The sequence below is a fragment of the Eubalaena glacialis genome, chromosome 8 (genome assembly GCF_028564815.1).
Source record: "Eubalaena glacialis isolate mEubGla1 chromosome 8, mEubGla1.1.hap2.+ XY, whole genome shotgun sequence".
Classification (NCBI taxonomy): Eukaryota; Metazoa; Chordata; class Mammalia; order Artiodactyla; family Balaenidae; genus Eubalaena; species Eubalaena glacialis.
The window spans coordinates 52772524-53925956 of NC_083723.1; the positions used below are offsets into that span (position 1 = coordinate 52772524).

Genomic DNA, 1153433 nt, shown 5'->3' on the forward strand with positions numbered 1-1153433 from the left:
TGGTCATCTTTGTAAAATACAATCTGTATCACCACCTGAAGTACTTTTCTACTCCTCCTAACATGTGTCCAAGCCCTGAGGAGCTTTCTTTTATAATCTCTGACATCTAACCTCTCTCTCTTTCCACTGACCCCGCTCATTCAAACCCTCATCCCTTTGTAGCTAGGTGAAAGTCAGAGTTATCTTCCTGGTCTCCCATTTCCCCTCACTGCAAATAGCCAATAAAACTTGTGTTTTCTTAGCATAGGTATTTCCATAAACTTTAACCTTGATGATGTCATTCTCCTAAGTAAAAATCAGCTCTGATACTCCAGTGGTTTTGTTTGACCTGTGCAATGTTGGCATACATAGGATTTGCTTTTTTTTTTAACTTCCAACATTGCAAAATCAGGAGAGTTTATGTAAAAATCCAGATTAAGCTCCTTTTGAAAAACTGGGTCCTCATATGTGGTAAAATTCAGTTCTTCAACTAATATGTTCTAGATACGGAACAAAAGGAAAAAGACTTTCAAGCCCTTGTGGGACTTCTTATATTCTTGTTGTGGGGTGGCAGACAACAGAGAAAATGGATAAGTAAAATAGATAGAATGTTGGATGGCAACATTGGAGGGCTAGGAAAGAGAGCAGGAAAGGGTCAGATGGGAAGGGCTACAATTTAAAATCACATGGTCATGGATGGCCTCACTGAAATGGAGACATTTCAGTTAAAAAAAACTTAATGAGTAGAGGAAGGGTAACACTGAATTCTAGAACTATGCTTTCTAATAGAGTAGCCCAGAGCCATAAGTGGCTATCTCAATTTATATTAATTAAAATTAAATAAAATTAAAAATTCAGTTTTTCAGGCACACTAGTCACATTTCAGGTGCTCAAAAGCCACATGTGAGTAGTGGCTACAAAGCAGATATAGAACATTTCCACCATTGCAGAAAGTTCTACTGGACAGCATTTCAGAGGAAGAGTATTCCAGGCAGAGGGTACAGCAAGTACAAAGGTCCTGGGGTGGGGTATTGCTTGATTTGAGCTAAATAGTGGCATGGCTCTTCTGCTTACACATTCCTGCTATTCCCTACTGCCTGTCTTATACCATGGCTATATGGTAATTGTCATTTAGCAGCTTACCCCAAGCCAACTTTCCATATTGAGTTTTAGACCTTTGGTCAATGCCATAGACTCTATGGGATAAAGTCCAAACTCCCTGGTCTTGCACTGAGAAGCTCTGTGAAAGAGTGTGAAGACCAAGGATCTGGACTAGGAGTCAGAACACATGTGTTCTATTTTAGAGCAGAGGAGGTTCATGGTGTGATTCAAAGGGTATTATCAGGGGTGATATGGCACAAGCATCCCCTAATCAGAGTGATTATTGACCACAAGTGTCCTGGAGGGCCTCTACTGGACCAGGACTAAAGGTCTAGTGGACCTTTAGTTGGTGTTTCAGGAGGGAGTTGGGAGTATGGAGTATCACATAGGGGCTCAAGGCAATGCCGAACTACCAGTGGAAGCAGAAGTATTTCAACATTATATAAGCTGGTACACTCATATGGTACATACAAGTAGGATTTCAGCCTTCAGTATATGTGATAGGTATTTGGAAATTGTAATGGATGATAGAGTTTATTGTAGGGCCCTTTGCAGTAAACACACACAGCTTTAGGTGACAGGATTTAAGGCCTTCTCCAGTGTGTCACCAGCATCCATTCTGATATTTTCTCCTTCTTCTCTATCACGTGATCCCTCTCTCCCACCAGTATGACACATTCAGTGCCCAATATGTTCTGTGTCCTACCACCTTGGTGTTTTTCTCATATTTTTCCTTCTTACTCAAAGGACCAGCACCCTTCTTTCTGCCTGGTTGAATCTTCTGGACTCAGCTTGAAGGCACAGCTCAAGCTCCCTTCACTGACTTTTGCCTGTCCCAGACCAGAAGGATTTCCTCCCTCCTGTGGCCCTCAATGCCCATTATTCACACTCACTTGGCAATTCCCAAGAGTACAAGGCAATATCTTTGTTATTTGATATGTGTATCTAGTCCTGGGCCAAGTTTTAAGTTCCTTGAAGGCAGAGGTCACAGGTCATTCTTCTTTTTTCCTTATGTGGCCATATTTCCGTATATATTTGTCAAGCGTCTACCTTGTGAGGACTGAGGGTACAGTGGTAAACCAACCAAGGGCCCCAATCTCCTGTAATCCTCATTTGTCAATTTTATTTTTTTTAATGTGAATAAGCTTACTCCATTCTTACAAGTCTTAGGCAAAGATAGGGACCCCAGTGTCCTACTGATAAGGAGTAAAAGCCCTGGCTGGCCCTTGTTGAAGAGAGATTGATTTGGGAGGTGAAGTTTCACAGCTATCTGGACATTAAGGCCCTGCTGGAATAGTTTCACTCCCAGGGCTCCACTATTCCTACCTCCTGGAATGGTGTAAACAATGATTCACGCCACAGTAGGCCTTTACGCTTTACCAAGCACATTCATCATATGCATCAGGCTTTCAGGGAAGGTCAGGTTCCAACTTGTTAGCAGAGATTCACCTCCAGGTCACCAGACTTGAACCTATTTTGCTAAACACCTAGCATAACGAACAAAAGTCTTCTCCTCTTAGCCTTTAATGATGAATGTGCCAAAGAGGGGACAGCGGGGGGGGGGGGGCAATTCTACCTCACTGGTGTTTGACTTGTAGCAGAATACAGAGCCTATTTTGAAGTTCTCTGGCAAAAACCATTTTTGGGAATAGCGATTACGATTTTGAGCCAGGCTGTGGTGGGGACGGGGAAAAAAACCATTGCGCACACGGGGTGGGGTTGGTGTGTTCCAGACTTCCCAGCTCGCTTGGTCGAAGTTCAAGTCAACGCTGGCAGAGAGGAAAAGGGAGTGAAGCGGGACTTTTCAGACTAAAGGGAGTTGGGGGATGGGCCGGGCAGTAGAGTGGGTTTGGTGCTGGATTCTGGGGATCCCGCACCTGTGGAAGAGACGGTGCCCAAGGTCCGGGGAGGGGCTGCCGGGGTCCAGGTCCGCTGGCGGTGTGCCGCCGGAGAGGGCGGGGCGGGGCGGGGCCGGGCCGGGCGCACCTGGGCGGGGAGGGGGAGGTGCGCGGGGCAGAGCCTGGCGGGGGCCGCGGCGCGCGCCAATGGGCAGCGGCTGGCTGCGCGCCCCGCGCCCGAGCCGCAGTCGCGCCCTCTCACTGCCTGGCGAAGCCGTGGACGGCGCGCGGAGGCGAGCGTGGTGAAGAGGAGCCGCCGGCGCCGCAGCCTCAGCCGCAGCCGCAGCCGCCTTCAGGGCATGAGGATGGCCGTGGGCTCCGTCAAGATGCAGCCGCCGTGCGAGAGTCCGGCCCTGGCCGCCGCGGCGGCGGTGGCGGCGGCGGACGGCGCCTTTCGCCGCAGCCCCAGCGCCCGCGAGCCGGAGCGCGAGCCGCTGCAGGTGCCGCCGCGGCCGCGGCTGCGGGACCTGCCGGCGCTGCTGCGGAGCGGCCTCACTCTGCGGAGGAAGCGCAGCGCCGCCGGGGGCCGGGTGAGTGGCCGGGTCCTGCCGGCCGGGATGGGCGTGGGCGGCGCGCACGTGGAGCCCGCGCCCACCCTCGCGGGCGACCGAGGGGGGCGTCTGGAAGTTGGGGAGGTTCCGGGAGGGGCCCCCTTGTGAGGGACTGGGCAGAAGATTGGCCCGGGACGGCGGGGTCGTGGGGTTCCCCCAGGGGAGCGACGGTTTGCCCTTCCCCCAGATGCACCTGACTTAACCCAAGCGCACCTGGATTCAGGCTGCGGGACCGTGAGCATCGCCGGAAGAAGGGCCGTTTGCCTGTCCCCAGAGGGGGAGCTGCAGGTGTGCGATGCCTAACAGTCGGCCAGCCCTTTCCCGACAGCGAGCCTCAGGCCCCACGAGTGGGATCTCCGTTTGCAGGGAGCATGAGATGTGTGCGCTGGTGTTGGACGCCCCGTTGCAAGCTTTGGGCATCGTCACTGGCTCTGGCCGACGCTACGGACGAGGGGGAGACCCCGGAGTTGGAAGCTCCGGGGCGAGCTTTAGCTCCCGGGTTCCCGAGTCGCCAGCACTTAGTACTCGGCGACACCCCCAGAATCTTAAATATTGACTTCCTGCTGGTGTGTTCGATAGGATTTCCTGGTGGAGGACGGTGTCTCATTGGGTTCTAAGGGCATCTAATGGCCCGAGCAGGTCAGACGTGTTTTGCGGTTAAGAGAAGTGGGGCGGCCTGGGGTCTTTCATAAGTCACCCAGCAGGCCCTGCCGGGGCCTCTGGCCACGGGGCTGACTTGTCAGGTGTCCCTGCTCACCGGGGCCTTGGGCACCTTTTGGTGGGTTTTACTGAGCTTTTAAAAATTTGCCATCCTTAAGGAGACTTGACCGAGAAGCTACCACAGTGTAGATTTTTTGGACTGTAAGTTAAAAAAGAAGTCTTGGTTGTCTGTCTTAAAAGATCTTACTGGGGGATTTTCAGCTCTTGCAAGATAGGTTTGTGGAAACTTGAGAGTTAGGGGGAAACACTGGGGTTGGTATGGCTTCCTTTGGTCAGGGAAGGGTCTGAATTGATGGAGGTCTTCGGCCTTTCTAGGCTGTGTTCCTCCTTTCCTAAGAATTTTTCTTCCCGCGTAGGGATGACTGTACATGATCTACCTCAGAAGGATGTTTTGAGGATTAGCTGAGTGTAATAGGACATCTTTAAGTCCATGACCAGGGGAGTTTAGGAATTACCCACAAATGACCTTAACCTGTGGCGTACAGGATTGCCTGCAAAGAAAGCAAGGAAATGTGTCCCAAAGATGTGATAACTAAATAAACACAAGAACCAGAGTTATAGACCTTGCAGGCGTCTAGGGAAAAGTAGGTCAAATCATGTTCCTATTATCCTTGACAGTTACTTTTTCACTGCACAGAATACTGAAGATGTGAGGGCAGCCAGGCAATCTGTGAGCAGAATTGCTGAGGGTTTCTTTATAAATAGATCTGGAGTGTTCATCTGCATAGTGGCTTGTGTTTCCCTTGCCTGGGATGATGTTGTGGTGGACCTTGCCTATACACATATTTACTTAATTATTCTGAATGCGGTTACTTCAAATAGTGTATACTTTATTGGCCCTTCTTTAGTTCTAATACTGTATGACTTCTCTTTGGGACATTCCAAACACATTTCATAAGTGCATGGCCAGTTTTTTTATTGGAGGAAGATTGTCAAATTTTCCAACATTGGAAGCCCGTAATTTTCAACTATTTTCCCCTCCTTTGGCTCTGGAACCACCTTTGTGTTTTTGGAACCTTCCCATCAAAGGAGTTGGAAAGGGTTTGAAAGAAAGAGAAAAATAAGTGAAATATATACCCATATTAGTTTGTTCAGGCTGCTATAACAAAATACCATAGGCTGGGTGGCTTAAACAACAGAAACTTACTTTCTCACAGTTTTGGAGGCTGAGAAGTCCAAGATCAAGGTGCCAGCGGATTTGGTTTCTGGTGAGAACTCTCTTCCTGGCCTGTAGACAGCCACCTTCTTGCTGTGTCCTGACATGACCATTCCTTGGTGCACATGGAGGGAGAGAGATCTCTCTCTCTTTCCCTTTTCTTTTTTGTTTTTTAAATTGAAATATAGTTGACATACAATATTATGTTGGTTTCAGGTGTATTACATAGTGATTTGACGTTTGCGTACATAACAAAATGATCACCACAAGTCTAGTTACCATCTGTCTCCGTACAAAGTTATTGCAATATTATCGACCATATTCCTTATGCTGTATATGACATCCCCATGGCTTATGTATTTTGTAACTGGAGATTTGTACCTCTTCATCTTGTTCACCTATTTTGCCGCCCCCCACCACCCATGACCACCTGTTTATTCTCTGTATCTTTGAGCCTATTTTCGTTTTGTTTGTTTTTTAGATTCCACATATGAGCTCATACAGTATATGTCTTTCTCTAACTTATTTCACTTCGCAGAATACCCTCTAGATCCATCCATGTTGTCACAAATGGCAAAATTTCATTTTTTTAATGGCTGGGTAATCTTTCATTATATGTATATGCGCCATCTTCTTTATCCATTCATCTATCAGTGGACACTTAGCTTGTTTCGTATCTTGGCTATTGTAAATAATGCGGCAGTGAACGTAGGGGCACATATACCTTTTCCAATTAATGCTTTTGTTTACTTTGGGTAAATACCCAGATGTGAAATTGCTGGATCATGTGGTAGTTCTATTCTTAATTTTTTGAGGGACCTCCATACTGTTTTCCATATTGGCGGTGCCAATTATAACCTTAGCCAACAGGGCAGGAGAGTTCCCTTTTCTTCATATCCTCGCCAACACTTGTTGTTTGTTGTCTTTTTGATGATAGTCATTCTGACAGATGTGAGGTGATATCTTATTGTGGTTTTTGAATTGCGTTTCCCTGATGATTAGTGATGTTGAGCATCTTTTCATGTGCCTGTTGGCCATCTGCATGTCCTCTTTGGAAAAATGTCTCTTCAGGTCCTTTTTAAAATGGGGTTATTTTTGTTTTTGTTTTTGATGTTGAGTTTATGAGTTCTTTATATATTTTGGATTAACCCCTTGTTGGATATATTGTTTTCACATATCTTCTCCCATTCAGTAAGGTGCCTTTTCATTTTGTTGATTGTTTTCTTTCACGGTGAAAAAGCCTTTCAGTTTGATATAGTCCCATTTGTTTATTTTTTCTTTTGTTTCCTTTGCCTGAGGAGACAGATCCAAAAAAATATATATATATATTGCTAAGGCTGATATCAGAGTGTACTGCCTATGTTTTCTTCTAAGAGTTTTATGGTTTCAGGTCTTACATTTAAGTCCTTCAACCGTTTTGAGTTTATTTTTGTATATGTTGTGAGAAAATGGTCCAGTTTGATTCTTTTGCTGTAGCTCTCCAGTTTTCCCAGCACCATTTATTGAAAAGGTATATTCTTGCCTCCTTTGTCATAGATTAATGGACCATATAAGCGTGGGTTTATTTTTGGGCTCTCTATTCTGTTTTATTGATGTGTGTGTCTGTTTTTGTGCCAGTACCATACTGTTTTGATGACTGTAACTTTGTAGTATAGTTTGAAATCAGGGTGTGTGTGATACCTATAACTTTGTTCTCTTTCTTAAGACTGCTTTGACTACTTGGAGTCTTTTGTGTTTCCATACAAATTTTAGAATTTTTTGTTCTAATTCTTTGATCTCTCTCCCTTTTCTTATAAGGCCACTAATTCCATCTTGGAGACACCACGCTCATGACCTAGTCTAACCCTAAGTACCTCACAAAGCCCCTCCAAACACTATCATCTTGAGGCTTATGGCTTCAACATATGAATTTTGGGGGAACACAAACATTCAGTCCATAACAGAAGGGTTTGAAGGAAAGAGAAAAACATGAGAAATATGTGCCAAACCAGTGGATGACTTGTAAGCACCTGGGGTCATATGGTTAGCCCCTTGGTTAGGGCAGTGATACCAGTGCAAATAAATCATGGCTTAGATCTTTTTGTGGACCTTTAGTTTTGTATCTCATGGGCCGTACTTCCAGATTACAGCTGACTGATTATAGGGACAAGTTAGCACAAATTCATTACTACTGGTAAGAAAGTAGCTTTGTGCATTACACAAGTTGGTAAGAAAGTTTGCAACTTCTGTATTGACCAAGATCTGATTTAGGAATATGTGAGACTCTTGCTCATGCTGTCTTGGGCTCCCACAGATCTTGACAGTCTGACATCAACTGTCATCTAATAAGCTCTTTGTGGGTTGTGTTGCCCAACCCAGGCGCCTTGTAGGCTGTCTCTTATGAGTAAAAATTAAGCTGACATTTGTTACTACAAGAACTCCTGGTTCCTTGGTTCAGTCACTTCTAATCATATTGAATTCAGAATGCAAACTGATTAAGACTCTTTGCACTGCTTTAGGCTAAGTGGGGAATGACTAAATTTTTCTTTCGAGGAGGACCTCCTAAAAAAGTCAGTGGTAAGATAAGGCACAGATTGAATTTCCACCAAAACCATTTAATTGTTTGTTTCTTTTTTAAAACTTTGTGTTATGGAGATTATGAGAGAATAGTATAATTACTACCTACCTTCAGCAGCTATTAACATTTTGCCAATTTTGTTTCACTTATTTCTCCTTTCCCCACTTTTTTTTTAATGGGGGCTGGTATATTTTAAAGCAAAATCCTAAATATTATGTCATCTCATTCATAAGTGTTTCAGTTTATATCTCTGATAAGGGCTTTTTTCCTTAAAAAAAAAAAAGAAAAAAACATAAAAATTGTATGCCTTTCTCAAACCTAAAAATATTAACAAAATTCCTTAATGTAATTCCCATATTTAATTTTTCTCAAAGATGTCTTTTCACTTATGATTTGTTGCAGTCAGGAATTAAACAAGATCTACACATTGCATTTGGTTGTTAGGTTTTCAAATCTATTTTATTTTATAACAACCCCTCCCCCCCTTCTTTTTTCATGCCTTTGATTTGATGGAGATAGCGGGTAATTTGTCAGGTAGAATGTCCCGCTTCTGGGATGACTTCTTACTTGTGGTGTTGTCTAATTTGTACCTTTATTTTCCATGTTTCCTATAATCTGGCAGTGAGATGTAGAGGCTGGATTAGATTCAGACTTAAAGGCGAGCATCCTTGGTAGGTGTTACTGTGTAAAAGTGTTGCATCACATCACGAGACATGTGATGTCTGGATGTTTCTCTCTTTGAGATATCAAGAGTGATTAGTGGGTTCAGGTAGGGTCAGCTTACCCTTCTACCTTTCACCTAATGATTGTAGCATCAATCGTTGATGATTGTAACCTAGATCCATTTCATTAGAGGTTACAAAATGATGATGATGTAAATCTATCATTCCTCTTGCATTTATCAATTGGGATTCTGTCTATAAAGAATTTACCCTCATGAACTACTTAGGTCTCCTGAAAATCAGATCGTGTCAGAAAGACAGGGAAAAAGCTTAGTTTTTTTCCTTGTATCAATTTTCTGAGTTATGATTTAGTGCCCTAACAACCTCCCATGATAATCAATGAGTTTTTCTTTTTCAAGTATCAGTAAGATCTTGTGGATCTTAATGTATTTGTTTCAACCCACTGAAGTCAATATTCTTCTTTTTTTTTTTTTTTAAATTCTATTTATTTATTTATTTATGGCTGTGTTGGGTCTTCGTTTCTGTGCGAGGGCTTTCTCTAGTTGCGGCCACTCTTCATCGCGGTGCGCGGGCCTCTCACTATCGCGGCCTCTTGTTGCGGAGCACAGGCTCCAGATGCGCAGGCTCAGTAGTTGTGGCTCACGGGCTTAGCTGCTCCGCGGCATGTGGGATCTTCCCAGACCAGTACTCGAACCCGTGTTCCCTGCATTGGCAGGCAGATTCTCAACCACTGCGCCACAAGGGAAGCCCCCATCTCCTGTATACTTTTTACAAGGCCCTAGTAGTCTCTAATACCTTTCTTGCTTTCCAACACAAGGTATTCTAAGCTTATCTTGTCCATTTCCTGCTCCAGACCCCAAATCAGCCATTTTCCAAGGAGTACTGATTCTTTTTACTGAAAACCATTTGTTTCCCCCAACTTTTTCCTCTCTTAGTGGTTGCATTTTTTTTAACCTTTATTTTAAGCCTTTCATCTTAAGTTTTTGTTTCTTTTAAAATTCTTCTCATCAGATGTTTCTAAGACTGTCATTTGCTCCCTCTAATAAAATAACTGGTAACTACCATTCCCTCTTTCTATATATACTGTCAGACTGCTGGGACTGGCTTATTTTGGGCTTTGGCTGCTGTGATATTTTCTGCAGTGTTCTACCACTTTCTTCATCTCCTTGAAATCTGTTTCATTTACAGCAGCTAGAATGATTCACCAGTTGCGCCAGTTTGACTGTTCACCGAAGTCCTCCAGTGATGCGCAGCCTTTGCATTAGTCTTGTCTCCCCTGACCTCTTCCCTTTAGCCACCCTTCACTCAGGCAGGATCCCGATGACGTGACAAGTGCTCTTCAGACTTGAGAAACTGGAAGTTCTCACTTTTTCATTTATTACAATCTCTACCCCATGACTCCCTCTCAGAGAAGAACAGAGCTGCGCATTTCCTGTGGCCGAGCTGGAATGTTTTAGGTGTGACTCAACACCCTCCTCTGCTGGAAATAAGACTTTGTTGATTGGGAAGCACATTCTGTTCCAAATTTTACCAGTATGGCCAATTTATAGTCATTTTATACCCACTTCTTATAGGCAAAGCATGTAATTTTTTCCTTGTAGTTAAATTAAAATCAATGGCTAACCCTTCATAGCACTTAATTATGTGCCTTGCATGTTCTTATGTAAACTTTAACCCTCACTAGAAGCTTGTGTGTTCAATGCTATTATTTGTATTCTGCAGATGAGGAAACTGAAACCCAGAGGTAACTTGCCCAAGATCACTGAATGGGTAGGGGAAGGGAGGTTTGAATCCAGCCTCAAATGCACTGAGGGCAAAGGGTCTATTTATTCTGAATGCCCATAGCCTTATAGTACCTGGCCCTATGACCTTCCACTCTGGGAGTGGTCAGTTCATGCTGTTGATAATGCGACATGTTAACTTTTCTTTCATTGGAGCACAAAGAGGCTTGTGATCCACCTACTGGGATTGGGGTAGAGGGGTGGAGGGCTGGGGGGAAGGGAACTACTGTGGTTATAGGTGTACGGTAACTAATATTTACTAAGATTAAAAGTTGCATTCAGTGTGTCCTAAGCAAAAACACCCAGGCCCACCTTGATCAATCCAAAAAGCTTGTGAATTCATCCTGCTTACTTCTTTTCTTAATCTGCTTACGGTAGCCTGTCAGAAGATAAAGGCCATTGAGGGAGGCGTGCATCTTTCAAGAAAGGTGAGTCAGGTCAGATATGAGGGCACATGTTGGTTTTATTTGAGAAACATTGACTTCCTACCAGCTCGAACTTTGATATCATAGAACTATGTTGACCATGGCTATAAGTGAAGTAAAACTCCGTGAATGTCACCTCTAAAAATATTTGGGAAGAAGGAAAAGAAACTACAGATTCATTTATTCTATTTTAATTTCTTGTAATTCTAGCAAAGGACCTCAAGGGCAAGTTAATGCCATATTGACTTTCTTTCTCTCCCCTCCGACCCCCTCACACGGGCTTTGGTTACATAATTAGATCAGAGGAAAAGAGCTTGGGCCACAGCTTCAGAAACTGGGTTTGAGTCACAGGGCTATCACTTGCATGTTATTCTCTGCATGTATCCTTGCATGTTATTCTCTGAGCTCTCTAAGCCTCAGTTTCTTCCTCTGTAATGAGATACACTGTGGATCAGGTTTTTCTGAGAGACAATGTATGGGATGTTGTGGACACATTGGAGCTTAAATTTTTCCTTCCCCAGCTGGATGCTTATTCTAGGCAAGTGGACTTTCATAGACATATTTATGGAAATCTAGGCACAAAAAATTTTGCTTTCATATGCAATGTCAGTTTCCAAGTTTTTAAAAAACGCGATGTCCTAACATATAGTGAATATTTTAGATAGTGTCTAAATACTGGTACCATACAAAATAGTCTGAGTTTCACACTTGCACTGTTTCTCAAATTGACTTGGCAGTAATTGGTAACTTGTGCAGCTAAAAATAGATGGAAAGGTGGGAGAAAATTCATTGGGGATGACTTGGAGTACTTGTCATTTTTTTGCCTCAGTATTTCATAACAACCCTGGTTATGAATACTGATCTTTCCAGTAATGAATATGTTACCTAGGAGTAATTTGTGAGAGGTTATAAGATTTTATGGGAAGTTGAAATAGTTAAAATCAATGACTTTTTTCCATGACTAATTATTATTATGAGGTATCATTCATAAATGGGTATGGAAAAGGGAAAGTCCACAGACACCACTGTGGATTCTGGCATGTCTTTTATCAGATTGAAACTTCAATAGTCCCCTAAAGGGAGGAGGTATTTTCACCTGTGAGGAAACTACAGTCCAGAGAGGTTAAGTAGCCTTCCATGATCACCCAGCTAGGAAATAGTTTAGGTAGAATGGAGTCCAGGACCGTCTGATTCCAAAATCTGTGGCCTTTCCCCAAAACCATGTTGTCTAAGACATTGACAATAATTATAACGTGGTGTATTGAAACAGTGGGTGCCCCAGACATTTCAAGTTTAGTGCAAAACACAGCTTATTTTCTTTTCCATGTCTTTAGTAATGGCTTCCAGGATCGATCTTTAATTACTCTCAAGATTTGGCGATGGCTTGAGCAGCAGCTGTCCGTCATCTCCCAGCAATATCTGCCATTGTACAAGAAACGTGAAGGTTTGGGATGACTCATTCTGGAAGCCATTGCTCACGTGGTTTGGAAGCTGACTAGCTCCGTATTACAAATGGACTTGGAGATCTGTAAAGCAAGTAGGTTCCTTTTCAGGAAGACTGGCAGAGGAGGTAGAATGAGTTTCTGGTAACCCAGGAGTTACATTTCTGAAGGTGACTTGTTTGATAATTAAGAAACTTCAGATTATGAAGGGGGAAGTGTGCATACCTGTCAAAGTAAATGAACCCATTTATAAGTGAATCAAGTTATTGAGAATACACAAGTATCTTTTAATAAAGTTAAGCTTTGGGATATTTACCTTTTAATGTGTGATTACCTGAAGCAAATGGCTCTTAACTTTTTTTTTTTCCCCCCCGAACCCAAGCCTTTTCAGGAATCTGGGATAGCACCCTAGAAAAATGCACGGGCAGACATAATTTTGCATCTCATTTCAGAGGGCTTGTGGATGTTCTGAAGCCTGGGTCGCCACACACCCCTAGTTAAAAGGCCCTTCTAGAAGCAGCACTATGGTTCTGTAATTATGTTACTTTTTATCTTCCTCTAAAAATCTGGCATAGTATGAAGTGCTCGTTCAGTAAATATTTTCCCGAATTAAAGCATTTTATTGGCTTGTTGAACTGGAAATTGCTCACCTCTAAATGTAGCAGAAGCTTCAGTGAGCCCTGGGAGGTGGTGGCGTTGGTGGTGACAACTATTATTATTTAACAGATTCTTATATAACATTTATCATGTCCCGGTCGTTTGAGGTACTTTAAGAACATTAACCGATTGAATCCTCATAACAGCCTTGTGTGGCAGTTGCTCTCATTGTCTTCTTCTTGTCTAACATGGAAAATGAGGTACAGAGAGGCTAGGTAGGTTGCCTGAGATCACCTAATAAGTAGAGGAGCCAAGATTTGAACCCAGGAAATCTGGCTCCATGTTACAAGGTCTGCCTGTTCTGCTGTATCCTCTCTCCAAATACAAGAATGTATTTCCTTGATTGCAGTCTCTCTTTTTCATTTTAATACTTTTGAAATAGGGATGTGTGTTAAATTGATGTGGTCATTTAATGGGATATTACTTTTTTCCTTGTAAAACTATTATTAAATTGATAGTATACCTTAAAATTTTGGTGTCTTAGAATAAAACAACTATAGTAAGCCATGTTTTAGTTTTTAAATGTAGCTGAATAGTTTGTAGAAATATCAAAGTAAATCACAGCTTTAAAATGGTGCGTACAAATCACTCACTTCTGGGTCTCTCCCATGTATACATGTTATTAAACTTTTGTTTGATTTTCTCCTGTTAAAAAATAAATAAAATGGTGCATACAAACAAAACCCCTATTTGTGAAGTGTGAAAAATTGAATGAAGAGTATATTAACAATTTATCTGAGCACTGATAATTGGTTACGTAATGACTTAAATGACAGAGGAAAATACATTTAAATTTTTTCCTAAAAAAAGCATGAATATCCTTAAAGTAATGTTGAAGGTGAAATTATATATACATAGAAAGTTTATTATTGGTTCCCTCCAGATTTTTTTTTTAAGTAAAATTTAAAAGTTAAACTTCCCATATAAATTCCTTTTTTTTTTTAAAACTAAGAACCATGAGTATACCCAAATGCCAATAGATTTAGACTTGGCCTTTGAGTCACTGTACATTGTGTGGGGAGTTGGCAGATCTTATCTTTTGTGACTGAGTTAACCTTTTTTATGTTTTACCTGCTTTGTTGATGAGGCATTGGCTTCTCCCTCGTAAAATGCTTTTCTTTGCATTTTGCACCATTTGTGTTATCTGTAGAAAAAACATAATTCAGGATTTCTAATAAAGGCAAAACATACCTTTCTAAAGTTAAAGAGTCCAGAAAACCAGGGCTTCTGCAATGTAGCTGGTAGTCTTCCTGTATTTTTTTCTAACTTGTCTGGCAACTTACGCTCTAGCCCCATTGGTGGTTTTGCTGTTCAGTTCAGTCGAATTTGACCTTGTCAAATCATTTACCTGCAGCTGTTATGAGGTGTACATGCAAATACTTATGATTGCCCAACACTTTTGCCTTTGGTGCTGACTGTAAATTTGTTTTGCTCTCGCCTGTTACTGTTGAGGGAAGTGAACGGCTTATCACTTCTGTTTGGTGTAACACTCTAAATGTTGACTATAATGAACAAACACTACAAATGGTTCACTCCATCATATTGTGCTGTGAATTTATATATAGGTATGAAATCTTCTTTTGTAGGGGAAAACAAAAAAGAAGATGTGTGACGTTACCTTTTAGATATTAGGGGAAGTATGATGCCTGTTTGAATCCATGAAAATAGAATTTGGCTTTGGTATAGGAGAGAGGACATTTTTCTGTGTGTTTGTCATTTAACAACTGTGTGAATAAGTCACATAACGTTTTTGAGTCTCCGTCTCTAAAATGGCATACCAGTATTCTATCATGATGGAATTGATGGTGGGAGAGGGGACCAGTTTTCATTTCTTGGCCCTTATCTGCCCAACCAAGGTCAGAGCAGTGGTCTTTCTCCATTGAGATGCCAACTCAACCCCCAGAACACTTTGGGGCGTATCTTAGACAGAGGGAAAGATGGGTCTTTAATATTCACCTCATCTCTTGAGTTGAAGAGGAGCAAGATAACGCTTTAGTAGAAAGAGCATTTGAAGGAGCAGGAAGATTCTGATTAAATCGAGAATCTGTCATACCAAAAGAATAAAAAGGACATACCTATGAATCTGTTTCTAGAAGAGTAAATCATTTGTTTGGCCGTAAACAGAATTCTGGGAGAGGTGTCAGAAGAGAACTTGTGACAGCAGTCCTTTGTGTCTGGGGAGAGCTTACCAGGTGGTTTTATCTTTTAGATAAGAGGTTTTTTGCTATTTCTTGTCATCAATGAAAGCTATTTCTTAGCCTTACATTAGCACCAATATTTGTTTTCCTCTACTGTTTAAAATTTATGAAAAATCTTCAAATAGCACCCATTGAAACACTGAAATTTCCTACTCTTCTTGGCACATAACTTCTTTAAAAAAAAAAAAAAAAAGAAAGAAAAAAAAGAAGCCTCCTAGTCATATTCTAATCTACCTTGCATATCTCATGAAGTTAGAGCTTAAAACAACTCAGCACGTTCAGTTCATCAGTAGTTGGCTGTTCACTCTGCTGTCATTTATATAAGACTTTACCTTTGCAAAGTGCTTTCACTTTCTTATTTTACTGTTTTCATCGCTCTGGAGTAGGTATTCCTTTCACATATAGACAGAACAAGTTCCTGAGCTTTTACATAGGGCACAACCTCACTGGCTGTGAAACAAAGGTAGTGCCCACCTCCCAGGGTGGGCGTGGAAGTAAATTAATATGCACAGCACTTTTCAGACAGAACTGGTTGTGCTGAGAAGGCTTAGTGTGAGTTACTGCTGTTGTCCTTGCTGCCATCACCATCATTGCCTGAAATGACAAATCTGAGGGATTTCAGGATAAAGCCCTTTGAAAAGCTGAAATAGGTCATATTGGTTATGGTGATAGCAGTTAAGTAAGAGGCTCAGACATTGGTATCTTGCTAAAGGTCACAGCGAGGAAGTTAAGAGTCAAGGGCTCCTTAGGCTGGAAGGGTCTCTGATAGGATATCTATGGTCTGTTCTCCCTAAAGCTGTCAAAGATGGGGTCTAAAGGAGGACTTCTCAAACTGTAGCATACACATACCTGAGAATCTCTGAGAGCTTGTTAAAACACAGACTCTGGGGCCCCAATCTTAGAGACTTTGATTTCATAGGTCATGGATGGGGCCCAAGAATCTGCATTTCTGTCAAGTTCCAGGTGATGCTAATGCTGCTGGGTCATGGACTCGCACTGGTCTAAAGGGCCTTAAGAGCTTGGTCCCCTTCAACATCAGGAAATTACTGAGGCTAGGAGTCTACCTGGTTTTCTGTTTGCCGCCTCCATGATGGAAGGACAAGCCAAGATGGCAGTCTGTGACTATAAGAACTTGATGGAATTAATAATATTGGAAACTCCTTCTTATTGGTTTCCACAAAGTGACTGGCAGTTCAAAAAGCAATGAGCATTTGAAACATAAAGGGTCCGTGGCAGCTGAGTGAATTAATTGTTTGTCCATCCCCTGCACTCTCTTTTGTGTTCTGGTCTATACCGTGGAGTCCGCCCTCTGGATGTTCATCACTAGGGCTCGCGCCATGTGGCTTTGGTTTGGGTTCAGTCAGTGGAAGGCCAGGGGAGGAGAGGAGTCAGGGGTGGGTGTCTGCCCCTTTTGCTCCCTCTCTCTTTCAGTTTGGTAGTGGCAGTGACTGTGACCATCTGTTACTAGCTACAACAGGGCAGTCTCTCCTCCATCACTTCGGCTCTCTCCAGCCTCCAGTAAAGCTGTGTCTTCCCCTAGTCCCTCCTGCCTATGGCTGTTCAAGCCTTGTCATTACTAACCCCTGTGTTCTGTAGCCTCTCCTGCTGGGTCTCGGAACCTTGCCCACACATCTTTGATAGGCTGTCTTTTGAGAGGACCCTTGATTGATATAGGAGCCTAAGGAAGAGCAGTGCTGGGAAGAGTGACAATAGAAGGTGTAGCCTTGGGTGAGAAGAACCTTGTGAATGGAGTGGGCTTGGGCAGTGATTGGCCCAGCCCCTGAAGTTTAGGTGGGGGGTAGAGGTGAGGAGTGCAGGAAAGGGGCCTGGCCTCTAAACTGATGCTGGGTTAACCTCAGAAGGTCCTGGGAGGTTTCTGGTGAGAAGCTATAACTGCGCCAAAATGTGACCCGAGTGCCATTCCTGCATCATTCCTGAGCGTAAACTTGGATGGCTAGGGTTCAGAATCAGAGAAGCTTTTATATGAAGAATTTGCATTCTTCTTCTACAATTGCCAGACAGGTTTTTTGATTTTTGTTTTCCAGCCCCTGCCCTTTTCTCAGACACCCTTAGCATTGTTAGTCTATACACAGGAGTTATAAAGTCTTTTTGTGGTACTTTGATCTGGCTAAATTTTGTCACAGTATATTGAACATGTTCTGAAATGCCTGCCAGAACTACATTCACAAAGTAACAGATAGTTGAATAGAATAATTAGGCCTTCGGTTCCTTTGCCCATGGGTTCCAATGATGGGCGTGTCAATAAGGTGAAAAACGCTTTTCATGGTTTTGGCACTCAGCCACATCATCATCTACAGTAACCTCACCATGAAGCAGGACCACAGCACAAACTCGTACCAGTTCTGTGTGTTTATCAATTCTTTTATATTGAAATGTTATGCCCAGGTTGAAACTGTTTCACAGCTTTTAGAGATTTTTTTTGGGGGGGGGGATAGTGAAGGTTATCGTAATACTTTGTCTTAATAAATAAAATGTTTAAAGACAAAACAGGCCCTTGATCTCAAATTTTCTGTTGTTACAATTCTTTAGGAAGAAAAAAAATTCTCTATGAGGAAGAATGAATTCTGGAATTTTTTCCCTCTTTCTGGGTTTTCATATATTTATGTGTCAGAAAACATGGCTATGTGAGGGAGTTGGGGGTGTGACCTCATACAGTTGAGGCAAATCATGAATCACCTTGTGTAACCGTGGCACAGATTTAAGGCATATGAGCCCTTTGTTTTTGCTGAATTTTCCCTCCTTTCTGGTCATTTATCCAGTAGGACTTGGTGGCTGGGCACCCAGAGAAGACAAGCCACAGAGGAGAGGATCCCAAGTCTACCAGGAAGGGGATGGTGCCTTCCTAGATGGAGGCTGCCTTGAATCGGTGATGTGTGAGCATCACCTGTTAGTGGAAACTGACCAGAGGGAGTAAGAGGGGTTCTAGTGCAGATGATCCTGAGAGAGTTTGTATCCTGTCCAGGGAACAAAGAGGAGCTCAGCATAGAGGAGGGGGCATGGCTGGGCCCCCATCGTAGGCTTCCTTTCCAGTCTCAGACCCTGGGGTGAGGACGGTTGTTGCTGATCTACCTTGTTTCCACCTCCTAGAGTGGAAGACCTCCCCATCTCCCTACCTGGGGAAGGAGCCCTTCTCTTCTTAGTATCTCCGTCTCTGGTTAGGCCCTGAGAAATCTCTGGGAGCCTTTCCTGGTGTTTTGAGGACTCATCCCCTTACTCACTTCTCTTGGAATGAGGTATCCATCTTCATTTTGGGTTTGGTTTCCTTTGGCTCTACCCTTCTTGTTTTTCTCTCCTCCTCCTCCCCCAAGCTTTCTTCCCTAAGGCTTTTCTCGTGGACCGTTTTCCCAGCACGTCTTCTCTGAATCAGCTCATCCTATTGTTTGCTCTCCTTGTTTCCCTGCACAGCCCTCCTATTTCTTCATCCTTTTACCATTTACCTGGCTCCAGCTGAAGGCTGTTTGATATGGAAGGGGATGCTACATGCTCTTTTTAGAAGTTTGGGTGATTCAAGCCCACTTTTTCATGTTAAAGATCATTAAGACTCTCAGGGAAGCCCTTATCCAACCTCCCTTAATTTTTTTTTTTAAGATGATTTAAGCTCTTACAGCACTTATATCACCCTCTCCCCCTCCCTTCCTTAATTTCCCAAGACGAGAGGAACTTCTTCAAGAGCTTGAATAACCACTGTGTAACTGGTCTCCGTTGGGGGATGCAGAGTTTACAAACATTGATTCTGATTAACATTACATTTTCAAAACTACCTCCTTTAAATAGAGACTTCTGTCCTGGTCAGAGGATGTGTTCAAAAAGGTATTCCTCTGGTGAGAACTAAGATTGTGAAATTCAAAATCAGTTTCATTTCTTAATGACCGTAATAAATGTAGCACCTTCATTTAAGCAATGAGCTTTGGGAGTACAAGGCTAAACAGAACACAAAGTAAAGTGGATTAATGATTTTGTTAATCATTCTTTCTCTGCAGGCAGCTTCTTAATAACGTAGCACCTACCCCTTACATCCCAGACTGCTGTCCAGTGAGTCATCCTCACTTTTGCATTTCCTGGTATCTTTTCTTCCTTCTAAAAATCTGTATAAGGCACCTACCATCTGATTTGTCAGGATAGCCTAGGTTTTGCTGCAGTAACAAAAGTACCCCAAAATCTTTGTGGCTTAACACAGCAGAAGTTTATTTCTTATTCACAGAAAGACCATTTTGTGTCTGGGTGCTTGCCAGGGCAGCTGTCCTCCATGTCGTGGCTCTGCTTCCATCATGCATTTCCATGTCATCACCTTCCACGATGCCTGTGAAATGTGAAGAAAGAATGGAGAATTTCACGAGGGCATTTAAATGCACCTGCCTGAAGGGACTTTTGCTCTCATCTCATTGGCCAGAGCAAGTCACATGACCTCACTCATAGCCAGGCATCAGGGAAGTGTCCTCTTCCCAGGAGGTCTAAAGGAGAAAAGGGACACAGATATTAGGAATGCCTCCCTCAGGCTGCAGAAGCTGAGAAGTCAGAAATGAATAAAGGCATAATACCAGTCTTGTAGGTCCAGCTGGGGAGGTAAACATGTTTGTAGTGTTACAATATAGTCTTATAAAGCTGTACACATTGCAAAATACATAGCATGATAATGACTATGATAGAACAAAAAGCACCTAGAAGCACAAAGGGGGAACATCTACCTCCCTGGGCTGGAGACGAGAGGAAAACTTTAAGTGGAGGTGACATAAGGGCCGGGCTTTGTCTGTTTGCCAGGTTTAGGTCTATGTTACCTTGGTAAGGGTGGTATCTGGTCTTATCTTATGTGCTGCATCACAGTTAAACTAATCATTTGGGATACAGCTCTAAGAAATAGGCTTATCTCTTCTTTAAGACCTCAAGAAAGAAATGAAAGCACAAATGAAAGCAAGAGAACAGATCTGCCAGTTCCCATGAAATGTGACACACAGTATCCTAACGAAGACTTGCAAACACGACTTCTCCTGAGCAGTTATGCTCCTGACAGTTCTTTGATCTCAAAAATTAAACTCGCTGTTACAGTAGGAAAAGAACAAAGCAGGTGTAAAATAACAATCAAGGTTAGTTATTAGGCAGCAAAGGTTGTACATACTGCAGTTTGATTTGCCCAGAGATTCTGACATATTTTACGTTAGATATAAATGTGAGTGGTGTGTTAACAGTGCAAAGAATTTGCTTTATAGACAAAAGAAGACGGTCTTGTCCTCAGATCTAATAAAGCCACATTCTTACCCTCTTTCACTGCTGTAGCCCCAGTGGCCTTGTTGCTGGTCGTCCATCATGCTGGGCATTCTCCCACCTCAGGGCCTTTGCACCTGTTGTTTTCTTTATCTGAAAACTTCTTTCTCCAGATACCCACTCACCTACTTCAAGTCTTTGCACAAAGGCCATTCTCTTGATGAGATGCACTGGGCACCCTATTTAAGATTGTAACATTTACCTCCTTCCTGTGTCCTATTCCTATTCCACCTTCTAATAAATAATTGGTAATTAACTTATTTATTTTGTTTATGCTCAGTCTTTCCCCACTAGTATGTAAGCTACCCAAGGGCAAGGATTATTGTCTGTTTCATACGTGGTTGTAAATTAGACCAGTGCCTGGAGCATAGTAGGTTCTTAATAATGCTTGAACACATGGGGGATATTTTTCTCCATTAGACTTCCTCTAAACTCTACATGAAGTTGTATACTTACATTTATTTCCTTCCATAAAACTTCACCACTTTTTAATTCAATAAATATTATAGAGTACCAGCTACCATTCCCTAAGGGAGCTAGATTGGTGACCACTTAAGGAGCTCATAGTCTGGTGGAGAAACTTGTCTGATTCTGCTTGTAGTAATTAATTAAATTTAGCAAGTATTGGAGTGCCTAGTGTGTAAAAGAGGAAGTTTGTTCTTTTTGAGTGTGACATGCCAAGACTTAAGATTTGTCTCTATATGTCATGAACTTTCATGGAAAACCTCTTGCCCATTGCTGCTTGATCCATTCCAGTGGCTCTCAGCTTTTCCCTCTGTCATGAGACACAGGAAGCGTGGTCGTGGTGCTCATGTGCTTGACCATCCCAGGGTTATGTTGCATCCTCGGTCAACAAATGGTAGATTGTTTCTCCCATAAGAATTCCACCGATCTATTCAGTATATTGTTTTAAAAAACCAATCTGCTTTAATTAAAAAAAATTAAACCTCAATATTTCTCTTACTAATAATAAAGCTCTTGTGGCAAATAGCAACTAAATTAAGGATGTCACGATGGCCTATTTAAGAATAATTGGTTTAGACAATATATACTATGAGGAGAAAGGAGATTGGGCTTGATTAGCAGGATGGAAGGGAACTACTGGGCGGAGGTAGTATTTGAGAGCAGGACTTAACTTACTATACCACGCAGAGAAGACAGTAGACTAGGTCAGGGCAGAAGCGAGCATGGCATGGAGGAGGGACACTGAGAGATGGGCCTGGCTGGGGCAGGAGTACAGGGTAAAAGGGTTGGATCTGTAAATTGAGGGAAGGTGATGAACGATCTTGAGTTTGTCTTTGTGCTAACCTTGTTATCAGCAATGGACAGTGTCATTGGAAAACCTGTGTGCTGTAGAGGTTGCCGGACTTTGTATTTAATGCCCTAGTAAATTTTTTTTTAAAAGGGAGAACTAATATGTGACTTCACATTTCAGAACACAACCCCCTAATAAAGAACTGCTCTTCATAGTTCTATAGAAAAGTACTACATTGTTTTTATTCTTATTGTGCCTCACACTGACGTTTGAGAACCACTCCATGCAGTACATACATGGGTTTGGGGGACAGAATAATGTTGAGACTGTATGTGGACGGGATCTAACAGTTAAGGTTGCAGTCACCATCAGTTGACAAAAACATTTCTTAAAGTTTAGTCTAGGTGGGTGGGGTGCAGAATGGGGAAAGGAGAGGTTGAAGGCGGCAAAATCCCTTGGGAGGAGGTTGTCCAGGTGACAGGGGCCGAGGGTCTGGTGTGAGATGGAGGTGTTGGGAGTGAGAGGTCTGAGAACTGGGGAAGGTCAGGATGCCAGGATTTAGTGATTTCCTCTCTGTTTTCATGGGGAGCTTAAAATTAGCAAGAACTCAAAATAAGTTCCTGGTGTTGAAAGGAATATAACTATCAGAAATAGGACCAGAGGTGGTCTCCATACAGAAGGTCACTTAGATTCCTGAGACTCTTATTTAAGAAATTATGAGAAAAAAGAAATGAAATTGAGTTATTTGTAGTGAGGTGGATGGACCTAGAGTCTGTCATACAGAGTGAAGTAAGTCAGAAAGAGAAAAACAAATACAGTATGCTAACACACATATATGGAATCTAAGGGAAAAAAAAAAAGGTCATGAAGAACCTAGTGGTAAGACGGGAATAAAGACGCAGACCTACTAGAGAATGGACTTGAGGATATGGGGAGGGGGAGGGGTAAGATGTGACAAAGTGAGAGAGTGGCATGGACATATATACACTACCAAATGTAAAATAGATAGCTAGTGGGAAGCAGCCGCATAGCACAGGGAGATCAGCTCGGTGCTTTGTGACCACCTAGAGGGGTGGGATAGGGAGGGTGGGAGGGAGGGAGACGCAAGAGGGAAGAGATGTGGGAACATATGTATATGTATAACTGATTCACTTTGTTATAAAGCAGACACTAACACACCATTGTAAAGCAATTATACTCCAATAAAGATGTTAAAAAAAAAAAGAAATTAGAGTGTGTGTGTGTGTGTGCGTGTGTGTGTGTGTGTGTTGTGTTTGAATGAAAAATCGTGTGTAAGTCAGCTTATGTGAGGGGAAATAGAGGGAAAGGGGATGCTTTTTAAATGACTAAATGGTGGTATTTGTCTTTAGGACATTTTTTGAAGTTTCTGTGTTTTGGTTCCAGGAAGGAAAGATAAAGGGCAGTCTGCTCTCATTCTGGTGGGTCCCTCAGAGTTGGTCCTGCCTTGTGGCCTCAGGCAGATGGAAATGGAGGCCTCTCTCTCCCCTGCGCCTCCCCACTTCCTCCCCCTCCAACACCTTGTCCTCAGGCTGCATCTGCTCAGTGCCAGGTCTCCACCTTCAAGGCCGGCTAAGCATAGTGCCAGCTGCCCTCAAACTCAACCTTGGGTCAGGCAGAGGAAGATAACGTAGGAGATAGCCCATGTGGGAAGAGAGGCAGCTGACTGGATAAAAAGGAGAGTATTTCTTTTAATCCTGCCTGCCTTTTTCCAGTTCTTAAATTTCTCTGCATGTGAAGTCCAGGGAGTTGTGGCCTAGAGATACCCATAGCTGCTTGTCTCAGTAGACTCAGGTAGAAAATTGCAAAGTTTTTTTGAGGATGACCACTCAAAATCCACCTGCCTTCTGCTTGACATTGAGAAAAACAAAACCCGCTATTTCTTGCTTTCATAAATTTCCTGATAGCTCTTGCTTCCCACCCTATAGGATGAGGATTTGGCTCGTTTACGTGACAAATAATGTGCTCCCCCCAAAGCCTACCTCCCTCTTGCCGGTGTCCTTGGGTAATTGAGTTGTTACTGGGCCAGAGTTCAGAGGAGCCTTTTGTGTTCACCTAAGCTTGCCCCTGTAATTGGATTTGGGAGTGAGTCAGTCAGGGGTCTTGATTGCAACCTCGAGAAACCAACTCTGAAATTACTAGAAGGGTGTCGGAGGGCAGGTCGGCCTGCAGAACTATTGCAAGGCTGGAGAGGTAGGCTTCAGAAGGGGCAGGAACCGAGGATGTTTCCAGAGAAGAAGCCACAGAATGTAAGCATTAAGAGCACGAATGTTGAGAACAACCAGCCTGGCTTTCTCTGCCATTCACCAGCTGAACAAACTGTAGGCAAGTTACTTAACCGTTCTGTGGCTTCCAGGATAGAAGTGCATTCATATTTGTAAGAAGTGCTTAAAACAGTGACTGGCAAATAATAAGCAGTATCTCAGTGTTTGGTGAGTATGCATTTCTAGCTGAGGTTGTGCATATGTATACATATATTTCGGCTTTTAGCTGCTAAATATAATTCCAGGTCGCTCTCTGGGCTGCAGACTGCTTCCACGCCCACAACCTCTTCTTTGCCGGAACTAGCTTTTGCTTATCACGAATTGCCAACCTTTGTTCAAGGGCTTTGTTTCAGTTCTTCCTGGTTCCCTCAGAAACATCGATTCTGGAACTTTATTAGCAACAGAAGCACATAAAGGTCACAGTCTCTACAATTGGGGCTTTAGTTTTACTCTGTCACCCCGAGCGATAGTGTATCGTCAATTTTTTTCTGCCACTTAGTGTCTTCTTCTTTTTTTTTTTGATACTGTGTTTTCATGATCATTACTAACATCCCCCTTACTCTTTCCTCCTTTTGTTTTGTTCAAGGAGAAACAACCAGAATGGAAATTTTCATAGATCATAAATCATCCTACCTCTGTGAAGGGTTTTAGGAGCCACCCTCTTTTTAAAATGTAGCATTAATATTTTAACATATTAATATTTAATAATTAACATTATTGCTTATTAATGTTATTTAATTATTGTTAATATTAATAATTAATATTTTAAAGAGAACAGGAGTTTTTTTTTTTTTAATTTATTTTATGCCGCATTGGGTCTTCGTTGCTGCGTGCAGGCTTTATCTAGCTGTGGCGAGCGGGGGCTACTCTTCGATGCGGTGTGTGCACTTCTCATTGCGGTGGCTTCTCTTTGTTAGGGAGCACTTGCTGTAGGTGTGCGGGCTTCGGTAGTTGTGGCACACGGGCTTCAGTAGTTGTGGCTCGCGGGCTCAGTAGTTGTGGCTTGTGGGCTCTAGAGCGCAGGCTCAGTAGTTGTGGCGCACGGGCTTAGTTGCTCCGCGGCATGTGGGATTGTCCCGGACCAGGGATCAAACCCGTGTCCCCTGCATTGGCAGGTGGATTCTTAACCACTGCGCCACCAGGGAAGTCCAAGGAGATTTTTGTAATATGTATTCTTTTCCCTCTTCAATTTGGTTCAAAGACAATTACATCTATCCATTCTTTTATTGAAATAGTCTTTTTCTTAAGTAAGATTATTAAGAGTGTTGGTTATTCTGACAAACCAGGGCACAGTCCATTTATAGAGAAGCTTTACTTAAAAAAAAAAATCAATGACTAGGTGTAGCCCATGTGTTGAATCTGCTGTTTTGGGTCCCAGGTTTAGTTGGTTACTCTGTCTCTCTCTCCACACAAACACATATAATATCTTGGTGTATGGTCCTGCAGTTCAGCCTGATTTTGAATATGTAAATATGAATATTTAAATATCTATTGAATAATTTAAAGATTCAAGTAGCTTAAAAATTTTTTCATTGACTTTTAAAAAATTAATTTAATTAATTTTTTTATACAGCATGTTCTTATTATCTGTTTTGTACATATTAGTGCATACATGTCAATCCCAATCTCCCAATTCATCCCACCACCACCACTCCCCCACCCCCCGCTCTTCCCGCTTAGTGTCCATAGACTTGTTTTCTACATCTGTGTCTCTATTTCTGCCTTGCAAACCGGTTCATCTGTACCAGTTTTCTAGATTCCACATATATGCGTTAATATACGATATTTTTCTCTTTCTGACTTACTTTACTCTGTATGACAGTCTCTAGGTCCATCCACCTCACTACAAATGACCCAGTTTCGTTCCTTTTTTTCATTGACTCTTTAACATGAGAATTGTAGAATCATTATAATGAAATGTTAGCATTTAATATGAATATATATAAAATAACGATGGGCCCAGGTTTTATCTCATTTGGCAGGCTGTATAACGGGATGATTAAAAGCATTTTGTTTCAATTATATACATACATACGTTTGTGTGACCTGGGTCACCACATAAAATGTACTCCTTACTGTGGGTTGTAGTCAAAAAAGTTTAAAAAGCAATGATTTAAAAAAAACAAAAAGAAAACAGCCACAGCTTATTGCAGCTGTGTCTCTGCTCACCTAGTGGTGGGTTCCTCCCTCAGGCATAGGTGAGTGGGAGAGAGCCAGAGAGGTGGTTTAAAATTGAATGCATCACCCGGTGAGTAACAGGACCATGATTGTGGCGAAGTGTTTGTTGTTCAACTTGAGACACACAGGACTTAAGTGAGAGTTATGTGAAAGGAATAGCCTGCCATGAGTCATGGAATGAATTTTTAAATGGAAAGCTTTGAAAATGAAGTTCCCCTCTGTGTGTCAAATGTAGTCAGCAATAAGAAACAGGGATCGACTTTTGAAAACCTTCTGTTAGCATTGAATCTTGACTACGGAAATGTGGGTGAGAGTGGAGAAGGCCCAGTTCTGTTCTCTGCAGGTGGAACAGGACTCGTTTTCACCTTCCTATTTAAGGCTTTATTTACACTGGGTGACTCTGATGACTCTTGTGATGCATTTAAATATATTTATAAGGAGAAAACACGGGTACACAATTGTGGTAATTAACTCCTGGAGCTTTGTTTGCTCGTGATTACATTTCTAACATTGCTATTTAAAATCTCATTGAAATTAAGAAGTAGGTTTGACAAGGCATTGAATCGCCCCATGGCCTGGAGGCTCAGGCAATTCACAGGCAAAGTTGGAGCCCAGAAGAGCCTTTGACTGCATAGTATGGCTTTAGTTAAGTGTTTATTTACTTAGTTTTTGAGATGATCATTTTTAAGTCAATTTGGAATTTCAAAACCTATCAAATATGGTTTAAAATTTTTTAAAATTATTGTGATAAAATACATGTAACATGAAATTTACCATCGTAACCATTTTTAAGTATACATTCCATAGTGTTAAGCTCACTCACATTGCTATGCATCCAATCTCCAGAATCATATGTGGGTTTAAAGCCAGAACGGTATAAAAGCTTTATTATAGGTATGCTTTTACTCTAGGATTTTAATAATATTTTAGTATTCTAAGTTTTTCCATTAACTCAACCAGTGTCTTCTAATTCATGCTTCTGAAATATGTAATAGAAATAGAAGGAAATCCTTGGTTACTTGCTCACTGCTGTCCCCTCTGTGAACGTACTCCTTCTTTCTTGAAAGTTCTTGGTCAACTCAGTTTCTCTTATAACTATTTTTAAAGGAGTCTTGGCACTTTATTTCAAGGGACACGCATAACTGCAGACTCAAAATGGTGTAGAAATACTTGCATCTGCAGGACTCATACCCTGGAGAGGGGCATAACTTAGGAAATATGAAAAGGTTTCAATCTTGCATTCTTTTGCAAAAATTTTGGTCTAATTCAGTTTTATATGCGATCCATAAATGAGTTTTAAAATAGTTTTCATTCTAGCTTAGTAACTGCTTTAAAAACAACTCTCTTAATGGACTTGAGGACAAGGGGAGGGAGAAGGGTAAGCTGGGACAAAGTGAGAGAGTAGCACTGACATATATACACTACCAAATGTAAAATAGCTAGCCAGTGGGAAGCAGCTGCATGGCACAGGGAGATCAGCTTGGTGCTTTGTGACCACCTAGAGGGGTGGGATAAGGAGTGTGGGAGGGAGAGCAAGAGGGAGGGGATATGGGGATATACGTATACATACAGCTGATTCACTTTGTTATACAGCAGAAACTAACACAACACTGTAAAGCAATTATACTCCAATAAAGATGTTAAGAAAAAAAAAAAAACAACTCTCTTGGTGATTTACCTTCAGTGAAAGGTCTGTGTGGAAAAGTTGTTAATTGTTTATGTACTTAAAGTCTTTTTAGAACTCCTTTTTCTCTTACAGGTTGAGGATTTTGTCCCAATCTGCATGTTGAGGTCTGAGTACTGACATTTTTTTTGTATTGAACTGGAGAGTTGTCGCTCAGGACTCAGAAAGGGATGTGATGGACATTGAAGACCATGAGGCCAGGACCAAAACTTACATTCTTGCCGATGACTCTGATGAAGCCAGTGTCCTAAACACGAGGATCACAATTCATTAAAAAATTGATGTGCAGTTTGCATATCTGAGGGTAATGAATGCAGTACCTGTTCTCTGGGACAGAGGAGGGAGTTAGAATTTACTAGAAACTACATTGACCACGTGGCTTCATATCATGTATTAAGTGTAGCTGTCACATCATAATCTGTTGTGTATCTACATTCTTCCCCTGGAAGCTGGTATCTAACCGGGCTGTGTACAGACAATTAAATTCAAACATTGGGAACGCCCAAACTACTGGTATTTGACTTTGGGGTATTTACTTCCTGAATTGTTTTCTTTAGATGTTGTTAGCTCTGAGTATTCAGAGGTTAGTGGCATGAGAAAGTGATCCTAACACTTCAGCAAATTGGCCACAAAACAGACACTGACTGAGCACTGATGTTATTAGAATAGGAACTTTGGGCAGAACCCAGTCTATATCCTTTACCCACCAAGGGTCATTTAGAAATGGAAGGGCTGCCCCATCTCTTCTTGCTGTGTGTTTTTAGTTTCCCCGCTTTTCATTGTCTTCTGTCACCCTTCATCTCTCCATTGATCTTGTCCAGACCCATGTCTCTTTAGGGCAGGCGAGGAGGGTACGAAATGGACTCCATGGAGAAGAAAGGGGGAACGAGTGAAAACATCTTTCCTAGCAGTCTCTTTATAAACTGTCGTATCTTCTTGGCTCTTTACCTAGAGGTTTATCTCCCCCTCGCAAACCCATAAATATATTAGAGCTAATGTAAGTTTGGATTTCTTTCTGACTGTAGACATGTTCTTAATCCTGTATGCATAGAGAGTCACCATTTGTGTCTGTGTAACCTTGCCTTTCCGTTAGAGGGTTGGAGGTAGAGGATGGGGTATAAATGGGGGTTTTATCTTTTGTTTCTGGTTATAAAAGGAATATATGTAATGTAGAAAAATTGGAAGTTTGAAAAGATAGAAACAAATCTACCAGTAGCCAATCACACAAAGACCATTACTATTAGCATTTTGGTATATTCTTTTCTATTTTTTTTTAAGCGTCGTTGACCTTATACTGTCTCTTCAGTTTTACTTACTATTTTTTATTATTTTTTTTGACTGTTCACCAAGATACTTACATATATTACAAGTTCTTTAAAGTATTTGTAGTGGCTGCATAACATTTCATCAGGTGCCTGGGCTCGGAGGAGGGGGCGGAGGGGAGTGCCGGTGGCGGCAGAGTAACAGCAGTAGTGTTTTTAGAAAACCAAGGACTGTAAAACCCTTTCAGGTGGTAAAAAATACCCTAACAAAGTGTCTCCTCCTCTGTCATTCATATGGGTTGTGTCAGTTAATTCCGCAGTCACCTACTTTTGGAATGTAGGGCACTTTATTAACCTTGGGGGCTCTCGTCTAAAAACAGGTGATCAATGTTAACATACTTTGAATGGGGCCTCTTAAAAAATTAGGGTTGTGATTGACTCTAGCTCAGCTGAGTCAAGTTAGAGAAGATATTAAGTTTGTTACCTAGTTTCATGCAGATAAGGAGAAAGTGCAGTTGTAGGTGTTTAAAATGAAGTTTTAAAAAAAATTTGATTAAAACTAAAAATTGGGGAAGTTCTAAAAATGGAACTCCTTATGAAGTACCTCTTACAGTAATTATGCTTCAGGAGGAGGGGTGAACACAAAAAACTTGGAGTTGCTTTTGAATCTTATACAGCAGAACGCATGTAAATCGGCCTCTGAATGGCTTCCTCGTAGAAAGTTTGGGACAGTACAGGCTGCTTTAATCGAAGGGCTAGGTAGCTCTGGTGTTTGGCCTCTTTCCCTGGTTCGTCTTGGCTTTATAATGTCCTGCCTTTGGGGCCAAGGCTGCTCTCAGCTTGACCTCCCCAAGCAAGAAGGTAGGCGGCAACATCACATCTGAACTTGATCAGTAGATGTACTTAAGAGTCGTTGGTAAACAGGCCAACAGGAGAGCTTTGGAGAAGTCAGTGTGGTACTTTTTTTTTTTTTTTTTTTTTTTTAATTTTTTAAATTTATTTATGGCTGTGTTGGGTCTTCGTTTCTGTGCGAGGGCTTTCTCCAGTGTAGCAAGCGGGGGCCACTCTTCATCGCGGTGCGCGGGCCTCACTATCGCGGCCTCTCTTCTTGCAGAGCACAGGCTCCAGACGCGCAGGCTCAGTAATTGTGGCTCACGGGCCCAGTAACTCCGCAGCATGTGGGATCTTCCCAGACCAGGGCTCGAACCCGTGTCCCCTGCATTGGCAGGCAGATTCTCAACCACTGCGCCACCAGGGAAGCCCCAGTGTGGTACTTTGTAATTGTCGAATGGAGGTCCTTAGACTCTGGGACAGGCTTTTCAATTAACTCTTTTCTGTTAATACCAATAAATGTGCTTTGAGATGGTAGCAGATATTTATAAAAATAGATAAATTAAAATTCGTTGGCTGGTATGTTCAAGAAATGTTGGATTAAACAGCTGTATTTACTGCAGGAATTCTTTAACATCTTTAATTGACTTGGCATTTTTCAGCTTTAATGAGGGAGAATAAAGTAAGCAACATCTTCAAAACATTTTGCCTCATATAATCCTTTTCTAGGAGGACCTCTTTTGATATCTTGATGTAAAAACATTTGTAGCAGAAGTGGGATTTCGTATCTAGGTAGTATGGATGAATGCTTTTCAAACTTTACTGTGGTGTGATTCACCTGGGGATCTTGTTAAGCTTCACCTCCTGATTGAGTGCGTCTAAGGTGGCACCTGAGAATCTGCATTTCCTGGAAATGCTCAGGTGATGCTACGGCTGCTGCCACGCAGACCGCACTTGGAGAAAGGACGTAGTTAACTGTTGATTACTAGCCGCTGAGATGGGACCCGAGGAAGATTAATACTTGCCAGGTGGTTTTAGTAGCGTTCCAGAAGGCTCCCTCATAAGCTGGGAGAACTGATTGGAAGTTGCTGATGCTTCTTATGGTGAAAGGAGGATTTCCAGAGTGAAACCAGAGATCCCCTTGACCTCCAGGACTTATGAACACTGCTGGGTGACCTGCGGGGTTATGTGCTTTAGGTCTCGTTCTGGCTGAAGGGATCACCGGTTCTGTTTGCTGGGACTGTTGCGACCTTTGTGCTGGAGTAGAAAGTTGTCCGGGAGGAGACAAACCGTTTGAAGAAAGACTCTATGATGACTTGTTAGAGAAGAAAAAGGATGTCTAGACAGATGGGAAGAAATAATTTGGCGGGAAGACAAGAACGAAGGGGATTCAGTGGAGGGAGAAGGAGATCTAAATCAGTGTCAAGGAACAGAAAGAGTAAGCGTACAGTCAGGGCAAGAAACTTGTCGGCACCAACGCAGCACAAGGCTCATTGCCCGTTACAGAGAGGGAGCCTGGGGAGAAAGTGACCCTGTGTTGAACCCGGCCCGTGGTGGCATCTGATGTCAGCAAACAAAGAGAAGTGATAGTTAGGGTGTCGTTGCTGGAAATACTAAAGGAAATCCGTACAAGATGTGAATGAAGTTGTGGTTCCATCGTATGGCTGTTAGACTACAAGGAAGTGGAGACTGGTGCGGTTCTAAAGTGGGTTTTCAGGCTTAAAGAAAAGTTCACGAGAGGAAGGAGGATGTGTGACCCAGGATAAAGAAAGTCTCACGAACCTGTAGGACTCCAGGGCCAGCTCACTGAGGGCTTGGGAAGTAAGTGAAGGCCGACAGAGCTCGCGGTTTTGTGTGTGATCAGAGCCAGAAGAGGAGGAAGGCATAGGCCTGCTTCTTGTGGCAAGTGGCAAGATGAGAGGCCCCTATTCTTACGTCCAAAAAGAGGTGATGTTTCAAACGGGGATTGCACAACATAGGCAGCAGTGGAGTGCTGGCTCCTTTAAATAACTTCTGGGGAGTTAGAAAAATGGCCTTTTGTGATGCTGAAAGTCCACACGTGGGATCACAGCACCGCTGTTAGGATTGTTTGCCAAATTGCCAACTGAGGATCTGTGTCATCACCCTGGTATCATTGCACATGTCATGAATTTTATAAGTTGTGTATGTGAAATTGTAAACTGCCGTGGTTAATATTGATCCTGTCAAGTTCTAAAATGAATTCTTAACTGAAAGGTTTGGGAACGCTAAGGGAGATAAGTAGTAGTAACCAGGAGACAGGTTAAGTTGAAAGTGAATTACAGGATTTCTGCTTGGCAGTGTCCAGATCAAACATTTCTTTAAAACTCTAGGTACAGTCGATTCGTAGGTGAACAGTGGTGGTGGCGGGTTGTTCTCATTGACAGAAGCCCGTGGAAATTCTGCACCCGTTTGGGAAGGGACCATGGTCCCAAGAACCTGATGAAAGCTGATCGGTTCTGAGGTAGCTCCTCCAGACTCCTGAGTGTGGGAAACAGGACCTCACCCCCATGGGTCACGTGGATGAGTGAAATAGCCAATGTCCAAAAGATGCTTGCTGTGAGAATCCTGGGCATGTGGCCCATAGAAGAATTTTCTTTCTCTTCTGACCAGGAGGAACCTTGGGTGAGAGGCAGAGAATTCTGTCAGAGCTGCTCCAGCCTTGCTTTGTCACAGGTACTCTGCCATGTTCTAGGGATGTGGATGAAAAAGATACACCCCTGTCGCCGGAGAAACTTACAGTGTAGGAAGGGAGACCCACGTTCGTGTACGTAATAACAGTCAAGTTTGCTGAGTGCCCCAAAACAACAGTGAATGCTTACTGGGACTTCCCTGGCGACCCCGTGGTTAAGACTCTGTGCTTCCACTGCAGGGGGCACGGGTTTGATCCCTGGTGGGGGAACTAAGATCCCGCATGCCGTGCAGCTCGGCTGGAAAAAGAAAAAAAAAGGAGTGAACGCCTACTGAGCACGTATGATACAGTGAGCACCTTCGTAAGCTCTAATATTTTAAGTCAGTGGTTCTCAAAGGGTAGTCCATGATCATCAGCATCCTCTGGGAGCCTATTAGAAACAGATCCACAGCCTCGCCCCAGACCTAAGGCACGCAAAACCTCTAGGATGGGGCCCAGCAATCTGGTTTAATAAGCCCTCCAGGTGATTCTGATGCAAGCGATTTGAGCACCACTATTTTAAGTCATGTAACCCTGACAAGAACCTTATGAGCAGATTTCATTTCTCCCATTTAAAGAGATGGAAACAGAGGTACAAAGAAGTTAATTAGTCTACAGATGCCTGACTTTTAAGTGGTACAGAGAGGTTTCGAATCTAAGCAATGCAAATTTAGAGCTCTGCTCCTAACCGCCAGGCAAGGCTGCCTCCCGGGAGAATAAGGTGCAATGCACAGAGGAAGGAGCTGTAAACTCCAAAAGGTAAAATGAATTAAGGTATTAACAGCTGGATTTTTTTTTCCTTTACAAACATTTAATGAGAATTAATTGTATGCAATGAGTCATCTTACACACCGTGGACATTTATAAATATGAGCGGAATATAGACCCTATCTTTAAGATTCTTATAATGAATTAGGGAAAATCCAAATATATATAAGTAACTGGACTCTAAAGTGCTTTGAAGTAACTAAGAGAGAAATTCTAACGGGGCAGGGAGTGGGGATTTGAGCATATGAATACATTTTGACATAAACTGTACGGAAACTTACTTCTTAAATGTATGAGGAGAAAGGCATTCCAGACACAGAGTATTATGTGCAAGATTCAGATGTTTGAAACAACACGTGTTCCTGGATTTGCTAGTCTGCATTACGGTATAGATTGGAAATTCCTAGTTTAAAAGGAGTTCGTGAAACTAATTGCGTTTGTTTTCACCAACATATTTTGTTTTTGCTTTGGATGGCTGTGTGGCATGCGGGATCTCAGTTCCCTGACCAGGGATCAAACCCACGTCCCCTGTAGTGGAAGCGCAGAGTCTGGACCACCAGGGAAGCTCGTGTTTGTTTTAATCTTGGGAGCCAATAATTGTTCTGACCTTTCTTGCTTTTATGTAACATGTCAGTGAAGGTGGAAATGTGCCTTAAACAGTTTTGGAGGAAATAATCTTAAATGGCAGCGAGAGATCATTTGGTTCAAAATGAAAAAACTTCTTGCCGATAACTGGTTACTCACAGGAATATATTGCTAGGGAGATTACAGACCTCCTCCTGCTCTGTAAAATTTGATAACCTAGACCAGGATTGGTAACATTTTTCTGTAAAAGGCCAGAGAGTGAATCTTTTTGTCAGGAAGATGGCGAGAGGCCATATGTAAACACAGAAGCTTAACTGTGTTCCAAAAACACCATGAACCCAGTATGGCAGCTGGGTTTGGCCCGTGGCCCCCTAATCCAGGTTCCCACCTGTTTCACGTCGCTTAGATGAAGCCCGTGGAATGTGCCAGGAGACCTCGGGATGTCCTGTTTGGTGCTATTATTTCTGAGGTTCTCTGTATGGCTTAGTTGAGTAATTGAGAAATAAAAACCAGAACTAGTTTGTAAGTCTTCCTTCTGCCAGAAGACTGTATGTTATCACCTTTATTGTTTTGCAGGGTTAATCAATTTATGTACAAATTGACAAGAAACATCTAAGAGACTAATTTATTTCCAGAGCCAATGAAGGGAAGCAAGATACCTATTCCTGTGTTTCTTTTGCTCATTTCTGACTTGGCGTTAATATAGGAAAGGAAAAGAGAACATTATTTCCTCTTGAAGACCCTGCACAAAGTGACTTATTGAAATGTTTTCCATTACAAAGAAATAATTGGTATTCAAGTGGATCTTTAAGTTTTTAAACAAGCACATAAATTATTCAGTGTATAAAAATATACTCTGTATATACTCTTGCTTCATATGTGACCACTTAAGACAGAGTTGAGACACTAGAGAAAACAAGGGGGGAAGGGTGGCAGAGGTGTTGATGGGTTTCCTAGGTTTTGAGGGGGTGGTATCATACCTTACTACTTGGCCTGAGAGTCTGGATCACCAGGCGGTGTGGCAATGGGAAGAAGTTGCCATTGGCAGTTCAGCCCCTGCTGTATACTGTAGAAGGTCCTAGATTGACAGAAGGTTGAAGTCCCTCTGGGGGTTTACGAGGCTGGTTGAGGAGAGATGATCTACATGCAAATGGAGCCGGGAGGCATATTAGTGGCAAATACTGACAAGTATGGAGTGTTTAGGGGAAGAGATCGGTCACGGGAGGCTCAGGGCTTGGGTAGGCTTCATGTAGCATTTGTGTGGATGGAAGGAAGGGCAGGATGTGGAAATGTAAAGAAATACAGGGAGCAGAAGTCATGGCAAGGGCTTGGGTACAGAGGTCAGAATGCACACGGTTTGCAGAGTAAAAATCAGACCAGCTGCCTGGCTAGAGCGGGAAGTTTGCAGGAGAGATGTGCAGCCTGGATTATGTAGACATTGAGGGGACTGGCTGCTTGGGTCAAGTCTTGGGATATTGTCTGTGAGCACGTAGGGAGCATAAACTGTTTGTTTTTAAATAAATTTTATTTTTTAATAACAAGGTGATATGTAAGGAGAAGTTTTAGGGAGGTTAATCTGATTTGTGTGAAGGTGCTAGAGGCCAGAGTGGTCAAGGAGGCAAGGAGGGTCATTCTGTTGGGTAGCCAGCATGGTAATGTTACGGTGAGAGCAGCTTTTAGTGAAGAAACACATGCTGTATTTTGAAATAATATTTGAATTTTTTTTGAGGATTTATTTGTAGGGAGGAAGAAGGCTTTTATTTTTTTGAACTTTACGTTTTGAAATAATTTCAGACTTAAACGTACAGATAATACAGAGACTTGCCTTATAACCATCACCCAGCTTCCCCAAGTATTAACATTTTATATAACCGCAGTGCACTTGATACACAGTACCAGCATTGACACTCAAGTATCACTGACACTCAAGTAACTGAAATACAGACCTCATTCACTTGCTGCCAGCTGTCCTACTAAGGTCCTTATCCTAGTTCAGGGTCACACTCAGGATCACACTGCCTTTCCTTGTCAGTTTCCTTTGTTCTCCTCCAACCTGGGGACCCTCAGTTTTTCTTAGTCTTTCGTGACTTTGACAATTTTTGCAGAGTACGAGCTAGTTATATTGATGAATGTCCCTCAACTTGGAGTTGTCTCACGTTTCTCATTAAATTCAGGTATGCATTTTGACAAAAATACCCTAAAAGTGCCTTTCTCAGGGTATCATATCAGCAGGCAAGTGTTGTCAAGTCTCATGGTTGGTGATAAGTTTTATCACTTAGTTAAGGAGGTGTCTGCTAAGCTCCACTGAAAGGTTACTATTTTTTCCTCAGTATTCCTTAATAGCTTGTGGGGAGACACTTTGACACTATGCAGATATCCTGTATCTCGCCATACTTTTGTCCACTAATTTTGGCATCCATCGATGATTCTTGCCTGTAACATTTAGTACTGCGTTCTTTGCCTACTGGTGATACTCTTTTTGCCTCCTTTCGTTGCATTTAGTAATTGAAAGAATTCTATAAGGAAGAGCTGTCTCCCCACTCCTCCCCCCCACCCCATTTTTTTAATTCAATGATTTATATCAGTATGGACTCATGGGTATTTATCCTACTGGTTTAATGCAATACTTTCATTGTTTCACTGCTCAAATCGTCCCAGATTTGGCCAGTGGGAGCTTCTTCACATTGGCTGCTGTGGAAAGGGTTCATGCTGGAGTCCATGTGTGACCGGGCAGGTTGATGTTACTGCAAGTAGGGGATTCAGTGACACGTGGAGATAAGTAAGCTGCCAATTTAACTGTTGACCCAAAATCTTCAGTGACTTGATGCCTAAATTGTAAAGGTTTTTCTGTGATTGCATTAACCAAGGAAGCCCACCCCGTTAGGCAAAATCATTTTCTTGTTTATAAACACAGTGAGAAGAAAGATACTTGCCCAAGGAATGAATAAAATCATGTTGTTGACACTTTGGGGTTTGTTTCTGTGGTACCTATTGTGTATATTTTCCCAGAAGCTGCTGGTTCTTGCCGATTTGTCTCCCTAGGCAGGCAAGATGGTGAAACATTTATAAGTATTCCTAAGCCCCGCTTTAATTTTCTCCTTTAGCTTTTAAGTGGGGCAAACCTGTTTATACTAGAAGAGAGTCCTTTAGCAGTGGGAAGTAAAAATTAAGTCTAATGCTATGGATGCCGTTGAAAGGGGATGTCCTTTCAGAAGGTATGTAGGTACGATGCCGCTCTGCGGACGTGAGGTTCCTTGGTTTAGGGCTGCGTCTGGGATGGGGTGGATAGAAAACACACACCAAAGAACAGGTGCAAGGTGGGATTTCCTGAGACACTGGCTCTTTGTTCTACACAAGCCAGACTTAGAAGCTCAGACTCAGAGCCCAGGGCTGTTCGGATGGCTTGCACCTCTGCTGTGTTCAGATCTCTTGAGGAGTGCGTCAGGCTTCAGAGCGGAGGCGGATGATGAGAGGTTCAAATTGCCAATTCCCACCACTGGTTTTTACAGTTTTTCTCAGACTGGGGTGCACGTTAAAACTATATTGAAGAGCATGGAAAAAAACCACCCAGGTCCCTTTCCTATAGGTTCTAATTCTGTGGACCTGAGCTCCTGTTTGATTATTTCTTCAGCTTCTCAGATGGTTCTAATTTACATCCAGGGTTGAGAACTTCTGGATCTAGCAGAGACAGCTATCTGTGACATCTTCATGCAGTTATCTGCACTTGTTTGTCATGTGATTCTTAAATCAGTACATTCCATGTTATAAGATAAATGTATAGGGAAGTAACTAAAGACAGGCTTGGGTTGCAAACTCGGGTGAATTTCTTAACCTCTTTAAGTCTAGTTTTGTCATCTGTTAAATGGGATTAAAACCTCATAGTTTTTCAAAAATTAAGTAATATACTGCATGTAAAATATTCAGTACAATCTCTAGCACACAGTAGAAACTCATTTATTACTTAGTAGCATGCAGCGTGTTAACGGTAGAGTGGTGACTTCGGAATCAATCACAATATTCTTCCAGCCCTGGCTGTGTAACTTCCCAGCTCTGGGGCCTTAAGTGAATTCCTTAATTTCTCTGAACCTCAGGGCTCTTGTCTGTAGATGTATGAATAGGCGGGTGCAGCTTCTAATGTGGGAAAGTGCTTAAGACAAAGGAGGTGCTCAGTAAGCATTTCTGCCACCTTCCCTTTCATTCTGTTTTCTTAACACATCACAGGGCAGTGGAAAACTCTAATTTTGAGAACATCATTGACTCTGGTTTGGCCAGGCTGTGTTGAGAAGATATTGTTACAGTGGCCTTTGTGGCTGTGACTGACTTTGGGAGCACGTCCCTTGGAGCCTCAAGGAATGGTTGGGCCTGAACTGGCATCCGAGTTTGCAGAAAGAGTTGTGGTGCCCGGCCCTGTGCTTCCATGTCAGCACTTGACTCATGTCTCCAGTTTGCATTATGCCGAACTTGTGATGACCGTATCCTTCTCAAGCCAACTTCCTGGCTGGATGAGATTCTGTTCTTTTCACCTGGATCAACTTTTGATTGAGATACAAGGGTATGCTGGGGCTTAAAAAGGACCTCTCTCCCCGACCCAGGCCTTAGAACTCTACTGCACAGCCTACTGGATCACAGCCTTAATTGTTTTGGTGCATAGTCTCTTAACACATGTGCCCTCTAGTTACTTATGGAGATTTTTGGCTTCTTAGAATTATAAGAAATCTAAGTGCACTTATTCCACTTTAACATGTTCATTTCTACTTGGTCACCCAGAGTGGGTAAAGGACAATGGTTGAAGGTGACAGCAAGTTGTGTTGTGAACTGAATTCTCAAGTTATCAACAGATTTGATAGTTATTGTTGGTTCCTATTTTAACAGAGCAGGTCATACTTCTCTGGTGATTGAAGTGATTCATTCTTTTTCCTTTCCTTTCTCTCTCCCCTTGTAGCCTAAGTATTTTAATTCAATCCAAGGAGAGCATTAAGGCATGTCCTTTAAAAGCTGATTTAAAAATGTGCCTTAAGTCTACCATATAGTTTAGCACGATATTTCCAATGACTCTGAAATGAGTTCCATTTTTGGTTCAGACCCAGCCTCAGAGACTATTACCATCTAGCTTTAGTGGACACCTAACTTTAAAAAAAAATGAAAGTAATATATGATTGCTAACCAGTTATCTTTCTGAGTAAAGCCTTCTGAGTTTACTCTGAGTTATCCTTCTGAGTAAATAAAATTTATTATAAATTTTTTCTGGAAGTTCATTTGTGAATATTAAAGGGTTGCAATTTTCTAACACATGTTTAAAATATGAGGTTTGCACGGAATCATTTAGGGAATCATTTTCTATGGTTCATTAAATTGGAGAGGAGAAGAAATAAATTTGAATTAAAATCTAATTTCATTTGTATTGTTACTAGTCTTCTCTCTATGGTCCGTATAAGTCCTTCATGAAAGAATCATTGCATCTAGCTTAAGTAATTCTAGGAAATTGGAAATAAAGGGGGAAAAAGAATCATCTCATCTGGGCTTTATATTTGAGATATCATGGTGAGAGCCATTTAAAAGAGGACGCCTACATGAATTGGACCAGACATCCAAGATTATAGAGTAAATTGATAGGAAATTAGGAAGAAGAAATGTTCTTCCTGATTTATTTAAAATGTTCTTGAGATCCCGTGTCTTCTGATAAATGATTTCTAAGTTAGAGGATGGTATCTTGTTCACATGTATGTTTCTGGTGCTGCCACTGTGCCTGGCAAGGAGATCACTAGGTGCTTCATAAGGGAAATGAACGGAAGTTAGTTGCCACGGGAGTGATGAGATGAAGCCGTGAAATGCTGAGAGGAGAAACAAAACCGAGGTAGTCCAAGATGGGATGAAAACAGCTGAGTAATTGAATATCAGGGAAAGAATATTGAATGGAGAGGGGTGCATCTTCAAGGGTGTCCTTGTGCTACTCTTTCAGGGAAATGTTGGGAGAGCAGTTTGTGAGGTGCATTAGAGCAGTCATTCTCAGATTCCTGTAAGTTGGCCCATGGTGTTTCCCCAGTAAAATTACGTAACAATCCTTTCACAGTATCTATGAAAAATGAGGTAATGGATGGTCAGTTCCTCCATGTTCTTTTTTCTTTAGGTCTTTGGCACTTGCTATTTTTAGTCAATACTGACAGCTAACATAAAGTGGTCTAAAAAAAAATACAGTTATGGTAGTTACTTTAAGTTGAACAGATCAGTCCTTTCCGGAGTTGTACAGAGAACGCTTAGCTTCCCCGGCTCAGGTGAGTCTGAGAGCTGCTGTCCTGGAGCGTTCAGGAAACACAGCTCCCTCGGGGCCAGTTAAGAGAGGGCTTCGCAGGAGTTTCTGACAACAAATCTAGGTATTGTGTCCTGTAAAAGGCAGTTCCTGTTAGGTTGCTCTGGTCGATTCCCTGTGGGCTAGGAGCTTATCTAACACTGTTATCTAGTCGGCATGGAAGGACCCCATGGCTTTATTGACTCACCTTACCAATCTTTTGTAACTAGCCATCCACAGGGGGGAAGTTTCTGTGAAGTGGAATTGTGCGAGTGTAGCACTAGTGTCGAGACAGCCAGATTTGGGCTGGCGGCAGAGAGAAAGGAAACCTTTTTGCTTTCTTTTATGAAAGTGCCCCCGCCTAATTCTTTAGAGCTTGTTTCTACCTGGAAGCTTGCTTTTTAACTAGATTATGTGAAGTAGTTGCTTTTCTGAGCTGATTTAGGCAATTAGATGAGTAATAAAGATTGTCATTCTGGTCTGCCATATTGACTTTTTTTTTTTTTTTTTAGAAATTCACGTTCTTATTGATTGATTGATTGATTGATTGATTGATTGCTGTGTTGGGTCTTCGTTTCTGTGCGAGGGCCTTCTCTAGTTGCGGCAAGCGGGGGCCACTCTTCATCGCGGTGCGCGGGTCTCTCACTATCGCGGCCTCCCTTGTTGCGGAGCCCAGGCTCCAGACACGCAGGCTCAGTAATTGTGGCTCACGGGCCCAGCTGCTCCGTGGCATGTGGGATCTTCCCAGACCAGGGCTCGAACCCGTGTCCCCTGCATTGGCAGGCAGATTCTCAACCACTGCGCCACCAGGGAAGCCCCATATTGACTTTTAAAAGGCTGTTTAGGGGAAAAAAAAAATCACTTATCATGATGATTCATCTTCAAGTTATAAATCTGGTGTAGATGCAAATTTTAAACTGTTCAGTATTTCAGTAAGTGAATACAATGCCTAGGCTCAGACGACAGAAGGCCTAGGAAGGGCCGGTTGGGAATGTGTATAGACTAGACCAGAAGGGGTGAGAGGGTGTTTTATTTTAACACACAGCAATTAAAAATGGCCTATCTTAAACCTTTCTTTTTTTTCTTGGAAGCCATTGCAAATCTTTAGCAGCGTGTACCAATTGGCATTCCTGGATAAAGAGTCCGTATATTTATTTCAGTTTAATCAGAAGATAAGTAGTATGGGAGCTGTGTGGAGTGGGTAAGGGGCTGAGTGAGAATTCTGTCTTAGCTTAAAGTTTGGTAGAAGGTTCAGACGCTGGAAGGCAGTGAGTGGCAGGGTATGTTTTGTAAGTGATTCTAAGAAGTGGATGCGGTGGACTAAAAACTATGGGATCTCAAAAGACAGCAAGCTTTGGAATAGCGGTGTAAAGAGCTTTTAAACATAGGTTGGAAGCTCAGTAAATGTTCATTTCTCTGTTCCTTTTCCTAAACCGCAACGGGAAATGATAATAGTTTTCTATTGTGCTTAAACACATGTGGGTGATGGTGCTGCTTACTGGATTGTTAGGTAGGAAAAATAAGCTCCTACAATTCAAATCACTCAGCAAATACTCAGTTGATGCAGAGATATAAATATCTGTAATAAATGAATAGAAAAATAAACATTTTTTGTGTGTGAGGTTGTGTGCTAGAGGCTGTGAAAGCAAAGCAGGTTAAGCTGCCAGCACTCCCTAAAGGAGCGTGTGGGTTAGTTGGGGCAAATGCACACATAGAAAGATAGCCAGTACTGCAGAGTGCCCAGGAGCCGCCATATAAATAGTCAGAAAACACAGAGCTCCCAGAGGGACAAACCCCAGTGGACTGGGGTGGGTGGGCGGAGCTTCACCCAACAGGTGACTGCACAGACCTGGACTTCAGGGGGGTTCAGGGGTGTAGCAGGGAAGACGGAGGGCTTTCTGTTGTGGAGGACGGTGTGAGCAGAGGCAGGTATGAATCACAGCTTCTTCTGATGAGTAGATCTCATGTTGAGTCAAAGAAGCCATGCACGGAGGTAGAAGGAGAATAGAAATCTGTTGGAGGCAGACTGTGGTGGGCCCAGAAGGGCAGGCTGGGGGTTTGGACTGACAAGCAAGAAGGGACCTACTGTCAGTTGAGGGGCTATATAGGGACTTTTGTTCAGTTGAGGTTTGCAGGATGGCCTGAGGGGGGCGTGACTGGAGCCCCAGGAAATCCACTGAAAAGCCGAAACAGCAGTCCAGGTGTGCAGGGATGAGAGCTGGAGTTAGGGTTGCTGAGAGTGGAAATAGAAGGGAAAGGAGAAATGGGATCAAAATCACACTGAGAACAAAGTGATACGTATACAAACATCCCCGTTTTTCTATTGCACTTTTTAAAGTTGTGCTCTCTAGATTGGGGGCCGTTCCCATGGAATATCCTGTCCCATTGGGATGAATGTTGACCAGATATTTACACTGAGTGAGAATAAAGATGTTGATCCTCCATGGCCCATGACATTGTTTTGGCTTAGACAACTGCTGGGCCTGCCACGGTTGCATATATTGTGTCCTTATAGTACAAAGCTTTCTGTTTGGTTCTAATTTTCCCCTTTTCTTTCTTTTCAAATAGACTCTATCAAGAAGAATTTCCAATCCATACCTTGAACCTACTCCTTCCCAGGTATGATTCTTATCTCTCTTACAGCATTTTCTGAAACAGTGATTCTTCCCTTTGCTCCTGATTACGCCGTCTCCTTCACCTGGGATGACACGGCCGAAGGTGTTTGAAATGCTCTGATACTTGTGTCATGGAGCAAGATGTTCACTAGATAGGACAAAAATTTTCTCCCATTTTCCAAGTCCTCTACATGAATGCGTTATGAACATGGCAGAGTTCATATATAATATAAATATTTTCAATTTGCTGTATGATAGAAATGCTGTATTTTAAAAATACTGGATATTTTACTCTGAAAACGTTGTGTGAAAGGGGATTATTTATATTTATTGTTATCTAATAGTAGAATATCCCTGAATGCTCATTGAAACAAGGTGGGGATGCCTTCATTACGTTGTGTTAAAAAAAAAAAAAATCAGCTGACAGGGTTGCATATTTTAGAATAACAGGAGACTGTGAGCTTTGTGAGGGCAGGACCTTTTTGGCCTTGCTCACTACTGCATCCTCAGCATCTAGAATGGGACCTGATAGCTGCTTAGTGTTTTTTGAATGACTGAGTGAATGAATACTGATACATTGTCAGGACTAGTCAAGTGTCAGCTGACTCATACCTCTTTTATGGTAATACTTTCTGTTATCTGACTTAAGTTGTTTTTTTTTTTTAATAGATTTAACGTGTTAAAAATAAATCATTTCCTGTCCTTCTCATTTTCTTCTTAGGTTGTGTTTAGGAGGTGATTACAGGAAAATTAAGGGAGTATAAGGTTGGGGTTGAAGTGTTCTGGATCAGATTATAGTCAATATATTATCAATTTGTTTGCTTTGGGAGAAGATATAAAATATTTTGTAGGTGCAGAAAGAGTTCAGCAAGAAACAAGTAAACAGATGTAAGCATGCACCCTCAATATATCTTCACTTTCATGAGCCTTTACTTAGACAGTTCATTTTCTTTTAGCTTCCTTTGTGAAGCAACATTGCCTGTGGACGAAGCTGCCAATTATAGAAAAAGGAGGTAGTTTATAAAGTGGGACATAGACCTCTCCAGATCTAAGGAATACCCTGCTTCATCCTCCAAGAATCAGAGATGCATATGGGCAAATCAGAAGATTAAAAAAAGAAGCTATATGAAATTTTTATCTGCTAGATGGAATTGTGAAGTAGATGAAACCAGGATGCTTGGCGTTAACTATGAACTCTGCAGTTGAGTGAAGCTTAAAAGCAAAGCACACAGCAGCCTGCTATTAAATTGTGTCATGGTGCGAGATGCTTGCTAGATAGGAAAAAATTATTTTCCCAGCTTCCAAGACATTTACAAGTATGCATTTATCAATATGGCAGAGTTCATATATAAATATTCTTCAGTTTGCTGTATTGGTACAAACATTGTATCTAAAAAAACAGGTATTTTGCCCTGGAAACTCTGTGTAAAAGGAAATTATTTATAGTTAAAGCAGTTAAGTGTTTTAAGCTTAGGGACTTGGCCATAACTTTTTCTATATAGTATGTCATTGGCAGCTCACAAATTGTCACATCATTGTTCTGAATTCTCAGTGAGTCTTTGTCTTTTCCGTGTAGATTTATGGAGAGAATTCTTCTTGTGCAGGAAGAGCACTGAGGAATATTATCACCGTTCAGGCAGCTGACCTGATAAAGGACAGGGTGAACCTCAAGGGATTTTACAGGTAACACAGTTTCCTAACACCTTGTCAGAAATTCTCCTTGAGAAAAAAACCCAAAAACATGTTAAAGTCATAACCGTGATCACAGAGAGATGGGCAGTTATCCAGTAGTAGGAGGGTTGGTTTGTTTGAAGTGTCTATTTGGGATACTGGGGTGTGGTGACTCTTCTCTTAATTAAACTTAGCCGAGTGTTTCACAGTTGGACTCCTGGTCTGAAGATAGGGACGTTACAACTGGAAGATTACAATACCATAAAGAATAGGGAGAGTACTCAGAATAAATGATAACAAAAAAGGTAGGAAAGAGTCTCAGAATAAAGACATTTCTTTAAGTTAACTAAATTTAGCTTTATCACAAACTCATTACAGTCATTTTCTTTTTTTCCATTTGCCACAGATGGGAAAAATTCCATCATGGCCTGGCTTTTGGGGATAGTGGTTCCCAACCTATTTGAGTAAGATGACCCCCCCATCCTTTTTTTTGAGGCATAGTTTACATGCAGTAAAATGCACACATCTTAAGGGTACAGCTTGATGAATTTTTAATCATTACACACACTTATGTAACCACTATCCACATTAAGCTCTGGGGAGTTTTCACACCCTAGATAATTTCTTCGTGTCCCTTCCCTGTCAGCAACTATCTCATGCCAACAACTTCTTTCTGATAAAAAATTTGGCAAAATCGGTAATCTTGGCACCATTGACCAACTGTGTAGTGGAGATGAGAGAACTATAATGAATTAACACTTTAAAATCCCATGTTTAATTAATCACATTAGTATTTCCGTAGGTTTTGACACATTCGGCATAGGTTAGATATGATTTATTCTGTTGACAAACAATGCTTTTGTGTATATGGAATTGTGAACCTCTTGAGAAAGCCCAAAGGTCACTGCCACACCCTCCCATAAGGAATTCACAGCCCAGGGTCTGAAAACCACTGGTTTAGAGCCTAGGCCAAGCAGACGCAACAGGCTGGAAGACAGGCTGTGGTGATTGTTGGATTACTTTACGTAGAGCTCCCCCCGCCTTTTTTTAAAGTAGATGGTAGTATCAACTTTAGACAAGTCTAATTTTTTTCCCCCCTTTTTTTTTAAACTGAAACTGCATGTACAGGCATCCCTCAGAGATACTGCAGGTTTGGTTCCAGACCACTGCAGTAAAGCAAGTAGCACAATAAAGTGAGTCACATGAGTTATTTTGTTTCCCAGTGCATACAACAGTTATGTTGACACTCTAGTCTATTAAGTGTGCAATAGCATTATCTAAAAACAATATACATACCTTAGTTTTGAAAATATTCCTAAAAATTGCTAACCGTTATCTGAGCCTTCAGCAAGTCATCATCTTTTCTGTTGGTGGAGGGTTTGAAATATTGTGATAAGTACCAAAAATGTGACACAGAGACACAAAGTGAACAAATGCCATTGGAAAAATTGGCACCGATAGACACTAAATGCAGGGTTGCCACAAACCTTGAATTTGTAAACATAATATCTGTAAAGTACAGTAAATGAAAGTGCAATAAAATGACGTCTGCCTGTGTAAGTCTTTGGGTCTAGTTGTCAGCACGCTCATAGTATTCATTTCAGCTCCCACATGAGGCTGTATGTAGGATCTGTCCTTGTTCTCAGTTTTGTTTCTGATTGGATATAGATTGAAAAAGAATTGGGAGATGTACATTAATCAGGTTCATGGAAAAGAACCATCCATCCAAGTAAGAACATACCTAGGGTTTAGTGGGAGTAGAATGTGGAGAGAGCATGAGTTGTCCTATTTCAGATTCCAGATGATCAGGCCAGAACCTCCTTTCTTTTATAATCTAAGGAGTGATTAATGCTCTGGGTTTAGAGACAAAGTGCTAATATTATTGCCTAGGCTGGGTCATTTTCATTTATCTGGTAATAAATTGAGCAAAGTGCTCTCCATGTACCCCACGAGAATTACTTTCACAGCTTTGAAGTGTTTTCCATTTATTTGGTACTATAGGAAAAATCATACTAGTTTTTTGAGGCTTCATGTAAGTGTGTAAATACCACTGCCCCACTGCCATTTGAGATGAGGGTTCTCTCTGCACTCCTATGAATTGATTACTAAAAATGTAACCGGAGACAGAAGGAGGCCAAGAGAGATCGAATTTTCAACTTCAGAGATTAGTAACATTAATGTTTTGTTATGGCAATCACATTGGCCTTGGAGCCAGTCACCGCCATATCACAATGTTCCTGTCAAGTATCGCAACGCTAGTTAGATCTGCATGTACTCGGAACAGTTGCTGGATTCAGTACAAGACTGAAAATACACGGGGAGTAAGAACTGCCGTGGGTGTTCACATTCCTCCCTTCCAGGCATCTCTGATTTCTCCACCGCTCTCCCCTCGGTCCTGGAGGTTTAGGTATTTAAAATGGATTGTTGCTGACCTGGTCCACAAGTCAAGGGGGTGCGAGTTAATGGCAGCGGCAGCTTACCTCATTTTGTTTGCTTTGGTGGTGTTAGTGATGGTGTTCATCCTTCCCCCAGTGATGTTTTGCCTGGTGCAGATGGATTGTTGAAAGCGATTTGAAACATAGCTTGATAAATTGGAGGTGGGGGTAGAAAGAGATCGTGTGCCCCCGAAACAGTAGCTTGCTCTGAGCGCGGGAGCCTGATTATTCAGTAATAACTACACATGACAGCAGTCATGGCGGTGCCGTGTTTAAGCATATCCACTCTGCCCTGCACCTCCCCAAGACAGAGCCCTTCCCAGTGAGAAGGTGGGGCTGGGTCACCCCGTTAGAAATGAGGGCTCAGAGGCTGCACCCAGCCACACGGCATCAGAATCTGCACGTCAACAAGATGCCCCGGGCGACTCCTACTAAACACAGATTTGGGAAGCCCTGGTCTGAGGCACGTCTTCCTCATCAGCTATGAAGAAACAAGCCAACGCATCTGTCCAGTCACCATTTGCAATTTGACAGTTTTGTTTGTTTAGTAATTGCTTTGCAGGATCCAGTCACCATTTGCAATTTGACAGTTCAGTTCGTTTAGTAAATGCTTTGCTGTATCCTGCTGTGTTCCAGGTGGTGTCAGACACAGAGCAGGCTGAGGAGCTGTATGTATTGTTCTGAGAATAAGGATTAAGATGATCAAAGTGCTTTACAAGCCCAAAGATGCGGGCTAATTGACAGAGGTGTTGAGGAATTAACACTTGGAGCCTTTAATATGAAAGGTGTCCTGTAGAAGTTAAATTTGATGGTTTGGTCTAATTGCCTGTTTTGTTGCAATCTGTTTTCTTGTTTTGTTTCAAAAAACATCCATTTATTTGACTGTTAATCTTTCTTATGTCTTAATGCCAACCTGCAACTGGAATTGTACAGTTGGTACAATCTGGAATTGCCTTAATGGCCTCAGAGTATCTTTCAAATATTTACTCCCAAAAAGTGATACTTTATCTAAAGTAGAATATTTGTTCAGATATCTCAGCAGAAATGTTTACTACCTTATTTTTCCATCACTCAAGAAAATGTAGCATCTCATGGCATTTCTTCATACTGTTGGTTACTGTGTGATTTCTAGGTATTTATAACTATGCCAGTCACAAAAGATAGACAATATTTTTCTGTTTGAGGAATACAAATAAATGTTGGCATCTTTTGGTCCTTAAATACCAAATATAGGAGAAAGATAGCCTTTTACATGATACATCTCTTTAAAAACATTTTGGGTGACCTTTTTTTCCATACGGAAGAGTGGGTTTCAATGAAATTTCTGCAGATTAAAAAAACTTATTTCAGAAAGTTTTCTTCGTTTGGTTTTTCATCTGAAGCTGATAAAGATGGGAAAGTAGGCATGAAAGTACCGCTTGTGATGCCCAAATTGGGGCATTCTTTGAATACAGCTACGTATTTTAAGGATTCCAGAGAGTATTTCTTGCATGTGGTTAGTGGAATCCATCATCCAGGTTTATGGGTTTATGATCTAGGCTGCTTGGCGGATTGCTTAGATTATGTTAAAAAGATTAACAGTCAAATTTATTGTTCTTTGAGACAAATATTAGGGTTTGCTCTCCGTTTAAAGATCAGAAAACAAAACTTCATACTACTCACTGTGGTATAACCTTGTCTAACCCTGGAATTATTTTGTTCTCAAAGAGATGAGATAAAAATGTGTAATTGCTTGAACCAAAGCTGATCACCACCAACTCGAGGTACTTGTCTTACCAAGGCAGAAGCATTGTCTTCAGGTAAAGGGCTGCTAAATTTATTCCTTCATTTATTCTAATGTATATATTCAGAGACTTGACCGTGGGCCTGGACTGTTCTGATGTTGGCGTTTAATCATAAGTTACATACACATAGTCCCTGTTCTCCTGAAAATTATTCTCAAGGGAGGAAAGGAGATATTATTCATTTGGAAAGATGTATAATTGCTAAATGTTACATACACATCGTCCCTGTTCTCCTGAAAATTATTCTCAAGGGAGGAAAAGAAGTACTATTCATTTGGAAAGATGTATAATTGCTAAATGTTAGGTGATGCGAAGAAGAAGTATAAGAGGATATGATTCTAAGCTTTTATAAGGCAAGCGATATTTGAGCTGAAACCTGAAAGATGGATAAGAGGGCCGTGTCATTTATTCTTGAGTTGCTTGTTTAAAAGCACGTGAAAGCGACGGTATTAAATTTCATTTTTTTTGGCAAATGAGTGGCAACCATGTCTTACTGGGAATGGCTTTGCTTTTGTCCAGGAGAAGCTGCGTTGGGTCGGAACTGGTAGACTGGCTTCTAGAACACTGTCCTTTGGTCCAATGCAGATCTATGGCCATAGGGGTCTGGCAGCTCCTACTGGATATGGGAATTATGTCATCAGGTTAGTGTTACGTGTTTTGAAGGCACAGAATCATTATGTTGTTAAGCTACTTGACCAAAATGTGTTTGATTTCCTAGATGATATTATAATCTAGATGGAAATTGTGTTTGCTGGTAAATATTTGCATTCTCTTATAAATGAATGTGACAATTCATCTTTTGTTACTTCTCACACCTTTTGTAAAAATAGTTAGGTATTTGTTGTTTCATTAACTACTACCTGTAAGAGTCTTTCCCTTACCCCCTCCCTTCTCTACTTAAAATGATGCACACAATTTTTTAAAAAAATCAGTGACATCTTTAGTTGCTCTAAATGTGTGATTTGTCTTGCTGTACTTAGAATAATCATCAGAAACTGACTTTATGAGTAGAATGTGTATGCCATTTTAATTGTGTAAGTAGTCATAAACAGTTGGAAATACGATCTATGAAAATAAGCTGTTTAAACAGAACAAAATTGTGTTAACTAGAAACTAAAATAGATGGTGGATATCTCTTTTCTTTGTTGAGCCAGGGAATGGAAGAATTAGAAGTCAAGCACTTTGGATTCTTTATTTATCTCTATCACTCAGGTGCTGGTTTGTCACTGGGAAGCCCTTTTCTTCTACAGATGATAAATATTGAGGGTCAGAGAACATAGTTTCAGAAAGGCACACCCCAGGTCTCACTGTGGAAAAGTGGTACAGATGGGGATGTGGGTGTAATCTTAGTCGGTCACACCTAGCACCTGATGCTCTTCTTTAGAAAAACAGTTAACTGCCTTTGAGGAATATAATTATCAGCTTGCTTGTGAGGTTCACATTTCTGCTTAGCAAAACATTTTGTGTTAATATTTTTTGGAAAAGTCTCCACGTCTTGATTTCTTTTAAAATAGGGTTTCCCAACCTTGGTAGTGTTGACATTTTGTGCTAGATAATTCTTAGTTAATGGGGGGGGGGGCACTGTCTCGTACATTATAGGATGTTTAGTAGCATCCCTTCCTTCCACCCACCAGATGCCAGTAGCACCCCCTAGTTGTGGCAACTCAGAATGTCACCCGACATTGCTAAAGGCCCTCAGTGCTGGTTGAGAACCACTGATCTAAATCTTGCCATAGTGTTGTATTTGTGTACCACCACAGTAATTAAATGTACTGCTTTGGGACGGTAAAAAAAAAAAAGTTTCTTCTACTGCCTTTGAATTGCTGTTGATTTCACGTGTCCCTGAAGTAGAACAGTTGTAAAATACATGTGAATGTGCTGGCCAAAACTTAAAGTAATAAAAATAGGGCGGTCAGTAAGTCCTTTTTAATTCAATGGGACTGTGAAAATGAATGGACTTCATGATCGTCCTATCCCTGGCTTCTCCCTAATAATTAGTAGGCCTTTCAATTTATTATTCAGTTTATGGCTCTCTAAATGGTATACTTTACAAAACTGATCCACGCCTTTTTTGTTTCCAACAGTGGACCAGCATTTATGCTTTCAAGATACCTATGTTTTCTACCAGTTTTCGTCTGATGAGTGTAGCTACTTGTACTGTGAATTTGAAAGAGAAGAGGCGTGGCAAAATGGTGTCAAACTTTTACTGCAGCTTGTGCCTCTTGTTCCCACTAGAGCTGGCATCTGTGAACTGTAAGTAGATGCTGTTTTGTTCCATTGTAAAATTATTCCCACTTAGAGAGCCATGCCTGTGTCTGGGGACTGTGCTCTGCTTTGTAAGATCATCTCCTTTAAGAAGTAATTGTTTTATTCCCATTTCTCGGATGCAGGTTCAGAAAGGTAAAATGCTGAAAATTCAGTCCAGTTAATAAATGACTGAACTGGTATTCAAACTCCAGAAGTCCATGCCTCGCCGGCTGCACCACGCTGCTTCTAATTTAATCATTGCTATATGAGTGGATGATATAAGTTGGGAATAAACATGATTTAGCTTAAGTTGGAATAAAATAATAACTGACATCCTCTCTCCAAGTCGTGACTTTCCTAAGAAAGAGCTCAACAGACATTTCTGAAAATAATCTAGAAGCAACATTTGGCAAATTAAAACACATGAATCATTATCACATGAAGGTGCTGAGTCACCCTATGATTAAAATGAATTAAAATTAATTCATTAGAGGGGGTGTGGGAACAGGACTTGAGTCATGATATGATGATTCTGACATGCCTTTGTTTATCCACAGCATTAATGACAAGCTTATTTCAGTATAATGAATTGCAGATGAAAAATTTCAGTTAGCAACTTTTATGTATTCAATTTTTAGAATACGTTGAGATTAGCAGGGCAAGTGGTATTATCCTCATCTCATGGGTAAGAAAAATAGGTTCAGGGAGAAGCACCCACAACCGTAACAAACATGAGTTACTCTTGTTAAAAAAAGACAATACTGAACAGTTATTACAGGCTTTTAGAGAAGAAATAAAATGTCAGAATATTAATGAGACACTAATAGGTTGATTGTAGAGGATTCATTTTATGTCAGGAACTATGCTAAATGCTTTATATTCATCATTTCATCAGTTTCTACTATTTTAAAGTGAGGGAACTGAGGCATAGAGATCAGGTAACCTATCTATGGTCACACAAGTGGTGTGTGGTGCATTCCATGTCTGTCTGGCTTTAACACCCATGCTTTTAACAACTGCTAGAGTGTGCCCAAGAGTTATGGGGGTCATTCTAGCTTCCCTTTCTGAGACGTTATAACCAGAAGCTATAAAAATGTTAGACTGACTCTGAAATGGTTATGAATTCAGTGCCACTGGCACCACCACTGTTTATAGAGGACCTTGCCATGGTAGAGCAAATATAATGCATCATTTGATTGTCCAAGTAAGGAAAATGTTTCTTAATGTAACGTGGTCTTAATGTAGGTCAGAAGTTTCCCAGGAAAAGTCAAGGAGCATGTCAGTAAATTTTAAAAAGCTTTCTAAGAAGGAGTGGAATGCTTTTTAAGCTAGAGGTGGCTGTGACTCTGTGGGAATGGCACTCTCTGGCAGCTTTTCTTAACCATTTCCCATCCTGAAGTCGGAAGTGTGTGCAGTCCCAGGGGGTGTACCCAGATTAACGGGGTATGAGGGTGTCTGAAGTAAACTCGCAAGCAGTCCTCATGGTTTATCTCCTTTCTCTCCCACTGAGGAAGCAGTTTGGAATGCCAGTGAGATGACCTTTTTACAGGGAATCCCTGAGTCTACTGTAGGTTCTAAAGGTGAAGCTATTTAAAAAATTTGGTTCCTAATATTCCAGATTACTTGCAGGCTTTTGTCACACTGATCACTGTATACAGTGTCATGCCTCTGGGGTTGATAATCACTATAGCATGCCTTATCAGCACATTCTTTTTCTCTTGGTGTGAACTTGTACATTTGAGGGTGGTAGTTCCTCTGGGAAAATTGGCATTGGGGAGCTATAGACCTGTTTATCCCATATTATAAGTACAAACTATAAAAAGATAAAATTACTGAACCCACTGCAAGTCTCTTCTGGAGCAAAAATATATATGTGTGTGTGTGTGTATGTGTGTGTGTGTGTGTGTGTGTGTGTGTGTGTGTGTGTGTGTGTGTGTGTGTATTTATTTATTTATTTTCTCTATACTAGAGTTATAAGCAAGCTTCTAAGCTCTGATATAATGTTTTGGGCCAAATTTTTGAAAGCTAAAGTTTAGGTTATCCAGACTTGTAGTAAACTGTGGTCAGAGAAAAGATGTCTAGGGACATTGTCCTCTTCCAGTTGGGTTGTCACAGCCCTTCCTAAGGTTCAACACATACGATCCCATCATAACTTCTGCTCTAATCTGGTGATCTCCGTTCATTCTGGCCCATACCCGTTTATTCCCTCATGCCCTTGTGAAGTTCTGCTCTTTCCTTGTCAAGTTCTACCCACCCCTCAAGGGGGAGTCCAAGTCCTACCTTGACCACAGAACTTCTGTGATACGTGCAGTCTATGGACAGCCCTAACTTTTAGTAACCTACTGCTCTTGCTGTTTGTTTCAATTTTTTTTTCCACTCTTCTATGTCATTCTTAGTCCTACGGTATTCATTCCACTGTATTATCCATTCATTTTTAACCTATTCTACCGAAATGCCCTCTAAAATCCTCTTGACTCATTAACTTACATTGTCCGTTCACAAGCTGAAAACCCGGTCCTGTGGTTCTTTTAATAACCTTTTTGATATTTGAAGGCCATGAAGTCTGCCTGTGCGGTTCTACATTGGGGTCATTCTAATTTGCTGTCTTCTCTCTAAATCCCTTTAAAATTAGGTGAGGAAACTACTTCATGTCTCTATGTAAACACAGTTCTGTAAAGATTCATTTTTAAAAAGAAAAAAGAAACATAGATTTTTTTTCCCATTTAAAATAAAATGTTTAAAGCAGGAAGGGAAATGGAGCAAATGCAGGCTTCTAGGCTAACGTGAAGAAACAAAATTCCTATGCTATACAAAATAACTTTTCTATCCAAACTGAATAGATAATTTGAAAGAAGTGAGTGCATTGGTTGTCAAGGGTACTGTCTCTGGGGGAAGAAAGAACAATCGCGGTATCTTATTCAAACTGAAAGGCAAATCAAATCATCCAGAATGTCCTTTTTCCTAACTCTTTTTTATTGGGGTGGGGCGGTTAGGAACGCTGAAGTAACAGTGTAGGGAAAGGCAGCCTGATAATTCCTCCAGGACGAGTAAGACACGCTTCTGTCTAACACTGACTTGGAGAATTTAGGCTGTGCGAGAGCTTGGCTATTTTAATTCAACTGGCTGTATTACAGCCCTCCGGGCTTGCTCGGGGGTGGGGGTGGTGGTGCTCTGAATAACTGAGTTTGTGAACCTTGATACATAAAACTATATTCTACCAATTACAGGGCAGTTAACACTTATGCTGCTGTTAAAAGAGTCATAGAAGATTGCTAAAATGTAACTTATGCTGCAATCAGGCAGGTAAAGAAAAATGTAACTTCTTCATTTTTCTCTAAACGTTGTGTTGTCCACGTGAGCCTCTGTCCTGCTGGACAGCCAGAAAGAAGGAAAAGAGAAGCCCCATAATTTTAGCCTAATCCAGTAAAATGACTCTAATAAGGAAATTTAAAAGGTTTCCTTGTTAGCTGTTGAGCATATTTTGGTAAAAAGGTTCAGTCTGCGCCCTCTCCTTGCTCCTCAGCAAGACAGCCCCTGGGGGTGTGGTGAGTGGTGTGGGCCCTTGACCCTAGCAGACCAGGCTTGCCTGTCAGGTTGGCCCTTTCCCATCCGCACTGATCTTGCCTAGTGACCCCTGAAGTGTGACTGGGGTGCGCTGTTACTGGGGAGCCTAGTGTCAGTTGGGTCTCTGTCTCTCAGCTTGATCAGTGCCCGGTGGTCCTGGCTGATGTGTCCTCCTGGAATGTCAGCATTAGCTGACATTCTGATGCTCCTGAGGTCTGGCTGCGGCTTCCACAGACATCCCATTCAATCACCTGACCTCTGCTGAAACAGCTCCCTCTCATTGCATCCCACCCTGACCTTCCCTGACTCTAACCTATGTGTTAAACACACACACACACACACACACAAAACACAAAAAAACAAAAAACCCACACCTGTTCGTTGCTACTGTTAATGAGCAGAGTACTTAATTGGATGGTGTGGCTCACTTACCATTCCTCACTAACCAACTCTAGGAAAAGCTCAGCCCAGAGGATTCAGATGAATTTGTTAACATTCATGACTCCATGCTCTAGGTAGAGCAGCAGAAGGGCACTTGAGGTAGATGGTACAGTGTGTAGGGCAGGAAGTTAGGAAGATGGGTGGCGTGTTGAGAGGGTACAAGGCAGCTTGATGTGGCTGGAGCAGTGGGTCACAACCGGCGGGGGGGCGAGGCTCAGATTGATTACAGGGGTCTGCACATCTGTAGGGAAGCTAAGCATTGTCTTTGTATTGACTAGAAAGAATGACTTAACTGTATATAGATGCTGCCGAAATAAGTAAAATACAATTTATTTGAATTCACGGCAATGTTTTTGTCATATAATTGCTCAGCAGGTACAGAGTTTATGGGTCTGTGATGTATTTCTATGTTAAAGGGGTCCCCCACTTAAAAATGGGGAACAAATGGCTTGGTCACTTGGCCTAAGCTGCCCTGGCAGTGACAATAATACAAAAAAATAGCAGTAATAGTTAGCACTTATATGTACTTAACCACATGCAAAGCACTTCTCTGAGCGTTTTACATATGACTCATTTAATGCTCACAGCAGTGGTGTGGAGTTGTGATGCGGAAACTGAGGCAAGACAGGCTGTGTAACTTGCCATGAGGGCAGGCCTCTGTACTTGGTAGCAGGCAGCAACATGAACCGAAGGCAGAAGGTGAACTTGGAAGCGATCTTCATGGCACTGGTTCTCAACCATGATACTTTAAAAAATAAACAGGTATAACCTGAGACCTACTGAATCAGGATTGGAATAGAGACATGAGACATGGATATCGGTACTTTTTGTAAAGTTCTAAATGTGAGGCTAATGCATACCAAGGTTGAAATCTACTGTTCTATAAAGTTAGCCTTACAGAAAACTCCGTTAAGTGATAGGAAACGTGAAAGTTAATTAAATCCGAGTCTCAAAATACTACATAAAGAAGCCAGATTAATTTTTTCAGAACATGAAGATTTTATTGAGCATGGTACCTATTGCCACTTGGCTGACACTTCTGAAATTCTGTAAATTTAGCTTCATAAGCATTTATATCTGGAAGGGATTTCCTAGATAATTGAATTTGCTCCTCTTAATTTTCAGGAAAGGAAAAGGGTCTACTCTCTACTGAGTAACTTACTTAACAGCATTTACTGACGATCAGGTTTGTGTAAAGTGCTGTGCTTAGCCCTGTAAGAGATGTGACCATATGTAAGTCATGTAAGGCCTTTTATGAGGCCAGCTGTATTATGACAAAGTTCAGAAAAAGAAAATGAATGTAAACACAAAAGTCTTATCAAATTATTACTGAATTGGATCTGGCAATATATAAAAATGATAATACATCATAAAATGATATTTATCCCAGAAATACAAGGATGATTCAACATCTAAAAATCAGTCAATGTAATTCACCAGATTCAGTCCAAAAAAGAAAAACTATACGAGAAACTCCATAGATGCGGAAAAATCATTTGGAAAAAACTCAACATCCATTCATGATATAAATTCTCAGAAAAGTAGGACTATAAGGGAATTTCTTCAATCTGATAAAACCTTACATAAAACTTACAGCTTACATCATACTTAATAGCAAAAGACTGAATGTTTTTCCACTAAGATTGGGAACAAGGCTAATACATTGCCTCTTATCACTTCTTTTCAATACTAGCCAGTGCAAGTAAGGCAAGAAAAAGAAAGAAAGTGTATGCAGATTAGAAGGAAAAAAATAAAGCCATCTCTCTTTGCAGATGACATAATCATATACATAGAAAATCCCAAGGAATCTACAAAAAACCTACTAGGCCTGATAAGTGGGTTTAGCAAGATCACAGGCTACAAGGTCAATATAAAAAAATGTATTTCTCTGTGCTGGCACAAAAAAGCATTATGAAATACTTAGGTATAAATCCAAGAAAATGTGCAAAAGTTGTATGTCAGACACTTCATAAGCCTGATTTAAAAAATCAAATTGAAGTAGAGGATCTATCCATGTTCATGGATTGGAAGATTCAGTATTGCTAAGATGTTAATTCTCCCCATATTGACCTGTCTTTTCAGTGGCAGTCATCTCCTGATCTGTTGGCCTCACCACACATTCATAATAATAAAACCTACGTTTGGAAACATTAACCTCCAAGCAGAGAGTGTCTTGGAGCTCAGTCTTCAGACATCTTTTTCTCTTCTCACTCTGGATGTACCCTTACCCAGTCATGTATTTAATATCAACTCCACAGTGATGACTCCCAAAATTCAGGTTCCTGCCTTCTCTTAGGACCTTATATACAATAATAGTACCGCCACCAACTACCCTGTCACCTCTGCTTCCTTTATTCTCCTTATCCTGCCTAACTTGTCCTTTTCTACCTGACATGTATGAGCAACATGAGAAATCCATTGGCATCCTTAATTTCTGAAATCCATTGGCATTTCTTAATTTCTTAATTTCTGTGCTAGATTAACAGCCTCTAACTTGGGAGATCAACTTCAAGTTTGTCATTCCTGTGTCCCAAACCTACCCTTTGTATTCCTTACTTTTCCTAATTAGGTTCTCATTTTATGAATCTTGGAGAGGAGGAAAGACTGGATGAGTGAACAAACATTTTTTGAGTATTTCTCAAAAAACTTTTCATGATGGAACTTGGCATAAGTTTTGTATTAGAATCATAGGTGAAGAAAATTTTCATTTATCACTTTAAATTGTTTGTATAAAAAATGCTGTGAAACCAGCTTGTCTTAGTCTTTGTTATTACTCATCACCCCCTCTCCCAAGGAAACACTAAGTCCTCCAAAATTTCCATTGTTTACGGACCAGACTTATTCCAGGTGTGGGAACAGACAGCTTATCTTTATGAGAGTACATCAATTTAGGAACAGTACAGGAATTTTAACAACAATTGAACATTTAGGCATGCTTGTGCCAGCATTCGAAATGTAGCTGTTTAATTAAATATTAAGCATTAGTTCTCAAATCTTCAATATAAAATGTGAAAGAGATACTAGTAATAACTAATTTTATTCAATTTTAGCTGAATGTGTCACTGTATACCCTGGACCTTAATAAAACCTGTCACATTCGCAATTTACTACTGTTTGGTAAATTTCCTCTATAAGCATAACTGATAGCCTGATGCTATGAAAAATTATCTTCTCTTGAGAAGGTTGAACAGGTGTTTGTATTCATGATGTCAATGATCTCAAAAAAATCCAACTCTCATTCTTCTACCATCCCACTTTTTCTTTTTGTAATAGGAATTTGTTTTGTTAAGCAAAATAGATCTGTCCGGTTATAGATATTATGGGAAGATATAGGTGGGACAGTACTTGAGTGTCAGATATGACACCTTCTTATCCTCTTGGGGTCAGTAGGTGTTGGTTTCAGTAGAGATTGACTCTGAGTCCCTTGAGGAACATTCTCTTTTGTGGCAATGATTTCTTAGGGAAAAAATTTTTTTAAATCTGGCCCAGGAAATAATTCTGAAAGAGAAAGTCCCTAATACTTTTCCTTGCCTGACATTCAGCAAGTGTGGAATGGACTCTGGGTTGTCCAAGAAGAACGTGGATTCTGGCATTGTCAGCTGACTTATCATCATTTCTTCCCAGCATGGTGGAGGAAGAGTCCCTCCTTCTGTTCCAGACTCATTCTTCTGCCTGGGCTATGGGTCCTACCCCTCCTTGGACACTTCCCATGCCTGCTTTCTCAGTTCCTCACTCTCTGTTGGCTGTTCTCCTTTCTCAAACAAATGGTTCTCTCAATCGTAAGAGGAAGAAACCAAACCTACCTTTGATTTTATATCTTCTTCTAGGTACTTCTCCTTCCATCTTGTTCACTTTACAGCCAAAGTTCATGGCCTTCAGCATAAAACCAAAACTCTTTAGCAGCAATAGACAGGCCCTGACTGTTCTGTCCTTGGCTTTATGTCTTGGCGTTTCCCACTTCCCCTGTGCTGGTCATCCTGCTGAGTTTCAGGGCCACTCCTTTTCCATCAGAACCTCACCTTGGATATTACTTCTCCCAAGACGCCCCTGAATCACAGATCAGGCTAAGCGACTCTCACTTGTGTTGGCAGAGTATCTTAAAGATGGATTTTGCTAAGCCCACTAAGTATTATGTGCTTTTTTTTTTTTTTTCGTATATGTGTGTGCTGTGCATCTCCTATTTGTCTTGGGATCATGTTTGAAAGATTCCTGTAGAGTTTGTCTTGGTTCTGGTTTATTCCATGCCCTAGAATTTCACCAGCCTTTAGCAGGGGTAGTCTGAGGTTCACGCTAAAAATTGTGTTTTCCTCAGGTCCCTCCAGACCAAGCAGGGCGGGGCAGGGCAGCGTCAGCCTGGCTCAGGGTGGGAGGTGGTGGACAGGCCTGCCCCAAATTCCCCAGGAACATCCTCTTCCTGATTTGGGGACACGCGTGCTCCCCACCTTCATGAAGTCTCAGTCTAGAATATCTCTGTTTAAGGCGAAGGTTGATGTATAGGGTGTATGTAGGAAACACTCAGAAACAAATGACAGCCGCAGGGATGGCAGTGATCGCAACTTACATGAAAACTGATTGTTCGTGACCTCTGTCATGTGCAACGTGCCTGGGCCTGGGATCGTGCTGGCTCACGTGTGCCTGGAAGGTCATGTGTGACACCTCGACTGGCTTAGCACATGCCAGTTATGCATGGTCTACACCTCTTGAACCACTAGACTCCAAATGTTTGTCTATTTTATGGCTGTTGGATGCATTTAACACATTTTCCTGCAGGAACCATGTTATGTGTGGAGTGGTAGCTCTTGGCAACTCAGCGAATATGCCATTCAATATTGAGACGTAGATGTAGATAGATAGAACTTGTGTATTTTTAAAGTTACATCAATATACAAATGCAAAAGGATATTATTTAGATAATATTTCTGTAAGAAATGCTTCCAGCTTTCCATCCTGAAATCCCAGGAAACCTCTTCCACTGTTGAAAAGGAAGTAGGATTTTCCAATTACAAGATGATACTAGTTGCTTTTGAATCTTGAGGCACAAATATTTTGGTCAAAACCTGATTAAGCAGTGTGGGTTCTATCTCTCATATAGAAGATTTATGGTAAGCTGTATTTTGAAAAACATCATTGGAATAATCTCAAACTCATTACATAATTCTCATGAAGGAATTTTTGCTAAGAGAATTTTGGGAACCCCTGCAGGAATACCAGCTAAACCCAAGTTTCTAGAAATTATACTGGACCTGACTGGTATAAAATGAATTCTACCGCCCAGATAATGGCTCTTGTGTGCTGCTTCCTAAGGCGTTTTATTGGAACTCAACCCCACGTGACTGTTCGGCCCTCTCAGAGCTGAGAGTTTGTGTTGGGAGACCTTTTGCGGTGGGGAATTTCCTGCTTCTTTTCTGATGCAGTATGAATTGTGTAAATGATTGTCAAACAGCTGGCCAGGTTGGAAACTGTCACTAAGACTGTACTCATTATTTCTTAGGGGAAGATGAGAAAGTGGGGGTGACCATTGGTTGCTATTATTTTATTTAAGATATTTTCAAAGTTACCAGCTCTTTAGAGTTTGATATAAGAAAGCCATTCATGTTGGATTTTAGAGACAAGGAGGTCACTGAGAGGAGGGACTGCTGCAGGGAACTGGGAGGATGATGGAAGAGCTGAGGGAAATGGCTCGAGTAAAAGCAGGGTCCTTCAGTTGAACTGACTGCAGAGAACAAGCTAATGTCTTGTGCTGGGGTCGTCCGGGGATGGTGGCTGATAGCAGAGCATTCCCTGAAGTTTAAGGTCCTCAGTTAATGTATTCAGTGAAGATTTATTGAATGCTTCCTATGGACTGTGTTGTGTTCTAAGTGTTGGGGATGGAACCAAGAACAAAACGGACAGAAATCTCTACTCCCATGGAGCCTATAGTCTAGGAGGGGAGAGGACAGGCAATTTCATAAACAAACAGATTTATGTTAATGGTGGAAAACTTTATGCAGATAAATAAAGTAGGAAATGAGCGATAGAGATACGGGTCAGGAAAGGCCTCTTGAAGAGGTTGACAGAGATTGAAGGATGTGAGGGAAGAAGCAGTGTACAGTGTGAGGGAAGTGCTCTAGGATAAGGGGACCGTCAGGGCAAGGCCCAAGACAGAAGCATTAAGGCAAAGCAAGAGTGACTGGAATGGAGTAGAGAAGTGAGAGATGTCAGCCACTGTAGAGGCTTTGGCTTTATACTGAGAAAGATAGGGAGTCAGTTGAGGATTCTGAGCAGAGGGGGGACATGATCTAACTTACATGTGAACAAGACCACTCTGGCTCCTGGGTCGAGGTAAGAGATCCTGTGGCTGCAGCAACAGCGTTTGGAGTAGAGGGGGTGAGAAATGGTCAAAAGGGAGATAGATCTCCCTTGAAGGCAGAGCTGATAGGATTTGGGGATGGATACAGCGTAGACTGTAAGGCGGGCGGCGGGCGGTGGGGCTCAGGGATTACTTCCAACTGGAAGGATGGAGTTGCCTGTAGTTAAGCGGGGGAAGGCTGTAGGGAGGGCAGGGGTTTGTTTTGGTTTTGGTGGGGGTTGAGTAGAACGATAATGTGTCCTGTTTGATGGTTAGAGGGACAAGGGCAGAGGACCAGAGGCTTTTGCCATTCCTGTGTCCTCACAGCGGCACCCTTAGATATTGCAGACCTCGTGCACTTACAAAGACTAGGCATTAGGATTCGACACACTAGGATTCACAGCACTAGGGTCCGGCATTTGCCTTGGAGGGTTACGGGGTCAGGCTTGGGCTGTTGGCAAGCAGAGACCTTGAGAAGCAGCCGTGAGAATTCACAAAGGGGACACCCGTTGTGCCAGAGCTTCCTGCTGGCACAGACCCTCAAGGATGGGTCTTCCTTCCTGGGGCCACTTCCTTTTTCCTTCTCTTTCTTATGTCAACTTGTCACTGCCATTGGCGGCTGAGTCCAGCCAGGGTTTCTCTGTCCCCTTCTCTACCCAGAGTCTCTCTTCGTCTCTTCTTCACTGAGCAGCGCGGCCCCCTTTGGTAACAATGGGGCAAATATGCAAATACAGTCCTCCCTTGGTGTCCGTGGGGGATTGGTTCCAGGACCCCCATGGATACCAAAATCCACGGATGCTCGAGTCACTTATGTAAAATGGTGTACTACGTATTATAGCTGATTCTTTCCTGTATTCTCCCTTGCCCCATCTGTTTCATTACCTGTTTTGATCTGACATGTGAGGACTTTGTCTTCACTGAGTTGCACTGATGTGTATTTATATCATAAAATAATCAGAATTTATCTCATTTTGTAAAAATACATTTACTGGGGAAAGAGAGTCTGGTACTTCTGGGCCTTTTGGCATTAAGCTGGGGAGGGGCCGCAGTGGTGAGGAAGGAAGGGGAGTGAGGGAGCATCCCCTTCTCTCTTCCTTCCCCCCTTTCAGGCTCTCCCACTGTTTGCCTGTCCCCCTCAGTCCTGCTCCCACGTCCCTCCGCTACGCCAAGTGCCATGCAGGTACCTGCTGGTGCAGGGCAAACCTGGGACTCCCTAGCAGAAAGGAAGAGGCTTTCTGAATTCTCGAGCAGGCAGTGGGAGAATCCCTGAAGGTGTGAGTCTGGAGAAAAGCAGGACCAGATCTGGGTTTTAGAAGGAGAATCCTGGCATCTCTAGGAGATGGGGTACAGGAGGAGAGGCAGAGACAAGTTGGTTAGAAGGTGGTTAAAATAAGTTGTGGAGGTGAGGGCCTGTCAGCGCGGCTCATGGGGAGGAAAGTAGGAGAGCAGAGCAGAGGCGGATCTGGTGACTGGAAAGGGGGGAGTGCCGGAGGCGGGGAAGGGCCGCAGGGTGACATAAAGCTGAGTGGTGAGAGGCGCTGGCAGAACCGGTGAGGGCAGGAGGCAAGAGGATGTCAATGGAAGTTATGTCGAGTTTGAGGAGCCTGTGAGATTCCCATGTGGGTGAAAACGTTCTGGAATGGCCACTTAGAGCCACATTGAAGTTAGATGGAAACACAGGGTGAGCTCAGGGAAGATTCAGGGGCTAGAGAAGGACTTGGGAGTTCTGGGTATAAATTATGGTGATTGAGGGGATAAAAATGGGAGACGGGCTGTGGGACAGCTCTCGGGAGAGCATCCCTCTGTCTCTCTTACACGTATTTCCTTTAGAAACGTTTCTGCCAAGGCATGTTTTGTGCTGGAAGCGTGATGAAAGATAGTTTTGCTTGAACAGAGACAAATTATTTGTCACTGAGCTAGCAACAGCTTGGCCATTACTCATCAAATAGCCACGATCAGTGACGTACACAAGAGCTTCCCTTGGAGTTTTGAGTTCCTTTCAGCAGTTTGTTGAAAACACATTCATGACAGAATCTGTGCTAATGCAAAGTACGTCATGCACGTTAAGTCATCCTTCAGGTGCTGCTGGGGGCTGAGAGGCATGAGAGGGCACGACCAGCTTGCGCTTCAACACAGACACAGATGGGACGTTGAAGCCCTTGTTTGGTGCCCTTGTGTCTAATGCTCTTGGCTCCTAATTTCCTCTCAGATCTGTTTGTCACCTCAGCATAATCTTATAAACCTAGTTTGGTGGCTTATGTTATAAAGGGTTGCAAATCTCTTCTCAGTGTAACTTCGTGTGTATGGAAACCTTGTGAATAGATCATTTTAATAATAAAGCTCATTGTTTGAAATGTTCATTATCAAGGTCATGTTTCAGATGCTTTGCTGCACTAGGAATGAAATTATTTGACAACATGCCCACTGTTTCATATCTAGAACATGCAATTCTTGTAAAGGCGGTAGTTTGTAATTCATTGCTCTGACTTGAAGGGTGGGATTTTTTTTTCTTTTGAAAGGGTTTAATAACATTTACAGAAACAGGAAGCCAGTGCCAGAATTGATACGACTGGCTTTTCTTTTCTTAAAGAGCATCTTCCTAGCTGTCTTAGGAGCCAGGAGAAGCCCTCCTGCCCCGCGAGGCTCGCGCTCCAGCTGGCCCACTGCGGTTCCCGAGACTGAAACCAATCACTGGGCTGCCAGTGCCATACCGCCGCTCTGCAAGGCAATTACCACCAATCCCCCCCCAGTCCACAGGTGTTGAAAGGAATTGCTTGTGGAAGTAGATCTGGGAGACAATTACATATATTCAGTTGGCATTAGTCAATGTTTTTTTCCTTTGACCAAGTCAAGGAAAAAAATGTAATTTTATAAGATTTGTCTGAAGTAGATAATTTTTTATGTTAGCATGTACATTCGTGTGGTGAAAATTTTTCATGAATTACATTAGAAAGATGATTTTTCTAAACACACTGATCTTATACTGTGTATTATGTTGTATGTCTCCTTAGTTATTTAACACATGCATAATTTTCTTCTCAACTGGGCCGTGGTCTCGTAAAAAAGACCAAAGTGCTTCTGCTATTGTATTGAACGTAATTCCTATCACAGTATTAGGCTTATAATAGACCATTTCATAATAAATCTGTTTGGGCTGAAACTCAGATGTAGTGGAAAATTCATGTTTCATATTTTTGGAATCTGGATTTCATTTAGACTGAGCGGGAATGTCAGTACTTTACGTTATATTCGCCATCCACTTGTGCTCTGTGCATGCCCGTGTTTGTAAATCTGGTGTGTCAGGATTATTCTGTGGTATCATTTGGAGAGCAGTACGCAGCCCTCAGGATTTAATTGATGTATGGGAAAGACGTTCTTGCTAATTGATTTCGAAGGAACAGTTGGGCTGCAACAGAGCTGTGTTCCTATGGCATTATTGTCACCGTGTTACTCGCATGGGCACTTTCACTGATGTATTAAGCAATAATGCTATTATTTACCATGTATTCCCCATCACTTGGTGAATAAATTTGAGCAACCAAAGCTGAAGAGTAATTTATTCTTTGTTTTTCAAAGATCTCATCAGAAAATTGAAGACTCAGAAGAGAGCAGTGATGAAATTCTTTGTCGTCTAACGTCTGCGGTAAGGCCATGTGATTTCCCTGCCCAGGGGTGCAGAAATAATGAGGGGTCTTTGAAGGGCGGCAGTCTGGGTAGTGGTGTAGAGAGACACTTGCCCTATGGCTGCTCATCACTGTGGGAGGCCCAAGTCAAGGCAAAAGGAGTCAATGGCATTAAGTTGTTCTACTCTGATGCAGCCTCTCCTGCAAGATCATAGATGCTCTTGGTGGAAAGTTCCTGGAACCTTAGTGGAGGATTTTTTTTTTTTTTTTTTTAATACAGTATGACTTAACCTAGGGCAAGTTGTGACCTGCTGCACAAAGGAGAAAAGACTGTATGTTTCATTAGGAAAAAAAAGATCACCTCAACCAACAAAAGATCAAGTCCTCAGTTTTTAAATGTGGTAGATTGCAACATTTTCATTATGTCTTTTAAAGCCATTAATTAGAGTCGGTAATTGACTTGTTGGTTGAAGGAAAGCTTATCCCCTTCTTCCTAGAAAAAGGTGGCCATGGCCTCTAATCATGGAGCTCCGGTTTTTGACAGGCTCTAGCAGTCCTGTCTCACAAAATCTTTATCCATTGGCTGGGCTTTCTGGAAACTTTTCTAGCCTTCCCAAAGGTTCTTGAATTCTTCTTTAACTGCATTCTTTAAGCGGTGCTTGCTGCAAGTCATGCTGGCTTGGGTTATATATGTGGAATGAAACTGATCTTACACAGTGCATACACCGAGTCTTGGCATCTGGGCACAGCTTGAAAGTTAAAAGTTGTCTTTCCTACTCTTCTGGAATGTAGCTTAGAAAAGTAACTTTTGGCTAAATACAGTGCTCAGTGGTATAAAACTTCACATGAAATGAAATCTTGACAGCGTGTTATGAAAAAATATTTAACATGACCTTTGCAGTTTAAAATATTGACCAAAGAGGAGTGCCTGTTAATGTGCAAAATTGTTAGCAGCCATCTGTTTAAAAAAAACACTCACTACAGACCAAATACTATGTTAAACATTGTTTGTGTGTGTGTGTACATACGTACACACACACACACACGTTACACTTCACAACAGCCCTGTGAAATAAGTGACGTTATCTCTGTTTTACAGACATGAAAGCTTCTAGAGGTTAAGTAACTTGCCCAAAGTCACCCATTTAGAAAGGAACAAAGCCAGGATCTAAACGTAGAATTTTCTGCTTCCTAATCATGTTCTCTTAACTACTACACCTCATTTTTTGATAACGTAATACAGTTATTAGGTAAGTTTCAGAAGCAGCAGACAGGTAAGATGTGGTTCCTACAGCTGTACCAGGAAGATAGGCACATTAAAAAGTTAACCTATAAAACAGCTGGCAATTGAGCATCAAAAATCATGATGTATAGGTAGTAAGTCCAGGAACCGTAGCAGAGAGCTTCATTGAAGAGACGGGACTTGAACCATCATTGAAGGCAATCAGGATGTGAACAGGTGACAAAGGATGTGTACTCTAGCTGTAGGATTTATTGTGTGCAGGCAGAGGAATGGGAAAATACAGTGGGAAAATAGTAGACCCATCTGGTTACAGAGGAAGCACCTAATAGAGGAAAGTGAAAGACTTTTTGAACGACAGATTAACATGATGAAGCAGACATTTAAGAAACAAGAAGATGAGTTGGAGACGGGGAGACTGGTTGAGAGGCTGATGAAAACCTATTATAGTTTCTGGACGTTTCTGGGGGGAACCAAAAGAAAAATGAGTTCAAAAAGGAGCATAAAGAAGTTTTTAAAACTCAGTAGGACAGGTACATGTAGAGGAGGAGTCAGATAACCGAAGTTCTGAACTTGAATGGAAAAGCGATGATACTCTTAGGAAGCTGAGTAAAATGCGTGGAAGGAGAGAGGACATCATTTTGGACACACTGAGTTTGAGGACACAAGGATGTAAAAATATTCGGGAAACACCTGGAGACGCGAATCTGGAACTCAGAAAGGTCCGGGCTAGAGCTATGGGAACCAGTCCAGGTTGTCGATTGAAGAGCGTAGTGGAAGATGGCGTCTTGGGCAGCACCCACGATAAGAGGGCAGTAGGGAGATGAGAGGACAGTGAGAGGTGGAAATACTGAATGGTTTATACCATGAAAGTCAAATTCAAGAAAGCCTCTAAAAAGGAGGGTGGACAGCAAAGTGTCGGCTATGTATTTGGTTGAGGTAATCTTACTAGAAAAAATCTCCAAGCTAAAAGACTGAGTAAGCTGAGGTAAGGTGCTAGAGTAGGAATGAGAATAAAGGGCAGAGGAGAAAAATTCACGTCTTAATTGATGGCTGATCGGCCTGGAATAGTGAAACTGTCTTTGAACTGAGAACGTGGACCTTGATTCTTAGTTCTTCCAACACTATGACCTTGGCCAAATTGAGTGCTGAACTAGACAATATCTAAGTTCTAAAATTCCTCTGTTCATTGTATAAGCGTTTATGAAGGGACTGTTGTGCTTCACCGCTTCACAATGTAGTTATTCCTGTTGGCTTTGGTATGAAAACTTCGTTACCTAGCTGTTAACACCATGTAGGAAGGGAGATGTTTGCGTACATCAGTCAAGTAACAGTTGTCATCTAGCATGACCCTTAAATGCATTAAAGGAAAGCAAAAGTGACGTCAGTAATGCAGACTTGTTAAAGTGCTTTTCAAAAGGTTTGTGTACTTAGGGGGCACTGGAAAGGGGGCAGCAGTTTCCCGCAATAGAGTTTACTGTACTGCCCTGTATATTCACCTCTTTTTACTCAAACTTGAGGGTTTTGTATGTTGCTATCTTTTAAAAAAAAAAATCCTCATTTTTAAATAGTTTATTTCTTAGTCTCAGGTTCATCAAGAGAAAGGTCCTGTCATCTAAAAAAATAATACCTAAAATTCTATCCTGGAAGAAAACACTAGTGAGTTTTCATATTAAAGGAACATGAGAAGACAATGTGTATAGAAATAAAAACGTCTTGATAATTCAGTCAGATTTACAGCTATTAAATGTACACAAACATGGACAATAAAAATGTTCCAGCTACGTTTCTGGTGAGTTTCAGGAAAGAGCCACCCTCCCAAGCGCCTGACATCTGAAAACCTAAAGAAGAACACTTTGTAAGAAGTTTTCAGCTTAAGGAAAAAGGACATGGCTATAATAGACTCCTTCCATTATGTACAGTCTACAGAAACACTCTGGGCATTATTATCTGAAAATCGTCTGGCTTTCCCTGCAGTACATGTGGTTTCTGCCTTAACGTCTTAGCTTCCTTTTTAATATCTTCTGACCTTACACATTTTGTTAACTTGAAAATCTTCTCTTCTTCATTTCCTATGAGTCTCTGTTAGTCTGATAAAGCTGGCAGACCAAGAAGGGCCCTTGGATGACATAGTCTCCCAGTTCCTATCCTTGAAGTTCTGAGCATTATTTTATTTTATTTTTAAACATGAATTCTCCCAGTGTGTATGCCAAAAGGAGTGTTCAGAATTGATGACATAGATTTTATATACTTGTTTTACAATCCAGGATAAACTAGACATAGGGAAGAATTTATTGTGAATGAAATATTGCTTTCAAAGTCATAGTTCTTAGGATGTAAATTTAGGAAATAAGCTAAACTTTGAGGCATTTTAAAGAACTGAGAAGTACTTGGGCATCATCCAAAGACAGGAAGTGGAAACATGGACATCCTTAAATAGGAGATAAAAACTGATTCTGGACTTCTAGCTCATGCTTCCTTAAAATCAACATCCTAAACAAACCATGTTGGGCTATTTCTGTTACTTCGGGCTAAATTTTCTTGGTGGAAATTGTAGAGATAAGAAAACACAAACATCTGAGTGAAATTCATGATTTTTATTCACACGGTCAAACCGCTGAGTGATGTGAGTTAGGCTAAGTTGTGAATTTTACATATTAGATGCTTATTTGATGGCATGGTTATATGAGTGGCATTTATAAGGGGACGGGGGTAGGGCATGTGGCGTGGTCCTCTGTGCTACTTGGTCCAGCGAAGTCAGCCATCACTCGGATGGTAGAAGAGAACAGTGTTGAGTGTCTACAATAAACGTGAACCTGGCGGTGGTAGTGGCGAAGAGTTTGTGGCCATATCTTGAGAGATGAATTCAAATGACAAATCAAGTACCCAGAAGTTAGGAAGAGAGGTCAGTGTGGATGAGAACAGAATCTAATACTCGGGAACCATTTAACTAGACACTCTTACACCCTCACATTCCTTCTCAAAGCTGATGTAGTTGGTAATTTTCAGCAGTTTAGGTTTCTCTGTTCGTACGTTTCTGCTCTATCCTGTTGCTCATTTTCTTCAGCTCCTCAAACTTTAATGTAGAACCTCTGCGTTTGATGCTCCTAGTGGTATTTTCCAAATTCCTTCTCATAGGGTATATTATCACTCCTCTGAGAAATACCACTGAGCAATCAAACCCAAATTATAAATGGGGTGACTGCTGTAAGTTCTAGAAGATCTTGAAGCAGATGAAGCCCCAAGAAGCCAATAGCCATACGAAGATATATAACTTTTGGTGAAGGTGTTAGAGAAAAAGAGATCTGCTATGGAATTTTTTTTTTTTTTTTTGCACCTCTCTAGGGAAAAAAAAAAAGAGGTGGTTATAACTGCAGCACGTTGTCAACTTCGCAGAAAGGTTTTTCCCTGCTCAGTGTCCAGAAGTTGGACGTAACTCCATCAGTTTTCACATCAACCATGAACTCGTTCTCTCAGGCTTGCTAGCATTCTTTCTAGTAAAAGTCATCTTCTCATTTTTTCCCTATGTGGGATCCTGCTTTACAGGTAAAAAGGATCTGATTTTATTCTCATTAACTAAGACCTGCACTTACCCTGGGCCTCTGATTCTTCTCCCGTGTCATCTTTTCCTTAAATAGAATTCTCTTGGGAAATACTTTTCACGAAGGCCCAAGGAACTGAGTCTTAATGAACAACCAATTGTCTTGTATCACCAAAAGCATGATACTAGGAAACTCAAAGACCCCAACTTTCCAAGATTCTCTGTCTTGTCAACTATCTCATTCCTCTCACGTGCCTGTTCTCATATTTTGCTTTCACTCATTTAAAACTCCTCTCCTTTGCCATGTCTAATCATTCACCTGAACCTTCCACCATTTTCTTTAAGGTGTGCCTTTCACAGGACTCTGTCTACACCCTTTCTGGGTCAGGAAGCGTATAAGGTGGCTAGGATTCCTTTCGTTTGTTCTTCTTGATAAATCTACAAGTTGGGTTGATACATTGGAGAAATTCCTTGTTGAACAATAGTATCTGAAGATAACGGTGACAGCTTTGTTTGATTGGAAACTTTCACATTGGTACCAGTTCAGGAAGCAGAAATAGCATGGGATTTGAGTTTTGCCGAATCTTTAAAGAGTTAGAATTTTGGAGACTTATTTAAGAGGTGATACGTCAAGTTAGTTAGGTCTAGAAATAATTTTAGGGAAGGTGGGGAGAATCTGTCGCACTGAGTACCTGATGAGCAGAATCCAGTGATGAATTTTGCCACATTTAGAAATGTGGTTTTTTAAAATGCTGAAATACTAATTTCCACTCACCCTTTTTCCTGGCTATCTGCCTCTTCCTTTCTGAGGAATGGAGAAGCAGTGTAGTTAATCTCCATTTTCTAAGTCTATCACAGACTTGAGTGGGCATGTTTGTTAAGAGAATAAAAGTGACTCTGCCAGGGAATGCCTAACCTTCTCTCTGGCCGCCACAGGATTGTGAACATCTTATATTTCTTGTCTTTAGGGAACATAAAATTCTTACGTGGAATTGTAGCCTGGCTCCAGCCCTTCCAGTGGCTTCAGAGCTACTATGTGATTTGGGGAAGGGCTGCGTAGATTGAGTTTTGAGAAAGTGTCACGTGAGGCCCTGGAAGACAGCTCTGGTTTCAAAGAGCATTAAGAAGGCCCCAGAGGACTTGGAGCACATTCTTGGTGTAGTATTCCTTGTTCTTGGTATTCGTAAGAAGCCGTGGGGCTTGTTAGTACCTTCCCTCGTTGTGCTTTAGAACTACCCTGATCAGCTGTTACAGTGTTCAAGGTGCCTTTGGCCGTGGATTTTTAAGTCTCTAGGACCACTTGGAGAGCTGGTTAAAGCTCCTTCAGTTTCCCTCAGGGAGGATCTCACAGTAACATGCCACAAAGCCCATGATTGTCAACATGTGAACAGATAGCTGAATGGTATTTTTCTCTCCTTTGTCAATAAAAAAAGACTTAATATGTTCTATGTCTATCATACATCAAAGTGATTTTCTTCATCCTGGGAATAGATCCCTAAATACTGAAAGATACAGATGTACATGCACACAACTTTTTAAAAGTTATTAAGTTATTGTCTCTACTTCCAAAAAAACCATCTGCACATGCCCAGATCATGTGGTAACCTAATTTAACTGTAGCTTTGTCAAGTTGGTTTTGGTGAACAGCGTAGTACATGTCTTTTGCCTACTGCAGTGAACCCAGTGTAGGGGCATTTACTTAAAAGCATTAGTTCAGAAAGATGTCAGTGTGCAGAACCCATTCAAGAATGAAACGTGTCTTGATGAATCCCTTGTCAATAGGGGAAGAAGTGTGTGTGTGTGTGTGTGTGTGTGTGTGTGTATGTATGTGTGTATGTACATACACAGTATATTATAGTCTTTGGGTATCTGTTCCCAAGATGGAGATAATAATTTTTACCTGCAATACACATAGAAAACATAAGCATTTTTAATTGACAAGGAATAGAAATAGATCATTTAGCTATCAGTTTGTATATAAACAAGGGAAAAATCTGGAAAAAAAATATATAAAGTGAATCACTTTGCTATATACCTGAAACTAACACAACATTGTAAATCAACTATATTCAGTTTAAAAGATTAAAAAGTCAAAAAAAGTTGTATATTCGCAGTTATGGGTTTGTGAAGTGTTCCTGTGAAACCCTATCTGAGGGAAGTGGAAGGAGCTTTAAAAGGTGGTCCATGAATATTTCATGTTGGGTTTCTTCTTTGTGCATTTGTTTAAAATAGAACTTCTTATTACTGCTTAGATGAAATGTAATTTTGCATACCTAACTCAATGGCATAGCTTTAAATAGTATGTCCATATGTGAAGCAGGACCAGGAGGCATATAAAAAAGTGAAAACTACTTGAGTTTTTGGTGGTGATGGAATAAGGTAGATTTTAAATTAGTTTGTTATTTTATGTTGTTGTAAAAATCAGAATATAAGGAAATTTTATGTGGATGCTGGGTAGAAATTGGGTGAATTCTATTCCTATATTTGTAAGTGTGAAAAGGGTGGTAAATTTGGTAGTGAGTTGTCATTACTGTGGATTATACTTTGCAAATTTTAAAAATTTATCTGACATTTGGATTAACTTGAATATAAAGACTTAATAACTTTTTAAAATTCCAGAATAAAAAAGATGCCCAGAATGAAACCTCTTAGAAATAACTCATTATTAACACTTTAGTGTTTGTTACTTTCTAGGTTATTTTTCTTGCGTGTATATTTTTTGTAAAATGTGTAAAAAAAAATGACCCTTTTATTTGGTGGTCTGTACTTTTCACTTAATATATTTTCAGTGTTAACAGTACCTCCTACAACATTTGTAGGGGTTCATAGTACCCCATTCCGTGGATTTATCATCCCCTGATTCTTGAACATTGTGGTTATTTTCCATCTTTTCTATTGTAAACAACACAGAGATGAACTTTTTTTTTTTTGGCTGCGCTGGGTCTTCGTTGCTGCGTGCAGGCTTTCTCTAGTTGCGGCGAGGGGGGCTACTCTTTGTTGCGGTGCACGGGCTTCTCAGTGCAGTGACTTCTCTTGTTGTGGAGCACGGGCTCTAGGTGCGCAGGCTTCAGTTGTTGCAGCACACAGGCTCTGTAGTTGTGGCACGCGGGCCCTAGAGCGTGTGGGCTTCAGTAGTTGCGGTGCATGGGCTCAGCGGTTGGGGAGCACGGGCTCTAGGCCCATGGGCTTCAGTAGTTGTGGCGCATGGGCTCAGTAGTTGTGGCTCGAGGCCTCTAGAGCGCAGGCTCAGTAGTTGTGGCGCACAGGCTTAGTTGCTATGCGGCATGTGGGATCTTCCCAAGCCAGGGATCGAACCCATGTCCCCTGCGTTGGCAGGTGGATTCTTAATCAATGCGCCACCAGGGAAGTCCCAGAGGTGAACTTCTATGTGGGAAAATTATTGAGGAAACTTGCTCGCGGATGTTAATTTATTAGCTTGTTGTTAAGAAGACCAAGTGAGATCTGGGTAAAAGGCAAAGAATGGGTGATTTTTGTTGAGTTCTTACCTTGTGCAGGCATTCTGCTCATGCTTTTCATGCACTGTCACATTTCAGCCTCGATAGCAGAGTGTACTGTCATTTGCATTGGAGAGAGAAAGCATTTGAGACAGGAAGTATTAAGAATCCACATTAATTAAAAATAATAATTTAGGGTTCAAAAAGCAATTGTCTATATTATCTTCACTTAAAATACTTCATAGTTACTGAATAGGTCTCAACCGGTTTTGTTTGGGATTTGATTATAGCGTTCCCTTTTTTTTTTTTTAATTGGAATATAGTTGCTTTACAATGTTGTGTTAGTTTCTGCTGTACAGCAAAGTGAATCAGTTATACATATACATATATCCACTCTTTTTTAGATTTCCTTCCCATTTAGGTAACCACAGAGCATTGGGTTCCCTGTGCTACACAGTAGGTTCTCATTAGTTATCCATTTTATGTATAGTAGTATATAGAGTTCCCTTCTTATTTGAAGAATTTTACAAAATGAAGCCTATGAAGTTATATTAAACAGCATTTTAATTTTTAACCTGTTAGGAATCATTAAATAGTGTAAACATGGCTGCATGGTTTAGGAATTTAGAAATTTATTCAGACTGGTTCTCAAGTCTTCGGGTTCCATTGTGTGAACTCAGAGGTGTGCCCTGGGAAAGATAGTACACCAGTTAAATCATGTTCCAGGACTAGACTCTATTAACATGTTACTATAAAACCCTAAAAAAGGTGTTGAGGGCTAGTTTTTCAGGAGGGCTCTGAGGATCTGTGTTGTCATTCTGTGGTAGGTAGAATGGTCCCAAAGATGAATGTGCTGCTTGGCACCTGTAACTACTACATTACATGGTAAAAGGTACTTTGCAGATATAATTAAGGCTGCAGACCTGGATTGTCCGCATGGACCCAGTCTAATCCAAAGACCTTGCTCTGGTAGGCATCAAAGAGAAATGGCAAAAGAGAGAGTAAAGAAAAAGCCTAAGCACGAGAAGGACTCAGCGTGGTGTCACTGGCTCTGAGAAGTAGGAGTCCACGTGCAAAGATCAGAGAGAGGCCTCTAGGAGCCAAGGGCAGGTGCCAGGTGACAACCAGAAAGGAAATGGGTACCTCAGTCCTACAGAAGCAGGAGCCAGATTCTGCCAACAACCTGGATGCACTTGGAATTTAATTCTCTCCCAAAGCCTCCAGTAGGGAACACAGACCTGCCCATGCCTTGGTTTTTGGCCTCATGAGTCTCTAAGCAGAGGATCCAGTTGAGCCGTGCTGTCCCTTGACTCCTGACCTATGGAAATATGAGATGATAAATGGATGTCCTCTTTCTTAAGCTGCTAAACGGGTAGTGATTTGCTATGGCAGAAATACCAACTTAATACACACTCCTTGTTGAATACATATCTGCAATCCCTTGATTCATTAAACAGCAGTTATGTCTCAGATGTCAAAAGCTGCCAGGCCACAGCTAGTCAGTTGATCCCTCTGAAGTTTCAAATTTCTAAAACTAAAGTCTGTCTTTCACACATCTGTAAAAGCTTCGGAATTCTGTGGAAATCTAAAAGCTTATTTTTAAAGCTTTTAAAAGTACAAGCACTGTAGGCGCTGTTGACAACTTTTCGGTGAAACTTATCAGTCCCTTTTATGCCAGTTACAATGCAGGGGCCATGTAGGTGGAATATTATATGCAGAAGCATTACTGGTTGTCAGGGAGTTCACAGTTTAGGTGGGAAGAAGGGTCTTAAACATATGAAATATTAAAGCAACTAGAGATTGGACTTTGCTCTTATAATTTATTGTTAAGCTCAACTGTATTACTTACAGTAATGTGATGATGATAGCTAACACTCAGATAGTACTTACTGTTTCAGGCACCATTCCCAGATGTTTTATAGGTATTAACTCATTTAATGTTCACAGCAGTCCTATGCTGTGGGGTGGAGAGCTGTGATTCAGCCTCAACAACCAGAATCCCAGAATTTCTCTCAAGGTTGGCATAGGAGATTTCCTAGTCCTGTTTTAGGCTTTTGGATCTTGCGTTCTGAATCTTGTTCTTCCGGGAAGCCCTCCTATGTTAACAGTTTTTGTAGATAGACTTTCTAGTTGGAAAGGGTCTTAGTTGATCTGGATTCATGCCAATGCAAGAGTTTCTAATATAACATCCCTGCAAAGTTCTATAGGACCTACCCCTACAGATGGGAGATCCTTACCGTAGAAGATCCCTAGAATGTCTAGTGTTGAACTTATGCTCTTGGTACAGTTGAGAAACTTAGTTCCAAAGAGCGCGATGACTGAGGAAAGACACGTAAGGAATGACATATAATATGAAATAAAAGACATACTAAGACATGAGTTTGCAAATTATATTGTCTTTAAAGATACTTTGTTAAATAAATTATATCATGTAAATCTATTGAAGAATCATTTAAATGTGACATAGATTGAAAATACTCTAGTCTTACCAGAAAATGGAAAAAAATAACTTAAGACAAAAAATTTTAAAAAATTTAATGATGTACTCATAATCAATGTTTTATTTCATTGTTATAGCAAAACCCAGAATGTCCAATGTATACTTGTTTCCTTAAAACACATTTCATATATATGAAATTTTTATTTGTCAAAAAATTCATGTTGATCAGCAGTTAGGGCTTTGGGGAAATTGCTGTCTCAAGAATTGTAAGAGCAGCTTTGAAGGCTGAAGGAGCAGATATAGCTGCTCTTTTGAAAAGATGTCAGTGTCATTTGCTTGCTCTTTTCAGATTTCATTCAGCCAGTACATCTATAGCTTCTCCTGTTCTTTGTGCCATGAAATTTAGGAGATTTCCAGAGTAAGGAATGGACTCCAACAGTTATTTTTCATCTGTTTGTTAAGATTTGCACGCCCTCTATCTGTTGGGTAGATTAGATTGCTATAACATCACCAACTGTTCAACTGCAGGCTGACAGATATGGCTTCTCCCAGGAGGCTCATGCTTGTTCTCTTTTTATAGTGGATGATTTGGATAGGAGGCAGTCATAAAACAAATCTTTAGAACAAAGCCTTGGTCGGGGTGCTTCTGATATCTACCTTCCCTTATAAAGCATCTTCTGTTGAACCTCACATAGTAGACCATTTCCACTGTGACAGCTCTGATTATTTGAAAGTTTGTAGGGCTAAAACATGCCTTTCTGCAGCTTCTCTCCATTGTTCTGAATTTTAGCCTCAACCTTTCAAACATTTGAAGCTAATGATCATGCTCCCCCTAAGTCTTCTGTTCTCAGCAGCAACTGCAAACACTTGACTTGCATTCCTGATCACAAATACGTGTCAGGAGTGGTACTAGGAGTCATGGTCAGAATGATGAATAAAGGAGTGTATTTCAGTGGGCTTGCAGTCTACTGTTGGAGACCCTCAGCTAAAGAGGAGATTTCACTAGCATGTGATAGTGCTACAACTGAGGTACGTATAGAATGCTATCAGAGAATAAACAGGGAGGACTTCACTCCATTGGGGGAGGTGGGGGACTCATGAGAAGACGACAGCTAGGTTGGGACCTGAAGGACAAGTAAGTGACAGCCACACAAAGTGGGGAGGTGGGGAAGCATTCCAGACAGAAGAGCACGTGGAAAGTCTCAGAGCAAAGAAAGACCATGGCGCGTTCACAGAATTGCAAGTGTTCTATTTTACTAAGGCTGGAACATGGATTTTTTTTTTTTTTAAAGACATGGATTTTAAGAAGAGGTATGGAAATAGATGATACCGAAGACCAGATGAAAAGAATACTATATATGCAATATTAGACATTGGACTCTGTCATGGTGTCATGGGAAGTCTTTGAAGAGTTTTTTAGCGTGAGATACAAGATTATATCTTATATAATATATGATGTGGTATGAAGAGAGATAAATGAGAGACAGTGGTCTGAGCTGGGAGAAGATGGTGGGCTGAGCTAAAACAAGGATACCTCACTTCTTGGCTTGAGACCCTGGGTACATGGTGGTACCATTCACTGACTGGGGGTATGGGCCATGGAGCAGATTTATAGGGTGGAGGAAAGTGGTAAGACAGTGACTTCACATTTGGAAATGTTGAGTTTGAGCTGCTAGTGGGACATTTAGGTCTTGGAGGTGGATGGATATGAGACTTTCGGGCCCTGGAGGTACAGATATAATTGAAGCCCTGTGAGTAAATGAGGTTGCCTAGAGAGAATGAACAGAAAGAGAAGAAGGTCTAGAGGGCTAAGGATAGATCACTGAGGGTCATCAAAATCAAGACAGAGGAAAGGGAAGCCTTGGGAGAAGAGAAGTAGCAGTCCGAGACAAAAGAGAGAAGCCTGGAGCATATGGTGTCATGGAATCCCAGTGGTCAGGAAGAGGGGGATGGGTAACCTGCCACACCCTGCAGAGAGGACAAGGTAGATGAAGACTGCTACATCCATCTCACTGTCTACAAGGAGGTGACCACCCTGTGGTTGTCCTCCTTTGGATACTCTCGACTCCTCATAAACCTAAACACATGGTACTTCAAACCGAATACAATCCAGATGTTGATTGATTTCTCTGGAGTCCATCATTTTTTGCTGACCTGAATGTTATTTTAGCAATATTCCTAAAAACATTGTTATCCACTTCTAAATAATCACGTTTCCATTGTTAACTTATACCATGCTTATGATCAACTAAAAATTATCACATCTTTTTCATGTGAGAATCTGTCTCATAGTAGATGTGTGTATGTGTAGCAGACTTAAAAAACCTACGTGTAGGACTTCATTCCACTTTATTTTGTTAGTTTCAGGACACTTCTATATATGTATTAGTCTTTGAATGGTCAGCTATTGTCTAAGTTATAATAAAATGAATAGGCATATCTGTATGTATTCAACAATGTCTATATGAAATTTTAAAAATATCCCTAATAGCCTTGAAATAGATGAATAAGCATAAGCATATTTTATCATTCCAGCATGCTTAGCAAACACATCTTCGATATGGCGAGAGCAATTATTAGGAAAAGAACTATTTGTTAAGTAAACTATTAGATGGAGAGCAGTACTGTCTAGACAGATAAATAAATAACTTTCTTAATTTTCTAATTATTGGTTGACATTAACAGGTAATCACAAGATTATCCATGTGTCATTCTTGTGGCAATATTAACTCTTCAGAACAAAATAATGAACTTGGAAATAGGAAAACAGGCCTCCAAGGAACAAAGAAAATTGTCACTGAGCCCATGGTTATTCCTTCATAGGACAGAAGTCTAGCCACCATCACTGCTCAGTTTGTGTCTTATCCAAAAGTACGTTGATGGCGTTAAGCATATTTTTTTATTTTTCTAGAATTCTTCAAGTCCATACTATCTTAAGATTTTATAGTGCTTTAAAAGTAAGTATATTTGGGAATAAAACAGGGAAGAGTATTGGCTTATGTTTCTTCTTACATTTAATTTAGGTAATTGAGAAAATGGGTTCTGTGTTTTAAAAACATTTCTATCATAGTATCAACATTTAAATGTTTCTAAGATTAATAGATTTACTAAAAACCTTTAGGGAATTTGTGAATTCATGATCCTATTTAAAATTAGTTTTTAAGAATGGCCCTTTGGTTAGGTAAGACATTTGCCACTGTTGATCTGTCCTCCCACAATGACCTTTGCTGACTTTCCATCCAGCTTCACACTTGGTTTTCAAGGGTCTGTTCCTCCAGGAAGCCTGCCATGTCTTCTCAGTTAACCTCTCCCATGGACGTGATCCCTGGCACTCAGGGTTTGCATTTGACACTTTCTGTTGCCTCTTGAGTCTTGTACTGATGCAAAACAGCTTTTCGAGCATTTGTATTTTGAGGCTGAAGGCACTATAAAAAGACTAAATACTGGAACTAAGACTGGCTCTGATTCTTGTTGAATTTCAGGGCTATTTTGTGAACAGTCCTGCTGGTTATTGAAGACAGAAAGCCAAAACATTTCAGCATTTTAAAACATTTTAAAATTGCTGGTGGGTACCCAGAGGAGAGAGAAAAATTAGAGATGTATTTTATCAGTCCCTTAATTATCCTCTCTTTAAATATTCACAAGAGTAAATATACCCTAAGCTGCAGATGTGTTTTGAGTTACATGGTTCTTTTTATATTGAGTAAACTATGTTTTAAAGTTTAAGCTTCTTAAAAAGCTCCCTTGCAATTTTCCTTGTGCTTGAGTAGATCGTGTCTGTCAAACTGCTGATGTAGTAACTGAATCTTATCATTTGATTGGATTATATCATAATTTAATACCTAAAACACAGTGAAGGCCATGTTCCTTTACAAATGAATTAAATTAGAGGAGAACAAAATAAAAAGTAAAGATTGATTGTCAGTTGAAATGATTATAAGATTAAAAGGTTGAGTCTTGGGGAAACTAAGATATCTTATTAAATAGAGCAGTGCTTCTCAACCCTGGATACAACCTAGATAGAATCACTTAGAGAACATGGAAACAACAGCAGCAGCAAATACTGTTGGCTGGACCTCTTCCCCAGAGATTCTGATTTAGTTGGGGCCCAGGTATCAATTGTTTTTTTAAAGCTCCCCAAGTGATTTTCATGTGCAGTCACGTTTGAAATAGATGAAAATCCAAGCTATTTAAAGGAAGCATTTCTTGGTAGACAAAACGTACTGACTTCATAGGTATTTGACAAGAAGATACAGGAGAAAAAGAGGGAGAGAAACTTTTAGTGTAAAATTAATAGAGGTTTACAATCCATTATTGACAGCTCTGAAATATAAAAGCCCTGAAAAAGAATAGGGTTTCATAACTTACTTGGTGGCAAAAATCTAACCTAAACTGAATATATTTAGTAGAAAATCCTGACGCCTTTCCTAGTCTGTCTTTATCCCATTTGGTATGAATAATCATACATGTCATTGCAGAAATTTTGTTTTGGTGGGGGGTGAAATAGAAAAGGATAGCTTTATTACTTTGCCAGGCAAAGGGGGACACAGTGGGCTCCTGCCTTTAATGTGTCCCCGCAGAAATATTAATGTGTCTGATTTCTTATTATAAGTTACTGCCCAAGACCTCACTGAGGGTGTGCCCTAGATAGGGTACCTTTCTGAACTATATAAAATGTTGAATTCTGGAATACATCTAGCCTCAAGGGTTCAGATCATAGTAGGGAAGGCTTGTAATAGGGAAGACCAGTGTAATAATGTACTTCCTGTCAGATTAAGAACAATGCATTTCTTCTAATTTCCTAAGCAGTGGTTTAGCACCCGCATTAAATAAAAACAATGGCGAATGTCAGAACATGGCTCTTGGCTCTATATGTATACATTTTTTTTGAAACTGATCTGAGAAGAGGGTTCCATTTCTGTCATGTTGAGAGAAACTTATGTTAACCAACAACACAAGTAGATCAAGTAGAAAAAATAATCATTTCTAAAAGACTTTTCAGCGTGACAAACTACTGCCAAATTTAATGGTTTAAAGCAACACATATTTATTATCTTAATCAGTTCCTGAATGTTAGGAATTCAGGAGCATCTTAGCAGGATGGTTTTTGCTCTGGCTTGTTATCAAAATGTGGGCCAGAATTTCAGACACCTGAAGTCTTGACCGGTGCTGGAGTGTTATATTTCTTTTTCAGTGCCAACAGGTCCCTTATTAGTGCTTAAAGAAAATTCTAGTCCCTGTTTCTGCAGTTGTTCAAAGTTTTAGTTTTCAGTATAAACCTAACAATTATTTGCTAAAGGAGGCTTTGAGTCCTTCTAATATGTTCTAATATGTTCTGAAGATTTCTGCTGCAAGTCCCTTCTTACTGGGGAGTGCCTTCCCTTTGGATTTTCCTTGTCCTTCCTCAGGCAGCTTTTTCTCTCCTCTAGGTTCTATCTCTGTTCTCTTAAGGTTACCTCTGCATCCGCCTCCTGTGCGTCAGTGAATGGGTGTTGATGGCCCTGGATAGTGTGATGAAAAGCCTTGGAGGAGCTTCTGCCCAGAGGACAGGCATTAGTCACAATTGAAAATGATGAATTACATCATTGCTAGTGTGTTTTAAAAAAAAAAAGAAGTGCCGGGAAGATGCTATAGGAGCCTGTAATGGGATCTTACCCAGTTTGTGTTTTGCTTGGTCTGTTCTTCCCCCGTTGTGTTTTGGAGGAAGAATAAACCTACCCTTGGGGTTTTGGTCAGGAACAGTTTCCCTCGGGGGCAGAAACATAACATTTTTATGTCTTCCCTGACTGCAAATGTTCAGGGGATGTAGTGTACTCCAGTAGAGTAATCTCATTTACTTTATGTGGAAAAATATAATAAAAGAAAAAGCTTAGGTTCCTTGTAAATTTAACTGTGAAGTTCTTGTCTTTCTCACTGCTCGTCTCTCATCTTCTTGGCTCCCCCAAAAGTGCTATGTTGGTTTCTTTCTCATCCCCTTTCTCCCTTTCTTTCTGTACCAAATCTTTGAAAAGATGTAGTTTTATACAGTTTTGGGAATATAACAGTTTCCTTTTCTGAGCTGTTTCTATTTTGAGCCTTATTTCTAATTTGAGAAAGAAAAACTGAAGCTCTCATGATGAGAATATTAAGTATGGAAAACTGATGGAGGGTGGAGAAGACAGTCTTTGATCCTCTGTATGCAAATTAAGTGATCCACGTCCTGCATCCTTTTCCATCTGTGCTTTTTTCCTGTCTCTGAGCCACAGTGGAGTCTTCCCTAGAAGCTCATAAAATCAGGAAGCCATCCACAAGGTCCCAGTGAGTGTTTCTAATCTGCATCTTTGTCTACCCCCAAACATTTGTGACACTGTAACAGAGGAAAATTCTGAAGAGAGATGCTGTTACTACGATAAACCTTACACTTAATTTCAAATATATAAAATAGGCACTAATTTATATTTTATTTAGTTGCTGTTTTATTACTACACATACAAGTATTTATAAAGGCTTTCCTCTGATTAATCATCACTCCTATCTCCCCCAGCTCTCTTTTCCCCCATAAGTTCTTCAACTATAAATTCTTCTACCCATGAGCATTTTTGGATCTCAGACTCCCACGGTTAGAGCGGGACGGATTATCTTCTGATTACGATATAATTTTCCTGAGAAAGTCTTAAGGAATTGACGAATCAGTTAAATCAGGAGTATATATACCCTTTTGAATGGTATTCATACTAGCCAGCCAGGGAAAGCACGGCAGTAAAGCAGTATGGGGGGGAAGCTGCCTTCTTCAGGGATGATGATACCCTGGCCATTGTGAAATTGGTCCTAAACAGAGTCCCAGTGACTCACTGGGCTACTTTTGCCTTCACGTACATCAATGTAAATTAGATTGATTTCAATAGCAAATCTTCTTTAACCTTGATCTTTCATGCTCTGCCTTTAAAAATGTCATTAGTATAATATATTAAGCTGCAGGACCCTTCCAAACTCAGTATCACCACCCCTGCAAACACACACACACACACACAGATACACACACACACACACTCTCTCTCTCTCTCTCTCTCTCTCTCACACTCACTCACACTCTTCTAAGCTTAAAAGATTGTGTCCTGAAGAGGAATGAGCTTGCTTATTATGGAAATTTATTGCTATCAAACATAGATTTCCCAAAGATTATCCCCGTGTTATCTTTTTTTTTTCCATGTTATCTTTGAAAGTGACTGTGGTTATCTTTTTTGGTCTCTGTTTTATGTTCCTCTTTGAGAATGTTTGAGAAAGGATTTAAGCATATGTGTTGGGGGGAGAGAGAGAGAGAGAGAGAGTGAGCAAGCAAAAATCTGGACAAATAAGTGAGGTTTAAGGCACTTAGGGTATTAAAGGTCATCTTGCCTGTTCCCATTTCACCTGCCCTGTGTGTTGATAGCACTCGCTTTTACGCAGCATGATATCTGAAATGGTTGCTGTATACCTGTCAGGCCTCAAGTGATCCTTCATTGTATTCAAACAGAGGTCAAATTAAACTAGGATCACCTACCTCAATTTTTCTAGAATTTCTGTATAAACTAGAATCTTTGAGAGATAAAGAATATTTAATATCTTTGCCACAGTATTTTGCCTGTTTTAATAATTTATTTGCATTATTTCTGAATGTTACACAGTTATGTTTTTGAGGTACTTCTCATCATCATGGCATAAGTACCAATGTTTTCCAATGTGTACATTCTGGCAACTGTTTAATTTCTTTTTAAAGTAAGTCCATCAGATTCTTTGAGGATTGGCCTAAAATTCCTATGCAGAGGTTTTTCCATATTATTAAAAACAAATAAACAAAAACATGGCAGCAAACTTAATGCAACAGCTCTTAACTTTGGTTGCATATCTAAAAACAAAGCTACATTTTTCTTATTCTAATTTGGTTTTTCCCCCTAATATTTTATTAGGTGCAGAGAGAGCTAGCAGCTGTTATTGCTTTGAAAGCAAGGAAGTCTGGTGAGTAGTCTTTCCTGGGGCTGGAGGAAGGTTCTGATTCTTTGGGGATATTTCACATGTCCTGTGGTTGTGAGCAGTTGAATGTGTCTCAGGGAGCTTTGGTATAGGGTGCAGAAAAGTATCTCCATTTGTTTTAAAAATTATTTATTCTACCATCAAAATAGCACAGGTGTATATCTAGTTCTTTAAAACTAGATACACACTGCCTTGCTTTATTTCATACTTCAAGGAAAAGTGAAATTAAGAATTAAAAATATGTTTGTAGTCCACTGCAAGCATGGAAAAAGTCTACGTACCCGGCAAAGAAAGCAAACCACATTGCATTACCTATCATAATGACAGAGGAAACTAAATAACATAATGGTGGTCTCTTTTTTATATTTTTCATCTCAAAGTAGCTTCTTATAAAAATAATTGAATTGTCTAATATTTAATAGCAAGTGTTTTTCATAGGGACTGATTGTATGGATCTGATTCCTAATACCTTAGGAAACAATCTGTGGATGTAATAAGTGGAAAGGAAAAGGGAGCTTTCGGATACATCTTGAGGAGAGAAAGCCAGGCTCTGCTGAAATTCGATATGAAATAGAGACTCAATGTGGTAGAAAAAACTTGCTTTGAAAGGAGGAGTATCAGGAGGAGGCATCCTTTGCTGTTCAGAGGCAGGAGGTCGCTGCTAAATGGAGTGACAGATAGAAGGGAGGTGCTTCTTAGATAATGTTCAACTAGAATAAGACTTTTCAGGTGAAGACACTATGACAAAATCAAAGAGTTGCCAAAGTTTGAAGAAATAAGTGGAACAGAAATGTCTTCAGAACAGAAATCATACATTTTACATCTTCCTTTTTCTAGCTAGAAACTGTAAAAATTTGCTTTTCTCTCAGTGACCTTTGGAATCAAACACACCTTAGTATGAAGTAGCTTATTGTGTTTATACTATATCTTTGTTGATTTGGCTGATGTAGAGGATGCAGAGACTGGATGCTATAAGGGTGGTGGAGAAGAGACGCAAGGAACAGTAATCTGGACCCACAGAGCTCGGGCAGTGTGAAAAGGGCTCCTCCAAGAACAGGATTAGATCATGGGTATTTGCATAGGTGGAGGCCAAGATGGAGAAAGGACACCAGTATAAAGGTTGTAGGAGGGAAGTCTTAAAAATAACTTGTGCTAGAGCTGATGGTGGTTCCTGTAAACATAAAGAGACAAAACTTACAGTCTGTATGAGTTGGGATGACAGTGCCTTGGAGGATAGGGGTTTAAAAAAGTTTTTTTTAAGTTTCGGAAAAAGTTGGGGAAATAATCAAAAACATGTACTCTGTCATTGCTGGAGAAAAGCAGAGCAAGTAAATACAGATGGGGCTGGAGAAGGGGGTTGCTAATTTACACAGCGTGGGATGGGAAGGCCCCCAATAGGGCACATTTGAACAAAGACGTGAAGTCACTGAGGGGTGAGCCTTGTGGACATCCAGACAAGAGCACTGGGCAGAGGTGTGTGAAATGAGTTTGAGGAGCAGCAAGGTTGTGAGAGTGGCTGGAGCCAAGTGAATGAGGCAGAAAGAGGCAGGTTTCGGATGTCAGGCTAAGAAGTTTGAACTTTCTGGAGGTGAAGAGAAATGAAGAGGAGTAAGCAAGACCCGCACACAGTAGCTTGTGCAAAGTAAAAGACTGGTATGAAGATGACTTTATTACGCCATGACGTTAACATGTCTGTTTTCCTTACTCATTTCATCTGTGGAGCTTGGAATGTGAATACAACATTGGCAACCTCTCAGGGACAGAGTGAAACACAAATGCACCAAGGACGGGGACATAAATTCATAGTTTTTCAGAAAAGCCACTTTTCAGTGTGTTCTAGTATAGTTACTCTATAAGCCAGTAACTCCATGATTGGAGGTCTAGCTTTGGACGTAATCAGAGACGCATGTGAAGATTCAGGTAGAAGAAATCTATTTCATTGCTCTTTTTAACAGTAAGAAATTAGAAACAACCCTTAAGTTCCCATAATAGAGAAATGGTAAAATTGATAGATCAGTGTAATGGAATGTTAAATAGTTTTTTAAATGATATTTCAAAGAATTAATACACTAAGATGTTCAGTGGAAAAAAGTGTGTGCAATGAGCCTGTATTACTTGTCTTTTTCATAATGAAAATAGCTTCATTTTTTTCTTATTAGTATAGCATAGTCATTGAAAAACTTTGGTAATACATGAATGTATGAAGAAGAAATTGAAAAATCACCCATCATCTCACCAACAGAGATAACCAATAATACTCTTTTCTGTATGTATTTACAGATATTTCTCTATTACTATGTAGATATTATATATATAATATATGCAGTTTTATAAAAGTGATAATTCTTTACATGTGCTCTTTTATTTTGTGATAATTGTATATTCGTGTGCAGTTGTAATAATAATAAGGAATCACACGTTCCCTTTACCCAGCTCCCCCCAATGGTGACATCCTGTGAAACTCAAGTACAGTGTCACAATCAGGATATTGACATTGATACAAAACATTTACATCACCGTAAGGATCTTCCATGTTTGTCTTTTATAGCTACACTAACTTTCCTCCTACCTGTTTCCTCTTTAACCTCTGCAGTTACCAATCTGTTCTCTATTTCTATAATTTTGTCATTTCAAAAATATTAGATAAATGGAATCATACAGTATGTAACCCTGTAGGAGTGGCTCTTTTCACTTGCCATAGTTCTCTGGAGATTTATTCAGGTTGTTGTGTATATCAATGGTTATTCCTTTTTATAACTGAATAGTATTCCGTCATATGAATGTGCTACACTATATGTAACCATTCACCCATGAAGGGCATTGGGGTTGTTTCCAGTTTGGGTCATTATGAATAAAACTACATGTGTAAGTTTTTGTGTGAATGTTAAGTCTTTATTTCTCTGGACTAAATACCCAGGAGTACAGTTGCTGGATTGTTTGGTAATTGCATGTTTTGTTTTTTAAGAAACTGCCAAATTGTTTTCCAGAGTGGCTGTACCATTTTACATTCTCACTAGCAATGTATATGTGATGTAGGTTCTTGCATCCTTGCCAGCATTTGATGTTGTCACTATTTTAAAAAATTTTAACCATTCTAATAGGTGTGTAGTGACATCTCACTGTAGTTTTAGTATGCATTGCCCTAATGGCTAGTAATATTGAACATCTTTTCATGTGTTTATTTGCCATCTGAATGTCTTCTTTGTGAAATGTCTGTTCATGTCTTTTGCCCATTTTCGAATTGGATTGTTTGAGGGTTTTTTTTTACTGTTGAGTTTTGAGATTTCTTTATTCTAGATAGCAATCCTTAGGCAAATATTTTCTCCCAGTCTATAGCCTGTCTTTTCATTTTCTTATCAAAGTCTTTCACAGAGCAAAAGTTTCTAATTTTGGTGAAGTCCAATTTATTAATATTTTTTAATGGATCATGTCTTTGGGTTAAGTCTTTGTCTAGTCCCAGATGCCAAAGATTTTCTCCTGGGTCTTTTTTTTCCTTAAAAGTTTTTATAGTTTTATGTTTTACGTTTGAGTTCATGATCCATTTTGAGTTAGTCTTTATATAAGCTGTGAGACTTATGTCAAGATTCTTCTGTGTTTGTTTTGGCTTATGAATCTCTAATTTTTCTAGCACCATTTATTGAAAAGACCATCTTTTCTTCCATTGAATTGCTTTTGCACTTTTGTCAAAAATATGTTGGGCATATTTGTGTGGGTGTATTTCTGGATTCTCTGTTCTGTTCCACTGAATAGACTCCATTGGTATCCATCAATACAAGCCTTGATTACTTTTATCTATAAATCCACTTTTTATAGGATTCATTTTCATGCACTAATACAGCTCTGTATCATTTTTGTTAGCTGTTGTATGTTTATATTGATACCATACAACTTATTAACTAATTCTTTGTTGTATGTTTAAGTTTTTAATAGTTTTCCTATTATAAATGATAATAGAAGGGCTCGAAGATATATTCTTGTATATATCTTTTTGCCTTTTACCAATTAATTTCTCATAATAAGTTACTAAAAATGGATTGCTAGGTCAGTAGCTTGGTATGGACAGTGTTAAAGTTTTGTTTTTCATGTCTAATACTTTAAGTCATCTGGAATTTATTTTCGTATATGGTGTCAGGTAGAAATCCAGTTTTATGTTTTCCTTATGCTAAGCCAGTTACCTCAGTAGCGTTCATTGGATATGATCCTGACTCTATCGTATATAAAGTTTATATATATATGCTTGAATTTATTTCTGGTCTCTGTATTCCTTTGATCTATTTATTCCTTTGACTACACTTTCCTGTTTCAGTTACCAACACTTTATAAGAAGACTTTTGGGGGATTAAGGGGTAAAGCAAGTTTCTTCTTATTTTTCTGTTTTCTTCATAGTTTTATTTTGTCAAGTTCCATGAAAACCCCTATAGGGATTTCTTAAAGTGTATTGAATTTATAGGTCATCAGATAAATTTGACACTTTGGAGATAAGTATTTGCATTCATGAACCTAGGATATCGTTCCATTGTTTTCAGATCTTCAGTACTGTCTTAAAAATTTCTCCTTAAAGCTTTGTATATTTTTTTGCTTGCTGTATATTTTGGTATCTTGTAGTTTTGCTTACTATTATGAATTAACTTTTGTTTAAAAGTTATACCCGTCTTATTTTGTGAAGGTTTCTCATTCTTTGTCTTTCATGACACTGTATAAAAAATAAACTTTACATTTTAGAGCAGTTGAAAGGTCACAGAAAAATTGAGCAGAAAGTACACAGAGTTCCCATATCTCTCCTGCCCCAACATGCACAGCCCGCTTACTGCCATCATCTCAGAGGGGTACATTTGTTATAATCATTAACCTACATTGACACATCAGTATCACCCACAGTCCATAGTTTACTTTAGGGTTCACTCTTGGTATTGTACATTTTATGGGTTTGGACTAATGTATAATGACATGTATTTATCATTATAGTGTCACACAGAATAATTTCACTGCCCTAAAAATCCCCTCTCCTCTACCTGTTTGTGCCTCCCTACTCCCATCCCCTGGCAATCACTCATCTTGTTACTGTCTCCATAGTTTTTGCCTTTTCCAGAATGTCATATAGTTGGAATCATACAGTATGTAGCCTTTTCAGATTGGCTTTCTTCACTCAGTAATAGGCATTTAAGGTTCATCCATGTCTTTTAATGGCTTGATAGATCATTTCTTTTTAGCACTGAATAATATTCCATTGTCTAGATGTACCACGGTTTATGTATTTGTTCACCTCCTGAAGGACATCTTGGTTGCTTCCAAGTTTTGGCAATTATGACTAAAGCTGCTATAAACATCTGTGTGCAGGTTTCAACTACACACCCACGAACACACAGTTTTCAACTACTTTGGGTAAATAGCAAGGAGTGTGATTTCTGGATCGTATGGTAAGAATACGTTGAGTTTTGTAAGAAGTTGCCAAACTATCTTCTAAAGTGGCTCTACTATTCTGCATTCCCACCAGCAGTGAATGAGCATTCCTGTTGCTCCATATCTTCACCAGTGTTTGTTGTTGTCAGTGTTGCACATTTTGTTGTTTTACTTTGCATTTTCTTGATGACATATGCTATGGAACATCTTTTCATGTGCTTATTTATTATATTTATATCTTCTTTGGTGAGGTGTCTATTAAGGTCTTTGACCTATTTTTTAGTCAGGTAGCTTGTTTTCTTACTGCTGTTGAGTTTTAAGAGTTCTTTGTATATTTTAGATAACAGTCCTTTTTTCAGATATATTTTGCAAATGTTTTCTCCCAGTCTGTGGCTTGTATTCTCATTCTCTTCACATCGCCTTTGAAAGAGCAGAGTTTTTTATTTTAATGAAGTCAAGCTTACCTTTCTTCTTTCTTTCTTTGATCCTGCCTTTGATGTTATAGCTAAAAATTCATACCATACCTAAGGTCATCTAGGTTTTCTTCTATTACATTGTAGAAGTTGTATAGTTTTGCATTACATTAAGTCTGTGATCCATTTTGAGTTAATTTTTGTGAAAAGTGTAAGGTCTGTGTCTAGGTTCTTTTTATTGTGTGTGTGGATGTCCAGTTGTTCCAGCACCATTTGTTGAAAAGACTATCCTTGTTCCATTTTATTGCCTTTGCTTGTTTTTTAAAGATCACTTGACTGTATTTGTATGGGTTTATTTCTGGGCTCTGTATTCTGTTCCATTGACCTATTTGTCTATTCTTTCATCATTACCACACTGTCTATATTACTGTAACTTTATAGTAAGTGTTGATGTTGGGTAATGTCAGTCCTCCAACTTTTTCTCCTTCAACATTGTGTTGGCTATTCTGGGTCTTTTCCCTCTCCGTATATAGTTTTGAATCAGTTTGTTGATCCACATCTATTATCTTTTCTAATTGGTTACTTTTGCTGTATGAGAACTCATGCTTTTGTGGCTAGCAAAAGTGTTGAACTCAAATGAATTCCAATAGCTTGTTTTAAAATTATCTTGGGTTTTCTGTATGGGCAAATACAGCATCTGTCAATTATGACTATTTTATCTCTATCTTACCAATCCATATAACTCCTTTTTTTCCCTCATAGTATGTCATGAGCTAGGGTCCTATGATGTAAGTTGAATAATAAAAAGATAGTTGGCATTCTTATTTTGTCCCTGACAAAACTGAATATGTTTTCTGATTAGAAAAGTAGTATAAGCAAAGAAGATAGTTTTAGAGAAAAACAGACTTTTCTGTCATACATTCCCCAAACCAAAACAAGTTTGGGAAACAATCTAGGGGCAAAAATAACCAACAAGGTGATATTACAATATTCAGAGAATTCAAATATGGAAATAAGGAGATATCTACCTGATTCGCCCTACGCTCTCGCTGTTTGAGTTGGCATTGAGAGTGGATGAAAAATAAGTGGCAAAGTATGAGAGCCTAAGTCATAGGTTATTGCCTTCATTCCTTTATCGCATTCTAACTGAGCACCTATTGTATACCAGGTACACTGTAAGGCATGAGGGTACAATGGTGAGCAAGGACAAATATGGCTCTTGCTATTTTTAAACCACAATGTATGTTTCATAAATAAAAAACGTTAAGTCAATAGCTGTCTGAAAAAGGAACATGGATTACTGAGTAGTTAGGAGGTGATAAAATGAAGAACTATTAAGCACAGCCTTAATTAAACAGAATTTTAACTGTAGAATGGTACTTCCTATGTATACTCATTGCTGTTTTTTAAAACTATTTTGAGTTTTTTTTTTTTTTTTTTTTTAAGGAAGAAGAAAAAGAAGCTGGTATACTTCTAATAAAAAAAAGTATTAAAATGATAGTTGGCACATCTGGGGCTTGACAGAAGGAATTGATTACCCTAATATCTGTCTTGCAGTAAAACTGTTAATTAGGGCTCAGGTGGTCGTGCCAGATTTATGTCTCACTGTGAAGGGTTATTAAAACAAGAATTAGTATAAAGAAAAAGTTTTTGGTTTCAGCTCACCATACAAACAGAAATAAAAGTAACTGTCAGTCAATAGATTATATAAATGATTCAAGGCTCTAGCTTAGTAAAAAATCCATTTGGTTGTAATTTTCTAAGAGGCCATTAGGATGTGCCTTTAGTTTTCTCCTCTAAATGCTAACCTTAGTGAATGTGAATAGCATTTTAAGCCTTCACAAGATTTTAAAAAATTAGCACAGATATCTTTACACTTCTTTCTTTTTTGTTGAATTGCTTATTCTACTGCTAATTGTTCACCAGTTAGAGGCTCGGGAGATATGTTTCTTCCCCTTTTCAAGGGAATCCACAGCCAAAGCATGTTTAGCTCTCATTATCTTTAGATCATATGAAATTTGTGCCATGGTGGGCTTCTATTTCTGGAAAGCCAGAAATCTCATATTGGTAAACTCTCTTGGCAGTTTTTATATTTCACTCTCTCTGCCCAGCCCATATCTAGTTAAGTGTTGTAAAACTAAGTAGCAAGGATATTAATGTTTGGGAAAGAAAGAAGGGGTTCTAGGCTCTGTTTATACCATTAAATGTCATTGTGACTTTTGTAAAGTGATTCCAATTTGTATCGTGAGGGGGTAGGTGTAGAATGTGGGAACCTTAGAGTTTCCTTCCAGCTCCAGTGTTTAATGATAACAATGAGTATTTTCATTAATTTCCTTCATTATCCTTAATGGAGTCACAACCTTGGGAATATTTTATTCAGGACTCTTTTAGGTACAAGTGAGAGATAAACAAGCTGAAAACCACCAAGGGAATTTACTGGCTCAGGGAATCTGTGGAGTTAATCAGTCTCAGCAGAGAGAACCTCTTTCTGGTAGGTCCAACAGATGTCTTGGTGGGGACCTCGCTGGAAGGGTGGAATGCCCATCTCTGTAGCAGTGGACACATGGTTGGAGGGCAGGATAGAGAGGTTGCAGGATAGAGAGGTTAAGTCAGCTTCCCACGAGACCCACGGACTGAGGCTAGGGCAGGTGTGGCTCCCCAAAGAAAACCAGCAGAAGAGGGAATGGCTACTGGGCAGGGTACTCACCGCAGGAGGAATTGTTTGTATCGTCCCAGTCTCACGGTTTAGAGGTGAATTGTCGTGCCAGAGAGCCCACAGGCTAGAAATGCTGCAGCCAGAACGCAAGCCCAGGCTTTCCAGCACCCAGTCTCTGGTTTTCCCAACTACACAATGTCCCCTCCCTTGTTAGGAATTTTTTGGATTATGGGGAGTAAAGATGTGGTTTGTGAAAAGGAAAAGAATAGAGTGAAAACTGACATTTTTCAAGTAGTAGATAGCAGCAGTTTTTTTCTTCTTTCTCAAATCATCCAGGGATTCAGGTTATCGTGTTATTTTTGTGCCAAGATTTATTATTTCTTTGGGATATTTAAATATATATAACATAAAATTGTATAAAATGGTTTCACCTGTTGTGTTTAGTTTTAGATTTTAAGAAACTTTCCTATTTTTAATAGACCAGAAAGGATGAGAGGGAAGCCATTGTTTTACATTCATGTTAAATTGTTTCTCCTTGCCTTAGAAATCCTCTTGTTTGTTTAATCATCTTTGAATCCTATGCTGAAGCTTAAATAGGCATTTGAATGGGTATGTGATTTCTACAACCTGGTTATTACTATTTGCTATACACTGAACTATGTGTGTGTAAAACATTCAAGCAGGCGACCCCTGGATCTGGTAATCATGGTGGACCCATCAGACAAGCTGAGGGGCCTTTTAACACCCTGAGAGCCTGGCTAAATTCCCAGCTTTGAAGATCTCCTGTTGGTAACAATCACTGGTCACCAATAACACGTTGTAGGAACTTTAGCAGTTTTAGGCTCCCGCCCTTCCTTAGGCCCCCTATCTGTGGGATTGGGGGGAAGTCAATGTTGACAGGAAGCTCTGCAGTGAGGCTTGAGGTCTGACACAACTGAAGAGACATATTCTCCTTCAGGGCAGAGGCTTCCCAAAGAAAAACCATCCCTGTCGCTTTGTCACGAGAAATGAAATAGATTGACTGATTATTTTTAACAGCAGAGACAGGCTTTTCCTTTTGCACATTTAGAAGAAAAAAATAACCATTAAGCCTATGGAATTGCTCCAACTTTTATGGTCCTCTAACTTTTTACTTTTTATTTTCAGTTGATAGATTCTTCTTTTAATGTAGCGCAGTGTTTGACTTTATCTTTAATCCTCTCGTGAACACATTGCTCATATATAGGAGAATGCACAATAAAATGGGATTTAGAGTATAGATGGTAATAATAAAATTAAGGGGCAGCAAAGACAGGCTTACGTGCTGGTACGTTTATTGCTATCTCAAACTCCTACCTTTCTGGTTTCCTGTGATTAACTTGTTATTGAAAAAATTTAAATGCTCTTAAAAGTAAAAGCTGCAGTAGTCTTCTCTTGAATAGTTTTTTTCATCTAATCTCTAATAATGAATGTTCAAGCTAGAAAATACTAGTTTATAATGGCAGAAGTCTGTTAGCTGTATTTTAAGCAATTACGATATTATGCTTAATTTTTAGTGATATTTTCAATCACTTAAAATTTTCCAAGTCTTTCCCAGCCTGTCCTTATAGGACGCACCTTGTCCTCTCAGAATTGACATTTCCACACGGTTTGTGTTGTGTCCTTTCCTTCTCCTTTGCCGCCTCCCGGATGCTGTGGTGGCAGTGGCCATCACTCTCGTTCATGGCCAGCACAGACCCACACTGGTTGTCTTGTTAGCCCCACTAACAAATATGCTGTTTAGCATTTGTCAACCAAGAGGAAAGAAGTAGCATGTGTTTTCCCCTAGAATAATCAGCACAACATTCTGGTCTTCCTGATTGATTGATGATCTACGATGTTTTCCCAAGAAGAGAGAGCTTTGCCTAACACCACGCTGATTGCTGAAGTTTGCAAAACTCCCCCCCGTCTTTGGTGCTATAGTAACTCCTTGTTCTGACATTTCCGGAGACTGTTGTGCTTGCTGACGGATTTTGTACATTCACATCCCATCTCCACCAGTGCATATTCTTACCGAACAGTGATCAATTCAGCGGTTGACAAGTTGTATCTTCCTTTTTTATTTAATGGCATAAAACCATAATAAGAGTCTTGAGACAGTAACTCTCAAGGCAGTGCAAAGTTAAAGGTCACTTGAAAATGTAAAAATCTTACAATCCAGAAAATAATAACAATGGTAAAACCCAGGAACAATCGAAAATGCACGAAGCAGACGCTTTGTAAATTTTTCCTAACTCTCCCACTGGGATACCAAGAAAATTGCCTTTAAAAAAAAAATCCCATGACGCTGTCTTTTGTAATTAGAGCTATTAAGTCGAAATGATAAATAACCATTCAGTGACATACAATAAAAGAAAATAGCCCTTTGCCCTCCTTTCTCCTGAATAACAAGAGATCTGAGAGTATCCAGCATAGGAAGTTGGACTCCTCTAACCCTGAGGGTTGCTTAGAATTTAGGAAATTACAAAGCAAGGCAAGATGATTTTGCTTTTCATCCTTCTACATGGTCATGTCTATTAAGAGAGTGAAAATGGAACTGATTTGCCAAGGAGGTGAATAATTATAATAACCACAGCAGAGTGTACTCGGGAATGCAGGGTTTAGAGGCCTCTGTTTTAAAAAAAAATGCACTGCAGGGGCACTTCAGTGGCGGTAGGTAATGTTTATAAGGCTCCGCAGACAAAGGTATTTATCACTCTAAATGGGAGCTTGTTCGTGTTTTCGGGAATCAGATACTGGGAAGGAGAACTGAGCACTGATGCTGCTGAGCCTCGTGTGGTCCAGGACAATGATTTTACGTCATTCAGATTCCTACCTGTTATGGCCTGTGTTTTCTAAATGCGGCCAACCCTTGGGAAACGGTTTTCTGAGGTTTGGAGCAGAAAGGTGGGTGGAAGGTGGGTGAGAGGAATGAAAGGGAGACTCAAGTTTTCGATTCGAGTGTAGAAAAAATGGCTGCTAGCACTGCAGCTCCTGGGAACATGTTTTCTGTGAGGAAACTAGATGAGTATAATGAGTGTACCCCGTGCATAAATTCAATATTAATTCTACACCCAAGGTCAAATGAAAGTTAATGACCATTTGCACACCAGAGATCTGAAACCCACGTTTTCTTTCTTTCTCATAATGACAAAAAGGAGAGCAATTTATATTTAAATTGCTTTAAATTTCAAAGCATAAACACAGAAGTCTCCCTGGTACACTTTTTTCACCAGTGAAACTTCCTGGCAGGGCTCGACTTTCATAAAAAACGTGGTCCCAGTGTGGACCGTTTTTTGTTTTCTGTGCAACAGCCCTGTTCCCACCCTGCTGGGTTAGTGACACCAAATCAGAGCCCAGCAATGCAATCAGGGCCACTTTCTTTAATGATTTAGGTTTTGGATTTGTTGAGCTAATTAGCTGACTGAGGCAACTAATGGGTGTCTTTAATACACTGTTGACGGGGTAGCTTCTCCAGAGCCTGCCAGCTCCTTTGTTCTTGGTCTTCTGGGGTTTGGGAGCTGCTTCCCAGAAGAACATGTGATACATGCCACCCTGCATCTGGAGGCCAGCCTGAGAGGCTAGTATGCTAATTATGAAATGCCCCAAAAGGATGAGCATCCACTTAAAACCCTGTATCTGACTAATGCTGTGGGCTCGAATAAAGGTTTACATTGATGGGGGGCGGGGTGCATGGGTGAGGGCAGGGAGGGGGATTGACCTGTGATCCATTTTTACAATTTATAATGTTATGACTGCTTCTCTGTATACCCTTAAGGTACCAAATAAAAGCAGTTTGTAGATGTTTTAAAATATCAAATATTAGAATGGTTAAGGAAATATTAAAAGAAAAAGATGATCGGATAATTAAATGGAAAGCTATGGCTAATGGCTAAAATGATCTCTTAGGAACTAAAATATTCCTTAAGAAGAGAAATCCTTGCTATATGCTGTTTTTATAAAGTTTATAAAGTTATGAAATTCTGTGGTCTGGTGAACACAGTCTGCTACCAAATCTGGCAGGCCTGGGCATGTAGTCAGGAAATCTTTTGATTCTTACACTGGCCAGTGTTCACTCTGGCAAGTCACTGGCTTCCCTCAGCCTCAGTTTCCATTGTTTATAAAAGGAAGGGTTGGGCTTGGTTGATGCTAGGGGCCATGCTGGTCCTGCAGGTCAGGTCCTAAGTACCAAGTACTGGGCAGCTTTACTACTCTTAAGCATACATTGCTATTTAGTAAGAATGTAAGAATAACAACTGCTGATAACTTAATTTCTTTTCCAAACATTTTTTTATTTTTAGACTTTTTCCTTAGTGAAGATCTACACAAGGCCCTCTTTCTACCCCCCCATTCAGGGAATATTCTCTGCTGTCATTTGTATTGACAAGTAAGAGCTATCAAGGGAAATCTTTGTCTTGGCCACATAACCCAGGTATTGTCCATCATTCGTCACATTAAAAGACTAATTGTATAAACAGCCATGAAAATGGAGCTGTTCTCAGTAAAACTGAAAATGACACAGGCACAGCGTGTACGAATATAAGTTAAATAACGTGCTGTAGTACGTAGCGCAAAGCACGCAATTTGATTCAGCTGAATCCTACCAGAAAAAGTGATGCCCTGACAACAAAAAGTGAAATTTACTTAACGTACTATTCTTTCCATTTATGTGACCCATAAACACTTAACATTTGAGAATTTCTTACTAAGACATTGTCTTTGTAAGTGGCTAGATAATTGTGGTACTAGCTACTTGCGATTTTCAGATAGTTACAAAAATACTGCATTTTTAATACTGCAGTGATTGAAATCTGTTTTTGGAATGAGATTGGTGAAAGAAATTTTGACCCTGGAGACAATGAAGGCTTATATTATACAACTTCAGCTTCAGCATATACATTTTGACATAAGTCTTTTTGTTGGAGATGAGGAAACAGAGATGGATAGATATTTTAAAGAATAATCCTAGGTTTCCTTCTGACCAGTTGCATCAGAAATCCTCGTTAACTAAACGAAATTTTGTTTTTCTAAAGCAGGGTTCCTCAAATTTAATTTGCCTAGCAGTTACCTGCAGCACTTGTTAATACTGCTAATTCCTGCCCTGTCAGCACCCCTCCCCCACTGCAATTAAGTTTGGATGGAGACCCTGGTATCTGAATTTTAACCACTCTTCACTCCTAGGTGATATAGATGCCGTGTTTTGACAAACACGTTCCGAAGTCTGTGTGATCTGCAGTCTCAGAGAGCGAGTTGGTGTTTTATGAAGGGTGTTGGTCCCATGAACCAAGCATGGTAGAGGGAATCAAAATGTTACTTATGCTTTTGCCAGTAACTCATTTATTGGACACCTGCCCAACTTTTTAGTCTTTCTTGACCTGAATGGAAATTTTGTCATGGGAATGGTAACAGAATTAAAAGCTCTCATGGCACTGGCAGTAGAACCTTTGTAAATGAAGAGAATTATTACCAAGCTTTATTTGGTGGGCAGACTCAGGAATAAGCAAACATTCTCACTGAAGTTTCTATACGAAACTTACCAGGAAGACATTTGTGCGGGGGTGGGGTGTTCCACTAGTTTAAAGAGGAAGTGAATTTAACCTTGGCTTTAAATAAGCGCACCTGAACCAAAGCCATACCTCATAAATTCTCCAAGTTGACAGAACTAAAGAGATTGTTTGGTTCTCCTTTTGCCAAAAAGGGGCTAACTTCTGTCTATTAAAAATGCAAACAGGGCTTCCCTGGTGGCGCAGTGGTTGAGAATCTGCCTGCTAATGCAGGGGACACGGGTTCGAGCCCTGGTCTGGGAAGATCCCACATGCCGCGGCGCAAGTAGGCCCGTGAGCCACAACTACTGAGCCTGCGCGTCTGGAGCCTGTGCTCCGCAACAAGAGAGGCCACGATAGTGAGAGGCCCGCGCACCGCGATGAAGAGTGGCCCCCGCTTGCCGCAACTAGAGAAAGCCCTAGCACAGAAACGAAGACCCAACATAGCAATCAATCAATCAATCAATCAATAAATATTTAGGGCTTCCCTGGTGGCGCAGTGGTTGAGAATCTGCCTGCCAATGCGGGGGACATGGGTTCGAGCCCTGGTCTGGGAAGATCCCACATGCCGCGGAGCAACTAAGCCCGTGAGCCACAATTACTGAGCCTGCGCATCTGGAGCCTGTGCTCCGCAACAAGAGAGGCCGCGATAGTGAGAGGCCCGCGCACCGCGATGAAGAGTGGCCCCCGCTTGCCGCAACTAGAGAAAGCCCTCGCACAGAAATGAAGACCCAACACAGCCATAAATAAATAAATAAATAATATTTAGAAAAATAAATAAATAAATAAATATTTAAAAAAAACAAACATTTAATAGAAACAAAGCATTTGCTTTAAGACCTATTAAAATTAATGGAGGAAGTTTACACCTTATCATGTTATTGTTTTCTAGTAGAAAAATGACTGTGAGAAATTTGGGATTAATGTTATTTTTTTTTTCAGTAAACATTTGATCTTTTTAAGATGCATTCTAGGTATTCCATGTATAGGCATGTGGAGATAACAAGAAGGATACTGTATAATTATTAGCTCTTTAGATTTTACAATATGTTTTCATTGGTGTTATTATGGAATTAGAACCTAAATCCAGAAATTAATAAGCTATTTAAGATTTCTTCCTCAGTGATAGCTGTTATAGTGAGATTGTTATCTTTTTACCGTTAGGAACAGATGGAAGTTTTTAGAGGTGTTGCCCATTATCTTCCATTCTAACTGCAATAGAGAGAAAAGCATGACAGATAGAATTGCCATCTTAGTTTTATATGTTCCTATTTTCTTCATTTTGAATTTTAGTTTTGTTTTCATGTGTTTAAAAGGCCCATTTCTATATCATAGTTCTGAAGGTAGAGCTAAGTAAAGGTTCTTTTCCTCTGTCTGAGGGGGACCTTATAGAGCAAATACAAATTTGTCATATATTAGTAACAAAACAAACTTCCACCTTCAGGTGGGGGGCATTAGGGGAGATTGGAGATTGTCCGTAGGCCGTGGCTGGGAACCCCTCTTGCTGACAGTGGAGGTGGGTTGGTGGGCATTGTCCCAAGCAGCCTGTGGGCCCTGGGGAGTGTCTTGTCTACCTTGTCTGGTCAGGGAAGGAGCAGATTCCATCATCTGCTCTCATGGCATTAGAGCAGCACACCTAGGCTGTAGGCTTGGACACTGGGCACCTTGGACCCTTTGGTCCTCTCAGAGTCATCACTGAAACTAACTACAGGTGTGGAATTCAGGCTTATCATTTGTACCTAAATCCAAGTTGTTGAAACTGCTTCATTTTACTAGTAACATTAGGCCTAAATGAATCAAATAATTTCAGGGTTAGTCTTGTAACCAAATGGACAGTCTAGTAGTTTTATCAATTTTATATGTAAAGTCAAAATACATATACTTTTATTTGAGAGGAAATATGGCTGGCTTAGTGACTTCATCATGGATGTGAAAAGTAGTTTGGGTTGATAACCAATGCTGTATCAAAACTTTTTTCTTTCCACATATATCCTGGCTTGATTTTCTTATGTGGTAATCTTATGCAATTATTTTATTTTATGAGCCATTGGAGCATTTACACTAATACTCAAAAATGGTAATGTAACATTGTCAGAGTTATTCACTGCACTGAAATATAGGTGGGAAATGCTTTGTTCTTCATTTTCAACAACTATGCTATATGGTCCTATCTACTGCCAGTGAGCAATATTTCAGCTGTTTCTGATTTGAACTTTTTTTGTGGTAAATGGTCTGTTCAGGATGTTGGTCCTGCCTGGACCTAGTTTAAATTTCCTCTCTTGGACCACTTGATTTCTGGCATGTGAGGGTGGTTGGAGCCCCATGGTGCCCCTGGGCTCCTCTGGTCTCTGCAGAGGTGCCCATGCCAGTGGCTGCTGCCTTGTGGGATTTGCAGTGGCAGTTAGGGGCCCATCTTGGCTGGATCAGTGTCTGGACCTTCCTGGCTCTTCGGCTCCATATTGCCTCTTGCTGGAAATGTAATCCCCACTGCTTCCCTGCTACATGCTCCAACCAGCCCTTGGCCCTTTTTGAGGGCTGGCTCCATCACAGGCCTCTGTTCCCCAGGCCATGGAGACACTTCTGAGTCCTTGCAGACTTCCCAGTCAGGGAAAGAAGAGCAACTCAGAAAAGTAAGCTGTGCCCCTTGTTTGCCCCTAGCCTTACGATGCTCACTGCTGATCCAGTGTGTGTTTGCTGGCCCCTGCGTGGGGCTGGGGTAGACTTCAAGGCAGTCTCCCCTATGTGCCACGGCCCTGTCAGTGTATAAACCAGCACCCGCGGTCAGTGTCCCTTCAACCATCTACTGACCTCAGCCTCAGAGCCCAAGCCCACCTGGGGGAATCAGGACTGCTGCTCTGACCTTCTGTCTCTGCTACCTCTTTCCCCTGCCCCAGCCCACGGTCCACTTGCAGTAACACGGGGACAGCCTTGAGCTTTTCTAGCCCATTACTTCCTGACTGTCCCCTTGAGGGGAACAAAGCTGTGGCTTAGCCATCCCAGGAGAAAAGAGATCTGTCATCTGAGACTTCTAGAGTTGGTTCTTGATGTGCAAAGGAAGGTGATATTCTCTACAGATTTTGCCCTTTCAAGTCTGTTGTCTTGCTGCACAATTCTACCTTGGGTGTCGGAATACAAATGTTATTGGCTTCATTTTTTTTTATATTCAAGTTTTTAATTTTATTTTTTATTGAAGTATAGTTGAATTACACTGTTGTGTTAATTACTGCTGTACAACAAAGTGACTCAGTTATACATATATACATATTCTTTTTCATATTCTTTTCCATTGTGGTTTATCACAGGATATTAAATATAGTTCCCTGTGCTATACAGTAGGACCTTGTTGTTTATCCATATTGGCTTCATTTTTATGCTCCTTATCTCCCGCTCTACCCCAGCTGTAGGTGGGTCTGATTAGGAAAAAGTTTCCATCCAAGGATGAAAATTCGAAAGAAAAAAGCGCATTACACGTTTTGTACCATAAGTAGTAGCTACCCTGGATTAAGCCCTTGACCTCCATCCTTTCTTCCACACACACACCCACCCTGTGGGGTCATGGTTATTATCATCCTCTTTTGCAAGGAATGAGGTTGAAGGTTGGTGAGTTGATATAACTTGACAAAGGTCATATACTAGAAATAATGTAGGAATGATGCTGTATTTTTTTCCCAACTGTGTAATAAAAGGAAATTTCTTTAAATTTTAGCTTTCAATGAAGGTTAAGGAAATTTTTCAAATCTTCTTTCCTGGCCTCCTCTTGGCCTGTCTGCTCCCCCTCCTCGCCCCCCCCCCACCACACCCATTGATTGATTGATTGATTGATTGATCGATCTATTGTACTGTTTGGTGTCTTTGCTTGTATTTGCAAACACAAGGACTCTTAGGGGATTCTTGGTGGTTCCTCTGTATGTTTTAGAATTTCACTGTGATGTCAAGGGAAGCTTCAGCAGTATAATTGCTGACCTTTCAGGAACAACAACGAAATGAATGAGCATCATATGAGTAGCACAAAGTTGTCATAAACGTTATTTTTGAAATGTAGGTTTCTTGTCTACTGTAAAACCTTAGTTAACAAGAGTGTCCATGTAGATCTGACCTGTTGTGTTTTCTGGTTTACAGTCCCTGAGGCAGAATTTCTTAGCTGTGAAAAGGAAACTAAGAGACTCAGGTTCAGTTCTGGCTTAGTCCTTTACTGTGAAGTAGTGGCTTCCAGACGCTCATTTTCTTATTCTGTGAAATGGAGCAAAGGGCACCTGCCTCTGGGGCGCTTGGGGGTGGGAGAGAGTTAGATGGCCTAAAGCATGAAGCTTCTCACTGGCACGTAGTTAGGCTTAGAAATAATTTTCTTTTACTCCCTGAGAGAAATCTTTTAAAATTTTAATTGCTGAGCGAAACTGTACAGAGTAGTGGAGTACACTAGGATCTTTTTTGATGAATGAATGTCTTGCAGTGTCTGAGCATCATTGCTGCTCATATCTTTTATCATGTGATCAGCCTGAACCTGTCTTGTCACCAGAACACAGTCCTTGAAAGGCACTTAAAAAACGAAAACCTTTCTGTCTCCCGAGAAAAATGTTGAAGAAAATTTTTGCTAAGGTTAATTCGATTGTTTTTCATTGAGGTTTTCTTTTAGTTGGATTGTATACAAGCCATCTTTTCATTAAAATGAAACTTGTTCATTTCTGGTACATTTCCTCTTAAGAAGGGCAAGGGAACAGGCTGCTGGGCTCAGGTACTGATGAGCTCTTTATTACCCTTGCCAATGGAGCAAATATTTATGTTCTAATTAAAGGATACACTTTGCTCTGGTGACATTATCATTTTTCTCTGTTGAATAACTTTTCCGTTGGCTGGACATGTATTAAATGTTACTCAAAAAAAAAACACCTAATAGGTAAAAACCTGTGAAGAAGTGGAGGAAAGGAAGTTTGGAGGGCCGCCTCAACTATAAGGCAAAGGCCTAAGAGTTGAAATGGAATCCTCTGTGCCTGAGGGCAGGGATAAATCATGCAGTCAGTCAGGGGGCAGGGAAGCAGCCAGAGTCCCTCTCGGTGGCTTGAGGTGCTTCCAGCCAAGTGTGAGGGGTGTGGAGCGTCTGATGGGGGAGATGGCAGTGATTCTAGCCTCCACACTCTCGATTGATGATGATGTCTGGGTGCCGAGAATTTCCAGAATTATCAGCACACCTATATTCGCATGTTAGTAAACAGTAATACATTTCTTTTACGCAGCAAACATTTATCATCTGCTCTGTACAAATCCGTGGGTTGGGAGGCATGGCTAGAGTTGGAGGGGAGGGGATGTGTAGGAGAGCTTAAAAATAAGTATGTCATAAATCACAGCAAGATCCTTTTTGACCCAGCTCCTAGAGAAATGGAAATAAAAACACAAATAAACACATGGGACCTAATGAAACTTAAAAGCTTTTGCACAGCAAAGGAAACCATAAACAAGACCAAAAGACAACCCTCAGAACGGGAGAAAATATTTGCAAATGAAGCAACTGACAAAGGATTAATCTCCAAGATTTACAAGCAGCTCATGCAGCTCAATAACAAAAAAACAAACAACCCAATCCAAAAATGGGCTGAAGACCTAAATAGACATTTCTCCAAAGAAGATATACAGATTGCCAACAGACACATGAAAGAATGCTCAACATCATTAATCATTAGAGAAATGCAAATCAAAACTACAATGAGGTATCATCTCACACCGGTCAGAATGGCCATCATCAAAAAATCTAGAAACAATAAATGCTGGAGAGGGTGTGGAGAAAAGGGAACCCTCTTGCACTGCTGGTGGGAATGTAAATTGATACAGCCACTATGGAGAACAGTATGAAGGTTCCTTAAGAAACTAAAAATAGAACTACCATACGACCCAGCAATCCCACTACTGGGCATATACCCTGAGAAAACCATAATTCAGAAAGAGTCATGTACCAAAATGTTCATTGCAGCTCTATTTACAATAGCCAGGACATGGAAGCAACCTAAGTGTCCATCAACAGATGAATGGATAAAGAGGATGTGGCACATATATACAATGGAATATTACTCAGCCATAAAAAGAAATGAAATGGAGGTGTTTGTAATGAGGTGGATGGAGTTAGAGTCTGTCATACAGAGTGAAGTAAGTCAGAAAGAGAAAAACAAATACCGTATGCTAACACATATATATGGAATCTAAGGAAAAAAAAAAAAGGTCATGAAGAACCTAGTGGCAAGACGGGAATAAAGACACAGACCTACTAGAGAATGGACTTGACGATATGGGGAGGGGGAGGGGTGAGATGTGACAGGGTGAGAGAGTGTCATGGACATATATACACTACCAAATGTAAAATAGATAGCTAGTGGGAAGCAGCCACATAGCACAGGGAGATCAGCTCGGTGCTTTGTGACCACCTAGAGGGGTGGGATAGGGAGGGTGTAGGGAGGGTGGGAGGGAGGGAGATGCAAGAGGGAAGAGATATGCGAACATATGTATATGTATAACTGATTCACTTTGTTATAAAGCAGAAACTAACACACCATTGTAAAAAAAAAAAAAAAAAGTATGTCATTATGGCTCTAATTTTCAAAGAGACTGAAGTCCTAGTAGGAAATTCAAGTCAATTCTTGCTTAGATTGTTTGTAATAAACATCTCATTTTCATTGTTTTCTTACTCCGGTTCAATGCATTTTCAAACAATTTAAATCTTCATAGCATATTGGAGCAGATAAAGAGTCAGATCTGGGTACTTAACTATCTCCTCCCCTGACTGCCTGTGTACTTCTGGGCAAGCTATTTAGCATCTCTCAGCCTCAGTTTTCTCATCTGTAAAATGAGGATAATCATAATAGCACTTGGAATCTGATTAAGGAGAAGGCCTACCATATATCTGCCCTGTACCATCACTGGGATAACAGGCGTATTATCTCATTTAACTCAGATTTCTATATGAAATGAATTGAATAACTGTTAAAATGTAAATGGATTCTGCCTTGGCCTCGGCATTTGGTCATGTCTGCTAGAAATGTGTTCATGCTCCTTGCTGGGTCTGAGTATCACTGATGAGGACTCTGTCAGTGAACATAAACACATTGCTGAAGGCGCACCAAGGCAGCCCAGCAACCTGTAGATGTACTAGCTTTTGGTTGGTAATTAGTGATCATTGTGAAACCAAGTCTTGCATGGGGTGTGGCCGGATTTGGGCAGCAGGATTTTATCCATGTACACAATTTTCCTCTCTCCTTACTAAGTGTGTTGGCAAAATTATGTGTGGGAAAAATTAAGAATTAAGAGTGTCCAAAAAAATGACCAAATAAGACAGTTCAAAAGAAGTAAATTGCTAAATTCCAGGAAGTGGTATTCACCTTTTATTAAGAGAAACTAAGTTTCACACTAGCCCTACTGAGTAGATATTTAACAAATGTTGGCCTAAAGAAGTATTAAAGGGGCTTGCCTGGTGGCGCAGTGGTTGAGAATCCGCCTGCCAATGCAGGGGACACGGGTTCGAGCCCTGGTCCGGGAGGATCCCACATGCTGTGAAGCAGCTAAGCCTGTGCACCACAACTACTGAGCCTGTGCTCTAGAGCCCGCGAGCCACAACTACTGAGCCTGTGTGCTGCAACTGCTGAAGCCTGCGTGCCTAGAGCCCGTGCTCCGCAACAAGAGAAGCCACCGCAATGAGAAGCCCGTGCACCGCAATGAAGAGTAGCCCCCGCTCGCCGCAATTAGAGAAAGCCCGCGTGCAGCAACGAAGACCCAACGCAGCCAAAAAAAAAAAAAAAGTATTATTAACCTGCCCACAGTGGCCACATACTTCAGTCCATCCTTGCCACTACCTCTACCAGAGGGGTATGGAAAAGATTAAATGGGATAATCCACATTAAGAGCCTGTGTCTTGAATATAGGTAGAGCTCAAGAGCTGTACATGTGTAGCGTAATGATGGTGATGTTTCCTTTGCTCACATCGCCTCACTTGCTGCTAAATGACTTTCGAGTTCCTCAGCCTAACATCCAAGGCCAACTAACTCATCCAGCTTTGTTCTCTACTGTTTCCCAACACTGTCCTGTTCCCTGGTCCCATCCCGTGCTTTTCTACACCTTACGTCTGTTTATGCCGATTCTCTACGTAGACTGCCTTTCCTCACCACCTCGTTCATGTGTCAGAATCTACCTTTTCCTTGAAGTCTCTTTCATAATCTTACCCTCTCCCTCAAACTGGGTGTGACATTTTATTCTGTTTGTATCTGTTTGTTTCTGAATTGGTCACCTTTGTTCAGTTAAGTAGACCAATACTCAGCAGCACAGTTTCTAGAAGTTATTCTCTCCCCTTGAGGAATTCGTGATGTAGATTAGTAAAGACAGATGTTTGTGTAGCTAGTTATAAAATGCTGAGATGAAAAAGCATAATTGTATAGAAAAAGAGCTTTGGTAGGCCAGGAAGGAAGGACTCCGCATTTTGTCGAGGGCCAGGGGTACGCGGAAGGATTCTCACTAGAGGGATGGGGTTTGAGCTGCAGAGCCCAGTGGACAAGAATTTCACCTGGTGAAGGTGGCAACACGGGCATTCCAGGCTAGAAACAAAGAAATGTGGGGCGTGTCCTGGGAGAGTGTGAGACCCAAATGCCCAGCCTTCAAGGCCAGGTTGAGGCTTCAGCCTGAATGATGGCCAGTGTTTAATAGAGTAGGGATCCCAGGTGTCAAAGCTCTCAAACCTGCTCAAACTTGGGCGAAGCCCTACTGCATCAGAGACGCTGGGATCGGGCTGTGGAGTCTGAGTTGGTATTGAGCTCCCTGTGTGACTGTCATGTTCTCCAAGTGGTGAGAGACAGGAGTCTAAAGGGATTGGGGGGGCGTGGCAGGATCAGACTGGCGATTTGGAAGTGGAACATCTGGGTGGAGAATGTATTGAGGGAGAGGCTGGCTGATAAGCTGCGGCAGTGGCCCCAGTGAGAGGTGGCGGGGTCATGAGCTATGACAGTGGCAGGGAGGGAGAGGGATAGAAACGTTTCAGAGGTACAAGTGACAGGATCTAGTGAGAGATGGATGTGAGGGATGAGGGGAAGGAAGAATATGAAGAGGCCTGTTGGCGATCTGAACTAAAGAACAGGCCCCCGGAGGAGGAAGAGGCTTGTGGGATATAGTAAGGGTGATGCATGTGACTTCAGACCTTTGTGTCCTCACATCCTACTAAATAGATGACTCTTTCTTGAGGGTAGAGGTGGTACCACTACACCTATCGTAACAGCTTGTACGGAGCAGACACGTGACGGTCTGTGAAATGAACATCCTCAGTGTGTAACCAGAGATGTGGGCCTGGAATTCAGAGAAGAGGACAGAGATGTAGACACAGCTTTGGGAATAACCCGCATAACAGGGAAAGTTGAAACCATAGGAACAGATAAGATCACTGAGGAAAGAGGCAAAGAGAGAAAAGAGAGCCTGCAGAAAACTTGCATTTTCAGAGTTTCAACATGATAAGGACCCAGAAAAGAATTTTAAAACAACAGTCTCAAGTTCAGCTGACAGGCTGAACAGACTGGGACAAAGATATAGTGGTTATTGGTCAGCTTTCAAAGTGAAGTTCAAATGGCACTGGATGGGCCAGATTATAATAGTGAAGCGTAGTGGGATTGTAAATTGGTGCAGCCACTGTGGAAAACAGTATGGAGGATCCTCAAAAAATTAAAAATAGAACTACCATGTGATCTAGCAATTCCACTTCTGGGACTATATCCAGAGGAAGTGAAAACACTAACTTGAAAAGATATCTATACCCCCATTTCAGAGCAGCATTATTTACAATATCTAAGACATGGACACAGCCTAAGTGTCCATCAGTGGATGAATGGATATAGAAAAAACAAAACTCATAGAAAAAGACATCAGACTTATAGTTACCAGAGGCAGAGGGTTGGGGGAGGGGGAAATGGAGGAAGGTGGTCAAAAGACACAAACTTCCAGTTCGAAGATATCTAAGTACTAGGGATGTAACGTACAACATGATGACTATAGCTGACTCTGCTGTATGTTACATAGGAAAGTTGTTAAGAGAAAATCCTAAGAGTTCTCATCGCAAGGAGAATTTTTTTTTCCTTTTTCTTTTGTTTCTTTTCTTTTTAGTGTATCTATAAGAGAAGATGGGTGTTAGCTGAACTGATTATAGTAAACACTTCACAATATATGTAAATGAGACCATCATGCTGTACATGTTAAACTTATACAGTAATGTATGTCAATTATTTTTCAATAAAACTGGAAAAAAAAAACAGACAAAACTTTAAACAGTAAAAAAAAAATAATAAAAATACTGTATGGAATGACTCATTGGTGACTGCTGAACACTATTGTTCAAATTTTCCTGCAAAAACATATATAGTGATGCATTGAGGCTTGCAACTGCTTTTTCCCTTACTTTTTAAAGATTAGAAAAGATTGAGCGTTTGGAAGCATTTGTGATTGTATGTTGTTAACTAAAAATGAATGTACTCTAACAGTGTATCTTGCTGGCAGCTCATTTCCATGCCCTCTCACGGGGAATACACTCCTTGTTGAATGTGGATGGAGTCTTGTTGAGAGGCCTCCTAAAATAAACAAAATGACCTTTCTCCAGGAATGGTACCAAAAAATAGCTGGTTACTTGGATGGTGAGGAACTAGATTCTGCCTCTTGTGGCCTGAAAACACCTCTGTGTTTTCTTAACATTTTTATGTTCACAACCCACAGGACACACAAAAGAGCTTGACCTGGCACATACCTAATTCACATTTGTGAAAAATACTTTACTAGTTGCAATGCCTTTGACTTTTAATTTTTTTCCCTATTCTTTCTACTGTATTCTGTTCTATTTCATTAAAAAAGAAATGAAAAGAAATCCTGGTCAGGATCCGCATGAATGAATTTGCAGATGTGTAGTTTGACCAGCCTGTTCTGCTCCATCCTTGACCGAGGGTGACTTGAACTGCCACAGATACATACGTTGTATGTGGGAGGACCAGGACAGGTTCCTTCACCTCGTCTATAAGATGAGATTGATTTTACTTGCCCACCTATTCAGGTTGTGTGAACATCAGATGAGACCCTTCATGAAACAGCTTTCCCTCTGTAAAAAATACCACATAGGTGAAAGAGGACATTATTGCCAAAACTTAAATTCTTGGCAAGTTACTCAATGAATTATTTTTCTCAACTGTATTTGCTGATTTCTCACATTGGAACTTGAAGTGCTAAATTTCTGTCTGTAGTAATATTTTTGGTTGGTTTGTAAATTAAAAAAAAACAAAGTTTGGTTGATCCTTAAAGAACGCTCACAACTCTAGTCACATAGTGCATTACAGTCATTGTGTTTAATGACCTGCGGGTTTGGCTTCGACCTTTACACAATTGATCAGAAATTAAGTAAGCATCATTCTGAAAGAGTATCAGTCCCCTTTGTGTTTAAATAATAGTTTTGACAGAGTTATTAGGAGAGTTTTCTTAGCAACCATCCCAGTAAGTCGTGGGGAGAGAGAGCCTGTTGTCCCCAAGGCAGCAAGAAAGTGACATTCAGGCGAGCCCTGGCATCCTCCGAGGCTGTCACCAGTAACTCCTCTTGAATTGCTCTTGGCTAATTTACAAATAGATAAAATTAAACTAAGTACTTTTATGTGAATTAGTGCTAATTAATCCACATATATTCTTAGTTCTCTCGAGGGCTCTCATGTTTACCATTCAAAGCTTCCGTTTCAGAGCTTGTGCTGTAACTTTTGTTGTGGTAAGTTATTTTCAAAGGTCTTTTCTGGCTTTTGGACTCTGTGTGTTGAGAGATAAGGGGATGGATGGTTTGTGTTGGCAGAGTGCGGCTTCGAGCTTCCCTCGGTCCCAGCAGCAGTCATTCCTGCATCTGTGTTCCACTGGAGGGAACTGTCCCAGAATCAATATTTGCATAGGAAAGTTTCCCCCAACATATTCTTATTCTGATCAGATAAACGAACTCAGTTCATGAATCCAAGTAACTGCTTCCTCCTTGTTCTACCACGAGCCGCACTATGAGAAGGCACGAAGAGAGGCTGCCCCTTAACGTATTCCTACACATTAATCTCACATTAAAAGGTCAACAAGGCATTCCCTTTTAGGTGGCTAACTGTGTGGTCCATGAGACTTCATGGGGGTGATCATAAAATCCTCTGAAGGCCCCGATAAATAAGGTGTTTTCCCCAAGTGGTGTATGTGAAACCCTGGCTAAAATGCATTCTTGGAATCGTATTTTTTTCAGTATTTCCAATAAAATTATGTTACGTATCATAAGAGACCACACTCTTTTCTTCATTATCAAGGTGCTGAGGTTAAGAGTCTACTAGAACTTTTGAGTGTCTCTTCATTACCCACATTGCAATCAGTTGCTGAGTGACCTTTGCCACGTGCCTTTAACTTACTTGTGTTTCTAATTCTTGCTCTGTTTACCAACATGTAACTCTGGGCAGCACATTTTGAGGTCTTCAAATATGTGATAAGAAATGTAGCATTGTTGTTGAGGATAAGCTAGAAATACAGGCCTGAATTTTTATTTTATCCCAAGTATGCTTTTCTGTTAATCTCTTCTTCCTTTGGTTCTATTTATATGTACTAAGAATTATGCCTAAATCTCAAAAACTAGTGTGAACTCTCAATCATGAAATTGCTATTCACTGTCCTGCATATTGTATGCTGCAGTATAATAAGGTGAGAAAAAGAAGTGCATCGACACCAGAACATTGTTGTTTTAGAAACAAAAATATGAATGTAATAGGCAAAAATATTTCAAAATTTAATTTTCTTTATTTTCATCAAAACTGAAACTTTAAAGGGCAAAAGTTCAAATAAAGCATAAATTAAGTGCCAAGGTACGGTAGGTACTTCATGTGGGCCAAGTTGTCCCCTGTAGGTATATTACTGAATTGCCCTCCAAAAACATAATTCCCCATTACAGGATGAGGAAAGGCTTCTTATATTAGTTGTTAGTTTGCTTATTTCTACAGCCCATTGCATTTTTAAGTGGAATTTCAGATGTTATTTTGTATTTTATTTTCCCCTTTTCATTCCTGCCTCTAGTTTTTCAAAGAAAGCAGGAGTGTTTTTCTTTATTCTTAAAGTTCCTCCTAATTGGGCAACAGTAGCGTCAATGGAACATTTTGTTAAAAGTAGAAGAAAAGCTTCTGCCCGATTCCACTGTTCCTGCCTTGCCTTTAAATGCTCAGCTGGGCTTCCCTGGTGGCGCAGTGGTTGAGAATCTGCCTGCCAATGCAGGGGACACGGGTTCGAGCCTTGGTCTGGGAAGATCCCACATGCCACGGAGCAACTGGGCCCGTGAGCCACAACTACTGAGCCTGCGCGTCTGGAGCCTGTGCTCCGCAACAAGAGAGGCCGCAATAATGAGAGGCCCGCGCACCGCGATGAAGAGTGGCCCCCGCTCACCACAACTAGAGAAAGCCCTCGCACAGAAACGAAGACCCAACACAGTCAAAAATAAATAAATAAATAAATTAATTAATTAAAAAGAATAAAAAACAAAAAAAACCACAGTTCAAATCCTCCATGTTTCTTCAGCTCATTGCCGCTTCCCTGGTCCATGCCCTGGTTATCTCTAGGCCAGATGTTAAGCCACGGTCACCTAACTGGACTCCCTGCTTCCTTCTTGCTCCTCTTAAGTCTGGTCTCCACAAAGCAGGCAAAAAGTACCTTTGAAAGTAGACACATCATACAGTTCCCTATTTTAAAATTCCTTGGTGCCACCCCCCCACCACCATGTTCTTAGACTAACATCTGAATTGACCATGGTCCATGCTCTCTCCAGGCTTGTCTTGCATCACTCTTACCTGTCTCGGGCAGCTCCGTCTCAACCTTGGGTCTCAGCCCACATATCACTTCTTCAGAGAAGCGCCGTGCGTGGCCTGCTCTCCGCAATGACCTCCCCCAGTTGGTTTTCTGTCATTTCACCATTTATCATGATCTTTAATCCCATCTTATTTTTAAACATTATTATTGTAATAATTATGATTGTTACTAGTTGGAACGGTAGTTGTTAGCTATCTCCCCAGCTAGTATGTGTACTTCATGAGGTCAGGAGTTTACCTATCTTGTTCACAGGAATAACCCCAGGGCCAGGCACCTAGTAGGTACTAAGTACATATTTGTTAAAATGGAAGAGCAAGCTATACAAGGAGAAAAATAATGAAATCCTAGAGTTTGGATCAGAGCTGGGTATAATACATTCTGATGTTAAATGTCAGGGTGAAGTTGGAGATGAGGAGGAAGCTGGAGAATTCAAGGAAGACCTTCTGTGATGAACAGTGTTCAGACTTGGTGAGATAAGTGATACAGAGGCCAAAGCAGAGCACTTACTGTTATATTTTTTGAGACTGATTATTTAGCAGTTGTGCTCAAGCCCGATTTTATTAGGGAGAGGTTGGAATCAGGGGCTTTGTGGTAGGAGGTTATTGCACCGGTGCAGAAAGGGTGACAAGGACTTGGATAGGGAGATGCTGGGGAAGTATGAGAGAAGAGGTGGATTCAGGACTCCATAGTTAGGAATTTTGTGGTAACAGTGCTCTGTACAATCCACATATAAAATATTGTGCTTCCTCTAGCAATCCCACTCCTGGGTATATACCCAGAGAAAACTCTAACTCGAAAAGGTACATGCACCCCAATGTTCATAGCAGCACTGTTTGCAATAGTCAGGACATGGAAGCAACTTAAGTGTCCATCAACAGGTGAACGGATAAAGAAGATGTGGCACATATATGCAATGGAATACTACTCAGTAATAAAGAAGAATGAAATAATGTCATTTACAGCAACATGGGTGGACCTAGAGATTATCACACTAAGTGAAGTAAGTCAGATAGAGAAAGACAAATATCATATGATATCACTTATATGTGGAGTCTAAAAAAAATGATACAAATGAACTTATTTACAAAACAGAAACAGACTCACAGACATAGAAAACAAATTTATGGTTATCAAAGGGAAAAGGGGGGGGTGATGGATAAATTAGGAGTTTGGGATTAGCAGATACACACTACTATATATAAAATAGATAAATAGCAAGGTCCTACTGTATAGTACAAGGAGCTATATTCAGTGTCTTGTAATAACCTATAATGGAAAATAATCTGAAAAAGATTATTATATATATATGTATAACTGAATCACTTTGCTGTACACTTGAAACTAACACAACATTGTAAATCAACTATACTTCAGTTTGAAAAAATCATGCTTCCTTCATTATATAACAGTAAACTATTAGCCAAAAAAATCACATAAAAAAGAATATGATGTTCTCACATGAACTGGATAGAAGCCTTCACCTCTACCCCAGCTCCCCCATGGGTGAAGTACGAAACTGACATGATGATGTCTTGATGGGTTGAGGTGACGAGGAAAATTGAGATCAGATTGCTCCAATGCCACTGATTTAACAAATGAGATAATGTACGTGAAAAGTGCCCAGTGCTATTAGTTAAACTTTTCATCCAAATAATTAAAAAAGCAGTACTGATATTTACATTTTGGGACTCTACCTAACATTATTTTTTCCTGCCAAATTGCCATCTGAAAGGAAAATGACCTGAAACAATTCTCTTATGATGCTACATTTGTTTAATATTGTTCTTTTTCTTTTTTTTTATTTAAGCAATTGAACAAGATGAAGAAAACAGTGACAAACACGTAACTGTGACAGAGGCTGAAGGTGTGGCAGATCCTCAGGTGTGACAAGTTCTGTGACAGCCCCTCCTTACACCCTTCTTCTGTGGTGAGAGTGGTGAGATGGCACAGGTGTTTGCAGATGATACAGGTCTCACCTTTTGTGTTCTGTACAATAGTCATATTATGGGAATGAAACACTTATCTTTGATAAGAGATATTTCACAAGAAAAACCTAAATTGCTCTTCATGTTTATAGTTTGATTCATGGGGGAGGGGCAGATCCGGAGACATCCTTCACTTCCCAGAGACAGCAAGCAAAGTAAGTGAAGAACCAGGGGAGAACGCCCTAGGGTTAGACTGTCCCCTGGAGATGGCAGAGGAGAATCAGCCGGCTGACAGCATGACAGCCGGGGCGGGGCCAGACAGATCAGTGCGATGCCTCACCTGGCAAAGTTTGTGTGCCCGCCCCCAGCATTTACCTCATGGTATGGACATGCTTTTAGTAGCAGCTGACCTCCAAATACTATGGCAGCATAAAAACTTTGGGTACCCTACTGCTATCAACTGTTAACTTTATGTAAGTGCAGAGCATTTAGAGATTCTCTGTGGGGACAGCAGGGCGGGAAGCAGAACAGATGGCGTAAGGACATTCTTTTGCAAGCCCTCAACAATTCAACTCCACTCCTCAGAGTTCCACCCCCTTGACACCCAGCTATAGCCTTGTTTGACATGGCTGAATACCTAGCTACCATAAGCCAGTTTGTTAACCCTTTTGAGTTTTAGGTGACTCATCTCTAAACCTACCTGATAGGGGAGTTGTGAGGATTAAAAAGAGAAGTATGTTGAATAAATAAGCCATTGCATTTTATTATACATAAGAATGAGAAAGGAGTGGGTCCAGGGGAGTGTACTACTAAGAAATCGATCATGGTGTGTATAGAGCCATGGGTTGATTGATCTACCCAGGGAGAAGAATCGGAGCTACTCTACACTCAGGGGGAAAGGAGTGGAAAAACTCTGGAAACAGGCACGCCCGTTTGAGCCCTTACCCCATGCAGGGTGTTGCTCGGTTCTACTAGCTAGACCTACAGAGGAGATGGCCTCTCAGGATTGTGGTGATGGTATGCTGGTATCACGCGGGTCCAAACTCATCAAAATGGATACATTAAATGTGTGTGACTTTTTGTATATTAAGTATACCTCAGTAGGCCTGGAGAAAAAATGATTCTTAGTTTGGTTGACCCTGCACACTTCACCTTTAAAGTTGTAAGTCTGTGGATTCTGGTCAGAATAATCACATTAGCTTTCTCAGCCAGGGTTGCAGAGGTTGTCATGTTCTAGTAAGTTCATATAAGGACTTGTTTGGAATTGTTTTGCTGTGCTAATATTCAGAATGCTACAATCCACAGGCTCATACTGAAATTATACTTGAGGCTTCCAAGCAAACCTGGGCAAGGATAGCTTTCTCAAAGGTTTCTTAAGACATTAAGTTATTAGTAGGACAGTTTATTATTTAGTTTCTAAATTTAAACTGCTATTTTTAATTTATTTTGGACTTATTCTGTGGACAAAAGGCTGTTTTAATGCAGTTTTATTCCTCTATGTATCTCAAACGGATGCATAGACCTTGCTCTACGAGGTTTTGTGGTTTTTCTTCAGCAACGGTGACATCTCTGTGCATCTACAGAATGTACAGAGGAATGGAATTATGAAACCAATTGAAACCAGTGAATCGATAATTAGATCAGGAACAGATTCTCTTTAGGTTTGGAGAGTCATGAGTTAATTCACTGGGATGCATAATTATGTAGTCTTCAGAGTATATTTTAAACAAGTTAAGTGCACACTGATTTCTCATTCCTTCCCCATACATGATGAATTATGTCACTATGGGGAAAATGTCCCTTGGCTGTTGAAAACTTTGGGTGTGTAAAGGGTTAAGCCAGTCACTAACTCCAGAGAGACTGGGCCTTGCTGTACACAGGTTTACCACCTACCAGAAAACTCTAGTTCTCTCCTCGTATGTTGATTCCTTTCTTTCCTTTCTCTCTAAAAATATCTTTTCTGCCTAGAAAACTCCCTATTTCCATGCAGTGATGTGTAGGAAGAGTGAAGGGAGCATGTAGCCTGGGGTTTACATCCCAGCCCTTCTTCCTAATAGCTGGTGCCCAGATGCAAGTTCTTTATTGTCTCTAAACCAGTTCATTCCTGTAGGGTGACATCCGTGTCTTTGTCACCAAAGTGTCCCCACTGTGCTAGGCAGTGACTAGCATGCTTGGTTTTCATCTTTGTAAAGTAGAGATGTTTTAAAGTTGTCATGAGGTTGAAATGAAGCCACATAAAAATGGGTGCCACCCTGGCACATAAAAGAGTTTCCATGAATGTCAGGCAGCATCCATGAGGTTAAGAGTGTTGTCTCCTGGGCCAGGCTGCACTGTCACAGCAACCCTGGGCAAGTTACACTACTCTCTGGTGCCCCGTGCTCCTTTCTGTAAGAGTATTGAGAGTTAACACTTAGACAGTACTTCAAACGCACTCTTCTAAGCTCTTTGTTTTTATTAACGTACTTAAACCTCACAACAAACCCTATGAGGCAGATGATATACTTACCACCACTTCACCGATGAGCTGCTAAGTGGTGGGGATGGGAATCCAGCCAAGGTAGTCTGGCTCCGACACCCTTGCTTTTAACCCCTATGCTAAACTGCCTTTCTAACATCTGTAAAATGGAGACAATTATTTTGAAGATCAAATGAATATATGTGAAGCAGTTAGAACAGTGCCTGGCACACAGTAAGTATAGCCTGGAGTTATTATCATTGTCATGATCAGTATCACATTGCTTTTTGGTCTGAATATTTAAGGTATCTAACAAGACTGGGCTGCAGTGTTGCTCTGTCTGCCGTTATGGTATCTGCACTTACAGAAAACATTCTAGACCCTTCACTCGTTATAACCCTTTATTTAGGACTAAAGGATTAAAGAATCTTTTTCAAAATGTATAGAATTTTTGCAGGTTCTAGTGAGATATTCAATGAGTAATTTATAACATGCTGAACTTTGGAAATTCTTGCTTTTATTCAGGTGGCCATAGACCACTGGATTCAGTAATTATTTTGTCTCCTATTCCTCCATTGGAATCAATCATTTAAATATTAAGTGATAATAACTGTTAATTATACAAATTGATTGCCACATAGTTCATGATTGTTTTATCAGCAAAGTGTGATTTTTCAAAAAAAAAAGACTGAAGAAAGCTCTTATATAAGGTTGTGATAGCTATCATAGAAAACAGATGACCCTTTTAAATCCTTTGTGTTAGAGTTTATTAAATTTATTTATTCTCTCTTTTTTTAAACTACTTTATTATTTGCCAACTTTGCTGCTCTGCTTAGCAAAATGATCAGTAATGTATACAGATCTGAGCTGTAATTTCTGTCAGGTCAAAACAAGATAAAATACTGGTGACCTCCCTATTCTAGTCTGAAAATTCAAGGAATTAAATATATGTAATGAATGAACCCCTTACTTCATCGATTATGTGAATATGTAATGTATTTAGTCTCATCAGAAGAGATAATTATATAAGTATAATAGATTAAGAACATATTTAAGGGAAATAACAGTCATAAATTCCACGCAGCTACGGTTTCTGCCTCCTTCCCCGCCCCCGGCCCACTTTGGCAGGACACAGTATCACGCGGTGTTTGTAGAGGATGGGTCTGTGTGACCAGTGTGGTGTGTCAACACAAGTAATTCCACAAGGGAGGGGGACCGGAGCAGTGAACCCCCTGAACTTGCACTGCCTCACCTGTACAGTGAGGGACCGGGAATCACTGAACGCTTCCTAAGGCGCTATGATGCCCCAGCATGGTGTCTGAGGCCCGTCCTAGTGATGCCCTGGACATTAGTAAACCCGCCTTTACCATCACACTTTGTATCGCGTGTACTTTTCACTGTATGTTCTTTTCTTGATCCTTCCCGCAGTTATCAAAGGGTGTATTTTTCTATTCCAACCAGTAGGAAATTTGTCATAGTTTTCTTTCTCTGGAGAAATTTGAGAAAATGGATAATAAAATGAAATTTTTAAAATTATTCATTTATTATGAATTGTCTGCTGAATTTTCCTGGAAAGAATTCTACTTTCTGTGTTGGAAATAGGTAACTTATTACGCCATCTCCGTCCATCAGTGTTTTATTCTGTCACTTGGACTTTGTGTTTAAAGTAACAAAAAAAAAAATTTATGAATTTCTATTCAAGATTTAAGTTTTGAAGAAATGACTCTATTATGTAGTAATCAATACGCATTTACCCGAATACCCTGAATTTGTATTGAAAAGCATTCTGTTATTACAAAAGTGCTTTCATGAAAGGTGGATTCTTTCATCCTGGCTTTCCTTCCCTTGATAGCAATTTTTGCATGGTGTTTTAGAAAAGGTGATTTTTAAGGTTATGATAATGCAGAAAATGCTTCCATACATAGAACTGTGTGCTCTTTCACCTTATGTCATAAAGGCTGTTCATTTAGTCTGCAGTTTTTCCTAAGGAAATTCTGTCCAAGTTTCATTTCACCACTGAAAGAATGGGCCAAACATTTCGATGACTCCATTTATAAAGGAAACAGACTTTTCATTTACATTCATAACATTTGTCTTCTCAAATACTGAAAATGATATAAATAGCTTTAATTATGCGTTACAGAGATTTTTTTTTTTTCGAAGCAGACCTTGAAATAAGGCTCTTAAATAACTCTTCTGATGGTTACACCTTAATCTTTTATTTTTTTCTGGCCTAACAGTGTTAGGTAAACTGTTTATAATTAATTTCACGTAGATAAATTAAGTAGTCCATGAATGTGAAAGTCTAGATCAAGGGCTGTTAGTTATCTTGCTTCTCCTGCCATAACAAAGCTCTCAAAATATATTAATAAATTCATGGCTTTTTTGAATTAAATCACTAAATTACAGAACTGTGAAAGGAACCCCCAGAGAACATCTGGTTTAGTGTGGTATTTCCAAAGAGGACTGTCTTATAAAACTATCTAGGATGTACGGGCATCTCTCTGGGATTAAAGTTCTCTAGGGAATGAAGAAGCTTTCATAACCCTCCTTGAAAGCCTCTTTTGATAGTTATATGTAAGGAGTGCTATAGAATTGATTATCTTGTGAAAACGCATCTAGAAATTATGCAGAAACCAGAAAATCAAGATAGCAATATTCCTTTTTAAATTATAAGATGATTTAATTATAAATAAGAAATAATTGTCAATCTGAAACCCATTTTTTAAAGTAATAGCATTTTGTGTTTAAAATACATAATTTGTAAACCCAAGTTATCTGGTTCTATTAAAAATGTATTTCCTCAAGAAAGAAAAGTCTCTATTTAGGATCCTAAGCAGAAAACTCATGTTCACACAGAAACCAAAAAAATAATCGAGGTCTCTTAAATTTCCTGTACTCAGTTCTACCGTTTTTTTGCTGATGCTATTATCAGTTGTTTTTTAAAAATACATATGGCACCCACAGACAGAAGGAAAGACTCTCTCTCCAAATTGGAGTCTATGGAAGCTTAGCCCGGTTGCTTTGGAGCCTGTGCTGGTGAGAAAAGGTAACAGGCTCATTCTCACTCGCCAAATTAGTTAGCTCACGGTGCTTTCCTCCTGTGTGCCACCCCTGCCTGGCCCCATCCCACAAGTGCCCTCTATTACGCAGGGCTGCCACACCAGGGAGCAGAGAGAGATGGGGATCAATCCATCACACTACTGAATAAGCAGCCACGGAGCAGGTCCAGAGCTTGCAGTGTCGTTAACACCCTCTCTCCTCTAGCAGGACAATATATTAAACACCGTGAGGATGACAGGGATGGAGAGAGAAGAAATCCTAGTTGGTCAAGATAAATGAATTTTCTAGATAACAGAAACATATTCCTTTAAGCGTCAAAACATTTAAAGAATGTTAATAATTTTTGTGTAGAAATTTCCCTGAATAATTTCCTTGCCTTCATAGTTTAGAGGAGGATCCTTCACACTGCTTATCCTCTTTTGCTCTCTAGTATTGATTAAAAGAGCATCTTCAAGATTGACCCGTGTATTCAGCATTCTCTCAGATTATGGGCTCCATTAAAATCCTGACAAACCAATACACCCTAAGGAGGACGGCTAGGATGGTAAAAGGATCTAAAACCAAAATCAAGTGGGCCCTTATTAATGCTTGGCAATCTGATTCTACTTTCCTTGTCCGGTTGCCTCTTCTTTCAGGTCAGGAGTTGAGAAACCACAGCCTACTGCCTGTTTTTGTAAATAAAAGTGTTATTGGAACACAGCCATGCTCATTCATTTACATACCATCTCTTGCTGCTTTTGTGCTAAAACTGCACACTTGGGTAGTTGCACCAAAGACCACACGCCCCACTGAGCCTAGAATATTTACACTCTGGCCCTTTACAAAAAAAGTTTGCCAACCCTTGGAACTGAAAGGACCATTACATGCCTTCTTTTCTTATACTTCCAGGACCTTCTCACAGTCCTTACTCTCAGCTAATCACCTGACTTCTTATTTCTGAAATAGAGGCCTTCAGAAAAGAGTTTCCTCGTTCCCACCACCAGATATGCTAACCTACCGGCATGTTCCCCCCGTACTCCACCTCCCCTCCTATTACCGTGAGTGAAATACTCATATTCATGTTTCTGAGAGTAGGTGTTGATGCTCTTTCCTTCTCAAGGACATTTCTCCTAAAAATGCCCTCTCTCTTGCCCACATCATCAAATTTCCCTCTACACTGTATGATTTCTAATAAAGATAAATGTGCTGGAATATCCCTCACCCTAAACAAGCAAGCAAAGCCCCCTGCAACATCACTCTTTAACTAGTGCCCCATTTCTTTTTTTAAAAATTATTTATTTATTTAGGCTCTGCTGGGTCTTAGTTGCGGCACGCGGGATCTTTTTTTGTTTTAGTTGCGGCACGCGGTCTTCTTAGTTGCAGCATGCGAACTCTTAGTTGCGGCATAGATGTGGGAGTTCCCAGACTAGGGATGGAACCCGGGCCCCCTGCATTGGGAGCGAGGAGTCTTACCCGCTGGACCACCAGGGAAGTCCTAGTGCCCCATTTCTTGAAATAAAACTCCTCAAAAGAGTTGTCTTTCATTCTGTGTTAAAACCATGTGAATAGGCTTTTTTCCCCCCTACCACTTTTTTTCTCAAAAAAAAAAAAAAAGTTACTTTCAAAGTCACCAGTTACTTTTGTTAAATTCAGTGTCAGTTGTTTTGAACTCCTTATTTGATGTTTCAGCTGTGCTGGATACAGTTTTTCACTCCCTCCTCCTTGAAACACCGCCATCCCTACTCACTGGGTTCTCCTCCTAGAGCCCCTCCTCCTTATTCTCCTTTTCAGATTACTCCTCATCTTCCCAATATCTAAATATTAGACTCAGCTCATGGATTTCTTCTCTTCTCTGTTTACGTCACTCCACTGGTAACTTCAGTCCTTCCTCTGGTTTAAATACCATCTACATTATGATGACTCCCAAAGTCCTATCTCCAGCTTAGACTTCTCTGGACCTCCAGACGGCCAACCTGGCAGCTCCACTTGGATGTCTAATAGGCATATCCCTTACTAGATCTCCTCCCCAAGTCTCCCAGTCTCAGGAAATGACAACCCTACCCTTCCAGTGACTCAGGCCAAATATCTTAGAGGCCAATTCTGTTAGCCCTTCCTTTGAAACAGATCCAGATTCTAATCACTTCTCCCCATCTCCACTGCTACCACAAGTTCCAAGCCATTTCTTGTCTGAAGACTGATCTCCTAATTGGTCTTCTAGCTTCAGCTGCTTCCCCCCACTTAACAGTGTGTTCTCAACCCAGAAGACAGAACGATCCTGTTAAAATGTCAGATTATTCCAGTCCTGTGTTCAAAACATTCCTAAGTATTTCCATCTTGTTCAGAAAAAGAGTGTAAACCTCTTACACATCCTGTAAAGAAGCTGCATGTTCTGGTCGGCTTCACCTCTCTGAGCAGTCCCACCGGGCTCTCCCTTACCAGCTCTGCTCCAGCCCTGCTGTACTCTTTGCTCTCCCTTGAACATGCCAGACACACCCAAGCCTCAGGGCCCTTGCACTTCTGTTCCTCTGCCTGTAAAGTTCTTCACTTCCTTTATATCTCCACTCAAATGTCAACCAAAGAATCCTTCCCTGACATTTCTACTTTTTTAAAAAAATTAATTAATTAATTAATTATTTTTGGCTGTGTTGGGTCTTCGTCTCTGTGCGAGGGCTTTCTCTAGTTGTGGCGAGCGGGGGCCACTCTTCATCGCGGTGCGCGGGCCTCTCACTATCGCGGCCTCTCTTGTTGCGGAGCACAGGCTCCAGACGCGCAGGCTCAGTAGTTGTGGCTCACGGGCCCAGTTGCTCCGCGGCATGTGGGATCTTCCCAGACCAGGGCTCGAACCCGTGTCCCCTGCATTGGCAGGCGGATTCTCAACCACTGCGCCACCAGGGAAGCCCGACATTTCGATCTTAATAACATTTCTCTGTCCCTTACCCTGCTTTGTTTTCCTTCATGTCATATATTCCATCTGCTGTTTCATATCTGTATGTTATATAATCCACATCCCCTGGTGAATATAAGCTCCATGACATGTGGAACTTTGTTTTTATTGTTATTATTGACCACTGTATCCCTAGAACCTATAATAAATCTTGGCACATGGTTGTTGTTCAAATAAAATCAGTTGAGTGAGTGACTGAGTGAATGAACGAGTAAATAAAATAGGAGCTAGGGGAACGTACATGGGAAATGCAAAAAGGAGGATATCATAAATAGTGGTATTTAAATATTTGGAAGTTTGTCATATTGGATAAAAAATAGACATACTTTCAATTGCTTTAAAGACAATACTAGTACTCATGGGTTGAAGTTCAGTGGTTTCAGAGTTTTGTCTAGCATGATAAGGGACTTTCCAATAATTCTGGCTCTCCAGCACTGCACAGGCTGTCTTAAGATAAACTGAGATCCTTGTCCTTGGAAACCTTGGAGACAAACTGGAAGACTACTTGTGAAGGATGCTATAAACATAAATGTCTGACTTTGGTGGAGGAATTCCACTTGCTGTTCCATGGGAATCTGATTTGGGCCACGTCAATGATTTTTTTTGTTTGTTTGTTTCCTTCCTATTTGTTGGAGAAACTGCTAGTTAAGGTGATGTCCTTGCCCTTAGGAATAAATACTTAGTCATTGCTTTGAATGGATGGTTCCATTTTTCTGATGCCCACTCAACAAAATGTGTGTTTTTAAGTACAAACTGTTAAGACCCTGAAGCTGTGATCACTTGCTGCCCCCTTCTCCATATTTGGTCATGTTGCTGGGTCCGTTCGAATCCTATAGATTGTATAGGGTAAAACAAAGACTTGATAGTTTTGGCTGTTCCTGCCAAGAGTAACTTCTGATTTCCTTTTAGATCGTGTCCTGATATGTCAGTGTGAACCATTTCTGAAAGAATTTGAGCAGAAACAGTTCATAATGTGTGTGATATAACCATTTTTTCTTTCTGATCAAAGTCCTAGATTCTCCTTCTTCATATTATTATTATTTGGTACTTGGGTATAATAAAAAGTATGATGCTTTGTGGACCATTTCTAAACCCTGATGAAATTTGAAGCTTTCTTTTTGCAGTTTATTTTTAATAAACTTTTCCACCATATTTTATGCAACATTGGAGGTATTTTACTAATAATGCCCCATAGTAACTTTCCAGTTATGAAAAAAGAAGAATTATCTTGTGATCGTCTTGTGAACTGTGTATTTGTACATGGAATGAGCTGGTGGAGCTAAGGAATTAGGAGGTTATGTACTGTTATTTTTAGTACTCTATCACTTCACCCTTATTGCCAGAGTAGTTCCTGGCTAACTTTCCCATGAGTTTTTAACCTCTTGCTGGGCTTATGTAACAGGAAACAGGCTGTCAGGAACAAATAGTGGCAGATCAGGAGCACCCTTTAGTAACACATGATTTAGTTTGCTCTGCCTTTCACTCTCTTAAAGTAGACTGATAAATGATCTCACTTTAAGTCTTTTGGTGCGGCATTCCTAGGTTAAGATAATACAATTTCAATTTTGGAAAGGCAAAATATTTTACCAAGACCATGATTTAATCCAGGCGACAGAGAAGATGAGTTTGTTATAAGGTGAACTTTGCAGTGGTGTCATGTCCTGGGACTGTGGATTTAAGTATATCTTTGCTTTTTCTCCAACTCTTAAGGCCGGGGTGATATGCAAACTTCAGGAGAGAGATGATATCGGGCGAATTGAACTGGTCCAGAAGCTGGCAAGAGAAAACTGTCAATTTTTGCAGACGGACAAAAAAGAACAGGAGAAGTCTGAACATGTAAGCCCTTTTCCTCTTGGGGATGCAGGTTTGAAGGGGTGGAAAATGTTTCTGCCTGCTTGTATGTTTGAAGGAAAGAATATTTTATTTTAAGTTCTTTAGGTTTGGGGTTTTTTCCCTCCAAAAGCATGCTTTTTAGTAAAAAATGACAACTACTATAATTTTCTAAGCCAGTGGTTTTATAAGAGATCTCTTCACAGAAGTAAATCATGTAGAAATATAAGAATGCATGGGAGCAAATATGAATGCATGCCTATTTGATGGCTTTCAGGTTTGACTTGGGGAGTTTCACCCCAGCAGATAGTTTGTGGAATATGAGTTTTGAAAGAACATTGCGATGTACTTTTATATTTAGCACAGGGGGTGAATCTAGTTATCAAACAAATGCATCCTAAGTCACAAGAGACAGATAAGAATGGACGAACAGATTCTAGATGCTCACACTAAGTGAGCGAGTCAGAAGGGAGTTTTCCCAGTATCTTGTGAGCGTTCGTGTTCCAACAAGAGTTATATTGTTTGGATGTAGTTAAACTGGAGGAAAGGGACGCTCTGCTCAGTTCTCCTGAAAGCAGTTATTCAGATTGAACCTTAGAACTGAGAACGCTGCCGTCATGCTAGGGAGACAATGGGACCACTTTCTTCTGCTTTACATTGTTGTCTGTTGACTTCTTGTTGTTTGTAAGGCTTCACTCTCAGTGCTAAGCTCTCCAGGATTGCTCATGAAGGGGAAAATTCCTCAGTGTTTATGAATATGTCTTTTCTCTGACTTTAATTTTTCCTTGGAGTTTTATTTTCAACCCTTTCCAAGGGGGAAAAATATTGTTTCATGCTTTTTCTGCTGCAAGGCCATCAGTAGAAATGCCAGGGATTTACTGAGCTGGAGAGGAGGTGAGAAGTCCAAGGATGGCTCGCTGTTTAGTTTGATAATGTAACCCGTCTCTAACCATTCGGCAAGTCGTTAGCATCGGTGTCTCAAGGGGGAGAATAATTAGCAGTTTCAAAGCCTTGTGATCGCAGTTATCCTAGAGGTGACCATTGGCTTTAAGTGCGAGTGGAGGTCTCAGGAACCTTCACCTCGGTAGGTACTACTGAAAAGTTAAGGGACTTGTTTGAATTGTTAAAAAACACCCTGAAGGTTGACTGCATGTATATCTAAGACTGACTCCTAACTTCTTCTGCGTCCTTAGAATATTTGAATATCCTGGTTCATGTCCTAAATTTCTCAAAACAATATTCCTTTCGATTCATTTTAATTAGAAGAACAGTAGTTTTCATATGCTACATTTTATTGATTTCAAGGTGCACTTTCCCCGCACATCTTAGCATGTCTGAAATCAGGATGAGTCTTAAAGTTGATGATAGGAAAACATGTCCTAGTTTAACTGGGAACATTTTTCTTTCTTAGTGGTCCTTAAAATGGATGACATATTTTACAATGGATTGCATACTCAATTCAGTGGATCGGTGACAACCTGAGGGGAGGGTGAGATCTTTTAAAATCAAACCAATAGGAGATAGAGTACCACTTCACCAAGATTAGAAATCATCAGCCTTAGGCCACAGACAGCTTTATGCTTATTAAAAAGGTACCTGTGTTGCCTTTGCCTTATGAGTTGAATCCAGAATATTATAGTTACAGCTAATGAGAGTATAATACACTCCAAATACATAGTAACAGAAATCTGAAGTTGCTGCTCTTTATTATAAGGACTTTTACCATGAGACGGAAATTTAGTGGTGGAAGGTTTGCTTACGGTTTGCTTACGTAACTCTGCTGGCGGTTGTGTACTCACTATTCCCTTTAAACCTTCATTTTAAGATTGTAAAAGAGAACACTAAGGTTTTTTACTTCTTGCATGAATGTCATAATATTGATGCAATAACAGCTCTGAAGTGTGTACATTTCTGAGAGGAAAGATGATGTATAAATAAATATTGGAATGATGGCCTTTTCTGTGTAGACTTTTCCTACTGAAGCTGAAAGTCAGGAAAGGTGACTATTAAGGATCTTTCTTCCTTAGTGATAAATACAAACTTAGCCATTTTGTGGTCTCCCTCCTGCAGGGTGACACCGTCTGAACTGATCAACCCTCAAGGCTGAGACTTCCATAGTACTCTACCAAACAGAATATTTGATACTAGGTGCTTCTACTTTTTACAATAATTTATAAGGAATAAAAATCATCTGATAGCTTTTTTCACTCTTTTATGTCTTAAGCACTTGGTGTAAAGATACCTTTGCTTGCCCACTGAATTCACAGTGTCCATGAAATGATTGCAGCATTTTCACTTTTCCTGCCCTCATTTTCTCTTCAATAGCAGTCATCTGTTCTTGTTCATGAAAACTCAGTTATAACACACAGAACATACAGAGGAAATTGCAGTTTACTTTATGTAAACCCAGTCTGCAGTTTCCTATTCTTGTAACAATAACGACCAAACCCTAGAGTTACATACAGATTTCCTTTCTTTTGTGATTCTCAAATGCGTCAACTACCTCATCTACCATTCCTGGGCCAAAATTATTTAAGTGCACAGTGGTAAAATTTGTGTTAGAATCCCAGTTGCCCATTGAGTCATTCTTTTCACTAAATGACTTTGTTTCTCCAGTCCTAGAATGTCACACCCCCTTTTGTACATGTATGCCAAAATGAGACAACTACTTTGAGGTACTACTGCATAGAGATAGACATGAATTTGATGGAATAAAGCTTTTGTTGCTGGTACATCTTGTTACAAATTGAAGGGGCTTCGAGATTTCTGAGTGGGCATATCTAATATCTTTTTAAACTGGTAAATGCCATGATTAGGTTATAAATGGATGTAATTAGAGAAACACTTGACTCTGTGCTTTTGCCAAGGGGTTTCTGAAACTTAAAAAAAGTTAAATGTATAATTATCACAAGTTTCTCAGCAAGCACTTAGTTTTCCTATTTTATATTAACAAGCTGTAGGCAAAATTAGCCAGCACTCGTTCCTAAGTGTTGAAAATTATGTGAGAACTTTAAGAAGGGGACAGAAATGGCTATTTCTTATAAACATTATGAGAGTGAGATTAACATTTGGTCATTAATTCTCTAAAGAAATTGCCTCTTATGTGGACATCATATTTTCTAGGCTTAATTCTATGATTATATCCATAGAGGAAGGGGCACGTGTTACCAAATGGGGACTTTTGAGTTTGAGCTTCAAGAATGACTAATGGTCATAGAAGGGCAGGACAAGGGAGAACACTTAAGGCAGAGGGACCAGCAGGAAGGCACATGAGTTGAGCCCTGGGCAATTCTTAGGAAATGAGGTGGGGTGAGGTGGGCTGTAAGTTGTGAAAGACCTGGCAATCCACTTTAAGGAGTTTAGACTTGCCTTTCTGGTAAAGGAAAGCCATCAAAGAAGGGAAGTGGCATAATCAGATGTGGTCTTTTTAAGATCTCTCTGGCATTGGTTTAGAGGAAAAATTGAATGGGGAACAGGGACGTGTTGGAGAGAACCCTTAGAGAGCTATTGTTGTGAGTCAGGTGAGAGATGTAAGCCTGAAGCAGGGTGGCAGCTCTGGGAAATGAGAAGGCCAGAGATGTTGAGTCATTTAGATGGTAAAATTGGCAGAATTTGATAATTCTGCCAATTATCAATGGGGAATAATGGGGGAATGTGTGTGCTAATTTATACTAAGCAGTTTTTGAATTTGTTATTACGGTTTCCTGGTACAGACATGAGAAAGTTCTGTTTATCACCAGAATGGTTGGTCACCTTTGCCAAAAACTACATAGACATTTACCTTGTTTTGTTGTCCTGCAGTGTGTTTCAAGTGTCTGAGATTTATGCTACAGAACACTGTTTATCTCATTAACAAATTGTTTGATGGAGTTTCTGGCTAACAGTATGGAGACTACTTCTTCTGAGACCAGATACTTGGACAATACCTTAAGCACAGAGAGTCTCTGGTAACCTCAAAATGAACTAAATTATTTGGCCAAAGCTTTGGCATTGGCTGCAATGATGTGTGTGCCTCCTTCAGAACTAACTGTGATTTTAGAGATGCTCTCCTGACCCATAGTCTGAGTTGGTGTTTCTATACTGTTATTCTAGAATACTCTTGGTCATTTATTCATTCAGTACACCTTTCTTGAAGCTGATGTTGTTGGGGATCCAGAATAACTATGGTGGTTCCTACCTGAAGGAGTATAGTCAGGTTGTGGAGAAAAGATACTGACACAAATAACAGCAATACATGGAGGCAGTGGTGATAATCCCCAGAGAGATACATGGGTGTCAGAGGAAGAACTTACACCTGGGGAAACAGGATTCTTTCTCATGGCAGAGGTTGAGTTTGATGTGGACCTTAAAGTAGGTTTTAGGTTGGATTTAAACAATCCAAACTGAAGAAGAGCATTCCTGGAGGAAAGAATAGCATTAGAAAATGCACAGAAATATCTTAAAATACAAGGTATTTTTTGGAAATCAAAACGATTCTGTCACCAGGGTACCAAGAATGGGGGTAAGGGAGATGGTGACAAGGATTCAGGAGATGGAAGAGTTAGTGAGAAATGAGATTGGGACCAGACTGTGGAGGATTTTGAGGGCTGAGACGTTTCACTTCATTCTAGAAATAATGAAGAGGCATTGACTTGTTTTGTTAGTTTTCATAAGAAAGTAGGATGAGGGGGCCCTTCTGTGAGGTAGACGATATTATTTCAGTGTGATGAGTCAGAAAGCTGAGGCTGGTGAGTGATCAAGCAGAGATGGGCTAAGTGTGAACTCAAGTCTGACTACCCTTGGGTGGCATCTTCTCTCAGCTGTCATCACCGGAGGGAGGTCTGGTAGGAGGGCAGGAAGCTGAGATGACAAGAATCATGATAGTCCTGAGAAAGAGGGATCACTAGGAAGACAGCCCGGAAGGAAAGACAGACGGCTACATATTGAAGGGATGGTGGTGGTGAAGTGTGGGAAGGAAAAATGAAAAGGGAATGCTAAGCTACTAGCTTATTCTGAGTCCTGACTTTTTAAAGTGTATAAACTGTTCACGTTTAGAATCTGTGAAATAGCTGGATTAAAGTATACATCTAGATGTGGGTGCTGTTTAATGGCATACCACTGCACTGTTTACCAGAAAACCGAAACTCAGTTTTTGCTGAAATGTCATTTATGCTTTGTAGTGTATTAACCTGTAGAGTAGAAATACTAACAAGCAGCTCCTGAACTTGACTTCCTAATTTCCAAACTGCAGAAATGAAGGTCTATAAAACGTATGTGAGAGCCGTGCTAAGTGATGTTTTCCCTAGGGACCCTGTCTGTATCCCTCCCTCTCCCCACCCTGCTTTCTTCAATTCCTTTGTTATGTCTGGGGACCCACCCTACTTCCTTCCCCTTTTCCAATTCACTCATGAAATATGGGTGGGAAGGGGATTTTACACATTCTGAAAATGAATCTTGGCATAGTCTGCTGCCAGGGTAGGGTCCCTATCTCTCAACTTCAACCGGAATTTCCTTTCCCCTGTTTCCTGCAGCCTCATCCTGGACTCCTGCTTGCGTCAAAGGGTTTGCTGGTTGTGGATTACTAGGGCAGAAGTGGGTTGGAGTATTCTGGCTACTGCCAGTCTTATTGCACACACTAGAAGTTGGTCTCTGCATTTCATTTGGTCTATTGCTTAAAAAAAAAAAGCAGCTTAAAATAAAGTGAAAGCCCTCTTTATACTCTACATGAAATACTAAAAGGAAATGGTTTTATCATTCTGTATTCACACTTGCATTATACATCTAAGCGAGTAAAATTAAGACCAATCATGGCATTATTGGAAGTTCACCGGTAATTTAGTTTAACCAAGAAACTAAAGACAAATAGAATGTTATAACCTTATTACTTAGTATTGAAAGCCAGAATTCAAATGTATTAGGCAAGTCATAATATATTAAGTTGCCCACTGCTGAGAAATTCTGTGTAGAAACCATGTATTTTTCTTAATGACAAAATCCTGACTTTGTGTTGGTTTGGTACTAACATACATACCTTTTTAGAGGAAATTGGCTTCCTTGAGTGAGTTGTTTTAGTTCATTTTTAATCTGGATTAATTTGGTCACAGAGTAACCACGAAAGTGATAGAAGATAGGTCTTGCCTCCAAGAAGTTTACAGTCTAGCTGAAGAAACAAATTCACACTTGGAGAACAAGTGAACCATTCAAGACAGTATTTAACGAAGTGTTTAAACAATTTCCCAGGCCTTCAGGGAGAGGGAAATACCTCTGGTAGACCTATTCACAGTTGCAGCAATCCAAAAAGAAGTTCTTCTCAGTTTTCAAAAGCAAGGTTTACAAGTCTGGTTCACTTTAAATTCTGCTTTTGTTTCGTTTTTTTCCTTCCAGAAAAATGGCAGCCAGTGGACGTCAGTGCTGCGCTCCTGCTGTCTGGGGGGCCATCTGCCCATTAGCTGGATTTTTAGGTTCTCACAGAAAGCCCACTGCAAGTCTCAACATTTTTAAAATATTAGTTTCAGTTTTTAACGTTCTTAACACTTTAAGCAGAGAGGAACTTGTCATTATGATACTCATTTATTTTTTCTGAAAATATTCAAGTTTCTTTTTTAAAGGCCCAGTTAAGAAAATGGACACTGTCTCAGTTAGTTTGATTTATCAAAGCCATAGTCTCAATGGATCTTGGATTCCCTGTGGTACAAATGCTGCTCCCCAGGTTTATTAATTTCTTCTACTTGTAAAAATAAAATAGCCATATCATCTTTAGTATGTCTAAGAAATCATTAAGGTGAAATATTGGAAAATAGGTTATTTTTCTTTGACTTTTGTTCCTCTCGGTGGTGAACCTCACTCCAGACCCCTGGCAACCTTATATTCTTTTTTTCTCTACCCCTATCAAGGCCTGGTCTGCATTAATATAGCAATATTAATACCTTGTAGGTTGTTATCTGATCAGGTAACACTAGAAATCTTTGGTGGTTTGGTTTCATTTGAATTTATAATGGGTGCTTTAAGACAAAAGGGTAGAGAAAAGATGCACAGACAGATGGACAGTCCTTCACAGAGAGATAGACAGTACTTTATGACAACTGTGTACCACTGAGGCTCAGAGAAGTAAAACGTGGAGACATCAAGGAGTATGGAGACATAGGTACCAACATACGCTGTGCCTTGATTCCCCAAAGACTGCCCTGATACATCACTGCTTTTGGGGAGATAACATTGCAAGAAATTCAGAGGCTGAGTTCACAGTTACCTGCATGCTAAGTTCCAGGGTGCTATGGAAGCTTGTCACAGGGAGCTCAGCTGGTCTAGGGAGACAAGCATGTGTCCCTGAGGAAGAGAAAGAATCTGAAGAGTCAGAAGAGCTACTAGGAGAAGTGAGGAAGAATGGGCGTTCCAGGCAGAGGAGAGAGCATGGGTGAGGACCGGAAGGGCCTGATGCAGAGAGAGGATGGTGCAGCCCTGCAGGCAGAACTACTGGAGCCAAGAACTGCTGGAGCCAAGGGGTCAGAGGGCGGGGAGGGCCAGAGGATGCAAGGCATTACCTAAAGGCCTAGCCAAAAACTGCGTGCGATACAGAGTTTTGTGAAGAATGTAAACAAGAGAGAGAAAGATGATTAGATGTGAATTTTTGAGATTCCTCTGCTGCCGTGTGGGGATGGGTTTGCTAGCAAAGAATGGGTCACGCTCACTCCTTTCAAAGCTTTCTGACTCTCCTTTCCTCATAGTCCTCTCTTGGTTTTACTACATAAAACAGGAACCAGCATAAACATTAAAGCTTTGCTGTGAAGACAGAATGTCCAATGATAGCTCTACTCTTACTTATTTAAATATACTACATCATCATTTTTCTTTAAAAAGTTGACTTTGATTCAGTCCTGCTTTTATAGAAATGAATTTTGAACTTGCATGTAATGTGAATACTCTGTTAATTAACACCCCGCAGGCATGTATGTTCACATTAAATGTACTTACTCTGCTGCACGATATTTGCTGCAGATTGATTCAGCCAGAGTTTGGTGATTTCTGAGAGATTCAGATACTTCAGTTGATAAAGATGAGGAAAAGAAATTTATAAAAGATTTCCATGTGGGATGCAAAGAACCTTTTTTTTTCCTTTTGCATTGGGAAGTGGGTGGAAAGGAAAAATTCCATCTGGCATACAGCAGCACTAAATGTTGTTTTAAGATAGCAAAAATAGAAGATTGCTGAAAATATCATAACAGAACATAACAGACTGTGGGCAAATGTACAGTACATATTTTTCTAATAAATCATGTTAAATACCCATATTTTACTTAAAACATGACCATGTTCTTATTTGTCGTTACATAAGAATTTGTCTTTAATTTTTAAAAAATCACCCACTCCATTACTGAAGCAAAAAAAGACTCGTTGTTTGGGTCTGTAGAAGTTAATGCTGTCACACTTAGGTTTACCTGGGATAGGGTTTTGTGGCTTTTTTTCTTTCTTTCTTTTCCAATCTTTCCCTCCTGTATTTAAAAAAAAAAAAAGGAGAAATAAGATATGACATGTCTGTTCATTTATTGTACATTCGTACGTAACTAAGTGAACAAGGCTCAACAGTTTTAACGAAGCCTTGTAAGTGTCCTCTTTGTTCAGGTTCCAGGAATGGCTGGGCATGATTGAGGTGAGCTGAGTCAGAATAAAGGATCAAGGGCTCCTCAAGATCCAAGAAATAAAGAGAGGGAGTGAACAACAGTGATAATAAGACAATTAAGATGAGCAGGAAGTGGCTCGGGGGTAGGGATTTCTAAGGAAGGTCTCTTGAAAACTTAATGAGTCACAGAAGCATATCTTAGTGACCTCCCAGGTGGGGGTGGGGTGGAAGGTGTCCAGGTAAAATTTGACCCTGTGAGATCAAAATCACACGGATGACTCGTTAAACCTTGCTTGATCTTGCCTTGGGTAGGATTTATAGAGGCAAAACAAGCTTTATATTGATACTCTTGTGCATAAAGAATTCTAATGATCCCCAAATGGTACGATGCATAATAAAATCCCAAACTGAATTTTATGGTTGATGGATGCTATCACTTTCTCCCTGCTCAGTGAACTTACTGTTACTACAAGTCGGGGGATTGTGATGATGTGTTGTTTTTTGCAATCAATCTGAGTATCCTGGAGTTTTCCTCTGAGAATCATAGGCATTGGAAAGAACTTTTCTGTTGTGATGCGTCTTCATTGGGTAAGAAAAAGTTTCACCCAGAAACTGGCACCTGCTAGATAGTATTATAAAGAGTATCCTCTGAAATGAGCAATAAGTACTTTGCACTCCATTAATTCTGTCGGAAGTTCATTAATCACAAGAAGATGTTGAAGTATTTCCATTGATAATATTCTTCTAGTAAAATGTATACCTTTTAGCCTCTGTTACCAGAAGCAAAAGATCATGAATTAAAATAGTCATTATCGGAGATCCTTCAGGTTTGTTAGGGAAAGGTGTAATTCAGTCTTTGTGCTTTTAACTCTTAGTGTTTCTGAAGTCATATTTTGTGGGACTCTAATGGAGACTAGCCTGACTGAAATGACCCTTGCTCCAGTAAAGCATTTCTGCTGAACTACTTCTCTCCTACTAATTAACACTTATCCCGTCAGAAAATTAACACAGCAAGTCGTGAAAGCAGGCACAGTTTTGTCAACAAAAATAAATGGGAGCATTCAGTGCTTCTCATTAAACACTCATAGGGAAGCACAGATCTAAAAATGATCTCCGTGTTAACACAATACTCAGATATAACTCTAAAATCATGGGAACCGAGAGGGTAATTGAAGCCATGGAGATAGTACTGTCTCCTCTCGTAATTTGTATGACTGGAATTTTAAAAGATGTACATGAATAGAACTACAGGATATAGAATGGCAGGGACAGAGCACGCATGGCCCAAGTTGGTGCTGATTTCTACCTACAGGTTTGAGGTTAAGGGATACACCGAGGTGGAGAAAGGAAGCTTTTGAGCTTAGATGAGACAGAATTCTAACTAACCCTTAAAATCCAAGAGAAGAAACTTTGGAATAAAGTAGAGAGCCAATTTTATTCTGATTGTCTTTTAAGGAATATACCTGAATGCCAGATGCTTGCGGGCAGACACCTTTCCTGACTCGTTGAACTGTTAAATGCCATTTCCATTGTAATTTGTCAATCTAATCTGACCTGTATCCCAATTTTAAGTAGACCCCACTTCTGTCCCAAGTCAGTAAATCTCACATTCCTGTCCTTCAGTATTACTCATAATCTTGGCATATGGAGGAGATGTTCAGAGACCTGAGAAAAGTTCGCCACACCCTGGAAAAATCCTTCTTAATAAAGATCTGACTGGCCCTAGGTGTAGTCAACATCTGCAGCTGCTTATTCCCCTGGCCCCAGCCTCTGTGGTTTGCCATTTTTGCATCTTAGCTCTGACTTCTATTTTCATGTACCACACCTGGCTATGCCAGAATCTCTGGGGAAGAGTGTAGTGAGTTTTGTTGACCCCATTTTGGCCTAAACCTAAGTTTTGAGAGGGCTCCAATCCAGAATAAAAGCCAAGAATGGTCTTTTCCTTCTGAGTGATGGAGCATGGCAACTGCAGACCTCCCAGTCTGGGGGACCCTAGAAAGAAAAGAAAAGTTAGGTAGCACAGGCCTATAGAAGACTCAAGAGAGAATTAACTGTGCATTCCTTAGCTGGATATGGTGATCCACCGACTCTGGGGAATTCAGTCACTTACCTAACTGCAGTGAGGTCTTCAGACAGACACCAGCATCCCTCATCAATCAGACACTTAGCTTCTCCATCATTAGAAGTTTATTTCAGATTCCCGTGTTTGAGCTCGTAGAGATGATTGGAAAGAATCCTACTAGATGAAGATGGAGACAGCCAGATAACTGTTTAGCTTGCTGCTACCAGTAGTGGGTATTCAGCCATGGCACATAAAGTTGACTTTGTCTAGGGCCTAAATAATTTTTAATTTCAGTAGAACTTTCTCCTTTTCATATATAGAGCAGATTTTTAAAGTAGTTGGCTAAGATTTATTCTTGCCTATATTCATTGAGAAAAGCATTTGTTAAGCACTGATGAACCAGGCATCACACACAGTAGAACAGAGACATAAGTGAGCAAGATCTGATTTGAGCCCCCAAGCCACCCACTGTTAATGAGGGAGAAAGATGAGAAAACAAAGACTTGAGAGTAAAGAAGGGCGGTATGCAGACAGAAGAAAGTAAGGGGTGTACTCTGAATAAGGCGTTTGTTTCTAGAAAATTGTTTCTTTGCCTTCTGGTGAGGCATTTGCTAAATTAAACATCATCTCTTTTACTTCCTGGGTTCTGACCACTTAAGGACACAAATCATAAATGGCAAATATCACAAATCTCATATCTAAAGAGAGTTACATATTGTTGGTGTTTACCATTTTCCTCTCTCCCCATTTTCTAGTTACAAAATATATTTTAATTAGAATATTGTATATAGTTCTTGTCCTGTTTTACTGATTGAATCTGTTTTTGAAAACAAGCTTCATTCTTGAGGTTTATAGATGTTTGACAGTCGAGAACAAGGCATCAGGCAACTTGTAGGAATTTATAATGCATTTCTGTTAAAGACTGTTTAAAATTGTTCTACTAATAGTAAAGTAATACATGCCTTTTGTAGAGAATTTAGAAATCATAGAAAGCTACAAGGAAGAAAAGAAAAATTTAGTGAGAACTAACTACGATATCCTCTCGCCTTCCCAATTATATCAGTGTATACATTATGAGGCTTTCCTTACGTTACCATAACATACTTCACTTACTCTTCCCATTTGGGGGCAAATAGGTTTTCAAATTTTTGCTGTTATAAGTGATCTGAGATGCACATCTCTAAAAAAATCTTTATCTAAATTTATATTTCTTAAGGATAAGTTCCTAGCTGAGCAATTACTACTCACAGGTATGAACTGTGTTAATCTCTTTTATGTTTTTCGCTCAGTTACGCTCCATAAAGCTTGTTCCAGTTTTCCCATATAGTAGCACTACATTAAAGTCCTTATTTTGTAATACCCTCACCCACATTGATTATTATGATTCTTAGAAGGAGGAACTAAGTATTCTTGTCAGGCTGATGGGAAGGACTAGTATTATCTTGTTCAAATTTACATTTCTTTTCTAGTGAGGTTGAGTACTTGCAGTTTATATCAATCCAGTTATATTTCTTCTGTAAATAATCTATTCACCTCCTTTGCCCATTTTTCCATTGGGATTTTTCTTATTGATTTGAATAAGCTTTTTATATGTTAAGGACATTAATCTTTGTAATATTTGTTATATGTAGTTTTGCCAAGTTTGTTTCTTTCTTATTGTTTTTATACATATATGAGCAAAACTCTTGATTCATGTTTTTAAATTTTAAAAATCACCTTTAAAATCAGAGAGTTCTTCCCAATTCTGTGGCTAGATACTCAATTTTATTTTCTTCTATTTCTTCTAGAGTTGCACTTTTCACTCAGGTCTTTCATATAGCTGGGATTTATTTTTGTAATGTAAAAGTAAGGTTTCTTGATTAGTTATCACATGCGAATTTTTTTATATTTTCAAACTTTTACTATTTTGTTACCAGCATAAAAAAATCCATTTTATTCTTGATAAATTGAAATTCTGTTAACAAACTTCCTACAAATTAAATATATTGAGCACGAATTTAGTCAGTCATATTACCTGTCTGAGCTTCAGTTTTCTCATCTATAAGGGTAGTAGATTAGATATCTCCGATTTCTTCTAGCTCTAAAATTCCTGTCTTAAATTGAAGACCCGCCCCCCCCAAATTCAGCAGCATTCATACTTCTGAGTGTTGAACACTTTGGGGGGAAATATTGCCATTTTAAAGTGGATACCAGTTGATTATTCAGGAGGTTTTGAGTAGCCATCTTTTACTCTGATTGACTATGCCTATCAATGCCAATAATCATTCTGTTCTTTTATGTTCTAAAAATACTCCTGTGGCTAGAATTTCTAAAAATTTACTTTTTGAGAAATGCTGTTGATATGGACAGATGGTGATCTAGCATCCTGCTAGAAGTATCCCTGCTGTCAGGGTGTTAAAACCATATTTCAAATCATGTCATTAAATATTTGGAATTGTTTTTCTGAGTTCAGAATGTTCTGAGGAGGACTGAGATATAAAACTCCCAGATAATGACAAATTAAAAAAACCTCCAGATCTTACTGCCTTGAACTCCTAGAAATAAGAAGAAAGGGGTCTATTTATTTATACTGGCTAAATTCATTAACCACTATGCACAGCCTAGCTCCAAACCACTGTTTTTTAAATAATGCAAATTTATATCTCTCCCCTGTTTCTCTCTCATAAAGAATATTTCCTCTTTGAGGGTAATCGCCATGTTTTATTTGAACTTTTACCCCCAGTGTCTAGCACTAGGCTTTCAATCAATATTTGCGGGCCTGAATTCGGTCAAGAGGACAATTGTGAGTGATTTGAAATGTTTCCCAAGTTCAAGCACTCAAACCAAATCTGTGCAAATCCAAAGTTGTACCAGCTCCAGGATTCCGGTTCATTGGAGATTTAAAGTTTTAAATTGAAGGGTTTTGTACCATGGGGAGTTAACCTGGAAATGACAAGCAGAAAGGACGGGGAGGTTCATCACAATAGTCAGTTTGTAGCTACAGACAAGCTTTTGGGAGAATACATACTTGGTAAAGAGTAGACACAAACTTTCAAACTTCAGTGAGTCATAGTTTACAAAGCAAGGTTCTTACTGGGCAGGTTTGTATGTGAGGATTTCAATCCTCTTTGGCACCCCAAGTGTACATTAATATTCAGGAAAATAGAAGATTGTTTTGCTGTTCTTTATTATCAAAGTACTTCCATTTCTTTTCAATCCATTCCTCTCTTCCCGCACACCCATCCTTCCTTCACTCCAGAAAAAGAGGGAGAAACACCTACTCCATTGCAACCAAATTCATTTTTGTCTTATTTTAACCTTCTCTCTTCCTTTTTACCTTCTAATTTTGTTTGTCTCTCAAATAATTGTACCAATATTTCATTGCAGTTTAAATTCCCTTAACCTGTTTTAACACCAACTTTCTATGGCTGTGCAATAAACCAAGAGTGACACAGTCCTACCTTTCTCCCAATCTTGTTTCAAACTGTGAAATAAGTTTCTGAGATGGTTACTGCCGAGACCTAAGGCGTGCCTCTCTAAAAGCTCCAAGGAATGTGCAAAACATGAAAATACAAGAGTGTTTACTTAAGATGCTTTGTATCTCCTTGCTTCCATGCCATGTGATCTTGCAGTTGCTACGGTAACTAGGAATTTTTCATTCCATAACTTGTATAAGGACTGAGGCTGCCCTTTTTACTACTGCTCTGCCCTCTCTAAAGTTACACATGCACTCACGTGCACACACGCACACACACACACAAGCATATTCGCAAGCACGCACGTGTAAATGCACATTTATATACACACAAAAGAGATTTGGAAAGAGTTCCTTGACTTGAAGCATTCCCATTTTCTAAGTGTATTACTTTACACTTTATTTACTTTCAATTTAAAATTTTTTTCCAGCTTTATTGAGGTATGATTGACAAAAGTCATATATATTTAAGGTGTACAATATGATGTTTTGATATATGAATACATTGTAAAATGATTACTGCAATCAAGCTAATTAACATATCCATACCTCACGTGATTACGTTAGATTTTGTGTGTGTGTGTGTGTGTGTGTGTGTGTTTGTGTGTGGTGAGAACACTTAAGATGTACTCTCTTAGCAAATTTCATGGATCCAATACTTTTTAAATTTGAAGAATATTTCCACTGGGTCTGTTCACAGTTAAGAGCTAGCTTTCTCAAGTTATTTCAATTTATAAATTAGATCTTTACTTAATCAGGAGGCATTTCCAAACACAACTATGTTTCCTATAAGAGGAATTTGGGAGGAGAAGCCAACGCCATAGGAACTAGTCAGGGGTGGCTATCAAGGGCTGCTGTAAAAATCCATACTGTCCTCTTTTTACTCAGATTTTAAAGGCTTCTGTAAAACTGCTGCTGTGAATTAGTCAAACCCCAGGTGACAAGTATATCTGCAACTAGTATGTAGAAATTTTGTCCGAGTCATAATTTGCCATAGGTTTTCATCTCATCTTTAGGCTGCTTGAGGAAAGTGTCAATATTGATATTTTCCCTTCAGAATAACTTCGCAAGTGTGTCACACACATATACACATACACACACACACACACAATGATATAAGAATTCTTGGGAACTAGAAGGTATTTCTAAAATTTATATTTGTCATTTCTGTAAAATTTCCTAGGAAGCAAGATTTCAGATTTTTTGGTTGTTTTAAATCTCAAGTAACATATGTATTGTATTTTCAGGGCCATCAAGATATACCAATATGTATAGCTGATTCACTTTGTTATAAAGCAGAAACTAACACACCATTGTAAAACAATTATACTCCAATAAAGATGTTTAAAAAAAAAAAAAGATATACCAATAATGAGAAGTGGAAATAAGTGCTGTTCCCAGCACTAAGTTATCTCAGTTTTTTGCAAAGTGGCCGAATCTGTTGTGAACATATCGTGCAAACTGTCTGCATGAATGCTGTGGATTGATGGAATTCACAGGTTCAAAGTATTGATAGACAAAGTTTTTTTCCAGTGACCTCAGTCATGTTAGGAAATGCTTAATGATCTAACTTAGAATTTGAAGGCATCCTCATTTCTTCTGAATTACCTTCTAATAGGCCTCTGTCAGATCATATATGCACAAGGCAGTGCCCTCAGTTGCCCTTTGACCTAGGCTTTTTGAATCCAAGGGGTAAGTCTTAGTGACTTCCCAGCCCAGCCGAGCCTTTGCATATTCCCATGGACCCACTAACCAGGGAGAGTGTATGTAACTCTGAGTCTTAGCAGAATGAAATAACCACCATATCTGGGACCGAGAGGCTGCAGAAGTGATGGAGTGCAGCAGCCTCACCCCGTGACCACGGCTGACATCATGCCTTGCTTGTTGCTGTGGGTGTTTTATCTTGTTTATACTTTAGACTTGCTGATGCTGAAGGATGTTGACTGCTCCCTTGCAGATAATCAGGAACCCCACCACAAAACGAGGGCCTTGTAAGGCATTAACTAACTCTTGAAATTTCTCCTTTCTACCCTAGCCTACTCTCTGGACTGAGCCCCTTTGAATCTCTTCCTCCTTGCCTTTGCTGACCTCTCTGTCCTTGATCTTGGGCCATCCCAATGTCCACAATCTGTCTGCTCACCCACCATTCACCAGGCCATTCATTCATTTAACAGACAGTGTTGTTCTGGATGGAGGGATGGCACAGAGAACAAGACAGACCAAGCCCCTGTTCCCATGCAGCAGATATCAGAGTGGAACTTGTCCTGCCATTTCGCCTTTCTCTTCTCCCTTCTATCCCCACCCACAATCTTGTCATCAACCAAGAGCTTCCATACTGGATCTAGAGGACTTTCTGGGAAAGATTTAATAAAATTTAAGATTTTATGATAAAAAAACAATAACACCTATGTGGTTTAATAACTCTCAAGGGTCACATGGGGCGTGTCGAGTATGAAGCAAGTGTAGGATCTGAACTGTAGTAAACTGATGTAAATATTAGGCCAGAAAGAGTGTTAAGAAAATAAAACGTGCAGGAATTAGATTAAGTCAATTAGGGGGATGCTAATATAACCTACCCTAAAGCTATTAGGTTTTTGAGTTTTCCTGACAGCAAGATGATGGACTCCATGACCTATATGGTGGCATCTAACTTAGTGATAAGCTGACATAAGCTTCTCTGGAAACTGGAAGCTCAAGTTTGCTAGATCATGTACATTTGCATCCCCTCCTCCATTCTCACCTCTCCTCTGTGCTGGTTGGCAGTGAGACCTAAACCCCATGGACCTAACACGCCTGGATCTCTTGCCTTCCATCTCCAAATGGGGCTTGGGCAATGGGAGGGGTCATAGGAGATCAGAGTGTAGAAGGAGACGGGGTCAGGGTGTTTCTTCCTACCTTGTCCTGGTTTCTGCTGCAGTTATGGCAGTGACTGCACCCCTCTGGGACTGTAGCTTCTCCTTGCAAGCCTCTCAGTTACTTCTCCAGCTCCCTCCCAATGGGATCCAGTACTCACTCTGACTTCCTCTCGCCCCTTCAAGCCCAGGGGTGGTTAGTATCTCCCTTTGCTGGTCCATGGTTATCTCACCATATTTTGGTTAATTTTATCAAACCTACCCTTGCTGAGTGTGCCTCTTTTCTGCCAGTATCCAGGATAATCCATCAAGCTAATAGAGTATATCAAAATATACTTGTGATGGAAAAACAGTGCCTGTATTTCAAGATATTACATTCTATCCCCATCTCCTCTGCTCTCTGGTGCAATAAGTTTACTAGCTGAAGTTGGCTTCAGGATCAAATTCCTAGCCTTGCCCTAATTGTAGGGTTCTTAGAAAACTTCCTTTACATGATAATTATTAGAGGCAGTAAAATTTAATAAATACAGTTCTTTTCTAGCAGCCAGAACTTTCTATCCAGTCTTGTTTACTGATTTTCTGTGGGAGTTTAGTCACGTTCCATAACAACTTTGTGTTTGCTTTCACACTATGGAAGTCAGACTTGACCTAGATTTTGTAAGCTTGGGGATGATGAATTCTGTTAGTCCTATTTAGGCTTTAGTTTGAGTTATTAATCACAATATGTGTAGGATTTTTAAAAAGAACTAATTATCATTATTTAAATACTCTCTTTCTGCCAGAATCACCTATACAAAGGATGTGTTTGCCGGGCCAGAATTTTGTGATATGGTAAATCTAAACCACTACTCACCTTGACACATATCTGCTTACTTTGTCTTTCCCTTAGCTGCTCTCTTAATCAGGTCTATCTTGCCAGCAATATCCTTTTGACTTTTTTTTTTTTTAAAGATGTTTCCTTTTTTTTTTTTTTTTTCCCATGAGAAAAGAGAGTCATGAGATACATTGTCAGCAAATTCTGTGAAGGTTGTTCTCAGACAAAATTGTTTTTGGCCAGAGGAGATTTTTTTTTCAGATAAGTATTCCAGTTCTGCTGTACCCACATTTAACGGTACAAGAATAGATGCGGGCATTGGTGGTTTGGTTTGCTAAGCTGTGTGTGAATTTCCATAGGACAAGATGAGGAGAGATCCCTAACCACTAAATCACATGCCGCTTTCCTATTTAAGAGAGGCAGCACTTTGGGCTTCTGTGAGAAAAGTGGTGTCAAGAAAACTGAATTCTGTAGGATCTAAGGATGGGAAAAAGACGCCGAGGTCGTCTTGTCCAGCCTCACTCACGGAAGAACCATCTTCACTTGTCAGTAATGTTATTGACAAGCTCTGCTCCAGTTTGAGACAGAGCCCATTCTGCCTCTGCCAACAGTACTTCCTTAAATTGAGCCTCAATCTGCTTTCTTGATCTAGCCACCCATTAACGGAAGGTAACTTTTCTAGAGCATCACAAGTAATCCTATGGCACCCTGTCCCATAAGGTAGGGTAGCTCAGAGAGTGAAAATTTCCTGCTATGGTTTCATTCTCCCGATCTTTTTCTTCTTAGACATTCCAACTACCTGAACAGTACCTCAAAGGGTGTGTTTCCCAGACCCCCTTGTAGCTCCTTGGTGCAGAGTCCCCTGTATTTTGATCAGCAAAGTCCTGTGCCCAGAGGCTCATCACAGCCCCGTTTTGTTTTGTTGGAGGTAAAATTCGCATAGCATAAAATTTACTATTTTAAAGTGTACAATTCCATGCCTGCCCAGTGCTTGAGCCCATCAGGCCGAAGGCAGCTTATGCACTGGACGCCCTGCTAATCTTAGGCTGCATGTCTCTGGGTACCCAAGTTTTGTGGGCATCAGATCCCACTAATCCCTGCCATGTTTAACTCTGGTCCTGCCAGCACTTCATTTCCCCTTTGCCAGGGGTATTGAGCTCTGCCCTGGCTGAGCTGGTTTAGCTGTGTCCTGAGACCACGTTCAGTCCTTGGCAACCCTCTTCTCCTCTTGGAACTCGGCATGACGTAGACACACCTGTTGCCTCATCTGCCAAGCAGATTAGCCTGCTTTGGCTGCCAGCACCAGGGTAAACCAAGTCCCCTTCCATACTTGTAGTCTCTAACGTGTATTAGTGACCATCTTCTGGGGACATCTGTGGTTCTGGTTAAGGGCTCTCTTGTTGGGTCTGCCTGGGTTCAATCTCAGCTTTACCACACCCTCACACAAGATCTTGCTTGGCCAAGTTACTTTATCAAAATGGGAGTTTTAACAGTATTTACCTCATAGAATTGTTGTAATGATTAGATAAGATAATGGATGTTCAACTCTTAGCTTTGCTGATATATGGTAAACCCTCAATAAATGTGATAGATTTATCTGCCTGGTCATGGCTTGATCCCTCCCTTGTTGCCTGTTCCTAGTGGGTCTGTTGGTTGCATAGGCAGTGCTGTCTCCTTAGTTCTTGAGCTGTGGTTACCTCTACCAATATGAGATAAAATTATGTTCGCTTTTTTTAATCGTCTAGTAGCTAATGATTGCATGATGCTTTACACGTCACCAAACACTTACCATGTGTCCTCTTAAATATTGGCCAAGTTTTGGGGCTGCCTTAGTGATCTTCACATTAACCACCCTCAGGCCAAGATCCTGAATTAGAGCAGGTCGTTTTGATCTCATAACCCCTTGTCTGTCTATATCATTGTCTAGTGTGACGAGCACTCAGCTCTTCTTTTCAGTTTACCCATATCTGTTTGAGTGTGGCAAACACTCAAGTTGATGATCAAGATGCAGAAGAGCGCAGGCCATTGTTATCCACCACCCTAGTAGTTGGGTTACCCTTCCTTAGGAAGAGCACCTCTCAGCAAACTGTCCCCTGTATTAGCACCATCAGAGTTCACCACTTGAAATGTATCTTTTGAGAGTAAGCTGTTGTTCTCTAAACCTCTACTCAAAATTGCACATTTATCCATTCCTCTTTTTGTTTGTTCATTGATTCATTTGGGTAAGTTTCTTCAAGTATCTATGGAGTGCCAAGACCTGGCTGTTTGTTGGCAATTCAAAGTTGAAGGAGATACGGTGTCTGCCCACACGTGAGCTTATGCTTTAGAAGGGAGACAGAAAAGGTCATCAGTGTGTGCTTCTCGGAATGCTGAGTCCGAAGGATTCGTGTGGCACTGTGGGGTTGCAGAGGAGGGCCAGCCACATCAGACTGGAGGTAGAGGGAGCAGGTTTCCTGGAGGAGGTGATTCTTGAAGAGAATTTCGTAGGAGGAATGAAAGTTCGACCAAGGAGGTTGGGAAATGAAAGGAGTTATAATAAGCTATTGGCTCTAAATGCCATCTCAGTCCGTTCGGGCTGCTGTAACAAAACACCACAGACTGCGTGGCTTATAAACAGGAGAAACTTATTTCTTTTTTTTTTTTTTAAACATCTTTATTGAAGTATAATTGCTTTACAATGGTGTGTTACTTTCTGCTTTATAACAAAGTGAATCAGTTATACATATACATATGTTCCCATATCTCTTCCCTCTTGCATCTCCCTCCCTCCCACCCTCCCTATCCCACCCCTCTAGGAGGTCACAAAGCACCGAGCTGATCTCCCTGTGCTATGCGGCTGCTTCCCACTAGCTATCTGTTTTACATTTGGTAGTGTATATATGTCCATGACACTCTCTCACCCTGTCACATCTCACCCCTCCCCCTCCCCATATCCTCAAGTCCATTCTCTAGGAGGTCTGTGTCTTTATTCCCATCTTGCCACTAGGTTCTTCATGACCTTTTTTTTTTTTTTTTTTTCCCTTAGATTCCATATATATGTGTTAGCATACTGTATTTCTTTTTCTCTTTCTGACTTACTTCACTCTGTATGACAGACTCTAACTCCATCCACCTCATTACAAATACCTCCATTTCATTTCTTTTTATGGCTGAGTAATATTCCATTGTATATATGTGCCACATCTTCTTTATCCATTCATCCGATGATGGACACCTAGGTTGCTTCCATGTCCTGGCTATTGTAAACAGAGCTGCAATGAATATTTTGGTACATGACTCTTTCTGAGAAACTTATTTCTTACAGTTCTGATGGCTGAGAAATCCAAGATCAAGGTGCCAGCAGAGTCAATATATGATGAGAGCCCACTTTCTCGTTCATAGATAGCTGTCATTTTGCTGTGTCCTCACGTGGCAGAAGAGGCAAGGGGTCTCTCTGGGGCCCCTTTTATAAGGGCACTAATCCCATTCATGAGGGGTCCAAAGGCCCCACCTCCAGACACCATCACTTTGGGGGTTAGGTTTCAACATAGGAATTTGGGGTTGGGGGAGACACCAACATTCAGTCCATAGCAAATGCCTTCCTACAACTAAGTTAGCATCTTCAGTTACGGTGTTCACAAACTTGAGGGAAAGCAGCATTGCACCTGTGCTACTTGTATGACTTCTTGAGTGCCATGGCATCAAGCTAGATGATTCTGTGCATTCTCCATCTGAAAGTTTATCTGGTGCTGCCTGCTTCACACAGGTTTGATGATGGAACACTGGGTCACGTGAGGAGTGTTGAGGATCCTGGTTGGAACCGAAGGGGGCAGGAGGGGGGATTTTAGAAGGCACAAAATTCACATCTTGCCCAGTTCACACTTCAACCCACAGGGTGACCTGTTCATGCCCACACCCTTTTTTTCATGTGCCCTAGACTCAGGGACAGTACCATTTAGTGAATGCCTTCCCAGCGTTGTGTTCGTTATATGATCTCTTATATGTCAGTTGCACGGGAGCTTAGTTTGATAGAATTCTGACAGATGGAGCAAGTATAACGCTCAAGTACAAAACACAGTTATCTCATGTGATGAGCATTATAATAGAAAAGTGACTAAGTAGAGAGGGTAAAGGCAACCTCAGAGGAGAGTGACCACTGAACCACGTGAGATCGAATTCTGTCTTTTAAAGGTAATCCACTCGCTCACTCGCTCTCCTGCTTGCTCATGAACTTGCACGCTCAGTAAACCGTTACCAAGTTAATATCACGTGCCAGGCCCTGAGCTGTGTGTTAGGAAGAGAAATAGAAGTCACAGCCCCTGCCCTCAAGATGTCATCATTCCGTGGAGAGCACAGAGGGAGCAGATAATCAGAGGTCAGCGTGATGGATGTCATGACAGGGTTCTTTGGGCATCTTATCTGGATAGGCAGTGTTACCGGCAGGAGATTGTCAAAGAAGTTTCCTTAGATGCAGTGATAAATATGAGTTTCATCGTATGGAACGATTTGTACCTTTTGGGGTTCATAGACTTCAGTGAGACCTAGAACTCTGGACTCTACCTGGGAAAATGTGCCTACACATAAAAATTTTATATACTTTCAGAAGCTTCTCTGAGTCACTAAAGCCCATCCATGAACCCCCAGCTAAGCCCTCTTGTAAGAGTTGATACTCACAGAGCATCAGGGACACAATGCCATGGAGAATACCAGTGGCTGCCTTATATGAGTACTTGGGAGAGGAATATTTTCCATTATCAGAGATAATGGAAAATCAGGCAAGTAGTTGTGACAATTCCAGCAGGCCTGAGAAATCCCTTAGTAATGACTTTTTCTTGCTAGTGCTGGTGATAAGTGAAAATATAAATGCAGTCAGAAATTTGGTTCAGGACAGCGTAGACTTGCTAAACTGTCAACATCAGTTCTTCACCTTACATTTTTAAAAAAATCAGTATTTTTTTTACCCTATATGTATTTTCATCTTAAAAATAAATGTCTTTCATGTGAATAAATGAAAAAAGAAAAGTTGGATTTAGAAGTATAAAAGCTGATCTTGGTCAAGGAAGTTAATCTAAAGTAAGTCAAAGGTACGGGTTCTATCATTCATTCAGAATTTGCAGGCAGGGGAGCAGTGTAGCCATAAAAAGAAAAGAAATCAGAGCTAGTCACCAAAGAATGGAACAAAGATGAGGAGCAGAGAAAACCTGAAAACCCTCCTCTGTTTTCATATTTTTCGTGGCCTCTGTTCAAAAGGTCCTGTGAGTCTGTGATCAAACAGCTTTCCCTCCCCCACTGCCCCCTCCGCCCCGCTTTCAGCTGAGGGCACCTGTTTATTTTTTACACTTCCTCTCCTCCCTCATCTCCCAGCTCATCCCAGACTGCATCCCATAGGCAAAGCTGTGAAGAATCCATCTGGCCTGGTCCTTAGAGTTTCTTGTTCTTCCTACCATCCCTTCAAGAGAGTAGGGGAAAGACCTGGTTTGTGCAGATCTAGGAGCTAAAGTGTGTGTCAGGGAGCGGGGAGAATTCTCGCTGAGCCTGTACCAACCAGAGCTGAGCACCACCAGCCAAGGCATGGGGGCGGGGCGGGGGGTGGGAAGCATGGTGCCTTCTGGGAACACACCCCACTCCCCACTGCACCTTCCTCTTCAGTGTTGCACCTACAGAAGTCCCTTCTCCTAAGGTCTGTCTGTGCCCCTTGCACTGGCATTCTTTTTTTTTTTAATTAAAATTTTTTTTTTTAATTTTAATTTTTTGGCTGCGCTGCGCGGGATCCTAGTTCCCTGACCAGGGATCGAACCCGCGCCCCCTGCCTTGGCAGCACAGAGTCCTAACCGCTGGACCGCCAGGGAAGTCCTGGGGCATTCGTTCCTCACCTATCTTCTGATCACTTTCAGGAACATCCCTGGGTATGACTCTCTCATCCCCCTGACAAGGAAATGCATTTTATCTTTGACTCCAATAACCATCCTCTCCACACGGCACCATGCCAGCGGCAGGGCAGCATCTTATGACCCTTGTCCATGGTCACCGTCCTCTAGCCGGAGACCACCAGGAACACACCTGTAGTTGAGTAAGTTGGGTTTATTGCGTTGGTGTAGTGATGGAGCCCTCGCACCTGCGGAGCCTCGCAGCAGCTCAGTACAAGAAGGTGTTAGAAGAAAGGACATACCGGGCTTGGGTTTGTGTTTGGTGACTTTGGGGAGGATTTCAAGTAGCAGGGCTTAGCTCTAGATCAGGAAACTGGGCAACTCTGTGACGATATCTTAAATCTTATCTATAGGGAGGGCAGCAAAGCCAAAGCTGTCACTGGGAAAGAAGCAGCAGTCACTACTCACTCGCTGGGCTTTCTGGTATTTTCTGCCGTGATCAATGTTTATGCTTTGTCTGTGTTCAGATACAACTTCCGAGTGGCCATGTTTTTGTGTTGTCCCACCACAGTCACAGAGTGGCCTTATCTGATGTTGATTTTTCGCAGAATCAGTGACATTTAACAGGAGAACACGAGGCCCAGCCTGAGTGCCAGGCCGGCTCCCAGGTGTCAGGGGCTGCTTCTCCCTTGCTCCGTCTTCACTGCTCTGAACTGCCCCACTTCAGAGATCAGCCTCCTTGATCAAAGCCTCCATGGGCTTCCTCCTCGACCGCCTGCCTGCTCCCTTCACCCCTGTGAAGGCTTGTCCTCAGCCCCTCCGTGTTGCCCGCTTATCAGCTCCTGTCTTGGCGCACTCCTTTCCCTAACTAGACAGACGCCCTGTGGAGAAGGGCTGTTTGCGTGTGTGCTGCCCGGAACATCTCTCCTCCCTCCTTCCTGGTGTCTCCTATGCTGATCTCTTCCCCTGGTGGGTGGAGGGGGCGTCATTCACTGCTCCCCTCTCAAGTTTCTCTTCTTTTAATTAAAAAAATTATTTTTTAAATTTATGTTTTTAATTTAAAAATTAAAAAAAAATTTTTTTGGCTGCACTGCGCAGCATGTGGGGTTCCCAGTTCCCTGACCAGGGATCTAACCCACGGGCCACACCACACCACCCTCCCACCTCCCCACGGTGGCAGCGCGGAGTCCCAACCACCGGACCGCCAGGGAAGTCCCCCCGCTCTCAGATTTCTGAGCACTTTGGCAGGAAGGCCTAAAACCATAAACATATGTTTTTCTACCCTCAGCAGCACAAAGCTGCCTGGCAATTCCTCTTTTCATAACTTGTTTATTCCGTGTTGCTACCCCTAAAGCTATTTTTCCAACAGTTTTCTCTTCAGGCCGCCAAGGAACCTCCCCTTCCAGAAGATGGTCTGAATCCCCACTCTACAGAGATGATAGAAACCATGTCATTTTGTCTACCTCAGCTACCGTATTCTCCGTGCTCTAATTTTTTTCTAAATCTCCACCCATCTTCTTTCCCGTGATCCTCTCTGGAAGGAGGAAGTCTCGGTCCTGTTGTAGCCTAAACCCTCCATGCATGTTCCTGATCTCTCGCCCCTTCTCCATAGCCCCTCACCTTGCCGACTTCCCCAGCCAGGCAGCCTCTTCAGCCTGACTCCTTCCCTTCGTGGTGAAATTCCAAGGAGGCGGTCTTGCCTCTTTGTGCATGTCCTTCACATCCGCTCACACCTCAACACTCGCCTTCCCATCGTGGTCTCCTCATCACTTCCTCGTAGACTCTTCACCTTCGTGAATTTGACAACGTCAGACAGCCTTTGTCCTTGACTGAGTCAGTGCCCTCCACCTTCTCCTGGCTTGTCTTGGTTTCACTGCTTAGTCATCTCTTTGGTAGGTTTCCTCATGACTCTGATCCCCTCCCTCTTCCTCCTACTTTCTATGTTTTCTCTTCCTGGTTCCCTTTCTGTCCTGCTTCCCTTCAACAATCTCATCCACTCCCAAACTTGAGTAGTTCACACATTTATCTCTGTCCTTGGCCTTTGTCCAGAGCCCTAGTTCTTTATTTCTAACTGCTTGCTAAACATCTACAGCATGATGTATTATCAGTACTGAAACATCAGTTGTCTGAAAGCAGGTTCATCAGTCTCAGCAGAGCCAGTTTTTTTGTCCCATTTAATGGCATTTCCATTCTCTTCACCCACAGATCTGGGATTTGATCTGTCATCTTTGACAGTCAAATCACATGGGTTCTACCTTTGCTTTCTCTCTTGCATGTGGCCTCATCTTGGGGGAGCTCACCACGTTAGACTTATGCTGTTATGGAGCTATCACCTTGTCATTTAAGGGCAGGGCATCGGTCTTACTCACCGCTGCTTGCCCCTTAGTGTCTGCCACAGTGCCTTATCCAAAGCAGACCCTCACTATTGGTTGAGTGGTTGTCTATAAATTAAGCATTTTAATGCTTTACTTGCATTTCATGAACTATTTGTCATTGAACATATTTCTTGTCATTAGTTCTTTAAACACTTTTATTCTTAACCAAGCAAGCACCAGAATAAAGTTTCATACCCAGAACTTCAACTCTGGTACTTATGCTGTTTTTCAGGAAGAGCAGTTAGGTAAGGGTACATGGGTTGGTCAGGAGACATTGATTTCTCCTTCCTTCTTGAGAGCCAGGTATAATACATACGGTTATTATGTTTTCACGGCAATTTTAGATAACTTCCATCTCCTTTTATACATTGATTTCTCTGCTTTTTTGCTTCTTTATTTTTTAACAGCTTTTCAAAATGGAAACTATCACTGTGACATAAGATGCTATTGATAGTACATCAATATGGTTCAGCTATTCCCCTGCCCAGCGGAGTGTAGCTGCTCTGTGCACAGCCCTGTAATACATATTAGTTACACAGACATTAGAGAAGCCCTTCCCATCCATATGTATGTGCATGGCCCGCGGAAGTTAATAATGCCGTATATCACATGCACGTAGAATGTAAAATGTGCTTCAGAATGACAGCAGGCTCATATAACATGAATATTGGCTTACGATGAGAGGAAAGCTAGGGAAAGATTTTTGTCTTTTCACACCTACTCTTTACTGAATTATTTGTTTCTGTGTCTCAGTATCCCAGACTCACGTTCTGCCCTTTTTTTTTTTTTTGTCAATATTATGCTCCTCTCGCCAGCCACCTTGTTTCACTTCAGCCACATGGATAACAAAAGAACCCCTTTGGAGAAATGAAAGAGAGCAATTATACATTGGTATTCATGTTACAGGAGTCACACTGCCATCCTCAGGGAGTTTAACAATGAATATCCAGCATTAATTGCCACAGTAACTGCGTGTCTGACCTTGCTGAAGTGTAATACATCAGTTTTACACAGTAAAAGTATTTGCCACTAAGAGATTTAAAAAGAATGATCATAAAATTATATTGCTGTTTAGAATGACTAGTATTTTTTGTTTTTAAGAAGATCTTGGAAGACTCAAATGACTAGGTCACTACATTTTCTTAGGAATCAGCACACCAGGAGTTGAAATCATCATTTTCCCACTGATTTGGTTGGCAATTATGACAAGAACAGTGCCTTCCTATTCTTATGGGAGGTGAATAAATACATCAGCGTCTCTGATAAATCTATGGAACTGATAATAAGGCACGAGGACATAGTACTTTTTATCCATCGGGGGCGGGAAAATGTTCTTTTTGTGTGTTTGTACCTAATTTAGGTAGGGTTTTCTGCCAGGAGCAGAAACACAGAAGCATGCTAGGAACCCTAGGACGTGTTTCCCATTTTAAAGAGGCAACATAATTTTTAAGGTGAAGCCTCTTTGCTATCAACTTTTCTTGCTTCAATCCTTTGCTCAGATCCTCAGAAATACAGAAGGTAAATTTTTTTACATGTGTTTCTCCCTACCCCCTCCACCCCTACCTTCCTCTGGTTGGGTGCCGCCCATCAGGAGAATTTCACACTCCACACTCTGGAAGTGTTCGTCACTCAGGTCGGCTCCACACTGCTGGGTCAGCAGTGAGCCCGACTCGGACAGAGCCGCGTCAGCGGGCCATGTTGGGCTCTGGGCTGTGGAAGCTGTGTGTGCAGAAATGAATGATTGTTCAGCCTTCTCTCCGTGTTAAAAAGGACCGCGGTGAAGAAAGTCAGTGCATTCACCCGTGACATCCGAATTTCAGCCTAGATGAGATTCTAACTAGAGATCTGTTTTTGCTTGTATTCTGGCAAAACAAGTACATGATAAATGTGAAGACCATCTCAAGTTTGGGAGTAAAACATGAACTGAATGATGGAATGAGTAGTTTTTTTCCCACCTTTTAAAGTAAGGCTGTGATGTAAATGAATATGATATGTATCCGCTACATCTACTTAATATGGCTTGCTCATTGTTTTAGTGTTTAAATGATGTTTTATATGATTTTCTAATTTTAATATAGTGGCAGTTTAAGAAGTATTAACCAGGTAAAAGAGAGTATAGCACACATGCAATTAGTATATTGTGTTTTTGAGACTTTGAACTTTGGATTTCTTAATTCAGATCATTCAGGTACTTTTAAAAATGAACTCTGAATCCCATCCCCAGTTTATTTTTTTTCCAGTTTCCTTTAAAGTATTTATGTCTTTCTAATGCTTTATGTATCCGTACAACTTGAGCCTGGACCCTGTACCATTAGAGGGAGATTCTTGACCAGATTCCTAATTTGTTCTGAATCCGTAAAGATAGTAGGTGGGAAAGCAACTTGAGAAAGTGCAGCTTTAGTTAGCTCTTTTTTTTTTTTTTTTTTTTTTTGCCTTTTTAATTTTCTCTCTGTTTTTCCTTCTTCCATCCATCACTCCCATCCGCAACTAAAGCAGGATGATGAAGTGACAACCGTTCAGGTTAAAGAGCAGGACCGGGACGTCCTGGTGCTGAAGAAAGTGCAGAGCTGCGGCCCAGCCCCCCAAGCGGGGAGCGCGGAGAGCAATTGGAGGTCAGAGTTTCCACCCAGCCCCGTGCTCCCGTTTCCTTTCCCCTGCCTTCCTCCCCTTCTCCCGCTCCATCTCACTCGTTCTCTCTGCCTCCTCTTCCCCCCCGCCCCTCCCTCCCTTTTTTCTCCTCCTCTCGGAGCCGAGCGCGCTAGCTGACTGCAGAGCTCTTAGCAGCCAGATGGACTCAGTTCCCAGTGAAAGGACAGAGATGGCAAGATCTTTGAGCCTTTAGGGGATGCCTTTGTTAGTGGCCGTGCACAATGGGCAGCTCCCGGCTGAGAGTCTTTGACCCTCACTTAGAGAGGAAGGATTCTGCCGCGCTTTCAGGCCGAGAGCTGCCCTTGCCTACCTTCGATGTGCCTTATTTCAAATACATTGATGAGGAGGGTGAGGACGAGGAATGGAGCAGCCGTTCACAGTCCCCCGCTGAGGATGACTCCGTGGGCTCTCTGCTCTCTGACAGATACGTGGTCGTGTCCGGGACCCCGGAGAAGATCTTGGAGCACCTCCTGAATGACTTGCACCTGGAAGAAGTCCAGGACAAAGAAACAGGTAAGGCAGTGGGGGGTGTCTCCTGCTTCCAGACTCACAGCTGCGGCTGCCCTTGTCAGTTTCCGGAGGGGCAAGACGCCCTCTGTAGCTGAAACCAGAGTGGGCTGAACCAGCATATGCTTCTTGGGCCTCCCCCTTCGCCTCCTGCTGTTTTGTTTAAATCCAGTAAATGGACGCATGTAGATCCAAGCAGCCGCCTGGGAAGTAGCTGTACAAAGAAAATGACACGAAGGCAGATGTTCTTGTTTCATTGGCAATTTTTACCGAATCTCACCTAAAGGCTGCTGGCAAGAGGCCAGCATTTAAGAGCCAGTGTTCAGTGGGAAGGAATATGAGGGATGGGGTTGCCAGCTAGCGTTTACCTGGCTTGTGGGAAGCACTGAGCTGGGGGGAGTAGCCTCCCTGCCGAAAAGTCAACAATTAATGCAACTACTCAGCAACTATAAGCTTAGCAGCAACTTCTGCCTTTTTCCATGTGGTTTACAAACTGCTCAGAGCAAGCCCTGCTGTGCAGAATATGATACTCATAGCTTCTCAGACCAGAAACTGTAATTCACTGGAAGTCTTATTGATCAGGCTTCTTGTCCTTTCTATTTAATCTGGGAGCAAAATACCCACTTAGCTTTTTCATCCTTGCACTTCTGGAAACACTACCATTGCATGATCTACCCAAACTTCCTTTATCACACAAGGGCAGTACTTGCTTCTCTTAACCAAAATTTGTAATTTGTTCCAGCCTGGAGCAGTTATTCCAATGAATAGGCCTCTGGCTATAGCCTGAATTCTGTAACTTGATGCCCTGACTAAAATGCACTTTTTGCTGCCACCATAGCACCTGTGATGCCCGCAGTTTGCAATATATCGACTGCATCAATAAAAGGCATTTTTTGGTTGTATTAGTACAAGTAACTCCTTAGGTTTTTCCCATGCAGGAAGGGTTGTGAAATGACAACTTAGGTGGGAACAAGAGTTTCCTTGGGTCCCAGTAGTTTTGTCTGAACTTAATTGATGTATACTGGCTGTATACTGCATTATAAAGGACATTAAGAGAAACAAAGATGTGTGAAGTACATAATAGTGTTTTTAAAAAAAAGGCAAAAATGACTCAATCACGCATTCTACATTAGTGTTATTGTTTGATCTTGAAATTCAAATAAAAACTTTATTTTGCATATCTATATTTGGGGAAAAATAGTAATAGTTGTCATTTATACACAAACAAGCTAAAAGAGAAACGTATTCTCGTGTCATTTGCTGGGTGGTTTTTGTATGTCTGTCTATTAATATTTTGTGCATTTGAGCACTATTTCCGTGTTCTGCTTCATCAGAGATAGTCATCATGCAACTGACCATAATTTTCCACGTACTGATTAGCAGACTGCTTTACACAGGTGGTTTGGACTAGATTACAGGCAAGTTATCTGCCACGAAGAGGACACCTTTGAACATGTGTAGCAGTTTGGGGGACTGAATGTGTTCTTCTTAGTAGCACTGCAGTTCTATAACACAGGACTTTGTGTCTAAGTCATATTAATAAGAGTAGAAATTACTGAAGCCAGTAGTAGGTCTACTTGATTTCTTTTTTCTTTCATTCTCACTGTCATTAGTTTCTTGTGAAAGATGGCCTAGGTGCCCACTGACAAGTTAACACCGGGAATGAGAAATCACCCTAATTCCTGTTACTAATGCCAGGAGTTGCGTCCTGTTGGGAAACAGTGTTGTACCTGGTGTCTCGTGACTGGTATTCCCAGTTTCTTCTCGATTATACCAACACTGGGATCAGATGCATCCCTCTTGCCAGGTGCCGAGCAAAGCTAAAAGGACCATGACTCGGTGTGGCCAAAGCCGGGCAGGTAGAGCCCCGCAGGGGTCAGTCTGTCCTCACTTCTCCTCCTTTCTTTAGCGTTTGCAGAGGACACATGTAAAACTTTAGATGTTTGCAGGGACACCTGAGGGGGAAAACAGTAACAGCTTTTCCTCTGATCAAAGGAGAGTTTTATGAAAATGAAAAAGTCAACTTTGGAGAGAGATTGATGTGTAATATGATAGGGACACCTAAGTGGAAGTCACGTGCAGTTCTTCCACACTTCACGAACAGCGCTTGGAGAAAATACAACAGAAGAGCCACTGTGTGGCTTTTGTTGGTAACATTTTAAAAAATATAAATATAAAATCAGTTTCATGTACAAATTGAAGAAAAGTGGTTATGGGTTCGTTCTAGTTTGAGTACTAAATGAATCACTTATTTAAAGTAGTTGAGGCCCCTTGTCACTGACAGCGGTGAATGTTAGTTCTTTATCTTGGTCAGGCCGGCGACCCTCACTATAAAAGGTCTACGTGTGCAGGAGTCTGAGTCGCGTAAACATATGGAAAACAGATGGAGGAAAATGAGAAGGGGCTGCAATAAAAGTATACAGCAGCGTTTTTATGTTCTTGAGCGCCCCTTTTAGGGAGATGGAACCATATGGAGCCGGGTGGAGCCATATGGTGGTTGTCCACATGGCCGCAATGGCAATGAGGAAGAAAGCATACATGGGAAGAAATAAATGGTCCTGGAGGCTGGGGTGAGCCTCTTCTGGATTCTTACATTCCTGTACCCACCAGAGGCTGGGGAAGTTAACCAAGCAAGGGATGCAAGTTATTTCCATCTCTTCCCCACAAAAGTCACTTCATTGTGAAAATGTAGGTGCAAGGCCCGATAGGCTAAGAGACCTATACTCACAAAGGACGGGTTCAGGTGATTACTAATTGATGTTAACATGCAAGTGGAAAAAAAGTTTACTTAATTGAATGGAATAGAAATAAGAGATACTGTATTTTTGTTATTACCCAAATCTAAAGTAGAATAGAATAGAAAACAACAATTCATATAGTATTCTATCACCATATCAAACTGAGTTTTAAAAGCAAAAAAACATTATTAGAGATGCTTACAAGCAACCTACTAATGATTTTCCTAAACGGTTTGATCCACACAACACTTACCATGCTTATTTTCATAATCCCCTACGTGCCTACCTTTCCTCCCTGGTACTACCAGGCACAAACAGTCATTCTGGGAATATCTGTGGAATGAGTGGATGGATGGATGGATGGATGGATGAATGAATGAATGAACGAATGAATGAATAATTCTTTATTGTTTAAAATGGAAAAACTGTTTGAGTCTGGTAACTGGATACCTATGTGTGAACGTCGAAGGATTGAAGCTGTTTTCAAAGATTACCTTTTCTTTTGAGGTTCAGGGTCTGACTTGAAGCATTTGGAATGTTAGGGAAAAATCAAGCAGCTCTATCTTTCATCTTCCCAGAAATAGGGCAGACATCACTGGGCGTTCCCAGCCCAGGAGAATTACAAGGAAGGCAAGAAGCAAGAAAATGTGCTGTGAGTAGAGGAGCTGGAGGGGTGGAGGAGCGAGTCCCCAGCACCAGCCCTGGTCTGTAGGGTCTACAGTGCTTGCTGCTCCTATTTAACCCTTTCCCCTCTCTGGAAAGGATCAAATGTGTTTTGTCTAGAGATGCTTCTATTAGGAATAACGATTTCTGTTCTAAGGGGGGTGGCTGGGGACAACGCTATGATCAGATGAATTACACAGGGAAAATCCTTCTTATTGACTTTTCTTTCTACATCTGCATTACGATGAGTCTACCTTAGGGGAAACACAAGAGGAAATAACGTTATTTGCTCCCCTTTTTTTCCCCACGTCTTAGGTTTTTATTCATCTTTTTGAAGCAAATGTGCTTATGATTACAGGTTTTCAAGAAAAAACAAGCAGAGAATAAGATAGTGGGAACAGGTAGAGCCTATTAGCCGATTCTTATTAGGCTTGACCTGCTTTCTTCCAGGTATGGCTGTTTTTTACTTCATGAGGTTATCGTTCAGTATATTGTGTACTCAGTGTGGAAATGTCTGCTCATCCTGCTTTGACCACGGACGGCATGGATGCCTCCGTGTGGGTGGTGTACTTTCAACAGCACCTAGTAGACTGATTACATCATGGAGAAAGTGAGTCCCTTACCTTTGTAATGAGGCAACCACCCCCGTGAAAGTACCTGGTTTATATCATAGGAGTGTCTCACTTAATTGATAGGGTCCCAAAGCTATTCTCCATTGCCAGCTTAATGGCTTTTTTTGGAGCATTGCACTGATGGAACCTTGAGTGAAGCTAGGGCAGGCAAGCCATTTTTCATTTTCTTTTATCTTCTTTCCCGTTCCAGCACCAAACGTATCCTAAATACTTGATACATATTTCTTGTGAAGGAAAATTAAGAATGCCTTTTTTCCTGATCATTGAAAATATGGAAGACAATTTAGGTGAACTTCTTCCTTAATTTCCTTACCTTTTAGGATTTCTGGAAAGATGTTTGGTGCTTCTCTTCTAGGCTTTCTTTTGCAGGTGGCAAGACCTTTATAACCCTGTGGCTGCATGGCTTTTGCAGGACTAAAACTTTTGGCGGGTAGACACGGACGTTTTTAGATGGTGGTAAGCCTCTCCATGATTTTGTGCAATTAACATGCATGTAAAATTATCTTGGATTTATCTTTTTATTTTTGTGGTATCATGTAACACATAATAGACCAGTGGATCTTATCTGTGGCTGTGTCATTAGCAGCACATGGGGCATTTTTGAAAATATCAATGTCTGGGTCCCATCCCAGAGATCCTGGTTCAGTTGACCTGAGTCGGGACCTAAGAGTTATGGGCTTTGAAGGCTCCCCAGATGATGCTATACGTAACCAGGTGTGAGAGCCACAGAACTAGGACAATGACTTTGTCTCTCCACTTTTTTCAGAGACATATTCAAAGTGTCTAATAGTTATAAATTTGCCCCTGAGAGCTAGGGGCGTCATTTCTCCTTTCCTCCACCTCCCCTCCCCACTCCCTCTCCTGATCTCTGTGTCCAGCCTCATACCACTGGTCCCTGCCCTAGAGCCTCTGCAGCCTGAGTTCAGAATTCACAAACCTGCATTGCTGGTCCATCCACTGAAATGGTTTTGAAAAAAGGAAACAATCAGAGCAGACAGAGGTACTGGCCACACAGCTGTTAGCTCTCAGTTCTTGGAATGAGGAGGTGACGGAATAGTGAACAAAACCCATTTGGATTTTTGCCAGGGTTCTGTCACACTCCAGGGATCTCTGGGTGGTCCTTCAGTCTCACAGCCAAGAATGCTTACTTCTGTAAGAAATGATGTTCTAAGGAAGGAGAATATGCACGCAGCAGAGTAGAAAGGGTACTAAAATGAGATTCTGAAGCCTTGGGTCCCAGATCTGGGCTCCATTAATAGACCAGCCTGAGACCTTGAGCAAGTTATACATGAGATGAGTTCTGACATATCTTTCATCACTAAAATGCTTTGATCTAAAGAGATTTATATCAACCCCTTTCCTTTCAAAGTATGTCACAGAACCGTAGAATTCTAGATCTGGAGGAGACCTTAACCCTGCGGTCGTTTTATGCTGACCTCACCATCACTTAGGCTTTGCACAAGGACTTAGGCGGTTTGGCCTGACTTCATGTTGCCCTGTCTTACTGCTGTGTTTCTTCAGCCTCGCTCAGAGAGTAGTTAGAATGTTGATGGGGTAGCAGGCTTGGAATTCAAGGCTCAGTGGCCATACCTGGTGATGATTTAAGTGTGTTTGTATATAACCTTGTCCAATGGGAAACTTTTTAAGTTCCTTTGGGAAATTATGCTATAACATTTACAAAGAATAGCTTTGATTTATCACCTACCAGTAATATCCATTTGCAGAGAGTTTTACTACCAGGCCATTTTGGGATATTCAGAAACAGTCCGTTGCTAGAGAAGAGCAGCGGTTTTCCCCCAGTGATGAAATACTCTGCATCCTGGCTCTTATACTAGCCCTCCCCCTGTAATTCCTTTACTTTTAACTTTACACACTGCTTCTGTAATAAAATACAGCAGTGCATATTTGAGTGTTCAGTTTCTATATGCGGGTGAATGAATACCATAGAAAAATTTAATTCCTTCCTTCCACAGATATCTTCGACCTCTTATGTAGGCACTGTTCTAGCTGTGGGGCATACAGCTGTAAACAAAATACACACAAACTCCTTACCTTCGTGCGGCTTACATTTTAGTGGAGGGAGTCAGACAGAAGACAAATAGGGAAAGAGTGGTGGATGTTAGTGGTGCTAAATAACCAATCTCATTATAGACACAAATTTGGGAGAACTATATCCACATGTCTTTAAAAATGAAGAAGCTATAGGATATTTTAATGTATTTAAAGTAGTACAGAGAATGAATGTGAAATGTCTGGTCCTATTCAGCAAAGTTCAGAACCAAAGGAAATAGACTTAGTTGAAAAAATAAATAAAAGATGTAAAAGGAGTTGGAAGTAGGTATAAGTATCCCCAGATAGTACTGGCGACAGCTAGGAGCCATAGACTCTGCATCCGTGGAAATGGTTGATGTCAGCCTTTTACCTTCTTGACCTGTGAAAGTAGCTTTCTCAGAGACAAATAACTGGACGAGGTTGCCACTTGAGGTCTTTTTCGCTTTATGAAACTGTCAGTGTTAAATATTAGGTTAATTTTGTTTGCATACATGCTAATGAAAAAATCAACGAAAGACTAAATAAGTTCATGAGCACCGACTCCAGGTGCCCTGGGTGTGCCTCAGATGCAGATGAGAACCCCACTGTCCAGAGAAGGCTTGTTTTTTCAGATAAAGCGAAGGCTTGAAACAGCGATCCACGGTGACAATGAAAATCCCCGAAGTGCCATCGAGAGAGAACTAGGAGTAAAAGTGCTCATATTAGAATATGGTTTCTGTTCTGCTTTATAATCTTTGTGCTTTTGGTTTGGTTTGGTTTGGTTTTTTGGCAGTTCCCTTAGCTTCTCTCCTAATTGCTAATGTGGAGAATGTAATGTTTTTGCTGATTGTAATTGAAGCATTGGAAGACTTTATAAATTAATACTAAGTGATGAGATAATTAGAATTGTGTAGGAATTTCTTTCTCATTTGCCTCATTTATGAAATCAAAGAGTTTAGACCACATGACATCTGAGGCCCCTTCCAAATTTGAGAGCCAGGATTTGACACCACTCTGTTTATCCAGACATCCTCTCCATTAGATGGATGCTTGTACAGGATGATTATCTCCATCTAATGGACATAGATGCTAAAGCAGAAGTTAACTAAGCTGCTTCAGAGGTAGAGTGGTCATTTGAATCTGGAAGTGAACCCAGATATATTCCTAGCTTTGTCCTAGACATCATTTTTGTCTAGTGGCTAAAATCTTGGATGAAAGGCAGAACTGAAATAAAAAACCTACCATTCGACTCTAGCTATAAACCCCAAATCAGGCGCTTCAGTTGCCACTTAAGAGGGAGCTAATCTCCAGCACAAAGACCTGCTTCTTAGTTTCCACCTGTGAGCAAGGTGGCCACTGGGTGGCCTAACTGCTTCAAGAAGGTTACACAAGAAAGGAGGTGTGGGGGAAGAGGTCATAGTTGCAGCTGATGCTGTATCAGACCACTCATATGAGATAATATTAAAAATCGGATTACGACTGTGAATTTCATTTGAGGTGTTCATCTTCTGAACTAATCTATTCACACCACCTTTGAACATGTGATACTATATATGATAACAAGGGAATTGATGCTTTTACACTGCCAGTAGATTGTGGGTTAATTAATACTCTTGTTGGTAATGAAGTGAGACATAGATGAAGCATAAGGTCATTAATGTACACTGATTAATAATGAAAATGTGGAAGTTTTCATTACAGCATAACCAATGGGCAAAAGAAGATGTTTAATGGATAAAGATGTAAGGAGGAGTACAGCCTACTTTTCAGGGAAACAATCCCCATTTAGAATGAGACTGGATCATTGAAGTGCATTTATTAAATCGCATCATTTTCATGTTTACTCCACATGACCTCTTCCAATACTTAAAGTTCAACTATAAGTCTAGAGCAGCCTAGAAACAAACTGAAATATTGTAGGGCTGTGAGAAATTAATTTCAGGAGGATCTGAAGATAGGAAATGGAAAATGAAATACACAAGGGGCAAGAATTACCTCAGAAATTAGATCTTTAGTCTCCTGACTATAAGGATTTTGAAAAACTTGTGCATCTTAAGAAGAGTTTTTAGACTTTCTTCTTTGAATACTTTTAAGGAAAATATCAACAACTTTCTGATGGGCTAGAGGGAAGGCTGTGTCCTAGAGCTGGGAAGTGAGATAGAGGATCTTTGAAAGTTTCCTTCACACATTATGTTCTAGATGAAATACACATGTGACTTCTTGTTTCCGTGAAGTCTGTCCTGGTGGTGATGTCCTCAACCCCCCAAACCATGAGGGTTTTCCTATGTAAACTGTAGCCAGAGCAGAAGACTTAGAAATGAATGGACTTTCTCCTTTATTCACCTTTGCACATTTTATTTGCTTTATTCCCCTTATTTACATTTTCTTTGCTTCCCCTAAAATGCTTTTCCTCCAACTCAGGTGCTCAATTTGGTACTCATCTTTTTAGATAGACAACTGTGGGGAACCTTAGGTATTTCTTTCTTTGTAGTTCAGTAAATTTCTAATTTCCTAGAATGGCTGGTGGATAAATTATTACAAATAATAAAATACTCTGGTACACTGAGAGTTGCCATAAATATGTACATAAATTGTCAATTTTCGAAGAATCATAATAGATAAAATTACAGTCTGTTTTTAAATGTAAAATATGAAGGCCCTTTCTAATAAGTCACAAAGTTCATGTAGAATAGTCTTTGGTTTTATAATTACATGAATAAGATATTGGCTTAAATCCGTATAGTCTCTTTGACATAGGGTGAAGGTTCCCTTTTTTTTTTTTGTAATTTTAAAAAATATTTTATTTATTTATTTATTTTGGTTGCTCCGGGTCTCAGTTGCGGCAGGCGGGCTCCTCACTTGCGGCATGCATGTGGGATCTAGTTCCCCAACCAGGGATAGAACCCAGGCCCCCTGCACTGGGAGCACGGAGTCCTATCCACTGTGCCACCAGTGAAGTCCCTAAAGGTTGCTTTTTAAACACAAATCCAGTATAACTTGTAGTTTTTCTCATAAACATGCGTTTGAGAAAGATAATAGCTTTGTTTAGTTTTCCCTTTATATTTTGTCTCCCTAATATATACCCTTTAAGAACAAAGGCTGCTACTTCTATTTTTCTATCTATAGTTCTATAATCTATAATTTCTATAGCACAGTTTCTCAGTTTGGTGCTGATTTTTGTTCTTATAAATTTCTTCTTTTTTTTGTTCTTTTTAAAAGGAAAATGGATTTTTGTTTCTTTAAAAAGAAAATTCTGTTCTCAAGTCTTAAAGTTTTAAAAATGACCATATTTTCTCAGTGCATTTGGGGTCCACTGGCATATTTAATATTGTACTTTAGTAGAAACACTTGTGATTTTGCCAGCGTCCCGCTGTATTTCCAGAAACTTGTTTAAATGTGTGATGTGAGTCAGGTATTTTTGGAGCAGCGAATTGAAAGAAGCAACACATTCTGAAATTTCTGGAGACAAGATACTGTGTCAAAAGTGAGTTTGACAATTGAGTAATTTTAGCAGAATCATAGTTTTAATGTAACATCAGCACATGAAATTACTCGAGACTGTGTTTAAGACAATTCAAAGGATGAAAAAACTCTCTTTTCTCTCTCCCTCTGTTTCTCTCCCTCAGAGATCTTGTGTGTCATCTCTCCAGTTGATGGATTTAAAGTGAGATTATCAGATGTTCTTGTCTGTATTTTTTAATGCTGTGACATCGTCCTCGGTCAAAAATTTAACATCCTATCAGAAAATGGGGGAAAAAAGTGATTTTTCTATATAAGAGTATGTATTTCAGATAGTCTTATAAGTGTGAGGAAGGAATGCTAGTAAATGGCAATTTGTTGATTATAATCCCTGTATGTTAATCTCTCACAGCATGTTTCAATCAAATTATGGCTTCATGTAAAGGGTGCAGTGCCACAGAATTGCTGTAATTGACAAGCACATGTCTAAAAGGAATGTTCTTCAAGTGGGAGAATTTTTGCCTTTAACATACCTATAATTGAGCTTTTCCTCATTTCTTTTTGCAGTCCTTCTCATTATAACCTTCCCCTCCCATTTCCCATTATCCTCATTTTTTGCCCTTGGGGCTTTCTTGCTCTACAGTTGAAACCATTCTTCTCATTCTGTTTGCAGCTTTTTGCCTTGTGCTTAAGGCTGCTATTTGGCTGGCAGTCCTTCCCCCAAATCTCAGAAATAAATATGAAATTAGACAGAATTGGTAGGTATGTGTGAACGGAAAGTGTGGAAAACTAATATATCGTGTTGTAATCCTCAGAATATCTTGCTGTAATCTAAATAGTGACAGAAAATTACTTTCAGAGCCATCCTGTATCCTTTTCTGCTTCAGACTTATCCTTCTTTTCAGCATTCAGGATACTTGGTCAGTCTTCTAATTTTTAAATCTTTTAATCCTGTAAATGAGCTTCACTTAGTGTGAAGATGAAAAGCATCAGTTAAAATTGCCCATCTCATGCCTGGTTGGATATTTCTACTTAAATTCTCAGTCTAAAAATGAACAGGGTTTTAGGTGAGTGGCTGTATATATCAGGGCTCATGATAGCAGTTCTAATATTAAAGCATCTGGTGTTTTCCTTCTTGCTACATCCCTTTGAATGTGCCTTAAATAGACTTGTTATGAAGAAAGATTTACATAGTACATAGAGCAAGTTAGGTTTTCTCCCCAAATTTTCTTCCTGTCTTGCTTTATATCACATAGTTTGTTTTTGTGTAGCAGGCTTATAGATATCATAAATCCAGTGTCATGGTTTTGTTAAGAAAAAAAAAGAACAGGGTGAAGATATTTTCATCCTAATTTTGGATCTTTTCCCAAGAATTGAACATACGAAATGTGACTTCTTTTTTTTTTTTTTTTTTTTAAATCTTTCTTTTTTATTTATTTATGTATTTATTTATTTTTGGCTGCGTTGGGTCTTCGTTGCTGCGCGCGGGCTTTCTCTAGTTGTGGCGAGCGGGGGCCACTCTTTGTTGCGGTGCGCGGGCTTCTCATTGTCGTGGCTTCTCTTGTTGTGGAGCACGGGCTCTAGGCGCGCAGGCTTCAGTAGTTGTGGCACGTGGGCTCAGTAGTTGTGGCTCGCGGGCTCTAGAGCGCAGGCTCAGTAGTTGTGGCGTACCGGCTTAGTTGCTCCATGGCATGTGGGATCTTCCCGGGCCAGGGCTTGAACCCGTGTCCCTTGCATTGGCAGGCGGATTCTTAACCACTGCGCCACCAGGGAAGCCCTGACTTCTTGTGTCTTAGTTCAGTTTGATCTGAATTTGAAGGCATTGCAAAGTCATTTTCATTTACCACTGATGACTTTTGTAGAAAGATTTTAGTAAGCTCAAGTTCTGCCAGTGCTGATTGGCATATTGTGAGTGCATATCTCAGAATTATTATGACGGTTTACACTGTTTGACAGTCTTCTGGGGAGGTTGTTTGTTCTTTTAAAAAATAATCAAAAACATAAAAGGCAAACGTGTCTTCATCTGCACATTCTACAAATCCACAGTAATGAGATCAGGTTAAATTCACAACACTCCTCTCTCCTTAAATGTACTTTTCCTGCTTATGATAGCTGAGAAACTTGAGCACAAGACCACATTACTGATCATGTGTTTGAGTTCCTGAAAATTTTCTGTGTGTATATATTATTTGTGATTAGGCATGGCTGCATATAATTCAAGGCCAATAAAAAGACCAAGTTCCCGTATCTATGATGCTTTTCCCTGTCCAAACCCAGGATTCCATGACTTTCCTGTACTTCCTTTCTCCTCACCCCTGACATGGACGGTTTGTATCCACACCCTCAGGAAAACATTGTGCAGTGAGAGCCATTGCTGTGGCTCAGCACGCCTTGGGACCTAGGCCCCTTCCGACATTAACTCGGTGGTTATTCTCTGTACTTATCTCAGTCTCAGTGTCATCATCCCGCTAAAGATAAGACCTCCCTTCTAAGGTGGTTTTGAGGAACACAGATCATGTGGGTGACGCTTGTGGTACAGCCCACAATATGTGGTCCATAAAGGGTGGCTGGTATGGTTATTTTCATACAGACTAGCTACTGTCTTCCCTCCCACCAGCCGACATTTCCCCATCACCTACTGAAGCCACCGCTGGCTTCCTGGGGCACGGTAAGGAATAGGTGTGGTTCAAAGCATGGTTTGGGGCTCTCTGGGGCTAAAACATGTGTGCTGGGTGACAGTGGTGGGCAGCAGTGGGGTATGGAGGTTCGCTCAGACATTCACATGGATGGAATATTCATCAGGCTGGAGCTTGTAGACTGCCCGTTGTTGTCCTTTAACGATCTCAGCAGTCAAATTCCAAATCCTTGCAAAAGCTGAGACTTTATCTTACAACTTTGTCTTCACCAGAGCAGAGAGCCCTGTGCTCAGCCCTAAGTAATAGGTGTTTGGTCATCTGTTTCGACCAAACCTTTCTTTGTGACCCTAAACCACAAGTCTCCCTTTCACCTGTGTGAGAAAGATAGCAGCCATGTGATACTGGAAAGAAAGAATTCTAATGACTGTTCTGGAAACCAGACACAGAGGCATGTCTGCTGTCAGTCACTGGTTGAAATACTTTTCCTAGAAATGTTTTCAAACACAGGCAATACATTAAATTTTCTTGTATTGGAAGTGTTCAGTTTGTGTAAGATCTTGTGCCACATTGCTTAGAAAGAGCCTTAGTTGTGTCTCCTTTAAATGAGTAAGTTTGCAGAATAGATTTTTAATTCTTAGGTTTAAAATAGGCAGTTGACTATCCATTGCTAAACTTTATTTAAAATAACTTCTCTCTAGTGTCCATAAAATTTCTTTTAACCAGAAACAAAAGTAAATTAGTAAATAAATAAAATTTTACTTGTCTGAAATTGAGCACTAATGATTCACAGTGACCAAGGGAAAAAAAATTAACACTCAGAATGGTGATATATTTCAAGTTTTGAAAGAAAGCTGACAATAGAGATTCTTCTTAGTGCTCAGGAGATTAAAAATATCATACCTTGTTTTTAGTTGAGTCAAGTATTAGAGTTATTGCTTGGAATAACCATGCCTGAGACTTCTGATTTAAGATTTTTTTTTAAACATCTTTATTGGAGTATAGTTGCTTTACAATGTTGTGTTAGTTTCTGCTGTGTAACAAAGTGAATCAGCTATATGTGTGCATGTACCCCATATCCCCTCCCTCTTGTGTCTCCCTCCCACCCTCCCTATCCCACCCCTCTAGGTGGTCACAAAGCACAGAGCTGATCTCTCTGTGCAATGCAGCTGCTTCCCACTATCTATTTTACATTCTGTAGTGTGTATATGTCAATGCTACTCTCTCACTTCGTCACAGCTTACCCTTCCCCCTCCCCATGTCCTCAAGTCCATTCTCTATGTCTGTGTCTTTATTCCTGTCCTGCCCCTAGGTTCATCAGAACCAATTTTTTTTTTTTTTTATTCCATATATATGTGTTAGCATACGGTATTTGTTTTTCTCTTTCTGACTTACTTCACTCTGTATGACAGACTCTAGGTCCATCCATCCCACTACAAATAACTCAGTTTCATTTCTTTTTATGGCTGAGTAATATTCCATTGTATATATCTGCCACATCTTCTTTATCCATTCATCTGTCGATGGACACTTAGGTTGCTTCCATGTCCTGGCTATTGTAAATAGAGCTGCAATGAACATTTTGGTACATGACTCTTTTTGAATTATGGTTTTCTCGGGGTATATGCCCAGGAGTGGGATTGCTGGGCCATATGGTAATTCTATTTTTAGTTTTTTAAGGACCCTCCATACTGTTCTCCATAGTGGCTGTATCAGTTTACATTCCCACCAACAGTGCAAGAGGGTTCCCTTTTCTCCACACCCTCTCCAGCATTTATTGTTGTAGATTTATTGATGATGGCCATTCTGACCGGTGTGAGGTGATACCTCATTGTAGTTTTGATTTGTATTTCTCTAATGATTAGTGATGTTGAACATCCTTTCATGTGTTTGTTGGCATTCTGTATAGCTTCTTTGGAGAAATGTCTGTTTAGATCTTCTGCCCATTTTTAGATTGGGTGATTTAAGATTTAATGTTTAATTTTTCTCTGTTTCATGACATTTTGGAATATTTAATTGACAGGCACTTAGGAGCACAGTTTGTAGCTTAAGAATGCATGTGTAGTGTTAATCATACAAGATGCAGCAACTCAGGTCGATTATGTTAAACTGAGCGAATCTTCGAACCAGATATTAATTTTTATTGGTAGATGCTGGCAGATTGGTATTGAAAGCTTCATACCCATGACAATTCCCATGTTCTCATCTATACTGTTAAGTAAAATGATACTTGCATTGATCATGAAGAAATTTGTCTTCCTGGCTCATTTGTGAGAGCACCTGCTGTTACTGATCAATGAGCTACACAACCACAAGAAAAGTCTTTGGGGAGAAACAGCGTGCTAGATGGCATGAGAGCTGAGTGTCAAGAATATCCTTAGTTCTCTTCAGTCTATCTAGCGTATGCCTCTGCCACATAAGGGGCACCTCTCTAAAGCCAGCACACCAGGGACCATCACACACCACATCCAGTGGCCTTTGAATGCTCTGTCTCATGGACCTCCTTCCAGCAACTTTTGACTCTTATGATCTGCTCTCTTTTCCAGTCCTTGTTTCTTGTTGGCTTCTGTCACATTTATGTCTCCCAATTCTCCAATTTCTTCTCTTTTTAAACTCATCTTTCTCCCACCATTGCCCAAATATGAACATCCACCCTAGCTCAACCCTCAACCTCCTGCTTACATCTTCCTAGGATTGTCACTGAGAATTCATGTTGTTCCCAAGCACTCTCTTTATACAGTTGCTCCCATCTTCATCCAGCCTTCTTTAGCAAACTCTGGTTTTGGATAATTTTGCTCAATAGTTCCATTTAAAGTAACCTAGGGAACCCAAGCTCAATGCATTTAAAAGTAAACTCATCCTCCCTCCCCTTATTCTTCCTGTATCCCGTTGGACTTCCAGGATGCAGCAAGTGTAATCTGCATCTCTTGTCACTTCTCACCTTGAAAGTCTTCATTCACTTCCTTTTTCCTATAGAACGAGCCCCAGGCTCTAGCCTTAGTCTAGAGCTCCAAAACACTCCAGGAATTGGCTCCAACCTACTTTTCTACTTTTCAGTTACACCATGTGACCTCTTCCATTACTGTTTCACAACTGTACCATAGACTAAGACTTACATACTCGCGTGTCCCCAGACAGTTCATGTGAACGAATGAAGCCAACCAGAGCAGAACTGTGCTAAACTGGGGAGGGCACCCTGCGTAAAGAGCGCAGCTCAGGTCTAAACCACGGTTGCCATCTGAGATATGGATGTGGTGTTGCCAGATCTCTGATTTTTAAATATTGTCATCTAACAGAAAACATCTTTAAGGGCAAAACAAGGCTCAGAGGCCACAGGTTTGTGACTCAGCCACAGACACACACCCATACCCACTCCTTTGCTTACATCCTTCACCACTTTCTCCACCAATTCTGCTCAGAAGTTCGGAGGTCATCTCACACGCCACCTGTTTGGTGAAACCTTCCCTGGCATATGGAGTCTCTCCTTCATCCCCTGTGACATCTATGTTTGGTGTTGCTCAGTTGCCGTGTTACCTTACTTAGTTCATCCCATGGCGTTACACGTCTCAGCTCCCTTTCTCATTATGAGCCTGAAGCCATGGACCAGCGTTGTGCTTCCCCGTATCAACCCCCAGTGCCTCAACAAATGCCTTATGTATAGTCATTCCTCAATACACAGTTTTGGTTGGTTGACTGGTAGCACTTGGAGAACTGGGACAGGACAGACATAAATAATTTTATTTTAGGAAAATAAAGAACAGGTAGTATTTATTGCATGCTTGATATATGCCAGATTTTTTGCCAGATGCATTAGCTGTCCTATTTAACTCAGCTACAACTCTGCTAGGTGTGGATGTGACATCCACTTCACAGTGGATGATTTAACTAAGGCCCAGAGAGATTAGGTACTCTGCTCGAGGCTACCCAGGTAGGAATCCAGCTCTCTGACTCCCTTTGCACGCTTTACACTGTGTTCTGAGCTTCCCAGCAGACTTGGCAGATACATGAATTGTGCCTGGACACTGAGAGCAGCTGATTGGGGCTGGGACAGCAGGAGCTCCTGGGGCCCGTCCACTCTGTAACAACAGAGTGACCTGCAAACGTGACCCTTTCTCTGTGTGGAGAAGATAAAAGTGCTGCTGTTAATACTCCATGCTGCTTCTAGTGCCATTTTTAAAAGGCAGCATGTGCAATTACACGTAGCCAAGAACATAAAACCCGCTGTATTCAAATCACTCTTTCCTAAAGAAATGTGGTGGGATTCCAAAACCATATTTTTTTTTTACAAGTTAAAATGAAAACGGATTTCATTATTGGAAGAGTGCCACGCAATCCGTATCGTAAGTTCCTGTCGTTAAAGGGATGACTTTCCAGGTTTGATGTAGAAACAGCATTAAATGAATAAGCCTTTCTTGTGCAACCAATATCTAAAAATAAAACTAGATCAAGATTTGACAGTTTTAGAATGGCTAAGCAAGACTCTGGTGAAATTGTAAAAGTCTGCAGGAGTTGAGTGAATTTAAAAGCTGTGGGAAACAGCTGCATTTGAGGTCATGAATACGGCTTTTTGAAATGTAAAATACACTGAGCAAGAAGCAGAGCTTGTATTGGTGGCATAGCACTTTAACCTATGATTCATACATGAACATTAAGTTATTTTTGTTTGTGCTTAATCAAATTACATGGACATTTTGGCACTGCTTCTCAAAAAATAATGGTAAGTTGTAACATTCCAGGGCCAGAAATGGGTGCTTTCATGTACAAAGCTTTTCTTGGCTCCTTGGAATAGAGGTTAAGTAGAGCATGTTTTAGAGCACCTTAAATTTCATTGCATCTCAAGTAGAAATATGGATGAAGCATAACTACTAACTGCTTTAGGGGATATGAGTTAGTACAGAAATGTTGAATATTCACATTACCTTACTTAGATTAAATGGCTCCTATGGGCAGTTGTCTGTCAAAACTCTTTTCATTTGCTTTCTTGGTAATTCACTTTAACGGGTGAGTGGTTTCATTATGGCAGTGCATTTTGCTGGTGAGTGTTGAAAAATAACTGAGGTAGATTTCTCTAATTGTTTCTAAGTCACCCTATACGCATTATGATTTCTAGACTTCAGGGTTCGTTTTTATGTTTTTGTTTTTTCTTTTTTTACCTCCCCTCCCAAAAAAAAGGCATTAAGCTTAGACCTTTTGGAAACATTTAGACCATTTTCTTTAATTTGGTTAAATTTATATAACAGAAACCTATAAAAAGAGTGTACCAAACCAATTACTGTTCCACCTTGACACAGCTCTGGGATATTCTAGAAACACTTGTATTTTGCAGAAATAAAATGGAAATTTTTAGTGCTTGATACACTTAAAGTGATAGTGAGAAAATTTTTAAATTTATGCATATAAGAAAAATACATTCAAGTAAAATCAAATAAAAATAGATAATTCTTTTCTTATGTCTTAAAGTTAAAACAGTAGCAAATGATAGGGAAAAGTTCTGTATTAATTAACATTATGGCTAATTATAGACCTGAATTTTAGAGCCATTTCTATCCAGTCTTTAGATTTTGACAGCAGATGGATATATTTTATTTCAGGTTACATTGTTCTTAAAACTGTAATAGTATTTGCCCTCCAGTTTTGATAGTTATTAGCATGTTACTTTTATACTGCAAAGAGTAATGCCTGTATTTTAAAAAGCCACTACAAAATGTTATGTTATTTGGGGGAAGAAGAGGGGTATTCCCAAAAGGATGGCTGAGTACTTTTGTCAGTAATAAGCCAAGAATTTGGGATTAGATTTAGTGATTGATTTAAAGAATAGAATTTCAAAGAAAAGTTTTTTGTACATTAATACCTAGGTATTCATTAACCTAGAAATCAAAATGAATGCATCTTTTTATTCAGAGTGTTAGTCTGTATGACAATTATGAATGTGTTTAAATGAAAGATGTTTTTATACACAAAGGTGCTTTTCTACCTAGTCTTAAATTACTATTAATTAAGCAGTATATAATATAATAGATAATTATAGTGTTTTAATGTGGATGCCAGTGGATTTGCTAGTCTTTCTAAATGGCCATTGTTGGCTAATAGTCTTCAGGGGATCATTTATATAGCCATTGTGGTTCTAAAAATATCTCTAAACACCAGTGGGACAGCCTTTTTTGAAGCATGGATATTATAAAATGCACTTTTATTTGAAGTGTGTTGTTTTGATTATATCACTCAATTACTTTCATATGCGGCAAAAAAAAAATACCAATGTTGAAAAGGAATAAAGGAAAGCTCTTTGTGTACAGAAAAATTTCAGAACAATATGGTAGTTAGAGAAAGATTTGAGTTAGGAGTATTGGGAATCTGTTCTATTCATTGGATTTTTAGCTATTCATTAGGTTTTTAACTGGAGAGGTTTTTATGTAGCATCATTGTTTTTATTTTAATTAATATTTCTATGGCAGACAGATAATTAGATAAATGCTGTTGAATATTAAATATGGTAGTAGCTTAGGGGAAATAAGCATTTCTGGGTCAAAGCCCTCAACAAAATATTATCTTATGTGAGCTGATTAATTGAATTGAATGCCAAATGGTTTTGCCACCATCCAACCAAACTCTCACAGCCACTCAGTTCATTATCTAAGGCTCTTCCAGAATGGAATGAATGCTTTTGTCAAAGTTAATGGTGCTCTTTTTAATCTGAGCTATTCATGGAGGAAATCTTGATTAGAGAATACTTCCCACCTCACTAAATTAGCTACGTGTAAGAACATCCCAAAGAGTCTGAACCTGAGTGTCACACCAAGAATTTTACATGCTGAATTGTGTGAGGTTCTCAGTGCCGTCACCCAGTGGTTTCTGTATATTGTGAGTTCCAATCTGTAAGGGCCCATTGGAAAGCCTGAAGTCGATTCTAGGTTCTAGGCTGCTCTATGGTCCTTGCTGCCTGTATCTAACATTGAATGCAAAAAAGACTTAATTTCCAGTCAGACCAGAGAAGCTAAGGATTCTCATCAACCATGTTTAGTACAAAGATATGTTATAATTTGTGAACATAACTGTTCAGTAGCATCCCAGAGTGATAGTTTTCAAGTTGGATTCCAAAATATCCTAGGGGTTCAGACATTATGCCATTGTTGGATCTTAATTTCAACTATTTAAAACACTGTAATGAGGGGATTCCTGGTGGTCCAGTGGTTAGGACTCCGCAGTTCCACTGCAGGGGGCATGGGTTCGATCCCTGGCCAGGGAATTAAGATCCCACAAGCCTGGAGGTGTGGCCAAAAAAAAATTAAATAAAAAATAAAACACTGTAATGAAAGAGGCACAAAATTTCACATACACATTCCAAATTTTTCACTAGGATGCCAGTGATTAACTTGTGCTGCCAGGTTAACTAGTTTGGGGGTAGATTTTACAATAAAGCTTCTTCTGCCTTTTTGTGCATAGATTGGAAACTTTCGTGAACAGGGACTCCAGTAGAGAGCTCCTAGCTCTGCTGTGCATATCCACTCACATTCAGACTCCTGTGCATATCCACTCACATTCAGTTGTGTAACCAGCCACATTCCCAGTTTTCCTGTACTGGGCTTAATATATGCCCAGCAAGGCCCAGACACATCTGTTTGAGAACTTGCTTTTCCACAGAGTAATAGTGGGTTAGACCAGTGACTGTTCACATACTACAGTGTGATACAACATTATAAGTTTAGGCTTAATTTACATTTTAGGTGCCATTTGTCAAATTAATTTTTTTAGTGAGGAATACTGATACTTATCTATTATAAAAAAATAAATACCTTTGAAAAAAATTACCTAATACTCTTCATTAACACCTCTGGTTCATTTTAATTAAGGGCCTCTTGCAACTAGAAAGCAAGCTTTTTTGGTCAACCAAAACCAACATTTGCAGCCACTTACGTGTGTGGATCAGGCCTATCTTGATATTTTGCAGCATAAACAAACCATGGAAATAAATTAACCCCTGCAGTTGATATAGGACTGTAGGTGTCATTCACAGCCTCTTTTTATCAGAATTTTGTGTTATTCAACACGGCCTTTTGTTTTGCATTGATAACTTTTAAAGAAACGTTGCTGGTTATTTCTAAAATTCTGGAGTTTTTCTAATCTTCAGCGTAGAGCTATAGAATTCTGTATTGGGCAGTTCTTTCTCTTTCCACATTTGTAGTGTAAGAGAGCATCAATGCTATTTAGTATACAAGCTCACTATTCTTACAATTTTCTACTATTTCAAATAGCTAAAAATTTGATATCCAGAATGTAAATGATATGAGAATTAAAGAATATATTAAAATGAATTTCAAGGTAAGGAGATTGGATAAAGACTACTATGGCAAAAGGTCTACTTTGCATTCTGAGTGTAAATCTTTTCTATCATTTTTGAAATTTTATTGGAGGTCACTTTGCCTGTTTAACAGTTCCATATTATATGTAAGCTGGACTTTTCGAAGAACACTCAGGCAAAGAGGCAGTAACAGTGGAACCTGTTTTTGTTGGTTGAAGAGGTAGAAAAGGAATTAGGAGGGAGGATGTCATGATCCATTTTACCTGCTCTCTCTTTCCATTTTTAACTGGACTTAGTTCTGCCTCTCTTCACAACAGTAAGAAAGTCACTCACCACTTTCCCAGCTTCTTACAGATGCTTCGGAACCTGACGTGTGTACTCTGGGTTTTATTATCCATTGTTCTTGTCCTAGACTTAGGTAAATGGCTTTAGAAAGCCTTTATTTATTAGAACATATAAATGTCATTCCCTGTAGGTCTGGAGTGCATACTTCAGAAATCTTACAAAATTTATTTTTAAAAGCACTTTTTTTTATGCATTGGTTTTCCATAACGTCTATACCCAAAAATATAGGTGATGTTTTAGGGAAGGAAAAAAAGGTGACAAAATTGTATGTTTAGAGAGCCTTGTAATAAAAAAAAAAATCTCATTGCTTGAGGCGTTATGTATAAAGAGTTTTAAAAAATAACTTTGCTAAATAACGTATTTTGTGGCTAAAATTCTCCTAACCTCAGCCCTCCCACTGCCACCACCATTTGTCATATTTCTTCTGTGCACACTGTTCCAGGGCCTGGCTAAGCAGCTGCCCCTCTTATCACCGATTTGCTCACCTTGTGTTTGTTTTCCTTTCTTTGCAGAGACCCTCCTTGATGACTTCCTTCTCACGTACACGGTCTTCATGACAACTGACGACTTGTGCCAGGCGCTGTTGAGGCAATATCCTTCATTAACTTCAGGATGCTGTGTCGGCTTCCTCTCAGACAGATGTCTCACATTAGGAATTAACTGCCTTTCTTCATTTACTCAAACCCTCGGTAGAGTGTGGCTATGTTAAATATTCATGTCTTGATAGCCAAGGTGAAAGATGAAATGAGACAGACTAGGCAGGGGGAACTGGAAATGAATGCAGAGCTGCTGTTTTCACATTCTACGTCGTGGGTAAATTGTGCTGTCGATATTATGTTTTCTTCAAACCTACATCTCAAGACTTTAGAATCTGGAGATGAATTTGGCCTGCTGGGTAAACACCAGAGTCAAGAGGTTGAGTGGATTGGCAATAACTGAACTTAGAAGACAATCAGTCAGTTAGTGCCAGACCATGTGATGGGAAAACATACATATGTGATAGTGTGTTTCTGGGCAAGTATCCCGGGGGAGACAAGGATTCCCCACTTGGGAGGTCTTACCCCCGTAATCAACTGTCATCGTTTCAGAGCTTTGTCAGGGCACGCTGTCTTAGGATGATGGATGTGATTAGAAGGTTGATGACCAGTTAAGGAGGCTTTAGGATTGCATACACTAACTAGAAGAGATGCAACAGATCAAAGGCTGGAAAGCCATGCCAAGGAAAGGCACTCAGAGTTTCCGAACGAGTGTCTTGCCTCACAACGTTTAAGGAAGAGTTTTTTCTTTATCATTAGTCAAGCCATGATAGTTACAGGAAAAGAGGAAAAGAACATTTGCATAAGTGGAAATAATGTAAGATAAATCTTTATATTATGCCTTTCAAGAGAAAAACTAGAAGAAATAGATACTTCAGTAGATTCTTTTTGTGTTTGCTTGAGTTTGTTTCACAGGTAGAAATCAAAGAAATCAGATGTCCTTGATGTACTTTTTTTTTTTTTTTCCTGAGTTAGTTGCTTTAATTTCATGGTGACATAACAAGGATTATAAGTATTTTTTCTCCAGATATAGCCATTCTGAAATGTTCAGGGTTAGCTATTACTTTTCTCCTCTATTTTATTTTTTATTGAAGTATATTTGATTTACAATGTTGTGTTAATTTCTGCTGTACAGCAAAGTGATTCAGTTTTTTATATATATATAGTAGTATTCCATTGTATATATATGTACCACATCTTTTTTATCCGTTCAGTCCTTGATGTCCTTTTGCAGGTTGGGGAGACAGTGACTGAATTATGTTTTAAAATAGTTACAAAGCCTGATACAGAATTGATTCCTATTTTGCAATTATATATCAGCATTAAAGAATATAGAATCCTGTCCAGTAACCCCAAAACCTACCTGTGTTTGGTATCATAGCATTTTCTATTTCTAGTTAACTTTTCAGTGTGTCCAAGATACTCAGAATGATAATTTGGGGGGCAAAAATGCTAGGTTGTTTTGGAAAGCGCCAAGCTTCTGTCTCATTCCTAAGGCTTTAAGCATGTTGCCTTTGAGGTTGTTATTTTTATATAATTTTAAAATCATAGTTAACACATAGTCATTGTATACAAATTGGGAAATGCTTATAAGTACAATAAAAATAATTCATGTTCTCTGAAATCTCATTACCTTAAGAAGCAACTGTTAACTATCAGTATATGTCTTTCCAGGTAATGAATATATAAATAAGCATAGTTAATAGAAATAGATGATCCTAACGTATACTTTTCTTACTTGCTTTCCTACTTAACAGTATACTGTGAATGTCTTGTGTCAGTAGATATAGTGCTGGACCATCAGTTTTATGGCTATAGAAAAGCCCATTAAATGGATGTGCAGTAATTTATTTAACTGTCCTCAATGGTTGAAGCATTTAGGTTATTCCTATTTAATATTTTTTTATTCCAGTGAAAATGAAAATTAGCGGCCCTTTTTTACTTACATTTGCACATTTATCCATTTCTTTTTTTTTTTCACATAAATTCCTAGGGTGAGCATTTGAATCATATCACAAATTATGCTCCAGAAATCTGTGCTCATTTGGTGCTACTTTAGAATGTGAATTTCTGATGATCAAAGTATATCTGGCCTAGTTCTGATCTAACTTTTATGGAAACAGTGTCCACCTATGTAGTGAGGCCAGATCTCTTGGAGCCCATTAATCTCTTGTGACTAATGGGCCACCTAGGGTCTCTTGGAGGTGGCATTAACCCATGCTGCCTATGGAGCTATGTCAGCAGCTGTCAGTTCTATGGTCCAGTCCTTATCCTCACGGCCTGCCACCACGTTATGTAAATCGTATTCCTGGGCTTACCCTCTTCAGTGCACACCTTTTACTCTCCCTACACATATTCTTTTCTTCCTGCATATTCAGGTACTTGTAGATTTTTTGGAAAATGTGCTTTAGCGTATTTTGTGAAAGCAAGCATAAACGGATCTCTTCATATTTTTTACTTGCAACAATGTAATTTTCTTAACCATTTGCACCTATTCTGCTAAGAAGTATCAAGGCAAAGAAGAAAACTCAGATGTTCCTTGTCGGAAACGGAAGGTCTTGCATCTTGTTTCCCAGTGGATTGCTCTGTACAAAGACTGGTTACATGAAGATGAACATTCAAAAATGTTTTTAAAGGTAATGTAAAACATCCAGTTATTGAGTAATTCTTTTATGCCAAATGACTGATTTCAAAAATCTCATTCGTAGGTTGCAGTCATCTAACTTGTTTGTAATATTGAAGTTATGATTCAAAGTATTAATTTGTTTTGACCTCTGAAGCCTGATATTCCTTACATAGAAGAAGGCAGGTTTTATAGTCACTCATTTAAGGTTATTTATTTTATATAAGTCATGGGAATTTTGACTGCAAATTAAGGAACGTAAAATAAAACATACTTTAAAACTTGATACTGTTTAGTATGTTGAGATGTATTATAACTTTAAACTAACAATTCCCATATCTACAATAATGGGATAAAACATTTATCATTTAAAACCTATAGTGACAATGTATACATTATGAAACCTTTTCAGGACCTGGTATATTTTGAGACATTAAAGCAATAATAACTTATAAAATAGATACTAACCTAGATTTACATTTGAAATTGGATAAGCTGATAAATGTGTCTAATCATTAGTAGGCTGCAATATCTTTTCAATACCGATGATTCTCTGGAGATGGTTTGTAAACAGTTGGATTCTTTTGGCCACCAAAACCGTATTAGCTGTGCAAGTTAACACAGAGAAGGGGTACAGTGGAAATTGAGCAGGGAAGAGTTCTATTTCAGAATAGGCAAGTATCTAAACTGATTTTGCCTTTCGTGAAGGAAATCACTTTGAGTTCAAAATTCAGATATCACTTAGACATCCAGTTAAAAACTGGTTTAAATCAAGTCTCTGACTAAACTAATGTTATTTTCAAAACAACTAGGTAGTTTAATTCAATGGATTTTTTCACTCCCAAATGGTTATGTGGATATTATTTCTAACAATATAGAACAGGCATGGAAATTTTGAGTAGCCAGCCAGAGATCTCTTAAGTTTCCACCATTCTCTACCTATAGCCTGTAAAAGCTTCCACAGAGCCACACCAGTTGAGCGAGGGGCTAGGAGGCGGAGTCCCACTCAGGAGCTCATTGGTACCTGGTTTAACCCCCAGCGTTGTTCTGGATTCCACTTATTTCCCTGAGCAGGTTAACCACTCTGTGAATCTTAATCCTTACAAAATAGGCATCAAACCAATTAAGCTGAAATTTTCTTTTTCCCCCAGACCATATACAGAAATGTACTGGATGATGTATATGAATACCCAATACTTGAAAAAGAACTGAAAGAATTTCAAAAGATACTTGGAATGCACCGTCGTCAGTAAGTAATTTTCCTCATCACAGTTAGTAAAAGAAAGCAGCACAACATGTGATAGAATTGGGGATGTCTCATATATATCATTTTGAACATTTTGAATCTGAGATTTATCTTGATTCCTTAGGTTTTCTAGTAGTAAATATTTGTTTTTATATCTCAAGATGAATGAACACTAAATCAAGCTTATTGGCTATTTTTTTTTAACCCTGTTTGGTATGATAGAAACAAACTGAGCCATGACAGTCTGGGTACATAAGAACAATTATCTAATAAATTATTATTTAGTTTTAAAATTGTAAATATTTAACTTGTCATTTGGGAGAACTCATAGCTATCTCTAATGAATAGGAAAAAAGTTTTATAAATAGGTCCCAGCAAGTCATGGTGCATTTTTAAAGTTCAATTTTATGAGTTCCCTGAAGTTTCTTTATCAATTCAGAAAAATTAAAGGAAAGCATTTATTCAGTGACTTTTGTTATATCCAAGGTGTATCACTAAGGTATCTATCATTAGTCTTTCATATTGCTAATACCTGACTTTACTCTGATTTACCACTAACTCTTATTGATTTTGGTAAATGAAAACATCAAGTCATTATTCAGTTTTCAGATATAGCTGCAAAGTTAATCTGAAGGGAAAAATTGTTCTCTGATTTACAATGTAGTTTCTACTTTTTAAACGTAAAACACATCTGTTGTCAAGTTGTGAAAAACTTCTATTAAGATTTCAGCAGTCACAAATGCACTTCTCATAGGAAATGTTAATTCAGGCCTTTCAGATTATCGATTTGAGATTTAAAGCCTGACTTAATTTTAGTAAAGAGAGATCCTATGTAGTAAAGGGAGATCCTGACTTAATTTTAGTAAAGGGAGATCCTATTTAGTAAAGGCTATATAAAGAATTTTAGGGTGCAAACAAATTATGTATAAACCTTAGTCCCAATCAGGAAAAGCACACATTTAGGAATTCAGAAATGAGTTGCAGGGTGTTAGAAATGAATGTTGTGAATTTTGGTGGTCTTCTTTTATCACAGTCTACACTGTAATAAATTTCGATAGCCTAAGACCAGTATGAAAATATGAACAAACAAATGAAGCAAAAAAGAAAAAGAAAGAAACCTTTACATCAGAATAATCCCCTACATGGAAGTTGATCTACGCTGTAAGGCAGGCCTTCTTACAGTTGGGAAAATTTAATTCTGGTTTAGTACACATTTAAATGCATTAAATAAATTAATGGAATTTAATACATTCCATTTAAAAACTTACATAAAACTGAGAAATAAAAGATTTAAGTAAGAAGATTGTCTAAGACATGATTCTTGCCTCTTTGGTACAAGGTGATGAAATATGTCTAGATCCTGGAATAAGATTTGAGCTGGGGACCTGCAGAAGATCCCCCAGTTCCACCACACATAGAAACATCCTGGAAAAGATCTGCCTTGGCTGACTTATTTAGCTATCTAAAGAACAATAATTTCACCTAAAATCTAGCCAAATATGAGAAAACTTAGAGTTTCTGTGGAAATAAATCCAGTTATTTCCTCAATGCTCCGTTTCTATGGGTAGAAAGCAAAATATACCTGTTGAATAAATAGCTTCTTTTCTTCCTGGTTCACTGGAAATCCAGAGCCCAATGTCAAGTGTGTTATGCATAGTAAACTAATGAATACTGTGTGTTTTATCTTTTTGAAAAGCAAAAACCTCTGCCCACTGCCTGAAAAGGAGTCTCTGTGACAATCACTACATTATTCTGGGTTTGAGACAAAGACTGATGTCTTGTCCTTTTCCTTTCAGCACTGTAGATGAATATTCACCACAGAGGAAGGTAAGGCAGCCCCTTCTGTCTGAAACGGGGTGATCTGGTTTGGAGGCCTGGCCTTGGCCCACTTGGTATTTCTTCATAATTAATGAACGCTGCCTCTAGCAGAGGAGGGCCAGGTGGGGAGCCAGGGGCTGCACCTTGCCTCCCCGCTCCTACCTCACTTAGCTTTCCCTGTGCTTGTGCAGATTCAATTTCAGCCAGGTGCCCTTGACTTTATGACATTCTGAATTTTTGTGGTGCGTTTTGGAGTCTCAGAGCTTCCCCAACGTCCCCAGAATGATATAAATTTGATTTTTAGTCATTGATATAAAGATAGAAAACCATCTATGCAAGACTCTTGCGTGCAAGGAAGTCTTGTAAGAAAAAGGTTGGAACCCTTCAACCCAACAGAAAGAGAGATGGTAGCCAGAATGAATGTGTTTCCTCTTCAACTTGGGGCGGGGGAAATGCTAAATGAGATGTCAGGCACAAGTTTTGTAGGAGCTGATATATCAGGTGATGGATAATCATAATGAATCATGTACCTATTTCTCTTAAGCAAGTCATTGCACTACAGCAGAAGTAGGAAACTATCTCGACGTGGCTTTATCCAAAAGCAAGGTTGCTGTTGGGATGGGGAAACCATGTCTTTCTCAGGAGAAGAAGCTATGGGTGTTTGTAGTAGCCAGGGTTAAAAATCACGCCCATATTCTCCGGCATGTTGCAGAGAATCATTTTGGGGGCTTTTTCCCTTGGCCAAGGTCTATCATGTTGCTCAGACTCTCCACCTCCACATGCATTAATTGAGGCAACTCCCAGTTTATTCCTCTAAGATTAGATGGGTGGATTTCATATTAAAAAAAAAAAATTGGCACGCCCTTTTAGAACATGTTGCAAACAGCTCTAGTTTTCCAAAGGGCAGCAATACATTCATTCATTGTTCTTGTTCTCCCTTCTTGCAGAATAAAGCCCTTTTCCACCAATTCAGTCTTAAGGAGAACTGGCTCCAGCATAGAGGAACTGTGACGGAAACAGAGGAAAGTGAGTATGGTTTGAACAAGGGTCTGGGGCAGGTGGCGTAGCAGCTGATCACCATCGTTCTCTGACTTTAACACATCAGCCTGCCTTTAACCCTTTCCAGATGCCACACCCCTAAGACAAGCACGTTAGCATGCACAGTGATAGTTTTTCTTCTCTTGCTGTGGGCATTACAGTTTTCTTCATCACAGAGTACTGTCCCAGGTAAGGAAAGGAGACTGCAAAGAGCCCCCTGCGTTCTTGGGGAGAGGTGCAAAATGGACTGGAAAAGCAGCCTTTCCCCTTGGCTGCCTTCTCCCGTGCTGCCAGCCCATCGCCTGTGACTCACTGGAAAGTCCACTAAAGCCACCGCGCAGGGCTTTGGCTGAGTCAATCCCTGAGAGTTAGAGAAGAAAATCTTGGAGAAAATAATGAAAGGAAGGATGTGCAGTCGAAACTCCTCCAAGGCAAGGCTCTGCCGGGCAGTGCCACACATCCATTGTGTCCTCAATCAGTGCTGCTGGCAAAAGGGCTCGTGACCCACCCTGAAGAGGGCTGCTCCATCGGTGCAGGGGAAACACCTCTGTAGCACGCTGAGGGTGCTGATGTGCTTTTTTTTTTTTTAATTTAATTAATTAAGTTATTTATTTTTTGCTGTGTTGGGTCTTCGTTGCTGCATGCAGGCTTTTCTCTAGTTGCGACGAGCGGGGGCTAGTCTTTGTTGTGATGCGCGGGCTTCTCATTGCGGCGGCTTTTCTTGTTGTGGAGCACGGGCTCTAGGCGCACGGGCTTCAGTAGTTGCAGCAGGCAGGCTCAGTAGTTGTGGCTCATGGGCTCTAGAGCACAGGCTCAGTAGTTGTGGCGCACGGGCTTAGTTGCCCCGCGGCATGTAGGATCTTCCCAGACCAGGGATCGAACCCGTGTCCCCTGCATTGGCAGGCGGATTCTTAACCACTGCGCCACCAGGGAAGCCCCTGGCGTGCTTTTCTACATTACTGTTTTATAACGGAACCGGAAATGGTTTCCTCCTGTTTAGATAAGGGTTGAGTCAAGGGCAGAGCTGGGAAACACAGCAATTCAAATGTTCATGCTATTGTGACTTGGAGACTTTCTCTTTTAATTCGCCTTTCCTGACAGCACTGTGTGGACGTTGAATATTTATTAAACTTACTGAATGTTTAAACAACAAAATATCACAGGATACCTCTTCTGTTCCATTGTTTGTGTATAACCAAACATGATGGCACTCGTTGGGTCATAAGTGTCACCTGTACCAAGTGGAGGAACAAATGGAATGACCTTACCTCCTCATCTCTCAGTTGCTGACCTTCCTTTCCCATTTGTCTTACAATTAATTGTATAATTTTCCAAGCTGAGTTTCAAAGAGTCTGAGTATTTCAAGACCCCCCCAACTCCTCTTTTTGTTCATCATTTTACTGAGCAAGCTGTAAACTTTCCTCACATCTAGTAGTTTGTAGACTGCATCTTTGCCTTGCTCCAAAATTCCGTCTTTTTGTGGAAGGAAAAAAGCCTTTTGTCTCTCACAAGTCTGTTGACAACACATAAAACAGCTATTTGTTAGATGCTATGGTTTTAGTGACACACCCAACCAAACCCAAAACAAAATACTGTCAGTGCCTCTTGGTGGCATGTTTACTTTGAGGTTTGTACTAGTAAACCCATAGTTTGTCTTTTGCTTCATTTGCATTTCTGTGCAAACATTCCTGGGTTTATTTTTGTGGTGCCATTTAAATTGCATATGAAATTTCTCTAGGACCTGCACTCCCCATTTTTTTTTTTTTTTTTTTTTGCAATCTAGAAGAGAAGAATATCTAAGTATATTATTGTCCTTCTGTCTTCAGTAAAGAAGCTGGTGTTTTATACATTCAGAATGGCTGATACAAGAGACAAATAACGTGTCAGTTATTTCCATTGCTACAGTTTCTGCTATTAAATCATAAAGGAAAATTTTTTCCAGGGCCCATTCACCCTGATAGTGATAATGTCCTAGTAATAATGATTAGTACCACAGACAAGAAAAAGGAAATTAAAAAGGCTGGAAATGTGACCTCCATTTGAAAACTAAACTCACTACCACCTTGATACGGGCGGAGGGACGGCGCGCGGAGGTTCATTCTTACATGAGCAAGAAAGCTGAAGCCAAAACCCATAGCAAGTGACAGATTTTTTAGATAAGCTTATGAGAATTCAAATAACAAAATGTGGTGGTCTTTACTGAGCCACTGGGCCTGTCCAGAGGTGAAGTGTAAAACAAGAATGTTTGAATTAGACTCTTTAATAGACTGCTTTGGGAGATCACAGCAACCCTCAAAGAAGGGACTCCGAAGTCTACTCCCTGTTGCACAGATCCCACTGTGTTGTGGCCAGGCTGCCGCTACCCTGAGCAGACGCTTCTGCATGATGTGGGTCTCTCACTACAGTATGGGATGCTTAAGCACTACTCCACCTTGCTCAGCAGCTTTATCGCGTCTCCATCTCACGTGTGTGCAAGCTCGCATTGCTGTGCCCTCAGGCAGCCATGTGCACACATATATATGTAAATCTAGCTGTGTCTGCTCTGTGCTACAGGGAATAGTGTGGCGGGTGCCTTGATTTGGGTGAAAAGTCTGTACCTCATGGCCACAGTTGTTCTCTGTCTACTCACAGTTCTCTCACCTCATGCAGTTTTCTGTCACGTGTATATAACGGAGCACTCCTATGTCAGCGTGAAGGCAAAAGTTTCCAGTACAGCCCACGAGATCCTGAGAGTTGTGGCGGAAAAGATCCAGCATGCGGAAGAGGATCTGGCTCTGGTAGCCGTCACATTCTCTGGGGGTAAATTATTTTCTGTCTTTGAATATTAATCTTTCACTGGATTGCCTCCAGGAGGAGAGAGTTGACATTTTTATGGAGTAAACGTGCAGCGCGTCCCTTCTGGGTCTGCAGCTGGATGACCACTCTAACAATAAGAAGCCGCCTACCAGAGGTGTTTCCATGACAACAGTTGGGTACTGTTGGATACTGAATTTCCTCCCCAAGAACTGAACAGAGAAGAGCGCCAGTGTTTTGAAATATATTATAAAGCTTTACATATTTTGTACTCTAGATAAGCCTTCTGTTTTCATATTTAAATTAACTTGGGAAACTGCTAAAGGATGAAATTACTTTCCGAAGAAAAAAGAAAGGCAGCCTTGAACTAGTCATTTTGCTAGCTGACAGTTTAATACGTAGAGACTCCCTATTGAAGGAAATAAAAACTGTACAATAAGCCGAAAGCTCACAGGCAGTGTTCCTTCAGGCAGACATGGGGAGTGAGCCCTGGCTATAGTTTTTGCCTCTGTTGGGCCTTATTTATCCTCAGAGAATGGTTTATTGTCTGTTTTGAATAAGATCACACAGATTACAAGCTGATACTATTGATCTGTGTGACCTGAACAGACCCCTGCGTTTTCACTGGAGCCTGTCAGATCTCAGTGTCACTGGCCTCCTTTTTTGGCTTACGATCTTTATTTAATATCTCATTAACCCTGAGAAAAATACAAAGAAAGTGACTTAGTCCCAGTAGTTGAAAAATGGGAGTACTGTGTAAACTAATCAGCCAGAGATGGGGCGGGCCGGGGAGGGGGGAGCAGATAAAGGGCATTCCTGTTTACCCTTTGTTATCATTCTAGAGTCAGGAGAAGAAGATCAGAATGTATTGTACTTGATGCAAAAGCATCATGTGACGGAACATTGCCTCTTTCGCTTTGTTACTCAGAGGCAGGTAAAATGGTCCTACAAGCTAGTTGATTACATATTCAAACAAATACAGCCCACCTCCCCTGTCCTAGTAAGTGAGTCGCTCCTTCCTCTCCCTAGGCGTTGTGCATGCCATCAAAACATTCTCTAAAGAAAAAGAGCAAAAATTTCAGAAACGTGGGGACTACGTGAATTTTAATCAGGGAGCAGTTGAACGTTTAATAAAATATATTAGGTATTCCAGATAAATATGATATTTGTATATTAATTTTAAGTGACCAAAGATATTAAATGATTCTAAACAGTATTAAGCTTCATCAAAGTCAGCATTTGCCTCTCAAGGCAATACCATTACAGAAAGTAATCACTGGGTCCCCATGCAGACGGAAGGTGATGGAGAAAGAAGGACCCTGAGAGAACCTGGTGGCACAGCTGAGACCCACACCCCCTTGGAGGCTGACTCAGAGTCGGCCCAGGGCCACACGTGAAGCTGGGAATTAATGAGTGGGTCTTTTACTACCCAATATCTGTTTGATGGCTGTGAAATACGATTTTTACACTCTATTAGATTCATCTCTCGTTCTAATGTGTATAGACTTATAGCTAATCATCACTAGCAATATCAGTTTATCTCTTGAATTATCTCACAGGTTTGGAAATATGCCATCATTTTCCATCAATTAGTAGTTTTGTCTGTTAAGAACCTTTCTGCCTGCAGCTTCATATCCCCCAAGCAATAATGTTCTTATGAAGAAAAAAAAGCCCACAGAGCTTAATGTATTCCTTGCTCTGGTTACGTAATTTTTAATAAATGTTTTAAATGCTACATCAAAATGAAATGACAGTGAGATCTACAGTTATTTTCTTTTTGTTAAAAAAAGTTTAGAGATGTTGGCCCTGTTGTAGGTTTTGTGGATTTTTCTAAAAGGACTGGTACTATTACCCTCACAGCTTTCAGTAGGTTTCTAGCTGTTTTGTACCCAAGTTAAGTATATACGTATGTAGTAACAGAAACCTACCCAGTTACTCAGAGCTTAAAATCCTATCACTTTTCATCGTTCATGGTGTAGTGACAAATCTGAAAGTAAGAAAAACACTTCTTAGCAAATGGAAAAATTACTGTCTGAAAGCCATGGCATTTGCAGAATGCAAATTCCATAGCAAACACAGAATGGCTCTTATAAAGTCAGATTTAAGGTATATATGGGCACACAGAGGGTTGCTAAAGAGGGAGGAGATAGAAGAACGTCAGAGCCCGGCCATGTGGGACCATTTACTGCCGACGTCAACAGCCCGACATGACAATGCTACTGATCTTTGCAATGCTGGGCCATAAAGAATGTATTCGAGTATCATTTGTGTACTGTGTATCAAGCAGAAATGTTCAAAACAAAATCTGGCGCTTGAACTGATTAAGTTATCCAGAATAAGAGATGTGGCATATTGTATTTCCAACCATGCTGGGTAACTGGAGGGCTACCTTAGGAGAGGCTGATTATGTCACAGTGGAATAAAGTTGAGTATCACTTTGGTCGATTCCCGTCTGCATCTTGTAGGTGGGGGGAGGACATTTTTCTATGAGAAGCCTATTGTGTTATAAGGGTCCAACTATGGTAGAAAAATGGCCAAAGGACAGGAACAATAGGGGAATAAAATAGAAGAAGAATAGATGAAAATATTCACCTTGACTAGTAGTCAAGAAATACAAAGTAAACTGAGAATCTATTTTTGATTTTAGCAAAACAGTAAACTTATTCAAAGGAATGGTGAGCGTTGGTGGGTGTAAGAATTGGAAAGCAGTTTGGCAGCTTGTATCAAAAACTTTAAAAATGTTCCTTCGCTTTGACCTAGGAATTCCACTACTGGGAATCTATCTTAAGAAAATCATCTATAAGCAGCCAAAGATTTATGCACAAAGATGTTGACTTTGGCAATATATATATGGCTGCTGTAATAATAGATCCCATTTATCAAACCCCTGTTATGTGCTGGTCCCTGTGCTAGTATTTAGCATGGTTCTCGCTATCTAATTTATATGACCAAAAAAAACTGGAAACCATTAAATGTTCAACAATAGAGGAAAGATTAAATGATGGCGTAATAGACTGTTATATAACCAATTACACATGACGTGACATTATAAATAATTTTGACAAGTGGGTAAGTACTTAAAATAGGAATATAAAACCACATAAGGAATAATTACAAATACATATATCTATAGTGATTATTAATGCAAACATATAAATAATAGTTGTGACCATATGTACATGTGTGTACACACATATTTGCATAAAGATCAGGATGGAAATATACTCAACTGTTACCAATATTACTATCATATGGTTACTTTAGAGTGATGGGATTATGAATGAATTTTACTTTCTTCCCTAAGCTGTTCTGTGTAAAGAATGACTAAATATTATAAGAATGAATCACAAGAGGGTACCTCTTTATGGACAACGAGCATTGATTATCTGGTATCATTGTATCGCATATGCAGAACGGAATTAAATCTACTTCACATCCCATTTACTTTTAAATATTTTTCTTTGGCAAATTTCACTCTTTAGATGTACTGTGAATGCCTACTAGGTGTTCTTGTGTTTCTAATTACTCTTTTTTGTAAATAAAGAAAAGCATGAACTTCAGCCAAATGACTTGGCCATCTCCAAATCCCTTGAAGCATCTGGTCGGATATATGTCTACCGGAAAGACCTGGCTGACACTTTGGTGAGTACCTTTAGCCTTGTACTCGAAACACACAGACACACATGTCAGACTGAGAACATGTATTTGTATGTTTTAAAATGAATGTTAGAAAAATACATCAAGCTGTTTCCTCCTGTAGTCAACAATACACTTTTCAAACAACACTGCTTTTGCAAATCAAAGGCAGGCCCATCTTTAGGGACTCTCAACCCCTCCTAAGTCACAAACGCTATTTCTCTCTGAGTCCCTCTGAAACAAGGGATTTGAGAGATGTGACTCTTTCTCTGATGGAATCTTAATTCCATTCTTCTTTTTTGGTGGATATATAGGGGTTAGGCTGAGGAACGCATCCTGTGTGGATTTAAAGGGAAAGAGACTCTGTCCTTAGTACCTGTCCACTGGGTACACTTTGAGTGTGCCATTCCTTTGAAGAAAGGGTGGATGGTTAGCCTTCCCTGTGTAAAATGGCACATAACAGTGGAACATCAGATGCCACTGAAGCGTAAGCGTATAAAGAAATGTAGAACCCACACTGTATGTTATTTTCCGTCCTAAATTTAAGAACACTTACACCTAACTAGATGATTTGTTGTGGTTGTTGTTCCTATAAACCTCGGTCTCATGGTTGCTTTCTCAACGGTAGGGTCAGGCCTCAGATCCATCGCCCATAAAAAGTGGGCTGTACCAGATCGTGATTGTATCATCCAGACTCATGGTACTGGTCTGTTCCATGGAGTCATCACCAGGTTGGGTCTTTCCAGCTGGCTCCTGTTGTATATATAATGGAGGAATCTGTATACCATGTGGGTTAACCAAAACTGTTTATACTAAAAGTATCTTATGTAAAATTATCTGCAAGATATCAAGCTACCATAATGACATTAGTCACTCTTATCTTCACACTTTCTACCAGACATGTATGTACTAAGTAATTTACATACAGTATGTCATTTAACCTTCCTGCTAACCTTGTGAAGTTCAGAGAGGCTGAGTGACTTACTCTAGCTTCCCACAGCCAAGCCAGGGAGAGGGCTAGGATTTCAGTCCAGTTATATTTGACTCTGGAGCTCCTGCATCTTCCTCCTTGTACATGATGAGGGAGAAAAGGAGAGGGAAACCCTTTGTCTTACTTGGGATTTCCCGATTCTGAGCGTCCTTCTGCAGGTCACCAGGCCTGTGTCTATACACGATGTAATTCCACCAGTGAAACTTGACAGACAGGATGCTGCACAGCATCTTTGAGTAAATAATGAGATTGATGTGACTGCCCGCCACCCTCCCCCGCACCCTGTGAAGGAGAAGAATCTAATATGCAGTTGCCCTAGGCTCCTGGTGATGGAAGGACCCGCACTCTAATTGTCTCCCACCCCCCAGCCCTCACCCGCCACACCCAGACTTCTCATGTGGTTCCCTCGTGTGCGTTCCCAGAGCGCTCTTCTGCTGCGGTCGAGGGCCTCGGAAGAGTAGAGGGCAGGCCTGGGGCAGTGTCTTGTGGGATAAACAGGTGCTGTGAATTCCGGGTTGAGCCAGATGCTATGCTGTACTCGGATGCTTCCCCCACCAGCTTTTTGCACCACCTGAAAGTTTCCCATTGGAATCAAAGTTTAGGTGATTTCATCTCCAAAAGATTTCAGTTGAAATGGAACATTGTAAGGGAAGGATAACATGTGAAACCACTCATATCCTCTGTGCTTGTGCATAGATTAGCCTTCGTGGAAAGCAGGAATCATAGCCCTGAATGAATGGAATAGAGAAATAGAAAGTGTTTCTTGGAGAGGGCAGTAGACTACCTTGAGTAACCAGAGGGCAGTGCCAGGATAGGGGGCACATTTAGGGAGAAAGTAGGAGGGATAAAAAGCCAAGTGAAAATACCCTTACACCTCCAAATTACTAAGCAGAGATCTATGTTACTTCCCAAGTCGTGGCTCTTTGAATGTCTTCAGTGCAGCCCGGCGTCCATCTGGTCCCAATCTAGCCAGACCAATCCCTGAGAAACCTGGGCTTTCCCCCACCTCAGTGTTTGCATGCACATCATTCATTCAGCCCTTACAGAGCTCCACCCCATATCCACACTGGGGGTACAGGGACAATTTGTACCTAAACCTACTCTGAAGAGAATCAAGTCTGTGGAAAAGCTTGTGAAGGTCTTTTGTCATTTTTTTAAGTTAGGAAACCTTTACATAAATATAAGAATTCAAAAATGCTAATAATTTATTTTGCAGTTCAAAAAATAGAGACTAATATTTGGATTTTGAAATATTCCCTTTATCCTGCTATGGCATTTATTTTTGCAAAGTCCCCTTCTTTTTTTTCTCAAGTCATTAACTATTTTAACGTCCTTAACTATTCAAGTCAGATGGGAGAATTTATATCTTAATTAGAAAATATCAAGTATTTTAAAAAGATGCCAGATAATTTTAATACGTTTAACAGTGACAATAGATTTAAAATTGTGGTGGCATTTAATAATTTTATGTCAGATTTTAAGGAAATGCTATTATTACCAAACTCATATCCATTTGTGTAGGGAAAGCAATTGATACTTTAAAATAATCATCCACCATGGTATAAATGAAGTAACTTATTTTTTCTTTCCTGTTTAAAATTTTTTTTTTTTTTTTTTTTTGCTTTCCATGGGCATTTTAATAAAATTTGTAAATGTATGTCTGGGATGAGACTCGTCAAACATATTTTCTGTAAAAACCATGTCTGTCTTTATTGAAGTGCACTGTGACATTTCTTTTGTTTGTTTTTGTACTAACCCTGTTGGCACATTAATTCTTACCAGAAGCCAAAGTGACTTCAGGGCTTTCACTTTCATTATGTTGTCTGCCGGGGCAGTGTTTTATAATCAGATTTGTGTGTGTGTGTGTGTGTGTGTGTGTGTTTGTGTGTGTGTGTGTGTAGGGGGGAGGGGCAACTCAGTGAAGTATCATTGATCACATTCTACAGCTTCCAAGGCTGTTTGCTAAATTGGTTGTAACTCACTGAAAGTGAACGGATCAGGGAAAATATTAAGTGCGCTCAGATAAGATTTTTTTTCTAATGTGGGTTTCTAATGCCTTTTGATAGCCAGCCAATTCAGCCAAATATTTCGGAATTTACTGAGGATTCTTTTACTTTTGTCTGTCACCTTAGAATCCTTTTGCAGAAAATGAAGAATCACAGCAAAGGTCAATTAGGATTTTGGGAATGAACACTTGGGATATTGCTCTGGAATTAATGAATTTTGATTGGAGCCTCTTCAATTCAATTCACGAGGTAAGTAAGGAGGGAAATGATAAAATAAATGCTAGTGCCATTATAACTGTGAATTCTTTTTGAAGAATATTTGTGTGTGACTGGGTTTTAAGAAGATCCATCAACTGGTGATCTAGTTATGCTTTAGGATACCATGGCCCAAAAAAGATATTTGGGGACTTTAAATATATTAAAAGACTGACCCAAACCTAGGAAAATCAGAATACATGATCATGCTTTATTTGCACCTAATATTATACAATCGTATATTTGTGTTAATGTAGTATAAATATGCTATTTTTTGTTTGAAAACATGTATTCATATATATATATATATTATATATATATATAATATATATATATATATGAAGGTCTAATGGGGTGGAAGAGGCATTTTACATTTGATACCTTTGATATTGACATTTTTATTTTTCCATGAGCTTTACAGAGCTTTACAGTACTTATATGAGAAACACAGTTATGTATGTACCTACATGCACACACACACACACACATTCCCAAGAACATTCTATACATTTAGACTATGCTGCAAGACTTCAAGTACTCTATTGAAAATTTTGAGATATATTTCAAATTTTTATGTCCATCACCCTTTCCCTTGAGGACAGCTTAAACATTTATGAAACAGTAGATGAGGGGCAAAATGCTACTGACAGTTGATGAATAAATGTAGCCAGGGGAAAGGCTCACAGGAATCAGGAGATGAAAAATGAGGCAGCTCTGTGCTACAATATGTTGCATTTGCTTTGCTGTGTAGTGAAATGTTTCATTACAAGAAGGCCTTTCCTCCTGAAGAAGGAACTCGTGCCCAATATAGGGACCCCCAAGCTTCACTTTCACTTTGGAACGTTTTTTAAATGTCCTCATATTTTCTCACCGACAACATTCCAACCTGATGATCTAAATTTGAGCAAGTAGTGAACTCATTCAAGCTAAATGACTTGTGACTTTGCAAATGGTAGTAGAGTGGGATGCGTCCCTGCTTATGTGCTTATGCCATAGGAGAATGTGAATTACTCCTGTAAAATATACATGCACACCCCTCCGGTTAGAAACAGATCTCTTCCATTGCTTTGCATATGGTCAGTCTATGTCACTAGTTACTGGTCTGACTCGATTTTGTCAGTTTTGTACCTTGTCCTAATCTTGCTCTCCTTCTATGATTTGACAATGTCTTATGTCAGTGGTTCTCAAAGAGTGGGTACCCAGACCAGCATTATCAGCACACCTGGGGACTTGTTAGAAATGCAGATTTTGGCCAGACCACAGACCTACTGACCCAGAAAATTTGGAGGGTGGGGCCCAGCAATCTGTGCTTTACCAGGCCTCCAGGTGATATGGATTCACACTGAAATGTAAGAACCCTTGTCTAGAGAACCTACCTGTGAGAGTCTAACGTAATGATAGTCATTTGCACTTGAAGTTGCTTATAGAACAAGTTTGGGAAGTTTGGATTTGATTCAGCCTGTGACTTAAACTTTAGAATGTCTTAGGTTTTCACGAAAAGTGTCATCCTTGCATTCTAAAAAATTACATTTATGTAAGGCTTCTGCGTGAAGGCATTTCTGAAAGTCAAGATAAATTATCTTGAATTTAATATATTGTTATTTGTTATATCTAACATATTATGATATGACAGTGCCTACCTGAAGTAGCTCTTAAAAATGAATTGAATTTTGTATCAACTTGACTCTGTGCTACAACAATAAACACTTGTATGAATACATTGTCTTTCAGCAAGAGCTGATCTACTTCACGTTGAGCAGACAAGGAAGTGGGGAGCACACAGTGAACCTGAGCCTCCTGCTCCAGAGATGCAATGAGGTCCAGCTCTGGGTGGCCACGGAGATTCTGCTCTGCAGCCAACTGGGCAAGAGAGTGCAGCTGGTGAAAAAATTCATCAAAATTGCTGCTCAGTGAGTTTCTAGTGGTAAAAAATGCAATTCTTCTCCTCTCTTTGAGAGGGTACATTATTTTCCTTGTGACGATAAGAAGGGATGAGATGCAAAAGGGAACTATTGAGTTAAGTGACCAAATGATTGAAAAGGTCTGTTTTTGAATATTTCTGACTTCGCCTTTGAAGTATTTATATCTTAAAGTAAATGTCAAAATACTAGACCAAAGCACTCTGCTCTATGCTGTAGAAAAAAGCAGGCAGTGCACACTTGCCCCATCGTGCAGCTAAATTACCCTTGTAGCCAGGTGAGCTACAGTAGGTTAGGAAAATGGGGGAAGGTGATGTGAGGGGGGTGAGAACCATTGAAAGTCAGATGCATTTCACGATTCTGCTTTTGGCTCCTTGATGCCCAGAGTACGAACTTTGCAAACTCCTTAGCAGGCCCTGCAGTGTCTGGTCGCATCTGACCTCTGAGCCTCACCCCATGCTGCAGCCACTCTAAATGGCTCTTCCTTTCCCATGCACACCATCATCCAAGTCTGGACCTGTGTTGTTGGCTCTGCCAAGAATGGCCACTTCCACCCAGCAAATTGCTGTCATTCTTCAAGACCTAGGTCGTATGTTGCTTCCTTCCTAAGATCATTCCTGACTTTCAAATGCAGGGTCAACTCCTCCTTACCCTGACCTCCCCCTACCATGCACACATGTTTTTTTTTCCTTTTTTAAAAAACTTCTTTATTATATTGATTAAACTTACCTTTTTATATAGAATTCCTTCAGTGGACTGTGTTAGCTTCCAAAGGACAGGGACCATTTCTAATCAGTCACTGTACCTGGGGTGCCTGGTACTGAACTTGGTAAATAGCAGTGACTCAGTAAGGTCGGTTGAATGACATTCTAGTAACTTCCTGGGAACATCTCTTAAAATACCAGATTAATATCCTGAAACCACTCTTGGGACAGCTTCCCAACAGAAACAGGCAACATGAATCAAAATCTTTCCCAGTTCCTTCTACCTTCCAGTCTTCCCATTTTTTCTTTCTCCTTTGTTTTTCAAAGTAGTTTTTATATCACACCGTTTCTGAGTACATGTCAGTGTAATATATTTAGGAAATATGTATTGATCACTCATTAATGTTTGCACATCCATGCAGGGTATTGTGGGGAAATCAGAGTGAGCCTGCACTCAATCGGCTGGGGGGATACTTTCTATCACTCAAATGTCTAATTTGCAAAATAGAACCTGAGGGTGCCCTATGGTGAGATGAAATTCTTTCGGGGGCTTTAGAGGATGGGAAGCTTATATGCCAAGGGTGTGGGAAAGGAGGATTAGAAAAACATTTGGAAGAAAGTAGCATTCTGAATTTTGGGTAGGAATTCAAAAGAGCACACTGTCCGGGGAGGTCATACTCATGAGAGAGAAGCAGAGAAGTTCATCGGAGGCAGAGAGCATGTGGTCAGAGAAAGGAACCTCATCTAGTTTGGCGAGAGCAGAAGGTATTTGTAAGGAAGTTGTGGGAGACTGATCTAAAAAGGAAGATGGGACCAAATTGTAAAGGATGTTGAATTTCAAAATGAAAAGTTTAGACTGAATTGAGAAGGCGGTAGGGATTCTTTGAAAGTTTTTGTGCAGGAGATGGATGTGCTCCCAGTTGTCCCTCAGGAAGGTTGATCTGAAAGTAGCACATAGACTGAACTGTTGGTGAGGAGACCCCAGAAGCAGGATATTTTGTTTACTTAGGTGAGAGATAATGGCGGTTCCTGACCTGGTGTTTGATGTGACTGGTGATGGACGGAGAGATAGATAACAGATATGCCTAAATCTTGGACTGCTTTTATGATGAATGCTCCTTTTTTGTTTGTTTGGCCAGTACATTTTCTATAATAGCCTGTGACATTCTTAAATGTGAGGCTCTTTGGGATCAAAAACTTTCTTATAAATGCCAGTTACTTGGTGAAATGGGACATGAATGTCCTAAGGAGTAAAATGACACCACATAGCTTAGTTCCCAGTATAAGATTATATCTGTCCTCAGGGAAATGAAATATGTATATTCACATCTTCTCCATATGGCCCCATGCTCTTGAATTGTTTGCTGTACTGGTCTCTATCCCTGACCCATAGAATAGCATGCCAACAGAAACATAAAGTTAAATTCTTCATAATCACACTGGTAGGAATAGCCAAGGGAAAACAATCATTTCCGTGATCACGAAGTGTCTTCCCTGCCTAAGGCATCCTATTTGCATATTCATGTTTCCTTCCTTCTTACCAATCCCATCCCCCCACCTCTGTGGGTTGAGTGGATTTTATTTCCTTGCACAAAGGAGTGTTAGACTGACAATAAACTGGAATGTTTTAGTGTCAGTCTGTTCTTACCTTGAAATGAATGAACCTTGGTAAAGGAAGATTCCAGATGGGAATGGTAACCGATATTTGTACTGTATCAATTCATCTTATAGAGAAATCATTTCTATATTAATTTTTTTTTTTTTTTTTTTTTACAGATTCAGATGTTAAGTATATGTGGGTTTTTGTTTTTGTTTTTGTTTTTTTAATTTTAAGTATGACTAAAAAAGAGATCTGAACCAGGAAAATTGTTTATGGGGAGATAAAAGATAAAAAGATGAGACTTATATCTAAGATTTTGTGTGGATAAATGATTCTGAATACAAAGAAGAATAATAAACTTTTTATAATGACTAATAATAAAATGATTTCCCAAAAAGTCTTGTTTTCAGCTCCAGCAGTTGCTGTCTGAAAGACTTGCTGTATACTCTGCATTTGAGTGATGGGCAGAGTATAAAAATGTCTAGTGGGCCATGACAGAACCAGTGGGGCTCCCATCATGCAGTAAGGTGGGAGGACTGGGAGTAAGGGAGGGCATCCAGTGCCTCTGGCATAGGGATGGGGCACTTCTCGCTGACCTCAGCGTCTTGGCAGGGGAGCCTGGCATCATTGCATCAAGAGATGGAGCTGACTCAAGTCTATTCTGGCTGGTGTGAACCTGCCAGGGTGTGATGAGACAGAAAGGGTGGAATGAGGGAAGAGAGTGGCGGAAGGGAAGCAGAGTTGTAGTGTTGATGCCTTTAGGCACCCGTTTCTCAGAAACAGGAAGATTTCTAAACCATAGACCAGGGAAGTGTCCTCTTTGTTTGTTCATGGAATATACCAAGCAGGGTCTACCCAGGAGACAGTTGGCAGAAACCAGCTAAAGGGGCCAGTTAGACTGAATTTCAGGTCCTCTTGCCCACCGGGGAACTATAGGCAGAGTCCAAAGCTGGGCAGGAAGACTGAAAGGAACAGACCATGCCCAGTGGAGACTCCGCAGTGAGGGGCTTGCAGGACTGTGTTCACCCAGGTATTTTGGACACTAGGTGCATAGGCAGCAGTGCCTTTCCAGGTTCCCCTATTAATGGAGCTAGATTTCCAAAATGCTCCCAATGGGTGACCCCCACTGCCTTGATACCCACGCGCAGCTGTACTGGGCAGTGTCCAGTCCATGAGGCTGGCTCTGGGAGCAGGCAGGTTTAGGCAGGACCGGCCAGGGCACAGCCACCTCTGTATATTACCACTTTAAGGGCCCAAAACAGTTTCCTGGCTCTGAATCAATGCTCCTGTACACACCTGTGCGACTGGAAATCCGTATAGTTTTGAGAGGCAGAAGTTTTTAATATGTGTTGAGAACCTTTAAAGTCATGATAGCTTTTGATCAATCATGTAATGACTGGAAGTCTAACTTAATTTTAGAAAATCATAAATACAGGAAAAAGTTTTGTTCACAAAAGATATTTATTGTAGCATTTTACATTGATTTGAATTGTATTGAAGTGAAAATAGTTTAAATGTCTACAACAAGGGAATAAGTAAACAAATTATGAAATAGGTTTTTGATGAAGTGTTCTATAACCATTAATGATAACAGTGAAGAATCCATAATACATAACATGGTATAAAACTGAAAAATCGGGATACAGAGTTGTATATACACTGTTCCCAAATTCCATTTGAGACATTGATGGAGATGTCATGGAAGAGATGACATGTGAGGGCAGCTCGATCAACACACACTAGGTACTTGTTATGCCTCTGACTTACTGCTAAGCACTTTCATCTTTTTTCATATTTAATTATTAAGTCCGGGTAGTTTTAAAATTTTTAAATCTTTCCTCAGAGAAGTTGTTTTCTAATACAACCCAGATTAAGGAATATCTGGAATTCACAGGCTGTTCCAGCCAACCTGGAGGTCCACCCTCCCTCTGCTACATCAAGCCCCTCTGCTGGCTTTGAAAAGTAATGGAGTTTTTTGACTGATTAAGTTGAAGGGCAAGATTGACGTTCTGCAGAGCAGATAACCTTCCAGAGTGAATGGAGCTCAACATGGTCTTATTTTGCATTTTATTTCCTTTATTCCTTAAACGAGAAATGTGAGACAGCGTCCCCATAATATATGCCATATTTTAAATACATACATAACATAGTAGCTATTCTGTTGAGAGCAAAGAAAATATGTCTAAATGTAATGGGAGGGGGACCTGTGAGATAAGAGGGCCTTGTTTCTCAAAAAAGAAAGACAACATACAGATTAAAGATACAGAATCAGAAGCTGTTATAATGAGTATGGGATATATACAGAAATATGAATGTAAGAGCTTTCAGTTGAAATTGTCAGTGCATCCAAAATAGATTTTTAAAAGGGAGGAATCTTTTGAAGTATCCAGAGGGTATCAAGAACACAGATCTCTTCCTAAAGGTAAGGAAGCGTTTGGAATCCTTTCATTTGTGTTGAGGGGATACCGCCCCATTCCACAGGGACAGTCAAGACTGTGTAGGTCACAGAGCAGAGTTCAGCCCTGCCCTAGAGGTTGAACTCTGTGGCCTGGGAGAGTCTTGGCAGCTTTATCTTTTGTGATCATCTGGTGAAAGGATGTTGCCTCAGAGTGCCTTCTGCTTTCTTTTATTCCATAGCTGCAAGGCCCAGAGAAACCTGAATTCTTTCTTTGCTATTGTGATGGGTCTCAACACTGCCTCTGTCAGCCGGCTGTCCCAGACCTGGGAGGTGAGCCCTGGGGGTCTGTACGGAGGGTGGCGTTGGGGCCGGGTTGGGGACAAATAAAACTGAACGGGAAGTAGTCCAGCTTAACAGTCTTTATTTAAAATAAGTGGTTTAAATGAGATACGTAGCACTAGAAAAAAACGTTAAAAAATTAGTGTCTCAAGTCGTCAGGAACTATTTTCATCAAATGGTCTTCAAAATGGTTCTGTAATATATATGAAAGAAACACAACTTGTAAAATGCTTCCCAGCTAGAATTAGTTTTCTGCTTTTCTCCCGTGATGGCCTGGTTACAGTTCCATGTTGGTCATTTCAAAAGCTCACCTGTGTGTCCAGAAGCAGATTTGCAGAGATGCTAATGAATTCAAGCTACCAGTCCTCTCACTTGTGGGGCCTCTGGCAGGATGTTCATGTGGATGATGGATATCTTTACAAAATCTGCAAAAGTAATTTTATATTCTTTTTTCTTAAAGAGGGCCCACACAATGTTTTAAGTTTCAGGCCTCCCAAATCCTGGCTCTGCCTGTCAGGGTTGTGTGATGAAGGCTGTTTGGGTTCGAAGGGGGAGAGGGCCACTCAAGTTAGCGTACGTTCTGAAACGTGGACTCTGAGGGTCTACGTGGGAAGAATGGAAACTGGGGTGTCCCTAAATGTAGCCAGACACAGATGTAGGGCCCTCTGCCTCCCCCATGACCCCGACACCTTCTTTCTTTGGGCTTTCGTTTCTTTCTCTCTCCATTCCCTACTGACTGCGTACGTAATTCCCCGTACCATTTCTCTCTCTCATCCTTTCTCTCTGACCGTCAAGTCTTCTCCCTTACGGGTCCAGCCTGCTTGTGGCTCGCTGCGGCTCCCTCAGCCTCTCCCCACCCTCTCAGATTCAGCTCCTCTTGCTGCCTGCCCTGCCCTCTTCATGGTCCGCAGTTCACACTCCTGCAGGAGAGAAGCTGACAGGCCAACTCTTGTTTTTCTCACATTCCATCTCAGCGACGGTCTGTGGGCAGCTTTGGGGTTCACCTTCTTTGCATCAGGGGCCACACTCTGATGGAATGCGCAGTGGTGACCCGAGGGTCAGGGTCAGTGCTCCTTAAAGGGGTTCAAAAGAAAAGCAACAAAAGGCTTGCATCTCTGGTTAAGCAAACCAGATGCGCACACACTTCATGAGATTCAAGGAGGTGGGCAAAAAAAGCCACAATTGATCAGAGCAGGAGGAAAACAAGTGGCTAGCAAGGGTCCGGGGAGGAGAGTGGAATTTTAAATTACACCCGGAAAGAAGGCTTGATCTGCAAACATTGAAAGGAGAACACTTCAATTAAATTCACATGGTGTGTATTTCACGTGCACAGCGACTGCCTGCCATGTGCGCAGCTCTGCATCAATGCCGTGGCAGATGGAAGGTGGCCAGATTAGCACAGGGTGTGCTGTGGTCAAGGAGGTCTTGAACCGGTTCCAGGCGGGCCCCAGCAGAGCAATGGAGGAATCATGCTGTCTCAGGGTGGCTGAGAAGCCTTAAGCAGCAGGGCCTTGGAAGTTGAGTCGGGAGTTGCTGGGGGCATTGGGGTGGGCCTCCCTCACAGAGGTGAGCTCCGTGTCTCTAGGCCTGGAAAGTGATCACACTGTCCTAAATAGGCAATATAGGCAGAGAAGTCGGTTTGAGGAACTAGAACAGAGGTCAACAAACATTTTGGGGAAAGAGCCAGATAGTGAATATTTTTAGGCTGTGCAGGCCATGTAGTCTCCACTGCTGTGACTCAACTCTGTCATTGAGGTGCAAGAGCAGCCATGGTTAGTTGATAAAGGATGAGCATGGCAGTGCTCCAGTAAAGCTTATTTATTTGCAAAAGCAGATGGGCAGATTTGGCCCATGGCTGACCCCTGGAGTAGGTAAGTTTGGCTTTAGATATGTTGAGTTTGAGATGACACCGGGATATTCATGTGGAATATCCAACAGACTAAGATACGCAGCTCAGAAGAACAATTGCCATCAGTTGCAGATGTCTGCGTTTTATCTTTTCTCATTTGATTTGTCTTGCATTTATTAATACACGTGTATTGGTGTGTGTAACAGTAGCTGCCAGATCAAACAACCTGTGTGCTGTCCAGATGCAAAATTATCAATCTGATAATTTTGAATAATTTAAAAGTCTATTGTGGGGTTTACCTCATTATTTTGATTTGTTTTAGAAGCAGAAAATCTCACAAATCTTCTAGAACAGTCATAAGTGTTAATAGCTGGAATTTGCTGAGCGCCGACCACGGACCGTACACTTCCTATGAGTTATCTCCATTTCAATCAGACAACGTGGAGACTCACTGCAGACACACAGCTAGAAAGGGGCAGAATTCAAATTCAGAGTGACTTACTCTGGGGCATCTAGCTTTTCACTTCACCATGTTAAAGGCAGGCTGGGGCTTCCCTGGTGGCGCAGTGGTTAAGAATCTGCCTGCCAATGTAGGAGACACGGGTTCGACCCCTGGTCCGGGAAGATCCCACATGCCGCGGAGCAGCTAAGCCCGTGCGCCACAACTACTGAGCCTGCGCTCTAGAGCCCATGCTCTGCAACAAGAGAAGCCACTGCAATGAGAAGCCCGCGCACCACAATGAAGAGTAGCCCCTGCTCGCCGCGACCAGAGGAAGCCCGCACGCAGCAATGAAGACCCAACGCAGCCAAAAATAAATAAACAAATAAATAAATTTATTAATAAATAAACAAATAAATAAAGACAGACTGGAAAATTCCAGGTCCTTCTTCCTTAGGCCCAAATTTTTATTTGGGAAGATGACCTATGTTTCCATCCTCTGTCAGTCTTCATGCCACCAGTTGGTGTGGGTGATCTTTACAGTTCAGTGATTCTATCCATCAAAGTGCAGGCTTCACCATTTAGGGTTTTCATGGGCTTTCACTATTTAGCCCTCTGCTGTGAAACATAATTATATCATTTATACAAAAAACATCAGCCAACATTATTATTTCCCACTCAGCAAGACTGTTTAAGAAGGTGAGAGCAGGGCTTCCCTGGTGGCGCAGTGGTTAAGAATCCACCTGCCAGTGCAGGGGACACGGGTTCGATCCCTGGTCCGGGAAGATCCCACATGCCGTGGAGCAGCTAAGCCCATGGGCCACAACTACTGAGCCTGCGCTCTAGCGCCCACGAGCCACAACTACTGAGCCCACAAGCTGCAACTACTGAAGCCCACGTGCCTAGAGCCCGTGCTCCACAACAAGAGAAGCCACTGCCATGAGAAGCCCATGCACCGCAATGAAGAGTAGCCCCCGCTCTCCACAACTAGAGAAAGCCCACGTACAGCAACAGAGAACCAAAGCAGCCAAAAATAATAAGTAAAAAAAAAAAAAAAAAAAAAAAAAAAAGAGCATTTGTCAGAGGTAAGATACAGAACCAAAATCCAAGTTTTTATTAAAAGATCACCAGTGTGTGGAATGTTTAACCAGCTGGATTCCTGATCATGTGGCTGTTATTTATTTTAAACTGTCTTTAGCAACATTCCCAAGGAAGGTCGCATTAAGGAATGATGAAAATTGCATAATGAGAAGCAATCAGGGTAGAACCAGATGATAGAGCTATTTATGTTCAGAAATGTGACATATGTAACACAACTTAATGAACATTTCCCTTAGTGCCTCTCAAAATAACTGACTTCTTTTGACCTTTTCTTTTTTGTTTGTTTGTTTTTAGAAAATCCCTGGGAAGTTTAAGAAACTTTTTTCTGAACTTGAAAGTTTAACGGTAAGTAGTTGAGCCAAAGTAGACTTATTCTTCAAACTGATTGCTGGTGTCCAATTTCTTTCTAGGTTTCAGTAGTCAGTATCTGCACTCTACCATGTCAGGTAGCTTAGACTAGTTCACTTGTATATGAAAATGTAGCTTTGCATCTTACGGAGTGAAGCAAGTTAACAGTTAATGCTTCTTCCTCTCCATGGAAAACGGTAGTGAGAATGGTCCTCTTGGTATGATATTCAGAAGGCAGATTTTTAAGTATACTCAATTTTCAGTCTCTTTTCCGATCACAATAAAACTGTTCTCCTGTTTTCTCTGCATTATTTGTGCATTATGAGGGCAGTTTTTCTTTGCAATGCGCTTAACAAAAGGCTGTGGGGTTACCTCATGGTAGAAACTATGGAGAAGAAACTGTACTTAAGGAACCTATTTGAGGGAAGAATAATAGGGCAATCAAAAGGTGTCTGTCCTTTGCAGTCATTTCCCATTATTGTCAACCAATAACTTGACTTTCATTCATTGCCTAGATTTCCTGCCCTAATTTAGTGAGTTATTCTCCTAGGAAACCTTTATCTACTTTGTTCTTAGGAAGAACCACTCTATATCTAAATCATGTTCAAATTGTATAGTAAAAGTGGATTTAGAATTGTTTCTATAGCACATTGATTTTTCTTTCTCTTTGTAATCTTCTTGGTTCGGCAGGATCCTTCCCTGAATCACAAAGCTTACCGAGATGCATTCAAAAAGATGAAGCCACCCAAAATCCCTTTCATGCCCTTATTGCTTAAAGGTAACGGTTTTCTATCTTTTATGCTATGTAATTCCATCTTCCAGAAATTTATCACTCTACAGAGGGCAAGAAAAGGAATCTCAGTTTATTTCTTTAAAGTAATTTTGACATTCAGACCTAACTGTGTTGGCTTGTGATTGTTTTTCAAATGTTCAATTATTTCTGAAATGCTTAAAGTACTTAATTGTACTCAAGCAAACATCAAAGTGTTTTTGATTGACTCACAAAACTTGGCACTGGAAACGTTTGTGTTTTTACTTTACTCTGCTTTAAGCATTGTCTTATTTGAGTCTACAGTTCACTTAATTCAACCAAGAATAAGGCTGGCATAAAGAATCCAAACAGTGATCAGTCACGTTCTACGTTTGCAACTTAAATTTCAGAGATTCAACCCGTGGCCTGCTGCTGTGTGAGAAATACCTTTGGTCAACCCATGCAGTGTAGTGTATGAAGAGTTTTGGTAGGGAATGTACTTTCTTCTTTCCAGGAGTGAATCCAGTTGGGAAAGTATCTGATGGCTCCAAGTTCGTCGACTAACTTCTCTTCTGTAGAGCACCAGATCATTCATCATGAAACATGTTAGTTAAATTTACTGACGATCTCAGGGGTCTCTTTCAAACCCAGGGGATTAATGAAAGGGAAGTTCGTTTTCATCTGGCCTATGCTCCTGACATTTAGTATATATCCTACCTATGTGCTTTCCAGGAAAAGCGGGTTGGTCATTTTTCTTGGCTGTATTTTGATTCTTTCCAAGGGATTATAGGAATACTCTTTTATATTGCCTTCACCCTTCAGAGGCTTGTAAATTCTGCTGGCTCAGGCCCCGGTGCCTACACCCATAAGTGTGATTCTGGAAGTGAATTACCTGGGAACTGGATTGCTGGTTGGCCTGGCCGTCTCCTCCATCACCTCCCCCCATCGCCAGCCCCACTGGCAATAAAGCTGATACTCCCTTTTCGGCTTCTCTCAAGAACAACCAGAGCTTGGAGAAGTGTTGAGTTGCTATGCATCCCTGCAGCTATTTATTCAATCTTCATCTAGTGTAAAGCAAGAATTTCTGGGAAACAATAATGTATTAGGACAATTGAGAGTCACACAGAATGCTTCATTCGAGCTCAAAAGATTCTGCGAAATGTAAATGGATGAAATAAGGAGAGATTGTAAAGCCAGAATACCAACTTAAAAGTTCATTTAATTTTTCATGTTTATTTCTAAGATAAGTTTATTCAGACTTCTGATTTTTATTTAAAATAAAACACCAGCTGGAGAGCGGGGGTGGTGGCCTGTGGGAAGTGACACTTAGAATTATTTAGACACAAATAGGAAAAATAGGAAGCGAAGACAGATCTGGGAAAGGAATTGATTTTAGGAAGACAAAATTTTGAAACAGTGGATGTTTTTAAGGTAATGAGAAAACAGTCGACAATGTCCTGTTAACTTAATTAGATATGAGCTGAGCTTTGTGCTATATATTAGTGGTTTTTCCCCCAAAGTACTTAATGCAGTCAGGTGCCTCACACTTATGTCTTAGCTTGGATGCAATTTTCTGCTTTACTGAGTTTATCTAGACCTCTTTGTCGGCAGCAAAACAAATTTCCCTTTTTTCTTTGTGTGTGTGTGTGTGTGTGTGTGTGTTAACATTTTTTTTTAATAGGTTTTTTCTATTTTTTTTTTATACAGCAGGTTCTTATTAGTCATCAATTTTATACACGATCAGTGTATACATGTCAATCCCAATCTCCCAATTCATCCCACCACCACCCCACCCCCCCGCCACTTTCCCCCCTTGGTGTCCATATGTTTGTTCTCTACATCTGTATCTCTATTTCTGCCCTGCAAACCGGTTCATCTGTACCATTTTTCTAGGTTCCACATACATGCGTTAATATACGATATTTGTTTTTCTCTTTCTGACTTACTTCACTCTGTATGACAGTCTCTAGATCCATCCACGTCTCAACAAATGACCCAATTTCGTTCCTTTTTATGACTGAGTAATATTCTATTGTATATATGTACCACATCTTCTTTATCCATTCGTCTGTCGATGGGCATTTAGGTTGCTTCCATGACCTGGCTATTGTAAATAGTGCTGCAATGAACATTGAGGTGCATGTGTCTTTTTGAATTACGGTTTTCTCTGGATATATGCCCAGTAGTGGGATTGCTGGGTCATATGGTAATTCTATTTTTAGTTTTTTAAGGAACCTCCATATTGTTCTCCGTAGTGGCTGTATCAGTTTACATTCCCACCAACAGTGCAAGAGGGTTCCCTTTTCTCCATACCCTCTCCAGCATTTATTGTTTGTAGATTTTTTGATGATGGCCATTCTAACCGGTGTGAGGTGATGCCTCATTGTAGTTTTGATTTGCATTTCTCTAATAATTAGTGATGTTGAGCAGCTTTTCGAATTTCCCTTTTTTCTACTGAAAATACATTCTCTCATTCATGCTAGTAAATTAAACTTTTTTTTCATTAGAAGCTTGAGTTTAAAGAAGCACTTGTTTTTCCTTTATCTTAATTTTTTGTCATTATAAAACAACATTAGTACTCTCTTGCATTTAAAGTTACTATTTTTGTCTGAAATAATTTCCAAAGGAAAACAGGATGAAACTTTTAAATATGTGTATATCACGTCTGAGGTAAGACATTTTGGAAAACATAAATGACATTCTTAGCTTTCGTTAAATGCAAAATTATTTTAAAATTTGCTGTAAACTAGAGCAACCAACATTTTCATGAAAACTTCCCAGCCCTCTCCTCTTGTGCCTCCTGCTTTGGATTGCTTTTGGTTAGAGAAAGAGACCAAATTGAACTTCTTGGGTGTTAAGAAGGATTAGGGCTCCCATGTTTCATTTTTTGAGATAGTCAATTCCCAATACCATGCAGATTATCAAGTGAGCACGTAACCTAAAAATGCTTCCAGCCATCAGCTTTTCTATTTCCCAGTGAATTTCTTACTTCTGATATACTTTCCCCCCCTACTGTGGAATCCAGTTCAGAAAGTAGTGAGTGGGAAACCCTAAGTAAATGTTGGGGAAAGGATCCAGCTGAGCTAAAGGTCAAAAGCAGTTGAATAATCTGTATCACGGCGTTTTGGGAGATGGTAGTCCTTCCAGTAGAGTGAATAATCAACAGGTGTCTGAAGGTAAACTGAGGTCGTGTTTGTATCTTCGAGCGCAGATTATTATTGCACATTTGTGGGGGTGTTTAAATAAAAGGAATGTTGAGGTGCTTGTATGTTTTTTCCTTCTCTTTCACTTGCCATCTCTTCGAACGGAGTCCTTTCATCCCCCATCCTGTTATATGAAGTGTTAGGAGCGTGTTCAGATGTCTCCAGATAAAGGGGTCTGGCAGTTGCTCATTTCTAGCACTCTGAACCTGGTGGGTGCCCTGAACTGCTTCACAGCTCATGACTTAGGTTCTGAGACCCCCATTTTTGAGCTCAACCACCTGTATTGGTTTATCCCTCTCACGCCTGCCTCATCACACACCTGCCATTCATCTGCATCAAAACCTTCAGCCATTTGACCCCCTTCTCCTGGGCAGCAGCCCCTTCCAGCCCCTCGTGCCTCCCCACCTGGCCAGACACACCTTCCCTGCCTTATCCTCAGGCCAGCATCAGCCTAACAGCCCCCCACCCTCAGTAGAGCCGCCATCCTCATGCGCTGACCTCGACAAGTCCTTGAGAGTTGAGGTTAAACAAGATCACCCAGGCAGAGGAGAGGGAGGAGATAGAAAGAGGGACAAAGGAAACACTTTAAAAGTTGCAGAGGCCCCCAAAGAAGACGTACAGATGGCCAAGAAGCACATGAAAAGATGCTCAACATCACTAATTATTAGAGAAATGCAAATCAAAACCACAATGAGGTATCACCTCACACCAGTTAGAATGGGCATCATCAGAAAATCTACAAACAACAAATGCTGGAGAGGGTGTGGAGAAAACGGAACCCTCTTGCACTGTTGGTGGGAATGTAAATTGATACAGCCACTACGGAGAACAATATGGAGGTTCCTTAAAAAACTAAAAATAGAATTACCATATGATCCAGCAATCCCACTACTGGGCATATACCCAGAGAAAACCATAATTCAAAAAGACACGTGCACCCCAATGTTCATTGCAGCACTATTTACAATAGCCAGGTCATGGAAGCAACCTAAATGCCCATCGACAGACGAATGGATAAAGAAGATGTGGTACATATATACAATGGAATATTACTCAGCCATAAAAAGGAACGAAATTGAGTCATTTGTTGAGACGTGGATGGATCTAGAGACTGTCATACAGAGTGAAGTAAGTCAGAAAGAGAAAAACAAATATCGTATATTAACGCATGTATGTGGAACCTAGAAAAATGGTACAGATGAACCGGTTTGCAGGTCAGAAGTTGAGACATGGATGTAGAGAACAAACATATGGACACCAAGGGGGGAAAACCGCGGTGGGGTGGGGATGGTGGTGTGCTGAATTGGGAGATTGGGATTGACATGTATACACTGATGTGTATAAAATTGATGACTGATTAAAAAAAAAAAAAAGTTGCAGAGGCCCCCATCTCCCATGAATTCAGCAAGGTGGCTGTAACGGGTGGTCAGAAATGTCCAAGTCCTTTCAGGTACCAGAGAGGCACTGTGGAGAGAGCAAGCAGGCTGCCTGGGCTTGGGTCCTGGCTCTGAGTCTTAGAGCTGTGATCATGGGCCAGCTGTGCTTGTTCTTTGGACAATCGTTTCTTCACATTCTTTTCCTGCTAGCACTTTTACCTTATAGTCTTTCGTGAGGATTAAATGAGTTAATGCCATGTCTGACACTGTTAATAAATATAAGCTGCGTTATTATCATCATCTTTGGGAACATAGGGAGGGGATGACAAACCTTGGAACACTGGGGAAATGGACCAAGAAACTCTTGACAGGGCATTTGTAATCCGAATTCTCCGGGAGTGAGGAGTTACTAGGCTCGTAGGTGGTGTTTAATGTAGATAGAGTACGCACAGTGCTTTGCTTGCTGTACAAAAAAGATACAAGCTAACTGTGTTGGCTACTCTTTTTCTAAATATTGTGTCAGAGGTTGAAAGCTTGCAATTCTAGTCTGAAAGCAAAACAGTGAAAGAAAATAACCAGAGAGTTTGTCAGATGACTGTGTAGTTGTGAATTGCTTCCCTGCTAAGACATCAGTTTTAAAAAAAAAAATCAAGGGGAAAAAAGAAAGAAAAAAGGCTTAGGAAAACATTGCAGTCTGGTGGGGCTGGAAGCTGTGAATAAAGAATGCCATGAGAAAAGGGTCGTCATCAGTGTAGTCTGTAACTGTGTAACTGGTGTTGCCCCCTGGTGGGCAGTCAAAGCTCAGCGGCTGGGTGTATTGCAGGCCGATTTCCCAAGCACCTATCTCGTAACAGCCCCATAGGGACCAGCAGAATCAAAGTCTTGATTAAATGCAAATGCTTTCCCTTTCTATTTAGAGGAATTTTAATCTGTTCGTTTCCCTCTTTCATATCATGTTATTTTAACAAGATTTTTGAAAATGATGTTCATTTGGTTTGTCCTCCATGTCTGTGATATAACATGATTATTTGCATGTTCTTTAAATTGTAGTATATTTCTTACTTTGATTCTCCGCTGTGAGGATTCCCTAATGCTCAGTCACTGACCCTCTGATCTGAGTTTTTATAAGCCATCCCCTTTCAGAGCTTCAGTTGCTGTTATTATTGTAACTCATCCCTGTCTCTTGAAGAGACACTCCAGTAAGTTTTGCGACCAAAAGGAGATTTTTATTTGAATATCTTCTTTCACTTCAAATGCAGTGAGGCTCAAATCAAATTAACATTCCCGTCCTCTGAAAATGTATCTTCATCCTACTTGGCTTATGTTGTTTTCATCAGTGATGCTTGCTTTCCAGTGGTTGAATAGGCCCAGAAACCTTGCCTTTTCCAAACCTGTCCCATTCCTCATTCACTTCGGATACCCAGTCAGGCCCTGGCTTTGAAAACCAAAAATCTAAACATCCAAATCTAGACCTTAATGCTTTAAGTAAAGCAGATCCATATACTTTGCCAGGGATTGTTAAAAAGCAAACACATAAATATTAAAATCCTTTTTGTTTCTGGGGGTTCAGTTCTTTTCTGCTCAGTGTTCTGGCCTAAAAACATAATGGACCAGTTAAGTTATAGAATAGTGTTAGTGTATATTAAGCAGGTTGAAGTCAAAGCCTGCAATGTAAGAGCAAGATATATACTTGCATGAGTGTTATAATGTTTTCTCTCCACACGCATACATTATGCCCCCTCACGTCAAATACTATTCAGATTCAATTTCAAGTTGCCTGGTCAAATGCATGAAGTAATCCATAATGTTTAAGAAAAATTAATAAGCTGCATTGCATCTATACCTCTTCAACTCTGAGTCATGATCCGTTCCTAATGGTACATATATCTTTTTGTTTTTAATTTTCAGATGTAACATTCATTCATGAAGGAAATAAAACATTTTTGGATAATCTTGTCAATTTTGAAAAACTGGTATGTAAAACTTCACTATTTCTCTTTTTTCCCACTGTAAGGGAAGTGTGTGCTTTTCTTGCGCCAAGAAACAAATGGTTTAAGTGCTTTTCTCCACTGAATGTGGGGTGATTTATTTGCTGCATGTTGTACATTATCAATACAGTGCATTCCAATTAAAAATAAGTGTGCTGGCAAGTTCTGGGGCCAAATATGAAAATCTGCTTTTTATTTTTGAAAACGGAACTTCATTAGATTGACATCAGTGGTTGAGTGTATGTGTTTGAACTAGAATTAAACCTGTAAGGTTCCTGTCAGCAGGAGTTCACAGTCTTGAGGTTCAGCCTTGTTGCTGTAAAGGCATCTCCCTGTGTCTTGGCTCACGCTGATTCTGAGGCACGGGACAAAGCTCTCCTTCTGGGGAGATATGTCCATCTTGGAGATGAAGATGGAATTTGTAGGGTCTGCGTGGGAGGGCAAGGACCACCCCTCTGTCAGCCTGTGGACAAATGGTGCCACTGTGGAGAGACCACCTCATGCAAAGTGAGAAAGTGAGCTCATGAGAAAGGGCTCCCTGGCCAGTCCCTTCTTACAAGTTACTGAAATGCCTCTTTGAGAACTGTTGCCAGGACATTCCCAGGTGCTTTGTCATGCAGCGGGTTCCTCCTAGCCTTTCTCACCGGCTGTGGGCACAGGAGGAATTGCCTGTAACTGTGAAATAGGAGTGCCCCAAAGAGACCCTGGGGACCACAAGAATGGATTTGTCTGACAGCTGAACTTTAGTGTCATAGGTGAGCCTGCCATGCATGGTTAAAGATGGTATCAGGGACCCCTGTCCGTAGGCCCTGACCTTTGAGTGACCTTTTCAGTAATGGTAATGGATTTGTGTGAACTCTTTCAGGAATGGACCCCCGGTTCCCTGTGAGACTGGGTCAGGCATTTGAGAGAAGGTTGAGTGAGACGGGGGCCATAGACCATGACCAAAGAACAGTACCACCCGATGAGTCCAGACGAGGTTTGGCCTCTGACCTTTGCCTCAGAGGTGCCCCGCTCTAACTGTGAGGTTAACTCGCCACACACGGGATGAAGTGGCACAGAGCCAGTGCAGGCGGCTCTTGTACAACCTGAAAACCCAAGCAGCTGAATCTGGAAGACTGACATCTTGGGATAGCTTGCCTTAGCTCAATTTTAATGATTTGAGGGTGATCGCTTTCTGGCTCGTTAGTTTTGAAGTAGACATGTCCATAACTTTTCGAGTCTCTCTCTGCACTAAGTGCTTTGGAATCCAGTTCAGTTATTTTAGATACTGCAGTCAAACCAACACAGCCCGAAATAGATATTTAAAGTATTGGGTTTTCTTGTACTTATTCTTTAGAGATTTGTTCTGGTGTCACCCAGTAATGTTCTGAAGATCCCAGGGCCCCTCTTTGTAGCCAAAGACTGTAGGCCCTAACGTTCTAGTCTGTAGGCAGGTTAACCTTCAGTGTTTGGTACTAATGAAATGATTGCAGGAATAAGAAGCCTCTGGTCAATACTTATTTCAAATCTTGGCCAACACCTCTGCTTAAGAACGCCAAATAAGCTTTGGCGAGCATGTAAGAGATGTGGAATGAGCTGTGTCACACCAAGTGGAATTCCCTCTAAAGGTCTAGTACCCTTCCCTCTGACTAACCCAGAGGAAACGTGCGAGAGCCAGTGTACTCTTTGTACGCTGACTGTGGTCAGTTGTTAAGGGTACACTGGTGGTTGACCCCCTTCCCAAAGAGAACCAGTGATTTGGTTAAGTTCATTGTGTCATTTCCCCCCAGATGGAGCTCCCCAAGTGGGAGAACAATTCAGTAAAGGCAAGCATGGGAAAGAGCGATGGAAAGCTTCCTACACCCTCTCTCTTTCATTCTGACCAGCGTCTCTTTTTTTTTTTTCTTCCCCTGCTTTCTCCAGTGGTCCAGTGGTCCAGTGGAAGCCTTTTAATGCTGACTCATGTAGTCTAGGGTCTTGCTTTCATAGAGACAAGACTTCAAACTAACCGTGGGGACTGAAACAAAGTCTAACTAACAGTACTGCTCTTAGGGTCAATAATTGTATGTACCCTGAACCCTTTAATAAAGCTTAAGGAAATAACATGGCGTAAATAGGTAATCTTTTATTTTAAATTCCTGAAGAGAACTCTTATTAAAAAGACAGCTAGAAGATGAGTGCAGTTATACATGCATGCAGCAGGCCCACGGCACACAAGCGCACCCATCAGGCGCTTGCCATCACATCATTTCTAAAGAGAGCAGATTTTGTAGTGTCACTGGGTTCCTGGTCCTCAAAGCAGATGGCACTTAAGATACAGCCTGCCTCATGCTGACCGCCTCCTTGCACAGAGAAGACAGGGTGAAGTCAGAATTTTTTCTACAAGGACAAAACTGTATTTTACATTGTACATAGCCCTATGCTGTACTTGGATGCTGGAGAGTGAAACTGAATTTCCTAGTAGAGTCAGTAGTTTCAGCACGTTTCTTAGCAAAAGACAAGGTTTCACTTAAGCTGTTGATAAAATAGCATCATCTTTCACAGTAATGAACCAGTAGAACCTAACTGAATTAACTTGTGGGAAGCCAATTCCTCATGATGGATATTAGCCAGTGAGCAGATAATTCAGTGTATTATCTTTATCAGGCTGATCCAGGCCAACACATTAGGTCAGAGAACACGAAACCCAGAAGTGCTTATTGGACCTAATAAGTTTTCCACTGTTCCCCACACTGCCTCAGCAGCTCCAAATGTTTCAGCCTCAGACCATTAAATAACGAAGAAACAAATGCTTTCTCCTCTTCTTCTCTTTATCCCTCAGTGTTAAGGGCATCATCTTTTATCGTAGCTTCCCCCCCGCTCCCCTCAGAAAACCTAAAGATGAGATCAGGGCTCTGGTTTCAGTGCTGCCCTGAGCACCTCACCTTACATCAGCTGTGCAAGTGGCACGTGATAGAAATCAAGGTGACGCCATACCTTGAAACAACGACAGAACTGTCCTGGGAATAGTGGTAAAATTGGGGGAAGGAAATTTAACAATACACTCTCAGACATGAGTCAGGTCTCATTTCCTTTACAAACGCAACTGGAGCTGTTGGCTGTAATCACTGTCCTGTTTAATTTTTCACTATTGAGTAGAAATACAATAGAAATGCAGCCTGTGAGAACAATTTAATAAGTAGGTCATATTCAAATAATGTTTCTGGAGGTCTGCTGAATTTTAAGTAAATTTTTTTTAGTATTAACATTATTATTTTAGCAATAATTTGTTGAGCGTTTGCTGTATATAGACGATCCTATGTTCAGTGTGTGTAGGCAGGACATGAAAAACAATGGCCCAAGGTACAAACTACTATGTATAAAATAAATAATATACAAGGATATATTGTATAGCACAGTAATAATAGCCAGTATTTTATAATAACTTTAAATGGAGTATAATCTATAAATTTTGAATCACCTGAAACTAATGTTGTACACCTGAAACTAATATTGTAAATCAACTATACTTCAATTATTAAAAAAAAAATGATGGCCCATTTAGGAAGGTTTGGAGGACCAGATCATGAATAATGTTGATTCTTGAATTACAGGGTGATGTTTGGATTTTGTATGAAAGAAAGTATGGAGTCACTGTAGCCTTCCAGAGGACTAGATAGAACATGATGACAAGTGTTTGGAGATTATTCTGGCAACCGCACAGGAGGAAGTGTAGTGGAGATTGGTCTGGTCCTAAATGCCGTCTTTCATTTACCATGGTAGAGCTGGAAGGAGGTTGCAGGTACACAAGTATAAGACGAGGGGATCTTGTCCAAAGGAAGGAGCTGTGAGTTTAAGAAACCTTTGCCTGGAGATCAGTAAGAAGCTTAGAGAAATAAAGTGGAAAACTGAAGACTATAAAAGGGAATGTACATTATAAACAGAAAATGGTCTCTGTAAAGATATTGATGTTTTAGAAAATGTACCTCTTTCATAAATATCTCATCTCCTGTCACCGTTTGAGTTACTTGAGTCTTTGATTCCCCAAAACTTCCGGCCTCCATTCAGCAAGTATGTGTGAGGCCACGTGTGTGCCGTACGGTTGGTGCTGGGTACGCAAAGCCCTCTCGTGATACTTGGTCTAGAGGAGGAAGAAAGTTCCACAAAGTGATTACAGCAACACAAACCCAATAAACACTGTACACAGAGCAGTGGGAAGGTTGAGAATGGGGCTTCCCAAGTGCAGGCGAACTCACAAAGCCTTCATGGGGAGAAGGTGAAACATCTTCTGAAGTAAAAGCATATGCAAATGTGCACAGGTAGATTGAGGGTGGACACGCTGCATTTTTTTTAATATATATTTTTTAAATATTTCTTTTTTTTTTCTTTTAACTGAGGTATGTATTGATGTACAATATTATATGTTACAGGTATACAGCATTGTGATTCACAGTTTTTAAAGGTTATACCCCAGTTATAGTTATTATAAAATGCTGACCATATTCGCTGTGTTGTACTATCTTTGTAGCTTATTTATTTTATACACAATAGTTTGTACCTCTTTATCCCCTACCCCTGTCTTGGCCTTCCCTCCTTCTTTCTTCCCACTGGTAACCAACCACTAGTTTGTTCTCTATGTCTGTGAGTCGGTTTCATTTTGTTATATTCACTAGTTTGTTTTATTTTTTAGATTCCACATATAAGTGATATCATACAGTATTTGTCTTTCTCTGTCTGACTTATTTCACTTAGCCTAATACCCTCCAATCCCGTCCATGTTGTTGGGAATGGAAAAATTTCATTCTTTTTTATGGCTGAGTCGTATTCCATTGTACATATATACCACATCTTTATCCATTCATCTGTTGATGGACACTTAGGTTGCTTCCATATCTTGGCAATTGTAAATAATGCTGCTGTGAACATTGGGGTGCATATGTCTTTTGGAATTAGTGTCTTCATTTTCTTTGGATATATACCCAGGAGTGGAATTGCTGGGTCATATGGTAATTCTATTTTTAGTTTTTTGAGGAGCCTCCATATTGTTTTCCATAGTGGCTGCACCAATTTACATTCCTACCAACAGTATAGGAGGGTTCCCTTTTCTTCATGTCCTCACCAACATTTGTGGTCATTTTAATGTTAGCCATTCTGACAGGTGTGAGGTGATATCTCATTGTGGCTTTGATTTGCATTTCTCTGATGATTAACAGTATTGAGCATCTTTTCATATACCTGTCAGCCAAGTGTATGTCATCTTTGGAAAAATGTCTGTTCAGGTCTTCTGCCCATTTTTTAATCGAGTTGTTTTCTTGATGTTGAGTTGTATTAGCCCTTTATATATTTTGCATATTAACCCGTTATTGGTCATATCATTTGCAGATATTTTCTCCCATTCAGTAGGTTGTCTTGTACTGCATTTCTTAACAGTATGTTTTCCCATGGCTCAGTTAGAATCTGTGCAGCCGGGGTTGAGAGCCGCTGTTTCTGAAGACAAGGTCAAATTTTCTTTTGTAATTCAAACTCAATATATATTATCAATTAAAGTTAGGTCCCGCACCAAATATAGCTCCTCTATGTACACCCAAAGGTGTTAGACTATCCAACCAGCCTCACAGCACCGCTACTTCAGCAACACCCGAAATGACCCTTCCGCTGATGTGTTTCCTCTTCTGCCTTCCAGCATATGATTGCAGACACCGTCCGAACACTGAGACACTGCAGGACTAACCAGTTTGGTGAGTCATTGAAGTTGGCTATGGCATGTTAGTCTACCATACATTGGTACGGACTGTGGACATATCACAAGTATTTGGTGGTAAAAAAAAAAAATTGTAAAATATAATATGCACATCACATGCATATACTGTATTCTCTCTGTTTCATCACTGCATGTTTGGGAAACAGAGTAGGACAAGAAATGGCAGCTTTTTATCCTTTCCTGGCAGCAAGTTTACACTGTACAGAGTGACTTTAGACGATCAGAAGCTCCCGCTCCACCCCTCACCCAGAAAGTCTTGTTTGCTTGCCCGCTGGCTCAGAATTACCCGTGGGTTTATCAGGGGTGACCCTGTCCTTAACCTCCTTGCTTGGAGCCTTCCTGGAATAGGAATATAGTTTGTAAAAATGCCTAAAGCAGCCTTGCAGAATCTTTTCTCCTCTCCAATGAAAACTTCCTGTTTGGAGCTGCCTTTCACTGAAAAAGTATTTTTCTGAGCACTTCTGTTGACTCCCCACTGAGACTAATGTATGTAGGAATATTTATTCCTTTTTAAATCTCAAGAATAATTTACACTGTGTTTAAATGATGTTAAAACATTGCAGGAAGGAAGGAAATCAACTGTATTGAGTTCAAGGAGCTTTCACATGGGCAGTGGAATCCTGACCCTAGTGCTGGTGAATGGAGATTATAGACCCTGTGGGTGCAGAGCAGAAAACGCAGGCTCGGAGAGGCTAAGTTTCAGCCGTTACTCAGACTGAATACCTGACTGCCTAGCCCATACCGTTTCCTTCGCCTTGCGCAGACTTTATAAGTATAAAGGGCAATTAAAAAAACAGAGTTCAGTAATTATAAATCAATCAAAAGTGACCACTAAGTGAAACTTACTTTGTTAAGCAATACATCCTCGTTGTAAACCAATTTTTTTCAACAATACAGAAGTATCTTTAAAGTAGAACAATCAAAGTCCCACTTCCTAAGGAAAATATTCCTAACAATTTGGTACATATTCTTAAGAATTTTCATTCTGTTCATGCCCGTCTTGGGTAGTAATACTGTCCTCCAACAAAGCAACGGAACTTCTGTGTGGATTACAAAGTTTCTGTTTGAAAGAGAGAATTATAAATACAGGACCTAATTTTCTAAGTGTTCACATCAATGAATACCATTTGATACATGCTTATTTAATTGTCCATTAACTACCCAAGTACAATGCAGTTTCAATAGAAATAGCAATAACATTGTCATGGAGATTCATTCAAATGTACTATTGCTGATGAGTAAAGGATTTGTATCTCTTTCACCCTCCTTTGCTTCCCAAGTATTTACGGGTACTCAGCTAATTCTGAGACCTCAGTCTCACTTACCAAGGGATTCCGGTCTATATACACTGCAGGTGTGGGCAGGAAGGTTATACCAGTGGGGGTTATACCAGTGGGGCTGGCCTTGACCTTGCCAGCCTCCCATCTCCAGAGAGTAAGTCTGCATAGCAGAAGGCAAAGGAGGAATTTAAATAACTATCAGGCCAGTTTGTGTTTTGTATTTATATATCTTTAAAAATCAAGTTTGGAACTGAATGATCTAAATTCATTTTGACAGTTTATATAGGCAGAGTTAAGCAACGTCAGCACTTGGGATAAAATAACGTTAATCAAGCCACTTAGAGATTACAAAGTGCCATGCAGGGGTCACTTGTCATGGTTGGAAGCATTCCGCCTGCCGTCTTTTTAAGGCTGGAAAGTTAACAACAAAACTCTCTCGGTAGCATCATGTTTTCTAAACCAAACAAGGGGGAATGGTAAAACTTTAACTCCTGGTGCTTTTACTTGTTGAAACCAGGAAGCCTTGTTTCTATTTAACCTCAGAACTACAAGCCATCCATGACATACAAGCCCTAAATTATTTCCTCATAAAATGTATTTGTCACAGAGGAGGAAAAAATGGGTTTTCACCAAGAGATAAAATTTTTGAATTAAAATGCTCAGCCTCTTGGGGGCCCCTTGCTTCTGCTGCAGCTGAACTCCACCCTCAACCCCTGCTTCTCCCTCTGAAATCCCACAAAGCAAGAAGACTCACAGTTACATTGTCTCACTGGAGGGTAACTTAGCCCATCTCCCCAGGCCTTAATGCGTTTTTTGTTTGTTTGTTTCTGACCATGGGAAGTGGGCCTGCCCCGCTGTCCAGGCTACTTTATCTCTGGTTGCTTATCAGAGCCGTCAGCAGCATATGGCACACACGGGTTCTCCGTGCACCGAAGTCTCTTGTGGCCCTTTAACCGCCCTGCGTCTGGGAGTAGAAACTCCCTTGCTTTGTCCTTCGCTGAGTGGACGTTACCCCATCCACACACTTTCTGAACGCGCTTTGCCTGTAAGCCAAACCTTTAGTCCACTTCTGTGATATCCGTTCATTTGATTGTTCCCTTAATTTTTTTCCCCCAAAATAAGGACACCAAAAGATTTTCCTACCAAAATAAGGACATACAAAATCCAAAAAACAAAGAACTATTGTGTCCATGCAGTCACCAGGTTAGCAGTGATTTCTGACAGTTCCAGCCTGAGATAGAAGAGCCTGTGAAGGCCATTTAACGGGGCAGTCACTGTGACAGGCTGCATGGTGTGGGAGCCGAGACCATGGACTTGGGGGCCTCATGGCCTGGGTTCTGGTCCTGATCTGCCTCTTACCTGCTAGGTCTGTGCTGTCTCACGTTCTGTAGAGGGAGATAATAACAATCACTAAATACTATATAATGTTAGGAGAAATTGCTCTATCAATGTTGGTAGAACAAACATCTTGCCAGTCTAATTACCTGACCTGAGGCATCTGGTCTGAGCTGAAAGCATCTCTGGGATTAGAATAAAGACATCTCTTCTGGGATTCTGACCAATGCGAGTCTGCCTTCTGGATTTACTCTACGCCTTCAGGTGGGGTTTTACTGGTATTCAGAAACAGCATTACTGCTCTCATGAGATTGACTTTTTTTCCTTCCCCAAAATAGGAGGTGACATATCTCCAAAAGAGCACCCAGAGTTAAAATCCTACGTTCATCACCTGTGCGTCATTGACAGCCAGCAGGCCCTGTTTGCGCTCTCGCACAGGATCGAGCCACGGGTGTGAGCCCTCCCCACGCCTCGCCACCCCGGAATCACAGCCCCGGAGCTACGGGGATGGCAGCGCCGAGCACATTGCTTTCCTGAGAGAAAAGAAGTTGCTGAGTTTTATCAGCATATCACAAGACATCCACAGGAAAGCCAGCCTGAGCGTGCTCGCGAAGTGATGTCAGCTGCCAGAGATGCGGAGAGGCTGCTGTCGGAAGGAGGAGGCAGAAGCTTTCTCGAAATGGAGAAGTCTGGTTTCTTAGGATCACCTTGTTGAACCAATCCAATTTTCACTTTGAGATGCGCCAGCGTCAAGACGAGAGACCGTCTCGTGTCATACGGTGACCAGATATCTCAGTAAGAGCATGTGTGAGCCTGGGAGGAGTTTTACTTTGCCTGGCAGTAGATGACTGTTTCTAGGCTGTCAAAGCAGGAGCTCGTTTGAACACCTGAAGACAGTGATGGCATCTCTAGGTTTCCAGGGAGACGGACCGGTCTCTGTCTTTATGAACTATGACATCACCAAAAGCCACTTGTGTCTAGGGAGTTAGTGAGGACTGGCAACTGGCATCCCTGCTCTGATCTCCAGAAGAGAAATGTCAAGGCATGCATTTCTTGGCATCCACAGTCACTTAGTGATGTATGCTTGCAGGTGAAATTCGTTTCTGCGCAACTGATTCACAACTGTAGGCAAGTTAGACTAAGTTGCGTTGCCAACACGGAAGAACAGTCACCTTTAAGAAATCGACTCATTTAATTTCTGGGGATTTTCTTTCCACGTGCAAGCAGGCTCTCATCTCTTCTTGGGTACAATACGATTTTTGACAAAAGCTCAGTGCCTGACACATTGCAGGCACTCTTAACTGTTTCTGGAGGCGACAGTCACAAAGGCCCGCCTTCTTGTGCCTGGCGATGCCCTCGTGTGTTGCTTGCTTCCAGCAGCCTCATGCCCACACTCTGGAATGAGAACGGCCCGTACAGGGAGGTTAAGTGGGATTTGATGTGTGAAGCACTTAGCACTCCCTGGAGAAGAACAAGGGGTTAAAATAGTGGTGATTGCCCATCTTTCAGCAAATGAAAAGAACCCCAAAGATCCAAATGTCTGATGTATGTTGGACACTTGGAAGTCCTATAGTCCACCTCCCAACCAAGGCAGGGAGCCTTTCTATAATTTGCCTTTTTTTTTTTCTTTTTTTTTTCAAAGTCTCAGAGTCTTTTAAGTCTTTTTATTCCCATTTTTACAGGTTGGGGCTCCTACAGTAAATATGACCTCTTGCTGTTCTCAAGAACTGGTTAGAGGATTTCCCTCAACCTTCAAACGAACAAAAAAGCCTGTGGGATACAGTAACGAAATCCACCCCTGCCAGCTAGATCCTTGTCACTTTGCTAAAATACAAGGGCCCTGCTTTGCCTATTAGCTTCATTCATTTTCCACACATGTGATCCCGGTGCCCCTCTCACCACTCCTGCCTGGTCCTCTCCTTGGTGCCCGTACAGAATCGCTTCTTCTTGTCTCATCAGCACCTCATTACTGAGATGTGTCCAATGCTTTCTTACACCTTCATAGCAGTGCTGTTTCCTGGGCTCGGGAACCACACTGGGCTTGAGAGATCACTGGAAGGAACCACGTGGAGCAAATTTGGGGTAGGACTTTGAAAGAGAGTCTGTCCCAGCATGTCACACTTCAGTCCTGAACATTAACAGGGCTTTATAGAAAGGCGCCATCCAGGGCTAGTCCGCTCAGAGAAATGCCCCAGGCTACTGGGAATGGAATGAGACTCATTGGAGGAGATCAGAGCCATCAGAACCAGGGAAAAGAGACTTTTCTCGTGGCTGATCAAACACTGGAAAAGCTCTCCCCTTGGCAATTACTGAGGACGGTGTGGGCTTACAGCACCAGTGTGTGTTCTGGTCTTTTCTCTATGCTCGGGAGTAGCATTGGGCCATTCTAATCCTACGAGGCCATTTTGACATTGTCTCTGTGTTTTACAGTTTAAATGGTTATTCACATTAGATCTACATTGCTTCAACTAAAACTATTGCAGTTGCTCCAGCGGAGAACTATTTTAGCACAGCACCTGCTGCTTGGACCTCAACTCAGATGTGTGCATGGCCAAACGAATCCACACGTATATCACACCTAAACAGATTTTGAGGGTGTAGTCAGAGTACTCCACATGGTATGGGTGGAAACAGACTGGGAGAGAACGGCGCTTGCTCACTGTTTCCTCCAGCCATGGTCTTGTGGCTCTTGGGGCAGCAAAAGGAAAGGAGGATTTTGTTTTGTTTAGATGTGCTTTTCCATCCCTGTCTTCTGAAAGTCAAAATCTCTAAATCTGCCTGAAATTTAACAGCTATCTCCAGAGGTTTCCCAGGCAGCAGCTCTCAGAAATTTCAGAAGCAATGAGAAGACGTGAATCTGGAATCAATGAATTCAAGGCAGAATCATGGGAACCAGATGTAGTTCAACGTGAAGCTCTTTCTAATGAGTCTGGAGCTGTCCAAGTGAACAGGCTGCAGGGGACTTAAGCAGGGTCCCTGTTAATAGGGATGGGTCATATTCCCTCTGCATATATCTGCCAAGGCCTCTTTGGAATAGGTTTTGTTCTGGCCAGAAGGGTGGCCAGGAGGACCTGTAAGCTCCTTTCTAACTCTGTTAAATTTTCACAATCGCACGAAATCTCCATTCACTCTGAAAAATCTCCTATCATCTGAGACCTTCACCAGCGACGGGTGCGTGGGCACTTCTAAGGGGGTTCTTTTTGCTATGGCACAATTTTCAGACAGTCCTATGGGTCTTTGGATTTGTCAGCATTCCAGCAAACCAGCCGTGCTTAGAAGTTAGCACAGAGCAAGTTCCTATCGGCAAAATCACAACCACTCAAAAATTTTTTTTTAATTTTTCCATACACATTTGCAGATGCTCCAAAGACTACAGTGTTTTATAATAACTTCACTCTTCATTATAATCTGTATAATTGCCAAATGGTTGTAGTGATACATGTTATGGCCTGCGTTCACTTTATTCTAGTATCTCTTTAGAATAAATTCATTTTCCTAGACCCCTGTGCACAAGCAAGTTGGGTGGAGAATACCTTAAATTCAGAAGCATAGGGACAAAGTAAAAACCCGTACCTCCCAGCTTGTAGGGAGATGTTGCACTAATGCATACTCACCTCCAAGTAGGGAGACACAGTGGCATCAAAGAGAAGGTGCTGGTGACGTTTGATCCCTGGAGCTGGGCTTTCACTGCTGCCCCGATCCCTGCCCAGTGGTTTTGTTGCAGCCATCACACACACCACAGATTCCAAGTGTCCCTAGATGGCACAGCTAATCTGAGCTTCTCAGAAACTAGGCAAAAACATTAAAATGGGGAATATCAGGTCCACTGTGGTGATCTAACATGGATAGCATTTCTTTTAAATGCTTCAAAGACATGTCCTTAAATTTTCAGCCTGCTTATTAACGAGTGAGCCATTGTGCTTAAAACTAGTGCTGGAAAAAAGTTTTTAAAAATTGCCAAAAAGTTAGATGAAAATGTACTATATAAAGCAAAGCTGTATATACTAAACATTTTTTAGCAGAGTAATATTTATTTGCATAGCCTATTTATTGTATTCGTATTACACTGTTATCAAATACTGGGATGAAATCGATGACCAGAAGCAAGGACTTTTGCCTTTTAATGTATCATTAATTAGGACCGCTGTGACATTATCAGCTTTCATTAACAGAAGATAGAAAACCCACAATCAGGGCGTCTACCTAACTTCTCAGGGACTACACTTTGTAGTTTTCCACCATTAGAAGAGCTGGTAAATATGAAACATTTGTGGAATTACCAGAATTGCCATTAACAGTATTTTCTTTCTCATATTTCATGCTTTCTGCTTCTGTATATATGACTGTGCTGTGTATTTATCAAAGCTAGTAAGCAATAATTTATATGTAAAAATGGCCAAGCAATATAAGGTGAAAACTTATATATAAGTCACTGTTACCTTATCTTGTATTTTCAAGTGTTTTTTTTTAAAAACTGCTTTTCCAAATATAAGATTATGTTAAAGATACTATTCATGCCTCAGAGCTTCTTGCTTTGTGATGTTTGGGGGCTCTGTAGCCTGTGTTCCGGCAGCATGTTATGCTCAGATGTTTGGAACTCAGAAATCATTTACTTGCTGACAGCGCTACAAGTAGGTGAAGAGATTCTCAGGCGACCCATGGAAGCCTAAATCACTTGTGCTGCCATTGAGTTATTGTAGAACCTAAAGACCCTGGAAATCGCAGCATATTCTGGGATTTGGCGACTCCAACAACCCCTGTCGTTACCTCACCCCACTCAAGTGGGACCAGGTACTGTCCCTTCCTTACCAGCCCAGACACTGAGGCAAGCTCCAAGCCCTGGTGGTGATGCCCTAGGCCTGGATTAGCAACAGGACAAAAGCTATGGGTGGGACGATGAAGCAAAGGGGTGGTAGTGATGCTCTACTGAAATGGAAAGACGAGGGTCGTATACACTGGGGTAGACTTATCCTTCCAACTCTTCTCTCCCCCTCCCTCCGGAAGAATGATACATCCGACCCATTGATGCCAAGCTTGGCCTTTGGCACGTGCTGATCTCTCTCCCTGCAAGAGGATTATGTCGCTCACCACGTTGAGCTGAGAACTGGCTAAATGTCGTCCTCTGTCCAGTGAAAAACGGGGCGAAGCAACCCGTGTGGCTTGGAGACCGAGGCTTTGAGGTAACCTGTGGCTGCCATGTCTCCTCTGCTAGGAGACCCGCAGTGTCCAAGTAAAGGTGTCTCCATGCACTGGACTCTCCAGCTTGTGAAGGATGTGTCACTTGAGTGAGAAATAAAACATCATCCTTAGAAGCCACTGCAATTGGGTGGCAGGCCGGGGGTGGGTGGCTACCCGGGTGGAATTTCACCGAAGCTGACTAATACAGTCTCCAGGACACTGCTTTCTTGATAAACTGCCCTTTCCCTCAGTCCGCGTCGGGGCGGTAGTACTGACTTTGCACATTACCTAATGGATAAAACCACCGGCTGTCCTCTATCCATGTAACGGGCTAGTGTTTATGTGGGAAAAGGTAAAGACCAGATGATTTTCTTGGGTTCTTGATCACTAGGAAGGGGTACTCTGTGTAACAAGGGAAAATGGGAAGAGATTGCAGAAGGGGGGAATGGGCTCTCAGACAGACACTGGGGGCAGAGAGAGGAGGACCACTGAGCTTGACTGCTTCGTTCTGGCCCGTTGTCACTACATCTGTGGGCTCAGGCCTGGATCTGGAGCAATGCAGGAGACGAGGGGAGGATGGAAGCCCTAGGCTCCAGCTTCAGAAGGGAATTGGAGGGGAAAGGGAAATTCCCATGGCTCAGGATTCTCGGAGATTTTCTTCCCTGGGATTGTCCGTACTGGGAAGATGAAGGCTCCCACAGACTCAGAAGCTGGTTCTTGTTCTAGCAAACCTCAAAATGAACTCTCTGGTCCTGGTGCACTAGCTACAAAATCAGATTTTGGAGGATGAGAGCTCCAGGTCTGGTCCAGTTCTTCGAAGTCTTCTGGATCCCCAATGAGCCACTTGTGTATTTGTTTTCCATTTACGACTTTAAACGAATGAAAGTCCTAAAGCTTTAGACTTGCTGATGTCCTTCAATAAAGCATCCCTGCTCCCGAAGGTAGCAGGTGCGCCTTAATAGAGGAGACTCTAAGGCAGCCCCCCACCGTGGAGCCTTGCTTGCCTGAGATGCAACCCTGGGAAGTGGTATTGAGTCCACCTCTCCCGAAAGCCCCTTTCCTGCTCTGGGAAGTTTAGAGGTTCCCAAGTTGTCTGTGTGTGGTTAGAGGGTTAGAGGCTATAATCTCTAGTTAGAACTTGAGTGAAAATAGTTACCTTCTGAGAAAATCCGTGCAGTGGTCACCTCGGTCTTGAGAGTCCCGACCAAAAAAAAAAAAAAAACCAACAACAAGCAAACAAAAAAACCCAATGCAGCAGAGAGATTGAAGTCTCAAAACCAGTGAGCCCACATGCGAGAATTAAGACAGTGGCAAGATCTTTCTCAAGTTCTACAGCAATGGTGGCTCTTTGGTGTCTCATAACAGGTAAGTCCCTTTCTCCTGGAAAACCTTGTATGGCCAGTGATGGCCAACTTCAAAACATGGGAAAGAACTATCTTAATTCCTCACGTCCAACACCCCTTGCTCATCAAGTTCTCCACCAGCTGCTCTGTCCCCACTTTCCCTGCATGAGGTCAGGCCTTCACTATCCATTACTTAATCATTACAGTAACTGTCTACCGAGGCTTCCTCCCTTTAGTCTTAATTTCCCCCGTCAAATTTTTTTTTTTTTTTTCTAAAATACAGATCTGATCGTGTCTGTCCTAGCTCAAAATCCTTCAGCAGCACCTTCCAAGCTATAGAACTAAACCTCAATAGCATGCAAATTCACATTCTGGCCTCTACTTATCTGTCCAGGGCCAAAGAGATTGGGAAGATGCCTCCAGGAGACGAATAACTTGGCATCCCCTGGAAACTGCTATTCTACTCGGGGAGATTCATTGATTCATACCATTAAGAATGCCAGTTGAAAATAACATGCACCTGGGACTTCCCTGGTGGTCCAGTGGTTAAGACTCCACGCTTCCACTACAGAGGGCATGGGTTCAATCCCTGGTTGGGGAACTAAGGATCCCGCATGCTGCCTGGCAGCGGCCAAAAAAAACCCAAAAAACAAACAGAAAATAACATGCACCAAACATTTGCTAAATAAATAAGTGTATGTGAGACTTATTTGCTCCTTTTCAGATGTGAAATCTTGAAGCCAGGCTGGGAAGTATTCAGAGCTAGCTGGGGTTGGGGCAGGGGCTCTGACTGGCTTTGCCCAGGCCACCAGATTTGCCTTGAGGATCATGAGCTCTTTCCTACCAGAGATGTGCAGACAGACCTAAAACCAACTAGCAATTCAATCATCAGATGAAGGCTCTGACAGAAGACCTTTAAGATCCCTTCCAGCCCCTGGCTGTTAAGAAAACTGGTGCAGATCTGCGATTGCTAGAGATAATTGGTTTGGTTTTGTTGCAGGAAGTGACTTGGCTGATGTGGGAAGAAAGAACTGTTCATGATCCTTTGTATTCCGTTGACCTGGGCTGGGCCCCAGCTGGAAGGGAAAGGCAGTGGGACGAGGGCGAGGGCGGAAAGGAGCGCCTCACCCCTTCCCCGTCCTGTGCCTGGTGCTGACTCCACAGTCCTATCAGAGATCAAGGCCTGCAGTAAACAGCCAAATAAAGCCCTGGAGTCAACGCAGCAGGGCCTGCTACCGAGGACTAAGCTGGCTGCCGCCTCCCGAGGGGTAAGGAGGGTCCACAGTAAAGGCGAACCTCGTCCTTTCTGCTGTCACTGTGTTCCGGGCTCCCACAGCCTGGCCTCACCCTGCCTTCTCTCCCAGGCACCCCGCCTGGACCCGGCACTCAAGTCTGGCCAGGCTCTTCTCTCTTCCACCCCCCTTCCCTACCCCCCAAGGAAGGCGTGTCCACTCCCAAGCCCTCCTGGAGGACCCCATCCCCCGCTGAATTCCTACAGCAGGTCCCACAATGCAGTATCTCTCTGCCCATCCTACATGGGCTGCCTCGAGGGTGAGGAAAAGGGTTAACAGTGTAGCCTCTGAGGCCAGACTGCCAGGTTCAAATCAGACTCAGGCATTTTAGAGTTGGGAGAACTGGTGAAAGTTTCCACCTTGATCTTACCTGCTGTTTCTGCACCTCAGAAAATGGGGGTTCATATGCCTCCTCCCTTACAAGGTTGTATGAGAAATAAAATGAGGAAATGGATGTAAAGCCCTTAGTACAATGCCTGGTACATAGTAGACACTCAAATGAAAATTATCTGTGATAGCTATGATGAGGATGATGATGAATCCTGGATGCATGCCAGAAGATTTGCACCCACATTTCTACTCTGCTGTGGGCCCGTAACTTCTCATCCTCAGTTCTCTCGATTGTCCAACAAGATAATGAGCAGCATCTTTGCCGCCAGGCAGCTGTGCGAATGAAACAGACAATGCATGTGAGAGTCCTCTGTACGCGCTGAAGTGAGATACAAACGTGAGGTTGCCTTCTGAATCCCCACGTGCTTTGCTCAACACTGGGCCAAAGCAATGACTCCCTAAATGTTTGCCGATTGATCTGAAGGAAGATGTCTGATACAGCCTGCACAACTGGGGTAATGGTGGTGTTAGTCTTAACATTGTCATTAACATATTGACCCAGGAAGAAGAAAGGCTGAGCAGACCTGGAGCCTGTGCACATCTGATCAAGGGCCACGACCTCTCTGCGGGCTCCATGAAGCTCCCGGAAGGGCTTTTCCTTGGTCCCACTCCAACCCTTTCCCTGTTGTCCGTCTCCTCGGACCCCAGGCCCGGGAACTCCAGGACGGCAGCTCCCCTCACAAGCTTCAGGTTTCCTGGCAGCAACACAGAAGCATCCTAATTCTGACATGAAACTGAGAAGGACCAATGCTCGCTGTTCTGTACTTGTGTCCTCTGCAGTTGGGAAAACTTTCTCCGGTTTCATTTAGAGTCAGTTGGTGTGAGCACGAAAGGGCTGAGCCTAGACTCTGAGCCCTGGCTGGAGATGAAGTCCCCTTTGTAAGGCGGAAAAGCAGGGGAGGCCAATAGAAGAAGGGGCAGCTCACCCTGGGCCTGAGGTTACACTTGCCAATGTTTAACTTCCTTTAAATCAACCAGCAACCCCGCCCCCTGTCGTTCATTAGTAACCTATTAATCTGCAACAAACTTCATTAGCTCCATCTAATGTATATTTTTTGAGCACCTACTACGTGCCAGGTACTATTTTAGGTGATGGGAAAACAGCCACGAACATAACAAAGATCCCTGCCTTCATGGAGTTTCAATCCAGTTAGAGGCAATAAGACAGATAAGGAAAATATGTACTAGTACATCAGATGATAAGAAGTTCCTAAAGAAAAAAAGCTAAAGCAGGGAAGAGGATTGGAGAGTGCCAGGAAGAAGGCGGAAACGTTCGATAGGGTAGCCAGGAAAGGCCTTTGTTATGCGTTGAATTGGGTCCCTTCAAAACTCACGTGTTAAGGTCCTAACCCCCAGGATCTCAGAGTGTGCCTTTATTTGGAGACAGGGTCTTTACAGAGGTTATCAAGTTTAAATGAAGTCCTTTTGGTGTGAGCCATCAGGTTGGACCGGTGTCCTTATAAGAATGTTGAATTTGGAGATGCATACAAGGAGAACACCATCTCCAAGGCAAGGGAGAGGCCTGGAACAGACCCTTCCCTCAGAGCCCTCAGAAGGAACCAGCCCTGCCAACACCTTGCAGCCTCCAGAACCGCGAGACAATACACTTCTGTTGTTTTAGGCGCCCAGTTTGTGGGACTGTGTCATAGCTACGCCAGGACAGTAACACAGCCTTGCTGAGAAGACCTGAAAGGAGGGGGAACCAACCATGCGAACACCTGGGGGAGCCGCAGCCCGGGCAGAGGGGACAGCAGGTGCAGAGATCCTAAAGGTGCACCTGGAGTTTAAGGACCAACAGGGAGGCTGGCGTGTCAGGAATTTTTATCTACAAAGTGCTCAGCTCAGCAAACCGTGCACGTTTGACGCTTAATGACTACTTGTTGACTGACGGCCTGCGTCGCTGTCGGGACCAAAATGTGAGCCATTAGCGCCATCTGGTGGGCATGTGCTGATCCTGCCCAGCATTTGCGTCTCCGTTGTAAATGCGTGTTCTTGAGGCCCCGGTAAAATCAAAGGACACAATGAGGCACTGTTGTGAGTGAGAGGCAATGGCTTGGCTGCTCTGCCTTACTGGGCCACGGTCCAGTAGGTTCTTGTTTTCTGTTTTTACAATACAATGCAGAGTCTTTTTTTTTTTTTAAATCATACAGAAATCAAGGGAATGAGAAAGGAGCCGAGCTGGAAATGTTGAGGCTTGAAGGGGTCCAGCAGACACTGTCATCTGCTGTCTTCTAAGGGGATGAGGAGGGTGAGGGCCAGGGTGGGATGGATCAGGCAGGTCCTCACTCCACGCTCCCTGCCCTCGACCCTCAAGAGAAAGTGAACAGTCCCAAACAAGCCTACAGAACACCTCCCGATCTGAGCCCGGCTTCCTTCTCCAGCCTCTCCTCTGGGTACTGCTCCCCACCCTAACCTCCACCGCAGGAGACACACGTTCGCTCCGCTCCAGCCGAGCTCAACCTTTCAGGCAACCGGCTCCCAAGCTATTCATTCAACCAGCTGTTACCGAGCGGGCTCTCGGGGCACTAGAGGGCGCTGTGCTCCACACGGGGCTGCATCCGTGAACTAGACGCACGTTCCGCTCCTTACGCAGCGCACGGTGCCCCGGATGAGGCCGACGGCCTGCAGCTCTTCTCTGCTCCTCGCTAAGCGACTCCCCAACTGTCCCAGGCTCGGCATCTCCAGGGAAGCTGGCGCGGCCCCTCCAGCCTGCGTGGACTCCCCTCCACTGCGTGCCTCCGACGGCCCAGCTTTACCCTTCAGGTATCTGTCACAAACCCAGGTAGACGCAGTTCACGGCACAGTGATGCTGCAGCATCGGCGGGATTCTCAGCATCACAGGGCGAGCTCTGCCTGCTCCAGGTCCCCGTGGGTGACGAGGGATGGCTGACGATCTCCTGGAGCTGGGGTGGGCCAGGGAGGTCGTTTTGGCCCCTCCCAGTGTTGTGGTGTTTGCCTGTCCGTGGAGCTGGTAGTGATTCCAGCACATTCCTGAACACTGATTGCAGGGTAAATCCAAGTCCCTTGTCCCAGAGCAGGTTCCAGGTAAGCCACTCCTGAGGTCTGCGCCAGCAGCAATGAGTCCAGGGGCCCCGGGCCACCATTGTCACATTCTTCCTCGAGGCTCTGAACACTGTCCACAGTTCAGCGGAGACCAGGGGAGGCATTAGCTGAGCCCTGCTCACAACGACACTGTCGCTGATGGGGGTACTGAGAATCCTTGTCCTCTGCTGAGCCTTCGCCCCCGCATCGTCACCCCAACAATCCTGCCAGGGCTAAACTTTGACCCTCCCAGATGCCACGAGGGCTCAGCATTTCCCTCACTCTCGCAATGGCTGAGCAACCCTGCTTCCCCAGCCATACATAAGCAGCCGGAACATTACCAGGTGTGGCTTCAGTGGGCAGCCTGCCGCCCCAGTTTGGGGTCGGGGGGGACAGAATGCAAAGACAAAACTTCATTTCCTTCCCTCCCCTTCTTTCCCAGGAAAGAGCCTTAAGGGCAAACCCAGAAGGAACAGAAGGGCAAGTCCCCTCAGTCACTCGCATTGGCCCCAGTGGTCGCCACTGGGCTCCTTTTATTCTTTGGCACAGGCAGGGTTGGGACCACAACTTCTCTGGAAAGGCCAGGGTCAAGAGGCTGGGATCAGCCAGTGGCTCTAGAGGAACCCATGTTTTCCATTGTGCATTGAAATTCCCGTTTGCCCGGGGCTGAGCTTCCTCGGAGAATCAAAGAGGTCAATAAAGGCCAGGGACAAAGCACAAACACAGCCTGGAAGCCAAAAGACGCCCATAAGGATGGAGATAAATGGGCATTTCAGAGTGGTGCAGGAGGTGGGTGTGGGGCATTGCCCCTTCTCTGGCTGGCGGTGCCTGGCCACTGCTTCTCCAAATAGTCCTTCCACTTTGGAGATGCCAGGTTGTTGTGGACCCAAGGTTTGACTGTTTCTGGGTTACAGTGGGGAGGATTGACAAGAACAAAGGCTCCCTCTGGACGACAAATATGGCACTTCCTGTATTTCATGCTCTGGTACTCAGCCCTCCCGACGTGGAGGCACTCTTCTTGTTTGTTTGTTTTTAACTTTATTGAAGTATAGTTGATTTACAATATTGTGTTAATTTCTGCTTTACAGCAAAGTGATTCAGTTATACATATATACATTCTTTTTCATATTGTTTTCCATGCTGGTTTATCACAAGATATTGAATATAGTTCTCTGTGCTATACAGTAGGACCTTGTTGTTTATGCATTCTATATGTAATAGTTTGCATCTGCTAATCCCAAACTCCCAATCCATCCCTCCCCCACTGCCCCTCCCCCTTGGCAACCACAAGTCTGTTCTCTGTATCTGTGAGTCTGTTTCTGTTTCGTAGATAAGTTCATTTGGAGGCACTCTTTTTTGACAGGGTTATGTTTCTTTTCTTTTAAGAAAAGTTCCCAATCTTAGGGTTTTTTAAATGATGCAAATTCTGACAATTCAGAGCTGCTTAGCGTCTTCAGTTAGATGTTAAAAAATAGCCCAGTTTTCTCCCACTATTTCCTCTGCCCTTTGGTTTATTTCATTCAGTGTTCCAGGAGGAAGATCCCTGGAGTGTGAGTCAGGAAACCTGAGTTCTGGTCCCTGCCCCGCATTCTTCCAGGAACTGTGACCTTGGGCAAGTCATTTATGCTCTCTGAGCCCAATTCTCTTACATTCTGAGATGATGTAGAATCATAGGGAGGAGACACCGCTTGGTTAGTTCACTAGGTCACCATGTAACAGCTGTTTTGATTCTCTGTTGGAGAGTTCACTCAATCGTTCATTCATTCATTCACTCATCCATCAGCTATTTAGTATATGCAGGAATCATGACAGGCATGAAGACGCAAAGTTGAATAAGACGCGGTCCCTGCCCATGAAGAGGCAACATGCTATGGTGGAAAGAGTGCTGACTTTCTGAGGGACACAGCCAGGTCCCAGTGCTAATTAGCTTTGTGAGCTTAGCTAAGTTTTGATAACTTCTCTGAGCCTTAGTTTTCTCATTGGTATAATGGGATTATTTTGTTTGTTTTAAAATTTATTTATTTATTTTTGGCTGTGTTGGGTTTTCGTTTCTGTGTGAGGGCTTTCTCCAGTTGCGGCGAGTGGGGGCCACTCTTCATCGCGGTGCGCGGGCCTCTCACTGTCGCGGCCTCTCGTTGCGGAGCACAGGCTCCAGAAGTGCAGGCTCAGTAGTTGTGGCTCACGGGTCCAGTTGCTCCGCGGCATGTGGGATCCTCCCAGACCAGGGCTCGAACCCGTGTCCCCTGCATTGGCAGGCAGACTCTCAACCACTGCACCACCAGGGAAGCCCCTATAATGGGATTATTGTATAGGGTGACCAACCATCCCGGTTTGCCCTGAGACTGAGGAGTTTCCTAGGACACAGGACTTTCAGAGCTAAAACCTAGAAAGTTCCAGGCAAACTGGGAGAAGCTGGTCACCTACATGAGAGATGAATTGAAATGACACCTAGGTAGGGCCTAGCCCAGTGCCCAGCATCTAATAGCTGCTTTATCAACACAACCCTTTTGTGGATACATGCGCACACAGCCAGACACCCACCCACACAACTCATCACAAGATAAAGAAAGGAAAAAGAAAAAACGTAAACAAATAAATAGGTTATCGCTAAGGCAGCACACGGGAGAGCAGGGCTGCTGAGAGGAGCCAGGAGAGGAGGCGGCAGAGGGCAGGAGGCGGCAGAGGGCAGGAGCCGGGGGCTGGCTGCTGAAGGGGGAGGTGGACTTGGTCCGACGAGGATGCTGACTAGGGAGGTGCAGCCTATGCTTGAAATATTTGTAAATGCAGGAAAGCTTAAGAGCTTTGAGTGCTTAAGGGGTGTTCTGTGTGGCTAGAGCAAGCAGAGAAGATCCTAAAGGTTGGTCTGATTCATCTCGAAAAGGCCCTGTGTGCGATTCGGAAAGGCTTGGACATCATTTTGAAAGTTTCCGAACACTTTCAATGATGCATCCTTCTAGTGGAAAAAAAGGTTGAAAACCGACACCTTTCCCAATACATGTATACTTATGTATAAGTAACGCGCATGTGTTGTGTAAATAAATAAAGCATACAAAAAACCAGAAATGTCTAAAGAAGCAGATAAAAGGTAAATATAAGTAGAAGTTCTGTTTTCTCTCTATGCTCCAACAAGTTGTCTTGTCTGCTTCCTCGAGTACAACATACCCCGTTTGAGAGGCCACTACTATAGGCGGTGGAGAGTCATGGCAGGTTTTAGATGAGAGCAAAAAACCTGACATGATCAGATTTGATTTTTGGGAAATGACCCTGGCTGCTTAGAGAAGGGCCTGGAGGCAGGCCAGTAGGAAGCTGTTGTCAAAGTCCAAGAGAAGGTTCCAGTGCCCCGGACTAAGGTGGCAGCATAGGTGTACAGGGAAGGTGACAGATTGGGGAGGGATTTAGGAGGTAAAACCAAGAGGACATGTGACTGAGAACAAATCTGTTGAGTTAAATAAGTTTATGAAGTTTATGAAAGACGTCCACAAGGAGAGGTGTGCCCTGGAACTACATTCAATTTCAGTGACATTTTTGATCAATGCTCCAGATGTGATGCAGGGAAACAGGGCCATACTATGACTTTTGTGGGCCCTAGACACTTTGTCTTCATGAGCCCCTTCCTACATTAGAAATAATAATAATATGTGTATATATAAGTATTTATATATATGGAAGTATATTTAACAACTGCACTGCATAAAGTTGAATATAATCAGGGAGTATTCTATTCCTTGTTTTCTCATGATTTTAGAAGAAATTAAAATACTTCCGTGGGTTTCTAAAGGTATGGTGGGCCTTAGGCCTTGTGCCTGTGGTGCCCAAAGGATAAGCCAGTCCTGGAAGCCCTCCAGACTCTGGAGATGCTGAATTCTGGCAGATTCAGTATGAGCATGGAACGCCATCTAGTGGCTCGCATGCTTGCAAGGCAGCTGAGCCTCTTTTGCCCTACGGAAATAAATTAATCTGTAAAACTTTCTCTCAGCGTCCCAGACCAGACCCAATCCCTCTTGAGTAAGCATCTCCAAACTGCCCTGGATGCTGGGTTTTGAGGCTGTCTGATTGGCAGGCAGCCAAAGCAAGACCTCAAGAGCACGATGAGAGCCCAGCAGTGCCCCCAAATCACCTAAGAGCCAACCGTTTAATCTTTTCATCTAACAGGTCATTTAATGCAGCAGTAGTGTTCAATATTTTTGTGCCTGAGGCAGTACAGTGAATGGGGGTATAAGCAGACACCAGTTTAGGAGGGCAAGTTTTAAAATACTTTTAAAAATCAGTTTTGCAATATTCTCTCAGTATTTCTTGCGTTCTTCTCCGCTGGGATTCCTTCTGTATCTACAAGGCAGAGTTATCCAGCATTTGGTAAGTGACCAGTCTTTCTTTGTAGCCAATTTGAGATAACTTCATACAGACCATCACCCATTCTTTTCTGCAACTTGAGATTCACTCAACTGAGCACTTCATCTGCCATGTCACCAGAGTGGGTACGTCTTCAGGGAAAGGCAGAGAAAGACATCAGAGGAGGCTCAGTTGTGCATCCCGTTGTACAGAATGTGGTAGCACACTGGCCAGCAACCACTGGGGTAATGTCATCTGCTTCCTAAAGCTAGGATTCGGGAGATTTTCTTCTCAAAGACATGAAATTGTAAATTGATAATTGCTACCATACACATTTTATGGGTTTACTGTCACCTCCACAAATGCATATGTTGAAGTCCTAATCGTCAGTACCTCAGAATGTGATCTTATTTGGAAATAGGGTCATTGAAGATGTAATTCATTAAGACGAGGTCATATTGTAGCAGGATGGGGCCCCTAACTCAATATGACTGATATCCTTATAAGAAGGGGAAATTGGGACAAGTCTCATCTCATTTTTTATGCACCTCGATTCATAGAGGGAAGATGGTGTGAAGACACAGGGAGAAAACAGCCATTTACAAGTCAAGGAGAGAGGCCTGGAATAGATTCTTCACTCACAGACCTCAAAATTACATATATTATTTAAAAATAAATAAAACATACAGCCAGGATTGAGAACTATTGGCATAGAAGATTCTTTTATTTCTCTTCATCTATCTGGTCTGTATCCATCCTTTACATTTCTTCTTAGATTTCACTTTCTCTGGCAATCTATATCTGATCTGATCCCTCTCCCCTTGCTCCCTCCCTCTCCGTCCACTTGGAGCATGTGCCCATCTTTTGTATTTCCATTGCAATTTCAGCAAGCTCTTACAGTACTTTGACAATTGCTTTGGTCTATGTGTATATTAACGTGGTGTATCACATTTACTGATTTGCAGATGTTGAACCATCCTTGCATCCCAGGGATAGATCCCACTTGATCAGGGTATATGATCATTTTAATGTGCTTTTGAATTAGGTTTGCTAATATGCTAGTGAAAATTTTGCATCTATATTCATCAGGTATATTGGCCTGTAGTTTTCTTAACTTGTCTGGCCAGAGCAATACTGGCCTCATAAAAGGAACCTGGGAGTGTTCGCTCTTTTTCAGTCTTTTGGAAGAGTCTGAGAAGGACTGGTGTTAATTCTTCTTTAAACATTTGGTAGAATTCACTAGTGAAATCATCTCATTCTGGACTTTTCTTTGTTGGGAGGTTTTTGATTACTGATTCAATCTCTTTACTCATTATTGGTCTGTTCATATTTTCTATTCCTTCATAATTCAGTCTTGGTAGGTTGTAAATTTCTAGGAATTGACCCATTTCTTCTAGGTTATCTAATTTGCTGGCATATAATTATTCATCATTATCTCTTATGAGCCTTTGTATTTCTGTGGCGAATTAGTGGTAATATCTCCTCTTTTGTTTCAGATTTTATTTATTTGAGTCTTCTCTTTTTTTTTTTAGTTAGTCTAGCTAAAGGTTTGTCCGTGTGTGCAGCTCCTGACTTAGAGCTCTGGATGAAAAGAGCCTCTCTGGCAGCGTCCACACAGCTGGGGAATCCAGGCTCTCACTCACACACTCACTTTCTCCCACAGGAGAAATCACAGGCTGAGAAAGGCTCTCTGGCCCCCGAGCTCAGCTACCCGGGGGAGGCATGATGTAGGTCAAGTCAGCTGTTCCTCTTACCCTCTTTGATGTGTCCAATCTCAGAATTTTTTTTTTTTTCTCCAGTGATGTGCTGGAACTTCTCTGCTGGACTCCTGGACTTCCACAAAGTCTCTCTGACATGTGAATGATTGTCAGATTGGTGTTCTTTGGGGGGAATATAGTAGAAAACTTCTATTCTGCCATTTTGATGATGTCACTCCCCGACAAATACCTTTAAAAACATAAACTAACAAGGCTTACTCACGAAGACATAGATAAGGGACTTCCGTGGCGGTCCAGTGGTTGAGACTTCGCCTTCCAATAAAAGGGGTGCGGGTTCGATCCTTTGTCGGGGAGCAAGATCCAACATGCCTCACAGCCAAAAAACCAAAACATAAAACAGAAGCAATATTGTAACAAATTCAGTAAAGACTAAAAAAAAAAGACATAGGTAACATGATAGTTCTGTATCAACTGAAAAATTGAATTCATGGTTTAAAATCTGTATCAATTTGCTTGCATCCAATCTGGAGCTTAAAACCACACAGGAGGTTAAACAGGGAAAGTTTAAAACGAAGAATCATCAAACTCTGATAAAAGAGGACCTATAAGATAAAACCAGTGCTGGCAAGGATGTGGAGTAACTGGAACTCCCTTACATTGCTGGTGGGAATGCAACATGGTACAGCCAGTTTGGAAAACAGTTTGGCAGTTTCTTATAAAGTTTAACAGATCCTTACCATTCGATTCAGCACTGCCACTCATAGATATTTACTTAAGAGAAATAAAAAGATATGTCAAGACAAAGACTTGTCCTTAAATGTTTATAGGTGACTTAGTCATAAGAGCCAAAAACTGAAGCCACCCAAATGTTTACCAACTGGTAAATGGATAAACAAATTACAGTATATACATAGATTAGGAAATCATTCAGCAATAAAAAGTGACAAACTACTGAGAAGCACACTGTGGATGAATCTCAAAACATAAAGCTAAGTGAAAGACATTAGACCTAATGACTACATACGATATAATTTATATCCATTCTAGAAAAGGTACAGTTATAGAGACAGAAATTAGATCACTGTTAGGGGCCAGGGATTAGAGGAATGTATCGAAGGTACAGATGCACAAGAAAACTCCTGTGGTCTGAATGTGGCCTCCACCACCCCAGATTCATATGTTGAATCCTAACTCCCAAAGTTGGTGGTCTTAGGAGGTGGGGCCCTTGGGAGGTGATTAGGACATGAGGGCAGAGCCCGTATGAATGGGATTCCTGCTTTATAAAAGAGGCTCCAGAGAGATCCCTCGCCCCTTCCACTGTGTGAGGTTACAGAGAGAAGGTACCAGCTATGAACCAGGAAGCAGGCCTTTGCTAGAGCTTGACCATACTGGCACTTTGATCTTGGACCTCCCAGCCTCCAAAACTGGGAGAAATCAGTGTATGTTCTTTACCAGCTCCCCACTCTGTGGTATTTTGTTACAGCAGCCTAAACAGGCTAGACAGGAACATTTTGGGGAGATGGAAATATTCTACATAATAATTATGGTAGTGTTTTTAGTATGTACATTTCTCAGAGCTCAACAAATTGTGCATTTAAAACTGGTAATTTTTTTTTAAATTAATTAATTTATTTATTTTTGGCTGTGTTGGGTCTTCGTTTCTGTGCGAGGGCTTTCTCCAGTTGCGGCGAGTGGGGGCCACTCTTCATCGCGGTGCGCGGGCCTCTCACTGTCGCGGCCTCTCCCGTTGCGGAGCACAGACTCCAGACACGCAGGCTCAGTAGTTGTGGCTCACAGGCCTAGCCGCTCCGCGGCATGTGGGATCTTCCCAGACCGGGCCACGAACCCCTGTCCCCTGCATTGGCAGGCAGATTCCTAACCATTGCGCCACCAGGGAAGCCCTAAAACTGGTAATTTTATTGTTTGTAAATTATTTCTCAATAAAGCTAATTTAAAAAAAAATAGTAATGGCAACCCTCTAGACCACCCTAATTAAAATAGAATCCCTGCAGATAAGGCCCACATGCCTTAGGTGATTCTAAGTGCAGTCTGGGTTGAAAATAACTGCCCTATGCAGAAGGAACATTTGTGTGAAGGCCAGCTTCACTGAGGCATCTCAAATGGTATGGTATCAATATGAACCTTTTTTTCAACAACTCCTCCCACTGGCCTCTGTTAAAGCATCAGGCGGGCTCCCTCCACATCTCAGGCTGACTCTTACTTTCCAATCACGTTGTTATTCTAACAGTCTTCTGGTTACAAAAATTCCATGCTGTTTATTTCTAAAATTCCACTCTCCTGTCAGTATCACCCCTTTCAGGGCAGGGCAGGGTCCTGTGATCTGAGCCTGCAGAACTGGGAGGGGATGAGAATGCTCTGTGGCCCCCACCCTTTCTTTTCTCTGCAATTACCTGGTGAGGGGAACAAGAGACAGGCTGCAGTTCAGGAGATCCCCAAGACCACCCTCAAGTTCCACGATTCTCTAGAAGGTTCTGATTCACAGAACTCAGAAAAGTGATTATACTCACCATTATGACGTATTACAGCAAACGGAAGAGGTGTGTTGGGCAGAGTCCAAGAGCGACCAGTTGTGATTTTCCATTGGTCCTCTCCCAGTGGAGTCGTGGAACAGTGCTTACTTCTCCCAGCTGTGATGTGTGGCAACGTGCCCAGGTTATTGCTACCGGGGAAGCTCACCCAGGCCTTGGTATCCAAGGTTTTTGTTGGGGGTCAGTCATGTCAGCATGGCTGACCACACATATGACTGACTTCAGTCTCCAGCCCTTAGAGGTCAAGCTGATACCATATGGCCCAAGGCCTCCATCATAAATCACATTGTTGGCGTAGACTATTCGATGTGGTCCAAGGCAACCAGGTAAACAAAGACACTGATCTGGCAGGCTATTCCGCGGGCTCAGAGGTTAACTCTTAGGAGCCTCACCTAGGTCCAACCTTTCTTTGGGCAAGGTTAACCCTTTACTGTGCACTGGTTTACCTCTATGTGACTGCTGATAGCAGGAGTTGGTCCCCCTTGCAGGTCTGACTCATTGTCTACATAGATCCCATATGAATGCTGGTAGCCCCTCGGACTTGGAGAATCTGGGAAGTTGGTTCTTTACAGTGCCCTGTGTCTGTTGTTATCACAGCACCACTTTGTAACCTCGGGAGTCAGAAATGGATCTCAATCAGCATTTCGTACCATCCCATTAATATAGCAACACATACAATTTAACATTGAATTCAAGACATCCCTTATTAAAAAAAAAAATTATCGCTTGGCCATTTTTCCATAGTGCAAACTCCAGCTTCCTACTCAGTTCCTCTACCGCCTTCCTTTCAGGAGGAAAACCAGGTCCTTCCAATTTCAGCTCCTTACTGTCCCCACTACCAAAGTTTAGCTCCAAGCCAAACTCTGCAAATCCAAACCCATGTGGGAACTGGGCAGAATGAAAGAGCCTTTCATTTTTCCAGGATCCACCCCCAAAAAGGTACTTGTGATGGTAGATAGCAACTTCTATCCCTATGTTACAATTACTGTTGCATTATTAGTCATTAACCATGGATGATTGCCCTTTTCAGTTGACCCTCCACTGCTTCTAACACGCTGCATGAACTATGGTTTGGTGCCTAAATTCTGATGGCTGACAGAACACCCACTGGGACCAGGGCTTTGTTGAGTTTTTACTTATGTTCTCATGGCCATGAGTGTCTGTCGATGAGGCTGAGGCAATCCTCTTTGCAGTGAGATAATGTCGCCCATGTTTTACTGTTTGTCTTACTGAATAGCTTTGATTTGCTTTAAGTAAATATCTTATGAGAGTGTCTTTCGGTTGAATTGCTTCTGCAGATGACATGCAGCGTTTCATACATACTGTTTCCATCTGAAAACAGCTAAGCGTGCCTGCACTGAGGAGACATCCCTCAGTGTGTGATGGAGCATGGCAGATACATACACAGGACTGGGGGCTCTGTCCTGCAGCAGGACAGAGGGTTTGCCCTCAGGGCCAAGGCATGCATCTAGTGAGAAAGCACGTGGGCTACCACAGGCCTGCTGAGCTGCAGGTGGTACCAGGAACAGTACAGGCAGACCTCGTTTTATTGTACTTTGCTTTATTGTGCTTTGCAGATATTTTACAAAATTGAAGGTTTGTGACAACCCTGCGTGGAGCAAGTCTCTCAGTGCCGTTTTTCCAATAGCATTTGCTCATTTTGTGTTTCTGTATCACATTTTGGTAATTCTCAGAATATTTCAGACTTTTTCATTATTGTATTTGTTGTCATGATCTGTGATCAGTGATCTTTGATGTTACCACTACACCTTGCTGAAGGCTCAGATGGTGGTTAGCATTTTTTAGCATCAAGGTATTTTAAAATTAAGGTATGTACATTATGTTTTTAGATGTAATGCTGTTGCACACTGAACATAACTTTTATATGCACTGGGAAATCAAAAAATTTGTGACTTGCTTTGTTGTGACGTTCACTCCATGGTGATGGTCTGGAACCAAATCCACCATATCTCTGAGGTCTGCCTGTACTGTGATTTGAAGGAAAACACAGTTGATGAAGTAAGACCAACTGCTCAAAACTCCGTCCTTTCCAGAACTTAGTTCTCAGGCAGGATCTGAAGCAGACAGAGTTCAGCTGTGAATAACCGGAGTCACACTTGCTGACCAGACTGTGATTGGCATGCAGGCTGGCTTCACAGACGTGTGGCCTGCTTGGGCTGTAATGCTCTGTGGCTTCCGTCCTGAAATTCTGAATAATTTTAGTTTTGAATTTGTGTTTTGTAAGTGAAGTCTGATGGGACAATGAAACATGGGCCAGGGGGTTGGAGGCTCTTCAGATTGTGGTTTTTGTCTTTTAGCGTGCCTTATAATTTTTTGTCGTGAGCCGGGACATGAAGTACTGGGTACAAGGAACTGAAGGAAACAGGCCATTAGTGTGAGGTTTTGTGTTTATCTGGCTTGGGGTTGGGCTGTGTTTTCTGTTTGCTGGAGCTGTAGGTGTTAGAGCCTAAACTTTCCTCCAGTGTCCTTGTTTTTACCTCCCCTGTTGCCCTTGGATTTCCCCAGAGGCTTCTTAAATCTTCTGAGAGGCACAATTCTCCCAGGTGTATCCCCTAGTTGTTATAGGGAGCCCTAGTGATGTGGAAGGTGATACGGAGGGAAAGCGTCTATGGTCCTGTGATTAGATCACAGCCCTTTTAGTGAGCCTGGGCCCGGGCTGTGACCTTCACAAGAGCTTCTCAGTTTTGTTTTGTTTGCTTCCCTTTTCGGTGAGACAGGGAGGCTAGAGAGGGCTGAGTTGGGTATTTCCATTCCCCCAGGTTGGTTAGGATCTGGTAAAACCTCAGCAGGTTAGGCTCTGGTAAATTGGTTTCTTTTGAGGGCAGGCCTTGTTAATTAAGAAGAATGGAATTCTCCAGGTGTATTTAAGAAAGGCTATTTTCCCCCTCCCCTGCTCAGAAGTAGGAGGGGCTTTTTCTCAGATCTTCTGTGAGAACCTGGCAGGGCTCCTGCAGGTAACACTCGCAGAAGTGTGGGCGCCTCCCAGGAGGTTTAACTCTCCAGCAAGTCATCAATTACACTTCAGCCTTTCCTTCCCGGGCGCTGGTTTCCACGGACGTTTCTGCTCTGGTAAGTTGTGATTCTCTGCGTCTGCCTGTTGGTCTCTCCAGATTTGGGGGCAGTGGCTTGTCCTGTGACCTCAGTTCTCTGATGGACCTAAGAGGAGTTGTTGATTTTTGGTTTGTTCAGCTTTCTTGGTTATTTTGTGGATGGGAGAGAGAACTTTCAAGCCTCATTATGTGCAGAGCTAGAAACTGGAATTCTAATTTCTCGAATTTCTAGAAATTCTAATTTCTAGAAGTTATATGAGAAGCAGTATGGTTGTGGGAAAGAGCATGGGCTTTGGAGATATGGACTGTTCACTGCCCTACCTCTCCTGGCTGCTTCACTTAAAGCCTCACTACTTAGAGCATGGTCCATGAACTGGCCGTATCCTCCAAACTCAGGAGCTTGTTAGAAAAGCTGCCTCTCGGGGCCCCATTCGAGACCTGCTGAATCAGAACCCACAGTGTAACAAGACCCCCAGGGGATCCCTGTGCATGTTAACATTTGAAAAGCTCTGACTGGAAGTTACTTCACACCTTTGAGCATTCGTTTTTTACCTTAGTTCCCAAACTGTGCACTGAGGCACCCTAGTGAATTCACAGGGGGTTCTCTGGGATATTTTTACATTTCTTGGGAAACACAGCAACATTAGTCCAATGCTGTGTGAACCACTAGCTTGAGATAGTTCATTTTCAATCTTAAATCACTACGTGCCTTCTGTTGATGTCATGTTAATGACAAGCAAAAATTTCAGCTGTGATAAAATACTAGAACTGTATGAAAATGTGGAAGGAGAAATGAGTTGGCAGTTGTATCTGATTCTAAAATCTGTGAAGATGTGCAGGGCCCAACAGGTGCTAAGTTATTAGACTATCAATGTGGATTAAATTGTTTGAACCTGACTACATAATAAATAGAACAGTTAGGTATTTCCTTTCCTAGGGATGCTGACACGCTAGGAGGACCATGAACTGAGAAAGTTTGGGAACCTCTGGTTTAACATTTGGTTCATTGCTTTGTAACTGAACCAAACGGGTCCACTGGTCTGTGCAAAGTAAAGCTGGTCTACTGACACCAGGTCGTGGTGAAGGAAAGTGAGGTTTATTGCAAGGCACCAAGCAAGGAGTCCAGGAAGCTAGTGCTTAAAAGCCAGCATTGCTGGCTTTCAGGGGAAGGTTTTTAAAGACAGGGTAAGGGAGGGGGGTTGGGAATGCATGATCAGCTCGTGGTGAGGTAATTGGGAGTTAACAACATCAACCTTCTGGTTTCAGCTGGTCTGGGGTCGGTCTACGTGCTTGTGGGCAGCGTGCAGTTAACTTCTTCCACCTGGTGGGGTTTCAGTAGCTGCAAAACAGCTCAAAGGATTTGGCTCAGAATATTATCTACAGCCTTTGAGGAGGAACTAAAGGTCCTCGACTTTGTTTAATGGCTAAATTACCATTATTTTGTCTTGCTTGACTGTTTCCTTTGCTTCTGCGTCTTCTCATGTCTCTAATTAAATATGTTCTTTGGAACTCCGGGAAGGCCTAGGAGGCTAAAGCTTTTCTACAAACAAGAGGCAGACAAAGGACTTGAGGGGGTCTGTCCTCCAAAGACCCCGTAAGGTTCTACTCAGTTACAGCTTCTCTTTCACTTGATTTTTGAGTGAATTGAATGAGATAATGCCCATAGATGTTAGTTCTCTTCGGTCTGCCCTTATTCAATCTGCTACTTTCATGTTGAATTTCATCTGCATTCTTTAAAGACATATGCAAAGCCATTATACCCAGGTCAATGAACCCCACCCAACAAGCAGGATAGGATACGTTTACAATGCCATGATCCATTTCACTACTGTGCAGTGCTTACATGTGTATCACTCGTTATTGTTTACATACACAACCTCCTTGAATTTTAACGACCTTATGAGAAAAGCCAAAGAGGTATTATTAAATCCGTTTTACAGGAGAAAAACCAGAGCCCTGAAATTCAGAGAGGTTGCATAATTGCACAGGCTCACTCCGCAGAGTCTTACTAACTCAAGACTAGTGCCCCTTATTTCCCTTACTGCCTGGAGGGAAAAGAGGATATTCAAGAACTGGATGGGATGTCAGTAGGGAGTTTTAATTTAAACTCTACAGTTGGTTGGAATGCTAGCTTCCTGTTGGAACAGAAGGCCTCTCACTGTTAACTACTGAAGTCAGCTAACAGCAGGCCTAAGGGTCACACTTGTGATGATATGGCATGATTGAGCCAAGTTGCCATGAAATTGCGCAGGTCCTAGGGCAGTGGTGGAAGTCAGCCCAGCCTGCTGGGATGATTCCCTTTGTCACTGAGCAGCTGCCACTGGGGAGCACTATCCCTCAGATGATCTCTACCTCCTTGGTGAATTGGAAGAAGTGGTGCAGGCTTTAAAATGGAAAGCACCTTGGAAATTGCATAAGACCCCACTCCCTTGATAAACCTGGCTTGCCAGCTGCCTTGGGACAGACTGTTACAAAATGAGCTCCAATCACCAGTGCCAGGCATGGTGTAGAATGGGGCTGGCAGGAAAGAAGTGGATCCCCAATTGCTCAGGTAACATGCACAGAAGGAAGTCTGAAGCAGCCTGGCTCCTTCCTGCTCTCTGGTGAACAAATAGAAGCGAAAGAAGTTACTCTCTTACAGAGGTTGGGCACTGTCTAACCAGCAGCCAGATAACTACGCTGTGAGAGTGATGAAGGGAACTTTTATTCTGCTTCACTAATATTTCATTTCAGGTGATTGAATGAATCTCTCTCTCTCTCTCACTCTCTCTCATACACACACACACACACACACACACACACACACACACACAGTTTTGGAGGGCCTGAGTAGATCAGGGGACTGGTAATAGCCTCTGGTCCCCGGGACAGGGATGCTTTTGACCAGGAAGGGCTGGAACAATTCATGGAAGGCAGCTGAGGCCTCCACAGAGAGCTTTAGAGATGAGGACAGCTACATCAGAGCTGAACACGCCATTGCCCCTGGACCCCTCATTTGGTTCTTATCCAGATCGGGAGTGACCAGAAATGGTGACCATCTGTCCACTGTTTGTTAGCCTCCAGCCAGGGCCACGGAGGCTTGGCTCACACCACCACTGCCGCCCACCCCGGCCTCAGTCCACTGGGTGGAATGTTCGGCTTTGTTTCATTTCTTGATTCTCAGGTTTAACCCCTACTTAAGGAGACAGTGTACAGAATCACTTTCCCCCCTTCTTTTTAAATAACAAAATCTCCCATTTATTGGGAAACCACTAGTACAGGCATTGTGCTACGTGTCTCATCCCAAATGCCCCCAAATTAGTTTGCTAGCACTGCCGTCAAAAAGTACCACAGACAGAGTGGCTTAAACAGAAATGTATTGTCTCACAGTTCTTTGGGACCAGGGGTCCCAAATCAAGGTGTGGGCAGAGCCCTGCTCCCTCTGTGGTACTAGTGAAAGATTGATTCCAGGTCTCTCTTAGTTTCTGGTAGCTCCTTGGCTTGTGGCAATATAACACCTCTCTTCATGGAACATTCTCCCTGTGTGCTTGTCTGTCTCCAAGTTTCCCCATTTTATAAGGACACTAGTCATATCGGATTAGGAACCCACACTACTCCAGTAGGACCTCATCTTAATTAATTACATCTGCAATGACCCTATTTCCAAATAAGGTCACATTTTGAGGTATTGGGCGTGAGGGCTTCAGCATATGCATTTGGGAAAGCATAATTCAACCAATAACACCCCATACCCAACTAACAAATGAAGAAACTGAAGCACAGAGGAGTTAAATAAGCTTCCTAGGGTCACATGGCTAGCGAGTGACCAAGCTGGGATTCGAACCAGAGGCCCTTTATTCAGAGAAGTGGTTTGCAAACTGCGGCGGGCACCAAGATCACTGGAGCCGCATTGAACGCAGACTGCTGGACCGCATTCCCAGTTTCTGGTGCAGGAGGTCAGCGGTGGAGCCAATGCATTTGTATTTCTGACAGGTTCCAGGTGATGCTGCTACTGGTGGTCCATACTTTAAAAACAGCTGCCCTAGTAGTTCTCATACTCCAGTGAGCATGTAAATCTCTGGGAGCTTGTGTTTTGTTTCTTCTTTTGAGCAGATCCTGTGACCCACTCCAAGAGATTTTGATTCAGTTAATCTGGATGGGACCCAGAAATCTATACTGTTAACAAGCAAACCCAGTGATTCTGAATCAGTGATTAGTGGCCACAGTTTAAGAACAAGGTTCCTGTTTCCCAGCCAACTCCCCGTATCCTCAGCTTTACCTGCACGTTGGAGTCACCGGGGAAACTTTCGGAAGTACTGAAATGATGGCTGGGACTCAGCCTTAAAGATTCTGATTCAGTTAGTGTTGGGGGGTGGCCTGAGCCACTGGGTTCTTAAAAAAAGCTCTTGCAGGTGACTCCAATGTGCAGACCAAGTTGAGAACCATGGCCATAGCCACAAGCATAAGAAAGAGCCCCTAGGGGCTAGTTACTGTGGGTGAGGTTCCAGACATTCATCTAAGAGCCTAGAGACCCCAGGGCTCGGCTCCAGTTCTTCCCCAACATTAAGTCAGAAGGGTCCTCCTCATTACTAAGGCCTTTTGCAGCCCAAAAGCCTATATCTTTTTCCAGAAAACCTTATGAATTCATTCATAAGAGGCAGTGTGGTGCCCTGGTTAGCTGTGAGGACTCCATAGTGTGACCCCATGTACATTATTTATGGGATGACTGGCTTTCCTTATCTGTAAACCTTACCTCCTACAGTTGTAGTGAGGAATAAGTGGGTTACTATAGGTGAAGATCTTAAAACACTGCCTGGCACACAGTAAACTCCGAATTAGTGTGTTTTAGAATTGTCCATTGAACAAATATGTATTAAGCAGCTACTATATGCCAGGCACTGGTGTACAACAGGGACACAAAGTCTCATATCTCATAGAGCTGAGAGTGAAAGGAACACAAGGTGATAATATCTAATGTGACAGACTAAATTACTTCTTTCTCAGAATCCCCCAGATGTCTTGAGGGGCCCTTTTTATGGACTGCATTCCCCCCCACCCCAAAATCTCATAAGCCTTAATCCCCAAAGTGATAGTATTTGGCCTTTGGAACAAAATTAGGTCATGAGGGTGGAGCCCTGTGAATGGGATTAGTGCCCTCTTAAGTAGAGACAGAGCTTACTTCTTCCGTCTGCTATCCACCATGTGAGGACACTGCAAGATGTCCTTGGGCTGCAAACCAGGAAGAGGGTCTTACCAGAACCCAACCATACTGGCACCCTGATCTCTTTCCTCCCAGACTCCGGAACTGTGATACAAATTTCTAAGTCACCTAGTGACTATTGTATTTGTTACAGCAGCCCAAGCTACGATACCCAAGTGAGGGAGACTTCAATGTCAAGTCCTGTGCCTCCAGGCACCCCTCAGAAGCAAGGAGAGGAAGATGGAGTGGCTGTGGAAGGTGCGGAGGGAAGTGTCATGGGCTAGGATCCCATTCACTTCTGCCCTGCTCCTGTCCGATTAAACCTTTCTAAGAAAGCTCTCTTGATTTCTCTCCCTTTCCTCTACATCTGTCCCCTCTTTTGCTGCCTTCCTGCAATTGTTCCCAGGGACATTTCCCACTCTACCTAATTTTTTAGGTTCTCCTGTAGAGTTACCGCTTGGGGAATGGTGATGAGATGGGCGCAGAGACACACATAAACAGGGCGGAGTGGTAGCAGGAGCCTTGGCTCCAAGCCCTGACTGGCAGGGAGCGGCAAGCCGATTGCAGCATCTTTTTTCCTCCTGGACTACAGGATCGCATCCTTCCCTTTCTGTGAGGCTCATTTCACTCTAACGGAAACGCTAATCGGCTGGCGGGCGCTGGAGGGCGCTGGTCCTTCGATTTTCTAAAAAGACACTTGGTCCTCCAGCAAGATCTCGCGGGCCAGCGGGGCCCACTCCGAAATTCCCCCACGGCCCCCCCGGGCAGCTGCCCCGACGTTCCTTAGCCAGGCGACCGGCCTGCGTCCCTTGCCCTGTGCGGTCCCCCTGCCCCGCGCTCGGCCGCTGGGATGCTCCGCCCGCGGCACCATCTCCGCGTTGCACATGCACATACCGTGTTGCCTCAGCAGGTGTCGCTGTGGTCAGGAAAGTGAGAGCCTGCAAGGTGCGCGAAGGCTGTGCGCTGCCCGGCTTGGCCTGCGGTGGGAGTGGGGGGCTGCGGGAGGGGACACTAAACCAAGAGGTAAATAACTGCAACGACCAAAAGGACTGAGATGTTCCCCGAGATGAAAATTGTTCTCGTCGGCGGCGGAGCCTCCTGCGGCCGCCGCAGTGGAGACAGAGGGGGCTTTTTTTGCAAAGCATGGCAGAGCCCTGGCTCCAACGCTTCCATAGCCGTTGGGGTGTGTCCTGGGGCCCCTTCTCCCTGGACCTGCCTGGAGCTCGCAGGGGGATGGTTCTTGAAAGGCAGCACGACCCGTGAGGAGCCTTAAATGCAGATCCTGGCCCTCGCCGTAGAGTTTCTTGTTTGGAACTAATGGGACGCTGCCCAGGAATGTGCATTTTAACAAGCACCTCTGGTGTCACAATCGGTGCAGTCCCTACTTGGAAATACGCTAATTTAGAGAATTAGCCAGATTAAATCAATTTCCTGGAGACTTGCCAGGAATCTGGGTACTTTTCCAAAAGATGTTTCAGCAGGTAATTAGAAAATTGCAGAAGAAATTTTACCTCCAAAGTGCAGAAAGTGGCCGTTTTCACACTGATGTGGCTATATTTTGGATCCGATTTCTATCAAATGCCCTCCACTCTGCTAAACCCTTACTTACATAATTCTAATTTGTCTCTCTCACAACTTGATGGCAACAGTCTCTCCATTTCCACCCTGTGAAACGGAGACTCTGAGGTTAAGAACTTGCCCAGAGTTGCTCTGCTCTCCATAGCAGAGTATGGACTCCAGCCCGGGTCTGTCTGGCCCCAAAAACTTTGTCATCCACTCTGCAGTTTGTACAAATGAATAAGGGAAGCGTGGGCACTCGGTCTGTCAATCTAACCCCAGCTATGATGATATGCAAGTTGTGCAATCTTCAGTTTGGAGTTAGATGCAGAAAATGTATGGGAAATGTAACTCGGAGGCTTTGCAAATTCAGCAGGGGTTTTGGGTCCAGACTTGGTCAAACATTGCTCATTGCTGTGTATCAGTGAGCTCTCAGTTCTTTGTACTGACGCACAAAAGCGGATTCACAGGGATCTCCCTAGACCAAGCCGCCTTCAGCTCTCGCTTCTTTTTCCGACGACCTCTAAACAGAGCTCCTTGCCTCTGCGCGCCCCCTACAGTCTATTCTCAGTACAGCAGCCAGAGTGGGCCGTTTCAAATAACCAGATGATTTAACAAACTTCCCAATGGATTAGAATAAAATCCAAAGCCCTAACTGTGGCCCTCGAAGCTCTAGTGGCTGTGACCCAGGGTACTTCTCCCTCCTCATCTTCCACCATGCCCTACTGCCCACTAAGCTCTCGCTTCTCTCATTCCCAGCTTAGGGCCTCACTCATTAGAATGTCATGAGCATGAGGACGGGAGCCTTGCCCTGTGCACTGCTACGTCTTCCATGCTGGCATTTAACAAATATTTGTGAATGGATTTTTATGAATGAATTTGTGAATTGTGGTTTTTGATTCTTGGATGTTGTTTCGTTAGGGAAATTAGAGTGGGAGATAGCTGTGGGGAAAACAGCTCAGCAATGTCATATTTCACTTCTACACATCACTAGGTTTTTGAGCTTCTCCCTTCTACTCTCTAGGGTCAAAACATACAAAGAGCACAGTTTCAAAGAGGAAAGAACACACCCACTGAGCAAAGGAACACAGATCCCCCTCCACCACTGTTGATATCATGAAGATCCATCTTGGATCAGCCCATGTTCCCTAACCCGCTGTGGAAGAGTTTTCACTGGTTTCTTAGTGTGGAGACCCAGAAGATGGACATCAGAGCCCATTATAAAGGGGCGTGTCTAATCAAAATGGACTCCAAAGCAGAAGTTAAGGTGCCTTCCCATCCAGCAAAAGAACAAAAAGAACTCTCCTTTCTCCTGTCAGCTGGGTTAAGCATTTGACAAGGAAAGGAAGAGGGTTTGGGGTGAGATGGAAGAGGAAGAAAGGTTGATGTTTTCACTGATGTTTGGTTGGTTTGGTTTTGAAAGAAGTTGCTTGCCAAAGATGAGATGGTGATTCTCTCAATATCTTGGGTAACACTGGGGGCCCGAAGCAAGGCCAGAATTGCCTGGGGTCTGAATTGAAATGATTCCCAATTGCTCTGCTTCACCAGTTCCTTGGTTCAACAAGCCACCCTTCCCTTCACTGTCACCGTGTGCCTCTCATAATCTATGGGTCTGAAATTTTACTCAATAGCTGCATCTATACAGACAGCCACTGTACAAAAGTTATGATTTTTATCTGCTGAAATATGTAAAAGCAACTGAATTTAGTTCTCATTACAGAAGAAGTTTTCTGTTGTCCTGAAAGCTTTTTTCTATCTCTAAAAAAGCCCAAGTTGAATTAAGTCTATCGCAGAGGCAGATTCATAGTGAAGCGAGTAAAGCAGCAGGTTCAGAGTTATGCATTTGTATGTCTTCTTCCAAGGTCCTGAGCATGACCAGGAATGTGTTCACATGTCACGTGTTCTTGTAAAATCGGGAAAAAATAAGGTATTTTAACTGTAATCCATTAAAAACACTCTTTTTCCTCTTCAACTTGCCCTCTAATGACTTTTTGCATCTGGTGTCATCAGAGGTGGCGACCATCATTTTGGGGATCCAGCTAAGAGAAAGCTGAATTGCACAAACATTTGGTTTGGATTTCATGGGATATATTTATTTGGTTCCCATTTTTTTCCTGTAGAAATAAGTTAGGCTAATTGTCCCAGTGTGGGGAGGGCTTTTATGAATATCCCTATGGTCTACCATGCTTCCTCACCTGGCATTGTAAAACAAAGCTGCGCAACACCAAAGTATATCTGTAACGAAGAAGAAACTGGTTTGAAATGTACAAAGCCAGAAGCTAGTCTGTATAAAACTTGTGCAGTCATCAGAACTTTAGTATTGTAAGTAAAAGATTTAGTTCTCATTGCTGTTAGGTCAAAGTGGAGGTTTTATCCTGCCAGAGATCAAAAATTTTTTAAAAATCGTAATGGGCCACTACAAGGACATCTATGACAGACTGATTCATAAGTTACTTCAATTTACAGTATTTAAAATGATTAATACCTTGCAATCTTAAGACTTACTCCTGAAACAAAAACTTAGTGGTTTTCCTAAATTTGACAACAATCCAAAAAACTTATGTGACATTAAGAATAGTGAGTTGCTTGCTTCTATTTGATATTACAAAAATCATTTTTATGTAAAAGGTGTACAACCAAAAATGTAGGAAAAAATAATGGTGGATTGGTCAGTCAATACATTAATACATTATATAGATACATTCCATAAGTACATTATATACATTATATAATTTATATGTATATTTATATAATACATAATATAGATATTTATTACTTTAAGAATTATGTAATGCTATGTTTGGATTTTGTGATGTTTGTGATATTTGTCAGCTTTTAATTTATATTTTATTGAGATATAATTGACATATAACATAATATTAGTTTCAAGTGTACTATATATAATGATTCGATATTTGTATATACTGCGAGATGATCACCATGACAAGCCTAGTTAACATTTATCACCACACATAATTACACATTTCTTTTTCTTGTGATGAGAACTTTTAAGATCTACTCTCTCAGCAACTTTCAAATATACAATACAGTATTATTAGCTATAGTCACCATGCTGTACATTACATCCCCGGGACTTATTTATATTGTAACTGGAAGTTTGTCCCTTTTGACCCCTTCACCTATTTCACCCACCCCAATCCTTTTCTCTGGCAACCACCAATCTGTTCTCTGTATCTGTGAGTTCTTTTTTGTGTGTGTGTGTGATTCTAGCTCTAAGTGAGATCATATGGTATTGTCTTTCTCTGTCTGACTTATTTCACTTAGCGTAATGCGCTCAAGGTCCATCTGTGTTGTTTCAGATGGCAAGATTTCCCATTTTTATGGCTGAACAATATTCCATTGTACGTATGTATTTCTTTATTCATCCATCGGTGGACACTTAGGTTGTTTCTATGTCTTGGCTATTGTCAATAATGCTGCGATGAATATGTGGGTGTAGATATCTTTTTCATTTAGTGTTGTTTTCTTCAGATAAATACCCAGAAGTGGGATTGCTGGATCCTATGATAGTTCTATTTTATTTATTTATTTATTTATTTATTTATTTATTTATGTATGTATTTATTTATGGCTGTGTTGGGTCTTCGTTTCTGTGCGAGGGCTTTCTCCAGTTGCGGCAAGCGGGGCCACTCTTCATCACGGTGCGCGGGCCTCTCACTATCGCGGCCTCTCTTGTTGCGGAGCACAGGCTCCAGACGCGCAGGCTCAGTAGTTGTGGCTCACGGGCCTAGTTGCTCCGCGGCATGTGGGATCTTCCCAGACCAGGGCTCGAACCCGTGTCCCCTGCATTGGCAGGCAGATTCTCAACCACTGCGCCACCAGGGAAACCCGATAGTTCTATTTTTAATTTTTTGAGGAACCTCCATACTCTTTTCCTTAGTGGCTGCACCAATTCACGGTTCCTACCAACAGAGCACAGGGTTCCCCTTTCTCCATATTCTTCCCAACACTTACCATTTCTTGTCTTTTTGATGAGCACCATTCTGACAGGTGTGAAGTGATATCTCATTATGGTTTTGATTTACATCTCCCTGAAGATGAGTAGTATTGAGTCCTTTTCATGTACCTATTGGCCATCTGCATGTTTTCTTTGGAAAAATGTCTATTCAAATCCTCTGCCCATTTTTTAATCGAAATGTTTGCTTTTCTGCTATTGAGTTGTACGAGTTCTTAATATTTTTTGGCTATTAACCCCTTATCAGGTACATGATTTGCAAATATTTTCTCCCATTTAGTAGGTTGCCTTTTCATTTTGTTGATGATTTTCTTGGCTGTGCAGAAGCTTTTTTGTTAGATGTAGTCCCACTTGTTTTATTTTTGCTTCTGTTACCTTTGCTTTTGGTGTCTGTCAGCTTTTAAAAATTAGAAATAGGATGAGAAATGAAATCATAACCAGAGTTATCACTTTTGTCCCTCTCCTACCTACCGATGAAGATGTTGTTGCCCAGGATGATCAAAAACAGAAGCAACACTTCCTGCAGGAACCTTTCCTAATAAGCCTATGAGGATGTGTTGCACACTACATTAGCAGTCCATCAGAAGGGGAAGGCAGAAAAAATCAAAAGGAGGGAAACTGGAGAGAGAAGGAAGATGCACAGAAATTCAAACTAAACAGGTGAAAGTAGGCAAGGAGAAAATGAAGACTTAGTAATAGCTAACTAGAAAGAGGCACACAAAGCAAAATATTAGGAAAACGTAGAGTAAAACAGACTAAACGTTTTAGAGGGTTTTTCCACCTCTCTGCCAGGCCTTTCCCAGATGATAACTGAACCATTTGTTTAAATTAGGTCTTGCTTAAATTATAAGGAGCTGAGCTAATTTCCAATGTCAAGAATTCTTGGAACAGAACCATGGGAGGTGGGAGAACCTACAGAGCTGTAGGTTGGAGAAGCGGCTAAACATTAGCCAGCTCAGGACTTCTGGGATCGTTCTGGTATTCACTCATGTTTAAAACGATAGTCACCCTCCCAAAGCCTGCCACTTTATCCTGATTGCTGTGCTGAAGCCCTGTCCCGCGAAATATGCAGCATCTTTAGTGGGAAACTTCTTTTTAAAAAATTCCCTGAGGGATTGCCCTGGTGGCGCAGCGGTTAAGAATCCGCCTGCCAATGCAGGAGACATGGGTTGGAACCCTGGTCCGGGAAGATCCCACATGCCTCAGGGTGGCTAAACTCGTGTGCCACAACTACTGAGCCTGTGCTCTAGAGCCCGCGAGCCACAACTACTGAAGCCCACATGCCTAGAGCCCATGCTCCACCACAAGAGAAGCCACCACAATGAGAAGCCCGCGCACCGCAACGAAGAGTAGCCCCTGCTCGCCGCAACTAGAGAAAGCCCGCACGCAGCAACGAAGACCTAATGCAGCCAAAAATAAATAAATAAATTTTTAAAATAAATAAAATTAAAAATTCCCTGAAATGAGTGTATTGGAGGAAAAGTGAGCGCTAGGGTGGTAGCATGGCGGGTGGTTTCTCCCCCCACTTCCTTTTTTTCTTTTGATTATAGTTCTTATAAAGTTCTATGAATCAGAAATAATTTTTCAAACAAATAACCAACTTACAGGATTCAAAATTAAGATAAAGTTGACTTTCTTTCAGTTGGGGTGTCTGAAATGGTCACATGTAGCAATAAGAATTCCCTGACATTACAAAATAGAGTCCTAAATGTTTACATTGATGGCACCAGGTCTAAGATGCACTATTAAAGGAGAGGAAAGAAAACATGGCTGAAAAGGGCAGAGATCACAGGGTCTTATCTGTAAGAGAGAAGCACCCTCTGGATAAGCACAAATTTTCCACTTCCTCCTCTTAAAACTCCTAGCTCCTTTGCCCCCTGAAAAGGGCTCCTGGGGCTCTCCAGGTCCTCCCCCAACATCTCCAGCTAATCCAAGTTGTCGGTCAGATGGCTTCCTTCATACCCCACTGCCCCAGCTGGGTCTTTCAAAAACACTTAGAGGCTGCAGCCAAGCTAGTTTTCTTTTAACTTTCCATTTTTATTGAGAGGTAAATTAGGAGTTGGGAACTATCCCAACTTAACTTTCCTAATGCTGTCACTAAGTGGCCATGGGTAATTGCTTGAAAGCTGCAGCTGCCAGATGACAGTCTGAACAGAACAACCCACGGTGGCCGGCAAGCCTCAGAAGGGTCAGCCATTCAGCAGCACTCCAGGGCCAATTATTTATATGCTTTACTGTACCTTCGATGGAAAAACCAAGCCTCTTGGATCTGTGAAATTTGGATCAGAACTACCTGAACAGCTTCTCCATTGGCTTTTCCGGGCTAAAGGGATGAGAATTTTAATTGCTGAATGCTAATGATGATGATGTCTAACAGAAAATTACTTGCCCATGTACACATCAGATTGGATCAGTTACCAGGGACTGTTCACCTAATGCCAGTGACAGTTAGAGCATCTCAGTGCCGTAGGTGTGAGCATTTCCGCTCTTTCAATTCCTGCAGGGCATATAAAGGCAGTGAGGCACGTTGAAAGGGAACTGAACCCAGTTCCAGGCCTGCTTCAGTTTCCTCCCAGAAAACAGTGTAAAGGTCTATAAGGTACTCCATCTCTGGGATCCTCAATCTACCCGTCAGTGAAAGGAGGATGATGCCCTCTGCCGTATTTACTTGAAAGCGTGGTTACAGAGACCAAAGTGATTAATGCTGTGAAAGGATTTTGTAATTTTCTATACAAATGTAAATAGAGCATATTATACAAAATGAAAGATTCTCTCCCCCTTAGCACCACTCATTACGGTCTTGATCTCCAGACCCTGCTGAGGCTGCCATCGTTGGTCTCCCCAAGGGCATTTCAGCTCATCAGGAGTTCTGCTGTTGAATGCCTTAGGTTTTGTCGTTGATGAGATTCTTTCACTTAAGTAAAAGTCAGTCCAATCTGCAAAGTCTTTTAAGACTGGAAGAACTTCAGGAGTCTTTTATCTGCCACACGTTTGATCTGAATCTCAACCAGCCTCATACAAAGGCACTGTGGCTGACAAGCGTGTGGCAATAACATGAGTGATGGAATGAGTGGATACAAATTAACGCTCAGAAAACCTCAGCCAGCCTGCAAAGTTTTCATCAGTTCTCCCGGCTTTTACACCACAATGATAATGAAGTAAATGGCAGCTGAGCTCACTAACCTGATGAAATATTGTCATTTCCTACTCTGTGGACAGATTTTCCCGTTCTACTTACTTGGTCCTGTTTGGTTGTTAGCAAGCCCAGTTCTAGTTTTCTGTTACGTTCTATCTTTCTTAGTTGGTCTTAAGCTCTTCTAGCAAAAGGGCATCTTTTTCTCTCTAGAGTTGTACTCTCAATATTGGAAAAACATATTCCTTCATGGGATAAAATACAAAAGTAATTGCCAGCTATAGGAAAACAGACCTCAAAGTTTTCAGATGGGAAAAAACTGAAGAATTAGAAAACAAAAAGACCTTGTTTGTTTTTGTATTTATTTATTTTTTCAAGTTATAAAAGTAATACATGCTTATTGTAGAAAATTTGTACAAAGAATACAAAAAAGTCAAAAGAGACAGGAAAACACTATTAACACACAGGCACTTTCCTTCCAGTATTTTTTTTCCCAATGCATCTTCCATAGCTCAAATCATTTGTTTATTTGTTTAGTAAATAATTTTTGTGGCACCTATGTACCAGGCCACCATGCTGCAGCAGGTACTTTCTCAGAAGACACTGGTGAACAGCATAGTTTTACCCAATTTTGTATCTGCTTTCTTCACTTATCATAAAGCTTCTCCCAGAGATGTTTTCTTTACCCATTTGTAAGTATATCATGGGTCATGTCTGTAAAATTGTGTTCAACTGTCTTCCCATGTGGCTTGTTAACAATCATGTCGTTTTCTAAGTCACATGAAAATCTCTGTCCATTTGCTACTTATAATAAAACTATAATCATCCTAATGTAGCTGGTCAGTAACGGATGAGACCCATGAATTCTGACAATTATCATTGCCTTGGCCTATCAAATTTTTAAAAGAGATAAGTATCCCGCGATTCTATCCTAATCTTAGACATAGACCTTGGGGCTTGTCCTTTAAAGCTATGGGGTCCAGCAAAATGTTAGCAGGCCCAGCTCGTTCATCTTTTCTTACGGCTGGAAGAGAGGAGAGAGAGAGATAGAGGGGGAGAGGGAGAGAGAGAGAATGAACAACACCATTTGTATCCTTGCTTACATGGGCTGGAATTGTTTCAGCATCCCCTCAGCCCCCAAAGTCTCTGAAGTTTCGAGGGATCAGCTTTCCTATTAGAACATCCCTGCAGATGGTGAATCAAAGGAGAGAATGAAAGAGAAGTATTTTTCTTCTAAATTATTTAAATTTAAGAATACAGGTACAGATCAGACTGCAGCATCAGTAAAAAAATGTCTCTCCCTAGGATGTAGCAAGTACCCGCAGCCCCAGTCGAAAGTCAGTTAACTTCCTGCTGACTCAAGTGGCCTCCCCAGTCACAGAGGGGATCTCCCAGTTTTCCTTTGTACCCAGGCCTCCCTCCAACCCTTTAATGAAATGGTCTAAACATTTATATGTAGTCAAGCCCTGAGTACCATGTTCACAGTGGGAAGGGCTGTAAAGTGGGGAGATGGGGGGCACACAAAGATTTTGCAACCCATCCTGAGAAATTTCAGAAGCTTTCCCACTTTTTGGTAATATTTTCTAAGTTTCTCTCTCTTTTTTTCAGCACAAAGGCAAGTTTTCAGATCTGGTTGTCAAAAATGAGTTATATCTGATATTTTTCATACTTATAGAAGTCAATGAATGCATTTAAGTATTGAGATTAAAAGTTCCCTTGTGTAGATGATACCCTGCTAAGATTTTTAAGAGGTTTATTGGCTTCAGTCACTCATTTTAGTTCAAGGTGGTGCTTTTTAAATGCTCATAAGGCAAAGGTCTTTCTCCTTGAGAAGCAGTCATTGGCAATTAAAAGTGTGGCTCTATGTATACATACATACATAAGCACATACATACACATGTACATGTCAAAGAAAAACAAAGCTGGACAGTAGTTAAAGAGGTAAAAACAGATTTTATTCAGGGCTCTTCCAATAGAGGAGAAGAGACCTCGGTGTAAAACCAAGCTTAGTTCTGAATATAGCGTGGGCAAAAGGGGATTTATAGCCAAGGAGCAGGGCAGGGGTCACTGGATGGAAATTACTAAGAGAAAATATCAGGCGTAAGAGGATTTTTGGCTAAATTGACCTAACAGGATTCTTGCTGAAGACAGGCCAAGAGGATCAGACATCACCTGGGGGATGGTGGAGGCTGAGGAACCTGCTCAGATATGGAGGGTGATAAGATATGGAGGATGGAAGACCCACTAAACTGGCTTAGTTTTAGCTAGAACTGGACTTTATAAGAAAGGGCACAGATGGGCCTAGGAGGAGGTTCAGGAGCCGGACTAAAGTTTCGTCAAGCAAAGCATCTTTGTTAATACACACACACACACACACACACACACACACACACACACACACACACAACACACACAACACACACAACACACACACACATACACACACACATACATACACACACATATACACACATACACACACACATACACATACACACACATACACACACAATACACACACGTACATATACACACACAATACACACACGTACACATACACACATACACACACACACGTACACATACACACACACATACACACACACATATATATGTATATATACACATAAAATGTGTATGTGGTTATATGTGTGTATATATATATATATATACACACACATACATACTATATATTTTTTTTTCTTTCTAATAGCATATACTGGATTCTTAAAATTTCAGGTGTTTAATGAAAAATCTAGGGCAGTGCTTCCCTTGTGTGAGCCCATGGACCATCTGCCTCAGAATAATCTGGGGAGATTTCTTAAAATGTAGAATCAGGAGTTTTAGATTCCCAGATAATCTGACTTACTGGGGCCTGAGAATCTATATTTTAAACATGTTCATCAGATTCTTTTCATGCCCACATGCATTTGAGAACTATCTGATGCAGTGTATTTGACCCGTCTTGAAGAAAGCAAAGCCGTACACTGTGCTCTGTTTTCTAAAATAATAGTGACCATGGCTACCACGAAGTTACTTTTATGTTCCAGGTACTGGGCTAGGTGTTTCCCTTTATTATTTTGAATTAAACACAGATTTATTGAGAACTTTTTTTAGCTTTAGGAAAATGTTCTTTTAAAAATTAGACGGTAAATGAACAGTCTTTATTAAAGAGCGTGCCTCACTTTCTTTACCTCGTTTTCTTTCTTTTGGTGAGGTGCACAAAGTAGAGTTGTGGTAGACTAAAAAATATTCAAATACGTAGCCAAGAAGTAACACTGAAAATGATAGAAAGTGCATTGTTAAAACACAAAAGAATGGAGTGGAGTCCAGTTTTGACAGGTGAGCCAGTAGTCTATCTTTTCAGGCATAGCCTTATAGATTCCTTTTGTGATGCTGATAGTATGCACAATAAATGCCTCAATGTTTTTGCTTGTTCATTTCATTAATGAAACTATGCAACTGTGCTCATTTCTGTTGTTAGAACAGTATTTTTTTTATGTCTAAGGTAGAGTAATTTGCAAACTGATTCATTCTTAAATATAAGCTATGTTCCAGAGATCAATTTCAGGTTATGGTCTTTACCTTTTTTGGAGATAAACCAGCTTGCTCAAGGTCACATTAGTTGGTAGTGGACGCAGAATTAGAATCCTTAAGTCCATCCTTGACTCTTTTAGTCACGTTGATGCAAACAATGTGACTTTTAGGTCTAGGATATAGTTGCTACCCAATATCCTTATTGTGATGTCAAAGCATTTGAGAATATATGGAAATAATTGCCATACCCCAGTTTCCCCTGTGAACCACAATAATCCCTATGTAGAAATTACATTTAAAAGGTTTACAAGCTTTGGTTTTAAGAGTGTTTGATCTCATCACCTTCTGGGTTATAAAAGCGTGGACTTTTGAGTCTGTGTAGTTTTAATGGCTCTTTACATCTCCCTGCATAGTCTAATTTGTATTGAATACATCTTCTATGAATGTAGCTCAAAGGGAGACTGTCAAAGTGTACAGGTCCTAGACAGTTTCTCCCCACTGAAATGGAGGACTGGAATCTGTTTAATTATCAAAGTTTCCAAGGTTCTCAGCCAATAAAGCCACAACTAAATTTGAAGCATGAGAAAAACAGAACAATCTTCCTTTTATCTATCCAGACACCTAACCTCATGGTCACTGAGTTCTTTTCTGATAATAAATATGAAATGTCTCTGGGACATTGGCTAGTCATTCATTCAGCGAACATTTATTGAGTGCCTATCACGCACCAGCATCTGGTCCAGGCACTTGGGATGCATCAGAGAACAAACAAAGATCCCTTGTCTCACAGACCTTTTTATTCGGTTAAACTTTCAAGCATTCTAGGCTATTTGGACATACCAATGGCATATAGGTATTTTGTTGGTCTGTGAGTTGCAAACTGGTAACCAGAAGTTCAGTTCAGCTCACAGATCATCTCTTTGGTTAGCTAAGTGGATTTTTTAAAAATTTTGTTTATTTATTAATTTAGGCTGTGTTGGGACCTCATTGCTGCACGTGGGCTTTCTCTGGTTGTGGCGAGTGGGGGCTACTCTTCGCTGCAGTGCGCGGGCTTCTCATTGCGGTGGCTTCCCTTGTTGCGGAGCACGGGCTTCAGTAGTTGCAGCACTGGGGCTCAGTAGTTGCGGCACGTGGGCCCTAGGGTGCGTGGGCTTCAGTAGTTGTGGCTCACGGCCTCTAGAGCGCAGGCTCAGTAGTTGTGGTGCACGGGCTTTGTTGCTGTGCGGCACGTGGGATCTTCCCAGACCAGGGCTCAAACCCGTGTCCCCTGCATTGGCAGGCAGATTCTTAACCACTGCACCACCAGGGAAGTCCCAGCTAAGTGGATTTTAAAAGTTAGTTGGAATGCTTTAAAAGAGCTGCACACTCTCTAGAAGACACATGCCTATGCTATTTCTTACTGTTTTACATCTTGTCAGCTTCGCTCACACCTTACCTGCCTGGCCCCAGAAGGCATTTGAGTTTGTGGTCCCTGGCTCTTAGCATATCCATGCTTGGCATTGTTTCCTCATGTTCATCTGGAATTGTCAGAATAAACTCTCTTCTCTCACCTCAAAGAATTCAGAGGCTCTGAATGTGTTCAGAGCTATATCTAAAATGTCAGGCCTTTCATGGGAAGTCAACTCACATGAGTACTCACAGCTAAAGACTGTGAACTCAAAAAGGTAATGGCTTACATAACTAATAATAGCTGAGATGTTCCTAAAATTCACTATGTCACTCCTTTCCCTTACATTGGAAAGTAAAGTTGGTTTTTTTCTGTTGGCAAAATAGTATGTGGTGGTTACAGGGGAAATGAGCCCTTGCATCTATTTTTTTAGGACGCTCTCATTCCTCTCAACTGTCAGCTGGATGTGTCTGAACTCCTACACTCATGCTGTCCTTTTGAAATGAAATACTTCTCCGCAGTCCCCACCGCCGTAAATCCTCCCTATCTATTCAATCCAACTCATTCTTCCATGAGGGTTTCCATCTCGTCCATTAAAACAATCCATTCTGTGTTAACTCTTGGCGATTTCCCCTTCTCTGAACCCACAGTATGCTTAAGGTAGTTGATACACCCATTCATTTACTTGCTCAACATTTATTAATTGGCTACCCTGCTGTGCTCCAGGCACTAGAGCTGATATCTTCTGCTATGGTCTGAATATCTGTGTCCCCCAAAAATTCATTTGTTGAAATCCTAACCCTAAAGGTGGTGGTATTAGGAGGTGGAGCCTTTGGGAGGTGATTAGACCATGAGTGTAGAGCCCTCATGATTGGGATTAGTGTCTTTATGAAAGAGTTCCCAGCTCGAGGGTCTGACAGACATTGGGAGAAGGGGACAACCTACCTTCCAGGTCTGGGTCATCAGTAAGGACTGTAGCAGAGTTCATCCGTAATTAAAGTTTAGAGAGTTGAGTGGGCTTTGATAGGTCTAACTAGTCACCATGTTTTGACTACCCTGGCCCTAACACTAATCCTTCAGCATTAATACTGGGACTTTCCAAAATATGTCACCACCCCCATGAAGACTGTCCCCTTGCAAATCGTCCTCTGCGGCACCATTTTTTCATCACTGATTATTACCATCCACCACCATCATCTTTCAGCATCACAGCACTCACAGTAGGGTGGTTATAGCTCTCTGGAAAATAAACCTCAGTGAGGTCTGAAATGCCCTTTGATCAAAGAGGCAGAATGTTCAGTCCTTGGTAATCACTCGATAAATACTAATTGGATATCTGGCCGTGGAAAATAAGTTCTTTCCATCTTACACTGGAGGTGGGAGAGGACTAAAAGTGCAGGGACACAGATTTCTGTCTCCAAGGTACAGGAAGACGTTCCACCTTAAGATGTCATTAAAGAAGTTTGAGAAAGGAGAGGGTTAACTATTTCTTGGGACCTTCTTTAATCTCAAGATCAAGAAAGTTTCACTCACCTCTGGCTTGCTTAGAAACTTTCATGCTCTTCTTTTAGTCTTTCAAACATGAAGGACAAATGTTTAGTCTTTCAGGAGATTCCAATCCTATTTGAGGACACACCAAAATATTTCTGACCCTGAACCTTTTAAGTAGACTAAGAAGCTCACATGCAGTACACATGCACAAAATCCCCTATATTTATGCTTATATGTATAGCACATCTCTATACAAATAGACACACACAAATATCTTTTATCTTGATAAAGAAAGCACGTTCTATTCATAGGAAAATAGTTGGGTCAGGCTTTCTGGTTTTTTTGTTTGTGTGCCACAGGGTGCCTAATCGCACTGCAGGGGCAGGCATCCGATGTCACACCAGCCACCTACAGCAAGCAGGGGTGCTAGAGGCAGAGATACTAATTAGAGGGTGTCAGGAGACAAGGAGAGAAGGAAAGGGGGCAAAAAAAAGCATAGAACTTTCCATGAAGATGGCAAGTAAAGGAGGGTAGGTTTCTCCTTTTTATTTTGAGTGGGAATTCTCTTCTTTTGAACTGTACTTACTTGAAAATACTACTCTCTCCTTCATTCTGTAGTTTATAGCCAAGAGCTGGATTCATGGAAATAGCTGGATTATCTTTTGAAGGTTGCCCACATGTTTCTAATAAACATTTTTCAATCTGCTTTTGTCCACACTTCCATCCTGTTAACCCCTTTGCCCTGTACTAGCCATTGCTAACAGAATTCATATTCAAGAGTCTTCACGAAGGTTCCTCAGTTTTGTGAAATTAATTTTATTTAATCCAGCACTCCCTATCTTCCTAGGGGTGATTTGTAGTTTTGTGTTTTTCATGGACATGCCTTTTGTATTTAAGTGGGCCAAGCCCCCTCATCCTGGATGGTTATGTTGGCGAACAAAGCAGGTATTGCCTTATAAGAGAATTATTATAATATTACTAATAAGTTATAATGACTACCAATAACTAAAGATTTGGATGGTTTAAGCCATACACTTGGCATTTTTATGGATCTGATGTTTTCCTTTATCCCTGCTGCTTGTAGTTGTCTTCGTTTCTAAGTAAGACTTTTACAACCCTATCTGAATATTAAAATCATCTGGGAAAGTTGAAGAATACCAGGTTTTTGAGCCTTAGACCAGTGAAATCAGAACCTATGGAGGGGGACATCCAGGCCTTGGTTTCTTTTTTTTTTTTTTTTTTAGCATCTCTATTGGAGTATAATTGCTTTACAATCGTATGTTAGTTTCTGTTTTATAACAAAGTGAATCAGCTATACATATACATACACCCCCATATCTCCTCCCTCTTGCGTCTCCCTCCAATCCTCCCTATCCCACCCCTCTAGGTGGTCACAAAGCACTGAGCTGATCTCCCTGTGCTATGCGGCTGCTTCCCACTAGCTATCTGTTTTACATTTGGTAGTATATATAAGTACATGCCACTCTCTCACTTTGTCACAGCTTACACTTCCCGCTCCCCGTGTCCTCAAGTCCATTCTCTATATCTGCATCTTTATTCCTGTCCTACCCCTAGGTTCTTCAGAACCTTTTTTTTTTTTTTTTTTAGATTTCATATATATGTGTTAACATACAGTATTTGTTTTTCTCTTTCTGACTTACTTCACTCTGTATGACAGACTCTAGGTCCATCCACCTAACTGCAAATAACTCAATTTCGTTTCTTTTTATGGCTGAGTAACATTCCATTGTATATATGTGCCACATCTTCTTTATTCATTCATCTGTCGATGGACACTTAGGCTGCTTCCATGTCCTGGCTATTGTAAATAGAGCTGCAATGAACATCGTGGTACATGACTCTTTTTGAATTATGGTTTTCTCAGGGTATGTGCCCAGTAGTGGGATTGCTGGGTCGTATGGCAGTTCTATTTTTAGCCTTTTAAGGAACCTCCATACTGTTCTCCATAGTGGCTGCGTCAATTTACATTCCCACCAACAGTGCAAGAGGGTTCCCCTTTCTCCACACCCTCCCCAGCATTTATCGTTTGCAGATTTTTTGATGATGGCCATTCTGACCGGTGTGAGATGATATCTCATTGTAGTTTTGATTTGCATTTCTCTAATGATTAGTGATGTTGAGCATCCTTTCATGTGTTTGTTGGCAATCTGTATATCTTCTTTGGAGAAATGTCTATTAAGGTCTTCTTCTCATTTTTGGATTGGGTTGTTTGTTTTTTTGATATTGAGCTGCATGAGCTGCTTGCAAATTTTGGAGATCAGTCCTTTGTCACTTGCTTCATTGGCAAATATTTTCTCCCATTTGGAGGGTTGTCTTTTCATCTTGTTTATGGTTTCCTTTGCTGTGCAAAAGCTTTTAAGTTGCACTAGGTCCCATTTGTTTATTTTTGTTTTTATTTCCATTTCTCTAGGAGGTGGGTCAAAAAGGATCTTGCTGTGATTTATGTCATAGAATGTTCTGCCCATGTTTTCCTCTAAGAGTGTTATAGTGTCTGGCCTTACATTTAGGTCTCTAATCCATTTTGAGTTTATGTTTAGGTCTCTAATCCATTTTGAGTTTATTTTTGTGTATGGTGTTAGGGAGTGTTCTAATTTCATTCTTTTACATGTAGCTCTCCAGTTTTCCGAGCACCACTTATTCAAGAGGCTGTCTTTTCTCCATTTTATATTCTTGCCTCCTTTATCAAAAATAAGGTGACCATATGTGTGTGAGTTTATCTCTGGGCTTTCTGTCCTGTTCCATTGATCTATATTTCTATTTTTGTGCCAGTACCATACTGTCTTGATTACTGTAGCTTTGTAGTATAGTCTGAAGTCAGGGAGTCTGATTCCTCCAGCTCCGTTTTTCTTTCTCAAGATTGCTTTGGCTATTCGGGGTCTTTTGTGTTTCCATACAAATTGTGAAATTTTTTGTTCTAGTTCTGTGAAAAATGCCATTGGTAGTTTGATAGGGATTGCATTGAATCTGTAGATTGCTTTGGGTAGTAGAGTCATTTTCACAATGTTGATTCTTCCAATCCAAGAACATGGTATATCTCTCCATACGTTTGTATCATCTTTAATTTTTTTCATCAGTGTTTTATAGTTTTCTGCATACAGGTCTTTTGTCTCCTTAGGTAGGTTTATTCCTAGGTCTTTTATTCTTTTTGTTACAATGGTAAATGGGAGTGTCTCCTTAATTTCTCTTTCAGATTTTTCATCATTAGTGTATAGGAATGCAAGAGATTTCTGTGCATTAATTTTGTATCCTGCTACTTTACCAAATTCGTTGATTAGCTCTAGTAGTTTTCTGGTAGCATCTTTAGGATTCTCTATGTATAGTATCATGTCATCTGCAAACAGTGACAGCTTTGCTTCTTCTTTTCTGATTTGGATTCCTTTTATTTCTTTTTCTTCTCTGATTGCTGTGACTAACACTTCCAAAACTATGTTGAGTAAGAGTGGTGAGAGTGGGCAACCTTGTCTTGTTCCTGATCTGAGTTGAAATGGTTTCACTTTTTCACCATTGAGAACGATGTTGGTTGTGTGTTTGTCATATATGGCCTTTATTATGTTGAGATAAGTTCCCTCTATGCCTACTTTCTGGAGGGTTTTTATCATAAAGAGGTTTTGAATTTTGTCGAAAGCTTTTTCTGCATCTATTGAGATGATCATATGGTTTTTCTCCTTCAGTTTGTTAATATGGTTTATCACATTGATTGATTTGCATATATTGAAGAATCTTTGCATTCCTGGGATAAACCCCACTTGATCATGGTGTATGATCCTTTTAATGTGCTGTTGGATTCTGTTTGCTAGTATTTTGTTGAGGATTTTTGCATCTATGTTCATCAGTGATAGTGGCCTGTAGTTTTCTTTTTTTGTGATATCATTGTCTGGTTTTGGTATCAGGGTGATGCTGGCCTCATAGAATGAGTTTGGGAGTGTTCCTCCTTCTGCTATATTTTGGAAGAGTTTGAGAAGGATAGGTGTTGGCTCTTTTCTAAATGTTTCATAGAATTCACCTGTGAAGCCATCTGGTCTTGGGCTTTTGTTTGCTGGAAGATTTTAAATCACAGTTTCAATTTCAGTGCTTGTGATTGGTCTGTTTATATTTTCTATTTCTTCCTGGTTTGGTCTCGGAAGGTTGTGCTTTTCTAAGAATTTGTCCATTTCTTCCAGGTTGTCCATTTCATTGGCATATAGTTGCTTGTAGTAATCTCTCATGACCCTTTGTATTTCTGCAGTGTCAGTTGTTACTTCTCCTTTTTCATTTCTAATTCTATTGACTTGAATCTTCTCCCTCTTTTTCTTGATGAGTCTGGCTAATGGTTTATCAATTTTGTTTATCTTCTCAAAGAGCCAGCTTTCAGTTTTATTGATCTTTGCTACTGTTTCCTTCATTTCTTTTTCATTTATTTCTGATCTGATCTTTATGATTTCTTTCCTTCTGCTAACTTTGGGGTTTTTTTGTTCTTCTTTCTCTAATTGCTTTAGGTATAAGGTTAGGTTGTTTATTTGAGATGTTTCTTGTTTCTTGAGGTAGGATTGTATCCCTCTTAGAACTGCTTTTGCTGCATCCCATAGGTTTTGGGTCGTCGTGTTTTCATTGTCATTTGTTTCTAGGTATTTTTTTATTTCCTCTTTGATTCCTTCAGTGATCTCTTGGTTATTTAGTAGTGTATTGTTTAGCCTCCATATGTTTGTATTTTTTACAGATTTTTTTCCTGTAATTGATAGCTATTCTAATAGCATTGTGGTCGGAAAAGGTACTTGATACGATTTCAGTTTTCGTAAATTTACCAAGACTTGATTTGTGACCCAAGGTATGATCTATCCTGAAGAATGTTCCATGTGCACTTGAGAAGAAAGTGTATCCTGTTGTTTTTGGATGGAATATCCTATAAATATAAATTAAGTCCATCTTGTTTAATGTATCATTTAAAGCTTGTGTTTTCTTATTTATTTTCATTTAGGATGATCTGTCCATTGGTGAAAGTGGGGTGTTAAAGTCCCCTACTATGATTGTGTTACTGTCGATTTCCCCTTTTATGTCTGTTAGCATTTGCCTTATGTATTGAGGTGCTACTATGTTGGGTGAGTAAATATTTACAATTGTTATATCTTCTTCTTGGATTGATCCCTTGATCATTATGTAGTGTCCATCTTTGTCTCTTGTAATAGTCTTTATTTTAAAGTCTATTTTGTCTGATATGGAATTGCTACTCCAGCTTTCTTTTGATTTCCATTTGCATGGAATATCTTCTTCCATCCCCGCCCTTTCAATCTGTATTTGTCCGTAGGTCTGAAGTGAGTCTCTTGTAGACAGCGTATATATGGGTCTTGTTTTTGTATCCATTCAGCCAGTCTATGTCTTTTGGTTGGAACATTTAATCCATTTTCATTTAAGGTAATTATCAATACGTATGTCCCTATTACCATTTTCTTGATTGTTTTGGGTTTGTTATTGTAGGTCTTTTCCTTCTGTTGAGTGTCCTGCCTAGAGAAGTTCCTTTAGCATTTGTTGTAAAGCTGGTTTGATGCTGCTGAATTCTCTTAACTTTTGCTTGTCTGTAAAGCTTTTAATTTCTCCCTCTAATCTGATTGATATCCTTGCTGGGTAGAGTAATCTTGTCTGTAGGTTTTTCCCTTTCATCACTTTAAAAATATCCTGCCACTCCTTTCTGGCTTGCAGAGTTTCTGCTGAAAGATCAGCTGGTAACCTTATGGGGATTCCCTTGTGTGTTATTTGTTGTTTTTCCCTTGCTGCTTTTACTATTTTTTCTTTGTATTTAATATTTGAAAGTTTGATTAATATGTGTCTTGGCATGTTTCTCCTCGGATTTATCCTGTATGGGACTCTCTGCGCTTCCTGGACTTGATTGACTATTTCCTTTCCCATATTAGGGAAGTTTTCAACTATAATCTCTTCAAATATTTTCTCAGTCCCTTTCTTTTTCTCTTCTTCTTCTGGGACCCCTATAATTCGAATGTTCGTGTGTTTAATGTTGTCCCAGAGGTCTCTGAGACTGTCCTCAATTCTTTTCATTCTTTTTTCATTATTCTGCTCTCTGGTAGTTATTTCCACTATTTTATCTTCCAGGTCACTTATCCGTTCTTCTGCCTCAGTTATTCTGCTATTGATTCCTTCTAGAGAATTTTTAATTTCATTTATTGTGTCGTTCATCATTGTTTGTTTACTCTTTAGTTCTTCTAGTTCCTTTTTAAACGTTTCTTATATTTTCTCCATTCTGTTTCCAATATTTTGGATCGTCTTTACTATCATTACTCTGAATTCTTTTTCAGGTAGACTGCCTATTTCCTCTTCATTTGTTTGATCTGGTGGGTTTTTCCCTTGCTCCTTCATCTGCTGTGTGTTTCTCTGTCTTCTCATTTTGCTTAACTTACTGTGTTTAGGGTCTCCTTTTCACAGGCTGCAGGTTCATAGTTCCCATTGTTTTTGGTGTCTGCCCCCAGTGGCTAAGGTTGGTTCAGTGGGTTGTGTAGGCTTCCTGGTGTAAGGGACTAGTGCCTGTGTTCTGGTAGATGAGGCTGGATCTTGCCTTTCTGGTAGGCAGGACCACGTCTGGTGGTGTGTTTTGGGGTGTCTCTGACCTTATTATGATTTTAGGCAGCCTCTCTGCTAATGGGTGGGGTTGTGTTCCTGTCTTGCTAGTTGTTTGGCATAGGGAGTCCAGCACTGTAGCTTGCTGGTCATTGAGTGGAGCTGGGTCTTAGCGTTAAGATGGAGATCTCTGGGAGAGCTTTTGCTGTTTGATATTACATGGAGCTGGGATGTCTCTGGTGGACCAGTGTCCTGAACTGGGCTCTCCCACCTCAGAGGCACAGGCCTGACAACAGGCCAGGGCACCAAGACCCTGTCAGTCACATGGCTCAAAAGAAAAGTGAGAAGGAAAGAAAGGAAGGAAGGCAGGAAGGAAGAAAGAAAGGAAGAAAGAAAAAATAAAATAATATAAAGTTATTAAAATAAAAAATAATTATTAAAAATAAAACATTTAAAAGTAATTAAAAAAAGAAAGAAAAAAGGAAACAAATCCACCAATGATAACAAGTGCTAAAAACTATACTAAAAAAAAAAAACAGAACCCTAGTACAAATGGTAAAAGCAAAGCTATAGAGACAAAATCACACACAGAAGCATACACATACACACTCACAAAAAGAGAAAAATGAAAAAAATATATATATTTTTGCTCTCAAAGTGCACCGCATCAATTTTGGGATAATTCGTTGTCTGTTCAGGTATTCCACAGATACAGGGTACATCAAGTTGATTGTGGAGATTTAATCCGCTGCTCCTGAAGCTGCCGGGAGAGATTTCCCTTTCTCTTCTTTGTTCGCACAGCTCCTGGGGTTCAGCTTTGGCTCTGGAACCGCCTCTGCATGTAGGTCGCCTGAGGCCGTCTGTTCTTCGCTCAGAAAGGACGGGGTTAAAGGAGCAGCTGATTCAGGGGCTCTGGCTCACTCAGGCCGGGGGGAGGGAAGGGTACGGATGCGGGGTGAGCCTGCGGCGGCAGAGGCCGGCGTGACGTTGCACCAGCCGGAGGCGCGCCGTGTGTTCTCCCGGGGAAGTTGTCCCTGGATCACGGGACCCTGGCAGTGGCGGGCTGCACAGGCTCCCGGGAGGGGAGGTGTGGATAGTGACCTGTGCTTGCACACAGGCTTTTTGGTGGCTGCAGCAGCAGCCTTAGCGTCTCATGCCCATCTCTGGGGTCCGCGCTGATAGCCGCGGCTCGCGCCCGTCTTTGGGGCTCCTTTAAGCTGTGCTCTTAATCCCCTCCCCTCGCGCACCAGGAAGCAAAGAGGCAAGAAAAAGTCTCTTGCCTCTTCGGCAGCTCCAGACGTTTTCCCGGACTCCCTCCCGGCTAGCCGTGGCGCACTAGCCCCCTTCAGGCTGTGTTCACGCAGCCAACCCCAGTCCTCTCCCTGCGATCCGACCTCCGAAGATGGAGCCTCAGCTCCCAGCCCCCACCCGCCCCGGCGGGTGAGCAGACGAGCCTCTCGGGCTGGTGAGTGCTGGTCGGCACCGATACTCTGTGCAGGAATCTCTCCGCTTTGCCCTCCGCACCCCTGTTGCTGTGCTCTCCTCCGTGGCTCTGAAGCTCCCCCGTCCGCCACCCGCAGTCTCCGCCACCGAAGGGGCTTCCTAGTGTGTGGAAACCTTTCCTCCTTCACAGCTCCCTCCCACTGGTGCGGGTCCCGTCCCTATTCTTTTGTGTCTGTTTTTTCTTTTTTCTTTTGCCCTACCCAGGTACGTGGGGAGTTTCTTGCCTTTTGGGAGGTCTGAGGTCTTCTGCCAGCGTTCAGTGGGTGTTCTGTAGGAGCTGTTCCACATGTAGATGTATTTCTGATGTATTTGTGGGGAGGAAGGTGATCTCTGCATCTTACTCTTCCGCCATCTTGAAGGTCTCTAGGCATTGGTTTCGTTACAAGTTCTGCAGATGATTCCAGTGTTCAGGCAGGATTGAACCCCGGCGAGGTGCTCATCGTGTGACCCCAGGGCTTCAGGAATACCTGTGAGTGGCTCGGCTTGGCCCCAGCGCTCTCTCCTCCCCTGGCCTCAGTGCTGCCTACTGCTTACTCAGCCTCTGTACGATTCTCAATCCGATCACCAGGGTCAAGACCAGGTAGGGGTGAGTGAGGCATCTATGGCACAAAATGTAAGGAGACACTCACTCTCAGGGTCCCTCGGTACCTTTCTTGCCTCACCCTCATCCTGGGCCTGCAAATTGGTTGCTCTTCACAGAAACTTGCACTTGATTGGCCTGGAAATGAAACCACGGACTTATTTACTTTCCCTCTTCTCCATCTAAGCCTACCTGTTATCTACCACATTTGGCAATCCTATTTAGCAAATATCATTTTAAGGAAACAAGAGATGTCTTTCTAAATTGCCTTCAGAGCCAGCACAAAGTCATACTTAGAGACACTGTTTTCTTGCCTTTAGAGGTACAATTGCTCTTTTTTCTTTAACCAAAATGTCTTATCCTGAGTAATTTGCTTCATTGTTCCTTAACGCAAATCCCTCCTCAAAAGACCAAATTCCAGGGCTTCCCTGGTGGCGCAGTGGTTGAGAATCTGCCTGCCAATGCAGGGGACACGGGTTCGAGCCCTGGTCTGGGAAGATCCCACATGCCGCGGAGCAACTAGGCCCGTGAGCCACAATTACTGAGCCTGCGCGTCTGGAGCCTGTGCTCTGCAACAAGAGAGGCCGTGATAGTAAGAGGCCCGCGCACCGCGATGAAGAGTGGCCCCCACTTGCCGCAACTAGAGAAAGCCCTCGCACAGAAACGAAAACCCAACACAGCCATAAATAAATAATTAAAAAAAAAAAAAAAAAAAGACCAAATTCCAAAATTCCTGTTCTGTTTCTGAGGAAATGCCATCACAGAGTTCCAAAGGCTTTTTTACATTGACATCCCCAAACCACCTTCTAGGTGTGGAACTGTTTAACCTTGATGATGATTAAATGATATGATACATTCCAGACAACTATTCCAGACACTGAAAGTCACAATAGATGTCAGTTTTCTTACCTTTTGACCCTTACTTCCAATTGCCTACTGCATTCACCTCCACCAGGAGGCCCCGCACCTCCCTCAAGTAACTGTGTCTGAAACTCACCTCACTGGCCTTCCCTGTGGACTGCCCTCTTCTAAACCTTTATGCCTCCCAACCTTATCCTTGTGGCTCACCTGACTTTCTACCCTACTGCATCAGACCAGAATCCTGCCACCCTCCCGTTTACGTATGCTTCCAACCAACCCAATTCTAAGATCCTGTGAATCTCCCCTCTGTGCCGTTCCTCGTCTCCATGACCAACCCCAGCCGTTTCCTGACCCGCCGTGTCCTCTCACGCCTCTTTATCTTTGCAAATGTTGCCTTCCTGCCAGATGAGTTCTTCTGACTCCTGTCAGACCAGTGCACAGTCTTCCTGACCTAGTTATTGGCCACCTCCCATGGGAAGCCTACTTTGAACCCTCTAAAGAGTGAACTCCCAGTTTTGAGTCCCGACATCCCCTGGTGAGGACCTCCACTATAGCTTTTATCATAATCACTGCAATTGTCTATGGCTTTGATTCTTTTCTGTGAAACCCTATTTCCTTGAAGACAAGAGCCATTTCCCATCTATCTCTATAGCCCCAGGTTTTAACCCAGTTAAGGACGCTAACAGGTTAACAAGGGATGTCTGTTATGTATGAGAGAGTAGCATCGTGGAGGTCAAGAGTTAGGACTCTGAAGTTAAACTACCTGAAATCAAATACTTCGGTACTACTACTTGCTGGTTGTGTGAATCCAGGTAAGTTACTTGAACTCCCTCTGCTACAGTTTCCTTGTCTGTAAGTTGATATAATAAGAGGATCTACCTCATGGGATTATTGTGAAGAGTAAGTGAATTAATAACTTTAAGGCAATTCCCAGCTCTAACATTCTAAAATTCTATGAAAACACCCCCTTCCCCTCCTCCCTAAACAAGTGTGTAAATGAATTCAGAGATAATCTGTAATCTTGAAATCACCTGTAACACCTAACCCAGTGTAGTGGTTAAAATCAACTATTTCATAGGGTGTTTGTAAGGAAGAGTGAATGAACACATGTATAGGGCTTAGTGCCTGATACATAGGAAGTGCTCAATAAATGTAAGCTACTTGTTTTTATTATTATTATGATTGCCATCCCCTCCCAAATTCCTTCAATAGCTCTCCCATGTTAACTTAATGAAGTCCAAAATCTGTTGCCCAAGATTATGACAGATGTACCTGAATCTCATTCATGACCATTACTACCTTCACAAATGCTATTCAGTCAACCCCATACTCTGTGCCAATCTTACTCTCTTTTTCACTTGTTAGAATCTACTCAGTCTCTGAGGCCATCTCATATGTTAATTTAATAATATATTTTCTGGATTTTCTAACTACAAATGAGCTTTCTTCTTCTGAATGTTGTATGAACTTTCTTGGTATTTTTTTTATTTTATTTTTTACTACTACTATTACTACTGGCATTTATTGAGCACTTACTATGTGCCAGGATGCTGATAAGCATGAAACACATGTATTATGTTATTTAACTTCAACAAGAAGGAGGTTTAAATGGAAAAGGATTCAGACAGGGCCAGCAAGGGGGTAGGGTATGGCTGTAGTTATGTCTCCACCTGTGTCTAGGATATTACTTTCCTTGTTGCAGAATAGGACCATTTGTTTTTCTCTTGGTGGACAGGAATTGTGCCTTTACTCATCTTAGTAATACCTCTCATATGGAAGTAATATATTTTGCAGCCAGTCATTTTTCTTTCAAATTTAATAATGTATCCTGATGTGAAACCCACAGCAGTTTTACTAAATCTTCACATCAGAGAGAACATAATATACTTTTTCTTTGATGATCCAGACATCTCCTCTGTCAATAGGAAGATTGCTATCAATGCTCTACAAAACACAAAAGTACAAAAAAAAGACTTTTTTTTTGATGTCAGAAATCGGCTGTTATTACATCCACTTGAATTTGTTCTTATTTTATTACACTGTTGGTAAGTGCAAAACGTGTTGCCCCTTCCCATGATGAATCATCTTTATTTATACACTCAAAGCATAATATTGAGCCGGTTGATTATTCAGTCCCACTAGTGGAGTAGGTTGGGAATCAGAGTATCTCCAAATGATACGTAAATTGCCTGAGGAATTTGACTGCCCGAACCACCCAAATGGAGACTATCTTATCCTTGGAATAATTTCTAATGCATATTAGCCTATGTGGAATGTTCAACATGTAGACACCTAAGTGCATGTATAGACCTTTTCTGGGTAGGCTGGTGTGCTGGCTATCCACTCCACCTTTTAGCCCTACTCTCTGTTCAGGAAGGCTGACCTGAATCAATGAGTTTCTGTACCTTCTGGTTCCAGTTGGGTTATGGCCAATGGGAAGCACCAGTAAGAGAATGGAGGGAGGGAAGGAAGTGATTTGGGGTATTTATTTCCAAGCTTCTTCCCTGCAGTGGTGCCTTTGTCACATGTCTTGTCAGCTACCTGTTCCACTCACTTCTCTCTGGCTATAGATAACCACCCCCTCCTCGTTGCCTGTTGAAGCCTAGGGGTGGTAACAGGCCCAGGATCACTAGTCTTATGGTCTCCTTTACCCTGATGACATCTTTGTAAACAGTCCCTGTATCAAACTTTCCTGAAATCCCCAAATTTAGGTATGTCACCTGTTTTCTAGATTCTGACTGATAACCCATTGTTGCTGTAGGTACATCTCTAAAGGTAATTTAGCCTCCAAGGCCAGCGAGGCAACAAAAGACATCTAGGTGCAGCAAGGAGGTCTTCCCAAATCTATAACAAGTTCTAATTGGAGGTCCTACAAAAACTCCCAAGGAAAGCCCTGACTGAGGGAGAAATTTCTCATATGGTCCCCACTTCCTAGATGTGGATCCAGAGCAAAAATGCCGGTGAATTCTGGAGATGACCTGTCAACGCAAATCCACGTTTACTTAAGAGGCTGCAAATTCGTTGCAGCAGGTTTTGAGCAGAAAATATTTGTCTAAAGTGAAAAGCTGGAAGCCAACAATGTATGATTAGAAAACAGAAAATGTCATTTTTTAAATTGGGGAAGATGGATGTAAAGTGGAAGATTCTGTTCTGCCCTTAATTGTGGCTGGGTCTTCTTGGACTCTCAGTCTAATCCGTGTAGATACAAAAATTACACAGCAATCTAGAAGCTTACAAAGAAAGAAATAAAAGAAAAGAAAACAATGGCAGTAATTAAACGACAAAAAACGGTATTCAAATAAAATTAAGGGTTTGACTTAAAGCTATGGGGGGCATCTCCTTTTGTTTCTTCCTATGTAGCATTTAAAGGAGAATGAAACAAAAAGAGCTTTCTGGAAGAGTCTCAGCACTGACTTGTAGCCCTAGCCTGAGGAGCAGTTTGCTGGTCCAAAGTCCTCTGTGCGTCCAGCTCGTCCATTTTACGACTTTGGGTTCTATTCCTATGCTTCATGTAAAAGCCCCAGAGAAGAGTCCAAGACTAAACTCAGAGTTTAGTTGTTACATTTACCCCTCATGTCAAGAGGTTAAAGATCCATTCTTGATAAAACGGAAGTTATTATGATACTAATGATTCAAAAAAGAGACATATTGCAGATACACTAAAAGCACCCATATCTAGGCCCACCCATATATAATAAACGTAAACACCTTGCCATGTTGCTTCATTTTTTAAAGTAATGAAACCTTTTGGATACAGTTGAAGCTTCCATTGCAGCGGTCAGCCTTTCCATGTCTCCGTCCCACTCTCTCCAGAGGTGACCACAGTATCAGTGTCAGTGTTTCCCTTTTCTGCCTATGTTTTAATACTTTGACTACATAGGCGTGGGTTTATAAATAGTATACATAGTTGTGGTATTTTGTGTTGTGCTTTTAAAATCTAGATAAATTGTATTATATTCCATTGTTTTCAGGAATTATCCATATTGAGACAGGTACCTCTACATCATTCATTGTAAATGCTGTGGACTCTTCCATTGTATGAGTATATACCATGATTTATTTCTGTTTCCTATTGATAAATATTTAGAATGTTTGCCTTTCTTTCTACCATTACAATATTTTGATGAGCATCCTTGTAAACAATGTCTTGTGTACATCTACGAGACTTTCTCTAGGATATATACATTGGGATAAAATATTGGGCTGTATGTCAAGTATACCATCACCCTCCCTGCCCATTGGCGTATCGTCTCTAGAGTGGCTGGACAATGTACATCGTCCTGCTTACATGCAGGACCTGAGAATATTCATTTCCCCCTGCCCCCCATCCCCATATTTTATATGATCAAACTTTTAAATTTTTGCTAATCTCATAGGGTTTTATTTTCATTTCCCTGCTTACTAGTGAGGTTGTTTCCTCTCAGATGTTTATTGGTACTTCAAGTTTTCTCTTTTTCAATGATCCTTTCCTTTCCTCTTGCCCCTTTTTCTTTTGGATTGCTTGTCTTTTCCTAACTGATTTGTATGGGTCTTTTATGCCTGATTCTCATCCTTAGGCAGTTACTATGTATCAAATAGCCGTCTTAGTGGGAAGTTCCAGGTTCTGTACACTAAGCAGCAAGAATCATGTTTACCTATCGTAAATGACACATTATTCCAGGTTGACTCTCGGCTTTGTCAAAAGGAAGAAGCAGATGTGTCATGATATATATTAAGGTGAACATGATGATAAAGCAAGTCACAGCCCTTTGGGGATGAGGGCCTGAGTTATTGGGGTGAAAGCCTTGGAAGATACACAATGCAGGGAATTAGAAATCTGTTGGAGAATGGGTCAAAGCTCATACACCCGGGAGAAGCCTGGAAATTGACAGAAGGGCAGAAGCAGAGGGTTTTCTAAGAGAACGTGACTGGTGGGAGGTGCTGTGGGCTCTGGAATGAGGAGGATGACTACCTTGAAGGACGGCCTCTAATGGCTTTTGGGACTCAGAGAAAGGGGCATCCTAATCCCTGATGGTCAGCCCAGTTCACAACATGCCAATGTGGGTGGGTAGCAAGGAGCGAACGCAAAAGGGATACAGGAAGGAACTCGTCATAGTCAGCTGCCCTTCCCCACTATCAGAGCCCCTAAGGGCTTTACCGTGACCAGCCTGTGAGGATGGCGAAAGCCCCGGCCAGCCTACTCTCCTCCGCTACAGAGTATGATACCTAAGAAAGGGTAGGAAGCTAGAGCTCTGATCTGTCACCAAATTGTAACTTGACTTCTGAACGTCAAGCTTTATTTTATGCTGCCTCTAACCTCCAACCAGCAAATTGCAAAACTGAATGATTTGCATTTTACCTTCTTTGCTTTCCCTTGCTATCCACGTAATAGAGGTGGAGTGAGTGACAAAATGAGCCTCAAATTAAGTGGAGGCAGGTAAAAGGAAATCCTATGCATAGATGGCTGGCCACTGAATGAGGGATTGATGATAATCGATTAGGAATACTGCCCCTATCTTCTGCCCTGAGTGCACGGACTTGTGTGTTATCATCCAAGAAGACAGGTAAAGGCTGAAAAGCGGTTAAATGCTAAATTCCCCCATCTCTTAGGTTTCTAGCTGTTTCAGGCCCAAAGAAACAAAACTAAGTCTGTTTTCACTTGGGCAGTGAAACACTGTCTCAAAAATCAACCAAGTGAGGGAATTGAATCAACCCCAGTGTCTTGGGCACAATTAGCTATTGATACATTAGATAAGGAATTAAGAGGCACTCCTGTCTTGCCTATTTTACCTAAATGCAGCCTTTCCTTGTAAAGCCAGACATCAATCTTTGTTGTTGTCTCTGGTCTTCTTGCTAATACACGTGAGGGTTGGTGTTCTCACCTGAGTGTAGACTACATAGCAGTGAAATAGAATGTGCAGCAGACTTGGAAAGGCTTGCTGTAAGCATGTAAATAAGGATGCTAGTGCAGAAATAAGCAAACTAGTCCTGCAGTATTGATGAATTCTGCGGACTTGCTTCCTTTTGTTCCGTTTCATACAGCAAAGTCTGTATTCTCTAACTTCCACCTTCCTGGTCCATCAGTACCAACTCCACATGTCCTCGAAGCAGATTTGGAAAACAAACAAAGGCAGATCAGAAAATTCCCAGATTTCTTTTTCGGCAGCATCAAGGGGCTATTCTCCCAGAGCCAAGCAATGTTGCCAGAGATTATTTCAAAAAAAAAAATCAACAGATAAGGGAGAATCAAACCAATCAACTGTCACAGACTGCAGGGAGTGAATTAACATGCCAGAGGATGTCTCCTGCCTTTTCCAACAGCTAGAAATAAACAGACAAAAAAAATCGTGGGTTAACGTGAAATTTCAAACAAAGCAAATGCCTCACTCACCCTTGACATTCATCTTTACAATTCTATTAAAAGATTTTTCATAAGAATAGATTATTGGGTTTCCAGAAATGAACTGACAGTCATCACTGCGCAATTTCTTTTCTAAGGGTATCATTTGCGCCGTTTCTGGAGTTTCTCCTTCATTGCAACTTGAAGCAAAATTTACTTTCACACAGCACAGGGCTATGCTCCAAATTATAGTGGGCCCTTAAGCAATAGCCCATTGTAAGTTCTCTATATCCATTTTTCTCCCACCTGTTTTACTGTATTTTTTTTTAATTTATTTTATTGAGGTATAGTTCATTGAGAATGTCATGTTAATTTCTACTGTATAGCAAAGTGATTCAGTTTTATATACATTCTTTTTCATATTCTTTTCCATTATGGTTTATCAATATCCATTTTATAAGGGACCCAACTCTCTCTTTACTTATGCGTGTAAGCAAAAAAAAAAAAAAAGGTATGTTTTAAATTAGATTTTTCTTAACATTTCCAAATCTGTTCCCAATCATATCCTGATCACCTAATTATCTGTGTCCTTGGAAAATATTTGTATTCAACAAAGCCATTTTGCTGCTTTCTCTGGAACTGTGTAGTGAACCTTATCCCCTTAGGTAAAAAGTACTGACGATGTGAAGGAGACGGAGGACTGTCTCCTTCCTGTGTGGAAGAAAAATGCAGGCCATGTTGGTCAGGTGTGCATAGGGAAAGGCTTCTTGCCCTGCTCAGTGGTTCTCCAGCCTGGATGCACATTGAATCACCTCAGGAACTCTGAAAAATGAATAATACTCAAGTCACACCACGTACTAATTAAATCAAGAGCACAAAGTGAAGTCCCCGGACCAGCAGCACCCAGGAACTTGTCAGAACTGTATATTCTCAGGGCCCTGCCCCAGACCTGCTGAATCAGACACTCGGCAGGTGGGACCCGGGATCTGTGGTTTAACTCCCTAAACCAAAGCTCCAGGTGATTCTGAGCTCATCTAAGTTTGAGGGGAAGTGCCTCTGCAGTTCATATTTTAAATAGACCTCTAGATGACTCTGATGTGCAACCAGGGTTGAGAACTCTTAGGTCTTCCCTTCCAATTGTATTCGTTGTGCTATGACATTTTATATAAGGGGATTGAGCATCCTCGGATTTTGATATCCGTGGGCTCATCTGTGGATACCGAGGGACATTGTATTTACTTCTGTTTGGTTTCAACTATGAAAAGGCCAACTGCCTGTTTTGTTTCTGGTTCTTTAGATCAAACAGCCATAGCCAAGAGAATTCTGGTTTCCTATGCCATGGCTCTAAAAAGCTCAGTCTAAAATGTGTCTGGGAGAATCAATCTCCTGGACCAACCCTTTGACAGAAACGAAACCTCATCCCAGAGTACCAAGAAGTATTGCAAGATCACTGAAGAAATGCAGAAACACAATATTATTTGTTAGTCACTGTAATATTAATCACGACCTCTTTTTTTTTTTTTTTTTTTTCCCATTTTGACAGTGTTCAAAATCTCAAGACCTTTTAGGGTTTTTTGTTTGCAATGGATCTGAGTGACTTCCTGACGGCTATTCGCTTAATAAAATCTCAGACTCCATATCACTGAGCTTGAAGTCTGATTGATAAGCAGGCTTGCGGCTATAAATAGGAAGTGCTGTCCATGAAAGCATTTCCTCCTCTCAGCTCAGGTGTCTCACAATTTTCATCCTCTCCCTCTTCCTTTCCATTAACCCTCCCTACACTCCATTCTTCTCCCTTTTTTGGCAAACTTTTATCCCTGCGGGAGACAACAAATGACTCTTACCAGAAGGACAGTTCCCTTTCCGAAATGCTTAGAACCAGCTATGTTTTTTTAAAGTTCCTACTCTTCAATTTTATAAGAGTAATAGACTGTGCATCCCGTATGTTAAGGTCTGAAGCAAAAGGTAGATATTCGGACTAAAGAGAATAGAGACTATAAATAGCTTCATGATGGTTAGGTTTAGGTTTTACGAATTAAAAATCAGGCAAATGAAAAGCAAACCTTGTGGGCCTCCGGAGCTGTTTGCATTTCAGCGTGCTGAATACGAGACTGTGGGCAATAGTCCATTCTTGAACCAGGAGGCAAAACAGCCCCAGCAGGAATGAAAAGTCCCAGGATCTTAAAACAAGTTTAAAACATCTTGCTTATATTAAGTTTAGATCATTGGCATTTAAGGACAGAACTTATGAATATGTAGCTTTGAATATTAGTGCCTAGGTCTGCGATTAAAGCAGCCAGGCTTGAAACATACTTTTTTGTTTTTTAACATCTTTATTGGAGTATAATTGCTTTACAATGGTGTGTTAGTTTCTGCCCTATAACAAAGCGAATCAGCTATACATATACATACATTCACACGTCTCTTCCCTCTTGCATCTCCCTCCCTCCCACCCTCCCTATCCCACCCCTCCAGGCGGTCACAAAGCACGGAGCTGATATCCCTGTGTTATGCGGCTGCTTCCCACTAGCTATCTATTTTACGTTTGGTAGTGTATATATGTCCATGCCACTCTCTCACTTTGTCCCAGCTTACCCTTCCCCCTCCCCATATCCTCAAGTCCATTCTCTAGTAGGTCTGTGTCTTTATTCCCATCTTGCCCCTAGTTTCTTCATGACCTTTTTTTTTTTTCCTTCTTAGATTCCATATATATGTGTTAGCATACTGTATTTGTTTTTCTCTCTCTGAGTTACTTCACTCTGTATGACAGACTCTAGGTCCATCCACCTCACTACAAATAATTCCATTTCATTTCTTTTCATGGCTGAGTAATATTCCATTGTATATATGTGCCACATCTTCTTTATCCATTCATCTGTTGATGGACACTTAGGCTGCTTCCGTGTCCTGACTACTGTAAATAGAGCTGCAATGAACATTGTGGTACATGACTCTTTCTGAATCATGGTTTTCTCAGGGTATATGCCCAGTAGTGGGATTGCTGGGTTGTATGGCAGTTCTATTTTTAGCCTTTTAAGGAAACTCCATACTGTTCTCCATAGTGGCTGTATCAATTTACATTCCCACCAACAGTGCAAGAGGGTTCCCTTTTCTCCACACCCTCCCCAGCATTTATCGTTTGCAGATTTTTTGATGATGGCCATTCTGACTGGTGTGAGATGATATCTCATTGTAGTCTTGATTTGCATTTCTCTAATGATTAATGATGTTGAGCATTCTTTCATGTGTCCGTTGGCAATCTGTATATCTTCTTTGGAGAAATGTCTATTTAGGTCTTCTTCCCATTTCTGGATTGGGTTGTTTGTTTTTTTGATATTGAGCTGCATGAGGTGCTTGCAAATTTTGGAGATTAATCCTTTGTCAGTTGCTTCATTTACAAAACATACTTTTCTATGAGGTGACAGTCTGGAGAGGTCACATTGCCCCTGAGCAAATGGTGTTGGGACAGCGGCTATCCAGGTGGAAATGGAGTGAAGCTGGATCTCTCACTCCCTTAACTACAGTTCATCCCAGATGGAGCCATAAACATTCTAAAAAAATAAGAGTGAAGAGTTTTACAATACTAGAGTGGAGAGGACTCTTCAAACATAATGAAAATCCCCAAAGTCATAAGAGATAAGAGTCATAATGTTTGCTTAAATCCCAAGTATTTCTTTAGGACAAAAATCATTATAAAAAAGCCAAAAGTGACCACAAAAAGGATTTTGTAACACATGCTAGATAAACATGCATAAAAAAGTGTGTTTATAGATCACTAAAAAAGACCATCAACCTAACTGGAAAATGGGCATATAAGCAAGATGAAGAAAAAAAAGAATTGCAAACATCTTTGAAACAGGAAATGATTCTCAACCTCATATTCCATTAAATAAGACTGAATGTGAAAAACAATCAGTTGTCAGATTGGCAAGGATTGTACCATTTGTACCATGTACAAACAGATTGTACCATCTGTTTTTAGGACTACCTTACAAATTCTACTCACACAAATGTGTGAAGATATATGTACAAGAATTTTCAGTGCCACATCATTCTCAATAGATTAAGCGTTGGAAGCAACCCAATTGTCCTTCCGTAGAAGATTGGTTAAATAAAAGAATGTACCCACAGGCCACAGTATTCTGTGGATGTTAGAAGGAATGAGATGAATCTACATGTGCTGACATGGAAAGGTGGCCACTGCGTTGGTTGCAGAATAGGGTGTGGAGTGTGATTCCATCCACGTGAATGTTAGTATAAGCATAGAAAATGTGTGGGATCATGCACAACATCCCTTATAACAGTGGTTATACCCCAGTGAAGGCAAACACAGAAGAGTGTTTAATACAGTCTTCTGAACTGTTCAATTTATCTACAATAAGCATGTATGAATTCAATGATATTCTACTGAAAACTTTTAAAATCTGTGTACCCTTCTTGCAAATCAAAGACAGTCTGGCACCAGTCTTGTTTTGGTAAACTCATCTGTGGCTGGACGTAGATGGAGATGGGGTTGAAGGGATAATGTCCTTTGGCAAGGAGGCCTTATCATCCATTTACAAGAATACCTTGTTATATCGACTTACTGCAATAACTTTAGTTAGTGAGTCAGAGCCGTTTGCAAAGGTGTCCCAGACTGTGAACAGTGGCCTCACCCGAAAGAGACTTAACGGAGTTCAAGTTTTCTTTTTAATTTATTTAATTTATTTATTTATTTTATTTTTGGCTGTGTTGGGTCTTCGTTTCTGTGCGAGGGCTTTCTCTAGTTGCGGCGAGCAGGGGCCACTCCTCATCGCAGTGCGCAGGCCTCTCACTGTCGCGGCCTCTCTTGTTGCGGAGCACAGGCTCAGTAGTTATGGCTCACGGGCCCAGCTGCTCCACGGCATGTGGGATCTTCCCAGACCAGGGCTCAAACCCATGTCCCCTGCATTGGCAGGCAGATTCTCAACCACTGCGCCACCAGGGAAGCCCCCTCAAGTTTTCTTGACTGAGGAATATTCTTCCTTTCACTCCTTATAACACGTTCTGTGTTCCACAGTGTGTCAGGGCCAGAGGGAGGCTGTGGAGACACAGTGTTGTCTGAGTGTCTAAGGCCGATGCAAGCCCAGTCCTAGGTTGGGGGGGTCTGTGCGAGCACCTCACCTGCAGACTTCTGTCTTCCCTGCCCTGCCTAGCTTGTCAGTGTGCGCAGGCCGTGTGGGTTCCTGTCAAGCCACCTTGCCCAGGCCCTCTTCTGGGAACTTTCACAGGCTGCCTACAAGGACATGACGAGGAAGTCTGGAGCCAAAATTGAGATTACACAAGAGAGGAAAAATAGAGGTGCCAGCTACGAGGCCCTGTTAGTTTTGTCCCTGATGGTGTGGGAAGAACAGAGCCGACGGGCACTCATAATACCAGGCAGTCCTCCCACAGACCACACTGTAGCTATGACAGACTCAGAACACACTTTAAACCAAAACGCTACTGTTTCCTTACCTGCCAGGGCCTCGGCCCAAAGGGAGCCAGTGGGCTTGACCCTGGGAGTAAAACCTGAGTGGAGACCCCAGTCCCACAAAGAAAGCAGCCGCTCTCCCTGTCCCAGCTGGAGAGGAGTGGAGTCCAGTAGTCAGAGGCCCAAAGGTACAAAGTTTGGGACTACGCGGATTTTCTTGTCATCTTCTCTAATTTTACTTTTTTTTTTGTTGGGGGGGTGCTATTTGAACCTGTTTTAAGCTTTAGCACACAAGTTGGGTTTCTATTAGTAGAAGCCAGCTGCACTGTTCACAAAATAATCGATGAGTCAAAAGGGGGTCTACTGCGAAAATAAAAGCCATGAAGTTTTTTTTAATCACTGTGATTTGCATCACTCACTTCCTAGCAATCCATCTGATTTACTATGATGTCTTCACAACTCCAAATTTAGAATATTTATTTGGGAACTTTGCTTCAGTCTCTTAACAGCTACCTCCTGACAAGGCACAGAGAAGTGGATGCTGTCTGTTTTGGGTGTGCTCATGCAACAGTCATTTCTGAGATCCATACAAAGGAAAAACATAGCAATAAGACACGAAACCCTTAATTACTCTAATGTATATACGAAGCTCTCTCCTCATAGCACCTCCCTCCCTGTCTCCCTCCTCCCCAACCTTTGTTAACTCCTCCAGGCATGATCCACTAGTTGAAACCTCCAGCCCATCACCGCTCACTTAAACGGCTGCAGGAAATTTGTTTTACAAGGCTGGTTTTAACTGAACTACCTGCTGTGCGGCGCATTGCTACTGTTTGTGAAATGAATGATGGGAGAGGCAAGTCTGTGATTTCATTTGTTCAGACCGATGACTCACATGTTGCACACGGTATCATTTGCTTGTCACTTAATGACTGACCAGCCTGCCTGAATCATTAGTGCTGCGGCGCAGTGAAAGGGAGCCCTCGGCATAATGAGGAGCTGCAGGAAGTGGAGTGCTGCTTTACCTCAAAGAAATGGTGTGCAGAAATCCAGCACAGCTGCAGGTGTTCCGATGACAATGTGGGAAGCAGTTAGCTTCCAATTTAGCAGAAAATTAAGAGCGAAAAAACCGTTATTTGTGAGAGAAGATACTCACGGCAGGCAATCATCCTCGCTCTGTATCCACAAGATGAGCTTTCAGCTGTCTTTGTCGTGACTTAAAACAATTGGTATCTTGGGCTGCGTTCAACACCAGATTGGTGCTTATTATCTGCAGTTTATTCTTTCTTGGGATATTTTGTTTTTTTTCCCCCTCTATTTTATGGTTAATTTGCTTGCTTGAATGTAACGCCATTTAAGCTGAAAAATCTGGATTGTGGCTGATCATTGTGCCAGGGCTCTGAGCTGTATGGTACAAGATAATTGGCAATTTTCAAATTCATAATCCATTTTGTTTCACTCGTTTCCCCCCTCCCCCTTTGTCCCTCCTGCTAGCTTCTCTGCCCTGTTCTTTGGCATCATCTTTGAAACTGGTAACAGAGGGAAGGTGAGGGAAGGTGAGGGAATGTAAATTCCTCCACTCAAAACCTCAGACTCCTGAGACTCACCTTTGGGGAAAATAAAGAGCAAAACTCCATGATGCAAACCTGTCCACCTCTGGAAAAGCAGTCTCAAAACCAGACAAATACTTTCCCATGAAAAGATGCTATTCCATTTGGAACCAAAGCTCCAAGTTCTGTTGGTAGGATAATAAAAAGATTTTGTTTTCACTTGAGGGTTTGCTGTTCGAGGCAGACAAGAAAACCCAACATTCTATAAACCAACTGCCAGTTTCCCGTTTGGTGGTGGTCCAATGGCTAGATCTAACATAGCACATTCTAGCCCTGTTATCCCTTGCTATGTCAGTCAAGGTGATAATAGGTAAAGATGCCTAAATCTCTTTACTGGTTAGATAGCTCTAACATAGCATATCATATGCATGTTACCCCTTGCTCTGTCAGTCACAGGGATGATAGATAAAGATGCCCAAATCTGTGTCCATTGATATCCTTCTCTATTTTAAACAAGTCTAGCCCAGGGGATTTGATCCTAATAGTGTAATCTCTTCTTGTTTCATTTTCTGCCATTTTCCTGACAGAACAATATCATCAGAGTTGACTCATTTCAGTCAAGTTATTCCAGAGCAACAAAGTTTCCCCCAGGAGATGTCTTCAGAGATGAGGTAGCATGCTCTGGTTACTCTATCCTACCCTAAACTCAGGCCAGTGGGAGTACTCTGCGGACTTCTCCACGGAATTTGTAAGGGCGGTAACAGCAATATGTTAACGAGACAAGGGGAATGTGAACAACGGCCTTGCTGCTCCAGCTAAACAGAACAATCAGAGAGTCTCTCTCGTTAAGAGGAGACGCTTTTTGATGATACATAGTTTTTCATTCTTTGCAATGGCCAGACCTTCTTTCCTTGAAAGCAGGAGAGGAACACCCTTGCCACTTTCCTTCTATTTATTGATTACAAGGCATTTATTTTCCTATTCTGTCATTCTGATATTTCTATGGACATGCTTGCTAACAACACCGGTTAAAACTGTAAGACATTATGCTTCTCCATTTTGTAATGATTTTCCACTTGAATTGTAATGTTATTTTTCAAGTACATTTGTATAAACTCGCAGAAGGAAAATGCAAAAGAAAAAAATAGAGAGCACGAACGTGGTGACCAATCATAGACAAAACAAGCAACAAATTAGTAGCCAGAGGAGAAAAACAACCGGAGAGAGGGCATAAAAGGCTTTCTACCCTCAGATGCTATTTGGTGTTTATCTTTCATTACACTGTCTTTCTACTTTCACCTTCCTCCCCAACTCAGATACTCACATTCCCTTTTACCATAGCCATGTTTAGTTTTTGAAATGCTGGCAGGCCTAAATTTCCAATTTGTGCCCTGCTTTCTGCGGTAGAACTTGGATATCCAAGCACCCCCCATCCCATGTGTGGATTTTCATTTTACTACTTCCTCACGCGGACACTCCGCTGTCACCAGCTGGCCTGAGAAAATGCTCAGCCACGCTCTATTTTGGTGTCCACTAATAGTCACTCAGTCTTCTGTTCTGCCAATTAGGTGCATAATATTTTCATTTTCTCTATATTCATTTCCAATACTCCTGTCAGCTTGCAGCATCTACTTCATTAAGCTTCTCCTCTGGTTGAACAGCAATCAGCAGTGAAGGATCCTTTGTGAGGCCGAGGGGGAGTTGATCTTGTTTTCTCCCCACACTTGCGGACCTGCCAGAGCAGGAGGATTTACTGCCCGTCACCCAGATTGCTTGGAGGACGCTCTGTGTCCCCATTTGTCACGCAGCTTCCGTTGCTCACCAGGCGAACGGGCTTGTAAACTTATTTCAGAAAATGTGAAAGGATTATCCTCGCTCATAAAATGCAAAATTTGCTTAACTGCCTTAGAAGATTTAAGGCTGCTGCACTTGTTTTTCAAGAGAGGCTGATTTGAATTACAAAGTGAGATCACCGTGGTGTGGGAAAGAGGGAGGTGATGGCCACAGACCGGTCATCCTCTCCTTAGGGAGAAAGCCAGACAACAAGCAGCTCCATCAACGGCACAGAAAGGAAGCTAGCATGTTGCCTTATGTGTGATTCCACACTGCAGAACAAAGCAGTGGATAAAGGCATCTATTTCTTTTTAATTTAAGGATTCTTGGTCCAATCTGCCCAATTTTCCTAAAGGGCAAAGAAACTTCAATGCAAACAGAGCATTTGAAAAGAATTACACTCCAGTCGCTATTTCACTTTTATTAAGCTCCTAAGGAATTATAGATTCTAAGTAGAAGACACAAAGACCCGGACCAAGGATAGTATCGCCATATTCAGTAAGTCCAGTAACAACTTCCTAAATATGCATGTGAAAACTTTCTTGCCTTTCATCATTTGCTAAATCCCACAGTTAACCTATTTGTATACTCAACTAAGACATAAACCAACTCCTACAAACTAAGTTGGATGTGACATTTATAATGGACTCCAGACTGAACTATATTTTTGTAAAACCATCAATCAGCCAAAAAAAAGGAAGGCTGGTTCCCTTATTAAATCTAGATTCTTCAGAGAACACCCCTTTGCACTAGCAATAAAATAAAAATAGTCATGAGATAGGGCAGCTCTATCTCCTGATAATCCTTTCTTCAGGGCAAATTTAGAAAGGTTGACTCACTTATCCATCTCTCCCTGAAGATTCCTTGGCAACAGTGACTATGTCTTATTTGGAATCTGTATCCCAAGCACCTATATTGGTGATTGATACATTGTAGATGCTCAGTACCTGGCTGTCTGAATAAATGGATGAGGGGTGTGGTTTGGGGGTCATTTATTTCTTCTTCATTCTCAATGGTGATTTCAACTCAGTTCATTCAAGGTAATTAGTAAAATCATAAATTTATAAAAGGATAGGATAGATCTTCCAGTGAGGAGAAAACTTTTGTTGAGGGAGTATGAAAATGTGAAGTTAAAGATTTATACAAGGGGATATGGAAGAGAATTTTCAGGTGTAGTCTCATGGATGAAATAAATGATAGATATAGAGATGGAAGAAGGAAACAGAGGTGTTATGCAGTCAGTTGAGCTAAATGTCCATCCTCTTCAGAGGTGAGAGGAAGAAAACTGATTTTAGCAGCTGAAAGTGAGGCATTTCAGGACTGGGCATCAAACTTGTGAGTCAGGAATCCAGAGCCTCCTCTAAGCCCCATCTTGACTGTATTTGACCATTGATTTTTCTCTTTAGCTTCCATATTATGGGACTCAATTTTTGTCCCATCCCCTTCACTGGTTTCATTTTTTAAAATTCAATCTCCTTTTAAAAAATTTTTTTAGTTGATTTACAATGTTGTGTTAGTTTCAGGTGCACAGCAAAGTAAGCAGTTATACATTTACATATATTCATTCTTTTTCAGATTCTTTTCCCATATAGGTTATCACAGAGTATTGAGTAGAGTTCCCTGTGCTATACAGTAGGTCCTCGTTGGTTATTTATCATATATATAGTAGTGTGTGTATGTTAAGCCCAAACTCCTGATTTATCCCCCCCCCCTGCCAACTACATTTCCCCTTTGGTCACCATAAGTTTGTTTTCAACGTCTGTAAGTCTGTCTCTGTTTTGTAAATAAGTTCTCTTGTGTCATTTTTTAAAAATTAGATTCCACATATGAATGATATGATATTTGTCTTTCTCTGTCTGACTTCACTTAGTATAATCTCTGTGTCCATCCATGTTGCTGCAAATGGCATTATTTCTTTCCTTTTTACGGCTGAGTAATATTCCACTATATATATGCACCACATCTTCTTTATCCATACCTCTGTCAATGGACATTTAGGTTGCTTCCATGTCTTGGCTATTGTAAATAGTGCTGCTCTGAACAGTAGGGTGCATGTATCTTTTCGAATCATGGTTTTCTCTGGATATATGCCCAGGAGTGGGATTGCTGGATCATATGGTAGTTCTATTTTTAGTTTTTTAAGGAACCTCCATACTGTTCTCCTCTTCATTCTCCTTTGAGTGGCGCTCTCCTGACTATCAAATCAGCCCCGCCTCTCATTTGGAGATCTGGTGTTCTATATCCAGGCTCCCTTTGAGTTGTGCAGTTCTATGCTTTCCCGTTACTGTCAGTGGTGCCACCCTCATCCCAGTGCCCTACATTTGCAATTATGAAATTACCTGGACTCTTCTCACTCCTTTTTCCCCATCAACTAATCAGTCTCACCAAGTGATGTTGTCAGGTCACTGTAAAAGTCTTTTCCATTTTTCTCCATTCTTACTGTCACAACCCCGATCTAGACATTCATAGCTTTATACCTAAATTACTGTTTTTGCTGATGCTCTGTTCTCATCACCAACACTGCTCCCCCACAAACGTGCACACACCTTCACCTTCTCATGCATGCGACTTATAGTTGTCAGGTTAATAGTGCAAAAACACCATTTCCATTAAGCTTATCTCCTCCTTAACAGCCAAAAAGCTTCCCAATTGGGAGAACAGCATAGATTTTATTAACTATTATCCCTCAATATAAATTTAAATTTGACAATTTTTTTGTACCTTAATACCAAGAGTTTTACTCTCTATAGTTTGGAATGCAACTAAGAGAACTATCTATTGGTTCAAAAAATCACTTCTCTCCTTAGAATTCAAGGGTCTCCAAACTCCAATTACATTCATCTGAAAGATGCTTTTGTCCACACAATTCTTTCTGCATCCCTTCAAAGATAAAATTTTCTTTTATCCATGTAGATGGTTTTCAGTGGAAAGAAGAAGAGCATAGATATACTCAGAGGATACAGAAATTACCTAAAAATTGGTATGTGTTCCTTTTTACTTAGGACAAGCTTAAGTGAACTGGTTTTACTGACATCCATCTAGTTCGTTCTTGCCAAATTCTGCCAATTTCTGGAGAACCATGTGCTTCATAGAAACTTAACTCATTGAAAATTTGTTTTATGTAGGCTACCTAAGATTGTATTTAAGATTATATTTTCAGTGCCCTCAGTAATAGATTGAGATATTCAAGGTCATTGAATATCTTTTTATAAAAGGACAATGGATATTTCTCATTCTGATTATTTTAAAACACATTTGAAGAGAGGAATTTTTTAACTATGATTTTTTTCATAGTTTTCCGTGGGATGGCGGGGTACTAGGGAAGAAGTAGAGGGTCCCTTTGCTCAGCTGAGGTCTTGGATGGTTTTGTAACTATACAAAGTCAAGTTGGGACTTGTGTTTGAGAGAAGGGACAGAAGCGCTAAACAGCTGTGCTTAATAAGGAGAAAAGACTTTGGAGCTCCAGAAGGCCAGTCTGAGAGGAAGGGGATGAGGAAGCAAGTGGGCAGGGGAGAGATGAGTTAGACTGAGATGTGGAGTGATGTGTGGAATGGATCAGCCAATGAGAAATGCCTAGTGTCAAATGAAAGGTGAATGGAAGGACTTTCAACAACAGGAATGATGGAACACCCTAAAAGCCCATCAAAGGGATCAATATATTTGGGCATATTCATATAATGGAAGGCTCTCTAGCAGAAAAAATAAATGAATTAGAGCTACATAAATTAACATGAATCGTGTAAGCTTGATATAGAGTGAAGCCTTTTCAAAAGCAGGTGTCATATGGTGCAATTTAGACAAAAATTTAAAACATGCAAACTATGTCCTAAAGGTATTGATAAAGGCGTCGGAATAATAAATACCAAATTCAAGATAGTGGTTATCTCTGGAAGAAGGGAGTTGGGAGTATAAATGAGGAGGGATACACAGGGAACTTCAACTCTATTGGTTAGCATAATTTCTTGAGCTGGGAAATGGATACGTGGTGTTAATTTGATTTTTAACCTTTTTGGTATCTCATAAATACTTTATAACGTATTTTTTAGGATAAATTTTATTTCTTCAAATTTTGACTTCCAGAAAAATTGCAAAGAAACTAGAGAGTTCCCATATACCCAAACGCACCTAGTTTCTTCTATTTAGCATCTTACATTAGTGTGGTACATTTGTTACAATTGATGAACTGGTATTGATACAGTATTATGAATTAAAGTCTATACTTGATTCAGATTTCCTTAGTTTTTACCTAATATACTTTTTCCGTACCAGGATCCCATCCAGGATACCATATTACAATTAGTCATCGTACTTCCTTAGGCTCCTCTTGGCTCTGATTGTTTCTCAAACTTTCCTTGTTTTTGATGACTTTGAGAGTTTTGAGAGTATTGGTCAGGTATTTTGTAAAACGTCCCTCTATTAAGATTTGTCTGATGTTTGTCTCATGATTAGACTAGGATTATGTGTTTTGGGGAGGAAGAGGCGAAGTGCCATTTATATCACACCATATAAATGGTACATGACTTCTCACTATTAATGTTGACCTTGATCACCTGTCTGGGATGGTGTTTGTCACATTTCTCCACTGTAAAGTTATTCTTTCTTCCCTTTTTTTATATTTTACTCTTTGGAAGGAAGAGTATGCAGCCCCCACTTAAGAAGTAGTGTGTTACCATTTACTTATTTCTTCAAAAATTTATTTATATCAGTATGCATTCACAGATATTTATTCTATATTTTGGGTTATAATCCAATGTTTATTTATTTTGTTACTAAAATTTTTCCAGCTTTGGCATTGGAAATACTTTCAGTTGGCTCCTATGGTTGTGTCGTGCTGTGTTATTTGTTTTTAAAAACATGTCCTTACCTTATGGTACTACAATATGCTCCAGACTCACCTTGTATATTTCCTGTCCTGGTCCTAGAATCAGTCATTTCTCCAAGGAGCTTTGGTTACTTTTATTGATTAATGGTATTAGAAACCAAGGTCTAGGTGCTAGGTGTGCTCAGTGTTACTGAGATGTTGTTGCTTCTAGGCCCTGTCAACAGACAGAGCAAGATATAATATACCAGGCATAGACATATATCTATAAATATTTTCTATATATAGTCATCTGTATCTATATTAAGCTAAACATGAGTTCATACTGATGTCTCCAACTCTAACTCATTATCATATGGGTCATCCTCTTCTCTTCCCCTTGCTTATCTGTAAATTCTCACTCCAACAGTGAGAAACTTGGCTCCCACCATAATTCATTGTTAAGCCAGTCTAGAAATTAGAAGAAAAAAAAAAACTGTATGCATATGAGGAATGGGTATTAATAGTTGTTCTGCTACAGAAAGTTAATTCTGCTCATCCTCAGCCTATACAAGGAAATGAAAAACACAGTAACTGAACTGTCTTAAGACTGTAAATAGCCCAGAAGCAGAATATATGTACATCCTACTTAAACATACAAACTACACACAATTTTGACACAAGATTACTGAACTCTTATTTACAAAAGAATAAATTCATAAAACCTAGTAAACCTAAACACTTACAAACCAATTTTACAAATAATTAAATTAAAATTAAAACAGTAATATTATTTTGCCCTAAACAATTAAGATATATATTCACACAAGATATAGCAGAAGATTAGCAATAACCTAAACGTTCATCAAAGGGAACTGGATAAATAAATTACCATACATCCAATGACTAGCATGCACTGAGGCAGTTCTGTATGATTATATGTGATCTCAGAGATTCAGTGTTCAGTGAGAAAAGCAAATTGTGGTATGATATTTTCTTCTTTTTAAAAAAAGATAACATTTACATAATTTTTATACTCATAGGCTAGCTCTTAAGGATATACAAAAAACTAGTACGAGTAGTTACCTCTGGGGAGGGGAACTGGTAGCCTGGAACTGAGCCCAGAAGATCAGGGGTGGGAGGAAGAACTTTGACTTTTTTGTCTTTTGCATATTGTCAAATATATTGCTAAAGGTATGCATTGTCTTTTAAAATAAAATGTTTTAATTTTAAGTAAAAGAATCCGGTATATGTAGTAAATAATTTTAAGTGGTTTGCTGTGTTGCAGTCCTGTAAAAATCTCTCCCCCAAATCCCTCCCCCAAATCTCTCCCAGACATTCAAATTAAGGCTTCACTCAAGGGTCTTCTGGGAGTGGGATTTTTTTGGTTGTTGTTTGCTTGGCAATCAAGGAAAGCAGTTGAATTTCCCATGTAGGCTTAAACAATTAAGAAAGGGAAAGCAGTTTTAAGAGAGTAAAACATTCTCAGAATCAACTAAAGCCACAGAAGAAGCTCAAAGAGCTGGGGGTAGCCATAAAAGTGTAAGTCCCTCAGAATTAGATATCTTGGGGAGGGCATCAGAATTCACGCAAGACATGGAAATAGATGGAAGGGTGGCTGAGCTCATTTTGCCTAGAAGGGTGAGTGACACCATCTGGCGGGGGGTTGTGGGGAGAAGGTATGTCTATTTCTATCTGAAAACTGTTCACACCCTCATTGACAGTTTCTCAAGGAAAACTGACCATAGAAAAATAACCAGCAGGAACTATTATCAATCTTATGGATAATAAAACAATAGATTAAGCTGGGTTCAAAAGTTTTTCTTAAAATTCCAGGCAATGTTTGAGACTGACTCACTCATTGGAATTCTTCAGAACTTTTTTTTTAGCATATGAGAAAATTCCTTATGTGGATGGATGCATGGATCCTATTAGTGTACAAATCTGACAGAAGACTCACAAAATCTTATAAATCCATTAGAAACCCAACTAAAATATTTACATCTGTGGTAATTAAAAAAAAAAACTGGCTCTAAATGCAAACAAATAATTTAGCATGAATAGGCTGTTGGGAGCTAATGAAAGAACTTCAATGCACTACCGGTAATATTTACTAATTTTTTGATAGATTACTAATGGTTCATAGTAAAGGCCAATAATAGAAACTAGAAAAGGATAATTGATTGCCTATGGGGCCAATTACTTTTAAAATTTGGGATGTCAAGAAAACTTCCAAACAACTAACACTTTGCAATGAGACGTACAGCACACAAAATAATAAATGGTCGTATGCCTTTGGAATTTCCAAAGAATATCTACCAAGAATAAAGGAGACATATGACCTTTCCACCAGTCTTCTTTGCTCTTCTGTGGAACTACTAATAGTTGTGTAAGTGGCATAACATTATAGTTCCATACAGTCATCATGTTTGGTCAGGTCATGAAGGTATTACAGATGGTGTTAGATTACCACTGCTCTCAGACTAATAAACAATGCTCTGTTGTGTGTAAGATTTTGAAACTGTCAGAAGCTCTTATGTTTGTGACCACTGCAGAGAAGAACCAAAAGAAATCCTGTGGTTCCATTATAAGAACCACAGGAGAACATGTTGGAGAACATGGGGCTTAGTTTGAGGCAGAAAAAAATAACTGAACTGCAAATGAACTTCCTTTTATGCCTGAACTGATTAACAGTAAGTATAATTTGTGAATTATTACTATTTCCTACTCCAGGCAGGTTTTATGATTTTCCACAATTATCTGAAATGTATTTTACAAACTTTTGACAGCAATAAAAATATAAAGGTCTACAATTTAGGTGGGTAAAGACAAGCTCTGTAGTAAAACAATTTGACAAGCTTCCTCACCGACACAGAGAAGGGATTTACAATACAGTAACTGAAAAAAAAGTGACTTTTAGATCCATGGAGACTGCTTCATAGTTTCCCTTTAATTAGAAGTTGAATCCCTTCTTAAGTGGAGATTCATATTTCTGATATCATATTATATTTTCTAAAAGAGGGGATTTATATTATTTTTAACACACTATCAAATTTACTCTAAAAAATAATTTTTCTATCCACTGGCTGCAAATCTCAGATTATAAAATCAATGGTAACAACTCAGAATTTGTAGCAATGCACTTAGTTAATGATCTCCTTTGCTACTGCTAGTTATGAAAATTTGTGACTTTGGAAATCACTGAGAGTAAATATGTCCCTTTAAATCTCTAATTTGGTCAGCTTTTTTTTTTGTTGTTGTTAATTTTATTTTATTTTATTTTATTTTATTTTATTTTATTTTATTTATTTTTTTTTTAAACATCTTTATTGAAGTATAATTGCTTTACAATGGTGTGCTAGCTTCTGCTTTACAACAAAGTGAATCAGTTACACATATACATATGTTGCCATATCTCTTCCCTCTTGCATCTCCCTCCCTCCCACCCTCCCTATCCCACCCCTCTAGGTGGTCACAAAGCACGGAGCTGATATCCCTGTGCTATGCGGCTGCTTCCCACTAGTTATCTATTTTACATTTGGTAGTGTATATATGTCCATGACACTCTCTCACCCTGTCACATCTCACCCCTCCCCCTCCCCATATCCTCAAGTCCATTCTCTAGTAGGTCTGTGTCTTTATTCCCATCTTGCCACTAGGTTCTTCATGACCTCTTTTTTTTTTTTTCCCTTAGATTCCATATATATGTGTTAGCATACTGTATTTGTTTTTCTCTTTCTGACTTACTTCACTCTGTATGACAGACTCTAACTCCATCCACCTCATTACAAACACCTCCATTTCATTTCTTTTTATGGCTGAGTAATATTCCATTGTATATATGTGCCACATCTTCTTTATCCATTCATCCGATGATGTACACCTAGGTTGCTTCCATGTCCTGGCTATTGTAAACAGAGCTGCAATGAATATTTTGGTACATGACTCTTTCTGAATTATGGTTTTCTCAGGGTATATGCCCAGTAGTGGGATTGCTGGGTCATATGGTAGTTCTATTTTTAGTTTTTTAAGGAACCTCCATACTGTTCTCCATAGTGGCTGTATCAATTTACATTCCCACCAACAGTGCAAGAGTGTTCCCTTTTCTCCACACCCTCTCCAGCATTTATTGTTTCTAGATTTTTTGATGATGGCCATTCTGACCTGTGTGAGATGATACCTCATTGTAGTTTTGATTTGCATTTCTCTAATGATTAATGATGTTGAGCATTCTTTCATGTGTCTGTTGGCAATCTGTATCTCTTCTTTGGAGAAATGTCTATTTAGGTCTTCTGCCCATTTTTGGATTGGGTTGTTTGTTTTTTTGTTATTGAGCTGCATGAGCTGCTTGTAAATCTTGGAGATTAATCCTTTGTCCGTTGCTTCATTTGCAAATATTTTCTCCCATTCTGAGGGTTGTCTTTTGGTCTTGTTTATGGTTTCCTTTGCTGTGCAAAAGCTTTTAAGTTTCATTAGGTCCCATTTGTTTATTTGTGTTTTTATTTCCATTTCTCTAGGACCTGGGTCAAAAAGGATCTTGCTGTGACTTATGTCATACAGTGTTCTGCCTATGTTTTCCTCTAAGAGTTTGATAGTGTCTGGCCTTACACTTAGGTCTTTAATCCATTTTGAGTTTATTTTTGTGTATGGTGTTAGGGAGTGTTCTAATTTCATACTTTTACATGTACCTGTCCAATTTTCCCAGCACCACTTATTGAAGAGGCTGTCTTTTCTCCACTGTATATGCTTGCCTCCTTTATCAAAGATAAGGTGACCATATGTGCGTGGGCTTATCTCTGGGCTTTCTATCCTGTTCCATTGATCTATATTTCTGTTTTTGTGCCAGTACCAAACTGTCTTGATTACTGTAGCTTTGTAATATAGTCTGAAGTCAGGGAGCCTGATTCCTCCAGCTCCATTTTTCGTTCTCAAGATTGCTTTGGCTATTCGGGGTCTTTTGTGTTTCCATACAAATTGTGAAATTTTTTGTTCTAGTTCTGTGAAAAATGCCAGTGGTAGTTTGATAGGGATTGCATTGAATCTGTAGATTGCTTTGGGTAGCAGAGTCATTTTCACAATGTTGATTCTTCCAATCCAAGAACATGGTATATCTCTCCATCTATTTGTATCATCTTTAATTTCTTTCATCAGTGTCCTATAATTTTCTGCATACAGGTCTTTTGTCTCCTTAGGTAGGTTTATTCCTAGGTATTTTATTCTTTTTGTTGCAATGGTAAACGGGAGTGTTTTCTTAATTTCACTTTCAGATTTTTCATCATTAGTATACAGGAATGCAAGAGATTTCTGTGCATTAATTTTGTATCCTGCTACTTTACCAAATTCATTGATTAGCTCTAGTAGTTTTCTGGTAGCATCTTTTGGATTCTCTATGTATAGTATCATGTCATCTGCAAACAGTGACAGCTTTACTTCTTCTTTTCCGATTTGGATTCCTTTTATTTCTTTTTCTTCTCTGATTGCTGTGGCTAACACTTCCAAAACTATGTTGAATAATAGTGGTGAGAGTGGGCAACCTTGTCTTGTTCCTGATCTTAGTGGAAATGGTTTCAGTTTTTCACCATTGAGGACAATGTTGGCTGTGGGTTTGTCATATACGGCCTTTATTATGTTGAGGAAAGTTCCCTCTATGCCTACTTTCTGCAGGACTTTTATCATAAATGGGTGTTGAATTTTGTCGAAAGCTTTCTCTGCATCTATTGAGATGATCATATGGTTTTTCTCCTTCAGTTTGTTAATATGATGTATCACGTTGATTGATTTGCGTATATTGAAGAATCCTTGCATTCCTGGAATAAACCCCACTTGATCATGGTGTATGATCCTTTTAATGTGCTGTTGGATTCTGTTTGCTAGTATTTTGTTGAGGATTTTTGCATCTATGTTCATCAGTGATATTGGCCTGTAGTTTTCTTTCTTTGTGACATCTTTGCCTGGTTTTGGTATCAGGGTGATGGTGGCCTCGTAGAATGAGTTGGGGAGTGTTCCTCCCTCTGCAATATTTTGGAAGAGTTTGAGAAGGATAGGTGTTAGCTCTTCTCTAAATGTTTGATAGAATTCGCCTGTGAAGCCATCTGGTCCTGGGCTTTTGTGTGTTGGAAGATTTTTAATCACAGTTTCAATTTCAGTGCTTGTGATTGGTCTGTTCATATTTTCTATTTCTTCCTGGTTCAGTCTCGGCAGGTTGTGCATTTCTAAGAATCTGTCCATTTCTTCCAGGTTGTCCATTTTATTAGCATAGAGTTGCTTGTAGTAATCTCTTATGATCGTTTGTATTTCTGCAGTGTCAGTGGTTACTTCTCCTTTTTCATTTCTAATTCTATTAATTTGAGTCTTCTCCTTTTTTCTCTTGATGAGTCTGGCTAATGGTTTATCACTTTTGTTTATCTTCTCAAAGAACCAGCTTTTAGTTTCATTGATTTTTGCTATTGTTTCCTTCATTTCTTTTTCATTTATTTCTGATCTGATCTTTATGATTTCTTTCCTTCTGCTAGCTTTGGGGTTTTTTTGTTCTTCTTTCTCTAATTGCTTTAGGTGCAAGGTTAGGTTGTTTATTTGAGATGTTTCCTGTTTCTTGATGTAGGCTTGTATTGCTATAAACTTCCCTCTTAGAACTGCTTTTGCTGCATCCCATAGGTTTTGGATCGTCGTGTCTCCATTGTCATTTGTTTCTAGGTATTTTTTGATTTCCCCTTTGATTTCTTCAGTGATCACTTCGTTATTAAGTAGTGTATTGTGTAGCCTCCATGTGTTTGTATTTTTTACAGATCTTTTCCTGTAATTGATATCTAGTCTCATAGCGTTGTGGTCGGAAAAGATACTTGATACGATTTCAATTTTTTAAAATTTACCAAGGCTTGATTTGTGACCCAAGATATGATCTATCCTGGAGAATGTTCCATGAGCACTTGAGAAAAATGTGTATTCTGTTGTTTTTGGGTGGAATGTCCTATAAATATCAATTAAGTCCATCTTGTTTAATGTATCATTTAAAGCTTGTGTTTCCTTATTTATTTTCATTTTGGATGATCTGTCCATTGGTGAAAGTGGGGTGTTAAAGTCCCCTACTATGATTGTGTTACTGTCGATTTCCCCTTTTATGGCTGTTAGTATTTGCCTTATGTATTGAGGTGCTCCTATGTTGGGTGCATAAATATTTACAATTGTTATACCTTCCTCTTGGATCGATCCCTTGATCATTATATAGTGTCCGTCTTTGTCTCTTGTAATTGTCTTTATTTTAAAGTCTATTTTGTCTGATATGAGAATTGCTACTCCAGCTTTCTTTTGATTTCCATTTGCATGGAATATCTTTTTCCATCCCCTCACTTTCAGTCTGTATGTGTCTCTAGGTCTGAAGTGGGTCTCTTGTAGACAGCATATATATGGGTCTTGTTTTTGTATCCATTCAGCCAGTCTGTGTCTTTTGGTGGGAGCATTTAATCCATTTACATTTAAGGTAATTATCGATATGTATGTTCCTATTCCCATTTTCTTAAATGTTTTGGGTTTGTTATTGTAGGTGTTTTCCTTCTCTTGTGTTTCTTGCCTAGAGCAGTTCCTTTAGCATTTGTTGTAAAGCTGGTTTGGTGGTGCTGAACTCTCTCAGCTTTTGCTTGTCTGTAAAGGTTTTAATTTCTCCATCAAATCTGAATGAGATCCTTGCTGGGTAGAGTAATCTTGGTTGTAGGTTTTTCTCTTTCATCACTTTAAGTATACCCTGCCACTCCCTTCTGGCTTGCAGCGTTTCTGCTGAAAGATCAGCTGTTAACCTTATGGGGATGCCCGTGTGTGTTATTTGTTGTTTTTCCCTTGCTGCTTTTAATATGTTTTCTTTATATTTAATTTTTGATAGTTTGATTAATATGTGTCTTGGTGTGTTTCTCCTTGGATTTATCCTGTATGGGACTCTCTGTGCTTCCAGGACTTGATTAACTATTTCCTTTCCCATATTAGGGAAGTTTTCAACTATAATCTCTTCAAATATTTTCTCAGTCCCTTTCTTTTTCTCTTCTTCTTCTGGGACCCCTATAATTCGAATGTTGGTGCGTTTAATGTTGTCCCAGAGGTCTCTGAGACTGTCCTCAGTTCTTTTCATTCTTTTTTCTTTATTCTGGTCTGCAGTAGTTATTTCCACTATTTTATCTTCCAGGTCACTTATCCGTTCTTCTGCCTCAGTTATTCTGCTATTGATCCCATCTAGAGTATTTTTAATTTCATTTATTGTGCTTGTCATCGTTTCTTGGTTCCTCTTTAGTTCTTCTACGTCCTTGTTAAATGTTTCTTGCATTTTGTCTATTCTATTTCCAAGACTTTGGATCATCCTTACTATCATTATTCTGAATTCTTTTTCAGGTAGACTACCTATTTCCTCTTCATTTGTTAGGTCTGGTGTGTTTTGACCCTGCTCCTTCATCTGCTGTGTGTTTTTCTGTCTTCTCATTTTGCTTATCTTACTGTGTTTGGGGTCTCCTTTTCACAGGCTGCAGGTTCGTAGTTCCCGTTGTTTTTGGTATCTGTCCCCAGTGGCTAAGGTTGGTTCAGTGGGTTGTGTAGGTTTCCTGGTGGAGGGAACTAGTGCCTGTGTTCTGGTGGATGAGGCTGGATCTTGTCTTTCTGGTGGGTTCGTCCACGTCTGGTGGTGTGTTTTGGGGTGTCTGTGGCCTTATTATGATTTTAGGCAGCCTCTCTGTTAATGGATGGGGCTGTGTTCCTCTCTTGCTAGGTGTTTGGCATAGGGTGTCCAGCACTGTAGCTTGCTGGTAGTTGAGTGAAGCTGGGTCTTGATGTTGAGATGGAGATCTGTGAGAGATTTTCGCCGTTTGGTATTATGTGGAGCTGGGAGGTCTCTTGTGGACCAGTGTCCTGAAGTTGGCTCTCCCACCTCAGAGGCACAGCCCTGATGCCTGGCTGGAGCACCAAGAGCCTTTCATCCACACGGCTCAGAATAAAAGGGAGAAAAAATGGAAAGAAAGAAAAAAAGAGGATAAAATAAAATACAATAAAGCAATTATAATAAAATATAAGAAAAAAAATTATTAAGAGTAAATTTATTAAGAAAAAAATTTTTTTTTAATTTTTAAAAATAGATTTATTAATTTTTTATACTAAAAATAAGAAAAAAATTATTTAGAAAAAATTTATTAAGAAAAAAAATTTTTTAATTTTTTAAAATAAAAAATATGAAAAAACTTATTAAAAATTTTTTTAAAAATAGAAAATAAGGAAAAAATTATTAAGAAAACATTTATTAGGGAAAAAAAAAATTTTTAAGCCAAAAAAAAAAAAACAAAAAAAACGGACGGACCTAACCCTAGGACTAACGGTGAGAGCAAAGCTATACAGACAAAATCTCACCCAGAACCATACACATCTACACTCACAAAAAAAAGGAAAAGGGGAAAAGTTAATATATCCTGCTCCCAAAGTCCATCTCCTAAATTTGGGATGATTCGTTGTCTATTCAGGTATTCAACAGATGCAGGCACATCAAGTTGTTTGTGGAGCTTTAATCCGCTGCTTCTGAGGCTGCTGGGAGAGATTTCCCTTTCTCTTCTTTGTTCGTACAGCTCCCGGGGTTCAGCTTTGGATTTGGACCCGCCTCTGCATGTAGGTCCCCTGAGGGCGTCTGTTCCCCGCCCAGACAGAACGGGGTTAAAGGAGCAGCTGATTCGGGGGCTCTGGCTCAGTCAGGCCGGGGGGAGGGAGCGGTACGGAGGAGGCGGGGCGAGCCTGCGGCGGCAGAAGCCGGCGTGACGTTGCAGCAGCCTGAGGCGCGCCGTGCGCTCTCCCGGGGAAGTTGTCCCCAGATTACGGGAGCCTGGCCGTGGCGGGCTGCACAGGCTCCCGGGAGGGGCGGTGTGGAGAATGACCTGTGCTCGCCCACAGGCTGTTTGGTGGCGGCAGCAGCAGCCTTAGCGTCTCATGCCCGTCTCTGGGGTCCGCGCTGATAGCCGCGGCTCGTGCCCATCTCTGGAGTTCGTTTAAGTGGCGCTCTGAATCCCCTCTCCTTGCACGCCGCGAAACAAAGAGGCAAGAAAAAGTCTCCTGCCTCTTCGGCAGCTGCAGACTTTTTCTCGTGCACCCTCCCGGCTAGTTGTGGTGCGCTAGCCCCTTCAGGCTGTGTTCACGCAGCCAACCCCAGTCCTCTCCCTGGGATCCGACCGAAGCCCGCGCCTCAGCTCCCAGCCCCCGCCCGCCCCGGCGGGTGAGCAGACAAGCCTCTCGGGCTGGTGAGTGCTGCTCGGCGCCGAGCCTCTGTGCGGGAATCTCTCCGTTTTTCCCTCTGCGTCCCTGTTGCTGTGGGATCCGCGCTGATAGCCGCGGCTCGTGCCCGTCTCTGGAGCTCGTTTAGGCGGCACCCTGAATCCCCTCTCCTTGCGCGCCACGAAACAAAGAGGCAAGAAAAATTCTCTTGCCTCTTTGGCAGCTGCAGTCTTTTTCCCGGACTCCCTCCCGGCTAGCACCGAAGCCCGAGCCCCAGCTCCCAGGCCCCGCCCGCCCCGGCGGCTGAGCAGACAAGCCTCTCGGGCTGGTGAGTGCTGGTCGGCACCGCTCCTCTGTGCGGGAATCTCCGCTTTGCCCTCCGCACCAATGTGGCTGCGCTCTCCTCCGTGGCTCCGAAGCTTCCCCCCTCTGCTACCCGCAGTCTCTGCCCACGAAGGGGCTTCCTAGTGTGTGGAAACCTTTCCTCCTTCACAGCTCCCTCCCACTGGTGCAGGTCCCGTCCCTATTCTTTTGTCTCTGTTATTTCTTTTTTCTTTTGCCCTACCCAAGTACGTGGGGATTTTCTTGCCTTTTGGGAGGTCTGACGTCTTCTGCCAGCGTTCAGTGGGTGTTCTGTAGGAGCAGTTCCACGTGTAGATGTATTTCTCATGTATCTGTGGGGAGGAAGGTGATCTCCGCGTCTTACTCTTCCGCCATCTTGCCCCTCCCTCTCCCATCTTGCCCCTCCCTCTCACCTTGCCCCTCCCTCTCTGGTCAGCTTTTATACAAAATTATTTTCTTGAATCAAAGAGCCCTATTACATCGAACAATTCTCCAAACATCATTAGTTAGAAAGATAGTTATATAGCTTTAAATTTTATATTTTTATTTTTATTTTTATTTTATTTATTTATTTTTTGGCTGTGTTGGGTCTTCGTTGCTGCGCGCAGGCTTTCTCTAGTTGGGGCGAGGGGGGGCTACTCTTCGTTGTGGTGCGCAGGCTTCTCATTGTGGTGGCTTCTCTTGTTGCAGAGCACGGGTTCTAGGCAAGCAGGCTTCAGTAGTTGTGGCACGCAGGCTCAGTGATTGTGGCTTGCGGGCTCCAGAGTGCAGGCTCAGTAGTTGTGGCGCACGGGCTTAGTTGCTCCGCGGCATGTGGGATCTTCCCGGACCAGGGCTCGAACCCGTGTCCCCTGCATTAGCAGGCAGATTCTTATCCACTGTGTCACCAGGGAAGCCCTATTTATCTTTTAAAGTACCATGTAATGTATGTATTGCTGCCTAACAACGAACCCCCAGATTATTCTACCAGGCCCATGTGAGCTCACTCATTCAGCTGCATTCAACTGGTGGGGCAGCTTGGAGCTGAGCTTAGCAGGGACAGAATGGAGGGCCATTATCTCCATATCTGATAGTCTCCTGGAGGTGTCACCTGGGATACCTCAATTCTCCTTCACAGAGCCTCTCGTCCTCCAGTAGGTTGGACTGAACCACTTTAGAGAAGGGCTCCAAAAGGGCGAAGGCAGAAACCTACAGTCCTGAACTTGGACAACATCACTTCTACCACATTCTATTGGTCCAACGAAGTCCCAAGGCAGTCCAGATTCAAGAGATGTAGAAATAGACTGCATCTCTCTTGACTGGAATAGCTACAAAGTGTTCTGGCAGTCTTTCCCAGGCTACCACAGCCATATAGTCAGAGATGCCAAAATTCAGTCCCCACTGCAGATTATGGAGATTATGCAAAAGACACCTCAAGACGCTTTACTACCATCTTCTAGAAAATTGTAATAACTGCACAGATCTATCAGGAAGGATGCCAATAGGAATGATGTCTCCTGGAGCCATGCAAAGCACATATACACAATTGAAAATGGTTTTCCTGCCCAATTTCATACTGATGGGCGCTGCAGTGATGGTAATGAGGGCTAGAATATCAGTAGACACTTGAAGAGGACAATATAATAACAAGGGTTTGGACACCAGAAATCTTATTCTCAAGTATTGATGATGATAATAAATTGTAATGATCAAGAGCTCAGACCACAGAGTCAGACTGTCTGAAATGAAATTCTGGCTCTGTTGTTTATGAATTGTGTGATCTTAGGCAAAGTACTTCATGTCTCAGTTTCCTCATCTATAAAATGTGGGTAATAATGATACCCCACATCTACTTGTGGAAAGAATTGATTGACGTAAAGCACTTAGAAAGTGGCTGGCATCTAGGAAGTGCTGCATAAATATTTGCTGTTTTCATCACCATCACTGTCATCATTGTTGGTAGAGGAAGGACTCCAACTAACTGGGTACACTCTTGAAAAAGGGAGAGAGATTTCTTTTAAAACCAAAATAATCATTCTACAGCACATCAGATCCCATCTTCATATCCAAGCTAAATGTTTGGGACAAAGAACAAAAAGAAAGTTTTGAGTATTTCTGAGATAGAAAAAATTTTAACCAGGAATATATCTAGAAATCTTCAAAATCTGAAGAACTAGTCTGTTTCATCAAATAATTAGGAATGGCACAATGCTAAAAAAAATACATAGATCTAAACGGTGAAAAGCAGGAACTGTCCAAGACTTTGGTTTGGATATTTTATTCAAATATCTGAAGTTTGTAAGAAGTCTCTGAGTAATCTCTTAGCAGTTGAGGTATTCCTAGTGAATATCAGTGAGTTTCCACATGTATTTACATGTTACGTAGTAGTAATCTTCTCAGTCCCCTCCCCTCAAAGTTCTGTTCCATGAACATGGGTATGTGTGTGTTTGCTTACAATTGGTGAGAGTTCAGGAATCCATGTCTTTTTTTTTTTTTTTTAACATATATCTATTTTTTTTAATGCCTGTGGATTTTCTTTTATTTATTTTTTAATTTATCTTATTGAAGTATAGTTGATTTACAACATTGTGTTAATTTCTGCTGTAGAGCACAGTGATTGAGTTATACAGATTATATATATGTATGTATATATATATGTGTGTGTGTGTGTACATTCTTTTTTATATTCTTTTCCATTAAGTTTATCACAGGATACTGAATATAGTTCTCTGTGCTATACTGTAGGAAATTGTTGTTTATCCATCCTATATGTAATAGTTTGCATCTGCTAACTCCCAGTGCTTTTCCTTCCTCTGCCTTTTAAGAAACATTAAAAATTTCAGTACTTTAAAATTAATTCCCCTTTAATTATGTTGCTCAGGTGTATATCACTTCACTACTAAATAAAGTACCTTAGTGGGTAAGGCATAGTGTAATCTCTTTTTATGACTTTTTTCCCCATCTATCCATTCATTTATTCATTCATTCATTCATCTAACAAATTATTACTGAGTTCAACACGTTTCAGGCTTTATATTCATGCAAGAGATACAGAGGATAACAAAATACATTCTATGTCTTTGAGAACATCAATCTAATAGAAAAGACAGGTAAAGTCAGCAATCATAACTAGATTCAATAAGCAGTTCAATAGCACTTTAAGGGGTACAGAAGAGAGGCTTGAAACTGGGGAGCACTCAGGTAACACATAGAATGAAATGACCCATGAGCTGAGTCATAATAGATGAGCAGAGTTAACCAGGGGACATGGTGAGGAAGGGAGCTACAGACAGATGAGGCAAAACAAGTGATGGTGTGAAATAGCCTGATGTGTCTGGGGATTGGTTTAGTATGTTTTGGAGTAAAGTACATGCATTTGTTTAGGCGCGTCATTGAAAATGTTGGCAGAGGCTGGATTGTGAATGCCAGGCTAAAGAGTTTCAAAATTATCCTGATGGCAATAGCCAGCCATCAGAGGGTTTCTTTAGGGGTTTGAGATCATCAGAAGCTCAGTTTGGAAAGGTCACCCTGGCAGATGTGTGGAAGATAGAACTGAGACAATGGGAGCAGCATTGAATAAGTCTATGGGCTAGAGTAGGGGGCATAGGGAGGAGAAGACAAAATTAGAAGTGTAAAAAGCAAAATGGACATGGCTTAATGTGCAGTTGAGTTTAGGGATGCAGAAGAGAGCCATCCGACTCTAGGATGACTCCTCCTAGCTGGCGGAGGTCCTGTCAAATAGGAGCAGCCTCGGGAGGGGATAAGACATGCAGTTGGGAGCAGGTTGAGTCTGAAGAGTCTGCACCTTACCCACTGGAAGTGAGGGGTGCACAGATGGTCTAGGGCCCAAAGGAGAGGCGCCCATTTATTTACGGAGTGTCTACTGTGTGTGACTGACCAGGAATCATTCTAATTCTCACATATAACCATCTCAGCTATCACATGCTGGGAAGGGGCTTTCTTCCCCTTGCATACCATTTTCTTCTTTAAGCAAAGCTCTACTGCAGGAGTTCTGTTAGTTGACCTCCCTTTAAACAACATACAAAATTAGGCAAAACTCTCTGTTTTCTCTTGTAAATCATGAACATTGACCCCACTGAACACCCCCAGGTACAGGCACACCTCGTTTTACTGTTCTTCACTTTATTGCACTTCACAGATACTGCATTGTGGGTTTTTTTGTTTTGTTTTATTTTTGTTTTTGTTTTTTTACAAATTAAAATTTTGTGGCAACCCCGCGTCAAACAAGTTTGTGCCATTTTTCCAACAGCATTTGTTGACTTCATGTCTCTGTGTCACATTTTGGTAATTCTCACAATATTTCAAATTTTTTCGTTATTATTCTGTTTGTTATGGTGATCTGCGATCAGTGATCTTTGATGTCACTATGGCAAAAAGGTTATGACTTGCCGAAGGCTCAGATGATGGTCAGCATTTTTTAGCAGTAGAGTATTTTTAAATTGAGGTATTACATTTTTAAAAAGTCATACTGCTGTTGAACACTTAATAGACAACAGTACAGTGTAAACGTAACTTCTGTATGCACTGGGAAAACAAAAAATTCGTTTGACTCCCTCTCTTGCAATATTCGCTTTATTGGGGTGGCCTGGAACTGAACCCATAATATCTCTGAGGTCTGCCTGCAGTCGGTTTCTTTTAAATGTAACCTCCCACATCCTCTCCCACCAGTTGAGTTGAATATCTACCAAGAGTTAGCTGTATTTGTTCCCAAACCTATATATCCCAGTCGTAGTTGCTATTATAATTATATAGTGTAATTAAATATTACATAGAGCAATGAAATATGAATGTGAGAATAAAGAAGGTTGTGGTTTCTATGAAAACCAAAGCTGAAACTTTGAGAAGACTTAATAAAAATACATGTTCTTTCAAAACTGCTGTCAAATTAGTGATGAGACAAATATGATAGAGGAAATAATCAGTCTGGAGGTATTCAAGTATTCAGTTGCTTCGCCTGTGTATTAATTCTTCATTCCACTTTGAGGAAAGCAGGCTGGAAACTGCATGAAGGATCGTGTGTATGATTAATGCAAGAAAGATATTGAGGAACTCTCATCAGAAGACCCATTTTCAAAGACAAGGTCTTGGCCCTCCATCAAAAAACTGAATTAGCAAGTTAATGTTCATTTATAATTTTACATGAAAAATAAATTGTTTAAGCTATGAATGTAGCTTAATGCAAAACATTTTTAAACTTTTAAAAAATGTTTCCCCACTTTAATTGACTTTTTGGATTAAGTAACCAATACAGGTCCTGATCCCTGTGAAGAAAGAGTTTCTAGTATATATGGCATCTATGTCAGATACCATCTACAGCTTGAGCTTCTAAAGAAACAAAGTGGCCCCAAAGAACCTAACCTCAGGTCCTCACAAAGCCTAGGATCCTCTGGTTGACCTTTCATTATAAGTTTGGGCTCAGACAACTTTTTTCTACCCTCTACCCATTATTTCTCTTGAAAAATGGTAATTCTAAAGTAACTACGTTAAAAAAAAAAAAAGTGCCAGAGACACTGAAATGTGCCAGAGGCAGTGAAAATTTTGCTTTAACAAAACAAGGCAACAAATTGTACAAGCTCTTGCTCATAAGAGATGTCCTCATTTAATATCATTTAGAATTTTCTGCAGGCATATTGATGTTGGGAGCTAAAGATGCCCTAGAACATGATCGTGCTACCTTATTTGATCTCACTTTTTAAAAAATGTGCATACATATATGTATACACAATATGTATGTGTGTTTATGTATGTATACATAAATATATATACTGTTTGTTCCACTGAAAGCAATTAGGTGCATTTAAAGCCTGTCAGTCAACATTTCATGCATCACGCCACATTACATGTGCCTGCAATGAGGGACTAACGGGGCTTAAGTGACACCCCACTGGTTAATCCATTGGCTAAATTTGGAAACATGGGGAAAATACTGCAGCTGAACCTATCTGAAACTCAAGCATCTCTAGAAGGTATGCCCTCAATGATTATTAAGGAAATCAGCAAAGAAAATTTTTTCTTTCTTTTCTTTTGCTTTTTTCTTCTTCTTAAAAATCTTTTAGGACTTCCCTGGTGGCGCAGTGGTTAAGAATCTGCCTGCTGGTGCAGGGAACATGGGTTCGAGCCCTGGTCCGGGAAGATCCCACATGCCGCGGAGCAACTAAGCCCGTGTGCCACAACTACTGAGCCTGTGCTCTAGAGCCCGGAATCCACAACTATTGAGCCCACATGCCACAACTACTGAAGCCTGCGCGCCTAGAGCCCGTGCTCTGCAACAAGAGAAGCCACTGCAATGAGAAGCCCATGCACCGCAACAAAGAGTAGCCCCCACTCACCACAACTAGAGAAAGCCTACACACAGCAACGAAGACCCAATGCAGCCAAAAATAAATTAATTAATTAATTTTAAAAAATCTTTTAAATAATACATATTCTAACAAAAAGATTACAAACTAGTAGCTCATCGGTCAATGATTTTCCTTACATTGTTCTATAGGACTGAGTGCTTTTTATTTTTAAAAGTTGGGAAATTTCATACAAGAATGCAGATTTTTTTTTTTTAATGAAATCAAGACTGACAAGAAGCAGCTAGAGCTGAGCTATGTCTGCCCATTTTCTCAGAGGATATGCTCTTCCCAGTCAAGTGCCCACACACTTACCTGTCTGTTTGCTGTAGACGTTTCAGTTTGTCACTCTACCAGGTTTTAGAAAGTAATCATTTAAAATTAGCCCTCAATACAAAATTCTGCCCCAAACTTCACATTCCTTGTGCTCTTTCATTTCTTTCAATTCACCTCTATCAGTAATTGGGTTTTGTCTATATGTGCCATGTGTCAACTTGTACCTTTTCTAACGTAGATCTTTATTTTAATTGCTGTCTGTATTCACCTATTTAACTGCTACATTGCTGCCTGCTTCTAAGATGTTTTGAGGGCTTTTCTGTCTCTCATAGTTTTTTTTTTTTAATATCTTTTTTTTTTTAATTGCTAAGTTGAACTTTATTTATTTATTTATTTTTGGCTGTGTTGGGTCTTCGTTTCTGTGTGAGGGCTTTCTCTAGTTGCGGCGAGCGGGGGCCACTCTTCATCGCGGTGCGCGGGCCTTTCACTATCGCGGCCCCTCCCGTTGTGGGGCACAGGCTCCAGACGCGCAGGCTCAGTAGTTGTGGCTCACGGGCCCAGTTGCTCCGCGGCATGTGGGATCCTCCCAGACCAGGGCTCGAACCTGGGTCCCCTGCATTGGCGGGCAGATTCTCAACCACTGCGCCACCAGGGAAGCCCTTTTTAATATCTTTATTGGCGTATAACTGCTTTACAACGGTGTGTTAGTTTCTGCTTTATAACAAAGTGAATCAGTTATACATATACATATGTCCCCATATCTCTTCCCTCTTGCGTCTCTCTCCCTCCCACCCTCCCTATCCCATCCCTCCCCTCTAGGTGGTCACAAAGCACCGAGCTGATCTCCCTGTGCTATGCGGCTGCTTCCCACTAGCTATTATTGTACATTTGGTAGTGTTTATATGTCCATGCCACTCTCTCACGTTGTCCCAGCTTACCCTTCCCCTTCACCGTGTCCTCAAGTCTATTCTCTAGTAGGTCTGCATCTTTATTCCCGTCTTGCCCCTAGGTTCTTCATAGTTTTAGTCTCTAAATATGGTTTGGGAAGGTGGTCAGGCTACATCAGGGTCAGCAACCTTTTCTGTAAAGCACCAGTCAGTCAATTTTTTTGGTTTTATACCTCATACAGTTTCTATCCAACCACTCAATTCTGCCATAGCCCCAAAGCCGCCATAGACGAGGTCCGAGTCTGCTCAGGCTGCCATAACAAAATACCAGAGACTGGGAGGTTTAAACAACAGGCATTTATTTTCTCACAGGTTTGGAGGCTGGTAATCTGAGATCAGGGTGCTGGCATGGTCAGATTCTGGTGTGACCTCCCTTCCAGGCTTGCAGGTGGCTGTGCCCTCATATGACCTTCCTCTGTGTATGTTCCTGGAGAGAGAGAAATCTTCGTCTTCCTCTTCTTATAAGGCCACCAATCCTATCAGAGTAGAACCCTACCCTTAGGACCTCATTTAACCTTAATTACCTCCTCAAAGCCCTATCTCCAGTACAGTCACACTGGGGGTTAGGGCTTCAACATATGATTTGGGTGGAGAGAGAGTGAGGATGGGGAAATACAATTCAGCCCATAGCAGACAATATAATAACAATGAATGACCATGACAGTATTCCAAAAAAACCTTATTTATAAAAACAGGCAGCAGGCTAGATTTGGCCTGTGTGCTGTGTTTTGCTGACCCCTGTTGTAGATCACTTCTTGATTTCTTTTGAAACTTTACTTTTAGGTTAGCTTCTTTCCTTCCATCTTTTCTTGCTATTAAAATTGGTGTCTCTAACCTGCTACATGGAACATGGGCTATGAAAAATGAAATGTGGTTTTCCAATTGCAAAGACAGCTTAGTGTGTGCAATGTGTATTGATTAGCCTTGGAGAGAAGTGGATAAGGCCAAGAGGTGGGGCTGCTCCTTAGCCTAACTGGCCTAACTCTCCCATTCAGATAAGTTGCATATGAGGTCCCAAAGGACATAGGAATATCTGAAATGAACCTGAAGGTTACATCAAAAGCACTGACATCCAGATGCTTACAGCATTGGCAGGCAGTTTAACAGGGATTGTTCCTGCCCTCAAAGCTTGGTCTTTAAATGACTGTCAGTACCTTTAAAATGAGGCCTGAACAACAAATTAGCTGTACAAAGTAACAAAGCACATCTTAGCCTAATGTTCCCAAACAGGATCTTTTAATCTTGTGGGATGGTGGGGCTGGGAGAAGGAAGCGTTTCATTTCCAAGAAACCCAGAGTGCTTCACAAATTTCCGGAGATGCCAGGAGATGAGCTGGGAATATTTTTCAGCACTGGGCAACAGCGTCGCACCCTTGGCAAGGAGGGGGAGGGAAGAGACCCGTGGGGTTCCCCTATCCCCACCCCAGTCTGTTAGGCACCACGAAGAACGGGCGACCGCCCTGTGTCTCCTCCTCCCCTTTTTACATTCTACCCACACGAGCTTCAGCCATCGGCTCAGCAGTGTCACGGCAGCATTCGCTGTTGTTTTCATGGAAAGGACGTGTTGACACGAGCTACCTAGCTGCGAATGTAAACACGATGATGCTGACAACAGCCCGTGCACACAGGCTAGCAGGTCCCCGTGCTTATGCGGGCAGATGTTTAACCTTGACGTGAACAGTAATTAAGCAGAACCTCCGTAACCAGTGCCTCCCCAGGAGCCAATTAATAATTTGGTGGGGGGAGATGTTATATGCAAATTCCCCCCACAAACCACTGCGGTGTGCCTTTCCACCCTCCCTGCAGTGGACGGGGCTGGGCAATCATTTGTAACAAAGCCCCTGCGGGTGTGAACACAATGTAATTAGGCAAATTAAATGAACGTTGCATGTACATCAATTAATTTCTGGTCACAAGATATACAGCCATCAGTTGCAAAACAGAGGCTTCATCTTGAAGCCAGCGCTTACCCACCTCTGCCCGCCCCTCTCTCTTCTACACCCACCCCCAGGAAAAGCCTTGGCCCCCGCTTAATTCTCCTTGAGTTACTTTATCCCAGTTTACTTCTTCTTGACACCAATATACACACTCCAAGGAGTCTTCTGACTTTTAAAAGAAAAAAAAAATCCCTTAGCCTGCTTAAAAAGATGTTTAGAAAATGCTTGTATCTAGCATATACTGCTCTTTCTGGGTCCAACAGTGATAACATTCAATTCCCCTCCCTCTGAGGCAAAGAAAATAAGGCTTCTGTGAAAGGATAGGGGACACAAGTTGGGGACTTCCCCACAGAGTAAATTGTACAGGGAAGGCACATGATTCAATGTAATTGTCCCAAGTAGGTCCCCCTCCTGTGGGTTTCTGTGGGACTGAGTCATCCCACTAAGGAAAAAGCCTCACAGGGGATGGAGTTCAAGAAGCCACCTCTCAGTTCTTGCTGCTCAGCCAGATTGTGTGGCATCAGCCCCCCTCAGCGCTGTGGTTGCACCCCTGTAGAACTGCCTAAATTTGCACACTAACATTTTAAGGAAGAAAAACAAAATTTTTTTTTTTTTTTTTTTTTTTTTTTTTTTTTTTTTTACTATACAGGGCCTGGCAGGAACAGAATAAATAAAAGCAAAATTCAGGCCTGCACTATAATTTAGCCCTAGCGGTCCCTTCATCTTTGACAGAAGGTCCTGGATGCTAAACATTACTTCATGTGCTGATTCGTTTATTATTATAAACAAATTATTTCGTTTTCTTCAGGAGCTGTCATCTATTTTTTTTACTCTGGCAAAACTGACCATTCAAGAGTTGAGGGGTAGTTCTTCCGTCCTAAGGGGTTTGAAGCAGAGGGTGGTAGAGACCATGAGCAAAGGGACACAAGAACGACCTGCTCAGCACTCATAGCAGGACCAATGTTTCTCCCAAAATCAGAGCTGCAAACTTAGCAAAATGCCCAGCTTCAATTTAGGGATGCCCTTTACAGCTAAGCACCTTTTATTTATATGTATTACGTCAATATAATCTAAATAGGTTAGAACATAGGGATGAATGGATGGATGAGTATTCATTTATATCAAAGCCCTCCTTTTCTGCCTCCCATAGTGCTTCCCACCTGGCCTCCACTTGGTTCCACCATCCTACAGTAGACACTGCCGTCTCGCTGCGACCACAAGCTCCTCAAAGGCAGACTCCAGCCCTTTCCTTGCTTTGGCATCACTTCCCTGGCCCCGTAGCATCTAGTGCAGTGCTGAGTATAACATAGCAGGGGTGCTCAGAAAACACTCCTTGAATTGAATATAGCCAAGGAAAGTAAAATGCTGAGGAATTTGAGGAGTTAGGGAAGTAGAGTATCCTGGATACTTGGGATGAAGCCCCAGCTTTGGGGTGTGCCCTGCGTGGCTTCTGCCAGCATCATCAGTACCCCCTCTTCCTGCTCCCTCCCCTTACTTTCTCTCTTCTAGTCATACTGAGCTTGCTTTAGTTTTTCAAAAATTACCACGTGCTATCCTGATACTAGATCTTTTCTTTCCTGTTGTGCTTTATCCTTGTCACACCAACTGATGGACAGCTTCTAATTGTTCTCCACGTCTCAGCTTAAAATTTCTCTCCTCTAGAAGCCTTCATTGCTTTCTCAGGGAGGGGTTAAAGTCTCCTTTTAAAGGAGTGATCTGCTTTCCTCCTTTGTAACCCTCATTCCGTATGTAATGTTCAACAACTGTCCTTACTGATGTACTTTTTTTTTTAATTTTTATTTTATATTGGCCTATTGTTGATTTACAATGTTGTTAGTTTCAGGTGTACAGCAAAGTGATTCAGTTATACTGATGTACTTTGGATTTGATGAGCGGGAAGGGACGGTGGCTATCGTGTCCATTTTATTCCCAGATAAATAGTAGATGTATATGTTGGATGCCTGGATACATGGATGGGTAGATGGATGGAAGGATGAGTGGATGAAAGGATGAATGGATGTATGGGTGGTGCGATGGATGAGTGGATGGGTGGGTGGGTAGATGGATGGGTAGATTTGTCTGTTTTGACCCTCATCCCCCCCCCCCCTTTGGAGCTGGAGACCCAGGGCTCTGCTATGGGCTGAGCTCTCTGAAGCTGAGGAGGGATTTGGACTGTGGAGGCCATCCCTGCAGGGAGTAGATCAATGGGCAGAGCCAAAGATGTGGAGACAATATGAAAAACCAGAGGACTAAAGAGAAGACCAAGGTGGAGAGAGAGGTGTGTTCTGAGGATGAGGGACTGCAGCCAGCCTTCCCAAGGAGGAAGAGGAGTCTGAAAACTGCCTGGTGGTAGGGTGGCTATATTTAGTTTTAGGCCCTATTAAATAGAGGCTTCCTGGTTTCTTCTGATGATGAGAAAGGAGCTGTTGATCACACTGAGCTGTTTTAGACAAACACATAAACTTGGGGGAAGAGTCACCATTTAAAGTATTTTCTGCCAGAAGTTTAACACAGGGATATCCTCTGTTGTTCCACATTTCTGATTTCAATTATACTCCGTCATTAGTAGCCTAATGACGGAGTATAAATCTCTAATTTGTCACGCCCTAGCTAAGTGGTTCTCACACCTGGTTGGAGATTGGAGTCACTAGAGAGCTTTTAAAAAACATCAATGCCCAGGCCCCACCTACAAAGACCCTCATATTCACTTTGCAGAATTATCCCCAGTGATGCTTGTGTGAAGCAAGAATTGGGAGGCAGCTACTGTCTCTGCTCAAGAAGGCTACAGTCTTGCTACTCAAAGTATGATCTGTGGACCAGCAGCATCAGTGTCACCCAGGAGGTAGTTAGAAGTGCAGGATCTCAGGTCTCACCCAGACTTACTCTATCAGGATTGCATTTCAGCAAGATCCCCATGTGACTCATATAGAACATTGACGTTTGAGAGCAAGGCTCTAGTTAATCCAAAAGTTATGAGACTCCATGGAATATTCACTAAGGACTGGCCCAAGATACATGGGTATCTATTCTAGTTTGCTAAGGCTGTTTTAACAAAGTATCACAAACTGGGTGGCTTAAACAACAGAAATGTATTGTCTCACAGTTCTGGAGGCTAGAAGTCCAAAATCAAGGTAGTGGTAGGGTTAGTTCTTTCTGAGACCTGCGAGGCTGGGCCCTGTTCCAGGCCCCTCTCCTTGGCTTGTCGATGGCCATATGCATGTTCACATGTGTTCTTCCTGTTTGAGTGTCTGTGTCCAAATTTCTCCTTTTCATAAGGACACCAGTCATATTAGATTAGGGCCCCACCCTACTCCAATATGCCTCATCCTACCTTAACTAATTATATCTGCAATAAACCTATTGCCTCATAAGGTCATATGTGGAGGTACTGGGGACTCCTACATTTGAATTTTTGGAGGACACAATTCAACGCACAACAGTGCCCAAGACAAGGCTTATAATTTGTCATCCCTTTAAATACTCTTTAAATATTTTTTTGCAAACTAAAGTCTAATCTAAAGCAAATTTTCTAAGTCATGAAAAAAAGAAAGGAGGAAATGAGAATTTACTAGTTCTGCTTCCATGGGATAGGTGCATCCCACCTTTCATCTGCCTCTTCTCTTCCTGATTTCTTTATTTGCTTCCACCGCCAGCACTAAATAATTGCAAAATGCTATTCTCGTCTTAGCAGAGACTTAACTAAACCAGCAGGAAAATCCAAATTCCTACCTTCCCCAGGGGCACTCCTGAAAAGGTATGGATGCCACCTTTTGACCTCACCATTAAAAAAATTTTCTCCCCGAAATACCCTTTAAAGTACCCAGGCAGCATTAGTCCAATAAAGAAACAGCAGTATTTTCAGTGAAAAATAGCAAGCTAGGAATAAATTAGGAGTTTGGGATTAACAGATACACACTACTATATATAAAATAGATAAACAACAAGACCTACTATATAGCACAGGGAACTATATTCAGTATCTTGTAATAATCTATAATGGAAAAGAATCTGAAAAAGAATACATATATATGTATGTATATATATAAGTGAATCACTTTGCTCTACACCTGAAATACTGTAAATCAACTATACTTCAATTTTAAAAAAATACCAAGCGATTTACCCAGTGGGCAAAATAAACGGTTTGCAATCAACTCATTTTGTAAAAAATGGCTTTACAGGAAGTGATTTGTCTCTCATTTCTCTTCTACCAAACTGTGAAGGGGATGGGGAGGTGGGACTACAATGTGCCAATGTAACACCAGTTTCTCCTTTGTGATGGCCTCCTCAGGGTGTATTTTGAGGACAAAATCACGTGAGAGACTTTTAACCATAGGGAAAGATTTTGTAGCGTTAAACCAGGGTTTCTCAATCTCAGACTGTTAACACTGGGGGCAGGATAATTCTTTGCTGTGAAGGCTGTCTCGTGCATTGTAGGGTGTTTGGCAACATCCCTGGCCTCTGCCCACTAGATGCCAGGAGCGGCATTCTCAGTCATAACAAACATGTCTCCAGACATTGTCCAATTCCCCATGGAAGCCTATAGGGCAAAAATCACTCCTGGTTGAAAACCATTAAGTTAAACAAACAAAAAGAAGGACTTATCAGCTCTGTCCTGGAAATCTCATTCTTAATTCTCCTAATACACTGTGTTCTTATTTTTTCAGTTGTGTAATAAATTCCTACTTCAGTTACAATGAGATTTATGCTAGTGATAAAGGTAATTTTTTCCCTCCTTCCTTGTATCAATCACAGTTGTTCTGAACTTTAGAGAGTTAATAAGCAAAGGACAATATGATTGATAATTCTAAAACTACTGGCAAAAGATAAAGGCATCTTAAATTTGCCACAATTCACCTTAGTCTGATAATATCTCTTCTTCAGATTCAGCCAGCAAGTGTCCTTAAGCCCAAGTGAGTCTCATAGGAAACAAAAAAGAGTCAAGACAATCGTTTTTAAGTTTATTAATTTAATGAGTTCTAAATTTTATCTAAAGATAAGAGAAAGAGAGTCAATTTAAAAGCTGCATTAAAAGCAGCATAATTTCCGGATCCATATTTTGGGCTCCTTTGTTTGGGTCAGGGTGAACCAGGAAGAATGGGATTAGAAGAGTGAAAAAGGACTAGCCTTTGTTAAGCAGGGAAAGAAAAAATGATGTTCTTAACCAAAAATTCCTTTAGAAGAACAGTTCATAAAAAGCCTATAGCTTTGTTCCCTTGGAAGTTTCTTAAAACAAATTTTCCTACTAAGCTATCATGTCTTATCACAAATGATAGAGGGCATAGTTTTCTGCAGTTAAATATATATACGTATATCACATGTCATGTTTCATATGTATAGGAAAGAGATCCTTCTCTGATTCAATTTTGTGCTGCCTCAAATCCTATGGAATATGATGCTATAAAAATAAACGTGCAATTATGTCTATATCTATATCAAGATAGATACTTTTCAATTGTATATCTTCCCCATTGCACTGCACGTAAATAAATGGCCTCAGGAGAACAGAAGGAGGAGGTTGAATTCCCCAGCTGGCTGGACTGATGATGAAATTTAGAAATCAAGTCAGCTTAGAGAAAACACAGCATACGATATGCTTGTACATGTGAATCTATGGACTGAGAGTCATGCTAGCTACGTATACATAGTCTATGCTTCTGTGAGACGTAACAAAACCACAGAGAGTTGCCATTTGTCTATTTGGAAGCCTCTCACATGATGGTACATATGGAGTTTGTGGAGATAAGCTGGTCTAGGGAAGGCCAGTCCTATCAAGTGTGGCAGGCAGACAGGAGCTGCTTTGTGTAGCCTACAACATCATCAACGTCCAGCCAGTAATGCGGACCTGAATGAGCACATTACAGATCAGAGATGATGAAGACACAACCGCTGCCCTTGGGGAGCCCATAGTCTCAAAGGGGAGATGGATTTTAAAAATATCTATTCAGTGGTTGCATAGGGAAGTAAGTAGTAAATCGTTGATGAGGACCAAGGGAAGGTCAAGGAAGTTTTCCACACGAGACAACTTTTAGGGCTTCCCTGGTGGCGCAGTGGTTAAGAATCCACCTGCCAATGCAGGGGACCCAGGTTCGAGCCCTCGTCTGGGAAGATCCCACATGCCGCAGAGCAACTAAGCCCGTGCACTACAACTACTGAGCCTGCGCTCTAGAGCCCGCAGGCCACAACTACTGAGCCCAAGTGCCACAACTACTGAAGCCTGTGCGCCTAGAGCCCGTGCTCCGCAACAAGAGAAGCCACTGTGATGAGAAGCCCACACACCGCAATGAAGAGTAGCCCCCGCTCTCCGCAACTAGAGAAAGCCCGCGCGCAGCAACGAAGACCCAACGCAGCCAAAACTAAAATAAATTTATTTTAAAAAAAAGAGAGAGAGATGACTTTTATATCAAACCTTGCAAATGCAAACCCAGTGTTTACCTGGGTGGAAGGGGAAAGACAGAATATCAGGCAGAGGAAATCATGTGTGCGAAGACAGAGGGATGTAAAATAGCAGTCAAATTCAGGAAATGATTCAGTATTAGGTGGGATATGGCAAGAGGCAAGACTTAATACAAAGGAAATGGGCAGACAATGAAGGGCTTATAAGCCATATGAAGAAGTGTGGACGTTATTCTGAAGGCAGTAGGAAGCCACTAAAGGAAAGGAGAAAAGTAGTAAAACACTCATATTGATTTTATTATTTAGATTTTTAGATTTTTAGATTTTTAAGAAATTATTTTTTGAAATTTATTCAAGTATAGTTGATTTACAATGTTGTGTTAATTTCTCCTGTATAGCAAAGTGACTCAGTTATACATAGATATACATTCTTTTTCATATTGTTTTCCATTATGGTTTATCACAGGATATTGAGTATAGTTCTCTGTGCTATACAGTAGGACCTTGTTGTTTATCCATTCTATTTATAATAGTTTGCATCTGCTAACCCCAAACTCCTCATCCATCCCTCCCCCACTCTAATATTGATTTTAGAAGACAAGTCAGCAAAGAATCCATGGTCTAGTATAGCTGTCAGAAACCGTGAGAATGTTCATTTCCATGACAATGGTGGTAATGACATAACAGTTTTAGACCCAGGACAGATAACACAAAATGTATCTTCAAATCAGTAAGAGCACAGGTCAGGAAGAAGAGAGGCAGGAAGAGCAATCTGGGCTGGCATCTCCCAGCTCTTGATCTTGGATCACGAGTTGCCTCACGGACAGTCCGGGGGTCAAGGGAGAGTTGGAGACGAGAGTGGAGAGCAAGGTAGGGGGATGCTGCAGAGCAGCGGTTCCCAGCCTTTTTTGGCACCAGGGACCAGTTTTGTGGAAGACAGTTTTTCCCCAGTTACTAACAGGCCGAGGACCACTATTAGTCCGAGGCCCGGGGGATGGGGGGGGACCCCTGCTGTAGAGGACATCAGTGAGGTGGGTGCTCAGCTCCAGTGAGCACCCCTCCTCTGGGAAGCTCTGACACACAGCAGGGGGCTCTGTTGTCAGCCTGTGCTGTGTCCCTTGGTTACAGCTGACCGATGGGCAAGTGGGCACCTGGTCACAGCTGAGCCTGGACTGTGGGCATCATCTGAGACACTTGGAAACTGGAGTGTTTGGAGCCAGATCTCATTCATTTCAGGTCTTGAGGGAGAAAATCCACAAAGTCCATCCTGTAGCTGAGGTCCCAGAATCCTGGGGAAGGGGATCCCCCTACAGTTCTGGAAGCTGGAAGTCCAAGATCAAAGTGTCAGCAGGTTACTTCCTCCAAGGCCCCTCTCCTTGGCTTATAGATGGGTAACTTCTCCGTCTTCCCGTGGTCTTTCCTCTCCATGTGTCTGTGTCCTAATCTCCTCTCCTTATAAAAAGACCAGTCATATTACATTGGGGGCCACCCATATGACCTCATTTACCTGAATTACCTCTTAGAAGGCCCATCTCCCAATACTGTCACATTCTGAGGTATTGGGGGTTAAGGACTTCAACATATGAATTTTGAGGGGACACAGTTTGGCCCTGGCAAGCAATCAAAGTTGGTTTCAGCTGCTTGAAAAAACCAAACCAAAAAAGTAGTGCAGAGGATCCATATGTTGCAGACTCTTTAATCATTTTCCTTAAATTGTGGCTCTTCTAAAATTCAGAGCCATGGTTCCTAACAGTCCTCTCCTACTGGGAGGAGACCAGGTCTTGTGTAGCAACAGCCCTTTCAGCACCAACCCTGCATCTTAACAAGCCTGACCCAGTGTTTGGTGGACTAGGACCTCCAGGTGAGGACTGGGGTATGGTCTTCCAGGGTCCCCTCTTTTACTCTCACAGGGATCCCCAGTCCCTCGGAGAGAGCTGTGGTCACAGAGCTGATGTGGATACGAAGCCCTGTTTGTCAAAGCAGAGTGAATCCAGCTGCCAGCACCAGGGCACGGCTCTAGGCTTATATCTGTTCTTCTTCAGCACTTTGCACTCAGATTTCATAGAAACTGTCAAGTTGCTTTTCTGACCAGTTTCTCTGTTACTGATACTTGAGCAGCAAGAGAGAAAGACATGGAACAGGACAGACTAGCAAAAGGAGAAAATCTGAGGTGAATTTCTAGCTAGATGGGCTTTCCACATTCACGTGTAGCCTTAGTACCCATTACAAAATTTCCTATCAGGGAAAAGGCTGGGAGGTTGAGGGTACCCCTACTCTCCATTAATAATTTTTTTTATTTTTTTATTTTTTTGGCTGCATTGGGTCTTCGTTGCTGCTCGCGGGCTTTCTCTACTTGTGGCGAGCGGGGGCTACTCTTCATTGCAGTGCGCGGGCGTCTCATTGTGGTGGCGTCTCTTTTTGCAGAGTACGGGCTCTAGGCGCACGGGCTTCAGTAGCTGTGGCACACGGGCTCAGTAGTTGTGGCTCATGGGCTGTAGAGCGCAGGCTCAGTAGTTGCGGTGCACGGGCTTAGTTGCTCCGCGGCATGCGGGATCTTCCCAGACCAGGGATCGAACCTGTGTGCCCTGCATTGGCAGGTGGATTCTTAACCACTGCACCACCAGGGAAGTCCCTTTCCATTAATAATTTGTTTGAATTGTATAGCATTATGTTCAAAATCTGAATTTTAGATGAGTTCTTGTTTAATATGGATCCCATGATATGTAGAACCTAATTAAAATTCTTAATGTTAGTTAATGTATCTTCACATACATTTCTATAATGTGTAGGACTACTTAATTTAGCATAATTATCAAGATGAACCACATCTAACATTACAAGAAAATTACAACCTGTCATAAAATAAGAGGGACATATTATAGCAGAGTCCTCACCCTCTGAGATATCTTGTTAGAAAAGCCAAATAATGCAAATAAATCATCACTCCCCAATCTGATGCTGCTTTGGCAATTTGATTAATTATTGTGAAGTGAAACAGCTAACAAAGAAGGATAAATAAAAATAACTTCTTGCATCCAAAAAAGGGTGTAAATTTTAACTCCAATGCATGACAGCAAATGTAAGCAAGAATTATAAACAGTGGGGCTGGCTGAATGAATTAATATGCATCAGCCTTTATTGCTAGAAATAGGCCCCTGTATTGTACTGGTACACTGGTTTCACTCGACTGCAAATTTGGCTTTTCTTTTCCACTTCTCCTGGGAATTCAGAAACTGTGTTCTTATTAACGACAGTGGGGGAACACCGGGCAAAGGGGAGCCTGGAAGTGTGTAATGTCTCATTTCTCTGGGTGCTTTGCCCTTTTTCTGACATCCTGCTATTTTTATAAAGCATTTCTGGGTTTCATTTTGTTTTTGTTTTTTGTTTCTCTGCATTTCTTAATTTGGACCGGCTAACTCTGCAGACATTAACGTCCCACCACAAACCCCTGCTGTCCAGTTTCCACTAGGCAATCACTGATCTGTCTTTCGGTTCATTGTTTGTTAAAAGTCAAACCTTAACCCCCAAAGCTATTTCAAATGTTTTACCTTCCTTTAAACCTCTAACCCAAGCTGACCTCTAGGCACCTACTTTATCGATGGCTGCCAAGCAGAGACCCAGCACCTATTAGGCACTTAATAGGTATTTGTGGAGTGACAGATCACCCCAGTATATATCTATCCATGCCTAGACTTCCTTTAATGCTCTGCCCTAATCACATCCCTTTCTGGTTCCAGGGAGAACTTCCACGCACGTACTTGCATCTTCTATAGCTTCTCACCTGCTTTCTCCTAACTGCTTTCTTTCAGCCTCCAAACATGTTGCCAAGAAAAAATTGATTTGCAAAACAACCACAAAGCAACAACAACGACAAAAGCCAACCAACCAACCTACACGATAAACCAAAAAACATCGTAATCTTGCCACTAAGTCTCTCCATCCCCTTAAAGCTAGGCAACCTCATTGCATCACAGAATAGGCCAGCCCTACCTGTGGGTGCGTGTGTATCTACTCGCATCCCGAGCAGGGTGTACAGCTTCCTTTACTGAAAGTTTCAGCCCAGAAGAGGCCACTTTCCCCGAGTCTCTCCATCATTCCTTTCTTGCCTATCTGGTTATAGCAAGCGTTCCCTTTCTCACATTTCTTGGATACATGCTAGCAGTTCCCGTTTATCCCAGATTCTCACATTCAGCACCAACAGCCCTCTCCATTGCTGGTATGACTCACTTCTCACAGCATAGCATGGATGTGTGATGTTGCTAAAAGGCTCCCATCCCACAAAGCCGGATGCCAAAGGAGGATGATGGAGGAGAGGGACAGGTTCACCTGACCTGACTGCTCCTCTCATCTGCCTTTCCATTTCTCTTTATTTCTTGATAAATTTCTCTATATGGTCCCATTCCCTCATTATCCATGACCGGTTCTGGCCCAACTACCACTTCTCTCTTCCTTTCTGCCTGGGGCCATGCTCTAACACCTTTCTGAGTGTGCACTTTCCCTGGCTCCCACTTTGTCTGACCCCAGGGCACCCCTTCCACATCTGCTCTTGGCCCTTAGTCATCCCCTCTTCCTCACCCCATTAAACACGTCCAGTGCCCAAGACTTTAAAAGTTTCCCATCTCCCCTCCTCATCAAAACTTCCCTTCCCATTCCTTTGGCACAGAAATGGCTGGACTGCGTATTGTAACCCTTCACATTTAATAGCTCTGCCTGGTCTGCTAGGTGCAGAGGGCTTATGGATTGTGACTTCACCCAGACTCAAACCAGCTTGTCACAGAGTCATCAGACTCTGTCGCCTCTCCAAGAGAACAAGATGCCAACATTTTCCTTTGGCATTCTCTTTAGTGGGCATCTGGTCTTAGTACTGCTAAGCATCCAATTTCCCCAAGCCAGTCATGCATCCCCACATCATTCACTAAAGCCAGGAGTAGAGTAGGCATGCATGTATGTGAACGAACACACACGCACACGCGTGCACACACACACACACACACAGCTACTGTGGGAAACTAACCTTCTCAGATTGGAAGTCTTAATGCAATATGGAGAAAATGCAGCAATGGCATATTAAGGTGTCCAAAAACGTGATATGTTTTCATTTTTCCTACTATAACTGCAAAGTGAAAAAGCCACAGCTTCTATATTTAAATTTACTAACTATCCTGTGTCACTCAATTTCCATTAAGATTTTATTGTTGGCACCAACCTTACTTTTGTTAGGGTATTTTTAACCACCTCATGCTCAGGTGACAGCTACACCATGAGCCTTGTGCCAATGTCATCCTGTGGCCATCACCAATATCACATACATTTGGGAGTGCCATGGTGGCACACTATTGAAGAGCTTGCGTGCCAAGGTATATGAGGTGAGGATCTTGCCCTATAGGAGCTATAAATACATAAAATGATAAACGCGTACATAAAATAATAACTAAAAGCTCAAAGTATTATAGAAGTGGAGTGGTAGATGGGAGCAAAGCCATAAACCAGCACATATGGATCAGAGCAGACAGAAGGTGAGACAGAAAGGACTCCAGGGCTGAGTATGAAGGGATTATACCTGGTGGGTTATTAACATATCTAAAGAAATAAGCTGTTGGTCAAAAAGGAAGTAGGTTTACAAAGAGGACATGGCCCAGGCAGAGTTCAAGAGGTAATGGCTTGCAGGGTCCACTGGAAACTGCCAGGGAGAGAAACTAGTGTGAGTAGCCCATCTAGCATGAGGATGGAGGCAACAGGCTAGCAGAGCCAGATGCCGTGATGCACTAAGAGGTTCTGATTCTTTGCTCACTGAGTAACCCTCTGATAATTTGCACCCTACCCCCCATGACCTGCAGCTTACATACATGAAACAATTGTGTTTAAGACAACCCATCCATCCAGTCTCCTTGGAAGTAATATTTTTCATAGTAATTTTTATTACATTCTGATTTATACATCAGGTTCTCATGAGCTTTTCAATGTGAGTCAGCTTCCCAGAGCATGATCAACTATGGGACACTGAAAGGATCAGACTCCTCTGAACTTTCACAGCTGATGCCAAACTATATCTAGGGCAGAGATTTATATTTCTTTCCTAAAACTGATTTTCCCTTCTTGCGTTAGTAACAGAACTCCTGAATTTTATCTACATGGCCTCACAAAATACAGACCATATTTCTCAGCTTCCCTGTACCTTGTGGCTATATGATTAAGTTCTGACAAAAGAAATAAAGGTAGAAGTGATGTATACAAGTTCTAAGTTATGTCTTTAAAAATAAAGAATGTACCCATGTACCCTGTCCTGTCCTTTTTCTCCTTCCCACTTGCTGGAAGGTGGACTATCCACCTAAAATGAGATGAAAATGGCCTAAAGAATGGTGACTCCAGGAACCCAGGTCCCCAGTACCATGAAGTCAACTCATCCCTGCACTTCTTAATCTCAATGATTGCATGAGAAATAATTAATTCCTATGCGTTGAAGCTATCATTATTTAGTTGGGTCATTGTTACAGCAAGAGAAACTATATCTTAACTGTGTACCATAATCAGTTTCTCTCGTAGAGGACAGCCATTAAATCTTCTCCAGGCTATTTGCTTCCATTCATCTCATTGGGGGCCTTTCCACTGGAAACATCTACAGTAAGTCCAGCCAATAGTGTAATCAAACAAACAAAATAAAATGGTGAAAATGGAATAACAAAGTGCTAAAGGGAATTATGCACAGGGACAATTTGAAAGGGAAAACCAATTGCAACCACCATTATTTTTTTTAATTTTTATTGGAGTATAGTTGATTTACAGCAGAGTGATTCAGTTATACATATACATATATCCACTCTTTTTTTTAGATTCTTTTCCCATATAGGTCATTACAGAGTATTGAGTAGAGTTCCCTGTGCTATACAGTATGTCCTTATTAGTTATCTATTTTGTATATAGTAGTGTGTATATGTCAATCCCAATCTATCCCTCCCCACCTTTATCCCCTGGTAACTATAAAGTTGTTTTCTACATCTGTGACTCTATTTCTGTTTTGTAAATAAGTTCATTTGTACCATTTTTTTAAGATTCCACATATAGGAGATATATATATGTCTTCCTCTGTCTGACTTACTTCACTCAGTGTAACAATCTCTAGGTCCATCCATGTTTCTGCAAATGACATTGTTTCATTCTTTTTTATGGCTGAGTAATATTCCATTGAACATCTGTACCACATCTTCTTTATCCGTTCCTCTGCCGATGGACATTTAGGTTGCTTCCATGTCCTGGCTATTGTAAACAGTGCTGCAATCAACACTGGGGTGCATGTATCTTTTCAAAGTATGGTTTTCTCCAGATATATGCCCAGGGGTGGGATTGCTGGATCATATGGTAGTTCTGTGTTTAGTTTTTTAAGGAACCTCCATACTGATCTCCATAATGGCTGTACCAATTTACATTCCCACCGACTGTGTAGGAGGGCTCCCTTTTATCCATACCCTCTCCAGAATTTATTGTTTGTAGATTTTTTTTAAGATTTTTTTTGATGTAGACATTTCTTAAATCTTCATGGAATTTGTTACAGCTTCTGTTTTAAGTTTTGGTTTTTTCACTGTGAGGCATGTGGGGACTTAGCTCCCTGACCAGGGATCGAACCCACACCCACTGCATTGGAAGGCAAAGTCTTAACCACTAGTCTGCCAGGGAAGTCCCTGTTTACAGATTTTTTTGATGAGCAACCACCATTATTAAACAATCATTATGTGTCAAGTACATTAAAGGATTAGAATAGTTAATCTTCACAACAACCCAGTGTGGTAGATGTTATAATCTCTGTGCTTAAAAATAAGTAAAACAAGGCAGGGAGTTTAAAAAATTGCCCAAAGTAACAGAGCAAGAAAGTGGCAAACCTAGCATTCAAACCCAATTCTGTTTGAATCCAACCCATTATGCTGGGCAAATCATGCCCCATGAATGAATGAAATTGATAAACGGCAATGCTCATATCTTAGATATCAGCATCATGGCTGTAGACTGGGAAAAAGTCAAGACTATATACTTCAGAAAGATTTTTAAGTACACTCTTCAATCCCCCAACAAGGAGAGGAATCATTCAGGACATCAAATACAAAAATATTCATCAGGTCATTAACTTGTAGCACAACTAACACTTTAATTTAGAACTTCCTATGGAAAAACGCAGGCATCACGAGCAACCTGTGCCTGAAAGCTGTTGTTCAACTGTGTCATTAAATCTCATTGTGACCACCACATCCATCAGCTGCAATCGTTTTAACAAGCCCTCAGAAAGATAGTACATGGTTTGTTTGGGGTTTTTCTGCATCTTTATTGGAGTATAATTGCTTTACAATGTTGTGATAGTTTCTGCTGTATAACAAAGTGAATCAGCTATATGTACACATATATCCCCATACCCACTCCCTCTTGAGCCTCCCTCCCACCCTCCTTATCCCACCCCTCTAGGTGGTCACAAAGCACTGAGCTGATCTCCCTGTGCCATGCAGCTGCTTCCCACTAGCTATCTATTTTACATTTGGTAGTGTATATAAGTCCATGCCACTCTCTCACTTCGTCCCAGCTTCCTCTCCCCCACACCCTGTGTCCGCAAGTCCATTCTCTACGTCTGAGTCTTTATTCCTGTCCTGCCACTAGGTTCATCAGAACCTTTTTTTTTTTTTTAGATTCTATATATATGTGTTAGCATATGGTATTTGTTTTTCTCTTTCTGACTTCACTCTGTATGAGAGACTCTAGGTCCATCCACCTTGATACAAATAACTCAGTTTCATTTCTTTTTATGGCTGAGTAATATTCCATTGTATATATGTGCCACATCTTTATCCATCCATCTGTCAATGGACACTTAGGTTGCTTCCATGACCTGGCTATTGTAAATAGTGCTGCAGTGAACATTGTGGTACATGTCTCTTTTTGAATTATGATTTTCTCAGGGTATATGCCCAGCAGTGGGATTGCTGGGTCATATGGTAGTTCTATTTTTAATATTTTAAGGAACCTCCATACTGTTCTCCATAGTGGCTGTATCAGTTTACACTCCCACCAACAGTGCAAGAGGGTTCCCTTTTCTCCACACCCTCCCCAGCATTTATTGTTTGTAGATTTTTTGATGATGGCCATTCTGACTGGTGTGAGGTGATACCTCATTGTAGTTTTGATTTGCATTTCTCTAATGATTAGTGATGTTGAGCATCCTTTCATGTGTTTGTTGGCAATATGTATATCTTCTTTGGAGAAATGTCTATTTAGGTTTTCTGCCCATTTTTGGATTGGGTTGTTTGTTTGTTTGATATTGAGCTGCATGAGTTGCTTGTATGTTTTGGAGATTAATCCTTTGTCAGTTGCTTCATTTACAAATATTTTCTCTCATTCTGAGGGTTGTCTTTTCATCTTGTTTATGGTTTCCTTTGCTGTACAAAAGCTGTTAAGTTTCATTAGGTCCCATTTGTTTATTTTTGTTTTTATTTCCATTTCTCTAGGAGCGGGGTCAAAAAGAATCTTGCTGTGATTTATGTCATAGAATGTTCTGCCCATGTTTTCCTCTAAGAGTTTTATAGTGTCTGGCCTTACATTTAGGTCTCTAATCCATTTTGAGTTTATGTTTAGGTCTCTAATCCATTTTGAGTTTATTTTTGTGTATGGTGTTAGGGAGTGTTCTAATTTCATTCTTTTACATGTAGCTCTCCAGTTTTCCGAGCACCACTTTTTCAAGAGGCTGTCTTTTCTCCATTTTATATTCTTGCCTCTTTTATCAAAAATAAGGTGACCATATGTGTGTGAGTTTATCTCTGGGCTTTCTCTCCTGTTCCATTGATCTATATTTCTGTTTTTGTGCCAGTACCATACTGTCTTGATTACTGTAGTGTTGTAATATAGTCTGAAGTCAGGGAGTCTGATTCCTCCAGCTCCGTTTTTCTTTCTCAAGATTGCTTTGGCTATTTGGGGCCTTTTGTGTTTCCATACAAATTGTGAAATTTTTTGTTCTAGTTCTGTGAAAAATGCCAGTGGTAGTTTGATAGGGATTGCATTGAATCTGTAGATTGCTTTGGGTAGTAGAGTCATTTTCACAATGTTGATCCTTCCAATCCAAAAACATGGTATATCTCTCCATCTGTTGGTATCGTCTTTAATTTCTTTCATCAGTGTTTTATAGTTTTCTGCATACAGGTCTTTTGTCTCCTTAGGGGTAGGTGTATTCCTCGGTATTTTATTCTTTTTGTTAAAATGGTAAATGGGAGTATTTCCTTAATTTCTCTTTCAGATTTTTCATCATTAGTGTATAGGAATGCAAGATATTTCTGTGCATTAATTTTGTATCCTGCTACTTTACCAAATTCATTGATTAGCTCTAGTAGTTTTCTGGTAACATCTTTAGGATTCTCTATGTATAGTATCATGTTATCTGCAAACAGTGACAGCTTTACTTCTTCTTTTCCGATTTGGATTCCTTTTATTTCTTTTTCTTCTCTGATTACTGTGACTAAAACTTCCAAAACTATGTTGAATAAGAGTGGTGAGAGTGGGCAACCTTGTCTTGTTCCTGATCTGAGTTGAAATGGTTTCAGTTTTTCACCATTGAGAATGATGTTGGCTGTGTTTGTCATATATGGCCTTTATTATGTTGAGGTAGATTCTATGCCCACTTTCTGGAGAGTTTTTATCATAAATGGGTGTTGAATTTTGCCAAAGCTTTTTCTGCATCTTTTGAGATTATCATATGGTTTTTATCCTTCAATTTGTTAATATGGTGTATCACACTGATTGATTTGCATATATTGAAGAGCCCTTGCATTCCTGGGATAAACCCCACTTGATCATGGTGTATGATCCTTTTAATGTGTTGTTGGATTCTGTTTGCTAGTATTTTGTTGAGGATTTTTGCATCTATATTCATCAGTGATACTGGTCTGTAATTTTCCTTTTTTGTAGTATCTTTGTCTGGTTTTGGTATCAGGGTGATGGTGGCCTCATAGAATGAGTTTGAGAGTGTTCCTCCCTCTGCTATATTTTGGAAGATTTTGAGAAGGATGGGCGTTAGCTCTTCTCTAAATGTTTGATAGAATTCACCTGTGAAGTCATCTGGTCCTGGGCTTCTGTTTGTTGGAAGATTTTTAATCAGAGTTTCAATTTCAGTGCTCGTGATTGGTCTGTTCATATATTCTGTTTCTTCCTGGTTCAGTCTTGGAAGGTTGTACTTTTCTAAGAATTTGTCCATTTCTTCCAGGTTGTCCATTTTATTGGCATATAGTTGCTTATGGTAGTCTCTCATGATCCTTTGTATTTCTGCAGTGTCAGTTGTTTCTTCTCCTTTTTCATTTCTAATTTTGTTGATTTGAGTCTTCTTTTTTTTCTTGGTGAGGCTAGCTAATGGTTTATCAATTTTGTTTATCTTCTCAAAGAACCAGCTTTTAGTTTTATTCATCTTTGCCATTGTTTCCTTAACTTATTTTTCATTTATTTCTGATCTGATTTTATGATTTCTTTCCTTCTGCTAACTTTGGGGTTTTTCTGTTCTTCTTTCTCTAATTGCTTTAGGTGTAAGGTTAGATTGTTTATTTGAGATTTTTCTTGTTTCTTGAGGTAGGATTGCATTGTTATAAACTTCTCTCTTAGGACTGCTTTTGCTGCATCCCATAGGTTTTGGGTGGTTGTGTTTTCATTGTAATTGGTTTCTAGGTATTTTTTGATTCCTCTCTGATTTCTTCAGTGATCTCTTGGTTATTTAATAGTGTATTGTTTAGCCTCCATGTGTTTGTACTTTTTACAGTTTTTTCTTGTAATTGATATCTAGTCTCATAGCATTGTCAGAAAAGATACTTGATACGATTTCAATTTTCTTAAATTTACCAAGGCTTGATTTGTGACCCAAGATATGATCTATCCTGGAGAATGTTCCATGTGCACTTGAGAAGAAATTGTATTCTGTTGTTTTTCAATGGAATGTCCTATAAATATCAGTTAAGTCCATTGGATCTAATGTGTCATTTAAAGCTTCTGTTTCCTTACTTATTTTCATTTTGGATGATCTGTCCATTGGTGTAAGTGGGGTGTTAAAGTCCCCTACTAGTACTGTGTTACTGTTGATTTCCCCTTTTATGGTTGTTAGCATTTGCCTTATATATTGAGGTGCTCCTATGTTGGGAACATAAATATTTACAATTGTTATATCTTCTTCTTGGATTGATCCCTTGATCATTATGTAGTGTCCTTCTTTGTCTCTTGTAATAGTCTTTATTTTAAAGTCTGTTTTTTTATGATATGAGTATTGCTACTCCAGTTGTTTTTGATTTCCATTTGCATGGAATATCTTTTTCCATCCCCTCACTTTCAGTCTGTATGTGTCTCTAGGTCTGAAGTGGGTCTCTTGTAGACAGCATATATATGGGTCTTGTTTTTGCATCCATTCAGCCAGTCTGTGTCTTTTGGTTGGAGCATTTAATCCATTTACATTTAAGGTAATTATCGATATGTATGTTCCTATTACCATTTTCTTAATTGTTTTGGGTTTGTTTTTGTAGGTCTTTTCCTTCTCTTGTGTTTCCTGCCTAGAGAAGTTCCCTTAGCATTTGTTGTAAAGCTGGTTTGGTGGTGCCCAATTCTCTTAACTTTTGCTTGTCTGTAAAGGTTTTAATTTCTCCATCGATTGTGACTGAGGTCCTTGCTGGGTAGAGTAATCTTAGCTGTAGGTTTTTCCCTTTTATCACTTTAAATATTTCCTGCCACTCCCTTCTGGCTTGCAAAGTTTCTGCTGAAAGATCAGCTGTTAATCTTATGGGGATTCCCTTGTATGTTGTTTGTTGCTTTTCCCTTGTTGCTTTTAATATTTTTTCTGTGTATTTAATTTTGGTAGTTTAATTAATATGTGTCTTGGCATGTTTCTCCTTGGGTTTATCCTGTATGGGACTCTCTGCACTTCCTGGACTTGATTGACTATTTCTTTTCCCATGTTAGGGAAGTTTTCCACTATAATCACTTCAGATATTTTCTCAGGCCCTTTCTTTTTCTCATCTTCTTCTGGGACGCCTATAATTCGAATGTTGCTGTGTTTAATGTTGTTCCAGAGGTCTCTGAGACTTTCCTCAATTCTTTTCATTCTTTTTTTTTTATTCTGCTCTGCAGAAGTTATTTCCCTTATTCTGTCTTCCAGTTCACTTATCTGTTCTTCTGCCTCAGTTATTCTGCTATTGATTCCTTCTAGAGTATTTTTAATTTCATTTATTGTGTTGTTCATCATTGTTTGCTTGCTCTTTAGTTCTTTTAGGTTATTGTTAAACGTTTCTTGTATTTTCTCCATTCTATTTCCGAGATTTTGGATCATCTTTACTATCATTACTCTGAATTCTTTTTCAGGTAGACTGCCTATTTCCTCTTCATTTGTTGTTCCAGTGGGTTTTTACCTTGCTCCTTCATTTGCTGCATATTTCTCTGTCTTCTCATTTTGTTTAACTTACTGTGTTTGGGGTCTCCTTTTTGCAGGCTGCAGGTTCATAGTTCCCATTGTTTTTGGTGTCTGCCCCCAGTGGGTGAGGGTGCTTCAGTGGCTTGTGTAGGCTTCCTGGAGCCTGTGTTCGGGTGGGTGGGGCTGGATCTTTTTCCTCTGGTGGGCAGGGCTGCATCCAGTGTTGTGTTTTGGGGTGTGTGTGACCTTATTATGATTTTAGGCAGCCTCTCTGCTAATGGGTGTGGTTGTGTTCCTGTCTTGCTAGTTGTTTGACATGGGGCATCCAGCACAGGAGCTTGCTGGCTGTTGGGTGGAGTTGGGTCTTAGTGTTGAGACAGAGATCTCTGGGAGAGCTCTCGCCAATTACTATTACATGGGCCCAGGAGGTCTCTGGTGGTCCACTGTCCTGGGCTCAGCTCTCCCACCTTGGAGGCTCAGACCCGACAGCTGGCTGGAGCACCATGACCCTGCTGGCCACACAGCATGGAAGAAAAGGAAGAAAAAAAAGAAGAAAAAAAAAAAAGAAGAACAGACAGAACTGCAAGGCAAATGGTAAAAGCAAAACTAAACAGAGAAAATCACACAAAGAAACATACACACATTCACAAAAAGAGAAAAAATAAATAAAAGCAAGAGAGCAACCAAACCAATAAAGAAACCCACAAATGAAAACAAACATTAAAAGCTAAAGTAAGATAAATATAAAACCAAAAACAAATCAAAAGCAAACCTCAAGTCCACAGTTGCCCCCAAAGTCCACAGCCTCAGTTTTGGGAACACTCATTGTGTATTCAGGTATTCCACAGAGGTAGGGTTTACCAAGCTGATTGCAGGGATTTAATCTGCTGCTCCTCAGGCTGCATGGAGAGATTTCCCTTTCTCTTCTTTGTTCCCACACCTCCTGGGGTTCAGCTTCGGTTTTGGCCCTGCCTCTGTGTGTAGGCCACCCTCAGACATTTGTTCCCTGCCCAGACAAGAGGAGGTTAAAGCAGCAGCTGATTAGAGCTCTCTTAGTCACTCAGGCTGGGGGAGAGGGAGGGGTACAGCAGTCATAATTGGGATGTGGGGAGTCCCTGCAGTGGCAGAAGCCGGCGTGAAGTTGCAACAGTCTGAGGCACGCTGTGTGTTCTCCCGGGGAAGTTGGCCCTGGATCACAGGACCCTGGCAGTGATGTGCTGCTCAGGCTCCTGGGAGGGTGTGGGTAGTGACCTGTGCTTGTACAGAAGACCCTTGGTGGCAGTGGCAGCAGCAGTAGCGGTCTGTGCCCACCTCTGGGGTCGAGATGATAGCCACGGCTCATGCCCACCTGTGGAGCTTGCTAAGGCAGTGCTCTGCCATTTATGGGCACGCAGAGCAAGGAGCGCCTCTCCTTGCGCACCCCAAAACAATGGTCTCTTGCCTCTCTGGCAGGTCCAGACTTTTTCCTGGACTCCCTCCCGGCTAGCTGTGGTGCACTAGCCCCCTTCAGGCTGTCTTCACGCAGCCAACCCCAGTCTTCTCACTGGGGTCTGACCTCTGAAGCCCGAGCCTCAGCTCCCAGCCCCCGCCCGCCCCGGCGGGTGAGCAGACAAGCCTCTCCGGCTGGTGAGTGCTGGTCGGCACCGATCCTCTGTGCGGGAATCTCTCCGCTTTGCCCTCTGCACCCCTGTGGCTGCACTCTCCTCCGTGGCTCTGAAGCTTCCCCCCTCTGCCACCTGCAGTCTCTGCCCACGAAGGGGCTTCCTAGTGTGTGGAAACCTTTCCTCCTTCACAGGTCCCTCCCAGAGGTGCAGGTCCTGTCCCTATTCTTTTGTCTCTGTTTTTTCTTTTTTCTTTTTTCTTTTGCCCTACCCAGGTACGTGGGGAGTTTCTTGCCTTTGGGGAGGTCTGAGGTCTTCTGCCAGCATTCTGTAGGTGTTCTGTAGGAGCTGTTCCACGTGTAGATGTATTTCTGATGTATTTGTGGGGAGGAAGGTGATCTCCATGTCTTACTCCTCCTCCATCTTGAAGGTCCTCCTTAGACAGTACGTTTTTAACCAAATCATTTTAGTTAGTGATTACCTGAAATAACTCCCATATGTAAGGTGCTTTGATTTTTTTCAAGTAACTTTTTTTTTTTTTAAAGCTGCTAAGTTAGAGTCCTCTTTGTTTCCCCTATTGCTTCTTAGGACAAATGTTAAAATGGGGTGCTCAGCACGCCTGGTGTTCTGCTAGGCTTTGGGGACACAGGGATAAAAACAGCAGAGTCTTAACGTGGAGGGGTCATCAGAGTGGAAAACATTCATTCCTCTCAACAGAGAATCACAGTAAAATGAGAGAGGTAGAGTCACGGAAGTAAGGCGCAACCACACACGGGAGGCTTTCTTGGGCCCTTTCCCAAAGGAGTGAGGTCTTCAGGGCGGCCCAATCTTCTCTCCTCTTCTCCGTATCCAACTATTCTCTGTTCCATTCTCCCGAGTCTCTTGGGAGAGAACACCTGGAGAGAGAGTGACTGCAAGGCAGGTTGATAGTTCCTTATCAAACACATTGTAACAAGGCATATTTGTGCCAAGAAATTTAAAATTAAAATACAAGCAAACTGGTCAGTGTCTCTTTCTTCTGAACTATTGGCCCATCCTTGTTGTAGGAGAGGTGAACTTAGTTTCCTGAGAAAAATCTTTGAAGATCAATTACCTTAGTAGTTTTCAGAAAATATAATTTGCTTAATTAATTTTAAGACTGTTGCCAAAACTCAGCCTCTGTTCACTGGTGCTGAATAGAAATGCGGAGACAGAATTTTAGGTGAAGTAGAAAAGAATAGCTTTATTACTTTGCCAGGCAAAGGGGGCCACAGAGGGCTAAAGCCCTCAAGACTGTGTGTCCCACCGTTGAGGGGGTAGCGAGGAGTCTTACAGGGTTCAGGGAGCAGGGCGTGATCAGCTCATGCACAGTCTCAGATTGGTTGGCATCAAGGTGAAGTTTCAAACATCATCAACCTTCTGGTTTCAGCCAGTCTAGGATCTACGTTGTTGTGGTCAGCAGTTTTCATCTGGTGGGCTCTGCTTCCTGTAAAAACAACTTAGGAATGTGTGTCAGGCCTTTATCTATAGCTTTCAGGGAACTGGGAATTCGGTGATTCGGCTATGCGGCAGATTTATAGTATAAATTGTTACCAGTTCCCCAGCCCAACAGCTATTCTTTGTTTCTCCATCTTCACATTTCCTAATCTTTAACTCTTGAGTCAGCCTTTCACTTCAAAACACAAAGACACAGGGGCTTGTACACGGTTTCAGGACTAGCTTTGTGTATCATGCTGCTTATCTTTATTAAATACACCTATTGATACATGGTATTTGTTAGTAATTTGTTAAAAGCCTCACTAGGAAAGAGGAGGCAACTCAGAAAAATCAATATTAAATAGAGTAATCTTCAAAATTATTTTAATTTTAACTTTTTAACTGTAGAAAATTTGCCAAAGCAGTTAGGTGGCCAAGCCACCAAAAAGAATTGAATGTGAAGTACTAAAGGTAAGAGGTCTGTATTTGGAGAGTCATAGCATCAGTAAAGATTTTTGACAATATAACTATTTATGGGAAATATACAGTACACTGATTTTTGATAAGTTCTGTCAAAGTCATATTATAATCATAATCACAAGTATCACATAGTGGGGTGGTAGAATGAAAGTTGTGGCTCCAAATGACCAATAACCAATAGAATATCAAATGTTCAAACATAAAACCTCTTATTTTCAAAATGTGTATTAAACTTTTTATTTCCCGGGCAGGTAATAGCCTCATTTGTATGAGTATATTTGAATATTGAACCAATTCTGGTTTGTAAGCAATGTGAGATTTTATACTAAATACAATATAATTTCAAGTGCTAAATATGTTCCATACATGGTACTACTACCTTTTGAAAAATCACTGAAAGAGTAACACCTCAGAGGAGAAGAATATCTATTTCAAACAGTATATGAAAATAACCAGGAACTTACAGTAGGAAAATGGTTCAAGAAACAATGGTATTGCAATATATTCAATAGTATCTAGCCATTAAAAATGTTACTTTCAACAGTTTGAACTTGTGAAAGCACTGGCAGTAAAAGGTGAATTTTAAAGGCAGGAAACAAAGTTGAATACATATCGGTGTGATCTGAACTTTGTAAACAATGAAACAAAAAAGTAAACACAGAAAATGTCTGGAAGAGTACAGAGAACAAACCATTAACAAACGTTATTTCTCAGTGGGATTTTGAGAAATTGTTTTCTTTTTTGTACCTTTTTACGTTTTCCAAGTCTCTGTAATGAGCACATATTATTCCTTCCCTCCCTTTCTCTTTCTTCCCCCTCTTCCCCTTCCTCTCTCTCCTCTCCTCTCCTCTCCTCCTCCTTCCCGCTCCTGCTTTCTCTCTTTCCTTCACTTCTTCCCTCTTTTTATTAATTACCAACTAAGCACGAAGCACTATGCCAGATTGAGAGAATAGCCAGATATAAATAACAGAGTCCCTGATGATGTATCCACACAAACCTTAAAACTTTCAAACTGTAGCTATAGACAGATTAAAAGGACTCCTTTCCCAGTGTGGGGATATCAAGAATGGGGGCAGAGAGTGTTATTCCGAAATGTATAATAATAATTTTAGAAAACTCTTTAGATTTTCAAGTGAAATGTAGCCAGTGGTTATCCTCTTGTAAATTGCGGACACCTTAGGACCAATACAGACTACAGATTCTTCAATACAGAAATGCACTGACTAGAGAGACCCTGGCACCTCTTCCTGAAACCGGAGTTGGGAAGCACGATTCATTTTGTGTTCTCCCCAGAGGATCCTGGAGAAAGTCCGCTGCACTGAAGTCTCAGCAGGGGTGGGCAACCCCCATTAGGAACACTCAGCTTTGGTGCTCCCGCCACGTCACACCCAGCTTGACTGACTACCATGTGACCCAACTGCAGGGACTCAAAGGGGACAGCAGGGCATCAGGATCCTGCTCGGTTCTCCTAACCCTTTGCATCCTGGTGACCTCTGATGATTGAAAGCACCGTCTGTGGACTGTTCTCCTCCTCCACTCATAATGTCTGAGGGACAAACTCTCCAACGCTCTCACCAAGGCAGCCCTCAGCAAGGATGCTGAAGGCCCAGTGGTTGGCAAGACAAAAGCCATATATACCTGGTATCTGAACAGCTGAAATAAAAGCCTTTCTGTTTCTCAGATCTTACCATACAGCTTTCTTCTCCTTTCATACTGTTCTTTTTTTTTCTTCTTTTTTCTTTTTTTTGGGGGGTGGGGAGGGAGAGGGGGGTCTTAGAGGCTGTTTTCAAAGACCACCTGAATTGTAGCTCAGGAGAAAAAACAAATTGGAAAGACAAGTAAGCATCCAGAAATCTGGAAAGAAGAAAGAGAATCTCATGACTAAACTCTGACCTCAGCTGACTCAAATAAATTAGAACCACCTACACAGGACGAAGTGAATTTCTAATCAACAGGTAGTAATAGCAAAACCCCCTCAATAGCCAAGAAGCATTAGAGTGGATTATCCATGAAGAGAGGATTAGAAAAAGAGAGACCTGGAATCCAGCAAAGGAAACCCCAGCGGGCCAGCTGGCTAATGTTTGGGATAATAATTCCAAACGTATTAAAATAAATTGTAAGAAAGAAAAGGCTTAAGGCAATACAAGCAAGCTTCACACGATACCGTATATTGTGGATAAATCGTGCACATTTGCAGTAATCACTTCCCCAGGAGCAAGTGGTAAAGGCACCACCAGCAGAGACTGGTAGAATTTAAAGACACAAAGTCCTCTGTATGCGAACAAGAGTTACTAGAAGTGGGGGCAGTTATCGTGGAGTCTGCCTGATAGACACCATCCTGGTCTGTTTTTTTCTGTGGCCTGAGTACTGCTTCACAAACACGGTTGAAATGGTAAGGAAATAGGGTCGACAGCCTCACTCCCGCACAGTCTTAAATGCAATCTTGCTGAAGATCTTAAGCAGGGAGAGAAGTGCCTTTTCTTTTTTTCTCATTTATGAGAAAACACCAGCAACACAAATGTAGAGCATTGAAAACCCCGTTGGCCTCTCAGCTCTTGTCCGTCACGGGAAGGACTAGAATTCAGAAGCTGACAGAGTAGAATGGTCCATTTTTCTTTTACCATATCCAGAGCCTGCCATCATTTTTTAATCTTGAATATCTGCCATTTTCTTTTTAAGCTATTGTTGTTGTTTTGCCTATTTAAGGTGGCCTTGTTACTTCTAGGACATCTGCAAATGGTATTTAAATGCTCCTCATAATTTTTTCTATTTTTAGTCTGCATCAGTGAGATATAACAACTGGCCTGAACTGGGTGTGGGTGGGGAATCACTGGGCCAAAGGTTCCTGTAAGTATGGACTCCTTCTTAAATGTTTTCTTCTTGAAGCTGGAAATTCCTTTATCGTTAATTCTTGAGCAATTGATGGTGCTTTTCCTGAGGAGTTTCCTTCCTGAGTTGTTTTGAGAGTGTGTGGTGAGTCCTTGATTCAAGTTAATACCATCCATCCATCCATTCGATTGTTGAGTACCCAACCTGTAGTAGGCACTCTTCAAAATGAAGTGAGTTCAAGATGAATAGAATATGATTCTTGCCCTCCAGTCTGCATGGTTCATCAGGGAAGCAGACCTGCAGCAAGGAATTAGAGCAGTGGTATCAGGAAAGGAATAAAGGCTTTCAGAGGGCTGAGTGGAAAGTCCAAAGAGAAAGCTCCTGATTCTTTTAATGAGGACTCAAAGGAATCTCTGAAGAGGATCTTAATGGGAATTAACCTTGAGGAGAGAGTGACAAGCCAGAGGTCAAGGACATGTGCAGAAGGACATGCCAGGGAAAGAGCAAGAGGCAAATACTTGTGTAGTAGCTGGGAGGTCAGAAAGAGCCTGACTTGTGTAGGGGGAGCTGCAAGAGCCTTGTTGTGGATGGATTGCGAGTGGTGGTGATGTTTTGAGATGCGGGGAGGGGAGGGGAAGAAGGGGAGGTTGAAGAAGATGACAGAAGGAAGGGAGTCAGGGTCCAGACCTTGCCCACAATTATGCCCCAGAAGAGAATCTGGCCAGAGCAGTTGGCTGGTTATTGAATGTTGCACTCATCATGCTTTGCTCATATTCTACCTTCCAGCTAATCACATCTTGCTAAATATTCCAGCGTCCTCCTTTTTGGATAGCTGTTCATCTGGTTGGTCTTGATTCATGCTGACGTAAGAGGACATCATGAGGGCCTTAAGTAACTTACCTCCTTTTGCAGATTTCTCAAGGAATCAGACCAAGATTAGACCAGTCTGTTTTCCCATAACCTTGTGTTGCCTTGTACAACCTTCCAAATGAAAAGCTGCAAATCCATCAAACAGAACTTAGAATAGAAAACTGGGGATCTGGATCCACCAAGTCAATTCAAACCTGAAGGATCCTTTCCCAAGTTTTCCAACCTATTGTGCTGCATGGGAAACGATGCAAGAACTGTGTACCTTTGTAAGCGTTAGGAAAAGGCAGTGCACTGGGTTCAGCCTATTAACATAACAGTTATGAGTAAGAACTTTTCTTTTTGAATGAGAGTTGTTTATTTATGGAATAATGCTTGTTGAAACAAGTGAAACAGCAATCTACAGATGTGTATGAAGGCAAAGTTATAATTCAGATTCATCTACACCAAACACAATGAAACAATGTAAGCATGGAGGCAGTCCAATGGAGTGGTTAATGGCCTGGGCATATTGGTCAGACAGACCAGGTTTAAATCCTGGGCACACCACTTACCAGCTGGGTGACATTAGACAACTTACTCAGTTTCTCAAAGCATCAATTTTCTCACCTGCAAAATGGGAATAATAGTACTACCCCTAGAGAATTGTAGTGAGGATTAAATGAGATAACAGGTCTTAGGTGCATGCCTCATGATGATCAGGTCATGATCATGTGCTAGCTGGTGCTATTTTCAACCTGATGGGATAGGGAAAGTATTAGCTCATCTGTCCATTCCTCCAGAAAAATTGTTGATGTTCCCCACCCACCGTTTACCCCACAAGGCTGGGCTGGTGCCCCTCCTAAGAAATATATGCCCCTAGCATCTTAGTCTACAGTACTTGGGAGCCCTTTCCATTATGCACTACAATTTCCCATTAGTGGTCTGACTCCCCCTTCTCCCAAGCCTGTGAGCAACTTGAACTCAGGGACTGTGTCTTGTTCACCATGGACTCTCTAGGCCCTGGCACAAGGTCTGGCACTGGGTCCGCTCAAACACAAACACTCAGAGAATGACATAGCTTAAAATGAGCTATAGTTTAAAAAGAAATTTGTGGTACATCACAATCAGAAGTGCGTCTTTTGAACTCTGAGCCAAACTGTTGTTCTTGTATGAGATAAACAATGCAACAAGGTTAACTTCAGTTTGCTTTGCTGTCATCTAGCTTATGGCTGGAACGTCTGCAGGCCTTAGCAGTAGGGGAGCCTGGAGTTTCAGCCAGGCTTTGTCACTTGGTGGCTGTATGGGCTTAAGAAAGTTACTTAATTTTTCTGAGACTCTGGTTTGCCATCTCTAAAACAGGGATAAAAGAGCAAATAAGAGAAAATCTGTAATGTGTCTGGCATGTAGTAGGAACCCATCAAATGGAAATTGCTGACTTGATGACTGTCATTTAAATTGTGTTAATGCCTTTGCTGATGTTTTTGAGTACTTGAAATAACTATTAGTATATGATTCTATTGACCATGTAGATAATGATAGCTAATATTTATTGAGGGATTTTTTTTTTTATCTGCCAGGCACTGTTCTAAATACTATATTAGTTTATTTAATCATCATAACAATTCTATGAGATTATGTACCATTATTGTCATCATCCCTTCTTACTGATAATAGCACTGAGTACAGAGGGATCAACTTGCCCAATGCACCATTAAGGAAAGCACAGACTTTCAACAGACTCAAACCCAGGCATGCAGGTCCACACCCTTGACTATTACCCTGGTCGAGGACAGACCAAGAATATAACTTAAGAAAAATGCACTGTGGAAGGAAGATGGAGGGGTAGCCTCTGCTCCGTTTCTTGTGAGACAAAGTCCCTCATGCTCCGAGACTTCATTTGCCTTCTGTAATATATGAGGAATCATGTTTGTCTTCACAGAACTCTAACGACTGAAAAAAACGTGACGCTTGCGGGGCAAAATGAGGACTCTAGCTGGGAGACAGCCTCGCAGGGAGCTCCGAGGAGGTAGGTAGTGGAGGAGGGCAGTCTATGTGTGATTCTGGTGAAGGGGCTACGTGTAGTCAAGCACGCATTTTGGCAGAAGGTTGCTACTGGTCACGAGGAGCAGTTGTTTCCGTTAATGATTGTAGTGCTTTTCTAGGTACGAGAAGATGCAAGAAATTGGGTTCATAAAATTTTCTCCTGAAAATGTCTAACTATCTGAAGGCCTGTTCTGTCAGTTTTTCCCAGAGCACAGAGTGCCTCATTCCTGATCTCACACCCTGAACACTTTTCAGGGTGTGTTGAAGGTCAGTGACTGCAGCGGCTGATGACTTCATTCTAGTAGAAACAGATGGCAAGTGCCAATTTTTAGTTGGCAACTCCAAAATCAAGTACAGACACACTACCTTTTATTTCCACAATGGTCTCCTGGAAACCACTTTGTGAAGTAAATCATTGCTAAGTGTTGCATATTCTCCCAAAGGAATGGTATTCTAGTTGGGGGTTGTATTCCTGAACAAGGCCTCAGAATCAAATAAATCATTAATACGAGCCAAAATGTGTAAAAGAAGTAGATATAGAACAACCATAAACCTATAGCAGCCTTTTAAAAATGAAATTATCTTCAAAGATCTACAAAATAGGCACATATACTCCATACCCAGATCAAGCAAACACGTAGAGGAAAGGGCACCGCTAACCAATTGAACCCATAGGCACTGAGGATCTTTGCTTTAATATAATGTCTAACTGGTAATAATACTGCTGTTTTTAGAACTTTGAATAATTTTGGAGGAAATCATTCAATGGTTTGTGGATTATAAATTTCTTTATGAAAAGCAGAGCCATTCAAGATAATTCCAGAGACCTCCATGTTCCTCTTAAAAGTTGGAATTAGTCTTTTACAATGTACTCCTTCCCTACAGTTGCTAAATACTTAAGGAACCCCTGAGGACTCATAGTTCAGAAACTTTTTGAAACTGGTCTTTTCATTTATTTTCTGTTTTGTGATTCAGCCTCCCCACTTCCCCTCTTCCATGTGAAGGAGTCTGAAACAGGGGGGACCTAGAAAGGGGAGAAGTATTTACTTTCTTGCCGTCTTATTAATAGAAGATGTTTTAGGGCTGATTAAACAGATAAACACCTATGGGAGAATCAAGTCCTCACTTAAAGATGTCCTGAGACCCTGTTGTCCAAATGAACTGAAATGTAATAGTGATGTGCATTGACCTTAAACCATAAGAATTAACATTTTTGGAACAATGGTGAATATAAATAATAATTATAATGTTATTACTATTGCTAATGGAAGAAAGAGTTTATAGGACAACGTACAGTATGATACTACAATTGTAAATAATAAACGCCTAAAGAAATCTAAAGGGTAAGCTGTTAGTTACCAGAAGAATTATGGTGGCTATGTAGCCCTTTGGCCTCTCTAAATGTTCTTATCTTTCTACAAATAACAATTTCTTGACAATAATTTATTTTCAATTTCAAAAGAAAAAGAAACTCAGACTCCCAGATGCGCGTCTGTTTCTATTTGCTCCAATATGAAATCCTTGAGTAACATTTGTAGGCTGTTGTGTGGTTTTAGTGCACACCCAGGATTTGATTAGGGCTTTTCCCCCTACTGACGTATTTGTTAATAAGATGGAGCCGTGGGTAACAGTAACGGAGAATGGAGATCTTAACTTTTTAAGCTTGTTTTAAAAGTGAAGCAGAAAACAGACTGATAATTTCTATAGTGTCCTGTAATTCTGAGTCATTCCAGTAGATGGCACTGTTGTATAAAAACAGCCCATCAATTAGGGCTAAGGGACCGAAGAAAGATTTTTTGCTGTCTTTCTAGGAGAACCCTCCCTCCCCCAATAGACAAATAGGAAAAAGGTGAATAATGAAGAGAGTATTTTCTTCTATGGTACAATATGAATGGTGCTCTTGGGAAAGTCGTTTTATTTATTTGACTATGTATGTATTTGGTAATTCCGGGGGCCATGCGCTTTTATCTCTGTTATTAACGAAGCTGGCAAGTTTACCCCTCCTCCCTCCCTCCCCCCCATGTACCCTCCCTCCCTCCCTCCCTCTCTCTTTCCCTCTTTTTCTCTCTTCGTGCCCTACCTCCCAAGTTTAACAAAGTTTTGGTTTAAAAAAAGAGGGGTGAGAAACCTGAGCTGTATTTTCATTATTTCTCTCCCCATTATTATGACTGAGATAAAAATGTGGAGTGAGGAATTGACTTCTTTTTGGGTTGCTGCTGTTAACGTTTTCTTCAGCTTGTTTGTGTCTAGAATAGTGGGGTGGAAAGATCTTACGCTTTGTACCCTTTTTTCCACTTGCTTGATTCCTCTGAGCCCCTTGGTCCTTGTCTGGAAGAAATGGAGTCAGTAACAAGTTCCAACTGTGCGCCTCTAAGGGATTAGAGGTCTTCTTATATACAGCCTGGTGATGTACCCTGTTCAGGGCAGATTCTCAGTACCTGGTGGCTGTTGATATGAAAATGGATATTGCCGTAGGATGTGAGTAACTGATTAAATTGTTCAGTGATTAATTTCTGGTCTTATTCAATCTTCCAACCTTGACTTGAGCTGAGGTAAGAAAATGGCCAGCCTTTAGGAGGGATCTGGTTCATTTCTTAAAGAAACACTGACCCCAGCAACTACTTCAAAGTAATGTATGTACACTGGAGTGCGTCCTTCATCAGAAACAAAATACTTTTTTAGTAAATCAAGATGATCGTTATTGCTCAAGCACATGTTGACGGAAGAAGGGTGATGTTTGTTTAGCGTGGTGATTGGTGATTCATGATTTCACATCCAAAATAGAGCTTAGAAAACAGAAGGTGCAAACCACTCGTTTTTTTGATAAGGAACCTCAGGTCCAGCAAGGTTTTAAAAAACAAAACCCCTTTTTCTTTTGAAATAGTTTTACACTTGTAGAAAAGTTGCAGAATTGTACAGAGAATTCCTGTATATCCTTCACTCAGTCTCCCGAATTGAACCTCTTCCACAACCACAGTAGGTTATGTAAGGAAATTAAATATTAGCACAATACTGTAAACTAAAGCTACTCACCTTATTTGAATTTTCACTAACATACTCTTCTGTTCCAGGACCCAGTCTAAGATCCCACTTTGGATTTAGTTGTTGTTTCTCTTTAATCTCCTCCAGTCTGTGACAGTTGCTCAGTCTTTCCCTTGACTTTTGTGGCCTTGTCACTTTTGAAGAGTACTAACTATTTTGCACAATGTGCCTCATTCTACAAATCTGGGTTTATCTGATGTCTTCCCATGCTTAGATGAGGTTAGGCATTTTTAGCAGGAATACTATGAAAGTGATATTGGGCCCTTTCTGCATAGCATCAGGGAGTACATGATGTCCATGTCTTATTACTAGAGATGTTAACCTTAATTGCTGGTTAAGGTGGTATCTCCTAGCTTCTCCACAGTAAAATTACTGTTTTCCCATTTATCATCAATAAATATATTTGGGGAGAAATATTAAGACTATGTAAATATCCTGTTTCTTCTTAAACTTTCATCTACTGATTTTAGCATCCATTAATACCCACAACAATTATTGTTTCTGTGGAGTTTTTTCCTTATTCCCCCATTCCTTTTACACTTATTAATTGAATTTCTTCTGTAAGGAAGGGTTGTCTCTTCTACCCTGTTTGTTTACTAAATTGTTTATATCAGTGTAGACTCACTGATATTTATTTTATTCTATAGGTTATAATCCAATGGTATCTTTGTTTCTTTTCTTGCTCAAAATTATTCCAGCTTTGGCCACTGGGATCTCTTTCAGGTGGGTTCAATGTTCTGTTGACATGGCCCCATCCTTTCATGAGCATTTCTGTGTATTCTGGCATACCAAGATGTTCCAGGCTCATCTTGTATTTTGCCTACTCTGGTCCTGGAATCAACCACTTCTCCAAGGAGCCTGGTTCTTTTATTTGAGAATGGTATTTAGGAAACAGAATCTGAGCACTAGATGTGCTCATGGCTACTAAGGTATCATTGTTTCTAGGCTGTCCCAGCAGACGAGGAATGTTGTGTATGTATACTAATCCATACATATATCTATATTTTTGTATTTATCTATCTACACACACACACACACACACACACACACACACACACACACACACAAATGAGTTTATAGTGATACTTTTGACACTAATCCAATACCATAGGGGTCATTCTTTTGAAATTGTCTTTCCCCTTTCCTTATTTGTACCATCTTTCTGACAGTGAGAAACCTGGCTCATTTTATCTGTATGTGCTTATTTGTTCAATTCTAGTATACACATAAAATAGTTTCAGAATAGCTAGCCCACATCCCTGTTAGAAACAAATTTACTAGCAAGGGCATCTGTATACGGTATCTTTAGCTTTTAGCCTTAGAGTATGAGGTCAAAATCATGTCTTCCAAATTTACTTAGGTTAGTTCCTTTTTTCCTCACCCCTTCAATATACTTATATTATTCATTTGTTATACATTTAGGTTCATATTACTGTTTGTATTCCATTTCAGGTTCCCTCCATGTTCTGATTGATTTTTTTATATATATATTTTTTTATTGGAGTATAATTGCTTTACAGTGTTGTGTTAGTTTCTGCTGTACAGTGAAATGAATCAGCTATATGTATACATATATCCCGTCCCTTCCCAATCTCCCAGTTCATCCCACCCTCCCCTTCCCACCCTTTGTCCACATGTCCGTGCTCTACGTCTTTGTTTCTATTCCTGCCCTGCAAATAGGTTCATCTGTACCATTTTCTAGATTCCACATATATGCATTTTGCAGTTTGTGAAATATTACTTTGGTTCTGAGTCAGAGCTGTAAAAAACATATACTCAGAGAAAAGTTGCTTTCTCCCCATTCCCGCTACCTCATTCCCATTCTCCCATTTTTTCTGGTCCATTCCCACCCATTCTCTGTAGTAACCTACAGGGTTTAATTTCTGGTTTTATCAGTCCTATGTTTCTCTTTCACAAGTAAGCAGATATACATATATTTTCTTATATCCTTCTTTCTCATGTGAAAGGTAGCATACTATAAATAGGCTTTTGAACTTAGTTTTTTATACTTAATATATCCTGGAAATTATACCATATCAACTCACAGAGATCTTCCTCTTTTTTACAGTTGTATATTATTCCATTGAGTAGATGTACTATGTTTATTCAACCCACTCTCCTACATGTGAGCGTTAAAGTTGTTTCTCATATTGTCAGTTACAAACAGTATTGCAGCAAGTAACCTTGTGCCTATATATTTTTGTTTTGTTGGATGTGTGTCTTCAAGGTAGATTCCTAAAAGTAGAATTAGAATTGCTGGGTCAAAAGATAGCTGTGGAAAATAGTTTGGCAGTTCCTCGAAAAGCTGAACATACAATTCCTCTAGACCTAGCAGATCCACTCCAAAAGAGTTGCAAACAGGACCCAAAAAGGTACTTGGACACCTGTTTTCATAACAACATTATTCACAATAGTCAAAAGGTGAAAGCAACCCAAGTATCCATCAACAGATGAATGGACAAACAAAATGTGGTATGCACATAAAATGGAATAGTATTCAGCCATAAAAAAGAATGACGCAGACTCTGGGAGGGCTCACGCAAGGAGTACTTCCCAGAACTTCTGCTGCCAGCGTCCTTGTCCTCACGGTGAGACAGAGCCACCCCCTGCCTCTGCTGGAGACCCTCCAACATTAGCAGCTATTGTTTTGAAATATATAAATTTGTGGATAAAGTACCAGCACAGGAAAAGAATTCATAAGTAAAATCATGAGTGAAGAACTAAATTTCCCTTTGGACCAACTTATTTCAATCGTATTGAATCTTTAACATTTAAAAACTAATTTGAGACCATGCCATGCAGCTGACCTCACCCACACCTCCCACCAGGAAGGCTCTGCAACGTCCTTCTTCAACAAGCAGGGAACAAAAAACACATTCACAGAGATATAGACAAGATGAAGAGGCAGAGGGCTGGGCTATGCACCAGATGAAGGAACAAGGTAAAACCCCAGAAAAACAACTAAATGAAGTGGAGATAGGCAACCTTCCAGAAAAAGAATTCAGAATAATGATAGTGCAGATGATCCAGGTTCTCGGAAAAAGAATGGAGGCAAAGATCGAGAAGATGCAAGAAATGTTTAACAAAGACCTAGAGGAATTAACAAACAAACAGAGATGAACAATGCAATAACTGAAATGAAAACTACACTAGAAGGAATCAATAGCAGGATAACTGAGGCAGAAGAACGGATAAGTGACCTGGAAGACAGAATGGTGGAATTCACTGGTGCAGAACAGAATAAAGAAAAAAGAATGAAAAGAAATGAAGACAGCCTAAGAGACCTCTGGGACAACATTAAACGCAACAGCATTCGCATTATTGGGGTCCCAGAAGAAGAAGAGAGAGAGAAAGGACCAGAGAAAATATTTGAAGAGATTATAGTTGAAAACTTCCCTAACATGAGAAAAGAAATAGCCACCCAAGTCCAGGAAGCTCAGAGAGTCCCATACAGGATAAATCCAAGGAGAAACTCGCCAAGACACATAGTAATCAAATTGGCAAAAATTAAAGACAAAGAAAAACTATTGAAAGCAGCAAGGGAAAAACGGCAAATAACATACAAGGGAACTCCCATAAGGTTAACAGCTGATTTCTCAGCAGAAACTCTACAAGCCAGAAGGGAGTGGCATGATATACTTAAAGTGATGAAAGGGAAGAACCTACTACCAAGATTACTCTACCCAGCAAGGACCACATTCAGGTTCGATGGAGAAATCAAAAGCTTTACAGGCAAGCAAAAGCTAAGAGAATTCAGCACCACCAAACCAGCTTTACAACAAATGTTAAAGGAACTTCTCTTAGTGGGAAAGACAAGAGAAGAAAAGGACCTACAAAAACAAACCCAAAACAATTAAGAAAATGGTCATAGGAACATACATATCGATAATTACCTTAAACGTGAATGGATTAAATGCTCCAACCAAAAGACACAGGCTTGCTGAATAGATACAAAAACAAGACCCATATATATGCTGTCTACAAGAGACTCACTTCTGACCTACGGACAAGTACAGACTGAAAGTGCACAGATGGAAGAAGATATTCCATGCAAATGGAAATCAAAAGAAAGCTGGAGTAGCAATACTCATATCAGATAAAATAGACTTTAAAATAAAGAATGTTACAAGAGACAAGGAAGGATACTACATAATGATCAAGGGATCAATCCAAGAAGAAGATATAACAATTATAAATATATATGCACCCAACATAGGAGCACCTCAATACATAAGGCAACTGCTAACAGCTATAAAAGAGGAAATCGACAGGAACAGAATAATAGTGGGGGACTTTAACACCTCACTTACACCAATGGACAGATGATCCAAAATGAAAATAAATAAGGAAACAGAAGCTTTAAATGACACAATAGACCAGATAGATTTAATTGATATCTATAGGACATTCCATCCAAAAACAGAAGATTACACTTTCTTCTCCAGTGCGCACGGAACATTCTCCCGGACAGATCACATCTTGGGTCACAAATCAAGCCTCAGTAAATTTAAGAAAATTGAAAGCATATCAAGCATCTTTTCTGACCACAACGTTATGAGATTAGAAATGAATTACAGGGGAAAAAACGTAAAAAACACAAACATATGAAGGCTAAACAATACGTTACTAAATAACCAAGAGATCACTGAAGAAATCAAAGAGGAAATCAAAAAATACCTAGAGACAAATGACAACGAAAACACAATGATCCAAAACCTATGGGATGCAGCAAAAGCAGTTCTAAGAGGGAAGTTTATAGCTATACAAGCCTACCTCAAGAAACAAGAAAAATCTCAAATAAACTATCTAACCTTACACCTAAAGGAACTAGAGAAAGAAGAACAAACAAAAACAAGTTAGCAGAAGGAAAGAAGTAATAAAGATCAGAGCAGAAATAAATAGAAACAAAGAAAGCAATAGCAAAGATCAATAAAACTAAAAGCTGGTTCTTTGAGAAGATAAAATTGATAAACCATTAGCCAGACTCATCAAGAAAAAGAGGGAGAGGACTCAAATCAATAAAATTAGAAATGAAACAGGAGAAGTTACAACAGACGCCGCAGAAATACAAAGCATCCTAAGAGACTACTACAAGCAACTCTATGCCAATAAAATGGACAACCTGGAAGAAATGGACAAATTCTTAGAAAGGTATAAACTTCCAAGACTGAACCAGGAAGAAATAGAAAATATGAACAGATCAATCACAAGTAATGAAATTGAAACTGTGATTTAAAATCTTCCAACAAACAAAAGTCCAGGACCAGATGGCTTCACAGGTGAATTCTATCAAACATTTAAAGAAGAGCTAACAACCATCCTTCTCAAACTCTTCCAAACAATTGCAGAGGAAGGAAAACTCCAAGCTCATTCTACGAGGGCATCATCACCCTGATACCAAAACCAGACAAAGATACTACAAAAAAAGAAAATTACAGACGAATATCACTCATGAATATAGATGCAAAAATCCTCAACAAAATACTAGCAAACAGAATGCAACAACACATTAAAAGGATCATACACCATGATCAAGTGGGATTTATCCCAGGGATGCAAGGATTCTTCAATATATGCAAATCAATCAATGTGATAAACCATATTAACAAACTGAAGAAGAAAAACCATATGATCATCTCAATAGATGTAGAAAAAGCTTTTGACAAAATTCAACACCCATTTATGATAAAAAAAACTCTCCAGAAAGTGGGCATAGAGGGAACTTACCTCAACAAAATAAAGGCCATATACGACAAACCCACAGCAAACATTCTCAATGGTGAAAAACTGAAAGCACTCCCTGTAAGATCAGGAACAAGACAAGGATGTCCACTCTCACCACTATTATTCAACATAGTTTTGGAAGTCCTAGCCACAGCAATCAGAGAAGAAAAAGAAATAAAAGAATACAAATTGGAAAAGAAGAAGTAAAACTGTCACTGTTTGCAGATGACATGATACTATACATAGAGAATCCTAAAAATGCCACCAGAAAACTACTAGAGCTAATCAACGAATTTGGTAAAGTAGCAGGATACAAAATTAATGCACAGAAATCTCTTGCATTCCTATTCACTAACAATGAAAGATCAGAAAGAGAAATTAAGGAGACACTCCCATTTACCATTGCAACAAAAGAATAAAATACCTAGGAATAAACCTACCTAGGGAGACAAAAGACCTGTATGCAGAAAACTATAAGGCACTGATGAAAGAAATTAAAGATGATACTAACAGATGGAGAGATATACCATGTTCTTGGATTGGAAGAATCAATATTGTGAAAATGACTATACTACCCAAAGCAATCTACAGATTCAATGCAATCCCTATCAAATTACCAATGGCATTTTTTACGGAACTAGAAAAAATCATCTTAAAATTTGTATGGAGACACAAAAGACCCCGAATAGCCATAGCAGTCTTGAGGGAAAAAAAAAAAAACGGAGCTGGGGGAATCAGACTTCCTGACTTCAGACTATACTACAAAGCTACAGTAATCAAGACAATATGGTACTGGCACAAAAACAGAAACATAGATCAATGGAACAAGATGGAAAGCCAGAGATAAACCAACACACCTATGGTCAACTAATCTATGACAAAGGAGGCAAGGATATACAATGGAGAAAAGACAGTCTCTTCAATAAGTGGTGCTGGGAAAACTGGACAGCTACATGTAAAAGAATGAAATTAGAACACTCCCTAACACCATACACAAAAATAAACTCAAAATGGATTAGAGACCTAAATGTAAGACCGGACACTATAAAACTGTTAGAGGAAAACATAGGAAGAACACTCTTTGACATAAATCACAGCAAGATCTTTTTTGATCCACCTCCTAGAGTAATGGAAATAAAAACAAAAATAAACAAATGGGACCTAATGAAACTTCAAAGCTTTTGCACAGCAAAGGAAACCATAAACAAGACGAAAAGACAACCCTCAGAATGGGAGAAAATATTTGCAAACGAATCAATGGACAAAGGATTAATCTCCAAAATATATAAACAGCTCATGCAGCTCAATATTAAAAAAACAAACAACCCAATCCAAAAATGGACAGAAGACCTAAATAGACATTTCTCCAAAGAAGACATACAGATGGCCAAGAAGCACATGAAAAGCTGCTCAACATCACTAATTATTAGAGAAATGCAAATCAAAACTACAATGAGGTATCACCTCACACCAGTTAGAATGGGCATCATCAGAAAATCTACAAACAACATATGCTGGAGAGGGTGTGGAGGAAAGGGAACCCTCTTGCACTGTTGGTGGGAATGTAAATTGATATAGCCACTATGGAGAACAGTATGGAGGTTCCTTAAAAAACTAAAAATAAAATTACCATATGATCCAGCAATCCCACTACTGGGCATATACCCAGAGAAAACCATAATTCAAATACACACATGCACCCCAATGTTCATTGCAGCACTGTTTACAGTAGCCAGGTCATGGAAGCAACCTAAATGCCCATCGACAGATGAATGGGTAAAGAAGTTGTGGTACATATATACAGTGGAATATTACTCAGCCATAAAAAGGAACAAAATTGGATCATTTGTTGAGACGTGGATGGATCCAGAGACTGTCATACAGAGTGAAGTAAGTCAGAAAGAGAAAAACAAATATCGTATATTAACGCATATATGTGGAACCTAGAAAAATGGTATAGATGAACCAGTTTGCAGGGCAGAAAGAGACACAGATGTAGAGAACAAACATATGGACACCAAGGGGGGAAAGTGGTGGGGGTAGGGTGGGGATGGTGGTGTGATGAATTGGGAGATTGGGATTGACATGTATACACTGATGTGTATAAAATGGATGAACCTGCTGTATAAAAAAATAAATTCAAAAAAAAATTAATTAATTTAAAAAAAAGAGTGAGATTCTGATACATTATGTTTAATGAAATAAGCCATACACAAAAGGGAAGAGATTATATGATTTCACTTACATAAGGTACTTATAGTAGTCAAAATCATAGACAGGAAATAGAGTAAAAGTTATAAGGGGCTTGGGAGAAAGGGATTGGGCAGTTACTGTTTAAAGGGTACAGAGTTTCTGTTTGGGATGACACAAAAGTTCTGAAAGTGGAGAGTGGTGATGGTTGCACAATGATAATGTACTTATGGCACTGAATCGTATACTTAAAAATGGTTAAAGTGATAAATTTTGTCATGTATATTGTATCACAATAAAAAAACTGCAAAAAATAAGTGCACGTAGTTTTGTAGGTATTTCCAAATTCCCCCCAGCAGGATTCGATCAGTTTTCAGTCCTATCAGTTAATATATGAGAATGCCTGGTTCCCCACAGACTCACCAACAAGTGTTACCATACTTTTTAATTTTTGTGAATCTGATAGGTGAAAAATGGTATCTCAGTATTGTTATAATCTGCATTTCTCTAATTATGACTGAATTTGGATATATTTTCATGTAGTTGAGAGCTATTTTTATATCCTTTTTTGGGAATTGTCTCCATATTTTTTCCTCATTTTTCTAGTGGTCCTTATCTCAATTTTTAAGAGTTAAAAAAGTATATATGCATAAAGGCTATTAGTCCTTCACCTATAGTATATGTAACAAATATTTTCTTCCAGTTTGCCTGTGGTCCTGACTTTGATTATAATGGTTTTGCCATGCAAATTTTTTTGATGCAGTAAAATTTATTGATTATTTTCCTGTTTGTCTCTCTATTTTGGGTGATAGTTAAAAAGCTTTTCCCTACACTGACGTTAAAGGGGAATTCACCATGTGTACTTGTATTTGTATTGTTTCTTTTTTTACACTTAGATTCCATAAGTTTATGCTTATGTATTTTGTGAGATATGGATCTAATTTTATCTTTTTTTCCAAATAGTTTTCCAGTTTTTACCCACTATTTATTAAAATGTCCATCACTTCAGTAATGATTTGAGATGCCACCCTTATCTGATACTGAGATGCTAAATTTCCATATGTACTTAGGTCTTTTTTAAAATCTCATTCAACCAAATTGCAGTATTCTACTAATCAAAATGGAAGTAGTAGTTGTCAAATATATAGTTTTTTATATGTACACAGTAACTGAAATGCAGAATTTTTGTGATGAAGCTATTGATTTAAAGAAAAAAAATGCAGCTTGGCAGTATTCACTCTCCTCCCTGCCTTCAGTTAGCTTTTAGAAACTTTTAGCTGTTGAAGAACTACTTTGTAAATCAACCTAAATGTTCAGTGATGGTATAGAACTTTTTCGTAAATTAATCCTCTACATTTTCGTTGGATTATGGTGAAAATCTTTAAGGCACAATCTCTAATACACAAAAATAGAGCATCAAAAAAGTTCAGCTTTTGAAACATTCAGCATATTGCAATTACTAAAAACAAAGCTTGAGAACATTTGGAGGTAGAAATGTGTTCCTACAAAAGCAAAGGGAGAACCTGAACTAATAAATTAATAAACACTCAAATGGTGTACAAGATACAGTTTTTAAATTCTCCACTTGTTTTTTGGAATATCTCCACATGTAGAAAGAATATTTTGATGGTGCTCCTAATTTTAATTGGATAAATTTATATTCTCTGCTAGAACAGAACATCAGTAGCCTCTTAATTTGTCTGAATAGTCAATAGAATTATAAATAGAGACAAGTTGTTTGATAAATGTTATCTTATAAAAATATTTAAGAAAGACATTATGAACAGAGATGAAACAGGACCCATGAGGCTCTTTGGGCTGAGATATTTTCACAATTTAATATAAAAAATTAGAATTGCAGGTAGCTTTCATTTATCAGCACTTGCTCTGACCTTACCAGGTATGTCAACACTTGGAGAGAAAATACTTTCTAAATGAAAAATATTATGACTTACAGAGAAAGGTCGGTTTCAAATATATCAACAATAAAATGTAAATGTGAAGAAGATCGATAGCAGTTTTATGAAAAAGTTAAAAGTAGAACCACATATACTCTTTGGAAAGATACTAATGACTGTCTAGAGACTGATACAGCTAAGAAATGGATTAAAAATAAAAGAATATGTACCCAGAATGATTTTTTTCCTTCCCCCCAGAATGATTTTTTAATGCTTATGTTATTTTTAATATTATTCTGGGTACAATCTGGAGGATTATTTTGGTAAACAGTATAAAAACATTTTTTGTTTCAGTATACACAGATATATGCTATTTTTATGTTTAGAAATAATTTTATATGTAAATAAAATTTGAATAGAAATGTTTACCAATTTAATAAAAACAGTTTGTTGATCAGTAAGTTAATATTCTTTAAAATTATACGTTTACTTTGTAATATCTTCTTTCATGCTCAAAAGTGTCCTCGGTGGTAAAATACATGGTTCTGTACTTAAAGATCATCTCGCCTGTAAAAGACAAAATGTACCAGACAATGAAAAGATGCTTTTAGTCAGGCTGTTACAATAGGAAGAATACTAATTAAGAGGAACATCTCAAAGAGAAGAGAGGGGCCAGGATTTTATAATCGAACTAGGTAACACCATTCAGAGAAAGTATTATACGTTGACCCAATGAGAGGTAAAGACTTTTCTAAATTACGTAAAAACATAACAGACACGGCTTCTGGCTTCACTACTAAAATTTCAGCCATGGATAAAATGTAAACATAGAATTACAAAATTCACTGAACCATATCAAAGAGCTGTTCTCTTCCTAGTGGGTATGACTTCTTAAGTGATTTGAGCTCAAACCAGATAGATAGACAAACCAAGAGGGAAGACTAACCAACCAGACTCTCTCTCATCTTTCACCCAACTCAACAGATGTAAGATCTCTATGAACCATCATTCCATTTACAGAGATCACCAAATGGTCAGACCATAAAACCAAGAGAAGCTGGCACTAGAAATGCAGCAAATACTCAAAGAGATTCCATATGAAATCTTTGGCATGCTACCTATGGGCAAGAGTTTACATTACAAGACCAGGAGTTGGACTCACCACTGGGTCCTTAGGTCACCAGTCAGGAGCAGAGCACAGAGGCTCTGAGAGGCCTCATTAGTCAGGTGGAGTTAATGGAGATCTGAGGGTGAGGTCCAAACCTATCCAAGTCATACAACAAAAACTGGGCCAGATGAAATGCCCCAAATTAAAGAGATCATTTTATTTAGATGACAGCATTGCAGAGAACCTTCATTAATGTGGGACACCTCAAAGAAAAGAAAGGGGTTCGGGGAAGTCAGTTACACTTGCTTATATGGAAACAGGTTATTTTCTGAAGAATTCCTTTTATAACATCCAGATAAGCTGTTTTGCAGCCTATTCTTTTATTGAAGTATAGTGGATATACAATAATATACAAGTTAAGGGTGTACAATATAGTGATTCACAATTTTTAAAGGTTATACTCCATTTATAGGTATTATAAAATATTGGCTATATTTCCTGTGTTTTACAATATATCCTTGTACCTTTTTTTTCCTTGTAGCTTATTTTATGCATAATGGTTTGTACCTCTTAATCCTCTACTGCCATTTGCCCCTCCCCCTTCCCTCTCCCCACTGGTAACCACTAGTTTGTTCTCTATATCTGTGAGTCTGTTTCTCTTTTGTTATATTCACCAGTTTTATTTTTTAGAGCCCACATATAAGTGATATCATACAGTATTTGTCTTTCTCTGTATAATTTATTTCACTTAGCATAATACCCTCCATGTCCATCCATGTTGTTGCAAATGGTAAGATTTCATTCTTTTTTTATGGCTGAGTAATATTCCATTGTGTGTGTGTGTGTGTGTGTGTGTGTATACCACTTCTTTTTATCCACTCATCTGTAGATGGACACTTAAGTTGCTTCCATATCTTAGCAATTATAAATAATGTTGCTATGAACATTGGGGTGCATGTATCTTTTTGAATTGATGTTTTTGTTTTTTTTCAGATATATACCCAGGAGTGGAATTGCTGGATCATATGGTAGTTCTAGTTTTAGTTTTTTGAGACACCTCCATACTGTTTTCCACAGTGGCTGCACCAATTTACATTCCCACCAACAGTGTACGAGGGTTCCCTTTTCTCTACATCCTCACCAACATTTGTTATTTGTTTTCTTTTTGATGATAGCCATTCTGACAGGTGTGAGGTGATATCTCATTGTAGTTTTGATTTTGCATTTCCTGATGATTAGTGATGCTGAGCATCTTTTCATGTGCCTGTTGGCCATCTGCATGTCCTCTTTGGAGAAATGTCTGTTCAGGTCTTCTGTCCATTTTTTAATCTGGCTGTTTGTTTTCTGATGTTGAGTGTGTGAGCTGTTTATATATGTTGGATATTAACCTCTTATCAGTCATAACATTTGCAAATATTTTCTCCCATTCAGTAGGCTGTCTTTTTGTTTTGTTCATGGTTTCCTTTGCTGTGCAAAAATGTTTAAGTTTAATCAGGTCCCATTTGTTTACTTTTTTCAGATTCTTCTTTTTTTTTGGAGCTGAAATTTTATTTTATTTTATTTTTTTTTCTAGTAGGTGCTTTTTGGTTATCTATTTTAAATATAGAAGTGTGTACATGTCAATCCCAAACTCCCAGTTTATTCCTCCCCTGCACCCTTCCCTCCTGGTAACCATAAGTTCATTCTCTGAGTCTGTGAATCTATTTCTGTGTTGTAAATAAGTTCATTTGTATCATTTTTTTAAGATTCTGCATATAAGTGATATCATATGATATTTGCCTTTCTCTGTGTGACTTACTTCACTTAGTATGATAATCTCCAGGTCCATCCATGTTTGCTGCAAATGGCATTATTTCATTATTTTCAATGGCTGAGTAATATTCCATTGTATATATGTACCACATCTTCTTTATCCGTTCCTCTGCCGATACACACTTAGGTTGCTTCCATGTCTTGGCTATTGTAAACAGTGCTGCAATGAACATTGGGGTGCGTGTATCTTTTTGAACCATGTTTTTCTCCAGATATATGCCCAAGAGTGGGATTGCTGGGTCATTTGGTAGTTCTATTTTTAGTTTTTTAAGGAACCTCTGTACTGTTCTCCATAGTGGCTGTATCAATTTACATCCCCACCAACAGTGTAGGAGGGTTCCATTTCTCCACACCCTCTCCAGCATTTATTGTTTGTAGATTTTTTGATGATGGCCATTCTGACTGGTGTGAGGTGATATCTCATTGTAGTTTTGGTGACTTGTTTTGAAAGGGAAATCCCCCTTGGGACAGCTCATTCCCCATTTAGACAGTATTTTTATAGAAAGTTTGAGTTGATATCTGTATCTCTGGAGCATCCACCCAGCTCAAATTATCTTTTTTGGAGGAAACTGGGCCAGATCTAATAGCCCTCCTTCACAAGGCTTAGCCTTTCAGATACTTGAGAAAATTTGGTAACCTCCAAACCAAATGTCTCTCTAGGCTAGCCATCTCCAATTCCTTTCACTATTCCTCTATGCCATGATATTTACCCAGTCACACTTGCTCTGATTATAGTTTATTTTGTCTGCATATACTTTTAAGTGTGGCATGCACCATCCCATGTGCTCCTCCAAACACAAAGTAGAAACTGAATTAAAGTTTATTTGGGCCAGCACTTCAAATAATGTGTGATTTGGGGCTTAGGTTGATCTTGATTTTTTAAAAATTTAATTGTGGTAAAATAAACATACCATAAAATTTACTGTCTTAATCATTTTTAAGTGTACAGTTCAGTAAAGTTCATGTTCATATTGCTGTGCAGCCGATCTCCAGAAATTTTTCATCTTGTAAAACTATAACCCATTAATCAATAGCTCCCCGTTTCCCCCTCTCAATCCCTGGCAGCCACCATTTCACTTTCTGTTTCTATATATTTGACTACTCTATGTACCTCATAAAAGTGGAATCATATAATGTTTGTCTTTTCGTGACTGGCTTGTTTCACTTAGCATAATGTTCTCAAGACTCATCTATGTTGTAGCATGTGTTAGAATTTCCTTCCTTTTTAAGGCTGAATAATAGTCCATTATATGTATAAACCACATTTTGTTTGTCCATTCCTCTGTCAATATACACTTGGATTGCTTCTACCTTTTGTTTATTGTGAATAATGCTGCTACATCTTGATGTTTTAAAGAGTAATTAAAAGCCTAATTGGCTGGAAAATACCGGGAGCTTCAAGTCATACATTATGCATTTATTCATTTCTTCAACATTTATTGAGTACTTGCTGTGGTTAAGGCACTATTGAAAGGACCGAAGGGAGAAACAGAGATGAATTCAAGTAAATTCTACCCTCAGTGAGGTATGTCTAATAAACTTGACCATATACTGTTATTCTTTTTTTTAAATTAATTAATATATTTATTTTATTTATTTGGCTGCACACAGGCCTTTCTCTAGTTATGGCGAGCGGGCTCCAGAGCACAGGCCCAGCAGCTGTGGCACACGGGTTAGTTGCTCCGCGGCATGTGGGATCTTCCCCAACCAGGGCCCAAACCCACGTCCCCTGCATTAGCAGGCGGATTCCCAACCACTGCGCCACCAGGGAAGTCCCTATACTGTTATTCTTGATAAATTATGCTCTTCACTAAATAAAACTTGTTAAGGCTTAATGAAAATAAGGCCAAGAGAGGAATAACAGAGATCAAGAGAAAGCAACTGAGATCAAAGGGAAAAGGGGAATTCCACAAAATGGCATTTGGGAGACTTGCCGTGAGCACAAACTTTCCCACAGATGTGTGAATTCTTGTGCTTTTCTATCCCTGAGTGCCATGTGCATTTATCAAAAAGTCCTAGCACTTTCTGAACTAACATATTTGAACTTGTGGACCCCCTGAACTAGAGGATCATAATTATCCATAATTATCAATAACATTATGTTATTAGATAATACTGGTCATGTAATTAGATAATAGATTAACTAAAGTCATGGCAGAAGTTCCCAGGGAGAGGGAGTAAGGTTCAGAGTGGATATTCAAGAATACTCTTGGAAAAGTAAGTTATTGTGGAATAAGTACACGTATGTCTTTGAAGGTTCTCAGTTTTGCACAGGCTGCTTTAAAAATCAGAGGAAACAGGGATTGTGGACACATATTAAGTTGAATCAGTGGGTGATGACCCATTGATATTACTGATAAAGTCCCTCAATTCCATAATCTCAGGCACAGTGCATATTTTATGCATAGAAAGTCAGAATTGTTTTGCCTGTTTTCACATTTTAAAATTAATTTTGATAATTATATGCTGCTTATTATTTACTCCTGCAATTTTGCAATGGTCTTTGGCCAAATGCATTACAAGTTCTGTCCCTTACCTCAAATCCTCTTGGAAGAAGGCAAAATATAGAGTATAAACAGAGAAACAAACATTCTGCCCTGATAATCAAGGGTCTTTCGCCAGAGTGAAGCCACGTGGCAGAGAGAACTGTATCAGGAAAGCCACAGGGCAGTGCCCAGGACAACTACCAGCAAGTCTGGCAGGGACCGAGTGTCCTGAGTTGGGGTCAACTTAGTGTCCCTCTGAGTGAGTGGCTGCAAGTGCTAGGTGTGGTCTCTGCCCTCAGGGACCTTCCTGTCCAGTTGGGAAAGCAGCTCTTGAATGAACGTGAAGCAATGACAAGCAATAGAGAATAAAATTAAATGCAAAATATTCTAGTATGGGACACAGTTAACTTACTAGAAATGTGACTTTGGGTATCTTAAAATTATTGCTTTCATTGACCAGTTACACTCAGGAATCAAAATATCATATAATTAAAATAAAGTAGCCAAGACTGAGCATTCCTATGCAGCACTCAAGCCAGGCTGGTCTATGGAATGATGTTTGGGGTAGAGTCTAAACCAATGGTTCTTGACCTTGGCTGCATATTGAAACCACCTGGGAGTTTAACAAAAATCCCATGGCCCCTGTGGTATCTCCAGAGATGGCAATTTACATAGTCTGGAGTACAGCCTGGCTTTCTGGATTTTTTAAAAGCTTCTCCAGTTAAGGTTGAGAACCTCTGATCTGAATGTTTGCTACATCTTCTTATTTGTTTCATGAATATTTGTTGGATGCCTACTATGTGCATAGTGATAACTGCTATGTGAGTGTGGTTGTCAATGAGGCTGTTCACAAACGTGTCATTTTTCCTTCCAGGCCCAGGGTAGGATTGTATTTCTTTGTCCCTTTAAATTAGATGTGGATAAGTGACATGCTTTGGCCAATGAAATTTGAGCAGAAATGATGTGACACGTCCAAGACGATTCTTTAAAAGACAGCACACAATTTATCATGTTCCCTTTTTCCTGATTCAGTGATTAAGGAGGTAACTGTTGATATGGTCCCCTGTCATCCTGGGTCCCTTATGGCTACCATGAGCAATTGTCCCTGCTGACCTGTGCCGGGCAGGCGTGTAGCAAGAGTGAGCAAGTTTTGTTGGGTTAATCCACTGAGATTTTGGAATCATAATTGTAGCGTAACCTAAATTATTCTTACCAGTATGGTGTAATATAGAGATGAGTCAAATGTGAAGCTTGACCTCAAAAGATGCCATTCTTTGAAAAGAGATAGAGCATGCACATAAATATAATCCAGGGTGGTAAATGATATTATGAAAGTGTGAAGCATTAGAGTCTTGAGTTTGATTCCTTGTCCATTTGTTCATGTCATAAATATAATCCATGTAAGCACCTGGCCTCTGGTTTCTCAAACGTACTACAGGACTGTCATACGGACGTGTGCAGCGTGTGTGTGATAAACAGAATCAGCCATACGAAGCGCTCAGTACAATGCCTGAACCAGTTCGCACTCCTGATAAATAATACTGGCTAACATTTGCATAGCACTTACTATGAACCCAGTACAATTCTAAGGGCTTAATATATGTTAGTTCATTTAATCCTCACATCAACTCTAATACTACGTATAGACCCAATCAAAATTGAGGAAACTGAGGCATGGAAAGTTTAAGTGACTCCCCTATGTTTTCAGCTGGTAAGTGGACGAGCCCAGGGCTCTAGAGCCCTTGCGGGTAACGGCCTCACTGCTATTGCTATTACACACCGGTGGAGCCGCCTCCGTTGCAGTCTTGTCCCGTGTTAATTAGCGTCTGGACTGTGATACTTACTTATCTGGGGTGAGTGGCACTTGTGGTTCTGAGCAGTAAGAGAGAACAGTGGCCCAAGAGTACGTGGGGAAGACAAACCTGGAAGCTACGTTATGAATCAGAAGGTGATTTTGATGATATCAGGACATTGACATTTAATAGCTATTGGTCAATATTCAAGCAATTCTAAAATCAAAGCAAACGATCCTTCTCTCTATTTCTCAGAATACCCTTGCCTGAGAGCCACAGCAGAATTTGGGGGAACAGAAAATGGTCTCCACAGGCCAAGCTGGGGGCTTGCAACTCTCCTTCGATGCAGACACACACTTACCTCTCACTTCCATTGACTGCATTTTCTAGTTGTCCCCCAGTGACATAAGGGAGAGGAAAGCATGAGTTTGCTGTTTGAATTACCATTAACTGCAGGCCAAGCTCTCTGACTCCTGCTTCCCTTTCCTCAAGGCCACTGCTCTGTTAGTCTCCTTCCCCTGAGACATTGCTGGAAAACTTGAACTGTTCGCTTTCTCCCTTCTCTTCATTAGGTTACAAGCCTCCCTGAGCAGTGGCATCTTGCCTCATACTCCGCAGGCACTTTGAAGATTGTTAATTAATTAATGCTGATTACACTGAAAAGAGTTACATTTAGTTCAACAAACATTTCTCAGGTTTCTACCGCATGCCAGATAATCTTCTAAACACTGGCGATGAGGGCAGAAAGATCTAGCACGGGGATGTACAATAAATATCAGCTCAATAAATCTGCGTAGCAGGAAGGAAGGGCACAGTTTTTGCTCTCAAGGAGCTCAGCCCCTGAGGGGAAGTGTAGAGAATTAAGAAGACATCTGCTTTTTATTTTTTAATTTAATTTTTATTTTATATTGGAGTATAGTTGATTTACGATGTTGTGTTAGTTTCAGGTGTACAGCAGAGTGGTTCAGTTATACATATACATATATCCATTCTTTTTCAGATTCTTTTCGCATATAGTTTATTAAAGAATATTGAGTAGAGTTCCCTATGCTATTCAGTAGGACCTTGTTGATTATCTATTTTATATGTAGTAGTGTGTATATGTTAATCCCAACCTCCTAATTTATCCCTCCCCTACCACCTTTCCCCTTTGGTAACCATAAGTTTGTTTTTGAAGTCTGAGTCTGTTTCTGTTTTGTAAATAAATTCATTTGATCATCTTTTTAGATTCCACATGTAAGTGATATCATATCATATTTGTCTTTCTCTGTCTGACTTACTTCACTTAGTGTGATAATCTCTAGGTCCATCCTCGTCTCTACAAATGACCCAATTTCATTCCTTTTTATGGCTGAGTAATATTCCGTTGTATATATGTACCACATCTTCTTTATCCATTCCTCTGTCGATGGACATTTAGGTTGCTTCCATGTCTTGGCTAATGTAAATAGTGCTGCAATGAACATTGGGGTGCATGTATCTTTTTGAATTATGGTTTTCTCTGGATATATGCCTAGGCGTGGAATTGCTGGATCATATGGTGGTTCTATTTTTAGTTTAAAAAGAAAAAGAAAGGTAAAATTAATCAATTTAATGATATTGTTATTGTACTAATACCAATTTTATTCATTACTCTGTAATATTTATTTACCAAAAAAATCAATGAATTATTATATATGCAAGGAAGACCATTATTCATCCACATAAATTAATCTAAATTATAATTTTTCTAGAATGGATCTTGTACATTGAGTTTCATAAATAAAAATATTATTTAGTTGGCCAAAAATAGAAGAAGACATCTGCTGCCCAGAGGGGATGTTACCGTGGGCAGAGGTCAGCGCTGTGTGCTCGGAACAAGGCCACGTCTGTACAAAGGCCTGATTTCAGGACAAGCAGAAGCCAAGTCAGATAAAAGGCTGGGGAACAGGGTCCCCGAATGTGGAGGCACAGGACTCAAGGTGCGTTCAATCCTGTCAGCAGGGCTGCAGAAATGAAGGCGTGTGGGGGGAGAGGGCAGAGGCGGAGCTGCAGAGTCAGGCAGGGGTCAGCCCGCCTTGTGCTCATTTGCAGTTTATCCTGGGGAGGCTTTGAATGCATTTAAATGGGGGGCTGAGTGATCAGATTTGTGTTTTGGAGCTCTCTGGCAGCAGTTCAGAAGGGGGATGCTATGAGCTAAATGTTTGTGTCCCCCCACAATGTGTACTAAAGCCCAGTGTGATGGTATTAGGAGGCGGGGCCTTCGGGAGGTGCTTAGGTTGTGAGGGCAGAGACCTCATGAATGGGATTTGTGCCCTTATAAAAGAGACCCAGAGAAACCCCCTTGCGCCCTTCCCCATGTGGGGTTACAGGAAACAGAAGATCATCTGGGAACCAACAAGTGGGTCCACACCAGGTACCACATCTACTGGCACCCTGATTATGGGCTTCCCAACCTCCAGAACTGTGAGAAATAAACTTGCATTCGCAAGCCACCCAGTCTGTGGGATTCTGTTACAGCAGCCTGAACCGACTAAGACAGTGGATTAGGAAAGTGGGGCACAGGGCAGAAAACTGGTGGTAGAGAGACAAGTGCCAAGTTGTCCAGGCAAGGACAGGGTGTGACCATAACAGTGGCCGTGGAGATGGGTCAGAACCCAGAGACGTTGGAGAGGTACGCTTGTTGAATGATGTGAAGGGGAGGCATGTGGGCAGAACAGAGGAGGTTAGGATGACTGTGAAGTTTTTTGCTTGAATCCTTGGGAAGAGAGTGATAAAAAAAAATGTCACCAAGAAAAGCTGAGTAGAAAGAGGAGTAAGTTTGGGAAAATCAGATAAGTCTTCTCAGGTGTGTTGAGCATCATCCCCTACACTTTTAAAGGAGATATCCTAGAGGTAATTGGATCCCCCGTATGATGATAATGAAGGTGATGAAGATGGTGATGACGATGCCATGAATGGGAGATGAGAAGGTGGAGCAATCACCTTTATTCTTTAATCATTATTTTTCATTGTGGCAAAAAATGCATAACATGAAGTTTGTTAGCCATTTCCAAGTGCACAACTTAGTAGTGTTGTATATTCACATTGTTGTGCAACCAAACTCCAGAACTTTTTCATCTTGCAAAGCTGAAACTCTAAAGCCATTAAACAACAACTCCCCATTTCCACCTCCTCCCACCCGTGGCAACTGCTAGTCTAGTTTCTGTTTCTTTCTGTCTGAATGTGACTACTCTAGATAGCTCATGTAGGTGGAATCATGCAGTATTTGTCTTTGTGACTGGCTTATTTCACTTAGCATAATGTTCTTTATGTGCTGGATTGTGTCTCTCCCTTCACCCCCCAGTTCATATGTTCAGATCCATATGTTGAAGCCTTAACACCCAGTACCTCAGAATGTGACTCTATTTAGAGATAGGGCTTTTGAAGAGGCGATTATATTAAAATGGGGACGTTAGGGTAGGCCCTAACCCAATATGACTGGTGTCCTTATAAGAAAAGGACATTCGGACACAGAGAAAAGAACAAGCAAGAAAGTGGCCATCTGCAAGCCAATGATGGAGGCCTCAGAAGAAACCAAACCTACTGACACCTTCATCTTGGACTTACAGTCTCCAGAATTGTGAGAAAATAAATTTCTGGCATTTAAGCCACCTAGTCTGTGGTGTTCTGTTATGGCATCTCTAGCAAACTAACACAGTCCTCAAGGTTCATCTGTATTGTAGTATGTATCATAACTTCCTTCCTTTTTATGGTTGAATAATAGTCCATTGTGTGTATATACTACATTTTGTTTATCGATTCATCCCTCAGTAGATACTTGTGTTGCTTCTACCTTTGGGCTATTGTGAATAGTGATGCTACGATCATGGACGTGCAATTATCTCTTTGAGACCCTGCTTTCAATTCTTTTGGGTAAATACCCAGCAGTAGAATTGCTGGATCATATGGTAATTCTATTTTAATTTTTTGAGAAACCATCATACTATGCTTGATAGTGGCTCCACCATTATACACTCCCATCAGCAGTGCAACAGAAATTAGAAACAACTAATTTCTCTACATTCTTGCTGAAACTCATTTTCTTTCTTTTTTATAGTCGCCATCCTAATGGATATGAGGTGATATGTCAAGTGGTTTTAATTTACATTTTTCTAATGATTAGTGATATTGAGCATCTTTCCATATGCTTTTTGGCCATTTGTATATCATCTTTGGAGAATTGTCTATTTGAATCCATTTTTAATCAGGTTATTTTGTTGTTGTTGAGTTGTAGAAGTTCTTTATACATTCTGGATATTAACTCCTGATCAGATGTATGATTTGTAAATATTTTCTCTTATTCTGTAGGTTGCCGCTTCACTGTGTTCAATGTGTCCTTTGATGCACAGAAGTTTTTAGTTTAGATGTAGTCCAATTTGTTTATTTTTACATTGGTTGTGCTTTGGATGTCATATCCAGAAAATCCTTGTCATATCGAATGTAATGACGTTTTCCCCTTACGTTTTTTCCTAAGAGTTTTATAGTTTCCTTTTTTTAATTTAATTTTATGTATTACTTTTATACAGCAGTTTCTTATTAGTTATCTATTTTATACATATTAGTGTATACATGTAAATCCCAATCTTCCAGTTCATCCCACCACCACCACCCCGCCCCTCCACTTCCCCCCTTGGTGTCCATACATTTGTTCTCTACATCTGTGTCTCTATTTCTGCCTTACAAACCCATTCACCTATACCATTTTTCTAGATTCCACATATATGCGTTAATATACGATATTTGTTTTTCTCTTTCTGACTTACTTCACTCTGTATGACAGGCTCTAGTTCCATCCATGTCTCTGCAAATGACCCAATTTCGTTCCTTTTTATGGCTAAGTAATATTCCATTGTATATATGTACCACATCTTCTTTATCCATTCATCTGTCAATTGGCATTTAGGTTGCTTTCATTACCTGGCTATTGTAAATAGTGTTGCAATGAACATTGGGGTGCGTGTGTCTTTTTGAATTACAGTTTTTTCTGGGTATATGCCCAGTAGTGGGATTGCTGGGTCCTATGGTAATTCTATTTTTAGTTTTTTACGGAACCTCCATACTGTTTTCCATAGTGGCTGTATCAATTTGCATTCCCACCAACAGTGCAAGAGGGTTCCCTTTTCTCCACACCCTCTCCAGGATTTGCTGTTTATAGATTTTCTGATGATGCCTATTCTAACCAGTGTGAGGTGATACCTCATTGTAGTTTTGATTTGCATTTCTCTAATAATTAGTGACGTTGAGCAACTTTTCATGTGCCTCTTGGCCATCTGTATGTCTTCTTTGGAGAAATCTCTATTTAGGTCTTCTGCCCATTTTTTGATTGGGTTGTTGGTTTTTTTAATATTGAGCTGCATGGGTTGTTTATATATTTTGGAGATTAACCCCTTGTCAGTCACTTCATTTGCAAATATTTTCTCCCATTCTGAGGGTTGTCTTTTCATCTTGTTTTTAGTTTCCTTTGTTGTGCAAGAGCTTTTAAGTTTCATTAGGTCCCATTTGTTTACTTTTGTTTTTATTTCCATTACTCTAGGAGGTGGAACAAAAAAGATCTTTCTTTGATTTACATCAACGAGTGTTCTTCCTATGTTTTCCTCTGAGAGTTTTATAGTGTCTGGTCTTATATTTAGGTGTTTAATCCATTTTGAGTTTATTTTTGTGTATGGTGTTAGGGAGTGTTCTAATTTCATTCTTTTACGTGTAGCTGTCCAGTTTTCCCAGCACCACTTATTGAAGAGACTGTCTTTTCTCCATTTTATATCCTTGCCTCCTCTGTCATAGATGAGTTGACCATAGGTGCATGGGTTTATCTCTGGGCTTTCTATCCTGTTCCATTGATGTGTATTTCTGTTTTTGTGCCAGTACCATATTGTCTTGATTACTGTAGCTTTGTAGTATAGTCTGAAGTCAGGGAGTCTGATTCCTCCAACTCTGTTTTTTTTCCCTCAAGATTGCTTTGGCTATTCGGAGTCTGTTGTGTCTCCATACAAATTTTAAGATTTTTTGTTCTAGTTCTGTAAAAAATGCTGTTGGTATTTTGACAGGGATTGCACTGAATCTGTAGATTGCTTTGGGTAGTATAGTCATTTTACCATTATTGATTCTTCCAATCCAAGAACATGGTATATCTCTCCCTCTGTTTGTGTCATATTTGTTTTCTTTCATCAGTGTCTTACAGTTTTCTGAGTACAGATCTTTTACCTTCTTAGGTAGGTTTATTTTTAGGTATTTTATTCTTTTTGTTGCAGTAGTGAATGGGATTATTTCCTTAATTTCCTTAATTTCTCTTTCTGATCTTTCGTTGTTAGTGTATAGGAATGCAAGGGTTTTCTGTACATTAATTTTGTATCCTGCAACTTCACCAAATTCATTGATTAGCTCTAGTAGTTTTCTGGTGGCATCTTTAGGATCCTCTATGTATAGTGTCATGTCATCTGAAAACAGTGACAGTTTTACTTCTTCTATTCCAATTTGTATTTTTTTTTATTTCTTTTTCTTCTCTGATAGCTGTGGCTAGGACTTCCAAAACTATGTTGAATAATAGTGGTGAGAGTGGACGTCCTTGTCTTGTTCCTGTTCTTAGAGGAAATGCTTTCAGTTTTTCACCATTGAGAATGATGTTTGCTGTGGGCTTGTCATATATGGCCTTTATTATGTTGAGGTAGTTTCCCTCTATGCCCACTTTCTGGAGAGTTTTTATCATAAATGGGTGTTGAATTTTGTCAAAAGCTTTTTCTGCATCTATTCAGATGATCATATGGTTTTTATTCTTCAATTTGTTAATATGGTATATCACATTGATTAATTTGCCTATATTGAAGAATCTTGGCATCCCTGGGATAAATCCCACTTGATCATGGTGTATGATCCTTTTAATGTGTTGTTGGATTCTGTTTGCTAGTGTTTTGTTGAGGATTTTTGCATCTATATTCATGAGTGATACTGGTCTGTAATATTCCTTTTTTGTAGTATCTTTGTCTGGTTTTGGTATCAGGGTGATGGTGGCCTTGTAGAATGAGTTTGGGAGTGTTCCTCTGCAATTTTTTGGGAGGAGTTTGAGAAGGATGGTGTTAGCTCTTCTCTAAATGTTTGATAGACTTCACCTGTGAAGCCATCTGGTCCTGGACTTTTGTTTGTTGGAAGATTTTTAGTCACAGTTTCAATTTCATTACTTGTGATTGGTCTGTTCATATTTTCTATTTCTTCCTGGTTCAGTCTTGGAAGTTTATATCTTTCTAAGAATTTGTCCATTTCTTCCAGGTTGTCCATTTTATTGGCATAGAGTTGCTTGTGGTAGTCTCTCATGATCCTTTGTATTTCTGCGGTGTCTGCTGTAACTTCTCCTTTTTCATTTCTATTTTTATTGATTTGAGTCCTCTCCCTCTTTTTTTGATGATTCTGGCTAAGGGTTTATCAGTTTTGTTTATCTTCTCAAAGAACCAGCTTTCAGTTTTATTGATCTTTTCTATTGTTTTCCTTGTTTCTATTTCATTTATTTCTCCTGTGATCTTTATGATTTCTTTCCTCTACTAACTTTGGGTTTTGTTTGTTCTTCTTTCTCTAGTTCCTTTAGGTGTAAGGTTAGATTGTTTATTTGAGATTTTTCTTGTTTCTTGAGGTAGGATTGTATTGCTATAAACTTCCCTCTTAGAACTGCTTTTGCTGCATCCCATAGGTTTTGGATCATCATGTTTTCGTTGTCATTTGTCTCTAGGTATTTTTTGATTTCCTCTTTGATTTTTTCAGTGATCTCTTGGTTATTTAGTTACATATTGTTTAGCCTCCATGTATTTGTGTTTTTTACATTCTTTTCTCTATAATTTATTTCTAATCTCATAGTGTTGTGGTCAGAAAAGATGCTTGATATGACTTCAGTTTTCTTAAATTTACCAAGGCTTGATTTGTGACCCAAGATGTGATTTATCCTGGAGAATGTTCCATGTGCACTCAAGAAGAAAGTGTAATCTGCTGTTTTTGGACGGAATGTCCTATAAATATCAGTTACATTTATCTGGTCTATTGTGTCATTTAAAGCTTGTGTTTCCTTATTAATTTTCTGTCTGGATGATCTGTCCATTGTTGTAAGTGAGGTGTTAAATTCCCCCACTATTATTGTGTGACTCTCGATTTCCTCTTTTATAGCTGTTAGCAGTTGCCTTATGTATTGAGGTGCTCCTATGTTGGGTGCATATATATTTATAATTGTTATACCTTCTTCTTGGATTGATCCCTTGATTATTGTGTAGTGTCCTTCCTTATCTCTTGCAACATTCTTTATTTTAAAGTCTATTTTATCTGATATGAGTATTGCTACTCCAGCTTTCTTTTGATTTCCATTTGCATGGAATATCTTTTTCCATCCCCTCACTTTCAGTCTGTGTGTGTCCCTAGGTCTGAAGTGGGTCTCTTGTAGACAGCTTATATATGGGTCTTGTTTTTGTATCCATTCAGCAAGCCTGTGTCTTTTGGTTGGAGCATTTAATCCATTCACGTTAAAGGTAATTATCGATATGTATGTTCCTATGATCATTTTCTTAATTGTTTTGGGTTTGTTTTTGTAGGTCCTTTTCTTCTCTTGTGTTTCCCCCTTAGAGAAGTTCCTTTAGCATTTGTTGTAGAGCTGGTTTGGTGGTGCTGAATTCTCTTAGCTTTTGCTTGTCTGTAAAGCTTTTGATTTCTCCATCATATCTGAATGAGATCCTTGCTGGGTAGAGTAATCTTGGTTGTAGGTTCTTCCCTTTCATCACTTTAAATATATTGTGCCACTCTCTTCTGGCTTGTAGAGTTTCTCCTGAGAAATCAGCTGTTAACCCTATGGGAGTTCCCTTGTATTTTATTTGTCATTTTTCCCTTGTTGCTTTTAATAATTTTTCTTTGTCCTTAATTTTTGTCAATTTGATTACTATGTGTCTCAGCATGTTTCTCCTTGGGTTTATCCTGCCTGGGAGTCTCTGCACTTCCTGGACTTGGGTGGCTATTTCCTGTCCCATGTTAGGGAAGTTTTCGACTATAATCTCTTCAAATATTTTCTTGGGTCCTTTCTCTCTCTCTTCTCCTTCTGGGACCCCTAGAATGCAAATTTTGGTGCATTGAATGTTGTCCCAGAGGTCTCTTAGGCTGTCTTCATTTCTTTTCATTCTTTTCTCTTTATTCTGTTCCACAGCAGTGAATTCCACCATTCTGTCTTCCAGGTCACTTATCCGTTCTTCTGCCTCAGTTATTCTGCTATTGATTTCTTGTAGTGTATTTTTCATTTCAGTTATTGTATTGTTCATCTCTGTTTGTTTGTTATTTTATTCTTCTAGGTGTTTGTTCTTTAATTCTTCTAGGTCTTTGTTAACCATTTCTTGCATCTTCTCGATCTTTGCCTCCATTCTTTTTCTGACGTCCTGGATCGTCATCACTATCATTATTCTGAATTCTTTTTCTGGAAAGTTGCCTATCTCCACTTCATTTAGTTGTTTTTCTGGGGTTTTATCTTGTTCCTTCATCTGGTATATAGTCCTTTGCCTTTTCATTTTGTCTGTCTTTCGGTGAATGTGGTTTTCGTTCCACAGGCTGCAGGCTTGTAGTTCTTCTTGCTTCTGCTGTCTGGCCTCTGGTGGATGAGGTTATCTAAGAGGCTTGTGCAAGCTTCCTGATGGGAGGGACTGTTGGTGGGTAGAGCTGGGTGTTGCTCTGGTGGGCAGAGCTCAGGAAAAATTTAATCCACTTGTTTGGCAATGGATGGTGCTGGGTTCCCTCCCTGTTGGTTGTTTGGCCTGAGGTGACCCAGCACTGGAGCCTACCCGGCTCTTTGGTGTGGCTAATGGCAGACTCCAGGAGGGCTCACCCCAAGGAGTACTTCCCAGAACCTCTGCTGCTAGTGTCCTTGTCCCTGTGGTGAACCACAGCCACCCCCTTGCGTCTGCAAGAGACCCTCCAACACTAGCAGATCTGGTTCAGCCTCCTATGGGGTCGCTGCTCCTTCCCCTGGGTCCTGATGTGCACACTACTTTGTGTGTGCCCTCCAAGAGTGGAGTCTCTGTTTCCCCCAGTGCTGTTGAAGTCCTGCAATCAAATCCCACTAGCCTTCAAAGTCTGATTCTCTGGGAATTCCTCCTCCCGTTGCCGGAACCCCAGGTTGGGAAGCCTGACGTGGGGCTCAGAACTTTCACTCCAGTGGGTGGGCTTCCATGGTATAATTGTTCTCCAGTTTGTGAGTCACCCACCCAGTGGTTATAGGAGTTGATTTTATTGTGATTGCACCCCTCCTACCATCTCATTGCGGCTTCTCCTTTGTCTTTGGATGTGAAGTATCTTTTTTGGTGAGTTCCAGTGTCTTCATGATGATTGTTCAGCAGTTAGTTGTCTAAGAGTTTTATAGTTTCATATACACTGTTCTTTAACAAGGAAGAATGTAAAGCTAAGGGAGGATTATTTTGTGGTAAACAAGAAGTGTCATATTTATAAGCTAATAGGAAAATACTGGAATTGAGATAGAGCTTTAAATATAGGAGAAAGGGGATGCATCAAAGTCTCAGAGATCATAAAGGTGTGTTTTATTGGGGAGGTGGTATCCAGAGGCCAGAAGAAAGAAGTGATGTAAGATATCCTGTCAGATGGCTTTTGTTATCTCTGTGAAGCAGTTCCCATATCATTTAATGAGAGTAAGGAAAGGGGAGGTGGTGACTGGTGAAGGCTTGGAGAAACTGCTGAGGGGATGGGAGAGGGAGCTGCCCATGGACACATCAGAAGAACTACAAAGCACATTTAGACCATGGATGTGAATTGATGGTGGTACCAACCACATAATTTTATCATACAGTCTCTAGCAGCCTCAGGAGAATGAAGTCAGGCTGTTGGTTTGAACTCGTGTATCAGTTTTCATCCCAGATGTTGTATTTTTGTTTGTTTGTTTTTAGAAGTTCCATTTGATATTTTCTAAAATACTTTTCATGTCTCTGCTTAATATACACATACTTTTTGTCTGCCTTCTCAAACATAATGTTTGAATGTCCTTGTCTGCTAATTCTATCGTAAGTATCGTATTTAGGTCAGTTTCTGTTAACTGTTTTTTTTTCTCCTCATTATGGGCCATGTTTTCCCGGTTCTTTGCATGCCTGGTAATTTTTTATTTGATGCCAGACATGACGGATTTTGCTTTGTTAGGTGCTAGATATTTTTGAAAAATGTTAAATCTCCCTTGTGCTGGATGCAATTAAGTTACATGGTAGCACTTTGATCTTTTTGAGATGAGATTTTAAGCTTTTCTTGGTGTGATCATAGCAGCCTTTAGTTTAAGGCTAATTTTTACTACAACTGAGACAAGACCATTCAGAGAACTCTATCTAATGCCCACATATTAAAAGGCTTTTCGACTCTAACTGGGGGTATTATAAATTATTCCTGGCCCTATGTGAGTTACAAGGACTATTCAGCCTGCTTTTTTGGGGTTGTTCTTTCCCTGGCTTTGGATAGTATCGTCACATGCATGCACTGATCAATACTCAGCTGAAAACTCAAGGGGAACCCTCTGCAGATTTCTGGAGCTGTCTCTGTACAGCTCTCTCCTCTCTGCCCTGCAGACTCTAGTTATGTGGCCCCCAGACACCCAACTTCATCTCCTCAATTTGGAGAGACTTCCAGGTTCTGCCTGGGTTCTCCTTTATTGAATTAAAGCTGCCAGGCAGTGAGCTGAGACAATCATAGGGTCCACTTCATTATTACCCCTTCTCTCAGGGACCACTATCCTGTAGTGCCTGATGTCCAATATTTAAAAACTTTTGTTTCATGTATTTTTGTCTGACTTTTTAGTTGTTTAGGGTGGGAAAATAAATCTAGTCTCTGTTACTCCATCTCGTCTGAAAGTAGAAATTTAGTATAACAGTATTATAGAGTAAATATTTCAAAGGGAGAAGGAGACAAGATGATTAAATGCAACAGTTGGTATGGAGTTTGGAATGGTTAGGAAAAGTAATGAAGAAAGAGGGAGGCTGATACAAAACAACCCATTTTTTCAATGAGATTGGAGAAGAAATGTTGTAATAGAACAAGAGAATTGGAGGACAACCGAGATATAATTTCCAAAAATATAGGAATTGTACCTGTTTTATTAACTGATATATCTCCAACACCTACAACAGTGCCTGGAACATAGTAGACAGTCAACAAACATTTGTGGGATGAATGAATGAAAGAAGAAGAGGTAACGGCCAGAGAGTAAATTTTATGAATTTAAGAATCCAGAGTGTGGCATTTCTAGGTGATGGCAAGGACTGATCTTTTAATCTTTTTTTTTTTTAAACATCTTTATTGAAGTATAATTGCTTTACAATGGTGTGTTAGTTTCTGCTTTATAACAAAGTGAATCAGTTATACATATACATATGTTCCCATATCTCTTCCCTCTTGCATCTCCCTCCCTCCCACCCTCCCTATCCCACCCCTCTAGGTGGTCACAAAGCACCGAGCTGATCTCCCTGTGCTATGTGGCTGCTTCCCACTAGCTATCTATTTTACATTTGGTAGTGTATATATGTCCATGACACTCTCTCACCCTGTCACATCTCACCCCTCCCCCTCCCCATATCCTCAAGTCCATTCTCTAGTAGGTCTGTGTCTTTATTCCCGTCTTGCCACTAGGTTCTTCTTGACCTTTTTTTTTTTTTTTTTTCCTTAGATTCCATATATATGTGTTAGCATACTGTATTTGTTTTTCTCTTTCTGACTTACTTCACTCTGTATAACAGACTCTAACTCCATCCACCTCATTACAAATACCTCCATTTCATTTCTTTTTATGGCTGAGTAATATTCCATTGTATATATGTGCCACATCTTCTTTATCCATTCATCCGATGATGGACACCTAGGTTGCTTCCATGTCCTGGCTATTGTAAACAAAGCTGCAATGAATATTTTGGTACATGACTCTTTCTGAATTATGGTTTTCTCAGGGTATATGCCCAGTAGTGGGATTGCTGGGTCGTATGGTAGTTCTATTTTTAGTTTTTTAAGGAACCTCCATACTGTTCTCCATAGTGGCTGTATCAATTTACATTCCCACCAACAGTGCAAGAGTGTTCCCTTTTCTCCACACCCTCCCCAGCATTTATTGTTTCTAGATTTTTTGATGATGGCCATTCTGACTGGTGTGAGATGATACCTCATTGTAGTTTTGATTTGCATTTCTCTAATGATTAATGATGTTGAGCATTCTTTCATGTGTCTGTTGGCAACCTGTATATCTTCTTTGGAGAAATGTCTATTTAGGTCTTCTGCCCATTTTTGGATTGGGTTGTTTGTTTTTTTGTTATTGAGCTGCATGAGCTGCTTGTAAATCTTGGAGATTAATCCCTTGTCAGTTGCTTCATTTGCAAATATTTTCTCCCATTCTGAGGGTTGTCTTTTGGTCTTGTTTATGGTTTCCTTTGCTGTGCAAAAGCTTTTAAGTTTCATTAGGTCCCATTTGTTTATTTGTGTTTTTATTTCCATTTCTCTAGGAGCTGGGTCAAAAAGGATCTTGCTGTGATTTATGTCATAGAGTGTTCTGCCTATGTTTTCCTCTAAGAGTTTGATAGTGTCTGCCCTTACACTTAGGTCTTTAATCCAATTTGGGTTTATTTTTGTGTATGGTGTCAGGGAGTGTTCTAATTTCATACTTTTACATGTACCTGTCCAATTTTCCCAGCACCACTTATTGAAGAGGCTGTCTTTTCTCCACTGTATATGCTTGCCTCCTTTATCAAAGATAAGGTGACCATATGTGCGTGGGCTTATCTCTGGGCTTTCTATCCTGTTCCATTGATCTATATTTCTGTTTTTGTGCCAGTACCAAACTGTCTTGATTACTGTAGCTTTGTAATATAGTCTGAAGTCAGGGAGCCTGATTCCTCCAGCTCCATTTTTCATTCTCAAGATTGCTTTGGCTATTCGGGGTCTTTTGTGTTTCCATACAAACTGTGAAATTCTTTGTTCTAGTTCTGTGAAAAATGCCAGTGGTAGTTTGATAGGGATTGCGTTGAATCTGTAGATTGCTTTGGGTAGCAGAGTCATTTTCACAATGTTGATTCTTCCAATCCAAGAATATGGTATATCTCTCCATCTATTTGTATCATCTTTAATTTCTTTCATCAGTGTCCTATAATTTTCTGCATACAGGTCTTTTGTCTCCTTAGGTAGGTTTATTCCTAGATATTTTTTTTTTTTAAACATCTTTATTGAAGTATAATTGCTTTACAATGGTGTGCTAGCTTCTGCTTTACAACAAAGTGAATCAGTTACACATATACATATGTTGCCATATCTCTTCCCTCTTGCATCTCCCTCCCTCCCACCCTCCCTATCCCACCCCTCTAGGTGGTCACAAAGCACCGAGCTGATCTCCCTGTGCTATGCGGCTGCTTCCCACTAGTTATCTATTTTACATTTGGTAGTGTATATATGTCCATGACACTCTCTCACCCTGTCACATCTCACCCCTCCCCCTCCCCATATCCTCAAGTCCATTCTCTAGTAGGTCTGTGTCTTTATTCCCATCTTGCCACTAGGTTCTTCATGACCTCTTTTTTTTTTTTTTTTTTTTTCCCTTAGATTCCATATATATGTGTTAGCATACTGTATTTGTTTTTCTCTTTCTGACTTACTTCACTCTGTATGACAGACTCTAACTCCATCCACCTCATTACAAATACCTCCATTTCATTTCTTTTTATGGCTGAGTAATATTCCATTGTATATATGTGCCACATCTTCTTTATCCATTCATCCGATGATGGACACCTAGGTTGCTTCCATGTCCTGGCTATTGTAAACAGAGCTGCAATGAATATTTTGGTACATGACTCTTTCTGAATTATGGTTTTCTCAGGGTATATGCCCAGTAGTGGGATTGCTGGGTCGTATGGTAGTTCTATTTTTAGTTTTTTAAGGAACCTCCATACTGTTCTCCATAGTGGCTGTATCAATTTACATTCCCACCAACAGTGCAAGAGTGTTCCCTTTTCTCCACACCCTCTCCAGCATTTATTGTTTCTAGATTTTTTGATGATGGCCATTCTGACCGGTGTGAGATGATACCTCATTGTAGCTTTGATTTGCATTTCTCTAATGATTAATGATGTTGAGCATTCTTTCATGTGTCTGTTGGCAATCTGTATCTCTTCTTTGGAGAAATGTCTATTTAGGTCTTCTGCCCATTTTTGGGTTGGGTTGTTTGTTTTTTTGTTATTGAGCTGCATGAGCTGCTTGTAAATCTTGGAGATTAATCCTTTGTCCGTTGCTTCATTTGCAAATATTTTCTCCCATTCTGAGGGTTGTCTTTTGGTCTTGTTTATGGTTTCCTTTGCTGTGCAAAAGCTTTTAAGTTTCATTAGGTCCCATTTGTTTATTTGTGTTTTTATTTCCATTTCTCTAGGACCTGGGTCAAAAAGGATCTTGCTGTGACTTATGTCATACAGTGTTCTGCCTATGTTTTCCTCTAAGAGTTTGATAGTGTCTGGCCTTACACTTAGGTCTTTAATCCATTTTGAGTTTATTTTTGTGTATGGTGTTAGGGAGTGTTCTAATTTCATACTTTTACATGTACCTGTCCAATTTTCCCAGCACCACTTATTGAAGAGGCTGTCTTTTCTCCACTGTATATGCTTGCCTCCTTTATCAAAGATAAGGTGACCATATGTGCGTGGGCTTATCTCTGGGCTTTCTATCCTGTTCCATTGATCTATATTTCTGTTTTTGTGCCAGTACCATATTGTCTTGATTACTGTAACTTTGTAGTATAGTCTGAAGTCAGGGAGCCTGATTCCTCCAGCTCCGTTTTTCTTTCTCAAGATTGCTTTGGCTATTCGGGGTCTTTTGTGTTTCCATACAAATTGTGAAATTTTTTGTTCTAGTTCTGTGAAAAATGCCATTGGTAGTTTGATAGGGATTGCATTGAATCTTAGATTATTTTGGGTAGTATAGTCATTCTCACAATGTTGATTCTTCCAATCCAAGAACATGGTATATCTGTCCATCTGTTTGTATCATCTTTAATTTCTTTCATCAATGTCTTATAGTTTTCCGCATACAGGTCTTTTGTCTCCTTAGGTAGGTTTATTCCTAGGTATTTAATTCCTTTTGTTGCAGTGGTAAATGGGAGTGTTTCTTTAATTTCTCTTTCAGATTTTTCATCATTAGTATATAAGAATGCAAGAGATTTCTGTGCATTAATTTTGTATCCTGCTACTTTACCAAATTCATTGATTAGCTCTAGTAGTTTTCTGGTAGCATCTTTTGGATTCTCTATGTATAGTATCATGTCATCTGCAAACAGTGACAGCTTTACTTCTTCTTTTCCGATTTGGATTCCTTTTATTTCTTTTTCTTCTCTGATTGCTGTGGCTAACACTTCCAAAACTATGTTGAATAATAGCGGTGAGAGTGGGCAACCTTGTCTTGTTCCTCATCTTAGTGGAAATGGTTTCAGTTTTTCACCATTGAGGACAATGTTGGCTGTGGGTTTGTCATATACGGCCTTTATTATGTTGAGGAAAGTTCCCTCTATGCCTACTTTCTGCAGGACTTTTATCATAAATGGGTGTTGAATTTTGTCGAAAGCTTTCTCCGCATCTATTGAGATGATCATATGGTTTTTCTCCTTCAATTTGTTAATATGATGTATCACGTTGATTGATTTGCGTATATTGAAGAATCCTTGCATTCCTGGAATAAACCCCACTTGATCATGGTGTATGATCCTTTTAATGTGCTGTTGGATTCTGTTTGCTAGTATTTTGTTGAGGATTTTTGCATCTATGTTCATCAGTGATATTGGCCTGTAGTTTTCTTTCTTTGTGACATCTTTGCCTGGTTTTGGTATCAGGGTGATGGTGGCCTCGTAGAATGAGTTGGGGAGTGTTCCTCCCTCTGCAATATTTTGGAAGAGTTTGAGAAGGATAGGTGTTAGCTCTTCTCTAAATGTTTGATAGAATTCGCCTGTGAAGCCATCTGGTCCTGGGCTTTTGTGTGTTGGAAGATTTTTAATCACAGTTTCAATTTCAGTGCTTGTGATTGGTCTGTTCATATTTTCTATTTCTTCCTGGTTCAGTCTCGGCAGGTTGTGCATTTCTAAGAATCTGTCCATTTCTTCCAGGTTGTCCATTTTATTAGCATAGAGTTGCTTGTAGTAATCTCTTATGATCGTTTGTATTTCTGCAGTGTCAGTGGTTACTTCTCCTTTTTCATTTCTAATTCTATTAATTTGAGTCTTCTCCTTTTTTCTCTTGATGAGTCTGGCTAATGGTTTATCAATTTTGTTTATCTTCTCAAAGAACCAGCTTTTAGTTTCATTGATTTTTGCTATTGTTTCCTTCATTTCTTTTTCATTTATTTCTGATCTGATCTTTATGATTTCTTTCCTTCTGCTAGCTTTGGGGTTTTTTTGTTCTTCTTTCTCTAATTGCTTTAGGTGCAAGGTTAGGTTGTTTATTCGAGATGTTTCCTGTTTCTTGATGTAGGCTTGTATTGCTATAAACTTCCCTCTTAGAACTGCTTTTGCTGCATCCCATAGGTTTTGGATCGTCGTGTCTCCATTGTCATTTGTTTCTAGGTATTTTTTGATTTCCCTTTTGATTTCTTCAGTGATCACTTCGTTATTAAGTAGTGTATTGTGTAGCCTCCATGTGTTTGTATTTTTTACAGATCTTTTCCTGTAATTGATATCTAGTCTCATAGCGTTGTGGTCGGAAAAGATACTTGATACGATTTCAATTTTTTTAAATTTACCAAGGCTTGATTTGTGACCCAAGATATGATCTATCCTGGAGAATGTTCCATGAGCACTTGAGAAAAATGTGTATTCTGTTGTTTTTGGGTGGAATGTCCTATAAATATCAATTAAGTCCATCTTGTTTAATGTATCATTTAAAGCTTGTGTTTCCTTATTTATTTTCATTTTGGATGATCTGTCCATTGGTGAAAGTGGGGTGTTAAAGTCCCCTACTATGATTGTGTTACTGTCGATTTCCCCTTTTATGGCTGTTAGTATTTGCCTTATGTATTGAGGTGCTCCTATGTTGGGTGCATAAATATTTACAATTGTTATACCTTCCTCTTGGATCGATCCCTTGATCATTATATAGTGTCCGTCTTTGTCTCTTGTAATTGTCTTTATTTTAAAGTCTATTTTGTCTGATATGAGAATTGCTACTCCAGCTTTCTTTTGATTTCCATTTGCATGGAATATCTTTTTCCATCCCCTCACTTTCAGTCTGTATGTGTCTCTAGGTCTGAAGTGGGTCTCTTGTAGACAGCATATATATGGGTCTTGTTTTTGTATCCATTCAGCCAGTCTGTGTCTTTTGGTGGGAGCATTTAATCCATTTACATTTAAGGTAATTATCGATATGTATGTTCCTATTCCCATTTTCTTAAATGTTTTGGGTTTGTTATTGTAGGTGTTTTCCTTCTCTTGTGTTTCTTGCCTAGAGAAGTTCCTTTAGCATTTGTTGTAAAGCTGGTTTGGTGGTGCTGAACTCTCTCAGCTTTTGCTTGTCTGTAAAGGTTTTAATTTCTCCATCAAATCTGAATGAGATCCTTGCTGGGTAGAGTAATCTTGGTTGTACGTTTTTCTCCTTCATCACTTTAAGTATATCCTGCCACTCCCTTCTGGCTTGCAGCGTTTCTGCTGAAAAATCAGCTGTTAACCTTATGGGGATGCCCTTGTGTGTTATCTGTTGTTTTTCCCTTGCTGCTTTTAATATGTTTTCTTTATATTTAATTTTGGATAGTTTGATTAATATGTGTCTTGGTGTGTTTCTCCTTGGATTTATCCTGTATGGGACTCTCTGTGCTTCCAGGACTTGATTAACTATTTCCTTTCCCATATTAGGGAAGTTTTCAACTATAATCTCTTCAAATATTTTCTCAGTCCCTTTCTTTTTCTCTTCTTCTTCTGGGACCCCTATAATTCGAATGTTGGTGCGTTTAATGTTGTCCCAGAGGTCTCTGAGAATGTCCTCAGTTCTTTTCATTCTTTTTTCTTTATTCTGGTCTGCAGTAGTTATTTCCACCATTTTATCTTCCAGGTCACTTATGCGTTCTTCTGCCTCAGTTATTCTGCTATTGATCCCATCTAGAGTATTTTTAATTTCATTTATTGTGCTTGTCATCGTTTCTTGATTCCTCTTTAGTTCTTCTACGTCCTTGTTAAATGTTTCTTGCATTTTGTCTATTCTATTTCCAAGACTTTGGATCATCCTTACTATCATTATTCTGAATTCTTTTTCAGGTAGACTACCTATTTCCTCTTCATTTGTTAGGTCTGGTGTGTTTTGACCCTGCTCCTTCATCTGCTGTGTGTTTTTCTGTCTTCTCATTTTGCTTATCTTACTGTGTTTGGGGTCTCCTTTTCACAGGCTGCAGGTTCGTAGTTCCCGTTGTTTTTGGTATCTGTCCCCAGTGGCTAAGGTTGGTTCAGTGGGTTGTGTAGGTTTCCTGGTGGAGGGAACTAGTGCCTGTGTTCTGGTGGATGAGGCTGGATCTTGTCTTTCTGGTGGGTTCGTCCACGTCTGGTGGTGTGTTTTGGGGTGTCTGTGGCCTTATTATGATTTTAGGCAGCCTCTCTGTTAATGGATGGGGCTGTGTTCCTCTCTTGCTAGTTGTTTGGCATAGGGTGTCCAGCACTGTAGCTTGCTGGTCGTTGAGTGAAGCTGGGTCTTGATGTTGAGATGGAGATCTGTGAGAGATTTTCGCCGTTTGGTATTACGTGGAGCTGGGAGGTCTCTTGTGGACCAGTGTCCTGAAGTTGGCTCTCCCACCTCAGAGGCACAGCTCTGATGCCTGGCTGGAGCACCAAGAGCCTTTCATCCACACGGCTCAGAATAAAAGGGAGAAAAAATGGAAAGAAAGAAAAAAAGAGGATAAAATAAAATAAAATAAAGCAAGTATAATAAAAAATAAGAAAAAAAAATTATTAAGAGTAAATTAAGAAAAAAAAATTTTTTTAATTTTTAAAAATAGATTTATTAATTTTTTATACTAAAAATAAGAAAAAAAATTATTTAGAAAAAATTTATTAAGAAAAAAATTTTTTAATTTTTTAAAATAAAAAATATGAAAATCTTATTAAAAAATTTTTTAAAAATAGAAAATAAGGAAAAAATTATTAAGAAAACATTTATTAGGGAAAAAAAAAATTTTTAAGCCAAAAAAAAAAAAAAAAAAAAAAAACGGACGGACCTAACCCTAGGACTAACGGTGAGAGCAAAGCTATACAGACAAAATCTCACCCAGAAGCATACACATCTACACTCACAAAAAAAGGAAAAGGGGAAAAGTTAATATATCCTGCTCCCAAAGTCCATCTCCTAAATTTGGGATGATTCGTTGTCTATTCAGGTATTCAACAGATGCAGGCACATCAAGTTGTTTGTGGAGCTTTAATCCGCTGCTTCTGAGGCTGCTGGGAGAGATTTCCCTTTCTCTTCTTTGTTCGGACAGCTCCCGGGGTTCAGCTTTGGATTTGGACCCGCCTCTGCATGTAGGTCCCCTGAGGGCGTCTGTTCCCCGCCCAGACAGAACGGGGTTAAAGGAGCAGCTGATTCGGGGGCTCTGGCTCAGTCAGGCCGGGGGGAGGGAGCGGTACGGAGGAGGCGGGGCGAGCCTGCGGCGGCAGAAGCCGGCGTGACGTTGCAGCAGCCTGAGGCGCGCCGTGCGCTCTCCTGGGGAAGTTGTCCCTGGATCACGGGAGCCTGGCCATGGCGGGCTGCACAGGCTCCCGGGAGGGGCGGTGTGGAGAATGACCTGTGCTCGCCCACAGGCTGTTTGGTGGCAGCAGCAGCAGCCTTAGCGTCTCATGCCCGTCTCTGGGGTCCGCGCTGATAGCCGCGGCTCGCGCCTGTCTCTGGAGTTCGTTTAAGTGGCGCTCTGAATCCCCTCTCCTTGCACGCCGCGAAACAAAGAGGCAAGAAAAAGTCTCTTGCCTCTTCGGCAGCTGCAGACTTTTTCTCGGGCTCCCTCCCGGCTAGTTGTGGTGCGCTAGCCCCTTCAGGCTGTGTTCACGCAGCCAACCCCAGTCCTCTCCCTGGGATCCGACCGAAGCCCGCGCCTCAGCTCCCAGCCCCCGCCCGCCCCGGCGGGTGAGCAGACAAGCCTCTCGGGCTGGTGAGTGCTGCTCGGCGCCGAGCCTCTGTGCGGGAATCTCTCCGTTTTTCCCTCTGCGTCCCTGTTGCTGTGGGATCCGCGCTGATAGCCGCAGCTCGCGCCCGTCTCTGGAGCTCGTTTAGGCGGCGCTCTGAATCCCCTTTCCTTGCGCGCCGCGAAACAAAGAGGCAAGAAAAATTCTCTTGCCTCTTTGGCAGCTGCAGTCTTTTTCCCGGACTCCCTCCCGGCTAGCACCGAAGCCCGAGCCCCAGCTCCCAGGCCCCGCCCGCCCCGGCGGCTGAGCAGACAAGCCTCTCGGGCTGGTGAGTGCTGGTCGGCACCGCTCCTCTGTGCGGGAATCTCCGCTTTGCCCTCCGCACCAATGTGGGTGCGCTCTCCTCCGTGGCTCCGAAGCTTCCCCCCTCTGCTACCCGCAGTCTCTGCCCACGAAGAGGCTTCCTAGTGTGTGGAAACCTTTCCTCCTTCACAGCTCCCTCCCACTGGTGCAGGTCCCGTCCCTATTCTTTTGTGTCTGTTTTTTCTTTTTTCTTTTGCCCTACCCAAGTACGTGGGGATTTTCTTGCCTTTTGGGAGGTCTGACGTCTTCTGCCAGCGTTCAGTGGGTGTTCTGTAGGAGCAGTTCCACGTGTAGATGTATTTCTCATGTATCTGTGGGAAGGAAGGTGATCTCCGCGTCTTACTCTTCCGCCATCTTCATTCCTAGATATTTTATTCTTTTTGTTGCAATGGTAAATGGGAGTGTTTTCTTAATTTCACTTTCAGATTTTTCATCATTAGTATATAGGAATGCAAGAGATTTCTGTGCATTAATTTTGTATCCTGCTACTTTACCAAATTTATTGATTAGCTCTAGTAGTTTTCTGGTAGCATCTTTAGGATTCTCTATGTATAGTATCATGTCATCTGCAAACAGTGACAGCTTTACTTCTTCTTTTCCGATTTGGATTCCTTTTATTTCTTTTTCTTCTCTGATTGCTGTGGCTAACACTTCCAAAACTATGTTGAGTAATAGTGGTGAGAGTGGGCAACCTTGTCTTGTTCCTGACCTTAGTGGAAATGGTTTCAGTTTTTCACCATTGAGGACAATGTTGGCTGTGGGTTTGTCATATATGGCCTTTATTATGTTGAGGAAAGTTCCCTCTATGCCTACTTTCTGCAAGGCTTTTATCATAAATGGGTGTTGAATTTTGTCGCAAGCCTTCTCTGCATCTATTGAGATGATTATATGGTTTTTCTCCTTCAGTTTGTTAATATGATGTATCACGTTGATTGATTTGCGTATATTGAAGAATCCTTGCATTCCTGGGATAAACCCCACTTGGTCATGGTGTATAATCCTTTTAATGTGCTGTTGGATTCTGTTTGCTAGTATTTTGTTGAGGATTTTTGCATCTATGTTCATCAGTGATATTGGCCTGTAGTTTTCGTTCTTTGTGACATCTTTGTCTGGTTTTGGTATCAGGGTGATGGTGGCCTCGTAGAATGAGTTGGGGAGTGTTCCTCCCTCTGCAATATTTTGGAAGAGTTTGAGAAGGATAGGTGTTAGCTCTTCTCTAAATGTTTGATAGAATTCGCCTGTGAAGCCATCTGGTCCTGGGCTTTTGTGTGCTGGAAGATTTTTAATCACAGTTTCAATTTCAGTGCTTGTGATTGGTCTGTTCATATTTTCTATTTCTTCCTGGTTCAGTCTTGGCAGGTTGTGCATTTCTAAGAATCTGTCCATTTCTTCCAGGTTGTCCATTTTATTGGCATAGAGTTGCTTGTAGTAATCTCTCATGATCCTTTGTATTTCTGCAGTGTGAGTGGTTACTTCTCCTTTTTCATTTCTAATTCTATTAATTTGAGTCTTCTCCCTTTTTCTCTTGATGAGTCTGGCTAATGGTTTATCAATTTTGTTTATCTTCTCAAAGAACCAGCTTTTAGTTTCATTGATTTTTGCTACTGTGTCCTTCATTTCTTTTTCATTTATTTCTGATCTGATCTTTATGATTTCTTTCCTTCTGCTAGCTTTGGGGTTTTTTTGTTCTTCTTTCTCTAATTGCTTTAGGTGCAAGGTTAGGTTGTTTATTCGAGATGTTTCCTGTTTCTTGATGTAGGCTTGCATTGCTATAAACTTCCCTCTGAGAACTGCTTTTGCTGCATCCCATAGGTTTTGGGTCATCGTGTCTCCATTGTCATTTGTTTCTAGGTATTTTTTGATTTCCCCTTTGATTTCTTCAGTGATCACTTCATTATTAAGTAGTGTATCGTGTAGCCTCCATGTGTTTGTATTTTTTACAGATCTTTTCCTGTAATTGATATCTAGTCTCATAGCGTTGTGGTTGGAAAAGATACTTGATACGATTTCAATTTTTTTAAATTTACCAAGGCTTGATTTGTGACCCAAGATATGATCTATCCTGGAGAATGTTCCATGAGCACTTGAGAAAAATGTGTATTCTGTTGTTTTTGGGTGGAATGTCCTATAAATATCAATTAAGTCCATCTTGTTTAATGCATCATTTAAAGCTTGTGTTTCCTTATTTATTTTCATTTTGGATGATCTGTCCATTGGTGAAAGTGGGGTGTTAAAGTCCCCTACTATGATTGTGTTACTGTCGATTTCCCCTTTTATGGCTGTTAGTATTTGCCTTATGTATTGAGGTGCTCCTATGTTGGGTGCATAAATATTTACAATTGTTATACCTTCCTCTTGGATCGATCCCTTGATCATTATATAGTGTCCGTCTTTGTCTCTTGTAATTGTCTTTATTTTAAAGTCTATTTTGTCTGATATGAGAATTGCTACTCCAGCTTTCTTTTGATTTCCATTTGCATGGAATATCTTTTTCCATCCCCTCACTTTCAGTCTGTATGTGTCTCTAGGTCTGAAGTGGGTCTCTTGTAGACAGCATATATATGGGTCTTGTTTTTGTATCCATTCAGCCAGTCTGTGTCTTTTGGTGGGAGCATTTAATCCATTTACATTTAAGGTAATTATCGATATGTATGTTCCTATTCCCATTTTCTTAAATGTTTTGGGTTTGTTATTGTAGGTGTTTTCCTTCTCTTGTGTTTCTTGCCTAGAGAAGTTCCTTTAGCATTTGTTGTAAAGCTGGTTTGGTGGTGCTGAACTCTCTCAGCTTTTGCTTGTCTGTAAAGGTTTTAATTTCTCCATCAAATCTGAATGAGATCCTTGCTGGGTAGAGTAATCTTGGTTGTACGTTTTTCTCCTTCATCACTTTAAGTATATCCTGCCACTCCCTTCTGGCTTGCAGAGTTTCTGCTGAAAGATCAGCTGTTAACCTTATGGGGATGCCCTTGTGTGTTATCTGTTGTTTTTCCCTTGCTGCTTTTAATATGTTTTCTTTATATTTAATTTTGGATAGTTTGATTAATATGTGTCTTGGTGTGTTTCTCCTTGGATTTATCCTGTATGGGACTCTCTGTGCTTCCAGGACTTGATTAACTATTTCCTTTCCCATATTAGGGAAGTTTTCAACTATAATCTCTTCAAATATTTTCTCAGTCCCTTTCTTTTTCTCTTCTTCTTCTGGGACCCCTATAATTCGAATGTTGGTGCGTTTAATGTTGTCCCAGAGGTCTCTGAGACTGTCCTCAGTTCTTTTCGTTCTTTTTTCTTTATTCTGCTCTGCAGTAGTTATTTCCACTACTTTATCTTCCAGGTCACTTATCCGTTCTTCTGCCTCAGCTATTCTGCTATTGATCCCATCTAGAGTATTTTTAATTTCATTTATTGTGCTTTTCATCATTGCTTGGTTCCTCTTTAGTTCTTCTACGTCCTTGTTAAATGTTTCTTGTATTTTGTCTATTCTATTTCCAAGATTTTGGATCATCCTTACTATCATTATTCTGAATTCTTTTTCAGGTAGACTACCTATTTCCTCTTCATTTGTTAGGTCTGGTGTGTTTTGACCCTGCTCCTTCATCTGCTGTGTGTTTTTCTGTCTTCTCATTTTGCTTATCTTACTGTGTTTGGGGTCTCCTTTTCACAGGCTGCAGGTTCGTAGTTCCCGTTGTTTTTGGTATCTGTCCCCAGTGGCTAAGGTTGGTTCAGTGGGTTGTGTAGGTTTCCTGGTGGAGGGAACTAGTGCCTGTGTTCTGGTGGATGAGGCTGGATCTTGTCTTTCTGGTGGGCACGTCCACGTCTGGTGGTGTGTTTTGGGGTGTCTGTGGCCTTATTATGATTTTAGGCATCCTCTCTGTTAATGGATGGGGCTGTGTTCCTGTCTTGCTAGTTGTTTGGTATAGGGTGTCCAGCACTGTAGCTTGCTGGTCGTTGAGTGAAGCTGGGTCTTGATGTTGAGATGGAGATCTCTGAGAGATTTTCACCATTTGGTATTATGTGGCGCTGGGAGGTCTCTTGTGGACCAGTGTCCTGAAGTTGGCTCTCCCACCTCAGAGGCACAGCCCTGATGCCTGGCTGGAGCACCAAGAGCCTTTCATCCACACGGCTCAGAATAAAAGGGAGAAAAAATAGAAAGAAAGAAAGAAAGAGGATAAAATAAAATAAAATAAAGCTATTATAATAAAAAATAAGAAAAAAATTATTAAGAATAAATTTATTAAGAAAAAATATTTTTTAATTTTTAAAAATAGATTTATTAATTTTTTATAATAAAAAATAAAAAAATTATTAAGAAAATTTATTAAGAAAAAAAATTTTTAAGTTTTTAAAATAAAAAATATGAAAAAACTTATTTAAAAAAATTTTTTTTAATTTTTTAAAAATAGAAAAATTAGGAAAAAATTATTAAGAAAACATTTATTAGGGGAAAAAAATTTTTTAAGTAAAAAAAAAAACAAAAAAAAAAACGGACGGACCTAACCCTAGGACTAACGGTGAGAGCAAAGCTATACAGACAAAATCTCACCCAGAAGCATACACATATACACTCACAAAAAAAGGAAAAGGGGAAAAATTAATATATCCTGCTCCCAAAGTCCACCTCCTAAATTTGGGATGATTCGTTGTCTATTCAGGTATTCAACAGATGCAGGCACATCAAGTTGTTTGTGGAGCTTTAATCCGCTGCTCCTGAGGCTGCTGGGAGAGATTTCCCTTTCTCTTCTTTGTTCGTGCAGCTCCCGGGGTTCAGCTTTGGATTTGGACCCGCCTCTGCATGTAGGTCGCCTGAGGGCGTCTGTTCCCCACCCAGACAGAACGGGGTTAAAGGAGCAGCTGATTCGGGGACTCTGGCTCAGTCAGGCCGGGGGGAGGGAGTGGTACGGAGGAGGCGGGGCGAGCCTGCGGCGGCAGAAGCCGGCGTGACGTTGCAGCAGCCTGAGGCGCGCCGTGCGCTCTCCTGGGGAAGTTGTCCCTGGATCATGGGAGCCTGGCCATGGCGGGCTGCACTGGCTCCCGGGAGGGGCGGTGTGGAGAGTGACCTGTGCTCGCACACAGGCTTTTTGGTGGCTGCAGCAGCAGCCTTAGCGTCTCATGCCCGTCTCTGGGGTCCGCGCTGATAGCCGCGGCTCGCCCCCGCCTCTGGGGTCCGCGCTGATAGCCGCGGCTCGTGCCCGTCTCTGGAGTTCGTTTAAGCGGCGCTCTGAATCCTCTCTCCTTGGGCGCCGCGAAACAAAGAGGCAAGAAAAAGTCTCTTGCCTCTTCGGCAGCTGCAGACTTTTTCTTGGGCTCCCTCCCAGCTAGCTGTGGTGCGCTAGCCCCTTCAGGCTGTGTTCACGCCGCCAACCCCAGTCCTCTCCCTGCGATCCGACCGAAGCCCGAGCCTCAGCTCCCAGCCCCCGCCCGCCCCCGGAGGGTGAGCAGACAAGCCTCTCGGGTTGGTGAGTGCTGCTCGGCACCGAGCCTCTGTGCAGGAGTCTCTCCGCTTTGCCCTCCACACCCCTGTGGCTGCGCTCTCCTCCGTGGCTCCAAAGCTTCCCCCCTCTGCCACCCGCAGTCTCTGCCCGCGAAGGGGCTTCCTAGTGTGTGGAAACCTTTCCTCCTTCACAGCTCCCTCCCACTGGTGCAGGTCCCGTCCCTATTCTTTTGTGTCTGTTTTTTCTTTTTTCTTTTGCCCTACCCAAGTACGTGGGGATTTTCTTGCCTTTTGGGAGGTCTGACGTCTTCTGCCAGCGTTCAGTGGGTGTTCTGTAGGAGCAGTTCCACGTGTAGATGTATTTCTACTGTATCTGTGGGAAGGAAGGTGATCTCCGCGTCTTACTCTTCCGCCATCTTGCGCCTACCGGTCCCTGATCTTTGACTATGAGAATGAGTAGAAGATGTGGTGTGGAGGTAAAGCTCACTGTATTGAGAAGAACAAAGGTCTATGAGGGCACTGACGTCTCCAAGGAAGATGGAAGACTTGGAAGGGGTGATGGAGAGAATGATTCTGAACTTAGTGACAAAGTACTTCATGAATGTGGGCTATTGATCTAAGATCAATAAGGAGATTTAGACCGAAAGAAATTTAATCCCATAATCCAGGGTTTCAGAGGGAATAGTGGAGAGCTTTGTAAGTATGGATCAAAGGTGAACAAACTCAGAGCGATACAGGGATGGGGAGAAAACAGCTCATGGTAGGGGCTTTACGTTAGGAGTGGTGACCAAAGATGTCACGGGTAAAAAAACGTTGTGATGAGATTAAATAGTTTGAAATATCTAAATTAAATTCATTTTATCATTCTGAAGTTACTCTCTTTATCTCTGATAATACTCCTTATCTTAAAGTTGACTTTGATATTAATAGCCACACCAGCTTTCTCATACTTACTGCTCACATGATATATTGTTTTCCATTCTTTTACATTCAATTTTTCTTTGTCTCTATACTTAAGGTGCTTCTCTTGTGAATAGCATAGAGTTGTCTTGTTTTTTTATAAGTTTGACAATCTCTGCCTTTTACTTGGAGTGTTTAGTTCACTTATATTTAATGGATATTGATATAGTTGGATTTAACTCTAAAATCTTGTTGCATTTCCAGATAGACACAGCCTCAAGTCTTATAAGTTTTACCAGTTTCTAACTGCCTAACTTGGGTAATTGACTTAATCTTTCTGAGTCCTAATGTCCTTATCTGTGCAGCACAGATAAGGGTTGCTGTGAGAATTAAAAACAATGAACATGAAGCACAAGGCACAAAGTAGAAGTCTGATAAATTGTGACTATTATCATTAGAAGTATCATTTCATTAATTCTCTATACTAATGTTTATGATAAAGATCTTTAACTCCAGCCTTAAAAAATAGTTCAGCAGCATTCTATAGTTCATAAAAATTATTTTATTGAGGTGAAATAAATATATTATAAAATTAACCATTTAGAAATGAACAATTCAGTAGCACTTAGTATGTTCATGATGTTGTACAGCTACCACCTCTAGCTCCAGAACATTTTCATCACCCCAAAAGGAAACTACGTGCCCATTAAGCCATTGCTCCTACTCTCCTTAGCTTCTGGCAACTACCAATCTGCATTCTATTTCTATAGGCTTACCTATTCTGGTTATTACAAGTAAATGAAATCATGCAATATTGACTTTTTGTGCCTGGAGTCTTTCACATAGCATAATGTTTTCAGGGTTCATCCACGTTGTAGCATGTATCAGTACTTCATTCCTTTTTATGGCTGAATAATGTTCCATTGTACGAATATACCACAATTTGTTTACCCATTCATCTGCTGATGGACATTTGAGTTGTTTCTCATCTTATATGATACAAAGATGGGGAACTCTCAATAGGAAAAAAAATTTAATCTTGGAAAACCATAATATCAAATGCTTAGAGTTTTAGGGAACTTGGAACACCTAGTCTAACCACATTTTTCAGACCAACAGAGCCCAAGCTCTCCTAGGTAGTTTACAACAGAGTGAAGATTAGAACTCAGCATCTAGACTCCTGGCTTTTCCATGAAGTAAACAACTTAATAATGTGCCTTGACTTCTAAATTTCTTCAAGATACCTTTAATCCTGCATCAAATCTTAGAAAATATGAGCTAGTGAGAAATGGAGCTGAAATGTTGTTATTAAGAAAGAAAAAGAAAATCTATTTCCCAAGCGCTTTTGGAAAGAAAAAAAAAAGCATATTGCAGGTGAAATGGGTTTATTGCCATTTAAAATTTTCAAACAGCAAGCAATGGGAAGAGAAAAGGTTTCAAGATACACCCCATAGTATAACTAGGAATAATGTGATCAAATAAAATGAGAACCCCTGGGACTAACTGTAGTCTCTGTGAAGTCTTTACCATCTTGAGAAAGGTCAAGATCTCAAGGTCAAGAAAAAATGTTCTTAATGTATTTTTCTTTGTTTTTCCTATAGCCAGCCTTTTGTTATACAGAGATCTGACAAAAGGAAACCATTATTTTCTTGTGGGGTAGTTTTGTGAGCTGACAAAATTAGAGGATTTTGCAGGCCTGGTTGTTAAACACAGGTCAGTCGGCTCAGAGACACAAACCAAATGACCCCTGTTTCAGGGAGGGAATCTACACAGTCACATATGAGAAAGTGGGACCCCAAAAATAATTTTTAGCAATGTTAGAAAAAACTGGCAATTTGCTGATACACAAACACTCCTAAGGCTGGAGTGAAATTCCTCCTTCACTTTATGAACTTACTTCACCACAGATAAGAAATATTTGTGGCCACCAGGTGCATGAGCTGTCAGAACTAAAGTATGTGGCATTTAGAAGAGATTTGGAAAGTGACAGGAAAATTCACTGCCTGGTAGCAAGAGACAAAAGGGCAGAGCTCACTGCTTTAGCACTTAACTGAGTATGACCTTGTCCATTGGTGCCAAAAAAATGATGACAATACAAATAGGGCTTTGAGAGGAAGCAGGATGTGGTGGGGAAAGCACTAGAATAGAAATTAGGAGAATGTATTCCCAGTCCTGGTGCTGCAGGATAAGTCACTTCCCTCTGTTTCCTTTTCTCTAAGTTGATAGGTAGGACAGGTAGTTTTGAAGATGTCTTTTCCAAGTGAAGCTATGGGATTCTCAGTTGGTTCTGAAAGCTCGGACAAGCTGTTTCTAAAAAAGAGAGAACGATTTGGTTGATTAGTTTATTAATGCATTCGAGCTACCACTTACTGGAGGAGTGGGTGTTTAAAGAGGCAACATTAGTGCAGATGTTAAAAGATGCAGCCAGATGACCTAGGTTCAGATCCTGGCTCTGACATGAAATTATGGTATAATTCTGGGCAGATTGCTCAAGTGTTCTGTGCTCAGCTTACCTGTCTATAAAACGGGATTAATAATCATGCCTACCTTAAAAATTGTTGTGAGGAATAAATGAATTAATACAATGTGGCAGAAAATAATGAATACATTATGTGCTTACCAGAATGGATTTGCTCTTTTTCCTGGGAACCAAAGCTAGACTACATTTCCTAGCATCCCTTGGAGCATTTAACCCATGTGAATGGGCTCTGATCCATAGTGTATAGGGAAAAACTTATGTATGCTGTTTTTAAACCTGGTGCATAAAGACCTCCCATGTGGTTCTCCATGGCTCTCTTTTCTCCTGCAAAAGAACTAGATGAGGATTCCAAGGAATTAGGACATGATGGGACCACAAGATACAAGGAATCTTTCCAAACACTCATCAAACTTCAGAGGAGAAATAAACTTCTATTGTGGTAAGCCACTGAGATTTGGGGTTTACAGTTTACAGCAGCTAGTGAGTAATACCCTAACTAGTATAACATGTCAAACAATTATCAGCATCTGGCACAGAGTTGAGGTGTGAATGTCAAGCAGTGTTTAGATCTCCAGAGAAGGGAAATGCTGGGGGATAGAACTGTTACTGAATCAAACTTGGATCCACTTGCCCGCATGCAATAAAGCCAATCTACTGACACCAGGTTGTGGTGAAGGAAAGGGCAGTGTTTATTGCAGGGCGCCAAGCAAGGAGTCCAGGTAGTTAGTGTTCACAAGACCTGAACTCCCTGATGGCTTTCAGTGAAAGGTTTTTAAAGACAGGCGGGGGTGGGGGTGGAGTTGTGGGGTGTGTGATCAGCTGGGGGACATTCTTCTGATTGGTTGGTGATGAGGTAATCAGGAGTCAACATCCTCAACCTTCTGATTCTGGGGTCTTCATGCTTGTGGGCAGCTTGCAGTTAACTTCTTCCACCTGGTGGGGGTTTCAGTATCTGCAAAACAGCTCAAAGGATTTGTCTCAGAATATTCTCTATGGCCCTTGCACAGGGACTAAAGGTCCCATTGTTTAATGGCTAAACTATCATTTTGTCTTGCTTGACTGTTTTCCTTTCTTTCTGCATTTTCCCACTTTTCTGATTAGGTTTACTCTTTGGAACTCGGGGAAGGTATAACATTAAAAACTTAAGTCTCAAGAGTAATATGCTTTTAAAAATGTAACTAAAATAAAACAAACTGACCCAGTGAAAACGTTATCACAGTTTTAAATATCTTAAAATCCTAATAACTAAGAGTAAACACAGGCCTTTGCCTGGATAAGAGAAATGAAGTTTGCTTGGTGAAAGTGGGTGTGGTAAGATGTAGCTTCTAAACAGTGGAGAAGAGGTGTGGTTAATATCATCATATTTGAAGACAAATGTTGTGACACCAGAGATAGATGGCTCATTGTCCTGATCTTCTTTCTTCCAGTCTGGATTAAAAGAGAAATCTGCTTTTGTTGCCATTTTCAATTTCCTTCTTCCAAAAAGAAGCAGCTTGTATGGCTCCAAATAAGACCAGATTCCAGGAACTGCTAGCCTGCCGCACTCGGTGTTAGTCCTCATTTTTAATCCACTTGCAAGTGTTTTCAACCCCGCTTGAAGCAGGGAAAACCATGGTATGTTAAGTTCCCCTTTTTGCTAGGTTTGCAGTCTTGTCTCTGAAGGTAAAATGCATGTTCCTTTAGGCCTGCTGTTCTTGGGATATCACATTCATTTTTCATCACTTCTTTCAAAAATTATTATTTCAAGATCCTCCTCCATAATTCAGGCTTTCCTTTTTTATTTATCACGTGGATTCTTAAAACCAGCAGGCTTATTCATGTTTGGGATTCTTTATTAAACATTTTTTAACTCTTAATTTCAAAGTAATTATAGTCTAAGAAGAAGTTGTTATGCCTGTAACCCCTTTGTCCTCATAGGCCTGTTATTTATATCGTACAAGATCCCATAATGTGTAGTAACACCTATCAGGTTATTGTTTCTTGTAAATTAGCATTTCTCTGGTTATTAAAATCATTCTTTTCTTTTGTTTTCTAGCCATTTGTGTATATCTCTTTTTATAACCCTTTTGTTGTGATGTGCATGTCGTAACTTCTACCATTTTTCTACTGGCTTCTTTGTCTTTTTCTAATGGCTATGAGGTTTTAAAAATATATTCTGGATATTAATCTTTTTTTTAATGTATGATCTAAATATTTTCATTTTTTCCTCATTTTTCAACATTTTAATGTCTCTGAATTCAGGATGTTTCTATGGCACTGCCTTTTTCTTTTCCTTTTTTTTTTATTAGTTACCTATTTTATACATATTACTGTGTATATGTCAGTCCCAATCTCCCAATTCCCAGTTATTCGACATGCTTTTTTTTCTTCCCATTCTCTGTTTTTATCAAGATAATAATGCAGAGTTAAAAAAATAATATATTCATATCCCAAAGTGGATTTCCCTTAAAACTAATGAAGCCTGAACGTCAGGGCCTTCACTTGCATGGTTCTTTGTAGAGTCCTGAGAGAGGTACTAGCAAAGTCCTCACACAGTCATGTTTTCATAAAATTTACAAAAACAAGATAAGTTAATGACAATCTGTTGAGACCACTGCCTCTTCTACTTTCCTTTGTGTTGGGTGGTACTGGAGTTATTGGCATCTTACTAAGAGGACATTTTTTTTTTTTTTATTTACTAGGATATATTTATGTAGTTTGCAGTCACTTTAACACACAGTAAAGTTATTGTTGGCTATCGAGGTATAGGAGTCGCTTTTAGGAATACCTCTGACCAGCTCACCTAGTCGTGACACGAAGGTTTGGGGCCAGAGGTCATACTGTAATATGAATGTGCTCTATTCTCCTGGCACTGGAAACATGTAAGAGAGGAGAAACACGGTTTGAAATTTACAGAACCAGAAACTAGTCTATGGGAAATCCTTCCAATGATCAGATATGTATATTATAAACAGAGGAACAGGTTCTCATTCATACCTGGAAGTTCTTATTTGTCATAATAAATCACTACATCAGTATATGACATATCACTCCAAGAATTGTAGTGACAGTTGAATTGATGTGACAAAAAGAATCAATGACAAATTGGTTTATGAGTATCTTCAACTTAAAGAGTATTTAAGATTAGTTGCTGTGCAAGAAAATTTTAAATGCCTTGACACTTTACTGCTTATGTCTTAAAGAAAGCAAATAGAGCTTTCCCCATACTTGTCCTAAGTTCTAGTAATTTAAATGACATTATCAATATCAAGTCGTGAAGCTTAAAGAAACTTTTCTAAGCTGTCAGTAATAAAAAACAATTTCAATCACCCATGCCAAAGAAAGATTATCTTTTGCTACGTCTAAAGGAAGTGTCATTACATTAGTTTCATATTACAAATGAAGAAGTATCCAAAAAATATCAGAAAGTGTATTAAAGGTCTATATCAAGCAATATTTAATGAAAATAATGTTTTTTCTGTATTTTAGGATGTCTTCAGTATTTGCATGTTTCTTAAATTTGTAATTTTTGTGGTTTTTTTCATTCTAAACAAATATTCACTTTTATAACTAATTTTTATTTATAAATGTTATTCTTTTGCTTAAAGGGGACACCCCTACCATATTATGTGAACTTCAAGTGCCACACAACCTAGATCTGCCCTTGGTAATATTTTTAAAAGCTTATAATAAAAATAAGAAGTTCCTTCTATTACTTTTCCTTTCTTCCCAATCCCCAGAGTCATCATATTTTGCTTGCTTTTTAGCTGTGATTCTATTAGGAATTTTCATATTCCTAAATAATATACTTATATTACTACTTCTTGATTTATTCAATTTTAGGTATTATCTAATGGTTTCTACCTTGACAGATAAAAAGGTACTCCTCTTTACATTTACTTCTTTTCTTTCACCTTCTCAATATACTTTTATCACTATTTTTAGTCAAATAACCAGTACTTATGTCATAATTCCACAAATATCACATATTGCAGGGCCAGGATGTATACCGTAATTACAGTTTCTTTACAGGACAGCTTGTGTCTTCTTCAAATTGCCTCTTCCCTTGTGTAATATATCCTCTGTTTTCCCCAAATGCTCCATCTGGTCATATACTTTCAATTTCCTCTTTTCCCTGGTGCCCTTCCCTTCAGAGCTCTCTGCCTTACTTCAATCTTTCTCTCTCTCTCTCTCCGTCTCTTATTTTCCGCCCTGTTTTCTCTGTCCTCTCATTCTGGAGCTCACCTGCATCAGATCTTAGAACTCCTGCATTAATTCTACGTGTCTCTTAGCTTCTCTCTAATACCTTCCATCTCTTTTTCTTTTTGCTTTACTCTTGGGGAAATTTCTTGGACCTTATCTTCAGAAACCTTTCATTGAATGTTTTATTTTGATGGTATATTTTTAATTTCTCAGCCTGCTTTACAGTTACTCTTCAGCACTTCCCTCCGACACTCTCCTTCCTGGAGCTCTTTCCCGCAGATCCGTCTCTAGTTTTACTCCCTGGTTTTGCCTGAGTCCATCCTCTAATATCTGAGAAGTGCTCTTTGCTTGTATGATAATATACAATAATAATAAAACAATGGCTTTATTTTATGCTTGCACTAAACTGCTAGTTTTGCTGGGTGTTTCATATTCTCTCTGTATTTTGGAAATATTTCTCCATCTTCTTCTAGATCTAGACTACCAGAGAAGTCTGATGTTGTTATGATACTTGTGATCTGTTCTTTCTGTAAACTTTTAGGATCTTTTTATACCTGGTGTTCTGAAATTTCATGATAATTAGGAATTTCGTGAAGATGAAGATATATTAGCACTTCTTATGTTAGCTACTAAATGAATCCTTTCAGTCTGGACATACACTTCATTTCTGGATCTCTCTCTCTCTCTCTCTGCATCCCGTTCTTATATATGAGTATAATATCTTCTAGTATCTCTTTGAGGATACAAAAAAAGATTTAAAAATATTTTCTCTGGTGTATGATTTATCTACTTTTTGGCAGGTTGATTTTTCCTGTTGGCTTGTTTGAATTTCTTTTATGTTGGAGCATTTCCTAAAATGTCTGGCATTCCTTATATTATGGTTTATATTCAAGAGGAGCCCAAACAATGCTGACTGGAAGCTCTGGTGGCACGGACCTGGCTTTTCAGCCAGTGGGCTTCACTTTAGGATAATAGAGCAGAGCAGGAAATGTTCGCTTGGAGATCCTCAGGTGCCAGTACGTGGTGTTTTCCTCCTGGGCTGCCCAGTCTCTTTGAAGAAGAAACTGCTGATTTTCTGCCTGTAGGTTGCATTCCAGGCTGTACAAGGAGTAAGGAAAGAAGTCTGGGGATCCATCCAACCACACTTCATGCAGACTCTGAACCAATCTCCACGTTTTCAGGGTCACACCTCACCTAGCCCTCGGCCATACTTAGCCCCTCCGAGTCCTAAGCCTCTCCAGGTTGTTGAGGCAAGTTGGATCCCTTCTCTTCCTCAGTCCCCTATGGATTTTGGCTTCAAATTCTTCTGCTTCTCTAAATCAGTTACCAGTCATCCATTTGCTGTGCATCTCCCCAAAATGGGTAGAAGTCTCTCATCCGTTGATATCTCCTCTTCCATTCTTTTTGCCCATGTGAGTTTATATATTTGATTGTGACTTCTCACATATTTTAGTGGAAGCTTGAGAAGGAGGAAAGATAAAAAAAATTTTTTTAAGATAAAGATCTAGCATCTTTAGCTGAAAGGTTGATTATCTTTTAGCTTCCCTATGATGATTTATTACATAGAATAAAAAAATTTTTGATGCAGTTAAACATCAATTTAATATAAAAAAATTTCCTCCTAAAGACTCACCCATTATCACAACAATGTTTACTAATAGTCTTTCCTTTCCTCATTAATTTTAAGTATTGATTTTGTCATACACTAAAGTCCTATAAGTACATGGATCTCTTCAACTTTCTATTCTTTTATTTTTCTGTACTAACACCACAATAATTATTGTTACTTCATAATGTGTTTTGATATCTGCTAAGGCATGTCTCTTCTGTTCTTGTTTTACAGAGCTATCTTTACTATTCTTTTTTTCTTTTTTTAATTGAAGTATAGTTGGTTTACAATATTGTATTAGTTTCAGGTGTACAACAAAGTGATTCAGTTATATGTATATATTTTTTCAGATTATTTTCCATTATACGTTATTGCAAGGTATTGAATGTAGTTCCCTGTGTTACATAGTAAATCCTTGTTGCTTATCTATTTTATGTATAGTAGTTTGTAACTATTAATCCCAAACTCCTAATTTATCCCTCCCATGCTCCCTTTCCCTTTTGATAACCATAAGTTTGTTTTCTATGCCTATGAGTCTATTTCTGTTTTCTATATAGATTCATTTGCATTATTTTTTAGATCCCACATATAAGTGGTATCACATAACATTTGTCTTTCTCTGTCTGACTTACATCACTTAGTATGATAGTGTCTAGGTCCATCCATGTTGCTGCAAATGGCATTATTTCATTCTTTTTTGTGGCTGAGTAATATTCCATTGTATATATGTACCACATCTTCTTAAGTCAGTCGTTTGTTGATGGGCACTTGGGTTGTTACCATGTCTTGGCTATTGTGAATAGTGCTGCTGTGAACATAGGGGTGCATGTATCTTTTTAAATTATAGTTTTTTTCCAGATATATGCCCAGGAGTGGGATTGCTGGATCATATGGAAACTCTATTTTTAGTTTTGTAAGGAACCTCCATACTGTGTTCCATAGTGGCTGCACTATATCTTTACTATTCTTGAAGCCTCTTCTTACATATCAATTTTAGAAGTTGAAGTTTCTCAATTGTACAAAAATTCTGCTGGCCTTCTGATCATGATTAATTTATATATTACATTATAGAGAATGGGATGTTTTTATGCATCAACACAATATATTTGTCCCTTGATTCAGATCTTGTTTTGTATCTTTCAGTGATACAATTTGCTTCATAGACTTGATATATTTATAATTGTTTCATCTCATCACCCATTCCAACTTTCTAACAACCCTTTTGACTTTGAAGATAGCCGATGTGATATAACGAGTTGACATTCTTTTGGGCCATGTTTTATATTGTTGACTGGTAGAATGTATTGATATACCCTGGACAGAGGAACTTTAGGTTTGATGTCCTAATTGATGAAGTTTTTGCCTTTGTATGGTGCTAAATGCCAAAGACTCTGGGATAAGGAACACAAATTTCAAGTCCAAATGATTATCAGCTTCCTTCAGTACACAGCAGGCCCCTCTTGCCCTGTAGACAGTGCCCCAATATGGTCCCTCTGCCCACAGCAGGTGGTGTGTATACATTTAAGATTGTGCCTGGTTGAATTCACTATGTCCCCATTCTACAACATTTTGGTCTACACAGAGGCCCACTTCAGCAAGACCCACTGCAGCCTACCGTGCCCTGACACCCTGTGAGTCCACTTGATCTTCTACAGGTTGTTCAAGAAAACTCTTTTTAGTATGTGCCATTCAAACTTGACCTTGGTAGGCCCAATTTTTTTTCAGCAACTGTTGAGCCCAAACATGGACTGTCTTACATGACCCAACTGTCCACGGTCCACTTGGCCTTATTGGACTTTTGGCAGTTATCCAGGAGCTGTTAAAAATTTTAACAGAGAAGTTAAAAGTCTTGCCAAAGGTAACACAGCTAGGAATTACCAAAAGTAGGATTTAAAATCAAGCCAGCTAGCTTCTGTGCATGTGAATCAAAACACTTTAATGCCTCCAGATTTAATTGAAATTGTGACGATCACGCATCAGTTTCAAAGACATTGAGTCCAGCATCCAGTGTTATACAGTCCAGTGTCAGCCTGAGTTGTCATAGCCGATCCACCAAATTTTATGGGATCCTATGGGGTTTGGACTCCACAAGTACAGCTCCTGTCATTGCCTTTTAGTAGTAACTTAAAGCAGCTTTTTTCCCCACACAGTCACTGGGCCTTCTTCCTGGTTTCCTGAGATGGAGGATCTAATGTGATCTACACGCGTGGGATAGGATTTTGCCCAAATCCTAATAGTTCTACCAAGTGTTGGTCTTCTTACCTAGTTTTGAGGACCTGGCAGGGCCAGTGACTTGTCCTTCAGTATTCGGTATTCTTCAGCAACTGCATTTCCCTCCCATGCGATTCCCATGTGCAGGGCTGGCATCCATTCGACACAGAAGGCACAGTGCCCAGGGCCTGTGATACTTTAGGGCTTACACAAATGTTTTAATTTTCTTTTAAAATCAGAAGGTAAAATGAATATAATAATAATGAATATATAATAATAAATCCAGCCTGGATTATATTTGTCTTTATATCAACGTAGTCACAAATGGAATTTGTAATATTATGGAGGAAGCCCCCTCAAAGGCAAAAGTGCCATTATGTCAAAAGTCATAGGGGCCCTGCCAGTGTGTATTAGTTATGTTTTGCTGCATAACAAGTGACTCAAATTTAGCATGTTTAAATCGCAAATGTTTATTTCCTCACATAGTTTCTGAGGGTCAGGAAGCTGGGAGTGGCTTAGCTGGAGGTTGCTCTGGCCCAGCTTTCTCTTAAAGCTGCCGTCATCTGCAGGCTTAGCTACAGGAAGACCTGCTCCTCAGCTCACTCCTGTGGCTGCTGGCAGGTCTCTGTCCCACACTGGCTGTTGGCCACATACTTCAGTTCCTCCCACTGTGCCTCTTCATAAGCTGCCTGAGTGTCATCACAAAGTGACAGGTGGTTTCCCTCAGAATGAGTGATCCAAAAGAGAGAGACCACGATGAAAGCCACAGTCTGTTTTATTGTTTGTTTGTTGTTATTTTTGTTGTGTTTTGCTTACCCCAGCAAGGCATATTTTTCGCATATGCTACGTATCTCTTGAGGGTGGGCATAGAGGTTCTGCTCATCACATTTACCAAGGCTGATAGAAATTCCATCTTCACACACGGTGCCACAATTGCAGAGCCAGGGAAAAGAAAATATGTTGAAACACATGCTGGCTTTTAACAAATTATTATTATTTTTCATGGTTTGAAATAATTATAGACTCACAGGGAAGTTGCAAAAATAGTACTGAATTTTTAATTTTCCACCGAGAAAGCAGGCACCTCTTCCAAATAGAAAAGTGCTTCTGAGACCCTGTCCTCTGAGCTCTGTTTATAAGCCTCCATTAGCTTCACCAAGTCCATACAGTTCCAAGGGGTCTACCCTTTTTTCTGTAGCTAGAGGTTCTAATCTGAAAAGGACAGGTGGTTGACTCACAAACATGAAAACAAACAGGAACTCTACTTAAAATTAATCATGTAACACATATGTAAATGCACTAAAAAGGACCCAGCAGACACACACCATTGACTCAAGATCCCCTCTGGGAGTTGATGTTTGTTGGGGGTGACTGGAGTAAAGAGGAACCTTAAGGTTTTACTCTCTTTATGTCTATATAGTTTGAGTATTTCATGAGAGTGTATTCATGTATTACATCTGTAATTAATTTTTTAAGAAAAAAATAGGGTAGTCAGAAAATTTTTATTCTTTCTTTGTAATCTACCCCCGCTTTTTAAAATCAATTATGCAGATAGAGTCACATCCATTAAAACATTTCTCTGGTCCATCCTTACTCCCTCCCACATAAAAACCTATCACGGATGATCCAACTTCTGCCTGGAAGTCTCCAATCAGAAGTCTGGAGGGGCTTGAGGAGGCCTCAGTCCCTCAACCTTTCCTACGACTGTGGCTCCAGATGTCAGATAATGGTCAAGATCATTGGTCCATGACCGAAGCTTTAGGCCTCCCCCGACTTCAGAGATCCTTGGTTACCCAAACTGCCTTGACTGTGTGGTTCTGAGGAAACCATGTCTGGGGTCACCTTGCCCTCAGCTCATGTCTCTTTAACTCACCACTGTGCAGAGTTGGGAGTTAGGGGGAAACAGTAAATTCCACTAACACAACACTGTTTCCATAGCACCAAGGCTATTCTGTTTCTCCCCAGGGGTCCTCAGCATTCTCTGCTGTGGCTTCCAGATGCCCCTTCCAAATATAACTGAGGTGAGGTGAGGGATGGAAGTGAGACCAATCCCGGTTATGACACCAAATGCAGCATTTATTGAACTGCAGACTGAGGGGAAACATACACCCAACACACATCCAGTACACACACACCCCATATACACACACACAGTAAATTACCAGTTTATATTCCAAAATCCCAGCAGAAAGGAATTGGCCAGACAGGACAGGAGCAGATACAGTCAATCTTAGAGCAGCTTCCCCTAATCCTGGAAATCCTCTAATGATTTGTGAAGCGATCAGAGACACTGACAACAATGAGTGGTCCAGGGCAAATGAGAAGTCTAATTTTGTGCTTCCCTGCTGAACTTTTCACATTACTCTTCAGGAAGAACTTGCCCAAATCCACTGCTTATTGCTTCTATTTAAGGAAATGCCTTATTTTTTTTTAAAACTTTTTATTTTATATTGGAGTACAATTGATTAACAACGTTGTGTTAGTTTCAGGTGTACAAAGTGATTCAATTATACATACATTTTGACAATATTGATTCTGCCAATCCAAGAACACGGTATATCTTTCCATCTGTTTGTGTCATCTTCGATTTCTTTCATCAGCGTCTTACAGATTTCGGAGTACAGGTCTTTTGCCTCCTTAGGTAGGTTTATTCCTAGGTATTTTGTTCTTTTCGATGTGATGGTAAATGGGATTATTTCCTGAATTTCTCTTTCTGATCTTTTGTTGTTAGTGTATAGAAATGCAACAGATTTCTGTGTATTGACTTTGTAACCTGCAACTTTACCAAATTCATTGATGAGCTGTAGTAAGACTCATCAAGAAAAAAAGGGAGACGACTCAGTAAAATTAAAAATGAAAATGGAGAAGTTACAGCAGATACCACAGAAATACAAAGGATCATAAGAGACTACTACAAGCAACTGTATGCCAATAAAATGGACAACCTGGAAGAAATGGACAAATTCTTAGAAAGGATAATCTGCCAGTACTACACCAGGAAGAAATAGAAAACATGAAAAGACCAATCACAAGTACTGAAATTGAAACTGTGATTTAAAAACTCCCAACAAACAAAAGTCTAGGACCAGACGCCTTCACTGGTGAATTCTATCAAACATTTAGAGAAGAGCTAAAACCTACCCTTCTGAAACCGTTCCCAAAAAATTGCAGAGGAAGGAACACTCCCAAACTCATTCTATGAGGCCACCATCACCCTGATACCAAAACCAGACAAAGACACCACAAAAAAGAAAATTATAGGCCAATCACTGGTGAACATAGACGCAAAAATCCTTAACAAAATACAGGAAATGCTTTAAACGGTTGGGTTTTCCTGTCTTAAACCAAGCTGAACATCTAGAAGGCCTCATTTTCACTTGGGGAGAAAAGCAGTCAGTGACTGGGATATCCTGAATCAGTATCTGCCTCCAGCTTCCCAGGGCTCAGGAAAGTCCATTTCCTTTTTTTTTGCAGTGTTTATTAGTGCCTTTTCGCTCTGTATTGTCATCAGATTTATGGAGGCTTATATAAGTTATTTATCTTTTCCAAGAATCAGTTTGGCTTTTCTATATTGTCTTTATTGTTCACTTTATTAGTTATTTTTATTGTTGTTATTGCTTTCCTTCTATTTTCTTTGAATTCATTCTACCTTTTTTCTTTTTTTGAAACTTGAGTTGAATTCTTAACTCATTTATGTTCAATATGTCTTGAATTCTAATAAATGCAACTTAAGGCTATACATTTTCCCCAAATTTGTCTTTGGATGCACCCCCCCCCAAGTTGTGATTGGCAGTGCTTTGAATATTTTTTAGTAGTATTTCATATTTTATATTCTATTCCCTTTGAACTCACAAGTTAGTCAGAAGTAAATTTTTTATTTCTAACTATTTTTGGTTTCTTTATCTTTCTATTGTTGATTTCTAATTTATTTTTGCATTGAGATAAGAGAACATGATAGATATGATTTTGACTCTGCAAATAGCTGGTATTTCCTAATTGCCTAGTGGTAGTCAATTTTTGAATGTTTTAGGATATATGTATCCTATAAGTATGCCAGAGTGTATTCTATATCCTTCCTGATGTTTGCTAAGCTTGATAAAAAAATTTTCCAAAGATAGATATGTTTAAAATCTCTCACATTAACATTATGGATTTGTCAATTTCTCTTTGTAATTCTTAAAATTTTTTCTATATATTTAAGATTATCTTGGCAGATACACAAAACACATAATTATTATAAATTCTTAAGGGATTATTCCATTTATTATTATATAATCTCTCTTAATCCTTATAGTACTTTTATGAACTGAATTGTGCCCATCTGTTGAAATCCTAACCCACAGTACCTCAAAATATAACTGTATCTGGAGGGTAGGGCCTTTAAAAAGTTAATTGAGGTAAACTGAGGTCAAATGGGTGGACCCTAATCCAACAGGACTGGTGCCCTTATAAAAAGAGGAGTTTAGGACACAGATATGTACATGCATAGGGGAAGACCATGTGAGGACACAGTGAGAAGGTGGCTATCTACAAATCAAGGAGAGAGGCCTCAGGAGAAACCAAACCTGCCAACAACTTAATCTTGGATTTCTAGTCTCCAGAACTGTGAGAAAGTAAATTTCTGCTGTTTAAGTCAGCCAGTCTATGGTATTTTGTTATGGGAGCCCTAGCAAACTATTACAGTGCTTTTTATCTTTTATTAATAATGCTATATCAGCTTCCGTTTGGTTATTATTTGTCAGGTATATCATAAAGATTGGTAAGAAAGAACAAATGTGTGGTTATTTATAGATGCCATGATTGTATAGATAGAAAAGCCTATGACATTTTACAAAAATTCCTAGAACTAATAAGTGAATTTAGCAAGATTTCAGGATACAGAGTCAATATACAAAAACCTTTTGCACTTCTAGATACTAGCAACAAACAATTGAGAAGTGAAATTTGAAAAAAAATCAAAGTGGAGATAAAAAAACAGATGATTGAATATATAAATTGGGAGTCAGTGGTTGGGGTTGATTAGAGAAAGAGCTTAAATCAATCAGGGAAGTAGTTCCATGATCCATTTGTGGGCATTCCAACATTTAGAGGTCAAACAAGAGAAGTAGAGACAGCAAAGGAGACTAAGAAGGAGTTGCCAAGTAGATAGAGGAACCAGAGAGGATGGTGTCTCAGAAAACAGAGAGGAAATGTGGCCAATTGAGTCCACTGCTGTTGAAAGGCCATGAACGATAAAGACAAAGAAATGACCATCTTATTGGCAACATGGATGTCTTTGTTAATGCTGGCTGAAGCCCAGTTAATTTGGGTTCCACTGTAACTAGGACATAGGAAATAAAGATAGCTACTACAGGCAACCCTTTCAGAATGTTTTTTTATCAAGGACAAACATGCATTAGTAGCTGGAAGGGGACTGTGGAATCAAAGGAGATCCTTCCTTTCTTCCTTCCTTCCTTCCTTCCTTCCTTTTCCTTCCTTCCTTCCTTTTCCTTCCTTCCTTCTCCTTCCTTCCTTCCTTCCTTTTCCTTCCTTCCTTCCTTCCTTTTCCTTCCTTCCTTCCTTTTCCTTCCTTCCTTTTCTTTCCTTCCTCTCTCATTCACTCCCTCCCTCCCTTTCTTTCTTTCTGTTATGAGGCTGTTTCAATGTTCATAGGCTAGTTAAGGATGAGGAGGGGAGAATTGCTTCCCAAAGAAGTTGCTTCCCAAAGAAGGAGAATGACTTCCCAAAGAAGTCAAGTTCTTGGGAAGAAGAGAAGAGATGAAAGCCAGGGCCCAAGCGGAGGGGCTGATCTTTGATAGAATCAGGGTTATGTCACACATTTTACAAGAGGGAAAGCAAAAAGTATAGGCTCATATACAGCTAGGTTGGTCTGTCTTGTGACAGGAAATTGAGGGAGCTATCATTGTAATTGTTTATATATTTTTTGCCATTAAATGTGAGAAAAGGTCATTAGCTGGCAGTGATGGGGGCATAGAGTGAATGAGATTGCAGGAGAAAGAGAAGTTGTAAGTGTGAACTAGTATTTGGGAAGGGAGGGAAGTAAACACACCAGAAAGATATGATCAGATTGCTGAGGAATATTGAGAACCTGTTTAAAATTTATGGTTATGGAATTAAAGTGAAACTAGATAATGTTCAGCTGCTTCGGTGCAGGCATGAAGTAGTTGGAATGTTTGAGCTTCATTAGGGATGACATTTTGGTGGGCAAGTAGGACACAAGGAGAGAAAATCCAGGGAGTCAAGGTAAGGAGGTGATTAACATGACATGGAATCCAAGGTGTTTAAGGAGGAAAGTGAAGCCATAAGAAGAAGATCGATGGTGAAAGCCCTGTCGGGGTCAATGGATTGAAGGTTTTAAAGAGGTTGAAGTGATGCTGAGATAGGAGTATTAGAGCAGGTGAGCTCTAGGTATGGGAGGTAATTGTCAGAGAGTGAGATGCTTGGAATTATTATTTCAGAGGTGATGCCGGTATTAGTGATGACAGGTTCAAGTGTATGGTGATGGGAAAAAGTGACTAAGGTGAGGTGGAAGAAAGTGTCATAGGAGATGCACAGTAATTAAGCTGCTGTCTCTTAGCTCCAAACTCACGTTCTATACTTCCTCTTGTGATGCTAGGGTTGGGACTTGGCAAATCGTTTTTGCTTTGCCTAATGGTTCCCTGTTACGCTATGCCAATAGAGGAGTCTAGAGAGAGACAGCAAGACTGGAGGAGGAAGAAGGGGCTTCCTGACTGTTTCCTGTTTCTATCACTATTACCCCAGCAATGTTTCTTCACCCAGGCAGCAGTTCCGTCCCATAGCAGCAGCAGAGTTCAGTTTGAGTTTTTCCTATACTCGCAGAATCAGCTTTACTGAGCCCGTCTCAGAGACACCAGCAACAGCCAAGCAACACTGCTCTTCAGAGGTGTGTGCTTCAACTCTTCAGGCCCTCCTCTTAGGGTCTAATTTTTTATAATCCTAGCCTCCTCCCTTCCCTCCACCCCAGCCCTAGGGATGGTAGCTCCCTACTGCAGTTGCTGTCTCTGTGATACCTTAGCATTGTCTTTTTACCTTTTCAGTTATCTTGTTAAGAATTTTATACCTAGCTAACGATTCTTCATATTGAATTCTCTCTGTTCAAATAACTGGCATTCTTCCCATTTCCTGACTAGACTCTGAGTGATGCAGGATGTGAGGATGTCAAGAAACAGAACACTTGGATGTTGATGTCAACTAGAATGGTGGTAGGAATAAGGGTGAAGACCAAGGCAGTGATTCAGAGGTGAAAGTAATCATGAATGTGAGGAACTGAACACTGCAAGAAGTGGGGCATTAGGTAACAAAGTCTGATGGATTTTGTATACTTAAATGTTTAACTTGTGATCTTGCTCGCCACGACTTAGGCTCAAAAATGACTACACAGGGACTTTCCTGGTGGCACAGTGGTTAAGAATCCGCCTGCCAATCAGGGGACTCGGGTTCGAGCCCTGGTCCGAGAAGATCTCACATGCTGCGGAGCAACTAAGCCCATGCGCCGCAACTACTGAGCCTGCACTCTACAGCCCGCGAGCCACAACTACTTAGCCCATGTGCCACAACTACTGAAGCCCACGTGCCTAGAGCCTGTGCTCCACAACAAAAGAAGCCACTGCCACGAGAAGCCCACGCACCGCAACGAAGAGTAGCCCCTGCTCACCACAACTGGAGAAAGCCTGAGCGCAGCAACAAAGACCCAATGCAGCCAAAGATTAAAATAAATAAATAAATAAACAAGTAAGTAAATAAAAAAAAAAGTGACTGCACTTAAAATCCACTAAATTCTTTTCATAGGTGCACTTTATTTTTTAAAATTAAAAAAAATTTTATTGAAATATAGTTGATTTAAAATGTGTTAGTTTCAGGTGCTGTGTTAGTAAATTAATTCAGTTACGTATATTTATATATTATATACACATATATAATATTTATTCTTTTTTAGATTCTTTTCCATCATAGGTTATTACAAGATATTAAGTATAGTTCCTGTACTATACAGTAGGTCCTTGTTGTTTAACTATTTTATATATAGTAGTGTGTATATGTTAATCCCAAACTCCTAATTTATCCCTCCCCCCTTTTCCCCTTTGGTAACCATAAGTTTGTTTTCTATGTCTGTGAGTCTATTTCTGTTTTGTAAATAAGTTCTTTTGTATAATTTTTTAGATTCCACATATAAGGCGATATCATATGATATTTGTCTTTCTCTGTCTGGCTTACTTCACTTAGTATGATAATCTCTAGGTCCATCCATGTTGCTGCAGATGGTATTATTTCAATCTCCTTTATGGCCATAGGTGCACTTTAATGACATCTTCTCCTTCCACCTGGTAAAAATTATAAGTCAACATCTACTCTCTAGGTCAGTGTTTCTCAAAGTATAGTCTGAAGATTATTTGCACCAAATCTACTAGCATACTTGTTAAATGTGCAAATTCCTGGACTACACAACAGGTAGGGAGACCCAAAACTGAGAGGTGTCCCAAATAGCATGTTTTTAATGTTAAAACCAGGACAGTCCTGAGCAAATTGGGATGGTTGGTCACCCTAACATCAGACCTACAGAATCCAAATGTTAAAGGATAGGGCCAATGTCTGCATTTTGAACAAGCACCTTGGGTGGTTCTTAGGCACTCTAACATGAGAACTACTACTCTAGGTATCTCTGGGCTTGATGGTCTAGGTGGACCTCTTTCCTTCTGGGCTTCATGCTACCTCCTTATTGGGAGGCATTCCCTAACGAAGGTAGAGTGTCTCCCTTTCTTCTCGTGGAATGTTGTGGAAATCCTAGCAATCTCTCTGGCTGCTGATAGTAAGATCTTGAGCATAAAAAAAAAAAAAGTGAATCACTTCCTTTGATTTCTTCCTTTGGTCCTTAGAACAAGATGCACCACCAATGATTTTTCATGGTAGTGTGGGCTGGCCATGTGTACTAGAAGCCTTATCCCCCCAGAGTTTCTCTGGCACATATCCAATGTTAGATAGCAAAATCCAGGTTGACATAGCAAAATAGGTAGTAGCAAAATAGACTAGGTAGTTTAAACAACAGAAATAAAAGAGCAACATACAAAAATCAATTGCATTTCTATTAGTAGCAGTGAACATATGGAAGCTGAAATTAAAAACCACTTATAAATACTATTTACAATTGCTTCAAAGAAAATGAATACTTAGGTATATCTTAAAAACATGTACAGGATCTATATGCTGAAAATTACAAAATGCTGATGGAAGAAATCAAAAGCAAATAAATGGAGAGATATAACTTGATTATGGATTGGAAGAATCAACATAATAAAGATATAGTAACTGGACCAGGCCGGTACCCAACCCAGGTTTGGCTGCTCGCTGCTCAAAAGGCCAATACTAGAGAGACAAGTGTTGGTGGAAAAGGAAAAGTTGCTTTATTCAGGAGACCAGCAACCTGGGAAGATGGTGGACAAATGTCCTAAGACCATCTCCAAGTTGCTGATTGGAGACAAAGGTTTTAAAGGCTTTGTGAGGGAGGGAGCTGCAGGGTACATGATCAGCTCGTGCAGAATTCTCAGGTTGTCGGCATCAAGGTGAAGTTTCGAGCATCACCGGTCTTCTGGTTTCAACTGGTCTGGGGTCTCTGTGCTTGTGGTCAGCAGTTTTCATCTGGTGGGCTCTGCTTCCTGTAAAAACAACTTAGGAATGTGTGTCAGGCCTTTATCGATAGCTTTCAGGGAACTGGGAATTTGGTGACTCTGCTGTGTGGCTGGTTTATAGCCTAAATTGTTGCCATTTGCCCTGCCCAGCAGCTATTCTTTATTTCTAAATCTTCACATTTCTTAGTCATTAATTCTTAAGCCAGCCTGCCTGGTTACAATATCAACTCTCCCCCAAGGAATCTATAGGCTTAATGCATTTACTATCAAAATTCCAGCAAGATTTTATGTAGATATGGGTAAGCTTATTTTAAAACTTATATGAAAAGGCACAGACCCTAGAATATTTAAAACAGTCTTGACAAAGATAAATGGGAGATTGGGATTGACATATATATACTATTGATACTATGTATAAAATAGTTAACTAATGAGAACCTCCTGTATAGCACAGGGAACTCTACTTAATGCTCTGTGGTGACTTAAATGAGAAGGAAATCCAAAAAAGAGGGGATACACGTATATGCATAGCTGGTTCACTTTGCTGTACAGTATAAACTAACACAATATTGTAAAGCAACTGTACTCCAATAAAAATTTTAAAAAAGATAAATGGGAGGAATCACTGTATCTGATGCTAAGGCCTTTAGTATACAGCTCCAGTTTATGTTGTGATATTTGCAAAGAGATATCAATGGAACAGAATAAAGAACCAGAAATAGACCCCCACACACATGCTCAAATGACTTTTGACAAATATGCAAAAGCTATTCAGTGGAAGAGGGATATCCTTTTCATCAAATGGTGCTTAAGCTATTGCGTATAGGAGGATAAAATGAACCTTGACCTAAATCCCACGCCTTATACAAAAAGTGAATGCAAAATGGATCACAGACTTAAATGTAAAATGTAGAACTATGAATGTTTTAGGGGAAAAAGTGATAAATCTCATCAAAACTAAAAAATTTTGCTCTGTGAAATCACGTGTGAAGAGGATGAAAAGACAAACTAAAGACTGGCAGAAAATACTTGCAAACCATGTATCTGACAAAAGATGAGTATCTAGAACATAAAATGAATCTCACAACTCAACAGTGAAAAAACAATCCAATTAGAAAATGGGCAAAAGACATGAGCAGACATTTTATCAAAGAGGATATAAAGATGACAAATAAGCACATAAAAACATGTTCAATATCATTAGCCATCAGGGAAATGCAAATTAAAACCACACTGAGACATCACTATACACCTCTCAGAATGGTTAAAATAAAAAATATTGACAACACCAAATGCAGGAGAAGATGCATTTGGAACAGGATATTGGATCCTGGAGAAGAGACTGGATCATTCACACATTGCTGGCAGGAATGTGAAATGCTACAGCTGGTCTGCAAAAGTCTGTCAGTTTCATATGAAACTAAAGTTGTAACTACCACAAGACCCAGCAAGTGTACTCTTGGGCATTATTCCAGAGAAATGAAAACTACATTTATACAAATGTTCATAGCAGCCTTATCTGTAATATCTCCAAACTAGAATCAGCCCAGATGTCCTTCCACAGGTGAGTGGTTAAAACCTGTGGTACAAACATACCATGGACTGCTTTACTACTCAGCAATAAAAAGGAACAGACTGATAAACTACCTGGATGAATCCCCAGAGAATTATGCTGAGTTTAAAAGCCAATTGCAAAACCTGACATACTGTTCTCCAAAAGGTTATGTAACATTCTTGAAGTTATAAAATTTTAGAAATGGAGAACAGATTAGTGGTTACCAGGGGTTAAGGCAGTGGGGATATGGGGGGTGTATAGGTGGGAGTGAGGGGGGTGTGGTTATAAAAGGGCCACAGGAGGGATCCTTGTGATGTTGGAAGTGTTCAGCATCTTGACTGTGGTGGTGCATGCACAGATCTACCCATGTGATAAAACTGTATACGGTAGGTCTAAACACACACACACACACACACACACACACACGCAAGTCAAGCTGGGGAAATCCAAATTGGATTGGTGAACTGAATCCATGCCAGTATCCCGGATGGGACAGTGTACTGTAGTGTACCGAAATGTTACTATTGAGGGAAACTGGGCAAAAGGTACACAGACTCTCTCTGAATTATTTCTTACAACTGCATTTTGTAGGGGAGGGGAAAATTTCCCTTCTATTCCTCTTGGTTCTTTTGGCTGGTCTAATAATTAAATTGACACAAGACAGATTAACAGGACAAAAAAACCCCAAATTTAATTTTTTATGCACATAGGTCCCATAGGTATGGCACCTCAGAAGTGACTGAACCAGGCTGTTTATAAACCTTTTTCGAGGAAGAATCCATTGTGTGTGAAAATTTGACAAAACAAAAGGATTTGGGCTTATAGTAATGAATGAATGAAGAAGTAACAAAGTTTGTTTTTACAGCTTCCTCTGGGTGGAAGGATGCCCTCCATCTTCTGAGTAGGGAGGATTCCTTCCATGGGAGTTCTGTTTCCTGCTCTCAGGGGAACAAAGGAGGGTCAGCACGTTCTTCTTGGACTGGCTCTTTCTCAAGTAACTTTAATTCAAAATAATCAATATGCCAAAGTGGCATATTTGGGATGGCCTGTTCTGGACCCCATCAATGTGAATCAACAATGATCTCAGTACGCATTTCAACTAAAAATGACACTTTGAGAGGTGTATTTCAACCCTGTTTCTGTCTGCCCCCAGAGAGGACAAAAGAAGAGGACAAAATCTACTCAGAGATGGGATATTTGCTGCAGGGCCACATAATATGCTGTATATTTGAAGCTGTAAGTGGGGAGGGGCTGTTAGAGATCTCCAGTGACGGCCAAGCGCCAGCTGAAACATAGAAGAACAAGGCTGCACAACGGCTGTGGGAGGGAGGCTTGTGATCAAGATGCCGGAGCAGGAGCTGTTAGCACGAATCCGTTGGCTCAGTTCTAGGGTTTCAGTTTAAAGAATCTCATGAGGATTAAAGACACTTAAACACTTTCAAGCACTTACAGTTTTACCCAGAAGTTAACAACTTCAGAAACTGCTGATTTCAGCCTGTGACTTTTGACTAATGTATTTTGATGGTTTAGTTCGCCTTTCTTTTTTTTTTTTAAACGGGAGTGCAGTAGAAAGCAAAAGATGAATTTATGATGCCAAGTAAATGGTTTGCTTGCGTTGCCTTTTCCTTCAGTTTCAACCTTGTGGCTGAATTCCCTTTTTGGCTGTAATGTAGACACTGTTTTACAATTTTCTGAACATGGTTTTTAGACTATGAGTACATTCCAGGCACTAATAGTCTATACAACATGAGCCGTTTCTGAAAAAGGAGAACTCCATAGATTATTATTATTGTTGTCTTGGTTTTTGTTTGATTGTTTTGCTTTTCTTCCTACCATGGGGGAAGCATGTTAAGTATAATAGATTGTCACCATCACCATCTCCCAGCTTTCCTAAGGAATCGCAAAAATGATGTCTCTTTACGTAAGAAATCCTGTCAGCCTTTCCTGAGTGCCGTGGAGAACTGCAAGCTCTGGTAGATAAAATGCTTGACAGTTTGGAGTGTTTAGGAAGAAAGTGGAGAGGAAAGATGGAGTGGGAACAATTGTAGGAAAGAGACAAGGGAGCTGGTCTGTTGCTTTTCTTAAAAAACAAACAAAAAACCCCTCAAAATATAACATTCCAGCTTCTTTAGTCGGAGTCCGATTGAAACAGTCCACCTCCTCCTGTTTATAACAGGAGTGTGGCAAGGCTGTGCTTGCAGAATGACATTCTGTAACAAGCCATACTTAACATGCTTTCACAGTAGACGGCCTCTTAACCGTATTTCATAGATAGATATGATTTGCTTTGGAAGTAACTGTCAGAAAAGCCCAAGTCCTGTTGTACTCTGTTTCCTGAGCCCAACTGGGAATTTATGGTTATTGCTGTCATTACTTAGTCTTAAGATTAGACCGTGAATTTTATGCTGTCAGAAATTTCCTGGTGCTAGGCTCCAGTTAGCAATGTCAGGAGCTCATTTGGACTCAAAAGTTGTAAAAGAATCGAGACATGATAAGTAGGTCAGTGCCGAAAGCTGTGAAAGACATGGTGATCAGATAATCAGCCGAGAGCAACCATTTGGGACAATTTAGCCACATTAACGTCCTGATCATGTGTAGATTCTGGAAAAGAGAGACAAGGTGTCTGTGGTGGGGTAAGGGGAAGACTCTTGAAAAGAGTGCAGAAATACTTGAGATGAAAGAAATGTTCACATATTGAGGTATGGGGAAGTCATTCTGGCTTATACATGCATTAACTTGAATTTTATGCTAACTACAGTAGCCTGTTTGTGGCCTATCAAACATACATTGTAAGTCTGCTTTAATTATTAAAGAAAAGGGCACCTTGACCAGAAGTAAAGAATAGCCATGTTAAAAATTAAGATTAAATGCCCTTTTTCCTGGAATGCCAATGCTGGTTCTCCTTTAATGATAAGACTCCCTTCCCAGGTGCCAAGGCCATACTGTATGTGCTGGTCTGGTGTTTTTTTTTTGTTTTTTGTTTTTGGAAAGTTGAAGAAATGTATCCCTGACTTGTTTAATGTTCTTTGCTCTGACAAGATATAAAACGGTGCTGAAAAACCCTGCTTCTCTGGAGCAATTTCTCAGAGTAATCTGGGAAGCGGGCTTCTGGGCTATAGTCCTCAGTTTGGCTCAGATAAAATTCTTTTCTATTCTTATTATATTATTGATTGTTCATTGATTATTTTCGTCAACACTTGCTAAAAGTGGCATCTACATGTTAAAATAATTACTTTCAGAAACAAATGGGGAGGAGAAACCAGAATCCTAGGCACAGTAAATAAGTAGGTTGGGATGATAGTACATAAGGAACCTGGTTCCCATTTTCTTAAGGTTTGAATTTCTTCCATTACCATCACTCCCCCTCCCCCATACACCAAGCTACCCTAATAGAGGCAAAAAGGGGAGAGTAGAGCTTAGCAGTAAGACTCATCTGGGTTCTAGCTTGGCTCTGCTAGGTCACCATGAGCAAGTTTTTTAAGCCCTCAGAGCCTCAGTTTCCTCCTCTGAAAAATGAGGATAAGATTATGTACATCACATGTTTGTGGCAATGAATGAGTGAAATAAAGCATAAGCAGTTCCTGGAACGTCGTCAGTGTTCAGTAAATGGAAGGATTATCACTACTGATACAACTCACAACTGTCCACCACTCTAGCCTTTTCAAAATACAATCATGTCTGATACTGCATGTGTTCATCTTTGTAGGAATACTGTTGCATGGATTGGGCAGATATGCAGTATCCCCATTTTACAGAGGAGAAAAAGGAAGCTCAATGATTAGTCCCAAGGTCACCCAGCTGGTGAGCAGTTGACCTTGGATTACAACCACGGTGGTTCTTTAAGCAAGGATCAGAATTACCTGGATGATGATCAGAAGTCAGATTGCTGGGCGCCACCCGCAGAGTTTCCAATTTGGTAGGTCTGGGATGAGGCCCATGAAATTGGATTTCTTCGCCAGAGTTCAGGTGATGCTGATGCTGTTGGTCTTAAAACCCCACTTTGCAAACAACCAAGCTAGACTAGAGCAATGGTTCTCCAATATACCTGCTCATTGCAGTCACCTGGAAGCTTAACAGAATCAACAAACCTATAACTGCCTCACATCCATGGATGTTCTGGTACCACAAATGTGATTCAGTCTTGGCACTAACATATAAATGCTTGATTGTTCCAAGTAAAAAAAGGATAAATCTATAACAACTTTGGGAATTCTACAGTGTGGAAAGCTGTGTCTTGTTTTTCAAAAAATGTAGTATTTTTTTCTTTTTTTAAATTGAAGTATAGTTGATTGACAATGTGTTAGTTTCAGATGTACGGCACAGTGATTCAGTTTGTATCTATATCCATATCTATCTATATATCTATCTTTTCTTTTTCAGATTATTTTCCATGATAGGTTATTACAAGATATTGAATATAGTTTCCCTATGCTCTACAGTGGGTCCTTGTTGGTTATCTATTTTACATATAGTAGTGTGTATCTGTTAATCCCAAACTGCTAATTTATCCCCCCCCTTTCCCTTTGGTAACCGTAAGTTTGTTTTCTATGTCTGTGAGTCTATTTCTGTTCTGTAAATAAGTTCATTTGTATCATTTTTTTTAGATTCCACATATAAATGATATCATACGGTATTTGCCTTTCTCTGTCTGACTTCACTTGGTTTGATATTCTCTAGATTCATCCATGTTGCAGCAAATGGCAAAATTTCTTTCCTTTTTGTGGCTAATATTCCACTGTGTGTATATACACCACATCTTCTTAAGCCAGTCGTTTGTTGATGGGCACTGGGGTTGTTTCCATGTCTTGGCTATTGTGCATAGTGCTGCTGTGAACATGGGGTGCGTGTATTTTTTGAATTATAGTTTTTTCCAGATATATGCCCAGGAGTGGGATTGCTGACACATATGGTAACCCTATTTTTAGTTTTTAAAGGAACCTTCATACTGTTCTCTGTAGTGGCTGCACCAATTTACATTCCCACCAACAGTGTAGGAGGGTCAAAAAATATAGTATTAATACGAAATATCTGTAGAGCCAACTATTGAGAGAAGTTTTATAGCAAACCTGCTACAATTTCAGGACAATTTATCTACCACCCTCCCCAATACTTATTTCAAGCATTCCAAAACTTCCACCCGCTTAATTTTTCACTCTTCATACCTGAAAACTCTAAGAAGTCTTCCCTGACCTGGTAGTACCACTTACCTTTTCTCTCCTGGCATCTATTATAACTCCAAATTTACATTTATTTGCATGCTATTACTGAAATTATTATCACCATTAACTAAAGGTATTACTTGAATTCATTGTTAGTTAAACAAGTTAATTAATTATATTATTATTACACTTATTTACGTCATTACTACATTTATATTATGTCGGTGGCTGGTTCCCAGACTGTAAGCTCCAACAGAGCAGGGGCCTGTTTTTGTTCAAGCTTGTGTACACAGCGCCGGACACACAGTAGTAGGTGTTCAGCCAATATTTGTTTATCAGCCTTCCTAACCTCTAAAACTCTCTGTCTAGTGAGGCTGGAAGGCCTACGTGTACAATGTATAGAACAGACCGTTTAAAGTTCCAGGGAGGTTTGCAGTTCCCGACCCCCGGGGGCCTTGGTTGCCAGTTTTGCAAAGCGAACCCCGAAGCGAATGTTTTGAGAGGCGTCAGAACCCCGCCCCTTTACAACTACAAAACAAGTTCTGAGGCAGCCCTAAAATGCTTTCCCGGATCAGAGACACCGATTGCCGCAGAGGCTCTGCGCTCCAGGGTACTACCTGGAACAAACCCTGCAAAGATTCGGCGGGCGCCGCAGCCGGGCGTGCCAGCGGGAGGCTGCGCCGGGACTGCCCCCTCTCATTTCTCCCGCGCGAAACCGGGCCGGACGGCTCCACTCCCTCCCTCCACTGCAGGGGGGAGCCCGGCGCCCCCAGATTGGCAGCCACCTCGGGCGGCTCCTAGCTGCAGCCCCTCTTGCGCCGCCTGCAAAGCGAAGTTCACCGGTCGCGAAGTTTGGGTCCTGTAAGAGGAGCCTCGAGGGCTGGCGCCGCGGCGCCGAGTGGGCGGCGCGGGGCGCTCCCCCTGTCCCGGGCGCCGAGTGCGCCCCTCCCCCGGCCCGCCGGAGCTCCGGGCGGAGCGAGCGCGCTGCGAGGCCGCGGGCGACCTCCGTGCGCCGCGTCCGTGGCGAGCCAGGCTCCCGTGGCCGCGTGCTGGGAGGAGGCCGGAGCCCAGCGGGGAAGAATGGAGTTGGCGACTGGCTCGCAGGTGAGGATCTGGCCGCCCGCCGCAGCCCCGGACGCACCCTCGGCCTGCCTTCCCTTTGCGCTTGGCCCTGCGCCCCGCCTTGGGCTGGAAACGTGGCCCTCGGCTGCCGCGTTGTGGATCGGGCGCGCCCAGTCCCGCCGACGCCGGAGCGGGCACGCTCCGCAGGTGTGTGCGGTGTTTACGGTTGTGCCACCTGGAGCGGAGAGGCTGGGTGCCGCCGCACGCGGGCGCTCGCCGCTGGCCCGGGTGGGGCCTCGGGGTAGCCCGCTGGGTCGCTGCGGCCGCGAGCCCCGGGAGCGGATGAACTCCAGGGCAGTGCAGGAGGGGAGGCCGCAGCGGCGCCGCGACTGCGTTTGCGGTGCTCGTGGGACTGGGGGAGGGGGAAGCTTTTTCGGTGCGCGCCCCCCACTTTTTCCGGCATTGGCAGGGAGATAAGTTTAAGTGTGATTTTCTAAAAAAACGTAGTCGAGAATCGGGCCAATTCAACTTGGATAATGGAGTTTAAAAATAGTTGCTTTTGTATTTGTTCTAGAACTTTTGGAAATGTTTTTAAGGAACTTGTAACCGTTTGGGGGAACTGGCAGCGTCATTAGACCAGGTTAAAAAACAAAAAGCCCCAAGCTCCCAAACCGTGTATACAGCACCACCGCAGGTACCCATTATGGTTTTAACTAGGTCTTAAAAATCTCATTAACAAGCTCCCAAATATTACAATGGGTGGTGGCATGTGGACTTAGCTTCAGTTTTCTTTTTTACTTTTTAAAAGCGCTTTTCTCTACTTTCTAGTAATGAATATACATAATTTATTCAGAGGTAAGCAATAAAAACTTTTTCAAACGAACTAAAAATAAACCTTTTAGAAAGGAAGCAGCTTGTAGGAGCCCGAGAGATGCTTTGTATGAGGGTTGGGTTTTTTCTTGCTTTTGTGAGCGCCTCTGACTCACTGCTTCCACCTTATCTTTGGCTGGTGTTTACCTCCTTTCTCCACCTGGGTGCTGGGCATCCGCAGGATTTGGGAGACGCGAAGCGACCGGGGCCCAGCTGCCGGGGTGGCCGGTGGTGCCTGAGCCCGTGACGCTGTCACCTGCCTGGGTCTGGCGGCAGATTAAAGACCAAGCCACTAATAGTCGCTTTGGCCATTTGGTGATTTCTGAAAGGCTTCTTGAAAGTGGACACTTGAGAAAAATCTATTGTGGATGTTTAAGAGAAAGAGTATTTTTTAAATTTCTCCAGTGAAGTGAGATATTAAAAGCAAGGAAAACTAACTCAAGAAGGGATGGGACAGGCTTAGTTATTGTTTTTGTTTTTGCCACTGACCTTTACCATATAATTAGTATCCGAGGCTTTTAGGAGGTTTGGGTTTCTCCAGGATTTAAACCCTTCTGGAAGGAGCTTGTGAATTTCATTAGAAAATGTATCTTGATGATGTATCATTTCTGAAACCTGTTCTTCTGGTGGTGCTGCATCATCCACTACTTATATACACAGTTCCTGCTTAAGAAATTTAAAATGTCCCAGAATGTGTAGTTGGAGGTGAACATTTTACTGTCAAATAATGAGGCTAACTTTTGGTAGCTCTAAAGTGTTAAGTAAACTATTTACCATGTGGCCGGTAAGCCACAAATTATATCTGACCCATTATGCACCCATTAGGGCAAATTACTTTTGTAAGATGATCAGGATTTTTTGGTTTTTTTTTCCCCCCTTGTCAAAAGACCTCCTAATTGACAGTGCGAAATAAGATGTGTGAGGATTTTTCCAGTGGAAATGTTCCTGTTCATCATAATTTAAGTGTGGGTGTATTATAGCCTCTTTAATTTAAATGAGTGGAGAGTGGTTCTACGGGGTGGGCAGGTGACTGCGAATAAGAACACTTAATGAACACATCAGGCCCAGCAGGATGTTAAGTTCGTGTGGTTCTTCTCTGTACCTCAGCCTTACACATAAAGCAGTGTGATGAATGGCCTGAAGCGGCATGAGTGCACACTGAAGGAAGGCTCAGCCCAGTGTGCAGTGGGTTTTAATCTAACGCCTACAACAGATATAATTTCCATCCCTTGTAAGGTATGGAGCTGGAAGGGGCTTCAGTAAAGCAGCTTAGGCCCGATGTTATGAGTAAAGGGAACTAGGCGGGGAGGAAACAAGAAATTCGTTTAAACTCTGAACTCCTTTCTAGCCTCTGCTTTTCTGCAGCCTCAACAGTGTGTCGGATTTGATGTCCTCTGACAGTGATCACACCTCCCCTGGGCTGTAGTCCTTGTTGGGCTGACCACTGTGTCTTTGTGCTTTTGTATTGAATGATAGGAATAATGGCCAGTAAAGACGAGGGGATGGTCCCTTACTGAGAGCGCTCAGCAGTGAAGCTTGCAGGAGCTGGAGGATGGGACTGCCTCAGCTTCCTAGCAGAGAGGCTGGGAGGTCCTGAATGTCAGTGTGGTCCTTTTACTGTCTTCTACTGCTAGGGTGCAGGTTGGACCCTTAGAGAAGGAAATGATGCTAAATGTTCTCATGAATATGCATGGAACATGCTGTTTGGAGGAGAAAAGGCATTTTTCTGATAGTGACCTCACAGCCACAAAGTGTACCCATCTGATCCTGTGGCTTAAAATGTATGCCCAGAGCCCCAGAAACTGGTCACAGAGGGGGGTCGTTTGTGACCTCTTAGAAGGCCAGCACATTCGTCGTTTTGATGTACTGCTGACCTCCCATCCATAAAAGAGCTGAATTCTCAGTGATCAGGAGAAACCTCAGATAGCACAGCAATTCCGATCTGGTTAGGTACACAGGACAGAAAACTGTAAGATACTTATGTGACTTAAAACAGTTTAGGAACAGTACAGTAAGTTAACAAAAAAGTTCAATAAAGCCATTCGAATAGAGTAGTCTAGGCGTCCTAGTTTTACATCTCCCTTGAGAGTTCTCTATTACTCTCTTTGAGCTATAGTTTAGACTTTTTACCTCCAAGATACAGTTTTGTTTTGTAAAGGACATAGCTTTATGCATCAAAGTGGAATTGATGCAGGCTACTTGGGGAGGGATCGAGATAAGAAAGTATTTTTGGGACCATTTCCTTTTCCTTTTGAAAAGCAGTGGTTTGTGAATGTTTTTAAACAGGACCATTCAGAGGCACAGTAGGCATATCGCTGAAGTTAACATGCAGGATAGTTTTCTTCCATAGTGGTAAATGCCAGCACCCTGTGTATAGTGCAAAAATAGGTTGTGGAGTCTTGCAGTGAAAGGGACCAGAATTTTAGTTCAAGTAGTTGATGGCTTCCTGCCTGTTTTTCTTCATGATCATCAGCTTATGCCAGAAGGTCCCCTGACTGGGTTAGTCCATTTGTCAGATGTTCTTTTAGCACCTGCTGTGTGCTAGATATTATGTCAGTTAATGGTGGAAGAAACAAAGACAGAAAACACTGTTCGTTCCCCAGCCCCCCCGCCATCAAAGGTCACCCTGGAACTCCTTGCCTCTTCTGCCTTTGCCAGAGCTCAGCTGGCTCCTGCTCTGAGCTGTAGGGACCTAGGCGGCCTTGGGTTTCGGGGATGGGAGAAGACCTTAAGAGTCATCCTTCCCCAACCCCCCAACCTGCCCCGCATCCTCCAAGGAAGGGAAATGATCATTTCCTTTTAAAAGTCATGCTGTGCTAGGTGCTTAACATTAACAGATTTAAGCCTCACTGTAGTTCTCTGAAGTAGGTTGTATTATCTGCATTTTAAAGATAAGCCTAATAGAGTGATTTGCTCAGGGCAGCCTGGCAAGGAAGGAGCTGAGCCAGAATTCTGTCTGCAGAGCCGGGGCTTGACTCTTGCTGCTAGAATCACCAGGTCTTGTCAGGTCACACAACTTTCACTGAAATGTTATGAGGCTAGAAATCCTTCCTCAACTTACGATGCCATTGAGATAAGCAAGGACACGCCAAGTTTAACGTACTATTTAAATAGAAGGGGATGTCAGCACTTTGGGGTTTTCTTATGATACCTTTGCCCCTCCCTTTAAAGAGAAGGGCTGGGGCGTTAACAGCAGCTGGTCTGGTTCTTTTTAAGGAACTGGACAAGTTATGCTTTGAGTAGGATTCCTTGGATGCTGTCTGTTAAAAGTCAGCTTGGGAATATGAATAAGATCCACAAAGTTTTTACATAGGAATGACTTTTAGATGAATTTTGTATTGTGCAAGTAATACGCTGTTCATAGAAGCTGAAAAGGAAACAAAAATTGAACTATTGCTCTACCTCTCTACTCCCTGGGCATCATTTTCTAGACATTTTCCATTCAGTGTTTGCCTGTGTCCAAGTCACCATTTTTGCTTAACTTTTATAGTATGATTGCTGTTTGAATTCTGCTTTCTTTAGTGCTGTCAGTACTATTTTTCTGAGTGGCTTGGAGGTCTCTATGGTTTTCATTTTCAATGACTGTGTAATGTTTCATTCAGGTGTGTATTTTATGTTGAAAAGTTTTAAATTATTAACAAATAACTTTAAGAAACTTTGCAATGAATGTCTTGGGGTGGTACATACCGTGTGCCCTGTGTTGAAGTCAACGCTGTTTTTAATTGCTGTTTCCCTGTCATGTACTTACTATCTGGTAGAATGTACGTGATTTTCAGTAGATGGGAACCTCTCACGTATTTTTTTTCTAAGGCATTTCCCCATTTGTTTTGCTGTATTAGCTGAGAGAAGGCACTTTTTGCCCAGGTTAGAATCGGGGCTCATGATAACTGACCTGAAATAATGACTGTTTTCTTCCTGAACTTAGAGCCTCTAAGTTAAGCTTTCTTTGGTCTTGCTTATTTTACCTATAAATCATCTTCTAGATGGCATTCCCGAAAATGTGTGTTCATTGAAGTTCGGATGTCCAAAGGTCAGACAGTAGGTTCACTCATTATAAAGTGGTTACTGAGAGCTAAAAAAAAAAGAAACTGTATTTCTTGATGTGGGTGCTGGTTATAATGGGTAGGTGCAGTTTGTAAAACTTCACCAAGCTCTGCACTTAAGATCTAGGCATTTTCTGGTTGCATGTTGCACTTAAAACATTAACAAAGGAGCATATCGAATACCAAAGTAGGAAGTACGAGTCCTGAGGACTGTGCTTCTGGGCAGCCCAGGCTACCAGGTGTGTGGAGACACCTTCCCAGGTGTCTTGTGTCCTGCCAGTTGAACCCATATCCTCAGGACTGGACGTGGTCCAGGGATCCCTCCCCACAAACCCCCTCTCCCGTTCCCCCAAACCCTCCATAGCAGCAGCACTGCTGTGTGGGCAGCCCCCCATATTTAAGCTCTACTACTGGAGGATCCTATGGACCTGGCGAGTGCCTTGCCTTTGTGAGTGAGCTCTGGCCTTTGAGTCTTTTGGCACAAGCCCTGGCCCTCCCTCAGCTGCCTGCTGGTAGAACTCCTCCTCTGTTAGGAGGGCCCAGGATTTACCCCCGGGTAATGGTTGATCACCCCGAATCACGTGGCAGGCCACAGTGATAATTATCCCTGTGTGTGAAGGGCCTGGCATATCATAGCTGTTAAATGTTTGTTGAATTTTTTAAGGAAGATGGTTTAGGGTTGTCAGTGTATAGTGAGTGCAGGCATGAGTTATGACAAGCTGGAGCAGGGCTTCTGGCAATTTTCTCTTGGACTAACTAATGGTGGAGGCCAGTTCGTACCTGTTCCAGAGGCCTGGAGGTGTGCAGTCCCACCCTGCCTGTGCAGGAGATTTTCTCATTAATCTCTAGTTTTGTCTTTAAAAGTCATGCCTATTCCGTGATACATTTTTATTTGTTTTAATACAAAAATGCTATTTTAAACTATTCTTGTGGGAAAAAAATTCCCCTCTCCTGTCCCACCTGTGGTTCTGAGAGCCCTCGCGCTGTCACTGAGCTCCCCAGCGTAAGGAATGGAACTGCCAAGTATAGGATTTAGCAATCAAACCTTTAATAAACACTGAAAGAGGAAAGATATCTCCTTGCCCTGTCCCCCACCCCACACTGTCTTTTCACTTAAAGCTCCGTGACTCTGAGGGTGTTTAAAATGGGGGGAAGCTTTCACTGATACCGAATTCCCTAAGAATATTTTTTAATGCAAAATGGCTAGTGCCCTTTATTTTGTTCTCCGTTAGCATTGGTTTAAAATGGAAAGTTAAGAAAAATAAAAGTACATTTAACTATCATCTTTTTTAAAATTTTTTTTTTTATTGAAGTATAGTTGTTTTACAGTGTTGTGTTAGTTTCTAATGTACAGCAAAAGTGATTCAGTTATACATATATATATTCTTTTTCATATCCTTTTCCATTATGGTTTATTATAGGATATTGAATATAGTTCCCTGTGATGAACAGTAGGACCTTGTTGTTTATCTGTTTTATATACATTTTATTATATATATTTTCATATAATATTTGCAAATCCCAAACTCTTAATTTATGCTTCCCCCACCACCCCCTTTCCCCTTTGGTAACCATAAGTTTGTTTGCTATGTCTGTGAGTCTGTTTCTGTTTTGTAAATAAGTTTATGTCCTATTTTAAATTCCATGTAAAAATGGTATCATGGTATTTGTGTTTTTCTAACTTACTTCAGTTAGTATGATAATCTCTAGGTCCATCCATGTTGCTGCAAATGGTATTATTTCATTCTTTTTTATGGCTAAGTAATATTCCATTGTATATATGTACCATACTTTATCTGTTCATCTGTTGGTGGACGTTTAGGTTGTTTCTATGTTTTGGTTATTGTGAATAGTGCTGCTATGAACATAGGGATGCATGTATCTTTTTGAATTATAGTTTTGCCCAGATATATGCCCAGGAGTGGGATTGCTGGATCATATAGTAATTCTATTCTTAGTTTTCTGAGGAACTTCCATACTGTTCTCCATAGTGGCTGCACCAGTTTACATTCGTGCCTACCGACAGTGTAGGAGTGTTCCCTTTTCTCCACACCCTCTCCAGCATTTGTTATTTGCAGACTTTTTAAAGATGGCCATTCTGACCAGTGTGAGGTGATAACCTCACTGTAGTTTTGATTTGCATTTCTCTAATAGTTACCGATGTTGAGCATGTTTTCATGTGCCTGTTGGCCATCTGCATGTCTTGTTTGGTGAAATGTCTATTTAGGTCTTCTGCCCTTTTTTCGGTTGGGTTGTTTGTTTTTTTGATATTGAGCTATATGATCTGTTAGTATATTTTGGAAGTTAGACCCTTGTCGGTCACATCATTTGCAAATATTTTCTCCCATCGTGTAGGCTGTCTTATCGTTTTCTTCATGGTTTCTTTTGCTGTGCAAAAGCTTATTAGATTATTTAGGTCCCATTTGTTTAATTAATTAATTAATTTTTTTAAACGTCTTTATTGGAGTATAATTCTTTACAATGCTGTGTTAGTTTTTGCTTTATAACATAGTGAATCAGCTGTACATATACATATATCCCCATATCTCCTCCCTCTTGCATCTCCCTCCCACCCTCCCTATCCCACCCCTCTAGGTGGTCACAGAGCGCCGAGCTGATCTCCCTGTGCTATGCTGCTGCTTCCCACTAGCTATCTATTTTACATTTGGTAGTGTATATATATGTCAATGCCACTCTCCCACTTTGTACTAGCTTACCCTTCCCCCTCCTCGTGTCCTCAAGTCCATTCTCTACGTCTGCGTCTTTATTCCTGTCCTGCCCCTAGTTTCTTCAGAACCACTTTTTTTTTTTTTTTTTAAGATTCCATATATATGTGTTAACATACGGTATTTGTTTTTCTCTTTCTGACTTACATCACTCTGTATGACAGATTCTAGGTGCATCCACCTCACTACAAGTAACTCAGTTTCGTTTCTTTTCATGGCTGAGTAATATTCCATTGTATATATGTGCCACATCTTCTTTATCCATTCATCCGATGATGGACACCTAGGTTGCTTCCATGTCCTGGCTATTGTAAACAGAGCTGCAATGAATATTTTGGTACATGACTCTTTCTGAATTATGGTTTTCTCAGGGTATATGCCCAGTAGTCGGATTGCTGGGTCATATGGTAGTTCTATTTTTAGTTTTTTAAGGAACCTCCATACTGTTCTCCATAGTGGCTGTACCAGTTTACATTCCCACCAGCAGTGCAAGAGGGTTCCCTTTTTTCCATACCCTCTCCAGCATTTATTGTTTGTAGATTTTTTGATGATGGCCATTCTGACTGGTGTGAGGTGATACCTCATTGTAGTTTTGATTTGCATTTCTCTAATGATAAATGATGTTGAGCATCCTTTCATGTGTATGTTGGCAATCTGTATCTCTTCTTTGGAGAAATGTCTATTTAGGTCTTCTGCCCATTTTTGGATTAGATTGTTTGTTTTTTTCATATTGAGCTGTATGAGCTGCTTGTAAATTTTGGAGATTAATCCTTTGTTTGCAAATATCTTCTCCCATTCTGAGGGTTGTCTTTTCGTCTTGTTTATGGTTTCCTTTGCTGTGCAAAAGCTTTTAAGTTTCATTAGGTCCCATTTGTTTGTTTTTATTATTTCCATTTCTCTAGGAGGTGGGTCTAAAAGGATCTTGCTGTGATTTATGTCATGGAGTGTTCTGCCTATGTTTTCCTCTAAGAGTTTTATAGTGTCTGACCTTACATGTAGGTCTTTAATCCGTTTTGAATTTATTTTTGTGTATGGTGTTAGGTAGTGTTCTAATTTCATTCTTTTACATGTAGCTGTCCAGTTTTCCCAGCAGCACTTATTGAAGAGGCTGTCTTTTCTCCATTGTATATTCTTGCCTCCTTTATCAAAGATAAGGTGACCATATGAGCGTGGGTTTATCTCTGGGCTTTCTATCCTGTTCCACTGATCTATATTTCTGTTTCTGTGCCAGCACCATACTATCTTGATTACTGTAGCATTGTAGTATAGTCTAAAGTCAGGGAGCCTGATTTCTCTGGCTCTGTTTTTCTTTCTCAAGATTGTTTTGGCTATTTGAGGTTTTTTGTGTTTCCATACAAATTGTGAAACTTTTTGTTCTAGTTCTGTGAAAAATGCCATTGGTAGTTTGATAGGGATTGCATTGAATCTGTAGATAGCTTTCTGTAGTATAGTCATTTTCACAATGTTGACTCTTTTAATCAAGGAACATGGTATATCTTTCCATCTGTTTGTATCATCTTTAATTTCTTTCATCAGTGTTTTATGGTTTTCTGCATACAGGTCTTTTGCCTCCTTAGGTAGGTTTATTCCTAGGTATTTTATTCTTCTTGTCGCAGTGGTAAATGGAAGTGTTTCCTTAATTTCTTTTTCAGATTTTTCATCATTAGTGTATAGGAATGCAAGAGATTTCTGTGCGTTAATTTTGTATTCTGCTACTTTACCAAATTCATTGATTAGCTCCAGTAGTTATCTGGTAGCATCTTTAGGATTCTCTATGTATAGTATCATGTCATCTGCAAACAGTGACAGTTTTACTACTTCTTTTCAGATTTGGATTCCTTTTATTTCTTCTTCCTCTCTGATCGCTGTGGCTAAAACTTCCAAAACAGTGTTGAATAATAGTGGTGAGAGTGGGCAACCTTGTCTTGTTCCTGATCTTAGTGGAAATGATTTTAGTTTTTCACCATTGAGAACGATGTTGGCTGTGGGTTTGTCATATACGACCTTTATTATGTTGAGGTAAGTTCCCTCTATGCCTACTTTCTGGAGCGTTTTTATCATAAATGGGTGTTGAATTTTATTGAAAGCTTTTTCTGCATCTATTGAGATCATCATCTGGTTTTTCTCTTTCAGTTTGTTAATATGGTTTATCATATTGATTGATTTGCGTATATTGAAGAATCCTTGCATTCCTGGGATAAACCCCTGTTGATCATGGTGTATGATCCTTTTAATGTGCTGTTGGATTCTGTTTGCTAGTATTTTGTTGAGGATTTTTACATGTATGTTCATCACTGTTATTGGCCTGTAGTTTTCTTTTTTTGTGACATCGTTGTCTGGTTTTGGTATCAGGGTGATGGTGGCCTCATAGAATGAGTTTGGGAGTGTTCTTCCCTCTGCAATATTTTGGAAGAGTTTGAGAAGGATAGGTGTTAGCTCTTCTCTAAATGTTTGGTAGAATTCGCCTGTGAAGCCATCTGGTCCTGGGCTTATGTTTGTTGGAAGATTTTTAATCACAGTCTCAATTTCAGTGCTTCTGGTTGGTCTGTTCATATTTTCTATTTCTTCCTACTTCAGTCTTGGAAGCTTGTGCTTTTTATAAGAATCCATTTCTTCCAGGTTGTCCATTTTATTGGCATAGAGTTGCTTGTAGTAATCTCTCATGATCCTTTGTATTTCTGCAGTGTCAATTGTTACTTCTCCTTTTTCATTTCTAATTCTATTGATTTGAGTCTTCTCCCTTTTTTTCTTGATGAGTCTGGCTAATGGTTTATCAATTTTGTTTATCTTCTTAAAGAACCAGCTTTTAGTTTTATTCTCTTTGCCATTGTTTCTTTAACTTCTTTTTCATTTATTTCTGATCTGATTCTTTGATTTCTTCTGATAACTTTGGGGTTTTTTGGTTCTTCTTTCTGTGATTGCTGTAAGTGTAAGGTTAGGTTGTTTGTTTGAGATGTTTCTTGTTTCTTGAGGTAGGATTGTATTGCTATAAAGTTCCCTCTTAGAACTGCTTTTGCTGCATCCCATAGGTTTTGGGTCGTCGTGTTTTCATTGTCATTTGGTTCTAGGCATTGTTTGATTTCCTCTTTGATTTCTTCAGTGATTTCTTGGTTATTTAGTAGCGTATTGTTTAGCCTCTATGTGTTTGTATTTTTTACAGATTTTTTTCCTGTAATTTGTATCTAGTCTCGTAGCATTGTGGTCGAAAAGATACTTGATATGATTTCAGTTTTCGTAAATTTACCAAGACTTGATTTGTGACCCAAGATATGATCTATCCTGGAGAATGTTCCATGAACGCTTGAAAAGAAAGTGTATTCTGTTGTTTTTGGATGGAATGTCCTGTAAGTATCAATTCAGTCCATCTTGTTTAATGGATCATTTAAGCTTGTGTTTCCTTATTTATTTTCATTTTGGATGATCTGTTCATTGGTGTAAGTGGGGTGTTAAAGTGTCCTACTAGTATTGTGTTACTGTCGATTTCCCCTTTTATGTCTGTTAGCATTTGCCCTATGTATTGAGGTGCTCCTATGTTGGGTGCATAAATATTTACAATTGTTATATCTTCTTTTTGGATTGATCTCTTGATCATTATGTAGTGTCCTTCTATGTCTCTTGTAATAGTGTTTATTTTACAGTCTATTTTGTCTGATATGAGTATTGCTACTCCAGCTTTCTTTTGATTTCCATTTGCGTGGAATATTTTTTTCCATCCCCTCACTTTCAGTCTGTGTGTGTCCCTGCGTCTGAAGTGGGTCTCTTGTAGACAGCATATATACGGGTCTTGTTGTATCCATTCAGCCCATCTATGTTGTTTGGTTGGAACATTTAATCCATTTACATTTAAGGTAGTTATTGATATGTATGTTCCTATTACCATTTTCTTAATTGTTTTGTGTTTGTTATTGTAGGTCTTTTCCTTCTCTTGTGTTTCCTGTCTAGAGAAGTTCCTTTAGCATTTGTTGTAAAGCTGGTTTGGTGGTGCTGAATTCTCTTAGCTTTTGCTTGTCTGTAAAGGTTTTAATTTCTCCGTCTAATCTGACTGAGGTCCTTGCTGGGTAGAGTAATCTTGGTTGTAGGTTTTTCCCTTTCATCACTTTAAATATGTCCTGCCACTCCCTTCTGGCTTGCAGAGTTTCTGCTGAAAGATCAGCTGTTAACCTTATGGGAATTCCCTTCTATGTTAATTTCTGCTTTTTCCTTGCTGCTTTTAATATTTTTTCTTTGTATTTAATTTTTGATAGTTTGATTAATATGTGTCTTGGCGTGTTTCTCCTTGGATTTATCCTGTATGGGACTCTCTGTGCTTTCTGGACTTGATTATTTCCTTTCCCATATTAGGGAAATTTCAACTATAATCTCTTCTAATAATTTCTCAGTCCCTTTCTTTTTCTCTTCTTCTGGGACCTCCTATAATTCGAATGTTGGTGTGTTTAATGTTGCCCCAGAGGTCTCTGAGACTGTTCTCAATTCTTTTCGTTCTTTTTTCTTTATTCTGCTTCGTGCTAGTTATTTCAACTATTTTATCTTTCAGGTTACTTATACGTTCTTCTTCCTCAGTTATTCTGCTATTGATCCCTTCTAGAGAAACTTTCATTTCATGTATTTTGTTGTTCATCATTGTTTGTGTTTGCTCTTTAGTTCTCCTAGGGCCTTGTTAAAAGTTTCTTGTATTTTCTCCATTCTATTTCCAAGATTTTGGATCATCTTTACTATCATTACTCTGAATTCTTTTTCAGGTAGACTGCCTATTTCCTCTTCATTTGTTTGGTCTGGTGGGTTTTCCCCTTGCTCCTTCATCTGCTGTGTGTTTCTCTGTCTTCTTATTTTGCTTAACTTACTGTGTTTGGGGTCTCCTTTTCGCAGGCTGCAGGTTCATAGTTCCCGTTGTTTTTGGTGTCTGCCCCCAGTGCCTGGGGGGGACTAGTGCCTGTATTCTGGTGGATGAGGCTGGATCTTGTCTTTCTGGTGGGCAGGATCACATCCAGTGGTGTGTTTTGGGGTGTCTCTGACCTTATTATGATTTTAGGCAGTCTCTCTGCTAATGGGTGGGGTTGTGTTCCTGTCTTGGTAGTTGTTTGGCATAGGGTGTCCAGCACTGTAGCTTGCTGGTTGTTGAGTGGGGCTGGGTCTTAGCATTGAGATGGAGATCTCTGGGAGAGCTTTTGCTATTTGCTATTATGTGGAGCTGGGAGGTCTCTGGTGGACCAGTGTCCTGAACTCAGCTCTCCCACCTCAGGCTCAGGCCTGACACCTGGCCGGAGCACCAAGACCCTGTCAGCCACATGGCTCAGAAAAAAAGGGAGAAAAAATAAATAAAATAAACAAGTTATTAAAATAAAATTTTTTAAAAAGTATTATTAAAAATAAAAACGTAAAAAAGTAATAAAAAAAAAAGAAAAAGAAAGGAAGAAGAGAGCAGCCAAACCTAAAAACAAATCCACCAATGATAATAAGTGCTGAAAACTATACTAAAAAAAGAGGACAGATAGAATCCTAGGACAGGTGGTAAAAGCAAAGCTATACAGACAAAATCACACAAAGAAACATACACATACACACTCACAAAAAGAGAAAAAGAAAAAATATATATATGTATATTAAAAAAACAAGGAAGAGAGCAACCAAGTCAATAAACAAATCTACCAATGATAATAAGCTCTAAATACTAAACTAAGGTAAACATAAAACCAGAAGCAAACTAGATGCAGAAAGCAAACCCGAAGTCTACAGTTTCTCCCAAAGTCCACCTCCTCAATTTGGGATGATTCGTTGTCTATTCAGGTATTCCACAGATGCAGGTACATCAAGTTGATTGTGGAGATGTAATCCGCTGCTCCTGAGGCTGCTGGGAGAGATTTCCCTTTCTCTTCTTTGTTCGCACAGCTCCTGGGGTTCAGCTTTGGATTTGGCCCCGCCTCTGCGTGTAGGTCACCTGAGGGCGTCTGTTCTTCGCTCAGACAGGATGGGGTTAAAGGAGCAGCTGATTCGGGGGCTCTGGCTCACTCAGGCTGGGCGGAGGGAGGGGTATGGAATGTGGGGTGAGTCTGCGGTGGCAGAGGCTGGCGTGACGTTGCACCAGCCTGAGGCGCGCGGTGTGTTCTCCCGGGGAAGTTGTCCCTGGATTACGGGATCCTGGCAGTGGTGGGCTGCACAGGCTCCCAGGAGGGGAGGTGTGGATAGTGACCTGTGCTTGCACACAGGCTTCTTGGTGGTTGCAGCTACAGCCTTAGTGTCTCATGCCCGTCTCTGGGGTCCACGCTGATAGCCACGGCTCGCGCCTGTCTCTGGAGCTCGTTTAGGCGGTGCTCTGAATCCCCTCTCCTTGCACACCCTGAAACAATGGTCTCTTGCCTCTTAGGCAGTTCCATACGTTTTCCCAGACTCCCTCCCGGCTAGCTGTGGCACACTAGTTCCCTTCAGGCTGTGTTCATGCAGCCAACACCAGTCCTCTCCCTGGGATCCGACCTCCGAAGCCCGAGCCTCAGCTCCCAGCCCCCGCCTGTCCCAGTGGGTGAGCAGACAAGCCTCTTGGGCTGGTGAGTTCTGGTCGGCACTGATCCTCTGTGCGGGAATCTCTCTGCTTTGCCCTCTGCACCCCTGTTGCTGTGCTCTCCTCTGTGGCTCCAAAGCTTCTCCGTGCCATCCCCCGTCTCCACCAGTGAAGGGGCTTCTTAGTGTGTGGAAACTTTTCCTCCTTTAAAGCTCCCTCCCAGAGGTGCAGATCCCTTCCCTATTCTTTTGTCTGTTTTTTTCTTTTTTCTTTTGCCCTACCCAGGTACGTGGGGAGTTTCTTGCGTTTTGGGAGGTCTGAGGTCTTCTGCCAGCATTTAGTAGGTGTTCTGTAGGAGTTGTTCCACATGTAGATGTATTTCTGATGTATTTGTGGGGAGGAAGGTGATCTCCACATCTCACTCTTCTGCCATCTTGAAGGCTCCTCCCCAGCTCTCCCCATTTGTTTATTTTTGCTTTTATTTCTATAACTTTGTGGGACTGACTTAAGAAAACATTGCTACGATTTGCAGAGAATGTTTTGCCTATTTTCTTTTCTAGGAGTTTTATGGTGTCATGTTTTATATTTAAGTCTTTAAGCCATTTTGAGTTTATTTTTGTGTATGGTGTGATGGTGTGTTTTAACTTTATTGATTTACATGTAGCTGTCCAGCTTTCCCAACACCAGTTGCTGAAGAGACTGTCTTTTTTCCATTGTATGTTCTTGCCTCCTTTGTTGAAGATTAATTGACCATAGGTGTGTGGGTTTATTTCGGGGCTCTCTGTTCTGTTCCACTGATCCATATTTCTGTTTTTGTGCCAATACTGTCCTGCTAAATTTATTCTTAATTCTCTGTTTTTTTTCTCACAATTGGTCCCAGGCATTTTTTATTGGGGGAATTTTTAAAATTAATATAGTTGAAGCCAGTGGGGTCTCATCCAGCCTTTCTCACGCATGCACATGGCCTCTTACAGAAGGCTTTCCTTACCTGACTTAAAAAAAAAAAACAAAACAAAAGAACACTTCATTCTCTTTTACCACACTGACAGCTTCAAAAACTCACTGAAAAGAGCATCTAGTTGTCCTCATGACCTTTATCGTAGCAAGTGGATCCTCTTCCCTGGCTGTAATTAGGAGCTGAGAAAGGATACACTCTTAGGGAGTGTGTACATTCACTGTGACACAAAGCCAGGAGCCAAGTGGTGTTGGCAGTCTGCACAGGCCAGCATCCCAGGGATTGTTTGGCATGTTTTCCACTAGCAGGGCAGAAGTGTGTCAAGAGGATCACTGTATAAAGGCTTCCAGGGCTGGGCTGTGGGATGAAGAGGTTTCCTCCTCATTCCTCAAAAGTGTGAAGATCTGTTCAGTACTTGTCTGCATTGAGCACAGGGACACTAGCCTCCCCTGAAAGACGATGTTCCCTCTGCCTTGATGTTCTCCAGACTCCTGCTTCCACCCGTGAATTTCCTGCAAGTCCTCTAGGCTGACTTTGTCCCACAGCTGTGTGGACATGGCCGACCTTGAGGCTCTTAGAATTCTTCCTGACCATCCCCAAATGTCTGGGTCAGGTGCCCTCCTGGGCTGACCTCCCTGTTTGTATTTATCACACCACATTGAAATTGACTATAGATTGTGTCACCCCACCGTTATCACTCTTTGCTCATCGGATCCCTTAGCATGGTGCCCGGCACATGTTGGTACAATTACACTCTGTAATCGCTTTTAATAATGAACATTGACATAGCATCTTCTACTTCACAGGATGCTTTCCAGTAATAGTTTGGAAGCCGTCAGAGCTCTGTACAAATATTCTTATTCTTTTCCTTCTGGGTAAATGGGAGGAGTGCACTTTCCTGGCCCCTGAAACAGGCAAAGCTACTTGATGTGCTCTGGCTAATGACATTTGAGCAGAAGTGTTGTGTGTCATGTCCAGGTGGAATTCTTTAAAGCCAGTGCATCATCTACGCCGTCTCCCTCCCTCTGCTGCTGCCTCTGCCTGTGTTCCCGGTGGTGGAAGTTCTGTCAGCCTGGGTCCTGTGTGAGGACAGTGTGGAGGGGTTCACCGGGCTGGCCCGGGACAAACATGTCATATGAACAAGAAGGAAGCCTTTCTTGCTGTAGACCATTCAGACTTGGAGTTGTTTGCTGCTGCTTTATAACCTGCCCTGTCCTGACAGACACGCAAAGGCACGCGTATTTCAATTTGGATTCACTCTGGTTCTCAACTGAGTGAACTGGGGTCGTGGTGGTAAGAGAAGTATGTGGGCTTCTTTTGGCTTGTTGTTGTGCGGTGGGGGGAATATGCCTGTTATTAAGTGGTTCAGAGTTCAGGGATGTTAAGTGCCCTGCGGCAGGCAGGGCAGGAGAGTCCCACAGGAAAAAGCCACCAAAATGTCAATAGCAGCTTGTTGAAAAACATAGAGCAGACTAGTCTGGTTGGATAATCAGTCTTTTAGAGTACAAAGAAATCTTAACATTGGCTTCACATTTCCTGTCTGCTGACCTTTCTGGAAAAGGAAATTACCCAGAACTTTCCAAGTGGTTTGGCTCACTTCCCTCCCAGGACCTCTGCCAAAACTTCAGTTCATTGGCTACCCTTCTGAATAACTATTCTAAACCCTAGACACAGACACGTCTATAAATTTCTTCCCACTTAATATTTTCTCTTTTAAAAATAGCATTTTTTTTTCTTTTTCTTTTCTTATTGTGGTAGAATGTACATAACTTAAATTTTACTATTTTAACCATTTTCAAGTGTATAATTCAGTGACATTAAGTACAGTTACATTGTTGTACAACCATCACTACTATTCATATCCAGAGCTTTTTTGTCATCCTGAACTGAAACTCCATTCCCATTAAACAATATGCTCTATTCCTCCTTCCCCCCAGCCTCTAGTAACCACCATTCTTCTTTCTGTCTCTATGAATTTGACTATTCTAATTACCTCTTATAAGTGGAGTCATACAATATTTGTCCTTTCATGTCTGATGTTTTTCACTTAGCATAATGTTTTCAAGATTCATCTATGTTCAAAGATATATCAGAATATCATTCTTTTTAAAAGCTGAATCATCATTGTATGTATGTGTGTGTGTGTATATATATGTGTGTGTGTGTGTATATATATATTTATATATACACCACATTTTGTTCATCCATTCATCCATCCGTGGACATTTGGTCTGTTTCTACCTGTTGGCTATCATTAATAATGTTGCTATAAACATTGGTATAAAATATGTTTGAATCGCTGCTTTCAATACTTTTGGACGTATACCTAAAAGTGAAATTGTTGGATTGTATGGTAATTCTGTGTTTAATTTTTTGGGGAACTATCATATTGTTTGCCACAGTGGCTGCACCATTTTACATTCCCACTAACTGCACAAATGTTCCAGTTTCTCCACATACTCACCAACACTTATTTTCTATTTTTTTGATAATGACCATCCTTATGGGTGTGAAGTGATATCTCATTGTGGTTTTGATTTACATTTCCCTAAAGATTAGTGATGTTGAGCATCTTTTCGGCTGTTTTTTGGCCATCTGCATATATTTGGAGAACTGTTTGTTCAAGTCCTTTGTTCATTTTTAAATTGGATTGTTTGTTTTGTTGTTGTTGAGCTGTATGAGTTCTTTGCATATTCTGGATATTAATCCTCTTTCATATAAATGATTTGCAAATATTTTCTCCCATTCTCTAGGTTGCCTTTTTCATTCTCTTGGTAGTGTCCTTTGGTGCAGAAAAGTTTTTAATTTTGATGAAGTCCAATTTATTTTTTTCCTATTGTCTCTGCCTTTGGTGTCATATCCAAGTAATCATTGCTAAATCCAGTGTCATAAATTTTCCCTTCTATGTTTTCTTCCAAGAAAGAAAGAGTTTTTATAGTTTTAGCTCTTACGTTTAGGTCTTTGACGCATTTTGAGTATTTTGTAGATGGTGTGAGGATCCAACTTCATTCTTTGCATGTGGGATCCAGTTTTTCCAGCATCATTTGTTGAAAAGACTGTCCTTTCCCCATTGAACAGTCTTGGCATCTTTGTCAAAAATGATTTGACCATCTCTAGTCAAAGATCATTTCACCATCTATTCAAGGGTTTATTTCTGGGCTCTCTATTCTGTTGCACTGATATAAATGTCTGTCTTTATGCTACGACCATACTGTTTGGGGTAGTGTAGCTTTGTAGTAAGTATTTAAATCAGTAAGTGTGAGTCCTGCAATGAGGTTTTTCATTTTGAAGATTGTTTTGATTTTTTTAGGGCCCCTTGAGATTCCACATGAATTTTAAGAAGGGCTTTTTTATTTTTGCAAACAAATGTTACTGTGATTTTGATGAGGATTGCATTGGGTATATAATAGCTTTGGGTAGTACTGTCATCTAAACAATATTAAGTCTCCCAGTCTATGAACACGTGATGTCTTTCCATTTATTTATGTCATCAGTAATTTCATTCAGTGATGTCTTATAGTTTTCAGTGTATAAATCTTTAGCCTTGTGGCCCAAGTTAATTCCTAAGGGTTTTTTGGGTTTTTTTTTGATGCTCTTATAAATGGAATTGTTTTCTTAATTTCCTTTTCGGATTGTTCATTGTTAGTGTATAGAAATGCTACTGATTTGTATTCAATTCGTTAATTAGTGCTAACAGTTTTTGTGGACTCTTTAGGATTTTCTACTTAGACGGTCATGTCACCTGCCAATAGATAATTTTACTGCCTTCTTTCCAATTCAGATGCCTTTTATTTATTTTTGTTGTATTAATTGCTCTGATTAGAACTTCATATGCTATGTTGAATAGAAGTGGTGAAAGTGGGTGTCCTTGTCTTGTTCCCGATCTTAGGGGAAAGCTTTCAGTCTTTCACCATTGAGTATGATATTAGTTGTAGGTTTTTCACGTATTGCCTTTATTAGGTTGGTGATTGTTGAGTTTTTTTAAAACCATGAAAGTGTATTGAATTTTGTCAAATGCTTTTTCTGCATCAGTTGAGATGTTTTTTTTCTTTCATCAGGTTAATGTAGTGCATTACATTGATCAATTTTCATATGTTGAATGATGTTGCATTCCAGAAGTATATCCCACTTGGTCATCTTGTATAGTCCTTTTACTGTGCTGCTGAATTTGGTTTGCTAGTATTTTGTTGAGGATTTTTGCATCATAAGGGATATTGCTCTGTACTTCTCTTGTAGGTTCTTTGTGTGGCTTTGCTGTGAGGGTAATCCCAGCCTCATAGAATGAGTTAGGAGGTATTCTGTCTTCTTCAGTTTTTTTTGAAGAGTTTGAGAAAGGTTGGTGTTAATTTTTCTTTAAATGTTAAACAGAATTCTGGTCCTGGGATTTACTTTGTTGGGAGGTTTTTCATTATTGATTCAAATCCTTACTAGTTAGAGGTCTTTTTGGGTTTTCTGTTCTTCAGGAATCAGTCTTGGAAGGTTGTGTGTTTTTAGGAATTTACCCATTTTATCTAGCTAGCCCAATTTGTTGACGTATAATTGTTCATAGTACTCTTTTTTTTTTTTTTAAACATCTTTATTGAAGTATAATTGCTTTACAATGGTGTGTTAGCTTCTGCTTTATAACAAAGTGAATCAGTTATACATATACATATGTTCCCATATCTCATCCCTCTTGCATCTCCCTCCCTCCCACCCTCCCTATCCCACCCCTCTAGGTGGTCACAAAGCACCGAGCTGATCTCCCTGTGCTATGTGGCTGCTTCCCACTAGCTATCTATTTCACATTTGGTAGTGTATATATGTCCATGACACTCTCTCACCCTGTCACATCTCACCCCTCCCCCTCCCCATATCCTCAAGTCCATTCTCTACATAGTACTCTTTTATTATCCTTTTTATTTCTGCACAATTGGTAGTAACGAACCTGCTTTATTTCAGTAATTTGGATCTTCTGTCTTTTTCTCTTAGTCAATCTACCTAAAAGTTTATCCATTTTGCTACTGTCATAGAACCAACTTTTGGTTTTACTGATTTTTCTCTATTGGTTTTCTATTCTTTATCTCTGCCGTAATCTTTATTTCCTTCCTTCTGCTGCCTTTGGGTTTATTAGCTGTACTTTTTCTAGTTCCTTGTGGTATAAAATTAGTTTGTTGGTTTTTTATATTAACCAACAAACTTTCTTTCTTTTTTAATATAAATGTTTATAGCTATAACTTTCCTTCTTAGCATTGCTTTCTCTACACCCCATAAGTTTTGGTACATTTTGCTTTCGCTTTCGTTTGTTTGAAAGTATTTTCTAATTTCCCTTGTGTTTTCTTCTTTGACCCGCTGGTTGCTAAAGAGTGTTTTTTAATTTCCACTTATTTGTGAATTTTCCAGTTTTTCTTCTGTTATTGATTTCTAGTTTTATTATGATTGGAAAGATAGTTTGTATGATCTTAATCTTTTAAATTTATATTCGTTTTGTGGTGTCACATATGGTCTGTCTTGGGGACTTTTCCATGTGCTCTTGAGGAAAATGTATATTCTGCTGTTGGAATGTTCTATATATGTCTGTTCTAGTTGGTTTATAATGTTCAATTTCTTTTTCCTTACTGATCTTCTCTCTGGGTTTCTATACATTATTGAAAGTAGGGTATTGAGATCTCCAACTATTATTGTAGAACTATTTCTTTCAATTCTGTCCATGTTTTCTTCATGTATTTTGACGCTCTGATGTTTGGTTCATACATATTTATAATTATTGTATCTTCTTGATGAGTTGATCCTTTTATCAATATGTAGTGTTCTTTGTCTCTTATTATTAATTTTACTTAATATCTATTTTGATATTAGTATTGATCTCTCTTTGGGTTATTACTTGCGTTGGATATCTTTTTCCCTTCTTTCACTTTCAACCTGTTTGTGTTTTTAGATCTGAAGTAAATCTCTTGTAGACAGCATATGGTTGGATCCTGTTATTTAATCCATTCTGCCAATCTATATCTTTTGATTGTAGAGTTTAATCCATTTGTATTTAAAGTGATTACTGATGGGGAAGGACTTGACTTTTACCATTTTGTATTTTGTTTTCTGTATGTCTTCTAGCTTTCTTGACCCTCATTTCTTGAATTACTGCCTGTGTTTGTGTTTTGTTGATTTCTTTGTAGTGACATGTTTTGATTCTCTTCTCACTTCCTCTTGTGTGTATTCTGTAGATATTTTCTCTGTGGTTACCATGGGTGTTACATATAACATTCTAAAATTAAAACAATCTAATTTGAATGGCATCAATTTAACTTCAGTGGCATACAAAAGCTCTATTCCTATACGGCTCTGTCCCCCTCTTTGTTGTTGATGTCACAAATGACATCTTTTTGCATTTTGTACCCACGAACATAGATTCGTGTTTTTTTAATCCTATAGAAAATAAAAAGTGGAGTTACAAAACAAATTTACAATGATACTGGGTTTTATATTTGTTTATGTATTTACCTTTACCTGAAAGCTTTACATTTTGTATGGCTTTGAGTTACTGTCCTTTCATTTCAACCTGAAGGACTGCCTTTAGGATTTCTTGTGGGCAGGTCTAGTAGTAATGAACTCCCTCAGTTTTTGTTTATCTGGTAATGTCTTAATTTCTCCCTCATTTTTGAAGGACAGTTTTCCAGATACTGAATTCTTGGTTGACAGTTTTTACTTTGAGCACTTTAAATATGTCATTCCACCGCCTTCTGCCCTCCAAAGTTTCTGCTGAGCAATCAGCTGGTAATCTTATTGAGGATCCCTTGTTGTTAGGAGTTGCTTTTCTCTTGCTGCTTTCAACATTCTCTTTTCTTTCAACAGTTTGATTAAAATGTGCCTCAGTGTGGATCTCTTGGGTTTATCCTACTTGGCATTTCTATAATTCATGTCTTTCATCAAATTTGGGGAATTTTTTGGCCATTATTTTGTCAAATTTCTGATTCTTTTGCCTCATCAATCTGATTTTGTACTCCTCTAGGGAAATGTTCAATTTAGTTATTACGTTTTCTCCAAAATTTCTGTTTCTTTTCCTTTTTATAATGTATGTCTCTTTATTGATATCACCCTTTTGCTTATAAATCATTTTCTTGATTTACCCTAGTTCTTTGTGTTTTCTTTTTGCTCTTTGAGCATATTTAAGGCAGTTGCCTTTGTCTAGTGAGTCCCCAGTCTGTGCTTCCTTAGGGACATCTGTTTCTACCTATTATTTTGTTCCTTTCAGTTTTGTTTCTTTGTATGCCTTTGCTCTTTGTCAGAAGTTGGGTATTTGAGAAACTGCCACCTTTTCCAGTGTTTGAAGACTGGCTGTATGCCAGGGAAACCATTCACTGATTGGCTGGCTATGCTCTGAGCCCGAAAGCTTAAGGTTTTCTCACATCTTTTTTGAGAATGTATCTATTTGGCCTATGTGTGGCTTTCTCAGTTCTCCCATATACACAGCTTCTTTTGAATATCTTAATTTCCCAAGAAGTTTTACCCAAGCTTTTCCTTGGAGCTTTAGATGGACTGTTGTATTTCTCCATGCATAAACTCTCGTCCCAGGCATCTGCAGATGTGCAGTCCCCTGCAGCTTTCATGAGCAATGGCTGGAGCTTTTCCTCACCTGAGACTGAGTTAGGTGAGACAGGGACCATCAGGCAGCCCCCTTGACTGGTTAGAATGTTGCAGTCAGTGTCTGCTTTGCTCCCTCCAGTTTAAGGGAACTGGAAACTAGGCTCAGCATCCTCCAGACCAGAAATTGCCTTGTGAAGGGGGCGGAGCGAAGGTGAGTATAAATGCCACGTAAGTTCCTGCCATTCTGAAGGTGAATGTTTCTTTTTTTAAAAAAACTTTTGTTTTATATTGCATTATAGTTGATTCACAATGTTGTGTTAGTTTAAGGTGTACAGCAGAGTGATTCAATTACACATGTATATGTATCTATTGTTTTTCAAGTTCTTTTCCCATTTAGGTTATTATAGAATATTGAGCACAGGTCCCTGTGCTATACAGTAGGTCTTTGTTGATTACCAGTTTTAAATATAGCAGAGTGTACATGTCAATCCCAGACTCCCAATCTATGCCCCCAGATTGGTAACTGTAAGTTCGTTTTCTAAATATGTAAGTCTGTTTCTGTTTAGTGAATAAGTTCACTTGTATCATTTCTTTTTAGATTCCACATGTAAGCAATATCATATGATTATTTGTCTTTCTCTGATTTACTTCACTTAGTTTGATAATCTCTAGGTCCATCCATGTTGCTGCAAATGGCATTATTTCATTCTTTTTTAGGGCTGAGTAATATTCCATTGTATGTGTGTACCATTTCTTCTTTATCTGTTCATCTGTTGATGGACATTTAGGTTGTTTCAATGTTTTGGCTATTGTGAATAGTGCTGCTATGAACATAGGGATGCATGTATCTTTTTGAATTATAGTTTTGTCCAGGTATATGCCCAGGAGTGGGATTGCTGGATCATATGGTAATTCTATTTTTAGTTTTTTAAGGAACCTCCGTACTGTTTCCCATAGTGGCTGCACCAACTTACATTCTCACCAGCAGTGTAGTAGGGTTCCCTTTTCTCCACACCCTCTCCAGCATTTGTTATTTGTAGACTTTTTGATAATGGTCATTCTGACCAGTGTGAGGTGGTACCTCATTGTAGTTTTGATTTGCATTCCTCTAATAATTAGTGATATTGAGCCTCTTTTCATGTGCCTACTGGCTATCTGTATGTCTTCTTTGGAGAAATGCTATTAAGGTCTTCTGCCTGTTTTTCAATTGGATTGTTCATTTTTTTGTTGTTGAGTGGTAAGAGCTGTTTGTATATTTTGGAGATTAAGCCCTTGTCAGTTGCATCATTTGCAAATATTTTCTCCCATTCCATAGTTTGTTTTTTTTGTTTTTTTCTTATCATTCCCTTTGCTGTGCAAAAACTTTCAAGTTTCATTAGGTCTCATTTGTTTTTGTTTTTATTTCCATTATTCTAAGAGATGGATCCAAAAAGATATTGCTGCAGTTTATATCAAAGAGTGTTCTGCCTATGTTTTCCTCTCAGGGTTTTATAGTATCCAGTTTTACATTAAGGTCTTTAATCCATTTTGAGTTTATTTTTGTGTATGGTATTAAAGAATATTCTAATTTTATTCTTTTACATGTAGGTGTCCAGTATTCCCAGCACCACTTACTGAAGAGACTGTCTTTTCTCCACTGTATATTCTTGCCTACTTTTTTGGAGATTAATTGACCATAGGTGCGTGGGTTTATTTCTGGGCTTTCTGTCCTGTTCCATTGATCTGTATTTCTGTTTCTCTGCCGGTACCATATTGGTTTGATGACTGTAGCTTCGTAGTATAGCCTGAAGTCAGGGAGCCTCATTCCTCCAGTTCCGTTTTTCTTTCTCAAGATTGCTTTGGCTGTTCAGGGTCTTCTTTGTCTCCATAGAAATTAAAAATTTTTTGTTCTGGTTCTGTGAAAAATGCCATTGGTAATTTGATAGGGATTGCATTGAATCTGTTGATTGCCTTGGGTTGTATAGTCATTTTGACAGTATTGATTCTGCCAATCCAAGAACATGATATATCTTTCCATCTGTTTGTGTTATCGTCGATTTCTTTCATCAGCATTACAGATTTCGGAGTACAGGTCTTTTGCCTCCTTAAGTAGGCTTATTCCTAGGTATTTTATTCTTTTCAATGAGATGGTAAATGGGATTGTTTCTTGAATTTCTCTTTCTTATCTTCTTTTGTTAGTGTATAGAAATGCAATAGATTTCTATGTTTTAATTTTGTATCCTGCACATTTACCTAATCCATTGATGAGCTCTAGTAGTTTTCTGGTAGCATCTTTAGGATTTTCTATGTATAGTATCATGTCATCTGCAAACAGTGACAGTTTTACTTCTTCATTTCTAATTTGGATTCCTTTTATTTCTTTTTCTTCTCTCATTGCCATGGTAGGACTTCCAAAACTATGTTGAATAAAAGTGGTGAGAGTGGACATCCTTGTCTTGTTCCTGATCTCAAAGGAAATGCCTTCAGGTTTTCACTGTTAAGTATGATGTTAGCTGTAGGTTTGTCATATATGGCCTTTATTATGTTGAGGTATGTTCCCTCTATGCCCCCTTTCTGGAGAATTTTTTATCGTAAATAGGTGTTGAATTTTGTCAAAAGCTTTTTCTGCATCTGTTGAGATGATCATATGGTTTTTTTTTCAGTTTGTTAATGTGGTGTATCACACTGATTGATTTGCAGATATTGAAAAATCCTTGCATCCCTGGGATAAATCCCACTTGATCGTGGTGTATGATCCTTTTAATGTGTTGTTGGATTCAGTTTGCTGGTATTTTGTTGAGGATTTTTGCATCTATGTTCCAGTGATATTGGCCTGTAATTTTCTCTTTTTGTAGTATCTTTGTCTGGTTTTGGTATCAGGGTGATGGTGGCCTCATAGAATGAGTTTGGGAGTGTTCCTTCTTCTTCAGCTTTCTGGAGTAGTTTCAGAAGGATAGGTGTTAACTGCTCTCTAAATGTTAGATAGAATTTGCCTGTGAAGCCATCTGGTCTTGGACTTCTGTTTGTTGAGAGTTTTTTAATCACAGTTTCAATTTCATTACTTGTGATTGGTCTGTTCATATTTTCTATTTCTTCCTGGTTCAGTCTTGGGAGATTGTACCTTTCTAAGAAATTGTCCATTTTTTCTAGGTTGTCAATTGCATTGACATACAGTTGCTTGTAGTAGTCTCTTATGATCCTTTGTATTTCTGTGGTGTCAATTGTAACTTCTCCTTTTTCATTTCTAATTTTATTTATTTTAACCCTCTCCCTTTTTTTCTTGATGAGTCTGGCTAAAGGTTTATCGATTTTGTTTATCCTTTCAGAGAACCAGCTTTTAGTTTCATTGATCTTTTCTGTTGTTTTCTTCATCTCTGTTTCATTTATTTCTGCTCTGATTTTTTTTTTTTTTGCTTTTTAATATATCTTTATTGATGCATATTTTATGTGTCATATAATTCACCCATTTCAAGTGTAAAATTCAATTTTTTTTGGGGGGGGGTAAATTACCAAGTTGTGCCACCATAACCATAAGTCAGTTTTCAATTGTTTCCATCACTCCAATAATTGAACAACTTCAATTGTTTCCATCACCCTCAGGCCCATTTACAATTACCCCTCTCCACTCACCCCTCCCTCAGGCCCAGACAACCCCTTTTGCCTCCTGATGAGAAACTATGATAAAACAATTCTTGGTATTGTCATCAGAGTCTAAACAGACTTGGCCAGTTTCTTTCCCATCAGAGGAACCAGGCATTTCACAGTGGCTGTCGTCATGGACTAAACCCAGGGTAGCTGTAATAGTAAAACTGAAGGCTGGGGGAAGAGAGAGGAGGCTGTGGCTAGGCACATTGAACTGTGCTTGAAGCTATAGGCCCTTTTTCGCCAAAACCACACCACAGTGACTGCCCCCTAAACCAGCTCTGCCAAGAACAACTTTTTAAAAAAACATAAAAACCAAATTCACAGGAAAAATGACTACATGCTTGAATCTTAATTTACTTTAATTTTTTTAAAAGTAATTTAAAAAGAAATCCTGGATGATTATGACCAAATAGGTTTTTCAGAGCTAAAAAGCAAAAGTTGAGATAAAATGACTGAATCACTGTCCTCAGGTACACAGGAAAATGCCTGTCACTGACCATTTGGAATTTTTTTTTTTTTTTTTGATCCAAATTGTTTTTTAATAAAATTGTGGCAAAATACACAAAACATTAAATCTAATTAACGTCTTAACGATTTTTAAGCATGAGGTTCAGTAATGTTATGTACATCATATGATCGTGCGACCAGTTTCTAGAACTCTTTTCATCTTGCAAAACTGAAACTCTATCCCCATTAAACAACGGCTCCCTATTTCCTCTACCCCCAGCCCCTGGCAACCACCCTTCTACTTTCCAGATTACTTTTATAATTGCAAAAATCCTGAGTTCCAACACACATCTGGCCCCGAAAGTTTTGGATAAGGGATTGTGGACCTTAATTAAGGAGGGGAATGTCACCACCTGTGAGACAGTCATCCTGGAGAACCCAGTTCCTCTGATCTTACAGGGGTCTTCTTATTACATCACTCTGCTTCCCACATTGGGCGCCCATTTGTAAAAGACTGCAAAGCACGGAGAACAAGTGCCACCGGGTTGTGACTAGTAGCCAAGAGAGTGTGGGTACTGGAATGCAGTACTTAATGCACTCTCCCTTTTCTCCCCCTTGTCATTCCCTTAGTCTGACTCTTTCTGGGGAAGTCGAGGGGCATGCATTGGCAGTTGGTGGTGGCATCAGCTTTTTAGCTCCATGCCATGGAACAGGATAACAGTATGCTTTCACAGTGAGAAAGCATTCAAACCTGCACGGAGACTGAACTTGTGGGGAAGATGCTGACCGCCCATTGGGACCTCGCTGGAGGACTTTAAAGCTGGATTTCTCCATTTTGCAGAACTCTCCAGGCATGTCACGAAAAGTGGTACCACTTACTTTGTTATTCCCCAGCAGAGCTCAGCACAGGGACCTGTTCTGAGTCATGTTCTCTGTAATTGGAATGAGTTCAGAAATTGTTCACACGTCTCTGATCATGTGGGAGTGAAGGGCTCCTCAAGGTTATCATTGGAAAACCCAACAGTAGCTAAGCATCGTTATTGGAATGTATTCTCTGCACCACCCATTTCGTGAACTTCCGGGGGTGGGTGGGTAATGGAGAAGTGCTTCTCTGCAGGGGGCTTATGCTTTCTTTCCCTGTTCGTAATCTCCAGGGACAAAAGTGGGTGCTTGAAAAATTGGAAGCCCATGGACACGAAAATTCAGAACATGGATAACTCCTGACAAATATGGAAAAACCTTAGTACCAGATCTTCCACTTTGGGGTTATCTAAAATATGCAAAGAGTGATATGCTTTCAAACAGATTACATTAATTTGGGTGTCTTTATGATCATCATTACTGTTTTAAAAAAGCTGTAAGAAATTCTCTATTCCCCAAAAAACAACACTAAATACAGAACTTTTCGTGTTATATAGCCCCAGAAAAATCAAACAAATGATCAAATTCCAAACATCAACATGGAACATTCCCAGTCCACAGTGACCAGGGTGCCCCTGAGCGCCAGAGGCTTGGGGTCAGCTCCAGAACAGGTTTCCTGTCCTCAGTGGCATTGCTACCCCACACTGCCACTGCGTGGCCTGCGCTGGACACCAGCTGGCCTCTCAGCCACTGGAAGCTAAGGTTCACTTTCCTGATGAGGCCATTAGTCTGTGGGGACCTTAAGAAGAAGAAAACAGGTGTAGGGTGGGGCACGGAGGGACCAAGACCAGGAATTAGTCTACAGTCTAGACCACAGGTCAAATTCGGCCTGAAAGCTAAGAATAGATTTTACATTTTTAAACGGTTACATTTAAAATGGTTGCATGAGTACTCATGTAATATCCTTGATTTTGCCCCTTGATCTTCAAAGCCTGAAGCATTTATTTACTGGCTCTTTCATAAAAAAATTTGCTGACTCCTCGTCGAGGCCGTTCTCAAAGAGTGGTTCCTGGGTCAGCAGCGTCAGCATCACCTTGGAGCTTGTTGGAAATTCACATCCTCAGGCCTCACCCCAGATTTACTGAATCAGAAACTCTGACGGCCGGGCCCAGCATCTGTGTTCTAACTGGCCCTCTGGACGATTCTGCTGCAGGCTAAAGTTTTGTGTTTGTTTTTGTTTTTTTTCACACACTCACACTGTATTTTATTTTTACAAGAGATAAATAGACTGACACCAAGCATTGTACATGGATGACCACAACAAAAGCAACAATGATTGCAATTATCAAACATGAAACACACTCATACTATGTCATAATGTTGACATTCAGTCCAGTAATCCTCCACTGTAACAGCTCCTTTACTTTGCAGTGAAAATTGATTTGTATATTCTTTGCCTCTGAGTCCTTGTGGGATTTTTTTTTTTTTTAATTCAGACAGAAAGTCACAAAAATTATACTCATCCTCATCAGTTCACTCAGTCCCATGTAATTAATTTTTTTTTTCATCTTGATCTTTTGTTAGCACTTTTATGAGTTCATCAGTTTTTCATTAGAGTTCTGAAAATGCTTATTCATTCAGTTTAGCAGTACAGTCAGTTACCAGAAACCTGTACTTGTCAGAGTCTTTTCCATGAATTTCTTGAAGATGAAACCCTTTTATAGGAACATATTTGCAAAAGCATCAGAGTACACCCAGAACTGTCTGTAAATGACAAAAGACTTAAAAATGACCACAGTTAAAGATTTGATGAAAGTTCATAATAATGCAGTTGACAAGAAAATTAGTTATTTCTGAGATATACATTTTAAAGTAATAACTAGGATTATGACTTATAACATTATACCAGAACATATAAGATTTTTAGAAATTTCATGTAATGTCTGAAACATTTATATTAACATATTTCCATACAAATAACCCAATGAAAGTTTAGTATTAGTTGTTTTGTTTGTTTGTTTTTTTATACTGCAGGTTCTTATTAGGCATCAATTTTATACACATCAGTGTATACACGTCAATCCCAATCGCCCAATTCAGCACACCACCATCCCCACCCCACCGCAGTTTTCCCCCCTTGGTGTCCATATGTCCGTTCTCTACATCTGTGTCTCAACTTCTGCCCTGCAAACCGGCTCATCTGTACAATTTTTCTAGGTTCCACATACATGCGTTAATATACGATATTTGTTTTTCTCTTTCTGACTTACTTCACTCTGTATGACAGTCTCTAGATCCATCCACGTCTCAACAAATGACTCAATTTCGTTCCTTTTTATGGCTGAGTAATATTCCATTGTATATATGTACCACAACTTCTTTATCCATTCGTCTGTCGATGGGCATTTAGGTTGCTTCCATGACCTGGCTATTGTAAATAGTGCTGCAATGAACATTCGGGTGCATGTGTCTTTTTGAATTACGGTTTTCTCTGGGTATATGCCCAGTAGTGGGATTGCTGGGTCCTATGGTAATTCTATTTTTAGTTTTTTAAGGACCCTCCATATTGTTCTCCATAGTGGCTGTATCAATTTACATTCCCACCAACAGTGCAAGAGGGTTCCCTTTTCTCCACACCCTCTCCAGCATTTGTTGTTTGTAGATTTTCTGATGATGCCCATTCTAACTGGTGTGAGGTGATACCTCATTGTAGTTTTGATTTGCATTTCTCTAATAGTTAGTGATGTTGAGCATCTTTTCTTGTGCTTCGTGGCCGTCTGTATGTCTTCTTTGGAGAAATGTCTATTTAGGTCTTCTGCCCATTTTTGGATTGGGGTGTTTGTTTCTTTAATATTGAGCTGAATGAGCTGTTTATATATTTTGGAGATTAATCCTTTGTCCGTTGATTCGTTGGCAAATATTTTCTCCCATTCTGAGGGTTGTCTTTTCGTCTTGTTTATGGTTTCCTTTGCTGTGCAAAAGCTTTGAAGTTTCATTAGGTCCCATTTGTTTATTTTTGTTTTTATTTCCATTACTCTAGGAGGTGGATCAAAAAAGATCTTGCTGTGATTTATGTCAAAGAGTGTTCTTCCTATGTTTTCCTCTAAGAGTTTTATAGTGTCCAGTCTTACATTTAGGTCTCGAATCCATTTTGAGTTTATTTTTGTGTATGGTGTTAGGGAGTATTCTAATTTCATTCTTTTACATGTAGCTGTCCAGTTTTCCCAGCACCACTTATTGAAGAGACTGTCTTTTCTCCATTGTATATCTTTGCCTCCTTTGTCATAGATTAGTTGACCATAGGTGTGTTGGTTTATCTCTGGCTTTCCATCTTGTTCCATTGATCTATGTTTCTGTTTTTGTGCCAGTACCATATTGTCTTGATTACTGTAGCTTTGTAGTATAGTCTGAAGTCAGGGAGTCTGATTCCTCCAGCTCCGTTTTTTTCCCTCAAGACTGCTTTGGCTATTCGGGGTCTTTTGTGTCTCCATACAAATTTTAAGATGATTTGTTCTAGCTCCGTAAAAAATGCCATTGGTAATTTGATAGGGATTGCATTGAATCTGTAGATTGCTTTGGGTAGTATAGTCATTTTCACAATATTGATTCTTCCAATCCAAGAACATGGTATATCTCTCCATCTGTTAGTATCATCTTTAATTTCTTTCATCAGTGTCTTATAGTTTTCTGCATACAGATCTTTTGTCTCCCTAGGTAGGTTTATTCCTAGGTATTTTATTCTTTTTGTTGCAATGGTAAATGGGAGTGTTTCCATAATTTCTCTTTCAGATTTTTCATCATTAGTGTATAGGAATGCAAGAGATTTCTGTGCATTAATTTTGTATCCTGCAACTTTACCATATTCATTAATTAGCTCTAGCAGTTTTCTGGTGGCAGTTTTAGGATTCTCTATGTATAGTATCATGTCATCCGCAAACAGTGACAGTTTTACTTCTTTTCCAATTTGTATTCCTTTTATTTCTTTTTCTTCTCTGATTGCCGTGGCTAGGATTTCCAGAACTATGTTGAATAGTAGTCGTGAGAGTGGACATCCTTGTCTCGTTCCTGATCTTAGAGGAAATGCTTTCAGTTTTTCACCATTGAGAATGATGTTTGCTGTGGGTTTGTCATATATGGCCTTTATTATGTTGAGGTAGGTTCCCTCTATGCCCACTTTCTGGAGAGTTTTTATCATAAATGGGTATTGAATTTTGTCAAAAGCTTTTTTTGCATCTATTGAGATGATCATATGGTTTTTATTCTTCAATTTGTTAATATGGTGTATCACATTGATTGATTTGCGTATATTGAAGAATCCTTGCATCCGTGGGATAAATCCCACTTGATCATGGTGTATGATCCTTTTAATGTGTTGTTGGATTCTGTTTGCTAGTATTTTGTTGAGGATTTTTGCATCTATATTCATCAGTGATATTGGTCTGTAATTTTCTTTTTCTGTAGTGTCTTTGTCTGGTTTTGGTATCAGGGTGATGGTGGCCTCATAGAATGGGTTTGGGAGTGTTCCTTCCTCTGCAATTTTTTGGAAGAGTTTGAGAAGGATAGGTGTTAGCTCTTCTCTAAATGTTTGATAGAATTCACCTGTGAAGCCATCTGGTCCTGGACTTTTGTTTGTTGGAAGATTTTTAATCACAGTTTCAATTTCATTACTTGTGATTGGTCTGTTCATATTTTCTATTTCTTCCTGGTTCAGTCTTGGAAGGTTATACCTTTCTAAGAATTTGTCCATTTCTTCCAGGTTGTCCATTTTATTGGCATAAAGTTGATTGTAGTCGTCTCTTAGGATGCTTTGTATTTCTGCGGTGTCTGTTGTAACTTTTCCTTTTTCATTTCTGATTTTATTGATTTGAGTCCTCTCCCTCTTTTTCTTGATGAGTCTGGCTAATGGCTTATCAATTTTGTTTATCTTCTCAAAGAACCAGCTTTTAGTTTTATTGATCTTTGCTATTGTTTTCTTTGTTTCTATTTCATTTATTTCCACTCTGATCTTTATGATTTCTTTCCTTCTGCTAACTTTGGGTTTTGTTTGTTCTTCTTTCTCTAGTTTCTTTAGGTGTAAGGTTAGATTGTGTACTTGAGATTTTTCTTGTTTCTTGAGGTAGGCTTGTATAGCTATAAACTTCCCTCTTAGAACTGCTTTTGCTGCATCCCATAGGTTTTGGGTCATCGTGTTTTCATTGTCATTTGTCTCTAGGTATTGTTTGATTTCCTCTTTGATTTCTTCAGTGATCTCTTGGTTATTTAGTAACATATTGTTTAGCCTCCATGTGTTTGTCTTTTTTACGTTTTTTTCCCCGTAATTCATTTCTAATCTCATAGCGTTGTGGTCAGAAAAGATGCTTGATATGATTTCAATTTTCTTAAATTTACTGAGGCTTGATTTGTGACCCAAGATGTGATCTATCCTGGAGAATGTTCCCTGTGCACTTGAGAAGAACGTGTAATCTGCTGTTTTTGGATGGAATGTCCTATAAATATCAATTAAATCTATCTGGTCTATTGTGTCATTTAAAGCTTCTGTTTCCTTATTTATTTTCATTTTGGATGTTCTGTCCATTGGTGTAAGTGAGGTGTTAAAGTCCCCCTCTATTATTGTGTTCCTGTCGATTTCCTCTTTTATAGCTGTTAGCAGTTGCCTTATGTATTGAGGTGCTCCTATGTTGGGTGCATATATATTTATAATTGTTATATCTTCTTCTTGCATTGATCCCTTGATCATTATGTAGTGTTCTTCCTTGTCTTTTGTAACATTCTTTATTTTAAAGTCTATTTTATCTGATATGAGTATAGCTACTCCAGCTTTCTTTTGATTTCCATTTGCATGGAATATCTTTTTCCATCTCCTCACTTTCACTCTGTATGTGTCCCTAGGTCTAAAGTGGGTCTCTTGTAGACAGCATATATATGGGTCTTGTTTTTGTATCCATTCAGCAAGCCTGTGTCTTTTGGTTGGAGCATTTAATCCATTCACGTTAAAGGTAATTATCGATATGTATGTTCCTATGATCATTTTCTTAATTGTTTTGGGTTTGTTTTTGTAGGTCCTTTTCTTCTCTTGTGTTTCCCACTTAGAGAAGTTCCTTTAGCATTTGTGGTAGAGCTGGTTTTTTGATGCTGAATTCTCTTAGCTTTTGCTTGTCTGTAAAGCTTTTGATTTCTCCACCAAATCTAAATGAGATCCTTGCCGGGTAGAGTAATCTTGGTTGTAGGTTCTTCCCTTTCATCACTTTAAGTATATCATGCCACTCCCTTCTGGCTTGTAGAGTTTCTGCTGAGAAATCAGCTGTTAACCTTATAGGAGTTCCCTTGTATGTTATTTGTCGTTTTTCCCTTGCTGCTTTCAATAATTTTTCTTTATCTTTAATTTTTGCCACTTTGATTACTATGTGTCTCAGCGTGTTTCTCCTTGGGTTTATCCTGTATGGGACTCTGCGCTTCCTGGACTTGGGTGGCTATTTCCTTTCCCATGTTAGGGAAGTTTTTGACTATGATCTCTTCAAATATTTTCTCTGGTCCTTTCTCTCTCTCTTCTCCTTCTGGGACCCCTATAATGCAAATTTTGGTACATTGAATGTTGTCCCAGAGGTCTCTTAGGCTGTCCTCATTTCTTTTCATTCTTTTTTCTTTATTCTGTTCCGCAGCAGTGAATTCCACCATTCTGTCTTCCAGGTCACTTATCCGTTCTTCTGCCTCAGTTATTGTGCTATTGATTCCTTTTAGTGTAGTTTTCATTTCAGTCATTGTATTGGTCATCTCTGTTTGTTTGTTCTTTAAATCTTCTAGGTCTTTGTTAATCATTTCTTGCATCTTCTCAATCTTTGCCTCCATTCTTATTCCGAGGTCCTGGATCATCTTCACTATCATTATTCTGAATTCTTTTTCTGGAAGGTTGCCTATCTCCACTTCATTTAGTTGTTTTTCTGGGTTTTTTTTCTTGTTCCTTCATCTGGTATATAGTCCTCTGCCTTTTCATCTCGTCTATCTTTCTGTAACTGGTTTTTGGTCCACAGGCTGCAGGACTGTAGTTTTTCTTGCTTCTGCTGTCTGCCCTCTGGTGGTTGAGGCTATCTGAGAGACTTGATGGGAGGCTCTGGTGGTGGGTAGAGCTGACTGTTGCTGTGGCGGTCAGAGCTCCGTAAAACTTTAATCCACTTGACTGTTGATGGGTGGGGCTGGGTTCCCTCCCTGTTGGTTCTTTTGCCTGAGGCAACCCAGGACTGGAGCCTACCTGGGCTCTTTGGTGGGGCTAATGACAGACTCTGGGAGGGCTCACGCCAAGGAGCACTTCCCAGAACCTCCGCTGCCAGTGTCCTTGTCCCCACGGTGAAACAGAGCCACCCCCCACCACTGCAGGAGACCCCCCAACACCAGCAGGTAGGTCTGGTTCAGTCTCCCCCAGGGTCACTGCTCCTTCCCCTGGGTCCCGATGCGCACACTACTTTGTGTGTGCCCTCCAAGAGTGGGGTCTCTGTTTCCCCCAGTCCTGTCGAAGTCCTGCAATCAATTCCCACTAGGCTTCAAAGTCTGATTCTCTAGGAATTCCTCCTCCCGTTGCCGGACCCCCAGGTTGGGAAGCCTGACGTGGGGCTCAGAACCTTCACTCCAGTGGGTAGACTTCTGTGGTATAAGTGTTCGCCAGTCTGTGAGTCACCCACCCAGCAGTTATGGGATTTGATTTTACTCTGATTGCGCCCCTCCTACCGTCTCACTGTGGCTTCTCCTCTGTCCTTGGACGTGGGGTATGCTCCTTGGTGAAGTCCAGTGTCTTCCTGTCGATGATTGTCCAGCAGCCAGTTGTGATTCTGGTGCTCTCGCAAGAGGGAGTGAGAGCACGTCCTTCTACTCCGCCATCTTGGTTAATCCTCTCTGCTCTGATCTTTATGATTTCTTTCCTTCTTCTAACTTTGGGTTTTGTTTGTTCTTTCTCTGGTTACTCTAGGTGTAAGTTTAGGTTATTTGAGATTTTTCTTGTTTCGTGAGGTAAGATTGTATTGCTATAAACTTCACTCTTAGAACTGCTTTTGCTGTGTTCCCATAGGTTTTGAATCGTGGTGTTTTTGTTGTTATTTGTCTCTAAGTATTTTTAAAATTTCCTCTTTGATTTCTTCAGTGATCCATTGATTGTTTAGTAACATATTGTTTAGCCACCATGTGTTTGTGTTTTTTACAGTTTTTTTTTTCCTGTAGTTAATTTCTGATCTCATAGCATTGTGGTCAGAAAAGATGATATGATTTAAACTGTCTTAAATTTACTGATGCTCGCTTTGTGGCCCACCTTGTGATCAGTCCTGGAGAATGTTCCATGTGCACTTGAAAAGAATGTGTATTCTGCTGTTTTTGGTTGGAATGCTCTATAAATATCGATGAAGTCCGTCTGGTCTAATATGTCATTGAAGGCCTGTGTTTCCTTGTCGAGTTTTCTGTCTGGAAGGTCTGTCCATTGATGAAAGTGGGTGTTAAAGTCCCCCACTATTATTGTGTTACTGTCAGTTTCTCCTTTTATGGCTGTTACTGTTTTTTTTATATACTGAGGTGCTCTTGTGTTGGGTGCATATATATTTATAAGTGTTATATCTTCTTGTATTGATCCCTTGATCACTATGTAGTGTCCTTCCTTGTCTCTTAGTCTGTATTTTAAAGTCTATTTTGTCTGGTATGAGTATTGCTACTCCAGCTTTCTTTTGATTTCCATTTGCATGGAATATGTTTTTACATCCTCTCACTTTAAGTGTGTATGTGTCCCTAGGTCTGAAGAGGGTTTTTTGTAAATAGCATATATACGGGTCTTGTGTTTGTATCCATTCAGCCAGTCTGTGTCTTTTGGTTGGAGCATTTAGTCCATTTACATTTAAGGTAACTATCAATATGTATATTTCTATTGCCCTTTTCTTAATTGTTTTGGGTTTGTTTTTTGGCCGTTATCTCCTTGATAGGAGGTGGGACTGATGTTATGGTGGCTAGGCCTGCACTGGCCTCCCCTTTGCTCTGTGATTATCACTGCCCTGTCAGAGGTGGGGTCTGCTCCCTAGTTGTTGGAGTAGAGGCCCCCAGATCTGTTTCTTAGCTGTGTTTCTGATCTGCAGTGTGAGGTAGGTGGGATTGGAGCACTCCCACTGGGAGGGAAGCCACTGAGTATTTCTCCTCTGGAGCTGTTCACCTGTGGGTGTGCTCTGTTGTGTCACCTTTCACCCGTTGTGCGAGCTCTCAGATTACACTGTTGTTGGCAGTGCTCTTGGCCACACCTTAACCGTGGGTATGCCGGCAGTTGGCCCTGGTGTCTTTCAGACGTTGTTTTCACCAGGCCACCAGCATAGATCCACTGAAGTCAGGTCCCGGGATTGCAGTGATCATGGATCTGGACCCACTGTGGGAGCAGCCCAGACTCTGGTCTGGCCCAACCCCTCTGTGTATATGCCTACAAAGTCTACAGCTGCTAAAGCTAGCCCCATCTTGGCTGCGGGAGCACTCGCTGTCTGTTCAGATGTTCTGTAGGCGCTCAGTTTACAAAGCTGGTCACGGGGGTGTCAATTTGCAGTTTCCGCAGCTGGTTACGTGGGGATCTTTCTTCTCAGGTGTCCAAGGTCCTCTGCTAGTGTTCAGCTGTGTTCTGTGAGAATTGTTCCATTTATAGTTGTATTCTTGATGCATTTGTGGGGAGAGATGAACTCCACGTCCTCCTACTCCTCTGCCATCTTGACTCCTGATTTGTTTATTTTCTCTATAGTTATGTCTTTTCCAAAATATCCTGTAAGTATAGTCAGACAGCGTATAGTCTTTTTCACTTGGCATAGTGATGAGCTTTATTCATTTTGTTGTGTCTATCAGTAATTTATTCTTTTTTATTGCTGAGTTAAATTCTGTGGTATGGATGTTCCACAGTTTGTTTTATCCATTCCCTAGTTGACTTGGATTGTTTGTAGGTTTGGAAATAAAACTGCTAATTGCAAGTTTTGTGTGGACATAATTTTCATTTCACTTGGGTAACACCTAGGAGCAGGTTTGCTGGATCATGTGCTAAGTGTATGTTTAACTTTATAAGAAACTGCCAAATTGTTTTCCAAAGTGGCTATACCATTTTGCATTTCTACTAACAGTTTATGAAAGGGCCAGTTGCTCCACATCCATGTCAGCACTTGGTATTGTCAGGTTTTTTAAAAGCCATTCTGCTAGGTAGATAGTTATATCTCATTGTAGTTTTAATTTGCATTTCCTTAATGACTGTGGATGTCAAAAATTTTTTCATGTGCTCATCTGCCATCCATTTATCTTTGGTGAAGTGTTTGCTCACCTCTTTTGCCTGTTTTTTAATTGGGTTATTTGTTTTTATTATTGAGCTTTTGAGAGTTCTTTATATATTCTGGGTATAGGTCCTTCATCAGATAAATGATGTGCAGATATTTTCTTCTAGTCTCTTGGCTTTTCATTCCCTTAAGAGTCTTTTTTGAAGAGTAGAAGTTCTTGATTTTAATTGTCTAATTTATACGTTTAAAAAATCTGTATTGTGCTTGGTGTTTTATCTAAGAATTCTTTGCATAACCCAAGGTTACAAAGATTTTCTCCAGTTTTCTTCTAGAAGTGTTATTGTTTTAGGTGTTATATTTAGATGTGATCCATTTTGAGTTAGTTTTTGTAAATGGTGCAAGATATGTGCATTTTTTATGACCCAACCAATTTAATCATAAGAGATTTAGGGAAATGATGTTGTTTATGGAGAAAATGATATGAAACAACCCCCTTCGTAGTGGGTCGAAGGAATGTTTTCCTCTGTGTAAAGGGTCTCCTTACACAGATGCAAGATAGTACACCCTACAAATTCTGCCATCTTTGCTATCAAAATTGCTTTCAGAACACTTAGTGAGAAAAATGCAGTAGTGTACAGGAATTTCTTTTGTACTGCTCCTTAGGGCTTTAAATGAAACATGTTTCCAGGTGAAATACACACTAGTATTCCTGGAATAAGAAACATTTCCTGAAGCTTTATTAAAATCAACTTTTGAATAAACTGGCCTTAAAGAGAATCTCAAGTTTCTTTTGTTTCAAAAACTAATAGATGATAAATATGTTCCTTCTGGATGGGTGGTGGTATTTTTCAATCCAGGAAGAATGAATTTAGATATCCTTGAGATATAGAAAACTTTTGATTAAAAAAATTTTACCCAATTTAAAAATTTCCTTCCTTCTTTTTTTTCCAAACTAGTTGATGCTGCTTATCAATTATTCATATTTATTAAGGACCTCTGAGTATGTAAGACTCTATTCTTGGTGCTGGAGTGGGGCAGGGTGAGAAAGACAGATGCCAAAGAGATCCAGAGTCTGCCATGAGAATTAACTGCCTGTAGGAAGGAGGTTAAGATCTACACATGAGTTGCTATTATGAAGTAGGAAGAATCACACCTCATAAGAGAGGAACAAAATGGGCTGGACCTTGCACAAAGCATGTTCTGCAGGCCAGAGCATGGGGAGCTTGTTAGAAATGCAGAATCTCAGGCCTCTGTTGTGGGTTTTGTTTTGTTTTTTAAAAAATTTTTTATCGAGGTATAATTGACCTATAGCACTGTATTAGTTTCAAGGCATCCAGTGTAATGATTCAGTACTTGTAGGATTCCTTTTCTCTTTAAGAGTGAATAATATTCCATTGTATGTGTTTATGACATCGTTTAGCCATTCATCTGTCGATGGACCCTTGGGTTGCCTCCACTTTGTGGATTTTGGGAATAGTGCTACCATGAACAAGGGAAGGGTTATTTTTAACTTAAAGTTTTTCTTTTAATTTTATTAACACTTCAGTGTCCCGTACTATCACTAGCAGACACTAGTTAGATACTCTGTCAGTAACATTTGAAATTACAGCTTTTAAAATTTCTTTGGTGTTCCACTTAGCACCGTGAGTTCTTCCGTGTGCCTTCCCTGAACGAGTTTGAGATCCAGCCTGTAGGTGTTTGGTCCTTACATTAGAAGCTGACATTTTATAACTGGGAGATTCCTCACCAAGACTCAGATTCCTCACTTCTCTGGGGAGGTTCAAGGTTGGGCATACTCAGCCCGGTGCCTTTGTAGCTTTGGTCTGCTGGGGTGCGGGAGTGACTGCCATTCCTGGACTCGTGTCGGCACTGTCCAGTGTAGCCTTACCCTGAGCTGCTGCCTTCACTGCCCACCTGCTTGGCCCCAAAGCCTGTTGAATGTGCGTTCTTTGTTCCCGAGATGAGCCCCAAGGTAGTTTGCAAGGCTTGTAAGTGAAATCTGCAATCTTTTCTGAAAGAGGTGCTGTGAATATGACTACTTTGTATGTAGATGCTCAGAAATTCTGGGTGAAGATCTTTAATTCCTCTTGGATAGGAATGTCACAGAGTGTACCTTTTGACCCTGTGCACCTTTCCTAGGAAACTACACCTTCCCTGAGAAAATGACTACAAGGTCAGATGTAGTCATTTTCATACAAAGATTTATTGATTACCTGCTTTAGACCAGGCCCGTGTTAGGTGCCAAGGACTCCATTTTAGTGTCTGTGTCCTGCTCGAGGAATTGAATCTTGGGCCCCACTTGACCTTCGATGATACTCACATTGTTATCCCAACAAGGACAGAGTGAATAGATATATACAGTGTGTGTGAAAGGAATGGAAAAAATCTGTGTATTGTAAAAAAAAAAAAAAATAGTTATGAACAATAAGTCTTTTCACTTTCAGAAGAGAATTTTCTTGACTTTTTTCTGGTTAGCTAGATTGCATTTATCCTAATATTGTGCAAGCTTGACTACTGTAAGTATAATCCACTGGTTGGGAGTATTTTATATTTTCTTTTCAGTTATTTGCTTTATTTTTTTGGTTTCTTTTGGTAGGTCTTACAATTGGCGTTGTAGTCAAATGGAACATAAGCTTTGCAGAAAAAAGTCCGTTGTAGTCTGTCTAGACTACATAGCTACAGAGTGGATCACTGCCGAATGAAACAGGGAAGTGACAAATCCTTGGGCCTAAAGTGTTGATACATTGTTTAACTGGTCTCACATTAGAAGGCTGTCCCTATGAATCCTCTTTTATCAGGTCCTTTCGGTCCCTCGCATGCAAATCTTGCCTTCTTTGTTGCATCTGTTAAACAGTTTGTTGTGTTGAAGACACTTGAATATTTTACAGACTTTTGCTAAATCCCGGGACTTATGACTGTCTGAAATGCTTCTCTTAATGCCTTTTGAAGTTGGGCAGCAAGAAACAGAGCCCTGCATGCCCCAAGAATGTGTAGTGGTTTTTGCTTTTTTGAAAGTTCATTGCTTCCTTTTGTCCCTAATGGGTAATTGCAGCCTCTCCCTACTGGCACCTCTGGAGCAGATACAGAAGTAAGAAGGAATTAGGCAGACAGAGGCTCACTGCAGTGGCGGTTGCGACAGTGGCCCCTGGGCTAATGCAGTTGACCGTGGAAGCAATTTATTTATATCAACAGCCTCTCCATTCCTTATATGTGCTTCCAGTAGATCATTACGTGGGGTGCTTCTTCCTCTTTAATTCTTTATGTTAAAACAAGCTTCTGGGCCAGCGGGGTTTTTGGATTCATAGAATGGTGGTAAGTCAAAACGCCCCTTCAGGGACTGAACTCGATGATTGTTAAGTAAAGTCTAATGTACTTAAACTTTCATAAATGTCATCTGTGTTTCTCCAATAAGAGTATTTTCTTGGTGTGTTGTTTTTGTTGGCTAAACAACAGTGAAAGGTGTCTTTGAAAAGACAAGCATGCCAAATACTGTTAAATTAAAACTCTTCCTTCTTTAAGAAGTAAATTTTTCTCCCAAGAACCATCTCACATTTAGGCTTTGTTTAGGAGCTTCTTCTTAGCATAAATGTTACAGTATTTTTTCTATTGTTAGTGGAGCTCTAATTCTCTAAGTGTCTGCCTGTTTGTCTCTTGAAGTGATTTCATTAGATGGTTTGTAATTAACTCTCTGATATCATTAATCTTGTATTCAGTGTCTGGATTTGTGTACTCTAGAAACCAAATGTTAAACTTCCTTTGGTTGAACCACTAGCTTTCTAATCGTTTTTAAACAAGAAGCATTAAAATCATGCTAAAAATGAGTAGATGAGGGATTAGTGATCTCTCAAATGAACCTGACTGTAAAACTAATTCAATGCACAGAAAAAAAGAATCCAAAGAATTTAAGTAACTTCTGAATACACAACTCTGTGTGAAATAGTGCAGCCATTATTTAAAGTGGGGTCTGGGGAACCCTGAAACCCTTTCAGGGTTCCATGAGGACAAAGTTATTGTCATAATAATATTAAGACATTATTGGAGGAGGGGCCGGAAAAAATGTTAAGACATTATTTGCGTTTTTTTGCTGTGTTGATATTTGCACTGATGTGCAAAAGCAAAGGCAGAGAAAACTGCTTGTCCTCAGCATGAATCAAGGCAGTGGCATCAAACTGTACTAGTGGTCATCTCATTCTTCACCTCCGTGCACCAATTTTAAAAGAAAATGTGTTGCACATAGTATGTCTTACTGTAGCAGTAAAAATTATTTTATTAAAATCTTGACCCTTGAGGGCATCTCTTTTATATACTCCATGATGAAATCTGAAGTACACATAAAGTATCTTTGTATCTCCAAGTACAACCATGGTCTGGTTATCTCAGGGAAAAGATCTAGTACCTAGCAGGACTGTGTTCGGAGGATAGCAAGAACCCCAAAGAAATCTTGGACTTGATTGTTGTTGGCAGTGGTGTTGGTAGTGGTATTGGTGTGTTGTCTGAAACGGTTTTGTGTGTATTGTGGATAGAGCAAATGGGTAGGTGTATGAGAAGTACTGGGAATTGGGGTTTTCGTTGCAGGGAAGGGAGATACTAACATCGTGTTGAGGGAGATGAAGAAGAATCCTGTCTTGTTGGGTTTGAATTCAAGGTGTCACAATGAACTCAGATGTAAGATACTTAAAACACCTTTGTTCTGTCCAGGCAAAGCAATGATACTTTACTAGCAAGGAGCACACCTAGATCTCAGAGCTTGATTTCCAGATGCCAGGGCTCCTTGGAGAAATGGCTCATTCGGGATCTGGGGCCAGTACAAGGTTAGCTTGGCACGCCTGTTGTGTTGGAAAAGAAGGAGGTACTCAGAGGCTATTAGGGTTGTGTCAAAAGGACACAGAAGCTGGCTTGAAGGAACTGCCAGTAGCCAAATTTGGGACAATCTGAGTATCAGAAAGAATGATGACAGAGTAATGGGTTAAAACACATTAACTTAAAACAATCCATGAAACTACCTGGAAGGGAGAGTGGGGAGAGAAGGAAAGAGGGAGAGAGAGGGATAGACCCGAAGAGAGAGAATATTACATTACAGGAGAATGCCACCTAACATATGAAGGAGGAATAGTATTTGAAAATCACCGTTTTGTAACCCCTAACGTGGTAATTGATTCAGGCGAAGGGGTATCAATGGATACCGAAACTGTTGAGTGAAATGCTATCAGGGAGAAGGATAGTCATAGAATCTCAAATATCATCCTAGTTATTACTTAATAAGTACAAAGGGGTAGAGACACTTTTGCTAAGAAGAAATCTGGCAGATCCCACTTTAACTTGGTGATCAAACAGCATCACCACTAAAGACACAACCAGATGTTACATGCGATGTGTAGCCGGAACGCAGCACTGCCCACCAAGGAGTCTGGCTGAAGAAAAGCACACTTGAGTCTGACTGAGACTCGAGATTTAAGTACCAAATTACAGGAAATCCAGAGGGACAGAGGACTCTGTTAAATACCATCTTGGGGCTGCAAAAATCAAAAAACAAACCTCCAGACTCTGGCAAACTCTACAGTCAGATAACCCAGTTTCTTCAAAAATCAGTTGCGAGAAGAAAGTTAAACATGAAGGCGACGCGAGAAAGGACTTGAGACGTATTGACCAATGTATGGGCCTTATTTGGATCCTGATACAAATACACTGGGGGTTGAAAAAAATAAGTTAATAGTAACTGTGGACACAGACTATATATTTGCTGGTAACACAGGGTGAAATGATACTGTGTCTACAATTGCTTTAAAATAATTTGGAAGGAGGGCAGTTGGGTTGGGATACAGATGAAACAAGACTAGCCATGGACAGATAATTGCTAGGGTGTCCACATGTGTGTTCATGATACTATTCCATCTACTTAGGAATGTATTTGAAAGTTTTATAATTAAATTAAAAATACTGCTAATTAATAGGGAATAGCTTGACATTTTGTGCCTCCTTATGCAATGCATTGAGAAGTACATGTCATCTGTATAGAATTGTTGCCAATAATATTTGAGTCTATCAGGAAAAAATCAGATAAGTTCAGAATGTGTGACATTCTACAAGGCAGTTTTCTTGGGTTGTCTACAAAATGTCAGTGTTATGAAAAGCAACAAAAAAAATGTCATAAAAAAACAATCAGTACAATCCTGCTGCCTGTGGAACAAAAAGCACATTCACAGAAAGATATACAAGATGAAAATGCGGAGGGCTATGTACCAGATGAAGGAACAAGATAAAACCCCAGAAAAACAACTAAATGAACTGGAGATAGACAACCTTCCAGAAAAAGTATTGAGAATAATGATAGTGAAGATGATTCAGGACCTTGGAAAAAGAATGGAGGCAAAGATCGAGAAGATGAAAGAAACGTTTAACAAAGACCTAGAAGAATTAAAGAACAAACACCTAGAAGAATTAAAGAACAAACAAACAGAGATGAACAATACAATAACTGAAATGAAAAATACACTAGAAGGAATCAATAGCAGAATAACTGAGGCAGAAGAACGGATAAGTGACCTGGAAGACAGAATGGTGGAATTCACTGCTGTGGAAGAGAATAAAGAAAAAAGAATGAAAAGAAATGAAGACAGCCTAAGAGACCTCTGGGACAGCATTAAATGCAACAACATTCACATTATAGGGTCCCAGAAGGAGGAGAGAGAGAGAAAGGACGCGAGAAAATATTTGAAGAGATTATAGTCGAAAACTTCCTTAATATGGGAAAGGAAATAGCTACCTAAACCCAGGAAGTGCAGACAGTCCCATACAGGATAAACCCAAGGAGAAACACGCTGAGACACATAGTAATCAAACTGGAAAAAATTAAAGACAAACAAAAATTACTGAAAGCATCAAGGGAAAAACAACAAATAACATACAAGGGAACTCCCATAACGTTAACAGCTGATTTCTCAGCAGAAACTCTACAAACCAGAAGGGAGTGGCATGATATACTTAAAGTGACGAAAGGGAAGAACCTACAATCAAGATTACTCTACCCGGCAAGGATCTCATTCAGATTCGATGGAGAAATCAAAAGCTTTACAGACAAGCAAAGGCTAAGAGAATTCAGCACCACCAAACCAGCTCTACAACAAATGCTAAAGGAACTTCCCTAAGTGGGAAACACAAGAGAAGAAAAGGACCTACAAAAGAAACCCAAAACAATTAAGAAAATGGTCATAGGAACATACATATCAATAATTACCTTAAATGTGAATGGATTAAATGCTCCAACCAAAAGACACAGGCTCGCTGAATGGATACAAAAACAACACCCATTTATATGCTGTCTACAAGAGACCCACTTCAGACCTAGGGACACATACAGACTGAAAGTGAGGGGATGGAAAAAGATATTCCATGCAAATGGAAATCAAAAGAAAGCTGGAGTAGCAATACTCATACCAAATAAAATAGACTTTAAAATAAAGAATGTTACAAGAGACAAGGAAGGACACTACATAATGATCAAGGGCTCAATCCAAGAAGAAGATATAACAATTATAAACATATAATTGTTTATATTATATATTTATAAAATAAACACCAACACAGGAGCACCTCAATACATAAGGCAACTGCTAACAGCTATAGAAGAGGAAATTGACAATAACACAATAATAGTGGGGGACTTTAACACCTCACTTACACCAATGGACAGATCATCCAAACAGAAAATTAATAAGGAAACACAAGCTTTAAATGACACAATAGACCAGATAGATTTAATTGGTATTTATAGGACATTCCATCCAAAAACAGCAGATTACACTTTCTTCTAAAGTGCACATGGAACATTCTCCAGGATAGATCACATCTTGGGTCACAAATCAAGTCTCAGTAAATTTAAGAAAATTGAAATCATATCAAGTATGTTTTCTGACCACAATCCTATGAGATTAGAAATCAATTATAGGGGAAAAAAAAAAAACAACACAAACACATGGAGGCTAAACAATATGTTACTAAATAACCAAGAGATCACTGAAGAAATCAAAGAGGAAATCAAAAAATACCTAGAGACAAATGACAATGAAAACACGATGATCCAAAACCTATGGGATGCAGCAAAAGCAGTTCTAAGAGGGAAGTTTATAGCTGTACAAGCCTACCTCAAGAAATAAGAAAAGTCTCAAATAAACAATCTAACCTTACATCTAAAGGAACTGGAGAAAGAAGTACAAACAAAACCCAAAGTTAGTAGAAGGAAAGAAATCATAAAGATCAGAGCCGAAATATATGAAATAGAAACAAAGAAAACAATAGCAAAGATCAATAAAACTAAAAGCTGCTTCTTTGAGAAGATAAACAAAATTGATAAACCATTAGCCAGACTCATCAAGAAAAAAAGGGAGAAGACTCAAATCAATAGAATTAGAAATGAAAAAGGAGAAGTAAAAACTGACACTGAAGAAATACAAAGGATCTTGAGAGATTACTACAAGCAACTCTATGCCAATAAAATGGACAACCTGGAAGAAATGGACAACCTGGAAGAAATGGACAAATTCTTAGAAAAGCACAACCTTCCGAGACTGAACCAGGAAGAAATAGAAAATATAAACAGACCAGTCACAAGCACTGAAATTGAGACTGCGATTAAAAATCTTCCAACAAACAAAAGCCCAGGACCAGACGGCTTCACAGGCGAATTCTATCAAACATTTAGAGAAGAGCTAACACCTATCCTTCTCAAACTCTTCCAAAATATAGCAGAGGGAGGAACACTCCCAAACTCATTCTACAAGGCCACCATCACCCTGATACCAAAACGAGACAAAGATGTCACAAAGAAAGAAAACTACAGACCAATATCACTGATGAACACAGATGCAAAAATCCTCAACAAAATACTAGCAAACAGAATCCAACAACACATTAAAAGGATCATACACCATGATCAAGTGGGATTTACCCCAGGGATGCAAGGATTCTTCAATATACGCAAATCAATCAATGTAATACACCATATTAACAAATTTTAAAATAAAAACCATATGATCATCTCAATAGATGCAGAAAAAGCTTCTGACAAAATTCAACATCCATTTATGATAAAAACTCTCCAGAAAGTGGGCATACAGGGAACCTACCTCAACATAATAAAGGCCATATATGACAAAAAAAAAACCAAAACAACAACAAAAAAAAAACAATCAAATACAATGCATGATTCTTGCTTGAGCGGATCCCTTTTGCCCTTAAAAAGTTATGAAAGACATTTTGGGCACAATGCAGACATTTGAATATGGATTCATAATACATGATATTATTGAATTAATATTAATTATTTTAGGTATGATGATGGTTATGCGGTTCTTCAGGAGAATGTCCTTATTCTTAGGAGATGTGTATGGAAGTATTTTAGGGTGAATTGTATGGTGTCTGCAAATTACTTGAAACACACGTGGATTAGGTTGCTGCATTTTAAATCACTCTTTTCCTAGGTTGGAAACATTCAAATATCAGCAAATGCCTAAGATTCAACCTAACATTTGTTGAAAGATAGAGAAAAAAGCAAATGGGGGGCTCCAGGTGAAGCATATACAAATGTTTGCACTATTCTTTCACCTTTCTGTGTGTTTGAACTTTTTCGAAATAGCTGGGAACAAACAGGTAGTCAGCGTACAAAACTGAACTCTCAGCAAATACATATTTGTTAGATTAAGTGTGCTGACAACATTCTCTCTGGGAATAATTGCCTGTGATAGTGTTTAATAGAATTAATTCTAAACTAAGATTGATTCAGAATACAGAAAAGAAAGAAAGCTTTATTTCATTGTATGAACTTTCATGTGACAAAGAACAGAAAAATAAAGAACTATAGGTAGAGATTAAGAAAAGAGCTTAGTGATGTCATAAGGAATTTTTTTTTTTTTAACATGGGTGACATTTAAAGACAGATCCACTGTAGGAGAAAATTTTCTTATTTTTTGTCAAGAGATCAAAAATGGCTTTTATCTAGGCATGGCCTCAACACTCCTTGTAAAATAAGATATATCTCTAGAATTTGAAAAAGAAAACTCTTCCTCTTCCACCCCTTTCCTGGTTGCCCTGAGGTGTCAAGTTGAGGCACATTTGGCTCAGGGTTACTGGGATCTTGTGAGCAACCATCGCAGATTGATAAAGTCATGAGATGGTAATTCCTACTCCTCTACAAAATTTCCCTAAGTGATTATAACAGCCCCTGATATTATCCTCCTTTTTTCAATCCAAACAGATCCCTAAAGAAGTGGCTGACATCTTTAACGCCCCCAGTGATGATGAAGAGTTCGTCGGTTTCCGAGATGATGTTCCCATGGAAACCCTGTCATCAGAGGAGAGCTGCGATAGTTTTGACTCACTGGAGTCAGGGAAGCAGGTATGGGTGCCTCCTTTCAAGGCAGGCGTATCCGTCTGGAAGCTTGGATCTTGGTTCGGATATTCTTTGACTTGAACACGGTCTGAGATTGGTGGTATCAGTTAATTGTCGAGCATCTTATTTTATTAGTGTTATATCTTCATGTTTCAAGCAACTGGTGAGGGTACCTCGCTCAGTTTTGCTGTTTAAATCCTTTCTATGTACAATAATTTTTTTTTTCAGTAAAGGGGACCTCACGTGATCACATCCGTTTTCTTTGCCACCTCGGGGCTGCAGCCTGTGGCCAGGCTGTATTTGGAGCGCTCCCACACAGCTGGCGGGGGAGGGCTGATCCCCCAGTGATAGTGTAGGAGTGTGTGGTTACCATGAGACACATGGCCTCTGCGCTCCTGCGGTGAGGCTCTGTCTGCACCTCACTCTTGGGATTGCTGGCGAGAGCATTGTTCTTTCTTTAGTCCCTTTGATCTGTGGCAGACACAAGTTGCAGTTTCTCGGAGAGGTGGATTCCTGGAGGTTTATGTTGTGATTTAGCAGGAGCATGGCCAAAGTATCCAGGCTTCCGTGGCATTTTTTTCTGAGTTCATTTGTGGCACTCAAAATTCCTCATTCTCCCTCGACCCTGGCCTCTCCTAAAAGGCTGTGAGTTAAACCCAGCTAGCTTCCACTGGGCAGGTAGAGGAAGGCAGGCAGTTAATTATGTAAGTGAAGCCCCCGCTTGATGGCAGTGTGTGTGGTCCTCACCTTATTCGATGCCTCTGCAGCATTTGACGCCCCCCAGCCACCTGCTTCCACTCCCCTTGGTCTCTCTCTCTCTTACACCTTTTGTTCGTGGTTGTCATCCCTTCTACTTCCTGCCCCCATCTGTGGATGTTCTCCAAGATTTTATCTTCAGACCTTTCCACTTAATGATCTCAGTGCCTGGCCTGGTCTCAGCCGTTGCCTCCTGGTTCTTTGTGGTTTGGCTCTTCCCTCCAGCCCCAGATGTGTTTCTAACAGCCACTTGGATCCGTCGTCATTGTTCAAGGGAGATCTGAAAGTCACCATTTTCCCTCCCCGGTTGTCTGTCTTCCCCATTTTTTTTTTTTAAATTTATTTATTTATTTATTTACGGCTGTGTTGGGTCTTCGTTTCTGTGCGAGGGCTTTCTCCAGTTGTGGCAAGCGGGGGCCACTCTTCATCACGGTGCGCGGGCCTCTCACTCTCGCGGCCTCGCGTTGCGGAGCACAGGCTCCAGACATGCAGGCTCAGTAATTGTGGCTCATGGGCCCAGTTGCTCCGCGGCATGTGGGATCTTCCCAGACCAGGGCTCGAACCCGTGTCCCCTGCATTGGCAGGCAGATTCTCAACCACTGCACCACCAGGGAAGCCCTGTCTTCCCCATTTTTGTCTCCAACTTTGGAGCTCCTGACGCCTCCTGTTCCTCACCCATCTCCTCAACTCCCTTGCAGGAGCTGATGAATCTTCTGCCATGTTCCTCACCTCCATCCCTCCCGTCTCTTCCCTCTTCAGCTGCCGTGGTTCTCATAGTCTTTACCGCGGGTGTGGAACTGAGCTCTGGTCACCATCCTCCCCTGTTAGAAATCGCCAGTCCCTCTGTTCGAACGTGGTCAGGCAGTGAGGGGCAGCCTGTTGGGTCCACCGTGAGTGGCCTTCTGAGCGGCGCGGGACGTGTGTGAAGCGCCAGCACGAGCCTGGCGGGCGGCAGGCGTTAAGGACCGAAGCGGCCGCTCTTGCTGCTGTGACGACTGCCCCTTCTCTTGTGCCCTCACACCTGCCCCCAGTCCAGCCCTGCTCCCGAGTCTGACCCCAGCATGCATTCCGTGGCCCATGACAACATGCTGTTCACGCAGAGTGCCCTTAATTCACTATCTCCCTGGGAAGGTGCAGGTGCTGTTATTATTCCTGTTTCACAGGTGATGAAACTGAAGTGTGGGGAGGTGAAGTGACTTGTCTGAGGCCTCACATCTGAGAAGTGGCCGAGCTGGGATGTTCCTAATGTAGGAGCCCCACTTCTCAGCCTCGTGCCTTGCACGGCTCTTTTCTGCGGGCTTTGCAGCAGGAGACCAGAAACTGCATCCCTCCTCTCCGCATGTGCTGTTCTGCCCCCTGTGCACACTGGTCCAGGCTCCTCATCCTGCCTCTGCGCTCTCTCAGCATTTTTCTAGCCTCTAGCCTAGTTTAGATGCCGGTCAAATGCTTCTGCTTCCACGAAGTCTTACTGGATTTTCTTTCTTCCTGTGCGCCATGTTGCGTGTGTCTCCCTTACAACACTCATCCTCGCCATGGTGACCTGTGGACTTATCCAGCTCCCTTACTAAATGACAAGCTCCTTGATGGAAGGGGCCTCATACTTGAACGGTGCTCTCCAGCTTCCCTGGCTTGGGCTGCTTCCTTGGGTTGTCCCTTTCCTCTTGTTTCATGCATCCAGTGCCCATGGGTGAAGGATCACCCATGGGGCGGAACTGAGGTGGGATACTTGTCTGACTGGTTCAGCCACCATGACTTCCAGTCTGTTTCTTCACATCCCATGAACTTCAAAATAAAAAAAAGTCACCACTCTGTTAGCTTCTCTTCTGATCTGTTATTTGCTTACGTTCTTGATCACGGTAGATGCAGGTCACCAAAGCCCACAACATACTGTCTAGTACTGATTTTAAGGGATAACGGCCAGACTTCGGAGAACAGAGAGCTGTGTGAGGGTTGTAACCAGGGACGCAGGAGACTGTGTGGAGTGGATGTTCGCTTTGTTACAGACCCCCGTTAAAGATGGTTTTTACACCCTGTGAAATCGGGAGAATAAAAGCATGGGCCTTGGCTTAGGGCTGCAGCTGAGCTGTTTTCTCTATCAGAACTGGCCACCAAAGATACTGATCTCTCCCAGGCTGACCGCTGCCTGTGACAGCAGCTCAAAGCACAGAAAGAGCCAGAGGACTGGCAGGTTGGAACCTGCTGTTCCAAGGCATGACCTGTTCGGGCTCCAGCCGGGGACTTTGGGTAGATGCTGAAGTGTGCACATGGGCCCCACTGCCCTGCAGCAGCCTGCAGGGGCTGGCCCAGGGCTCTTGAGCCAGATGTTTCCTGCCCTCGGAGGTGGTGGGTTTCCTTGGGAGCCAACCGTGCACCGTTCTTCCTTCATGACAGACCCTGGCCTGCTGCTTCCTCACCTGGACCCCACACACTCCGGATCCATTTTAACCCGCCGAGGGAAGCTGCGTGAACTTGTACGTAGTGTGTGCAGCAGTGCCGGCGCTGGTCTCCCTGAAGCACGATTTGAATTTCACTTTAAAGAAACTTCCCTTTTGTGTGTGAATTTTTTTTTTTTTAAGCAGCTGCACCACAGCTATCAACAAAGGAACGAAGTAATTTACATCTGAGCACAGTCACTCCAATTACCCATAATAATTCACAGGAGACATTTTTAAGCTTAAAAAAATGCCGGATATAGGCATTTCTTTCTTTTTCCCCCGGGAAGTTTTTCCACTCGTCTGTTATGTCTGTTTTGCTCCAGAGACTGATTATCTGAGCTCGAAGAAGTATATAATTAAAGTCAGGGAAAAGGCAGGCAGGGAGATAAAGATTCTCCAGCCGCATATGCTGTGACGAGGGGTCACACCCCTACATCAGGGGTAGGAGGGGGAGACGTCAGAGGCAGCAGGGGACGTGGACTCCAGGCCTGGCTGCCAGCTTGGAGGAGGCCGGTTTGTGGGTCTCCGTTCTGTACTGCCATTCTTGCTTTACCCCTCCTTTCTTTCAAGCATGCCATTTATTTTTATGAGTTGAAAAGAAAGAAAACGTCATTATTGGAACATGTCCTTTTTGAGTCAGCCGTGCAACATCTTTCCTCGGGCTCACTTGCTACCTGCCGGCGGTGGCTGGTTCTCAGCTCCTGCGGGAGAGGGACTCCCGGGGGTGGGAGGGTTGGAGCTTTTCCGTCATGGTAGCGGGTGATGGAGCAACTGCATTCTCCTAGGCGGTGGGCGGGGCGGGGTGTGGAAGCCTCCAGCCCTTTCCTGCCCGGAGGCGTGCTGGAGGCATCTCCCCTGGGAGGGGCCGGCTTGGGATGGCTGTTGGAAAGGAAGGCCAGTGTGGGGTGGAAGAGCCAGAGCCAGGTCTTCTCCTCCACGTGTTTTCTGTTCTGTGTGAACGCAGACGCTCCTGATGGCCCGCCCCGGCGGGAGAAACTGAATTCCATCAACCCTTACCGGGCACGCCAGCTGATGGCGGCTGCGGCCATTCTGGTGTTTCGAAATGGTTCAATTTGTGGGTCTAACTTTCTACAAACTATGGAAAATATGTATATATACGTGTGTTTTTATTGTGGTAAAACCTACATAAAATTTACCATTTTAACCATTTTTAAGTGCGGTAAGTCCCAGTGTCCTGCCTGCAAGACACTGAGTGGCGTTATTCACAGCGTCTCGAGGCCTTCACCATTATTGGTTTCCAGAATGTTTTCGTCGTCTCACAGAGAAACTCTGTACCCATTAAACAGTAACTCCCCTTGTCCCCAGCTCCTGCCAACCTCTGTTCTTCTTTCTTTCTCCATGACATACGTGTTTTTAATTTAGCAGGATGTGCGTTTCCATTCCAAATACTTCACAGAAGAGCTAAGAAGAATTTTTAGAGAGGACACTGACTCAGAGACGGAAGATTTTGAAGGATTTACGCAGAGTGATCTGAATGTTAACAGCGACCCAGAAGTAATGGTAATAATTATCAACGTGAGGGAGGGTGGGTTGTAATATTTTTAGTCCTGGTTCCGAATTGTATTGTTGCTTGTAAGAAGTCACTTTACACGTGAAAAGGTTTTACTTTTTCTTACATGTTCATCTTATAAGCCAGTTAACAAAATATAAAGATTTTACTTTTTCTTACGTGTCCATCTTCTAAGCCAGTTAGCTCATTGTAAACTTGGCTATTCTAAGGCGAATTCCTGGCTCACCAGTCCATTATTCTCTTAGAGAAAATCCAGTTGTCTTTCCTGGGTGCCTTTGGAGTCTGGGGGGATGTGTCCCAGGCGTCCCTTATTATCCTTATCAGAGAATTTATTTCAGACTTTTTTGAACCTCTTTTATCTGAAAAGAGGAGGGTCTGAGAGTAACAAGTTCCTGAAAGTCGTTTTCTGTTGTGCGCCAAGTAACGTTCTTAGGTTTAGAGTTAATTTGGCAAAAATTTAGCTGTGGTGCAAACTTAGAGTTTTGTCTGTGCATTCTTGATTTGGATCACGACGTGCTTTTTAATGATAAAGATGACCTGGGCTTGTCTGATTCCTAAGGGAAATCTGCCCTCAGCCCTTTGCCGTCAAGAGACTTGTTGGTTGATCTCTTTTTATTCCACGTGTTCAGGCCAGTTGACTGCTGACCAGTATGTGAATCTCAGGGTAACTTTGAAGAACAGCCTTTGGATTTTTTTTAGGCATAAAAATGTTTTTTACTAACTGAAAAATAGCATACATTTATCTCAGAAAATCAATACACCACTTCCTTCTTTGGTATCAAGATAAGGGATAGAGAGGTTAAGCCTCATTACGTTCAGAAGCTCCCAAAGAAGCGCTCCTGGCGTGGAACCTGTGTAGATGTTTAAATAAGCTGTAACCAGTAGGGTTGCTTTGTCCTTCACCTTTTCCTGGGGGGACTTAAGGCCGGAAAGCTTTATGGTAGGCTGCCTTGCTCGATGGTGATTTTTTTCTGTGAATAGCAACACAGACCTGTGCCAACCTATTGGCCGCAGCCCCCCACCCCTTGGCTTTCTTTACAGAAGTTATTTGCATGGCAGTTCATGTGTTCTGGCTAGCAAGTCTCCAGTTTCTTGTCAGCAAGACACTGAGATCCTTCCAAACCCTGAGGGGTATCATCTACTCTTAGTGACTTGTTTATCGTCTCTTCTTTAGCTAAGTAATGTTGGGATATTCAAAGAATTTGTGTTTCCAGCATGGGAAAGTGAATTACCCCCAGCGCCTTTTTTTTTTTTTTCTTCCAAGTCTGTACATTTAGGGAATGAATCGTGACATGTTACGTTGACTCTGATATAACTCATAGCTCAGGGCAGGTCCACCTGTACATTTATTTTGAAATTCAGTGAGAAAGCAAGCCTTGTTGCCTCCTCACCCAACCTCCTGCCCACCCTAGTGAGTAGTGGTGAGACCACCTTTTCGGCAGTAGGGTATGACTCTACGTTGGTGTCTAGTGGTCTTCTAGCCAGACGTGCAGCTGCCACAGCCGTGGCCCTGGCTCTCAGGTCTGAGTCTCCACTGGTGACTCTTTCCGTACTTCAGTCCTTTGTAGTACGCTATCCATGTCCTTGGTAAAGAGACGTGGGTTAGACGGCGATCATGATAAATGAATAAAGCCAGTCAGGGGAGATAATTCCTCTGAAGTTCTCCAACAGTGTCTTCTAAAATAGATTCCTCTGCAGCCCACTATTTGGAATTCCAAAGCTACGAATGTGGAGAGTTCAGGATATTAAAACAAATAGATAACTCAGTACAGTACAGTCTTATTTCTCTGCTTGGCTATTTGTGCATTGATACATACACCAAGGTTTGGAAGTTATCTACTTTTTCTTCCCCTCCCGCTGCTTTATTTTTAACTTGAGTCCAGCTGGAATTTGGGGGGTGGTCACCGAGGAAGCAGCAGAGTCATTAACTGAATCCCAGGCTCCTCCTGGTGCCGTTCTCAGCTCTCCTCACAACCCGAGTCCCTGACAGAGGTGCCCAGGCTAAACTGTCCAGCCTGTGGTCAAGGAAAGATGCCAGGCGACGACCTGGATCCCAGTGTTTAAACCCATCTCTGCTGTTGCTAAGAGTCCTTTGCATCTGAGATGTCACCTTGCTGTTGCCTTCCATTCTTACTGTGTTCTCACGTGTGAAACCAAGTTATGTTTTAATGCTGGAGACCTATGCCGAGTGGAGACTGAAAATTGAGGCTGAGAATTGCTTGAGCTGACTGAACAGGTGCCTGCAGCCACCTGCAGAGCTGTCTGCCTGATTTCACCCCAGGGCGCTGCGAGTTACAGAAAGGGGAGGAGGCTTCCCTTGAGTGAGGACCCAGTGTGTCCTGGGCATGAGGTTCCGCCACTGACCCTGCTGGCAGGTCATCTGCCTGCTCCTTGGTCACTTCACTGAAATGAAGTCAGCTCTCCTGTCCCTCTTACTCATGAGTTCTGTTCCAGCTAGTTAGGGCTGAATGGTATTTTATTTTTCACTTAGCACTCCACTATTATCCGAGGATACCTCTGATGTCATGCACACCCTTTTCTTTGACTGTTCCCATATTCCTGAGCTCCCAGGTGTGCCAGCTTGGCTGGTCCACTGGGGAGGAGCCCACGTCGTCAGCGTTTGGCTTCCAGCTTGATGCTCTGAACAGGACACAGTCTGCCGGTGGGTGTGGCTGGGCCAGAGCGCGCAGTCGTCTGCTCTTTGATTTTGTTCATCTAGAAACTACTTGCGCATTTACTGAAGAGTTCAGAGGGAACTACCAATAGGAAGGGAGGGCTTTCAACTATTCATTGTTTTCCTAAGATACTGTCAGAGTGGTTTTAAGTGTGTGTCTTTCTGAAGGTTTGTTTATAGGCACTGTCTTTGTTCTTTCTCTCATTTCATTAGCTTGTGGAGTCAGAGCTGAGTGATGATGGTAAAGCATCTTTCATGAGTGAGGAAGAGGAAGATGATGAAGAAGAAAAGGCTCCACCTAGAAGCAGCAGGCCGAGAAGAAGCAGTATTGGTCTTCGAGTAGCCTTTCAGTTCCCCACCAAGAAACCGGCAAAAAATGCCGGTAAGAACAGTTCTCCTGAGCCGTTGTTTTCTGGCTCGTGCACACAGGACAGTAAGAATGGAATTCTTGGAAGAAAGACAAGCTGCAGACAGGGGAAGGAAAGGGAAGATTCTGCCTCTGAGTCTGAGGACGACTCCAGGGATGAGGGCCAGGAGAGCTCGGATGCCCTGCTGAAAAGGACCATGAACATCAAGGAGAACAAAGCCATGGTAAGGCCGCACGGCCCGAGACCGCCACTGCTGGGGCTCCCAGGGCTGTGTCCCCATAGCCGCTGCTGCTTTGGCTTCTGTCAGGAAGTGTGCTCTGGGCATTGTGGGTTCTTTCTCTTTTCCTGGACCCCAAGCGGTTATCACCTGATTAGCTCTGGTTTGGGAACAGAGACTCCCGGGACCATTTTTAGCCCCCTCCACGGTGCCATGGACTAAACGCCGTCTACTGTTGATCAAGTCACGTTGCAAATATGCAGTGGTATTTTACAGAGATGAGAGGGCCTGTTCCCAGCAGAAAGCAGCAATGTGTAAACGTGGGTGTCATGAAGCCCACTTAGGAGTTGCTTCGTGCAGGTCAGGCAGGCAGCTTTCAACCTAGATGCTGTAGTGTCAAGATATCAGCTAAAGGAATGAAAGGGGTCTAGGTATTAAAAGGAACTGAGCAGTTTTGAATCACTTTAAAATGTTTTCACCAGAATAATTAATGGAACAAGGTGAAATCTTTGTGTATTTGGTTTTTCTATATGTGGTCAGTAACTGTGGTTTCCTTCATAATTTTATATATACAGAATTTAAAAAAATAATTCTTACCAATCATCATCACTTTTAGTATTTTGGTATATTTTTTTCTTTAATATTTTCTTTTAAAAAAGCATAATTTAATGATACTGTATATGCAGTCTTACTATATGTCTAATAAGTTGCTTAAGAAAATATAAAGCCTACTTTGGGGTATAATTTATCCAGAGACATATTTGTGCTCAGCTAAGAGAAATTTTTAGCGTCGTATCTCTCTGCATCTTTAAAATAAGAACTATGTTCATGATTTTTTAGTGACACCCATACCTCTGTGTAAGTCTAAAACTAAAAGGAATCCTAAGTAAATTGTATGATTGGCACGTTAATGCCTGTTATTTGGTGTTCTTAGGTGTTTATTTGGGAATATTTTCATAAATTATTTTTATTGATAAGAAATTAACCAACTTAAAGAATCAGTGTTTCGGAGCTCTGAATAACTGCCAGAATGATCTAGTTGGGGCTTTTCTGTTGTGAACATGATGAAACTTGATTCAGGTGGGCAAAATGATAGGTTCCAGGGTCACCCTGCGAATTAGTGGCCCAGTCATGATTCTAACCTCATGCTCCAGGCCTTGGACCTTCCAGGACAGTTTTCATCGTGTCTTCTCCTTCTACATAAGGAACGGGCATAGATTTTATTCCTTTCATGATATCAGCATCTCACCTGCATAGATAAAAATCTTTACATGTGAGGTTAAAAAAATAACAATTGCTGAGATCTTATGTAAACTACAAGTTTCTCATGGCTGCAAACTGGAAGACTTGTGGTAACGTGTTAGATGAAGTAGACTTGGCAATGTTTATGCACGATCCTTTCTTTCTTCTGAACTTCAGCTCGCTCAGTTATTGGCGGAATTGAACTCAATGCCAGATTTCTTCCCGGTCCGAACTCCGAACTCAGCTTCTGTAAGTGGAACTCCTTATATGTGTTGATTCCAGTACTCGTGCACACAGTCGGTTGCTAGATGGCTTTCATTCCAGAAAGCAGCCAATTGTGTGTGTCTGTGCTCTCACCTGCAGAAGAAGAAAGCAGTGAGGCGGGCCTTCTCAGAGGGACAGATCACACGGCGCACCAACCCGGCCCGGAGCGCACGGCCTCCCGAGAAGTTCGCCCTGGAGAGCTTCACCGTGTCGGCCGCCAAGTTCGCAGAAGAGTTTTACAGTTTCAGAAGAAGGAAGACAACGAGCGGGGTATTTTCTGACTATAATGACCCAATGCTTCTTTGTCTAAGCCAGTGGTCCTTGCACGTGAGCGTTCGTCACAGCCCTCCGGGGCTCGCTGAGAGCGCTGAGGTTCTGACTCGGTAGGTCTGCAGCAGCTGAGAAGTTGCATTTCAGCCAAGTTCCCAGATGCTGTGGGTACTCCTGGGACCGTACTCGGAAAAGAACCCTGGGCCTAAGCTTGCGCTTGGTCTAAGCTGTAGGCCACGAAGAGGGTCCTTCCTCTAACCCGAGCAATGGTCAGGACCCCAGCTTCATCTCCAGTGGAGGCTGTAAAGGCCTGATAACGGCTGCGGGTGGCTTCGTGGTTTTGCTTGTGGGCAAGTACAGTGATGTCTCTGGTCTTTCTGTTCAGGAATGGGGAGTTTGGAGTGCTTTCCGTCTAGAGCAAGACACTTGGGACCCTTCCTGTTTGTGGCTTTGGCTGTTCAGTGTGGGTCACTTCCCTGGCCTCACAGAGCTTGCAGCAGGTGACCATTCACTGGTCAGGGAAACCCTGAGCTTCTGGTTTATCGTTCTGTGTCACCTTGCTATCAGGGAAGCTTGGCACTAAGGATAGGAGCTCAGCAAATGACTGAAATGTATGAATGATTTCAGGGAAATCGAAGAGGGACATAGTTAACATTCATGGTCCTAGAGCTCTGAGGAGTTTAAAACTTCTATAATTTTTTTTTAAGTCGCCCAAACCATCTAATGCCCAGTTCTGCTTTGCCTCGTTCTGCAGGGGAGATGCCAGGGATATCGACGCCGCCGCTGTGTATCTTCTTTTCGGCCAGTGGAGGACATCACTGAAGAGGACTTGGAGAATGTGGCCATAACTGTTCGAGATAAAATCTATGATAAAGTTCTGGTAAAGTATATCTGATGAATAATTCACATGATCGTGACTTATACTGGGAGTCCCAGGCACTGGTATTTGAAATCCTGCCTTGTTTTAAACTGTACCTGGGCTTACGCACTTGGGCCGTCTCCCCAGGGCGCAGAGGTGGGCTCCGAGTCGGAGCAGCTATAACTGGGAAAGGGGAGACGGCTTAGTGCAGTAATTCTTATCAGGAGATGGATCTCTCTGGGGGATGCATATTATCTCTGGGGTATGCAGGGGTGTAGTCTGGAAAAGCACGGTTGTAATTGTTATATTTTAAATAGTTTTTGTGTGTTAAACGTTGAAAAAAATAATACGCTTTTATAACCAACAGAAATATATTTCCAATATATTATTAACACATATTGAAAATGTATGTGTAATATATATTTTATGTAACTGATAGAAACTAAAGTTTGATAGAATATCTTTGGTAGGTAGGAAATGTGTTAAATTTTTTTAAAATGGTAATGTAGAGGATGGCTTTGTGTTGCTCTGCATCCTTCTTAGATAACGGGACAGCGTCTTAAATACTGTTAAAAGGTTTTCAATTTAATTGCCAGTGTTTTAAAACCAGGAGATTTTATCCTGAACATAACTGGATTGCTAGGAACTGGGTTGGAGCTGTGTGATGCTGCCCGGGGCTCATCATCACTCAGTCACCTGTCACCCCTGTGGGCTCTGGTCTCTCCCATCATTTCTGTCCAGCTGGTCATTTCATTTCTTCCAGGCTCCCTGCTCAGTCTCCTCTGCCCTAAGAGGCTTCTCTGGCCCCAGAACTAAAAGTGCGTACAGGCTGCTGGAGAGTGCCAGTGTTTGTACCAGAGAAACAGCACCGCTCGATTCTCGGGGAGAGGCAGGGCTGCTTCGTGCACTTAGGATGTCCGTGTGGCCTCCTGGGCCCCGCCCTCTAAATCCCATGTTCACCACTCACCGCCTTCCGCCTCAGGGTAACACTTGCCACCAGTGTCGGCAGAAGACCATTGACACCAAGACGGTGTGTCGGAACCAGAGCTGCGGCGGGGTGCGAGGACAGTTTTGTGGGCCTTGCCTGCGGAATCGCTACGGGGAGGATGTGAGATCGGCGCTGCTGGACCCGGTAGGCACAGTGCTCGCCTCGGCCGGAGTTGTACCGGTGAGGGGAGCGAGCTGAGGACGGGGCTCCTGGGCCCTCTGTCGGGTACCTGTAGCTGCAGAGCTCTGCGTTTTGTAGACCCCCTCACCACCCTCCTTTCATTCTGCCTCTTGAGACTGGCAGCAATGAAAAGTAGAGTTTCCTGCCCTACAGGTAGGACCGGACAAGAGAGTGCATTTCGCTTTCCAGGGTCAGAGGCAAGCTTTCTTAGAGTTAGGGTTTGTACAGGCGAGCCTGTGTCCCTTTCCTCCAGCAGCGTCCTTCACCTTGGATTTGCCGGGGCCAGGCCCAGGGGGTGGGTATACCGCGGTGTAGGGTGCTTTCTGTGCGCACCTGCACTGCTCTGAGATTTCATGTCTGTTAGTGCAGTTTATTTCAGTTGTTATTCTTTTAGCCTCCCAACCCCTTGGTTCTCTGTGTAAAATGAGATAATACATAGTATGATGGTTAGTGTGTATGCCCTTGAACCTGGGCAGTCTGGCTCCAGCGCCTGTGCTCTTAACCACTGCAAGACCTCTTATGCAGCAGTCATGGGGGTAAATAGACTGTCCCTAGTTTGCAGGTGAATGTAAACTGCTACTCAGGTTGAGTGATTTGAGAAACCCTATGCTCTCAGAAGCAGGGCCGACCTCCTGGGCGTGTGACCTGTGAAGTTGTAAGGGGCCCTGCACTTGCTCTGATACCTGAAATTCTCCAAAAATTTTTGAACATATGTCTACTAATTATGCACCTGGTCCTGTTTAAAACCAACACGTTTCAGTGTTTCTGCATGCGTGATCTGGGGAGATCAACCTTTCTGGACCTTTTTGAAACATGCGAGAGGAAGGAGACATTAGTACATGTCACAGGGTGAAGGATTATCTGAAGAGTCTCACGTGATTAAAGATTGGTGGAGAGGCTGAATGATCCAGGCTCAATCAGAAGCTCATCTTGCGGGAGCCTGTTGATGACTGGGGCATTTCTGCTGCCATTGCTTCCCTAGGGTTGGATGTGTCCTCCCTGCCGGGGCATCTGCAATTGCAGTTACTGTCGGAAGCGTGATGGTCGCTGTGCCACAGGCATCCTCATTCATCTGGCCAAGTTTTACGGTTATAATAACGTTAAGGAATATCTGGAGAGGTAAGCCTCACAAATCAAAAACAGAGGTCGTAATTCCCGGGTGCAGCAGGGGAGACCCTCTAGGCAGGTACTGGGTTGCCTTGTTTCAGTCTGATTCTTAGAAACCACCTCGAGTGCCAGTCATCCTGTGTCTGTTTGCATTGGGCAAGCTCGGGACTGGTATTTTCCCTATCGGGAAGTTCCCTCCTTTGCTAGAATTTCCCCCTGATTGCCTCAAACAGTAAAGAAGAGTCTACAAGGCAGGCTGAGGGAAAGCTGCGAAGGCCCGAGGCAGCGCTAAAGAGAGAGGAGGCTTGGGCTGTGCGCACTCCGACGAGGAGGCTGCACGTAGGGACGCGAGAGTCAGGCGAGTCCCCCCGGGGGCCGGCCTGCACTGCTGTGCGTGCGTGAGGAGTCGGGCCTGAGCTGGTGACAGGAGAGCCGGGTTGGGCTTGGTACTCCAGGGGATGGTTGAGCCTCTAACCTAGGATGCCGCTGTGCTTTTGCCTCCGTCCCACTAATGCTTCCCATTTTTTCTCAGCTTACAAAAGCAGCTGGTAAAAGACAATTAAGAGAAGAACCAGCCAGCTCACCATGGAGGACTCCCAACAAGACATGCCATTTGTGCCTAAGATTTCTTATGGTTGTGTTTGTATACAGAAATTCTTTGTAGATCTAAATACTATTTTTTTTTAAAGATTGTTTATATACTTCAAAAGATTTCTCAGGAAGACGAGAGAGGAATCGATATACCTGTATACGCAGGCCTGTTTATAGACTGAATTGTTAAAAGCATCTGCAGCTGATTAAAAAAACCATAGTTTAAGTGGGGTAGAGTTAGTTACCCCAGAGGAAACAGTGTGTAAGCAGCTCTTGCCTTTTGTTGCCGTGATCTTTTACCTCCCAAACCAGTCCCTGGAGGCCAGCTTGTGACAGGGGTTACATCCCCTTTACGTTTACCTTCTCACAAGTGACCACAGTTCAAACCACATAGTTTAAGCTGCTCTGGGTCACTGGAAATTTATATTGAAAATGTTCCCCTAAATTACAAGGTGCAATTACCCGTAGATCTTGAGTTTTAGTTTTGGTAACACTTGAACAAAAAGTGGCCAGTCAGTCACATTCCGGACACTGGAGGGCTGCTGGCCAGCAGGAGCGGCTGCCTGGGGCCAGTGGCTTCTATCTTTTAAAAGAAGAATATAAAGGCTAATACTTTTTAGAGATTTTGTTTATCTACAAGAACTAGGCTCCCACATGTATGGACCGGGAGACTTGCAACCATATTGTTTTTGTTCAATGGAACTTTGATGAAAATGTGATCTATACTGTACTCTTTTGTGTTGCAGGAAGGGGGAGGCCAGGGTACTGGGGAGAGCTAAAAATGAACAGATTTTCAGCAGGGTTCCCATCTTTTTTTCTACATTTGCTTCTTTTTGTCCCCCTGCTCTACTTTTCAGAGATGGTGTTTGTTTAAAAACAACGAATGCACCTTTTAAGTAAGTTAGTTACTTAAAAGGTACAGGAGCTGGACTCTGTTTTATGCCTCTCGGTAGAATAAACGACCGTGCGGGAACAAGGACATCTCCGCAGTGCGCCGGCGAGAGGAGTAGAAGCCCCTCTGCAAGGGCCATGTTATGCCTCCAGCAGGAGGGCCACGCCTGCCAGGACCCATTTGGCCGCCTTTTCTTTGCTCTTCAACCTGAAGGTCCAGACCCAGTTGGGGCCCCTCGTTTTGGTTTTGTACACAGGGCACTCGTAGGTGTGTTTGGTTTCCTGTCTGTCCGCGGGTATGGCTTTTGCAAAGATGACTGGCATTGCAGACCTTAACTCCTTGAGGTGGGCGTCCACGATGGCTCCTGATTGGCTGTCCCATCTGGCACCTACAGCATAAACCCAAGGGTTACAACCGTGCTTTATGTTGGTAGTTACAACCGTGCTTTATGTGTACTGAGCCTCTATTTGTTGTAGGCAATAAACGTTCCGCTTTTGTCACTTCACTCCTCGTCAGTGGCTTCCTTAGCGAGCTGGCCCATGACTGAGATGGGAGGGAGATGAAGGTACTTGCTGCCCAGGGGCCACGCATACACTGTACGCAGAGACTCTTGCTCCTGTGCTAATGCCTGAACTCTCCTTAATTTGAATTTAAAAGGTGTAAAACTTACATGAAAACAGATTCCGTGAGAGAGACTCCAGATGCAGTAAAGCAAACTAGTTTGTCCTTCCTTTCAAAAAGTGAATCTGCATGCTTATGGACAGTATAAGACGTGTCCAATTCACCACATTCCCTCCCCACTGCACCTTTTTTTCTTCGTCTAAGTTCAGGTCACTTGTTTATACCACCTACCCCGCCTTTAAAGCACGTGCCACAAGTGTTAAAAAGGAGCATCTTGGCAGAGACTTGGAAAGCATTTCTCCAAGTGCCCTTTAAGGTAAGAGGAAGTGTTCTACGAGATAAGATAAATGCATGGGTGAATAAATTCGGAAAATACTGCATATTCTGCCCCTTCACCCAGAGATTCACAGTATGCCTCTGCAGCTTACAGGCTTAGAGAAATCTGGTATTTTACCGCAAGAGTGAAGTTAACAGTTTTTAAAAAGGAGAAGAAAGATTTTTGCACTGATTAAAAAGCAAAGTAAATTCAGTGTATAGGTCTTTAAGTGATAGCCAATGGCCTTAAAATTTGGCTCACATTGGACACACCTCCTATCTTAGCATTTAAATTGTTTGTTTGAAAGCCGGAAACGAGGTAAATAACCACCAGTGTGAGTGAGTGCTGAGAAATGGAATAAACAAAGGACAAATACCAACTTGAAGCTGAGTGAGAAAGGTTCTAACTGTGATAACCCTACATGCACTCTGGGACATCCTACCTTCCATGAGGAGCCCGTGGAGGTATGCGCCTTCCCTGGGGGGGTGCCCATAATCCTCCTTCGTTTTTTTGGTAACGTCAACAGTCAAGCACATTTTATCCAGTGGCCACTCGTGTTTTCGAGCCGTGGTCTGCATGATTGCTTTGGGAGGAGGACAGACAGACAGGAATGGAGTAGGATAAAGCCACAGACAGGAGGGTCCCGGGAGCCACCCGTATAAGCTGAGCATCTCCCTGAGTGAGGCGTGCTTTGGTCCCACAGGGTGTTCTTGGGCATTTCCACGTGGCTGCACTAGAGCAGGGGTGGGAAACGGCCTGCAGGACCACCTCCCTGCTTTGGTGGATGGAGTTTTACTGGAACAGCTATCTATACCCATTTGGCTTATGCTCTGCTGTGCCAGAGTGGAACCGATGTGAGAGACCGGCAGCCCGTGACGGAAAACGTCCACGGGGTGAACCCCATCCCACCTCTCTTGGCTGCTCCTGTCCTGCCTGGCATTTTGTTTCCTCTGTAGTGGGCAGGGCTGGGGTGAAGCGAGGCTGGGGTGCTGCTGGGGGTGTGACTCTGTCAGCATCAGGGGCCGCCCTGCCCCAGCCCTTACCAGTTAAGAAGGACTGAGGGTTGAAGAAGCCAGAAAGCCACACCACAGCCGGAAGGGCGAGATCTTGTGTCCAGGTATCCAGTTGCCGACATCGCAAGAGGAGGTCATTAAACCTGGTGAGTGGAAGGTAAGAAGAAACAGACTTGCTTTTCGGTAATAAAGGTTTTCAGTAAGATTAGAGTCTGCGGAGAGGGCGGTAGGGGTGAAGGGTGGTGGTAGAGAGGTCCACAGCTGATAACCAGTAAAATCGTTACCTGATGATTTGCAGAACACTGTCCCTTTAAAGGGCGAGATTATATGTCCCGTTGAGATTGGGGACAAGACACACTGGGAAATGTGACCAAAAAATTCACCTCCGTTTATTCAACCACTATTTTATTTAGATCCTCCCAGTGATAACGTTGTGATGCTACACAGGTGATCTGTGTATGATCTGGGCTGACAAATGCCAGCACGGAGGTACACAGGGTGCACAGGGACGCACGGGAAAGAGCAACCCCGTGTGTCTAAGGATGGCGAGGGGAAGGCTGCAATGACTGTCTTAAGACCAGAGTTGCCAGGAAAGGCAGGGGCAGTAAAACGTGGCATTAGCCTTCCCACGTGCAGTAATTACCTGAAAGCGGGAAAGGAAAGGCTATTAAGGGAACCAACCGTCTTGCATCCATCCAGAGCCTGTGGTGTGAGAAACTGCTGTTTTTACACAGGTTCTCTCATCCCGTGGGCACGGCAGTTAGGCCAGGTAGGAAGTACCTAAAATTTACCTGTGAGGAAGCCAGGTCACAGAAGCTAAGGAAAAATGAACTTTCATAAAATGAGGAGATACTGAAATGTAGGTTGAAGGGCTGCTAAAATCAGTAGGGAAATGGAGCGCAGAGAGAAGAGCCCAGGGAAAAAGGCAGCAAAGCAGTTCTCCAGGGTGAGGGACACACCAGGTAGCACTGACACTTCCTGGCACCTTGTTTCGTTCGGAGTTGCCAAGGAAGCAGGGTTGAGTGAGAAATCATCCCGACAGACCACCACTTGGAGGAAACGTCTGTCTGAGATTGGGCCATGAAGGAGGAAAGGCTTTTAAACGTTCACATTTAAACTTGGTTCACAAGGAAAATTCCTGCCAGGTTAGTACATGGCCCTGGGCCTTGCCCCATATTAAATTCTTTCAAATAGCTGGTTTTAGGGAAAACATACTTGATGATAGATCCCACAAAGAAGAAAGGCAAAGAACAGGAAAAGCAAGGATAGCAAGAAGATTTTTTATCTCAAAATGTTGTCACAAGAGGATAAACATTGCAGCAACAAGTTTTTCTAAAAATGAGTGATTGTATAACAAGATTATGCATTAAATAGATAAGGTAAGAAAAAGTGAGGAAATTAAGTTGGAAAAATCTCAGAAAAGACAATTATAGAAATGAAAGCACAAAGTAAGCAGAACAGATGGAACATAATGAGAGTTCAGGCAGATGATGAGAACGGGAAGGGCAATATTTGGAGAAAGAAGGGCTAAGAATTTTACAGGGTGGAAACAACTGTGGCCTCCCATTTATAACAGCACACAGTACCAAGTAAGATGCATTTTTAAAAGACCACGCCTAAATACAGCAGTAAAAATTACAGGACACTGATTACAGAATATTAATACATTAAGGGTCAAGAGAAAAAATCTTAAAAACCTCCCAGAGACAATAACTTAGTTGTGAAGGAATGACAAGTATTTATGAACAAGACTCACCAGCTGCAATAAACGCCAGAAGACAATGCAGTTGTAACACTGAAGTTCTGAGAGAAAATAATCATATCTAGAATTCTACATACAGGTAAACTGTTAATCAAGAGTGAGAGGGCAGTAAAGAGAATTCAGACACAATACCATCTACTCCCCACCACGTACACTGAAAGCCTGCTGTGTACTTCCTCCTTTAGGGCAATGAAGAGGGGATCCAGGACAGAGGAGCCCCGGGTGAGGTGCGCAAAGCATCCACGCTGCCGCTGGTTGCTGTTTCAGTGATGAGGGATGGCATTTTTGCCTTCTATAACTGAAGGTTCCAGAGAAAATCTGACTCAAGTCATGCTTGATTCAGCAGCTCAGAGAACCTCAAGCCCAGTTTCTTTCCTTTCCTCTTTGACTTTTTCAGTGCTGACTACATGGCCCCAGTGTGGCCTGAACTTTACTTCCTGAATTTATGCCAACTAGAAAGGGGCTCACTTTTATTTTAGGATTAAAAAGTAAATAGGACCCTGTGCCAAAGGTGTAAAAGATGAGAAAGAAAAGAAAGATACAACAGAAATACATAAGTTTTGCAAACATCTCTCAGGGAACAAATCGCTTTGGTGGCTATAATGCAGCAGGGCAGTTCTTACCATATCTATGGCTGATGGCATGGTCTCTGGATATGCTTTTTGTGGTGAGAAAAAAAACATAGGTGGCTGGGCTTTAAAATAAGTCATCTGACATGATTTTTGAAAGTGCATAGTAGCTGAACTATGACAACTCTACAGGTGACACAGGTAAAATAAATTATAATGTTGTATACTTTTAACATTATTTTTCTGAATGATCTATATTCCATACCACAACAGTTTTATAACTGCATTTTCTCAAACATATGTGAAATTCACCACAGGCCATCTTTACCAGTGACCTTGACAAAAGCATCCTAAAAACATTCCCAAGGGACAGTCTGTCAACAGCAAAAATAAGTCTAGAAAGCTCTTTTGGTCTTGAAATTATAGAATCTCATGACAAAAGTTTATATAGTTTTACTTATATTTGTCATGTATACAAATTACTTATCTATAAATCACTTACGTAGAAGAATTAATACTTGGATTGTCTTGGGAGAAACATGAAATCTGTCTCAGTCGTCTGTCAAGTGGAGATATTAATACCAGTTCTACCCAAATCATTTGGGTTAGGAGAGCTTATTTGGAAATCAAAGTACAGAAAAGAAAAAAAAAAAAAGTGAACAAAGAAATCTATGCATGTTATTAAGCAAAAATAATCGCCGACTGTAAACAAAACAAAAATACTGTGGTTTAAAATAAAGTTGAACTACAGTTCCAGATCAGGAGGAGCTTAAAATGTCTAAAGGAAAAAGTATTGACTTTACGTTGTGTTAGAAACACCAAAAGTGTTTATGTTACAACATCAAGAGTCTTCCTAAAATAATAGGAACTGTACAGGGATAAAGAAAACTTAAACCAACAGAAGTCAGAAAAGTTTGGAAAAGAAGAAGCTGGGAAAAATATAGAATTTAGGAAGCACAAAATAAGATGGTGGAGATAAGTCTAAAGTGATTGCTATAAAATTTAAGTGTAAATATAAATCCTTTTTTTGATTGGAAATATAAAATCTGATTTTAGATATTCATAGCATTAACAGAAATCCATTGAGAGGCTTTGCTCACTCTTCCCTGCTGCAATGCTTTGCTGCCATCTGTGGCATTTCCACAGGGCATCTTCTGCTGGGTTTGCACACACCCCCCTCCCCCGCCCCGCCCCCACCGCCCCGGCAAACCCCTGCTTGCCCCGGGGGTGGGGGGCAGTTCCAACGCGCAGTCACTTGGAATTCTAATGGGACCTTCCAGTTTAAGGATCAGAGTAGCATTCTGGTTCGTGGAGGAAAAATTTAGGAAAGTGAGAAGAAAGAATGTCCATGTGGAAAAGCCAAAAATAGAGCCAGCCTTGTGAAACTTCCGGTGCTGACTACCAAGGCCAAGTTGTGGTTGGAGACAACACTGGCTTTCAGGGAGCTGTGAATTTCTGTCCCTGGCTTTGTGGCACGTCACTGCGGTCACACCCCCAAGTTGAAGGCAGTCTGATTTACTGCATACCATTTTAGGAGTTCGCTGTGAAATGGCATTAGTAATCACTGGCTTCGAAAATAAGGGTATAACATGATGCGAGGGTAAACTTAAGGGTGCCTCCCGTGGCCATTTAAATCCGATCCACTCAAGGAGGGAATTCTGTTCTCCACATTTTTCAGATGAAAAACTGAAACAGAGAGGTCAGGTATTTTGTCCAAGATCAGATAGCTATTCAGTGAGAAGAAGAATTCGAATCTTGCTCTGAGCCTGACTTTTAATTGATTTTTGCCGTTAACCCAAGTGAAACTGGTGGTGGTTTGCACAGTTACGGCTGAATAGAATCACAAAGTATATTTTTCACGGTTCCTATGAGGCATAATTCCAAACACCAAACCAGCAGTGAGGCTGGCGATGGCCGGCAGGAGCAGGCGTGGGGTGCTTACCACTGGGCCAGGCCGTAAGTAGACGGGTACGCCAGTTTGCTCCAGCTTTCTGGTACTGCGTCGTGACTCAGCGCAGACTGCTGGGCTTCCATATCAGGACACAGCATCAGCTCCCCCTTGCAGGGAGAGAAAAGGCCACATAGTGAGTATCTTTCAATGGGATGAAGGCTGCTCTAGTCTCACTTTTAAACTTACCTTCAATCCAAGGTCTAATTGTTGAAGTGACACCCGGATTTCCCGAAGGAGAACATTCATCCTCTCACATTCTTGGAAGCAAACAAGGACATAGGGGCTTCTATTTGGGTTTTTTTGCATTATCTCTGCCATGTTGAACTCTTCTGGAAGTTTCTCCAAAATGTCATCCAAGACATTCTTAACCTTAAATCATTAACAAACACAAAGATTTAGCTCCTTTCTATTTCATTTTTGGTCACGGTGACTATGTAGCCTCTTTTTTTTTTTTTTAAGTCTAAGACTATATCATACAACTCCCAAAGATGCTTGCTAATGAGTTTAAAAGATGCCTACGAACTCCCAGGAGGGGGGCAGAGTGGCACCGCGAACTCCCTCAGCTCCCTCAGTCGTTGCAGCCCCTCCCCTCCCTGACATCCCACAGTCTAGTCAGGGAGGCGCTACCATTTGTTTGTAGTTTATTTACTGTTAGCATTTAGGGAACATAAGAACTCTCTCTCATCGACTACATTTCATTTGTTTGTAAAGACATGATCAGAGGATGGAGAACCCGAATATTTGGGTAGTCCCATTTGCAATCTGCTATTTTAGAAAAGTTATTTGAAAAGTCACATGAACCAAAGATGCCCTTTACACTTGAGTTAATTCTGGTGACTCTGCGATGCTGCCCTTGCAACTGATACATCCTAAAATTTGGGGGGCAATTTGGATCAATATTTTCAACAACAAGGAAGCCTCTATCTTTTGTAGCTGTTGCCCTAAAGAAATGAAGGATTTGTTCACTGAAGACGTGCATATGTACATAGTACTCTGATGTGGATATTTATTCTAACGATGCAGTTTTACAGAGCTGGGAAAACCAACAGATACCTAAGAAGGACAAAAGATTGGAAGATATTGCCCGTCTTCAGCCTCAGGCAGCTTTCCCTCTTTCATTTATTTCTCACATTATTGCCTGTGGCTGTGACCGTGATGCTTGCAGATTGCTTTATTAGCACCCTGGCAGGTCATTTGTCAGATCCTGAAATCTTGAGCTTATTTACAGCAGCAGTACAGAGTATGAAACACAGTGCTGTAGAGAACTTAGGTCAAAGAAAGGCTTTGGCACTCCGCTAAAATCTGGTTTCCTTCACTGGCCCTTTCTAGCTGTCTGGCCTTGGCAAGTCACCTAAGCTTATCTCCAAAATAGAGATTCTCATACTACTCAGAGCTGTTGCAGATTAAATGGCATATTTGTAAAGCACTTTCTATAGTGCCTAGTATATAAACACCTAGTAGATGGTGGTTGGTACAACCAGTCTGCTTGTAGGAGATGCTGAGGCATCTTTACCTCATTTGCTTTGCATTTTCTGGTTTAATGATCAGCTGCCTCCCTGGAGAAATTGAAGCCCCAGAACTAGATGAAGACCTCATCCACCTCTCTGCTTCTGTTAACACTATAGATCTTCCCAAATGGATGGATTTTTTAATTCGTCCTTCTTTTTAAAAATCTAAATTCATATAGGGAAGATGTTAGTATATAGGATTAAACGTGCTGTGACAAATTCTAAAGCTTCTAAATTACAAACAAGTGTCTCAATGAGTGGCCTCATTTCAAGAAATAATTGAAAAATTTCAAGAAATAATATGGCAAGTTCCTGGGACCTCACTATAATTAGACCTGATGTTTATTGTGTTTCCACACACTGAATCCTTGATTGATAATTCTGAGAGAAATAGAGGCTAATTTATTGAGGGAAAAATAAACTATTCAGGTTTTAAATTAATGAGAAGTAAGATTTTAATCCAAAGGTAAAAAAAATTATTTGATGTCCCATTTCTCATCCCCATCATTCTACGGTAATAACCTTCAAAAGAACGATAATGCCAATCTCCCAAGAAAAGGTGAAAAAAGACACTGTAACAAAATGACAGAGCCAAAAACACACTGAATGAAAGGCAAGCCACACATGTGGAGAAGAAATTTGCAATACATACACCTAACAAAGGACACACATCTGAAATAAAAGAGTTCTTACAAATCAGTAAGAAAAAGATTGACAACCCAATTAGAAATTGGGCAAGCAAGTGGAACAGGTACTTCACATGAAAGTGTATCCAAATGGCCATAAGCGTATGAAAACATGCTCAGTATTATCCCTTAACTGAGGAATGCAAAGTTGAAACCACAAAGAAATACCATTACTCCTAACAAGACCCCAAGAAGCAGGAGCAAGTGGAACTCATACACACTGCTGGTGGGAGTGTGTATGAGTGGTTGTACCACTTTGGAAAACTGGGAGTATCTACTAATGAACATTATACCCTTTGATCCAACAATTCCGCTTCTGGGTATAAAGGAATGAGTGTTACGAGCAGATAGCTTTGGGAGTTACCTTTGTCTGCTGACAAAAGACTATACAAGAACGTTCACGGCTGTGATAGTCATTGTAGTGAAAAGCTAGAAAGAACCCGAACACCCATCCCCTATAGAAGGAGCAAATTAAGACTTTTATGTATATAAATAAAGAATTATATAGTAGAATCCTAAACAAAAATGAACCATTGGTCCATGCAGCGACATGGATGAATCTCACAAATCTCACAATGAAATGTGGAGTGAAAGGAGCCAGACATAAATTAGTACATCCTGTAAGACTGCATGTATTTGAAGTTTAAACACTGGGAAATCTAATCTATCTAGTCTGTGGCGACAGAGGTAAGGAGAGTGGGTACCTTTGGCCTGGGGTAGAGAGGGTACTGATCAGTAAGGGGCAGGAGTATCCTTTTGGAGTGCTGGAAATGTTCTGTATTTTGATCCAGGTGGTGGTTATGTGTACACAAAGGTAAACTTCATTAGCTGTGCACTTAGGATTAGTGTACTTTACTGTCTATACAGTATAACTCAATAGAAAAGGAAGAATGACCCTCTACCTTGTCTTCTGTGGACTGTCCCAGCTCTTCACCACTGAGTGCATTCCTGGGCTGCATCTCCAGCAAAGCTCTGAAGAGCGTGTTGGATGTGACTGTCAGGAATTCTGTTTCAGCATCTGGGTGGAGGCCATATAGTGCTGGGCTTTCCGGAGGAAGCATCTCTTCTATGTACTGGTGGTAGCCTGAGTAATCCAGATTGGGTGGGGCAGCAAATCCTGGTGCCAGCATCAGTTCATCATCAACCTTCAACCACAAAGGAAAAGTCAATTATTCCAAATCTAAGTGGACATCAATCTTCACTTCCTAAACACCTTGAGAACACTCTGGTGAGATGGTCTCAGCACAATGCTGGATAGATAGCAAGCTCTCTAAGATATCTCTTGACCCTCTTGTAATCAATCACTCTGCTCTGTGTATGGTACCACGCTGACCTCTGGGGAGGAGTCCAAGGAACACTCATGAATCCCATCCTTAAGAAGACCTGGTTTGCGGTTTGCTTGGGGTAACACGATACACGCACACAAAGGGAACGGACAGGTGCTAAGCCATCTACTGTGTATTGGTCACCATGTTGCATGCTTGAAGTCACTGATTCTCCCAAATATCCCCATTTTGCAGAGAGAAATTGAGATTCAGAGTAACTTGCCTGGGCATATGTTTGATTTTAATCTTAATTCTGAACTCATTTTAGTATGACTTAATAGTACTTTCTGCAATACTACTTCAAATTATTTTATATATTATGCACATAGATTTGTAAACATGCATAATTATATGTGACTATCTTAAAAAATACATGGGAGTGTGTGTAACTAACATGTTATAGGGCAGTATACACTAAAAGTCAAATCAGTGCTACCTCCCCGTGACCTGGAGCTTCTCAGGGCAGAGTCTGTGTAGCCCATCTCAAGACCTGTAGACCCTGGGGCAACTGCTAGCACATGCTGGTGCTCAGTCCATAGTTGCCTAATGAGTGAGCGGCTGCAGTTATCAGGCATTAATCACACCCATCCACTTCATTCAGGCTGGGGAGAAGGGTAGACATTCCACCTGGAAGAATGTTCTCAACCAAGGCAATCCGAGCAGAAATACCAGAGCTTCTAAATGTTAGAATGTAGTACTTCAAAATGTAACAAAACAATTGATGGGCCTCCGTCTCTGACCAGCTATAAACACAGTCAATCAAGCGCTTATACTTTTCTGGTTAACTCAGTGTAATCTCAGATTTTTTCCCCCCTGATCGTTCTTTAGTTCCCAGGGGACCGTTACACTTCCGTTTAATTTTCCCAGCCTCTCTTGCTGTAAATTCTGTCTACATGCACTTAAATGTACAGGGAATGCTAGTTTTTAAAAACCATCACCTAACGTAGCTATTTTATGCCTAGAATTTTAAAATCATTTTCTGAAAATGGGGTTTATCTCTGTAATTGTGTATGTTCATGCTATCTGGTCCCCTCACTATCACCTGGAGACAAAGTGACTATTCATTAATTCATTCAGTCGTATGAACTGATCACCTAGTATACCCCAATAAGCCGTGGAAGTATAAGAGATTCATATAACCTAGTTCTCAAGGAGCTCACAGTCTAATGGAGACAAAATAAGCGCGATTTTCTACACAATCATGTCATCTGTGAGTAGTGGCAGTTTGTTCCTTCCTTCTCAAACCTGCAATCCCAGATTGCCTAGGGAGCCCATGTCCTTAGGGATGATGCTCAATTGCTCTCCTGAATTCCAAAAGGCACTTTAAATGTTAAAGTCAGAATTTCTATTTTTATTTTGTAGCAGGAGAATTTTCAAGTTATCCAGTCTTTCGTATTGCCAGAAACAGAGACCTGGACCCAATAAACATGAGAAGGAGCAATGCAGACTCTCTTGTGACCAATATCCATCAGCTGGGCTTGTTTTACTCATTTATTCACATTTTCTATCATTTCACATTCATATATCAAAATAATCAAAATTAAAATTTTACCCGACTCAGCGTGACCAAAACAAAACTGTGAAGGAGATTTAACCTCACCATTATTGGATAAATAAATTAGCCAAAATAAAAATGTGGGCACAAAATATGAATACTAAAACCAAAAGTTAGACTAAACATCTCCAAGCCAAAATTTATTCCCTACAAACAAGGACTTGGTTTTCCCTGTTAGTGCTCACTAGTTAAGAGAAAATTTAAGAGCCACAGTTAATTGTTATTCAATGCAGCCAAAGTTAAACAGAGTTTCAAGCAAAGAAAGTAACCAAAAAGTGGAACCGCTTGGAACTTTCAAAATGCCTGGGGACTGGACATTTGTTTGAGTGCATATTCATAGAATGCTGGTGGGAGTGCAAATGGTCCATGCTTTCTGGAAAGACAATTAGGCAGTCTGTTTACAAATAAGTGAAGAGTGCCTCCCCCATGTTGGGCAATGAGCAAAGCAAAGGAAAACAGCAAAGTCAACAGGAAGGGCTAGATTTATAGCCAGACAGATCTGGTTCAGTTTCCCCCCCTGAATGATTTGGTGGTCTTAAAAAAATGGCAGTTTATCTGAGTTTCAATCTCATCGCTAAAATGGGGATCCTAATAGCAACCTAAAGACTGTGGCCATGAGAATTTAACGACAATGTATGCAAATAGCTAGGCACATAGCAGCCTTTTACAAAGGTTAGTTTTAGTCTTTCCTGTGCCCTAGAAACAGACATGATTACCTCAAGTACACCCTAATTTTCTAGAAGGAAAAAAAACCTGCGAACGTCCTACTGTAAGTTCCTACTATGATGTCAAACAAGTAAAGCTTGATAAGCAAGGCTTAGTTCACACAGAGACTTATGTTCTCTTACTTTAAGAAATCTGTGAAGATGTCAACATACTCAAGGAGCTCTGGGAATCCTGATTCTAAATCCAAGCCTTCTCCCATCCCACTGAGAGGCTTTTATGAAAAGCTGCTTCTTGCTGATGGGACCCTAACTCTCTGCACCGTGGCCACCTGCCTTGCCTTTGGGGGAGGGCTGTTTGATAAGGTTATTGTTACGCCTCAAAGAATCGGTTGTTCTAAATTAACATGTCTCCAAAGAAGACACACAAACGACCAATAAGCACAGGAAAAGATGCTCAACATCATTAGTCTTCAGGGAAATGCAAAACAAAACTACAATGTGATACCACTTCACACCCACTGCGAGGCTGTGGAGAGAACGGAACCCTCATATATTGCCAGTGGGAATATAAAATGATGCAGCCACTTTGGAAAACAGTTTGGTGGTTCCTCAAAACATTAAACATAGAGTTACCATATGATCCAATAATTTCATTTCTATGTATATAACCAAAAGAAGTGGAAATGTATGTCCATGCAAACACAGATATGAATATTTAAAGCAGCGTTATTCATAATAGCCCCAAAGTGGAAACAACCCAAATATCCATCAACTGATGAACAGATAAATAAAATAGTGTATCGATACAATGGAATATTATTTGGCCCTTAAAAGGAATGAAGTACTGATACATGCTATAACATGGATGAACCTCGAAAACATGCTAAGTGAAAGCGGTCAGACACAAAAGGCCCGATATTGTGTGATTCCATTTATATGAAATGTCCAGATTAGGCAAATCTATAGAGATAGAAAGTAGATTAGTGGTCGCCTGGGGCTTGGGAGTGGGGCAGGTTGAGGAGGAGAGGATGGTGAGCGACTGCTACTGTGTACCCTAATTTCACAAATGAATAAACAGAGGCTCAGGTTCCGTGATGTATCTAAAATTGCACAGCAAACACAAGGGAGAACTGAATTTGAACCCGAGCTTTTTTGTCATTTTGTTTTACTTCAAAGCCCAACTTTTAAGCTGTTAATATATGACAGCTTTCAGGTGACCTGATACCTTATTTTCCAAAAGTAATTTACCGTATTACTTGTTTAGCATTGCCAAGTATGCACCTCACATGAGAGAAGAATATTAATTATAATTCCCTAACTTTGGCCAGGAACCCTCTCAAGCACATTGCCGTTGGGGAACCCTCTCTAAATGCCGTGTCATTTACCCAACAAGAAACTCATTCATCCTCCTAACAGGACAAAGCCACTGAAAGCATTCCAAGGTTTGACCACGTGCCCATGTAACCAAAGACACTAATTGCCAAATAAGTTAACCAATGTGAGGAGTGGCAAAAAGACATCCTGCAGATGCTGAAGTGTTAGCTTAAGTTCCTAATAACGTAAACAGCATGAGCGGGAAACATTTGTATGAGAACAAAATAACTGGGATTTTGCAGTTTCTGCCACCAAACCAGTCAGTGTTTTAACTTCCTCTGGTGAGTTGACACGGTAGTGCTTTCCGGTGAGGATGCAAGACTGCAAATGAGCATCTCCATCCTGAAAACCTCACCAGAGCGGCATGGAAGGGCAGGTACCTAAATTTCTGAAGGGCTAATGCATACACCAGAGATGCCCCTCAGGTTGCATCATCTATATTTATTTTACAGTTATGTGAATGGGAGTTCAGGCTTGTGAAGGTTAATGGACTGTCTCGGTTGGCAACAGTAATTCACTCCTCATCCTCAGGACAGAACCAGAGAGGGAAAAGCAGAGTGAGTTTGTCGCTCTGCCCCTTGACCTCCACCATCATTCAGAGAAATCAGCCTCTGTAAAGGTAGCACACCCGACCCTGTTTATCTTTCCCATCTCCATGGTAACCTGCTCCCAGACCTCTTCTGAGGAGTGACTTCCAATTGTGCTAAATTGAAAGTGTCTTTCTGACCCGTGAAACCTTGCTCATTAGAACTAAGGAAAGACCAGGAGACTCACAGTCAAAAGAAACAAATAATGGTCACATGGCAGGAAAGTCTTTTTTTTTTTCCTGCCTTGTCCCCAAATTGTTTAACATTATTAAAAGTAGCAAAAAATAATCTGTCCTCAATTTTCTATATGAGACTACAGTACACCATGTTTTCTAATACATGATTATATTACTTCTCAAAATGGACTTGAGGAAGGCATAATGCTTTTAGGAGATGAAGTTCTCAAGAAATTATAAACAGGAGGTTGCTCAAACTATTTTTTAAAAAATACATGGCACTGCTCTAAACACTGTTGGTGTCTTGCCCAAGTGGGAGTAGAGATGGCATGGTGGAGGGTGCCTTGGGTTTCCAAGAAATAATCAGGCAATGGCCATGAACCTGGAAACCTTTGGAGAGAGACATGAGAAAAGTATGCCACCACTTTCAGCTACTTCAGTATGGAAAACAAGGACTGAGTGCTTTTTCCAGAAAACCCAGCACCAGTCACAAACCATGTGGGTGTGTTGGTGTACACAGACATAGGGCTAGTAAGATGAGAAATGGGAAAAGGGTACCTGGCCTCTTTAAACTCCAGTACAAGGGGGCTCTCTGCCCCTTCCTCACAGAAGGAAGAACTGCCCTCTCACATCACCACAGTTTTCTTGAGCACATATTTAGTTAGGACTTAGTGATCAAAATTTAGAATACTCCATGGCTTCTGTGCCAGAGCAAAAACTATAGATTTCACTTACATCAGAGCCGCTGAATTGAAAATTGAAATCAATACATCTGGCTAGAGCCCCTGCCTGGGATAACTGGGTGACCTGGGGCAAATCACCGTGACCCAGTCTCTTTGTCCATGAAATGGGGTGACAGTGTCAGTTCTGCATACCTCACGGGGTTATCTCAAAGATCCAGTGAGTCTGTGCATGGGACAGTGCTTCATGTGGGCACAGAAACCACCTGTGGTGGTGGTAGGGAGGTGTCTTGTTAAAACACAGATTCGGATTCTATGGGTCTGAGATGGGGCCCAAGATCCTACACTTCTAACAAACTTCCAAACTCCCTGGAAGGTGGGCCAGAATATACTCACAAAAGGCCAAGAATCCTCAATAACTTTCAAGAATTATTTACATAGTGAAATCAGTTTAAAAAATTCTTAGAGAAAGCAAACTATCACTTATATGCAGACTCTAAAAAAAAATGATACAAACGAACTTATTTACAAAACAGAAACTGACTCACAGACTTAGAGAACAGACTTATGGTTACCAGGGGGGAAGGGTGGGCAGAAGGGTGGGCGGAAGGGATAGTTAGGGGATTGACATGCACACACCGCCATATTTTAAATGGATAACAAACAAGGACCTACTGTATAGCACAGGGAACTCCTCTCAATGTAACAACCTAAACGGGAAAAGAATTTTAAAAAGAGTAGATAACATGTCTATGTATAACTGAATCACGGTGCTGTACACCTGAAACGAACACACCATTGTTAATCAACTCTACTCCAATATAAAATAAAAAGTTAAAAAAGAATCTTACTAGAACTTTCTCCTCTGTGAAATGACTTAAGAAATGTCTTACCAGAGAGGGATTCATGAATTCTTCTAAATACACCCGACACAGTTTGCGATCCCAGTCATCTGTGATGTGACCCCCGTACATGATCTCACCAAAGAGGTAACGGAGGTCTTCCCATGGGACCTGGCGGGACAGGGGAGGGGAATCATGCAAACGTTCACTTCCGGGTTCGGGGCACCTGCCTCCGAACAGTCAATCAGCAGCAAGTGCCTCTCTACAAGCCCCCAACAACAGGAGCATTTAAAAGAGGTTCAGGAATTGTCTGAATTGCCAGGATTGAACTGGCTGAGAATTATTTTCAGTGTGTTTTAATACTTTCAGTGAGCTCTTAATGAAGCTAAGCTTTCAATGAAGATTTTAAAGCAAACCGGATTATTCCTAGAACATGCTATGCAGTTAAGGTTTACACATTCAACACCTCATCTAAAAACCACAAGAGAGTGTTGGTTCATAGGACCTTTGAGGGATGACATTTTTATGATCTGATTTATACCAGGTTTTATGATCTAAATCAGGGAAAAGAAAGAAAAACCTCTACAATTTGAATTTGGGGTGTTACTTAGAATTCCATCACCTTCCAAAAGTCCAGGCAAACCAAGCCGTTTGCCACAGATTGATTTGAGGGCTCGGTTTATGGCATGACTGGCTTCCATGACTGTTCCAAGTGCTGTAACTAATGACTGTAGTGTGTTTTATTCAAGGAATCACCGTATCTCCTCTTTATTTGGCTTCGCAGGGTTTGAAGCCCCTCTTTGCTACCCTGTAGCTTCCTCTGGGTTTGCAAAACATGCCAGTTTGTGATGAAGCCTTTCTAGACAGAAACCTTTATACCCTCGGGGGCAGTATACTGCCTCCCAACAGTTCAATAAAAACTTAATTATAGCCTTCATTTGTTGCATGATGTGACAGAACAAGTAAAATTGCTTCAACTATTCCAATGTACTTGCTACAACTTTAGTTGAATTTGAATAAATGAACCTCAAATACGTCTTTCTTTTAAGCCACTTTGATGTGAATGAAAAATTATAGTGGCTACACTGTACCATGCTCTCTCAACCATGCCATGGACTACTTCCCATAGAACAGAAATGGATGGGAAACAGAGACCTCTTAACTTTATTTCTCTGATCGCATTTAATTAATGCCTGCTATACATTATTATCTGATATATAGCTTCCTCAAGATTTTAATCAGCTAGGGATCTATTCTTCTCAATAATTGATTTTCTTCCCACAAATCTTGATCTTTGTTTTTTACATATACTTTTTTTTTTTTTTTTTTTTTGTAACCCTTCCCTTGGCACAGTGGTACAGCCTGAAAAAAATGTGAACTTGTTGTTACTCAGTAGAGGTCTTCTTGGGCATGTCCCCCAAACTGTACTCCACAGGGTGGGAGAAAGGTACTACTACAGAATAACAGTTTTTCTTCCTACTCCCTCTAGGCTTGGTAAAACCAAAGTCAGATGTTACATAGCCCCATCCCCAACCTTAAATGTAAAGAACCGAATGATGTTTTCAATTCAAGTCTTTCAACCTTGACATTCAAGAATTTCCATATGGTGAGACTTACGAAATTCATATGGAAAAATATCAAAGTTCTTATAATAGTTAAACGTTGGCATTCCCTAAGAGGTAATCTTTAGATCTCTCAATTATACTCTGTAACCTTGATGATCTCATCTAATCTCATGACTTGAAATATCATCTATCATCTGCCTACTTCCAAGTTTATACATATACCTTCCTGAAAAGGACATCTTGTACAACCAAACTATGTGGGCATGTCTGCTTAATTCCCAGATCTAACTAACTTGCTTCGTGATGTGATGTGTGGTGAATGACTTGGGTCAAGACATCTAAGACACAAGAGCGCATGTTTAAAACCTAGAGCTGTCTTGATGCTGGAACACCCGTGGGAGAAGCAGCAGGACACAGCACGATTCAATCGGCCAACTGGTGTTGCCAAGCCTCGGGATGTGAGAGCCGGAGAGAAACATGAGTCAACCCCTCTCTCACTCCCCTTCATTCCTACCTCAACTGTGTACAGGGTCCAGCTGAAACAGGATAATATTCCTGGCCTCAGCCTCCTGGGACAGTAATGAAGGACTTGAATAAAAGTACTCAGTGGTCTATTTCATTTTCTGCCCAGAACTCTCCAGAACTATTACAATAGTCAATTCTACCTGCAACATTTTAAACAAAATGTGCTAAGATCAACACAAAATAGTATTTATTAGGATGGTCAAAATATGCTCAAAGTGAATTTCATAAATTTAAAAAAATGCTAGGTATGGAATAGTGATCATCACGTACCATATTAAAGCCATTTATCTTGGATACAACTTATTCAAAATGTGTTCCTTGGGAGAACACACCCATGTTATGTACAAAGTGTACATATTCAGATAGCAGTCAAACCATCTTCAAAGCTTGAGAAAACTTTGATAACAAAAATTACCAAAAGAACAAAAAAGAACCATTTATACATAGAAACATGGTTGAATGGTTTTAAAGGCCCTTTAATAGAAAGTGTGGCCTAAAGCACCATGCCTGGTTGGTTCTGACAAACATACCTCGATTTTAACTTAATGGAAAAAGTTTCCCTTATGAGGACTAAGCCAGAAAATCCTTACAAATGATTCATCCTTTTTGAAATCCAGTCACTGAGTTTGTAAGAGTTTACACAAATGTTCTTGATGAAGCATTCCCGTTCCCATCTGTAGAACACATTTTAGCTACGAAATAAAATCATTCATCTACCTTTAACTTCAAATCAAGGGGAACATTACTGAAAAAGTCACAACAAGGTGGCATCCTTAATACATAATAATGACATATGCAGGAAATGCACCATTATTTATACATGTGACGTGCTGTAAATTGCTTCCATCATCAGAACTAATTGTAGTGATTATTAATGCAGTGTTATGAACTGTCAGAACTGCTGTATGTAATTACATTTCTGCAAATGCTTCATTACCTGCCTAATGAATCTGGCATACATGCACATGTAAACCACGGTTTTTGTTAACATAATGAAGGACTTTTTTTTTTTTTTTTTGCACTAAGCTGCTGATGTAGAACTGGCTTGACCCATCTTATAAAGTTCGAGCATCCACTGTTGTAAAACCTCACACTTGGCAGAGGATGCATATGTAGTGTCAGCTATTTCAATAATAGCTTCGAAAGAGAAATTATGGTCCATTTTGATAGTGCCCAAAGACTGACAGATTCAGTACACTCCTCAGAAGAGGTTATCTGACCACTGGCACTTACGTTAGGGTTTGCCTCTAAGTAGTTGTAGAGGACGTTGGCACAGACGGTGAGGTCTCCAGAATTGAACGGATAGCTGCGGCTCCAGCCCTGGGGGCCAAACCTCAGTCTCCCAGCAACACAGGCATGGAAGTAGCACAGAGAGAAGAGGATGCTTTTAAACTCCTGCTCCTTGGAGCACACTTCAAGTGTATCCTGGGAGAAAAGAAAGAATGTTTGATCATCCATCCGTATGGTTTCCAAGGGCAAGGGTCTGAGTTTTGAATCATCTTGCAGAGGACTTTGAGGGAGACCTAGGACAGAGGTAACATGCAGTTCTAAGCTAGGAGAGCATAAGAGGAGACGGTTTGGCATTTGCCAGTCTGTTGATTTAAGAGGAATGCTTTTATTTTGCTTCAATTATTCTTCTGTTTCACTAGAAAATGAGATAATTCATTTTGCCAGTGGTAATACTGCCTGACATCAGTTTCCCCTGCAAAAATGTTCTTGTACAATCTGTTTGACAAAAGGCCATCATCTTAATTTCATCACTGTAGCAGAATATAAGTTAATGCCAATTCTCCATTCCTCCTGGTTCCATAGTAATACCGATTATCTGGGCACACAGCCACGCATCAAAAAACAATCTCCCAGCCCCTCTTGAAGCCAGATGTGCCAGGTGACCAAGTTTTTGCCAACGAAGTTTGAGCAGAAGTGACGTATGCAACTTTCACATCACTTGCTTAAAGGGAAATTGCTTGGTCTGGTTGTCGTTCTCTTCCCTTTCCTGTGAGCTACAAATGATGATGATTGGACGACATGGAGGCTGTGACTTAGCTATGGTGGAGGCACCACAAGCTTGGGTGTGTGGCTGATCTCATGCACCAGAGCTGCCAATTACGTGTGAGAGATGATCTTGTATGAATCACTATAATTTTGTACTGTCCCTTGACTAATACAACCACCATGACAAATGGTTTTCTTCCAATGAACTGAAAATAAAATTCACTGTTGGAATGACAGAACAGCATACGGCAGATTGGAAAACATATGCCCTGCAGAGTAGATCTGTAACATTTTTTTTTGCAAATGCAGAGGGAAACCTGGTATGCTACACTGATATGGTTATGGCCCCAAAAGCCATAAAATTAAAAGGTGAAAAACAGCCATCTGTGTCTTAAGGGTAGTACTTTACCCATTCTCAAATCTGGCAGTCCTGTGAGGCAAACAAGGAAAAACTGAGGATGACTCCTTCAGCTGATGGTGGGCAGCGGAGGAAGGTGAGGCCAAAACAGCACCTTCCTGCCTTGTCCTTTACAACGGTCAAATTACACCCGGTCTACATTTAAATGGATCTGACAATGTGGGCATCTATAATACAAAATATACTTAGCCCGTTTGGGGTGGGAGCTCAGATCTGGCCTCCCAGAGACCTTTCAGTAAAAGTCTAAACCAAGCCTAGATTTGTTCTCTTGGTCCGGGACCAGAAGAGCATTTTAGTTTCTTTCTCTAGCGCTTTCATCAGAATCCAGGGTTACCACCAAATATAGTTCTAGAATTGGCCAGGCCACATACAGTGCTGACCCAACTAAATCACTAGGTTATTCTAAATGACTAGGCCACTTCTAGGAAATTTACGGGGCTTAAAAATATACAATCATTACAAATAACTTTTCCACAACTAAACATCAAGTAAAAGGCAAGCTTGTGAAAGAAGAAAAGAGAAACCATATAATTGGAATTAATGTTGAAGGATATAAAAATACATTGCTTTTGAAAGACAGAAATTTCTAGGAGACCAAATAGAAGTGACAAAATTTTATGATCTAACAAGTCACCTAACACCCTCCCTGAATTACATATAGTCCACGGAAAACCCAAGTACTACAGTTAGTACATTATTTCCATCTATATACTTCATATAACTGACCTAATTTTAGCCTCACTGCTAAAAAAACCAAAATCATAAGTCAATGCCCATTTCATTACGCTCTGATAATATAAATGACATTAGAAGAAAATGTGAATCGGGCATTCCTAAGAAAAATATGAGTCTACCTAACATTCTACATTTCAGGTCAATTGTATTTTTACAAAGCAAGTGATCAAGTGTTTGTATCAGAAAATATACAAACAGCATTGTGAACAGAGAACAGGCATCCACACACACATAACAGTGTTGCATGCACAGAGATGCTAATTTTACATGCACAATTACCATTATTTGTTTCTGCTGCAAATCTTACAGAACAAGAAATTTACATTCTTGCTTCAAAAATCTGGTTATCTGGGGATGAAGGGAGCCCAAACATTTATGACATCTTCAAGAGGCAGCGCTACTGAGCTGAAAGAGGGTTAGGTAGGCAGCATACTAAAGAAAAGGTTCTTTACATCTCGGTCACTTACTGATCATATTTACATAAATATTCTAGAATGTTCAAGGTAATAAAGGATCAATATTAAATGCACTTTGTTCGCTATGAATACACATGTCAAAATTTGAGGATAAATTCTGACTTGGGGAGAAGTTTAAGAACACAGATTTAATTTGACTTGAAAATCAAAGCATGAAAAATGAAAATACCTAAACAGAACAGTTAACTTGTCTAGATCCCTTAGGTGCTTTTCTCATCTAAGAAGGGCAGCCAGGCAATAGGAACAACTGGGACCCATTTACCTAACCCAAATGAGAACCCAGGTAGATGGCATTCATCACCCTCTGTCCACGTCACAGGCTTCAGCAAGATAGGGCCACGGCAGCGACACAGAACATCCAGGATGATACAAGGAGACTTGGGAAAGGAGGAGGTCTGTGATGGAGACCACTATCTGCCCACCCTAAAGTGCCCTCCTGCTGACTTTTAGCTGGGCATACACTGCCCAAGATAGATTTACTTTTCCAGCCTCTCTTGCAGCTAGGTAATGCAGTGTGAATTAGTTTGACCAATAAGTTGAAAGAAGTATCGTGTATTAACTTGCAGAATGAATCTTTACAAGAAAGCAAACATGTTCCCTTTGTCATCTTCTTTGTTCCTTCTCTCATCCTACTTTCTGGAACACAGCTATGGGAGCTGCCACCCTCACTGACACTTGGGACCACGGCAAGCCCATCCTAGAAATGGTGAAATGTAAGCAAACTGGGTTGATGACAACTTTGTGGTGACACAAAAGAGCTCTGAATGACCTAGCTCCTGAATTCACATGTGGCAGAAATACCTTTTTTAACCTTGTTTAAGCCACTGTTGTTTTGTACTTCCTTCATAAATAGCCAGCCATAATTCTAACTGATAAAAGGGTTCTAGAAACCTATACACAGATAGCCAGGGAGCACAGGCTAGTACCCTTGAATTACATAATCTGAATAAAACCCACATTTTTTTCTAACATAATAACAGTTTAGCATTCATAAAAGACTCTTAAAATTTTTAGATATTCTTTAGAATCTTTTTTTTTTTAAACATCTTTATTGGCGTATAATTGCTTTACAATGGTGTGTTAGTTTCTGCTTTATAAAAAAGTGAATCAGCTATACGTATACATATATCCCCACATCTCCTTCCTCTGGCGTCTCCCTCCCACACGCCCTATCCCACCCCTCTAGGTGGTCACAAAGCTTTAAAATCTTAGGTTTTGGCTAAAATAGGTTTGATGGAAAGTTTATTTAGTGAATCACATTGATTAGCTTTGCTTTTGCTACTTATGAACAAATTTAATCTTGATATTTCAGAGGAGCCTTTCCAGTAGATAAGAAATATTCCCCCTGAAGTTCTTAAGACTTTTTTCGATAAATGTAACCAATTATTGTAAGGGGTTTTCCAAGTGGTGGTAAAAAAAACCCTGATACTTTCATAAATAAACTAGAACATGCTGTTCTTAACTGGGGAAGGAATTCATGCATAGGCTTTGGGGGATCTGGTCATCCCTATGATTGTATGCAACAATTTTTTTTAGTGTGCATCTCCCTGGGGAGAGTATCCATAGTTTCATCAGATTATCAGAGAGGTGCTTACCAAAAAAAAGCTGAAGGACAATTAGGCTGAAGCCTATTTACTCATGAACTGCTCACTTTTCACAAATAAGGACAATTGTTCTGGGAAGTTGGATAAATCCTATTTAAATACGTCAAACTCCTCTTTTGTACTTACTTTGAGAGAGAGCTTGAGAATGTCACAAATGGCCAGGAATTATAAATTGAGGGATGATAAAATACATGCCTGTCTTAGTTCGCAAAAAAGGATACTTCAAACATGTAACAGACTCAACAAGAGTTTTTGAGTGCCTTTTGTTTACACAACCCATTGTGTAAACAGGCACAAACTACTCAATTATTGAATTGAGCAATTAATTGTATTCTTCAAAACTATATTCTTAGGTGGCCAATTATTTTAATGCCTTCATAATGTTGGTTTTCTCATCTTAGCCCAGAGGGACCTAGAGAAAAAGTTAAGCACGTGAGCATGTTTCATAGAGTATAATAACATTTCTAACAGGAGGCTGAATATTTATCACCAAATCATACGTGTTTCCTCTTTCGGGCTTATTCTACTTCTCCTAATAGGAATGCTGTTTACCAAGGATTTCTAAGAAATTAGAGGAAGGAATGGGAGCTCAGAGAAATAGCAACAAAGGAAACTGACAGGCTTGATTATGACACAGACAGATGTGGTCATTTGAACAAGGAGACTAATGGTAATAGAACTATCATTAATTTATAAAGGTACTAATTTATTTATTTTGGAAGGACATGAAAATATAAATATGCAGGCAGGATGAATCTAAAAAGAAGGGCTTTAAATTTACTAATATCAAAACCAGATCAAAATATTAAGTAGTATACTAAAACTCCTGCCACGTCATCATTATTGTCATCAATCTTCTCAACGACGTCAATAAGAACAATGGCTTTTTCTCTTTCTATGGTTAGAGATACTAGTCTGCCATGTTTGTCTTCAATAAGCAAGCGCCTCAAAAAGGTACGTGGTTCATTCACTTTACACATGTGGCTGTGGTTTTAGGTCTCACAGTCTTGTGAGAAGACCCTGACTTCAGTGTCAGACCAGGCTGCTTCTGCTTTCTTACCTGATCAAAGTTGTAGAGAGCAGCATGCAAATTGGCCAGCATTCCTGTGGGGGGCTCATTAGTAATCTTGATGGAATTTTCCAGGAGTCCTGGAGGGATGACATGTTCATTTGGTGTAGGTGCAGACTCAGCACTCATGAAAACCCTGTAATCTCTGTGGCTTCCCTGGCTGAATCTTTCAAGGAGTTTCTCCAAGGTTCTGAGCCACTTGGCTACCAAATGGACATTCTGAAAAACAGCATGGTTTAGAATTCCCGTGAGACTGAAGTACATTACTTATAGGATTACAACGTTTTCCTGTATATGAATGAGTTGAGAACTCAGAGAACCACGATTTAAAGTTTCCTTTATTAGCGCATTAGGGAAAAAAAATAAACCAAGACAGAATTGAACACTGAACACATCAAGTGCTCCAAATCACTACAGTCTGTCTTTGTAAAACAAAATCTCCTTCTAACACGCTCACCTACTTTCAACACCCGCCAATCACTTCTGAGATGGAGGTCTTGATACTTTTCTTTGTTACAGTTCAAACTCAATTACTAAGACTTATCTGGGTTAGTTTAATCAAGTATAAAAACTAAAGGCTAGAAATGCACCTGATCCCCTACTTCATTGTTACTGACGGAAATCTCCTCTACTCAAACTCCTACTCATTAGTATATGAAACAAACGTAAAAATATTTTAACAGTGACTTTGGAGTCAGGGAACAGAAAAATCTCCAAGTGAGCCATCGTTGTACACTGGCACTCTTTGGAATCCAGCCTGGGACCCATTCTTGAGGATACAGGCTTTGAGACTGGCTAGATTCTTGCGGCCATTTGTCCAAGGGTAGCAATGTTTGTGCAACATTTTTAGCCAATACACATATCTTGAAAACCACCCATTTTGCCCATGAAAAATGATTTTTTTCCATTATATTAATTCACAAATCATCTGGTGTGCATCTGAGACAAAGATAGTGCCAGTCTGCTACCTTAGTAATAGTTTTCTCTGGAGTGTGGGTTTTTGATAAAACGCTAGCTAAATATCCTTAGAGGGGCTATCTCTGATCATAGTAATTGACCAGCGCAGAGTTTGGTTAGGAACTCATTAACATGTGCATACATATCATCTGCCTACGCTGACAGAATTTAATGTAAATTATAAACAATATAACAAGTTCCTATTATGCTGGGCTTCTCATTCTTCAAAGAATGCTTCTCTTTTAACTGCCAATCAAATGTATCCTAGAAACCTTCAGAAACTGCCAAAAAGCCTGGGATAGTCTCTCCTCTCCAATTATTCTATGTGTGGAGAGAAATAGTGAAAGTTACATTCTAAGTTACTGGCTTACCACTAAACACAAAAATCAAAGGTCTAAAATAGATACCCAAAAGGAGATCCTTCACCAAATAAGGTCTTTTGAGACGTTTTTTAATGGTAAAACTTACAACTTGCATTTTTTTTTGCGGGGTGGGGGGGGACGGGCAACAGGTAGCGCAGCATAGATATAAAAATAACAGAAACATTTTACTTTGACTACTATGTTCTCTTGAGGAGGACTGCACCCCTCCCAGTTTCGGCTCAGTTTTCTCACCTTTATAATGGGATGACAATACCTACCCTTGCAACTTTGCTGTGATGATTAGAGATAATGTATCCTACAAGTTGCCTAGTAAAGAGCCTGGCATATAAATAAGAACCTTTGGGATTACTGTGCTGCAAATCAAATGGCCATTTCCAGACTTGCTGAGACAGCTGGCGCGCCCTGCTGAGGAAGGAGTGAGCTTGGAGTTTGCTCGGCCCTTAGGTGCCCCCTAAAGCTTGCCTGGGCTCCACTGGTTCCTGGATTCTTGCTAGTACAAACTAAAAAATGTCACTCGCCATCTGGTTCTATAAGAACGAAGTCACTAGCCACTGCAGTCGCTGACTTTCAACACACCCTGAAAGGAGTTCAGGGCAGAGATCAGGAATGAGGCTTTCTGCGCTCTGGGGAAATCTGGTAGAACAGGCCTTCAGATACTTAGATATTTTCGGGAGAAAATTTTATGAACTCAATTCCTTGCATCTTCTCGTACCTAGAGAAGTACTAAAGTCATGAATGGAAACATCTGCTCCTCGTGGCTAACAGCAACCTTCAACCGAGATGTGGGCTTGACTGCACATACCCCCTTCACCAAAATCACATAGATGCTGACCTCTCCCCTGCTACCTCTTCCGATCAGTTCCTCAGAGCTGAGAGGCTGTCTCCCAGGCTATAGTCCTCATTAAGTCCCAAATAAAACTGAATTCACAGCTCTCACGTTGTCCGTTTTTGTTTTTTTTTTTCTTTCAGTCGACACTAGAATCCCCAGTGAAGGGAACCAGCCCAAAGGACACTGGATTGTAGAATCATAGACCCATAAAATGTGAGCCCTAGAAAGGCAAAAGGGACCAAGTACTCAACCCCTTAACTTATAAGCAAAGGGAATGCGACACAACTAGTTATGGGCAGAGTCAGAGTTACGTGACATAATGAGATATGAAAAAACACTCTGTCAACTTTAAGGCCACATGCACATGAGAGATATCATGACAACGGTCTTGGTATTCCATACAAGCCAGTGTGTCCTCAAGCACTATTGGAGTGTTCCAGATATCCATAAGTCAGGAGAACGATGGGGCATCCTGTAATATTTAAAAATTTAAAGCACAATCGCTAGAAAATCCCTCAAAAAATGGTAGTCATCCTTGTCAGCAGAGCTCCTTGTCACCCTTGGAGGTGTCATTACTGCTGAGAGAACCCCGTGCCCCCCACCAGCAGATGACCGTGTGCCGTGTGAAAGGCTCATTCTCGCTGGGCAGGGGTGCTCTGCACTGCCCGTCCATGTTCACTCCCAGTGTTTTCAGGAAAACGTAATTACTCACTTGGAGTATGACCCAGTGTCCTCCTCTGGAAGCTTTCTCCAGGGCCATTTCTGCCACCATCTCCTGACCTTGTCCTAAAGACACATTGTGGAATTTTCCCGAGTCAGTTGTAAACCCAAGTCTTTTGCCTGTGGGAGGACACAACATGGCGAAAGGAAAAGTGAACCAAGGCGAGGTGAGAAGAGTCTGAAATCCTGTGGTCCGACGTCCATCTGTGGCTACTACTGCCACCTTCCAGGTCACTTTCCTGAAGAATCCGAACTAAACCTCTGTCGTTTCAACAAGCATCATTTCGAGCTCTCAGCAGCTGCCTCCTCACAAGCATTAGCAAAACCTATGGAAATCAGTTCCTCTGGTTTTGTGGTAATAAAGCTTTTGACATTTTGATAGATGGCAAGCAGTGTTACCGAGCTTTACAAACTCTTGCAGGAGTAGCAAAGCATTGCCCTCATAAAAAGGAGCAACATGGGGTAGATATCACATCATTTTTTGACCGGATTGGCTCATTGGGTAAATGCAGGAGCCCCTCACCTTGTGAAGCTGTGCTTGAATCCAGCACAGTCAGGTCACAGCTCTATTAACCTGGAATTCTCCGTGCAGGTCGTGGGGAATAGTAATCCAAAGCACAAAGCGACAGTGCCTTTCACAATCAAATAGACTTGCTCTAATGACCATTATTTAGTCACAGGGGGCACAAGATTACAAGAGCATGGAGAAAATTGCCCTCTGGCCCTCATCTAGTCAAAAGGTGGAGAACAGTACAAAAGAAACTTGCATTATGCCAACCAGAGGAATGTTCCATTTAGACATTTCTCCAGACTACAGTGTTATTAACCTTACATTTTCCATACACTCAATCTCCAACAAATGAGAAAGAAAAAAAAAAGAAACTAAGATAACTATAAGCTGAAAGGAAGGCTACGTTGGCGATGGGTGAGAGGCAGGGCTGGATGGCCAGCCTGCTGTCCACTCACCAAGGATCTCTAGGTCTTTGAGGGCATCTACCCCTGGGGAGAGGATGAAGAATACTGGGGTGGCTGGGCTGCTTTCTTCAAATGCTTTAACTAAGTCCAATCTGGTTCTCTCCACATACTTTGTACCCAGTTTTTCCTCCACGAAATTCCTGTAAAAAGAATAATGCCAAAGACAGGATCAGTGCTTCTGACACTTTTCTGACCTTGAAAAGTGTCACAGCTTGAATCAGCGTAAACCACAGGCACGGGAAGGAAGCAAACTATGTTTATTACACGAGATGTTTTGTAAGAATGACAGTATGAATCCAAACTAGATTTATGCAGTTGAGTCCGTGAAATCCCTCTCTGCTTTAGAAGCTCTGAAAATCAGAAGCCTACATTCCATTTTGGGGGGCTACTGAGACTCTCCTCTGAGAACCATCAGCTGCCTGCATATGGCTTTGTATCCCCCAAATCCCCTACCAGAGCCCCCGTTACTTATTAACAGTTCACTAGATTTGCCACAGTGCAATTTTCCAGCCTGTTGGGCTTCTCATGAATATACAAATGCTTTTTGGGGTGTTTCTAACACAGGGAAGCTCAATTAAGCAGGGATTATTTGCCAGCAGCATCAGATTTAGCAGAAAGTAAGGACTACTAAACAGAATTAACTTGTAAAGTAGGGTGTGGCAGGGGCTTCTGCAAAGGGAAAATTGGCTGAATAGACAAAACAAAGGAAAAAACCTGAGGCAAGTGAATGCTGCTGACGAAAAAGCAGCTGCTAGGGAAGGAACCTGAGAACTCTTTGCTGAATTCAAATTAGAATTAAGCACCATATTACCATTTAGAAGCCAAAAGGGCAAAGGAAAGGGACACTTAAACCAAGATGTAGACAGGCATTTCTGCTTTTAAATCCTGTTGGTTGTAAAGTTATAGGACTATGAGTGAATCCACGAAAGGCATTCATTTTTTGTTTGATGTGCGAAATCTTTGGAGCCAAAGGGCTGCTCTAAATAAAAACAATGGGAATCACACTTGGATAATGCATGTTCCTGGCCTCTGAACTCTGCCAGCTCTCTTCCTAGAATATTTCCATAGGTTCCCTGTTTCCCCTATTGATTTCAGAATTAAGCTTTTCAGGAAGAATACGTTCAGTCTGCCGACAGACTAGCACACCGTTCAGTGTTTAGCAGATTTGAACAAAAGTAGTGATTGCAATGTAAAAATGTCTGCAGAATCACTTTTCATGAACATGAACCATAAATGCCTCCACCAGATACGTCTAATCCTTAAGACAAAGTGTCCTCTAGGTTAACTTGCATTTCCCAAAGTGCTAACTGCACCCACCTGAGAGCATATGTCATTCTGTCAGGGCGCACTGCTCTCAAAATAATCAGCTTCTGTATTAAACTTTTCTTCTTCCATTCCTGTGGTAACTTTTCTTTTTCTGGACACTCGGATTCTGCCCACTTCCTCCACTGCTTGGCTGATCCTTCCACATCTCGGTCTAGGCCTTGGAACTCTTCCATGAGGGCTACTGCCTGTAATACAGCAGGGGAACAGATGGGAATGGGGTGTATAATAGCTTAGAGTTTGAGATAAAGATGAATGTATCAAACCCTGTGTAAGTAACTTGTGCTGGATAGTGTTCGTTTCCTCTCTAGATTTACTCTGTACCCTTTCCTGCCCTGCAAAGAGGGTGATTGCTAAGGATGACTTGAACAAAGCTCCCTGGTTCTCTGGCCTGGTTGGGTTCCAACCAGTGGAACCCAATAGAAAGCACTGGCAAGAGGGTTGGAGAAGAGAGGCGAGGGTATTTCTTCCCCAGCTCTTTCCTGTGGTGACACAGTTTGGCAGTGGCTATGTTTCTTTACAGAATGCCACAGTTCCAAAGGTAGGCTCTCTCCCATAACTTCATTTCTCAGTAGTTTCAGTAACTGCCCGTTTTCCACCTTTTTCCATCCCCATCCCTGGTTTGTCCCCTCATCTTTATTCCCATACTATAAAAATACACTCTTTGTTCAACTTTTCTTAAAAATCACACTTTCATGTGCCATTTGTTTTCTGCCGAGAGCCTGACTGATACACAACTGAACTTGAACTTATAATTCTAAAGTAATAGTCTAACTAAAATTTCTATTAAAAAATAAAACCTAGGGGACTTCCCTGGTGGTCCAGTGGTAAAGAATCCACCTTCCAATGCAGGGGATGCGGGTTCAACCCCTGGTCGGGGAACTGAGATCCTACGTGCCATGGGGCAACTGAGCCTGCTTACCGCAAACTACAGAGCCCACGTGTCCTGGAGCCCGCGCGCCACAACTTGAGAAGAGAAAACCCGCACGCCACAATTAGAGAGAAGCCCGTGCGCTGCAGCAGAGAGCCCACGCAGACAAACAAACAAACAAATATTTAAAAAATCTAAACACACTAAAAATAAGGAATAACATTTATTTTTAATACATAGAAATGTTTCTGCTTTAGAAAAAAGAGTAGGGTGAAACTTAGCCTATGATGAGCATCTCTGAGGAATTCCAGAGCCTCAGAGAATAAACTTTTAATAATAGGATCTTCTAACAGAAAAATGGAATAAGGATTGATGATTGGGGTTGAAGAATACTACCACTTTTTCCTCTACAGCATTCTGCTCTGCTTAAACATTTTACAATGATAGTAAATTACTACATTGCTGTATAAATTAACAAAACTATTTTGAAAAAGCAGAGAAATATTATAAAAAAGAAAACAAAATAAAGAAACTAGATTCAGGTCAACTGAAAAAAGATTATTCATTAGGTTGACCAAAAAGTGCCTTTGTTTTTTAAGTAAAAATAAAAGACACATTTTTCATTTTCACCAAGAACTTTATTGAACAACGTATTCACCCTTTTGTTCTATTACCTTCTGCCATTTTTCAGGCAACTTCATAACTCCATCTTCCCAAAACTTTTATCTTTTTGAACAAAGAACTGTTCCAGGTGCCTTTTACAGTCTCCCAGGGAATTGAAACTCTTTCCGTTAAGAGAATTTTGTAAACCTGGAAATCCGAAGGTGCAATGTCTGGTGAATACGGCTGATGAATCAGAACTTCCCAGCCAAGCTGTAACAGTTTTTGCCTGGTCATCAGAGAAACATGCGGTCTTGCGTTATCCTGATGGAAGATTATGCGTTTCCTGTTGACTAATTCTGGATGCTTTTCATAGAGTGCTGCTTTCAGTTGGTCTAATTGGGAGCAGTACCTGTTGGAATTAATCGTTTGGTTTTCTGGAAGGATCTCATAATAGAGGACACTCCCTTCCAATCCCACCATATACACAACATCACCTTCTTTGGATGAAGGAAGACTGGCCTTTGGTGTGGTTGGTGGTGGTTCATTTCACTTGCCCCACGATCTCTTCCATTCCGCATTACTGTACAGTATCCACTTTTCATCGCCCGTCACAATTTGTTTTAAAAACAGAACATTTTCATTACGTTTAAGTAGAGAATCGCTTGGGGAAATACGGTCAAGAAGGTTTTTTTTGCTTAACTTATGTAGAACTCAAACATTAAAGCAATTAACATAACCAAGCTAGGGCAAATGACTTTCAATGCTTGATTTGGATATTCTGAGTATGTTGGCTACCTCCCACGTGGTATAATGTTGATTGTTCTCAATTAACTTCTCGATTTGATCGCGATCAACTTCAACTGGTCCACCCGACGGTGGAGCATCGTCCAGCGAGAAATCTCCAGCACGAAACTTTGCAAAACACTTTTGACATGTTCGATCAGTCACAGCACCTTCTCCATACACTGCGCAAACCTTTTTTTTTTTCATTTCGGTTGCATTTTTACCTTTCTTGAAATAATAAAGCATAATATGCTGAAAATGTTGCTTTTTTTCTTCCATCTTTAATATTAAAATGGCTACACAAAAATACACCAATTTTTAAAAATTAATTAATTTCTTTTTGGCTTTGTTGGGTCTTCATTGCTGCACGCAGGCTTTCTTTAGTTGTGGCGAGCAAGAGCTACTCTTTGTTGTGGTGCGCGAGCGTCTCATTGCAGTGGCTTCTCTTGTTGTGGAGCACGGGCTCTAGGCGCGCGGGATTCACTAGTTGTGGCAGGCAGGCTCAGTAGTTGTGGCTCGCGGGCTCCAGAGTGCAGGCTCAGTAGTTGTGGCGCACGGGCTTAGTTGCTCCCCGGCATGTGGGATCTCCCCAGACCAGGGCTCAAACCCGTGTCTCCTGCATTGGTAGGCGGATTCTCAACCACTGCACCACCAGGAAGCCCCAAATTCACCAATTCTGATAAGTCTTTTTTTTTAAATTAATTATTTATTTAATTAATTAATTTCTTTTTGGCTTTGTTGGGTCTTTGTTGCTGCGCGCGGACTTTCTCTAGTTGCGGTGAGCGGGAGCTACTCTTCGTTGCGGTGTGCGGGCTTCTCATTGCCGTGGCTTCTCTTGTTGCAGAGCGCGGGCTCTAGGCACGCAGGCTTCAGTAGTTGTGGCTCACGGGCTCTAGAGCGCAGGCCCAGTAGTTGCGGCGCACGGGCTTAGTAGCTCCGCGGCACGTGGGATCTTCTGGGACCAGGGCTCGAACCCGTGTCTCCTGCACTGGCAGGCAGATTCTTAACCACTGCGCCACCAGGGAAGCCCGATAAGTCTTCTTTTTTAAATGCATGCTGATATGACAGCTGTCACATACAATCTAACAAAATGTTTTTGAATGAAGTTAAAGACAACTAAGTGCTACTAGAGCCATTTACGGAAAAAAATGAATGAACCTTTTGGCCAACCCAATATATTCCTCGACTTTAACCAAAGCTCCTATACATTATACATATTTATTAACAACTTTCCCATCCATAAATAGGTCACAAGTTCCTTTACTTCCAAATAAGAAAAGGGAAACTAGTAGATGTTTGTGGAAATGTAAATTGGTGCAGCCACTATGGAAAAGAGTACGGGAAGTTCTTCAAAAAATTAAAGATAGCATGTATCTACAACTGAAATGGTGTATATCACCTGTATTTTTTAAACTACATTTCTACATTTTAGAGAACAGAGATTTGAAACAAGATTTAGCAATCGAAAAATCATGTTCCTAACATACCTTAATAGCGCTCCATGACTGATTAGTTAGGAAGTCAACAGGACTCATGTAAGCATATTCAACTGTGAACCGAAGCAGGAAATCCAATTCAAGAGGATCTATCTCTTTCTTTCTCAGCAAAATCTTGAGAGTACACAAAATTGAAAAGGTCATTTGGCTTGCATCAAAATCAAGGACGCAGTCACTACTTGATAGATATGATTGAACAGGCAGAAGTAAGTCTTCTGAGAATTCCTATAGATATATATCTGTTCTGTAGTTGAAATAAGGAATCTCAGATTATGCTCATGATCTCAAAATCTTGATTGGAAATCTAATAGCAAATAATTACGAAGCCTGGTTTATTTCAATTTTAATACCTGTGCCTATTAGCAGCATATTTGAAATATGCTTTCATATTTAGCCTTCTACTGTTAGATCAAACTTGTCTTGGAACTTGTTATACAAATTGAGAAAGCCTCAGATGACAATGGATTGAATTACTAAACAAAAGATAAAACTAGTATTGGAAGTTAGTCCTGGTACAGCAATTATATCCAATAAACTGCAAGATGTATAAAAGATTTTTCTTATATGTGAGAGTATGTTGAGAAAAACTGGAAATTGTTGTTTTACAGATACAACTAAACAAACACATCACGAACTGAAACTTCAGACATTCTGGTTACAGAACTGTTAAGGAGTCCGTAGAACACTTGAGTGGAGGGCACAAATGAAATATTTCTAATTTCCTCATAAAAACTGTAACACCTTATAAAATTAAGCAGGTAAAATGTTTGAGGTTTGTGCTATTTAAAAATTCTAGATATTTTCAAAATGCATTATGGGTGGTAACATGTATCAAAATATTATTTTATTGGATAATTTTTCTTAATTCAATTTGATCTATTTCAACAAACAAGAAATTGTCCACATATATATGAAGCTTTGATTTATGTAGACTGTCAGTATTTCAGATAGATTATAATTTATCTAGATATTCTAAAAAGAAGTTTTAAATAGATGTGCACGCATGTGTATGCATGTCATGTTTTATCATCCCTGGTCCATTACTGTTCATGAATAATATGTATAAACACAAAAATTTCAGCAAAACCCACAAACAATCTGATTAAAAAATGGGCAGAGGAACTGAATAGGCATTCTGCCAAAGAAGGCATACAAATGGCTGACAGATACATGAAAAAGTGCTCAACATCACTAATCATCAGGGAAATGCAAATCAAAACCACATGAGATAGCACCTCACACCTGTTAGGATGGCTATTAGCAAAAAGACAAGAGATGACAAATGCTGGTGAGGATGTGTACACTGTTGGTGGGAATGTAAATTGGTGCGGCTACTATGGAAAATTGTATGGAGGTTCCTCAAAAAATTAAAACTACAACTATTACAGAATCCAGCAGTTCTACTTCTGGGTGTATATTCATAGGAAATGAAATCACTATCTCAAAAAGATATCTGTACTATGTTCATTGCAGCATTATTTACAATAGCCAAGACATAAAAACAACCTAAGTGTCCGTATATGGATGAATGAAGAAAATGTGGTATATATATGTGTGTGTGCGTGTGTGTGTATAATGCACGTATATGTACACACATATATACAATGGAATATTATTCAGCCGTAAAAAGAAGGAAATCCTGTCATTTGCAGCAATAAGGATGGATCCTTAGGGCATTATGCTAAGGAAAAAAGTCACACAGAGAAAGATAAACACTGTATGATCTCACTTTTATGTGGAATCTTAAAAAACAGAATCACAGATACAGAGAACAAACTGGTGGTTATCAGAGGTGGGTGCTGAGGGGTGTAGAAATGGATGAAGCTAGTCAAAAGGTATACTGTATTGTATATTCGAAAGTTGCTAAAAGAGTAGATCTTAAAAGTTCTCATCATGGAAAAAAAAATGTAACTATGTATGGTGATGAATGTTAACTAGACTTATTGGGTAATCATTTCATAACATATACATCATTACATTGAACACATAATACGTTATGTGTCAATTATATCTCAATAAAATTGGGAGAAAATTAAAAAGAAAAATTTCGTTTTGTAATGCATTACTCCTGTTTATCACATACATTATAAAATGATTACACCCATATATTACTTTTTTAACCCAAAGGAATCTATTAATACCAAAAGAATTGAAAGAAGTGATAATATATCACTATTAACAGCAGGTATTTTATTTCATTATATTTATTTTTTTAACATCTTTATTGGCATATAATTGCTTTACAATGTTGTGTTAGTTTCTGCTGTATAACAAAGTGAATCAGCTATATGCATACATAGATACCCATATCCCCTCCCTCTTGCGTCTCCCTCCCACCCTCCCTATCCCACCCTTCTAGGTGGTCACAAGGCACCGAGCTGATCTCCCTGAACAGCAGGTATTTTAAAATGCCTTCTTTGAGCAAGGCACTTGGGAGGACACAAAAGAAATGACATCTTTCATCACGATTTGAACTGATAGAAAAAGTTACACAGTAAATGAACTAATAAAAGGACCACATTCTTCTTTCATCTAGGAATGTGGTCCTCAATGTTTCTTTCTCATCACGGGTACTTTTATTTAAACAGAATCTATTGCAGAAGTCCACATCAAAAAGAGTAAAAGGGTAGTAGCTCTCACTGAAGGTAGGAGCGTGAAATGTGGAGCTCGCTTCACCCATTCACTGTTTTTTAAAGGGGCTCTGAAAATCTCCTAGGAGCACTCAGATCTGGAAAGCTGAGCTTGAGATTCTCTCCAAGGAACTCCCCGGTAGTACCTGGGAGGTCTGTACAGGACCTGGGAAGGTGAGGCCAATGTCTCATTGACCTGTTTTTCAGGATGACAGCTGATGTGGCTGCCCAAAGTGCAAACCCACCCAAACCGATGCACCCTGACCTACTAGCAGGTTGTCATATGCCCAAGTTCCCTCTGCGAAACGGAAACTCTCCTCATGCTGCGAAGAGCTTCCAAAAAAACTTCCCTTCAGCAGCAGCACATAATAAACAGAGATGCGTGACTTTGGTTCTGGGGCTGCTTTTGAGTGACTGATTTCCTTACCTGAAAAGCCATCTGGGACAGGAAGGTGAGTTTGTCCTTCTCAAACAGCGCCTGGCTGGTGTAGAGGAAGACGGCGTGGGTGATGCTCTCGGTCAGGACTGAGACGCGTCCCAGCATGTCCTCCACCTTGTCAGCCTGCTCGATGGCTCTGTGGAACAGCGTGTTGAAAGCCTGGGGAATACAAGTGACCGTTAAAGGGTGACAACTGGTGGCTGGAGGTCTAGCTAGTCTCAGGCACACAGGCTACAGTTTATCTATGGGGAGAGAGACAGGACGTGTTTTTACAAGGATTCTATGAGCTCTCAGAACAGCTTCCGGCACATGGTAAGTGCTCATTGAAAGTTTGCTGCCATTACTATTATTTTTAACATTATTTCAAAAAATCTACCCACATTTCCTCCCTAATCAATTGAATTGCACTGTCCTCTCTTCTTCTACCCATGCGCTTTTAAAAAATTTATATTTTTATTTTTAATTGTGGTAAAATACCCAAAGTGTAAATTTACTGTCTTAATAGTTTTAAGTGTACCGTTAAGTAGTATTAAGTATTTTCACATTGTGGTACAACCAATCTCCAAAATGTTTTCTTCTTGAACAACTGAAACACTGTTCAACAACAACTCATTTAGAAAACTCATTTAATTATAACTGCCTATTCCCTCTCCCCCCAGCCCTTGGCAATCACTGTTCTACATTCTGTTTCTATAAGTTTGACTGCTCTAGATACCTAATACAGTGGAATTATATAGTATTTGTCTTATTGTGACAGGCTTGATTCACTTAGTATAATGTCTTCAACGTTCATCTGTGTTGTAGCATGTGTCAGAATTCAGCCTTCCTTTTTAAGGCTAAATAATATTCCATTGTGTGTGCGTACAACATTTTATTTATCTGTTCATCCAGTGATGGACATTTGGTTTGCTTCCACCTTTTGTCTGTCGTGAATAATGCTATGAACATGGGGGTACAAATATCTCTTTGAGACCATATTTCAATTCTTTTGGGTATATGTCCAGAAGTGGAGTTGTTGAATCATATGGCAATTTTTTTTAAAGAACTGTCATATTGTTTTCCAAAGTAATTGCACCGTTTTACAATCCTACCAACAGTTCACAAGGGTTCCAATTTCTCCAGATAGTTGCCAACACTTGGTATTTTCTTTCTTTCTTTTTCTTTTTTTTAATATTGTAGCTATCTTAGTAGTTGTGAAATGGTATCTCATTGTGATTTTGATTTGCATTTTCCTAAAGATTAGTGATGTTGAGCATCTTTTCAAATTCTTGTTGGTCATTTGTATGTCTTCTTTGGAAAAATGTCTGTTAAAGTTCTTTGCCCATTTTTTAACAGGTTATTTTTTTGTTTCTATTATCCCACCCATGTACTTTTGTGATCCCCTTTGATTATCTTTTTCCTTTTAAAATCACTCAATATTTCTTTCTTACTCCATTGTATGCCTTGGTAACAATGGGGCTGAATAGATTTTTACATATATCTATATATATTTAAATACATAGGTAAATATATCCAAATACTTATATCTATAAGTAGATATAACATAAAATATTAAATTTTTTGACTGGTGGACAGGGACCAAAGACCACAGACTGATTGGCCTTGAATTATGTATATTTGACTGAAAGTAAAACCCTACAATGACAGACATATAGTAAATACTGGTAAGAAGGTATTAACAAAGTACTCATTTAATATTTACATTTTAAAATCAATTTTTAATTTACACACAATAAAATGCACCATTAAGTATACAGCTCGAGTTTTGACAAATGTATATACTTCCGTAACAATCACTGCAATCAAAATGTAGAAACGTTCTATTTGTGTCATCCCCCCCAGAAGTTCTCATGTGCCTCTCTGCAATCCATTCCCACCATGAAACCTACCCCTGCCCACTGCTGAATGTTTCTGTCACAGCAGATTCATTTTAGGATCATCTAAGTATGTACTTGTAGTACTTTGTTTTTGAGTGCACATATGTTTGCATTTCCTTTGGGTAAATACTTAGAGTAAAAATTTTAGGATCATTTTGTAAGTGTATGTATAACTTTATGAGAAACTAACAAATTGTTTTCCAAAATGGTTTTAGCACTTTGCATCCCCACCAGCAACATGAAAGAGGTGCAGTACCACATCGGTGCTAACACTTGTTACTGACAGTCTTGTAAAATTTTAGCCATTCTATTGGGTATACAGTAATACGTCATTCTGCTTTTACTTTGCATTTCTCTGATGACTGCTGAGCATCTTAAAAATGTGCTTAGGGGCAATACTTATGTCTTAGTATACATGCACAAACCTTTCTATTTTTTTAATTGCGTTGTCTTACTATTGAGTTTTCTATTCTGATATAAGTTCTTTGTTAAATATGTGTATTGGAAATAACTTACTGGTCTATGGCTTGTCTTTTCATTTTCTTCATGTGTTTTCAAGACGATAAATTTTTAATTTGATAAGGTTCAATTTATCAATTTTTTTCTTTCTCTGGTATCCTAAGAATAAATCTTTGCCTAACCCAAAGCCCAAACATTTTCTTCTACTGTTCTCCTAGAAATTTTATAGTTTAGCTTATTCATTTTGAGCTCATTTTGTATATAGAGTAATGTAGTGGCTGAGGTTCATTTTATTCCAAGTGGATATCCAGTCGTCCCAGCACCATTTGTTATAAAAACTGTCCCCTCCTCATTGAATTGTCTTGGCATTCACTGCAAAAAATCAGTTGACCATACATTTGTGGGTCTGCTTCTGGACTGTCTATTCTGTGCCATTGATCAGTGTATTTTTCTTTAGGCCGATCAGTGTAATAAGTCTCGAAATCATGTACTGTAAGTCTTCCAAATTTGTTTTTCTTTTTCGTTATTTAGTTATTTTTAAATCCTTTGCATTTCTACACAAATTTTAGAATCAGTTTGCCAATTTCTACAAAAAAAGGCTTCTTGGATTTTGATTAAGACTGAATTAAAACTGTAGATTAATTTGGAGAGAACTGAAATCTTAATAATATTGACTGTTCCAAGCCATAAACATGGTCTCTCTCACCATTTAGTTAGACCTCCTTTAATTTTCTTAACCATGTTTTGTAGCTTTTAGTATGCAGATTTGTATTTGTTTTGTTAAAATTATCCCTAAGAGTTCCAAGATTTTGGAAGCTATTGTAAATAGTATTGAGGTATTACTTTTATTTTTCAATTGTTTGTTCCTCATATATAGAAATACAATGAATTCTGTATATTGACTTTATATCCTGCCATCTTGCTAAAAACTCACTTCAGCTTTTTTGTAGATTTCTTATGATTTTCTACATACGTGGTCAGGTCGTCTGTGAAAAAAAAAGACATTTTTTCTCCTTCTTTTAAAATTTCTGTGTCTTTTATTGTATTACTTCACTGGCTATAACCTCCAGTGCAGTACTGAATAGAAGTGTTAAGAGAAGACATCATTATTTTGTTCCTGATCTTAGGGGAAAGCATTCAATTTTTCAACATTAAGTATAATGTTAGCTGAAAATTTTTACAGATGCCCTTTATCACACAGAGAAGTTACCATCTATTCCCAGTTTGCTCAGTTTTTTTTTTTTTCTTTTTTAACCAGGTGTTGAAATTTGTCAAGTTCTTTGTCTGTATCCATTGAAATTATTATATGATTTTTCTCTTTTTTATTCTATTAATATGAAGAATTACATTGTGTGGTTTTTTAATGTTTAACCAACTTGCATTCCTGGCATAAATCCCACTTGAGCATAATAGATTATGCTGGCGGGGGGCTGCTCTGTAGTTTTCTTTCCTTGTAATACCTTAGTCTAGTTTTGGTAGTTGAGTAGTCCTGGGCTGTTTTATTTATCTCCTTCTACCCTGCAGCTGTTCTAAACTCCAACCCCACTGTGCTTCTCAGAATTTCTGCACGTGTTTCACATTACTAGACCCTTGCTAGTTATTCTTGACTCTTCCGCTTTATTATTGCCCATATCCAATGCATTTCCAAGGGCTGATTATTCTAGCTTCAAACCATAAGTCTATTCACTTCTGAGTCTTCTGCCGTCATGGCAGTCACCTGCTTACAGCCTTTCAAGGGCTTCTTTTTGCCCACACGCTGTAATCCAAACTCCCCAGCATAGACCTCATGTGATCTAGACCCTCCTACCTCTCAGGACTCATGTCTTGCCATCTTCTCCCTCACTCATTACCCTCCAGCCACATAGATTCATTCACCTGGAATCTCGAAAACTCTTTCCTGTCTCACACATCCTTTTTTTCTCCAAACACTCTTTACACAGCCAAATCCTATGAAAACTTTAGGAATCAGCTACAATCTCACTTCCTCTGAGGCCTTCCCTGAGCCCCAGTAAAACAGCCCCTCCATCCCTACTGTTCTCTCACATTGTATTTGTCACTTTTATACACACACACATCTACATATCTCCACTCATATCTGTGTTTTCCAAACTGTACACTCAGTAACCAGCACAGCATCTGGCACTATGATTGATCTCAATAGCTATTTGTTTAAAAACTGAATGATAGAATGAATGAATACTGCCCAGAGGCAGAATGGTACAAAGGAAAGAGCATGGGCTTTGGAATCAGCCTTGGGTTCAAATCCTGACTCTTAAAGTCATGAAATGTGAATTCTTCGGCAATTTATTTAAAATCTGAACATGTTAGTTTTTTAAATAGGGATAAAATACTTTAATGGGATGTTTCAGGCATAAGAATGAACCAAAGTATGAAAGTGCCTTGCATGTAACAGTGGCTCAATCAATAGTTATTCTCACTTTTTATCCCTCTATACCAAAATAAAATGCGAAATCTTTTTATGAAACATGTACACTTTCATAAGGAAAGTAGAGGAGCCTCCAGGAGGATTCCCTTATATATATTAAACTCCTTAAGACTCTGCTTAAGAACAAAAACTATGTACAGTGATGTTGCATAGTTTAATTATCTCAAAGCCTTATTGAAAATTATAAATGAAAGTTACTGAGAAAGTGAGGATTTTTTTCTTGGTCTTGTTTTTGTTTTGCTAGCTAGGTCCTGGAGACTCCTTACTGGATGCAGTGATTGCTTAAAAATAGATTCTAAACTTCCAGAAACAAGTTGAACTCCTCAAGTTTAAATTTTTTCTTAGCCTAGTCATCATTACCTTCAAAGAGAACTGATAGATGGGGTTGATTTTTCTGAGGTCATTAATAACAAAATAAAGCAGAGATGCTCTTGCTGCCACTGGTCTGTAACATTGGCGCGCCTCGTTGATTTTTCTTTCATTTTCTTTAGCTTCAATCACCTATGGTGGGATCAGACAACATAAGTAACTTACTCGTCATATTGTCTATGTGATGGAAGGGACATATCTGAAATGAGAAATTAGTAGTATTAAAATAGATAACATGTATGGCATCTCTGTGCTTGGGCTTTTCTAAAATCATAAAATTCATATTTTAAAATAATCTTTTTATAAGCTGAGTTTTAAGTGAGAATGGACATAACTCTAGCTATGTTAATGATTACAGAGTAAACAAACCTGATTGTTTTTGGTTCTACAGAATTTATTCCGAGTAATGTCACCTTCCTGCCTCCCCTCTCTCTTTCAGGGGTTAATAACCCAGCTATATCACCTCCCAGGGATAGCTCTGAAAAGTCTGCTGGGTCAATTCAATGCCAATAACTTTATTAGTCAACAAGGTATACAAAAGCAGCCAAGGTCAGTAAAATATCCAACAGCCGTGCTTACTAAAAAGTCTTTATAGAAAGGCTCTCGTGACTGTCTACTTCTGACTTTGCACCAGATCATTCACAGGCTCATATAGTTCCATTTAGTTTATCTTTGTATTAGCCTCTGGGTACATTCAGAGAGATAATTAAACACACACACCATCATCAACTAACATATTCATTTTTATTCAAGACACAAACCTCTTCTATCTAGGACTACTGCTGGTCCTACGGCTTTATAAGATACAGTATTTGTCCAACCTTTTTTTATAGACTTGATTCATCATACTTGTATGTAAAAGGAAATAAAGAAAATATAGAGCAGACAGGGAAGTCCCGACATGGCAATATATTAGGAAGATAGGAAGAGACATTTTAAGAGACAATTAGAAGTTAACTTCAAAGCTAAGACCTAATTTACTTAATTGCTCTAATCTTTACCATTTTAGGAGCCACCTAGAATTCACTTACTTAAAAGGATAGAGTAATCTGGGATTCCATTTCCTTGCTTAAACTAAGACAAACATATTGGGTGTGTGGTGACACAGCCTTTGCTGGGTAATTAATAGATTATTTAGTAATGAGGATACCCAGAAAGCAAATGAGGGTTCCTCTCATTTTGAAACATCAGCATTTTAAGGGCTAGTGGCCATTTGTGAACGTCCAAAGTGCATGCGTAAGGCACACTGGGACACGTGTTGGACGTTCAGCAGGAAGTCTACTAAATGAACATTTTTTCCAGCTTTTAGGAACTGTCACTTTCCCGGGGGAATAATGCACTTGAGAGCAGCAGGAGATCACCCCTTGCTCAGTCTCCCAGCACTGAAGGCCTGTAAACAAAACTTCAACTCTAAGTATTTCTCTAAAATGTACAACGGACCAGGAAGCCTGTGGTGAGACTGCAGGATGTCGGTTTCCCAAAGGAGGCTAAGCCTTTTAAGATTTTAGACTACATAAGCCAGCAGGGCCCAATTTTCTTCAAATTTAGTCACTCAGGAAAAAAATAATAGCCTGACAGAGTCTAATCTGAAAGATTGGATCTTTGTTGCGTTAGGAGAAGCACAAGTTCAACCACCTCTATCTCCATTCAGAACCCCACACAGTCCACTTTTTAAGGGCAGTTTATGAAAAGACCTGAATTCCACAAAGTGTCAGTGCTCTTAGAGAATGGCCAAGTTGGATTACATTTTCACCCCGAGCATTTCATTCAAATAGAGCATTAAACACCACCAGGCAGCCTTTGCCTTTTCCTACCTTGCACTCTACCTCCGCTGCGGTGGCCTTTGCTCTCTCCAGGCTCTCTACCAGTTTGGTGTCATCTAGAAAGCTCCCCTCTGCCGCAGAGAGACGCAGAAGGAGGTCGTCCTCCAGATACTTCAGCTCTATCTTAAAGTCATTTTGGTGCTTTGTCAAAACCAACTAAGGCAAACCAAGCAAAATGTGAGAAAGGTGATTAAATTCATGTTTTTCAGCAGAGTTTCCTTAATCATCAATTTCATGGAACCATATATAATAAAACACACTTAGCATTAAAATTGTACTAATCAAAATTTTTAAAAATTCTTTAAAAAAACATTCAGAAGGCATGGTAAGAGCTGGTTGCACTCCAGGGTCCAGAGCATGACCATATATCATATCATTCATTTAACCTATAGGAAGAAACTTCTGGTTTCTGCTTCAAATTGAAAGAGAGAAAAGTCATTATTTCCATCCTCACACAGGAAAAAAGCTAAACATAACAGCCCTTACTTAGCCATCAGAGAACTGAGGTCACAGGGCAACTGCCACCCTGAAAACTACAGAGATGGGTGGATACAGACAACCACGGGTTCTCAGGAACATTTAAGTAGTAATCAACTAATTCCTGGAGGCAGAGCTTGAGAGTTTAAAAACTCCCGGGGGCCCAGGCAATCTCTTAGGGAGAGGAAGCCCGGGGAAGATTCCTCTATAACCTGGGCAGAGAGAAAGAGAGCCCTCTCCACCCTGATCAGAGGAAGAGATAGCTCTCTACCCTGGGCAGAGGGAAGGAGATCCCTCTCTTCCTTCTAACCTTCCAGGGCACGTACTTGCTTCTCTAGCCCTGCTTTCCATGACTAGTATGCATCTTTGCTTGCCCTAGTCACCTGCATCAAACAAGACCTACAACTAGCCCATCTCCTGTGGCACAATCCTAACTACTTATCAGAAGTACCCTTGAGTTGCTACTTGACTGTTCAGATACACCCTCATTTTTCTCAATTAGAATGAAAGATCCTGGAGGGCAGGCATCCCATCTTACACTCCTGTGTCTGGCACTATAATCTGTGCACTGAATAAGTGTTGGGGGGATGATTTCATAATTTTTACCTTAAGTTTCTCCAAATCTGGCCTTTCAATACTGACAACCTCTGCCAGCAGCTGGGCTTCCAGACCATCTTCTGTGACCGTGAAATTGAGGAGGGTTGTCTGAGCTTGCAATTCTGGCTTATAGTGAGGATTTGCCAGTTTTGTGTGAAGGATAAGACGAAAGTTGCAGTTAAATTCACACTCTTTATCCCCAATCTTGATATACCTAAAGGGGGCGTAACAAAGACAGTCAGGAGACTCTCATGCACCATAACTGATATGAAGGTGTCACTCCATTCCTGTATTCTAGTAATGTGTATAGGCCGTAAAACCAGGTGATTCATGATTCTTCATCTACTCTCTGTTTCCCTAAAGTGTAAGAGGAATAGGAATTATCCGCGAAACCTCTATATGATTAAGTTTCCTTACATGGAAAACAGTGATAATAGTAGTACTCACCTCATAGTGTCACTGTAACAATTAAATACAATAAATCATATAAAGAATCTATAACAACAAATACTAGCTTTATTTACTATATTATGCTTGCCGTGATTAACCTTATATTAAACATTGTTATTCTTTAAGGATAAACTAAAATGACTATGTATGCATTTATGTGTGTGTATGCATATATATGTGTGTACATACATACACATGTAAAATTTATGTATATGAAAAATACACATATACTTGTCCTTAAACATGCTTAATTTAAGCCACTTAAAATTAGGCAGAAGTGATTCTTTTTTCTAAGCCCCTGTCATGTGACTATGAGTAATGGTAGCAAAAAAAAATTTTCAATAAAAATAAAAAACATACAAATTCCTTGGGCACTTTACCCAGTCTTAATACTTTTGGCACTGGCTCAGAAGCAAAGTTTAGGAAGCCTGTTGTGTGGGATGCATGGACAGCATTCTTGCAAGCTCCGTCTCACACAGGGGTGGGCTCTCAGCGACCATGCTTCTTTTTGTGTCACTGTTCCTCTGGCCACGGGGACCCAGGAGCAGGTACTTCATCTGAGCTGTTCCAACCAGAGTAACCTTTCCTGGGATTTAGGATTGGGACAGAGAGAAGGGAGAGTTGGAACTGGAACCTCTAAGCTCGTGTTGAAGTCACTCTGTCTTGCTGGTTAACCAAGCAGCAGAGAAAGACTGTCCTGGCTGCCCAGAAAAGAAGAAGTAAACCAGTATTCAGATGAAAGAGTAACACAAAGGAAGCATGTTCTGGGCTTCCAGGTCCCCTCTTCCTTGAAGCCTGGCTGCATCTTCCCCTCAGTTGCCATGGCACCCTGCAGCCTTCTAATAGTCTCTGTTTTGCTTCACCTGGATAGATGTGGTTCCTGTAATTGCAAGCAAAGCTATGAATGAATGCGGTCTCCCCCGCCGAGGGGAGGGCCTGATTTTTCTCTACCTCAGATGCTGGTAGCTAATTCCTAAAGATGTTATCACCTGGGCTCCCTTGCCCTCCGGGTTTTGGATGGGCTTGGCCAATGGAAGAACTGGCCGGAGACAGCAGTACAGGAGGAGAGAGAGGTCCAGCGGATCTTGCCAGCTGCAGGGCCGTGGTCTGGTGAAGGCTATGTCCTGCTATGACCCGTTCCACAGCTCTGCTTAGAGGACCTCGTAATACCTTCAGGCCTAGAGGCAGTAACGGCTTCCCGCTGCTGCAAATCCTATGCAGCCTTAACACCTCTACTGGGGTCCCTTTACCCTTTGCTCTGCAAATTCTTTTTGTAAATAGTCACTATGTTAACTCTATCAAACAATTCCAGCCTACTTTGTGGTCTTTTTCCTGCCAGGAACCTGCTATGAGGCTCTAGCCAAGGGGAAGTTGTTTTTTCACTCATGCATCAGACAGACAGAACCCATGAACACTGGAACTGCTCAAATTCTTCCATCAAAGTGGCCTGAACTGCGTTGGAGTGAAAATTCATCTAAGGACCCTGGGAGCATGGCTGAAGCAAGGAGTATCTTCTCAGTCTCCTATTTTACCTTAAATACTTACTAAAATTCTGAATTCTTCCCTATTTAGTGTATATTTTCATTATAGAGGTATCATCATGACAATGATAAGAATGTTACCCAAAGCCCATATTGTTTTTAATTTAAATATAGTGTTTTAAAAAATCATGAGGGAAAAAATGACTACTTATCTCACTGACTTATGGGAGAGATGTTACCTTCCTAAATTTATCAACTTTGGTAAATTGGATCAATTCAACAGAAAGACACTGTAAAATAAGTTCAGCATTCAGGCAATGCTGAATCCTCTTTACTAAAATGTCACAATATTTGCAATAACTCTTTTTAAACTTGAGGAGAGATACTCAGAATGCCCTAATGTGATAATATTTTAGGCTGCTGTTGGTGGATGTTTCATAACTGTGTCTTGCTCTGAGATGAAGTCTCTTGCGTCAAATAGTGAGGAAAGGGTACCTGATACACTGGCCACTCTATTTGACTAGGGAAATTTTTATACAACAATTTTAGTGTGTAAAAATTATTTAAAAATCATAGTCTTTTTAAATCGCTAAAGCTTTAATCACTAAATCACTCAATCACTGAAGGTTTCATCATCACAGCTAAGAATCTCAAAACATTGATCAGATTCATGACCTATTGTCTACATCCATTTCTCAACTTTTGCTTCCATTGTAGTGATCCTATATTTCAACAAAAACTTTCGCAGTTCTCCACAAACCTATGGACAATTAATCTTCGACAAAGGAGGCAAGAATATACAATGTGGAAAAGACAGGCTCTTCAGCAAGTGATGTTGGGAAAGCTGGACAGCTACATGTAAATCAATGAAGTTAAAACATACCATCACACCATACACAAAAATAAACTCAAAATGGCTTAAAGACTTAAATATAAAACAAGACACCATAAAACTCCTAGAAGAGAACATAGGCAAAACATTCTCTGACATAAATCGTACCAATATTTTCTTAGGTCAGTCTCCCAAGGCAACAGAAATTAAAACAAAAATAAACCACTGGGACCTAATCAAACTTACAACTGTTGCACAGCAAAGAAAACCATTAAAAACAATGAAAGAAAAAAAACCCTACAGAATGGGAGAAACTATTTGCAAACAATGAAACAGACAAGGGCTTAATCTCCAAAATATACAAACAGCTCATACAATTCAGCAACAACAAAAAACCAAACAACCCAATCGAAAAATGGGCAGAAGACCTTAATAGACATTTCTTCAAAGAAGACATACAGATGGCCAGTAGGCACATGAAAAGATGCTCAGCATCACTAATTATTAGAGAAATGCACATCAAAACTACAATGAGGTACCACCTCTCATCGTCAGAATGGCCATCATTAAAAAGTCTACAAATAACAAATGCTGGAGAGGGTGTGGAGAAAAGGGAACCCTCCTGCACTGTTGGTGGGAATGTAAGTTGGCGCAGCTACTATGGAAAACAGTATGGAGGTTCCTCAGAAAACTAAAAATAGAACTACCATATGATCCAGCAATCCCACTCCTGGGCATATACCTGGATGAAACTATAATTCAAAAAGACACATGCAACCCTATGTTCACAGCAGCACTATTCACGACAGCCAAGGCATGGAAACAACTTAAATGTTCATCAACAGATGAATGGATAAAGAAGATGTGGTACATATATACAGTGGAAAACTACTCAGCCATAAAAAAGAACAAAATAATGCCACTTGCAGTAAAATGGATGCAACTAGAGATTATCATACTAAGTGAAGTAAGTCAAAAAGAGAAAGACAAATACTAAATGATGTCATTTATATGTGGAATCTAAAATATGGCACAAATGAACCTATCTACAAAACAGAAACAGACTCACAGACATAGAGAACAGACTTGTGGTTGTCAAGGGAATGGTGGGGAGGGAGAGGGATGGACTAGGAGCTTGGGGTCAGTAGATGCAAACTGTTGCATTTAGAATGGATAAACAACAAGGTCCTATTGCATAGCACAGGGAACTATATTCAGTATCCTCTGATAAACCATAATGGAAAAGAATATGAAAAAGAATATATATGTATAACTCAATCACTTTGCTCTACAGCAGAAATTAACACAACATTGTAAATCAACTATACTTCGATAAAATTAAAAAAAAATCTTTCACAGGTTTTGGGTAAGTGTCCAAGCTTGAAAAGTCTTCCCAACAAGCTACTTTGGAAGCCTTTTTTTAATTAAGTTGAATGGTGAAGTCTTCAAGTTTTGGTTTGTTTTCACTTAGGACTTCCTAGTGTTTAATTTTGTTCCAGAAGGAAAAAAGCTTAATTCAGGTGGCAACCCTCTTCTAAGCCAGTATATCTGTATAATACATACTTCCCTTTAAAAAAAAAAAAAAAGATCAAAAAAAGAGTAGTCACATCACCGTTAAAGTGAAACACTGAGAACAGCAAGAGATAAATGAACTACAGGTCAATTGTTAAAAGTGAACCAAGGAGTGGCTGCTAGTTAACACTTTTGCACATATCTTCCAGTTGATATCATGCTCATTAAGATAATCATTACCTTATAATTTCTTCAGTTATTTGTTTTTAATCATGAAACATATTGCAACCAAATATTCATTCACTCAGCAAGCAGTTACTGAACACCTACACAATGCCAGCCTGTCAGAGAGTCTTCTAGACACTGGGGCTTATAATCGTTACCAAAACAAGCATGATCTTTCCTCTAACATTATTACTTACTCTCTCATAATAGGTATATGACTACAACATTTTACATACTGATTCATTTATTCTTTTACTTATCCAGTTCAATAAATAAATATGTATTAAGTGCCTACAATGTCCGGTCATATAAAGATCAAAGATCTTCCCAATTAAAAGAAAGGCAAAGGATCTGAATAGATACTTCTCCAAAGAAGATCTACAAATGTCCAATAAGCACCTGAAAAGATGTTCAGCATCATTAGTCATCAGGGAAATGCGAATCAAAGCCACAGTAAGGTGCCAGTTCACACTCACTAGATGGTTATAAAAAAACAAACAAACACTGACAAGAACAAGTATTGGTGAGGATACAGAAAAATTAGAACCCTCATACACTTCTGATGGAAATGTAAAATGGTGCAACCAATTTGAAAACCAGTTTTCAGTTTCTCACCATCTTAAACATAGAGCTACCATGTAACCCAGTGATTCTACTCCTAGGTACATGCTCAAAAGAATGGGAAGTGTATGTCCCTACATAATTTGTACACAAATGTTCACAGCTGCATTATTCATAATTACCAAAAGGTGGAAACAACCCACTGTCTGTAAACGCATGAATGCATAAACAAATTGTGTTATATCCAAACAATGGAATATTACTCAGCCATAAAAAGGAAAGAAGTACTGATACATGCTACTACACAGATGAACCTTGAAAACAAGTGAAAGAAGTCAATCACTTATAAGTCCACATATTGTATGATTCTACTTATATGGAATGCCCAGAATAGGTAAATCAATAGAGATGGAAATCAGATTAGTGGTTGCCTAGGGATTTCAATTCTAAAACTGATTGTGGTAATGACTGCTCAATGCTGTGAATACGCTAAAAACCACTGAATTGCCCACTTTAAATGATTAAGTTGTATGGTATGTGAATTACACCTCCATAATGGTCTTACCAAAAGAGAACAAAAATGAACAACAATCTAACAAAAGGTCAGTCACTTACATTTGAGCTTTTATCAATCTGTAAGGTAAGTAACCATGCTAATTATAGTTTCTCAGAGGTTCAGTCTTGACTTTTGAGCGTAGTGAGGTGTGTTACAGGATGGTCTTAATTGATAAGGACACCTTTTCTTAGTCAATCTGCTGCTTTTTGACTGAAGACATATTCAACCATATCTACATTGACAGCACCATCAAAATTTCTTCCATTAATGGAGCTTCCCTTTCCAAGGGTTTCCAAAATCGATCTTGCAAATAGCTTTGAGAAAACCTTTCTTTGCTAGTGTCATTCACTATATTACTAGTGGCCTAGATTTCAAGACTTCCATGATTGGCTTTTAATGGAAATTTCAAGAGTGATGGTTTCATGTAATTACTGCCTGGGGTTCTCGCACATAAGCCATTCCAAAGTTTATACTCATTTACATCTCCACAATAACAAAACTCATACTTTAAAATAAACCTCTGTGTACGTCGTCTTGTGATTTTCTGACTACTTCTCCATCTTGGTTTGAATTCATTCCTCCCTCGTGTACTGACTCTGAGAAATGCCAGGTCTATCACGACCTTCCGTGATTTCACATTGAATCTGCTTATGAATTTTCACTGGGTTTTGATTCACATCTCATAAACTTCATTTTTTAACCACTAACCTCTATCCCCAGATGAAAAAAGAATTTAAACATTTTTTCACTTGAAAAATGTACATTTAAATGAACACTGAATGAATCAAGTCCAGTATTTTCATTACTGTTGTCTAATGGGACAGCTCACTGTGGCAGGGTTAGGAACTGCGGTACGCAGTCAATTCAGATTTGAGGTGTGTGCAGTGGGTGGGGATGGAGAGGGTACTTGAGAATCAAAACAAGCCCCTAGCAAGAAGGCTAACATATTCTACTGTACAGCACATGGAACTCTGCTCAATACTCTGTAAGAACCTAACTGGGAAAAGAACCTGAAAAAGCATAGATACATGTATATGTATAACTGAATCACTTTGCTGTACACCTGAAACTAACACAACATTGTAAATCAACTATAATCCAATGTAAAATGAAAAGTTAAAAAAAAAAAACCCAGATGACTAACATATTTGAAAGTCAGAGGTGTTCGGGCCTCATGGAGAAATCCCTGTAGGGGAGTTGGAGAACTCTTTCTGTAAATGGCCGGAGAGTAAGTATTTCAAGCTTTGTCAGCCACATACGTCTCTGCCATATATGTTTCTTTATGACAGCTCTTTAAAACCATCCTCAGCTCCTGGGCCACATCAAGACAGGCTGCTTGCCCATCGCCACGCTAGAGGGTCCACCAGTCAGTGGTATCAGCATAATCTCCTCTCAAAGCAACAGCAGCTAATCCCACTGGACTACCCAGTAACAGCAAGTTACAATTTTTCCAGTTAGCCACTACACCTAAGCGTGCCTCCCTCTCTAGGTTTCCGAGAAAAAAAAGTGAGGGACTGGCCAATAGGAGCATGAGGTTCTGACAATTTTGCTTCTGGGTGCAGGTGACAATAGCTTTTAACTCATCGAATATGCATTAAACCAAACATCTCAGTTAAAGCCACACTCCATAAGGTGACCGAGAGATGATTCTATGGTTCTAAACCTCCCTTGCATACCTACATATGCCCTGAGGCATTCATATACTCCAGTGTGAGAACCAGAAATCCATCTGCTAGAGAGACAGAGCTGACTTTCTCTGTGAAGAGACAGTTAATCGGGGAACTTGCTGTGCTGATGGCAAAGAGAAGGATATCTGCCTATAAAACTGGTTTTCTATTTTGCTCTGAAACATTATTTTATAGGTTTACATTTCCCAGGGATAGTAAATTATCCTCAACTGGGGTGTTTATGATCTATGAAAGGCAAAAACTACATAATGACTCAGTGGGTTTTGTCATTGCTGCTAGGTTAATTTTTGGTTAATCTCCGATCTGGGAAAAATAAACTGCTGGCTAGTGCTCTCTCTTGACCTGAAGGATCCAAAAAACAATGGAGTTAACCAGAGGGGTGGGAAAAGCAAACAATCACTGTGTTGTTTCTGTGAAAGACAGGAGTCCAGAGTTTGTAACTTCTAGAACACAGCAGGCAGCTCCGAGAGCTTGAAATTCAAAGTCAAAGAGAAGCAACAGCAGGTGGGAAGGGCAACCTGAAACTTGGACCTCTTCTCTCGTCCAGCTATTCTGTAAAAGCAGTAGTTCTTAACCCACCCTCCAGCTCCACGCCGCCCAGGAACAGGACTCGGGCCCCTGACACTGCATCGCAGTGAGAAGCAAGCGGGGCAGGGGTCTCTGAATGTGGGCTGGCATCGCTCCCAGAGGGTTTTTACTCATCCCTCCAAGGGACTGAGCTCCTCCTGCCCCCTTTCCTCTCTGGCTGAGAAGTGCTGGTTTGGACATGACAGACTGATTATATGAACTCGCAACTGAAATAAAATGGGTTTTCCCAGTAAAAACACCATATTTTAATTGGATAGGACAGAGAGTGAGCTGTCCACATTCTGTCTCACCTAGTAATTTTAGAGCCAGAAGGGCCCCTACAGATCATTCAATGGATTCTTTTTTATGGACCTAAAGAGTTTATGACCTGTCCAAGGTCATATAGCTTAGTGGCAGAGCTGGGGCTGGAACCCGGGTCTCTAGACTCCTAGTAGAAAGTTCACTGCATCCCATTGCAGGGTAATTTGCTCTGTTTGATGATGACAGCTTGTAACCCTGGCCTCTGTCTACCTGTCTGACCACTGATCACAGGAGAGTACTGAGAGAATATGACTGACTCAGTAACAATCAATGACCACTAGAGAAAAAAAATATAAAGACACAGCTCAGAGGACATGCCCTGCTGATCTTTGGTTAGACATGCTGTCCTTGTTTATAAAGGAGACTAGCACTCTTTATCGAGGTGCCCAGCCTGAACCCAAGGGCTATAATTTCTGATGGATATTTTCATAAAATGAATTATTTAATTTATAAAATTTTAAAAGTAAAAAACTTTACTTACAGAAGTTTTCTAACTTCTGGCTTTCAGGAAAAGAAAATACTGAAGTATGCCAAAATGCTCAGTGAATTATTGTAATGTTGAATGAGTTATTGTATAATAAAGACTATCATCTATAAATTGACTATAAATTTAGTTTTCCATGTGTCAGGTTGGCATAAAAATCAGGTACTTGGGAATTTCAAAATTCTTTCAAAGATTATTCACAATCCAGCCAAAAGTTATCATGGGGATGAAAAGATCTGTAATTTCTTCAAGTCATGGAAGGTCATTACTATTTTGGAGGATGGATATGCAATTACATTTAAAATACTTGAAAATAATTTCTTGGCTAATGTTCACAGCATTTCTATGATAGACATGGGGGAACATCTCTCCCAATTCTCAGATTTACCTGAAAACCAGAATCTCTGTGAGTTGAGAGATGCAGCATCATCTCAAAATAACCAAGATGAGAGTCTGAAGTCTGAGATTACAATCTGCATTTCTTATTTCTGAGAAATATGTCTAGAAACTAAGGAAATGTCTTTCACTTCTGTTGGCACTGTTCTCAAGATTTAGTGTAGCTACTGTTGAAAATGCCCTCAGTCTTGGATCATAAAAACCTACATGAATGTCTTTAATGATCAGATATTCTGACTACGTGAACAAAACCACCATTATTTTTTATTGCCATGTAAAACCAGACATGGAAAAGCAGCAATATTCAATTTAGAATAAGGACTTGCTTCTGGGGCAGATCCAAGTCTTTACTAGGAATGGCTGCAGTAAAATGCTATTTTTAAAAAACATTTGCAAAACCTTTCTTACAACACAGTTTGGTGAGAAATTTCTGAAAATATTGTATTATTATACTGAAGGTTGTCCCTCTAGGATGGATGATTCAGAGAGCTAACACATTCTCTAAATAGGAGGAAGTCCATTCTCCAGGCCTCACTGGAGCTGCTTTGTCAAGGTGAAGAGATAGCAGGTGGGTTTTGAGATAAGTAAATAAAATAGTTCCAGGAGTTGGGGAAAAAAAACACACTCAGGAGAAGCAAAAAACCTTCTCAATAGACATCTAAAAGCCTTACTGCATGTCCCGCTGTTTCAAATGAAAAGCTTCTAGATTAGACGTGTGAGCTGCAATAGCCCTGGCTGCGCGCACAGCTGAAGGGTCAGGTGCCGCGCGGGCAGCCGGGAGGGGTTACTTAGCAACCTCGGCAGGAAGGCCGGAGCGAGGTGGTCAAACCCGGCTCGGGAAGAAAGGATTCGGCTCAAAGCTGCACAGCTGGCCAGACGTTCAAGGAAAGGAAGGAAAGAAAGTCCTGAATTGAAATGAGTTGTCTCACTGCTTCATGCAGTTAATATAACCAACACGTCCTTCTAAGATAAAAGCAAACTTCGATTAGAATTTTTTAAAAAAAGATTAAAGTCGCAAGAGTCCAGATACCACTGAACAGAAAAAAAAAAAAAGCGAAAAAATCATAGATTATTTCCCCTTTGATATATGTATATAGCCTATATGTATAAAACATACATGTTATATATATTTATAAAGGTACTTCAATATATCATTATTTAAACATTATAACGTAGCATGAAAAATAAAGAAATTCTGGTTCCATTTGTATTGTTCTTTTTTTTAGAAAATTGCTTTTTTAAAGAAAAGAATCTAAAGGTTCTGAATCTGTGGCCCTGTTTGGTATTTTCTTTCAGATAAAGTCAAACAATGTTAGCAAGATGAATGAGAAGATGTACTACCTGTAGACCCTGAATATTACACCTAAAATTTTTTAGATTGAATTTAGGGATAGCAAGGTTGCTGGAGGTTTTTTCTGCAATTAAACTTTGTTTTTTCAACTTTAGAAATTGGGAGAGACTAGAATGCCGAATTCTACCAGATGAGGGCATGAATTGACTTGAAAACAAAAATATACTTACCCCTAGGGACATAATGAGAGAACTACATCACTCCAGAGTTTATTGAAAAACCATAAGCTTCCAGCTCAAGAGAGCACGTTCTATTCAGTGTGGGGTTTAATTTAACATGGTTCTATCTTAAATTTCACCCAGGAACTCATTCAAAGAGATCCATAATCAACTACAGAACAATCGCATGGCAGCAACTCCAAGAGCAGCGACATAATCATACGTAAACTGGAAACTTGCTTACTAAAACAGTTCTTATTAATTTTAGCACAACCTTCAGGAAACTTAGTCATTATAAAATAAATACTATCTGTAAAATGCTGTCTCATTTTATTATTTCTATAAAAATAGAAATTTCTATCATCTAGCTAATATTTCTATTAGTTTTAAGTTTCTTTCTAGGGAATGCTACTTAAAGACTATTACTAAAAGAATAACCATATAAAATTAAATATAGAATGAAGTATAAATTGTCTTTAAGAAACATTTATATGCTCAGGAACAAGCTGAAATACATCTTGCAGTAAGGTTACTCCAGCTAAAATTAAAGTTCAAAAAGTACTTCAATTAATATTTGGGGAGATTAGAAAGATTAAAGAGAGAGAATTTTAGGAAGATGCTTTACAGATCAGCAGCTTCTTTAATATGTAAGCCAGTAAATTTGCTTTGGAAAAAGTATGTGTTGATAAATCTTCCCAGATATGTTTTCTGTCGATTGACACCATATGATATATTTTACTTAAGATTAGGATTATCTGGAGTTCGGTGGATTTAATTATTTGTAATTACCCAGCTGTTGTCAGCCTGTGGTCATTTTATGATGGGGTATCTACTGTGTGGGTCAGGTTCAACTGTATGTCTTCTCAAACACAGATTTAATGTGCTATTGATGAAACCATTACTACAGCCAAATTGAAGTCTGGGCTGATGTATTGGTCCACAGGGAGCTGTCAGACATGAAAGGAGTAATTAGTATTCATTACTTCATACTCCACAACATTCCAATTATTAATGAACTTCAACTTTTGGACTATGCTGTATATATCACAAGCATCTTCTCAGACATTCATTATTAGGAAGAATAGACTAATACTGTTTTTTTTTTTTAAAGGCCCCCAGAGCAAAGAGAACTAAAATAAACAAAAACACTATAAATAGCCAAAAACTTTCTGAGGGATGTGGCTTTCTCTCAGGAGTATGAAAGTGTTATTCCACATGCCCTTGGGGAAGATGATACAGTACAGACATTCTGGGTAAATGCAACAGCTTTGCAATCCCTGCGGGTTGTTTCCTCCTCCTTTTGCTTGTTTTCAATGCTATTTTATCTTTACAATACAAAGGGAAACATATTTGTAACTCCACAGGGAATCTCAAAGAGTAACATAGAAATGTAAAGATAGAAGGGGATGGAAACAAAATCAAGTAAAATGTTCATTGTTGGAGATCAGAACAGAAAAGACCTATTCGAAAACTGACAAACATGTACATTAGTTTGGGATGGGATCAAGATAAAGTCAATAGTTTTCTGTTCCTGTTTACCGATGGGTATCTCTATTATTAAACAAAACCATATCAACATGTTTCTATTAATTTTGTTTTCCATTGTTTTCTCCCAGTTTTTATTTATTGCATTAAAAGAAAGGTAATTCCTATTCCTACCAATCTTTTTTTTTTCTAGATCCCCTTATAGGTGCCATACGTATACATATTTTTAAAAAGTTTCTCTCTCTCTTTTAAAACTTACATGAAGGAACAAAAAAGCATTTGCTTTGCTTAAACATACTTCTTGTGAGGTAAAAACAATACAGTCACTAAAATACCAAATTTTATTCCAAAGTACTTTTAAAGCTTTTATGAATAAAACTGTTCTTAAAATTTTGAGTGTCCTCATCTTTTCCATTCAAAAAAAGAGGTGGGGAAAAAAACCAGGGTGGTAGGAATAGTTCCTCATAGGAAGAGGTAGCTAATATACAAATCTTTCATGTTATTAAAAAAAAACAGCAGAAGAATGAAAGTTCCTAACTCAGTTCTCTGGAAGACTTCACAACCCTTAAATACTACTGGTGAGCATGTAAAAGTGTACAACTTTGGAAAGCAATTTGGCATTTTCTTTTACAGCTTATTGTGCGCACTCTCTACAACCCAACTATTCTACTCCAGAATATAAACGCTGAAGAACCCCTTGCTGTGTGCACCTTTAGATACGTATATGCGTATTCAGTATGCTAATATTCACAGCAGCATGTTTTGTAATAGCAAAAAAATCAGAAAATTACCTAAATGTCCTTCAATAAAAATATTCAATAAAGTGAGAAAGAGCCACACCACTGAATATAACAGTGACAAAAATGAGATTAGAGTTAAATGAATAGAATTAGAGCTAAAAAACAAGAATATAGCTAAGTCTTAGAAGCATAATTCTGAGTAAAAAAATTCAAGTCCCTTTTAACTATATAAGCTATGATGGATTTTTATAAAGTCCCAAATCAGACAAAAATAAGCAGTATATTGTTTTGGAAAATGCATATATATGATAAAACTATCTTAAATAAAGTAATGAAGTGATGATGAAATTTAAAATACTGACTATTTTTGGAGATGAGGCAGAATGGGAAAGGAGAGGAGCACAAAGGTAGATTAAAGAATACTGGTCCTCTTTCAGTTCATAATTTGAATGGTAGATACCTGTCTAAATTATTATTATGATTTATAACTTTTATATATTATATATTTTATATGTATCAGTATTAAGTAATAAAATTTAAATAACCAAAACCCTCTGCTGCTTTTAGGTGGCAACTTAAAACATCAAAAGATATGATGGACTCCTCCCCTCCCCACCCCTCCTTTTTGCTGATATGCTTTGTGACTCCACTCATGGTTCATCCACGCTTCCCATGTCCGAAAGACAAGGTCTTACTTCAGTAGGTCTGGCTGAACATCTGGTCCATGCTCCCAATCACCCACACACTATACCCATCACTCGTTAAAGATTCAAGGGCAACAATACATATTGAATATCTGTATGTGCTATGCTTTTCGTATTTTTTTCCTCACTAGATGACAAGACATAAACAGAAAAACAGGTTAACCAACTTACCCCCAATCACCAAACTAGAGTGCAGCAAACTAAGACGTGACCCAAGTTCCATCTTACTACTTGAACCCCAATGCTAGTTTCTAACAACAACACACAGTGCATAAACCCCACCTCATAGTCCTAAAAGTCTCTCTTGAAAATGCACATGTAGCAACCAAGACAATGGGCTGAGCACTGTATTTACTTTCGTTCCCTTTCTTTCCCTTCCCATTGTATTTACTTTTCTTCCCTATGGAAATGATGGAAAGACGCATGCTTAAAGAAACAATGTTTCTTTAAGGGTGGAAGGGATATATTAGGAGGTTGGGATTAACATATACACACTACTGTATATAAAATAGATAAACAACAAGGTCCTACTGTATAGCACAAGGAACCCTACTCAGTACTCTGTAAGAGCCTATATAGGAAGAGAATCTGAAAAAGAATATATATATATATATATATATATATATATATATATATATATATATACACAACTGATTCACTTTGCTGTATACCTGAAGCTAACACAATGTTGTAAATCAACTATACTCCAATATAAAATAAAAATTAAATAAAAAAAGAAACAATGAATTAAAAATCATGTTAAAAAATAAGAAAGAGTACAATGAGTGGAAATTTAAAAATTGAGTCATTAAAGAAAGTGATGAGAAACTTAATGGACAATATTAGCAAAAGTTAACAACAGGCATTCATGGAAGGCTAATTAACATATCCTTATTAACAATAAAATATAAAACAAAGCAGCAATGAGATAAGGATTCTATTATTTGATGTTTCTATTGGCTCTTGCTCATGGTGCCTTATTTCCTCATGTGTTCTGTGATTTTTGCCTGTGAACTCATGTACCTTTGAATTAGATCTTTCACAATCCTCTAAAGTCTGGATTTACGGACATTATTCCAAAGAGGGTCTTTGTTTGCTTCTGCCAAGTGCACTGGGGTGTGACCAACCCAAGGCCACTTTAAAATAAGTTAATGGTTTGAGGTATTTTAGGGCACGCAAGTAATAAAAATTTGTCTTAAACATTCATAAGAAAGATGGATGTGGTGAGGAATTCTCTGGGGATACTTTTCCATCTCTTCCCAGCACCAAAGTAGAGAAAGTTTCCTTTCTGCAGTGCTGGTTTTTGTTTAACTTTTAACAAATTTACCCTTAAATAGAAGGTATGGCCCCTTGAGGCTCTAGCATTAAGCACGAATCTCTTAGCAGACTCCACACCCTGAATAGGCCCTAGACTTGGTCCAAGCTCTGTACATCCATCAAAACAGAAACCCAAGATTATCAGGTTTTAGCAGGTACCCTCAGGAAAAAACCAGCTTTGGTGTTCCTTATCTTTCTACTTCCTGCTTTTTGGTCACACTTTTTTTTTTTTTTTTGGTCAACTGAGTGATACATTTCAAAAAGTGTTTTTAATAACGTAACTAACACATTTAGCTGTTTTTCAGTATTCACATATCTAATCTGCCATAGTGCCAGAAATAAAAGTCTATGTTTTTACTGTTTTGTTTTTATTTTAGTTAACCATATTTTTAAAGGCATATAGTATGATTCTTATCGATAGAGAACTTGTAATCTAATAAGGATATATAAGGGAATTTAAGCATATTTTAAGAATGACATATAAAGGCAAAATGACAGTCACACAGTATAGCACGTAGTATGTATGGGAAGCATTAAATGCAGAAAAGTTAAATTCCCATTTAATTGACTGAATAGCAGTTAAATTCCAAATGAAGTGAATTTGGGATTTGCATTGATAGAAAAGGTAAATAAAATAGCACATTATAGAAAGGGGGATTATCTGTGTGAAGTAATGAAAAATGAGGTTGGTAAAAGGAAACTCAGTATCAAACAGGTAAGGCATTTTGCAGGTTTCATAGAAAAGCTTTAATTCAATTCAAAGTAATTGACAATAGAATTCTTAATGGGAGTGATGAAAGAAGCAATATTAAAAAAAATTATTTTAACCACACTCTGGGTTGGAGAGAAGTAAGAAGAGAAAGGATGTAAAGGGATCACTACAGTCAGCATGAAGAAATGAATGGCCTAAACTACACTGTAAGGTACAGATATGAAAACAAAACATAGATGAGAAAATAAACAGAGTTTAGGGGAAAAATAGAATGTAAGAGTAGGAAGAGTTAGACTGGCAAAGGAGAATTCATAGGAATTCTACGGAAAGATGGTAGTGCCTATGTATTTGGAAAATCTGGTTAAGAAACTAGGTTTCCATGCATTAAATTTCATATAGTCTTGAGCATCCAAGAAGACATTGACTAAGCTCTTTCAGGCCCCATTTTTCTCATCTGGGAAGTGAATGTTCCCTCTTCTGACTATATAGCATCTCCATAGATAATCACATCTTCTATGATGCTTAACCATCTCTCTATGTAGATGTTCCCCAATCTACATGCTCAGCCAAGATTTTAAGCTCCATACTCACATATTCCATGGCTTCTTAGACTTCTTTTTTGAGAATGAGTGTTAAAGTAGCACCTCAATCTTTGAATGTCTAATAAGTGAAATAGTTACCTCTTTCCCTGCACTTATTCCTATTCCTATATCACATCTCTCCATAAGCCATACCATCATTTAACCTGGCAGAAGACCGGAAATCACCCTTGAACTTTCCTTTTCCCTACTAACAAAATCCCATTATTGACCATGAACTGATGATATCAACTCCTTGAGAATTCTTTGGTTTGCCCTCTCCTCTCCACCTCTACTGTCGCTGGCTTAGTTTAGGCTCGTATCATGTCTCAACTGGACTATTGCAATTGTTTGCTAATTGGACGGACCCCGGCTCTAGGTCCACGTGCCTTCAATCAATACTCCACACTGCCAACAGTGTCCTTTCAAAAACATAAATCTGATCTCATTACTCCTAGGATGCTTAAGAGTCTTCACTAGCTTCCCCACTGACTCATGCTCATGATTCTCAAGTGAAAATATGGAAACTCCAGATGTGTTACTCCAGGAAGGCAAGGTCCTTTGGTCAAAAACCACTGCTGTTGTCAACTAGTGTTACTGATAGGAACGGACCCCTTTAATGTCTTTGGGGAAAAAGCATTATCACCCAAGGCCAACCTATGGTCATCTGTGGGTACACAAGGATGTCAACATTCTGGGTCCTGATAGTCCAGTCTCATCTCTCTCAGTCCATACACCTCCCTTTCCCACCCCCAAAATGGGACTGTCTACATATTTGAATCTTAACTGCAGTTCCCCAAAGCTGTTGGGCTGTTTTGTGTGTTTTGCTATTTGGTATTAGCTCTCTCGTTCCAGAATTCTCTTCTCCCATTTTTCTGTCTGACAAATGCCCACTCACCTTTCAACTCACATTAAATGTAAATGTAATCAAATGCAATTTTTTCCACAAAGCCTTCCCAGGTCTCCACTATGGAGCTGATGACTCCCTATCATGCATACTTCTATCACCACACCAATGGCAAGTATTACTTTTACTGTTTGTAGGTCTGACTTTCCCCTAAGGAAATGTAGCTTCCTTAAGGGCAGGGTCTGTACCTTATCATGCTTTGAATCTCCAGCCCCCAGTACAGTGCCTGGCATCTAGCAGTGCTCAGAGAAGGTTTATTCAGTGACTAACAGAATATGCAATGACTCAGATTCTCTGAATAAAGAAACTCTAAAAACATCTAAAAAAAACTGGAGATAAACATCTAAATTTACCTTCATAAAAGTGGTTGTTTCCACACATAAGAGTTTAGGAGCTAAAACTGTTACGGTAACAACTGCATGCAATAAACACCATTTATTATATTCTTATATATCATTTAAAATTCTCTTGACCTTTTAAAAAAAAGCTACAGTGATATGATCAATTCTATAAAGCCTAATAGAGAGTACTTATTCAGGAAATATTATTAATTTGGAATAAATTGTTCTGCTTTGATATTCTGTGATAAAGAATTTGATGCTTTATGTAAAATAATTTGTTTCTGAAATAAAAAAAAACCCTCTGGGATTCTCACTTATACTTAACTATATCCACACTGAGAAAAAAATCAGGACTGAACTTTGTCTCTGGAAATTTCAGATTATCAAAAAAAAAAAGATATATATATATATACACATATATACAGAGAGAGAGAGAGACCAAATTTCTTACACCTAAATTGTGTTATTGAAGGTCCAAGTTAAAGCTAAGAGAATATTATTTCACTGACAAAACTTCTAAGTCTTCATAAAAGAGTCAGAACCTTAATAACAAGGATTTCACTTTAGTGACATTCAAGATTTTACACTGTATTTTTAACACATCACACACAGCTACAATTATATTTATGTTAGAGCTGCAGTTTGTCAAGTGCCTTATTAGATTGTTCTAAATGCGTGTCTGGGTAAATTTTGGTTTATTAAACAATTATAAGTTGTCACTCACTGTAAATGGATTTAGTTGGTGAGTTGTAAAATAAATACTAATCAGAGACTTTTTACAAAATAGAAGTTAGTCACCCTTAAGTAGGTCTATTTCCACGTAAAATTGACAGGAATAATCTAGTGATGAAAAGAGAGACAAGACACCTTTGAGGCAGAGAGTGGATATCAAAGAAGAAGGGTGTTGGGGAAGTTCTGAATTACACCTTTGTGAAGAAGAAAAAAAAAAAAAAAAGAGAAGGAAATCCAGTGAAATAAGCCTAGTCAATGTTGATTTCTTGAGTGAAGAGGCACAGAGAGCTGTGGGAATGCCACAATCTCCCCTGAGCCCACACAGGCTCAGAGACATAAGTGCTGCATCTGAACTTTTATACATTTATAGAAAGTGTGTGATGCCTCCTTGGAAACAGCTTCGCTGCCCCTGGGAGAATGTCCTGGAGAGCCAGTGTCCGGGGGAATGGCAGCATTTGTAACATCACGTAGAGTTCACCAAGGGTGTGCCCCGTCCGCCACTGCCGGTATGCGGATGATCTTATGGGTCCACTAATGAACTCTTTTCTTCCTAATGGTTATATATATTTTGAATGTATAGGGAAAAATAGAACCAGCACAGTAAACCCATGATTTCATAGATGCTATGACTTGAGTAAGGCTTACTTGGGTAAGGCTGAGTTAAAAAAAAAATAGAGTGGATTTAAAATAGTTTTTTAAAAATAATAAGTAAATAAGGATACAAGCAATATGCAGTTAAGGCAAACATACTAAAGGTGTTTTGCGAAGTACTGAAGGTAGAAAAATATTCAACTAATAAAGGAGCTAATAAAGGAACAACTAATAAAGGAGGAACTACTCTCAGATTTGTGACAATGCATTTTTGGAGTCTATAAATCAGGAATTGGGTAACATGAATCTAAATCCACCAAACAAATAGTCTGAACATCTGGATCACGTCAAGGTTGCTTTGGTCTTGGAATGCAGAAGCCTTGGGATGGAAACTCAGAAATATCACCAAGAGTATTCCCATAGATTACACTTGATTATGAGGCCAAGAAATAGAAGCTGATGATCAAACTCATATGTAGCACAAAATGTATGTTAAAAATTCAATAATACTTACTTTCCTTTTTTAATTGTGTTCCTGCCAAGCAATGGATCAAGGACTGGATCTATCGTTTCCTCAAGGTTTTCAAGTAAGATGACATCTCCAAAGGCCAAAGCGGTTTCAATGTCATTCAAAAACCTTAAAGTTCAGTCAGAATCAAGAAAAAATGTAAATAAGCACCAGGAAAGTGTTCAAAATTATTTATACTCAACTATATTTCATTTAATGTAAATACTTTAGACGGAGCAAACTAACTTAGAGAAAACTAAATATTTTATAAAGTAGTATTTTCTTCAACTAGAATACATGGAAATTAAAGATTAAATTTTGAGATAAATTTCAGTTACATTTTTCCAAGTGAAATTCAGTAGTGTGAACTAATGAGTCCATGTGAAAATTACCGACTTTTGATAGTAATCATGGTTGAAATAAATGTAACCTACCCAAACATTATAAATTTAAATTTACTCAATAGGTCCTCTTTGGATAAAAAAATTAAAAATTATATTAAATGCCTTGTGGCTTTATCAAATTTTCATTTTTTAAACATTTAGATTCAGTCATGTAAAGTGGTGAACTATCATTTTATTTCATTCCCACTCTCCAAAAACAGTCTCTCCTATTCAAAAATAATTTTCTCCAAGTATTCAGATAAGCAAAGAGACCATTTATCTGCACGATTGCAGACATTCCTTATTCCATTTTACATGTCAAAAGATGATGGAGGAGTGAAGTGACGTATCAGTATGACTAAAATTATCTATTCAGCATTAACTGAAGACCAACTACATACCAGAGAGCTTTCTACTTATCAGAAAACACTGTCATGCGGACCGAGGGACAGAAAATCTCAGAGTAGATTCAGTTCTCAAAAGTGACATGTAAAGCTTGACTAAAAAATTATCTTCAGGCATTCTGTTGGGAATTGAGCCATGTTAAAACCCCACTGTAGGCGAAGTACATATTTAGTAATATAACTGGAACCATCATTAAACCTATAGGTGCAGCTGACAATTCTTGGGTTACCATACGCCAAAGTCCTAAAGAAGGATTATAATACATCGTATTTCCATTATTGGCCTTAGGAAATTTTTCCTCTCACATGCAGTGTTTGTTCTAACCTTCCAACTAATTTCTTCTTCAGGTAAGTGGATGCCACCCAACGTAAATGCCCTTTCAACAGAGATACTTTATGGGAAACGTGAGCAGGCAGATAAACAAGTCGTACCAAACTATCACATTTCAAAGTGGTGGAGAGGTCTAAGAAATGCCAGGACTTGGTAAAAGTCAGACCCATTTCCGGCAGCTCAACAGAAAGTCAACCCTTCAGGTTTCACATACCCTTTCCGGCCCACTTGTGTGATTTTCAGGTCAGTTCCATACTTATTCTTGATCCACTTAATTCCCTGCTGCTGGGGATCTATCAGCAGGGGCCAGCGCTCGCAGTGTGTTAGGATAGCAGCGTTCTCGGTGGACATTCTGTCACTGGGCAGTCCTTCATTATTCCAGGTGGCAACTGTGGCATCATCCGTCAACATGGCAATCATGCCCAGGCCTTCAGTTATTGGAATGGAGACCTTTAAAATCAGAGTTGAAGGCAATAAACTGCCAGTGTGGCAGAGCACGACAGACAAGAAAACAAGAGACCAAAGCCCAAAGAACACATACAAATTCTCCTGACTCTCAAAAGCCAAATAAAACTCTCATCATGAAATACAATTCGACCCAATAACCCCATTGTTCACCTCTTGGAATTCTGTCAACTGCAGCATCCAACATCTGATTTGTTCCTGCATCTATCTGGCTTCAAGCAAAAGGGACTTTGCCCTCTATACACACCTACAGCAACTCCAACAAGGTGAGAGTGAATTTAGACTCCAGCAAGTATGGCAGGACAACAGAAATGTATAATATTTGCCCAGTGGAGTAATCATCCCACATAAGCAATGCTACATTGCACTCTCTTGCTTCCAGCATTTCATCTTTTTTCTACAGATCAACACTACAGAGAGGTGACTTCTCTCTCTGGGGTGGGTTCATGGAATCTATTCAGTCCGCTGGAACTCCGTCAGCTTGTGGTGGTACCCAGCAACTTCGACTGCAGCCTCTCCTCTGAGAGGGAATTGTCTACAGTGTGACTGTGAAGAGAAGCATTACAAAGTGGGGAGTTGTTGGGGGGAGGGATAAATTAGGAGTACGGGATTAACAGATGCAAGCTATGTTACATAAAATAGATAAGGAACAAGGATTTACTGTATAACCCAGGAAACAATATTCAATATCTTGTAATAACCTATAATGGAAAATCACCTGAAAAAATATAAATACATAACTGAATCACTTTGCTGTACACCTGAAACTAACACAATATTGTAAATCAACTATACTTCAATAAAAAAATTTTTTACAAAAGAAAAAAAACCAAACTTGCTTCCTTTAAAAGAGAAAGAAGAAACCTATTTTTTTTTTTAGAAACCTATTTTAAAGATAAGCATCAGTTCTTTACAAAAGTGGACTGATTTTACAAAAAATAAATAAGATTCTAGAAAGGAATTTATTAAGGAATTTATTCGATCAGTCATCAACGACCAAACATTTATTGAGCACCTCCTACATATGTGTGGAGACACCACGATCAGCAAGATGAATAAGGAACTAGTCCCCTGGCTGGGTAGGGGGGCTAACATGGAAACATGCCTCCATAAGAGAGGGCAGTAAGAGCCCCACCTGGATGAAGTAGGCAGGGGAGGCTGTAGCAGCAGTTGGTGTTTGATTTCTTGGTTGCCCACAAAGCTTCAGCAAACAGAATGCTGGAAGAATTCCCACAGTAAAGCTGAGATCCAATGTGAGGTTAGTATAGGAAAAGTTAGCAATAATATGCCTACTGTTCCTACTGACAATGGTATCTTATAAATAAATCAAACTTTACCTCCTAGTGATAGGAGCAAGCAGCCTTGATATCTGACTCCACAAGCAAATAGCTATCTTACAGAATAAGCATCCTCTTATTAGCAAGAACTCCATGGCTTTAATTTCTTAACTTCTACTTAATACAAACAACTTGAAACAACTAGAGGCTTAAAATAACTTTAATTTCTGACACTATAAAGAGTAAGCGTGTAGATCTTGTGTCCGAATTCGACAATTTGAATTATTTGAGCACCTACTGTGTACAGAGTACAGTTCAGGGGATCAAAGAGAAGTCCCCCTTTGTTAATGGCCACTTTAACCTAGTAGGGGAAACAAAGCAGATAACTCACACTATAGAATATCATAAATACTGTAAAATACGTTGAGACTTATATTTTTAGAAACAAAGTTTAGGATATTTGCTTTACAGTATGATGTTCAAATAGGCAGTTGCGTGACAGAGAAATTTTTTCATCAAAAAAAAATTTTTTTTTTTGATGAAAGTTCATAATAATGCAGTTGACAAGAAAATTAGTTATTTCTGAGATATACATTTTAAAGTAATAACTAGGATTATGACTTATAACATTATACCAGAACATATAAGATTTTTAGAAATTTCATGTAATGTCTGAAACATTTATATTAACATATTTCCATACAAATAACCCAATGAAAGTTTAGTATTAGTTGTTTTGTTTGTTTGTTTATACTGCAGGTTCTTATTAGTCGTCAATTTTATACACATCAGTGTATACATGTCAATCCCAATCGCCCAATTCAGCACACCACCATCCCCACCCCACCGCAGTTTTCCCCCCTTGGTGTCCATATGTCTGTTCTCTACATCTGTGTCTCAACTTCTGCCCTGCAAGCCGGCTCATCTGTACCATTTTTCTAGGTTCCACATACATGCGTTAATATACGATATTTGTTTTTCTCTTTCTGACTTACTTCACTCTGTATGACAGTCTCTAGATCCATCCACGTCTCAACAAATGACTCAATTTCGTTCCTTTTTATGGCTGAGTAATATTCCATTGTATATATGTACCACAACTTCTTTATCCATTCATCTGTCGATGGGCATTTAGGTTGCTTCCATGACCTGGCTATTGTAAATAGTGCTGCAATGAACATTCGGGTGCATGTGTCTTTTTGAATTACGGTTTTCTCTGGGTATATGCCCAGTAGTGGGATTGCTGGGTCATATGGTAATTCTATTTTTAGTTTTTTAAGGAACATCCATATTGTTCTCCATAGTGGCTGTATCAATTTACATTCCCACCAACAGTGCAAGAGGGCTCCCTTTTCTCCACACCCTCTCCAGCATTTGTTGTTTGTAGATTTTCTGATGATGCCCATTCTAACTGGTGTGAGATGATACCTCATTGTAGTTTTGATTTGCATTTCTCTAATAATTAGTGATGTTGAGCATCTTTTCTTGTGCTTCGTGGCCGTCTGTATGTCTTCTTTGGAGAAATGTCTATTTAGGTCTTCTGCCCATTTTTGGATTGGGGTGTTTGTTTCTTTAATATTGAGCTGAATGAGCTGTTTATACATTTTGGAGATTAATCCTTTGTCCGTTGATTCGTTGGCAAATATTTTCTCCCATTCTGAGGGTTGTCTTTTCGTCTTGTTTATGGTTTCCTTTGCTGTGCAAAAGCTTTGAAGTTTCATTAGGTCCCATTTGTTTATTTTTGTTTTTATTTCCATTACTCTAGGAGGTGGATCAAAAAAGATCTTGCTGTGATTTATGTCAAAGAGTGTTCTTCCTATGTTTTCCTCTAAGAGTTTTATAGTGTCCAGTCTTACATTTAGGTCTCGAATCCATTTTGAGTTTATTTTTGTGTATGGTGTTAGGGAGTACTCTAATTTCATTCTTTTACATGTAGCTGTCCAGTTTTCCCAGCACCACTTATTGAAGAGACTGTCTTTTCTCCATTGTATATCTTTGCCTCCTTTGTCATAGATTAGTTGACCATAGGTGCGTGGGTTTATCTCTGGGCTTTCTATCTTGTTCCATTGATCTATGTTTCTGTTTTTGTGCCAGTACCGTATTGTCTTGATTACTGTAGCTTTGTAGTATAGTCTGAAGTCAGGGAGCCTGATTCCTCCAGCTCCGTTTTTTTCCCTCAAGACTGCTTTGGCTATTTGGGGTCTTTTGTGTCTCCATACAAATTTTAAGATGATTTGTTCTAGCTCCGTAAAAAATGCCATTGGTAATTTGATAGGGATTGCATTGAATCTGTAGATTGCTTTGGGTAGTATAGTCATTTTCACAATGTTGACTCTTCCAATCCAAGAACATGGTATATCTCTCCATCTGTTTATATCATCTTTAATTTCCTTCATCAGTGTCTTACAGTTTTCTGCATACAGGTCTTTTGTCTCCCTAGGTAGGTTTATTCCTAGGTATTTTCTTTTTGTTGCAATGGTAAATGGGAGTGTTTCCATAATTTCTCTTTCAGATTTTTCATCATTAGTGTATAGGAATGCAAGAGATTTCTGTGCATTAATTTTGTATCCTGTAACTTTACCATATTCATTAATTAGCTCTAGCAGTTTTCTGGTGGCAGTTTTAGGATTCTCTATGTATAGTATCATGTCATCTGCAAAAAGTGACAGTTTTACTTCTTCTTTTCCAATTTGTATTCCTTTTATTTCTTTTTCTTCTCTGAGTGCCATGGCTAGGACTTCCAGAACTATGTTGAATAATAGTGGTGAGAGTGGACATCCTTCTCTCGTTCCTGATCTTAGAGGAAATGCTTTCAGTTTTTCACCATTGAGAATGATGTTTGCTGTGGGTTTGTCATATATGGCCTTTATTATGTTGAGGTAGGTTCCCTCTATGCCCACTTTCTGGAGAGTTTTTATCATAAATGGGTGTTGAATTTTGTCAAAAGCTTTTTCTGCATCTACTGAGATGATCATATGGTTTTTATTCTTCAATTTGTTAATATGGTGTATCACATTGATTGATTTGTGTATATTGAAGAATCCTTGCATCTCTGGGATAAATCCCACTTGATCGTGGTGTATGATCCTTTTAATGTGTTGTTGGATTCTGTTTGCTAGTATTTTGTTGAGGATTTTTGCATCTATATTCATCAGTGATATTGGTCTGTAATTTTCTTTTTCTGTAGTGTCTTTGTCTGGTTTTGGTATCAGGGTGATGGTGGCCTCATAGAATGAGTTTGGGAGTGTTCCTTCCTCTGCAATTTTTTGGAAGAGTTTGAGAAGGATAGGTGTTAGCTCTTCTCTAAATGTTTGATAGAATTCACCTGTGAAGCCATCTGGTCCTGGACTTTTGTTTGTTGGAAGATTTTTAATCACAGTTTCAATTTCATTACTTGTGATTAGTCTGTTCATATTTTCTGCTTCTTCCTGGTTCAGTCTTGGAAGGTTATACCTTTCTAAGAATTTGTCCATTTCTTCCAGGTTGTCCATTTTATTGGCATAAAGTTGCTTGTAGTAGTCTCTTAGGATGCTTTGTATTTCTGCGGTGTCTGTTGTAACTTCTCCTTTTTCATTTCTGATTTTATTGATCTGAGTCCTCTCCCTCTTTTTCTTGATGAGTCTGGCTAATGGCTTATCAATTTTGTTTATCTTCTCAAAGAACCAGCTTTTAGTTTTATTGATCTTTGCTATTGTTTTCTTTGTTTCTATTTCATTTATTTCTGATCTGATCTTTATGATTTCTTTCCTTCTGCTAACTTTGGGTTTTGTTTGTTCTTCTTTCTCTAGTTTCTTTAGGTGTAAGGTTAGATTGTTTACTTGAGATTTTTCTTGTTTCTTGAGGTAGGCTTGTATAGCTATAAACTTCCCTCTTAGAACTGCTTTTGCTGCATCCCATAGGTTTTGGGTTGTCGTGTTTTCGTTGTCATTTGTCTCTAGGTATTTTTTGATTTCCTCTTTGATTTCTTCAGTGATCTCTTGGTTATTTAGTAACGTATTGTTTAGCCTCCATGTGTTTGTGTTTTTTACGTTTTTTCCCCCGTAATTCATTTCTAATCTCATAGCGTTGTGGTCAGAAAAGATGCTTGATATGATTTCAATTTTCTTAAATTTACTGAGGCTTGATTTGTGACCCAAGATGTGATCTATCCTGGAGAATGTTCCCTGCGCACTTGAGAAGAACGTGTAATCTGCTGTTTTTGGATGGAATGTCCTATAAATATCAATTAAATCTATCTGGTCTATTGTGTCATTTAAAGCTTCTGTTTCCTTATTTATTTTCATTTTGGATGATCTGTCCATTGGTGTAAGTGAGGTGTTAAAGTCCCCCACTATTATTGTGTTCCTGTCAATTTCCTCTTTTATAGCTGTTAGCAGTTGCCTTATGTATTGAGGTGCTCCTATGTTGGGTGTATATATATTTATAATTGTTATATCTTCTTCTTGGATTGATCCCTTGATCATTATGTAGTGTCCTTCCTTGTCTCTTGTAACATTCTTTATTTTAAAGTCTATTTTATCTGATATGAGTGTAGCTACTCCAGCTTTCTTTTGATTTCCATTTGCATGGAATATCTTTTTCCATCCCCTCACTTTCAGTCTGTATGTGTCCCTAGGTCTAAAGTGGGTCTCTTGTAGACAGCATATATATGCGTCTTGTTTTTGTATCCATTCAGCAAGCCTGTGTCTTTTGGTTGGAGCATTTAATCCATTCACGTTTAAGGTAATTATCGATATGTATGTTCCTATGACCATTTTCTTAATTGTTTTGGGTTTGTGTTTGTAGGTCCTTTTCTTCTCTTGTGTTTCCCACTTAGAGAAGTTCCTTTAGCATTTGTGGTAGAGCTGGTTTTGTGGTGCTGAATTCTCTTAGCTTTTGCTTGTCTGTAAAGCTTTTGATTTCTCCACCAAATCTAAATGAGATCCTTGCCGGGTAGAGTAATCTTGGTTGTAGGTTCTTCCCTTTCATCACTTTAAGTATATCATGCCACTCCCTTCTGGATTGTAGAGTTTCTGCTGAGAAATCAGCTGTTAACCTTATGGGAGTTCCCTTGTATGTTATTTGTCGTTTTTCCCTTGCTGCTTTCAATAATTTTTCTTTGTCTTTAATTTTTGCCACTTTGATTACTATGTGTCTCGGCGTGCTTCTCCTTGGGTTTATCCTGTATGGGACTCTCTGCGCTTCCTGGACTTGGGTGGCTATTTCCTTTCCCATGTTAGGGAAGTTTTCGACTATAATCTCTTCAAATATTTTCTCAGGTCCTTTCTCTCTCTCTTCTCCTTCTGGGACCCCTATAATGCGAATGTTGTTGCGTTTAATGTTGTCCCAGAGGTCTCTTAGGCTGTCTTCATTTCTTTTCATTGTTTTTTCTTTAGTCTGTTCCGCAGCAGTGAATTCCACCATTCTGTCTTCCAGGTCACTTATCCGTTCTTCTGCCTCAGTTATTCTACTATTGATTCCTTCTAGTGTAGTTTTCATTTCAGTTATTGTATTGGTCATCTCTGTTTGTTTGGTCTTTAATTCTTCTAGGTCTTTGTTAATCATTTCTTGCATCTTCTCAATCTTTGCCTCCATTCTTATTCCAAGGTCCTGGATCATCTTCACTATCATTATTCTGAATTCTTTTTCTGGAAGGTTGCCTATCTCCACTTCATTTAGTTGTTTTTCTGGGGTTTTTTTCTTGTTCCTTCATCTGGTATATAGTCCTCTGCCTTTTCATCTCGTCTATCTTTCTGTAACTGTGGTTTTTGTTCCACAGGCTGCAGGATTGTAGTTTTTCTTGCTTCTGCTGTCTGCCCTCTGGTGGTTGAGGCTATCTAAGAGACTTGATGGGAGGCTCTGGTGGTGGGTAGAGCTGACTGTTGCTGTGGTGGTCAGAGCTCCGTAAAACTTTAATCCACTTGACTGTTGATGGGTGGGGCTGGGTTCCCTCCCTGTTGGTTGTTTTGCCTGAGGCAACCCAACACTGGAGCCTACCCGGGCTCTTTGGTGGGGCTAATGGCAGACTCTGGGAGGGCTCACGCCAAGGAGTATTTCCCAGAACCTCCGCTGCCAGTGTCCTTGTCCCCACGGTGAAACAGAGCCACACCCCGCCACTGCAGGAGACCCCCAAACACCAGCAGGTAGGTCTGGTTCAGTCTCCCCCAGGGTCACTGCTCCTTCCCCTGGGTCCCGATGCACACACTATTTTGTGTGCGCCCTCCAAGAGTGGGGTCTCTGTTTCCCCCAGTCCTGTCGAAGTCCTGCAATCAATTCCCACTAGGCTTCAAAATCTGATTCTCTATGAATTCCTCCTCCCGTTGCCGGACCCCCAGGTTGGGAAGCCTGACGTGGGGCTCAGAACGTTCACTCCAGTGGGTGGACTTCTGTGGTATAAGTGCTCGCCAGTCTGTGAGTCACCCACCCAGCAGTTATGGGATTTGATTTTACTCTGATTGCGCCCCTCCTACCGTCTCACTGTGGCTTCTCCTCTGTCCTTGGACGTGGGGTATCCTCCTTGGTGAAGTCCAGTGTCTTCCTGTCGATAATTGTCCAGCAGCCAGTTGTGATTCTGGTGCTCTCGCAAGAGGGGGTGAGAGCACTTCCTTCTACTTCGCCATCTTGGTTAATCCTCCCCTCAAAAAAATTTTTGATAGTTGCAATACAGTTATCACTTTCACAGTAATTTTAACCTAGGTTTAGAGTGGGGAAAATAAACCTCAATTCATATGTTATCTTCTTTTTAATCCACTCTTCTTTGCAGAATTCCTTGAAGGAGTCTGCAAAAACAGAAACCAAGTGCAGAGAAGGAGTCCAAAGTCAGCCTAGCAATTCAGTGAGAATCCATCTAATTGCTTCATTAAATAGTGCAGCATGCTGTCAGTCAGGATGGAGCTGAAAAAAAAGGGAAAGAGCCTCCCCTCTTAAGAAGTTTTACTAGAGGGAAAAGAACAGGCTGGAAGCACATACCCTGAGCCAAGCTTGACTAATCCTAACACCAAATGCCTATTAGCATCCTCTGAGAATTGACCAAGTGATATATTCCAAAGGATAAAAGGGAACTTCCTGATGAGGTAAGACTCCCAGTTTCTTTTAATATGACGGTAACAAAACAACCAGTATTTGTAAGGTTTTAAGTGCTTACAAAAGTTACTCATATACTTTCACTCTGTTCATTGCCTCACTTAACTCTCACAGGAGTTCTGCCAAGTAGATGTCTCTCTCACTCTCTTTTTGCTCAGGACACGGAGGCTTAGAAAGGTTAACTCCATGTATAATACTTCCATGTATTTGCTCTGTCTATAAACTGCTAGGTCAGATTAATGAGTGGAGCGCAAATGCCTCCTTGAACCTGCACATGTCTTCATTTGTCTGCCCAGCAGACGATAACTTTGGAAACAATTTTGGGTAACAATTTTATTTGGATCCTCAAGGCCACGTACGCCCACTGCCCCTGTCCTTTTCAGTTACCACCACACTGCTCTGAATGGATGGCATTCCCCATGCCATCCTCCAAACTCATGTCCCCACTGTCACACTTTCTGACAATTGTTCCCGCACGTCCTATAGTATCCTAGTCCTATTTGGGCCAAACTCTCTTGCTCCCTCTATCTGCTTGTCTCAACTAAAACCCAGCTCTTCCCTAGGGCAGTGGCTCTCAACCCCAGGCTGTATATTAGAATCACATGAGAGCTTTCAAAGCTGCCAACATACCCCCCCCCCCCAATCTCTAATGATTCAACTTCAATTGGCATCTGTATGTTTTCAAAGTTCACTCCCACATGATTTAAACGTGAAGCTGGAGTCCAAGAACCAATGCCCTAGGGTATCACTTCCCTTGAGGGCTTTCTTAAGTAGACTTCATTTTCTTAATATTCCCATTACTGAAAAAATGTGTGTGGGTAACAGTGGTCATTCTTCTTACTCCCCTGCACATCATTCCAAGACCACAGCTCTTCCGTCCTTGAGGAAAAATGCCACCTCTGAGGCCCATGGAGTCCAGCTCTACAATCCTCTATGTATCCTCCTCATATTAAAGCCTCAGCCATTGGTCCTTCTCACTTTCCAAGTTTGGCTATCAATCTGTGACAACCTCAGTGCGCATGGAGATGACGAATCCACTCTCCAGCCTTGACATCCTTCATGCCAAAGTTCTACATTTCCTTTCCACTCTAGCATTCTGGGGGAGGAGGCAGAGGGAGGGTAAAATCTCAGAACCCACTGGGAAGATCACACAACACGCCCATGCCTAGTCTCCCTTGCACACCCCCTACCCTCAACGATGTTGGTATATTTTGGGAGGGTATTACACCATCTCCTTCTTTAGATGGAAATGCTATCCCAGACCTTGTAATAATCTGAAATTGTTTCATTATTGAAATCTAAACATCTAATACCCAATTCTTTAACCCTGATTATCTATTCCTCTCTCACACCTTTAAACATAATACTTACTCTTACCAATAGCATTAAGACAACCAGTCCTTTACCCACCACCGATTTTTCATTGTGGCAAAACATACATATCATAAAATTTGTCATTTTAATCATTTTAATGTGTACAGTTCAGTGATATTAAGTACATTCACATTGCTGAGCAATCACCACTACAATCCATGTCCAGAATTTTTTCATCTCCTCAAGCTGAAACCCCATACCTATTAAACAGTAACTCCCATTACCCCCTGCCCACAGCCCCTGGCAACTACCATGGTACTTTCTTTTTCTATGAAGCTGACAGTTCTAGGTACCTCATATAAGTGGAATCACACAATATTGGTCCTCTTATGACTGGCTTATTTCACTTAACATAACATCTGCAATGTCCATCCAAGTTGTAGCATGTGTTAGAATTTCCTTCCTTTTTTAGACTGAATAATATTCCACTGTGTGTATATGCTACATTTTCTTTATCCATTCATCTGTTGATGGACATTTGGATTTCTTCTACATTTTGGCTATTGTGAATAATGCTGCTATAAACAAATATACAAGTATCTGTTTGAGTCCTTGCTTTTACTTCCTTTGGGTAGTAGATTCCCCAAAGTGGAACTGTTGGATTATACGGTAATTCTACATTTAGCTTTTTGAGAAACACTATCATATGTTTAACCACTTTTTTTTTTAAACATCTTTATTGGAGTATAATTGCTTTACAATGGCATGTTAGTTTCTGCTTTATAACAAAGTGAATCAGCTCTACATATACATATATCCCCATATCCTCTCCTTCTTGCGTCTCCCTCCCACCCTCCCTATCCTACCCCTCTAGGTGGTCACAAAGCATCAAGCTGATCTCCCTGTGCTATGCAGCTGCTTCCCACGAGCTATCTATTTTGCATTTGGTAGTGTATACATGTCAATGCTACTCTCTCACTTCATCCCAGCTCACCCTTCACCCTCCCCGTGTCCTCAAGTCCATTCTCTATGTCTGCGTCTTTATTCCTGTCCTGTCCCTCGGTTCATCAGAACCATTTTTTTTTTAGAGTCCATATATATGTGTTAGCATACGGTACTTATTTTTCTCTTTCTGACTTACTTCACTCTGTATGACAGACTCTAGGTCCATCCACTTCACGATAAATAATTCAATTTTGTTTCTTTTTATGGCTGAGTTATATTCCATTGTATATATGTGCCACATCTTCTTTATCCATTCATCTGTTGATGGACACTTAGGTTGCTTCCATGTCCTGGCTACTGTAAATAGTGCTGCAACGAACATTGTAACCCTTAACTTTTAACTACACTCACATCTTTACGGAACCTAAATAGAGCCTTCCTTTCCTTAATCGTTTTTCTGACTGTCACACGACCGTCCCTGTCTTCTTTTCCTTCTGGCTTATCTGCCTATAAATCTTGTACCCTGGCTGAAATATACATTCTCTGTCTTCTCTTTTTGCTCCCAGACTGTGAGTATTGTTGATGACAGCTTTATTACTGTGACTACAAATTTATCTTTTCCAAATTCATCTTTGGTTTCCTAAAGCTGCTTGGCAACACTTAACATCTACTCTCCAACTGCTCTCGATGGGTATTTTGGATGTTTTCACCACCCTCCTCACAGCGATCTTCGAGTTTCAATTTTCTTATCTTTGGCCAACTGGCACTGCAATTTCCTGCTTCCCTGAGAGAAGAGAGACCAGCAGCTATGACTACATCAGCTTTCTTTCCCTGTATCAGTATCTCTGCCTGTGTCCACCTTTGTCTCCTTCCATCCCACCTAACTTGAAGGAGTCTTGCGTCTTCTACCTGAGGGTCATTCCATTTTCCTCTATTCTGATGCCTTCTTCCCAATTTCTGATGGATCGGGCCTCTTCCCCCTTTTATCATCAGCAATTACTTTTCCATTCCTTCTGTGGAAGCATAGAAACATGCTCTAGTCTCATTCATACTGAAAAAACAAACCCTTCACTTACTTCATGTCTCTAACTAGGCACTTCTGTTCATCTCCTCTTCACAGGCAAATTCCTACAAGAACAATCTGCTTTTTCTGCCTACTTTCCTCACTTCCTGCATAACTCAGTGCAATCTGGCTTCTGGCTGGTTACACCTTCGTGGTCACAAAAGACCTTCACATTTCCAAGTCTGATGACACTTTTACTTCTTAGTTCTTTTCTCACTTGTCTCTATGGCTTTGGCATCACTGACCATCCCCATGTTTCTACTCTTATCTCCTATGACACCATTCTTGCCTGGGGCTTCTCCAGTCTCTGCCGGGCGCCTTCTTCAACTTCCTCGACTTCCTATTTACATGTCAGCACTGACTCAGCTCCCTTTACTCTAAACCTCTTCCCTAGAAGATCTCACCACACCTATAGTTCCAAGAACTACCTTACATCAATCACTCCCAGATATGACTCCCATCCAATAACACTCTTGTCCAGCTCTCTACTGGTTATTGACACTTGAATGTTTCAGAGACACCTCAATGTTTCTAAAACCAAACTCTTCTTCTTTTCTCTCAAACTAATTGTATTGTATTTTCTTTTTTTTTAAGCCTTATCCATATTTTAATCTTATTTAAATGTGCTTACATACATATATTTTTAATAATGTAACATCACCATTTTCTAAAGCCCCCAAATTCCTTTGAAATCCTTTTTAAAAAAATTTTTATTTTATTTATTTATTTTCGGCTGTGTTGGGTCTTCACTGTTGCACAAGGGCTTTCTCTAGTTGCGGCGAGCGGGGGATACTCTTCGTTGTGGTGTACGGGCTTCTCATTGCGGTGGCTTCTCTTGTTGAGGAGCACACGGGCTCTAGGCGCACGGGCTTCAGTAGTTGTGGCACATGGGCTCAGTAGTTGTGGCTCACAGGCTTAGTTGCTCCGCGGCATGTGGGATCTTCCCGGACCAGGGCTCGAACCCGTGTCCCCTGCATTGGCAGGTGGATTCTTAACCACTGCGCCACCAGGGAAGTCCTCTCAAACTAATTTTAATTTGAGGGAATAGCACCTTCATATATTTACTTTCTCCCCATCAATCCATTGCATTGTTTCATCAACTCTTCTTCCTTGCCCCCTCTGGAATCACGCCCCAGCTTGCCACGTCTACTGTCATCACTTTGTTCAGTTCATTGTCTTCTGGACTGTCATTCTAACAGATAACAATAGTCTCTTCCCCCTCCAAGTCCTGTTCCCTCTGTGGCCAGTGTGAGCTTTCAAATGAGTAATCTGATCATGTCACAGACCTGCTTAAAATCCTTCAATGACTCCCCATGCCTCGGATTAATTTCAAACTTCTTTTCTTAGTTTATTATATGGGGTTATAATATGGCCCCTCACTAATTCTGTAATGTTCATCTATATTGTCCATTTTATAATTATACATCAGTCCATCTACATTTTCTAAGTTATTTAACATTCTAACACTTAACTCACTTGGAACTCTTTTTATTTAACATGAAGCCATGAAGGAGAGTACTAGCTGTATTTCTGCCCAAATGGTTGGTCAGTTGTTCTATCATTTATTGAATAGAATAATCCATTTATTGAATAATCCATTACTTACCCCACTGATACACAATGTACATTTAAGCACACATTTATTTTAAAATATGTATTGGTAGTCTGGTAGTTCCTCAAAAGATTAAACATAGAGTTACCACACAGCTTAGAAAATTTCACTCCTACGTATGTACCAAAGAGAAATGAAACATGTCCACAAAAAAAATTTGTACATGAAAAATTCAAATGTTCATAGCCACATTATTCACAATAATCAAAAAGCAGAAACAACAAAAATGCCCATCAACTGATGAATGGATAAATGAAATGTGGTATATCCATCTAAGGAATATTATTCAGTCATAAAAAGGAGTGAAAGACTGACACAGGCTACATCATGAATGAACCTTAAAAATGTGCTAAGTGAAAGAAGTCAGTCATAAAACACCACATATTTGATGAGTTCATTCATATGAAATGTTCCAAACAGGGAAATCTTTAGAGACATAAAACAGATTAGTGGTTGTATAAGCCCAGTAAGAATGGGGTGACTGGGGGTGATAGCTAATGGGTGTAGGGTTTATATTGGGAGTGATGAAAATGCTCCAGAATTGACTGTGATGACAGTTGCACAACTCTATGAATACACTAAACACTACTGAACTGTATACTTTAAATGGGTGAATTGTATGGTATACAAATTATATCTCAATGAAAAGGAATACTGAACATCCACAATGCTCCAGGCACCATTCTAGGATGGAACAGTGAACAAAACATGCAAAACACTTGCTTCCATGGATCTTACATTTTCTCTGGGGGAGGGAAAAGATATTAACCATAACAAGTTTATGAATAAGATAACATATTAGAAAGTAATAAATGTTATGGTGAAAAATATGGAGCAGAATGAGGCATGCTGAGGGATGAAGGTTGTAGTCACATCTAGGGATTTGAAGCTGTTGTTTGAACAAAGACCTGATTGATGGAAGGGAGTGGGACAACGTATGTCCTCAGGGAAGGTACTTCAAGACAGAAGAAACGGCTAGTGCAAAGGTCCTGAGGCTGCAGCATATCTGGCATATTCAAGGAAGGTGGCCAGTGTGATTAGATCAGAGTAGTGAGGAAAGGCATAACAGGTAATGAAACAAAGAGAGATAACAGGGCCAAATCATGTAGGGTTTTATAAGCCTCTGGAGGGTTTCTAGCTTTTGCTCTGAGTGCGATGGGGAGTCATTAGAGGGATTTTAGAAGAAAATTCACTTAATCTGACTTGCATTTTTAAAGGGTCACACTGGCTGATATGTTGAGCTCCGATTTTGAAGAGAAGCCACGAATGTAGAAGCAGGGAAACCAGTTAGGAGGTTTTCGCACTAACTGAAGAGGAATATGATGGCTTGGCCCAGGAATGGAAGCACTGAAGGTGGTGAAAAGTGGTCAGATTCTGAATATATTTTAAAGGTGCAGCCTACAGAATTTCCTAGATGGACTGGATGTGGGTGTCAGAAAAAGACTGACATCAAAATGACTCCAGGGTTTTCAAGCCTGAGCTAACAAAAGGATGGGCCTACCATTAAACAAATCGGGAACACGTAGGTAGAAAAAGTTTTAGGGGGAAGATCAGGATTTCAGCTTGGATGTTCTATATTTGAGACATCTTTCAGACACAGAAGTGAAGATGCCATTGTCTGGGCTGCAGGAGATAGTGGTATCCAGGTGGCATTTAAAGCCATGAACCTTAGCACAGGGAACTATACTCGATATTTTGTAATAAAAGGGAAAAGAATCTAAAAAGGAATATATATATATCTGAATCGCTGTGCTGTATACCTGAAATTACCACGATATTGTAAATCAACTATTCTTCAATTAAAAAAGAAAAGAATAAAAAAAATACATAAATAAAGCCATGAACCTAGTAAGAAGCAGTTCAAAGACTAAAGTTTGGGTGATTTCAACATTAAGAGATTGGGGAGAAGAGGAAAAAAAAATCAAAAAAGAAGTCTGAGAAAAATTGATCAGTGAGGTATAAGGAAGATGGGGGGAGGGTGATTCCTTAGAAACAAGTGAAGCAAGTATTTATGGGAGGATGGAGTGCTCAAGTGCATGAAATTCAGTTAAGTACGATGAGAATGGAGAACAAACCACTCAACTTAGCAACGTGGTAGCAAAATCTGACAAGAGGCATTTTGGTGGAGTGGTGGGGACAAAAGCCTGTCTGGAGTGACTCAGAAATATGGAGGGAGGATTTAGAGACAGTGAATGTACATTCCTCTTCTGACTGTAAATGAGAGCAGAGAAATGAAGGAGTAGCTGGAGGGGCAGGGGGCGTCAAAGAGAAATTCACTGGTATATTCTTTCTTAATGGGAGGAATAACTGAAATAACTGTATGTTTGAATGCTGGTGGGAATGATCTAGTAATGAATTAGTTGAGACAGAAAAATTTCTGATGACAAAGAGGGGAAAAGTTGTCTAGAACTGTCCTCAAGGAAGGGAAAGGGGATGGAAAGTAGAATACAACCCAAACGGCTGGCCTTAAATAGAAGTATCATCTTACAGCATCAGAAGGGAAGACAGTATATGAGTAGAAATGTTGGGAGGTGATAGACGCAGTTGTGGGATTTTATACATTATCATACGTTAAATATATCAAATATCTCTCTACATCCTTAAATGCTTCTGAACTCTATTCTATTCTCGTTTTCTACTTCCCTTGAAGAACCACTTTGCTGTAATTATTTTAGCTTTAGAATATATTTTAATATCTTGAAGGACAAGGGCCCTCTTCCCGTTCTATTCCAAAATTATGTCGGTGTTGTTAAAAATATATTCTTCCAGCAAACTTTAGAATCACTGGGTCAAGTTAAAATATAATTCCCCTTGAAATTCTGACTTGAACTGAGTTAAATTTGTTCATTAGATTTTGGAGTTTTGATGCATTTAGAATATAAAGTCTTCATTTCTAGGAACACATTAAGTAAGGACTGCTGTCTTACTTTATAAGAGTTTTCTCTCCAAGGTTACCTTAAATATGTCAACAGGTCGTTAATAAATGACATGCTTAGTTTAGAGATTTTTAAAATGACATAAATCATAGTCACTTGTTGACTGGTTAATTTACAAACTGTTGTAATCCCCAGGACACCCAAGTCAAACTGACAAGCCAGAGATACTCAGGAGAGCAATAGGGTAAGAAAATACCCTATATACTGTGGAGCAATAAGAGGAGTTGCTTCTTGGGAGGGCAGGATAAGGGAACACTGCTGAAGGAAAATTCATCAAAAAATTAACATGAATAAGCAACTGCAGCCCCTCTTGGACCCTGGCACATGTTCATAAAGATGTGACTGTCTTTCCACTTTGCTGTGACTGAATCTAGAAGGAGTAGAAGGTAAGTAGCTCAGAAACTGGAAACCTCCATTCCACAGGACAGACATCTTTTAGGTTTTATGTAGCACTTTCTGCCAGGGGTCTTGGAGACAGAAAAGTCTCTTCCAAAAGGATGTCATTTATACAGTTTGGAATCTCTTTCTTCCTTTAGCATAGCTATGCCCAGAGATGAGTGCGAGTAAGCTGGTCACATCTGAAGGTCTGTTTCTCATTCAGCATGATGCCTACATGCTCAAGAGGAAAGGAGAGAGCGGTGGGATGACTGAAAACAGACATGGGGGTCTTGAGAACTGTGGGCCCACAGTGAAACACAGGTCCATAGTTAAAATGAATGTTTGTTTAGCATAGAGCATCAGAAAAATTATCATTTTTGCTTTGGCTATATGTTTAGAATGTTTAGACAGTTGGGATAAGTCAGTTAATTTTATTTTATTCTTCAAAACAAAATGTTATCTTCATGGAACTCCACATTTGGAATTTTAAGTCAATGGGAACATATAAATCGATTAATGGGAAACTTCCCAGAAACACATACACTAAAGAATGCAATACCAGAATTAAGACTCAATTTTAAAACTTAAATTTGAGAAGGCAAGTTTTCAATTTAAAAAATGCAAAATGACTGATAGCCTAAGTTCATGCCGTTAATACTATTACATGATCCAAAGTGAAGAGTAATTGTAACAATAAGAAGACAATGTGACGTTCAACAGTTTGCACATCAGGAAGTGAATTTCCCTATAATTGTGGAAAGAATGAGAAAACTTTATCGATGGTGGAGAATGCAGAGAGGACCACAAAAGAGGACAATCATCAATCTGAAGTAGTTATAGGGCAACCCAGACCAAGACACCCATGTAGAGGATTAAAGTTTGCAGAAGATGAGACTGACAAAAAAGAGAGAAGAATTAGACAGCTGACACCTTCTGAAACTCACAATGCAGTAGGAGGTGGACAAAATTACCAGAATGCTTTATCCTCTTATATAAAAGGCATATTTTATGGCAGAAATACTTAAAGAAAACCCTGAACATTCAGGGGGTAATACAGATAACCTCGTTTTAAAAATCTTCCATATAAAAATATGGCTTGATACTACAGATATATTAAATGATTTAGTTACAAAAGGATTTTTCTTTTACAATTATTAATTATGGGATGCCTTTAATAACAAGCTTTCTCCAAAATATTCAATATTTAATTTTATTTAGTTTGCAGAAATTCCACTGGCATGTCTTTATGTCCTGAAAACAACTATTGTGAAAACTGAGGCATAATTACCAACATAGAACACAAGTACACAGAGAGATTTAGGATTTCTTAAGGGCTAGATATGTAAGTGAAGAACCTACTTTAATCAAGTGAGATAACACAGTGCAGCATAGAAAACAGTGGCCTGGTTTCCTATCATTTATGACTTTATCAAGTCATTTAAACTTCCGTGTCTCAGTTTTCTCCTTTGTACAAGGATGATCTTAAACTACACGATTTGAAATCTTCCTAATCTATGATTTCATTTTGCTTATGGGTTTGAATTTTCAAATTGAGGATAAGCTATTTTTATACTTATATACAAGTGCTACACTTTTCATCTGAAAGTAGTCATGAAAAAGATTTTCAACAAATAACCTGTAGTATTATTAACAAAACAAAACGTTTCATGCTATCTGCTAACATGATAATCCAAATTTGATTTCAGTTAACAGTTTTGTTAAAAGCAGTTTTCCAACTACATCTCTGTGGTTCATACAAATAATTTTTCTATTTTCCATCTCCTGGTTGAAACCATCATTAAAATAAGAAAAACTGCAACACACAAGAACCATCTCTTTCAATACTAGAATTTCCAGTCAGTTGAGATTACAGAGGTACAAAAAAGCCTGGTACATACACTGTTTTTACTACTGAAATTTCAGTGTGATGCTTCTAAATGTGGCTAAGGTTAGGAATTGATCTTACCTTCTGTCGAAGAAAGGGAACCCACTTGCAGTCTACCAGTTCCTGGCGATACTGCTGCGTAAAGGATCCAACGTAAGACACATATGCTGCCATAAGGAGAACATCTCCACAGAGCGTCTTCTCTTGAGCTTCGAAGGATTGAACAGACTGACCCCAGCGAATCTTCTCTGACTGAAAGATAAGGTTACTCCGATGTAACTGCAGGGTGAGCAGCAACTCAAGAAACGTTTAATGTAATTACCGTATTCCTCAGTTTACGTCTAGGTCACTCTGCACAGCCTTGAGAAGGAACAGAACATGACTGGATGGCATGACCATGATAATCGTTCATACGTGTGACCCATCATTATGAAGGTGCTCTCATAGTATCTTCAGGGGAGTTTACGGCAACACGACATGAGATCTTTAACATCTCCTTTTTGTTGGATGCCTGAACTCTAATTATGATTGAGGTCCTTCTTAAAAGGCTGACAGTCAGTCTCCTCTCCCTCTAGGAGTAGAGGACCAAGAGCTGTGGCCAAGACTGAGTGATGTTAGGATTTTTAATGGCAGCTTGGATGCTCTCCATCATTCCTGATTTTCAGCAATGTTACTACACCACTCTAAGCAAACATTATCTTAAACATTTGGGCCATGGGCTGATTACAGAAAAAGGAAAATGACAAACACCAGTTATGTCAATTAATTAAAACATAAAGCTTAAAGAGCCACCTAACAAGGATTCTGTAAATTAAAGAATAGTGCTGGTAGTTACTAAACTCAGGTTATTTTTATAGTATAATCACTCAATCAGTGAAAGAACTTACAGCCCATGTAAAAAAGATGGACACCAGCAGGACTTCACTAGCTTTGAAGACAGTATGCTCGGAGAATGCTGTTCAAATCCTTATATCTAGTTGGCTAGCCATTTAAAATCTGATTTCCGGGTTAAGTATGTGGAGCCCTTAATATTGGATTTGACTAAAACTGCAATAAATATCTATGGATTGATTGAACTGCAGAATACTTCACTAATTCATCTGGTTTCAATGCATGCTAAAATTTAATACCACATTCTGAGAACATGTCAATTAATAGGAACTGAAAAAAAACCCCAGCAAATTGATAGTACAAGCAATGAAGAACCCTGTGGAATTTAGCTGTACTCATGAAAGAAGAGAGACAGACCACAGAAAGCAAAAACAATGTATGTCAGAGCAGACTGCAATGCCAGTTCTCTGCAAGCCATCACAATACCCCTAACACTGAGGTAATGAAACTAGCAGGTGACAATGGTTATGAAAGCTATTTTAAGATAATCTGCTTTGCTCGATAAAGATCACCCCAAGTTACCTCTATAATTACACACTAGGGAACTTCAACTCCCTTGCCCTCTTTATAGAATTTATTACTTTCCTTCTTCAGCTATAGATAATATATCCATTAATTTTGAAGAAGAATCTCTCATTTGCTTTCCCTCCAATTTTGTTGTCTTTGGTTAGTAGATGATAAACAATAAAGGGCACCCACCTCATTCTCCAAAACAGCTTTGAAATTTGAAGATTTACTAAACATAGACTTACCGGCGATTGAAATCGTCAATAATTTCACTATACCACCCACGCAACATAAATCATTACTGACACTGGCTAACAAGGGTTTAAGAGTTGGAACATGTCCTGTAATAAATTTCTAGACAGTTAAAAATCACTATAATTTTATTCTAATGCATTATAGATTGCCTGTAATGTCATCCTGGCTGGGGTGACCCATTTCTAATTTTGAACAGCTGTTCAGCTCCGGAGCTACTTAATGATTAAATATAAATTGCCTGATTTATTAGTCTGAATGGTTGAGACTATAGCTTCCAGGTCAATGCTATACAGACAAAATCATCAGTCTTGGTGTTCTTCAGAAGTTAACTGTCTCCTGTTCTAGTCAGAAAGAATTTATCCTCAAAGGAAAAGGTCTGACATCTTCAATTAATCCTTTAAAAAATATATATATATATACACACATATATGTATTTTTTTGGTTAGTTAACATTATTCAACCATTTCTTCCTCTCCTTTTCTAAATCATCATGAATAAATAAAGCCTTTGGAAGACATTGTTGTGTGTTAGATACAAGGTAAAGCCTGTTTTTACCTTGATAAAACTTTCAGACATTCTCTACTTCAAGTAAGTCTAATTCAATGGCACTTTTTCTTTTCCTCATGTACCTCATAAACCATAAACCCTTCAAACTGCCTAGATCTTATCACTTTAAATGGAAGCGGGTATAAACTCCACTAGAAGCTGTGGAATTTCTCAAATGATCTAAGAAAAATGAGTCTTCAAAGGGCTCCAGAATGTTTTTTCAACACAGGAGGCTCCCAAAACTCACCCATTCATTCATTCAACAAATACATATTGGCACCTGTGATGTGCCAGGGACCATTCTATATGCTTGGGATCAAGCAGTGCAGAAAACAAATGAAGTTCCTGCTCTTGAGAGCTTATATTTTAGTTAGGGAAAAAAGACCACAGAAAAGTATATGTGTTCATACATGCACATATACAAGTGTGTGTCATGTGATCATAAATGCTATCAAAAAATAATAAAGCAGAGGAAGTGGAAAGAGCTACGGGGTGTGTGTGTGTGTGTGTGTGTGTGTGTGTGTGTGTGTGTGTGTGTGTGTGTGTGTGTGTGTGTGTGTGTGTGTGTGTGTAGGGGGCAAGGTTTATGCTCTTTAACGTAGGGAGGTCAGGGAAAACCGTGTGATAAGGAGAACTTTTAGCAGACATCTGAAGGAAGTGTGGGAGCCACATGGAAGAAAAAGGCAAAGATTATGAGGGAGGAGAGTGACTTGTAGGGTGAGGAAGACTGAAGATGGAGCAGGAGGGAAGGTGGCAGAAGCAAGGACAGAGGTAACCAGGAGGCAGATCACGGAGGGCCCCGTAGGCCATATAAAACCTCTGGACTGTACTTTGAGTGAGACAATTAGTTACCCGGGAATTCTGAAAGAGTGGTAACATGAATGGACTTAATTTTTTAAAAAACATCACTCAGCTGCACAAAGGGAAGTGGATCTTGGGGGTGACGGTGGAGGCTACGGCGGTACTCCAGGGGAGAGATGCTGGTGGTCTGGATCAGCGTGGCGAGGTGAAGGTGGTGAGAATGCTGGGATTCTGAATAAACTTTGAAGGTAGAGCCAGTCCAATATGCTCAAGGACTGGATATGGGTGTGAGAAAGAGAGCAAAAAGTCAAGGGTGATTTCAGAGCTTTGACCATAACAACTAGAAGAAAAGACTTGCAATTAATGAAACGGAATGGAGACAATAAATTTTGCAGAGTGAACCATGAGTTTATGTATAATAAACTATGAGCTTCAGAGGGATGATGGGTTTAAATTTGTAGTAAATTTAAATTAGATTTTAAAAAGTCTACTCTATTTATAAGAAATAAGGCTATCACCCAGCCCCACCCATTGTGCCTTACATTTCTCCCTTCTTTCTTTGTAAGAGAACTCGGATTCTGAAACGAGAGTTAATGTGTCCAGCCCCCTGGGATGAACTGTGATTGGCTAGGCTGATTATGATCACCCCATTTCCCAGTTTCCCTGCCTTCTTTGCAGCTAGGTGTGGTCACTCTAGTTCTGGCTAATAAAAGTTAAGTGCTTTAGTTAAGTTTGCTTAAGGGGTTGCGAGGAACACTTCAGTATTTGTTATGAAAGGAGAAAAATCCAGCTGCTACAGATTCTTCTCTCTTGCCTGAATCTAAAGGTGTAGCCTCCATCGGTGACCAGGCTGCAAAATGTGTGAGGGTGAACGGACACATGCTAAGTACGGAGCACCAGAAGGCTGTAGAGAGATTAGGGGTCTGATCACTAATTACCTGAATCAACACTGATAATGGTCTACTTCTGGAATTTTTTTAATATGTGAAAAACTCCCATTTGTTTAAGCCACTGTAAATCAACTTTTCTATCACCTTCAGCCAAATGCATTTTAAAAAATTTTTAATTTTATTTATTTATTTTAACATCCTTATTAGAGTATAATTGCTTTACAATGGTATGTTAGTTTCTGCTTTATAACAAAGTGAATCAGCTATACATATACATATACCCCCATATCTCCTCCCTCTTGCATCTCCCTCCCACCCTCCCTATCCCACCCCTCTAGGTGGTCACAAAGCACCGAGCTGATCTCCCTGTGCTATGCGGCTGCTTCCCACTAGCTATCTATTTTACATTTGGTAGTGCCTATGTATCCATTCCACTCTCTCACTTCGTCCCAGCTTACCCTTCCCACTCCCCGTGGCCTCAAGTCGATTCTCCACGTCTGCGTCTTTATTCCTGTCCTGCCCCTAGTTTCTTCAGAACCACTTTTTTTTTTTTAAGATTCCATATATATGTGTTAGCATACAGTATTTGTTTTTCTCTTCCTGACTTATTTCACTCTGTATGACAGACTCTAGGTCCATTCACCTCACTACAAATAACTCAATTTCATTTCTTTTTATGGCTGAGTAATATTCCATTATATATATGTGCCACATCTTCTTTATCCATTCATCTGTCAATGGACACTTAGGTTGCTTCCATGTCCTGGCTATTGTAAGTAGAGCTGCAATGAACATTGTGGTACATGTCTCTTTTTGAATTATGGTTTTCTCAGGGTATATGCCCAGTAGTGGGATTGCTGGGTCATATGGTAGTTCTATTTTTAGTTTTTTAAGGAACCTCCATACTGTTCTCCATAGTGGCTATATGAATTTACATTCCCACCAACAGTGCAAGAGGGTTCCCTTTTCTCCACACCCTCTCCAGCATAAAAGGGGAAATCGACGGTAACACAATCATAGTAGGGGACTTTAACACCCCACTTTCACCAATGGACAGATCATCCAAAATGAAAATCAATAAGGAAACACAAACTTTAAATGATACATTAAACAAGATGGACTTAATTGATATTTATAGGACATTCTATCCAAAAACAACAGAATACACTTTCTTCTCAAGTGCTTGTGGAACATTCTCCAGGATAGATCATATCTCAGGTCACAAATCAAGCCCTGGTAAATTTAAGAAAATTGAAATCGTATCATGTATCTTTTCTGACCACAATGCTATGAGACTAGATATCAATTACAGGAAAAAAATCTGTAAAAAATACAAACACATGGATGCTAAACAATACACTATTAAATAACCAAGAGATCACAGAAGAAATCAAAGAGGAAATCAAAAACTACCTAGAAACAAATGACAATGAAAACATGATGACCCAAAACCTATGGGATGCAGCAGAAGCCGTTCTAAGAGGGAAGTTTATAGCAATACAATCCTACCTCAAGAAACAGGCAAAATCTCAAATAAACAACCTAACCTTACACCTAAAGCAATTAGAGAAAGAAGAACAAAAAAACCCCCAAAGTTAGCAGGAGGAAAGAAATCATGAAGATCAGATCAGAAATAAATGAAAAAGAAATGAAGGAAACGATAGCAAAGATCAATAAAACTAAAAGCTGGTTCTTTGAGAAGATAAAAAAAATTGATAAACCATTAGCCAGACTCATCAAGAAAAAAAGGGAGAAGACTCAAATCAATACAATTAGAAATGAAAAAGGAGAAGTAACAACTGACACTGCAGAAATACAAAGGATCACGAGAGATTACTACAAGCAACTCTATGCCAATAAAATGGACAACCTGGAAGAAATGGACAAATTCTTAGAAAAGCACAACCTTCCGAGACTGAACCAGGAAGAACAAGAAAATATGAACAGACCAATCACAAGCACTGAAATTGAGACTGTGATTAAAAATCTTCCAATAAACAGAAGCCCAGGACCAGATGGCTTCACAGGCGAATTCTATCAAACATTTAGAGAAGAGCTAACACCTATCCTTCTCAAACTCTTCCAAAATATAGCAGAGGAAGGAACACTCCCCAACTCATTCTATGAGGCCACCATCACCCTGATACGAAAACCAGAGAAAGATGTCACAAAGAAAGAAAACCACAGGCCAATATCACTGATGAACATAGATCCTCAACAAAATACTAGTAAATGCATTTCTAATAGTGCAGTTCTACATTTTTAGGTAGCACTTAAATAAAAAATAACAGTTTTATTGAGATTTAATTCACATATCATGAAATTCATCCTTTCAAGTATTCAACTGAGTGGTTTTTAATATATTCACAGATCCGTGCCATCATCCCTAGTAATTTTAGAATGTTTCCCTCACACAATAGAGAAACTCTATTCCCATTAGCAGTCACTCCCAAACTCCTGCCCCCTTGTCCAACCCCTGGCAACCACCAATCTTCTTTCTGTCTCTATAGATTTACCTATTCTGGCCATTTACTATACATGGAATCATAAAACATGTGGCCTTTTGTGTCTGCCTTCTTTTATTGAACATGATATTTCAAGGTTAATCCATGTTGCAGCATGTATCAGTACTTCAATCCTTTTTATGGTCAAATACTATTCCACTGTGAATATATTAGACACGGGAGAGCAGAAAATCTGTGACTTACTGATGTCAAGGGCTATATGTTCTTCTACCACTCATGTTCAAAGAGGAGAAAGTTAATGAGAATTATTTTTAAAATCTTTATTTAATGGAATAACTATTAGCATTAGCATATCAGTCATCTGTAAAAAGATGTCAAAGAAAACCAATAAACCAAGCAGGCTTAGCTTGAGGTAATGTTTTATTGGTAGAACTCAATTGCAAATGTGTACTAAAAGATTCAGACCTCTGTTATCTAACAGCTGCCCTGAGTTTATAACAGATCTTAGGAAAACCACTGAGTCCATGGCTATACACTGAAAAATACACAGAATCCATCACTTATTCCTTTCAGTAAGTTAGAACTACAGTGTGAATGATGATTATTCCCCTTTACTGTTGATTCCATGTTTAGTTAGACCTTATTGACCACAAATAAAGATAAAATCCCCCAAAGCTGATTCTGAATATTTCAGTTAGAATTTTGGAAGAAAAGGTTAACTTGCCTCAAGTTCCTTGACAAGTCTGTTAGCCAGTTCGATAGTTTTGTTGGTTTGGTTCACCTCTTCTTGACACCGGACTTTCTCGGCTATTGCTTTTTCAAATGAAGCTGTGAGTCTGCTCAGATTTCGATCCAAATCCTAAAACAAGAGTCAAAATTAACTCGTGAGCCATTTGTAGATAAAGTGCAAACATTACAATCATCTTGAAACACCTACTACCTGAAGGTAAATGAAACGAGCCTCTTTCCCTCCTTTGACCTTTGCCCCTGAGCGCACACACCTTAGGGAAGAAATGTATCAGGGCCACCAGGCAGTTTTCTCGCCTTCCTCCCGCACTGGGCAGAGTGTAGACAGCAACCAGGGTGAGTGGATGTGCCCTGCTGACTCAAGCACACCCTGCGTGCCCTGTCCCGTCTCTCGTGCCTACACCTCACCCTCCATCTTTATTAGGGATGAGGGGCATCTTCTGGTTCTCCACCTACTGACTCTCTTTCCACTTCTCAGTGGTCTATAACTCAGGCAACAAAGAGCCCCTTTAGACCTCAGCAACCTGACCTGCCTTGGCCAACCAAATTTTCTCTTCTGGAAACTTGGGACTGAAACTCAGAGGTATGTCACTGTCTTTAGCATCATAAGACCCAGGAAGATGTGTACATTTTGGAGGGCTTCATTTAGAGAGGGACCATCTTCCACCAGGGGCACGGGAAAGCAGGGGAAACCATACCAGAGAACGAGAAAGAATGAAAAGAGAGCACAGTGAGAAGTCACACAGCCCTAAACACTTTCACGGCAGCTCCCCATTTCCTGGATCTCATGCCTCCTGAGACCTAGTCATACACTTTTTTACCTCAGAGTTCCATGAGTCATCCTGGTCTCTTTTTTGGCTTAAGGTTTGCTATGTGGGTTTCTATTATGTATAGCCAAAAAAGCCTTGAGTAAGATATCAAGTACTTAGGAGACTCCTTACTACATCATCTTGCTACCTGCAAGTTCTAACAACCCTAAATAAGATTTATAACATTGTTTTTGTAAATACATGCAAAATTCCAAGAGACTTTAATAAGTAAACTTGTAGAACATACCGTATTTATAATTTAGAGACTGCTGCTATTTGTCAATGACCCAATTACTACATTATTATTTAATTTATATCATTAAAGTAGTACCTCTTTAAAAAAAAGAAAAAAGTATACATCATATTTAAGATTTACAGGCGAAATAGGTCAAATTTATGAGAAATGGAGGAGATATTACACACCAATGGTTAGAAGTCAGATAAAAATGAATAATACCTGGAGGTATATTTTAGGTTATTGAAAGTACTTGTGGTTTTATAAAACACAGAAGCTCACGTAAAGTCTGGTATCAGACACCCAAGTTCGTATTTGGACTCTGCTATCAGCTAAGCAGCCTCAAGGTGGGCTGTCTACTTAAGCTCTCTATGCCTCACTTTCTTCATCTAAAAAATGGAAACAATAATGTTACCCAATTCATAGGGTTGACCTAAATATACATAGAACTAAGGTATAAACTGTTATACTGGTTCCTTTTGTAAAGTTGGGAAGGGGAGCTGGGTCTTGGGAGACCACAGGCTCTTGCACTTGTTTCTCTGCCTCTTGTGAAGAGGCACTGACAGCTCTTGTTCTGGACTATCTTCCGCAAGATGTTTGCACAGCAAATAGGCTCAGGAAATAGAGACAGTGTTTCTTTCAGGGCAGAGGACAGATCTGCTTCCTGACCAGAATACTAAAGAGATGTTTCCCTGGGGGGCAAAGGTTGGGCAGCTTGACTCGCTGCCTTCCTTATATGGGGCGTTTTCTAAGCTTGGGATTTCTCAGCTGTGACACAAACCCACTGTGAACAGCCTCAGCTGGTCCGCTGTGTGTCACTCCCACGGGAAGTGGCAGACAAGGGAGCTGAGGCACGCACGTCTGTCACGGGCTGTGGGTCACAAAGTCCTCTGCTCTCTGACCCACGCGTCCCGTGTCTCACGTCTTCTGCCAGCATCTATGAAACTGTGGCAGGTGACCTGGCAGTCTGTGAATAGGGTAAAATCTTGGTCCCTTCACAGTTCCTGACGGGCCCTGGCATTTCAGGTTCTCGAAGTAAATGGAGTGAGGAAGGAGGGGCTTAGCCCGAACACCTCAGTCCACCGGACACCCTAAAAACCAGTGTTCTCCAACTTAAGTGTGCACCAGAACCTCCTGGAGGGTTTGATCAAACCCAGATTCCTGGCCTCCCTGCCAGAGTTCCTCACTCAGTGTGTCTGAGCTGGATCTGAGAGTCCGTATTTCTAACAGGTTCCCAGGCAACACTGATGCTGCTACTGGTCGAGAGAACACACTTTGAGAAGCACTACCCTAAAGAAACCGAATGTGGACTTTTTCATGGCCATTCTTAGGCGCTGTATGTTTGAAAGACAAGACGGCCTTTCTTCCCCTCCAGCTCAGCAGTTTGTTTTTTTCTACTCAACCTTCAATATGAGGCCATCTTTTAGTCTGAAACTAGAGATAAAGACTTCAAAGAACAAAAACAAAGAGACTAATACTGGTTAACGAATGAATTTCCATCACAGCATAAATGCTGAGAGACACAGCCCTGCTTTTCTAGGTGAGACGGCAACAGGAGGCATAAGACGAGAAGGAGGGAAAGCCCATGAGGGAGGAGAAAAGAGAGGCTGAAGGAGATGAAAGCAAAGCTAGCAAAAAACATCATTTCACCTGGGCTCAAACCTTGATTTGACTGTGTACCAACAGATAGAATCTATGCAGAGTTTGTTGTGGACTTTGGCATGACCAGTCTTCATAGAGAATTTTTTTTTTTTTTTTTTTTTTACTTCAGGGTGTAGTGTATTTCCTACAAAGGGCATTCTCCTAGACAACCACAATATAACCATCAAAACCAGGACATGAACACTGACACATTACTACCATCTAACTGAACGTTGGAGAGAAATGCAGCCAGAGATTCTGTTGCATTAATAACTACTCTCTGGAAACCCATTCTTGGAAGGGGGATGGAAGGGACCAATCTACATAAAGACATTGCTATTGTTACTCTGTCTTCTTTTCTCTGTGTCTGCAAACTTAGTTTTGCAGCTGATTGATATAAGAACCTCTGCTTCTACTGGTGGTCTTTGAAATCAACGGAGGTGAGCAGTTCTTTTCAGCTCATTGCAGGCTGTGTCCAAAAGATGACTAGTTCCACAACCACAGAAAGTCTGAACTTTAGAATCACACATGAGCATTCTCATCGCTTTTCCATGAACATTAACTTGCTTCTAATATGTACATAAAGCCGTTAATAATAGATGACAACATTTTTCTAAAGGTCTTAGTCAAGTTAACAGTGAGAGCTTTGACCAATGAATGAAGCTAAATTTAATAAAATTGATATGTTTCTCCTAAATTTGTCTAAGTCAGCTGTCGTCGTTGTTGACAGTAGTGGCCCCAGACAGAATCAGGCCAAGTTCAAGTCCTGTTCTATACGAAGCTGGGCTTGGCCGCCTGGGCACTGTGGGCACCAGAGTCCAGGTGCAGTGATGGCGGAGCTCACCTGCTCAGAGACCCGTGGCAGGATTTCCTCCAACATGGGAGCATCCTCCTTCAGGTCTGCCCTCAGTTCCCATTGCCCCTTATTCTTCGCACTCCCACTGGACAACCTCTCTACACACATGATCTTCATACCAACGACCCCCAAATCTATGTTGCTGAGCCAGGCTTCTCTTTCAAACTCTAGTTCTGACCCCGAACATCTTCACTTGGGTTTTCTACACAAAGAGAGTGGGAATGAACATTTATGAAGCGTCGACTGTGTACAGCACACTGAATAGCATCTCGATACACCAGAATTTATAGGTGGGAAGCAACAGAAACCATCTCCAGCTAATTTAGGCTGAAGGGAATTTCCTCAAAATGGGGGCGCTCTTCCAAGGAAGGGAAAGGCAGAGAACTACACATAGGCTCCCGGAGCTCCAGAGAGACTTGGGAATAGCAACTATGGGAAAGTTTCAACTGGACACTGTCTCTACAATGCATGAACTCTGTTTTCAGTTTTATTCTTTGGCTGATGATTCAAATTCTAGAGCCGGGGGGTGGGGGGTGGGCAGGCGGGGAATCAAATCGGCAAAACTTGGACCACATATCTAGTCATCAGCCATGACAAGAAAAGGTACCCTTGGTCAAAGTCCTAACTGAGTGTATCCAATGAGGAAAGATAATTCCCCAGAGATAAACCAGGCTGTTATCACCCAAAGTAGGTAGACTGGATTCTGGGGAGCCAAAAATCACAAATACCCACCTTGAGAGTTAGCTGTTATTATCACTATGTTACAGTTAAGAAACTGAAGCTCTGAGGATTTCCCTAAGTTGCCAGGGTTACACAACCTTATCACTCTGACTGCATTACTCCATGCTACCTTGTCAGGCACCTCCAACTCATCATCTCTATTCTGTACGCCTCCCCCTCCCTCTCTATCCTGTCAGCAGCCTTGAATCTATCTCGCCGTCTCCATTGTGGCTGCTCCTGCCTTAGCTGAGGCCCTAACAGGACCTACTGCAGTGCTTCTAACTTGTCTTTCTGCAGCTAGACCCTCTCTCTCCAGCTTCCATTCAGTCGATGAAAAGTGAGTGATTAACGTACTAAAATCTTTCCAACGCCCAATACTACAGGTCAGATAAAATTTAAATTCTGCAGCGCGAAAGGCAGAGAAGGCTTTTGCTCACCATTACTTCCTGCTATTCCTAACCTTCCCCCGAACACTCATCTTCGGGATCTGGCCTACTAGGACTCTTCAAGTCTACCAACTGCCTCTTCCCTCTTTCTTTCATTCTTTACCAGGAATACCTTTCCTGACCTAGTTATCCTGGTGACTTGCAAGTAATTTTCACAGCTCATGTCAAGTATACCTTCATTATAAAACTTTCTCTAATTTCTCTGGGCTCTTTTTTGGCACTCCTACTGCATTCTAGATATAGTCACATATATACTTATAACACTGGACTACAATGACTGGTTATATATTTGTAAAAATAGTCATGGTGATAATATTTGTAGTTAGTGTTTTCTAAGCACTTACTATATGCCAGGCACCATGCGAAATTCTCCATATGAATTCATACTGATTACTAAATTCTCAATATGAATTCATATTGATCACTAAATTCTCAATATGAACTACTGTCATTTTATCCTCACGATCCTAAGAAGTGGATGCTATTATAATACCTCCTTCACAGTTGAGGAAAAAGAGGCTCAGAGAGGTTAACTAACTTGTGCAGGGCAAAACAGTAAATACTGGAGCCTGGATATAAACCCAGGCACTTTGGTTCCAGAATCCTTGCTTTTTAATCACTGTGGGCTACACTCTTTCTACTACCAGACCATGAAAGTTTCTTAAGTGCAGAAACCATCAAAGTTCCCACTTTTCCAGCTCAGTGTCCAGCATACAGCAGATAAGGAATATGTACTGAAGGAGAATATAAATGAATACACCCATGAAAGGTCAAATTCCTTCCTGTTTGGTAGGTCTCAGAGGTGGCCCTCTCTGAAAGTGGGATCCTAAGGCGGGGAGGGGTTTCATGTCTTGGGAACTTCTTCAGTGTTAGAGTCTGCACTTACCACCAGCTTTTTCCTGATAGCCTCTAGTTTTTCAGTAGCTGCAGCCAGTTCTAAGTTTGCTTGGGCTAATGCTTGCCGTTTGGGCTCCACATCACAGTAGACCTGAAAAGCCACGTGGGGGTTATTTCACGAGGTAATAAAGATGGCAAAGACAAGTAATCATTCAGTCTTACATTTGCTGGAAGCTTTACAATTAAAATCTCTATGTGACCTAGAAATTTGGTGTTTATTCTTAGCCATGGTACTACCTAATGGCAGAACAAAAATCTACACAGCCTTCCAAGTCCTCCAAGCTTTCTATTGTTTATTCATTTATTCTGGACATTAGAGTTACAAGCACTTGCATAAAATGCTATACACGTCAAATACCATTAAGATACTAAAATTAGTTTTTCATAAAATTTGGAGATAATCCTCATATCATCAGCAATTGTACTGTATAGGAACTACAGCTGAAGGTGGGATCAGGTCTAGCCTTTAAGGCAGCAAAGCTGTGTAGAGAAATTCTCTGAACCCAGAAAGGAATGTGGGAGATGTCCTCACCCAGTATTAACCACACTTTCTTTTCTAAGTTCCTGGCCGCCTTAAATGTTATTTGAATGAGTGGTTTGAGCATTTGAGTGGATCTATTATTCTCCTGTTGGGGAGAGAGAAAGGAAATTAAATTTTACTTCCTATTTTATAGCAAAATGACACAGAACACAGCCACAGTCTAGCTCTGGGCTCATCTTTTCACCTAGGGTGTGAGGCCAGCACAGCGGTCAGGTGTGTCATTACGGGGAGAGGCTGCCTATCAGCTGTGATCTGTCTGCACTCTTGCCTGATACAGGCTTCCACTAAAGAGAGGGAGAGACTGACAGGGTCCTATTCCTGTGGGTCTCCCGTGTAAAGGACATAATCCAATTTTCTGAAAATCATTCTGAGAATGACACTGGCATTTCCTCAGCAATTCCATCTTTGAGTATAACATACAACCTTCCAAGACAAAAATGAGACAGTTCCTCCCAGTGGAGGGCCATGTACTGTTCCCTTTTTACATCTAGTCCTTTGCAAAGTTCTTGGGACATAACTGACGGACAAGTATTTGATAAATAAATGACTAACTAAAATGATCACCTATCTCTATACTGCCCGAAAGTACAAACCTTAGATTAGACCGTATACCATCAAAAATGCATTTGTCATTAAAACACTAAAGCCCCCAAAAGGTTATTTCCTCATCTCATTAAGATTACTGTAGCTGGTGTAAATTTTTGCTTTGAGAGCAGGGATGAACTTTAATTAAACATGAATCTAGACTTGCAGTTGTTTCAAGTCAACAACTGAAATATTTTAACTAAATATAATTAATCTACCCAACACGCTTTTTTTTTTTAATTTTATTATTTTTATTTATTTATTTTTGGCTGTGTTGGGTCTTCGTTTCTGTGCGAGGGCTTTCTCTAGTTGCGGCAAGCGGGGGCCACTCTTCATCGCGGTGCGCAGGCCTTTCATTGTCGTGGCCCCTCTTGTTGCGGGACATAGGCTCCAGACGCGCAGGCTCAGTAGTTGTGGCTCACAGGCCCAGTTGCTCCGCGGCATGTGGGACCTTCCCAGACCAGGGCTCGAACCCGTGTCCCCTGCCTTGGCAGGCAGTCTCTCAACCACTTCGCCACCAGGGAAGCCCCCAACACGCTTTTATCTAATCAAATCAAATTAATTGCTGCTATTTGATCTAAAGAAGCTACTCACTCGGGCTTCCCTGGTGGTGCAATGGTTAAGAATCTGCCTGCCAAGGCAGGGGACACAGGGTCGAATCCTGGTCCGGGAAGATCCCAAATGCCACAGAGCAACTAAGCCTGTGGGCCGCAACTACTGAGCCTGCGCTCTAGAGCCCACGAGGCACAGGTACTGAGCCCGCGTGCCTAGAAGTCCGTGCTCTGCAGCAAGAGAAGCCACCGCAATGAGAGGCCCATGCACCGCAATGAAGAGTAGCCCCTCTCACCGCAATTAAAGAAAGCTTGCATGCAGCAACAAAGACCCAACGCAGCCGAAAATAAAATAAATCAATTAATTAATTAAAAAAAAAGCTACTCACTCAACCCTAAAAAAAGATAGTTTCCAACATTTAAAATATCCTCCTGTAGAGAATTCTGTTTAATCTGACACCTTCATGTCTCATTCTTAGAACTTTATCTTATTCAGATAATACTAAATTATTTTACAATTTTGCTGGCCTAGAAAGTAATATATGTACGGCCCTTCCTGAATAACACCCGTAAACCATCTGATCTCAACTGATATACCTCATAGAACTTAATGATGTTGATGACCCAGGCACAGAGACCAGCTGCTGCAAAAGATTTGGTCCGAATCAGGTTTGGGTTGAACTCTGGGTCTTTCAAATACTGTTCATTCACCACTTTTAGACAGTTCTCTGGAATGTGCTCTTTGTCATAGTTAATTAACGCTTGCAAAAAATCATCCACCTGTAAGGCAAAAAGACTTATTGCAATGAGCCATTTGGGCTGCAGAGAAAATTCCAAGATCAAAAGTTAAAATCAGCTTTTAGGACTCACATTACAAAGGCAAAATTGGCAAGCTCCATTTATCCCACTGTTTGACTTTTTCAGTCTTTAGAGTATAAAGTTAGAATTAGCAATGGACACTTTTAAAATCCTTTCTATCCCAGGGTAAAATATTCAGTCCCTGCACAGGAGGCATTCACATTTTGAAGAAAAGAAAGGCAGAAAAGAAAAAGAAAAACACATACCCCAAAATCCCTTTGCTTCACCTTCTTGTACATTAGTAACATTTTTCCAGCATAAGAAATCCATGTAATTTTCTCCCTCCTACACTTAACTGCTTTCATAATTTTGAAAATAATTAGCAACCTTCCAACGGCTGCTGGTGTTGACTTAGGTGTGCTACAACCCTACGCTAATCTACAACTTGGCAAACAAAAATTCTAAGTGTAGAGAACATACAGCAGATTACACTTAGCAAATATGAAGATGATTTTTTTTTTTAACAGTTGGGAATTTTATAGCTTTCCTCTTTTCTCCTCAAATTGTATATTTTTTAAAACATTTATTTTTTTGAAGTATAGTTGATTTACAATGTTGTGTTAATTTCTGCTGAACAGCAAAGTGATTCAGTTATACATATATACACATTCTTTTCCATTTTGCTTTATCACAGGACATGGAATATAGTTCCCTGTGCTATACAGTAGGACTTTGTTGTTTATCCATTCTATATATATAATAGTTATTATCTGCTAATCCCAAACTCCCACTCCATCCTTCCCCCACCCCTGCTGTCAAGTATAACCACAGAACTGAACAGAGAAATTGTCAGGATTTTCATGTTGCTGGGCTGCCTGGTACCTTTCCCATGAAGACTTTAGCTGCTTTCCAACTCCGGTCTTTTGGCACTCTGCCCCGGGGAGCCAGCAGGACCATCACGGCTGCAGTAACATTGCTAACTGCATTTGGAGGGTTGGGAAAGGCTTTCAGCTCAGTGAGATTGACCTGAAGAAAAGTACACACACTCTCAAGACCAGGAGAGGTCTGGTTTCTCAAGACCAGCTGTTAGGTCTTCAAGCTGGTCTTCAGTGGCTGGTCTTTTCCACCCTCTCCTTTTCACACCAGTCTCGGTTGGGCAGTTTTTGCCGCCCTCCCGGGGGTCCCACCACCGTGGAACTCCAGGAGGTTCAGTTCTTGCTGGGCGCTTTTCTGGTACTTCGGAAACATCACTGCCCTTTCTGGCTTCCAAGTAAATTTATCTGCCTGATTTACCAGTCCTGCAGATCCTTGCACACTGAGTCCAGGGAATTTCATGAACATATAGGTTTTAAGGTATTTATGGGTCTATCCCACCTATGGAATATATTTGCCTTTTAACCAGGCCCTCCCAGAAACAGAGTCCCTTAGTTCAGAGTCTCTTAGTTTTGTTTTTCTGCTTTACATGCACAAAAAACATCTTCTATTACACTATAATGACTATCAACTGGGAAGATGCCCGCATAGGCTGAATCTCCTTTCTGCGTTCCTCCTTAACCTCCGCAGGTCAGAATCTTGATTTACTCAACAGATGGTATTAATGGGATAAATCACCAGTATCAGGACAAATACTTTGGAGCAAGAATTAGTATCTATAAGAAGTATATGTAGGTTCATGATACATGTTTTTTTAAAAAAGGATTTCCTGAGCTATATTATACACTCTTGCTTATAAAACCTCATCAAATGTTGAACCTGATTCTCCTCCATTACCATAAACTGGCTATTTATTTGGGAAATAACTGCAAAGAACAGAAAGGGTGTGAAAACAAGAGCAAAAGCAAAAACTTAAAATATGCTAATGCTAATTGAGAGCTGGGTAACCAAGACTCTTGCATCATTTATAAATATACTGAGCTTTATATTTAAGTGATATTAATTTATTTTGACTGAGTAAATAATAATATCTTCAGAGGAAAAGTGGCCAGTGCAAAGCACAAAGAAGAAAATAAACGTTCTAGTGCTCAGAAAGAGGAAAACACAAAACTCCATTACTCAGAGATAATCAGTTACTATTATTCTTTTTTCCCAATTTTTTTCCTATGCACAAACATATTCTTATAAAAAAAAGTTACACTAAATCCTATTTTATAATCTGCTTTATTCACTTACTACATCATGAACATTTTGTTGCTAGCTAGGATTCAACAATATAATTTTAATGGCAGCAGGATATCTGAATGCAGAATAATCAACCTTCCATCATGGTATATTTATGTTCTTTTAAATTGTTCAGCTTTATGGTAATACTATAAGAAACATCCATGAAGATAATCATTTGCTGTTCACAGTCAAAATTACTTTCTTCAAAAGAATACTTAGAGACACGAATTGATTATTTCTTTGAAGAGGAGTGAAAGTCTGGATCCTTTCCTCTTTGAAGCTGAAGTTAAGATCCTCAGGCCTAGTAATGCCCTAGGATTCACCCCAGAGGCCTAGTAGAACCCAGGGGCAAGACCAGCTGTAGGCTCTTAGAATGACATTGCCCATAATTCCATCTCTCCTTCTGACCATCACAGATTATTTTCTCTTATGGGAATTCGAATGCTCAGTGAGGCTTTGCTAATAACGTGCAGCCAGGAAAAACGGTGTAGGTCAAACCTAGGTGTCTTTGATTCCAGCCTGTTGTTCTTTTCCTGAGGGTCTCTGATTAATACTATTTTTTTATATCCAGAGGAAATAGAGAATCCCTCACTTGGTTCTTAAAGCAACACATAATATGAATCACTGGATTTGGGCCGAATCCAATTGCTAACAATAGAACTGCCTTTCATAAGAGTATAGACTGCATGGCATTGGAAGTATTCAAAAGGAGACCGCTTGCTGGGGTGAAGAAGGACAAACTCCCGGATGGGAAAGAAAGGTCAACTAGAATGATGACCTCAAATATTTGTTTCAACTGTAATATTTAATGGGACTTTCTTTCCTTTTTCAAAACTCTTTGGTTGCATGAATTTCACCCTTAGTTCAGTTATTCAAACTCTAATAACCTCCAAATATTATTTTGAGGAAACAGTGAGCCAAGGAATCATCCTTACCCTGTTGAGTGTATTGAGAGCAGCTGTCGCGGCCACCAGCGCGGGCTCAGCCTTCAGTAAGTCGGCCTCACACTCCTTCTGTTTCTGGGACACTTCAGTCTGAATAGCTGTCACCTAATCAAAGAGGAAAAACACAGAAACCCACATACACAAATTATCATCTCAGATATCTCTACTGAAAAATGCAGGCTGCCTCAGAGGCACTGTTCAATAATTCGTCTGTATTTGAACAGGGGAGGAATTTGCTGTAGAGACTAACTTCCCTTCAGGCACAGTGTATACACAAAGCTTTGCACACACACAAAACACACAACACAAATCTCAACACAAATGGATTCAAATATCAAAATGCTCCAAGACAGGCTCTATCTTAATTACAAGGTGCCATTAATAATAAATGCAAGATTAAGCAATTCCTCTGTTCTTCAGTTTTCTTTTTCAGCGAGTCCTGAACAAGTGAAAATCCAAGCTGGCTCAGTAACCTAGACCACAACATATTTTTGCTAAAATTCTCTAATTTTTCCTTACATTTAGCTTGCCTACATTACCTGATTACTCACATTTACATTACCTAAAAGCCATGTTAACTAATTTTTAAGAATAAATGTGAAGCTTTTTTGTTCAACTGGCTAGAAGATATTGTTCTATCCCATGCATGCTTAATCATAGAAAAAATTTTTATGAAGACTAATTCTTGGTTCCTCTAAGGACCTGGTAAGAAACTACAGCTGCAACAACCCAGGTCTGTCTTTGGCAATGGGACCGTGATGTTTGCTGTCTGCTCTACTGTTGAGGGTCCAGGGACACTATTCACATGCCAAAGAGGGTCTTGCATTAGCCCCCTGGCATGAACACATATAATATGGATATAGGGAAGCCATGTTGGTAAACTCGAACCAAGCCAAAATGAGAACCTTTGGGGTTTCTATCCTCCTCCCTTTAGAACACTGATAGAACTCGAATGTCCAGGAAGAATAAAATCTTTGTCCTCAGCAGAAATGTGACTTTCAAAGCTGTGGCGCTGGGCACCAGGATCCAGTCAGCATATGGGATGGTTGCTGATGTGATGGCGATTGTGAATGATCAAGTGTGAACAAAAGTGCATTTGTTCAGATGTGTTTGGATTGAACAGGTTTAAAACTGTACCCATAAACATACACACTGCTCACAACAAGTTTTGTTATCTACCACAGCTTTATTAGCAGTAATTACCCTTCTCCTGATTAACTGTTATTTTGCTATGTACTGCACCTGTATGAACATAATTGGTCCATGGTAGATATGTGACCTCCGGCCAATACTTACGGGCTACTGTTAACATCTGTAAGGAAACTCTGCATGCTTACGGAGAACTGCTCTAAAACCACAATCCTCAAAACTGCCAGGAATGGACCATGAAAACTCTAAGGATACTATTATACATTTTCAATGTGGAGAATACTGCTACGGATGAAACAGAGACTGTATTTGAGTGAGTTACTACATCAGGCTTATTTATTTTCCTTAAGGATATACTAAATCTACACATGCTGTTTGTGACCATTTGTAATAACATCATTTTAAACTGGACTCAGGATCATAGTTTTTTAATACTTAGAAGAAACCTTAGAGAGTGTTTCTTCTAAATGCTATTTCTATGAGACTGGGGGTCATAGAGTCTTCTCCCTCTAACTCCTTTACTGGTAATGGAGTATTAGTCCTTTGGGTAATTTTGATAAGCAGAGCAATCTAGAACATTTAATAACTAAAACCCCACAAATGCAAATGAAAAAAATACTCTAGGTTGGTCAACTTATTTCTCATTCCCAATCCCTCTCACCCTAAGTGCAACTACACTAGAGTTGTGAAAATGCTTTGTATCTCAGGGACTTGGGAAGCCTCACTGTGCAATTTCCTCTGCCCTCCCCCACCCCAAACAAGGTTCCTGGGGACTGGTTAGTGAGGCCCAACCTGGAGAAGGTGGAAGAGCTACACAGATGGCTTAGAGTATGTGCTTTCCCTCTACCATCGTCCGTTAAAGCTGATTTGGAGACAGTCCCATTCTTGGGTACACCAGAATTTTTCTGCCCTCTGCTAGTCAAAAGCTCCTTGCAGATGGTTCATGAAATTTAGTGGCGGTCACAAGAGGATGAAGTCACAATAACTGCTTGTTATGGGCTGAACTGTGTCCATTCAAAATTCTCAGGTTGAAGCCTTAACCCCAGGACCTCTGAATGTGATCGTATTTACAGAGAGGGCCTTTAAAGAGATGACTAAATTAAAACAAGCCTGTTAGGGTGGGGCTTAATCTAATCTGACTAATGTCCTTATAAGAGGAGGAAATCTGGTTACACACAAGAGTTGGCAGGGGTGTGTGCACAGGGGGAAGGGCACATGAGGACACAGAGAGAAGGTGGCGGTCTGCAAGCCCAGCGGAGAGAGGCCTCTGGAGAAACCAAATCTGCCAACACCCTGACCTTGGACTTCCAGACTCCAGAACGCTGAGAAAATAAATTTCTGTTGTTTAACCCTCCCAGTCCCTGATACTTTGTTATGGCAGCCTTAGCTAACAAGTACATGGCTCTCACCTGTCTTTAAGAAATTCCTGATGGTCCTCCAAAATTCAGCCCCACCCATCTTTAGAAAAGAAACATTAAAAAACTGAAGATCATTCAAAATCAGGGTGGATGTCCACCTTTTGAAGAGATTATATGAGCTCTGCAATTTGGAAGGCACTTTCACTCATGAGGATTACTATTCAACAAAGAAAGCAGTTTGAAAGGGATCAGAGGATCCTTAGAATTTGGAGCTGATAAGTGAAACAAAGATGGAAGATCTAATTTTCACAAGCTTAATAGTGCTTCTGTTACTTGAAGTCACTGCTGGCAATGCCCATGATTTGAATAGCCCTCGATGATTTTATAAACTTGAAGCAACAATTTCAACCAGCTTCTCTACATGGGTTGTCAAGATGCACAGCAAGGCAGCCTCTAAACCCCAATATTTGTTTAGCCATATTAAATGTGGCAACGTACTTTTGTTACTTTTTAATTACTTCTTATGTATTAAATCTTGAGACCCCAATTTCATAGAATCACAGAGACCATATACACCCTTTTTTAATAACCACATAGAATCTAGCACATTGATGAACATATGACCAACGTGAGCCCATAGCACATACTTGGTCTTGATTAATTCCTTGACTCTACATAGTTTAATTACAAATAGATTCTCCTTCCATGACCACCAACTTAAAAGAGTTCTTTCCACCATAACATCATTTGACTTTCATCATAGCCCTTCTTGCTAACCCACAATACCTTGTCTATCAACATGTCACTTGTCTCCTGTCCTTCCCATTACAGTGTAAGCTACGTGCAGGCACCTTCCATATCATATACATATATCCTCAAGAACCTAGAAAAGTGCCAGGCAAAAAATAGGTGCTCAGACAATATTTGTTGTTTATAACTAAATTAAGCCTCATGGATAAAATGAAAATAATTTTAAGTATTATTTTTATTTCTTGGTATGGATTAGATATACAAAATACTATGTGTCCTTTCCATGTTTGGAGAACTTCTTGAAACAACCTGTCAGATGAGTTCTAATTTGCTAAAACATTTTCCCCCCTTTGTGAGGATAATTTTGCCTTAGAAATTCACATGCAAAAATGTGAAAAGTCCTCCAGAGTACTTGTCATATTTTAAGATCTGTAGAGATGGGTTATGATATAGTAATTATTGGAGTATCACAAATTTGTGTAACGCCTGAAAAACATCCCCTGGGTGGAATTAGCTTATGACAATCACACCATGTGTGAGACCTAATTACTTAATATAAAAATATACTTTTAAGGATATCTTCCACTTATCTGAAACTCAATGGAAATATTTATTACCAGAATTAGGAATTATATGCCTCTTGGCCACGCCAAACATGCCTTATCTTTAACTTCAAAAATAAGTTTTTAAAAAAAATCATTTATTTAGCATTTTGACTTTCAATATTCTTTTAAAGTCTTTAGTTGTGCAAGCTAAAGGCAAACATGCTCAATACACATTACAACAAAAGGAAAACAACTCAACTGCCTATTAATGAAGGGCAACATCACTGGAAAAACACAAATATTTTCTCATATCGTTAATGCAGAATAATAGCATAATGGCTACTGCTTCACAGGCTATGGGAGTCATAATTTACATTTTTAAATTAACTAAGCCCTGATTATAACCTTTTCTCTAAAATAAGATAACTGACCTTGCACATATACAGTCATTCAATTTTTAAACAAATATTTAGTAATTATTCTGTTTGCTATAGTTCTTTTGGGAAGTGAGATACACAAAAATAAAATACCTTCTACTTGTAGCTGAAGTTTTGGTAAGAGAAGATGACAATATAACTTATATTTATTTCAGAATTACTGGAAATCCAAGTACAAAGAAAGCAGAATCTATATAATCTTAAAAGTAATTGTTTCCAACAATAAAACATCATACAGAATGCCAGGGCCTCCACTGACTGAAAAAGAACAAATTTAGCTTAGGATATAATAATAAACTCAAGTGGTATTATTAAAATGCAAAATTCGAAAACCATCTTGCAAAGTGACGGAATGGGCTTTGTTAACAATTGAGTTGTTCAATTTGCCTAAAAACTGAAAAGCTTTAGAAACCTCCGAGGTGACTTCCTGACCTTTACTGTATTACAAATAGGCCTGATGTTCAAGATCCACATCCATTATATGCTTGAATGAGCTCAGTATTTATTGTTCTTTCATATCATTAAAAGAGCTAAAAGGTTGGGAAAATGCATAATGTAAAGAAAGGTCAAGTGGTAATCATGGTGTGAAATGCTGTTACATGTGTAACTATAATAATTCTTTAGATTTTAAGCTCCCTGGAGAGGAAGTTGTTCAAAACTGTTCACCTACAAAGGTTTATTTTGTGCTAAATATAGCTCTGTATTCTAAATGGTGGAATTAGCCTGACCTTTCTCTCCTCGGCATCCGCGATGGCCTTTTCCCGGCTCACTTTCTCCGTCTGAAGCCCGATCTTTGTGATCAGAGCTTCAGCATCGTGATTTCTCAGTTGTAACTCAGCTTCTTGAGAGGCAAGTCTGGCTTTCAGATCCCCTACCTAAAGGAAAAGTCATGACTTTGAAGAAACCTGTGTCAATAACAACAAACATCAGATATAGCTTATTTTTTAAAGTGAATTCAGGGATGCCTAGTAATTTCTATCTTGCGTCTGTTTCTACCCTGATTTGACTTTAATTCCATGTGAAAAAATGCAGCCCCTGTGTTTAAAAAAAAAAATGCATTTTTTTAAAAACACAGGAATCAACAGAATAATGTTTTCCAATGGTTTTGCCGAAAAAGTCATTAATTTACGTCAGCACCAACTAGACATTTATCTTCTCAGCTCAGGGAACCACCACCAGCTGTCCACACCTGAGCACATGTCACCCGAGCATGTGTCACTCATGCCCCCTGTGGGGTATAAATATTACTGTTTGTGTTTTTTCTTTTTAATCACAAAGAACAATCACAACCATTTATTTTGACTCCATTGCTAAAAACACTTCAGGAATTTCATCTTGTGGAACCACACTCCACTGCTATATCCAAGGACGCCTGTAACCTCCCCGCCAACGTGGGTTATTTACACTCTACCCTAAAAGGCACAACTGGTACTGTGACTGCTACCTGTACTACTAGAGTTTAAGCTAAGACTGATTTTTTTAGCCTCTCTATGAACTCAGGGTCACACTGCACAGTGATGTTTGCGTCTCTCTTCTTTTTAGCCGTGTGAAACTAGTCACATGTTAGACCATAATCAAAATCATCATCCAAGAGATTAGGAGGAAACTTATTTCAAGCCCTGATTTCAGTCTCTAAGGAAGCTGTTAAGTCTGAAATATCCAAAGCAACTCAAGCCCTGGATGCGAGCCTTATCGATGAAGAGAATTCACTTGGGCTCTCTATTATGACCTACGCTAAATCTGCAGAGCGGCTACCTGGCTATAGAAGGGGTTTGGGGCTTTGCTGCAATGCATGAACAGTGCTACGGTTTGGACATATTTCAGACAGCATGGATATCCAGCTCTGCGGGACTGCTGTGAGGGCACACGCTCCAAGATGAAGACATCTTGCTCTGCACACCACCTGATCTTACACTGTCAGGCTTTCTGGTTGTCCACATAGGAGACTATGCTTCCTCTTCATAATAAATTGATTTTAAAAACTTTAAGGTGCTATTAGATATTCCAACCACATGCACAAACACCTAATGGCAAGAAATCATCAGTAGTCCTTCCATCAAGACCTTGTGTATCTTCTCAGACTTTCTGCCTATTGTTTCTAGCCGAGGGGGAATAAGGAGACCCCAAACGGCTGTGAACACGGCAGACACCCCCTTTCTTTCTTCCTCTCCCCAACCCCCAGCTCAACAACACACAACTGAGATGACTGTCAGGAAACCACAGACTTTCTCTTCTTCTTCTCTGTGACTGAGATGCTGCCACCACTGAGATGAACCACGATGCTACTCCCCGTGCTTTAGTCTCTGCCATTTGGGGAGAAAACTCTCGTAGTGTGGCAGAGGCCCCACTGGTATTGAGTTCAGTTTAGCCAACACTGTCATTTCCTGGGGCAAAGTCAACAGGCTCATTTTGAGTCATCATTCAGAGGGACATAAATGCTCTGGGACACAGAGCTCTTCCACTTTTAGCTTAATAGGACTCCTAGCAAAAAGTCTTTACTAGAGAAAAGGGTTTTGATTCAAGTGAGATGGAACTGGAGGCACAGGGAGAGGGAGGACAAATGAAAGAGAAAGAAGGCAAAAAGAGTAAGATAAAACATATATAAAAAGAGAGAGCAAAGAAAGACATTCTTTGAAAGTGAAGGAAAAGATGCACATATAAGATTATATTCTTTGGGGGTTTTCCAGCAACTACTCTTTGCAACACTCAGTCTTGGAAACTATCATGGAAACCTCCTCACTCCGGTTTCTCTTTCCCAATCGTGGTCCATCTACCCACTGCTCAGCACAGATCACAGTGTTTCACCAAAGAGCCATTCCTGGTGTATGAGATGAAGGGGGAAAGGGGCAAGTGATGCTTTGGCCTTCAGACATACTTGAAGGACACGGCCAGAGAGTCCTTCAGGGTGAAAGTCACCAACATACACTCCCCCAGCCAGGTTCTGTCTCATTTCCAGCCTAGGCATGGATGGGCCACCAGCACTCTTGGGGGGAAAACTGGCCCAATTTCTTGAAAAGCCATATGGGTGTACCCTGATGACAAATGCTCTGAAAAGGCCCCGGGAGTTTCTGGCCTTGAGGTGACCACCAGTGAGGATTGTTTTTTTCCTCTAGCTCTAGAGCCTGGCTGGCCCATCTCCAAAGTCTTTGTCTTCTCTCATTCTAATTTCTTTTACCAGTCACAGAGAGGCAGCTTGGAACTATGGGCTTTACAGAGATCTGGGCTCCAACTCAAAACTCATGGGCTCTGTGGCCTTCAACTCTTTAAGCCTCATGTGTAAAATTTCAGTAGGAACACCTACTTCATAAACTTGTTTGATTTTTAACCATAAAATCTGATAATATGTGTGCAGACCCACACATGATTAACATCCTATGCTAATTCCCTCCTGATTGACTCCAGGAGGTTAGAGGTGCCGTCCTTCAAGGTAGTGGAGGCCTTATGGTTGAGGATGAAAGCAACACTGGATACTTTCACCTAAGAGAGATAGTGGCTAAAGGGAGCAGATCAGACACCAAGGCCGGAGAAGACTGCTATACTTAGGGACCCCAATCACAACACCCATTATCACAGCATCGGCCAGGAAATGCTGCCTTCACTGGGGGGTTGAGAATCTGAGACCAAGAGGGATCTGATTTCCATTGTCCTGTGACAAAGTTCCTGATGATAAGCCCAGAGCATCAAAGCAGTGGGAGAGGAGAGGGGAATCAGCTGTGCCTGCTCTGTTCAACATCTCGACACTGCCCGGCACGGAGTCAGGCCAACAACCGAAGGGCTCTCTCCAAACCAGCTATGATAGTGTAACTGGCTGATCCCTTTCCAGCCTTAGGAAAGCAGGAACTGTGTGTTCTCTGTATCATTAAACTGTAAATTTTAGCACTATGCATCTTATACAAGTGGGTTAAAAGGCTGCTTCAAAAGCAAATGTATTTTTTAATTTTAGGAGCATTGATTTCACTCAGTAGTAACATACCCTGGTCATACCTGAGAGGCTGTGGTTTTTAGCTTCTGGATGCCATTCACCAAGTGCTCTTTCTTCTGGGATATCTCGTTTTGTTTCTTCTTCAACAGGTTCTTAAACAGTGATATTTGTTCCAGAAAACTCTTTGGGGTGGTATAGTTGTGTCTTCTCTCATTCTGGTAATACCTGGTACTCATTTCGTCTACGCTAGCGTGAACGTGTGCCATGAAGAGGCTAATAGAATCTTTATCCAGGGGCTGAAACATACACATGGCAATTCACATGAAATTCTCTCAAATGAAAACAAAAATGCAAATTTATAAAAGAAGAAAAATCAGAGAAATTATGCAGTATTTATTTTCTAAAAGCCAGAACAGCTTAGTTTCTAGGAAAACTTAGTCTTTCAGAGATGTCCACGGAATTGCAGAGATGACAAGAAACCTTTCAGCTTTGTAACCTCTTCTTGCCAAGTAGGCCAAAGGATTTGTATGTGCTCCACATACCAAACCCAAAAGCCAAGATGCGACACAAGCACTGCTTTTCACGACTTCATTTTTATCAAGCGTGTGCAAGAGAAAATGGAGAAATTGAGACCCAGTACTCAGAGAAGTATTTTTGGTGTTGCTTTCAAGCTAAACGTCAGCCAAAGAAAACCAACAGTCACTGAAAAAAAAAAAAAAAAGGTTAAACTGAGAAATATACAGTTTTATAAGAACTCATGTGGAAACAAACTGGAGGGTAAGGTATACAAGTCACTGCTCCTGGGAGAAAAATATTATGATTATATGTATTCTCATTCGGAAACAAACAAAAAATTGAGCAGCTCTACTTTGAAGACTTACTGGAGAACCCCCCCCCCACTAGATGTTCTTTCCATTTTGTCCTCTCTGACTTCTGAAGTAGTTCCCTTTTTAATTTGTGGAGTCACATCTCCCGCATTTTAATGATTATTTATTGCATTCTGTAGGAGATGAACCAGGTTCAATTAATCAACGGGAGCCTAAAAATCAATTAATATGAATTAGATGAGGTACACCAACTCTTAGGAAAGTCACACATAATTTACCAAAGTGTTGTCAATAAAGCTCAGACAGCTTTGGGGAAATTGCACACAAGCGGCTGGTGATGCAGTTAAACGTTTCAAACCTGCGCCATTAATATCACAACCTGGGGTGCGAGGAGAGACAGGCAGATTCTTGTCAGAGAAGAAGGGCTCCAAAGCAATTTCTAAACACTTGGCTCTCCAACCTCACGGAAAACGCTTGACTGGGTTTAAAATACGTACATACCGGACTGTTCTGCATATTAAAAATCTATTGCGCTAGTAACGAAAATGTTTTGAAAGCAAAAGTTAAATACAGAATGATACAAATCCTGAATATTCTTTGTTTCTACTAGATCTGAGACGTATGTACATTACCAAGTAGTGAATTCAGAATATAAATTTATAAGGAAGTTAAGCAACACCATGTAAATCATATCCCCTTAGGGATTTTATTTCTTAGAGAACTTGACTACAATATAAACATGGGCAGAAATTCACGCCTGTCCTGTGTTGTTTTAATGAGACTAAAAGCCAGCACGTATATTTCTAAAATATAAATATGTCCCCAGCCAAGTGCAACCTCCTTGCAGAAAAGAAAAAAAAAAAAACACAAAACCTGGCCTCTGCCCAACCATGATCCTTATGAGGAGGCTCCTCGGCTGCCCTGAAAAGCTTTCTTTAACAACAGTTTCATTTGTAAATCCGCGATGGAAGAAGTGGTTTCCGGTAGAGCTGGAAGTGGCCCGAGACAACTTGTCTCAATGGGGCAAAATAACTATTGTTATCGGACTTAACAAAATGGCACAGCATGGGAGACTTGCAGAGCCAGGGAGCAGCTGGTTGTAATTCACACTGTTTTTCAGAAAACTCTAATCGTTCCAGAACAGACCTCTTTGATGACTGGTCTTCCCTGCATTCTCAATTTGTCACTTTCTCTTATGATAAGGTCAGTAGTGACAGCACTTCCTGACATTAACAGCTGTGGCTTTTAAAAGGGTCATTGTAGAACTACTAATTGCAGTAATTTCATTAGCATAAATTATTTATTCTGCCATTCATTTATCTCCAGTTTTCTTTTGCGGGGGGGGGGGGGGGGGGGGTGGCAGTGTGGGGTGGGGGGTGACCCGGGAGGAGATGGCTGCCGGTGCTGGTGCGGCTACAGTGATGGTGATGCGATGCTGTATTTTTCACTTTTAGAGCTGGGAGTGGAGAACCTCATTCCTGCTACATTTGGCCCCTTAATGAAAACCGGTTGATCCCATGTGTAGTCAATTTACAGCCAATCATGGTGAAAGCAAAAATAAAAATAAGCAAAGTGCCAGTATCCAATGGTTATAAATCCAAGGTTTCCCCACTAATATGCTTTGGAAAACATTGTTGAAGCCAGTGCATAATCGAATGCAAAGCAGAAACTGTTTTTTCCTCACATTAATAAAAAATGTTTAATTTCTACTCTCTGTGATGGCTCACTGTAAGCACAGAAGCACAAACAAATCTCTTCTACTTGGTGTCCTGGTTCTCCAGCAGGGGCAATCGCTGCCACACCAAGTACCCTGGCCACCTGACTCTTCAAGCAAATGCCCAGCATGTCCCCGTTGTTGAAAATGACAGCAAACTTTGAATGAAAACCAATGCCTGGAGGCCAGAATGAAATCAAACACTTCAAGTGTTACATAGGATTTTACACCTCCCCAAGACCAGCAAACATGACTATATATCTGTACTTCTGAATTCAGTCTTTCAAGAGTATTGTATTCAAGGAAGGGAAAGGAGGCAGATTAAAAAAAAAAAAAAAGAAAATAGTTTCCCTTTCAAGTTTTCTTTTTTATAAATTTATTTATTTTATTTATTTATTTTTGGCTGCAATGGGTCTTCATTGCTGCTCGCGGGCTTTCTCTAGTTGCAGCAAGCGGGGGCTACTCTTCGTTGTGGTGCACGGGCCTCTCGTTGCAGTGGCTTCTCTTGTTGTGGAGCTCGGGTTCTAGGCACGCGGGCTTCCGTCGTTGTGGCACGCGGGCTCAGTAGTTGTGGCTTGCAGGCTCCAGAGCGCAGGCTCAGCAGCTGTGGTACACGGGCTTAGCTGCTCCGCAGCATGTGGGATCTTCCCGGACCAGGGCTCGAACCCACGTCCCCTGCACTGGCAGGTGGGCTCTCAACCATTGTGCCACCGGGGAAGCCCTCCCTTTCAAGTTTAACTTGGGATAATTTCGTAACATATAATGTCGTACACCTACTGTCCATCTTGGTAGTTTTTCTCAGAAATTATTTCTATGCTAATTTTTATAATTTTTATAATTAATATACAAAACTGTACATATTTAATACCTATGTTAATTTTCAATAATTCCAAATCTATTTTTATAATTTCATTTTTTCGTTTTTTTTTTTTTTTTTTTTACAGTAGGTCCTTGTTATCTATTTTAAATATAGCAGTGTGTACATGACAATCCCAGACTCCCAATATATCCTATTTGTACATTTTAGCTCCTTTTGGGTCTGGTCAAAGTAGAGAATCTATTAGATACTGTGGTTGTAAGTTTGGTTTATTAAATAACAAAAATTTAATAACGCACAAAATGGCAGTATTATATTTGAGCTCCTCTCCTAAACCACTCATAGTGCTAATAGGCTCCCAGGAAAAAACCGTGGAGGCAGCCAGGGATGCGGGGTTTGAATCCTAGGACCTGGGTTAGATTTCTGTCAAATTGGGCAAATTATTGCATTCCCTGTACTTCCTACTGCCCACAAAATCAAAAGTTAGACTTTCCTCACTCCTTTTTACTCTATTTCTTGTCTTCCTTTCCTTTTACTCCTCCTTCGGAAGAGGCAAACATTTGTGCAATAGTCCAGAGCAGGATTTAAGAATATGAGCTCTGGCATGAAAGTGCCGAATGGGCCCCTTACCCACTCAGGGATCTTGCACTTATGGCTGCCAGCCTCTCACCTGTACAACAGGGAAACCAGTGGTCCCTGCTTAGAAGGTTGGTGACGAGAGGTGGGAAGCAATGCAAATGCAGGGCAGGTGAACGCAGGGCAGGTGTTACCCTGCTCTTGGTGATGGTAATCCCAGGAAGTCCCAGGAAGTAGTCCCAGGAAGTAGTCCCAGGAAGATTACCACCAGACAGAGCAGCCACAAGTGTTAAATGAAGAGCCAAAGAGTTTTCTAAATTACATGCTGGTTTTTTGTTTTTGTTTGCTACTTTGGTGAAGGCATTTTATTGTTAGTTTGTTCGTGTTTTTTATTTTTGTCTTTAAACTTTAGAGACCAAGCCTGGGTTAAAGGCAAGTTTGAGTCCAGCATAAGCTAGCAATCTTCCAGATGAGTTTCCAATCCTCGAAAGAGGTAGCCTTCAATGGCTTACTGACAGAACATTAAAACAAAGACGCAATTGAGGACTAAGGGCATGGGGAGGTAAGATGGAGCCCAGCTTCCCCTCTCAGAGCAAGCAGACAAGGCAGGAGATGGATCTGGGGAGGCCAGCACTGGAGGAAAGCCACAAAGCTATAACTAGGATGTAGTGATGCCTCCATTTGATTTAGCTAAACTTTCAACTTAACAGCATGTCCAAGTTCCTGGGCAGCTATAAAAACTGAACCCTACTTTCCAGGTAGAGGGGATTCCTAAAGTTTTCATAACTGCAAAAACCCTGGAAAGCAGCATTCTACTGCTTTTTGCAATTCTATCCTAAATTTAAGTAACATGCACAGAGCAAGAAATGTACGGCGAACAGTACGTTAGTGTGCACGTGCAAAGGAGAACGAGGGCTGAAGAATGGGGAATCTATTAACCACCACCCGGGCCTTTCCTCATCTGTTTGAATATAGGTTTAAGCCAGTATGAGATTTAGGCAGATTCAATAGAAATTTGGTTGCACTTGTTTTTGTCTTCATCTTTTAAAATGATTTCAGTATTCCTCAGAACGAGGATATTTTTCACAAATTTATAGAATTTCTATTGTACAAGGTTATCTTTCCACTTTTGAAATTCATACTGAATAACCCTCACTTATATTTCAAAGCAAGAACTGCGCTTAAAATCATTAACAGAAATGCTGCTGCTAACGTACCTGTCACTAACAAAGTGTTGTTTACTATGCTTCATGCTTAGCCTAAGGTTTTAAAAGGAAGCTAGAGACCAGTCATGAAATCAGTCCTTGAAATACAGCAGTACAATACCTTTCCTCCTTGAGTGGACATTTTCCCATGATTGGTTTGGAAAATGGTAGGAGAATATGCCATTCTTATGTTGTTAAACCTTCAACAAGTTCTGGATGGAAGAGGTGGCAGTATGTGAAATAAAGTCATTTTATTGATAAAGCTGATGATATTGAGCTTGTGTAACTATCTTGAAGTATCACGGCAAAAGGATAGAGAATTTTTACTTGCCAGTTGGTCAACGTGACTGAAAAGGATGGGCATGCGCTTCTCCATCTTGCTCAGATCTTTTTTTCCTACTCCTTCCGAAGCAAATCTCACTCCTCAGAGAGCTCGTCTTTTCACTTCCATTCAATAATTTCTCTTTTCATCAAGCCCTGCTTTCAAGTAGGTCGATTATTCATTTTGACTTGAAAAATCAAAAATATTACTTATCTTCTTTTTTTCAAATAGGACTTATTCATTTTTTTAAAAAATTAATTTGTTTTTGGCTGCATTGGGTCTTTGTTGTTGCGTGTGGGCTTTCTCTAGTTGTGGCGAGCAGGGGCTAATGTTCGTTTCAGTGCGTGGGCTTCTCATTGCGGTGGCTTCTCTTGTTGCGGAGCACGGGGTCTAGGCGTGCAGGCTTCAGTAGCTGTGGCTCGCAGGCTCTAGAATGCAGGCTCAGTAGTTGTGGTGCACGGGCTTAGCTGCTCCGCGGCATGTGGGATCTTCCCGGACCAGGGATCGAACCCGTGTCCCCTGGGTTGGCAGGCGGATTCTTAACCACTGCGCCACCAGGGTAGTCCCATTTCTTATCTCTTAACACCTGTTTCTCCTGCCTTTTTTCCTGAATTTTCCTAACTGGGACCCATATACTTCTCAACAAGACCTCCTCCCAATTATCATTTGTAACCCTATTCCCAGGGATGGCCGGAAGGTATCCTCTCCCTCCTTACACTGTGTCTTTCCATCTCCATTTCCAAATCTCCTATGAGGAGTGTATGTTGACACAAAGTCTTCAGATAAATACCTGGTGATACTTCAGTGTCAAACTATTTTGGTCATTCTGTCAGCTGTCATTTTAGTTCAATACCAGGTAACAGAAAAGTAGCACAAACATTTACTTAGACTTGGTCAGCCCACACCCCTGGGTGCTGAGTGTGTACTACCTGAAAATTATATGTCAACACACACAAAACCGCTTGCCTTTAATGAATCCTTTCTCTGTGGCTAAAGGGGGAGGGTCACCTTGTATAAGTACCTTACACTCAGCAAATGAGGCCAATAATTAAGAAGTGCTACATTATGCTGACAACTCTCAGTCTTAACGGTCGAAATTAAAACTAAGAAAGTGATCAAATTAGTGCTCATTCAAAAAATGTAAAAGCTGTTTTTGACCTCTACTGAAAAGGCCCCACGCGTTTGGAGAAGAACATGGACAGGTTGCACTCTGAATTATAATTATTGCTCCTGAGTAACGAATTAGGAAGGTGGGAAAGTTAAATAAGCACACAGCACCGGAACGAAATTGACTAATTTGTTTCCAGGCGTAATTGCTGAATTGCTCCATAGAAATGGTAAAGTGCTTTTTAAATTCTTATTTGGCACCCAGCGTCCTATAGGAGGCATCACGATACCACCAAATAGAGCTGAGGACCTGCGAGGAGCCCTCTGGACTTAAAATGATGCAAGTCCTGCCTCGTCCAGTAGATGTCAATGGTCACTGGCATATCAAAGCTCCTTCAGCAGGAGCTGTTTTTAAGTGGCACCTACTCTGACAGGATAAAGTCTGCACCAGAGCAGCGAAGGCAAGGGGCTTAAAGCACTGTGCCAGACACTAAATTAAACCACACCACCGGCTCTGATTTCCTCCCATTTGAGAAATGAACATTAAGAAACAAAGCACGCTGGTCCTTTTCTCTTCCTTACCAAGCCAGCCTGATCAAATGAACTGGATGAAACAGAATTTTGCTACCAAAAGATACATACAGGCTCTCTTCCTCTTAGTAAATCGGTATTCTGAATGCTTCTTGTAGTTATTAGAAGACAAAATAATTCCCTACATAATTCCAGAAATGCAGTGGACCTAGCAATAGTTGAAGAAATTTGTGTTAGTAACTGTGACCATTATTTGTCATATTTAATGGTTTTCCAGATTTTAAAGTATAAAATATTTCTGGTAGACTTTATCTAATGCTAGTGTTAGTCTCCACTAAATGGGGTTCCTCTGACTCTTGAGGAAGGCACATAATGTGGAGAACAGCATTTCAGACAGAAATCAATCACTCCTGTGACGGTCTACCACTCTGTGCATGGGAACAAACTTACATATATTTCCCTAAATGTAAGAAAAGCTTTGCAGTGCCCCCCAACCAGTGGGAAAAAGTGAATATCACTTAAAAAAATAGAACCACACATTAATATTACTCACTCTTTACCCCCCAAATCCTGACGATGTTGTTGTTTTAAGGGTCTAGGTAAGTTCGTTCAATGTTAGGGGTGAGTGTAGAGACAGGCAAGAGAAAGAACTTTCTGGATATGAAGAAAACAGTGAAATAGAGGAGTTCATTGTTTTCATTAATTTATAGAAATGTTTTAAATGTGTGTGTGGAGAAAAGAAAGCAAGAGGAGGTATTTGAATATGATAAAACCTCTATCATATACGTCTTTTAGATGCTGCATGACAGTTCTTCCCTGGCAATCCAGCAGTAAGTAATTAGATTAATAGACATTTTGGAAAATACAATAAACCATATATGAAAAAGCTGTATATATTATGTATATAAAATATACATATAAATATAAATATGCAATAAAGCTAGCTGCATTACAAATAATTAATTGAAAAAGTAAATATGCCCAGATTTCTAACCATCTGGCCACCAAAAGATATAATATTCAACAAAACGTGAAAGGACTGCTTTGGAAAAGCAGCAGTTACGGCTTTGGGAGGAAAGGAGGCTACAGCAGGTTGCCCCTGTTCACAGCAAAGTTTCAGCTGGAAACAGCCATCGCTCCTTACATATCCCTGATTCTATTTTTTGGCTCTGAGAATCACTCTTCCTGCCTGACTTATTCTAGGCACCTTTCGCCTTATCACTCCAAGGAATCAGAAGACAAACCTCCCTGGGAAATGTTCACAATCACCATCCATTCAAACTATCCAATCAGAAAGGTGCTTGATTGACGCACAACATCATTTCTAGGAGGGCTAAATGACACCTTCATATCTATTGATACATTCCTTTTTCTCTTTGAATCTGAATGCTTGAAGTTGTTTTTTTTTTTTCTTCTTTTTCATTTCATGCAACTTTTTAAAAATGCAATAGGAGGTGGAAACTTCAACATGAGCAAATGACAAACATAATCTATAAAACATAAACCCATAAAACAAAGAAGCATATACATTAGTTGACTTAGTGATTGCTAAATATATGGGGGCTGATTTTTCACCTCTCAATACCGTAATGAGAAAAATCACAATGAATTGCCTTACTTTGTTAAGAACAAGCATTGCATGGCTATGGGTGCCTACTTTTTTGTTTAGTTGTGAATGTAAAGGATTTATATTCAGTAAGTCCTGTTCTGATGCAAGTAAGAATGATCCTGGCCTTCTGGTGAGTCAGTGGATGAGTAAGAACTCACTCACGTGCTGTTTGTGTGTGTGAGTGTGTTTGTGTGTCTGTGTGTGTGTTAGTGTGTATGTGTCTCTGTGTATGTGTGTCTGTGTTTATCTGTGTGTGTGTGTGTGTTAGTGTATGTGTGTCTGTGTGTGTTAGTGTGTATGTGTATCTGTGTGTGTGTGACTGTGTGTATCTGTGTGTGCGTGTCTGTGTGTATGCGTGTGCGTATGCACCTCAACCGGATACAAAAAGATCAGCCATCATATTCCGTAAAATGTAAACTCACAAAGATGATCTTATCATCTTAAACAAACAAGGACAGCTTTCTGCTAGGAGGTGTATTTTGGAAATTATTTACTGAGGACTTGGGTCCGTGAGAGTGTGTGTGTTTGAGAGAGAGAGAGAGATTCAGAGGCTGACGCGGCATACCTCAATTCCCTTGGTTTCCTCAATGAACCTCCTGCTGACTGTGACCAGAGCCTCCTGGGGCCAAGCATGGAACCAGTCAACAGCCGTGCAGTTAACCAGGGCTGGGAACTTGCGAGCTCTGCTTCTCAGCGTGTGACCAACCGGAGAGAAACACAAAATGATCTGTGGAGACACGGGGGCAGGGCACAACCAGGAGGGTGATGAGTGAGCAAAGAATTACACCAAGACCCTGGACAATGAAAGAAAGGAGCGCAGCCAACCGTGACATTAAACTAGCCTAAAGCACCACAGAGTGGAAAGCAACATTAACCTCCTTGCTAATCAAAGTACAAACCTGCCCCGCGGAACATACAGAATCACTGCTGTGTGCTTTCCTTAAAATTGGTCCCTCTCCTTCTAAACATTTTTGATGATCAGCATGCATAGTGGGAAATTCATTCTTTTCTATCACACAAGTTACATTATGACAATTAAAAATAAAAATAAAAACCAAATCTCTATGATAAAATAATACCAAGACTTTCATCTTCTGTCTCCTATTCTGTAATTCACCAGTCTCCATAAAACTGTGTAAGATACTTTTAAGAAAACAGTGTTTTATCACCTTCAATGTTTACTTTGTTTCCTTTTAAAATAAAATACATTCACTCGAGTTCATACTTAACATTTTTAAAGGAGTAAAAATTTCAGTTTATACATGATCCTGATGAGAAATTTGTAAGTTTTCAAAGTTTTATTTAAGTATTTAATGACTTAAGAGTTAAATTGGAACGTTTCCATACTCTCTTTAGTGACACAGGGCTGCTTTCTGTCAGGAGTGCCTGAGTTCAGCTGTGACATGTGTCACAGAAGCTCAGTGAGGGAAGCAGGTTATCAGGAGTCCAGTGGGTCTGAATATCCTTTCTGGGCTCGTCAGACGTGGTGCCCTGTGTAAAGTACTAGCACAAAAGAGGTGTTTAGGGAGCTCCCTTTTTGTCCTCTGCCTTCTTTCCCAAGTCAGTGTGGACTTGAGGGCACTGGGGAGACTGATGCCAACTGGGGTAAGGTCTGAGGATGAGCCTTGGTTTCCTTTTTTCTAGACGCGGCTTGCACTTGATGATATGAAACAAACCTCTGCAGTTCTTTCAATGAAGTCTCTCACACTTTGAGATAAGGCAACTAACAAAATCACTTTTCAAGGGATATATTTTTTCCACATAGCATTTTAAAATTCATGTCATAAAAATCATAAAAATATGTGAAACCATATATTCTCGTTTAACAGGTGTTTTTACCATATTAATTTTATATACTATGGCTCTTCAACAACTCAAGAGATGAATCCTAAGATCTAAAATGATTTTCAACAATGCATAAGCTGACCGATCATTTCTTTTTTATATTCAAGAGTCTAGTTACAAACTGAATAATTGCTGTAATATTGCATGTGCTAAGTTTAACGAGCCTCAGTTACAAGGCAGAATTTTCACTTAAATCTCAGTGTTTAGGTTTCTCCTGACAGCCTTGTCTCCCCATACATGAGTATTTCTCCTTAATGTCCTAGAAGTTGGTTTTCTACACCCAACTTACCTCTCATTCATGACAATTTTAGAGACTTCATTTATACATAATTGTAGCAAAGAGAGGGGGGTAGGGGAAAGCATCATTTATTTGAGGTCCTAAATATTTCCATCACTTCTACACTTACTCTGTTTCTACACTTATTACCGGCATACTATCAGGTCTGAAGAATGTGTTAGAAAACAAAGTATCTGAACCATGTGTGGTGAGCCTCAGGAAAAAAATACTTTGAGTTAATTTAATGATATGCCTTAATTATTTATTGAAAGATAATATAGAACACTGATTTAAAGAATTATTTTCCTTTTCTACAATTTTACAGTTGAAGACATTTTTTTTTCTATGTTATTTATTGTGGCGTAAATAAGGATCCTCACAATGCCATCTAAATTTCACGTGGAGGGCAGATGGCAGGAGACGAATGGTTCTCAAAGGATTTTTAGGAGCTGGTTAGAAATGCAAATTCTTGGACCTACTCCAGGCCTGGGGAATCAGAAACTCTGGATGGGGCTTGGCAATCTCTGTGTTTGCAACAAGCCCTCCAGGTGATTCTGACACCCACAGCTATAACCCAATAGTCTTAAAAATTTTTATGGGAATACCTAAACGATATATTTACATTTTTAACGCTTTTGCATTTGGTGAAATACTCATAGAATCTAAGTCTCTATTATATACAGAGTGAAGTAGAAAATTTAGCGAATTTTAAATAAGTTAGATAATCATTAATAACCTCAGTTCTATCAGATAAATTAGACTCTGGGAACTAAATTAGAGAAATATGCTGTTCATTAGTACTTCTTACGAAGGGAAAGGACAGTAGCACACTAGCCTTGAGGAGTGCAATGACTGCCCCAATTTCTAGCTTTGCTAGAAATCTAGCACAGAAATTCTCTCCATCCAGCTTTCCTGGGTAGTATTCTGAGAGCCTATGCTAATATCTTGAAAGCGTTGGCTGTTCTGCTCTTTTTAAAAATAGTCTCCACAACTTTTTAGACAACCTGGAGTAAACTCAAGTTGTTGCCTCAAGGAACACTACTGTGGTGGGCGGGGGGAATCATCCTATAATCTTCCTGTTGCATTTCCCTAATTTCATGAGAGATTAACATAGCAAAGAATTTATAAGAAAGACAAATAAGTGATTAGAAAAAAGGGTGTGATGCTATCTATAATTTACTTTTTCAGCATTGTTAAAATTGTAAGATATTTAACGTGTACAATATGATGATTTTATAAACATAGACACTGTGAAAGGATTTCTCCCCATTGCGTCAATGAACACATCCATCACCCCATATATTTACCTTTTTGTTGACTAACTGTTCTGGCTGGGACTTCTAGTATTATGTTGCATTGGAGTGGTGCGAGTGAGCAGCCTTATCTTGTTCCTGATCTTAGAGGAATAGCTTTCAGCTTTTCGCCATTGAGTATAATGTTAGCTGTGGGCTTATCATATATGGCCTTTATTATTTCAGGTACGTGACCTCTATATCCACTTTGTTGAGAGTATCTATCATAAACGGATGTGTATTTTGCCAAATGCTTTTTCTACATCTACTGAGATGATCATATCATTTTTACCCTTCATTTTGTTAATGTGGTGTATCATAATGATTGATTTGTGGATGATGAACCATACTGCATCTCTGGAATAAATACCACTTGATCATGGTGTATGATACACTTTGAATGTACTGTTGAATTCAGCTTGCTAACATTTTGTTGAGGATTTTTGCACCTATGTATCAAGGATATTGTCCTGTAATTTTCTTTTTTTGCGGTGTCCTTATCTGACTATGGTATCAGGGTAATGCCGGCCTTGTAAAATGAGTGTTCCTACCTCTTCTGTTTTTTGGAAGAGACTGAAAAGGATCGGTGTTAATTCTTCTTGAAATATTTGGTAGAAGTCACCAATGAAGCCATCTGGTCCTGTAAAATATACCTTTGAAATACTTCAGTCTACTACAATATGCATGTGAATACTCATCTTATTTTACAACTTAGGGGCCATTATCTGGTTATTATCATTATTATCTGAAGTATGCCAATAGAGACACATGGGCTCGGGATGCTTAACCAGCATTTCACACATTCTAATGGAAGCCTGCATTGCAAAGTCGGCTATCTGAGCTCTTAGCTAACTTCTCTCATCAACATAAATGGTTGGTTAGTTAGCATCATGAATACTGGATATGATTGTTCAATGATGAAATGAGTAGTGTTCAAGATATCTTAGAAAAGTAGAAATATCTGTACTTGCACCTCTACTGTTCTATGAACAAAATAGGAAAAGCTACATCTCAAAGTAGCCGAGTAATCCCCTTGACTCTTTAGACTTCGGATTTTGACCAGTCCTGTGTCCTGTGGTAAACAGCTTATGGAAAGTTTCTGTATTTTTATGTGATCCCAATGAGAAGATCAGCTTAACCCTACCATGAAAATATTTCTATATCTGCCTCAAAGGAGCTTTCCAATTAGGGCTAGTCAGGTTCCTAAAAGGACAGAGTTGGGATTTCAACAAGTTTACAGACCAGATTTTAAGACTTCAAGACTTGTTTTAAGTTATGTGCTACACATAAACTCTATGTGCACCAGAGTTCAGTCTGAGACTTCCTTCTTTGAAGCACATCTTAAATGGGAAGATTTGGGGAGAACATTCCCCATCCCCCGAACAGGTGTCATCTACCTCCAAGTATTGAAGGTCCCTGAAATATACCCCCAAATAGTTCCTGACAATTGCAAATGACCAAATTGGCTTAAGTTAGTTTCCAGCAGTGGATTGGAAAGAAAAGTCGGCTAAGAAAATAAAGTTAAAAATGCCTTAGACAGCTGCGCTCTTTTCTAAAAGCAAATTCTCACAAGTAAAAAGCAAACTCTGGAATCACCATCTATATATTTTCTACAGCTCTAATATTTGGATGTCAGGAACTTGCTTTTGGAATCCATACTATAGAATTTTCTATTCCCTTTTTTTCCCCCTCTACACAGGTGTTAAGATTCATTTGCAATAACCCTCTTTTCATTGTGCTTTGTAATACATTTCAATTTCTTTTAGATAAGATCCCATGTAAGTACACATTAATTTGCATATCACTAACAAGCCTCAGTCCATTTCGTCTTGTAATGGAAATTTGAATTGCTATTATCAGTGTATTTTTTTCCAGCTGATATAGTTTATTCTCAGAGGGAATCTTCCCACACGTTCACTTCAGAAGCTTCTATCCATAATTTGTGTTTGCATTTATCCTCAAAAGTCTCAGCATTTTTCAAGACTGATAAGATCTGAAACTTACTGACAGAATCCTCCCAGGAATGGAGGTTTAGCCTAGAAACGATTCCTCGGTTTGACTGTTTTAACATCACCTTATTATCTTTATATATTTTCCTGTATCATCCCCTCACCTAATAACCTTTTAACTTCAATTATTTTTATGAGATTCAACAGAATCTTCACCATACACACATTCTATGCATATTTACATTTATTTTCTTTCTAGGTAACACACAATGAAATCATTCCCACAGCCTTTCATGTGTGTATATTCTTCAGCACAGATTTTTACAAGAGTTAAAAATTTTTTTCATTGGAGAGTTTTAGTTCTTTTCTTTCTTTTTTTTTTTAAATGAAAACTCTTCAATTCATAAAGAAATTGCATGTGGAAGCCAACAGACAGCAAAGAGGAAATGCATTCTTGAGGAGTAAAAACAGTAGGAATTATATTCCCCACTATATTTCCCTTCCTATATATTAATCCTGTATATATGAGAAGAAGAATCCCTTGTCATAGTTGCCCTGCTTGTCTCCAGGGCTGGCGCTGCCCACACATTACCTTCCAGGCCAGTCTGCAGCCCCATAATCTCGTATAATAGTGTTTTTCTTTTTCTAAAACAGAAAATCAGACGCCTGAATATCTATTAAGTGGGTCCATATGTGAACCATGTTATGCAAGGCTTTTGCCTTATGATCTGTGCTGCTCTGCTAGCAGCGTGGTTGCATTTTTGCTGACACAATGTGATAACGCGATACACGTGCAGTTGGGAGAACAAGCGCCATCGGTGCTGGCAAACCCCATTTTTATGCATTTAACATATGATATAGGCAGCATTTCAAATTGGTAGTGTAAGGAAAGAGTCTATGGTAAGAGGTGTTGGGACAATTTGGGGGAGAAAAAGTACAAAAGCCACCTTATACTGCACAAGGCAATCCACGGCTAAACATTAAAGATACTATAAATTAATTTAAAGAAAATTCGGGATAATACTTTCATAACCACAGAGTATGAAAATGCTTCCTAAAAAGCCTTAACACACAAAATCCATGAAGAAAAAAATCAGACATATTTAATATATATAAATGTAAAACAGAAGTCATTGTAAACAAAGTTAGCAGAATTATGGTGAACTTTGAAAAGAACTGGCAACACTAAAACAGACAAGAACATTATGGACATATGACTATTATTCAGCTATATAAAGAGCTCCTATAAATCAATAAAAAGTCTAACAAACCAATAGGAAAGTTGGCAAAGGGTAAAAATGGATAAAGGTTTCACACACTTATTTAAAATAAAGCATGTTTGAGCTAAATAGTTCACTCCATACACCAAATTCTTAGAATCATTTGATTTTTTTTTTTTTCCTGTGGGAGACTTCGAATCAAAAAGGCAAAGAGGGACGTAAAGAAAATAGTGAGAAATGTGAAAAAAAACGTAGTTCTGAGTATGTACTTTGTATGTGTGTCTATACACATAGAAAACTGGAAGAAAATACACCAATATGTTTCCAGTTGCTATCTCTATGCAACATAACTGAGCATAGTTTTTATTTTCTTCGTATGGTTCTGTATTTTTAAGTTCTCTAAAATGAACATATATATCTTATGTTATCAAAAACGAATCTCCTCTCTCTCTATATGTACATATATATAACATATACTTATATATATATATAATACATAATATATATAATTTTAAAATACAGAACCATATGAAGAAAATAAAAACTACACACACATACCCCCACCCATAGATAGACAGACAGACAGTTAGATAACCAAATACACAGATAACTAAAATCTTGGGAAAGAATCAGGGGCTGCTACATACACTAAGGGTTCTTTTCCTTACAGCATCACATGGCCAGGAAGGAAGGCAAGAAAGAAGAGTTTTCAGGTTAACTAAAGTTATTAGGAGAGAAGATGAGAGTACTATACTCTAAGGGTAAATGAGAATTATGCAGGAAAGGATGCACACATACACAGATGTGAAGGAGAGGAGGCACTTGGCGTTGACTCACCAGTTTACTTCAGCCCATCCAAGGACAGGCATCTGATCATCATTAATGGGCACTGCCCTGTGGAACGCAGAGGTCACATTTCACATGCCAACAGGTCCTCACTACCCCTGCATTCCAAATAGGAACTGAGTTCGGGTGGTGAGCGTGGGTAATGGGGTGGTAACTACACATCATTTAGCTTGACCTGCCAGGTGTGCTCGCCAACTCTTGTAACACATTAAGCTTCCCGTGTTGCCCAGCTAGGAACATATGCAAAGGAAGCATCAGCTCATCAGAAACTCTGAGTCTTTAGCACATGCTGGTGAATATCACAATATATGAAACTAACAGAGACATCCACTGTTCCTTAGAAAAAATTCTGAGGATGTGCGGGTAATACACACAGATGAAGAGAAAGAAGCTGCCATTTTCTTGCTAAAAGGAGACCCGTTTCTTTGCCGCATCATTTCTCCCTCAGGGTAAGGTGCTGACCACTGAGCTTTCTCATGATGCAGCAAGCTAAGTGAAGGCCAAGAAGGATGAGAAGTATTTGAGGGAGAGATCTTATTCCTCCTTAGCATTTAAAAAACAAACAAACAAAAATCCTCCTACTCATTTTAGTAGGGAAGAGATAAATTATTCAATTAGTAATCCTGTGACAATAGGGAAAAATGATCCATACCTAACTCCAAAATAAATTCTAGCTTGTACCAAGGTGCATATGAAAAAATGTGACTATGAAAAGGCTCAGACAACAACAGAGGTAAATATAAAACTGATCTCGGTTTCGGTAAGGCCTGCCAAAGCATAGAATCACAGGAAACGCGTAAAAGAAAGGCCTGATGGATTTAACAATATGAAAATGCAAAACTTCTGTACAATCTCTGTACTATATGAATATTAGTTAAGTTCAAAAAGAACAACCATGTCATTATCTCAAGAGAGGCTGCAAAGGAATCCAATAGGTAGATATTTCCTTGACAATATACATCCTGAGTCAAAAGCCAACATATAATGTAATAGTGAAACATTAGAAACGCCTTCTTTTGTAGATTTGCCAATGCAGTGAGGAAGGAGAACGGATAAACAGAATATTAGGAAAGACAAAATATCATTATCTGCAGGCTATATATCAACCAACTAATAGAAATGACTGATGAGGCAGTAAGGTAGCTGGTTACAAAACTAAAAATCAACAGCTCTCCTATATAGAAACAATATACCAGTAGAAAATTTTATGAAGGAAATAGTCCTTCTACAAAAGCAATGTGACCTTTTATCATGAAGATTCAATTCTCCCTAATTTAAAAAAAAGCTTTCAGCAGGATTTCAACCAAAATTTAAATGAAATGTGTTTAGAATCTGACAAAATGATTCTGCTGTTTATCCAGACATTAAAAACATGTAAAAGCAACAAAGAAAAACTAGATAAGGGCAATGAAATACTAGATACGAAAAAGTATAATAAAGTTTTCATACCTTACATAGTACAGAGCTGGAATCAGTAGGAGTAACAAGAAAGTAGAATAGAGGATGTGGAAATAGACCCAGTTAACATGGCTATCTGGCATATAATAAAGATGGTCCTTTAAATTAGTAAGGAAGAAATACATGGTGTTGAGATAAAAACACATCTTTTGGGAGAAAAATAAAAGTAACCTGAAACCTCTCGGCTCACTCTTTGTCATAAACAATAATAAATATATTCCAGATGTAGCATAGTTTTAAGCATAAAGCATGAAAGCATGCAGGCCCTGGAATGGCTGGTACCGCTCCTATTCTAAACCAATTTCCAATTTTATTCATAAAGCCTTTGTGACAAGATCAAATATTCACTTCCCCATACTCCCTGGTAGGTGGAGGTGACAAGGGACCCACTTGTGATCAGTAAGACATCAGCTTAGGGATTTGGGGGGAGCTTTGGATTCCTGATTCAGAGATCCCCAAATCTCCTTCCCCACTCTTTCTTCCTACTGGGAATATAGACCCTCCTGCACTCATCGTGTGATCATGAGGCAGGAAGCAGCAGGGTGGTCACTGGCAGGAGAGAAAGATGGAAAAGCATGGGTTTGTAAGGGGATTACTGAGCTAGTCTGGACTCTGACGTGGGAGGGAGGCTTTCTGGAACTGTTCTTGGACATTCTCTTCATTTGTAGCCCAAATGAGTTCCAGTTGCTTCTAGTGAAGAGTTTTTAAATCTTGGAGAGAAAAACGCTTTCCTAAATATGTAAGAAACCCCAAATCCATAAAGGCAAACACCGATTAATCTAGGATAAAAACTTAAAAATTTTTCCAGAGTTATAAACAAATAAACAGACATGTACCATGTATAGATTTAAAAGATAAATGATAGAACAGGAAAACTATCCAACACATATATATAAGCCTAATTGCTTAATATGCACAGAACTCATAAACAAAAAACCATGTACAATTCAATGGAAAAGTGGGTCCTTTATGATTCAGCCTCGGAGGTTACTCAGCATCACTTCTGCTGAACTATACCCTACCCTATTAGCTGAAGCAGTCATAAGCCCACCCAGATGCAAGGAGAGGGGACCTGAATCCCACCTGTGAGTCAGAAGAGCATCAGAGAAATTGCAGGCACAATTTAAAACTGCTACAAGCTGTAACTATTGAATTTAGCAATTCCCGTGTTAAGAATTTATCCTACAAAAGCAAGCAAAGCTGTGTATACAAGATGCATGTAAAGGACGTTCATGCTAGCATTATTTGTAACAGTGGTTGTCAAATTTCAGCATGCTTCAGAATCACCTGGAGGGTTTGTTAAAACATAGATTTCTGGGTCCCACCCGGAGTTTCTAACTTAAGACTTCTGGGGTGGGGCTGGAGAACTTGCATTTTTGAAAAGTTCCTAGGTGACGTTGATTCATGCTGCTCTGAACAACAGACTTGGACTGCTGATTTATTACATTACTATCTCAAATTCTATTATTGTACTTATTTTCCCATTTCACAAAGAAAATCTGATCCAAATATATTGCAATGGAACAGGGAGAAATCCCCGGCCTTGTTACAACCTGGCCAACAGATGCTTAGTCACATTTTTGATGGGCAGAAAACTCTTTGGGCAACTGAACCTTGAATTCTGATTTCTAACCTCAGCCCAGAATTGCTCAGTAAGACCAGTGTGGAATTTGAAACAGGAGGGCGGAGAAGAATCATAGTTACTCTATTCCTTAACCTCCTCACAGAGGTATATTCACAGCTAATGCCACTTCCCATCCCTTCCTGCATACTCCAGGCTTTACAGGAGCCGCAAAGTCCATTCCTAACTTTATTTATTTATTCATTTATTTTTGCGTTGGGTCTTCATTGCTGTGTGCAGGCTTTCTCTAATTGCGGCGAGCAGGGGCTGCTCTTCCTTGCGGTGCGCGGGCTTCTCATTGTGGTGGCTTCTCTTGTGGAGCGTGGGCTCTAGGCACGTGGGCTTCAGCAATTGCAGCACGTGGGCTCAGTAACTGTGGCATGCGGGCCCTACATGGGCTTCAGTAGTTGCGGCACAGGGGCTCAGTAGTTGTGGTGCTCAGGCTCTAGAGAGCAGGCTCAGTAGTTGTGGCACACGGGCTTAGTGGCTCCGTGGCATGTGGGATCTTCCCGGACCAGGGCTCGAACCCGTGTCCCCTGCATTGGCAGGAGGATTCTTAACCCCTGTGTCACCAGGGAAGTCCTCTGTTCCTAACTTGACAGGTGTGGAATACTAGAAGGAGTAGCGAAGTAGTAACTTTTCTAGGTTACTAAGCATTACTATACTAGGAAGTCTCAATTTTCCATATTAGCATTTTAAAATGGCTTTCTGCCATGAGTTTGGAGGGGCTTCTTGTTCTAATACTTCATCCTTCTTGCTGCTCTTATTTGGTTATATTATATCCCTACATGTTACACTAAAGCATGGAGTAGTCTCTGTGGAGGAACCGTGGGTTGAGCCTCAGATCATCTGAGTGATAGGCCACAATTATTTGCCCTGAAGTACTAACATAATAGTCACTTCCTTAACTCAAACTCTTCCTCTGCTCCCTTAATGATTTGCAAAACCCTTGCTTCACCCCAATTTACTTTCCCAGCCTGATCCACCTGGTTCTTCCTACAGGAACTCTCCATCCCAGTCATTTAGAGCTACCTGGGGTTTCTCCAAATATGCACCGTGCATTCCACCTTTACTCTTATATAAATGCTATTTCCTCTCCCTGAAAGTTCTTCCCCACCCCATCGCTTCCCCATGAATTCCAAGCCACACTTGACACACAGCACATCACTTCCTCCAGAAGGGTCTAGTGCCATTAGGAAGGATGCTGTACTCCTCTGGAATCACACGGTACCATTCACGCTGGTCCCATACTACCATTCTTTGTGGTGTCTCTTGTCTCCTGTAATAGTGTAAGTTCCTCAAGGACAGAGATCATGTCCAGCTCACTCGAGTAGTGCAATCTGCTCAGAGCAATGCTTTGTAGGAGCCCAGCATCACAGGAAACTTGAAGAAGGTGCCCTCCAGACACTCATGGAAAAATGCAAATGTCCTTTCAAAATGAATGACTGGATGTCCTTACAAAATGAATGAGTGGAATTCAAACTTGTCATATGAATTGCGAAACAGAACCATAGCAGAGTTCTAACAGCATGTTTAACTAAATGCAAGTAAAGCAAATGTTTCTTACTTTCAGCTGTAGTCGCACCCGGGCCAAAAAGAATTTCCAACAATTTTCTCTGGAGTCCACCATGCCCAGACCGTGAACTTCATTACGAATTCCGGAAATTATCTTGTCTACATCTTCATCACTGAACAGATCAGGGATTTCCCCTGCCCCCAAAGGAATGAGTAGAATTATTAAAAGACTGCCACAATTTAAATTTTAGACATGACTTGTAATGCTTTATAATACAAAGTTCACCTTTAATGATAAAGAGTTTGAAACAGAAACGCAATTTTTCTTTTTGCATTTACAAGACACACAGCACACTGAGGACAAGCTATGACGAATCCACCCGCTAAACTCGCACATGTAGGAATAACATTTACTTCACGGAAGGCCTCTCCACGGCGTCTCACATCCGCAAGCAGACTAAGAAAGAATATACTTCAAATTTGTTAGGTTTATAGGTTTCTCCCCAAAGAATGCCCCAGCAAACATCTCAAAGACAAATTATCTCTATTTAAAGTTCAATGAAACTACAGATCATTTGTCTTCGGGGAAGATCTTTCATGAAATGTGTTGATTTAATCACCTGATGCCAGCAAGTCATTAATCAGCACGAGAAAGCTCTCATCTAGAACCTGTGCATCTGTCAGCAGGAACGCAGTGGGCATGTTCTTGGCTCCGGTTCTGATGTACAAATTGGCAAGATCTACCTGTAAGGAAAGGAGGCCATTATTCATGCTGTATTAAAATGCTGGTGTGACGTTGGGAGTGTGTGTGCGAGGGCTAGGGAGAACTGAGGCGCTACAATGGGAGGGCTGTGTGCTGCCCTTTCCCCCATTTACATATCCTTTCCTCACAGTGACCATCTTCTTACGGGGGCAAACAGCATGACGTCACCTCCATTTCTGGCATATAATGATGAGTATCATGTTTGTGGCCTAATGGAGCCCAAGATGCAGATAGGCTCCTGAGAAACAACTCCCTTCTATTCGAGTAAAAGTGAATGCAGTAACGCCACTGTCAAGCAACACAGTAAAAAGAAGTTTTTTGGCTCATTTCAACAGCTGTCTACTTCACTGGCTGGTGACTTACGTAGTTAGTTTTATTTAGTAATATTGAAAGCATGTGGTTTGTTTTTTTTTTGCTTTAAAATAGCACTTGCCACAAACTCTAAGTACTATTTTGTAAGTACTGTTGTAATTCAAAAGCAAAATTTTAAGAACACGTCAGAGCTTCTTGACTGTGTTCCCATCATATTTTATTTTCATAATCTGATCCAAAGTGGAAGAAATCTCTTCGTGCTTGTAAAAAAAAGTATTTTTTTTTCCCCCCTCCATCGTATGGGGCTATGAATACTGCTGATTATCAAGTATGGTCAATGAGAAAGAAAAAACATGTTTGTGTAAGCAAGTATTTAATAAAATATTTTCTGAGCCAGTTCTACAGGCTTATAGGCTTATATACCTATAAATGTTGGTAGCAATTTGCTATTACTAATCTGACCGTGAAGGAGAAACAGCCAACTAAATCCTCTAAAGAGCTTTCCCCCCTCTCCATGGATGACGGGAGCACTTATATCCTGGGGCAGAAGGGGCGCGGGGATGCCCATCACTGTACTTACCCGAAGTTCTTGGATTCCAAAGCCTTCGGTCAGAGTGATCTGGAAGACCTCGAGGCTGCAAACGTGGGCTGCCAGGCGGGACAGGCTCTGCTTGCCACTGCCCCCCACTCCAATCAAGAGCGCGTAACCCCGAGGAGTCCGCAGGATCCGGCTGATGCGACACCTGGGGAGAGAAAGCGCGCCCCCTGCAGATGATATCCAACGAGCCCCGGGGCCATGTCTGTTTCATTTTTCACATATTTAGATACTAAATTCTGATTTTCATTTCAGACTTTCAGTCCCTGTTCCTCTGTTTTCCCATTAAACAAAGATGATGCCCGAGTCTGCCCCCGCATCGCTTGCCTAACAAACCGTCCTGGCTAATGACATCTGGACCCTCACTGCTGTATTACTCTCCACCAGAAGAGAACAGAAAATGAAGACAAGGCCTTTCATCAAAGCATCACATTTTCCTGATAAGCAAGAAAGATCCCAACCTCACATCAGCATCCACGTACAAGGACATCAAAGGGGGAATATTTTTGGGCCAGAAACCTTTGCTGTAGAATTACTGTGGAAAGAATGGATTTGTTCAAACCGACAAACACCTCACATGTGACTTACTCCATGCATTTTAAACACCTGCCTTTTTATATGATTCTTAACGTCCTTTGCACTAAAGCTTTCCCTGTGCCTCGAGCTGTCTAAAACATTTACTGAAACTGTTAGAATCCCAGAGTTAAATTTCCGGCAAGGTCAACTAATCCCTTGCTCTATATTACTGAAGAGATTCTGAATGCTTAAACTTTTGATATTATTGCTATGTCTTACAGCTAGGAATAAGTTGGCTTTAACATGATCAAAATATGCATTTGGTTGAAGAAATTTGCCATAATTATGTCATAAATATTAAGAAAAGTAACAAAATATAAGCATATGGAAACCCAAATGCAAAAAACAAACAAACAAAAAACCAAAAAACCACACTGTTGTATTTGCTCAGTTGCTTTCCTGAATGAATTTAAACTTCAAGCCCTGAATGATCCACATAGATTTTTTTTTTTTTTTAAAGAGCGCTTTTTGAAAAAATGAAGTTGGGGTCACTTATACAAGAACCAACACATGTGAGCATTTCCTGAAAACCTTCAAAAGCTGAAAAGACAGGTTATTTTTCCAAGCTCAGCCATCTCATTACATTTTACTTTACAGGACCACACAACAAAACCACCTTGGGAAAGCTGCGAGGCTACTCTGACACGAGTGACACCCCAAGTTACAAAGCAGGGTTGTCATTTCATTTTAATGTGTGCTTTGACGTCTGCACCTCACCAGAGTCTCTCAGTGGCAAAAGTCCCTTTCTACAACATTCAGAGACACTCTCTGAAATCATCTCTGATGCTGAGTAAATCAGCTTCTAGCTCATAATCCCTGATCAAAGTAATGGCTTTCCCTTTAGGTCACCGAGAACTCTGTGTTGAAGGATTACAGGGGAAGACTCTTCAGCGCCAATGGGACATCTCTTCCACCCGAGCCACGACAGACGGTCAGCGTATACTAACCCAACCAGAAACAGTGTTACTAATAACTCACTTATCACCACGGTCAGAGATTCTAACTGAAGCTTCCTCTGTCTGTGTAATCAGACGATTGCAACTGCCAAGGGATCGATAAAACAATCAACACCTCACATGCTTATAATAACTGATGATGGGGAGGCCTCCCAAGTTTTTCTTAGGCACTTGGGCTCAACATTTTAAGGGGGAACTCTTCTGAAAATTGAATTCTCCACATTTTTTGGGTCTGTTTGAGTCGCCTTCCTCACATACTTCCTTCTTTCTTGATTTATTTCATTATTTTAATCTTTGCCCAAATATCACTTGTTAGAAAAGCCAGTGTTATTCGTTGAATGGCCTCCCCCCAAATTCATATATTGAAGTCCTAACCTCCAGTACCTGAGGATATAAGCTTATTTGGAAATAGGGTGATTGAAGAAGAAACTAGTTAGGATGAGGTCATAGGGGAGTAGGGTGAACACCTTATCCAGTACGACTGGTGTCCTTATAAAAAGGAGAAATTTGGATACAAACACACACAAAGGGAAAATGCCACGTGAAGATTGGAGTTAGGCTGTCACAAGCCAAGGAACTACCAGAAGCAAGGAAAGAATTCTGGAACAGATCCTGCCCAGCACCTTCAGAAGGATCACAGCCCTTCCAGCCCTTCAGACTTCTTGCCTCCAGAACTGTTGAGACAATAAATATCTGTTTTTCTAAACTGCCCAGTTTGTAGTGTTGTGTTAGAGCAGCTCTAGGAGACCAGTACAGCCACTGAGAAATGATGGTGACTGGGAGAACAGGACTGGAAGGAAAGATGCAATCGACTTCCCATATGGCAGCAGCAACGGCAAGCTGTTTAGACTATTCAACAAATCCTGTCATTCCCGCGCTAAAATCTGACCCAAAGTTTCTCACTGCAGTTAGAATGAAATAAACACCCCTTCCTCTGGTTAAAAGGAAACACGCTGTACACGTGAGGCCCACCTCCCCATCTTGTCATATACTGCTCTCCCCACTTCTCCAGGATGCTGCCACAATGACCCTCTTTCTGCTTTTGAACGTTCAGTCTTGAGGCCACATGAAATCTGCCCATACCTAGAATGTTCTTCCTCCAGATCTTTCCAGGCCTAGCTCCTGAGTATCATTTTGATCTCACCTTAAATGTCACCTCCTCACAAAGATATCTAGTCCCTCTTTGGGAATCCACATGTTTGTTTCTCAGAGTCAATCGATTTTATTCCTCAGCAGGACATACCACTTTCTGCCATTTTTCTCACTTGCTTATTTGTTCGTATCCTTATAAATGTCCCATCACATCACTAAAACATAAGCTCGATTAGAGAAAGAACTGGACTGTCTTTGCTGCTGTCTCCCCAGTACCTCAGGCAATGTCTGACAGCAGGGGTGCCACAGACGGTTGCATAATCTGTGCACTGCACAAGATGCCCAGGCTAGGAGGTAAGAGCCTTGTCAGCCATGCTCTACACCAGGAGAGGGGCCTTTTTCTAATTTTCTGCCCAGAAAACATGGCCCTCCCTTTTTTTTTCTAATACGCACATAAGTACTGAATAGGCTGGCAATGTTCCTCTTTAGCACTAAGTAGGCACTCAATAAACATTCTTAACCAAGGAAAATCAGTTTGAGTCCATCCTGTCTCTGCCACTTACGAACTTTAAGACTTTGAACAAGTCACTTACCTTCCTCTTTCTTAATATTCTTACCTAACAGAGGTACAGTAAAAGAAAATGAAATTATGGCTCTGATGGCACTTCAAAAAGTAGTGTACCTATTTAAGACATTATTAAGATTGTGACATAATTTATAGAGACACTTAATATATTTTTTTAAAGGATCCATGACACCTAAACCTATTATTTATTTATTCATTTATATAAAACTTATCTACTATTATACAAAGAATTACATTTGATATTCTTGTATTTGCTGAATGTAAGCAATAAAAGCTCTTAGTGACCTTCTCTGAATCAGGCCCACACATTCATAGTTATATAAACTAAGAAGATTTGAATGACTTTTTGCAGAAGATAATTTTCTCATCTAACTCAGATTATCAATTACTTTTCTTTAGTGTAGAAGTCAATTTCCTTCCTACATATGTACATTCTTGAGGTCTTCTACAAGTTGCCTCTTGCTTATGACATGGTAAGTGGCTGCATTTACTGGTGTGTGACATATTTATGTCATTTAAGAGGGTTGTGGCTTACCTTTTTTATTCTTCTTGTGTTGTCAATCAAGTTTTTATTTTCTTTTTTTTTCTTTTTTGAGGTAACATTGGTTTTTAACATTATATAAGTTTCGTGGAAACACTTAGTTTTATACTGTATGGCAAACAAGAAGTAAGAACTGATAGCTTCAAGTATTCAATAGATCACACTGAACAACAACAACAACAATTGTGGACACCCAGCCATTTTTACTTTGTGGAAAAGCATCACAGCCAGTCAACTCACACATGTTGCATGGCGTCTTCAAATAAAACAAGGTGCATGGCGGCATTGAGTTCGTTGTAGTTATCTAAGGCTTCTGTCAGAAATGTCCTCAGCACTTCCCAGTCCCTCACCGGCAGGTAACACGGGTCTTTGCTGCCATTAGCAAAATGGCAGTAGATGAGGGGCTGTTGAAGCAGCACATAGCTGTCTACACCCTGCAGGAGGAGGAAGAGAAAGACACGGTCATGTCAATCTCCAGAAATGATTCATCTGGAGGCAGAGTGGCCTATGCAGGGAAAAGCTTGCAAATCAAACCATGAGTAGCTGGGTATGATGCTCCCCAGTACAGACCAGCTGCATCCTGGGATCACAGCTGTTTCAGCCAGGTAAGCGTATGCACAATTCATTCACATCCTTATCCCATTTCTGCCCCAATGCCAATTTGTGCCAGAGCAAATAGTGACCTCTGGCATTCATTTACTTACTTCAAAATATTTACTAGCAGTTTCCAGCATGTTTTTATGAAACAAATTACGATCCTTTGTGCCTATCAGTTTGTCTCCATAAACACGAGAAGATTCATGAAGCCACAGGCGTATTAAATCATTTGGATCCTTTAAACACTCAGGAGAAGCAAATAAAATCCCCTACAAGGCAAGAGTGATAAATATTAAAACTTCAGAAGGTGGTGACATTCCAAGATAATATTTTCTTTTAACGTTTTCTTTAACTGTGTGCTGAATTTAGCAATACACTGAGTTACAAGAAGTATTATAAATAGTAGTACATACATATGAGTAGTTGTACTCTCTGCTAAGCAACATTTAAAAAATTAACTGTCATTTATACCCATTTTTAGGAATGCAGCTAAGACTGTACTTCAAGAGTCAGCCTAGGAACTAAATACCAGATTTTAGAACTTGTACCTGCTGTCTTCAGTGAATTAAGTTTCCAAGACCAGAGTACAAACAGCAAACATGAAAGTCACAGGATGATAATACTTTTTACTCTAAAATCCTGTGATATCATTTACTCTAACCCGTTCATTTCACAGATGAAACATATGAGACCCAAAGTCCACTGCCTGAATTCACCCTTCATGGGTAGTCAAAGCATTTTTATTCCCCCCTTCCCTCAACATCTTGGATTCATACAGACCCAGTCCTCATGGAGAGAGTCACTATGCTCTGGGCTTATGGGACAACACCAAGGGCGTCATAGAGACTTAGCTGCAAAAGGCTAAACAACTGGTTGATATCAGGTGCAGCTGAAAGACTGGGTATGAACTGTGAGGAGACAGGCCTCCCACCCCATGGTCTCCCTTCCCTCCTAAGATCAAAAATCTGCTTTTAAACACCACTTTATTGAGTACAGCCTTCCAGGCAGGTGCTAGAAATATCGAGATGAAAAGGAATGGCCCACGTTCTGAGGAAACTTTTGCCTAATGCGGTGTGAGTTTTGAAGCAGTTGTGGAGTGATTTAGAAAGGAGGGTTATAAAAGTATAAAGAAACAAAAATCACCAAATATAAAGAAGTCTCAGGAAGTTTTCATAATTAACCAGTTTACTACTTCTGTCACAAAAGAACTTTGAGCCATAAATAACTCTTCAACTGCTTTTACTCTACCAAGTAGGCCACGTAAGTTGGATATCTTCAGAATTCCAAAGTTTTGAATTCCTTCTTTGGAACTTCCTTTCTAAATCATATACATACACACTGTCCTTTTACCAGATAAGCAAGTTAAGTGTCAATGCCAAACCAAAATAATCTAGGAATTTAAGAAATTATAATTTCCCTTGATGCATGTTTAAAAACTGTATCACATACATATTAAAAAATGACAAGTTATCCCTCCTACTTGCACAGAAAGAAACACTCAAATATTTACATGGAATGAAATAGGGAACTAAGATTTCTACCTTAACTTCTGTTGCTAAGTCTCTAGCAACCTAAGAGGACTCACTACTCTCACTGACAAAATGGGACTAATAAACCTGCCATACTAACTTCATACAGAAGTTTATGGTGGAAAATGAAAGAATACATGCTCAAGTACGTAGCATAGTTTTCGACTAAGTTCTATGAATGAACGCCATTAATATTACTATAATCAGTGTTCCACTCAAGACACATAACACAGAGCCACTGAGGTACCTGGAAGACGTTTGACAGGTCTCTCAGATTAAAGAGGTAGTGGAATTTAATGGCTGTGGGTAAAAAGGTGTGTGTCATCGTCTGATGGAATGCGATTGTTGCCTGTATCAAAGTGGGGCCACTCCTGAGAACTGACAGACCAAATGCTTGCTGCTGGAAATGGAAATTCAGGATTTGGCTGTAGATGGTGTTTAGTGCATCCATGGACGGAAAGTTGAATGCAAACACTGTGAAATGTCTCTGAAAAGAAAAACAAATATAAGAGTTGCATAAAATAGAAAATGTAATGGTACCAGTAGATTACAAAAAAAGGGGGGGACCTTATTTTTTCAACTCTTCCTGTATCTATGCCCATTGCCATGTAACTTGGTAGTGCCTTCCACTCTGACTCTCAGACTTCCCATAAGACTTGATCAAGGCAACAGAAGGAGGTAGAAGTAACAGGGTACCAGTCACTGTCAGATGCTTGTGTGTTTCCACTTGCTGTCTTAAGGCTCTACCTCTGCAATGAATTCTACATGCCTGCCAAAGGATGAGAGACACATGACACAGAGCCACGTTGTCCCAATCACAATCACTCTAGCCAAAGCCACCCTGAGTAGCTGACAGTTAACTCCCCAACATGTGAACAAGTCCAGCCAAGATCAGCAGAGTCACCCAGCTGAGCTTCAAGTGACCGCTCATAAACTAGTAAACAACACTGACTGCTGTACGCTGTTGTTGTATGTACGGTGGTGGTGGTGATGATTATTTAAAAGCTTACATGCACTCAGAAAACCTGAATGTAAATATTTACTGTAGCTTTACTCATAATTGCCAAAATGTGGAAACAACCAAGGCATCCTTAAATAAGTAAATGGATAAACAAACTATGGTACATCCAGACAATGAGTATTATTCAGTGATAAAAAGAAATGAGCTATCAAGACATGAAAAGACATGATGGAACCTTAAATGCATATTTAGGCTAAGTAAAAGAAGCCAGTCTGACAGGCATAGAGAATGGACTTGAGGACACGGGGAGGGGGAAGGGTAAGCTGGGACGAAGTGAGAGTAGCACTGACATATATGCACTACCGGATGTAAAACAGATAGCTAGTGGGAAACAGCTGCATAGCACAGGGAGATCAGCTCGGTGCTTTGTGACCACCTAGAGGGGTGGGATTGGGAGGGTTGGAGGGAGACGCAAGAAGGAAGAGATATGGGGATATATGTATACGTATGGCTGATTCACTTTGTTATACAGCAGAAACTAACACACCATTGTAAAGCAATTATACTCCAATAAAGATGTTAAATTAAAAAAAAAAAAAAAGAAAGAAGCCAGTCTGAAGAGGCTACATACTATATGATTCTAACTATACAACCCTCTGGAAAAGGCAACACTATAGAGACAGGAAAAGCATCAATGGTTGCCAGGGATTCGGTGGTGAGGGGGTTGGGGGGGAGGGCTGAACAGGTGGAGTACAGGAGATTTTTAGGGCAGTGAAACTACTCTATGTGATACTTTAATGACGGATACCTGTAATTATACGTTTGCCAAAACCCACAGAATGTGTAACACAAAAAATGAACCCTAATGTAAACTTGAGACTTCAGTTAATAATAACTTGTCAATATTGGCTCATCAGTTGTTAACAGATGCAGCACACTAATGCAAGGTGTTTATAAATGAGTCACGGGGAGTATATGGGAACTCTCTGTCCTTTCAGCTCATTTTTCTGTAAACCTAAAACTGCCCTAAAAAGTCTATTAATTAAAATAAGCTTCCATGCTTCACCAAATGTCCAGTAGAACCATACATCCTAATCTTTACCCAAAAGCACTAAGAATCAAGATCTACAACGTGTGAGTATGACATTCAGGGGCTCTTTGGAGGAGAGCAGTATTCAACACCCTACCTGTAGTCTCGGATTGATAGTGAAACTGCCCACCATCGGATTCATGCAGGCAACATACTGACAGCTGTGGATTTCCTTAAGCATCACTTTCTGTCTATCATACCTGCAAGATAGAAAACAGAACCTTAAGTCCCAAAGCTCAAAATGACAACAAAACCCACCAACCCATAAAGGACTTCACGAATTGTTTCTTTCGATCTTTATAATCGCTCTGTGACATTGAGCTTGTTAGCCTACCCGAGAGACATAAAAACTAAAGCTCAGAAAACTGAAGACTACACGGCTCCTTTGATGCCAGAATCAACATATGGAGCCGAATCAATAGGTACTATTACCGCTTATTGATTCTCATGTGAGTCTGGTTAGAAACACCCACAGCAAGACTGGGGGATTGCAGACTGCAATGCCCAGATATTACCAGATAGTTACATCCCACAGAAAATGCCAAGCTTCTCCTAAATAATTGAGTGTGAGTTAATGCATTAAGGAGCTTCACGCTTAAACTAGACAGTTTACGTTTCTAAGACACTTTTCAATCCACTTCTTCCAAAGATTCAAGGCAAACCTATTCCATTTAAGATGAGCAACAGGGGATGCAAAGTGAAGCCCAAAAAGTATCAGAGAAAATGCTCCTCAGAAGAGGAAGAAACTGGGGTAATTCCATTTTTTTAAAAAACATCTTTATTGGAGTATAATTGTTTTACAATGGTGTGTTAGTTTCTGCTTTATAACAAAGTGAATCAGCTATACATATACATATATTCCCATATCTCCTCCCTCTTCTCTTGCATCTCCCTCCTACCCTCCCTATCCCACCCAGCTAATTCCATTTTTAAATGTTTATCCATAGTCATAATAAGTAGATTTTGGTAGAAAATACAATACAGAGAATCGCTTACCAGTGACCATAATCAATATGCTGTCGAATCAGAGTGTGGGGCTGAACAGTGCCATATAAGTCCACTGCAGGCATATTCATGTCGTCAATAAAATAAACCAATTTTTTATTTCCTCCTGGACCATAGTTACGACCAGCTTTTTTCTCTAGAGGTTTCTCAAGAATTCCTGAAACCAATGTATAATTCTGTCCACCAAATAAAATGTAACCTGCTGTTTATATATAATAAAATATAAATATATTTATATATAAATATAAAATAGAACCTTAGTCCTTTTTTCTTGTTCTTCCTCATCCTCTCCCCATTTCACCCACTCTGTGGCTTCAAGTACCATCTCTCTGCAGGTGAATCCCAGAAACATGTCTCTGTTCACCACCTTCTATGTCACACTCTCCTCGAGCTCACCTTGACTCTCCTTTCCTAGAGAGTCAATATCTGCAGCGTGATGTCACACTGGCCATCACATCTGAGACCACACCATTGCTGACCTTTGCACCTTCCTTCCCTGTACCTACTGTAAAACACGAACCACTGCCGGTCCACCCAGAACCTGGTGAATCAGTCCTTCTTTATCAAAATAGAGTCTAGGGACAGCTCAAGAATTTCTCACACCTCTCTTCTTGGGCCACAGGGTGCAGAAGTACAAGAAGATACTGTATGTAGACGTTATCCTGCGTATACATCAAATCACATTTCTTCACATGCCTATCTGACTTTGTGTCGGTATGTTTAAGAGAAAATCATGAGTATAGAAAATCTTGAACAGTGTGGATCTGAGATGTAGCATCTAATTACTTGCCTATTCTCTAAATGGATTATAAATAGCTTGAGGACGAGGAACTATATCACGCTCATCTCTGTATTCCTGATGACAGCCACAACAAATAAGTAACTGTTAAATGAACAAAGGAATGAATGAATGAATGAATAAAGAAATAATCAATGAATAAATTAACAAACCCCTCTTCCAAGCAGCATATCTGCATTTCCAAATGCTTGCTGGACATCAGTTCCTGTTAGCCATTGGCACCTGGACGTTTGGCCAACACCAAATATGCCTGTTCCCAAACTCAATTTAACAAGCCTCTTCCCCACTCACAACCCATCTCTTCTTTTTAGCCTTCTGTGCTCCTGTTTATAGGATTAACATCTCCCAGTCAGCCAGATGCAAAGCCTGAATTTAGTCTTTCCCTCCTGGTCCCTGATCGGCCCAACCACAGCCTGTACATGTCTCTTCCTTTTCGCCTTTCCCTCTACAACTCTAGAGCAGGGCACCATTTCATTTGGCTAGCACACTGCTCAAGGGGACTGGTCTCCCCACCACAGACTTCTCCTCCCAAAGCAGAGCTTGCATCTTGTCAGTTCCTTGCTCCCCATCAATGGCTCACCATTTCCTACCATATGAAATATGTTCTCTTCCACTTGCATCTCAGCTCTCTCTACAGTCACAGTGACCAACCATCCCAGGTTGCCTGGGACGATCCCAGTTTTAGCACCACAAGTCCCATATCTTCCCAGTCTTTGGCAAAGTAGACAATTGGTCACTCCATCTATAATATAACTCCAACCTGCCACTCCAGCCTTTGCCCTATCTTCTGCCTGACCACTCTGCTTCAGTCAACTTAGAGATTCAATTAATTGAATGTGTCCCACAATTTCCTCTCTTTCATGTCTTTGCTTAAGCTGATTCTTCTATCCTAAGTCCCCTTTTTGCCTGCATACCACCCCATCTCAAAGGTCTGAAACCCTTTCTTTAGAGTACACTAGCTCTTTCTATTCCTCATGCTAATAGGCAATGTCTAAATCTATTCATGCCTGTATCCCTTCCAAGAATTAGCAAGCTGAACTTTGTTCAACTACTGAATTGCAGCCCTAGTCTTCCATTTACAAGCGATAAAGTGATCCTTTCTTCTGTGTCTGCAAATGAAAAACATGTATTGTACACAGTGTCTGGAGAGAAAGTAGATAAATCATACATATTTGCTAAAGAAATGAATGAAAAACTTCTGAGTCAGCTTTTTAACTGTTCCAGTCACAACGATGAAGAAGGCAAACTTGATTAAGAAAGAGATTACAGAAAAATCATTCTTGGCTGAGTTGATGTCCGTGATAAGAAAATATGTTATTAATCTTTACTGATAGAACTGAGAAAACAGCAACAACACACACAACAAGAAAACACCTTCAGGGTAACAGGTTTCCTACAGTAGTGGACAGAAGGGAGTTCGGCTGCCCCCAAACAGCACAGCCCCATTGCTGTGCTGGCCAGAGTGACAGAGTTACCACTATCAGCTCTTTATATCGATATCAGTGCTTCTCTACTTCTCACATCTACTTCATGTGCCCTTCCAAACTCAGAATGCCCAAAATCTATGTGGTTCCTTTGATTACGCTGACACATGTATTCAACAGTTAAAAATTATTCTCATAGCTCTTCTAAGATTTAACTAACAACCTGTGGCCTGTCATTTCATCAATACAATTTGAATGAATTTCCCCCTAAATCATAATCCCTTACTTGAAAAGGTAACCAGTGCACTCTTCCTGGAGTATATTCTTTTGTTGCTAGGGCTCTGTGAAATTGATTAAAGCTAACCAAACGGTTTAGAGGCAAAGCAATGAACACTGTTGATGTAAATTCTTGCTGTTCTATAGAGTAGTAACCCAAATAAAGCCAGGAGTGATATGGAAAGCCAAAAATCACAATATTTAAACAAAGTATATTTAGCCAGAATGGTGATAAGTAAAAATGCATCCTAAGCAAAATGTCTAAAGCCTAGAAAAAGTAATCATTTCTTTGGGCTGCATGTTCTGGCCTTGACAGTTTCTGATCTCTTGTTTCTGAAGTATAAACAGGAGGAACACTTACTCTGCAGAGCTGCCGATGTTGTGTAGTAGTTGAAAGGCACATGGGACACTATATAAGCCTCGGAGAGACCTGATAGTATGTCACCTACAAAGACTGTTTTTCCCACTCCAGCGTTTCCTACCAGCATCAGCGGCTGTCCTTTCTCAAGCAGCAACTCTATGAAATATTGAAGACGAGTTGTCTCTGATGTGTGAACCAGAACTCTCTGGGGGGAAAAATAGAATGAGAGAAAGATCAGAGAGAGAGGCATTCCAAAATTTTGTAGCTGAACCAACATAGTCATTTTAGAATTGAGACCAAATGAATTCTTAGTTCTAAACAGCCAGTAGGAGAGATCCCACTTAATTTCTTGTTTTGAATGATCAGTTCAGACATCACAGCTTGAGAAGAGCAGTTGGGTAGTGCCATCAAAGTGCCACAGCAGAAGCAACTGATTTATTTTTTCCAATTAAGAGCTAGCAGCCAAGGCTCCCTATCACGGAATACCTACACTCTGCCTAACCTTGTGTTACACATACAAGGGAATGCAGTAAATGCTTAAGAAACTGTCCACCACTCTTTAGGAGATGATAAAGCATGTGAAAAGCCAAGCCACATATAAACAAAAATTGGTAGCAATTCCTGGGCCCAGTAAGATTAATGATTAATGTGCAAAACGATTAGGCACAATCCACGCTAAAGGTGTTCAGTGCAAGGAGAGACCAGCTTGGAGGAAACAGGCATTAAGTGAAATATTCACAAATCCAAAGCACTGTTGAAACTTATTGTGCATTGTTTTGCTAAAAATTCTCATAACAATGTTTCTGTTTTGAAAATTGGCTATTTATTTAGATGCTACATTGTTTCACAAAAAATTAGAGGTGGCTTACCAGAATATAATAAAACGAAGAATACAAATAAATAAAAGCCAGACTCAGGGAACAGAGACTAATATATAAGATGAGGAAAAGGGGAAGCAGACATAGACACGCAGGAAAGAGAAGCCTGCACGGTGGTTAAAGAGAATTGAATATGTCTTACATTTCTTGGTGGCCAAATTAAAAAGGGGATTAAAAAAACTACTTGCAGGATTTATATTGCTCATAAGAAAAACACATAAACTCTGTAATAAGGTTCTTCCCTACATGGTTAGCATATACTGACCGAGTATTTTATAGATCATTCAAGATCATCTTCATGATGATGAGCATTTACTCTAGGACTTCACTTGAATTCAGTGATACTCTCAGGACCTGTTGAAAGGCACAGACTATTCTGTGCTACATTGAACAGTCCTGGATGACTTTTTAAAATGAGACTTGAGTTCTATAACAGTTTTTTCCTTTCTTGCTGCTAGTTGTCATCATTTGCTGTTTAATTTGGCTATTGATATTGGCTCTTTTGTCCACACATTAATACCAATACTTAACACCTACTGAGAGCTGAGTATGTGACAGGTACTGTGCTGAGCCCTTTGCATGCATTACATCACATGATACTCATAACAAACCTATGAGGAGAGTTTTGTTATCATTTCCATTTCAGAGATGATGAAGTTAAAGCTTAGAGAACATTCATAACTTGGCCAAACCCATAGGTGGTAGTACTTAGATTCAAACTCAAATCTGTCTGGAGCCTGCGCCCTGTCTTACCTACCACACAGAACGCTCTGCTGAGCACGGACTGTATACACATTTCCTGATGTCTTGGTACCTCTACTTCTCCATATGTAAAAAGGCTAGTAACAGTTCACGCCTTAGAAAATTGTCATAAGGATTAAATTAGTTAATCTACGGAAATAAGGCACATAGAAAAGGTCCTGACATATTATAATGTCATATTAGTATTTGCTACTATTATTGGCTCAATATGGTTCTCCTCTAACATGTTAAGAGGCTTTTAATCAAATAACCACATTTGGTGCAGTTGTGTATAAAGTAAGACTATGAAGCCCTGATAGGTTCTCTGTTGAATAAAATGCATCACTGATAAGGTGCACCAACCTGGTAATACCACTTTTTTGGTCATGTGTGTGTGTGTGTGTGTTTCTCTTGGTTAACTACAAATCCTCAGCTTTCAACCAGCTAGATAATACTGTTAGGTAGCTGAAGTCTAGACAGTCTTGAGCTGAAACAGAGATGTCAAAATCTATAAAGCAGACGGAGCAGACCTTGTTGGTTGCCTCCCAGAATCCATTTGTCCACTTCGTCCCTCCTGCCAGAGCCCCACTTTGTTCAAGTCTCTGCCCCTCCTCCACACAGCCTGACACCTGCCATGGTGTGATGATCGTCAAAGCTTAACCTCATTACCCTGGCCTGAGACTGGGTTAGAGGTGGCATGTGACCCCTGGTGAATTGAATACAGGGGGCAGTCTGCTCTGGGGCTTCTGAAAAAAGTTTCTTCAGCCTTAATAAAAAATATGAGAAAGTCTTCTTTCCCCCTAACTTGTTTCCTTCCAACTCCTGGGACCACTAGAGTCACCTTGAGATCAGGAGGGATACCAGTCTTCAAGTGAGGCCAGTGTTAAGGCGAGAAGATCTGAATCCTTGGTGATATCACCAAGTCATAAGGCCTTCCTACCTCTGAATTTCTGGTTTGTAAAATGATAAGTTTCCTCCTGGTTAAGTGGTTATAGGGTGAAATGCGTCCTCCCAAAATTCATATGTTGGAGCCCTAACCCCAGTGTCACAGAATATGACTGTATTTGGAGATAAGGCCTTTAAAGAGGTGATTAAGTTTAAATGAGGCCGATAGAGTGGGACCTAATCCAATCTGACTGGTGTTCTTGTAGGAAGAGGAAATTTGGACACACTTCAAGACGGTGTCCAGGGATGTGTGTATACAGAGGAAGGACCATGTGAGGACACAGCGAGAGGTGGCTGTCTACAAGCCAAGGACAGAGGTCTCAGGAGAAACCAAATCCACTAACACTTCAAACTTGGACTTTTAGCCTCTAAGACTATGAGAAAAATTAATTGCTGATGTTTAAACCGCTCAGTCTCTGGTAGTTTGTCATGGTATCCCTAGCACACTAATACAAGCAGAGTAGGCCCCTAATTCAAAATGACTGGTAAAAGGGAAATGTGAATACAAAGAATACACACGGGGAAAATGCCATCATGTGAAGATTTGAGGAATGTTGCCACAATGCAAGGAACACCAAGATTTCCAGCAAACCACCCAAAGCTAGGAGAGATTTTCCCTTACAGCCCTCAGAAGGAACCAATCCTGCTAACACCTTTATTTTCAACTTCGAGCCTCTAAAACTGTGAGACAATAAATTTCTGTTGTTGAAGCCACCTAGTTTGTGGTACTTGGTTACTGTAGCTCCAAGAAACTCACACTGGATTTTCTTTTATTTCACACTATCTGCCTCCTAATTAGTGTAGAAATCACCTATATGTATTTCATATGGCACTACTTGAAATAATGAGCTCCAAAGTCAATCAAAACGACATGATTCTGAGAAAGAAATATAATGAAAAGCAAAACAGATTGAGGCAGAATTAGAAGATGGTTAAAGAATAACTTGATATATAAAAATGTAGGACAATTTATAAACAGTTAAAAAATGATAAAGATTCATTTAGATTTGTGAGCTGCCATGTGAATTTGAAAATATGAGTAAGAAGATCAAACATTCATTTTATGGCTTGAGGAGTAAAGGAAAGAAGTTATATGTGAAAAGTGCTGTTTAAGAAATTCACACTAAGGTCAGAAATAAGACTCACTCAACTAATAGAAACGTGCTTCCGATTTTTATAAAATCACACAATTTCTAGGAAAATCTAAAGAAAGCTGTTACCACAGAATTAAATTGAAATAAAAAACAAAAAGAAGTTGTAGAAATATAGAAACCATCCCACTAATCATTCCTAGAACTTGAGATTCTTCTCTCCAAGGAAATACGTTATATGCTGACCATACCAACAGTAATTTATTGATCAGGGAGGAAAAAAAAAGACTGCTCAAAAACAAACAAACAAGGCTCAAACCAGCACCATGTGGCTTGAAGGGCACTGTGTTCCCCACACCTACCTGCAGAGGTGCCTCTGGATCCATAGTAAATTGGGGGATTTTATCAGCCCAAGGCAAGAATTTCTTAGTTTTGTGGTCCAGATAATAATCAAAAATTGTTCCCTGGGATGGAAACTTCACTGCTTTCATCTCTTTATGCCACCACTGACTGAATTCAGCTTGACAACCAGAAAGCTAAGGAGAGCAAGAGAAATTCTTATTGCAGACTTAAAAGTAATTTTGAGCACATAGAAAGCCCCTGCAAAAAAAAAAATCTGGCTGATCACACAGTGTTTGCAGTGTACAGACTCATAATTACAAATGGGATTGAGTAACTGACCCAAGAAAAAATAAATAACTAGAAGGAAGCTATAATGAGTGACAATACCATCAAGGCAGAAAGCTGTAATTGCCACATGTCCATCAGGTACAAATTTTCTGGAGTAATTATTAACTTAAAGAACACGGTAATCTTAGGTGAACCTTAGATGACTCTGAGGTTATTCAATTCAATAATGGGCTATCATGCAAATCACCATGCTATAAGACAGTGGTTAGCAAAGGGTGGTACTGATTTCTACCAATATCTCCATGAACTGAGGGTAAAATGAGGAAAGTAAGAACAAAGGAATACTTTAAAAAATTAGTAACATTACTGATTTAAACACTGTTCTTTGAGCTTATAGCCTTCCTGGAACTTTTGGCGTTAAAATAGCCTCTCCTTTATAAAGCTATGGTGATAATAAATGGTCATTTAAAAATAAATGCCCTTATTTAGAAAAGCAGACAGTTGGTAACCCTATTTTATTCCTCCAAATCATTAGTGAACTGTTGTTGGTCTTTGAATTTGGAAATCTGAGAAGCTCTGTCATGAGGCAAAGAACTTGGACTTGGTTTTCTAGCGCAGCACAACTGAGTGGTCTAGCTGAAAACTCCACAAATTCCTGCCCTAGAAGAGAATCTTCCAGAGAAGATGACAGTGTAGGAAACAGGTTCTCCTTGCTAGAAGGTGCTTGTTTTTATATGACGACAGGTACAAGCCCTTTGCTGCTAGATTAGGGTTTGGAAAATGGACGAGGGGAAATTCCAACTGTGCACTAGCAACTAACAACCCCTTCTGTATCTACAGGATGACCTGGCCTAGACTCTTACATCCACAGGATGAGCTGGCAAAGTGAGTTTTGGTGAACTCTAAAAACACTGTGCATGGTCCATTGCATTCAGCAATCTCACTTATCTAAGACTTCAACTCCCATTTTTCTCCAGAAGAATTCTTAAATTCTTAAACTTGCTTTTACTTTGGTGTCCTTATGTCCATGGACTACAGCCCACTTTTCGTACGACGCTATCTCACACACACAAATAGAGACAGACAGGATGGCTGGAGGATAGGAGAGTGTGGTCGGGGCTGAGAGGGGTGATCAGCCTTAGCAGGGAGAACTGATTCCATCACTTTCCAAACAAGCCGAGCTCATATTCCTACCCACCACCACTCATATGGCAATGAGTTTAGGTTCATTTCAGTTATGTTCAGATTGGTGTCGTGAGATTATTTTTATCACCCTACAGAAGTTGGTCTGAAATCAAGTTCATTCAGAAGGCATTCCTTATCTGGCACCATTCTCTGTAGGCAGGATACATACGACTTCTACTTTACATCAAAATTTGCTTCACCTAACCGCTACATCAGCAAAGTGGTTTTGATGACAAATTTTGAATCATTCATTCATTCAGTGAAATGCATTTTGTTCTATAGTGGGGAAGAAAACAAACAGGGTTTCTGCCCTCATAGAGTTTATGGGAAAGAGAAAGGGGGAGCCATGAGGAAGCACGGTGCGAGCAGAGGTGAAGCCAATAAAAAGACAAATAAATAAACAGGCGCCTTGAAAGTTGACGTTGCTGGAAGTGAGAGAAATGGGTGAATTTATTTTAACTGGATGTTCAGGGAAGCCATCTCTGAGAACAGGCACATATTAGAGAGAAGACCATTCCAGGAAGCAGGAAGAAGTCAGCATGTGCAAATATCCTGTGTTCCAGAAACTGGCCAGTGCAGCTGGAGGGGAGGGAGGGGAGCGAGCACCAGAGGAAGAAGTAGGGAGAGATAGGCACGGCCAGACCCAGAGGCCGTGTAAAGAGTATTAAATTTTAAAGTTTTATCTTAAAAGCAATGAAAGTGTTGTAAATTCAGTAATGTATCATATAATCCAATTTACATTAAAAAAAAATCACTCTGGCTGCTGAGTGAATAATGGATTATGGGGCAAGTATGGAAGCGGAAAGACCAGTGAGGAGGTTACTTCAGAAGCCAAGTGAGAAATGATAACGGCTGTTTATAGGAGGCTCAGGGAGAGTTGATGGGGGACCAGTTGTGGAAGGTGTTTGCAGCAGCCTGGGTTAAGAACACAGGTCCTGAGTCAGTCTGCTGCAGCTTGAACTTGCCTCAGACATTAGTTAGCCATGTCCCCAAGCAGGCTAACTTCTCTAAGTTTCAGTTCCTTTTTGGTAAAAGAAGAAGAATAGTTGTACCTATATAGACAGGTTTTATTTTTTTGAAGATTCAGCGAGCTAGCCTATTAAGAGCCCTGAGCACGTTCCCTGACATACAGTAGGCACCCAAATTTGTTGAATAAATGGCTATCCTAAGACTCTTTCTTGGGTCTGCTTCATTCATGTTTCCAACTTCATAGCCTCTCTTTAGAATGCTTCACAGTTAAAGTCTTTTTGAAAATTTAAAGATGATAATGATGATGTCAACTATTCATTGGGGAAAGAGTGTCTGGGAGAGGAAGGGGACCATGCGATGCCCAGCTTCTGGCTTGAATAACTGGCTGGAAGGCTGCCAGGTTGGGAAACTGCAAAGATGAAAAGAGGATCAGCTGGGAGGAAGGTGAGCTGTTATGATCAGGAGTAGAAAGATCTCAGCTGTCAACCTCCTACTCGTGTGATTTTACCTGGTTGTCTGCCCTGGAAAAGGAAAAGCCTTCTGGAGAACGCTGGAAAAAAGACAAAAACCATGAGCTTTTGGGGGAGAGGGGGAGGGGGGGAGAGTCTGCATGTGGTCTCCATGAAGGAGAAATCCACACATGTAAATTTTGCCTTTGAGAAAAACCATGTGAAGTCACCCAATATTCTCACTCAGGCAACAGAGGCTATATTCTTTAGAAAGCACTTGGAGATTACCGAAGGAAATGTGGCTTCTGAGAAGGGTCAGAATAAGATATAGAATGCCAAATGAATGGCAGATTTATTTATAGATATAAGTTATGGTTACCTAGTGACAAGAAGAGGAACTGGCCCACAGGTTATAGCAACCATGGATTTCAGAACCTACAGTGAGTAAACCAACAAATTTGGGTCATTCTTGGCTGTGATGCCTTCCAATTTAAACTCCCTGTTTATATCTAGAAACATTTAGGGAAGCCTGGAAGACATATGCTATCTATTTTTAATTCAAAGATACTCATAGAAGCACTACGACCATGAGAGATCCTGGGGTACCATGGATGGCTTTTGGAGAGAGAGATACATGAGTGGGAATCCTGATGTCATCATTTCCCATCAGTCAAGTGACTTTGCCTCTCTGAGCTTTACTTTATCTGCACAGTGAGGATACCTTGAAGAGTTAGTGTAAAGATTACATAAGAAAATCTATACAGAGAGGTGCATGGGAGAGATTAGATGTGTAAATTTCTAAAGGTGAAAAACTCCCACTTTGTACTTTGGCAAGTCTAAGCAGTTTGTGTGTGGTACATGTCATGTGTGTGGGTGTGAGCGCACGTGTGTGTGTGTGTGTGTGTGTGTGTTTGTGTGTGTGCACGTCTATGCAAATTCGTGTCTCAAGTGTTTGCCCAAATGAACTCAGAAGCCACAAACGGACTATACTAGCAATGCTGTGTAGGAATGATAGCTTCACTTTAGGCTGAAGGAAAGAACAATGGAAAGGAACCAGCCTGAGGTTGACTATGCTTCACAACAATTACCCTAGGAATCATGTGTGAGACTACTTAGAGGCTAAGAGGACTAGAGACCTGGAAACCAATTTGAATGTTATTATGTGCTATGGATTGAATTGTCTCCCCACCAAAATTCATATGCTGAAGGCTTAATCCCCAATGTGATGGTATTTGGAGATGGGGCCTTTGGGAGGTGATTATGTTTAGATCAGTGCCTTTACAAGAAGAGACATAAGAAAACTTTGTATCTTTCTCTCTCTCTGCCATGTGAGGACACAGAAAAAGGCATCTGTTTGCAAGGCATGAAGAGGGTCCTCGCCAGAACCCAACTGTGCTGGCACCCTGACCTTGGACTTGCAGCCTCCAGAACTGAGAGAAAGTAAATTTCTGTTGTTTAAGCCACCCAGGGTATGATACTTTGTTATGGCAGCCCAAGCCAAAACAATGTGGTAGCCCACAACAATCTAAAGATGATGCACTCCTGAATTAAGGCTGTAGGGATAGAGAAGAGGGGACAGATGTGACAGCTATTTTCTAACTGAAAGGATCTGATGACCATGGGATGTAGAAATAAGATGATGTCTCCCAGATTTTTAACTAGAGCAACTGGGAGAAATGCATCACTGAGGAAAAGACAAAAGAGGAAGAGCAAATATGGGGGTGGGGCAGATGAAGCACCCTGTCTCAGGCACACTGAAACACTGCTGGTATTGACATGGAACCTTGAATTCAGAAGACAGACCTGATGGAAGGCTATGGATTTGACCTTATCAGCCAAAGACAGCACCACGAGCCTGAATGAGCTTGCTGACAATGTACAGGCTTAGGAGAGAATAGGGCAAGTAGGATAGATTTATGATAATATACATTTTAAAAAACCCCATAGGGATCACATAGAATAATATTTCCCCCCAAATAAAACTGGTTCTATAAACTGTTTCTACACATACCTGATCTTGAAGTAGAATGCCTCCAAATGCCCAGATACAAGCAAAGACAAAATAGACCTCATAAACTTCCTTCGGGCTGTCAGAAGGTACATTTTCAGGAGTCAACAAACATTCCAAAAGAGTGCAAATAGTCTAAAGAAAAAGAAAAAGCCATTCTTTCAGGGCAACTTTTCTCTTTTTTTTAAACAGTGAAGTAAGTTCACAGGGCTTATTAACAAATCCACTGTACCCTTAAGAGATTCTGTGATTTTTCCCAGTTCTGTGACTTGCTACCCCGTGAGACACAAAAATGATGGCCTTGGGTTTCTGAGTCAGCGGTGGACATCCTTGGCCACTTTCAACCAAACTAATCTTCTAGGTAACAACAAACTGTTAAAAAAAACCCTATTATCATAAATCCTCCAATTAATAATCACTGTAATAAAGAGAAATACATAAAACCAAAAAGAAAAAAATAATGGGGATATAGCTGTGCTGTCTTTTTTATAAATAGGGAGTCATACTGCATACTACACATAGTGGGTATATTCTACAGTCCACTTTCTCACTTAAAAACAAACTAAAGGCATTTTCCCTTTCCCACAAGCGTTGCCCTACAATATCACTGGGAACGAAGGCACTAGATGGAAAGGCTATGTAACCATTTCCCTCGGTTGGACATTTAGATAACCCACTTTCCCTTAGTACTTTGGCAGCTGTTTCCCCCACCTGTTGTCATAAATTTAGAAAGTCGGATTGACAGCCTTAGCCTGTGGCATTTTTTAGACAGGACGCTAAATTTAACCCTGGAAGAAATGCTGTTCAGGAACTTGCTCTTCACCTCCAGGTGGAACGGCTCTACTGATCTGAAACACACTCCGCGTCCAGGGCAATCAGGTCAGTAAGGAGGGAACATGGCTGCTGCAAACACCTTTCTCATGTGAAATCATAACCATAATGAACATGTTTTAGAGCTAGTTCTCTAAAGCAGCGGTCCCCAACTTTTTGGCACCAGGGACCGGTTTCGTGGAAGACAATTTTTCCATGGACGGCGGGGGCGGGGGGGGGGTGGTTCAGGAGGTAATGTGAGCAATGTGGGGGAGCAACGGGGAGCGAGAGGCAGATGAAGCTTCCTCGCTGGCCCGCCGCTCACCTCCTGCTGTGTGGCCCGGTTCCTAACAGGCCATGGGACCAGTACTGGTCCGAGGCCCGGGGGGTGGGGACCCCTGCTCTAAAGCACAAAAATGGTTGTCATGAGTTAGTACTGTCATAGACCCTCAAAACTCATGATACCCTTCCCCCAGTTTTTGGAAGCAGCAGTAGATTTTTATCACTATCATACACACAGCTACGGAAGCTATAACAAAGCATGTCGTGTGTGTGCCTCTCCTTCCCAACCATGAGAGGTGGGGAAAATCCATGGTAACATGGAAAATGGGTCCTGGGCATAATTTGGAAATGTTTTCAAAATTTAAATAGTTGAGCGCCTGTTATATTTTTCAGTCTCTCTTGATTTCCATTATTTTATATTGTGCCATGATTGCCAATTTAAAATAATCTTCTAATTGAATAAAACTCAAATTTTGTCCTTATAAGCAATCACTGCAAAGAGACGACTTTATACAACAGCAGCCAAAAAAGGAGTTAAGGATAAAATGCCATTTCTGAGTACTACAAAAGGAGGAAGTGAGAGCAAAAATCGTATTAATTCCTACTGACTTATTTTCACACTACTCTTGAATGAAAAAGTTCGCACCACAGAGAAACACAAATACACAAGTCAAGTTGAGAAGGAACTCGATACTTGCTTTTTTGCAAGTATTACACCAGAGGACGTCTAATTAGGCTAACCACAAAATTAATTCATTATGAATAAATTCAGACCTGCTTTCAGAAATAAATTATACCTCAGATAATTACTGTTGAAGACTATCGTTTTCTTAATTGGTGTGTGAATTATCCGAAAACCTGAACTTTCACTTCTTATTATGCTTGTGACTATTTCTAATTTAGCTTCAAACAAATTCTGTACCATAGTAACTTCACGGTAACAAAGTACTTCAAAACCAATTTTGCTCCTAAAGAGACACAAATAAAGGTTTCTAACTGTAAACGTTCTGTGAAGTTTTCGACTTGTAAAGGCTGGGGAGAGTTATTCTTCACGCTGAGATTAAGATCACAACCTTCATTTTTGTGTGCCGTGAATTATTTTCATTTGCTGCCATGACAATGTATCATATATACTCTTCACTCTAACCAGCTGTCTCACAATGAGGATCAGAAAAAAAAAATCTATTCCTGAAATACTATGAAGTAGACTGACCTGACTTGCGGACTATTTTTCGGAGGGGGAGAAAAGAAAGGGAAGAGAGAGTGGGAGGCCTGGCAGGGTGGTGCCTGACGAGGTGGCATTCAGAAGCTTTCTCTTACTCACCGGCCAACATCTTTAATTGCGTGAATTTTTTGTATTCAAAAACACACTGAGCACCTTCTCTGGGCCAGTTACTTAGGAAACAGAAAAATAAATGAGGCTGTTACTATCCTGTTCTTCTTATTCCACGCAAATATACTTGGGAAGAACGCAATGATTCAATAATGTATTTGGCACCTACTATGTGCTTGGCATTATGGAAATCTCTGGAGATATAAAAATGGTAAAAGGTGGCTTCAGTCCTCTGGTTCAGAGTCTTGTGAAAGAAACAGACCACAAACCCAAATGGTCATAGCATGTGATAGACGTATAACAGAGAGTTGCAAAAATCACTGGGGAACACGGGGGCTCGGGTGGGGGAGGGTTGGAGCAACCTAACCATTCCAGAAACCATTCGCATCTTTTTGAACAAGCAAGAACTTCTATTTTGATCAAGCCACACTACCACATCAGGACTAGAGTGTGCAACGGTGTGACCCAGGACAAACCTGCACCAGGCTGCTCTCTGGAATTGAAGTGATGGTTTTAAAGCTTGTTCTCAGCTTATCCAAGCACACAGGAACGTATTTATCAAAAAGAATCGTTAAATTGGCCTTTTCTGACTGATGACGCCTTCTGTCTATCCAACTGGCCACATACCTGAAAAAGAACACAGAAAAGCTTTTATGGAGCACGGGGCTTGAAAAGCAAAATTCCACCAACTCAAAAGCTTCCCCCTTCAACACAGCTTGGTCCAACACTTCAGGGACACGTTGAGTGGGTTCATTCTATTTTTCAAATGGCAAATATTTTAAAATGACCCTTTAAAAACTTGTTTTAATGGCCATTTTTACCTTAATGAAAAGAATGTAAAAGAAACTCCTAATAGCACTTAGAAACCCAACATAATAGACGATAAGTAGGCCATTACTGAGCATTTATAAGGAAGTACAGTTTGTCATTTCCTAGAGAACTGAAACTATTTTCAGAGGGTAGGTTTTATTTATGAAAAGAGCTTGGGATTTTTCTTGATGAAAACTGGCATCAATTACTTAGTAATGAGAAATCAGTTTCAAATAAAAAGGTGAAAATTCCACAGGGGCTATTTCCAAGTCCCTCTTTGTTCACTGGACTGAATGTAACTCTAACCTGATAGCTGATAATGTGGTTCCAGTAAGTGGCTCTAAAATGGTATCTCACACTTGGGTACATATGTGTGAATCTGAAGCTTATAAAATGTTACCAATTTTGATACATTCATATCTCTAACATATTAATAAAACACTACTTATCAATAAAATGAAACATGACTTAGTAGCACCCACAGTAGTCTCTGGAAAGAAACTGTATGATATGACATGAAAAACAACTGCTCAAAGAGTTCTCATCAAATAGGAAGCAGTGATCACAAATACATATAGCTGCCACCAGAGAAGCAGTGCGACCAGACCCATGACAGCTACACCTTGCTTTAAGCAAATCAGATTTCATATTTTTAATATCAGAAGAAATTAAGGCGAGATGATTATCTTAGAAGAGGCTCCCTTTGATATTCACAAGCCTTCAAAATAGGGTTTTATTAAATATTCAACTACCTATATACACTACTGCTAGATTTATAAAATATCTACTATCAAAACTTTTTCAGGTCCAAGAGGAATGATTTTCAGCTGAAGTCCAGTCACATGATGGTAACTGAGAGACCACTTCTGGTGCTCCATGAGTTGCATCCAGTGGGCGCCATGCAACAATGGAATGCAGGTGTTAGGTAGTGGGAATGAAGGCATGAAGGCCACACCTACCCCTCAGCTACTCATTTTACTCTTCATAAGCCGTCAGAAGTGGAATCTTAGTATCCAGAGCTTATTGCGGGGAGGGGGGCGCAGGGGAGAGAACTGTTTAGGGAGATGGAGCTCTAAGACTGCCTGGGTCTTTATCCATTTACCTTGGGCAAGTCAGTTAACCTCTCTGTGCCTCAAGTTTCTCATCTGTCAATGGAGATGATAATGAAATGCACTTCCTAGGGTTGTTCTGAGCAGCAAACGAGTTCTCATGTATTAAGTGCTTACATTAACACCTGGCGTATAACAAATTCTCAATCAGTGCTACTCATTAGCACAGAGTTGGTGGATTTGGGAGAAGTGGGTTCAGATCCTGGCTCTGCCTCTCTGATCATCTCCTAAAGACAGTATGTTCCGTAGGGCTTAAGAGTTGGTAGGCAGTGCCCTGATGCATGTAACAAATTCTACCCCTACTCCCCACCCCTGTCTTTGGTCTCTGTGGGGTCAGAAGGCTGTGCAGGGATAACTAGGAGCTGCAGTGTCAGCACAGCCCCAAGAGGGGGAAGTGGTCTTTGCACTTAGGGGACATGTAATAGCTACTTCATTGACCCACGTCGGCAGTAGCCAAAGTTTCAAAGGGAGAGCCGACCAGGCCCACGAGCAAATGATGCTGTTGTACCAATTACGTCCACAAATAAGAAAGTGAGTTCAATCAAACCAGGAGACGTTGTAAAAGCTGATCCTGACCGGGGGGAAAAAAACAACAAACCAAAATGACCTCTGCTAGAGGTCAAGCACACCACACAGCATTGGAAGTTAAAAAAAAAAAAAAAGTCTGTATTGTTAAATACGGACAGTTTTAAATTTCATGTATAAATGACTGCTAAATTTAGTAAACATTAAAAGACAGCAAATTATCTTCAGCAATGGCAAAAACTGAAGCTATATTTTTGTATTGTTGGCAATTCCTTTCACCTTACTTCGCATAAAAGTTTCTCATGATTTTTAAAAGATGCTGTAGATTTGAACATGGCCAAATGAAACACACTGCTATCATACAACATACAAGTGAAAATATCATACTTATTTATTCCTTACCTACATAACTGATCACCCACATTGCTGCCCCTGCCTCAGGAAATAGCTACATTATGATGCCTCAATGCATCATCTTAATGCCAACGTCTAGGTCACTAACAGAGAATCTTTGGCTCATCAGTGCTTGCAAATATATTCCATATAAGCAGCTGTGTTGCTCTTCTTCCTTCTCCAGAACTGCTATAGGCACATCACAGGAAGTCTAAAGCCCAGCAGTTTAGAAACTATATAGGTAGCCAAAGTCTTCAGGCTTCTGAAGACTTTTTTTATTTATTACTCTGTAGTCTGGGGTTGGAATCCTGTCATACAGGATAGCAGTAATTCATCAGAATTCTCCATAGTTTGCCCCTCACAGCTACAGATGGGTTTTCTATTATTCACAGTGGCCTGGAAAATAGCAGAAGTTAAAAGGACCCACAGATCAGGAGTGTACATTGATGATTTCTGAATCTGTATGTTTACACATTTAAACGATATCCAAAGATGAAAGGATGGGATTGCAGGGGTAGAAGACAACAAGCTTATCCAATGCAGGTGAGAGAATGAGTGACACAAAGGCAAAAGAATATTTTCAGCTAAATTATTACAGAAATACAAATCAAAACTACAATGAGGTACCACCTCACACTGGTCAGAATGGCCATAATTAAAAAGTCTACAAATAATAAATGTTGGCTAGGATAGGGAGAAAAGGGAACCCTCCTACACTGTTGGTGGGGATGTAAATTGGTACAGCCACTATGGAAAACAGTATGGAGATTTCTCAAAAAAACTAAAAATAGAATTGCCATATGATCCAGCAATCCCACTCCTGGGCATATATCAGGACAAAAATATAATTCGAAAAAAGACATGCACCCCTGTGTTCATAGCAGCACTATTCACAATAGCCAAGACATGGAAACAACCTAAATGTCCATTGACAGGTGAATGGATAAAGAAGACGTGGTATATATATACAGTGGAATATTACTCAGCTGTTAAAAGAAAGAAAGAAAGAAAGAATGCCATTTGCAGCAGCAACATGGATGGACCTAGAGATTATTATACTAAGTGAAGTCAGTCAGAAAGAGAGACAAATACCATACGGTATCACTTATATGTGGAATATAAAATATGACACAAATGAACTTATCTATCAATACAAAATAGAAACAGACTCATAGACACAGAGAACAGACTTGTGGTTGCCATGGGGGAGGGATGGATTGGGAGTTTGGGATTGGCAGAGGCAAACTAATACATATATATGTATAACTTAATCACTTTGCTGTATGCCCGAAACTAACACAACATTGTAAATCAACTACACTTCAATAAAGTCAATTTTTAAAAAAGGAGTATTTTCAGCTAAAGTAATAGAGGAAAAAGTATGATCTCAAGTTGTGGCTACCAAAAGTTATCTTCCAGGAATCAGACAAAATACCAGAAATACTCCTGCGTTTTCCTAACATTATGTACAAGCCATGCGATACACAGTTTGGTAGATCTCATTTTCAGTTATGCTCACCTTGAATAATTTTAATAATTTAAATAATTATAAATGAATTTAATTCATTACCTGTTTGTTTTTCCTTTTCCGTGCATTTTATTCTTTTCTACTAGAAAAACTTCTCACTGATCATAATCTTCAGAAATTTTCTTCTAACTCCTGCTTTCTCTATTATCTCAAGATCTCAACAGACATACATGAACTGTCTAGGATTCTTCCAGTAAACTTACTTAGAACTCAGAATTAAAATAGTATTTGATTTCTAGAGCTAGTCACATAATGATGTGATTTTAAGGATGCTGTTTGACCTCATACCTGTAAAATGTGGACATAAAATTATACTTTTAAATAGCTCAGTGAATTTTAACAAAAATATTCCAAGTAGCTTAAGCAATAATTGCACTCTATTTAGTCCCACAGAGATACTATGAACCCCACAGAGATACTATGAACATAGTATTTCATAATCTCTTCTATCCAAAATACCTTATCAGTTCCCATAATATGAATTAAGAAAATATATATCCTAACTCTGTTCACTGAAGGGTCTAGAAGCAATGACATACCAGTGGCAATGAGCCCTCCTAGCATCCCTATCTTGGATTCTAAATACCACTCCTTATACAAAAAGCAGTCACTTCCAGCTCCTTAGAGAAATGGGTGAAAGAAGCGTGGGGGAAGTAAAGTCTGAGATGAGCCAGAAGCATCTGCGTTAGCCAGAAAGCAAAGTGCTCAAAGACTTAGGAGAACAAGTACAAAAGAACATGCAAGGGGCTGGCTTGAAGGGGGTCCTGCTGGCAAAATTTAGGGCAACTTGAGCATGCAAAAGAATACTGTTGGCAATGAATCATAACCCACTGAACTAAGACAAAAGAAGCCATGAATAGAAAATGACACTCCTCAAAAAGAAAAAAGGAAGGGGGGAGAGTGAAAAAGAGAGAGAAAAAGGAAGGAAGGGAGGAAGGAGAGTAGAAGGGAAGAAGAGAAAAAGTTCTTTACTAAAAATGTCACCTAATATATGGAGACAGAAGGGTTGACCCACTTTGTAACCACCAATGGGTTATTCTTCGAAATGTCTGGCTTGTTCTCTTCAAAACTGTAAATGTCATGACAGGAAAAGGTGGGTGGATATTCTAGATTAAAGGAGAAAACAGAGATAAGTAGATGCAATTCATGGTCCTTGTTTTGATGCTGGATTTTTTTAAAAAGCTACAGAGGAAATTCCCAGGGTAGCTGGGAAATTGTGAAAAATTACTGTTTGTTTTGATAGTATTATATCAAAGATGAATTTCTTAGGTATGTTAATTGAATTATGTTCATATAGGAGAATACCCTAGTTCTTAGGAGAGAGATGCTGAAGTACTTAGGGATGAACTGTCAATGTCTCCAACTTACTTTCAGATAATTCAGCAAAAATAAATAAAAGTAGAAAATATAGGGGACTACCCTGGTGGCGCAGTGGATAAGGCTCCGTGCTTTCAATGCAGGGGGCCCGGGTTCGATCCCTGGCCAGGGAACTAGGTGCCACATACATGCCGCAACTAAGAGTTCACATGCCACGACTAAGTAGCCCACTTGCTGCAACTAAGGAGCCCGCGAGCCACAGCTAAGACCCGGTGCAACCAAATAAATAAATAAATATAAAAAAATAAAATATATGTCTCTCTCTGCCTGTGAGAGGGAGTGTATGTACAGCCAAAGGAAAGTAAATTGGGTAAAACTGTAAAAATTGATGACTGCAGGAAAAGAGTGCATGGAAAAGAGTACAATGTACTACCTACCACCTTTTCAATTTTTCTATATTTTTGAACACTTTCGAATTAAAAAGTCAGGGAAAATTGAGACAGATACTGGTTTGGGAAATTAGGTTGATAACTACATTGATCTCAGAAGGTAATTAGGGATTAAATGAGTCAATACATGTAAAGCTATCACATTTTTAATATTATGACATTAAAGTAAGGTAATAAATTATCCAATAAATATGGAGTTAAAAATATACCACCCCCAACTTGAAATAGCCACTTTTTGGTAGTTCATGGAAAGTTTCTGGCAGTAGGAGGTAAAAATATAAAAATATCCTTTACAGAAGATTCCCATTATTTTGGATAATGACCTGGATGGACCCTTTGGTCACACATATGAAAATTAAAACCTACCCGTTGATCTTAAATTTAAAAAAACCTCCATGAAAATAAAATCTAATGGTGAAGAGGGGTTTAACTTTCTCAAGAATGTAAACTGGGTGACTCTTTTGCCAAACTGTGACCTTTGACTTACGAGATAAAAGTCTTTCTTGAAATGGGGATTTAGACTGCTTTTGTTAGCACAAATCTCCGTTATGTTATTAAAACTGAACTACAGAGACCTTGGGAACTGTGAGATTCACTACTGAAATCAGACCACACCAGTGGGGGTGAGGGGTACAAGACTGCCTCTGCTCTCCAGAGGGAGAGTCAAGGGGCACTGGAGATTCTCCGTCAGCTAGCCCCCGATCAATAGAAGCATCCTAGGAGATAGTCAAAATCCTAGGTGGGGAAAGGAGCTATTAGCTCAAGAAGAACTCTCCATTTTAGAGTTTTAAAAATCACTCCCTCCCCTAGCCAATGAAGGTTTACCTTCACAGGAACCTGGGTATGGCTCTACTTGGCTGCTGAGCTAGAGGATGAGACTTTTAGTAAATAAATCAGTACACAGAAAAGTAGCCTGGAGGAGTGCATGAGTCAGGCACCTGGCAGGGAATGATTAGGATAATAGAGAAGGATCAATAAAAGGACTATTGGCAAAGGTGTGGGCGGAAGCAGGGAAACTGGACAGGGGAGTGCCATGTCATGGGGTGATGGCTGAGAAATGGTGAGAGCACCCGCGGCCGCAGGGACAAGAGAATGAAGGGCTATCGGAACCTGGAAGCAAAGAATCTCATGGAGAGATTTACGAGGACCTGCTGATGAAGGTCACGGTCATCCTGATGTACTCCTGCAGGGAGGGAGCCAAGGGAATGAATAGCCTGACCTCACTCTCTTTTCTCCCTCTCATTTCCTGCCAGGGCTCCTCATTGGCCAAACCAACCAGAAGCCAGAGGGCAAGGAGCCCATTGATGTGGTCCACACAGGATGGCCGCTGGGGGCACAGAGCAGGGTGGAGGGGTAAAGAGAAGATATCTGACACAAGAAACATGCCAGACACCAGCACGTGTTCATGTGCAGAGCTCAGATGTTTCCACAGCGCATAGTGGGAATACGAGAGGGGGTGACAAGGGACCACCAGAATGAATTATGGAAAGTGTAAGCATTTGAAGAGTAAGCAAGTGGGCACAATAAACTTGTCCTAAATCAAAGCATCACCACTGTTCATGTATGCATATTATGTGTATACATACAAACACACAAATGTTCACTAAATGATATACTTATATCTATGTGCTCCATACGAGCTATTATTATTACTTATTCACTTAGTCAACAAATATATGTCTTAACATGTGCAAGGTGTGAACAGGGTAATGTCCAAATAAAAATGACAACTGCATACAGGTGCTAATTTAATGATTTTTAAATTAGCTTAATTAATTAACTTTAAATTTAATTGCTAACATTTTCTTCAAATAATCAAATACATTTTTAGCATTCTTAGAAACCTAAGATTAAAAAAAAAATGTTCACAAAAACAACAAAGGACCCAAACAACTAGATTAAAAAATAGGCAAAGGACTGAAATGGGCATTTCTCCAAAGAAAATATACAAATGGCCAATAAACACATGAAAAGATGCTCAAATGATTAATCATTAGAAAAATGTAAATCAAAACTGGAATGAGGTACCATTCCACACCCATTAGGATGGTTATTATAAAAAATAGAGAAAATAACAAGTATTGGTGGGGTCATGCAGAAATTGGAACTCTTGTGCTCTACTGATGGGAATGTAAAATGCAGTAGCTACTAATGGAAAACAGTATGGCGGTTCCTCAAAAAATTTGAAACAGAATTACCATATGATCTAGCCATTCCGCTTGTACATATATGTATCAAAAATAACTGAAAGCTGGGACTCAAAGAGATTATGCCCGTGTTCACAGAAGTATTATTTTCAACAGTCAAAAGGGAGAAGCAGCCCAAGTATCTACAGAAGGATGAATGGATAAACAATATGAGATATATATATCTCTACCCAATGGAATATCATTCAGCTTTGAAAAGGAAGGACATTCCGGCACCTGCTGTAACATGCATGAACTTTGAAGACATTATGCTAAGTGAAATAAGCCCAGCACAAAAAGACAATTACTATATGATTCAATTTATAAGAAGCACCTAGAGTATTCAAATTCATAGAGAGAAAGTAGAAAGGAGGTGGGGACGCTGGGAGGGCTACTGCTTAGTGCATATGGGGCTTCAGTTTGGGAAGATGCAAAAGGTTCTGGAGATGGATGGTAATGATGGTTGTACAACAACGTGAATGTACTCAATGCCACTGAACTTTACACTTAAAAATGGTTAAAATGGTAAATTCGATACTCATGTATATTTTACCACAATTAAAATAAAAGCAGTACTCACGGATTCCAGCCTAAATCTTGTGGGTTCACGTATAGAATACCAGCCCTGGAAACAGTAGCTGGGGTTGCTGTCCTTAAGTGATGAACCTCGAAGAGCAGCCTCATAGAGGGAGTGAGAGCTATGCGTTCATTGCTGGCCAAGGTCAGCACCTGGACAGAGCAGCACAGCACAAAAGTGTCCATTTCATTAGGCAGCAAAGGCAAGGCTGCTAACTTTCCAAAACAGCACAAAATCCTTCCCCCGGGAGAAGTGCCAAAGGCTGTGAGCTCACTGCCTGAGTTAGAAATTCAGTCTGAATATATATAGGATGGATAAACAACAAGGTCGTACTGGATATCACAGGGAACTATATTCAGTATCCCGTGATAAACCATCACGGAAAAGAATGTGTGTATATATATATATATATATATGCATAACTGACTTTGCTGTACAGCAGTAATTAACACAACATTGTAACTCAACTATCCTTCCATTTAAAAAATGTTGTTTGTTTCAAAAACAAAAACAAATAAAAAACAAACCAACAATGAAATGCAGTCTGAATAAAGATCTCAGTTCATCCTCAGGGGAGCTCGCTGACCCCTGAGGAACAAACTTACCAACATGGACTCACTCATGCCAACCTTTAAAAAACTGTGGTAATTATTACTAAATATAAGACCCTTGTTTTAAGAGTTGATTACATAAAAAGGCCTGAATGCCATAAAAAATAAACTTTATTTAGAATATGAACTATCACAATTTAAAATTGTCCTATAGAAACTCATGCAAGTATAAGGATCTTAGACCTGTATTTTATGATAGACAATGTCTTGGTTCAGAAAACAGTAATTACTCTTAGGTTAAGGGGGTTACTACTACTATTCTATAGCAATGACAATTAATGATTTCTTTCTCCTGACCCTAACAGTAGACCTTGTGTTGCTTCAATGGTGTCTCACGGACCTGTACCTTCACCTTTTGTTTTTGCTGGAAATTCTGGATTAACCATGGCAAAATGCTTAGGAATGCATACTCAAATCTGTAGCCATAGGAACTACTTAATTTCAAGAGCTAAATTTAGCCAGTTAACATAGGGCACAAACTCATTCTTTTATTACCCAAGTAGTCCATACTTAAAGAGAAGATATAATAATAATTTACGCCTAGCTCTTAGAAAATGGTAAGATGTGGATGAACTAAATCCTTGGATACATATCTAACTCTCTTTAAAGATGGTTAAATTTATAGACAAGAAAAAATGTATTCCCTTAAATTCTTTAATAGTGAAATTAAGAGAATTACCAGGAAGGTGCCACAGCAAAATAGTAATTACATAAAGAAGATCAGGTTAATGCCTGAAACTGGTATTAAAGTCAACAAGTGAATGGAACTCAGTACACTCCAGGTGTTACATTTAAGGTTTAGCACTGAGGTATTACTCACCTTGTTATCGTCCATGACAGTATTTAGTGATTCAATCCACATGGGATCAATATCGCCATCCAGCACTATCCATTTTGGTCCATCATGCCTAAGATTTGCTTGTTCTCGCAGAATGGATGAGAATAGACCTATAAGTTAAGAGTAAGCAATCCTAATGTATAATGGAGTTGAGTGCTATTTATTTCTAAAACAAATTTGGCTTATTTTTACTGGAAGCTCTTTTATTCAGTGAGTAAATTTGCTATAAGTTTGCCACCTCTTTCAGGTGGGCAAACAGCACTATTTTTTGAGCTATCCCTGAGATCTAGACCAATGGGCAAGTTTTACTTCCATGAGAAGGTTCCTTAACTTCTCAGACTGAGAAACCCCAAATGTCAAATCAAGATGATAGTACCTTCCCTGGAGAACACCTGTGGAGATTTATAGCAGGTGACATACATGAAACTCAAAACTTACACCAAATGAAAATATTAACCTTTTTCATGCACATATATTCAGTATCTATTTTAGGCCAAATATTAATTTATTCCACCTTTCTCCATTCTTCTACATTATTCAAGAGAGATCATTATAAAGCTAAAGTATTCAGAAGTGCGATACATTTCTTTGGGAAATGTGTTCACTGGCATTATAATAAGTTCTCATTATCTCACAAGATGTAAAGATAGAAACATTTAAAATCCAGAGTCCTTTTTGCTAAGTATTATGCGTGTTTCACTGCACATTTAATAGTTGCTGACTGTTCAAAACTCAAGTATATAATACTATGGTGAAAAAAACTGTTTTGAGGCAGGTATGTGGAAGGTTTTGCTTCCTCTGTGAAGCATTTTGTGCAAAGATAAGTGATAGCCTATAGTAGAACCTGCTACCATAATTCATAAAAAAGCCAGAACCCTTTTCTAATGGACACTAATTTGAAAGGCTTCTACATATTTTCAGCATAAACGGATATTATTCCCTTTCTGCCACAGTCCTTAAAAAAAAAAATGAAAGCCTAAGAGAGCAAATTTTGACTGTCCCACAAATTAAGGAAGCAGGGTGTACATGATACTAGGATGGAGAATGATGAGGTCTGCTCCTTTGATAGGGTCATCAGGGAAGTCTTCTCTGATGCGATATTTGACCAGACATTCCAGTAACATAAGGGAGCAAGCCATGCAGGTATCTCCAGTGTTGCAGATGGTGGGAATACCAAGTGCAAAGGCCCGTGACAGGAAGATGCTTGGCGGGTTCAGAGAAGAGCAAGGAGGCCCGAGTGTATGTGTAAGTGAAAGGCAGAGAACAGGAAATGAGATCAGAGATGGGGAAGAGGGACTCAATCACATAGAACCTTGTAGGCTTTGGATAAAGGTTGGATTCTAACGGTGATGAAACACACTGGAAACTGCAAGCAGAGAACTAACATTCTGAAGACCGTCCTCTGTCTGCTGCATGGAAAATGAATTAACGGAGACCCGTGAGGTGCGACACCGCAAATACAGGCAAGAGGTGCTGGTGGCTTGGACTCATCTGGGAGCTGCAGAGAAGGTGAGAAGTACTGGAATACAATACGTATGTTAAAGGTAAGTAAGGCCTATAGGATTTGCTGTGAGGTTAAATGTATGGTGTGAATGTGGGAAAGGACTCAAGGATGATGTCTAGATTAGTGCATTTACGGAAATGAGAATGTGAAAAGTGATTTTAACAAAGGAATCTGCTTGTCCACAAAAGCTTTCAGGGCAAGAAACATGTCCCACTGACTTTTGCCCTGGCACCTAGAATAGCACATGCCTGAAACTCAGTATCTTGTATCAGGTACTTTATAAATGTTCCCTGAGGCATTTGTGTTGACTTCTCTGCTGGTTTACAGGGAGCCCTGATATAATTGATGGGGGATAAAATACACAGCTCTGAGCACAAACCTGCTGAATGCTAATCGACCACTTAATCAAATCTAGTTTTAATTTATAGGTTATAAATGCTGTTGTGAGCTGCTGTATTTCCAATAACGCCAACCCATAAACAGTAAATCTACAACCATGACTAAAATTGGCTTGAACTGAGAAATGATTTTCTGGATTAAAAAAAAAGAAAATTTTAGCACTTCAAAAGGGGAAATACTACTTGCCATCTTTCCATTCTCGGGTAGCATGATGTATGAAACCAAAGAGTTCATCTGTTGTCACAGCTTTGGGGTTTAAGTCATTCCAAATGGGTTTCTGTTTCATGTAAACATATGTTCGGTTCAGTGTTCTCAAAATCTGAAAAAGAAAGAAGGAAAAACGCTAAGAAAATTAATATAATGTAAGCCAAATGGGAAGCAAAAGATTTCTGAAGGGTTTTCCTTAGGCATTATATGTTCCTAGATATTCTGTGTATATTGAGAATGGGAAAAAATTTACATGTGCACATTTTCATTCACATCTTGAAAAATTTAATCCCACAACCTCTGAGGATCAGTTCACCTGATTCTTTCAAGAGAAAGTCACTATCAACTGAGATTTTTAACCATGTGTGCAAAGTAAAGGACTATATGTAAATGTGCTCCTGTACATGTTATTAAAATCCACTCTGCCTGTATTATTTAGATTGTTCTTAAAATTTAGCCTGCATCCAAAGTGCTTAGAGGGTATTAAAACAGACTAATGGACCCGATCTCAGAGTTTCTAATTTAGCAGGTCTTGCGTAGGACTGATTTGTGTTCTAAGAAGGTCCCAGGTGATGCCTAGGATGCTGGTCTAGACATGCTTTGAGACCTAGCGACCTAGAACAATAGTTCTCAAGAGGAGATCATCTTGACTTGGGGGAAGAGGACGTGCTTCTGGGCATCTCGTGGGCAGAGGCCAGGGGTGCTGCTCAACGTCCTGCAGTGAAAGAGCAGCCCCCAGGACAAAGAGTTATCTGGTACAGATGTCAATAGTGCTGAGGTTGAGAAAGCCCTGTTCTAGGTAATTGAGGAAAAGAAGGCTTGGTGATAAGAATTCACAGGATAGGTCCTCTCTGGAGGGTCCAGTGGTTAAGACTCTGTGCTTCCACTGCAGGGGCACAGGTTCTATCCCTGGTTGGGGAACTAAGATTCCGCATGGCACGCAGCACAGTCAATATGGAAACAAAGATAAAAAATAAATTTAAAAAGTGTAAAAAATTAAATAAAAAGAATTCTCAGGATAGGTGCTTAATACTTGTCTATTTAATTAATTGACACCTTAACCCAAATATCTGCCCAACTATCCTTTCTGCTTTCTCTGAAAAGCCATGGCTTTTATTTTAGATATTATCATCCTGATCTCCTCTCACAGGGGTTTAAAGGACTGATAAACAATTGCCAAATACTTTAGAATAATCAGTTGCTAAATAACATGGCCCAAGCTTTGGTGCTCTAGTTCTATAAGCTTAAGCAAAGGTTGAATAGAACGGAATCAATGAAGACTAGATGAAAGAAATTGAATGTCTTAGAAATATTAAGCTTCTATTTTTAGAAACCATTAATCTACTGAAAATTATAGAATTTAATTTTATCCTTCCTTGCACCATGGCTCACATCTGAAACTTACTTTAACAAAATAATTACAGGTCTATCAGTTATCTACTTTACAATTTCAATGATCACATTTTTCAGTAGAAAAAGCCCTATACAGGGCTTCCTTTTACACGTATTCCACTTTGGGTTCTGACCTAAATACTGGCAAGTTCTATAGACACCCACGCTCTAAAGTCTCATATGCCCACTCTGCTTATTTTTAGTTGCTGGTTACTAAATATGTTTATACCCAAGCACCCTCAGTTAAAATGCATGCAGTTCTGCATATACTGTCTGCCAAGCAAGAAAATAAGTATGTTGCCAGGACTGTCAGTAAGACCAAACAAAATCAAGCAGTGAACTAAAAATGGGGATAATAACACCCATGGCCTATCATCGTTGTGCAGAGTAAATCACACATGATGCACCTAGCAGAGTACATAATAAGTACTTCAAAAATGTAGTTTTTGCTTCCTCCCTTTCTTTTCAAGTTTTGTTTTGGCCTTATAGAGGGCTATATTTCTGGGGGAGTATTGAAGAAAACTATTTGGGTTTTTCTTAATGATATGGGGAGGAGACACTAGGATAACTTGGGAAATATAAGAAAATAGTTTTGATCAATGTGGGTAGGGCCACACCAATCCTATAAGCCAGGTATCTTATTCTAGAGTCTCTCAATATGTTTACTTTGGATAAAAGAATTCAGGTATATTATTGAAAGATGCATAGAGCAGGATGGCATGCATCTAAGTTAGTGAATAGGATGCTATCTCACGTGGAAAGCCCAATCTTCCCTCAGTTTACTGATTTGAATGTAGTGTTCTACTAGCTCCTCTCTCCCTGCTCCCAGTATAAAGGAAGAGGGTCAAGTGATCAAATAGCAATGTTAGAGTCTCAGATCCTAACCCAAAATTATGAGCAACTTCACTGAAGGGAACTCTCAAATAGACGTGAATGTAGGTCTCCCACCCCGCGCAATTTTGTTCCTTTCACGGCTGAAAGCTAACAGGCGTTGACTATACCTTGCTCTTTCCCGTGCCTGCGTTTCCAACGACAAAGACAGAGTGTCGCAAGGCCAACAGCTCCTCAAGCTGGACCACCTGCAGACCAAACAGCCACACACTAGTTTCCTTTAATGAGTTTGTGATTTTAAAAAAATCTGCCCATTTTCACCCAGTTCTTTCCTTACAACTTGAGCCAGCCCCCACTGACGGCATTATATTCCTGGAAAGTTAGAAAAGATGACAAGGGCAAAGTATAGTTGCTCCCAGATCTCTCAACGTAGAGTATGGGGATGAGGATGAAGAAAAACCATTACTCGGTGAGTCAGTGACACAGGCAGAAGTGAAGTACAGAGGTACTTGGTACATGGCAGGGGTTAGTTACAAAAATCAATGACTCTTCATGAAGTGTGACCAGAAACAGCATACGGCCAACATCATCTACAACTGACTAATGACTTATATCCTTTGAAATATCTATAACAGATAATCTGTATGTATTTTAACATCCATGTATTCACTACACCCCAAACGAGTGAGCATATGCACAAGCCTTTGATAACTCAGGTGATATCATACGTTTCTCCCCCATTACAAGCATGTGCTAATGACTTTCTTTCCAACTTTCTCTAAGATGGAGAGAAAAGAGACCAAAATTAATTTTTGGTGCACATCACCAAGAAGAACCAAGGAGTTTTATAAACTAATGAAAAGTCTGCTTACATTGAAAACCATGACTTACCCTCTCTGTGTTTTCACCTTCTCACAGAATGGGACTATATTAGAATGCTTGGATGTATATATTAAGAGCATCTTAAAGTCAGTGTAATATGTAAGTTAATGTTTTGGTTGAGTATCACTTAACCACAGTTACTGTCAATGCACCTCCCAAGGGCTGCCATGACAAGGAAATGATCCTTTTACTTTGAGGATGAAGCTTTCCTCGGGCTGCAGGCGGAGCTCCACGGTGGACTGCCTGACCATCTGTTCAAAGTGGGGCACTCTCCTCCGGGGCACATCCAGGGCTGGAAACAGGTCACCAACCAGGCCCAAAAACACAGGGATGTCATCAGTCACTATTTTAGGCATATTGAAGTCCCTTAATGCTCTCATGAGTACCTAGAAAGGAAAAGAGAAAACATTTCATAAAAAAGCCAATACAAGGTCTAACAAACACCTAAACAGCTAAAGATGTAATCATGAGATAGATACTGTTCTCTATTAGAATGGCATTCTATGTACAGGGAGGGTAGCTGCTTACAAGGTCATATATCAGAACAGCAGAAAGCTCTGCTGATACCATGGATAACCTCAGACTAAAACCAACGAAGAGGCCCCATTACTCCCTGGATAATGTTTTGATCTTAAGAAAGGGTCTGAGGTACTTCTCTCTGCAATCTTCAAACTCCAGGATGTAAATTAACCAAGCCCATGAGACCGTTTTGTCCAGAATACTCCAAGAATCTCAGAATGATAAACTCAACCCATTTTTAGTTTTGGTTTTTGTTCTATTTTGGCTGAAAACCAAAGAGGGCTTCATATTTTAAAAGCAGTAACTTGAACATCAGAATGACTTTTACAGAAAGAGGTAAATGCATGAAATCTTGACCCAATCATGAATTGTGACTCAGAGGAAGAGAGAGAAAGATTGGAAAAGAGAGGTAGAAAATCACATGATAAATATCCCTTAACATGTAAAGAAACTCACAGGAATAGACCTTTTTCAAAATCTCAAGCCATACTGCATCTTCACACAGGCTGTATATCCATTACTCTCACTACTTGTTTAATAGAGAAAAATGCACGATGTGGGTGCTGTTGTTTTTCCCCATGAAGGACAGTGAGTGGAACATTCCCCTAGTAGCTCTAAATAACCAAATAAATATATCATTGGTGTTAGGTGAGCATCCCCCCGTTGCTTTCTTTAAACATATCTCACATCTCATGAAATGGACATACTTTCTTCCATTAGATTATGTCTTCATGGACTTTTTCAGGATTAATATCCCAACTCAATCAGATTTTCTAAATGTTCCTCAGAGAAAATCAAACATTGATTACTGAATTATTTATGATCGCCAAAATACTTTTTGTGGCTGATATTTCAGAAGCACTTATAAAATCACATTTTCTTTCATATATTCATATCCTTTTACTCAAGAATACTTGTGGTCTTTTATAACATAAGAAATGCCAGTCCTCAAAATATCCTGTATTAAAAATAGATGTGATGCTTTTAAAAAAGTCGTGCTATGTATGACCCACCATCCAGATATATATACTTTTATTTGTACAAAGCCATTTAGCTATTCACTCAACAAAATCATATTAGCATTGCAGTACCTGATCTTCAGGTCTATTTTTATCTCCTCTTTTCAGGGAGCCAGCTACAACCAAGACAGATTTAATAGCACGAAGTCCCCAATCATAATGATCCTAAAATCAAAACACAGATATATTTTTTCAAAAATTTTATGAGGGAATCAGATTCTCATTCCAGAAGTAAAAGCCAAAAGCTAAAAGAAAAGAGTTCAGATAAATATGTGCCTTAATGATGTAAAATAATATTCTCTTCCCCTCCTTGAAATTGTAAAAACCGTGTCCCTTCAGCGTCCTGCTTCTTTTGCCTGATTCTCCACCTCTGTCAGCAAATCTCTTCTTTCCATAGCGTTTACTTGCAGTATTTGCCCAAGGCTCCATCCGCCTTCCTCCCTCTGTTCTCTCAGTAAGCCTGCCAACTCAGGGCTTCAATTACTCCAGTGTTTTCACTTCCAACCGCAAGCACACTCCTCTTGTTTTCCACCGGCAGCCCTGCTATTCCACGCATTCCCAGCCCTGGATCTCTAATTTCCCTCATTACTCCTTGTTTTAATTTTATTTTTAATTTTTATTGGAGTATAGTTGATTTACAATGTTGTGTTAGTTTCAGGTGTACAGAAAAGTGAATCAGTTACACATATACATATATCCACTCTTTTTTAGATTCTTTTCCCATATAGGTCATTACAGAGTATTGAGTAGAGTTGCCTGTGCTATACAGTATGTCCTTATTAGTTACCTATTTTATATATAGTAGTATGTATATGTCAATCCCAATCTCCCAATTGATCCCTCCCCCCCCACCCCTTACCCCCTGGTAATGATATCATATGATATTGCTTATGTGTGGAATCTAAAAAGAGGGTACAAATGAACTTATCTACAAAACAGAAATAGAGTTACAGATGTAGAAAATAATCACTGAACTTTAATAATCCAGTTTTGACTGTATTAAGTGCCAACATCCAGGCTGGAGCATCTGAGTGATTAAGAAGTGGAATCTACAAAAAGGGGTACAAATGAACTTATCTACAAAACATAAACAGAGTCACAGATGTAGGAAACAGAGTTATGGTTACCAGGGGGTAAGCGGGGGAGGGATAAATTGGGAGATTGGGATTGATATATACACACTACTGTATATAAAATAGATAACTAATAAGGACCTACTGTATAGCACAAGGAACTCTACCCAGTACTCTGTAATGGCCTATATGGGAAAGAATCTAAAAAAGAGTGGATAGGTGTATATGTATGACAGGTTCACTTTGCTGTACACTTGAAACTAACACAACATTATAAATCAACTATACCCCAATAAAAATTAAAAAAAAAAAGTTCAATGATTAAACCAATACCTCTTTGAGACTTCCACATTATCCCTACACGAGATTCCTTCACAGGCTCCGAGCTCCTGGAGCACAAACCCCATGTTGATCTTTTGGCTTCTAGGTCCTAGCACAGCGCACAGCGCACAGCACAGGGCAGGTGGCTCAGGAAAGATACACTGTATTAGCTGACTGACTGTATGTAACCCACCTTCTCTCCTTTGTCTTCTGTCTACAATCCACATAGTAACAACCCTTCTCTCAATGTCTCCCAGCTGTGCATGTGGGAAAGTCACTTAACCTCTCCAAGCCTTACTACCATCATCTATAAAAAGGTAGATTAAAGTATCCACCCACTTCACAAGGTTGCTGAAGTAAAATGAGTTAATGCTTTGTAAGCAGTGAAGCAACACATATAAATGTATATGCTTTTCAGTACATTAATGGATAATAAAATCAATTTAGTGGGTCTTAACCATCATTTTTGTTGGTACTAAAATAGAACAGAATGGAATGAAAAATACCAGGGTGCACTGCAAATAAGGGTAAGAAGTGTTTGGTGAAGACTTTTGTTTCAGTTGTGCTTAGGTGCGTGTGTGTACGCATGTATGTGTATATGCATGTATGTGTATACTGAGTCTCAACAGACAGGTATTTTTTACTGTGGGTCATGGTAAAAATCATTTGAAAGCCACTGATATACAAAGAAGACTAGGGCTTGAAAGGAGGGAAAGAGAGGGTAAAGACGAGGCCAGGGAGATTGGGGAGGGGCTAAGTCATCGTAGTAACACTATTAAATGAGAGGATGTACAAAAAGACACATACACCCCAATGTTCATTGCAGCACTATATACAATAGCCAAGTCACGGAAGCAACCCAAAGGTCCATCGACAGACGAATGGATAAAGGAGATGTGGTACATGTATACAATGGAATACTACTCAGCCATAAAAAAGAATGGCATAATGCCATTTGCAGCAACATGAATGGACCTACAGATTATCATTCTAAGTGAAGTCAGATAGAGAAAGACAAATATTACAGGATATCACTTATATGTGCAATCTAAAATATGACACAAATAAACTTATTTACAAAACAGAAACAGACTTACAGACATAGAAAACAAACTTATGGTTACCAAAGGGGAAAAGGAGGTGGAGAGGGATAAATTTGGAGTTTGGGATTAGCAAATACAAACTACCATATTTCAAACAGATAAACAACAAGGTCCTACTGTATAGCACAGGGAACTATATTCAATATCCTGTAATAACCGATAAGGGAAAAGAATATGAAAAAGATTATGTATGTATGTGTGTGTATATAACAATCACTTTTCTGTACACCAGAAACTAACACAGCATTGTAAATCAACTATACTTCAATTAAAAGAAAAACAAAAAGATGACTTGGTGACACTCCTAGACATTTAAACAGTGCAAACAACCACTAACATAATCTTCACCGTTTTCATCAGGTTATTCCTTTGGTCAAAAATGTCCACCGATTCTTCTCAAATCCATTCCTACAGCTTAGAAAACTATCAGTGGACTGTGTTCCTAACTCAGCTTTTCTGTCCGGGACAAATTTCTTTCCCCTCATCTCATCTCTGACCCTTCTGTTGAGTTGGAGAGCCCTTTCCTCATCTACTCTACCCCTCGCACCCTCTCCCTCCTGTAACTGGTTGCAGATGTCCTAGAAAGGGTTAGAAAGGACTGGATTTAAATCTTGCTCCTACCACTTATTAGTTGGGAACTTTGGATAGGTTACTTACTCAGTTTCCTCACCTGTAAAATGGAACGAATAAGACCAAATTCATAGTATTTTTGTCAAGATAAAAAGCTAACACATGGTCCCTGTTCAGTAAATGTTAGTTCCTTTCCTCCTTGAAACTATGATAATTTTTTCATCCTCCATTTCCTTCTAATTTTTATTGCATGTAAACTAAATCTCCTACATAGGTTCTTTGAAGTCAGAAATCTAAGTGTCTGCTTCATTTGTTCTGTGTTTACCCTGTTCATCGTTGTCAGCAGTAACTATATTACTTGAAGACAGTAAATGCTTACTAAATGCTTAAGTATTAGTACTGGGAATGGGGTATGGTTGCAACTCCATGTATCCTGGGTCCAGTAACACTTTTTTCTTCTGATGTTTTCCCATTATAAAATTAAAAGGGGCTCACTGAAAAAAGTTAAAAGGATATCACAAACAAGAATAAGGAAAAAAATTTAAAATACTCACAATCTTAGTACCCAGAAACAAATGTTAAAAATCACAATGTATTTTCCAGTCACTTTATATGTATATAAAACACACAGTGTAATATAAAATATATTGAATAAAACACATGCAAATTGTAGATCACATCGACAGTTCGCTGTACTATTTTTTGCATATAACATTGTCACAAGCATTTTTCCACATTATCAAATTCGATATGTTTTACCCCAGAATGTAAATTCACAGTTGTTAAAATGACAATATGAATTTGCCTCTCAGATTCCAAATTTCACCCCAACAAAGGGTAATTTAAAATGAGTACATCTGGCAGTACAGGTAACTGAGTGGTTCTAGCTGTGATATTTTAATACATTCATCCTGGAACAACTGCAAGATAATGTCACCAGGAATTAACAAGAGGTCACCAAAAGAATGAAGTCAAAGGTGACCACAAAGCTAAATTTAAAAACAGTGATGCTGATATAGATGGCATTTTTGTGGCCCACCAGCAGCTTCAATGAAACAGCAAGAAGGTAGTGACTGGAGAGTAATGCATTTATTAATTTGGCCCATTTCAGAAACAAAGGAAGTGTAGAGCAAAAATAAACACAAACAAAAACGCCAAGTCTACCTTCAAATAAAGAATTACCAACAACACGAGAAAATCTTTCATTTAGCATTTCTCAAGGGTTCTTCAGAAAATCAGCTTTCCCTGGCTCTTATGAACACTCCTGCCATCTCTCCCTGGAAAATAATATTCCCACCAGGAAAGGGAGGCATCATAAAATTCATATCTAATTACAGCAGTGATAACATTTAAAGAAAATCACATAGCCCATTGATAAAAGCTGTATTAAGTACAAATAAAGCCTTCAACTTAAAATGTCTCAAGTTTTTTTTGTTTTTTTTTTTTAACAACCTTTATATGTGCTCTACATTATTGGCTCCAAGTTGAAGATGAGGAAATTGAGGCACTTAGGGACTAAAGCCATATCCTTTTTAGCACAAGGAGTATATGATTCTTTTTTTGAATTTTTGAATTTTATTTTATTTATTTTTTTATACAGCAGGTTCTTATTAGTCTTATTTTAATTTCAAAAAAAATGAAGAATTGTAAAATACAGATTTTCAAAATTTTGTGGAAAATATAAAATTACTCCTAAATGTCTAACTGTAATTTGAGTGATAAATTACCCAGTGTCCATATTTCAGAAGCTGTTTTAATGGGGTGTAAAAACCCAGAAAAAGTAACATAATACCCCTCACCTGCTTGGACAGCAGCTCCTTGCAGAGCGTGTACAATGTAATAAACTTGCGGGCTAGTGAGCGTGCATCCACAAAACCTTCAGCAACTAACAGGATTTCACAGATTAGCTCGATGTCAGGGGCCACCATGGCACAGGGTCTACAAAGTAAATATGCAATTTTGTTTTAAAATGTGATAAGGTAGTAAGTACAAATTGCTGAAACCAAGTGATTAATGTGTACCAACGTTCTAACCAATCCCAAGCAGGTCACAATTACCTCTGTCAATCATAGCTAACGAGACCCTTCACTTCAACTAAAAAATGCCCAGGAGTCACTAGACACATAGAAAAAGGTGGAAAATCTGCAAATGGCAGAAGCACGGGGGTAGGAGCTGAAGGGAAATCTGTGGGTACAGTCGGTAAACTTCCAATGTAAGTTGTCACTGCAGAAAGATGAGTGATGTTTTGTGCTAGAGGCCAGCCTTTATCTGTGGCCAGTGCTGTGCTGGTAAACAGTTAACAACTGGCTCGCCAAAAAATAATGTTTGCTGACTTCCATGGAATCAATACCTCCACCATGGCTGATTTCAATCTACCAACACGGTATCACTAAACTTGCAGCTGGCACGAGATGTGAGGTTGTACACCACCATACAGACACAATAGACACAAGTACCCTAAGAGCGTAAGTATTGATAAACTAATTAGGAAATCATGAGTTTGAATGTTTATCTCCTTTGTCTTTAATAGATGTTAATCAAAAGTTTATATAATTTGGTTTTTTATTAGTACATGTGCTTTACAGCCACCTCACAAAATTCATGAAAAGTTAACCATCAGCTCTTGGGCTTCCCTGGTGGCGCAGTGGTTAAGAATCCACCTGCCAATGCAGGGGACACGGGTTCAAGCCCTGGTCCAGGAAGATCCTACATGTCGCGGAGCAACTAAGCCCATGTGCCACAGCTACTGAGCCTGAGTGCCACAACTACTGAAGCCTGCACGCCTAGAGCCCGTGCTCCACGAGAGAAGCCACTGCGATGAGAAGTCCACATACCGCAACGAAGAGTAGCCCCCGCTCGCCGCAACTAGAGAAAGCCCACGTGCAGCAATGAAGACCCAACACAGCCATAAATAAATAAATTAATAAATTAAAAAAATTAAACAACAACAACAACAACAAAAAGTTAACCACCAGCTTTCAAGCTCATACCAGCCATCTCCAACACTGCCTGTGGCCAGCTTGGTTAGACTTTTAAGCTGAAAATTTATCAAAACATAACTTTCAAATTCCCTTCCTTTTGAAGGGAGACTTCCAAAAAGTTCTCGCAGGACAATTACCGTTAAAAGCAACATTTGAAAAAATTCCACTCAACTGAAGTCCAGTGCAAAGAAGGAGCCAGAGTAAATAAGTAAATAAGCCTGTCATTTTAGACTTTTCCAGTAATATTTACCCATCTGTTTTTTGTAAATATTATTACAGTCTACTGCAAGCCTATCTAATTTTTCATCCTAAACATTCCTGAGTCTCTGGATCTATGTTATTGACTGCTTCTACCTAAAGTAGCCCCACGTTTTTTCCCACAGTTTTTTCAGTAAATAGGGGAGGGAAAAGGCTAGCAAATTGACTTAACTGGTACTTCCACTAACACTGACAACTGATCTTCAATGAGTATTCTTCATACCATAAGCGATGCTAAAAGCTTTTCAGGCACTCTCTCACTCAGTTCTCTCAACTCTTTGAGGTGGCTGCTCTTCTTATCTGTACTGTATTGAGGTGCAGACTAGGGTTCTGAGCAGTACGAGCACACAGCTAAGGCCACATGGTGGGGGTCACGATACTCTCAAGGCTCAGGCATGCTGCTTCCACGCACGAATACTACTTTCACCACCCAGTTGTCCTTCAAACTTTGCTGAGACCAGTCCTGACCCCCATACACAAAAGAGTCTGCACTTAGTTAAACCAAACTTATGAAAACTTCACAAAATAATTCCCAATTTTAAGACCCAAATGAAAACATGGATTGATGCAAGATGAACCGTATACAAATGGAAAAATACTGCAGAGATGTACAATTTTCAAATGAAAATATTCTATAATCATTACATTTATTTCTAGGATAGTTATTCTCTAGAATGTTTTTTTCAAGGAAAATAGACATTATAAAATTGCTATGCTAGAGAGAAAGCTATTTTATGAGGAAAGGAAGATGTTCACTAAAAGGTGCTAGAATAATTGACTATAACGGAAAAGAATTCTGTTTACTCATTTCATGCTACTTACCAAAATAAGCCCTTAACAGATGAAGTACATTTGAAAAGTCATAATATAAAAATTAAAAGAAAATACAAATGAAATATGCTTAAACATCTAGATGGACAGACAAGCAAATTTTAAGCTTAAAAGAATTGAAAGACATCACACTAAAAACTACAGAGGTTCTTACATTATATGTGAAGTAGCATATTATTTTGAAGATAGGCCGTGAACAAAGACACACATTGTAAACACGAAAGAACTCTTAAAAAGTAAAACTGATAAGCCTCTAGCTCATCAAGGAAACAAAGGGAGAGAAGACACAAATTACCCTTACCAGACATGAATTTCAGGACATCACCAGAGATAATAAGAGAATATTATGAACAAATTAATGCCAATAAATTCAACAATTTAGATAACATGGAGAAATTCCTTAAATGATGCAAATCATCACAACTAATTGAAGAAAAAAATCTGGAAAATCTCTGTATCTATTAATTTAATTGATCACTAAAAAGATTCCCACAAAGAAAAATCTAAGCCCAAACGGGTGAATGGCTTCACTGATTAATTCTATCAAATATTTAGGGGGTAAATAATACCAATCCTACACAAGCTCTGAAGAAAATAGAGAAGGGGACGTATGTCAAGTCATTCATGGGGTCAGCATTACCCTGATGCCAAAACCAGACGAAGATATGACAAGAAAGGACACTACAGAGCAATGTCCCTCATGACATCAATTTAAAAATCCTCAACAACATAGTGCCATATTGAATCCAACAATACATATAAAATAATATCTCCTGACCAAGTGGAGTTTATCCCAGGAATACAACATTGAAGAATTGTTTAGCATTTGAATAATCAATGAGTACAGTTTAGCACATTAACAAAAAGAAGGGGGGGGCGGAATCCATATAAAAACTATTAAAAAAAAAAAAAACTTCTAAAAGAACCATAGTTGAAAAATTTTGCAACCTGGGGTGAGTCGAACGTTCTTAAACAGGATATTTTTAAAAACCATGAAACAAATTGATAAATAATATTTTATTGAATTTAAAACTTTTATCTTTGATGGGCACCATTAAGAAAATGAAAAGCCAAGCCACAAATTGAGAGAAAAATATTTGCAATATGTGTATTTAACAAAGAAACTGTATGCAGAATACAGCACTTCACAAAAGAGGGTATGGGAATGGCCCGTAAGTTACATGTAAAGATGTTCAACATTATTAGCCATCGTGGAAATGCAAGCTAAACCCACAATGACATACCACTACCTATCTATCAGATTCGCTAAAACTAAAAAGACTGACGATACCAAGTTTTGACAAGAATGTAGAGCACCTGAAATTTTCATACATTGGTGGTAAGGGTGTAAAATGGTACAACCATCTTGGAAACCGGATTGGCAGCTTCTAAAAAAGTCAAACATACACCTGCCATGTGACTTAGCAATTCCATTCATAGATATCTACCCCAAAGAAAACATATATTCACACAAAGACTGTACATGAATGTTCATAGCAGCTTTATTCATAATAGCCCCAAACTGGAAACAATGTCCATCAACTAGTGAACGGATAAACAAATTGTAGTATGTCTCTCCAATAGAATGCTCATCAGCAACAAAAAGGAACGAACTACTGATATGCTGGACAACTCAGATGAATCCCCAAACCACAATGTTCAAGGGAAGCAGACAACACAAACAGGTACACACAGTAGGGTTTCGCTCACAGGAACTCTAGAAAAGACAAATTTAACCTCGAGTCACAGAAAGGACATCAGTGATGTGAGGGCTTAACTTCAAAGAGGCACAAGAGAATGTCTGGGGGTGTCGGAAACATCCCATATCTTGATTGCGGTAGTGTTTTCACCAGCTGGATACTTAAGTGGGTGCATTTTATTACATGAAATTACACCTGACCAAAGTGGATTTAAATCAGAACAGGTTTGGATGCAACAGCACAAGTTCTCTGACAGACTGCGAATAAGCATATAAACTGTCAGAGTACATTTGGAAAGCAGATCATCGATAAAGATTTTAATCATTCACCAAGTAATTCTACATGTAGGAATCTATTCTGGGTAATAACCTGAAATAAGGATAACACTTCATGTGAAGGGATGTTTACAGCCTGCTATTATAGGATCATAAAAAACTGAAAAGAAAAACACAAGCCCTCCATGTCAGACAATAGGGAATGGTTAAGAAAATTATGGATGAGCCATGGGAGAGACCATTTTGGAGCTACAAAAAATGGTATTTCCAAAGAATTTTCAATAATATGACAAACTACTTATGTCAACATATTAAATGAGAACTAAATGAAAATCTAACCTAATATCTTAACCTCATAAAACAGGAATTATAAGAGACTAGATAAAAATACAACAGTCATTATTTCTGGGTGGTGAAGTGGTAACTTTTTCTTTATTCGTTTCCATATTTTCCAAATATTCTGTAGTTTGTGAAAATTATATTTATAATAAAAATATCATTACAAAAGAGCTAGTATTAAATGTTCAAATGTACTATGTAACTTTTAAGTAGTGATTTTGAGTCCTGGTTTCATATTTCAAAAGAATTATTTTATCATGGTGAAAGTTCTCTCTATAAAGGGATCCCAAAGAAATAATAAGGGGTTTTCCACAGAAATTCCCAAGTAAAAACAAATCATTTAACAGTGCAAACCAGCAACGTTAGGTGACATAAGTGCTCCAGATGCTAACCCACAAAGCATAACACTTGCCTGAAAAGAGCTTTGAGATTTTCCGGTAATTCGGTTCGACCAGCATATCCTGGGTTCATAGTAATAAATATTCCAACTGATGGCTTCAGTGTGATAGCTTCCCCAAGAAATACAAATCTACCAGAAGAAGAATGTTGATGGAATTAAATGTGTTCACTGAATATGAATGCACATTGACAAATGCAAACCACTGCAAAATGTAAATTATTATTAGGAAGCTGTGTAATTTTCTTTAAAATTCATAAGCATACATATTTTGAAGCATGTTTATTAAAAATACACTCCCTTCCCCCCAAGGAATTACAAGTATGGCAAGTATTCCTTTGTGTTTTAGCATGGCTGCAGTATGCTAGAATATAAAAATGAGGACTTGACTACTTTAACAGTTAATGAAAGGTGATGCCATTTTTGCCCTCAACATGGGCTGCAATTTCTTGAATGTGATACGGTACAGATGCAGAATGTCCATGCTAAGAGGAGAAAGGGACTCCTTGTTCTGCTGTTATTTTGTCTATTTGCTCACCCTCCATCTCTCCTTCCCTCCCATTTAGTCAACAAATATCTACTGACCACCACTGAGAGGTAGATTCGTGTGGTGCTTGTGACAGCTAGCTCTGGGGCCAGACTGGGAGCATTCAGAGACCAGCTATACCACTTTATGCATATTCCATTCTCTCATCTAATAAAAAAGAAAAAGCGTGGAGGATAATAATATTACCTACCTTATTGGATTACATGAGGATTAAAAGAGATTATGTATATAAATGGCTAAGAGTACAGTGCCTAGGGCATGGTAAATACTCAACAGATGTTAGCTATGACTATGGCTATTGTCATGACTTGAAGGTATTGGAGAAGCAGTGAAGGATTTTCAGAAAGCTTTGAAAGGGCCATTAGCCTGTTGATGGCCAGGGCAATGGAACGGTCAAGGGCTGTAGGAGCCAAACTGAAGGACATGTAGAAGGAAACGTCCAAATGGAGGGAAATGAGACAAATAGAAGGCTTTCTCCTGTTGAGAAAGGGGAGGGCTAAAGCGGTTAAGGAGCTGGGCCTCCAACACGGACTAGTGAGGGAAAAGAGACAGCCACGGTTTTTAGGACTAAGAGTTTCTTAGATGCTAGACAATGAAGAGGAGGTGGATTGTGTTTAGTCAAGGTAAGAATGGAGAAATCTTCATTCTCAGAGTATCAGGCTGGGGAAGGCGGACAGGCCTGGCAGGTGGCTAGGGCAGCAGGGTAGCTGAGCGCTCTTCCATTACACAGAGCAGGGACAGCCATAAGCCAGAGGCATGGACCTCAAGGGGGCAGAGCCAGCAAGATGTTGGAAGGCTTTGTGGGTGAGGCACCGTCCCATCTCTTCAATCCTCGAGTGGAAAGAGAATGTAATAAAACTCATGAAATCGTGAAGGAGCCTAGCAGTTTGCACATGGGCTAGCATGACGATGAACAGGTACAAATCACATACGTGCAGACATGGAGACTGTTGAGAAGCATGGTTGGAAATTTTCAGAAATCCTTGCATTGATCAGTTATCTCAATCTCCGTAAGAAAGGATGGCCTCAAAGGCACCTGGGTTACATCAAATAAGAAGATTTTGACTAAAAGCTAAATCAAATATGTCTGGGGATCAAAGGCGAAGAATCTAACTTCTGTAACATGACATTAGATCAGGGGCAGTTAAGGCAGCAGACATCTGGTCACAGGAAACTGGTTTCCCAGAGCCATGTGGTGGAAGGACTGAGAATTTTTCTAGAAGGTAGAAATATCCAGATGTATCTACAATAACTGCAAACTTCTATAATACGTACACAGTTTCAAAGGGCTGGATGATCTTCCCCTGATGGGAGACTGACATGTTCTTATGGATAAGACAGCTAGCTGAGCAAAATACCCTAAGAAATGGGAGTCAATGGGTAGGCCAGATACATGAGATTTCACTGTATACAAAAATGTTACAAAGAAAACCACAACTGGGTATTATAATACTGATTTCTCAAATGAAGCCATCAAACCCTAAGCACCATGTTTTGTCTTTCAGAGTGTGCCACCAAGTTGGGAAGTGATTAGGTTCTGGCTCCATCTGGAAAGGTTTTGGCCCGAATAGCTGGAAGAATGTGAGGGTGTATTCTACCGGGACAGGACAACTAACAAAGCAAGCGTTAGTGGAAAGACCAGGATTTCGACTTTGGCTATATTAAATAGGAGAGGCCAATGAGACATCAAATGGAGTCTTCAGATGCCCCAAGACAATTGCTGACATTGTATATGTAAGTCTAGATATCACAGAAAGGAGGTCTGGGCAGCTGGTAGCCAGCACCATCAATATGGTACTGAAAGTCACGTGACTAAATGAAATAACCAAGGGAACAAGTAGAGATAGAGAAAAGAAGACACCTGAAGATTGAGGCTTGTGACAGCCAACATTAATAGGTCAGGAAATAATAATAAAAAATAATAGCTAACACTGACATGGTGCTATGTGTCAGGCACTTGCCCAAGTGTTCTGCATTTAATTCTCACTGTAATCCATAAGGTGGGTACTGTACTTCTCCCCATTTTATAGAGGAGAAGAAATCAGCAAAGGAGCAGCCCTGAGGGTGGGAGAAAACTGGGAGGATGTGGAGTCCTGGAACTGATGTGAAGAAAGTGTGCCACACAGAAGGGAGGGAGTGACTGTGTCAAATGCTGCCAGAAGGTCAAGTAAGATCAGGACTGAGAATTGATAACTGGATTTCGTGTTGTAGACGGTGCTTATTCTTCCACTGATTAAAGTATGTGATACACCTTTGTTGTAATGAACACTTAAAAAACACGGCTAAAACACAGGAGGTTATTGAAAATAATTCTTCACAATTAACCAGTCTCTCTCATTTTATCCATCTCATGGGACAGGGAGAGGCAGCTGGAGACTGTGAAGATGAGGTCTCCTGCACTGCTCTAAGGTTCTCTTTCTACTTGTAAGAACAGGAGGAAGCTACACGCCACTCACCTCTTCTTCCTGTTTCTGATGGCATCGTGTATCATCTTCACTTGTACTGCCACCACGGAGAGAACTTCCACAGAAATTCGATTGAACTCATCAAAGCAGCCCCAAGCTCCTGTCTGCACCAATCCCCTATAGATATTTCCTATGGACTTAATGATGGAGTGAGGCATTAAGAATGTAACAGAAAAGGGGTTTTAGCTATTAGTCTGACTCATTCCAGGTCAGGAATAATATTGTTAGGATGTATCATTCTATAACTAACTTACTTTGTGGTCCATTTGCTCTGAACAGTTGAATACATAAACCACCATGCCCAGGGCACGGCCAAGATCTTTGGTGGTTTCTGTTTTCCCTGTACCAGCCGGGCCAGTGGGAGCCCCACTCATGGTGAGATGAAGTGACTGAGTTAAAGTAATGTAACACCTTTAAGCAAAAGAAAACACAAATATTACGATCTTCTATGAGATTCCTAGAAGATGTGAGGGACAATCCAATATTGTCTAAAGTTTAAGAAGTCACGGTCTAAGAATCTGGTTGTAACACAAAACACCGACACATCTCTGATTCGTTCATGGTGAGCGTCAGGATAATATCAAATTTAATTTTAGGTTGGCTGTTTAAAAGTAATAGAGAAGAATGTACTGCTTTATTTGTCTCATTTCCTAAGAGCTGCATATTTGAATACAAATGACACTTAATTTGCAATGCTCTTGAATTTCTGATATTTCTAGGTAAACATATTATTAATATGGCAGACAACATCTCAAACTATTGTTTATAAAAGAAGAATAGATATCTTGGATGATGAATGAATTAAACACTAACTTCATTAAACTGCTATTTAATAAATACATTAAGAGATGAGATATGTAAACATAAATACAGAGTATGCAAATAATATATACCTATTTCACTGTAAAAAGCAAATATAAAAAGATGTAACAATTTATTACGTTAAAATGTATTCAGGAATTCATTTTGAACGTGTCGCTACGTGCGTTTAGATTATGATAATACTTAGTTTTGCAGGAAAGATTCAGAGGTTCTTAGACTGAGGAAAATTATGCAAAGACAGAATTTAATACTTGTAAAAGAAGGAAAACTAATAAACGGTGAGGACCTAACATGAGGTTTCTGCAGACTCATGAATTATTTTTGTCTTAGTACAGACAGTGGATCTAGTGGGAAGACACACACACGGAAGACCCAGGACTAGTGTCTACTCTGCCACTCATCAGATAATCTTAAATTACATTTCTGACATCAACATGCCTCAGTTTTCTCCTCCATGAAATGAGGTTTATCGTAGGACTTTATTAAGAAAGCCAACCCAACACGGTGCTCAAGTGGTGACGGCAATGGACTGCTAAGAAGGCCAAAGGTAAATGCCTTAAAAAATTCAAAGTACTATGCAGATAGAAGCAATTACTTATGGAAATGGACAGTGTTTCTATATTTTACAACCATCACGTTTCAGAGCATCTTACAATGAATATGGAATTGAAAGACCCCTGGACTAGGAATTATAGCACTTTTTATGGTGCAGACTATCCCCTATTAATCTTTTCTTGACCACCTATATGACATATAGGTGACATATGACCACCTATATGCTGCAGACTACGTTTCCTCCCTGCCTTCCAGCCAGGAGCAGTCAAGTGACCAAGCTCCAGCCAACATGCTATGTACTGAAATGAGTGTGCAAACCCTGGGATGCCTCCTTTGAGATGTTTTCCCCTTTCCCACTGGCTGAAACAAATGTGCAAACCACATGTAGCATGTCGGCCACCCAGAAGCCTATACAGCTGGACCATCCTCCTCGGGAATGTCACACAACTGAGACCCCAGCTGCCATGTTATCGAAGGCCTTATATTCTGGGTCTCTCTGGAACAGCAGCTTAGCACCCCCAAACCAATCCACCTGTGTTCCAGCCCAAGTGTCTCAATTACAAGCTGGCTGACTTGGTTCTCTGAACCTGCCCACATAGGGGAGAAGGAAATGCTCTCTGTTCAGTCTCCCACACAAGGGGAAGGTGGGCATCAAATAAGACGTAATGAAAGTGTTTGAAAGACAGCATTGTGTTAATGTAAACAATTAGTAGACAATCCAAAGAATGAAATGGGAAAGAAATGTACATAGTGCGAACATCTTATACAGCCCTATTCACTCTATAAAAGAAACATTCATCTTCCTTTTAACTTCCAAATAAACCACATAGTGACTTTTAAATTAAAAAGTTAATAAGCTATTGGCCTCACACATTGCTAATTTTTAAAAATGCCTCTTCCCCATTTCTCCTGTACCCTGTGCCTCCCCCCACCCCCTTCTCTATGTGCAAGGGCACGTATACAGCAGACTCTAGGCATTTGCAGTTTTGACTCTTCAAGCGATTTTGTCAAGCTACAAAGTTTAATCTCTCACCCTGAAAGCAGTACATAAATTAACTAATTAAGATAGTGAACACCGACTTTTAGTTAGAGACAAGTTAAAGGGAACTGAATTAGAGAAACAATTGCAGAAGCCACACGATTTATCAAGGACAACATCACGAGCAGATTAGTATGTGCAAGAAAGATCACAAAGCTAGTGAGGGAATTCCATCAGCCTCCCAGGGCCACCACTACCCAGCTCGACAGACAGACTTGCAACCGTCTGCCCTTCCGCTCCCAGATAAAGTATACGGCATCATGGTAACTGGATAACTGGGAACACGCACATGATCTTGAGGTGTGATTTCTCTTTCATGAATGCCAAGGACTAAATATGTTTTCTCCCACCGAATAATTCAGCAGAGGTTGGAATACGAACAAAGAATCTCACGTCAATGTGACATATCCTTACCTCTACAACATTCTGACCGTGTGTACCTATTAACTTGGAGTCAAGTGGCAATGAACTTTTAAGAATCCCCTGCTGCCTTGATGTGCTTGAGCCACACTGGGCTCTGTGTCTATCCCTTGAAGCTGCCAAGCTCCTTTCCATCTTAGAAACTTTGTACTTGTCTTTGCCTGTAACTTTCTGGCCCAGGATGCTTGCATAGCTGGTTCCTTGTTATCATTTGGGTCTTGGCTCAAATGTCCTCTCATACAATCTATAGCAGGCTCTCCCTTCAAGACGCTTTCTAACCTATCACCCTGTTTTATTTTTGTCACAGCATATATTACCACCTAACACAACTTTGTTAATTTGTTTGCTGTTCCTCTTCATTCCCAGCCACTCACACACCACACTCCCCTAGAAAGTGTGCTGTGTGAGAGCAGGAACCCTACCTGCTTGACACTGGGACAGTTCTCAGCACAGTGCTTCAGAAGTACTGTATCTGTTGAATCATTTCTGTTCTCCTTTTCTTCCTTTCACTGTGCGTAATCCTTCAAAAATGAATTCAATATAGGCAATTCCCGTTTTTACACTTCTAATAAAGGGAGGCAGTTTTGACACTTCTAATATCAGGGTGTTACCCATAAATAACCAGAGAGAATGGACTCCGAGATCAAAGATGCTGCCTTGAGCCATATTAACTGCTCATGATTTCATGATGTGTATACCACATAGCGTCTGTAATTCTGCTTTTCTAATTAGGTTCTCTTTAACGTGTCTCTAACACCAACATTTGCTATGTCACTCAATTAGTGCATTTGCATTCTGCTTTCATACAGTTTCACAGTTTGTTCATCATTTTCTCACAGTCCTTTATTTTCAATCTCAGACATCTTTACCCATGCTGGGGAACTTTTGGCTTGGTGTTTCCCATCTGACTCCAACTTATCATCGTTACCTGTCAGTTAGAGGAGTGATCACTAGTCGAGGGCTGTTTCCTAAATACTCATAGAAGTACTGCAACTGGGCGTCACAAATATCAACGAGGCAATGTTTCTGGGTGTCCTCCCACCGGTGACGAAGTTGAGAGCGCCAAGCAAAAGCGTGCGGAGTGACGACCTAAAAACATCACATGACATCACACACAGGACACTGAGAGTCTTAAGGCCACAAATGTAATCTATTAATCTAATCAACTCGGTTGAGTCACATTTTACTCTTAAAAAATCTCACAAAAGGGAAATCTCTTGTATACTACTGCAAATTGTAATTGCATGTAGATGGTTGAATACTTAATCAGAAATATGTGTGTAATAAACGTCTTCATTTTAAGAAGGCTATTACTATAAAACAACATCAGTTTGTTGAAGCAAGGCTTTTTCCCCTTTTATGAATCACCCCAGGGGATTTGATCACTTTTGTGACTTTATATTCATTATCACTGAAATCAGATGGAAAAATACACTCTGTATTAAAATAGCACATAATCCATTATTTCTGCATGTCAGAGGTATAAATAAACTATACTTTCAACCAAGTCCATTCTAAAACTGTTCTGCTTTTAGTAGAGATTTCCACGTCATTTTTCATTAAACCAAACAACAGTGTTTTTTCATTGCTATTCCTTCTTATTTTACTCAATTCTATCCATTATTTTCCCAGTTTGAAAAAATAATTCCAGTCTCTTTCAAGATCCAATTGACCCAAGGGTTTCTTAGGAATGACTGGAAGTTACCAAAATTATTATCTACTCATGTCTGATATCTACATAAGTCTCGACATTGCATATTTATGCATACTAAATGAGCAGGAATTAGACAGTCTCTATCTCTTTAAGTACAAAATAAAGAACATATTTTAAATCAAAATTTATCCTGCTGCAAGCAAATCACCACTGATAAAACATAATAAAATATGCAAGGTCGTATTCAAAGAGTAGTTATCAATGGCTCATCATCAAAATGAGAATACATGGTAATGGTGTTTTGCAAGGATCAGTTTTAGATTAGCAATTAAGCAACATTCTTCACTGATGGTCCTGAACCTGGATCAAGAAGTTTTTTTTTTTAACTTTATGCTTACACAAGGAAGCATTTGCTAGCACTTTGTGAAGAGAATTAAAATTCACTTTGATTTTAATAAATTGAGAAGGAACTAGAAAAACAACAGGAAACATCTCTTAATACAAGCATGCATTCAAATTGTGAAAGGAAATGCCACCCTCAAAAAACAAAAGGGATTTGGAAGAAGTAGGTTATGGGCATGGTATGTCAATTTTGTTCACTAGACAAGCGTACTTCAGACATTTTAAGTAGCAGTGTATTTTGGAACAAGCGTGAGAAATTCTCCTTCCGCATTAAACACTGCCGGTATCTAAGAGACACGTGAACTTTTTAAAGTGATAAGGAAAGAAGGTTAATAACACACTGAAAGGATTACAAATAACTTCTTTAAAAAAAGTAATTTAGCTTTGAATGGAAAAGACAAAGGGTGGCCAACATGTCTCTTTCTTCAAAAGGAAAATAATCAAAGGCACACTGAGATGATTTAGGTGGTACACAATCTCACTGCTATTGGCTGGATAAGCCACAGTGGTGGTTATCACAGGCCAATGGATAATTATGTGTAGAGAAGCCAGAAGACAGGGAAATGAACACGTGACTTCTCGTGGTTCCTCCATCCTGATTTAATTTTTGTTTGATCTGAATTAGAGGCTCCTGACTTGGCCAAACCCTTTGGGATATCACTTGGGATAACTCTCATGAGGATAATATATTTGCTAACCCAAATAAAAAATACCCAAAGTAAGTGCACTCAGCTTCTTAGGACTAATTAAAATATACAACCTTAAAAAAAAAAAAAAAGACTTTCTTAGAAGTACTCTTGATAATAAACACCACTTTTAGGAAACAGCAAAAAACACATGAAATTTCTACAAATAACTTGCCTTCTGAGAAATAAGTTTTGCCACCACATCTCTGGCATGGACATCTATGGTACAAATTGTCATGATCTTCTGCCTGTCTCCAGGTAGAAGTTCTCCCAGCAGAAGTGCAATCAGTGTATTCAACTGAGAAATCTAGAAGGCATATTTTTTAAAGGAGGTAATAGTTACAAATACAGAATCTTACAGCTCAATAGTCTTTATATTTGTAAAGGTCCCTTTAGTTTACAAAACTATTTCAAATACATTGTCCCAGCTGGCTGTCAAACCACCCTGGGGGTAGGAGCGGGAGGGAGGGATTTAATCAATTTAAATAGAATAAATATTATTACTGCCTCTCCCTCCCTCCACCTTCTGAGCTGAGACTCAGAGAAGACAGGTCAACCTGCAGGTAATGACAAAGCCAGAGGTAGAAGCATAGTTTCTTGGCTGCACTGAACTCACTCCCCATGTAACCACAATCTGGTCTGCAACTTTGCTGGAAAAGAAATGACTGCAAAATTTTAAAAGATCAAACTGAGTTAATATCTGTCAAAGTATAGTAAGAACTAAATACCAAGTGCTGTTTTGTTTGGTTGGTTTTGGGTTTTGTTTGTGTGTTTTTGCATGGGATATAGGATGATTACTGAGAAAAGATTTAAATGGTACAGCTGATGACTAACCCGCTTAATTCTTATTCATACCCCTATTGTTGTCTAAACAAGAATTGTCTTGCCCACCAATTTCTGAGATCAATATTTTTCAAACTACTGGTCTCTTTTCCTAGAATGGAAAGGAATGAAATGGAAAGGAATGAAATGGAAAGGAATGAAATGGAATAGAAAGAAATAAAAATGCTGCACTACAGTAGTAAGAATATGTATTGTTTTGTGAAAGTTTATTTCAGTTTCATACTTGAGTGTATACGTATGTGTATAAACTTGATCTGATATAAAATATATCTTACTGTTAATTGTGGTCAGAAAGTTCTGAAGGATACTCTTAGGTGGTCATTCTGTTAGCATGCTTATTTACATAAAACATTCCTGTCTTACTCAAAGCTTATTAACAACAACAACAAAATTCTGCCTTACTCCAGGGTATCATATTGTAAAACTATACTGTCCCCTTTCCTGTTTAGCTCTGCAAAGGACAGTCAATGACAAACTGTTAGATCCTGAAAGAATTGGTTGCAAGTGAATATATCATATCACCAAAGGTTCTCAAACCTTTGTACCTACTGTCACAAACATATTCCCTATAGTACTATTACCACATTCCAGAAAACACCAAACAATGCAGACTGCCCAGAGACTGCTGTGCAGCTGCAATGGAGAAGGTTCTATAATTACAGTAAGCATGGAGAAGGCAGGCAGGATGGCATAACCGCAGCATGCACAATTCACATTAAATCAGAGTGTACAACGTGCCAGGCACTAACTAGGGTTATTGTCTGTATCATATCATATAATCTTCACAACAATCTATTATCCTCATTTTGCAGATGAGAAAATTGACTCGTAGGCATATTAACCACACTTGCTAAACAGGGCAGGGGGAATTCAAATCCAGACACTCTGACTTCAGAGCCTGAGCTCTTACTGATCACATCGCATAGATTTCCTGTACCAGCCTCCACAAGATCAATCCACCCACCACTTTCAAGTTGGACAAATGGTAGTTACGCAAAAAGTATTCCAGAGAGACTTAAAATCAAACACAATGAATAAGTGGTTCAAAGGAATAAAAAATACGTACTTTAGACATTCAGCATATACAACAGCCTTATAGCTGTTGTTGTATATTCTACTTTCAATATCCTACATCTATAAAATGTAGTTACATGAGAAGAAAAGCAGAGGCGATTATTATTTCATGTATGCCACGTTCAGTGTTCATCATGATTTTCGGTTCCATGAGGGCAAGGTCTGCATCTGTCTAGCTGAGTGCTTTGTCCCCAGAGCCACTAGCTGTTGAAAAGTAGGTGCTCAGGGACTTCCCTGGTGGCGAGGTGGTTAAGAAACCGCCTGCCAATGCAGGGGACACGGGTTCGATCCCTGATCCGGGAAGATCCCACATGCCGCGGAGCAACTAAGCCCGTGTGCCACAACTACTGAGCCTGCGCTCTATAGCCCGCGAGCCACAACTACTGAGCCCATGCACTGCAACTACTGAAGCCCGCGTGCTCTAGGGCCCACACACTGCAACTACTCAAGCCCGTGCACCTAGAGTCCTGCTCTGCAACAAGAGGAGCCACCGCAACGAGAAACCTGCGCACCACAACGAACAGTAGCCCCCGCTCACCGCAACTAGAGAAAGCCCACGCGCAGCAACCAAGACCCAACGCAGCCAGAAAACAAACAAACAAAACTGAAAAGTAGGTGCTCAATGCATCCTTGAGCACTGAGTAGATGACTGAATGAACAGTAACAGCGTATACACATGTAAGTTTCTCAACAAAATTTATAGGCATGTTGGTTAGAAAGAAGGTACTTTGGCATTGGATATTTTCTATCTCGGTCAAGATATCCAGTCTTTAGAGTCACAAATCTTACACCAGTACCAGTACTTGGTTAGAAAGGGTTGGTTGTAACAACAGTAATAATATTTTATGTCTCTTAAGAACATTTTTCAAGTGCTTTCACAAGCAGTCTTGTCTGAGCTTCCCTGTGATTTCTCCATTATTGATTCCTTTTTTACAAAAGTTCTGTCAAGTGACAGATAATTAAAAATACAGCTCATCAACATTATCTGGACAGCATTATATGTTGGGGATCTTATACTGTCTCTCAAGATTAAACTTTCCCAATGATGCTCTTTTGTAAGTAATAAAATTCTGTACCCCCACACACACAAAAATAGTAGTTATAAAACATCTATCATTTGGACAGTGGCATCAGGCAGCAATTACTATACATTCATATGGTAACTGCATACAAGTTTATGGTCTGTGACATATATAAAATGTTCCTCAGCAGCTTTTAAGAAATATGTACTTTACCATGTAATCAGCACTTATTCTTGCCCTTGATAAAAAAACACGTCACATGATTTTCTACTGGATCAAGGATGTTTGTCTCAGGTCAAAAACATCCCTCTGAAACTCAAGTGGCTGTTTTCCCGGTACACCTTGGTTTAGCTGGAGCATATGTACGGTGTATCTTGAACCAGAAAGAAGCCTACCTTTACTTACAGTCCAAACTCCTATCCATGAACACAAAGCCTTCCATGACCTCCCATCACTCTTTTCCCACCTGACATCACTCCAACCATCCTGGCCTTCTCTTCGTTTCTCCATCATGGCTGCTTCAAGGTCACAGAGACTGTTTCACCTGTCTGGAGTCATTTTCCCTCTGATCTTTGTACAGCTGGCTTCCTCTCATTATTCAAGTCTTAGTTTAAGTTCACCTCCTAAGATCAGCCTTCCTTGGCCATCCTATTTCCACCTAACCAGTTATTCTACATGTTTCTAATTTATTTTCTTCATGGTTCTTACTAGTATCTTATCATTCACTTATTTACTTCCTTGTTTACTGTTTGTCTCCTCCGCTTGACTGTAAGCTCTCAAGGAGCAAGGTCCTTATCTGTCTTATTCAACACTACATTCTCACATGTAGCATAGCAGCCAGCACAAAGCATGTGCTCAGGAAACACTCGTATGAATAAACAAAGGAAGAAATGAATGACAGCAATAATACACACCAGAACAACATTTTGTTCTTTCATCCCCTCATTCACACAACACTAATGTGGTTACTGTTTCCAGAGCTTATAGGCCAATGAGGAATGCATATAAATATTTACAATTGTTTTGCTAGGGCAAGTATAAAGTACTATGACAGCACACAGAAATAGGACCTTGCTTAATCGAGAGCTTGGAAAGACATTTTACAGGAAAGGGTATTTATGCTGAGACCTAAAGAGTGAGTACGATTTAGGCTGTAGAGAGTTCAGGAGTTTCCCACCCAGGGAGGCAGTGTTTAAGCCACAGGAAGCAGCTCAGGATATGGCAGGTGGCCCTGGGAGGGAATTGAAAGAAGTCTGGGATGGTGAGAGGGGAAGGGAGAGGCAGACCAGGTATGTAAGGATGCTGTAGAGGGAAGCGGGGTCCCAAACATGTAGGGCTGGGCCAGTTTTCTGAGGGTCTGAACTTCAATCCAAAGGCAAGAAGACACTGGTGAAGGGTTTAGGGAGGTGGGGTGATAATCGGATGTGTGTTTCTAAAAGATTTCTCTGCCTCTAGTAGGATTAATTGGAGGGAAACAGGATTGGAGAAAAAAGACCAGAGAAGAGGATGCTATACTCATTCAGGCGAGAAAAGAGTAGCTGGGACTAGGTTATTAACAAAGTAGTGAAGGAAACAGTAAGAATAAATATATTTAGGGCAACTGAAGAGACTTGGTGGTTGACTGGGTATCAGGTGAAAGAGGAGTCAAATGGGCTTCTAGTCTGAGCAACTGGTGAAGAGTGTCAGTGTTTTTTTAATGAACTTGGGAAGCACTGAAGAAGCGGGTTTGAGAAGAGTAAATATATTTTGAATGTTCTAGGCTGGACGTGCCTGTCAAATTTCCAGTGGACAAGTCCAATATGCCCCTGACTCCACTTCAGGAGAAAGGCCTGAGCTGGAGGTCAAAGTCACCAGCATATTACAACAGAAACTGAGCAGCCATAAGGGCAGATGAGATTAGCCAGGGATATGTGGTGTGGTGACAAGAAAAAGGGATCTAAGTTAGAGCCACAAGGAACAGTTAAGGGGCAGGAGGAGGAAGAGGAACAAGGAAAGAAAACTGAAGAATAACCCAAGAAGTACGTGGAAAAGTGGAATTCAAATAAAGATGAATATAAGGGAAGAGGGCATTTGAAAAGGAAGTATTTCTAACATTAAAAAAATAGAAATATACTCAGTCAAGTGATTAGAAATGGTTCTTGGAGAGAGATGAGGATGAAAAAATGGAATGAGTAAGTATAGATATTTAGTTCAAAAAGCTTGGTTGTAATATAAGTTCCAGCTATAGAGTAGGAAATGGAAGGAGGTGTGACATCAAGGAATACTTCTTGGTGGTTGTATTGTCTTTAAGCAATGTGAGAGACTTGGGAATGTTTAATTGCTGATGGGAATGAGCCAGTGTAAGAATTTGAAGACACAGTAGAGAAGGAAGTCACGGAAATCCTGCAGACGAGACCCAGAGCACAGATGGAGACAAGGCTCCAGATGGTCAGAGGCCATCCTTCCATTTTAACAAGAGGACGGTGCAGAGGGCAGAACACCAGCCCCACTGCCATTGATCTAGTTCCTCTCTGATGGCATCAGCAGATAATAAGAACTAATATTTATTGAGCACTTACTAGCTAACATATCTAACAAGCATTATTATATATGTGTGCACGTGTATGTATATATATAGTATGCGTGTGTATAATATCTATCTGTGTGTATATATACATACACATATTTCTAATTTAATCATCACAATAACTCTGTGGGGAAGGTACTATTATTATTCTCATTTTATATATGAGAATACGAGGTAATTTGCCCAAGATCACACAGTTATAAATGGTGGAGCCAGGATTTAGTACATGATTCTAGGATTTTATTGTATATTTTATAAACCCCAAAGTTTCTCATGTGGATAACATATTCTTTAACAGAACACCTTGGCCAGACAAGAGTTGACCTCTAATGATTCCGGTGGATGGAAAGAGGTAACTAGGCATCCGCCTCCTATAAACTCTCATATTTAGATAAACATGGAAACAATTCCCAAGAAAGAGACATGAATCTTGATCACTGAGGTTTATATGTTACAAATGTCTAAGACGCCACGGTGTTCTTCCAAAGAGGACCAGCTTGCTTGGTGGGACGATGGTGAGCTCACCATGAAGGAAGGTGTCAGGCATACACAGTAACATACTCAAGGTCAGAGAGAAGGGCTGGTTCCCGATACATAATGGTGGTTGATTCTCAATTTTGTCCTCACCCAGCTCCTACGGCAGTATGGTATAAAGAGGCCATGTCTGTGAACTTAAAGAGACATGTCCCTAAATACTATAGGTTAAATAAGGCAACACAGGAAGAACATTTTCCTTGTAGTAGCAGAAGCACTGCAATTTTACCAGGATCAAGGTATGGCAGATTTCCCAGCTTAGGCACACCCAAGCCACAGCTGCAAAGAAGCTGGAAGGGCCCCTCGGTAGAAATGTTAAGATCTGGAGCTTGTAGCCCTCAGCTCAGCAAACTGAAGTGAACATTACAAGGTAACTACTACAGCACTTTGGGAGTCAGCTACCAGAACCCTCAACCTCTTTCCATCTGGACATACACAGAAGTAATGCTGAGTCTCTTAACAATAGCAACAAGATCTCTAATCCCGAAACCCACCAATGTTTCAACTTAAGCAATATCAGAAACAATGGATTTTCATTTCAGCTAGAACAAAGAAAATTGCCAAAGAAACCAGACTCTCTGACACTATCAGGTCACGGGTTGTGGAATCTCGGTTTATCGCCTCCCTTTGCACTGTTCGTTTCCTACGTCTCCTTCAGTCATATTGCGAAACCCAGCACAATATTGAGCGATGTATGTCAGAGACAGTGAGCACAATTACCCCATTCCTGACATTAATGGAAATGATGCTAATGTTTCACTATTAAGCATGATTTTCTCTCTAGGTTTCCGGTAGATAATCTTCATCAAGTTATCAAGTTTCTTTCAGATGCTATGTGAGAAAAGAAAAAGGTGTAAAAATTGATAATCTAAGCTCCACCTTAAGAAACTTGAAAAAGAGAGGCAAATTAAACTCAAAGTAAGTAGATGAAAGGAAGTAATCACGATAAAGCAGAAATCAGTGAAGTCCAAAACAAACAGTAGAGAAAATCAACAAAATCCAAGATTCGTTTTTTGAAAACTTAAATAAAATTGATAAACACATAGAAAGTCTGATTACAAATAAAGGAGAGAAAACACAAATCACCAACACCAGGAATGAAAGGGGGACACAATGCCAGGTCCTCCAGATGTGCTAAGGATAACGTCGATATAGGAAGACCAACTCACATCAATAAGTTTGAAAACGCAGATGAGGGGTGGATGACCGTTTCCTGTAAAGGGCCAGACAGTAAATGTTTCGGGCTTTGAGGGGTATATGGTCTCTAGTGCAACGACACCACTTAGCCAGTGAAGCGTGAAAACTACCAAACACATAGGCACTGGGCCAGATTTGGTCAGATGGCTGTAACTTGCCAAACCCAGACTTGGAAAAAATGGGTAAATACCCTGAAAAACAGAAATTCCCAAAACTGACACAAGAAAAAAAGAAACCAAAAAAGCTACACAACAGCATGTACACAAAAGAAATCAATTTATAATTTATAAAGAAAGAAAACCCCAAGCCCAGATAGCATTACCAGTGATTTCTGTAATAAACTCTTTCACAAAATACATGAAAATGCAATACTTTCCAATTCCTTTTAAGGAGCATAATTCTCATCCCCAAACTGGCAAAGATATTATAATAAAAGAAAACTACAGATAAATGTCCCTTATGAATATAAATGCAGAATTTCCGGACAAAATATTAGCAAATAGAATCCAGCAAAAAATATATACATCTATAAATGGTAATACATCATAAATGCAAAGTTGCCTTAGCATTCAAAAATTCACCTTAGTAACAGAATAAAAGAGAAAAACCACAAGAGTATCTCAGCAGACTTGAAAAAGTTCAACTCCTCTTCAAAATAAGAATTCTCAGTATGTAGTAATGGAAGGTATTCCCCTCTATTTGAGAAAGGTCATCTACAAAAATCTAGAACTACTATCATACTTAATGGTAAAACATTGTTCTTCCCTAAGACTGGGATTACTTCTATTTAACATTATATTGGGGATGGAGGGGCAAGATGGCGGAAGAGTAAGACGCGGAGATCACCTTCCTCCCCACAGATACATGAGAAATACATCTACACGTGGAACTGCTCCTACAGAACACCCACTGAACGCTGGCAGAAGACGTCAGACCTCCCAAAAGGCAAGAAAATCCCCACGTACTTGGGTAGGGCAAAAGAAAAAAGAAATAACAGAGACAAAAGAATAGGGACGGGACCTGCACCAGTGGGAGGGAGCTGTGAAGGAGGAAAGGTTTCCACACACTAGGAAGCCCCTTCGTGGGCAGAGACTGCGGGTGGCAGAGGGGGGAAGCTTCGGAGCCACGGAGGAGAGTGCAGCCACAGGGGTGTGGAGGGCAAAGCAGAGAGATTCCCGCACAGAGGATCGGAGCCGACCAGCACTCACCAGCCCGAGAGGCTTGTCTGCTCAGCCGCCGGGGCGGGCGGGGGCTGGGAGCTGGGGCTCGGGCTTCGGTGCTAGCCGGGAGGGAGTCCGGGAAAAAGACTGCAGCTGCCGAAGAGGCAAGAGACTTTTTCTTGCCTCTTTGTTTCGCGGTGCGCAAGGAGAGGGGATTCAGAGCGCCGCCTAAACGAGCTCCAGAGACGGGCACGAGCCGCGGCTATCAGCGCGGATCCCACAGCAACAGGGACGCGGAGGGAAAAACGGAGAGATTCCCGCACAGAGGCTCGGCGCCGAGCAGCACTCACCAGCCCGAGGGGCTTGTCTGCTCACCCGCCGGGGCGGGCGGGGGCTGGGAGCTGAGGCGCGGGCTTCGGTCGGATCCCAGGGAGAGGACTGGGGTTGGCTGCGTGAACACAGCCTGAAGGGGCTAGCGCACCACAACTAGCCGGGAGGGTGCCCGAGAAAAAGTCTGCAGCTGCCGAAGAGGCAAGAGACTTTTTCTTGCCTCTTTGTTTCGCGGCGCGCAAGGAGAGGGGATTCAGAGCGCCACTTAAACGAACTCCAGAGACGGGCGCGAGCCGTGGCTATCAGCGCGGACCCCAGAGACGGGCATGAGACGCTAAGGCTGCTGCTGCCGCCACCAAAAAGCCTGTGGGCGAGCACAGGTCATTCTCCACACCGCCCCTCCCGGGAGCCTGTGCAGCCCGCCACGGCCAGGCTCCCGTAATCTGGGGACAACTTCCCCGGGAGAGCGCACGGCGCGCCTCAGGCTGCTGCAACGTCACGCCGGCTTCTGCCGCCGCAGGCTCGCCCCGCCTCCTCCGTACCGCTCCCTTCCCCCGGCCTGACTGAGCCAGAGCCCCAGAATCAGCTGCTCCTTTAACCCCGTTCTGTCTGGGCAGGGAACAGACGCCCTCAGGCAACCTACATGCAGAGGCGGGTCCAAATCCAAAGCTGAACCCCGGGAGCTGTACGAACAAAGAAGAGAAAGGGAAATCTCTCCCAGCAGCCTCAGAAGCAGCGGATTAAAGCTCCACAAACAACTTGATGTGCCTGCATCTGTTGAATACCTGAATAGACAACGAATCATCCCAAATTTAGGAGGTGGACTTTGGGAGCAGGATATATTAACTTTTCCCCTTTTCCTTTTTTTGTGAGTGTATATTTGTATGCTTCTGGGTGAGATTTTGTCTGTATAGCTTTGCTCTCACCATTAGTCCTAGGGTTAGGTCCGTCCGTTTTTTTTTTGTTTTTTTTTTTTTTTTACTTAAAAAAAATTTTTTTTCCCTAATAAATGTTTTCTTAATAATTTTTTCCTTATTTTCTATTTTTAAAAAATTTAAAAAAAATTTTTAATAAGTTTTTTCATATTTTTTATTTTAAAAAATTAAAAAAATTTTTTTTCTTAATAAATTTTTTCTTAATAATTTTTTTCTTATTTTTAGTATAAAAAATTAATAAATCTACTTTTAAAAATCAAAAAAATTTTTTTTCTTAATAAATTTATTCTTAATAATTTTTTTTCTTATTTTTTATTATAATTGCTTTATTTTATTTTATTTTATCCTCTTTCTTTCTTTCTTTCCATTTTTTCTCCCTTTTATTCTGAGCCGTGTGGATGAAAGGCTCTTGGTGCTCCAGCCAGGCATCAGGGCTGTGCCTCTGAGGTGGGAGAGCCAACTTCAGGACACTGGTCCACAAGAGACCTCCCAGCTCCACGTAATACCAAAGGGCGAAAATCTCTCAGAGATCTCCATCTCAACATCAAGACCCAGCTTCACTCAACGACCAGCAAGCTACAGTGCTGGACACCCTATGCCAAACAACTAGCAAGACAGGAACACAGCCCCATCCATTAACAGAGAGGCTGCCTAAAATCATAATAAGGCCACAGACACCCCAAAACACACCACCAGACGTGGACGAGCCCACCAGAAAGACAACATCCAGCCTCATCCACCAGAACATAGGCACTAGTTCCCTCCACCAGGAAACCTACACAACCCACTGAACCAACCTTAGCCACTGGGGACAGATACCAAAAACAACGGGAACTACGAACCTGCAGCCTGTGAAAAGGAGACCCCAAACACAGTAAGATAAGCAAAATGAGAAGACAGAAAAACACACAGCAGATGAAGGAGCAGGGTCAAAACACACCAGACCTAACAAATGAAGAGGAAATAGGTAGTCTACCTGAAAAAGAATTCAGAATAGTGATAGTAAGGATGATCCAAAATCTTGGAAATAGAATAGACAAAATGCAAGAAACATTTAACAAGGACATAGAAGAACTAAAGAGGAACCAAGCAACGATGAAAAGCACAATAAATGAAATTAAAAATACTCTAGATGGGATCAATAGCAGAATAACTGAGGCAGAAGAACGGATAAGTGACCTGGAAGATAAAATGGTGGAAATAACTACTGCAGAGCAGAATAAAGAAAAAAGAATGAAAAGAACTGAGGACAGTCTCAGAGACCTCTGGGACAACATTAAACGCACCAACATTCGAATTCTAGGGGTCCCAGAAGAAGAAGAGAAAAAGAAAGGGACTGAGAAAATATTTGAAGAGATTATAGTTGAAAACTTCCCTAATATGGGAAAGGAAATAGTTAATCAAGTCCTGGAAGCACAGAGAGTCCCATACAGGATAAATCCAAGGAGAAACACACCAAGACACATATTAATCAAACTATCAAAAATTAAATATAAAGAAAACATATTAAAAGCAGCAAGGGAAAAACAACAAATAACACACAAGGGCATCCCCATCAGGTTAACAGCTGATCTTTCAGCAGAAACTCTGCAAGCCAGAAGGGAGTGGCAGGATATACTTAAAGTGATGAAGGAGAAAAACCTACAACCAAGATTACTCTACCCAGCAAGGATCTCATTCAGATTTGATGGAGAAATTAAAACCTTTACAGACAAGCAAAAGCTGAGAGAGTTCAGCACCACCAAACCAGCTTTACAACAAATGCTAAAGGAACTGCTCTAGGCAAGAAACACAAGAGAAGGAAAACACCTACAATAACAAACCCAAAACATTTAAGAAAATGGGAATAGGAACATACATATCGATAATTACCTTAAATGTAAATGGATTAAATGCTCCCACCAAAAGACACAGACTGGCTGAATGGATACAAAAACAAGACCCATATATATGCTGTCTACAAGAGACCCACTTCAGACCTAGAGACACATACAGACTGAAAGTGAGGGGATGGAAAAAGATATTCCATGCAAATGGAAATCAAAAGAAAGCTGGAGTAGCAATTCTCATATCAGACAAAATAGACTTTAAAATAAAGACTATTACAAGAGACAAAGGACACTATATAATGATCAAGGGATCGATCCAAGAGGAAGGTATAACAATTGTAAATATTTATGCACTCAACATAGGAGCACCTCAATACATAAGGCAAATACTAACAGCCATAAAAGGGGAAATCGACAGTAACACAATCATAGTAGGGGACTTTAACACCCCACTTTCACCAATGGACAGATCATCCAAAATGAAAATAAATAAGGAAACACAAGCTTTAAATGATACATTAAACAAGATGGACTTAATTGATATTTATAGGACATTCCACCCAAAAACAACAGAATACACATTTTTCTCAAGTGCTCATGGAACATTCTCCAGGATAGATCATATCTTGGGTCACAAATCAAGCCTTGGTAAATTTAAAAAAATTGAAATCGTATCAAGTATCTTTTCTGACCACAACGCTATGAGACTAGATATCAATTACAGGAAAAGATCTGTAAAAAATACAAACACATGGAGGCTACACAATACACTACTTAATAAGGAAGTGATCACTGAAGAAATCAAAGGGGAAATCAAAAAATACCTAGAAACAAATGACAATGGAGACACAACGATCCAAAACCTATGGGATGCAGCAAAAGCAGTTCTAAGAGGGAAGTTTATAGCAATACAAGCCTACATCAAGAAACAGGAAACATCTCGAATAAACAACCTAACCTTGCACCTAAAGCAATTAGAGAAAGAAGAACAAAAAAACCCCAAAGCTAGCAGAAGGAAAGAAATCATAAAGATCAGATCAGAAATAAATGAAAAAGAAATGAAGGAAACAATAGCAAAAATCAATGAAACTAAAAGCTGGTTCTTTGAGAAGATAAACAAAATTGATAAACCATTAGCCAGACTCATCAAGAGAAAAAGGGAGAAGACTCAAATTAATAGAATTAGAAATGAAAAAGGAGAAGTAACCACTGACACTGCAGAAATACAAACGATCATGAGAGATTACTACAAGCAACTCTATGCCAATAAAATGGACAACCTGGAAGAAATGGACAGATTCGAAGAAATGGACAGATTCTTAGAAATGCACAACCTGCCGAGACTGAACCAGGAAGAAATAGAAAATATGAACAGACCAATCACAAGCACTGAAATTGAAACTGTGATTAAAAATCTTCCAACACACAAAAGCCCAGGACCAGATGGCTTCACAGGCGAATTCTATCAAACATTTAGAGAAGAGCTAACACCTATCCTTCTCAAACTCTTCCAAAATATTGCAGAGGGAGGAACACTCCCCAACTCATTCTACGAGGCCACCATCACCCTGATACCAAAACCAGACAAAGATGTCACAAAGAAAGAAAACTACAGGCCAATATCACTGATGAACATAGATGCAAAAATCCTCAACAAAATACTAGCAAACAGAATCCAACAGCACATTAAAAGGATTATACACCATGATCAAGTGGGGTTTATTCCAGGAATGCAAGGATTCTTCAATATACGCAAATCAATCAACGTGATACATCATATTAACAAATTGAAGGAGAAAAACCATATGATCATCTCAATAGATGCAGAGAAAGCTTTCGACAAAATTCAACACCCATTTATGATAAAAGTCCTGCAGAAAGTAGGCATAGAGGGAACTTTCCTCAACATAATAAAGGCCGTATATGACAAACCCACAGCCAACATTGTCCTCAATGGTGAAAAACTGAAACCATTTCCACTAAGATCAGGAACAAGACAAGGTTGCCCACTCTCACCACTATTATTCAACATAGTTTTGGAAGTGTTAGCCACAGCAATCAGAGAAGAAAAAGAAATAAAAGGAATCCAAATTGGAAAAGAAGAAGTAAAGCTGTCACTGTTTGCAGATGACATGATACTATACATAGAGAATCCTAAAGATGCTACCAGAAAACTACTAGAGCTAATCAATGAATTTGGTAAAGTAGCAGGATACAAAATTAATGCACAGAAATCTCTTGCATTCCTGTATACTAATGATGAAAAATCTGAAAGTGAAATTAAGAAAACACTCCCGTTTACCATTGCAACAAAAAAAATAAAATATCTAGGAATAAACCTACCTAAGGAGACAAAAGACCTGTATGCAGAAAATTATAGGACACTGATGAAAGAAATTAAAGATGATACAAATAGATGGAGAGATATACCATGTTCTTGGATTGGAAGAATCAACATTGTGAAAATGACTCTGCTACCCAAAGCAATCTACAGATTCAATGCAATCCCTATCAAACTACCACTGGCATTTTTCACAGAACTAGAACAAAAAATCTCACAATTTGTATGGAAACACAAAAGACCCCGAATAGCCAAAGCAATCTTGAGAACGAAAAATGGAGCTGGAGGAATCAGGCTCCCTGACTTCAGACTATATTACAAAGCTACAGTAATCAAGACAGTTTGGTACTGGCACAAAAACAGAAATATAGATCAATGGAACAGGATAGAAAGCCCAGAGATAAGCCCACGCACATATGGTCACCTTATCTTTGATAAAGGAGGCAAGCATATACAGTGGAGAAAAGACAGCCTCTTCAATAAGTGGTGCTGGGAAAATTGGACAGGTACATGTAAAAGTATGATATTAGAACACTCCCTGACACCATACACAAAAATAAACTCAAAATGGATTAAAGACCTAAGTGTAAGGCCAGACACTATCAAACTCTTAGAGGAAAACATAGGCAGAACACTCTATGACATAAATCACAGCAAGATCCTTTTTGACCCAGGTCCTAGAGGAATGGAAATAAAAACACAAATAAAGAAATGGGACCTAATGAAACTTAAAAGCTTTTGCACAGCAAAGGAAACCATAAACAAGACCAAAAGACAACCCTCAGAATGGGAGAAAATATTTGCAAATGAAGCAACTGACAAAGGATTAATCTCCAAGATTTACAAGCAGCTCATGCAGCTCAATAACAAAAAAACAAACAACCCAATCCAAAAATGTGCAGAAGACCTAAATAGACATTTCTCCAAAGAAGATATACAGATTGCCAACAGACACATGAAAGAATGCTCAACATCATTAATCATTAGAGAAATGCAAATCAAAACGACAATGAGGTACCATCTCACACCGGTCAGAATGGCCATCATCAAAAAATCTACAAACAATAAATGCTGGAGAGGGTGTGGAGAAAAGGGAACACTCTTGCACTGTTGGTGGGAATGTAAATTGATACAGCCACTATGGAGAACAGTATGGAGGTTCCTTAAAAAACTAAAAATAGAACTACCATATGACCCAGCAATCCCACTACTGGGCATATACCCTGAGAAAACCATAATTCAGAAAGAGTCATGTACCAAAACATTCATTGCAGCTCTGTTTACAATAGCCAGGACATGGAAGCAACCTAGGTGTCCATCATCGGATGAATGGATAAAGAAGATGTGGCACATATATACAATGGAATATTACTCAGCCATAAAAAGAAATGAAATGGAGGTGTTTGTAATGAGGTGGATGGAGTTAGAGTCTGTCATACAGAGTGAAGTAAGTCAGAAAGAGAAAAAGAAATACAGTATGCTAACACATATATATGGAATCTAAGGAAAAAAAAAAAAGGTCAGGAAGAACCTAGTGGCAAGATGGGAATAAAGACACAGACCTACTAGAGAATGGACTTGAGGATATGGGGAGGGGGAGGGGTGAGATGTGACAGGGTGAGAGAGTGTCATGGACATATATACACTACCAAATGTTAAGTAGATAGCTAGTGGGAAGCAGCCGCATAGCACAGGGAGATCAGCTCGGTGCTTTGTGACCACCTAGAGGGGTGGGATAGGGAGGGTGGGAGGGAGGGAGATGCAAGAGGGAAGAGATATGGGAACATATGTATATGTATAACTGATTCACTTTGTTATAAAGCAGAAGCTAACACACCATAGTAAAGCAATTATACTTCAATAAAGATGTTCAAAAAAAAAAAAAACATTATATTGAAGGTCGTAGCCAATTCAATGACTCAAGAAAAGGAAATAAATGGCAAAAAAGAATGGAAGGTCAGAAGTAAAACTGTCATTATTTACAGATGGTATATTCATGTACATAGAAAGCCTGTGAAACTATATTAAAAAAAAAAAAAAAACCTACTACAACTAGCAAGCAAATGTGGAAAAGTCTCAAGACACAGGTAAATATTAAAACATCAAAATATTTCTATATACCAGCCACAAACATTAGAAAATTTAAAATTAATTAGCATATGTTTACAGCATCAAAACATATTAATTATCTAAAAATAAATCTAGCAAGAAATGTACAAGACCTCTGCATTGAAACCTACAGAAAACACCGTTCAGAGAAATTAAAGAAACCATTGGAACAGGGCTCTATTTATGAGGTACCTATCTTTAAATTTAAACTTTCTTACCATTTCTATTATTTCTGTGGTTATTGGTCTACTCAAGTTTTCCACCTCATTTTGAATTAATCTTAGAAACAGTGTTCATAGAAAATTATCCATTTAATTTAGATTTTCAACTTAAATATTAGTATAAAATCACATGTAGTGTTGTACAGTCTTCTAAAAAAAATCTCTTTCTCATACAAGAGATTTTTCTTTTCGCTATCCCTTTGTTGTTTCTGCTGTCTCCTCTGAACTGCAAATCTTTGTCAGTGTTTGATCTGTTCAAAGAACCAACGCTTGAGTTAATGGATCAGACTGGACTCATGGCCTATATGGGTAACAAATCTCTTTTTCTGTTACCTCCACTTATTGTGGGGATCTTGAGTTACTTCAGGATCTGTTCTGCTTTTTTCTCTAGAACAGGAATTGGTAGACTACAGGTAATGAGCCAAATATGGCCCACCACCTGTTTTTATAAATTAAGTTTGATTGGAACTCAGCATGCCCATTCATTTAAAAATTGCCTATGGCTTCTTTCTTACTCCAACAGCAGAGAGGAGTGGTTGTGAAAGAGATTACAAAGCCCATAAAGACTAAAATATTTACTATTCCATCCTGCACAGAAAAAGTTGTCCAACCCAATATCTACAGTCAAGACACAGTCATGGCAGAAGTCCTCAATAAATGTCTCACTTTGTTTATGACGTATTTCTCAGGCCTTTATCTTGGGGACAAACACTCTCACTGATAATCTCTTGGGATGTACAGGACGCAGGACTGGTTCCAACTGTTCACCTCTTACACATTCATTACTTATCACTGACCATGGACCATGAGCCCCACATGTTTTTTACCTTTACTGAATCTCAGTTTGGAATTTCTCTGGAATTTCATTGGGATAAAGTAGGCTTATCATGGCAATAGCTTCTTCTTTTCAATATGTTTGGGCTGTGATTTTCTCTGCTCTTAGTCATCTATCAGTTTGAGTCCATCTGTTATCAACTTCTAGGCATTCCTCAAATTATCTGGTCCAGTATTTCCAGGTACAATATGACTTTTTTTTCATATACCTTGTCTTTCAATATAATTTTTGACATGTTAAAGTAACCAGGTTGGGCCCAAGATGGAGTGGCTCACGTTACCCACATCAGTAAACCAAAACGTAACTGTTTCTATGTTGGGCTCTCCCAGAAAAAGCAGGCTTAGGTCAACCAAGCAGTGTTTGCCTGCTCAGCACACATTACCTGACCTGGCTCCAAGGCTTCCCTTTGTTCTTTACAAGGAAAGTAACCCTGCTTTAATTAATCAGCAAATGCCCCTTCCTTGTTCCTGCTTACTTGGGTATATAAAAATCTCTCGTCTTCTACAGGAGCTAAAGGAGCTCTTTGGAGTTCCTTTCCATCTGCAGACTGAATGCTGCCTGATTGATGAATCACTGAATAAAAGCCTACTAGGTCAGTAAATTGCCTGTGGAAAAATTTTCTTTTAACAGATGAGAGGGGCGGTAGAGAATACGTGCTCTACTCATCATCTTGTAGCTTCCTGCTATTACAAAGCATGAGCCTATCAGATCACAAATTTCTATAAAGACAAAAACAAACAAAAAACTCATTTCCAGTATACACTGTGTAACTGCAGCCTTCACAGGCTTCCCTATTTGGGTCAAAGGGTCAGGGTAAGATAAGAACACTATCAACACGGTATGCAATTGTTTTTGAAAAATTTCTCAACGATTAAAAATGAGGCCAAAAACTGACCCTAAGTAGGAAAATGAGAGTCTCTTTCTTATACATATAATATTTCTGAATATTTGTGGTCAGAAAGGATAAATAGTTAAATAAGAAAAGCTTTATATTGTTTATTGTGAGTCTTATTAAAAGTACCCTAGGCAATGTCCCAGCACACTAGTAATTAATATTTTGAATCCAAAATGCTTCCATCTCTTTTTTCGCTGATTTGCACACAGCTCAATGATAAAGGAAGAATGGAAAAACTTTCTTATCAGATCCCAAGCCTAACCAAATACTTTTGCCAGGGAACGCTCAAATTTGAGAAATTATATTTTATTTGTTTTACTTTCAAAGACTCTGGCAAGGCAGGGATATATATTCAAAATGCAGTATTTTTGCCTTTAATCCCAACACTATCTAACATGCAATAACAATATGTCTGGGGGGAAATAAAGTTTAAAATAATTATCTTCCTTTACCTCATTACAATTTGGAACTGAGAACTAAGGAAAGAAATTACTTGTTCAGGTAGATTGTCAGTTACAGCCAACTCTGATTTCAGTTTTGAAATTAAGCTATTTTAAAGGACTGAAGTTCACCTTAAAAACTGCTCACAGTATTAGCAAGAGTAGTTTTAATTAAAAACAAACTCCAGCAGACGGTTACCTCCATTTTTAAAGAGTGAAAACGAATGGGGTTTCAATTTAGATGCACATACTTCTCATGAACCAGACTGAAGCTTTAACAATATTCAAATGTTAGCTGCTCTGGTGTGCATATTAGTAACAGTGGCAACATTGAAATGCTGTATTGAAGGCATCTGTTGGCTGGTCTGTCAAACATTTCAATTCATGCTGGAAGTGTTTCATAATTAAGCACGTAAATGCTGTCTTCATAAACCACCCTCTTTGTCTACTTCTCATCTAACACAAAAAAGAAGCATTATTATAACTCGAACAAAATGGAAAACTTTAAAACTATTTTAAAGGAGAAAAAAGCTAAATTTTCTTAATTAGCTGAATAAGCTAAAGCTACTGGAATATAAATAACTTTAGCTCTAAGAATAAAAAGGATCAACCCCTACATCTAGGTCTTTAATCCATTTTGAGTTTATTTTTGTGTATGGTGTTAGGGAGTGTCCTAATTTCATTCTTTTACATGTAGCTGTCCAGTTTTCCCAGCAGCACTAATTGAAGAGGCTGTCTTTTCTCCATTGTATATTCTTGCCTCCTTTATCAAAAATAAGGTGACCATATGTACGTGGGTTTATCTCTGGGCTTTTTAACCTGTTCCATAATAACCTAGGGGCAGGACAGGAATAAAGATGCAGATGTAGAGAATGGACTTGAGGACACGGGGAGGGGGAAGGGTAAGCTGGGACAAAGTGAGAGAATGTCATGGATATATATACACTACCAAATGTAAAATAGATAGCTAGTGGGAAGCAGCCACATAGCACAGGGAGATCAGCTCAGTGCTTTTGTCCACCTAGAGGGGTGGGATAGGGAGGGTGGGAGGGAGAAGCAAGACGGAGGAGATATGGGGATATAGGTATACGTATAGCTGATTCACTTTGTTATAAAGCAGAAACTAACATGCCATTGTAAAGCAATTATACTCCAATAAAGATGTTAAAAAAAAAAGAATCAACCCAATGTTGATGACAGGGGAGGCAATAGACAATTCTCATGCACTGATACTGGGAAGGTAAACTTGGCATGATGTTTCGAAGGCTTAAGAAGGTATAGTCTCTGACCTAGCAATTCTACATCTAGAAGTTTATCCTGAAGAAATAAAGAAAAATATGTGCAACATGGATGTAAACACAAAGCTGTTTACTACAGTATTATTATTGAGAGCCAAAAATAAAAACAACCTAAATAGCGGTAATAATAACAACAGGCAGTCTTACAACATATTGGGTTAAACTGAATGGACAATTCCTTTATTAACACAGAGGATATTTGAGTAAAACGAAACACATCCACATGCGAAGTACACAGCCAAACATGAGAGAGGGGGAAAGAGAGAGGGGGAAAGAGAGAGGGGGAAGGAAGAAAGGGAAAGGGTTGGGGGAGAGTGGGTGATAGTCTCTAATGCCAAGGATGTGCATCCAAGCTAGAACAGTAGAATGAGGTGAACAGGCTAATGCCATGGCGGGCGAAAGGAGAATTTGAGTAGAGACCCAAACATCGGAGACTGAAGTTTAAATTGCCCATGTGGTAACACAACGTTTCTGTTCTCTGCCTCTTATACTCCCTGAGCAAGGCAGGGAGTTAGAATTGAGATACTGACATAAAGCCAAGATCCTCAGAGTATTACACAGTCCAATAAAAGGTTCTAGAAAAACTCTACCCACCAGCTCAGAGAAGCAAGAAGAAAGCTTGAAACATCTTGGGGCTTTGGATAGGAAAAATGTCCTCTAAAAGAAACCAAAATCTCAGGCCTAAGCCATGTGAAGCTATGGCATCCAAAATGACCCTGCCACTATGATCGGTAAATCCCAGACTCAGTAATTAACCACAAAATTAATCCAGAACTCACAAAACCTGTAGAAACCTGGAGGAAACAAGGAGAAAAACACGTAGGGACATCTGCTCAGTGTAGAACACACAGAATTCCTCCAGAAAAAAAAAAAGCCAGCCTAAAGATAACCTTTAAAAATAAACATACAGGGCTTCCCTGGTGGCGCAGTGGTTGAGAATCTGCCTGCCGGTGCAGGGGACACGGGTTCGAGCCCTGGTCTGGGGGGAATCCCACATGCCGCGGAGCAACTAGGCCCGTGAGCCACAATTACTGAGCCTGCGCGTCTGGAGCCTGTGCTCCGCAACAAGAGGGGCCAGGACAGTGAAAGGCCCGCGCACCGCGATGAAGAGTAGTCCCCGCTTGCTGCAACTAGAGAAAGCCCTCGCACAGAAACGAAGACCCAACACAGCCAAAAATAAATAAATAAATAAATAAGTTTACAGAAAAAGAAATTAAAAAATAAACATACAAAAAATAAGTTCAAATTAAAAAAAAAAACAGCCCCAAAAGAACAGAACAACCTAAATAAGACTATTAATGAGATAGAAGAATAAAAACCATAATGAAGACATGTCGTTATAAAACTGATATTTAAAGAACCAAAAAGAACTTTGGGAAATTGAGATATAGTAACTGAAATTAAACTTATGAAATGGGTATGTATTAATAAAAGTGTTTAGGGGTAAAGATGACTGACATCTGCAACTTCCTTTGAAAGCGTAATTGGAGAGTCTTACATAGTAGGAAAAAAATATGTACAGTATCTAGGTGTGGGTGGTATACTGGATCCTTGGGAAATAATGGACAAGGATGGATGTTTTTTATTTGTTTGTTTTATTTATTTTTTATTGAAGTATGGCTGATTTACAATGTTGTGTTAATTTCTGCTGTACAGCAAAGTGACTCAGTTATATATATATATATATATATACATTCTTTTTTATATTCTTTTCCATTATGGTTTATTTCAGGATATTGAATAGGATATTGAATATAGTTCCCTGTGCTATACAGTAGGACCTTGTTGTTTAAGGATGGATGTTTTTTAAACCCATGTAGAAAACAAGAAGAAGGACAACACCAAACTACAAAATGGAAAGCTAAACAAATGATTGCTAAAATCTTCCTAGCATCATACCTTGAACACAGAAGACACTCCATGAAACAACAATGAATGAATGAATGAATGAAGCTTACCTCTTCAAGTCCCTTTAAATCTCAAAATCATAAATCTTATAAAATACCTGTTTTTTATGGAAATCCTTTAGGGCCGTTTCGTAGCCTTCCTCTAGCCTACTGAAGGCTATTCCTACATCTGTAGTCCACCAGATTTGTGAGCTAGTTAGTGCGACTTGAGCCGGGAAATCAAAAATCCACAGTTCCCTGGGTTTATCCTCATAGGCTGCGATGGCTTCTGTGATAGAACGTCGCACTGTCTCTTGCATGGTCTGTTCCAGCTGCAGAAGCCACGTTTCCACCTTTTGAAGCAAATGGAAGTGTTGTAACACAGGCTTAATTATGGAAAAGGGATTATTCCATCCTCTCACGGGCATGAAGGCTACACAGAGAGGGAGGCCTCAGGTGGATTTATTTTAAACCCCTGTACTAGAAGGATAACTCAAACGAGCCAGTGAACTACTGATTAATGAAGTGTTTCCTACATGAACCTGGCTTCTGCCGGGATACTGCTCATCTTATTTCACCTACCAGCTGGCTGATAAAATCCCACATCCTAAACAGACAAGGTGTTCTCCATTATTCATTTTTCAGATTTGAAGACCTGATGGTTCTAGACCAAGATCCCCTCTGATAACACACAGTGTTTTGAGAAACCAAGCATCACAGCCAATATGCTAGAGTAAAATTCTAGAGATTTGGAAATAATAGGAAACTGATTTTTTTAAACTGAAGTACAGTTGATTTACAATGTTGTGTTAGTTTTAGGTATACAGCAAAGGGATTCAGTTATACATATATTCTTTTTCAGAATTTTTTCCATTATGGGTTATTACAAGATATTGAATATAGTTCCCTGTGCTATACAGTAGGTCCTTGTTATCTGTTTTATATATAGCAGTGTGTATCCGTTATTCCCAAACTCCTAATTTATCCCTCCGCCCCCTTTCCCCTTTGGTAACCATAAATTTGCTTTCTATGTCTGTGAGTCTAGGAAAGTGATTTTTTAAATGTATCTTTTGATAATTTTTAAATCTACTAAAGATTCTACCCTCAAATCTACATAGTTCCTAGTCTTAAGCCAAAGTGTTTTCAGCAAGTATCTTAATTATATTCCCTACTGGCTCTCATCCTCACACTTGTCATAAATTAGACAGCAAGAGAGTATGAGAGATAGGACAACTGCCGACTTGTGAAAATCTTTTTTAAAAAAATTCATTTGAAGTTTATTTTGCTCCCACAAATATATTTCTGCCAGTTTTCCATCCTATTCAAATATGCTTTGTTATATTTATCCATATATCTGTTTCTTTGGGATGATATTATATAACAAAAAGGATACCTATACCATTTGCAAATAATTGATATCAATAAAAAATAACTATAATAAATAAATTCCAAGGACTATATGAGATGCTGAAGATTATACACCTGATTTCTTTCCCTGCCTCTGTGAAGATGACACAGCATTCATTCCTACAACCTCTTTCTCTGGAGAACTGGGAAGGAGCAGTACGTGGTCAGTGACCTGACAGCCTTCCCTATTGGAAGAAAAAGGGAAGAACCATCCCCAACATCCTAAAAGACTTCTCTCCTGGCTTCCTAGCTGGGCTTTGTTCAGATGCCTGAAAGCAGGTGACCTAATCACTACTGTAGTCACTCTGCACAACTCTAATGTCGCCAAGCAGCAAGCTCCTTTAGTAAATCAGGTATCACTTGATCATACCCCAGATACTCTGGGATCCATGTCCTCAGTATGGCCACCTGTTCTCGAGAACTCTCCAGTCCATCTGGGAAGACCAAACACACATACAAGGTGACACATCAACCTGTGTTCAGAGACTACGCCACCAACGGCAACTCAGCTCAATATAATTTGAGAACTAAGCCCTGATGAGGTGCTTGCTTGATCTCCCACTTCTTGGTCTTTCATCAGCTTCCGTCCGACCCTCTATAACAAGAATTATCACTTCCCATTATCACTAACTATGTGAATATCCATTTATTCAGTAAGCTTAAGAGGTCCTCAAGGACAGGTGCCATGTCTTATTCTTTTCTGGATCTCCAAAAGCCAAACCCAGCAGCTGGTACATAGTAGGTATTCAATAAACACCTGTCGAATAAAACGCAAAGAGCCGAAACTGGGAGGAACCAATCATAAAAGTGTGGGGGGAAGAGGGGGGAGGACCTAAAGTAAAAGCATCTTTTTATAAAAGAGGCAATTAGAGGGTAAATGTGCTACATGCCCGAAAGTCTCTAGCATAAGTTGCTTATATAAAATAAGTTAGAGCACTGTGAAAACTTTCAGTACCAAGGGTTCCTGCTACTGACACCCACATCTATGGTTGGACTGTCCTCCTTCTGGGCACTATGCCAATCAGCTAGCAGTCTGCCGGGGGGGAGGCAGACAGCAACACACTTTTGTCAAGATAGTTTATGGTGACTTTTTCTAATCATTGTAATAATATCCTAAAGAGCCCCAGAGATCACAAATACACTTTAATCAAAGTATTTCACCATCTGCTTCCCCTGCATTTGGCAGGATTTTTCTGGTACAATATTAAAAAGCAACAGAGAGGAGTAAAGAAAACCCTTGTAAAAAAAAAAAAAAGGCTGCCATCACATTTCTGCAAGGGACCCTTTAAGGAACCCCCTGCCTCAACCTAAACTGTTCTGTAATAGAGGCTACTGTCTCAGTTACCCTGTGGATTAGCTCAAGCTATATAAGCATCGTAGTAAAAAGATGCAATTCCTCTAAATCATCTGAAAACACCAAGAGCTGCTTCCTAAATCGTTAAGAGCCGTTCTTACAGATAACTGTTAAGAATATGTTTGAGGTGTTTGGCTGTGAGAGAAGAGAGTATGTTAACTGTCTGTGCACACAGTAATTAGTGTACATGACATTAGCTTAGTGGACTCAATCAACTTTATTTATGAGCAGCCATTTAAAACACCCATGTCAGAATCCTGAACCACAGCCTCTTTAGAACGTGCTTCATTGCAAGGTGCTGCTTCACCCTAACCCTTCCCTGTACTCTGAGCACAGGTGAAAACAATATGCTCTGTAGGAGACTCAGTCACTGGGTGGCATTTGCTACTAATTCTGGGGTTTACTCGTTCAGTCTGTGACAGTCCCTTCTGTCTGGCTCAACTGTGAGCAAGTCTGAGCTCCTGCAGGGTGCTGAAGCCTGATGATCAGAGTGGGAAGCACGGCAGAGGAGTCCTCTGTCATACCGGACACAGGTAAACGGGAATCTCTGAGCACAAAACTAACCGGAGCCTCATTTGACATGAGTTGATTTTTTCTTGTTCAACTTTTAAAAATTATCCCCCCAATACTTCTCTGGCATAGAGAACCTCATAAGCAAATCTTACATGGCCTATGCATTCACACTCAGCTGGGAATGGGACGTATTCCTTTTCTTTGCTGTACATTCCAACGGCCCTGTGCGCGGAAACATCCTGATGGTCTTCAAACTGCAGATCTACAATGCTGTCAAAGAGTTTGGAAAGGTGGTGTGTAACCTAAGACAAGATAATAAGAAGAGATAAGAGCATTTCTTACTGGATATATATTCTGGTAATCTACAGATGTGGCTAAATGAATTCACAAAACTGTCTTTATATCGTTACAGAGATGCCTCAAAATGTTTTTCTTCCAAATAAAAATCACTTCTTCAATTCCAGAGTTTGAAATGACCCAGATGGAGAAGTGGCCAGGCACTCCGATCACATTATCAGGTGTTGGGAGGTGAATACTTAGCCTGCTAGGTTATCTATTCTCTCCTTAAAGGCTGGAGACTTACTAACTTCTCTATCTGTACCATATTCCTGTAGCAATCATCCTGCTGGGAATTTTGTGATCAGGTTATTAAAATTCAGACATGGTATTTTACTTACACCATAAAAGACCTTATATTGTTTAAAAACAAAAAGCTGTGTTAAAATATTTGAAACGAAAATGTAAATTAGATACAGTCTTATTCTTGGGTCAGGTCCTATGTTATTGTGCACTTGCTTTGCTATTTACGTGAGCCCCAAAGCATATTTGTTACATAAGAAAGGTGAATGGGATTCCCCCATTTTCATTGACAAAGAAATTGAAGGTGAAGTATTAGGTGACTTCATCAAGTTGACACTGCTAAGAATAAGTGGCAGTTAGATCTTAAACCTCCAAGTCCAAGCCACATCTACAAAGTTCAAACTCTTTGAGCATCATAACCTTTTACATTCTAAGTTGTGGGATCTCCAAGAGAACCCCCAGTAAATAGCATACTGAACCCTGTGCAGGTTCTGGACTCCTTGAAAAATAAAACCAAGTTAAAAAGACAAAGAGCAGCACATGTTCTGCTAGAGGCCAGTTCAGAGATGAAAGCCCAACTGGCCTCCAAACCGAACACAAGAATCAATAAGACTTATCCATCTGGTCATATCAGCACAGACCGGGACCGGCCTCTCCACCCAGCAGGACTGGCAAGGAGGAAAGGAGAGGAGTTCTGCAGGCTATCAGTCAGGCAAGTCGCTCTACCTCCCCCTGGGGTGGACTGAACAAAGGTCAGAGTGAACCACAGGAAGTGTCAGGAATGGGAACAAGCGCTCCCTCCTTACACTTGGCAAAACTACTGCAAAACCTGAGAAGTGGGGAAACAGTTTGGTGATTCCTCAAAAAGTTCACTAAACAAGTCATAGGACCCAGTAATTCCACTCCTAGATATATACCCCAAATTATTGAAAACATGTACTCAAATACTTGCACAAAAGTTCAGAGCAGTATTATTCACAGCAGCCAAAAGGTGGAACCAACCTAAATGTCCATTGATGGATGAATGGACACATTGTGCATTGTGGCATATCCATACAATGGAATATTGTTCAACCATCAAAAGGAAGGAACTACTGGTACACTCTACAACATGGATGAACCCTGAAAACATCATGCTACGTGAAAGAAGCCAGTCACAAAAGATCATATAGTGTATGATTCCATGTACATGAAATGGCCAGAATAGGTAAATCCACAGAAACAGAAAGCAGACTGATGGCTGGTAGGAGACAGGGGGACGAGGGAATGCACGATGACTTCTTAATGGGCATGAGGTTTTATTGTGGGGTGATGAAAATATTTTGGAACTAGATAAAAGTGATGGATGCACAACATTGTGAACAGACAAAATGCCAATGAATCATACACTTTAAAATGGCTAATTTTATGTTACCTGAATTTCACCTCAATAAAAAAATAATAATAAAAGGTGCTGATAACCAGAAGACAGTGTCAAGCTATAGAACATTTCCCAGCACATAGCATTAACGCCATCTCTGCAATGACTTTTTCTTGAAATACAGTTTAACTGGACTTGATAACTATCCCAATAGCAGCTTCTACAAACAACAGCAACCTGCCTAAATTTCCCATACGAGAAGACCAATACCAATATTGGTAGGGAACTCCTTAAGGGTGATTTCATCTTTGAAACTTTTAGCCTTAACATTTTTGCTGTATTCACAGTTTTAGTACTGAAGAAAATCACAGTAAGGAATCTTCCAAGTTTAAAATAGATGAGTTTGAGACTCTCACTTTCAGTGTAGACAGAGTGGTAGCTGATGATCACTGCTTGGGTTATCACAGTCTCCCACATCCCTGTACATAACCCACAGGACATGATACACAGAAAGTATCTCCACTCCTCTAACAACTCGCTGTCACAGCTGAAGCGGCCAGGAAGTGCACAGATGTTTAATGGCTTCTACTGTGTAATGGGCCTAGTCAGGTACAAATAATAGTCAGGTACAAAGCTGCGGGATAAACGAGACCTCAACCATCAGACACCCTCACACATCATTGCTTTGGTGAGGAAAGCATTTCAAAAGAACTCCTAGTCCTCTAGTCACTCAGTGGGTGACCAGGAAACGCAAACCCCATGGCTTGATGTTCTCCCATGACTTATACCTGGCATGTTGGAAGTTGGATATTTTCCTATTCTGCCTTCCATTTAGAGCTTCTGAGAGAACAGGACCATTTTTTTAAACTAACAAGGATGCTGTTGACCTCAGATTTGTTCCATTTCTAATGATATCCCTTTGTACCTGTTAACACAAAATTAAAATTCCTTTTTCCTAGTCTGGTCTTTGGAAAGACTTATTTTACAGTTTAAAAAATACATAAAAACTAATGCCTCAGAGGCCCCCTCTTTGTACCACACTAAAGAAACAGAATGGATTTGAACACTTCAAATCATGAAATTCAATAATTTCGTTGTATCTTGAGTAGGTTTCTAAAAGGTTAGCAACAAAAATTGAAATGCTGTTCCACTGGTTTACAGTAAATCAGGTGCATCCACCCACTGGTGCGTAGACAGACAGGCAGCCCCGGCTTCGCACAGTAGTGCGAGATTGTAAAAACAACGATGCAGCCTCCACAATCAATGGGCAAACTTACGACTGTGCTTTGGCTGTTAAAAATTTTCGTTAAAACATTAAAATCCCTCTCACTCTCGGTTATAAAAGTACAGAGAAATAAAAAGTGTAAACTAATACTTAGTAGGCTAACTTAAAATACTAAAAAAAAATTAAAAATTAAGTGTTTTACTCCTTTATAGGAAACTTATCAAGAGTAGTTCGAACGGTGCTTGCCTCTTTCTTCTCATCTTGTAACTTAAAATACTGAGTGAGCACCTTCCCTATGCTTTGTGTAGTCGCCATATTCCTTTGGAAGTTTGGATTGGCTGCCAACATTTCATCCTTTGAGGTCTCCATGTCCTGATATTTCTGAGAGTTTCTTTAATGTCAAGTTGTTTTTTTTTTCTGGTATCACTTCCTCTAGGACATCTTCATCCTTTTTGTCACAACCAGTGTTTACATTTATATCAATGAGTTCATTTTCACTATAATCCTCTGGCTGCATATCTAGAATCTCTCAAATGGTGTAGTGTCATTTCCACAGTCACCTTTCTCTTCCATAGCTACATCTACAATTCAGATTTCACGTCTAGCGTTATCAATTTTCACTCCTTTGCTATACTATCAACTTCATTACTAATTCCCTCTTTTGAAGGTTTATTTTTGTAAACCGTCATGTGGGTTCTTCACTGGGGACAAGGTGGTAACATACTACGTTCTTTGCTGATTATGTCAGAATCAAACAACAAATGTGTGACAGCCGACCACAGACAGACTTTGAAAGGTGTGACGTAACTGGTCGCGAGTCAAGATGTACATCCGTTACTGACGTGGTGATTTTTGTGGACTGAGGAGGCAGCAATGAAGTTTGTGCCTCTCGAGATCACTCACAGTTAACACACCGTAGTATGTGAAATGTGAACCATGTTACTGGAGGAACGGAGTTAAACTAATCTTTGGTAACTGAAATTTGTGTTTTTCAGGTCTGTGCACAGGGAGAGCTGCCTTTTTAAGAGCTTACATTTATCTACCTGTAAATAAAGTCAAAAATATTTACTCATCTAGGTAATTTTATAATTTAAAATGCAAACTAATACAGCAATCAGATCAGCAGTCTACCCTATGTTCACCTAGAAAAGAAAGGGAAGAAAAACGAAATCATATAGCTTCTACATATGCTTCTATGTATATCTTCCATGTATTGCTATGTCCTAGTTTCCCTGTATGGCTACTATACATTCACAAAGCTTACCCCTTGCTTTTTGCCTATGTCTCATTTCATATTTGCCCCATCTATGAAAGATGCTGCTGCTGATTAACTGAGATAAAATAGACACAAAGTCCTAATATCACTCCTGGCATGATGAACACCTCAGGATTCATTCATATGTAGTCATTAACTCATTTATACATAATGATGGTAATACTCATGATAGTATTTGTGAGAAGATAAGTAATGTCCAAAGTGTAGGCAGTCCTGTCTATTGTGAATATTATCCTCTAGAACAAGGGAAAAATGAGTCCTTTATTTTTACATGTACAAAAATTTAAGTCTGTCACAATGTTGAATAGTTTATTGTTGTGTTTTACATTTTTAATAATACTCAGTATAGGTGACAGTATAGGGAAATGGACATACAACATTGTTGAAAGTCTAAATATGCAAAAACTTTCTAGAAGTTGGTTAAATCAGTTATAGCACTTTCATATAATGAAAACTTTTATCGACATTAATCATCATATTGTAGAAGAATATTTCAATTTTGATTGAGTATATATGTTCTTACCTACACAAACACAGACATAAAAAGAAAAACTATAATCACTCAAAAATAGCATCTAGGAGTATGTTATTCTGATCTTTAGTACTTTTATATTTTTCAAATTTTCAATAGTGAACATGCAATTATATAATTCAGAAAGACTAAATTTGTTATAAATTTTGTAAACCATTATAGCCAATCCTAGGTATTGGGTATCGCTTGGTTTGCTTTTACCAAAAATAAAATCATAGGATACATAATATTTTGCAATTTGATTTTTCACTAATTAATATAACTTGGACATACGTATATTATCAGTGCTGATTCTGTATTTCTTCCTTAACATTTTTAGCATATGTATGTAAATATAAATAGATATGCTGACAATACAAACTCTTGAGTTTTTAAATAACCTTATGAAAATTTAAATAGAGAGAAAAGTGAAAAAAATCACGTGTGTACAGCTTAATAAATTTTAGCAAAGTGAACAAAACTCTTGTAACCACTGAGACAATTAAGAAACTGAATACACCTGAACCCAAAAAAAATCCTCATGGCCCAGGTCAGTCACTAGTCCCTCCTCTCAAAAATGGACATAACCTAATAAAGCCCATATATGACAAACCCACAGCTAACATCACTCTCAATGGTGAAAAGGTGAAAGCGTTCCCTCTAAGATCAGGAGCAAGACAAGGATGTCCACTGTTGTCACTTTTATTCAACACAGTTTTGGAAGTCTTAGCCAGGGAAATCAGAGAAGAAAAAGAAATAAAAGGAATCCAAATTGGAAAAGAAGTAAAACTGTAAGATGACATGATACTATACACAGAACATCCTAAAGATGCTACCAGAAAACTACTAGAGCTCATCAATGAATTCAGTAAAGTTGCAGGATACAAAATCAATGGAATTTCCTAGCGGTCCAGCGGTTAGGACTCTGTGCTTTCACTGCCGAGGATGCAGGTTCAATACCTGGTTGGGGAACTGAGATCTTGCAAGCCGTGTGGCATGGCCAAAAAAAAACCCAACAACAACAAAATTGATACACAGCAATCTCCTTCATTCCTATACACTAACAATGAAAGATCAGAAAGACAAATTAAGGAAACAATCCCATTTACCGTCACATCAAAAAGAATAAAATGCCTATGAATAAACCTACCTAAGGAGGCAAAAGACTTGTACTACGAAACCTATAAGACACTAATGAAAGAAATCAAAGAGGACACAAACAGATGGAAAGATATACCATGCTCTTGGATTGGAAGAATCAACATTGTGAAAATGACTATACTACCCAAGGCAATCAACAGATTCAGTGCAATCCCTATCAAATTACCAATGGCATTTTTTACAGAACTAGAAGAAAAAATTTTTAAATTTGTATGGAAACACAAAAGACCCCGAATAGCCAAAGCAATCTTGAGAAAGAAAAATGGAGCTGGAGGAATCAGGCTCCCTGACTTCAGACTATACTACAAAGCTACAGTAATCAAGACAATATGGTACTGGCACAAAAACAGAAATATAGATCAATGGAACAGGATAGAAAGCCCAGAAATAAACCCACGCACCTATGGTCAATTAATCTATGACAAAGGAGGCAAGAATGTACAATGGAGAAAAGACAGTCTCTTCAATAAGCGGTGTTGGGAAAACTGGACAGATACATGTAAAAGAATGAAATTAGAACATTCTCTAATACCACACACAAAAATAAACTCAAAATGGATCAAAGACCTAAATGTAAGGCTGGACACTATAAAACTCTGAGAAGAAAACATAGGCAAAACACTCTCTGACATAAATTGCAGCAATATCTTTTTGGATCCACCTCCTAGAGTAATGAAAATAAAAACAAAAATAAACGAATGGGATCTAATTAAAGACTTGTGCACAGCAAAGGAAACCATAAACAAAACAAAAGGACAACCCACAGAATAGGAGAAAATATTTGCAAACGAAGTGATCGACAAGGGGTTAATCTCCAAAATCTATAAACAGCCCATGCAGCTCTATGTCAAAAAAAAACAAACAACCCAATCAAAAAACGGGCATACAACCTAAATAGACATTTCTCCAAAGAAGACATACAGATGGCCAAGAGGCACATGAAAAACTGCTCAACGCCACTCATTATTAGAGAAATGCAAATCAAAACTACAATGAGGTATCACCTCACACCAGTTAGAATGGGCATCATCAAAAATTCTACAAACAAGAAATGCTGGAGAGGGTGTGGAGAAAAGGGAACCCTCCTACACTGTTGGTGGGAATGTAAATTGGTACAACCACTATGGAGAACAGTATGGCAGTACCTTAAAAAACTAAACATAGAACTACCATATGATCCAGCAATCCCACTCCTGGGCATATACCTGGAGAAAACCATAATTAGAAAAATACATGCACCCCATTGTTCACTGCAGCTCTATTTACAACAGCCAAGACATGGAAGCAACCTAAATGTCCATCGACAGAGGAATGGATAAAGAATATGTGGTACAGATGTACAATGGAATAGTACTCAGCCATATAAAAAGAACCAAAATAATGTCATTTGCAGCAACACAGATGGACCTAGAGATTATCATACTAACTGAAGTAAATCAGAGAAAGACAAATATCATATGATATCACTCATATGTGGAATCTAAATTTTTTCTTTTTAAAAAATTTTTATTGAAGTAGAGTTGATTTACCATGTTGTGTTACTTTCTGCTGTACAGCACTGTGAATCAGTTATACATATACATATGTCCACTCTTTTTTAGACACCTTTTCCATGTAGGTCATTACAGAGTATTGAGTAGAGTTCCCTGTGCTATACAGTAGTTTCTTACTAGTTATCTATTTTATATATAGTAGTATGTATATGTCAATCCCAATCTCACAATTTATCCCTCCTCCCCTTTCCTCCCTGGTAACCATAAAATTGTTTTCTACATCTATAAGTGGAATCTAATTTTTAAAAAATGATACAAACGAACTTATTTACAAAACAGAAACAGACTCACAGGTATTGAAATCATACCTATGGTTACCAAAGGGGAAAAATGGTGGGGGAGGAATAAATCAGGAACTTAGGAGTAACATACGGACACTACTATATATAAAATAGGTAACCAAAAAGGACCCACTGTATAGCACAGGGAACTCTACTCAATATTCTGTAATAATCTATATGGGAAAAAACCTGAAAAAGAATGAATATATGTATAACTGAATCACTTTGCTGTACAGCTGAAACTAACACATTATAAATCAACTATACTCTAATAAATTTTTTTTTAAAATGGATATTACCTTTACATAAGGGGATTCATATAATATGTATTCTTGTGTCTGCCTTCTATCATTCAACATCATGTTAGTGAGGTTTATTCATGTTATTATGTATAGCACTAGTTTTCTTCTTCATTGCTATGTGGTACTCTGTTATATGAATATTACACGATGTATTTATGCATTCAACTGTTCAGGGACATTTGGATTATTTCCAGTTTGGGGGTGTTATGGATAATGTAGCTATGAAAATTCTTGTCACATATTTTGGTTCACCTATGTATACATTTCTGCTGAGTATACACTAAGAAGAGGAACTGCTGGACAATAATGTATTATTATATTCAAATTTAGAAGATACTGTCAAACAGGTTTCCTGAGTGGTTGTACCAATCTACAATCACACTGGCTAGATAGGAACATTCCCATTGCTCCACATCCTTACTATTATTTAGTACTGTGAGTCTTTTTAATCTTAGGCTTTTGGTAGGTTTGATCTTGATAGCTCATCATGTGAATATATGTGTTTTTCTAATGAAAAATCATGTCAGAGTTTGACAAAATACCTGTACAAATTGAAAAAAGAGGGGGAAATGAACACATTACTAGGCAGAGTATTTCAGCCTAGCAAAGATTCAGAAACACACCAACTCATGATATTTTCACCAGTTCTCTCACACTCACGAATGTCAAAACAATGCATAGCTAAATGAAGGTATCTTCAGGAAGAAGACAAACAAAACAAAAATAAAAAGAAAGAAAATAAAGAAAACTAGCTCCATGGATTAGTACTTGATATTTATCATTTTGGGTTTTTTTCTGAATTTCAGGTAAAATCTTTTATATTACATCAGTAGCACATAAAGTCCTTGATATTAACGATTGTACATTCTGTACTTAGACATGTCTATGTGAATATATAACGTGCATCAACTAGTTTTTGCAGTGTAACAAACCACCTCAAAATTTAGTGGCTTAAAAAAGCAACAATTTCAGAGTTCACAATTCTGTGTCAGGGCTTTTGGGTTCTCTCAGCTGGTCCCAGCTGGGCACCCTCATACCTCTGCAGTCTGCTGGTGATCGATGGCTTCTCCCATGTGTGTGATGGTTGTCCAGCTGGTGGCTTGGGTATGGGTATGTGCTTCTCCTCATCCAGCAGGCTAGCCTTGGCTTATTCATGAGGAGGTAGTCATAGGTTTCCAAAGAGCAGCAAGAGGGCAAGCCGCAGTGTACAAATGCTTTTCAAACCTCTTGCTAATGATACACTGGCCAAAACAAGTCACACAGGAAGCCAAATGGAGAAATAAGCTCTACCCCTTGATGCAAATTGCAGCTTCACATTGAAATGGCATGGATGAAGGGAGGGGAAGAATTTGTGGCCATTTTTATATTCTATGTTAAGCATTTTTCTTAGTTCTTTACATGTTTGCTTTACTGCTTGCTCAGAAATCAAAGATATAGTACCTACTGCTTTCCCCATTTGGTATATAAGGAAACTGAGGTTCAGAAAGGTAAAGCAGTAACATAGTCAATAATCAACAGAGCCGGGATTTAAACTCATGTCTACATGATTTCAAGGTCTCTGTTCTTTCCTACTATTCTACCTTCTGATGGATGGCTAATGTGCCTATTATGTCTAGCTCCATACGGTTACCATTTTGATGATCATTTTTTTGTGTGTAGATCCAGATTTCCATCTGGTATTATCTTCCTTCTGCCTGAAGCATTTCCTTTAACATTTCTTTTATTATCAGTGTGCTGGTGATGAAATCTTTCAGCTTTTGAATGTCTGAAAACTTCCTTATTTTGCCTTCATTTTAAAAAAATATTTTCACTGGGTAAAGAATTCTAGGTTGATTTTTTCTTTCAGTACTTTAAAGTTGTTGGCTCCTCTGTCTGCTCAATTCTACTGTGAAGCCTTTCATCATCCTCGTGTTTGCTTCCTTGTATATAATGTCATTTTATGGATGATTTCTAGATTTCTTTGTCATTGGTTTTGGCCAATTTGAGCAAATTGGTGTAGTTTTCTTCATGTTTCTTGTTTTTGGGTTCACTGAGTTTCTTGAATCTATGGATTTCTACTTTTCATCAATTTGGAAATCTTTTGGCTGCTCTTCTGCAAATATTTTGTGTGCCTCTCTTCCTGGCCCCCACTTGGGTATTACAATTACACACATGAAACTTTGTTATTTTTTCCCTAGCTCTACTTAACATTTTGAACATATAGAATACAGCTAAAACAACTTTTAATGTCCTTGTCTGTTAATTTCAACATCTGTGTCAGTTTTTTGATTCATTGTCTCCTCAGGATGGGTCAAATACTGCTGCCTCTTCACATACCCAGTAATCTTTAATAAGACGTCAATCACAGTGACCTTTACCCTGCTTGGTACTGGATATTATGTTTACTGTATTCCTATCTTCTTGAGCTTTGTTCTGGAGTACAGTTAAATCACTTGGAAATAGTTTTATGCTTTGGTATCATGCTTTTAAGATTTGTTTGGCAGAACTAGAGTAGGATCTAATCTAGGGCTAATTATTCCCAGGGATGAGGACTCTAGCAGGCCCCTCCATTGGTCTCGGGTTCTCTCTCTACAGCTCTCCCCTCTGTGGCAAACTCTCACCATTTTGGTCTCCTTAGACTCTGAGCTCTGACCCCTCAACTCAGAAGGTCCACCAGACTCTGCCTGGTTGCCCCACCCTGTGCCATGCCTGGAAACTCTCTCAAGGAAGCAAACTGGAACCACCACATAGCTCATTTCCTTTGTTCCTATTCCATTATGAATCACTATTGCTTTTTGATTCTCTGGATAATATCTTCCTTGGTGGAGCCTGACTCCAGTTTTTATTTTTCGTTTTGTCTTTCTCCTTCTTTCCTGCTCCATGATACTGATGAAAGCTCCGGTCACCTTTTCAGACTCTTGCCCACATCTTACTGTCAAATGTCATAGGGGGAACAGCAGTAGCATATGTCCGGCAAATCTCTCCATGGTTTCCTTCTTCTCAGATCTCAGCCCCTGAAATCTTGACTCTGCAGTCAAATGCTCTACCCCTGAGCTATACACCCCTGAAATTTTGACTTTGATGCTCTTTAAGCACTCTTCCAAGCGTTTAAACAGATCTACTTAACTATTTTATCCAGCTGTTCTAGTTGGTCCCAGAAGGAATAGTACTCTGCTAAAAGCTAATGAGTGGGCTTCCCTGGTGGTGCAGTGGTTGAGAATCTGCCTGCCAATGCAGGGGACACGGGTTCGAGCCCTGGTCTGGGAAGATCCCACATGCTGCGGAGCAACTGGGCCCGTGAGCCAGAACTACTGAGCCTGCACGTCTGGAGCCTGTGCTCCGCAACAAGAGAGGCCGCGATAGAGGCCCACACACCGCGATGAAGAGTGGCCCCCGCTCGCCGCAACTAGAGGAAGCCCACGCACAGAAACGAAGACCCAACACAGCCAAAATTAAATTAATTAATTAATTAATTAAAAAAAAAAAAAAAAGCTAATGAGTTATAGCCAGAAGCCCTGCCCACTGAATTTAAGATGGAGCTGAACAAGCTTTATCAAGTGACATCAAACAAAGGTCAGGAGTTTCAGATTCCACAGCAAGGCCTAAAACTCCTTGGCAGCAGGACCCCAAATTTGTAAGACTGATTTAGAAACATTAAAGTGGTATTTTCATCCTACACTGTAATAACCCTGATTTTATTGTGTAACTTATAAATTGGCTGTAGAGGGAATTCCAATAAAGGAGCTCCAACAGAATTCTAAGCAGTGGCAACATATTGGCAAAATGAAAAAAAAAATTTACATATATTGTTATACAACTTATGGTCAACCATATAGTAACCATTTTGCAAGGATAATCTCTACTGGATATATAATTTATGACATTTATTTAAAAGTTAGATTGTCTATTTTCTCGTCACACACCTAAGTGCCTAAGTCCTTTGGATATAAGGCTGCCTTTACACAAAGGCATCCATTTGAAATACGACATATTCCTAGGTTATACCACGTGGAGCTGTTCTCACTGGCCATTTCTACATTAAAGTACACTTAGATGAGCAGCTTCTATTCCTTGCTGCTCAGCTCAACATAAGTAGAGACCATGGCAAGGTGTTCAAAACCAGGACCATCTTCTGTATCTGTTTCCTTTTCCTGCCTCTTCCCCATTTCATCCTCAGTGCCAACCTAAACTCAAGGGCAACCCCCTCCCTCCACTGTAGGTACCTACGAGCCCTCCAACCTTCTACTCCCTATAAAAAAGTAGGGATTTTTGACTGATTTTATTTCAACTAAAAGTCATTCACTCTTGCATGCAGCCAACTAACCACTTGCATCTCGAGCCTTTTTCCTCTTGGTTGTCTAAGAGTTACTGGTTTATTTATTTATTTTAGGTTGCGCTGCGCAGCTTGCAGGACTCCCCCTCGAACCCGTGCCCGCTGCCGTGGAAGCATGGAGTCCTGACCACTGGACTGCCAGGGAATTCCTCTTCTTGACTGTCTAAGGAGGACTAATCCATGTCAAGAAGGCTGTGCCACGCTATGAGTGAGTGTTGAGCTGCTTCATCCTGATTCCTGAGATGCAGATGGTGAGGCATCTTCGCTCTACCATGGAGATAACCAAATGGAAGCACTATCCAGCAACATACTGAGCTTGTGAGGATGCGGGGTCTTAGATATTTACCCCCTTGAAGATCCAGAAGTTCTTTTTATTACCTAATACTAAGCCCATTTCTCACAAGCACCTGTCTAAGTGCCAATATTGACAGTCTATTAAGGGTATCAGTTGAGTGCCATCTGTCTTATACTGCAATTTGGGGGATTTCTCAAAAGACAAGTTGGCAGATTTCTTCTTATGTAGATTTGGGCCAATGCCACTGAAGGATATTTTTGATGCAAACATTAAACGTTTCTGAGCATATATATTCTTGATCTTGTCATTTTCGGAATTGTGGCCTCAACTGCCACAGCAGTGGCTTTCTAGTAGCCACATTAAAACAAGTAAAAAGAAACAGGTGAAATTAATTCTGATGTATTTTATTTGACCTAATGTATCCAAAGCATTGTCACTTCAATATGTAATTAATAGAAAAATCACTAATGAGATATTTTACCTTCTTATCTTTAAGTCTTTGAAACCAGGTGCATGTTTTACATTTACAGCTTATCTCAATTTGGATTTTTCATCAGAAATACTTGATCTGTCTTTATGTCTCACAAAATACTCAGTTGCGAAAGTAGAGTCACACTCAAGTTGTTTCAAACTTGTTTTCCAGTAACTGAATCAAAGATCAGTTTTTCTAACATATTGTAGTTAAAAATTCAGCCCCTCAGTTGACACATTTCAAGTGCCCAATAGCCACACATGCGGCCCATGGCTACCCCCCGTCACACAACACAAACGCAGCTGATCCCATGGAAAGTGTGTCATTCTTTAGTATACCTCTATCATGGGGAAGCTTTCACTCATCATCACATAGGAGAAGAAGGAAGAGAAAATGTGCCAACTCTTCTAGGACAAAAAGATCTTTCAAGTCACAAGGAACCAGTGGCTAAAAACACCAAGTTGTCAGCTATTTCAAGGCACCATATCACAACCTGGAAGGGCACAATGGGGCCAACTGATGTTGCTAGGGCTGACTTTAACCACTACATTCGTTTCATTGAAAAATACAAAAGGATGTTTTTCTAAGGTGGGGGAGAAAGCACAGAATGTTAATATTGAATCATGTGCAACTTCATAACTACTGCGCCATGACCATTAATCCTGCAAATATACCTCTAAGTTTGTATTTCCGTAAGCAACCACCAGAGGTTTTTGACCATGGAAGTTACACAGCACAGCCACATCCTCAGTCCCTTAGATAATCTATGCCACTGGGAGGTCAGGGTGAACTCTAGGAGGAGAAAAATCTTTAAAACTTGACCTTAACCAAACTTACCAACAGCTGAAAACCACTGAAGGCATTCTAGACACACTGATTTCATCACTCTGACATTCCAACTCAAGTATCTTAAATTAGGCATTTCCGCTTATAGAACACAGGATGTAGTAATATCAGACTTCCCTGGCTCATGTATTCAGGCTGATCAAATTCCACAATCAACTGCAGAAACCCTCACTTGCACCAACACTCTTAAATTGAGTGTGGCAGGTGGAGGAGGGGGGCCTGAGGAATTCAAGTCATTCACAAGATGTCAGCATGACTCATCTGCCCACAAAGGGTCATCTTTTCTGGGGCAATTGCATTGTTATCCCACAAGCTGCAGTTGCCATGTTATCTCCGTCACAGTACAGGGCACACATTCAGGATGTTAGCACAAAAGGCAGAGACGGAAAAGCTGTGTCTGGTGGCCTGAAACTGATTCTGATGATGAAAGAAAGAGTGTAGCAAGGCTAGGCCCTTTGGCATAACTGCTAAAAGCATTAACTATTCCACAGCAAGTGACCAAGAGTTGAGATCACACCTTGACTTTGCAGAACCACTGCAGGGAAAGAAGCTGACTGTGGCTCTAGATGACTCAACTCACCCTTAGCTCCTTTTCAATCCTTCACCCCAACAAGTTGCTCCCAGGTGGTATTTGCCCCTCAGAGGCAGCTAAACACTTTCGCTAATAACAAACCTTTCCTAAAAGGGTGATAGCATTTGAGGTGAAATCGAATTGTTCAACGTTTAATTCATGTAACAAAAGGATCTCAATGAAATCCCATTTTGAGCACAATTCAAAATAATGTATCTCAAATTTCAAAATGTTTCAAAAATCGAATCATTTCAAAGCTGGCAGGTCAGGAGAACTGTGTACCGCAATTACCCTGGAGCCGCATAGCCAGACCCCTTCAGCTGGTAAGCAGAAATACCCCACCTCCTTTTGTTGATATGACATAGACAGCACTGCTGTTGGTATTCATCAGCATGGCTATGAGCCATTTTGGACATTCTCTATGCGGTGACTTCAATATTCAGCTACATTAAAATTTAAAATCTTTTTAATGTCTTACATTACCTAGTCATTCATTAAAGAGTGTTACTAGTACTACTACTGAGAAATGTACCTGAGATTCAGGGGTTTAGAACTTTTCATTAAAGATGAAAAAAAAAAAAATTACATGGGACTGAGTGAACTGATGAGGATGATTATAATTTTTGTGACTTTCTGTTTGAATAAAAAAAAAAAATCCAACAAGGACTCAGAAGCAAAAAATATACAAATCAATTTTCACTGCAAAGTAAAGGAGATGTTACAGTGGAGGATTACTGGACTGAATATTATGGACTGAATATATTATGACATAGTATGAGTGTGTTTCGTGTTTGGTAATTGCAATCACTGTTGCTTTTGTTGTGGTCATCCATTTACAGTGCTTGGTGCCAGTTTATTTATCTCTTGTAAAAATAAAATACAGTGTGTGTGTGTGGGAAAAAAACAAAAAAAAACAAAAAAAAACACTATGAATTAGGTAGACAGGAAGACTTCCACAATAAGTCGCACTGATATTAACAATAACACTCTGAAATATTGAAGTGATGCTGTGAAAATAAAAAGAATGATTTTAAAGGTACACCTTTTAAGTTATATATATATATATATATATATATAAAAGCAAAATCTCATCCTGTAATTTAGGAAGGATAATGAAAAAAAAAATGCTAGCATCAGGGATGCGTATCCCTGTGAGCCAACAGGTTGTCTAAGGCATGAAGCACTTTTTGATGATTTGAAAGGACATAAAGAGAATGGGTGACAAGTGTATGTTGAGTCATCTGTTCCTCTAGCACCAGCCTAGGACTTCAATTAAGGACAAAGAGGCATCAGGCAAGTACATGCTCTGAAGACAGCAGACAGGGCTTAGGACAGGTTGGTCCCTCCAGGGCTTGACAAGACACATCTCAATGCCCTACCGTCATCTGCCTCCATACACCCCTTCTGGGAAAGTACAGCAGGGAGGAGGGGGGACAGGTGGACATCCTCACACCTGTGATTCAGCAGCCCAGAGGAGGATGCTCTGGCTTTACCTCGCTCCTCCTGGGGCTTCAAGGTGAAGGGCTGTTTCCCCCATCTCCGCCCTTTAAGTTGTCCAGGGAGAGGGGTTGGAGAAACACTCACAGAAACTATGGATGCCCGCAGCCAGTGAATCTGCGATGTGTCCCTACTTCGGACATCTGTCTAGGTGGAAAAGGAGGCAGAAGACATAACGAATGATGGATTACACTGCCAAGGGCAAGAACTGGAAGTGCTGAGATGGACTTGTCTCTGCAGTATACACCCCCTGGGGGGGTTGCCCCTGCCCCCTGAGGACTTGCTCCTGTTCCACAAGAGACCCAGCATGTGGGTACTGGCTGTCAAGGGTCAAGGTTGACAGCCACCGCCAAACAGAGAAGCAGGAATATGCATTAAGAAAGGGCAATGACTGACAGATGACACCCTTCCTTCCTCCCCAAGGTAAACTGATAGGGAGGAGAAATAAAAGATCCCAACTCCAAGTTCATTATGTAAAAGCCTGGTCTTGACACAGAGGTGAGGTTGGAATTTTAAACTAGATCTTGTTGAGTTGCTTTGGGTTTCTTTAATTTTTAATAATAAAAAGGGACCGGAGCATTACAGTACCTATCCAAGATGTTATAAAGGGACCTGTTACTCAGTGTAAAGAGATTCAGCAGGGCACATTTGAGCTTAATAATTGTACAAAGATAAAACTGTTTCATGTCTATATTCTGGATAATTAATACTGTTCAGTAAAACAGTCACATACATGTTTATTATGTTTAAAGAATATAAAAGAAAAACCATGTTCCTACTTACAGATTTATGCGTCTCTCTAATTTACATAGTGAAAATTCAGCATTCTAAGTATTTCAGATTTGCAAATGTTTAGGAACATGTACCTAGAATAGAATATGACATCCTCTATCTCATATGATCACCCTGGGCAGAGGGTCCAGCTGCTGGTCACAAGGAAGTTCTCAGGAGATTACTGAAACTTAAATGTGGTAGTAACTGCCATGTTTAAACTAGTTTAAAAAAAACAAAAAACCCCAAAACATCCAATTTACATGTCATTGACATAAATGAGAGATGGAGATACTGGGTTCCAAGTCAATGTAATTGGATGGGTTTTATTTACAAAGCCATCTGGGAGTTAGCATAAATATACAAAATGATACCTGAGTGGTAATGCTGAAAATGTTGCCAAAGTTGACTAACAACTTTGCTCTTAATAGCAAGATTGTACTTGTATTGCCGACAGCAAGAACAGCCCAGCCATCCATCTGAATTTAGCTCCAAAGAGAAATGATGAATGAGAGAGAAATAATCAAGATAAATACTGTGTCCAGAGAACAGTAGAATTCAGGAAACTGTAGTGTTAGGTGACACATATTCCAAAGAAAAGGGCAGAAAAATATCTAGAGCAGGAACATGGAGACAAATCCACAATGATAAAGCACAACCTTTGGCTTCAAAATAATCTGTGATATATCGTCAAGTCTAGGAGTAACTGCCTATGTCAGTTGTAACAATTCTAAGATCTAAATGGATGTGAACAACCGAACAGATATAATGAAAGGCAACATCTGCTAAATGTTTAGAGGAAGGAGAGCTTCGGGATTTGCACGAAGTTTGGTCTCTGATCTGTGCTCTCAGATTACAAAAGATAATAGCTGCTTTTATTTGCTTTACATATTTTCATGGGTGCTACGTTATTTTTGAATGGATAGGAGAAAATTAGAGGGTTAGGTAGAGGATGAAAATATACCAATACACCTCTGACAGCACTGAAGTCTAGTCCAGCTTCAATTATGAAGGTTACTCTGGAGTCAAGGTTGTTGTAAGAAGGCACCAGCCATGATCTCGTTCCCAGTGACCCAGTCTCCCCCAGGAAAGCTGCAAACCAGGCAATGGAGCTCCAGCCCTTGTCCCAGAATTCTGGGGGTTTGGAACCAGTGTTTCTTCCATTAACTTCTTGCAGGGCCCTAAGCCTTGTACGTTTGCTGTCCCTTCCTTGTGTTGAGAATCAGGCAGTTACCCTTCCTAGTTCCTTGAGCACCGCTTCTAACATCCCTCTGTTGCTGCATTAAGAATTCTTATTGCATATTTTCTGGCTCCTGGCACATGTGACATGGTAGGTGGCATTTGACAATGATAAAGAAACTGTGACATTCCTTAGCTAACATAGGATAATATGAGACTCTCAAAAACAAATATTTACCTCCATAGGTTGAGCTCCCTTTGAGAGAACGTCAAGTAAGTCTGCGGAAGAGATGAAATAGAAGCGCGGAAAAGCCACACGCTTCGTTTCCAGGTACTCAGCAAGAGCTTTTTCACAAAGAGAAAGCCTGCAGGAATGAAACATCACTGTAAGCATATCTTGCCCATTCATTTATTAAAACGTCACCAAAACCCAGAGCCTCTCATCTGTCCATTCACCACAAGAAGCTCACCGTTTAACACGGAGCCTACCTCCTTCTCTTTGACATCATCGTCTTGTTCGTGACTCGCGTACAAGTCATGCCAAGTGGGAGGAGAAACACACACACACCCATCATTAGTTGAGACTAAATATAGATCAGACTTAAGTTGATGTTACTTGTCACTTGTCTTTTATTTGGAGGGAAGCGTGGACATTTAAAAAAAATTTTTTATTGGAGTATAGTTGATTTACAATGTTGTGTTAGTTTCAGGTGTACAGTGAAAACAGAATCAGTTATACATATACGTATATCCACTCTTTTTTAGATTCTTTTCCCATATAGGCCATTACAGAGTATTGAGCAGAGCTCCCTGTGCTGTACAGTATATCCTTATTAGTTATCTATTTTATATATAGTAGTATGTATATGTCAATCCCAATCTCCCAGTTTTTCCCACCCCCCTTACCCCCTGGTAACCATAAGTTTGTTTTCTAAATCTGTAACTACTTCTGTTTCTGCTTTGTAGATAAGTTCATTTTTACCCTTCTTTTAATGACACTTCTCATCAACAGGAGAGAAGATCAGATTTGGCATCACTCGCTCTGAGCACAAAATGCTTTACTTAACACGTAACTGGTTTAAGGTCTTCCTTTTCCCACTGAATGTCTACAAAACACAAGCACCTTCAACTCTCTCTGGTTTTCAGAAGAGTCATAAGATCCAGAATCACTTCCACATTATTTTTCTTAGCAGAGCAGAGATGACCCAGAGGCAGAGCCCCCAAAACCCTCAAAGATCACTGACTAAGAAATAATTAACCTCTGCAGAAATCCACACTTTTAAAATTATGGCCAACTTTATCTCTAAAAAACTTCCAGATTATGAAATAATTGTATGTGATATATATTTTTATCTAGAGGGCTCCTCTGCCTTGCAATAAAAAGTAATCGCAATTCCGCACAAAGCTCTTCTTTTAGTGGCTGATCTGCCCATTTTTAATCAAAAGCCAGAATACTCTTATGACCACTAGCTGTTGTATAATTTTATATGAAAATTACAAATGCCCTTTAGGACAAGGATTTCAAAAATACTAACATGCTGTCTAAGGATAATTTCTAGTATAATTAAACTATATACAAAATAAAGGACTTAAAATGAGTGCAATCCCAGTTCCTAGCATACAGTAGATGCTTAATAAATATTTGCAGGATACTTTGATAAAAGAATTGATTAAACAATCATGCTGATTCTCTTGATAACAGGATATTCTAATTTTACTATAATGATATTCCTTTTTGGAAAACAGAAATATATTTGGATCTATTTACATTAACTCACAAAATATATGTACCACCTAATATGTATAAGGCAACCAGACAACTATAAGCAAAATTATAAAATAATTTAGTAGAGGTTGTACCTACAATAACTTGGTGTTAAATACTATTAGATATTCAAAAGCAATCTCAAAAGTATAACAAATTGATCACTTTGTAGTTTTATTCTTACCTGTACTGTAAGTCTTTAAGTTCTTCATAGAGGTTAGGTCTGCATGTTGCTTCTAAAACATTTTTTATTTTAGCTGTCCTGAACATTAACTCCTGAGTGAAAGTAAAACATGGAGCCATTGATATTAGAAATTACTTATCTAAATTTTTCATCCATTTAGGGAATTAAAAAGTGAAGAACAATCAAACTACAAGAAAGCAAGATAAATGAGATTTCTAACACCATGTCTGTTCTGCTTTTAAACTTTTAGATGAACATCAAAAACAAAGTGTAATCACATAGTTTTTATCAATATAAATTCGAAAGGCATTACCACCACTCTGGGTCCAGGCAGAATTTCTCTCTTCTAAACCAAACGCACAAAAAAAGAGAGAGACAGAGAACCAGAATCTTAAAGAATACATTCACATTGGAAAATGAGATGAATATGAAACAATCTACCCATTCTTTCCTCCTTAAAAGTTAAATAAAATAGAATTCCTCTGGTGTTCTGCTTTAGCTAGTAAGACGAAAATAATTCATCCCCATTTCTATATAAAAAGTAAAGCCATTATTCTCTGCTTAAAGTCTCTCAAATCATTTATTATTATTATATGTACATCTCCATGTGTTCTCTGTGGCTCTTATGAAACAAACCAGTAACTGATAGTATAACTTTGTTACTGGTTTCCCCTCCTCAGTCTCTTACTTCATGAAGATGAATCTGTCTCCCAGGCCTTACTGCTGGCATAGGCCTCTGGGAAACATGTGGCCTGTTGCCTGGTTTTGTACGGCCCGAAGCTAAGAATGGTCTTTACATTTTTAACTAGTTGAAAAAAATCTAAAGAAGCATAATACTTTGTGACACATGAAAATAATATGGAATTCAATTTCCGGTGTCTATAAAGTTTTACTGGTACACAGCCACACCCATCTGTCTATGTAGTGTCTATGTTTTCTTTCACAGCACAATGGCAGCCCTGCTGAGTTGTGACACAGACCATATACAACCACAAAGCCTAAACTATGGACTATCTGACCCTTCACAGACAAGTTTCCTGACCTTGTCTCCTGAAATTCAAATACACATATATATTTTTCATAAATACAGTACCCCAAATCATGTTTCTTTACAAGATTTTTATATTGTTTGGACAAAGTTGTTAGGATAGAAAACAGCCTTTCTTCCACGAACCTTAAATTCGGCATCTACTCCACCAAATCTTTGAGCATCTTTCACAAGCTGAATTCGAATATCTTCTGAATAAACAAAGATGCTTTCTAGGTGAGACCAAGTGCGCTGTACTTCCATCCAAGCAAAGATGACCGAATCTGCTGTGTTTAATTTGTTTTGCCAGCTTATGACTTGCTCAATGAAATATTCCACATACTTGCTTTGAAGCAGAGTCTGTAACTGAACCTAAAAGAAAGGCAAAGAATTTCAAATACCATCTAAATTGGTAGTCTGTAAGCACCATGAGGGAGCACACCTCTTCTGTTTATTGTTGGATTCCTAGGACCTAGCACACGATACATGCAACAGGCATTCAGTAAGTATTTGCTAAGTGAGTGAATTAATGGCATTAAATATTACATAATAACATGTTTTTTCCAAAAGGAAAAAGACAAATATAAGCAACTACATGTAATGTGTCTTCTAGAAGAAGGCCACGTGTCTCTTTGAAGGCAGGAAAAAATACTGTGCACCAGGGTGCAGCTTTAGGAATTAAACTTTATTCTTTCATCCTCTCTCACTCTTCTTGGGGTCTCTGCCTATTAATCATTCTAAGGTTATGGGTCTTTTTTTTCAATACTGAAAATACGAAACAAACTTCCTTCCAGTTTGCTAAGACCTCAAGCTCCTGTTTTCCTCCCCTTTGAGTTTACTACCAAACTTTGCAGCCTTCCTAACACCAAGCCTTGCTTTAATGTCGTGCAGTTCAGTGAGCGCTTCCCATAATTCTCTGACACTGAAATTTCAGGAAGTCACTGAGAACAGCTCCTTTTCATCCTCCTTCATCTCTAAGTGTTTAATACATTTGACTATTCTTTCCCCCCCCAGCTTTATTGAAATATTATTGACATATAGCATTGTGTAAGTGTAAAGTGCACAATGTGATGATTTGATACACGTATATATTGTGAAATGGTTACCACAATAAGTTTATACCTCCACAACCCATGTAATTGCCGTGTGTGTGTGCGTGTGTGTGCTGATAACATTTAAGATCTACTCTCTTAACAACTTTCAAGCATATAATATACTATGTTAACTGCAGTCACCATGCTGTACATTAGATGCCCAGAACTTATTCATCTTATACCCAGAGGTCCGGACCCTTTGACCAATACCTCCGCACTTCCCCGAAGCCCCAGAAACTGGGAACCACCATTCTACTCTGTTTGTATGAGGTCAGCTTTTTTAGATTCCTCATATAAGCAAGAACATTCAGTATTTGCTTCCTCTGAATGAACTACCTCACTTGGCATAACACTCTCAAAATCCACCCATGTCATCACAAATGGCAGGATTTCCTTCTTTTTATGGCAGAATGATGGTATTCCATTGTATATACACCACATTTTCTTTATCCATTCATTTGTCAATGGACGCTTAGGTTGTTTCCATGACAGTTGACTCTTCTTTGGAGGAGAAACTTATCCTGTGATTGCTGATGATACTACAGTCTTCTTTTTCTATGATTTCTCTGCCCACTCTCTCTCTCTCTGCCTCCTTTATGTCTCCTCCTCTTGTTCACCACATGCAGCCTTTCCCAAAGCTCTATTCTCAGCTGGATTATCTTCTTTACCTCTCATTATCTAGCTCATCAACTCTCAAGACACCAAAAATGACCTCCCAAACTATAGTTCTAGACTGAACCTCTGCTCTGAGCTCTGGGTCAGACTTCCCACCTTTACATCAATGTCCCTCACTTTAAATACACCAAAAATAATAGAACATCATCTCTTCAGACCAGATTCTTTCCTAAGTGCCCCATGTCTAATAATAATAACACTACTGTTATTATTTCCTCTGAATAGTTTGTCTCTTTCATCTTTCTTATCTCTCATGTCCAAAGAGATGCTAACTCATAACCTTAGAATTCAAGACCACATAGGCTGTGCTCTGGACTGTCCCTCCAGCCTTATTTTTTATTACTCCTATCAAGAAAGTCTATATTCTAAGGAAACCAAACTCTTTAAATTACCTCTGAATGGCAGGTACTTTCTGGCATTCCAAGATGCCACTAACATTGTCCCCTTTGCCTATAACACCCTTTTCTGATCTCCATTTTTTGTTGAATACCAGCCCATCCTTCAAGGTTCAGCACAAGTGCCACCACCTTACAAGACCGTTTGGAACCTTGTCTCTGTCTCCCTACTCAAGTGCAAGTTCCTTGAGAACAAGTGTTCATACTTTTTGAGCCCAAATGGTACTATGCCTGGAGACTGGTACAAGCAGATGCCCAGTGAATGAAGAAAGAAATATTGAGTATCGGAACTTGGGAAAAATCTAAAATCGTAATTTAAAAGGAAAAAATCTGTAATAAAAATATCCATCTTACTTGGTTGTGCTCTAGAGTTTCAAACAATTGTTCATCAAACTTCAGTAATAGAATGCCTGTCCGAGAGTGAACTTCATAAGAGAACTCCATGGTTGCCCAGGTCTGGCTGATTTCAGTAACAACCTAGACGTAAACAGTATTTAGTTAAGTGCACAAAAGTTTAATTTAGGACCGATACTTAGGCTATCATCTGGAATTTTAAAAATTGTTTTTACAATTTAAAAAAAAACAACAGAGGGACATCAAATATCACTGGCCTCAATTTTTTTCCTCCAAATAATTCATGGTGATGAGGTTTAGAGAATGAATTCAACCACACAAAAGGAACAAGCGTCACAACAATATCAAATTTTTTTTTTTTTTTTTACTGGATCTGAGTTTTATATCCTTCACTGAAACACAATGCCAGAGCAGGAAGGGACTTAAAAGGTTATCTTAAAGGTCTGATAGATATTATTTACTTTCTGGGTAGTGCTCTGAGTGCCAGAATGTGAATCCCAGGTCCCTTGTTGAACCTGGGTAAGTTAATTACTTCTCTATACCTCAGTTTCCTCATCTGTACAATAGGGATAATCCTCAGAGGATTAAATGAATTAATATAAAGCACTGAGAGCAGTGCTTGCTACCAAGTAAACAATATATAAGTGTTTTCTGCTACAATCGTCATCATCAACTGGGTCATCTCTCTCATTTTACACATTTACTGTGGCCTAGAAGGAAGCTGTTTCCTGCCCAGGGAAACATGTCTCCACACAACTATGGCAGGAGGACTTCTCCCTGAGTCTGCTTACGTGCCAGTGCACAGAATTAGCTCAGGGTAAAAAGAAACAGCCCGAGGACTACACCTTCTCAGTCCCCAGCTCTTTCACTGCTTTGTCCACGATGCTTCGGACATCCTCTTCCACTTGGTGTAACCGCAAGGCTAACAAATCTGCCAAAGTCGTGGCTTCGTTTATAGAAAACTTGACCTGATTAGGTACAAAAAAAAGGCAGAATTTATATTCCACATATATTAATGGTTCCTTCTACCTAATGGCCAGAGGAATGAATCATAGCTAAATATACTCAAGTCAGCTGCTGAGTACATTTCAAGTTCTGAAATGTGCAGACAACCAAAGACGTTGCTTTTTAACTCACAGTTACTGAGCCATCACCCATCGAAGCGAGGGCTGAGGTTTAGGCCACGTTCGTACTACAGTACTTTCTTTTGTTTCATAACTCTCCTTTGTCAGCTCATTTCTTACCTCCTTTGCCCACAAAACCCATTTTTAAAGAGAATCACATTGTTCATTTATTATAATTTGGTTGAAATCCCAGGAATCAGGTAGTAGCTCGTTTGTTTTCTCTTCCTTAGGTACTCTATTCACTGAACATAATTCCCAGTTGCTTCCGTGCTTTAACCTAGTTTCATCATTGACTTAATCTTAGTTCCTTGGCAAAAAATAATTATTCTTACTCATACTATCATTATTCATATTTACCATGTGAAAAAGTCACTCACATTTCCTCATCTTACTGACTCCCCACTTTCCCCACCCCCATATTTGTTAAGAAGCTCTCAGCTCTTCCTAAGCGCCCAAACTCACCCATGTCCCTCACAAATGAACAGCTGATCCCACCACACAGTTGCAAGGAAGCCATTTCCTTTCCTGCTCCTGCTAAGCATATCCAGTCCCTGCTTCTCGGAAGGTGCAGTCCTCTCTGGCTCTCCTCAATCAGTAACGTTGCTCATCACCATGCACGGCTCTGCACAGGGTAACTAAACATCCCTGTTTGCCCAGGACTGGGGGGTTTCCTGGGCTAAAACCTGGGAAGTCCTGAGCAAAGCAGATGAGTTGGTCACCCTATCTCTGCATCACTTTTGACCTCACTCCAGAGCTGATGGGAGTCAGGTCTGTCTTAGAGAAGGAATGAGCAGGGATGCATAACGAGGCCCCCCTGATTAGCTGCGTAGTTTGTGCAGTGAATATGGACCCCCTGCCCAGGTGACAACTGGAGGTTGGATCTAGTCACTGCTCTGACGCCCCAGATCAGCCTGGAGGAAGATGCCTTTTTCTAAATTGCCAGAGAAGTACCTTTTTCTAGCTTGCAGAAGGGCATGACACAGGCAAGACACTGTGGTGAGAAGAAACCTCACTGGGGCAAATGTGAGAAGGGGGCGGGGAGTGGGACACACAGTATACCTTCCATGTTGGGAGACTCAATAAGGATTTTCTGAAAGAATAAATTAATCAACTATAAAGCCCAAATATGCAATGCCTAAAAGACTCTATGGAAAGTATTATAATAAAAACTTCAGGGACCATTTATTGAGGATTTGCTATGTGCTAGGGTCTATATATAATCTCATCTCACCAAGTCTGCATGGCAGCATTATAGCATTACTTGTATTTCATAGAAGGGGCAACTGAGGTACAGAGAGCAAGTAACTGGCCCAAGATCCAAGAGATACTAGGTGTTAGAGTTGGACCAATAAAGCTTAGGCCACCCCCATTTCACCAGCCTGCCCCTTTCCTCAGTTTCCCCACCCTGCAAACTCTGTCTTCAAATCATGAGAGCCCTTCTTCACGATGTGTGCCTAGCAGAAAACACGCCCATCAGGCTGCATTTTATGCATTTTAAATTCATGAAGGTCACCTTCCCCGAAAAATAAAGTGTAAGTTTGGTATATTTGCTCCTAAATAGATGTAGAAAGGCAAGAAAATATAACCTCAAATGGTACAGACACATGAGAAATAATTCTATATTTTGCAATAAAATAAAAAACCATCTTGGACTTCTCTGGTGGTCCAATGGTTAAGACTTCACCTTCCAATGCAGGGGTGCGGGTTCGATGCCTGGTCGGGGAGTTAAGATCCCACATGCCTTGCGGCCAAAAAATCAAAAACAGAAAACAGAAGCAATACTGTAACAAATTCAATAAAGACTTAAAAATGGTCTACATCAAAAAAAAAAAAAATCTTAAAAAAAAATGCATCTCTAAAAAAAAATTTTTAAAAAAACCATCAAAAGACCATCAAAAAAGGATGCCATTATTAAATGAATTGTGGGGGGGGGAAATCACTATTTCTGAATTCTCTCTCCCCCTAAATTCACTTCTAATACTCTCTGATCCTCTACGCAAAATATAAGATTCTTTGCAGCCATGTCATGCTCTATAAAATGCCTTCACATTATCTTACTTGATCCTTACAAGATCCCTCTGATTATGAGAGTAGATAGCATCCCTCTCACTTTATTAATAAAAAACTCAAAACAGAATGGTTAAGTGTCTTATTTCAGGTCATATAGCCAGTAAGAGATAAAAGGTTGGCAGGGGCAGGGGGTATCTTAGTCACTTCTGTCTGCTCTAACAGAACACCATAGACTGGGAGGCTTAAACAACAAACATTGATTTCTCACAGTTCTAGAGGCTGGAAGTGCAAGATCAGGGTGCCAGCCTGGTTGGGTTGTCGGTGAAGGCTCTGTTCTTGGTTAACAGATGTCTGTCTTCTTGTTTTATTTTCATATGGTAGAGAGTAGAAAGCTCTGGGGCCTTCATCCCCTTACAAGGGCACTGACCCCATACATGAGAATTCTACCCTCATGACCAAACTATCTCCCAAAGGTCCCATCTCCAAATACCATCACATTAGGAACTCAGGCTTCAACATATGAATTGGGGGCGGTGGAGGGGGGAACACATTTAGTCCATAGCAGGGGCTAAAACTAGAATATCTGCAGGTCTAGTCCTTGGTCACATCTCAAAGAGCTTGACCTCTTGCATCTGACCAGAAACCTTTTCCCAAATCCCACTTCATCCCAGTTGAATGATGTAAACCGAGGAGTAACACTTCAGTCACAAAAATATTCAATTAGTGAGACTCAGGAAACTGACCCCAGTGGCCTTCATCAGCTGGTGCCAATGCCTGTCTCTGAGGGCAGGGCTCTGTAACTCCGCAACGGCCCTCAGGGAGGTCATCATGTCCTTCACTGTGCCTTCCAGGCCTGAGTAAGCATCCCACACGTGGACTTCCTTATCGAGAGACCAGATTTCCTAAAGAAAAGTGACAAAAAACTAGGTTCCCCAAAATAATAATATGTTTTATCATTTTCCTCCTTTGAAAGAATAAATTTACATTTCCCTGGATAGGAAGAAAGTAAAAACATTTAAGTCCCCAGGTTAAAGACTAAAACTAGAGAAACAGAAAAGGATCCACTCACTCATATATTACGAGTCCACTGTGTATAAGCCACTTGGATACATTGGTTTCTTATTCACAGGCTCTAACTTGATGTCCCATGAGGAAACCCAAGGGTCATTAAGTGTAGAGAATTAATAGAGTTTACAGGACATGTGCAACGAAGAGTGCTTCCTCTAGAAACATAAATAAGCAGGAAACTGAGATTGTTACCTGGATTACTAACACCTTCCTCGGAAGACCTGGCTTGTTTAAATGGTAGCCCTGAAATGCTGGTTACCTTTGAGCGTTTGTTCCTTGGAACTAAATAGTCATGATTTTAAGACATGTCAAATAGGGCCCTTGACTTGGCTGTCTTCTTGGCTCACGGAACAACATCAACAATTGTGAAGGAGAAAACCCCTAATAAAACAACAATCCCAGCACAGCACAAAAGGACAGTGCTACTTCTTTAAAAAAAAAAAAAGAAAAGAAAAAGGCAAAATATCTTCAGCTGAGAGTGGGGGGTCAAACTGTCACTCTGAAGTGAGACAGTCCACTGGGCAAGGAGACGGGCAGGGAGTGAGCACAGAAAAGAGGCACAGTGACCCCAGGGCATGCAAAAGAATAATGGGCTGTTCTAGTTAGGGTTCTTGGGAGCAGGATAAAAAGGGCAGAAAAAAATGGGAAGAGTTGGTTGGAGTGGAGCACAGGACTGAGTCGGGGTAAGGATGTTCCGGGGCAAGAAGAAAGCAAAAGGCCCGGCTACTTCTGAACTGCCTTTCATGGCTACGCGTTTGGCTTTATCCAAACATGCATTTGGCTTTATCCAAAGAGGCTTTACTCTCTTCAGAGGGCACAGGGCCGTGGGGACTAGCTATCAAAGCACGAAATTCAAAAAAGCTCAGTTCTGGGGGCTTCCCTGGTGGCGCAGTGGTTGAGAATCTGCCTGCCAGTTCAGGGGACACGGGTTCGAGCCCTGGTCTGGGAAGATCCCACATGCCGCGGAGCAACTGGGCCCGTGAGCCACAACTACTGAGCCTGGGCGTCTGGAGCTTGTGCTCCGCAACAAGAGAGGCCGCGATAATGACAGGCCTGCGTACCGCGATGAAGAGTGGCCCTCACTTGCCGCAACTAGAGAAAGCCCTCACACAGAAACGAAGACCCAACACAGCCATAAAAAAAATAATAAATAAATAAAATCCCAAAGTTTACCAAAAAAAAAAAAGCTCAGTTCTGTTACATCGAGCCCCCTTGCGATATTGGAGTGGGCAGTAATAAGAACAAAGATCACAGTATTCCGTACACATCCACAAGGTACCCCAACTAGTTGCCCCAAAGTCCACAACCGAAAGGTACCTCTGAAGATACAGTACGCTTACAGCTGCTAGGGAAAGAATTCGACAGCTTTCGTAAGCCTAACCCCTCAGCCCTGCTCTTCACCTCCCCCGCTCCATTCTAGACAGCCATAGGCAGCGCCTGATGATAGCCACTGCTCATCAATTCATTAGCCCTAATATGCTTTTATCCACTCATTCACAGAAAGGTAGGCTTGATTACTAGTGCAACTGGCTGAGAGTGAAAAAAAAAAAATCCTGTCTCAAATCATCCTGTTTGAAGTAAATAAGGACATGCGGTCCAGCACAGCAGACACTAGGTTAGGGAAGATGGAAGAAGGTGGTGCTGAGGAAGATAAATCATCGTCGCAGACAGTTATGGAACTTGCCTTGGCAAACCTTCTGAGTTCCACATCCATCTGTTCCACATTAATCTGTCTCCACTGGGTTTCAGTCCAATCATCAATGCTTCTCTGAAAACGCACAAGCAGATAAAAGTGTCAACAACATTTGGTGAAAGCAAGTCTCCGCAGCAAAATATCTAAACTGATGATACACAGCAACTCCATCATCCAGGGGAAAGTCAACTATTTAAGTATTAACTGCACCTGTCAAAACTTCCCCACCACAAAAACAAAAAAGTTGTCAGAACATGTCAAACCTAAGGCTAAAACATTGTGATATGTTAATTTCTAGAAGCAATGACAAATTCCATACACACACCATCATTACCATTTAATCCTGAATACTCTGAATGAATTGATAAATAATGTTACCATTAAATACCATATTTTTATAATTCTACATATAAGATAAGCTTTCATAAGAAAACCTTCATCCGTTATAGACAAAACTCTCATGAGCTTCTTGACCATACTCTATGCCTTGTTAATATATTTCTTTACTGGCTTTCAACTAACTTCAAAGAAAATAATGTATAACACATATTGCAATACGCCTAGTTCCTAGAACTTATTTTTACACTTAAGTTCGCAACTTAATTAACACAGACAAAGTAACTTTATTTTTAGTTAGGCCTGTTTATATATGCACACGTACGGAAGTATAACCATGGATGTACACATCAGTTTGTATGCACAAGTGACCATATGTGTGTGGTACATAGTAATTTTTGTTTATATCCTACATAACTCTCAAGAAGGATTTGAAGCAGTCAACTCATAATACCAAGTTTCATTCAGAACGGCAAACAAAAAGCACTGATAATTCAGAGATATCTGAACTCTAATTCTGGGGAAAAAGTCTAATACCCACATATTTTAAGACACTATAAAACCCAAATAGAATGATAGAGACACTAAAAATCGCATACTTATACAAAAGAAATACTAAAAGAAAAAAAGCATGCTTTCAAAAAGCAGTGTCTTACCTTAACATAAATAATGACATCCCAGAGCCCCTTGAGCAATGTTATCTCTCTGCGACACTGCTTCATTTGTTTGTACTCTGGAAGAGCCACTTCAAAAAGATGAGTAGATTCTTGCATCTGCAACATTTCTTCTTCTAATGCCTCAAGCTCTTGATTTGCCTAAGGAGGAAACATATACACACGCACACAAACACACTTAATATCCAACGAACTGCCAGAGAAGAAGAGCCACAGCGTTGTGTAGCTCTGGTTACGTCAACATTTACAACTTCGATTTTTAAAAGAAAATAGAAAGAAATCTGAAGTATAATTATTGGTAAAATGGGGGCTTTAGATGAGCAAACTCACAACTACTCAAAAAAGTTAGAGTAGACTATCAGTAAATACAGTAATGTTATCAATACCCTCCCTATACATTATTTCAGCAAAATCTGCTCTGGTATCAAATTGCTATGAATACAAATTTTCCTCTTGATTTTCATCATACAGCTGGGGACGACTTTGCTGGGGAGCAAAAGACAAGGTGCTAGAAACTTCCACTTAAGAATAAATCACTTCTTTAAAAAAAAGAACTTTCAGATTTAAAAAATACCCTAGAGATTATCAATACACAGAACATAGTACAGTATGAGAAATTTCACCATATGATTATATTTACCAAGGCTCCCTCCCCTAACCATCCCATCGATATACAACAGTTTATGTTTTACACCAAATATAAGCTGACTTATCTTTTTCTTTCTTGATAAACCAACTCTTATTTTTAGTTTTTATTAACATAGTAGTGTATTAATATGGTCAGGTGTAAGGAGTACAGAAGAGCTTGCAATGCAGGAAAAGCTGGAAACACAGGCACTCTCTCCAGTTATTCTGGGGGCGGTTTCTCGAACTCTCAGCTCTGTACACTAGTTGCTGCTTCTTGATTTATCAAGTTTAGACATTACAAACTTAACTGGCTTTGCAAACAAAGGATTTAACTTTGTTTTTCCACTTTACATTTTCTCCCAACGTCCTCTCAATACCCCAAATTTCTATTACTTTAGTTTTTTTGAGTTTCTTTTTAACTTTAAATACCCACGGTTAATCATTTATCCACTTTCAACTCTCTTAATTTCCTACTATGTAAATTAGGATATTAGCACTCTAACATTCTTTCATGATACAAGCTATATGTTTCATTTTACATGTTATACTTTTATAAACATTAACTGCAATTCTCTTAGTTTTACTAATGTTATTAGAAAAATTCCATACACATAAAAGGGTGTGGCTGTGAGCATACACACCATCCAGCTTAGGAAATACTATGTTACTAATAACTTTTAATGACTTTCTTAATTTTATCCCTCTCCTTCCCACTACAAATATAATCACTAAATTTTTATTGACTATTACTGATTTTATAATATTTTCACTACATGTTTGTACTGCTAAATGCTAAACTGTTAAAATTTATGTCTTAAAATTTATATGAAGTTTTATGCTACATATTAAGACATTTCAATATTTATTTTTGAGGTACATCTACATATTCATGAAGAGTATGTATGAAGGTCATTCATTTCTACTACTTTATAGTACTACCTAGTATGAATAAACTACAATTAATTTATTCTACTGCTGATGGTTATGTAGGATTTTCCTGTATTTCACCATTAGCACTAATGCTACTAGGATTTTTATGCCCCCTGGTATAAATGTTTTATATATAGTTTCGTTATCCTTTAATGGGTTAAAAATGTCTTCCGAGAGTTTCTATCATGAATGAATGTTGAATGATACCTAAAGATCTTTTGGCATTTCTTAAGATGGTTATATGACTTTTCTCTTAATCTGTTAATATGATGAATTATATTCATTTTCTAATGTTAAACATTTCCCTGGAATGAACCCCACCTATTTATAAATTGGATTATTTGATTACATTTTGTTTGGTTAGTTTGCATCTATGTGTACCAAAAAGAGTGGCTTATCAGGACTTCGCTGGTGGTGCAGTGTTGAGAATCCACCTGCCAATGCAGGAAACATGGGTTCGATCGCTGGTGCAGGAGGATCCCACATGCCGCGGAGCGACTAAGCCCGTGAGCCACAATTACTGAGCCTGCGCTCTAGAGCCCGTGAGCCATGACTACTGAGCCCGCATGCCTGGAGCCCGTGCTCTGCAACAAGAGAAGCCACTGCAATGAGAAGCCAGCGCACAGCAAGGAAGAGTAGCCCCCGCTCGCAGCAACTAGAGATAAAGCCTGCGTGCAGCAATGAAGACCCAATGCAACCAAAAATAAATAAATAAATTTATAAAAAGAAAAAAAGAAAAAGAATGGCTTATCATTTTTCCTTTCTCATACTGTCCTTTCACAAAAATAAGACATGCTTCACAGAGTAATTTTAGAGTGTTCATTCTTCTTCCGGCCTCTGGAATCATATGAATGAGATCTGTTTCTTGAAAGCTTCTTGGAATTAACCTGTAATGCTATCAGGGCCTGCTGTTCTCTCTGTTTTAAATTAATGGTTTATCTTTTTATTTTCCTACTGGTTAATTTTTCATAGTTATAGGACTATTCAGCTGTGTTCTTTTTAATTAATTAATTTATTTTTGGCTGCATTGGGTCTTCGTTGCTGTGCGCAGGCTTTCTCTAGTTGCAGCGAGCGGGGGTTACTTTTCGTTGAGGTGCGCGGGCTTCTCATTGTGGTGGCTTCTCTTGTTGTAGAGCACCAGCTCTAGGCGTGCAGGCTCAGTAGCTGTGGCTTGCAGGCTCTAGAGCACAGGCTCCGTACTTGTGGCGCACGGGGTTAGTCGCTCCGCGGCATGTGAGATCTTCCCGGACCAGGGCTCGAACCCGAACCCGTGTCCCTTGCATTGGCAAGCAGATTCTTAACCACTGCGCCACCAGGGAAGTCCCTGTGTTACTTCTTGAGATACTTTTAGTAAATTATATTTTTCCAGAAATGTATCCATTTTGCTTAAATTTTACATTTCTTATTTTTTTTTTTTTAAACATCTTTATTGAAGTATAATTGCTTTACAATGGTGTGCTAGCTTCTGCTTTACAACAAAGTGAATCAGTTACACATATACATATGTTGCCATATCTCTTCCCTCTTGCATCTCCCTCCCTCCCACCCTCCCTATCCCACCCCTCTAGGTGGTCACAAAGCACCGAGCTGATCTCCCTGTGCTATGCGGCTGCTTCCCACTAGTTATCTATTTTACATTTGGTAGTGTATATATGTCCATGACACTCTCTCACCCTGTCACATCTCACCCCTCCCCCGCCCCATATCCTCAAGTCCATTCTCTAGTAGGTCTGTGTCTTTATTCCCATCTTGCCACTAGGTTCTTCATGATCTCTTTTTTTTTTTTTTTTTTCCCTTAGATTCCATATATATGTGTTAGCATACTGTATTTGTTTTTCTCTTTCTGACTTACTTCACTCTGTATGACAGACTCTAACTCCATCCACCTCATTACAAACACCTCCATTTCATTTCTTTTTATGGCTGAGTAATATTCCATTGTATATATGTGCCACATCTTCTTTATCCATTCATCCGATGATGGACACCTAGGTTGCTTCCATGTCCTGGCTATTGTAAACAGAGCTGCAATGAATATTTTGGTACATGACTCTTTCTGAATTATGGTTTTCTCAGGGTATATGCCCAGTAGTGGGATTGCTGGGTCATATGGTAGTTCTATTTTTAGTTTTTTAAGGAACCTCCATACTGTTCTCCATAGTGGCTGTATCAATTTACATTCCCACCAACAGTGCAAGAGTGTTCCCTTTTCTCCACACCCTCTCCAGCATTTATTGTTTCTAGATTTTTTGATGATGGCCATTCTGACCGGTGTGAGATGATACCTCATTGTAGTTTTGATTTGCATTTCTCTAATGATTAATGATGTTGAGCATTCTTTCATGTGTCTGTTGGCAATCTGTATCTCTTCTTTGGAGAAATGTCCATTTAGGTCTTCTGCCCATTTTTGGATTGGGTTGTTTGTTTTTTTGTTATTGAGCTGCATGAGCTGCTTGTAAATCTTGGAGATTAATCCTTTGTCCGTTGATTCATTTGCAAATATTTTCTCCCATTCTGAGGGTTGTCTTTTGGTCTTGTTTATGGTTTCCTTTGCTGTGCAAAAGCTTTTAAGTTTCATTAGGTCCCATTTGTTTATTTGTGTTTTTATTTCCATTTCTCTAGGACCTGGGTCAAAAAGGATCTTGCTGTGACTTATGTCATACAGTGTTCTGCCTATGTTTTCCTCTAAGAGTTTGATAGTGTCTGGCCTTACACTTAGGTCTTTAATCCATTTTGAGTTTATTTTTGTGTATGGTGTTAGGGAGTGTTCTAATTTCATACTTTTACATGTACCTGTCCAATTTTCCCAGCACCACTTATTGAAGAGGCTGTCTTTTCTCCACTGCATATGCTTGCCTCCTTTATCGAAGATAAGGTGACCATATGTGCGTGGGCTTATCTCTGGGCTTTCTATCCTGTTCCATTGATCTATATTTCTGTTTTTGTGCCAGTACCAAACTGTCTTGATTACTGTAGCTTTGTAATATAGTCTGAAGTCAGGGAGCCTGATTCCTCCAGCTCCATTTTTCGTTCTCAAGATTGCTTTGGCTATTCGGGGTCTTTTGTGTTTCCATACAAATTGTGAAATTTTTTGTTCTAGTTCTGTGAAAAATGCCAGTGGTAGTTTGATAGGGATTGCATTGAATCTGTAGATTGCTTTGTGTAGCAGAGTCATTTTCACAATGTTTATTCTTCCAATCCAAGAACATGGTATATCTCTCCATCTATTTGTATCATCTTTAATTTCTTTCATCAGTGTCCTATAATTTTCTGCATACAGGTCTTTTGTCTCCTTAGGTAGGTTTATTCCTAGGTATTTTATTCTTTTTGTTGCAATGGTAAACGGGAGTGTTTTCTTAATTTCACTTTCAGATTTTTCATCATTAGTATACAGGAATGCAAGAGATTTCTGTGCATTAATTTTGTATCCTGCTACTTTACCAAATTCATTGATTAGCTCTAGTAGTTTTCTGGTAGCATCTTTTGGATTCTCTATGTATAGTATCATGTCATCTGCAAACAGTGACAGCTTTACTTCTTCTTTTCCGATTTGGATTCCTTTTATTTCTTTTTCGTCTCTGATTGCTGTGGCTAACACTTCCAAAACTATGTTGAATAATAGTGGTGAGAGTGGGCAACCTTGTCTTGTTCCTGATCTTAGTGGAAATGGTTTCAGTTTTTCACCATTGAGGACAATGTTGGCTGTGGGTTTGTCATATACGGCCTTTATTATGTTGAGGAAAGTTCCCTCTATGCCTACTTTCTGCAGGACTTTTATCATAAATGGGTGTTGAATTTTGTCGAAAGCTTTCTCTGCATCTATTGAGATGATCATATGGTTTTTCTCCTTCAATTTGTTAATATGATGTATCACGTTGATTGATTTGCGTATATTGAAGAATCCTTGCATTCCTGGAATAAACCCCACTTGATCATGGTGTATGATCCTTTTAATGTGCTGTTGGATTCTGTTTGCTAGTATTTTGTTGAGGATTTTTGCATCTATGTTCATCAGTGATATTGGCCTGTAGTTTTCTTTCTTTGTGACATCTTTGCCTGGTTTTGGTATCAGGGTGATGGTGGCCTCGTAGAATGAGTTGGGGAGTGTTCCTCCCTCTGCAATATTTTGGAAGAGTTTGAGAAGGATAGGTGTTAGCTCTTCTCTAAATGTTTGATAGAATTCGCCTGTGAAGCCATCTGGTCCTGGGCTTTTGTGTGTTGGAAGATTTTTAATCACAGTTTCAATTTCAGTGCTTGTGATTGGTCTGTTCATATTTTCTATTTCTTCCTGGTTCAGTCTCGGCAGGTTGCGCATTTCTAAGAATCTGTCCATTTCTTCCAGGTTGTCCATTTTATTAGCATAGAGTTGCTTGTAGTAATCTCTTATGATCGTTTGTATTTCTGCAGTGTCAGTGGTTACTTCTCCTTTTTCATTTCTAATTCTATTAATTTGAGTCTTCTCCTTTTTTCTCTTGATGAGTCTGGCTAATGGTTTATCAATTTTGTTTATCTTCTCAAAGAACCAGCTTTTAGTTTCATTGATTTTTGCTATTGTTTCCTTCATTTCTTTTTCATTTATTTCTGATCTGATCTTTATGATTTCTTTCCTTCTGCTAGCTTTGGGGTTTTTTTGTTCTTCTTTCTCTAATTGCTTTAGGTGCAAGGTTAGGTTGTTTATTCGAGATGTTTCCTGTTTCTTGATGTAGGCTTGTATTGCTATAAACTTCCCTCTTAGAACTGCTTTTGCTGCATCCCATAGGTTTTGGATCGTCGTGTCTCCATTGTCATTTGTTTCTAGGTATTTTTTGATTTCCCCTTTGATTTCTTCAGTGATCACTTCGTTATTAAGTAGTGTATTGTGTAGCCTCCATGTGTTTGTATTTTTTACAGATCTTTTCCTGTAATTGATATCTAGTCTCATAGCATTGTGGTCGGAAAAGATACTTGATACGATTTCAATTTTTTTAAATTTACCAAGGCTTGATTTGTGATCCAAGATATGATCTATCCTGGAGAATGTTCCATGAGCACTTGAGAAAAATGTGTATTCTGTTGTTTTTGGGTGGAATGTCCTATAAATATCAATTAAGTCCATCTTGTTTAATGTATCATTTAAAGCTTGTGTTTCCTTATTTATTTTCATTTTGGATGATCTGTCCATTGGTGAAAGTGGGGTGTTAAAGTCCCCTACTATGATTGTGTTACTGTCGATTTCCCCTTTTATGGCTGTTAGTATTTGCCTTATGTATTGAGGTGCTCCTATGTTGGGTGCATAAATATTTACAATTGTTATACCTTCCTCTTGGATCGATCCCTTGATCATTATATAGTGTCCGTCTTTGTCTCTTGTAATTGTCTTTATTTTAAAGTCTATTTTGTCTGATATGAGAATTGCTACTCCAGCTTTCTTTTGATTTCCATTTGCATGGAATATCTTTTTCCATCCCCTCACTTTCAGTCTGTATGTGTCTCTAGGTCTGAAGTGGGTCTCTTGTAGACAGCATATATATGGGTCTTGTTTTTGTATCCATTCAGCCAGTCTGTGTCTTTTGGTGGGAGCATTTAATCCATTTACATTTAAGGTAATTATCGATATGTATGTTCCTATTCCCATTTTCTTAAATGTTTTGGGTTTGTTATTGTAGGTGTTTTCCTTCTCTTGTGTTTCTTGCCTAGAGCAGTTCCTTTAGCATTTGTTGTAAAGCTGGTTTGGTGGTGCTGAACTCTCTCAGCTTTTGCTTGTCTGTAAAGGTTTTAATTTCTCCATCAAATCTGAATGAGATCCTTGCTGGGTAGAGTAATCTTGGTTGTAGGTTTTTCTCCTTCATCACTTTAAGTATATCCTGCCACTCCCTTCTGGCTTGCAGCGTTTCTGCTGAAAGATCAGCTGTTAACCTTATGGGGATGCCCTTGTGTGTTATCTGTTGTTTTTCCCTTGCTGCTTTTAATATGTTTTCTTTATATTTAATTTTTGATAGTTTGATTAATATGTGTCTTGGTGTGTTTCTCCTTGGATTTATCCTGTATGGGACTCTCTGTGCTTCCAGGACTTGATTAACTATTTCCTTTCCCATATTAGGGAAGTTTTCAACTATAATCTCTTCAAATATTTTCTCAGTCCCTTTCTTTTTCTCTTCTTCTTCTGGGACCCCTATGATTCGAATGTTGGTGCGTTTAATGTTGTCCCAGAGGTCTCTGAGACTGTCCTCAGTTCTTTTCATTCTTTTTTCTTTATTCTGCTCTGCAGTAGTTATTTCCACCATTTTATCTTCCAGGTCACTTATCCGTTCTTCTGCCTCAGTTATTCTGCTATTGATCCCATCTAGAGTATTTTTAATTTCATTTATTGTGCTTGTCATCGTTTCTTGGTTCCTCTTTAGTTCTTCTACGTCCTTGTTAAATGTTTCTTGCATTTTGTCTATTCTATTTCCAAGACTTTGGATCATCCTTACTATCATTATTCTGAATTCTTTTTCAGGTAGACTACCTATTTCCTCTTCATTTGTTAGGTCTGGTGTGTTTTGACCCTGCTCCTTCATCTGCTGTGTGTTTTTCTGTCTTCTCATTTTGCTTATCTTACTGTGTTTGGGGTCTCCTTTTCACAGGCTGCAGGTTCGTAGTTCCCGTTGTTTTTGGTATCTGTCCCCAGTGGCTAAGGTTGGTTCAGTGGGTTGTGTAGGTTTCCTGGTGGAGGGAACTAGTGCCTGTGTTCTGGTGGATGAGGCTGGATGTTGTCTTTCTGGTGGGTTCGTCCACGTCTGGTGGTGTGTTTTGGGGTGTCTGTGGCCTTATTATGATTTTAGGCAGCCTCTCTGTTAATGGATGGGGCTGTGTTCCTCTCTTGCTAGTTGTTTGGCATAGGGTGTCCAGCACTGTAGCTTGCTGGTCGTTGAGTGAAGCTGGGTCTTGATGTTGAGATGGAGATCTGTGAGAGATTTTCGCCGTTTGGTATTACGTGGAGCTGGGAGGTCTCTTGTGGACCAGTGTCCTGAAGTTGGCTCTCCCACCTCAGAGGCACAGCCCTGATGCCTGGCTGGAGCACCAAGAGCCTTTCATCCACACGGCTCAGAATAAAAGGGAGAAAAAATGGAAAGAAAGAAAAAAAGAGGATAAAATAAAATAAAATAAAACAATTATAATAAAAAATAAGAAAAAAAATTATTAAGAGTAAATTTATTAAGAAAAAAAATTTTTTTTAATTTTTAAAAATAGATTTATTAATTTTTTATACTAAAAATAAGAAAAAAATTATTTAGAAAAAATTTATTAAGAAAAAAAATTTTTTAATTTTTTAAAATAAAAAATATGAAAAAACTTATTAAAAATTTTTTTTTAAAAATAGAAAATAAGGAAAAAATTATTAAGAAAACATTTATTAGGGAAAAAAAAAATTTTTAAGCCAAAAAAAAAAAAAAAACGGACGGACCTAACCCTAGGACTAACGGTGAGAGCAAAGCTGTACAGACAAAATCTCACCCAGAAGCATACACATCTACACTCACAAAAAAAAGGAAAAGGGGAAAAGTTAATATATCCTGCTCCCAAAGTCCACCTCCTAAATTTGGGATGATTCGTTGTCTATTCAGGTATTCAACAGATGCAGGCACATCAAGTTGTTTGTGGAGCTTTAATCCTCTGCTTCTGAGGCTGCTGGGAGAGATTTCCCTTTCTCTTCTTTGTTCGTACAGCTCCCGGGGTTCAGCTTTGGATTTGGACCCGCCTCCGCATGTAGGTCCCCTGAGGGCGTCTGTTCCCCGCCCAGACAGAACGGGGTTAAAGGAGCAGCTGATTCGGGGGCTCTGGCTCAGTCAGGCCGGGGGGAGGGAGCGGTACGGAGGAGGCGGGGCGAGCCTGCGGCGGCAGAAGCCGGCGTGACGTTGCAGCAGCCTGAGGCGCGCCGTGCGCTCTCCCGGGGAAGTTGTCCCCGGATCACGGGACCCTGGCGGTGGCGGGCTGCACAGGCTCCCGGGAGGGGCGGTGTGGAGAGTGACCTGTGCTCGCCCACAGGCTGTTTGGTGGCGGCAGCAGCAGCCTTAGCGTCTCATGCCCGTCTCTGGGGTCCGCGCTGATAGCCGCGGCTCGCGCCCGTCTCTGGAGTTCGTTTAAGTGGCGCTCTGAATCCCCTCTCCTTGCACGCCGCGAAACAAAGAGGCAAGAAAAAGTCTCCTGCCTCTTCGGCAGCTGCAGACTTTTTCTCGTGCACCCTCCCGGCTAGTTGTGGTGCGCTAGACCCTTCAGGCTGTGTTCACGCAGCCAACCCCAGTCCTCTCCCTGGGATCCGACCGAAGCCCGCGCCTCAGCTCCCAGCCCCCGCCCGCCCCGGTGGGTGAGCAGACAAGCCTCTCGGGCTGGTGAGTGCTGCTCGGCGCCGAGCCTCTGTGCGGGAATCTCTCCGTTTTTCCCTCTGCGTCCCTGTTGCTGTGGGATCCGCGCTGATAGCCGCGGCTCGCGCCCGTCTCTGGAGCTCGTTTAGGCGGCGCTCTGAATCCCCTCTCATTGCGCGCCGCGAAACAAAGAGGCAAGAAAAAGTCTCTTGCCTCTTTGGCAGCTGCAGTCTTTTTCCCGGACTCCCTCCCGGCTAGCACCGAAGCCCGAGCCCCAGCTCCCAGGCCCTGCCCGCCCAGGCGGCTGAGCAGACAAGCCTCTCGGGCTGGTGAGTGCTGGTCGGCCCCGCTCCTCTGTGCGGGAATCTCTCCGCTTTGCCCTCCGCACCAATGTGGCTGCGCTCTCCTCCGTGGCTCCGAAGCTTCCCCCCTCTGCTACCCGCAGTCTCTGCCCACGAAGGGGCTTCCTAGTGTGTGGAAACCTTTCCTCCTTCACAGCTCCCTCCCACTGGTGCAGGTCCCGTCCCTATTCTTTTGTCTCTGTTATTTCTTTTTTCTTTTGCCCTACCCAAGTACGTGGGGATTTTCTTGCCTTTTGGGAGGTCTGACGTCTTCTGCCAGCGTTCAGTGGGTGTTCTGTAGGAGCAGTTCCACGTGTAGATGTATTTCTCATGTATCTGTGGGGAGGAAGGTGATCTCCGCGTCTTACTCTTCCGCCATCTTGCCCCTCCCTCCTACATTTCTTATTGATTGTATTCTATGATCTTTTGAATTTCTGCTCTTTCTGTACTATCATTCCCTATTTATTCCTAAGATTGTTGATTTTCCAACAGAGATTTGTCAATATAACTAGTCTTTTCTAATCATATTGACAATCAAATTTGGCTTTGTTTGTCCTCTCTTTTCTTGAAATATACACACTGGAACTTATTTCAGTGATGATTTGTTGGTGGTTAATGCACTATTTTTGTTTATCTGAAATATATTCTTGTTATTGAAATATAATTTTACACAGGAGAATTGGGAAAAAATCATCCACTACCTTTTGGCTTCCATTGTTGCTGATGACAAATATGCTCTTAGCCCAGTCATCATTTCTAACAGGTAATCTGTCTTTTCTATCTGGTTGCTTTAAAGGTCTTCTCTTTGCCTTTGGTATTCTGTAGTTCATTGTGATGTGTCTAGATGTTGACTTTGTATTTATCCTGGTTGCCGGTCAGTGAATTTCCTCAATCTATTGATTCATGCTTTGACCAGTTCTAGAAAAATCTCAGCTACTACATCTCTATTGCTTGTCTAATATTCTGTGTATTCTCTCTTCCAGGAAGTCTGAGTAAAAGAGTTAGACATCATTAGAACTTCTTACTCTGTGTCTCTTAATCTCTTTTGTATTTTGCATCTCCTTTCACCTATGTGCTGCCTTCTAAGTGAGTTCTTCCAATGTCATTTGCATTTCACTAATCCTCTTTTCAGTTAGTTCTTTAACCCCTGCTGAGTTGTATCTTTTATTTTTCATTTCCATAAGTTTCTGGCCCTTTTTCAAACTCAGTTGATCATTTTTGGTAGTCTCAAAACTGAGAACTTGCTCATTTTTTTCAATGTTATCTTTTATTTCCTGAATACATGACTTCTTCTTCTTCTTTTTTTTTTTTTTGGCTGTGCCACATGCGGGATCTTAGTTCCCTGACCAGGGATCAAACCCATGCCCTGTGCAGTGGAAGCATGGCATCCTAACCACTGGACCACCAGGGAAGTCCCAATAAATGTCTTCTAATATCTGACATTTCATATGGGTCTGTATCTGTGGTTTGCTCTTTCTGTTGGCCCTTATGCATGATGGTGTGTTCGTTTTATTGTAAACTCAAATTTAACTGAATTTAATCTGTTGGACCCCTGAAGAGATTAGAATAAGAGCACCTTATTCTCTTCTACCCAGAGAAGATTTGGATTTGCTTCTACCAGGTGCTAAGAAGAGCTACTTGTAACCATATCAGTTTCCTAGCCTGGAAATTCCTTAACCATAGGGGTAGTATAAAATTACACCATAACCCTTGGGAGAACAGGCCTATGTTTACCAATTCCCAGAGGATCCTTTTCTATTTTTTTTGTCCTATTCAGAGCAAGGTCTGATGGGTCATCTCATAGGCTCCCAGTGCAGGCTGCAGATTTTTCCCAGCCCACCCTTTCACTAAGCGTGTAACCTCTTAAAAGCATCTCCTAGTTTGCCCTGAAAGGGTTAATCACAAAGTTCTAGAGTTCTGGTACTTTGATTTGCCCCTACAGCAGCACAGGCTTTTATGTTTCCCACTGCTTTCCATCCTGGTTTCAGCAACTCTATTTCCCTGCCTCTTGCTTTCTTGGGAGTTCAGCAATAGATTTAAAGTCACATATTTGTGAACATGTTTCAGCATCTGTTTTACAAGATGGATTTTCAAAATGTCTAGTCAACCATACTCCCCAGAGCCAACAGCCCTTTTATTTATTTTTAATTATTTTTCCTATTAGTTATACTAATTCAATTATTCCTAGAAATACAGATCCAGTTATTTTAATTCAACTGTTCACTGTATCTTTGGCTATGAAGAAACAATAGCACATAATATAAATTTACCAAGGTATCAGTTATAAAAGGAGAGATTTACTACACCACTCCCCTGTTCCTGGAGGGTCAATGGTTTCCATCTTTTGGAGTGAGGTGCCTTGAGTACTAGGACCTACCATACCAGCCCAGAACAAACATATACATGACTTTGGCTGAATCTAGTTAAACACTAGATATGCTTGCTGAACAAACACACAAGAAAATGACTTCAAGATAAAGGTAACCGAGTCCTGCTATACTCAAAACATCCTCAACACATTTTGTAGGTATGATAAATATCTGCCTTTTAAATATGTAACTATATGGTGTTATAGTATAGCATGCAAATGGTAGGAGTCAATAAATGATAACTGCAGTAAATGTTTACACACAGCACATTGGTTAGTCAAGTAAAAATGTCTCCATATCCACAATCTGTTCAGACCACCTGCAGTTTAGATATAATCTTTTTTAAAAAAACAACTCTTTTCGCATACTCTAACCAACTCCCTTTTCAGTGAATATATTAACCACTTTTCTTTAGCCAAGTGAAAGAGAAGACCTCATGCTATTGAATGGTGTTTTCTGAATGGCTGAAAGCAGTTAAAACTAAATTCAATCCAAAATTTGGAAAGAGAAGTAAAAACTGTCAGTTCCAAGTTTTACAGCAGTCTAAGGAGGAAAGGCTATCTCCAGCATGAAGTCAAATCAGGATGGCAGCCTAGATGAACTCAGAAAAATTCCCAGCCCCCAATGCAAACTTCAAAGTCACTTTCTCATTTTGGCTGCTAGGTTAAGAATTCTTACAGAAACAAAGATATTATTTTTCCAATAAACGTTTAAAACATTTTTTCAATCCTCATGAATTAGTCACCATTTTCAGATTATTTGCCTATTATAGTCATTCTTATAGTCAATTATAATAAAGTAGTTCATTATAACCTAGGATTAAATGACTCAATAATATTTGTATCCAGAATTAAGAATAAGTTATGGGCATTCATTTGAAACTCCCTGAAACACTAGCCACCTCCAGAAAACCATATAACACATACTTGGGGAGTGGGCATGGGGGCACATACAATGTGTAGTCGGGGGTCGGGGAGAGGACACGGAATCAGGCCTAAGGAGAAAGTATAGGATGAGGCAGTAAACATAAATCAGAGGAAAAAAAAGAAAAAGTTACGGGCTTTCCTGACTAGGATTAAGAGTTACTAACAAAGTATCACATGGGAAATAGTCTAATGGTTAATATTCCTCATTAAAAAAAAAGTAGACAGCTAGAATTTTAATACTGATTCCGTCACTAACTGTTATCTCCAACAAGTTACTCAATTACACATGATTGTTTCTTTATCTAAAAAAAAGGTGAATAGAAGCTGTATCAGAGAGATATTGCAAGAACTGAAAGAAATAATGTAAATAATATGTTTAATAAAGTTCTTGACGTATAAAGTGTTTATATGTCAAGAGAAAAACAAATATCGTATATCAACGCATATCATATATGTGGAATCTAGAAAAATGGTACAGATGAATCTATTTGTAGGGTAGAAATAGAGACATAGATGTAGAGACCGGACATGTGGACACGGCGGGGAAGGGGAGGGTGGGATGAACTGGGAGATTAGGTTTGACATAAATACACTACCATGTGTAAAATAGATAGCTAGTGGGAACCTGCTGTATAGCACAGGGAGCTCAGCTTGGTGCTCTGTGATAACCTAGATGGGTGGGACGGGGGGAGGGTGGGAGGGAGGTCCAAGAGGGAGGGAATACAGGTATACATATAGCTGATTCACTTCATTGTTCAGCAGAAACTAACACAACATTGTAAACCAATTTTACTCCAATTAAAAAAAAAAAGTAAAATAAAATAAAATAAAAAATAATAGTATTTGTTAGTTTCACTAGTATGAGTACTTTGATGATGACATGATTTAAATCACAATATATTTTACTTGGGGAAAATTGTTTGTAACTGGGTTTTAAATAGTTAATTCTCAACCCATAACTAATTGCAAAACTAAGGCAAAATATAGCAGTACCTCCGTGTCCAAATTTATTTTTTGAAATAGCTATTATAACACACAAGATAATTGAGATCAGCATTACCTTATCAAGTACTCTATATGGATTTTCTGCATTAAAACGAAGAGGAGCATAGAGTCTGAATCGCTTTCTGAACTCCGCCTGCTTCTCCTGATCAAGGAAGAAAAAAAACTGAAAGTGAATCTCAAATAGCTTCAATTAGCCTTATAAAACCTTTCTTTAAAAAAAAACCCCAAAAAACAGAAAACCACAAAGCTTGTTAGCTAGCTTACATCAAACAAAATACATTTTTTCCTTATAAGAGTGACTTCTGCATTTTGGAGAGGTGAGACTTCATGTCTGACAGTTGCTGCGATCTTTTTGGTAGTTTTCCATCTTTCAGGTAATTCCTACAAAAACAAAGGTGCAAATGGGAAGTTACTTCAATACCTAAAACAAATCTACTCCAAAGGATTAAATTTTTCTAATCTCTTTCCACTAACTCATGACATCCTTTCATTCTTGTCTAAGAGAAAGGGTTTATCCCCAAAAAGACTAAAGGGACTAAAAGGCCTAGAGCCAGGCTGAATCCCACTGGCACCTTTGGAGTCACATCTTCCAAGCGTAAACCAGAGCTGTCGTCTGGTATAAGATTTAACTCAGCATAAATGAAAACCTTTTCAAAATAAACAGAAATTTCCAAACTGTTTTACTATTGAGGGAATAACATTAAAGTGCTCTGAAAATGACTTTGCTGATCTAACAACTAGAAGTGGAGCCATGTTTAGCAATTTAGCAAGCGAAAAAAGACGCTCTAAATCTGGTGGGCAGAGATGAAAATGTGAATCAATCTTATCCTTCGTTTTCCTCTGGCTCCCAAATCTGTGCTTTTACTTGGTCTGGATGGAGAGTTTGAACATTTGGGTTCATTTTAAATGACTAGGATTTTTGAAGTAAGATGAGGCAAAGGGAAGGGAAGGTTAATTCCTACTTGATGGAGGACAAAAGCAGCCATGAATTGTTCAGGTAGCAACTCAACTCTGCCGTCCCTGACTACAATGCAACTAGGACAACAGCAACTTACTTTCTTTGAAGAGCCCTTGTGCTTAACTGCTGTTGAAAAGCATTCCTTGTGTCCAGACTAAGAAAGCATTGTTTCTCTGTGTCATCTCCCAGGACACTGAAATTGTTTTGTCACACAAAACCACCCATGGTGATGGGACTCTACTTGGGTCGCTGAAGCACAAAAATCGGTTCTAAAGACTATTTTGTAACCCTGATAAATATCTGATGAATGATTTGGTAACTGCCAATTATGAAGAGTGCACTGTGCTAAGTATAAATCGTATCTGAGTGGTGGAGGAGGGCTACAAAGATAAAACACATTCCTCAGATTGAAACTGTTGTATCATCTGTCAGAGTGAATGAGAGGCACACAAAATAACTATTCTACATGACAGAATGTATTAACTTCGATCAGGAGGTCTATATGTTATGGAATTAAAATGCTTGGGAGGCAACATGGTGTCATGAGAGCAATACCCAACCAGGCCAGGAACTAAAAGACTTGAGCTCTAAAGCTCCTTGTTTTTCACCTTGCTCTTCCATCCTTCTTCTCATCAAAACTCTGCATCCTCATCTGTCCAGAGTGTCACTTTGCATTTCCAATTGACCCCATGGAACCTAAATGTCACAGGGAGTCCCTTCGGGGCCATGGGAGAGAAGACTTGAAGAGGTCACATCAGTGGGTTCAGGATCCTTAACCTTAACCTTCGTCAACGACACTAGACCTGCTGTTACCTGCTTTATATTTGGGGATTCCAAAGAAGCTTCCACTGGATAAAAATAAACTTTCATTGAAAACCAAAAGATCAGATGACCTCCAAAGTTGAACTGATATTGATCCACACAAGGATCAAAAACACTGCATCAGAGGCACAAAACAATGACTGGATTTCCACAGGCAGAGATGAGGGTGAGACCCCTCAACATCCCGTGAGGTAAGATTTCCAATGCAGGATGGGGTGAGAGTGTGGGCTCTACAGAAACTGCACAGGATTCTGAGGCTAGAGGCAGTCAATGAAGGTTTCTTAACAGGGAAGGGACTTGATAAAATCTATAGATTAGAAGTGTCATCTAGCTTCAGAGCACACTATATAGATAGGGTGTGAGGACACAGCCATGCCTAGGGGCTTTTTTAGCATCAAACCAAGCACAGGCAAGTTTTGGGAAATGGTATGACTGCTAATGATTATGAAGGAGAAACAGCAACTCTCACAAATTGCTTAAATTAGAACAAACCTGGGAAATTGTTATCCTCCACGAGCAACTTGAACTGCCTGTAAATCTTATTTTTCCTCCTGACCAGCCTGAATTACCGACATCAAGACACACACAGAGCTAAGAGTGTGGCTCACTTCTGAAATACTGAAAAGCCTAATATTCTCAATACTGCAGAAACCTTAGTGAGCCAAACTTTTATTTTTATAGAAAAAAGGCAGTATAGCACATTTGCTTTTATTCATCTTGGAACCATAAAGAGTCCATTAGAAAGCATGTAAACTAAGAAACACATAAAAGATTTTTAAATCTTCCACCTGACCACAGCACTGAAATTGAATACATACACCTCCATTTTCATAAACAACTAAGACAACAGTCAGAACTAAGTGACCTGATCAAACATGTCTGCATCGTTACTTACACTCTCCTAATTAGCTTACTGTTGAACAATGTATATAAGGTGTCATATGTATCAGGAAAATTTGTTAAAGACCTAAAAATGGACAACGGAAATGACTGGAATCTAGCTTTAGTGAAGTGTGAGCCAGACTTTTATAATACAAATTCTGGAGGCCATGGCCAAAATCCCCCATCAATTACTTGTGTTATGACTGGTTTCTCTATATGACATAAAATTTTAAGGTTCAAGGTCTGACTCAAAGAATATCCCAATCTTCCTAAAAACAGACATTTATAGTGTGTTCTACTGTTAACTATTTCACCTCTCACTCTTGTTATGTATCTATCTATCCACATCATCTCTCACTCCATGTCTAACTGGATTTTCAGTTCTAAAGACAGTTTTATACTTAAACAGAATCTAATAATTCATATATAGTAATTCTTTGTAGTCAAGAGAGCACCTGTAAATACACTGTTGCACTTCATCCTCACAAAACAAAATGAGGAATATAAAATGGAGCAGCTGCTGTGAAAAACATTTTGGTGGTTCCTCAAAAAGTTAAACTTGGAATTACCATATGACCCAGCAATTCCACTCCTAGGTGTTTTCCAAAAAGATCTGAAAACAGGTACTCAAGCAAATACTTGTGCACCGATGTCCACAGCAACATTATTCACAATAGCCAGAAGATGAAAAGAGCCCCAATATTCCTCAATGGGTGAAAGGCTAAACAAACTGTATATGTGTATGTGTGTATAGACACACATACATACATACACACACACACAAACACACACACACAATGGAACATTATTCAGCCATAAAAAGGAATGAAGTAGCGATACATGCTACAACGTTCATGAACCTCAAAATCATCATGCCAGGTGAGAGAAGCCAGATGCAAAAGGTCACATATTGTATAATTCCACTTATATGAAGTATCTACAGTAAGTAAACCCGTAAAGACAGGAAAGGACCAGCAGTAGCCCCAGACTGGTGGCAGGTAGTAGGGGAGGAGTGGGGCATGACAACTAATGGGTATGGAGTTTCTTTGGGGGTGAGGAAAATGTTCTGAAACTAGAGAGAGGCAGTGATTACACAACCTCATGAATGTACTAAATGCCACACACTTTGAAATGGTTACTTTTATGTTATGTGAACTGTGAATTTCACCTCAATTTTTTAAAAAATGGGGAACTGGAGACAGTATAGACAAATTTAAAAAGTGAGGGATCTTGAGGGATATTTTACCGAAGACGAAGCATGCTCTGAGGCAAGCAGATGAGACGGACTAGCAGAAAACAAATCTAAGTTTGAGTTCCACGCTCTAATCACTGAACTAGATAGAATTCAATAAAAGCTCTTTAGTTAATGTGTCCACCGATCACATTGCAAGGTTAAACCTAAGCCCACCCTGGAAGCCGGTGGATGACATAAACATATAAACCATCTACAGAACCTCAATATGGGCATGGGAATAGAGCCTCAATTATGAGATTTTTATTCGTGATTTCAGTTATAACTACAAAGACTTTGTACATCGTTTGGCACACAGCAGCCACCAAGTCATTTCAGAACACGGAAAGAGGAGGATGACACAGAAATCCTGTTGAGGAAAGTGATTTCTCCAGCCAAATTGGGCTTTACTTATTCTTTCTTAACATGTCCATGATATGTTTCCAAAGACTAGGACACTTCTCAACTGACAGGCAATTTAAGTGAAAGAGAGCTGGAATTTATTTCACATGTGAAAGTGATGATATAAGTGGAATCCAAAAAAGTAACTTAGAGGCTCTCTATTACCTGAATACCTTCTAACACGAAGGCAGTGGAGTGCAGCCAGGCAGAGGGAGGATGTGGGCATGAAACACCCCTAGATTCATGTGGGCTGGCTTTACTACTTGTGTGACCTTGAGAAAATTACGAAGTCCCTTTAAGCTTCAGATTCCTAAGCTGTAAAATGAAAACATTAATATCTACAGTATAGGGTGTTATGAGGGTGTCATAAGAGAGTGCATGTGAAGAACAGGAGATGCTCAGTTTACAGTAATCATGGTTATTTTACCACCTCACTGACCTCTAGCTGAGCGTAGACCCGCTCAGGCATCTTCTGGCCATACGTTTCCAAGAGTGTGATGGTTTCTTTTAGTGGTTCAAAGAGTTCATCAGTAGCTCTCTGTCGGCTTCTTACAGCCAGAAGATGCCCCATAATGTCAACTAAACCATCGTGATCGCCTTCACTTAATTCTCTCTGAAGTCCAGCACCTGTCTCCTTTATAAATTCTTGTAGCTCATTCAGACTATAAAAACATGTATACACACACACAAACACAAATTAAGCTCATTAAAACATTCAGAAGTATGACTTCTGACTGAATCTAATTCTCACTCTTTACCTAATTAAACATTACTTGTTATCTCTCTTATAGAACTGGCAGTTTTAATGCTCTTAAAATTAATATCTCAATTTTAAGAAGCAGTCATGTGTTAAAAGTTATAATTCCAAATACCAAAGCACCAAAGACTACCTGTCAATGACAAATCTCAAAAGATGCTCCTGAAACATCCAGCTCCATTTCCTGATAATGTTTAGCAAGCTCACTTTGAAAGGCTTCATGTCCACCTTGAACCAACCATCAAACACTCTGAAGTCATCAAACTTGCTCATCTGAACATACAAAGCCTCATAAATGTCAATCTATAATTAGAAAAAAAAATAGTCACTGTATAACGACTCAATCAAAAGCTAGTAACTACATAAATGCAGAGGGTTTGCCTTGCCTGTTCTTTGAATTGCTCGAGTGTTGGTGGCTGTCCGGGAATGTCTTCATTTGCATGAGGCCCTGTCTCCTCAGATGACACAGTATGGCCATACAGGAGGAAGTGCGTCATAAACTCGGTCCGGTCATCCACCCAGAGGTAAGCGTATGTGTCCAGGGTGTTTCTGAAGTCCAAGACTTTGTTGATGACGTCTGCCACTCTCTTCATGATCTCCTGCCTGACCTCCACCAGGCCCAGCATGTTGTCCATATCATTCTAAATGAGGGGAGAACCAAGCATTTATTAAGGCCAACCCTGCTCTATCAATTATGTGCAACCTAACATTATCCAAGGCCATTCTTCAAAAGAATAGTTGGTAAAATCAAAAACTGTGTTGCTTTTCCCAACTTCTCCTTTCCTTGTGCTCCCCATTACCCCAATTTATTTTGAATCATTAATATAAAAGCTAATTTTAAAATTAATCATAATTGTAATTAATATACATGCATATGTATGGGTGTTCAGCATTCAAATGACTGGGTAGTTGAGTAAGCACATTTTTTTTGAATCCTGGGAAGTTGCAACCCACTATATCCTTCTTTGTCTTTTCATCGGAAATATTGCTTCTTAATATTTTCTCTTTTGCATTTATATATCTAGGAATGAGGCATTTTCTTTCATGTGGCTTTATCCTGTTTTAAAGAGCTGTTCTAAAATTCCTGATTTTCCTGGCTGCCTCAGGATCCGCTCACAGCATCTTGCTTTTAGGTTAAATACAAACAAAATTAATCATACTTGGTGTAAATACAGCAAAAAACAGTGGACATTAGAATGGAGAACACTAGAACTCAAAATCGTAGTATATTCAGATTAAAAGTTTTGGAACTAGCTTGGCATTTATTTGTAACTCTAAAGAGATGTGCGAAATTGGTTAATATATATGTAAATATATTGAATTTTTTTACAGTAATGTTTCCTTTTCAGTGCTGATTTCTTTGTATTCTGTTCTCTGCATTCAGTATTCAGTAATACTACCAATAAACGTATTTATAATCTCTTAATCTATTAATATGTATATAATTCACAATAAATGTAATACCCATTTACAAAGGACATACCTGGTAATTTACTATTTCCAGATGTGCTGCTACTCGCTTCATCTGGGCAGACATTCTGAAACTACTGCACAACATTTCTTCCACCAGATCATAGAAGCCATCCCCAGCCTCTCTTTCTAAAGAAGGTTTAAACAGAATCTCCGGGGGCATTAAGATCATTTGTGCTTGAAAAAACGGTGCAGATTTCAGTTGTTTCTCTGTGTTCATCAGGAAGAAGTCTAAATCATGCATTATCGCTTGAAAAAAGCCTTCCACCACGATGTCATCAATGAATTCTACATAAATCTTCCAGGCATCCAGAGAAGGAGTGGCTCTGAACAGTCTCTTATTTTCCTACAAACAGACAAGTATTAATAGATCAGTATAGACAATAGTGAGTATAAAAACAAAAGTTGTCCATTTTAATGGCTTGTTAAAGCGGCTACATTTGGGGGCACAACATAGAAACATTCAAATGCTTGGTTGCAGAATCTTAAGCTAGACGGCAATGATCTAAGCAGGATTTTGTAACATTTAGTTCATTTATAAGATACATTCAAAAGTCATTCTTTAAAGGAGAAATCATTAAGAAGATTGCTATCTTCAAATATTATGCACACAAGAAATACACTAGTTCCCAATGCATCCTAGATGTATGCTCTGGTTCTGGCCCTGTCCCTGACTCTCTGTGGCCTTGGACCTTGCCTGCCCTGGCCTCACCTGTAAATGAGGTTTCCCAAACTGGTCCTCCAGAGAACGCTGTTCTGGGATATCTAAAGATCACCAAGTCAGCAAAGAGCTATGTGTTTTAGGCCATTCTTGGGGACTCACAGTGTACCTATTATGTTAAAGTCCATTTAACCTGGTTTAACCAATTGTCTCCAAACACAAAGATATTTTGTGCCAACCACCTATGAGCAGCTTGTGGAATAACAGTAACTTGGCTTGGGAAACACTGGCCTGGTGAAGTCCAGGCCCCCTTTGTGCTTCAACAATATGAAAGTCTTTGACCTCAGCATCTCCCTAGCATGTGGGTGAAGTAATGCATGGGCCAGTGGGCATGAGGGCATGACAGGGCCAGACATGGACATGGTTAAGGACTGCTAGAGGTTGGGCACAGCATGGCAGGCCTAGGGACAGAGATTTGAAAAGGTCAGGTAAGCAGCAAGGTTGATTCCAGAAGTACCTTCTGAGTGGCAAAGGTTACACAGTCTATACAGGCCAGAGGGCAGATGCCCAAGGCAGAAACTACTATAGCACACAGAAAAGACAACACTAAAATGGGAGCTGATTATAAGGCAGATTATGCTCTCTGCTTTCTGTGATTATTCACTACCGTGGATATGTGATCCAGGATTCAAAGGTGTGTGCTACAGGCAAGAATCAGAACTACAGAGGTGAGTCTGGATCCTGATAAAGCAGGGCAGAGATGAACAAGTTCTTTGAGGGTTTTTTGTCCTCAAACAAATCTAAGAACTGCTCTTTTCAGGGATGCTGTCTTGCCCGCCAACCACATGGAAGCATTCACATCTGTGTAGTGTATGTGACCTACACCCCTGGAGCTGGGCAGTACACATCGCAGGCAGCTATACACAGCAGTCCTGGCTCCGTTGTAGGAGCTAGTTTAGGGGTTGGAAAGGTGAAAAAAATCCTCAAAGACTATCTTGTTCAGGCTCCTCATCTTTAAGGTATAAAACAAAGACCTAAAACACATCCAGCGTCACATTCATAGGAAATAAGCAGCTGAGCTAGAACTAGAAGCCAGTCCTCTTGACTCCCTAGAGTCAATTGTTGTCTGTTTGCAGGAAAACAGGAAGCTGTTCAGAGCCACTCCTTCTCTGGATGCCTGGAAGATTTATGTAGAATTCATTGATGACATCGTGGTGGAAGGCTTTTTTCAAGCGATAATGCATGACTTAGACTTCTTCCTGATGAACACAGAGAAGCAACTGAAATCTGCACTCTTTCCAACATATCACAGTAATATACCTGTGATTGCCTCACTGTTCATACTTTCTCATACCAAGAGATCCAGTTTATATCATTACAGGGCCACTTTTAAGAAATTGTTGTATGTTCAACAATTTAGGGTAAAGGGAGGAAAAGGAAAAGAAAGGAGAGCTTTGGGTCACTAAACGATCGCTCGGGTCCCTTCCAGACCCAATCTTCCATGGTTCTGCCCTTCTCTCTTCATCTGAGACACTGACTGCAGACGATCCACAGAGATCCTACAGCCACAAAAGATGCAGCATGAAAGGGCAGAACTCACACACCTTCTGCTGTGTTTCTACGTCTTTCCCCTAAACCACATTCCTTGCTGGAAGTCTGAGAAGCAAGCTCAATTTCATGTGCTGATAAGAGGGGGAAAAGTCACTTAAAAGATAACTTACAGAAACAAATAATCATTTCATCTCTATTTTGAAGTTGAGTTCCCTCAAGTTGGAAGCACTCCACAGGTCTAAGTGACTTCCAAGCTTCTTAGTGTTTGATTCAAGGGAAAAAGAGTCCATTTACTAGTAGAAAAATTCCAACTTTATTCTCCGAGAATACCACTGCAAAACCTTGTTTGTAACTATTTCTAGTCATGTCCTGGCAATATTTTCAATGCATTGTAATCAACATTCATATATCTTACTTGTCTAAAACCCCCAGGTTACTGTTTAGGGAGCCCACTTTCCTATTATCAAGAAAATGTATCAGAAGAAACTAACTGTAATCCATCATCTGTCCTCCATGAGGCAGATTCCAACACATAAACACTTGTAAGGATGTCCTGAAAGTCACAGAATAATTCATAGCCATCTTGGCAAACTAGGAACAGTCGAGGTCATGACTAAGTTAAGACATTGCTGAAAAAACAACTTTCCAGATATATACCTTCTTTACACGTCAGAACATCCCTGAGATTCCCTCAAGGCTACCCAGGCCTCAGGGAGAGCCTTCAGAGGGAGCATGGCCCTGCCCACACCTTGATTTCAGACTTCTAGCCTGCAGACTGAGAGAGAATACATTTCATTGCTTTAAGACATCCACTTGTGGTACTTTGTTATAGCAGCCCAAGGATGCTAACACAGGCAGTCATCAAAGAAGGCAAAGTCTTTGTCCTAGCAAATTGTTACCAGTAGGGAAAATTAAAACTTTCTTACATGTTTCAGACAAACTTGGAAGTCAACAGAAACTTTGAAATCCATATAAATTCTTTTCTTTCTTTTCTTGTTGTGACACATACTCAATACAGCATATCAAATGTACCACATCTTACTTTTCGGTGAGCAAGTTTGTTACTCTTCAAACGCTTTCTTCACACAACTGCAATGCCAGCCTATGCAAAAATCTGCCCCAGGCATCTCTAACTAACGTGCCCAAAAACAAATCCTGTCTTTTCGCTGCAAAATCTGCTCTGCCATAGCCCTCCCCATATCAGTAAAGGGAAACTCTGCTCTTCCAGCAGCCCAGACCAAAAACGTCAATGTCGCCCTTACCTTCTCTCTCCTCTGACTGATCACAGCAAATCCTCTTGGCTCTGCCTTCAAAATACATCCAGCATACGACTGCTTTTTATCACTACCGTCTGGACCCAAGCCATCTTCACCTGGATTACAGACTCATCTCCTAACGGTCTCCTTGTCTACCATCTCCTGGCCCCCCTGTAGTTTACACTCAACAGGGAAAGCTCTTGAGCAGAGAGTCTCCAGATGCTATTTTCCCTCAGAGTAAAACCCAAAGTTCTCAAAATGGCCCGTTGATCCACTGTGATGTGCCCTTAAGCCCTTTCAAACTTCATCGCCTACTATTATTTCCCCTGGAAATTCTGCTTCAGGTATGTTGGCTCTCTAACTGACCCTTAGACAAGCGACCCATACTCCTACCGTAAAGCTTGTGTACTTTGATACCTAGAACATCCTTCTTCCATTTCCCACATAGCTCATTCCCTGTCAGTTCTCTGCAGAAATGCTACCTTAGTAAAGAGGCCTTTCTAACTACCTCATACACAATGTCCACCCCACCTGCCACTGATTCTCTATCCCACCATCTCTGCTTTATTTTTCACCATTGCTCATGTGACCGATTGAAGATACTACTATATATTTGTTATTTTCTCGTTCTATCTTCCCTAACTAGGATATAAGATCCAAGAGGCAAGAGACTTTTTTGTTTTATGCTTCTGTTTCTCTGCCTTCTTTGTTCTTGTTGTTTTACTTCTTGTCTTCTCTTACACCGATAACCCTGGAATAGTGCCTATCACTGTTGTAAAAACTCAAGTACTTGTTATAAGGAGAGTAACTACTGTTGCCACCCTCAGGAGATGGCTGAGAGGGTTACATGAGATGAGGTAAACAAGATGGATGGCACACAGAGGCATTCAGCCAACAGTGGTAGCTACTGAAAGCATCCAAAACAGGAGATAACTATGACCAAGATAAGGCCCCATCTCTAGCCTTTCTGTTTCATCAAAAGATCTCACATTCCTATCTCTTCCCTCAGAAATGAGCACAGCGAGGGCCACAGAAATTACAGACAAGTAACACAAATTCCTCCATTTTCAATGCTTAACAAAACCATACCTCAAGTTCTTTTGGGCCCCCCAAAAAGAGCCCTCCATTATTAGGTTACCTATTTTTGCTCTTTTCTAAACTAAATGAAAGGATCTGCTATAAATTTCGAAGCCTTAAAAGCAAGTACCTCAACCAAGTTGTGTATCTTGCAGCCATCTTCCTGGATTAGCTTGTATTTTTTCGTAAACAAATCACCCTTGTCCTCCCAAGTCAAGGCGGTCTCCCGCCTGTGTTCTCTCCTGGGAAGGAGCGTGCACTCTACCCAGGCCCGCATCGTCTGCTCAATCACTTTCACGTTTTTCTGCGCATGCTCCACTCTGCGCTCCAACTCCGAGGTGGCCGTCTTCATCCTCTCGATGTCCCCCCAGCAGTCATCCTGCCATGTCAGCGATGTGGCGGCTGCCTGCAGCTCCTCATCCACAGCCCTCAGCTCATCCTCAACCAGGGGGTATTCAACTTCCAGAAGAGTCTGTTTCAGCTTATTATATCCTTGCACAAGAAGTTCAAGATTTCCAATGTACTGATTCAAAAGAAAACCCCAAGACAAAAAGTGCCACATGTGTTAAAGCTACTTTCTCTTGGAGGCATGGAAGTATCTTAGGTCTACACGTTAATAATTAAAATTCAAACTATTTCTATTCAAAATCCACCCTAATATCTGAAAACACAGACCTTTAAAAGAGTGTTTCTCTTTTTGAAGATGGCTAAGGCTGAATCCGGTATGTCTGATTTCTTCAACATCAAAAGGTATTTAACTTCTCTTAATACGGCCACTAGCTATTAAAAGAAAAGCAAGGATTATTTACATGATTTAAGAATATCATTCTATTTTTAAAATCAAACGCTTAAAATTTCATCCAATGATTACAATAATTTCAAACTGTCAAGGCACAGGGGCTTTTGTTTCTTATGCTTTTTAAAAGCAACAATCATACATTCCATACGATGCAGAAGTATAAATAATAAAGGTAGAAATCATTGGCTATGGCCCACTGTCAGAGAAAGAATACAAGCAAAAAAAGAGCAACATATGCACGCCAAGATCTGAAATGGGAGGCCATAAGCCGACCTCGGTCTTTTCCAAACACTGTTAGCTCTATTATAATGCTTGTTTTGAAAACACAACATGATTATACATGAGGGAGGATTGTGAACATGCCGCAAGTTTTGTCTTTGCTTATCTGCAGTTTCATCGGCAATAAACGGCTAGGTAAATGCTAAAAACTGCACCCAGCTGAACAAAAAGGCTTAGGAATATGCAAAATGCTCATATGCACACACCACAAATATCCACCAGGCACCTCCACTCACAGGTGTGTGATGAGCCAGACCATCCAACTTCTGGTGACACAACTTTTTGTCTGGTTTCAAATGACCCTCCTTCCACCACCTCACAGTAATGCACAAGTCATAACGCACTTCCCCGAGCAAACTTCAGGTCTTTGTCAAGGGAAAGTACTATATTCATTGGACCATTTATATATTACTTGACCATTTAAAACGTATAAAACTATGTTACTGTTCTTCCTAGGTTCCTTTTTTTGTTTTTCTGTTTTTATTGTTATTTTTTAATTGGAGTATAGTTGCTGTACATTATGTAAGTTATATGTGTACAATATAGTGATTCACAATTTTTAAAGGTTATACTCCACTTATAGTTATTATAAAACATTTGCTATATTCCCTGTGTTGTACAATAATATATCCTTGTAGCTTATTTTATACCTAATAGTTTATTCCTCTTAATCCCCTACCCCTATGTTGCCCCACCCCTTCCCTCCCCCCAGGAGTAACCACTAGTCTGTTTTCTATATCTGTGAGTCTGCTTCTTCTGTTACATTCACTAGTTTGTGGTATTTTTTAGATTCCACATATAAGTGATATCATACAGTATTTGTCTTTCTGTCTATTTATTTTTTTAAACATATCACTGACAAAGTTTTTGAGTACTGTACCCTAACCCTCATTTTCCCCATCAGAAATGTACTTTTTATTGTGCAGTCTTTCATAGTGCGGTGAATTTTAGGAATGCGTATGTCGTGTAGTAGCAAAACTGACTGTAGCCCTAAATCACAGTTTATGAGGAAAAGACCACATAACATGCTTTAGAAGGTAAACCAGTTGACTTCCTTAGGCTGTCACTCCATAGGTTCACTAGTACAATATATTTGGTATGTTTATAATCCCTTCAGGTAGAATTGTAGGGATTATCCCTAAAACATCTCAGGAATTCAGTTTCTATAAATTGGTTTTATGAAATCAGAAGGTAAAGCAAACCCCCAGTTCTCCAGGTCACATATGTATGTACCTGTGCTGAGGTTAATAAGAAAAATTAAGTGATGCAATTCTTTGTAATATTTCAGGGAAAGAGAACAGAATTTGAGTACAGACTGTGGCTATTAAACTCAGTGAGGCTAACTTTCACCTCCTAGGCATACAGTTGGACTGCCATGAGACAGGGCAAGAAAACCTAAGCCAGAAAACATCTGATCAAAGACTAATGATTCTATTCAATTGAGTTAATATTTATTAAATGTTACCAAGTGCCAGACACTATGTTAGACACACAAAACACAAAGATGAAATCCAACGGACCCTACTCTCAAGTAACTCATTATCCAGTAAAGTGGGAGTGGCAAATAAATAATTACAAGACAAAATAAGAAAGAATAATTAATATAGAATTTGGTAAGCAAATCCCTAAAACAAAGACCTATTAGAAGTTGTTTTTAGTTGTAGTTGTCATAGCACTGACATTTTCCCAAAATAAAATACAAATGAATGGAGGCATGAGGAATATTCTTATAATAAAAAGAGCATCTATGAAACATTTTAAAAATATCAAACCCCTACCTTTGGGTCAAAGTTGACACTGAGAAGACCACTTACGGCACTGAATTTAACCAAGGGTTGATTCAAATTGAATTCACAGATTTCATCCACATTACTTTTCCATTCATTATAGATACGATTTTCAAACTGGTCTAGCAAAGCTGTCATCTCAATATACTTCTGATAAACCCAGGCATCATCAGGACTTTCCAAGAATCTGTAGGAAGATGTTTTTTATTTTTTACTTTTCTATACATTAGATAGATCTCAGCTTAGCTACTTTACAATAATATATGATAGAAATAAGAAAGTACACTATAAAAATCAGGAAGAAAATCAATAAAGGTCAAATAATGCTTCTGCATAGTCTGTGCCTTAAAAGATATAGTTATGAAATAAATGGAACTCCACACATTTTACTAAATGCAAACAGCAACAAGTTATCAATTCCTACAAAGAAAAGAGAAAGATACAAAAGTCTGCAAAATAACAGGAGTGCTAGCTATTGGAGAAAGGAAAAACAATAACAAAAACTATCAACATATTGTGGGTGAAATGGAAAAGTGAAAAAAGACCTAAAAACATGGAAATATATGAAGTTCTAAGTCCTATTAAACATACTCCCAAACCATGGGGATAAATCCCTCTCAATGAGCCCAAGCAATGACAAGAGTTAAGTAAGGCAGTGACTCTTTAAGTGCTAAAATGAACAGCTCCCTACCCTATATAAAAATTGCCTGTGTCGCAGGGATAATGTTACCACGAAAGAAGCCTAACTACTTACAGATAACGGAGAGATGCAAGGTTTGACCAAAACATTTGAAGTCGGTCCACGACCTCTTTAGCCCATTTGATATTTCCTGAGGTAAATGGCATATTCTTGTGAAGGACTACATTTCCTTGTTCAATCTGCAAATTGATATTGTGGTGAAGAGGATGAAAGGGAACATTTAATCAGGGTACACTCCAACCTTGTAAGCAACTGTTCATTTTGGAACATTTACAGTACAAATATAAAGAACATATGTGCAAAGTAACCTAATTAGTAGAAGAGTTACTGTCTTAAAGCAGGTTCTTCATATCCATAAGGAAATCAATTACATAAAAGCATAAAAATTTTAGGGCCTGTATCTCCTCTTCAGGTATCATTCAGTGTAGCTCTACTTGACACCCTGACTCACAATATGATGCTGTGGGTGTGTCAGACTTTATCCCCCCACTCACCTGTCGCACGCGTTCGTTATACAATTGCTTACACATATCCAACTCTGCACTGAACATGTGCACGAGTGTGCTGTAACGTGGGCTGAAAATTTCCATGACAACCGGTTTCTCAAGGAAATTCCCAAATACAGTCAAAAGCTATAAAAGTCAAAGTGAAAGAAAGGTTAACCACCGTGGGTTTTTAATACAAATACTCGATTCACTATTTCCTCCATTAAACCTCCTACCTGACTAGATACAAAGCAAAAATCTAGATCACTGCAAGTATCCTGCAATGTCTTCAGATTGAAAACATTTTAGCATCTCGCTAAAATTTCTATGCATCCAATAAAGCAAATTCTAAATGTAAAGCAGTTTCCCTTCCTCAGCAGAAAATGAGGAGTCAGAAGCGAACCACTGTCTGTTAGAAATCCCTGATCACAGCTGACACCCCTACCCCCTGTTGGACACCAGGAAACGTTGTAGAAGATGCTTTGCAGATTTAAGAACAGAAGCAAGATTGCGTACTTCTTATTTGCTCTTCCCTCCTACACATATACTCTTTAGAATAAGGAAAGCCATATCAAGGACCTCTAGGTCACACATTAATAATTATACTGTTATCCTGTGATAAACCATAATGGGAAAGAATATGAAAAAGAATGTATAACTGAATCACTTTGCTGTACAGCAGAAATTAACACAACACTGTAAATCAACTGCACTTCAATAAATTTTTTTTAAAAACATACAATTTGAGGAGAAAGAGGAAAGCTATAAAATTCCCAACTGTTAAAAAAAAAAAAAAAAAAGAAATCAGCTTCATATTTGCTAAGTGTAATCTGCTGTATGTCCTCTAGACTTAGAATTTTTGTTTGCCAAGTAACATCTTATGGAAAAATCCAAACGAACTTTTTGGCCAACCCAATAAATCAACTATACTTTAACTATACTTTTATTTTATAAAATAAATTTTTAAAAAATAGTTACACCGGAAGCATCAGTCACAGTGACCGTCCTGCCCATGGCCGCCCGTGTTTTGTACCACAGGACCCAGTCACCCCCAACACAGCAGCTGGGGCAGCAGTGGCGACCTGTTCCAAGGACAAGCACTCCACAGGCTGACAGTTCCTTCATTGTCAAAGTCCTGGTTGAAACCAATGCCTTGAGATAATTAGAGTCTTTCTCAGAAAAAGAATGAGGGCATGGCAGGCTGAACCTATGCCGGTAAAATTCATGAGTGAAAAGAACCTACAGTTGAACCTTGACAAAACGAGCTTGAAATGCGTGGGTCCACTTTTACACAAAACTTTCTCAATAAATACACTGGTAAATTTTTCGGAGAATTGCGACAATTTGAAAATTGTTCTCAGACAAGACAAACCACACTGCCAAGAAATATCAAAAAATATAAGGTATGTCAGGAGTGCATGAAATATATGTAGATACTAGTCTATCTCTACATAGATATAAGGTGTTATTTAATATCAAATTAATAATGTGTTAGTTTTCTTACTGTTTTATAACTTTGCTTTCAAAAAATTACACTACCATACAGTATGCCTTTCTCTCATAATTGGAGAAACTGAATATCAGCCTATCATCACAGGTGGTTTTTTTTTTTAATAATGTTTCCAATATTATATTATGAGTATGACTGTAATACTCTATGCCATAAAAATTTTATAATGATTCATTCATTAGTGTATAGGCTAGGCTCCCATGAAACAATCCTATTGATTACACTAGGCTACCATAAAGCAATCATATTGCTGCTTCTTTTTATCAATGCATGAATCATTACACCTGTAAATAAATATGAATTTCTTTTTCACATTATCTTTTCATTTCTTTATGTCTAGTGTTAGTCATACCTATAAGATCTACAGTGTTTTGTATTGTGCAAGGCAATATTGATGTAGGTACTGATGATTCATCTTGTAAACAGATGACATAAACTCACGGTATTGATAGAGTACAGTCTTGTAAAGATGTTTTCTCTTCCTTATGATTTTCTTAATAACATTTTCTTTTCTCTAGCTTACCTTATTGTAAGAATACATTATATAACACATATACGAAATATGTATTAATCGAACGCTCATTATTGGTAAGGCTTCCGGTCAACAGTAGGCTACTGTTAGTTAAGTTCTGGGGGAGCCAAAAGTTAAACAGTGATTTTCAACTACATAGGGGGTCAACGCCCCTAACCCCTGCATTGTTCAAGGGTCAACCGTACTAGCGAGCAGAGGAAGCCAGTGAGTAAGGGGACAGAAAAAGCAGACACGTGAACTAAAACAGAATCACATGACCAGTGAGGAGAAGTATGTAGGTCCAGAACTCCATCCGCTCGGTCATCTCAAACTAAACTTGACCACCTGTTTCAACAAAGCTGAGCTGTCTGGTGAGCCTAACCTTGGATTTCTATTTGCTTCCTTTCTTGTCCTCTGCCCCACAGGGATTCTTCTGTGCATCAGTGTGAGACAGCTTTCTTTGCAAGCAAAATAATGTAATAAACATACATATTTTTGTACAAGCAATGTTTATAGAACGCTGACTAGGTGCCAGGCACTATATTTTAAGGGTCTTAAAAATGCTGTTGTTATCACATGCTCCAGATAGGGAAACTGAGTTACGGGAAGGGGATAACTTGCCCAAATTTTCACAGCTAGTGCAGAGTTGGCATTTGACATGGACACTGGGCAGTCTGGCACCAGAGCCTCTGCTGCCTTGTGTAGGAACTCATCAGCCAAGGTGCCATTTAAAATTGCTGTTTTGTTATTTACTTACTCTATGTGGGCTTCAGAAAATGTTAGCTATTTGGTCTGTTATATAGATATTTTCTCTGAAATAAAAGGAGATAGCTTCTCAAAATAACTAAATATCATCAAGGTGACAGAAAACCATATACTAAGGTTTGTGCCTTGTTAGTGATGTGACATGGCAAAAGAAAGAGCTTTGTTCTTTCTCTTAGAAAACTAATGGGTATTCCCCAAAATTTGTTTTTATTAAAAAAAGCATCATTGTAAACAATTTGTAAACATTTCCAAAAACTATACTTACTAAAAAAATCAACACAAGGAAAAAATTATACAAACTGAAATGTAAATCTAACCATATCTTAAGAGGCCAGTTTAGACAAACACACACTGGCTTTTCTTCTGGTAATATCAATTATACCTACTGTACAACTGTTGGTGGAAATGTAAATTGGTGCAGCCACTATGGAGAGCAGTATGGAGGTTCCTTAAAAAACTAAAAACAGAGTTACCATGTGATCCAACAATCTCATTCCTGGCATATATATCCAGAGAAAACTTTAACTCAAAAAGACACATGCACCCCAACGTTCATAGTAGCACTATTTACAATAGCCAAGACATGGAAGCAACCTAAATGTCCATCGACAGATGAACGGATAAAGAAGATATGGTATATATATACGATGGAATATTACTCAGCCATAAAAAAATGAAATAATGCCATTTGCAGCAACATGGATGGACCTAGTGATCATCATACTAAGTAAGCCAGACAAAGACAAGAATCATATGATATCACTTACATGTGGAATCTAAAAAATGATACCAATGAACTTATTTACAAAACAAAAAGAGACTCACAGACATAGAAAACAAACTTATGGTTACCAAAGGGCAGAGGGATTGGGGAGGGATAAATTAGGAGTTTGGGATTAACATATACACATTAGTATATATAAAATAGATTACCAACAATGACCTACTGTATAGCACAGGGAACTATACTCAATAGCTTGTAATAATCTATAAGAGAAAAGACTCTGAAAAAGAATATGTATATGTATATATGTGTGTGTATATATGTGTGTGTGTGTGTGTGTATATATACACACACATATATAACTGAATCACTTTGCTGACCACCTGAAACAAATCAACTATACTTCAAAAAAAATTACTGTAGAAACTACTAAATATTTAAAATCTACTTAGTTAGCTGTTACCTAGCAAAATGCAAAGTATTAACTTTCTTCTTACAACCACTGTTTTGTTAACTTTGGACTTGATGTTAACATTTTGAAGTAAACATTGCCTAATAGATTTCACAAAGAAGTGTACTCCAACTATGGTAGGCAAACACATTTATTTCACAACATTCTCTTTTAAGCCCTTATCATATCAACCGCAACTGGAACAATACCAGAAGCTTCCCAGCCACATCTCATTTTGACCACCTGATACGCTTAGTAGGACTTAAGTCCAAGTGTAAAATAGGAAAGACAGAGAGAAAATATTCTTTGGGGAGGTTGTAAAGCCAGAAAGTAGTAGTAAACAGAGTCTTAACCTTTTAAGCAGTATACATTACCTTAATTTTTCAACATCACAGATATATAAAAATTACCCTCCAGGATGAGAATAAACGTCATTTGAACTTCCGGTTTCCTTGTCACATTGGAACTAAGAGTTTTTTTATGGAGAGTACAGACATTGTCCTTCATATCAACCTCAAAAGATTCAAGATTGATTCCCAATACATGCTTCCTTCCTAAATATCCCACTGGAGATCTGTAAGGTTTACCTTGATTTTCTTCTACTTCTCAGTTTCATTATGTAATATTTATATTTTTCCTAGGTTTGTCTTTTGCAAAGATTTTTTTAATTTGTTGCCACTTGAACCATATATACTTCACAATTTTCTAGTTTTCTATTATTTCATCTAAAGACTTTTCTAGACACTTGTCTTACATACTTCAGTCTCCCTTCATGTAGAGAAACTGTAAATTTTAGAAAGCCATCCATCAGCATTTTGTTTTAATTTTTATTGAGTGCCAACCCTGTAGGGTCTGAGCCACAGCTTTATACTGTTTGGTTCCAGGGCCCTTCCTGCTCATGTCTTTGCCAAGAGCAGGTACTGAATCATGGTCTTCAGAGAACAGTCTGCAAGTATTTATTCCCTGGGACACAGCAGTAACTGGTCAGAGTTCATCATCCTGTACCTATGGTAGAAATCATTTTCTCCTCTAAATACACAACCCTGTAATTTTTTTCTTCTGCCACGACTCTTGCTGCAGTTTATCTTCATCTGTGTGTCATTTCAGGACTCTGACAACCAGTCAGCCCTCCTAATGTCACCGTTATTAAGTGCCTGCTTTATACAAGGCATTGTAGGTGATCTAGATATAACAAAAACTCTAAGATGATGTCCCACCCCTGGAAAGCTTATAAGGGCACCATCTCATGTTATATTTTGCAGCAGACAAGGTACAAATATGTGGAAAGTTAAAGAAACAAAATACATGACAAAAAAGAGATAAAATTGTTTAGAAAAAATAACTGGCCATGTACTAAAATAGAATCCATATGAATGGTTGTGAAAAGGGGAAGGAGAGAGGTTTGAATTAGAAAAGGTAGGAGCCTCTGTAACCTCTGTAACTGAGATTTCATTCTACATTCTTTCTTGCAGTTATTTCTAAAAGCATGAAAGGAGGTCCAGTTACAGAGAATATGATAGACTACTACGTAGCCACTAAAAATAATATTGTTGAATTCTGTTATAAAAGAAAAATTATGATTCACTGCTTCCTGAAAGGGTTACAAAAAGATTGCAAGGACCAGAATATGTCATTTTTTGCAAAGAGAAATATGTATGCATATCTAGTCAAAGAAAAGGAATGGCAGTATTAAATACAATAGTAATTTCTGAGAGATGGGATGACAGGTGGTGTTATTTTATGACAACAGGCTATATATTTCAGCTGGCAGCATCTCAGTTTCATCCAAGGGCTCTTAAGAGAGAACTATTTGAGCCTCGTGACTTCTCTGTTAAAACGCTTGATGGGGGTAGAAGACACTAGCCACTGAACCGCCATCTGACCCATTTATTTGAATTTTAAGATCAAAATCAAACAAGTATCTCCGACAAAGTCTGTGCCTGTTATATTGTTTTGCACTGCCATCTTCAATGAATTGTGTCTGTGATTCTCTAGCTGTGTTTCTGCTGACACTGAGGCCTCATTCCTCTTTGGGGATGTCATCTAAGTTTATGCTTGACTTGCAATTCTCTTCTTTGACAAGCAAGTTTCACAAGGTGCCCCGATTACCCACGTTACAAGCTTTCCACTTGGGAGGACTCTCAGGATGCTTTTCTTTTCTGCAACTATTCATACATCTATAATGTATTTCATCAATTCTGTGACAAACATTCTTTCGTGTTTTAACACCTCTGAAACTAGACTATGTTATATAATCAACAGCATCATAACTTTTTGGCAGCATATTCTTTTGTTGATAAACAATGGTGTGTCTGATAATCAACGGTGTCTTATGCCTGATGAAAAACAGTGTATAAACTGCTATTTATTTCAGTCAGATTAATAAAGTGGGCAGATGAACCCAACCTATGTAAACAATGGAAAAGAAAAGAAATTCTTGAGTTAACAGAGAGTTTTCACTTTTCACTGTAGCTTAATTTTGAATTGATAGTTCACAGGCCATACCAAACTTGCTCTAAAGGTAATGAAAGCTGAAACAATGAATTCAAGCAAAGATCAATAGTCAAGTGTCCTAAAACTGACTTTGTCCAAAGTAAACTTCATTATTCATTAGTGCATTATTCAAAGTTTATAATTCAGTGAGCTTCATATGAAGAGAATGTGACTAGTTAATAGTTTACCTGGATGAGAAAGGAATGTATTCCCTCTTTTCATCCAATAGTCTTATTCACTAGCAAAACATTTTTTCCTGATAACTTCTTCAGAACCAACCTTAAATGCAGCTTCCAGACCATTGCAGTTAAAGAAAGCTTCACAAAGAACTGTCCCGAGCCTTCTGTCAAAATCCAAAATTTTGGACTTAAACATAACATAATCACTTTCAAATTCCTATAAAATTCAAAATAAAATATTAGTTTACAGGAAAGAATCCAACAGTGAAAATATCAACCACAAAAGTGTGACACCTCTCTCTCTCTCTGAATGAATTTATTTTTCATAGCAGGATTCCAGGAAAGACAAAGAAAGAGCTGTATCTGACTAATTGTTCAAGTGGCAGCCTTATAGGAGCACTGAACATTTAGTACTGTCAGCTCACATTTCCACAATCCTTTTCACTGGCTCAGACACCAGCATCAGTACTTTGGCCTATCCCGCTATCCTTCTCCATACTATTTTGATTATAAATGAAAAAGCAAAGCTTTTCAGAAAAGAAAAAGGAAAAAGAAAAATAACCTGTCTTATTATAACTTTAGGCCATCTATAAGTTTAAACAGGAAGTTTTTTATTTTGTTTTTCATGGAGCAGAAACCCTGCCAGGAAACACTATTTCTTCAAGTGAGAACTAAAATCCACAGGTCTGTCTGGAAGAAAGCATCATTAGTGATACAGACAAAACATAATACTCTTCCTATTCTCCCAGTTTCTTATTAATATGCAGTTAACAACCCCCAGTTTTCTCCTAATACATAAACACCCACTCCCAGAATTACAAAGAATGAAACAGTGAAAGAATAACCATCATCTGCACAGCATTACAATTCAGTCTTCAGTGAAGTCCCAGAAATTCAGAAACACTTTGGGCTTCCCAGTCAAACCGCCCCAGGGGTGCACGCCACACACTTAACCTAAAAGAAGTCCTTTGTTACCACCATAAACTGAGCCTCCTCTTATTAATAATAATACTGACAGCTAACATTTATTCAATTCTATTCTAAATGCTTTACGTTATTAACTCAATTCTAACCACATGATGTAGGTAATATTTTTCCATTTTGTAGGCAACAAAGTAAACTCAAAGAAGTTTAATGCCCACAATCTTACCCCTAGTTAATGGTAGGGCCAGAATTTAAAGCCAGGTAACCTGGCTCCAAAGTCCACACTCCAAGCGTGATTCTGGTTGTTTGTATGAAGGAATGCACATTATGCTGAATTGAACACACACTATAAAACAGTGTAACGGCAAAGTTCTAGAGCACTATGTGTCATATACAACAATGTCATATTTAGCATCAAGAGGAAGTCTCCACTTATGAATTAGGGCCAAAGAGTCTCTTCATTCAAGGATCACTGACTTTTAAAAGTAAACACAAATGCCCAACAAGTTGTAAACAAGCCTAACTTACTCTTCTTCTCAGTATGGCAACAAAGAACATACAACTTAAGATCCTCAAAGATTATTTGAACAATCAGCAAATAATATCTCAGGGAGGGAACAAACGTTCACTTCCATAATTGATATCTCTCCCAACCTCTTTTTTGTCACTCAACCTGAATTCAGAACTGCTGATAGAACTTCTCCCCTAGGAAGTCCCGTAGATAATTCAAATTTATTTTATACAAATCAGAACTCATCATCCTCTCTATAAAGCCACTCCTCATTCTGTAAACCCTAATAGAAACTTTGGCAATCTCTTTGACTTCTTCCTCTCTCGGTCAACTGCTGTCAATCTTTTCTCCTAACAACCTATGCTTCATTAGTCCAGGCATCACCCTCCAGATCACCATTACCATTTAGCTGGATTTCTGTTAACCATTTTCTAACTACTCTCTTTGCCTTTAATCTCATCTCTCCCATCATTCTCCTAACTGCAATCTAAATAAGCTTTCTAAAATAGAAATCTTACGTCACTCTCGTACTCATAATCCACCATTACCTCAATTCAGAATCCTTAATTTCTTAGGGTAAAGTCTAAAAGTCTTAACCTCATCTACAAGCCCTTTGTGATCTGGACCCTACTTACTGCTCCCAACTATTCCAGTACCTCTCCCCCTTTCATACGCTAGGATCTAGCCACACCTGCCTTATCATACTCATTCTCTGTGTGTAATACAATTTTCTGCTCATCATTTTCTTTTCACCTACTCCTCACCTGCTTCATTTCTATTTTTTTTTCTGTTCCATTTATCTTTCAAGTATTGTCTCAGTTTCCCTTTCACCTCCTCTGGAAAGGGGTCCTTCACAAATGATCCCATAGTACTCTGTACTTTTCATACCCTAGCACTAAGCACACTGTAAAATTGCCAACCTGGATTCTCCCCCTGGATTTTAAACTATGAGTATAGTAGCCAGGTTTCTTTTCACAGTGACAGTGCCAATATTTAATGAGGTTCCCAGCACAGAGCTATTTCTCAATACTTACTGAAGAATAAACAATATGCTGGTATTACTAAAAACCATTTTTTCTATATTGTAAAAACTCCAAAATTGCCCTTATTAGTGACGTGGGAAATTTTGAAGTTTTAGCTAGAGAAATGCCATGGTCTGATTTAGCTCCTAAAAGGCAATCAAGTTGCTGTGTGAAGAACAGACCCTGATGGAGCCAAGACAGGGGCTGAAGGAGAGGTTTAGGAGCAAATGCAATAACCCAGGTCAAAGATGAGATCTGGGTATATTTTCAGGGTTTATCTGATAGAACCTGATGTTTATCATAAGAAAAGAGCAAGATCATGGATGACTCCAAGGTTTTGTACTAAGTAGTACATTATATGGACGATTTAATGAGTTGGAGAGGACAAGGAAGAATAGGTATGGGGAGAGGTAAAGCAGGGGTTCAGTTTTGCATGTTGGTGACATCTATTAAGTATCTAAGTGGAGATGTTGAGTAGGCAGCCGAATATATGCTATGTGTTTGGGATTTAGGAAGGTCCTTTCCATTATGTAAAATGTCCTTTAGGCTTTTGGTAGATACTCTTTATCAATTTGAGGAAGGTCCCCTCTATTCCTATTTCTAAGCGTTTTTATCATGAATGGATGTTGAATTTAGTACAAAATTTTAGTAAAAATTTAATACATCGAAGTATTTAAATTACTAAACTATCACAAAGGAGGCAAGAATATACAATGGAGAAAAGACAGTCTCTTCAATAAGTGGTGCTAGAAAAACTGGACAGCTACATGTAAAAGAATGAAATTAGAACACTCCCTAACACCATATACAAAAATAAACTCAAAATGTATTAAAGACCTAAATGTAAGGCTGGAAACGTAAAATTCTTAGAGTAAAACACAGGCAGAACACTCTCTGACATAAATCACAGCAGTATCTTTCTGGATCTACCTCTTAGAGTAATGAAAATAAAAACAAAAATAAACCAATGGGACCTAATTAAACTTAAAAGCTTTTGCACAGCAAAGGAAACCATACACAAAATGAAAAGACAACCCACAGAAAAGGAGAAAACATTTGCAAGCTACCGACAAGGGATTAATCTCCAAAATATAAAAACAGCTCATACACCTCAGTATCAAAAAAACCCAAACAACCCAATTAAAAAATGAGCAGAAGATCTAAACAGACATTTCTCCAAAGAAGACATACAGATGGCCAAAAAAGCACACGAAAAGATGCTCAATGTCACTAATTATTAGAGAAATGCAAATCAAAACTGCAATGAGGTATCACCTCACACAGGTCAGAATGGCCATCATCAAAAGATATACAAACAATAAATGCTGGAGAGGGTATGGAGTAAAGGGAAAACACTCCTACACTGTTGGTGGGAATGTAAATTGGTACAACCATTATGGAGAACAGTAGGGAGGTTCCTTACAAAACTAAAAATTGAGCTACCATATGACCCAGCAATCCCAACTCCTGGGAATATATCCAGAGAAAACCACAATTCAAAAAGACACATGCATCCCAATATTCATTGCAGCACTATTTACAATGGCCAAGACATGGAAGCAACCTAAATGTCCATTGACAGAGGAATGGATAAAGAAGATGTGGTACATATGTACAATGGAATATTACTCAGCCATAAAAAAGAATGAAATAATGCCATTTGCAGCAACATGGATGGACGTGGATATCATCAAACTAAGTCAGACAGAGAAAGATAAATATCATATGGTATCATTTATATATGGAATCTAATTTAAAAAATGATGCAAATGGGGAATTCCCTGGCAGTCCAGTGGTTAGGACTCTGTGCTTCCACTGCAGGGGGCACAGGTTTGATCCCTGGTCAGGGAACTAAGATCTTGCATACAGTGCAGTGTGGCCAAAAAAAAAAAAGATACAAATGAACTTATTTACAGATCAGAAACAGACTCACAGATTTTGAAATCAAACTTGTGGTTACCAAAGGTGAAACGTGGAGGGAAGTGATAAATTAGGAGATTGGGATTGACATATACATGCTACTATGTGTAAAATAGATAATTGATAGGAACCCACTGTATAGCACAGGGAACTCTACTCAGTATTCTGTAATAACCTATATGGGAAAAGAATCTGAAAAAGAATGGATATAAATATGTATAACTGATTCATTTTGCTGTACACCTGAAACACAACATTGTAAATCAACTATACTCCAATAAAAATTTTTAAAAATTTTAATGCATCGATTAACACAAATATGATATTTTTCTTCTTTCACCTGTTAATATTGGGATTACACTGATTTTCAAATATTGAACCAGCCTTGCATCCCTAGAACAAACCCCCTATGGACATGGTGTAGAATTCTTTTTGTATACTGTGGAATTCTATTTGCTAATAATTTAAGGATTTTGTACCTATATTTATGAGGGATAAGAGCTTGCACTTTTCACTTCTTTGCACTGTCTTAGCTGGTTTTGGCAGCAGAGTAAAACCTACTAGCTTTATAAAACAAATTGGGAAGTGTCCCCTTCTCTTGTATTTCTGGAAGAGATTGTGTGGAACTGGTGTCACAGGTATAACTTGGTGACATTGAAGGTTTGGTACCAGACCACTGAAATGAAGCAGTTACCACAATAAAGCAACTCACATGAATTTTTTGATTTCCCAATGTACATAAGAGTTATGTTTACACTATACTGTAGCCTATTAAGTGTGCAACAGCATTATGTCTAAAAAATGTATACATCTTAATTGAAAAATACTTTATTACTAAAAAATATTAACAATCTTCTGAGCCTTCAGTGAGTCACAGTAATAACACCAAAGATCACAGATCTATCACAGATGACCATAACAAATACAGTAATAACAAAAAAGTTTGAACTATTGTGAGAACTACCAAAATGTGAGAGACACGAAGTGAGCAAATGCTATTGGAAAAATGATGCTCAACACAGGGTTGCCATGGACCTTTGATTTGTTAAAAAAAAAAAAAAAAAAAAAAAAAATTGAGGTGTGCCTGTAATTCTTAAATATTTGGTAAAATTCTCCTAGGAACAACCTCAGCATGAACATTTTCTTCGGGGGAGTTTTTAATCACAAATCCAATTTCTTTAATAGTTATAGTGTTATTCAAATTCTCTCACCCTCACAAGAAAAAATTTATGTGTGACAACAGATGTTAAGTAAACTTACTGTGACAATCATTTCACAACATATACATGTATCATATTATTATGTTGTACACCAGTGGCCCTTAACCTTTTTGGCACCAGGGACCAGTTTCGTGGAAGACCATCTTTCCACAGACCAGGCCGGGGTGGGGGATGGTTCAGGTGTTAATCTGAGAGATGGGGAGTGGCAGACGAAGCTTCACTCGCTCGTCTGACACGCACCTCCTGCTGTGCGCCTCGGCTCCTAAGAAGCCGTGGACCGGGGACCTGTTGCACACTAAAACTAATACAATGTTCCATGTCAATTATATCTCAATTTAAAATATTTATTTCATATTGAGTGAGTTGTGGTAGTTCTAATTTTTTGAGGAATTGGTTCATTTCATCTAAGTTATCAAACTTATGCGTGTAGATGTTATTCTTTTGTTTTTTGGTATTCCCCATTATTTTTTTGATATCTGTCAAGAATGTAATTGTAGCTATTTTTTACTCCTGATATTGGTAATCTGTCTTTTTTTCTTTGTAGTCTTGCTAGAGCTTTGTCTTTTCAAAGAACTAACTCTTACTTTCATTGACTTTTCTCTATTATTTGTTTTCAATTTCATTGATTTCTGCTCTTTCCTTCTTCTGATTGTTTCCTTCTTTCTGATTGATTTGTATCTATTTGTTCTCCTTTTTTTCTAGGTTCTTAGGGTGGAAACAGATTGTTGATTTGAGATTTTCTTCTTTTTTAATGTATGCATTTAGTGCTATAAATATCCCTCAGAACTGCTTTAGCTGTTCCCACAAATTTTGATATACTGTATTTTCATTTTCATTCAGTTCTCTATATTTTATTTCTCTTGAGACTACTTCTTTGATTCATGGAATATTTAGAAATGTGATCTTTAAGTGTTTAGAGATTTTCCTGTTAGGTTTCTGTTATTGATTTCTAGTTTGATTCCATTGTCATCAAGGAACATACTATGTAGGATGTCATATCTTTTAAATTTGTTGAGGTTTGTCTTATGGCCCAGGATATGGCATATCATGGTACATGTTTCACAAGCACTTGAAAATAATGTGAATTCTACTGTTGTGGCATGGAGTGTTTTGTAAATGTCAATTAGATCCTCTTGGTTGATGGTATTGAGTTCTTTTATATCCTTGCTGATATTTCATCTAGTTGTTCTTTCAGTTGCTGAGAAGGAAGCATTGAAGTCTCCAACTAGAATTGTGGATTTGTCTATTTTCCTTCTCAGTTCTACCAGTTTTTGCTGCTCTGTTGTTTGATGCATACACATCTAGGACTGCTATGTCTTCTTGGTAGATTTACCCTTTCATTTTATCATTACATAATGTCCCTTCCTGGTATTCTTTTTTTTTTTTTTTCCCCTGCTATGAACTATACTTTACCTGATATTTATATAGCTATTACTGCTTTCCTTACTGCTATCCTTTGATTAATGTTTGCATGATATGTCTTTTTCTGTTTACTTTTAATCTGCATATATGACTATATTTGAAATGAGTTTCTGAAAGAAAACATATAATTTGGTCACGTTTTTTAATCCACTCTGCTAATCTCTGTCTTTGTATTGGTGCACTTATACCATTTACATTTAATGTAATTATTACCATGTTAGGGTTCAAGTTTGCCATTTTATTTGCTGTCCATTTGTTCCGTTTTTTCTTCTTTTTCTGCAACTCTATTTGAAATTTTTTAACATTATATTTGATGTACCTATAGTGTTTTAAGTTTGTCTCTTTATATTGCTCTAGATATTACTTTATTACATTATATATACATCAGTTATCACTGTCTAATGTTGCCATCTATCATCAGTTCAAGTAAAGCATAAAATCTTACCTCCCACAACCAATGAGTCAAGGAAGAAATCATCTAGGAAATTAAGAATACACTGAGACAAATGGGGAAAAAATCCAACATACTCAAACTTAGGGAATGCATCAGAAGCAGTGTTAAGAGAGAAAATTTATCACTGTAAACACATACATTAAAAAAGAAGGATCTCAAATGAATAACCTAATTTTATACCTTATAGGAGTTGAAAAAGAGCAAACTAATCCCAAAGCTAGCAGAAGGAAGAAAAAAAAAATCAAGATTGGAATAGAGATAAGGAAGTAAACAACAGAAAAATAGAGAAAATCAACAAAACCAAAAGTTTGCTCTTTGAAAAAAAAATGAAATTGACATTTAGCTAGATTGACTAATGAAAAAAGAGAGAAACTCAAATTACTAAAATGAATGCTGGGTAATTCAGAAATAAAAAGGATTATAAAAATATGCTATGAACAAGTGTACACCAAACTCTATAACACAGATGAAATGAACAAACAGAAACACGCAACCTACCAAGACTGAATCGTGAAGGAAAGAAAAACTGAATAAGCTTATAACTAGTAAGGAGATTTAATCAGTAATCAAAAACATTTCAACAATAACAAAAAAGCCTAGGACCAGACAGCTTACTGATGAATACCACCAAACATTTAAAGAAGAATTAATACCAATCCTTCTCAAACTCTTCCCAAAAAAATTGAAGATATAACACTTCCTAACTCATCCTATGAGGTAAATATTGCCCTAACACCAAAGCCAAATAAAGACACTACAAGAAAACTACAGACTGGTATTCCTTATAAATAATGATACAAACACTCTCAACAAAAACTAGCAAACAGAATCCAGCAGCATACTAAAAGGATCACACACCATGACCAAGTGGATTTATTCCCAGAATGCAAGGATGGCAAATAAAAATCAATGGTAGTAGACCATATTAACAGAATGAAGGAAAAAGACCACATGATCATCTCAACTGATGTAAATAAAAAAAAAAAATCAACACTCTTTAATGATAAAAACACTAAATAAACTAGAAATGGAAGGAAACTTCCTTAACATGATAAAGGCCATCTATGAAGAAACCACAGCTAACATCATACTCTGTGATGAAAGACTAAAAGATTTCCCCCTATGATCAGGAACAAGGCAAGAATGTTCCACTTCCACCACTTCTATTCAACACTAGCTAGGGAAACACTAGCTAGAGCAATTAGGTGAGAAAAAGAAATAAAAGGCATCCAAACTGAAAAGGAATAAGTAAAATTATCTCTGTTAATACATGACATGATTTTATACTTAGAAAATTCTAAAGATTCTGCACCAAAAACAAAACAAAAAACAAAACAAAACCACTATTAGAGGTAATTCAGCAAAGTTGCAGGATGCAAAATCAACATGCAAAAATCAGTTGCACTTCTATACGTTAGTTATGAGCAACAAAGTTGGATCCTTACCTTACAAGATATACAAAAATTAACTCAATATTTATCAAAGACCTAAATGTAAGAGCTAAAAGTATAAAACTCTTAGGAGAAAAAACTGGAGACAATCTTCATGACATTGGATTTAGCAGTCATTTCTTGGATATGACACTGAAAGCATAGGCAACAAAAGAAAAGATAAATTTGACTTCATCAAAATTAAAAACTTTTGTGCCTCAAAGGACACTACCATGGGTGTGAAAAACAACCCACGGAATGGAAGAAAGTATTTTCAAATCATACATCTGATCAGGGGTTAATGTCCAGAATATAAGAACTCCTACAACCCAACAACAAAGGAATCCAATTCAAAAATGAGCAAAAGACTTGAACAGACATTTCTCCAAAGGCATAAAGATGGCCAATAAACACATGAAAAGATGACCAACGTCACTAATCATTATGGAATGCAAATCAAACCACAATGAAATATTACTTCATGGCCAGTAATATGGTTATTATCCAAAATAATGAAAAATAATAAATGTTGATGCGGATGTGGTAACATTGGAATCCTGCATTACTGGTGGGAAGACAAAATAGTTCAACCATTATAGAAAACAGTTTGGAAATTCCTCAAACAGTTCAAAATAGAATTACCATAAGATCCAGCAATTTTAATCCTAGGTATGTATCCATAAGAATTGAAAGCAGGGACGACACAGATACTCGCTCAACAACGTTCATAGCACCATTATTCACAAGAGCCAAAAAGGTGGGCACAACCAAGCATCCATCAATAAATGAATAAACAAAACACAGTGTATATATATATATAATAGATTTAGCCTTAAGAAGGAATGAAATTAAAAAGGATGATTTAGAGGGGAGGTGCAAGATGGCGGAAGAGTAAGATGCGGAGATCACCTTCCTTCCCACAGATACAGTAGAAATACATCTACACGTGGAACTGCTCCTACAGAACACCCACTGAACGCTGGCAGAAGACGTCAGACCTCCCAAAAGGCAAGAAAATCCCCACGTACTTGGGTAGGGCAAAAGAAAAAAGAAATAACAGAGACAAAAGAATAGGGACGGGACCTGCACCAGTGGGAGGGAGCTGTGAAGGAGGAAAGGTTTCCACACACTAGGAAGCCCCTTCGTGGGCAGAGACTGCGGGTGGCAGAGGGGGGAAGCTTCAGAGCCACGGAGGAGAGCGCAGCCACAGGGGTGCGGAGGGCAAAGCGGAGAGATTCCCGCACAGAGGATCGGCGCCGAGCAGCACTCACCAGCCCGAGAGGCTTGTCTGCTCAGCCGCTGGGGCGGGCGGGGGCTGGGATCTGAGGCTCGGGCTTCGGGGCTAGCCAGGAGGGAGTCCGGGAAAAAGACTGCAGCTGCCGAAGAGGCAAGGGACTTTTTCTTGCCTCTTTGTTTCGCGGCGCGCAAGGAGAGGGGATTCAGAGCGCCGCCTAAACGAGCTCCAGAAACGGGCGCGAGCCGCGGCTATCAGCGCGGACCCCAGAGGCGGGAGCGAGCCGCGGCTATCAGCGCGGACCCCAGAGACGGGCATGAGACGCTAAGGCTGCTGCTGCTGCCACCAAAAATCCTGTGTGCGAGTACAGGTCACTCTCCACACCGCCCCTCCCGGGAGCCAGTGCAGCCCGCCACGGCCAGGCTCCCGTGATCCGGGGACAACTTCCTCGGGAGAATGCACGGCGCGCCTCGGGCTGCTGCAACGTCACGCCGGCTTCTGCCGCCACAGGCTCGCCCCGCCTCCTCCGTACCACTCCCTCCCCCCGACCTGACTGAGCCAGAGCCCCCGAATCAGCTGCTCCTTTAACCCCGTTCTGTCTGGGCGGGGAACAGACGCCCTCAGGCGACCTACATGCAGAGGCGGGTCCAAATCCAAAGCTGAACCCCGGGAGCTGTCCGAACAAAGAAGAGAAAGGGAAATCTCTCCCAGCAGCCTCAGAAGCAGCGGATTAAAGCTCCACAAACAACTTGATGTGCCTGCATCTGTTGAATACCTGAATAGACAACAAATCATCCCAAATTTAGGAGATGGACTTTGGGAGCAGGATATATTAACTTTTCCCCTTTTCCTTTTTTTGTGAGTGTATATGTGTATGCTTCTGGGTGAGATTTTCTCTGTATAGCTTTGCTCTCACCGTTAGTCCTAGAGTTAGGTTTTGTCCATTTTTTTTCTTTTTTTTTTTACTTAAAAAATTTTTTTCCCTAATAAATGTTTTCTTAATAATTTTTTCCTTATTTTCTATTTTTAAAAAATTAAAAAAATTTTTAATAAGTTTCTTCATATTTTTTATTTTAAAAAATTAAAAATTTTTTTCTTAATAAATTTTTTCCTTAATAATTCTTTTCTTACATTTTATTATAAAAAATTAATAAATCTATTTTTAAAAACTAAAAAAATTTTTTTTCTTAATAAATTTATTCTTAATAATTTTTTTTCTTATTTTTTATTATAATAGCTTTATTTTATTTTATTTTATCCTCTTTCTTTCTTTTTTTCTATTTTTTTCTCCCTTTTATTCTGAGCCGTGTGGATGAAAGGCTCTTGGTGCTCCAGCCAGGCATCAGGGCTGTGCCTCTGAGGTGGGAGAGCCAACTTCAGGACACTGGTCCACAAGAGACCTCCCAGCTCCACGTAATACCAAACGGCAGAAATCTCTCAGAGATCTCCATCTCAACATCAAGACCCAGCTTCACTCAACGACCAGCAAGCTACAGTGCTGGACACCCTATGCCAAACAACTAGCAAGACAGGAACACAGCCCCATCCATTAACAGAGAGGCTGCCTAAAATCATAATAAGGCCACAGACACCCCAAAACACACCACCAGACGTGGACCTGCCCACCAGAAAGACAACATCCAGCCTCATCCACCAGAACACAGGCACTAGTTCCCTCCACCAGGAAACCTACACAACCCACTGAACCAACCTTAGCCACTGGGGACAGATACCAAAAACAACGGGAACTACGAACCTGCAGCCTGTGAAAAGGAGACCCCAAACACAGTAAGATAAGCAAAATGAGAAGACAGAAAAACACACAGCAGATGAAGGAGCAGGGTCAAAACACACCAGACCTAACAAATGAAGAGGAAATAGGTAGTCTGCCTGAAAAAGAATTCAGAATAATGATAGTAAGGATGATCCAAAATCTTGGAAATAGAATAGACAAAATGCAAGAAACATTTAACAAGGACGTAGAAGAACTAAAGAGGAACCAAGCAACGATGACAAGCACAATAAATGAAATTAAAAATACTCTAGATGGGATCAATAGCAGAATAACTGAGGCAGAAGAACGCATAAGTGACCTGGAAGATAAAATGGTGGAAATAACTACTGCAGAGCAGAATAAAGAAAAAAGAATGAAAAGAACTGAGGACAGTCTCAGAGACCTCTGGGACAACATTAAACGCACCAACATTCAAATTATAGGGGTCCCAGAAGAAGAAGAGAAAAAGAAAGGGACTGAGAAAATATTTGAAGAGATTATAGTTGAAAACTTCCCTAATATGGGAAAGGAAATAGTTAATCAAGTCCTGGAAGCACAGAGAGTCCCATACAGGATAAATCCAAGGAGAAACACACCAAGACACATATTAATCAAACTATCAAAAATTAAATATAAAGAAAACATATTAAAAGCAGCAAGGGAAAAATAACACACAAGGGCATCCCCATCAGGTTAACAGCTGATCTTTCAGCAGAAACGCTGCAAGCCAGAAGGGAGTGGCAGGATATACTTAAAGTGATGAAGGAGAAAAACCTACAACCAAGATTACTCTACCCAGCAAGGATCTCATTCAGATTTGATGGAGAAATTAAAACCTTTACAGACAAGCAAAAGCTGAGAGAGTTCAGCACCACCAAACCAGCTTTACAACAAATGCTAAAGGAACTTCTCTAGGCAAGAAACACAAGAGAAGGAAAACACCTACAATAACAAGCCCAAAACATTTAAGAAAATGGGAATAGGAACATACATATCGATAATTACCTTAAATGTAAATGGATTAAATGTTCCCACCAAAAGACACAGACTGGCTGAATGGATACAAAAACAAGACCCATATATATGCTGTCTACAAGAGACCCACTTCAGACCTAGAGACACATACAGACTGAAAGTGAGGGGATGGAAAAAGATATTCCATGCAAATGGAAATCAAAAGAAAGCTGGAGTAGCAATTCTCATATCAGACAAAATAGACTTTAAAATAAAGACTATTACAAGAGACAAAGAAGGACACTATATAATGATCAAGGGATCGATCCAAGAGGAAGGTATAACAATTGTAAATATTTATGCACCCAACATAGGAGCACCTCAATACATAAGGCAAATACTAACAGCCATAAAAGGGGAAATCGACAGTAACACAATCATAGTAGGGGACTTTAACACCCCACTTTCACCAATGGACAGATCATCCAAAATGAAAATAAATAAGGAAACACAAGCTTTAAATGATGCATTAAACAAGATGGACTTAATTGATATTTATAGGACATTCCACCCAAAAACAACAGAATACACATTTTTCTCAAGTGCTCATGGAACATTCTCCAGGATAGATCATATCTTGGGTCACAAATCAAGCCTTGGTAAATTTAAAAAAATTGAAATCGTATCAAGTATCTTTTCCGACCACAACACTATGAGACTAGATATCAATTACAGGAAAAGATCTGTAAAAAATACAAACACATGGAGGCTACACAATACACTACTTAATAACGAAGTGATCACTGAAGAAATCAAAGGGGAAATCAAAAAATACCTAGAAACAAATGACAATGGAGACATGACGAACCAAAACCTATGGGACGCAGCAAAAGCAGTGCTAAGAGGGAAGTTTATAGCAATACAAGCCTACATCAAGAAACAGGAAACATCTCGAATAAACAACCTAACCTTGCACCTAAAGCAATTAGAGAAAGAAGAACAAAAAAACCCCAAAGCTAACAGAAGGAAAGAAATCATAAAGATCAGATCAGAAATAAATGAAAAAGAAATGAAGGAAACAATAGCAAAAATCAATGAAACTAAAAGCTGGTTCTTTGAGAAGATAAACAAAATTGATAAACCATTAGCCAGACTCATCAAGAGAAAAAGGGAGAAGACTGAAATCAATAGAATTAGAAATGAAAAAGGAGAAGTAACCACTGACACTGCAGGAATACAAACGATCATGAGAGATTACTACAAGCAACTCTATGCCAATAAAATGGACAACCTGGAAGAAATGGACAGATTCTTAGAAATGCACAACCTGCCGAGACTGAACCAGGAAGAAATAGAAAATACAAACAGACCAATCACAAGCACTGAAATTGAAACTGTGATTAAAAATCTTCCAACACACAAAAGCCCAGGACCAGATGGCTTCACAGGCGAATTCTATCAAACATTTAGAGAAGAGCTAACACCTATCCTTCTCAAACTCTTCCAAAATATTGCAGAGGGAGGAACACTCCCCAACTCATTCTACGAGGCCACCATCACCCTGATACCAAAACCAGACAAAGATGTCACAAAGAAAGAAAACTACAGGCCAATATCACTGATGAACATAGATGCAAAAATCCTCAACAAAATACTAGCAAACAGAATCCAACAGCACATTAAAAAGATTATACACCATGATCAAGTGGGGTTTATTCCAGGAATGCAAGGATTCTTCAATATACGCAAATCAATCAATGTGATACACCATATTAACAAACTGAAGGAGAAAAACCATATGATCATCTCAATAGATGCAGAGAAAGCTTTCGACAAAATTCAACACCCATTTATGATAAAAGCCCTGCAGAAAGTAGGCATAGAGGGAACTTTCCTCAACATAATAAAGGCCATATATGACAAACCCACAGCCAACATTGTCCTCAATGGTGAAAAACTGAAACCATTTCCACTAAGATCAGGAACAAGACAAGGTTGCCCACTCTCACCACTATTATTCAACATAGTTTTGGAAGTGTTAGCCACAGCAATCAGAGAAGAAAAAGAAATAAAAGGAATCCAAATTGGAAAAGAAGAAGTAAAGCTGTCACTGTTTGCAGATGACATGATACTATACATAGAGAATCCTAAAGATGCTACTAGAAAACTACTAGAGCTAATCAATGAATTTGGTAAAGTAGCAGGATACAAAATTAATGCACAGAAATCTCTTGCATTCCTATATACTAATGATGAAAAATCTGAAAGTGAAATTAAGAAAGCACTCCCATTTACCATTGCAACAAAAAGAATAAAATATCTAGGAATAAACCTACCTAACGAGACAAAAGACCTGTATGCAGAAAATTATAAGACACTGATGAAAGAAATTAAAGATGATACAAATAGATGGAGAGATATACCATGTTCTTGGATTGGAAGAATCAACATTGTGAAAATGACTCTGCTACCCAAAGCAATCTACAGATTCAATTAAATCCCTATCAAACTACCACTGGCATTTTTCACAGAACTAGAACAAAAAATTTCACAATTTGTATGGAAACACAAAAGACCCCGAATAGCCAAAGCAATCTTGAGAACGAAAAACGGAGCTGGAGGAATCAGGCTCCCCGACTTCAGACTCTACTACAAAGCTACAGTAATCAAGACAGTATGGTACTGGCACAAAAACAGAAATATAGATCAATGGAACAGGATAGAAAGCCCAGAGATAAACCCACGCATGTATGGTCACCTTATTTTTGATAAAGGAGGCAAGAATATACAATGGAGAAAAGACGGCCTCTTCAATAAGTGGTGCTGGGAAAACTGGACAGCTACATGTAAAAGAATGAAATTAGAACACTCCCTGACACCATACACAAAAATAAACTCAAAATGGATTAAAGACCTAAGTGTAAGGCCAGACACTATCAAACTCTTAGAGGAAAACATAGGCAGAACACTCTATGACATAAATCACAGCAAGATCCTTTTTGACCCACCTCCTAGAGAAATGGAAATAAAAACACAAACAAATGGGACCTAATGAAACTTAAAAGCTTTTGCACAGCAAAGGAAACCATAAACAAGACCAAAAGACAACCCTCAGAATGGGAGAAAATATTTGCAAATGAAGCAACTGACAAAGGATTAATCTCCAAGATTTACAAGCAGCTCATGCAGCTCAATAACAAAAAAACAAACAACCCAATCCAAAAACGGGCAGAAGACCTAAATAGACATTTCTCCAAAGAAGATGTACAGATTGCCAACAGACACATGAAAGAATGCTCAACATCATTAATCATTAGAGAAATGCAAATCAAAACTACAATGAGGTATCATCTCACACCGGTCAGAATGGCCATCATCAAAAAATCTAGAAACAATAAATGCTGGAGAGGGTGTGGAGAAAAGGGAACACTCTTGCACTGTTGGTGGGAATGTAAATTGATACAACCACTATGGAGAACAGTATGGAGGTTCCTTAAAAAACTAAAAATAGAACTACCATACGACCCAGCAATCCCACTACTGGGCATATACCCTGAGAAAACCATAATTCAGAAAGAGTCATGTACCAAAATATTCATTGCAGCTCTGTTTACAATAGCCAGGACATGGAAGCAACCTAGGTGTCCATCATCGGATGAATGGATAAAGAAGATGTGGCACATATATACAATGGAATATTACTCAGCCATAAAAAGAAATGAAATGGAGGTGTTTGTAATGAGGTGGATGGAGTTAGAGTCTGTCATACAGAGTGAAGTCAGAAAGAGAAAAAGAAATACAGTATGCTAACACATATATATGGAATCTAAGGGAAAAAAAAAAAAAAAAAGGTCATGAAGAACTTAGTGGCAAGACGGGAATAAAGACACAGACCTACTAGAGAATGGACTTGAGGATATGGGGAGGGGGAGGGGCGAGATGTGACAGGGTGAGAGAGTGTCATCGACATATATACACTACCAAATGTAAAATAGATAGCTAGTGGGAAGCAGCCGCATAGCACAGGGAGATCAGCTCGGTGCTTTGTGACCACCTAGAGGGGTGGGATAGGGAGGGTGGGAGGGAGGAAGACGCAAGAGGGAAGAGATATGGGGACATATGTATATGTATAACTGATTCACTTTGTTATAAAGCAGAAAGTAACACACCACTGTAAAGCAATTATACTTCAATAAAGATGTTTAAAAAAAAAAAAAAAAGGATGATTTAGCCTTAAAAAGGAATTAAAGGAAATTGTGACACATGCTACAATATGGATGAACCTTAAAGGCTTATGCTGTGAAATAAGCGACACACAAATGAATTATTTTGAGTCCACTCATATGAGGTATCTAAAATAAATAAATTCATAGAGAGACAAAGTAGAACAGATATTACCAAGGGGAGGGGGCAATGAAGAGTTATCATTTAATGGTTGTAAAGTTTCTGTTTGGGATGATGAAATGTTCTGGAAGTGGACAGTAGTGACAGTTGCACAACATTGTGAATATACTTAATGCCACTGAATTGTACTCACAAACAGTTTAAATGCTAAATTTAATGTAAAATACATTTTACCACAATTTTTTATAAAGAAAAAAAAAACCTTCCTTCTATTTTGATCCCTTTACTCTCTTCCATTTATAATATAATGGTCTTAAATACTTTCTGTACATACATTTAGAGCCACAGAGAAGGTTATAATTTTTGCTTTCACCATGAAACATGATTTAGAAAATTCAAGAGGAGAAGGAAATTCTATTGTATTTATACTTATTTCTGCATACCACATTCTTCCTGCTGTTCCAAGGTTCCCTTCTTTATCACCTCCTTTCTGTATTAAGAACTTCCTTTAGCCATTCTTTAAGGATCAGTCTACTGGTGACAAATTATTAGTTTTTTGGGGTTTTTTTTTTGTCTAAGAATTTCTTGATTTCCCCTTTATTCTTGAAGGGTATTTTTCACTGGGTAGAGAATTCTGAGTTAACAATTCTTTTCTTTCAGCACTTAAAAATATTTTGCCATTTCCTTCTGGCCTTCGTGATTTCTGATAAGAAAACCATTGTCATTCAAACCATTTTTTCCGCTTTGGTAAGTTGCCCTTTCTCTCTCACTACTTCTGAGATTTTTTCCTTTATCTTCAGTTTTCAGAAGTTTAATTATGATGTGTCTTGGCATGGATTTCTCTGGGTTTATCCCTGGGTTTATCTTTCTGCTACTGATTTCCTCTTGAATCTGTAGGTTTATGTCTCACGCCAAATTTAGGAGGTTTCCAGCTACTTCTGAGACTTTCAGCTTCATGGTCTTTCTCCTCTTTCTGGAACTTTGAGGACACTAGTGCTAGATCTGTTACAGTCTTACAAGTCCCTAAGGCTCTGTTCATTTTCTTTCAGTCTACCTTGTCTGTTGTTCAGACTGAGTGCTGTCTATTGTTCCATCTTGCAGTTCACTGATTCTTTCCTCAGTCACTCCATCCTGACACTGAACTCAATCACTATGCAGTGTATTTTTATTTTTTTCAGCTCTAAAATTCCAATTTGTTTTTTATATCTTCTATTTCTTTGCTGAGAATTTCTATTTCTTCACTGAGGTTATTTTTTATTTGTTTCATTATGTTGATAATTGCTTGTTGAAGCATTTTTGGCATGGCTCTATAAAGTCTGTCGGATAATTCTAACATGTCATCTCAATGGTGACATCTATTAGTTGTCTCTTTTTGTTCAGTTGAGATCTTCCTGGTTCTTGGTATAACGAGTACATTTTTATTGAACCTGGATGTTTTCATACTATGTTTCATATTATGAGACTGGATTTTATTTAAACCTTCAGTTTTTGCTAGCATTCTCCAACACTGCTCTGGCCCCTTTACTGTCAAGTGGAGACAGAAGTCCAGTTTCTCCACTCAGCAGCCATTAATACCTAAGGGTGGGGAGCTCCTGTTATGGCTGGGTGTTCCAGTTTCCCATGTGGTCTCCACAGATGTCACAGTACTGGTGACCTGGTTACCATTTGGCCATGGTGAAAGCACTGACTTTCTACGAGGCTTCCTGTGACACTACCCTAGTGGGGTAAAGGACGCTGCTGGGTGAGGAAAGAAATTGAGGATTCTCATGTGTTCTCCACTGACATCACAGAGAGTGAGCTCATAACTGGTTAGCTAGGATGAAAATCATGACTCCCTACTTGGCCATCACTGATACCACCCCAGTGGAGGTGTGGACTGGGTCGGGTAGCATTTTACAGATTGGGTGTAAGTCTAGTCTCCCCATACAGTCTTTGCTGGCATGGATGGGGGCAGGGAACAGTTTCTTCTGTGATATTTTTCTGGACTAGAGAGATTGCAGTCTACAAGTTTTCTGTCTTGCCAGGCTGTCCCTTTCTTGAGAGGGGTCAGGCTTTAATTGAGGTTTTTAATGTCTGTGTCCATTGGTGTTTTCCAGGTTGCCACTGTCTTCACCTCTAGGTCTGCATTATTTTAGGCAAGAAGGAACTTCAGGTAACTCATCACTATGTTGTCTTTTGAGTCCATCTGCCTTCTTCTTTTCACCTTTCAGAGTCTTCTTACGTGTCTTTTACACATAGTGACTGGTACTGTAGTTGTACTTAGAGGAAGACGGAAAAGTACATCTACCCCATCTTCCCAGAAGAAGCTCCTAAGTAAATTTTTAAACAATGATATCTACTACTTTAAATAACTTTTTAAAATAAATAATACATAAATTCACAGAATAATGTACAATTCTTTTTTAAAAAATAGGTAGTGCTATTGCAGTGATACAGAATGACTGCTAAAATATATTAAGTGACAAAAGGTATACATGATCTGTAGAGGAAGCTATGTGTGCAAAAACAGAATTCAAAATACATACACCCATGTATACACTAGTACATGCACCATGTATCACTGGAACATTAAATAAGAAACTCATAATTGTAGATGTCCTTGGGGAAGGAAAATGAAAGACTAGGGGGAAAAGCAGGGAGTGAGAAGAAGGGGACTAAATTTTTGCATTTTTGCATATGTTACCTTTCCAAAAGAACAAGTAAGTAATGTTTTTAAATAATAAATTTTACCTTGAAAAGTAAGCAGGCAAGACCTGAAAATCCTGTAGATGACTAATAAGAAATTTATGTAGTTAAAATTTTTAAATGCTACATACTGTAATAGCAAAAGAATTAATAAATACTTCAGGAGACTAGAACAGAACAGAAAACTAATTGTAGCAACTAGAACACGAGCTAGTATAGATTAATAACTACTTTTAAAGTGAATTTTAGATCCTGGAGTAATGGCAGGCTAGGTACCTGGATCAACCTTCCTACTAAAAACTAGCAGGTAAAAGGAAAATAGACACAGCATCTTGGATCACGCCACCTCAGGGCACAGGTCCTCAGGTGAGTTCCTCCAGTTGCCCCAGATGAATTTATTCCCTTCATTTCTAGGAAGATGCAATGAGGGAGATAAACACTAAAGAATTGACATGGCACAGCAAAAAAAAAAATGCTAGGTTGAGAGTTCTGGGTTGGAATCTCTGTTCCACTCCCTGGAACTGTGTAATCTCAGGTAATTTACATATCCTCATCTACCTGGGCGGTCACTCTCAGGGTTATAGCTAGAATTAAGCAGGAATGTGTGTAAAGGTTTGGCGTGATGCCTGGCACCCAACACTTGTTCAGTAATTATTAATGGACTCATTAACAGACACTAGTGGAGCCAAGAGGTTACTCTCAAGAATATCCACCATCCTTGGGCTTCCCTGGTGGTGCAGTGGTTGAGAATCTGCCTGCCAATGCAGGGGACACGGTTTCGAGCCCTGGTCTGGGAAGATCCCACATGCCGCGGAGCAACTGGGCCCGTGAGCCACAATTACTGAGTCTGCACGTCTGGAGCCTGTGCTCCGCAACAAGAGAGGCCACGATAGTGAGAGGCCCGTGCACCACGATGAAGAATGGCCCCCGCTTGCCACAACTAGAGAAAGCCCTCACACAGAAACGAAGACCCAACACAGCCATAAATAAATAAATAAATAAAATTAAAAAAAAAAAAAAAAGAATATCCACCATCCTTGCTTAGTTATCTAGGGAATTTTATTTAATCAAGCAACACCTCAGAATGTCGGTAAAAACCAAGCTGCTGAGCCTCAAGTCACCTGCCCATCAGTTAAATACAATTAAGAAAGCAAGTCTCTTATCAAGTTCAATATGATACAAATTGTTGTCTATACTCACTAACATCAAACTTGCTAAGAGACTACAACTTAATGATTTCCACCACTAAAAAAGAAAGGATAATTATGCAACACGATAGGGGTGCTAATAATCACTACATTGGCTATTAAAATATATAAATGTATCAAATTAACATGCAGTACACCTTAAATGTGCACAATGTTACATGTTTCAATTAAATAAATTAGAAAGCAAGTATCTCCCCCTAATTGTCTGGATCTCAAAGAGTCCCATAGGAAGAAGTCAAAGCAAATACCTAAAGTGACCTTTATATTCAGTATTAATAATTCAGAAACCCAAGAACATTTTTATGGACACACCTGAGAAATCCCCATCTTCTGTAAACAGACCATAGTGGCAGAACTTCTGTCACACCAATAAAGGCTCAAAGCCTGATTGATAGGCTTGAGATTAATGAAGAGAGAGACATAAATAATAGCATTTCCAAAAGCAAATTACCAGTCACTGTTTCTTTAATTTACCAGAACATATATAAACCATTTCTACACCAGAGGGCAGCAAGGCTGACTATGATACACTGGACAGTTACATTAGCACTATTCAATGGGGATCGGGGAATGCAGAGGGGTGTGTGCAGTGGGAGAGGAAGGGCATAGCGGTGGGCATGTGTCATGGGGATACTGTCATGGGGAAGCACCTGTATGAATATATGAGTTTGCAGGTAGTTTGCTAACATAATATCTCCTAAAAATTACCAGCTGATTTCATCATAAAAACCAGAACACAATGAAACTCAGCTAAAAAGCCCCCAAATGAACAGTTTATTAAGCAAAAATATATAATCATTGCAATATTCTGAGGCAACACTGATAACCAAGACGCATTCAAAAAAAGCAAAGGTCATCTTTGACATAAGCACACCAATTAAGTGAACTTTTAGTTAATTCACATTTTGATTTCGAGGAATAACCAAAGTCAAGAAGCTTTTAAATTATATTCTAAAGCAGGATACAGTAATCAGATAAAAGGATGAAGGGGAACTTCGAGGGCAGGTTATCGATGTCTCTAACCTAGATCTGGAGATCACAGGTAAGCCTTACCCATTTTCTACTAAATACAAATACCAAGCAGATATATATATATATGTGTGTGTGTGTGTGTGTGTGTCAAGAGCAAGTGCATTTTCTATTCTATGTTTGTGACTGTGCAGCGTTTGGGCAGAGACAGGGATAAATTCAGGACCTTTAGCACTACCAGGGAAGCGACATCAGCTAAACCTAGCCATGTCCTCCAACCCTGGCGCACTGAAAACCTTCCAGGATTTGTAATCATGAGCAAATCAAGGCTCTCCTGCAACTTGAATGCACCCGACGGTCCTGTGCACGCTGGGTTTCACGCTCCTCTGCTTAGTTGCTCAGAAGAGCTAAATCAAGCCTCCTCAAGAGTCCCATCCTGTCCATATTCACTGAATGCCTGCTGGGTGCCAGACACCTTACCAGTCTCCGGGGATAAGCTCATGCATCCCCTAGATCATCACCACAGATCTAGGTTTCTCTTACTTTTCCACAAATCACCAGGACACACAATGGCCATATCTTTCTTACCATTAACTCCACTTCCCAAAAACTGTCAGCAGTTCAGAGGGATTAAGTTTGCTAACCATGTCCTTACAAAGCTAACATACTGTACTTGTACACTTCAGAGAGTCAATTATTTGGCCAAATATACACATAATAGGGAATAAATTCACATTCCACAAAAAACAATGACGACAAGAGGTAATCTTTTTTTTTTTGGTACCTGGGATTCACTGTCATGGCAAACCACTAAAATGAAGCTATTTTTATCCTAGAGCTGCAGGGATGCTCACAGGAACTCCCTGGCTCCTAACCTGCTGGCAGTGACAGAAAACAGAAGCAGCTTAAACCTGAAAGCTTCCCTCTTTTTCAGACAACATACATGTTAATAATATATGTAATGAATAAAGTGAAACTAAATATTCAAGTAGATGAAAAATTTACCTAATGATTCAAGAAAAGGCTAAAATAAAACACACAAGTTACATGGACACCAGATAATCAGATCTAAATGAGTTAATATGGAAAGTTCCTTTTTCACTATACATCAACAAGAGACAAATCCAGACTGAGGTCCACTGTTATATTAGAAACAGTTTAAAATATTCTAAACTGAAAATGCAAAATTTAGGGACCTAACTTCTGGTCCCTGATCTACCACTAAGTAAATGAGAGATCTCAGGCAGTCATTTCCCCTCTTTCATCCGGGAGAGGTTGGACTGAATGGGACCTATTATCACTGTGACCTACTGTCCCCTTCCCAGCTTTAAAATACGATTCTATGAAATTGAAAACACAAAGATACAGTATTACCATGTTATTGTAATCAGATGGGTCATATGTGCTCTGTTTAAAAATCTTACAGAGTTCCATAAATTCTTCACTCATCTCGTGGATTTGTCCATTTAAAATTGCTCCCTTGGTACCACCAAATTCAAGTCTTTCCAGCTTTTCAAATTCCAATATGGTGACAAATATATCCTTTGAAAAAACATCGTAAAGATTTTTCCACCCTCTTGAGTAGGAAAAGAACATTTTAAAGTTTCAAAGAAAGAACATTTTCCAACATTCAAAATCAGTGAGTCAATGGACACTTACATGACAGAAAATGAATATTAATGATTTAACTGAACTAAGTAACTGCCTACTTTTAAAATCATACTCCCATTTTCACATGGACTGAAAATTATCAAGCAGTACAGGCAACACCTAGCTTACCATAGTTAAACATTTGATTCTCTAATTTCATATCCTTCTAATCATAAGTCAGACGTCCGGGTGAGATCCAAAACTCATTTTCAGCCACCAACACTGCAGTGATGGGCTCTCTTATTGAAAAGGAGCTTAAGAGACTGTTATGAAAGGGTGATGCAAGTTACCCAGAGTCAGGCATTTGGCATTCAAACTTTAAGAGGCCATTCAGGCTGCTTAAGTGATGAGAATTTTCAAAACATAAAGCTCTAATTTTGAATGAAATACAACAAATCTATCAACAAAAAAGCCCAAACTTGCTAGAAAGAGTTTTACAAAGAAAATAAGGCAGTTCAAAATGAAAAAAAACGATAACAAAAACAAAAATTTTAGCCAGTTGGCTCCATACAAGTTGTTGTGTGTAAGTGTTTACATGTATGTAATTCATGTTTGGTTTTTTGGCATTTAAAACATTTATACAAAGCACATGTTTTCATGTTCTTTTCATCTATTTTTATGAATAGTTGTAATATTTGAATAGTATAACATATATATTTATATACTAAAAGTTACCATGATATTTTAGATTATCAAATGGGTTTTCAGGTATGGAATCCCAATAAAACCATCAAACATGTAAAGGAAAAAAGGGGTTATTTTATAGCTTCCTGATTTACAACCATTTTCTAGGAACGTAGTAAGCTGTAGGACAAGGGTCACTGGTACATAGAGATTCACTTATACTCAGTGTAATAAAATAATCAAAAATGAATTTTTTAAAAAAAGAAGCCAAAGCTTTAAAACTAAACAAAGCTTTGAAACTAAACAAACTAAAGCTTTTACTGTATCTTGATAGCACAGGCCTCGTAAACTCCTCATGAGGATCACCAAGAAAGCAGACTTCCCACCTCCCACCCAAATAGAACAAACTGTTCCCTGAATCATATAAAAAGCTATAGGATTTTCTGAAACAACCTACAATATGAATAAATTACAAGTCAATAAATGAATACCTCTATTTTCATGAAACGGTCGAGAAATTTGTCAAATCTAAGAAACACCAGATGAGACTGGAAATCCCATGGTTTCAGCTCCTTATTTCCCGTAAAATAGCTTGCCAATCCTTTTCTATAGTTAAAAAAACAATTTTTGAAAGTCTTTAAGATGTTAATGGCCACCTGCACCTTTTCCAGAGAGTCTTCAATTTCTCCTCTCAAAAGGTCTTCAGGCAAAAGGTAAGCTAGTGCCTAGGATTCAATGAAAGGAAACAATAATAAGAAAATGTTTAATAGTTTTACTGAAAATGACTGTTTCAATGAACTGTTTTATTTTTTCAGTGAATCATTTTCAAATTACAATGTCTAGAATTGGGCCAGCAATGCTGTAAAACAGGAAACACAAATTCTAGAAATTCAGCCACTTAGGTTTCAATGACATACTTGCATACATTAGAGACATCTACAGGAGATGTTGCAATTTCTGGAATTAAACATTCTGCCAATGACTACATTTGTGCTAAGCTTCAAAGATACAACAACTGTGTAACCAGAATTTGCATGGCTATTCCTGGCAGCAAATATTCTGCACAACTGTTTTTACATATAAAGAAATGTATAAGCCAGGAAGGGAAATCTATCAGACCATGTATTTTAAAAATACGGTCACGTTACCTGGCAGCACAAGGTCACTTGAAAAGGTGAGAAAGAGCTAACATAGGTGATTATACCATTGGCAATTCTTTTAGGTTAGCAGATTTCTCTTCTGGGGGCTTAAACTCATCATAGGACATAAAATCTAGCCGAGATATGCCATATGAACTAGTTCTCAATAGTGGAAATGCAAAGGCGAGAACGATGATAGAAAAACCAGCAGATTCATGCAGCAACTCTCATAGGACCATCATTCAGTTCTTCCCTTTGCATATTTGTTATGAACTTTCACAATTTCCCTGTTTAGGAGCCTCAGGAACCTATAAATTCTAATCCTGATGCATCTTCACCTCATATAAATTATAGGTTTAAACTGCACGCCTTTAATTCTGCAGTTGCTTAGAAAGTTGTCACAGATCTCAATGGAGAAAGTATTGAAAGCCATTGGGTTCAACATAGCAGATAGAAGAAACGTTTTTCTAAATGTAGACATATTGTCCTCCGTCTCCCAATAATGGCTATGGTTTTACATGCAATATAGACTCTGTGCCCTAAATGTGTAAAGTAGTAAGAATATCATTCATTTGCTGTCTAAAAAGCCTACTAACTAGTTCCTTCAATTCTAGCTGTAGATTCCCAACCTATGCTCTTATTTCTCACTGAGGCTGGATGGAAAATTAACCTCTCCCTGAAGGCTGCTAACATTTCACACAGAACAGGGATGAGAACTACCAGTAATCTCTCAGCAACGTGAGTTTTGTAACAGTTTACACATTGGTATGGGTTAGGGATTCCACAGGTCTTCATCTAGATGTATTCTTTATCGTAAACGTGTCCTTTTAGGAAGCTAAAAAAAATTTACAGTGGTGACTCCATTGTCGTCTGTTTCAGCAGGCCCCTGTGACCTAACTACCTACATCTGAAGTAACCTCCCTTCGGGCAAGCCATCCTTATATTCATTCCTGTGCTCCTTGTCTGACCCTCACATAGATGAGACAATCACAGCAATTAGCTTTCTGTTCACAGAGCCCACTGTTGAATAAGACCTCCTAAGACAAGGTGATAGTACCCAACATCCTAGATCAGAAAACCATTCTATATACGCTTTCACTGGGCAGCAGGTTATGCGAAGGGAAAAAGCATCAGCAGGGGCAGGAGGCCTGGCTGTGGTCCAGTTAGGGGCCACTAACTGCTTTTGTGACATTAGCTAAATTTTCTCAGAGGATCTCAGTTGCCTTATCTACAAAAAAGGAGAGATGAATTAAGCGAACCTCAAGATTCTTTTTAGCTCCTAACCTCTGAATTCTTTTCTGATTCCCACAGTAGCTCCCTGGAGCACACCCAACCACACCACCTCTCTCTATTCTCTCATACTCAGTAGTATCAGGACAAACCAACAATAAAACCACTGGATTTACGATGAATTGGTCCCACTTCAGAGGCCTTATAAACTAAAATACTGCTAACCAGTTTATTTTATTGATAAGCCAATTAATCAAGTAAGCAGTTTATCAACGATAGCGTGTTAGTTTTTTAGTTAGTTAGATAGTTTTTTAAGTTAATTTTTATTTTATATTGGAACATTGTTGATTTACAACGTTGTGATACTTTGATAGCATGTTAGCTTGATGCCTGTCTCCCAGCTTCTTTTGTCTTATTTATGTGCTGTTATGGACTCTTACTTTTGCTCAATCCTACCATCTCTTCTTCAAGCTCAACCTCACAGACCTAAACTCCTCGTCACCTAGGATCTTGTGAATGAGAATATCCACAACAGGGACACCAAGCCACAGAACAGACAGAGTGGAGGGCCTCGAGTGGTAATGACTCACAATGAACAGGGAGTAGAGTCAGGTAACCAGGGAAGAGAAGCAAGGCACTAAAAAAAGACACCATTACCAAAGCTCAAGTGTGCCATCATCCAAGGTGGTCACATAATGCCTTTTATATGTCTGGACTAAATAACTATGTAAATGGTTACTGTCAGAAAACGAGTAAAGAGAAACACATTTGCTTTTAAAGTAACAAAGGATTTCTGACCGTGCCTGGAATGCCTAGAAAGATCAGGCAGATGATGACAACGAGTGAAGCAGATCAGGAACAGTGAACAGTGGAGACCATGGTCACCTGGACAGCACGTGACCCGTCTAAAGGGGTACGTGAAGCTCTAGCAGCTGACTGTGTCAATGGGGATGCAAGAGCCAATGCAGTGAGATCTGACTTTTTAGTAGAGGCTGGGATGTTGGAAATTCAATGAGACCTACTCAATTTAAGCATCAGCAACAATTTTTTTTTTAAATTTCAAAATACTATGCAAAATAAAAACAGTGCATTGATCCATTGGCCAAAGGCAGTTGACAGAATGCCAGCTTATGACTCCTGACGTATAACACAGCAAGGGTTCAAATGTTTCATAAACACGTTGAAGTCTACAGATTCACAAAGTACATGAAAACTATATAAGAAAATCATAAAAGGCACATAAAATGTGTAACCACACAAATCATGCAACGTACAAAATTAAGAAACAACAGGGTACAAGTGTATACCCAATGAATCACTGCAAATTTTTTAAAGCTGGTAATGCTCAAAGCTGGTGAATTATACTAAAACTTTTTACACATTGATAATAGCAATGCAATTAATATAATCTTTTAAAAAAGAATTTGTAAATATCAAATAGCGTTCAATAGTCATGAAACGATTGTACCCCTTGATCAACATCAGGAATTTATATTAAGCCAATTATCCAAGTTAAGGAAAAGGATTTCTGTATAAAGTTGTTTTCTGCATGTTGTTTATAATACAGGAGGCTGGAAGCAACCTAAATATCCAACAACAGCAATAATTTTTCAAGAAGCTAGTAAAAAAAAAAAGAATTATATGATAAAATGCATAAATACGTGTAAGTATTGGAAGAAGGAAAATTTTTAAATGCTGAATTTTAGGGTGATAGAACTGCAGGACTATTTCCATTGTTATAAATTTTATGCAATAAGAGTATTTTACAATTATTCATACACCACATATTAATAGTAATTAGAAATAAAAACTTACATTAAAATATGGAACAAAATGAGTAAGAACTCTGTCAGCTGGGTGACCTTGAGAAAGCTATTTATCTTCTCTGAACTTCAGGGTTTTTTTTTTTTTTTTTAAATACAGAAAGTATCTACTAATAGCACCTATATCATAGTTTTGCTAGAGAATTAAATTCGTAGATTCTTGTAAAGGGCTTAGAAGAATTCTGGCAAATAAGAGGCACTATACAGTGCTTGTTAAATAAGTATTTAAAAAAAAAAAAAGTATTAAAAGTAAGTTAGACAGCAAACGACTGGGGGTGGTGGCAGGTGGTGCGGAGTTTAGCTCTTCAGAGAACCCGGGTATGAAAGTTGACTCATTGCCCATTTTTGATTCCTAACATGTTGGGGCAGATTTACTACAAAGTCCACTTGGAGAACCTAGGAAATCAGGTCGACGGAACCTTTGGACATAAGCCAGGAATAGTAACTAAGGAACAAGAGAAACGACATTATTTCCTTGGGAGCTTGGCAAACTCTGGCCATTGACACAGCCTAGGAGCCGGGGATAATAGGTTTATAGGCTTACAGGTAACCAGGGCTCCTTGCAAGCCAACTACAATAGTGAATGACAACCTTTGAGGTTTCTACACTAACAGGGCTTTGCAGTAAAAGTTTGGATCATTCTCAAAATGAGATGAGGATCCCTCAAAAGGGGTTTGGGAGAAGCGGTGGTCACAGTGGTTAATCCTGCAGTAGGGATCAAAGCCTTTCACATGGAGATCCAAGCCATTAGGACCCAGTGCACTCATTAACAAAAGAGCAAAACTGAGTCTGCACAACAGAGAAACAGAATGAAGCCAGAAGAGATGCTAAAATATAGCAAGGAACAGACCTGTTATCTCCTATCAACAGCTGCAACTATTTTGTAAGGCAAGAGTTTGGAACTAACTTTTACTGAGTCTCTGTTAAATGCCACAATGAGCATTTCATTGAGGTTCTCTCTTTTGATCTTTACAAAAGCCCATGAACAGGGCACTTACAAGCGTGGAAAGTGAGGCTCGGAAAAGTGATTTAACTACTCTAAAATGGTTCAACTTGATCTTTTTTTTTCTCAGCTGTGCCTCACGGCTTGTGGAATCTTAGTTCCCCAACCAAGAATTGAACCCGGGCCCTCAGCAGTGAAAGCGTGGAGTCTTAACCACTGGACCACCAGGGAAGTCCCCTGGTTCAATTAGATTTGAATCCTGGTTGGTCTGAGCCCAAAGCCCTTTCCATACACCATTCCACCTCTTTGGAAGCAGAGAGGAAGACACACATGCACACCTCAATCTCATAGGTAGTCCAGAAACGGTAAACTACACCTCAGGAAACCTGTTCTTTAATTTGGATTTCCCCCTAAATGCTCAAGCAAAGTGAGCAAATGATATCTTTCAAGTTTCCATTAACTCATCTGAAAAAGTATCGGGATTAGAATGGAACACAGTTCCCCAACCAGTTTCTGCTACAACACTGTTCTCTTTAACGTTTAGAAAAGCAAGGTTCTGGGGCCTGGGGCAGCAGAAGCTCCAAGCAGCTTGCCCTGACTATGAGCAGATTTTCAGGGTTCCCAGTCCCCTCCAATTTTACCCCACTGTGCAATGAAAATTTTTAAATTTCTATGTGAGTCATGAGGTGAAAACCACTGAGAAGCATTAGACTAGATCAGGGATTTAGGTCAATCACAGTTGCCCACCCTTCTCTGAGCTAGTGATGCAGGCCTGTCCAAGATATCCTATCTCCCTGGCCACATGATTGTTCCAGGAGTGAAAATAAAACCCATTGGTCCAGAACGAAAAACAAAGTCAGCCTCTTTCCAGGGAAGTTCCTCTACTAGAAGGATATCCACCTGGTGCTACCAAAAGCCACCTTGGTTAACACGTGATGAGAGCCTGAGAATCAAGTCAAACACAAACGAGCAAAACAGAGCTTTGAAATTATCATCTGAGTCCCCTGGAGCAAGCTAATCCTCAAGTCTTTGTACTGTTAGACTTTCCAGTTCACATGAACTTAGACACTTCTCTTTTTCTGCTTCAGTTTGCCAGTTGCAGCTGGAAATGATCCAATTCTCATAGGAAGCGCTCTTACTTAGCAACTCAAAGTCTAAGCCATATGCACAGATTCTGATTCTCTGGCATCTGTTTTACAAAAACTCCTTAGGTGTTCAGACACACACCCTGATATAGACCCTGCTATGGACTAAAGTGTGACACCCTCTCCAAAAAAGTGCCTGTGTTGAAGCCCTAACCACCACTGTGACTACCTGGAGATAGAATCTTTAGGAGGTAATTAAGGTTAATGAGGTCATGAGGGCGGGACCCTGATCTGACAGGACTGTGGTTTTTTAAAAAGAGGAAGAGGGAGATCTTTCCCTCAGTGTGAGGGCACAGAGAAAAGGCAGCTATCTGCAAGCCAGGAAGAACGCTCTAGTCAGAACACGACCATGATGGCACCTGGATCTGGTCTCCCAGGCTCCAAAAATGTGAGAAAGCAATTCCTGAAAATAAAGCCACACAGCCTGTGGTATTTTGTTACGTCAACTCAAGCAGACTAAGACACACACGCCCTCAATAAACAATCACTGGATGATATGCCCTGCAAGTATCTTTTAGCTCTCAAATTATGAAATAGTCTCTGATATTACAGACACAAGAGTAATTAAAGTTCCCACAGGATGAGGAAGCAGTCCAATTTTTTTTTTTTTTAACATTTTGCAAGTTAAGTGAAGAGTAGAGAAACAATTATAAACAAGATTTTTAAAGATCAACCATGAATCAGAATGCTTTCAATATAATTCTACTACTATTTTTGAAGGATCATTTTTTTTCTGCCAGATTCTCTTAACTTACTTCCCTTTCCAAAAGTCTTCCCTCAGCCAGTGTTCCTGTGGAAACCAAAGGGAAAGCTACAAAGAAAGTACTACGTGTGCGTGCCTTTTATTAGAAGCTGCCTTAAATCTCTTTTGAAGAAAGGTAGGATACTAAACAAACAGAATCCAGTAACAACCTGTCCCTTGACTGTATCTGACTTATTTCCAGAGCTCCTTTGCCTTTTAGGATAGAAAGTCATCTGGCCTTTGTTACCATAAAAGTCTTATGAAAAAAGAAAAGGGAAAAAGGTGTTCTGTAGACTGGATTTATTCATTCCTCCTTGATCTCATAAAACCTACCACACGGTAATAATTCTTATTGTTCCTATTTTTTTCATGCCACATACCCGGTCAATGAAGAGATTACAAAACTCTTGCAATAGAACTATAACCCGAACAGGGGTATTATAAAACGTGGAATGACTCCAGATTAGACAGATGGTATGAAATAACGGGGCAATTAATACACCAGTCTGTGGGAATTCCGTCTCCTGGACACATTGAAGGTGTCTCCTCAGGGGTCTCAGGTAAAGTTCCACGTCTTGGGCTTCGAGAAGAGCTGAAAGGAAACCACCGTTAATGTGAGGCAGCCTCTTTTATCTGAAGTCACTTCACAAGGTCAAGAGAACAATGCAAAACAACATGGCTGTACTTAAATGCTGCCTCTTTCTTTTTATATCACTTACCGTACCATTGACACAGGACAGGTTAGGAAGGCTTTAGACACTGTCCGGCTGTAACAACCCTTCAAAGAGAGCCCAGGCGTAGTTACTCACAAGTAAATTGTGACTGAAGACTCACCAGCATCATCACCAGAAAGTTGACTGAAGACTCACCAGCATCATCACCAGAAAGTTAACTCCTCCCACGCACTTGGTACCAGCACAACTGAATCATTTATTATCTCATTCTAGTGTCCTATAAGAGTAACTCACACCATGAAAAATTTTCCATTATATTATTAGCCACAGTGTAACTACTGAAATTGTCGAGCATGGGTGATGAATATATTGTGAACTAGACAGAGGCAATAGTTACGGGATATTGTGAATTCACTAAATGCCACCAATCTGTACACTTTAAAAACTTTTTTTTAATGTTATGTGAATTTTACCTCAATTTAAAAAATTGTTATGCATGGTAGGAATAAGGAATACTTTTTTAAAAAGCTATATATGAAGACAACACTGAAATAGTTATGATTAATTACTGCTTAATCTAATCCAAATTTTCTCTTGATTAAAACTGGTCCTTTTAATGTACCCTAAATGGATCTCCATCAGACTTCATTGTACTCCTGAGGCTACAAATACCTTTGATTAACTGAAAATGGGCTTTATTTATGAAGGTAGGGAATGAAGGAAAGTAAATTCCTTATTTTCTGGTGTTATCCCAAAAGACTCCTGTCAGAAATCAAAAACAAAACAAACTGCCAGACTTTTTTTTTTTTTTTTTTTGGCTGCCAGAGTCAGGTATGCACCCACCCATGTTGCTCTATTTGACATGTAACCAATTAATCTCTCCACCTAACAATAAAGACCTGGGAAGAAAGAGAGGGTCCAGGAACTATTTTTTCCTCAGACGCACTCATGTTTTGAAATTAGTGTGTTTTCAACAACGTTAATTTCAAAATCCAATAATTCCATGTAAAGGTAAAGTGCCCTTAAAATGTGATAAACACTTCTAGTGATTTTACAAAGCCTCGACTAGGTCTTTGGGAGAGCCTTCTACCTCTAACTGAGAATGGCTTTGGGCCACTTGTTCTACTGCAAGTGTTTTCTCCTGAATCTCCAGTTCATATGCTCAAAAGGCTCTGAGGACCCTTTTAAGGATTCATTCCTGGAAAAGTTTTATCCACAGAAAATGTGAATCTTACTACCAGAAAAAATGCAAGCAGCTTCTGTTTATTGAGGGTACACTTACTATGTGCCTAGTACTCTGTGCACTGTATATTTAGGTCTTCAATTCATTGGTTCTCAGCCAGGGGAGGTTTCCCCCCAAGGGTCACTTGGCAATGTCTCGAGACATTTTTTGTCGTCACAATGGGCATGGGGGGAGTGGATAGAGGCCAAGGACGCTGCTAAATACCCCGCAATGCATAGGGTGGTTCCCCACAACAAAGAATTATCCCGCCCAAAACGTCAGCGGTGACAAGGTTAAGAAATGGTGCTCTAATTCTTGCAACAATTATACAACGAAGGTGTCAGTATGCCAAGTTGGCCAACAGAAACCAGGGACGCAGCAAATTTAAGATGTACTGAGTGGATCTGGGATAGAAATCCAGATCTAATGCCCTCTTGTCTTAAGGCCTCTTTTCAAACAGAGTTCTTGGACAAAAGCCTGAAGAGATAGCAAAACATTTTCAAAGTAGATTTTAAGTATTTCCTAACCATCCACATGTTACATAGGAAAAAATTTAAAAATAATTTTCTCATGTTAGAAACAAAAACAAGCTATTGGGCCATGTTATCTTACAATGTTATCGTTTAAAACTTTAGTATCACGGATCATATCCGTATTTGCTTACACATGTCTAAAGAAACAGAAACAGAAATAAAAAAAACTACGGAGGGGTGTTACGCCTGGGCGAGGTTGAAACTGGGTACTGAGAAGATAAGGAGACTTTTCACTTATACAATTTCCTTTTTAAATTAAAAATATCTGTTTATAATTTCTGGTTTTTAACAATGTACATGTATTACCTGTTCAAAATTCAACAAACAAACCCTCCTCTCTGTGCGTTTAATCTTCACCAAAACTTCAATGATGACTTTGCGTTCTTATGAGTTAAATAAATGGTGAATGTTAAGCAAATTCAGAGATTCTACTGGGGAGTCACTGGACTAACTGCAGCCCAAGTGTTGATTAGAAAACCTCCATGCTGGGCATTCAATGAACCTTTGCTAAATACCAAAGGCCTTTCCCCTCCACACACATACACTCTCATTGAAAGTTCAATCTAGAGCCACTTTGGTAGGTACTTACTATATACCCGAAAAATGGTTTAATATAGCCGGAGAATAAACTGCAGATAATTAAGACGGACTTATCATTAGAAGAGTCAAGGGCAGTCATTTCATGAGCACGCTAAGGGTAGAAGGGTAGAGGAGGCTGAGCAGACAGGCAGGAGTCAGATCAGGAGGGACCACTGATGCCAGGCCGAGGAACACGAGTCTTACCATTTTTCACAGCCATGAAGATACCCTTCAAAGTTGGAAAATAGCTGCTCTGCTTATTTTTCAGGATCTTAACCATTTTGAGGACAATGGGAGCCTGAAGCTAAATTGAAAAATATATATATATATGCTAGATTAATGACTAAATAAATGCACTCTGCAATAAAATATTTAAATTATATTCCATTCATGCACAATACACACAGTATTTAATACGAAAGACATACCCGGTTTCAAGTTAAAAATAATTTTTAAAATAATTTTTTTCCTTAAGCCTGTATGTTATTTTACATTTATAGCTCTTAATTTGAATTTTCAAAAAGCCTGTTAATATACATTTTATTATACATGTAAAATATTAACTTTTCCATATAAAATCTGTTTCAGAAAATCTCTAAGAGATAGGTGAACATGTGAATGAATGTCTTAGTTTTTAGAACATTAAACTGAATAACTTCTAATGGTAAACACCAGCAGAGGAACCAGTTAGTTCTTCCAAAGTTGCATCTCTCCACTAGGCAAAATCTACTCCTTTCCCAAATTAATTACATCAACTAGATTAATTAAATCTTACAATCTTCAACATTTCCCTTGGGAACTACTCTTTCTTTGCCACAAAGTGTTTCCAATTACTGTCAAAATAGTCTCAAAAAGGCAAAATTACTTTTAATCCCCATTAATTTTAAGAATGCATACCATACAGAACTTTGGAATAAGAAAACAGACAATTAAGTCGTTCAAAGACAGTGTATTAAACCTTTAACGTTACTGGAAATCATGGCTTTGGAGACCAAATTCTACAACTGACTTTGCTAATTCAGCTGGCAAGCAATTTCTAGGGCTCTCAACTTACTTGATCATAAATGCATGCTAGGTTCTCTCTCCTCATCATCCAGAAATCCAGTTCAGTTTGAGGATTTGAGTGAAGACCATTCAGCAAAGGCTGCACTAAATCTTTTTCTACAATTTCCTGGATTTGATGCGACCATTTAATAACCACTGATTCAATTGCATGGAGTACTGTCCTTTCATTTGGCTCTAGTCTACAAACATTGAAATGATTAAAAATACAAAAATGAATCATTTCATCCAAATAAGGATAGGACTTGAATTTTAATAGCTATTTTATGAATCCATAAGCTAGTTTTCTAAATATAAATACTTCAAAATCAGATCTATTAATTTTATAGTTTCAATTTGAGTTGTGACATTGTTATCTGTCATGGGCATGTCTCTAACATTTAAAATATTGTTAAAGAATCATAATGTCCTCAAAAACATTTTACTAGAAGAGTATTGTTGACATTATGCCAATTGGTACTGCTTGCTTTTTGTACAGTCTGCTTTTAGAAAGAATACTTTGAAAGGAAATAATATATATGGTGTTTCTGTACATTATTTTTTAAAATACGCTGTAGTTATAATAATTCTGATATTTTGCCAACAGTTTGCTGGGGGTATGATATTAAATGGGTGTGTTGGCTCTCCATGTTGATATCCTGTGTAAACCATATCATTACGTACTTGGTCTCTGAACATTTCTGATCCAGGTCAACATTTCCTGCAATAGTGGGAATTGGTAGAAGAGTTCTTCTCAACATTTTTCCCCTAAAAACATGCATTTTATTTTTCATGACTTCTATGTGACGTTCCATGTCTTGTGAAATAAAACAGGACCAGGATTTATGGTTGTTCTTATTAGAAATAATTGGCACTAAAATCTAGAGAAAGAGAAACATTTTAAAAAGCAGTGAAATTAATTTATACATAATGTGCTCCTTCAAAGATTTTCTTGTCACACAAGATCGGCAACAAAACCACCCAATTTCAATTTCATAAATATCCTCCTGTGATATCAAATCTACAAAGAGATGACAAAATCAGTGACCCATTTAGATTTAATCAATTAGACAAATTCTTTCAAAGTGGAAATACTATACTGCTTGTTCATTCATTTACCCATTTATCAAACATTTATGGAGGCTCCCAATAACTTAAACTTTGCATGAAATAAGCAAAATCATGTCAAGTAAGTAAACTGCTTTCTTAATGCAAACTGTGCACATTGGCAGGTATATTAATGTAAAAAATCATCTTGAATCACATGGAGGCAAGAGTAAATTAATCTTCTCCAGCCCTGGGTGACATCCCAGTGGATTAAATTTTGATAGTCAGAAAGATGTTTATTCAATCATATGAACCTTTTTTGAACTCCTTCCACCATTAAGTTGGAAATATCAATGAAATTATATGTGTGAAAACACTCCAAAATTATTTTGTTCCCAAAGCCCAGCATATCTTAAGTAATTAGTAAGAGTCTGTTGAGTTAATGAAGTTGGTCTCTTCTTGCTCCCTCACTCATTTTCAATATGTACTAATTAAACATTTTTCTGACACAATCTGTCCAGACCGTCAGCATTACCTATAAAATTTCCATTAGCTAAAATGCTTAGAAAATAGTTATTCCACCTTTTTAAAGCTGATTTTGAGAACACAACCTTCTAGTTAACTAAAAACAAACTGAAATTTTATTTTATTTTCCAATGGGGATAAAACAAATCTTTCCAAATTGCATTATTATTACAATTTCCTGCTTTGTACCCACTACTTGTTGAACTAGGAGATTAGTAAGGAACAGTGTGTCTTTCATGGAAACAACCTAAATGTCCATCAATAGATGAATGGATAAAGACGATGTGGTAGGGGAGGAGCTTTAAGATGGCCGAAGAGTAAGACGCGGAAATCACCTTCCTCCCCACAAATACATCAGAAATACATCTACACGTGGAACTGCTCCTATAGAACACCTACTGAACACTGGCAGAAGACCTCAGACCTCCCAAAAGGCAAGAAACTCCCCACGTACCTGGGTAGGGCAAAAGAAAAAACAGAGACAAAAGAATAGGAACAGAACCTGCACCAGTGGGAGGGAGCTGTGAAGGAGGAAAAGTTTCCACACACTAGGAAGGCCCTTCGTGGGCGGAGACTGCGAGTGGCGAAGGGAGGTTCGGAGCCTCGGAGGAGAGCGCAGAAGCAGGGGTGCAGAGGGCAAAGTGGAGAGATTCCCGCAGAGAGGATCGGTGCCAACGACCAGCACTCACCAGCCCGAGAGGCTTGTCTGCTCACCCGCCAGGGCGGGCGGGGGCTGGGAGCTGAAGCTCCATCTTCGGAGGTCAGATCCCAGGGAGAGGACTGGGGTTGGCTGCGTGAACACAGCCTGAAGGGGGCTAGGGCGCCACGGCTAGCGGGGAGGGAGTCTGGGAAAAGGTCTGGAGCTGCCGAAGAGGCAAGAGACTTTTTCTTGCCTCTTTGTTTCCTAGTGCGCAAGGAGAGGGGTTTAAGAGCACCGCCTAAAGGAGCTCCAGAGACGGGCATGAGCTGCGGCTATCAGCGCGGACCCCAGAGACGGGCCTGGGACGCTAAGGCTGCTGCTGCAGCCACCAAGAAGCCTGTGTGCAAGCACAGGTCACTCTCCACACCGTCCCTCCTGGGAGCCTGTGCAGCCCGCCACTGCCAGGGTCCCGTGATCCAGGGACAACTTCCCCGGGAGAACGCACGGCACGCCTCAGGCTGCTACAACTTCCCGCCTGCCTCTGCCGCTGCAGGCTCACCCTGCATCCGTACCCCTCCCTCCCCCCGGCCTGAGCGAGCCAGAGCCCCCTAATCAGCTGCTCCTTTAACCCTGTCCTGTCTGAGCGAAGAACAGACGCCCTCAGGCGACCTACATGCAGAGGCGGGTCCAAATCCAAAGCTGAACCCCAGGAGCTGTGCGAACAAAGAAGAGAAAGGGAAATCTCTCCCAGCAGCCTCAGGAGCAGCGGATTAAATCTCCACAGTCAACTTGACGTACCTGCATCTGTGGAATACCTGCATAGACAACGAATCATCCCAAATTGAGGAGGGGGACTTTGGGAACAACGATATACATATTTTTTTCCCCTTTTTCTCTTTTTGTGAGTGTGTATGCGTATGCTTCTGTGTGTCATTTTGTCTGTATAGCTTTGCTTTTACCATTTCTCCTAGGGTTCTGTCTGTCCTTTTTTATTACTTAAAATATTTTTTTTCTTAATAATTATTTTTTATTTTAATAACTTTATTTTAATTTACTTTGTTTTATTTTATCTTCTTCTTTCTTTCTTTTTTTTCTCCCTTTTATTCTGAGCTGTGTGGATGACAGGCTCTTGTTACTCCAGCCAGGCATCAGGGCTGTGCCTCTCAGGTGGGAGAGCCAAGTTCAGGACACTGGTCCACAAGAGACCTCCCAGCTCCACGTAATATCAAACGGGAAAATCTCCCAGAGATCTCCATCTCTACGCCAAGACCCAGCTCCACTCAACGACCAGCAAGCTAGAGTGCTGGACACCCTATGCCAAACAACTAGCAAGACAGGAACACAACCCCAATCCATTAGCAGAGAGGCTGCCTAAAATCATAATAAGGCCACAGACACCCCAAAACACACCACCAGACGTGGACCTGCCCACCAGAAAGACAAGATCCAGCCTCATCCACCAGAACACAGGCACTAGTCCCCTCCACCAGGAAGCCTACACAACCCACTGAACCAAACTTAGACACTGGGGACAGACACCAAAAACAACAGGAACTATGAACCTGCAGCCTGCGAAAAGGAGACCCCAAACACAGTAAGTTAAGCAAAATGAGAAGACAGAGAAACACACAGCAGATGAAGGAGCAAGGCAAAAACCCACCAGACCTAACGAAGAACTAAAGAGCAAACAAACAGTGATGAACAACACAATAAATGAAATTAAAAATTCTCTAGAAGGGATCAATAGCAGAATAACTGAGGCAGAAAAACGGATAAGTGACCTGGAAGACAAAATAGTGGAAATAACTACTGCAGAGCAGAATAAAGAAAAAAGAATGAAAAGAATTGAGGACAGTCTCAGAAACCTCTGGGACAACATTAAACGCACCAACATTCGAATTATAGGGGTCCCAGAAGAAGAAGAGAAAAAGAAAGGTACAGAAAATATTTGAAGAGAATATAGTTGAAAACTTCCCTAATATGGGAAAGGAAATAGTCAATCAAGTCCAGGAAGTACAGAGAGTCCCATAGAGGATAAATCCAAGGGGAAACACTCCAAGACACATATTAATCAAACTATCAAAAATTAGATACAATGAAAAAATATTAAAAGCAGCAAAGGAAAAACAACAAATAACATACAAGGGAATCCCCGTAAGGTTAACAGCTGATATTTCAGCAGAAGTACTGCAAGTCACAAGGGAGTGGCAGGACATATTTAAAGTGAGGAAAGGGAAAAACCTACATCCAGGATTACTCTATCCAGCAAGGATCTCATTCAGATTTGATGGAGAAATTAAAACCTTTACAGACAAGCAAAAGCTAAGAGAATTCAGCACCAGCAAACCAGCTCTACAACAATTGCTAAAGGAACTTCTCCAGGCAGGAAACACAAGAGAAGGAAAAGACCTACAATAACAAACTCAAAACAATTAACAAAATGGTAACAGGAACATACATATCGAAAATTACCTTAAATGTAAATGGATTAAATGCTCCAACCAAAAGACATAGATTGGCTGAATGGATACAAAAACAAGACCTGTATATATGCTGTCTACAAGAGACCCACTTCAGACCCAGTGACACATACAGACTGACAGTGAGGGGATGGAAAAAATATTCCATGCAAATGGAAATCAAAAGAAAGCTGGAGTAGCAATTCTCATATCAGACAAAATAGACTTTTTTTTTTTTTTTTTAATTTTAATTTTTTTTTAACATCTTTATTACAGTATAATTGCTTTACAATGGTGTGTTAGTTTCTGCTTTATAACAACAAAATAGACTTTCAAACAAAGACTATTACAAGAGGCAAAGAAGGAGACTACATAATGATCAAGGGATCAATCCAGGAAGAAGATATAACAACTGTAAATATTTATGCACCCAACATAGGAGCACCTCAATACATAAGGCAAATGCTAACAGCCATAAAAGGGGAAATCGACAGTAACACAATCATAGTAGGGGACTTTAAAACCCCACTTTCACAAATGGACAGATCATCCAGAATGAAAATCAATAAGGAAACACAAGCTTTAAATGATACATTAAACAAGATGGACTTAATTGATATTTATAAGACATTCTATCCAAAAACAACAGAATACACATTCTTCTCAAGTGCTCATGGAACATTCTCCAGGATAGATCATATCTTGGGTCACAAATCAAACCTTGGTAAATTTAAGAAAATTGAAATCGTATCAAGTATCTTTTCTGACCACAACACTATGACACTAGGTATCAATTGCAGGAAAAAATCTGTAAAAAATACAGACACATGGAGGCTAAACAACACGCTACTTAATAACCAAGAGATCACTGAAGAAATCAAAGAGGAAAACAAAAAATACCTAGAAACAAATGACAATGAAAACACGACGACCCAAAACCTATGGGATGCAGCAAAAGCAGTTCTAAGAGGGAAGTTTATAGCAATACAATCCTACCTTAAGAAACAAGAAACATCTCAAATAAACAACCTAACCTTATACCTAAAGCAATTAGAGAAAGAAGAACAAAAACCCCCCAAAGTTAGCAGAAGCAAAGAAATCATAAAGATCAGGTCAGAAATAAATGTAAAAGAAATGAAGGAAACGATAGCAAAGATCAATAAAACTATAAGCTGGTTCTTTGAGAAGATAAACAAAATTGATAAACCATTAGCCAGACTCATCAAGAAAAAAAGGGAGAAGACTCAAATCAATAGAATTAGAAATGAAAAAGGAGAAGTAACAAATGACACTGCAGAAATACAAAGGATCATGAGAGATTACTACAAGCAACTCTATGCCAATAAAATGGACAACCTGGAAGAAATGGACAAACCCTTAGAAATGCACAACCTTCCGAGACTGAACCAGGAAGAAATAGAAAATATGAACAGACCAATCACAAGCACTGAAATTGAAACTGTGATTTAAAATCTTCCAACAAACAAAAGCCCAGGACCAGATGGCTTCACAGGCGAATTCTATCAAACATTTAGAGAAGAGCTAACACCTATCCTTCTCAAACTCTTCCAAAATATAGCAGAGGGAGGAACACTTGCAAACTCATTCTGCGAGGCCACCATCAGCCTGATACAAAAACCAGACAAACATGTCTCGAAAAAAGAAAACTACAGGCCAATAACACTGATGAACATACATGCAAAAATCCTCAGCAAAATACTAGCAAACAGAATCCAACAGCACATTAAAAGCATCATACACCATGATCAAGTGGGGTTTATCCCAGGAATGCAAGGATTCTTCAATATACGCAAATCAATCAATGTGATAAACCATATTAACAAATTGAAGGAGAAAAACCATATGATCATCTCAATAGATGCAGAGAAAGCTTTCAACAAAATTCAACACCCATTTATGATAAAAACCCTCCAGAAAGTAGGCACAGAGGGAACTTTCCTCAATATAATAAAGGCCATATATGACAAACCCACAGCCAACATCATCCTCAGTGGTGAAAAACTGAAACCATTTCCACTAAGATCAGGAACAAGACAAGGTTGCCCACTCTCACCACTGTTATTCAACAAAGTTTTGGAAGTTTTTAGCCACAGCAATCAGAGAAGAAAAAGAAATAAAAGGAATCCAAATCAGAAAAGAAAAAGTAAAGCTGTAACTGTTTGCAGATCACATGATACTATACATAGAGAATCCTAAAGATGCTACTAGAAAACTACTAGAGCTAATCAATGAATTTGGTACAGTAGCAGGATACAAAATTAATGCACAGAAATCTCTTGCATTCCTATACACTAATGATGAAAAATCTGAAAGTGAAATTAAGAAAACACTCCCATTTACCATTGCAACAAAAAGAAGAAAATATGTAGGAATAAACCCACCTAAGGAGACAAAAGGCCTGTATGCAGAAAATTATAAGACAGTGATGAAAGAAATTAAAGATGATACAAATAGATGGAGATATATACCATGTTCTTGGACTGGAAGAATCAACATTTTGAAAATGACTCTACTACCCAAAGCAATCTACAGATTCAATTAAATCCCTATCAAACTACCACTGGCATTTTTCACAGAACTAGAACAAAAAATTTCACAATTTGTTTGGAAACACAAAAGACCCCGAATAGCCAAAGCAATCTTGAGAAAGTAAAACAGAGCTGGAGGTATGAGGCTCCCTGACTTCAGACTATACTACAAAGCTACAGTAATCAAGACAGTATGGTACTGGCACAAAAACAGAAATATAGATCAATGGAACAGGATAGAAAGCCCAGAGATAAACCCACGCACATATGGTCACCTTATCTTCGATAAAGGAGGCAAGCATATACAGTGGAGAAAAGACAGCCTCTTCAATAAGCGGTGCTGGGAAAACTGGACAGGTACATGTAAAAGAATGAAATTAGAACACTCCCTAACACCATACACAAAAATAAACTCAAAATGGATTAAAGAGCTAAATGTAAGGCCAGACACTATCAAACTCTTAGAGGAAAACATAGGCAGAACACTCTATGACATATATCACAGCAAGATCCTTTTTGACCCACCTCCTAGAGAAATGGAAATAAAAACAAAAATAAACACATGGGACCTAATGAAACTTAAAAGCTTTTGCACAGCAAAGGAAACCATAAACAAGATGAAAAGACAACCCTCAGAACGGGAGCAAATATTTGCAAATGAAGCAACTGACAAAGGATTAATCTCCAAAATTTAGAAGCAGCTCATGCAGCGCAATATCAAAAAAACAAACAACCCAATCCAAAAATGGGAAGAAGACCTAAATAGACATTTCTCCAAAGAAGATGTACAGATTGCCAACAAACACATGAAAGAATGCTCAACATCATTAATCATTAGAGAAATGCAAATCAAAACTACAATGAGATATCATCTCACACCGGTCAGAATGGCCATCATCAAAAAATCTACAAACAATAAATGCTGGAGAGGGTGTGGAGAAAAGGGACCCCTCTTGCACTGTTGGTGGGAATGTAAATTGATACAGCCACTATGGAGAACAGTATGGAGGTTCCTTAAAAAACTACAAATAGAACTACCATACGACCCAGCAATCCCACTACTGGGCTTATACCCTGGAAAAACCATAATTCAAAAAGAGGCATGTACCAAAATGTTCATTGCAGCTCTATTTACAATAGCCAGGACATGGAAGCAACCTAAGTGTCCATCAACAGATGAATGGATAAAGAAGATGGGGCACATATATACAATGGAATATTACTCAGCCATAAAAAGAAATGAAATTGAGTTATTTGTAGTGAAGTGGATGGACCTAGAGTCTGTCATACAGAGTGAAGTAAGTCAGAAAGAGAAAAACAAATACCATATGCTAACACATATATATGGAATCTAAAAAAAAAAATGGTCATGAAGAACCTAGGGGCAAGATGGGAATAAAGACGCAGACCTACTAGAGAATGGACTTGAGGAGACGGGGAGGGGGAAGGGTAAGCTGGGACAAAGTGAGAGAGTGGCATGGACGTACATACACTACCAAACGTAAAATAGATAGTTAGTGGGAAGCAGCCGCATAGCACAGGGAGATCAGCTCGGTGCTTTGTGACCACCTAGAGGGGTGGGATAGGGAGGGTGGGAGGGAGGAAGACGCAAGAGGGAAGAGATATGGGGACATATGTATATGTATAACGGATTCACTTTGTTATAAAGCAGAAACTAACACACCATTGTAAAGCAATTATACTCCAATAAAGATGTTAAAAAAAAGATGTGGTATATATATATAATGGAATACTACTCAGCTATAAAAAAAGAATGAAATAATGCCATTTGCAGCAACATGGATGGACGTAGAGATTATCATACTAAGTGAAGTAAGTCAGAAAGACATACCATATGGTATCACTTATATGTGGAATCCAAAATGTAACACAAATGAACTTATCTATGAAACAGAAACAGACTCACAGACATAGAGAACAGACTTGTGGTTGCCAAGGGGGAGGAGTGTAGGGGAGGAATGGACTGGGAGTTTGGGGTTAGCAGATGCAAACTATCATATATAGGATGGATAAACAACAAGGTCCTACTGTATAGCACAGGGAACTATATTCAACATTCTGTGATAAACCATAACGGAAAAGAATATGAAAAAAAAATATATATATAACTGAATCACTTTGCTGTACAGTAGAAATTAACACAACATTGTAAATCAACTATACTTGAATAAAAATAAATTAAAAAAAAAAAAGAACTAGCGTGTCTTCTATGAGCTCCGTGGGTTAGGTACCTCGATATCAGAACTGCCATGAAAGGCACGTTTTTGTGTCGTGTGGAAACACAGGAGAAACACCCGTCTCTGGCCAGGCGGGTTATTAGGGAAGACTTGCCGGGAAACTTGCTACTTGGTTTAAATCTTTAAGATGAACGAGCAGGGCAGGCAGAAAACTGAACACTGATGCAAAATCACTGAGGGCTGCAGGCGTAGGGTTCTGAGAAAGTTCCAGTCTGGTCTGCCTGAAACTAGAGCCAGCACCCCTAAGAGGCGGGGCTGTGAGAAATGCTGGGAAGGTTCATAAAGAGCTTTGGAAACCAGACTGAAGAGTTTAGTCTTACTGGGCTGAACATGCACTGACCCACTGAAAAACTGCTTTCTAGATTAAATTCCCAATAGCAACAGCTTTTTCTAAAAGTCAGGGTTGAGGATAATTCTGGTTCTTCAGCATTTCTAATTTACTGGATACTGTTTCAAACCTTCACTCTATTTACTGTTCTGTGACGAGGCCAACTTCTTTTAAAATTAAATATGTGTGTCACAAGCTGTAGATAAAATTGTTAGGAAATTCTGAGCCCCATGCTTTGTAGAGCAATTAGGCGAGCAACAAGGGTATCTCCATGAACATCATTTAGAACAAATTGACCTGGGATGTGCTCTTTAATGACAATGAATCTTGTTATCAACAAGCTATATACAAAGTAATTCAATTAACCTGGGGTTTTGTCTTCAGCTGTAAATTTTTTGGTCTAGGTTTTGTGACTTATAAGAAAAATCCGTGAACTTTCTCTGAACCAAAATAATTTGGACATGTTTACTAGGAGATATACAACTACAGATAAAAGAGCCATGGTGCCTTTGCTAGAGTTCTCTTTACTCACCTTTCTTTTATCTCTTTTTAAATCTGGGGTGTTTCTTTTTACGGTGGTTCTTAAATCAGTAGAGACTATTACCTGACAAACACTTTCAAAGTACAGGAGCCTGGTCCTCTGCCAGACTTCTTAAACTGAAATGTCTAGGAATGGGCCCCAGACACTGACTACAAAAACCAAATCATAACTTTCAATCCTGGCTTGATAAGAATTTACTACAATTATTGTTTCTTTCAAGATTTGGGTCAACATAATACTTAAAGAAATAACTACATGACATTTTTAATACTTTTGCTAATTATATAATATAGTTACAAATAATAATGTTTAGGGACACATAATAATGTTGAGCAGCAGATCGGGAGTAAAATTTCGGAGACGCCGGATTTGAGATGTCTATTACACAGCAAGTGCCATGTCCGTAAGGGCAGTGGAAGTCTAAGCTTGGAGTTCAGGAGAGAGATCAGGGCTGGAGAGAGAAGTTTGGGAGGCCCCAGCATATCAACATAAATTACTGTTAATCAGTGTATATCTGAGTCAAACTTCAAAGACTATACAACACTGAATACAAGTGAGAGTATATTAGGTCATTAAACGAGAAAAAATAGTCAAATGACCTTCCCCATATTCCTTTCAAACACTTGGTCCATCCCTTCTTTATTCTACCCCAGTTAAGAACCACAGCACTGGAAAACTACCTCAATACTTTTCATTCCAATCACTACCTCAATAACACAGTCCCTCCTCGCTCCTTGATTGACCAATTCACCAATCCCTGCATTAAATGTTTTTCTTCTTCATATACAAAGTACCCAGAAAGACAGAAGTTGTTTAGCTTGGAATGCAAGTCATAAATGACCATTTGATTTCAAAACTTTCCACTGAAGCCTGTCCTGATAAAAACCTTCACAGAACGTGCCTTACTGCTACCATCTTCCAGTAAACACACGGATATGAGTTTGGTGGCAACCATCCGGATGAAAAAGTTACATAGGTGTTAATTTTCTAATCAGCCTCTCCAGCTTTATTTCTCACCACCCTCTAGCTCTTCTCCCCCAATCTAAACGTATTAATGCAGTCCATTTTTAAAAATGCCATCTGCATTTCCTCACCTCTGTGCCTTTGCACTGCTTCTCCCTTCCTCCCTCTCCTACATCTAGCTATTGCTCCTGTCCTTCGACACTATGGGGACCAAGTAATTTACCATACAACTGAGGATGCTTTAGAGAGTAAAAACAAGCAATAAAAATTAGCAGATGTTAACTGATCTGTAACAGGAGGAAACTGGAACCGCCCCCAAGCAAACCAAGACCTATAATCATCCTATTTGAGACTCCCCACCCTCACTGCCAACTCTGTAGGTGTCACAGCATCCTGCTAAAACCACTACATCCACCGCATCATATCACTGTTAGCTCACACTGCATGCTTTCCTATGGCAGAAACGTCCTAACTAATTGCCAGGTGTGTTCAGTCACTGGCACCAAGCAGATATTCATTAAGTTTTGATTAAATGAACAAATGACAACTATGGGCTTATGTAGCATACAATTTCCCACAAAGTGTCCTTTTCATATAAATGTCCAAAAAATTCAAATGGAGATAGCAGAGATCGTACACCAAATGCTTTTTCTCTAAAGAAGTATCTTGCAGCTTCAGTGTTTTGTCTCTTATAAGAACAGGCTATCTTTAGCCCTTATTTAACCTTCATTCGTTTAACAAGTACTTACTTAGATCCTACTATGTGTCAGGCAGAGTCTTGTGTGTTTGGGACTCATCAGTGAGCAAAACAAAGATTAACAGCTGGGACTACTATAAGGTAAGTAAAGCACTCACTTTGGAGCATAAGAGGGCACCAAAAGAAAAAAACCCAACAAACCTCAATAATTGAGATGAATAATATTTTTAAATATTTTTAAAGTAAAAGCTAATCCAAAAATGATGAATAAAATATCAACATTTTTCAATAAAGACAGGATGAGTATTACTGACCTTTTGCCTCAGCCTCCAATATGACTTGGCCTGGCACTGTTAGTGATCCTACTTTTACTTCAAGTGTCGATTTTTTTTGCATTAATTTTTATTTTTTAAAATACTGCGTTTGGGAATTCCCTGGTGGGTCCAGTGGCTAGGACTCTGTGCTTTCACTGCAGAGGGCCCGGATTCAATCCCTGGTTGGGGAACTAAGATCTCGTAAGCTGCGTGGCACAGCCAAAATAGTAATAATACTGCCTTAAATTATTACTCCTCTTGATTACTGGGTTGTTTTTGTTTCTCCCCACCTCTCTGGAAGTTTTGTTCTTGAAGTGGGTGTCTCACTTGCCTGACCCTAAGTCCCTGCCCTTCAAAGAAAGATCCCTGCTCACCTGGAGGGTGACTTCAGGGAGAAGAGATATCTGAGCAAAAAGACTTGCAAGACATGAAGGGGTTGGCTGAGTGGATTCTGGGGAAGATGAAGAAATGGCAAGAGCAAAGGCCCTGGGGCACCAGTGTGCCTGAGACAATTAAGGAAGTGCAAGGAAGCCATGAGTTAGCAATTAAGATGAGTTGAGAGGTCATGGGGAGGTCAGATCACAGAGAATTCAAACCCATGCTTTCATCCTTTAACAATCTTAAGAATCACCTGTGCTTCTTGGTCCTGATTTAGCCGCTCTGGGGCGGGGCCTGAGATTCCACAGTTTTAACAAGTTTCCAGCTGATGCTGATCCTGTTGATTCACAGCGAGCAACAACGCAAAGTCTAGACTGCTATAAGCTCTTGGCCCTTACTCTGAGTAAAAGGAGAACCAGTGCAGGGTCTGAGCAGAAAGGGACATGTTCTTTCTCGTGTTTCAACAAGAATCACTCTAGCTGCTGTGTTGGGAATAGGTTCTAGACGGGAGTCATACAGAAGCAGAGAAACCAATTAAGAGGCTGATGTATTAACACAGGTGAGAGATAATGGTGAGCTGGACCAGGGTGGTAGCAATGGAGGGGAGAGGGGAACTGATTCTGGGTATGTTTGAAGGCAGAACTTGCAAGATTTCCTGACAGAATGGATATAAAGTGTGAGACAAAGCCAAGAGTCGGGGCTGACTAGGAGGTTTTTCTGGTTTGAGCATCTGGAAGGATGGAGTTCACAGCCATTATTCTGGGAATAATTCCAAACAGCACAGGGTGGGGAACATCAGCTCAACTTGGAATGTTAAGTATGAAATGTCTATTGCACACCAAGCGGAATGTCAGGAAGGCATACGGAGCTCTTTGGAATTTGGGAGAGAGATCTTGCCTGGAGAGAAAAGTTTGGGAGTCCTTCAAACATCGTAAGCCACAGTTAATTAGCCAATTATGTGAGCCACGGTGGATACTAAGCAAAGACAAGCCTTGCAAATTTTTTTATCTAAAAATCTATAGTCTTGCCTTGGGGCCCCTTCATTCTGAATTTAAGCCTTGTCCATAAAGAAACCCAAGTGACATCTTGAGGGTGATGTCCTCACTTTTTTCCTCCCAATGCTCATATCCTCAAGCATAATTAAATAAATGAGAATCTTCCAAACCCGTTAAACCCGTGAGGTTCTGAATGTTCTGTGCCTTCTATAGATGTGCTCAGGGACAGCTTACTCTCTTTCACTGAAACTTTTCAGAGGGCTGTGCAGACCCTGGTATTGAGGTCAATTCAGAGGAACCTGAAAGAGTTTTGTATCTTCTGTCGCCGTACACAGACGACAGAGTAAGAATTCCAATGAAGAGTGCTGCCTTGCCCTTCCAAGGCCAGTTGATGGCAGCCTGGATTCACATGACCAAAGGTCATTCACATACCATGTGAAATCCTTTCATCAGATTCAGTTCAATAATAATCTCTTGTGGGCTTCCCTGGTGGCGCAGTGGTTGAGAATCTGCCTGCCAATGCAGGAGACGCGGGTTCGAGCCCTGGTTTGGGAAGATCCCACATGCCGCGGAGCAACTAGGCCCGTGAGCCACAATTACTGAGCCTGCGCGCCTGGAGCCTGTGCTCCGCAAAGGGAGAGGCCGCGATAGTGAGAGGCCCGCGCACCGCGATGAAGAGTGGCCCCCACTTGCCGCAACTGGAGAAAGCCCTCGCACAGACACGAAGACCCAACACAGCCATAAATAAATAAATAAAATGCAGTAATTTAGCTGTATATCCCCAGTGGGATATAGCCTAATGACGAAAAGAAGTGAAAATAAAACTTAAAATTAAAAAAAAAAAAAATCTCTTGAACACTTGCTACATACCGAAAACTGTCTCAAGTGCTGAAGATAGAAAACTCTCTTCCTAGTTATCTCCATGAAGTCAACTAAAACCATGTAAATTCAACAGAAGAGGAGGGAAACCAAGGTAGAACTGAAGTTGGGGGACAGAAGCTTTAGTTAGCCCAGAGACCGCAAGAAAACACCTCCTTTCAAGAAGACAGCAGAAGAGACTCAGGAAGGAGAAGAGGTGTGAAAGATGGAGATTGACAAATCATTAGTAAAAAGTATGCTGGCAATTATTCCTATGTTAAATATTGGCCTTGGCAAGGCTGCTTTGGCTACTGAAATCTGGTTTACTGATGCTAACCCAGTGTTTCCCAGAGTTTGGGGTGCATTAGAGTCACCTGGAGATCTTTAACAACTACTGCAGCCTGGCTCCCACCCCCCCAGACATTCTGATTTAATCGGTAAGAGGTGTGACCTGGGCCGAGGCATGTTAGTTCCCCAGGTGGTCCAAATGTTCAGCAAAGTTTGAGAACCACTGCTCTGGTTCTTCCACACCTAGTCATTTGGTACGTTGCTCCTCAAAGCTGGTTCATGAACAAACAACATCAGCACCAGGTTAGAAATGTAGAATTTCAGCCCCACTCCAAACCTAATCTATCAGTTTGCCTTTAACAAAATCCCTAGGTGGTTCTAATGCACATTAGAGTGCCAGTAACATGGGTTTAGAGAGCATTTCTCTGACTTAAGGGGAGAGAAAGAGGAATTTTAAGGCAGTCATTCCTAATACATTATTTCCATTACCCTTTCCCATTATCTAACATGAGTGCACTTAGAAACTAACAGGAATCTGAAAAACTGAGAATACCCCTTTCCAAAGTGTAAATTTGTCTCTACTCTGAACATGAAGTTTAATACCTATAGCTAAGTACAGGAGCCTATTCAATTCAAGCTGCGTTTTAATTTCCTTCCATTATTTAGAAAGAGATAGGAAAAGGAGGATCCTGCAAATTACCACCTGTTGAACGTTAGCATCAATATCAGCTCATTTCAGGAACAGTCTAAATACTATCATTTTCCGTCCACCTGGCTAATGAGATGACTGGCTTCTAAATTCTCTTTTTAATAGCCACAGTTGTCCTGAATAATTCCAAGTGTCATAAAGATAAATGAAAGTTTAAAATATTAAGGATAGACCAGTACCTCATCTAGGAAAGCAGTTACATGTCCAAGAGATGAGGCGGGTAACTCTCCAAATAAAACTGTTTGAGAGAAATCATTTACTCCAATGTTTTCAGTACTCTTCTTGGCAATATAAACAAGTTTATGTTTTGCGTCTCTTGGAATCTGAAACAAGAGTAACGTAATTATTTTAAGTCCACAATGTAGCTTCCATGTTAACAAGCAGGATTTGCTGTATCTAACTTGTAAGTAGATTGCTAGCATAAGAAACAAAACCTGGCATCTTACCTACCTTTATAAATAAGATTGCTCCACTGCTCTTCTGCAAAGTTTATACAATTTTCTTTGTTCTTTTATAATGTTAATTTCACAGTATTATTGGTGTGGAATGTCACGTTTCAAAAGCATGTCAATTAGGATCATCATATACCATAAAGTCTCATAATTAAACAAATACAGGAAGAAATTAGAATGTTTCCATCTTAGCAAAGGTTATTCTTTTGTATAACGTTTTCTTGTTCAGAAGTAAGCCAAACCGAGATTAAGACCAAGAGGTTAAATTGTATTTCTATACTCAAAGCAGTGTTTAATCAAGATATTCTAACATTTCCATAACTATCAAGTCATTTCTTCAGATATCATGACTGTTTAACTTAAGTAGTACTAAATTGTTCTTGTCCACTCCACTGACTAACTTTCAAAATTAGGAGAGTAGCAAAACAAAAACAATTCAGAACTCACAAAACCCTAAGGCTAACTGCAGTTACTCTCTTTCTTCTCTGGGATCCTATTTCCCCGCCATTGTTACGACCACATCTAGTGATGATGGCATCACTTTACAACATTGACAGTGAGGCATCTCAAGATTGTAAATCTTGCTCCAAAGTCTTCGCAAACTCTTTAAGTACAAATGCTGTGATCGTAGGTGATACGTTAACCTTCAAGTGTACCAGAAGTCTAGATTTAAAAAGGTAAAAGAAAAAGAAAAAAAAAAAAAAAAAAAGGAAGAGAAAAGGGAGGGGGGAGGGAGAGGGAGAGAGAACTGTCCTGAGCGCAGATTGCCGGGCAATTCTTTTTTAAAAGGAGTCCTAAGTATTATTCGTTGGGATGAAGTGTGGTTGACAGGCAGACTGAGCCATGACAAGTTATTTGGGCTCCGCCAAACACCACATTTGGCTCCGGAGTGACACAAGAGCGATTTAAAGGAAAGTTATCTGGCAAAGAGAACCTACCTCGCGCCTCACGCCCAGGCAGCTGAAGGACGCGCTGCTTTTCCTGCTTTATCCGGATGGAGCTGGCCCAAAGGCTGACCTTCTAGAAAACTAACCAACAGCCGCTTAACAGCAGAGTGGGCGCACGTGGGGGACTCTGCGGACTCTCGGCAGGCACTTGATTGAAGTTTTTTAAAGCGCCCGAATATGTGCCCCGAGAGAACCCAAGGAAGCACAACTGGCCTGTCCCGCTCAGGTGTCCGTCAGGCTGGGCGGGAGGCGTGACCTGGTTCCCTCGCCCGTCGCCCCTTACCTGTTGGGACGCGGCGAGCCGCTCCACGGCGTCGACGCTGAAAACAAGGCAGGCGGGGCTGGGGCTCTCCAGAAACTCCCCCAGGACCTGCCGCTTGTCCTCGCTCTCCAAATGCCGGCTCCATTTCTCCTCCGGGAGCCCCAGCATCTGCTCCAGACGGCCGCCGACGAAGCGCACCCGCGCGTCCTGGGCGAAACTCCGCGCTCTCCTGGCCGCCGCCACCTCCTCGTCTTCGTCCTCCTCTTCATACTCCACCAGGCCCGCCGCCTCCGGGCCGGCGCCCGGGGTTAGGCGAAGGGTCGGGACTTCCCGGAAGCCTCCCGCCTCCCGGGCTGCCACCTGGGCTGCCATCCAGCACGTCTGAGGGGATGCGGGGCTGGCCGGCTCCAGGCGCGCGCCCCTGCCCAGCCCCGGGTAGGCGAGACCACCTCCACACTCGCGCTCCGAGAGGCGCCCACCTCCTTCAGCGATCACCGGGAGCGCGGCCGCTAGTCCCACACCTGCTCCCACTTGGCAGCCGGCGTCTGTGCGCACTGCGAGCGCAACGCGCCAGGGCTCTGGCGGGCCTTGAGCCGCCGCGTCCCGTTTCCAGGGGAACGGCGTCCCCGCCCCGGCCCTCTGGGGGCGGAGTGAGAGTGGAGGGGAGGAGCGTGCCCTCGACCGGCGTGAGCCGCTCGGTGGCCTCCTCCGCTGCCCTCTGGCGCCCTGGCACACTGGACATCGTGGGGCTCCCGGGAAGGGAGAATCGCAACCCAGTATTGATTAACTGCTGTGTTTTGAGCAGCGCTGGGTTGTGCTGAGCTCCGTGCTAAGTCCATCCCCTTGATTATTTTATTTAATACCTAGAAAGGCAGGGCTTCGACTGGTCAGCTTATTTAAGGAGCAAAGAAACTAAGTCACAAAGTGACTAAGCAACAAGGAGATGGTGGAACCGGGATTCAGGACTCGCGCCGAGGGCTTTTCATTTACCTTGCCCATAGCTGTTAGAATGTTTCCAGAAAAGAACCAACACTGCAATTCAGCTTTCCTAGTTGTGGCAATCCAAGATCTAGGTATTCAAAATCCTGATTCTGAACCTCACCTGCCACTTACTGGGATGTTAATACACCCAATGAAAGAATGCATGACGTCTTTGTAAATAGCAAGGTGCTCTGAAAATATATAGAATTATTATTCAATCCAAGAGTAAAAGCTCAAGGGAGAAAAGTTCCAGATTAGTAACAGTCTCCGTGATGTTGAAATGGATTTCAGTATGGTCTATTAATGACATTTGTTGAGACTGAAGTAGCCAGAATTTTGAGAGGCAGTCCTCAAACTAAAGTTTTTTTAGTCCTTTCCATTTGTTCATTTCAAAGTAAAAACTTCAAACCCCTTGCTTCCCATAGGAACTATGAAAGCGTGTTGCCCTCAATAATCCATTATAATAACTGATTATTGATAAATAGGTTGTATCCAGCAAGATTTGGTGCCTCAACAGTTTTTCTTTTTAGGATGTCAATTGTGTCTGATAACCACCTATAAGATTTTCTAGTTATATCATCAGACGCTTGAATGAACACGGGCTCCTGGAAAGCCTTTATAATGAACACAAGCTCCTGGAAGGCTGTTTTGTATGGCCCAGAGCAATCCTTGGGGCACCCAGTGGCTACTAAGCAAGCCTGGAAATCACTGTAAACACCTTACAATGCTTCTTAGTCTCTCCTCTCATGCCTATATTCTACCTTTGCATCCCCTACCCCAGAGACACAGGAATTCTGTAAATAAGAGTTGAATTAAATTGAAGTGAAAAACCACTTTAAAATTCAGCAGAAAAATTTAAATCAGTGTTACTATTTAAGTACAATTTTCAAAAAGTTACATAGTAACTCAAAGTATAGAATGAAGACATGTCAAAGATGTCTTCAACTCATTAATGAGGATATCAACAAAATGGTGAAGTTGGTTCCAAGAGAATCAGAGAAAGAGATTCATAGGCAGTGGAGAAAGACTATTGAAATAAGGTTGCTAGGTTAGATACAATACTCCTTAATGTCCTATAGGACAATATAATCTTGACTTTTGTTTTGGGTTTTTTTAAAAAATTGTGTATTTCAGAAGTAATTTATATCTGTAATGAACAAAAATCTGCAGTTAACTGCAATTAACAGAAAACCCAAGTCATAGTGGCATACAATAAGAACATTTATAATCTCACCCAAGAAGTCTGGTTGTAGAAGAGCCATGGGTTGGTTAACACAAGGACTGTGGGATGAGATTGTTGTTCGTCTCCCTTTTCTGTGGTCTCCAACCGGTCAGTTATTCTCCTATCATGGATGCTAAGTGGCAATCATGTTTTCTAGCATTCCTTGCAGGTGACAAAGTCCAGAAGCAAGAAAACAGCATCTTCATTTTTGCGTAAAGAAAACTTTCGGAAGCCCTCCAGAAGATGTTCCTTTTCATCTGATTGGCCAGTATTCCATCTCATGTCCATATCTAAACTTGGGTTTGTCAAGGGAAATGAGATCAAGATCCTACTCCAGCTTCCTTTTAAGGATATGCCCAGTAGGAGGAGCCTGAGCAAAATCTGGGTTCTGCTAGTGACGAGGAAGGGTAAAAACTGTCCATTTGGTAGTCAACCAAGAAAGGTATGGATGTGTTTTTTTCTCAGATTCCCCATAAACGTATAACATCATGGGAAGTATCTCTTTACACTAACACAATTTCCCAAGAATTATGAAGACTTTATTACTTTTTTTCCCCCTAAGTGTGGCTAAACATTAAAAGAACTTTATTCTTGGAGAAGCCTGGACTAAGGTCAACTTGAGATTTTGGAAGGAGAAAAAGGAAAACAGGGTAAAATTGAGAAAACTATGTGATTTGAGGAATTTTACTGTCTGGATTTCCAGAGATATCAAGACAGAAACAAGTGGGTAAAGGACAAATATAATGGGGAGCTGCTGTTGAGGCCATCAGATATGTGCCATGGTCAAGAGTGGGGGCAGAGAAGGGTTGTATACCAAACAAACAAAAAACAATAACAACAAAAAACAACCTAAAGCATCTTTGCAGAGTCTAAGCATGAATTTAGGAGATAGAGGGGGAAATGAAATAGAAAACCAACAGATTTGCAGGAAAGAATAATTTTGTAACATTTAGAGAGAAAATTCTGAGGTGTACTGGAAATGACTGACAGAAGCAAGCAAACAAACAACAAGGACCACAGGACTCTCTGGAGAGGAAATCCTCACCAGTCCTTAGTGTAATCTCTTCCTGTACCTGTATGATGTACTCTACCTTGCATTATAGTTATTTGTGCAGCTTTCTTATTTTTCCTTATTAGCAACAAAGCCCTTTGAAGGCAGGTGCTGTCAGGGACTGTGCCATTTATTTATTTTACCCCCTGCAGCATCTAACACAGACAGCAATACTACCATTCGAATATTTGTTGAATTGAAATAAGCACTTCAAAATAAAATGCCAACAGGGGAAGGACTTCTGTAACCCAAAATATTTTAGTCAAGGAAAGGGTTAGAGCCTCTGAAGGGAGAAGAGAAAAATAAATGTGTAAAAAGAGATGAATTAATTTAATTAAGAGAACAAAGAAGAAGTTTTATTTCTGGAGCACTAGTTCCAGAGAAGGAAGAGGATTTAGAGATTAAATAAATTCTACAAAAGAATATGAGAGTTAAGTTGTAGGGAGTATAAACACAATTATTTCTGAATATCTCCTACATCGTATCAAACACATTATTATTTCTATTCCTGCTTGTTAAACCTTTCTTTGAAATCAGAAATGAGGAGAAAGCTCAGAGAAAGTGCTCAGAGTTGGGCAGAGGTGGGAATTAAATGAGGATTTGTGATCCCTCCCCCCCTTGGAGGCAGCACACACATTTGTCTAGTGCTCAACAGTTTACAAAGCCCTTTCATAGGTGCTACTTAGTGGAGAGAGATTTGAGGAGGAGAGCAGTGTGTTTATATTAGGTCAATCTGCCTTTCTCTTTTCTATTTACATTGCTGATGTACCCATTGTAAAGCTGCTAAGCTTTCTTCCTAAACCAGTAAGCACTGTTTACATTCTTGCTTTTCTCCCTTAATATATATTTATATTCCTAATATGAATTCCTAATATATATATTTATGTTCCTAATATGAATTGTTCCAGGATATAGAATATCACATATAATTTGTAATATCCCCAAATCTCCAAGTATTAGAATACCCTAATTGAATGCCCAAATTCTACCAGCACCAAGAAGTCCCCAAAGCTTTCCCAGCAAGTCCAGCTCCCTACAGAGAGGGCATTCTCTGTGACACACAGCAAGGTTACTTGGGCTGGGAAAGGTTAGAATTAATAAAACATCCTTTCAGTGCACACTAACAGTTCTTTTCCTGTGGCCGTCCAAACCCGTAACTCCCCATGTAAACAGACAATGCAAATAAAGTAATCTCCTGTGAATCTCAGTAGTTTGATCTGAAATGGTCAACAAAACTACAGTTGGCAAGCTCAAGGTGTTGGGGAAGAGAGGGGATTGATGGAAGCAGAAAGGAAATAAACATATCTTGAAGTGTAGTTCATTGATTCTGTGATGCACCTTTTTTCACATTTTAACATCTCTACAATTGGGGTCTGTCTTACTTTTGTGGTCTGCCAAGAGGCATGTCTGTGGTCGTTATTACTGCCCATACATCTGCAACAAGACTTGCAAAATGGAACATTATCAGCACAGAAGAAATTCCTGGAGGTAACAGTGGAGCATTCTTTTAAGAAATGCTACATCATTAATACTCTTCATGGCACACTTTGGAGTATAAACCTACGTGTCCACTGTTCACATTCAGCTAGGACACCAGTATAGCCACACTGGTTATTAAAATGCTGAGATAATTCCATACTGGAAACTAAACAGCCACTCTGGTTCCCAATCCCCCTACTACCACCCCATGACCTCCCCAAGATCTAGCAACTGAAAGAGTAATGCCAGGGGGGTGGGGGTGGAGGGATGGATGGGGGTGTGGAGTATAGGATGGAGAAACAGGGAGGGGCTCTGGGACCTCCCTCCAATCAATCCCTTCTGATTGATGGGTGCTGTGCTGTGTCTGTTATTAAAATTTGACTGTTATCTCCGTATCTATAATAATCAGGAACAATAATTATTGTTATATTCTTTTGTTTACAGGGAATGAACTGAACTTGGAATAGGGTAACTCTTAGTCTGATAGCTAAATATGTCTAAATTTTGATTGGGTGCTGTAGATTCTTGAGAACAAAGCAATGTTCTCTGGATTCACAAGCTTGATGTATTTTAGGCCAAGTTATAGCTCACCTACAAAAAAAATAATAAAAGTTATTTTTTTAGAGATCATAATTACTTTGAGAGTATTCTGAACAATGCCAGAGTTAAAAGACATATTTAGTAAGAGGCATAAATACTTAAATCATAAATCTGATCAATATTTCTATTAGAACAAAATGTATAAACTGAAGACAAATATTTTATGTGAATATATTCTCTGGTGATTATTACCTCTTTTCTCATTGCATTAATTCTTTAAAGAATTTGTTAAGATCATAGATTTGAATAAGGATACTATTTAAAATAAAATTAATATTTTAAAAACATTTTGTAAACAAGGTAACACTTTTCCTAAAAATACAGAACAATAAATCTTAGATCTACAAAATGATCAGTAAAATTCTTTAGGAAGGTTCACCCTTTTTTCTTTTCCTATTTTATGTCAAAGTCTGTATTTACAATTGGACATAAGAATAAAAGTACTCCCAGTTACTTATGGAATTGGTGGACATACTTACTAGACTGGGTTTTTTTTCCTTCTTTTGTTTTATTAGTTTGTTTGATGTATTTTTTTGAAGCATAATTGACCTACAACACTATGTTAGTTCCGTGTGTCCAAGATACTGATTCAGTATTTCTATATGTTAAAAAATGATCACTGCTTACACAGACTTTTAATACAAATTGACATCCCCTGGATTTTGAAAAACAAAACAAACAAGAAAATAAATGAAGAACTGAGGTTCTTTTCATAGGACCCATAACCCTGTTCTAGTCATGATTTACTCCATAAAAATGAGAATTAAAGGTTATACATCATCATCAGAATAGGGCGTAATTTTCTAACAATATTACCTTTCTGTCCATATAATTATAGAAAATGAGAGGAAGCGACTATAATACAAAACCACAGTAACTTATAAACTTAATTCTGACTTACAAACTGCAATTAGAAATATATATGATGCTTCACCAAACATGCACACACACACACACACATTTCACATACATATATATATTTGACAAAGAATAAGCTAACATAAAAGCTTCAAAGACATAACACAGTTAAAGTCGTAACCATTTACAACATTGCTGAATTGAGTTGGAATATTTTTTTAGTTAGTTTGCTCTTTGCCTTTATACTATTTTCCTCAACAGTGGTTTTCCAAACATGTTAGGGTGACCAAACATTTCAAAGCCATGATGCCCTTTAGAACCATGAGTTACTGATGTATGTAATTCCAACATAAAATTATACAAGCTAGGAACAATTTTACCAGCAGAAAATATAACCTTATTATGGCTTCCACATCTCAAAAATAATACTGCTATCAGTAAAATATTTATTAAACCACATTTCATAGCAAGATAATAAATAACACAATTTGAGCCAATGCTTCAAAGACGAATGAGTGTGGGAGACAACTGCTCAAGTTTAATTTCCTCCTCTTCCCTGTAATTTGCTTTTGTCTGATCTTAGCTCCCAGGGTCTGACTTCTTGTCTCTCTGATTCTGACTCGAGACTTGTTCATCTTAACCTAGCCCAACATGATCTGAGCCTTGGCTCCTCCCTGTGGATGCGGGCTTACTGCACTCCCATCTCTGCAAGTGCTGGCCAGCCCATCCCAGGAGTCGGGGAAGGGGATATCGAGGTACTCTAGAAATCTAGCCAAGGGAGAGATGGAAGGAGGCAGGATTAATACAGAAAAGAGGAACAGCATCCCTTATGCCTGAATCTGGTGGCACACAATATGTGCTAAATGTACTGGCTGATTGGAAAAAGCATCTCTACAGGTTAGCTTGGGAATGAAAGAGGCAAGTTAGAGTTAAGAACAGGATCTGAAGCCCAGTTAAGGTAGTGAAATGGAAGAGGTGCTGGAAGTGGGGGGCAGCAGCTAGCGGAGGTGCCTCTGAGCCTGGCAGGGCACGAAGCAGTTTGGACAATTTATTTGTTTATATCTTATCTTATTCCGCAAAGAATCTGAAAAGCTAAGTGAAGATAGCTTAGAGCTCATAAATGCAGAGCATCCTATTCTTTTCTGAATCAAGTCTGAGAGGAAGTTATCTAGGATAAGAAAAGGTTTGGACACCAAAATGCACATGTTTTTTTTCATGGTTGCAATTTAACAGGGAACTGAAAACATAGGAGTACTTTTGCCCTGTAAGCTCAGGTTCATTTTGTTTATTTAAGTGTACCTCTAAACATAAGGGGATGATTTTAGATATAGAAAATTTTCCACACATGTTAACAACAAAAAAAAGTTTTTGAACAGCAGATGGGCGGATGTTTCTGTTTTTCACTATTTGGTTTGCTTCTTGTTCACTCATTTGGTTGTCTGCTATCACTTAGGTAGGCAAGTAGTTGAAATTTAAAATTAGAAAATAACTAAGATTTGAAACTTTAATTTTGCTTAGCATTGGGAAAAGATGACCATCATGTAAATCTGAGATAGAAACTAGCTCATAGGTAGTTTGAGAAAAAATGTACAGTTGAATCAAGAAATTCTCACTAAAATTTCTTTTTTTAAATGGGATATTGAGCATTAACTTTTCAACATACTGGTACCCAAAGTATTTCAAGATTGGTCCAACTGGGAACTATTCCATCCTCCCTGCCCCCTTTTGGGTTAAGTTATGATAACAATAACTTCTATCTATTAAATACTACTGTGTCAGAGGATTGAGAGTTACCTTATTTGATCCTCTTAAGACACCTAGGAGGTATTATTCCCATTTTGGAAACGAGAAAAAGAGTATGCAGAAGTGGTAGTCAGATAATTTGCCCAAGGTTGTGTAGTAAGTGGCAGAACCAGGAATCAAGCCCACACTCCCCAGCCTCCCAGTTGGTGATCTCTGTGTCACACAGCTTTGCTTTTACCAGGGTGCTCAACCCTCTTCGTTATGAGCAGGCCTTTATCTCCATGGCAAGGATGCACCGTCACCTCTTACCTCTCTCCTGCTCTCCTCGTTTTTGGCCCCTCTAGACTATTGCGCTTTAGCTGTGGTCCAGTCAGGCGTAGGGCTCATCCCTTTCGCTGATTCCTCTTCCCCCAGCTTCCTCTCAGATACTGATCGGCAAGGGTTGCTTCCTCACTTCCAATTTTACTCAGACATCAGTTCAGGGAGGCTTCCTGACCCCCCTAATTACAATCGCAGCCCTAGCACTCTTCACGTTTAGCCTACTTGCCCCCGTTGCCCTTACCACTTTCAAATCTGCGTGAACTCTGTGAGGGCAGGGGATAGGGCTTTTTGTCTTATTCTTGGTCTGACATATGGATTAGTGGCTGGTACCAAATAGACCCTCAGTATTTGTCCAATGAGTGAAGATTCAAAATAGAAGCCTATTAGTCATCGCTATCATTAAGTCCTGAAGCAAATTAATGTCCAGAAGTAGAAGGGCTAGATAAAAATGTAGTTTTATGGAAACTATTGGTACAAATCTTTTACACAGAATTTTAGGGTATGTGTGTATTTTTAGGCCTATCTGTATTTCTTGCAGTCTTTCTTTCAGCAGCTTTAAAAACAACATAGTTTTATGCTGAAGTTTGAACTTCCTAATCCAATCCTAATGTTATAGTGATATATAGCTAAAATGTTACATATAGCATATATTTTATCTATATACATGTACTTAATTTTATTAAAATACATATAGGAAACACAAAACCCTGTGGATTATGTTTCCACTGAACAAAAATTTTAAACAGTGCCACAATTATGCAAAGGGATTACTGTTAACTGGAAACACAGCTACTGTTTCCTTGAAAAAAATTTTACTGTGGTAAAAATATTGTTTTTATGGAACATTTCAAATATCATAAGCGGATGTGAAAATTCCCCTTGACTATCACCCAATTTTCCTGGTTGACTTCATAAGAGAATGTACAATGTACTTAAGGCTTGAGTAACTGTACTTAACTGTGGGCAGCATAGTGATGCATGATTTATCAGGAAAGTACCTTTTTTATTTAAAGAGAATAGATTTTATGTCAGTACAGTCTAATACAAAATATGTAATTTGCTAACTCATTTGCTAAATCAAATCCTTATTGTAAAGAGCTGTTATATATATGTACATGCATACATAACTTGCTTTTCTGAGCTAAAGTACTATAAATAGCATACTGATTTCTTTTTATACATGAAAACTTGATTATTAAAATTCTGAAATCTAGAAACCCTATTAATTGGAACATTTTCCTCCAGGAGAAATTGTCCTAGCAGTTGCCAAACTATTACCTTAGACAAAAACGAAGGTTTGTACCATCTTCCTTCCTCCCTTACTTTTTGTTTCTTTCTTACTATTTGCACTTGAAATCACTCTCAGGTATCCAAAAATAAATTATTTCATTGCCACCTGCTACAAAGAAGAACACAGCCTAGGACGTACACTAATTAGCAACCTTTAGAAGAATGGAATACATGCCTTAAAAATCCTGCTACACAATTACAAGTTGGTTGTGTGTGAATCAGACATTATTGCTTGGGCAGTAAATACAGTAATATGTAATTCAGATGTATTGAAGAGTAAAGTATTTATTTCTTGTACATACCTGAAGTCTGCACTCTTTAAGCATCTGAAATTTTAAATAAAAATAAACAAGCTATGCCATCATTTTTTCTTGATATCTTGACTTTATCATGAACAGCATTGTGAACTATACCTTATTATATTTACAGTGTTGGCTGAGCACTGCTTCAACTTTCCTAACTTATTACACCAGTGGTTTTATGTCAACAATCTATGATATTCTGACATAAACTGCAGCAAGATCTTTTTTGACCCACCTCCTAGAGTAATGAAAATAAAAACAAAAATAAATCAGTGGAACCTAATAGAACTTAAAAGCTTTTGCACAGCAAAGGAAACCGTAAACAAGATGAAAAGACAACCCTCAGAATGGGAGAAAATATTTGCAAATGAAGCAACTGACAAAGGATTAATCTCCAAAATATACAAACAGCTCATGTAGCTCATTATCAAAAAAACAAACAACCCAATCAAAAAATGGGCAGAAGAGCTAAATAGACATTTCTCCAAAGAAGACATACAGTTGGCCAACAAACACGTGAAAAGATGCTCAACATCACTATTTCTAATAATGCAAATCAAAACTACAATGAGGTATCACCTCACACTAGTCAGAATGGTAATCTTCAAAAAATCTACAAACAACAAATGCTGGAGAGGGTGTGGAGAAAAGGGAACCCTCTTACACTGTTTGTGGGAATGTAAATTCATACGGCCACTATGCAGAACAGTATGGAGGTTCCTTAAAAAACTAAAAATAGAACTATCACATGACCCAGCAATCCCACTACTTGTCATATACCCAGAGAAAACCATACTTCAAAAAGATACATGCACCCCCAATGTTCACTGCAGCACTATTTACAATAACCAGGACATGGAAGCAACCTAAATGTCCATCAGCAGAGGAATGGATAAAGAAGATGTGGTACATACATACAATGGAATATTACTCAGCCATAAAAGGAACGAAATTGTGTCATTTGCAGAGACTTCGATGGACCTAGACTGTCATACAGAGTCAAGTCAGAAAGAGAAAAACAAATCTCGTATATTAACACATATATGTGAAATCTGGAAAAACAGTAAAGATCATCTTATTTGCAAAGCAGAAAAAGAGACACAGATGTAGAGAACAAACATATGGATACCAAGGGCAAAGGGCAGGAGGTGGGATGAATTGGGAGATTGGGATTGACATATATACACTATTACGTATAAAACAGATAATTAATGAAAACCTACTGTATAGCACAGGGAATTCTACTTGGTGCTCTGTGGTGACCTAAATGGGAAGGAAATCCAAAAAAGAGGGGATATACATATATGTACGGCTGATTCACTTTGCTGTACAGCAGAAACTGACACAGCAGTGTAAAGCAAATATAATCCAGTTTAAAAAAAAAATCTATGATAAAGTAAAAAGCATTACTTTTTTGGTGTTTTCTTTGACTCACTCTTGGCTCCCGGTTCCTGGTTCTGAGTTTGAAGCTCCTAGAAGTCCAAGAATCAAACTGGTACTACCACATAAAAAATAAAAAAAAATAGAAAAAGTTTACTACTTGCATTATCCCTTTTATACAATATCATCCTGATGCTTCCAAATGTGAGTTTTTCAGATAACTGAAGTATACATTTTTAGTTTGATACAAATCTTTTGAAAAATTTATTCCTTACTAGTCTTGTTTGGCAGAGTAGAATTAACTTAACTGTTTCTTGATTCAGGAATTGTTATGAACACATATTATTACACTAGCCATGTCTTTACCTTAGGGTTTTACTATACAACGCGATCTACCCAAACACTATGTAAGCCTTGATCGCTACAGATTTAAAAAGAATTTTTGGTGTCTTCTGTTAGTAGATCAATGTACTTTCCTGCTGCCTAACATCCCCTGCCCCTCACTTGGCCGTATCTAATCTGGCCTGGGTTTGGAAATCTGATAACTAGAGTTGTTATAGTAATGTATTCATTATGTCCGTTAAGGTTCTGCATGAGATTTGCAGGGCTCTCCCAAGAGGAAAAGACAATAGCTTCTGCTTATAGACTGTGGCATCTATATACATGGCATACATTGCTTCTTAGTGTTTCTGTAAGCTTAAATAACATCTTAATTATGTTTTCGTTTTTAGGTCTTCCTACAATTTCCTAACATTTATTGCTTAAAAATATTTAAGTAAAAAATGTCCCTAAATCAAATTTTAATTTCCATACATGTCTAGAGCAATGGCTACAAATTAACATGAAATTTGAATTGGTGTTCTTTGGCGGTACGTTCAGAGAAATGGTGACCAGATCTTAATACCAGGAATTATGAAGAGTTGCCAATATGTTTTCTAGTGAGAAGCATTTACTTTCCAGTGTTCATCATTATAAAAAGGTTGATAGTTCAAACAATTTATTGCTGTTTTATAGCATACATAATTAAATGAAGAAACATGTTAAACTCAAGGGAATTTTTAATAGGTTACTTGCAATTGTTATTGCAGGCAACAACTTGTACATGATTTTATTTCCAAATCCACAAAAAACAAGTTTTATACAAATCAGCACTGTAAAAATGTCAATTACAGCCCCAGAGGCTTTGCTGGCAGAATAATTGTCTAAATTCTAGGATATGGGAAACAGGTTTTTTTCTGGACTCATCTTTTTTTTTTTTTCTTTTTCTTTTTTACAAAAAAAAATTTACAAGTGAAATGTTACTACAAAACTTTTTATAAGGAATTTTTGCAAAACATTTACATTTTACCATCAACTATTTCTGTTTTAAAATCATTATGTAGATTTAATACCCTATGCTGCACATCAATTTATGTGGGATGACAACTTAGTGACATGCATAAAAAAACACCACAAGGCATTAAAATGAAGACTTAAATACAAATATTGTTGCAATAAAACAGTTATAAAATTGAAAAATAGGACCTAAACATCATGCTTATCTAAGTTTGACAAATTAACTTTTTCTCCTAGATTACACACTTTTATTACTGCTCTCATGAGAGTGTGATAAATAATGACTTAACATCAAGTTCTAATGTAATCAGCAACACATACACAAACCTAACCAAAGAAAGTATACTGTAAGAAAAAACTATTCTAACACTGGAGTTCTACCATGATAAATACATAGCTTTGCACTGATAATTACAATAAAGAAAAGTTTTATAACAGTGGCAAAGGGAATGAACAGTGAAATGTCATTAAACAAGACTCTACTGCACATCTGTGCCCTATTACTTATAACAGCTATATCCCACTGAGTCAAATAAAGGACACTGAAATTTACGATTCTTATAAGACAGAAGAGTGGATTCAGAATGGTATGCAGAACAGACTGTCAAAAGATTTCTAATTTCAGTGGTGAAATGTGCACCTGCTAACACAAATTAATATATTTTATATGCTATAAAGCTATCCAGATTCAGTTTGTTAAATTTATAATAGGCCTCATTGTTGATTAAAAAATAACTTTGATTTCTGAGGAGCATACATAGGTATGCATTAAAATTGGTTCATGGAATAATGGTGCAGAGAGCTCATACTCGGTATTAACAACAACAAAAAGTGTCACTCTGAGGAAACATGATTCAAACATTACGAAAGTTTCTTTGCATAAAAAAATTTATAGCACTGATTATGTAGCATAATGATAGATAAAATATATATTTGATGTTTCAGCTCCTATATAATAAAATTAAAATTAATACTACCAAATGCTCCTCTGTACCAAACAAAGCAACAAACTGATTCTGATGTTTTAAAGCCAGATACATCAGTTGTTAAGAGTACGTTAAATAAAATATACAAAACAATTTACAAAATCCAACTAAAATTTAAAGACTTTGTTACAAGTCTACAAAAGCTTTAAGAAACTTGAAATTTATAACCACAGTGTAAAAATTTTTTTTTTCCTTTAATCTCAAAGCTTTTTTATACAAACTGAAAGCACAAAAGACCTTCAGTTTTATATAACGCTACAAAGGGCTGGCCTAAAGTGTACATAGTGTAAACAGTGATCATTACAGTATTTCTCCTTCATCAAAAATACAAGAAACATCACAATTTCGGAAGAGAATTCACATGAGTAGTACTTTTCCTGAAATAATAGGGAATGCACAAGAAAACATACACCTATATTCAAACAGTCCCCAAACTAATGGTGTTAATAAACCGAGCAGTTAAAAACTTTAGTTTTCAAATGGTCAATTCCAATTCCATTATAATTCTTTGTAAATATATTTTTAAAATATGAAATATCTTACTAATATTTAAGCTACTGGTATACTCCCAATTTTTTTAATATGAAACTTTTGGCCATCTTTCCTATTAAGACCCTTGTATAAACAATGAAATACATTTTTTTCTTTAGTCACTTAATTGACTGAAATTATTCTGATTTTTAAAATATAATTTTTGTTTCATAGTATCACATCTGTTATATATTTGTTAGGCTGTCTTCTTAGGGAAAATTCAGTTATTGGCATAACATAAAGACATTACTGTGTTATAAATTCTTAATCAGCCTCTAACACAGTGCTAGAAATAAAATGGGATTCGCTAATTTTTAGTAAAGAGGAAAACAGAAATTGTAATGTAGTTAAAAGGTAATTTTCTGCTGGCCTTAAAAAAAGTGTGATAATTCTTTCTTTGGCTACCAAGTCAAAGCATAAAGAATTTTGCACATTGTCAACATAACTCATATTTACAGAATATGAAACTACAGAACGATTTAAACTCTATGCAAATATTTCCAATAAAAACATTTAAAATGAACTTTGTGGTTCAACCTAGGGTTAGGAATATAATCAATCCTAACTTCAAAACCTTACCTGTTAAATTGCCTCATTTTATTTTTCTGAAGCTATTATGAGTTTTGTTTTCCCCCCAGTATTTTCCCAAGGTTTCAATCTAAAATTTAACCTAAGGTTTAGCTCTGAGTTCCTCTTGTGTCTCCAAATGGAGAAAGTACTTGGACTTCACTGATTGTCTGCATACGCACTACTACAATGTAGTGGTAATAAAGATCTGAGATGCCTCTCAGATTACTTTTTTGGAACTTACCTAATTCAACTGTTGAAGAATTTCTAATATTTAGAAAAGACGGCCAAAACTATTTTCAGTTGATTTTCCAAAAATCAAGCTAAGGAAATAAAGTATTCTCTCTATCATCAGTTAACTATTTGTTTTCTGTGCTATTGCAAAAAAAAAAATAAATCCACATAAATTATTACTGACTGAATTTATAACAAAGTACTTTCAAAGAAAACAAGTCCAATTAAGGTCCAGCCTGCAAACTACTGAGGTCTGTTTTTTTAAACATGTTAACACATGATGTTAAGAGAGGGGAAGATTCAGTTTAAAGATTATGTGATAGATCTCCAAATAACTACAACGTATAATATGGAGGAAATACTTTTCTATCTGTTTCCAGTACATCAGTTTGCTTTTTATATTTTTAAAAATTCAGCACTTCATGTGCTGACCCAAAATCTTGGAATACTTAAAGAAGCCAAGAATGAAAACATGATTTCCTACTTTGTAATTCACCTGACCAGCCCATTTCCAGATTTTCAAATGTGTGTAAACTTAAGTGCAGCACTAGAGGTCTCTGTTATAAATAACTTTTCAGAATTCTTCCATGTTGGTTGAAACATTGGGAGTTGCTGGGTTTGAATCTTGAGAAATGGCTGCAACTGTGACAATTCTTGGGGAGCCAAGCACCTCTGTTACAGATGAGTCCAGTTCTCCGGAGGTAACAATGGCAAGAGCTGTCCCACCACCTTTCTTATTCTGGTGCGTTTTGACATGTTTGGAGAGATGATCACTCCGCATAAATCTTTTAGAACATTCCGGACATTCAAATCTCTTTTCACCTAAACAGAAAAATAGTAAATGAATAGTAATTCACTTTATCTAAATGAAATTATAATTTAAAATAATTTCTCTTCTGGTCATACTATACTTTTGAGTAGTTGCAAAATACTTCATGTTTTTATTTTAAAATGCCATCAAACACACAGTGCAGTACATGACTTTAAAGTCATGATTCTGCTAAGAACTGAAAATAAAAGCTGTTTCCTCAGTTTCCTTATCTACAAAATAAGAGGGTTTCTAACAGATGATCTCAAAAGTCTCTTCCAGGTATAACAATACATAATGTTCAAGGCTCATATCCGCCCTTCCTTAAAAACTATTGTCTAGGTTTTGAATATAATGCCTAGAGGCAGGAAATACCTTAGAACTACTTCAAATAAAATCAGTTAATAATTTTGTAGTGTACTGAGTTTCTTCACAAGGCAAAAATGAGAGTCGGGCAAACACTACATTTCAAATTTAACAGAGTTTTCAGGTCTCGCAGAATTAAGACTATTAGGTTCTGGTACACGGAGTGATCCTTATATATTCTCTCTTTAAGTTATAAGATAGTTCTACTGGAACTAACTACTTCTGTATTTAAGAAAAAAGTCCTTTCATTTTTGTGTATAATGGGTGGGGCACATAAAAATTTGGTTAATTGGTATATCATCACGTTCATAATGGATAAACTATTAGCTTTAGTCCTTCCCTTAAAATTGTTACTTAAGGGAAAGAAGCAATGTTTTCCCAGTCTGATAGTAGAACTTGGATAATAAGAAAATTCAATTCAGCTGACTTATTTTACCTGGCCCTGCTTTTGACTTACTAATAGAAAATCTATAGGTTCAAGTTTTCCCATGTCAGATATTATCCCCTATTCTTTATATGTTTGTTTTATTTAAAAAAATTGCATTTGAGGTGTCTTTGAACTTTTCTTTCTCTTTCAGTCTTGAAAAATTAAATGAAAGGATAAATAAACGGTTGAGACAAAATTCTTAAAGACATTAAAAATAAAGGCAGTTAAGGTTTAAGGTAAAACGACTTGCATCTTATGAATGCTAACAGCCAGACAAGGGCTAAAAACAATTAAATGAGGGTTTATGTTTAGGATCAATCTTGAACTCTTTTATCTTTCAAGTTTCCCATTTTACTTCAAAAGAAAAATTCTAAGTGTACAAATTTAAAAGCTGGAAGAAATTTTAAGGATCTTATTTTACATTTTCATTTTATAGATGAGTAAGTTGGGGCTCAGAAATTAATTAATTTGCTTGGGAATCATACAAATTTATTAATATCAGAGCAGAATTCAAGGCACCTGGTTTCTAGTTCAGGCTTTTTGTACTAAATCACCTGTAGTAGAGACCTCTGTTCTTTTACAGCAACAGTGGCCAAGAATAATCAGAAAGAAATCAGGTAGTGATGGCTTGAAGGCACGAGATCATTCAGTAAACACTGAATCAATGGGTGATCAACTTGTACACACTGGCTGTTTAATAAACATTTGTTAGCTGTGATATTCATGAGCTCAGTCATTTTTCAACAAATATTTGTGGAACATCTGTAATGTGCCAGGCACTGGTGATATAAATCTGAACAAGTCAGAGTCTCTGACTTGAAGAAGCTTCCGTTATCTTGAGAGAGTCATTTGTAACCACATGGCGCTACTGGTACCAAATGAGAAAGAAATTCAAGTCCCCAGCTACTCAGCAGCAAACTGTAGGATAAATGAGAAATGATGGGGACATGGCTTCTGTGTGGACTTTCTAGTCTACTCCTAAGAGGTGTGGGTATCCAATTAATTTCAAGCAATGAAAGTTGGCTAGAATCTCAAAATAAGTAAATTATGTTGTATAATTCAACTATCATTAGGGGAATGACATTTCAGTTTATTAACCTTTTCCACAAAGAAGTGTGTTTTCTGTGGTGTAAGACAATTTCTGAATTTCTTACCTCTTAGCAAACATTATCATTATACTTTATAATATATGGATACAGGGAGGTACAGGGTTCTTGTACTAACTAAATATACTATAATATCTTTTTTGTATTTATATTTATAATTATTTTAATTATTTTTATAATTATTTTTAGTAGGGTTAATACTTTTTATAATTAATGCAACTAATTATCAAAACTGTTGATATTAGTTACTTACGGTGGGCAAAATGCCCCAATCCCCCACAAAGGTGTCTGTGCCCTAATCCCTGGAACTTGTGAATACGTTTTATTACATGGCAAAAGGGATGTAACTAAGTTTATAAAGGTTAACAAAGGGAGAGTGTTCTGAATTATCTGCGTGGGCCCAATCTAATCACGTAAGTTCTTAAAAGGAGACCGCTTTCTTCAGCTGGAGTCAGAGAGATGCAGCAAGGGAAATCAGAGAAATCAGAAGTGTGAGAGGAACTTGACCCGCTGTTGCTGGAGGGGTGCCACGTGGAAAGTGTGAGAAGGAACGTGGGTCACCTCCAGGAGCAAACGCCAGCCCCACTGCCGCCCTGCTGACAGGCAGCAAGAACACAGGGACTTACGCCCTACAATAGCAAACGCTGAATCTGGCTGACAGCGTAAGTCGGAAGCAGATGCTCCCCCAGGGCCTCCGGGAGGGAACACAGCCCAGCCAACACTTTGATCTCACCTTTGTGAGAGGCTAAGCAGAGGACCCCGGCTGAGCCTACTAGAACTTCAGACTTAAACAAACAGTGATATAAATGTGTGTTGGGGCTTCCCTGGTGGCGCAGTGGTTGAGAATCTGCCTGCCAATGCAGGGGACACGGGTTCGAGCCCTGGTCTGGGAAGATCCCACATGCCGCGGAGCAACTGGGCCCGTGAGCCACAACTACTGAGCCTGCGCGTCTGGAGCCTGTGCTCTGCAACAAGAGAGGCCACAACAGTGAGAGGCCCGCGCACCGCGATGAAGAGTGGCCCCCGCTCGCCGCAACTAGAGAAAGCCCTCGCACAGAAACGAAGAGCCAACATAGCCAAATAAATTAAAAAAAAAAAAAAAAAAAGTTTCTGTGGTGTCTGTCCTGTGGAAAGCACAGACAAATACAACTCACATAGTGCCTAGCCAAAAAGATATAGATTTAAAGCACAAGAGGGCCAAAAACAATTCACTAGAATAATCAAACAAACAAACAAAAAATGTGTGTTGTTTTAAGCTGTTAAATTTGTGGTAGTTTGCTGTGGGAGCAATAGAGAACTGATAGTTATATAAGATATAGTCTTGAAAAAGGTAAAGCCTAATTAAAAAAAAAATTACAGCTGATCTGTTACATGGATCAAGATCTGTGAAATATCTGCATCACAACTATCAAAAGCATATCAAGAAGAAATTCCAAATTTTATTTCTCTAAGAAAATCTCAAAGATGTAAGCAAAATGATTTTGGTTTAATACACTAAATATAGGAAAAAAATTGCTCATTTCACCTATATTATTAATAAAATGCCAAGCTGTCTTACACAACTATTAAAATATGGTAGTATTTTAAAAGGATTTAAGTAGAAGATTCATATTTAGAAATTATGTAGATTATTTCCTAACGTGATATTAACAGTAATTTCTCTCAGAAAAAAAATTTGCTGAGATTTTCAAATGGAATCATAGACTTGAAAGGAAAAATGGAACTAAATCAGATCTTTTAAGCTTTATGTATTTGAGGTAGCCATCAAGAGCCAATTATCTAGCTGCCATAGTTCTGCCTATAATCTCATTTTCAAAGTGTTACCCTCAAACTTAAGCTAATACATAAAACACACTTTATGGATTATTGATGTTATTTCTAAGTTTGTCATTTGATAACATACCTGCATATTTATCAATTAAAATAATTTCAGGAGTGAACTGAGGGACTATATTAGTTTCCAAGGGCTACTATAAAAAAACAAAAACAAAAAATCACAAACTGGGTGGCTTAAAAACAACAGATATTCACTCTCTCACAGTTATGGAGCTAGATGCCCAAAATCAAGGTGTCAGTAGCGCAATGCGCCCATGAAAGGCTCTAGAGAAGAATCCTTCCTTGCCTCGTCCTAGCTGCTGGTGACTTCTGGCAATCCTTGGCATTCATCGGCTTGTAGGTGCAGCTCTCCAATCGTTGCCTCTGTCTTCACATGGCCTTTTCCCCTGTGTCTCTGTGTCTTCTCCCTTTCTTACATGGATGCCAGTCATTGGATTTAGGGTCCACTAGGTCCTAAATCCTAGGCACTAGGCATAGTATGACTTCATCTTAATTCATCTCATCTGCAAATAACTATTTCCCAAGAAGGTCACATTCAGATACTGGGGATTAGGACTTAAACATATCTTTCTGGGAGACACAATTCAACCCACTACAGGGACATTTTTAAATGTCTGGCATTTGTTACAGCTAAGTAAAAAACACACCCTTTGCTCAATGAATAACTTCAACTAAACGTCCATTTGTAGCACATGTACAATTTCTTACCAGACTTTTATATATAACTCACTCTACAGAAATCATATTTTGATTTGTTCTAAAAAACCTCATTATTCAAACTGAGAAACTTGTAGTCCCTGGATCCCTCCAATGTCTATCAGGAGGGACCTAACAGTCCCTCCTGGACACTCTCCCTTACCTACTCAGCCTAGAATATCTAAATGAATCTTTTCTTAAGTACACTCAATTCTCCTCTATCATTACCTGTGGATAAAAGCAAATTAAAAGGGGGAGGAATGATAATTTGAGAGAAGTTATGTGGCTTAAATTTTCTTGAAGTAGAAGACAGAGTAAGGGGAAGTTAACTGGGAGTGACAAGGGAATTAAGACTTAAGGAGGTTTAGGTAATTGCTAAGGTAATGAGGAAGCTGAAAAAAGAATAAGATTGATAGGCTGTTCTGAGAGACTGGCTGAGATTTGAGACCATAAATTTGTAGATATCAAATGTGCATCATGAATAATTTTTCATTTCTTCCTTCAGCAATTATCTACTCAAATATAGAAGCCCTTTGGTCATTTCATTACAAACACTTTTTTAAAAGGCAATCTTATCTACTCTAATGGTTTTAACTATCATCTATAAATGGATGGGTACATCAAGATCCAGATTCCTAAACTATGAATTTAACATCTCCAAGATGTGCCACAGAAAGCATCACTCAACATGTCACAAACAGAACTCATTAACTTTCCAATCCTTATAATTCTCAGAAATAAAGGGGAAAAGTCCCCCAAACTATGAAAGAGGTAATGTCAGTAAACATGGTGATCTCCAAAAATCCACTCCTCTGTGAAAGGAATCAGAAACTGGGGAAAAAAAATCGAATCAACCCTTTCAGACTCTGGAAATTAATCAAGGCTTCCAGTAACTCAGGGAGTGTTTAATAAAGAAAATGGCTGAATCTTGGTAAGAAGAGCAAGTTTTGTGGTGTTTTAACTTGCCTAGTTCCATTTTCTACTCCCCAGCAGCCTGGCAGTCACCAGAGGGAACAGAACAGAGCTGGAGCCCTTTCAAAACTTCTTTCCCAAAGAATCATCATTGTTTCTTTGGAGGACCCCACTTAAAATACTTTTGTATTTAACCTTCCTTGGAAGTACCCCAATGCAAAAAGTCGTCTTCCAGGGGTAGAGAAGGGCATGTGTTTGTCTAAAACAATTATAGGAAAGTGTTTTAACTTCATGGATGTCCAAAACAATGAATAATACTTGGGCCAAACAATAAACAGACTAAACAAAAAGCTTAAAAGAAAAAGCTGACATACTTCTTGGAATCTAGAAGGCCACATACATGCTTAGGGCTGCGAGTCTACTCAGGAAAGGGCTGAGAAGAACCAAACTCTCACTTATGCCTATCCTTTGAGGCTCTGCAAAAGCAGAAAGTGAAGGCTATGGTAGCACTGTCAACTGTCTGGCTGAGTGTTGATGGGGGCCTCAACATGCACACAAAGCCTCTCAGCAAAGAGGGAGAGATTTATTGGTCCTAGGTTTTTAAAAGAAAGAATATTTGAAGAAATGATGGCTGAAAACTCCCCAAATTTGATGAAAAACATTAATATACACATTGAAGAAGCTCAGTTAACTTCAAGTAGGTTAAATGAAAAGAAATTCACACTGAGACACAATAATCAAACTGTTTAAAGTGAAAAACAAAGACAGAACCTAGAAAGCAGCAAGAGGGAAGTGACTCATCATCTACAAGGGATCATCATTAAGAAAAAAGCTGATTTTTTTCATCAGCGATCATGGAGGTGTGAAAGCAATGGGATGATATATTCAAAGAGTTAAAAGGAAAAAACCTGTCAATCAAGAATTCTATATACAGAAAAACTATCTTCCAAAAATAAGGAGAAATTAAGATGTTCCCAGATTAATAAAAACTGAAGGAATCTGTCACTAGCAAATCTGCACCTATAAGAAATACTAAAGGGAGTCCTTCAGGCTGAAATGAAAAGACACTAAATGATAACTGGAATACACATGAAGAAATAAAGAACACCAGGTAAAGTAACTACATAGATAAATATAAAAGACAGTATAAATGCATTTTTTACTCATTTTCCCCCTATCTAGTTTAAAACACAACTGCATAAAACAGTAATTACAAATCTGTGTTGATGGGTACAATATACAAAGATGTAATTAGTAAAAAAAAAACAGCAGAAGTGGAGGCAGAGCTATGTAGGAGAAAAGCTTTTGCATGCTATTGAAATAAAGTTGGTATTAATCCAAACTAGACTGTTATAAGATGTGAACTGCAATCCCCAAAGCAGGCAACCACTAAGAAAATAACTTAAAAAAACATACATACATACATATATATATATATATATGTTATGTATAAATATATATATGCATATATATATACATACACATACATATATTAAAAGAAATTACAAGGTAATTAAAATAACACATGAGCAATATTTGTTTAACACAAAATGTCAATAATGGAGAAACACAGGAACAAAAAAGATAAAAGACATGAAGACAAATAGAAAACAAATATCAAAATGGCAGAAGTCCTTAGCAGTCATTGCATTAAACATGAATGTATTAAACGCTCCAATCAAAAGGCAGAAATTGACAGAATGGATTAAGAAAAAACATGATACAACTATAGGCTTTCTAGCAGAGGCTCACTTTAAATTCAAAGACAGGAATAGGCTAAAAGTAAAAGGACAGAAAACTGATATACTGTGCAAATAGAGAGTCAGAATGGCTATATTAATACTAGAACAACAAGATAAAAATTACTACTAGAGACAAGGAAGGATACTTTATAACAATAAAAGTGTCACTCCACCAAGAAGATATAACAATTAGAAACATATATGTACCTAACAACAGAGCCCCAAACCATAAGAAGCAAAATCGACAGAATTGAAGGGAGATACACAATTCTACATTATACCTATCCCTTTCCTGTATTCTCCATTTCAACTGATAGTAGTCATCATTGGTACCTTTCATCTCTTTTCTCACATCTAATTAATCACCAAGTCCTGTCAATTTTATTACAAAACATCTCTTAAACTGGTCCCAAATATACCCTACAACTTCTGTTTTAGTTGGTATCTTACCAAAAGTCCTTACTGTCTTTGACGATTGGTCTCAAAATTATTCCCTATAAATTTATCCTCCATACAAATACTAAATGGTCTAAAATGAAAAGGTGACCATCTGATTATCCGTTGAAAACTTTCAATGGTTCCTCATTTCCTATGGCTGCAGAAAAAAACAAAATCAAATAGTATATAACATCCACTGACCTCTGCCTACCTTTTCTGTTTTATCTATTGCCACAAATATCATGGTTCCCAAACACTGCACTGCTTGTAGGTTCTGACATATCATACTTTCTTTCTTGTATGAGTTAGATTCTAGTCCAGGTGACTCTGCTCCACCTCCCAGTCATATAATTTTAGGCAACTTCTCTCTCCAATTCTTGGTTTCTTCATTTTTAGCTGGGAATAACAGAAATACCTATTTCATGTTATTGCTCTAAGGATAAAATGAGAAAATGGATTTTAAAAAAGCATTTAGAAACCCAGCACACTGAAGGGGATCAGATATGTTAACTACTACTGTTACTGCCTGTCTGAATTTGTTTACTCTACTGCTTCCATGGCTCATTCTTCCTCATTACTAAATAACTCAACTTGGCTCAAGGAACTAAGTTTGAGGCCTTGATAAAGAAGTCAATCAACCTCTTAAGACTTAAAGTTTAGTCCTTATTTATAAAATGATGGAATTGCAGAAAATCATTTTCAGGAGTCCCTCTGGCTCTAACTCCTATCATTCTTGATAAAGAGACATGTTGCATGACATTGAGGCATATTCATGAGGCTGAGCAAGAAATTCTTTGGATTGTTAAAATAAAAATAAACTAGAAAATCTCTCTCCCTTTTTAGACTGCAATTTCGCAAAGATAAGAGTTGTCTCACACTTCTGAAAATGCTTTAATTTACATACAGTAAAATTCATTCTTTCTGCTACATAGTTCTATGAGTTTTGATAAATGCATTAAGTCATGTAGCTATCCCCAAAATTCAAATGTAGAAGAACTGCTGTCACTTCCAAAAATTCCTTCATGATGTCTCTTCAGTCAAACTCCCTCCTCCATCACACACTAGAAAACACTGATCTGTTCACCTTTTGTATAGTTTTGATTTTTCTATTACATCATACAAATGGAATCATTCAATAGGTAGCCTTTTGATGCTGGATGCTTTCACTTAGCATAATGCATCTGAACTTCATCCATGTGGTTGTGCGTATTAATAATTCATTCCTCTACGCTGGGGAGTACTCCTCCAATGTATGGATATACCACAATATTTCATCCATTCACCAGTTGAAGGACACTTGGGGTGTTTCCAGTTTGGGTGATTATAAATAAATCTGCCATATATATTCAAAGCTGGGGTGAATACTTGGGAGTGGATGCAAGGTCATATGGTTAAGTGTATGTTTAACTTTTATAAGAAAATTCCCAAATGTTTTCCAAAGGTGCTGTGTCATTTTGCATTCCCACCAGCAAGGAAGTTCCAGTTGCTCTGCAATCTCCCCGGTACTTCTAATTGTCAGGGCTTTGGTGTTCTTGTTTTTTATTTTAGCCATTCTAATAGGTGCATACAGGTATATTGTTGTGGTATTAACTTGCATTCCCCCAAATAAAAGATGATGTTGAACATCTTTTTTATTTATGTATTTATTTATTTATTTTTGGCTGTGTTGGGTCTTCGTTTCTGTGCGAGGGCTTTCTCCAGTTGAGGCAACCGGGGGCCACTCTTCATCACAGTGCGCGGGCCTCTATCGCGGCCTCTCTTGTTGCAGAGCACAGGCTCCAGATGCGCAGGCTCAGTAGTTGTGGCTCACAGGCCTAGTTGCTCCACGGCATGTGGGATCTTCCCAGACCAGGGCTCGAACCCGTGTGCCCTGCATTGGCAGGTGGATTCTCAACCACTGCGCCACCAGGGAAGCCCTGAACATCTTTTCATGTGCTTATTTGCCACATGTATAATCTGTTTAGTGAAGTGTCCAGATCCTTGGCCAATTTTTAAAAAGTGTACTGTTGTTCACATACTGTTGAAGTTTGAGAATTCTTTATATATTCTAGATAAAAGTAAGTTGTCAGATGTATGATTTTCAAATATTTCCTTCCAGTCTGTGTCTGGTGTTTTCAGAATTTTTTCACAGAGCCTAAGTTTTTAGTTTTTATGAAATCCAGTTTATCAATTTTTCTTTTATGGATTGTACTTCTGATGTTGTATTAAAAAACGTTGGTCTAACCTCAGGCCACAAAGATTTTATCCTATATTTAAAAGGTTTTACAGTTTTAGGTTTAGATTTAGGTCTGAGTGATTTTGAGTTAGTTTTATAAAACATATGAGGTATGCAGGTCAAAGTTTCTTTTTTGCATGTGGCTGTCCAACTCTGCCACATTTTGCTGCTGAGAACTTCTGCCTTTCCTTTTATGGTAAGCATGCTTACCTTTACTCCATGGATGATGGTTATAATATCTGCTTTGAAGCAGATACACATTTAGGTTCACATGAAAAGTTCTATCTTGCCTTGTTTGGTCAGTAGTTCCAATATTAATTTATTTTCAAAGACCTTATTATGCTCTTTGGGTCTGCCCAGCACATGCTAGGAATTAGGTGATGGTTTGTAAGACAGTTCAGTCTCTGAGGCCCCTGCTATGGTTCTTTGGGGCTGTTCTGTGCATGTGCAGTTTAGGGGTGAGTCCAGAACTTACTTTGTTCCATTCACAAAATTGAGGATCACCTTTTACAGACCTCTCCAAACTTTCCCTCATACTCTCCAACCCCCAGTGTCCCTTTTCCTGGTTTCTCTGGCCAGAAAGCCAGAATTCTTGAGGCTTCTTTTATTGTCCTGCACATACATTATGACTGGCATTGCCTTCAGAGTGAAATGACAAGAGAGAAAAATAAGTGATTCCCCTCACATTTGCTGGAAAACAAGGGCTCAGTATTTCCTGGTCCCTCTAACCAGAGACATGGGTATTTTCTCAAGTTTTTAGTTGCTTATGCTGCCACTACTACAGTGCAACTTACAAACAGGGCTGCCCTTGGAGTACAGGGCCCCTTTTCTCAGTTCTCTTGACAGATATACATGGTTTCTCCTAGAGTGTTTGCTGCCTACACCTGCTATTCAGTGCCCACAGAGCCAACGCTGGGAGAATAAAGAGGGAAAAAAATCCTGTGAAACTCACTTGTGTTATGCATTGTTATACAAATTTGATTGTAACAAATTTCTTCAAATTAGGATAGAGATTATCAAGGAAGAGGATATATTCTAGAAGAGAGCCAATCTCTCTTTTGCAGAACTCTGTAGAAGTCCGGAACTCAAAATAATGGGAGGAAGACATGGAACAAAAAACAGTAAATTGAAGCCTATACATGGAATATTAGCCCTACTATCAAAAAATTCGGGCAAAATATTTGAGAATTTGTATCTAAAGAAATGTGATCTCACACTGTATTACTATATATTGATAATCAGGTATCTTCCAATATAACACACAGTGCTGCTCCTATCCAATTTCCTAAAAAGAAAGCCACCAGCTCATAATGATTTCACAATCCTACACTTAAACGTATTCATCAATCATCATCTTCTTCATCATCATCATCATCATCATCATCATCATCATCATCTACTTGAACAAAAGCCAGGGATCACTGGACAGTGCAGGTAAACCTACAACCTCAGAAAATAGATACAGACAAAAAAAAAAAAAAAAAGACCCTGGAGGAAACAAGAGACTTCCAGTAAGCTCCTGCATTTATACAAGAAGAAGAAGATGCAATAAAAAAAGAAACAATAAAAAGCACTCTTGGAAATTAAAAAACAATTCAATAGAAATATCTGAAGCTAAAGTTAAGGAATCTCATTGAAAATATAAGAAAAAGATAAAAAGACAAAAAAGAAAAAAGCTGTAAAAAAAAAAAAATCAACATAGGGAGTCCAACATACATCTAGTAAGAATCCCAAAGGAACAAAAACTAAAAAGGGGAAAATGAGCGACTTCCCTGGCGGGGCACTAGTTAAGAATCCGCCTGCCAATGGCGAGCCCTGGTCCAGGAAGATCCCACATGCCGTGGAGCAACTAAGCCCGTGTGCCACAACTACTGAGCCTGTGCTCTAGAGCCTGCAAGCCACAACTACTGAGCCCACGTGCCACAACTACTGAAGCCTGTGTGCCTAGAGCCCGTGCTCCGCAACAAGAAAAGCCACCACAATGAGAAGCCTGCGCACCACAACGAAGAGTAGGCCCCACTCGCCGCAACTAGAGAAAGCCCACGCGCAGCAACGAAGACCCAATGCAGCCAAAAATAAATAAATAAATAATTTTAAAAAAACAATTAAAAAAAAGGGGGGGGGGAGAATGAGAGATTGGGTGTGGGATGGCGAAGGAGGACCCAGAGTTGAAGAGTCCAACCAGAACTGTACCATAAATGAAAACCTATGCTTACATACATAATTATGAAACTAATAGAATACCAAAGATTAAAAGAAAGCTTTTACAGTTATAAAACACAGGATGAGGGCATGTCAAAAGGACAGAGGAGGCAATCTGAAACAACTTTCAATGGCCAAAAATAGAACAAAGTGAGCAAGATACGGAATACAGGAATACCTGGTTTTATCATATTTTGCTTTACTGTGCTCTGCAAATATTGTTTTTTACAAATTGAAGGTTTGTGGCAAAACTGCATCCAGCAAGTCTATCAGCACCGTTTTTCCAACAGCATCTGCTCACTTCATGTCTTTGTGTCACATTTTGGTAATTCTCACAATATTTCAAACTTTTCCATTATATTATATTTGTTACGCTGATCTGTGATCACTGATCTTTGATGTTACAACTCACTGAAGGCTCAGATGATGGTTAACATTTTTTTGGTAATAAAGTATTTTTTAATTAAGGTATGTATATTATTTTTTTAGATGTAATGCTACTGTACATTTAACAGACTACAGTATAGTGTAAACCTAACTTTTACATGCACTGGGAAACCAAAAAATTCGTGTGACTGGCTTTACTGAGATATTCACACTTCATCGAGGTGGTCTGGAACCAAACCCGGAATATCTCTGAGATTTGCATGTAACGATGGGATTGGATCATTAACTCTATAAATAAATACTCATGAATCCATACCATAGTGGTAAAAATAAATGTCTGAATAAACAAATAATTGGGGAAGAAGGTATAGATCGATCTTCCTTATATAAGAGTCACAACTAAAAATTGTACAAACAGTGAGGGAAACAGAAAATGACCTTTAGTACATCACAGTAACATCACACAGAACATCACATTGTATCTGCAGGCAAGATACAGGTGGGCGGGCCGATGCACTACACCAGCAAGAAAGTCGCCACGGACTCCGACATCCCACGGACTCCGACATCCCACGGACGATATCAAGCGTCCCCCGCCCTTAATGGTCCCAGTCGTTTCTGCACTGGTCGTGGGAGGTGTAGGAGGGACTCGGGGACACCCAGAAGAGCTGGATATGGACTCAGTGACCTTTGAGGATGTGGCTGTGAACTTCATCCTGGAGGAGTGGGCTCTACTGAATCCTACACAGAACAAACTCTACAGAGATGTAATGCAGGAAACCTGCAGAAACCTGGCCTCAGCAGGAACAAAATGGGATGATGATGACATTGAAGAGCAGTACAAAAACCATGGGGGAAAACCAAGATATCATATGACAGTGAGATTCTCTGAGCATAAAGACAGCAGTCCACGTGGAGGAAACTTCAACCTTACTCCACCTCTCGATCAGAACAAGAAAACTCCTGGATTAAAACCATGTGAATGCAGTGTATGTGGAAAAGTCTTCATGCATCATTCATCTCTTAATAGACACATGAAACGTCACATTGAACACAAACCTCAAGATTTAAGAAAAATATGATCGGGGCTGTATAATACATATAAATGTAAGGAAAGTGAGAAAGTTTACAAATATTACAGTTCCTTACAGAGGCACAAAAGAACTCACACAGGAGAAAAACTGTATGAATTCCAGCAATGCGGAAATAGTTTCAGTAATCATCAAGGTTTCCAAACACATGAAAGAGTTCACTCTGGAGAGTAGCCCTATGAATATAAGCAATGGGGTAAAGGTTTATGTTCTCAAAAAGGTTTCCAAAAACACGAAAGAGATCACACTGGAGAAAAACCCTATGAATGTAAGGAATGTGAGGAAGCATTCATTAACCCCAGTTCTCTTCAAATACATAAAAGGAGTCACAGTGGAGAGAAACCATATGTGTATAAAACATATTGTAAAAGCATTTAGTATTCCCAGATAGCTTCAAGAACATCAAAGAACGCATACTGGAGAAAAACCCTATGAATGTAAAGTATGTGGGAAATCCTTCGCTTCCACTTACGTTCAAGTGCATGAAAGAGCTCACACTGGACAGAAACCCTATCAATGTCAGGAATGTGGGAAAGCCTTCGTTTGTCCCTCAGGCATTTGAAGGCACAAGAGACTGCACACCGGAGAGAAACCATATAAATGTGAAGAACGTGGGAAAGCATTCAATAATCCCAGTTCTCTTCACATACATAAAAAGACTCACACTAGAGAGAAACCATATATGTGTAAAACATGTTCTAAAGCATTTAGTATTCCCAGATATCTTCAAAAACATGAAAAAACCCATACTGGAGAAAAACCCTATGAATGTAAAATATGTGGGAAAACCTTCAGTTCCACTTATGCTCAAGTGCATGAAAAGAATTCATACTGGAGAGAGACCCTATAAATGTAAGGAATGTGGGAAAGCCTACATTTCTCTCTCAGGCATTGAAAGACACATGAGCCTGCACACTGGAGAGAAACCATATAAATGTGTAGAATGTGGGAAAGCATTTATTATTCCCAGTTTTCTTCAAACACGTGAAAGGACTCACACTGGTGAGAAACCGTGTGTGTGTAAAGTATGTTCTAAAGCATTTCGTTTTTCCAGTTCTCTTCAAAAACATGAAAGAACTCATATTAGAAAAACCCTATGACTGTAAAGTAAGTGGAAAAACTTTTGCTTCCACTTATGTTCAAGTGCATGAAAGAACTCATGCTGGAGAGCAGCCTTATGAATGTAGGAATGTGGGAAAGCCTACATTTCTGTCTTAGGCATTCAGAGACACATGCATGCTACAGAGAAACCATGTAAATATGAAGAATGTGGGAAAACCTTCTCTGATCTCTCTACTTTGCAAAAGCATGAAAGGGTTCACTAGATAATAAATCTAGTTTTTAAAGAGCCTAGGAAAGACTTCAGTGGGCCCACATACTTACATGTGAAAACTCTCATGAGAAACAAATATAAATGTCAGTAACATGAGGTAACTTGTTGGAAAGTAATCCAAGAATAATGTTTTAGAAAATCTTCAATATAAAAGACTTGTTATAAAAATTTATAAATATGTGTGTTTACTAAGGATCTTTATGAAAGTACCTTTCTTGGCATTGGATTTGTACTAGTTACCTTCAAAAATGAATATTTAGGTGAGGTAATTCTGGAAGTCATCTTTTAATAATAGTTCATGAGGTTAAAAGATAGCAATTTTTCCTTTAATCAGATAATGATATTTTCTCTTTCCAATTTTAAGTCTGTTGGACCTATGGGTGGTTGAAGTGTACTTTTTTTTTTTTTTTTTGACATCTTTGTTGGAGTGTGGTTGCTTTGCAGTGGTGTGTTGGTTTCTGCTTTGTGACAAGGTGAATCGGCTGTACATATACATATATCCCCATAAAGTGTAGTTCTAATATGCAATTAGGCTTGGTATTTGTTGGGATTTTCCTACTGGCCTTGGGTGGCAGTTCTCGGATATCCTTAATCTATTATATATACTGTACCTTTATTACAGAAAGCTCTTTTTGGGGGGGTGGTGAGTATAGGAGACTTTTTCCATTTTCCCTACTATTAAATACTTGGAATAATTTTTTCTGTATGGCCAGGTTGTCAAAGAGTATACATTCACGTAAATTATGTTTTTCCATTTGCTTCTTCATTCCTTCTGACTGGTATTTGGTGAATAGACTTCGAAGAAGAGAGACTTGTGACAGGACAAAAAATCTAGAGTTGGAGATATCCTGCCTATGAGTAATATTAGGACCTAGATTTTCCACAATCTATCCCCTTTGTGGTTCCATGTTAGAATTCACCAATAGCGTCACCTGTGTGCAATTTAAAGGCAGATGAGAAGGCATACTTCAGATTTTGGAGCCACCACGCTGGGAGAGAGACAGATACATAGAAGGTTCGAGGACACCACCTTTCATCCTATTTTCCAGATTCTGTGCCTTTGTATTCAAGAGTATCCTCAAAACCACCACCAACTGTTTGATTCCTATTATCAGAAGTGTAGTTTTCCTCGGATGTCTTTACAATTCTACATCAAAATCTGTCAGAGTTTGAATTTTTCTGTGAGGCCTCCTGTGTCCACTTGGAAAATAATTCAGAATTTCATGGTTGGGAGTATTGTCAGATTACCCTTCTGTAGATTTATAGCTTCATCATGTCTAATTTGTGTAGGAAACACCTTTTGTTGTTAACATTGTTAGTATGTTTTCCTGATTCACCATGACATTCACAATGGTGCAGCGATAAACAAGGACATGGGAGTTTGCTGCACTGTGCAGTGGCTGCCTTGACCCACTCTTTCTATGTGAGAATAAGCCCCTTCCTCATATCAGGAAAAGTATGGGTGCTTTCCGTTACTTGTAGCTGAATATAATCTCTGTTTTCAGTTATGTTTGACTGTACATGATTAAAAGTCTGTTCATTTTTTGGTGAAAGAAATGATTCTGTAGTTGTTTCAGAGAGATATTTTATCAACTCTTTCCTAAGCTTTCGTATGCTAACAAATATTGTGGTTTTTATTTCCTCAGAAACTATATTAAAATACCCATTATAATTATGGATATTCAGGAAAAAAAAAAAGATACAATGAGGAATGCTAAAAGTGAAAATAGTGTTTTCTTTAAAGAGAAAGAGGACATTTGTGCAGACTCAAAAAATCTCTAAAATATTTACTAATTATTGTGGTTGTGTTCATTAAGTCCACAAATTCTTTGATACTCCTCCCTCTAGGAGGTGGAGCTTAATTCACTTCCTCTTGAATATTGAATGGACTTAGTTGCTTCTAATAAACAAAATATGGAAAGGAAAAAAGAAAAACTTCACAGTGGAGATACCTGGCAAACATTATCTTAACTAATTCATCAAGGTTAACATCACCAATAATAAGACATATTGACATCATGTACTCCCTGATATGATGCGATTAGAAGGACAATAATGTCTGTGATATTCTTCCCAGCAACAATTCATAACCTCAATGTAATCATGAGATAATATCAGATAAACCCAAATTGAGGGATATTCTACAAGATACTTAACCTTTAAGTGTCAAGGTATGAAAAGACCAGGAAAAAAAAATGAGGAAATTTCACAGACTGCAGGAGACTAAAGAGTCATGACAAATAAATGCAATGCGGTACTCTGGACTGAATCCTGGAATAGAAAAAGTATATTTGTAGGGAAGCCTGTAGTTTAACTGATAGTATTGTACCAATGTTAATTTCTTAACATTGTGTTATGGAAGACATTAGTTATAGAGGAAGCTGGGTGAAGGGTATTTGAGAACTCTCTATATTATCTTTGCAACTCCTCTGTAAGTATAAAATTACTTCAAAATAAAAGAGTTATAAATAAATAAGTTCCCTAAAGCTGAAGGGGTAAAATTAGGTCACCTACAAAAAAATATAAGAGGAACAATGAACTTCTTATTAGTAAAACAGATGCAAGAAGACAACAGAGCAGTGCCATTAATGTTTCAAGTGAATATAATTTTCAACCTAGAATTCTGTATTAGCCAAACTATCAATTAAGTGGAAAAGCAAAATAAAGGTATTTTCAAACAAATTTACTTCTGTATGCCTTTTTGTAGTAAGCATTTCAGAATGTTTTCCAGAAACCAAGGGAATAAACTGAGAAAGCTGAAGATGTGAGATCTTGAGAACACTGGATCCAAACCAATAGAGCCGGGAAGAAAAGTCTCAGGATTACAGCTGTGCAGCAGCCCTAGACAGGAGTCAATCAGCGTTTGATCGGAAAGCTGGAGTACTCCAGGAATAAGGAGAAACCTTATGGAGTTGATACTTTTCTTGAAAAGTTAAAATAACAAGAGGAGGTAATAAAGTTAACCAATGCAAAGGGGAAGAAGGCAATTTGAAACTTCAGGAAAAACAAAAACAAAAACAAAAAATACACAGGAAAGGACAGGTAATCACAGTCCATTGCTTAATGTAATTATTATTTATTTACTAATTTTCAACTTTAAGAACTAAGCTATGAAAAAAAGGAGGCAGTGGTTATTAAAGAAAATGTAAGCATTTTAACATCAAGAGAAAGAGAAGAGATAGTAAAAGTTTAGGTGAGAGAAGTTAAAAGGTGAAAGGGATGGAAACTGAAGGACAGACATGGTAATACGGTATCACAGAGTGGTGAGTCATGAGACAACATTTGGCCTGCACACAGTTAAAGAAAAAATTCAATGTCATTGATGGTGTAAAGTCAGGTAAATTATTTTGGGGGGAGTGTTGATTTCTGTCAGTTTACAACTGAGTGTTCATTTTTTAAAATTGAAGTATGTTGATGTATAATATTGTATAAGTTATAGGTGCACAATATATTGATTCACAATTTTAAAGGTTATACTTCATTTATAGTTATAAAATATTGGCTATATTCCTCATGTTGTACAATATATCCCTGTAGCTTATTTTATACCTAATAGTTTGTACCTCTTAATCCCCTACCCCTAAATTGTACCTACCCCCTTCCCCTTCCCTACTGGTAACCACTAGCTTGTTCTCTGTATCTGTGAGTCTGTTTTTAAAAAATTATAGTCACTAGTTTGTTGCATATTTTAGATTCCACATATAAGTGATATCATACAGCATTTGTCTTTCTCTACCTGACCTATTTCACTTCATGTATTGATCGACACTTAGGTTGCTTCCATATCTAGGCAACTGTAAATCATGCTGCTATTAACATTAGGTTGCATGTATCTTTTCAAATTAGTGTTTTTGTTTTTTTTTCGAACATATACCCAGGAGCGGAATTGCTTGGTCATATGGTAGTTCTATTTCTAGTTTTTTGAGAAACCTCCATATTGTCTTCCAGAGCAGCTGCACCAATTTACAGTCCCGCCAAGAGTGTACAAGGCTTCTGTTTTCTCCACGTCCTCACCAACATTTTTTATTTGTATTCTTTTTGATGATCGCCATTCTCACAGGTGGTTTTGATTTGCATTTCCCTGATGATTAGCAACATTGAGAAGCTTTTCATGTGCCTACTGGCCATCTGTGAGGTAAATTCTTAACTCTTAATGCAAGAAGTCAATAGTCAGTGTCTAATATTGCTGTATCAATAAATAACAGTATAAGCATATTATATAGGTATGCACAGCCATCACAGGATGAATAAAAATGTAAAAATAGTTAAAAGATTAAACATGATTTTCTCCAGGGAGCAGATGCAGTGGGCCAAAGAGTCTGCTTAACAATCCATGCTCTTCTACATGATTTGATTTTTTTTTTCATGATTTGATTTTTAAATACCATATCCATGTATCTTTTGAAAAAAAATTTTAATTTATTTTACAGAAAGCAACAAAAAATAATCTGCACTATTTTCAGCAGTGAATAAAAATAACTCATTTGTCCATTCACAGTAAGATGATGACTGAATTTCTACTTAGTGCAGTGGTTGGGCATTAAAGAAAACACAGTTCTTGCCATGAATGGCCAAGGCTTTCAACTTAACATATTAAATGCTTAATCAATACTTATTTATTTCAAAAGACGTTTCATTTTCTTTTCAACAACTTTAATAAACACTTAGAATGAAAGTTACTTGTACTACTTCTTTAAAAGTAAAATAGTATCTGATGTTAAGCCAAACACTTTTCAAAATAACATGTTTAAATAAACAATTTTGTGTATGATGTATTCAAGATGTTTGAAACACTGAAAGTAAGCTGAAAGTATATTAAATTCTGAATTATTCAGGTTATTAGAAGACAATAATGGTGTGGACCATTTAAAAAGAAGAAAGAAATTATGCTTCCAAATCATTAATCTTTTGAAGTAGTTTATATAAATCCTTCAGCAAATCTGCCTTGTGTTATCTGTATGAGTATGGATGTGCAACAGAAAGGAAGTTTAGAAACTCATCGTTTCTCAAACAAAATGATGAAATCACAATGTGAGAGGTTCCAAATTTTCTTGGCTTCCCTAATCTGCCCCACTGTTAAACCAGGGTAGAAATACTGCATCCACTCATATTGACATAAACAGCACAGTATTTTTCTAAAACAGACATCAATATTGTTATGGGCTTAATTTTTAATCACAACATATTTGCCAATATGAAAGGTGAGGTGGCATTAGAAACCCCAATATAATACCATACAGAAAGTTTTCAAAACTTTTTTTAAATTAAAATTCTTATTTTTAATATAATACTAACTCAGTGATTGAGCCATTACACTAAGACTCTTCTGTGTTACTAAGTTGTGTGCATATCAAACTAAGTAATTTTTATTTATCACTTTAAATAGATTTAGCAACCATTATTTCTTCTCTGAGGCTATTTTCTAATCTGTAAAATGGAGCCAATTTCTAGCTTACAGTGCTTCTGTTAGAATTAATTAATATTTGAAACACCTGATATTCAGTAGTTGATCAATAAATGTCAGTTCTAGTTCCCCTTTTGTCCTACATGTACCTTGATACAAGTTAAAGTTTAATGTCTAATTCAAAAAATCTACCCAAATTATTACTTTATTCAATAATTAAACACTGAGTCCCAAATATATATACCAGACGTGTTCTAAATAGAGAAGGTCAGTGTTATATACCAAAAAAAGGAAAATTGCCCTATCAGATATCAAGACTTAATATAAGCTTCTGGTAATTAAAACAGCATAGTATTACTGTAGGAAGTGACAAATAGACAAAACAAAGGACTCAGAAATCAGCCATTCTTAAAAGGGACATCAACATATGAGAGAAGTTCATTAAATATCAATGAAGAAAGAATTGGACTATTCAAGAAATGGCTTTCCACATGAAAGAAAAATAGAATTTTATCCCCTTTTTAGTCCATCATCATCCAAAAAAAAAAAAAATTCTAGACTAATAAACTTACAAAAAGAAAACCTTAAAGTCAATTAGAAGAAAATGTTTTTAAAAACTTTATGACCTTGGGATAGGAGAAAATTTCATTTAAAAAAAAAGCAAAATGCAAAGGAATATATTTACATATCCTTATATTTGACTAAATAAAAATGTAAAACTTCCATATGACAAAAGATAGCACCAAGATAAAAGATAGCAATACTGGGAAAAATTGCAATATATAAATCAGTAAGAAAAAGAAAACAACAACAACAAAAAAGATCAAAAGAAATTATCAAAAAAGATCAAAAGAAAACAAAATATAAATGACCAATAAACACAGGAAAAGATGCTTATCTCACTATAACCAGGAAAAATGCTAATTTAAAAAATTAAATAGAAACCATTTTAGACTGACAAGAACTTTCAAAGCCTGATGCTACTGAGTGAACATACAGCCAAGTGGAAACTCTCAATCAACACTAGTGAAGTAGAGATGGTAACAGCCACTTTAGAGACTCTTTAGTGGTTATCTAGCAAAATCAAACACACACATTCTCTAAGATCCAATAATTCTACTTCTTGTACATGTTCACTGTATGTTCAAAGTAGTAAAGTTTGTGACAGCAAAAAAACTTGAACTCATCTAAAGAGTGTGGGAAATGGATCAATACAGTGTAGTAGAGTCATGTGATAGAACACTACACAGCAGTTAAGAGAAACAGACACATATTCATACACATATATGTACATACATATGAACTTGGATAGATCTCAAAACATAGTAAGTGAAATTATGATACTGTAATATATCAGTTACATAAAATTTCATAGAAAACACAAAACAATATTCACATATATATCCATGAACAAAATACGTAAGAGTATTAAAACTACACTAAAAACTTACACTTGAAATTCATGGCAGCTGTTGTCTTTGAGAGGTAGGAGGACAAAGATGATGTCAACTTTATATGATTTGTTTTGTTAAAAAATAACAGATAATATAGCATGTTAACAGCTGTCAATTCTGAGTGAGAGTTAAGGTAGGTATCTGTTATACTTTTCTTGATACTTCAGCCAATTTTCTGGATTGTAAAAAAACAAAAACTAATCAAGGTCACCAATAAGATGATAATTCAACTCTCTTCTCATCAACTTAAATACTGACAAAAAGTAACATGTGAGTTCAACATGCTAAGAATGCAAGATAAGCAAATGGAATAAATTCCAAGTCATGTAATTATGCTGATACAGCTTACGAAAAGTAGAATAAAATATATCTCAGAAATGAGGTAAAGAATTTTGACCTTAAACATCTTTCATATAATCACTAAAATGAATTTTCTCTCTTTAATTTCCATATTTCCCAATTTGATAGCGAACTATCACTATAATTTTCATCTAAGCACTGAGAAAAGAAGTAACAAGTACAAGTCCTAAAATAAATCAACTAACCTGTATGGGTTCTTCTATGTCTCTGAAGCTCATCACTCCTTGTAAATCTTTTGCCACAAAACATCCAGTTGCATATAAAAGGTCTTTCTCCAGTATGCCAGCGAAGATGTGCTCGTAGGTGAGATGTTTTGCCATAAACTTTTCCGCATCCTTCAATATGACAGATATGTTGTTTCTTTTTTCCTGGTTCATTACTGCCTCTACAAAAACAAAAACAAAAACCAAACATTAATTACACTCCCAAACACCAAGCTTATAATTCAGGAAAAGTAAAAGGGAATCAAGGTAATTAAATGATGCTTTTCTAAATGGGTTTTTTAAATCATGATGCCACAACTGTAGTTAAAAATCAGAAAAATTTCAATTAAAAAAAAAAAAACAGCACTGTGTAGTAAACTCAAAAGTGGTATGAAAACAATTTAATTTTAGAGAATGTATGTTCTGCCATGGAATTCACATGTTCATTTCCTAGTAGGTTCCTCCCCTGGGAAAAAAATCTCTTTAAACTTTTCAAGACACTTGAACACTCTCCTCTAAAATACCAAAGAATGGTAATCCTCACTTAAAAGTGTAAGGTTCAGAGTTTCACTTCCAGCAAAAGCAGCACGAAGAGCTCCCTGGACCTACTCCCCAGTGAAACCAGTGCAAATGATAACAAAAAAAAGCAAATACCATTTACAATCTCTGGAAATGGCCCTATGAGTATACAGCAAATAAAGAAACATTTATTCATGAAAATCAAACAGAACTTGGTAAGAAGAGTGAGAGTCTGCTGTATTTGAACCAATACTCACTCTGTCTCTCCCTCCTCCTTCCACCTCCCCTGACACAGAAACACTATAGACTTGTGCAATCAACAACAGGATTCCCTCTTCTCCCACCCTTCTAGTTGCTGCGTTATCTCCCCAAGAGAGGCAGGACATCAGTATTTCTCAATCTACCTGCAGCTACCTGTTACTGAGGCTAAGTTTCAGGTGAGTGTGGCTGACAGACGGGGAACAACCTTCTTCCACCCAATCCCAACCCCTGAGACACAGGCTCGACCTTGGATAAGGCATGATGAAAACACTGGGGTCCAGATGACCCTTGACCCAGCTCATTTGTAGTTCATAAATCAGAGGTTCCAACCCTGGAGTGACCAGCCAATAAAACTTGAGGCTACTGCTGACCTCCTGCCCCCAAGTGCTCAGCTCCTAGAGCACAGAATGCATAGGGAGAAATGTGCCACTGTCCCAACCCCCCAGTTCAAGAGCCATGACACAGAGATTTTGGCCAGAGGGAGAGCATACCATAAAACAGAAGGCTCCAAATCTCTTCCCAAGAAATTGACTTCATTTGCAACAAAGTGTGGAGAGGTTTGAGCCTAAGGATGATCTTAAAGACAGTGGAGATTGTTGCAAAAGGCAACTGGGAGGAGACTAATAGATTCATTGGAGACATAAGCTAAACTACAGACTGCTAGGTTGCTAGAGAGAACTGAGGAAAGAGGTAGCCGGTAAGAGTCTTACAGAATCAGAATAAATCTCAAGCACAGACCTAAGTTCTGCCTTTTTAAACTCTGATTGGATCGGTCTGTGGAGCAATATATGCTTCAGGGTATTATTGAAAACGACAGAGCAATCAGCTGGCAATTAGTGAAGCGTAACAGCTGGGTGTGGTCAGGGAAAGAGCCAAAAAAATCCTTACCAAAACCACTGTCATCCCAGGGTCGCTAAGGAGCAACAGCTTCATACTGGGGGGGGGGGGGGGAGGAGTGGGGGCAGGGATTTTCATGAAAATAATCCAGCTCATCACTAAACAAACAAACAAACAACAGTAACAAGCCAGGGGTGGGAGAAGGACAGAAGGCAGTACTAGGAGTTGCTACAATATATTATTTCTCCAGTTTCCAACAAAAAATTATGAGACATGCAAAAACCAGAAACAAAGAAGGAATAAACGACCTATACACTAGAGAAAAAGCAGGCAAGAGAAACTGCCTGTGAGAGCAAACAAATTTAACAAGACTTCAAAGCAGCCATTATGAATACATTCAAAGAACTAAAGGACATCATGATTAAAGAAGTAAAGCAAGGTATAATGACAATGTCACATCAAACAGAGAATATCAATAAAGAGCTAGAAATGATTTTTTAAAGAACCAACTGGAAACTCTTGAGATAAAAGGTACAACTGAAATGAAAAATTCACAAGAGGGACTGAAGAGAAAGAAGAAATAGTGAAATTGAAGACAGTTCAATAGAGATTATACAACCCAAAAAGCAAACAAGAAACAGAAGAAGAATAAACAGAATGTCAGAGAAATGTGGAACACCAACATGTGAATGAGAATACCAGGAGGAGAGGAGACGAGAGGGAAAAGGAGAGTGGGGGATGAAGCAGAAAAAATATTCAAAGAAATAACAGCTGAAAACTTAACCTACACTTTCAGGAAGCTCAACAAACTCCAAATATGATAAATGTAGAGATCTACAAACAGACACTTTACACTAAAAATCCTGAAACCCGAAGACAAGGATGAAATCTTGAAAACAGCAAGAAACATGACTCATCACTTACAGGGAAAGCCCAGTAGGATTAAAGGCTGACTTCTCAGTAGAAACATATTCAAGTACTCAAAAACAAAACAAAAACAAAAACAAACAAAAAAACAAAAAAAAAACCCCAAAACAACCTCAAACAAGAATCCTATATCCAGCAGAGCTATCTTTCAAAAATGAAGGTGAAATAAAGATATTCCCAGATAAAAACTAAGAGAATGTGTTGCTAGTAGACTTGCTTTGCGACAAATACTAAAGGAAGTTCTTTAAGCTGAAAGCAAGTGAAACCAGCAAGTAATTCAAATATATATAAAGAAACAAAAGCGCACTAGCAAAGGTAATTATGTAATTATAAAGGACAGTGTAAGTGCATATTTCTTCTCACCTGATTTAAAAAGCAATTTTGGGCTTCCCTGGTGGCACAGTGGTTAAGAATCCACCTGCCAATGCAGGGGACATGGGTTCAATCCCTGATCTGGGAAGATCCCACATGCCGCAGAGCAACTAAGCCCGTGTGCCACAACTACTGAGCCTGCGCGCCACAGCTACTTAAGCCCACACGCCTAGAGCCCGTGCTCCGCAACAAGAGAAGCCACCGCAATGAGAAGCCCGTGCACCACAACAAAGAGTAGCCCCCGCTTGCCGCAACTAGAGAAAGCCCATGTGCAGCAGCAAAGACCCAAAGCAGCCAAAGATAATTAAATGTGGTTTAATAAAAAAATAAAAAGCAATTTTATAAAACAATATGTATAAAATGTATTGTCAAGCCTGTAGCATTAGAGAAATGCAACATATGTAACATATCTGCCAATAACAGCACAAAGGAGGTGGCTGGGAGCAAAGCCATAAGGAAATGACCCCAAATGGGAACTCAAATTCATGGGAATAAATAAAGAGAACCAGAAATGATAAAGTTAACATAGCAAATTTAAAAGACATAAATTTATAAAAATAATAATTATAACAAAGTATTGTGGGGTTTGTAACACTTATGTATAACAGTAATACCATAAAAAGAAGCACAAGGGAACAGACCTATATAGGAGTAACATTTCTGTAACTCACTGGAATTAAGTTACCATAAATCTTAAACTGATTATGATAAATTAAGATATATATTGTAAGGCCTAGAGCAAGCACCAGAGAAATAAGTACAGTGAAAACATCATTAATGAAATTAAAATGCTATATTACAAATTAAAATGATAGTAACTTAATTCAAAAGAAAGCAGTAAGGGAGGGATAGGGGAGCAAAAAAAGACACGAGACATAGACAACAAAAGGTAAAATGGCAGACATAAATTCATTATATTGATAATAACATCGAATGTAAATGGATTATATAAACTAATAAAAAGGTAGGTTTTGTCAGATTAGATTTAAAACAAGATCCTACTACGTACTGTCTATAGCTGACACACTTTACATTTAAAGATACAAAAATACAAAGATATTGAAAAGTAAAAAGATGGAAAACGGTATCATGCAAACAACCACAAGAAAGCTGGAGTGGCTGTACTAAGACCAGACAAAATAAACATTAAAACAAAAGATGTTATTAGAAATAAAGAGAGAAATCTGATAAGGATAAATGGGTCAATCCATCGGGAAACATACATGCATTTAAACAAGAGTAAAAAGAGAGTGCCAAAACAGAAGTAAAAACTGACAGAAATGAAAGGAGAAATAGACAATTCAATGATAATAGTTGGAGATTTCAATACTCTATCTTCAATGATGTTTCCACAAAACAACTAGGTAGAAGATCAACAAGGAAGCAGAAGACTTGAATAACACTGTAAATGAACAAGACCTAACAGACATCCACAGGACACTCCAGCCAACAACAGCATTCTCCTCAAGAGTGCATGGAATGTTCTCCAGGACAGATCATACACTAGGCTGTGAAACAAACCTCAATAAATTTAAAAGGACAGAAATAACAAAGTTTTCTGACCACAGTGGAAGAAAACTAGAAATCATTTATAGGAAGAAACTGGGAAATTCACAAATACCTAGCAATTAAACAATATACTCCTAAATAACCAATGGGTCAAAGAATAAATCAAAAGGGAAATCGTAAAAGATTTTGAGATGAAGGAAAATGAAAACACAACATACCAAAACTTAGGGGATACACATAAAGTAATGCTTAGAGGGAAACTTACAGCTGTAAATATCTACATTTAAAAAGATCTTACCTCAAACCTGTCAGAATGGCTAGTATACAAAAGAGAACAAATAACAAACGTTGTCAAGGATATGGAGAAAAGGGAGCCCTCGTGCACTGTTGTTGGAAATGTAAATTGGTACAACCGCTACGCCAAACAGTATGGATACTCCTCAAAAAATTAAAAATAGAACTAATATAAGACTCAGGAATTCCACTCCTGGGTATTTATCCAAAGAAAGTGAAAACACTAATTAGAAAAGATACATGCACCCTTATGTTCACTTCATCATTATTCACAATAGTCAAGATATGGAAGCCACCTACTAAATGCCCATCAATAGCTGAATGGATAAAGAAGATGTGGTGTGTGTGTGTGTGTCGTGTATATATACACGCACACACACACACACAATAGAAAATTACTCAGCCACAAAAAAAGAATGAAATCTTGCCATCTGTGACAACGTGGATGGACCTAGAGGATATTACGCTAAGTGAAGCAAGTCAGACAGAGAAAGACAAATACTGAATGATTTTACTTATATGTGGAATCTAAACAACAAAATAAACGAACAAACATAACAAAACACAGAGTTATAGATACAGAGAACAAACAGGTGGTTGTCAGAGGAGAGGGGTGTGGAGGGAGGAAAAAAAAAAAGGTGACGGATATTGAGAGGTACAAACTGCCAGTTAAAAAATAAAGGAGTCAGGGGATGAAATGTACAGTGTGGGGAATATGGTCGATAACTATGTAATAATTTTGTACAGTGATAATATCGTAACTAGACTTACTGTGATCATTGTGAAATGTATAGAAATAGTGATTCACTATATTGTGTAACAGGAACTAACAGTGTTGTAGGTCAGTTACACCTCAAAAACAAACAAACAAACAAACAACTCACAGAAAAAGAGATCAGATTTGTGGTTACCAGAGGAGGGGAAATGGATGAAGGCAGTCAGAAGATACAAACTTCCAGTTCTAAGGTAAGTAAGTACTAGGAATGTAATCTACAACATGATAAATATAAGTAACACTGCTGTATGTTATATATGAAAATTGTTAAGAGAGTTAAATCCTAAGAGTCCTCATCACAAGGAAAAATATTTTTTCTATTTCTTTAATTTTGTAGCTGACAGATGTTCACTAAACTTATTATGATAATCATTTCATGATGTATTAAGTCATATTATTATGCTGTACACCTTAAACTTATACAGTGCTGTATGTCAATTATATCTCAATAAAACTGGAAGGAAAAAAGATCTTAAATAGCCTAAACTTCCATCTTAAGACAGTAAAACAGAGCAAATTAAATCTAAAATAAAGCAAGCAGAAGAAAGAAAATAATAAAGAACAGAGCAGAAACTAATGAATTAGAGAATACAAAAACAATAGAGAAAAATCAATGGAACCAAAGGCTGATTAAAGGTCAACAAAACCAACAGGCAATTAGGGAGACTAACAAAAAAAAAAAAAGAAGACTCAAATTACTAGAATCAGAAATGAAAAAAGGGATATCACTACCAACCTTACAGAAATAAAAAGGATTATAAACGAATACCAAGAACAATTGTATACCAATTGCTTAAAAAACTATAAGATGAACAAATTCTTAGAAAGATACAAAGTATCAAAGCTGACTCCAGAACAAGACAGAACTCAGAACAAGTAATGATGTTGAATTAGTAGTCGAAAAAATACACACAGGAAAAGCCCAGTGAGCTTCACAGGTTCACAAAACATTTTAAAAATTAATACCAGTTCTTCACAAACTTTCAAAAAATGAAATTGGAGAGAAGACTTCCCAACTCATTCTACAAGGCCAGTAACACCCTTGCCCACCCAAAGGCATTGTAAGAAAACTACAGACCAGTATCTCTCATGAACATGGATGCAAAAATCCTCAACACAATAGTAAAAAACCAAATCCATCAACATATAAAAAGAATTACATAGCATGACCAAGTTGTATTTATCCCATGAATGTAAAAGTACTTTAACATTTAACAATCAATTAATGTAATATACCATATTGACAGAACAAAAAACAAAACTACATGATCATCTCAACAGATGAAGAAAAGCACCTGACACAATCAAAAACCCTTTCATGTTGGGTGAGCTGGAAGACTCATACCCCCCAGTGTCAAAAGTTACCACAAAGCCAAAGTCATCAGGACAGTGTGGTATTGGCATAGAGACAGACAGACAGATCAATGAAACAGAATTGAAGACTCTAGAAATAAACCTATGTGTCTATGATCAACTGATTTTTGACAAGGGTGCCAAAACCATCCAAAGAATGGGGAAGGGACGGTCTTTCAACACATGGTGTTGGATGAACCCTTACCTCACACCAGTTATGAAAATTAACCCCCAAATTGATCAAAGACCTAAATGTAAAAACAAAAACTATAAAACTCTTATAAGAAAAGTGGGAATCTTTGTGACCTCAGATTGGGCAATGGATTCTTAGATATGACACCAAAAGCAGAAGCACCCAAAGAAAAGACTGGACTTCACAATTAAAAACTTTTGTGCTTCAAAGGACACTATCAAGAAAGTGAAAAGACAACTCAGAGACCGGGAAGAAATATTTCAAATCATAAATCTAATAAGGGACCTGTATCTAGAATATATGAAGAACTATTTCAATAATAAAAAGACAAATAATCTGATTAAAATAGGCATAAGATCTTAACAGACAATTCTCTAAAGAAGACACACAGGGACTTCCCTGGTGGCACAGTGGTTAAGAATCCACCTGCCAATGCAGGGGACACGGGTTCAATCCCTGGTCTGGGAAGATCCACATACTGCAGAGCAACTAAGCCCGTGAGCCACAACTACTGAGCCCGCATGCCACAACTACTGAAGCCCACGTGCCTAGACCCTGTGCTCCACAACAAGAGAAGCCACTGCAATGAGAAGCCCGTGCACCGCAACGAAGAGTAGCCCCCGCTCGCCGCAACTAGAGAAAGCCCGCGCGCCACAACTAGAGAAAGCCCGCAAGCAGCAATGAAGACCCAACGCAGCCAAAAATTAATTAATTAATTAATTAAAAAAAAAAAAAAAGATACACAAATGGCCAACAGTAAGCACACGAAAACACACTTTATATCATTAGTCATCAGGGAAATGCAAATCAAAAACAAAAACTTGTATAACAATATTTGTAGCAGCATAATAGCCAACAGGTGGAAAAAATTCCAAATGTCCAACAACTGATGAATGGATAAGTAAAATATTGTATATCCATACAATGGAATATTATTTTGTTCATTAAAAAGAATGAAGAACTGACACGTGCTATAATATGGATCAACTTTGAAAACATGCTAAGTGAATGAAACCAGTCACAAAACCCACATATTTTATGATTCCATTTGCATGAATGTCTAGAATAGGCAAATCTATACACAGAAATTAGTTTCGTGGTTGCCTAGAGCTGGGAGGGAAGAGGCAGTGATAGCTAAATAATACAGGATTTGTTTTCAGGGGAACAAAAAAGTTCTAAAATTGACTGTGGTGATGGATGCACAACTCTGTGAATATATTAAAAACCACCGAAATGTACAGTTTAAATGAGTGAATTACATGGTATGTAAGTTTTATATCAATAAAGTTGTTTTAAAATTTTACATAAATAAATGAGGAAAGAAAACCATAAAAGAAAGTAAAAGGTACACGGTAGAGGACCACTGAAATCCCATTCCCAGAAGAGCTCAATCTAATCCCCTTCATAACAATATTGTATCTCAACTCTTGGGCTATAAAGCTAGTGATGTTCTAATGATCGAAGTACTCAGCCAATGGCTTGATTTTAACTAATACCCTACGTGCCTTGATTACATGTAATTGTTCATTACATGTTAGCTATTATACTAGTCTCCACTGAGTTGGGTGGCAATAGAGCATTTACCTTCCTTCTCCTTCCCTACAATTAGGACAGGAACAGGCAACTCTTCGAAGCCTCTTGCCAGGCTGCACCTCTTGATCAGAAGCCTGCTGGCCTTGCTGCAAATGCACTTGTGTGAGTTGGTCAGGACTAACAGCACCTATAGTTGCATTAGCAATTCCTCCAACTGCTACGGTTACAGGAGCTATTGTAGCTTGTTGGACTTTCACTCCATCTTGTCCTTGCTGCTGACCTAAAAATGAGAGGGGAAAAGAGTATTACAATGTTTTCTATTCCTAAAAAAAGGATTTAAAAAATTTCCATATGGACACTTTAAAGCTACCGTATTTGTTCTAACAGATTATCTGTGTAAAGTACAAAAGCAAAGGGGTTAATTTAAGTTTTATACTATGCCAATCCTCCTAAAATATAATGTTCTAACCGTAGCAGCTCAGGCTGCCTCTATATCTGGTTGGTGGGACTATACATAAATTTTAATCCTCTTGTGGCTTAATTTCTCCATCTGTAAAATGAAGATTAATAATCCTTGCTACCTTACTACCTCACTGAAGTGCTGTGACGATTCATGAGACATTTTTTGAGATCCTCAGATGAAAGATGTTATATAAATACAAAGCATTATTATGACCATTTCCACAGTAAGCAACATATCTCATTCACTCCATGAAAATACAGGAATAAAAAGTAACTAAACAAAGGATTAAGTATAATGGACATTTCTCATTCCTAAACACTTTAAATTAAGCAAACATCTCTTTACTGATGAGTCTTTTTTTTTATTTTACACATTGAGTTAAGCAGTTTTTTTAAAATGCAAAACCATGTATGATTATTACATACTGTCACTAAAATCACAGAACAGACATTTAGGATATTATTTCATTCACTCATGTTATATAGCTTAGTTTTCACCTCTCAGGTCAGTACACATACCAACTTGGCTATGTTGGCTTAGAGAAAAATATGATAAGCAATATATAATATGACAAAATTTACATGGCTTAAATTGATCCTGAGTGTACATGAGTATGCCTTATAATTATACTTTCTCTCAACATAGTTCTACTTTCTCAGGTGTGGGAATAGCAAGTATGTGAAGGGGCAGGAAAAAAAACACCAATTTATGAAGGAATGCTCCCACCTCAGAGTTGATGTAAGAATTAAATACGTTAATTTTTACAAACCCCTTACCACCACACAGCGCCTAGCAAAGAATTGTTCATTACACGTTAGCTATTATTATTACTAGTCTCCACTGAGTTGAGTGGCAATACAAGAATAAAATATGGTTGCAGAAACAAACATGTGAGTACTGCATATAAAATAAAAGGGTTTATTTTAAAGCTGCATATGTCGTACTTTAAACATGCGGAGCAACCAAGGAAAGACAATAAAAATTAGCAAGTGAGAAAACAGCACACATTTTCAAAACAAAATTAAACCTTTGACTCTGCCAGCCAAAGTCAATCTCACCCTCCTCTGTGTAGTCACAGCAATCTGAAACCTTTGGTAGCACCAATAACTTTAATACAAATAAAATATATGTGGGGCTTCCCTGGTGGTGCACTGGTTAAGGATCTGCCTGCCAATGCAGGGGACACGGGTTCGAGTCTGGGTCCGGGAAGATCCCACGTGCCCCGGAGCAACTAAGCCCGTGCGCCACAACTACTGAGCCTGCGCCCTAGAGCCCATGAGCCACAACTACTGAGCCTGTGTGCCTGGAACCTGTGCTCTGCAACAAGAGAAGCCACCGCAATGAAAAGCCCGCGCACAGCAAGGTAGAGTGGGCCCATGCTCGCCACAACTAGAGAAGAGCCTGCGTGCAGCAACGAAGACCCAACGCAGCCAAAAATTAATAATAAAAAAAAAAAATGTGGTCTGTCACTGCTTTAGTAAAGACACATATTTTAGTTCTTCTAGTAAAGTTTAAATTTTCATTCACCTTTGCATTAACAAGGTGTGATAGGTAAAGAAATGAAAAGTAAAGTGAGAAGTTGTGAGTTCACGTCCCATTCAGTGACTGTACACTTGGAGATCCTCACTTTCCTCACCTCTAATAATACTGACCTCCCTAAAATTCCTGGCCCTTATCTACTTTAAAGAGTTGTTTATGAAGATCAAATTGATTTCCTAATGGGTAAAGGCTTTGTAAACTGTAAAGCAATATGTAAAGTATAATTATTATGCCTCAATGCAGCTTTCGGGCACACATAAGTTTTACATACTCGGTAAAACCAGATTCCTTAAGGATGACCTTGGCTAAGCAAACTATTCAAACTACTTATGCATCTAGAAGCACAGTGATACACATACTCCCTATTTACTGGGGGGGGGGAAAAGCGTTTTTGGAAACGGGAGTTCTATCCAAACCAGCACTAAACACTATACAAAGTCTTTATAGCTTGGTCCCTATGGAGATGTAGGTATTTCAGGTTGGCAAGTATTCTTTATGTCCCCTGAAGTCATGAGATATTTCTGGCCGTAATTTTTCCAGCTACTGTTTATACAACAGTTGGTCATTCCTTTCAGGTTGCAATGATATTTATTTAAGATGCCCTTCATTGTGTCAAAGAACTGCTAGAGATCCATGATCACTGGCTGATCATACCATTTCAACAGACTCTCAAGCCTCCCTACGAACGTTTATTTGTTCAATGCCTAAACAACCTGGGGAGTTATTTCAAGGAATAATACTAAGCAAACCATATTTGAATTTAAATATTTAAGCCTGACAACTCTCTTGACTTCTTAACCTAGATGTCCCAGACAGTTCAACAACAGCTCAATACTACTTTTCTTTCATTTCTACTGTGACCGATCAAGAACAAGCCACCAAACTCCTTATTAAGGCCTCCAAGGCCCTGCTCAAGTTTAACTCCACCCACCTCTCAGACCTCATCTTGTATTAGTCTCTCCCTTGCTCACTCCACTCCTAACAAACTTGCCTTTTTCTCTGGTCCTCAAACAAATCAGGCTCATTCCCTGCTTAGGGCCTTTGCACACACTCTCGAGTCTGGGCGAGGATGCCTTTGCACCCAGATCTTTGCACAGCTGACTCGTTAGTAATAGTCTGATCTCAGTTCAAATCCTCCTCTTTAGAAATGCCATTCCTGACCACATCACCGTAGTTCCCCTTAGTCCATTTCTGTATCATCACCAAGTTTTGTCTTACTTGCCTTAAATTATCTTGTCCTTTTATTTTTTTGTCTTCGCCTCACTTCTGAATGTTCAGTGCCATGGTAACAGAGATCCTGCCTGTTATGTTCACTGCTGTATCTCCAGATGTGGAACAGAGCCCAAACAACAGAGCCACTCAATAACATAAGCTTAATAAAGGAAAGTTTAAAAGAAAAACACATTTTAATGCTGTTTTGATCATATCACTTCTGTGCTCAGTAACTTTCATTCATTCCCCATTGACCAAAGTCTGGCATTCAAAGGACTCCACCACAGGGACTTAGCTCCTGGCTCACAGATTTCCTCCTAAAGGCCAAATCCAATGTGCATTTTCTCAGTGCACATAAGTAAGACTGCACTGCTGCATGTGACACCATTGACCACTCTGTCCTTAAAACCTGACTGTCGGAGCTAACTCCCTATATTCTCAGAAACTCTTCCTCTGTTAGCTTTCCCTATCAGCATTTAAACCTAAACTGACGTCACATTCTTAAAAGATTTACCTACACTGGTTGCTTTTACTCCTCATTTCCCATTCTTTCTATCTATCTATCTATCTATCTATCTATCTATCTATCTATCTATCTATCTATCTATCGGCTGCGTTGGGTCTTCGTGCTGCGCGTGGGCTTTCTCTAGTTGTGGAGAGCAGGGGCTACTCTTCGTTGCGGTGCTCGGGCTTCTCAGAGCGCTGGCTCAGTAGTTGTGGCGCACGGGCTTAGCTGCTCCGCGGCATGTGGGATCTTTCCCATATCAGGCATCGAACCTGTGTCCCGTGCATTGGCAGGTGGATTCTTAACCACCGCGTCACCAGGGAAGTCCCTCCCATTCTCTCTTTAAACTACTGAAATTAGGTGTCCAACCCATCATTCTGCTAAAATGATGACAGAACGAACGATTTCTCTGATGGTAAACCCAAACGTACTCTTCCCTTTGACCTTATTTCACCTCTGGAGCACCTGGAGCTGCTAATCCCACCCTCTTCTTGAAATGCTCTCCTTCTTGGGCTTCTCGGTACTACTCACCACTGGTGTTCCTCCCACTTCTCTAGCCACCCCCACATAGTTCCAACTTCTCATTCTAACTTGCTCCTTGGTTTGTTCACACACTTTCATAACTTTTACTACTTTGTGTAAGCTGTATCTCCCAAATCTGTACCTTATGCTCAAACACCTCTCATGAGTGTCAGACTCTTCTTGTCATCTGCCAGGGAACATTTCCACACAGATTTTTCACAGGGAATCTGTCTAGGAATCAGACAGGTTATCCCACAAAAACGGTACTCCGAGCTACCATTTTCTCTTGCTTGATTACTACAATAGCTTCCTAACTGGTCTCCCCGCCACCACTGTCCTCTATAAGTTCATTCTTAACATTGTTTCCAGAAGAATCATAATTGCAGAACTATTATACAATAAGAATATCCTGGGGCTTCCCTGGTGGCTCAGTGGTTAAGAATCCGCCTGCCAGTGCAGGGGACACGGGTTCGAGCCCTGGTCCGGGAAGATCCCACACGCTGTGGCGCAACTAAGCCCGTGCGCCACAACTACTGAGCCTGCACTCTAGAGCTCACATGCCACAACTACTGAGCCCGCGTGCTGCAACTACTGAAGCCCAAGTGCCTAGAGCCTGTGCTCTGCAACAAGAGAAGCCACCGCGATGAGAAGCCCACGCACCACAACAAAGAGTAGCCCCCGCTCACCGCAGCTAGAGAAAGCCTGTGTGCAGCAACGAAGACCCAATGCAGCCAAAAATAAAAAAATAAATAAATAATTTAAAAGTGTATATTGGGAAAAAAAAATATTCTGTAATAGTTAAAAAGAATGAAAGAAATCTTTATGCACTAACCTAAATAAACCTCTAAAATATATGGCTGAATGAAACAAAGTTACTTATGTTTACATTATGATATATACTACAGACATTATATATTTCCTACAATGATTTTCACACCTAACACATAAATTGAAAAAAGTCTGAAAGGATATGTAACAAACTGATTAACAGTGCTTACTTCTAAAACGGGGTCCGAGATTGGAGTGTAGTCAGCAGGAGTGTTAGCCTGCACTTTTTTTTAAACAAGGAAAATGTTTCCATGTATTACTAGCATATTAAAGACTAATTTTAAAAGGAAAAAACCTGCTGGTAATTAACAGACCCAATATGGAACTTTGTTATTGCTTTTATCTGCATTTATCTGATTCCTAATAGAATTGAACATGTTCTTCAAATATGTGTTGGCCATCTGAATACCTTTTCTGAATTGTGTGTTCAAATCCTTTGCCAGTTATCTACTATGGCTTAGGTCTTTTCTTTTGTGTAGCTCTATTTATTAAGGACGCTTTGTCTTGTTTAAAATATTTTCTATGATGTATAAGCTTTAACCACATATATTAAAACCAAAGGAAATACGGCTTGGTCAAGCCCTGCAAAGTCAGCTATAAATGACATTTTAAAAACTCTGATGCCTTCACAACATTTAAATACAATGGGAACACAAGGGGAGAAGTAGAAATAATAAAAGATGAAGATACAACCTTATTGTCCATTTCCTTTGACTGTACTGATTTGATCCTCTTAGCATTTCACACCAACCCTTTGAGGGAAGTAGGACAGTTAATATTTTCGTTTTATAAATAAGAGAATATAATGCAACTGGTCCTTATTTATTCTTATGGAAAAAAACATGACTTGCAAGATTTGAATGACAGGTAACATTACTGTGTACGTAAAATAGGCCTATACATTTGAAAAATAAAAGAAACCCCAACTATCTATCTGTAAAGAAATTAACCCAACTACCAATTCACTGAAAATGATCTACTTGATAACAGTGAAGCACAGGTTCAAAACACTATTTTAAGTACATGTTTCATAATTGTGTTTTTTACACATAGTCTAGGATATAAGGTTATCTACTAGATTTGAACAGGAAAAACAAAAACTGTTGACTTCCATAATATAAAACTTGCTGTGGAGGGCTAGAGGGACTTCTTATTGTTGTGAATAACATTAAAATGATTCTTAAATCAGCCTATTCTGGTTTATTTATTTCCTCTACAGATTTAACTGGGAGTCTGTCTAAACAAAGGCCTCTGAAGGAAAGAATATATGTCTCCTTACTTTGATGCAAATAGTTTTCAATAACTATACTCTGAAATAGGATTTGGTTGCCTTATAATCTAACTTAAAACAGACAAGAAGGCTGTGTATTCCTAAACATAAAAAGATAACCAGGTATGTCTAGGCTGGGGGGCAGGGGGGGTAGGGAGAAGAAATGGGAAGTGACTGCTAATGTGCCTGGGGTTTCTTTATGAGGTTATGAAAATGTCCTAAAACTATATCATGGTGATGGATGCACAATTCTGTGAATACACTAAAAGCCACTGAATGTAAACTTTAGATGGTTGTATCGTATGGTATATGAATCACACCTCAATAAAGCTGTTCAAAAAAAAAAAAAGTTAACTGAAAATTCTACTCTTGTTGGCTCTAAGTCTCTTTAAACTAGTGATTCTCACCTGGAGGTATTTTTGTCTTCCAGGGGATATCTGGCAATGTCTAGAGACATTTTTGGTTTTCACAACTTGGAAGGTATTACTGGTATTTAGTGGATAGAGGCCAGGGATGCTCTTAAACATCTTACGGTGTACAGGACAGGCCCTCAAAACAAAGAATTATTTGGTCTAAAATGTCAATTGTGCTGAGGTTAAGAAACCCTACTTAAACTGAGCTTCCATAACTCAACTAATGTTCGTGACCCTCATTTATTCATTATAAACAATCAGAACCAAAATCAAATATATGAAAAATTAAAATATGGTACATTTATATGCCTAGAAAAACGATAAACTATATGCGTCTCCATTAAAAAAAAAAAAGAAAAAGCAACTACATGACTCTGAATTAAAGCCTTTACAAAGAGAGTAACATACATTTGGGAACAGACTTTGACAGATATTTGACTTGGATGGATTCCATAGTACAGTGGTAGTAAAAAGAATAATACCTTGAGTTTGAAATTATGCTTATTCCAAAATACTTCTTTACCTATTGAAGAGCTGTCAACTCTGTGTTTTTCTACAGATGAACTATAACCTGAGAACATTAAGAAATAACTGAGTCTTCTCTGCACTTCTTAAATGAAGGTGAACTATATATTAGCAAATGATTTCCATGACCTACCATGGGTCATGTACAAGTTGTAAACCTATACTGAGTCCCTGAGTAGGTACAACAGACAGTTTAGCAATAACTATAGATTAAACAGAGCTTTGAAGTCAGGCAGATCTGTCTTTGAGTTCTAAATCTCTGTAGTTTCTTCCTTTGAGTGGCAGGAATTAACTGAGATAACGCATGTAATACACTTAGCACAATGTCTGGAGTACAATAAACACTCAATGTTAATGCCAATACATCTGAAATTGCATAACTGGTTAAGTACAAATACTTAATAACAGCCGCTCACGTTTCCATAAGTCTTAGATCTTTGCATAAAAACCTAGTGTACAAGTGAGATTTATTCATTCGACAAACATTTCCTCAGTACCTGCTACATGCTTAACACTGCTGGAGAAATAAAGATAAAGTCTGACTTGAAACTCGAACGTGTGGGGAAGACAAGTTTAAACAAATAATTATAATGTGTGCTACAACAAAAACATACATAAGATGCCTAAGTAGTACAGAGGAAGATGATTTACTGGAAAGGAGAAACAATGAAGGTTTCATGGAGGAGATAAAACCACTGCCAGGTAGAAAGAATAAAGGTAAACAGGAAGGCAATGGGAATGGGTATATTTACGGGCATAACTCTGAGACAGCATATTGCTGGAGGTTACAGTTCAAGGAAACAAGGGGCTAAAGGTAGTGCTGGAGGGATAGATCAGGAAGGGCCTTACTCAATTTCTTAAACAAGTGACTTTCTGGGGTGGGGGTGTGAGGGGTGGATCCTTGTTAAAAAATCATGGCCATCCCTCCCTTCCCCAACCAGAGAATAGCTGCCATATAATAATCACCTACATTTACTGAATTTATTAAATGGCCAGAACACATAATCAACTACTTTATACTTTGTCACCTAATGCCCTCTCTGAAGGCTCTGAGAGGTTATGTAAATTTCCCAAGGTTATACAGCTGCCATCAAGTTACAAAGCCAGGATGTGAACCTTGTTCAGCCTGAATCCAGAGCCCTGCACTCTTTTCCAGGTGGCTATGGTATCTCCCTGGGAACCAGGGATATTATTTGGGCTTTGGAGGCAATAGAGAGTTATAAATGGTCTTAAACAGAAAATTAATGGATTCAAGGTCACATTTTAGATACAACATTGCCAAACAATCAATGGAATGGAGTGTGGAAGTTCTATTCATAATTTTCGAATAAGACCTGTAGAAGACCCATCATTATATCCTCCATATTACATTATGGACATGACTTTATCAGTGTCCTAACATGACCTTTACACTGACCAGATAGGAAAGCTGCCTAAACCAGCCCTACGCATAAATTTAAGATTTTGCTTTTCATTACTATTTATTGAAAAAAACAAAAAAACTCCACACACAATCAGGTCAAGCTTGGTTTACAAGCTGTACATCTCTTAAAATGGGTCAGAAATTCAACAACACCTAAGAGACACTAGGCTGTATTTCAAGAGCAGGTATCTCAGAGGTATACATAAGTAAAACCTGCCAACCAATTGTGATGCTTGAAGGTGTTGCTCTTTTGAACCTCCTTGAACTAGGAAGGAAAGGCAACTCCAATCACTTAGGATCTGCTATTGATGAGGCATGGCAGGTGGTAATTAAGCTTTTTCACTCTCATTTTAAGTCCTAAAGTGGTTGCCGTTATTCATGAAAAGCAGATGTCGACCATGAAGAGCAGATTTGGGCAACGTTTTAAAAATGAACCCTAAACTTCACTAATGATCTGATACCTGACTTCAAGAAAGTGAAAGGAAGAACTATCCTATTCTTACAGAATGAATACACTTAGAAGGGACACCTAAGCAGAATTAAGAAGCAAGCAGTGAGAATGCTGATTGTAAGAAAACAAACACTAGTAATCCCCAAAGTTTCTTTACTATATAACCCTCCCAGTAAAAATAACTTAACTTCGTAACCCAAAATATTTCTTTAGGGCTTCCCTGGTGGCGCAGTGGTTAAGAATCCGCCTGCCACTGCAGAGGACACGGGTTCAATCCCTGGTCCGGGAAGATCCCACATGCCGCGGAGCAACTAAGGCCATGCGCCACAACTGCTGAGCTCGCGCTCCAGAGCCCGCGAGCCACAACTCCTGAAGCCCGGGAGCCTAGAGCCTGTGCTCTGCAACAGGGGAGGCCACCGCAGTGAGAAGCCCACGCACCGCATCGAAGAGTAGTCCCCACTCACCACAACTAGAGAAAGCCCACGCGCAGCAATAAAGACTCAACACCGCCAAAAAAATTAAAAAAAAATTTTTTTTAAAGTATTAATAACTTGAAAAGTCTGCAACTGGAAACCTATGAAGGCTCTGACAAAGGGAAAAGGAGTGCACAATCAAATTTGGGTTTTAGGTAAACTCTGGAATATCAAGTATGTGACAGAAAAGCTAGAGGCAGAGAAGCCAGTTAAGAAGTTATTTTACCTTCCAGATAATGAGGCCCTGAAAAAGAACACTGACAATAGAAAGGAAGAACTCAATAAAAGAAAAATAATTATAATAACAAAAAATGGTTGCTAGCACTTAGTGAAAACTTTTCTGTGCTCTAAGCACTGCGCAAAAGCACTGTACATATATTATTCCACTAAAGTAACACGATTATTGCCATTTTACAGATGAGGACACTAATGCCTAGAAAAACACTTAACTGAGATTAAGTGGTAAAACCAAGACTTGAATCAAGGTCTGTCTAATTCCAAGGTTCAGGCACAGAACCACAAACTCTGGCTAAAATCACCACTAATCCCAAAACTTTGAACTTCATCCTCATCCTCACCTTGCTCTCTAGTTATCTGACTGGAAACACACTCTCAATTCAGCAACCTCTTCTGGCTTCATCTGCCATCCTTTGCTAATAATCCCTTGCCTCTTTGAACTTCTGCCATATCCAGTGGTAATTCCCCTCAGAAAACAAATTGATTTCGTCTTCTAATACTGCCTCAGAAAACATATTTCTTCTCTCTCTCCAGTCCTTCCCTCTCCACTAGTTCTATATTCCTATTGAACCAATCTCCTTGAAATCAGATTAGCCCCCTCCCATCCACGTCCATATTATGCAACCTAAAATGTAAATTTGACCATGATATTCCACTTCTTAAGGTCCCCCGAGGGCTCCTCATAGCTTTCAGGATACCTTTTCAATTCTTATCATGACAAGGGAAGAATCTCCATGACCTGGCCCTTGCCACCACAACTTGAGCAGATAAACTCTTGGTCTGAACACATGAAACTATCTGTGGTTCCCTGATCACATCATGACATGACTCTGACCTTTTGCCTGGAATATCCTTTCTCTGCCAACCTGGCTAATTTCTTGCCATCCTATTTGAGCCATCCTGTACCACCTCCTTAAGAATCCTTCCTCACAAATTCCCTCATTTGATTACACAGTACTGTATCCTCAGGGGACTGGTTCCAGGACCCTCTGTGTTTACCAAAACCTGCTCAACTTCCATAGTCAGCCCTCCATATCCACAGGTTCCGCATCCATGGATTCAACCAACCACCGAAGTGTTTACCTGTCCTTTGTCTATGTTCTGCAGTTGGCTGAATCCACAGATGTGGAACATGCAAATATGGAGGGCAGGGCCAACTATGCACTTTTATGTCCCCACAGAAGACAGTTCCTTCTATTTAAAGCATTATCACACTACATCATAACTAATCTGATTTCTAACCAACCACCCATATCCCTGCTCCAGTTACATATTTATATACTCTTTAATGCCTTCTTTAGCATTGTGGTCTCTATACCTAGCATAGTATTTAGCAACTAACAGGACCGCAATAAATTTTTACCAAATGAATGAACATAATCAGTCCTAAAAAGCCTTTCTCTACTAGCCCCCAATATAGTGTCCTCTTCCTGTTTTCATCAAACTTATCCAAAGTGTATCCTACACTTGCTAGGTCATATTTTCACCACTCATTCATCCATTTAAATGCTTTCACAGTTTTGCTGTAACATTCCCTGAGCTTTACAACGTAGTACTGTCCTATAGAACTTTCTGCAATAATGAAGAAATTCTGTATCAGCGCTCTCCAATATGGCAGCCTCTAGCCACATGTGGCTATTAGCTATCGAAATGCAGTCCAACTGAGAAAATAAGTTTTCAATTTTAATTAGTTTTTACCTTAAATAGTCACATGTGGCTTGTGGCTTTCATATTGAACAGCACAGTTCTCGGATCTCTTCAAGTTTCAACAACGAACTTTTCTCAACACTCACTCTCCAAGTCATCTTTTCAACGTTTAACACTCTGAGATTCCTCTTAGTTGTTGACATACAACCCTGTCCTCCTCCTATCTCCCTGACTGCTCTCACTTCTCTAGACTCAACCCTTCCTTTGTCCCCAGAAGACTGAGTGTAACCCTAAGGCTAGCTGTCACTCCACTGTACTTCAAACTCAAAACTGTCTCCCTCATCAATCTCACATACTGCCATAATTTCAACTACCAGCTCTACGTAGAAGACTTCCAAATCCGGAACGTCAACTCTGATCCCTCTTCTCAGATACAATCTCCAAATACAAACTGGACATCTCCAAAGAAATGTTTTACTATTAACTCAAACTTAAAAATATCAAAATTCAGGTTCATCACTTTGCTTTTCTCACTGTCGTTTCTTTTAACAGTGCAATCATTCTCATGGCCACCTGGGCTCAAACTCTTAAGGATTACCTTTACCTTATTCTTTCCTCTCTATAGTCATGCATCAAAACCTGTCAATTGTTTTCTTAAAGTCTCTTGAGTCACACTTTACACCCAAGTTCTGATTTCCCATCACTGATATCTGAGCTAACTCTACGGTCCCAAAATTGGCTTTCCTGTTTCTCCTATGTCTGCTAGATAATAAAACTAAAATACCACTTCATAAATGAAACTTCCCCTCCTCTATCCCTCTAAAAATTAACACATTCACACACTCCTTCAGTGACTTGTGCCCTGTCTTTGGTCTGACACTCTCAGTCTATAACCAAACTTCTACCAATCTTGCCAACTGCATCTTCTACCATTTCCCTCAAAGTCTCCACTTTGATTACACAGTACTGTATCCACAGGGAACTGGTTCTAACTAAAAGGATCTACCAATTCTTTCTTAAATATGTAAAGCACATTCCAGCTTCCTCTCTTTTGTACCTGTTGTTTCTTTGGCCAATAATGCGTTCCTTCTTACTTCATGCTTTTTGGGGGGCTTCCCCTTCCTTCAAGAATCAGTTCAAGCCTCCTAGGCGTCATAAAGCCTTTCATTTCTATCCTGGCTCTCAGTGGCATCTTCCTGCTTTTAATTTCAATATAACTACCTTTTATCATTCAGTTTGCTTTTACTATATTGTTTCTATGTACTGTCTTTAATTTTAATGAATATTCTGTCTCCTCATAGAACAGAACCTTTTTTGAAGGCCGGGACTATGTCTTATACCATCTTTATGTTCTAGGAATTTAGCTCTGTGCCTACACTTAGTAGGAACTTAAGGACTAACCACAAAAAAGATATGTAGTTGAGAGGTTACAAGTAATAAGAAAAGAGAAAATCAGCAACCAGGGACACTTACAACTCAATGATAGGAAATAATAGGGGAAAAAAGCAGTCTGACATGACAGCAGAGAATGGGCAAAGGCAATCACGGAATCGGGAAATAGTGTACTGGCTTCCGAAAACAGCAAAATCTTTTAACAATGATCATCAAATGACGGGATTTTTCTGTTTTATAGGCAGTTCACCCAAACAAGCAGTGCTCAAAATAAACAGGTAAAATATAGGGTTTCTGTTTTAATTATCTTTCTTTCCCCCCACAATGGTATTTATTTTAATGAAATCTGATACATCAAGGCAAGCTAGCTTGTGTAGGTTGGTATGAGGATTCCTAAAACATTAGAATGATAGTCTTAATTGCATAGAAGTTTACACCTGATCTGTCCAGCCCTGGAAACACAGAAGTGGCACTCAGTGCTACCAGGGTACAGTATGCCCTGTCAGTTCTTAGGCTCACAGCTTAAAATAGTTGTGCAGTTCAGGTCCAAGGGAGGCTGAGCCAACACTGTTAGGCTGTCACGGATCAGTCTAACCCCATAGATGGCTATTTTAAGATTCATCTCTAAACAGCAAACTGAGCAACCAGGAAAGACTAGCTTTCTACTTCCAAGTGTACATGAACCAGCCACAGATTTTCTCTAAAACCATAGAGGGAATCATTCTAACCATATAAGAACCATCCTACATCCTCTACCATGCAATCCAGACCCATCTTCAGTTGTGGGGAATTCAGTTCTAGTCACCTCTTTTCAGTTCCAATTAAGATGAGTATGAGCACATCTTTGGGGGTGGGGGGGGGCGGAATTTTTAAAATTATATTGACTTTCTTGAACAGAAATAACATTTGGCATATTTCGGGGGGGGGGGCCGGTTAGAACATAGACAAAGAAAAGGTTCTGTTCACTTACATAAATTCACAGATTAATTTAAAATCTTATTTTCAGAAATAAACCTTAGAAGACAGAACTGTTTGTGCATTTGATGGAAGAGACTAACTTAAATAATTTAAAGATGTGTGCAGACAAGGAAATGAATGAACTCCACTGTAAAATTATAATCAAAGCCTAATTCTTAACAAATGATCTCTACATTTCCTCTTAAATAGTTCTAAGAACTCCTAAGTTTAATTATTTTGTCCTTTTAATTTCTTCATCACAATAAAGCACCAAAAGACCATGAATGAATTTACAATACACCTGTATTAATATTTTATTTCATTAATTACTCACAGCTAAGGTATCTCAAGATTATTTCTACATATGTACATTTAACCATGATACATAGCAATAGCTGGGAAATAAATCATATAAAGTAAAAGAACTAATTAAAAAAAAAATAGTGTATCAAATTCATATCCCTATCCCCTTTGTCACATTAGGGAGTTTAGTTATTATTTTCTATTTCTATTTTGCTGTCCCTTGGAAAAATTCAATGTGCTTTATCAGCTTGGGCAGATGATGATCTATTCATTACCAAGGAAGACTCTTGCCTGCTCACCCCTGATGATTTTGAAAAGGAAAGGAACATGCAAGTATTCTTATTTCTCAACCTAGTAAATCCTCTATAAACTTAGAGAGAACAAAATAAACTGAAAACAAAATAAAACTACATTTAGTTATATTGCTTAGAAACCCTAACAACTTACTAACTTAAGTTCAAAGGCCACCAGTAGACTTGTATCACATAAAAATTTTAGTTTTAATTAGTAAACAAAGAATTACGAATGATTTTAAAATCCTAAACAACAAAGTGTAAAATATGGCCAGATTTACAGTCTCTGAACTATGGCTGTCCAATGAGTATCTAACATTTCAGTACAAAAAGGAACTACAATGCTAAAACACAAAACAAACTTAATTGCTTAATGTAACTTTTATTAGCAATTACAATACACAGACTCAGTATAGAACTAATATGTCATTAAATAAAATCAGAAGATTTTATAGTAATATAAAATATTGAGATTTTCATGCTACCATGGGATTAATAAGATGATCATATCTTATTCAACTAACAAAAAAGGCAAAGCATTCTAAAAGGTGAAATCCAAAGTTTCTGTATGCTTATTATTACTACAGTTGAAATGAATATCAGTCCTTAAAATAACTGACAAGTTTTGAAAAATGACCACATACCATGGAAAATGGAATCAAGTATTTCAAATACAAATTGTTTTTCAATAGAGCTGCATCTCCTGAGTCATATATTTATTAAGCGCCAACTATATGCAAAGCACTGTCTCTGCAGACTGGAGGAAGCCAAGATAATCAGGCTACTATTAGAAGAAGCAGAGCGGACCATTACTCACCTCCCATTTATAGCTGTTCATTTTCAACTACAAAAGCTGAATGCTTTTGTAATAAGAGTGTCTCTGGGCCTCTAGCAGACCAGGTATAAGAGCTGGCAGATGGGAAATCTGGTAGGAAGTGGCCAGATTTATTCTATGATCAAAAAACTTAATTTCGCTTATTTATTTATGATCAAAAAACTTAATTTCTCTTATTTAGAAAATTAGAGGATCCCTGGTGAGCAGCTGACATGCAATTCTAGAACAATCCGAAAGGCAGTTAATATATAAAAGACTTTCAAGGGCAGAGATTTAAATCCTCCCTCAATAAGTTATGCCCTATTTAATTACTTACATTATTAAGAATGTATTTCTTTAGTTTAACCTAAATTTCTCCTTCCAATGTAATTATATCACATTTTATTCAGTTTTCTGAGGAAATGGAGAACTATCACTAGCATCTGTGTGGAGGACCAATTTAAAGCCAACTGTCCTTTCTAATCCTAAAGATGCTACCAGAAAACTACTAGAGCTCATCGATGAATCTGGTAAGGTTGCAGGATACAAAATTAATACACAGAAATCTCTTGCATTTCTATACAATAACAATGAAAGATCAGAAAGAGAAATTAAGGAAACAATCCCATCTACTACTGCATCAAAAAGAATAAAATCCTAGGAGTAAACCTACCTAAAGAGGCAAAAGACCTGTACTCTGAAAAATATAAGACACTGATGAAAGAAATTGAAGATGACACAAACAGATGGAAAGATATACCATGTTCTTGGATTGGGAGAATCAGTATTGTCAAAATGACTACACTACCCCAGGCAATCTACAGATTCAATGCAATCCTTAACAAATTACCAATGGCATTTTTCACAGAACTAGAACAAAAAAATTCAGAATTTGTAAGGGAACACAAAAGACCCCAAATAGCAAAAGCAATCCTGAGAAAGAAAAACAGAGCTGGAGGAATCACACTTCCTGACTTCAGACTATACTACAAAGCTACAGTAATCAAGACAGTACGGTATTGGCACAAAAACAGAAATATAGATCAATGGCACAGGATAGAAAGCCCAGAAGTAAACCCATGCACCTATGGTCAATTAATCTACGACAAAGGAGGCAAGAATATACAATGGAGAAAAGACGGTCCTTTCAGTAAGTGGTGCTGGGAAAACTGGACAGCTACATGTAAAAGAACGAAATTAGAACATTCTCTAACACCATACACAAAAATAAACTCAAAATGGATTAAAGACCTAAATGTAAGACTGGATACTATAAAACTCTTACAGGAAAACAAAGGCAGAACACTCTCTGACATAAATTGCAGTAGTATCTTTTTGCATCCACCTCCTAATGAAAATAAAAACAAAAATAAACAAATGGAACCTAATTAAACTTAAAAGCTTTTGCACAGCAAAGGAAACCATAAACAAAATGAAAAGACAACTCACAGAATGGGAGAAAATATTTGCAAAGATGCAAACAACAGGGGATTAATCTCCAAAATAAACAAACAGCTCATGCCACTCAATACCAAAAACAAGCAAAAGAAAAAACAAAACAAAAACAAACAACCCAATCTAAAAATGGGCAGAAGATCTAAATAGACATTTTTCCAAAGAAGACATACAGATGGCCAAAAAGCACATGAAAAGATGCTCAACATGCTAATTATTAGAGAAATGCAAATTAAGACTACAATGAGGTATCACCTCACACCGGCCAGAATGCCCATCATCAAAAGGTCTGCAAACAATTAATGTGGGAGAGTTTGCGGAGAAAAGGGAACCTTCCTACACTGTTGGTGGGAATGTAAATTGGTACAACCATTACGGAGAAGAGTATGGAGGTTCCTTAAAAAGGTAAAAGGAGAATAAGGAGAATTACAATATGATCCAGCAATCCTACTCCTGGGTATATACCTGGAGAAAACCACAATTTGAAAAAATACATGCACCCCAATGTTCGCTGCAGCACTGTTTACAATAGCCAAAACATGGAAGCAACCAAAATGTCCATCAACAGAGGAATGGCTAAAGAAGATGTGGTACATATATACAATGGAATATTAGTCAGCCATAAAAAAGAATGAAATTTTGCCATTTGCGGCAACATGGATGGACCTAGAGATTACCATCCTAAGTGAAGTAAGTCAGACTAAGAAAGACAAATATCGTAAGATATAACTTAACATGTGGAATCTAAAACAGTGATACAAATGAACTTATTTACAAAACAGAAAGAAACTCACAGACTTCAAAAACAAACTTATGATTACTAAAGGGGAAAGGCTGGGGGAGGGATAAATTAGGAGTATGGGATTAACATATATGCACCACTATATATAAAACAGATAATCAACAAGAACCTACTGTGTAGTACTGGGAACTCTATTCAATATTCTATAATAACTTATATGGGAAAAAAGTCTGAAAAAGAATGGATATATGTATCCTAATCACTTTGCTGTATACCTTAAACTAGCACAACATTGTATATCAACTACAATATAAAATAAGAATTAAATTTTAAAAAAGCCACCTCCCCTTGCTATTTCTTCAAATGTGGAAAAGCCAAACTTGATCCAATATTTATATAAAGACCCAGCAATACAGAACACAGCAGAAAGCTATTTCACCCCACATCTTGTATTATGTACCTCTTAAGATTATGTCTACCAAAAAAATAAAAAACAAACCAAAAAACTCACTGAGAAAACCCACGAAAACTCCTAACTCATTTTTTTGTCCATTGTAATTCACTGATCTCTCAACAACTTCTCCCCATATTATCTCAGTTCACAAAATGATTATTTGGCCCAGTCAAATTTACCATAAAAGTACAAATACTGAAAAATGTTTACAACAAAGTGTCTAGCGTAAAGGCTGCTACAAGTTTCTAAGTTTGAAAATCTAACATCAAAGACAAAAATAAGAGAAAAAAATGAAGAGCTGAGATACAAAATGGGTGAACTGTGCACATAAAACTGTGCACATAGAATTAAAAATAGTTTATGAAATAAAATTTAATAACTATATCAAATTTTAGTTTTGCTAAATGAAAAATTGGAACAATTATTTAGCAACCAAAATACTGCCACTTGGGACAGGAGAAAACAAAATTAACTTTAAGATCTTATTCCTTTGAGAAAGAGAAGAAGCAAGAAAAATTTGCCTACAATTTTCTTTCTAATAAAGATGCTTATGACACTTGCATGTCTATTTAAGCCTCAGGGAGTTGGACCTGGGTTATCCTGACTTTGCCAATAACTAAAGATGTGATTTGGGTAAACTACATATCCACTTTGGGGTTTTTCACTTATAAACAAACTTTAGTTTTTTCACTTATAAACAAAAAGAGCTGAACCAAAGATGGTGTGTAAAGGTAGCTTACAGATGAGAATTTCTGTCATCTTCCAATATGGTTAAAAAAATTTTTTTATATACATGAACATATGTATATATTCACCTGCACACAAACATACATATCTCAATACCATTCTGAATCTCTATTTTAGTTAATTCTGAAGAAAACTTTAAACTTAGCAATATTAAGTACTATTTCTTTGTAATAAGACTCTTTGCCATAAAAATTAGAAAATAAATCAGCAGTCCACTATTTTAAAATACAATGTATTAACAGAAAATCTGAGGTATAGTAAGATGAGAAGATTGCCAATGAAAAGATAGTTTGTTATTCAGTTACCAAGAGGAGGGTAAGAGTTACCATGCCCCAGTGGGCCACACCGGGAGGCACCAAGGTGGATCAGGAGGCAGAAGGCCGGAGAGGAATTGCGGACAGGAGCCTTTATTGTGGTTTCCACAAAAAGGAAAAGGCACGAGGCAGGAGGAACAGAGGTAGGGGAAACAGGCTTAGGACTGGCCAGTGTGAATAATTTCAAAGGGCTCTGGAGCATGAGGGCTGTCCTTTGTTGTCTGGTACCTGGCCCTGTGATTAGAGCAGGTAGATAGTGGCCTGAAGTATGAGGGCCATAAAGGATGTGGTTGGGGGGTGGGCTCTGGAGTGGTTTGTCTTTGAAAAGTACACGCAAGGTGGAGTTGTTTACTATCTCTAGGAACCTGTTAACCCTGGAAAGGGCAGTCCCTCCACGGTCAGTGAGGCCCCAGATGTCAAAGCATCAGAAAACAGAAAATGAAACCCATAGTTAACGCACCCAATTAAGCTAAGTAACAGAGAAGTCTCACTTCTTTCTACTGGATATTTATTGAATGCTTAATACATTACCAGAATGGCACTGTACGTTGCAACAAAATGAACACGCGATAGAAAATGAGACTGCAAAATACTAAACACATACACATATTAATTTAGAAGAAAAGAGTAAGGGTAAATTTATAATAATAATAGTTTACATCCATTTAGTGCTTTGCTATTTACAAAACATTTTCACATGCTACTCCGTTTAATCCTCAGAAAAACCCAGTTTAGTAGGCATTTTGTTATCTTCATTTTACAGGTGATTACAACTAAGGCTCAAGAACACTAAAGGCCATCCCCACATCATAGATAGTACCTGGCAGACCAGGGGACTGAGGGCAGGTCTTGATTCCTCTCCATCTCTATTTCACCAGCACCACAATGTCTCCTTCATTTTTAGTTAAGCCTACAGTATTATGCAGAAACAAATAGCTATTCTTAACCAATGAGAACTGAGTGCTCGATTGCCTTTACTATAACTGGGCTAACATATTGAAAAGCATGTAGGATTCTTAATAACATAAATAAATAAATAAATAAATCCTTTACTAGGGGTGCTTTTAAGGGATATTTGAAGGCACAATTTTCTTTATGTTTTTTTTAAACTTCTGTATAACAGTTGAGTGCTAGACCTCACATAACCTTTTTAAGACATGATTCCCAAAACAACTCTTTTCTCAGTAATCATGGAGAATTAAATATATACTTTTAAAAGTGTTTCTATAAATTAAAATTAACTTTACCAAATGAAATCCAAGCAAGTATTACATTAAAAATTGCTTTTGAAACTCACTTGTTTTAAAAAAAACCCTGTTTTATCATTATTTAATTTTTAAAAAATCCCTCACAGAAGTCCCTCTACAAACTCATCTTGACATCAGCACAATCCAGCATTTAAAGAAGTACTTTCTTCCCAAGGTAGCAGCTGGAATCTATATTAAACTCCCCTTTGCCAGTAGTTGTGAGGCTGAAAATGGAGTTCTCCCTGCTTTAATACCCCAAGCAGAAAATTCTAAAGTTTAAACAGATGAAAATACAACTGCTCTTACGAGACCTCTTTGGACTACAAATCAGCTGTCATATTCTTCACCTTCTAGAATAAGAAGTAAGACAGTTTCTCCTTTGAAACTGAGATACAGAGATCCACCTAACTCTTCTACTTCTAAATTTGTAGATTTTACACTATCATCCATGGGGCAGGCTGACTAGAAATCTAAGTCATGAGGTGCTAAGGTAATAAAATGGTTAGGTGGATTGAGATGGTTACTGTAAAGCTGGAAAGCAGGAAGGCAGCAAAGACAACAGTAAAATCTCTGGTCTGAAGATCAGGAACTAGCTTTTGGAAAGGTTAGAAGGTAATACTGCATAAGAGAGTTCTCTGGCTACTGCGGCAGTATTTGTTCTCACAGAGCTATCGATGCTTCTTGTTGGCTAGAGAAGCTCAGGCCTAGGCAAGCATACTCCCTGGCTTAAAGGGCAGCTGGTCTCTGACCAGGGATCTTCAACGCCTATATCCACCGGCAAGGGCATTCTGAGTAGTCAGATGAGGTCCCAGATGGCGATCTGAATGCCCAAGTGTTTAGGGCCCTGGTCCTCATCTTTGCTGTTGCTGATGGCTGGGCATACGTCTAATTTAAAAGATGGCGGCAAATCATTTTCTAAAAAAATTCTGCAAATCCTTAGTAATGACTCAAACCTAGATGAATGACCTTCTTTAAAGGGCAACAGCATTAGATTCAATACCAAATTTGGCTTCAAAGATCTGCCAAAACAAAAACAAAACCTGACATTTTTGAAATACTGACATATCTCTTTCACAGTTTTACTCCAAAAAGTAACCGATTCGATTTAAACACTAAAAATATTGTTAAATGATATTTTTCCTGAGTTTTCCTCTTGGCTCAAATAGGCATGAAATAAAATGTAAGCGCAACTTGGTTTCTACACATTTGTGCTTAAAATTATAGAATTTTTAACACTAAACAAAATTACCTTAAATATTTCATTTTACAAAATACACACAAACACAAATATTTCATTGTAACAAAAGGAAAAAAACCAAGACCTCCATTCCCAAAGGTAACACAACTATTTAATGGAAGAGATAACATGTTACCAGCACAGAGCTCTTTTCTTAAATACGTCAGTTACCTCTGCTCATCACAAACTGCTCATGGAATGAAACATGTTTGCCTTCCAGTTTGCAAATTATACATAGTTATCATTGCCAGCTCAGATAGCTGCCAAAGAATCCTTTAAAAAGCACTGAGAGCTGTCTGAATACTTTGATTTCAACAATCAAGTTTTCTCTGTGACTTGGGGTGAGGGTATAGTGTGAGGAGGTGTGCTAATTTTTTAGGATTACCCCAAAATGGGTTGGTATCCTTAATTATAGGGTAGGGTTAGGAGAACAAGGATGATGATGAATAGGTCCACAGATGTAGAATATAATCCCCTTAAGTTTTTACTCAAAATGTATATATGTAAATGTGTACACACACACAAACTTACAGATAGACAAAATGAACTCAATCACATCTTTTGAAAATACAGACTAAATTTACTCCGTCCTCATATACTATAAATTTACTCTGGTGTATCAATCTCTTAGAAAATGTAAATTGGTCTTTAACTCTCTTTGGTATTTTGTTACTTTAAAATTGAGGGGAAAAAAAAAAACCTTTAAAAACTTTTCATGGAAGCAACTTCCTTGGCCCCAAGGACTTACGATAAAACAGCAAAAATAATTTTGAGTCTAGGTGGAATCTGGGTTCTTTCCCCAACATTCCCATGTGTTAATTCTGTAACACTGGGCAAATTATTTAACTTTTCTGGGCCTTGATTTTTCTCATCTACTAAAAATAGCAATAACCTAAGACTGATATAAAACAAAACTCACGTAGAACAAAGTATAGGACCCATGAGTAGAGAAGAAATATCTACTCTACAATGTATGGTATACATTGTATGGTATATAGTGGCAGATACTCAAATATTGATGTATCTTGTTTCTTATTTATCCAGTAAACAACAATAATAAAGTTATAGCACCATCCCTGTCAAATGAATAAAGTTATAGCACCATCCCTGTCAAATGAGTTAATGCTACATAAAAATGACATGCAGGATTATCTGAAGAACACAAATTCTATACATATAATTTTTATGATCTTTGGATTTTCTTTAAGTCATTTCTTGCTGATATTTCCTTAAGATAGTAGAAAGTTTATATCTATACTGACATGTCACATCCTGATCAAGGAGCAAATCATGAAAATACAGGCCTCAGGAAGTATGTATTTTTTGGTATACTTGACAATTCTATTCATTTTATATTAATATAATTAAATATCAGTGTGTATAAATTAATATAACACAGACATTATCAATATATGCTGATTATATTTAATAATATTGCTTAATACAAATTAACATATTAAATACTAATATTAACAGTTTACAAATATTAATGAAAACGAAATATAAGACTCCTCTGTGCCTTACATTCTTAGAATCTGCTTTTCAAAATTCATTCAAAATTGGTTTATGGTACACATATATTTAAAAAAGGAAACATTCTTATTAGCCTCAAATTCCCTATCAACACAGGATACCACAAAGTAATAAAACCTTTTTTTATTCTAGTTCTCTCTGTGGCACATATGCCCTGTGCCCCAAAGGGCGATAAAGAGTCGAGTGCTCACCTAAAGAACTTACTGAACATACTACAACAATTACAGTAAGGTAACTTAAAATCATATTGCTTAGCTGTAAAGACAGTCCTGTTCACCTAACCAGACTTATAAAATATTTTCACTTACTAGCTGCCTAACTTACTGGCTGTATGCCCTTGGCCAAGATACTAACCTCTGACAGCCTTGGTTTCCTGTTCGAAAAACTGAGGTCACCATCACTACCTTCTTCATAGGACTGCCAAAATTAACTGAGTTAACATATATATAATGCTTAAGCACAATGTCTAACACATAAGAGACAATGAATTGTTTCCACAGCTGGTCACAGGAAACACACTGCAGTACATAGGGAGTATACGGTGAGAGACCGTAAGTGCTAATGGTGCCAGGGTTCTAGAGACAGAATGTGTTTGGATTAGGTGGCCTTGAGCAAATTATTTACCACTCTAGGCCTCAGTTTTTGCACCTGACAGTACTTAACTTTATAGGGTGTTCTAAAGAGTAAATGAGTTAATATACCAAGTGCTGCATACAGTATCTGGCATACTATAAACATGCAGTAAATGTGAGCTTAAATATAAAACAAACATTAAGGGTTAAAGCACACTTGCTTCTTGTTTCATTCATGAAAGAAAACAGAACGACTTCTTTCCCTATTAGAACATTATGGAAGTGGGAGTTCAGCCCCATGTTATTCAACCTCATAAGGAACATATCAAGCCTCACAATACAGATGCTGGGTACCTATTTGCTGACTGAATTTATGGATGCGGTCTGCTAGCAGGGAGTCCATGAAATGGATGAAAGTCTATCAAGAGGTTACTAAAACTATTACCTGCCCTATCATTAAAATCAATTTAAGTACTGACATCCTACCAATGAGGACAAAAGGTGAGAGAAATGCTAGAAATAAAAATACAATGTGCTTTAACTTTATAAAACTAAAAACTAATCAATCTGATTATTTATGAAACAATCAAATTACTCCTTCAACAAGCATGTTATCATAGTCTGTCCTATTTATGACAAATATCTGTCAAATGTCAGTGTCTCAAATTGGTTCGTATGTAGATTTAAATATATGGGAAAATGCGTAGGATTTACAAACCACTTTAAGTGTAATTATTTACTTTACATAAATCCAGTTAGTACTCGTCATCATATGCATCTAGTGTCTTCCTCTTCCCTCCTCTCCCTCAAGTCCCTGGCCTAGACACCCTCAACTACAACAAGGACTTTCCACCCTCTCCCCCAACCCCACACCAGGCACAGGTACCCACTTACCACAGCACAGATCACTATCTGGTTCCTATACTTCTGTGCAAAAAGCAGCTCCGCTTCTGTGAACAAAAAGCTGTGGTGACTTGACTCATTATTACAGAACTGTACTAAACCCTCTATGACTGGCCACGTTATGAGGCACCTACATGATAACTTCTGAGAGACAAAAACAACCTGGAGACTTTAAACACCTTTGATTTCTCCTCAAAACTTCCCCCACTGCTGAGATTCTCAGAGCAACTGTCTCTCAAAACGTATGAAGCAATGAGATGTGTAAGTTCCTGTTATTTAATTTTACTACTCACTTTTCCTTTTATAATCATCAACTCTCATTCCTTTTCAAGTATTTGTCTTGAATCTATCCCAAGGATCTACCCATCCCATTCTCCTATGCAATCAACATTCTCCACCTGTGGGCCTTCCCCTAGTTGAGCATCAGGATTATTTATATTGAGCAATGTTCATTGATGTGTGAAATAGAAAAAAACATACACATAAGACACAGCTCCTGCCTATAGGAGGTTTACAATTCAACTTTAATGTATACTAATATTCCTTGATCTAAGCCTGAATTTTGCATTGTTTATAGAAGACTCCTTAACTGAATTTCTGACATGTAAAATCCAACATAACCTGAAATAGCCCTCCTCATCCCAACCTTGCAAACTTTTTAGTCATCCTTTTAAGGCCCAGCTCAGTTATCACCCTCTCCATGAAAATATCCCCAGAACTCTATAAGCAGAACGAGTTTTTCCTTCCTTTGGGCTTCTATAACACCTCATTCACAGCCTTTATAAATCAAATGCCACGTTGTACTTTAATCGATTATATAGTCATTGTATTCCATTAAGTCTAAGATGCAAGTGACCATAAGAAAGAAAAAATATTCTGCTAATTAAACTATGACATGCCTTTGCTTATAAGGTGGATTTCAATCTCCAAGATGTTAAAATGTTAAAAAAAAAAAAAAAGTATGTTTTAGAAGCAAAGAGATATGGTTATGTCTCCGCAACAGGTAATATATTCTGTGAGAGAGGCAAATTTGTCTCACTTCATCTTCAGTTTCCCAATGCCTATTACCATACTTGATACAGAGGAAAGGAACCAGCAAACCTGATGTTTTTACCTAATTCCTTAATACTTATTTCATGTCACCATTCTGTGTACTAAAGAGAGGTTCAACAACCTGTCTTTTGTATTAAGCAACTTCACTGCCATAGCCTTTCTCAAGACCACTGTGAATTAGTGGCTAAATTATTCCAACAACATCCTTTCCACTGGGCTCCTGATTTCTAACTTCTCCACACTTTTATCTATAGAGAAACGCTCTAACAATATCATTTGCAAAACTTTCCATTCAATCTCTTCCATCCACTAGATTCATGTCTTTCAAACTTATTATTATTTTGGCAGAATCTCTTCTTCAAACAAAATGTAAGCACACAGTCCAATTAAACACACAACTTCTCTGGCTGAAGCAGGGGTGGCAGGCTGTCCACTGGGCATGCCCTGAGCTACTCTGTGAGACCACTATGCCTCTACAGAGCACACAGATGAGAGAACACAACTCCCTGTGTTAACTATAAGCTTCCACGCGAGGGCTCTACCCTTTTCATTCCAAGTTCAACTGCTTGGCTCAAGACATCCTCTCTCTTCACCTCTCTACCCTCAAAGTTTCAAATACCCACTTCCCAAACCAATCTTCACCTCAGAAAGCCCTCCCTGTTTACTGCAAACCACTGATCTCACTTGTATTTGAGCTCTCCTAGTCATTTTCCATAGCTCAAAACCCAGCACTTAAGTATAAACTCTCATATGCAACTGCAGCAAGCCATATAATTGATTCATGTATGTAAGTCTTATCTCCCCAACATAAGTATCCTTTTTAGACAGGTGAGTACTTTCAGAGCTTACACAGACAGCATGCAGCAGACATTTAGGTCTTACTATACTGAAACACACTGCTTCTTTTCCACCTGTACATACACCCCTCCCCATATCCTTAGCTGCACTTCACCAAAGCTTTCTGATATTCCTTTTATACAGATCTCTCTTTTACTTCTGATCTTTAACTCAAGCTAATACCCATATCGAAAACTACTCATTCTCCCACTTTACTACTTCACATTCTTCTAGTGGGCGAGAGTCGCCATGTAGAGATTTTTACCAGGTTGCCAACTTCCATATATAGTTTTCTTTACAATATCCAAAGCCTTTTTATACATATCATCTCATCTGATCTTTGCAGCTCTATGAGGTAAAAAGGGAAGGAATTAATAGCACTATTTTACAAAAGAAAAAAGGACTGAAGCTCCAATTATAATATGTTTGCCCAGGATGGAACAGCTAATGGAGAGCAGTACCCTAACAAAAATATAAGAGTTCTAATTCCTAATCCTGTTGTATTATATATTTTAAAACGTTATTTTCCCCTGCTGCCTCAACATCCCCACAAGCAGGCTGTAAGCACCCGGCCCAGGCAACCAGGTGCACCAGTGTGATAAGGGTTGCTCCTGCCACGAGGTTCCCTTCCTACCTTCCCCTGACTGTGACCAAGCAGCATTTAAACACACCAATGAAATCCCCTCACACACTGATCCCTCAATAAAGGCACCTGCCCATGGATTCTTGCTCTCTCTGCTCCCCACCTGCTAGGTTGAGCCAGATCCCTTGGCATCACCTCCCATGTGTGCACCTCCCCTCTCAGTGCACACTGACTGTCTCTCTAGTACCTGTGTGTATAATAAACTTTTTTTCCTGGGCCTCTCCTGTGTCTCCTCTTCTGGTTGCACCTGACTGATGATCACCTAAAAGAACACAAAATACCTGTGATCTAGGAAGCCTCTCAGAGTACATACATCTGCAGTAATAATAAACCTACTACTTGAACTACACCGCTGATCAAGCCCAGACAGTCCCTACTCCTAACTTTATTACCATACCTAAGGCAAAAAGAACTTCATATATCGGAATTATTACTTTTTCTATTCAAAAGGGTCTCGGGCCTCAAATTTTTTTTAAAAGCGCCTATGTGCTAGATATTCTGAGTCAAAAAGAAAGACCTACTTGATTTGTTTACTCCACAGGATAAATTAACAAATTTGAAGCTCTGAGCGCTTCCCAGAGTTTGAACTCCATCAGGATACTGGATTTTCCAACTGCTCTCTAAGTCTACTGAAGAAAAAGTAATCACATTGTTCATACTAAAGTGTCATTATCAGAAATATGACTATGGTTGAAGAGCTACTGAGATAAAATATCCTAACTACAAATTCAATGTTGGGCACTTTAGTGTATTTTTAAAATACTAATGCTTTGGTAGTCACCTAACAGAAGTGCTAATGACATAGAAAAATAGCATCTAAGAGCACAATCAGTAAGTCTAACAAATAACGAAGAACAGAAATCTATTAATTTATGAATTAAAGTATTGCATTTATTTCTTAATAGAATTTATCTCAATTATACTGCCTTTGTAATAAGAAAAATGGTAAATGTGACCCTCAAATCTCCCCCCCACCCCCACCAAATCCCTACTTAGTCAATCATGTAAGTTTAACAAGACTTACAAGGAACTCTCACCACATGCTGGATGGAAGTACCCAGAATAGAACTACGTACTCAAATATTCATAGAATCCTAAATTTTAGAATTAGAAGACTCACAGATTATCTAATCAAACCTTCTATACAACACAGGAAATTCTATATTTTAGTGTCTCTGATAGATGGACACCCAGCATCTAACAACAGGAAGATCACTACTTCATGAAACAAACCATTCCATTACCTCACAGCATTAGCTAATGTGTGTGTACATATACTTACTGTATTGGTTTCCCAGGGCCAAAACATAACAGAACTTTATTAAAAAACAAAAACAACAAAAAATAGCTCTTCACATATCCAAAGAAGCTGTCACACTTTCTCTTATTTTCTTTTAATAACAACCCCCCTCTCTCTGATTATTGCTAGTGTGAAATGTTTTCCCCACGTTTCATCCTGGGAAGCCTTCTTGATATGCTCGCCAGTTTGTCACTGTCCCATTTAAAATGTGCCACACCCAGTATTGTACACAGTATTGCAGAAATGGTCTGACAAGCATAAAGTACAGGAGCTTTACTCTACTCTTAGTTCATATTAAGCCAATAAATCCCAAATCATCTTCACATGTCCTGCTGCCAAACCATGTTTTCCATCTTGTAGGTGAACAATCCTGCCCCCCACCCCTCAACTTTAAATAGAGGATCTTACCTGTTATATTTATGTTGCTAATTCTGGCCCAGCATTCTGGTCTATTAAGATCACTGGGCATCTCAATTCTATGCCCTATCATAATTGTTAGCAACATCTCCCGGCTTTGTCTCATCTTTGAATTCAGTAAATAGGTCATCCTTCAATATAAAATTTGAAAAAAATGTTCAACAGGACTGTATCAAGGATAGAACCCTATGCCATAATACCAGAGACCTCTACTGAGGTAGACAATCAACATTTTTCATATAATAGAGCAACCAGGTATGAGCCTTTAAAGAAATCATGACTATCAAGGCTGAAATCAAGATACATTGTACTGACGTTACTTTGTATACTCATCTGGAAACTCTAAAGAAAGAATTTATGAACCTCATTCCTTAGTGAACCCATACTGGTTCCCAATGATCCCTGAATTCTTTTAAATGCTCAGAGGCCAACTACTCCATAATTCATTCAAGGACTTTGCTAAGGACGGTTATCAAGCTCATTTGTCTGTAGTGTGGGATGTTTTCAAAAAGTGAGGTGCTTATTCATACTCAATTCTTCCATGCTGCATAATTTTTAAGTTACTGATATGGCCTGAAATGAAACCTGAAAGTTCCTTCTGACTTTAGGATAGCATTCGTCTAGATCATCCTGACTTCCAAAGAGCAACTAAACGTCCCCTACCTCCTCACTTACCTTGAATAAATATCTCAGAGTGAGTTACAGCTCTAGTCATTTCAGCTGGAACTGCATTTTCCTCGCTGGTTAACAGAAGCAGAGTGGAGGAGTTCTGCCTTTTCTTGATATTACACCATTTTGCTCAAACAATGAGCATCTCTTTCTCTGATCTAAAGCCTTATAAGTTGTTTGAAAGAATTTTAAAAGCCTGACTTTATTATGAGCTTCTGTTTAACTGACATTATTCTTAAAACGTCATGTTGCTTTTTGTTTTCATCCTTAATCCTATGCCCCTCCTCCTATCTTCCACATACACTATTTTGAAATCTGAGTTTAACATGGGGATCTCCATGCAGCCACACTAGTTTCTTTCACTACTTTCTATCATAATTGTCTGTCAGTGCCACATTGTCAGGGCTAGTAGAAACCTTAACTGCATAGTCAGCATTTCAATTTTCAAAACTGCTTACCCTTTAAGGGATTCAAGTATACATCAGATACAAAAGGGTGAAAAATAGCCTGTATCTGTAGACTTATCCTTCTACCTTATGTCTTGTGAACACCTTGGAATCAGAGATGACTTTACACCATGGCTCTACCACTTACTGGAGGGCAAATTTTTTCTTTTTTTAAAAAAAATTTTATTAGAGTATAGCTGATTTACAATGTTGTGTTAGTTTCAGGTGTACAACAAGGTGAATCAGTTATACATATACATATATCCACTCTTTTTTAGATTCTTTTCCCATATAGGCCATTACAGAATATTGAGTAGAGTTCCCTGTGCTATAGAGTAGGTCCTTATTAGTTATCTATTTTATACATAGTAGTGTGTATATGTCAATCCTAATCTCCCAATTTATTCTGCCCCGCTTCCCTTTACCTTCTTGTAACCATAAGTTTGTTTTCTACATCTGCAACTCTATTTCTGTTTTGTAGACAAGTTCGTTTGTACCCTTTTTTTAGATTCCACATATAAGCAAAGCTCAGTGAGGCTATCTGTAAAACAGGCACAGTAATCTGCCCAAGGATACTGTAGGATATACTGAGATAGTATAAATACCTGGCCCAGCACATAACACACTCTAGGAAAACAATAAATGTTTGTTTTCTTCCTCGAATCTCATTTGAAAAAATCCATTTCTAACTACTGTTTGGGAAAAGATGCAGTATCTCAACAGCCCTAGAACTTGCTTACCTACATACAGAATTTACTAATCTCTTCAAGTTCTGAATTTGCTCTTTCAAAAAGGACAAAATTATACCACTGAGATTTCACCATTAAATTCAGTAACAAGGAGGCAGACAGAATTGTGTTTTCCACCAATATTATACTCAATGTATTAACGCTGAATATCCAGGAATAACAGACACAGTCTATGGGAGAAGACAACTCAAGCTGGATACTCTCCCTCTCTGATCCCTAAACCTCAGCTACAGTTACTCATTACCTAGCAAAAGATTTGGATAACAAAGGCAGAAATACAGGAGAAAGACAACTGGAGCAGAAGCCAAGATTCTAGTCCTCACTTTGCCACAAAGTACAAGTCATTCAACCTTTCTGGGCTTCAGTTTCTTTAGTTCTAAACTACCACTAAGGGATGAGGGAGGGGGAAGGATGCTCATGTAACTTAACTAAGTTACCTTAGTTAACTACAATTTCAGTAAGTCTTTATCTCACCACACACACTTATATAAGTAATAGGTTTCCTTTGCCACAGTTTGCTCATTCACTAGGTAACAAAATGACAAGCATTAAGAACATACAATCTTATCTCATACCTAGATCAGAAGGGTACAGGACAGCCCGCATATACATAGGCATATGGTCTGGTATCAGGCCAGGTTCCCCCTTTTACTGTCAATCCGTACTATGTCATCCCCAAGTACCTAATGTAGCACTGCAGAACCTCTGACCCATATTTCTCCTTTCATTTATAACAGTAAAAACACAAAATTCCTTTATAGACTTTAGCAGCAATAACAAAAGGCTGCAACTGGTGAGCAATAATCTCAAAGATCCTTTCAAACTAAAATTCTCTCATTTTGTAAATCTGTGTTATTTGTGCAAGATCTATGTAGAGCAAATTTTCCCTATCTTCCTTCTTGATCAAGCTTCCTTTCTTCCTCTTCAACTTGCTTTTATGCCTGCTCCAATATTTCTTAAGTATTACTTGTTATATATTCCTTGATTTAGATTTGAAAAGCAGATGATTAACACTCTGTTTTCCTTCACTCTCTTATCCTGAAATCCCTCCCAAAGATGCCCTTTTAAAAAATTAATGTGGCTCTACAATGAGTACTTTATCTTCCAAGAAAAACTTAAAACTACGCAACAATATTGTTATGTCATCATCAACAAATCTTAAAGGTCATGCTATACATTTTCTAATGGGTAAAACCAACTTGGTAGTTCAGAACCCAAATCTTGTACAGGGCACAAGATATAAGTTCCTTATGATGAATTCCAATCTATAACAAAGAGCAGTAGAAGATTTTACAGGAAGAAAATTACAGGAGTAAATGTGACTTCTCTGAAAAAAGAAATACCCAAACACAGGAGACATATGCATATGTATACACACAAATAGACGGTGTATATGTTTATATATGTACATATACATATGTGTATATATATGTACAACATATATGTATATGTTATTTTAAGATGCCTACTAGAGAAATCCAAATTAATACAACATATGGCAAAGGAAAACCATATTTGTATTAAACTTCTAGTCAATTTTCTACTTTTAGTAGCTCTGGAAAAAAGTTTGGTGCAAGAGGTTGATTGCACTGGATTAAATTAGGTTTTTAAATTAAATATAAATGTCAACTACTTCCTTTGGTTTCCATTTTCACCAATAATGAAGAACTGGCTCTCCCATTCCTGGTTCTGTTAATCCCCAAAGAAGGAAAGGAAGGTAAGAGAGAAAGTTCTTGAAGAACCAGCAACATCTTCTCAAGTCTGAACTACCTTTATGTAAGAATTTGCACAGGAATGTTAATTTCCACTAAAACTGACAAAGAAATATCCATCCATCAAGCAAGAACATGATCTATTACCATATGTGATTAGGGCCAAAAATAAACCAAACTGCTGGCCAATGCAAGTTAAAATTTAGAAACCAATGGTCCCTACATATTCGAAATCCTTTAACTAAAGAGAAATAACTCCTAAAGTTCATTTTAACTACAGCACTTTGGCTACCAGAATACATCGTGAAAACAGGTAGTTCTTTTTGAGGAAAACATCATCCCCTCTCCTCACTTAGTTAAAACAAAGGATGTTCTTAAGCCAGCAGCATGATTAGTTATTACCTTTGCTCTTAACTTAAAATAGGATTTCTGCTTTTTCTTCAAACTCCGAATCCCAAAAAGGAAACAAACAATATGTAGCAGGAGTACACGTATTCAGTTCCTACTACAATTCTAACTAACTAAATGCTAGATGCTCAGCCTGGAACACAGGATTTCGAGCTGAGACCAAACCACAGAAACACATTATGCTGAATACATTCTCAAGGAAAGAGGTTCCCCGTAGGATGTCATTAACATTCTTATTTCATAAAATCAAGTATGAAGTGTCCCAGCTTCAAAAACTGGTTTCATTTGATTTACCTTGTATGATTTTTTTTTTCCTTTTTCTGTCCATATCATCCAGAACCTTTCCTATACTTCCTGAAATAATATGAGGATGGATGGTGGAGAACTTTTAGCCCCTTGTTCTTGAGCTAGCCATTACATTCTGTCAAAGCTGATAATTTTTTCAAGCCCTGATAATAGTTGCTATGAATATTTAGAGCAAAAATTTTCCCATAACTCAAACAATACCATTCTCCTGGAGAGGAACCAGGAAATAATCAAAAAGTACTAAGAAGTGAATGGGGACACAAAGTAAAAAATCTCAACTTCCAGGGCTCATTTATAAAAGGGATATAGGCACTTGTTGCTCGCTCTCTCCCTTTCAGAGATGGTAAAGTACCTGGTGTACCACTCTCAATGTCTCAAAAGCTCAAAACCAAAAGAAATTAATGAAAACAGAGTTAATTCCTTAGCTTCATTAAAACCACTCCAGGGTGCTGCTCCCAATTCCAAATTGCTATCTTCTCCATCACCATTTATACCTTAATCCAGCAAACATTTGTCAAACACCTATTATGCCAGGAAGTAAAGTAAAATCTGCAAACAACCAGACCCAGATTAACTGCACAGAGTTGTTGAAATCGGGGTACATTTCTGGTCTTTGTAACATGGCTATCTTCTTAAACGATAGAGCATATGTATTAGAACATCAACAAAATTTAAAATCTTTGGTTTCAGGAGAAAAAAACCAACTACATAAAGTTCAAATTTCCTCATACACATAAGGGCCCCCCAAACCATATAAACTCTTTAAATAAAAAAATTATCCCTGAAAATGCAGAACTAAACACACCTATTGGGAGTGCTCAACACATAGCTAGTCAATATATATTTGTGGAATGAAAACTATAAATGGTACTTGCCAGAGAAATCCACCCTCTGAGGCACTTACGAACTAGGCTCGAAATCCATCACTTCCGAATTTTGCCGTATAGTTCATTGCGGATGACTTGATCCTTGGTTCTCAAACTTAAATGAGATTTACAATCACCTGGACAGTTTGTTTGAAAGGCAGATTCCTTGACCACACCCCCCAAAAACTACAGTTCCAGCAAATGGATCCTGCATTTACCATAATGTATCATTCAAGTGAATCTGAGGCAGTCAGAAGATCATACTCTCAGTTACACCGGCTTACCCTCACAACAGGCAAAGGAAAAACTCTGGGTCGTAATTGATGTCAATTAAAGAACAGAAAAACTGACTATTTCTAACCTAAATTATAAATTATTCAATTCTCTTCATAATTCACTAACTAATGCTTAAAAGGCAAGATGAAATATAAATGAAATAAATTTTGCTTTGACAATACAAATTGTCATTCAACCCACCCAAAACAGACATTTTTCTGAAATACTTAATTTATTGTCAATGTTTAGAAAAAGAGTAGAAACAAAGCAAGGTAAGGACTGTAATCCACAGAAACACACATACAATTGTGCTGTAATAGTCTTAGGGGAAAATGTACCACACTCAAAACGCTCTTTGACTATGTTACTGTGCTGTCAATACAAGAGCCACTATCCATGTGTGGCTATTTAAATTAAAATGAAAGAAAATCAAGTAAAATTAAAAATTCAGTTCCTCTGTTGCATTAGTCACAATTTAAGTGCTCAATAACCACACGTGGCTAGTGGCTAACATACAGGATAGAACAAATATAGATCATTTCCATCATCACAGAAAATTCTGTTGGATACCTCTGGTTTAGAATCAACGGGTATCTAACTAAAACAAGTTACCTCTGTTCTTCCTAATCAGAGAGCTCTATCTGACAACTTCCAAATTTTAAATATATACATCTACTTTAGGTAGTAACTGTAAAACAAGAACCCTAGCATAATTTATCTGAAACTTGTTTCAAGAAAGGTCATTCAAAAGTGATATGCTTATTCATTTCAGATTATCAAAACAGAAATAATTTAACTAAAGAGGTCTTAAAGTATCAAAGGCACCAAAACCACAACTAGGTTTTCATAATCAAATGAAAAGTATTTAATTACTAGAAAACAAAAGGCATTAGATGAAAAAAGACTGGTCCAAAATGATTAAAATACTTAATAAGACTGGTTTTCCAAATACTTCAGAAGTATCTATTTACATGCATTAACAAATAACTGCTTTATAACTGATTTTAAAACGACCTTACTACAACAAATTCAAACTATTGACAGTTTACTGTTTTTAATTGCCTTCCACCAACTTCACACTAAAAACACCTATAAATAACATAACCATCACAGATTTTACTTAACTATAATTTTATAAGTGAAGGACTATTCACTCAAATCCTGGTTTTAGCAGAAAAGTAGACATAAAAGTTAATGAAACAATTTGCAACTCAAAATTCTCTCTCTCAACTGCATCAATATCTAGTTTAAAACAACACCGTGTAATAAAACGCAAAAGCACGGGCAACAAGATGCGGAAGGATGAGGAGTAACATACACTAGCATTAAAACTGTAACAGACTCATAACTGTATTATTTCAGCCTTAAACCCACTTTCCCTTAAAGAAAATATAAACATCATTTTGACTAGGGTTCTTTCAGGAAAGTTCAAGTGTACACAAATTTGGTCTCTGAATTACAAAAAATTATGATTCTAATCAGGACGTTTTGCTCCGCAGAAGAATAATTTTATAAAACTCTCCAACGAATTTAACACATAAAACCTAATGCTGAATAGTATGAATGTGAATGGGTCACAGTGATGATTACACAGTCACGGTACTGAGTGTAATACTCCCGGGTATTTTAGTTTCCTTATGATTATCTGTTTACCTCAGAGGTTTACATCAAATCTGAGTTAGCAAGGAAAAACAATAACCAACCGTTATTAACAACCAGAGAGAAAAGATTGCAGTTGACTTACCTGCAACACTGGTGATTGTAACTGGAACTCCTTGCACTTGAACGCCCGCAGCACCCAGGTTGGCAACACTCACTGTCTGAAGATTAGGCACTGATGCAAGCTGGGCAGTATTCAAAGTTATTGGGGCGCCAGCAACAGCCACGGGAGCAATCTGAGCCAGAGTTGTGCCACCGCTTGAAGACACTGGGGTGATGGTTAATTGTTGGGATAACCCAGCATTCTGAACTTGCAAATTTGAAAGACTCTGAATATTCTGAACCTGTACAGTTTGCCAGCTGATTTGCCCTGAAGGTGTTAAAGTTGGAGCCCTGATAAGCACCTGAGTCGGATTTACTGCTTGAAGTTGAACATTCTGCAAAGGCTGCTGCTGGATGGTCTGAATCGTCTGCCCGGACTGGAGTTGAAATGACTGTGGTGGAATAGCCTGAATTATCTGTTGCTGAGGCTGTTGGATCTGGATCTGTTGCAAGATAGGCTGGCCTACAATTTGCACCTGCTGAAGAGAATTTGATTGATCCTGTGTACTCTGTATTCCATTAGACTGAAGCTGACTGGAGCTCTGGGCTTCAGACTCAGTAGCAGCAGGCGTTTGAGAATCTTCGATGGTGCGTTCAGAACTACTGGCTGACGTGCTTGCATACTGGCCCGTATCTGCTGAGCTCACTAACGTGTCACTGCTGCTCAGAGATGTTGATGCAGTGGTTGTGCAGGCAGTGGAGGAGGAGGGCGATTCTGGCATAGTACTGGCAGAAGCAGTGGTGGTGGGTGTGGGAACTAACTGACTCCCATTGGAAGTCCCGCCATCAGTAGTAGGAGCAGACTGGCCGACCTGCCCAGTCCCTCCTCCAGCGGCCACACTGTTTATCACTGGCAAAGCTAAAGTCACTCCTCCAATGTTAATTGGTAGGGTTGTTACAACTTGAGCCTGAGTACCAGGAAGGGTCTGTAATTGCAGTGGTATTGAGACACCAGGTCTAATTTGGACTGGAACTGTCTGATTCGCCAGGTTTTGAGCAAGAATATTCCCAGAAGCTGTCCTGTTAGCAGCTGTGAGTATAGCTTGATTATTACCTGCAGAAATGAGCTGAATTTGACCCTGCAAATCCTGTAGAGATGAACTACTAGTTGGATTGATTTGAATTTGCTGGCCTTCCACTGTTTGAAGTTGTGGAATCACTTGGTACTGTACACTACCACTTGGATTTTGTACTTGTATGACTTGAAACTGACCAGGGGAGGAAGAATTACCTGATTTAGTTTTTGTGGGAGATGCACTCCCGTTATTACTGCTGGAAGAACTAGATGAACTAGAAGCTGGTTGAGAAACGTTATTTTCTTTTGAAGCGGGAGGAGTGGAGGCAACAAGTTGCCAAGCGTTTCCAGCAAGTTGTGTCGTTACCAGTTCTAGCTGTTGTGGTTGATTTTGAAGTTGCACCAATCCTTGGCTTGGGTCTATAATGATTTGTTGTTGTCCAGTTGCTTGATTTTCACCAGGAGTCCCTATTTTGCTGCAAGTAGCTGCCAGTAAAGCCAGAGGAGAGGGCTGAGAGTCCTACCCAAAATGGGATGGTAAAGGAGAGGGGGGAAAAGAAAAGTGGGCGGATTTAGTGAAGGCCAGTAGCTGGGAAGGGTTTATTTATTTATTTATTTATTTTGACAGCTCTACATTTCAGAACTTACTCAGGAAGTAGCAAAAATCAAAATAAATATTAACAAAAGCAGTAAGATATAGGAATAAGGAAGCAGATCCCGCACTATAAAGTTTAAATAAAAGGACATTTCTAACAAACTTTCTTGAAGTGTTATTTTCCTAAACTCAAAATGCCCTTGGGAGAATACACACCTTTTTCTTACAGTCTGAGTTCGTTCCTGGTGGAATTTTAAACAGCGATATCCCAAACATGTGAAATCTTTATGAATTTACAATTTAACTTCCTCACTCTCAGAAAGATGCTTTGACTGGATAAGACATTTTTATTCTGTTCTTCACTTCTGGGCATTTAAAGGGCATAACTCCCCTTTCCCCTTATGTTTCGTGATGAATTTTTTTTTTTTTTTATATGTTTGCTTTTACCTGGGAGCCTGAGGTTTTGGGTTTTTTATTGTTATTCTCTGGCTCAGAGGTTTTCCCTCCTTCTGTAGCCATCGCCGCTGCCGCCGCCGCCGCCGCCTCCTCCTCCTCCTCCTTCTTCTGATCTGCAACAAACACCCCCATACACGACAACAGGTTATTAGGATTATTATTATTCGCCTTCCCCCTCTCCTCTCCTCCCCCTCCCCCCGAACATTAATCTCCATAAACCCGCGATCCACGCACACCGGCAAGGGGTGGGGGAGAAGGAGGGAAGGGAGGAGGGGGATATCACAAAACGTGGTTTGAAACCCGACCCATCGGCTCCAGAGCAACACCCAGAAGGTTGTTCTCTCTCAGACATTAAGACAAAACACAACCCTCCTTCCCTCCCCCTGATTCCCTCCCTCCCTCTCCTCCTCCCCTTAAAGCATCTCAGCGGCCCCGGGGGAGGGGGGAGAACCGAGCAGGGTCTGGGGAGGGAGGGAGGGAGGGAGGCGGTGAAGGAGACCGAGGGGGGTGGAGAATACGTACCGCTCATCCCGCATTAACAGGACAAACCCTCAGACGGAGACACAGGGATAGAGGTGGGTGGGGGTGGGGGCGAGGCGGGAGGAGAGGCCGGTCCCGCCCGCCCGCGGTGGCTCGGAGGAGGCTGTAGCTGGCACAGGCTCTGCCTCTTTTTCCGCGAATGGCCGCCGCTGGGCTGTGGCGTAGCAGCTCCTCTCTCCGCCCGAGCCCTGCTGACTCGCCCTTGATTGACAGCTGCGGCGCGCCGCGCGGGCGGTGGCGCGGGCCGGGGGCGGGGCCAGGGCGGCGCGAGCCCGGCCGACTCCCCACCCCCCTCGGCCTCTCCCTGCCGGAGCCGCCGACTCTCCACCCCTTCCCCCAGCGGATTGGCCGCCGACCTGCCGGGGGCCGGGGCGCTGGGGCCGCCTTCTCTCCACCCCCTTTCTCAGGGTTATTCTTTCAGCAGCTTTTCTTTTCCTCCCGTGGCTACTCCGGCGCTCGTTCTCTCGGCGTTCTAGTTCAGGCGCGCTGCCGGTAGGCCCTCCATACAGCCAAACTTGTTGTCTCAGGATATCCCGCCCCCTACTCATTTCCCAGCGCCCTCCCCTCAAAAGCCGGCTCCAGCATCCCTTGGAATTGCCACGAAAAAAAAAAGCAGGGCTCTCGTTCAAGGGAAGCGAGAGGAGCGGACGAGGCAGCGTCCGAGCCACCGACGACTCGACGAACCCGGTGAACTGCCCGCTGCCCCCGCGCAGGGAGCATGGCTTTCCTGAGGCGCATCCGGACCCGGGCGCCCTTTTTCCCTGGTTCGGTCCCCATTGGTTGAGCGCCTAGGTGACGCGCGCTGAGTGGTGGGAGAAAGAGGGCGGGGCGCTGCCGCAAAGGCTGTCGGCCCTTGTAGTTTGCTGTGGCCGCAGCGGCCCCTCCAAGGCACCGCCTTCCCTCCCGCCCCCGACCGAGGCCTGGCAGCCGAACGGAAAGCTGCCCGAGGGGGCGGTGGCGGCAGGGCGTGGCCGGGGCCGAGTGGGAGTTGAACTGAGCGAGGGGGAGGGGGAATGGGTGTTGTTTGCCTGGGCCTATCCGCCGCGCAGAGCTGCCCAAACCACCTCTACCACCGCCTCCTCTGCTCCAAGCCGCTCCCCGCAGGGCGAGCTCACACCCGGAGCGCTCGGCGATTGAGCGGGTGGCGGCGTGGGGAGGCGGGGTTTGCTGTCCTCCGGGTTTGAATGAACCCGGCTTCTTGGAGCGGCGCCTTCGCCTTTCCTTTCTTTGCTCACCTCCCTCCCTCAGGCCCCGTGTTTCAGATCCGAGGCCTGCTTTCCCTCAGAGAAAGATCTTCCATTTTATTTTTTGTCTCTGGCTGGCTGCTGGAGCAGAGCAATGACCCGCCCTCTAAGGTTGCGTTGGGTTTTGCCGAATAGCCCGCGTGCTTGTCGGACTTCTCACTCTATGGGTCTCATAAGATTCTCGAGTGGAAGAACAGCGCAGCTCCATTTGGGCCAGCCCTGATCACGGTTCAGCATAAGCTTCTGGGCAGGTGGAATTCACATCTGGCTGCACAAAGCACTTGAACAATCTCCTGACCCAGCTTTCCTCCAAAGTCCTGAAGTCAGGATGATGCCATGCAATGTAATAATCGCCTGATTAAACGTACCAAAGGTGGAAGTGAATTGCTAATGTAAACACTGGCCTTGGGGACTAGGCGCCCTTACACACCGAGGCTCACAGCCATCCGCTCCCTTTTTACATGGGCTCCACACACAGCCTTGAGCGTTTTTCTCTCATGCCGGAGGCCTTACATGCTGCAAGGGTGAGGAGGTCCCAGGTGCTGCACTTGACTGGCATTTCCTTTGCTTGTTAAAGTAATTGCAACATTGGCTGATGACAAAGCCAGCAGTGCAGCAAGACAAAGCAATTCGAATAAAGAATTAAATAGTATTGTCTACCCCTTAAAAAATGAGCCTAAGATCCGTAATAACCTGCTTTTCCCCCATCATATACAATATAGAAAGCTCAAAAGAGCTTCTTGCATTTACAGATATACTGTCTATCCTCCAGTCTTTTTTTTTTTTTTCCCCCAGTTCACTATGATGAATGAAGGAAGACATTTTGCAGTCTTATGAATTGGGGCATTCCTTGTAGTTTTTCTTATCTTACAAAACCTGCCTCAGAGGGGCAATGTCACTGGCTCTGAACATGGGTTAAAAAAAGAACGTGTATCCATTCAGTGTGGATCTAAAAAGTGTCCTAAATATTCTGCACCCTATAGATAAGTGGTAATACTGGTAATTCGTGAAACATAGTGTAGGGGAGGAAAAATCATTTTTCCTCTACCCTTTTGAGTTTTTAGCTGAGATGCCCCTCCCCCCAGTAAGTCAAAGATTAACAAGAGAAAAAACCATGTTATTAACATGTATGCCTCAAGTATACATGTGAGATATCCACAGTAAAATGAATAACTCCTTAAGGTGTCTTAGAATTCGGACTTAAATATCATCTTAGGGAAAGGGGAGAGGTAATGTAGCCCTCTTAGGGGAGAATAAATAATTTTTAGGAAGGATGAATGGGCCCATAGTGAAATAGTTTGTGACAAAGTTGTCTGGGTGTGATACAGACTTCAAGTCCCTGTGTTAAGAGTCAGTCTATCCTGGTTGATGAAACCTGGGGCAGGTGACCTAAATTAATCACTTCTCAGGCACCATCATTTTATGTATTTAACAGAAGGTTTAGCTAGATAAGATAGTTCCAAAATTACAGTCATTCTTACCCCACCTTCCTAAGTTAAGCTATATACCATCTATACTATGATTTACTTAATGTTTTTCTTTAAACCAATTTACCTTATTTCTAACATAATTAATTTAAGAAGTGGATATCACCATAGAAGTAGAAAGCCAGTATCATTTGCCGTAGAGGTAAGTGTAAATATAAATTCAACAAAATTCTCAGCCTCAAGTCTTCGAGGGTGGTTTCTTCCCAGAGGATTCCCTCCTACATGCATATTGGCCATAGAACAGTGGCTTTCAAACTTTTAAAATCATAACCCACAGGAATAAATATAGTTTATATCATTACCTGATACGTATACACATACACACACACACACACACACAGGAAATGAGCATTTTTATTCAAACTATTTAACAACGACATTGAGCACTGACAGATCAAACTCTGCCTCGATGCTTTAACAGTATCCTAGAGGCCGCCAGCATTGCCCTGGTAGATGCTGAGGAGAGCTCCAGAGGGTGAGGAAACAATGTTGGGTGTAGGGAGGGGACTTGGACACTAGTTATTTGTTCAGCGGTAACAGCTTTTAGAGACATATCAATATGTATTAGTTGAATATCAACGAATTATGTTAACTGAAACAAAGCTTCAAGAAAAAATCGTCTTCCTACTCTTCCCTCTCTCCTCCCTTTAAAAAAGAAAAAAACTGTAGGAGCAACCCAAAATTTGGGATTTTTTTTTCTCCCTCCCACCTTTGTGGAGCAGAAAGTTCTTATTTCTAATTACACTGTAGAACAAGTCTAGAATCTAGGTAGATTTCCTGTGCATTGCTCTGCATACCTAAATTAACTCCCAGTCTACATTTGGAAGAATGCTGCTGGAATTTTTCACAGGTTTCTTCCAGATATAAGCTATCTCCTGGTCCCCACTTTCTAGGACCTGGCATTTTTCAATTGACCATTCATTCATTCAGTCAACAGGTCTTGAAAGCTCAGGTAATCATACTGAAACCACAATGCTCCCCCCGCCCCCCGCTCCCCTGCACCAGTGCAAGCCCTTAGCCCTTTGAGGGCAAAAGGCCAGGGCTTTTAATCCCCCACAATGCTAAGGATACACTTAGTAAGACTTTACTAAATATGTTTATGAATGAATGTAATAGAAGCAGTTCCAGAGAATACTTAATAGTACAGGAGAAGAAACTAGGCCCGGACATAACAGGTGACTTGAATGGAAAAAGGGACCAATTTTGAGTGTCTCCATCAGCAAGCTACTTGTTGAAATAATTGTGAAACGGCTTCATTTTGGCTTTAGGAAGCAGAAAACAGAAGTTCTGGAGAAGCCACAAAACAGAGAAAGATCAAAGTTTAACATCCACCTCTGCTCCAAAGTGTATTAACTGAGAGTATAGCCAACCAGGAATTAGATACAAGCTCAGTGAACATATTTCATTTAGGACAGTAGCTTCATTTCTATATCTAGGAGACCATGCATAATCCCTATCATAATAAAACCCTGGTAGTTTACTAAATCATACTAAAAAAAATAAATTCCTTAAATACCAACAATAACTGTTTTCAAAAAGCAGAGAAAGTTTTAGAAATTTAATTGTAATATAATTGGGACCCAGATATAAGGCATCATATATTGAAATAGGTAAAAGAGGTGACTGTACATGTGTAGGCCTTTTAAGACTTACAAATAATGTTTGTAACCAACACTGTCAAGTAGTAAAGATAGACTGTCAGATTGCTTTTATTTCTCCAGCAAGAGTTGATAGCATTACTGTTCCTCATATGCACGTAGGTCTTTCATGGATTGTTCATGTACTTCAGAAGATTTATTGATAATTCACAATTTTTAAATGAATAAAGTTTATGATTTTAACCCAGTAACATTTATTGTTAATTCACAGAACATAATTAATAGCTATTGGCAGTTAATGGGACATAGTATAAACACCTATTCAACATTTAAATCAATTTATGTAAGTAAAGGAATATTATGAGGCTCATTGTTGCCACAGAACAAAAGATATTTTGTCAGTGTAGAAGTTGAGACATAGATAAATTAATTTTCTTAAGACTATAGGTAAAATTAGTGATTAAATATCTTTAAATATAGAGCACAAATGCCTGGTGTGTTTGCAGTTGTAACTTTCCAAAGCATGCGGATTCCATATGCTCAATTTATTATGTTTTTTGTTAGTAAAGGAATCTCACATTGGATTTTTGTTTAAAGAGTATAAGCACTGGAATCCAACACTTGGATTTAAATTTTCGTCTGCTAATAAAAGTGCAGCCTTGTACAAGTGACTTTATCCCCTCTGAATCTCATTCCTTCATCTATAAAATGGCAAAGATGATAATATTACCATCTCATTCCTTGTCAAGAATCAAATGAGATTAAAAGTTCTTAGGATAGCGGGGAGACCTTCAAGATGGCAGAGAGGTAAGACGTGGAGATCACCTTCCTCCCCACAAATACATCAGAAGTACATCTACATGTGGAACAACTCCTACAGAACACCTACTGAACGCTGGCAGAAGACCTCAGACTTCCCAAAAGGCAAGAAACTCCCCACGTACATGGGTAGGGCAAAAGAAAAAAGAAAAAACAGAGACAAAAGAATAGGAACGGGACCTGCACCTCGGGGAGGGAGTTGTGAAGGAGGAAAAGTTTCCACACACTAGGAAGCCCCTTCACTGGTGGAGACGGGGGGGGGGGGGGTGGTGGGGGAGGAAGCTTCAGAGCCACAGAGGAGAGCACAGCAACAGGGGTGCAGAGGGCAAAGCAGAGAGATGCCCGCACAGAGGATCACTGCCGACCAGCACTCACCAGCCTGAGAGACTTGTCTACTCATCTGCCGGGGCAGGTGGGGGCTGGGAGCTGAGGTTCGGGCTTCGGAGGTTAGATCCCAAGGAGAGGACTGGGGTTGGCTGCGTGAACACAGCCTGAAGGGGGCTAGTGTGCCACAGTTACCAAGAGGGAGTCTGGGAAAAGGTCTGGACCTGCCTAAGAGGCAAGAGACCATTGTTTCGGGGTGCGTGAGGAGAGGGGATTCAGAGCACCACCTAAACGAGCTCCAGAGACGGGCACGAGCTGCGGCCATCAGCGCGGACACCAGAGACGGGAATGAAACGCTAAGGCTGCTGCTGCAGCCACCAAGAAGCCTGTGGGCAAGCACAGGTCACTCTCCACAACTCCCCTCCTGGGAGCCTGTGCAGCCCGCCACTGCCAGGGTCCCGTGATCCAGGGACAACTTCCCCGGGAGAACACATGGCGCGCCTCACACTGGTGCAACGTCACACTGGCCTCTGCCACCACAGGCTCGCCCCGCATTCCATACCCTTCCCTGCCTCAGGCCTGAGTGAGCAAGAGCCCCCGAATCAGCTGCTCCTTTAACCCCATCCTGTCTGGGCGGGAACAGACGCCCTCAGGTGACCTAAACGCAGAGGCGGGGCCAAATCCAAAGCTGAACCCCAGGAGCTGTGCGAACAAAGAAGAGAAAGGGAAATCGCTCCCAGCAGCCTCAGGAGCAGCGGATTAAATCTCCACCATCAACGTGATGTAGCCTGCATCTATAGAATACCTGAATAGACAATGAATCATCCCAAAATTGAGGCGGTGGACTTGGGAAGCAACTGTAGACTTGGGGTTTGCTGTATGCGACTGCCTGGTTTCTGGTTTTATGTTTATCTTAGTTTGGTAATTAGAGTTTATTATCATTGGGAGATTTGTTTATTGATTTGGTTGCTCTCTCTTTTTTTTTATATATAGATATATATATATATTTTTTTCCTTTTTCTATTTTTGTGACTGCGTGTGTGTATGCTTCTTTGTGTGATTTTGTCTGTATAGCTTTGCTTTTACCATTTGTCCTAGGGTTCTGTCTGTGTTTTGTTTTTTTTTTTTTAGCATAGTTTTTAGCGCTTCTTATCATTGGTGGATTTGTTTTTTGGTCTGGTTGCTCTCCTCTTTCTTGTTTTTTTCTTTTTTTTTAATTACTTTTTAATTTTTAAAATGTTTAATAATTTTTTAAATTTTTATTTAATAATTTTATTTCTTTTTATTTTCTTTCTTTCTTTCCTTCCTTCCTTCCTTCCTCCCTCCCTCCCTCCCTCTGTCCCTCTCTCTCTCTCTCTCTCTCTCTCTCTCTCTCTCTCTCTTTCTTTCTTTCTTTCCTTTTCCTCCCTTTTCTTCTGACCCGTGTGGCTAACAGGGTCTTCGTGCTCTGGCTGGGTGTCAGACCTGTGCCTCTGAGGTGGGAGAGCCGAGTTCAGGACACTGGTCCACCAGAGACCTCCCAGCTCCACCTAATATTAAATGGCAAAAGCTCTCTCAGATATCTCCATCTTAATGCTAAGACCCAGCTCCACTCAACAACCAGCAAGCTACACTGCTGGACACCCTATGACAACCAAATAGCAAGACAGGAACACAACCCCACCTATTAGCAGACAGGCTGCGTAAAATCATAATAAGATTGTAGACACCCAAAAACACACCACCGCACGTGGTCCTGCCCACCAGAAAGACAAGATCCAGCCTCATCCACCAGAACACAGGCACTAGTCGCCTCCACCAGGAAGCCTACACAACCCACTGAATCAACCTTAGCCACTAGGGGCAGACACCAAAAACAACGGGAACTACGAACGTGCAGCCTGCGAAAAGGAGACCCCCAAACACAGTAAGTTAAGCAAAATAAGACGACAGAGAAGCACACAGCAGATGAAGGAGCAAGGTAAAAACCCACCAGACCAAACAAATGAAGAGGAAATAGGCAGTCTACCTAAAAAAGAATTCAGAGTAATGATGGTAAAGATGATCCAAAATCTTGGAAATAAAATGGAGAAAATACAAGAAACGTTGAACAAGGACCTAGAAGAACTAAAGAGCAAACAAACAGTGATGAACAACACAATAAATGAAATTAAAAATTCTCTAGAAGGAATCAGTAGCAGAATAACTGAGGCAGAAGAACGGATAAGTGACCTGGAAGATAAAATAGTGGAAATAACTACCACAAAGCAGAATAAAGAAAAAAGAATGAAAAGAATTGAGAACAGTCTCAGAGACCTCTGGGACAACATTGAATGCACCAACATTCGAATTATAGGAGGTCCCAGAAGAAGAAGAGAAAAAGAAAGGGACTGAGAAAATATTAGAAGAGATTATAGTTGAAACTTCCCTAATATGGGAAAGGAAATAGTCAATCAAGTCCAGAAAATGCAGAGTCCCATACAGGATAAATCCAAGGAGAAACACGCCAAGACACATATTAATCAAACTATCAAAAATTAAATACAAAGAAAAAATATTAAAAGCAGCAAGGGAAAAACAACAAATAACACACAAGGGAATCCCCATAAGGTTAACAGCTGATCTTTCAACAGAAACTCTGCAAGCCAGAAGGGAGTGGCAAGACATATTTAAAGTGATGAAAGGGAAAACCCACAACCAAGACTACTCTACCCAGCAAGGATCTCATTCAGATTTGATGGAGAAATTAAAACCTTTACAGACAAGCAAAAGCTAAGAGAATTCAGCACCACCAAACCAGTTTTACAACAAATGCTAAAGGAACTTCTCTAGGCAGGAAACACAAGAGAAGGAAAAGACCTACAATAACAAACCCGAAACAATTAAGAAAATGGTCATAGGAACATACATATCGATAATTACCTTAAATGTAAATGGATTAAATGCTCCCACCAAAAGACATAGACTGGCTGAAAGGGTACAAAAACAAGACCTGTATATATGCTGTCTACAAGAGACCCACTTCAGACCTAGGGACACATACAGACTGAAAGTGATGGGATGGAAAAAGATATTCCATGCAAATGGAAATCAAAAGAAAGCTGGAGTAGCAATTCTCATATCAGACAAAACAGACTTTAAAATAAAGACTATTACAAGAGACAAAGAAGGACACTACATAATGATCAAGGGATCAACCCAAGAAGAAGATATAACAATTTTAAATATTTATGCACCCAACATAGGAGCACCTCAATACATAAGGCAAATGCTAAGAGCCATAAAAGGGGAAATCGACAGTAACACAGTCATAGTAGGGGACTTGAAGACCCCACTTTCACCAATGGACAGATCATCCAAAATGAAAATAAATAAGGAAACACAAACTTTAAATGGTCCATTAAACAAGATGGACTTAATTGATATTTATAGGACATTCCATCCAAAAACAACAGAATACACTTTCTTCTCAAGTGCTCATGGAACATTCTCCAGGATAGATCATAACTTGCGTCACAATTCAAGCCTTGGTAAATTTAAGAAATTTGAAATCATATCAAGTATCTTTTCCAACCACAACACTATGAGACTAGATATCAATTACAGGAAAAAATCTGTAAAAAATACAAACACATGGAAGCTAAACAATACACCACTTAATAACCAAGAGATCACTGAAGAAATCAAAGAGGAAATCAAAAAATACCTAGAAACAAATGACAATGAAAATATGACAACCCAAAACCTATGGGATGCAGCAAAAGCAGTTCCAAGAGGGAAGTTTATAGCAATACAATCCTACCTCAAGAAACAAGAAACATCTCAAATAAACAACCTAACTTTACACCTAAAGCAATTAGAGAAAGAAAAACAAAAAACCCCAAAGTTAGCAGAAGGAAAGAAACCATAAAGATCAGATCACAAATAAATGAAAAAGAAATGAAGGAAATGATAGCAAAGATCAATAAAACTAAAAGCTGGTTCTTCGAGAAGATAAACAAAATTGATAAACCATTAGCCAGACTCATCAAGAAAAAAAGGGAGAAGACTCAAATCAATAGAATTAGAAATGAAAAAGGAGAAGTAACAAATGACACTGCAGAAATACAAAGGATCATGAGAGATTACTACAAGGAACTTTATGCCAATAAAATGGACAACCTGGAAGAAATGGACAAATTCTTAGAAGAGCACAACCTTCTGAGACTGAACCAGGAATAAATAGAAAATATAAACAGACCAATCACAAGCACTGAAATTGAGACTGTGATTTAAAATCTTCCAACAAACAGAAGCCCAGGACCAGATGGCTTCACAGGCGAATTCTATCAAACACTTAGGGAAGAGCTAACAGCTATCCTTCTCAAACTCTTCCAAAATATAGCAGAGGGAGGAACACTCCCAAACTCATTCTATGAGGCCACCATCACCCTGATACAAAAACCAGACAAAGATGTCGCAAAGAAAGAAAACTACAGGCCAATATCACTGATGAACATAAATGCAAAAATCCTCAACAAAATACTAGCAAACAGAATCCAACAGCACGTTAAAAGGATCATACACCATGATCAAGTGGGGTTTACCCCAGGAATGCAAGGATTCTTCAATATTCGCAAATCAATCAATGTGATAAACCATATTAACAAATTGAAGGAGAAAAACCATATGATCATCTCAATAGATGCAGAAAAAGCTTTCAACAAAATTTAACACCCATTTATGATAAAAACCCTCCAGAAAGTAGGCATAGAGGGAACTTTCCTCAACATAATAAAGGCAATATATGACAAACCCACAGCCAACATCATTTTCAATGGTGAAACACTGAAACCATTTCCTTTAAAATCAGGAACAAGACAAGGTTGCCCACTCTCACCACTATTATTCAACATAGTTTTGGAAGTTTTAGCCACAGCAATCAGAGAAGAAAAGAAATAAAAGGAATCTAAATCAGAAAAGAAGAAGTAAAGCTGTCACTGTTTGCAGATGACAGGATACTATACATAGAGAATCCTAAAGATGCCACCAGAAAACTACTAGAGCTAATTAATGAATTTGGTAAAGTAGCAGCATACAAAATTAATGCACAGAAATCTCTAGCATTCCTACACACTAATGATGAAAAATCTGAAAGAGAAATTAAGGAAACACTCCCATTTACCATCACAACAAAAAGATTAAAATACCTAGGAATTAACCTACATAAGGAGACAAAAGACCTGTATGCAGAAAACTATAAGACATTGGTGAAAGAAATTAAAGATGATACAAAAAACTGGAGAGATATACAATGTTCTTGGATTGGAAGAATCAACATTGTGAAAATGACTCTGCTACCCAAAGCAATCTACAGATTCAATGCAATCCCTATCAAACTACCAATGGCATTTTTCACAGAACTAGAACAAAAGATTTCACAATTTGTATGGAAACACAAAAGACCCCAAATAGCCAAAGCAGTCTTTCGAAAGAAAAACGGAGCTGGAGGAAACACTCTCCCTGACTTCAGACTATACTACAAAGCTACAGTAATCAAGACAGTATGGTACTGGCACAAAAACAGAAATATAGATCAATGGAACAGGATAGAAAGCCCAGAGATAAACCCATGCACATATGATCACCTTATTTTGATAAAGGAGGCAAGCATATACAATGGAGAAAAGACAGCCTCTTCAATAAGTGGTGCTGGGAAAACTGGACAGCTACATGTAAAAGAATGAAATTAGAACACTCCCTAACACCATACACAAAAATAAACTCAAAATGGATTAAAGACCTAAATGTAAGTCCAGACACTATAAAACTCTTAGAGGAAAACATAGGCAGAACACTCTATGACATAAATCACAGCAAGATCCTTTTTGACCCACCTCCTAGAGAAATGAAAATAAAAACAAAAATAAACACATGGGACCTATTGAAACTTAAAAGCTTTTGCATAGCTAAGGAAACCATAAACAAGACGTAAAGACAACCCTCAGAATGGGAGAAGATATTTACAAATGAAGCAACTGACTAAGGATTAATCTCTAAAATTTACAAGCAGCTCATGCAGCTCAATATCAAAAAAACAAACAACCCCATCCAAAAACGGGCAGAAGACCTAAATAGACATTTCTTCAAAGAAGATATACAGATCACCAACAAACACATGAAAGGATGCTCAACATCACTAATCATTAGAGGAATGCAAATCAAAACTACAATGAGGTATCACCTCACACTGTTTAGAATGGCCATCATCAAAAAATCTACAAACAATAAATGCTGGAGAGGGTGTGGAGAAAAGGGAACCCTCTTGCACTGTTGGTGGGAATGTAAATTGATACAGCCACTATGGAGAACAGTATGGAGGTTCCTCAAAAAACTAAAAATAGAAGTACCATAGGACCCAGCAATCCCAGTACTGGGCATATACCCTAAGAAAACCATAATTCAAAAAGTGTCATGTACCACAATGTTCACTGCAGGTCTATTTACAGTAGCCAGGACATGGAACCAACCTAGGTGTCCATCGACAGATGAATGGATAAAGAAGATGTGGCACATAGATACAATGGAATATTACTCAGCCATAAAAAGAAACGAAATTGAGTTATTTGTAGTGAGGTGGATGGACCTAGAGTCTGTCATACAGAGTGAAGTAAGTCAGAAAGAGAAAAACAGATACCGTATGCTAACACATATATATAGAATCTAAAAAAAAAAAAAAATGGTTCTGAAGAACCTAGGGTGAGGACAGGAATAAAGATGCAGACGTAGAGAATGGATTTGAGGACACAGGGAGGGGGAAGGGTATGCTGGGACAAAGTGAGAGATTGGCATGGACTTATATATACTACCAAATGTAAAACAGATAGCTAGTGGGAAGCAGCCACATAGCACAGGGAGATCAGCTCAGGGCTTTGTGATCAGCTAGAGGGGTGGGATAGGGAGGGTGGGAGGGAGACGCAAGAGGGAGGAGATATGGGGATATATGTATATGTATAGCTGATTCACTTTGTTATACAGCAGAAACTAACACACCACTGTAAAGCAATTATAGTGCAATAAGAATTTTAAAAGAAAAAAAGAAAAAAGTTCTTAGGATAGTGTCTGGCATGTGGTAAACTCTCATCAAATGCTACCTATGATTTTTGTCATTATTATTAATATTATTGCTAAGATACATTAGTTGCAACAAACCAAACCAGAGGTATATAAATAACTAAAAATTCTGTTTTAACCTACCTCTATTCCAAACATTAAATTTACTACTAATAACTGATTGGCAAATACTTTCTCACTTTTATCTGGCTTACACAAATTTATAATGTGTTTTATAATTTGTTAATGTAAAATTTGGTACACACACGCACACATACTTGAACATACAGATATATTTATGCAAAGTTGCTTTTTTTTAACCGTAACATATAATGGCCATATCTCCAGGTCAAAAAATATAAATCAAAATCACTATTTTTGTATAATTTACTACTCTATGGTATGGATATATTTTATTCATAAAATTATCCCTATTAATAGTCACTCAAGTTTGTACTGTTTTCACCCTACCATAAATAATTTGCAATAAACTTACTTGTACTGCTACTTGCAAATATATTCTTTTATGTTAGCATTTTTATTTTAGTGGAAAGATTTCCAACAGTGGGATTACTGACACTAAGTGCACGCATATTTAAAATTTTAATACATACAGTAAGATTACTGTACAAAAAAGTAATTTTATTTCATATATTTCCCTGGTAAGTATGAGTGCTCATTTCCCTATAATTTCACCAGCACTGATTATTCCTGACCTTGTAAATTATTGCAGATCTGATGGGTGAAGAGTGTATTTATCTGACTGCTAGCTTGAGCCTCTTTGCATTTGCTTAGTGGCATGTGATTTTTACTGCAGCAAATTGCTCACTCCTACCCTTGCCTCTAATTTCCTATAGTATTATTTGCCTTTCTCTTATCAATCAAGGAGCTCAATGTATATGATAATATTAAGCCTTTGTTTGTCATTTGTATGGCTAAAATATTTTTTCCAATCTATTCTCTTTGGTATTTTTCCATGTATTCTGTATAATATACCCTGAACCCTATTTCATAAAGATAATATCAACCTAAATGAATGCTTTTCAGAGTTCATTAAAATATCGTTATATACAGGAATAAGGTACCTTTTGTACTGTCGAGGTAGAATTGTTTTCTCCACTAGAATAGGACTAGATTATTGTCTCCCCACCCACACCCTACTCCTCCACACCCCACCCCTCCCCTGTCCCTCTACACGCATAATCCTAAATGCCTGGCAGAGTGCTTGGACCATGGTAAGCATTCAATACATATTTATTGAGTCAATGAATTTTAGAGTTTCAGTACATGACCTATACAAATAAAATTACTCTGTCACAGCACAATTGCTGGAATAATTTTTTTCTTATCAAATTTGGAAGATATTTGGAACGGTCTGAAATAAAACATAGACTATCAAATTCACCAGCAGTGAGGGTAGAGGCATGTATACCTGAGGGAGCACCCCACGTATTATAAAGAGTCATTCTCCCTAGCAGCTGCAGGCATTGATTTTTAATGATGGTTGTAGATTCTCTCAAATATCCTGAGGGCAGGTAGTAATAATATTATTCAGATCTATTTCCTTATTTAATTGATAACAATTTTCACAAGGACCTGAATCATATGTAATAAAATAGTGAAATTTAAATTTAAAAATGAAAAGGGGAAAACAAATATGACCACCAACAGTGTCAACAGATTATGTTTCATCTGAGTTTTAATTCTGACTCCAAGCTTTCTAGCGCAAGAGCAAATAAAGAAACACGATTGGCTCTATACTTCTCATTATCAGAAAGTTGAAAAATGCCAGTTTCTCAGAGAAAGCAAAGCTCTTCCTAACTCCAAAAACTAATAGCTGTTTTGTAAATGTCACTTGCATATTAGGTCTGTAATTTGCCATTTCAGGCATTTTAAATGTTTGGAAAAATTAATTATATTAAATTTAAGAATATGGTTTGAAATATTTAATGAATTTAAATTAATTTCCTATATGAGATTTTTAGAAAATTTTCATATGTTTACTTTGAGATTAATAGAGCATGAATCAAATATCAGGTAAAAGTAATTTTCTTATTTTATTCAAATACTTCTAGAGTTAAAAATTGACCAAGAAGATTTGAAAACTGGATATGAAGCCATGAGAAAAAAAAATTGTGAGTTTAATTAATTCAATGTTAATTAAAATTCCAAAAATCTATAAATTTATTGTTCCAAACTGTCCAAAAGGCTCCCTTGGACATTTAAAACACTCATACTAACACTCTTAAGATAACTAAATGAATCAACTCAAAACCAGATATCTAAGAATTTCTCTCAATGCCGAAGATTTTAGTTTTTAGGTTTTAGTTTCAGTCCTTCTTTCTAATATCAGAGCAATTATATATACTGAGGCTACTCTGTTTTGTGATAACACCAAATCCTGAGTCTAAGTATATTAGCCAAACAGGGCTCAGGAGAACAAATGGCCATTTTATCTAAGAGTGAATTCAAAGTTTAAAGATATGGTATAAACCAAGTTCTTGGATTGGAAGACTTAATATTGTTAAAACGGCCATACTACCCAAGGCAATCTATAGATTCAGTGCAATCCCTATCAAAATACCAAGGGCATTTTTCACAGAACTAGAACAAATAATTTTAAAATTTGTATGGAAACACAGAAGACATCAATAGCCAAAATAATCTTGAGAAGGAAGAACAGAGCTGGAGGAATCACACTCCCTGACTTCAGACCATACTACAAAGCTACAGTCATCAAAACAGTATGGTACTGGCACAAGAACAGACACATAGATCAATGGAACAGGATAGAGAGCCCAGAAATAAACCTATGCACATATGGTCAATTAATCTATGACAAAGTAGGCAAGAATATGCAAGGGAGAAAAGACAGTCTCTTCAATAAGTGGTGCTGGGAAAACAGGACAGCTAATGTAAAAGAATGAAAGTAGAACATTCTCTAACACCATGTACGAATATAAACTCAAAATGGATTAAAGACGTAAATGTAAGACCAGACACTGTAAAACTCCTAGAAGAAAACAAAGGCAGAACACTCTTTGACATAAATCACAGCACTATTTTTTTAATCCATCTCCTAAAGTAAAGGAAATAAAAGCAAAAATAAACAAATAAGACCTAAATAAACTTAAAAGCTTTTGCACAGCAAAGGAAACCACCAACAACATGAAAAGACAACCTACTGAATGGGAGAAAATAGTTGCAAATTATATGACTGATAAAGGTTTAATATCCAACATATATAAACAGCACACACAACTCAATATCAAAAAAACAAACCGATTAAAAAATGGGCAGAAGACCTGAATAGACATTTTTCCAAAGAGGAAATGTAGATGGCCAACAGGTACATGAAAAAATGCTCAACATGGTTAATCATCAGGGAAATGCATATTAAAACCACAATGAGATATCGCCTCACATCTGTTAGAATGGCTGTCATCAAAAAGAACACAAATAACAACTGTTGGCAAGGATGTGGAGAAAAGGAAACCTTCATACACTGTTGGTGTGAATGTAAATTGGTGCAGCCATTGTGGAAAACAGTATGGAGGCTTCTCAAAAAAACCAAAAATAGAGCTACCATATAACCCAGCAATTCTACTCCTGGGTATATATCCGAAAAAAAACAAAAACAAAAACATTAATTCAAAAAGATGTTCACAGCAGCATTATTTACAATTGCCAAGATATAGAAGCAACCTAAGTGTCCATCAACAGATGTATGGATAAAGAAGAAGTGGAATACTGCTCAGCCATAAAACATAGTGAAATTTTGCCATCCTGCAGCAATATGGATGGACTTGGAAGGCATTATGGTAAGTGAAATAAGTCAGACAGAGAAAGACAAATACTGTATGATATCACTTACGTGTTGAATCTAAAAGAGAAAACAAACTAGTGAAAGTAACAAAAAGAAACAGGCTCACAGATATACAAAATAAACTATACCAGTGGGGAGAGGGAAGGGGGAGGGGCAAGATAGGGGTAGGGGGCTAAAAGGTACAAACTATTAGGCATAAAACAAGCTATAAGAATACATTGTCACATATATACAATGGAATATTACTCAGCCATAAAAAGGAACGAAACTGAGTTATTTGTAGTGAGGTGGATGGACCTAGAGACTGTCATACAGAGTGAAGTAAGTCAGAAAGAGAAAAACAAATACCGTATGCTAACACATATATATGGAATTAAAAAACAAAAACAAAAAAAAAGTCATGAAGAACCTAGGGGCCAGATGGGAATAAAGATGCAGACCTACTAGAGAATGGACTTGAGGATATGGGGAGGGGGAAGGGTAAACTGGGACAAAGTGAGAGAGTGGCATGGACACATATACACTACCAAACGTAAAATAGATAGCTAGTGGGAAGCAGCCGCATAGCACAGGGAGAAAAGCTTGGTGCTTTGTGACCACCTAGAGGGGTGGGATAGGGAGGGTGGGAGGGAGGAAGACGCAAGAGGGAAGAGATATGGGGACATATGTATATGTATAACGGATTCACTTTGTTATAAAGCAGAAACTAACACACCATTGTAAAGCAATTATACTCCAATAAAGATTTAAAAAAAAAAAAAAGAATATACTGTACAAGGGGAATATAGCAAATATTTTATAATAACTATAAATGGTATATAAACTTTAAAATTGTGAATCTCTCTGTTGTACACCTGTAATTTATATAATATTATACATCAACTATACTTCAATAAAAAAATAAAGAAGAGGGGAGGGATGTGGAATCCAGCACATGTTTTAAATTGTTCAGGGTTGCTTTCTTGTTGGTCAAGCCACCACTCTTCCTGCTTACCCAGATTCTTGTGGAGCTATAATAATGCAAATTGATGAAGAAGATCAATAATGGAGTTCATGCAGCTTGGCTGATAGCCATTCTAGAGTGAGTGAGGTCAAGTAGGATGAGCACTGTGTGCTTCGGAACCTGGCAAACAAGTGTTCCCATCTTAGCTCCCAGGCAAGTTACTTAACTGCTCTGAGTTTCCTCATCTTTATGTAAAATCTACATAATAATTCCTACCATATAGGATTTTAGGAAGGTTACATGAGGTAATCTACATGGTAGGTATTTAATAATTAATTTGGATTTATTTCCTCTCTGGTTCACAGTGTTTTTATTATCTTTCATGAAAATTAAGTCTTCATTTTGCTAGCCTCCTAGTTCTAACATGTAGTGAACAAACTAAGGAGTGAAAGGTGCTTTTCATGAGCAAATAATAGCTTCTGGGGTCATCAGTGGCCCTTTTGGGTCTCAGAATCTGTATTTAATTTCTTACAGCAATTTGCTATGAATCTTACAGAAAGCAATTTAATTAAAATTTAATGGAGAAGAAAGCCTCCAACTTACCTCCAAAAGAATCTGAACTCCAAAGTTTACTAACTTCTCTACCTAAAAGATTGAATGAGGAGTTTGCCCAACAAAAGGAAAGGGCATAAGGGAGATGTGAGGGACTCTTTGGTAGATATAAGGTGATGTGCAAGATGAGTCTGGGGAGAGGTGGGGCAAAGAGAGTAGCAAAGCTGAAACCTGCAGGGAACACACTGTCTGGCTACCCTCCAAAGGGGATGTGCTCCCTCAGCATGGAAGATGCATGGGCTTGGGGTGCTTCTCTATCCCTACATCATCAGAGAAGATGATGAGCTTCTAGACAGGACAAAGGGAATACTAGGGGAAAAAGAAAAAAATAACAAAGCAAAAGGGTTGAGAGGAATTCATGTAGAAAAGAATATAAATAGCAAACGTGATGAAAAAGGAAACCATCATAATTATGCTGTTCAATGAGCTCTTCCTATACAGATTTTTTCCCAAGCATGATAAGTGGCCTGAGAAAACTTAGATTAAGAGTGTGATCATGGAGCAGGTAACACCTGCCAAGGGGTATTGACATGGTGGTATTATATGCAAGGACAGCTGTAGGTGTGCTATCTTTCTGTAGCACTTGTCTGCAATGTGCCAGAAAGCCTTCTTGCTAAGTCCTGCCAAATCCACCCCCTGACAGATCATGTGATGTGAATGACATCACCACATGAAGAATAGGAAGCATCTCTCCGGACACTGACATCTGGGGCAGGAAGCAAAATATGAGCACAACACAATTGGGCAAGCTGCAACAGTGAGCCAAATATAATAGCAATGATCATTTCCCACAGAGATAAATGCAACGTCCTCAACAAATAAATAGAGCAAGCGGGTTGCTTTGCTCTCTGTCAGTCAAGCCAAACATGGAATGCTCTTTAAGAAAGGACATCAACAACTGGAGGAGAAGGTGGGCCAGGATGGAAGAACTGAGGAAAAGTTGTAAGCACTGAGGATGATTTGGGAAAAGGTCCTGTAACAGCCTTCAGATACTTTCAGATGCATTAGATGGAGAGGGATTAGGTTTACTTTATGTGGTTTCAGAGGGCTGAGCTACAATCAATAAGTGCATGTTGTCAGGAGGTAGATTTCGGCACAGTATAAAAAGAACTTCTGGGGGCTTCCCTGGTGGCGCAGTGGTTGAGAATCTGCCTGCCAGTGCAGGGGACACGGGTTTGAGCCCTGGTCTGGGAGGATCCCCCATGCCGCGGAGCAACTGGGCCCGTGAACCACAATTACTGAGCCTGCGCGTCTGGAGCCTGTGCTCCGCAACAAGAGAGGCCGCGATAGTGAGAGGCCCACGCACCGCGATGAAGAGTGGCCCCCGCTTGCCGCAACTAGAGAAAGCCCTCGCACAGCAACGAAGACCCAACACAGCCATAAATAAAATAAATAAATAAAAATTAAAAAAAAAAAAAAAAAAGAACTTCTGAAGAATTAGAACTATCTGTAATGAAACTCCCTGTGGGGTGGTGAGCTCCTCTTAATTGGAGATTTTTAAGCACAGGCTAAACTACTCCTTACTGGGAATGTTGGAAAAGAGGATTTACATATCTGACAGCAACAGAAGCAGATCCAGATTTTGCGAAGCCCAGAGTTTTCAGGTTTGGGGAGCTCTTTTTAAGAACAAAGAATATAAAATTATGAATAAAAATCAGAGAGCCTTTGGAAGGCATTTTTATAAATGAGGAATCTTTGAAACTTAAGCTTCATTAGCTTTGTCGTAAATCCATGGCAAGGGAGTCAGTTGATATCAAATAAATGTGAGATTTGAATTTGTTTTTAAATAATAAATAATTTTTCTAAGTTTTAAAATAATCATTTTGCTAAGTATGGGACAGCATGGAGGGAGTAGAAAGAGAGAAGAAGTGAAATTAGATTCACCTGGGTTCCTAGCTGGCCTCTGTGTTTTCATAGGTGGGTAACCTTGGGCAAATGACTTAACCTCTCTGAGCCTTAATTCCTTCTTCTGTAAAATGGAGGTGATGATCTCTATACTGTTTGGGAAAATCTAAATGAAAATGTATATAAAGCACTGGTATATCGAGGTTGTGTAATTAATGACAGCTAAATTGAAGGACTAACAAGATTTGAGTAGTCATAAGGAAGAGGTTTTAAAAATGCCATTTGGAGTTATCGTCTGTCATTATCTGAAGATAATGAATGACATTGTTCCCCATCCCCCAATTTAAGGCCTAAGCCAACAGTTCATGAAATGTTTCTAATATTCACATTAGGTTTATTTCAAACAATTCTTGCTGTGAACGGATTAGAAAAATCCCTCACAGAACTGACTGACCAAGATAAGCACCTTTGTCCTCCTTGCCCCCGCTTCACTCACACAAAGTTTGGGGTCAGAAGCAAGGACTAGGACATTTCTTGTCACCCCACTTCCAAGAAGCAGGTTGGCCTAGCCCAAGTGTACTCAGATGGACCACATTATCTAGAGGGTAGTAACGTAGCAGGAGTTCCTGGGCATCACACGACTCTTGGTCACCATTTGTCTAGAAGACTCTTGCTGCTCTAAGTGAGCCTGGAAGCTTGTTAGAAATGCAGAATCGCAGGCCTACCCTTGTATTTTAACAAGATCACCAGGTCATCTGATGCACAGCAAAGCTTGAGAAACACGGATCGGATTACAATGTAATTGACTTTCCCACCTGGTGCCATGCAGTTGAGGTCCCCTCCTTTGGGCTCTTGGAACACATTTTCTTTGAGGAGAAAGGTGAGGAGTGAGAGATCTGCCTGCTATTCCTTGAGAGAGGCCCCAGCCCATCTGATTCTCATTGACCTTTCATTCTTTGGATTCTTTTCCTTTTACGTAACTCATGAGGAGACTTCAAATTTGAGATGGCAAGTTAAACTTATCAGAAGGTCCAGCCATCTTTCTCCGGCTACTACATTTCTTTCTAAAAGGTGGAAGAGAAAAGATGGGACCAGGTTTTGTCTCCCACTCCAGAGAGAGGCCTAGTCTCTCTAAACCATTTCTCTCGCTCCCCTTTTCCTTTTCCTTCCCCTCTCCCTCCCCCTTCCCTTCTCCTCCTGTCTGCCCTTGTCTCCCCATCCCTCTCCTGTATTCCCTGGGCAAAATACACCAGGGGGCAAATTCTATGGGAATGACTCCTCTAACACTAGGAAGGCCCAGGCCCAACCAGCACTGGGACTTTGTATTTTTTTCTGTCTGATTGGTGTGTTCTGAATCCACGTTTCCTAGCTTTGGCTGTAGCCTTATAGAAAAGGGGAAACCGGAGGAGAAACCTATTAGGCCTATATTACTTCTAAACCTCTAGCCTAGACAAAATGAGTCCTCCATCCATCCCAGCACAGCTTCCCAGGGGTGCACTGGCATTTGGGAAGGCTTATCTAGTACCTAACGACATGGCTTTGCTAGCGTTGACTCTATGCATATATTAATAGTAAATACTTATTTAGCACTCTCTATGCTGCATATAAGTGCTTTATGTGTATCAACTCATTTAATCCCCCGGTAACCCTATAAAGTACGTACTATAGCTATTCTCATTTTATAGATGTGGAATCAGCGGCACTCAGAGGTGAAGTAATTTGCATGGCTGCCCAGAAAATAAGTGGTAAAGCTGGGGTTCGAACCCAGGCCACACCTGCCAGAGACCTTGCTCTTAACCTGCCCCTGACACATTTCTTCAGGAACCCTGTGGGGAGGGGTGTGTGTCTGGTTTGGTTGTTCCCACTCCCCCAGCCAGTTACCATCCTAATCGTATTACCATTCCCTACAGAGCTCCTTTGTCAAAGCCCAGCAACAGATTTTAAACCACAACATGTGTCTGACTGCGGTCGTTTGTTTAGTAGACCAACCAGATTTACAAATGAGAAAAGGAAGCATATCCTGGGCTCAGAAAGACTTCCCACAGCACTAGGAGTTAAAAAAAAAAAAAAAAGGCCACATAAGATGATCAGATAATCCAATCAAAGTGAGACAAAGAGTTACTCTTTTTCTGAAGTGAATTTTCTAAGGGTAAGATTTTCAAAACCAATGAAATTTGTTTTCTGTTCTCAACCACAGTTCCTTGCTTTGGGTAAAGCAAGAATGCTGTTTACAAAGTACTTTCACAGATGTTTACCCTCTGATCTTTACAGCACCCCGAAGAGTTGAGTGTCTTGCCTAAAATAGCACATAAATTAAGTGGTAGAGTTTAGCCTGCAGCCTGCTCTCCTGATGTAGACAGCAGACTGCCATAGCCTCACTGCCTGCCCTCTGTTCTTCAGTGATTAGAGTGAAAAGAGTTGTGAGAACCTCATACTTTAGATCTGGAAATTTCTAGTCACCCAGAAATAGCAGCTAGCAAGCACTGAGGGCTTTATCATGCACCCAAAGAATGTCACATGGTATAATTCAATTAATCCCCACAACAAATCAATGAGAAGCATGTTACTATAATCCCCATTTTGCAGATGAAGAAACAGAGGTGTGGAAGAGTTACATAACTTACTCAGACTCACCCTTCTAGGAAGTGGCAGAGCTTGTATCTAAACCCAGACATCTGATTCCAGAAGCTGTTCTTTAATCCACCAACCTCTCTGGCCTCTGCTGAAAAATTAAGATCGAATTATTCAACAGGGAGCCCAACAGTATCAGTGCTTAGAAGAATCTGTGAATAGAAAAGGGAAAGTATACAACATGTTTATGGTAAAGATAAATATTACAGTACTCTCATTATGTTAAATAATCATTAGAAGGTAAACAGAACTGTCATCTGGGTGTCGGCATGGAATATTAATGATTAATAAATTAAACTATATCAATATATATGATCTGAATACCTTCTCTGGGTAAGGGTCTATGTCAGGTAGTGTGGAAGCTCCAAAGACAACCAAACCTGCCCCTGCCTTCATGAAGCCTACAGGGAAGCTAGAGAGACAGCAAGGCACCATCACACACAAAAGTTATACAACCCAGAAGGTAAAAGTAAGAGTTCAATGCAATCACTGAACAAGGCAGTAGGTGATTAATGGCTAAATGAATTCTACAGTCAATAACTGCGATAGGAGTTCAAGGCAAGGAGCCATCCCTCCAAGCTGGGGTTGTAAAGGAAACCTTTGTCGAGGATACAGCTGGATCTGAAAGAATGCCTAAACTCGGAATAGTTCTAGGGGAGGGGAAGGGCATTCCAGACGGGGGGAACAGTGTGAGCATAGGTACGGAGGCAAGAAAATGCTGGGAGAGCACACGAGGTGAGGACAGTAAACACGAAGTCTGAGAGGACCTCACGTTATTTCAGGGCCAGCCTCTCACCCTCAGGGCTGCTGCTGTGGAGAACTCTTGGTAAAGTGCCCTGGGAGTAACCAGGATCTAACGATCCACCCGTGCCCTGCCTGCCACGGAGCACTTAGCAGCACATTCGTCCACAGGATGGGCAACTCCTTCCAACAAATCTTGTGTTCCTCCCACACCCCAGTGACTGCTATTGTCTCTCATGTGGATTCCTTCAGAAGTATCATCAACCCAGAAGTACAATCCAAGCGATGTCGGCTCTAAGTATTTTGCAAAGTTTAAAGCCAGCAAATGTCATCACACCTCCCATCCCTGCCATTGTCTTTGGAGACTTCCTGAAAGGTAAGTTCCTCCAATCCCCCACACTTGCTGTCTTTGTGTCCCCAGACTGCTCTGGGCTTCTTACCCATGACCTATGCCCACTGCTCCACCAACACTTCCCAGAGTGCCCACTGGAATGTCATCGCCTGGCAACAACTCCTCAACATGCACCCACACTTGCCTCCCTACCTTTCCCTGCAGTTCCTCACGAACTCCACATGGTTAGGGTCAAGGTCTTTCTCACAACCCACTGCTACTGCTACTGCTACTGTTACTGCTACTGCTACTGCCTTCATGCAAAAAAAAATTTACCTATGCCTCCTATAGAATATAGCAGCGAGCAGTGGCCAAATAATTCAATTAATCCCCACAACAAACAAAAAAAGCTATCTGCCTTCAGGTAGCTTCCATTCTTGGGAGACAGATGCTAGGGGAAAAAAAGCAAACATATGTAAAGTTAGATGGTGATAAATGCAATGTAGGAAATGAAGCAGAGGTGGAGAATAGGGACTTCCTATAGGAAAGGGCACAGGAGGAGATGAGGAAGGTGACAGTTAAGCAGAGATCAGAAGGAGATGAGGGAGGCCCCTGGGGGAAGAGCTTTCCAGGCATAGAAAAAGCAAGTGCAAAGGCCCGGAGTTGGGGACAAGTTTGGTCATGCTGGGGACACGAAGAATCTGGAGTGGCTGGAGCAAGTAGTCAAGTGGTAAGAGATGAAGCCAAAGAGAAAGGTAGGCAGGCCAGATAGTGAAGGCCAGGGTGTAAATATTGGCGTTACTCAGGGGGAAGTGGGAAGCCATGGGAGGGTTTTGAAGAGAATAACATAGATAAGAAATACATTAAAAAAAAATGAACCCAACGGCTGTATGAAGAATAGACAATGGAAGCAGGGAGACAGGTTCCAGGTCAATCTTCCATTCTTTTGAAGAAATTCTGCATGTTTAAGCGTCACACCATCCAGTTGTGGCAGCCTCCTCACTTGACCATCACGTTTATAGCTCTACTTCCTCCCCATCATTCCCTGAAGACTTTAGCCCTTCTTTCACGGTCTTCTTCTCCATAAGACTTGCCATTGACTAGGGGAATTTAGCACATACTTGGATGCTCCATTCAACTCATTGGTTTCTCAGTTCATTGACTCCCTTGCCTCAAATGACCTTCACGTCATTTTCCCAATTAGCCACTCAGTCCCATGGCTAGGTTCTGATCTTATCATCACCTGGGATCCATCTGCTTCTGAAACCACAGAATAGCAGGTTCCATGCTCAAATCCCAGTCTCCTATCTTTGCAGTTTTCTTATTTACCCCTAGTTGAGCTGGTCACAAATTCATGGAAAATACCAGTCCATTTGCTGTTCACTCCATCCTTCTACAGTCATTATGGCTATTTCGAACATTCTTTATACTCTGCAAACCATCTACCCTCCTATTTGCCCTGTCATTGACTTTGAAAATGAAACCCATCAAATTCCTGCCAACCTCTCCTCCACACCCATCTTTGCTTCTTCCTTCTAATCCCACAGAATGAGGCTAACACCTTCACCTTGTTCAACTTCTCAGTCTTTCCCACATTAGACATCTTGCTCCACAGCATTTCCTTCTAACTTGTCCTGGCTCTGGCTTCTTCCCTTCACTGTTTAAACTTGCTCACATCTCTCTTATCTTGGAAACACACACACACAACAATTCTAAACACTCCCCCCAGCATACACCCCCTTCAGCCTCTTGCCTTATCTTTCTCTCCCTCTTGACAGCCAAGTTTATGGGGAAATGTTCTACCCCTTTTTTGTGTCCACTTCTTCACTTCCCATTTAATGTGGCTCCTACCTTACTCACTCAAATCTCTCTGTCTACATTCACCAGATTCCCTCTCCAATCCTCATCTCTCTGAACCCAACCTTATGGATCCACAGGTAGGCCAAGTTCACACCTGGGATACTCTTCTCTCCACTACACTTCTACTCTTTCTATTTATTTCAGAAACTCTTCTGGCCTCAGGAAAGCCATTTCTAACACATTCCACCTTCCTATCCCCAAATTACTGGGTAAGATGCCCTACGTGCCGGCATAGCATCTTTTGCTTAATCTTCATTTACATTATCACACTGTTTGGAAATTTCTTGTTCACTCGTGAGCCTCCTTTGCTAGACCATAATCACTTGAGGTCAAGGTCTATATCTATATCACAATTTCTCATATGTTCAATACATACTCTTTTTAATTAAATTTACAGAGAAAGTTGAATTATGAGTAAGAGCATGTAGAATTTGGGTTTTCATCTTTGCACTCTAAAGAATAATTGAAAGTTGTCAACCACAGGTGTGACTTGATCAAGGGGGTAGTTTTTAAGAGACTCTTTCACTTCCCTGTTCTGTTTGCATTTAAAAACCTTCTCATTTCACTGGGCCCTAGGAAAGCACTAGTCTACTGTATGCAAAACTGAACTGACTATCAAAGGCTTTCTTTCCATTTTCCAAGATAGGGAGTAGAGGATGATAAGCCAGATGGAGAAGGAGTGATGTTGGAGCTGAATTTGGGACATGTGTGGGACAATCAGGTAGAAATGTCTAGTGGGCAGCTGAATAACTGGGGTTGATGCTCAGGCAAGGTCTGAGCTGTGAACATGTCTTTTGGGCTCAGCAGAATATACATGGCAGTTGAAACATGAGAGAGTGTGCACTCACCAAGAGACAGCATGTAGAGCAAGAAGAGTAGAGGGTTGGCATGTGGAGCACCTGAGGACACAGACATTTGAAGGATGGACAATGGAAGAAGGATGGCGAAAGAAAGAAGACCATGAAGGAATGGTCAGATAAGAAAGAACCCCAGGAGGACCATATGGTGACCAAGGTCTGCACCCTGACCTTCAGCCCCTGTGTGCAAGTCCTTCAGCCTGTTCACTCCAGACTCTGAGCTGAAGATTTCTGTTCTTGAAGGCTTGATACTCCTACACATGGTCACAACCCGGTTTTAATTAGTTTCTCACCACTTGACAGAAATAGTTGGCCAATTCCTACCATATTTACTCCACCAGCTATCCTAAACCATGACCCTTCCAAGGACTCTAATGATTCGCTACTCTCACTCTTTTTTTTTCAGTAACAGCTTTATTGAGATATACCCATTCAATTCACCCATCTAAAGTGTATAATTCAATTTAAAAAACATGTATTCACAAACTTGTGCAACCATCACCAGAATCCATTTTAGAACATTTTCTCACTCCCAGAAGAAATACTGTAGCCTTCAACCATCACCACACAAACCCTGTCCCCTAGCACTCCAGCCCTAAGCAACCACTGATCTATTTTCTATCTCTATAAATTTGCCTGTTCTGAACATTACATATAAATGGAACTACATAATATGTGTTTTTGTGTAACTGGCTTCTTTCACTTAGCATAATGTTTTCAAAGTTCTTCCATGTCGTAGTAGGAATCAGAACTTGATTCCTTTTTATGAAGATATATATCTGAATAATACTCCATTGTGTGGATATACTACAGTTTTAAATCCACTCATCCGTTGATAGACATTTGGGTGTTTCTACCTTCTGGCTATTGTGAATAATGCTGTTACGAACATTTGTGTATAAGTTTTTGTGTGGATATATGTTTTATTTCTCTTAGGTATATACCTAAGTGTGGAATTGCTAGGTTATTTGATAACTCTATGTTTAATCATTTGAGGAACTGCCAGAGTATTCATCAAAGTGACCACCTCATCTTAAATTCTCACCAATAGTGTAGGATATGAGGGTTCCAATTCTCTACATCTTGCCAACCCTTGTTTTCTGTCTTTTTGATTTTAGACATTCTAGCATATATGAAGAGGTATTTCATTGTGACTTTGATTTCTCAGATGATAATGATATTATCCAATGATATTGGACATCTTTCATGTGTTTGTTGGCCATCTGTACATCTTCTTTGGAAGATACAAGTCCCTTATCAGATGTATGATTTTAAAATATTTTCTCCCATTCAGTGGGTTGTTTTTTCACTTTCTTGATGATGTTCTTTGAAGCACATTTTTAATTTCTATAAAGTCCAGTTTATTTAGGTTTTTTTTTTTTTTGGTTGTTGTGCTTTTGGTGTCATATTTAAGAAATCATTATCTAATCCAAGGTCATGAAGATTAGTCCTTTCTTCTGAGTTGTTTTACTGTCATATTTCGGTACTTAGGAACACCTGCTTCAAAGTACTGAAGCACTGGGTTTGAGCCATGAGTTCTCATTTACAAGTTGTCTAACTTTAGGCAAACTGTATTTAACTTTTCTAAGCCTTGTTTCCTCTTCTATGAAGTGGAATGAGTTAGTAAAAGCAACCTACTGCATAGGAAAGTTTTTAGGCTCCAATGAGTTAGTGTTTGTCCAAGCTCCTAGCATAACGTCTGGCGCCTATAAGTGTTCTATAAATGTTAACTGTTAGAGACCACCAACTGTAGCTTCTCAATGTTTACTCACCTGCATCTGAAACATCTCTGTGTTTTTCCTTCACTTCTATATCAGAGCAAGGGTATAATTGACTTTCAAGTTATTTACTGTTAATACTATGTAATCACAATTGTATTGTTTAGTGTACATTCTATTATCTAAAACTGTGATTAACACTTTCCAAGATCTAACTTTTGGGTGCATTCCTATATTTGTGTTATGCAGGATGTCACATTATATTGATCGTTTTAGCATTGCCATACAAGCTGTGTTTTTCATGAAATGTAATTATGGCAATTTTACATTGCATTATATAAATCAGAATGTATTACAACTATTAATTTGGATAATAACAACAGCCTATTTATACAGAATAGATGAAAAAGAAAAAAATCCACCAAAACATTTTGTTTCCATATAATTATAGAGTCTATTTATTTATGGAATAAAGGACCAGCTAACAGTATAATCTACACTAAAGCCATGATAATTCTTCATGAACTTAGTTGGGAGTTATCCAAAGCTCTTCTGGGAGTTATTCTGAAAAGCAACTCCATTATCTTCTGACAGATCAATAATGTGAACCATCATAAAAGGTGTTTCAAGAGTCTGGCTAGTGAACTTCATTTCCATTTTGCTCTGTATCAGTGGTTCTCAAACTTCAGTTGCATCAGAATTACTTGGAGAGTTTGTTAAAACAAAGATGCTGGGACTCATCCCCAGAGTTTCTGCTTTAGGAGTCATGGGGCGGGGCCTAAGAATCTCCAGTTCTATTAAGTTCCCAGATGTTGCTGCTGCTGTTGGTTGAGGTCCACACTTTGAGAAACATTGTTCTAGTACACAGTTAACATGCATTGAAGATACCTAGTCTACATTTCTAAGTTGGCCAGCATCCAGGGAATTTCAGGGGTCTTCCAAATGCCATCAACTCTACTGAAGCTCTCTAGAGAACCCATGAAGCTCCAGACATCTCACAAACCCTTTGGACTTCTAGATAAAGATGTAAACATATGAAAAACACGGAGGTGGGGGGGGATTACACTTCTTAAATTTCTAGGAAAGCTTCAGGCCCTTGGAGGCTCTGCTGACTTTTGAGTCCAGATCATAGGGTTATCCTGCAGCCTACCTAATTATATACTTGGTCCAGTTGATTTTGTTTTGACTTAATTCTCCCCAGCAGACCAGACCCTGTAATACTTTTAGCATCTCACCCCTGCCCAATTATGCCTTTCTAATATTACAGGTCTATTACATACACTCCTAAATTCACAGCCATTTCAGTGAGTTTTATGATGATTATAATTTGCTTTCCGGTCCCTTTCATACCAACATTTTTGGCCGACTAGCAAGGTTTTCTTCCTTTCCCCTCCTTCAGTAGTTGGTTTTATTTTTTCTGCCAACAGAGGTAGGCGTGTGCTTGAGACTTGGGCAATTCCCTTGGTCATGCTTTGGAGTTGGAGTACAGCCATCCCAATGAAAAATTTGTGGGGCAAGTTTATCTTTCATATGGATGCACAATGTGGAAAGGTATAAATCTGGGATCACCATTAACCATTATCTCTGCAACATGGAGAAGACAATGCCAACATCCAAAGAGAAACAGAACCAAGAGAAGAGAACTTGATAATATTGTCTGAACCTGGATTAAGGCATGCCTGATAACAGAAATACAAGTCCTTCTGAATTATTTGAGCCGAAAAATTTCTATTTTAAGTAAGCTAGTTTAAGTTGGGTTTCTATCGTTGCTAAAAAGTCCTGATTACATTGTTCCTGAAGTTAACTGCTCCATATAGAAAAAACATCCCTGTATCTCGCCTCTATGGAATACTTCACTTCTGACCCTTCGGTTCACCAAATGTGTGTGGACTTTTCTCCCATACCAAGCAATGCTCTGATTCTCCAGACACCACATGGTGTCTTACAATTTAACTCAAATTCTGACACTATCTACCTGGAGTTAGCATCAGATCCCATAGATTATGGCTTCAGTCCCACAGGACTGTTCCTTAACCCCATGTCAGATGACAAACACAAGGCCAGGTTGTCACCCGGGCTTCTGACCTTCTGACTGGCTATAACACAGAGATTTCCATGACCCGCTCCTCAGGTTCAATTATTTCCTAGAATGGGCCGGCCACAGAACTCGGGGAAACACTTTACTTACCATCGCCTATTTTTACAAAAGATATTTCAAAGGCTACAGAAGAAGATCCTGATGCAAGAGATGCACAGGGCAAAGTACAGGGGAAGGGGTTTAAAAGGCTCTTTACCTGGCCAAACTTTAGTCAGGCTCCCCTAAACTCTCACTCCATCAAGGCCCATCCCTGTACTTCCTTATAGAACCCAGTTTTAGCAAGAATCCTGCTAAATCAGTTTAGCAAGAATTCTCTACCGTTAATATCCCATTAAACTTCTCATCCCTGCCATCCCCCCAGGTGATATCTGATCAGCCTGGCTTGCCCTCAGCAAGAGTCCTGTTAAGTCATTTCAGCCAGACTCCCCCAGACTTGATGTCTCCTCTTAGTAATTTTCCATCTACCAATGCCCCGTCCCCAAACTTGCTCCTTGGTTATAAATCTACACTTGTTCTGGTTATATTATTTGGAATTAATTCCAGCTCTATACTGGAATCTCTCTTTTCCTACTGAAATAGTTTTTTTTTTTTTTAACTTTTTGTTATTTATTTATTTATTTTAAATTAATTTTTATTGGAGTACAGTTGATTTACAATATTGTGTTAGTTTCTGCTGTACAGCAAAGTGAATCAGTTATACATATACATATATCCACTCTTTTTAAAATTCTTTTCCCATATAGGTCATTACATAGTATTGAGTAGAGTTTCCTGTGCTATAGAGTGGGTTCTTATTAGTTAACTATTTTATATATAGTAGTATGATAAATTGGGAGATTGGGATTGACAAAGACATATGCAATAGTTTTTTGAATAAAATCTATTTTACTGCTTTAACTTACTGTCTGGTTCCGATTCTCTTTAACAGCACATGGAGCCCCCGTGGCCTGTCCAGGCAAACCACCTGCCCAGTACCTTCCATGTGTTCAGCATTCCAGAAGATCTGTGAACCCATTCTTTTGCATTTTTATGGAGGCTTCATTATAGAGGCATGATTGGTTAAATCTTCGCCAGTAAATATCAATTCAAACTCATTTTTTCTGCCTCTTCAGAGGTGAGAGGGTAGGGACAAAAGTTACAGCCCTCTAATTACATGATTGATTCCACTAGTAACCATATCCCATCCTTGGGAGGGGATTTCTGAAAGTTACCTCATTTAAAAAATTTTCCTGACAAATAAAATTCTCTTTTTAAAAAACTGAAGTACAGCTGATATATTGGGTTGGCGAAAAAGTTCATTTGGGTTTTTCTGTAAGATGGTACGGAAAAACCCAAATGAACATTTTGGCCAACCCAATACAATATTATATAAGATACAAGTGTATAACATAGTGATTCAAAAATTTTAAAGCTTATAGTCCATTTATAGTTATTACAAAATATTGGCTATATTTCCTGTGCTGTAGAATATATCCTCGTGGCTTATTTTATACATAATAGTTTGTACGTCTTAATCCTCTACCCCTATCTTGCCCCTCCCCCTACTGGTAACCCCCAGTTTGTTTCCTATATCTGTGAGTTTGTTTCTTTTTGTTATATTCACTATTTTATTTTTTAGATTCCACATATAAGTGATATCATACACTATTTGTCTTCCTATGTCTGACTTATTTCACGTAGCATAATACCCTCCAAATCCATCCACGTTGTTGCAAATGGCTGAGTAGTATTCCATTGTATACATATATATTACTTCTTTATCCATTCATCTGCTGATGGACACTTAGGTTGTTTCCATATCTTGACAATTGTAAATAATGCTGCTATCAACACTGGGGTGCATGGATCATTTCAAATTAGTGTTTTTGTTTTTCTCAGATATATACCCAGGAGTGGAATTCCTAGATCATATGGTAGTTCTATTTTTAGTTTTTTGAGAAGCCTCCATATTGTTTTCCATATTGGCTACACCAACTTACATTCCCATTAACGGTATATGAGGGTTTCCTTTTCTCCACACCCTTGCCAACATTTGTTATTTATGTTCTTTTTGAAGATAGCCATTCTGACAGATGTGAGGTGATATCTCACTGTGATTTTAATTTGCATTGATGCATCCTCAACAGTGTTGAGGATCTTTTCATGTGCCTGTAGGCCATCTGAATGTCCTCTTTGGAAAAATGTCTATTCAGGTCTTCTGCCCATTTTTAAATTGGGTTTTTTTTGATGTTGAGTTGTATAAACTGTTTATATATTTTGGATATTAACCCTTTATCGGTTATATCATTTGCAAATATTTTCTCCCATTCAGTAGGTTGTCTTTTCGTTTTGTTGATGGTCTCCTTTGTTGGGCAAAAGCTTTTAAAGTTTAATTAGGTCCTGTTTGTTTATTTTTGCTTTTTTCCCTTTGCCTTAGGAGATGGATCCAAAAAATAGTGCTGCGATTTATGTCAAAGAGTGTTCTGCCTTTGTTTTCCTCTAGGAGTTTGTGGTTTCCAGTCTTACATTTAGATATTTAATCTGTTTTATTTTTGTATATGGTGTGAGAAAATGTTCTAATTTCATTCTTACATATAGCTGTCCAGTTTTCCCAGCACCACATACTGAAAAGACAATCTTTTCTCCATTGTATATTTTTGCCTCCTTTGTCATAGATTAATTGACCATAAGTGCATGGGTTTATTTCTGGGCTCTCTATCCTGTTCCATTGATCTATGTGTCTGTTTTTGTGCCAGTACCATACTGTTTTGATGACTGTAGCTTTGTAGTATAGTCTGAAGTCAGGGAGTGTGATTCCTCCAGCTCTGTTCTTCTTTCTTGAGATTGTTTTGCCTATTGGGGTCTTTTGTGTTTCTGCGTAAATTTTAAAATTATTTGTTCTAGTTCTGTGAAAAATGCCCTTGGTATTTTGATAGGGATTGCACTGAATCTATAGTTTGCCTTGGATAGTATGGTCATTTTAGCAATATTAATTTTTCCAATCCATGATCACAATATATCTTTCCATCTGTTTGTGTTGTCTTCAATTTCTTTCATTTGTGTCTTATTGTTTTCCAAGTACATGTCTTTTACTACCTTAGGTAGGTTTATTCCTAGATATTTTATCCTTTTTGATGTGATGGTAAATGGGACTGTTTCCTTAATTTCTCCTTCTGATAGTTCATTGTTAGTGTATATAAGTGAAACAGATTTCTTTATATTAATTTTGTATCCTACAAATTTATCAAATTCATGGATGAGTTGTAGTTTTTTTGGTGGCGTCTTCAAGATTTTCTATGTATAGTATCATGTCATCTGCAAACAGTGACAGTTTTACTTCTGTTATAAGCGACTAAGAAGGATAAAGGTCAAAGGATCTCTGAAAAGAGAAACAAAATTGATAAACCTTTAGCCAGACTGATCAAGAAAAAAGAGAGAGGCCCCAAATCAATAAAATCAGAAATGAAAAAGGAGAAAGTACAACCAACATCACAGAAATACAAAAGATCATAAGAGACTACTATGAACAACTGTATGTGAATAAAATGGCCAACCTTGAAGAAATGGACAAATTCTTAGAAATGTGCAATCTCCCAAGACTGAACCAACAAGAAAGAAAATATGAAGAGACCTATTACTAGTAATGCAATTGAATCAGAAAAAAAAACAAAAAAACAACTCCCTAGAAACAAAAGTCCAGGAGCAGATAGCTCCACGGGTAAATTCTATGAAACATTTAGACAAGAGTTAACACTTATCCTTCTCAAACTTTTCCAAATTGGAAAAGAAGAAGTAAAATTGTCACTGTTTGCAGATGACATGATACCATACATAGAAAATCCTAAAGACGCTACCAGAAAACTATTAGAGCTCAGCAATGAATTCAGATTGATTTCTAAAAAGACCTCTCAAGACCAGGAAAGCCATGCCAAGGACTTGTTATAAGATTTGCCTGTAATACCTACAAATTTTGGTGAACTCTTCTCTTCTCCAGGTCCAAAATATCTTGAGCTTCCTGAAGCTTCCAGAAAGTGCCCTTCCTTATTCACCTGGTAAGTCTGCTGGGAACCCTATAAGCAAGGTACTGGGTTGCTCCCCAAGGGCCTTTATTGGCTCCATAAAGTTACCCTAGTCCTTTAAGGCTGTCTGGTTATATCTAAGTCTACATGTGTCTCTCTCAAATTTGACATTCCAATCAAAGTCTTGGTAATATAATAAATGTTTCCAATTATGTCTTGTTATAAGGATTCATATTCCTATTAAACTAATGCAAATAGCTATATTCCTATGAAAATAAGAAAACTCACTAAGAGTTTCCAAATTCTGGAGGGATTATGTAGAAAGAAAACATAAATGTTTCAATTCTGCTTACAAAGGCATAATTTAACAAACTGCTGTAAGTCATAGTTAGCTTAACAGGAAAGGTTTCCTTATATGTGGAAAACAAAGATTAACAGCTAGTAATGTTCCAGACAAAAAGTCGTACTTGTTGATCTCAATCTCTTGTTAACAGCTTTATGAAGCAATAAAGTTTCCTGTTAGAATTCTTTAATTTCTTACCTAGGTCAGTGATATGATCTGAAAGTTCTCAGAAACCTGTACTTGTCAAAAAGTCCTTTCTTGAAGATGAAGCATTTTTTGCAAAAGCATTAGAGTAAGATAATAACTCCATAATCACAACACTTAAAATGGCATGGTTGAAGATCTGTGTAGAATGCAATTGTCAAAGAAATTTGGGTTATTTTTGTGACATTCAATATTAAAATAATAACTAGAATTATGACCGATAACTTTACACCAGTACATATTCATATTTTAGAAATTTCATGTAATTTCTAGAACATCAATAATAATGATATTTACCCATACAATATACTCTAAAAACGTTTATCACCGCTCATTTGACAATGCTTCCCGTGTAATTTAACATACCAAATAAGACTAATTAGTTTAATATCTCTCTTTGAGATGTTTCAGGGGCCCTCTGATGCATCCCAAAGTTAGCTAGAGGTCAAAAGAACCTCATTTAGAATTTGATTTGGGGAAATTTGTTGAAGACATCAAAAGGTTTTAAAACACTTGGTCAAATAGGACCATAGGATATTGTGAAACAATACTTATTCACTAAATCAAAGTGACAATAAAAGATTTCAGGGGCTTCCCTGGTGGTGCAGTGGTTGAGAATCTGCCTGCTAATGCAGGGGACACGGGTTCGAGCCCTGGTCTGGGAAGATCCCACATGCCGCGGAGCAACTAGGCCCGTGAGCCACAACTACTGAGCCTGCGCGTCTGGAGCCTGTGCTCCGCAACAAGAGAGGCCACGATAGTGAGAGGCCTGCGCACCGCGATGAAGAGTGGCCCCCGCTTGCCACAACTAGAGAAAGCCTTCGCACAGAAACGAAGACCCAACACAGCCCCCAAAAATAAAATAAATAAATAAATTAAAAAAAAAAAAAGATTTCAAAAAGCAAATATAGATGGTTATAACAGATTGCTTAAAAGGTAAAGACACCTTACAATCTGTTATCAAAAGCAGATCAGTATTGCAAGAAAACTTTGTCCTCTTAACAGAGAGAAAACCAAATTCTGATTTTGCACCATCTTACCTTTAATATTAAAATTTATTTATCAATTAAACTTGTTCAAATCTTAGTCCTGAGCATGCGCAAAACTCTTTCCTCAGAGTTCCTTTTCCATAAACCTCCTATAACTTCTTTTTGCCTTCAAATTTTGTCCTATGTTTTCCTTTTCTCTCTGTCTTTTAACCTCTCTTTAGGACAAAATTATTCTCTTTTCCCTTGGTAAAATGCATGTACTTTCCTTATACCTTCTTTTTTCCTTGCATATAAAGATATTTTTCTTATTAATTTTTAGTAGTTTTAATTATATATTTTAATTCAAATCCTCAACCTTTAAAAACCTTAATTTCTAGTGAAAATTAAGAAGTAAGCAATTATGAACTATGTTTTACATTAGTATTCTGTAGAATGGCAAACTTAGAAATACTACTTATGATTTCTAAAAACATTTGCTTTCATTTATTTTTTTTAACATTTGCTTCCTTATAGAAAATATTAAAGTATGGCACCAAACTTATTTATTTATTTATTTATTTTTATGCTATTTTTTAAAACATGTTTATTTATTTATTTTATTTTTGGCTGCGTCAGGTCTTAGTTACAGCATGCGGGATCTTCGTTGTGGTGCGGGCTTCTCTGTAGTTGTGGCGTGCAGGTTTTTCTCTCTCTAGTTGTGGTGCACAGGCTCCAGGGCACGTGGGCTTCTGTAGCTGTGGTGCGTGGGTTCCAGAGCACGTGGGCTCTGTAGTTTATGGTATGTGGGCTCTCTTATTGAAGCGCGCGAGCTCAGTAGTTGTGGCGCGCGGGCTTAGTTGCCCCACAGCATGTGGGATCTTAGCTCCCTGACCAGGGATAGAACCTATATGCCCTGTATTGTAAGGAGGATTCTTTACCCCTGCACCACCAGGGAAGTCCCCATATTTATTAATAGTTCAAATATCTTTAATTTCTCTGTAAAAGAAGTCTATGTTCAGGAATTAATGTTTCAGTACCTTAGTTTATTTGGGAATGATCTAGATATTCAAGAAACATCCATAATTTAGCAAAACTCTAAAGTTTCAAGTTACTAAAAATATGGAGAAACAATTTTTAAGTAGACATACCATAAAACATAATTAAGCTTGAGGAGTTTGCCTAAAAACTCTTATCTCATTTACATTTAATTTACTTATGAAAATTTCATCAAACCAAGTTATTTTTCTTGCTGACAAATTTTGTACATAGATAATAAGATCTTGCTTAACTTTTATTAAACCTAGATTAAACAATAGTATTATACTTAATGCTGATGACTCTAAAGACATATCTGTATTAATTAAACCAACAAGCTTAATCTAACTTTAATACTGAATAGTAATTTAATACTGCATATTTCCCAAATCATGTGAACCTAAAATTCATTTGGGTCAGTTTCTATAATATACTTGAGAATTTATATAAGTGCTTAATTTCCTTTAAGCCAGTTAAATATAGCTCATTTACAAATTAATTTTGGCAGTACCATCCAAAGGTAAAGACATGTCGTATCTACCATGTACACACAGACATATGGACAGACACAACTAATGTCTCATAGCTTCATTTTAAAACTTAGTCATGAATCAGGTATTACAATATACAACTCATTAGTTTATAACACTTGGAAGTTAAGTTTCTTTGTTTGCGTTTAAATAGGCCTCTGTTCCCTTTTTTCCCCCCAGCCTCAGGAATTGGAGATGATATAGACAAGAGTTCCCTGACCTAGTAGAACATTTACATATCAAAGACACAGGGAGAGAAATACAAGCTCCTCCTAGAAAAACTTCTGTTCCCTTTGGGTCAGAATTTTGGAATGATACTTTATCAGGCTGGCTTTCTCTAACTGTGCATGCAAAAGCTGGTTTTGGAACACGAAAAACAGTTCCATGTTGGCCATTTCAGAGGAGGGTTTCCTTTAGCTCCAAATTAAGTAAGTATGTGCAAGTATAAGTTCCTTATGTACATAAATCCAGTTGGGGTGTTAGTTAGAGGTTATCTAGTACTCCTTTTTGTTCTCATTTAGAGCCTTCATTTCCCAGTTGAAAGGTGGTTTGTCAGGGTAAAATTACTATTGAAAACTATGTGGCTCAACTCCTCTAGGCATCACTCTAGAGTCCTCTCAGTGCTTTTACATGTCTCGGTTTCTCCCTTCAGAGTCTGAAACTGCTACGGGTGCTCAGAGCACTGGATGGTTCATCCTCATATATGCATCTCCATATGAGTGAGTTTTTCTTTTATTTATTCATTTAATATTATTATTTTATTTTATTTTTTTCTAACATCTTTATTGGAGTATAATTGCTTTACAATGTTGTGTTAGTTTCTGCTGTATAACAAAGTGATTCAGCTGTATGTATACTTATATTCCCATATCCCCTCCCTCTTGCGTCTCCCTCCCACCCTCCCTATCCCACCCCTCTAGGTGGTCACAAAGCACCGAGCTGATTTCCCTGTGCTATGCAGCTGCTTCCCACTAGCTATCTATTTTACATTTGGTAGTGTATATATGTCCATACCACTCTCTCACTTTGTCCCAGCTTCCCCTTCCCCCTCCCCATGTCCTCAAGTCCATTCTCTATGCCTGCGTCTTTATTCCTGTCCTTCCCCTAGGTTCATCAGAACCATTTTTTTTTTAGATTCCATATACATGTGTTAGCATACAGTATTTCTTTTTCTCTTTCTGACTTACTTCACTCTGAATGACAGTCTCTAGGTCCATCTACCACACTACAAATAACTCAATTTCGTTTCCTTTTATGGCTGAGTAATATTCCATTGTATCTATGTGCCACATCTTCTTTATCCATTCATCTGTTGACGGACACTTAGGTTGTTTCCATGTCCTGGCTATTGTAAATAGTGCTGCAGTGAACATTGTGGTACATGACTCTTTTTGAATTATGGTTTTCTCAGGGTATGTGCCCAGTAGTGGGATTGCTGGGTCATATGGTAGTTCTATTTTTAGCTTTTTAAGGAACCTCCATACTGTTCTCCATAGTGGCTGTATCAATTTACATTCCCACCAACAGTGCAAGAGGGTTCCCTTTTCTCCACACCCTCTCCAGCATTTACTGTTTGTAATATTTTTGATGATGACAATTCTGACTGGTGTGAGGTGATACCTCATTGTGGTTTTGATTTGCATTTCTCTAATGATTAGTGATGTTGAGCATCCTTTCATGTGTTCATTGGCAATCTGTATATCTTCTTTGGAGAAATGTCTACTTAGGTCTTCCGCCCATTTTTGGATTGGGTTTTTTTTGATATTGAGCTGCATGAGCTGCCTGTATATTTTGGAGATTAATCCTTTGTCAGTTGCTTCATTTGTAAATATTTTCTCCCATTGTGAGGATTGTCTTTTTGTCTTGTTTATGGTTTCCTTTGCTGTGCAAAAGCTTTTAAGTTTCATTAGGTTCCATTTGTTTATTTTTGTTTTTATTTCCATTTCTCTAGGAGGTGGGTCAAAAAGGATCTTGCTGTGATTTATGTCATAGAGTGTTCTGCCTATGTTTTCCTCTAAGAGTTTGATAGTGTCTGGCCTTACATTTAGGTCTTTAATCCATTTTGAGTTTATTTTTGTGTATGGTGTTAGGAAGTGTTCTAATTTCATTCTTTTACATGTAGCTAGTCCATGAGTTAGTTTTTAAATTAAGAGTAGGTTTCCCTATGGGACTGCTACACAGGATGAGGACTTGCCTTCACCACTCCTGTAAAATTTCTCAGTAGCCTGAGAAAGCCATAACCAGCATAACAAGCTGGGAGGAGTTGTGTACCTTATCTTTGGAGCTAAGGGCTCTCTTATGGTATCTTCACTTTTATTCTGACAAACTCTGTTAAAGGAGTTAATTCAAGGAAAGGCAGCTCCTTACCTAATCACCCAATTCAAACCTTCCCAGTGTCTTTCAACTGAGCACTTTCTCAGTATATTCCAACTGAGAAGTCAGGTACCTTTTTAACTACCACTGAATAAAATTCAGGATCATCCACCAAGACAGGAGATTTGAGATCAGGAAAGACTCACCTAATTAGTCTAGACTTGCCAAGGAGGTGGATGGACACAAGGGGCCCTTGTTGGTACCAAGGCTTTGGATCCTTGTAGAGTTCAGGTGAAGGACAGAAGTCTGCTCTGGTTCCCTTTGTGGTAGCCAAAACTATCAACTGAAATTAAAACACACACACACACACACACACACACACACACACACACACATAATGTGAGAGCTGTGAATTTCAGTTTTATTTGGGGACCTCACTGAGGATTATGGCCCAGGACACAGCCTTTCAGAGAGCTCTGAGGAAGTGCTCTGAAGAGGCAGGAGGAGAGGCCAGTATACCTGTGATTTTAGTCAAGGAGTAAGTGCAATCCAGCTTATATCTCAGTAGAAGGTTGCTACTCGTCATGAGAAACATATATTTCCGTTCATGATTTTAGTAATTTTAAAAGTATGGGAAGATGCAAGAATCCGGGACCATAAAACATTTTCCTGAAATAGATATACCTACCTAAGGGCCTGTTTTTCGTGTTTTCCCAAAGCACAGAGTGCCTCATCCAGGTCTTCATCCTGATTACCCTTCAGGGTATACTGTGGGTCAGTGACCACAGTGGCTAATGACTTGTTCCTTGTAGAACTGGATGATGGTCAACATGCTTTGTTTTACAATGTTCTGGTCCAGTTAATTGAGGCTAGCAGCATATTTTAAAATAAGCTTCCACAGAACTACCCAGGGCAATGAGAAGACAAGCAATTTTGAAGTATGAAATTTTGCCTATGAAAGCACTTTACCAGCAATAGATGAATGAAATAAGGCATACCATTGCTGTAGTAGAGACACATTGCACACGTTTAAATTATAGGAGAAAGATTTAAAAGAGGTAGTGCTCTAAAATAGGGAATGAGGAACTCTCCTTTCAATTAACATTTTAAATTATTTTTGCAAGGGAATAAGAAGGGCATAAAAATTTTCATGGTGAATTCTTTGTGAAAAACAAAAGATCAAATGGAATATTTATACTCTTGAATAGGAACCTCTTTATAAGTACTGGGTGATTCCTGAAGAGAGACACTCCCTATAGCAGGTCAGGATGACTTGATCTGCTTAAAACAGCTTATATACCAGACTGAGAGTTACCTAAGACATAGATAAAATTGAATCTTCTAGAAGAAAATTTAAGATTTTTGACCTACACTCTGCCATTGTGATGGTACACAAGAGTAGCTAAAGTGGTGTTTTACTGTTATTTTTATTGTTGTGGTTTTAAAGAATCAGTAACACTTTATTGAAATTTTCAGGTAAATTACAGATGGAGATGATAATTTCTGTGTGAAATCATCACTGGTATGCCCTCCACTTAATTTCTTCCTTTATTAAATTTTTCAATAGAGTCCACTGAGTGAACTCTTTTTCTCTCACAAATACATATTTAAATAAATAATTTAAATAAAGGGAATCAATTCATTATATGAAATACTACCTTCAAAGGGCTTATCACAAATATATTCATTTCCTAAGTTAAAAGAGCCTCTGTAATGTTTTGTGAATATAACTCTGATTGTATTTAATTATTTTAAGTAGCTCTGCAAAATATTTTAGAACTTAATATCATTTACTGTTTGATAATATAGTTACTTCCTGGGTAATTTCTTTCTTGCATTTACTAAGACTGGGCTGCTAACTATAATTTTGGCTTATTGTTATTAATTTTAAAAAATCATAACATGTGTCTAGGTGGCTACTGCTTCCTTTTTGATAATATTGGTAATTTTCCCATTTGCCTTAATTCTAATCCCTTAATTTTTGGTCACAAAATAGGAATAATTAATTGAATTATCAGTCAGAAGAGAAAAATGTAATAATTTTAGTCATTTAAGTTTCTATTTAAGAAATACAATGCTAAAAAATGGTTCTGAAGAACCTAGGGGCAGGACAGGAATAAAGAAGCAGATGTAGACAATGGACTTGAGGACACGGGGAGGGGAAGGGTAAGCTGGGATGAAGTGAGAGAGTGGCATGGACTTACATATACTATCAGATGTAAAATAGATAGCTAGTGGGAAGCAGCCTCATAGCACAGGGAGATCAGCTCAGTGCTTTGTGACCAACTAGAGGGGTGGGATAGGGCGGGTGGGAGGGAGACACAAGAGGGAGGAGATATGAGGATATATGTATATGTATAGCTGATTCACTTTGTTATAAAGCAGAAACTAACACACCATTGTAAAGCAATTATACTCCAATAAAGATGTTAAAGAAAAAAAAAAAAGAAATACAGTGCTAATTTGGTACTCTTATGACTGTATCTAGCTGTTAGTAATACCATCATCTAAACTGAATATTTCAATTCTCTTTGTTTCAGGCTGATGATTTGCTTAGTTCAACTGAATTTATCCAAGCTAGTTTGTGTATTATTTGTTTAAAAAGTGGGTGAGTTAAAGGTCAAAGAAAGAAAGCAATCCATTCACTCATAGGTACAATAAAACCATAAAATCATTAAGATAAATAAAGTAGGTACAATGTAAGTAACAAATGAGGCGACCAAGGAATAATTAGGTGTTAGGACACCTGGTATAACGGAAACTATTTAAATTCAGTGCTAAATTTGATTCTGTACTTTGGGGACATCCAGTGGAAAATGAAACTGATACGTTATGGATCATACCTGTGTAACAAGAGGAACAAACTTCCCTACCTTTTACTTTGGGAGGTATATATTCCATAGGGGTCTAATTTGGCATAATAAAAGACATTCAAAAGTTTCTTTAAGGGGAGGACAATTTTATCCCACTAAATTTTAATCCCACTAATGAAGTGCATAAAATGTTAACTTGTGGCTCTGTGAAATTTCTTTGGGGAACTAGTTTTATCCAGGTTGACAGATTACCAATGAATTGCTTTGTACAGGCAAAAAGCTTAGAGAACCTAGGGCACTGGTCTTTAGACATTTTTGTTCATGTACATCCTAAAGTAATTTCGAAAAATCGTATGCTCCTTGAACATTTAAAAACTAATACCTAAGAATTTCCATGAGAAGTTTAAACATTTTTAAAGCATGTAATTTTTAGCATACTTTAACCATGGCATTTTAAAAATTAAAACTTTTACAGCACATTTAAAAGTATAAAAGATTATTTAAATACCACACAGATTTGATACCATCATTATCCATTTAAAATTTTACATTGTTCCTTATTCTCTTTGAACTCATATTTCCGTTCTATTTTCACTATAGAATTCTCTTTGGGGATGAATTATCATCGATATAACTGCTGGCATTCGGTTGCTCCCAACAATCCACTTGTATAAATATCCAGAAATTATTTTAATTATAATCGGTCAATATGGCTGTCTCTTTCCACTCAGACTTCCCTTCTTCACACTTCCTGTTTTATTGCATATTTTTGGAGTGGTTGTGAGCATTTTTGGGGAACCTGCTAAAAGGAAGTTGAGTTGGGGACACATTTGGTATGTGTCTAATGGGTTATATATATATACGAGGTTGACAATTACTTCCGTGTATAGTTAAGTTAAAGATGTGTGAGACACTGGTACAGTCTAAATATTTGCATCTCCTCTAAATTCATATGTTGAAATCCTAATGTCCACTGTTATGGTATTAAGAGGTGGGCCTTTGGGTGGTGATTATGTCATGAGGGTAGAGCCCTTGTGAATGGATTAGTATTCCTATGAAGGAAACCCTACAGAGTTCTCTAGCCCCTTCTATCATGTGAGGACACAGCCAGGAAGTGCTGGCTATGAACCAGTAAGAGGGCTCTCACCAGAAGTCCACCATGCTGACATCTTGATCTTGGACTTCCCAGCCTCTAAAACTGTTAGAAATAATTTCTGCTGTTTATAAGCTACCCAGTCTGTGGTATTTTAATACAGAGCAGCCCAAACTGACTAAGATCAGCACTTAATTAAAATATTATAATATTTTTAGATTTAGAAATATTTGTATTATCTCTTAGCATCATAAAATTTGTAAGGTTTTATAATTTTTCATGATATTTACATTCATGTGTAAATTTGTATACCTTTTCTTAAAGTGCCCCTCCCCTCTCTGCAAATTATATAAGCCTCAAGCCTCATAAAAGCTGCCTACACTTTATTTTGATTTTGTGGGCCTCTGGCCCAGTGGTGATCTACTATTTTTTCTTTGCTTTTAATTATTTTTTAAATTCGTTACATTCACATAATACAAAAGCATCAAGGAGGTGATAGTGTTTTCTAGCTACTCAATTTCCTTCTCTGGAGGCAACACCAATACCAGCTTCTTTTTACTCTTCCAAGGCTATTCTACATATAAGTATATATGTTTGCACATTTGATTGATTTTTATTTATATAATAAGAAAGTTATGAGCATTTACTTTGAATTTGCTCATATTTGACCTAATAGTGTGCATTGTACTTGAAATTTTGTGTTTTCTGAAAAAAGGGCAAAAATAATCTATAGTTTTTGTATTTACAAAAGTGTGATTGGGGACTTCCCTGGTGGTGCAGTGGTTAAGACTCTGTGCTCCCAGTGCAGGGGGCCTGGGTTCGATCCCTGGTCAGGGAACTAGATCCCACATGCATGCAGCAACTAAGAGTTTGCATGCCACAACTAAGGAGCCCATGTGCCACAACTAAGGAGCCAGTGAGCGCCAACTAAGGAGCTTGCCTGCCACAACTAAGACCCAGTGCAAACAAACAAATAAATAAATAATATTAAAAAAAAATAGCTCGATTGGAATTTTCTGTTAAAATCTGGATCCACTCTAAAAAGTAACCAGGCTACAGTTAGAGGCTCCTGCCCCATTCTACAGTACATCCCAATCACAAAGTGCACCAAAATAGCCTGTTCTAATATACAATGTGCTCTCAATGGAAATATGATTAAGTCAAAGAATAAAGCATCATAGAACCTTGATTAGGGATGTTTAACAGACACCAATTGTTTTGGGCTCATGAGTTTTTTTCTCAACTTTTTAATTTGAAAAATTAAAAAGTATGTGAAAATCACAAGTAAAGTACAATGAATAACCATTTAATCTTCATCTAGATTAACCAACCATTAACATGTTACTATGTTGGCTTTCTCTAATTAATAATAATTATAATAATAGTAGGTGTATATTATTGCAAAAAAAATTGAGAGTAAGTTGCAGAGTTATACCACATGAACAAAACCTTTAAAATCACAGAAATGGGCTTTACTTGTTTTGTCAAGTCACGAGGAAAGGTTATTATCTAATCTCTCATGTCCTCCCAAAAGCCAGTGTACTTAAATGTAAAAAAGCAGAGCCTTGAAATTGCTATCCATCTCTTTGCTCAGCATGCTGAAAAGAGGCTAAACTTTGATCCCATTCACAATTTTCATTATTTCCCTTAACTATGAATTAAGATCTGGAGACATACCTTCCTGCTCTTCTTTACTGAGAAAGCAGCCTAGGGATTGGCACTTGGGTAAACCTTTTATTTATGTACCGATATCCTTTCTTGTTGCACATGGCATGGGTGCCTATCAAACACTTTCCAGTCCATATCATGGTTTTCAAATAAATAATTAAAATAAAACAAAACAAAGCTCTCATTTCCATTAGCATGGTGAGCCAGGGGATCTTTTGGTAACTCTGCCTTGCAATGACCATTTGCCATTGACTGATCCTCATTTCTTCTGGAAGAAGATGAATATGACAAACCCAAGAAGGAAAAGGTGGAACCATAGGGCTGAGTCATTTCCTTGCTAGGACATCATTTATGTATGTTACATACATAATAAGGATGGAATAAATGTATGAGGTGTTCTTCAGGCTATATATCTTTTTCCATATCATGAGAAATTTTGCATACTAACTGTTTTGTAATATTTCTGTTAAAGAACATAGGGGAACTGTCTCTCAGTGCCCCAAATGAGAAAGTAAAAGTTGTAATGGTTGTAATTGGCTGTCATCTCTTTCAGTCACCTCAGATATAAATAAAAGAGGGAGGTAGCTTACTAAATTTGGTGAAGAAGATCTAATTAAGTCCAGGAAGCTTGACACAAACTACTTTCTGTTTTTTCCTTCTAAAAAAAGGCAACTCTACTAACGGAAACATGAATGATTCAAATCAAGGCAACTTAGAGCAGACAGCTGAGAAACCAGGGTGGGTAAAAACTGATTAATGACTTAAAATTATTTTGAGTAGATAAAAGGTTACTTTGAAAACCCTTCTGATGATGTCTATCTTGTAAAGTTCTGAATTTTTGACCTATCTATTGATTAATTAGTCCTGTTAAGGGGAACAGTGTCCAGACTAATCTTGGGACAAAAATTCTAAACAGAACGCCAAGGTACTTAATGATAAAAAACAACAAAAAACTGTCAAGCACATCTCCTCCATAGACGTATCAGACAATTATCAAGAAATGATTCATACTCTATACAGAAGAAAAGTAAAATATCTGCTAGGATGCAAGCTAACACACAACAGTAGTTCTGTATCACTTGCTTATAGCTGGCATCTGTTCTGATGGGTGTGTCTGCTTTATCAGTTAAATACTTTGTATTCTGTACCTGGCTACTTCACCAAATTATAGTGCTCTTCAAAATTTTATGCTGTATATGCTGCCTATAAGATGTTTACCTCAGATCTAAAGACACACACAGACTGAAAGTGAGGTGATGGAAAAGGTATTTCATGCAAATGGAAATCAAAGGAAAGCTGGGGTAGCTATAATTATACCAGACAAAATAGACTTTAAAACAAAGACTGTAACAAGAGACAAAGAAGGACATTACATAATGATCAAGGAATCAATCTAAGAAGAAGATATATCAATTGTAAATACATATGCACCCAACAAAGAAGCACCTAAATGCACAAGGGAAATATTAATGGACATAATGGGAGAAACTGACAGTAACACAATAATAGTAGCAGACTTTAATATCCCACTTGCATCAACGGACAGATCATTCAGACAGAAAAACAATAAAGAAACCATGGCCTTAAAGGACACAGTAGAGCAGATGGACTTAACAGATACATACAGAACATTCCACCCCAAAGCAGGAGAATACACACTCTTTTCAAGTGCACATGGAACATTCTCCAGGACAGATCACATGCTAGGCCAAAAAAACAAGCCTCAGTAAATTTAAGAAAACTGAAGTCATATCAAGCATCTTCTCCAACCACAGCACTATGAGATTAGAAGTAAATCACAGGAAACAAATGTAAAAAACACAAACACAAACACAAAAAACACAAACACATGGAGGCTGAACAAAATGCTACTAAACAACCATGTGTCACTGATGAAATCAAGGAAGAAATTAAAAAACAAAACAAAACTGGAGACAAATGAAAACATAATGACCCCAAATCTATGGGACATAGCAAAATCAGTTCTAAGAATGACGTTTATAGCAACACATGCCTATGTCAGGAAGCAAGAAAAACCTCAGAAAAAACCACAAACAAACAAACAAAAAAACAACCAACCTAACCTTACACCTAAAGGAATGAGAAAAATAAGAACAAACTAAACACAAAGTTAGTAGAAGGAAAGAAATTATAAAGATCAGAGCAGAAACAAATGAAATAGAGACTAAAAAGTAATTTTAAAAATCAATAAAACTAAAAGATGGTTCTTTGAAAAGATAAACGAAATTGATAAACCTTTAGTCAGACTGATCAAGAAAAAAAGAAAGAGGCTCCAAATCAAAAGAATCAGAAATGAAAAAGGAGTTACAACGAGCACCACAGAAATACAAAATACCATAAGAGACTACTACGAACAAATATATGCAAATAAAATGGACGACATAGAAGAAAAAGAAAAATTCTTAGAAATGCAATATCCCAAGACTGAACCAGGAAGAAAGAAAATATGAACAGACCAATTATCAGTAATGAAATCAAATTAGTAACAAAAAAACTCCCTACAAACAAAAGTCCAGGACCAGATGACTTCACAGGTGAATTCTACCAAACATTTAGAGGAGAATTAACGCTATCCTTCTCAAACTATGCCAAAATCTGCAGAAGTAGGACTGCTTCCAAACGCATTCTAAAAGGCCAGCATCACCCTCGTACCAAAACCAGGCAAAAATATCACACACAAAAAAAGATGTTACAGGTTGACATCACAGGAACATAGATTAGAAAACTCTCAACAAAATATTAGCAAACTTAATTCAACAATACATTAAAAGGATCATACACCATTATCAAGTGGGATTTATCCCAGGGATGCAAGGATGGTTCAATATCCACAAATCAATCAATGTGATACACCACATTAACAAACTGAAGAATAAAAACCATATGATTATCTCAATAGATGTGGAAAAAGGGTTTGACAAAGTTCAACATCCATTTATGATAAAAAAAAAAACAAAACTCTCCACTAAGTGGGTATAGAAGGAACACACCTCAACATAATAAAGACCATATATGACAAACCCACAGCTAACACCATACTCACTGGTGAAAATCTGAAAACATTTCCTCTAAGATGTAAGACAAGGATGCCCACTTTTAGCACTTTTATTCAACATAGCATTGGAAGTCTTAGCCATAGTAATCAGACAAGAAAAAGAAATAAAAGGAATCCAAATTGGAAAGGAAGAAGTAAAACTGTCACTGTTTCCAGATGACATGACACTATACATAGAAAACCCTAAAGATGCCACCAAAAAACTATGACAGCTCATAAATGAATTTGGTAAACTTGCAAGATACAAAATTAATATACAGAAATTGGTTGCATATCTATACACTAACAACAAGCTATCAGAAAGAGAAATTAAGGAAATGACCTCATTTACAATCACATCAAAAAGAACAAAATTCCTAGGAGTAAATCTAACTAAGGAGGTAAAAGACCTGTACTTGGAAAACTATAAGACACTGATGAAAGAAACTGAAGACAACATAGATGGGAAAATATGCTGTGTTCATGGACTGAAATACGCTATGTTCATGTTCATTTTAATATTGTTAAAATGACCATACCACCCAGGGCAATCTACAGATCCAATGCAATCCTTATCAGAATACCAATGGCATTTTTCTCAGAACTAGAACAAATAATTTTAAAATTTGTATGGAAACACAAAAGATCCTGCATAGCCAAGACAATCTTGAGAAAGAAGAACAGAGCTGGAAGAATCAGGCTCCCTGACTTCAGACTATACTACAAAGCTACAGTCATCAAGACAGTCTGGTACTGGCACAAAAACAGAAACAGATAAATGGAGCAGAATAGACAGCCCAGAAATAAACCTACACACTTAAGGTCAATTAATCTACAACAGAGGAGGCAAGAATATACAGTGTGTAAAAGACAGTCTCTTCAATAAGTAATGCTGGAAAAACTGGACAAAAGAATGAAATTAGAACATTTTCTCACACCATTCACAAAAATAAACTCAAAATGGATTAAAGACCGAAATATAAGACCAGAAACCATAAACTCCTAGAAGGAAACATAGGGTGAACACTCTTTGACATATATTATAGCAGTATTTTTTTGGATCTGTCTCCTAAGGCAAAGAAAACAAAAGAAAAATAAACAAATGGGACCTAATTAAACTTAAAAGCTTTTGCACAGCAAAGGAAACCACTGACAAAGTGAAAAGACAACCCATGAAATAAGAGTATGATATGGCTAATAAGGGGTTAATATCTAACATATATAAACAGCTCATACAACTCAACATCAGAAGAACAAGGAACCCAATGAAAAAATTGGCAGAAGTCCTGAATAGACATTTTTCCAAACAATACATAGAGAAGGCCAAAAGGCACATGAAAAGATGCTCAACATGGTTAATAATCAGAGAAATGGAAATCAAAACCACAATGAGATATCTCCTCACATCTGTCAGTATGGCTATCATCAAAGAGGCCACAAATAATAAATATTGGTGAGGATGTGGCGAAAGGGGAACCCTTGCACCCTGTTCTGAGCATGGAAATTAGTGCAGTCACTGTGGAAAACAGTATTGAGTTTCCTCAAAAAGCTAAAAATAGAACTACCATATAATCCAGCAATTCCTTTCTTGGTTATATAGTCGAAGAAAATGAAAACACTAATTTGAAAAGATACATGCACCCCAATGTTCATAGCAGCATTATTTATAATCGCCAAGATATGGAAGCAACCTAAGCATACTTCAACAGATGAATGGATAAAGACGTGGTATATATATATATATATACACACACACATACATACATACACACAATGGAGTACTACTCAGCAATAAAAAATTAATGAAATTTTGCCATTTGCAACAATACAGATGGACCAGGTGGTTATTATGCTTACTGAAGTAATTCAGACAGAGAAAGACAAATACTGTATGTTATCACTTATATGTGGAATCTAAAAAAAATAAAACAAATGAATAAATGTAACAAAATAGTAACAGACTTACAGAACAAACTAGTGGTTACTGGTGGGGAGAGGGAAGGGTGGAAGGGCAAGATTAGGGTAGGGGATTAAGAGGCACAAACTATTATGTATAAAATAAATAAGCTACAATGGTATGTTATACAACACAGGGAATATAGCCAATATTTTATAATAATGTTAAATGTAGTAAAATCTATAAAAATTTTGAATCACTATATTGTAAACCTGAGACTAATATAATATTATAAATCAACTCTACGGCAATAAAACAATTATGCTACTTATGTTGGACAACATCCATTATTGTCATTTGGCAAAGATTTCTGCCGAAACTTGTTTTGTTTTGTTGCTGAGCAAAATGTATATTATTAATACTTGTGGCTAGTTTTACTAGCCTGTTAGCAACAGTATGACTTGTGCCTGTTTTTGCTGTGAAGTCTGCCATGTTGAAGGATGTCTTGTTAGTTTTGGTTTAAGTGATACAATTTATCAGTTTTATATTGGAAAATATTATTCAATTGTTCTGGAAAAACTAAATTGGCTTACTTGAGGAAAACTGTACTTTTTTAAGAAAATAAAGCAAAAGTATAGAGGAATTCATGTTATTTTTTGTCAAAGCTTCATTATAGAGGATGAGGTAAATGGAATGCCTGTACAATAAAATGCAACATTCAGTTATCCATAATGGCATTTCCTACATGCACTTTTATTTTTCAGTTCCTTATGTGAAACCACTCCACTCTATATTCATTTTCCTCTGCCGAGAAAGACTCATATTTATATTTCACTGGAGGGCTATGTTATTTATCTTTCTTTATTAAATTATTCTGAGTTGTTGGATTTGTTGCTATTGCCATCTTACTTTTATGCTTCAATGAGGCACTATTGGATTATTTTTGAGATGAGCATAAAGCACCACGGTACTGATTAAAATGCAAAATAATAAATATTAAAAAATAACATGAAAATATTTTCAGAGATAAACTTACTAATGCAGTTTTTATAAAATATGCAAAAGCAGCAGTTATTAAACATGTAATGGAATTTCTGTGAGAATAATGCTCAGTCTTTAAACACTTCTTTTATTGAAGTATAGTTGATTTCCAACGTTGTATTAATTTCTGCTGTACAGAAAAGTGATTCAGTTATACATATATACACATTCTTTTTTAAATACTCTTTTCCATTATGGTTTATCAGAGGACACTGAATATAGTTCCCTGTGCTATGCAGTAGGACCTTGTTGTTTATCCATTCCATACATAATAGCTTATGTCTGCTAACCCCAACCTCCCACTCCATTCCTCCCCTAACCCCCTTCCCCTTGGCAACCACAAGTCTGTTCTCTATGTTGATGAGTCTGTTTCTGTTTTGTAGGTAGGTTCATTTGTGTCATATTTTAGATTCCACATATAAGTGATATCATATGGTATTTGTCCTTCTCTTTCTGACTTACATCACTTAGTGTGATAATCTCTAGTCGCATCCATGTTGCTGCAAATGGCATTATTTTGTTCTTCTTTATGGCTGAGTAGTATTCCATTGTATATAGGTACCACATCTTCTTTATCCATTCATCTGTCACTGGACATTTAGGTTGTTTCCATGCCTTGGCTATTGTGAATAGTGCTGCTATGAACATAGGGGTCCAGGTATCTTTTTGAATTAGAGTTTTGTCTGGATATATGTCCAGGAGTGGGATTGCTGGATCATAAGGTAATTCTATTTTTAGCTTTCTGAGGAACCTCCATACTGTTTTCCATAGTGGCTGCACCAATTTACATTCCCACCAACAGTGTATGAGGTTTCCCTTTTCTCCACACCCTCTCCAGCATTTGTTATTTGTAGACTTTTTAATGATGGCCATTCTGACTGGTGTGAGGTGGTACCTCATTGTAGTTTTAATTTGCATTTCTCTAATAATTAGTGATGTTGAGCAGCTTTTCATGTGCCTATTGGCCATCTGTATGTCTTCTTTGGAGAAATGTCTATTTAGGTCTTCTGCCCATTTTCTGATTGGGTTGTTTGTTTTTTCATTATTGAGCTGTATGAGCTGTCTGTATATTTTGGAAATTAAGCCCTTGTTTGTTGCATCATTTGCAAATATTTTCTCCCATTCTGTAGGTTGTCTTTTCATTTTGTTTATGGTTTCCTTTGCTGTGCAAAAGCTTGTAAGTTTGATTAGGTCCCATTTGTTTATTTTTGTTTTTATTTCTATTGCCTTGGGAGAATGACCTAAAAAAAATTGGTATGATTTATGTCAGAGAATGTTTTGCCTGTGATCTCTTTTAGGAGTTGTATGGTGTCATGTTTGTTTGTTTTTTTTTTTTTTTTTTTTCTTCCACACAAATACTTTTTTTTTTTTTTTGGCTGTGTTGGGTCTTCGTTCCTGTGCGAGGGCTTTCTCTAGTTGTGGCAAGCGGGGGCCACTCTTCATCGCGGTGCGCGGGCCTCTCACTATCGCGGCCTCTCTTGTTGCGGAGCACAGGCTCCAGACGCGCAGGCTCAGTAGTTGTGGCATACGGGCTTAGTTGCTCTGCGGCATGTGGGATCTTCCCAGACCAGGGCTCGAACCCGTATCCCCTGCATTGGCAGGCAGATTCTCAACCACTGCGCCACCAGGGAAGCCCCCTGGGGTCATGTTTTATGTTTAAGTTTTTAATTCATTTTGAGTTTATTTTTTGTGTATGGTGAGAGGGTGTGTTCTAACTTCATTGATTTACATGCAGCTGCCCAACTTTCCCAACACCACTTGCTGAAGAGACTGTCTTTTTCCCATTGTACTAATATATTCTTGCCTCCTTTGTCGAAGATTAATCAACCATAGGTGTGTGGGTTTATTTCTGGGCTCTCTATTCTGTTTCATTGATCCATATGTCTGTTTTTGTGCCAATATCACACCGTTTTGATTACTGTAGATTTGTAGTATTGTCTGAAGTCTGGGAGGGTTATGCCTCCTGCTTTGTTCTTTTTCATCAGGATTGCTTTGGCAATTCTGGGTCTTTTATGGTTCCATATAAATTTTATGATTATTTGTTCTAGTTCTGTGAAAAATGACCCAGGTAATTTGATAAGGATCACATTAAATCTGTAGATTGCTTTGGGTAGTATGGCCATTTTAACAGTATTAATTCTTCCAATCCAAGAGCACAGGATATCTTTCCATTTCTTTGAATTATCTTCAATTTCCTTTATTAATGTTTTATAGTTCTCAGTGTGTAAGTCTTTCACCTCCTTGGTCAGGTTTATACCTAAGTATTTTATTTTTGGGGGTGCAATTTTAAAAGGTACTGTTTTTTACATTCCCTCCTGATATTTCACTGTTAGCGTAAAGAAATGCAACTGATTTCTGTATGTTAATCTTGTATCCTGCTATCTTGCTGAATTTGTTTACCAGTTCTAGTAGTTTGTATGTGGAGTCTTTAGGGTTTTCTATATATAGGATCATAAACGAATATTTTAAATAATTAATCTTATACCTCAATTTTGTGAGATGCATGTGAATAGAGTTTTCTTCTGTTTGTGCTTTCAGGTGGACAGACTCACTGCAAACCACTGTAGGTCAAGCAGAGGTATCAGGATTACACTTTAAAAACCACTGTTCTAGATAAAAATCTGACCCATGGTTTCCAATTCCACTCCTGAGCCATAATTTCCAAATATGCATTTCAATCTCTCCCTTGATTAAGACAGTGTATCTTTCTGTACATCTCTTTTTGGATGTTGATATGTGAAGGAATCTCAAAATTGCATCAAAATTTTCAATGACCTAAACATGCTCAACCAATTTGTTTTTGGCAACTATTCAGAAAATTGAGAATAACTTGAGAAATTCTTCCCTTTCCTTCATGCTTCACTTACAATCAGCTGCCAGACTTCATCAGTTCTATCCTCAAAATATACTGAACCTGACTTTTTCTCTCAATCCTACTGATACTGCTTTTCTTTAGGATTTTGTAATTTCCTGCCTGTCTTACTGTAGTCCCTTCCATATTGGGCTAGCCCTCTTGTTCTTCTCCAAATTATATTCAATTTTGATTACAGGGCAATCTTTTTAAAAATGCAAAGATTATTATGTCTTAGCTCTACTTAAAGTTCTTCAAAAGCTCCACATTGTTTTCAGGAAAAAAATCAAAGTCCATAGCACTACATGCAATTTTCATCATGATCTGGCCTTGGTCCGCTTCCCTGTCACTTTCTCAACACTAACATAATCAACTTTTGACATCTGTGTATATTGATAGTCAATGTCATCATAGCTTTTGCACACACTATTTCCTCCAGCACCCTCCTGCCTTTCTCCCAAATCTGCTTTTACTTGGCTGACTTCATTATACAAGATACAGTTCAAAACCGACACCTCATCCAAACAGCCTTCTCTGAGATTCCTCTACTTCCACCATATTTCAGGTAGATACCTCCCCCCATAAATAATTCTCTATATAACTAGATCATAACACTTTAAATAAACTGTTTTCAGGAAAATACGCTCAATTTTATAAGAAATCAGGAAAATGGCCAATAAAATTCTAAGATACAGTTTTACACAAAGCAGACTGGTGAGAATTAAAGACCTGTCCATATGGAGCATTGCAAGTGATGGTAATGGGAACTCTCATACACTGCTGGTGAGAGAGATGAATCACTCTGGCAAACAGTATACATTACCAGCAATTCCCTTCCTAAACCTTAATCTCTTACACATATACAGCATTCATAATAGCATTTGTTTCCAGGGACCAAAATTTAGAAACATCTCAAATATTCTTTAACAACAGAATGGATAAATTGAGAATATTCATAGAATGAAATGCTTACTAAATGGCAGTGAAAAGAACTGAACTACAGTGACATGAATTGTCATGAATGAATCTAAAAAGAAAATGTTCAATCCAAAAAGCAAGCTGCAGAAGAATACATGAAAAATCTAAAAAATATATAGTTTAGTGAAAAATATGTGCAAAAAACTATAAAGAAAAGATTAACAGAAGACTCAGGATAATGGTTACAGCGAGATTGTTATCTAAAACTACTGGATTTCAGAAGTTCAAGAAGCTAAGTTGATGAGACTTCCAAGTGAGTAACACGTCTAAACCTGAGATTTCAGGATTAATATAATACTACAACTTAAAATATTCTGACTAATAACTTCTTCTAGTTAATTCTAGGTGATCTGGGCTTCCAAAAGAACCCAATATACAGATCCTAGCATGAAAGCTAGTGTCTCAAAATAATTTGGAAACAATAGGTCCATCCCTTTGGGTGAGATTAGTTCCCAAACATAAAATAGGTGCTTGTAAGGTAAAGTGTCTCTTTAAGATCATTCCTCTAGTATGGAAGACTGTAGATATGACAGACATGGAAACTATGAATATGACTGAAAATACCACTTATTCATTCAATTATGCATTGTTTATACTTTTTCCTCTATATCTGAACTGACAGATAGGGACAAAATGTATGTAGGTGTTTAATTAAGCCATGAAATTTTTGTTGAAAAACTTAAGGTCATTCAATCTATCCTTCAATTTTTAGACAACATGGTATTTAAATTAATAACTTTTACAGATAAGCATCTATACCATTCTTTCAAATTTCATGATAAAGGTTATATAACATCCCTAACAAACATCTAGTAAGATACAATCAGGGCTAATTTTTCCTCAGAAAGAAATGTGAATGACAGTACTGCAGGATAAACAACAGTAGCCCACAAAGTCCTTGATATGAACTTATTTTTTAATGGGGATGAAATTCTGTCTCTGTCTCTGTAAAAATAACAAAAACATCAATCTGAAATGGATCAGCCCTAAAGGGAACATCCTCCTACACCAGTCTCAGGTGGATTCAATTTACTGATGCTTTAACAAGGGCATTAATTGTGGTGGCAATTTGTGAAGTATGGGAAATATTTCTATTAGAAACTAAACTATGATGATTTATTTCCCATAAGCAACTGCACAATACTTAGATGGCAACTGTCCATTCACTACTAGTGTTCATAAGACAAATCAGTCTCAAAAATGAAAGGTCTCATATCTTGTTACCAGTTTGCTCGCCACTGAGCTGGTTTTCATCTGACAAGGCTTCCTCCATAAGCAGAAGAATCCACTCCAGTTAAAATCCCTGGTAATAACTTCAACTAATGAGTTCAGGATATCAATTAATTCACTGAGTAGCTATTTTTAGCCCACACTTTACATAACTTTTATAATATCTAAGCAGTTCTTAATCCAATTCATCTTCTTCACTTTTTGATTTTGTTAGTTATGTTTCGAAATTATGGAAAGACAGAAATCAGATGGTTTATATTTGTGCGCCTCTTTTTAAAACTTAAATTTCAGTATTTAATGATTTTAAGAAAAAGCAATTAAATAAGGAGATTAACTAGATTTGTAATATTTTCCCCTAACCCTAGGATTCCCATTTTCAGGGCCTTTTTTAAGACAAAGATTTCTATTTGTTACAATGTAAGTTAGTAAACAGAAATTGGAGGCACCAAACTCTTCTTTGTTGCATAACATTACTGACTTATCCTGAGGTGTTATCAGGCTTCAAATCTAAATTTTAGACATTCTAATACATAGTTTTTAGGGCAGAAGATAATAAAAATAAGTTGGCATTTCTTGTGGTGAGAGACTTCCCCAAAAGAGAGACAGCTTGGTTTTTATATTTTAGAAAGGGTCATCAGATGAATTATTTTATAGGCAATACCTTGATATGACAGAATCAAAGTGTTTTAAAAATTGTCTTTATGTTATTGATCCCTGAAAAGGTGAAACATAAACTATTAAAAAAAACAGAAGAAAGTTTGTAGAGTGACAAGTAGATCATCCGTTAGGAAGTTTCAATTCCACAAGAAAGAGGAGAGGTAGAAAGATGATAACATACACAGTGTAATCTGGAAGCAAAATTGCACGAGCAGAAGAGGCACATAGAAACTTAACAATATGTGTCTAATACACTCTGTTCCGTGAGGTCTTGTTAATAAGTGTTTGAATTAACACAAAAAAGGTCATCTATTCCTGTTTTGATGAAAGAAAAGTGATTGAGTCCAGAGCTAAATGTGGACCCAATTTTCATTAGAAAACTGCTGAGTTATTATTAGCCTTGGTTCTCTTTTGAAGTGCCAGCAGGCATCTCTTGACAATAACCTTGGAAAGAAAGCCACAGGTTTAGGGAAAATTTTTTACTTCTTGATTTAATAAACATAAATCAGGTTATATTCCCAAAAGGATCAACCAATATTAAATAATGTTTACCTCCAGGGTGTTGAAATTTGTTTAAAAATGAGAGTATTTTGATTAGTATTTGAATAGTATATCTTTAAACTAGATGTCTTTATAGTTAAAACGAGTTCCTTACAGAAAGACAGCATTGCTGTTTTGTCTAACCTACAATCTCTGTCCTCCACTGTATTTAGACTATTTACTTGTAAAGTATTGATATGGTTAAGTTAAAATCCACCATCTTGCTAATTGTTCTCTATTTGTTCCATGCATTTTTTTTGTTTCCTTTTTTTCCCCTGTGTTTAGTAGAATATTTTTTATAATCCATTTTTATCTCCACTCTTGACTTATTATTTATAGATCCTTAAACTATTTCTTAGTATTCTTCCTAGAATTTATAACATATGCCTTTAATTAATGACAATCTACTTTCAAATAATATTATACTGCTTTGTGTGTGATATAAGAACTTTGCTACTGTAAGCCCCCACATCTTCCTCCCATCTTTTGTGATACTGTTGTCATTTTACTTTCATATATGCTATAAACTCCAAATACATTGTTGCTACTATTTTTCTTTATGATGATCTTTTAGAGTGATCAAAAATAAGAAAAATATAACTTTTATGTTTACCTTCAATTGTTCCAGGAGATCTTCCTTTCTTTATGTAGATCCACATTTCTGTCTGATCTCATATTCTTTCTGCCTTAAGAATCTTCTTGAACATTTCCCATAATACAGATCTGTTTGTATTGAATGTTCTAAAAAAGAATGTTCATCCTTCATTCTTGAAAGATAATTTTTTTTCTGGGCATAGAAACTAGGCTAACAGGTTTTTTTGTTGTTCTTGCTGTTGTTGTTTTCTGGTCCTTTGGTTTGCATATTAGCCAAAGATAAAGAAGATATGTCTGCTGTAATTTTTATCTTTTTTCCTCTGCATGAGTTATGGACTGAATGTGTCCTGCCACCAGTTTATATGTTGAAATCTTAATCCCCCATATAACAGTATTAGGAAGTGGGGGCCTTTGGGAGGGAATTAGGTCATGAGTGAGGAGTCCTCATGAATGGGAATGGTGCTCTTATAAGAGACACGAGAGCTTGCCCTCACTGTCTCTGCCACATGAGGATACAACAAGAAGACAGCCAGTTGCAAACTAGGAAGTGGGGTCTCACCAGACACCAGATCTGCCTCCAGAACTTTTGAGATATAAATGTTTAAGTTACTCAGTCTATGGTATTCCTTTATAGCAGCCCAAACTGACTAAGAGTATGTAACGTGTCTTTTTTCTCTGGCTGCCTTCAGGATTCCCTTTACCTTTGGTTTTTAGAAGTTTTAATGTGAAGTTTCTAGGGTGTGTGTGTGTGTGTGTGTGTGTGTGTGTGTGTGTGTGTTTTGTTTCAATTTATTGATTTATTATTTATTTGGCTTGGGGTTTTCTAATCCCTTTAGCTTAAGGCCTCTGTCAGTAGAAAAGCAGAGTCTTAGCAGGGCTTCCTGTCCTTCCAGCAGTGGTGATCAGTCCCCTCCTCTATACCTGCATCAAAGGTGAAGCTTTCACTGGTTTCCTGCCATGGCTCTAACCTTTCTCATGAGCATCAAAGGAAGATTTGTGAAGAAGAGTCTATGAAATGGGTGTGGATTTCCCTGTATCTTCTGTTTCCATGGGTTTTATGATAACATGGTAGCCAATGCTCAGACTCCAGTATTTTGTTAAAAATTGGATATGAATTCTTTTTACCCACTTATATGGCAGCCATATTTCTTTTTTTTTTTTTTTACATAGCCACAATTCCATTATCACAAATACAAGTATATAACGTAAAAATTTTTTACATTTTAAAAGTACAAATTTATACAATATTATGGTCATTTTAAAAATATAGAAGTATATAAAACAAAATATGAGAGTTTGCTATCCCTACCCCAAAACCTGACTCTTAAAATGTGTTCACTGTTAAAAATCTGGTGTGTGTTCTTCCCGACTTTTTTCTATGTGCGCTAGATGCGCATGGTGTGTGTGTGTACATGGTGTGTGCGTGCGTGCATGTGTGTGTGTACATACTCTGCTTCCCAAATGGTTTCTCTCATTGAGTTATACATCCTGCACATCTCCCTGTGTGTTTATTTAGCTCTGCGTCACTCTCCTCCACAGCTGCATCGCATTCCAAAGCATGGAGGTGATGTAAATTACCTGGTCCCCTGAATGTACAGTTTTTTTTGTGTGTGTGTGTGTGAACATATAAACCAATTATTGTTCTTTTTGTTTAAATATCTTTAAAATATAGTCGACAGGCTTAAGCAACAGTAATACAGTGCACAGTGGGCTTTACAATATATGCAATACTGAAATGCATACACCAATGATACAATAATACAAATAAGTTACTGGTGCAAGGTTCTTACTCTAGAGTTTACGTTATATAATTAATTGAAGGTAAACTGAACAGTTTAAGGTGTTGTGGTAGACAAAATTTCAGGAGGGCCCCCAAGTTTCCTACCCTTTGTTGTATGTGCCATATAAAATCCCTTTTTTTAATTTAATTTTTTATATAGCAGGTTCTTATTAGTCATCCATTTTATACATATTGGTGTATATATGTAAATCCCAATCTCCCAATTCATCACACCACCACCCCTCCCCCTGCCACTTTCCCCGCTTGGGGTCCATACGTTTGTTCTCTGCATCTGTGTCTCTATTTCTGCCCTGCAAACCAGTTCATCTGTACCATTTTTCTAGGTTCCACATATATGCTTTAATATACAATATTTGTTTTTCTCTTTATGACTTACTTCACTCTGTACGACGGTCTCTAGATCCATCCACGTCTCTACAAATGACCCAATTTCGTTCCTTTTTATGGCTAAGTAATATTCCATTGTATATATTTACCACAACTTCTTTATCCATTCATCTGTTGATGGGCATTTAGGTTGCTTCCATGTCCTGGCTATTGTAAATAGTGCTGCAATGAACATTGGGGTGCATGTGTCTTTTCGAATTATGGTTTTCTCTGGGTATATGTCCAGTAGTGGGATTGCTGGGTCATATGGTAATTCTATTTTTAGTTTTTTAAGGAACCTCCATACCACTCTCCATAGTGGCTGTATCAATTTATGTTCCCACCAACAGTGCAAGAGGGTTCCCTTTTCTCCACACCCTCTCTAGCATTTGTTGTTTGTAGATTTTCTGATGATGCCCATTCTAACTGGTGTGAGGTGATACCTCATTCTAGTTTTGATTTGCATTTCTCTAATAATTAGTGATGGTGAGCAGCTTTTCATGGGCTTCTTGGCCATCTGTATGTCTTCTTTGGAGAAATGTCTATTTAGGTCTTCTGCCCATTTTTGGATTGGGTTGTTTGTTTTTTTAATATTGAGCTGCATGAGCTGTTTATATATTTTGGAGATTAATCCTTTGTCCATTGATACATTTGCAAATATTTTCTCCCATTCTGAGGGTTGTCTTTTCATCTTGTTTGTAGTTTCCTTTGCTGTGCAAAAACTTTTAAGTTTCATTAGGTTCCATTTGTTTATTTTTGTTTTTGTTTCCATTATTCTAGGAGGTGGATCAAAAAAGATCTTGCTGTGATTTATGTCAAAGAGTGTTCTTCCTATGTTTTCCTCTAACAGTTTTATAGTGTCCGGTCTTACATTTAGGTCTCTAATCCATTTTGAGTTTATTTTTGTGTATGGTGTTAGAGAGTGTTCTAATTTCATTCTTTTACATGTAGCTGTCCAGTTTTCCCAGCACCACTTCCTGAAGAGGCTGTATTTTCTCCATTGTATATCCTTGCCTCCTTTGTCATAGATTAGTTGACCATAGGTGTGTGCGTTTATCTCTGGGCTTTCTATCCTGTTCCATTGATCTATATTTCTCTTTTTGTGCCAGTACCATATTGTCTTGATTACTGTAGTTTTGTAGTATAGTCTGAAGTCCAGGAGCCTGATTCCTCCAGCTCCGTTTTTTTCCCTCAAGACTGCTTTGGCTATTCAGGGTCTTTTGTGTCTCCATACAAATTTTAAGATTTTTTGTTCTAGTTCTGTAAAAAATGCCACTGGTAATTTGATAGGGATTGCATTGAATGTGTAGATTGCTTTGGGTAGTAGAGTCATTGTCACAATATTGATTCTGCCAATCCAAGAACATGGTATATCTCTCCATCTGTTGGTATCATCTTTAATTTCTTTCATCAGTGTCTTATAGTTTTCTGTGTACAGGTCTCTCGTCTCCCTAGGTAGGTTTATTCCTAGGTATATTATTCTTTTTGTTGCAATGGTAAATGGGAGTGTTTCCTTAATTTCTCTTTCAGATTTTTCATCATTAGTGTATAGGAATGCAAGAGATTTCTGTGCATTAATTTTGTATCCTGCAACTTTACCAAATTCATTGATTAGCTCCAGTAGTTTTCTGGTGGCATCTTTAGGATTCTCTATGTATAGTATCATGTCATCTGCAAACAGTGATGGTTTTACTTCTTCTTTTCCAATTTGTATTCCTTTTATTTCTTTTTCTTCTTTGATTGTCGTGGCTAGCACTTCCAAAACTATGTTGAATAATAGTGGTGAGAGTGGACATCCTTGTCTTGTTCCTGATCTTAGAGGAGATGCTTTCAGTTTTTCACCATTGAGAATGATGTTTGCTGTGGGTTTGTCATATATGGCCTTTATTATGTTGAGGTAGGGTCCCTCTATTCACACTTTCTGGAGAGTTTTTATCATAAATGGGTGTTGAATTTTGTCAAAAGCTTTTTCTGCATCTATTGAGATGATCATATGGTTTTTCTTCTTCAATTTGTTAATATGGTGTATCACATTGATTGATTTGCGTATATTGAAGAATCCTTGCATCCCTGGGATAAATCCCACTTGATCATGGTGTATGATCCTTTTAATGTGTTGTTGGATTCTGTTTGCTACTATTTTGTTGAGGAGTTTTGCGTCTATATTCATCAGTGATATTGGTCTGTAATATATATTTTTTTGTAGTATCTTTGTCTGGTTTTGGTATCAGGGTGATGGTGGCTTCATATAATGAGTTTGGGAGTGTTCCTTCCTCTGCAATTTTTTGGAAGAGTTTGAGAAGGATGGGTGTTAGCTCTTCTCTAAATGTTTGATAGAATTCACCTGTGAACCCATCTGGTCCTGGACTTTTGTTTATTGGAAGATTTTTAATCACAGTTTCAATTTCATTACTTGTGATTGGTCTGTTCATATTTTCTATTTCTTCCTGGTTCAGTCTTGGAAGATTATACCTTTTTAAGAATTTATCCATTTCTTCCAGGTTGTCCATTTTATTGGCATAGAGTTGCTTGTAGTAGTCTCTTAGGATGCTTTGTATTTCTGCAGTGTCTGTTGTAACTTCTCCTTTTTCATTTCTAATTTTAATGATTTGAGTCCTCTTCCTCTTTTTCTTGATGAGTCTGGCTAATGGTTTATCAATTTTGTTTATCTTCTCAAAGAACCAGCTTTTAGTTTTATTGATCTTTGCTATTGTTTTCTATGTTTCTATTTCATTTATTTCTGCTCTGATCTTTATGATTTCTTTCCTTCTAGTAACTTTGGGTTTTGTTTGTTCTTCTTTCTCTAGTTCTTTTAGGTGTAAGGTTAGATTGTTTATTTGAAATGTTTGTTGTTTCTTGAGGTAGGATTGTATTGCTGTAAACTTCCCTCTTAGAACTGCTCTTGCTGCATCCCATAGGTTTTGGATCGTCGTGTTTTCATTGTCATTTGTCTCTAGGTATTTTTTGATTTCCTCTTTGATTTCTTCAGTGATCTCTTTGTTATTTAGTAACATATTGTTTAGCCTCCATGTGTTTGTGTTTTTTACGTTTTTTTCCTTGTAATTGATTTCTAATCTCATAGTGTTGTGTTCAGAAAAGATGCTTGATATGATTTCAATTTTCTTAAATTTACCGAGGCTTGATTTGTGACCCAAGATGTTATCTATCCTGGAGAATGTTCCGTGAGCACTGGAGAAGAAAGTGTAATCTTCTGTTTTTGGATGGAATGTCCTATAGATATCAATTAAATCTATCTGGTCTATTGTGTCATTTAAAGCTTCTGTTTCCTTATTTATTTTCATTTTGGATGATCTGTCCATTCGTGTAAGTGAGGTGTTAAAGTTCCCCTCTATTACTGTGTTCCTGTTGATTTCCTCTTTTATAGCTGTTAGCAGTTGCCTTATGTATTGAGGTGCTCCTATGTTGGGTGCATATATAATTGTTATATCTTCTTGGATTGATCCCTTGATCATTATGTAGTGTCCTTCCTTGTCTCTTGTAACATTCTTTACTTTAAAGTCTATTTTATCTGATATGAGTATTGCTACTCCAGCCTTCTTTTGATTTCCATTTGCATGGAATATCGTTTTCCATCCCCTCACTTTCAGTCTGTATGTGTCCCTAGGTCTGAAGTGGGTCTCTTGTAGACAGCATATATATGGGTCTTGTTTTTGTATCCATTCAGCGATCCTGTGTCTTTTGGTTGGAGCATTTAATCCATTCACGTTTAAGGTAATTATCGATATGTATGTTCCTATGACCATTTTCTTAATTGTTTTGGGTTTGTTTTTGTAGGTCCTTTTCTTCTCTTGTGTTTCCCACTTAGAGAAGTTCCTTTAGCATTTGTTGTAGAGCTGGTTTGGTGGTGCTGAATTCTCTTAGCTTTTGCTTGTCTGTAAAGCTTTTGATTTCTCCGTTGAATCTGAATGAGATCCTTGCTGGGTACAGTAATCTTGGTTGTAGGTTCTTCCCTTTCATCACTTTAAATATGTCATGCCACTCCCTTCTGGCTTGTAGAGTTTCTGCTGAGAAATCAGCTGTTAACCTTATGGGAGTTCCCTTGTATGTAATTTGTCATTTTTCCCTTGTTGCTTTCAATAATTTTTCTTTGTCTTTAATTTTCGCCAATTTGATTATTATGTGTCTCAGCGTGTTTCTCCTTGGGTTTATCCTGTATGGGACTCTCTGCACTTCCTGGACTTGGGTGGCTATTTCCTTTCCCATGTTAGGGAAGTTTTCGACTTTAATCTTTTCAAATATTTTCTTGGGTCCTTTCTCTCTCTCTTCTCCTTCTGGGACCCTTATAATGTGAATGTTGTTGCATTTAATGTTGTCCCAGAGGTCTCTTAGGCTGTCTTCATTTCTTTTCATTCTTTTTTCTTTATTCTGTTCTGCAGCAGTGAATTCCACCATTCTGTCTTCCAGGTCACTTATCCGTTCTTCTGCCTCAGTTATTGTGCTATTGATTCCTTCTAGTGTAGTTTTCATTTCAGTTATTGTACTGTTCATCTCTGTTTGTTTGTTCCTTAATTCTTCTAGGTCTTTGTTAATCATTTCTGGCATCTTCTTGATCTTTGCCTCCATTCTTTTTCCGAGGTCCTGGATCATCTTCACTATCATTATTCTGAATTATTTTTCTGGAAGGTTGCTTATTTCCACTTCATTTAGTTGTTTTTCTGGGGTTTTATCTTGTTCCTTCATCTGGTACTTAGCCCTCTGCCTTTTCGTCTTGTCTGTCTTTCTATGAATGTGGTTTTTGTTCCACAGGCTGCAGGATTGTAGCTCTCCTTGCTTCTGCTGTCTGCCCTCTCGGCAGCCACATATTTCTTTTGTGCTCTGCCTCAGGTGAGTCAATGCTCACATCCTGTCTCTTCTTGGATTTTCCTGTCTTTCCCTTAGAGTGCACGCTAAGTGGTTGTCCTGAAAAGTTATGATTGTTCAGGATTTTCAGCTTTTTGTGTGTGTGTGTGTAAGAGTGATACTCTTTCCACCTTTCAACATTCACAGCAGAAGCCGGAAGCCCAATAACCAAGATATTCTGCACAGAGAAATTATGTATTTCAAACAGAAAAGAATTTAGTAATTTAGCTAGTATATTATTCATTGAAGAGAAGAAATAAATGTTTTACTTCAAAAGTGTTGACCTTACAAAAGTGCTATAAATTTAATTCGTAATGTATTTCTAAAGAAAAATCAAAATGTTCATTAATTGTAATTTTTTTAAGGTTTCTATTAAAAATATTACCATTTAACACTTTTAGAAGCAAATACCCAGTTTCAATTGTTCATAATCTGACTGATCTGATTATAGTATTTTTGTAGGTATTGGTGTGGTTTTAAATAAATATCTGCAAATCATATACCAAAGGTAATAGTCAATACAAATTGTGAGGGAAAATATGTAAAAAAAATACCTCATAACAATAAGAATAGAACTTTCTTTCTAGTATTACTCTTAGCTATTTTATTAAACTTTTTTTTCCCACTAGAGCCATTGCAATACTTTCTATGTGAATATCTGTCTTGAATATTTTTATTTATAAATAAATTAGGTAAATGAATATTGTATGACATTAGTATATAATTTCTGAAGCCTATTTTATTGGACATTTGTTCTGTGATGCTACTCAATGAACATTCTATGGTTAAATAAAGGTGTATTCTTTTGGGTTAAAGAAAGTTAAACAGGTTTTTTGTTTTTGTTTTTGTTTTTTTTAAATAACCAGACTACTCAGAGCCTTTAGCATGCTAATATGCATTATAAATCTCATAAAGTAGACTGTAATTTTCAGTGTTTCCTAAATTTATTTAATTGCCAAACACTTTGGGAAACACTGTATATTTTTAGATAGAAAAAAAAGAAAAATTGATGGGTACCCACTGTGTGCCAGGATGTGTGTTTGTTAGATTACGGAAATTCTTGTGAATAAAATAGGCATGGTTCTTGCCCTCATAGAGCAAACATATATTTTAAAATAGATTCTATTTCTTAAAAGAATGCTAGAAAATCATTATTCAAAGATTGCTAGATTCATTGCCTTATAAATTAAAACAAATCATTTTAATATCAGCATAAAATATAATAAAACTAAAATTAATAGGAAAACAGTTTCTAGAAAATGTGAGCACCACTAGGTTAATATCATAATATATAAAGAATTAACATGAAGTGACAGGATAAACGTCAAGCCCTAGTAGTAAATGAACAAAGACTATAAACAGATAAACCACATAAGTAAAAATGCAAATAGCAAACAAATATTATTTAAAAAATCTATTGACCCTAGTAATCAAAGTGACATTTTAGTACCACTTAATATCTACGAATTTGCCCAAATTAAAGGACATCCAAACAAAACAAATAAATACAATACTGACACAACTGTAATCCAACGAACTTTTTGGAAAACATTAAACATAGTACCTATTAATAACCAAAACTAAGCCCATCTGCTCACTGAGTAATATCACTATTGGAAATTCTTTCTAAGGAAAAAAATCCCACAGAATAAAACTACGTTCATGATCAAATACATGTTCACTGTGATTTTATTTATGATTCTAAAAATTGGAAACAGCCTCAATTATCATAATAGCCAATGGTAAATTAAATAATGTTATGCTAATTTGGTGGATGACCATAGTTTCTATTATGCATCTAATTCAGACTTCTGAAAATAATAAAAATGAGGTTAATTAGGTGTGCTGCAGTGGGTTTACAAAATCCTACATTCATTATGAGTCATACTTCATGCTTTTGTGGGAAAGATTGTTATCGGATGATTCATTTGGGTGGGTGATAGCTGGCCTTAGGGGTTGGTGGCCGGATGAACTAGCTGCCCCTAAACTGCAACCTAAATATAATTTTAATAAATTAACAAGGAAACGATGTTTTCCTGTGCTGGAATACAGATCTAAAGCAAGTTATAAACATTTTGCGTATATCTATATAATCTACAAGTAACCTATTATGTTGTTAATAGAATGACTGTCAAATAGTGCTCAAGGAGCTAGATAATGAGTAACATATAAAAAGGACGCTGTAAACATGAAGGGGGTACAAAACTCAAATAACTCTAACTGAAGGCAATTAGCAGGATTCCATGTGGGTGGTGCAGAATTCCATCTATTTAAATCAGTCAAGAAAAAGTTGAAAAAAAAACCTGTGCAAAGGTGAAATTTGCAATATTCCCAGGGAATATGTTTTAGGGGGTGTAAAACGACATGACAGCTAAAAGCATGCTTTTGAGTTCCCCTGTTGACATGGCAAGCAACCCAGGATTGAGGAAAGAAGCACAGATCTGATCTCACATTCTAGTCCCCAGATTCAGACCAGTTACCCAGATCTGTAGCTGTACTGGTTTTGAATCTTTACCCAAGGAATCTGGCACTGCTGGAGATAGTAATTTCCACTCTTTACTTGGAGAAATGACTTTGCAAACCCAGAACGTTGTACACATAAGTGTAGCGGTAATGCAATAAATCTATAGAAAGTGTTAATCTTGCAGCAGTCAGTTTATGCAGAATATATTTTAAATCACATTGATAATTTATGTTCCTTATATGCAGTTTTGAAATGTCCAAAAGCATGTTAGAGAATGTCTGACGTGTCAGATAATCTAATTATTTGCCTTGTTCTTTTAATTAGAAATGCCTGATTGATATTTGTGACTTAAATTTGACATGCATTAGAGAATGGAATTAATTAAGCTTATTAACAGTGTTTGAATGCTTACAAAGTTGTACATTCAATTTGTTATATTTTTAAAAGCTGCTTAAGAACTAATAAAGATTGCTTTAGTTTGTAAACTGGCCTTATTATGAATGTGATGTGTCTGAGAAAAAATTAAATTTGCATATGCAAGTTAAAATGTTTGAGGGAATTTAGTGAAATAAGTTTTTTGAATGGGTTTTAATAATGACATGAGATCATCAAATACATTAAACGTAGTTAAAATTAATCAAGAAATAAGTAAAAGTGATTTACTTATTTCTAATAAAATTATTTAATTCATAAATCAACTAGCAAGAATTATAAGTTGAACTCAGAGGTTTAAGAAAAATTCAGTCTTTTAATTAACTACAGTTACAAATTGCATATTTAGACAGCTCTAAGTGGTTCATTTTGCATATAAAAGCCCTCCCTTGGACATTAAAATGTTCACTGACATGCGAAGCCCAATGATAATTGTCAACTGAACGTGACAAATGACAAATGTGTAAGGCACTCTCGAAAACCCAGTCCATTATACCATTTGCATTTAAATAGTGACATTTCTTGCATTTTAAATAAGTATTATATTTTAAAGTATCATATGTATTATAGAAAATTTGTAAGATAAAAAGAAGTATAAGAAAAAAATACACATTACCAGTAATTGGCCAAAAGATAACCAGTGCTAATATTGTGGTGTATTAGCTCTCAGTCTTTTATATATTTTAAGCATTAATTAAAGTACATTAGCAGTGTACCATACAACCTGTACATGTGTTCTTTGCTATGTTGCTTTTAAAATTTTCACTTTTTACCATGATGATGTTTGCAGATTTTACACATCAAGAAGAGAGAACCAAGAGGCTTTGGGGACATTTGATGCCGGGTTATGGAGGGAGCACGGAATTTGGTGTTAGAAAGGAGGTTAACTCCTGATTTCAATGTTTACTAGCCAGAAAGACCTCAGACAAGTTTCTTAACATCCCCTAGCCATAGTTTCCGTACTTCCGAAGTGGACATAATAATAACTACCTACTTTGCTTTTTGAGGAAATACAAAATCTATATTTAAAGTACATAAGGCAGCATCTGATACTCAACAGTAATAGTTATTTTTATGCTTAGAATCCTAGAGATTGGTTTCAGTAGTGTACTTTGGGTAAATCTGTGATCTCAGGTGCCTCTGAGGCTAAGGAATGTCAGAGCCATGGAAGGATTCTTTGTTCTCTCCTTTGCACATATAACTAGTCAGGGTTGTCCGGTGTGACTGCCAGCAGAGTTCGGTGTGTGCTGAGAATACAAGCTAACTCATGGCAAGAAATTCAAAATCAAGAAACAAACCAAAGAAAAAAGGTTAGGCAGGGTAGTAACACCTGGGCTTAAGTAGAGGTATTTGTTCTAACCGATTTTATGCATAGTCAGAGAGAATAATTGAAAAGGACCAAAACAGGTACTTTGGAACAGGTACTTTGGAAAGCTCAGCAAGCATTTAGGGCCCTGGGGAGTAATAATGATGAAGGGAAAATACTAGCAGGGGGGTCCTCAATTTTCAAAAGGGAAATTGGAGGCTATATTTGTGTGAGTCCAATTAGTACAGCTAGTCAAATCTTGTCAAACTGCAGAATTATAAGTCAGTTTTTAGGAAGGAATTATTTATGTAATCCTAACAATTGTCCACGTCGTGTTGTGTCTGGGAACAACCCTTTCCATGAATGCTTCTTCTCAGAAGAGAAACATTTCACTTTCTGTATGGGACATTCTTTTTTAAAGGAAAATGAGCCTCACAAAAAGATCTCCTAGAAATGATCAGGAGAAGCCAACTTATTCTCCACATATACATTCTGATGTCGAAGTATTCACAGCCACCACCTTTTTACCTGAGGCTACACTCGTTGCCAAACTTTTCCGACAAGCTTTTTGCTCTTACTTATCGCTGTGCTGATATCCAGTGTCAGAACACTGTGGATTGTGCTGCAAACACTATGTAATTATATGGGTTTTTCTGTGATCAAAGTTACCGCACCTATTTCATCACTACACTTTTTCTTACGGGGGAAAAGAAACCCAAGATATAAGACATCAGTGGGAAATTGGCACCGTGGATATTGGAGGACCAATGACACTATATTAAACTTCAAAATGAAAAGAAGGATACTGATGGCAAAATTCACTTGCTTCCACTTTCAAAGGTCAACAGGTAACATCCCGGAAGCTAGAGTGATTTTTCAAGTGATCTGAAAATACTTCATGTGCTTAGAGATGAATGTTGTAACCTAATCATTCTGGTGACTATAAATTTTCAGACACCATTGCTCTCTGTCTTCCCCCTTATATCTGAGCATCTGCACAATATATATAGGCGTACAGCTGAAGTTGACTACCAAAGTGATACTTCTGTGTTTTTACCTTATCAAATATTTTAACACAATTTTTATCATATGCAGATTAAAGGGATTTTAAAAAATGGAGTTTTGAAGACAAATGTATTTCTCACTTTTATTCGAAAACAATATTTATCCTTAAAAAGTCTAATAAGTTGTTTTCAATCAATTAGTGTCTTATTTGTAGCAGGGCCAAGTGTTGAAAGAAAAAAGCAGAAATGGCATTAAAAATTTAAAACAATTAATTTTGATATCAAATGATATTGTTGAGGTTATCTGATATCTGCACTTTTGAAACGTCTAGATTCAATGTCTTCTACTTTGACATGCAAAGATTCATGATAGAAATTAGAGAAAAAATAAAAACACTAATAATTATTGAAGTGTGTAAGTCATATGATTTTAGTATGTTAAGCAGGTACTAAGGATGCTTTAAAAATGTAGCATGATTAGTAACATGACCAAAGTAACAGATTTTTTTTCTTTTCTTTAGGTAAAAATCCATCTGAAATCAAGAGCCTCGTCTTCTCTCAGATCAGCAAAATAATTTTCATTTCATTAGTTATAGACAGAGAATTTATTATTCTTACTATTATGGCTCTGTCAAAGGTAGCTTACCCTGGTCAACTCTTAGGTCATCAGTTTTGGCGGACTAGACTCCGAAGTAAATTAGGGATTCTAATCCTTAAGAGGTCTCAATAGACTGAGTTAGTCCACTTAAATGTACCTTCCAATAATAATATATACTTGCAGATAGGTTCCCTTTTAAAAATCTCAGCTTTTTGTTTGCCTGAGTCTCTATTTTGAGGAATCAGGTTTGTCCTCAGAGGTTAAGCACTCATCATTGTCTTCCGAAAATGGTTAACTCAAGGTCAGTTGACCCAATTGGTTAGACAAGCGCGATAAATCAAGGCCAATGGTTCACCCTGAGCAGGAGCCAATCATCTTCATGAAAAGAATAGCTCTACTGAAAGTCATAGCCTGAGTGCCCTAACACTAGCACCCTCGTCTACGCTGCTAGCCACTGAGAAACCAGGAAAAGGAAAGTGAAAGCTTTGTAGATCCCAGCAGAAAAAGTGGAAAGCAGCCCAAGTTTATCCCCTAATGTTTTGGGGCCACTATGGTCATTTTCATATGCACAGAACAGCACACTCATATTTATAGTTCTAGATCTGCATCTGCTAAAGCTGTGGGCTTCAGAATGGACTATGTCTAGAAAGAACTGCCCCCAGTGAATGCAAATGGTTTTCTTTTCCCTTGCGCACAAGGCAACATTTGACTGCACAGCTTAGTCAAGGAATGAAATAAAGAGCAGCTGCTGCAGCAGCAAAAACAACAGCAAAGATGTAGGAAGCCAAGAAAGGAGCACAGTCAGAAGGACAAAGGACAGTTTAGCTCAGGGGTCAGAAAACTAAGGCTCGAGGGCCAACTGCCTGTTATTGCAAAATAAAGTTTTTAAAAACTTGTGGTAAAAGGTACATAAAATGTATCATTTTCATCATTTTTAAGTGTACAACTAAGTGGCATTCAGTACAGGCACAATGTCGTACAATCATTACCACTAACCATTTCCAGAGCTTTTTCATCATCCCAAACTTAAACTCTGTACCCATTCTCCCCTCCCCAGAACGCTGGTAACCACTATTCTCCTTTCTGTCCCCATGAATTTGCCCATTTGAGATCCCTCATATAAGTGGAACCATACAGTATTTGTTCTTTTGTGTCTGGCTTATTTAACTTGCCAAAATGTTTTCGCATTTCATCCATGTTGTAGCATGTGTAAATAAAGTTTAACTGGAATTGAGCCAGGCCCATTTGTTTACATATCATCTACGGCCATGTTTACATTACAATGGAAGAGTTGAGTAGTTGTGGCAGAGACTTTATGGTCTGCAAGGCCTAAGATATTTAACTGACCCTTTACAGAAAAAGTCTAAACCCTTGGATTAGATTAAAGAATCATAAACACTCCCTGATTTTTAAAAGACCATTTATATTGTTACTTGTTGATGGCAATTTTGGCTTATTTCACAGTCTGATAAATAGGATTAATGAACTATTTGTCACACTGCTGTCATTAATAAACAGTCCCAAATGTCAAGATTTAAAATTCTTCTTTCCTCAGGCCTGGTTACAGTGAGGAGGGCTCATTTTCACATTTTACTGATACACATTTTACATCATGAAGCTGTGTGAGAGAGAGTCGATTAGTGAATCGTGGTGCAGAAAGTTCTAAAGCATGATGGACAGTTACAGACTCTAAAATGCTTAAAAATGTTTTCTTGCCTTTGTCCTCTTTGTGAATTTGAATGAAGGATTACAATGTTTATGCAATGTGTATTGATAAAAAGCATATGTTTTTGCTTGGAAGTCTGAAAAATCATCTTCCACCCAAACCATTTGGTACAGTTCATTATTTGATTGTATTAAAATTTTTTTGGAGTCTCCTAATTAGTGCCACTAAATTCTACGTTAACAAGTACAGGCTAACCTGAGAAAAACATTTTTTCTCTGTTATCAAAGTAACCAAGGTAACCAGGAAGGAAATTTATATTGTAGTTGTAAAATGCAAATGAAATGAAAGATAATGCTATTTCCCATGAGGTTGGGTTTCGATGATCAGTCCCAGGTTAACAAAATGTATTGTTCTTGGGCAAACATTCGTGATATGACAACACTCAGTTTTATCATATATGATAAAAATGCAAAGAACTGAGGGACACTTTATGGAAACCATCAAGGTAATAATAGTAAACATTTATACAGTGTTGACCGGGTCAGGCACTATTCGAAGGACTTTATATGTATTTAACTCATTTGATCCTGAGGCAAACCTATGAAATAGGAACTATGATTATTATCTCTATTTTACAGGTGAGGTATTTGAGGTAGCAATGAATATTTCTAACTTTACTGCTCGGTAGGGGCAGAGGATGGATATTGACTGCTGTGTTTATTCTCTTTCAGCAGTCACTTTATCCAGAAACCCAGAGGACACAGTTCTTCCGGTGAGGGGCATGTAATGGGGAAAGATCCTGACTAAAGTGACAGGTCGGTGACCCTTCCCTCTTCCTGAGTACCTCCATTCCTGTGTCTTTGCCTCTAGGGTTGTCTCCATCACCTTACAAGGTGTCTTCAGAACGGAGACTGATTCCTCCTTGGCCTCGGTCTTTGCCGTTCGTTCCCTCCCCCGACACATACACCTCACTGCACTCACAGCAAGCAACTTGGAGTTCCCGAAAAGCGTCTTTCTTACACGACTTCAAAACCACTTTTACTTGATGTGCTGTACAGTCCTCAGCAAGTTACTCAACTTTTCTCTTTTTTACCACCTCTTTCCCCCCCTTTTAAAATATTTTGGTAAAATACACAAAAAATTCACCATTCGTGACATTTAGTACATTCATTATGTTGTACAACCACCACTATCTAGTTACAGACATTTTCATCACCACAGAAAGGAAAGTCCATGCCCACTAAGCGATCATTTCTCATTCCCGCTCCCTGCAGCCCTCGGCAACCACTAATCTGCTTTCCATCTCTATGGAAGGGCCAACTCTGGATATGTCATACAGATGGGATCCTACAATATGTGGCCTTTTGTGTCTGGGTTCTTTTACTTAGCATTATATTTTCAAGGTTCATCCATGTTGTAGCACGCATCAGTTCTTCATTCCTTTTTATGGCTGAATAATGTTCCGTTGTATGAAGGGACCACACTTTGTTTATCCATTCATCAGGTGATAGACATTTGGGTTGTTTCCACTTTTTAGCTATTGTGAATGGTGCTGCTGTTAATATTCATGCGCAAGTTTTTGTTTGAACACTTGTTTTCAATTCTTTTGGGTGTACACCCAAGAGTGGAATTGGTGGGTCCTATGGTAATTCTATGTTTAACTTATTGAGGATCTACCAAAACTGTTTTCCACAGTGTCTGTAGCACTTTACATTCCCACCAATAAGGTATGAGGATTCCAATTTCTCCACAGCCCCAGCAATATTTGTAATTTTCTGTTCTTTTTTTTTTTAATAGCCATCCTACTGGGTGTGAAGTCATATCTCATGTGGTGACTCAGCTCTTTGGAGCCTTTGAATCTACATCTGTAATGATAAGGCAAATAACAGCACTTAATCACAGGATGATCTGAGGGATAAAAGAAGTCACCCAGGCTGGGGACCTGACAAAGTGCTCAGCAAATGTAAGGTTTATTCTTCTTACTGTTGTCCCTGGGGCTGTGTTATCTCTGCTGGAAAAGATAGAACAAGCAGGGCTCAGATGCTTGGACATGAAATCTGACTCTGCATTTACCAGCTGTGTGACTTCAGGCAAGTAATTTAACCTCGGTGTGCTGAGGTTTCCTTGTCTATATGTTCTAACAGTACTTGCATATCCAGGCTCTTATGAAGATTAAATGAGTTACTGTATGTAAAGAACCGTACCTGATCCAGAAGGAGGTACTGTCAGTGTTAACTATCATTAACGCCTCCCTCCACTGAGCAGGGTAATTCCTGCTCAGTCTCCAAGCCTCAGCTTTGTTTTTTTTTTCCTCTAGGAATATTTTCTTAACCAACACCCTACTTCCCCCACCCCACCCCAGCACACACGCGCGCACACACACACACACACACACACACACACACACACCAAGGAAGTTAGCTGCCCCTCCTATTTACTTCCTGAGTTTATCGCTTTTGTGGCACTGAACAGATTGCTGTCTGTCTCGTCTTTTTGAACCTTTGTGTGCTCAGTACCCAGCACGGTACTGGGCCCAGAGTCGGTGCTCAATTATTAGCTGAATAAATAAATGGAATGAATGTTAATCAATTAGTATGATGGTGTAGTATGATGGATTCATTCATCCATAAGAAACTAATATTCTCAGGGTCTAAGGTTGGGATTAAACATGCTGGGAGAAATTTGCTCAATACCATGAACTCAAACTATTAAAGAATTTAAAATGAAGACTTTCTGGAATTTAAGAAATGAAACTGTACATATAAAATTAATGCATCTCTAAAGACTTCACTAGAAAACTCATTATTGTCTTATTTGAATGTACTATTTTCTCTTCTCCTAGGAATCAGTGGGAAAAAAATTGTGTCATTCTTCACATTTCTTTCTTCATTGACTCCAAGGTGATATTACCAAGACAACTTACCATGAGAGCATTTTACTGTTCTTTTGGTATTTTTTTTCTTTTTCCTTCCTCTGGTAGCACTGAAGCAGGTTGGATTTTATCATTTTTATTTTGAGCTTATTTCTACTGGGCAAAGAGGAGCAAATTTAACTCCCTCTACCTGGAATAGAACAATCAACAGCCGGTATTGTTCCACTAAGGGCTACTTTAGGTTGTCCTTTAGGTTCACCTTGGATATAAAGCATAAAGGCAACGACAAAAAGTATCTAAGAATGACAATGGAAAATTTTCTCTTCCCTGTTCAAAGAGACCTGACTATAAGAAATCTCAACCATCTAATCCTATTGAAACTTGTCACTCCAACTGGTCAAAATGATACATGTCAGTTACTTCCATTTAACTATGTCCCTTCTTTGATCAAGTTTTTCACTTTTAATAAAGTGATTTGTGGCAGAATTTAATGATTTTATGAATCTCTTTTTGGCTTTAAGGAAAGGACTGCCATTTTACGCTGGTCATATTTCCCTGTCTGCTTCTTCAGTGATCAAGTGATGGCTAGTGTTTAGAGAGAGTTGTTATGTTGAGTGTGGCATGGAGACTGGAATAATTTGCTCGTGAAGTGTTTAAACAAGGCAGCTGATAAATCACAAAATTCTTCCCTTTCCCCCAGGGATTAGCTCTTGAAACGCGTGAGGGAACCGAGGAAGTTACTTTCTGGTGTCTCTTGGAATTATGTGGCATCCTAAGGTGCTGCTCCTCAGGGGAGAAAAACAAAGCTCCACATCTTCTGCGGGGAAAATAGCGGATCTATGAGCAATCTAGCTAAGAATACCCTTGATTTACAACTGAATATACATCTATATTTTAAAAACTTCATAGCACATATATCTAGTTGCCTGACATGCGAGTTTTCTAGGTGCCAATTTACTATACCTTTCAGGCCCCAGTAACTTCACTTTGCTTCAAGCAGTCCCACAGAAGTGCACAAAATGAATTTGACACCTACTAACCCAGATATCTCAGCCTTCCACCAAAGAGCTGCTGAAGTGTTTCCACGTCAAGGCTGAGTCTCTTGCAACGGTGGTTAACGACTCTGTGCCCTAACTAGATATGGCCATGGGTTACTGTTGCTCTGAGTGCAAGAAGGAAACCATAATTCATCTGATGTGGCTTTTTTTGCTGAGGCGCGTGCTAGCATTGACAAGTGGCAAACCATTGTGCAAAAGTAAGTTTCATGTAACTAGAGAGCCATCACTTCCACTGTCACATATTCCTCTTGCACTGCTGAAAGCAGAATGTGGCGAAACACTGAAAATTAGGATCAGATGATTGATTTGTTCACAAATGGAGAAAGGTCACTGTATAAACCCCATAATGAATGAATGAATGAATAAATAAATTTAAACTACAGTTGGGTGTGACCAATTTGATTATCTACATTCAAATGATAGGTACCATAACTCTGTACTCTTAAGGCTTCCTAATTTATTCATACATTTGGGCATGCACACAACTAGTATATATTAAATCCCTACTATGTGTGAATCATTGCACAAGGAAATTTGCAGGGTATAAAGATGAATCAGATATAGTCCCTGACTTCAAGAACTTGGCAAGAGGTTGAGGCAAGAGCTAAAAAACATATATACCAAAAATTATAACATAAGAGAGGATGTGCTAAGTGCTGTAACAGAGCTTCGGAGGTTATCAGGGATGAAGACCTTGCTCCTGACTAGGCTGGTCCAGGAAAGCTTGTAGAAGAATCTGTGGTAGGGGTATGGACCCTGTAGAGAAAGTATAACTTTGAGAGTCAGAAATGATTTCAGCAGAGAAAGGAATGTGAACAAATGTACAGAGGTGGGCCATGCACTTTGGGGGGCAAGTAAGAGACCAGCTTGACCAGAAAATGTAAAATCTATATAAACTGAAAGCTAGCTTGGTTTCAGAATGTGGAGGGCCCCAACTGTTAGAAATGTGTTACTTTTTAAACAATGAAAAACTGCTTAGGTTTCTAAATTGGAAAGTGACATGATTAAAGAAATGTGTCGGGAAGATTAATTTGGTGGTGGTATGTAGGGTGGATTACACATCTCCATCTTCGAGATGAACATGCTAAAGAAGGCCCTGAGGTCATTATCTCCTATTGTCTTTATTTTCCAATCTAATGCTCTTCTCTTTAGCTTGAAAAATCAGACGTGACTATACTACTCATAAATAGCAATTCATATTTATCATCCATATTTTTCATTCTTAGAGATTTAATAAGGTTTTCTCTCCTTCATAGTGTCTGCCCTCCCTCCTTTGCCATTCTTAGAATTATCAGTGATTCTCAAAATTTTTTGAGTTGAGTACCTTACTCTTCTTTGATTTCATATACTGCCTCCTGACACTCAGAGGAAATGTGGAATTAAGTTTTATTTTAAAACTTTAACAATGACTTCTAGAAGCCTGATGATCAGTGCTGGTAATCATTGTTCTCTGTTTAACCCTAAAGTATGGTGAGGAGAGTGACGTTACTGTCAAAGTCCTTTAGATCAGTGGCTACGCTAAGCTCAGAAGACCTGGACCATCCTTCCTCAGTCATTGTCTTGACAGAGGAAGCATGGAGAGGGTTCTCACTCACACCACTTGCAGCAGCACTTCTACCATGCACTGTGGTTGGCTGTATAATAACAGTTCTCCTCTCACAGTCAGTTTCTAAGGGTTGATATCTATTATAACCACTAGAGATAGGCATATTCAACACCCTTTCACACCCAGTTCCACTTGCCCTCCTGTACTACGAAGACCGGGAAGGCCATAAAAACTACATTTCCCACACTCCCTTGCAACTAGGTTTCTGTTTGTGATCATAGATTTTACGGAGAAAAAACGTGAAAGCAGAAGACGGCAACATGAAGGGGCAGCCACGTTGGCGGGGGGAAACTGGATCTTCAGACAAGCTCTATGGCAGAGGAGTTTAGTTCTTCTGGGACAACTGCTGTGAACAGTTTTCTCTCCAGTTCCAAGCATCATAGGTGCTGAGCATCTGTGGGTTTTGCTAGGACAGCTTCATTGAATGGTTGACCATTTCTCCTGGCTTCATCCAAACTTAGTTTTCCTCCTACAAGTTTTGCTCTACCTATGACCCTGTAATAAACCTTTATCTGCTTAAAGAGCCAGAGTGAATCCTGTTGTCTGTGACTAAGAATCCTAAATGATATAGCATGAACTCTATCTGACCACTGAGCTTTTCCATGGGAGCAGAATGGCCCAGCAAACCAAAAAATGGGCTGCTGAGTCAGAGTTATGTTGTGTGCTTGCTGTAAATCTTCTACAGGTTAATTTGCTTTCTTTCTCTCTAATATGCAGTTGAAAAGAAACAAGTACAGGATGACTGCTTTTGTGATATTCTTTGGATTGCAAGAAACAACTACTCAAACTAAGTCACAGAAGGTGGATGGCACAGGGGAGGATGTGGCAAGCATACATGAGTAACAGTGGCAGCTGAAGTGTCAGGGGATTACAGAAACAGGAAATATACTCAGGTTGTTAGAAGAGTTGACACTTGATCTACAGCTTCTTTAGGGGCCCTAGCAGAAGGAGTTTGAAGAGTTTCACTCTGGCACTCTGCTCTTAACACGACCTAGCTACTCTTGGATGTCAGCTAGTATCCTCCTCTTGTTGAATTGCATATTCATCAAGGTTTCTGATTATTCATAGCTCTGCTTCCTCAGAACTTGGGCTTCTCGTAATTGTTCGTGGCCGTGACCCTACCTATGGCTCTCTGAGTACATCCTTTCAGCATTAGCTCCTCTGATAAGTGCTTGATTCTTTCTGAGGTTCTAAAACAAAATTCCCGAGAATGAGAATCTGATTAATCAAGCTCATTGTTTTTGCCAAGTATGAGGTCACTGCTCCAACTGGCCAAATCTATTGAGGTTGGGAGGTCAATGGGGCAGAGATGGCAAACTGTCCAGCAAAATTTGTGTTCTCTTCCCACAATATAGCATTGCCATTCAAAAGCATCTGTATTTACTCTTTTATCTAGTGTAGCCATGTCACCAGTTCTTGCCAACAGACTGTGAGCAGAAACGAGTGCCACTTAAGGCAATTAAAAAGTGGGTATGTGTTCTAAACTCTCTCCTTTTCCACAGGCAAAAAGGGCCTGGGGCACTGAATCACCATGTGGAGGACAGCCACCAATACACCTGGAACATCTACAGTAGACTCTAACTCCTGAGTCTCAAACTTCTATTAATAAGATGCTGAAATTTTGAGGTTTATTTGTCAGAGCACTTAGCACTATCTTCACTCCACGTAGTTATAGAAAAGGTTATTATTTTTGTTTTCTAAGAGTGCCGTAACATAGCAGCATAAACTAGATGGTTTAAAAGAACAGAAATTCATTCGCTTATAGTTGTGGAGTCCAGACGTCTGAAATCAAGGGGGCTGTAGGCCATTCTGCTTCCAGAGGCTCTAGGGAAGAATCTTTCCTTGCCTCTTCCTGCTTCTGGTGGTGGCCAGCAATCCTTGGTGTTCCTTGGTGGGCTGCTGCAGCACTCCTATCTCTGCCTCTGTTGTCACATGGCCTCTTTCCTCCTATGTCAACTCTGTCTCTGTGTCTGAATCTCTCTCCCCTTTCTCCTATAAAGACACCAGTCATTGAGTTTGAGGGCCTGCCTTAATCCAGTATGACCTCGTCTTAACCAATTATACCTGCAAAGACCCTATTTTCAAATAAAGTCACATTCTAAGTTTCCAAGTGGACATGAATATTTGCAGGACCCTGTTCAATTAAGTATAGTCATCTAGTAAAAAATGTGGCTGTGTGGAGTGCCCCTTTAGCAGATAATAAAGGCATGTTAAGCATTATGATCAACATATGTATAAAATTTCAAAAAATGTCATTCATTTAACATGCTGTAGAAAAAAATGAATAATGCAAGAGTTAAGGTTTAGAGAGCTAGTGTGCTATTCTTTGAGTTTCACATCCTTCTGTGCTTCAGTCCCAGGCACCACCACTAAATTACAATGAAATGAGCCTTGTTTTGAACTCACATAAATCTTTATGAACAAATAAATGAGACAGAAATGGATTGAAGGCAGATGAAATTCCTCCCTTTACTGAACTTACAGTTTAGCAGGGAAGTCAGACACCAAACATTAATTATGCAAATAACTATTTAAGTAGACTTGTAATAGACACTTCGAAGGAGACTACAGATGCAATATGAGTGGAGATCTAACCAAGCCCTCCACTCTGGGGAATAACACCTAAGCCGAAACTTAAGAGAGGTTTGCCATATGTGTTTGTACAACACCAGGGGGCATCTTTTACACTGGAATCTATGTGAATAGTGCTCCTGGATCTTTTGCAGAGCACATCTGTAAAGCTGAACATGGCAGCCCCGCTTAATGGGGAGGAGTTAGATGAAGCACATTAAGCAGATGTGGGGGGGGTGGTGTTGGTGACACCGCTGAGAAAGAAGACAGATAATCATGGTAGAGGGAATAGCATATTACAAGACCCTGATGTGGGAAGGTGCTTCACCTGACATGGGGGAAATTATCTACACTCTCAAAACCTCGGTCAAACTGGGGATAATAGTACTCCTCTGGCAGAGTTATTCTGAGGCATCAGTGCTCTGTAAGGAAGCCCAGTGGCCAGCACAGAGGAGGGTTCAGTCTCTGTGTTTCCTTCTTTATTTCCTAGAAACAAGGTGAACTTGGGGTCACTAATGTGACATTTAACAAATAGCAGCTAACTTAATTCACACCTCTACCACCAACACTCAAGGTTCTAGGACTACCAATGATTGCTAAGTAAGGCTTGTTTTCCAGGCAGCCTGTGTGAGAAAGGCCATATCTGGACAAAATGAACACATTACTCTAAGCTTGAGATGATCAAAAAGAGAACTGAAATTATGCCACTACCCCTCCTTACCGCACAGGACACACACTTCTCCCCGCCCACACTCGTGTGATCTTATCCCCTGCCCCATCTGACACTTTGATGTTTCAGGAAGCAGTTTATGCTGTTCTTTTCCTATGTCCCTACTCTATTTTTTTAAAATATTTATTTATTTGGCTGCATTGGGACTTAGTTGTGGGATCTTCGTTGCAGCATGTGGGATCTTTCGTCGTGGCGCACGGGTTCCTCTCTAGTTGTGGTGTGGGGGCTCTAGAACACGCGGGCTCAGTAGCTGCAGCATGCAGGCTTTCTAGTTGTGGCTCGTGGGCTCTTGAGTGCGCAGGCTTAGCTGCCCTGCGGCATGTGGGATCTTAGTTCCCTGACCAGGGATCGAACCCGTGTCCTCTGCACTGGAAGGCAGATTCTTAACCACTGAACCACCAGGGAAGTCCCTGTCCCTACTCTATTTTTTTAAACATTTTAATTTTCTTTTATTGTGCCAAAATATACATAACATGAAATTTACCATTTAAACCACTTTTAAGTGTACAATTCCGTGCAATTAAGTACATTAACGATGCTGTGCATTTCCAGAATGTTTTCATCATCCCAAACAGAAACTCTGTACCATCAAACAATATCCCCCTCTTTCTTCCTTCCCTCAGCCCCTGGTAACCTCTATTCTTTCTGTCTCTATGAATTTGCCTATTCCGGTACCTCATATGTAGAATCATACAGTATTTGTCCTTTTGTGTCTGGCTTATTTCACTTACATAATGCCTTCAACATTTATCCATGTTGTAGCGTGTATCAGATTTTTTAACTTTTTATGACTGAATAATAGTCCATTGTATATACATACCACATTTTCTTTACCCCACTCTCTTTTGTACAGTTATTGTAATGCTGTAATTTGCCTGTTCCCACTAGATTCTGAGCACCTTGACGGCAGATGTGGTAGGTAGAATGTCTGCAATGGATCCCCATAAATGTCCTGCCTGAGTCCCTGAGATCTGTGAATATGATGAGCTATGACTCCTGAGATTATGTTATGTTATATAGGAAGAGTAATCTGGACTAGCCAGGGAGGCCCATTAAAAGCAGAGAATTTTTTCTGACTGGTGACTGAAGAGGGAGGCAGAGAGATACGGTGCAGGAGGGGTATTCAACACACTGTTGCTGGCTCAAAGATGGAGGGGTCATGTGAAAAGAAAAGTGGGTGACTTTAAGAGCTGAGAGAGTCCTTGGATGACAGACAGCAAAGAAACCAGGACCTCAGTTTTATGACTGCAAGGAACTGAATTCTGCCCATATCATGAATGAACTTGGAAATGCATTTGTCCTCAGAACCTTATACCTGAGATCCCAGCATGGCTGACATCTTGATTTTGGCCGTGTGAGACCCTGAGCAGAGATTCTTCCAGGCTGGACTTCTGACATACAAAGTTGGGAGCTAATGAATGGGTGTTAGGTTAAGCCACTAAATTGGTGGTAATTTGTTACTGAGCAAGAGAAAACTGCTACAGCAGGCACTCTGCCTTTTCATGTTTAATCCCCAGTGTTTAGCCCAGTGCCTGGAACTGATTAGCTTCCCAGTAAATACTAACCAAATAAATTGAAGGAGGAGGTGGGAGGAAAGGATGATGGAAGGAAGTGAAAAGGGAGGAAAAATGAAAAAAGAATGGAAAGTGGAGGGCAATGAAGGAAAAAAAGAGATCAAGTGTAGGGGAGAGCATCTGAAAGGTGATCTTCATTGGTAAGTGCATGACGGAAATGTGTCTAAAATACACCTGGATGATCCTTCACCTCCTCCAGAAATTCAGACTTGTCAATGTTCTTTTTATTTTTATTAGATGTTTTGATTATTTAATTGTGTAAATCAGCCATTTGTTTAGTGTCCTTTTGTCACGACTTGTGACTTGAATGAATAGAAATCATAAACATGATTTCATTTTAATTAAGAACAATTCAGATTTAAGGCTTGTACATTCATTTTCTGATCTCTCATGCACCCAGATGGTAAAGAATGACCTGTTAATAAAGATGTTAAAAAAAAAAAAAAAAAAAAAAGAATGACCTTCTGGTAAAAGTCCCTGAGGGCACTGAGTCAAAGGGAACTGGGATATTAATGTGTCTGGATTTTGAAGGAATTTGGCATAAATAATTGTAAATAATTTTTGTGAAATTATATGCCTTTTTCTATTCTAAGAAACAAACTATGAGTTGATCCCTTGCATGACCACTCATCTGGATTTTGAATAATGTAAAGAGATGCCCAAGCTTTTGATATCTAAAATGTCACTTTTACAGTTCCTCACATAAAAAGGAGAATAATTTCCCTGACACAAAATATCTTCCTCATCCATGTGCCACAGCCCTTGTAATTTCACAATTAGACATTCCTTTCTTTAGATTAATCATTGATGCTAACCCTTATGAAATACAGTCATATTACTAGAAGGAGTAAAATGTAAGTTCATTAACCTTTACATATTAATAAATGTATCAGATTATTTTCTCTCCTTTGCACATGAGTAATGAAAATCTGTTTGTATGGGGCAACGCTGAAGAGAAACTAGCATCAAAGGCAACTTTACTTTTTTGGAATTCTCTGTAGTGCAAGCCCTGGTTGAAAGACTGTGATTGAGTACAAATTCAGATTTCATAACCTGATCTACTGCATGGTCAAAGGCATGTTGAAATGTCAAGGAAGGTTGCCATAGAGCTTAGATGCTTCCCTTATCTGATTAGACACACAAAGTGATCATGCTCATCAAGATATTTATTAAATTTTTTTTTTTACCATCAATGCTACTCCTTTATTTCATAATTTAAAAATTATAAATCATATCCCCCCCAGCTTTACTGAGGTATAACTGACAAAGAAGATGTTTATTTTTCACTGTGACAGAATGATGACCTCATCTGACTGAAGAAAAATAGGAATATTTTTGGGCATGTAACTGAAGAGTATAGAAGAGTGCAGACTTCAAACAGAGATGGAGGGCTCTTAGGTCAAATGTTCACAGAAACCTTGGCCTCTCTGTCCTGCTCTCTTTCTTCCTCACTGTCTCTACCTTTCTCTCTACTTTCTTTCTTTCTTTATCCACTCCCCACCCTCTCCAATCTTCTCTCCCCCCCCTCCCTCTCTCCCCCTCTCCCCTTCTCCCCATCCCCATCCCCCTCTCCCTCTCCCTCTCTCTCCATGTGTCAAATCTGCTTTTCCCTGTTTTGGCTTTATTCTCTGGAAATGTCTTTTCCCTGTGAAAATAGATGGTGTCCTACAGTACTCTTGGGGTATATTCTGCCCTATGGCTTATAATTTCAGAGAGAAAAGATGCAGTACTGGGAATGACCCTGATTGGCCAAGGTTTGATGACCTCCATCCCTTACAGGGAGATTGGTCCTCTGTTCTCCATATGAGAAAGAGGTTCTTTTACCAGAAGAAAAATGTTATATGCAGATGAACTTCAGCTTCCACAATCTAATTTCTAAGGTCTATTTGGATTGGTGGGATGAATCAATACTTGGCTTCCCTTCTTTACAGCAGAGAGCAAAGTTTCTATTTCACATTGATGTTACATGCTTTCAACACTTCTATAGCAGAGGTGGAAGAGGAGAAAGAGGAGGAGGAGGAGGGGGAGAGCAAGAATACAACAGCTGAATCATTGCCCTTCGAATAATGAACAAATATTTTCAAAACTAGAAACGTGCTGTTTAGATGAAGCTGGACTTCTAAATTCCAATTTGACTGCTGTAATCTGAGTTAAAATGTAGTTACATCTCATCAAGAATTAAGTGCTGGAACAAGATATTTAAAACAAAATCAAGAGTCCTAGGTTTAGGGCTTCCCTGGTGGTGCAATGGTTAAGAATCCGCCTGCCAATGCAGGGGAAACGGGTTCAAGCCCTGGTCCAGGAAGATCCCACATGCTGCAGAGCACCTAAGCCTGTGCACCACAACTACTGAGCCTGCACTCTAGAGCCCGCGAGCCACAACTACTGAGCCCATGCACCTAGGGCCCATGCTCCGCAACAAGAGAAGCCACCGCAATGAGAAGCCCATGCACCGCAACGAAGAGCAGCCCCTGCTCGCCACAACTAAAGAAAGCCCGCGCACAGCAACGAAGACCCAACGCAGCCAAAAAAAAAAAAAAAGAGTCCTAGATTTATGTTTGACTCCAACTCTTTTTCTTTTTTTTTTTTTTGAGGTAAAATTGGTATATAACGTTATATAAGTTTCGGGTGTACAGCATTATAATTCAATATCTGTACACACTACAAAGTGATCACCACCAAAAGTCTAGTTGCTGTCCATCACCATACAACTGATCTCCTTCACCTATTTCACCCACCTGCCAATTCCCTTCCCCTCTGGTAACCACCCATCTGTCCTCTGTACCTATGAGTTTGTTTTGTTTGTTCATTTGTTTTGTTTTGTTTTGCTTTTAAGATGCCACATGTGGGTGAAATCACAGGGTATTTGACTTTGTCTGATTTATTTCAATTAATGTAATACCTTCAAGGTCTATTCACATTGCAAATGGTAAGATTTCATTTTTTAAGGCTGAGTAATATTCCATTTTGTGTATGTGCATTGTGTATATGTATATATGTATACATATATATCACATCATCTTTATCCATTCAACTATCCATGGACACTGAGGTTGCTTTCATATCTTGGCTATTGTAAATAATGCGGTGATAGGGGTGCATATATATCTTTTTTGAGCTAGTGTTTTCATATTCTTCAGATAAATATCCAGAGGTGAAATAGCTGTATGTATTTTTAATTATTTTAGGAATCTCCATACTGTTATCCATTGTGGCTGTACCAATTTACACTCCTACCAACAGTTCACAAGACTTACCTTTTCTCCGCATCCTTGCCAACAACTGTTCTTTCTCATCTTCTTGATAATAGCCATTCTGATAGGTGTGAGGCAATATCTTGCTGTGGTTTGATTTGCATTTCCCTGATGATTAATGACGTTGACCATTTTCACATACCTGTTGGTCATCTGTATGTCTTCTTTGGAAAAATGTATATTCAGATCCTCTATTTTTTAATTGGCTTGTTTTTTGTTATTGTTGAGTTGTATTAGTTCTTTATATATTTTAGATATTAACCCCTTATTGGATACATGATTTGCAAATATCTTCTCCCATTCAGTAGGTTGCCTTTTCATTTTGATGATGGTTTCCCTTGCTGTGCAGAAGTTTTTGGTTTGATGTAGTCCCATTTGTTTATTTTTGCTTTTATTTCTGTTGTCTTTGGAGTCAGATGCACAAAAAACATTGCTAAAACCGATTTCAAGTAGCTCGCCACCTATGTTTTCTTCTAGCAATTTTATGGTTTGGGGTCTTACATTCAAGTCTTTAATCCATTTTGGGTTAATTTTTTTTCTAGATGTAAGACAGTGGTCTAGTTTTATTCTTTTACATCTGTGTGTCCAGTTTTCCTAAAAACCAGTTATTAAAAAGATTGTCTTTCCCCCATAATACAGCCTTGCCTCCTTTGTGGTAGATTAATTGATCATATTAACATGAATTTACTTCTGGGCTCTCTATTCTGTTCTGTTGATCTGTGTGTCCGTTTTGTGCCAGTACCATATTCTTTTGATTACCATAGCTTTGTAATATAGTCTGAAGTCAGGGAGTGTAATACTTCCAGCTTTGTTCTTCTTTCTCAAGATTGCTTTGGCTATTCGGTATCTTTTGCAGCTCCATACAAATTTTACAGTTATTTGTTCTAGCTCTGTGAAAAATGCCATTTGATAGAGATTGCACTGAATCTGTAGATTGCTTTTGGCAGTATGGACATTTTAACAATATTAATTTTTCTAATCCATGAGTTTAGTATATCTTTCCATTTATTTATATCTTCTTCAATTTCTTTTAATAGTGTCTTATAGTTTTTAGTGTACAGGTCTTTCACCTCCTTGGTTAAATTTATTCCTAGGAATTTTATTCTTTTTGATACAATTGTGAATGGAATTCTTTTATTAATTTCTTTCTGATAGTTCATTATTAGTGTATCAAAATGCCACAGATTTCTGTGTATTTGTTTTGTATCTTGCAACTTTACTGAATTCATTTATTAGTTCTAACTAATGTTGTCCAAGTTGTTGGCATATAATTGTTTGTAGTAGTGTCTTAGGATCCTTTGTATTTCTGTGGTATCAGTTGTAACTTCTCTTTCATTTCTGATTTTATTTTTTTGAACTCTTTCTTCTTTTTCCCCTTGGTTAGTCTATCTAAAGGTTGTCAATTTTTTCTTTTCAAAAAACTAGCTCTTAGTTTCACTGATCTTCTCTATTATCTTTTTAGTCTCTATTTCATTTATTTCCACTCTGTTCTTTATTGTTTTCTTCTTTCTATTAATTTTGGGCTTTGTTTGTTCTCTTTTCTGATGCTTAATGTAAAGAAAGACTGTTTATTTGAGATTTTTCTTACTTCTTAAGGTGGACCTGTATTGCTATTAACTTCCCTCTTGAAACCGCTTTTGCTGCATCCTAGGAAACCAGAGAGGTATGGAAAATGGGAGGGGAAGAGAGAAGCCTTTCCTGTCAGCTAAACACTTGAAGGCTTTACTAAATTTTAGGTTATACGTTAAAGCTGTCAAAAAGTATTTCATAGACAATTGGCTCTTCCTTCCCCCCTCCAAAAAACACCACAATATTTTAAAAGTTAATGTTATGATACAGAATAGAAACTTGTCTTAACAATGACTGCCTGTTTTACCTCAGCGTTTTGGAACTTGGGTTGTGCTTTTTTCTAGTAGTAGAGAATAAATACAGTCAAAGAAAAAGCTCAAGGTTGGCATCATACTCAGCCAGCAACTGAGAGCTGGGAGATAAGTCCAGTGAACTGTGGACAAGTAGCTGGTAGCTGCACTGGCCAAAGGAAGGATGGTACCATTTACTGATTAAGCACCTAGGTACTAGTGCCAGGGTTTTACGTATATATTGTCTGTCATCTACATGACAAAAGTGCATGACCATTATCATTATATTCATTTTGCAGAAGAGGAAGCTGAGGTCAGAGAAGCCAAGTTACTTGGCTAAGGTCACACGGTTTAAGCGCCAGCACCACCCAGTGTGACTCAAGCCGCAGTCAGCATGGGACGTGGGTCATTCCTAGAAGAGGTTGTGTTCTCAACCAGTCAGAGAGATTGTGACAGTGGGGTAGAAGGGCAGGCATTGTCCTGGAGTCTTTGGAGCTGCTGGTGTTATCAGGAAAGTCTGCCTTCAGTTTATACTAGGCTGCGGTTCAGGGTAAGGCTTTCAGCCTTTAAGGAGCGTAACAAAGGCAGGAAATTATAACATGGTGGATAAAAGCTAGGGCACTCAGTGAGCCACATCTGGGCTAGAGATACAGAAGACAATGATCTGTGCCCATGGGCAAGGTACCTGAGCTCTCTAAACTGTGACAGTCTTATCTGTCAAATGGGAATAATAGTCATATCTTTCTTACAGGGTTTTGTGAAAATTAAGTGAGATGATAATATATGTAAAAATATAAGTAAGCCCCATAATAATGCAAATCTCAGATGCAATGCTATTGTCATCTCTCTCCTGGGCCCTGGAACTCCAGGTGCCTGGCTATAACACAGGCTGACTCAGAGCATTTCATCAACCTTGCAATAAAGAAACTTGATTGAAGTTTTGGGACCCCACTTATAATCTTATGGTTGGGATTTACTCAATGGTACCGGAAACATTGCAAACCTTTATTAAATGTACAATGGTAATGACAATAACAATAAAAGGAAAAAGGAGGAGAAAAAGAAAAGTTTATCAGGAGCCCAGGCCTGAGTTCATAAATATGGGCCAACATGTAAGGAAAAGCCCTCTCCTATTTTCCCTAAGCTAGAATTTTAATTCAAGAGAGCCACAGGGTCCCAGAAATCAGTATTGGCATACAAGGCTGTTTAAATCCTCTTTGCCTTGAGTCAAGACTGGCAGAGGAAGTGTAGCCGGCTGACCCTTCCAGGAGGGGAATCAGTGCTGCTGAGGGGAGTTGGAAAACAGACATAAGAGAAATGAGATGAAGATTGATAAATCCATCAGTGCTAAAGACATCTGAAACAGAGAGACACTGACCGGGACAAAACTACTCCAAATATCACAGCACAACATGCTCCTGACGATATTTTTGAGGTTCCTTGGCAATTGTCCGATTAAAACTGATACTTGATTGTACATAATCTGCCTAAAAAAATCTATTTAAATTGTGACAGATGAACGTTATTTCTAGTACCTCAAGTAGCTCGGAAGGAGAGCTTTCTTCCATACAGCTAAATCACAATTTTGGTTTTAAACTGAATGAAAACGCACTGATTATCAATTAAGCCATGGGACTGATAAAAATGCAGCACGTGGCTATTTGTTTTCAAGCTTTTTCTTTCTTCCTGATCCTCCACATTTACTTCTATCAATCTAGTGATTAGAAAAACAAAGTTCTGGTAAAGGATGAAAATGCTGTTACAAATAAGAGCCATGGAGCAAAACCTGTATCGTGCCAAGTAGTGATGTTCTGTTCATTTCAATGTGTTTGTCAGCAAGTGCACATAGCAATTTTCATTATGAGCTTTGACTAGAAATAAAAACGGACCCAAATTTGCGGAAAAGCCGTTGCTTATTGCCTCTTCCCGGGAACCCCATTTGGCTGCATCTTCAAATATGTGACTTCTACATTCTGTTGATACTGTTACAGCCAGAAACCTACAGAGTAATTAGTTGAGGTTTTGTCTACACAGCACAAACATAAGCAATTGGAAAGTGAAAAATTCAGCCAAATAATTGGGCTTTGTGTGTGGAGGTTCCTACATGACTTTAAATAGCCAGTTAGCTCCGTTTTGTTCAGCAAAGAGAAAATGCATTTGGACTAATTGCCTCTTTCATCACCATGAGGACCACATTATCAGTAATTGGCCTAGGGGAGTTAAGTAAGTACGTTGGAGTGCTTCTTTGTGACGGAATGGGGACAAGAAGGAGGGAGAAGACGGCCGAGAAACAAGGGAAAGGATTAGCAGGTTAGCTCAGAAAGACCAGAGGGAGGGTAGGATCGAAGGTAGAAAGGGGACAAGCAGAGTCTACTCAAGATCTCGCACGTGTCAGCAGTCCTGTCCTCGCTTCATTACATTTGCATCTCTTTTCCTCATTGCATCAATTCTATAGAGCTGTGGTGCTTGACCTTTAGTATGACCACAGCCACCCGGGAGGCGTGGTCAGACACAGATTGCTGGGCCCACCCTCCCAGAGTTTCTGATTCCACAGATCTGGGGTAGGGCTCAAGAAGTTGCATTTCTAATAGGTTTCCCCGTGATGCTGGTACTGCTGTCCTTGAAACTGCACTTTGACAACCACTAAAGCATTTCTAAACATCATCACAAAGAAGAACTGGTGGATGGGAGGCTGAGCCACTCATTCAACGCCACACATGTACTGAGTAGGGAGTGGAGCTAAGACTGAGACACATGTGTCTCTGATCCATATTCCATGCTGCCTCCTCAGATACACAGCGTAACAGGGACTTCATAACTAAGGCCAATGGGCCTGTAAAAATCTTTGTCTTACTTACTCCTTCATGGCACAGACGCTGCTGATCTTGTTCCTGATACATTACCTCTCTGGTGTTTAAGAATCCATTCTTATTCCTTTTCTACCAGGCCTTTAAATATTGATGTTTCCCAGGATTCTACCCTTGGCTTGTTTTCTTATTTTAGTAAGATACTATTTTGGTATATGAGCAGATGTCATTTTTCTGGTCTTTGGTGAGTGACCATCCCCGTTGAGAGCTATACTTGAGGTACCTACTGCTTCATGGTGTGCTGGCACAGAAGAACCAAGAAAAAAGTAATCAAATCCTTGCTTATTGAATTTCAAAAGCCAAGGTTAAGGTGTGAAATTTAAAAAAAAAAAAAGTTTGAAAATCTACATGACAGGTAGAGTGCTTATTTTATGGTCCTTGCTACATGAAGGTAACATAAATTTGTCAGATGGTAGGAGTGGGAGGAGACAGGAGTGACAAGGTGAACTTAACTTGGGATGGAGCCAGGATTTGAAAGGATCAAATGCATTGAGTAGAGTCAATACCTAGAGACGCTCCAGCCTCTACTCCAGCAGGTCACAGTGGGGCCTGTGCCAGGGCCGGAAGCCAAGGGGAGTGAATGAGTGACCTGGACCACCTGGCATCCATTCAGCTGACAGGCCTGAGAAGGCTCCTGATGACCCTCCTGCTAACTAGCAGAGAGAGCACCTCCCATTGACAGGAGTGGCACATCTCTCATTGGCTTCCCATACTGGATGTTGGTCCTCACACCTTGCTTAGTCCCTATCCTACCCTCTAGGGGGCCACTCCTTTCGGTGGCCCAGGAAACTTTTAAAAAGCATAGTGAAAAGTATTATTTTGGGCACCCAGGGTATGAATGCTGCTGGACAGAAAGTTATTGATATGGACTCATTAAGCAGAAATTCTGCATTTAATGCTGCAGTTTGAAGAGTCAGAAAGGGCTCTAATTGTTTGGTTGCTTGGCTGAAATATGGACCAAAAGGTGGCCTACGGTGAGCAAATTAGAAATGCCAGACCTGCCTTGGTTTCGTGTAGAGGAAGAGATTCAGAGGCTTAGAAAGACTAGGATGTTAGAGTGGATTTGTCATTTAAGACCAACTTACCCACCTTGGGAGGGTACAGAAGGCATACCTTTCACCACGACTTTGAGAAATAAATTTGTGAGGGGAGCGCCAACATTCTTGAAGAGCTCTGTGATTGCTCTTCTCTGTAGGCCAGACCTTACAGTGGGAACTGCCATCACTGAATTGGGAAATCTAAATGCAGAGGAAGATTGGATCCTGGGGTGCAGGGGCCTTAGTAGAGACTGAACACTTAACTATGGGCCACCATAGTTACCATGCAACCCAAGCTGTCCATCATGAATTGAGTATTATCTGACTGAGCAAACCATAAAGTTGGGTATGCACGGCAACATTCCATCATCAAATGGAAGTGCTATATATGTCATCAGGCCCTGAAGGCACAAGTAAGTTACATGATGAAGTGGCCCAAATGCCCACAGTCCTCACTCCTGATAAATTGCCTTCTCTCTCCCAGCATGCATCTATGGCCTCATGGAGAGTTCGCTATGATCAGTTGACAGAGGAAGAGAAAATCCAGGGCCTCATTTGCAGATGGTTCTGCATGACATGTAGGTACAATCTGAAGGTGGTACAGCACCATAGCCCCTTTCTGGGACATCCTTGAAGGGCAGTGGTGAAAGGAAATCCAACCAGTGGGCACAGCTTCAAGCAGGGCACCCGGTTGCTCACTTTGACGGGAAGAAGAGATGGCTGGGCATGTAATTATATACTGATTCATGGGCTGTTACCTCTAGTGACCCAGGAGCAAAATTTTTGTTTCCTGTCCCTGTGATCCTATGCTCCACTGGCCTTGAGGTCTTAATTCCAAAGGGAAGAATGCTTCTACCAGGAGATACATAATGATTCCACTGAACTGGAAGTTAGGACAGCTGTCCCACCACTTTGGGCTCCTCAAGCTTATGTATCAACAGGCAAACAGGAGAGTTTCTGTGCTGGCTGGGGTGACTAAGCCTGACTACCAAAGGAAACTGGACTACTAGTTCATAATGGAGGTAAAGAAAAGTATGTCTGGAATACAGATCTCCTAGGATATCTCTTAGTATTACCATGCCCTGTGACTAAGAGTCATAGGAAAACTGCAACAACCCAATCTAGATAGCACTATTAATGGCCCAGACCCTTCAGGAATGAAGGTTTGGGTCACCCCACCATGTGGGGTGAACCTCAACCAGCTGAGATGCTTGCTGAAAGCAAAGGAAATACAGAATGGGTAGTAAAAGAAGACAGTTATAAATACCAGCTACCTATGCTCAGGTAACAGAAACCAAGGACAGTAATTGTCATGAGTATTTCCTCCTTATTTGTCATGGATATATTTGTATGTGTATTGGTTTTCTTCCTTTTCTTACCCCCTTATCATGTAATATAAGATGTACAGACCTTATATCACAGTATGTAAATACAATTAACTTTACATCATGGTATTTAAGCTGCATAATATCATGGGGAAGAGTCAATGTCACTCAAGGACTTTACCTCCTGCTTTGGGGGAGGCATTAGTGTGTGTGTGTTTGGTTGATAGTTATATCATGTTAAGCAGAACTATGACCTTGTCATTGTCTTTGTTTGGAGATTAAGCATGGTTAAGGAGACGCATATGAGTGCCAAACTGACAAAGGGTAGACTTGTACTGATTAATTTTATGTGTCAACTTGACGGCCATGGGATGCCCAAGTATTTGGTCAAACATTATTCTGGATGTTTTTGTGAGGATCTTTTAAATCAGCAGACTGAGTGAAGCAGATTGCCTTCCCTAGTGTGGGGCCATCCTGTGTCATTTTCCTTTAGCATGAAAATTTGCATTTTAAAAGTCAGATCTGCTGGTGATGAATTCAGTTTTGTTTATTTGGTTTGTTTAATTCAGTTTTGTTTCAGTTTTTATCTGACAATATCTTTATTTTATCTTCATTATGGAAGTATTTTGGATGTAGAATTCTTAGTGGAAAGTGTTTCCTTCAGCATTTTGAATATGTCATTTCACTGTCTTCTGGCTGAAATGGCTTCAGATGGTACATGAGCCACTGGTCTGTCTAACTGTAATCTAATCTATTGTTTCCCTGATGGAATGGATTGTTTTACTCTGACTGCTTTCAAGATTTTCTTTTATGCTAGGCTTCTGGAAGTTTAACTATAATGTTTTTAGGAGGGGTTCTCTGTTTATGTTTTGGTTGAGCTTCTTTGACCAATGAGTTAGTTTTTCCTATCCAATTTGGGAAGTTTTCAGCCATTATTTCGCAGATATTTTCCCTTACCTCTCCCTATGGCATTCCAATTACTCATATGTTGCACCACTTGCTATCGTCTCACAGGTTCTAAGACTGTTCATTTTTCTTTGATCTCTTTTCTCCGTGTTCTTCAAATTGCATAATTTCTATTATTGTCAATGAATGGATTCTTTATTCTGTTTAATTTACTTTTTTTTTACTGTTTTTATTTTTATTTTAAAATTTATTGCAGTATAGTTGATTTACAATATTATGTTAGTTTCAGGTGTACAGCAAAGTGATTCAGTAATATATACATATATATATTTTCAGATTATCTTCCATTATAGATTATTATAAGATATTGAATATAGTTCCCTGTGCTATACAGTAAATCCTTGCTGCTTACTACTGTTTTTAATTTTTAATCTATTATTGATCCCAGGTAATGAATTTCTCCATTTGTTATAATTTTCAGCTGTAGAATTTGTTTTCTGTTGAGATTCCTATCTGTTTATTCATTGATGTTACATTTTTCTTTACTTCTTTGAACATATTTTACTTTAATTTTTGAATATATAAATGTAGACATTGCTTATAAGCCTTTCACTGCTAAATCCAATACCTTGGCCTACTTGAAGTCACTTTCTATTGACTGCTTTTTTCTTAACTACAGATCTCACATTGCTGTTTGCTTGACTATTAATTTTTGGTTGAAAACTGCACATTGTAGATGATATGTTGTAGCAACTCTTAATTCTCTTATATTTTTCTAAAGACTGTTGATTTTTTGATTTAGTAAGCAGTTAACTTTCTGAGACACCAAGTGCAAGCCTTGTCTCTCCTACGGTATATAACAAGTGATGTCCCTGCCCTGTCCTTTTGGTTTTCCACCACTGCTTTTTCATCTTGGCTTCATGGATTCTGCACTGTGTCTACATAATTTGGTAGTCAGCCAAGGAAGGGCAAAGATGGGCTCACCCTTGCTGTGGTTTCCTTGCTTCTAGGCAAGGAATTTCAAGCTGTTCATCTGGTCTTGTGCTCTGTCCTCTGACACCTCAGGTCTGGAGGATACACTTCAAATCTGTAAGGCTTCAGCTTTCTGTTCAGTTAAAAAAAAAAAAAGGGCAGCAGACTCATAGGTAAAGCCCTGTGTGGATCTATTTTGCAAGAGTCAATTCTTCTTTGGTCTCTGTTTGGTTTTTGGTGCCCCCCTCCCCCCCGGGCCACTTGAGACACCCATGATGCATAATTAAGCTGTCAGCCAGGGATTTTGGCAGTTCACAATCAGAATTTGGGTATTTGTCCTTTTGTAGTTTTCTTGTTGCTTGGATTTTTCCTTTAACATTCCACCTGTTTTTCCAGTCCTGAACTTTGATCTCTGACATTTTGAGCTGGTATGACTGCAATTTCCACTGCTTCTGTTTTCCACAATCATTGCTTGTGGGTTTGTAAGTGCCCACAGGCCAGAAAGCTGCAAACTGAGAATTATTATCTTTCCCAAATGCAGTTTTTCAAAACTAAATTATCCAATGACTTCTGCTTTTTGATGTTTTCTAGTATGTTAATTTTTTTTAAATCCACTTAAAAAATATTTTTAATGTGGGATAGTTTCCACAATCACCATTACTGGAAGTCTAGTGAGTTGGTTAATTTTTTAAAATATGTCTACCAGGATACTCTAAATTCATTCTCTGCATGGAAAGCAGGTCATCTTTTATTTACAAAGAAATTAAAACAAACCAACAAATTCTGGCTTTGCACAAGAGGATTCCTAGTATAAAATATTTTCTAAGTCAGGTAGAGATATCTCAGAATTAACACTGGTCTTCATATGTACATTGGAGTCTGATGTTATAGGCCTTATAAGAATGCCTACTTTGGGACTTCCCTGGTGGTACAGTGGTAAAGAATCCGCCTTCCAATGCAGGGGACGCAGGTTCGATCCCTGGTCAGGGAAGTAAGATCCCACGTGCCGCAGGGCAACTAAGCTCATGCACTTCAATGAGAGAGCCCATGTGCCACAAACTACAGAGCCCACGTGCTCTGAAGCTCCCGTGCCACAACTAGAGAGAAAACCTGCACACCACAACTAGAGAGACGCCTGTGCACCACAACTAGAAAGAAGCCTGTGTGCTGCAACAAAAGATCCCACATGCTGCAACTAAGACCTGACACAGCCAGAAATAAAGAGAGAAAGGGAGGGAGGGAGGGAGGGAGGGAGGGAGGGAGGGAGGGAGGGAGAAAAAAAAAAGAATGCCTACTTTTAACACAAAAATTTCAGTGTGGAGTTTATCAGGAAAATCTACTATTGACCAAGTTCTGCACTACCTCCATTAAAGATAATTAGTTTTTAGATCATTAGGTTTTAGAAAATAAAACAATGTCTTCCTTTATAGGGATTATCTTTCCTTTTAAAGAGTTGGACCCTTTTTCACTATCACAACAAGAGTATAAGGTATGCTATTCTTTTTGGAATCCCTTGGTTTCTTGAGACTGTATTTTCTTTTTGTGTAGAAATCGACTGAGCTTTAGAAAACAGCCTTAAATAGGCAGATAGGACTAAAATAGGCAGATAGGACTGGTCATTCATGACTGAATGCTCTGAATGAACTGGCCAAAAAGCAGATTATAACAGTCAAGAATGAATGCTATTATAATAAGGAAAATTCTTCTGCATCATTTGAGTAAAATTTCCCAACATGTCACTCTACAACCATCTTAAACCACAGAATTTTCCAATGTTGCTATTACTTTATAGTTTTTCAATTTGCAGATGTTAAATCCAGCCTTGAATAGAACTAAGTATTTCATTTTCAACTTACTGCACTAAACATCTGGGTATCATCTACTTGAAGTCCCTTTGAAACTACTGGTAAAATACTAACTCCATGCCCCATCCCACCTAGAGATGATGAAGTCAGTTTTACAAGTTACTGTCACTGGAGGCAGCACACGATGTATCTAAAGCCAGGTTAGTTATATGGATGTTAATTAATCAAGCAGTTGTGTTAATTGCAGCGTATGTCTCCTGGATTGTTTTAAAGATTGGAACCCCAAGTAACCTCAAATTTTCCAGACTTCAGAGGTCAACTTTCCCTTTAAGACCTAAACAACAATAATCAGAGGTCCTATTCTGCAGGTAATCAAGAAGTTGAGATGTGTCCCCAAATGTTTATGAGGATCCTCGGGAGGGGCACAGAAACACAACTGATGACACCAGTCTTGGAATATGACTGCACTAGAGATTCATTAAAGATGATTCAAACAACCAGAGGATAGTCTGCACAAAGCTGTCACTGTCTTAGGTACAAAACCAACACAAGTTAGCTCCCGAGGCATGTCAACGGAAATACTGATGTTTATCTCTCGTTTACAAAAATATAGAGAAATGGTAGTAAATAAAAAATACCTACTTAATGAGATGATTGCCAAGAAAAAAGGCACTACTATGTGAGAAATAACTCTTAGCAGAGATGCAATCTGTCTCAATTGAACATTCAAGAATCTCAAAGAACTCTGCTTCACATCTCTGGGGAGAGAGGAGCCTCAATGACAGCAAGGTAAATATGAAGTAGTGATCTTCCCTACCAAAGAGTATGTTGCAGTCCTTTACTCCTAATTTCAATGAGTGTTTCTATGAGGAAATGTTATAATAGGTGTTGCAATAGCCTAACAGCCTTGTGTTTTTGATTCTCATGGCCTCACATGACACTTGGATTCAGAAACTACTTTCTGTGGGGAAAGTAGCACAAGGCAAAACATCCATGTGTGGCGCAGACTGTGGCAGAGGCTATGTGACTCCCTAGCTGGCAACCATGGTGGCTCATCCTTTGGGTGCAGTGGTTTCCCGATTGCAGCAGGCACATTTTAGGCAGGCTTGCTGTGGGATGTGACCCTGGGTATCATTCCTCAACATGAATCTCTAGTCTTTTTCTAGAGCTTCTCCAGTGATTTTATATTCTACCTATATTCCATGATAAATCCCGTTATAGAAACTAAAAGGGAAGGAATTCTGTTATTTAAAACTGAGAATCCAGCTCATTACACTTGCCATCTCTTAGTATATCACCTGGATCTAATCTGTTACTCATTTATAACCTTGACAAATATTATTGGAAATCATATAACCAAGCCTCTCAAGGCAGTAAGCTTAATATACATCTGGGTATCAAGTTTAGTGAAGTGTCAGTGTTTCTCTCTTTCAGAGTAAAGTACGTAGTTTTTTATATTACTTTTGTACTTTACCCTGAAATCGATTATTACCTTAATAATAGTTCAGGGAAATGATGGTTAAAGATGTATAGAAAAGCAGTAATCACTTTACCCAAATATATTCTCCAGGTTGTAAAATCAAAATATAATTTAAAAATCTTTTCTCACAAAATATATTCTCTTTAAAGAGCATTATTTATACTATTTATCACACATCATGGCACTGCCCATAAGGGAAATTATTACATAAATTGGGATAAACACTACGGGGTCAATATTGAGATTTAACAAGGCTTAGATTTGAAGATTCTAAATCCCAAATATACTGGCCTCAGTAGCTCATTATAAAACTAGTGCTGTCTAGATTTCTAAGTTCTGACTGAATTTGAAAGGCAAAGTAAACATGGAAAAACAGAGTATGTGGTCAATATTTAATAACCAATTTATAAACCCGATAAAGATTAGGTATGAGTATTAGTATTAAAAACAAAAGGGAACATATAAATAGAAAACTTTACTATATAGGATAAATAAAAACTTAGATAATTTTAAAAAAGAAATAAAGATTAATAATGATACTATGGAGAGTACACAACCAGCTATAGTTAACTCTGTGTATGTTTCATTCTAGTATTTATTCTATAGATAGTTTTTAACTGTTTATTTTGTTTTTCTATATAGAAATAAGTACATGGGAATTCTATGAGCTGTTTCTTTCACTTAATTTTATTGATTGATTGATTGATTGATTGATTGATTGACTATGGCTGTGTTGGGTCTTCGTTTCTGTGCGAGGGCTTTCTCTAGTTCCGGCGAGCGGGGGCCGCTCTTCATCGCGGTGCGCGGGCCTCTCACTGCCGCAGCCTCTCCCATTCCGGAGCACAGGCTCCAGACGCGCAGGCTCAGTAGTTGTGGCTCACGGACCTAGTTGCTCCGCGGCATGTGGGATCTTCCCGGACCGGGGCACGAACCCGTGTCCCCTGCATTGGCAGATGGATTCCCAACCACTGCGCCACCAGGGAAGCCCCTCTTTCACTTAATTTTATAAGTACACTATTTTTTATTTTTACACAATTCATATAATTTTATAGGTGTATAATATTCCCAGTTACCATCCAATGGTTTGAGTTATTCCCCTATTAACTATCACCAAACTGGGTTGTTTTCAGTTTTATGGTAATATAAATAATTGCGTAACAAACACCTTCATGCATTTAGCTATTTTTCAAATTCTCTCCTTAGGAGAGATTCACAGAATAGTAATTAGGGGAATATCTTGATTAAAATTAGCTAAAAGCTTTCTAAAACAAATATTCCAAATTATACTCCTCTTGAAGTACCAGGTCTCTTGATTAATAACCCTAAGGAGCAAACCAAACCACTAAGAGTGAAATAAGGTGGTGGAGGGGCAACTGTATCTGATTTAACTTGAATTTTGTAATTATTAGTGAAATTGAACATTTTTCCATATATTAACTAGTTGAAGCATCTCCTTCACAAATTACAATCTTTAAACATTTATTAATTGGGGTGTTGGTGGGTTTTTTTTTAAAACCAATTTTTAAGGAGATGAAATTTTAATTTGTGGCTTTAGACAAGGTCACAGGTAGTTGAGGGAGACACAGGTCCCAGAGTGCAAGTAACAGCCAGAGACATATGTGCTGATTAAACAGAAGTCAGAGCAGCAGCACAGACTAAAGAGATGAAGATGTAAGGAATGAAGGCCTATGTCCAAAGCTAGCTTATTGGTATTCTTGCGGCCTCATAAAGAAGTTAAACTGAGTAATATTTTTGGGTGCTTCATCTTGAAGTGGCACTGTAGTGTGATGGAAAAAGTTTGAAAGTTGAAAGATAAAGTCCCAGTTTTATCTTTTAGACAAGGGTCTATATATGGTAGATAGCACAAATGGCCATAGATTCTTTCTATCTCTATATTCGCAATATATATTGCATATATTGCAATGTGCTTTTGCAGCTCCTTCCATTAGAGGAGCCTATTTTTCTAACACTTGAATTTGTGGTTCGTCACTTGACTTGCTTTGGCCAGTGGGTCATTAGCAAACATCAGCAAACAAATACGGGTGGTGGGCGTCATTGTATGTTTTTGAGCAGAATAGAGATGTTTAGACTGTGGTTTTTAAGGCAACTCTGATAGTTGGATAAAGGAGGAACTATGGAGAGGGAAGATTGGAGGCAGGGAGGCCCATCAGGAGATATTGGAGGTGTAGGTAAAAGATAAGGAGGATCTGCAAGCAGGCAATGTAGATGGCATGAACACCAAGGGGAGAGATACAAGTTACTTTGGAGGTAGGATTGATGGGAACTTAGAAATCCATTAGATAGGTGGGCTTAAGGAGAGAATTGAGTCAAAGACAGCAGCAATTTCTAAACGATGTACTGGCAGAGTAGTGCTGCAGGATTTAGGTGCTGGCAGGTCATTCATCTGGAGATAATCAGCAGGCAGTGAAGATGCTGCTATGGACACATTATAGCCCCAAGTCACACACTTTCCCATTTTCCAGCTGGCTTGCTTGATTTTGCTATGTGTCTGCTCTGTGACTCCATTCTAGGATTCAAAATGCTCAAAGGACATTTGTGGTATAAGAAGCCATCATTATAATTCCAACTTATATTTTAATTTTTTTCTATGGTTTTGATATTATGGCTAATCTACTTTTCTCATTACTGCATAATACTAATCTAATAATTATATGGTACAACAGAATAAATTAAATGTATGCTATAGAACTTCTAACATGTTACTATTCACTGAGTACCTATGGAAAAGGAAAGACAGTAACCAGTAATGACCACAGTTAGGGTTGCCAGATTTAGCAAATAAAAATACAGGACATCAATTAAATTTGAACTTCAGATAAAAAGCCAAATAACTGTTCTGCTTAAGTATGCCCCATACAATATTTGGGACATATTTAAACTCCTTAAATTTTTTTTTAAATCTGAAATTCAAATTTAACTGAGAGACCTGTATTTCACTTGGTAGTGCTACATGAGATATCTTTTATGGAACATTTCTCTTTGAAATGTTGATGCATATTAAATGAAAAAATTGTTCTATGGACTAAAAATTAAGAAAATCCTGGAAAAAGCAAGATGAAATAGAGTTCCTGTCTTTCAGGACCTCTCAAAATTTTAAATCAGCTATTATACATAGTAAGTCTCCTAAAGCAAGATAGTATAGGGGCTTCCCTGGTGGCGCAGTGGTTGAGAATCTGCCTGCTAATGCAGGGGACACGGGTTCGAGCCCTGGTCTGGGAAGATCCCACATGCCGCGGAGCAACTAGGCCCGTGAGCCACAACTACTGAGCCTGCGCGTCTGGAGGCTGTGCTCTGCAACAAGAGAGGCCGCGACAGTGAGAGGCCCGCGCACCGCGATGAAGAGTGGCCCCCGCTTGCCACAACTAGAGAAAGCCCTCGCACAGAAACGAAGACCCAATACAGCCAAAAATAATTAAGAAAAAAAAAAAGATAGTATAAAGCATTTCACCTTTTATCTGACCAGATGTTTCCTTGATGCTTTGCAGATATTATATGGAGGATGGTGGTTAATCTATTTGTGTCTCCACCAATGTAAGTAATAGGTGGTGTGATGCGGTCAACATGGCAGAAGATACAGATTCAAAAATCTATATTCAAGTCCCAGGCCCATCAATCACTGGCTGTTTGAAACTGAGCACATCACGAAACTTGACTGAGCTTCACTTCCTCCTCTAGGGATAACAAAACACCTAACTCATAGGATTCTTCTGAGGCTTAGAAGACACAGCACATGGGAGTGCACTTTGCATACCAAGAAGCACAATACAGATGCCAAAAACATTATAACAAGAGGAGAGAACAAAAGGAAGGATTAGACCCAAGGAGGAATTTCCCAACAGGGCCTGGAGCTACACATTTGGCAGTGTACCTTTCCCTGAGGTCCCCTGGCCATAAGATTCAAGTTTTCAGGCTATCTGGTTCACTGTATTTTATTCAGACCACAGAGCCTCGTCAACATCTGATATTGCTGGGTGTTTGCTGATTGTGCTGTCTGGGGGAGCTTCCATCTCATGACTGTGACTGAAAGTTGCTGTCTGGTACAGATTTCACCCAGTTCTGCCCCTGAACCCATAGCTGCATCCTAGGAGGACTGATAAGAACACAAAGGAAGCAGTCCCTCTGATTCTCTGAAAGCCATTTTAATTTACTTGTTTCCATTAATTATTTAGTTTCAGCTGACTGCTCTTCATTGTCATAACAACGGTAGTTCTTTCTGTACAAAACTCATATTAGAATTTTGAGGGATGTTCATTTAGTCCTGCCCCAGCTTCTTATAGCAGCTGGCAACTGATGGGAAATGAAAAGGGAGACAGAGGGGCTTACTTGAATATGAGGGATCCTTATGAAACTATTTTTCACTAATAAATGATTATTTGTAAAGATTCTTCAAACCTAATATTGGTAAATCAGCCATTTGTTAATGTTTAGGAAATCGATCTAGAATCAAACAGAAATATTAACAAAGATTGTTGAGAGTTCTTTTGTTGGAAGTGTTTTCTTTTGTTGGAAAGCCACTGAGCCTTCCGTTTTGGCTTTGTTGAAACTTGAACAAAGTCTAGAGAGTGACCAGAGGAAGCTTCTTGGCCCCAAGATAGAGTAAGTGATATCAATTCATATGCGTGTACATTCTTAACATTTTATATCATTAGCCAACACCAAATCAAGAAAGTGACAAGGAAACATTGATTCCCAAGTACATTTCTAAAGAGAAATGAGGGGCTTTCAGGCTCCTTTTGATTGTTAAGGTTTACACAGCTTATTTCTTAAAACTTTTCACGTGGTGACTATATACTGCCCTCCCATTATTTAGTTTTGGCTCCCAGATGATTTGGGTCTCTGGTTCCACTGTCTGTGAAATGATTTCTAATGGTGATACTCAGAGGGGCTTTCTCCCTCTGAATGCTATTAGTGACCTAACAGAAAAGGGCGTGATTTAACTTGTCCGCTAAATGCGTAACTGTAGCTGCGTAGAACAAATCAAGAGCGCATACGCTACAAACTGGTATTCATGTGACCATTAACATTTTAGTGATATATGGCTGCTGTGAACATAACTGAACCATAACCAAGAGAAAAGAATTCATCCTCTCTCTTCAAAGTATCAGGCTCCTAAGAGCATTATTTCACCCAATTTGTTAACAGTAAGAGCTTATAACAGTAAGAACTTGCAAAAGGATGACAGAATGAAAGAGTCTTAATGTATTTTGCCGAAGGGAAATTTACCATCTGGCTGTCTTCATGAATCTCATATGCTGAGAATAATATTTTAGAAGATACTGACAACAAGACACAGTAATTTGTAAATGAATATTACTGATGCTGCCCTTTTTAAAGCAATCTGTGGAATAAATCAGTACAGCAATCTATAGGATTACAAGTCAAAGACTTGAAACAGAATAATAAACTATATTATTGGCTTTTTGTAATTGTAATAAAGATCCCAAATCTTTAAAATGTAATTACTTTGATTCAAATTTCATTGTTCCCATATGCATCCTCTCACTGTGCCCCCAAGATAGGTAGGATAGGAAAATACATGTTTAAGCCAAGACTACAGTAAAGCCTTACTGGCAAACACTGTCAGACAAGCAATTAAAGATCATAGAAATATGTCATCGACTGGTCTGATTTTTCAGAAAGCATTCCCAATAGGACAAATCTTGAAGGTGTTATGAGTGGAAGACTTCAATTTTCAATGGGTACAGCTAACACCAAAAACGTGATTTTAAGTTTTGGAAAAAGTAAAACATAATTTAAAATTATGGAAATTCAGTTAGGAATTTGGGAATAACCAAATATTTTCCAGCAATGATCTGATAATGTTCTTGCTTTACAGATCACAAATTTAGAATGAAAACTATTCACAGTTGATGAAAATTATATTCTCTCTTCAAATTTTGTTTTGAAAGAGTATTAAAGAAAACGAGAAAAGAAGGGTCTTACAAACAGTGACAATTCTTCTATCATAAATCAGGTGATTTAAACCTAACTGTATGTGGGCTGAGAAACTAAATTTTAAATGACTTTCTCTGCATCAGGGGTGGTACTGATACTGCCACACTTTCTGGTTGGCTAGTAAAGGATCTTACAGAAGTTTTTCTAATGGTAGAGGGATTACAAGAAAGGCAAGTCTGTGGTCGTGGGGAGGAGAACCATGACAATTGCTATTTTCCAAAACAAGAAGTAAATATCTTTCTTCTCTGAAAACTGAGTAAGGGGAAACCTTCCACAAAGGAAAAGATACATTCTGGCAATATCTGTACGTTTCTTCTTTTATTTCATTCTTTCATAAGGCTAAGTTTTTTTCAAAGAATAACAGTGTATTAGCTAAATATATTTATCTTGTGAATCTCACAAAGAAAAGTCCTGCAGTTTCATAATTATCACTATAATTTATGGTAGACTATATGCTGCATATTTATCATATATTATATATAATATAATTGTAGTTTCTTTCTGAAAGTAGACATTTGCATGACAATTAAGTGGTACTTTGGGAGATATTTTCTCTTTTCTTGGTCCCTTGAGGTATAATATCAAGTGGTAAAAAAAAAAGTACATTCTTATTTACCTCTATTTTTTTCACACAATCTATAACTGTAAGAAGATACTTATTAGCACCTGGATATGAAATTGAATCAATATGAATTCCAAGCTGTTAGAAATTCCAAAAGATGATAAAGTACCTGTGGAAGAGTTTTGCTTTTTCAGAGATTTGAGAAATACTAGATAAATGTTCTGGAACCTTCCAGAAAAAATATTGGGGGTGGGGGAAGCATTGTGCTCAGAGAAGAGTGCAACTCGCAAATTACTGTCTGAAATGATAATTTAAAAACATATGAGGTGTAGACTAAGTCCTCAGCCTGGTGAATTATTTGTACTTATCTAAATCAGCAATGATGAGCAGTAAAGATTAAATAGAAGAAAGACTACTGGGGCGTTAATCTGGCATAATGACAATTGTATGAAGAAAAGGTAAAGAAAGAGCAATATAAGAAAAATTCTGACCTAATATGTTGTGGTAAATTACAAGTTATTTGTGATTTTGATGTGAGAAGACATGACAAGTTGTTCTATTTTAAACTTCAAAAATATGCATAAATAACAGTTTCAGGGTAAAAGACTGGATTCTTATTTGAGTCCATGTAATAATAAACTGTGTTTTCCCCAATATTACCATTGAACACAATATTTAAAGCTTAAGGTAAGCATAAAGTAATATTTTGATGAAGCCATAATAAAACATGAAGGAAAATTAAGTGAATATTTGATTATTTTTATGAGGGTGGAGAAGGCTACATATACATAAATGCAAAGGAAGAAACCTCAGAAAATACCAATGATTTGGCAACATAGAATCTCTTACAGGTCAGAAGATGCCATAAGTAAACTTAAAGACAAATGACTAATTGGGAGAGGGGGAGAAGAATATATAAATATGAGCTTATGATGACCTCCACTGATCCAACCTGGTTAATTTGTTTATAAACTCTCTTTGTAAGAAGAAGTTTGCGAGGAAAAGAAGTTGACATCATAGGGTGAGTCATATCTATCTGATTATTTGATTTATGACCTTCCTCCCTGTAGCTAGAATCACATGTGACACAAATATCCTTACATTGTGCCCATCATTCCTGTCACCATTTCTTCAGCTGTGTTTTCTCTAGGTCTCTGGCTATTCATCTGAGCCATTAGCCACTACCAGTGATGAATCCCATAAAGTTCGATATTTTGTGTTTTTATTTTCATCCAGTTTAAGATATTTTCTAATTTCCCTTGTGATTTCTTTTTTAACCCATGAGTTATTCAGGGGTGTTCTGTTTAATTTTCAATTATTTTGGGATTTCCCAAGTGTCTTTCTGTTACTGATTCCTAATTTAATTCCATTGTGGTTGGAAAGCATACTTTGTATGGTTTCAACCGTTTTAAATTTATTGAGACTTTTGGTTTTTTTTACAGCATAGCACATGGTCTATCTATCCCAGAGAATGTCCCATATGTGCTTGAGAAGGTGTAGTCTGTTGTTGCATGAAATGTTCTATACACAGCAGTAAGGTCAAGTTGTTTGATAGCGTTATTTAAGTCTTTTATATTTTCACTGATTTTGTTTCTAGTTGTTCTCTCAAATTACTGGAGGTGAGTATTGAAATCTCCAACTACAGTTGTTGAACTTTCTAGTTCTCCTTTGAATTCTGTAAATTTTTTCTTTATGTACTTTGGGGCTCTGTTGTTAGGTGCATATACATTTATAATTTTTATATCTTTCTGAGATTATTAACTGTTTATCATTGTGAAATGTCCCTCTTTGACTCTAGTCATATTATTTGTCTTAAAGTCTACTTTTATAAGTAGATTACTTTTATAACATTATAGCTACTTCTGTTCTTTTATGGTTACTGTTTGCATGGTATAACTCTTTTCATTCTTTTACTTTCAACCTATTAGTATTTTTGAATCTACTAAAATATCTTTTATAAACAGCATATAGTTGGATATCTCTTTTTAATCCAGTCTACAATCTCTGCCTTTTGATTGAAGTATTTAGCCCATTCAAATTGAATATACTTATTTGATGTGGCTGGATTTATACCTGTAATTTTACTATTGTTTTCTAAATATCTTATATCTTTTTGTTTTTCTGTTCCTTCTTTACTCCCTTATGTTAACCAAATATTTTTATTGAACCATTTTACTTCCTTTGTGAATTTTTTAACTATAATTTTTGTGTTATTTGTATGTGTGTGTGTATGGTTAGCCTAGGCATTAACATATATGACTTTATCTTAGCACAATCTATTTAAGGTTAGTTCCAATAATTATACTTAGTAAATATACTTAGTTAATATAGTAAATTTATTCCAATATAGTTCCACTACTTTTTCTCACCTTTGTGTTACTATTGTCAAATATATTACATTTGTACATGTTATAAGCTGAAAAACATAGCCTTACACTTAACAAATATTGATCCACATATTTACCATTTCTGGTGCTCTTCTGAGTTGCCATCTGGTGTCATTTCCCTTCAGCCTGAAGGTCTTCCTTGTAGGAAAGATCATTTCCTCTCCATCTGAAGGTGTTTTCTCAAATGGAAGATCAATTATCAATAAATTCTCTCAGATTTTTCTATCTGGGGATGTCTTTATTTCACTTTCATTTCTGAAGGATAATTTTACAATAGAATTATTTGTTGACACTGTGTTTTCTTTCAGTATTTTGAATATGCTATCTAACTATCTTCTGACTTCCACTGTTTCCAATGAAAAGTCACCTGTTGATTGCATTGTTTCCTATATGTGATGCACTATTTTTGTCTTGCTGCTTTCAGCATTTTCTCTTTTCTTTCAGAAGTTTGAAATGATATGTCTGTGTTTAGGTCTTTATTTATCCTTCTTGAGACTCACTGGGCTTCTGGGATCTGTAGATCAATTTTTTTTTTTTTAGCAAATTGGGGAGTTCTCAGCCATTATTTCTTCAAATATATTTTCAGAACTTTTTTTCTTTTCTCTTTCTTGGACTTTTGTTATATGTATGTTGGAATGCTTGATAATGCCCCAAAGATCTCTGAGCCTCTGTTTATTTTTCTTGTTTCTTTAGATTGGATGATTCCTATTGATTTATCTTCAAGGTCACTTGTTCTTTCTTCTACCATCTCAAGTCTGCTATGAAACTCATCTAGTGAATTTTTTATTACAGTTATTATATTTTTCAGCTCTTGAATTTTTATATGGTTCTTTAAAATATTTTTCTCTAAAAAAATGTTTTCTTTTTGGATTTTTAGTCCAAGGTCAATGGAAACCTGCTGAAGGACTTTAAGCATGATAGTGACATAATCCAACTCACAGATTCCATCACCTACTCCTCTTCCTTTTTTTTTTTTCCTACTGGGCTATGAATATACTGCCAGCTCCTGCAGCATCTGTCTCGTTATAGGGAGTATATGGTTCTTTTTTGTGGTTTCTACTTATTGATAGTCCCCATTCACAGATTTATTGCTATTGTATTTTTCTTTTATTCTTTGAACATATTCATAATAGCTGCCTTGAAGTATATAGTATATTGCTGATAATTCCAGAATCTGGGCCCTCTCAAAGTCAATTTCTATTGACTCCCCACTCCCACCCCCAGGTATAGATTACATCTTCTTATTTCTTTTCATGTCTAGCAATTTTGGGTTGAAAAGTAGACATTTTAGAAAATATATAGTAGTTACTCTGAGGTTTCTTTTTTTTTTTTTTTTGGATGGGGTGTTGGTTATTTTTAGCAATGTGCCTGAACTTAAACTGCAGAATGTGTCTCTCCCATATCGTTCATCTGCTTATGCCTTTTTAGTGTTTCTATGTTTTCTTATAGCTTGACTTCCCAGTAGTCATCACTTTGTCAACATAATTTAGTGGTTAGTCAGTGATGTGGGCAGAGCTGTGCCCAAACATCTCAAGACTATAATGCTTCTATCCTGTGCTGAGTGATTTGTGTGGACTGGGAAATACTTTAAAAATTGCAGCTCAACTCCTCCTTTGCTTGCCTTTTTTGCCATACACTGACAATATCCTAGAGATCCAGGAATATGTGGAGAGCTTATCTCAGGTTATCTATGGCTCTCTTATTTCTAGGACCTCCCTGTTAAGTTTTCTGACTAGTCAACCACTCACCCCAACTAGGAATGTAACCTTGGTCAAGCAGAGCTATGGGGTTTTCCCTCTCCATTTCCATCCCATAACACCACTTCTAGCTGAAAAGTAATGATATTTTGCCTTTCACTCTAAATCAAGTCCAGCCCTCTCTGTAAGCAAAGTTTCCTGCCCCGGGCTGGTTATGCTGCATTCTTGCCAACCAAGTCAGTCACAAAAGACACTACCTGACTCCATTCATACGAAAGTCCAGAATAGGGAAACCAATAGAGACATAAAGTAGATTAGTGGTTGCTTAGGGATGGGAGGGGGCTGGAGTATGGAGATTTGGTGTGTGGTGATAGTTGAAAGGTACAGGGTTTCTTTTTTGAGATGATGAAAGCGTTCAAAAATTGTGGCGATGGCTGTACATTTCTGTGAACATACTAAAAATCATTGAATTGTTCACTTTAAATGTGTGAATTCTATGATATGTAAATTATATCTCAATAAAGATGTTAAAAATAAAAAAGGATGAACATAGAGTTGTGGCCAAGAGCTATATGAGACAAAAATAGCATGATCAGAATACAGACTCCAATCAGGCAGGGAAGAAATTTGCATAATCCAAATAAGCACTGTAGGAAATTATCAGCAAACTGAATGGAAGTATAGAATTCTGTTAACAGATATCAGGTGCTAAGATTAAAAGAGATTATGAAGGAAGGAAGGAAGGAGGGAGGGAGGAATGAATTATGAATGGTATAAAAATTCAAGAGTCAGAGAATATTAAACTCAATTCCCGCTGTATGGTATAGACTTGGAGTCTCCTGTTGGCACAATGCCCTATAAAAACAGTTCACTGCATTCATGTGACTCAGATAAAAGCATCCTAAACTTAATCCTTGATCCCATGTTTCAGTCTTAAATCTCTCACCGATGAGTAACCATTACTAACCTTCTCCAAGTTCTATGGCAAATTTGTTTCCTTAATTAAATGAACTTCCATACAGGGAAGATAAATAAACAAGTATAAAGATAACGGAATATAGTCTGACATCTTCGTATTAAAGTAAAAAGAATCTGGGTAGTTCTAATTTGAAGGCGTTCTAAAAGTCTTATCCACTTGAAACAAAAAGGTATAAGAGAATTTTATTAAGCATATAAATAGTATCAGAATGTTCAAGACAACTGAAATTTTTATTTGTAAATTTATCCTATATTTAGAAGAGGAAGATTTGCTTAAGTTTTAAGTTTGTCTTGTCAAATATTTACTGTACTTAAAATGTTCAATAGAGTTTAAAATATTTAACTAATTAAATTAATTAAGTTTATAAATGGGGCTACTATATAATGGGTTTTTGGACTGTTCAATTTGAGTTAATCAAACATTGACCAAAGAACCAATGGAAATAATTTTATACAAATTTTTATATACAATTTTTATATTTCATTACATACAAACTGGTGTGAATTTGCAGACTAAGACATTTAGAAAAGTAGGATTTGGCCAAGGTGGATATGTGGCCAAATTAGAGTTTTTCTTTCAATGGTAGTGACCAAAAAGAAGAGCATCTTTGGAGCACATTTTAATGCACAGAGGGCAAAAGGAGAATGTATAATATCAACACAGTTGCAATAGCAGCAATGATGTAAATAGGTAAGAAAGATCACTAGTTAGAGATGAGCTTATAATTAAAGGCAGAATGTCCATACATTTCATTAGTGGAATTTAGTGGACATTTAGTGGACAAGCTGCAGAGAGTATGAAGATTTGTTGCAGTCAGTATTTTAGTAATGATTCAGAAGAAAATCATCAATTAGAGTATTGGGAGAAGGCCACATTATGATACAGAGAAAGACAGCTCAACAAGAAAAGGGAGAAGACTAAGACCAGGATAAATGTTACCTGAATTACCTACCCATGACTAAGAGCTATATCAATGTTCTGGGGAGGGAGTTAAATCTAACCTCACTATCCTTCCATATCACACATGCCTGTAGTATGACTGCATATGGTTCATAATAAGTTCTTATTAATTATTTTATTAGACCTTTAAGGGTCTGTATAAAAGAAAACCTTCAAACACCTAGGATACATCACTCTTTTGTGATTGGACAGAGCTTAGACAAGACAGCATATAGAATTTCCTCTCTATTGGGAGTAACTTTGCTACGGTGAGTCAGAGGAATATCTTTATAATCTTGATGAAATGAGATTTCACTTCAGCCCCAATGAAATGCTGGGTTATTGGATTACAGGGTCTTTTTTCTTTTTTAAAACTGTTTAGGGTATGCTGATTAACACCGTCACCAGTGTTTTTTAACCTTGAGAATAGAGAGGCAAGGATCAGGATGTTTAAGAGTGTGGGCTCTGGAGGTTGCCTAGAAATCAGTTTTATGATCTTGGGCAAGTCAACTGGTTTCTCTAACTCTCAGAGTCTATATCTGTAGAATGATGCCAATAATATTCCCTGCCTCATGAGATTATTTTGATGACCAAATGGTCCAAGACTTTTAGAGAATTTAGTAAAATACTTGCATACAGTAAATGCTAGATAAAGATTAGTTTTTATCATTAAAGTAAGAAAACAGAATTATGCATTAGTAAATGTTTGGAGGATCATTATTATCATTATATGTGCTAACTTGTATGGCTTTTTCATTTCTCTTATGTAATTTTCACGTTATTGTCCCTTCCTATTCTCAAAGGTATATAAAGGAATACACTAGAATGTTACGAAACTGACCTAAAGTACTGAACCAACAATAAAGTATTCACTTCCAGCAGAGGTAAAGGCAAGGGAAGGGTGTTCAAAAGTTGTCTTTCAATTGAGAAAAGCACCATCCAAAATCTTTTAGATATTGCATGTGCTATGATTTAACATCCTGCCATACCTAACCCCCACCATATCCCAAAATTTTAGGCAGCATTATCGTTGAGTGGAGGCATTCTAATCCTTGCTATACTACTTTCTAGTTATGTGACTGGTATGGATTGAATTGCATCCCCCCCGCCCAAAGATATGTTGAAGTCCTAACCCTCAGTTCCACAAAATATGACCTAATTTGGAAATATGGTCATTGCAGATATAGTTAGTTAAGATGAGGTCATAGTGGAGTAGGCTGGGCTCCTAATCCAATATGACTATTGTTCCTATAAGAAGACAGCCATGTGAAGACACAGAGACACACAGGGAGAAGGCTATGTGATAATGTCGGGTTGAAAGAAGGATTGGAGTGATGCATCTACAAACCAAGGAACCCTGGGAGCTAGGAAGTGTCAAGGAAGAATTCTCTTACAGGTTTCAGATGAAGCATGGCCCTCCTGACACCTTGATTTCCGACTTTCAGCCTGCAGAACTGTGAGACAATACATTTCTGTTGTCTTAAGCCACTAAGCTTGTGGTACTTTGGTACAGCAGCCCTAGGAAACTAATACAATGATCTTATCAATTTAGTTACCTCTCTGTGCCTCAGTTTTCTAACCTTTAAAATAGGAATAACTAGTCTACCTACCTTACAGGGTTGAAGTAACCCACGCAAACAAACACTTTAGCTATTTTTCTAAAACTGGGTATTTAGTGGTTCTTGGCCTACAAAACAATCAACATGAAGGTGCGAATATACTTTTGAGTACAAGTTTGATGCCCAAAGACTTTAAAAGCTGGTAAAACAATATCCGTAATAATAATAGAGTAAAATTCTGTGACCATGCAATTTAGGATATTATGCAATTGGTGACTGAATTTCATTCTCTGCCCAGCTTGCATTCTTGGATAAAGCAGGCAACTCAATCTTGGGAAATGGCAGGAAAAAGGAGACCCTTGTACTCCAATATTTTTTTTTCTGCCCAGTCTCCCTAATCATACAAATGAATCGGGCACCAGCCAATGGGGAGATTCTTGGAATGATGCTTGAATCCTGAAAGTCCCAGGCAGCCACAGAAGCCAGAATGTTCTCATTGATATTTAAGCCAGATTAGACAATTGCCACCAGGTTAATGGCACAAAATTATAGCTGAGACCAGAACAGTGTTGATTCATGCAGTTGGACCCCTACAACTCTGGACCGGCTATAGGGGCAGGCTTGCCCACTTATTCCCTTGAAATAATGCAACTCTGAATTTTATACAGTTTGAACTTTGGTATTCCTCTTGTCATTTAATGTTTAGCGAAATCCATGAGTTTATTAAAAGCCTTGAATACATATCTGTAGGGTGTTAATCACTTTATCAAATGGGTGTTTGGAAATACCTCATGTGAGTCTTTTAGCTGATAGCTTTCTATTTTGAAACAGAAACCAACTATGCAGCTTAGGGTTATGAGCACCTGTACATGTGCAGCTCTTTTCTTTAAATATCAACAGATATGCATATTGCACTCACATTTAGAAAGATTGACACAGGACTTTTTTTCCCAAGGAAAATGGAATGCAAATAAATGGTCCATTAGCACACAGATTAGTGCTTCTGATTCATGCAGTGTTTCCACCTGCTTAGATATTGTGCTCTCTGAGATAAACCATCCAGGTATCTCATAGATTTCCTTCCCCACCCCCAACTTATCTTGATATTTGAACATAACATAGACCTAGGCTTAAAGGGAGATGTTTGACTTGGGATTTCATTCTTAAGGAACAAATTAGCCAGATTATATGTTTCTAAAATAAGACAAATTAAGAGTGACTTGCATTTCCAGCCAAGTGGCAGAATTAGAGGAAGAATAAATAAGTGACCAAACTATTCTAGTTTCTAGAAGCAGAGACCATAAATGATTAGGTGGAGACTGTCTAATCAGTAAGGAGGTCTCTATCCTTCCTCCTAATGCTCCCAGATTCATTTTATTTTCTAGAGTCATAGAAAGGCACACGTTCAGGAGCTCTAATTTTAGCCATGCTATTTGTATTAGAATCCTAATGACTGAGAGTCTACTCCCAAATGGTTGACAAATGGAAAGGATAAGCAAAATAAATCTCTAACAGCTGAAAACATCTGTGTGTGAGTGAGGGCTTGGAATCTCATTGAGAGCGTTCCTCATAGAAGGCTCAAATTGTTGAACTTCACACTGTCGCATACTAATATACCAAGCCGTCTGCAAATTACATTTCACAGTGATACCAAGGGCTTGATCCTTCCCTTTGATATGCTATGAGCAAAAGCACACTCTCTAAGGTTCACAGAGACCCAAGGGACAGAGGGCAAGACTGAGCCCTGGTAGGTCTGCTGCTTCTAGCCTGCCACACAAGCCAGAATGTTTAGAAAGGCATTTGAAAAGAGATGTGGAGAATCATGTTGTACCTTGATACAGCACTTGACTCTTCACTTATCGCTACATTACTGTGAATTGTCATTGTATAAGCAGAGCAAGACAATGGTACATTCTTTTAACTGCAAGTATATCTTCATGTAGAGAATGTTCAGTTTGGTTTAGAACCATATTATTGATTCTAATCATGAAGGTATTTATTCTCCCTACTGCAACTAAAGAATTTGATCAACTTTATTCTGTTTTAGATGCATTTCTAATTCCTACCTAAATAAACAAGCCATAAACCTGTTTTATAATACTGGCCTTTTCAACCTTAGAATTGGTCATCTTTTCTTCCTGTTTTAGAGGCTCTTAACCACTCAGTGAAGGTACACCAATATGTCTGGAAAGAAATTCTCTACTTCCATCTACATATTAAACTGTTTTAATCAAAATTAAAAAGAAAGAAAAGCCAGATAATTTGTGCTCTTCTTTCCTCTCTGTAGCCCCTCTGGCCCTACAGGATATAAAAACTTGTATCTTTCTCAACTCTTTTAACTCAGCAAATGCCCTGTGGGTCAGATGTGAAGAAGGAGGCTTTATCTTGCTAAAGGAATTACAAAGCTCTTCTTGGAGGTGACACCCACATTCATAATAAAAAAATGATGTCTGCTATTTAAAGGACTCCTGTTAAGGATACATTTCTGGATTAAAAATTAAATTTCATCTAATCTTTTATTTAGCTCCATTCTCCCCAGAGACTATCTCCAATAAAAAGTATTCGATTTGCTAAAGCTGTGTAGCATTTTTTTTTTTTTTTGGCTGACAGCTAAAATTAGGACTTTCTGAGGGAAGTGAGGGGAAGCAAACAGGAGAGGAAAAAGAGATGAAATTTAAGATACCCTGTGGTAACAAGTTCCACTGGTTGCAAACTATCATATTTTTTTCTCTTTCTTTATTTCAAAATCAACTGGACTCAGAACCTAAATTTTTTTATATTATCGTTTTTAACTAATTTCCATTTGTCTCTTCTTGCCAAAATGGAGATTCTGCTTATGGGAATACCAACTTTGAAATTTTCAGTTGCAGCATTAGAAAAACAAAACTGAAATTTTAACTGGGTTTGATTTCTTTACTTTCCACATAATTTTAAAAAAATCATTCATTATTGAGGGATGACGGTATATACATATATATACATGTGTTGATGAATTTTCACAAACTGAATGCTCTTCCTTTGACATTCACACTATTGTTCCTTCTCATCTCTTGGATCCTCAGTTAAATCTCATATCCTCAGAGAGACCTCCTATAACCACCCAATTCAAAGCATCAAGTTATTTTCCATCAGAGTGGTTCTCGAAGTATGGTCAGGGGATTACAAGGGTCCTCCAGATCTTGCAAGGGGCCTATGAGGTCAAAACGGTTTTCATAATAATACTAAGTCATTCTTTGTCTTTTCATTCTCATTCCCTTATGAGTGTACAGTGGAGTTTTCCAGAAGCTACATGATGGGTGATTACATCTCTCTGATGGCTACTAATGGAATGCGTCCTTAAGAGTTCTTGTGTTTTACAATTTTTTTAGTTTTTATTTCTAATACAGTAACTGTTGATAGATATAACCCACTTTGGGGTCCTCAATAATTTTTTAAAGACTGTAAAGTGTTCCTGATACCAAAAACTTTAAGAACTTGGCTCTTTTGCTTCATCATGTTACCCCTTTTAAATAAGTAGAATGCACAGCCCTTTACCATCAGATGTTTTTCTAATTTTTTAACCCTTTTACTTCATGCTCTTTCCTTAGACTGTTAGCAAAGACATTCCCATCTTGTTTACTGCTATACTTTATAGTTTCACATAGGGCCTGGTATGTAATAATTGCTCAAGAAATGTGTGTTAAATTAATTAATAGGTGAATGGATTAGGGACAAGAAAAGGAAAAAACTTTAAAGATATAAATAACCCCAAGGTGCATAACAATGTTAAATGTTGTTTGTAGCCAAATAAATAGGAATTAAAATTATTAAAAAGATTTAAATTATTAATAAAGATGTAAAAGTGATAATTAACAGTGCTGGTAAGAATGTGATGACGCTAGGTCCTCATTTCCTGCTGACAGGAGTGTCTATTGTTTCATTGTTTTTTGAAAGTAGTAACAGCCTTGAAAACATGCTCATACTTTTTAAAGCAATAATTACATTTTTGGTGATATTTTTAAAGGAAATAACTTGAAATACCAAATGTATTATTTATAGTAGTGAAAAATGGGAAGAAACTAAATGTTCAAAAATGCTTGAATGGTTACATCAATTATAATACGCCCATATGATGAAATATTTTGCAGCCATTGAAAATAACATTTGTAAATCATGTTTAATAGCATGGAGACAGCGTTATATTTATAATTTAAATGGAAAAAGCAGGATTAAAATGTATAAGCACTGATCTCAACTATTAAAAATATGTACTGAAAAATACTGGCATGAAATACATCAAAATTATAATAATGGTTATCACCAGGTGGTAGGATTATGGATTATTTTTATTTTCTTTATATTTACCAAGTTGTGTCTTGCAATCAGCCTCCTTATTATAATAATAAGAAAGTTATTTTAAATCACAGTGCAAATGCTAACAATTTAATAGACAAAATGTTTAAAATTGCATCTCTATTGTTAAGCCATCATGGAGAAAACTGAAAAGGCAAAATAGTACAAAACTCAGGAAAGGAATATCACGAGCCAATCTATCTGTTTGACCTCTGGGCTAGGTGATTTACCAGCAAGGCATTTAAACCCAAAACCTCAGTGTCTTTACCTATAAGGAAAAATAATACTAGTACCAACCTCAGAGGGTGGCTGTCAGGATTCAATGTTCTATATATTCCTATGTCTTAGCCCAGTACTTGGCATCTGATAATGCTCAAAACATTAACCATTATTAGTGTTAGTACAATGTTTAACTGCTTTTTCTTCATCTAGATATATTTCAGAAAAGAAATCTAAGATCTCTTGGCTTCAAGATTGCTCACCCAATCAATAAGCACCGACACTGTCACAGAGGTCTGTTTCTCATAGCTCTGGAGTCCCCATGTACCTTGAGAAAATAAACCAAAGATAAAAGGAAAAACTCAGAACACAAGCCTATGTGGAAATTGGTAAAAGCTGATAAACAAACACCAATGAGGTGTTACTGACCTTTAAACTTTAAGGCTTAGAGGTGGCTATAAAAGGCAGGCTCAATGACAGAAAGCTCTGGCGGTCAGAGACCCCAGCTCTACTTGGGGCAGTTAGCAACTAGGGGAGAGTTTTCTCACTGCCCTGCCTAGGACACGGTGACAATTGTCTCTTGGGCTCTGCTTGCAGCTTCTGTGTCCTCCAGGGCCCAGTGCTGGGGAAGCCCAAGCCAACAACTTGGGTGCCAGCTTTGGCACCTCTCCCTCCCTCTTCCACAGTGTTTAGTTTACCTCTAAATCCTGCCATTTTGACTCCCTAAACATCTCTCTTTAGCCTGTTCACATCTTTCTGTCCTCACCGTCACTACCCTAAAACTACAAGCTCCTCTATCGTCTGCCTTCTACCTTGCCCCTCTTCAATCTATTCTTGTTCCTGCAGCAAGGGTCTCTCAAGAATTCAGTTCCATCATATTTCTTCTGGGGTGAAAGTCTTTCAGTGGTTTCTCATTGCTATTGCTCCTTGAATAAAGGGCACCAGCTTACCTTGGTACCATCCCCATCTCTAGTATTCAGACACCCGGATTATTAAATTATATTCAGATCCTTGAAAGCAACCAGGTCTCAGTTCTACATCTGCCTTCCTGAAACACTGTCCATACTCAAACCCTATCTTCCTTTCTCTCCCTACTTGTATGTTATGGACTGAATGTTTGTGTCTGCCTCCTCGCCTGGCCCTGCCCCGCCCCAAAGTCATATGGAAGCCTCAACCTCCAATGTGACTGTATGTGGAGATAGGGCTTTTAGGAGGTAATTGAGGTTAAATGAAGTCATCAGAGTGGGACTCTTATCTGATAGCAGTGGGGTCCTTATAAGAGGAGACAGCAGGGTGCCCCCCGCCCCCCTTTCTCCTTCTCTCTCTCTTCGCTTGCACTCCCACACCCCACGTGAGGACACAGTAAGAAGGCAGCCATCTACAAACCACGAAGAAACCCTCACTTGAAACTAAATTGGTTGGCACCTTGATCTTGGGCTTCCCAGCCTCCAGAACTGTGAGAAACCAATTTCTGTTGCTTGAGCCACTCAGTCAGCAGCTCGAGCTGACTGATACACCTCGCCCTGAACACCACTTCTCCTTTCGTCTCATCTCTCAAAAGACCTCAACTGAGAAATTTTTCTGGGGGAAGCCTTCCCTAAGTGACCCATCTGGGAACGGTACCCACAGCTATGCTCTCAGAGCACCAGGTGTTACCATCATCCTCTCTCTCATACAATATTATCACTTCGTGTTTCACACGGGGATTCCCCACTGGACCAGACACCATGAAGCCAAATAACCCAATGCTGTGCAGCCTCAGGACCTGGCACATGTCTGATATAGTGATGTCTCTGTGGATACTTTGTTAAATTGATTTGACCGTTTAAAAGGGTAGGCTATTTTCACTCCTCTTTCTCTTTCCTAGCCATGAAATATTTGTATTGAAATTTTTGAAAATATATTGAAGAAAGGACCAAGAAATAACAACTTTAAGGGCAGTAAATTGATTTATAAGAGAATCATCTTTTATACAGTTTATAAATCTCTATGAGACTAAAACCAAATAAAGAAAGGAATTGTAAAAGGATTTCTAAGTCCTTTATAAAATCCTCTATAAGTCACTGCCATTTAGCAGGTATGTGACCTTAAAAAACTCAATTTCTTTGCCACCAATTTCCTCAGTTTTACACTGTGGATAATAAATAGTACCTGCTTCTTAGAACTATGGGGAAAATTAAACATATAAACACAGGTAAAAGTTCTTAGACTAATATTCAGCACATACTAAGAACTTGATAAATGTCAGCTATTTTAACTTTTTAAATTAGTAAAACAGGTTCAAGAAAAGTCAAACTCTTGGTTTTGTTGCCTAGTAGGTCTGAGATTAAGGGCTGGGACTACACTGTTTTAGGCTTTGTTAAGAATTATTGCTTTCCATGGGCTCTCCTTCTGAAGTTGCCGTCTCCAACACATAATATTTTATTTTACTTATACCCCATTGTGTTCCAGAAAGGACTTTCAGGAGCTTACAGATGAACATAAAATACAAGTAACATGAGTTAAAGGCAGAATGAAAGAGAGACAAACAAGAACGAGGACAAAGTTGGGCGAGGAGTAAATAATCTATTACTAAAAATTATGAGTATGCTAAGGCTTAAGATGAAAATCAAAAGAAGCTAGGGTAGAAATGTTATTTTAATTTCTCCTTCATTCCCCTACCCCTTTCTTCTTTCTTTCTCAAGATGATTTAAATGCTATTTTAACTTTTAAAAACCCAAACTATTTAAGTTACTTTCACATCAAATAATTCTATGCTTGTGGATAAAAACCGGTATTCCATGTTTTGGTATGTGAAGCCATATTTCAACATGCAAATAGACTACATATTAATTAAGGGAGATGAAAGAGCTTAATAGTGATTAAGCACCTATGACCTGCTGGATATCAGTCCAAGCTTTCACCCAAGTTGTTTTTTGATACCACAACCCCATGAAGTAGTTAAATATCAATTTTACAGATGCGGTACAGAGAACTGTAGTGATTTGTTCAACTACAAAGTAAGAACTCAAACCTATGTTTCTGATGCCTGAATTGCTAAGATCACATAAAGATAAATTCTTAAGATAAATTCTTATCAAGAGATAAGACACACCTTTGCCCATAGACATAAGAGCAGTTCTAAAAGGTCCTGTGAACACTCAGCTTTTTGGTTTCATTTTCCTACTGAGAGATTTTCTTCTTAAGGGGTGTATATCATTACTTGGCTTTGTTTATGTAATCTGCCATACTGGTAGCAGAAGAGAAATTTAGGGGTGGTTGGAAAGAAAGTCTTAGCAGATATGCAGGGCAACAGAAGTCGCTCAGAAGGTTCCAGATCATCTCAAGTGTAAAACAAACAAACAAAAAAAACCCATGTGTCAGAGAAGCTAATGGATGTTAAGATTCAGGAGTAAATATGATGGAGTTAAAAGCCTATATGGGGATATATGTATATGTAGAGCTGATTCACTTTGTTTTAAAGCAGAAACTAACACACCATTGTAAAGTAATTATACTCCAGTAAAGATGTTAAAAAAATAAAGCCTATGGCAGAATCAGAGAAGATCTTTAGAAACGTCCTTGGAGCCAAGGGGAAATGAGGATGTTAAAGTCTTTACGATCATTTTATTCACATCTGAACGCTGAGAAACAACTGTAACTGGAAGTATGAACACTTCTTCCTGCCACAGGTAACTTAGACTCAAAAAGCACAGTGAGGGTGAAAGCTAAAATTGAGACATCTCTAGTCATTTCTTTTCATCCTTTTCCCCCTCCAGTAAATTGTCATTAATTTTATTATTACACAGGAGCTGTGTGATTTAGCTTGTGAAATACCAGGTCTAACAATATTAACTATGATTAGTTCTGTTCTCTGAATAGTCTGTGAATTGTTTGGTTAGTTAGTTTTTTGGGGGTTTTTTCTCCTTTTTTTTTTCTTTTTTCTTTTTTGGCTGCAGCGCGCAGCTTGTGGGATCTTAGTTCCCCAACCAGGGATCAAACCTGTGCCTCCTAGAGTGGAAACACGGAGTCCTAACCACTGGACTGCCCGGGAATTCCCTTTTGCTTTTCTTTTTTAGTTTTCATTCTTTTTATGACTATAACTTTGCACGTGACTTTCGATCTGTCTTGAGCGTACTGCTCCTCCCTTGACCCATTAATCTGAAAAATTCTTAAGCACTGTTTAAGTTTTAAAGTAGAAAATAGAAAAAAAAATTGGACATGTACCACATTTTTTATTACAAATCTCTGGGGTTTGGGGTAAGGCAGGAGTTGACAGACTATAGCCAAATCCAGCTGGCTGCCTGTTTTTGTAAATAAAAATTAACTAGGCCACAGCCACGCTCTTATTCATTTGTGTATTGTCTGTGGTTGCTTTTGTGCTGCATTGGCATTGTTGAGTGACTGTGACAGGGTCTGTCTGGCCCACAAAGCCTAAAATATGTACTATCTGGTCTTGACAGAAAAAGTTAGCCAAACCCCAGCGGTAAGGAGGAAGAGACTTTTATTTTTCATTTTCACGTGTCAAAGGACAAAACAAAACTACCAATATGTGAGTGATATTTTCTTTCCTGTATGCTTTTCTGTGTTCTGTGAATTTTCTCTAAAAACAAATTTTTAATTAAAAAAAATTTTGTTTAAAGATTCAACTCAAGTGGTATTTCACCTGCAAAGTCTTCTGTCAGTCCTGCTTCCTATATGTTTCCACAGAAGTGTTAGATTTTTCTGTATTCGTTGTTATCATACTGTCTGGCAATTCTTGTTTCTTCTTGCTTCTCAGACAAGCCCACGAACTTCATGACAGAGAGCTCGGCCTAAGCCTTTTTTTTAGGGCCTCACTCAGAACACAACAATTTTATAGAATGATGAGAGAAAACACTTCCTTACCTTTACAGCTGACAGAGTACAGCAGTCCCCCCTTAACCGTGGTTTTGCTTTCCATGGTTTCAGTGCCACAGTCAACCGAGCTCTGAAAACATTAAATGGAAAATTCCAGAAATCAACAATTCATAAGTTTTCAATTGCGTGCTCTTCTAAGTAGCATTATAAAATCATATGCCATCCCACCCAGGACTTGAATCATCCCTTTGTCCAGCATATCCTGCCCGTGGTTCACTTGGTAGTGTTCTTGGTCATCAGATCCACTGTGGAGGCATAGCAGTGCTTGTGTGCAAGTCACCCTTACCTTAGGTAATAGTGACCCCAAAGTGCCAGAGTAGTGATGCTAGAGATTCAGATGTATCAAAGAGAAGCCACAAAGTGCTTCTTTCAAGTGAAAAGGTGAAAGTTCTTGACTTGAGGAGAGAAAAAAATTGTATGCTGAGGTTGCTAAGAGATACAGTAAGAATTAATCTTCTACCCATGAAATTGTGAAGACGGAAAAAGAAATTCATGCTAGTTTTGCTTTCACACCTCAGGCTGCAAAAGTTATGGCCACAGTGCATGATAAGTGTTTAGTTAAGATGGAAAAGGCATTGAATTTGTACAAAAAGATCCTGCGAGAGAGAGACCACATTCGTGTAATTTTTATATAGCATATTGTTACAATTGTTCTATTTTATTATTAGTTATTGTTGTTAATCTCTCACTGTGCCTAATTTAAATTCAACTTTACCATAGGTATGTATGTATAGGGAAAAACATGTACATGTAAGATTTGGTACTATCTGAGGTTTCAGGCATCTACAGGGGGTCTTGGAACATACACCCCTTGAAGAAAGGGGGACCATCATATTTTCATAATGATTATTTGTCTTCCTACTTTTACTGAAGTATTACCTATCAGAGAAGGCTTCCCTGAACACCCTATATAAAAAAAGTAACACACTACACACTAACCCCTTTATTCAACTTTATTACTTTTACAGCACATATAACTACTTGATGTAGCAAATGTTTATTAGTTTATGGCTCCTCTCTCCCCACTCTCCTAGAATGTAAGCTCCCCATGGGTAAATCTGAAGTCTCTACAGTTAACTGCTATATTCTCAGGGCCTAGGACATAAGATTGGTAGAGCTATTCCTGTTCTCATTTTACAGATACTAAGGAAACCAATATGGAACATGCTGGTTTTGGGTTTTATTTTTAAGCGGAAGAGGTTATATTTGACTTATATATATTGTCTTTTCTTTTTTCCCTTTGAAAATAAAGACTAGATTACATATTTGAAATTTCCTGTGTAAATGTCACTTTTGGGAACAATTGTTTTCCAAGCTATGGCCTCTTTTGTAAAAGATCATCTTTTTTTTCTTTTGCATTTAGTTAATATTTATTTATTTATTATGGTTTTTAAGCAAGTTTTTCCCCAGCTTTATTGAGGTATAATTGACAAATAAAATGATAAGATATTGAAAGTGCAAAACGGGATGATTTCTATATGTGTACATTGTGAAAGGATTCCCCCCTATCAAGTTTAATTAACACATCTATCACCTCACATATTTACCTTTTTTGAAGAAGTGTAAACTGATTGCCTATAGTCACACTGAATATAATTGTTGGATCAAGGAATAATAAATAGGGACAACAAGATACAAGAAATGGGGAAAGGGGAGAAGACAGAAGAAATACATTGATATTCTTTGAGGACCAAAAGTGTCAGGAGGAGCATTTGGCTAAAAGGAGAGAAAACAAAACCACGTATGTAGCAACAGTAAGGGCAGTGGTTATAATACTAGCAATACTGTTATTTCATAGAGTCTAAGTAGCTATTTGAATGTAAAATGCTTCTTTATTTTATGTAGCACTAAGAAAGAAAAATATTTCCAATTAAGCTATGATATGCCATTGATTAGTAGATGCATCCTAATTTCAGCGTTGCTAAAATGGGAAAAAATGTGTTAGAATCAGTGTTATAAAGTTAACCACCACCTCCTCCAACCCCCTGCCCTGGCAACAACAAAAACTACCATCTCTCAATTGACCACTGGCTTTCACAACTGCCCTGGGAGTTTTCAATCCCAATAACAATCTTTGCTTTATAGAAGAGAAAACTAAGTCTTGCAGCAGCTAAGTCATTTTCTCAAGATCACAGCATACTAAGCTGGGATTTGGAGTCCATGACCACCACGTCCATATGATGGAAGTCCAGCAACAGGGTACTACCTTAACAATAGGGGCTTGCAATTAATTTTTTAAAAATTTACTCATAAGTAAGGTATCTTCATAAGACCTGTTTTAAAAACATTACCACAGTATTGTTATCATATCAAAAATTGACAATTATCCCCTTATATCATCTGATATTCAATCAAATGTCAAGTCCTTGATTTAAAACATTTTTATCACATACCATAAAATTCATCCTTTGAAATGTACAATCCAATGCTTTTTTTTTAGTATATTCACAAAATTGTGCAACCATCACCACTATGTAATTTCAGTACATTTTTATCACCGTTAAAAGGAACATGCCATACCCATTGGCAGTCACTTCCCATTTACCCACAAACTCCCCAGTGCCAGGCAAACATTAACATATATTTTTCATCTTTAAGGATTTCCTTATTCCGGACATTTCATATAAATGGAGTCATATAATATCTGGCCTTTTGTGTCTGTCTTCTCTCACTCAGCACGCTTTTAAGGTTCATCCACGGTATAGCATGTATCGGCACTTCATTCCTTTTTGTGGTTGAGTATTATTCAATTGTATGTATATACCACATTTTATTTATCCATTCATAAGTTAGACATTTGAGTGGTTTCTACTTTGGAGCTATTATGAACAATGCTGAATAATGAATAATGTTATGAACGTTTGTATATGAGTTTTGCATGGATACATGTTCTCAAATCTTTGGGGGTTATACATAGGCAAGGAATTGCTGGGTCATATAGTAACACTATGTTTAACTTTTTGAGGAACTGTCAGACTGTTTTTTTTACAGTGTACCATTTTACATTCTCAGCTGCAATGTACAAGGGCTCCAATTTCTCCACATCCTCACCAAGACTTGTTACTGTTTGTCTTTTTTATTATAGCCATCCTAACTGGTATGGAGCAGTCCCAGTGTGGTTCCATTAACTTTTTTTTAAGTATCAGTTTCTAAGTCTGCAATATTATAGATCAATTATGTACATATATTAATATATATATAAATAAATAATTGATCATTATGATTGCAATCTCTGAAAATTTGGCAAATGGTCCTTAAAGCCATTTGTGTACTCAGTCACTTCTATTAAATTCCCAGAGCTCAGTCTGATGTATTTTAACAACACTCCTGTGGAAAATCATCATCTCCAAGAGCTACAAGCTGAGAAAGGCTGTCAGCCAAAAATAAATCATCCTATTCACAGTTCAGTGCTTTATTACCAGGTCACTCTGCCCATGGATAAGGAATGGGAAAAATAAGTGACACAGAAAAGACTCACTGAATTGTACACTCCATTAGAATATCTAAATTTAAGGCAGAACCTGCACCTACAATATGTCTTTTTATGACTTGTCCCATTCGTTTTTAAAGCCAGGAAAGTGACAATAAAAAGACTCTGTATCATGTAAAATGACACGTTTTATTTTTCATATTTGTTCCCCAAAGAGATAGCATTGCAAAGAAATAGCATCTCTCTGAAAGCCAAAGTACTTCCATCATTTATGAACTCTCCATGGCACTGGCAGAAAAGCAAATATTTCAATTCTCAAAAATCAAGACACATTTAACTTTTAACACAGTCTTGTTATAAACTGCGTATGTACCTGTGTATACAGACCTGTTTTATATTAGATACCTTAGCCATAAGAAATCTCTGCATATTTGTCAGTCAGAATAAGACTGTAATGTTTATGAGTTCTTTTTGATGAAACAATGGACTGAAGCAAAAGAGAACAAAATATCACCACCCCAAAAACCCAAGCTGATTGAACCAAGCACCCACATTCTAATCCTTCAAATACCTAACACATGAGGTATCTCTCTGATACCTACTCTCAAAAAGAAGAAAGGAAATAAAAGATCTCTTAAAAATCTTTGCAGTGGAAGCATGGAGTCTTAACCACTGGACCACCAGGGAAGTCCCTTAAAGATCTTTTAAATTGTTCAGTTGCAGCCCTTAAATATGCATTCTATCAAGAAGATATTACTAAATATTTAAATTTTTTTCCAAATCAATCTTTTGTCATGTTTATATATCGTTTGAATATCTACATAGAGTACCTGCTATATGTAAGGCACCGGGCAAGGCTAACCTTCTCTTGTTGGTCTAGCTAATATCAGCAGTGAGATCAGCTTTCCAGAATGATCTGACCAGATAATTGCATCACTCAATCCCTCACTCACTTTAAATCTTTCTTCAAAGCCTACTTAATAGTTGAGGAACACCCTACTTAAAACTGAAAACGTCCCTCCCATACCTCTAGCTCCAACCATTCTCCTTCTCTATTTTAGTTTTCTTCAAAATACTTATTACCTTCTCATCTCATTTAATTTAGTTGTTTATTTTATTTACTATTTGTTTTCCCCATTGGAATGTAAGCTCTGTGAGGGCAGGGATTTTTGCCTGCTTTCTTTTTTCCCCCATTACTTTACCTCCAGGGTCTGAATAGCCCTTGGTACCTAGTGCTCAATGAATATTTCTTGAATAAACAAATGAATAAATATGGCCACTATTTATTGGGTCTTCGTAGTCTTTGACTTCTCAGATGCCTTTGATTTTTTTTTTAAGCTCATATTTATTAGCCTTTTCTTAACTTTGATTTTCATTTTGCATAAACTCCTCATACTTTGCTTCTCTTTTATGCCTGTTATTTATTTGAGTCTGTTCCAGAGCCACTTCTCATTTCTATGTCCCCCTTGTTGATGAGTCCCAGCGCTAAACCCTTTCCTACCCTCCACTGCCTACAGGCCATTTCTATAACTGAGTATGTCCCCAGTAGAAATTATCAGCTGCTCCCAAACCTGCTGTGGACTTGGAAGCTCCATGCTGGTTAATAAAATCACTGGTACCCAGTCTCCTAAGCTAGCCATGTCCATATCCTCGGTTTCTGTGATGATCTTATGAGTGCTAATCTCTAACATCCTAGAGCCCAGTTTCTCCACATCCACACTGTCACTACTCGAGCCTAGGCCCTTACCCTCCTGCCCCAAGGCAACTCCAACCTTCTCCATACCTGTGTTGGGAGAGGTCCAGGAAACCTCAGGGAAAAACCACACCTAAAGCCACATTTGGAGGAGAGAGGCTTAGGTCTTTCTGGGGTAAGTAACAATGGCTTGTGCAGCATCTGTGGGGTGGAAGCTGCCTCGCTACATGATTGATCTATGATCAGACAAAAGCGAAACATAACCATGTGTGTGAGCTGGACATGGGGAGGTGGGGGGCAATTATTTCTGAGGCAGCTGGTGAAAAGAAGAAAAGGAGCCCCTGACTTGGGGAACCGGCCTGACACTGACAGCTGGGTCTCCGTGTGGCTAGCAGCTGACCTGGCATCCATGGTTAGGCCCTGGCGTTCTCAGAAGCTCCCAGAACTCTAGATCTGATAAGTCACTCTTTGTGATAAAGTGACACCAAACGAACAAAATAAAACAAACTTCATAATCTTATCTAAGCCCAGATGAAAATAAGGTTACTGCATAAACCACAAAATACCAAAAGTCCCCTCTCCCAGCTGATAGCAGTGACTGCTGTTCTGAAACAATGACAGCCTTAGCCTCATTCTAGTCTTCCCTTAATCTAGTTATGATTAAGATGTACAATCATAAAATTACCCCCACTTCCTGAGAGCATCCAACCCAGAGCAAAGCCCTGCTTCCTTGATCTCTCCCCCAATCACTTAACACCAGCTCAAGTCCATAAGAAATCCTTTCTAACACTGCTTTACTGACATGCCTCCCAGGTCCCCATGGTGAGCTTCTCCCTTGCTGCAAAGTACAAGAGACCCAGCTGGTCCAACTCGAGGTTTGTACCTGGCAGTCGTTGGCTGCAGGATTTGGACCCTGGTATGGGAACTCTGCTCTATATTTGTTTGAACCAATTAAGCCATTTGGGGAGGCAATTTTAGATGCTGTGTAGGCAAAGATAAGCAGTAACTCAAATGCTTGAGGATATCTGAATCACACAGTATTGAGAATCCTATTACCAGAGTGAATGCAAGATTGAAGAAAAGATATTACTTTCCACTTCAGATCCCATGGATTATTGTAAAACCCTCAACTTATGCCTTTAGAGAATATGTTCCGAAGTGGAAAAGAGGATGCGATAGCTGGCTACCTTTGACGCTGGCCTGATGTTCTGGCTTTCTTCATTAATTTAAAAAATGTTTCCAGAATGCTCAAATGCTCTGAGCATTTTTCTAGGCATTATAGACATAGTACTAAACAAAATATACAAACTGTCTCCTTGCTCTCTTGGATTTATATTATAATTGGGCATGAAAGACAATAAAAATAAATGTATACATCTGAAAAAAGGAAAGTATCAGAAAGTAAATATGTAATAAGTAGTTTGTTAAATCAGGGAAAGTTAGAGTGTGTCTTGACAGTTCCTCTACATTGGATGATATCAGTAAAGGCCTATCTCAGGAGGTGATACTTAAACAGAGTTCTGAATACTGAGAAAGAGCCAGCCATGCATAGATCAGAGAGAGATGATTCTAGGCAGAGTGGCCATCTAAAGCAAAGACTCTAAGAACTGTGAGGGTTGTTTTAGTCAGCTTGGGCTGCTGTAACAAAATACCATAGACTGGGTAGCTTCAACAACAAATATTTCTCACAGTTCTGGAGGCTGGGAAGTCCAAGATCAAGGTACCAGCAGATCTGGTGTATTTTCCCTGATTATTAACTCGTTAACATTGTCAACATTGGAAACCTAAGAAATACAATCATAGCACACAAGAAAGACCCTTTTTCCTGGGAGAACGAATATGAAGTTATGTTTAAAGTCAGTGGAAGTAAGTGCTAGTAATAAAGCTGATTTTCATCACAGCTTGAGATATGAATACTTAATTTGTATAGATTTAATTTTTTCAATTAAAATGTCTTGAATTGCAGACCAGGAAAACTCTACCTTCTCAGTCTTAAATTTTGTACTTTCCTCAGGAGATGGGCATTGATGGTGGTGGCTGCCACTTAGGAGGCTAGCACTCTCAGAGTGGTTTGTGAATCTGTCTCAGTCTTGCTGACAATAATGAGCAAACAGAAAAATGGAATTTCAAGGCAATCAACTTAATCTTGGAGTCAATAGCCCTATGTTTGTTCTACTTAATTCCCCAAGTCCACTTTACCAGAATATATTACCGTCAGACTCCTCCATGCAAAGGGTTTGGCTACTGCCATGTAGTCAGTAAGCATACAAGAGTGCCACCAACTATTTGTGGAAGAACTTACGTGATGCATTGCTGGTCAGTCAGAAGGGAACTGCAGTTGTGCTTTGATAGTAATAGTGTACCAAATGTGAAGTTTATTTCTCTTTACCAGATACCCCTGTGTCAGGAGGTGGGCTAGCCATAGACACGGTCTGGTTTCTATAAGATCTCCCTCATGAGGTTAAGCTCAGTTAAGTCCAGTTATTCTAAAGAAACAACAAAATGAGTCCCTTAATGGAGAGCAAAAACCCCATCAATACCAACTTAAACATTATTTTGTCTAAGTGTACAGCTTCCTAGAGGTTCTTGTGGTAATACGTGGATGGACATTTAGGCCTGATAATATAGAGGTTGTGGGAAGATTTTCTGAGAAGACAGGTCTTAAAACCATGGACACCCTGAGAAGATACTTACAGTTGTGTAGGAAGAGGTAAGAAATAAACTCCCCAGAAACAAACAATGGCAATGGCTATGTCTCTGTGGCATCATCTCCTAGTGGATTCACTAGGAAAATTGCAGCCATCTAGCAATTTCTGAATGGAAAAATTACTTGAGCAGAGAAAATTGTGGCTATAATCAGAGAAGTATCTTAGGACAAGGGTTCCTTCACCTAGCTGGATATCAGATTCCCTGAGGACCTTTAAAATTAATTAATTAATTTAATAAATACACTGTGGCAGGTTGAATCATGGCCCCCCAAAGATGTCGACATCCTAATCCCCCAACACCTAACTATGTTACCTTAGGGACTTTGTCGATGTGATTAAGTTAAGGATCTTGCGATGAGGAGATCACCCTGGATTATCTGATGGCCCCAATGTAACCAACAAGGGTCCGGACAAGAGCAAGGCGGGAAGGATGGAGTCAGAGAAGAGGATGGAACTGAAGCAGAGGGTTGAGTGATATGGGGTCACGAGCTGAGAACATGGACAGCTTCGAGAAGCTGGAAAAGGCAAGGAAATGGATTCTCCCCTGGAGCCTCCAGAAGGAGCACAGTCTTGCCTAATCATTTAGATTCCTGATCTCTAGGATTGTAAGAGGATAAGTTTGTGTTGCTTTATCTCACTAAATTTGTGGTAATTTGTTCCAGAAACACTAGGAAACTAATAGATATGCTTTAGTAGACTCCATTTTACAAATCATAAAGGTGATCAGTGTTTATTGCCACAATGAGGTAAGACAAAGATATAGAGAAAAAATCTCCCTCACCTTCTCCGTTCAGTACCTCCCCAAACCTCATCTCCTGGGCCACCTGAGTTTTTCTACCCACACCCAGTGCTGGTAGTTCTAGCTCTTCGGTCAGTTGCTTTTTAGTTTAAGCATGAAGGCCTTCGAATTAACTAAACTGTCCCACTAACATATTCTCTCACTAAAAATGGCAGATTACACAAATGGCCCTCAATCATTCCCCTCTCTCTATCCAGGACCCTTTGCAAAGTGATTTGTAGCAATTCCCTTCAAAATGTGGGTTCTATTTCCCATAGTAACTCTGGGCTTGGCCAGGTGACTTGGTTTGGCCAGTGTGACAATAGCAAATATAACTCAAACAGAGGCTGCTGGAATTGTTCTGCTTATGTGAATTAGGCCAAGCCAAGCCCACCCAGGCTGGAAGAAATTCCCACCCAACTCACAGACTCATGTAAAATAATAACTGTTCGTTGCTTTAAGCCACTAAGTTTCAAGGTGATTTGTTATAATAAGTAACTGCTCCATCAATTGAAGCTTTTGACACCTTCTCAGGTGCCTTTCAAAGGAGTTTGGTTTTCCTCTCTGGTCTGAACTTCTGAAAAGAATGGTCTACAGATATAATCCATATCAAGCTGAGGCATCATATGGTCCAATCTCAATGAGGAGTCACATTCAAAGATACAATGATGAAACAAACAAGCAAGCAAACAAATAGGGAGATATAATTAAAAGCAACTAAAATCTTTTCTGAAGTTTCTTTTATTAATGCACTGCAAAACTTCTTAAAATCCTCTGTCCCTGTTTTTTTTTCTTTCTCAGTATCTCCCACATATGCTAGCTAACCCCCCAATCCAAAATCTCTCTCTTCTCTAAGCTCTCCAAAATCTTTTCCACACCATGTCCATGCCCCCATTTGAGTCCACTTCTTTTTTTTTTTTTGGGGGGGGGGAGGGGGGTCTGTTCTAAGGGGGTTTTTCAGTTTAGGGGGCTTGATTAGGATTGGATAAGAATCATGGTATAATAGGTTAGGATTAGCACACACAGCAAGGTAAAGGTTTTAAAGCGTCTTGAGAGTGTATTAGTTTTTATTGCCGCTTTAACAAATTACCACAAACTAAGAGGCCTAAAATAACACAAATTTATCATCTTACAATTTTATAAATCAGAAGTCTGACACAGGTCTCCCTGTGTTAAGACCAGAGTGTTGGCAAGACTGCTCCTTTCCAGAGGTTCTTTACCAGAGGCTCTTTTCCATCTTCTAGAGGCTGCCCACATTCCTTGGCTTGTGACCCCTTCATCCATCTTCACAGTCAGCAAGGGCTGGTTGACTCCTTCTTAAATCACATCACTCTGACCTTCTGTTCTGCCTCCCTCTTCTCGAGTCCACTTCTTTTCCCCCTTCTTTCTAGAGTAACTCCCCACCTTCTCCAATATAAATTAGCAAGCAAGCAAGCACTCCTTTATTTTTCAGCCTACCCATTATCCTGATGTCAACTTCATATCAACTCACATCAGGAATGAATTTGGAAAGATGGAATAATACTTTTAAGAGTGCGTGGGGTTGGAGTGGGCAGGAGCCATGGGGAAGTCTGTGAATAGTCATGTAAAAATAATAATATTTCTGGCTGTATCTCACAAGAATCTATGGTGAGTAAAGGCAGTGGTAAAATTTATAGCTAAATTTGAATAAAGTGGCTAGGAATATTATGGCAAATTAATTTTAAAGCTTTCTGAAAAAATAACATAGAACTAAAATTTCAGATGATCTTAACTGAACACGGGAATTGTCGGCGATTGTAGATGAGGGATTAAAGTGACCTACTCTTGGGGGAGAGATGATAAAGTAAGTCTGGATGTTGAGAGACAAACATGTTTACATTGTTTTGTTAAAAATTTAAGGAAAAATGCTAGAAGAACAGAGTAATACACATAATTTCTAAGCCACTAGAGCAGGAAAAATCCAAGATAGTCCAATCAATCCAGTTCAAGACAGGAACTATTTCAATTGAAATAACATTAATCTTATAAATCAATTTGGGATGAATTGATATCTCATGTTGTTCAGCCTTTCATGCAGGCAAATCTTTTAAAATCTCAAAAAAAAAAAAAAAAAGGTTTGTAGTTTCCTTCTTACAATAGCTGCATGTTTTCTTTTACATTTATTCTAGGTGTACTTTATATATTGCCATAAACATGAACATAATGTTAGATTTTTATATTTTTAACATTTTTATAGTTATTTAAAAGTGATTAATTTTTTATATTTCCCAGAACTTTAGTGAAATTCTTGATGATACTAAGATTTCTCACTGGCTTTCTAAGTAAATAATTTTATTGATTAAAAATAATCATTCCTCATTTAAGAGATATCAAATATAATTACAGTTGTTTCATGGGGTAAGTTTTGCTTTGTTTTTAATAAATCATAACATTTTTCATAAAAATTCCTCTTTTCCTTCTAAAAGTTATGTCTTTTATATCTATATTTTATATCTTATGAATTGGCCAGAATATTCAGAACATGTTATCTAATATATGAGATGAGACTTTTTTTTTTTTTAAATTTTAATGGAGATGTCTATGGTGTTTCACCCTTACACAAGATGTTGGCTCTTGGCTAAAGAGCCTTATTCAAAGTAGTTGAATTATCTTTTTTGAGTCAAAATTTAAAAGAATTTTTTAAAAAAATTGATGACTATTGTGTGCTAAATTTACAACTATTCTTTAAAGCAATTAGAATAGACTGAAACATATTTTTAATATAACTTGAATGTGTCCAATTAGATTAAAACTCTTTCATAAGTAATACACAGTTTAATGTCTCTATAACATGTAGAAAATTTATAATAAACAGCAGTGTGAAAGTGCAAGAGGAACTTTGTCTTCCTAACTCTTTTTCTCTTCATTTAAGCTTAAGTAATAACTCAAATTCATGCTTTTTAACATTATGGTTATTCAATTATTTTTGAGTTTCTGCCACAAATATTTTTTCCCTGTAGGTTGCAATACATCAAATTTGATAAATGCAGATATTTTAGTGAGTTGACAGATATTTTAGTGAATTGATTTGTACCTCTTAATGTTTGAAATTTATGTAGTCAGTTGACATCCTGGCTAAGGCAATAAAATACTGAGAAATAAAAGTACAAGTTTGATCTTAGTTAACATATGTTTTTTTGTATCAGCACCATAAAATTCTGCATTTATGAATTTTGTTCATATGCTGTCGTTTTATTGGAAGTAAACTGTTGCAATGTGGATATCTCTCAGTTAAAAAGTTAACAATCTAAAGACCTAGTTTTGTGTCGTTTGCTTGGCCTTTCTGGCTTTCCCTCTTAGAAAGATACTTTTAAAATAAATCTTTTTTCAGCATCTTAATTTGAAGATTTGCCTGTAGAAATCTTTTGTAGAAAAGGTGTAGATTCTCTCTTCCCTTTAATTCATTTCTTCACAGCCCTTATTGGACACCTACTATGTGCTCTACATGTTTGAGGTAATTCATGAATGAAACAGAGATCCCCATCCCAGAGAAGCTGATATGCCAGCAGACAATAAACAGGAAATGTACAAGTGAATTCTGCGGTATGTTTGATTCTATATGTGAAATGTTACAGGGGTGCTAGGGCAGGAAGGAGTGCAGAAGAAAGTGTAAAAAAAAAAAAGGGTCAATAGAGGCCTCACTGGGGTGAGATTTGAGGAGAGACTTGACAAAAACCTAGGAGTGAGCCAAGCAGATATTTAGGAGAAAGAGGGTTCCAGAAAGAGGAAAAGCTAAAGCCAATATCCTAAGGCAGAATTATGCTGGTTTGTTCAAGGGATAGCAGAGAGACCACTGTGGCTGGGACAGAATGAGGGATGAGAGGAGGGAGAGAAGCCAGAAAGGTAATTGCAGGGTCATTTAGAATTACTGTAAGGACGCCGGCTTTCATTGGGGTCATCGGAAGGCTTTGCGCAGAAACTTGACATCATGCAACAGATTTTATCAGAGATGATTCTGGTTGTGGTGCTGAGAATAGTCTGCGGGGAGCAAGGGTATGAACAGTGAGATCCATTAGGAAGTTATTTCAGCATCTAGTCCAAGGAGACAGTGGTTCTGACCTGGGGCAGCAAGGCAAGTGAGAAAGGTGGTCAGAGGTTTGGGTTTATTTTGAAAGTAGAGCCAATAGGATTTCCTAACCTACTGGATGAGGGTTTTGAGAGAGAAGAGTCAAGGAGGATTATATCAAGAGTTTTGACCTGAGTGGATGGACGGGTAGAGTTGGCACCCACTGGGATGGGGAGGGCGGCAGGTAGAACAGGCTTGGAGGCGAGTGGAAAGCTGGACTCCCATTTTGGACTTGCTGAGCTCAAAATTTCTATTAGACATTTAAGCAGAGATGTTGAGTAGGGGGTTGGATATATCTGCATCTAAAGCTAGATTTATAAATATGTAGTCATCAGCATTTAGAAGATAGGTAAAACCAGGTTTCAAATCTTAATCTTTGCACCATGGATGATTCACAGAAAATCATTCATTTAACAGATGTAGAAATTAAGGCACAAAATTAAAAGTATAAAAACGGCTAAGCTAAATAGATTCAGAATTCTTCTCTGGCAGGGACACTGAGGCCACACTTAAAGGACTGTCCTGTGAGTGTGTGTGTGTGTGTGTGTGTGTGTGTACATGTATCGCCTTACATTCTAACTGTAACATGCAAACACTACAGTCATGCTAAAAATTCTTAACAATAAAACTACCCACAATCCCACACTTAAGTCTCAAGCGTCTCCATTTTTCATGTTGTCTTCTAGATCTAGTCCATTTATTTAATAATAAGAAAGAGGCAATAATTGTCACTTTGATGGCTACATATTCTATTGAGTTGGCATACCATAATTTCCTTACCTAACAGCAGTACGCAAACTTGGCTAAAGAGTGTTCTCACAATTGTAAAAATAACAAACCAGGCTTGGGAGAGAAGATGGAAAGGAAATGCACCAAGTGTATTATGTCCTCCTTCCTATTGTAGCCTAGATGTAACATCCTCCAGGAAGCCTCCCTGGACGCCCCAGCTGGGTTGGGTGTGATTCTGAGGTTTCTGGCACCTTATCCTCCTGTCACACTGTGTAGTGGTGACCTGCAGGGTTGTCACCCAACACACTGTCAGGCTGTGTGCTGGCTCCCCATTGCCTGCCTGACGCTCAGTACTTCTCTGCAAGACTAAATACAGGGATGAAAGAATAAAGGTTAGGATGCTATGTTCGGAATGGGTGGTAGAAAACGGACATCTCAAAATCTGTGTCCCTATTTCCCAAATTTCCTTTCACGTATACATCTTATAATATTTTAAATGGTTCTCGAGTGAAGAGGAATGTGCAAAAGACAAGAGTCTGAAGAACATAAAATCTTGAAAAGAGACTTTTTTTGTTTCTAAAACGCAAAGACTTTCTGGGTAGCACCAGCAATGAGTAACGCGTGTTGACTCTCTCCAGCTTTCTGCTCCACTGGGACCACGCTTTCTGGCCCTCTTGTCTGGGTAGGATAAGGCCTTACCTGTTCATATGAAAGAGATGCAAGAAGGAACAGTCACTTCCAGACTGCAGTATTGCTGCTGGGAGCCCCTGCAGAGCTTGCCTTCCCTCAGACACAGTGACCAGAATGTTCCAGATAGTGGCTTTTCTGTCAGCCAGGTCTCGCATGAGCACCACACAGAGCAGAGTCCCTAGACAAATGGAGATGGACATGTCATGTGAGTGAGCAATGAACCGCTGTCTTGTGAGGTCGTTGAGATTTGGGGATTGTCTGGTATTGATACTAGCCTATCCTGATCGACACTCTGTGGGAAAAACTCTGCTTCATCATGCCTTAAAGAGAGACAGCCACTGAGCTCTAGAAACTTGAAAACGAAGCACAGGAAAATTAACCATCTCTCTGAAGACAGAGTAAAATTTAAATGCTGAAAGATTAGAAGAGGAAGCACATCTGCTTAGCGACCACAGTACCAAGGTGGAAAACCTTCTAGGCATTTCTCCTGTGGCTTTTCTTCGGCTTACACTCAGAGCTAGTTAGAACAACAGTTTTACCTAATAGGTTAGTAATTGGATGCAGTTCTTGATAGTGATCCTGGGGCCTTTTGAACATTTCCTATGTAAATCCAGGGGTTGCTGTATTGACAAAAAAAGACAGAAAGGGGCCCATGAGATTACTTCAGGATTTTTTCAGTCCTACATGTCAGCAGCTGGATTGATATTCATCACTTTCTGAAATACAGGCAGTAAAAATAAGACTCATACATACTAGTTTTGATGTGTATTTTAGTACCTTTGATCATCCCCAGTGGAGGAGAAACCAGCAGGCTCTTAATACTGAAGTCCCTTGCCTTACCCAGGGCCCTATGAGGACTTCATTAATTGGTAGCTTTTGGAAAATCCATGGGGGAAAGCAGCTGCAGAATTATTGAAAAAGTACAGAGCTTAGAGTCAAAAGACCTGAATCTGAGCATCGACTCTGTCACTCAGAGTTATAATACCATATGAGCTGACTTTTAAAGCTTGGTCACATGTCATAACCTGTATTTCAACTGCCTCATCAGTAAAATGCCAGATTATGAGGATTATTGTGAAAAGTGCATGAGACGAGGTTTGTGAGAACTCAGGCTATCCAGGCTCCTAGGGATTAACTTCTTCACTAAGGTTTGTTCTATTGACCATGTTCCTGACTAAGGACGGCAGGAGCTGGAGATGCATCCAGAGAAACCTTGCTGCTGAATTCATTTTTTTTTTATCCCAAAGGGTGCCTATTAATCAAGTACTATTTTTGGTGTGGGCTCAGGGATTTCTCCTACAAATAAATGGAAAATGTCCATGATAGACGTGGCTTACCCATTGGTATTCACGGCCAAGCCTCAGACCAGGTGCTATGTGGATTTCCGCCATTCTGTGCAATTTGGGCAAGTTCTCATCAGCACCTTTGTCTCTGAGAGTGGGTCACACTCGGTCTCACTGTGGGGCAACTGCAATTAATGAAGAGCCCTGTGCACATCAGGAGCAATTCCACAGCCTAAATGCTCAGAAGAACGACACTAATGTTTTAGTTAACAGCTCTGGCTCTACCTGCTAACAGTGGGCTTGGGAACGCATCATCTCAAGTTCTGACATTCACTGAGCTGGGCCAACTAATGGTGGAGGCTTATGTTTGAAACAGAAATCATTTTGAGGAACGGACTTGGAATTATCATCTTGGTATGGGCTCTAATTAAACAGTCCTGGAGCATAGGTGATGGAGCGTGAGTCTTCAGTACATATTTCAAATCTTCATAATTTAGTATTTATAGACACTCCAAGAAGAAGGATGTCAGGAAAGGGATTTATAGTTTACTTTGCCCTCCTTCAGCCCTCTTTCTCCCACAGCTTTATTGAATTGGATGGCAGAAAAAAAAAAAAATCTCTCCAAGAAATTTTTGTTTGGGCTTCTTTCAAATTTGCTTCACCTAAAAATTTCTATTCAAAAATACTCAAGAAGGGGATTCACTTCAAGTTTCCTTCACGTGTGGCTCAAGATAAGGAGCCTGTAACTTGGAATTCTCGGAGTCCTTAGACACAGAAGTCTAATATTGAGATGGGAGTTTGTCTTTATAACAATGTAGGATGCACTGTTCTCTCTCTCTTTCACCTTGAGGTTCCCAATCAAGCAGTTAGGGGGCATTTCTCTCCCACGTTCATCGAAAACTTACTACTGGCCAGGCAGTTTGCATATGCCATTTCCCAAAGAGTTCTGTGAAGTAGGTAGTTTTCCTCACTTTGCTGATAAGAAAAATGTAGCTTGGGGAGATTAAGTAATACTTAAGGTCACCCTGTTGCTAAACAGCATAGTCAAGGTTCAAACTCTGGGCATCTCACCCCTGAGCTGGAGCTACTGTCTGTCAGTGGCAGTGATAAGAGGTAGGTTCGGAAGCCCTGAAAAATGGATCTGAGTCATTTTTCGGGAATAAGTGGAGAGGAAAAAGGAAGTTCTAAGAAGATAGTGGGATTAAAAAAAACTTGAGAATGGTTTAGGGTCTACCTGTATAGGTCAGAGTGTACTAGTTTGGATACTAGAATTCCCCTTTCTGGAAATTCTGCTTTTCAGAAACTTGGAGCTGCCCACCAATGGAGAACAGTTAAATGGTTCATACAGCAGAATACTTTAAAGCCCTTAAAAAGCCAAAGGGTCAAGCTTTGCGCGTCACTCAGTAATTAGTCTCTTCCATCTTCTACAAAATGAGGGCAATAATATTACCTACTTCCTAGGGATATGTGAGAATTAACGCAATAACTCATGTAAGATGCTTAGAAGGGTGTCCAGCACGTGGTGTGCACTCAGTAGATGTTAGCTTTTATTATCTACATGATGTGAAAAGGTGTCCATGATATATTGACATGTGAATAGAAGAACAGGGTGTGCACTCTGATTCCATTTTTGTAAATATGTACATATGCAGAGGAAATATCTGGAAGCATATACATCATAATGTTAAGAGTGTTAATCTCTGTGATTGTGAGATCATTATTTTCTAGTAAACATAGGTGATTTTTATAATCACAAAAATTTGGTTTCCATTTTGACAAAAACAATAAAAGTAAATAAAAAACCCTGGGGGAAAACACCCCACAACTCTAGCTTCTTTCTTGGGTTTCTGAATTCCAAGGCAAGTTAGTGAAGAAGATGATGAGATCTAAGTCTCAGTTCTGTTATCTTAGCCAAGTCATTTAACCAGGGTCTCAATATCTTGTAGAATTATTATACAAAAGCAAGCAAGCGAACATCTAAAAGCACCCAAGCCCTCATAAGGAATTGTTATTACTCATGGTCTCTTTCGCAGGCTTTAGAGGGAACATTTTGCTTCTAGGGCTTAGAATTGTGACAACCAGAGTTTTGCAAATAACAATGACAACAATGACAAAATATTAGCCAAACCTTAATGGCTCTTCCTTATTTTAAACAAACTGTATGTACAAGAATCTCAGTGTTTTTAAACTCCTCTTCAAAAGGGATAATATTATCTCTAACTATTAAGATAACGAGAGGACGTTTAGTGCCCACACCCATGGTATCTGCATGAAGAAACAAACCATGGATTGATTCTCTAATCTCCAACCACAGGGTCCAGAATTTCCTCTGTATAATCTGTACAATACATATTATTAGGCACACTGTTCACCATTAAAACCATACTAGATGCATTTGGAATGAATAAGAGACAGAGGTGAACAAGAAAACTAAACCTCTCTTCTCTTGACCTCCTTCCCTTCCTCCCTCTCTGCCCGCTCCCTCGCAGTTTGTCTCTGTCTTTGTCTCTCTCAATAAGAGCTTGTCCTAAAGTCTGTATTGATTAAAAAATATTAATGTCCCAAGGCATCTCAAATCAAAACAAATCTTACTTTATAACCAAATATAAATATCACAATGGAAGAATTGTGTGTGAGGGTGCACAAAGGGCAGCAGTTAGAATTATTCGCCCTTTAATAGTTTTTCCTCAAAATGTTTGAAGCCTTAACCTTCTCAATCTGAAGTCACGCCTTTTATTTTGTTCAACTTGTAGATGCAAAAAGAAATGTAATTTAAATAGATATTTTACTTAAAATTAAACCATAGCAATAAATTAATCTATTTCAAATCTGTTACACTAAAAGCTGACTGCCCTCTGGTGGGCTGTTTCTAAAATATTTAGCACCTCTTTAACTTTGCTTTATAAATATTGTTAAGTGCCATGAGATTATTTTACAATTCAATTCCTGTAAATAACAAAATTATTTGGGAAAAGGAGAAAACTTTAAAAAGTTAAATACTATTTACAAAATGTAAAAGCAAATTATGACGAGTTTAGCTAATTTCTAATTTTTAAAACCTGGTTTTCCTTTAAGTGTAAATTTTTTTTAGTTTCAAGCTTCAATTAAAGGATGGAAGCAAAGCAAAAAATTTGGGGAACTTTATTTTCATTTTTTATATATCTCCATTTTGATAATTGTGTTTTTTTTCCATTGCTAAGCAACAAAAAAAATAGTGTTTACCACACTTAGGTTCTGTTCTCTGGCCCTGTTTGCGTGTTAATTTTATTGTTTGAAAAAAAGAAACAAATGAGATAATTATATTCTTGAGCCACCCCCCAAAAAAACCCACATTATATTGCTTTGGGAAAAAAAAAAAAGCTAAAAAATACCACGTCAAAGTACAAGAGCTAAGATGGGTATAAGTAGGAAGCACGTTTAGGGACTATTGATAAAACACTTTGGAATCTTAACAAACTCCAGTGCACTGTCAATCTTGTGATACAACAGGATCTCATTCTCCTCTGTTTGCAATTCCTCCTAATACAGAGGTTCTAGTGAGATGCAATCTCAGCCATGCCAACGAACTGAATTTTAAATTTTCATCCAGCTATTTGGACTGTGTATGTCAACCTCTGAGGCATCACCAAGCCCATTCGTCAGACCATGGTCACTAACTGAGAATTTCAACTCATGTTTTAAATTATTTCCTCGGCATACGTCCCTTACTTATGCAAACAAATCTTGTGAAAAGTATTTGAATTCACATTAGCAAGGTTATTTCAAATAGATAAAGAGTGGGTATACAGAAGTCAAGGATCAGCAAACTTAAACATGAAACAAAACAAAAAAACAACCTCTTAGCCTCTCTGTAAGGAACATGAGTACTGAGTAATTTATCTGATCAATTTCATCAATACTGATAACATATCTGGAAAATCCAATTTAACATCTCCCCTCCTTTTCTTGGTAGCACTGTCTTTTGGCAACGGCATAAAGATTAATTTATTAACTCTCAATTTCATTTAGCATTTGCAAATGGAACCTCAGAAAAGAAAGAAAACTCTCCTTTTGTAACAGTGGAATTGAAGATTGCAATCAAATTCTTACATTAGGTTTATTTTGTGGTTGCAGATACTCAGGTTTGAGTACAAGAGCAGCTAGGGGAGTATCTAAAATACACAAAGATCCCCCAAATTCAATCTCTCAGGCAGAAGACATTTGAAGCATGCAATAGCAACTTCAGTGTCTTTCTCCAAAACAGGCAAGAAAGTCACACAATTTAAAATGTTTCCTTAAGTATTTTGGTGTAAGTTAATATTTTTCATGTTTGCTTTTAAACTAATTAACAGATGAAATGGCTTTAAAATGGAAAGCTGTCACTTCTGTGAGATTTGATTCCATCCCGCCCAACCTTCCAATACAAAGTAAATGGAAATATAGAAACGAAGAGGTGAGTATCCATCAGTGAAGGACTGCTTTAAAATTGCTATAAAGTTTACTGTTTTATAAGGGCTCACTAGAACTTCGCTTGAGAGCCATAACAGCAAACCAGGTTATCCAATTTTCTCGCCCTGCAGGGAGAGCACTAGAGGCTGCTCTCCGCAGTTTTGCTTTCTGTCTAAACACCCCCGTCCCTCCTTGAGCCTGAGGGAATTAGAAATCTCCCTGTTCATTGGAGTTATTTGTTATAGTTGTTCACTTTAAAAATTATTTAAATTATAGATCCTGAGCATTTAGCATTATTATTCATGCCAAGTTTCCAATTCAGCTTCAGAAATATTTGAATGGAAACACAAGCGTGTGTAGGTAAATCAATATCTACACAGAATAAAAAGAAGTCATCCTACCTAGCATTTCCAGGTATGTAGGAACTGAAAAATTAGCAGTGTGTGTGTGTGTGTGTGCGCGCGCGCGCGCGCGCGTGTGTGTGTAAATAGATATAATCCTACAACTGCCTCTGAACTCTCTGAATTTGCAACAGTTTGTACTCTGTCAGTGTCCATTAAATCAATATTTTTAGAGTTTAAAATGTGGTTTTTCGGTCACAAATGTTTACCGGCTAATTGCAGCTTTGCAACTTCTTATCGGAAAGCTTCTCCATGTGTCCTGCGCTGAGCATTCCTTTTTCCATCAACAGAGGGCACTCTGTCGTTTGCCAAGGAACTCAGCAAACTCGGCGAGGGGGCTGAGAGCTGGGAGTGCAGCATCTGACAGACGAGGTTTGCACGGAGTTTGCTCCAAAAACAGGCAAAAGCTCTTCCAACTGGTCAGTGTATAATTTATTGGAAACGCTACTGATCACTGAAACAACACACCTGAGTGAAAGAGAACCCCGTGATTTACAAAAGTCGGATGCAAGTGACTTTTAAGTCAGTGGTATGTTACTATTTGAGTATCACCCAAATGGTTAGCATTGGAAATCATCATTTGCACAAAACCCAGATGCATGCTCAAATCCAAGCTCACCTTGTAGAGGGAGTGACAGCTTTATTTATGTTGCCTGCCCTCGCGCTGTGTGCAGGAGTGTCTTCAGTGTGCCCACTTCAGTACAACTTAAATATATTATAGCTGTTTTATATTTGATCCAAGAAAAATGAAATAATTCCTCATATGGTAATCTATCAGGGTCATAATTGACACATTGGAGAGGTCTAGACTTTTTCTCTGCTACAGGTTACAGAGAAAATTTCAGGTGCTGGGACTATTAATTTTTCACCAGTCAAAGGCACTAAATTTAAACTGAAAACTTGAAAGAATGAAAAAAGATGCACTTCAGGAAAATTAGATTTTCTTGGGGTATTTGTCCAAGATCTACATTTACTGATATGTAATTTATTAGACATTTCAACACAACGATGTAATCATAACCTGGTAGTACAAGGATTGCATTTTACTCTCTGAGGCAGAGAAGTTTTACAAATGTCTTAAAGCCATTGTAAAAGCAACAGTGAGAAATCCTAATAGACACCAGAAATCAACATATTTGACAGAAGTGTGTGCATTATCATGCCCCACTATTTTAAATGAGAGTATTCTATCCTAAGAACTGGAATGATACCACAAAAAATAGAATAAATGGGAATGTAAAAGTCAAACAGCATGACAGAAACGGCTCAGACTTAGAAAAAAAGCTTTTTAGGATACAGATGTGTTCTAAAAATCCTCTTATGAAAAAATGTGCTCCATTATTACAGAAGGAAAGAAATGGAAGGTTTTCTTCTGTTCAATGTATGTTTATGTGATATTAAGGATGATGAGGCAAATATTTAACACCTAGGGTACTGCATACAGCTAACAATAATTCCTTTATCATTTACCCGACAAGAAGATAAGTGCCGTTTTCCTTCTTTTGCAAATATATTTGCCAGCAGCTGTTTCAACATTTATAAAGACCATTTTCACTGATTGCCAAATAACCATAAATTCATTTATGCATATTTTTGAGTTGGAGGCATAAAAATAATTACATGTCTGATTAAATCCACTTATGCCTTCACATCTTACTAAATCTATAATAGATATGAATTGTTACGATGTATTACATCTAAGTGCATAAATAATACAATGCAAATGTAGAGCCCAGCTTTTCTACAACAGCATGTGCAGCGATAATTTACACAAATACTGTTGGGATACATTATTAAAAATAATTTATTTTAGAAATTGTTATGGAATGTCTGACACAGAAAAGTGGGACTTCAGCTAGAAAACTAAACAAACTATCCCTGTTTATCATTACCTCACTGTCCTGAAATGTGTATTAAATAGTTATTTTAATAAGCTTGTCATTAGAGGAGAATAATTAAGCTGAAAACTCCTTTTCTTAATACGCAAAGTACAGAAAATCAAACATACACTTCCAACTTGCTGAATTCTTGAGGTATATCAGTTGCTCCTCCCCCCACCTACCTCCCACCCCCGACCACAGTATTCCACCCACCCTCACCCACCTTCTCTGCCGCTTCGAACCAAGGTAATTTAACTGATTATAGTACATGGGAAAAGACTTTAAGGGACTGTTCAAAGTTAAGAAAGAGCAGTTTGATTCCACTCCTAACTCCCTGCAAGAGAGATGGAATTTTGCTTTCTTTTGATTGAGACTCAGCTTATAATAACTTTAATCACATAATATTTAACCATATTTGTTATACTACAGCACTTGGTAACACTTCATTTTGAGTGTCCCAGCATTATTAATTCAGTTGGTATTCACTGTAATAACACAGATCATAATGAACTCATTTGGTATGCATGTGGATGTCATAAGTACTTCCATAGGAATTCTATTGCATTTCAACATTAATTAAATACACTCCCTAATTTTCTTAGGAAAACAGGCATACACTGTATTTCTTAAGTACTATATGTCTTTCAAGAGAACACACATAGGGCTGATTATGAAGTCATACGTAGAATTATCTGCAGACACCTTTATGAACATATCATTTTTTTATGTGAAACAGCTAACAAAGCAAAATCAGAATCTAGATTTTTGTGGATCATGATATATTTTCTTAATACCAGCATTTCATGAATGCAGAGGGAAGTGACATTTACAATCACATTTCTCACGCAAAGAAGAAAACCACCCTACATTAATTTCCAGAATCTCAAAGACAGATCACGTCTTTCTTTAAAAACAAACATAAAAATAACAAACACCAGCGAATGAAAGCCATCTAACCAGAGGGGGTTTGCATGCTCATTTTCTTTCCCCCCTGCTTTCCCAGATCCTAGAGGTGCCCATGGCTCTGTGAACTCTGCTCCTTTGATCTGCTATTGGGGTATGCCACTTGTGTGATGTCATTTACTCAGCAAGGAAAAAATACCAGCCCCCCACTGGTATCCTGAGATGGCCAAATGAAGTGGCTTATCAAAGAATAGTACAAAATTGTTTACAAGAGAGATCTCCTAAAATTTACTAACCTTCAATCACATCAAGGTTTCTAAAGTCATACAGGCTTTTTCCTGTGTTCATAAAAGGAGCTGATCCCATTCTCTTTTTTGCCAGCAGAAATCACATTTCTCAGCCCCATCATACCCCTTATGTTAAAGAAAAGTAATGATACGAGATTTGAGAGTGTGTGAGATTCTCTCCTGAGTTTCAGCTACAAGCCCCAGGGGGTTCCTACGTTAATATGAGGGTGTGTTTTTTGTTTGTTTATTTGAGTTTTTTTTGGCTTCCCGCTATTCTGGAAACTGAAATCAGGTAGCAGCATTAGGAAGTAAATCTTACAGGATTTAAATCTTAATATTATAGGAAGTGCACCTTATTTTTTTCCCCCTCACTTGATTCTGTAATTTCAAGGTGGGGGGAGGAGAATTATTTAATTCTTAAAGCATCTGAATGTGTTTTAAAATGAGAATCTCTAAACACCGGTTAAACCTTAGCATTATTTGTTCGTTATTTCTCAGTCATGACATGAATAGACAAGCATACCTTTAAGAACGATATCTTTACTGGGGAAATACGTTCTCTCAATGCTGGGACAGACTCTCAAGTTCTCACGCTTTCTATAAAAATTATAATTTAAAAAATATTTTAAAATAACACTAGTATTACACTATTCCAAAACAGAAAATGAAAAGGAGGAGCTTGCAGTAATGAAGATATCTATTTTTCTGGTACATTTAGACATAACACAGTTATTTTCAATGAAACCCCATGCAGTGAGAATAGAAAATTCAGTTCATAGTTCTAACGTAGTAGAGGAGACAGATCTGGTTTTTTCTCTTATGGTTTGTACTCCTGTTACATTTAATAGGAACTGTACATCCAGGTGCGGGGAGAGAAGTAGATTCCTGTTCTGTAGCTTAGAGAATTACCCACTCTTCAGAATCACCTTGACACCTGGATACAATGGGACAGGTTAAAAATGTTGCCTCCTGTGAATTCTAGGCTTTTGTTCATTTCAACATTCAAGGCAGACCTCTCATGCACAAAAAGCACTTCAGAGGTATTCATTTATTTTTTGTTTGTTTGTTTAGGTTTGCAGTCCTTTCTCTGAGAATCGTTCTTATTAATCTTTGCACTGAAATATTTTTAGGATGCCAGTGCCAGTTACCTTGATGTTGCCTGTTTAATAGTGGCAGATTCTATTTTGCTACTGGTGGCAAACAATTTAATTAGGAACAGAAAATAGCTGCCGGCTTTATTTCCCCCCTGCAAGTGTCTGCTCCTTGTCTAAGAATAAGAAACTACCACTATAAAAATCTCTTTCTTTGAGCTCTCGCTAATGAAACTTCCCGATTCCACTTGTTTCACTGAGCTTTCTCTGCAACAATTTACTCTTTCTTTCTAAACAGACCTTTAGGTAGGCGAGGCCGTTTGTAAATTATATGGTGCTGGTAATATCATGAAATATCATGACTGCAGTTTATGGGCAGATGAAGGGGGATGAGCTGTAACAAGAATAAATTACACAAAATACATTGGGGGAGAAATGGGAGAGTGCTGGTGCCAACAAAATTATTAAACTTTAGAGTGGCACTTAATGAGGACACTAAATTAAGTGACCTTACTGGATGGACATAGCAAATGGGATTCTCAGGGAATTATCTTCCATTACCTTACAAAGAAATAAGGAGACATAGTATCACAAGCCAAGATCAGAAAAGTACAGGTGAACTGAATATTAGCAAATAAAGCAGTTCACTGAAAAAAAAACTATCCCTTTAGAATCATCCTGAACACACTACATAAAATCACATACTGGTGAAAAGAGTGTAATTTATGGCTTGGGGCCATACATTTTATATCTAATTTTGCCTTTTTATAAATGTGTCTAGCCACAAGCATAAAAGCTCGCATTGTCTCTGTAACTAATATCAAGTTATGAAGAGTACTGTGAACTAGAAAATCAGTCATGCCCTACAGATTTCTCTCTCTACCTTGCTTAATCTATCTGTGAAATGGGGTGGTAATTCTGACTGACCTATAGAAACTAAGTGAGGAATCATTAATACATGGCTGAATAGAAAATGTAGGCATATGTATATGTGTCTGTGTATGCATTTTACTCGCAGGTACCTTTTCTATTGAGGTAGAATTAACATGCAATAAAATGAACAAATCTTACGTGTGCAGCTTAGTGAATTTTTGCATATACATATGTGTATATACATATATATGTATATAGATCTACACGCTTGTGACCACTACCCAGCTATTTTCATTACCCTAGAAAGTTCCCTTCTTTCCATACCCCCCATTCTCCCCCAGAGCTAAACACTCTTCTGACTTCTGTTCTCAGAGATTAGTTTAGAATGTTCTTGAAATCATAGATTTGTACTCTTTTGTGTTTGGGAGCTTTAAACTCAGTGTAGTTTTTGACTCGGTCACTATTCTCCATTATTAGGGATTGAGAGGGTTGAGGAAACAGATAAGCAACGCTGAAAGCATCAAACAGCATCCTCCTCTCTTCTTTTTTTTTCTCTTCTTCTCTGTTCTACCTCCTTATAGCTCAGTGGTTAAGAGTGTGGTCTCTGCCATCTCTCTGGTTGGGAATTAATTTTAGCTCCATCACTACCACTGTGTAAACCTGGGTAACTTACTTTAAATCTCTGAGTCTTAGTTTTCTAATTAGAAAAATGAGATTAATAACTACCTCTTACAGTAGTTATGAGGGCTAAATAAGATGATCCACATCAAGCGCTCAGTATAGTTTCTGGCCACTAAATGACAATATTAAGACCAGCCTGGAATAATCTAAGTCAAAAAAGAAGAGCTCTTTGTTGGGTTTTTCTTGAGGACAGCAGGCAGAAGGATGAAGACTTCTAGGGTCTGAAAACAATGCTTCTATTTTTTTTTTTTTTAAATCAGTCCTCAACTAGCCTTACCACATCCCAGTAGGGCAAAAACGTTGCTGACAGGTGTTCGTAAGTACACCTGTGTCATTATGGTCATTTTTGAATGAAGGAAACACTATTGGTAAAAATGTATTTACGTGATTTCACAATTACCAATGCATATTTGTTTCTTTTGAGACAAAGTCCAGTAGGAATGGATAGATTTTAGAACTAGAAGGATACTTACAAATCATTCAGTTTATTCTCATTTTATAAATGAGGAAACTGAGGCAAGTCAGGTCATTTGTTTAAGGTCAATGAAAAAGCCAAGAGTTCTGCCTCATGGTCCAGGGCAACGGTTCTCAAAGTGTGCTTCCCCAGCCATTAACTACGGCATCACCTAATGCTGGTGTTGCTTGTTAGAGTTGCATATTTTCAGGGCACACTCAAGACCTACTAGATGAGAAACTCTGGGACAGGGCCCAGCAATGTGTGCTCTAGCATGCCCTCTGGGTATTTCCTGCTAAAATTGGAACATCAGTATAGGGCCCTACTACCCTAAGTATTGTCTTCGGACTAGCAGAATCCATTTCACCTGGAAGCTATTTAGAAATGTAGACTCTCGGGCCCCAGATCTACTAAATACTACACTTTAATAAGATTCCTAGGTGTTACGTATGCCATTAAAGCTTGGAAGCATCGGTCTACACTAGCAGCCACGGTCAGAACTATTTGAGCCTAAATTGACTACTAGGATCTGTGCTGTTTTCTGCCATCAGAGGCCAATGATCCGATCCCCTTCCCCAGATGATCTGCCAAAACAATTGTCATAACACCAAAAATTAGTTTCCCCTCTGTGCCAGATCCGGTGCTGAGCAACCTCTGTGGAGCCATTTATGCTTCAAAATCCTTTAATACAGAAATAACTATGCCCATTTTACCAGTAGGAAAATAGTCTCGGAGAGTTTGTCCTCACCCAAGGCCATGATATTAGCAGGTGGAAGAACTGGGGTAAAATTTTCGCTCTTCTGGACCTTTTCCATGATACCATAAGATACCAGCTCCCTAGTCCCCCTGGACTAAGCATAATGGTCATTATCTAAACCGAAATCTGATTCTCTGCTCTTAAACCAATTTTAATTTACAGAAATCATAAAATCTTAGAGTTGATACAATATCTTAAATATTGCCATGGATAGTTTTCGAAAGGAGAGATTAGTGATAGCACTAGGGTAATAAACCAGGCCACTGTTTCTCAGACTACCTGTAGTGAAGGACTATTCTCCCCTCTCCCCACTCTGCCATGTACCAATTCTTCTGCAACATACAATAAAATGAATCAATAAAAAATAATTTAAAAGACACAAAAAATACAAGCCAACTTTTTAAAAGATTCAATAGATGTAAAATCACACTGTCAAGTTGCTGTAAACATTTCTAAATGCTTACTCTCAATTTCTCTGCTTACATTGTCACAGACCAGTAACAAACAGCTTGCAGACTGGGACTGTTCTGGAAGTATCCTTTGAGTAGCAAGAAACTGGGCAATCTGCAAATTAAGATTGAGGTATAGTCCCGACCAGTTTTAAACTACTGTAAAGTAGGTCACACAGACTCTATGACTCCATCTTTCCATCCCTAGAAAGATATGGAAGGCCACTGATGCTTTCTCCAGAGTCAGCCCTAGGAATATTAGTAACATTTCATTTTTTGTGTGGCTTTCATTCATTCATCCAACCAACATTTAGTGATAATTGATTATGTGCCAGACTCTTGGGATTCAAAACTGATTTAAGACATGGTCCCTATTTTTAGCACACACAGTAGTGGATAATAGTAATAATTTCTTTTATGTATATTGTGTATCTATCGCTCTAGTCATACATCAATATCCTTTCTCTTAAAAAATAATTTGAAGTGGCTTGTTTTACAGTATAATGAGATAAAGATAAAACTAATAAAATATAGCATTTTATTAGCCTCTCACTCTAATCTTGACTTTTCACATTATGCTGTGGTATGAATAGGATAAGTGTTATTGTATCCGTTTTAAAGATAAGAAAGCAGGCTCAGAAGGATTGCCTCATGTGCTCAAGATCATACAGCTTATGCAGGACAAGGCAGGGAATCAAACTTCGGCTCATTGCTTCCAAGCCCAATGCTCTGTTCACAGCACCCTAACCATGGTTGTTTTTCTTCCACAATTCTTCAACCATGTAATCCTTGGATTCCCTATGGATAACTATCCACCCCCAAGCATCATGACCTCATGACCCTCCTGGAGGAGACAAGCCTTTCACCTAGGCTTCTACCTACATTTCTTTAGAGCTAAGCTTTTAGTCTTCCTTCTTTCAAATTCACATTTAGCTGACCTATATTCTATTCATTCTTGAGCTTACTCTAGGCTGGATGACAGCACACTTAAAAAATTTGAATATATGTCTCTATTTAATGGTAACCAATGGCCAATTAGCTCCCTTCTATCTAGGGGAAGACTTAGTTAAGATCACAAGATAGGGGAAGTTTGTCTTCATTACTTCTACTCTCTTGGTGCTGTGTCCTCATCCCCAAATCAGTGACCTACACACGAATACTCTTTTTTCTTCATTCCTTTAGTGAAATAGTCTCTCAGAGCATTCATTCATGTAAAGGTGTAATGGCAGTCAACAACACAAAGCATTAGCTACCTGGCGGTATTTTTGTGTTCTGTGTTCTTCTCTGTTGTATTGCCATAGCCCAGCAACACATTTCTCATTTGGTAAGTGCTCAGTAACTATTTACTCAATGAATATTAGATGAACTTGTAATTGGGAAGGAACAGAAACCAACGCTAAGGTTGGCACCGTATTTAGCGCTCTTATGCTTTCTTTTAATTCATGCCTATCTCATTCATCCCCTTGCCTCTGGTCTCCCTTCAGATCTGTCCTCTGCATATCTGTTTGAATGATGGCTCTAAAATTCATATCTGATTATGCCACTTCCTTGCCTTAAATGCTTTCTGTATATTTCTATTGCCTTCAGTATGTAAGTCAAAAACTTCATCAGGTGATACTCAAGGCAGTAGCAGCGGAAGCAGGAAGAAGTCACCAAATACAGGGCTACTTAGAAGATGCAATTGATAGGAATTGGGATCCAGTTCGATGAGAAGTTGAGAGGAAGGAAGGCCTTGGTGGTGATGTTGAAGAAAGGGCTGGTGAGGAAGTCCGGGAACAAGCTACAATGTGAGAATGCCTACTTATTTCTCTGGTCCTGTTCCCCCTCCCCCTGCTCCATCCCACCTTCTCTCAAAATGCACAAAATCGAGAAAAACTCCCTGGGACTTATCTTACAATATGGTAAGGAATTCAGGGATGATAAAACATAATTTTAAGACCTTAGTAATATACTTTTAAAATACGTATTTTAAAATTAAATATAGGAATTTATTTTACTGAATATAGTATGACATCTATTTATTAAATACAGTAATATATATATTTTTAAAAGGCTACTTTTCCCATGTTTGTTAGTTTTAGATATCTGGTTTTCTCATTATGAGGGCAATAAAGCCCTTAAAACTATATGCCCTACATAGTTATGTTCTGTGTAAGAAGAGTAACAGATGGGGAAAAATGGTTATTTGGATGGTGTCTCACTTCTTTGTGGATGTTGGTTGTGAACAAGACCCCAGAACAGAATGGGTGGTGGAAGCTATCAAGAAGAAAGACCTTGGGGGACTGTCTGGGTCCAGGTAAAGGGCACAGGGAGGCAGAGACTGTGGAAATTTAATGGCACGAGATCTGGCATCAGATCTAGTGAGGTCCTCTCTTCCACACATTTTTTAACTGGATGATCTTAGACAAGTTACTTAACCTCTTTAAGTTACAGTTCCACCATGTATAAAATGAGAATTATAATAGCACCTACCTCATAGACCTAAGGGTTAAGTAAGTTTTTTCTCTATACAATGCTTAGCCTCTGCAAATGCTCAATAAATATTAACTATCATTGTAAAGATTATATGAGCTAACAATAGGAAAATCATGGTGGTCTCTATGGCATATAAATAGAGTACTTCCAAAATGCTTTGCCATCTAGAAAACACCTATCTTCCAAGATTTCCACATGGAATTTGTGTTCATTATGGAGTTTGCCTCACACTAGTAAAATTAAGAGAAAATAGACATAGTTAATATTCCTTTCAAAGAGCAGAAAAAGCCTTTCACTTCTATTAAAATAATCAATAAAAAAGAACAGATTTCTGGGACAGTGAGAAACCAAAACTAATTTATGAACTGTGATTTTGAAGATATGCCACAGAATGGAGAATATTCCTCTGCTTGTTTCCTCCTGCTCCATATAGAAAGACAATCTTATGCCACCAGGTCATGGAGATAGAGTTTCTGGGAAGCTAAGGGGGCTCATCTGAGGCATTCCAATTCTTCTGAACCTCTGCGACAATAGCTACAGTCTATGGAAAAGTGGGCTCCAGACTTGAGCCTTCATCAGAATCCCTGCAAGGCTTGTAAAATGCAGATTTGTGGGCCTCAACCCACTGTGTTGTATTTTTAACAAGTTCCCCAAAGGGATGTCCATGATGCTGGTCTGGGACCACACTTAAGAACCACTGCTTTAGAACTGAGAGGTCATTCCCCAGCTAAAAAGAGATTCAAACTATAAGCTCTCCTTGATGAACTGTTAGCATTATTTTAAAAATCTTCTTGGAACACCCTCTATTTATGGGCTCTGACATTTCAACACACATTATCAACACGTCCCTTTGCCCTTTTTCTTTCTTGGCAGTTTGGTGTCTTCAACTTTCTCTTGCATCACTACCCTCCTTCCAGAAATCTTGCCAACACATTTTTGGATCGTGCTTTGGCATGCTTTGTATTGCATTTTTCCTGCTCTATCTGTATTGTAAGTTTTGCCTGTTTTATAAATGGAATCTTCCTTTTGCTCTCAACTCTGGCCTAACAGTTCCCTCCAAAGTTTTTGTCTCTTTTTTGGTATACGGAATATAAATATATCTAAGAGAACTAACTGTACTAGTATACTTCATCAGAATATGCTTACCACCCAGCACACATTATTTTTAACCAATAGCAAAACTAAAACCAGAATACCAGCACTTGCAATTGGTCCTTTAGGCTATGTGTAATGAATTGACTTCTTTATAAATTTTATTAAAGATTTTGCTACTGAGTTGGCTTAAATCAAGGGATACTTGTGCTAAAAACCTACTGAAACTTTCACTGGCTTTTTTTACTTTTTAATTAATTTTTTGTTTTGGTTTTAGTGTAAACCTTAATTTAGAGCCTGTTATGGCCAACTATAATATTTAAGCATTAATTTGTAACGCTATCTGAGCTGGATCTCCCACTGTGCCCAATTTTATATTTCAATTTTTGGAATGGCCAAACATAAATAGTTTTTAAAATGTTCCCAGATATAGATGCATGGCCAAGTATAAGAATCTTAGTGAAGTTTTAGCTTTAACTTAATTTTACTCTCTCTTTTCACTTGAGAAGATGAAATGGATACTTGGATTTTACTTGTTACAATTGACTGTCTTCTTCACAGTTGTGAAAAAATGAACAGCTTGCCATATTCATCAAAGAGACACCACTGCTCATGTGTTTGTGTGTGTCTTTAAAAAACACTGCATCTGTGCTATGCTGTACTTAACCACAATGACAGTGGCTAGCATATAATAAAAGATTACATTAATTTGTGCTCTGCTTCAGAAAAGAGCATTTAAGTCAGCTCTGCAGATTCAGGGAACAGGTTTCTTTCCCAAGAAAGCAGAGAAGGAAATAAATAAAAACTCAACTCTAAAGAAAATTAGCATAGAAGATGATCTGGTAAACTGGTTAAAAGAAAAGCATAAATGTCCTGTTTCTTATTAGTTGAATTTGTCCTTAAGTTCCTAAGACATTTAGTTTTATCCAGTCACTATACTTTGAACAACCACACTTGTGAAAAAAGAAAACGTCAGCTAAATTGTCTCTTTATTAAGTGGAGAAAAGGTAGGAGAGCTATGAGTAAAGACAAGCCAGTGTAGAGAGGATTTGGATTTGGCTGGGAAGAAAGGAAGCGGGGGAAAGACTTCAAATTCCTCTTTCCTCTGTTTTGGTTTATATTTCAGATCCCTCATGTGTGAATTCTCTACAAAGAAAATTTGAAAATTCCTTTTTTTGATGAGTATTAAACCATTTCAGATTATCTCAGTCATCAAATTTAGCTCAAATGTTCTAAATAAGAAAATTTTCACATTTAAAAAAGTTTTTCAAATGACTATCTTGAAAAAATAAGAGTTCTCCCATATTTTATAATATCTGGGAACATTCTATAACTTTTACATTTGGCAAAAATCAATTTTGGTAATATACTCTGTGGTGAGAATATGAAAGTTCAGGCACACTTATGTTGGTGGGGTATAAATTGGTGTAATGCCTAGGGAAAGTGGGTTGCAATATTTATTAAGATACAAGCATACATAACCTCTGACCTAGCAATTCCTCTTCTATAAATTTAAGCTACACGTATAATTTCGCATATGTGGAAAGACACATGTTCCAATGGTAAGTACTGAGATGTCATTTGTAATAACATTTATCAATAGTCAACTGATTATAAACTATGCTTTGTCCATCTGATGGAATTCTATGCAGCTATTAAAACAAATGCAATACATATTGATACAGAATGATCTCAAAGATTTGTTAAGTAAGAAAACTGCATGTTTATATTTGCTTAGCATATAACACTTCTGAAATGATATAAAAGAAGCTGGTATAAGTGGATGGATTTGGCGAAGGTGTTCAGTAAGGCAGGGAGCCCAGGGTGGGAGGGGAATTTCACTACATTCTCTTTGGGACCTTTTGAATTTTATATTCTGAGCATCTATTTCCTATTTAAAATGAATTAAAAAATTTAAAAGCCCATGGAACCTCAAGATACAAATAAGTCCAAAACAACTGAGTTAGACGAACTTTTTCCATGACTTCAATATCCCAAGAACTAAAAGTCTAAATCTTTCACTTCTGAATGTAATTAAACTTATTATATACAGAAGGCAGAAGTCGTATCCTAGCCCATGCAAACTCGGGGCCAGAAAAGTATTTTTTTTTTAACAACATATTTCTCAAACAGGCATTTGTAAAACTAAAACACATTCATTTTTGCTTTTCCTGACATGCCAAGTTAGTTAAGTTTAAAGCCTGTCTCTGTAAGGTAAAATAAAGGAAGCTTTGTAGCCATCATTAAATGTCTTCACTGTAAGATTTATTGCCATAATTGTGACAGAGCAAATTATTTTTTTCTTGGCAGCAAAAAGAGTCTTAAAAAGAAACTAGGTATTGTTTTTTCTTTTCCAAGCAAAGTATAGATACCAAAAAAATTACATGGTGTCACAGAGCATGCCATAGTTAGAAAAAATGATGCACTGCCTTCTCCATCTTATTAAGAAAATTACACAGTTAACTCTTTGTACCTTTGAAGGATGTCTCTGTCTGATGAATTTTGTTATTAGAGCAACATTCAGCTGGAAATTGTGTATTGAAACTAACTCATTTTGGACTTAATGAAGTAGATTCTGAAATAAAACAGAAGTGTCATAGTAACAGATACAAATTCTACAACTGTGGCGGAACAGTCCAAGGATTTTTATGTAGCTATTGGTGAGAGAACAATAAGAAATGTAAAGGATCCATATACTATCAACTGACTGACAAGTGGGTTATTAATGTACTAGAGGAAGGGACCATGTCATTTTCTGCACTACTGTTTGCACAGACTAATATCATTGGGTTCAAGCTACTCACTCACTCACTCATTTTATGTATTTGGTCAATCAGTCACCACTCACTGGTCTCCTTGCTAGGTGCTGGGAGACCCAAAAGTAAACGAGATACAGTTTCTGTCCTTCAAGAATTTACAGGTTAGTAAGAGGGAGGTTGGGGGAAATGAACACAGAAAAAGATAAATGTAATGTCATATAAGTGTAATAAGAGAGAAAACCCCTTAGGAGCCTAGAGGAAAGTCATCTAATTCCGCATGAAGTATGCCTGGGTTTGTGAGTCTAGAGGAGGTGGAGTGGAGAGGGTCAAGGAAGATTATTTACCAGGAGGGGGTAACAGTGAGGGGGTGATAGTTGAAGGGAGTTTCAGTGAAATGTGGAAGTTAGCCAGGTTTCTGTGTGTGTGTGTGTCAGTGTACACGTGCGTGTGTGTAAGGGGGAAGCAAAGCAAAATTGAAGGGAGAGAATGCAACCCTAAAAAGGTACAGAGATGAGAAATATCAAGGTGAGAGGTGTGGGTGGAGGACAGCTTCAAGCAGCTGTGTTCCTGAACATATGGCAAAAGGCAGAAGGGAGAAAAGATGAGTATGAGAGAGAAGCAGGATCCATACAGGAGATTCCAGCAAACAAAATGTCTGAATGAAGATGGACTATAAAAAAAAATGCAGCAAGAATCATATACTCAGTCCCCCTTGAAATCCATTTACTTCACAAATGGAAACTATACTTTAGACGTTAACTATATCATTTGGGTTAGGAGGGGACAACCAGCATAATAAATTGAGACCATGGTAATAATCAGGTTGTTTTGCTGATTAACTAGAACTTCTACAAAGAAGAGTATTTCCTCAGTAGAAAACATTGCTTGTGTGGAATTGGCTACCACCCCACAGTTTGCATCTGATGAACACAATTCAAAGAAACTTCACTGGTCCTCAGTCTGAGGGCACTGAAGTCTGAGGGCATTACTGCTAAAAAAAAGCTTTTCATTTGGAAGCCCCCACCAAAATTTGGATTTTTAAAAATAAAAAAATATTGAGTAAACTGTAAGAAGAAAAATTCATTATTTATACTAAAAGTAACTATGATAAGGCAAGATAAAATAACATGAAGTGATTTTTTGGAACATACATTTGTCCTTTCAATATATATTCTTTTTTTATTGGGGTAAAATATATGGTGGCAAAATTTACTGTAGCCTCGAGCAAGATAACTTGGGCTTCCTTCCAGCATGGTGGCTGGGTTCTAAGAGAGCAAAAGTCCAGACTGCCAGGCTTCTTCAGTCCAAGGCCCAAAACAGACCTTCTGCTGCTTTTTGTTGGTCAAAGTAAGTCACAAGGTGAGCTTAATATAGAAGCTGGGGAAACAGACTCCACCTCTTGGGTGGGGGAAAGTGACAAAGAATGTGTGGCCATCTTCAATCTACCACAGTGTTTATATTTAAAATTGTGAATTTAGGTACCTAAAAATAAAACAAAACAAATAAAAAAACCTCTTTCTATATTAGGTTGTCTGTAAGGACCATATGCTGTTTTTGGTTTCTTTCCATGGGGCTTAGGGTAGAGGGTTATGGGGAGATGGTAACTTACTAGTGTGTATTGTCATAACTGGCATGTTTATTTCTGTGGTCTTATTTTTTTTATAGATCTGAAAAGGAATTTGCATCTAAAATATACTTTGAAACTTTTACACTGATACCAAAGCCAGACAAAGACACTACAAGAAAATTGTAAATATCTTTTACGAATACTGACCTAAAAATCCAGAACAAAATACTAGCAAACCAAAGCAGAACATTAAAAGGGTTACACGCCATGACCAAGTGGGACCTGTTCCTGGAATTTGAGAATGGGTCAACAGGCAAAAATTAATGTAATATATCACATCAACAGAATGAAGGAAAAAAAACCCCAAATCATCTCAATTGATGCAATAAAAGAATTTGACAGAATTCAACATCCTTTCATGACAAAAGCACTTAATAAACTAGATATAGAAGGAAACTTCCTCACCATGATAAAGGCTATACATGAAAAATCAACTGCTAACAAAACACTCAGCAGCAAAAGACAGAAAGCACCCCCCGCCTCCCAACCAGGAACAATGCCTACTTTTGCCACTTCCAGTCAACATTATATTAGAAGTTCTAGCCAGAGCAAGCAGGCAAGAAAAAGAAATAAAAGGCATTCAAATTTAGAAAGTAAGCAACAAAACTATTCTTATTCACAGCTGACATGACCTTGTATCTAGAAAACGCCAAAGATGACACACACACAAAGTTAGAGCTAATAAATGAATTCAGAAAAGTTCTGTGGTCTTATTTTAAGCTTCCTGATGATACTGTTATGTTTGTTTTCTCTCTTCTGCTGGTTATACAATTATTCCTCTATTGGTGTTTTTCGTAGTTATTGGGAGTGGGGAAATTTTGAATTAACTCTATAGTGATCTAGATATATTAAATTCATCTATATTTCTTTAATTCTTGAGGTCATAAAAAATAAATTTTGGTTCTACTCCCTTATATAATATATGGCCAAGAATTTAGTGGCCCCTTAAATTTCCATGGTCTGTCTTTACTAAAAGTTTTTCTTTCATTTAGGGTTATAGATCTGGCTTACATTTATATATCATTTTTTAACACTTGAATCTACTTTTTCAACAATAGTTTTAGGATTTCTCATTTAATTCTGTGATTATATCCACAATAGTTTAATTCTCTAAATTTCACATTGGTTTCCAGGAACCTTACCAGTTTTTTGACACTTGATGCTGTGTTCCTGTGTTGTTTTTCACTTTTCTTTTGGTCAGCTGGATCTACTTTCAAGTATTCTTCTTGGGAAGGACACATGGTGATATATCCTTTAAACCTTGTCTGACTGAGAGTCTTGGCATAGGTATATCATCCAGCTTTTATATGGAATTCTTGCTTCTCAACCTTTTTATGCCTTAAAATTTTATAGATATCACTCTTTCGTTTTTCTTTTATTAGAGTTGAAAAAGAAATTTGAGCATTCTTATTGCTGTGTCTTTCTGAAAAGTGATTATACAATTTCACCCCTTGTTCCTGAATTGAAGTTTTAAAAATTATTAGTTTATTTAGATGTAGGTTCTTTTTATTAATTTTGCCTGGACCCTGGTAAGTCACTTTGAGTTGTGATTTTTCTTCATTCAGGAAAGTTTTGTCTATTAGATCCTTGACTATTACTTCACTCATATTGCTCTGGTTTCTGAATTTGGAAAATTAATATCTAAGTCTGACTTCAAATTTGTGCATTCTATATTTTTTTCTCCCCTCTTTTACCTCTTTGCATTTTTTTATTCTGCTTCTGAGAGGGTATCTCATGTATCCTTCACAGTACAGATATGAATTTGCAAATCATTTGTGCTGTCTATAATCAATATCAAAGCAAATTTACATTTTTCATCACATTTTTTTCTTGCACTATTTTCTTATTTTAGCTATATTTGTATCTCTGACTTTATCTCAGCTTGATTTTTTTCTATGGTTGCCTGCTCTTTTTTCAAAAAATCTCTTTAACTTTTTCTTTTTGAATCGTTGTGAGAGACCAAGCAGAAATCTTTTCTCATTTTTACCAGGTTATTGTAGGATAAGTCAGGCTCTTCTTCTGGGGCTTTGGGGTAATATTCTCTTTCCCTTAAGTAGCAATATTTATTAACCTTCTTTTTCACAAAATGGTTTGCCAGATTACTAAAATGCAGCAAAGGAATATCAACTAGAAGCAGAAAAAGGAAAAATAAGGGGACCTTAAATAGATCTAGGGATAAAGCAATATAAAATGCCTAGCGTGAAGGCTCACACTCTTCGGTATTTGTGGACAGCAATTTGGACCATGCTTGTAAGCAACAAAAGGGTAATACACCAGCCACAGTACCCATAAGACAAATCCATAATAACAATGAGCAATTGTTAGGAGAAGCTCAGTTCTTCCAGATGCTAAGATGAGGAAGAAACTGTCCTTGAGGTCTCATATACATGGGATTCTCTGCACCATAATGATCAATGGCCTCAATAATACTTGGAAGAAAGATACATGACCAGTTTCATATGGCTAACGACATGGGCTAATGGCTTTACCCCAAATGAAATTCAAGTATGAAGGTATTTAGAGTGTGTCCAGGTGTATGTGGATTTCATTCATATTCTTTAAGTGATCCTCCATAAACTTTGCTTCCTTCAGCTAAGCTTTTGTTGTGTTTTGGACAACTTGATTTTGAAATTGTTCTCCTTGTCAATTATCTGGAGTGTGATTGTTTTCTGTTTTCAGTTCGATTTAGAACTATGCCTTGATAAAATGTTAAACCAGAAGTAGGGTTATCACCCCCTTGTGAAATTACTGGAGCCTAGCAAAAAACACACGACTGAAAAAAAAGCACATAAAACTGTTCTATTTTCAGGCAGAGGATTACTGGAAGTCAAGGCATTACTAAAGAGCAGCAGGAAGCTTCTTCTCAGAAAATAATTTGCATCTACCTTAATTCACAGACAAGTGGAGACTAAAGCCCCTAAGTTCCACTTCTAGACCTTGGCTGCGACAATTTTAGCATGGAGATCTTTAAGGTAGGTGTACGCAAATACTCAACTGTATCAATTACACCAACTCAATAATAAAGTATTCAGAATGCTTTGCTTTGAGGACTGCTACTTCCTGGTATGTTCTCTAAAAATATTGTTGCCTAAATAAACATAAAGCAGGAGTTCCCTGGTGGCCCAGTGGTAAAGAATCTGCCTTCCAATGCAGGGGACACGGGTTCGATCTCTGGTTGGGGAACTAAGATCCCACATGCTGCGGGACAACTAAGCCCACGCGCCACAACTACTGAGCTCGCACGCCTCAATGCGAGAGCCCGTGTGCCACAAACTACGGAGCCCACGTGCTCTGGAGCCCTAGCGCCACAACTAGAGAGAGAAAACCCGCACGCCACAACTAGAGAGAAGCCCGTGCAGCAACAGAAGATCCTGCACGCCTCAATGAAGACCCCACGTGCCACAACTAAGACCCGACGCAGCCAAAAAGATAAAGAAAATAAATATTTAAAAAGAAATAAATAAATAAACACAAAGCAACTAAATGAGTTGATTATTAAATATAAATAAATTAAAACTTGGGAGGGTATTACAAAAATAATTTTTTGGCTTTAAATAAACTGAGAGCCAGGTGTCCATTATGGATACACTTTGATAATGACAATGAGATCATATCTTTCGTATATTTGAAAATTCTTATTTTTTAGTCTACAGGAGATTCTTTCCAAATCACACTAAACAACAGCTGAAATGGCCTCTCCTAAACCCTTTTTTTTTCTTTTTTTTTTTATTGGAGTAAAATTGCTTTACAATGTTGTGTTAGTTTCTGTTGTACAATGAAGTGAATCAGCTATATGTACACCTATATCCCCTCCCTCTTAGACCTCCCTTCCCCCTTTCCCCCCACCCCCATCTAGGAAGGGCTTTTGAGGGTTTTTTCTTTTAACTTCTCTTTGGGATAGGGGTAGTGAACTGACAACAAATTAAAAATCAGAAATATCACAAAAATCCACTGATTGGATCATTAACCTCTATAAGATTTTATACATTTCTGGTTTTGTGTTCTTGGGTACATTTTCTCCAGAAAGATTCCAAGATCATTTGTGAAAGAGTTTTTTTCCAAAATTGCCTGGGAATGTCTATTTGTCAATGGGCAGAACTGTCTCTCCTGGACATTTGACTCCAGGATAATCCTGCCTCGAAGACATCAGTTGGAAAATCATCCTGTGTATTTTCCCTAACAGCCAAAAAAAAAAAAAAAAAAAAAAAGAGACAGAGAGAGATAATAGTAGAGAACGGATAAAATGAGTTTCACTGTATAGCTTCAAGGTAAGAAGAAATCTTAAAGGACTCTGTAGCCCAAGGGGCAATGGCAATGGGATTAGGCTTGATGGAATGAGTACAAGTGCCCCCTACTGGCAGCTTCCCTGAGTCTCTGCAGAGCTAAGAGCAGAGAGGTGGTTTTCCCAAAAGGGGAGCCTAAACTATTTCCCTCAGGGCTGTCAATTTGCACCTTCAGGAATTCCTTGACTATATATTACCACAATGATTCCACTATAGCTGTCCTCATGGTAAACAACAAAACTGTTTCCCCCACCAGAATGGAGCGTGTGTGTGTGTGTGTGTGTGTGTGTGTGTGTATCTTAAAGAATATTCAGCAAATTTTTCATGTCTTTTCAAGTGTCAGTGCAAAATATGGTAAAAGGCATTCACATGCAATCCAATTATCCCTTTGCATCTCCAAAAGAAAGATTGTTCTGGTGTGGACCTGACCCTTGTGATGAATCAGAATGAAATGGTACAGTTTAAGGAGAATCTTTTCACTGGGAATATATAAGCCAGGGAGTGCTTGGAGGGGCTGATGAGGGCCACAGACTGGAGATGCTCTCATATCCATAGACACTGCTGCTTAAGGGTGTATTTCAACATGGTGAAGGGCATTCCTGTTATATGATAAGATGACAAATACTATCCAATGAACCACAACACATAAAAGGGAAAAATAACATTTTCTCACCTTGGGAGGGCTTGAAAGGTCCATCTAGCTGCAGAGGCAGGCTTATATTATTTTGCCAAGAAGGTTTCAACTTGGAGATGGGTTCAAAGAGCAGAATTTTAACTAAGAAGGAGGTGGAGATAAAATAAGGGTTCAGCAAGAAGCCAGTCTGGGCAATGCAAGATGGACTTTGATAAAATATTCTAAATCTAACTTTCTAAAGGGGGCTCTGATCTCTCTTCTTTACATCTGTATTTGAATAGGTGAAAATGATTCCCACAAAACAGAATCTCCCAAAATACGAGAAAATGAAGGAGCGCCCTAATAAACAAAGACCTCCAAACATTCGGTTTCCAGTCCTTACCCCACCTGGGTATCACGTACAAGCAGATAATTTTTTTCATTGTTTCTCCAGGCTGCAACTAGATGAAAACTTATCATCTATATGATCAATAGTCATTTTGTTAGTCAGCTCCACTTACGTATGCCAGCTCACACAGCAAATCTGCTGTCAGTCAATTGAGCTGTCCCCTTAAACATGCAGGCTTGACTGAGTGATTCAGTTTTTCACAGCCTGATCAAACAAATATCATCCAGAATGGCTATTTTCTCTCACTCTGGGTTGTTTGTTTAAGTTCAACAAGTGTCAGGGGGATTTAATGGGCCGTGTGGTAGTAAAATCAGCTGAGTGATTCTTTGAAGTCCCTGTTCTTACAAGGGGATGATATTGGGCATTCGTAGACTTCAGAATAAATTTGGGGGCACAGGGATGGTCAAATTGCATTCTGGTAAAAACTTAGTACCATTTAGGAGTTGTGATTTTAAAATGTTCTGCTTTAGCTCCTAGGCAACCTCCACCTCTGAAGACAATTTACAGCATATTTGTGGAATGATTAGATCTTGGCTACTTGGGCGGCCGGCAGGGGGTGAGGGGCAGGGGACATAGGATTGACGCTGAGCTCTGGAGGTCCCATTTTGTGATTCCATGGGTAAAAGGAAGTTCATATAAGGGGTAAGAACAAAGATTCACATTTCAGAGCATCACATTTTGCTGACATAATTGTAGAAAATTCATTTGTCTTCAGAGCTTCCTCTTTATATATGTCTTTTATTGTTGGCTCTGTATGACCTCTTCATGATAGGTTATTAAAACCTACAAAATAGTTGGGAATTCCAAGGTTAAAAATAAATGGAGCAGAGAATTCCTAATTAAGTGCACAGGCTCTGGACCACACTGCCACGTTCATATCCCGCATCCACCCATCATCTAGTAGCCATTTGACTTTGGATGAGTTAGCCTCTCTGAACCAGTGTTTGCAGCTGTAGAAAGGGGATAATACCGGCAATACCTCAGAGGACTGGCATGAGGATTAATTGACCTAGTGCACACACAGATCTTAGCACAGTGCCTGTCACGTCGCAATCACTCAATAAATGATAACCACAATTTTGAGGTGTGACAAAAGTAATCTTTGGGAATGTAGCACTTGTTGAAGAGGTGCTTCATTCATGGGAACCAAGTAAAACCAACTTGATTAAGGGTCTGACTACCTGATTTCCACATTTTCCCTTGCTTGCTTTCCTTTAATTTTCTATCCATTTATCATTGCAACTGCCTAATGCTCAACACAACCCAGTGCAAAAAAATTCTGCTAGAGGAGAGCAGAGCAGAGTGGGAAGATGGGGGGTGGGGGGGGGGCTCCCCATGAAGATAAATACAGTGGACAAATAAAAAGAAACCAGTCATCTGCCTCAGTGTAGGTGGCTTAGTAGGGAAATTGGTATAAGTTGTCTGTTGAAATACATCTTTATATAACGTGAGATATCAATTAGCATGATTATCTTAGTCATCATTAATATGGAGCACCAAGGGGTGAAGACAGATATGTCTGTGCAATGCCTGACCCTCTGTGCATGCATACATATATACTTGTGCTCACACACATGCAAAATTTCCTTTGACATTAATCCCCTTACATTTACAATAAATTCCATCCTCAACGCTGCATGACATTGCTGACAAAAGGACACAGTTGCTAGATAAGCGTTTGAGGCACTGACAACAGGCCTGGCACTCAAACACTGATTTGCTGGTGTTCTGCCATCTGCTATAAAGTAAAGATCGTGTCCTCTGTATCAATGATAGAGAAATCTTCAAAAAAGGTGTTGGTTAAAAATGAGTATTTTAGTAAAAAATACTTGCTATTCCTCTGTCACTGCCTGAGATAGGAAGATGTGGAGTCAATTTAGTGAGCTTCAATTGCAGCTGACTTTGGAAGGAATAATATACTCATGTCTCTATGGATGAATATCGAATAGGGAGCTCTCTCCAGGGCTGTGATTTTGTGGATTGCAACCTGATCAGACTTCCAAACAGAGTCTCCCCTTAAAACACAGAGAGGTAAAGCCCTAGATCTTGGAAGACCAGTGATTCAAGGGTTTCCTAATTCATTTCTAAAACATATATGGGAGGTTCTCCATTTTTATAATTTTCTTGTCAAGCCTGACAGCAGGAAGATGTCTGTAAAGGCGCTAAGGGTTATAGGTAAGCAAGGTCGGGAACTGCCTTTACAGGGAGACCTCAGAGATGTAAGAAAGGACTCTTGGGCCTTACAACCCATACGCACCCCTTACGATGCCTAAGACACCATCACAAAACCTGCATGCTAAAGTCATTTTCTTTGAAGTCGCAAGTTTGGTAGGAAGGAATTAAAGTAGCTGAGGTGGTGATCAGCTGGGAAAGGGACAGTGCAGGCAGATGTCTTCCTCTTTGCTGTTTCGTGCAGTGCCAGCTTTGGAGGTGGTAGCAGTGAGTGACCTTCAGGGAATGAGTCTATAACAACCCACTGAGTGGGCACAATTAAGATGAGCACAAAATTGAAAAGCAGCAATGTGGCTGAAAGTAAGTTAGTTGGCTCTATTCTGTGGAAGACCTTTGGAGAAACACCCCACATGTGACCTGATATGCCAACACTACCACATAATGATTTTTCCTTCTCACAGGAAGTGTTTACAATAAATAGACAGCGAAGATCTCAAGCAGGGTATCCTAAGGCCTCTTCTGTACTATGATTTGCCTATTTGTGAGAAGAGAGAATGTATAATACCATTAAACACCCTAGTAAAAGCCCCTCTTCTTCCTGACATCACACATTTTTGCTTTTTAGATTTCTATAAAAGAATAAGCAGACACTTGTCCATCTACGTTCCAAGTGAGACATAAGAAAATTGTGTTTGGCCATCACCATGGTCTTTATTCCTGTCTTGGGTTGGACAAAAAGAGAGGTGAGAAAAATTTCCCCTCCTTTGGAATGATTATCCAGCGGTGACAGCAGGAGCTTGGCTGTAGGTCTTGAGCAAAATCCTCTGAGACTCAGCAACGTGGTCAAGGGTCCTATGTGAACTTTGATGCCCATGACTGTTCACATGGCTGAAGACTCCCACTTCCAGGCAGAGGACAGGAGGTTCAGGAACACTTGGCTTTGCAATTGGTAAGGAAGGAAGAGAGAATAAAATCCTTGAACTGGTCTCAGTTTCTCGGCCTCATGTGTCTTATTGGAAAGCGGGGTTAACTGAGTCTAGAAACCCTGCATGCTAAGTGAGTCTGGAAAGGAGCCATCTTGGCAGGCTTGGTCAGGATATCAGGGAATAGTTGGCAGGTAAAAAGTGCATATAACTTAGGGATGGGGACCCACCTTCTTACCATGAACATTCCCCAGTTGTAACTATGTTGAATAATAACAATGTAAGACAACATACACGTGTAAAGAAGAAATGTCATATTGGGGACTGGATCCATGAGAGGGAACAGCTAGTAGCGTACCTCAAAAAGAAGGAAAACGCTCACCATGGTTAAGCATCGTTTTGTGGATGGCCACTGAACTCCACTGCTGTCAAAGTTCTTCCATCTGTGTCTAGCTGAGTGCACAGTTTCATGTCTCCTGGACTTAGAGGGGAAGGTTCTCAAGAACTGAGAGCTTTGAAGAATTTTTAAAGTTTGTATCTCCAATTCATTCATCCATATATTTATTCAATAAATATGTATTTAGAGCCTAACTATGTGCCAGGCACTGTCCAAATGCAGGGGCTTCTGTGATGAGGAAAAAAAACAAAACAACAAACAGCTTCATCTCTGTCCTTATAGAACATTCTAGAAGATGCAATAGGCATCAATAAAATAATCATACTAATAAATGTAAAATTCCATCCTTAGTGCTAGGAAGGAAAGGAGTGCTGTGAGAGCAAGAAGCTGGGGTGGTGGGCGTGGTCTGGAGGGTAAGGGAAGGGTATTCTGAAGAAACAAAGACCCAGATGACTTCTGAAGTATGAACTGGGTGATTTAGGTAAAGAGGTGGGGGGAAGAGAATTTCAGGCAGAGGGAACAGTATTTTCAAATGCCTTGTGGCAGGAAGAATTAGGGCACACTTGAGGGACTAAAAGAGGCCTGGGTTGCCAAGAATAAGGGAACATGGGGGAATGTGGCTGATGAGGCAGGTCTGGATCCCACAGGGCCCTGCAGGCTGTTTGAATCATATTGTTTGTTGTTAGATTAATAGGAAGCCTAGAAATATCACAGGTTTTAAAAAAAACTGGTAGTGCTGTAAAACAGTCAGGATATTCTTACATTTTTTAATGCTCAAGATTCCATACAATGCTGAGTATTTCTAGAAAATAGGGTTAGTCTCAGAGCGTCATATGTGGCTCCTTGGGTTGTATGCTGCATTTCCACATCTTACTCTGTTGTGACTGAATAGGCTTCTAGGAGCTGTGGGGATAGGGGAGCCTTGGTTAGACATTCTCTGATCAGCATACAAGGCTGTTTTCTCTAAATGGAGAATCAAAAGACACACTTGAAATTGAAAGTTGTGTGAAAGGAATCTAAATTGGTTAAATGTCAGATACATCCATGATTTATGTCTCTTTTACATCTCATTGCTGAAAAAGCTAACACTCCTCTATTAGTTGGATTACTGTGTGTGTGTGTGTGTGTGTGTGTGTGTGTGTGTGTGTGTGTAAAGGTAAAAAACTCCAAGGCAAGGAGACTGGAAGTTCATTATCTTATTCCCTTGGCACAATAGTAAGGTCAGGGAAACATCTGACCTATGAAAATGCAAATCTCATGCCATGCACTAGGCAAACTCCCTATTAATTTCTCTCTGTTTTATTATATAAACAATTCATAATCACTGTAGAAAAAGTAGGAAATGTATACAATCAAAAAGAAAAAAAATTGAAAGCTCCCAATTCTAATATCATTTTGGTATATGTACAGCCAGATAAATATTTTTTCCTGTGAGTGTGTATGTGCACATGGGTGTACCTTTAAAAGGTCGAATATATCCACATTACTGAATGAGCAACATGTTCATTTTTAATAGAAAACCCAATTTCCATTCACAATGGAAATTAATCTGGAATCACCTGGAAATGGAAAAGTCACAGCCTCTATCTCAAGACGAGCATTTTCCTCTGAAACCACAAATTCCATAACAAACAATTCTGGCTTCTAATTTTCAGCCTAATTATTTCCTTGCAAGCTATTAGTAATTTTAGGCAATGATGAGAATGAAAGTATATTATGAGGAAAGGTAAGTCAATGTCTTTAGATGTTTGATGATCAAAAAGAAGTCACCAGATACCCAAGTAGGGGTTTTCCGCCTGTGTTTCAGGAGACATAAGTCCTGGCTTATGTTAACTTTTTTATGCCAGAAAACAATCTGAAGTGTGCTTATTTCACAGATTTATGTATACTGCAGGTGTTTATATCCTAGGGCTGCCATAACATATTATCAATAAACCGGGTGGAAGTCCAAAATCAAAGTGTCAACAAGATTGGTTCCTTCTGGAAGCTCTGAGGGGAGACTCTGTTCCATGCCTTTGTCCTAAGTTCTGGTGGTGGCCAGCAGTCCTTGTTGTTCCTTAGCTTGTAGCTGCATCACTCCCATCTCCGCCTCAGCTGTCACATGGCATTCTTCCCTGTGTGTGTCCTCAGGTCTCTGTATTCAAATCTCCCTCTCCTTTCTCTTATAAAGACACCAGTTGTTGAGTAACAAATGCTGGAGAGGGTGTGGAAAAAAGGGAACCCTCCTACACTGTTGGTGGGAATGTAAGTTGGTGCAGTCACTGTGGAGATCAGTATGGAGGTTCCTCAAAAAACTAAAAATAGAACTTACATATGATCCAGCAATCCGACTCCTGGGCATATATCCAGACAAAACTATCACTCAAAAAGATACATGCGCCCCTATGTTCGTAGCAGCACTATTCACAATAGCCAAGACATGGGAACAACCTAAATGTCCATCAACAAATGAATGGATAAAGAAGATGTGGTACATATATATGATGGAATATTAGCCATAAAAAAAGAATGAAATAATGCCATTTTCAGCAACATGGATGGACCTAGAGATTATCACACTAAGTGAAGTAAGTCAGAAAGAGAAAGGCAAATACCATATGATATCACTTATATGTGGAATCTACAATACGACACAAATGAACTTATCTACAAAACAGAAACAGACTCACAGGCATAGAGAACAGATTTGTGGTTGCCAAGGGGGAGGGGGGTGGGGGAGGGATGAAGTGGGAGTTTGGGGTTAGCAGATGCAAACTAGTATATATAGAATGGATAAAAGACAAGGTGCTACTGTACAGGACAGGGAACTATATTTAATATCCTGTGATAAACCATAATGGAAAAGAATATAAAAAGTATATTATATGTATAACCGAATCACTTTGCTGTACAGCAGAAATTAACACCACACTGTAAATCAACTATACTTCAATTAAAAAATTCCTAAAAAAAAAAAAAAAAGACGCCAGTTGTTGGATTTAGGGCCCAACTCAATCCACTATGATTTCATCTTAACTAGAATACAGCGGTGAAGACCCTGTTTATAAGTAACATCAGATTCAGAAATATCTGGAATTAGGACTTGAACATATCTTTTTTGGGGGCACAATCCAACCAACGACAATGAATATTACGTAATCCAGTGTATAATAATTCATCTCATTCATAACTAACAGCATTATGAGAAAATTAAAACTGCAAAGCAGTTTTATTTTCATTAAAGATACAAAGATCCTACCTGAAATTCTCTGTCTCATACCAAAAATACTGAATTCTCAGAACAAAACAAAACAAATCCTTTCCTTCAGCACACTGTGGAAAGACCCTAAGCCAGCATCAAATTAAATCTGGGAAACGGAAGAGGCAGAGAGCAGATTCCTGATTCCTAAGAATGTTGTCATCATGTATTAATTTAAGGATGAAAAACACAAAGAAAAGTATCCCATAGTGCATGAGATTTCATTTTTAGTATAAGAAATACATAAAAATGAAGCAAAACAAATGTGAGTTACTCTACTATTTTAATAGAATTGGGACAGAGTCTATTTGGAAAACAGGGTGTGAAAAGGTTCAGCTTCTTTTCAGGCAGGATGTTTTAGGATAAAATCTGTTTTTTCTGAGACTGGAACATAGTATAATTGCTGTGAGCACAAATCCAAGAAATTATATTAAGAAATTATCATATATTAAATTACATTAAGGTTTGCCTTCATACTGAATACCTCATGGTTAATTTTTCCTATAATTTTTATATAAAATATTTTTAGAAATTAAAAACTTTCTATAAAACAGAGCTCTGCAAATTGTACCACATTTTCCCCAAGATTCACAGTGTTTGACATGAAATGCTGGATTATGACAACTGTCATTATGAGGGGGCATGATGTAAGGGGAGGGTGGACCTGTGTTCTCTCAATGAGTCTCCTTAATGGCTTTGCTTCTCCAGCCTCCATCGTGTGACCTATCACAAACGCTCCACTCTTCTACCCAGCCTAGGCCCCATGCCCATTGCAGGAGACTTTATTCTGTTTTACCATTTTTGCGAAAACCTAATCAGCCTCTTGAACCTAGAGTTGAAAAGTGCTTCTGGGGGGAAAATAAATCACACAAATACATGGATGTATGGCCCAACAAGTTCATGGCTCCCCCCCTCCTCTGGGACTTCCGTGTTGACCTGGGATGCCTCTGAATGACTCTGGCCAGGGTTCTCCCTTATTCTCTCCTTGTGTCTGGTGGAGGCATCCATTTTCTTCAACACAATTTCAGAAGGATTCACCCCAGGGTTTACAGGATCCCTTCCCTAATTCAGGTGATATTAAAATGGCTGAAAAGGCTTATAGAATCTACATTCACTGATTTTAATCATGATAAAATACTTCACTGGTGGGGGGGAGAACACTACAATAGCAGAGAAGAGTAGCAGAGAAAAACAGCTGGCAAATTCTGTCACCAATAAAATGCAGTAAAATGACAATTCTCTCCTTATTCTGAGGTCACGAATTGCATATTAAAAGGACCGCAAAAGAAAAGTATTAAAGTACCGAGCTGTAGCTTTAAAGTATCTGTTTACTGATGTTTAAAGGTGGTCTACGGTTTAGACTTGAAGTTACTCAAGGGCCTGACTGTTGTTTGCCTTTATAAACAGCAACTTGTGTGAAAGAGAATGCATGCAGTGGACCTGTTTAAACACAGACACTCTGGGCTCCTTTCCTTTCCCTGATGGGCGACAGAGAAAATTACTTCCATTGCTGTCAGTTGAGGTTTCTTGGTGGCGGGCCCCCACGTAAACCATTAATAATTTTTTTGTTAGATTGTATAATTTACAGTATCACTTTTGAATGCATAATGTAATACTGTATACTGAAGGGTAGTTAGTCTTTCTTCAAATAGGTTACCGAAAATGAAATAAATACTTAGATTAAATTTCCATACTAGGGAGAGAGAAATGAAATAATTTGCTGAGTTGCAAAAAATATGTAATAGACATTGTGGAGATAATCTACATTCTAAAAAATTACTTCATTGTTCTAGTCACCTCAGACGGTTTCACCCTAAAAGCAATTCCTGAGAAAACGTTGCTGCAATTGTTGGACAAAAATAAGTATTTTTAATGAGGTGAAAAATCATCTCTATCTAAAGATTAATAAAATAAGTCTAAATTAGTTTAGGAACTTATCATGTAATATAAAAAAATGACCATATTTATTTTAGTGTCTCTGGTTTTTGTGAATGAAGGGGTTATAGAACCTCTAATATATGACATTATAAGCAGAGCTGGGAAAATTTTGCTTATCTTTATATTTGACCCTAAGCTTTATTCTAAGATAAAAATTACTAGAGAGTTAGTTATATTTCTAGAAACTTGTTGGAATTTCTAGAGATTTGTAGATTTTCTGTGGTTGTAAGAAATACAATTCATATTTCGTATTAAGAGGTATCTACTAAAATGACTATGTATATTTTTTCCAAACTACCATCTGCTCCTTTCTTGTGGTTACTATAAATCAATAATATTGAGCCCTTCTCCTTTTGCTATTATTACCATATTTTTCATGGATTCAAACCATTACTTTTCCTAAGCTTTGTCTTCCTGAGAAACTATCAAACTTCAGCTGTGGGATTGGTACTAGATCCTGTGGGAATCCCAAATAGAATTTTAATTTTCTCTAGGCATTGGGCACCATTTGTTGTTTATTCCTCTGAAATGGTGTTATTTTTGTCATGATAATAGGATTATGTTCATCAGAACATGTGTTATCTTCCTTAGTGTAACCTCACTTTTCCCCTTTGGAAAGGAAGGAAAACAGGAGTAAAGAATAGACACAGGTAAATTAATTTAAGTATAGACAGTGGTGAAGTGAAAGGATGAGTTACTGACTCTGAGATGCTTTTAAAACAAGTATATACCAAAATCTTAGGGGAATCTGATTTGTAAAAATAACAAGTTTTGATGATGTATATAAATGAAATGTTCCATAAAATTCTCTTTAGAGACACTTTTGAGGTTGTTTTTAATACATATATATTTTTTTACTTTTAAAATGTACTTGCTACATAATAAATGTTTTAAAACTTCCATGTAGTTAGTAAATGCTCTTAAATATACAGAACAATTTTGCCTAGATTGTTTATTTACTCTGAGTTGTAAAAACTGTAAATCATAAATTATTTGGTAGTTTAACATTTGTCCCTATTTTGAAGCACTCTGTAAATAACCCATCATCATCATAATAATTAATACCCTTTAAGACGGAACTCTAGAGAAAAAATTAAATGCTGAATTTATCTCACTTTTTTACTCTCTCCCGAAACATCAAGTTGATTTACAAAAGCTTGGTAATTTTGCTGATATTTGTCCATATCTATAAATTCCCTACGTTTCTAAATGTAGAAATTCTTTACTAACATGATTAAAATATTTCCTCATTTGTTCCCCTCATCTTGTTTGGGTTGTCCACAAAATGAAAGGACACACCTCAAGCCAGAGAAATCATGCATAACCTTATAAGCTTCATAATTCAAATACTGTTTTGATAGAGAAAACCACAAGTGATGCAAATAGCAGCCTCTACTCTCCAGTACAGGTGTGTAATAAGCACATATAATTAAACCAAAGATACATAATGGTTTGTTGTTGGATACGCATTTACAACAGCTGACTACGCTCTTAATGTGTGGTTCATGAGTTAGGTAATTTTCTTATGTCTCCACTCCTTGAACAGAATATTCCTCATGGACTCATATACAAAACGATTCTGTGCTTTTTCACCTAGCAGATTTGCACTGCTGCCTGTAATTTAGCATCTTTGCCATATCAGCATTACCTAAGGATGATTAAAAAGAGCATGTAAATTCACAAACAAGTCATTTTATTCAACTTAAATAATTTAGAAATGTTCCCCAAAAGGAAAGTTATCAAAATGTAAGCCTTTCGACATGGTTTCCATCTTAGTGAAATATATCAACCGTGCATTTAATCACTGTTATGCATAAAATATGGTTTATGGCTCTGCTCTATATATCACATAAACTTCTTTGGATATTATGAATCTGAGTCCTTTAAAGGGCATAAAGCAAATATGAAAAACTAGTAAGGGTTTTTAAAAATCGGCAAAGAAACAGGCAGCAGTGCATAAACTGTTTTCAGTTATTTTTAATTCTATACTTCCATTGGGAATTTTTTTTTTTAGTTCTAAATGCATACACTCACATATATACACAGTCTTTGGATTTTGAATTGGGCAACCCAAAGATAAGAGTGAGTCTACATAAAAAGTATTTGAATTTCTTTATTTTAAACACCTTAAATCCTTTTTCCCTTTCCATCAAGATACTGTTAAACATTATAAGAAATATAATCAGATGTGCACAACTGAAATGATGCCTAATGCCTCTTACCAGGAATGGTCAAGAGTCTGTCCACTAAGGTTGATAATGTGGAGAAAAATAGACAATGTAAATTTGTTTTTTTTTTTTAAAGGAGATATCTTACACATGTATTGAACTATAGTGTGTATTAAAAATGGTCATGATAGTATCTGAGCTCAAAAGCATTTTCCCATAAATTACTGTGTAGGTACCATTAATCAGTGTATTCAAGTGCTGTGCATCACCTGCTTAATTCAGCTGGTTCTGATTTATACATCATTTCAAAGAGCTCAAAGGAAACACAAGTTAAAGTTTTACTTTCCACATAGCTCATCCCCTTCTAGTCCTATCTATGGACAGGCACTAAATAATCAATTTGATTCCTTTGGATGACTTTTTAAAGCCTTGTTTGAAACTAATTTTAGGCAAAACTTTTATTTTAATTGAGTCTTTAGCATGGACTTTAAGGAATGGAATTCAGTCCTGATACACTCACAGTCATTCCTATTACTGCTGTTGTTATTTTGGTTCCTCATGAAATAAACTAGTCATTTCCCCCTCTATCTTCTTTTTTTATGATTTGACGATGTTGATATTGTGTGTGTGTGTGTGTTAAAGGGGGCAGTTTGTCCTTAGACTATGAATTTGGTTAATATAAAAGACTTGGTGTGTTAAATTTCTTTTTTTCAAAAACCGAAATCATCAGAAGGGAATTCCTTCACCTTCTCATCACCACGTAAAAACCCACCTCTGTTTCAGGCCTCTCTTTTCCTCCTCCTTTCAGAGACCAGTGAGTTCAGATGTGCTCTGGTTCTCCTTCCTTCTCTTTTCTCAGAGACCTCACACCACTGGTTACTCTCATAGTCTTATGATCTCTCTCACCCACCCTGCGTTTTCAAACTTTCTTTTTCTAAAGGACTCTTATATTCTCAGCTTTGTACTTGGTCGGGTAGTACGGATAGAGTCCAGATCATCTGGACTCTATCCGTACTACCCGACCAAGTACAAACGTAGAAGTTGCCTCAATTTTTTCACAGGTTACTAATTATTTGTATAGACTCTGAAAATAAGAACCTGCTATTTAACCTTCTATCAGGTGCGCAACTGTTGAGAGCCAAGGAAACTTCAGCTACAAGGAGATGTTAAGAACATTTCTTCTTAACCCCTTTCTTCTCATTTTGTACATGCTATTGGGTTGAGAAATTTAAATAATAATCATTTCAATAATGTAATATTTTGACAGATAGCTTTCACGTTAGGAGAACAACTTCAATTTCTTTTTCCTTGTCTTCCTGTGAGAGAGGTTCAGACATAAACATTTCACTTCTCTCTCAGCCCAATGACTGCATCACAATCTTTCAGACAATTCAGTCTGTGTCTATACATAAACCTGTCCATTGCTGAGGATTTTCAGTGTGTACAAAAACAAAAAAAAGTTTTCAAAGGGGAGAAGTGTCCTTTTGAACTTCAATGACTTTGCTACTTGTTTGAAAAGAACAAAACAGCAAAAAATGATTGGGTTAGGGCTTAAGTTAGTTGATTTTAAAAGTTTTATTGGAGCATACGTTTCTTAAAAGCAAAACACTTTTATGTGAAGTGTTATACAAAGTGTTTCCTCTCTTTGTTTCTGATATATCTTTCTATGCTTAAGTGCCGCATGAGAAAGAAAATAGAATGCTGCACACAAATATCTATGAGTTCCATGGTGATGTATAAGAATATGTAAATAAAAATTACATTTTCAAACACAGGTAGTGGTTGGCCCTCATGCAAAGTTCAAGGTTGAAAGCAAATAAATGACTTCTGGATATTGGACATTATATGTTATGTACACACATAAATATATTGAAAAAAATCAATGGTACTCACATTTGCCAATCTATATTTTAAATTTATATTTTGTTAGATATGCTTTATACCTACCATTGGAAACAGTTAAGTGTGGACACAGTGTTACGTTTAAGAAACCTGGGCTTGAAGAGCAAAAGTCAGAATGCCATCAGTGCTGAAGAACTTCAGTGGGTCATCTGGTCTACTTCTCAGCATCTGGGTATGCAAATCCTTGTTAATTTGCCTGTTCTTAAGTTGCCTCCATCTCTAGAGATGGAGGTGTTATGGACTCCTTTAGTAGGCTAATATGACACTGCTGACTGTTCCCACATGTTGAGGGGGTTTGGGAAGAGAAGCCTTGGAGACATGACAGTTTTCTTCAAACACAGTTCTCTTCCTTTTTAAGTGAATTTGAATCAGCTCTCGTTATTCTCCAAAGGCAATTCTCCGCAATTAAAAATTAATCAAGAATTATACAAGTTCAAAGCTAGAGAGCTAGCGAATTGTACTTTTCTTATTGCTATGCAGAAGCACCACCTTAGCCAGAAAACTAGAGTAACTACCATCCTTTTCAGAATTAGTCTCAGTTTTTCATGAAGTTTGAATATGCAAGGTCCTCAGGAATGCATTCCTCACAAGAAATGGAACTTTAGTTGGTCTGAAGTGCTGTCATGTCTTGGAATATTATATCTCTTGGACATTGCTCCAGCGACTAGGCTGTGAGCAATGGAGATAAATCATAAGAAGGCACATTTTGATATATGGTAAAGACTTAATAACAAAGCTGTCCAAAACTTAAATGGACTGTCTAAAAATCCAGAGGATTCTTGGTCTCTGGAATTGTCTAAGCAAAGATGGAATGATCATGCACAGAGGGTGTTGTGAGAGTCCTCACTAGTTAAAACGTTGGGTGGAATAGCACTTAAGGTACCTCCTACTCTAAGCTTTTATGACTAAATGGCTCAATTACTTTAATCTTTTTTGAAGAGAGCTATCTATCTCATATTTCTTCAATAATCTTGGTTGTCATTTATGAATTTTTCCAAATTATTTACATATATAAATTTTAAATTTATATATGCCACTGATAAGCAACATTTATCTACCTATCTATATCTGTGCTTATCTTTTAAATCAAAGACTTAAAATATTTGACAAAAGAGCCAAGAATACTCAATGGAGAAAAAAGTTTCTTCAATAAACAGTGCTAGGAAAATGGATATTCACATGTAGAAGAGTAAAACTAGATATCTATTCTATCTTACACCACTCACAACAATTAAATCTAATAGATTAAAAACTTAAATGTAATACTGGAAACCATAAAACACCTAGAAGAAAACAGGAAAAGCTTCCTGGCAATGATTTTTTAGATATGACACCTAAAGCACAAGCAACAAAAGCAAAAATAAACAAGTGGACTACATCAAACTAAAAAGCTTCTGCACAGCAAAAGCAGTGATCAACAAAATGAAAAGACAAACTACAGAACGGGAAAAAGTATTTGCAAACTCTATGTCTGATAAGGGGCTAACATCCAAAATGTATAAAGCACTCATACAACTCAATAGCAAAAAAACCCAAACAATTCAATTAAAAAATGGGCAAAGGACCTGAATAGACATTTTCCCAAAGAAGATATATGAATAGCCAACAGGTACAAGAAAAGATGCTCAACACTACTAATCATTAGGCAAATGCAAACTGAAACCACAATGAAATATCATCTCATGCCTGTTAGAATGGTTATCATCAAAAAGACAAGGGATAACAAATGCTGGTGAGGATGTGGAGAAAAGGATGTGCACAAGAAACTCTTGTGCACTGATGGTGGGAATGTAAATTGGTATGGCCACTATGGAAAACAGTATGGAAGTTCCTCAAAAAATTAAAAATAGAACTACCATGTGATCCAGCAATTCCACTTCTGGGCATATATCCTAAGGAAATTAAAACACTCCGTCAGGGAGGTATTTACACTCCCATGCTCATTGCAGCATTATTTACAATAGCGAAGACATGGAAACAACCTAAGTGTCCACTGACGGATGATTAGATAAAGAAGATGCAGTATGTATATAACGAAATATTATTCAGCCACAAAAAGAAGCAAACCCTTCTACTGGCAACAACCTGGATGCACCTTGAGGGCATTATACTAAGTAAAATAAGTCAGAGAGAAAGACAAATACTGTATCATCTCACTTATATGTGGTATCTAAACAAACAAACAAACAAAAACCCAAACTCAGAGAAAAAGAGATCAGATTTGTGGTTACCAGAGGTCGAGTGTGGGGAAAGGGAATTGGATAAAGGCTGTCAAAGATAAAAACTTCCAGTTATAAGATAAATAAATAATGGGGATGTAATATACATGATGACTATAGTTAACACAGCTGTAATGGTATATTTGAAAGTTGCTGAGAGTAAATCATAAGAGTTTTCATCACTAGAAAAAAACACTTTTTTCTCTTTTTTGTATCTATATGAGATGATGGATGTCAACTAAACTCATTGTGGTAACCACTGCACAATATACATAAATCAAATCATTATTCTGTACACCTTACACCTATATAGTGTATATCAATTATGTCTTGAAAAAACTGGGAAATAAAATAACTACAGGCCAGTGGGAAAATATATACCATTAGTGAATGCAATTCGGGTCTGTCTACACAAGACCAAAAATCTGTCTGGAAAGTAAAAAATTTAGATGAACAATTGGTGATTCTCTCTGCATAGGTATAATTATTCTTTTCCATTATTTTCTAGTTTCCCAGGAACCCACATTATACATCTTGATATCACTTTTGATATCTCTTTTCTTCCTATTCCACATGTTTGTAAAGCCCATTGCTTATAGGTCTGCAATATCTTTTCAGTACATCTTTCCCTTTCCCTTTGCATTGCTGCCTCCCTAATTCCTCCCTTAATATTGCTCACCCGGACTATGACAATTGTTCCCTGTCTGTTCTGCTCACAACACTCATTCGTTCATCTGACATGTGTAACAGGCGCCCACTATGTTCCACTTGGGGCTACAGCAGCAAACAACAGCGATACCTTGTCTTCAGAGCCTCCATCCTTGTATAGAGACACAAACTAAACAATCCCTTCTCTCTCAATCCGTCTAGGACACAAGAATCAAGTTTTTAAAAATCATGATGGTAATTATGTCACCACTTAAAAACTTTTGGTGAGTTTGCACTCTGAAATTTAAGATGCTTCATGGACTTAAAGTCCCTTTCTAGGCCAATATTCCCCAACCACCTCCATTTTTTCATTTGGTTGAGAAAACTCTGACACATTATCCGTGCACAAACAACCCTAGTGCTTCCTGCCCATCCCCTCTCCTCCTTTTTCTCAAGAGCTGTTCTTTCTACAGTGCCATGCCAGATGGTCCCCAGATGCTCACGTCCTATATACACACCTTGTACTGTCCCCCCCCCCCCCACCTCACAGATCCTGTGAATATGCTGGGACGTCACTCTTGTGGTTAGGTTACTCATCAGTTGTCTCTGAGTTAATCAACAGGGAGATCATCTGGATGGGGCTGACCTAATCAGGTAAGTGCTGAAGAGGGGCTGGGCCCTTCTTCAGCTCAATCCTGCTGGTCTTGAAGCAGCAAACTCATGTTGTAGAGGGAACCACATGGCAGGGAATGGTGAGTGGCCTCTAGGAGCTGAGAATGACCCCTAAGTGGCAGCCAGTGAGAGAGCGGGGAATAGGTCCTACAACTACAAGGAACTAAATTCTGCCAACAACCTGTCTGAGCTTAGCTGAAGGACCCAAGCCTCAGATGAGACTGTAGCCCGGGCTAACACCTTGATTTCAGCCTAATGAGATTCTGAGCAAAGGACCCAGCTAACCCCGGTCCTGATCCACAGAAACTGTGAGCTAATAAACTGGTCATGTTGTAAGCAGCTGAATGTGTGGTAATTGGTTAGGCTGCTATATAAAACTAAAACTCCAATTTAGCTGGAAATATCCTCCCATTCACCAAGACCCAGTTTAAATGTTTATCTTTTTTGATGTTTGCCCTTATTTCCCCATCCAAAAGTGATCTTTCTAAATTTCTATCGCATCTTGTTTCCCCCTTATGGCACTTCCTACTTTTATTACAGCTGTTGGTGTATGTCTTATTTCTTGTTCTGAATTGTGGATTCCTTGAGAGCAGGGATGGTTTTCCTTATGTACATATGCATATGTTTCGTAGAAGCATTGAACCCAGTATTCACTTAGGCCATCTAGGAAATATTTCTCAGGGATCTAAGAGTTAACAGAGCTTCAGTCTTCGGCTTCACACTCACTTTTTTGTGCTTGTGAGCAGCTTCATGTGACTTAGCACGAGTACAGATTTTTGTGGCCTGACCCTCCCTAAAAACTGTCATGCAAAAGGCTAATTCTTTTGTCAAAGACTAAACAACATGCAAGTTCAACATATTTAAAATCCAGAGTTGAAGGTCCTTAAAAACAGATTTATGAGTTAAGAAATTTGCGGATAAGCAAGGTAGCATTTAGAGCCACCCAGGACACCGTGACGCTTGCTGTCCAGAGGCGAGGTCAGGGGCAGCGGTTGTCATCCACACATGCCACTTCCTATTCCCTAACCTCACAGTTTCTCTCACCATTGGGTACTCAGGTGGGTTGAAATAAGAAATAATGAGGAACCCAGGCTCAGAAAAGAGCTTCCCCCGGCAGTGGAAGCATTACGGCCAGAGTTGGTTAATTGAAATCATGCATCGAACTAAGTCGCCACTCTGATGCGATCTGACAAAAATGATCATAGGATAAAATTGCCTCTTGCTGATCTCCACCTATCTTACATTTCAACTTGCAGCAAGATTGAAGCAAACTGCTCCAATTTACTGCTCCCGACCTGCTGATAATGGACACTTTGCCGTGCACTCTCCCTTCATTACTGCTTAGGTCAGGGCTGTTAACAGGGACTCTTGCCACTTTTGACAGATAGTCACTACCAAGATGAATGGCGGTAGCCACATGACCACTTAGGACCAGGCCTTCCCTCTCCAGCACCTTCAAAATGCCTTTAAAAAAAATAAAATAAAATAAAAGACCACACTTCACTGTTTAACTCTTTATTAACTAGGAGAATCAATAGAAACCAGGCAACTGTGACCTCCTGATTCCTTTACTGTAGAGCTGCAACTATTTCAAAGAAACCACTTAACAGTATTTGAAAAAGAAACTTTCTAGCAAAGCTGCCTTTGTACATTCTGTTCTATTGGGAATGGAAACTGGGCTGTAAATTGAGTTCCTGGGGTAGGGAGGGAGTTATTCACCCAAAGTCTCAACTGTGCTAAATCTTAAGAAGAAGTGGCTGCATTTCTGAGTTTAAAGGGGCTTATTTAAGAGTAATAAAAAAAAATGTTTTTAGAGAAAATAGGCTATTTTTAATATCACACAGGTGAATGGAACCCATCAACAGCCTGGTACTCCATCATTTCAATTATTCATAAACAACCTTTCATGAAGAACTTTTTACCACCAAGTTATTTCTAAGTTATTTCTAAGTTATTCTATTTATATTTATAGAGAAAAAAAAAAAGATGGGAGAGGGATGCATGTATCTTTCTGTGCTATTTTAATAGACACCATAGATTAGATAGTAAGTGCTTAATAAATAAGTTCTAAGAGCAAGCTAAAGGGGGATAATGTTTTATGTTCCTTAAGGCTTCTAACTTAAATCTGTATATACACTGTGTATAGACTTCATAGAGAATGCTTTAGTTTTTTATCTAATTCCTGACACATGCATTCATCTTTGCATGTGACAGTGAAATGAGCTCTCACAACCCTTATTAGATTTACACTGCATTGTCTAATTCACTTTGCCTCATGAAATCAGATGAACTATTAAATACCATAATCTGTTATCCACCATTAAAATTAATTGATTTTCATGTCACTTTAGGACTAATGAATTATCTAGAGATAGTCTCATAAAGTACAAAGCATAGTGGGAAAGCTCTTTTATTCCCCATCATTTCTAGTAAGGGTGAACAGTCCTATGCTTCTGCTAGTTTGTCTCTCAGCAGAAATCTCAAAAACAGAGCTGTATTCAATAATTACACTTCATGGGTAAGAGCCACATTTATGAAAAAGGTTGCAAAGATGTGGATGATGTGATGCCTAATATTGCTCTGGGAGAGGTCTGTCATATGGAAGGATATTTCCAGATACAGTATGGTGTTGCCATCAGGATAACAGAATTGAAACGGACATGCTATTAAACAGAAACAAAATCCTCCCAAATAGTAGCAGTCCTAAAAATAAATACAAGAGTAGTATTTGTGTTGCCTGAAAAAATCTTATTTGATATTTCAGTTCAAAGATTGCATAGCTATATTACAATAATAATAACTCATGGTTATAGAAAATTTATTATGTGCCAGGCACTCTGTCAAGCATTTTTAACAAGGATTGTTTTATTTACTCCTCAAATGCTCCCATGATACGGGCTTTATTTTTACCCTCATCTCACAGGTAGGGAAACTGAGGCTGAGAGAGAATAAGCACCTTGTTCAAATTCACATAATCAATAAATAAGGAATTGGGATATGAATCAAAAGCAGTCTTACTCCAAAGTCAGGATCCTAAGTGCTATACCCTGGGGCCTCTTACTTCTGTAATATCACTGTATCACTTGGCATGGATGGTATGAGAGGCCATTGTTATCCATTAATATTTATTAATATAATCCTTTCACTTGTAAGTTGGTTTATTCAAGGAAAAAAAATCTTGCTTTTTAAAATGATCTTCCATTTAATAAAATGCTCCATGTGAATTTTAACAAACTTAACAAACCTCTGTGTTTAATGGCACTTTTTTCCCCCATTGCAACATTAAAAGTGGGCAGCAGGTGTACTGTACATCCACATATACTGAAGAAACCTTGCGAGGTGGGTTCAAAGGAGGACTCAAATCATCCCTGGCTGAGTGAGGGGACAATGTGTTCTGGTTTGCCTGAGACTGTTCTGGTTTTTGCTAGTGGTCCCAACATAATTATTAACAGAACCCCCTTTTATTCTCAATATTGCCCCAGTTTGGATAATAAATTAGAGAGTTACCTTATCTTAGGGGAGAAGTTTTTCTGCTTATTAGTGAATTCAACCGTAAAGCACCTCCATCAATCTCATGGAGTTGAACAGGTTGCTACCCGAGTGAGCTTTAATAAAATATTTCCAATCTGCATGCTGGAGCATCAAAAGGAGTAGATAGACCTGCTACATCGGACTCCTTCCTCACCCTTTTCTATTATTTCCTTTCTTCAGTTGGTCACTGTGATGGCCTTTTTGGTGTGTAAGCTTGGCTAGGCTACCGCTCCCAGTTACTCAGTCAAACACTAATCTAGGTGTTGTTTTGTAGGTGTTTTGTAGATGTGATTCAAGTCCTTAATCAGGTGACTTTAAGGAAGAAGAGTCTAGAAAATCTGGGTGGGCCTGATTCAATCAGCTGAAATGCCTCAAGAGCAAGCAGAGGCTTCTCTGAAGAAATTCCACCTGTGGACCCAAGAGCTCCAGCCCGACCGCCTACCCTAAGGATTTCAGACTTGCCTCCCAACCCCCCTCAATTGCGTCAGCAAATTCCTTGCGGTAAATCTCTTTATACTATATGATCTCCTACTGGGTTCGCTTCTCTCGTTGAATCCTGACTGATACAGTCCCTAGTGCCTGTTGAGTCTTGCGTCAAATCCTTCGCACGGTCCTCCAGACTCCTTTAACTTCATGCCTATGTAACGCCGATGGCTCCCTGCCCACGCTCTCTCGTTCTCAGCCTGATAAACGCTCCTAGAGCACTACTCTCATCGTTTAGCATCTAATCCTTATCAAGGGCTAACATGCCCCAGGCACACTGCTAGGCACTGAGGATACAAAGATGAACAGAGCATAGTCTGTTTCCCAGGGTCTCACCACCATGTCACTCTCCAGCACAAAACTTGCAAAGTCCCCCCCCTCCCCCCCAGTGCCCGAAGGACAAGGGAAATGACTCAGCCTGGCAAAGCAGACCCTGCTGACTTTAATCTGCCTCACGGGACTCAGATCCCACAAGTGCCTAAAGCACGAGCCTGGCTGCTCGCCTCCTGGCCCCCAACAGGGCCGACCGACGTCTGTATTTCCTGCGGCTTCACTGTAAAGTTTGTGTTCTGCTACAGGGAGCAAAACCTGGCTATTTAAAGCACAACGAATACAGAGAATTAATTACTCACAAAATTGCTGGAAGGGCTGGAGACACGGGCTCCCGACGGGTCCTTCAGGAACGGCTCTCAGAATCACACCTCTGAAGTGGCCCATCGCGGAAGCTGCCTGCTTTGCCACAATCAGGAAGGTGGAGAATCCACTGGATTTGTTAACTGGAACTTTCATCTCAGGGTCAGGAAGCTGTTGCTTGCCACCACTACCCCATCTTCCTCTCAGCGCCCACGAAGCTAGTGGCTGGTCACTGAGAAACTGCTGCAGGAAACCCAGCATCTCCACGAGGCCACTTGCCCGCAGAAAGCTGGAGAAGCGGCAGGAAGATGGCTTCCACTGTGCGTCTGCCTCCCAAGTCCGGTGTGAGAGCATCTCACTGGCACTCAGGACTCCAGCTGCAAGGGATTCTGGAAAACGAGGCATTTAGCTTCCCAGTTGCTCGCAGTACAAGGCGGCCCAGCAGAAGGAGGTTAAAATGGATGCTGAGCGCCGCCCACATTTTCCACCACGGCTGGTTTTTATCTAACCTGGGAAGTTTGTATGCCTGTCCTACTTAAATAAGGATTATTGGCTTGCATAAAAAGACTTGGTGTGCTTAGAACTTAGCATAATTCCTAGTACATAGAGGTGTTTCACATATACGTTGAATGGGTGAATGAATGAAACACAACAGTAATTCATCCATTTATTGACACAATCACCATTATAAATTGTAAGTTAAGTGTCATAAGTAAAACTTTCCCAGCAAATTATAAGAACTATATCCCATATACTGCCCAGTACAACATTTGCAAGTGGAAGGCACTCAATATATGTTTCTTGAATGAGTGGAGGGATGAATATAGTGCTATCAGAGAATAGAGTCTGATATGCATTTCTCAAGTAGACCTGCATAACCAGCATTAATGTTTCTCTAGGGCACTAAGTCATTAGACTGGAGGGTGATATTTAATTTTCCATATTATAGAAGCTCATGATATAAATATTGCCTCTATGTTGATATGTTTTGTCTCCCAAGAATTATTTTTATTGGGTGCCTCCTCCTAAAAATTGCAGCCTAGTGAGAACAAATTAATTCCATACAAACATGATATAATTTTCTGAACAAATAATATGCTTCATTTCCAAAGACTAATGGTAAAGAAGATTTATATAATATCACACTCCTGATCACTTATATTTGCAGTGAGGAGAAAGGCAGATAAAGCCTAAGGGAGAGAAGTTGGGGCATCATTTGATGTAATCATGGTGCTATGGTCTGAACGTTTGTGTCCCCCCCCCAAATTCATATGTTGATATACTAATGCCCAATGTGATGGTACTAGGAGGTGAGGCCTTTGGGAGGTACTTAGGTCATGAGGGTGGAGCCCTCATGAATGGGATTAGTGTTCTTATAAAAGAGACCCCACAGAGCTCCCTAGTCCCTTCTGCCACATGAGGACACAGTGAGAAGTCTGAGGCCCGGAAGAGGGCCCTCCACCCAACCAAACTGGCATCCTGATTTCAGACTTATGGCCTCCAGAACTGTGAGAAATAAATTTCTGCTGTTTATAAGCCACCCAGTCTGTGGTCTTTTGTTATAGCAGCCTGAACGGACTAAGACACGTGGCAAACAAAAAAACTGCAGGAAAGATGGCCTTTGCATAGATGGGATAAAGTTCTACAAGAGACAATTGTTAGAACGCATTTTATTCCTCTGAAATCTGTCCCCACATACGTGGGGCGCTTGTCATGCACATTGTGCCTCTCGAGCAACTTTCCATAAACTCAAAGAAAGATGCTTTGGAATTGGATAATTTGACATCTGTATTGCAGGCACTATAATGAGAAGTCACGTGATGTGCTGCCCACAGGAGAGCAGGCAGTGCTGCATACACACTGTCTGCACTTACAAAATGCCCCAGGTATCCACCTATGGGTTGGTGAGTTATTACTGGAAAGACAAGTTTACTGTCTCATTCTTCACGTTAAGTTAGGGATATCACTGTGTTTTCAAGAAGACTTCCTTAGAAACCATCAGTAATTAAAATTATTTCACTTTAATTAAACATTTTATCTTTCTTTTCTATTAAACTGAAGCTGCTATAATATTATACACATTTTCCAAAAGATAACCTGGTGGAGAAGTTTTCCTTGTAATAACTCACCTCATGAATATTTTTATAACAATATACCAGGCTCACCTTTAAGACTCTATCTCAGGGTTTCCTACCTGTGGCACTAAGAGCATTCTGTTTCAGATAATTCTATGTGCGGCAGGGAGGTGCTGTGCTGTGCATTACAGGATGTTTAACAACATCCCTGATCTCTGCCCACTAGTTGCCAGTAGCAAATCCCTTCCCCCTCTCCTCCCCACCCCACCTCAATTTGTGATCATCAGAACCATCTCTAGACATGGCCAAATGTCCCCAGGCGGGCTATGGTTGAGAATCACTGCTCTAGCTCCTTAAGGTCAAAGTTTTTGGTGATCAAAGAGCTGTTGCTAGAAATCAGAACCACCAAGGCTATATCTGGCTATATCTTAGAGAAAACCATTATCTCCTGTGTGTGTGATGTAAGACACAGCATGGTAATTTAAAGCAGTTCACAGTGACTCAAAACACAAATTTTCCCATTATTTTAGAAAGATGAATCTGAGATGCCTGGCACCCACCACTAACCCCTGTTTTTCTGTACTAGAATATTCTATAATTATAGATATCACAATATTTGGAATTTACATTTCAATACTTCACCAAAGTTGTATTAAACTTCCTTCATTTTGACTCAGTTAAAACTGAGCTAACTCAGCGTAGTGAGCGTCAGCTGATCTTTCAGGCTTACATAGAAGGAACACACCACAAAGCTTGCAGGAGGCCTGGCCTTATTTTATACCAGAAGAGAGATGTATTTAAGTTGCATTTTCATGCCTTTGCTTCTCTAGCTCCTGAAATGGATAAAGGCTGGCGTGGGGGGGGGGTGTCTGTCATGTAGCTTTAACAAATGTGCAGTGGGCCAGAGTGACTGCCCTTAAAGGGACAGGGCTGTTCAAGTGAGATTTTCCCTAATGGCACTTGGGCAAATTCCACATTGGTCATGTCTTTTTGACAGTGTTCTTGCTGGCTCCAGCAAAGATCTTCTGACTTGCCCTCCTCTACCTTTTGCCCAGTCCCAATCTCTTTGTATTTTGGGTTTCCTGTCCCAAAGAAGACCTCACATCCTGAATCTCTGTCTCTTCCTTTTAAAACATGTGCCTCTCTGTTGTTTAGAGAATGTCCTTAGGTTTTCAAAGATCCATTCTCAACTATATGTCACATGAGTACAAGGAACCTGTATTTTTTCAATCCTTCCCAAGCTAAATTTGAGCTCAGCAGCGCAAACATTCCCTAATTGCTACCTGAGAGCGCGGTCACTGAGAAGGTGAGGACAGAATCAGCCAGAGGTTACTGATGTTTCCTTTGTGCTAGAAATGCCTTCCATACCCACGGACCACTGGGAATACACCTGAATGACCCAACTGCTTCCTTTGCAGCAACTACAGAAGCAAGAATCTCCTTCCTGTATATGTCCTGAGCTGGGCTGAAGCAGTCCGTGACTTTCCGGATTCCCTAGGGCTACCAGGCAGTGGTTAATATTCCAGTAAGTTCTTGATCTCTGCAACAATGCTCACATTCTTCTGGGTGGGGAGTGGCCTGTTCCATGACACTGAGCACAGGTGACCCACTGCATCTGACTGATCATCATATACCCCAGGGAGTTCCTGAAAGAATCAGGTAACAGAGCAAACCCTGAGGTGGGCGAAGGCAACACTGGAGCACCTCTGCCCCACTCCATCATCAGCAAAGCCACTCGTGGTTCCTTCATGGACCCCATATTGCAGACCGTCTTGCATGAAAGAATTTAAGGGATCAAGTTTGTCTTTAACTCATTTAGCTATCTAAAGGAGCCATGAAGGTGAGCATGGGTCCATAGGGAAATGAAGCTATGGATTAATAAGATTACACACATGCCTGCCACCTATTGCTTTGTGTTTTCAGGGCCTCAGCTAAAACTTATTCAGAAAGAGTCCCACGTTAGCACACTGCTATAGTTACACAATAAAGAACAAATTGGTCTAAAATTGCCTTGGCAAATTCCAGCCTTCAAAGCCAAGAGATCTGTGATACCCAATTGTCTTTGGCAACAAGAGTTTTATGTTCACATTGGCTACAGTGTGCCGGAAACAAGGGAATCATGATCCTTTATAGCCTCCGATGCCAAAGACCTTCAAAGTGAGCCTCACAGCAGAGGAGTCATGAGAAATGACTCCCATGGGTGATGAGAATTTATCCAGTAGGAGATGTGCTGGGGAGGGGAAAGGCAACTCCTGTTCTTCTGTAGTGAGGAAGGCAGAAAACAGAAATGGATTTTTGTGGATTGGGGAATCACCTGTGTTGCTTTCTGGATGGGTTTGAGAGTTACTGACCTAGAAGCAATACTGGGAGGTGAGACACCTCCAAACTCCTTTCAACTAAATCCTCCTTAGATGGATAGGCACTAAACAGGAACCAGGTCCGTGGCTTCCTTATACCTGATATTTAGAAAACTCCTCTCCCTGAATCCTTTACTGGAACAAGTTCTTAGGTTAACCTGGTGCGGTATTCCCTCAGCAAGTACTTATTGGCACCTACTAAGTTCTACGTGCTGGAGATACAGCAGTGAAAGAAACAGACCAAATTTACCCTCGTGGAGCTTACATTCTAATTAGAGGGCTAATAAGATCCAGTGTTTTAAGATCCTACTGTGGGCCAGGTATGGTTTTAAGCACTTTACTTGTATTGTCTCAATCCTGACTACCACCCTGTAATGTAAATATTATTATTATTTCCATTTTGCAGGTGCAGAAACTGAGGCTCCATGAGTTGAATTACTTGGCTAGACACCTTGGCTCTAGAGTCAGCCATCTCAATCACTCTCTCATCTTTCAGATAAGAGGATGAACTTAAGAGCAAGAGACACTTTGATGGCAATGTCAAGCTGTTCGGTATGGGTTTGGAGACTGGTGCCAGTGTTGTAATGCCTAAAAGCAGTCCTTTAATGGGGCAGTGAAGCTGGCTGTCTTCTCACGCATGCTGTGCCCATGTCCATGAGGCTGAGATACAGAACAAGCTCCCTTGTTCTTTCTTGATCCAGGCCAGACTGTGCCTGCTCTGCTTCTGTAAGTGAGTTCCTGTGAAACTCTTGACCAGAGAACCTGATCTGTTCATTCAGTGTTCAAGGAGTCAAGCTTTTGTTCCTGAAGCCCAGTCTCAGTCAAGACTCCCTCCACCAGAGAACCTGTTTATTAGGAAGAAGTAGCATGGCAGCATAGAAAGTTTTATGTCATGAAGCTCACAGTGGAAAGAGTCCAGGGGTGAACAATACACAGCTAAACAGTGAACAGTTGCAGTGACAGGATGATAAAGATAGATTCCCCTGTGCAACAACGAAGCCACCCAAACATATACACACACACTTAGCCATTTCATACCCAATCGTAACAACAAAAACAACGAAAATGGCCACGCAAAGCCAGATGTATAAGTTTGCAGTGAGAACAAAGGCAGCTATAAATATTCCAAGGAGCCAATAAAAAGAAGAAGATGAAGAAGAAGAAAAAAAAAAAAAAAAAAAACAGGAGTGGTTAGCTCTCCAATGTAATGGGCTCCATAAAAGCTTTTATTGTTAAGAGCGTTACTTTACTAAGAGCTATACGAAGAAAGCTGAATAAATGTGAAAAATTGCATGCAATAACCTGAGCTGAAAGATGATTATCAACCTCTGAGTCCTGTATTTTGGAGCGAGTCGGTGCTGCTATTAGAAGATTGCCATTGTAGTTAAAGAAAAGCTTGTTTTGTACTTTTCTCCCCCTTCTGGGTAAACAGAAAGTCAATATAGGCTTCTTCTCTGTGCTAGTCCATTTATTTGAACAATTATTTTAAAGATGTAATCCAATCTTACTGACTTTCCAAAAGCATAACTCCTGTGAACTTTTCCAGCAGAGTTCTGCACACACAACTTGCTAAATCAAGAACTGAGTTATTTCCAGCCAGCATTCCCTCCCTCCCCATCTGCCCTTCACCCCCCATCCCACCCCATTCTCTAGCCATCTGTTTGTTTTGCTGTTGGCTGTTAACAAGATAGTGGGTGACATTTAAGGGAGATGACCCATCTGCACTTCAACCGTTCAAAGGCTAGCCAACTAGAATTGTAAAAATCGGAAAACTTAAATTTTTTTGGACAATATTCTCTTAGGCTATCAGTGTGGTTTTCCTGTATTCTCAGTCTGAAGGACCCTGCTCTGTCCTTTTCTGGGTGGACAGAGGCAGTACAACCTTCCAAAACATTAGTGTCAGAGGGAAAAAAGTGGTAATTTAGAAGATAATATTGTCGAGCAGATGTTAATGGTTGATGTTTCTGAAATCCCATTTTATGCCATTAATATATTCTGGGGATAATCATTGCTGTATTATTGCTTTGAGTTAATTTGATGGGGAGTTGTCCAAGTTCCAGTTACACATGTAGGACAGGTAACAATGTGGTATAAACTCTTGGGAAGGTCCAAATAAAATCAGGACTAAACTCATTTGATCAGAAATCAGGAACATGGCATGAGCACCCTTTTAAAAAGCTCTCCTAAATGTTTCAAATATATTTAGTTAGAATATGTGGTAACTTTCTTTTCACAGATTATATAATCAGCAAATTACATTTCAATAACTGGCACCTTTGACTTGCTTTTGAAGTGGCAACCTGGCTTTTCCTCCCCACCTAGAGAACACTCTAGGACTCCGTGCCATTCCCCGTCCTCACATGAGTCCAGGCAAGTGAGCCTGAAGCTTAAGGTTCATTAGCTCCCTGGGAAGTCCACCTTTGACTTGTTGCCTTGTGTTGCATGAACTAGAATAATGGCAAAAATACAGAATTCATATACACCTTCCATGTGGTTGAAAGTATGCGGGAGGGATACTGATAAAAACGGTCCATGCTGTTGCTTTCTCTTTGAAACAAGCACATAAGAGGATACGTGAATGGAGTTTGATATAAAGTGAAGCGGAGAAGACTCTTGTTTACCATGAGTATTTAATCAACTAGGAGAGGGGCACAGTAGGGGAGAAGGGCAGCAAGCAGTCCTGACTAGATTAGTCAGCTCTATCAAGCAACACAGCTCCTTTCTTCCTCCCTCTGGTATCCAATCCATGTGTCCTATGCAGGTCATTTGAGTAAGTATTCTGAGTATCCTCGATATATTTTGAAGGTAAAACCAATAGGATTTACTAAGTGTTTGAATATGTGATATGATAGAAAGACAGGAGTCAAGGAGGACTCAAACATTTTGACCTGGGCAGCTAGAAAGATGGAGTTGCTACTTACTGAGGGGAAAGCTGGGGAGAGAATGACAAGGTTGGGAGAGAGGAATTCGGTTTAGGACATGTTTAATCTGCAGACGAAAATATCCAGTAGGCATCTGGACACACAAATCTGGAGTTCAGGAAAAATGGTGGGCTAGTAAGTGCTTAACAACTAGCTTTCTAGGAAAAAAAAAAAAAAAGAGGTCCAATATATAGTAGTGTTTGCCAATTTCTTTGGTGTAAATACTTTACCATGGCTGACTTCTGGTTACCAAGGTGAAGTCGCTGTCACTGAATGCAGAGTTAGGAAGAAATGTGCTCTTGTGGGCCCAGGCGATCTGGCTTAGGTGCATCACTGGGAATAGAGACATATAACTGGAAGTCATCAGCATGTATAAAAGCCGTGAGACTGAATGATGGCACTTAGGGAGTGAATATAGATAAACAGAAGATATTAACAAACTGAGCTATAGGCACTCCAACGTTAAGAGTTTGTCAAATGATGAAGAATCAAAAAAGAGATATCAGAAGGAAACCAAGAAAGGGTTTCAAGAAGGAGAGAGTTGTTATCCGTCAAAAGCTACTGATGGGCCACGTAAGATGAGGACTTAAAACAGGCCACTGGGTTTGACACCATCACCTGGACAGCAGCAGCCTCGGTGGAGTGGAGGGAACAAAGGCCTAGCATGCCTCATCCTCACCTTCTCAAAATAGCAACACCTGGAGGCAGGGGTGGCTTTGGCAGCTGAACCCCATATTCAAATCTTTAAAATGCACTTTGGGCCTTCGAATTAAAGTAGATTTCAAAATCACAAGATGTCAGGACTGGAAAAAAATCCGATACATCTCTTGGCTCAAGGTGGCTCAAAGCCTTAGGAGGAAAGAGAGGAGGGGACCAGTCTGTGTTCAATAATTCGAGAAGGTATTTTAAAATCTACACAAACTTCTAGTCATTGTAATTGCCTGTTGTTTCATGTGACTGTGAATAGAAATCAGGGCCTTTTATCCAGGTTCACTAACAACACCCCATTTCTTTAACATCGCAGAGATTGTACAAAAGTTTGGGAGGACAATTTTTTTTTCCTCAGAGCCTGAGCGTGTGTTTCTGGCTCCTGCTCTATTCTCCTTGTTTTATCTACTTATTGGTTCTCATTCTTCTGTACTGTTTAGTACTACAGTGGTGAGGGATATCTGGGATACATATTCTTAACAGGTAAATATTATCAGTATTTCTTTTTAGGCAATCTATTTCTAGGAAAATCTATTATTCATGCAATCATACTTCAGGCATAGAACTATTTTTCTTTGGCACGGCTCTTGGCTGTCCCTCACTTGATCATTCATTCATTCATTCATCCATTCAAAACACAGCACAGAGGAGTGGCTGTGGGGAGAGTGGCAGAGAGGAGACATTTTCCAGAGGGAAAATCAGCAGGTGCAAAGGCAAGGAGGCATTAGAGAATGTGGCGTGTTCTGGAAACGAAATCATTAACAAAGGCTGGATCACACAGGTGTGGGATTGGTGAGCTGGGAGACTAAAAGAATATGCTATGCCTAAATTCTAAGGACCTTAGAAGCCATGCTGAAAGGTTGATTATTTTTTTAATACAGAAGTTATTTCCCAAAAAATGAGATCCAGAGGCCTTAACCAATGGAAAATTTGGGAACCATTAACTCATCCTATATGTTCATTGAGATCCACATTTAGCTTCATCCTCAAATTCCTTCATATAGTTTGATTTTAATTGTTCTTTAAAAATTTCTCCCTCCCTCCCCTTCTCACCAGAAAGGTAGAAGACAAAGTCCTTCGAGTTCCTGCCAAACAAGGCAAATTAAATCCAGCATCACACACACTGGAGTGATTCTGAGGTCTGCAGCAATGTGTTCTCAGGATTTTGCTGGATTTTTAAGTTATAGCCAAAAGTGAAGAGCCTTTTCCATTTCACTTTCCGCTGGATCACAAACTGAATTTCAGTCCTGGATCTTCAGATAACAGGCTATATCCAGTTAGAAGCAGACAAAAATTTTTTTAAAAAAGTTTTCTATAGGAACAGCCTTTGCTGCTAAGGATCATCTGAAACAGGCATGAGTATAAAATTAACATCTGGAAAAATATAGATTAAAAGGAAAAACCTTTGTGTTTAGCAGGCATTTACCTTTTATTTTTAAAAATAAAGCTAGTGGGATATAGCAGCTCTGAATCCTTTTTTTCTTTTAAATTAATTAATTAATTAATTTCTGTCTGCTGCTGCGTGCTGGCTTTCTCTAGTTGTGGCGGGCGGGGGCTTCTCTTCATTGTGGTGCGCGGGCTTCTCATTGCCGTCGCTTCCCTTGTTGTGGAGCACGGGCTCTAGGCGCACAGGCTTCAGTAGTTGTGGCACGTGGGCTCAGTAGTTGTGGCTCGCGGGCTCGAGAGCACAGGCTCAGTAGTTGTGGTGCACGGGCTTAGTTGCTCCGCGGCATGTGGCATCTTCCCGGACCAGGGCTCGAACCTGTGTTCCCTGCATTGGCAGACGGATTCTTAACCACTGTGCCACCAGGGAAGTCCCTGATTCCCTTTTTTTAAATCATGAAGAACTTCACGTTGGGAACTGTTGTAGGGAAACAACGTCCCAAAGCTGAGCCAAGCAGGGTAGAAAGGCAGGAAGATGCAGGCCCTCCCTCTGCCATCACAGTGAGCCAGTGGAGGACAGTGCCCCTTGATCAGCTGGGTCCCCATCCTGCATCCCCAGAGCACATTATGCTGACATCTCTGCTCGGGAACTATAAGCAATGAAAGTGGGTGTGGAAAAAAACAGTATAGTGGAAGTCGAATCTCCTTTCTCTACCTTCTCTCTGTGCCAGACTCAGGAACTTGAGTGATAACGTGTCTATCTTTTGGGAGAGAATTTCGGATTAATTAATTATGTTATTTTGGGATAAGTGCTCCTTTCGGTAGAGAATAGGATCCCCAAGGCAGTGGCTCTCTGGTTTAAACAGCTTACAAGGCACTTGGGGAGCCTGTTATAAAGGCAGATTCCTGGCACTGTCCCCAGAGGTGTTCAAGTCAGTGGGTCATTTTGCTACCTCCTTGATATGATCCTGACATGGGGACACTTCTCAAACTGAATTCTGAACCCCACTGCCTTGGGGAGGAGAATACCTCTAAAAGTCACCTTTTCCTTAATTGGATGAGTATCAGCTCTGGGTTTCATGAGCAGGTTCAGCCTCTTACGTGTGTGTGTGTGTGTGTGTGTGTGTGTGTGTGTGTGTGTGTGTGTGTGTGTGTGTGTGTGTGTGTGTGTGTGTGTGTTTTCTGGGGGGGAGGTGGCACCTATACTCAGCCTAAAAGCAAAGATAGGAAAAGGAATATAGCCAACTGGGGCAGTCCTGGCTTGGGAGACCCAGCATCTACCAATATCTGAGATGGGATTTCAGAGATAAGCAGCTTCCCTGAGGTTTATGCTGATTGATACGCTTCATTGTGTTCTAAAGATTAGAGAAATAAGAGAAATACAGCTTGACAATTAGCAAACAGTCAGGAAACCTTGAAAACATGTGACAGGTAAGTGGATTTATTAAAAGCAACCATGACATGCCCATTTTTCAGAGTTCAGTGTTTCACCAGCAGAATATAAAAGAAAGAAAAAAAATCCAAGATGTATTTTCACATTTCACATGCTTGGTTTAAATGTGAATATTTCATAACCAAGCAGTTCTGTGTCCCCCTGGCTATGGGAAAGTGTTCCCTAACATAGACATAGGATACAGAACAAATTTCACTTCTCCCGCACCTGATATTTCCAAGCTTAGAGGCAACACAGAAAGACATGGCGATGTACAGAAGCAAAGGATTCAAATTAGCAACAGTCCCAGGTAAAATAGGAGAATAGAAGAAACTTATTTTCTAATCTTCCTAACTTAGTTTTTCTTCAAACTTTCTTCTTCAACCCTCATTAGATATCCAGAACCCTCTGCTTTCTCTATTTCCTCATGAAAGAAAAAAAAAAAATTATGTACTCATTTATACTCACATGTATATGACTGATAATGTTTAATTTATTGTAGCTCCAATAGGAGTTTGCTTTTGGATACAGTTCAAGAAGACTTGGACCAAATGGAAAATTATGTTAAGCATCAAATTAAAAGGTCACTGATCTGGTGGGGGAAATATTTTCTCGGGCCCTAAAGTCACCCCCCTCTCTACTTACTTGAGTCACACCGTTTAATTATTTCAGCTCTCTGCTCACGGACTCTCATTCAACTCATTTATCAAACCCTGCTCCACCAAGAAGAGATACTCTGAACCCCTTCCAGCAGACAGGTTTTCTTTTCTATGCACAAAATGAAACAAAGAGACCAGTAAGAAAATAATTAAGACCAAGAAACCAAACTTGAATGGAGCTGCTGAATAATACTGAAGGGAAACTTTTATACATACCTGAAGCCTTAATAGGGCAGGAAGTTTGAAGGCTTCATCACGTTGGACTACACAAGGTCACTTGTTGAGCCACAGTAGAATATTTTGCTCATAATGAGACCTTACTGGGTTTGGTTGCTGTAAGCTTTTCAAGCTTCTAATTATGGTGTTTAGAAGACAATGGAGACAGCTTAAAATAATAAGAATGCTGCTAAAACTAGTAGGATTGCTGCAGTGTTACAAAGAGAAATGTTGGCTCTCTGTGTATAGCATACATTTAACCTGTCAGCAAACACAGAGCATTTTACAGGTAAAATGTAAAGGATGCATTTAGGAGCCATCACATGAATGATGAGGCTTTGCGTTTTGCTTTCAAAACGAGCTACTTAAGTTATAATACTAGTTTAATATAAATTAGAGTTTCTCCTTTTGAAACCACTCGCAATTTGCTTCTGTTAGGCCGTAGGTCATTATGATGCAAAGTTAAAGGTTCCTGGAACATAATGTGATTCAAGCCTGCATTCTTGTTGCCATGTCCAATTCAGCTGAAAATGAGAATTATAGTGAGAGCATTTCCTGGTCTTTGACCCTTCGTGTGAGCTTTTTAAAAGCAGGGTTTATGCAGAACACTAACCTCATTCTCAGACATTCAGTTCTGACTAATATCGGCTGTGTTAAAATTCTTAAGGAAATTGAAAACTGTTTAAAAATACCTCATCCCAAGTTTAAAAACAGTGGGCACTTACCTTCCGATTTCCTTCCTTAATGCACAAAAAGATTTGCCTGTGAAACAGATGAATGATATTTAAATGCTTTAAAGGGTCTCTCTCTTTTCTCTCTCTGCCACAAATGTGTAGTCAGGCAATACAAAGGACAGTTGTTTGAAAATCTCCAGCTGTAACTGACTGGGGAAAGACAGCAACAATAATAGGAAAATAACATATAACGTGTAATATGTTGTCTATGCCAAAGACTGTTTCAAGGACTTCAAAATAAACTAATGTGCTTCATCTTGACAATAACGCTACCATTAGGACCACTACTTTGCAGATGAGAAAACTGAGGAGCAGAGAGGTTGGGTAACTTGCCCAAGGTCACACAGACCACTGTCAGAGGGGAGATCTGAATCCGGGAAAGCTGGGTCTTACACTTTTAATCCCTGCCTTTTAGGATGGGAGATCGTTTGAGAGGAACATTCCTGGACTCATGACGATTGGTATGACGCAGAAAAGACACATCTGAAAAAAATCCTATGATATATAGGATTTTGGAGCCCACCCCCCCCAATAAATGACAAATTCATGAAACAGATGAGAAGTCTAAGCCTCTTTTCTTTTTTAAAAAGGTCATTTAGAGTCAAGCTTAGAATACATGAGATTTGACAAAATACCACACACAGGTACACTGTACACCCAGTCAGAGTAGGACTTTTTCCAAGACCATACTATTTAACCTTGTGGCCCAGGAGAAGCCAAAGGACCAGTGTGTGACTGCCTTACCTGGTGCCTTATCTGGTAGGTCTCACTTAGTGATGAAGATGACCAACAGTAAGGGGCCATATGGCCACTGACACTAAGCTCACCTGCTCTTTCCACACGTTTCCAACCTGAGTACACTTTCTGAAGACACATCTTTTGCAGGAGGTAGTACGTTGGTTGAAATCATAAGGAGAAAGATGGGTCTGAGCAGACTTCACTCTGTGTTCCAAAATATCATGCAGAATTAAAAAAGAAAACAGAGAAAAGAAAAATCAAGGATCAAAAACAAAATGAAACACAGTATCTATGAACCCTTGGTTCCCCAAACACCGGTCCTGAGGCTATGCAAAGAAGCTAATTGGTAGGAGCTACACTTGTTCAGTCAGAGAGGATTTGCAGGCAGAGGTGGAAATCCCCTGAGGCCTTGGAAGCTCCAGAACCCCAAGGCAATGAATAAATCCCTAGAGGCTTTTCTTTGAGGAGTGAAAAGAACTTTCCTCCTCCAGCTAGTGCTGAGCTGAACCAAATGACAGAGGGTCCCCAGGGATACTGGAGGTATTGTAAGCTTGGTGAACAGACCCAAGAACATTCTAACAGTTGCACAGAATTACTGGGTGTCCCAATTGCTCCTATGCTTACAGAGTTATTAGCTTGAGAAATTCCTGCCTCTGCAAACAAGAAGATTGGAGCACTGGCTCTGATGAAATTCTACTTTAAAGCCAGGTGTGTAAAGCATTAGAAGAAGCATGTATCTAGGACAGAGGCCCAGTGATACATAGCCAGGGCATGAGATACATCCCTCCGTCACCACTTCCTTTTGAGCAAAGAGGTCTCAAGTGCCAAAGTATTAATGTCCTAGGGAGCCCTGAACCTCCTGCTCCTTCCCTTACTGCTGCTGTAAAGAAAGCACTGCAGAAGGGAGCTGGTGTGACTGGGAAAAAGCAAGTTTGGGGAGGAGAAAAGGTAAACAACTAAGGAAATAGAAATGAATGGTGGAAGGTGAAACAATAAAGAATCATAGTCTCAGGAGAAACATTTTTATGGATAGTTAGGTATATGGACAGCCTTACGACTCTCACTTATGCACTTAGAAGAGCCCTGGACCAGAAGTTGAGAATTTAGATTCTGTCTCAGGTCCAGCACTTTGATGTGTGACCCTGAGAAAGTCTCTTCACTTTCCTGAGCCTCAGTTTATTGTGAACACCATAGCGACAGCACACAGCAACATTCGAAAACTATGACATGCTTTATGAATATAAGTGTCTGAGGTCAGGTTCTGGGAAACAGCTCTTGTGATGGAAGTTTACAAGCAGGAAGTTTACTGTCATCTCTTAGGATCAATACCTTTGGGGATGTGAAGAAAACAGGACTGCGCAAGTGGGAGGAATTGAACTGTTAACACTGAGGCCTTTCTCACACCTGAGGCCCCACCTGAGCTCTGGAACTGAGATGGCCCTTCAGTAACCCCACTCTGAGGCCTGGGGCCTGAGCTGGGGATGGATGAGGTGAGGGAGGGAGCAGGTACCTGGGGAGATCAAGGCTGGTGTGATGTGGATGAGTTTAATCCTACTCCTAACCCCTTGACCTTTATGGGCACTGGCAACCCTAATCCCCCTCCCCCTTGTGATGTTTGGAGGTCACCTCATGTAAACTTGGCTCTTCCCCTTCTGCTGCTTTGCCCTCCCTCACCCCCTAACCCTGCTTTTATCTCCCCAGCACCTGCTCCCTCCCTCACCTCTCTCTCCTGCCCTGGAAGAATAGTGGAGGAATAAGAACCATACCCCTTGTCATCATAAAAGGAGCCACCTCCCTGCAAAGTCTACTCCTGGAAATCAACCAGACTTTGGATGCAGGCTGCCCACAGGGAGGGAGCCTAATCTTGACAGAGGTCTTTCTCTTAAGCCAAAGACAAAAATGAGAGCGGGACTCAGCTGAGAGCCATTGGCAGCAGACTGTAGACACAGGAGCTGGGAGAATCAATGTCTGGGAAGTGAGCTAGAGTATCCACCACGAGAATCCGCTAGCATCACCACCGCTAAGAAAGTTTTATATCTGGGAAGATGCAAGCTTTACAACCAGCTGGTACCTGCAAAGAGGAACAGGCTTTCAAATCCCTGATCTTCCACTTGACCCTCCCAGGCCTCAGTTTTCTTGGCTGTACAAGTTGCTGTGAGTCATCACATCTGATGCTCTAAGGGCAAACAGATATTAGTTCTCTTTTACTGATGTCACCCAAACCTGACTTATCAGCAACTATGAACTAACAGCAGGGGTCACATTGGAATATGATTCTCAGAAAGTCTTGTGAGTATTCCACTCTCCACACTGCATCTTAGAAAAATACCTACAAAAGAATCCACTAAAGACAAATCAGTTTTTCTGGTTTTTGTTTTTCCATTTTAACTCTAAGTTGCTACTAATGTTTGTCCTTGGGAAGTGTGAGAGAAATGACAGCTGAAGGGAAGATGTAATATTATACAGAGGAATTGTGATAGGAACAGTCAGTGTGAGAACTTCAGAATGTGGAAATCTGAAGTTGTCCTGGGCAGTCATTTTGCTTAAGAAAATCACTTTTTTAAACAAACCAAATTTCCAATAATCTTCAAGAACTGGGGCTTTTAATTTCTAACATTAAAACACACACACACACACACACACACACACACACACAACCCATATCTTAACAAATCTTATTTTCATCCCTTCCAATCTGTGGTCAAATTCTCCAAATTTGAGTCTGTCAATCTCTGAACACCCTTATCCTGGACTTCTAGGCAAAATGGCTACCTCAGAAACCCCTCTTCTATTTGGGGGGAGAAATTTATGAAAATACTGGTCATTTAACAATACTGTACTCATTGTCTTAAGGTTGAACTTGGGCCATTGGCCAGAGCATGCATATTTCAAGTTCCCAAACAGAAACTCACTTCACGTGAATTTGATTCAGAGAGAGCAGTGGGGGGAATTAAGCAGGAGTGATGAAGCAGAGAACAGAGGGTGGCGAATTAGGAAACAAGAATCTATGGGAATATCCAGTGTGGGACGGGAAAAAGGAAAGGGCACAGCTCAAAAGGGGCGTGGTCTGAGGTGATCATAAAGCGGAGCCCTGAGAAACGTAACTGTCTCACTTTCCCCAGCTCGTCTCCTCTCCTGCAGCTCATCTTAGAATAAGAGAAAGATGCTCCTGGCACAGGCCAGTACAGATGTTGCCCACAGATGAGAAATGAGAAAAATAAAATCCTATAGAGATATAGCCAGATACCTCCATCTGGCAGCACACTGGCGTCAGTGTGCCCTCAGGGAGCCTAATGCAATGTCGCAGAGCATACTGAGCAAGGGGGCCAAGTCTGATCCCCTGGTTGCCATAGCCGGCTCTTTCGCCTGACAGCGATGGACGTTTGAAAATTCTCCGATGCCTGCTTTACAGCATCTTCATGTCTGATGGGGCCTGGCAATCTGTGAGAAATGAACTTCAATTGCTTTTTCTGCAAGTGCTAAAAAGTTACTTTTACATCACTGGAGGGCCCTGGAGAAGCACATGTCAAGGACCCGTAGGTCAGCGGGACTGAAATAGCGGCTATGAAATGAACACTTGATACTGTATATAAATTGAATGATCAGCTGGGTGATTTTAGAACTACCTGGGTGGAATTTATGTGTCTTCTGGATGAGATGATGGCTTTAGGCCAGTGGGAATACCTCGGACACACAGGACAGTAATCAGTGCTAGGTGGGATGGGAGCTGGGCGGGAAGAGGTGGGTGAGTGGCTTGACCTTGACCTTGGTCTTTTTCACCCCTCTCTTCTGACTCATCCTGTAACATGAATGCTGGAACTGGCAGGGCAGTTGCCTCCTTGCTGTGCGGGCTCAGGAGATGGCTCAGCACCCACTGTCTGGAATGGTCAAGTGCTTCTTGACATCCAGGTCCCTGGTAGATTGGGATGTTCTGGGAGTGAGCTTATGAATTCACAGCTTTTACTTGGAAAAGCATATCATTACAGATGATGATCGAGAAAAAAATTCCTAACATTCACATACTCAACTTTAACCTTTTCATTTACATGCTGGGTTTTGAGAGAGAGAGAGAGAATGAGAGAGAGAGGGAGAAGGGGAGAGAGAGAGAGAGAGAGAGGGCACCAACAGACATGGAGGACCCTGCACAGTGGGAGAGACAGAGAAACAGACTGAGTCACCCCCTCAGAAGGGGGGACAGAGATGGGGGAGAGAAGAAGGGAGGGAGACATTATGAAAATATTATGGGCAGGAGGAAAGGGAAGAGGAGAGAGAGAGAAATGGAGAGACACACAGATAAAGGGAGAGCGGGAGAAAGCCCAGAGAGGGAGGGAGAGATGAACATGGAAGAAAGAAAAAGCAGCACAGGGGTGCTTAACGAAGGTATAATCATGCTGTTACTAGAATGGTGACTTACACGTTAAAATACTCATAACTTCCTTTCTTTCCTAGTTATCTTGTCTTATTCTTTTCTAAATTGGTGTTAGTTTGTCTCTTGGTGAGGATAACATAATTGTTTTCTTGGTTTCTAAGTTACATTCACCACTTATGACAACTAACACAACTGGAATTACATTAAAACTGAAAAAATATTTTTTAAGGTAGCGTTGGGAAGGAGAAAGAGAAAAGAAGGAAAGATGAAGAAGAGAAAAATCTCACTGACCACTCAACACTGGCAGCTGGACCCCTAGGTTAGTACTCACAGCTTTGAGATGGCCTAGAGGTGACTACTCTAATTTCTCCCAGAACAGTTAGATGTTCATAAACAATCTTAGCATTCAGACTTATCCACGGAAAACAGCTTCACTTGTAACACCTTACTGGATCGTGAGTGGAAAAGGAGGGAAATTGCTACTTAAGGAGGAGGAGGGTGACCCAAACTTCACACTGACTAGTGAGATTCAAAGTTGTTTCCAGAGCACAGGGTGGGAAAGAACTTTTAACGAGCATCTTTTATTTCTGCATCAGTCCTATGTGTTTCACATACATTATGTCACCTAAATCCCCACATGACCCATGTGGGTCTGGTATCTCCTTTTAGCTGATTGAAAAAGGTAAAGACACACAGATGCATATCCTTATCTGCTGCCATTCTTTGCACTACATGAGTATGAGTGCCATGCTCACTCATCAAGTAATTTAACACGGAGAATATATGAACAAAGCATAGATGATCATCTTTAGTTCAGCCTCAGATAGTTATTTCCATGCATCAGAGAAGAAATTATTGAAGCAAATTAATAAGTTGCTAATTTCCAAGTACAGGTAAGCGATAAAAACACAAGCCCAAAAGGAGTCTACTCTATTTTGGTAGGTGGAGATTCTCAGGCATATCTCAACAGATTCACCAGAAACGGAGTCCAAAGGCTAAATTTCAGAAACGCTTCATACTTGTGGGGAACACTTGCGCTGCCCCAAACTGGCACACGCAAACTGGTGTTTGCTGGGATAAAGCTGATACTCATGCTCATAATTACTTGATTTGCATGAACTAAAAATATTTCATTGCACTGTCCTACCAGAAACAGGCAAAAGTTGTGGATCTTGGGGAATCAGACTCACCTCCTTTGAGCCCAAGGTTGAGATTTTCTATTTTACACAAAGAATATGAAGTCAAACCTTCCAGATGACATACATTTGCTGGGTGTTGCTTCCCAAAGGCAGAATACATATCAAGACATTGGACAGGCTGCTATGATATGGCTTAGCTAGAATCTGTATTAGAGAGGAAATGAATGCATTTGCTAATTATTCATGTTCTATTGCATCACATTTCCTTACGTTTAACATCAAATACATAAACAGCAATAGCAGTACTTAGGTTACTTTTTTTCCAGTTGAATATTCATTTAAGATGCCTCTTCTAATTCCCTAATTGGGAAAAATAAGATGCTTTTTACAAGGCGCTTGGCAGTTAGCAAATTTTGAACAGCTGAAAGAGCAAAATTATGAAGAAATTTAAACCCAAAGTACTATCTCTCTTGATGTCAAACAGGTAGAACCCAACACTAAGATATTTCTTCCAATTGCCATATAAGTAATTGATGTGTATGTAAGAAAACACAAGTAAACATGAGTTATAAATATGCCAAATCGGGGCTTACATTAGAAAATTTTCCTTTCTAGAGGACAAAGCCATATTTGGGCCTGGGATAACAATGTCAAATAACTGCCTTGTGTCTATACTTGATGTCCTTGTTTGCCAACTGAAAGGGCAAACTTTCACATTTACATCTGGCTCTGATTCCAGCTCAGAAGCCTGCACTAGGCATGCCACCCTCCTCCCGTGTGCCTTCCTGATACAGCAGCTCCCTGCTTGCGAAAAAGAAAGAGTAAAAAAAAAAAAATCATTGACTGTAAAAATCAGATCATTAATTCTCAGGAACGCTGAAATGCAGGCGGAAAAAATGCTCAGCGCACATCCCAGGAGAGGCCGGCATCTGATGATTTTCTCTGACAAGCTATGCAAAGCTGATCGCAGCCAGGCTCCCCCCACCCCTCAAGCCCCCAAGTAATGAACACACAACACGGACAGATCTCAGACCTGTACATACCTTTCTCTGAGCAATTTTAACTTTTCCCATGTCCATTAGGACTTACAGCCTAATCTTGCTCTGCCAATTGCTCCCACGGTGAGATCATTAAGTAAATTATTTTAAGATCAAACACCCTGCAGTGACAATAGCGTCCCGTGTAAGGTAAATGCTTCAAAGGCCCCCCTTTCAAATTACAGCTCTCCGGAGTTATTCATCACCTCTCCGGAGGGCTTGCCCCGCCATTACTTGGCTTTTTGCCGCAGGCGAAGGTAGCACTGCTAATTGGCCTCTGTAACAAAACTGACCTGTGGACAGGATAAAACTTGTTTGGAGCTTAGAGACAAAAATTATTCAAGGTTAAAAACACATGAATGCCCCAGCTACGTCACCAAAAAAAGGGGAGTGAATGAATGTCTTCCCCTGCGGTTCTTAATGTGAAAGAATGCGCTCCCGGCGCGCCTGGCTCAGACAAAAGCTCCTTCAGGTAGCCGAGCCGGGCCCGAGCCTCAGGGATCCTTTTCTCCTCCGGTTTTCACCCCCCTCTCCACTCTCCTCTTCGTTGTCCTCTTCTTTTTAAACTCCAAGACAAGACGCTCCAACCTTTGCTTTGGTCCTCGGGCACCCCTCCCGGGGATGGCCTTTGATCTCCAGGGATAATAGCAGATGGAACAATTTAACTGCTTCGTACAGGTGCAGAGAGTTTCCTTGACAGGTTGGTGCTTTTATTTCTAGCACATTAGCCGGGCGCATACAAATGGGTTTTTGACAGACTCAAGCAGGTAAAACAGCACCGAGGCTCCGCAAAAGCGCGGTCACACCTGCCGGGATGGCACAATTTGAAAAGGCTACACAAATTAAAGACAAGGAAAACCTTGGAGTTCCCTGCGGAGTGGTGTCTTTTTTTTTTTTTCCCCCCTAACTTGTGAACGTGGTGTGTAGTGCACGAGAATCTCGAATCTCGAATGAATAAACAACAAATGAACTCCTTGATCTTGTGCTCAAAAGAAACAGGGCTCAGGCAGGGGGATTTCAAATCGGTGCTCCTGCTTGAGGCGGTAACACTTCATTGATATTCACCGACAGCTAAAGAGAAATGGAAAAGAAATAAAGGTCGTTCCAATATTTCTCTTTTTGCTTCCTCTGAGGTTGACTTTCTCCCTGCTGCTTGCCCAGTCCCCATTCTTCCTCTCCAGGTCAAAGATTGTGATAAACAAATGATGCCTACATCATGAGATAGCTTCAGTGAGGAAACTTTGGTAATTGTTACAGTCTAGGGATGGTCAATAGGCTGTTAAAGTTGCTGGGGTATTTTAAGAATTTTTCTCTATGAAAAAAAAATTGTTTTGGTGTTTGACAAGCCCTTGTTCAGTTAGTTCTGTTTTTCTAGAAACATATATCATGTAGGTTTTTTTTTTAACTCTTCCAACTTGAATACCTAAACACTTACCGCAAAAATATTCCAGGACACTCCTTTTGGGAAATGGCACATTGAGGAAATTTAAAAGTTGCATCAAACGATGTTATTTGGTGATAGCTTTTCCTTTATTTTCTTATTTTACATATGTCTTTGTGATAATATTCTCTGTTGTCCAATTAGATTGTAAACCAACAATTAAGAGTTAAAGCTTTCCTTTTATTATTTCTATTTTGGTCTGACAGTTTCAAGGGCTTTCCATTGCTAACTTTTCTCATCCTCAATAATCTTAGTAGGCACTGCAGTCAATAATTTACAGTTTCTTGGGAAAGGGGTAATCCTTTCTTCACTGTGCTTCCAGCCAGAGCAAGATTAAACCTTCCTTTTCTTTACCTTGCTCCTCACTAATGAAATGGAAGTGCCTGTATGTAGAGACAGCACTTACCAAATGGGACAGATCTCGTCCAATCTGTCTGAAAGATGGACTCCTAACAAAGGTGTGTCTTTGAAAGTCACAGCATTTCCTCCACCTTCTCTGAGCAGACTTTGTACCTACAATTTGCCAGTACCTCTGCTGAAATCACAATCTTGGCCCAGTATGGCCTAGAATCATAAGATTTCAGAGAACACTTAAGCCACTCCCCAGGTTTTATAGAGGAACTATAAATAAAGATGAGAAGCTCAGAGCCAGAGGTAGAAAGCAAGTTATTTTCTAAGAATAGATTACATTTGTTTGCCCATTTAATAAATTCCTCCAACACTGTTGAATGCCACAGCGTAGAAGGCACTAGGGGGCATGCAAGGATGAACAAGGTAATCAGAACGAGGCCCAAGAAGCCCCTCCCTCGTAGAGATAGATGGGTGGCACATACGCACGCACGCATGTGCACAGTGTAGTGATTATGGGTAAATGGATAATTAGCATATGGTGTATTAAGCACTCAAAGTTTGCTGTACATAGAATGTGACAGGAGCACAGAGGGAAGAGTAACTGGCTCTATCAGGGTAGTTAATATCAAGTTCACAGAGGAGGTGATTTTGAACACTCAAAGATTCGAAGACACAAAAGAGTTCAAACTGTTTGGAAAAATGTCTGTCAGTAGGTCATAGGATATCTTGGAGGAAGTCACAGGAATGAGCCCGGGGACAAAGCTCCCCCTGGTATATGGCAGTCATTGCATGTTATAGGTGATGTCCTGTTCAGCATACCCATTCTCACAAATGGCCAGGTAACACTATCCTAAAAACTGTATGAAGTATGACCATAAGGTAAAAGTCCTGTATTGTTTGAGCAAGTATACTAGAGCTTTTTCATTCACACAAAATGTCTTTTCTTTGAAGGTTCTGGGAATTGCTTTCAGAGCTATCTAACATATTTTAGGAAACTCCTCAATAGTGACTTACCAATATTTTGAAAATGATTTTGACTTTAGAAAATAGTGAAAACTAATTTGGAACTAAGCCTGATGAATAAAAGAAGTATTATGACTTTGTTGAGTGGTATTGTTTTTGGAGAAAAGCTGAGCTGTAACTGTAAACCAATAAGTCAGATTGATATCCTCATGTGGTGTAAGAACTGTTTCTAAAAGGCAGTTAACAAGAGAAGATCCAGAAATATTTGGAACAATAATTTTCAAAGAGTAACTTCCCAAAGTAACTAGTTTAAAAATAAATAGATTTGTATGTAAAAAAATCAATTGTATTTCTTTAAAACATGTTTGTCTTACTTTATAGTCACACCTTGGTATGTCCGCAGGGCATAGATTATACCCCTAAATGGGCTGCACCATCATAAGCTATGGCTGAGACTGAGTGGTCCCCATAATCTTTCTTCTCTTCTCTGATGTGCTAAAATAGCAATTGCAGGTTATTATGATCTTGTGACTAAGTTCTGGCCAATGGAATATGAGGGGAAGTGATGTGTGCAATCTCCAGGTTGCCATCCCCTTCCTTTGTCCCTTTCCCACTAACTACAATACCCACATGATGGTGATGAGTCATCTCTGTGCTGTGCAGACGGGGTCAATAATCCAAGGATGATATAGAGTAGGCAGGAAGCCTAGGTGTGAAACTGTGGAACTGCCATCCCAGTCCTGGAATACTAATTCTGAGATAGCTTGATAAAGGAGAAATCAACTTCTGTATTGTTTATGTCCCTGCACTTTGGGTCTCTGTTATAGAAAACTGAATCTACATCTTAATTAATAAATAGTGGTGGATTGAACAAGAGCATATGAAATACTTGGGACAACTATTACCAATACCAGAAATGCAATGAAAAGGATCTATTCTAATGAGGTTGTGTTTGGTGACATCTACGTAAGTGTTGGAACCAACTGCGATTTTCTTGTCATACAGGGGACTCTGCCATGAGCCTTTTACCAAAGCTGAACTTTTTTTCCCCTCATATTTCAAAATATATCTGCAATGCCACAATATTTTTTCACTGAAAGAAGCTGTCATGTGTCTGGGATTGTGAGTTTACAAATTATGAAGGTGTGCTGTGAGAGAGAGGTCATAGGCAGAGGATCAGCTAGCTCTAAACCCAGGACAAGCTAAGCCTTTCATGTGGGGAAGGAAAGGGATGGAGATAGTTTAGTAGACTGTGCTAGACTCCTGATGAGATCTATTGATCGTCGCAGTAGGTTCCCTAGCTCTCCTTTCCACATGAAGCAGCTAAAGCTCAGAGAACTGAAAAGCTAGAGCAAGCTCAAAGGTTTGAAACAATTTGTCCAAGATCATGTCTGGCAAGTAGTCAGGCGGAAATTCAGACCTACTCTGCTATAGACTATATGCTTGTGTCTGCCCCGCCCCCAAATTCATATGTTGAAATCCTAACCCTCAATGTGATACTATTTGGAGGTGAGGCTTTGGGGGGTGATTAGGTCACGAGGGTGGAACTCTCATGAATGGAATTAGTGTCCTTATAAAAGAGACCCTGGAGAACTCCCTTGCCCCTTCTGCCACGTGAGGACACAGCAAGAATACGGCCATCTATGAACCAGGAAGAGGGCCCTCACCCAACCATGTGTCACCCTGATCTTGGACTTCCAGCCTCCAGGACTGTGAGAAATAAATTTCTGTTGTTTATAAGCCACTCAGTCTGTAATACTTTTGTCATAGCAGCTCGAACGGACTAAGACACACTCTATGATGGGACTCTGCACTAAAATACCATCTACTCTTGGTAAATACTTTTACCAATTTACTTAATGAAGTAAATTATCTCATCACATGTTTGTGATGTTTGTTCAACTCAAACTGACATATCCCTTAGTCATTCACAATTCCTCTTACCTAATGTGTCCCTTGTTTCCTGCCTCCCTGCCACTGAAGTATAAACTCTGTCTCCAGTTTCCTGCTGCTGCACCCTCATGCCCAGAACATTGCCTGGAACACTGTAGTCACTCAATCACTATTTGTTGAGTAAATGAGTGATCAGATGAACCCAAGAAACTGCAGTCACCACAATGAATGGGTCATGAGCTGTTGGGGTATTCACCAAGTCTCCTTGTCCGTCTGTGTGTTATCCGTCATAGGGAGGCCCACGACACAGGGAAGCGGTGTGCAGGCCATATGTCAGAGTGTGCTATGCATCTTTTACTACTAGTTTGACTTTAACACCATTTACTTCCCACTAATGCTTTTGCAAACTACCCCAAAGCAGCACCATTTTGTACCTATCTAACAAGGTGTGAACAAGAATCCCAAGGTGATGACATTAATCCCTGAACTTTAGTGATGTGCCTTGTTGACTTAAAATGAAGAGCCTGCCTGGCTCCAGTTAGCTGATCCAGGCATGTTCCTAAATTTTGCCTGGGATGGTGAATCTGAGGGAGCACATATATCCCCACCCTCCCTTAGGAGGAGAGGATTCTGGCAGATGGAGGGCAGTTTCCAATGAAGAAGGGCCCTCACTTGGTCCCAGGGCCTCTAAGCAGTTAACTCAGACTCAGAGGGGTGCTTAGCCATTCGATATAGCAGGTGAGTCTATAGCCATTTGGGGCTGGAAAATTGTGTTCCACCAACGGGAATTAGAGCAGTGTGCTGGGAAATTGCAAGGAAAATGCTGTTTTCATTAGAATACATTAGAAATGTGATAAAATGCTCAAGGTTTTTACAGTGGGTAAAGATCACCAAATTAAAGTCTATAAGCCTTTACCTCCTTTCCTGTTCCTGTTCTCAAATGCCGTTAAATATTTAATCATCCCTAGGTCAGTTTCTTCCCCTTTTAACCTAACTTGAGCCTGACTGTTACATATTGAAATTCCTTAGGATCTAGTCCTTGTAATGCTTATTTGCACTCACTTTAAGGCAATTTTATTTACTTGTATAATTTCAACCACCTTCTATATGTTGGTGGCTTCTAAATTTGTATTCTCTGCTCAAACTCCTCTCATCAGTTCCATCTCAGGTATCAACTATCTACTTGATGTCTCTACTTAGATGTTTCACAGGCACATCAGCCTCCAAACCTCCAAAATGGGAACTTAGAATCTCCCCCCATCCCCTAAATCTGTCCTCTTATGTTTCTAGCTCATAGATGGCACCTGTGAGAAATACATGGCTCAAGCCTAGAATCCTAGAGGTTATTCCTGACTTCTCCCTCACCTCATATTCCACAGCAAATCAATGTCCAAATCCTGTTGTTGCTCCTATATCCCTCCTAATCCATCACTTTGTTTCCACCTACGGTCACCTCCTTGGTCTAATAATATCATTGTTCAGGTAGACCTGGTTATTTCAAGTGGACTACTCCAAAACCCTGCTTGTTATTTTCCCTGAAAATTCTCTTGCTTTCCTTGAATTTCATCTCCACACTGCATCCAGTTATCTTTCTAAAATGCAGATGTGTTTAAGTCACCTCCCTATTTAAACTCTTCATTGCTTTCCACTGCTCCTAAGATAAAGTACAAAAGGCTCAGTGTGTCGGAATGCCCTGCAGCATTGGCCTTGCCTAATGTAAGCCTCACTCAGGACCCCTCTCCTGCCCACTCTCTGGACTGGCCCTTCCACACTCCTCCCTGTGCCCCAAATGTTCTTCTTCCTCTTCTTTGTCTAGTTAAATCCTCAGCACCCTCCAAGCTTCAGCCTAAATATCATTTTTCTCAGGGAAGCCTTGCCTGACCTGGACTCCAGCTAAGTTAGATCCCCTGTGTGTTCTTGTTCAGAACTCTTGTCCCCCTTGTTACCATCACATCCCCACACCCGGCTCAGTGTGCAGCCCTTGAAGAGTCTTAAAAACATTTGGTGAATGTAAGTGCAAATAATCATAGACTGGGCCTGGAGTAAGCCAGACTATTGCTATGTAATATTTTTAATGAAAATAGGGGAAAGTAACTCAAATTGGAGGGATATGTTTATGCAAGTTATTGGTGTATGTTGTTATCTGATGTAACATGGTAGTATGCTATTAGATAGAGCTGGGGGAAAATCAGTAGGATGAAATAACCATTTAGAAAACATAAATGGGTTTAAAAAAATCCCCTTTGCACATTCATGCACACACGCACAGAGCAAAGCAAAAAAAGAAACATTTAGAAATATATGTAACAAGAAATATGCAAGATCTGTGTTTTTAAAAACCCTGAAAAAAACCAGAAAAATATAGGATATACAAGAATATTTGAATGAGTATGGAGACATACCAAATTCCTGGATAGACATCAATCTTGTAAAATTGTTGGTCCTCTCTCTCTCTCTCTCTCTCTGTATATTCCTATCAAATCAATGGCTTTTGTAGGGGTGATCCTCTAAAATTTACCTAGAAGAATTGAACAAGTAAGAGTAAGCAATAAAATATTTAAAAAAAACAATATGGCAGGAGTACTTGCACAGTCAGATACTAAAACACAGTCCAACAGCAAATAATTAAATTGGTGAGATATTATGAGAACCAACAGACAGAAGAAAGGAATACAATAGAAATCCCTGAAACAGATCTGCATATATATGGGATCTTATTGTGTGCTAAAGATGACATTTCAAATTAGTGGGGGAAATAATTTTTTTAATTGAAGTATAGTTGATGTACAATGCTATATAAGTTACAGGTGTACAATATAGTGATTCACAATTTTTAAAGGTTATACTCCATTTATAGTTATTGTAAAATATTTTTTATATTCCCTGTGTTGTACAATATATCCTTGTAGCTTATTTTATACATAATAGTTTGTACCCCTTAATCCCCTACCCCTATATTGCCCTGCCCCCCTTCCATCTTACGGGGAAAATAATTTTTATTAATAAATGTTATTGGGTAATTGTTTAATTACTTGGAATCATTAGTGTAAAATCCTTATCTCATTCTATACCAGATATATTAATTATGAATTAAAGACAAATTATGGCACCAAAGTCAGAAATTATTAAAGAAAAAATGGACAGGTATGACTACACAAAAGTTTTAATCTTCTATCAAAACCCACCATAAACAAATTTCAACATCAAACAATAACCTGGAAAAATACTTTAAACATATATAACACCAAAATGGGCAAAGACTGAATGGACAATTTACAAAAGAAGAAATACGAATATTCATAAACAATATTCTCAATTTCACTATTGAGCAAATAAATACAAATTAAAACAAGATACCTATTTGACTAAAAAATTAATGAAGATTAAATAAAATGATAATATCTGTAGCCTCACACGTTCGTAGAATGTCTATTGTTCCTGATGGATCTATGAATGGAGACTGTGTTGTTGCTCCGAACAGCTACCCCCATGTCTAGCGTGAGCTGGCATATAGGAGTCGTTCAGTAAATATTTGTTTAAATGAATAAATGAATACTCCTTAATGTCTTTGTGGGCTTCAGGAAACAAGTTCTTTCAAAAACTTTTTTTTTTTAGGTGTGTTAGTTTCTGCTTTATAACAAAGTGAATCAGCTGTACATATACATATATCCCCATATTTTCAAAAACTCTTGATGTAATTAATATGGTGTTTTTGGATGGCATTTAGATAATAACTACCAAATGTCTTAAAAGTTTGTATATGTTTTGAATAGTGCAACCATATATGACACAATTTGCCAAATAGGCCTGGCTTACACATCTATTATCCTGTATAGTGAATAATAGTACCCCATTCACACTCAGAGGTCCTGGTTGGGATGATAAAATATATGGTCAAAATACTCAGCAATTGGATACATAATTATGAATGTGTGTTACAAAATCTTTTTGAATTTAATCTATTTAGAGTTACGTATAATTATTAAAAAAAAGGAAGTGACTTAACTAAGTCTAAGAAAAGAGATCATTTAAATCAGTGTTTGTCATCACTGACTGAATATTAGAATGACCTGGGAAACTTTAAAACACTGATAGCCAAGTCCCTCCTGAGACTGAATGAATAAGAACCTCATAAAGTAAGGCTTGATCATTAGTTTTTTTCATAAGCTTTCCCAGTGATTATAATGTGCAGTCAGAGTGAGAATCACTGTTTTAAATGATCTAAAGCATATATCCACAAAGTAGAATATTCTGTAGTATAGACACTAAGGACGCTGCTCTTGAATTATATTGATTAACAGAGAGAGATAGTCGTAATACATTAGCATAAAAAAGTAACAAAGTAGCACGTTCTTTGGAACCTCGTTTTATTTTAAAAATATGTATTTTTATTATGGTAAAGTAAAGATAAAAGTTACCATTTTAACCATTTTTAAGTGTACAGTTCAGTGGCATTAAGTACATTCATATTGTTGTGCAACTAACACCACTATCTAAAAATAATTTTTAATTAAATTTAAGCATATTTCATTATACTCAACATATATTATATATAATGATATATAGTTGACTTTTATACATAAGAATAAATCTCAAAGGATAGATACCAAAGCTTAAATGTGACTATGTTTACATTTCTTCCTTTTGCTTGTTTGAATGTTCTATTTTTTTATAGGTGATATATTGCTTTCATGTTAAAAATGCTAATTTTAAAAATGTAGTAGGATAAAATGTTTCCCTCAATATACTTAAACGTATATACTTCAGCCTTGCTTACACAGAATTTATCTCAATATAGGACATCTTTGGGCCCAATCCACCAGTTTCATTTTTGAGAAGAACTTCAAAGTCTCAGCTATAACGTGGTCCCCGTGGAGGAACCCTAGGACAGTTTTACCAAAGACTTGGTCAGAGTGGCCACCACCATCCAGAAATTCACTGTGTGGAAAACAAATAAAGAGCTGTTGGGGGTAAAATCATCACATATGATAAAATATGGAGTTATGCTAATTTGACCAATTCTTTTTAAAATCCAATGGTTGGGCTATAATTTCGGCAGAAAACTTCTTTCTAAGAATTGTACTTTGTCTGTAACACTTGCCCTGATCCTGTAAATCATAACCAGATACGAGGTTATCTCCCCTAATATTAAAGGTAGAGAGACGGTGAATTGTATGTCTGTTAAAATATTTCCCTAAGTTTGAAGGCAGGGACTGTTTAAGAACGTGTTAAAGTTTCTTTCCATTAGGCTTGCATGCTGAGGAATAAAATATGCCTCATCCGGCCATATTTCTGTTAAAGCTACTACAGGTTTATGGGAGTGCTAAAATGGTGCAGCAAACATGGAAATTAGTGTCACCGTCTTGTAAGATTCTTTATATATTGCTCATATTTTCAGGAAACATATGATGGTTATTTGGCACTTTCAGATAAGTAGGTTTGTTTTTCAAAATTTGAATTCCTGTCAAATCCACAGCCAATCAATCCATCAGTCCGCTTTTCCACCTCGCCTTTCATAGACAAACACCGTTAAGCACTTCAGAAATATCAGATTAACATTAATACCCGATGGATTAGAAACCAGACAAAAGTGGGCTTAGGCAAACACTGCAAGCAGAGTCTGAAGGTAGGTGTACATCATATCAGTTTCCTGCAGGGCTCAGCTCTCAGAAACTTGAGGGGCAAGAGGCCCATTTAAAAATATTTGCCATTTTGATGAGCCTTCGGGCACTGAAAGCGTCTGCAGACACACCACATAGCTCACTTAGGACAGCCTAAGAAACTCTTTACTGAGAGCAGCTCAGGTCCTGTATTCCAAATAGAAAATTTCTTTTCTTCCCTTTGTCCTTCTCAACCCAACTTCCTTTCTTTCTCCCTTCCCCCACACATTATGGATAGGGTTGCTGCTCTATGATGCAATGGGAAAACCCTGTGGCTAGCACTCCAAAAATACTAAAATCATTATACACTTAACAGGACAATGACTTTGGCTTACAGGTGTGAGGAAAAAAGAGCCCATCATAACAGCTCTTTAACACACCAATGGATACAAGGTGAAAAGGCAGCCAAGGCACGTGCTTGCCGCCGGTGTCACTTGGAGTCTGAGTTTATGATTTGCAACATGCCCGAGGCATATGTAGACAATAAAATTGTAGCCACGAAGATGCCTGAAGACTATTTACTCACATAAAAATCTCCCTAAGAAGTGTTCATCTGCCTTCTTTGAAAGTTTCCTTGCCCAGTCTTCTCTGAGGCACAAGGGATTCGATTCTTAGCATCTGTGATAGCCTCTTTGCTATAAAACCTAAATTTCCCCAGAGCACAGTCTATTTTCTCAAGCACCTTTAATACATTGGGTCAAGCTCTTCTTTTTCTTCTTCCTCCTTTTTTTCTTTTTTTTTTTGAAAAGCTCTCAAGGACTCTTACTGGAGTTTAGGTCATTAAAAATCCCACAGATCATTATTCCTGTAGTCTAAAAGGCTGCTCAAATCAATGGCAAATTATTTCCATTTTCAATAGTTAAGAGTCTATGGGCTTTTAGAGACAGAAAGTGAAATCATTCATGATTCTAAGGTAGAAATTAATGATGTAGTTGTTTATTGCCCTAAACACTGATATGTGAGCTATTGCTACATTTTAGATAAGAGAAATCTCTACTCCATCACTACTGGAGGTACTACAATGCCTATTCTGCACATTTTCTGTGTGAAAATTTTCATGAGAAAGGTTATGTAACTGGTCACTCCTTTTGTTTTCCTTTGCTATAAAGGAATGAAAAAAGACTTTGTTAATTTCTTGGCAATATTGCATCATTAGTCCTGGCAAAGTATGGTTTTATGGTTTTCTTACCTTGCTTTCCTCCATTATTTTAGTGACCTCATTAGTGATTTATTATAAGAAGACAACATGCTTTGATAGCAAAATCAAGAGAAAAGAAGTCAGGATGCTGAATTGCAACTTGATTTCACTGCAGAATGAAGCAAATCCTTTCCTCTCTCTGGCTATCAATTCTCTTCTAGAGGCTGTAAGTTCAGTGGTACCAAGCTCATCCCCTGCTCAGTTATTCAACCAGCTGTTCTGGAGCACGGTGGAGAGCCAGGTGTCTACTTGCTCACTCAAATCCAAAATAGAGTTTGCAAAATACACGTACTGAAGTGTGGTTGTTTTACTACCAATGATTCCTTACTCCATGGGTGTGTCTCATGCTTTATACCCTACTCTAACTAGCTGGGATGTCAGCTCTTCAAGGCTAGAGCAGATTCACAGCCACATATTAGGTGCTTAATAAATAGCTATTGATTCAATAAGCTGAACTGAGAAGACAGGAAGGGAGAAGGCTGCTGGTTGTAGTAATAGCAATAGTAATAACGAGTAAGAGAAGAGAAAAGAAGGTGTAACGGGAAAAAAGTACAGCTACCTGTTTCAAACTCAATAAAGGAAAAGAGTCCTAAACAACCTCCCAACCCTTGAAGGGTCAATGTTTTAGAGAATATATAATAATCTGGACACCACAATGAACTTTCTCCATCTTTTATTGTAAAGATTTTCTTCATGCAATATTACTCAGCCATAAAAAAGGAATGAAATAATGCCATTTGCAGCAACATGGATGGACCTAGAGACTATCATACTAAGTCAGTCAGAAAGAGAAAGACAAATACCATATGATACCACTTACATGTGGAATCTAAAGTACAACACAAATGAACTTATCTACGAAACAAAACAGACTCACAGACGTAGAGAACAGACTTGTGGTTGCCAAGGGGTGGAGGTGGGGTGGGGGAAGGATGGGTTGGGAGTTTGGGGTTAGCACATGCAAACTATTATCTACAGAATGGATAAACAGGAAGGTATTTTAAGTACATTCCCTGTACTGTATAGTACAGGGAACTATATTCAATATCCTGTAATAAACCATAATGGAAAATAATATGAAAAAGAATATATATGTATAACTGATTCACGTTGCTGTACAGCAGAAATTAACACAACATTGTAAATCAACTATACTTCAATAAAATAGATTTTTTTAAAAAAGATTTTCTTCAATGAATATTTGTGGTCCTTAGTTACTTGGAAAATTAAACTAATGACAATCATTATTTTTAATAGGCACCTGAAAGACATAAAAATGCCCATGTTAAATATGCATGGAACTCTGAAATCTAAGCATAAATGAAGGCAGCATTTGGGTGGAATCAGCTATGCTCCTCAGCTCCTGTCCTCTTCATTTATTCAGTTCATTCATTTGTTCAAGCACACTGATTCAGTACATATTAAAATCCAGCTACAGGCAATATCATGTTCAGGGTGACATTCAGAAGAAATTTCCTCTGCCCTCCGAAAAATTACAGTCTAGTAGAGATGAGGCACATATATACAATGCTTACAGTACAAAGCCTTGTGTGAGACTGGCAGTAAGAGTAGTTCAAACCAAAGGCTATAGATATTCTGAGCAGGAAGAGATCATCCTATGAGGCTGAGGCAATCAGAGAAGGCTGCCTGACAGAGGCAGCATTTAATTGGTTCCTCAAAGGATACACAGGATTTCTATAAACTGAGACTGAAGGGAGGGCTCCTAACACATTAAATCAACATTTATTGATCACCAAAAACACAAACATGCTACGGGGGATACACGGATTAAAAAGACATGACCCCTGACCTTGCAGGTTGATGACAGATGTAGAAATGGAACCAACTAACTAAACAGGAGGGCAAAACAGCATAAGAGCTATGGCAAAGGAATAAGCAAATGCCATTCCTGGGGGAGGAGAAGCACAAGTAAAAGTCTGCAGGTGAGGAAGCCAAAGCCAGTTGGAGCCAGGAGTGGACTGATGGTGCCCAGCTGCTAAATCCACTGGTGGGTGGAAACCAGACTTCTCAGAGACCCCAGCCATGGGGTCAGGTAGACGCTTTCACCTGGCAGAGTTAAGAATGGGGGAAAGCAGGGTATTGGAGTGAGGGAGGACCTATAGGGCAGGGGATAGGAAGAAGGGGATAGAAAGGGCAGGACAATGGTCTACAGCCCCACTAGAGAGTCTCAGTGCTGGAACTCTGAGGCAGTGTAATATAATAGCCTAACTACACGTCTGCCTTCTTTGACAGGCTGGCCATGACCCTGAGGACGAGGTCCTTGCCTGGACTGTTTGCCCTTCACCACTAGGATGCCACTTTGTGCCTAGCACTTGATATAAGCTGACCAAACATTTTCTGAACAAATGAAAGAATGAATGAATGAGGTGGAATCAGCCCTTCTCCTTAGCAATATTAGACTCCCGTGGGACTCAAAGGATCCAGAAAGATCCCTGACTTCCTTAAAACATCTCCTGGCCAGCTGTGCAGTACATTTTATTTTACTCCCTCAGACTGCTTAAAAGTGGATTTGGGTCCACTTCAAACTGTTCTCTCTCTTTTAAGATGCAAATCCTTCTAGAAAGCACTCTCGTTTTGTAAGTCATTTTTTAGTTAGATAATGTCTCTTCTATCCTTTGGGGGAGATCAGTGGCCACGGATAGAACTGTGTTTTGATGGATTACAGACAGGAAATGAAAGGCAATTTTGGATCTCAGGTCCTCAACAGGAGGGCAAAGCCTCAGGATGGGACCCAAGGACAGGGGAACTCCTGGCACTGAAAGGGCTGGGCCTCAGACTAGTTATTTGGGGCAAATGGATTTCTTCTCTGGGTTATGAGATGTCGAAGTCCTCATATATTTAAAGGTTGTGAGCTAAAAGCCAGTTTGTAAAATACTGGGTGGTAAGAGAATTCCTGGCTTGATGATGTGAGCACCCAGACTTCACGCTTAAGGCATCAGAAGAAGAAAGCCAGGTTGTCCCAGACGTGATATAGGAAAAGTGCATGGCCATTCCCACCCCAGGGGCCAGCTGAGGTTGGGAGTGCTTGGATGAGTGAACCTACAGTAAAGTCTACCCTAGAAAACACTGACTAATTTTTTTAGTGTCTTTTACACCTGAACCTGGTAGAGATGTGCTGGGGAAGGGGAAATATACATGAGGCCTCTTTCTTTGACATTAATTATGAGGACCTTTGGTGACTCAAGGGTGGCCATGTTCATAATTTAGACCTGACCATATGAGGTCCACAACTTATCTCCCTTCATTTTCCAGAAACTTCTAGCTTTCTTTTTCCAAGAACTGTTGATCCCTCTCTGTTATAAACATTACAGTCTACTCATATATATGTGTGTGTGTGTGTGTATGTGTGTGTGTGTGTATTTTTTTAAAAATCAACTTTCCTTGAATCGGCAGCTTTTCTCTTGCCAGTATCTTATTTTTCTCTTTCCACTTCCAGCTAAATTTCCATATTTTTGCCTTCACTTTTCCCTTCCAACAGGCTCTTAATATTAATCTCTTGTTAATCTCAATCAGCTGCTTCCCCTCTGATGTTTTCTGTGCAAAGGGCACTGATGATGTCGATCAGCATTTGTCATTGCTCCAGGGCTCCTCCTTCATGGTCTTCTGTGTGCAGTACTACTCATCTTTCGAAAACTGATTCCTCTTTTGGCTTGCAGAACCCCACACTGTTCTGGTTTTTCTCACACTCTAAGCATTCTATATTTTTTGTCGTTTCTTGGTCTTTCCTGCTCCCTTAATAACAGGCATCGTACTCCAAAATTCAATTTGAGGCTTTCTGCTTTTCTTGTTTTTCATTCTCTCTAGCAATTTATGTATTCATCATTTCAATGAAGAAAGCTCCTAAATCTGTAGTTCTTCATCATTCTTTTTATCTAAGTGCAGTCCTGTATTTTCATCTGTCCCGAGAGCATTTCAGTATCAGTATCTTGCAGTCAGCTCAAGATTTTCAGAACTAAACAAGCTCTTCTTTCCAACATAAATATTTTATCAAAAAGTTTCCTTTTTACTTCACCAGGTTCAAAATCCCCAAGTCACTTTTACAATTCCATTCACTATTTAGTTTCCAAATCCTGTCAAATCTTCCTTTGAAATGTGCTTCTTTATGTCTCTTCATCCCTCACATTCTCACCGCCTTCATCCGAGCCATGGCCCTTATCAGCTCATTCCTGGATTACAGAAGCAGCTACCTATCTGGCCTCCCCGACCCCAAGCCCCCTCCTCTCCAAACTCACCTTCATGCCATTGCCAGACTAATCTTCTTTAAATGTCACTTTCATCTTGTCACTGTCTGCTCAGAAGCCTTCAATAGCCCTTTAATCATACAAATGTGAGCTGAAAGCGACCTTGGAGTTCATCTCATCCAACCCCTCACTTTACAGACGAGGAAACTGAGGTTCAGCAAGAGTAAGTGGTTACTCAAGGTCCCCATTAATAAACCACAGAAGGAGGATTGAAAGCCAGGCTTTTACCTTGAAGGCCAGTGCTCTTTCTACTTCAACAGTATTTTCCAAACTTCCATTCACATACCACCTTCAGGACCACATCTGGATGCTGCTTATAGCACTTCTTATTTCATACATTGTTAACTGTTCTGCTCCTAAAAAAAAAAAAAATATATATATATATATATACACACACACACACACACACACATACATATATACATATATATACGTAAATGTTATATCTTCAGGACCACATCTGGATGCTGCTCATAGCACTGCTTATTTCATACATTGTTAACTGTTCTGCTCCTAAAAAAAAATATATATATATACATATATATATATATATACAAACACACACACATATATATATATATATATACATACATACATATATATATGTAAATGTTATATCTTCAGGACCACATCTGGATGCTGCTTATAGCACTTTTTTTTTTTTTTAACATCTTTATTGGAGTATAATTGCTTTACAATGGTGTTATAGCACTTCTTATTTCATACATTAACTGTTCTGCTCCTAAAAAAAAAAAAAATATATATATATATACAAACACACACACATATATATATATATACATACATACATATATATATGTAAATGTTATATCTTCAGGACCACATCTGGATGCTGCTTATAGCACTTCTTATTTCATACATTGTTAACTGTTCTGCTCCTAAAAAAAAAAAAAATATATATATATATATACACACACACACACACACACACACACATATATATATGTAAATGTTATATCACGGCTGTAAAAGGAAAACCATTATCATTTAATGGAATTAGAAGTAGAAGATAATCTTAAAATTAATACAATGGGGATACAATCATATTATTAACTCATAGGTGATAATTTTGCCAACCAAAGTTTCTGTTCTGGAGGTCTATTTTCTCTTCCTCTTACAAAGGAAAACTAAAATGTAATAGAGAGAGGGTAAAGTCTTACTAGCATAACTAAAGGAATTGAAAGGGGAAAAACTTTCTCATAAAATGACTCAATGTTTCTTAATGCTTAGTGTCTATCTATGCCTGAAATTGTCTTCTGTGCCACATGTTTAGAGAAACACAACAATTCATAAGGCTTCCTTTTTGCTACCATTACTTTGCTGAATAATCCAATTCTCATTGACTTCAGCCTTTTCTAAATTCTACAGCATATTCTTCAAACTAAATTTTGGAGTCATTTATCTACTCTCACATATGATTCAGTAATTCTTTCGTGTGTTAATTTCATTTCCCTAACAACAATGTACGCTACTTGAGGGCAGATATCTTTTCTTCCATGGCTTCCCTGTCCCGGCAGACCTGGTTTTCTGCTAGGCACCCACGAAGTCGACCACTGAGTCCCTTAAGATGTTCGCCACATGGTAAGTGCTCAGAGTGACGCTCACCAACGTTTTGCATATTTAAACATTATCAAGAGCTTTGGGTCTTTTCAATGGGAGAGGGTCCACCTGTTATATCTTCTGCAATAGACAAGAACTTTCATTAACATAATCATCGTTTGCCTCAGTAAAGCATAGTAAAGGAGGAACTGTTTGTAGTGAGATCATCAATAGTTAAGAGGCATTGCTAGTAATATATAATAAGTAAAAGAATGATGACATTAAAAATCACTCTCCAAGCATTTGGTTCAGGGTCAGATTTCTATAGGTGGAAGAAGACTTCAAGGTTACAGATTATCTCATTTTGCAGGTGAAGAAGAGACCCCAAACTAGAAGGTGACATGCTTGGCATTTCAAAGCAATTTAGTGGCAGAGTTTACAGTCAGCCTCCTCACTCCACAGTGAGCCCAGATCCCACTTTGCCTGAGATAGTCCTGGCTGAGGCCCCATTGTCCCAGCCTCTCCCTACTTATATGAACACGTTCACCCATTTAACTACTCAGTGCAACATTCTTTCTCCTGAATTAAAATAAACAACATGTTCATTTCTTTTTGCACATTTTTATACATTAATGTTCTTCCTAAAGATTTTGGGCTTTGCTTCTAAACCCCAAACGATCAGTCAATGTCAGGGAAACAAACACTATTTTTCTCCATTTATATAGAGATTTTCTATATGTACTGCTCTTCTGAGCCGTTAAATTTACATGAGCAACAAATGAATTTTCGACAACACCATTTGGCTGCTTTAATAGAAATAGAGGTCTAGTGTGTTATTACTGTTACTATAGAAGGTGAATGACCTGTTACAATTAACAGGAGAACTGTTCACCAGAATTTATGGATTTTGTTCTTTTTAACCTAATGAGCACTGCAGCGTATTATCACTTATATCACCCTAGATTGCCCAATCACCCTGCATAATATTACTTCAATCCATTTTGAAATAGGCCCAAATCGTCATTTTTTTTGTTGGAGTAATGATCAAGTATTGATGTTTCTTGAGTTCATACAAATGGCTACAACCTCCTTGCACGCAGCCTGGTCAATAGAGTCTGATGTTCACATTAGGGATTTGGAAATCAATGTAGTTTTCCTGTTATTCTTTTATGATTAAATCAATTGAAGTTATTTACTCATAGCAGAAAATATGGGTGATTGCCAACCCTATGGCTTAGTGAATTGCTTTCTCACCACCGTTGCCCTGTAATGAGAAGGTACATATTCACTTCAGAGGTTGACTAAAACCTGTTCATGTATAGCAGCAATTTGAGATGCAGAAAGTGTTTATTATTAAAGGCTAAGAGTGTTGAATGCCAAAGGGCATCTTTATCACTTGGCATTGCATTAGCATTGACAAAGGAGGGAAACACGCCCAGAAAACCCTTCGGCATTGGGCAAATGGCGCTCAATTATAGAAGCTAAGCCCGGCAGCAGCCAATGGGTGTTCTTGCCACATCCTTTCTGGTATACGCTGTTATGCAGAGACCCTAGTTAAAGACAATGGAAATGTCAATTAAGCTGAATGGACAGGGCCTATTTGTTGATGGGTTTTCTCTCTCTAGCTTGTGGTGGGTGACCTACAGTGTTTCGATGTGAGAATAAATAATGGCTTGTATAACATGGGTTGCATTTAATGTGTTTGAATGCAAAATAGTATAAGGGAAAAAGCAAATGGAGACAGCATTGGAGATGGCTGTGGAGGGGGGAAGAGGCCATGCAGGGAAGCTGCATGCAAGTGACATCACTTGCAAGCCGAGAAGAAGGTCATTTGGTCTTGTATTCTCTATCTGAAGTGAGTAACAAGCAAACAACAGAAGAATCATTTCATTTTTAGACCAGTTCTGTGCAACCAGCTGCACTGGACCATGGTGATGCCAAGTCCTTTATAGTTACTTGATCTTGTCATCATGTTTGATGAGAATAGTGCAAAAGTGGGAAATACGAGTTGTTTTGGCCAAGTTCTCCTAAATGGTCTGGATTGCTCTTAATTTCTTTAACTTCTTTCCTCAATAATATCTCATAGAAGAAGAAAAATAATCACTCTGACAAAACCTTATCAGAAATTTGACTTTAAAGATTTGCAGTTTGCTTTTTAGGGAACAGTAATGAAATAATCCATATTTTTATGAGGGAGGTCCTGGTTGGCTGGGGTAGGGATTCAGGGACATCTGGCTGTGAAGGCAAACATTATCTTTCCCCCAACTATATGCATCCACTAATTCACTGAGAGAACAAGGGGCTTCTCTGAAAAGTCCTCAAGCCGTGTCTATGTTTGAGGTTCCAGAACACAGGCATGTCTTACTACCTGGAGTAGGGTGGAAGGTGGGGAGGAGAAACATGAGTCAAATTGCAAAGGAGAACTCTGAGCCACTTAAGAAAGAAGACAAGGGAAGAAAGAAGACAAGGGAAGGGGGTTGGGGAGGCATGATGGCTGGGACCTGGCCTCCGTTTGTATTCCTCCAAGGAGAACACGGTTCGGGAGCGGCGCATGCTGGTTTTCCCTGAAACTTTCTATGCTCCAAGCAGCTGGCACATGCACGTGTGAAGCAGAATGGCACGGCCATTAAGGACGCATGTTCTACAGCCATGTTCCAGGTCCACCTTTCCTCCTTGTCGACCTCCGGCTATTCTTCACTGGTTTGTGCTTCCGTTTTCTTGTCTGTAACATGCGGGTGGTAGTAATGGAAGGTACTTCACAGAGCCTTTGTGAAGATGAAATGAGTAAATGCATGCAAAGTGCATTTAGAACAGTGAGTGATAAGCTCTCAGTAAATGTTAGCGATTATTACTATTATTACCCTGGAGTTATTACTATTGCAGATTATAGGTAAACAGAAAGAAGCCCACTCATACTTCTTAACATTTCAGGGTACTGAGCTCACTGCTGTGGGCCCCTCCGAGCAAAGCATAACACACAAAGGGAAACAGTGAGTCCCCTCTTACAGCGCCACTGAGGCGAGGCTGCCTTCAGCCCTCTACACTTGGGATCAAAGTAATAACAGCAGTGGCCATGGCGGCAGGGCACTGTCCTGAATTCACAAAGTAGAGGGGGATCCTGGGTGGGCTTCTGACAGCAGCGGGAGTGGCAACAGTGAACCATGGCTCATCTGTGGCCAAGCTGTGGCTCCACGGGGATGGCTCAGAATCAGTTGGGGAGGAGGCGGGTGATGAGAGATGGCAGTGGGGTCATAAATGCAAAGTTCTCTCTGGAATGTTCAAAAAAACTTGCAGGGAGGAGGAGGAAACTCAGCGGGTGGGATGGATCAAAGTTTTAAAGTAACCTAGATGTGGGCTAAAGATCTAGAGAAATCTGGGATTCAGTCACAAGGAGACTACACTGAAGCACCACTGGGAGGCCCAGGGTTGTCTGAGTTACATGTTATGGGGTTTCTCTGGGGTTATTTGAATCCTGGATCATGCACTTGTGTACCAGGGATTAACCACTGCTCCAGAGATTAGAGCTAATTGATTTGGTTGTTGAAACTCCTCCTCAGGCATAGAAAGTGCTTGTCTGAATACTCAGGAGAAAAGAAAATACCTGGTAGCCTTCCAGAGCTTGCTGGGTGTGTCAATTTTCCTTCTATCTCTAGGAAAATACAAGGAAAGGAGAAGGGTTCCTAGAAAATCATCCTTAATTCCTCTACATTGGTGAGAGAATTTCCAAGGGTAAAACTTTTTCTGGAGAAAATGAAGCAGCTGGTGGCAGGTATGGCTTAGAATCCTCGTCTGTAATGACAGCCCCCCTCTACCTTGAACCTGGGCGTGTCCCTGACCCTGAGTGTGCCCTCTCGTGCGGTGGGATGGAGAGGAAGTGCATTCAGCAAACTGAGGAAGAAGAAAGTACTGGAACACTGGCTGGCACAGGTCACACAGAAGGGCCAGCATGGCCGGCCTCAGAAGGGGCAAGGAGAAGGTGGTAGGGGGAGGGCCTGATGCCCGTGCAGGTGAACCAGGCAGACGGGATGAGAAAGGACAGGTTAGTCAGGTGTTCATACGTATGGCCGGCCTCGCAGGTGTTGTCCTAACACCTAGCAGCAGGCAGGGGGCAAGTCTCCCCAGGCATGGTGGTTAGAAACCTTGTTTCACAAGGGCCCTGCCACAAGATGTAGTGTAGGTGGTGCCAGCCTTGAATAAGTCCCACTGTTAGCCTCAGAACCTGCTGTGGGGCGGGCTTCCAGTTTCCCAGAGGAAGGGGAGGCTTAAGACAGAACTACACTCAATCACTACTACTGTCAGTGGCTTAAGAGAGAACTACATTCTGTCTGAAAGAGTCTCAAAAGTTCCTACCAGTCCTTCAGTGCTCAAAGCAGCCAGCCACTGCATCTCTCAGAGTTCAGGCCAGTGCAGTTAGAGGCCGCTGTGATTAGAGGAAGCAACTCCTAGCCCCAAAAGGCAAAATGCTGAGACTCAGTGAAACAAGCCTACTGCCATTTTGTTTTTGTTGCATCCAAGAGAGTAGTTTCCTGGGCTTTCCTGGTGGCGCAGTGGTTGGGAGTCTGCCTGCCAATGCAGGGCACACGGGTTTGAGCCCTGGTCCGGGAAGATCCCACGTGCCGCGGAGCAACTAAGCCCATGCGCCACAACTACTGAGCCTGCGCTCTAGAGCCCATGAGCCACAACTACTGAGCCCGCGTGCTGCAACTGCTGAGGCCCGCGTGCCTGCAGCCTGTGCTCCACGACTAGAGAGGCCACTGCAGTGAGAGGCCCGCGCACCGCAATGAAGTGTAGCCCCCGCTCGCCGCAACTAGAGAAAGCCCACGCGCAGCAACGAAGACCCAACACAGCCAAAAATAAATAAATAAAATAAATAAATTTATAAAAAAAAAAAAGTAGTTTCCTGGTGGATCAGAGTATTGTTTCCTGGTGGACCAGAGTATTGCCTCCGGGCTTTCTGGGAGGGGTGAAGGATGCAAACGGCACTGTCTCCTCCCAAATGGCTCAGGTAAATCTGGAAAAAATTCCTGAAGGAGAATCTGAAAAATCCAGGATGCCCGTCAAACAAAAGGAAGAGGGAAGAGCATGGGACCAGCTAGACCTCTGCCAGGCAACCATCATAACTTACAACCTCAGGTGAAACTTGTATTGAATTTTGAATCAATACTCTGCTTTCCACAATAAGGAATGGGGGGAGGGGGTACTCTAAACAAGGTCAGGGGCCACCACCTCTTGCTATGTGGAATCCAAAGACCAGCCACAAAGTCCACTGAAAGATGAAGAAGATATAACTAGAGATAAGGGCTGTGGAATCAGCTTGCCCCTTTTGCCTAACCTCAATCTCTGATCTTCTGCCTTGGCAAAAGCAGCTGCCAGCCTCAGGATACCCAGGGGCATGAGAGAACTCCCTGGAATCAGCGGAAACTTTGTCCAGGACACCGACAACCTCAGAGGATGAAACTGTGGCCAGGTAAGGGCAGAGGGCAGAGGCAGCCTGAGAGAACTGCCCTGGTCCAGAGGGGATCGAATTCCTGAGGAAGGGGAACCTTGGTTCTAAGGAGCCTTGGCTCAGTCTGATTTACCAGCACATGCAAGACAGCCCAGAGATTCTTGAGTAGGGACAGAAGGCCTGCAGTTACCAGATGGGAGATAACATGCTTGAAATTTGGGCTTTCAGGTCAATTACCTTAAACAACAGCTACTCATAGTTGAAGCTGCGCAGGGGGCAATGGAAGCATGGAAGCAGGCAAACTGGCATTGTGGTCTCTACCAGCGTCGTCCCGTGGGGGGCAAACCTCCTGGAGAGATGCTTCTGAACGCATGGGGAGGGGAGCCCACAGCATATTCGTCAGGATTACTCGTGAAACCATAAACTCAGCACTGTCCAGGCTTCTCCTCCTCCTGTAGTCTCATCTGGCATTCCAGGTGCCAACCTCCTCCTGACCTATGGAGACGGAAACAGAAGAGCCAGGAGTGCTGGCCCCTGTAGCCAAATGTCAAGTGCATTTCCTGTTTTATCTGGTGTCTACTGCAGAAAGATACGAGGCAAACGGAAGGGGCCATCCTACTTCTCTCCCTCCTCCCTTCCCCTCTCCGTCTTCCAATAAATGCTTTTTGTGCAATGACTAGGTACCTAGTTGTACCCAGATCCTAGATGCTTCCGGTCCAGGAGTAGAGATTAGACGCATACATAAATAACCCTATTACAAGGCCAAAAGGGATAAGAGCTGGTACATAATGTGCAAATGGTGCCCAGGGTTTTCAAATGCAAGCCCCCATATGTTTTCAGTTCAATTTTCAGTTCTTTTTCAGCTACCTAGGGATCCATTTAGTACAAAGCCAGGTAAAAATAATCTAATGGCCCCATTATGGTTTGAAAGAGTTGTTGAGTCCCATTTGGTCACTTATAGAATTTAAAAACACATAATAAAGCCATAAAAGTGGCAGATCTCCTTTTTGAGCATGTTGTGTTTTGGGGGGGTTTCTGTTTGTTTTTTGGAGTGGGGAGAAGCATTGTTACATGGTTATATATCTGCAAACATTTTTTTATCTGGATCTCTATCACTGTGTGTGACTCAGGATGCAGTCTTCAGGGATGGACATGCAGGATGATGATCCCAGCCCTCCAGAGGCTCTGGCACCCTTTAAGGGAGCATCAGTGCTGGCATGAATAGCTTCCTTCTGCAGCTGGGTTGCAAGGGTTCAGGCTGTATAGGGATATAATTTACTGCTACCTATGTGGTATTATTGCTAGTGCAATACACAAGGTTGGGAAAGCGCTTCTGGGGGCCTAAGCCGAGTTAGGGTAGTTTGAAGACTCAGAGATTTTATAATCTGGTCATCTATCTAGCTGAACACCTAGCACATTATCTGTTATCACTATTCAGAGAAGGAAGCAAATGCATGAGATCTCATACCCAGGATGACCTGCGCACCAGTGTTCTGTCGGAAGCTGGTGCATTCCTGGCACTCGTCCTCTCACACAGGTGAGCAGAGGACTGGCAATTTCCTCTTGGCTGAAGGAGATAGTTACAGGGATTGGCCTTCCGGGTCTAAGATGCACCTGTTAGGAAGGTAGAGTTGAATAAACTGAGCTTAGCCGTACATGCGTTATCAGAAGCAGCTTACTTAAAAGGTAATGAGAGCTAAACACCATAGTTTCACAGGACTGTAAAGCCCAAACCTGCCTGCTGATTCCTTTTTAAAATGCTTCCAGTATCCTCCCAAACAATAAAGGAGTCTGCACTGAGCAATAAGTCAACCTGGACAGCCCAGCAACACGGTGCACAAACCAGCATCCATTACTTTGGGAGGAAGATCCCAGGTATTTAATACCCTATTCCTGAACCAGAGCAATTAGAATTAGGTTTCCTGGTAATAATAATGGGACATCTGAAACGTTGATCATTGAGAAAGAAGAATAGTTCAAAAATTTTTAATAAATAGCTTTCCCAAAGCATTTCCTTTTACCTTTCTGAAAGACACTAGCAGCTCTTAAAAGTTTAAAAATAATGAACTTGATCTGTCTTCTTCCCTGAACCTTTAGTTTCCTAAAGTATTTTTATTAGTTTCCTATTGCCACGGTAACAAATTACCACAAAATTATGGGTGTAAAGCAACACAAATTTATTCTCTTATAGTTCCGGAGGTCGGAAGCCTTAAGATCAAGGTGTCAGCAGGGCAGTCTTCCTTCTGGAGGTTCTAAGGGAGAATCCATTTGTGTGACTTCTCCAGCTTCTCGAAGCTGTCCACATTCTCAGCTCGTGACCCCATATCACTCAACCCTCTGCTTCAGTCTCAGCTCCTTCTCTGACTCCTTCCCGCCTTGTTCTTGTCTGGACCCCTGTTGGTTACATTGGGTCCATCAGATAATACAGGGTAATCTTCTCATTGCAAGATCCTTAACTTCACCTTATCCACAAAGTCCCTTTTGCTACTTAAGGTAACATATTCACAGGTTCCGGGGATTAGTACATGGACATCGTTGGGAGGCTACTATTCAGTCAGCCACAGTATTTTATCCTGAGGAATATTTCTCATTATAAATGGGGATCTTGGTGGCTTTTCTTTTTTCATATTCAGGCTGTGTTATGATATATTTACCCATCTGGAAATTCAGCCACAAAAGTGGCATGTTCATGTGTCATCTCTCTCTAACCCTCCCCACCAAACAACTGAGAAAAAGCCATATATATATATGGTAGGTTGCTGGACATAATTGCCTCAAATGTGTTAGAGTATACAATTCTTTAGGTTATTTACATATAATTACATAAGCACATAATTTGTTGCTTTTAATGTAATCATCACTGCTAATTCTTGAAAATATAACAGCTTCAGGTTTATAAATCAATCATGTTATGAAGTTTCTTATGCCCTATAACATAGTTTTGTTCCAGTTTATAATATTTAGATTTTTAATTTGAAAAACATTGATGACCATTTTGAAGTGGAGAAGTTGCATCTTTTTTCTTCTGAACATAAAAGAATTATGAGTAAACTAGTATTTGGGAAGCATAATATAATTTCATGCTTTTACTGAAAAGTGTGATTAGGCATTGGAGTCAGGCATGCCAAATTTCAGTCAAAAGTAAAATTTATGGCTGCGTGTTAGGTCCCTTAAAACCGGGGCGTATAATGGAAATCGTGACAGGTGCTTAATTATAATGATGCTACTCAATGTGGATATAATAAATATGCTAAGCTAGTTCATAAAAAAACTGACGCAGCCTAGAAACCTGTGGGTAACATGAACCGTCACCAAATGGCCACATCTTCTGAATTCACTTTAAAAGCAAGTGGGAAGGGAGAATGCCTCACAGATTCCACTCAAGGCTGCTCCTGACTCATAGCTCCATGACATGGGGACTTAAGAGTCCAACAGAAAAGGATCAGGACAGCATCTCTTAGCAGCATGGAGTCTTAACTGTGTGTCCCATTGGTCTGAAAAGCTGATCTCTAGAAGAAGTCAGTCTGAGTGAGCGTTTGAGCAGGTGATGCTGTCTGACTGGCAGTAGCCATTTGAATACAGTAAACCTGCTGATAGAAGTTTGCAGAGGGCCAGTTGGAAGGGGATTTGCAGTAACTCTGTCAGCAGGCAATAAAGGTATGAGAAAGTGTCAAAATATGTGAAGGTAAGTGATAGGGAAGCGATCTCCACACATGCCTGTCAGGACCCCCAAGAAATGGGTGAGCCTTTTGCCGTTACAGACTTGTGTTTCCCATTATGGGTGAAAAGAGACAACATTTAGTCAAGTTCAGAACTGGAGGGCTGCAAAAAAATCAATAGAGGCCACGTTTTATTTCATGGAAATGACTTAATTCCTCAGTTGAGAAGGGAGCACAAGATATTGGGTGGCAAGTTAAGTAATCCTGGACGAATTCTGCAGAGCAAACTCTGCTGGACAAGTCAGTGTGGTGAGAGAACAGGAAAGGAAATTGGATCATGGCACTAGAGAGCTGGAAGGGATTACAGAGCACTTAGATGCATGCTACTCAAACTTCAGTGTGCACATGAATCACAGAGAATCTGGTTAAAATGCACATTCTGATTCAGTAGGTCTGGGATCGGGCCTGAGCTCCTGCGTTTCTAACAAGCTCCCAGGTGATACGGATGCTGCTTGTCTGTAGAACACACTTCAAGGAGCAAGGATTTAGAGAATTCCCAATATGGGATTCTTGCCTCTTTAGGGATCCTTGAAAGAAAAAAATAAAGTCAAGTTGCTTTCAAAAAGCTTAAGTGATGTTGGGTATTTGGGTATTTCTTTTATTCAGAACAAGATAGTAAGTAAATGAAGATGCTGAATGACTGTATGTGGTTGATAACTCCCTGAGATTCTGGCCTCAGACTGTGCATCTTTACTACATTCTAACTATATGCCCTCAAGTAATTTTCAGAACTCCTTCCTGCCTCAGCCCCATCATCTGTAAACAGCGACTGACAATAAAACCTACCTGGCAGGATCGTGGGAGGATTAAATCAGTTAATATATGTAATGTGCTTACAGAGACACCTGGCCCAGTGCAAGTTCTCAATGTGCATTAGCTCGTGTTATTGTCTGATGTGCAGGTTAGTGGTGCTTTGGTTTTGATTTTTCAGAAAAACAAAGTCATTATTTTTTAATTCATTCAGAATGTCAAACCACATCTTCAAATCTAGGGTACAATTTTCATATTAAGAAGTAGGGAACCTTTCAGAAGGAGGAAGAAAAACCCAGGAGAGCTAAGTTTCTTGACCAATGCACACAGCTACTTACAAAAACAAAGCTAGAATCTGGGTTTCAATCCCTGGTTGAAAAGTATAGAAACAGAGCAGGACCCTATGGGGCCTTCCCAGGACAGACCCCCATCCCCCCATGTCTTCCACCTGCCTTTTGTCTGTAGAAAAACTTTAGCCAAAGAATAAATTTAATCAGAGAAGTGAGAAAATGCAGAAGCAAAGGAAAGCAGTCAAACAAGACCAAATAATAGCTGAGTCATTAAACGAAGTCAAGGACATTTACTTCCTCCTCAAGGGCTATAGATAATATTCTGAGCCATAGCCTTTGAGCTGTTTTGTAGATACTGGAACCTCCATCAGGTGGAAGAAGTTAACTACGTGACGACCAGATTGTAGCCATGACATAAGCTGCCATAATTCTGAGAACTGGCCTCAAAGAAATGGGAACAACTCAACCCTGGAACTAAAGACTAATTGTACTTAAAACAATCAAGATGATGCTGATCAGATCATCACAGGACTAATTTCAAGATGGTTGTCAGAACTAACAGACAGATGAGACATGTAGCCCCCCTTCTGCCTGTACACCCCTGAAACTCCCCCTTTAAAAGCTTTTGCCCCCCGATCAGCAATGGGGAGTTGGCTTTTGGACATGAGTCTACCTTCGCCCCTGGTTGCCAGCCTCCTGAATAAAGCAACCTTTCCTTTGTACTAACACTTGCCTCTCAAGTATTGACTTTCGAGTGGCAAGCAGCTGGACCTTAGTTTGGTAACAGTATCTCTTTTTTTTTGGGAATTTTTTTCTTTCTTTTTTTTTAAAAAATTTAAATTATTTTTTAATTTATTCTTTGCCTGCGTTGGGTCTTGGTTGCTGTGCGTGGGCTTCCTCTAGTTGCGGCGAGCGGGGGCTACTCTTCGTTGTGGTGTGCAGGCTTCTCATTGCGGTGGCTTCTCTTGTTGCAGAGCACGGGCTCTAGGTGCGTGGGCTTCAGTAGCTGTGTCTCGTGGGCTCTAGAGCGCAGGCTCAGTAGTTGAGGCGCACGGGCTTAGTTGCTCCACGGCATGTGGGACCTTCCTGGACCAGGGATCGAACCCATGTCCCCTGTATTGGCAGGTGGATTCTTAACCACTGCGCTACCAGGGAAGCCTGGTAACAGTATCTCTTAACTCTAAAAATACTTTCCAAAGCTTTCCAATAACTTAATCATAACAGTAGGTGAAATATGATTCACGGTCAAACTTCTTAAGCAAGTGATGTTATTTCCATTTTCGCACCATTCACTCTCTTCCTAAACTCTTACAATCTGGCCCCACCATAGACAAACCCAATGGTCTAATATCAATATTCATTCTTCTTGGCCCAGTGTTGCCACATCCATCTATTATTCATTTTTTTTCTAAATTACACTTTTCTAACTGTGAACTTTTTAAAAATTGTGTTGAAATACACATTATGTAAAGTTTACCTTTTTAACCATTTTTAAGTATACAGTTCAGTGGCATTAAGTACATTTATATTGTTGTGCTACCATTACCACAATCCATTTCCAGAACTCTTTTCATCTTGCAAAACTAAACCTCTATACCCATTAAATAGTAACTCCCCATTCCCTTCTCCCTCTGCCCCTGGCAACCACCACTCTATTTTCTGTCTCTATGAATCTGACTACTCTAAGTTATTTCATATAGTGGAATCATACAGTATTAGTCCTTTTGTGACTGGTTTATTTCTCTTAGCATAATGCCTTCAAGTTTCATTCATACTGTAGCATGTGTCAGAATTTCCTTCCTTTTTAAGGATGAATAATATTCCATGTATATAAATGCCACGTTTTGTTTATCTATTCATCTGTCAATGGACACTTGGGTTGTTTCCACATTTTGGCAGTGTGAATAATGCTGCTATGGACATGGGTGTACAAATTCTACCTCTGAACTTTTGCACACACCATCTCCTCCCCTAGGAAACACCCTTTTTCTTCCTCTCCACTGATTAGATTTCAATCAAAATGTCAAAGTCTGGGTTCAAATAACATTGCCTGAAGCTGTCCCAGACACCTCTGATAGCAGGTATTTGGGGGAATGCTCACTTGGCACTTATCGTACAGACCAGTTGTCCCCAACCTTTGTGGCACCAGGGACCAGTTTTGTGGAAGACAATTTTTCCATGGACGGGGGTTGGGCGATGGTTCAGGCAGTAATGCGAGCTATGGGGAGCGATGGGGAGTGGCAGATGAAGCTTCGCTCACTTGCCTGCAGATCACCTCCTGCTGTACGGCCCGGGGGCGTTGGGGACCCCAGGTATAGACCCTCGTTTTCAATTTATCTTTTCTTATGTGAGTGTTTCATAAGTTTTTTAAGGCAAGATATAATGGGAGGTTTTTCTCACTGTTTGGCTGGTTGGTTAATAGGTTACTATAGAGCTTGGTTTAGTGATTTTCATAGAGTAGGTATGTAATTAATCAATGTTATGGAGATGATCATGAGGAGGAGGATATAGAGAAACAGGCAGAGAAGTAGCAGAGACTATTTTCCCACTGGTTGCACATCTGTATGGTTGTTGAAGATTTAAGAGTAACAAAAATACTCTCACTTAATCTTTCCTAACTTCCACATCTTTTTTGATATGCATTACTACAGCACTAATAATTGCACAAAAATATGTATGTAAGGTAAGTATAAAATGGTTATGTGACTTAGTCAAAGTCACAGCTTGTAAATGCTAAATCGGAGACCAGAACCCAGGTCTCTGTTCTCTCCCCACTGCCAGTTTTCATAACATGGCATTGCCACAGGCTGACTTCAGAACCTGAGGAGTGTTTTACCCGTTTTGGTTTTGGATCTTCTTATTTCACATATATTATCCTTGCCTTATCCTGTCATGGGCAGAGAAAACACAGAATGTTCACATCTAGCCTGAGAATTTAAAATGGTTTTGACAAGCTCGTAATATGGCTTAGAATAAGCAGAATGAAAATTCAATATGGATGACCATAGCTCAGCAAATTACAGAAATAAGCTCTAGAGAATGGTAGAATATTATGCACAGCAGGAAGATCTTTAGAAGCTAGTTGACCATAGACTGAACATGGATTAGTAATGTAGGGACATAATACACTTTTGATAGAATATCATAAAAGAAATATAACAAGAATTACCTATATAGTAATTTTTTTCTCCCCAATTAAAAAAATGAGCCATTATCAGAGATTTTTTTCCTATTATTTGGAATTTAAGATTTGTGGGTGTATCCTGAGAACAATAAACATAAATGTATACATTCATTTACTGAAATATTTGTTAAATACCTATCATAATGTACCAGGCACTGTGGCAGGGTTACAGAGTAAAGTACAGTCCCCAGCATAAAAGACCTAAAGTGTAGCTTTAGGGATAGGCAGATAAAAGACAGTTAAAATTTGAAAGAGATATATACACAAGATCCTCAAGTAACAAGAGCAGAGATGTCTAACCCTGACTAGGCTGCAGGATTTGGTCAGGGAAGACTTCCTGTCTGGATTGGGAGTTAATCAGGAGGAGAAGGGGGTGGCGTGGTCATTTCCCATAAATAAAGTCACTTGAGCCAGGACATGAAAGTAAGAGAAAACATGGCCACTCTAGCTAATGAGGAGGTAGGTATGACCAGCATCATGGATGTGAGCTTGGCCGGTGGTGGGAAATGGTGGGCAAGGAAGGTTCGCCTCTGGCTATAAATGGAGGGCTTGAATTTTAATTTGTAATTTATCTCTGTGTCTCCAAGACACTGCTTGACCCATAGCAAACATTTTGTGTTTGCTGTTTGGACAAATAAATGATTCTTTCACAAGTTAGATATTTGAACCTGAGAACAGATAGCCTCTAAATGTTATTTTATGAGGAATGCTTATGACATGTTCTCTATCTTCCCTGATAATAGCACCAAACAGAATAAGGAAAACTAACAGATAAAGGCTTAAGTTTTATACAACAGAGAATCTACTGACTGTGAACAAGTTACTCGGCAAATAGCTTGACTATGCAGACTCAAGGAAATCATGGATTCCTCCTTGAATAGCTCTCAAAATGTGATCAAGACCCACTCTGGGGGTAGGTTAGGTGCAATCTTGCTTAACCAAACTGGTGAAAGCCTTTGCTCTGATCTGGGGAGCAACCTTCCAGTACTCCAGCTGCAACTCTGCAAGCAAGTTCAGGGTTAACATAACTTATTTCTCCCTGCTGCATCCTGACTGACGTGATTACAGTTTTATTTTGACTGCCTTCAAGGTAACCTTTTCTGCCCTTTATGTGTATTCAAGAGAGTTGGCAAGTAGTGGTGCCCATATTGCTTTATAGTCATCTGTGGGGGGCGGCGTAGGGGGTGGAGGACATTTAAAGAAAGAGCAGTTTGCTGTGGTCCCTCCGGAGACCCTCCTGCTGATACCCCTCATTACCTTTATCAACATTCTGCTTTTGTACCCGTAGCTACCCCGCAGCTTGGGAAACGGAATGGTAGCTGCCCTCCCAGTCCGCATCGGGAAGGCCCTCAGAGCATCCAATAGTCTTTCCTGCCCACAAAACCTTGGCCCAGCTTGGGGAAATCTCCCTATTTGTAAAAGGCTTTGCACAGTTAGAGCCAGCACACAGGAACACGCAATCTGATTTTCATGATAAAAGACCATTTTTTGCATACGAGAATCATGCTGAAGTCCCTTGCTTAGGCTGATAGATCTCCAGTGCCATTTTTGCTGGCCTGGTGGCAGCCTCCTCCAGCTGAGTGGCAGCAGGAGTCAGGAAATGTCTACAGTCAGGGCAACCGCAGTCAGGATTTGCTAATAGAGACAATACCTTGCCCCGAAGGCAGTTTCCAGCTGCAGCCCTGAAGCACACACGTTGAGAATGTATCACACAGAACTGTCAGTCAGTACCGGAGCCAGAAAATTGTTGTTTCAAATGTTACAGTACAGGCAAATCGCCTCTCTGCACTTGCTGCCAAAAAAATGACAGCTTAATTTATGCCACACTGAAGCTACATTACAGAGCCATTCAGCTTGGCAGTTAAGTACGAGCCACGCTCCCGTCTTCCCCCTGTGAGAGTGCACTGGGGAGAAATACACAGGGGCTATAACAAGGACAATTGGCCTGGGTTTGCCAAGTCAGTGGGACTAAGTACAGGTGAAACAGTATCGGCAATAAAATACATCACCCCCACCTCATTTGCAAAACCCACGTCTGCCCCTGCAGTTGAAAATATTCAGGAGAGCCCTGTGGCAGCATTGTTATGCACGGGATAGATAAGGGAGAGATGCGCTGGTGTCAACCCCCTGGGTTTTATGTCGAGGGGAGGTGCTGTGGTATTACTGTGACTTTGAAAATTATGTCAGTATCCTTGATGCAGACCTTCAAAACTTGGCAGGGTTTACCCTTTCTGAAATTAAAAAATCTGACAGTATTGTACTGCAGTAGCCAAGAATCTGTGTTTTTCGTTTAGATGTACCTTAAGGTACTAAAGATACTCTTAATAGTCATTAGTTTTAAACCAACCCAAGTTATTATCACCAAGGTTGTGTTTCACATCCATTTCTGCAATTTTCACACATAATGGACCATCTTGTACTTGAATGGCAAGCAATATGACTTCTTTGGGCAGCAAGAACAGAAAAGTTCGAGATCAGCTAGAGGTGTTCTTTTCTTCTCATTCTCAGCCATGAAACTTCCCTAATGTCAATCAAATTCTAATAAATAAATAGTCTAATTTTTACTGACATTTCAGATGAGGAATCAAAGTCTCCCTAATATAATTGTGTCAGAGTACGTGGCTACCGTTTTATGTAAAGGATGCCAGGTTTCAGAGGTCCTTTCATAGGGACCCTCTTTCTCAGAATGGCCCCATGGAGTTGGAATATTAATTGGACTTCAGGATATTTTGCCAAGAAAAGATGTATAAGTAATTTACAAAATATTTTTAAGGCAACCCTTGTAAAAAATCGTAGCCCCGAGAAAGGAAGTCCTCTGCAATTGGTTTCTCTCTGCTCAGTAAGCCATTCATAATAAAATGAGCGGCCCTCAAAAGAGAGCAAATGCATTTGCAATGGCTGTTGATGTGCTATAAATCATTCTCAATAAAATGACTTGCAGAGATAAATGATACGTATCTATTTAATAATCCATTATCCAAAATAAATATTCTACCTTAAAGCAAATGCACTTTCCCTGGTTGTTGATGTGTTAGAGCTGCTCAGGCTAATGGTAAAATGATTTGTAAAGTGGGGCTCCGGTGCTGGCCATCGTCTTGTGTGCTCAGGAGAGATTAATACCTCTTCATAACTCATCAATAGAAATGCCTTAAAGTAAAAACATCAACCAAAATGTTCTCACATATCTGTCACCATACTCATTTTAGCTTCCTCATTGGGTGCCTTTGTTGTCAAAAGGTGAGCATTTTTCAGCCTGGCATTGCAAAGGGGTGATGTTAGGCTATAACCGAAAGGCCAAATAGGCATACCTCTAATCTCTAGGATCTACTGTGTAAAATAGGCCATTGTTAGGTACACCAGGATCAACACCAAACAATAAGAAAAGCACTCACATTTTAAACAAGCAGGAGGATACGGGGTTACTCTAAAACGTTGAATTTTCCCAGATCTCAAATCCTACTGATCTCAACTTGGTGTATACATGGTGTATATGGCTGTCTCCCACCCAAATACTGTACTTATGGGTCCTTCCTCCAGCACCTGTTAGTCTGGGTAGCCTTTGGCTCAGCTATCAGCACTGCAGGTCACCAAGCAGGATGACCTTGGACAAGTCAGCTCTCTGTTTGCCGGTCACTCTCCAACAAAGGGACTCAACCCTAGGTGATCTGTAGAACTTCTACCAGCTTTAAGCACCTACAATTCTTAACATCTTGCTTTCTCATGTTTGTATTATTATTTTAACTCTTTTGCCTATCTTTTTGGTTCCTGTCCTGAATTTTGTAATTCTAAAGAGTAAAGACTCTTTCTGATTAAGCCTAACACTGTTATCCCACAGAGTGTTAAAAGGATGACTGTGGTCATGATTATGGGTATATGTCATATTCAATTCATTGAATTTACCATTCAAATATTCCCACATATCTCTGCAAAACATGGCTCCTGCCTGCCCTCACCATCCAGAACCCAATACAGGAAAATCTGCTCTTTTCGTAGCTTCTAGCCAAGTGGTGTCCTCTGTCCTTTTGTTCCTCTACCATTCACAGTCTCATCTGCGACCATAGCCTACCTGTCACAGAACTCTTGCCTACAGCTGACGGACAGGTGAAATCTGACTCTGATTAACTGGCAGTTCCATAAACCTTTCACCCGCCCCCATGTCATGCTAGACGTTACCAGTTCGTGTGCCTGGGTTTTTAATACTCCTTAACTGGCGTTTCTGTTACTGTTATATCTTAATGAGCCCGAGTGAAAACATTCCAGGCAACCAGTGCCTGATAGATACGCCTCCACTGAGTCGCAGGCAATTCTTTTACAGTAATTTTTCCCCCCTCCGGGTTTTATCAGTCCACTAAAAGGGGGCCAAGTTGCAAAAACAAACTGTATCATTCACCAGTAATGTAGTGAGTACCTACTATGGGCCAAGTCTCATGCTAGGCTTTAGAACAGATATTATCTTTTACCTCAAGGGCTATATAAGTTACTGGCTACATAGCTAACTTTTTATTTATAATAAAAGTCTCTTATTACCCTGCACGTTGACACACTTCTTTGAAAATAGTAGGTTAAGCCTTTTCCTTCTGAACAAAGGAGCACTTAGGTTTTCACGACTGTGCCTTTAACATGCCTATGACTCTCCAGAGAAAGAGCCCCAGAAGGCAGCAAAGTATGGTTATCACTTGGCCAAAGTTTCAACTCCAGGTTTCTCATTGAATTATCCTAATATGAATGCAGATTCCCACATCTCTAAAATCAACTGTTTCTAAAACTATGGAAACAACAGGTGTAATTCCTATCAATTAGTGTGGCAAGTCATACTGCTTACCTGCTGGCTGGGCCACCTGCTTGACTGTCTGATGCTTCCCCTCCTGCTGTCCTCTTCCCAGTTTTACTCTGAAAAAGCACCTTCCATCTTCCCTGCCTGAACAATTTTTCCTTTTTAACTTGGGAAGTTAACTTTTCTTTTTAACCTCTGAAGAGGGAAATAATTCCATGAGGTTTCGTCCTTTCGAAGGCATATGGTGTCCCGTGATGAGTCAAGGGAATTGACGTAAAAATATCGAGAAACCCAAAGAAAAGTGACTCTTGACAAATCTAAATCAGGATTTAGCAGAACCAGCTGACTTGTTAGCGATGTATATTCAAAAGTCAGTAGAGGCCCTTGTCCCATAATTGGAGCTTGATTTATAGTTTCGTTGCTAGCAAGCTCATAGGGTTCGCCACAGAGGGTTTAAGTCGTATGTGGTATGTCATGGGTGCCACTGCACAAACATCAGGTTTTGAAAATCTCTACAGCCCTTTGAAAGAAAAATCACTGGCAGCTAGAACAATTTGCAGACATACTGAAAGCTCTGTCTGTCCCAGAGGGACATGTGAGGTTCCAATGCAGCCCTTTTGACACCAAAGTCAAAACTTTCGTGATTAAATTTTCTATCTCCAGATATTAATTGTGACTAATATCCAATAAGTCTAAATACTAACTAAAAGTAGAGTTACTGGTCTTTGAGGTCCAGAGTAAGTTCGAAATGATTTTGTTCTAGCTTCTTTCAAACCCACGTCCACCCATCGAAGGCCACACTGACAGACGTGTCAGCCTCATGGTTCTGTCTGGTTTCTGATCCTCTAACCCAGACTGATACTCCAAAACCGGGAGAGCACAACCAACCCTGATTTGTTTTAATCAAGCAAAGCTAAGGGAGGGATATTTACAGTATTTTAGGGTCTGAGCTGAGTGATTTCCAGGTGGGACTTGCAAAGTGGGGGCCTGAATGGAATTGGGAATAGATTATGACACAATCACTTTAGATTGATGAGTATAGCTGGGAGAGGGTCTTGAAGTAAGTTGCTTTGGTTATATCATAATCTTAACTTCTAAGAGTATTTCCTGGAATAACTAGCTACATTTTTTTTATGCGTGGCCCTAGCATTCCTTAATTCACGGACAGGGAATTATGTTGGTCTCAATTCTCAGGATCTACACTTGCCTAAATAGTATCAGAGAGAGAAGCACCCCAGAAGCTGTCAAATATACATTCTTAGATTAACATTTATACAACTGCTTAATACCACCTCCACCAACAAACCAACCAAATGGACGAACTACCCTCCTTCCTTCCTTCCTTAGCTCTCTTGACTCTGCCCTAGATTCTGGACCAATACCTCCTTCAGGACATCCTTACAATGCCACCCCCATGAAACCAAATGGACCCATGAATCCTGACCCTTGCCACTGTTGGGTCATTGCAATATGCAGGAGGCTTGGTGTTCTGGGTTAATCTTTGCTCCCTGGGCAGCCTTTCTTTAGGACCAGAGCTAATGCTGACTGGTTTTGAGTACTGCAAATCATATTCTACTTCTTTGATCAAAACTCCATGAGAGATGATTTTTCTCTTCCTGCCATCTCTTTCTGACCACGGTTCAACTCTGACCTTTTACAGAACAAATTCAGTAGCTCCTTTCCTCGTTTTTACCTTGCTTCACACCTTCTGGTCAGTTTCTCCATTTACTAAACTCCTTATCTCTGACTTACTATTGTCTGGTACTCAAACTGACAATACATTGGTGTTGTCCTCCACTGCTCTACATTGGCCATGGTTTTTCATTCATATTCTAGCTGTAAGTTCTCCCTGTGGCTTCAAGCTGTTATTCTGTGACCCCTTGGTACTCACATGAGATTGTAAGCCCCCTCTCCAATTCTGACCTGCCTCTCACTCCACTGTGAGTGAGAATAGATAGATATTTCCCAACAAGCTACCTGAACTGCTACCTTGAAAAATGTGCTCCATTCTCTCAGGAGCTATCTCTAACATTTAAAACATCTAAATATAGTGACAAGTACAAGTTTTTTTTGTATTATCATAATCCAACAAATCCAACACCTGTTTTAAAATGGGAACACTCCAGGATAGGATACAGTTAGCAAGACAGTTAGAAAAGTTGTTCTGCCTTTCAAAAACGAATTCAGGATGTTTTAATAAAAACCAAAGATGGCTGTGGAAATTAGCTGTAGGTACTGAGCACAGAATGATAAATAAATGAATAGAATTAGCAATTGTTGCCTTGCCTTGGCTCCAGTTCCTGTTTCACTTTTGATTTGCAGTGACTGCTGGCAAGGCAAATAAATGGTTGTTCACGCTGGACTAGACTTGCAGAAAGCGAAGTGGCGTCTTTTTCCCCCGGGAGAGATCCTCCTCTGGTCTGTGGTTTGACTCAGGTGGCTTCCTAAGTTTGTGCCAATATTTTCAACATATGTCAGTGAGGAGGATGTCATTTTCTACTTGTAAAAATGAGTTTAGATATGTAACTGTTCAAGTCACATAGGTTTATTTGACAGTTCATGTAACTGCTAAGAAGGATGAATTATTATTACTCAAAGGAAGAAAAGCAGGTGTTGTATGAAGAGGTTCTTGGTGCTGCTACACCAAGGCGAGCACAAGGTCTCAAAACGCTAAACGTTTGCAGTGTGCTGACTGGTAGAAAATCAACTCTGAGATACGTATTCCTTCTGCTGTACTCTGAAACCATCTGTCTTAGGCAAACCTAAGTTATCAGGTTTATCAGATAATGTAAATGTTTATAGCTACATATTAAGTAGATAGATAGATAAAACATAATTAATCAATCTGTGTAAAGCCCTACAGGGTAGGGAGTACTATGGTCCCCAGTATACAAATGAAGAGATAGAGGCACCAGGAAGTTGAGTCCATTGCCCACAGTCATATAACTACTCGATAATGAACTAGAATTTGAACGCAAGCAATCTGGCTCCAGATACAAGGCTGCCTCAACGAGGAAAAGAGAAACCATTTTAATGGCTTATGTTATAATGCATTTCAACATGACCCAGAATTTGGGATAAGGTGAGACTTAGTTGAACCCCACCCTGTGGGAGTTCCCACAGGGCCTCATTGTAGGTCAGTCTCACACATTACCTTCTCTATTTCTGTGTCCCTAGCCCAACACAGTGCCTGGAACAGCAGAGGGGATTAACGTACTGGGGTATGGAGCTGAGGCTGTGAAAAGAGAGATGGGAGTTGTGATCTCTGATGGGCTATGCCTCTCAGTACAGCTCAGTGGTTAAAGGCAGGGGTTCCAGAATCGGATTCTCTTGGACTTAAATTCTGACCATGGATCATGATGGTTCCAATGGATGCCTTGAGCAGGGGTGGTGACTCTAGCCCTATAAACTCTGTCAGCCACTGCCACCCTAAATAAGCCTCTACTCTTCAGCTGAAACAGAATGCTTGCCTGCAAATGCCGCCCTAAAGCTTTGGCTCCCACTAATTCCCAGCACCCAAACAATACTGCCTCGCCACGTCCTTCCGAGTCGACACTCTGCAACCTCAGTCACCACCGATGGTGGGCACATCATCTGGCCTGTCTCAACCTCAGTTTCTACATCTAAGAAGTGGGAATTCTGGCAAGGCTGAAATAAAATCATTACATAAGTCACTTAGCACAGCAGTTAACTCAGAGTAAGCACTCTGTAAACATGATTGCAACCTGGTTTCCTCTGCAAATGAATAATCAGGATTCACAAACTCTCATCAATATTTCCAACAAGTCACTGGAAATTACATGTTTATTCTCAGGAAGGTTGTATAGACTGAAACATTAAGTTTCTCTGCTTCTGATGGTGTTATAATTTAGTGACATTTGTTACATGTCCCTAATTAAAGAGTGGAAAAAGAATTACTTTAAAATGCAGTTTAGTATATAAAAATTATCTAAGCATTCTAATTTACACAGGCTTAAATGTTACATGTTATTAACAATAGTAATAAAATTATAGTTCTATAGAGTTTTAATTTATTAGCTTTTTACTATTAGCCTCAAAGAACATTTATCAGATACCTATTAATTTAATTGAGAATTTAATAAGCACCAAACACCATATGAAAAGAAATATATTAATTCAGCCTATTGGAATATAAAACCTTCTTTTGATTATGTTTTTTTTTTTTTTTCAGCCTCATCAGACTTCAGAATGTCTGGATTTAAAAGCCTAGTTTACCGGCTCCTTATGGGCCAAAGTCACATCTTCTAAGAGGACAGACTGATTTATCGATATTGATTTGTGTTTGTTCTGACTCTGTTTTTTACCCACCTCCCCCTTCAAGAAGGTTTTGCATTCCTTTTTCTGGAGAGTGGGAAAGGGACCTATCTGACGGAGAGGTTATTGCCATGGGGGGAGAACACTGAAGCTACCCGGAGTCAACAGCACCTCTGTTCACCTCTGTACAAGCCTAAACTCATCAGTGACAATATGTATGTCGTGGAGGGCAGCAAGAAAGAGGAAGGTTGTAAAAGGAGAAAAAGGGGGAAGGGATAGGCTCTCGCATTAATTGGCGTCAGAACCTTGGGGAAGTGGTAAGTTCTGAAGGAAATGGCTGTGTGTGCACTTCAGGAATCCAGACCTAGACATCAAATGGGGCCTTCCATCCTCTAAAAAGTTTCCTGTGACCCACACAAAACATGGCGTCAGAGAGCTGCCAGAACTCAAGGACTCCATTGGTTTTAATACCAGTGTTGGCTGGATAGCTCAGAGGTTCCTGATGTTCTGGGCACCATGTAAATCTTCTGGATTTTTATATGACCTAAAGAGAGATGGAGATGGAGCTCTAATACTGCATTTATAGGTAAGGAGTTCAGAGTCAGACTTGTTTATTTAGATAATAAAAAGAAAGAGACTTGTCTTGTAGACCCTATAGTTTGTAGACAAATAGTCGTACTGCCACACGTGCCTTAGCAAAGAACTTTGCACATGCTAGGTGTATAGTGAATTTTTTTGAATTGGAGTGAAATTGCAGGTGGAAATTTATGGTAGTAATGTTAATTGAGGTTTACACACTAAAGTAGACACTTGTCCCAACAGACATTAGAAACTATCTAGAAAGCCATTACTTCAGTGATTAACAGTGGTGCCACAAGGCAAATGTGTGCTATAGAATATGCAGAAAAGAGTAAACAAAATAGTGCCAGTTCAGTGTGGCAATCTTTGTGTCACTTGCTAGCTGAAAAAATGAGTTATGCCCTTGTTTAATTTGTCAGCATTTCAATTAGAACATCATTGGTGACCCTTCCTCCTGACACAGGCTATTTTGTTCTTGCAACAAACTTGGCCATTGGCCACATTTCCTGTTATTGATGATGTGAATTTATGTATTGCAGATATAAATGATTTAATTGCATATATAAATGATTTAATTGCAGATTAGATAAATATGATGTAGACATTCCCAATCACATAATTATTCAAAAGATGATAATAATTTTGTCCCATTTGTCAAATAATGTTACTGCATTTTAATTTACATTTTCAGAAGACTTAATTAACCAGGTTCTAGGAATTTAGACAGGAACAAGCCGTCTTAAATCTTTTCTAGAACAAGGTGGGATATAAACAAATAAATAAATAAACAAACAGACAAGAGTGCATTGTTCCTTTTACAGATATGATTTCTTTCCTCTAAAGGTTCCTTTATTTTTTTTCCCCAGAGAAGAACATGGTGTACTTGAGAAAAGAAGTGGTGGCCCATCAAAATTAAAATTAATAATTAGAAAAAACATACAGTAAGTGTATCCAGATTTAGGACTAACATTTTAAGATCCACTTTTTTTGCAGCTGTTCTTGGGCATTAACTTAGAGCAGGGATACATAACTAAAATTGGGGTTCTTAAACATGGGTGGGAAAATAATTACATCTTTATTTTCCCCATATTGAAATTTAGCCTTTTCTTCCATTACAAGTGCTGGCAACAAATCACAGTAGTATTTGCAGTACCTATGATGTCACTGATCAAAGTTTCCTTAGATCTAGTTATGTGTTAGTAAAGAGGCATGTATCTTCCATATTGCAATTATGTGTTTTTAATAATGATTTCCTTTGCAGTACTATGTATATGACTTTATGAGTTTAAAAACATTCTGAGAAGGGGCCCGTAGGCAGCATCAAACTGTCAAAAGGGACCATGGCAGAGAAAAATTTAAGAACCTTGGCTGGATACAAGGTTTCAGGAAGGAATCCTGGGTTTAAAGCCTCATCAGTAAGTGGCAGGGATCATCTTGTATGCCTTCGTGTTCCCACACTTGTAGTGAGTGCTTAATAAATACTTGCTAAATAGTTAATAAATGTATATATATGTCTCAGTATGTGATTATAATAACAAATACTGTAGACTTTCTAGTCCTCTCTTAAATCAGAAAATTATTAAGGGACGTGAATAGGTTCTCATCTTTTCAAGACATAGTTTGTGCTTAATACTTTTTTGGCCAGGTAATGAATTTGTTAAATTACATTTTTAACAACACCAATGCACACAGTGCCTGCTTTAATATTTTCAACAAATCATTTGGCTTTTACAACATACGTATAAGGGAGTGAGAAGGAAGTGAAGGACTGAAGAGTTCTGACACAATTTTCTGCCAGGCTGACTGCAATTTAGATACGTGCCGCAGCTTTTATGGATCAAACCCAAGCATTTGTTCATTACCGTGTAAGGAGGGAAGGGGGCAGTTTTTAATGGGAGAAAATTAGACAAAGCTTATTTAGAAAGGGGTCTGTTTATTCAGGGAGACAGAATCTTGCTGGGAAACATTTTTTTCCTACCTGAACCCAAAACGCCAAGGTCAAAAGTAGGTCTAGCGAAATGTCCCCTTGGCTAGGGAAGCCATAGACAGCAGCAGGGCCAGAACCAGCATAGAAACAGTGAGCCCCTGACAGCCTGCTGTTGCCCAGCATAGAGAGCCTAGAGGACTTGTACGAATGTCCTATCACTGCCATCGCACGTTACCACAAACTTGGTATGTTACCATCTTACATTTCTGTATGTTGGGAGTCTGACACAGGTCTCACCAGGCTAAAATTAAACATCGACAGGACTGTTTCTTCTGGAGGCCCTGGGTAGGATCAATGGAGGGGATTATTATGCTGCCTACCACAGTGCTCACATGAGCAAGGCCTAATCCTGAGGAGTCAGAGGGCTCTACGGAAAAGTGGTGACCTCTAGAAATGAACTCAAATTTGGGGCAATGAATGAGGAGCTCAACTTACCATATCCCAGTGGTTAGCTAGCAATGGGTTCAAGAAATGAGTACATGGGAAGGGACAAGACGTTTAATCAAAAAGGAAAAGAGCAGTGCTTGCCTTTCTGTATGGGGTACAAGGCCTTAGAGGGAGCAAGGGCACACAGGGAGAGAGCGGTACAAGCAGAAAGATGACACCAGCAGAAGACCTACAACCACAGGGTCAATGATCAGTAACAGAGAAGAAGTGTTAGACAATAGAATTTGGAAATTACTTATTAAGTCTGAGAACCTAGCACAGCTCTCATACTCAAGAGGTCTAATTATCATAGAAGGGGTTACTTATCCCTATGCCACAAGTATAGAATCCAAAGAACTCTGCAAAAGAGACTAGACATTTTGCCCACAGTCCATTTTGGTTTCTGGGGAGAAGAGCCATTGAATAAGGCTCACAAGAGGTACTAGGTAAATATTATTACATATATGTGAACTTAGCCAACTGCTTAGTCGATATGCATTTACTTAATGAATCTAGTCCTGAATCAAAGACTTCTCTATCGTGAGGATTCCGAGTGAGTTCAGTGGAAAACCTGGTCACAATTTGTGGAGCTTGCTAGGTTTTCTTTTTCACCAACGTCAGTTCCATACCAGATGCTTAAACAAGCAAGTTTCCTTGCCTTAGATATTTCCAGGTAACTCAATATTAAGCTTCCACTTCATAAAAGAAATAGCTTTGGACCAAGAAAATATTTCTACATAGACTCATTAAGTATAATCTCAGTCTGAAAGGAAATTTTAAATAGATTGTTTCATGACTGCTAAAGATTTTATTTATTTTGAGTGAATTCTCCATCTTTATAATCTTGTTTTCATTTGCACCTGAGGAATCATTCCTTTAATTAGTAAAAAGTATTTCAAAAAATGGGTCCAATAACCCCTTGGATAACCTATGCTTGGGCCTCTTGAATCTAGTGATGTGCAGTTTTGCCTACAAGAATTTGACAGAACCCCCTTGATTCTCCGAAAAGTTTCTGATAAGGAAAATCCAATGAAGATTATTACATTAACATGAAATCACAAGCAACTCTGCTTGGTTTGTATATTCATTGTTGGCAAAAGACCAGTGTTTATAGTAGAGAGGTGATGAGACAGTTTCTGTTGGGATCTTGAATACTCTATTTTGAAAATAATACAGGGGCAGATGCCTTGGCAGGACTAGATGTACACCAAGAACAAGCAACAGCCAGGAAAATGCTACTTAGGATAGATTTAATTTGCAGGAGCAATTGATCCTTTTAAAGTGGTAAGTTTATTTCTTGTCATATCAGTCTGACTTTGGTTAACAACTGAATGTATTTTAGTAGTACAGCTTTAAAAACAATGACTCGTTGTCATCATTTTAAACTGTACAGTGGCACCCCCATAAGAGGAGACCCAAGAGACAATTTAACAATTTTCTCCCAAACATAAGAGTTTTGCAGTAAACAGAGGGACATTTCTAGTTGCTAAGAAACCTGTCTTTAACATGGCCACCTTTGATAAACAAAAGCCTCATGAATTATGGTGTCTAATTTTTGGATATAATTATGACAGAGCTGCACTTCTATTGTAACAATATGTCTTACCATATATATTACTTAAAGTCCTAATGATTTTGTTATTTAAGTAAGTAAGTAAATAAATTTGGTTCAGGGCAGTCCTCTGAGTCTCAAGAGAGAAAATAAGACAGATAAATTAAAATGCACATAATTACGGTACAGTAGAATTGTTTGTAACTGTCTCCAATACACGGCCCTTTAAAAACTAAAAAGGAAGTTCCAAGCAATATGTTTAAATAAAACACACTTTGTATTGACTGACTTGTATTATCTGTGCCTTTGATCACTATTTAAGAGAACATGGCTTCAGGCCAGCTATAGAACACCTAAAAACAAACCTTTAAAGACTCAAGTGATGTTTTGTCCAGGAAATCAAACACCTAGCCAAAGGGCATCATAAATAAATTTGATCTCTCTTCAGGGGGTGCCCCTGAACAGGCCATTAGAAAGCCTCTCTTTATTTCAACCAATTCTGAGAGGAAACTAATTAAACCCGCTCTTAGATAAAGTTGATTAGGCTGGAAGAAGAGCTGGGAGCTTGGAGACAAGGACTGACACAGCCCTCCAGTGGGGAGAAGGCTGTGGGAAAGTTCTTAGGCTTGGGTACAAAATGATTCAATAGCAAAACTGAGCCAAGCCATTGAGAATTCATGTCATCCTTAGATGAGAAGATAAGAAGGTGTGGGCTGACAGTGGTACCACTCCTTTTCTGTCCTGCATCCATTTTATTTGGAGAGCTAAAATTTAGGGACAGTTTGGTGCAGTGCAATGCCCCTTAAATGATCTGTCGAGCAGATTAGGTTTTTTCTTGGCTTTTGTTTTCCAATCTGTCACATACAGATACTTTTCATAAAATACAATGTAAGTGTATTACTAAAATACAAACAACAAAGCAAAGGCATACAATTTACACCGCTCCATTTTTTACTATTATGTTCAACACGTATAAAACTTCTCTGTCAAGTTACTACGAAAATGTCCAAACGCGGACTCCTAATTCCTGGGCTCATCTCTTTGCAGACAGGCAAGGGGCTACAGACCATGCTTGGTGCGTAACTCGTGTGCTGAACAGACTTCTGGTTCAGACAGACTTGTGTTTAGATCCCATGTGTCACTTATTATCTGTGTAACTTGAGAAAGTTGTTTAACAATGTCCCAGTGATCACGGAATCAACACACATTTCCTAATCTTCCTAGTATCAGGTACAAGATCCATGATCCATGTTGTAAATATTAAAATACTGAGATATCCCCAAATTCTTTTCTTTGTTGCTGCCACCAGAAATCGTTATCAGAAGACAGACCCTCTCTAGTTTTCCTCATTTCTGTTACGATATAATTTTAGTTTATCACAGGTGCGAATGAAGCCAAGGTTTGCTAACAACGCATCCCAGGAAAGGTCAAAAGCTAGAAATAATGGTTTCTGGTTGGGAGATGGGAAAAACAGTCTAACTGCAACTACAGCAATAGCTAAAATGAGCAACTCAAGTTCCCAGATGATGTGTTAGGTGGCTTCAGGCTGACCTGAGGGGAGAGTAATTAGTAGAGAACTTAATAAATATTCGTAGAATGACGATTACAAAGAGTAACTCTGAGTTGACAACAGATTGGTCCATTGGGTGGAAACACAGATGATATATTACCTCTTATGCAGTACCATTATTATTTTACTATCTCAAGCATACTATCTTCAAGTGTACACTGGCCTACTCACTGGACCAGGAGTCTTCCAAATATCTTTAGCCATGAAATCTATCTTCAGACGTAACTTTAAATGGAAGCCTACTGTGTAACACAGATGAAATCACGGTTGTGCTGACTGAAGCAGGAGGAGGTGGAAGAATTAGAGCTTTGCCTATCTTGCCTTCCCTACACAAAATGCCTAGGACACCACAGAGCACGATTTGAAAATCTCTGCACTCAAATTCCACAGAAGGTCCAAATGATGAGTCGAGTGAATGGTCAAGTTGCTGAAAATAGCCAAATGTTGTTCTCATCTAAAACTGGCAGGTGTCCCCTTAGCTTTCAGCTCTCCCTTAGGACAGCTGCAAGATTTTGCCGTTGATTGTCCTGCCTCATGGCAGTCCACTACCATTTTGCCCTTTATGAGACCATCTTCTCTCAGTCTTTCTGTATCTGCTTCCTCCTGTGTGAATTCTACCCCAATGTCTACTCTGCCACAAACTAGCACACCTTCTTATGCAAAAACCCATCACAAACTCAACCCCAGGGCTCTGCTGTATTACTGGAGCATGAAGAGAATAGTGGACAAAGAAAGATTAGACAAGTTGCCAGTACTCTGTTTCTTTCCTGTCTTAGTCTTAAGGTTTGTCTGGTTAGAGTATCTAGTGGGCCACTCCTCTTGCCAGTGATTCCACCCATGAGTGTCAAGGGAAAAAACATAACAACATAATTGGACTTGTATATATTTCTTTGGGGAATAAATTCTCTAAACAATTCTATGTCTATAGGTCCTCTGAGTACATATTACCGCTTCAGGTTCAGTTATATATAAAGGCAAAGTTTAGAAACCTCATACATTTAGAGATTGGATCGGATTTTTCTTTTTCTTTCTGAAATTATGGCTTTTAGTATATAACTGTAAGAGCTCCTGTAGCACAATTACCTCACTAATTCAATGTTAGTGAAATCAAAACACAACAGCTACATGAACAGTCCAGAAACATACAGATGATGGCTTCATTGTATGCGTTCAGGATAGACTATCTCTTCAAATGAATTACATCAATGTAGTCCTTCTGTAACTCCTGCCAGCCATGTTCTACATCTTTACAAGACAGTAGGATCTGAGTCAATCTCATACTCATGATTTTAATCCAAAGTGTTTAACCTACCCATTTACAATGGCATGCTTTAGAAGCACATAGCAAGCAAGACTCGTTTCCTTTCTTAGACATTATCCTTAATAATTTCTGAACTTGCTGACACATAAACAGTATTTCTGTCAGTCTTATAAACAACTGTCTTACAGGGAATTTATTATTAGGCTGGATCTATAGAAATCAAATAATAAAATATTAGGCAACTAAAACAAACTAATGCCTTAAAAATATATTTCTTTTCCTTCTATTCAGAATTTGGGAAGACAATGAAAGACAAATTCTACCTAACCTCTGAGGGTTTTTTTTTTTTTAAATATCACTATGTATATCAAAATGCTTAATGCTTTCCACAGACTATTAATATGTTAAATCAACTCCATAAAACCTTTCTTGATAATTAACTAATTATTTCAAAAGAATGTTTGGTTACAAACAAATTTAAAATATGACCAGATACCAAATTGTGAAAGATTGGTATTTCTAAAACTGTTCTTCGAATAAACCTTCTAATAAATATGCATTACTTACAGGACATGAGAGAAACAATGTGATGTTCAACCACAAAAGAACACCCAGACTGCTGAGCAAGGCCAGAGTCTGTTCTGCAGCCTGTAGGTGCTGATGGAAGAAGCTAATGAGAAACGAGTGATTGTGACAAGCAATTATGTCACCTATGTGAACAGCTTAATTTTCTAAATTAGCCACTTTGATAATTATGACATCTCATTTGTCTTTTAATTCCATGAGCCCTGAAGTTTACCTTTGATTTTTTTTCCAATCAGATAAGAGGCTTTGATAAGCCAAGGGTCTATTATGTGTCTGAAAAATTCAGATTTCAGGCTGATTGGCCTTGCTTTTTGCTTGAGCCAGAGCAAATGGCTCTCTCCACAAGAGCTCTCCAAGCCTGGCTTTCCTCGCTTCTGTTTGCAGTAGTGCTGGGGGAAAAGCGGGGAGAGGGACGGAGATTGCAAAGCAAATTAATAGTGTCAACAGGACTGAAGAGAACACTGCCCAGCCTACTCCAGAGGAAAGGCAAACTGTTTTTCCAAGTACATTAAAAATCACTTTAGCAACGTCTACTTTACATGCATGCCCCCCAATTACTGAGCTAATTACAAACGATTCTGATGTACTCATCGAAGCACTTTCAATTTCTTTGGAAGACTATGTATCTTTGTTTTTATTGTATTGACTTAGGAGGTTTACAGAAAGGTAGGCGTCTGAATAGCGAGGTGTGTTAGAAAGACAGATTACCTGAATGGGAAATCCCAATGACCATTGCCAGTTGGATTTCTGAAGCAGTTATATATGAAATGAAGAAGCCCTGATTTAATCAATTCGCAGGAACTTTAGTAATCAACTGGGCCCTGTGACCTCTCTTACTTGAATGTGTGTGTACTTGGCAGAAAGATGCCAAGAAGAACCAAACCAGATGAAAGAGTAATTGGTTTACACCATGACAGAGATGTGCTCATATGTCCCTTCAGAGATAAGGGCCTAAGATGGGTGTTCAGATCAGAATGTGGTGTCTGAAACACTTAGAGGACCCAAGAAATTTGTTTTAGGCCCTTACATTAGGGTAGGGCCATAGACAGTTTGTGTTAACCAGTAGGGCAGTGGATTAAGGATGTGGCCTTCAGGAATCAAGAGATAGTTTGACTGTTCACACACACACACACACACACACACACATACACACACATCAGGAATATGCAAAAAAATATATATTTCTACATCCTACCATGGCCTGACCAGATAACATCAACGAGTGGATGACACTTCTCCTGCTTTCCACATGTTCCCAAGGCTGTACGTTATCTTTCCTTTTCCTTTCTTATTCAGGCCTGACCTTCTGGTTTACTTTAACCTGATCTCACCCAGAAAAAGGAAGTTTTTGTGCATATCCCTGGGTCTCCCACATCTTAGGATAAGTATTAAATTAATTGATTGGCACCAGTGGTCCCCAAACCTGAGAGATCAGTTTCACTGCCTACGTCCCACTAACCCTGCCAAAATAGATACCCAGGCACAGTCAGCCTCACGTGGGGAATCCTGCTCATCCCAGCAGTGGTCTGGAACCCTTCTGAGTCTTTGGGACTGTGTCTAGATATTCTTGGGCTTATGCAAAACTCTGCCCCATGGCTACTCAGAACATAGGAAGTGTCTTGGTTAAATCCCCAGCAATACATGCCAGGCTGAGAGTCGTTACCACCACTGAGATCAGGAGATACTCTGCTAGAAAGACAGGCAGGTACTAAGAGTCTGAATTAGGATTTATTTTTAAGCAATCCATTTTCTCCCTTTTTAATATACTGAAAGTATCTATAAAGCCTCTTTATAAATATAACTGTCAAACTTATAATTAGCTTAGTTATCATTTCATTTTTTAATGGAATAGGTTGTTAATATTTTTATTAAGATATAATTTACATGCAGCAAAATTCACTTATTTTACCGTACAATTTTGCAGGATTTGACAAATGCATACAATTATATAACTACCACTACAACCAGAATATAGAACAGTTCCATCACCCCAAAAAGTTGTCCCATGCCCCTTTATAGTCAATCCCTTCCCTCAGCCCCAACCTCTGACAACTACTAATCTGTTTCCTGCCCCTGAAGTTTTGCTTTTTCAGAATGCCATATAAATGGAATCACACAGTACAGAGCTTTTGGACTTGGCCGAATGCATTTGGGATTCAACCACATTGTTATGTGTATCAATAGTTCATTCCTTTCTATTGATGAGTATTATTCCGTTGTACTGCTGAACCACAGACCGAAGGACATTTTGGTTGTTTGCAGTTCTTGGAGATTACAAATAAAGCCACCATAAGCATTCACATATTTGAATCACAATTCATTGGAGAGATTCAGCTTCCAGATTCTAGGATTCGTGCCAACAGTTTCACAGGTGCTCTTTCCACACAGTGAATCACCCCAGCCCCTGATCTCAACCTTCCTTGGATACAGGACCTGCCAGGTCTCCAGGAGAGACTTCTTTTACTTCTTGCACAAAACTTCTTAAAATTCATATTAGAGAAAGTCTCGATATCTTTTGTTTTCCCAGTACTTAAGAAATATGAGCAAGTCTGTAATATTTACTCATTGCCTTAGCTATAGTTTTTAAAGAAACTTCTTCCTTACTTGAGGATTCCCAAAGCTTGAGATTGCCTTTCTTCCTTTGTACAAGTGCTACAGTGCGGAGTACACTCTCGACATTTAAATGGATGGCTCTGGAGAGACACATTAGTTCTTATTTTGGTTCAGTATATTTTCAATTTCCAGGTAAGATGAAAATTTTACTGTTTCTGAAAATCACATAAGTGACAGCTAAGAGGGAGAAAATGTCTACAAAGAATGCTCATGGATAAACTGAGAGATTTTGAAGTCATAGAACAGACTTAGCCTTTTTACAGGTGACCCCAGCTTTAAGGATAGGCAGTATGAAAAAATCCCAATTAATAAACCACATATATCAGGTTCCGGGTAGTCGCCTCCATAATCATTTCTTTCAGAAAGCATCTACCACGAGTTTCCATTTGGAAAGCAAATTCTCTAGTTCTTTCAACGTATTTAAAATGTCCCTCTTTCAGCAGCATACTTATTGTACTAAAGGAAGTAAGGCATGCTTTTAGTTTTGTTTTTTTTTCAAAATTTATTTATTTTTGGCTGTATTGGGTCTTTGTCGCTGCGCGCGGGCTCTCTCTAGTCGCGGCGAGCGGGGGCTACTCTTTGTTGCGGTGCGCGGGCTTCTCATTGTGGTGGCTTCTCTTGTTGCGGAGCATGGGCTCTAGGTGCGTGGGCTTCAGCAGTTGTGGCACGTGGGCTCAGTAGTTGTGGCACACGGGCTTAGCTGCTCCGCGGCATGTGGGATCTTCCTGGGCCAGGGCTCGAACCCGTGTCCCCTGCATTGGCAGGCGGATTCTCAACCACTGCGCTACCAGGGAAGCCCATGGTTTTAGTTTTGATGCTACTTTATTTTACTGGAGGGTAATGACTACCCATCCTCTATATATTTGCAAGTGGGGGCTGTGAGGAGGCAGTGGAAAATAGTGAGGCCTGTTAATTTTTCCACGAGATCATTTTTCCCTTGACATGCAATTTGATGCTTAACAATTTTTCTGAAAGTCAAAAGGAATACTATGTTCTCTAATTTTCACAGTGCTATAAATAGCCCCTCACAAAACATAATTGTATAAAAGAGATGATACTTCTTTATGAAAGAATTTTCACTAGAAAGATAAAAGGAGGTCAGAACTCTTACGTGAGACATGTATTTTCAAGTATTCATAAAAATAGAAATTATCAGCAGTGGGAAAATTCTTCATGATAGACAGTCACACATAAGATATTGGAGCCAAAGCCATTTTCACAGGCGTCAACTGTAGTTTGAATGGAACCCAGCCAAGAAGCGGCTGCTGGGCATTTAGCTCAAGTGCCAATAAAAGGGAAGAGTATACACACACACACACACACACACACACACACACACTCCAGCTTGTAGAGGTATTTGCCAGAAACATTTTCAAGCTTCTGCCATCTGGGTCCTGCAGCCATCAATCAGGTCCTATGGTGACTCCAGCTGCTAAGTCCTGCTCCTAGAGGTGGAATAATGTGGGAAAAATGAAAGAGAAAAAATAAGGAGAGCACCGACGACAGCTGGAAGGAACAGCTAGGCAGCATGTAGATAATATCAAGACCCCAATTCCTTTGTAATGACTTTGATGCTATGAAAACTTTAAGCTGTCTGCTTGGCTGCGAAGTGATTACACATGCATTTTTATCGTTTTTATTATTTTTAAATCACCATAGATGTACAGGACCATTTACAAAACACTTGAAAAAGACCAGGACCCTGTCCTACTGGGTTGATGGGCTTGTAAAGAAGAATATGTGGACAACATATCATTAATTATTTAAAAAATCATTCGTGAAGGGTGGGGTGCAGGTGTTGCGATGAATTGGGAGACTGGGATTGACATGTATACACTAATATGTATAAAATAGGTAACTAATAAGAACCTGCTGTACAAAAAAAAATAAATAAAACTCAAAAAAAAAGATTTAGCGAAGTATTTCATGGTTTTTTTTGGATGTTAATGTAAATGGTTTAATTTCAATTTCCAATTGTTCATATAGACATAAATAGATTTTTGTATTAAAAAAAATCATTTGTGGTCACGATATTGAGCCATCATGAATCGAGTCGTTACCACGTGCCAGGCACCAAGTGGGGTCTTTATGTAAACTATTGAAACCTTACAGCACTCCATGAAAAACGTATTCTCAGCAGCCTTATTTTACAGATGAGTGAAGTGATCTTAGAGGAGTTAAGTGACTTGCTCAATACCCCATGACTTGTCCGAGATCGAGGAGGGATTTGAATCCAGGGTGTGTCATATTTTAGAATCTACACTCTTAACCTCTGCTCTCCTGCCTTTCCATGCCATTGTGTTGAGTCAGTCCTCCACAGCCTAAAAAAGACCCTGCAACCTTCTAATATTCTGCATTTACAACAAGGGGCTGATAGAACAGCGGTGCTGGGACAGTTGTGCTGGGGTTTCCCATGCAAATGAGTCTCTTCCTCCCAATTTCCAGTGAGGTTGCTCTATTATAATGCCTTCTAGAGGGGGTGCGGGAGTCACATGCCTCTTCTGGATAATAATGATTACATTGCCCCAGAATCCCATATCCTCAAGGCTGCAAGTCGGGCCCTTGGATACCTCAGCTCTCCTGGAGAGCGTGAAGTATGGTTGTTCACTTCTTTTCTCATCCTTAGGAGGATGAGTGTTAGGCTGGAATGAAAGCTGAAAGTTCAGATTACTTCCTGGCCGCACATGTTGTTGTCTCTTAGCTTCAAGTGTCTGTGCCCTCTCTGTGGATTA

At 39.6% G+C, this 1153433-nt stretch overlaps 4 protein-coding genes across 7 annotated transcripts; 2 read left to right on the plus strand and 2 right to left on the minus strand.

The window, feature by feature from the left end:
* The first annotated feature begins 3154 nt into the window (after positions 1–3154).
* Positions 3155–221312, plus strand: RAPGEF5 (Rap guanine nucleotide exchange factor 5). The gene is made up of 26 exons (XM_061198504.1): positions 3155–3508; positions 42817–42867; positions 44440–44546; positions 49273–49394; positions 50838–51006; positions 64910–64976; positions 83558–83606; positions 113283–113356; positions 123552–123677; positions 152164–152282; positions 152744–152832; positions 174139–174217; positions 176654–176798; positions 177937–178034; positions 179828–179858; positions 180797–180875; positions 183537–183686; positions 187225–187322; positions 190440–190562; positions 192300–192478; positions 197429–197519; positions 201212–201262; positions 201956–202043; positions 208504–208568; positions 214228–214282; positions 217259–221312. Exons 1-26 carry the CDS (start codon positions 3278–3280, stop codon positions 217375–217377), a joined length of 2655 nt encoding a protein of 884 aa, XP_061054487.1. The 5' UTR covers positions 3155–3277; the 3' UTR covers positions 217378–221312.
* Positions 221313–414318: 193006 nt separating this feature from the next.
* Positions 414319–477510, plus strand: CDCA7L (cell division cycle associated 7 like). Of its 3 annotated transcripts, none has more exons than XM_061198507.1 (10): positions 414319–414451; positions 462497–462637; positions 467206–467343; positions 470241–470618; positions 472032–472103; positions 472218–472388; positions 473143–473268; positions 474230–474379; positions 475398–475534; positions 476055–477510. In XM_061198507.1, the coding sequence occupies exons 1-10, from the start codon at positions 414428–414430 to the stop codon at positions 476083–476085; spliced, it is 1368 nt and encodes a 455-aa protein (XP_061054490.1). In that variant the 5' UTR covers positions 414319–414427; the 3' UTR covers positions 476086–477510. The 3 variants fall into 3 exon arrangements, with proteins under 3 accessions (XP_061054490.1, XP_061054491.1, XP_061054492.1); XM_061198508.1 differs by having other exon boundaries at positions 467209–467343; XM_061198509.1 differs by lacking the exon at positions 414319–414451 and adding an exon at positions 414505–414616.
* Positions 477093–812475, minus strand: DNAH11 (dynein axonemal heavy chain 11). Its single transcript, XM_061198505.1, is given in 82 exon segments — positions 477093–477393; positions 478385–478525; positions 478986–479098; positions 483229–483344; positions 483424–483606; positions 486334–486576; positions 492687–492806; positions 495959–496150; positions 501014–501241; positions 503904–504031; positions 504878–505026; positions 506204–506397; positions 509954–510076; positions 513020–513190; positions 518174–518314; positions 519997–520161; positions 521089–521293; positions 540283–540405; positions 541609–541844; positions 560413–560579; positions 567407–567545; positions 573027–573128; positions 575312–575494; positions 576395–576538; positions 578608–578721; positions 583584–583730; positions 586840–587073; positions 596051–596212; positions 607561–607703; positions 608129–608252; positions 609164–609326; positions 613170–613363; positions 613634–613795; positions 615303–615542; positions 617204–617306; positions 618103–618268; positions 620972–621172; positions 624985–625162; positions 629871–630002; positions 632769–632919; positions 641190–641338; positions 642618–642768; positions 644721–644857; positions 647139–647216; positions 648042–648236; positions 649461–649553; positions 654255–654393; positions 659252–659368; positions 662240–662385; positions 662503–662659; positions 666013–666173; positions 668002–668133; positions 689461–689694; positions 692768–692917; positions 711045–711171; positions 712756–712847; positions 713930–714154; positions 716301–716423; positions 717146–717268; positions 720178–720336; positions 722187–722270; positions 723188–723346; positions 737783–737869; positions 737992–738108; positions 742462–742684; positions 742913–743082; positions 743166–743420; positions 744263–744595; positions 748925–749317; positions 749470–749574; positions 751651–751846; positions 752414–752538; positions 752854–752991; positions 759578–759694; positions 782923–783090; positions 784314–784547; positions 791225–791436; positions 794057–794156; positions 794907–795096; positions 795578–795774; positions 810622–810765; positions 812125–812475. Coding segments are annotated over 82 exon segments (13554 nt in total). The 3' UTR covers positions 477093–477145.
* A 14905-nt stretch (positions 812476–827380) lies between these two features.
* On the minus strand, positions 827381–897066 carry SP4 (Sp4 transcription factor). 2 transcript variants are annotated; one of them, XM_061197701.1, is made up of 6 exons: positions 897039–897066; positions 896508–896629; positions 894434–895976; positions 858588–858816; positions 849946–850145; positions 827381–827805 (listed from the first exon to the last, which is right to left on the minus strand). In XM_061197701.1, the coding sequence occupies exons 1-6, from the start codon at positions 897043–897045 to the stop codon at positions 827558–827560; spliced, it is 2349 nt and encodes a 782-aa protein (XP_061053684.1). In that variant the 5' UTR covers positions 897046–897066; the 3' UTR covers positions 827381–827557. The 2 variants fall into 2 exon arrangements, with proteins under 2 accessions (XP_061053684.1, XP_061053683.1); XM_061197700.1 differs by having other exon boundaries at positions 894434–895985.
* Positions 897067–1153433: the final 256367 nt, after the last annotated feature.

Bases quoted from the DNA above. Each gene is read 5' to 3' on its own strand.
- SP4 (XM_061197700.1), bottom strand. The intron at 850,146-858,587 runs GTAAATGCTCTA...TTGTTTTTGTAG, and splicing joins TGTAGGGAAGGAGAAGGAAG to AGGCAGTAATGAACCAGGAA. The intron at 827,806-849,945 runs GTTAGTTGATTT...TTTTCTGTTTAG, and splicing joins ACATAGAAGAACCCATACAG to GTGAAAAGAGATTTGAATGT.
- CDCA7L (XM_061198507.1), top strand. From the start codon at position 414,428: ATGGAGTTGGCGACTGGCTCGCAG. The intron at 414,452-462,496 runs GTGAGGATCTGG...CAATCCAAACAG, and splicing joins AGTTGGCGACTGGCTCGCAG to ATCCCTAAAGAAGTGGCTGA. The intron at 473,269-474,229 runs GTAAAGTATATC...CTTCCGCCTCAG, and splicing joins AAATCTATGATAAAGTTCTG to GGTAACACTTGCCACCAGTG.
- RAPGEF5 (XM_061198504.1), top strand. From the start codon at position 3,278: ATGAGGATGGCCGTGGGCTCCGTCAAGATGCAGCCGCCGTGCGAGAGT. The intron at 49,395-50,837 runs GTTAGTGTTACG...TGTTTCCAACAG, and splicing joins TATGGGAATTATGTCATCAG to TGGACCAGCATTTATGCTTT. The intron at 152,283-152,743 runs GTCAGAGTTTCC...GCTCTCTGACAG, and splicing joins AGCGCGGAGAGCAATTGGAG to ATACGTGGTCGTGTCCGGGA.